Raw genomic sequence first — 1,084,019 nt, forward strand, 5'->3', positions numbered from 1 at the left:
TATTCTGAAATGCAAGTTGACGACTACCGGTTTATTGATATTCCTTGAAAATCATTACCATTTAAAGAGCAGATGCCGGAAACAATGTTTGAGCTCGTTTCAAAATTCAGTAGGGCGACTTCCAGTTTATTGATATTACTTGAAAACCCTTACAATGTGGGTATTTTCGAGCCGGCTGATGACTAGATACTAGAAAATGTTGTTCGAGCTGGTCTGACTTTCAAGATAGCGACATCCGATTTAGTTTTTTTTTGAAATCTGTACAATATACTTCCAGAACATTGATGTTAGATAGTTATTATTCAATGTTTTGTTTCCTTTAATAAAAAATCACGAAAATATCAAGTATTGCAACGACAGCTTAGAAATAACAAGCCATCATATGATGGTAAATGTTGCTGTTACTTTGATGTTTGTTTGTTATTTACATTTATTAGGGTAGCCAAGGCTTGTTGGAATCGATTTAGCCAACTCCGAGAAAATTGAGCGAAGAGAAAAAAGTGCGTTTTGTCGGTTACGTCATCCAAGCAGCAAACCGCAACTAGTTCTGATGTGACTAAGACCAAACTGTGTTGCTATAAGAGCACGATCATGTTTTTTTTATATTACGCTAGTTAAAACAAGGTGATAGTGATGTTTCTTCATAACATAATTAGCTAATTAGCTTCCAAACAGTTATTTAAGTTTCCAATCACAAAATCAATAATCAATAATTGTTATCGTTACTTAAGGGGCGGGTAGGGTCTAACACTTTTGAAAAGTCATTTAATATTTTCTTTGTACTTTCTCATAGTAAAACATTCCAAGAATATTCTGTGAATTTTCAAACCTATCGGAACAAAACTCAGCAAGCTATGGGCCTTTATCTTTGCTTATCTCATACTACGAAGAAGTGAGAGCTCGAAACACAGGCGTAAGATTTCTGCTTCAATCGACTTAAAAACTTAACAAAACGTTCTTGAAATGTTTCATTATAACAAATTATGAAAAAAAAAAAAATGAAAATGTTAGACCCTACGGGCTCTCTTGAGTAATAAATTGTTTCCATTGATTTTATAGACAAAAAATTTTAAACGCGTTTTTTCTCGAAATTTCTTTACCAATTTTTTTTAAATTTTACAAACACTTTCTACATAAAAAAAAACAGACCCCAACGTTTTCATTTTCGATGTTTGTTACTTTTGGGAGGTTTTAAAGCTACAAAATGGTGGATTTTTTTTGTGAAAAATTGTAGTTTTCACTTTGAACAACCACCAAAAATTCACAAAATTAAAAAAAAAACAAACAGAAACGTAGGGGTCTAGAATAACTTCTACTCTAACTATGCTGCTTTGATTTGTTCACTTCTGATTAGTTTGGGCTGAGATACAGTGGACACCGCAAATCATGATTTTTAAGATGCGTCTTCAAAAATATCTCTTCACCGACTTATTTCTCAATATTTTTCCACGAAAAAATTACAAAATGTCGTTCGAATTATGTTTTTTATCATGCAAAATATTTGAACTTATTTTGTTACATGATAATTCTGAAAAAAATTCTCAAAAATGGTGAGACACCCCAAGTGCTTTTAGTTACTCGTTAAAAATTAATTTAAACTTTAAAAAAGTTTAGTTTAGTTTTAATTCCAAATAATATGCTATTTTCATTGTTGTTGGAGACAAGCTATTACAAATTTACTCCGGAACATGTAATGAGAGCCATTTGATCTCCAAACTTGATTACTGACTCAATACATTGAGTTCTCTTTTTACGCAGGGCAATGCGTTCCGCGTAAACAAAATCACACAAAAAAAGCCGCGTAGCTTCGTAAATCCGCGTAAAGAACTGCAAAACTAAAGTTTTGTTTCGCCGAAACTTCATTTATTTCAATTGAAACCGAATGTGAAACACGCTGACGATCTCTCTACTGCAGTAAACTTCACACTCTGACACACACAACGTTCCCTGACGTACCGAACCGGCAGCATTCAGTTCTTCAATCGATTCTCTTCAAATCAAAGCTCAGTTTCTCCACCGTCAGTTGATCTCTTGAAGTAACAAAATATATCTTTCAAAAGTGTGAGAACGGCCTTCAAATTCGGTTTATGTAAACCAGGGGTTCCCAAACTATTTTGGGTTATGGACCCCTTTACTGAAATTAACTTAGGCCTCAGACCCCCATCAACAAATTACTTTGAAAATTAAATTTCTTGCTTTTTTAATATTGATGTAAAATACTTACCAATTTCTGCGAATGGTAAAAACAACACAACTTTTTAGTGCCAATATTTCAAATAACAACTTATATCAAACAATAGGGGGTCGATTTCTAGACCTCGTCGACCCCCATAGTCAGTTTTCGTTTACGTCGACCCCCGCAAAAAGGATATCGACCCCAAGGGGTCTATATCGACCACTTTGGGAACCCCTGATGTAAACATTCGAATTGGCTCAAGATAATAGATGAAAGGCAAACCAGTTAGCTGGAATATCAATTACAGAATACATGTGAATTAATTGTTTCCTCCTACAGTTTTAATTTTTAATACTTTACTCCATTTATAATTCTATTCATTCGAAGTTGCTCACTACCAAGAGCGAAGACAATGAAGCAGATAGACTACTTGGCACTTGGAAGTGAGCAAGCAAAACTTCAAATGACTAGGTACGACTATTCAACTGACGATGGATTCTCGGAGCTTCACTTGAAAATGGCAGCAAAAGTCAAATGAATTAGTAGGGATATGCTGACGGTCAGTGGCCATAAATTTCATTTTCATCTGATATTATTCGATTGAAAAAGAAATTTTACCGCACTGGATCTGATTTTATTTAATGTTTAATAAATCGACTTTAGGACTATTTCGAGATTTCCGAAATAAAAAATTTTGTTGGTTTCTTAGAAATGCATGAAACTTAGGGATATAGTGTAATCTCAAATAAAAATTTTGGGAAAAAACGAATTTGGTACTTTGAGAATCTGATACCGTGTACCTTCGGAAATTCGCGAAGTAAAAATCGCAAAATTGAAGGATTTGTGAAATGTGTGTGAGAGAGTGAACTCAATATTTCGGGATAACACCAAATCTTGAGCTTTCATGCATTTCTAAGACAAAACAAGGAAGCCGGATAACGCGGAGCGCGGACCGAAGCGAAGCGATTCAATGCGATGTATTGTTTTCGCATCGCATTCACTCTGGCAGGTTTGCTTTAATCAACTTTGGATGCAAGAACCGGATACAAACATTTGGTTCGGAAGAATCGGCTAAGTTTTAATCCGATTTTTGCATTCGAACATATAAATATTTTGAAGGATTTTTACATTGCAAAATCCATGTACGGTTTTTTCACTCGATGTATTTGTTTGGTTTTCATAATTAAAAAATACTTAAACGGTCATTTGAAGGGGAAAAAGGTTTTTACCCCCAAATTTATGGTAGGCGCACAGAACCATTTTCATATGTTTACGTTTCGTCTTCGACTCATCAGTGCGTCAGCAGATTATGTTGAACTACTGACGCAAACCCCCGGATCAAAGTACACATGGGGGTAAAAACCTTTTTACCCTTCAAATTACCACAATCTGTACGGCCAGCAAGCCGAAACTTGTTTCGTTCGAGACATCAGTTTAGACGTTACACTTCTTGTGTAATAAAAAAGTGTCTTGCAAATAGCATTGATTTTACGTCTGCTTAGCGAATTATTTTGATCCGGGGGTTTGCGTCAGTAGTTCAACATAATCTGCTGACGCACTGATGAGTCGAAGACGAAACGTAAACATATGAAAATACTTAAGCGGGTTTTAAGTTGTTCTTTTCTGAATTTTGCATCATTTGAAAATCTTTTCAATCCTAACGAGCTTGAAGTTCTTATTTTTCCGATTTTTCATAGAAAATCCGGTTTTCACGTTTGTAATTTTTTCAAAACTAAATTTTGATTCATCCAAAACATTTTTTAGTTGTCCGTTGTGTGGAAAACGATGGAGCTTGCGGAACTGTTTTAGGTGAAGTTAAGGAGCAGCTCATAGTAGTTCAATATTCGTATGACTGTTAAATACGAAGTTTGTAGGTTTGTAGAAAAAAATGCAGAGTTCATCATGTCATAGTCTTTTTTTTATGCGAGTTTACGTACCGCATAAAACCGCATAAAAAAAACCGCATAACTCTGAAAATTCGCATAAAAAAACCGCATAACTTTGAAAATTCGCTTAAAAAAGTCGCATAAAAAACCACATAAAAAAAGACTGCATAAAAAAAAGACCTCAGTGTATCTGTATCGGGCGAGCGATGGAAACGAAAATATAGCGATTATTGGTTGTAACTTGAGTATGCTTGCTTGCGATATAACTATATTTTCCATGTTCCGTCTAATTATGTTCTAAGATGTGTTACAGCATCACTGTAGAGTTAAAATGGTAGAACGGTTACAGTGATTACAGAAGGTTTGCAAGTTCGAGTCGAGTTTCTTTCTTTTCTTTTTTCGCATTCCCATCTTATCATCTAACGATTCCCAATAATTTTTTCAAGGCTGGTTGAATCCAGCTGGGTAATTTGACATACTCAGGAGAACAACTCACTATTTTGAAGTATTTCTCAATTCTATTGAAATTTTAATTTAAATATGACATAATGAATTTTTCGAACGATTTTTTTTATTATTCCTATTTACTAAACCATATTCTTTTTGTGATTAATAATAATTAGGATTTTTACTCAAAATTTCGGGTGGATTGTGCTACCGATCTTTTTAACCGGCCCTAGTGGGAAAAATCTCATCCCGAGTTAGAATTTTCTGCGCATCTACAGATTGCTACATGCAATGCTATCCACCAATGTAGTCTCACACTGTCAATGTCAGCTGAGATCGCATGCATTATTTATGTTTCCGCAACCGTCCGCGCAGGTTCATCAAGATGTTCTGCAGTCCAGAAATGGACAACAATCAGCAAATCTCAAACATGCAAACAAAGGAAAAAAAATCACTTCATACTTAGGCTACCGGTGGCCGGCATAGACAACTTCACCGGCAATCTTCCGTATCGATCCACGTCGAATCCAGTTTTGGGAGCGAGCTACAAAACGACATGTCGTCCTCGATCGAAGATGGTGATTAATTAAAATTTTTCCTTATAAATCACTCTTCACCGCTGCGTATCGATTTGCTATCGATCATGTGTACTTTGATCTTTCGCCTGATTGACATCCCGCGAAGGAACAAATATGCTGGACCAGACTTGAGAATGCTCCAGGGATGCCGCAGATGTCGAATGGAGTCGTCGACAGAATGTAGAAACAAAAGGGGACACGCTTCAATCAAGTTTCCGGTTTTCGATCATTGTTTTTATCAGTTGGTATGAATATATGAAGTACCGTCAATTACCAACAATTTCAAGTCTCTATTCCCACCTTCAACGAACGGCGAGCAATTAAGTTGGAACAACATAGTGAACATCCCTGTCGTAGGAAATTGTTGTCATCTCGAAACGGTAGCACGAGAAGTGAAAAACTTGTCCTTCGCAACGGACTGACTGCTCGGCTGAAATCCAACTACATAAATGTCCACGCATGAAGACTAATTTTTCGAGAATGGTTTGCCATCATACGCAGCTTGTTTTCACTTCCCGTACCGAGGCAAGGACGGAAAGGAGAAAAAAATGCGTGCATTGACTGCTACCAACAATGTCCCTCGCGGAGAGCTGCTACATACGCACTTGGGCTTTTAACTCGGGCAGGTCTGTACAAACATGCCGGGGTGTGTTGACATTTGTCTGGATAAGGTGACAATGCGACCGCTGTTCTGTCCTTCTGGGTTACTAAATACATCCCCGCTGTATATTATTTCTGATCGTTTGCTGCAGTCGTTTTTTGCGTGGTTTGGATCGGATCACGAATCATCATAGAAGCCATCATAGAGGCTTGTAAAGTGCTATGTTTTATTTGATTTTTGCCAAGATATTGAAACATTACACTTTTAAGATTGGTGACGAATTTGAAGTGGATTCAATTATTTTGTCAAAGAAAGAATTATGAAACGCATTATTATCAAATGTTATGAGGTCATTTCTCTCTTCAGTATAGCGAATCATTTATTTTGAACGAAAGGAGAGACCAATTCGACATAGTAACCTCGGAAACGTAAGTTGAATGCACTATTCTAGAATTAGAAAATTACCAGAAAAAAATAACGTCAAGACCGCCTCCGGAACCAAATGTGAACCTTGTAAACACATCAAATAACTCAATAGTCTAAAATTCTTTCGAGATCGGTTCAGGTATCTTAGAACAATTTCGTCGAATGAAAAAAACTGTGATTTATCGGTTAAGCCTTTATATGTTCTTGGGTTAAAAAATGTCCTATAGAGGTCGGGTGTAAATTAAAAAAGATGCAAAACTAGCCGCGTAACCTTGTTCTGTCATAATTATTAACACTTATAATTGATGGATTTATATAACAAATTGAACTATTTACCTATTTCAATAGATAAATGTCGTGCAAAATCGTATTCAGAGTAAGCAGCACCCTCTCATATTTTAATGAAACTTGTAAAATTTTTTCTAATTTTGTAAGAAAAACTCATACTATACTTTTTTGTGAAATTAACATGAAGACATTGTCACAGAAACCCTCTGTGCATATTTAGTTTTTCAAAAAAAAAAAATGACCTAGACTGTAATTTAAAAGGATCAAATTTTTCTACCAATTTATTTCAAATGGCTGTAGTCGAAAAATGACAAATTTTACAAAAAAGTGTAGTATGATTTTTTTTACAAAATTAGTCTACCGGTCTACAAAACCGGTTTTTTTCAGTGTAGAGATTCTACACTGAAAAAAATCGATTTTGAAAATTTAAAGTCGATTTGCAAAAAAAAAAACATTATCGATCTGGATGAAATCGGTGATGGGCTGAAAAACAAAGAGAACACGATATTTTTTTTGGTTCAAAATTATCAGGAATCAGAACAAATTGGCTCAAATGGTACGTTCCCCTTGATATTTGGAGATTTGTGCCTTGCCATCAATTTGTTTTTAGCATCATTTTCTCGATATATAAGAGGGAAGGATTGAAGGAAATTGTAAGGTTTGGACTAGGAGGACGGGAAAAATTTACGATACAAAAACCTCCGAGAGGATTTAAAGGTTTTACAAAAGCGATACCATTCTGCACTCCCGGAAGAATGCAGAACGATTCGCAGTATTACGAGCAGAAGTAAATTCGGTTCCTCATAACAGATGCCAAACAATCTGCTAAACCCTATTTAAGGTGAATACAAAAAGGATTTATTCACTCCAAGAAGAACGATGAACCCTTCTGACGAAAGCTCCTTATCACGTTGGGTGAGAAACGAGCGACTATCCTTTTGCTGGCATGTCTGGATGCAGCCCAAGAACAAATCTTGTGCTTTATCCAACTAGTTTAAAGTGGTAAAGCCGGTTCCGGACCAACGAAATCATTCGTTGCACTAGCTCTATCCAACTCATCAGCCCATTAATTTCCAGTAATACCAGAATAGTCGGGTACCCATAAGTAGTAAACTGCATTTGAGATGTTAAAGTCTTCAATTTGAGTTCGACATGCGATCACTAGATTCGACCGTGAATCATTCGAAATGAATGTTTTGAAAGCTGCCTGACTGTCGGAACAAAATAAAATTCTTTTACCACAATCATACACAGAATCGCGTAGATTTCTGCTTGGAACACATAACAGTATCTACCAAGTGAATGAGACTGCTCTAGACTCATTTCACGACAGTAGACACTAGCATCAGCACGACCATTCAACAGAGAACCGTCCGTATAGCAAACTATGTGTTCATCAAGTTGTCGTTCCAAATAATCAGTCAACCATTCCTCACGAGGAGGATATCTTACATGGAATGTTTTGAAAGGAAAACTGTATGTGAGAGTTAGGTCACTAGGAGCGAGTAAATACTCATCCCACGTAACCATTTGAGACCACAAGCGAGTGTGGCTGGTAGCATAATCTAATGGGTTACTGTTCCAAAGCCCTGTAACCCTAAGACGGTATGCACAAGATAATGCTTCTTGTTTTAGGAACACATGTAGTGGTTTAATGCACAGTAGCGCCTCTAGAGCACCAGTAGGAGTTGTCGTGAATGCTCCTGTCATCGCCATTAGGACCATCCTTTGGAAATGATTTAGCTTTGACTGAACTGTCGCAACTTCTCCTTTCTGCCACTATACAAGACATCCGTATGCTAAAATTGGTTGTGTAGATCCAATGAATGTATCTGGGTTTGAGTCCCCATGATTTTCCAAAAGCTCGTCTGCATTGACCGAAAGCCATGCAAGCTCTTTTAATCCTAAAGTCAATGTGAGCAGACCAAAAGACCCCGACGTATTTAACTTGATCAACCACAGTGACCTCTGAACCGAAGAACTGTAACGGACGAGCTCCTGTGATTATCCTAAGATGAGTGTAAAGCACCATTGATGTTTTGCCTGGATTTACAGACAATCCAACCTGACAACACCATTGCTCAACAGATCGTCGAGCTTGCTGCATTAAATCAAAGAGAGTGTAATGATTATACTGGTCAGCAATATATGATAATCGTCGGCAAAACCATAAGTCGGAAATCCAAGGTTATTAAGTTTCCTTAACAAACCATCAGCGACTAGGTTCCATAAAAGTGGAGATAGTGCACAACCTTGAGGACACCCACAGACACTTAGCTTTGTAATCTCTGCTTGCCGAAGCGATGAACAAAGTAGTCGATTGCTAAGCATTGCGTGTATCCAGTAAGGGAAAAACCCAAGATATTCCGTTCACGACTGCATTGTTTAACCTCCTGCAGCCATTCAGTCCTCAGCACGGAAACACACCTTGACTTAGGAGTTCCTATTTTTGTGGCCTTTTACGACATGGAACGGGAAACCAGTGGATCAATTCTTGGTAGAGAATAATTCCGCCGGATGCCACACGGCTTACCTGTTTGCTGGACTTATACCACCGGTATAGGTGGACAGTAGCATTATTCTTAGCCAGTTGGGAAACCGGTACCGACACTACACGGCTATCTAGGCTGCTTAGAAAGGGAAGTTGACATTGATGGACAACTTCAATGGATGGCCGAGCAGCCGACTAGTCAAGTTTATGAATAGAAATATTGAAAAAACGTGCTTAATCCACCTATCAGTGAGATGATACCTTTTTTTATCAATCCGCATGTGTTTTTTTCATGAATATTCTTCGGTTTTCATGACATTATTTTAATGACCGTCGTTTTAAGCTGCAATTTGACATTTTAATCACTCATTACTCTATCTAAAAAGGTTACAATCGATTAAACTTTTCATGATATGTCGAAGTGAGTTCCACTTTAGAATTTACGGTAATTTAAGGTACTTCCAGAGCCGGTATTCAGGAACCAGCATAAACCAAACCGATTCGTATGGCCATATGACGAATAAATTGCAATAGTTTTGAGTCCAATTTTCAAGCTTTTCGGGATTATCATCTTCTATATCGGTTTGAATTTTAAAAATTCATCCTCCTGTAATTCCAGAATCGGAAGTCAGCATTGAATAAAATTAATTAATTTTGTGTGGGACTATAAGTTTATTTTAATTTGAATTTTTTTCTGAAATTCGATTTGGCTTTATTTGAGAAAACGATTGAGCTTTGAGAAACGATTCGATACTGGAGCCGGAATTCGAAAATCGGTATAGCCGAAGTCAGACAAATTCACCTGATTAGTTTACATTTGTTTCAATATGTTTAAAAATCAGTATAGACATCTTTGAGAAATCGTAGTACGAGTTAAATTGTTGGGTGCCTTCCGAATCGAAAACTGAATACCACTAAAACTGAAATAAGTTTATTTGGTTGTCGACTATTCAAATCAGCAAATCTTAGATGATTCTTAGATATCATTTGAATCTTAGATCGGTTCAGCCATCTACGAGGAAAATAAGTTACTCAATTTTAATTTCGTTTCACATATCATCCTGTAGTTCCGGAACCAGAAGTCGGATCCAAACATAATTCAGGAACCTTGTTTAGGAGCATACGAATTTTCATATGAATCTGAGTTTGTAGAAAACGGTTGAGTCATCTTCGAAAATAAGGTAAAAAATTGAGTGAAATTATTTGTCACATACGCATTTGCTGATCTCGACGAACTGATTTGATTGCTGTAAGCAGTTTAAATCAATATAATTATGAAATTGTTCAGAATTCGGAAGTACTGCCATCTTTCCAATATGTCATATTCGAACGATAATGTTGCCAAAAACGAACCGTGCTAGAATTGGTCCGAGGCAAAATGTCATGAAAAATAATGCTGTTCACAGTCTTTTTGGTACTTAGAAACTATTGTATGTAACAGTATAAAAAATCGTGTTTTACGTTGCTCCCAAGCCTTTCTTTGCCATACAGCGCTCAGAACTTCTACTGCTGGAATATGGGGGAAAAGTCGCTTACACAAAAAATTCGATATCTCCGTTAAAAATGGACGGATTTTAACAATCTATGGCTTGTTGGATAGCTATTACCGTGCGGAATCTAAGTCTGAAAACATATTCTGTTTTCAAGGTCAATTGTGACAGATACTGTCAAAAAACTGAAAATTTTGACATAAAACTTCGTATAACTCAAAAAGTAAACATCCGATCTCAAAACCATTCAATAGCGTTCTGGGTGACGGGGAGACCTTTCATTTGCGACTAGTTTGATCAAAATCGGTCCAGCCATCTCTGAGATTTCGACCTCTTAGTTGACAACACACATACAGACACACACATACTGACATTTGCTCAGTTCGTCGAGCTGAATCGATTGGTATATGTCATTCGGCCCTCCGGGCCTCGGAAAATTTTTCGAAAGTTTGAGCGAATTCTATACCTATTTTTTGTATATATAAAAAAGGTAAAAATTCTAGTTGAATTTTCAAAACCGGTTTTTTTCAGTATAGAGATTCTACACTGAAAAAAATGGATTTTGAAAATTTAAGGTCCATTTGCAAAAAAACATTTTTGATCTGGATGAAATCGTGATAGGTGATGGGCTAAAAAACAAAGAGAACACGATATTTTTGGTAACGTAACGCAATCATTCCAGCACCGCTCTAATATTTCAATACCACTTTTGAAGAACGATTTATCTTTTGCCTTAAAATAGGCCTCAGTTCCAGCGAAAACCTTTCATTCATGAAACATTTCTGACCGGCGAACATTTTTTTTCATGTCGGCGAGCAGCCAGTTGTAGTTGTATATGGGAGCAAATCGATGCTCAATTCATGTAGGTTCATCAGTTGCTGTCCACTCGGATGACGATAGTTTTGACGGAGTGAAGTGATGAATCCATGTTTCATCCATTGTCACATATCGACGCAAAAATTCTGGTTTGTTACGTTTAAACATAACCACTGCTCAGAATCATCAAACGCGTTCTCGTTTTTGGTCAACAGTGAGCAAACGCGGCACCCACTTTGAACAGAGCTTTCTAATAGTGAAATGCTCATGTAATATACAGCCAACACCTTTTTAATGTTTTCTGGTGTTACCGTGTCTCTACGACCACGTATGAAGTCAGCAAACTAATGTATTATTGTTGCTTCGGATGCAGCGGAGTCTCCATAACACATTTCAAGCCAATGCTTTGCTTAAACGGTATTTTTTTAAATCCAGAATTAGTGTAAAATTAAAACACGAAATCGTTTTTACGTTTATTTACACAAGTTTTTCTTCGTCACAACGATTTGAATTTAATAAAACATATTTTGTTGATAATTTCATAAACTATTATTATTATTATCATAACACGATACTCTACGCATGTCCGAACGACATGATCAATATCCCGATAACCTTAGCCACAAGCACAATGATTAGTCTCGGAAAGTCCAATTCGAAGGAGATGTGCATCTAACGTGTAGTGATTGGACATGAGTCTGGATATCACACGATTGAGACTCACATCCAGCCCCCAATTATCCCTGAAATAGCTTACCAGCTGGCAAGTGTTCTTTGACGACCACGTATAGAAGTGTTCTTTGCTGGCAAGTGTTCTTTGACGACTGTCTATAGAATTCGTTAAAAGAAATCGGTGGCTCATATATTTCATCCTCAATAGCACACCCTATGGCTAAAATATCGGCTCTTTCATTGTCTGGAATGGAGCAATGAGCCGGGGCCCAGACTTTAGTTATTTGATAATTATTGTTCAATATGTCGTTCATGCACTGTTTTATTTTGTCCAAGAAAAACGGTCCATTCTTACCAGTCATGTTTGAGTAAATGGCTTCAATTGCGCGAGTCAGTCAGTTTCGAAACTGGTTTTTAAATCAGATTTACTCAAACCCCCGTTGCTAAGTGCGAAATCAACACAGTTTCGTGAAAAGTGTTTGTTTGATGAAACTAGCTTGGGTCAGTTTCAGTTTTCTCAAGCGAAAACGACATTAGTAAGCAATAATTTCGATACCCATTTAAGCACGTGGTTCGAAATCACGAATCACATCCATCAAGCATGCATGTGAAATCTCCACACAAAACATCTCGTTGCGCGCCAAACAATTTGTTCAACGATCTAGTATTCTTTCCTTCGACGGCCAAACACTTATGCAACTCGTTGCGCTCCAAACATCAATCGTAGATCAAGCAAGCATAGACGACTTTTTCAACGGAAAATTCCATTGACCATACAAAATAATTTTATTGATTTTTCCCACTTTTCCGGCAAGTTTTCCTAATTTTTTTGATGTATGAACCCGGTGGGGGAAAAACTGATCAAACAAAAAAAGAATCATTTAAATCCGTCCATCCGTTTTTACGTGATGCGATTACAAAGAATGATCTCTGCATTTATATATATATATATATATATATATATATATATATATATATATATATATATATATATATATATATATATATATATATATATATATATATATATATATATATATATATATATATATATATATATATATATATATATATATATATAGATGACGTCGTATCGTTTTTTTCCTCGTATTTCATTTGTATTCCCCATAACGCTAGCAAAATCAATGGTAGCTATGATTCAATCGAACCAAATTCGATCGAAAAATCAATACATCGTTATTCAGAATAAGGGCGCATATTTCCGAATACTGATTTTCTACTTATTTTTAAGAAAGTCGAGTTTTTCGAACCTATAAACTCTAAAAATCAGTATATCGATTACTTTCGTAGGAAAATTAACGAGGAAGAAAACCTTCAAGGACTACAAAGCAATCCGACATTTGTAGAGGAAGTTATCAAAGGAAAACCAACAGGAAGCTCCGTCGGTCGAACTCGAAGCATACTATGTGTTTCGTCAGGAGAATGCACATTTTGAAAACTGTCAAATTTTTCATTGGGTCATTACTTGCTCTGATAGTTTCGAACACAACGTAGCATTGAACTCCACCTACTATGTGGAACGGACGCTAGGCAACGATTTAGAATTTTGTGTTTTTGAGCCGCACTTAGAATGTTATCTCGGAAAATTTTAACATTCCCGTGAACAAATGTTCTAGTTTGGCATCTGAGTTCGGAACCTGATTGTGTGGAGGTCAATGGAAAATAACTGTTCTGGAGGGATTTTCTTTCGTTTCAAATTATCACACCATCTCTTTAACCAACTGCTATTATTTAATATTTGTTTTTCTCTTGTTCCTAAGTTGAATCCTAATAATAAAAAAGTTAATTGATTTTATCTCTCATTTTCAACACACAATCTTACGCACACGTGTCCGCATTTGTTTCTTAGATACGTTCAACAGCACAAATCATAGTAAATTATCGTCTTTTCAAATGAATACTTTGTGTGATCTTTCTCCATTACCTACGTTTGGTTCAGTTTGTTTGTTTTTATTTATTCCCTGCACTACCCGCAGTGAAATCAGTGATTGGTTTTTAAAACACATTGGGTTAAAATGGGGACAATCGACTGCAAAACAACTATGAAAAGTGTTCCAAACCGAACCGAGATAAATGTTTCACCGGACCAACTTTGAACCAAAGACGGTAGATTTGAAAGAATTTTAGCATGTTTTGGTTCATAATTCGCCTAATTGTTAAGGGGTTTAAATTTATCACATTGCTTCACGTTTGTTTCACCGGAAATGTTTGTGCTAAGCGGAGCGAAAAAAAATTGGACTCAATTAGAACGTTGTAATGTTTCATTTTGCACAGTGTCTGTAGTTTCGAATGCATTGAACCTAATCTATTTGGTATTTCACTTCCTACGGATGTTTTTTTTTCTTTGAGTATCCCTTCATTATCACAAAATCACAATGTTATATGAAATAATGAATATGAAATAGTTAACTTTGTCTACATTTTGCCATACCGGGATCAATACACTCAGATGCTGGTTTGCCTCTATGATGTCCATTGTTCTATGAATGGATTGTTACACTAGAATTAAAATGCTACCGTAGTTAAGAAAGTTTGGTCATTTACCCTTCCGGTTGAATTTATTGATGTTACTCTTCACCCTACAGCTATGAAATGTTTCAATATCGTTTAGTTCACTGTTTAATTCTTTTTCAAGCGATTTTTACACCAGTTTTCTTTTGTTCGTTTGGAAATTTCGTTAAATCTAAGCTACGTTGTCACAATGTAGTGTTAATACTGGTACAGATTTTTACAAATTGTTCAGTATCGTCTTGATAAGACTTTGTTATATAACTAACAATGGTTGTTCAATGTCTGGGTCCGAAATAACACATTATTTTGTGCCTATTTTGTATGTTTCTCGTGGCAAAAAATGATAGAAAAACAGCATAAAGACAATTCAATTCCCAACAATCTTGAATTTGAGATTGGGAAAAACATCAAAACTTTATAGCAAAAAAGAAAAACGTTTTCACACTCTGCGCATTAAAGTCCGAGTACCGGCTTTTCTCGGGTTCGTTAAGAATGAAATAAACTATCCCGTCAAATTAGTTTTCATTCCATTCGTTCTAAACTGCTTAAGAGGTCTAAAAAGACTCAGTTGCTTCATTAAGGTAAATCTATACTTTTGGCAACACGGATTTTGTAGCCATCGGTTATAACTAGAAAAAAAAACTATGTAAATTCGGATGAAATTTTATCGAATAAAGTTAGGATGCTATTCTAATATGATATCAAACTCATATGGACGGGTTTCAATGCTTGACTAGTTATAGTTTGAAAATTCTTTTTTCATTGCCAGTACTAGTTTTAAGTTTAGGAATCGCTAACGGTTTTTAAATCGTATATTATAGTTCTAAATTTAGATAATAAAAAATTGTCTTCCCTCTGGCACCAAGCTTCTCACCCTAATCACACTCCTCTGCAAGTAACACAAGTATAACAATCGTTAATTGTTGAAATATGAAAACTACTTAATCTATAACAGCTTCACCAAATGCTATATATTTTTTTTGTTTCTGTGCAAAACGTGCGATAAAATCTCTTTATTTGCGTCGTTCATCGGTTGTAACAAATTTAATTTTTCACTTCAAGTCTCCCCAGCTTCGTCATCGGCGAATAATTCTAATCGATGTTCTAAGCTAATTCGACTCTAACCATTTTGTTTTTCTTTTAACTGTTGCATCTATTCTATATGATCTAGTAGTGCGTTTTTAATTACGTTGGTTCTTGCTTGAATTCACAGTCTCACTGTCACCGCTTACCGCTTGGTCCACTCAACTATCACCACATTGGTGACGCTGGTGAACATGCAAACTTCACATCTGAGCCTTAATTCTCAAAGGCGATCTTTGTCCCTGTCGAAGCTCATGGCCTTGAAGATGGAACCTCTCCGTTTACCACTGCCGTGGCTGACGCTGGCTCCCCGTCGCAAATTGTGCTGATCGAGACTGGATGCTCGTGGTCTTCGAGGTGTTTCGAACTCCACATCGCCATCTTCGGTGTCTGTTTCGCTTCGCTTTCGTCGTCTCCGCAGAACTCCACCACTTTCTTCCAGATCGCTTAAGATTTCTGTGCTTATACTTTCCCGTTTCTGAAGTTCTGCCACCAACATGCGAACTTCCCAGTCATTGTGATTCATCTCCTCTTCCTCGTCGTCGTCATCATCTCCATCGAAATCATCGTCCAGGTCATCCTCACTGCTGCGACAGCCACGGTTCTCTACAAGTTTGCCCGACTCGGTAACGAATTCGTCGTCCTCCTCGTCTTCGCCTGGATCTTCCTCTACGACATTTCCTCGTGTAGTTCCACCTGGGCTTGAGTAGATATTATCATTCTCTGAATGCGAATGCTCGGAACTAGAGCTGGTCTCAATGTTGACCACAACACTGTCTGAGACAATGTTTCCGGTTAGCTGCGATATTACGATGTCTCGATAGGGACTTCGTATCCGATCAGCTGGAGGAGTTCGCCGAGGAGGAACGGGAGGTGGCTGAACTCTGGAAGACAGTGCTCCAATCGTATATCCCGGGGGTGGGTCTTTGAGATCGAAACTATCCTGATCGGTACTTTCGTCCCAGGATGGTCGATTCCGTAACGGTCTGTGGCGCGGCGAGCCTCGCGGTTTACGGTTGCGAACCTTTTGGGTCCGTGGTGCATCCGAGTCTGAGTGAGGCGAGGAAGCGAAAATCGTGTCCAGAGAGTCACCGCGCTGAAAAAATGAAAGACACAGAAGAAATGATGAAATATTAGGAGCAGTAATTCACAGCACAGTATTTTTAATTCTCAAGTTGTTTAAATGGTGTTCAAAGCTCCAAGTACTACATGTTTAAGTATCCCAAGCGTTCTATGAGTTCCAGATGTTTTAAAAAGTTACAGGTTTTCCTTGACTTCCAGGAGTTGCAGTAGATCCAGGTGTTCCAGAAGTTCCAGAAGTTCCAGAAGTTCCAGAAGTTCCAGAAGTTCCAGAAGTTCCAGAAGTTTCAGAAGTTCCAGAAGTTCCAGAAGTTCCAGAAGTTCCAGAAGTTCCAGAAGTTCCAGAAGTTCCAGAAGTTCCAGAAGTTCCAGAAGTCCCAGAAGTTCAAGAAGTTCCAGAAGTTCCAGAAGTTCCAGAAGTTCCAGAAGTTCCAGAAGTTCCAGAAGTTCCAGAAGTTCCAGAAGTTCCAGAAGTTCCAGAAGTTCCAGAAGTTCCAGAAGTTCCAGAAGTTCCAGAAGTTCCAGAAGTTCCAGAAGTTCCAGAAGTTCCAGAAGTTCTAGAAGTTCCAGAAGTTCCAGAAGTACCAGAAGTTCCAGAAGTTCCAGAAGTTCCAGAAGTTCCAGAAGTTCCAGAAGTTCCAGAAGTTCCAGAAGTTCCAGAAGTTCCAGAAGTTCCAGAAGTTCCAGAAGTTCCAGAAGTTCCAGAAGTTCCAGAAGTTCCAGAAGTTCCAGAAGTTCCAGAAGTTTCAGAAGTTTCAGAAGTTCCAGGAGTTCCAGGAGTTCCAGAAGTTCCAGAAGTTCCAGAAGTTCCAGAAGTTCTAGAAGTTCCAGAAGTTCCAGAAGTACCAGAAGTTCCAGAAGTTCCAGAAGTTCCAGAAGTTCCAGAAGTTCCAGAAGTTCCAGAAGTTCCAGAAGTTCCAGAAGTTCCAGAAGTTCCAGAAGTTCCAGAAGTTCCAGAAGTTCCAGAAGTTCCAGAAGTTCCAGAAGTTCCAGAAGTTCCAGAAGTTCCAGAAGTTCCAGAAGTTCCAGAAGTTCCAGAAGTTCCAGAAGTTCCAGTTCCAATTCACAATTCACAATTCACAATTCACAATTCACAATTCACAATTCACAATTCACAATTCACAATTCACAATTCACAATTCACAATTCACAATTCACAATTCACAATTCACAATTCACAATTCACAATTCACAATTCACAATTCACAATTCACAATTCACAATTCACAATTCACAATTCACAATTCACAATTCACAATTCACAATTCACAATTCACAATTCACAATTCACAATTCACAATTCACAATTCACAATTCACAATTCACAATTCACAATTCACAATTCACAATTCACAATTCACAATTCACAATTCACAATTCACATTTCACAATTCACATTTCACAATTCACAATTCACAATTCACAATTCACAATTCACAATTCACAATTCACAATTCACAATTCACAATTCACAATTCACAATTCACAATTCACAATTCACAATTCACAATTCACAATTCACAATTCACAATTCACAATTCACAATTCACAATTCACAATTCACAATTCACAATTCACAATTCACAATTCACAATTCACAATTCACAATTCACAATTCACAATTCACAATTCACAATTCACAATTCACAATTCACAATTCACAATTCACAATTCACAATTCACAATTCACAATTCACAATTCACAATTCACAATTCACAATTCACAATTCACAATTCACAATTCACAATTCACAATTCACAATTCACAATTCACAATTCACAATTCACAATTCACAATTCACAATTCACAATTCACAATTCACAATTCACAATTCACAATTCACAATTCACAATTCACAATTCACAATTCACAATTCACAATTCACAATTCACAATTCACAATTCACAATTCACAATTCACAATTCACAATTCACAATTCACAATTCACAATTCACAATTCACAATTCACAATTCACAATTCACAATTCACAATTCACAATTCACAATTCACAATTCACAATTCACAATTCACAATTCACAATTCACAATTCACAATTCACAATTCACAATTCACAATTCACAATTCACAATTCACAATTCACAATTCACAACACAATTCACAATTCACAATTATCAATTTGAAATTCTCGAATAAGTTCTCAGGCCTCGATTCTCGATTTGAAATGTAAAATTTTAACTCTCGATTGACAATTTTCAGTTTCCGTTTCATCGTTTCTTAGTCTCGAATTTGTTTTTCATTTCTTAATCCGCAGATTTTAATTCCCAAACCTAGTCTACCCGCAATGGCTTACCATAAATGGCAGCTCTTCGGAAGACCGGGATGTGCCACTGCCTTCTTCACCATCGCCATCGTTCGTCTCTTGCTGATCCCGTTCCAGCTCCTGAATACGGTTCTGGAGCTTTGATATGATATCGTCCCTTTTTTTCACCTCCAATTCCAGATTGAAGAATTTGTCCTGAAACTTAACCTGTATCTCCTTCATGTGCGTCTGGATGACCTGTTTGATGCCTAGCAGCACCTCACCGAAAAATTCCTGCTCCTCCATCGAACCTGCAGGGTGGGGTTTTTTTATGGTTGTGATAAGCAAACGGAATCGGAAAACATATTTTTGTGGTGGTGGGGTGGAAGAGACCAGAATCCAAACGGAATGCAGATTAGGTGGAAAAGAAAAGTGAGAGTGAAAAGAAGGAAAAAGAGAAAAATCGATTAGAAATAAACTCTTCGAAGGCCAGGTGGAAACTCGATGACCGATTGTGTCGATTGTCCTTCAGTGGTCGTATCGGAAACATGGTGTTTTGGGAACAATAATAATTACTACTAGGGCTCGAGTATCGCACCGTCGAACCAACGTGCGCTACGTTTCTGTTTTCTGTTGCCGTTGAAGTGTGCCAATCAACCAATCGTTTCGAATTAATTTTACCAAACAGAACAGCGCAGGGATTTAACGGGGTAAATCGGGTAGCAGGATTGTGATGATTCGGATGATTGAATGTCTGGTGGGTGTAAATGGGAAGGATATTTTTTATTCTCCGTTAGGCGGGTGATGATTGATGAGCCGTTCGTTAACATGCAAATATTGACAAGGTGGAGGGATTGACGAAGCTAGTTCTATACGCGGGGAAGATGAATTCAAATGGAAATGTGTTTTTGAACCTTCGATTTGGGATGGCTGCTTCGGGATGCCAGATGTGGGCTAGCAGCGTGATTGAATCGAAGTCGCAACAATTTACAATACTGGCAACCCCGAATGTGAATGGACAAGAAGGCGGTCCTTCGGTTTCAGCTATTGTGTACTAAAACATGTGTACCGGATTAATTTTCAAGAGACCGATTAGGTTCGACCGTTGGCATTGTAGTTACAACTTGAACCGGTCAATTTAGGTTACATTCGGAGGTTGAGCACGGTAGTAGGCCGCTCGGTTACGATGGTAACTTGTAGGTCACTCGATGTGGATCGGCTGGTAAGCTTTGTATCGTTCAGACAGAACCTTACACAAAAGATTGGATACTATCGGAGAAGATTGAGTTCATTAGCTCATCAGGAAGTTGTTGGAATTTCATCATCCGTTTCGTAGGAACATGATGTAATGATATTTTGCTTGCTTTATTAGCTTGCAAGTGGGTGTACTTTGTTTGGTGCTGATTGGTCAATATGCCAAGTGGGATATTATGTCAATATTTGCAGACTGATTCTCCACAGCCTACTAGCGGCGAATTCCATCGAATTTTGTTATTGTTGAATTGATTATATATTCAGAGCATGCAACAATATGATACTGATCATTGTTTTATTAAGATTTAGCCAGTATAGAAGAAATAAATAGTGATGCTCAATAATATTGCAAATACATATTATTCTTGTATTGTATTTTATAACTATTCTCGTAAATATTAGATATTGAAAACGTTCAATTTGCTTTGATTTGCAACTAGTTTCTTGTTGATGAACTAGCCTAACGTAATGGGTAAAAAAGTTCCCATTCTCGCAGACTAACTGAGTTCAATTCCCAACCCAGCATATAGAATCAGGAATCTTTGTAGTATAAATAAGAAAAACAGTTTCTTGTTTCTCAAAAATAAAATCGAGTGACAACTGTGAAACTTATCTTATCGTTAATCGATTATTTTTTTCGATACCTAAGCGTCTCTGAGTACATTTTTCATATATGCATAGACATAGTTAAGGATGGGAAGTTTCAGATAAATCGTATTCGGAGTTGGCAGCACCCTCTCAGATTTGGATGAAACTTTCTGGACATGTGGACTTTGTCACAAAAAATCACATTGCACATTTCGTTTTTCAAAACTAGATCTAGACTGTCTTCTGAAAAGGGCTAGGGGACGGGTATAGAGTGATGGATAAGCCGAGGCCTTTCATGCAGCCCACCTGGGTTCGATTCCCAACTCCGCAAATGGGGTCAGAAAATTGGTTTGCCCCGTAGAGGCAAATGACCTTAATGTTTAAATCTCTAAACAACATAAAACTCTTTTTTTTAATTCTACGAAAATGTGAATTTTTTTAAAATCAGCAAAGATTTTGAATAAAAATACTGAAAGCATGCCTAATCGAATCGTCAATTAGAAATACGATTTTGAGAGTTTAAAATTGTTTAAAAAACGCAATGTATAATTTTGATGAAATTTTGTCCAAAGATAGGTAATTATGTCCTCTATCAACAGTTTATACATTTTAAGATGGGCATTTTCAGGGAAAAAAAGTTTTTCTAACAAAAACTCTAAGGGTCTAAACGATGAAAAAAATCATCATTGTTGCGAATTTTTTCCAGAATTATCATTTAACAAAACAGATTCAAATGTTTTGCATGATAAAAAGCATCATTCGAACAACATTTTGTAATTTTTTCATGGAAAAATATTGAGAAATAAGTCGGTGAAGAGGTAAGGTGTCCACTGTATCTCAGCGCAGACTAATCAGAAGTGAACAAACGATCGCAGCACAGTTAGAGTAGAAGTTTTTCTAGACCCCAACGTTTCTGTTTGATTTTTTTTTAATTTTTTAAACTTTTGGTGGTTGTTCAAAGTGGAAACCACGATTTTTCACGAAAAAATCCGCCATTTTATAACTGTCAAGCCTCCCCAAAGTAACAAACAACGAAAAGGAAAACGTTGGGGTTTGGATTTTTATATGTAGCAAGTGTGTCCAAAATTTGAAAAAAATTGGTGCAGTAGTTTTTGAATGACGATGGACACAGACTTTCAAAACCTGCTTTCGAGGAAAACGCGTTTAATGTTTTTGTCTATAAAATCAATGGAAACAATTAATTACTCCAGGGAGCCCGCAGGGTCTAACATCGAGCTTTTGCTTCTTCGTAGAATGAGATAGCCATAGATAAAAGTCCATAGCTTCTAGAGTTTCGTTCCAATAGGCTTAAAAATTTCACAGAAAATTCTTCAAATGTTTTACTACAAGAAAATATAAATAAAACAATAAATGATTTTTCAAAAGTGTTAGTCCCTGCCCCCCGTGCAATATGTCGTTCAACAAGCGCTCAAAGACCAACAAAATTGAATGGCCTGCTGAGAGGGTAATGTCCCAAAACACTGTCTGCTGTATTTTAGGTAAACAAGGTCGACATTTATATTAGTATTGGTCTGGTATCAATATGAGTGTTATCAGTTTAGGTTACTTCCCAGATAACTAATGAGGATCAAAACGAAGTCGTATATTTGCTTTATATACATATGATAAATTGCCAATCATGGCTTATCAGTCCTATATGCTACTGTAAAACTGATAAAAAAAACGTAAAAGACGAAATATTCGGCTGTAATAATGCAGACAACAATGACTTTTATCGTATCAAAGAACGCTCACTAGCGATTCTTCACACGATTCAATCAGTGCCATCAAAGAGAGACGGATACCATCGCAGCAACAAAAAAACGGCATGGTTCATTTAACATATAATAGACATCAGTGCGAGAGCGAATTTCTCTCGATAACCTGTCTGAGCATCACGGGTTAGTACGCTGCTGTGGGGATTCTCTCTGAAGCAACATACGGTCGCTTATTCTCGTTTCGCGATCCGATTCTGTATGGGCAGTGGATAATAGCGATAGAATCATTTTACTATTGCCGCTTATTCTAACTATGTGCATATAACCTTTGTATAAGTTGTGTCTATGAAAATGTCTGTGAATGCAATGAACAAGGGTTTTGAAATATTGCAACATAGTATGAGAATTATCAAGTCGAGTCATCGATTCGATTTTCTGCGATAATTGTCAACTTGCGATTCTCTCTTGGTAAATTCCACACAGCACCGTTCATTACCAAACTGTAAATTTTTTAAGGGCCGTGAAATACTCAGAGTATGAAGTGGAGAGAAGAAATGTAGAAAAATTCTTTCACGGTTCATGCATTGAGAGACACGAGTTCTGGTAGCATCTTCTACCTGATTGAAAATGTCATATACAATATAGATAAATATCGAACAACTTCTGTCAAATTATCGGCAATCAACAAACACTGAATGCAAAAAATAATTACTCGATTTTTGCATGAGTAAAATTATTAGAAATTTTAAAGTACAGATGTCAAAATAGAAAGGCCGGAAATAGCATGGCTAATATTATTGAACACATAAAGTTTGTTTTTAGAAAAAAACTATCACAAGTTTCTTGTTGCTGCTACAAAACTGAAGTAGAGGGACAATAAAATGAAAAATATGACAGCTTAGAACAGCAATTGCATATTAGTAATGTGATAGTGATTACTTTCTGAAGGTATATTTTAAATAGGTCCCAACATCAGGCTTCAATGATTGATATATTACCTTCGACGCGTCTCGAACCTGGAACCGCAGAAATGGGACTCGAACCCGTAGCTAGCCGGGATCATTGTTTTGCCAATAAAACTTTCCTGCATATGCAAACACATGAAGAGACAGTATGATTGACTAGAAAAACCAAACATGCTTCGTTTTACTTGAAACCTGCAGCATTCAATTATAGTCGTACTTCTATGGGAACCCATCCATCAGAAAACAACACACGCAAGTATATATTCACTTTCTGCTATGCCGTCAAATGCTGATTTGAGATTTTGTTTTTGTCTTTTTTCTACCTATGGAGTACATCAACGTCATCATCTGCTTGAAGTTCTCATGGCATGTTTGGCAGCAGTGACGATTGTGATCTCGCACACAATATATTGAAGAACAAATCAAACCTGCGATTGACTTTTAATGATTTGTTTTTATTCGTTTGACTTTGAATGATTTGTAATTTACTTTCAACAAAAAATATTGCGACTTGCGATGCGATTCCATAGATATAGTACTATAATTAAATACTGAAGCGGTCAAATAAAGCGAGGCATGCTTGGTTCTTCCAGTCAATTAGACTGTCACTTCATGTGCTGGCATAAGCAAGCTAGTTTATTTGACAAAACAATTTCCTCGGGTCGGAGCTAGCTACTTGTTCGATTCTCCTCTCTGTGGTAACATTTTCGTGGCTTTCATTACATTACATTACATTACATTACTTTGGCATGCCATTTTGCCAATTCCTTTTCCTCGTTAGATACTGATCAAATTTAAAGCTAGACCAATACGGCTATACGTCTAAGCAAGACTAAAAAAAAATATTTCCTTATCATTTTTTGTCGAAATGCTGCCTCTTTTTTAATTTTTATTTTTACCGCTTATATCATACTTCCATATATGCAGTACGCGATTTCAAATTATAATCGATTTGCTATGATCTGTTTTGAAATAGACTTAACTGACGATTTGTATTTTAGTTTTTGTGAAGACGTAGAGCCATCTTGAGCTAGTTTTGAATACGATCAGTATCTAACGGAGAAAATAGATTGAAAAATTTACATGTGAATGAAATTATGTAAAGAAAATCGCGAAAATTTTACCGCACAGACGGGACTCGAACCCGTAGCTAACTCCTAACCGGGGAAATTGTTTTGCCAAATAAACTACTCTGCATATGAAAACACATGAAGAAAAAATTTAATCGACTGAAAGATACCAAGCATGCTTTGCTGTACTTGGTCACTTTATCCGGTTAAGCGATAAAGTAGAGAAACTATAAAATAATTTACTTAATAATGTTGTGTTTTTCTACAATCCACTACGACTGGAAAGCTACTGTTCGAGAAAATGTTTTCCACTTTCAATATTTTCCGCACATTCATGTTTTCAGTAGGTAAACTGAACTGTTAAAATTTTCTAGGAAAAAAACCGGTTCGGTTCCATCATAACATTATACTAGTTCGTGAATAGCACCTAATAAATATTTACAGTATAAAATCACTTTCGCTTGTACAATGTATATTAGTACTTTATAATCATATTAAGCTAACTATAATGCCAAGTCGCAATATTTAGGTTATAATACGACATTTATGTGTACCGGTATTAGCTGGTATCAGAAATCGTTGTACCACCGAAATAATGTCCGGTACGGTATCGTAATTTTTCGTCACAACTATGCTTGGTCAAATTTTTATTTATTTTATTTATTATTTATTTATTTTTAGCCGGTTTTTAACAAGTTGCGGTCGTTCACCGGGTATTTTTTTTTATTTATCATACGGCTTCTCGAAAGCAGATACATGATCCAATTTATTTGTAATCGAGTGATAAACAAGTTATCATTTAACTAATTGATCAAATCGCGGGTTCAGTATGCAAAGCTGAGAAATATGGGAATAATATGGTGATCATGATGCATGACATTGAATATGAGGGAATATAGCTAGATCCAATAACAACAAAATAATAAAACAAAAAAAAAACTTCCACTGGCTTTTGTGCATAGATTACAGGTCTTATTGGAAGAGAGATATATTTACAAAAGGTCAATGCCCCAGAAACCCAGTTTAGTCGATAGCGTGAGTAGTAATGCACAATATACAGCACCAGTGGTGTATCGACCAAACAAACTCCCAGTGCGTTAGCAACAACTGGTCGATGGATGGCGCTTCTTACCTGCAAATAAAGAAACTTCACATACGAACGATTCTGGCCGGTGCCAAGTGGAGCAATGTAACAGAACTTCTACCAACAGACCGAACAAGTCTACAAGCGATGAATGTGTGTGTGTGTGTGTGTGTGTAATAATACAACAACAGAACTGTGGATGATTGATGGGAGCAAAGCGTTCGAAAGCGCCCCTTTAGCATAGGGGTCAGTTAACGTACCTTTGATAATCTTTCGCTGAGTGTTGAAGGCTGACAGTGACCCCCTCGATGGCGAATCATCCCTCGACAGTTGATGGTTTTCGTTGATGTGATACCTTTGATCGTCGTGTTCGTAATATCCGTTGTTGCTGATAACTAGGGCTTGTAGATCTTGACCACTGTCCTCGGTATCCTCCAGCACCGTTTGCGGAACCGTCGGAAACTGGTCCTGCGAAACGATCTGAACATTTTCCGTCATGGTGGGAGCTGGACTGTCCTCACTGGTTGAACTAGCCACAGGGGTCACTGTAGTTGTGGAACTTTGTGCGCTAGGAATGGGAAAAAGAGTGCGTTCTTCAATAGATTCACCTAAATTAGCACTGTTTGGGGGGCTAGAGAGTGTGTTTCTATCGAAGGTGACGCTCTTTGTGAACTTGCTATGTCTAGCAACGTACCCTTCTACCGTCTGGGCTCGCATCAACTTCCGAATGTCTCGATTCTGAATGCCCTGTCGCTGATCGAGGGCAAGTTTGTCTTCGGACAGTCGTTTCAGTATGCTTTTCAGCTGTCGTCGTTCGGGCGTTTCGTTCGATTCCGGACTGAGTGGAGTGTTTTCGGCGAAGGTGTCGGGTTCTCCCACTTTCGAACGTGACGAAGCTATTCCGGAACCTTCGCTCTTGCTGCGGGACAGTTGATCAAGTGGTTCGTAGCCGGCATTGCTACTGTTCGAATCCGTGCAGTCTAGACTAAGGCTACGGGTTTGCATTGCCGACTCCAGTTCGGCCAGTTTCTGCCGTTCATTCAGTATTTTGAGGCGTTTTACAAAGGGAAGGCCGCTGTATTCCGGTGAAAGGTCATCGATGGACACGTAGCTTTTGTAGCTTTTCGGTTCTTTGGTCAACTTGATCGGTTTGGGTTTCATTCGAACACGGGCGGGAGATGGCGAGACTTGCTTCTTGCTCGTCACCTCACTATCACTAACGCAGACCTTCTCGATGGTCGTACTTCGGCTGAACACACTGCTCGGTGGTTGGAAAATTGACCCACTAGTGGTGGTCGTAGGAGGAGCGGAAAATATCGGTGGAGGAATTGTGTGGGTCAGTGAGCTCAAGTTTAAATCAGCTGGAATCGATGTCTTCAGGCGGCCTGCTTTCCTGGTCTGCTCCAGGATAGGCGAGTCTTCATTCAGACTGTTGTTCAAACTGCTGTAACTTCCTCCGACGCTTACCACTGTTGCTAGCTTAAGCTTGGACCACGGTTTCAGTTGATCGTCGGTTCGTTGCAGATGTCCGAAGGAACGAATTTTGTCCTTCAGTGTTTGCGCGGCTGATAGTCGTGCATTTTTAGCCGGTACACTCGCCAACAGATGTCGCTTGACATCCATGCCCTCCGGTATCGAAATGGTTCGTGATTCAACTTTCGTCTCCAACCGGTGCATGCTCTTGATGCGATCTTTAAACGAAACTCGCATCGACGCTTTGCCATGATTGTGATGGTGGCCGGCTGCCGCGGATGTGCTCAGGATCGGACTTGGCGGTGCCTTCGGGGATGTGGGGCTATGACTTTGAATCAGCGACGGTGTACTGGAGGTTTGTTGTTGTATTACGTGTAGCTGCAGAATAAATAATGAATGAAAAAAGGCAATTTTGAATTAATTACCGATATCAGCTGCTGCAATTTCGGGTGAAGATCGGTGACAGATTGGTATGTAGTTCACTCGGTGCATCGGTTATTGTTTTTGTAAAATCGAAATGGATGTAGAACACATCGATAACGCTTAAGTATTTTCTAAAATTAGAACGTCTTCCAAGTAAACAGATTTGGTTGTGATCTGATTCGAAGTAACGTTGAACTAGAAACGGTACCTAAGGAGTTGTAACCGAGGTAATGAATCTATGGGTCGAATTGGTAACGGGGAGTGCGAATTTGGCATGTTCTCTTTGTACGAACTAAGGAACATTTTTGTTGTTGATTTTTCACTTAATATTTACAATCGATTTGTGACAAGACTCACGGGGTATAAAACGATGCAGAAATGCTCTAGAAAAGAAGACGCAGGTTTAAATCCATACAAAACAAAATCTTCTACTAAAGACGGATGGTAAGGCAAGGAAGAGTGAAAACGGGATTTTTTTTCGTGTGAAACAACGGATATTGACTGTGACCTGCAGCCGACACAGTTACATTCCAGTCTAACATGCGTGACACTTGTACATCAAGTGTAGAAATATTTTAGCAGTCTTGCTAAAGTATTTTACTAACAGCTCGATTACCACATTATCTGTCGTCACGTTAGAAATTTATACACGTTCACTAGGATTGTAAATTTGGCATGCAGATTTGCTTCTCTCACCTTATTTTGCTGTAATAAATTTTTCACATTTTCTACCACATTACCTTGTGATGCTTTATGGTTTTGTTTTATTTTGTTGTTTGAACACTTTGGATAATGGCTAAATCTACGTTCGTACGAGGTTAATTATATAAATTTCGAACGTTCTGTACCAATTTAAGCATTTTAGTACAAAAGGATAATCCAGTCGCTGAAATAGTATGGCTTGTTCGCGACAAAATCTGGACGTCTTCGCTTTATACCATTCCAAATCAATCTTTGGTGTAGTGACAAGATGCCAAATCAGGCCAGAATAGCGAGGGAGCGTGTTGGTTGCGTAGCAATGGTAACAATCGCTTCTTTAACACTCCAAATCAGGGGTGGAAATAATCAATTTTTTTGATTCACAGTAAATAAAAATAGACAGTATTATCTTTTCATATCACATATTTATTGTAGATGTTATAATGAATTTTGAAACGAATGATTTTTGATAAGATAAATTTTGGGTTTTAATTAAAAAATTAAAGAGGTCTTCAATTTTATTTCCCACAATTCAAAACTCTATTACAATTTTAGTTTTGATACCCAATTTTTTAATTCACGGTGTTGTGTTTTTTGATTCAGAATCGGAAATCTTGATTCACATTTTCATGCGCAAAATGGACTTATTTCCACCTCTGCTCCAAATATCAAGTCTGAGAAAAAAATTGGAACGAAAAATTCGAACTGTCAAAGCTCAACTGAATTTTAACGAATCCCAATAAATTTAACACCCTTGAATTTTGTGAAGTTCGTAGATTGATTCTAAATCTTTGTAGCTGACGATAGGTTGAGAAAAAGCAATGAAATTTTTTTTTCCGTTCCAGATTTTTTTTCACACGCACAATTTGCCCTATCTGCCTTCCTATTTTCTCTCCTTTGGCCTCAACGTTGCATATAGAATATTGAGAACTTCAACTTTACCGAGTCATAACTTAATAATAACTTTAAAAAAAATAAAAACAAATTCGAACAAGCAGTTAGTGCTACTCTCCAACCTGAGAATTTACTTTATTCCTATCTACTCAGAGCCTAAGAAGCTGACATAAGCATGCGCCAAGCAAGAAACTTTTTTAGTGCAGCAAAATGCACCCTTTTCCATATTTATATTTCACCATATCAGTAGACTTACGAGTAGCAACCTTCAGAGCTACCTACCGGAAATGTGTAGCATTTACTACCGAAACTCAAGCTTCTCTTTTAGAAAAAAAAAAACGTTCAACAGTGGTCCATCGTTGGTCCAATGAACGTTCAATCAATCGTTCAACGGGAGACCAACACGGGACCTTCGTTTGCCGATTTTAAAACAGACCGTTGAACCGAATGCCTTTTTTTTCGTTCAACAAACCCGGCAGACAGAGGTCCATTGTTAAGCCATTTTTAATATGAGGAGTTGGAGCCCCGTTGGAATAGTTTTGCTGGACAATTTCCGAAGCTTTTTCCACTTATTTTTTTTAAACTAACATTACTTCACGTAGAATAACAACAAATTTTCTTTCTATATGAAGGTAACACCTAGATTTCACACAATTTTACAAGAAAAAAAACAACAATAAACAAATAAGCAAACTAAACGAATATTTCGTGCAGTATGTCGTTCAATAAGCGCTCATCGACCAACAAAATAGAACCGCCTGCTGAGAGGGTTAATACGTTTTATTCGTACGGCCCAATGTAAACGTCAATCTTGTTCGAAACGCAATCATAACGTTCGCGATCCCAGTGGATTTTGTTAACCCGTATCGGTCCGATCATGGGAGACGGAGACGTCTGATCGAAAATACTTTGTTTAGTATCTTTTCACTCTTTTGCTCTAGCGATACATAATGAAAGCGTAAAGCTTTTTCAGGTTGACACAGTTGATGCAAAAAAGGTGCAGAATTGTCCGATGACGGTCCGAATGCAGCGCTACGATCGAGCCGATATCGTGCTTAATCGATCCGATGATGATCGGACCGACGCGGGTCGACAAAATCCACCTAGAACTGGGATCCGTCCGATGTTCGAATTTACTGGGTTAATTTAAAGGAACCCAGCTAAATTGAACATCGGATGCAGTGGCGTACCGAGGAATTTTGGCGCCCGGGCAAAATAAGAGATTTGCCACCCCCATCGTTGGTCCCAAGGATCAGTGTTGAATAGTCGTTCGCACCGCACGCACCTAGAGTTTCATTGATTCAAGGCTTCAGTCTTTTTCAAGGCTACCTGAATCACTAACAGTCTACTTTAGCCTAGTTAAATTAATTTCAAATTTCATTCATTTCAAAAATGCCTGCGTCTAACCGGAAAGGCAACAAGCCTAAGGCTAAAAATAATTCAATACGGAATAAATCATAATCCGTTATTCAACATTTTTTTAATAACATTCACGATCTTATAGAATCTGAATGTAAAAATAAAAGACAACGGACGGATTTCCCTTCCGTCCCGCCGTCTAACCATATTTATGAGATTCTTCCTGAATCCGACTGTAGCGACATAGAAGAAAATTCTTCAAAAATTCCCAAAATGGACGCTTGTCGTTCTGGGAAGAAACAACAATCTATGCCACCAGTGACGGTGATGATTTCCGACTTCAAAGCATTCCGTACTGAGCTTTCTTCTTTTCTCCCGAAAGTAAAAGTCTCATTTCAAATCGGACGAAGAGGAGAATGTCGAGTCTTGGTTGATGGATTGGAAGATTACGAACGTCTTATCCGATATTTGTCCGAGAAACTTCATAAATTTTATTCATATGATATAAAATCAGACAGACCCTTCAAGGCTGTCTTGAAAGGCTTATCAAATAATCAAAGTACTGATGAAATTAAAAATGAACTAAAAGAATTGCTTGGTTTTGCCCCTTCCCAAGTAATACTAATGAAAAAAGAGCGAATGGTACTTCTTAACCACGCTCTGGAATTTCCATGAACTTTACCTAATACACTTCAATCGAAGTGACGTAAACAATTTGAAAACTTTAGAAAAAGTACGTTTCATTTCCCACATTAAAATTCATTGGTAACATTATAAACGGCATAATCGTATTGCAAACTTAACGCTATGTCGTCGTTGCCAAGGCTTCGGCCATGGAACCAAAAATTGTCATATGGATATAGGTACGGTGTTTGAACTGTGGTAAATCGCATTCGAAAGTCGTTTGTCCAATGAATGAAACCACTGATAAATTTTCATGTTCAAAGTGCGATGGAAATCATAAATCCAATTATTTGAAATGTCCTGTCAGGAAAAAAAAACCGTTACAAATGTCACGCCTATTTCACGCCGCCTAAGGCACTTATTTCTTCGAATTTAAAACAAAAAACAGGTACGCCTTCCAATTCGTCTTCTAACGAAAACAATTTATTAACAGGTAGATCGACCTCGTCATCATCTTCTTCTAATGTCAGTTACGCTAGTGTAACAGGTAGAAATCTACCACTTAATTCTTCTAATGTAAATAATCAAAACACAGGACCGCCTTGCAGTTCATCTTCTAACGAAAACAATTTATTAATAGGTAGATCGGCCAAATCATCTTCTTCTAATGGCAGTCTACCAATATTCCTTTAATGCCATTCGCTTCTTTAAATGAAGTCGATTTAGGCGATATAACTGAAAATAAAACGATCTACCTACAAGATCAACTTTTCCAAATGATCATCTGAATGAATTCGACTTCATCACTTTTTGAAGCATTTCAAATCGGATGGCAATTTGCAAATAATATTATAATGAATTTAAAATTTAGTGAATATTATTTGAATATTTTAAATTGGAATGCTCGATCTTTAAAATCGAGTGAAGATGAATTTTATAACTTTCTCAAAGTTCACAAAATTTATATTGCCATTGTGACAGAAACTTTTCTTAAACCAAATGTCAAATTGAAAAGTAATCCACATTATGTGGTTCATCGATTCGACAGGTTTACTGGAATGGGTGGTGGAGTTGCCATTTTTGTCCAACGGCAAATTAAACATCGAATTTTACCTTCTTTCAATACTAAAGTTATTGAAAGCTTGGGAATTGAAGTTGAAACCATTCATGGAATTTATTTCATCGCTGGAGCATATTTGCCATTCCAATGCACCGGCGAACAATTAAATTTCCGTAAAGGCGATTTGCAAAAAAAATCACAAGATATCGACCGAAGTTTTTCGTAATAGGGGATTTAAATGCTAAGCATGTCCAGTGGAATTGTAGACAAAATAACCGTAATGGAAAAATACTTCATAATCAACTCAACCGTGAAAAATCCCTCTACAATTGATCTGGCTCTAACAGATCAAAGTCACATTTGTAGTGAACCGATTACACATGCTGACTTTGACTCAGATCATCTTCCCGTAACATTCAGACTTTCCAACGAAACCATAATTAATCCAATTAGTTCTCTATTCAACTATCATAGAGCTAATTGAAACTATTTTAGAAAATTCTGCGGACATCGACACAGCAATTGATAATTTGAATCATGACATTATCGAAGCTAGAAATCTTTCAGTTCCCAAAGCTCCTGCTCTCAAGGAAGGAAATCAAATACTTCATACAAATGGCGAAAAAGCTCAAAAACTAGCTCAGTAGTTCGAAAGTGTCCATAATTTTAATTTGAACGTTGTGAGTCCTATTGAAAATGAAGTCTCACTGAAATATGATCATCTTTCAACCCAAGTGTTATCACAAGATGACATTATTGAGACGAATTTTGATGAAATTAAGTAAATTATTAGGAAACTTAAAAACAGCTTCTTAAACCAAACAATAATCACATTCTCAAATTGAATGGCTTGGAATTAACATGGTCTGATCAAGCAAAATACTTAGGTTTAACATATGACAAAAAACTCACTTTCAAGGATCACATTGAAGGAATCCAGGCAAAGTGTAATAAATATATTACATGTTTATATCCTCTTATAAACAGAAATTCTAAGCTCTGTCTAAAAAACAAATTGTTAATTTATAAACAAATTTTCAGGCCAGCCATGCTTTATGCAGTACCAATTTGGTCAAGTTGTTGTTCCACCAGGAAGAAAATGCTTCAAAGGATTCAGAATAAAATTCTGAAAATGATTTTGAAGCGTCCTCCCTGGTTTAGTACAAATGAGTTACACAGACTCACAAATATAAAACCATTAGATGTAATGTCATAATATTATTAGCAAATTCCGACAAAAATCGATGCAATCTTCAATTGAATCGATTCGCTCTCTGTATTAGTTAGTAGGTTAGTATAGAAGTTTCCTTTTCCCCATTACACAATACAAGTAGGTTTAGATTTTCCTTACACAGAAAACTCAGAATTGCGGAAGCAAATGATGTCCTCATGGTAATAACCAAATCATGTATATAATAGGGCTGAAAAGTCACCACTTGTGGCTGAACACCCAATTTAAATCTTAATAATTTAATTTTAGCTCATTAGCCAATAAATAGTTATTAAGAAAAAGGTCCCAAGGATTAGTTTGCCTATTTTGCCGCAGGCTTTAGAACTCTTAGAGCTACACAATGCTCACATGTCTATTTATAGCTGTTCTTAGCTGGTTCCCAGTCGTCCAAGAACTTCGGTGAAAACAGGTATTAAGATCTATTCGATCATTCAGCTGTCTATGTATAGTTTTTCAATGCTGCTCATAGTCGTAGAGTTACAACTCCAGGTAGTTTTCGGGTGATCTAGAGCAATCAGAATTGTCCTATTGATCGCATCTGGCATCACGAACATGGACCAAGAACGACAAGGTATATGAATTGAGATTTTCTTCATTATGCAAAACCCTTTTTTACGCGATCATCGCGTAAATTAAATAAAAAATCGCTTTATTTCAAATAAAACGCGTAAAGAAGTATTTTTCAATCAGCAATTTCGAAGAAATCGTAATTCGAAATTCGAAAAAAAACACGGGATAGACTAGATTTCAATGCTCAAGTGGGCAATCAATTTAGATTATCCGTAAGATCCTTGCTTTCAGACAGAAGAACGTTTTGTTTTTCTTCCTAAACAACCGAGTTCGCCAGAAATAAATCACATTCCGAATTTTGCAATAGTTTTGATACCGTATTTGCATTAACAAAAATGTTAGAATGCAGTGTAACTTGACAATCAAAATCAAATTTTTCCGTATATATTTTTGAGAAAACTCAACCATCTTTCTTTTTATTAACAAGAATCAACTTTGACAGCGCTCGTAAAATATTGAAATCTGAAAGGATTGAGAGTCTCTTCAGTTTAATATCGGCTGATATATTTTGCAATCAACGAATTATGTTTCTTCACGTGTTATACGAATCGTTGTCTCCTGTAAAGTTAATATATTATGCTGTGTACTTTTTCCAATTACTTTTCATTTCATAATTCACTTTGAACTAATAACTTCACCACGAATAGCAATGTAAATAATAAATAAACAATCACTAGCAACGTAATGAATGCGCCTATGATATTTCAACCGTCACAAGTTTCACTGCTAGAATCAACAAGAAATTCGAACGCTTTGGTGAATATAATACTGGTGTGGGGAGTTTGGATTGTGTCTTTGCTAATCATCTGTTAGCTGATTCAGAATCCACAAGTTGTTGGTGGAGCACGGGGAACATTGTTCTACCGGTTGATTTATCGAATTGCAGTGATTTTAATCGACGAACTAAATCTATGATACTATTATTTAATCGTTTTAAAAGTTTAAGTAAATAAATGAAATTTTTACTCATGATTTGGGATTTTCAGTCTATTTTGAGCCTCGTTCAAGTAACTGAAGCTCTGCTGCTCGCTGTAATCCGAAACCCAGGGGGGTTTGGAAAAGGTTTGACACCGTTCACATACACAAACACATACTCAGCGATCAATTACCTTCGCTTGGGCCTCCTTGGCCAGGCGTTCCTCTTTTGCTTTGAGCAACCGTAGCCGGTGGATCAACGGTAATCCGGCACCGATTACTTCCGGTTCCGGTTCTTCCTGAATCGATTCCTGTGGTGATATGGCAGAGGTTACGTGAGTATGCGGCGGGGAGATAATTTGTGCGGTGGTGGTCATGGTGACTTGGTTGGCGGTCGCTTTCGCGGCGCGCTCTTCTCGGTCCTTTATTATATTTTTTTTGTAGTTGTTGTTTGTTGGAAAAATTTGGATTGGTATTGGTTTTGGTCGGGTTTGGAGTATAAGTAGTTGGGATTTGGTTTTGCAACCGTGTTCCGCCATCGCCCAACCCGGAGTTTGGTTATTTATTGTTTCGTGGAAGATTGGGATTTGGTTCAATTGTTGACATTTTTTTTGATATTTGTGTTTAATTGTGGGGTGGACGTGCACATTACACACACACATACATAGAAATAAAGAAAAAGAGAAAAGAAAAGAAAATGTTCTAATATCTAATCTTACTATCAATATATACAATTCAGGAATTAGCAAACGATTAAATGAGTGTAGTGTCCATATGTATGCGGTGAGCATGAGCGTATCTTTTTTTCAAGGTGACATATTGTTTATCGGAACCTATTGTTACGTCTAGTGGCATCTTTGTGTTGGTTGGTGTCATAGCTGGAATGGGAGGAGAATTCAGCAAAGCGGGTATGCAACAGATTTTTCAATGGTAACTCAATCATAATTAGCAATCGGAATCACGTATAGTATCACTTTCGCAATTAATAATTTGGCCGGCTATGGACACAACGGCAGTGTGAAAGCTACGGTGACTGTACCCTAACAAAAGGTGCGAGTTTATTGTGGTGGGAAAATCAGCCTACACTAACACTTGCTTAATGGATGGATGTATGTAGTGAGCGATGCATGATTTGTAGGATGAGTTTACTAGGTGAGCTTAGTCGTAGATCACTGACTTGTTTTTCTTTGAGGAGCCGCAGCCGCTGTAACAGTGGAAGTCCAGCACCAATCGGACTTGGCACTTTATCGTTGTCCTTTGCCTCGTCCTCCGTGTGGATGTCATCCGATTTCACTCGGGCCATCCGACGAAGCATGGTCTTAGGAGTTTTGCCTCCGCTGCCACCACTTCCGCCACTGCTAGTTCCCTGTAAAGGCTGGAGCTCGATCGATTCATTACTACGTCTAATTGTTCCCGTTCTGGAATGAAGAGAAAAAAACAGCGTATTTCAAAACACTATTCGCTGGTCTTTGGACGTTGCTTACCTTGGCTTCCGGAGTGCATTTTTCAATCCCTTAACATCACTTTTTAGTTTATCTACGATACGTTTTGAGGCACTATTATCACTACTATCACCTTGGGTATGGGCATTATTGTTGTTGGTTACGTTTGAGCTATGGTCATGGCCGTGCTCCTTCGTGGCATGTTTGCTGGCGTGCTTTCTGTTTACGCAGCGCACCTCCATCAGTCTTTTTCGTCCCAGCGTCTGAAGAATCTCTTGTGCTTCCGGATAGTCCTTCATCGCCGTCAGTACATCTTCGCGTGACAGCGAGAAGAGCTCCGAGTAACCGACCGATCTCACATCAGCCGTTCGTCTGCAAAAATTAGATTCACCAGTTCCAGAAATTGTGGCAGACTCATTACCCAGGGTACTCACTTGTTCAACCCGTCTAGATTCAGTATTCCGATCTCGCCGAAAAAATCCCCCGCTTTCATCGTGGTTAGCACCTTGCCCGTCTCGCTCAGCACCTCCAGGATGCCATCGGCAATGATGAACATTTCTCGGGCGACCTCGCCCTTCCGGCAGATGGAATCACCGGGCGTAAAAATGTACGCCTTCATTTTGAGCACCAAATCGTGTAGGAACTCCGGTTGGCACTCCTGGAAAATGGTAACCTTTTTGAGCACACTCAGATTGACATGCAGTGCCAGTTCCGTTTTGAGCTTATCCGGCAGCAGTCCCAAAGCTGTGTTGATGTCCCCACCGCCCTGTATCCGGCCACGGGACCAACTGTAATCGTACCACCGCAGAACGCGTCGCTTCATTCCGCCGGGTACCTGAAAGGATAAAATTTCGAACAGTACGGTCTACGGTTTCAGTGTGCAAGTGGATGCAATCGAACCTTGTGGTGCCTCATGTAAGTTTTCGCGCCGTCCAGCAGCCGCTCAAACTCCAGCCGGTTCGCGTTCCGATTGGTTATCACATTTCCGACCTGTCCGACGATGGTGGCGAAAATGAACACACCGATCAGGTAGCTGACGATCGTGAACACATATCTGAATGGGGAAAGAGTGAAAATCCGTCAGTGAGTGTTCCAAGTCTAGAACCCCTCTTCCACCGAAAAATAAATCAAAGTTTTCGAATATAATTGTTCCATCGATTCCTGCTTTGTTATGGGCGGTTTGTAAAATAACCCAGATATTTTATGGAAGTCAATATATTCTTTGCACACAGACCGGTGTTTGATAAGCGCATTTGAAATTTGAATTTGTTGCGAATAATGAAAAATAACAGTTTGTATCATGGAATGACTTTTTATTGTAAAAAATATGAACAGTAATCTGCTCACTACGCGTAATAACTTGCATTCACAGACCACATAGAAATGCAAATCGCTCTCGTAGACTGTCATATATTTTTCTAAATTTCATTTTCACTTAAAAAAATTATGTTTGAGAAACGCAAAAATGTGCCGCGTTTACCAACTATTGATCAAAAACGAGAACGTGATGATGATTCTGAGCAGTGTTTGGTCGTGTTTAATCGTAACAAACCGAAATTTTTGCGTCGATATGTGACAATGGATGAAACATGGATTCATCACTTCACTCCGGAATCAAACCGATCGTCATCTGAGCGTACAGCAACTGGTGAATCTCGTCCAAAGCACAACAATGGACTGAAAAGGTTAAGGCCTCGGTGTTTTTGAATGTGCGTGGTGTAATATTTATCGACTATTTTGAGAAAGAAAATACCATTAACAGTGCATATTATATAGCGTTATTGGAGCGTTTGAAGGCTGTAATTGTAAAGAAACGATCGCAAATGGCAATGAAAAAAAATGTTTCGTCAAGACAACGCACCGTGCCACAAGTCAATCAAAACAATGGCAAAACAACATGAATTGAATTTAGAATTGCTCCCACATCCACCGTATTCGTCAGATATAGCTCCCAGCTACTATTGGCAGACCTGAAAAAATGCTCGCCGGTAAGAAATTTCGCACGAATGAAGAGGTTATCGCTAAAGATAAATCGTTCTACAAAAGTGGTATTGGAATGTTAGAGCGGTGCTGGAATGATTGCGTTGCTCTTGATTGAGATTACGTTGATGAGTAAAGTTAATTTTGACCAAAAAAAACGTGTTCTCTTTGTTAGGTCCGGGACTTTTCAGCTCATGTGTTATTCAAGCCGATGCCATGAAATATTACTTATCATCGGCATCAGCTTTCATGTACCAATAATGTTGCGAATATCAAATTTCTTAACCATGTGTATGATAGAAAAAATATTGATCGACTGTTGGGTATAATTTATGTAAACTGGCTGCGTTTATTAGGCCACGTTGGTAATTTTCAATTCCATTTTATGAGTTCGACTCGCTGGGAAAGTTTAAAATTGCGGCTTTTCAAGAAATTTCTTGATAGTTATTTCCGATCGTCTCGAGCTATTATTTATTAAATTCGATAAATCTTTGCTCTGAAATTCTCTACATCTTCAGATATGTTTAGTTGGCAGAGCAGTTTTATGAAATTGGAAAAAAATCGTGTCCTGCCTCTGGGCAATAATATTTCAATAGGTTTCATGCATTTTCATTATATGGACTGGTAATATCTCACTTTAATAACGCAAATATGTGCCGCGTTTGCTCACTATTGACCAAAAAGCAAACCGGAATTTTCACATCGATATGTAACAATGGATGAAACATGGATTCATCCCTTCCGGAATCAAAACGTTAATAGCTCAAATTTGGCGTAGGGACATTTTTTGAGATGATAAATCGTTTTACAATTACTGCTTGCGAAATTCGATAAATCTTTGTTCTGAAATTCTCTACATTTTCTGATATGTTTAGTTGGCAGAGCAGTTTTATGAAATTGGAAAACATTCGTGTCTTGCCTCTGGGCAATAATATTTCAAAAGGTTTCATGCATTTTCATTATTTGAACTGTTAATATCTCACTTTAATAACGCGAAAATGTGCCGCGTTTGGTCACTATTGACCATTAAATGAAATTAAATCAATAGTTTTTTAGTTAAGCATCTTCGTTGAGTTCTTTAGTATTCATGTAGGAATTATGTAGGTATGTAGGTACGTAAAAAACTCCCCTCCTTACTTTTTATTCTTATTTTAGAATTAGTTTCTGCAACAACTTTTTCAGTTTCTCTTCTACTTTTTCCTCCACCAGCGTACGCGCTTACGTTTGGTTTTTCTTCTCCTCTAATGCTGCTTCTATTGGAGAACCGCTAAAAATTTGGATCAAACGTCTTCAGGATGGCCAATATCTGCAACAGATTCTATACCGATGGACGAGTTTTGTTCGGGGTTGGGTGAAACCGCCGTTCTTTGACCGCTACAGACAGAATAAAGTTGATGTGCGTAAAATATTCCGCACTGCCCGTCGGGTGGAGATAACCGCTCCAGAAAGAATGATGAAACAATTTGAACATTTAGCTTATATATATGCATGGTCACCCGGATAACGTGTTTTGGTTGGCTTGAGTTTGAGTTTGAGTTTGAGTTTGAGTTTGAGTTTGAGTTTGAGTTTGAGTTTGAGTTTGAGTTTGAGTTTGAGTTTGAGTTTGAGTTTGAGTTTGAGTTTGAGTTTGAGTTTGAGTTTGAGTTTGAGTTTGAGTTTGAGTTTGAGTTTGAGTTTGAGTTTGAGTTTGAGTTTGAGTTTGAGTTTGAGTTTGAGTTTGAATTTGAGTTTGAGTTTGAGTTTGAGTTTGAGTTTGAGTTTGAGTTTGAGTTTGAGTGTGAGTTTGAGTTTGAGTTTGAGTTTGAATTTGAGTTTGAGTTTGAGTTTGAGTTTGAGTTTAAGTTTAAGTTTGAGTTTGAGTTTGAATTTGAGTTTGAGTTTGAGTTTGAATTTGAGTTTGAGTTTGAGTTTGAGTTTGAGTTTGAGTTTGAGTTTGAGTTTGAGTTTGAGTTTGAGTTTGAGTTTGAGTTTGAATTTGAGTTTGAGTTTGAGTTTGAGTTTAAGTTTAAGTTTAAGTTTGAGTTTGAGTTTGAGTTTGAGTTTGAGTTTGAGTTTGAGTTTGAGTTTGAGTTTGAATTTGAGTTTGAGTTTGCGTTTGAGTTTGAGTTTTAGTTTGAGTTTGAGTTTGAGTTTGAGTTTGAGTTTGAGTTTGAGTTTGAGTTTGAGTTTGAGTTTGAGTTTGAGTTTGAGTTTGAGTTTGAGATTGAGTTTGAGTTTGAGTTTGAATTTGAGTTTGAGTTTGAGTTTGAGTGTGAGTTTGAGTTTGAGTTTGAGTTTGAATTTGAGTTTGAGTTTGAGTTTGAGTTTAAGTTTAAGTTTGAGTTTGAGTTTGAATTTGAGTTTGAGTTTGAGTTTGAATTTGAGTTTGAGTTTGAGTTTGAGTTTGAGTTTGAGTTTGAGTTTGAGTTTGAGTTCGAGATTGAGTTTGAATTTGATTTTGAGTTTCAATTTGGGATTCATTTTCAGAATTTTCGTTTCAGATGCAGAGTTTTGTTTTCAGAGTCTCAGCTTCAGTATAAATTTCAGAGTTTCATGTATCAGGTTCAGGTTTCCGGGTTTCTGTTCCAGAGTTTAAGTATCAGGTTAAGTTTTAAAGTTTTAGTATTAGTTTCATATTCAGTCACAGTTTCCGGGTTTCTGTTTCAAAGTTTAAGTATAAGAACTTTAGTTTCAATTTTAGCGTTTCACTTTCAATTTTAGCGTTTCAGTGCCAGTGTCAGTTTAAGCTTGAGTTCAGATTCAAAGTTTCAGTTTCAGAGTTTCAGTTTCAGGAAGAGTTCAACTTTCAGTTTCAGTTGCAGAGCTCCAGTTTCAGTTTAAGATTAGCTTCACCAGAATTCTCATCATTTACCCGTCAATAACGCGAGTGTGAAATCAAAACAGCCCATTGAATATCCCGCCAAAGTTTGGTGAGCATTTCAAACCGTTACCCTCTTTTCAGCTATCTTGAAACTAGCCATATCGCATCATAAAGGTTATCTTCCTTGAAGGCTGTCCTGTGAAAGAGAAGTATTGCACATAAACAAAACAACCCACATCGAGTGAGGTGATGAAGCATAGCGCAGCGTCAGCATCAGTTCAATGAAAGTGAGAAACAGGAAATCGCTGCAAACATGTTGGTGGCAGAAGGCTCATAATACTCCGGTAAAGGTTCAACCATTCTACACGAAACGGTTTATCCTCCGGGAAAGTTCCGTCGTGTTCTTGTAGTACGCCTAAAGGTAGTCTTCGTTACGCGTCGTCGTATTTTTTTGTGTATGGCTTTCGAGGAAGCATTTATTGTACGCAATAAAAGCATGCGGGGAACTTCTACATGAACGCAAATACGCGCCTTAATGTCTGTGTGTCACATTACATTCGAAAACTTTGATTTATTTGTTTGGATGAGTGAATTTGCTGTTTATTTTTATTGCTTCCCCGCTAGGTGGGACCGGATGTTGACGGTGGGAGATTGCTTCCCGGGCTTAGTTAGTGGTGCGGCTGTATCGTCATTTAATTGAGATGGGGAAGCAGAAAGACTTTCTGAAAGTCACTCAGACGGTGGGTGATCGTGCGAGGTGCGTTCGCGTGGGCACACGACGGATATTTATTTATTTATTGATCAACATGCCATGATTCTTATATTTACATAACAGAAGGTTGTTTTTGATACTACGACTGTCGTTGGAGCACCATGTTTTCGTGTAATGTGAACGTTGAAGACGATTGTGGGACCCTTTGTATTTTCCCAGCATGAATACGCGTTGGCAGTACGGCAGGGTTTTCGACGGACAGCCTCCAGCATGTCTTCTGCGAACTGGGCTGTTGTCCAGCAACGTTTGTTTGACGCGAACCAAATTGCATTAACAGGGAAATAAAGATATAATAAAATTTAATCCGATTTCCGGATTCAATCGGACGATTGTTCCCACTTCATTGTCCTTTCCGGAAATGGGTGGTTACCAGCAGGGATAGATTATATTCGAAACTTTGATTTGGGTGGTTGAGGGTCGACACCAACTGATGTGGGTTAATTGTCTCGATGCTGTTGATTCTTTTCTGTTTTACCGCCCAGACCATCGTCCTTCGCCAGTTCAGTGTGATTTACGGCCTTGCAGCTGGAGTGGAACTTTTGTTCAATGGAAACTTGAAACCTGCGAGGGGCGATGATCTCGGGATGGTACTGATTGTACTGACATACCCCCGGCTCGAGTTGAACTGCAGAAGTCGTGATTTGAGTCCACGTCGCGGAAGAGATCTAGGGCCGTCCGCCGATTGCGACGGTCTACACACGAACCGCGGTGAGGAGGGACACAAAAAGATGCAGCAGATGAAATTAGGATTTTTTATGAGAAAAAATTATTCGAAAGATAATTAAAAATATAACTTTAAAATATCGATTGTCATGAAGTTGTCTGTAGATGTTATTCAAAAAGTTTCAGAGCACTTTAAATCGTTGCACAGTGGAGAAAAATGGATCAAAATCGCGACGTTTTTTGTTTTTTTTAAGGCATGATACAGTTGAACAAAAAGCTTTATTTTGTATAAAATTGTCTAGTCGTTTAACGTATTTCGAAAGACCGTACGAAACACTATCATGCTCATTTCGTCCTAAGTATTCATTTTGAACCCGTTTGTATTTATGTTTAATCTTATGCATATAGTTTTAATGGCCGTTGTTTCTACCGTTGTTGACTCCGTTCAACGATTTCACTGCAGGACTTTTTCGCAACTATATAGCTATGAAACTATGAACGCATTATTATACCACTAGGTGGATTAAAACAGATTTTCTACATGGTGCTTTCAACGTCTTCAGAACACGTCACCTATCAACATACACTTTGAAGCGGAATTTCGAAAGACTCGGTATTCGCAGAAATTAAAACGAAATAATTCTATGGTTCTCATAACAAATACAAAAAAAAACATGATCCACTAAGCTAGTGACAAATTATAAACTTACTTTACTTTAAGCGCTTAGATTTTTTGCAACTGATAAAATTGACAATTAGATTCTTTCAGAACAACTCTATTCTATTTTGATGCCTTCCACAAATTTTATATTTTGAAGTTTTCGATAAATATCCTATATATTATTCAGAAAGTGTCGGCACAAAATATTTTGTTGTCTACAAAACGCTCATTAGACCGGTTGTTTTCTATGGCCACGAGACCTGGACTATGTTGGCAGAGGACCAACGCGCCCTCAGTGTTTTCGAAAGAAAGGTACTGAGGACCATTTATGGCGGAGTGCAGATGGAAGACGGAACGTGGAGACGGTGAAGGAGAAGGACTAGGAGAACCACCTATCGTACGGACAGCTAAAATCGGACGTCTACGATGGGCTGGGTATGTCATAAGGATGTCGGACGACAGCCCAGTGAAAATGGTTCTTGAATATAATCCGACTGGTACAAGAAGAAGAGGAGCGCAGCGAGCAAGGTGGATCGATCAAGTGGAGGGTGATCTCAGAAGCATCCGTGCCTTGGGTGGCTGACGACGAGCAGCCATGGATCGAGTTATGTGGAGACGTATGCTTGATACAGCAAAGGACACCCCAGGCCTATAGCTGTTAGGTAAGGTAAGGTAAGTCAATATTGAAGCTTTCGAATCAAGTTAAATGAGGTAAATCCATCAACAAATCACCAAACCAAATCAAGCGCTTCAAATTAGGTCCGAAAAATCTATCGCCAAAAGTCCCAAATTTGCCTGCTAGTTACCGGCGAATCAAAATGAGCAGCTAACTGGTATTCAATATACTCAAGTGAACACGGCGTCAACACACCGCACACATACAAAAGCGACTATCCAGCGAGCGAATGGATCTAACTTTCAGTCCTCGCTCGCTCGCAACCGCTCGGGTTAACTAAAGCAGAAATGTATTCAAGCATATATTTATAGATTCTCATACTGCGCAAATCGGACAAGAGGATGACATCATTATGGAAAGCTGTGATTGGCTCGTGAAAACACAGGTCGATTCAAACCAATTTTCCAATGATATACTATTGAAATACTGGAACGACGTTGCCATACATGTTTAAGTAAATATTTCCGAATCGATTGATTGTTATAATTATAAATTATATCAATCCATCAACAAATGACTGAGTTATTATCGTTCAAAATTATGACAGAAAAAGGTGACGCGACTGTTTTTGAAACTTTTAATATACCCTGTATAGCGAAGAGTAAGGCATTTTTAATGCCGAAAATCAGTTGTGAAAAGTTTTTGTAGCGAACGTTCTCCTCGAAAATATCAGGTGTACAACTTTGCTTCCGCCGTTTTCCGATAGGTGGCTGTACCGGCTGAGGCTGGTTAAAATACATAGATGATAATGCCTTTACAGTGAGTGTGTACAGTGCCTAACGAATTGTCATCGCCGTTTCAGTGACAGTTGTTCTTGTTTTCGTATTATTCACGCTCGAAAATGTCTGTTTATGTGCCCAATTCTCGTCATTTGCGGGAAGTTTTACTTTTCTGTTACAATTCGAGCAAAAATGCATCTGAAGCGCATCGAATTCTCTCAGAAACTTACGATGATGCTGCTCTGAGTAAAAGAACGTATCGGGAGTGGTTTCAACGTTTTAGAAATGGTGATTTCGATGTCGAAGACAAACATGGTGGTGAAAGAGAAAAAAACTTTGAAAGATGAACAACTAGAAGCATTGCTTGATGAAGATTCGTGCCAAACCCAAGAAGAGCTTGCTGAATCGTTAGGAGTGAGTCAGCAAGCCATTTCAAAACGTCTCAGGACCCTGGACATGATTCAGAAAGAAGGAAACTGGGTGCCGTACGAGTTGAAACCGAGGGACATCGAGCGCCGTCTATTTGCATGTGAGCAACTGCTTCAAAGACAAAATCGTAAGAGGTTTTTACATCGAATCGTAACCGGCGATGAAAAGTGGGTTCAATACGATAATCCTAAACGCAGAAAATCATGGGGAAAGCTCGGGCATGTTTCTTCGTCGAAGGCTAAACCTAATATTCACGGCGCCAAGGTTATGATTTGTAATTGGTGGGATCAGCTCGGTGTGATTTACTACGAGCTCTTGAAACCGGGTGAAACCATCACAGGAGAGTTGGAAAAATGGATTGCTTCAAGGATAGTGTCAAAAGAAGACTCCTTTTTTCGAGCCGGGATCCGAAAATTGCCGAAAACATGGGAGAAAGTTGTCGCTAGTGACGGACAATACTTTGAATAATACATCTGTAAGCACTTTTTCGCAATAAAGCTTTTAATTTTGGAAAAAAACGGCGGAAGCAAAGTTGTACGCCTGATATTTAAAATAAAAAGTTCGCAAATTGACTATATCTGATATGATTCTCGAACAGAAAATGAAATGAATTTTCATAGCCGTTATATCTCACCCTTTACAGAATGCAAGGTGAATAAATTATTCGATGAACAAAAATTGAAAATTTCTGAAAATGCCAAATGTTTAGCTCTTACAGTTTGATGTTCTGAATTTGAAATAATCGAAATTAATTCAGCAATATCGTGGTGGTTATTACTCTTTGAAAAACTTGTTTTAATCCACCTAGTGGTGTAATGATGCCTTTCTCATACCTCACATATTTTCATATTTAAATGTGCGGTTTTTCGGAAAATAATTTTCTTTGATTCTTGAAAAACAAAAAGGTTTGTCCATAAATTAATATAACCTACAGAGTGAATCTGTACTCAGATCGGTTAGGCCATCTCTGAGAAAACGAAGTGAGACCCACTTTTGCAGGTACCTCCGACACCGGAATCCGAGAATCGTTATTATTGAGGTCGGTTCGAGAATAGTTACTGCACGGAAAAGCCTTCGATCGCAAAACAACTAAAATATTAGTTGTTTTTTTGATTTTGATTGGTTAAAATTTGGTACAACTAATCGACTGTTGTTTTAACTAATCTGTCATTTTTGATATATTGTGCTGGCAGATTAGCAACGACACCCAACAAAGACACACACCACAAACAAGTGATGAAACGTTTCAGTTGAGCAATGCCAAACACCCTGAGCGAACAATGAATCGTTTCAATGAGGTGTCACTCTTGCAATTGAGCAAAGACACAATCCCAGCAAAGTTACTTGTATGCATGAAAGCAAAAAAATGTCTCAGTTGTTTCAACCAGTTGTTGTTTTTTCTTCGGGGGGCAGCTAATCGTTCTCTGCTTGAACAACGTAATTTACCTAATTAACTGCTTATATCTTTATCACTAAACTCACAAAGGATATATAAATGCACCAAAAGATTACAATTCTCAAAAGGGAACTCATTAGAAAAATGGTCACAGGGAATTAGGAAATATTTTCCTTCACTTGCAGAATGGCTCGCTGGTAAACCTAATGCTACAGATACAAATTAAAACATTTATACTGTAGGAATAACTACTTGTTGTGGAAAACTTGTACTACAATTAACTGTTATATTATTCTGCATACTTTCACTTACATAGAAGGACCACTACGTAACTAACATAAATGACGTTCATTTACCATTGAAAATTTTCAAAATGAAACGCTTCCGGTGAAATGAAGAGATTTTTTGTTCTGCGTTTTGCTGTCTTCGTTCTCCGCCAAGTGACAGCATTTGAATACAACAATTTCGGTTACCTGAATGGTTATGAAAAAATCAACAGATATGTTAGTTGAATCAACAACATTTTAGTTGAAACAACCAGGGCGTGAAACAACAATTGCAATATTGTAATTTTGTGATCTGCGGGTTCTCCGTGTGGAATCCATTTTTGAGTCTATAGTCACAATCTTCAGGCCGTCTATTGACAATGACGATTGGAATAGTCTTGAGGCATGCTTAGAAATTATTGCACGTTTTTTTACTTCGCCGCTTTACACTATAATTTCGGAACCGGAAGTAGGATACGGATAAAATTCGGAAGTTTTGTATGGGACAATGAGACCTTTCATTAGAATCAAAGATTGTTAAAAAGGGTCACGACATCACTGCGAAAAATGAGGAAGTAATTTGAAATTGGATTTTTTTCACTGATCACTCTGTAATTCCGGAACCGGAGATCGGACGCAAATAAAATCTAGGAACTTTGTGTGGAGAAATTATACCTTTCATTTGAATCTAAGTTTGTGAGTTGTGGTTCAGCGGTTTTTAAGAACAGTTAGTGCACTTATTTTCATTTTTCTGCACATATCATCCTGTGTTACATACGTACATACACACATAAATACACACATAAATACACGCATAAATACACACATATAGGCATTTTACGTACTCGACAAACTGAATCGAATGGTATATGACACAAGACCCTCCGAGCCTCGGTTCAAAAATCGGTTCCTTTATATATGAGAAGGACAAAACAGCAAATAATATTAACATACATGCTATGATTAATAATAGTGCCATGATAAGAAAAACTTCTTTGACGAAAACTTCCGGTAAACCGAGTAGGTAATCGATTTTCCGGTACATAAACTTTATACCGTTTTCGTTTATTGATCAGAGCAGCCCGAGAGCTGGCCCAGAATCGCCAAAACAATTTTTGAGATGTTTGTTTTAGCAACCTGAGGTCGCTCTAGATCCGACTGCAATCGCGTAGTTTCGCTCTGAAAATTTCCTCGGGTCGCACCACGCCATCCATGCGAGTTTGTTTATTTTTTCTTTTTTTATAAGTTGTTGTTAAGGGCGCGTACCACGTGTTCGTTTTACTCGGAGTCAAAGTCACCCGCGTGTAGGTTCAAAAACGAAAACGGTATTAGTTTACAGAAGTTAAGCAATCTTTTACAGTATGCTCAGTTGCACGCAAGTTGTTGCACAGAATTCTGTAATAAAAACCTGTTTTAAGCCACCTAGTGGTGTAAAGCTGCCTTTCTCATATTATTCATTTTCTCTTATATATTACAGCAAAAATTCCTCGAAATACAACAATTTAAAAAACTTTAGAAAAGAGTTTTGAAGATTTCTTTTGATTTAGCACGTTTGAATTTGAGATAGTGTAAAACTATTTGATTACTATTGCCTGTACTTCTGAAACCGAAAACTAAATTTCGGCATAGTGACATTCGGTTCATGCAATCATAAACTAATATGACCTACAACATTTTTTGCTGTTTTCTATGATGGTTTGAATTTAAAAAAAATGTACCGAAATCGCACTTGGATGAAATTCAGCAAATCATTTATTGGACTATCAATCTTTTATTTGGTTATATACTATCTGACCTGGAAAATAGATGAATTTACCAGTCAACTTAAAGAATTGGTAACTAATGACGAAAAAAAATCAAATTGACATTGTTACACTAAGCACCCTACATCTGAAATGTGGGGTTGTATCCGAATAAAAATTGAGATTATGGCGTTCTGATGGCATCTTAAGACATTGATTTGAGTTTGTGAAAATTGGTTTCAAGCTTTTAAACATTAATTCAGAGCTCTCCGAGAAAAGTGAGTAACATTATTTTCACATATTTGGTTCATATAACCCTGTAATTCCGGAACCGGAATTCGGATCCAAATGAAATTCACGAACTTTGTATGGGACCATAAGGCCTTTCTTTTGAATCTAATGTCGTTTTCGCTTGAAAAAACTGAAACTGACCCAAGACAGTTTCATCAAACAAACACTTTCCACGAAACTGTGTTGATTTCACACTTAGCAACGGGGGTTTGAGCAAACCTGATATAAAATCCAGATTCGAAACTGATTCGATTTTCAGTTCAACAACGTTGAAACTAGGTTCAAAACTGGCTTCAAACAAACGGTTTGACAGCAGTTAGAGTGGAAACTGGGTTAGGTTTGGCATCAAGCGAAAACGACATAAGTGTGTGAAAAAACGCTCAGCCATTTCCGAGAAAAGCGAGTGACATCATTTTCACATATTCGGTGCATATTCCCGGTTATTTCCGGAACCGGAAATCGAATCCGAATGAAATTTAGAAACTTTCTATGGGACCATAAGAGCTTTCTTTTGAATCTAAGTTTGTGAAAATCGGTTCAGCTATCTCCGTGAGTGAAAAGTGAGTGGCAATACTTGTAACACACACGAACATTTGTTCATTTCGTCGAGCTGAATTGAATAGTATGCTATTTTTATTTTTTGAAGCGACACATAATTGAAAACAATCCGACTAAAATGTCTATTTTTGGGAAACAGTGAACGTTTCTTCACCTACAGATGAGCAGTATGAAACTTTAAACTCCGAAATTTAAATCAATGACGGAGAAAATAATACGCTGGATGAACTCAAACACATTTAAAGTTTGGGTTTTTGCCAAACGATTTGTAATGTTGGTTTTCCTCGAACTAAAATCTCTCAGTATGTTAAATATTTATATTTGTTTTTGTCTTGTTTTGGAAAATGAAACTGTAGTCACGACTGAAGCTAAATTTTTCCACACTTTGCAGTGAAAAATTAATGAATGCACATATCCAGAATAGAAAAACGTTAATGATGAATGAAAGATTGTATCTATTTATAAAATTTTTTAAGGGAAATTCAAAAATTGGAATTTTTTTTCATTGCAGAAGGTCATGTATGATCTTGAAAATAATATTCCAAAAGATCTTACAGCACCGAAAACTTTAAACGCGTTTATCTCAGAACCAGGTTTTTCGAGCTGGCCGGAAACATAAGTGAATCTTGACCAATCGATTCAAAATTTTTACAGAATATTCTCGATAGTTATCTCCACAGAGGTACGTAGGGGTTTTTGAAAATCGTGAATATTTTTTTTATGAACAATTATGTGATGAAAAAGTGCGGTTCTATTTTCAAAGGGCTGCCATTTTACAGAAAATCAATGAATTAAAAAATCCTTACGTACCTCTGTGGAGATGACTATCGAGAATATTCTGTAAAAATATTGAATCGATTGGTCAAGATTTACTTGACTCATGTTTCCGGCCGTCAAAATGCATCACTTTCGCGGAAATGCCGCCAAGCTGTACTTAAATATACATATTAAAAAGTGCTTCATGCAAAATTCGGATTACTCCATTTTTTGGATTCCAAAGTAATTCCCCAAAAGAGTTTTTTTTTCTACAGTGGTGCAACACCTTAAGAGAAATTTTAATTTTATTTTCGACCAAAATAAAAAAATTACCGAACTATCCGTTCTTCGACACAACTGAATTTACAGAATTTCTCGGTAGTTATTTGACAGGTCAACAAAATTTCCATTACCGAACACTTATTATTATTATATCGTTTATTTATCCCCGGTTTTAACCTAATTCTGGTCGTACACCGGGTTTGTAACAGTTTTGGGTAGGGATTTGGGGGTGGTTGGGAAGTATAAAGTGAAGGATTTATAGGGAAAGGGGAGTTTTTACATCGAGTCAGTACATTGCATGGTGTACATTTCATAGATTTGAGGGTATAGAGAGAGAGAACGAGAGAAGATAGGGATAAGCTTAAGGCTAAATTCAAGACTATTTTTATCTGTGTTGGTCTGGGTTTGATGTTACAGCTTCGGGCTGCGGGTAACATCCCCGGGGGCAGCGCCTCCGGCGGATGGCCGCTTATGTGACCGGACACTTAGCAATTAATTGAATTACCGAACTGATCCCCGAATGGTCAGCTGTTGAAAATATGGTGAACTATTAACGAATTCTTCCAAATTTTCTAAGTGTGTAAATAAAAAATAAAAGAAAAAACACAATCACAAAGCATGTTATGCAGCCGAATAATAAATATGATCCAATTTAGTTTGAATATCATCCATAGAAGTAACAGGAGCGCAGAATTTCGCTACGCCAATTCAAACGCGCCATCCAAACGTTGCGCCTGCTGTGTGTTCGAGACATGCAAAATGCTGCACTCATGAATTAGATTTATAGAAGAAACAGTCTTCTATAAATCTAATTCATGCTAAATTGAGTTTTATTGGGTTTCATCTTAACAGTGCACTGTAGTCAACCAGATGGAATTAAAACAGCCTTCAATTACTACCTGGAATGTGGGAAAAACTATTGTTGTTCATATTGACCACCCAACGTGTATCGATAATTTTGCAGTCTTTATTACTCAGTTGCAAATTTATTCAGTAGAGATATTTTTATTGATGAAAATATATTAATTAAATCTTGCACGAATCACTCCGGTGTCGAACTGAAGCGTAGTGGAAATTCAGCATCGAAAAATTAAATTCTTCTTCTTTCCGATCATCTTTCAAGCGACATTTCTGTGACACAAAATATCACTTGTGAACTTCGAGTTACAGAGTTTTGTGGATGGTCGTTTCATGAATGAAACTCTCGGAAGTGATTTCCTTCAGTCACTGAGTTTTTTCTAGAAAATCACTTGAGCTGATTTTTTCGCGAGTGAGTTTTTTCTGATCATGACAAAAATACCTAGTAATGCGTTTAGATAATGGTTTCCTTTCTAGAGAATTATTGGATGTCCTAGAACTCAACTAGGCTATATGAATCAAACAGTTCACTAATGTACATTTTACAATACTCAGTTTACTGATGCATATTTTAATGTTTTGTAAATATACAAGTTAAAATTTCCTTCATAATGCTAAAACTGTTTTATGTGATTATCGCGTTCAATTGTCGTAAACCAAAGACATCATATTAACAAGATATCCAGCTCTCACATTTCCCGAACAAATCATTGGCAACATCCTTTTTTGCGAGCATGTCGCCCCCAGACGAGCCCGCATCAAATCTTATACATAGAAGTAGGGGAGAAAAATGTCAAATTCGTGCGCGCCAAAATAGCAGGGTTGCGCACCCATACAATTGACATGATATGTTGAATGTGATGCCGTGCGATGGCGTTGCTGAACTGAAGATTGACTTCGCTCCAAGCTGACAGGGTCTGCGTAAACTTAAATCGTGTAAGGTGAGGTTCTAGTGTATTTTTGATATACTTTTAAGGTTTTCAACGTTATATGAAAGAATTTAGTGCAACCGCTATCTGCCTTCTTTTGAAATGTGAATGACAGTTTAACTAAAGATACGACTGGGGTAAAATGGTGTAACACGATTCAGATCATCATTGACACTTTCTGTAATTTGATTGCGGGAGTTTTATACGAATCATACAGGGTCCGGCACTCGAAGTGTAAACAAATAAAAAGGCCATAAATTCAGTTTGGAAAATTACTTTTACTTAATTCAAAGTACAAAATGTGTAAAAATAATACAAAATTCAGAATCAATTCACTTTTGCTCGATATGACCACCTTTTGCCTTGACTTGATGACTTGAGAGAGCGAAGGAGTTGCTTCGTTTGGCCGAATGTGACTTGCAGGTATTTTGGCCCACTCGCGGACAATAACTTTTTTCAGCGCCTCGAGACTGGTGTATCTTTTAGTTCGGACTTTGCTCTCCATAATGGCCCAAAGAGAATAATCCATTGGATTCGCATCTGGTGAATTCGAGAGCCATTGTGTGGATGTGATGAAGTTCGGAACGTTGTTTTTCAGTCATTCTTGGTTCACTCGAGCTTTGTGAGACGGTGCCGAGTCCTGCTGAAACGTCCATGGTCTGCCACCGAAATGTTTGTCTGCCCACGGCTTCAAAGCAACCTCCAGAATACTCCCGATAATATGTCGCATTTACCTTGACGCCAGGCTCGATGAAAACGATTGGAGAGCGCCCATCTGTGGTTACAGCGGCCCAAACCATTATCTGTTGCGGGTGCTGCCTCATGGTGGCCAATCGATGACTCAAATTCTCGTATGAACGGTCGGTCAAGTAAACCCTATCGTTTTGAGAGTTTACGAATTGCTCAATTGGAAAAATTTTCTCATCAGAAAATACAATGTTCGGAAATTGACCGCTTTCGGCCAAACGAAGCAACTCCTTCGCTCTCTCAAGTCATCAAGTCAAGGCAAAAGGTGGTCATATCGAGCAAAAGTGAATTGATTCTGAATTTTGTATTATTTTTACACATTTTGTACTTTGAATTAAGTAAAAGTAATTTTCCAAACTGAATTTATGGCCTTTTTAATTGGTTACACTTCGAGTGCCGGACCCTGTAGAACTGTTTTGGTTAATTATAATTAACCCAAATACCTATCATTAGAGCAAATTCAGCAGCTAGAAGTTCTGTATAGAAGATCGTTAATAGAGCAGAAACTGAAACAAACGTATCCCCAGCAAGCCGTTCTAGTTTTATTTATTCGACTTCTGTCAAATTTAAAATTGGTCTACGATGCCGTTCTATTTTTTGTTTATTTGAAACACGAGTAAAACACTGCTGGAGCTGCCAGTTTTTCTTGTTATAAAATTCAGATTTAAATTTTGTAACTGACATAAATTATGCATCTAGAATTAGAACACTACTGAATATGCCCTTAGGTTGTTTTCGAAAACTTTTATGATAGATGATGATTAAGGGTAAAACAGGTTAGAGTTATTTTCAGTCACTCTGATAAAAACTAAATCACATGTCATGGTTAGACACATTTCATTTTGTTTAGATTTTTGCAGTCGGTTTTCGAATTAAGCTCAAAAAAAGAAAGAAAATGGGGCAGAACGGGCGTGATAGTGAATTTAGCGTCTACTCTTCATTCGCGATTTTGATCCGTTTCTTCTCACTGTGCATTGTTTGACAACAATAAGGCAATTTACAGCGCCTTTTGTCTACCTCAAACCTTTAACTGCATCTGAATTGTGCTGCAAAAAAAAAAGTAAATATCGACCTCAACGCCGATGCCGTTACGAAACTTTTCCTTTCCTTTCCATCAGAATTTGCACAAAACATTAGAAAGGGTTGGATGCGCTCAATTTGAAAACCGCCATCCCGGAAGTTCGCTCGTAAATGACGTCAAAATATGAGTACGTTTTGATACTGTTACGTCAACTGGAAACATTTGTGTGGGGACGTTTATTCATTCAAATTTGTGCCTACACAGACTTTACTCATTTGGCAAAACCCGGAAAATGAGATTGATTAAGTAATTTCAAAGGAAATGTCACGCGACCTCTTTGGGGTCGAACTTACTCAGCGTTCGTTTCCGGCGTCGGCAAATCACCGATGGTGGTCAGCGTCAACGTCGACCAGTACAGACTGCCAAGGTACTTTCGGGTGAGCGTAGCGTAATCCCCGGGCCGGTAGGGGTAAACCCAATCACCCTGTAATGAAGAAAAAAAACAAAAGCACAAAGTAAAACATAAACGAAAGAAGCCCAAATGTCAAATTTATCAAGCGCGAAAAAAGGGTTTGCTATCCGAACACGCAGAAGTGTCGATTATCGCACGTTTCCTTTTCTTCGTTTTTTTTTGTTGCAATGCAACACATGCTATAGACATACCTGGAACCCTTCCGCCTCGGAGAGTAAATAGTAGAAGCATCCGAACCAGTGGGCCAGAATGAGCAGGATGTGAATCAAATTTATGACCCGCCACAGGTTCGGCCAAACCGTTCTGCTTTCGACGATGTAGTAATACTTTACTGCTCGATAAACCTGAGGCAATCGCGTAGAAAGATTAGAGTGAGGACCATCACGTCACTGGCTGGTGAGGTGACACAGATACAAACCTTGAAAAACCGAGGAAATCGCAGCAGCGGTTGGGTTCCGAGACGAATTTGTAAAATATCTAAAGGTACTAAAGTGGCTAAATCTAGTAAAAAATCACTCGAGTGGAGATAGTGGCCCGCCAGTTTTCTCGAATCGTAAACCTGCCGGGATGGGATGGAAATTGAATTAGAACAATAAAAATCGGCGCGGCTAAAATCAACCTACCATCAGTCCCTGCTCGAGATAACCGGTTCGCAACTGTACAACTACGTCTAGTATAAAAACAAGGTCGGTAAGACAATCACAGCTCAGCCAAAATTTGGAAGCATTTTCCTGCAGCTCCGGGAAGCTCTGGCGTACGATCAGCGTCCACAGGTTGTACAGGATGCTGATGGTCAACAGCATCAGCCAGTAGAAGTAGAAATTCTCGTCCGGGTTGACGACGGATTTCGGAATTTTCAGACGGCGCCGTCGCCGGGCCGTTTTGTCCGGATCGGTAGCACCCTCGGAGCCGGTGTCCTCGACGGTTTCCTGTTGGGAAAGTTTGATTCAGCAAAATGGTTATCAAATGGGTTTCAGTTAAAGCACGAAGCACGAATCAATTTTGCATCGATTTTTCTGACGATGGTGAGCATGAAAATATTGATCGAATATTACTAAAAGTTACTTAAAAGTGGAGTGATTGTTTCTGAGAATCTGAACGATTGAGTGCAGTACTTCTCCTGTATTTACAGAAACAGTTTTTTCATGGACAATATTCATGATTTTTCAATCTATTTTCTTCCAAAAACGTTCAATCTGTCGGCTACGACGCAATTGCTTATATACGGCAATGTCACACAATGAAATGTCGAAGAGAGTAGCCATTTATAGGAATGAACTTCGCTTATGCGAAGCTGTTTTTATTGAATCAATGGATAAAAATACCGTAGCTATTGTATGCTCCGGTGGCGAAACCTTATAAAAATTGAAGAGATTCGTTGAAAAATACGTGAAAAGAAACGAGAAATGTTGAAGACTTTACTGTTTACAGGAAAGCAAGAGCGACAGTTTGAAAACGCGAATATTTTCAAGGGCTCCAGTTTGAAGCCAAGGTTACAAAGGAACTTATGTCACCCACCCTCAAGATGATTGGATAAAGTTAACAAGCAATCAACCTGCAATACCGTTACAAAAGCATGAAGCTTCTGTTTAGCGTAACTCTTGTTGGAATACTATAAAAGCTGGACGATTAGTTGAAAGAGCTCAAGTGAAGCGTGCATGTTTGAGAAACAGTACCGATTTAAGAACACAATCAAATATGTCAGGTAAAATTGGGTGCTTCTCAGAGCGAGACTTTCAGGCAGAATCGGAAAATGCTCGATGTTTATGAATAAGATCCTCTGAAGTCAGTTGAAAAGATGCTTGGACTTGAAAATAGAAATTGAGTTCTTCGAGAGGATAATGACTCAAGTATTCAGAACCGAACATGTCGCGCCTGTAAGAAAAAACGGAATCCTTCAAATATCCCACCGAAAATCGTATCGGAATGAAGACCAAACTTGCAGTGAAGTATGTTTACAATTTGAAGCCATTATCTCGGAGAAATCGAAAGACTTTGTGTTTCATTCCGACAAGCTAAGATGAAAACCTAGTTCAAAGCATGACTCAAGGATAATGTTCAATGGTAAAGGTAACCAAACTGTTTACTAACTCATTATGCCAAAACTGTTCCTATGTAGAAGATAGTCGGCAGCCTTGAAGCACTCAAGTTTCATCGAAAAAGTGTTGAAAGAATTTAGTTGATTTTTTGACGTAGGACTATGTCGTTCTTTACTATGCTCACCTGGGTGCAATTTAAAAAATTTCACAGATTAATAACTCCCTGTATTTTCTCTAATTCATTCACGAAACGAAAGAAGGTGTATCAGGAGTCGGGAATCAGAACTAATTGGCTCAAGTGGCACGTTCCTCTTGTTATTTGGAGATTTGTATCTTGCCGTGGTTTTTCATCAATTTTCTGATGGGAAGGGAAGGATTAATGGAACATAAAAGGGAATTGTGCAGTGGGTGAGGTGGGAAAAGAATACAAAACATAAAGAAACAAATCGTTCTGCATCCCCGAAAGGGCCAACCCCCGAGAGGTTTCAGAGATTTTACAAAAGCTACACCATTCTGCATTCCCGAAAGAATGCAGAAAGATTCGCAGTATACTCTGGTTCAAGACCAACGAAATCATTCCTTGCACCAGCTCTAGCCAAATCATCAGCCCATTAATTTCCTAGTAATACCAGAATGGCCGGGTACCCATAAAAAGTAAACAGCATTTGAAATGCTGAGGTCTGAAATTTGAGTTCGACATGCGATCACTAGATTCGACCGTGAATCATTCGAACTGAGTGCTTTTAAAGCTGCCTAACTGTCGGAACAAAAATAAATTCGTTCACCACAGATCCTCTGCTGAAGTGCCGATTATATTCCACACAGAATCGCGTAGATTTCTGCTTGGAACACAGTACAGTATCTACCAAGTGAATGCGACTGCTGTAGCCTCATTTAACGATATAACAAACGATGTGTTCATCAAGTTGTCGTTCAAAATAACCAGACAATCATTCCTCGCGAAGAGGATATCTCACATTGAATGTTTTGAAAGGAAAACTGCATGTGAGAGTTAGGTCACTAGGAGCGACTAAATACTCATCCCACGTAACCATTTGAGACCACAAACGAGTGTGGCTAGTAGCATTGTCTGTTTGAATATTTTCTCTAATTCCTTCACGAAAAGAATCGAGGAAGGTGTAAGATTGTTTTTAATATCACGTTTATTGCGAAAACATTGTTAAAATAGTGAAAAAATAGGTCCAAACTTTAAAATCAACCGAATCTATAAATAGACCCTGTTGGACGTTTGCTAGCTTCAGTCTATGATAATCCATGAGTACGCAGGCCTCCATCTACGTCAAGACAATGGAACTGCACCCGGTATCATTCAACTGGTGCTTCAGCCAATGGCGAATATGAGGTTCCATTCCTCAAGCATATCTACTGATTATCTATTTTGATGCGTCATCCAACTGCAGGTCGTTAGCATTGAAGAAAAAGAAAACGAAAAGTGAATAACGAAGGGGAAAATTACACGAAATCAGTCGTTCTAATGGCTTTAAATGTTATTTAAAGAACTAACAAGATTATTTCTTTGCAAATCAAAGGTAAAAATCATCAGTTTAGAGCAAATCTAGAATAATTTGCTTAGCTTTGTGTTTTTGTGTAGTGTGAAATGAAACGAGTGCAAATAAAGCTTCCCTTTGGCTGCATCGCATTCGAGAAAAATGTTCCGAACAGTGTTTAATATCGTAGAGAATTCCATAATTTGGCTCTTCTGAGAGACGGAAATGAGTCCCGTACATCATTCATAATATCACTAGTGATGATTTAAAATGAAAATAACCGTAGGTTATGGCGATAGTTTTGAAATTTTTCAACAATGTATAACGATACATATGACTTTTTACAGTACCAGCTCCGATATTTTCAGTTCTACAAAATTAACCAATGCTGAAATCTAAGTCAGTATTAGGTGTACATTAACTTAGATCAGTGATTCTCAAACTGTTTTGGTCGACTGCCCATTCTGGATACACATTTTTCTGTCGTGAATATGACTTACTATGTTTGATGCGGGTGCGACCAGTTAATGTTGTTTTAAATAAAGAGATGGCTTTTTGGTCAATTGGTTTCTCGTCAAAACATTTATTTTTCGTTAAAGGCCAACCTTCGAAACGTTGGCCTTTAACGAAAAATAAATGTTTTGACGAGAAACCAATTGACCAAAAAGCTATCACTTTATTTAAAAAAAATATGACTTACTTTATACGGAGTGCCTTTTCAAAAGTTAACCTGTGAAGTTTTCGATCGTGAATATCTTTGTTGTATCTAACGTATTAATACAATTTTTTCTATATGCCATCGGAAATATGATCAGCATTTTATGATATATGTTATCAAAATCATCGCAAAAAATTAAAATTAAAGTTTTCTGAAATGTTTGGTATCAGCCTAAGCCTTGGTATTACATTTCTGTAGTGGAATTTGACCTTCTGTTTCAACAGACTTCGCAGCCGATTCAGAGTGTAGATAGCCATTGCATGGCTGGTGCTACGATTCTATTGACACTACGAATTCTTCCAGGTCGGGGCTCGAACATACGACAACTGGTTTGTAAGACCAGTGCCTTATGCTTTGAACCACCAACCCGGGACATGTTTGGTATCAACGAGTATGAAAAGAGAAGCCTTTCTCCTATCTGGGTAGGTATAGAAGGTTAACACTTGCTATATTTCATTTATTCTAGCCTGCGCAGTTGACTGAGTAGGAAGTAAAGCAAGTGCATCATTCCGGTTGGTTCAGGTCCAGAGCTCAGTTCCAGTTCTACAACTATCAAGAATTCAGTTCAGTATTGAATCAATTGCGGGACGTTCGCCAGTTTCGCTACAAACAAGGTCGTTTGCATTGTAGCAAAATACAACGAAAAGTGAAAAAACGTTGGGGAACATTGTACAAAATCAGCTCTTCTAATAGATGCTTCATTTTTTCTTGTCTACGTAGTTGACTCGTTCAGTTAAAATCAGAATCCAATTCTAGAGTTTAGTTCTGAAATTCAGTTTCAGAATTCAATACCTTCAATTTCCAAATGCCAGATATAAAATCGTAGAAACTTAAATAGAGGTTCAGAACAGAATTCAGTTTAGAAACTCGGAATTCAGATTTAGAATATAGTTTTAGAATTCAGGTTCCAAAATCCGATATATAACTCAGATCCCAAATTAAGTTGTATTTCATTAATTGAGTTCTAAGCTGCATTCCAGAGTCCAGGTTTGGAGTTCTAGACCCGAATGCAAGTCTAGAATTTAGTCATTAATTTGTCACTTGAGCGGTTAGTAGAATAGTTTCACTGGAATAATATTTTAACACCATTCAATTCAATAAAATATTTTTCTGCTAGAATTTGATTCCAAAGTATAGTTCTACAAATCTAGAAGTGTAAGGGAATTTAGGAACTAGATTCGGAAGATCTTTGATCTTCTGGATCTTCTGAGCTGAATTCTGGATCCGAATTTGAAAACGAAATCCTGGACCGAAATTCTGTAACTAAAATTCAGCCGCGGAACAGAATCCAGGTCCAGAGTTCAGTGCTTGGTTCAGTATTCAAAATCGAAAATGAATTCTGGTCTCGAATGATGAGTTTAACCTATTCGTTACCGGGTTCAGGTTCAGAATTCAATTCCCGAATCTAGCATCGAAACTGTGTTTCAGAATTCAATTCTAGCATTCGGATCAAAAATTCGATTCCTGAATTCCAGTTAAAAAATTCAGAATCTTTAATGTCAAAGAAATTGAACGATCCATTTTATTCGTATTCACGTCATCCAGTTATGTCTCTAACATTACCCACCCGACTTTTTACTACTACCCACCAATTTGAAAAAACCTAAAATTTTGGTTCGATGGAAATTTGGCTTTTTTGAAGTTCACTTGAGTTTCGAATGTAAAATAAAGAGAAATGGTAAAACACTAGTTCTTTTCCCAATTCTACAAGAATAAAATTAAATAAATTTTAGATCCTATAGAACAAACATTGGTTAAGACTAAACGAATAGACAACAGAGACATAACAAAATCTGACATATCATTGCCCAACCAGAGAATCAACGAGAGATTCGTTTGGTATGAATTGGGTTTGATAAGTATTTGGGTACGGTATTAGAGACTTATAATTGAACCACACCGGCCGTACACTGTCAATTCATATACCAAATTCTTTTCTACCGAGAAGTGTTCTGAGATGTGTTTCATCATATCCACAGTAGTTCAATTGGCAGAACAATTTTCCCGGATCGGAGAAAGTTTCGTATTGAGAACTGTCTCTTAGAATTTATGTTGCTAGTTTTCGAATTTCGTTATTTTCATATCATAACTCACTTTTTTCAGTCTGCCTGAAGTTGGACAATGCATTAAAGCTAAATATGTAGTCAAAACTCTGTATTTTTCTTCGGTGTAGGAGAGCTTTACTAAAAAAATCATTTAAAACTGAGACAAAAATAGCGTATAGTTTTAACACAACCCATTGGTTTTCGCAACTAATTCAACATCGAACAGCTAACCGACAGTAATTTAGAATTGTAATCACCTCATTTGCAAATTCCTTGGTGGAAACGTTGATTAAATTTTGATTTCGTAACTGAACCGATTTATTGGTGAAGATTTTTACTAAAAATTATTTCCATATATTAACAAACAGGGACTTATAAATTTAAGTTATCGTCAAATCTCGAAATAAAGTCCTTCTGAGAGAATCCTGCATGGGCGAAATATTCCTACATATCTTAAGCTTTAACATGTCGTTGTGCTAGATAATGAGATAGTGTAAACTTTGGATCCCATTTTGCATTTAAACTTCAAAAGTTTGCATGTGACACTCAAAAGTATTCGTTCGCCTAAATTAACCAGGTCGGCCTTTCCTCTTTTTTTCTGTCTTCCACCATCTATTTTGTTTTATCACTAATTAGATCTACATGCCGATTCTAACCCCGTCGTTTTTCTGTCATCTTTCATCTTTCATCTTTCTGATAACTAATTAGATCTACATGCTGATTCTAACCCCGTTGTTCGTTTGCGCTCGTTAGCACCCCCTCCGCCAACCCTTGTATACCATTTATCTATCCACTTTTCTCCTCTCTCTCACCTTTTTAGCAAGAGCACTATTACTAATCTGTTATGCTTGGTGTCTTCAACTAGTTATAATGTTATAAATTTTGTTTTAACTGTTAGTTTTAATTCTACTGTTAAGCCTGAATGTGTTTATTGGATCATTGTAATCTGTTGATACAAATAATGAGGAGGTTTTATGCTTGCTGGAGAGAGAGATTGCGAAATTTCATCTCCACCGGGCTTTTCTCTGCTCCCAAATAAATAAATAAATATGATGGAATAGGCTATCCGAAAATTACCTGGAGTTTATGCCTCAAGATCTACCAGCATAACGAACTGCAATAACTAACTTGTTAATCACGGTATAAAGAATGTCCCAGAAAGTATGGACGCAACCAAAAATCGCTGCCATTTCGCAATGGTTCAGAATCTGTCAATTTTTATGGCTGCGTCCTGTTGTTTACACTCTTCTCTAACCACTTGTGCAGTTGTTTATTCGTTTTCATTAGTTTGTTTCGAAATGCGTGGACTTTCAGCAGAACAACGTCGAAAAATTGTGTACAGAACGTGGACTGTCACTGAGAAAGATAGCCAAAATGAAAGGAGTAAGTGAAAAAGCCATGCGAAATGCAATCAGGAAGTTCGGCGAGGATAACACCTTTGAGGATAAGCCAAAAACGGGTCGGAAAAAAGGTCCTGCTAACCCTCAGTTGGATAAACGTATACTGAAGGCGTTCGAGCAAAAGAAGGAAGTTTCAGTTCGGGATGTAGCCAAAAAAGTACGTGAAACTCAATTACAAATCCTTGTCGGGACCACAATATTATACGGTGCGAGAAAGGCAAGTGTTAAACCAGTCCGAGACATCGATTGAAGTCGGAAAATTTGGTAAGAAAGCTATTGTCTGGCAAGCAATTTGTAGCTGCGGTAAGATTTCGAAACCCTTCATCACCACTGCTTCAATGAACAGCGAAATATACATCAAGGAATGTTTACAAAAACGACTTCTACCCATGATTCGAAGCCACAAGGATCCTGTTGTCTTCTGGCAAGATCTTGCTTCTTGCCACTACTCGAAATGAACGGTAGAATGGTATACTACCAAAAATGTCACTTTCGTCCCAAAAGACATGAATCCACCAAATTGCCCACAACTTCGACCAACTGAGGAATTTTGGCATTAACGAAGGCACATCTTAGGAAACATGTCTCGGCAGCCGAAACCCTCCAACAGTTCGAAAAAGATTGGAAAAAAGTGTCAAAACTTGTCGCCAAGAAGTCTGTACGGAATTTAATGAGGAATGTTTGCAAAACGGTGCGCCAGCTAGTCTACAATGGCTAAGTAGCAAATGTTGAGAATAATATTCTGTTGTTGTAGTCTAATACTATCAGTATATCCAAAAAATTCGAATATCCAACACTTGTGAATTATTTACAGCGAAATCAAAGTGCGTCCATACTTTCTGGGACAGTCTTTATACTGGTGATTTCACATACAATTAAGAGGTTTACTGTAGGTACTTTGGGACACCCAAAAACTACCTGGAGCTCAAGCTTTAAAATCTACCGGTAAAAGGAACTGCGTTAATGAACCTTCTGTCCTCGGCCCATATTTGTGATACCACATGGAATGGAATGTTCCTAGAATAGATCAGAATAGACAAGTGGAGCAATATGTAGCTCAACGACTTTGAATATCATTGAAAACTATTCATACCCTGACTGCTCGTGAAGATCTTAAGACCTATTTTCACTGAAGTTTTTGGACTACTGAGAACATACCTGGAACAGTTTTAAATGGACAAGTAAGCAATGTGTAGCTCTAAAAATCTGAACAGCAAACAAAATATAGATATAAGTCGTTTCCAAGGACAATATTCCAAGTAGTTCCTGGATGATTGAATATCTCTTACGGATTTCCGTAGTCTCAGAGTATACTCAGATGGTCCTAGATGCTTTTACGTATGCACGTTCTTAGATTTTTTGTGTTATTTATACTAAAATCGAATGGAATAGAAAAAAAACTTGTTTCACGCGAAAAAATTGATATAATGCGATTTTTTATTTAATTTACGCACCCCCGACTTTGCGCGTAAATTGAGGGTCCAGTGTAGTATGATTCTGAGATATCACTGAAACTAAATAGGAATAGTGATGACTTGAAAATTATTCTTCTAATATTACAAATAATCTTATAAACCGGTCCTTCGGTTGAATACAACTTCCTATGATATAATATCGAAAGATACTGACCTGCGTTTCCGGTATCTGTCGGGTCGAGAATCGCTTCAGAAAGGAGTCCTCCCGTTTGAGCGGTGGCTTCTTGGCCATAGCGGACGATATTTGCACCGTCGTCCGAAGTTTCATCCATCTCTGGTTCGACTTGGTCCTGTTGGTGGTGAACCCCCGGTAGCAACAGAACAGCGTAGGAAGGAATGAAAACACGGAGTAACACGTTAATGATGATCAGTTAGTTTTCGTCCAGCTGCATTAGTTTGGACTTTGAGGGTTGAATCCAAGAATACGAATGATACGAAGTCACAACAACTAGAGTTATGGAACGTACGATTTTTTTTATTTTACGGGTGTGAATTTTACAATATTTAGCCAATTGGATAACAGACGTAAGATTATTAGTAGTAAACAGGACGAACATTGGTTAGTGGTGGAATACGGATGCGTTCATGAAAATGATCCAATACAAGGAGAAATACTCCAATCAACAGTAAAAGAGGAAGATGTGGAAGTGAAGACAGGTACATTTTTACTATATAGCTAACAACACGATACACTGGAATATATATAGAGAAAGTGAATTGAAAGAGCCATCGAACAAGTTAAATATAAACATTCGTTTAGTTTTTTTAGTGGTTCCAACGGGGTTCGTTGAAAGTTTCTGTTAAAACATCGTACTTGGAAATATGTTAGTGCTACTACAAATCATCGCTATCATCACTAATATCTATTAGGGTCAATGCAACGGCATCATGGTCTACTACCACACATGATTGTCTAAATGGTCTGGAAGAGATCCGTTATAGTTACCAGTTACCAGTCCGTTCCAGAACACAAGGAAACCTTGCCGGAAAAGCGGTGTGCGGACCACCGGGAGAAAACCACTCAAAGGATTTGCTAGAGGAGTAATTCAAATTCCAGATCACGTTTCCATTAATTGACATTTCACCTGACGGGGGGAAATTACGCGATGGCTTGGGATTTTTTCCTCCACACAGCCACATTGTTTTACTCCGGTTGAAATATGGGGGGAAATATGGTATGGTAAGAAGAAACTTTTTATAACTCTATGTTGATCCAGCCAGTTTTTAAGGGGTGAAAACAAGCTTCGGCATTTAATTATTCAACGAGCTTCTGTCGAACCCTTTCTAATCGGTTTATAGGATCAGTTCTGTCTGAGCGAGGCAGTTAGCGTTGTTGTAGGTGTCAGTTTTGAGACACGTTCCCCGATGTAAGATAAAAATGGGGTAGGTTTGGCCTAATTAGGAAAGTTGTGATTTCTGTCCGGGTGGGCTCAGTTGAGGTTGCCTCTGGGATGCCAAAGTCCTGCAGTTGGATGTACAGGCAATAAGACCCGCACCCCCGGGATGTTTGCAATGCTGACCAACGCAATGACCAATATGCTTTATGTACATGTAGTAGCAAAAGACACCGGTTAGGCTTTGTGTAGTTAGGAGGAGAATTCTCGTAAATTTCCTTGTAGTCAATCAACGTTCTTGCTATCGTTATATATTGTTGATAAAATAAAGTTTACGATACACAGGTGAAAAATTTTCGTTTGTGCTAGAGGGAAAGTTGTCGCAAGGTTTAGTTTCATGAGAACGATTTTTTACAGGTGCGTTCTGTACGCTTATTTTAATATTATATTCTTCGCACGAATCAACGTTGGTGAGTTTGCATCGTTGAAAGGTTGAAACCAACATCAAAATTTCAGAATGAATAATGTAACGTTACTCAAATGTAGCTTTTTATTTTAAGCTAAGTGGTGTGCTAGAAACTGTCCATGATGGTTTTGAATGCGTAATGCTGGCCTCACAATCTAATGAGTGGTTCGATCCTTCTGGGAAGGATGTGTTTATTATCCAAGTTTCACTTAATTTCAAACGAGTTTCGACACAAAAAAAACACAAATTTATGAAAACTTCATGAAACTCTGTTAACATGGAACTCTTATGGAGCACTAGCAATTCAATTTGAATTGCTCTGCACTGACGAGTCGAAGACAAAACGTAAAAGAAAAAGAATGTCAAATGCCGCTTTGTCGAAAATATTTTTATTTCGATGAAGAATTTGACCGTCCATTCCGACAGACATACACCGAGCGAAATAAAAATAGCACCAGCCTGTGTTGGCATTATCATTCTCAAAAATCATTACTCAGCTACCACCAGCGATAACAATCGTCAGTGATTATCGTTTACAAAATCATTGTCGATCATGATAACGAAAATCGTTTGTTTTTCTGAGATAGCATTATCACTTTTGACCAGTGCTGCGTTATTATCGCCTAGTCAAATATCACCGCTGAGTATAATCTCATTCCTATCAATATCACTACTGTCATATTTTTGAAATTCACACATGATTATGAATGATCCTCTCACTATTATCTGCCATACAACGATATTCACTAGAAGATTTTTTTTTCATAGTTTCATTTTTTTTATTCGGTTTCTTTACACTTAAGTTTAACGCGACCGTTTTACAGTAAAACATGTTTATTTTTTGCTGGATCTTGTTATAATTCTTTTTCTTAGAGGAGAGGCGCTTTCGCTGTTTTCTAGCGAATGAAGGGAGAGCAGTGGTTCGCTATTCACACTCCCGTCCATTGGTTCAGCATCACTGTTATTGGCGGAACAATCGTTATTTTTTTCACAGGCGTTGGGCAGGTTATTAGCTGAAGTTGGGGTACTTTGTTTTATAGGGGACATTGATGGTTTCGTTGAGGAGGATGCTTCATTGTTGTTGGTGTCTGTCACAGGTGTACTGGGGTTGCTTGGGGTTGGTGTGAAGGAAGCACAGTTGTCCTTTGGTGTAGTTGTTTTCTTGTCCAGTTTATCACATGGCTTACCGTAGCGAACAGCTTTTTGGCAATATTGTCATAGGTAACAAGTGATTTGCACGGGATTCTTGTATCCTGACCGAAAGTCACATAAGAAGGTATAGGCCTCTTCAAGCGCATACGTAACAAACGTACGCTATTTAGAATACCAGGGAAAAGGTTCTTCCACTTTTCTTTTTTGATAGAGATAATTTCTCCGTAATGGGGCATAGTTTTGCGAATATAAGGATTGATGACGCTTGATGGAAGATCATGCACACGTACTCCTATAGCACTATCTTCCATATATACTGGAATGTTGTACTTGATGTTTTCGCGTTCCACGTAGTGCACATTGTGATTGTCTTTTGAGAATTGAATTGCATCCAACTCTTTATGAAACTGGATGTAAACAACATTATTTGTCTTATTGCATTGAAGTAAATGTACACGTTTAAGATGCATTTGCTCCTTAAGCAAACCTTGGTTTCTTCATTTGGGGTATCTCTTCATGTGTTTTCATATGCAGGGTAGTTTAATTGGTGAAACATTGGTAATTTCTCCGGTTAAGAGTTAACTACGGGGTTGAGTCCCATCTAACTTCCACCGATTATCCCGATTCCTCATCTGTCCACCACCTTCATCGGAACTAACAAGATCTTTTTGCTGTCACTAACCTTTTCGCTTCCCCCCTTCCCTACTCTTCACCATCTCGATGTCAACTAATTAGATCTCTGTTTATTTTTAGACATTTCGTTCCCATATCCCCTTTTTACTCCATTTTCGCCAATATTTACTTCTCTGTATATTTTTTTCTTATTCTCTTCCGTAACATCACCATCATCATCCACGAACGCAATTTAACAGCGACTGTTGTCCCGCAGATCGTCCAAGGTCCTGGGATTGTTGATGTAAACTTTCCTTTTTTAAATGCCCCATAAATAGAAGTCACAGATCGATAAATCAGGCAATTGCAGTCAAGGGCAATAAAAATCAGTACTTCTGAAAATGATTCGCTTGCGAAAGTCTTTTTTTCAACATTTCCAACATCGTTTCTCGCGAGGTATGACATGTGGCCCCATCCTGCTGAAACCACGCGCGACTGAGACGACGTGTCTGTTTCAATACGGGTAAAAAAAATTTTTCAACATGTGAGCATAGCGCACTGAATTAACTGTGCCGTCGAAGAAGTAGGGACTGATGTTTTCTCACTCCGTGACCGCACACCAAATCGTCACATTTTCTGGTGTCTGGACGTGGCACGGAGGGTTTACGTTGGTCACCTGTTGCTACAAAAAATTTCATCCACAGCTTCACAGTAGTACGCAACGGTACCGGCATTTCTGATTTTAATTTAAAATATTTTTTTTAAACTCACGAATAGTTGTAACGTACGGCTGATTCTTCAAAAACATGATGGAAAACTACTAGACGATAAGAAACGTTCACTCTTCTACTTTCCGATACCGTGTTCGGTTTATCCCTTCCTTGTTTGGTTCCAAATTAACCAAATAACTAAATGTGTCAGGTTTCTTTGCGCAACCAAGGAAACAGATTTGAAGCAAAAATACCGGAAAAGGTTGTTTGAAATCATTTCAAATTTCAATCTCCCGGTGATTGCGATATTCGTTACAAATGTTCATATGGGTATATTGAAGACAAATTTGATGAATAAGGAGTGTATCGAAAATAAGCTATCCATAAATTTTTCTTTCAAATTATGACGATAAACGATATTTTATTCAAACTAAAAATTGATCCTTTATTGTACGAGGTTAAACTTGAGCATAATGAAAACCGGATGGAATTTAAGTTATTCCTTCACGAATTTTCAAACTTTTGATCGAACGCTCTTCATCAAGTTCCGGACAAGTGTTGCATCGCATTTTTTGGACGCTTGAGCCCAAATTTTTTTGAACTCCTGCATGTTCCCAGCAGCCTTACCAGTCCTCTTGAAGACCCTCTTCACGATTGCTCAGTAACGTTCGATGGGTCGAAGCTGAGGGTAATTTGGTGGATTGATATTTTTCTCAACGAAATTTATACCCTTTTCCGCAAGCCATTTGAGAGTGGTTTTGGCATAGTGAACCGACGCTGTCAAAACAGTGGAGGTGGACTATGCTTCTTATATAAAGGCTGCAATTTCTTCTGGAGGCACTCAGATCGATAGATTTCTGCATGTATATCCGGTAGTGTGAAAAATGGTTGACTTCAAACCACGGGAACATATTGCTTGTCATACCAGTACCTTTCGACCGAATTTCTCCATTTGAATCGACATGTCCGCATCGTTCACATCCTCCCCAGCGACGACAGTAAAGTATTGTGGACCTGGAAGGGTTTTGAGTCCTCCTTCACATAAGTCTCGTCGTCCATCAAAACGCATGCATCCGGACACTGCACAAGATGCGAATACAATTTCCGGGCACTTGTTGCTGCTCGCTTCTTTTGTTCTACACTTTATTTCGAGATTTTCTACTTCTTGTAGGTCTTCAGGTGATTTCGCCTTTTGATACGCTGGATCAATCCGACACTTGTTCCTGCTTTTTTGTCAAAATTATGTATTGTCATTGAATTGTTCTTCATGATTAGAGATACCACTTTCTGGTCCAGTTTCGGGTTTGAAGAACCGGGTTTTCTGTCTCTTTCAGGTAGCTCATCTAAAGAATAATGTTCCCCAAACTTATTAAAGATGGTTTTATCACTGGCATGATGAGTTCCAAACCGCTTCGTCAATTTTCGCATAGTAATACCCTTCTCACTTAGCCATGTGTCCAGAACCTTAATTTTCACTTCCTTTTCAATACGCGACATTTTGAAAACGCAGAATTTCAACCTCATAAACAAGTAAAAGCTGACAGCCAAACGCACAGCATGCTGTGATTTGAGCATAAAAAACCATCACACATACATGCGTACAACACAAATGTATGTGGAAAGCTTATTTTCGATACACTTCTTAGGGGCTGTCCATAAAAGACGTCACGCTTTTTTTTGACGATTTTTGACTCCCCATCCCCCCTTTGTCACAAATTGTCACAGAAGCAAGGAACCCCCCCCCCCCCCCGCTATTGCACATGTCACGAATTCAAAATAAATAAAATTCATCTCAATACATTATCAATATGTATGACAAACCATACAAATATGAGGGAAAAATCGATTTATTACATGCTGTCATTAGATTAAAAAATATCCCTAAAACTACAAAATCATCGGAATTATTTTATTATTATCAATTATATAAATTAACAAAAGTATTTGGTTGGAATTGATGAAACATTTAAATCATCTGTTTTATTCTTCCTAGGGGTACACAGATATATTATTGTTTTAGGTAAAGAATAATATTTCCTTAGTGTAGCATACAGGGACCAAAACCTCATCAAAACGAGATCACTGCCCGAGAATCTTTTCATGATCAGTTGATCAGTGAATTTTAAATCACATCGATCAATATCGGTACTGATCTTCCGTCTTTGATGTTGGTGGAGGAAAATCACATATGATCAAGATAAGACATGACATGAAATCGTTGATCTCCCGCCCTTTTTCAAATGGAGTACAATTGAATAAACTGCATCAGAATCAGATAAGAGAAGTTTTTATGATATACTATTATCAATGCTAGAAAATCAAATTACTGGAAAAATTGTCAGTGCATAACTTAAGTTAAACCGTTTGAAGGCATCTTTTTCTTTTTTACTCATATTAGGCAAAATTTATTAATTTCGCTAATTTACTCGCTCCTCCGTGCACTTTTGCTGATTTCCTGCATCATTCATTTCCGAATTTACAAGAAGAACCTTTTACATCAACAAATACACATTTTCCTATAGAATGTAAACGTTTATTGTTTAGATTTTTTCAGGAAATACGCAAAGCAGTATTACAATTAGGTATTTCAAAAATGCGCTCATTGAAAATATTGGACGTCACATTCCAAAAACCTCCCCCCCTTCCCCCTGTCACAAAAGGTCACGTTTTATGAAACACCCCCCTCCCCCTTGCGGCGTGATGTCTTTTATGGACAGCCCCTTAGCTGTCCGGAAACGATCTCTTATAGAATGCAACGATATCACAGAATTGATTCAAGTTATAAAGTTAAAAATTAGCGTTTTTCTCTGGAAAATTCCGAAGAAGATCGAAGCTATGAGACTTTCATACTCGTTATTTCGAAATCTCTATTCTCGAAAACCGTTGTATTTAGTAAAACTGTGTTGAAACTTTTGAAATGTAAGTTTAGCGAGTTTTCATAAAATTAAAACGCGCCTGAGCCAATTTTTGAAAACGGACCGAACAAATTTGTACTTCCAATATCATCGAGTAGAATGAACTTTTCACAACTGATTTTTGTCCATGTGAGATCAGTGAGTTTCAGTGAGTGTGACGGTGAAGCCCCTCGTAACAGCACCACCACTAACGCACAACAACTCGGGAAATCGAAATGACAGGTATCTACTGCACTGGCGGACTACTGTCAAGCGCGAAAACAGAAAAAGTTAGAGAAGTGAGCAACGTGGATGTGTTATAAGATACAAAATTAATAATGCTCAAAGTTATGTGCAAAAATTTATTATTACCCTCGTTTTCTTATATAAATTTAGATTCGCGTTAAGAGTAGCTAAAACAGTTCTGAAAATTTGTTTGAGTCTTATTAGTTATTTGAGATGTAAGTACCTTTGTCAAAAACTTAGTTGAGGTTAACCCACATGGTTCGCTCATATAACCATACAGATTCGCGGGCATTGAACGACGTGATAAATCCCTGCATTGTATTTGAGTGGGTGTGCTCACCAACAAATTGTAGGTTATCTACTGGTAATTGAATTCGATTTACTGAATAAATTTAACTGTTTTACAGTTGAAACTTTCCATCAATAAACGTTTCGGATTGCTATCGGATTTGTGATATCACCTCCCCCACAGTGAGAATCGCGTTTACAGAAAATCAGTAGTGACCTTTCTTCAGTAAGTTTTCTGATCGATGATTTTTTGTTTGTAAATCACTTGTAAAAAATTTCTGTCGCGAATTTCGAAATTTTGATGTTTTCCCAACACTGGTCGGTTGCTATTCTCTCTGTTGTGGTTCTATTTCATATAATAATTATTACTAACAAGGTATAATCGTTGAAAAAAGTGACCTTCCTAGGATTCTTAGTCACGATTCCGTGAGTAACTTCGTTAATGAATAATAAAGAAAACGCCTGACTACCGACTAATTGGAGCATGAATATTGGATTTCACTGCAAATTCGCCCATCTCAACGATTAATTCACAGCTTCATTAATTTTCGATTTGAAAATACCGTTCTGTTTTTCGTTTCATAAAGTCTGGTTTGACACTGCACAGGTAACTAACCGTGAACCGATGCTTAGATATTAAGCTGCTACGCGAACGTGAACACTCAAATTGTAGGAGCCAGCAACGAGTATGGGCAATTGGTCCACATTGTCTGAATGTGTTTTTTAGGGGGAGGTGAACAATTTTGACCTAATTCAGTTTGAAGATTTTTATCGTAAATTTAAATTTAGTGTGTACACGATGGTTCGGGGCAAATGCTTCGGCACCTTGTTTGTGGTTTCGTCATATTTTCATAGTTCGTGGTACTGCCAACATTCTAGGGAACGCTCCATAATGAGATCATAATTTAAAAGTCATAAACTTTAAGCTAATTAGCGGGTTGTTGTTGTTATGAAAGCGGTGATCGGATTTTCGCTGGCAATGCAATTTATGAGAATTCACACCAGAGAAGAAGTTTTCTTTTTTACACCTTCGACCGGCAAACAGAATGGGGGTGTGAATACAGAGCAGCTAGGGCACAGCTTGCATCAGCACTTCAAGGCGCCGAGGCGTGAATGAGTGGAAATGAACCGATGTTCAAATTCCCCCCTTTACTGTCGAGGAGTGGGTGATGTTTGGCTAGGTAGTTTGTGAACTATAAGCAGTTTTGTTACCCACGTCCCACAAACTACCAGCTGAAAATGGTTATATTTTCGACAGCGTTAATTTACTTACAGGATACTGTTACAACATGGGAAGTAAAAAAGTTTTGTCGAGAAACTTTCGCCTGCATCGACGAGCTTCCATCTGTCTGTTTTTTGCCTATTTTCTAGCTTCGATTTGAATATACTGGAGTACTGAGCATGTCTAATAGAAATGCTTTCAGCTTTTACCATCAATAATATCCAATTCCATACACTAATTGAAAACATTAGACAATATCAATATCTCGAGTTTCTGGAGCTGCTGTTTTCAAATTGTGGAACTAAAGTCGACCAGTAGTTATTTATCGATTATAGTTGAATGAAGATGGGCACTGTTTTTAAGGATATTACACGTTATTTATTCTGTTTTTGTCACTTTGAAGAAATTTTTCGCGAAAGTTACTTTCACTTCATTTGAAAAAAAAACTACCCCGGTAACCAGTAATCACTAATAATGGCAGTAAAGTAGCCTTTTATGAGCACCAAAAATTTAAATAGCTCTCTATCTGCAAACTAAAAGCTCATCTGTTGTAAATCAATCTGAAATCAGTTTTTAGAATGCACACTAGTCATAAATAAGCATTATCCATGATAGCCGTATATTTGGTTAATATCGGCCCTAATTTAGTCGTAAGAGCGATTGCAATGCCAATTAGCGACTAATTGCCATAATGCGGCATTAGTATGTGCTTATGGGTTTCCTGGGTAAATATATGTTGATAGTGTAGTATTTTTTCCATTTTAAAGCAATTATGTTTTTATTTTCATGTGTGAATTGCTTTCAACAATTTATGAATGTTGAAACAGGATTACAATCCAATCCCGAATTCAAACTTCGTAAAACTTTAAGAAGCTTACCATTGCAGGATCTACCAGAAAGCTAGACAGAAATTCGAAGAGACGAAAGCATTTGCTCATTTTCAAGATCGAAAGAAAACTAAACCTATGATCATATAATCTCAATTTGAGCTTTCATTTTATTTTAAGCTTGTCAAATCGGATGAGCCATCTTTGAGAAAAGATAGAGTTGCATTTTGGAGTAATTTATCATTATTTTCGTTACTTTCGGAACCATAAGCTGGGGACCGGTATAGCCGAAGTCAGTTCTAATGGTCTAATATCTTGAATGAATTAAATTGGATTTGTTTTGTGGAAGTAACTGAATCTAAGTTTATGAAAATCGGCTCAGTCATCTCAGAGAGAACAATGTGAGCTCCGTTTAAGAGTAACGGACCGCTTTTCTCGATACCTCCGTATACGGAAACTGGGGGCCGATATAACCAAAGTCGGTTCGATTGGCCATCAATTTCCACAAGGACTACGAACTGGAAAAGTGTTTAGTGTAGTCTCGGAGTTTTTGCGAGCTCTGGACCGTCTCATTTAAGAAGACAGATAAATTCGGATCGTTTTCAATGGACTATAAGACCTTTCATTTTAGTTTAAGTTTTTGGAAACGGCTTAACCATCTCTTAGAAATTGAATTTTGAAGTTTCTGACTTCTGGTGCTTCTGGAACTGGAAATCTTTATAACTGAAATGAGATTTACTAATACGATCTTTCAATTTGTGAATTTCATGAACAATTTTAAACAAAATTGCCTAATTTTTAACACTAGCCATTCTGTAATTCTGGAACCGGACGTCGGATCATAATTAGGTTGATAAATTTTGCATGAGATCTTTAAACCTTTCGTTTGAAGCTATGTTCGTGAACGGGAGCTGCCCGTTTGGCATAAGGTCATTTGGCATAATACCGTTTGGCATAACGCTATTTGGCATAATGGTCTTTTGGCATAATGGTCATTTGGCATAATGCCATTTGTCATAATAATAATGGGATTTGTAAATTTTCGTTTGCGTTTCGATCGAGTTATATTATGCAAGGAAAACTCGAACGAAATATGTGGATTTTTATTTTCGGTCCTAATATTTCGTTAATATTAGGTGAAATAGCATTATTACATATTTTTTATATTTAAAATTCTGTAGTAAATAGCACACTATCATGTTATACAAGCAACTCACTTAGTGCTAGCACAATATTCTGTTCGTCATAGATGATTCAGGTCGAGACGGCCGAAGGCCGCGAGTGCGCCGGCGACCCGCGCCCCCGCAGAAATCACCTCTGTCTAGTTGCGGGCGTTTGCCCGAATTACCCAAAGCTAGGAGTTATCACTTAGTTAAGTCCGAACGAGCGGCAGCGAGGTCGGGCAGCAGGTCATTAAAAACGATGAGGTGTAGCCGCATTATACCTTTCAAAATTGCAGTAAATTAGAACAATTTCTATTAAGCAGCATCTTCATTTGTTATGCCAAATGACTGTTATGCCAAATGACAATTATGCCAAATAACCATTATGCAAAATGTCGTTATGCCAAACGGTATTATGCCAAACGGCTTTATGCCAAACATGGTAGTCCCTTCGTGAACATCGGTTCAGCCATCTCTAGGCAAAGTTAGTGCAGTCACACACACAGACATTTTCCGATCTCGACGAACTGATTCGAATGGTATGTATCCTCTTAATTTATCTGTTAAAGTGCCGAATTAAGGTGCGGTGAAAATACTTTCAACACTTTGACACCAATGAGGAAAAGGAACACCAATTGTTTTGTGGTCCCATAAAAGTTTCGTACAGGTTGAGGCAAAGGGGGCTACCACGTTTGGTATAATGTCGTTTGGCATAATACCGTTCGGCATAACGCCGTTTGGCATAAGGGTCATTTGGCATAACAGATGATCATGCTCATTATTCTAATTTACTGCAACTTTGAAGGGTCTAATGCGGCTACGTCTCATCGTTTTTAATGGCCTGATGTCCGACCTCGCTTTCGCTGGTTCGGATTTAACTGAGGGATAGCTTTAGGTAATCCGGGCCAACAGCCGCAATTAGACAGATGTGACCCCCGCACTGGCCGGCGCTTCCGACGGCGGGTCGCCGGCGCACTCGCGGCTTTTTCGACCTGAATCATCTATGACGAACAGAAAATTGTGCTAGCACTAAGTGAGTTGCTTATATAAAGTGGTAGTGTACTATTTACTACATAATTTTACAAATAAAAAATAATAATGCTATTTCACCTAATATTATCGAAATATTCGGACCGAATATAAAATTCACACATTTCGTTCGAGTTTTCGTTGCAAAACGTCAATCGATCGGAAAACAAACGAAAATTTACATCAGATTAAAATATTACGAATCCAATTATTATTATGCCAAATGACCATTATGCCAAATAACTGTTATGCCAAATAACCATTATGTCAAACGGCGTTGTGCCAAACGGTATTATGACGAATGAGCTTATGCCATACGGGCCGCCCCCGAGGCAAAGCACTGTCAAAGATGAGGCCCGTACTAGTAGTAACCCTAATACCCACTACTGTAAAGTATCAGGTGTAGCACTTTGCTTCCGCCGTTTTCCGATAGGTGGCTGTACCGGCTGAGGCTGGTCAAAATACATAGATGATAATGCCTTTAAAGTGAGTGTGTACAGTGCCTAACGAATTGTCATTGCCGTTTCAGTGACAGTTGTTCTTGTTTTCGTATTATTCACGCTCGAAAATGTCTGTTTATGTGCCCAATTCTCGTCATTTGCGGGAAGTTTTACTTTTCTGTTACAATTCGAAAAAAATGCAGCCGAAGCGCATCGAATGCTCTCAGAAACTTTCGGTGATGCTGCTCTGAGTAAAAGAACGTGTCGGGAGTGGTTTCAACGTTTTAAAAATGGTGATTTCGATGTCGAAGACAAACATGATGGTGGAAGAGAAAAAACCTTCAAAGATGAACAACTAGAAGCATTGCTTGATGAAGATTCGTGCCAAACAACGAATCATGGCCCAGGGTATGATTCAGAAAGAAGGAAACTGGGTGCCGTACGAGTTGAAACCGAGGGACATCGAGCGCCGTCTATTTGTATGTGAGCAACTGCTTCAAAGACAAAATCGTAAGGGGTTTTTTACATCGAATCGTAACCGGTGGTTCGATACGATAATCCTAAGCGCAGAAGATCATGGGAAAAGCCCGGGCATGCTACTTCGTCGAAGGCAAAACCGAATATTTACGGCGCTAAGGTATTGATTTGTATTTTGATGGGATCAGCTCGGTGTGATTTACTACGAGCTCTTAGAACCGGAAACCATCACAGGAGATCGCTACCGAACGCAACTGATGCGCCTTAGTCGCGCGCTAAAAGAAAAGCGGACACAATATCAAGAGCGACATGACAAAGTCGTCCTTCAACACGACAATGCTCGGCCTCACGTCGCAAAAGTGGTCAAAAAGTACCTGGAAACGCTGAAATGGAAAGTCTTGCCCCGCCCGCCGTATTCCCCAGATATCGCCCCTTCTGACTTCCACCTATTCCGTTCGATGGCACACGGCCTGGCAGATCAACATTTTCAATCCTTCGAAGAGTTGGAAAAATTGATTGCTTCATGGATAGCGTCAAAAGAGGACTCCTTTTTTCGAGCCGGGATCCGAAAATTTCCGGAAAGATGGGAGAAAGATGTAGCTAGCAACGGACAATATTTTGAATGATACATCTGTAAGCACTTTTTCGCAATAAAGCTTTTAACTTTGAAAAAAAAAAAACGGCGGAAGCAAAGTTGTACAACTGATAGTGTGCAGTAATAAAATATGTAAGTAATCGATCTATTTAAAACAATATCATTTATTTTACCCCGGTTTTAGCCTTTTGGTCGCGCGTCGGGGTGTGTATGTAATAAATTTAGTATGCTTTTAAAAATGTTGATATTCAGTGAGCAATGAAACAAATTTCAAATTGGTATTAATCGATTAAAATCGATATCTAGACGCACTAAATATTTTTTACAATTTTTCTCGTGGTCGGTCGTGGTTTGGCAAGAAATTCGCATCTGCAGGCAGATTTTTTTCGCATTCTACTATTCATCAATGACCGAAAAGCTTCTAAATAGTGTTGCATAGATTTGGTTTGCTGCTACTGTCGTTAAGAGTCGTATTGGGCCAACAGGAAGGATTCCATTAAAATGGGTTATCAATGACCTCATCTTTAGGCAATGGATAAAACAATTCTAAATGCTTTGGAGATGATGGAATTAAATGGTCATTTATGCACCCAAATGTATGTATGATGAAGTATGTCAAGGAGTGCTCTTAATTTCATCAATATAAATAAAATAAATATTTATCTTGATTTATGTTAGAAGAATCGAGCTTAAGATCAAACAATTTTATGCGGAATTGATTGTATTGTATTCATTTACACTCGGATTGTGACAAAGAGGACAGGAGTGCAGGGAAGCTTTGGCAAAATACCAGTTCGCGTAGGTTTTATTTTGACTACTATAATATGTAATTTTTTCGGCCAAATATGTGACCTAGTCTATAAAAATGAGACTCACAATTTTAGAGAAAAGCGTGAACTCTCGAAATCGAATGAAATTTTTTCCTATTACTACAAAAATCAAATAAATGTTTTGACAGAAATACGCATTCGAAAGTCATAGCGAAAATTATCGAGTTCTTCTATTTTTAACCTAAGATAAGGTTAAAAATAGAAGAACTCGATAATTGCGTTAAGCGTTTATGTTGAAAACTGATTGTATTTGGCGTCAGCTGCAACTTTTAGAAAAAAGTTTGATAATGCCAGTATGTTACCCGTTTCCGACTGAAAGTGGCTCACATTAATTTTCCGAAGATCGGATTTATTATAATCTGACTAAGGATTTCGTTTTTCGTGTAGTCTAGAAAATTTCCATTTGAGAAAAATCATAAGAAATGTGTACCGAATTGTTTCGATTCAAAAAGTTCCGGGTGTAGAGACCCAAAGAGTCAGACTTGAAACTTACGTTGATCTCTGAAAGATATCTCATGAACTACTAATGAAAGGCTATAAGCCGGATAAACATCTGTGAAATCTGTCCCCAAAGAAAATTCACTTTGTTATATTACATTTGAACGAGGTTGGACTGAAGACAATTTTTCCAAAACTTTCTCACTTTAACTGCCATATTGATGATGTTAGGGTGGTTGTATTGATTTTCATTTTATTTTATTTTTGCAGCAACCGGCCAAGCGAAAAATGAAAAAAAAATTCTAGGATTTTTTAGGTAATAGAAAAAAATATTTACTTCTATTTTCATGCACATATTTGGAGCAGTAAGTTGAATATATAGTTATTCCTCAGATCTTTACTTTTCTATATACTTCAAAAGTGAAACTAAGCGTGAATTAAAATGTGTTGTATAATCCATTGAAAAATCAAGGTATTATAATTTACCTTTACATCGATGATGGTTTTCAATCAAATTTTTGATTCAATTGAGGTCTATTTCAAAGTATCAAGGTCTATTTCAAAGTATCATGGTATTCAATTGAGGTCTATTTCAAAGTATCAAGTATTCATACATGTCGTGTGAATTTCATTATCTTTATCTGTGTACATCGGGAAGATTAACATTATTTCCAATTTTTGGCCATGTATCTCTTGCGTTAAAACGCTTTAAAATCTTGAAACATATTTTTTCACTGTTTCTATTTTGGTATCATTCTGGATGTCATAGTAATGATTAAATAAGTTTTTGACACGTTGAATTGCTTCTGATTAATGTTTTTTTTATTAAAATTCTTTTAAAAGAAAACACATGGTACATAACTACTAGAACAAAGCACCATGCGTGTTACGGACCAGTTTAGTAATGCAATTATATCAGTTTAGTAATGCAATTATATCAGTTTAGTAATGCAATTATATCAGTTTAATAATTCAATTATATCAGTTTATAATTAAACCACAGGGATTTATCCGATGGCCCAAAGAGTGGGTCTAGACATTGTAAAGTATTAAGAAAATAATGAACAAAACTAAACCGCTCTTCAAGCGGTTGTAGTACCTCAATAAAGCAGGTATAGATTTATGTTTTGTGTGCAAGCCGAGACAAGCCGCTCTTCAAGCGGGTCTAGGGCCAAATATAGGAATTTCCACATTTAGAGCAATAAAATCTTTCCGCTCAGCTTTCGATAAGGACTAAAATATGTACACAAACAGCATCGGTCTGAGCCGCGCACCAGGATGTATGAAGTAAATAATACCTTTGTAAACAAGCAGGTAAAACTAGATGCGCGCGCTGACATAGCTAGATATCAGTGTGAGTTAGGATCCCGCAATGGGATGGAAAGGGAAAACCGAGAATGTTGCGGTTAATGTCGCGCAACATTTACATTTGTTGTAAGGAAAATACTTGTATATATAGTTAAGATTTTGTTAAAATAAATCACCTGCAATTCACTGCAGTCAGGGGGAAATTGTTACTCATCCGAAAACAGCCCAAGTGGAATTGATTTCAAGGTGGATAGACCGCTACGAGAGCTATCCGGCTGCGAAACAATTACACTAGGCTTCATCCAGATACCCCTTAGTAACATTGGTGGCCGCAGAAAGGAATCTCTGCGGTCAATAACATTGGTGACTCTACAAAAGAGTCTTCGCTCATTAACATTGGTGGCTCCAGACAGGAGCCAAGAAAAAACTGGTCTCTAACGCCAGTAACATTGGTGGCTCCAGAGAGGAGCCAAGAGGAGCCGGTCTCTCCAATAACATTGGTGTTCTCCAGCGAGGACGAGAACTCACGAAGATCGAATTCACGTTATCAGCACGAAACGAAGACTTTCGTTATTAACAATGCGTTTCCTTCTAATAGAGCTTCAATGAAAACGCATGGTTGATTGTTCATTTTGTTTGAAAAACTCAAATATTGCCATTGCCCACATTAAAAAAATATAAAATCGTAGCACTTGACCGTGCTAAAAATTATGTATTTATAACCTTAAAATATAGAGTGGTACCCAAATCGGAAGTGAAAAAAATATGTTTGAATTTTTTAAATTATTTTACCATGCAAAATTTATTTCTATTCTCCGAAAAAATCCTAAAAAAATGCACATCTTCCCGTCAGTGCCTCAAATATCCCTGATTTTTTAAAATTATTAAAACAATCAAATAAATTGAAAATCATTTGACCCACCCTAGCTTTGTCAATATGGTATTCAAAGGGTCGAAGTTTTGGTAACATTGTCTCCAGTCCAAGTTCTTCCAAATGTGTTATAACAACACGTATTTTCTTTGGGGGCAGATCGCACATGCTTACCCGGCTATAGCCTTTATTTCTATCCAACGTCCGATTCCGGAATTGTTGAATGAAACTGTCAAGAAAATGTCCAACACTTTATCACACAAAAGATAATAATACACAGAAAATATTATGAATTTTACATGTGACATAAACTTTCAAACGATATAATTCATAACTACTTGATTTTTCAAATGACGCAATATTCCATGCACACAAAATTTTATATGCTCCGACTGTAATTTGCACTCGGCTACCAATTACCGCAGTATGGATTTATATGTATCAATTATTCAACTAGAACATATGTGCTTCTGTGGTTCAGTCGATTAATCGATGTGCTTTGTGATCTAATGTTTCTCGGTTCAAGTCCCGGTGTTGCTATCGATCTTTTGTTTTTTATTTCATTCGAGTTCAAGCTATGTAGTTTCAAATCACACAATTTAACATGTTCTTGATTATAAATTTGTGTGAATTTCGACGCTTCATTTATGTGCATCTTATAAGATGTGAAATCACAAAATTTTTTCGAACTGTGTTTGTGCTGTTTTCGTTTAATTGATGACTATCCAAAGTGCCATTGGTTACTTTAGTTTTCAATGTCCAATACATCCAAACCTCCATTTACGATCCATAAAGCGAGAAAAAGGTGACGTCATTTGGAATTTACTCCATAAAACAAAAAGGTTGAGACCAGGGGAAAATAAATGATATAAGAAAAAAAGTTCGTAAACACATCTAGTAATAAAGCTATTGGTATCTAGGAATAATAAGTTTTGTGTAACGAATATTGTAAAATCTATTTTAGGTTGGTTCGAAGTCCAAGATTGCAAAATCCGGTTTATTATTATTTCTTAGGCAATCTTAGAATTGTCACGCATTTTCAATGAAAGAATCCAATACAAAGTTCGTTTTTTTATTATCTTATTCGTAAATGATCGCATCTAAAACAAACGAAGACAGGCAAAGCATTTTCGTTTCTCACTGCTACAAAAGAGAATATCAATGCCAACGTCACTCGGTAGAGAGAATCACTCGAACTCACTGTAACTGAAAAACTAAAATGAGTGAAAGAGTAAATGAAAGAAGGAACTATTTTTCTGCTTATGTCGTTGATCTCTAAATTTTTAGTAGCGAAGCTGACCTCGTTATTTTTGCCTATTTTAGGTCCATGAAAATGACTTTTATTAGTTCTGTTCCTTACAACGTGGGTATTTTTGGAACGGATTTTTTTCGGTTTATCGATTTTCAATGGAAACCATAGCATGCAGGAAAGTTCCTGATTGTTTAAAACAACAAAACAATTTTATTTCGATTTCTTCACGCTTCGGCTTCGGCTTATCAGTGCTTAAAGCAGTTCGCTGCCATTTCCGCCTACCAGTTCAATTTCTACCGCTAAGCAAGAATATGGTTGTTTTTAAAACAAATGCTGGTTGTTGCATTAAAAAAACAGCTATTTCTATTTTATAAATTTGTTTCATTTTTTATGAAAGAGTTGTTTTTAAACTCTCATCACAAACCGTGTTTATTGCGGAAACCGTGCAAATAAAAAACGCGTAAATTAAAGAATCCGGGTAAAAAAACGTGTAAAAATAACTGTGCGAAAAAAGATTCACATAAAAAGAAACCTTACTGTATTTTAGGAGCGTTTTTTTGGCCCGAAGAGGCGAATGACCGTAAGGTTAAAATATCGATAATCGAGTTATCATACTGTTTTTAGAAGGTCATACCAGATGATACCACGCTGATAACAGAAAACACGGAGCATGACCTTCTTTCCGAAGCGATCTGGCCTTGCGGTCGATTAGACTTTTCCACCGCGGCCAACATATGATCTGCGTTGCTTAGGATTTTCGAAATAGACATTCTTTTAATCGGCAATTCGATGCCAAAAATAGACTTCCTTTTGTATCTGGTTATTTCACAAATGATTTTTTGGTTTTCTTTCTATCTATCAGTCAATTAATGCGGCATCCAGCTTCCGACCTTCAAATTCTTTCTCGCGGATTTCAAACGGAAAGAAATGGTTTGTTGGGTTACAGTCAATTGCTCTGCGAGTTTACGTTGCGTTTGAACATCATCTTCGTCCAACAATGCTTGCCATTCGGCATCTCCAAACATTCTCAGTGCTCTTCGTTTCTCATGTTAAAATTACCACTTTTGAATTTTCGACATCACTCTTTGCACTGTGTTTTACCAAGTGCATGCTCGCAAGAAGCTTTCGCAATCATTCGGTTGCCGTTTGTAGGTACCAAATTCGACATTTTAGTGACGTTTCTGCTTGATGCCAAACCTAACTCAGTTTCAACTCGAACTGCTGTCAAACCGTTCGTTTGAAGCCAGGTTTGAACCTAGTTTTGACGTAGTTCACAGAAAGAAAAGATGAAACTTACACGACATGTAAACCGATAGTACTATGAAATAGACATCAGTTGAAACGAAAATCTGATTCAAAACCATGATTGATGTAAAATTACATAAAAATTCATTTATTTTTTCATTGAACAAGACTGTATATTCACAAACCGCTTCGTTTTGTAATGTGAATTTCCATTCAATTGCATGCTCCAAATATGTGCATGAAAATAAATGTAAAGTCACAAAATATTTTTATCTGTGTTGAACTGAAAATCGAGTCAGTTTCAAACCTGGTTTTTATAGCAGGTTTACTCAAGCCCCCGTTGCTTGGTGTGAAACCAACATAGTTTCGTTAAAAGTGTTTGTTTGTTTGATGTAAACTAAATATTGTTCCCAGTTGTCAAAATGAACACTTGTGACAGTTAGCAGGGTTGGGTCGTCCATACATTTGCTGTTTATACTATTTGAACCTAGAGGGCGATTTCACATTCATACACAGGGTATTCTAGAATCGAAAGCTTTATCATTATCATAATTTGTTTTGTAAATGACCGGAGATGAAAACAAATCAATTTTACTTCACAACAGTGCAAATTTAACAATATCTCATCTTGAAATATTTCCAGGAATAAATGTTCAAAGCGATTTTAACAAATCGCTTGATACATTTATGTTTGAGATCGAAAATATTAATTTGAATAATTTGAATTTGACTCGTCAAGCTTTACAAAATGTTTTGTGATTTATAATTTTATAATTTTATAATTTATAAATTGTTAAGTTGTCACATAATTGTTTGAAGGAGTGCTTCGAAATTTTTGACTGATGGTGAAATTATGTACATGCCATCTTATTCAAACCGAACCGATATATAGAAATTTTTGAACGCAGAATCTTGCCAACGAGCCTGATTTTTATGGAAACGAACGGGTTTTTCAAATATTTCCAGACGATAAGATCTCAAGATACCAATGCTGCTTTAAATGTGATGCTGCTGAATTTGTGAAAATTATATTCAAATCAACTTCGTCCCAACTAAACCGAACAAAAGACGTAAAAAATAGTTAGCAAAATTTGCTTACATCTTTTTGACAGCCTTGCTGAGTGGTGCACAGATTTCAGTTAAAAAGCATTGCTGTTTGCTCAAGTTACAGTTCTGATCCATTGAGTGGTCCGGACTTTTCGATATACACATTCGAAAATCACGCTAACTTCGGTATCCATCGGATCGGAATTTGATGTGCTAGAAATAAACAAAATTTACTGCAGTTTGGTCACATTCCCCGGTAAAACCCGCATAACCCCAAACAAGTGGCATCGTTTGCGAACAAAACAACAGCGAAAATTTGTAGTTAGCATGTGTGAGTGTGTGTGTCGGAGGACGACCGGACCAGCGCAGAGAATGTCAGTCAGCTTAGTTCGCTCGCATCCTGGTCACCAATTACGAAACACGGATGGTGGTAAATCATGGTTTCACAGACAAACAGCAAACAGACGACAGGAAACAGTTATCATTTGTCAGGCAGTAACGTGGGCAAGCACGACCAGCATCCACGGTGTTTATCACCGATCGGTTGCACAGACCAATCAAGCAGTCAGGTTGTTGAATAATTAACGTTAGTTTAGGAGCAGTAAGTCGACAACATCACCCACAAAGGTTTGCAGGACCCCGTCCAAACAACAAACGAGCATATTCAGCTTGTTACGAAATATTTCTTTTATTTTTTGTGTGAGAATAAATCGAAACAGGTGTGTGCGAATAGTCTGATGTGTTAGGAAAACGGTTAGAGTGTTGCTTTAAAAAATGGTGTGCTGCTTACTAAAGGTCAACTCGCACTAGGCTGACCCGACCGACCCGACATAGCCGAAGCAGAAAAAAGTCGGACCGATCGGGTCGACCTAGTGCGGATAGACCTTAAGACATAGTATAAATCAATAATAAATGTGCACAATCGTATGACATAGTTTCGATTCGTTGGTGAATAACGTAACGGATTACAATGATTATGTTAGCTCTTCTGTTAACGACGTTAGCCAAAGATAAGAACGAAAATGACCAGAAAACATGTTCAGGACAGTGGTGAAAATTATGCAGCTCTGTATTTTGGAAGAAAGTACTTGAACAGTGATTTCAGAATATTTGATTGGCAGTGACGTCTCGGAACAATAAATTGTTCTTTTTTGGTGGTAAAATAAGGAACAATTCCAGAAAATAACAACAGAAAGTGTGTGATTGTAGATTGTACGAATACAGTGTCGAAAAAGAAGGAAAACAATTGCGCACTCTAAAAAAGATTACCCTAAATTTAAATTGAATTCTTTTTCAAGAATTGGAAAATTTTCAAAAAAAATGGAGGCATTTGCAAATATTCAAGTTTCTGATGAATATTAGTATTTGAAACACTGGAATATGCAATCTCCTAGAAGTAGCCGTCCGAGATTTGAAATGAAGATTGAAATGAGATTCAAGAACAGTTATTCTACATCACATTTATAACCATCTAAAACGTGCTTAAACCGCGCAATTCAACAAGAGTACTTCTCGGAAACTGTTTTTTTTTAAACTGCAGAATATACACGAGTAAAAATCTATCGCCGTTACCAAAATTTTTTAATTATGAAATCATGAACCATATCTTCTAATGAAAATTCATGAACAAAATGATTGATATCATGAAAATTTTCATGAAAGATGTGTTTTTGTTCATGATATCATTCATTTTGATCATGAAATAATGACTTATTATTCTTGATACACATGATTCATGATTTTTAATCATGGTTCCGGCAATAGATCCGTGTATTATAGTGTTCAATTGGATAATTTTCATCAAAATCTTGAAGTTTTGCAAAGGCTTGTAGATTGTTTCTGCTGTATTTTTTGCTTTTTAAAAAGTACACTAAAATCTCGATTTACGAGAACTCAATTTGCGCGACTTTTTTTACGCATTTATTCATTTATTTATTCACGCGATGATCGTTATGCGAAAAAAAGGTTTAGTATGATGAGAGAAATTTTTATTTATTCGTATGCAAAACAATCCAACATGATTCAGTGAATTGAATTTTATGAAATTACGGAATTGTTTAGTTTCATAGAACCTAGTTCAGATCGAGGGTATCATAGAATACTCTGAGAAAAGAATCAGTATATGAACGAGTGATTGTTGGCTTTTGCATAACATTTGAGTGCGGTATGTTCTCGCAGTGTTATATACAGTAAATTGACATACTGTGGTAAGGAGTGTATCGATAAGTAGTTAGCAACATTCAAACAGTTATTACTCTGAAATGGCTTAATTTTTTGCAACGTGTTTTGCGGTGACATGTTTGTTTACATGTCAATGACAGCTGCGCAATCGATTGGCTTCGGTACAGTTTATCGTTTCAATGATGAGTCGAATTGATCCGGAAACGCGAAAGAAAATTCTGCACACTTGGTGCTCAGAAAGTGGTGTCACGTACAACGAAATTGCGAAACGGGTGAAAGTGCACCACACCAGTGTCAAAAATATTATCGAGAAGTTCGGTAAGACCCTTTCCATGAAAGATTCGCCCCGATCCGGTAGGAAAACGGGTCCCAGCCAGCCCGGCCGGGACTTAAAAGTGGTTGAGTACATCACGGTAGCGATGGAAAAGTTTGGGTTTGGGTTGATCTGGCAAGCAGTTTGTACCTGTGGTTTGCGGTCTTCGATTTTCTTCACGATGGGCACAATTAACGCCAAGGTCTACGAGGAAGAATGTTTGAAGAAGAGAATGCTGCCACTGTACAGTAAGCATAAGGATCCTTCTCTGTTCTTGCCGGACTTGGCTTCAGCCCACTACGCCAACTCCGTTCTACAGTGGTTGTCAAAAAATAATGTACAATTCGTGGAAAAGGACATCAACCCACCGAACTTCCCGGATCTTCGGCCAATTGAAAGGTATTGGGCAATTGTCAAGCGGCACTTTCGGAAGGAAGGTACAGTGTCTCAAAACATGCAGGAGTTCAAAAAAAAAACTGAACAGCTGCCACTAGGAAAGTCACAAAAGTAACAGAATTTAATGAAGAATGTCTAGTCCAAAGTGCGAGCGTTTCACAGAAACTAGGATTTTCTTCAATATAATCAGTGAAATGCATAAAAATGTAATTTTTCTACAATATATCGAAAACTGATGTCAAAATATGTTTTTTTTCGCTTTTTTATTCAATAATCAATGTTGCTAACTCTTTTTCGATACACTCCTTAATGTCTGTGAAAGTTCTTGTTCATCCAAAACCTCCTTGGAGTATAGAGGTCTACCAACTAAACCGATCCGATGACAATAGTGAGTTTCTTTTTTGTGGTCCATATTCGTGGAATACTTGTGCAGTTGTTTATTCGTTTTCATTAGTTTGTTTCGAAATGCGTGGACCTTCAGCAGAACAACGTCGACAACGTTGTGTACAAATGGTGCACAGAACGCGGACTGTCACTGAGAAAGGTAGCAAAAATGGAAAAGAAAAATGTCCTGCTAACCCTCAGTTGGATAAACGTATACTGAAGGCGTTCGAGCAAAAGAAGGAGGTTTCTGTTCGGGATATGGCCGAAAAAGTGGGCACTTCGAAGTCAAATGTTCTTCGTGCTAAAGAACGTTTGAATCTTCGAACCTATAAGAAGAAGAAACAACCAAAACGTAGTCCGAAACAAGAAGCATCGATCAGGCCGAGGGTTCGAAAGCTGTACAATGCGATTTTTGCTGGAAATTTGAACTGCATAATCATGGACGACGAAACCTACGTGAAACTCGATTACAAATCCTTGCCGGGACCACAATATTATACGGTGCGAGAAGGGCAAGTGTCAAACCAGTCCGAGACATCGATTGAAGTCGAAAAATTTGGTAAGAAAGCTATGGTCTGGCAAGCAATTTGTAGCTGCGGTAAGATTTCGATACCCTTAATCACCACTGCTTCAATGAACAGCGAAATATACATCAAGGAATGTTTACAAAAACGACCATGATTCGAAGCCACAAGGATCCTGTTGTCTTCTGACCAGATCTTGCTTCTTGCCACTACTCGAAATCAACGGTAGAATGGTATCCTACTAAAAATGTCACTTTCGTCCCAAAAGACATGAATCCACCAAATTTCCTACAACTTCGACCAATTGAGGAATTTTGGGCCGAAACCATTCAACAGTTCGAAAAAGGTTGGAAAAAGGTTGGAAAAAAGTGTCAAAACTTGTCGCCAAGAAGTCTGTACGGAATTTAATGATGAACGGTCGCAAAAAGGTGCGCCAGCTAGTCTACAATGGCTAAGTAGCAAATGTTGAGAATAATATTCTGTTGTTGTAGTGTAATATTATCAGTATATCGAATAAAATTTGAATATCCAACACTTGTGAATTATTTACAGCGAAATAAAAATGCGTCCATACTTTCTGGTACAGTCTTTATGAACATCATTGAAAAATTAATCCTAAGCTCGTAATTGTCTTATGAACTGTTTTCACTGAAGCTTTTGGACTGCTGAGACGGCTGAACCGAGTTTCTCAAGCTTCCTACTTTTCCACAGAGCACTATTGAATTTTATACGGATCCGACTTCTGGTTCCGAAATTACAGGGTAACAACAAGGGTGCAAACAGTTGCCACAAAAAAATGCACTTTTTTTCGAAGATGGCATAACAGCTTTTTACCAATTTAAATTCATATGGAGGTCATTTAATTTGATCTCGATACGACTCTCGGTTCCGGAGTAGCCAGGTGATATGTTCAAAAAAATTCAAAAACTATACCCTCAATTTCAAATGAAAGGCCTTACACATCAATTGGACGCTGTTGAATTTCAACCGGGTTCAAGAATAACGTTGATTTCAATTTCAAGAACGTGCTTCTATTCATGACTTAGCAAAAACGAGCTTAATCCACCTAGCAGTGACATGAAATCTTTTTTTTTATCAATCAATATGAAACCATAAAATTAATTCTGTGAATCTAAACGTATGACAATCGATTGTGAATTCCTTGAGATGTCGCATTCCAATGGTTTTTTTTATTCATTCTGGTTTCACGTCAAAACATTTTTTTTGCATTAAAAACTAACCTTCATCTTCAGGGCAACTATAGATTTATGCATTAGTTAGTCACAAAATTTTTCACAAAATTCAATGGTTTTACAAAATGCACTCACAACGACTAAGCCATCTTTGATTCAAAACAACATAAATTGGTCGTTCCCGTTATCATTAGGAGTGTATCGAAAATAAGCTATCCACACACATTTGTGTTCTACGCATGTATTTGTGATGGTTTTTATGCTCATATCACAGCATGCTGTGCGTTTGGCTGTCAGCTTTCGCTTGTTTACTTGTTTGTGCGGTTGAAACTCTGCTTTTTCAAAATGTCGCGTATTGAAAAGGAAGTGAAAATTAAGGTTCTGGACACATGGCAAAGTGAGAAGGGTATTACTCTGCGAAAATTGGCGAAGCGGTTTGGAATTCATCATGCCAGTGATAAAACCATCATCAATAAGTTTGGAGAACACTATTATTTGGATGAGCTGCCAGGAAGAGGTAGGAAACCCGGTTCTTCCAACCCGAAACTGGATTAGAAAGTGGTATCTCTAATCATGAAGAACAAATCAATGTCAATACGTGATTTGGCCAAAAAAGCAGGAACGAGTGTCGAAATGATCCAGCGCTTCAAGAGTCGAAATCACCTGAAGACCTACAAGAAGCAGAACTCGAAAAAAAGTGTAGAACAGAAGAAGCGAGCAACAACAAGGGCCCGGAAATTGTATTCGCGTCTTTTGCTGTGTCCGAATGCATGCGATTTGATGAACGATGAGACTTATGTACAGGAGGACTCAAAAACCTTATTGTCGTCGTTGGGGAGGATGTGATCGATGCGGACAGGTCGATTCAAGTGGAGAAATTCGGTCGAAAGGTGCTGGTATGGCAAGCAATATGTTCCTGTGGTTTGAAGTCAACCATTTTTTACACTATCGGAACTATAAATGCAGAAATCTATCGATCTCAGTGTCTCCAGAAGAGACTGCTGCCTTTATATAAGAAGCATAGTACACCTCCACTGTTTTGGTCGGATTTAGCGTCGCCTCACTATGCCGAAACCACTCTCAATTGGCTTGCGGAAAAGGGTATAAATTTTGTTGAGAAAAATATCAATCCACCAAATTGCCCTCAGCTTCGACCCATCGAACGTTACTGGGCAATTGTAAAAAGGGTCTTCAAGAAGACTGGTAAGGCAGCTGGGAACCTCCTAAGAGTTCAAAAAAGTTTGGGCTCAAGCGTCCAAAAAATGCGATGCAACACTTGTCCGGAACTTGATGAAGAGCGTTCGATCAAAAGTTCGAAAAATTCGTGAAGGAATAAATTAAATTTAATCCAGTTTTCAATATGCTCAAGTTTAACCTTGTACAATAAAGTATCAATTTTGTAGATTGAATAAAATATTGTTTTTTATCATAATTTGAAAGAAAAATTTGTGGATAGCTTATTGTCGATACACTCCCTAAAATATAGAAAATATTGACTGAAGAACTGAAGAACAATCGTTTTCTAAATTTAGCTCGCAGCTGCAAATTTCTTGTCAGACCATTAGCACACAATTTGTCGTCGAAATAGTTATTTTGCATGCAATACGAGATAGCAAGTTTATGTGTCTTGAAGAGTTGTAGATCATGTTTGAACTAGAAAACATGCTAAAAACTTGAACTTGGATTGGTGTCGAGATATGATATTTGAAATGTTATATTTAAATTGTTAAAATACATATTTTTGTCAAATGTTGAATATTTTTAAGTACACAAACTACAATATTTTTGAACAAATTTATTACCAATTACTACATACTCAAGTATCGTTATCGTTAGTATGTGGAAGTATGTGGAACCAATTTTAACAAAGTTTGAAAATATGATCAAAGCACTATTAGAAGAATATCTAGCCTTAACTTAAATTCTCTGAAATGCATATGAGTACGCACTTTCAAACCTACCACCCCCACCCACGAAGCTCACAAAATTATTAGAGGAGATCGGGGCTAGACTGGACACGGTGTTTAACCGGGCAGCTTAAATATCTTATAAGTCAGCAATTGTTTCGATATTTGCATTGAATTTGTAAACGCGCTTCCATTTTGGAGATAGACTTCAGTTAGGTTGAAACGTAAAACTCACGAAAGGTTGAATCCAACAGAGAATCTATTCGGACATGGTTTCATTTTCTTTGCGCTCATTAATTTATCTCGATGTTTGGCACCACATTGTACTCGTTCTACATTTTTGTTTGAAGCTTTATTGTACGGTTTTACTCCATAAAGAGTCCGCAATTCCAGAGGTATTGGATTTTGGGTTTGTCACTTGTGTGCGGGTTAGTACGAAAAAAATGCATATTTTTCCAAATCACAAATTGGGAATTGTAACTGTAGGTGGAACAACGGCAGAGATAACTTGGGTAAACACCTAGTTTCAATGGATGTTTTTGCCTTTCTCATATAGAAAGGATATGCAATCACTTGAAAAACCGACTAGCAAAATTGGTATATATGACCACTATTTCCGGTGCTTGCGGACCGGATACCGGGAACCAGGATAGCCGGAATCGGTTTGTTTAGTTGCCTACTGATAATGAATATCGATTTGTGTAGTATTGAAACCAGTTTAGAAAATTTTTAACGTTATTAGTTTCGCCGGTTTAAATGACGGTGTACAATATTGAACACACTTTACCCTATAACTCCGGAACCGGATGTCGGATCCGGATGAAATTCAGGAATTCCGTATGGGACCATGAGACCTTTCATTTGAATCAAAGTTTGTCAAAATCGGTTTAGCCATCTCCGAGAAAACCTAGTGAGATTATTTGACACATACACACATACACACACACACACACACACACAGTCCCATACGGAATTCCTGGATTTCATTCGGATCCAACTTCCGGTTTAGAGGTTATAGGGTAAAGTATGTTGAATATTGTACACCGTCACTTAAACTGGTGGAACAAACCGTAAAAAATGTTGTAAACTGGACTTAAAACTCTTATTCCCAATCTTAGGCTGAAATGAAAGGTCTTATGGTCCTACCAAAAATTACTGCATATGGTTAAATTGTATAAAATCGTCAAAATTTGAATAAAAATTAGTAGAGTTTGTACGTCATGTTAGTTGGTGGTCGTACGAACCGACTTCGATTATACCGGTTCTCGGGTTCCGGTGCCGGAAGTGCATTTAATAGTGAACCCACTTCGTTTTCTTAAGAATGATCTACGCGAGCAAAGTACTGTTCATGCATAAGCAATCCCTTGTTTTTTTTCTAATCGAAGAGAAAATTTTTGAATAGAATACCACAATATTATACATGAGAAAGGCATCATTACACCACTAGGTGGATTAAAACAAGTTTTTTAATTTTTCAAAAAGTGTCCAATTAGGCCTCGTCTCCCCTACATTATGAAAACTCAAACTGAAATTTGAGCAAAATATCGGATATGAGTGTCGTTATGGGTTCGTTATGCAAATTTTCGATCTTGAAATCTCTATAGGGGAGAAATGGGAAAGGGTATGGGGTCTGCTAGGGGAGGGTGGTACAGTAGTACATGAATTTTCCAAAGTCGAAATCTTTTATAGATGCCGAAAGTCTTAGAATTGTATGACGTCGAAGGAATCAGGATATCGTACAAGAGTTGCTTAGCATCAAAATTAATTATTATATTTTATCAATAACAAATTGATGAGATATTCCAATTTCATTAAGTACAATTGATCCAGTAGTTCTATCTCCAAACAAAATACAATTGAAAAAAACTACATCAGAATTAGCTAAGAGAAATGCTTATAATATTATTCTGTTTTGAATGCTAGAATATCAAATGACTGAAAAACTCATCTTCTATAAATATGTTGTTCTTGCTTTGAAATTAAAATTTGGTTTCCATTTTCTCATGCAGACTTTGTTTTGATTTTTGAAATTTTAACTCTTATTTCAAACTGTTAATTTCCAATAGTGTTATTATTATTATTATTATTATTATTATTATTATTATTATTATTATTATTATTATTATTATTATTATTATTATTATTATTATTATTATTATTATTATTATTATTATTATTATTAATATCGTTTATTTTACCCTGACTTTAACCTTTTGGTCGTTCACCGGGGGAAATAGTGTTAATTTTTACCATTGAGATGTTTGGCGTTAATGATAAAAGGCTATAGCAGGATAAGCATGTGAAATCTGCCCCCAAAGGGAATTCATATTGTTATACCACATTCGAAAGGTCATAGACTGAAAACAATTTTCTCAAAATCTATTGATTTTTATTTTATTTGATTTTTGAAGAAACCGTTCCTCCGAGAAATTTGAAAAATATCAGGTATGTTTAAAACGTTATGGGGACGGTTTGCAATTTTTTTTTCAAAATTTTTGAAGATGTATTTCTTCCATTAAAAAATATTTGAAAATTTTGAAACATATTTTTTGCCTCTCCCAATTTTTGCACCACCCCGGATTTTTCAGTGATAAATAAAAAAATTTTGGACATGTTAAAGTGGTATGTTTTTATATTTTTAAAAAATGTGAACGACCACAATATTTGATTTTTTCTAAAAAATAAATAACAGTCGACCATGCGCCCCCATCAAGTTCTGTTAGGAGGAAACGCATGGTGTTTTGTTCCAGTAGTTTATGCAACTCAAGTGCAGGGCTTAGAAATCAAAGTAACGAAAAGGAGGAAATGAGTTTCAACCTTTGCATAATACATACACGATCATACTTCGGGTACAACCTAGAAAGCTACGAAGCAAGAACTTACTGGTAGGTGGTTCATATATGAATGATAGTAATATATGAACGTCGCGAGTATCACACATATGAAATTCGGTTACCAATCTCCGAGAGAAAGGAGTACCTAGTTTTGGTGCAGACATACATACAGGCATTTTCGGATCTCGGCCAACTGAGTCGAATAATATAAGACACTCGGAACTCTAGACCTCGGTTCAAAAGTTTTGTTTCACAGTGATTGCATACCCGAGTAAAGTCTAACATCAAAATTAGAACAAATTGATATTTGATTATTATAGCAACATCTGATTGAAATCCCAATATGATATCGACTCATCAATTTTTAAATTAATATCATATTGTGTTACCATTTTGCTGTTTAAAGGCAAAAGTTTTGTGAAACTCAAAAAATGAAAATAATAAAATCAACAACTTAGAGAATCCATTGAAATTGAGCAAATTTCAAATGGCAGCACAAAAATACAAAGTTAAGTTTCAATGGAAGAATTATTCCTTGTTGCCTTCTACAAAAATGCTTTGACATCCTGTCGAGATTCTGCAGTTGACCGCAACCATAACCGCGGAGAATCGATTTTTTTCAACATTTTTTAAACTTTTACGCAAATAATGCTCTTTCTTTTTAACCACGAGAATATTGGTGTCAAACCACACGTCTGGGAAGCATTGGATAAATTGGCGATCATCTGTACCACGTTTATCTGAAGCAGGTCAATCTGAATAGTGGCTTTGGCATTCCCATCTCGCTGATCGTCTGCCGTAGAATGAGCTTATTTCAGAATTTGATATGAGAAATATATTTGACGTCATTGGTTTCCTTCTAGATACGTTAAGTATCCGATCCTGTGACAATTTTTGCGTTCAGTTTGAAAAAATGTTTCGATATTTGTAATCATACGACGTAGCGAAGTTCATTCCAAAGTTTTTAGACCATAACGAAATGGCGAGAATAATCTACTCGCCAAACCCGTTCTGAAAATACTCATAACTTTATATCCAACAGTATGGAAAAATTCACTGCTTACGAAGTTGGAACATCGATCATTGAATGTCTCAGATTTCAGAACCTAGAGTTAATTCTTAATAATACTTTAGTGGCTTAGAGGAGCCACCAAGAAAATATATGTTTAATTTGTATATTCCTAAGTAGTCCACAAACTTTGTCGAAGACACTCTTCAAAACAATTCTCACTCTTAGTTATAAATGCTTAGAACTTCATATACTTACTAACGCTAGATATTATGAGAAGTGTTTTATCAATCATCTAATAGATCTTGGAACTTTAATACACTTTTCTAAATAAATCGTCTAACTAAATCTTCATAATTTTGAGTCACAGGACTAATTCTGCATCAAATGATTGTAAATTATAAGTCTACACCAGAACTAAAAATTTACTGAAGAGATTCTGGTTCTATCTGTGGTCAGAAGCGATATAATTGTTCATTGTCCCAATTAGTCGAAAAAACAAATGATCTGGGATACCTTATTGCCGGATTCCTAATTCACGTCCCCTGTGTTGTAGAAGACTTCACTGTAAAACGTTCGGTTTTCAGAGCCTCTAAATTCGTATTTCAAAGTAATTACATGTTCGAGTTGTGTGAGATCAAGTAGATAACTCAATTTAATGTTATAATGTTTGAATGCTACAGCTTTGGATATGAGAAGGACAAAGAGAACATATTCATACTGTGCTCAAATAGCCACACTGCTATTCACAGTGGATGCGGGATGGAAGCGACGCAACGAGTGTGCATTGACAGAAACTACCTGCATACAACTTTGTGAAACAATACTGCTTGTCATATAACCGAACATTTTCCATCTCCTGACAGTTAGCACTTACAATCCATAGCAATCGCAAAAAGATCGTATTCCAAAACATCTAAGTTCGAAACCGGTTTCTCTCCGCGGTAGTGTTGGGAGGATTGCATGAAATCTTTTTTCTTGCTCGCGACTAATATGGAGATTGCATAAAATCTTTTTTCTTACTTGCGAGTAATATCGCCTAAATGTATACTATTCCCGACCTTTTTTGGCTGTTCTATTTTTAGATTATGCCCGTGACGTGTCATTTCGAGAAAATCTACATTATATTAAGTTTTCAATGTGCTTTCACTGAGAGCAAAACTAGTTTCCAGTTTGATGTCACACAGCATTTTTTTTTGCTTTCAATTTTGATTTGTTAACCGTTAAAACGACCAAAACGATAGCAAATTAAGTAATCGATATATACGAACAGCACAACATCAAATTGAGTTTTCTTTTTAATCTCACACTCTACTCGGGAAGTGCTATTCACGGTTGATGCGGGATGGAAGCGACGCAACGAGTGTGCATTGACAGAAACACTCATATTTTAATTGTTTCCAAGGAATATTGGAAGTTTCCAACTTGGAATTAGCAGCAAGCTCAAACATCATTTACCCATATTGTTGTGATTTTCAAGGAATTACAAATCGGAAGTTGTCATCTTGGATGTTGAAGCAAATTCATTCCGAAAATATCCATAACATTAAGTTATTTATTACACAGTACTTTTTACACGTAGCGAATCCCAAATAACTTAAACTTTTTTACGAGCAGACTTGACTTACGAACCCCTTTTGATGGTTTGGGTGTAAAGTTTGATATTAATTAGTTTTTACGTTTCGCATTCAGCTCATCAGTGCGTCAGCAGTTTATGTTGATCTGCTAACGCCACCTAACGGTTCAACATACTTAGATCACTAAACAGACGTAAAGTATTTGCTGTACCGAAGTGTCATGTCTTTCCTGACGTGCCGGAAGAGCAAAACAAATTGACGGCATGCAAACAGATTGTAGTCATTTAGAGTTTGGTACCTAAAAACTTGAATTAAAATCAGTCAAGTGCACTTTAGCACAAACCGGTACACATGAGGTACCAATACCTTCAATGACTTGATATTCATTGGTAAGAGGAGTAGTTAGGTTCGGGAATAAAATTTCATGCTTCACATAAATATTTAGTTTTGATTCCTTAAGCAGAATTTGTGGTTAGTATCGTAAACTTATAGCGATGTGAAAAGTGATGGAAAAAATTGTCGTAATTGAATTGAAAGAAATCACGTCCTTAATGTGTGATACTGCGCATCTCTTAATTGGTTCGATAAGAATGAATTTCTCGGGAGAAACTCAATCACTTGTTCAAGCACTTTCTCTTTCTGCTGATTCACAGTTAGTACGTTTTGTGTGTGTGTGTGTGTGTGTAAGTGTGAGAGACAAGAGTACGCAAAATAGATAGAGTGAAGACAAAAAATGAGTACATGGAAAATAATAACGTGTTACAAATAATAGTTCAACCATTCCTCTTGATTTTGCGCAGCGAGCAGTAGTAGGCCATCACGGCTCGCAGCTTTTTCCAGCTTTGGGCCCCATTCTGGGTGATCCCGCTGGATGTTGACTTTTGCAGTCCTCCGGCGTCCAGATCCACGGCGGATAATTGATTGATCTCATTAACGTCGCCATCGTCCCCGACGGTATCGCGGAGCGAAAAACTGCGACGGGGTGGCCGAGTGCCCGGACAGGATCCGGTCGACGATTGGCGCGAAAATGAAGCCTCATTCCAACGGACCGATGCCCGTCGTTGGTCGGCCTCGTTGAAACTGTAGCTTCGATCGATTGCTTGATAACACCGGCTGGTGCCCGTCGACGAATTGGACGCCGTCCGCAGTGTCCTAGTGGAATGGTAGCTTGGATGCCGGAGGGGAAGCGGGCGGCGAAAGTTTCTCGTTGTATCCACGGCCGTCAGGTCATTGCTACTGGAACGGGACGCCAGAGAATTGTGCGGACCGAGTAGAGTCCGGGTGGAAGACGAGCTAAAACTACATACACACAGTGTGGGTGAAGATTTAAATTGACATGTACGATAAAAAAAAATAGAACGGCTGCAGATGGGGATAAATTGGGCAGATTTTAGATACCGGTTCATTAATCTGGGAGAGAGAGAGTTTAGTTTGGCTGTGGGAGGACAGAAAAATATGCTGGCCTTTCGGATGACAGACAATCGATCTTCGTCGAGTTGCCGCAAAACGTACAATGAGTGTGCGGCGGTTAATTGGCAAATGCTACCTGAGAACCCGCGCCGGGTCGGTATACTTTTTTGTCCTTCCACTGACCAATACATTTGCGAGCTATTTTCTACTTTTGAAATGTTCGGCACAAGTCAGTGGGATTTGAAAGTTAGCTACATCCTTTCGCTTGCTATTCTGGACGTCCCTAGCTTCTGGTACCTACAGGAAAAACGTCTCCCGAATGTGTGACAAAGGTCACCATCGGAAAGGTATAGAAAAAAAACAGAGACACATTTGATGAGAGAGGTCAATTCAGTTGCATACTCAATGAAGAAAACTGATACGTTGGTAGCAGACGGAGCATAATTTGACAGAGGATACTAGCCTAAAATGTTTGACAATAGAAACGATACTTCATTCTGTCCAAGTCATTCAAATTTGAAGGTTGTTTGTTATGATGCCAAAACTGTCATTTCATTTTAACTAATTCTATCCTCTCCAGGAGCAAACGAAACCCGGCACGGTTACCAAAGCCGCCGCAGTAACTCCTTCGTGAAAAGTAATCCATCATTTTCGCTACACAAATTTATGACCGACCTTCGTCAGATGACTGGATGTAGGATGGATTTTTTCCTCATTTGTCTCCTTCTCTCCTGAGCACTGTGACTTTTGTTTCACTAGTTAAGTCTCTGTCAAATTATGGTGAATACTAATAATAATTAATTGTCCTCCGCAAGTAACCGCAAGAAAAGCTCAAACTGCTGGGGGGAATGGACGAGATGTGATCTATGGGATAGTCGTTGGTTGGTAAGGGGCAAGGGGGAGGTCGTGGTCCAGGGTGAGAGCTCGATGGTCGAGCAATGAACCTACCGGTTGCCGGAGCTTTTGCTGCCAGCGGACGAAATTTGGTTACTGGAATCGTCCTCATCATCGCGGGAGGTGGCAATCGATGCCGTCGCAGTGTTGGTTCCGGGCGACAGAAGGGTTGGGCTGAGCAGCGTCGAAGGATTTTCGCCGGCCGAAACTACGGCTGAGGAAATGCCACCAATGCAGGATACGGTTGTGTTCGGGTTGGCACCGCTGGAAATAGTCGCACATGTTGGTAGTAGGGCTGAGTTCGGGTTGGCCGGGTCCATCTGAAATTGGATTCGGAATGAAAATAAATGTGTTAGCATTTTTTCGTTCATTTTTTATAGACTCGTTTGTTTAAATTTATTTTATTCAAAGCGTAATATATGGGATTTGAGTTTATAGAAACATATTAGTAAAATGCAAAAATAGCTTCTGTGTGAGGTGAGCATTGCTGTTCTTACTTTTTTCGACAACTACGACATATGATTACGAAATTTCTATAAGTAGTACAGGATGCTCCATCTTTTATGTCGGTATGTTAGCGCTGAATAACTGAATAACATTTACCAACCGAGCATCAGATATGATGTCAATTCAGTACAAGTATTGCAATGGATCGCTTCACATCGAAACAACGCACTGAAATAGTGATACTTTACATCGAAACCAGTCGTTCCACTCAACGTGCATATAGGAAAAAATATCGTGGCGACGCTTTCCTCCCCCTCATTACTTTTTGAGGGGTTATCTGAAAAGCAAAGCCAACCAGCCTCAAACTATTGACGAGCTCAAGGCAAACATTCGTTCTGAAATCGACGCTATAACACCCGAGATGCTTGAGAAGGTGATGGCAAACGCAGAAAAAAGTAGTCATTTGGTAATTGCTAATAAAGGTGGACACTTAATTAATATTCTTTTCAAAAGCTGGTCCAAAAAAATTGTAAGGAACCAAACTGAATAAAAAAAACCCTCTTATAGAAATAGGTTGTTTTTTTTCAATGTTTATTCAATTATACACAACTTATACAAAGGTTATATAGTTATTCAATGTTTACATACCGACAGAAAAGATGGAGCACTCTGTAAATTACACACTCTTAGAAAAAATGAACTTACATTTGACGTAAATTAAAGCATGCAGTAATAAAATTATTACATCTTTAAAAATTTAAAAAGAAATATTGGGTCTGTACCGATATCAATTTCAGCTAAACTAGATGTGACGTAAACTTACACGATTTTTTCTATGTGTGCATAGTTTAGATCGTGTTTCAAAATCCTTGTCTTGCTAGAATTGAAGTAAGAAAATACTACAGACAGTCTAAGGAAAAAAGCCATTGATGAAAAAATACAGAAGCAGTTTTCTTTGCTGTCTCTTGATAAAATTTCGCGAAAAAAATTTATTTCATTTATAGAAAAAGAACTAAATCACTGATGTTCCTATCATTTTTCAGTTCAACGACAGCGAAGAAAACTTGTTCAACAATGGCTGTTTATTGTAAATTTCCCCTTAACAGCAAGTGCTAACTGTTCTGCCTTTCTCTATAGAAAGGTATTAGAATTGCTGGAAAAACCGACTTTCGAACGGAGCCTCGGAGACCCATAGTGTTATATACAAGGATGGCTTTTATCGTATCAAAGAACGTTCACTGACAATTCTTCACACGATTGAATCAGTACCATCAAAGAGAAACGGAAATCATCGCAACAACAAAAACCCGGCATGGCTCATTTAACAACAAATCGACACCAGTGCGAGAGCGAATTTCTCTCGATGACATTTCTGAGAGTCAAAGGTTAGCGCGCTGCTGCGGGGATCCTCTCTGAAGCAACAAACGGTCGCTTATTTTCGTTTCGCGATCAGATTCTATACGGGCTGTTGATAATTGCGACAGAACCATTTTACTATTGCCGCTTATTCTAACTATGTTCATATAACCTTTGTATAAGTTATGTCTATGAAAATGTATGTGAATGCTCCACACAAGGGTTTTGAAATATTGCAACCTAAAGGGTGATTTTTTAAGAGCTTGAGAACTTTTTTAAACAATAAAACGCATAAAATTTGCAAAATCTCATCGGTTCTTTATTTTAAACGTTAGATTGGTACATGACATTTACTTTTTGAAGATAATTTCATTTAAATGTTGACCGCGGCTGCGTCTTAGGTGGTCCATTCGGAAAATCCGTTTTTTTATCGACAAATTTTGTTCAGCGATGAGGCTCATTTCTGGTTGAATGGCTACGTAAATAAGCAAAATTTCCGCATTTGGAGTGAAGAGCAACCAGAAGCCGTTCAAGAACTGCCCATGCATCCCGAAAAATGCACTGTTTGGTGTGGTTTGTACGCTGGTGGAATCATTGGACCGTATTTTTTCAAAGATGCTGTTGGACGCAACGTTACAGTGAATGGCGATCGCTATCGTTCGATGCTAACAAACTTTTTGTTGCCAAAAATGGAAGAACTGAACTTGGTTGACATGTGGTTTCAACAAGATGGCGCTACATGCCACACAGCTCGCGATTCTATGGCCATTTTGAGGGAAAACTTCGGAGAACAATTCATCTCAAGAAATGGACCGGTAAGTTGGCCACCAAGATCATGCGATTTGACGCCTTTAGACTATTTTTTGTGGGGCTACGTCAAGTCTAAAGTCTACAGAAATAAGCCAGTAACTATTCCAGCTTTGGAAGACAACATTTCCGAAGAAATTCGGGCTATTCCGGCCGAAATGCTCGAAAAAGTTGCCCAAAATTGGATTTTCCGAATGGACCACCTAAGACGCAGCCGCGGTCAACATTTAAATGAAATTATCTTCAAAAAGTAAATGTCATGTACCAATCTAACGTTTAAAATAAAGAACCGATGAGATTTTGCAAATTTTATGCGTTTTATTGTTTAAAAAAGTTCTCAAGCTCTTAAAAAATCACCCTTTATTATGAGAATCATTAAGTCGAATCATCGATTGGATTTTCTGCGATAATTATCAACTTGCGATTCTCTCTTGAGAAATTCCACACAGCAACGATCATTATCAGACTGTAATTTTTTTTAAGGGCGTGAAATACTCAGAGTATGAAGTGGAGCGAATAAATGTAGCAAAATTCTCTCACGGTTCATGCATTGAGAGACTCGAGTTCTTGTAGCATCTTCTACCGGATTGAAAATGTTGTATACAATATAGATAGCAATATAGCAGCTTCTGTCAAATTTTCGGGAATCACCAACACTGGTTATAGGTTTATTGAGAATTTATGATTGGATGTTGTTTTCTTTCGGTAATATGCCACTGCAACGAGATTCAAAATTGAACCACAACGACCTGAACGTTGCTAGCTCTTTGCTTATTCAGGGCTGTGTACGACTTATAAATGACATAAAAATTGAGTGGTTCAAAAAAATTCTCGTTTGTGATTAACATTTTTGGGTTGTTATAAATTTGTTTCTCTATCACCAGGAGATGCATTATATATATGATCCTTCACCATTCAACCTCGTTGTCAATATTCATGGTTTCCAACATAGTCAATCCGAAACATCGCAAAAAAATGAAAGCTCTCATAGACGTTAACAAATTATGATTGAGAACTCCCGCCGCCGTACCTGTCAAACAGTTGAAACATTAACTGCAGCAATACTGTACGCTCCCAACACCCAATCAGTCTTTCTTTTTCCCGGAAGCTCGTTGCAAATAGCAACATTTATTTACGTAATTAAGATTTATAGCCCTTGACGGTGAAACCAACAAAACGCCCATTTTTCCGTTCGCTGCATCATCGTATGCCACCCCGAGCCGCTTCAGATGTTGATGGCAACATTGTTCATTATTTTGCCACTTGACGTTTGCGTTCATCATCAGGCGGTTCCCTCATTCGGTGAACGGAGAAAATTAAATATTGTGACGTTTCCTATGCATGCTGACTGGAGGCGACTGGTCGCAGCCACCTGTGATGTGTGTGTGTGGGCGTGTGCGGCTTGATGAATCCCCCAACCCGGAAGCCACAAAAGCACCCGCACCAGAACCATGCGGTAAAAGAGGCACTCCAGTGTTGCAGGTACGCACTTGTGTGTGTGTTGAATTTCAAGCATGCTCCTGCTTGAATGGTGAAATAGTACATAAATTGCGCTTTGAAAACGGAAATGCCCACCAGATTGAAAGATGTGTTGTGAGGGAGGAAAACAGTTGAATAATGAACTAATTCTGGTAGTTTTCCTTTGCCTAGCGTGCTCTCAACTGGAAAGTAGAAACAGAGCGTGTTTGTGAAGTTTATTAGCTCAACAAGTGACATGTGTTTTGGAACATCACAATCTGAGTTAAGTTTCTCTTTCGTTCGGAGAGTGGATTGTCGCTACAGAGCAATTAATCTAAAACGTCAAATACGTTGGTTGAATGATGTATAAATAAGCTATTATCTCTTAGTTGCTAACTTTAGGCGAAAGTAAGTTTAAAAACATATACGCAGTTGAAAATCACATTAAACGTTTCAGTTTAAATAGACTATATAAAAATCAATGCTGCACTGGATAAATAAATTATAGCGTATGATTTAATTATAAACCCAATTAATCACTTCGCAGCCGATTCGTAAGTGTACAACACCATTGCATGTCCAGTATTACGATCCTGCAGACACTAAGAATCCTTCCAATGCGGGGCTCGAATATATAACATCTTGTAAGACTTTGAAAAACTCAACACCACCGCCCAGGGGTCTTTTGGACCCAGGCTTGTTTCCCGTACGAACAGAATCTGTAAAACATGCAAGACCCAACCCTCCAGCCACTGCCGACCTCGAGCTAGAAGCTCTTTACGCCTTTCTCATACATCTCATGTTTTCATAAATATTTCTAAGGAATTCTTCAAAAAACTTTTATTTTAATCTTGAATAAAAACAAAAAAGTTTTTTTGAGAATACACTAGCGTAACCTTTCCAAGGGGCCGGGGTCCACTGGAAGATTGATAGTACCTATTGCACTGTGCTACAAACATAAAAAAGTGTATGTACTTTTAATTGTCTGGTCTGTAATGTAATGTCTGGTCGACAATCTTATACATTGAAACCTAAATTTAAGCGCAGAGCCGGGGGTGCGTAAATTAAGTTTCTCGTAAATTAAATAAAACATCGAATTATTTCAAATTTTTTGCGTAAAAAAAGATTTTTCAAATTTCATTTCATTTTAGTCAAAATAACATGAACAATTCTACGTCCGATGCTTCAGCGCCTGAGGACCCTCTGAGTATGTTCTGAAACTATGGAGATGCTTAAGATATGTTCCAAAATCCAAGAGCTACTTGGAGTATTGTCCTTAGGGACTACATTGTGTCACAGCAAAAACTACAACGGCTAATGTTTTTTTGTTTGTGGTTCATACTTTTAGAAATACACATTGTTTACTTATTTATTTTTAGTTGTTCCAGTTAGGTTCCCAGTCATCCAAAAGCTTCGGTGAAAACAAATCTTAAGATCTACTCGAGCATTCAGCAGTCTATATATAGTTTTTCAATGCTGTTCATAGTCGTAGAGTTACAACTCTAGGTAGTTTTTGGATGGCCTATGGCAATCACATTTGTCCTATTGATCGCATGTGGCATCACGAATTTGGACCGAGAACGATTAGGTCGTTAATGCACTTTGTTGCACTGGTAGACCTTAAGGTGAAATCTAGCGTTATAAAATGCGCGCAAAATTTCATCCGCTTCAGTTGAACGAACCGTCGCACAAAGCATAACAAGAAAAACCGACACATAGAAACAAGAACTTTTTTCAGTGGTTGAGCGCAGTGGGCTTGCCTCTCGGTATGTTGGCTTGTAAAAAAGATTAGACGTAATGGATTTTTGAGTTCTTCACACTTTGAATATATGCTAATTCAATCGTTATTATTAGTGATTACTCTTACACTACAGCTATGAATCATTAGTAATTATGAATGACTAACATGAGGTTATATGTATATGTATTGACTAACTTGCTAATCATGTGTATGCCTGAGTTTAGTATCAAGCATAGATTCTTCTTCAAAAGAACGATTGAAGGCAAGAGAACATTCAAGTATTTTCGATACCTTTGCCAGTAGTTCGCCAGGCCACATTCTTTGTATCACAGGTTAAATAAAAATTATAATTTCAAATATTCTACATGAACGATAATACTTTGCTTGTATTCTTTTCATTCAATAGCCTGTCAAGGTTGAAGTTTTAGTTTCGCTATAAAAATTGTTACAATCTAAAATTATATCTGTTATATGATATTACACAGCCAAGCATTATTGCTTCAGCGACATCAATGCATTGAGCTCACAGAGTTGGACATTTTTAGCATTGTAAATGACACTTACTTATGGCGTTTTCGTTTTTAATTTGCACTACACCGGTGCAGTGCTACACTGAGGCATGAATAAACGAACAAAAATGACGAAAACATAAACAGTAACCATTGACTACAATACACGATTCCATTGCACAGAGCTACACCAAACTTTTGATGAGTGCTACACCAGTGGTATCGGTGCAGAAAAAGTGTAGCACTGGTGTAGTGCAATTGGTAAAAACGAACGGTTTCAGTGCAGCTTTCGCTACACCAGTGTAGTGCAATTTAAAAACGAAAACGACATTAGAAAATAAACTATTTCTTACAATACCCATTTTATTGTATTCAACTCGTTTTCATTTCAACACAAAACCCAATGCTGCATAAATTCGCGTCATTATTTGATACGTAATTTTTGTTCACGATATAATGCCAGCGAGTCCACTGTGCATTTCTCACACCACCTCAATACGAAACCGCAAAAGCAAGCAAGCAATAAAAAAAATGCGGAAAAGTTTATGTAAACTTTTTCAATATTCGGTTGTTTTGGTTAAGATTTTATAATTTCAAGTTGCATTTTCAGATTGTTTGTGAAATTCTGCTACAAACACTACTTTTCACTTCTAAAACCATCCCCGTGGAACGGAACAGTAACCGTTTATACATATAAATATAAATTGAGAATTCCTTTATTATGAAAAAACATTTTTTACGCGATCATCGCGAAGTAAATAATAAATCGCGTTATTTAAAAAAAAAACGCGTAGAAAAAGTCGGGTAAATTAAATTGACGTAAATTAGGTCCGCGTAAATTGGGGTTAGAAAAGTTTGTAGCACCTTAAAAATCACTATTTATTATTAAAGACCGTTTTTCGTTACTTTTTTCGATTAAAACTTCCAACATGGGGTTTTCTAAACCGATTTCAAAATTTCTGACGATTTTGAATAGCTTTGTACTGCAAAATTCGAATAAAAACGAGTTTTGTTTATTTTGTACGATAAAGACAAATGTTTTATGCTAAAATCTAAATTTTAGTTTTTTCATCCGTGTTTTACATATTTTTGTGCCACTTTTCTGGTACAGCTTACTAAAATTTCTTGATTTTAAATCAGTTCTGAATAAAACTAGATATATTTCAATGGTTTTAATCCACCTAGTGGTGTAATGATGCCTTTCTCATATCAATCATACTATCATATGTTATATGATAACTGAAATTGGTTTGTTTGACCATCTACTGATAAAAACTATCAATTGGAGAAGATTTGAGGTCGATTTAGATTTTTTTGTTACTTTTTGCGCCCTTTTCAGTGATGGTATAGAATTCTTAACACACTTTACCCTATATTTCCGGATCCGGATGAAATTCAGGAATCACGTATGGGAAGGACCATAGGACATAGAACCTTTCATTTGAACCTAAGCTTGTGAAAATCGGTCGCGCCATCTATGAGAAAAGTTAGAACACATATTTTCATTTTTTTTATCCTTTACCCCATAACTCCGGAACCGGAAATCGGATCCAAATAATATTCAGGAATTTTGTATGGGATCACAAGACCTTTCAGTTTGTGAAAATCGATTGAGGCAGCTCCGAGAAAAGATAGTATAAAAAAACGGTACATACACACACTCACACACACAATCATTTTGCGTACTCGATGAACTGTGTCGAATGATATATAACACACTTTTCTATATGAGAATGGCAGAAAGAAGAATTCATTTTAAGGATAATCCTAAGTTTATGCTTAGAGCACATAACCGTTTTTACTTTTCTTTACGTTTCGTGTTCGACTCGTCAGTGCAGAGCAGTTCCAATTGCAAACTTAAACAGTTCAATTAGAATCGCAAAGCAGACGCAAAGTTAATGCTACTTGCTAAGTTAAGACGAAATGTAAAAAAAGTAATAAGAATTGTCAAAGCTATGACACTTTTCCCAGAAAAAAAACTCAGCTTTAAGAGCCCTCCGGAAGGGACGGGCAATTTAGATTTTAAAGGCCAATCCACACTGCGCCGATGCGACCGATCCGATCTCCTTTTTTATCCTTCGATTATGGTTGAGCAGCACATGCACATGGTCGAAGTAGGCACTATGCGCTTAAACGAAACACACGAACTTGATGAGAACACGTACTCGAGCTACGAAAAAAAAGCCGATTCGGATTTGATTCGGAATTCATTCCGAACACACGCATCAAAGTAGGCACTTTTATTCGTACGCCCGGCTAATGAATAAGAAGGTACCATTTTTTATAATTATGCTTTGCTGCAAAACAGATAAGCGTAGTTACTTTTGTTACGCCTGCGACTGATGGCTGAGAAAAATGAATTAAAGGTCTTATGGCCCCACACAAAGTTCCTGAATTTCATTTGGATCCTACTTCCGGTTTCGGAATTACAAGCAAATACTCGCACTCAATTTTCTCGAAAATTTCTTAACCGATTTTCACAAACCAAGAAGCATATAAAAGTTCTTAAAATTATTTTAAAAGTCCTCGAAAAGTCGATCCGAATGCGACTATCCGGTTCCGCTTTAACACCGCAATATCAGAAAATTTTTGTATTTCATGAGTATTATTTCACCAGTGATGGCGAAACGAGTTGCAAATTTACTGGCAAATTCATTAAGTTGGCAGATTACTAGTTCCCGGTTCCTGGTTCCGAAATAACCGATATTAGTGAAGAATCCGAATCCACCGATATTAGTGAAGATCCGACTTCCGGATCCGAAATTCTAGGGTATCGCCCTAGTGTCAAAATATTTTAACCGTAATTCAAACTAACGATGCAAACCCCGTACGCGTTAGTACATGCTGGTGTGGATGAAGAAAAAACCACCGATCATAATCCGTTCGCAGCGTGCTTTGTTCAATTTCGTACAGCGTGCATGGTTGCCACATCTGAATCTATATTTTCCAGGTAAAAATATGTAAATCTTTTATTCAATTTGTACCTCTTTATTAGTATTATCACAACGTCATGATAACGATTCTTTTCTATAAAAGTCTTGCTTTTCTCATATAGAAAATTTATGCAATTACTTAAAAAATTTACTAGTGAAAATTGGTGCAAAATGAAGAAAAAATCTTATTGACTTGACATAACTGTTTACGAATTGAAAAGGTTATGTTAGTTCATATTCAAAAAAAGTTTCTTATTTTATTCAAATTTATTTATTCAAAATGTCTAGTGATATTTTTGAAAATATAAGTAATACGAAAAAGGCATCATTACACCACTAGGTGGATTAGATAAGGTATTAAGGTTTTTTTCAATGTTTCATACATGGTTATTCTAATATCATTATTTTAAATACTTTTTTTTTCATTTTTCTATAAAATTCTTTCCTATATGTCGACGGAATAAGTAGATCACATAATTTACCAAGATAAATCCTGATCATTGCTCATTAGTACCAATCCTCTCCCTTGATACTTGTGGTTGGGCAAACAATTAATCAATTACTAGTAGCAACAAGTGTTGTACAAATATTTCTTCCCTTCCCATATTGACCTGCATGGGCATGGCCATATGCGTTATTGATCAGTCCATGTTCTAAGACAGTTTAGGTTGCACGTTGAGCATGATCTACGACTTTCCAAAAATCATGCATTTGGTTCAATTTGCCATACCAACTGGTTTCTGATCAACCGCGGGAAACTCACGGGCGGTCAACCAAGCTAAGCTAAGCATACACTAGCGTAACCAATTTCAACGAAGTTTTGGGCTTTCGTTTTCCTTCGGATTTTCGCTCTACATGACGGAACAAAGTATAAACACATTTTTATCTGTTATTCCGGAACCGGCAGTCGTCGCATTCGAACAAAAGTCAATAAAACCTTTCATTTGTGTATGATCAGTATCTAACAGGGAAAAAACAGATTGGAAAATTGACATGTGAATGCAATTATGTAATGAAAACCGCGAATATGTTACCACAGAGACGGGACTCGAACCCGTGGCTAACTCCTATCCGGGGAAATTGTTTCGCCAATTAAAGTCCAATTGACTAGAAGAAAGCAAACGTGCTTCACTGTACTTGGTCACCACGGCATACAGTCGGTATCTACGGAAACAAATTCAACAGAACACGCACATTGATTCCAATCTATTCGTTTTATTCAAGTCAATGTTGATTTGACGGTAGAATCGGCAACAATAAATTTCAAAAACAAGCTAATTATAACTATGACGAAAACATTTTTCTGAGAAAATCTTGATACAGGTGTCATTTAAATTTATGAATCGAAAATATTGATCCTTGATCACGAAAATATTCACCTCAACATTTTAAAAGTAAATTACTGTCTAAACGTTACATCGGTTTGGTGTTAACTCTTGCGACTTTGGTAGGTCTTTTCCTCTTGAAAACCACAGACTCGAAAAGCTTTTTAACTCTACAACAGCTGCTGGCATTACAAAATTCCCACTTTCATATTTCACCGGAAAACATCCTTTTCCTTCTGCCGGTGGTCAGTTCTAAATAGTTTTCAGTTGTCGTTCACAAGCGAAGTGTTTTCACCTGTTTCGTTGTTTTCGACATGGTTTTTTGCTCGCTTACAAATTCTTTCATAGCTTCGTAGCAAGCTGATGTTTACAGCACAAGTGGGTGTCAAACTTTAGATGAAGCAGTTTTTCTCGTCAATCCTGTTAGCGTGAAAACGGAATGAACAGAAATTAACTCGAAGATTAAAAGGTAGTGAACATGAATTGGAATCTTGTTTCGCTTCTCATTTACTTCTACTGTGTGCCGCTTTATTAACTTCTCTCGACAAATTAAGTGTTACTGTACCTGAAGTCATTTGATTAGTGGAGTTGTCATGATATTTTGCGGATTGCTCTACGTTTAATCATCGAGTTGTGATCAAATCGAATACAAAGTCTTCGCATTGGTCCTAAGGAGAAATGCTTAGCATTAGCATTAGCTACTCCGTTATTGATTTGGCTTCTCCAATATATGTTTCCAAGCAGTCATTGCAAAAACTGAACTTAGCTATGACGACTTTACGTTAAACCAACTAAAATTAATAAATCGTTAAAAAAATTCGATTTTCCGTACCAATCTGCTTCTGGTAGGAAAGAGCAGACTATAAAACAGTCTTCATAAGGGTCTGTCGCTAACGATAACCAACCAGCAACTGGCACAATAGAGAAGGCAGCAAGTGATTATAAATATACTCTCCTACACATTGCTTGAGCGGAAGAATAGGTATAGAGCGAGAAGACTAGTGTTTGTTGTCTGATGAACAGAATGGATGTTTGGATATATGATACCGGTCGAGAGGCGGCTAGGATTCAGACCATGTTCGATGTACGCTTTACCAAACTCAGTCGTGTTATCACAAGACTTAGGTTGGGGGGGTTCATTTGGCTTCTCCAATATATGTTTTCACGCAGCCATTGCAAAAACTGAGCTTTGTTATGGCGACTTTACGTCAAACTTAAATTAATAAATCGTATTTTTGCACGGTTGTAACTTCACGCGCGCGTCCTGAAATTAGTGTTCCACCCGAAATAAAAATAGATCCATTGATCAAATGTTCTCCGAATAATCAACGGAGTTTAGTCTAGCCCGATTTTCAGTAAAGGAAAATGTAATAGTATGTTCACACTATGAGTTAAAACAAGTTTTAACTCTGATTTCATGTTTTAAGCGAAATAACATTTTTACTTTTGCGTTATTTCATAATCAGAAACGTCACATTAAAACATGTTTTCCCGAAATAACATTATATAATTGTCAGTAAAGCACAACCCTGCTAGCATTTTCCTTCACTTTTCGACTATGTCCAATGACAAGCTGTTCAACAACAGCAGTTTTCCATCAAAGTAGCCATGTAATCATAATAAAACAAAACTGAAAACTGGTACCAACGTTGCCAGGTATACCGATTTCTCGATATTTATACAGATTTTTGACCTCTATACCACAATACAGATATGTACTCCCAAAATACCGATAATTCACGGATCACACAGATAAGTACCGATTTTGGTTTTTAGCTTGAATAGACATGAGAAAAGGTTGTCGTGGGACCTTTTTTTTCGCTCACCTCTTGGTGACATTTTCTACTACTTATGTAGAAGAGATATTGATACCGATATGTTACACACATAGAAAATTTCGCAGTATTCGGTAATTTTTTTCCGAATTTTCAACAGCTGAACGTTCGGTAATTGAATTGATTACCGATCGTTCGGTAATTGCTGATCTGTCAAACAACTACCGTAAACTGTAAACCAAATGGATCTAACAGATTGTTCGGTAATTGTTGTTTGTTTGTTTTCCTTTGGTTAAAATACTGGATTTTCGGATTTCAAAAAACAACACAAGTTCACAAAAACGGATGGAGAAAATGGTTTTATTCCACGAGAAATTTAAAAAGTGTCAGATGTTCCGACTGACCGGAATTAGGAGCGCCTTCCAAAACACTACACAATCCGTCGAGTTCAACAAAAATTACCCTTGAACGATTTGTGTTGGCAGCAAGTGGACAAGTGATACAAAATTATTTTCTGCCTATAAGTAAACAAAAAGCTGTTAGTGGCTCTAATGTCTTAAAAACTTTTATCACCTGTACCTCAATCCATTCGATGAATCCTTCAACATTTTTTTCGTTTGGTTAATAAGAAGACACTCACTGAATATTTTAATAACTGACAGTTAGTTTCATGACAATCAGTTTTCACAGAAGTTCGGTTATTGAAAGATAACTTTACCAAACGGACAGTATGATTTTTACCGTATTCGGCGACTATTCAGGTTTACCGTATCAATTGTATATCTAATACAGAATTCTGTAATGAAAATTTACGTTAAACTGATCGTTCGGTGAAAATTTGCATAATTGTTGTAAAATAAAACCCATGTACCGAAATATCGGTTATTTCTATAGATTACCGAAAGATCTCGTCAAAAATATTACCGAACAAAGGAATTAAATCTTTGTGTGTACAGATAGATTTTTGCGCCGAATACATATTTTTGGAAAAATGATCTGGCAACACAGACTGGTACAACCATTTTTGTTTTTTAATTAAAAGATGACTTTTTTGATCATTTGCTGCTCAAAAATTATTTATATCTTTTAAATGGCAAACGTTTTGAAGCAATAAACCATCAAAACGTTGGCGATAAGCGTGAAACGATAATATCCTTCATAACTAGGAGAAGTACCCGGCTTATTTCTTATTTTCCGGATGTTATCAAAATACTTTTTTCTTTCCTACCTGCAACGTAGGCATTTTAGCAGTTTGTTTCTAAACAAACTCAATACCAAGTAATATGTCATGCATATAACATAATCTTAGTGTGAACAGTGCGGTTTGAACTTTATATTAGTATCATTAAAACATGTTATTTTCTGCTGGTGTGAACATAGTAAAATAAGGAATTGTGAATAAGCAAAATGTGAAATATCTCTAAAGAACGATCTCACCAGTATCCCTGGTTCCGAGCAAACCAATTTTAGACTTTCAGCTTGAATCACACAATTGATTTGTTAGTTTCCAAACATTAAATATAAATCTGATTACATAAATCTAATAACATCGACAATTATGTGCAGATGGTGCTTCGGTCGGCTGAAATAGTACACTTTAGGGCGGTAAGTTCGCAGTATCCGTCACTTGAACATTTTTTAGTTTCGCGAAACAGCATTATTCAATAAATAACACAGTTGGCACAGCTGCTCTATCACTCAAATTTACTGTTTCGACCAACAACGTTACTATAAGTTGTTTGATACACATTGAAATTAGACTTTTTTGAGAGCAACACTTAGACACCGCATCGTACTGCCAAGGATGCCAACTCTCCTTCCAGTTAGTTTGAATGGAAAGTGGATGATTTTTGGAGCCATTCCCGAAGACGATTATACACCAAGGTGGCTTTCTGGTACTATTTAAGGTATTTAACAGTGTGATGTCAATCGTTCCACTTAAATTTCGGTATTTAATATGCACAACGCTATAACCATTGTGAAACTCGACAGTTAAAAGTTACATATTCGATTTTCATATGCGTGAAAAATCTTTCTCAACATATCTAACATAACATAAGTAACGGATCATCAACAAATGTGTAACATCCTAAAATTTCAACTGAAGTGTTAATGCCAAATTAAACAGTATGCATAGTTGTATGAGTCCACAGAGACACATCTTCAAAAGAGGTGTGCCGGTGATGTTGCGGATTTAGAGGGCTATTTTTACGCTTCAAATCTGATTTTCTCAGAAACGGTGACGAATATCAAAAAACCCAACTGACAATCTCTTAGAAAATTAGTTTAGATTATTTTGTGCAAATTTCAGAATGATTCATTGACATTAGCGGTCGGGAAAGTCTTTTTTCTGAAGGAAGAATAGCTTAGTTGCAAACGCCGTCTTTCAACTTGTTCATTGAATATCTCACCCTCAAAAGCGTGGATCAAAAATCTATCCTGACAATGTCTAGATAATTTAGTTCAGATGCGATTAGTGCATAAAAACATATATGTTGGGGCGATAAAAATTAAGTGAATGTTAGTTTTGTAAAGGTAAGTCCATTTCTATGGCAACACCATTTTTTCTGCTCTTGTATCCTGGTAACGTAACGAAACATGAGAGAGAAATAAAATCGGTTCAAAACGGTTGCCAAACAAGTGGCAGCTTTCTTGGATTTTATGTGATGTAGTCAAACTTGTAACCGAAAATATCAAAACTTTCTTGGCCACCCGGCCACATTGAGAGTCATTTTGCACATTTGCGAGAGAGCATGGAGAGAAATGTAATTCGCACAGCGAGCCACGTGGTTTTACGCGACCTGCTGGCCTCAGCCCTTAAGGATACTGGGTCATGTATAGATTTGTAATCGACCACCTGACTCCCTCAATTCCTTTTGCGTTCGTGTGTTTAGGAACCTTGTTGAGTTCATTTTGTTTCTCTCTTCTTCTTCTCTTTTTTCGAACGTTGCTGGGAAAGTAAAACGGATAAAATGGCGAACGCATTGAAACTGACTTTGTTTCACAGGAAAATATAAGATTTAACTTTCATCGTGACAATAAATATGCTTTTATGCACTAATTGTAGCTAAACTAAATTATCTAGACTTTGTGTCGGTAGATTTATGATATAAGCCTTAAAATTCAAGATATGTGATGATCAAGTAGAGGTATGCTATTCCAAATGTTGCAATTTTCACCAGTTCCTCAGCCAACAAAAAAAAATACAATAGAAGTGGTAAACTCTATGGATCAGAAAATTTCACAGAATATTCTAAACTAAATTTCAAAGACATTGTCAGATGGACTTTCCGATATTCCCCGCGATTTCAAATAAAATTTTACTTGAAACAGAAAAATAGTAAAAAACATAGATCACAAAGCACTTCAGTTAATCTACTGAGCTAATGACTAATTGGTGCATATAAATTCAAACAGCGGCACTTGGTAGCCGAGAGCAAATTACACTCGGGGCCAGTAAAATTCTATACGAATAGAATATTGCGTCATTTAACAAGTAAAGCTGTTATGAATTGTATCGTTTGAAGAATTGTGTCATCTGCAATATTCATAATTTCTTTCTGCGTATATTTGAATTTGCTGTTGTAGATAGAATAATTTGGAACACCATCCAACTTAGAAAATCATACTGTTTATCCACTTTGTTTAATAACTTCTCCACTGCTTTTGATAGAATGAATCACCAAATAGCTATTGCCAAACTAGACAGACTAGGATTCAATGGGTCTTTTTTTGAATTGGTTGTATTCGTACCTGATTGATCGTAGTATAATAGCTAAAATCGGAGACTGCACAGCTGCACCTTTTCGAAGCTAACTCGGGGGTACCTCAAGGCAGTCATTTTGAACCCTTTTTAGTCTTACTTTATCTGAACGATTCGAACCCTTTGATGCAATGCTTAAAATTATCTTTTGCCGACGATTTTAAACTGTTCCATCCTTTTAAAAAAGACGCCAGATTCCTGCAAAAACAGTTGGATATTTTCTCTAACTGGTACGACCTCAATAGAATGGTATACAACCTATCTATACTTTTTCCGGAACCATCTTCAAGCAAGAATCGACTGTGAAGAATCTGGGAGTCCGGCTGGGTTCTGAACTTAGTTTCAAGGATCACGTCGAATATATTATCTCTAAGGCTTCGAAGACGCTTGGTTTTATTTTTCGAGTCACAAATAACTTTAAAAGCATATATTGCTTAAAAGCACTGAATTGCTGTTCGTTCTATCCTTGAATACACTTCTGTCGTCTGGGTCCCCTATTATCAACTGGACATCCAACGCATCTGCGTAAATTTCTGCGCTTTGCTCTTCGTAGTCTTCCTTGGAGAGATCCCAACAACTTCCGAAGCTATCAGGAACGCTGTAAACTGATCGATCTAGAACTGTTATCCGAGATCTCTCCAGGGCAATTTTCGTGGCAGATCTGGTGCAATCTCGAATTGATTGCCCCGAATTGTTAGGCAAACTAAATTAAGATATCCATTCTCGAAATCTTCGAATCTTGGATCTCATCAATTCCTGAGAATTCAAACCGCTCGCACTGATTTTGATTTTACCTTATCTCACAATACCATAAAAAATTTTTTTTAAACACAATCTAGAAAAGCCTTTCCAACTCCAATAATAACATTCTAGATTTAGTCTCAGGGTCAATTTAGTACCTAATCCACAAGTTTAGTTTAGTGTTCCTTTAGTAAGTCTGCTTCCATTCTCCATCGATTCATCAACTAAAAGTAATATTCACCATTAGGTTCGTTTCTAACATCCGCTCGACTCTTTCAGTTCCCCGGTTGTCCACCATCTTCTTCGGAACTAACTAGTTTTTTATGATGTTACTATTTTTTTTTGCTTCCCCCCTTCTCCATCTTTTTACCATCTGTGGAGTCAATTAACATGTTCTTTTGCCGCTTTCAACTTCTTCTGTAGGACGAAGTAAGACTCCCCCCTACCCGCTCCATCGCACCTCTCTTTTTCGCTCCTTTTTTTTCATGACTTGGGGGTGTTTTCCTCGGACCTACACGGACAGCAGGATGCGGCCTTCAACGACACGTACCATCGTCACCGTCCAACAAACTAGTCACTCCTGGCCCCTAATTTTACTTATTAATAAGTCCTTAGTATTGAGCAATATATCTGTTGGATTTTTGTAATCTGTTGATGTAAAAAGATGAGGAGGTTTTATGCCTGCTCGAGAGAGAGATTGTAAATTTCATCTCCAGCGGATTTTTTCCTGCTACCAGATAGGGTAACGGCTCCCTATTTCATCTGAGTTCCTATTTCCGTCTCATCCCTTCACTTCATTACTTTGAACATGAATAATATCTTACAACGTACCTGAACCAAACTGTGGAATGTTTTAAAATACTAATTCAAGTTATTGCTTTCTCATTGGAAGAAATGGTTTTAAATTTCTCGGTGATCGTTTTTTTTTTCATTTAAAACAAACTCACTTTTCAGTTTAGGACACATTTTTGTCTTAAGATTTACAGTTCGTCATGTTTCTCATAATGTTACAAAAAAAATTATTTTTCTTCTTCAAATTATCACCAACAAGCTTTTTTTTTGGTATCCGTGACATTAGTTTAATTATATTGTTGATATTTATACTTCAATAAAACTGTTTCGGCTTCGAATATTACCAGAAAGATCGTATTAAATACTAATGAAATAACCATTGTGGCAAATCTAGTAGCACTGGTTTCTTTCCGCTATACGTCAACATAACGCTGTGAAGTGTGTGTGTTTCATCGGCTGTGCACAGAGATGCCAGATATTTTCATAGAAAATATGTATCTGCTCTATCTGTTTTTACTAATAAAATGAATCAGTTCAAATTGATTTAATATTTTATTGTAATTGTTTATCAGTGTTCATCATCAATTATTTGCACAAAAGGTGTCCATTTTAACATGTGATTTGTCCATTGATTAATATACTTTTTAAGAGAGAAAAGTCTAACTTTTTATGAACCTTTACAAATCTGTATTGAGTTATGAAAATCTGTACAAAATCTGTACTCTGACTTGAATCAGTATGCAAACGCAAAAATATATACAATACAGATAATTCTGTATAAATGGCTTCTCTAGTTCTGCATTTTGTTTTTAGAAGGTCTCAATACCAAATTAACTGCACTAAAAGTCGGAATGATTCCAAACTGTTTCTAAAAATATCGTGTGTTGTCTCATAGTCGGCATTGGGCCCTTTTTAAGGAGAATTCTGACATTTTGAACCTGAGAGTGTAATAGTGCATTATTTTGGTTTTTATCGCTGTCGCCATTGTTAATTTTTGGGATGAATAAAGGACCAACGATAGGATGAATAAAAAACCTTTGAGATTAAATTAGGAGCACAGTAGTGATTATTTTAGAAGTGTTTTTAACTGATTTTTGAATATTATTTTAATTTCCAAGGTATCTGAATCAAGTCCCAATGTGAAGCAAAGCGAGTTAAGTAGAAATATGAAAAAATCGTAGTGATTTTAGTGGCAAAATCAAGTTTTTAAGGTAACGTCTTACAAATGAGATGAAATAGGGAGCCCTTATCCTAAATAAATAAATAAATAAATAAAATAATTAATTTGTTCCATAGAGATAACGACACAGGCTGTATTGATGGAACAAAATATTTCGAATAAGATGGGATTTGAAACGATTAAAAATAATGAAAAATCATTCCGCGGCATAAAACAAAAGAATGTGCAAGATTTCGATACGATCTTTGGTTTTTATTCACAAAGTTTTTGGATATTTTTGTCACACCATATCATAAATTGAAATTTTCATATTCTAAAACATAATGCCTGAGTTAGTGTTGCAAAGATTATCATTGCAGCAGAGACACGCATGAAGTTATACCCTTCAGTGTATCGCTTAAATTACTTCCGTTACGCTTAATTTCAGCGATTTTGATCAAAAGGGTTCATGATCCGAGAAAATTTATGGCGTTTTCGCATGATGCCAAACCTAACTCAAGCTGTAAAGCCGTTTGTTTGAAGCTACAGTTTCAAGATTGTTGACAAGTTTTGACACTTTTTCCCAAACGAACTGTTGAATGGTTTCGGCTGCCGAGACATGTTTCCTAAGATGTGCCTTTGTTAATGCCCAAAATTCCTCAATTGGTCGAAGTTGTGGGCAATTATGTGGATTCATGTCTTTTGGGACGAAAGTGACATTTTTGGTAGTATATCATTCTACCGTTGATTTCGAGTAGTAGCAAGAAGCAAGATCTGGCCAGAAGACAACAGGATCCTTGTGGCTTCGAATCATGGGTAGAAGTCGTTTTTGTAAACATTCCTAGATGTATATTTTGCTGTTCATTGCAGCAGTGGAGATGAAGGATTTCGAAATCTTACCGCAGCTACAAATTGCTTGCCAGACCATAGCTTCCTTACCAAATTTTTCGACTTCAATCGATGTCTCGGACTGGTTTGACACTTGCCCTTCTCGCACCGTACAATATTGTGGTCCCGGCAAGGATTTGTAATCGAGTTTCACATAGGTTTTGTCGTCCATGATTATGCAGTTCAAATTTCCAGCAAGAATCGTATTGTACAGCTTTCGAACCCTCGACCTGATCGATGCTTCTTGTTTCGGACTACGTTTTGGTTGTTTCTGCTTCTTATAGGTTCGAAGATTCAAACGTTCTTTAGCACGGAGAACATTTGACTTCGAAGTGCCCACTTTTTTGGCCACATCCCGAACTGAAACCTCCTTCTTTTGCTCGAACGCCTTCAGTATACGTTTATCCAACTGAGGGTTAGCAGGACCTTTTTTTCGACCGGTTTTCGGTTTATCCTCAAAGGTGTTATCCTCACCGAACTTCCTGATCTTATTTTGCACGGCTTTTTCACTTACTCCTTCCATTTTCGCTATCTTTCTCAGTGACAGTAAGCGTTCTGTGCACCATTTGTACACAATTTATCGACGTTGTTCTGCTAAAAGTCCATGCATTTCGAAACAAACTAATGAAAACGAATAAACAACTGCACAAGTGGTTAGAGAAGAGTATAAACAACAGGACGCAGCCAAAAAATTGACAGATTCTGAACCATTGCGAAATGGCAGCGGTTTTTGGTTGCGTCTATAGTTTAGCACTTTAGGAATATTCTTCAGAGGTATGGAACGCTTTCTACCCAAACGACGCTCCTAGAAATGGGTTCATACAATGCCGATTCATTCGCCGATTAACTTGGAACAATTCTAACCAGCTACCAAGTTGTTTAAAGGGCCGATTACTAATTGACTTTGGTGCACTTCCAGTACAATGGGAGCAGTTGCGGGCTGAATAATCAAACCGGGATATTTAAATCATAAAATTATAAGCAACACTCATGATCATCATCATGGGATGATCGAACGATAAGTTTCATGATTTTGAATCATGGTAGCAGTTAAGGATTTCTTCTTAAACTGTTTATGTTTTTCTAATGCATAATTGGTTGTCGTCTCGGATAAGATATAATTTCATGTGAAGAAATCAGTAGCGAAGTACACGATTAGTTATTTAATTCTATTTTTGAGATCTTTGATCAGAAATACAATGAAAACAGTAATTGAAATGTTATTAAAATTATGTATATTAGAAATACTAGAAAAGTGCATTGTAGGCGCTACTTAAATATGTTTTAATTAAAAGGTATCGAATAAACTTGAATAAATTGATAGCAGAACTAAATGTTAAACAGAGTAGATAAAAATAGGCAACTAATTTATTAAAATGTAAAAGTTAATTGATCTAATCGAACAAATAGATGCTTGAAGGCCACAGAAGTTCAACATCCTGCAAGATTAAGAACCTACAACGGCAAGTAACTTAGATTGGACAGAGCATTAATTAGTGTGATTAGCGGAAGCTAGCAAAAACCCTGCTGAAGCATAATGATAAGTAAGAGCACAAGGATGCAAACTGTAAGTAAGTAGCCCCTCCCCCCCCACCCTTGGCGAACCGATTAATTACAACAACGAGAGCGAATAAGCTAGTAGAAGGTAGAAACGGAAAGCGGACCGCAAAATGTGTCTCCGGTGTTTTTTTTGTTGTTGCTGTCGAAGGACACACCCGCATACACATACCGTCATGTTGGTCGCTGACGCTCGGGGCGTCTCCCGGTAGAACATGCGGTTGACCGACACCAGTTCCACCTGGTCACCGGTGGCAAACCACACTAGCAATAATTCAATGTCAAACCTGCGGAGAAAGGTTAGCAGTGGGAAATAAACTGGATTAGTGGACTATTGATGCTAAATGTGGGACATCGCGCAAGGTATTCTGCTGAGGTTGCTAGAATGATTAGTAGCTCGAAATGAATTTTACTGCAGATAATGTGTTACCAAAATTGAAACGTAAAAACCGATCGGGTGATTTATTCATTGTGAAAATCATTCATTAGGAAAACATGCTACGTTAGAAACGAAACCTAATTCAACCCAACTTAAAAGGTTTCACATATTTGCTATGGGATTCACTCTAGATTACAAGCATAAACATGTTTTGAATGAATAAAAGCGGAAGTGCTATCACTTTTCAATTTATACATTTACGACAAAACTTTCTGAGGTTTACAAATTGATAAAACTTGTTTCCTATTCTCGGTAGTAAAACGAAACAGAAATGGTAGCCCAAAAGATAAAGTGCTTAGCCGTACCGAGGACAGCCGAGAAGGGCTGAAAGAAATAAATTATTTCAACTGCTGACGAAGACCTATGGGATTTTTCCATTGCCGTTCAGATGTTCGTTGCAGGTTAGAGTTTTAAATAGTTTCATGATAAAAGATTCTATTTTCACAGATTCCGGAACACAGAATATTTTCGAGTTCAGTTGAAAACGTTGCTGATGTTGAAATGCCATGTAAGCTAAGTAAATCTTAGTTCGAGCGATGACAATTAAGTTCTCATAATAAAAAGTGGGCATTTTCCGTCAGTGCCTTTTTACCGAAAAAAAATTTCTTCCGAAGATAAATTCGAAAAATGTGTAATTTTATTTACTCGTTTTTTCAGAATCTAGGCTCCCATTCCAGAGCTACGGATTAATGAATGTTATTGGAAATCGAGAATACATCCAAACCACCATAGTATTTTTTTACGAAGCTATCGATTTAGGCGTCCTTCAAAAACGTACAAAAAATAGAATGATTGATTGTGCAAACACGAAAATACTAAAAACACACAAAACCTTCATTTACGAACTAAACGGGGGTTCGTAAATCGAGGTAGTTCGTAGAAAAAGTTTACGTTATTTGGGATTTGGCTCGTAAAAGAAGTTTACGTTAATCGGAATTTACTTCTTAAAAAAAGGTTTGTGTAATAAATCATATGGCTATTTTCGGAACGGATGTGAAGAGTAGGTGCAAGAAAGTGATGCTTGTAGTCGTCTAAAAATCCAAGATGGCGCCTTCCGGTTTGTTGATCGTCCTCAAAAACCTTTACAATTTGGGTATGGATTTGATGAGTAGATGTCAGAAAACGGTGTTTGAAGTGGTTCTGAAATCCAAGATGTCGAATTCAGGTTTAATAATAATCATTGAAAACCCTTACAATATAAGTAAGGGTTTTCAAGAAATGTCTATATATCGGAAGTCACCATATTGGATTTCGAAACGAGCTCAAAAATTGTTTTCGGACATTCAATCTGCTCTGAAAATACTCATATTGTCAGGTTTTTGAAGAAATAGCAATACATCGGAAGTGGCCATCTTGGATTTCCAAAATCCCTCAAAAACCGTTCCAAAAATACCCATATTGTAATAGTAATAAATAAATAGATACATAGGTACATAAATGAGTCGGAAATCTTTTCGTTCTATGAAAAAACCTCTTTCGTCGTCTTAGGTTCGTAAAAAAAGTTCACGTGTACTGAATTCAGTTGCAAAATCTAGTCAAGGAACCAGTTCCAAAAATCTAGAAGTACGATTCAGCTTCAGAGTCTAAGTTTTATCTTTTGAACTGAATTCTAAATCTTTAATGAGGTTCAGAATCCAGGAATATCCGGATCCAGGTTTTGAATTCAGTTCCAGAATCCAATTCAAATGGGGTTTTACACCACGCAGAAGATCTGAAATTGACAGAAATTGTACATCAGATAAAAATGCAATTTGTGATGCTTTCAGATCACTGTACAGTTGGCTTAAAATTGATGGAGGACATCATCACGACTGGGTCTTGCCAACTGCATCATATAGAGTATGAAAAAAGTGTGTATCCATCTTTGATGTAATTTATGAATTTACATGATTTGATCGTCTAAAATTGTCATAATTTATGACTTAACTCGGAAATTTTCTTTATTCTTCTTCCTCCTATACGGGACACTTGATGAACCCTTTTAAATTAGTTTTATTTTGCAAATCTGCACTAAAAACAATAACATTAATCTTTTGATGTCCACCCCAATATTTTTTTTATATTTTAGCGTGTATAAACAAACAGCTGTCATTTAATCAATGCGGAACGGTCGAAATTAGCTCTGCGCCTAATTCGTATTACTGTTTTTGAATTAGTTGATTTTAACAACAGAATTTCCAAAATAACTATAAAATTAGTTAAAACTGAGAATTTACTTTGCTGAAAAACATTCTTATTTTTAGAGAATGTTTTTAGTTGGCGAATATCCTGGACACAAATCAGCAATATTTCAATCATCATTGACAACTAATTTTGTTATTAGAATCAGAAAATTTCTCTCTATTTATCTATCACCATCATTGCTGAAGGACAGTACAAAGAAAACAAAAATGGAATTATTTTCATTAACAAGTTTATTAGCCAAAAACTCATGAGAAGTGTCAAAGCAAAACAATCTATTAAAAAGCTAAAAAGGACAGTCTTGTTGAAACAGCTTGCAAATTGTTTTGATGTTTTTTGCATGTGTTATGATAATTCCATATATAAATTTCTTAATCGATATGTGAAAATGGCGTAAACTTCTTGTGGAAAGTGTATTTATTCAGAATTTGTGAGCATTTGAAGCGATTGTGCGTAATAATGTTTTCACGCGGAACAGTGAAGTGAATGTTGCACTCTAGTTTTATATGTCAAATGATTTTTTTAAATCTTCCAACCTTCCAGGCAACGCCGTTCGGTGTACTACTTGTATTTGGTTTTTGTTTTCCGAGTGTAAAAGTTTTCAGTGAGATTTAGATTTAGATTTAGAAGAAAAATTTTCAAAAAGAAGCCTATGTTTCGTTTATGTCTTTTTCTCCAATACAATATCGTATTTATACCTGCCAATGTAGAAAAGACAACCGCGACGCGAATTTTTTTCGGTAGTAGTGTGCCATCTAGTGGCTAGTAGTCATTCTGGTGTTACCGTTTTTTCGGTGACAGTGCGCCATATAGCTGCAAATTGCAGAAGCCAATTCAACCATTTATGTTGGTTGAAAACAACATTTTATTTCTCTAATTCAACTAAAAAATTAGTTGAATGGAAATGAAGTGTGCCTTAGCTAAGAAATGACAGCACGTTTAATCGGTGAATTCAACTAAAAAACTAGCCATTTCAACAAATATTTTATTATCATTAAGGGAATGAGAATTAAAAAATCTAAATTAGCAAAAGTAAGATTTTTTAGTTGTCTCAAAAAATAACTAACTAAAATCAGAAAATCAACAAATTTTTTCGTCAAAATGCTGATTTCGGTCTTTCCGTGTGTTTACACAACGGGTTCGAAAATTCACTATCAAACCAAATATATTATCTATCAATATTGATCACACCAGGTAATCCAATACAAATCGAGAAAGACATCACAGATAGATTATAGATATATATATATATATATATATATATATATATATATATATATATATATATATATATATATATATATATATATATATATATATATATATATATATATATATATATATATATATATATATATATATATATATATATATATATATATATATATATATATATATATATATATATATATATATATATATATATATATATATATATATATATATATATATATATATATATATATATATATATATATATATATATATATATATATATATATATATATATATATATATATATTATTTATGAAAATACCGATTCACGACGACGACATGTCTATTTAGAAGTGACATACGTCAGGTCTAGTTCAAATTTTCAGAACGGCAGTCAATCGATTTTAAACCAACCGAATCCTGTGCTATCAAGGACAATTATTTTTTAAGAACAATTTACAAAAATGGAAACAACAGCTTATTAATGATAGGCATCTGAATTGAAATAGTCGAAATGCATTGGAAAATTTCTAAAAAAATGTTACTTGGTAAACTTACAGTGTTTGTTCTTCAGTCTCTAGGCAGCCGATTATCGAGACAGAAAAGCAATAATTTTAATTGAAGGTCAATTAGTCCTAACCTAAGGTGCTAGGATAATGATAAAATTAGACAATAGTTGGCTTATTGGAATTTATATTTAACAATTTTCGTTTTTAATTATGCTCTGAAACTACTCTCAACCTAACAACCTAATATCTCAGTTCGGTTTCACATCTCATCCAAGTCAGTCGATAAAACAAAACCGCTTACGTTCGGGACAGAAGAAACCAAGTACAGTATTGTGTAGTGAACAATAGAACGACCTCGAAATGAGTGAAACAAACGAACAAAAGCTACCGCCGACACGAAAGAATACAATTATTGTTGACTTCAGGCAGTGCAAAATTCGACCTTCGATACGAGAACTTGAAGGTTTGTTAATGGGGCAAATGCATCTTGACATCAAACGTTTGCATTTATTTCAATGCAATAAGACGAATAATGTTATTTACATCCAGTTTTATAAAGAGTTGGATGCAATTCAATACGCAAAAAACAATAACAATGTGCCCTATGTGGAGCACGAGAACATAAAGTACAACATTCCAGTATATATGGAAGATAGTGCTATAGAAGTGCGTGTGCATGATCTTCCCCCAAGCGTCAAAGATTTCATATATTCGCAAAACTATGTTCCAATACGGAGAGATTCTCTCTATCGAAAAAGAAAAGTGGAAGAATTTTTTCCCGGTATTCTAAATGGCGTACGTTTGTCTAAATCAAGAAGAATTCAAACATGGCCATTCGAAGGATTTAGTAAGACGAAATGTGTGCTAGATCAATAAAATTACTTTTACGTTTCGTCTTTGACTCATCAGTGCAGAGCAGTTCAAATTGAACTGCTTAGTGCTAAACTCGGCAGTTCAATTTGAACCGCTAAGCAGACGTAAGGTTTCTGCTACTTACAGAACACTTTTTGTTTTGCAACGAAGTGCAATGTCTTTTCTGACGTGCCGAACGAAAACGTGTTTTCGACTATTACTGGCCGATGCAGGTATGGTCATTTAGGGGTTAGCCAAATTTTGTGCTAGGGCACATAATCGTTTTAATTATTTTTACGTTTCGTCTTTGACTCATCAGTGCAGAGCAGTTTAAATTGAACTGCTTAGTGCTAAACCGCACTGATGAGTCAAAGACGAAACGTAAAAATAATTAAAACGGTTATGTGCCCTAGCACAAAATTTGGCTAACCCCTAAATGAATAAAATTACGCATATTGTTCTAGTGAAACAATTTTATTGCAGACGAAACGCCATATTAAAAAAAGATACAAAGGACGCGGACAAATTAGGCACATCACCATCTAGACAGCTTAGCATTAGAAAACTAAATCCAAAATTTAAGTTAGAAAAAGAAAAGTGGGACATAAAAACAGAACTACAAACAACTAAGCGAAACACATTCAATGAAAGCTTTGCCAACGATTCACCACATAAAAATAAGCGATGAGTAACGGGCATGAACTGAGCTCACCACAACCTATAGTTTTGCAGAACGAGAAATAACCCGAAAGAAGCAAAATACTTTCCCCCCGTTTAGACTATTCTTGAAAGCTCGAAGGAATTGATATATAGAAGAAATAAAAGCACTCTATTGAAAGAAGTGATGAAATGTAAAGTAAAAATTTGTTCTGGTAACTGAAAGTAGGAAAATAGAAACTCTTGCAATTGTGGCCTTTTACGATATGGAAGAAGGAATCCAGTGGACTCTTGACTACATTTTTTTGCCTCCGGATTCCACACGGTCTCTAGGCTGGTCTTGCTCGGAGAAAAATAATAGGTACTATCAATCTGCTACTGAACTCCAGTCCCTCAAGATAGTGATTTCCGCAATACTATATTTTATTAATGGTAGATGTCACGATTCGAGGTTCTAGATACAAGGAGTAATATTCTTTACAGAATATTTTCACCGATTTGTAGAACAACTCTGGTTTAAACGTTTATTGTTTTGGATAGCGCATGCGGTGTTATGAATAATCACTCCATCATTTTCATATTCCTATCGTTGTGTGTTTGATGTTGGGTTATTATTCTTATATGTTTTTTATTTAGCCTCGATTTTAATCTGTATTTGTCGTTCGTCGTCGGCACAGTTTCATTATCAGCAAGTTAATGTTGTTGGTATTTACGTCAATTCGGTTATGTCTCTGACAATATAACGTAAACTTCCATCGCGAAATTGCTTCGTAAAAAGATTTTGGCGAAATATAGACGTTTTCTACGCGTTTTTTAACGCGGATTACCGTAGCATCGCGGTTTTTTACGCAGATTTCCGATGTTGGGCGTTTTCTTGCGCGGATTTTCGAAGTTTTCCGGTTTGTTTATGCGAATTTTCAACGTTATGCGGTTTTCTTGTTTTGTCTTATTATTGCACATCGAGATCTGGTGTTATCTCGTTTTTTTCTGTTTTAATTTACTCTGGCTGTTTTTTTTTCAAAAAAATATTTTCCGAGATTAAATCAGATCTCGACGTTTCATGCAGTTCTAAGTCATTTGGCTAAATTTTTTTGCGTTTTTGAAAATTTCAAAATTTAAAAAAATCGGTTTTTTAAACCAAGTTTTGTCGATATGACACCAGATCTTGATGTTTTATGAATTTTTGAAGACATTTTCAAACCAAAAAAATTTCTTTAAGTTTTTTACGCGGATTTCCGAAGTTACGTTCACATTTTTCGTTATTTTCTTTGCTACACGTTTCCCCGGGTAAGAAAGACTTCTTCGAAACTGATACGACGAATAGTTGTCGGAAAACAATGTTTTAACTCGATTTAGAATCCAGGTATTTTCGAAACAGGTTTGGTGAGTAGATGCCGAAAAACGATGTTTTAGGTGGTTTCAAAAAAACGCGGGTGTGTAATGCCAGAGACATAACTGGATGTGGTGAAAACGAAAACAACTGACATGTTCCTTAACACTTCCGAACATCAATTAGTTGATCAATTGTATGAATTATGCAAGCATTCCCCTTTTTCACATTTTTCGCAAAAACAAAGATTTCGATTACTGTGAATTTCACACACCGAAAAGGGCACAAATCTAATCAAACAGTTCTAGATTTGCACTAAACTGAGGATATTTACCTTCGATTTGCGAGCCTAATAGCTCTTTAGAAAACTTTTAGGGCCAGTAGAACGGCTGATTTTGTGTGATGCTCTCCACCGTTGTCCTCTTTTCGTTGTTTTTTCATCAATGCAAACAACTGGCAGCTGTGACGAAATCGCTCTTGTCGGAAGCGAAACTAGTTTTGCAAACGACAAACAATACATCTACTAGCAGTGGCGATAAAATCCAAACTAATTCAATTTTTGTTAAGAGGTTTCTTTTTACGTGATTTCGTTTGTAGCTTTTTCACTAATGGGCGGTCCTAACGGTTATAAAAATAGCCGCATACAGAATTTTAATATCGATTATTTTATTTTGAATTTGCCTTTCATTGAAAGAAACTATCAGGATGCTGTACGGGATTCATTCCTGCCTTTGAGAAGGACCAAATTGTGGAACTCACTACGATGTTAAGCACTGTTCGGAACATTTTTCTCGAACGATTTGTTGTACAGCAGCAGATATTTTGTTCTCTTCAGGAATCAGAACGAATTGGCTCAAATGGCACGTTCCCCTTGATATTTCGTTAGATACAACAAGAGATATTCACGATCAAAAACTTATCACTCTCTCAGAGGGTAAATTTTGAAAAGGCACCCCATAGTAAAGTAAGTCGTATTCACGACAAAACAAGATGGCGATATTTTCGGAGCGAGTTTGGTGGGGAACGAAATTTTATGGTGTTTTTCATTGAAAAAAAAAACTGGTGGCGGGGGTTGCCCTGATTTCGCACTTTCGAGCAGAAATAGTAATGAAACACCTCTGCTCGAAAGTGCAAAACCAGAGCAACCCCCGCCACCAGTGTTTTTCAATGAAAAACGGCATTAGATTATGCTGAAATCCAAGATGGCGGTTTCCGATTTAATCATATTTCTTGAAACCTCTTACAATATGGGTATTTTCGGAACGGATTTGATGAATAGATACAGAAAAACGATGTTTCAGGTCATTTCGAAATATCAGATGGCGATCTCCATCTCATTGATATTTTTCGAAACACTTTACAATATGCGTATTTCGAAAATTGTTCTCTCGCATCTAATCATCAAATTTGTTCCGAAAATATCCATTTTTTAGGGGTTTCCATGAATTATCATACCAAAAGCTTTTTTACGAAGTAAATTACAAATAACGTAAACTTTTCGTGTGCACTAACTTGATTTACGAATTCCCATTCAGTTCTTAAATGGCGGTTTGGGCATACATATTGTTCGGAAAAAGACCAAATTAAAATTTCTGGAAAACTCGCATTCAGAAAATCAATGATGAATCGATGATTTTCCTGGAGGGCTGCATATTTTCTAGTTTTGTTTAAGGTATTTTTTTTTCTTTTCAGAATCTTCGTCGCTCCCCGGCAAGTATCCGAAAAAGGGCTACAGAACACGATGAAATTGATTGCCAATAACCCTTGCTGCTACAATATGAATTTGGCTTTGTTCAAGAAAACCCAAAACGTTCCGATTACTTCAAGTTTACAAACGGTTGGACGGATCTCTCTTCAATCAACACCCAGCAAAATCCGATGGAATTGGTATTTCGCTTGTTTCAATTTCAACAAGTACGAATCCGTAATCAACGGATTCATGATTAAATTCCATATTCAATCCTCTTCGTATCAGATTTCTATAGTAAAAAAATAGCACCTTCAAATCCCGGTGCTACCAATTTACACGTGTAATCCTATCAACGCATCTCAATCTCGTTATTTTTTTCGGGCTTTCCTTCAAGGTCTGACATTATCCATTCACGTTGAAAATTATTCCAACCTTTCTCGGCTCCCGAAGAAGTTCATAGTCATTGACAGAAAAATAAAACGCGTTCCAATCCAATATTCATCCCAAAATCAATCGTTATCACGTTTCCATCTCACCGAAGAAATAAATATAAATTTGGCAATTTACGGTAACTTATCAAGCGAAGTAAATTGTAATGTGGTCTGTCGAGTTACTGAGTAACAGTTATCGCCTTCTATTACGTTTGTATGTTTTGAATGTTGTAATTTAAGACCTTTTTCTTGAAACTAGAAGACAAATTACTTTGTTATAGTAAGCAAACTTAGAATACGTGCCCACAAAGCAGAAAGTAACAGTCGGAAACTTCGAATAAGGCAAATGAAAAGAAGGATGAGCTTATCAGTGATTTTTTGAGAAATTACCATTTTATTACCAATTCCCTAGTTTCTGCCTAGCGGCAGCAAAACACTGTTCATTGATTACGGGCTCCATTATTATTATTATCATTATGGTGATGCCCCATGAATAGAATAATCTTTCCCATCGAGAGCGTGAGGGAAATGGGCTTTGATGCAGAGATGGGTTTTCCCCACCTCCATAGTACACCGTCATACCTTCTGGGGGATTCCACGTTGTTGAGGCCGTTCAATTGTGAAATACAACAGCCAGGAAGATCGATTAGTGCCATCGCAGTCGATTAAACATTTTTCTTCCATTTTCAAACAAGCAAAAAATAGTTTTGCGTTGCCTTTGTCGTTTTGCTACCGTGTGGTGAAAGGAAACTAACACAAGTGGAATGGCATTAGTGTAATTTCCTGGTGGAGCGCCTCGCAAAGCTAGCGTTGCCCGATCATTAGGAAATGAAAAAAAAATAGAAAGGAAGACAATTTCCGTGGCAAATTTTATTATTGTTATGTGTGTTCATTCCAAGGTCGCAGTTGTCTGCAAATACAAATGTACTGCTTCTGTTTGTTAAAATTCAGTTTACTCGCTTTCCTTCCATCCGAATTTTCGCAGAATGTACACACGCTCGTTCAATGTTACTCTAAAGTGAGCACAATTAGATTTACTGTATAGTGAGTAAAGTTATATTTATTCACTTTTGAGAAAAGATGGTATTTGTCAAATTCTGAGTAACATATACCACCTTTGAGGGAAAAATTAGCTCGAATGAGCAAACATGTTCGTCGAACGACTTCTTACTTAGGGGATGGATTAAACCGGAAATTTTATATATTTTTAAAATTGTTAAAATAACACCCATTACAACTCGGTTTTCAATCAAGCAATCTACACCGTTGTAGAGCTTCAAATGGATTGTCTGTTGGTTTCAATCTTAAGTGAGACAAAATCCTGGTCTCCGAAAATAGACCTTTACCAACTAATGTATGCTGAAACTGACCTTAGAGTCTTTTTTAAAGACTATTGAAATGTTTGACTTATTAGGGATATAAATAAGATCACATAGTCTTTATTTTCAAAATTTGAAATTTTATCGATTAAAAACTGGTTACAAATTCAATATTCAAATTATTGTGCATCGCAACCCACTACTTTTTTCCATCTTTCTGGCAATTCAAGGATAACCTTTTTGAGAAATTCGAGCGGTTTGACCGCAATCCACGAATCGATCCATTTTTTTTAGTTCATCAGAATTGAAGAAGTGATGGTGAGGCAGCCAGTCGACCGGAACAAATAATAATCGGAAGGAGCAATGTCTGGACTATACGACGAGTGGGGTAGAATTTCTCGCTTGAACGTTTCTTAGTATGTTTTTTTTCGGTCGAGTAACATGTGGGTGAGTATTGTCATTTTGAGGAATTACTTTGTTGAGCTTATCGGTGGCCATTTTTCTTGCAATTCTCAGATCAAACGTATCAATTGTCGTCGGTAGACCTCCTCCGTGATCCTTTCACTCGTTTGCAGCAACTCATAATACATCACACCCAGCTAGTTCCAGCATACACAGAGCATAACTTTTAAACCATTGATGATGACGCATGACATGAGCTTTGGATTATCGTAACGGACCTACTTTTTCCATTCGAGTTCAATTAATACGGCGCCCAATTGTTTACTTTTAGAGTCATTACCATGGCATTAAAACGTTGAGTAACTCCGAGTGGTTTTCCAAGTTTCTGTTGCGTTTGCGATGGGTCATTTTCGAGTCAAATGTTTCAAATCAAAATGGTCACTTTAAAACCATGCAAATTACTTCCAACACGTTCACTCAGCTAGAGCAGGCTCATAATACACTTCCACCAAAATACGATGACTTTTCATGGCTGTTTTCTTCATGTTAAAATAATGGCTATGAACACATTTGCCACAAAACACTGCTGAATATGCCCTAATGATGGCTACGAAATCGTATGTGAAGTCAGCTGTAGTGCAGTGATATTCATATTTCTGCATGCGACTACTTTAATCAAACTGGCACCAGTTGTTCTCCAACAAAATGTAAACAAACCCCAAACATTTCCGATTTCGCGTGCTAGAGGGGACGAACCAATTTACTTTTAGTCATTCTTTATTTTTTCTAACAGTGTTTTGGTCATATTTGCAAATGCTATTAAAAAAAAAAACATGTTTTCTTGCTGCAAAAAACGATTAATTTAGAAACGTAAAAATATGTGAAAATAGAAATATTGGACGATTATTTTGGATAACGGAATTAAGGTATACAGTAGAAATAATCGGGTTTCGCATAGCTATACAGTAGAGATGGTCGGACCCGAACCCGAGCCCGACAGACATTGGTCGGGTTCAGGTACAAAAAGATTTTTTTTCCTTTTTTCTGGATTCGAAACTTTTTCCGGGTTCGGACTGGGTACGGGTATAGATTTTTTTTATCGCGTACGGGTCGGGTTCGGGTTTGGAAGAAAAATTAATCTCGGGATCGGGTCGGATAAGGATAAGTTTTTTATTTTCGTTTGGGTGCGGGCCGGGTTCGGGTTTGAAAAAATGCTTACCCGACCATCTCCAGTATACAGGTGCAAAAAATTGGAAATGAAAACCTTGAAATTTACTGAAATAATCCGAAAAGTCAATTTCAATGTTTTGTGATATCAAGCCTGAAGCCTTTGAAAGTCCAATCGTTCTAATGCCAACGAATTAAGCCTTAGATTCAATGGAAAGCATTAAATTCATTTTCCTTTGGACGAAATATTGAATGATATCGAATTACTTGTTCCTACTGAAACAAGCTGTATTCAATGGGAGCGAGTCATTTCGCTGGAAGTCGTTTCGGCAAATGCCATTTTGCCGAAATTTGTTTCGCCGAATAGGTCATTTCGCCGAAAGCGGCGGCCTCTTGCATACAAACCTGTAACCGCCTCGTTGGCCCGGTCTACTCAGAGTTAGAATTCTTTGCTTTAGTTTGTGGCGAAGCCGCATTAGATTTTTTTTTCATTTTCACTTAGTAAACGGAAAATACCACATACATTTGCCTGGTAGATACACCTATGCAATTGCTTTGATGCTTAGTAGCTAATAGTCAACAAGTTTTCAGTTCTGAGGTTCGTGTCTTAAATCTTTATTCAAGAATACAAGAATCAATCTTTATTCAAGAAGTACAATGATTACAAAACGAGTATTAAGTACAATGATTACAAACGGGTATTAACGCTATCATCTTTCATTTGTCTTTATTTCAAATCAATTTCAGTTACGATTTTAAGACGATTTTAGGATTCGGCGAAATGACCTTTTCGGCGAAATGGCCCATTCGGCGGAATGTTATTCGGCGAGATAACCCTTTTCGGCGAAATGGCTTTCGGCGAAACGGCTTTCGGCGAAATGGTTTTCGGCGAAATGACCCTGATTCGTATTCAACAGTCAGTCATCATTTCCAGTTCAAACCGAATTTATACATCTAACAGCCTGGAGTGGTAGATGCAACCTTCCGCATAAAGCATAGAAACTCATAGATTCAACTGCAATAGTAATATAATAAAGCGATCAGTGACACCAACAGCGCCGTCTGGTGAAAAAATTAATGCGTAAATGCTCCTAAAATTTGGATACTAAGCGGCCTATGTAATAGGGCTGAAAAGTCACCGCAAGTGACTGAACTTTTCCAAGATCTCTCCTAAAAATGTCCTTAGGGTATATTTAGTAGTGTTCTAGTTCTAGATGCATAATTTATGTCAGTTTCAAAATTTAAATCTGGATTTTGTTACAAAAATAACTGGCAGCCCCAGTAGTGTTTTACTCATGTTCCAAATATAGAAAAAAAGAACGGCATCGTATGCCAGTTTTAAATTTGACAGAAGAACTGTTCGAATTATTAAAACTAGAACGGCTTGCTGGGGATACGTTTGTTCCAGTTTCAGTTCTTTTATAGATCTTCCATATGAAACTTCTAGCTGCTGAATTTGCTGGAGAAGATGTTCGGTTTCCGGCAGTGTTCGGTTGCCGTCACCCCACCGTAACTTTTGACAGAAAGCAGTTAGCGTCATTTCGACAAATCTCGGTTAATTTTTCAAAAGGGCGTATAAGCAAGTGACAGTTTCTCTTTGTTTACTTTCTCTTCTATTAATTATCAAGCGGTTTCCACGTTTATCACTCAACTCTTTGCATGAAATGATACCCGAAACCTTCCACTTTCAAACAGAATAGTGATATCAAAGAAAATATTTTTAATCACATCACAATAATCGAAAGAGAGAGTGATTAAAGAAAAACTGTCACTTGCTTATACGCCGAAAAAAAATTAACCGAGAAATGTCACGTGTGTGTAATAGCAGCACGTTGTGCCGAATACCGAAGCAAACAGACGCTTGTACTTTTTGCTGCGTCCAAAACAAATTTTAATTGCGCGAAAATCAACACAAAAGTTTTTTCTGATTTTTTTATAGTGTCATAAATTGAAGAGCATCAATCGGAAAGGTGAGTGGATTAAATATTTATGAGGTGATGTTGATCTATTTCGTGATTTAATACCGGATGCTATCAAAATTTTCGCAACCAAAGATTTGTTTTGTCATTTTCAAAATGTCTACCGATTTCGGTTACCGGCACCCCAAGGTGAAAAATTGTCAGTTATATGCAGGCTGCTGTCGAGACAAAGCAAGTCAAAGTTTTGGCTGCCTAGCTGCTTGATGGACCGGCTAAAAAAACGTGGAAGACCGGCCAAATCAACACCAAAGGCTTCATATTACAAATCATCGACCAAGAGAGCCAAGGCGAAGTCACCATCGGAAAATGAAGACTTTTGTCCAAAACGCTTCCAAAAAGAAAAAAAATCTGTTTTTTCTTTGAATAACTTCAGTCTTTAATTATATTTTTTTTCATTTTTAGTTAAATCTCTTGGGGTGCCGGTAACTAAATTACTAAATCGATAATAACTTTTTTTCAACCAAATGAATCAACTTAGTTTCTAAATCAGTTGTTAGCTAGGGACTTTAGCTTTCCATTGTTGTATAAATGTCCGCATAATGTGCACTAAGTCATAAGTTATGAGCTTAAAATAAAAGGATGCCGGTAACCGAACACTCTCCCTTACATTAAAAAAATGGCCTACACGCTCTTTGAACATAACTCATGGTTTGAGTTGCGATTACTCAAATTCATAAACTGGAACAATATGTCAAAATTTGAGCATGGATTTGAGTAAAATAAACTCGTTGCCATGACTTCTCATACATTAGAGTAAGCGTTGAGTTTTGAAACATTTGAGTGAAAAAAAATACTTTTTGTCGTTCAGGGCGTTTTCATTCTCGGAATATTCTTTTCGAAACAAAGAATGCAAGAATACTTCGTTTTCCATTGCCGTTTCTAGATCCGGTTTTGAAAACATGAATCAACTTCAATCATAGATGTTTTGTGGTTTCAATTATGCTTAGTGAAAAGCGCAACATAAGGATATCGAAATAGTTCAATTTTGACTCCAAACCGTTCAAAAGGAGACGGTTTTGAATCACTATTTTGCGCATTCAAAAGAAAGAAGAATAACTTTGTATATGAAAATTAACGAAGAAAAATTTCTTTATTTTGAGAGCAAGGAACTCAAATTTTGAGTTAAATTGACTCAAATTTTGAACAAAATATTCTTTTCTTATTTTGAGTAAAAATTACTCAAGTTTTGACAATTTCGTCCCTTAACGCAAAAATGAGTAGATAGGTGGTAACTCAAGTTTAGAGTACGTGCACTTTTTATGAGTTTGAGTGATGTGTCACTCAATTTTGAGTTATGTTTAATGAGGGTGTACGCATTTCTCACAATCACAGTAGGTTTTGGAAAAAAGTACATCCGTTTCTTACGCATAGGTCTGTAGGTGTCTCCGTGCAGTGGGAAATCTAGAATCAATGTGGTGTAAACAGATGGTGCAGAGCACGTGGCTTGCTAATGTTGGTAACCAAAGCTTTGTAAAAGTTAGGAATGACAACATACATGCTAAAAAGACATACTTCGACTCAATACAAACTAGTTCAAATGGTGTGACGTAGCAAGCATGTAGTTTTGAGTTTTACTAGGCTTGCTCAAGCAAAGAGACTTTCACTTACACAAAAGAATGATGTTTACCCTAACTGTTTCTGCTTCATTGATCTAGGTTTACTTGATTTATGCCGCCATGATAATTGAGTGTATTGTGATTCTCAAAAGCTAGTGAGGTTGAGTGAGAGCTATTTATTTTGTGGAAAGCTCTTGTTCAAATTAGAAACAACTATGTAATTAAGAAATCTAAACTCTTGTATTTGTTTATGCAATAGTATGCAATTACAATTAGATGCAAAAGCGGTTTCTTGAAGTTTGCATATTGAGAGACGAAGTACTGTCTGGAATTGTAAACGAGAAGAATGGGGAAAGCCCTGTTTAAATTAATTTTCCTTCAGTCAAAGTCAAATGGTCTTCCTACCATTACTTAATCTTAAGTGCTTTGGGTATCCTAGAAAATCAATCAATTTCTCTTTTTCTTATCATCCAGATAAAATCAGACGAGACAAGCTTCGTGAAATATATCGTTCTTCTGACAGAACAAAAACATGTTGTAATATGTTGCGGTGTCACCGGAATTTATTGTGGTCTCACAAACGAACAACCGAGCTTCGTGGGGAGTAAATTTCCAGAAATGCCCACGCGTCAAACAAAAAAAAGCTCACATGGCCCGGAAATACAAGAAATGGAAAGAGAAACGATGTGATGTTGAATCGTTGGACGAAAGAAAAATTAATTTGGAAGGGCGGCAATGGCACAGCTGTTATTGGCTCGATTTCAACCAATCAAGTGTGCGCTGCTGGAAGAGGAATGTTCAGGACAGAAGTTCGATGCTATGAGAAGTGTTTTCCCACCATCGAAAGCTTCCGATTTGTTACACTTTCTTTTGAATGAAGCCTGGTTCAGTAGCAGGTGAAGCATGAAAAGCCAGACGATCACTTTTAACCTAGCCGCATTGGGATTTGATTGCCAATTTAATTTGGATCTCTGCTTTGCCATTTTGCTTAGATGTTAGTGAAATCCACGATAAATGTTTCACAACATCATCCAAAAAAACAGAAGCCTACTATTCCTAGAGCAGCAAACTTTTTGTTCGGTTACATCAAAGATGGCGCCAATGAACTGATGGAACTGTTTTAGACATCGTCGGTCGAGTTTAGCAACTTTGTTGATTGGTGAAAAGTGCTCAAAGTTGCCCAGATTTTGAAAGCAAGCTAGAAGAGTGGTTCCACTGGAGTTCACGATTTTGTCTTATATAAAAATTTTGTATATTTCAATTTGGCTCAAATTAGGCATGTTACTTTTACATGACCAAAAAGTATCGAAAAAATCACGTTTCATATTGGACATTCTGAATAATTGTTTCCAGAACCGGAATCGGGAGACTGTCGAAGTTGCAGCTAGTTTTAGGGCCATTAAATAGCCAAGCCCTCAGGTTCGAAATGTTTTACAATCTGTTACGAAAATTTCGTACTTTTTTGTGCGTTGTTGATTATATGAAGGTTAGACATTTTTATCTTTCATTATCCTGTTTTTACCTCAGCACAGTTTTCAACAAAAATCACACACCGGTAACAGACATTCGTACCTGTGCCATTATTCTGATTTCTTCATAACGGTTGAAAACTCTGATTCATATGTCCTCAGTGTCGATAGGCTCGCTTGTGTTTTCAAAATCGAGTTTTGAGTAATTAATGTGAAAACCGCGCATCATATGGTTATTTTCGGAACGGATGTGAAGAGTAAGTGCAAGAAAATGATGTTTGGGCTCGTTTCAAAATTCAAGATGGCGGCTTCCGGTTTATTGAGATTGCCTAAAACCCCTAACAATATGGATATCTTCGGAACGGAATTGATGAGTAGATGTCGAAAAACAATGTTTGAGGTAGTTTTGAAATTCAAGATTACGACTTCCGGTTTGTTGATATTCCTTGAAAACCCATACAATATGGGTGTTTTCGGAACGGAATTGATGAGTAGATGTCAGAAAGCAATGTTTGAGGTGGTTCTGAAATCCAAGATAGCGAAATCCGGTTTGTTGATATTCCTTGAAAACCCTTGCAATATGGATATTTTAGGAACGGGATTGATGAGTAGATGTCACAAAATGATGTTTGAGGTGGTTCTGAAATCCAAGATGGCGTAAGGATTTTGAGAAATATCAATCAACCGGAAGTCATCATCTTGGAATTCAGAACCGCCTCAAACATCGTTTTCCGACATCTACTCATCAACCCTTTTTCGAAAATACCGATATTGAAAGGGTTTTCAAGGAATATCCATCAACCGGAAGTCGCAATCTTGGATTTCAGAACCACCTCAAACATCGTTTTCCGATATCTACTCACCAATTTCGTTCCGAAAATACCCATAGTGCAAGGGTTTCAAAGTATATCAATCAACCGGAAGTCGCCATCTTAGATTTAAGAACCACCTCAAATATCGTTTGCCGACATCTACTCATCAATTCCGTTCCGAAAATACCCATATTGTAAGGGTTTTCGAGGAATATCAATTAACCGGAAGTCGCCATCTTGGATTTCCAAAATACCTCAAACATCATTTTCCGGAATCTACTCTTTAAACCCGTTTCAAAAATACCCATATTGTAGTAGTTTCCATGGAGTCGGAACTCGCTTTCGATGTATGCCAAAACCTCTTTTTACGAAGTTTGTGATTTGGTTCGTAAAAAGATTTACGTAAAAAGAGGTAACGTATAAAATGTGTTCGTAAACGAAGGTTTGGGTGTAATAGTAAACCCACTTCATTTGCTAATGGATGGCCTAACCAGAGTACTGTTTCATTCTCTATGTTATACTAGTTATTGCACAAACAATCCCTTGGTTTCTTTCAAAAATCGAAGAGAAACATTTTGAATAGAATACCACAATTTTAAATATGAGAAAGGCGCCATTACACCACTAGGTGGATTAAAACAGGTTTTTTAAATTTTAATCTAATGTCTAAATATGTCGAAAACGCCTGCTTCTATGAGAATGATCATTATAAGAAAATTTCTTTCTTTTAATCTGTAGAATTGTATTCCTGTGTTTGACTGTTTTTTCGCAAATGTTGTTAAATTGCTTTACCAGCAAGCTCTTCAGTTTTTGATTCACACTAATCAAACTAGCATCATACCTTATGATCAAAAAAGAACCGGAATTTTCATTTTAAAATTCCCGCGCTTGTCCAATCGGTAAACTTTTATTTTCTCAACGTTGGCAACACTTTTATACACATTCTGTCAAATTTTGACACATATCGTACGATTAGTTTTTGTTTGGCGTCTATACAAAGAAGTTGAAAAATTTTCGTGTGGCGATTTTTATAATGGATGACAATTTAAAACAACGGCTCGCCTTCGAAGCGCCATTCGGTCGATTGTTGTGCGGTTTCGACGTCTTATTCATAGATCCACACCTCATCACCAGTTATGATGCATTCGATGAATGTCGGATCACTATCTGCGTTGGAAATCATCTCTTTGGCCACATCAACACGACGCTGTTTTTGAATGAAATTCAGCTTTTTCGGCACCAGCCGAGAAGCGACGCGTTTCAAACCCAAAACATCAGTTAAAATGTGTTCGGCTGATCCATAAGAGATGCCCAACAACACAGCAATCTCTCTAATCGGCACAGAACGATTTTGCAACACGATTTGCTTCGCCGATTCAATGTTTTCTTCAGTAACAGATGTTGTTGGGCGGCCAGGGATCTCATCATGATCCAAGCTTGTACGACCATCTTTGAAGCGTTTATACCACTCGTATGCCTGTGTTTTTCCTAGACACGATTCACCAAAGGCCTTTTCTAACACTTTCAACGTTTCGGAACACTTGAATCCATTTGCAACACAAAATTTGATGCACGCACGTTGTTCTAAATTTTCATCCATTATAAAAATCGCCACACGAAAAATTTTCAACTTCTTTGTATAGACGCCAAACAAAACCTAATCGTACGATATACGTCAAAATTTGACAGAATGTGTATAAAAGTGTTGTCAACGTTGAGAGAATAAAAGTTTACCGACTGGACAAGCGCGGGAATTTTAAAATGAAAATTCAGGTTCTTTTTTTATCATAAGGTATGTGTAGTTTAGGTTGTTGTTTAAAATAAAGTTATTGTAAGGAATATAAATAGATTTTTATATTTGATTTTAGTTTTCCGGTTAGGTTTCAAAATCTTGAAAAAATATTCGACATTTTCTATAGAGTGTTTTTTTTAGAGTGCCCAATCGATTTCCTTTGATATTATTTTCGTACAAATTATAGTTTCCGAAAGTAAAGTCTTGGAATTTACATACATCCCTTTTGTGGAATTTGACCTTCTGTTTTAACAGACTTTGCAGCCGATTTTTAGCGCACAGAACCATTTCATGGTTAGTGCTATGATCCTACTGACACTAAGTATCCTTCCAGGTCGGGGCTCGTACATACGACAATTGGCTTGTAAGACCAAACAACAACAACAAAAAAAAAACAAATGTTTTGTCGTACTGAAAACTTTTGCAAAGATTCATCCGAATCTCTTTGGCAAAATATACGGCTATTCATTGATAATACTTATACATATGTATAAGATTCGATTGCTGTTTTAGAGATAGAAAAATTTTCGATGTCCATAAGAAGCTATTTGACTTCCAACAGTAATGCTTATTGGTTATCTTGAATATTATATTTCGGTTAAACTATAATTCAACAAAGATAAGTCAAGTTTCATAGATTATTTGTCGTCGCAGTGTTGTGTGACGTGTAGTAGCAGATACTGGTGCAAAACAGAGAATTATGCTCTGTTTAGAATGGTTAAAGTAGATGCTTTCCATCAGATTAAAGTACTGAGCCCAGCAATTTTTCCATTCACTAGACCAAACTGCTAATAGCTGCGCTTGGAGTCATCCTTGAATATACACGGCACTGCTGGAACTTCTTTTTCCATTTCTCGTTCGACAAAAAAAAAACGTTCACTGCTCATTACAATGCGAACATAGACGAGTTATCCGAACAGTTTTGCTTCTCATGCATCATGCATGATGCCCGTGTTGAACATTGTTGTTTTTCCATTAGATGAGCATGGGAGCTTGTGGGGTTTTTTTAGCTCTACTCCTTTTCGTTTTGGTGCCGTTTTAGTCAAGCAGTCAGTGATGGTTACGTGACGGATGATGGGTTAAATGTGAGAATAAAAAGTGTTACTTCAGAGAACAATGTTTATTGTATCGTCGTTCGTATTAATCCCTTTTCTACAAGCTTTTCATTGCATAAATTTCCGTATTCATGCAGACGCCTTGTACTTTGTATTGTGAACTCAAACGCGTCGTTAGTCGTAAATTACCAGGATATCAAGAAAGGCATTTTGTGACAGGTTGGATTTGCCAAGCTGCCTCTATCAAGTAGCCTGAACCGTAGCAGACAGTCTGTAATAATGTTGCTTGAAGTGGTACGTAGTAACTCAGGTAAGCGACACTGGACTGTCTCTGAAATATGTTCCATGTAAATACTTCATCCTTGTCAGAAGCTGATGATTTCGGCTCAACTCATCTCATGGCTGCCGGTAACTGGCAAAAACTGGTGTCTATCCCATCTCAGTGCCCCGGTTATGTTTAATTCAAACCGTACACTTACCCTTGGTTGTTGTTTGCTCAATCAAAGTGTGTTTAAGAAAAGGCTTCCGAGGAATTAAATACAAAGCTGCCTGATGGAAGTTTAGCGTCGGAATTCCTGAATAGATAATGCTTTTCTTATCCGGACACGAGCTCGATTTAATTTCTCGTAGCGCTGCTAAGCTCCAGTTATTAATATTAACTGAGTTTGAAATTGTTTAGAATCATTTTGCTGTTTCGGAAAATGCTTCGGTGAGTTTTGTGGAATGGAAGGATTATTCCTGACCAGTAATAATGATAAACTAGAATGCAAAAGCAAATGAATCTGTGGCAGGTTATGTTGGACTGTTGGTGCCATGATTGATTTATATTTCGAACCCACCTGGGCTACTCGACAGGAGATCGTCTTACCGATTACATTTTGACAGCCCCCAAACTGTTACAGACTTGGTCTGTCGAAACAGAAAATTCCGTAATGAAATTTCGTTATGAAAGGAAGGATTTTTTTATATTTTCAGCTCACGTTTCGTCTGAAGAAAAAAATGCTGAGTTGAGGAAATGAATATTATTTTTAATTAAGCTTTCCCAAAACCGTTTAGACTAAATCAAATAAAAAAGTTACAGTTTCGTGACATATTATGAGAGTATCATCATTACACCGCTGGTAAAACTCGGATACCGCGTTGAAAAGAATGTTTTTGTCACGATGGCCAATCTGTAGTGCTACTCTGACAAACCAAAGTGCTACTCTGACAAACCATGTGCTATAGTTCAGAACAAATCGCAATCGGTTAGAGCAGTGTCTGGTGAATATGGTAAGTTGGGCCTATTCTATGTCAACAGTTCCATTTTAGAATCGAGAGCATACCCCTGTAAAATATGATAATTTTCGGGGCACTTTTCTCGGTATTATAGTAATGAAGTAACATTCCTCGTAGAAAAGATTTTGTGCCTGAAGCATCGACATGTTTGATAATGCCCAAGAAATGCCATGAACATAATAGCGAAATGGTGTATATTGGAAAAGATGCACTTTGTCAGTAGCTTCCAGAAGAATATTCACTTTTGTATGTGTGACCATGTATAGTTGGTTAACGCCATCTTTCGTGAAACGCTGCGAATTGATTCCAAATTCTGACACAATTTATTGATTGATTTTTATTAAACTATCATATGTGTTGACTAGTGACCCTGCAATCAGTGATCAGCAGAAAGAAAAATCGTACATCTGGAAACAAGTTAACATAACAAAATATTTGACGCCGCTTGCTTTTGTTTATGGGTGCCAGTGACTTTTGAATGTTCGTTTTTTTTGCTTGTAAAGTATCACACTTAAAATGAAGTGTATCCGATCTGATAAAGAAAACTACACTTTTTTTTCTTCCAAATTTCGATGTTTTCATGAATATATTCTCCTTAAAGAGCGACACAGTTGTCCCAACAGCGTTTTAACATTTCTACACCATTTTTATGCATCGATTGCTTCGCAGTCTAAGCGATGATATCATCATTTGATCGATATCAGTTACCTCTAGCAACTTTACTTTTCGATTTTTATAACTATGGAATAAACTTTTTAGACGATTCCTGAAACAACAGCCTTATTTGGATGAACAGAGCGTGGTGCATCATCGATGTTGCAGCATGTTTAAATTCAGCATACAAGTCGATAACAGTTAATTTGTCTGCAGCAGGGCCCGGCAAATGCCTACTAAGCCATTTCTCTGCATTGTATTTCAACGTGAATACTTCTTACCTTACTTTACTCGAAATTGATGTTTTCCAAAATGCTTTGTTTTTACGAGAATGAAGCCGAAATTCAGTGCCGAAATAAGACACTCAAAGTTTCAGCCGCATGAAAACATTCCGTATTTCTATGTGTCGGTTTCGCACGATACGCATTGTGCGAGGATTCGTTCAGTTCATGCGGTTGAAATTTTGTGCGCCCTATCTTGACACAGAATTTCACTCAAAAAGCTAAGGATAATACGCTTAAAAAGTGTTTGAATAGTTTGCCGCTCAAAATCAAACTTTCTTTGAAGCGGCGATGAATATAAAAAAAATGTCTTTGAAATTTAGATGAAAATATTGTGTGAACTTTTCAGAATGATCTAGTGAGTTTACCGCTCGTGTTTTATTTTTTCTGACTAAAGAACTGTTGAAAAAGCTTGGAATAGCCTATCTCTACTTGTTCATCGAATATTTCAATATTAAAGGCTTATATCATAAATCTACCGCGACAAATTCTAGATAATTTAGTTCAGAAACGATCAGTTTATAAAAAAAAATTATATGTTGTCGCGATAAAATTGATGTCATATTTTTCTGTTAAGCACAATCAGTTTCAATGCGTCTGCCATTTCATTCGCTTTAATTTCCTGGTAGCGTTCAGAAAAAGGAGAACAATTCAGAGCACTGTTTGGTCTTGTTTACGAGTTGTAAATCAGATTTTTTGCGTCAATATTTGACAATGGATGAAAAATGGATCCATCACTTCACTCCAAAATCCAAATGATCATCATCTAAGTGGACTGCAGCCAGTAAACCACGTCCCAAGCGTCCAAAAGCACAACAGTCAGCTGGGAAAATTGTGGCTCCAGTATTTTGAGATGCGCATGGTATAATAAATATAGAAAATGAGAAAGAAACAAAAATCAATAGCGAATACTACATAGCATTGTTAGATAATTTGAATTCCAAAATCAGTGAAAAACGACCTTATATATCCATGAAAAACCACTGTTTCATCTAGGGAATGCTTTGAGTCGATAGCAAAGCAAAGTGTTGGCATTACATTCCTTTTATGGAATAAGGCCTTTCTGTTTCAACAGACTTCGCAGGCGATTCTTAGCGTACAGAATCATTGCATGGCTAGTACTACGATCCTACTGACACTATGAATCCTCCCAGGTCGGCACGAATATATGACAATTTGCTTCCTAATCCACCGTACAGATCTGGCAGATCTGGCCACAGTGACGAATGGCTATTCACGGATCTAAAAAAATCATCACCGATTAGAAATTCAACTTAAATGAAAAAGCAATAGCTGAATGTGTAGTACATTTTAGGGCAGGAGAAAAATCCTTTTCCAAGAACAGCATCGAGAAGTTAGATAAGCTTTGAAATAATTGTATTGCTTTTGAATGATATTTTCATTGATGAATAAGATTAATTTTTGGCAAAAAATTAGGTGATGTGCTATCAGAGTCTATTGGAAAATATGTCTATCTAACACATGGATCAATAAGTCCCGAGACTAAAGCAGAGATGGCGCTCGTAGTAAACCAGTAACCACGTCTTTCTAGAGTACTAACCTTTGCTTGAAACTGGTCAAAATTTTAAGTCGATCCGACCAGAAACAGCAGAGTTATCGAGGTTGGAGTAAAGTCGTTTTGTAGTTTGTTTAAAAAATGGAAAAAACCGAGTTTCGTGTTTTGATAAAACATTGTTTTTTAATGGGTAAAAACACCGTGCAAGCGAAACAATGGATTAAAAAATGTTATCCGGACTCTTGTCCATCAAAAGCAACGATTTGTCGGTGGTTCGCCGATTTTAAACGTGGTCGTACCGACACAAATGACGCGAAACGCTCGGGTAGACCTGTGGAAGCCGTTACACCGGGAAATGTGAGTGAAGTGATAAAAATTATAATGCAAGATCGTAAAGTGAAGCTCCGTGAGATTGCTGAGATGACACAGATATCATATTGAAGTGTAGTTACTATCCTTCATGTAAAATTGAGCATGAAAAAGGTTTTTTTCCAAGTGGGTGCCGCGATTGAGACAATGCACCCTGCCACAAGTCGATGAAAACAATGGCGAAATTGAACGAATTGGGCTTTGATCTGCTTCCCCACCCCCCATACTCGCCAGATTTAGCCCCCAGTGACTACTGGCTCTTTGCTGATCTTAAAAAAATGCTCCAGGGAAAAAGATATGGCTCAAATGAGGAGGTCATCGCTGAAACTGAAGCTTATTTTTAAGCGAAAGATAAATTTTTTTATAAACATGGTATTGAAAATTTGGAAAAACGTTGGAACTATTGTATCACCCTAAAAGGTGATTATGTTGATGAATAAAAAAAATTGCAAAAAAATGTTGTTTCCATTGTTAGTCTCGGGACTTATTGATCCATGTGTTATTTGTCACGATGGTCATTCTGTAGTTTTCAAAGTGCTACTCTGACAAGTCATGTATAATAGTTCAGAACGAATCGCAATCAGTTTCAGCAATGCTTGGTGAATATAGTGGGTCGGGCTGAACTTCACACTTCACAGCGTATCCAAATATGTTTTTGGGATTTTGAAAAAAAAGGTGCATTGTTTCGTAGCAAAAATATGTGATCGTAACGACCTGTATATTGCGGCCATTTTACCTGCAATGCTCTGTACAAACGTATCAATTGTCGTCTGTATACGTTACCAGACATGATTATACCCGTAGCAGCTTCCAGGGGAATGCTCTCGTTTGTATGTGTGACTAGGAATAGTTGGCTAACGCCATCTTTCGTAGAACGCTACGAATTTATTCCAACGCCTGGTATTGGATTTGTATAGTGACCCTACAACCAGCGATTTGCGGAGAGAATAATCGTAGATCTGGCAACGAGAAGAACATAACGAAAATTCTGGGACCGCTTGCATTTGTATTTGAGTGCGAGTGACTTTTTGAATGTTCGAATTTGTTGACTTGTGAAGTATAATAATAATAATAATAATAATAATAATGATAATAATAATAGTAATAATAATAATAATAGTAATAATAATAATAATACCAATAATAATAATAATAATAATAATAATAATAATAATAATAATAATAATAATAATAATAATATAACAACTCCATTGTTTCTAATGTTAATAATTCTATTGACTAAAATTGCTGATGAGTGAACTGGTAATACGTCGATCAAAAAGTTGTCGGTCTAACAAAAAAGCGACACTTTTTTTCTTCGATTTTTTCACCAATATATGTTCCTCGAAGAGAAACAGAGTTGTCCCAACAGTGTTTTAACATTTCTACACCACTTTTATGCATCGATTGCTTCTCTGTCTCAGCGATGACCTCATCACTCGATTGCAAATTTCAGTATCCTCCTTTTTTTAGATCTGATAACTGCAAATAGTTACTGGGGGCTAAATCTGACGTATATGGCGGATGTGATAACAGTTCAAATTTCAATTCATGGAATTCAGCCGTCATAACGATTAGTTTTTTGTTTGATCAGCTGCGAGAAAACGTGTCACCTGCATTTAATAAAGTGCTCATGTAAAATTCTAAATACACTTCTTTCTGATATCTTTACGATGTCAGCTTTTTCCTGTAACTTCACTTTTTTACGATTTTCATAACGATCGCACTTTTGAGACGATTTCGAAAACAACAGCCCCATTTGGACGAACAGAGCGTGATATATCATCGGTGTTTTAGCATGTTCAAATTCAGCATACCAGTCAATGATGGATGATTTGCTTGGAGCAGAGCCCGGATAAATCTTTATCAAGCCATTTATCTGCTTTGTATTATTTAATTAAAAACAGTCTTTTATCAACCTGCGAAATTCTCTCTTCTCTATTGTTTCAAATTTTCCGAAAGTCGCGTCAGTGAAAGCACAACAATAAACTGATTATTGAACCGAACGACATGAATTTTGTCAAATAACTTCTGTAAGATGAACGCTAGAAGGATTTTTAATTAGTGATATCATTAGTCTGTCCGACCAGGGGCTTATTGATCGATGTGCATTTTGCCTTTTTAAAAATCGTCGTTCAAAATAGTATTATTTAACTTCAACAACAATCGATCGTCACGTTTTAATTCTTTTCAATTGGGCCTAAAACTGTTTCAGTTTGTAGTTCGTATTAATTTTCAGTTGAAACAGCCAAGGTAAAAATCTACAGAGGCAACATTGCAATTTTGTGATTAATGGGTTGTCCGTGTACGAACCGTCTATGTGGCCTTACTCATGCCAGCGATGCAGTAAATATTTCTAGACAGCATCTTGACTGCAACGATAAAACATTAAATCGAATAAGGTAATTGTTCGGAAACAAATCCACTGATCAACCGGATTTTCTCCGTTTGAGCTTAGACTAGCTACTAGTGCCGGTAGCTCCCGAGATTCTATGCATCCTTCAATCAGCAGTCGGTACCTGGGATACCGCACATCACACAGCTCACAACACCCACAGAGGAAAGTGGAGTGATGCACGTAAATGCAATTTGCGGTAAGCCAGCAAATGTCATTTTACGTTCGATCCAAGCAAATAGTGTCGCCACGCGTCGAACGATGGCGTATGGACGATGTGTGTTTGTTTGGCAGGTAAACATAAACGCAACACTAAAATGTGCCAAGCTACAATTGCAAACAATAGCCTTCGGAATTCGTTGCAGGATGAATTGCGTTGGGACCCACTGTCGAAGTGGCTTTGCGGGTAACTGGGTGTGAAATGTACGTAGATTTATATTGTTTTAAATTTATTTGCATTCGTGTATTGCTGTTTATTTTAGTTGATTAGAATTAAGTTTTATTCCGTTTCGAAACGTGATGTTAGCGGCATCGAAGTTTATGGCTTGCGGAATGGTATCGAGAGAGTTGTCAATTTCAACTTGCAGCACACCCCGGAAATGCGACGAGGCCGATTACTATATGCAAGGACGACCACAGCAACGAAGTGTGAACCACGAACATTTCACGAGACAGTTGTGAAACCACATGCATTGGAGGGTCATGAATTTGCATTAATCGTCACTGGATGCCAAATGAGTTAGAATAATGTCTAAGATGAACCAAAGAGAGTGATAGTAGACTTGGATCTCTTTTAACTCGACTGAGAATGACGTCGATCGAACACAATAAGTTTCAGGAAGTGCACGGAACCTCTCGCGATTGTGAAACAACCAAAATATTAGTTGTTTTTCTGAATGTGATTGGTTAAAATTTGGTACAACTAATCGATTGTTGTTTTTTCTAAACCGTTAGTTTTGTTTTTCGATCAACAGAAACGATGGTTGAAATAACAAAATTTTTGATTGAAAAAAGATGCTGTCAGTTAGTCAAGACACACACCTTTCAATTTCAATAAATATTTTGGTTACAACAACCGACCTTGTTTTTGATTTAACAGTTATGTGAGTTGAAAAACAAATCAGTTTTAGTTGTTTCAGATATTACGATTAGTTTTTTCGGTTTTTTAAAAAACCGAAAAAAGTAAAAAATTACTGACTGACCAGAAGTCATAAATAAAAAAGTAAAAAAAAAAAAAAAAAAAAAAAAAAAAAAAAAAAAAAAAAAAAAAAAAAAAAAAAAATTACGATTAGTTATTTCAACTTAAGCAAAATTATTGATTTTGAATGACAATACAATATTCCTCATTGATATACGTTCTGATTTTTTAAATGAAAAGATATATAAAAGATTAATTAACATATATAAAAAAATATGTAATATTTAATATGAATAATATACTGCCTTTTAGTAGTGCTGGTGTCAACGAAACTTTCTAAATGTGACCACTATATTACTTACGAACAAAAAGTCGAACCGAATGCACTGATTTTTATTTTTTGAGCCATTGCAACTTACAGTTTCAACAATATCTCTAACGGCTATCAGTTCTGTGCATAGCACTACTTTATATCAATCGTTTCTTCTTGTAACACCAGAGCAGTAAAGATGTAGATAATTTATCATCACATTAATATTCTGACAACTAGTATTATGATGAACATTAATTTATTACACGGAACGACCGAAATTAGCTCTGCGCCTAATTCGTATTGCTGTTCTTGAATTAGTTAATTTTAACAACAAAATTTCCAAAATAAATATAAAATTAGTTACAATTGAGAATTTGCTTTGCTGAAAAAAACTTTTACTTTTAGAGAATGTGTTTAGCTGTCGAATATCCTGGAGACAAACCAGCAATATTTCAATCCAACACGAAATTCTCATTGACAACTATTTTTGTTATTGAAATCAGTAAATTCGTTTCTATTTATCTATCACCATCAATACAGGACAGCACAAAGAAAACAAAAATAAAATGGGTTTTATTAACAAATTTATTAGCCAAAAACTCGTGAGAAGTGTCAAAGCAAAACAATTCATTAAAAAGCTAAAAAGGATAGACTTGTTGAAACTGCTTGCAAATTGTTTTGATGTTTTTCGCATTTGTTACAATATATCCATATTTAAATTTCTAAACCAATATGTAAAAATGCCGTAAACTCTTAGTGGAACGTGTATTTATTCAGAATTTTTGCGCATTTGAAACAATTGTGCGTAATAATGTTTTTACGTGGAACAGAGAAGTGAGTTTCGAATGTTGCACTCTAAATGTATATGTCAAACGATGTTTTTTTGTATTTTTCAACCTTCCGGGCTACGCCGTCCGGTGTACTACTTGTATTCGGTTTTTTTTTTCCGAGTGCTCAAAGTTTTCAGTAAGAGAGTCGAATTCGCGAAATCGAATGAAGAAAACAGCGATTTATAAGAAAAAATTTTAAAAGGAGGTTATGTTTCGTTTATGTCTTTTTCTTCAATACAACATCGTGTTTATACCAGCCAAAATAGAAAAGACAACCGCGAATGAAATTTTTTTTGGTAGAAGTGCGCCATCTAGTGGCTAGTAGTCATTACGGTGTTAACATTTTTTCGGTGACAGAGCGCCATATAGCCGCAAATTGCAGAAGCCAATTCAACCATTCATGTTGGTTGAAAACAACGTTTTATTTTTCTAATTCAACTAAAAAATTAGTTGAATGGAAATGAAGTGTGCCTTAGCTAAGAAATGACAACACGTTTAATTCATTTTCGGTCTTCAATCGCTTCATTAGATTCCTTTCGTGACCGTCGTATCGATCGGATGGTAGTTTGCATTAGAGCAGCTGTGCGTTAATCCATTCTAATCCGTTTCAAGGTCATTTAATATCAAATCTTTTGTATTCGCGAGCTTGTGCAGTAGATCAATACAGTATAAACAATAAATACCGTTAGACAGTGCCGGGTGCTATTGTGTTAAAACAATACGAACAGTGAACGGACGTTTAGTGTGGTGCCGTGAACCGGTGCTGTGTGCATATTTATTCTCAAAGGTCGTTGTAACTAACGCTTGGCCTCAGTGGCCGAGTTGCTACGGATCATTAGCTAAGTATTATATTTTTTCCCTTCGTGTCCCTTTATCGTCTTATATTTTGACTCCCCCTATAATTTGCGCGGAACCTCAACCGCGCTATGGCAAGTCCATTAAATTCTACCCTGTCCCCCGAAGATAAAATGGAAACAGATTCTAAATCTGCTCCAAATAGTAAGACTCACCGGGTTAAACAGTATCCCGAAGAGCCTTCACCCTCGGCCGGCCTTTATGTGGTTTATTTTCGGACCAAAGAGAAGAATAAACCGCTTAATATTTTGAAAATATCTAATGACTTGACGTCGAAATATCCAACATTGAAATTTATCTCAAAAATTCGTCCCGATAAGCTCAGGGTCTCGTTGACCAGTCTGAAACATGCTAATGAGATCGCTCGAAACGATCACTTTACGCGGGACTACCGCGTTTATATACCAGCTCGCGAAGTCGAGATAGACGGAGTGATCACGGATCCCAGTCTGACATGCGAGGACATTCTCAAATATGGGGTCGGATGTTTTAAAGATCCCTTGCTTAAGAATGTCAAGATACTGGACTGCAAACGTTTGCATTCAGTATCGATCGCCGCGGATGGGACAAAGTCTTATCCCCACTCGGACTCGTATCGGGTGACCTTCTCCGGCTCGGCTTTGCCGAAATTCGTTCTCCTGGACAGGGTTCGTCTACCTGTACGACTTTTCGTACCACGGGTAATGAATTGCACTAGTTGTCAACAACTAGGACACACAGCTTCCCATTGTGGAAATCGGCCCCGCTGCTCGAAGTGTGGAGAGAGTCATGCGGATGGCGTTTGCGACAGAGACATTGAAAAGTGTCTTTACTGTGGGGCGGCCCCGCATGACCTCACAGCATGTTCTGCGTATAAATTGCGTGGAGATCATTTGAAACGATCTCTCAAGCAACGATCAAACCGCTCGTTCGCAGAAATGCTGAAAATCGCCACACCACCTGAACAGAACCCCTACACCTGTTTGTCTGCGGACGATTGCGACTCTGACGATCCTCAAGAAGGTACATCTTCAACTGTCCCTCGTAGTTTTAGGAAGAGGAAAAATATATCATCTCCTAAACTCCCTAGAAAGGGTTCGAAGATATCTCTTGAAGGCCCTCCAAAAGTAACAGCAGAAGGAAGTGTTGGTAAAAAAAACGAAAAGAAGAAGCCAAAAGCTTCTAGTTCCGGAGACTTGAAATCGGAGAAAGAATATCCAACACTTCCGGGGACACCCAAAACCCCGAAAGTCCCCAAGGAACCAGAAAACACATCAAGTGCTGGACTTGTAAAATTCAGTGACATTGTGGACTTTATATTTTCCGTCTTCAACATTTCTGACCCCCTAAAAGGTATTTTGATGACTTTCCTGCCAAAAGTTAAAATGTTTTTGATGCAGCTGACTGCAAAATGGCCCCTCCTCTCAGCAATCGTTTCCTTCGATGGCTAATTTTTCGAACGAGGTCAAGGATTCGATCACTGTTTTACAGTGGAACTGTAGAAGTATCATCCCGAAAATAGATCCTTTTAAATACTTAGTAAATAATCTGAAATGTGACGCATTTGCATTGTGCGAAACTTGGTTAACTTCTGATGTATCACTAAACTTCCACGATTTTAACATTATTCGCCTGGATCGAGATAATCCCTACGGAGGAGTACTTTTGGGGATAAAAAAGTGCTATTCCTTCTTTCGAATTAACCTCCCCTCGATATCAGGTATTGAAGTTGTCGCATGTCATGTCACAATTAAAGGCAAGGACCTTTGTATTGCTTCCATCTATATTCCCCCTAGAGCCTCAGTTGGGTACCACTGGCTCAGCAGTATCATGCAACTTCTTCCCGCACCGACGTTAGTTCTAGGAGACTTTAACTCTCACGGTACGGGATGGGGTTGTCTTCATGATGATAACAGATCAGCTATGATCCATGATATTTGCGACAACTTCAATATGACAATCTTGAATACGGGAGAAATGACACGAATTCCCGCACCACCAGCAAGACCAAGTGCGCTGGACTTATCCCTTTGCTCGACATCGCTACGGTTGGATTGCACGTGGAAGGTAATCCCTGATCCCCACGGTAGCGATCATCTGCCAATCGTAATTTCAATCGCCAGCGGATTAAGACCATCGGAAACAATCAATGTTTTGTATGACCTCACACGAAATATTGATTGGAAATGCTACGCAATATCGATATCTGAGAAACTAGAAACAACACAAGAACTTCCTCCGGAGGAAGAGTATACGTTTATGGCTGGCTTGATTCTCGACACTGCGATTCAAGCTCAGACGAAACGTGTACCCGGCGCGAATACCAACATTCGTCCTCCCAACCCGTGGTGGGACAAAGAGTGCTCATCACTGAACGCGGAAAGATCTTTAGCATTCAAAAAGTTCAGAAAATATGGAACACCTGATAATTATAGAAATTACGCAGCACTAGATAAGCAAATGAAGAACTTAGTTAAAGCAAAGAAACTAGGTTACTGGCGACGGTTTGTTGACGGATTAACAAAAGAAACATCGATGAGCACTCTTTGGAACACAGCCCGACGAATGCGCAACCAAAACACAACGAACGAAAGCGAGGAATATTCTAACCGCTGGATTTTCGATTTCGCTAAAAAAGTATGTCCTGATTCTGTTCCGGAACAGAAGATATCCCGCGCCGCGACTTCGAATACAAACGAAACACCGTTTTCGATGGTAGAGTTCTCACTTGCGCTCTTGTCGTGTAACAATAAAGCCCCGGGGTTAGACAGAATTAAATTCAACTTGTTGAAAAATCTTCCTGACTCTGCCAAAAGGCGCTTGCTGAATTTATTTAACAAGTTCCTCGAGGGTAATATTGTTCCACACGACTGGAGACAAGTGAGAGTTATCGCCATTCAAAAACCTGGGAAACCAGCTTCCGATCACAATTCGTATCGGCCGATTGCTATGCTTTCCTGTATCCGGAAGTTGTTCGAAAAAATGATTCTCTTCCGTCTAGACAATTGGGTCGAGACTAATGGTTTACTTTCAGATACACAATTCGGCTTCCGCAGGGGTAAAGGAACGAACGATTGTCTTGCGTTGCTCTCAACCGAAATTCAAATGGCATTTGCTCGTAAAGAACAAATGGCATCAGTATTTCTAGATATCAAGGGGGCTTTTGATTCAGTTTCTATAAATATCCTATCTAAGAAGCTGCACCAGCATGGTCTTTCGCCGGTTTTGAACACCTTTTTATATAATCTATTGTCCGAGAAACACATGTATTTTGCACATGGTGATTTATCGACAATACGATTCAGTTACATGGGTCTTCCTCAGGGCTCATGCTTAAGCCCCCTTTTATACAATTTTTACGTGAACAACATTGATGAATGTATCAACACATCTTGCACGCTAAGACAACTTGCCGACGACAGCGTTGTGTCCATTATAGGACCCAAAGCTGCCGATCTCCAAGGACCATTACAAGATACCCTCGACAACTTGTCGACGTGGGCTCTTCAAATGGGTATCGAGTTCTCTACGGAGAAAACTGAGCTGGTCGTATTTTCAAGAAAGCGAGAACCAGCACAATTACAGCTTCAACTAGGGGGTGAAACCATAGCTCAAGTCTTCACATTCAAATATCTCGGGGTCTGGTTCGACTCTAAAGGCAGCTGGGGATGTCACATTAGGTATCTGAAACAGAAATGCCAGCAGAGAATCAACTTTCTTCGTACAATAACCGGAACTTGGTGGGGTGCCCACCCAGGAGACCTGATCAGGCTGTACCAAACAACGATATTGTCCGTAATGGAATATGGATGCTTCTGCTTCCGATCCGCCGCGAACACCCATTTCATTAAACTGGAAAGAATTCAGTATCGTTGTTTGCGTATTGCCTTAGGTTGCATGCAGTCGACTCATACGATGAGTCTCGAAGTGCTCGCGGGCGTCCTACCGTTGAAAAATCGATTCTGGGATCTCTCATATCGATTGCTAATCCGATGCGATATCTTGAATCCAATGGTGATTGAAAACTTCGAAAGGCTTATCGAGCTTAATTCTCAGACCCGTTTTATGTCCTTGTATTTTGATTACATGGCTCAGAATATTAATCCTTCTTCGTTTGTTTTCAACCGTGCTCATTTCTTGGATACTTCTGATTCTACTATGTTCTTCGACACATCCATGAGAGAAGAAATTCGTGGAATCCCGGATCACGTACGCCCTCAAGTGGCCCCAAATATTTTTTATAATAAATTCAGAACAGTCAACTGTGAAAAGATGTTTTACACTGACGGATCAAACATCAACAGGTCCACAGGCTTTGGAATCTTCAATCAGAACATCACCGCTTCGTACAAACTCAGTGATCCGGCTTCAGTCTACGTCGCAGAACTAGCTGCTATTCAGTACACCCTCGAGATCATTGAAACCTTGCCCAAAGACCATTACTTCATTGTCACGGACAGTCTAAGTTCAATAGAAGCTCTCCGCGCAGTGAAGCCAGGAAAGTATCCCCCATATTTCCTGGGGAAAATACGGGAACACTTGCGAACTTTATCTGAACGGTCTTATTTAATATCGTTAGTCTGGGTCCCTTCACATTGTTCCATTCCGGGCAATGAAAAGGCAGACTCATTGGCTAAGGTGGGCGCATTAGAAGGTGATATTTACGAAAGACCAATCTGCTTCAATGAATTTTTCAGTATCTCTCGTCAGAAAACTCTCGAAAGTTGGCAAACTTCATGGAGCAATGGCGAACTGGGACGATGGCTGCATTCCATTATCCCTAGGGTATCGACGAAACCTTGGTTCAGGGGGATGAACGTGAGTCGTGACTTCATTCGTGTGATGTCTCGGCTCATGTCAAACCATTACACATTCAACGCGCATCTCCGGCGTATTGGGATCGTGGAGAGCGGTCTCTGCGCTTGTGGTGACGGTCATCAGGACATCGAGCATGTCGTATGGACGTGTACGGAGTATTGTGACGCCAGGTCTTTATTAAAGGACTCCCTAAGGGCCCGAGGTAGACCACCTGAAGTTCCGGTCCGAGATGTGTTGGCTAGTCGGGATATCTCTTATATGCTTCTTATATACCAGTACCTCAAACACATTAATATCCAAGTGTAATCTGATATACCTCGCTCAGAAAGTATAATCTCCACCTACAGGTTCGACACTAACATCCGCCCGATTCTCTCGATCACCGTCCCTGTCCACCATCTTCATTGGAACTAACAAGATCTTTTTGTCACTAACTTTTCGTTCCCCCTTCCCCCGTTTCTTCACCATCTCGATGGCAACTAATTAGATCTCTGTAGTTTTCAGACATTTTGTTTCCATACCCCCTATTTACCTCGGTTTCCACAATATTTACTTTTTTTATTTTTTCATCTCTTCGTAACATCACCATCACCGCCTACGGTCCTACGCTCCAGTCGATGACCAGCATGCGGGCCACCCGCCGGGCCTTCGTAGCCTGGGGGTGTTTCCCGCGGACCCACACGAACTGAAAGGAAGCGGCCATAGATAGCACCAACTGGAAGTCATGCAATATTCAATTCACCTACCACTGCCGAACGCCAGCTAAAAGCTTTTTCCAAAAATTCTAGACGACATAATCTAATGATACTATTCTAGTTTTAAGTTAGTCGTTAATTAAGATTAGGAAATTCCCTTGGCATCTTAGAGCTTAAGCAGTGTGCCTAAAAATATATATTATACTATTGAAAAAAAAAAAAAAAAAAAAAAAAAAAAACACGTTTAATTGGTGAATTCAACTAAAAAAATAGCCATTTCAACAAATATTTTATTATTATTAAGGGAATGAGAATAAAAAAATCTAAATTAGCAAAAGTAAGATTTTTTTAGTTGTCTCAAAAAATAACTAACTAAAATCAGAAAATCAACTAGTTTTTTCGCCAAAATATTGATTTCGGTCTTTCCGTGTATCATTCAAAAGTTACTCTTCACGAGTTTTAAAAACGTATAATAAGCGAATTTCGTTTGCATAGAAATGTTTAAGAAACGCGTTTGTATTTCAACTAAAGTAATGGTTGATTTTCCATTGCGATTTTTGTTTTGCTTTGTGCTGTTTTTGACATTAGACAGCATTAAAAACAACATATTTTTCAACTACTTCAATATGTGCAAATCAAATAGCAAATTGGTTGAATCAACTAATAATTAGTTGAAACAACAACTGCAAAAATCAAAAATTGCGAGATCGTATTAGGTGTACAACTTTGCTTCCGCCGTTTTTTCCCCAAATTTTAAAGCTTTCTTGCGAAAAAGTGCTTAAAGATGTATTATTCAAAGTATTGTCCGTCGCTAGCGACAACTTTCTCCCATCTTTCCGGAATTTTTCGGATCCCGGCTCGAAAAAAGGAGTCCTCTTTTGACGCTATCCATGAAGCAATCCATTTTTCCAACTCTTCGATTGGATTGAAAATGTTAATCTGCCAGGCCGTGTGCCATCGAACGGAATAGGTGGAAGTCAGAAGAAGCGACATCTGCGGAATACGGCGGGTGGGGCAAGACTTCCTATTTCTGCGTTTCCAGGTAATTTTTGATCACTTTTGCGACGTGAGGCCGAGCATTGTCGTGTTGGAGGATGACTCTGCCATGTCGCTCTTGATACTGTGGCCGCTTTTCTTTTAGCGCGCGACTGAGGCGCATCAGTTGCGTTCGGTAGCGAACTCCTGTGATGGTTTCACCCGGTTTTAAGAACTCGTAGTAAATTGTTATTCATCTTTGAAGGTTTTTTCTTTTCCACCATCATGTTTGTCTTCGACATCGAAATCACCATTTTTAAAACGTTGAAACCACTCCCGACACGTTCTTTTACTCAGAGCAGCATCACCGTTTCTGAAAGCAATCGATGCGCTTCAGTTGCATTTTTTCGCATTGTAACGGAAAAATAAAACTTCCCGCAAATGGCGAGAATTGAACACTTAAACAGACATTTTTGAATATGAATAATACGAAAACAAGAACAACTGTCACTGAAACGGCGATGACAATTCGTTAGGCACTGTACACACTCACTTTAAAGGCATTATCATCTATCTATGGCGGAAGCAAAGTTGTACACCTGATTATTTTGTGCTTGGAGGGTTTTCCGTGTGGGAGAAGCTAGAACGAAGTGAAATACAAACTGCATCGGTCAAACCTACACAGAGATATAAAATATGAAATGTTCAGGTGAACTAATTCTACATATGATAGGCATTTATAAAAACCTAACATCTCAAATGATGGAAAAAAATTCAGGTTTATGTCCACATTCAAATGAATTTCACAAACTCCAATTGTAATTTGCCGACTGTAATATGTAGACTATAAAATGGTAAAGTCCTCATTCTAGCTCGTAGACTTTCGTAGATTTTCTCAACTTTTATTTCTCAGGTCATAAAAATACCCAAATGCTAGAGATACTGTACTGTACTTCTCAAACGTTTTTACTCGATAAGCCAGGTGTTGAAATAAGCAAATTTTCCGATTCACAGTAAATAGAAATAGTCATAGAATTTTGAAACAATGATTTTTGATAAGATAAAATTTTGGTTTTACTAAGTATTTAAAAATATTTTCATCGTTATCAGTATCACTGTCTGATTCGCAATCAACATTTCAACGAAGTTCGGCTCGTTTTAATGCTACACTGTGTTCATAAAACAGGTTTGAAGTTCAAATGGCTGTCACTTACGATTCCGGTGATATAATTGTATAAGTGACGTAAACGCCAAAACTACCTATCGCTCAATTTTCTCGGATATGGATTATCCGATGTCAATCATTTCAGGTTCGTTAGGTGAGTTTATTTCGTCGGTCACATCGAGATTCCATGCTTCGTTATGTATTTGAAATTTATTCAGTAATAAGTCATATCATCAATTAAAACAGTTTATGATATTAACATTCATGCTGCGATGAATAGTAATTATAATGATAAGAAAAATATGTCCAATCAAAAAGCGTGCTACGCAGCTAATAAATATTACCCTATTTAGCTTGAATAATAAACACAGAAGTAACAAGAGTGCAGGATTTTGCTACGCCAATTGTAACACATAATTCAAACGCTGCACCAAATGCTGCGCTCCTGTTACTTCTATAAATCAAGTCGTTTGCTGTATTACTTAAACGTATGCCGTGTGCAATCCAATATTTAACCTCTAACATCTAAAATTTTTTGAGTTTTGGATATTGATAACGAACCTTTTATTTTAGAAATCAGATATTTTTATCTTGACGAATTAAGTTGTATAATATATGTACATCAAAATATTTTTCGGAATTAACATTCATTGAAGTGTAAAAAAATACTCCAATTATCGGTATTAAAATTCTAGATCATATTTGAATGTTTTTTTAGGTATGGCCACGCAAACAGTTTTAAATAAATTTTATGGTGGTGTTGAGCAAGATCGCACCATGCTTTTTCAAGAAGTAGATAAAAAAGCTTTAGAATGATTCAATAGTCACAGATACTTTTCCCCGTTTTTGAAAATCTAATTATTAAAAATTGTGCCGTACGCCGTGCAAAGTAATAAAACAAATCTCAGAAAACACAACTGACAAAAAATGTAGGGTTTAATATTTTTACAAAATTGTATAAATGTTATATTGTGATCTGGGACTTATCGGAGAGTTAATTAGCACAGGTGGCGACCATTATTCTCATGCGACTGGAGCACTCGAACCTCGTTCTTGGCTAAATGCGCCGCTAAAGCTCTTCGCCTGCGCATGATTGTCTTCTGAGAATGAGAACAAATTTCTCTCAGCGCAATAAAAAGAGCGCGTATGCGTAAGGTCCGTTGCTACTCTGGGTAAAATACAGTTCCCACAATTTAAACAATAATCGCAATTTTAGTTTTGTTACCCAATTTTTGAATTCACGGTGTTCGTTTTTTTTTATTCAAAATCGGAAATCTTGATTAACATTTTCGTGCACAAAATGGGCTTATTTCCACCTCTGCGATAAGCGATAGGGAGGGAAGTGTATTTCTTCGTAGAGTGTGTTCTTTCGCAACTTTTTACTTTCGCAATTTCAATCATTTACCTTTTTTCGAGTTTGTCCTAGACTGGGTAAAACTAAACTAATGGCGTCTTCTTGCCGTAGCAAAAAATTTGAAAAACTTTTCAGACTTAGCAGGAAAGATTGCGTGTGAACTTTCAATACCACCAATTCAAAATAGTTTTGAGCCGAAAATTGAAGACTTTTTTCAGCATTTCGCATCGTCGGTCTAAACGACAGTTTGAAACTTTAAACCCACCTCACCCAGTGGTTCCGGAATACCTTTTATTTTTACCTGAATTGGTAATAATCGGTTGTGCCATCTATGAAAAAAATGCAATCGGTTTATTTTTGGAGTTTTTGACCACTATTTCCGGTACTTCCGGAATCGGATTCGTTTCCTATGGCCTGCAACTATCATCATCACTATCTTATGAATTAGAACCGGTTTGAACCTATTTTTGCATCGTCGCTCTGTAAGACGGCTCTAAAACGCTTATCGCAATGTAATTCCGGAACCAGAAGTTGGATCCATGCATAGTTCAAGAATTTCGTATGGGACTGTAAGACCTTTCATTTGAATCTAAGCTGAAGTAAATCGGTTGAGTAATTTGAGAGAAAAGTGAGTGCGTTCTGTTGTGGAGTTTTTAACCATTGTTTCCAGTACTTCCGATTCGGATGCCGGGGAACGGTAAGTACTTTCAATGTGAGTTTGTGTGGTCATCAACTTACAAGACCGGTGAACTAGAGGAGTTTATTTGCTACTTATCACTATTTAGTTCATCTTAACACATACTTGTATAAAGGAAAATTATTATTCAATCTTCTCCGTGTAATTTCGGATCGGGAAGACTGATCGATACGAAATTTAAAAATAATTTCAAACGAACGGACCCGAATGACCGAGTAGTTAAAGAGTCTTTTAATTAAAAAAATTATGGAAAAGTAGTTTCTTTCATTTAAACCAAAAATTGTGAAAATCGGTTCAGCCATTACAGAGTAATGTGTGTGCATATTTTTGCCATATACGCTAGAGATGGGTAAACCGTTCGTTAACGGTTCTTCTAGAAAAATGAGTGTACCATAGTTCTTTGTTGAAGAATGATAGTTCTTTTATCTTTTCAGAAGAAATAAAAATGATTGAAGTCATAGTCGTAGTTTTTTAGGAGGTATAGGATTTAATTTAAAAAATTTTGAGAATTGATGAAATCTTTATTGGAATCTATAGAACAATCAATATAATTTGATGTTGACTTCGCTTTAGATGGCTAATGCGCAAGGTCCAATTTTGGCACACTCTCTCCAACATATTGGCCGGTATTTCACGAATAAATGCTTCAATATTGGCTTCCAATGCGTCAATCGTTGTTGGTTTATCCTTGTAGACATGAGCCTTAACATGGCCCCACAAGAAATAGTCCAAAGGCGTTAAACCACACGATCTATGCGGAAAATTCACGAGCCCAAAACGTGAGTTAAATTGTTTACCGAAGGCGGCTCTCATTTTGGTCATTATTTCGCGTGCCTTGTGTGACGTGGCACCGTCTTGTTTAGACCACATGCCAGACACGTTTAAATATTCCATTTTGGGCAAAAACAATCGTTAATCACCACACTCATATTCATAGTTACGTTCCGCCCATCAGGCACGGCAACTATGGGGGGGCAAAGCACTTTTTGCCCCCCCCCCCCCAAAAGATTTATTGGAGGGGCCATGCCCCCCCCCAATATTTTGGCAACTGGAATAAATATTAGAAAATTTGCTAGAAATATCTTATGATATAACCCTTTTTTCTGTTATCTCCGTAGTTCGTCTCCGTAATCTTTCATATTTCTTAACTAAGTTACTAAAATTTTTGAACTAATTTTCTACAATGTGAAATGTGCTATACTTTTCCGCTTTCGAATATTGGTTATTACTAGAATAGTAGGGAAAATATTTGTGATTTTTACTTGGTTGCTTTGTTCTAACCTCTCCTTTTCCTTTAAAAAATGATATAGCAAAGTTCAATGATCTGTAGTAATAATTTTTTGTGCCCCCCCCCCCAATATTTCATGGAACTTGCCGCCCCTGCCGCCCATCGTCGCTTTTGAAGAAGTACGACCCGATGATGCAACCGGTCCATAATCCATACCAAACAGTGACTTTTTTTGGGATGCATTGGTAGCTCTTGCAATGTTTCTGGCTGGTTATCACTCCAGATGCGGCAATTTTGTTTGTTGACGTATCCATTCAACCAGAAATGAGCTTCGTTACTGAACACAATTTTTCGACGAAAAAGTGGATCCTCCTCCAACTTTGCCAGTTCTCATTCATCAAATGTTAGACTTTGTAAGTCGATTAATGATAAAATTATAAACCAAACTGAATAAGTTTGACAATGGCATAAGACACGATTCACGCGTGACCTGTCAAAAACAGTGTTGCCAAAAAGATACCAGCAAAAAAATCACTCTTTATTAGCAACCTCTGGAAAAGTGCACAAAAGTGGTTCACTGCTTATTTATACAAAAAAATAACTCCATTCGCTATTAAAAAGTTTGTTGTCAACGAAATATAATTATTCGCTCTCGTACGGTTTTTGAGGAACATTCAAAATTTCTAAAGAATCAATGAAATGTTCAGGAGAACTAGTTTTTTCGGTAGAACGATCAAGTTCTGAACGGTTTTTCGCTTGCCCATCTCTAATATACTCGCACCTCCACACACACACATTTTGTAATCTCGACGAGCTGATTCGAATGGTATCAGCGTGCTGAATATTATTCGTGTGCTTTATGTGAATGCGACTACGGTACTTCATATCATCTGATATGTAACAGTCCCGCATTGACGCAACTACGTATCCGGGTTTTTGGTTCTCCTTTCATAGTTTAGCCTGTGTATGCTGACCTAAAATTAAAGGATATTCTATCGTTTCTCACCTAATGTACTAAGGAGCTATAGTCAAAGAGGTTCATCGTTCTTCCGGGAGTGAATGAATCCTTTCGGTTTCTACCTTAAAAGGTTGTAGCAGATTGTTTGGCATCCCTCATGGGGTGTTGAATTTACTTCTGCTCGTACATATTTCGAATCGTTTTGCTTTCTTTCGGGAGTGCAGAATAGTGTCGCTTTTGTAAAATATCTAAATTCTCTCGGAGGTTGGAGATTTTATCAATCGTACATTTCTGCACTTGCAAATCATTCTGCATCCTTTCGGAGATTCAAAACGATTTGTTTCTTTTTGTTTTGTGCTGTTTTTCCTTTCAACCCCATTCACGACTCCTTTCCATGATCGTTTATCCTTCTCTTTCAAACAGGAAAATAATGAGCGGCCACGGTAAGGCACAAAACTCCAAACAATCAAGGGACCGTACCACTTGAGGCAGGCGAGTATAAAAGGGGCGGTTTTAAAGGCTCAAACTGAAGCCGAAAAAAAATAATTATGTTATGAAAACTATACTCTATAAATATGAGGAAATTTGAGCCAACTCGATCAAATGAATGAAACTTTCTGGACATGCAGACTTTGTTAGATAAAGTCAAAAAATTGATCCAGACTGTCTTTTGAAAAGGGCTAAGCATTTTTTTTCAATGAGCTTTTGTCGAAAATTATAAATCAAAAAAGTGTTATACTAGTGATTTTCACGAAATTAGTCGAATTTTTCAATAAAAATACTGAAAAAATCCTTATCAAGTTATCAAATTGATTTTGAAAATTTATAGTTGATTTACAAAACAAAACCATTATTGTTTTTTATAAAATTTTGTCCCAGGATAGTTGATTAAGTTCCCTACCAATTGCTTGTACATTGCATGGTAGATTCAAGGAAAAAAAGTTTTTTCCTTCAAAATAACCCATCATACAATATATGGAAGGTTGATAGGGAACATCTATGTAGGAACAAAATTTCATTCAAATAAAGAATGGCCCTTTTTTTGTAATTTAACTTTAATATTTTCTTTCGAAAATTAAACCTGTTTTGAGAACATCACCAACACAAATTTTGTTTGTAGAATTTGTCATTCTGATATTCTAATTATTTGCAAAAAATGTCTTCTTGTGATGAAGTATACATGCTGCCAACTCCGAATACGATTTTGCGCGAAATTCGTCTATTCGAATTCTACACTGAAAAAAACATCGGTTTTCAAAATTTAAAGTCAATTTGCAAAAAAAGACCGAGCTTCGAATTCCATGAAACTTTGTCCCAAGGTTATTATGTTCCTTCTCAACCGTCCATGTATTGTAAGGTGGGCAGGTATTAGGAAAAAAGTTTTTCCAACTAAAACTATTTCTTGTCCATTATTGATACATTTTGCAAATATCGGACAACCAGTATTCTGTGAAATCTTCTCTCAAATTGATATTAATTAAATTCTTCAATGATAATGACTTTCTGTTTAGTTTAATTGTAGATAAAAATATACTGTGAATTTTTGTTTTCGGAAATAGATTTTTCAACTTTTTATGTAATTTTTTTCTAGTGTAGGACGCGGAGATTATGATAGTTTTGCAGTGTTTTATTGGAAAATTTGACTGATTTTGTGAAATTCTATAATATAGTGATTTCTTGTAGGTTTTGTCATTTTTCGTCAACTATTTGAAAAAAAATGGTAAAAAAGTTTATTTCTTTTTAGAAGACAGTGTAGCTAAATTTAAAAAAAAAGCAAAGTATGCAATGTGACATTTTAAGACAAACCACCTGTGAATATGATTTAGCGCGAAATTTATCATATTTAGGTCAGTTATAAAATGAACCATTTTTAACAATTGACTTTATTTAGAAAATTTTCCAGTAATTATATACGAGGTCTGTTCAAAAAGTTCCCGGAATTTTTTAATTGCGCGCGTCTGGAGAGTCCGGTGGTCAAATTTTTTTTATTGTGTTGGTACATATGTCCCTAATGTATGGTGAAATTTTCAGCTGTATTCATTGTTTACATTCTGTCTTGTAGCGGCTGGTGTAGACGTGTTTTTTTGAGCTCGGCGATTTTTGTTAGTTTAAACAGTGGAAGAATTGAAGAGTCAAAGAATTTATATTAAATTTTGCGTGAACATAAAGTGTAACCAAGTGTGCGAAATGTTACAGAGAGCCTACGGTGAGTCTGCTATGAAAAAAACAAGTGTTTACGAGTGGTATAAGCGTTTCCAAGATGGCCGCGAAGACGTTGAAGACGACGAACGCTCCGGTCGACCCAGCACGTCAATAATCGATGAAAATGTGGGAAAAGTGGAAAAAATGATTATGGATGATCGCCGAATCACTATTAGAGAAGCTGCTGATGAAGTTGGCATATCAGTTGGCTCATGGCATCATATTTTTTCAAATGTTTTGGGCATGAAACGAGTGGCAACAAAATTCGTTCCAAAACTGCTGAATTTGGTCAAAAAAACAAACGCATTACCATCGCTTTAATCATGCCCCAACCTCCTTATTCACCAGATATCGCTCCGTGTGATTTTTTCCTGTTCCCAAAGTTGAAGAGACCCATGAAAGGACAGCGTTTTTCATCGATTGAAGAGATAAAGGCAGAATCGCTGAGAGTGCTACAGAGCATTACAAAAAGTGACTATCAGGGGTGTTTCGAAGACTGGAAAAAACGCTGGTATAAGTGTATTATATCTAGGGGGGATTACTTTGAAGGGGACCATATATATGTAGACGAATAAATAAACTTTTTTTTAGAAAAATGAGAATTCCGGGTACTTTTTGAACAGACCTCGTACATATAATATTTACATGCATAATAATCATGTTCTAAAGCCCCTTTCGAAAATTTTCTCTGGATGCGCGCCTGACTTGAGGTAATCTGTTCTGATTCCCGATGATCCGTTAGGTTCTGTTTACGAGGTAAAGGGGTTGTGAGGATAAACCTTTGTCCTTGGATATATATGTTTTCGTGATTAGTTTCTCGCAAAGCTTAGCCAAGCTTGCACAGGCTTTTGATAATGTTGACACAAAGCCAGCTGATGAACGTAAGTGATAAGCGTCACATTAGATGGTGTAGGTGAGAGAATAGAGAGTAAAAAACACTTTTTGAGAGAAAGAATCTCTCCGCATTGCGTTGTGATTTATTTTGTGGTTACATACATGGGCATGGGTTGTATTAGTTTAACTTTTGGCCAGGTGCGAAGTTTGTCTTACATCGAGATCAACTTTCTGAAAATCGGCATTTAACCAGTAGAAACCAATCGCAAAGTATCGTTGCGCGGTGCTCATTGCAGTTTCTTATCTTTATTTTGTTTTTTTTTTACCTTACTTATTTGGTTATGCAGGATTGTATCGATTTGTTAACATTAACCAAAATGTATGTAACTAATAATTGACCCTGGAAAAGGTTTGGATTGACTTAAACGCATAGAACTGCAGAGTCTTAGTCGAGAGCATTGACTGCAGCTAAGAAGAACAGGACAATTTCACATGGACATTTGCCAACCGTTCAAACAGAAGTGTATTTTTTTCGCTGATAAGGTTTACCATTGATCAAGAAAACTGAGCTTTCGAAAAGTTCTGATTCTTCATTACACCCAAACACCTACACCTAAAATTTAAAATCATCCTTATATAGAACCTGTGGGTTCAGTGTTCAAGCCACGGCAATGCCTTTCAGTTGTATTTGTGGCACATGTAAGTTGTATGAGCTTGTATTAATTAGTCGGAGTCAACATTTATAATCACCTGTTTTTAAAGAAAACTACAAGAAACTTTTCTTATCAGCGAATTCATTGAAAAATATAGACGAACGAAATCGCTGTTTTCGAGCTATTCTGGATAATTGAAGAGAAGAATGATAAAATATAACAATACCTACTTAAAGCAACGTGTAAACCATGTACGTTTGGTAAAGTTCCGTATTATCAATTTGCAACTTTTCTTATACAATCTTAAAAGCTATAAACCCTGTTGCTACTTGTTTTTCGGATTAGAAAATCAAACCAAACCCGTAATGGGCATTTCTCAGAATCTCAAAACTTTCAGGAAATAAAACTGAAATGGTTTCTACGTCTATCCTACTCGTTATTGTTTCACCTATCTGCCGGTTTATCCTCTCGAAGAATGAGTATCTCTTCGTCATCATCTTTTGTTCTAGAACGGCTTTTGATGACAAACATTAAAGCCATTTGAAATCAAGTAATTATCACTACAACCGTTACATAAGTAGTATCTTCATCCGTTTCCAGTGCCTCCCGCAGTGTGTCGCAACGCATAAAAACGCAACCTGAATGCCATGAGAAACCCCAGTAGATATTCTAATTGCATTCCGTTTTTCTCACTTCTTGGTACGCTAAACCTTTTCCGCTGCACTTTCTATAATAAAGCCATTTAAAAACATCGCCTTCATTATCCTGTCTGTTCTGTGACGAAACGAAACTATCTCCGCTTGGCCGGTCGAAATGGGATAATGAAACATACATTAGCATATATCAGATGGCTTGTATTGAAAGCTTTATGTCGGCTAGAAGCAAGCAAGAAGCTGACCGGAAAGCTTCAGGTACCTGAAGCTGACGTATCGTTGAGCCATCAAATGGCTAGTTAAAAGTTGCCGGGTCATTTGCGTCAACAAATAAAATGCAAATTTTTGTTTTCGATGCATATAGTCGGATCGATCAATCAGTTTGATTTGCAGGATGAATGCGATGAAATTGAATTTTCAGAACGGTTGAAAAACTTCTATTTTTTGCAATATGCTTCAAATTATTTCTGATGGGGTAGCTTAGTTTACAGTATTTAATCTATCGCTGCACGGACGTATGTGAGCAACGTACCATGAATTCATCAACAGTTCAAATTTTACGTTATTCCACAATGAACAGAGAACAAAAGCATGAATTATGTTGTCTGTCTACAACAGAAAATGCTTCAACTTCCACTTTTCGTTTTTTTACACATTAAAACAACGTGCACAGTCGTCATTCTAAAGTATGTGTATGCAGTGTCATGCCTACGGCTCAGTTTCGATTATGGTTTTAAAACTATGTCCATTTAGAATCCAGAATAATAGAATAATCTGCATCTCGGTAACGAATTGACGTACAAATAAAGTTTATATATATCAAAACAAACACTTTGATTTAAGGAATAAATATCAATACAACCAATTTCTTTCAAATGAAAATTCAATTTCTTTCAAATGAAAATTCACACTCTCTCTTGATTCCTCCCAACAAACGCAGCACACCCCTGGAGTCAACTTCCGAGCCGTTTTTCCACTATTTTAAGCTTCCGCTTCATTATTGTCCAAAATCTCTCGATGTGTCGAAACTGCTAGCAGTGGGGTGGTGTTATGTTTTTAGTGATGAAATCTACGTTGTTATCGCGGTACAACTGGATAACTTCCCGGTTGTAGTGGCAGCTTGCCAAATCTTGCCAAAAGTTCACGGGACCTTTATGGGATCTACTGAAAGGTATTGCGCGGTTTTTGAGGCATACTTACTTGTACTGTTTCGAGTCCTGACCGTTGATATGCACTAGACCGTATAGCACACCGGCTTCCTCCACCAGCAGGCGCTGCTCTGAGTCCCACTGGTTTCAGATACATTAGGTTAGGGATAGTGGAGATAAATAGGGAAATATAGCATTTAGAAGTTTACTAACTACTGTGTTTATGGCTGGAAATAAAGCGTACGGAACAATAATAATAATAATAATAATAATAATAATAATCATTGCCACAGTAGGCCTCGCCAAAACTGGACGCGATAAAAATTCTGTCAAGTTTTTTCAGTGGAAATTTTCAACGATAGAAAATCCTACAACCGTGTCTTTGTTCGGATACCGACACAGCATCGATTAGAACGTGTTACAGCAGCAGAAAACCCGTGCCGTGACGTCTGACGTTAATTTCGCGCGGATTGTATAAGTGTTGTGACTTGTGCTTTTTCCTCGCGGAGGTTTTTCACACTGTCACACAGCCGATGGCCGGTGCAACAGATAAACAGTTGAGATTGTGCTTTTTCCTCAAGGAGGTTTTTGGCACATATTAAAGAGGCAATCGATCAAGACCAGGTCTTGGCGGCCATTCCTTATTGCCAGACAAGCTAAGTATTGTTTCCTTTTTCTCCTCTGATACCATTGCTTATCGTTGCATTCCACCTCATATAATTACATAACCTGCGCGGAGATAACTCCGTGCTTTAATAAGCATCGTTATAATGAATCCCCCTAATCCTGATAATGTAATGGATACAGATCCAAAACCACCTCTTGATAACAACAAGAAGATCTCAAGGGTAAAGAAGTATCCCGATGATCCTTTGCTTTCGACCGGTTCCTATGTGGTCTATTTCCGGACCAAGAACAACAACAAATTTAACCTTATAAAAATATCTCACGAATTGACTTCACGATACTCTACTATTACACGTATTGATAAAGTACGCCCAGGAAAGCTTAGGGTCTTGTTAACCAGCTCAAAGCAGGCTAACGAGATCGTTCAAAGTGATCTTTTTGCGCGGGAGTATTGTGTCTACGTGCCAGCACGCGAAGTGGAGATTGACGGCGTGGTCACAGATGCGAGTCTGACATGTGAAGATATTCTTGAGCACGGGGTTGGCGAATTCAAAGACCCCCTACTCAAGAAGGTAAAAATACTGGATTGTAAACGTTTACATTCAGTGTTTGTCGCTGGGGACGGAACAAAATCTTATCCCCAATCAGACTCTTATCGAGTGACCTTCTCCGGTTCGGCTTTACCCAATTTCGTTCTCTTGGACCGGGTACGTCTGCCTGTTCGTCTGTTTGTACCGCGGGTCATGAACTGTACCAATTGTAAACAATTGGGACATACAGCCTCTCGTTGTGGCAATAAACCTCGTTGTGCTAACTGTGGAGAGGCACATGCGAATGGCTCTTGCGGAAAGAACATTGAAAAATGTTTTTACTGTAAAGAGGACCCGCATGACCTCTCGATATGCCCCGCGTACAAATTGCAAGGGGATAAATTGAAACAATCTCTCCAAGCACGCTCCAAGCATTCTTTCGCCGAGATGCTCAAGAATGCTAAGCCACCTAAACTAACAGAAAACATCTACACTTGCCTGTCAACTGACGAGTATGAATCTGACGATCCCCTCGAAGGTCCATCTTCGGCTGTCCCTCAGAGCTTTAGAAAGAGGAGAAATATTTCCTCTCACAAGCTCCCTAGTAAGGGTACGAAGATATCTTCTGAGACCCCTCCAAAAGTAACATCAATGGGAAGTGCTGGTAAAATGAAAAAAACCAAAGCAAACAGCTCCTGATCTGGATAAACTTAGATCTAAAAAGGAATTTCCAGCACTTCCTGGGACATTAAAACCCCCAAACGTCCCCAAATACCAACCAGAGAATCTACCAAATGCTGGTTTTATAAAATTCTCTGATATTGTGGACTGGATTTGCAAAACATTCAATTTTTCCGACGCCTTGAAAAATCTTTTGATGACTTTTATACCAACAGTTAAAACATTTTTAAAGCAGTTGACTGCAAAATGGCCCCTCCTCTCAGCGATTGTATCCTTCGATAGCTAATTTACAGAACGAGGTCATGGATTTGATCACTGTTCTACAGTGGAATTGCAGAAGTATCATTCCCAAAATAGATTCTTTCAAAATTCTAATAAACAATTTGAAATGTGACGCATTTGCTTTGTGCGAAACATGGTTAACTTCTGAAATACCCCTCAACTTCCACGATTTTAACATTATCCGCTGGAATCGAGAAACCCCTTACGGAGGGGTACTTTTAGGGATCAAAAAGTGCTATTCCTTCTATCAAATAAACCTCCCCTCGATACCAGGTATTGAAGTTGTCGCATGTCAAGTCACAATGAAAGGCAAGGACCTTTGCATTGCTTCCGTCTACATTACTCCAAGGGCCTCGATTGGGCACCGACGGCTTTGCGATCTAATGGCACTCCTTCCAGCACCAACGTTGGTTTTAGGAGACTTCAACTCGCATGGTACGGGATGGGGCTGTCTTCATGATGATAACAGATCAACTATAATCTACGACCTATGCGATAACTTCAATATGGCAATTTTAAATACGGGAGAAATGACACGGGTTCCGGCACCACCAGCGAGACCAAGTGCATTGGATCTTTCTATTTGTTCGACATCGTTACGATTGGATTGCACGTGGAAGGTAATCCCTGATCCTCACGGTAGCGATCATTTGCCGATCGTAATTTCAATCAGCAGCAGTTCGAGACCATTGGAGACAGTCAATGTTTCGTATGACCTCACACGAAATATTGATTGGAAAAGTTACGCAAACTCGATATCTGAGAAACTAGAAACAACGCGAGAGCTTCCTCTGGAGGAAGAGTATACATTTCTGGCTGGCTTGATTCTCGATACTGCGATTCAAGCTCAGACGAAGCGAGTACCCGGCGTGAAAAATACCATCCGTCCTCCCAATCCGTGGTGGGACAAAGAGTGCTCAGAACTAAAAGCTGAAAAAACTTCAGCCTTCATTATATTTCGAAAAAATGGAACACCAGATAACTATCGAAAATACGCGTCATTAGACTTTAAAATGAAAAGCTTTATTAAAGCTAAGAAACACGGTTATTGGCGTCGATTTGTAAATGATTTATCGAGAGAAACATCAATGACTACTCTTTGGAATACGGCCCGACGAATGCGTAACCAAAACAACACAAACGAAAGCGAGGAATATTCTAACCGCTGGATATTCGATTTTGCTAAAAAGGTATGTCCCGACTCTGTTCCGGAACAGAAGATCACCCGCGTCGCGTCATCAAACAGGAACGAAACACCGTTTTTGATGGTGGAGTTTTCACTTGCACTCTTGTCATGTAACAATAAAGCCCCAGGGTTAGACAGAATCAAATTCAACTTGTTAAAAAATCTGCCTGACACTGCCAAAAAGCGCTTGTTGAAATTATTCAATAAGCTTCTTGAGGATAATATTGTCCCACATGACTGGAGACAAGTGAGAGTTATCGCCATTCAAAAACCAGGGAAACCATAATTCGTATCGGCCGATTGCTATGCTTTCCTGTATCCGAAAATTGTTCGAAAAAATGATTCTGTTTCGTCTAGACAATTGGGTCGAGACTAATGGTTTACTTTCAGATACACAATTTGGTTTCCGCAAAGGTAAAGGGACGAACGATTGTCTTTCGTTGCTCTCAACCGAAATTCAAATGGCATTTGCTCGTAAAGAACAAATGGCGTCAGTTTTTCTAGACATCAAGGGGGCTTTTGACTCAGTTTCCATAAACATCCTATCTGAGAAGTTGCATCAGCATGGTCTTTCACCAATTTTGAATAACTTTTTGTATAATCTATTGTCTGAGAAACACATGTATTTCACGCATGGTGATTTGTCGACAATACGATTCAGTTACATGGGTCTTCCTCAGGGCTCATGCTTAAGCCCCCTTTTATACAACTTTTACGTAAACAACATTGATGAATGTATCAACACATCTTGCACGCTAAGACAACTTGCCGACGACAGCGTTGTGTCCATTATAGGACCCAAAGCTGCCGATCTCCAAGGACCATTACAAGATACCCTCGACAACTTGTCGACATGGGCTCTTCAAATGGGTATCGAGTTCTCTACGGAGAAAACTGAGCTGGTCGTATTTTCAAGGAAGCGAGAACCAGCACAATTACAGCTTCAACTAGGGGGTGAAACCATAGCTCAGGTCTTCACATTTAAATATCTCGGGGTCTGGTTCGACTCCAAAGGCACCTGGGGATGTCACATTAGGTATCTGAAACAAAAATGCCAGCAGAGAATCAATTTTCTTCGTACAATAACCGGAACTTGGTGGGGTGCCCACCCAGGAGACCTGATCAGACTGTACCAAACAACGATATTGTCCGTAATGGAATATGGATGCTTCTGCTTTCGATCCGCCGCGTTTCATTAAACTGGAAAGAATTCAGTATCGTTGTTTGCGTATTGCCCTAGGTTGCATGCAATCGACTCATACGATGAGTCTCGAAGTGCTCGCGGGCATCTTACCGTTGAAAAACCGATTCTGGGAACTCTCATATCGTTTGCTAATCCGATGCGAAATCTTGAATCCGATGGTGATTGAAAACTTCGAAAGGCTTGTCGAGCTCAATTCTCAAACCCGTTTTATGTCCTTGTATTTTGATTACATGGCCCAGGATTTTAACCCTTCTTCGTTTATTCCCAACCGTGCTCATTTCCTGGATACTTCTGATTCTACTGTGTTTTTCGACACATCCATGAGAAAAGAGATTCGTGGAATTCCGGATCATGTACGCCCTCAAATGGCCCCTAATATTTTTTATAATAAATTCAGAGCAGTCAACTGTGAAAAGATGTTTTACACTGACGGTTCAAACATCAACAGTTCCACAGGCTTTGGTATCTTCAATCAAAACATCACCGCTTCGTACAAACTCAATGATCCGGCTTCAGTTTACGTCGCAGAATTAGCTGCTATTCAGTACACCCTCGAGATCATTGAAACCTTGCCCAAAGACCATTACTTCATTGTCACGGACAGTCTAAGTTCAATAGAAGCTCTCCGGGCAATGCAGCCAGGAAAGTATCCCCCATATTTCCTGGGGAAAATACGGGAACACTTGAGAGCTTTATCTGAACGGTCTTATTTAATATCGTTAGTCTGGGTCCCTTCACATTGTTCCATTCCAGGCAATGAAAAGGCAGACTCATTGGCTAAGATGGGCGCATTAGAAGGTGATATTTATGAAAGACCAATCTGCTTCAATGAATTTTTCAGTATCTCTCGTCAGAAAACTCTCGAAAGTTGGCAAACTTCATGGAGCAATGGCGAACTGGGACGATGGCTACATTCCATTATCCCTAGGGTATCGACGAAACTTTGGTTCAAGGGGATGAACGTGAGTCGCGATTTCATTCGTGTGATGTCTCGGCTAATGTCAAACCACTACACGTTCAACGCACATCTCCGGCGTATTGGGCTCACGGAGAACGGTCTCTGCACCTGTGGCGAGGATTATCAGGACATCGAGCATGTCGTGTGGTCGTGCGTAGAGTATCGTGAAGCCAGGTCTGAGCTTAAGAAATCCCTTAGGGCCCGAGGTAGACCACCTGAGGTTCCGATCCGAGATGTATTGGCGAGTCGGGATAGTCTTTATATGCTCCTCATTTATAAGTACCTTAAACACATTAACGTACAAGTGTAATCTGTTATATTACTCATTAATTTGTTCCTTTTCCTTGACGCTACTTCAACTGAGGCTAAGAATAAATTTCACCTACAGGTTCGTTACTAACATCCGCCCGGTTTTCCCCATCCCCCGACTGTCCACCATCTTCATCGAAACTAACAAGATCTTTCTGCTGTCACTACTTTTTTGCTTCCCCTTCCCATGTCTCTTCACCATCTCGATGTCAACTAATTAGAACTCTGTCGTTCTTAGTCTTTTCGTTTCCATACCCCCTTTTTTCACTCCGTTTTCCACAACATTTACTTCTCTGTGTTTTTTTGTATTCTCCTCGGCAACACCACCATCATCACCAACGAAGAGCCGCTCCATTCGATGACCAACATGCGGGCCACCCGCCGGGCCTTCGTAGCCTGGGGGTGTTTCCCGCGGACCCACAGAAGGATGCGGCAACTTTTGAAGCGTTTCCACGTCATATTTCAACACCACCGCCACGAAGAACCACTACCATCGATGAGGGCAACCCGCCGGATCGAAGACTCAAGAGTGTTTCCTGAGGACCCACATAGACAAGCCCTTGGCATCGTAAACCTTAATGGATTATGCCTTAATAAATATAACTTCAAAAAAAAAAAAAAAAAAAAAAAAATAATAATAATAATAATAATAATAATAATAATGATAATAATAATAATCAAGTGACAATAAAAATAATAGTGCACTTACCCCTCTCTCCCCACCTTACCTCAACTTACCAAAAGTCGAGTTATCACACAGAGTACCACCTTTTCGTCATTCTCTTGGGACGCCCCAGGGGTTTTTTTTTTAAGGTTTATTGGTTAACCATTTCAAAACCGAGTTACAATAAAATACATAAATTAGTATCTGATATAATGAGAGTGGGATTTTAAAATTTTTGTGAAACCTCCGATGTGTGTTCCTATCTGGGCTTCAATGCCGTGATGTTACAGTTGTATTTTAGCATTCCTCAGAAAATTTTGTATCGCTATCATTGCCGGAATGTTCATAGTACCAAGTATATCCCGAACTGGGAGGTCTGTTACATGACGGATGTTGTTGAGTTCGTCTTTTAAGTTTTTCCTTGCATCATCCAATCGTCTGCACCTCCAAACTAGATGATCTATATCAGCAAAACCATTTCCGCAATCGCAAAGGTTTGTATTTGTTATGTTAATTCTGAAAAGATGGGCATTTTGAGTATAGTGGTTGGCTATCAAACGAGACATATTTTTGATGAAATATCTATCAACATTTTTTCCTGAAAACCATGGAGTTTTATTCACGGTAGGTAAAATGCTATAGCAATATCTTCCTAGATCGCTGTCTGACCAGCTACGTTGCCAATTTTCTATAGCGATACTATCAATCATCGGATAGAAATCTTGGGGTTCTATAACTCTCGGGAACACGCTACCTTCTCTAGCTCCACGTTTTGCAAGCAAGTCTGCACGCTCATTGCCATGCACACCTGAATGAGCCGGTACCCATAGTAGAGATATTATAGATTTTTTTTCTGATAAATAGTGGGCCGTTTTTCGGATATTAATCAACGTTTGGCAGGATTTACTATTCGTTTTCCGTGACTGTAGAGCTTTAATCGCACTGTAACTGTCGGAACATATTAAAAACTTTGCTGGAGGAAGTGATTTTATGTATTCACAGGTATAAAGAATGGCAGTGAGTTCGGCTACGTACACTGAACATGGACTTTCTAGTTTGAAAAATGCTTCATGCTTAGAGCTGTGAATTCCAAACCCAGCTGAATCGTTTATCAGAGAGCCGTCGGTGAGAAATACATTTTCTAATTTGAAAGGAGACGCCTCAGGGTTCTTCTTCCTAAAATTTCATTGATCTTAGGCCTTCGATGACAGTTCCTTATTTCAACATTCTCGTTCCATTGCGCCCCCACCATGAAAATAAAATAAGATAAAATAAAGTCAGGTGTTAGTAAGTTTGTTGGATTATATGATGTAAGGTAAGGATGCGCATTCCATACCAGATTGTCCAGGGAAGCCACAGTATGTACACAATGGCACGATTACTTAAAATGTCTTCACACCTGCCCGAATCAGTTTCGCCGTCAATGCAATTTGTATAACATCAGTACCGATATCGAACCGGATCGGAAAGGTTTGAAACTTCCTTAACGGTTCATAAGATGTCAATCCACTCTTATTCCTGATCAGAGATGCCAGAACTGCAGATATGTCTGTAAATCTGCAAATTTTACAGATTTTTGAAATTGTCGCGACCTTTTTTTCCAAGTTCGTTTAGTTATAAAGCTTGCTTCATTTAGAATTGGAACAAACTTTTGCTCATATTGTGGCGCTCCTGGTGGACGGATTTGGAAGCTCTTGGCGCCCACGTGTCGGGAATTTTGTCAGCTTCACGTATGATTTTTGACATTCCGAAAATCGACTGTACTTTGTAAACAATCAACATGGAAGCCGAAAGAAGGAAAAAAATTGTGCACAGTTATTTGGAAAATCCATTGTGGTCTGCATCTAGGCTAGCTAAACAGCTGAAATTGCCCAGAAATACCGTATGGCGCGTTATCAAACGGTATAAGAAAACATTGACGACGATTCAGAAGCCTCAAGCCGATCGTCGGAGTCGAACTGACGACCGGAAATTGCGTGGTAAGATTTTGAAGACGATTAAGAGGAATCCTAATCTGTCGGACCGTGATTTGGTCAGAAAATTCGGTGCTGCCCATAGTACCGTGAGGAGAACTCGACTCCGGGAAGGAATCAAGTCGTATCGAGCTAGCAAACAGCCAAATCGGACCATGAAACAGAATAGTGTGGTCAAAATTCGTGCTCGGAAACTATATGACCAGGTGCTGACCAAGTTCAACGGGTGTCTTCTGATGGACGATGAAACCTGTGTCAAGGCTGACTTCGGTCAAATCCCAGGTCAAAAATTTTACTTGGCAACGGCTCGGGGGGATGTTCCAGCCAAATTTAAATTTGTTTTTGCCGACAAATTCGCAAGAAAATTTATGATTTGGCCGGGCATTTGCACCTGCGGCAAAAAAACGAAAGTTTTCGTTACAAATAAGACAAATGACATCGGAACTATACCAAAAAGAGTGTCTCCAAAAACGAATTTTGCCGTTCATTCGATCCCACGACCATCCTGTAATGTTTTGGCCAGATTTGGCAAGCTGTCATTACAGCAAAGCCGTTTAAGAATGGTATGCAGAGAAAGTGGTCCAGTTTGTTCCGAAAAAACTTAACCCACTCAACTGCCCCCAGTTCCGCCCTATTGAGAAATACTGGGCAATCATGAAGAGGAGACTCAAGGCAAAGGGAAACGTTGTCAAAGACATCAATCAGATGACGACCTGGTGGAATAAGATAGCTAAAACGATGGACGAAAAAGGTGTGCGCCGCCTACTGAGCCGTGTTACAGGAAAAATTCGAGAATTCCTTCAAAAACGTGACGAATAATTTTATCCGTATTTTTTCTTAAAAGTATGAAGAAAACGCTACATTTGTTTAAAACAAGATCTTGAATACAATAATAAATAACTTAAATACAGGCAATTGTCTTTGTTCCAATTCTATTTGAAGCAAGCTTTACATCATAGAGAAATTTCTGCAATATTTGCTAACAGCAGATTTGTTTTCGGATATACAGACTTTTGCAACGCTGTCTGAAGATATTTGAAATTTTTATCTGGCATCTCTGTTCCTGATAATAATAAGTCCACTTTTTGAATTTAATTCACCTGTTCAGGACGAATGTGATATATTAATCACCCCCATTCTGCATCTCGAACGAATCGGACCCCGTCGAACGAATGTAAAAACCTGCACTCTGTAATTCGATCGAGTGATGCCTTTGTATGGAAAACTCGAACTCGATCGAGCTACAGGACGCAAAACTTCACACCCGATCGAAACATTCCGACCCGAACGAAATACAGAGCCGGGGTAAATAAGCATCCCAATTGCATCAGAAATGCCTGAAACCACCCAATGGCCCATTGTCAATTTCAAGCAGTATCAGTCATGTTAACTCCGTGATCAATACAGATGATATAATAAATTCGTTTTACAGTTTTAAGCGAACGATTGATCTCGGTATGATCCTACTTGGTCAACACGAAGTGTAAATTGACTCCCACCCTCATCCGCCAAGCAGGGTACGCGCCCTGTAGTTTATCATCCTAAGCTCAGGGCAATAGGATAGTTACTATTAATAATATAAAATTTATAATTTTTTTAATAAAAGTTTACATGTTGCACACTTCCCACGTTGAGAATATTAGCAAGAGTCACAAAGTGGGTTGATAATCGAGACATCTATAGTAAGATGTTAGTTCCTTATCAACAGTTGCACTCTGTCCCACCGCTTGCTAATACTCCGCACCTCCTCATTCTGCTAAAAACAGGAGTCACCAGTCATCATTTGACACCGGGTAGGCATGAGGTCGGGGCTTGTGACGACCAGAGCTAAGTCAATCAAACTGCCGATACAAACAGTAAGATATGATATTTGTCGCTCCTTCCAGGATGTCGTGCACCTTTGACCCCCAACATCTCCTCGTGCTATCGTCATGAAGAATTTTTGACCAGGAAGTGGTTCGAAATCCGTTTTGATTTAGGTTTCATCGTCAATAAGCAGGCATGCTTGGTACTTCGTCAAAACCTGCTGGTACAATTTCTGAGTTCGAGGTTCGTTACTTTGCTTCAACGTTCTGTTTGGTTCCTTGCTGGTTTGGTAAGAACGATATCCTGCTCGCAAACAAATTATCTAATAGTCCAGGGTTTACTCTGACGGTTTTCAACACCTTCTGGTACAGCTTGCGGTCATAAGTCCCACTACGACACTCATCCACGTGACGTTTTTGCGATTTTTATTGGGGACCACCTTTTACTCATTGCACAAAACACCCTCAATTTATACCGCAGAAAGTGAACGCCTAGGTAAACAAACCGCTGTAAAAGAATTAATTAAAGCAGAAATGTATTTGGGCATATATTTATAGATTCCCTTTTGTGCGATAGTTCATGCTTCGCAAATTGGACGAGAGGATGACATCATTCACGTGCTGCTATATTTATTGGCTCATGAAAACATAGGTCAATTGTAACCAATTTTTAAATGGTATGCAATTGAAATATTTAAATGACGTTACCTCATAAGTTTAAGTTAAACGGTTCAGAAAATTACCTATATAATTTAATATATTGAAATTATATAAATCTATCAACAAATGACTGAGTTATAAGCGTTCAAAATTATGTCAGAAAAATGTTAAGCGATAAGTTTTGCATTTTTTAAATTGACACCCAGCCTCGTGTAGTGAAGAGTAAGGCTTTTTGAAATTGCTAAATCGATCAAAAATTTGCTAAATACATGGGATATTTTAAAAAAATCGCTGATTCGGTTCTTCAATAGCAAGATGCTACTTAAGATACACAGACGAACACGTTTTTGCGGGGACAGCAGGAAATTTCACCAACACATAATGCGAAAGAGACAATATATTTATAGATTTTTCTTCATACTGTGCAGACCGATGCGATGCGGTGTTTTTTATGTATTTATGTATGACACAAAGCCTTCTATGCCGAACAAGAAAATGACGTCAATTTGTACAACTGGCATTGGTGGATGAAAACATAGGTCGATTCTAACCATTTTTTCAATAGTATGCTATTGAAATACTGAAACGACGTTACCATACATGTTTAAGGGCTGAGGCCAGTGTGTTTTAGGGCGTTTTAAAGGGCTATTTTCACGCTTCAAATCTGCTTTTCTCAGAAACGGTGATGAATACCAAAAAACCCAACTGACAATCTCTTAGAAAATAAGTTTAGATTATTCTGTGGAAATTTCAGAATGATTCATTGACTTTAGTAATCGGGAAAGTCTTTCAACTTGTTCATTGAATATCTCGCCTTCAAAAGCATAGATGAAAAATCTATCCACATATGCGCAAGTGTATTTATTTTTCTGAAGGCGCTCCTCAGCAATTCAAAAATGTAAAACACTTTGCGAATATTTTTCATCACGAGCATGATTTTCATCGTTTTGCACAGAGGGCCATGCGACGGTGCTGAAGGAACTATCAAATAAATGGCACGTCGCGCAAGCTTACAAATGATCAATGATTGTCAAAGGGTGTAGCCGGGTTTTCATATAAAATCTGCCCCCAAACAGAACAAAAATTGATATACGCTGTTTGAAAGGGTTTATATTGGAGATGATTTTCACAGAATTTTAACCCTTTAACTACCATATTGGCGGAGTTAAGGTGGTTCTTCTGATTTTCATTTTATTTAATTTTTTCAAAAACCTATTCAGCAAAAAAATTGAAAGAATCAGGAATATTTTAGAAATTATGGGGAACCTTTCTGATTTTTTTCAGAATTTTTCAAAATGTATTACATGTGAAAAATATGTTCAAAATTTTCGAATTTTTTTTAATCGCACCAAAATTGTAATGGTATCACTCTTGATTTTACATCAAAAATAAATCATTTATGATTACATTCCGCTGTATTTTTTCCAAATTTCTAAAAACTGTGGACGGGTATAATATCAGATTTTGAAAAAATAAATCATTCGGGAAGCCATGCGTCTCCATCAAATTGTCATCATCCGATGGAGACGCATGGTATTTAGTTCTAAGATCATATATCACATGCCCTTAGAACTAAATACCATGCGTTTCCATCTACAACTTGAGTTCAGGGCTTAAGAAAAAAATTTTATAAGGAAGGATCGGTGAGAGAAACATGAATCAGAACTAATGAATTGACAAATATGTAGGTTTTAATATACGGTTTAAAGTTTTTATTTATGAACTGATAAGTCATTTTACATTTATTTTGCATTTATTGTGTTCAAATCAATTAAAAACTATATTTAGTAAAAATTCTAAAGGACAATTAAATCAAGGAAAATTAGAAACCAAGCGAAATCTAAAAAACTATCAGTTTTAAGGTAAAATGTTCGTCGACGTTCTGTATCACATGGTATGAATAACCAAGTTGCCTGAAACTGCTCAACAAGACAGCTGAAGTCAAACGACTTAAGCTTATAAAGACAGATTAATGAAACTGAAATCGGGCTGACAGTAAATCCGTCGAAACAAAATGTATAAGAGGGAAGGGCTTTAAAATTTATCACCTTCTTACTCGAATAATAGTGCGTGGCGACGATATTGTGGTGGTTCATGAATTCGTGTATTTATTTATTCCTATCATTCAATTTTTACACACAGCTTAGTTTCTCATTCATTCTTAGTTAATAAAGTTAGAAACGAATTACAACTATCCGCTAGCACGAAGCTACTGGAATCCCTCAGGGCCCGAGGTAGACCGCCTGAGGTGCCGGTTCGGGATGTGTTGGCGAGTCGGGATAGTTCATATATGCTTCTCATATACCAGTACCTTAAACACATTGATATACAAGTGTAATGTGTTATCCCTCGCTCAGAAAGTATAAACTCCACCTACAGGTTCGACACTAACATCCGCCCGATTCTCTCGATCCCCGTCCCTGTCCACCATCTTCATTGGAACTAACAAGATCTTTTTTTGTCACTAACTTTTTCGTTACCCCTTCCCTGTCTCTTCACCATCTCGATGGCAACTAATTAGATCTTTATCGTTTTCAAACATTTTGTTCCCACATCCCCTTTTTACCCCGTTTCAACAATATTTACTTTTTTTTTCATTCTCTTCCGTAACATCACCATCATCGTCCACGGAAGGCCGCCCCAGTCGAAAACCAGCATGCGGGCCACCCGCCGGGCCTTCGTAGCCTGGGGGTGTTTCCCGCGGACCCACACGGACCGAAGGATGCGGCCAACATGGATCTTCGCCAACGGCATATGGAAGACCCTCATGCGATATTCAATTCACCGGCCACTACCGATAGCTTCTCGAGAATCCGCTACCGCTACATTACATAATGATACTTTTCTAGTTTTAAGTTAGTCGTAATTAAGATTAGTAAATACCCTTGGCATCTTAGAGCTTAAGCAGTGTGCCTTAAAATTATACTATAATATTGAAAAAAAAAAAAAACTATCCGCTAGCACACATTTTCACTAATGCATTCCCTACATCATTGCTTGCTAACGAGCCAGGCATGCGAGCGTGTGTAAATAACATAAGGAATAATTTTTTTTTCATTATAAATTACGTCAATACTCAAGCCCTGAGCTCAAGTTGAAGATGGAAACGCATGGTATTTAGTTCTAAGGGCATGTGAAATATGATTTTAGAACTAAATACCATGCGTCTCCATCGGGTGATGACAATTTGATGGAGACGCATGGCTTCCCGAATGATTTATTTTTTCAAAATCTGATATTATAGCCGTCCACATTTTTTAAAAATCAGGAAAAAAATACAGCGTAATGAACTCATAAATCATTTATTTTTGATGTAAAATCAAGAGTGGTACCGAAATTGTAAGTGCGATTAAAAAAAATTCGAAAATTTTGAACATTTTTTTTTCACATGAAATACATTTTGAAATATTTTGAAAAAAAAAATCAAGAAGGTTAATTCCTAAAATATTCTTGATTTTTTTCAATTTTTTTGATAAAGAGGTTTTTGAAAAAATCAAATAAAATGAAAATCAGAAGAACCAACCTAACTCCACCAATATGGTAGTTAAAGGGTTGAAATTTTGTGAAAATCATCTCCAATATAAACCCTTTCAAACTGCGTGTATCAATTTTTGTTCTTTTTGGGAGCAGTTTTTATATGGAAATCCGGCTACACCCTTTTGACCGCGAATGAATTGTACGAGTGGGCTAAGAAAACATCTTCTCTACCCAATATTTCAGTCATATACAAATGTTCAAAAGATTATGTAAAAGCTGGAAAATTTCTTAAAAATCTTTTCGTAAAATGTATAACTATTTCTGGAACACAATCGTTTCACTTTGTTGAGCCGCACGGAAACAAGGAATTAAAAATGAAAGTTTTCTCTTCCCAGGAATCGTTTGAAGTATTGAGTTTTTGTGAACCAGAAAAACCAAATCATATATAAATTGCAACTGTGCAAAAACTTTATGTCATTATTTCATTACTCACGTAAATCCTTTGTCCCAATTTTAATGGCTCTCTGCCTGAAACGTTGCTAGCAATAAACTGTCAAAGTTAGGATTCGATCAGTGGCGCGACATGTGTCGACAAGTTAAGCCCGTATCCGAGCGAATTGTGCTGCGGTATGTCGTAATTGAAAATTCACTGCTCCGAAAGTATTGATCTTTCCGCTCTGAAACTTTGACAAGATTGACTTAAACCCCTAAGGTTTCTTGTTTCAAAAAAAAAATTAGGCCCAAGTTTGATTTTTTTTTATTGTTTATCAATTTTTAACTTTTATCATTATATTAACTTTAAAGGTTGTTTTATGGAATCGCTCATTTGAAAGCTAAGGAAAAGACGCACATTTCATGTCTTGGACGAATTTTTGTATCTTCATTAGATTTTACAGTATAACAGTTCGGCTGAAAGATTCGTATCGTTTAATAGAAACACACAATTTTTTTTGCCAAAATTCGTTTTTATTATTCAACATAATTGCCATCAGAGGCGATACAGCGATTATAGCGATCTTCTAACTTTTCGATACCATTTTTGTAGTACGATTTGTCCTTTGCCTCAAAATAGGCCTCAGTTTCAGCGATTACCTCTTCATTGCTTCTAAATTTTTTACCAGCGAGCATTCTCTTGAGGTCTGAAAACAGGAAAAAGTCACTGGGGGCCAAATCTGAAGAATACGGTGGATGAGGGAGCAATTCGAATCCCAATTCGTTTAATTTCAGCATGGTTTTCATCGAATTGTGACACGGTGCATTGTCTTGATGAAACAAAACTTTTTTCTTCTTCAAATGAGGCCGTTTTTTTAAAATTTCGTCCTTCAAACGCTCTAATAACGCTATATAATAGTCACTGTTGATGGTTTTTCCCTTTTCAAGGTAGTCGATGAAAATTATACCATGCGAATCCCAAAATACAGACGCCATAACCTTACCGGCCGATTGTTGAGTCTTTCCACGCTTTGGGTTTGGTTCATCGCGTGCAGTCCACTCAGCTGACTGTCGATTGGACTCCGGAGTGAAGTGATGGAGCCATGTTTCGTCCATTGTTATATATCGACGAAAAAAATCGGTTTTATTTCGATATAACAGCTCCAAACACTGCTGAGAATCATCAAATCGTTGTTGTTTTTGATCGATTGTGAGCTCACGCGGCACCTATTTTGCACAAAGCTTTCTCATATCCAAATATTCGTGAATAATATGTCAAACACGTTCCTTTGATATCTTTAGGGTGTCAGCTATCTCGATCAACTTCACTTTACGGCCATTGAAAATCATTTTGTGGATTTTTTTCACGTTTTCATCGGTAACAGCCTCTTTTGGACGTCCACTGCGTTCATCGTCTTCGGTGCTCATATGACCAGTACGAAATTTTGCAAACCACTTACGAATTGTTGCTTCGCCCGGTGCAGAGTCTGGATAACACTCATCAAGCCATTTTTTGGTATCGGCGGCACTTTTTTTCATCGGCGGCTCTTTTTTCCATTTTTTTCACAATAACAAAAGTAGCTTCACTGAAAATGCAATATCTCACAAACTAATAATCAGACAGCTGTCAAATTTATACACGTATTCTTTGAAGGTTGGTCTAACTGAAAATGGTATGGATTTAATTCTAGTGGCGCCTTTTATAGAAACGATACGAACTTTTCAGCCGATCTGTTAGACTGCTGAAAAAAGGCTCTTTTTTCATAAAGCGAAATTTCAAAAAATCATATCTCGAAAATAATAATGGTACGTGAAAACCATATATTGAAATAAAAAAATAAGTGTCGAATATTTTCGAGTTCTTTACCGAAAAAAAATAGTTAAATGAAAAAAAATTTTTTGGATGGCTGATTTTGCGTGGAATACCGGGACGACAATTTAGACATTACACTTCGGTGTAATAGCAAAAAGTATTTTGCAAATAGCATTAACTTGATGTTTAAATAGCGGATTTTGTTGAACTGCTATCGCGACTTGACGCACTGATGAGTCTAAGACAAAACGTAAAATCACTAAAAATGGGTATATGAACCTGACATAAATTTCCCCTCCAAATTACCATCTAAAAGCAATTCAATTTCTTTATTAAATAATGACAAAGGCAAAAAATATTCCTGGCACTTCAAGTTGCTACCTACTCATGAAAAAAATAAGCATAGGAAGTACATAAACAGTTACTACATAAAAGTAACTAAGTTACCTGAGTTAATCTACTTACACTACTAAAGACTGTCCCAGAAAGTATGGACGCACTTTGATTTCGCTGTAAATAATTCACAAGTGTTAGATATTCCAATTTTATTCGATATACTGATAATATTAGACTACAACAATAGAATATTATTCTCAACATTTGCTACTTAGCCAGTGTAGACAAGCTGGCGAACCTTCTTGCGAACGTTCCTCATTAAATTCCGTACAGACCTCTTGGTGACAAGTTTTGACACTTTTTTCCAATCTTTTTCGAACTGTTGAATGGTTTCGGCTGCCAAGACATGTTTCCTAAGATGTGCCTTCGGTAATGCCCAAAATTCCTCAATTGGTTGAAGTTGTAAGCAATTTGGTGGATTCATGTCTTTTGGGACGAAAGTGACATTTTTGTAGTATACCATTCTACCGTTGATTTCGAGTAGTGGCAAAAAGCAAGATCTGGCCAGAAGGCAACAGGATCCTTGTGACTTCGAATCATGGGTAGAAGTCGTTTTTGTAAACATTCCTTGATGTATATTTCGCTGTTCATTAAAGCAGTGGTGATGAAGGGTTTCGAAATTTTACCGCAGCTACAAATTGCTTGCTAGACCATAGCTTTGTTTCGCAGCTACAAATTGCTTGCTAAACCATAGCTTTCGACTTCGATCCATGTCTTGGACTGGTTTAACACTTGCCCTTTTCGCACCATATAATATTGTGGTCCCGGCAAGGATTTATAATCGAGTTTCAGCCTCGGCCTGATCGATGCTTCTTGTTTCGGACTACGTTTTGGTTGTTTCTGCTTCTTATAGGTTCGAAGATTCAAACATTCTTTAGCACGAAGAACATCTGAGTTCGAAGTGCCCACTTTTTTGGCCACATCCCGAACTGAAACCTTATTCTTTTGCTCGAATGCCTTCAGTATACGTTTATTCAACTGAGGGTTAGCAGGACCTTTTTTTCGACTCGTTTTCGGTTTATCCTCAAAGGTATTATCCTCACCGAACTTCCTGATTGATTTTCGCACGGCTTTTTCACTTACTCCTTCCATTTTTGCTATCTTTCTCAGTGACAGTCCGCGTTCTGTGGACCATTTGTACACAATTTTTCGACGTTGTTCTGTTGAAAGTCCACGCATTTCGAAATAAACTAATGAAAACGAATAAACAACTGCACAGTGGTTAGAGAAGAGTGTAAACAACAGGACGCAGCCATAGAAATTGACAGATTATGAACCATTGCGAAATGGCAGCGGTTTCTGGTTGCGTCCATACTTTCTGGGGCAGTCTTTATACCAAATCAGACTTTCTAATGACTCCAAATGTTATCTAAAGAACTATAAAGATTACTTCTCTGCAAATCGGAGATAAAAATCATCAGTTTAGTGCAACTCTAGAATAATTTGATAAGCTTTATGTACTTTTCGCAGTGTGAAATTTGCACCAAACGAGTGTGAGTAAAAGCAGCATTTGACTTCTTCGCGTTCGAGAAAAATGCTCAGAACAGTGATTAAGAAATCGTACAGGAAACAGTTCTGCGAGACGTTCGCAGTGCGAGTTTTGCTTCATACAAGAGCGATTGCGTCACTCTGCTGCTGGTCGGTTGCATATGAAAAAAAAACAACGGAAAGTGGACAATGTTGGGGAACATTAGCCCTTTTAACAGCTCAACTTTTATCCAAAGAATTATTAGAATTTATGTTATTATTATTATCTGTTTAAATATGCAAATAGGAAGTAAAAATAATCAGTTTAGTGACGGTTTAAAGTCTGATGATTGTAATTGGAAAATTTTCGGCCTTTTTTCAATTGGTTTGAATGCGTTTTGTTGACTTCAGGATGCGCAAGTGGTATCAGATATTTTATTGTTTATTGCGTCTGTATTAAGGTAGAGGATTTTTTTTATATAACGATATATTTAATAAGACACACTGCCTTAGCTCTTAGATGATAGTGAATAAAGAAGTTTTTTGACGTATATGTCATCCTTTTTTCCGAACAATTTTTTTGTGGCAGTGGACAGCATCGATTTAAAAATATCGGCTTAGTTCGCAGGTACAGCTTTGCTAAAATATCAAGTTGGAAAGTCGTATATCGAATTCATAAAGGAAAGAATGATTGGAAAGTCGTAGATATATTTCTTACTTTTCATATCATTGACCTATAGTATGATTTAATGTGATTTAATGTTTCCCTCACTAGAGGATTAAAAACACTGTCCAACACTAACATCTTCATAAAATGTTTTGGTTTAGAAGTATCATAAATTTATTAGAAGGAATTTCACAAATTATGTAACTTATTCGTAGGCATAGGCGCGTCGTTTCAAATTCTAGTAGTAAAGAAGGGGAAAGTTTACACAATTGACACAATCGATCAACTGATTGATATTCGGAAGTGTGTTTTAAATTTTATTCGTATTCATGTCATCCAGTTATGTTTCTGACATTACTCACTCACCTTTTATTGTTCATTTGAACACTGCTTAGTCTTTTGGAATCCTCACTGCCTAAATAGTGCACATAGAAATGTATCAACACAACGGAACAATCTTCACGCGGATTAAAAATCGGTCTCGATAAGCTACAAGCTACAATGACGGGAAGATGCATGTGTTTTTTGCTACAGGTGTGTCAGTTAATAATGCGGGATAGTAGGTATTCAAAGTTGTTGCCCTTGAGGCCTATGTATGTTATGTTTACCATCTTTCCGCCAACTTACGAATACCACGTCGAAAGAACTATTCATCTTTTGAAGTGATCCAGTCACGAAGTCATTTTCCCACATCTTCATAACTAGTGAAGTGCTGATCTACAAATACGTGAAACATTGATTGAAACGGAAGGGGCCAAGTCTGGAGAGTATGGCGGGTGGTGCATAACTTCCCATCTGAGTTCAGAGATGATGCTTTTAATCACTTTCGTGGTGTTCCTTCAACAATATGTGAATAGTGACGATAACGAAAAAGCGTATCCAGAATTTCTATTATATTCAATGAAATTACGTTGTTCAGTTTTCGATGTCATAACATTTCGAAAAATAAATCAAATTGATAAGTATACTCTAACGATGAACAAAGTTAATTGACATCAACTCTTCTTATTATATATTTTTTGTTGACTTAACCATGAAAACAACTCTCTCTATTCTATGACTTGAATTTTCTTATGAATGTAAGTTGCAGCGTGGAATACTTCTTGCATTTCAAAGAAGGTCATAAGCGTACTTTAAAAAGTACTTTTAAAAAGGGGGATGTAATGTTTGTAACGACGTAATTCAGGAACTACTGAGCGGATTGCTATCAAACTTGGCACAGGAACTTCTTGCTCTTCAGAGATGATCATAAGAGTATTTCTATAGGGGAATTAGCGCAGCATGTGTCCTTATCAGGTGGGAGGGGTTGGTCATGAAAAATTTATCTGTACGAGAATACCGTGAAAATTATGATTATTGTGAGATCTGGGATGGGGCATTGGCCGTGCGCAATCTGAACATGTACGAAGTATTGAGTTAGATTATGTTGCCGTCTAAATTGTGTTTCACTACGATCTGAGTATTACATAGACAGGACAATTTCTGGACTGTTTTTGTGGCCTTGCCTTCACGAAACATTTCCGAGCAACGCCTTGACTCTTTCGATTAAAAAGGTTCTGACCTCTGTCGTAGGCCCATGCATACTGCGATTTTCTGCTTAAAGACACAAATACTCTAGATTGCATAATAGATTAGTTTGAGAAATAACCTTCCAACCTACTTCGTTTCAGAGAAATGAAGAATTCTAGTCTGAAATATATTGTATAGCAATGCTTGTTAGGAAGTCCACATTAGCGAACGGTGACAGACGGAACGGACTTCGGTACGCCGTTTTGCTGCCCGTTAATCCACACATTCACCACTGACGAGCACCATTCACTCGGAATAGAACCCCAAAACAAGACACTCATTGCATATACATGTTTGGAGACAAAAGATTATCTAGCCTGCCGAGCTACGACGCCCCCGTCTGTATTTCAATCACGTTCGAAGGAAATACATATACAGTCAGTGGCGCACCATCTCGACTGACATCCAGGCCATCCAGTCCACGTGCTTTTGATTAGCTCCCATACATCAACTGTCTAGTGGAAATTCGACACCGTCCCTGATATGATATGCGTACGAAAACATGCACACTAGGAATGCGATCCTTGGCCAATCAATTGCCGACTCGGTGCTTCCCAGGGTCCCTTTCCCCGGCTGTAATGGATGGTGGATGTGACAGTGCGATATATTTATTTACCTCCTTACCAGTCATCGTGCCTTCCAGACAGTACATCTAGTGTCATGAATTTAGATCCTGCTGGTACGGCTTCGAGTAAATTGGTCTGTTAGATCGACATTCATTCTCAATACTGTTTTTAACGGAATGATGTCGGGAGCATCCGTTTATCGGCAAATATTCATCGTGTCTATTTCCCTTGGAGGAATGTTTTCAAACCATAATTGTGCCAATAATAAACAGAGTTAGTCTTAACTTTCTTAATCAATATTCGCAATCCCTGGAAAAATATTTCGCCAACTGTCATCTTTCCAACACGTAACGTAACAAAGCAGATTCCGAATGCGATAAAAAGCCTCATTTCATCAATATCACCGATTCATTTAATCATCTTTTTTTATTGCCGAATCTCGTCTCTCTGCTCGGCATTCTGTACCGAATCACCATCATAAATCAAAATTCATTATCTAACTGGCGAAAAGGGATAACGTCGCTGGATACCGACAGCATTACCTACACTCTACATTTGAATCGTCCGTGATCTCCTGGCCGCCAGGACACGTGGATGAGATGTTCGGTTCGCTGCCGGAAAACCGTACTGTCGAAGGACGGCAGCCCATCGGGCCCATCGCCGGTCGGTTGATGCCCGGACCGACCGGGTATCGTTCAATGGACAAATTAACGATCGATTTTATTTCACTTCCTAGCACTGCCGGGTGAACGGAATCGTATCGAAGCTAATGGATAGATTTACAAGCACTGCCACGTTCTTTGAGTTCCTCTACCCGGAGGTGGCGGTAGCGGCGATAGCAGCAGCGGCAAGAGCAATGGCCAAAGTGTGAGACATTTTCCATTCGGTTTAAGTAGGGTGCATGGTTGCTGCTGCTGGTGGAAGTGGGTGGCATCCGATTGTGTGCTTTATTTCATTTTTATGGCATATTTTAGATGGTCGAAGAGGAGCCGAAAGGATGATGGAAAGTGCTGGAGGTCAAATTTTATTGAACGATTAAAGGTCGGTCATTAGATACGATTAAATTGAACACCCGACATCTCCGGAACAAACGCGTTCTAGAAGTCGGCAGTTGAATGGGAGAATACTGTTTGCTTCGTGTTCAGTTTGGTTTAGTAAGAAAATGACATGATCAGACCTATTTAATTATTACTTTTGATTGGAGAGAAGATTGGGGAAGAGCAATTTTATATTTGAATCCTCGCCAGATGCGATGTACAGATGCCATGTACAAATTATATTTAAAAACGAATAATTTCTTATTTAGGGTAGCATACTAAACTGAAATGCGCTCCCTTATAAATTTGGCTAAATAGCTTTTGTAGGGGCTGGGGTCCACTAGAAGATTGATAATACCTATTATCTTTCTCCGGACAGGGCCAGCCTAGATGCCATGTGGAATCCGGCGAAAAAAAAACTTAACCTAGAATATATCTTCTTGATTCCATGTTGTAGAAGGCGACAATTGCAGGAGCTTCTATTTTCCTTCAGTTGGCAGATTTTTGTCAACGTTTCACATCTGATTACTCCATTTTACTGAATTATCTAAACGGTTTTTTGCACATTTTACCCCATAACTCTCGAACCGGAAGTCGGATCCAAATAATATTCAGGATTTTTTATGGGACCTCAAGACCTTTCACTTGAATCTAAGTTTGTGAAAATCGGTTCAGCCATCTCCGAGAAAAGTTAGTGCAAAAAAAACGTTACATACACACATACGCACATACACACACACATACACACACATACACACACATACACACAGACATTTTGCGTACTCGACAAACTGAGTGGAATGGTATATGACACTCGGCCCTCCGGGCCTCGGTTCAAAAGTCGGTTTTCACAGTGATTGCATAACCTTTCTATATGAGAAAGGCAAAACTTGTTTGTTAAAAAAAAAATAATTTTGTCACGGTAGCCGGCTGCCCAGATCAACCACTATAACCAATTAATGTTTTTTCGCGGTAAATAATAATAAAGTTAAAATAATAGACAATCAACAATGTTTGGTGATTTAAAAAAACTGATGAGTCAAAGACGAAACGTAAAAATAATGAAAACGGTTATGTGCCCTAGCACAAAATTTGGCTAACCCCTAAATGACCATACCTGCATCGGCCAGAAATAGTCGAAAACACGCTTTCGTTCGGCACGTCAGAAAAGACATTGCACTTCGTTGCAAAACAAAAAAGTGTTCTGTAAGTAGCAGAAACTTTACGTGTGCTTAGCGGTTCAAATTGAACTGCCGAGTTTAGCACTAAGCAGTTCAATTTGAACTGCTCTGTACTGATGAGTTAAAGACGAAACGTAAAAATAATGAAAACGGTTATGTGCCCTAGCACAAAATTTGGCTAACCCCTAAATGATTTAAAATAATTTACGATAATCTATGGAATATGTCACTATAATGAATCAACTATTTTGTCTCAAAGCTATTCACTCGTTTTTTTTTATAGCCTGCAAAAAATAGGGAAGTTTTTATTCGTTCCGTGATAATATTTAAAATATTTATTCAGTTCCCACTAATAAGAACTGTGAATGACGACTTCCCGGGACTTCAGTATCGGAGATTGTTGATACGTTCAGCCGGGAAGTCTGTGAAATTTTTACTAACAAATATCTTTCTCTCGTGACAACTCTAGTAACAACAAGTGTTGGACTAACATCCCTTCCCATTCCTTTGTCGATCTGAAAATTGAAATTTCGTTTTTTTTTCATCATTGTATTTTTCTTGAAAAGTAATACAGTCGTTCCAACTGTGTTCCTACATTTCTACGCCACTTTAACACAACGATTGACCTCCTTGGCTTTGAGGAGTTTATCGAAAATAAGCTATCCACAAATTTTTCTTTCAAATTATGATAAAAAACGATATTTTATTCAAACTAAAAATTGATCCTATATTGTACGAGGTTAAACATGAGCATAATGAAAACCGGATGAAATTTAAGTTATTTCTTCACGAATTTTCGAACATTCGATCGAACGCTCTTCATCAAGTTCTGGACAAGTGTTGCATCGCATGGTTTGGACGCTTGATGATGATTTGAACTCCTGCATGTTCCCAGCTGTCTTACCATTCTTCTTGAAGACCCTCTTCACTCTTTTGTGGATTGATATTTTTGTATCGAAAATAAGCGAGTGTCGAAATGATCCAGTGTATCAAGAGGCGAAATCACCTGGAAACCTACAAGAAGCAGAAAATCTCGAAACAATGTGTAGATCAGAAGAAGCGAGCAACAACAAGGGCTCGAAAATTGTATTCGCGTCTTTTGCAGTGTCCGGATGCATGCGTTTTGATGAACGATGAGACTTATGCAAAGGAGGACTAAACAACCGAGCAATGCGGACAGGTCGATTCAAGTGGAGAAATTCGCTCGAAAGGTACTGATATGGCAAGCAATATGTTCCTGTGGTTTAAAGTCAATCATTTTCTACACTACCGGAACTATAAATGCAGAAATATATCAATCTTAGGACACTCAGAAGAGATTGCTGCCTTCATATAAAAAGCGTAGTACATCTAAACTGTATTGGCAGGATTTAGCATCGGCTCACTATGCCAAAACCACTCTCAATTGGCTTGAGGAAAAGGGTATAAATTTCGTTGAGAAAAAATATCATTCCACCAAATTGCCCTCAGCTTCGACCCATCGAACATAACTGGGCAAAGTTTCAATCTCAGCAAACACTTCTTCATTCGAGCTTTTTTATAAATTTCAAAATAGAAAATAGTCGTTGAGGGCCAAATCTGGCAAACATATTGGATGCGGTAGCAATTTGGATTAAAATTCATTAAATTTGGCAATCATAACGATAAGAAAACGATTATTGTGACACACTGCATTATCCTGATGATAAAACACTTTTTTCATGATTTATTATTATTCCGGGTGTTTGTAAGTAGTGTAAACTTTACGTTTGTATAGCGGTTTATGTTGAACCACGAGGTTGCATTAGCAATTCAACATGAAATGCTAATTTACTGATGAGTTGAAGACGGAACAGAAGAAAAGGCATTTGCATGTGAGCAATTCTTGATATTGACTTCAGAAAAATTGACCAAATTCGGATTGAAACCTTGTACATGCTTTCAATATGATAAACCATTCATAAATCATATTCGCAGTTGGCAAAGTTATCTCAGATTTGAATGAAACTTTCTGGATATGTAGACTTTGTCTTAAAATGACTCACTGCATACTTTGTTTTTCCCAAATTGATCTAGACTGTCTTTTGAAAAGGGCTAAACTTTTTTACCAATTTTAGTTCAAATAGTTTACGAAAAAGAAAAGACTATATAAAAGTACTATACTATTGATTTTTACAAAATCAGTCAAACTTTCCAGTAAAAATACTGAAAAACTGCCATATCGAGTCCTGCACTAAGAAAACTTGGCTTTAAAACTTAAAAATCAATTCCCTAAAAAGCATTCATTTTGAAAAAAAAACCTGTTTTAATCCACCTAGTGGTGTAATGATTCTTTTCTCATATCAATCATACTATCATATATAATACTGTGGTTCTTCAAAATATTTTTTTTCGATTCTTAACAGAATAACCGAAATAAGTTTGTATGACCGTCTACTGATAAAAACTAACAATTGGAGAAGTATATTTAGATTTTTTTACGGTTTTCGCCCTTTTCAGTGACGGTATAAAATTTTTAACACACTTTACTCTATATTTCCAGATTCGGATGAAATTCAGGAATTACGTATGGGACCACAGGATCTTCCATTTTTACCTAAGTTTGTGAAAATCGGTCGCACCATCTATGAGAAAAGTTAGAACACATACTTTCATTTTTTTTAACATTTTACCCCATAACTCCGAAACCGGAAGTCGGATCCAAAGTTTCATTGAATTCATTCAAGTGTAAGTTGTAAGTTTGTAGTTTTGTAAGTTGAATTTAAATTTTGAAAAACTATGTTTTTTTAGTGTAGGATTCGAATTGCCGAATTTCGTGCAAAATCGTATTAGGAGGTGGCAGCATATAGATTTTGTTACAAAAAAGTCACTTTGTTCACTTCATTTCTCCAGAATTGATATTGTCTTTGAAAAGTATTAGAAGTTGTGCTGGTAATGTTCTTAAAATTAGTCTAATTTTTGAATGAATAGACTGAAAAAATACTAATAAATACGAATTTTACACTGAAAAATACAAAAAAAAATTAAAGTCAAATTACAAAAAAATCGCCATTTTAGACTTGAATTAAATTTTGTCCCAACGAAGATAATTATGTTCCCTGCCAACCTTCCATATATTGTAAGATAGGCGTTTTGAAGAGAAAAAAAAATTCTAACAAAAACTTTTCTCACTCAGCACTAATACATTCTGCAATTATCGGGCATTCTGCAATTATCATGCGAGGACGATCAGTTACAACTAATTTAATGACGTTTACGTCAAAGGGCATCGCTTGCATGGAGACTAAGGCACAGATGGATGTAATCCACACGGATCTAAAAGCTGCTTTTGACAAAATTGACCATAAAATACTGTTGTGCAAATTGTCTCATCTCAGGTTTTCTGCTCAGCTTGTGTCGTGGTTAAACTCGTATCTTTCTGGTAGGATTTTACGAGTAAAATTGGATAATTGTACGTCATCGCAATTTTCGAATAGTTCTGGAGTTCCACAAGGCAATGATTTGTGACCATTGCTATTCACACTGTTCTTTAACGATGTTTCATTGGCCCTGGGAGCATCCGGTTTCGGAAATATAATGGAACAGGTGACGTAACCGACAAAACACGTGTTATCTTTCTCATATAGAAAGACTATCGCAAACTCAGAGTCGAATGAAAAGTATTATGTTTACATAAGTTAATGTAGAACTTTATCCAGATCCGGCTTCCGGTTTCGGAAATACAGGGTAGTGTGTATGAAATTGCAACCTGTTTTTTAGAGCGATAAGGCAAAAAATGTTAAAAAAATCCTTCTCAATTTGGTTCAAAACTGTTTCAATTCATAGGTTATGCTAGTTGTTGGTTAAACGAAGCTGTTTCAGTTATGCTTTCGGTTCCGGATGTACCGAAAATAGTACTCGAAAACAAAAAAACGAAACTCTCTTGATGTTCTCAGAAACAGCTAAGTCGATTTTCACAAACTTAGACTCCTTTGATTAAGTAGAAGGAACCATTTAAAAATCCTGAAGAATTGACATGGCATTCTAAGCAAAGAAAATTCTTTAGAACTCCTCAACAAAGAATGTTCCGAATTTTCCTGTATCATTTTTACTTTGAATTACTAACTTAAATAACAATAACGCAATCATTGTAATCTTTCCATGAACCGTTTCGGTTGCAGAGTAGCACAAATCCTATTTTTCTACAGCTCGCTTCTCAACATATGTGAAACTGTATACTGAATTATAACATCCTTCTTAACTTTGACCGTACTCTACGGAATGCATCCAATTTTGCATATTGCTCGAATAGAACTGGCATGTTGTAGTAGAACTGGAAAAGATAGAAACTTTCTTTGCGCCTTCGTATTTGGTGAAACGTGCTTCATTTGCATAGAAATGTCTCCAGAGATTAATAGTTCGAAGAGCATTACGAACGGACAATGACTGCTATGTAATCTAATCAAGAAAGTTAGATTTCTCGTGTGCCTTATTCTATTATAGGTAGATAAGTCCAGCTGTTGCCGGTCGAATGTAGCCGGATTAGTAGAATGCAAATGGAAATTATAGTGGTTGAGAAAATGACTTAGCATGCAATGTTCCCACCTGAATCGTGCAATTCAAATGGCACAAAATCAAGCATCGGATCACTCCTTGAATGCACATTAGTTTGAATATTATCTTTAAATTAACATTTCATTATCATCTTGGCACCAACTGTCCCTGGAAAGTAAGCATTGTGAGAAGTACACAATGAAAATATTAATTGTTATTCTAAGTTGCTAACATTAAACTTTGTTGACACATCGAATGCATAACTTTGCATTGAATTCTCAATGCGGGAATTAACAGCAGAAACTTCAACTCAGGTTAAACTTAGTACACACCTTCAGTATAGGAAATCACGGATAGAGAAGCCGATTCGTCTCAAGACTAATTTTCACGTAGGACTACGTTTCTGCTCAATCATTTTTTATCCAGAAGTGCGATATTGCACGAGAGGCAATGATATTCAATGTGTTTATTCGCATACAAGAAAGGTCCCTTCAGTTCATGCTCGCCAGGGATGTCAGGTTCACAGATTAATCTGTGTTTCACAGATTTTGAGTTTTGTGCACAGATTTTAAAACTGACACATATTTTCACAGATTTCTGAAAATGATCACTGATTTTCACAGATTCTTGAATGAATCGCAGATTTTCACAGATTTTGGAAATCGAGTACAGTTTAGCACCAAAAAGTACAGAGTGGTTGAGGAAAATGGTGCAGAGCGTGGTGGTAGTGAGACCTTTTGTTTTTTTTTTTGCTCGCTACATTTGTTTTTGAACTGCTATTTATTGGGGTACGGAAAACGGTCACAGATTTTCACAGACAGGTTTTGGGTTTCAACACAGATTTTTGAAAAAATGACCTGGCATCTCTGATGCTCGCATCTCATCCGACACAGTCCAAAATTTCTTACAGTCGAGACGATAGAAACAAAGAAGACAATACGACAATACAGTGTAGTGAACAATAGAGTGTACGAAATGGGCAAATACGATTTAACAAAGCCTGAAACTTGGCCTACAAGACAAATTTCAATTTGTATTTATTTCACGCGCTGCAAAATTAGACCAGCAGCAACCGAAATTGAAATTTTGCTTGAGGAACGAATGCATCTAAACGTTAATGATGTAAGTGAGATTCATTTCAACAAGGCGTCTAACTGTGTGTACATTATGTTCAAACGTGAAAGAGATGCAATTGCAATTGCTTCGGTTAATAACGGGGTGCACAGTGTTGATCATAATAATCTTAAATATAAAATTCCTGTGTACTTGGTGGACAATGCCATAGAAGTACGCGTGCATGACCTTCTCCTGCAGACCAGCGATCAGTTCGTTCGGGAAAGTATATCGCAGTACGTTGAAGTTCTTTCCATCGAAAGGGAAGTAATGGCGTGCGAGTGGTACTTATGCAACTGCGTAAACCAATTCCATCTTACATCATTTGTGATCAAGACGGGATACATCCATGTAAAAAGCTGATTACGTATGTAAATCAACTGGTTACATGTCAGTTTTGTAGAAAAAACCTGCAAACTACGGCAAACCTTGCACTGAAACTGCGAAAAGAACATCTTCAAACAAAAATAAGGACAACTGCCCAACAACGGAAACTAGTGGACGCAGTACTTCTGTTGCACTATCAAACCAACCAACAACTGCAATCAATGTACAACAAGGCGCGTCTACAGCAACTAAAAACGAACCCAAGACTGCGAATTATAAGGAAAACGAAGAAAAAACAAAAATTAACATGGCTGACGAGACGAGCCACGAACAAAGTGGCCCTCAATCATCGCAAGATAAAAATGGAAGCTTCTCTCTCCCTAGAAAAAGGGTGACAACGAGATCCAATTGAAAAAGAAATATTTTATCTAATAAAAACATGGCGACTTGGCCTGAATAAAAAATTTTTATAAAAAAAGTCCCTTCTCCAAACAAAAAATATTTCCAAACAGTAGGTGTAATGCAACCGAAAATCTGTTTAAAATTAGATTCAAATAGGGGTGATTTGGGGATTACCCTATTTTTTGCAAGGGCACATAACCAAATTCCGTAGCTTTACGGTTCGATCTAGACTAGAGTCAGTGCAGCTATTGAAAGTTGCTATGTACCTTAGGACAAAAACCAGGTTAACTCATTAGCTTCAATACAGACTATTTTCAAACGATTTTGGATATGTTTCCAGTCTTTTTCAAAAGTTATAATAAAATCTGGCGGCCGTGTCATGTTTCCGAAAGTGTACCTTATGATCAAAAAAGAACCGGAATTGTCATTTGAAAATTCTCGCGCTTGTCCAATCGGTAAACTTTTATTCTCTCAACGTTGGCAACACTTTTATACACATTCTGTCAAATTTTGACGCATATCGTACGATTAGTTTTCGTTTAGCGTCTATACAAAGAAGTTGAAAAATTTTCGTGTGGCGATTTTTATAATGGATGAAAATTTAGAACAACGTGTGGGCATCAAATTTTGTGTTGCAAATGGATTTAAGTGTTCCGAAACGTTGAAAATGTTAGAAAAGGCCTTTTGGTGAATCGTGTCTAGGAAAACACGAGGCATACGAGTGGTATAAACGCTTCAAAGGTGGTCGTACAAGCTTGGATCATGATTAGATCCCTGGCCGCCCAACAACATCTGTTACTGAAGAAAACATTGAATCGGCGAAGCAAATCGTGTTGCAAAATCGTTCTGTACCGATTAAAGAAATTGCTGTGTTGTTGGGCATCTCTTATGGATCAGCCGAACACATTTTAACTGATGTTTTGGGTTTGAAACGCGTCGCTTCTCGGCTGGTGCCAAAAAGCTGAATTTCATTCAAAAACAGCGTCGTGTTGATGTGGCCAAAGAGATGATTTCCAATGCAGATAGTGACCCCACATTCATCGAATGCATCATAACTGGTGATGAGGTGTGGATCTATGAATATGACGTCGAAAGCGCACAACAATCGACCGAATGGGGCTTCGAAGGCGAGCCGTTGTTCTAAATTTTCATCCATTATAAAAATCGCCACACGAAAATTTTTCAACTTCTTTGTATAGACGCCAAACAAAAACTAATCGTACGATATGCGTCAAAATTTGACAGAATGTGTATAAAAGTGTTGCCAACGTTGATAGAATGAAAGTTTACCGATTGGGCAAGCGCGGGAATTTTAAAATGAAAATTCCGGTTCTTTTTTGATCATAAGGTACCTTTTTCAGGGAGCGAAAAGTTTGTATTGGTCTGGTTTGGAGGACTCATTTTCTTGGGCACCAATTCGTCTCCGTTGGTTTTGTACCAGGCTACAATGTCCTTTGCGTAATGTACGTACTGTAAGTGATGTTTGCGGATCGTGTGAACATCCGCAGGCATCGTGTCTGTTGCCAAGAATAGATTTATTTATTTATTTATTTTTAATATTAACAAACACATTGTAGTCCTAATGATAATATTTAATACTCAGTAAAAAGTTAGCCTGGTTTGTTTTAAGTGAAAGGTTTAAGTTAAATCCAGATGATGATGGTGATCCGTTAATTCCATAATTGGCGTAGAGGTAGTCTAAGAGAGGCATTATTACGGAAAGCACGAGGACGAAAATTCGAGGATTCGAAAGCATTTCACAGTCACTATTGTTTTTCACATATTTTTGGCTTTTCTGATCAGTCCATTTTGTGTTTTTGCTGGATCACCGGTACTCTTGGAGACAGCCAGTTTTTTTTGTCACATCTCGAAAGGAAACACTTATTTTACGGATAAAAGCATGCACGTTTTTCTGGATCTCAGGGCCAAACTTACGTCCAGATTTTTCCTTGTCTTCCTCACCATACTTCCGAATCGTGTTACGGGCTACTTTGATGCTTCCAACTGACTCCGTGAAACATTAGGATCAGTTCACCACAACGTGGCCAGGTATATCGATCTCTCGGTTTTTGACCGTTTGTACCGCAATACAGATATGTTATCCCAAAATACCGATAATTGACTGATCATATAGATAAATACCGATATTGAGTATTTGCTTGGATAGGCATGAGAAAAGGTTTTTTTGCTCAATTAACTGAGCCCAGACCCTGTCAGCTTGGAGCGATCTCAATCTTCAGTTCAGCAACGCCATCGCACGGCGTCTCATTCAACATGTCATGTCAATTGTATGGGTGCGCAGCCCTGCTATTTTGGCGCGTACGAATTTGACATTTCTCTCCCCTACACGCTTAGAAAAAGTTACTCAGAGTTTGAGTACTAGTTACTCATTTTCAAAAGATACATGGAAACGTCAAAAATTGAGTAGTTACCATCAATAAAAATGAGTAACTCTTACTCTAAATTTGAGTTTAACGCAAAAACTCGTTTTTATGTTACTATTCGCAAGATCAGTCTAAAAGTTTGAATAACCATTTGTAGTAACAGGTTATATATTTTTTTAGTGAGATCGCGTATTTCAAGAGTAAATCGCTTAACACAAACGGTGTTGTGTCTGCAAAAACCACAACTTTTAGACTGTCCTCTTGGTTGTGCCATCGACGCAGTTATTGTGTCAAGAAGGGATCCGTACTGTGCTTCAGAACGGAAACAAGTATGCTCAAGTGTGTCATTTATGAGGAACAAGTGTCTGATTGGTGTCTGAGCAGTACTGACATGTGTGTTAAGCTACGATTGACACACTACTCCAAGCGATCGTCACTTAATATGATATCTCGAAGTTAGAAATCAATTGTAAACGGAATAATAAATAAACACAGAATGATTATTTTATGTATTGCGTGTCAATTACTTAATATTTGAATACAATACAATTAAAAAAGGAGCAATTTTACGCAAATTTGGTATATGTGGAATAAAATTTCATTCAGAATTTAACTAATTACTCTATTTTTGGCACATGGGCAAATAAAGCATTACTCAGTAAATGAGTAGATTTTACCCAAAAATCGTTTCCAGTGGAAGAACTCAAATTTGAGTAACTAAAGAGTTACTCTAAATTAGAGTTGTTCCACTTTTTCTATAGATGAGTGGGATCTTACTCATTTTTGAGTAACTATTTTTAAGCGTGTACTTCTATGTATGAGATTCGATGCGGACTCACCTGAGGGCGACATGCTCGCAAAAAAGGATGTTGCCAATTATTTGTTCGGGAAATGTGAGAGCTGGATATCTTGTCAATATGATGTCTTTGCTGAGCCCTGGTGACATTTTTCTGGTACTTATGTATCAGAGATTCTGATACACATATGGTACAGATAGATTTTTGCGCCGGATGTAGATTTTTGGAAAAAAGACCTTGCAACGCTGGTTAACCATCTCCTTGTATTTTTAGGGTGAAATGTTTCGCATTATTGGCATGATTGGTAAGATAGGACCAGACAAGTGGCTTCTTTTTTCAGAAAAATATTTCTCTTCTTATTCCGGTTGCTCCATGTTATGAAAAAGGTACGATTCAAACGATCCGTCTCCTTCCGTCACAGTCCACCTCCGTCACCGTTAACATTAATTACATGCCATTCACACGTAACGTCACCGTCACGGAACGTCTTGACGGACGGAGCATGTGAACGTTCCGGTAAAGAAAGTATTTAACTAATTCTAACTGAAGCTGACGTTCCGGTGACGGTGACGGAAGAAGGCGGACCGTCTGAATTGTACATAATACATTCCTCGCGATCACTGTTGCCTGTAGAGATATTTATTCATTTTGAAAGTCTTCTCTCCATATAACATGCGATTATTAATCATTTGAAAACACTTAGACAAATGTTATATCAGTCAAAAATATAGCTCTGATTTCATTTCGATCAGATGCTTGTTTTGAAGAAAATGTTTAGTTGAAACAGCACTTATTTTTGGGTAATTAATTTTTGCAGCTAAAGTATCCAAAATTTCGATTTGAGACAAATACTAACGAACAGAAGTATCCAAAGATTTGGTGCTATTCTCAATTATAATCAAAATAATCAATATTCTCGTCCATATAACACATCGTTATTTCAGGCTTTCTCTTTGTATCATCCAGTTATTGTTAAATGTACTCGTATACAGGGTCCGCCATGTAACTTTTTTTAAAACATGCAATAAAACACAAACGGTTCATCTGATTTCAAAATTTATTTTTTCATGTTAAAGTACAATCCTTCCGGTTAATAGTGAAATATAGTTTTATTCAAATGGCTGCCTCGGCTGACCTTGCAGTACGCCATACGGTCGGTCCAGTTTTTTAGTACATTTTCGATTGCATGCAGCTTTATTTCAGCTATGGCTGCACGAATGTTGTCCTTCAAGGCTTGAATTGTCTCTGGCTTGTCGACATAACACTTATCTTTGACAGCCCCCTAAAGATAATAGTCTAACGGCGTCAAATCACAGCTCCGAGGCGGCCAAAAGACATCCGAATTTCGACTGATAATTCGATCTTTGAAGACTGTGCGCAGAAGATCGATCGTAGCGTTGGCTGTGTGGCACGGAGCGCCGTCTTGTTGGAACCAAATGGTGTCCAAAATGGCTCCTGCCTCATTTTCGAAGAAAAATGGCCCAATGATGCCACCAGACCAAAATCCGCACCAAACCGTCACTCTCTGAGGATGCATCGGCTCATCCATAATAAGGTGCGGGTTTTTCGTCCCCCAGATGCGACAATTTTGCTTATTAACATACTCGCCGAGATGAAAATGTGCCTCATCCGAGAAGATGATTTTTTGGCAAAAATCGGCGTCTTTTTCAAGCTGATTTTCAAAGTTAAACTGCACTAATTTCACGCGTTCCTACACAACCATTTTCGTTCAGCGGAAGGATAAAACTAAATTTCTGTCAAATCAGAAGTGACATTAAGGTTACCAATGTCGAAATAACCGCTAGTTCAAAAGAAAAGTTAGATGGCGGATCCTGTACTTTCCACATTGACAGGTCTCAAAAACAAATTGAACTCAAGGTTACCATGGAAGCGAGCTACATATGGCAGCTAAGAAACCGCCTTCCCTCCCACTCCACCTTTCGTTATTTAGCCCTGCTCTCGATGTAAATCAAGCATTAAACACATTCTTCATACGCGTAGGGGTAAATATGTTACGTGGAATTGCTACTGGAATTTGGTGACATAATCATTCGTCGTATTGATATACGTTTATGATAAACTATCAACTCTGAAGAATGATTTGTGCAAAGATTGTGCGGATCTTCTTAAAAGCTATTCGCACTATTCTGGGATGACCGGGACGTGACCATCCGGGACTATCCCCGCCAAGTTTTTCGCACCGTCGGTGCCGGGAAAAACTCGGCGAGAAATATCGGTAGCAACCAAATGGGTTTCATCCCGGATCCGGGATTCCAATTCATGTACACGCCGGCAGCTCAGTCATCGCCGATGAGGAAAAAAACGTCCCGGATAGTCTCGGATGGTCCCGTCCCGGTCGTCCCGGAATAGTGCGAATAGGCTTTTAGAATGTCATTATTTTTAACTTACTTCATGATTTCAACTGCTTTTTATAGCTCTCTGGTACAAGTGAGCTTTATGAACCAACATTGGATTGTTCTTCACCGATAAACTTATCCTATGATAAACTTATCCTATCTTATCCTATGATTTTCCAAAAATCTACGATATAAAGTTTTCCGGTGTGCTTTAGTATTGGTAAAACCACCCTTTTATATTGGCAGTGATGCCATACATAATTAGAAAAAATAGACCTTTCAATGCACTAAAAACTAACTTTCTATTAGTCGCACAATTATGTAGTGAAATTCACGGATCAAAACTACTTTCATACATCACTATCTAAGACTTCAATATTTTTTAAACAACGGTAACATTTCCCTTAGTTTCATTCCTAACATTGCTTTCCTGCAAAGTTATCCGCAACTCTGTTCTCTTATTTACTGTCAAAATAAATAAACAAGCAGATCAAGTATCGCAATCTTTTCAAAATGCCTCGTCCATCTAAGAAAAGGAAAGTAGCGTCCATCTAGCATTCGCGAAAATCAATAGAAAAAAAAAATGAAATATGTTGATAGAGTGCGTTTCGGATAGTGAGTATGTGCGGGACTCATTAGTTCAAGTAGTTGAAGAACTGCCAGAGGTGCCGGTTCAAAACAATCCCACGGAAGTTAGAAACTATACTGCAGCCAATAATTGTTTATCAATAGGTAAAGTTCTGATTATTGTCGACAATGTTTGAAGTTTCAAAATTGCCTGATAAATCTTTTCAAAGTGCCACTTGACTGTTCTCTGAGTGAGATTACCTTCCTACCCGAACACGATGAGTTTGTTGACAAAATCGAAGGTGTAGAATTTGTTGGATTTCATTTTTTGATAAGAAAGCAATTCCGGAAGTACTTTTTATTTAAATACACTTTTTTCGTATCAGCAGCACAAAGCTCAAGCTCAATTAAAGCGATGTCTCTCCAAAACTATAGATATGAAAAATTGCTAGCAGAATGCATGAAGGACATCTTCATAAAAGATTGTGCTGGTATGTTTTTAAATTATGAATATCGAACAGTAAACTATCTTCTTTGGCACAATCATTATATTCTTTAGGTCGCATAATGATTGCAAATTGTTAACTTCAGAATGAGCATGGAGATGAGATAAGTCAACTCTGTTCTGATAGGTGAATTGAATAGATGTTTACTTTTTGTTCTTGCAACTGTATTCCTTTCTGCACACAATGTGACACGATATGAAAAAGTATTGTTTCACCATTACTTTCACATTTATTTTCCCTGGCTTCTGCTCACGGTCACGTTAAATTTTATTAAAATTATAGTTTTAAATAGATGATCCGAAAAACAAAATATGCAACATCAAACTACATTTTTACCGGCGATACTGGCAATACTTTTTCTACCACCCTGCAATAATATTAATTTCAACAACTTGTACTTGCTTATGTCAATTTCAACCAATCATGAGCTGGTCCGAAACCGGCTCTCCAAGTGGATTAACAATTGTCGGGTCCTTTCCTAGATGAAGACTAAATGCAGCGGCCAGTGAGACTCACAGATTTTTAGATTGAAATGTAAACTTTAATACACACTAATCAAAAGCTGTTGAAATATCTGTTGAAAACAACATAGGCGCATCAAAATCGAACTTAGACTTACAGGGACACTCTATAAAATGTTATATGTAAACTAAACAAGGATAACATAGCCAAACGAATCTCGGTTAAAAAGAGCCAAGATAGTACTGGTCGTTTTTGAAGGCCAAATGTGATAAGTGTGCACTTTTTACATTGATAGTGTAACGGTAGTAACGGATTTATTGACATGTAATACACACAAGTCACACTTCACAATAATTGTCTTGTGTATCTTTGATTGTCAATTAGTTGAAAATCTACAAAACAGTGGTATGGTACATAAAATCTTGACTAAGAAGAAAAATATGGAATATTGTATCTACAAGTTATACGTTTATTTTATCTGATTATTAACAACCGTCATATAGGGTAAGGGCTCCCTATTTCATCTCATTTGTAAGGACGTCGCCTCAAAACCCCGATTTATCCACTAAAATCACTATAACTGTTTCATATAACTGCTTCATTCGCCTTGCTCAAAGTTGAGAATTGATTCACAATTCTTGAAAATTTCACTAATATTCATAAAACAGCTAAAAACACTTATGATGTGTTCACTACTCTGCTCCTAATTTCATCTCAATGGATTTTTATCCATCCTATCGTTGGTCCTTTATTCATCCTATAAATTAGCATTGGCGACAGGAATCAAAATAAAATATTCCACTCTCAGGTTTAAAATGTCAGAATTCTTCTTAAAAACGACCTGATGCCAACTATGAGACAACACACGATATTTTTAGAACCAGTTTGAAATCATTTTAACGTTTAAAAATTTTTCGGTCGTTTCCGTTACCTTTCGCTTTGAATTTAAAATTTAGGCATTAGGTTTTCTTAAAACAAAATGCAGAGCCAGAGATGCCATTTATACAGATTTATCTGTATTGTATAGATTTTTGCGTTCGCATACTGATTTAAATCAAAGTTCAGATTTTATACAGATTTCCTAAATTTAATACAGATTTGTACAGGTTCATAAAAAGTAAGAAGAAAAAATTAAACTTTTTTTCTCTGAGTTTGATTCCAGTGATTCTTTAAAAGTTTATTATACAACGGACAAATCACATGTTAAAGTGGAAATAAAGAACTAACTTTTAATATCATTTTATTAGTGAAAACAGATAGAGCAGATATAGCAGATATACATATTTTATATGAAAACATCTGGCATCTCTGTGCACAGCCGATGAAACACACACACTTAACAGCGTTATGGTGACGTATAGCGAAATGAAACCAGTGCTACTAGATTTGCCACAATGGTTATGTCATTAGTATTTAACACGCTCTTTCTGGTAATATTCGAAGTCGGAACAGTTTTATTGAAATATTAATATCAATAATATAAATTAACTAATGTCACGGATACCAAAAACATTCTTTTTGATGATAATTTGAAAAAGAAAAACAATTTTTGTTTTTGTATTAGGTGTACAACTTTGCTTCCGCCGCTTTTTTCTAAAATTTAAAGCTTTATTGCGAAAAAGTGCTTACAGATGTATTATTCAAAGTATTGTCCGTCGCTAGCGACAACTTTCTCCCATCTTTCCGGAAATTTTCGGATCTCGGCTCGAAAAAAGGAGTCCTTTTTTGACGCTATCCATGAAGCAATCCATTTTTCGAACTCTTCGAAGGATTGAAAATGTTGATCTGCCAGGCCGTGTGCCATCAAACGGAATAGGTGGAAGTCAGAAGGAGCGACATCTGGGGAATACGGCGTGTGGAGCAAGACTTCCCATTTCAGCGTTTCCAGGTACTTTTTGACCACTTTTGCAACGTGAGGCCGAGCATTGTCGTGTTGGAGGATGACTTTGCTATGTCGCTCTTGATACTGTGGCCGCTTTTCTTTTAGCGCGCGACTAAGGCACATCAGTTGCGTTCGGTAGCGATCTCCTGTGATGGTTTCACCCGGTTTTAAGAGCCCGTAGTAAATTGTTATTCTTCTTTGAAGGTTTTTTCTTTTCCATCATCATGTTTGTCTTCGACATCGAAATCACGATTTTTAAAACGTTGAAACCACTCCCGACACGTTCTTATACTCAGAGCAGCATCACCGTAAGTTTCTGAAAGCATTCGATGCGCTTCAGTTGCATTTTTTTCGAATTGTAACAGAAAAGTAAAACTTCCCGCAAATGGCGAGAATCGGGCACATAAACAGACATTTTCGAGCGTGAATAATACGAAAACAAGAACAACTGTCACTGAAACGGCGATGACAATTCGTTAGGCACTGTACACACTCACTTTAAAGGCATTATCATATATGTATTTTAACCAGCCTCAGCCGGTACAGCCACCTATCGGAAAACGGCGGAAGCAAAGTTATACACCTGATAACATTATGAGATAAATTGGCAACTTTGCGAAACCAAATGAGATGAAAACACAGCGCAATCAAGTGAACTAAGTGAAAAACTTTCATCTCATATGTTTGAAGACTTTTATTGCTTGTCGGGTAATTTTTGAAGTTTTTAATCGTTCATTAAACAAGTGCAAGTGATCATTACTAATTATAAAGTCATCCCGCATTCAATGGTAGTGTAATTGTGCGAAATAGTGATCATGTTTTGTGACGAATCGATTAGTAGATAATCAGAGACGAAAATGTGTCCTAAATTGAAAAGTGAGTTTGTTTTAAATGAAAAAAACGATCACCGAAGAATTTAAAACCATTTCTTTCAATGGAAAAGTTTGACAATAGCTTTTATAATCATTTTAAAACATTTCATAGTTTGGTTCAGGTAGGTTGTAAAATATTATTCATGTTCAAAGTAATGAGGTGAAGGGATGAGATGGAAATAGGAGCTCAGATGAAATAGGGAGCCGCTACCCTATTTCGAATAAACTTGTTCCCTTCTCCACTAATTTCACATCATTTCACGCAGTAAACAAGTATGATAATGCAGTGATGTACTTGTTTACTTGATGAAGTATCGTTTACTTGGCAGTCATTCGACCCTCGACCGCCCGACAATATTTGCTTCGCCCACCTGGATGTATCTTTCATTTCGATTCATCACTTGACTTCCATCAAGAATGTATCGATGACAAACGTCAACTACACTTTGCAGGATATGACAGACAACTGGCACTGAATCGATGTGCGAATATTTTTTTCGAATACCGAAGAAACTCGACACACTCTCGTTGGGGCTGAAGCACTCCGTATAACTCGGTTCGATGAGTAGAAATTGAGCTACTATTTCATCATTACGAGTAAGAAGCATCATTTTTCATCGCCTCTCCTTTTGACGATCGTCATTTGTTACGCACTGATGGCACTGGCAGCTATTTCACTATCCTGCGCTGCAATTTACATTTTTCCTTTTTTTTGAGGTACAATAAACTTCCCGCCCTACGCTTGTAAATCCTCCCGCATTCGAGATGTCAGTCGAGCACACAGAGAGAAGCTCCATCGAATCTAATAAAGCTTATTCATCTATCCACAACGGCTAGAGATGTGAGGAATGCACAAGCCGTGAACTTTTTGACTGTGAATTATTCGATTGTGTCCCGGGTTCATGGTTTATTTCATTTCTTTATGCTAAATCAAAATCTACTGGGATGTAACATTACTGGCACTGAAAATTGTGGACGCCATAATTGATTAGCCATAATTGATTAGCCATAGTGATTAGATGGCACAGCAGAATAATGTGATAAGCAGTGGGATTCGGAGGACTCGCTTCGGTATGATGATTAAGTTACACTCCTTCAATGGATTGCGACTGTCAGAACAATTAGGCCTCTGTTTGTGTAATCCCGTCATTTCTGTCACTTCTTGTTTGTGTGTTTGTTGTCGTTCGTTTGTTCGCAAATTGGATCCGGTATTAGAACAGTTTCTTCACTACACACAAACAAAAATTGTGAAGTTCAAACGACGTGTAAATCAATTGTGTTATGAATATTAATTCCATTGGCTGAGAATTTGATGGGATATCGCGTTTATTCATCCATACTGATTTGATACGAATGGATTTTTCATTTTATGAAAAAATGATTTCGTATCGAATGAAAACTGTTACATGATTAATATTAGAACATATTTTTATCCGTGTATTCTACGGCGTGAACAAATATCCTTGGAAACTTGGGTTAAAATGAAAGGTGTTCTGGCCTCATTCAATTTTCTAGAATTTCATTTGGATCCGACTTCCGGTTCCGGAATCACAAGGAAATATGTGCAAATTTATTAAAAAATGCGCAGTCAATTTTCTCGAAAATTTCTTAACCGATTTTTATAAACTAAGATGCAAATGAAATGCTTTAAAAAATCTTTGAAAAGTTGTTCCAGATCCGACTTCCGGTTTCGAAATTGCGATTAGTAAAAATTTTCAATTTCATTTGTATTTTTTCACAAGCGATGGCGAAACGAGGTGCACATTTTTATGAAACTTACTGCTAAATTTATCTAGTTGGCAGATCTTGTTAGTTAGTGAATATATAAAACTACTTTGGGATTACAAGTCCTCGGTTTCGGCTTCCGAAAGCACCGATAATAATAAAGAAAATCTTCAAAACCGGAACTCACTTTGATTTCTCAGCAACGGTTAAGCCGATTTTCACGAATCATAATTCAACTTAAAGCTCTCATTTTCATCGAATATACGGTGCAATTTCATCCTGATCCGATTTCCGGTTCCGAAATTATAGAGCGATGAGTGTCAAAACATTCAAATCGTTATTCAAAATGACGATGCAAAACTGGTACGTGCGGCTTTGCTCCGCTTGCAGCGTACTTTGTTCAATATCGTTTGGCGTGCAGGGTTGCCACATTAACATTTATATTTTTCATGTGAAAAAATGTAATTTTCTAATTCTTTTATTTAATTTGTACCTACTTGTTAGTGTTATTACAAGATCATGATAACGATGCTTTTAAATAAAAACGTGATTAATCCACCCAGCAGTGAGATGATACCTTTTTTTACCAATACGCATATGTTTTTTGCATGGATATTCTTTGGTGTTTTAGTTCTCATGACATTAGTTCAATTATCGTCGTTTTAAACGGCAAATTGAGATTTTAAGCACTGATTACCCAGTAATGCCGAAACTGCAAATCGTATCAAATTTCAATCTTAACGTATGACAATCGATTGAACATTCCATGAAATGTCGAAGTAAGTTCCACTTTAGAGTTTTTCGTCATCATTTATGGCACTTCCAGAGCCGGTATTCAGGAACTAGCATAACCCAAAATGATTCGAATGGCCTTAAATTAATACGCCAAACAATTTACATCTTCTATATCGGTATGAATTTTAAAAACTCATCATCTGTAATTCCAGAATCGGACAAAATTCATAAATTTTGTATGGGACCTTAAGTCCGGATTTGCATTTTGTATGGGACCTGAATTTTTGTTTTTGAAGTTCAATTTGGCGAAAATGAGACGACTTTTGAGAAAATGATTGAGCTTTAAGAAACGATTGGATACTGGAACCGGAAATCTAGAATCGGTGTAACCAAAATCAGTTAAATTCAACTGAGGAGTGTGTAGACATCTTCGAGAAATTGTAGTGCGAATAAAAATTTGGGGGTACGAAAAAACTAATACCGCTTAAACTGAAATAAATTTATTTGGTAATTGACTATCCAAATCTGCCAACCCGATAAACCTGATTAATTCATGTGAAATGGACATTTTTATACTAATCACCCTGTATCTCCTAAACCAGAAGTCGGATCTGACTAAAAAGTAAGATGTTTTATATAATTTTAAGACCTCTCATTTGAATCATAGTTGATTCTTAGATTTAATTTGAATCTTAGATCGGTTCAGCCATCTACGAGAAAAATGAATTGCATTATTTTAATTTCGTTTCACATATCGTCCTGTTGTTCCGCAATCAGAGGTCGGATCCAAACGTGATTCAGGAGCCTTGTTTGGTAGTATACGACTTTTCATATGAATCTGAGTTTGTAGAGTTTGTAGTTTAGCCATCTCCGAGAAAATTGAGTGAAATTATTTGTCACATACGCATTTGCTGATCTCGACGAACTGATTCGAAAGGTATATGGGTGTTATGTTTTTTCCAGCATTTATTGCTGTAATTAGTTTAAAACAATATAATTATGGAATTGCTTTCAACTCGAAAATTCTGCCATCATCTGGTTTACATATTCAAACGATTATGTTGCCAAAAACGAACCGTGCTAAAATCGGTCCAAGGCAAATTGTCATGAAAAAGGATTCTGTACACAGTCTTTTTGATACTTAGAAACAATTGTATGTAACAGTATAAAAAATCGTGTTTTACGTTGCTCCCAAGCATTGCTTTGTCATACAGCGCTCAAAACTTCTACTGGTATAGAGGGAAAAGACGCTTACACAAAAATGTTGATATCTCCGTTGAAAATGAACGGATCTTAACAATCTATGGCTTGTTGGATAGCTATTACCGTGTGAAATCCAAGTATATTCTGTTTTTAAGGTCAAATGTGACAGATACTGTCAAAAAACTGAAAATTTTATCATAAAACTTCGTATAACTCAAAAAGTAAACATCCGATCTCAAAACCATTCAATAGCGTTCAGGGTGACGGGGAGACCTTTCATTTGCGACTAGTTTGATCAAAATCGGTCAAGCCATCTCTGAGATCTCGACCTCTTAGTTGACAACACACATACAGACACACACACATACACACACACACACGGACATTTGTTCAGTTCGTCGAGCTGAATCGATTGGTATATGACATTCGGCCCTCCGGGCCTCGGAAAATTTTTCTAAAGTTTGAGTGAATTCTATACCTATTTTTTATATATAAAAAAAAGGTAAAAATACACTTATTGCCTTCCTCATATAGAAAATTTTGCAATTAATTGGAAAATTGACTAGTGAAAATTGGCTAAGTGTTCTATATCATTCCACAACGTTCATTGAGCTGAACAATGTTTTTGTATGATCGTGTATGTGTGTGAGTATGTGTCAAATATTGTCGTTCATGAAATAAAAAATCTCGTAGTCCCTTCGGTTGGTGTTGAATTTCACACCGGCATTTGGAGCGACGATACATGAATAGTGGTCAAAAAGAATACAACGATACTCACTCAATTTTTTCATAGATGATTTAATCTATTTCCACAAACATTCTCAAATAAAAGTACCTATAGTTTCATAGGTTGCTGTTTAATTTCATTCAGGTCCGACTTCCGGTTCCAGAACTACAGGGTAAAGTGTGTTTAAAGATTTAGTGCGACGATGCAAAATAAAAAAAAAATATATATTATTTCTTATTTTATTCAAGATTGAAATTTTTTTTCGCAGAATCTTCTAGTGGTATTTTTGAAAATACATGTAATATGAGAAAGGCATCATTACACCACTAGGTGGATAAAAAAAGGTTTTTATTCTATCGTTTTCCGGATAACGATATTTAACATGTGTATTGTTTTCAATCTGATTTTATATTCGCATGTAGTGCTTCAATAAAAAAAATTTTTGCCTTTCTCATATAGAAAGGTTATGCAATCACTATGGAAATCGACATTTTAACCGATTTTTCATTTTATGAAAGATGTCATACACCATTCGGGAGTAACGGGATGAAATGTGCAAAAAAAAATAAGATGGCTGTTTGATAGTCATTATGGGGTCTGTCTCTGATGATGGTCAGGCAGCGGCTTGCACAGTAGAGAAGGCTACAAGCGACTTTCCTACAAGCACCCAAGGATGGTTTTTATCGTATCAAAAAATATCAGTGCCATCAAAGAGAGTCGAATATCATCGCAGCAACAAAAACCGGCATGGTTCATTTAATATAGAATAGACACCAGTGCGAGAACGAATTTATCTCGATGACCTGTCTGAGAATCAAAGGTTAGCTCGCTGCTGTGGGGATCCTCCCTGAAGCAACAAATGGTCGCTTATTCTCGTTTCGCGACCCGATTCTGTATGGGCAGTGAATAATTGCGATAGAATCATTTTACTATTGCCGTTTATTATAACTATGTGCATATAACATTTGTATAAGTTGTGTCTATGAAAATGTATGTAAATGCTCCCCACATGGGTTTTGAAATATTGCAACCTAGTATGAGAATCATCAGGTCGAATCATCGATTCGATTTTCTGCGATAATTGTCAACTTGCGATTCTCTCTTGGTAAATTCCACACAGCACCAATCATTATCAGACTGTAATTTATTTTAAGGGCCGTGAAATACTCAGAATATTTCGAAGCGAAGAAATGTAAAAAATTCTCTCGCGGTTCATGCATTGAGAGACTCGAGTTCTTGTAGCATCTTCTACCGGATTCAAAATGTTGTATACAATATAGAGAAATATCGAGCAGCTTCTGTCAAATTATCGGCAATCACCAATACTGGTGACATTATTTGGCACATATACTCGCACACACAACTGAAGGGTATTTGGTATCTTTTTGGCAGCACTGTTTTTGACAGATCACGCGTTAATCGTGTCTTGTGTCATTGTCAAACTTGTTTAGTTTGGTCTGGAATTTAATCATGAATCGTTAACATTTAGGGGTTTTGTTGGTTTGTGTTTGTATTTTCTACGCACGGCTGTACGACATAATAAATGAACATGTCCCATTAAAGAAAATTAGGCGACAAAATAATTCAAAGTATCCTGTTTGGTATAACGAGCATATTAGAAACCTAAGAAATCGAAAACAAAAAGCTCATAAAAAGTACAAAAGAGAAAATAATAGTGACAATTTATCGAATTACATACACATCTGTGACCAACTAAGTTCAGCAATTGATACTGCATTCAATGAGTATAACTCAAGAACTGAACAGGAAATAAAGTCTTGCCCAAAAAAATTCTTTAGTTATGTTAGAAACAAATTGAAATCAGAAAACTTTCCGTCAAGAATGTATCTACAGGAAAACATTGGTAATAACTCACAAGAAATTTGTAATCTTTTCGCTAAATTTTTTCAACAAATCTACACGAAGTTTTCTGAAGATGACCGCGATCGTGAATATTTTAATTTCTTTCCAGAGTTTACTGAAGATATTAATGTAAATCAAATCGAAGTGCTAGACATAATAGATGCCCTAAACAAATTAGATGTCTCTAAAAGTGCCGGACCTGATGGGATTCCACCCATATTTATGAAAAATTAGCATTAGATCTTGCAACCCCTTTGTGCTGGCTTTTTAATAATTCGCTTCAGTCTGGAGTTTTTCCAGAAACGTGGAAAAACTCTTTCCTTATACCAATTTTCAAAAATGGGAAAAAAGCAGACATATGCAACTATCGCGGGATTGCTATTCTTTCTTGCATTCCGAAGCTCTTTGAAGCGATCGTTAATGACAAACTCTTTAGTCAAATAAAAAATAGAATTACTCACATGCAACATGGATTTTTCAAAGGACGTTCCACTACTACTAATTTGCTTGAATTCGTCCACTATACCCTGACCGCTATGGACAAGGGAAATTACATTGAAGCTCTTTATACAGATTTCAGCAAAGCATTCGATCGTGTTGACATACCCATGCTTATGTTCAAATTACAGAAATTGGGAATCTTACCAGGTCTTCTTAATTGGTTGGAATCTTATCTAACAAATCGTCAACAAATTGTAAAATTCAAGGGTAAAAAGTCGAGCCCCATTCACGTCAGTTCCGGGGTCCCCCAGGGATCTCATTTAGGTCCTCTTTTATTTATCTTGTTTGTTAACGACATTTCCTTTCTTTTAAAAAAAATAAAAATTCTAATATATGCTGACGATATAAAACTATTTTTAGAAATAGAGAAAAGTGAGGATGCCAAGGTTTATCAAGAAGAAATTCTTTCTTTTTATACATGGTGTAACAAAAGTCTTCTTCAACTAAATGTGAAAAAATGCAGTAGAATAACATTCAGTAAAAAACGAAATACACCTGACTTGATACTTACTCTTGGAAGTCAAACAGTTCAAAAATGCGAAAGAATTAGCTACTTAGGAATAATACTAGATTCTAAAATGACTTTTGTTGACCATTATAATACAATCATAAACAGAGCCAATAACATGCTAGGATTCATAAAACGATTTTGTTACTGTTTTCACGATCCGTATACAATTAAAACATTATACATTGCCTATGTTCGGTCAGTACTAGAATACTGTAGCTTAGTTTGGTCACCTTACTTAATCACATGGGAAGATCGTATAGAATCAGTTCAAAAACAATTTTTGTTATTTGCACTTCGTAAATTAGGTTGGACAAGACTTCCTCTTCCGTCATATAAAGCCCGCTGTATGCTAATAAGTATTCAAACATTAAAAAAACGCAGACAATTTTCAATGGTCTCATTTGTAAATGACATTGTCTCGAATCGCATAGATTCCAGTCAACTCCTGTCCAATCTAAATTTTTACATACCATCTCGGCGTTTAAGAAATCGAAATATTTTTATTACAAACCACCAGCGAACAAACTATGCGAAAAATGGGCCAATAAATCAATTGATGTCTGTATACAACAAGCATTCCGAAGCAGTCGATTTCACTATGTCAAAAAACAAACTAAAGCAATATTTCAGTTCTATTCGGTAAGCCAATTATTATTATTTAACTCATAATAAATTATACATCTATTTAGAATCTATTTAGAATAGTTTACAAATTTAAGACGATTATTGTAATTATCCTTATGGTCTACTTTTGATTGACGACAAATAAATAGAAAAAGCACATATTTTGTTTCTATTTCTTCGTGTTTCGCCTTCGGTTCGTCAGTGCTTAAAGCAGTTCAAATTGAACTGCCATCTGAGACGTCAGAAATAATATAGCACTTGTGCAATATTGTTTGAGGGTTGCATAAATAGTGCAAACTTTGCGTCTGCTTAGCAGTTTAAGTTGAACTGCTAGACACGAGATGGCAGTTCAATTTGAACTGCTTCAAGCACTGACGAGCCGAAGGCGAAACGCGAAGAAAATGAATCGTTGTTTGGTATATAATTGAATCATGAATGGGCGCTTGTAAAGTTGGAGGAAGATCCACTTTTTTATTGAAAAGTTGTGTTCAGCGACGAAGCTCATTTCTGGTTGAATGGATACGTCAACAAGCAAAATTGTCGCATCTGGAGCGAAGACCAGCCAGAAGCATTGCAAGAGCTATCAATGCATCTAAAAAAAGTCACTGTTTGGTGTGGATTATGGGCCGGTGGCACTGTTCATGAAATTTCGGCCGATATGTTGGAAAGTGTGTGTCAAAATTTGACCTTGCGCATGAGCCATCCAAAGCGGAGCCGCGGCCACCATTTGCATGAAATAATTACTATTTTTACTAATCGAGTTTTCAACGTAGGAAGCATTAAAATTAAGTTACATGACTTCTTCGTACAATGTGGAGTGTAAATGAAAGAGAAAATTAAAACGTTCTCAAATAGAAGAAAAAGTGTCTTGAAACAGAAATGTCAAGTTTTTTTTCCATCAGAATAATTGATTGACAGCAGCCAACGCATTTCCATCAACTTCTTGAGTGGAATCCGTTAATCAAAGAACTTCCCAAACAACTTTTGCATTAGATTAAAAAACGTGTTAGCTATGATCAAAATTGGCGGTCGTAACCGAAAACGGAAAAATCCCGCCACTGTCGAAATATTTACCACTGGATTCGGTGCTGCAGTGTGCTCTTAAATGGCATCCAATTTTCCAATTACCGAAGTAATTAAATTGCGTAGCCTCGCTGTTCAGAGTTCGCATCTACTCGCGGCCGACGGGGTTTGGGGTTGCCGCGTGGTTTCCGCGGCCACGATGCCAGTGCCGCTTGTGGTGATGATGGTCCTGACGATGGCGATTGCGGTTGCGGTGATATATCATCATGCCAAATCAGCAACGGAAATAGATAAAATTTGTTTGGGATTCTGATGTTCTATTTGATGATGATGATGATGGGAATGACTATCCCTTTCGACACACATGTTGGATGGTGGGGTTTTTCCACTGCATTTAGTTGGAATAGGCCGATTATAGTGATTAGAGATGAAACAATTTCGGCTGAATAAACGTTTATAAATCTTCTGGTATATTAAATAAGCTATCATTTGATAGTGATGCATCGGTGAATGCTGGTTAAAGGTACACTTTCTAAATGGGACGATTGAATTAATGACATACGGTTTGGTTGGAGGTTACCGGAGATCGAATGTACTTTAAATGGTCTTGAACAGTTGTTCCACAAGCGATTCAATATTTGTTAAACATGTCAATTATCAACCTATGCCAAAAGACGACAATTCAATATGACAATAAAGTTGTTTACGTGTAGTAATATCATGTTTTCCATATGAGGATATCACAACAAACTGACAAATGACAGGAAAATCATAACCGGTTTTCATATCAGTTGTTTAAAATTCACAAACAAGCATCACGAATCCAATTTGGGAAACTGTTGCTAACAATGCACAGACATCTCATTCATACAATCTATAATTTCTGGTCACGTCAACAATATACTTAGGAAGGTTCAACTTTATATTCATTTGTAAACATCCACCTCCTGATTCATGCAATAACTTACATGTCTCTCCGAAACGTTTATGAACGGAATAGCATGATCCCTTGGTCCATTTCAATCGAAGCACAGTGAGAAATATTCTATCCCACGGCATCGCCATTCGAACACTGTGTTTGCTTTAAAGTGTTCGTTCGTTCGAACGACGTACCGACAGAAAAAAAAATAACCATTCGGAACAGATCACCAGCAAATAGACGGGAAATACATCCACAATTTGACAAAGCGATTGACTTTGGATTCGCATGACAGTCGAGACACCACCGCACGAGGCTAGAAATCCGACATGAGCCGGACCAAATCTGAACGATAAATTTCTTGCATTGTTCCTGCAGACTCCCAACTGGATTCTTCTACAAATAAACCAACAGCAAAGCCATCTCGCCGGGTGTTGGAAAACCGGATTGAACCCCATAGGAAATCGGATGCGATCAGCAAACCTAAAGCCGCAGTGGCGGAATTCTGGAAATTTGCCAAATCAAGATTGGTGTAGGAGGAGGATGATATTTCTTCGGTGTCTTCCATCGACAGTTAACATTTTATTTGGTAGTTCGAGTTCTACATTTTATTTGGTGCCTCCCCCCCCACCATTATCGAGTGAAAATTTCTTCGTTGCGAAGTGATTTGTGATGGCGCCAAACCACTCGGGAACGGTTCGGTAAAGGATGGGCGGGGTCTTGACATGGGGGACACGATGTAATGGCATGAACGAGTTTCGGAAAACGTGGCGAAAACAGTTTCGATTTGTGGTCATTATCTGTTTGGTGCCCCATTTTCAAGTTTTACGTTGGATTTTACGAGAGCATAATGTCTGATAAGAGAGATCGGTAAGAATTTGCAAGACATCTTGACTGGTACTTTTGGATAATTGTGATGCTTTCGATGGATGGACATGAAGATGGAGAGCAGCGATATTACTTCAGCATCAACCAATAGCAGAATGTTATTGCTGACATCTATGACAGATCTTAGGAAACGTTCTCAATCCATTTTTTCATAAATCCGTTTATAATACTCTCCATCAATATTCAATGGTCGGTTATATTTTAATTTTTTTCGGTTGTTACGACGAATCGCCGCAAAAGTTTTTTACTTTTCACAAACCCAATGGTTTTCATGTTTCGAAAATCAAACAGTTTCAACAGCCAATATTGAAAGGATTTCTGGTAACACCATTTTATAAAAACAAATAAAGGGCTTACACGAAATTATTGCTGTCGAAAGCGTGTGTAAGCTTGATTCAGCACAACTTCGAAACAACTAAAAGTAATGTCACCAAACTTAATACAGACACTTTTTGCACTGCAAATTTTGACCGCTTGAGTTGAATGAATCGTCGCACAAAGCATAACTGTAAAAACCGACACATAGAAACCAGGAATACTTTCAGCGATTGAGCGCAGTGGGCTTACCAAACGTTTTGTTAGCTTTTTACAAATTTTTTTGGTTCGAATTATTCGATTATTTCTCACTTTGAACATATCCTGATTCAATCTTTTTTTGTTATTAGTTACTATTATACTAAAACTATGAAAAATTTCCTAAATGAACGAAAATACTTGGCTTGTATTCATTTCATTCAGTAGCCTGTCTAGGCTGAATTTGTATTTTAATGCTCATTTTATAGTACTCAACTCGTTGTTATTTCAACACAAAACCCAATGCATAAATTCGTGTGGTTTTTTTATATGTAACGTTTGTTCGCGATATAACCCCACCGAACGCCGAAAGCCATTTCGCCGAATAGGTAATTTCGCCGAAAGTCGTTTCACCGAAAGGGTAATTTCGCAGAAAGGGTCATTTCGCCGAAAGGGTCATTTCGAATACATCATATTGTTATTTTTTGTGTTATTATGCTTCCTGTACAACTGATGTGGCGCATCCACATAACCGAAGCAAACATGGCGACGCCGGCTGAGTTGGCCGCCGACCCGCCGTCGGAAGCGGCGGCCTCTTGCATACAAACCTGTAACCGCTTCGTTTGCCCGGTCTACTCAAATCTAGGTTTCTTTGCTTTAGTTAGCGTTAGAGTTAGAGCGGTTGGACAGCACACGAATCAAATCGATGTGGCGAAGCCACATTAGATATTTTTCACTTAGTAAACGGAAAATAAAACATACATTTGCTTGATAGATACACCTATGCAATTGCTTTGATGCTTAGTGGCTAATAGTCAACAACTTTCCTTGGGAACTCCGTTCTGAGGTTCATAAATCAATCTTTATTCAAGAGTACAAGAATCAATCTTTATTCAAGAATTACAATTGCAGGTCGACAAAACGGGCGTTAACGTATTATCATTCATTTGTGTTTATTTTAAATCAATTCCAATCCTGTACCGGTTAGTACTAAGTGCACATAATGATTTCTTATTTTCACGTTTCGCTTTTGGCTCATCAATGCATTAGCAGTTTATGCTGAATGACCAACGCCACCCAACGGTTCAACATAAACCGCTAAACAGACGTAAAGTAAATGCTATCTGCAAAACACTCTTTTTCAAAATAGTGTGTAAAGTCCAAATCATTCTCCAATATTTGCTCGATCGGAACATGCAATCGAATTGTATTTGCTCTAAATAAGTAATAGATCGAACGCGCGAAATCCGATCAACCGTTATAACCCTGTCTTTCTAAAAACGAAAGGATAGTCGAGATCGCCAAATAACTGTGTGTCTGTGTCAAAAAATAAGCACATGAATTTCTCCGAGATCGCTGAGCCGAGTTTCGTAAACCAAGAATCGCAAAAACAAATGAAGGCTTCATACTCTGCTGGACCCGACGGTATCCCGGCAGTTATTTTGAAGCGATGCTCTAGTGGTATTATAGTACCTCTATGTCTTCTGTTCCGACTGTCACTCATGACTGGAGTATTTCCTGATATCTGGAAATCTGTTTATATGTTTCCTGTGCACAAAAAAGGAGACAAGAAGAACGTCGACAATTACCGTGGTATCACCGCTCTTAGCGCCATTCCTAAATTGTTTGAGCTTATCGTTTTGGAACCTATTTTTAATCACTGCAAGCAGTACATCGTTGAAACTCAACACGGGTTCATGCCGAAACGCTCAACGGCCACTAACTTACTAACTTTCACGACGTTTATAACGGATGCTATGTCTAAAGGTCATCAAACGGACGTTGTCTACACGGATCTCTCTGCTGCTTTTGATAAAATTAATCACGCTATCACTATTGCCAAATTGGACAGACTGGGCTTCGGTTCCAACATTCTTCGGTGGATTCAATCGTATCTTTGCAATCGACGGCTGGCGGTTAAGATCAATGAAAATGTTTCCAAGGAGTTTTTTGCTTTTTCTGGTATTCCACAAGGCAGTCATCTCGGACCACTGATATTTCTACTGTATTTCAACGACGTGAACTTTTCATTGAAAGGTGCACGATTATCTTTCGCGGACGACCTAAAGTTATTCCAAATTATCAAGACTCTTGAAGATGCCTGTCTCCTTCAAAGTGAGCTTGAAATTTTCTCCGAGTGGTGTGAAATTAATAAAATGTCGCTAAATATCAGCAAATGCTCGATTATCACCTTCACACGAAAAAAAACACCAATTCGTTTCAATTATTGTCTTCGAGGATCAGTGATTGATAGAGTCAATTGTGTCAAAGATCTTGGCGTTCTTCTCGACGAACAATTGAATTACAAGCAGCATATTTCGTACATCGTGGCAAAAGCTTCTCGTTGTCTAGGATTTGTCATGAGAACCGCCAAGCAATTCACAGATATATATTGTTTGAAATCTCTCTACTGCTCGCTTGTACGGTCAACACTCGAATATTGTTCGTCAGTATGGAACCCTCACTTTCATAATGGAGCTTTAGGACTTGAATCAATACAGCGCAGATTCGTTCGTTTCGCTCTTCGTCGTTTGCCCTGGAATAATCCTCACCAGCTGCCTAGTTATGAAAGCCGTGCGATGCTCATCGGACTCGATACTCTACAAGTACGCCGAGGTCTGTTCCGTGCAATGCTGATTGCCGATATTTTGACGAACAATATTGATTGCCCTGCACTACTTAGTGAAATCAACATCAACGTTCGTTCTAGAGCTCTTCGCAACAACAACCTCCTCAGAATGCCTCTACGTCGTACTAACTACGGAATCAACGGTGCCGTTATTGGATTGCAGCGAACCTTCAATGGCGTATCGATGGGATTCGATTTTCATTTTCCTCGTAGCAGAATAAAAGCGAATTTTTTGAATATTCTTAGAAATAATCATTAGGACTTTAGTTTGTCTGTTGATTAAAATATATAAATAAATAAATAAAAAAAAAAGAATAGTATGAAAGGTCTTACTTTTCCATGTAACGCTTTCGAATTTTTTTTGGATACGACTTCCAGTATCGGAATTACTGGGTGATAAGTGAATAAAACATTTTCAACAGCGTGGCGTCATCATCTATTTGATGATCTCAGCTGATGTGTAGTCACAGCAGTGACGATTGTGATCTCGATTACAATACATGGAATGACAAAGCAAGCTTCCATTGACTTTAAATGATATGTTTCAGTCTTGTTAAGACGTAGAGCCTCGTTGAGATAGTTTTAAATTTGATCAGCATCTAACCCACACAGAAAGAAATAATGAAATTTACACGACATGTAAATCAGTATTAGCATGAAATAGACATTGGTTGAATCGAATATTGCATTAAAACCCATCATCGATGCAAAAATAAATTGAATTGCATTGAGTTTTAAATGAATAGAACTGTATCTTTCAATTAACGCTTAGTTTTGTGATTAAATTGTATCGAAACGTACAGAATTGTGAAGTAATTTTAGGTTTAATTGTCTGCTCCAAATATGTGCATGAAAATAGATGTAAATTCACAAAATATTTTTATCTGTGCAGTACCCCTACAGGGTGCAAAAGAGACAAACACAAAATCGCAAATCATTGTCCGACGGCAAAGCAGAGAGTGAAGATAGATTTGCGATGCGACGTGTATGTGTTTTCTGTAGGATGTAGGCGCCCGAGTAAAGTTTAGCATGCTCGGTTTTTTCATATACAGGATAGCTTAATTGGCATAACAATTTCCTCGGATAGTTGCTAGCTACGGGTTCGAGTTCCGTCTCTGTGGTAACATTTTCGCAGTTTTCATAACATATCTAATTGCATTTGTTTTTTTTTAAATCTGTTTCCTCGTTAGATACGGATCAAATTTAAAATTATTCGGTTGAAAATCTTGAACAATCAAGTAAAAACATTGCTTGTTGATAAGCACATACAAAGGAAGTCTGAGACATCATTGAGCGCGTGTAATGAGAAACGTTAATTCTTCTCAAAATACTTCCTGCATTTTAGGGGTTACCATAAAAATACACATAGGGACTTACTATTTTGAGTTTTCGTAAAAAAGGGTTCAAAGGTAAAACTAATACCAGTTTACGATAATACCGAGAAAATCATGACGAACATGGGTTGAAAATCTATATAATAATAACATCAAGTTTTAAGAGAAAGGACTTATGCTGAAATTTACAAACATTCGATGGTATTACCAAATAGCGTAAGGGCTCCCTATTTCATCTCATTTGTAAGGACGTCGCCTTCAAACCCCGATTTAGCCACTAAAATCACTGTAACTATTTCATATTACTGCTTCATTCGCCTTGCTCCACGTTGAAAATTGATTCACATTTCTTGAAAATTGAACTAATAGTTATAAAACAGCTAAAAACACTAATGATGTTTTCACTACTCTGCTCCTAATTTCATCTCAATGGATTTTTATCCATCCTATCGTTGATCTTTTATTCATCCTATAAATTAGCAATGGCGACAGCAATCAAAACAAAATATTCCACTATTACACTCTCACCCGCATTCGCATGGCTGCCAGATGGCTGACTAAACGCTGCCAGCTGGAAAAATATGGCTTGCAGACATTCTGGTGACCGACTGCCTTACCGCTGCCAGATATACAACTCAAACGATACAACCGTATCCACCAGGATTTTGCCACATTATTATTGGTAAAAAATTTACTCGTTGAATCATCTAATTAATGGGGCAATGACTTACGGAGATCTAAAGAACTATCTTTTAACATCATTTTATCAGTGAAAACAGATAGAACAGATATAGACTTTCTATGCAAAGTAATACATATTTTCTATGAAAATACCTGGCATCTCTGTGCACAGCCGATGAAACACACACACACTTCACAGCGTTATGTTGGCGTATAGCGGAATGAAACCAGTGCTACTAGATTTGCCACAATGGTTATTTCATTAGTATTTAACACGCTCTTTCTGGTAATATTCGAAGCCAAAACAGTTTTATTTAAATATTAATATCAATAATATAATTAAACTAATGTCACGGATACCAAAAACATACTTTTTGATAATAATTTGAAGAAGAAAAACAATTTATTTTTTGTAACAATATGAGATAACTTGGCAACTTTGCGAAACCAAATGAGATGAAAACAAAGCGCAATCAAGTGAACTAAGTGAAAAACTTTCATCTCATATTTTTAAAGACTTTTATTGTTTGTCGGGTAATTTTTGAAGTTTTACATCGTTAATTAAACAAGTGGCAAGTGAACATTACTAATTATGAAGTCATCCAGCATTCAATGGTAGTGTAATTGTGCGAAAAAGTGATCATGTTTTGAGACGAATCGGTTAGTAGATAATCAGAAACATGACGAACTGTAAATCTTGAGACGAAAATGTGTCCTAAATTGAACAGTGAGTTTATTTTAAATGAAAAAAACGATACACGAAGAACTTAAAACCATTTCTTTCAATAGGAAAGTGTGACAATAGCTTTTATAATCATTTTAAAACATTTCACAGTTTGGTTCAGGTAGGTTGTAGAATATTATTCATGTTCAAAGTAATGAGGTGAAGGGATGAGATGGAAATAGGAGCTCAGATGAAATAGGGAGCCCTTGCCCTACAAATTATAATACGGAATGCTCTGACAAATTTTCGAGGACACTATTTGTGCTACGTGGTACACTGTCAAGGTAGAGTGACAATGTACACCGAAACCTCCATTTACGAACTAAACGGGGGTTCGTAAAAAGAGGTAGTTCGTAAAAAAAGTTTACGTTATTTGGGATTTGGTTCGTAAAAAAAGTTTACGTTATTTGGAATTTACTTCGTAAAAAAAGTTTTGTGTGATTACTGTGGAAACCGCGCATCATATGTTTATTTTCGAAACGGATGTGAAGAGTAAGTGCAAGAAAATGATGTTTGGGCTCGTTTCAACATCCAAGATGGCGGCATCCGGTTTATTGATATTCCTTGAAAACCCTTACAATATGGGTATTTTCGGAACGGGATTGATGAGTAGATGTCAGAAAACGATGTTTGAGGTAGTTTTGAAATTCAAGATGGCGACTTCCGGTTTATCGATATTCCTTGAAAACCCTTACAATATGGGTATTTTCGGAACGGGGTTAATGAGTAGATTATAGAAAACGATGTTTGAGGTAGTTCTGACATCCAATATGGTGACTTCCGGTTTCTTGATATTCCTTGAAAACCCTTACAATATGGATATTTTCGGAACGGAATTGATGAGTAGATGCCAGAAAACAATGTTTGGGGTGATTCTTAGATCCAAGATGGCAACTTCCGGTTTCTTGATATTCCTTGAAAACCCTTACAATATAGGTACTTTCGGAAAGAGATTTAAAAGTAGACATCGGAAAATTATATTTGAGGTGGTTTTGAAATGCAAAACAGTGACTTCCGGTTTATTAGTATCTTTTGAAAGTTTTTGCCATTTTCCTTTAACTTGGTATTCCTTTGAAACACTATACCGTTCCGAAAAAATCCATATTGTAAGGGTTTTCAAGGAATATAAAAAAAACGGAAGTCACCATATTGCATTAAGGAATCACCTCAAACATTGTTTTCTGACATCTACGCATCAATCCCGTTCCGAAAATACCCATATTGTAAGGGTTTTCAAGGAATATCAACAAACCGGAAGTCGCCCTCTTGGATATCAGAACCACTTCAAACATCATTTTCCGACATCTAATCATCAATTCCGTTCCGAAAATACCCATATTGTAAGGGTTTTCAAGGAATATCAATCAACCGGAAGTCGCCATCTTGGATTTAAGAACCACCTCAAATATCGTTTTCCGACATCTACTCATTAACCCCGTTCCGAAAATACCCATAATGTAAGGGTTTTCGAGGAATTTCAACAAACCGGAAGTCGCCATCTTGAATTTCAAAACTACCTCAAACATCGTTTTCTGACATCTACTCATTAACCCCGTTCCGAAAATACCCATATTGTAAGGGTTTTCGAGGAATATCAATCAACCGGAAGTCGCCATCTTGGATTTCCAAAATACCTCAAACATCATTTTCCGGAATCTACTCTTTAAACCCGTTCCAAAAATACCCATATACCCATTACGAAGTAGGTTCGTAAAAAAAGTTTACGTTATTTGGGATTTGGTTCGTAAAAAAAGTTTACGTTATTTGGGATTTGGTTCGTAAAAAAAGTTTACGTTATTTGGGATTTGGTTCGTAAAAAGAGGTACGTAAAAAGAGGTAACGTATAAAAAGTGTTCGTAAACGGAGGTTTGGGTGTACTTAAAAAAAATTCTATACAACTGGCATCACTGTGAGGTACAATTCAGTTCTCCATAGTCATTGTTTATTATTCTGATACCTGCGGGTAAATCGAAAAAAAATATTGCTAGGAACAATTTTAAAGTAAGCTAAACTGCGTATTCTATGGTTTTATGAAGCATTTTGCTCATTTATTTCACAATGGATGAACCAAGACAAAATATGAATTTGAAGTTCTCTCATGCAATTGGAACAGCTGGTTGGAAACTGGAGTTTACGTACGATAGCTTTCTGGTATTATCTGATGCTGAGGTATCTAAACATACCTAAAATACTTAAACAAACATACTCGTTTAAATATGACTCTCTTGCCAAAGGTTTAGCGAACTGTGCGATACGAGAATATGAAGATATGTATTTGGAGGGAATAAACTATTTTACAAAATATATAAAAAAATAAATCATTGGAAAATCATAGATCTTTTCCTGATTCCACATCTCAATATTTATCTTGAGTAAAAGACAAACCATTTTGCGAATATAATCTTTTACCATAATTTACAGCATTTTAAATGAAGCTTTTGGCAAGAAATATGCTAAGCACGTGTAAGCATATTCCTAGCTAGAAACCCATTTTTAAATGTTTGAAAGTATGAGCTATGTCTTTAAAGAAATTGTACTAAGCATTGATCCCGAACCTCAGCTGTTAGCCTATATCGAAGTGTGGACAGATGGGTAAATTTTTGTACTCTACATTTGCTTCATCATAATTGTTTTTCCGGTTAGCGCTGGAGTAGTATCGGGTTCTAAAAATGAGAGAATATTACAAATTTGCTAAATTTATTTGCAAGCTACCTGTAAGTCCACATAACAGAAAGCATTTCTGGTTTTTAATTTCTAGATTGTTTATACAAAAATAACAAAACCTATTTATCCATAGCAACATTGAATTATGTTGCCAGTTAGAAATATTTTCGGTATCACTCACTTGTCAAGCCTGAATAGAACAAAGGGCCAGGCTAACTTGTTCGTTTTTGGTGAACCAAACTATAGCGAATTGTTTGTATGGGACCTAGGGGTATTATTATTTGTATTTTGGTATTACCGTAAGCGAACAGAGAAAATCGAGTATTGGATTTCGGAGAAAGACGATTTCTTGCAGCAGTTTATCTTAAGACAGCTCAAAACTGGAAAAAGCATTTTAATATTTCAGGTTAGTGGAACGAACTCAATACATAAGATTCTTACAATATTTGGTCTTCTTCTTCCTATCCGAAATCTGAATCGGTCTCAAAATGACGCTCAACAATTCCTGTATAGTTTATACTTGAATTATAATGAAATTTCACAGTAATACTACATGCTACTTACAATCAGTGATCAGTGATCGAGTTTAATTCAAAATCCCTTCGCGGGATACAGCAGTAAAATAAAGAGAAATGATATTCGTACCTAATCGAACAAATTTTCACGGTTTTTCATCTTTCCGTTTGACAATTTTACTTTGTTTTCTTCTTCGCATCCAGTCGTACCGTCAAGTGCACCCGCCGTGTGTCTCGTCAGTATGCCGCTGTCAGATAACTTCCGAGGGACTTCGAGTACATTGCTACACTGTACGCTAACATTCCCCGACCCGTAAAGCGTCGAATTTTCTTCAGCTTTACCACTATCCAGCACATCTAGAACGGCCAATCTAGTGACCGGTCTGCGTATAACACCTGAACTAGTTTGTACGTAGGCCTGACGCACCCGATTATCACGTCCGTGTAGAGTCTTCACTACGCGTCCTCGCTTCCAGCTGTTTCTTATCTTTTCATCGACTATGATAACAAGGTCTCCGACCTCTATCTGCTTCGTGTCCTTAAACCATTTAGTTCGACGAGTTAATGTTGGCAAATACTCCATGACCCAGCGTGTCCAGAATTGCCCAAGGAGATTTTGCATCAAATTCCAATTACATCTCAGAGCAGACCTCGAATCGACAGTTTCTTTAATGGCATGCCCCACTCCGTTCGAACTCAACAGAAGAAAATGGTTTGGTGTGATAGCTTCCTGCTCTGAAGTATCCAACGGCACATAGGTCAGCGGTCGAGTGTTTACGATTGATTCAGATTCTGCAACCAATGTTAAGAACGTCTCTTCGTTAACGGACTTAGGGAAACCTAGTGATGCTAATGCCGTTTTCACTGATCGTACTAATCTCTCCCAGCTTCCACCCATATGAGGGGCGGCTGGAGGATTAAAGTGCCATTTCGTATTGGCGTTAGTAAACGTTCCGGCAAGGTCCCGATTTATTGCTTGAATCTCGAGAGTCAGTTCGTTGCAAGCTCCTCGAAAATTTGTACCATTGTCACTAAAAATTTCCAATGGTGAACCTCTTCGTGAGATGAATCGCCGTAAAGCTAGTTTGAAGGATTCAGTGGAGAGACTGTGTGCCACTTCTAAATGCACCGCTCGCACGGTCATGCAAGTAAATAGTGCTATCCAGCGTTTCACTTGACTTCTTCCAACCTTTATTAAAAATGGGCCACAATAATCTATGCCAACATGCGTGAACGGTCGAACAAATGGTTTTAAACGTACATCTGGAAGAGGAGCCATTCGTGGAGTCTGAGGCTTCGCGTTGTTCACCCGGCACAACATGCACTTTCGTGCCACACCTTTTACTAATCTTCTTAGTTGGAAAATGAAAAATTTCTGACGAACTTCGTTTACCACTGTTTCTCCGTTAGCGTGAGCAAATTTACGATGGTACCAGTCAACAATTAGTTCGGTCGCTAGATGTTTTCTAGGTAAAATAATTGGAAATCTAGTATCGTAAGGAAGGAATTCTGCTTGCGCTAAGCGAGATTCTAACCTCATAACTCCTGACTCGTCGACTATGGCAGAGAGAGCCGAAATAGGACTGTTACTTTCAATCTCAATTCGGTCAGTTGAATCGTGGTCTTTATTCCATTCAAGAATTCTCATTTCATCAGGATATTCTTCGACTTGAATGGTCTTCCATATCGTTTTCTCCGCCTGTTGTAACTCTTCGGAAGTTAGCATTCCTCTCACTCGTTGACGACTGCAATTAATAAAATGATACACATAGCCAACGGTACGAACTAGACGTTCCCATTTAGAAAAACGGCGTAATTCGATAAGCCTGTGATGACCGGTTGCATGAATAAGAGTAAAGTGTGCTTGATTTGAACGTAATTCTTCTACGGCAGGAGCTATGGGTCTATCGTGCCGAGGCCAGTTCTCGACGCTATTTTCAAAAAGGAATTCAGAGCTAGCATACCATCTATTATTTGGGTCGAAGGATGGACCAGTTCCCCATTTTGTTCCAACATCAGCTACATTCAATTTGGTCGGCAACCACCTCCATTCACTCAAAGAAGTCTCAGAGAGAATCTCGCCAGCTCTAAACATCACGTATTGACGGTACCGTCGTGGGTCTCCTCGCAACCACGCTAAGACTGTCATTGAGTCTGTCCAGAAGAAACGCTGGGTTATCCTTAAACTGTGACTTTTTCCGATCGTCTTTGCCAAACGAACCCCCAGGACTGCCGCTTGTAGTTCCATTCGGGGAACAGAAACGGGTTTCAGCGGAGCAACTTTGGCTTTTGAAGCAACCAAAGCAAGTCTTGGCTTACCATACTCAACTATCCGAAAATATGCGACACAGCAATAAGCAGATTCGCTCGCATCTACAAAAACGTGAAGTTGTAAAGTATCGTAACTTTCAGGTGAGTAATTTGGGAAATAGCATCTGGGAACCTTGACCATCTGTAATTGATCGAAGAAACTTATCCATCGAAACCAATCCTGCGCTATCTCAGACGTAATTGGATCGTCCCAACCGATACCAGTCTTCCAGATCTCCTGAATAATAATCTTACCATGGATCACGAATGCGGATATAAATCCCAGTGGGTCGAAAAAGCTCATGACAATTTGAAGTACTTGTCGTTTTGTTGGGACTGCTTTTGCATCGATTAACACTTGCAGATCGTCTCTTAGAGCAACTTGGAATGATAGCACGTCGTCTGTAGGTCGCCACACCAACCCTAGAACTCGTTCTGCTGTACTGCTTTTGTCGATCAAAAAACTTTTAACATCATCGTCGTTTTTTTCTCCAAGCCGTCGCAGGACGTATTCAGAATTCGAAAGCCAGTTCCTTATGTTGAATCCTCCCTTGGAATGTACCTGCTTGACGTCTAGTGCTATTTTTACCATCTCCTCCTCAGTATCACGACTGTCTAGGAAGTCGTCCACGTAGTGATTCTCGCGGATTGCTACGGCGGCCTCGGGGTACTCTTTCTCGTAGTCTGTTGCATTCCTATTTTTCACATACTGTGCGGTACATGGCGAACAAGTAGATCCGAAGGTGGCAACATCCATCACGTAGATTTCAGGTTTATCATTCTGGTTATTCCGCCAAAGAAAACGCTGCGCCTGACGATCATCCGAACGGATTTGTACTTGGTGAAACATCTCTTTGATGTCACCTGTCACCGCAAATTGGCGTTGACGGAAGCGGCTGAGTACTGTAGCTAGAGGTGTCAGCAAATCTGGGCCTTTAAGCATCATGGAGTTGAACGAAATTCCAGCAACCTCTGCGGCCGCGTCCCAAATCACGCGTACTTTATTTGGTTTCTTAGGATGTACTACAGCTCCCAATGGTAGGTACCATACCCTTTTTGGATCCGAAGTTAACAATTCTTTCTCGCTGGCTTTATGAGCGTAGCCTTTCTCCTGAAATTCGAGGATTTGCTTACTGACATTTTCAAACAGGTCTGGATTCGAATGTAATTTTCGTTCCAAGCATTTTAACCTTCGCTCGGCCATGGGAAAGCTGTTCGGAAACTCTACGATCTCATGCTTCCAAAGCAGTCCAGATTCAAAGCGACCGTCAACTGTACGCGTCGTTGTTTCACGTAATATATGTTTAGCTCGTTGATCTTCTTCGGACTCTGGTGGCGGTATAGTTCCAACTCCCAAAGTTTCCGTTTCTAGAAATCCTTGAACAAGATCGTGGAGTTCGCGATCTTTCGAGCATGCACAAATGTGTAGAGAGGTATTTGTATTTGGACCCTCACCCATTCTTCCGAATACCGTCCAACCTAGTCGTGTCTTTGCAGCCACTGGCTCATCGAATCGTCGTTCGCGCTTTTTCTGTGTGAGAACAATGTTCGAATGGTCCAAGCCTATAAGAATTCTGGGAACTGCAGAATTGTAACTTTCAACTGGCAGTCCCCGAAGGTATGTGAACTTTTCCGCTAGATCATCGAAGTCCAATGATTGTGTTGGTAGTTCCAAACTTTTCACTGTTCGAACATTTGTCATTCGATATCTTTTGTCACAGTTAGCCGGTTTCGATATCTCTATTTCTGCAATTCTCAGCGAATCCGATTCCTCGCGGGAAACATTTGCAGTCCACGAAAGGCACAAAGGATCACGTTCTCCTTGTAAACCTAGCTCCTTGGCCAGGTCTGAATCTAGTAGGGTTAAGTCAGAACCGTCGTCCAGAAAGGCATACGTTCTAATCGACGTGTTCTTTCCATGAAGCATCACTGGCACGATTTTAAAAAGTATCGAGCGTTGATCGTGTCTGTGTGCACCAACAGTTGCTTTCGAAAACGGTGATGAGCAATCGGACACTGAAGTATCTGTTCTCGCTGGGTGTAATAGCTGATGATGATGCTCTTCGCATCCGTCTATATTGCATACATGCTTTGATCTACACGGCCATCGGCCATGCGGTGTTAAACAGCGACTACATAAACGTTTTTCTTCCACCTTATTCCACCTCTCGTTTATTGTCATGCCCTTTAGCACTGTACATTCTCTTGCCTTGTGACCCGATTTTTCGCATATTAGACAGTTATGTGATGAAAAACTTGCCTTATGACTATCACTAATTGATTTCCCGTTGTCTAAAGAATGTGCATTCAAGAAGTTCTTTGACTTCTGTCTATCTATCGAGATTTTTGGGGTCTCCCATCCTGCCGGAGTAGTCACATCACTTGCAGCCGATACAAGAGCCGACATGTAGTCTCCAAACGTGCCTAGGTCAACTACTGAAACATGCTGTTTGTACAGAGCCCAATCCAATTTTATATTTGCTGGTAATTTATCGACTAGCTCCTGTAACAACATGGGATTTTGCAATTGTGCTTCTTGCTGAGTAGCTCTGAGATGGCCGCATAGATTCTGAATTATTAATCCGAAACTTATGAGCGATTCCAATCTGTCAGCCTTAGGTGGTGGCACTGAACGAACTTTAGATAATAGGCAATGTACGACTAACTCTGGTCGTCCGTAGAGAGTGCGCAACGTTGACAATACATACGGAACTGAAGCGGGCATCAAAAGGTAGCTTCGAACCGCTTCCAAGGCGTTTCCCTTGAGACACCGTTGCAAACGCATTAAGTTTTCCCCATCGGTATACCCGCACAACATCGTAGAATTGTCATATGCACTAATAAACATTTGCCATTCAGCAGGGTTTCCTGAAAAATATGGTAATTCTTTTGGAATCACATGACGCGCGGCCAGTTGCTGTGCTGTAGGAGTTCTGTTCACTTCCTCTAATCTTTGATTATTGTCTACTAGCATATCGTGAGAACGACTACGATGATCCACGCTATTGTGAAATGCACCAGGCGATGGTGGCAACGGAAGTCGTGACTTTGGAAGAATACGTGTTGATAACTGCAAATGTGGCTGTTGAAATCGTTGTTCTTGATTATTGCCAAATGCAGAAGGCAATCGTGGAAACGTAGGTTGCAACGTTGAAGGAATACGCGATGATGACTGGAAATGTGTCTGTTGAGAACGTTGTTCTTGAGTACTGCGAGTTGCAGGAGGCAGCGGTAGCGTTGAAAATCGTGATAATGAAGGGAAACGAGATGACACCTGGTTACGTTTTGGTTCACATTCAGGTCGTTGAACTTGGTTACTGTGATCCGCAGAAGATAATGGAAGGATTGGAAATCGTAACGATGACTGAAAAACAGGCACAGTGAGGCTGGATTGACCATTTGCTGTAGATTTTCCGGTGTCTACCGCTCCTGTATCCAGCACTGTCTTTTCATGACAATTACTTGTTTGCTGAACTATACAATCATTCGAAGCTAACGGTGTTTTGTGTACTGTACCCTTACCAATGTCAACTGACAACATCGTTCTATTGACAGACGAATCATCAAACTGCGTGGCTGCCATCTGAGACTCTTTAACTCTCGAACTGACACCGGCACTTTGTTTTTGTGCATTCATCCAGTCTTGAACTTTGCTCCTGCTACTTTGAATACTACAGCGACTCCGATCACTTTTACCGTCTTCTTCATCTAAGATTGCTTCCTCCAGAGAAAACTTTTTCCGGAGATACTCTTCTTCTCTTGCTTTCATTTCCTCGAAAGCCGCTTCTAGACGTATATTTTCTCGTTCTCTAGCTACTTTTTTCTGCTCGTACTTTTCCATCTGTAACCGATCTGCCAGAGATTTCTCTTCCTCTAAACGACGAAGCTCCAGTTCGATTCTGGCCTTTCTCGCCCGGGAACTAGATGTACTTGATCCGCCAACTCTAGAATTAAAACTCTCTGACAGGCACTTACTGCACATCCACTTTTGATCTTTGATCGATGCATCCACATTAGCGCAGGTGAAATGCCACCATGTATCACACCGATCGCATTGTACCATATCCTCCGCAGAGTCCGGCTGGTCGCAGCCCAGACACGCTGATGTAAATGCCTTAGATAATAAAGCAATGTTACCTTTCCTCGAGCTGCGACTCCGTCCCTTACTGATTTGGCTCATTTTGACAAATATTTTTTGAGTATTATTGGATTTCGGAGAAAGACGATTTCTTGCAGCAGTTTATCTTAAGACAGCTCAAAACTGGAAAAAGCATTTTAATATTTCAGGTTAGTGGAACGAACTCAATACATAAGATTCTTACAATATTTGGTCTTCTTCTTCCTATCCGAAATCTGAATCGGTCTCAAAATGACGCTCAACAATTCCTGTATAGTTTATACTTGAATTATAATGAAATTTTACAGTAATACTACATGCTACTTACAATCAGTGATCAGTGATCGAGTTTAATTCAAAATCCCTTCGCGGGATACAGCAGTAAAATAAAGAGAAATGATATTCGTACCTAATCGAACAAATTTTCACGGTTTTTCATCTTTCCGTTTGACAATTTTACTTTGTTTTCTTCTTCGCATCCAGTCGTACCGTCAAGTGCACCCGCCGTGTGTCTCGTCAGTATGCCGCTGTCAGATAACTTCCGAGGGACTTCGAGTACATTGCTACACTGTACGCTAACATCGAGAGATGCTTCATAACCTACATGGCGGCAAGCGGAACGACTATATTAGAGTTTTTATAATTTTTCGCTGTGTAGGTTACTTAAGCGAAACCCGAACCTTCCCATCCGAGATGTGGAAAGTAGGTTGAAACGTCGTATTTTTTTCAATAAAACAGTGAAGAAACTGTCAATTAGTTTGACACCAAGAGTGTGAAAGTTGTATAACAAATTGCTCTCAATATTTGACTACGTGTTTATTACACAGCACGAAAAAATCATGTAAATTTTCGTTTCTGCAGACGCACATAAAAGTAGCGCCGCAACTGATCTAAATTTACATCTCGGAAGATGTGAAAATATGTCATGTCAGTAATTCCATAGCGGATTTAACTGAATTTTACTTCAAAGCAAACAGAAAGCTCACATTCAAATGTTAATCGATGTGATATTACCACAAACGAATTTCCAGACATGACAGTCACGATCTTTTTTTGGCGCACATCTACGGTCCTCCGTGAAACTGGCACCAATGGTGATAAAATTGTTGCACTGCTGAGTTCCCATCATCGCATTCATAATGCAAATGTCAAACCGTGAGAACCCTTTCGATACGTTAGCTCATTTGTATAAATTGAGATTTCATGGCACACTTTGGTCGAAATGATAACAATGCAATTAATCTCGCGCTCCACCAAGCGGTGAGTGCGGTCATTTTAGAAGGTACCGGGAACGGACCACATTTTTTTTAAATATTTGTAAGCACATACATGTCTTTATTATTTATCTTTGATATTACTTCACTCCCAAAAATACGGCATACTTTGTTTGACTTCAGTTTTTTCAAGAGTGTAATTAAACAAATGTGAAAACTGATTTTAAGTGTCTTCCTAGTCTTGAGTTTTACACCGCACTATCAAATGGCAAGGCCGACCATCCTTTCAAGACAAAAAATTGTCGAAATTCTTGAAAAAAGTACATAATTTGGTAGGTCATTTAATGTTTTGGTCTTCGAACCATAGATTATGAAGGTTATGAAGGACTCATTAACAAGTCTGTGTCAACGAGCGTCTGCCAACAGGGCTCCTGCCATTTATTCAAAAATATATGAGTTCTGTTTTATTTTAGCCTGATTTGTAATCTTGCAATTATGGTAGAGCAGCTCATTAGTTGTATTTAAGAAACAGAGTCAATAGTGTACCAAAGGGTTGTAATGCTCCCATAGACCCTTTGTGAAAACGATTTTCTGTCGGATTGCAAAATAAATAAATTTAATGTTATACTGCGATTTTTCTTCACCTATATTTTGCTGTGCGCATACCTTAATAACAGCAGCGCTGTCGTTCTTCGACAATGATGATGTCGGTTGACGTGAACTCGGAAATAAGAGTTGAAATTAGCAGAGTGATCTTTATCAAGGATCCGGGGGATGAAAATAATTTCTTGGTGAGTAATTAACCACCATCAAGCTGCATAACTGTCACATTGCTGCCAAAGCATTACGATGCTTGAGAATTGCGACAGCTTCACGTATGTATATCTACTGAGAGAAGTCTTTCTATTGCTCACTTGTTCGCTAAACTCGTGAATGTTGTTTTTCTGTGGTCTGGAATCCTCATTATTTCAATGGAAATAAAACTGCCATGATGGTGCCGGTAGCGAAAAAAAATACGCTTCATACTCCGACGCCTGCCATGGAAACAACAATCCATGCAAGCTGCGATAGTCGCACGTTGCTGATTGGACCTGACGCGTCACAAGCGCGACGGGACCTGTCACGTGCTGTGACGATGTGTGATGTTGTGAGTGACACAATGGACTACGCTGTCAGACCTTCTCGGCGGTTAGTTTAAACGTAAACGTTTGTTCTCACGGGCTCCGCAACAGTAATTTTTTTCTGTTCAGTGAAAAACACTACACCAATCGAAAATTTCACCAATTTCAGATTGAGTTTTAATGTATTTTCATTCCTTCCAGATCTCCTGGGAAAAACTGTAATTAATTCTCCAATCGCCATGAAACACACAGCAGGATATCATTCAATAATGGTTTGGCTACGCGTGGTCACCTCGTGGATTCACAACCACTTTCAAACAACACTAGAGTTAGTTCGCGAGCCGCACAACAGTGCAATCGTGATTTTCATCTCTCCCATTGGAGGTGGGTGCGGACTACGGACCGAGTGTTGAAACATAATAACTAACAAATGACATCTGCCACCGGGTGTGTGGGGGAGAAGGTATGTTATCCGGGTTGCTTTGATAGGGTCAATGGGTACTAAACTAACGCGCTCTCGGTTGCATCCGATGTCCTTTATCGACATGGATAATATGGTACCAGATTTTTCATTGACGCGGTGATAACTCGTTCGATGTGGTTCATAAAAACTAAATGCTTTGATGTGGTGTATAATTTTGGTGCGAATAGCAACACTTTTTGAAGCTGTCATTTATATGCTGTATGCCCCGATTTTTCGAAAGCGGTGTTTAATATTACACTTCAACAAATGAGAAAACTGCAATAACTTGCTCCGCGGGAGCGTAATCTGACATCGGGAAAGAAGTGTCACAGAAAGTAGTACAAGTGACATCCGGAACCGCTCGCACTGCACATCCTCAGGTGAATCGTACTTACCGTGCATTGGTACCGGCAAGAGAAGAATGAACCTCAAAAGCTCTTAAGGCGGCTCCGGGCTTGCGGATACGGGATGGGGTTGAATTGCTCGATTATGGCTAGGTGTGGCGAAAGGTTCACAATACAATCAAGCAAGGGGCAAGGGCGGTTTTAAGGGGAGAAAACTCATCGCTTGCCTTATACAGGAGGATTGTGGTTTACACGTATGTAAACGCTTTCCATTGTCGAGGTTTAATAGTGCGAGAAAAAGAGAACGACCGCGGGTATTTCCGATCCAGGCGGAAGATCATGTGATGTAGACAGTAGTGTGCTTGCCGTTTTCTTTTCAATGTTTTGTGTTATAGCTGTTGAAAGTTGTTTTGCTACTAGTTCAATCAGTGGTATTGTACTTCTAAATATATCTTGGACTTTCGAAGGAAGAAATTTTGTGATTGTGTCGAGATACTAGTAGTCTGGGACTAAGAAAATCAACTGTAATAAAAGCTTCCTTTTCTGGTGGCTGCAGAGAGTCAGAGAGAGAGAGAGCCGAACATAAGAAAAACACATGGAGAGATGCATCAGCATGGACGCATAAACTGGGTCAGGGAATCAACTCCGCTATTAGTAGTTGGCTTTGCTTTGCTATTATAGAAGGAATTATGAGTTACTGTTGAACTCAATGGTGTTGGATCCGACTGACTAAATTTTGTGATTGACTCTGTTTTGGTTAAAACTTTCCATAAGAAATCGAAGGTAAATTTAGTTTTGTTTATTTCGAAATGACTCAAATTTTGCCTAAGTATTCTTAATGACCAAAAAGGACAATTTGCATCAACAGCTTGAAATTTTAACTCTGGCGTTACTTTTGAGCAGGGCCTAAGAAAAAACGAGCTTAATCCACCTAGCAGTGAGATGATACCATTTTTATCAGTTCAAAAGTGTTTTTAGCATAAATATTCTTCGGTATTTTAAGTTTTCATGAATTTATTCTATTAATTATAAAGATTACAGTTTTTTCAATTATTCATCGTCCTGTAATTTCAAAACTAGGGGCTGGGGTCCACTAGGAGATTGATAGTACCTATTAGCTCTCTCCGGACAGTACCAGCCTAGATGCCGTGTGGAATCCGACGGAAAAAAATGAGCCAAGAATAGATCCACTGGGTTCCTGCTTCCATGTCGTATATATTTTGGTATATTATTTATTTGTCTTCGATTAGAGTAAAAACTATCGCACAGACTTATTATTATCTATCTAGTCTAAAAACATTAACTTAACAATATTTTCGATTTAAATGTGTCTTTGTTCATAGTAAAATCAAACAGATGATAAACTCTATTGAATTGATTACAGCAAACATCCATTGGATTATTTTGTCCATACTGTGTGCGATGAGCTGATCGTCGTATGAAGTCCATTTTTCGCAAAGATCTTCCCGGAACATTGATATGTATCCTTGCCAGAAGTGTGGGGCAGTCGATGTTATTATTAAGCAAATCAAAAACGAAAAGTCGTTGATGAAATATCCGCCGGTTTTGCAGCGTGGGTAAGTTGATGAGAACACACCGATCTTCGTAACGTGGTAGCTGAAGCCGATTAAGCCAAGGAAGTCTTCGAAGCGCGAATCGGACAAAACATTTCTGCACTCGTTCGATCCGGTCGATGTGAACGTTGTGGTATGGAGCTCAGATTACAACTCCGTATTCTAGAATACTGCGCACTAGAGCAATGTAAACGGCCTTAAGACAATAAACGTCGTTAAAGTCTTTAGTGTTGCGTTTGATAAGTCCCAGGACGGCAAAAGCTTTAGCAATAACCATCGAAAGCTGTTCGGTGAAGCGTAACTTACGGTCGAGAACTACGCCTAAATCTTTTACAGAAGAAACTCTTTTGACTGGATTCGCCATCATTGAGTATTCAAATAAAATTGGAGACTGAACTCGTGAAAATGTTATGGTATTACATTTATTAACATTAACACTCATGCCGTTTCTATTACACCAATCTATGACACATTCAATGTCCATTTGTAGCGCACAACAATCTACAAGGCTTGTGATGATTCGGTAAATTTTTAAATCATCGGCATACATTACTTTAAACGACGACAGTTCATTGCAAAGATCATTCACAAACAGCACAAACAGAAGTGGTCCGAGATGACTCCCTTGTGGAACACCTGATGTAATATCAAAAGGATCAGAATGTACAGTTCCAACTCGAACTGAAGCACTACGATCTGTAAGATACGAACGAATCCAGTTTGTTATCCAGTCAGGGAATCCATTTCGTCTCAATTTTTCAACAGCGAGTACATGAGGAACACAATCGAAAGCTTTAGAAAAATCGAAATACACCGCATCAACTTGTTGTCGTTTTTCAAGCTTGTCAATCAGAGTAGAAACGTAGCTCATTAGATTCGTAGTAGTTGATCGTTTTTTGACAAAGCCGTGCTGATCGGTTGTGAGGATGTGCTTTACTGACGGGTGAATAATATCCAACAGCATACGCTCGAAAACTTTTGGGAGGCAACTAAGGATAGAAATGCCTCTGTAGTTCGTGACGTCATGTATGTTTCCGGATTTGTGAACTGGTACTATTACAGCTTCTTTCCATTTCGCAGGAAAATTGCCTTCAGCGAGAGAACGATTAAAAATAAGAGATGCCGGCAAGGCCAAAGCAGATGAGCATTGCTTTACAAAAGATGGCGGAAGGCCGTCCGAGCCCGGTCCCTTTGATCCATCAACTAATCGTAGATTATTATGCACCTCGTCTTGGGTGAAAACAGCCGCGGGTAGATTCACATTATACAACGGTAGACTATTCAAGTAAGATTCTGACAAAGGTGGTGAGTTGTTACTTAACACGCTTTGAAAGAAAGACGAGAATAGATTGGCTGAGTCAATAGATGTTGTTGAAGATTGGTTTCGATAGTAGATGCTTTCTGGAAATCCTCGGGAAGACTTTTTACTTCGCAGATAAGACCAGAACTGTTTCGGGTCCTCCTTAAAACTGTTCTCCAGTCGAGAAACGTAGAGTCGATAACACGATACGTTCAATGATTCAAACTGATGCTCTAATTCACGCACCAACAGTTTATCTCCTTCACCTTTTGTCCGAAAAAATCTTCTACGAGCCTTTCTTAACCGATTGCGAAGGTTGCGCAGCTCATCATTTCACCAAGGCCGCTTGTTGTTCGAGTTGCACACGCGTCTCCTACGCGGCACGAGATTTTGAAAAATAAAATCTAATTCACGATAAAACAAGTCTACTGCATCATCCAAAGCGCCCTGTCTGAGTATATCCATCCAATTTACACGAGAGATTTCCGCATTCAGTAGTTGATAATCGCACTGATTGGAGTCATAATCAGAGATCAGGGCTTGCAAATTGAAGCAACGAATATGAACGAAAGGGTTTCACCATCTGTGCTATTCACACACATTCGTATGTCAGGTAGAATTCACAGCGCAACCCAAGCCAGGAGAGCTGCTTCGTTCGTTCATTAGTTCATGAATATGCCCGCTTGCTGAGACCTATGCTTCATGAGGTTAGCATTTGATGAATGGTTCTCATATTGTAGATGCCTATGAGGAAACTAGTTTCATAACTTTTAGTTCCGATGAATATTAATTTAAAGAACATTGCTTTTAGTGTTTCTAGGATATATACACAGTGTAAACTGCCAAGAAACAAATTGATCGTTTTGAAAATGGGCTCAAATGCAAAACTTCTGCTATAAAATGTTTTAAGTATGTTCGAAATGTGATCAAATTTGGTCTTGGAATGCGAACATTATGTTAAAAATGATTTCTGTAAACCTACTTTTTAAAAATAAACCGTAAACATTGCCTATATGACTTTGCTTCGCGTCTTGTAGCACACCGTGAGGCAAGGTCTTCTTTCTCGTACAATACTAACGAGAGCGAACCCTTCATTTCATTACATTGTCATGGATTGCTTAGTTCATGTGTTAACTGAGACTGAGAGCACAGACAGTTTACTTGGCAAGGGGAATTGGTCTGCTCAGTAGCATATACTCTCACGCATCCAGTTTCTCTCTAATATAGGTCTCTCATTCAGCTATGTCAAGCAAAGTGTTCACAGCAGATATTTTTTGTTGCTTCGTTCGTTTGAGGATTATAATAAAAGTCTGCATTGTCATTCGTCAATAAAGTGTATGAAGCTTGAATTGTGAGAACAAAAGGGTAGTGGTGCTGATCCAGTTTCATCAAAGGTAAGGACGGTTCAAAAATTTCACAGTCAGTGGAGCAACTAACAAATGCCAAATCTTAAAGTTTTCCGTTTAAATTCGTCAAATTGTTAATTTGTTGCAATCCTGTAGCGATCATGGATTCAACTAATAACAATTCTTGTTCTGAAGATGCGTTATTAGGAAGAAAACATCCAACTTCCTCGTCAAAACTCCAACGCAACATTGGTAAATTATAATCACCTACTACTACAATTCTATCACGATCAGTTATTTTATTAGAAAGCTCATTCACACAGGCTGCATGTTGCTCATATAAAGAGGGTTCGGAGTTCGGTGGTAAATAAACAGCACAAATAACAAACGAAATGCCTCCGCACGTAATACGAACCGCTATCTGCTCAAGACAATTCGCTCCTTGGACAGTCATGATACTGCTCTGATTGCCTTCCTTAATTGCAATCAGAACACCGCCACCTCGAAGATACCGGCTTGTAAGATTGTTGCGATCACATCGGTAAATGATATACTGGTCAGTGAGTTCTGCATCAAGTATATTATCGTTTAGCCAGGTTTCTGTAAGAACAATGACATCGTAGTCGGAGGCAGAAAGAGACGAAAAAAGTTCATTTGTTTTGGTGCGCAGACCACGTACGTTTTGATAATATATTGATACAGATCCATTCGAAGGGTTACTTGAGTTGTTTAAAACAGTGCTATCATGTATCAATGGAGAATATGAAGTTGAGTTAGCGCATCTAAGCGGACTGGATCGCGAGACTGCCGTTGAATCACTATTACTGAGCGGGTTGAAAGTGAAAAGTTGATCGTGCTTTAAACTCGAATTCCCGGAAAGTAATTCCCTTCTGCCAGGTTGATGTTAGTAACGAAAGAGATTTAAACTGCATACCAACTCCGACTTTGAATGACACAAAGGAAAGTTCGTCAAGATTTTTGCCTTTGGGAACTAACTTGTGCACTTCGATAGTCTCATTAGTGTCCAGGTTTCGTTGTACTAATTTGCGTATATCCTCCTCAGTGGCTTTAGGATCGAAACCGGACAAGTACAACCAAAACAAGTCATCATTAGGCTTGCGTGCTGCCAAAGGTATCATCAAATTTGGATCAGCATCTTTAGTGCCTACTGATGTATCCGAAGCGGACTGATCGAAATCAATGTCTGTCCGAGGGCGTTTCCGGGGATTATCACTAGACGTACCTTTTTGTCCGGTTTGCTGAAGGATGGTTGGAATTTGCTGCAGAATTTGATTTATTTTCAAACTGTTTTGTTCCATCTCGTCCTTTAACTCCAAAAGTGCTTTGTTGTGTTCTACACTCATGGCGGCTATGGCATTGTTTGTTGAAGAAACTGTGTGACGGAAAGTAGCATTTGCCATCATCTTAGTGCAAGCGTTGCACATCCAGAAAAGATTGGAGCATTTGATGATTGAATCACGAATCGCATTTGATAGTTTCACACACTTAAGATGGAAAGACGATCTACAAAATCCACTGCACACAATTTCTTCTGCTTTTGATACTTCGCAGGCACAAGCACAACAAGCTGAAGCGGAATCCATTGTTAGGTTAAGGATGGATATTCAGTTTTAAAATCTCTCCGAAATTGCTGGTTCGATGGCTTGAAACAAGTGTACTCCAGATGAAATTGATGATACGTAGATCGGCGGTTTTGATGAAAACGTAAGTTGTGATGGAATGGATATAAACATGCAAAAACACTGATTAAAAAGAGAGCTCGATAATCAAACAACCAGACTGTTTACCTCAACTGTCAATAAGGCGACAATTGCAGGAGTTCCTTTTTCCTTTCAGTTATTAGATATTTTCAACGTTTCACTTCTGATTACTCTCTTTTACTAAATTATCTCTTCAATCAACTTATCAGTTCACGACTAGCTTTGGATAGAAGTTTTATTTGATATGTTTTCTTCTTCTATGTTATTGCTTGTCTCTCAAGATTATAAATTTAATGATAAAAATCAACTATTGCGCAAATTCGTTAATATTACAAAGCTAATAACAGAGATAACATCTATAGGTATATTGAATAAATAGTAAAAAATACTTGATAAATTAATAATTTTCTCTTGGTAGCCGGCTGCCCAGATCAACCAATATAACCAATTATTAATTTTAATAAATAATTAAAATAATAAAGCGGAAATAAAAAAAATCAAGTCGCGCGTTAAATCTGTGGACCTTTGCTTGGTGCTTTAAGATGATTTTATAAAAAATTTTAGAATAAGTCACTACAATGAATCAACTGTTTTGTCTAAAACCTATTCACTCGTTTATTTCGTAGCAGGCATTTACATTTAGAAAAAAATAAGGAAGTTTTTATTCGTTACGCAATAGTATGTATTCCAAATTTTCTTTCAGTTTCCACGAATAAGAACTGTGAATCAAGACTCCTCGGGACTTCAGTATCGGATATTGTTGAAACTTTCACTAGGAAAGCCAGTGAGTTTAGTGGTGCATCCGAGCATATTGAAACCAGAACATACTAGGTCACACGCGAATAATATCATTACTGAAATTTATACTAACAAATATCCTTCTGCCGTGACACTTGTGGAGTGCGCAGTAGTATATACGGCCTCTAGTAACAACAAGTGTTGGACTAACATCCCTTCTTATTCCTTTGACGATCTACGTTCGGGCCTGGCCGGCGCCGGTACTGATCAATGAATTCTGGGATTACCAGAAGATGTACATTGAAGGATGATTTACCAGTCCCAGGATGGATCATCTTGAAACTCCCTGTGCAATTTCAGCTAATACCGATCAGTAACGGAGTAGCAACCAGGGGTGGTCGCTCAAGCTCATAGTTCTGTAATTGCAAATCTGAAAGTCAGATCGAAAAGAAAAATTTAATGAAACCATAAAATTATTCTTTTGATTCTATTTGAGATGTCGAAGTGAGTTCCACTTTAGAGTATTTATTTATTTGCGGTACTTCCAGAACTGGCATTCAGAGACCAGCATAACCTTAAAAAGGTTCGTTTGGCGGTGAATTAATATGACGAATAAATTGCAACAGTTTCGAAACCAACTTTGAAGATTTTTCGATATCGTCATCTTCTAAGACGGTTTGAACCCTGTAATTCCATAATCAGAAGTCGGAATCCTATTTCTGATACTTTCGGAATCTGAAATCGCAATTCGATGTAGCCAGTGTCATTGAAGTAGTCAGTGAAATTACCGAAGGAATCGTATACCATCTCATTTGATTCGAAATTTTTTGAAAATCAGCATAGCATTATGTAATGAAAACCGCGAAAATGTTATAGCAGAGACGGGACTCGAACCCGTAGCTAACTCCTAACCGGGGAAATTGTTTTTTTTTTTAAACTACCCTGCATATGGAAACACATAAAGAGAAAGTCCAATTGACCAGACGAAATCAAGCATGCTTCGCTATACTTGGTCACCACGGCGTTCACTTTACTACGGAAACAGATTCAAGAGAAACACGCACATCGATCACGAGTCTATTTGCCACCGACATTATTACTTTGCCGCCGGCACTGATTCGAGATTTTGTTTTTGTCTAATTTTGCTATCTACGGGGGTACACGACAGTTTCATATATCTGGAACACAATATGTTGGAGATGATCAAACCTTCAATTGACTTTCAACGATTTGTGCTATAGACTTTGTTAAGACGTAGAGCCGTCTTGAACTAGTCATAATTTTTCTGTCATAATTTTAAACGCTTATAACTCAGTCGTTTGTTGATGAATTTCTATAATTTAACTACCAATCGATTCTAGAAGTGACGAGTCACAGAGGTGCCATCGCATAAAGGTGCGAAGACGAAGGGGTGCAAAGGCACAGAGGTGCTAAAGCAACCCAGTGCTGATCTACCAGGTACCAGAATTTGTACGCTGCGTAGGATCAAAAGAGACGGCATATATCGCGAGGTGCTACACTGCAAGCATCGCATTTGATCGCCACCAAGAGCAAAAGCACTGTACCTGGGGTCAGGTACAGCAAGTGCAGTGGTGTTCACAACGACGGCAGAAATCGTTGGAAGAGCTTCACGTCGTTCTTCACGATAAAGGAACAGAGACATCAGCTACAAGGTAGATTTAATTTAATTTATTTTTTATTTCTTATATCTGAAATTTTACTAAACATAAGTTTTTATTTTGGTATTATTAATTTACAAAAAAAATTTAATGTAATGGATGATCTCATGGAAGATCATCCGAATCCGATTCCGGATACTAGTAAAAGTTTAAATACTCCGAGGGCTAAACATTATCCACAGGGTACCACTGGGCCATGGATAGTCTATCTTCGAAAAAAAGAAAAGATTTTAAACTTGATGCAAATTACAAAGGATTTGACATCACATTTCTCTGAAGTTAAAGAAATCTGTAAGGTTAATAGAGATAAAATTCGAGTTGTAGTTAACGACTTGAAACAGGCAAACGATATTGTAACCTGTAAATTATTTGCTATTGAATATCGAGTTTACATTCCATCGAAGGAGGTAGAAATTGACGGTGTTGTGACTGAAGCAAGTCTGACAGCAGATGATTTACTTAAAAATGGAGTTGGCCGTTTTAAAAACTCCATGCTTGAGGGAGTTAAGATACTCGAGTGCAAACAATTGTACTCAGCATCTATTGTCGATGGAAAAAAGTCTTATCGTCCCTCAGATTCGTTTCGCGTAACATTTGCCGGATCTGCATTGCCTAGCCATGTCTATATCGATAAAATTCGTCTTCCTGTTCGGCTTTTCGTACCGCATGTTATGAATTGCACGAACTGTAAAAAATTCGGACATACAGCTACTTACTGTAGTAATAAGTCCAAATGTATCAAATGTCAAGGGCCTCATAAGGATAATCTTTGCGATAAAGATGTTGAAAAATGTGTTTATTGTGGGGAAAGCCCTCATGATGATCTTTCAGTGTGCGCTGCATTTAAGCTGCGTAAAGACAAAATGAAGCTTTCTTTAAAAGCACGGTCTAAGCGCACATATGCAGAAATGCTCAAAACGGTCATACATGTCTCCCCTTTGGAAACCGAAAACGGTTTTTCAAATCTTGCGGAGCCAGAGGAATCTGACTCTGACGGAAATAGTGAAGATACCTCGTTTGTCACTCCTCAAGGGTCTGTTAAGAGGAGATTAACAAACCACAAAATACCAAAAAAGACACCTAAAATTATACCTTCAAAAAAAGATCCCCGTGTTAAAGCTAAAAAGCCAAATTTAAAACCAAAAACTGTGCCTCCTGGTTTGTCAAATTCACAAACCAATCCAGGAACTAGCTCAAGAAAAGACAATAATCCAGTGGGCTCCATTTCACATTCACCAACAGGATTACTGAAATTTTCGGAAATTGTAGAATGGATTTTCGCTGCATTCAATATTTCTGAACCTCTAAAGACCATCATAACAGCATTCCTTCCAATAGCTAGAACTTTTTTGAAACAGTTATCAGCTCAATGGCCAGCTCTTACAGGTTTTGTATCATTTGATGGATAATTTATCATCCGCCGCAAATGATTCAATCACTGTCCTGCAGTGGAATTGTCGAAGCATCATGCCAAAACTTGATTCATTTAAAGTTTTGTTGCATAGTCAAAAATGTGATGTATTTGCTTTGTGCGAAACATGGCTTACATCAAACATAGCCTTAAATTTTAATGACTTTAACATTATACGTCTCGACAGAGACTCCCCGTATGGTGGAGTGCTTTTAGGAATTAAGAAATGTTATTCCTTTTATAGATTAAACATTCCTTCGACTTCTAGTATAGAAGTTGTTGCTTGTCAAATAAACATTAAAGGAAAGGACATTTGCATTGCTTCGGTATATATTCCTCCAAGAGCTCAAGTTGGACAACGACAGCTTAATGAAATTGTCGAAGCCCTTCCTGCTCCACGTTTGATTTTAGGAGATTTCAATTCGCACGGAATGATGTGGGGTTCCGTTTACAATGATAGCAGATCATCTCTAATATATAATATTTGCGACAATTTTAGCATGACGGTACTAAATATGGGTAGCATGACACGGATCCCAAGACCTCCTGCACGTCCAAGTGCATTAGATTTATCTCTTTGTTCGACTTCAATTCGACTAGATTGCACCTGGAAAGTATTTCCTGATTTACATGGTAGCGATCATTTACCAATCATCATCTCAATTAGCAGTAACAAAGGCATTGCTAATTCAGTTAATATTCCATATGATTTGACAAAAAATATTGACTGGATTAAATACCAAAGTAATATTTCAAGTATCTTAACTTCAATGGAAGAGCTTCCCCCACTTGAAGAATATGACTTCCTCGTTTGTTCGATTCTGGAGGCCGCAGAACAAGCCCAAACCAAACGATTTCTTGGTCCATCGTCTAACAGAAGACCTCCAAATCCTTGGTGGGACAAAGAGTGCTCAGATGCTAGACACGCGAAACAAAATGCTTTCAAGACGTTTTTAAAACGAGGAGGAGGAACTCCTCAGAATTTTGAAAAATTCTTGGTTTTAGAAACCAAGTACAAGAACATACTTCGGGTTAAGAAATGCAGCTATTGGAGACATTTTGTGGAAGGTTTGTCAAGAGAAACCTCAATGAGCACTCTTTGGAATACGGCCAGACGAATGAGGAATCGTAACGTAGGAAATGAGAGTGAGGAGTACTCGAATCGATGGATATTTGATTTTGCGAGGAAAGTTTGTCCAGATTCCGTTCCTACGCATAGCATTGTTAGGGAGTCTTCTTCAAATAATGATTCCATTGATAGCCCCTTTTCAATGATGGAATTTTCCATAGCACTCATGTCTTGTAACAATAACGCTCCTGGATTGGACAGAATTAAATTCAACTTGGTGAAGAATCTGCCCGACCTCGCAAAAAGACGTTTGTTGGAATTGTTCAACAAGTTTCTTGAGCAAAATATTGTTCCACCTGACTGGAGACAAGTGAAAGTTATCGCCATTCAAAAGCCGGGGAAACCAGCTTCCAATCACAACTCATATAGACCCATTGCGATGTTGTCCTGCATCAGAAAATTGTTCGAAAAAATTATTCTACGACGTCTCGACACTTGGGTCGAGACGAACGGTTTGTTGTCAGATACTCAGTTTGGCTTCCGTAGAAATAAAGGGACGAATGATTGCCTTGCATTACTTTCGTCTGACATCCAAATTGCCTTCGCTCAAAAGCAACAAATGGCATCTGTATTTTTAGACATTAAAGGAGCATTTGATTCAGTTTCCATTGATGTTCTTTCAGACAAGCTCCACCAACATGGACTCCCAGCGGTTATAAATAATTATTTGCACAACCTTTTGTCAGAGAAACGCATGCATTTTTCACATGGCGATTTGGCAACAATCAGAATTAGCTACATGGGTCTCCCGCAAGGCTCATGCCTCAGTCCGCTCCTCTATAATTTTTACGTGAATGACATTGACAGCTGTCTAGTAACCCCATGTACACTAAGACAATTGGCAGATGATGGCGTGGTTTCAGTTACTGGATCCAAAGCTATTGATCTGCAAAAACCATTGCAAGATACCTTAGATAAATTGTCCGTTTGGGCTGTTCATCTTGGTATCGAATTCTCTGCGGAGAAAACAGAGCTGGTCGTCTTTTCAAAAAAGCATGATCCCGCGCAACTTCAGCTTCATATGATGGGAAGAATAATCGAACAGGTTTTGACTTTCAAATACCTCGGGGTGTGGTTTGATTCCAAATGCACGTGGGGAGGACACATTAGGTATCTGATAACGAAATGCCAACAAAGAGTAAATTTTCTTCGAACAATAACAGGGTCTTGGTGGGGTGCTCATCCGCAAGATCTAATAAAATTGTATCAGACAACGATACTTTCAGTGATGGAATATGGATGCGTTTGTTTTCGTTCCGCTGCAAATTCTCATATTATCAAACTTGAGCGAATTCAGTACCGTTGTTTGCGAATTGCTTTAGGCTGCATGCATTCGACACATACAATGAGTCTTGAAGTTCTGGCGGGAGTTCTTCCATTAAAAGATCGATTTTGGGAGCTTTCATCACGCCTGCTAATAAGATGTGATGTGCTGAATCCCATGGTAATTAATAATTTCGAACGACTAGTCGAGCTTCGATCTCAAACAAAATTCATGACAGTATATTTTAACCATATGTCACAGGAAATCAACCCTTCAAGATATATTCCTATCCGTGTCAGCCTCCTAAATGTACCTGACTCAACTTTATTTTTCGACACATCCATGCAGCGCGAAGTGCGTGGAATCCCGGACCACCTACGCTCTATGGAAATCCCAAAAATATTTTCAAGTAAGTTCAGGCATATTAACTCTGAGAAAATGTTTTACACGGACGGATCGCGAATGGAAGAAGCGACAGGGTTTGGTATGTTCAACAATAATGTTTCGGCCTCATTCAAGCTTCAAGAACCTGCATCTGTTTATATAGCAGAGTTAGCAGCAGTTCATTATAGCTTGAATGTAATCGTCACATTATCTCCAAACCATTATTTCCTCTTCACAGATAGTCTGAGTGCAATTGAAGCCATTCGCTCAAACGCTGCTGGCAAAAATGAACCGTTTTTCTTGGGTAAAATAAAACAGTGTCTGAACGACATATTGAATAATAATTATCTAATCACAATACTTTGGGTTCCGGCTCATTGCTCCATTCCAGGCAATGAAAGAGCCGATATTTTAGCCAAACGTGGTGCTATTGAGGGTGAAATTTATGAGAGACCGATTGCTTTCAACGAATTCTATAGCGCGTCTCGCCAAAGAACACTTGCCAGCTGGCAAGCTTCTTGGGATAAAGATGATCTGGGTCGGTGGATGCACTCAATTATTCCTAAAATATCGACAAAGGCATGGTTCAGGGGACTGGATGTGAGTAGAGATTTCATTCGTGTGATGTCCAGACTCATGTCCAATCACTACACGTTAGATGCACATCTCCTTCGAATTGGACTTTCCGAGACTAATCATTGTGCTTGCGGCGAAGGTTACCGCGATATTGACCATGTTGTTTGGACATGCGTGGAGTTTCGTGATGTCAGATCTCAACTAATAAATTCCTTGCGTACCCAAGGTAGACTATCCAATGTCCCAGTTCGCGACATTCTTGCTTGTCGTGACCTTCCATACATGAAACTTCTTTATCATTTCATTAAATCCATTGGAGTTCCAATTTAAATTTTATTTTATGTTAAACTGTTTTCTCTTCCATGAGTTCAACCAATAGCCAACTATAGGATATTGAATATAAGTGGTGAACTGATACAAACAATCCTGAAATAGTTATAAGATCATGTACAAAATAAATGTATTTTATTTAATGTAATTTAAAATAGCAACTCGCTTGATAAAAACAGTGTTTAGATTAACTAATGAGTACCAACATACTAATATGATATTCGAAATGTATTAGGTTTAAACTACTATGTATTGTGGATGCCACGGCGAAGAAAAACTTATGTATATTGCCTATGAAATAAACGTATTTATGAAAAAAAAAAAAAACCAATCGATTCGAAAACATTTAACTTAAACTTATGCGGTAATGTCATTTAAGTATTTCAATTGCATACCATTGAAAAATTGGATTGAGTTGACCTATGCTTTCACGAGCCAATGACAGTCGCAGTGAATGATGTCAAACTCTCGTCCGATTGGCGCAGTATGAACTATAGCACAAAAGGGAATCTATAAATATATGCCCGAATACATTTCTGCTTTAGTTTACCCATGGCTTATCTTGATTCTCCGATAACTAGCAGGCCAACTTAGAACTATCGGCGATAGATTTTTCGAACTTAATTTGCAGCGCTTGTATCTCGGTGATTTGTTGATGGATTTTTCTCATTTAACTTGATTTGAAAAAGTTTAAAATTGTTTTAATTTGTCAACGGGTAGTGTTCATACAGAAATCTCCATTTACATACGAACAATGCGGTGGCGCGATTCAGTAAAAATGTGTTTTTGATGATATTCATTGGTACTTGTTTTTCATTAAATGTTCCTAAACACAATGAGCTATCTCTCAGCATAATTCCTTAAGCCCTATTATTGAACTAAACAATAATCGTGTAACCTAATTGCATAGTTAGAAATTGATCTAGAATCTTATAGAAAAGATCCAAACTAAGGATCTTATAGAAGGGATCCAGACTAAGTGTAACAAAAACAATACAATGCAATGCAAATCGATACTTCATCGATTTGAACAAGCTGTTGTCCCACCAGGAAACGCTTCAAAAGATTCGGAGCCTAGTACAAATAAGTTGCACAGACTCACATATATAAAATTGTCAGATGCAATAAAATGTACTATTGTGATGTGATGTGAAGTGAAGCCACCATCAGTTCAAGGACTTGCCAGTGGATGCGGGTAGACTTACAGACAGATGCAATAAAATGTACTATTAGAGATAAACTCAAGATAAGCTGATTTGCGATTTTACATGTATCATTTGAATCCTCACTAAACTCGGCTCACCGCCAGTTTCAGTTAAATTATCATTTACATCAAAACAACAAGTGTCTTATCATAAAATATATAAAGTCTTCTCTAATCGCTGTTTATGAAATGAATAAGTTTGTACGTCCTCTGTCTTGAAAATTATTCTGATATAAAATCGTTTCTTTTGTCCAGATTTATATCTTGAGGTTGTTCGTATCCAAAATTGGTCTTTTAAGTAACTTTGAAATCATCATAATTGATATTTTCAAAAATTTTGAAATGAAAAATTAGAGTAAGTTTATAATTTGTCGCAGTTTAGTGCATCCACCATCATCTATATTTTTGTATTTATTATGGATACCTTAGGATTATTTCATTTTTAATGTAATCGTGCTCGGTCGTGTCTTGCACACAACCTTTTAATTTTTTTTGTTCTTATTCAACATTCAAACAATAGTTTTCTCAAGAACATCCTTGTAATGTTTATAAAAACATGAGTTATATGAGATAGGCGTCATAACACCACTAGGCGGATTAACAGATTTCTCTCTTCTCGAGAGCTCAATACCGCACCATAGATCGCAACTCAGGGAAGTTAGGTGGATTCGCTTTTTTCGGCCTTTTTTGGATTCCACGTATGTTTTATTTTCTTTTTTTATTCACAGTGTCAATAGGATTGTAGTAGTAACCAAGAAAAGATTCTGTACGCTAAGATTTGGCTGCAAGGTCCGTTCAAACAGAAAGGCAGAATTCCATAAAATGAGGGTTTCGCTAGAAGTATGCTTTTTTCAATTCTAATTCTGAATGCCACAGAAAGATGGGCTGAGCCAATATCTGCTTAAGTAATCAGTTCAATACAACTGTTACTTTGATCTGTTATAACCAGATCAAATGTAGAAACCCTTCTACATTTGATCTGGTTATAACAGATCAAAGTCACAGTTGTATTGAACGGATTACTTAAGCAGATATTGGCTCAGCCCATCTTTCTGTGGCATTCAGAATTGGAATTGAAAAAAACACAAAATAGAAGCACGTTGGTCTATTGGGAAATGTTACTGAAACATATTAAGTAGAGTATTGACTGTTCAGTAATTTTACATTCCAATTTTTTTGCCCGCAATTCCACTGACCATGCTTTGCATTCATTTCGAAAAATTTAGAACGATATTCTGTAAGTTTTTGCAAATCGCCTTTAAAGAAATTAATTTGTTATTTATTTATTAACTCAATGTAAAAAAATGTAATTCAATAACTTTCAGCAGGAAAAATGAAACTATATCTTTAAACATCTAGGAAATCAACTTGTAGAAAAATGTAGAATTGTACGAGATTTAGGCGTAATCTTAGACTCCAAGCTCACTTTTGTGGAACACTACAATACCATAATCAATAAAGCTAATAGCATGCTGGGCTTTATTAAACGCTTCAGTCATAACTTGCATGACCCATACACAATTAAATTATTATATAGTACATATGTCAGACCTATTTTGGAATATTGCAGCCTAGTATGGAATCCATACAATATTATTCACGAAGAACGCATCGAATCTGTTCAAAAACAATTTCTTTTATATGCACTTCGTAAATTAAACTGGACAGCATTTCCTTTACCACCATATGAAGCACGCTGCATGCTCATCAATATTAAAACACTTGAAGAACGCCGCGACCTTGCAATGCTTTATTTTATCAGCGACATTATTTCCCAACTCATTCAATCACCTTCTTTATTATCGCAATTAAATTTATATACTCCTAGCCGTCAATTACGAACCAGGAAATTATTTTTAGAAAGTAACACTAGAACAAATTATGCAAAATATAGCCCAATCAATCGAATAATGCACCACTACAATCAATATTGCGAACATCTTGACCTTGGTATGCCCAAACCTGAAATGAAATTCCAGCTTAGTCGAAAAAATAATACGTAGTATCTAAGTAATTGTAAACATTGTAAACCATTCATATGTAGTCTACATTTGCTTGACGTAACAAATAAATAAATATTTTTTCTTTTTTTCTTTCTTTACTTCGAAAAAATGACTGCAAAACTCTGAAAAAAAATGAATTCGACCAATCAGAAGGTACTACTGACATTTTCATAAGTTCTATTAATGGATCAAAACGACCGCAAATAACTGTATTCTGTTTCACCCCAAATCTTTTTCTTCCATAAATTGACAGAAAAGAAAAATTATACTGATCGGTGTTTGCACCAATTAAGATAAACCAAGACAATTCTAAGATACGCATACAATTCCACAAATTAAAAAATAGTATCCACAAATTAACAGCAAGTTTCAGAGAAATGATTGAAAGCACTCGTTAGTTGTTACTTCCAAAAATTCCATTTATTGTCATGGATTCGATTACTTATATAGCCTATTCTCTCTCCCAGCCTAGCTAATTAATTCTTACAGTTAGGATCTCTGAGAATCCGGGAGAACGAGTTAGAACGCGCAATGTAAATCGCAATGTTTAACCAATGGGACTCGTTGTTTCGTGTCGGCCATTGTATATTTTGTGGGTAAGAGAGGAAATAAGCTTATTGACGAGCGTGAGCGAGTGTGATACGGAGAGGAGAGGGCGATAGCATGTTGGGTTATTCTCGTGAGTGTTGGTTTGAATTAGTGTGTGTTCCTGAGTTACTGTTATTCTAGGTCGTGTTGACTGGTATCAATTGTGGTCGATGGTAGGACAGGAGGGTCGTGTAGAAGAGGGAAGTGACACAGGCTGTTTTGTTTTTGTGTTCTGTTTTCAATGACATAACAATTTGAAACTTGATGCTTCCTTGTTTCTGTAGTCGAATTTTACGACCACGGCGTTTTTCGCTGGGTCACCGGAAAGTGCAAGTGCTGACATTTTAGTTGGCTTCATGTAGGTAATGTTTTTGTTTTATGTAGATTTCTAGGTTTTCGTGGAAGGGTGCTTTATGGGTTTTTGTTAAGTGCGTGTGGTCTGGGATGTGTGAGGAGATTTAGTCTTAAATATTCATATTTCATGGTCTGGGATGTGTGAGGAGATTTAGTTTTAAAGGCTCATATTACATTTCCACGGTCCCATGAAACGTGCTACCTCGTTTTACCCTAATTTTCCATCAAACTTAATTTTAAGAAAAAAGGAAAAATCATAATAATGACTTGGAAAGCAGAAAATTTGTTTGTTATTATAGATTGAACAAGTTGTTTAGTAATATAAAAATTGTTTAATTTAATCATAGTTGATCTACAAAGTTGTCATCAAATTTATTCGAAACGTCACAAACGCAGAATCTACAGGAATCTATAATACACACACACATGACGACACATACAATCTTAAAGATACTTCGAATCCAGTGGCGACAAATCACAAGGACGGCAATAATTCACACATGACCACAAAACACTCGGAAACTCGGAAACGCCACATTACAGGTCAGTGCTCCGCAGCACAAACCGGATTGACGGTAACTTCGGGACGATGGTCACAGATTACAAACGTTTATGGAGCTTTTAGCGGGGTGGTGGGGCGAACGGGAATTAGCTTAAGCTGGTTGTATTTGGACGAGTGGAAAACAGATAAAACAAGCTGACGGGAGGAAGTAAAGTAAGGGAGGGGGGAAGGTTTAGAAATTGCAACTTCTTACTACCTTGCCGTCGAAGTCGCCGGTGCCCCCGGAACCCTCCCGGATGGTCGCCGGAAGGAGAAACTTTATCTTTCGTCCAACTTCCATCGCGCGCCCGGTTTATGTGTCGGTATGTTGCGATTGTTGTTTCTCGTGGGGGTTTCCTGTTGCGGAAACTTTCGATTTGATTAGATTAGGAATCTTTCCGACAGTACCCTCAGAGCAGCACACACTCGCCTACGAGTTTATTAGAGAGATAGTAGCGTACGGTGGAGGTGAGCAGAGGAAGCAGAGGTGGTAGTAGCAGTAGCAGTAGCAGTAGTGGCACTAGGGCTCGAGCTTCACCTACGAGTAGAGAAAGAATTGATGAGAAAAAGTACAGTGTTATGAACAACGAACGCCACACGGCAATCCGTTTCGGTGCGACGGAAAATGGAAGAACTCGGAGAATGGGAAATGAAGTTGACATTGACTGTTGCGAGAAAGAAGGTGAGAAAAACAGGGGGGAACACGGAAAAATACGAGGGTTGAATAAGAAAAAACTTCGTTAATTACATTAGTGCGATGAACATTTTATTCGACTCTTTACGGGCAAGGTTATTTGCAAGGGAATGTCAATACCGTAGGGTTGTGCACTTGTATTGGTTCTATGCTAAACAATTTTCCTTTGGAGGTGATACATGAGTAAGAGTAAAAAGGTAAATTCCGGATAAGTGTTTCTATTAGGAATGAAATATTAAAGGAATACATAACCGGTGCATATCGAACGAACTAAAGGTGAAGGTTGGAAATGAGAAAAGTAGTAGAGAACAGAAATACACTCAAATTTGATACCGAATATTCAGTCTACTGAACGACGATCAATTATTTCGATATAAACTAATCGTTTGATTAGAGTTGAGTTGCTTACTAAAACAACTTGCTTATTCAGTTGGTCGACGTTAATCTGTAGAGTAAAAGTATGGTGATGGTTACTTTTTCTTCAGAGCACAGGATCATAAAAGAAGGACGGTTTATGTAAATTAGGCTTTTTTCTAGCAACAAATGCGATATCGCCATTTTGAAATTAGTTTATTTTTGTTCCGAAATACCTAACCTCAAACAGTTTGAGTGCGATTCAGACGATCAGATAACTTTCTTCAACATAAACGGGATTTCACCGTCCATCGATATTAGTTTAATGTTTTATACAAATCAAAACGTGCTTTTAATCAAAACCAGAGGTCACCAGACGGAACATATTTTTTCATTAAATTAACCTAATATACTACAAATCTATTTCGTCCCCCTTAAAGTAATCTCCCCCGGCCCCAATACACTTGTGCCAACGTTTCTTCCTATGCTCAAAACAGTTGTACAATTTCTGGATTAGCCTTCAATGCGCGTAGCGACTCAAGTTTGATGCATTCAATTCACTCAAAACGGTTTCTTCGGAGCGCTCGTTTGAGTTTGATGTATAGCCAGAAGTCACATGGAGCTAAATCAGGCGAATACGATGGTTGCGGAGCGATGTTGGTTGAATTTTTGGCGAAAAAATCATGAAGAATCAAGGCAGTATGCGACGGTGCATTATCGTGGTGAAAAAACCAAGAGTTGTCGGCCAAACTGATCTTTCAAAATAGTTACTGATCTTGATCCGATATTCCAATGATCCCAGTATCGTTGATTGTCGATTCTCGAGCACCAATTTCTCCATTTTATTGACGTGTTCATCATCAGTTCATGTTGATGGCCGTCCTGGACGTGGTTCGTCGTCAACGCGTTCTCGACCCTCTTTGAACAATTACTCGCGACATACAATTATCACCGAAAGCCTTTTGCAACATTCCGAACGTTTCGGCACCAGAAATTTGATGGAGCTTCTTTGTTGAATAATAATTTTAACGTACATTAAACACTAATGAATATTTTGACGTGACACTTGGTACAGATGTCACTGGCAGTCATTCCAATCTAGAAAAAAAAATTTGACGAATAAGGTTTCTCCGCGATATATAATCCAAAAGTCTTACAACATTTTACCCGCAGCAGCGGCTTAGTATTTGTGCGAATATGGACGGAAAACTGAAGATGATTCCAGAGACCAATTGAGTTCTTGAGAAATACGAGTCTTTTAAACAGTGACCTTAAATTAAAGCCGTACAGAACACATTGGTTCTTCTTAAGAATTGAAATATATATATATATATATATATATATATATATATATATATATATATATATATATATATATATATATATATATATATATATATATATATATATATATATATATATATATATATATATATATATATATATATATATATATATAACGGAATGGTGAGACGTGACAGAGGATCATTTAAGCAAGCAGAAATATTTTAGTGACTTAACTTTTTTACCTACCAGAGGGGCCGGGCTCAGGCATCTGATCAATGCGAATCACCCGAGTCTCTGGTATGTCGAAAAGTTGTGATACAGGTCTCTTACCATTTACTATCCGAACCAGCAATCATATTATGATATATGATATTTGCCGCCCATTTAGATTAGAGGAAAATCAAAAAAGTTTTTTACGAAAATTGCTTAAGTATTGAGTCAATCTGCACTGTGGACAGTTCTGATGTGGAGCCATTTTCAATATCAACATTTAGTTTTTGGTCGAATTATGATCAATGGCCCAACAGTAGCTTTCAAACGAGCATAAGTTTGTTAAAATCGGTTCAGCCATCTCTGAGAAAATTGAGCGCGTTCAAATATCTTCGGAAAGTGCACACACACACACAGACATTTTCCGATCTCGTCGAACTGAGTCGAATGGTATATAACACTATGGGTCTCCGAGGCTCCGTTCGAAAGTCGATTTTTCCAGCAATTCTAATACCTTTCTATAGAGAAAGGCAAAAAAAAGGCACATGAAATAAATTCTGAAAAATGAAATGATTTTATTCAATTTTTTGTTAAAGACGTTTTTGAAAAATTTAAAAAAATTGAAAATCAGAAGAACCACCCCAGGGGACGGGTATGGCATGATGGGTTAGTCGATGCCTTTCACGCAGCCCACCTGGGTTCGATCCCCAACCGCGCACATAGGGTCAGAAAGCTTTTCTGACTCGAAGAGGTGAATGATCTTTAGGTTAAAACCTCTTTAATCGAAAAAAAACGAAGAAGAACCACCCTAACTCCACCAATATGGCAGTTAAAGGGTTAAAATTTTGGGAAAATCATCTCCAATATAAACCCTTTCAAACATCGTATATCAGTTTTTATATGAAAACCCGGCGAGACCCTTTGTTGATTTTGACAGATATTTAACACATTCGTTTAACACTTATCATCTAGTTGTTTCTAAAAAGAAAGTTAAATCTAGATGAAACTTAGGAATTGTGTATGGGGCCCTAAAACCATTTATTGACACTCGGCCCACCGGGTTTATTTTTTCACAGTGCATAGCCTTTCTTTGTGAGAAAGGCAAAACTCTGGAAACTTACTGAAATATTCAATCCTATGTTCTCGTTATAGATCTCGGCAATGTGTACGTAATTTCACTATTATTTATGGTATCCCTATTTTCAAAATAAACAACCATATCATATTAAAGAATCTACGATTCTCTCATTTTCAGTGATTTCACGGCTCTTAATCGTTTTTCATATTTTATGCTATATACAGGGTCCGGCACTCGAAGTGTAACCAATTAAAAAGGCCATAAATTCAGTTTGGAAAATTACTTTTACTTAATTCAAAGTACAAAATGTGTAAAAATAATACAAAATTCAGAATCAATTCACTTTTGCTCGATACGATCACCTTTTGCCTTGACTATGGCCTTGAGACGGTCAAAAAACGAATCGCAAGCTGCCCGAATGTGACTTGCAGGTGTATTTTGGCCCACTCGCGGACAATAACTTTTTTCAGCGCCTCGAGACTGGTGTATCTTTTAGTTCGGACTTTGCTCTCCAAAATGGCCCAAAGAGAATCATCCATTGGATTCGCATCTGGTGAATTCGACAGCCATTGTGTGGACGTGATGAAGTTCGGAACGTTGTTTTTCAGCCATTCTTGGTTAACTCGAGCTTTGTGAGACGGTGCCGAGTCCTGCTGAAACGTCCATGGTCTGCCACCGAAATGTTTGTCTGCCCACGGCTTCAAAGCAACCTCCAGAATACATTCCCGATAATATGTCGCATTTACCTTGACGCCAGGCTCGAAGGTCTGAAGTTGGTTACACTTCGAGTGTCGGACCCTGTAACGTCGCTTTGAGATGAAAATATTATGATCACACCCGGTACATTGTTCCAGAACGTTTCAAGATCTTCCTATATCAATCCGATATTCGAAGAAACTCGTCATATTTAAATAACTTCGTCCGTACTTCAGATGAAACGTTGGATTATATAAGTTTTAAGCCTTCCCAATCACATCAAAAAGCTTCTATTCAGCCAACAACGCCCATTGAGCTAACACAAATAACGGTTTCCAATTAAACAAGCCATAAACCAAGTTACTACGAATGAGCTGCCTAAGATGTATGTGTGTACGTGTGTATCTCCCACACAGTTAAAGGCAAAACCCTAAATTTCCCTTTCTATATTGTGTAATTTAAACCGCTTTTCCTATTTTGTGTAATTTAAATCGCTTTTCTTTGCATTCGAATCACATCGCAAAAATCAATTTGAAGAAGAAAATACCGCTCCGTCGAAAACGTACATATGATTGTCACACATCGAAACGTGCTCAACATCACATTACTCGGTTCGATGGGACCGCGCGTGTGGAAAACGGGTCGACAGTCCCATCATAGGCGCGATATGACACAAAACCACCCATCGCTGGAGGCAACTTCGGTTCTGGCCAGCCAGCTTACACGAATTAGGCGAAGCTTTCTATTCAACGATTTCGGTCTCTGATGTTTGACTGGGAACAGGGAAAAGGAACCGTCCCAGGAAAACAACAACACCAGCAGCGTTTTCCTTTGTACGTAGCCTGACCCGAGGATGGTAACATTTTCAATCGAACTTCAGGCGAAAAAATTTGCTCGTTTTCGTTTTTAGCAACACGTAAAAGTGATTGAACCGGAAACTTCTCCAGCCCTTGCTCAATGATGGGCGTTGTTGAACCACCAATCCTTGGGCTTGGGCTTCGAAAACCCACGTGGGAGGGTGAAGAAAAATCAAAGCACTTGGACTGACTATTTTCCTTCTGCCCGGAAGATAGGACGATGGCCGTGAACAACATTGTCCGGCCTGCTTAGATGTTTTTCCATTTGATTGGACTGGATGACCTTCGGGTGCTTTGTTTGGCACTGAACTCATCGTGAAGATTAAACTGAAAATAAGGGAAATGACGAAAGCATTCCGGGCACTTTCATGTTTCAGCAGTAGTTTACAAAGAGCGGACCTCGTTCCGAAATGGTCATTGTACTGTTCTGCGAAAGAAGGCCTCGCGGTAGGGTCAAATGTTGTGATAGGAATCACATTCCAGTAGCTTACGCTAGGTTTGAATGGGCTGTAGGGAAATAGTTGTATCAGAGAAATGGAACCCAATTCCGTGTCTCCAAGCAACCAAAGATAGCCATAAAGCATATGCTATAGTCCGAACGAAAGAAAGAAAACAGAGGATGTCATGCCATGACCATCGAAATCCGAAAGACTTTCGGTCAACAGTTTTTTCCTCTAATCACAGTACGGGGAAATGTCCTTAGCAAATTTTAAATTGCTCTCACATGTACATTTGTTAGGAAATTTACAACTTGGCAAGGAATCTGCAGTTTTGGATCCCAAAGCGAACCTCTGTTCTTTTCGCCAAAACAAAGACGATTTACTCGGAGTGACTTAAGAAGTGCATACTGTTAACCCGAATAAAAAGTGAAAGCAACTAATAATGTTTCAATTAGGTATAACTAATTTTGTTATTGTTGCTAGTTTCTAGTTTCCTAGTTCTAGAGAAGTTTTAGAAGTTTTTGGTGAATTCTGTGAAATAGGAAGAAAAACTCAAATATTGTGTGATTTTCAAAAAAAATCGGAACTGATACTACCGGGTATATGCGGAGAAGACATGCAAGTTTTCCTCATTTTCAAAAAAAGTCATATGATCTTCGAAATCGACCCATAGCTCAATTTTCATTTCGAATGAGCGTAAAATGATCGATATCAGTTATTCCATATCCGAGAAAATTGAGCGGTAATGAGTTTTGAAGTTCACGTCACTCGCCGGAACCGGAAGCGAATGGCGTTTGAACTTCAAACCTGTTTAGTGAACACATAAGGTTTGCATTGGAAAAAAGGACTTCTTTCGGATGGTGATAAAAAAAAAGCTAAACAAATCTTTTGCCATTAAACCTCGAGCGACTATTTTCTATTCTGAGATTAGAAACATAAAGCTTGCTGGAAAGAGATATCTAAACTTTAATTTATGCAGGTTTTATGGATTTTCTAAAACCTCTTGCAAATGACGTACACAAAGAAGGTGAAGAGTTCCATAACATTATTACTTATAAATCAAGGTAAAATGTATTTCAATAAGAGGTAGAGATTTTCATAAACAGTCTTATGATTTTCTTAACGTAACATAATATAATTATTCGCTTTATGTATTTCATCCAGTGCGATAAAGCTTCATTTCAATCGAACATTATTAGATGAAAATGAAATTTATGGCCATTGACTGTCAGCATATCCCTTCTCATTCATTCTGCTTTTGTTGTCGAAGCTACCAGAATTCATCGTCAATTGAATAACCGTACCTAGTACCACTTGAATTTTTGCTTGCTCAGTTTGTAGTGACAAGTAGTTTACCTGTTTCATTGTAGAGGCTGGGGTCCACTAGGAGATTGATAGTACCTATTAGCTCTCTCCGGACAGTACCAGCCTAGATGCCGTGTGGAATCCGGCGGAAAAAAATGAACCAAGAATAGATCCACTGGGTTCCTGCTTCCATGTTGTAAAATGCGACAATTGCAGGAGTTTCTTTTTCCTTTTCAACGTTTCACTTCTGATTACTCTATTTTACTAAATTATCTCTTCATTCAACCTATCGATTTCCATTTAGCTTCGGAGAAAAGTTTCATTTGGAATGTTTTCTTCTTCCATGTTATTGATTGTCTTTCAGGATTATAAATTGAATGATAAAAACCTGTTTTAATCCACCTAGTGGTGTAATGATGCCTTTCTCATATCAATCATACTTTCATATATAATACTGCGATTCTTGAAAGAATAACCGAAATCGTTTTGTTTGACCGTCTACTGATGAAAACTATCAATTGGAAAAGATTTGAGGTCGATTTAGATTTTTTTTAAAGGTTTTTCCCCATTTTCAGTGATGGTATACAATTTTTAACCCACTTAACCCTATATTTCCGGATCCGGAAGTCGGATCCGCATGAAATTCAGGAATTACGCATGAAACACAGGACCTTTCATTTGAATCTAAGTTCGTGACAATCGGTCGCGCCATCTATGAGAAAAGTTAGAATACATGTTTTCTTTTTTTGCACATTTTACCCCATAACTCCCGAAGCGGAAGTCGGATCTAAATAATATTCTGGAATTTTTTATGGGACCTCAAGACCTTTCATTTGAACCTAAGTTTGTAAAAATAGGTTCAGTCATCTCTGAGAAAAGTTAGTGCACTTATTTTCACATTTTTTTGCACATTTTACCCCATAATTCCGGAACCGGAAGTCGGATCCAAATAATATTCTGGAATTTTGTATGGGACCACAGGACCTTTCATTTGAATCTAAGTTTGTGAAAATCTGGAATATTCTGGAATTTTTTATGGGACCTCAAGACCTTTCATTTGAACCTAAGTTTGTAAAAATAGGTTCAGCCATCTCTGAGAAAAGTTAGTGCACTTATTTTCACAATTTTTTGCACATTTTACCCCATAATTCCGGAACCGGAAGTCGGATCCAAATAATATTCTGGAATTGTCCATGGGACCTCAAGACCTTTCATTTGAACTTAAGTTTGTAAAAATAGGTTCAGTCATCTCTGAGAAAAGTTAGTGCACTTATTTTCACAATTTTTTGCACATTTTACCCCATAATTCCGGAACCGGAAGTCGGATCCAAATAATATTCTGGAATTTTCCATGGGACCTCAAGACCTTTCATTTGAACCTAAGTTTGTAAAAATAGGTTCAGTCATCTCTGAGAAAAGTTAGTGCACTTATTTTCACATTTTTTTGCACATTTTACCCCATAATTCCGGAACCGGAAGTCGGATCCAAATAATATTCAGGAATTTTGTATGGGACCACAGGACCTTTCATTTGAATCTAAGTTTGTGAAAATCTGGAATATTCTGGAATTTTTTATGGGACCTCAAGACCTTTCATTTGAACCTAAGTTTGTGAAAATTGGTTCAGCCATCTCTGAGAAAAGTTAGTGCACTTATTTTCACAATTTTTTGCACATTTTACCCCATAATTCCGGAACCGGAAGTCGGATCCAAATAATATTCAGGAATTTTGTATGGGACCACAGGACCTTTCATTTGAATCTAAGTTTGTGAAAATTGGTTCAACCATCTCCGAGAAAAGTTAGTGCAAAAAAATGTTACATACACACATACGCACATACACACACAGACATTTTGCGTACTCGACGAACTGAGTCGAATGGTATATGTCACTCGGCCCTCCGGGCCTCGGTTCAAAAGTCGGTTTTCACAGTGATTGCATAACCTTTCTATATGAGAAAGGCAAAAACAGCTATTGCGCAAATTCGTTGATATTACATAGTTAATAACAGAGCTAACATATATCGGTATATTGAATGCATATAAAAGAAATACACTGAAGTCTTTTTTCATGCGAGTTTAGGTACCGCATAGTAAACCGCTTAACTCTGAAACTTCGCATAAAAAAAAACCGCAGAAAGGAAACCGCATAACTCTGAAAATTCGCATAAAAAACCGCATAATTCTTTTTTTTTTTTTTTGTTTTAATTATAGAGGCTTTAACATCTTAGGTCATTCGCCTCTTCGGACCAGAAAATCTTTCTGACCCTATGTGCGGGGTTGGGAATCGAACCCAGGCGGGCTGCGTGAAAGGCATCGACTATCCCATCACGCTATACCCGTCCCCCGCATAATTCTGAAAATTCGCCTAAAAAAAGTTGCATAAAAAACGGATAAAAAAGACCTTAGTGTACTTGATATTAATATTTCAAACAATAAATTTATATTTTTCTCGGTAGCCGGCTGCCCAGATCAACCAATATAATCAATTAATAATTTAAATAAATAATTAAAATAATGAATCGAAAATAATAAAGAATCAAGACGCGTGAAAAATCTGTTGACCTCTATTCGGTGATTTAAAATGATTTTATAACAACTGTTTAGAATATGAATCAAGACTTCTCGGGACTTCAGTATAGGATATTGTTGAAACGTTCACTCGGGGAGCCAGTGAGTTTAGTGGTGCATCCGAGCAGCTTGAAACCGGAACATACTGAATCGCGCGCGAATAATACCAATACTGAATTTTTTACTAACAAATATCCTTCTCCCGTGACACTTGTGGAGTGCGCAGTAGTATATACGGCCTCTAGTAACAACAAGTATTGGACTAACATCCCTTCCCATTCCTTAGACGATCTACGTTCGGGCCTGGCCGGCGCCGGTACTGATCATTGAATTCTGGGATTCCCAGAAGATGTACATTGAAAGATGATTTACCAGTCCCAGGTAGGATCATCTAGCAACTCCTTGTACAATTTCAGCTAATCCCGATCAGTAACGGAGTAGCAACCAGGGGTGGTCGCTCAAGCTCAAGCTCAAGTAGTTTACCTGTTTCATTGTCTTCCTTGTATTCACTGTGGGTAGTGAGCAAGTGCGAATGAATAAGCATAAACATCAACTCGATAACATAGAACTCTCTCCGACCATTTGGGTTTTCAATTATCAGCAGCAAGTTAAAATAGACAATTTCAACTGTTTTGAAATATATTGCGATGTGTTTCGAAATATTCAAAATAAAAACCGAAAGTGGGAACATTTATTTTTTGTTTATTTTGTAATTGATATTTCAGTTATCATGACTGGTTTATCTTTCATCCATTATCTTGAACCAATTCGAATGTTTACATAAACCTCACTTGAAGGCCGCTCTCTTATTGAATTGTAAAAGATACTTTTGTTACTTCAAGAGATAAACTGACAGTGGTTAAGCTGAGCTTCGGTAGAAAGAGAAACGAATGAAGGACGGAGTGATGCCCATTCGGTATGACAGCGAAGTTTGTGTGCTAGAATGTGAAGTTTACTGCAATAGAGTGATCGTCAGTGTGTGCACACAATCGATTTTCATTGAAATGAATTTACAGCACTGATTTCATCAATAGTCTCTAATGTGAAAATGTCATAATTTCATTTACAAAAATGCGAACGAAGGATGGTCTAATCCAAACTTTCCGATTACTTCAAGACAGCTTAAACAAATAATCGAAATAATTTCAGTTTAACTTGTATACCCTTGTCAAGTGAACCACAGTTGATTCATGAAATATATAAAAGAAACAAGTTCTGAGTTAAATTTTACTTTATCTATAAAATGGTTATATAAAACGTGACTAATGAAATTCATTTAAACATTCTTATTTTATAAGATTATCTTATGAATATTTAGAGTAAAAGCCTTGAAGAATTTCCCCTCTATGTCGTAAGACTAACTTATGGGATTAAATTTCCATTTGTCTATTGTTATTTATTTTTTGTTTAATTCGTTCTTTTGACTTTCGAAGTTCACTTTGCTTAAGTGTATGCTAAATTTATACCAGACAGTCCAGACATCTATTAATACACGAAAATCGAAATCGAAATCGAATATCAATATAATTATGGAATTGCTTTCAACTCTAAAATTCTGCCATCATCTGGTTTACATATGGCATATTCGAACGATTATGTTGCCAAAAATGAACCGTGCTAAAATTGGTCCGGGGCAAAATATCATGCTCTACACAGTCTTTTGGGTACTCAGAAACAAATGTATGTAACAGTATAAAAAATCGTGTTTTACGTTGCTCTTAAGCATTTCTTTGCCAGATAGCGCTCAAAACTTCTACTGCTGGAATAGGGGGAAAAGTCGCTTACACAAAAATTTCGATATCTCCGTTAAAAATGGACGGATTTTAACAATCTTTGGCTTGTTGGATAGATATTACCGTGCGAAATCTAAGTCTGAAAATATATTCTGTTTTTAAGGTCAATTGTGACAGATACTGTCAAAAAACATTTTGACATAAAACTTCGTATAACTCAAAAAGTAAACATCCGATCTCAAAACCATTCAATAGCCTTCTGGGTGACAGGGAGACCTTTCATTTGCGTCTAGTTTGATCAAAATCGGTTCAGCCATCTCTGAGATCTCGACCTCTTAGTTGACAACACACATATAGACACACACACACACACACACACACACACACACACACACACACACACACACACACACACACACACACACACACACACACACACACACACACACACACACACACACACACACACACACACACACACAAACACACGGACATTTGCTCAAATCATCGAGTTGAATCGATTGGTATACGACATTCGGGCCTCGGAAAAATTTTCTAAAGTTTGAGCGAATTCTACACCTATTTTCATATATATATATATATAAAAAGGTTAAACGGTTTATTATATCCGTAGTTGATTCAAGCAGTTAGTCTAAACTAGGCCTTCAAAATCTCGTAGTTGATATGATTCTTGAGATCAATTTTGTCATCAAGAATAACTCCAAGCTCACGAACGATTCGCGTTTAAGAACATTTTTTTGCGAAAAATTGAAAATGATGTGACGGAGATGCTTAATACCATCTTGTTGAAGTAACACCATTCCGCGAATGTTCACTTTTTGATCACTATTTCCGGTACTTCTGGAATAGGGAATTTGGAACCAGTACAGCCGAAGTCGGTTCGTTTATTAAGTAACTAATATAGCCTACAAATCGAATCAGTTTTAAGCCAAATCCAGAATATTTTACTCTTTTTTGCATCGTCGCTCTAAATGACGGTGTGAATTCAATAGTAACCTGTTCTACTACGAGAATGTTTTTATTTTATGAGTGACAATATTTGACACATACTCACACACAGACACACTCATTAGCTCGATGAACTGCGTCGAATGATATGGAACACTTAGCCTAGGCCAATTTTCACTAGTCAATTTTTCAAGTGATTGCATAAACTTTCTATATGAGAAAGGCAATAAGTGTACTTTTATAGAAAAGCATCGTTATCATGATCTTTTAATAACACTAACAAGTAGGTACAAATTGAATAAAAGAATTAAAAAATTACATTTTGTTCACCTGAAAAAAAAATATCAATTTCAATGTGGCAACCCTGCACGCCATACGAAATTGAACAAAGCACGCTGCGAATGGAGCAAAGCCGAACGTACCGTCGCGTACTAGTTTTGCATCGTCGTTTTGAATGACGATTTGAATGTTTTGACACTAATCGCCCTATAACGCCCGGAACCGGAAGTCGGATTAGGATGAAATTGCACAGTATATTTAAAGACAATGAGAGCCTTAATTTGTATCATGAATCTTAAAACCGGCTCAACCTTTGCTGAGAAATCGAAGTGAGTTCCGTTTTTTGAGATTTTCTTCACTACTATCGGTGCTTTCGGAAGCGGAAACCGGGGACTAGTAGACTCAAAGTAGTTTATATATTCACTAACTAACAAGATCTGACAATTAGTTGAATTTAGTAATAAGTTTTATAAAAATGTGTACCTCGTTTCGCCATCTCTTATGGAAAAATACTCATGAAATCGAAAATTTTCACTAATAACGCTGTAATACCGAAGGCGGAAGTCAGATTTGGATCAACTGTTCGGGGACTTTTTAAAGAATTTTAAAACCTTTTATTTGCTTCTTAGTTCGTGAAAATTGGTTGAGAAATTTCCGAAAAAATTAAGTGCGAATTTTTTAATAAATTTGCACATACTTCCTTGTAATTCAGGAACCGGAAGTCGGATCAAAATGAAATTCAAGAAAATTGTATGAGGTCATAAGACCTTTCATTAAAATTTAAGTTTGTGAAAATCGGTTACGCCATCTCTGAGAAACGTGTGTGACTATTTTTCCCTTTTTTTGTTTTTTTTTACCCTGTAATTCCGGGACCGGAAGTCGGAGCCAAATGATATTCAGGAGCTTTGTATGGAACCTTAAGACCTTTCATTTGAATCTAAGTTTGTGAAAATCGGTTGGGCCATATCTGAGAAAATTAAGTGACATTATTTGTCACATACACACATATATACACACACAAACATTTTGTGATCTCGACGAACTGAGTCGAATGGTATATGACACTCTGCCCTCCGGGCCTCGGTTGTAAAGTCGGTTTTCAGAGCGATTGCATAGCCTTTCTATGTGAGAAAGGCAAAAATGTACATGAACTAACTGAATTGAATCTAGATCGCACAATATGACAAAACCAAACACTATTAAAGATTGTTCCAGAATCACTATTAAAGACTGTTCCAGAAAATATGGACACAACCAAAAACCGCTGCCATTTCGCAATGGTTCAGAATCTGTCAATTTTTATGGCTGCGTCCTGTTGTTTTCACTCTTCTCTAACCACTTGTGCAGTTGTTTATTCGTTTTCATTAGTTTGTTTCGAAATGCGTGGACTTCCAGCAGAACAACGTCGAAAAATTGGGTACAAATGGTGTACAGAACTGGTCTTACAAGCCAGCTGTCGTCTGTTCGTGCCCCGACCTGGAAGGATTTTTAGTGTCAGTAGGATCCATAGTACTAGCCATGCAATGATTCTGTACACTAAAGAATCGGCTGCGAAGTCTGTTGAAACAGAAAGGCCAAATTCCACCACAGGAATGTAATGCCCAGACTTTGCTTTGCTTTGGTGTACAGAACGCGGACTGTCACTGAGAAAGGTAGCAAAAATGGAAGGAGTAAGTGAAAAAGCCGTACGAAATGCAATTAGGAAGTTCGGTGAGGATAACACCTTTGAGGATAAACCGAAAACGGGTCGAAAAAAGAAGGTCCTGCTAACCCTAGATTGGATAAACGTATACTGAAGGCGTTCGAGCAAAAGAAGGAGGTTTCAGTTCGGGATGTGGCCAAAAAAGTGGGCACTTCGAAGTTAAATGTTATTCGTGCTAAAGAACGTTTGAATCTTCGAACCTATAAGAAGCAGAAACAACCAAAACGTAGTCCGAAACAAAAAGCATCGATTAGGCCGAGGGTTCAAAAGCTGTACAATACGATTCTTGCTGGAAATTTGAACTGCATAATCATAAACGACGAAACCTACGTGAAACTCGATTACAAATCCTTGCCAGGACCACAATATTTTACGGTGCGAGAAGGGCAAGTGTTAAACCAGTCCGAGACATCGATTGAAGTCGAAAAATTTGGTAAGAAAGCTATGGTCTGGCAAGCAATTTGTAGCTGCGGTAAGATTTCGACACCCTTCATCACCACTGCTTCAATGAACAGCGAAATATACATCAAGGAATGTTTACAAAAACGACTTCTACCCATGATTCGAAGCCACAAGGATCCTGTTGTCTTCTGGCAGATCTTGCTTCTTGCCACTACTCGAAATCAATGGTGGAATGGTATACTACCAAAAATGTCACTATCGTCCCAAAAGACATGATACCACCAAATTGCCCACAACTTCGACCAATTGAAGAATTTTGGGCATTAACGAAGGCACATCTTAGGAAACATGTCTCGGCAGCCGAAACCATTCAACAGTTCGAAAAAGATTGGAAGAAAGTGTCAAAACTTGTCGCCAAGAAGTCTGTACGGAATTTAATGAGGAACGTTCGCAAGAAGGTTCGCCAGCTAGTCTAAAATGGCTAAGTAGCGAATGTTGAGGATAATATTCTGTTGTTGTAGTCTAATTTTATCAGTATATTGAATAAAATTTGAATATCTAACACTTGTGAGTTATTTACAGCGAAATCAAGACTTAAGACTAAAGTACTTCCTTTATTGCAATGGTTTTATACCGAGTTTCAAAGTAATGCTAATAAACACTTCAGTGTACTTAATGTTGATAGCAAACAAAAGCGGAAAAGCCTAGAAACCTAATTACAAATGATAAATTTCAAAACAAAAGCTTGAAGTCATGTATTTAACCTTGCCCTTTCCAGACAGTCATGTTGATTAACGTTATACCATACTTAATGTAATAATTGTCATCATGTCACTCGCTCCATTACCAACTCATACCCATACAAATCATTGTGGATCAAAATTTCCGTTGACTAATGCTGGCAATTTCCCATTGCTTCATTTACGCCTAATAGCGTGCGAAAAACATCCGATGTTCTTGGGCCGTGAAAAAATAAAATCATTGTACCTACTTTCAGCTTTCCAAGCACTCAGCTTCTGAGCCGGGGAGCTTTATTTTCTAACAGCTCGCTTCAATCCATCATGCCGCTTAAAGCCGATTTTGCATTCGGTTCTTATTTTCGCGAGCCGGGGCAAATTTGATGCTTCTCGTGTTCGAAATGAATTCCCACGAGGACTCTTCAAGTAGGCGATGGTATAAAAATATAACATACGGACGCTAGAGAAGAGGTTTCCTGGCAACAACTGTCACACCAACGCGATCGAAGTGCTCTGACTTCCACTCACACACACACAGTCGTTGGATCCTACTATTATTTTCATTTTGCAAAGCTGGTTTGGCAGCAGTGGAAGAATAACAATTCGTACCGTTGGTACATGTACGCACATAAAAGATTCCACCTTGCTGTTTTTCCAGCGTTTAAGCATCCGTACGGGCCAGTTTGCGAAAAACGACGACATTGTCTTGTCATAACGATGGCTTCGTCATGTCGCGATGTTCCCTCCTGGAAGCGAGGTCAGGTGTATAGTCGTGTTTCAGCAAAGGGGTGCTCTTTTTGGAAGAGAGATTAATTTTGCTGCTGTTTGTTGAGTGGATTAAGTCTACAGTGTGGCGGGTCTGTTACGGAAATCCTGATCGATATTGAGAAGCGCGTTTATTCAAAATACCAAGTCACGTGCTTTGGAAGAATCAAGAGTCATCTAACTTCTTCGCTGTCTAACTATCTAACCCACATCAGTCAATTATCCAATTTGTGTCCGATATACAAAAAAAAAGTAACATCACCATCAACGATCATCCCTACACGACAGACCGGATACTGAAACCACAATGAATACCTTCGTCAACCCACGCGCGCACGGTGCCGCCATCATCATCATCATTATTCATCGCATTCGGTGAACGAAGGTGGCCAACCGGGACCGCAGATTGCAAATCTAATTTGTATGAAGATGTACAACTACCGGTGGGGTGGTCTTTTATAGATCTTGACTAGCCTTACTCCATGTAGAACATGATACGGCAGAACGGATGACAAGAAATTCGACCATTAATGGCGGAAAACCTATTTTTAGGAGCATTGAGTGCGCTCTTGCAAATAAACTCCTCCGCCTTGAAGCAAGCAGCTATGAACGGCAGGATGAGGATAAGCATACAGCACAGTGAAGTGGTAACGTAAGTCAACAACCGAGTCTGTAGCGGTTTGTCGGTGGAACAATGTAGCACGCAAGTACCGCTTTATAAATTAGTAAGCTGAGTCGTGTACTTCGGAAGCAGAAGCATTGTAGTTTGTTTTGTAACAAAGCAACTGGTTATTCCGTTGGAACGGCACCGGGAAGCGCATACCGAATCCTAGTAGTAGATCACAACTGAGAGTTATTTTACAAGATAAATGAAGTCGAACGCATTGGAGTAGTTATTGAACGTTCGGAAAATGGTTCCTTATAATCATAAGTAGTTATTTCAATAGGAAATCTCAGGAAGAGATGAGAGCGTAGATGTTTTGTAGAATCAATGGCAGAAGCTCGGCACAATCGATACGTGTTTGTGATACATCAGTAGCGAAAACTGCTTTGGAGACATTCCCAAGAACAGAACAAATCCAACAACAAAATTAGGAATGAAATTAGTGAGCGTCTTTCTCACCTCGAAAGAGAATTTATGCTTCCTTCGAAAAATTTGTCGAAACTCCACCCGCTGCATTCAATCCTATTTTGGAAGAATTGAGAGATGAAGTCAAATCAATCTCGACGTCAATCTCGAATATCGTCGCCAAAGGCGTAGAAAATACTCAATCTAAAACTCTCGCTGAAAAATTGGAAACAAACAAATCATCAAAACCAAAACCAATAGAAAAATAAGACACATGCAATGAGCATGGCTGGCGCTTCATCGGGAATAAACAAAGGGTATAGCCGGTTTTTCATACAAAAACTGCCCCCAAACAGAACATACATTGATATACGCTGTTTGAAAGGGTTTTTTATTGGAGATGATTTGGTGGAGTTAGGGTGGCTCTTCTGATTTTCATTTTATTTAATTTTTTCAAAAACTTCAATATAAAAAAATTGAAAAAAAATCAGGAAAATTTTAGGAATTATGGGAAACCTCTCTGATTTTTTTTCAGAATTTTTCAAAATGTATTTCAGGTGAAAAAAATGTTCAAAATTTTCGAATTTTTTTTAATCGCATTTACAATTTTTGTACCACTCTAGATTTTACATGAAAAATAAATCATTTATGAGTACATTACGCTGTATTTTTTCAGATTTTTAAAAAGTGTGGTCGGGTATAATATCAGACTTTAAAAAAATTGTTCATTCGGAAAAGCATGCGTCTCCATCAAATTGTCATCATCCGATGGAGACGCATGGTATTTAGTTCTAAGATCATATATCACATGCCCTTAGAACTAAGTACCATGTGTTTCCATCTACAACTTGAGTTCAGGGCTTAAGAAAAAAATTTTATAAGGAAGGATTTGTGAGAGAAACATGAATCAGAACTAATGAATTGACAAATATTTAGGTTGTAATATCCGGTTTGAAGTTTTTATTCATGAACTGATAAGTCATCTTACATTTATTTTACATTTATTGTATTCAAATCAAATATTAATTATCTTTAGTAAAAATTCTAAAGGACAATTAAATTATAGTTCTTTTGCAGAAAACTGTATTCCTAGATACCAAGCGTAAAATCAAGGAAAATTCGAAACCAAGCGAAATCTAAAAAACTATCAGTTTTAAGGTAAAATGTTTGGCGACGTTCTGTTTCACTTGGCTATTCATGCGCTCAGTTGCCTGAAACTGCTCAACAAGGCAGCTAAAATCTAATGGCTTAAGCTCATAAAGACGGATTATAATTAAACTGAGATCGGACTGACAGTAAATCCGTCGAAACAAAATGTATGATAGAGAAAGGCTTTAAAATATAACATCTTCCCACTCGAACAATGGTGCGTGGCGACGGTATCGTGTAGGTTCATGAATTCGTCTATTCATTCATTTATGACCGCGGATAAGGATATAAGAAAAGTAATACGTCACAATAAGAAATCAATCAACGGTGTATAAACCAAGGTTTCGAACAGCTGCTTTGAGATCCAAATAACAGAAGAATAAAAGAATAACAGACAGCAAACATGTGAAAATGTTTCCTAAATGTGATTCGGAAAGCTAAAGAAAAAGAGAAGCATATCGAGCAAGGTGGATCGATCAAATGGAGGCAAAGAGTGGTCATAGTCTGAGCTGTATGGAGATGACTTTTAGATACATAATAATAGGGCGTGAGCTGATACGTGAGAAAAGTTCTGCACGAAACACCAGAAAAAGGCCACTAAGTGCAAGTAAGCGCGAAAGCGTTTGAAATTCAATTTTTACACATAGCTTAGTTTCTCCTTCATTCTTAGTTAATACATATTTCGATTAAAGCAATAAAACAATACGATTTTCCGAAACAGTTTTATAAAGGGGTCCTCTTCAGGAAATAGCACATAACTGAAAATATTTAGTTTTAAAGAACATGTTGTTTGTATAGAAAATCGACGATGTGAATTAATACGTTTTTTTTGGGTCTTCGGGACTTGCTGCAGGCGCTTCGACTTGTTTTTTATCTGGTTTATAGTATTTCTTAGGCCTGCTAATAACTAACCTCGAAACCACCAGACTATCCCGCAAGATGTGGAAGTTAGAAACTAATGCACTAATGCATTCCCTACATCATTGCTTGGTATATCGACCCAGTCGTGCGGGCGTGTGTAAATAACATAAGGAATAAAGTTCTTTTATCATTATTAATTACGTCAATACTCAAGCCCTGAGCTCAAGTTGTAGATGAAAACGCATGGTATTTAGTTCTAAGGGCATGTGATATATGATTTTAGAACTAAATACCATGCGTCTCCATCAGATGATGACAATTTGATGGAGACGCATGCTTTTCCGAATGAATTATTTTATTAAAGTCTGGTATTATACCCGTCCACACTTTTTAAAAATCTGAAAAAATACAGCGTAATGTACTCATAAATGATTCAATTTTTATGTAAAATCTAGAGTGGTACCAAAATTGTAAGTGCAATTAAAAAAAATCGAAAATTTTGAAAATTTTTTTTCACATGAAATACATTTTGAAAAATTCTGAAAAAAATCAGAGAGGTTTCCTATAATTCCTAAAGTATTCCTGATTTTTTTCAATTTCTTTGCTAAAGTGGTTTTTGAAAAAATTAAATAAAATGAAATCAGAAAAATCACCCTAACTCCACCAAATAAAGGGTTAAAATTTTGGGAAAATTATCTCCCTTTTAAACAGCGTATATCAATTTTTGTTCTGTTTGGGGGCAGTTTTTGTATGAAAAGCCGGCTATACCCTTTGGAAGAGTGACTGGAGTGCATACGACCGCAAACAGCGCAATCGTCGTCTTCAAGAGAAACAGAGTAAAACAAATGACAACGACAATTTCAACACCAGCTATGAGAGCAACAGTAACAAAACCAAAAATAAAATCTCTAATATCAATACTGCAACTACAATACAATTAGTCCACCTTCCCCGTTGGTTATCCAAAATGCCTTACCTTCGGACAAGGAATTACTGGCAGCGTATTCAATTTTCTGGATAACGAAGTACAAATGTCAGTATTACCTCAACATTTGGAAACTTCAAAGTCATCCTTAATATATAATATTTGCGACAATTTCAACATGACAGTATTGAATATGTGTTTGGGTTAATCTAATGGTATTTAAGAAGTATGACTACTGGCTCCAACTGGTGATGCTATTTTACTTTCCGGGCATTGGTAATGCCTATGAAAAATTTGAGCCGAAAAAAAAACAAAACACATCCGTCGAATTCAAATGTAATTGCTCCATTGCACACTTCAATTTTGTTGTTTCTGGATGAAAATTCAGCGCTTTGTGATAACTATAATTACATCCATCGTGAAGATAGAGATTCGCGTTTCTGGAATTTTAAGAAAACAACGAATCATAAAATAACATGCTCTCGTCAATATCTTTCTTTTCTTATAGTCGTTCTTCAATTTGAATTGACGGCATTGAACACAATTTATATATCGAAAAATGTAAACCTGTACGCTGTCCTTTTGGTGCCCATACCTAATTGAACATGTGGTTTCATTAAAAGGAATACGTTAATCAAGTAGGCTCAGTAAAACTTGAATACAAATTAGCTCGTTTGGCGCCAAAGGATTGTATAATAATCTAGTATTCATGTTATGCTCTCCAGTGGGCAAGCATTGCATAAATGGATACGCACCAAACAATCATCGACGATCTAGTATGCATTGTGTGTAAAATTTTCAGTTCTATACAAAACAAGTTTCTGGACTTTCTCCACTTTCCCGAAGGATTTTTCTTGTGTAATTTAGCCTAAAGCCTTTCGAACAAAAAAAATCATACCACGCATACCAGAGAACATTAGCTACACACACTTATTCCGCTATTATATATATATATATATATATATATATATATATATATATATATATATATATATATATATATATATATATATATATATATATATATATATATATATATATATATATATATATATATATATATATATATATATATAATATAATAAGGAATTACAGTTGGTAGGTTAACAAAACGGGCCTTAAAGCTATCATCTTCCATTTGTCCTTATTTTAAATCAATTCCAATTACGATTTTAGGACGAATTCAGGATTCGGCGAAATGACTCTTTCGGCGAAATAACCCTTTCGGTGAAACGGCTTCCGGCGAAATGGCCCTGATCCCAGTGCAGCCAGTGGCGTATTGACAAAATTTGATTCCCGCGGCAAAATAAGATTTGCCGCCCCCATCATTGGTTTAGTGAGCAAAAAGAAAAGCTCAACGCCATCTCCAGAATGATGACTTGGACAAGCAAAAAAAAAAGATTTCTCGCTTCCCTTTGGGGGTTTACCGCCCTCTAAAAACGTTGCACGTCTACGTATAGTTTCATGAAAAAAAATCCCATTTATGCCCGAAAGAGGTGTTTTATGACGGTTAGTGATAGTATATGTTAAATGTTAATTGTATTTCTTTCATTTGGTACAATAGGAAGTATTACTAAACAAACGAGAAAAGTTATGAAACACTTGTAGGTGAATATTATTTATTCGAAACCCAGAAAGACCTTTTATAATACTTTGGAATTACGAATGACAATGATTTGGAGCAGCTAGATGTTTAAAATAATGTTGGCCGCCTAGATTGCCCAAATACCCCTCTGTGCGGTATTTGGAAGTATGCACGAAAGTTTATTTTTCTAGCCACAGTAAGTACCGAAAGATCTGGACTCTTATGCAATTTCGTGTCCTTCTGGTGGTTCCTGAGATCCATTTTTGTTCCGCTTCCAGTCTTCCTAGCTGTTGTCAAACGTGTATCAAAAGATTCGAAAACGTTATGGACAGTGCTTGCAGACAAAAATTTTTTGACATATTTTCTTTCTGACAGATCCGAATTTTCGTTGCAACCGCATACAACTGCTCTTCGCACTGGTTCTTCTTTCGACGTCATCTTTGATTTAAAAGGTTGTAGTTTCACCAAAAAATTTATTTTACCTAATGTACGTTCAAAATATTTAGGCGTCTACAGATTTTTTCGCAAACCAGCCATAATTTTATACTCGAAATCAACGCCTCCGTTCTTGTGGAACAGGAATTTGGCTTGTCAAATTAATGTCGTCATTGCACTGAAATTTCGGTAAGTTTCGAGTCTGATTCTTCTATCGGGTTTACTCACACCATCTGCTTTCGCATTCCTTTATGGAAATACGTTGGATAGTTCTCGTTCCAATAAATTTCTCCTAAAAAAATATTCCAATCGATATCGATTTTATTTGACGCTAAATAATATGGATCGAATAGTATTTCTTTTTATCTTTTAATGACAAGGAATAGAAAAGCTACCGAGGAAAGTCGGTTTGAAGCACTTCTAATTATTTCATTAATTTTTTGCATGCTTTTCACTAGCTTCTGCAAACAGTAAAATAAAAAACCAAAATGCACCATCCGAAACTAAGTTGAAAACAATTTGCCACTCCATTGCGCTGCTGAGAAAATAACGACTCGACAACTAGCCAGAACCAAAGGAACAAGAATTCGTTTCGATTGGCGATGCCGAGAATCGAGAAAAACAACAATTTCTGTTAGTTTTCGATGTCTCCGATGAAATTCGTATGTTTATTCACTCGCACCGGAATGCCACCTCGAATGGTAGAAAAGAAGGGCAGATATTCGGTCTCGTGCAAGTTGTTTGCTTCTCCAATTAAATGTTGTTTGCTACTCGTTGTGGTGCTCATGTGGACCCTTGAAAGGTAATACAATGTAAAATAGAATTACATTTTTTTTTACTTTCAGCATCGAGCTTTTATCGATGACATTTTTTGCAGCACGAAAATAAGCTTCTGCTGTAGTAAGTTCAATTTAGATCTGTCGGATTTGAGTTCGAAGAAATAGGAAATCGTTGGACCGAGCTAAACGTCTAGGAACCTAATGTATCTTCTTAGACTGTTGAAAGAAATTTCCCGGGAAAATACCTCTTTGGATCCATGGAAATTTGTTGTAGTAGCTACTTCCCGGAAGCGGCTTTCAACGTTGTCATCGCCGTGGCAATTAATTATAATGGAATCGATATAAAATGCAGTAAATAATCAAATCAAGGCACACTAAGCGATTGACAACGAGTGTCATCGGATGTAGATAACTAGAGAAAAAAGAAATGGATGCACTGCATTGTTTTGACAACAACTGTCAAGCATACGGTTAATTCTTTTTAGCAGGACAAAAAAACTCAAAACCAAAAAACGAAAACACTCAACTGAATGCATTGAACGTTATTAGATAACAAGCACCAAACATAACGAACAAATCACCGATGGAACTTGTCATGTACACTGCAGTCTTCGTTTATTGATGTCGTTTTCGCTTGAGAAAACTGAAACTGACTGAAACTGACATCACTTTTCACGAAACTGTGTTGGGTTCGCACTTAGCAACGGGGGTTTGAGCAAACCTGTTATAAAAACCAGGTTCGAAACTGACTCGATTTTCAGTTAAACATCGTTGAAACTAGGTTCAAAACTAGCTTCAAACAAACGATTTGACGGTAGTTAGAGTGGAAACTGGGTTAGGTTTTCCATCAAGCGAAAACTACATAACAGAGGTGGAAGTGCGCAAAAAATGTTTTGATTTTTGTTATAGACAATTTATAGTTGAACTCTTTAAATCTAAGATGGCGGCCTTCGGTTTGTTGATATTCTTTGAAATCGCTATACATTTTGTATTTTCGGGAAGGGTTCGACAAGTACTTACTTGTTAAATTATAATCCAATTAATTCCTATTTCCCTTAGATTTTGAAGACTGCATTTTTAGTGTCATCGTAATCGGTCGTGTCTTGTACCCTGTAATTTTGTACTTTATTTTTCATCATCTCTTTAAATTTATGCACCAGGAAAAATCTGCAAAAGTTACAAAAACTCCCACCATCAATCAATAAGTACATACGTACGATTATCGATATTCGGAAGTGTGGAAGAAACAGAGCTTAAAATTGTCAAGCATTTTGAATGAAAGAATTAAATTCAACAAGCCCACTTTTTCGTTTTTTTACTATCTGATTCATAAATAATCGCAATTGAAACAAATGAAGAGATACGAAGCATTGTCGTCTCTCACAGCAACAAAAGAGAGTATCAATGCCAACGTCACTCGTTGCCCACCGACAAGGCGAAAACAAAGTAACGTCTACTGAGAGATTGGGCACGGAACGACCGAAATTAGCTCTGCGCCTAATTCGTATTACTGTTTTTGAATTAGTTGATTTTAACAACGGAAATTTCCAAAATAACTATAAAATTAGTTAAAATTAAGAATTTACTTTGCTGAAAAAAACTCTTATTTTTAGATAATGTGTTTAGTTGGTGAATATTCTGGACACAAACCAGCAATATTTCAATCCAGCAGGAAATTCTCATTGACAACTAATTTTGTTATTAAAATCAGAAAAATTGTTTGTATTTATCTATCACCATCATTACTGAAGGACAGCACAAAAAAAAACAAAAATGAAATTGGATTTATTAACAAGTTTATTAATCAAAAACTTATGAGAAGTGTCAAAGCAGAACAATCCATTAAAAAGCTAAAAGGGACAGTCTTGTTGAAACTACTTGCAAATTGTTTTGATGGTTCTCGTATGTGTTACGATATATCCATATATAAGTTTCTAAACCGATATGTAAATTTGTGAATTTGTGCGCATTTGAAGCAATTGTGCGGAATAATGTTTTTACGCGGAACAGTGAAGTGAGTTTCGAATGTTGCACTCTCATTGTACATGTCAAATGATGTTTTTTGTACCATCCGGGCTACGCCGTCCGGTGTACTACTTGTATTCAGTTTATGTTTTCCGAGTGCTCAAAGTTTTCAGTGAGAGAATCGATTTCGCGAAGTCGAATGAAGAAAACAGCGATTTAGAAGAAAAATTTTTAAAAAGAAGTTTATGTTTCGTTTATGTCTTTTCCTCCAGTACAACATCGTTTCTATTCTTGCCAATATAAAAAAGACAACCGCGACTGAAAAATTCTTTTTGGCAGTAGTGTGCCATCTAGTGGCTAGTAGTCATTACGGTGTTAACGTTTTTTCGGCGACAGAGCGCCATATAGCTGCAAATTGCAGAAACCAATTCAACCATTTATGTTGGTTGAAAACAACGTTTTATTTCTCTAATTCAACTAAAACATTAGTTGAATGGATATGAAGTGTGCCTTAGCTAAGAAATGACAGCACGTTTAATTGGTGAATTCAACTAAACACATAGTCATTTCAACAAATATTTTATTATTATTAAGGAAATTAGAATTAAAAGATCTAAATTAGCAAAAGTAAGATTTTTTTAGTTGTCTCAAAAACTAACTAACTAAAATCAGAAAATCAAATAATTTTTTCGCCAAAATGCTGATTTCGGTCTTTCCGTGGGTCAAATTTTAACTTTCATCGATATAATGAAGCTTGTGAAGTTTGTCTATAAAGAGAGACTAGATAAGAGTACCAGCAGGTAGAAATCATTGTGTACCGATTTTTGTAATTATCGATTCTCGAAACTTTGATTGAATATCGACACAGAAAAGTATACGATTTTCACGGAGAACTGAAAATGACTAAAAGGATAAATGAAAAAAGAACAAACTTATGAACTAATAGTACTGTTGTTGTACCGTTGAATTCCATAATGTTATATCACGTCATTACACACTCACAAAGTCACTATTTTCACAGTCACTATTTTTCCGAAAGTGTATCAAACGTTATAATACAGATACGTATTTCGGAATGCTATTTGCATCCTTCTTCAGTGTATCGGTGTAACTGTATTATAACGTTTGATACACTTTCGGAAAAATAGTGACTGTGAAAATAGTGACTTTGTGAGAGTGTAATGACGTGATATAACATAGTGGAATTCAACGGTACAACAACAGTACTATTAGTGAGAACATTCTACTAACAGCTCAAACAGAAATTTAGAAACTTATGAAGCTACTGTTCCGCTTATGTCTTTGACTGAACATGGATCTCGTTCTCATAAATTGCAAGCCGAACTGAAAGTGACATTTATTTCTCGTCATGATCTTTACTAGATGTTGGAAGAAACATTTTATTCATATTCGTGTTATTCAGTTATGCCTCTGACAATGCCCATCCGCCTTCTCTCCCGATTTTTAGTTAGTAATAGAAAAAGGCGGGTGGTTAATGTCAGAGACATCGCTGGATGACGTGAGTACGAATAAAACTGTCATGCTTTCCCGCATGTAAAAGTACCATTTGATCAGCGTAATAAACTATTTCATGTATAATCCAAACCATATTCTTGAAAGTTAGTATTGGTTGGTATTCGTTTTGGCGGGTCTTTCACACTCCTGAATCGACAATAGTTCGTATTAGTTGATTGATCGTGTGAATTTTGAAACTTTTAGTTCTTCGCTTCCAGAATTGTGAAGCAGGTAACCAGTTAACCAATAGGCACATACTAATACCGCATTATGACAGCACATAGTCGCTAACTGGCATTTCAATCGCTCTTGAGACTGAATGAGGGCCGATTTTGGCAAAATACATGGATTCATAGATAATGCTTATTTGTGACTAGTGTACATTTTAAATCATCCCGGGTTGGCGGTTCAATGCATAGGGCGCTGGTCTTACAAATCAGTTGTCGAATGTTCGAGCACCCACCTGGAAGGATTCGTAGTGTCAGTAGAATCGTAGCACCAGCCATGCACTGGTTCTGTACACTCTGAATCGGCTGCGAAGTCTGTTGAAACAGAAGGTCAAATTCCACTACAGGAATGTAATACCAAGGCTTGCTTTGTACATTCAAAAAAGCTGAATTCTTATTGAATTGTAACAAACGCTGAGTCAATTCTGTTCGGCGTCAATCGTGTTCAGGTTTACTGGATTTTTTTGAAGTTTTCTTATTTCGTAGGTATATTTGATTTCTGTGCTATGTAAGGCCGGTCATTTTAGTGCTTTTTACTGTTAATTTCGTGCTAAATCCAGTGATTATTCGAGAGCTTGTAAAAAATTACTATTGCGTCTAGATAATGAACTGTCCGTGCAGGGCTGAATCGAACAAAAAAGTGGGGCTCAATCGGACACATAGTTTTAAACTTGACATTCTTAACGGAATCTTGAAACATACCTGATTATGTCTATATTTCTATTCTGCTTATTATCACTTATTAAAACTAGATTTACTATAAATGTCAGTAAAACGTCAGATAGTCTGCAACAAAGACTCTGAAGTTGAATGTGGTTCACCAGCCGCAGTCCACAGATGGTGGTTGTTTTGATTCCGGAGTGATGTAATGGAGCCATGCTTCATCCAGTGTCACATATCGACGCAAAAAAGTCTGATTTATTACTAGTAAGCATGGTCAAACAGTACTCTGAATCATGGTTGATTTTTGACCGACTGTGAGTAAACGTGGCACCCACTTCGAAAAGAGCTTTCTTATGATCAAATATTCATGCATAATTGTAAATACACTGCAAGTCTGGTACCTTCACGGCCACGATCTTATCTGATATCTTCACGGTTTATTATATTTCTTTTGTAGAATTTGACCTTCTGCTTCAACAGACTTCGCAGAGATGCTGCGATCCTACTGACACTAAAAATCCTTCCAGGTTGGGATTCGAACATACGACAACTGGCTTGTATGACCAGCGCCATATGTATTGAACCGTCAACTAGGGTTAACTCCATCAACAAGCAATAAATAACATAAATTAACACATAAAATTGTTTTAAATTCATTGGATTGAAAAAGAAAAAAATAGCTTCACTTATGTAACTGTCACTCTTTCCTGACTAATAGAAGTTTCATGCACTTTCACACATAGTCATTCTAAAGTTGGTATCAGCTTTACGAGATACTGTCGAAAAATACGAAAATTTCGCGTTCAATTATAGACTACTCAAAAAGTAAAAATCAAATCAGAAAACAAACAAACAAAAAACTACAAAATTGTTCTGACTGAAGCAGAGAGCATCCATTTGAAACTAGATTGACTCGGCTCAACCATCTCTGAAATCTCATTTGAGGGTGTAGCTGGGTTTCATATAAAAACTGGCTCCAAACAGAAAAAAATGATATACGCTGTTTGAAAGGGTTTATATTGGAGATGATTTTCCCAAAATTTCAACCTTTTAACTGCCATATTGGTGGAGTTAGAGTGGTTCTTCTCATTTTCATTTTATTTAAAACTTTTCAAAAACCTCTTTAGCAAAAAAATTGAAAAAAATCAGGAATATGTTAGGAATTATGGGAAACCTTTCTGAATTTTTCAAAAGGTATCTCATGTGAAAAGAAATGTTCAAAATTTTCGATTTTTTTAAACGCTCTTACGATTTTGGTACCACTCTAGATTTTACATAAAAAGTAAATCATTTATGAGTACATTACGCTGTAATTTTGACAGATTTTTAAAAAATGTGGACGGGTATAATATCAGACTTTAGAAAATTAAAGTTTTCCGAATGATGCGTCTCCATCAAATTGTCATCATCCGATGGAGACGCATAGTGTTTAGTTCTAAAATCATATATAACATGCCCTTAGAACTAAATACCATGCGTTTCCCTCTACAACTTGAGTTCAGGGCTTAGGAAAGAATTTTCATAAGGAAGGACCAGTGAGAGAAACACAAATCAGAAGTAATGAATTGACAAATATTTAAGGTTTTAATATACGGTTTAATGTTTTTATTTGTGAACTGATAAGTCATTTTACATGTATTCAACTCAAATAATAACTATATTTAGTAGAAATTCTAAGGGACAATTAAACTATAGTTCTTTTGCAGAAAAAAGTATTCCTAGATACCAAGCGCAAAATCAAGGAAAATTCGAAACCAAGTATAGTCGATTCAATACTAATTTTGATTGTATGAAGAGGCTTAGTTTAAATAGTCGCGTCCATTCTATGCGAAATGTAATGAATTTTTATGTATACGAAATCGTCTCTGTTAGGGAAAGTGTGGAATATTATACATTGTTCGTTATTTATTTAAATTTCGTGCACCAACTATCTCAAATATACAGTTTTATCTATTCGAATCGAAGCGACCTGACCACTGTTTGTACGTTTTTTCTCGTATTTTTAATTTGCATTCCTATATAAAATTCAAAGAACAATCCTATGTCAAAATGTGCGCTATCAGTGCAGTGAATAGTAGAACAGATATCTACGCACTTGTACATTTGACTAAATTTGGATCTCCCAATAGTCAATTTTCTGGAATGGTAATCCCTTTCAGAGAAGAAGGTGAATCTTCCCAATGGCTTTTAGAAAATCTAATTTATGCTCTTTAAGGAGTTCGAAGGATTGCTCTTTGAGAATTAGATCGCAGAAAAGTCCAAGTGTACATCCACAATTGAGAAGAGACGGTCTCTTGCTTATGAAAAATAATTGTTACGGTCGTTGCTGAATGGAAGTTCTATTTTCTAAATGACTGTAGAATCGCATGTATTTCAATGATAATGATTACGGCGGAATCTCATCGGATTTTTGTAATAGTATAATACTAATCTGAAGCTTAATTTAATTGGAATAGTTTTCCCGAAAAAACCGCAAGAAATTGATGTTTTCATAAACTAATTGCACAGCAAATTTTTATCAATTCCATCATGTTTTGGTGCCCCCTGGATGTAAGCGCCCGAAGCGGTCGCCTCACTCACCTCACCCTCACTACGTCACTGGTGCATATTTCGGTTGTTCGTTATCGTAGCCGGCTTATTCTGAGTGGATCAGTCAATTTTAGTTTCGATGGGCAAATATTCTTAGGGTCAGAAGGACTCTAACGACTTCACAACGAAAAAAAGTTGTTTTTACAAGACAATCCCGAATAAAATGTATTGTAGAAAAACAATACTATTTGCTGGTACAAAACCTTCCACAATTTTTCTTTGTCCATGGAAAAATATTTTAATGTATTTATATTCACTATTAAATTAATTGTGAACATGCTTCTTACAATAGAATGTATAGGTTGTTAACTATCGTAACAATTCAAATCATAAAATTTTCTCATACATGTTTTTCTTGGAAAACAATCAAATGTACAGTTTTCATATTGTTTGAAACCCCACGTGTACAATAAATTCAATTGTAGAATCGTAGAAACAATATATTGAATGGTTGGAAATGAAAATTTTAATGTCAAGATACAATAAAATGTATTGTAACCAATAGATCTAAATGTGAATCAGTTGTTTATTATGTAAAATCAATGGTTCATTTTTTTACGGGATGTGCCGGTATACAGGACTGTAGCTATAAGCAACGATTTAGATATCCTATTCTCTCCACCTTATTCACGTGAGTTATCTCCTTTGGACTATGATGCTCCATCAAAACAATCAGCTCGCACAAAGAGAGTATTTGGCAAACCTTCCGGAAAATTGTTTTCCGGACGGGTTCAGGATGATGAAAAATCGCTGGAATGAGTGAGTCGATCTAAAAGTGGTTTATTTTTGATGGAAATAAAATATAAATATTTCCTTTGCGTTACTGCAATTTGGCAATTGAGATGTTTTTGTCGATGTCCAAAATGTATCCGGCTTACCCCCGATCTCCCCTACAACAAAACCGTTCTATATTGATAAAAATTTGCACGATCGATTCATATGTAAACAGCATTTAAATTTAATATTCTTTTTCATTTCAATGCATAACCAAACCGATTTGTTTTAAGATTTGATGAGCAAATTCACTAAGATACAAGATTAGTTTATTTGTGCATTTCAGATAAATGTAGCATGATTTCCACTAAATGTCAACAGCTTTTACACTCATTTTATGAATTAAGTGTATATTTCCATGAATTTCATGTATTCTACAAGTAGTGATAGCTCAAATGCTTTGCACATGATGCTTGCGTGCAAATTATTTTCAGTTTATACATCAGAACCGTCGCACAGTGGCTCGAATTAATAAAACCATGGACATAAATTAGTAGCTGCCAAATAGTTCTTTTAATGCATATAATTGCTTTTAAGAAATTATTTACAAATATATACCGTGTAATTTGATTATATTCCTAATTGTTCAGTGCCAATTTTGATAAAAAATATAACCATAATTTTTTTTCTGAAGAGATAGAAAATTTTTTTCTTCTACAAACTTTTAGAACTATTGAAAATAATTTACTTTGTCGAATATACCAGAAGTGTAGGTCGTACCGTTTCGGATATACAAAGCGTTTTTGTGGCAACCCCCTTAAAATCACTTTTTTATTCATAACTTGTTTCAAGTTATTTTTTCATGCATATATTGTTTGGAATAATTGAAGAACATAAAAAATCCCATATTTTTGTTGAAGGTAGTGCATAGGTTTGTTGTTTCCTGGCAAACTTATACAACATTTTACCTTTTTTACCTATGACAAACCTTACAACGAAGCGAAATATGCAACTTTATGCAGCTGATTTTTACAAAATTTATAGGAAAAGATTTGACCAATACTATAAAAAAAATCTAAGTGGAACTCGATGGACCTTTTTTTAGGCCATTCCAAAGTTAGTTTTAGTTATTGAATTATGATAACCCCCTCAAAACTAGTTTTCTAATCATAACTTGTTTCAAGTTATTTTTTTTTACTTATATTGTTAGAAAATATAAAATCACATAATTTTGTAGAAGGTAATGCATAGGTTTATTCTTTTCTGAAAAAGTTATGCATCAGTTTACCTATTTTTACCTAGGAAACCTTGTACCGAAGCAATATGCAACTTAATGCAGCAAACTTTTACAATACCTTTAGGAAATTATATTCCTAATCTTATTTATTTTTTAATAAGAATATCCTGAGTACTATTCGTGTGACTCATTTTCACTATGGCCGTGCTGAAACCATGCATGATTAAGAAACGGAGGGTGTCACGCGTCTGCTATTTCTGTAACTCACTTTTGCAGTGAGCGTAGATGAGCAATTCGCTCCTGAGCTATTCCAGTGAATCGAATCTTTAAAGTGAGCTGATAGCTCACAGCTCTTTTTAAAAGAACCGCAGCTCACCAGTTCACCGCACTGGTAAGCAGGGATGCCAGGTTTACAGATTAATCTGTGTTTCACAGATTTTCAATCTTTTGCACGGATTTCAAAAATGGCACAAATTTTCACAGATTTCTGAAAATAGTCATAGATTTACACAGATTCTGAAATCGATCACCGATTTTTGAAATTGATCACAGTTTAGCAGCAAAAATTACAGAGCGGTAGGAAATAGTGAGACCTTTTTTTCTGCTTACCAAAATGATTCCGATCAGTTATTATTGAAACGGGGAAACGTGCACAGATTTTGCACAGACAGGTTTTTGGCTTGATCACAGATTAAAACAAAAATGATCTGGCATCCCTGCTGGTAAGGTGGAAACAAGCTACGAGCTAAACTGATTTTCGGCTCTTGAAGAGCGATTTATAAATGAGAAGAAATGTGTGCATGAGCTTTCGTTCGTTCTTCCAAATGTTTATCTATCCTTCTTTAATAGATTGAATGAGCCATTGTCAATAAGAAATCTTACATCTCACTCAGTAGGCTAAGGTACATTCAGGGATGCCACTTTTGCAGACATGCTCAAATATATTAGTTCGCATAGCATTGTTCTTTGTGCATCAATGATTTCGATCATGCATATGAAGGAAAAACGGCGCAAAAAAAAACAAACCTTCAGTTCAATTTAAATGAGCTGATGAGTTGATACATTGAATCGATTCCCTTCAGTGAGCTGATCGGTTCGGAGTTGCTCACCGATATGAGCTGCTTTGCACATCTCTAAGTGAGCGTCGCACGATCAATACATCATCTTATAAAACGTGTTGCGTCGCGATAACTCAATTTATTTACACGTTTAAAATGAAATCTCTCTTCGTAAAGGTTTGTACTTTTGCAATAGTTTTTCACATTTTGATTGGAAAACATTTTTCCATTTTTGCCTTTCTCATATAGAAAGGTTATGCAAACACTTTGAAAACCGACTTTTGAACCGAGGCCCGGAGGACCGAGTGTCATATACCATTCGACTCAGTTCGTCGAGTACGCAAAATGTCTGTGTGTGTATGTGCGTATGTGTGTATGTAACTGGATTTTATAACACATAATTGCTCTAACTACATATCTGAGACTCAACATGGTTTCATGCCGAATCGTTCGACATCTACAAATTCAGTATCCTATACTTCCTTTATCATACGTTCGTTACAATCACGACTACAGGTAGATTCTATCTACACCGATTTCTCCGCTGCGTTCGACAAGATTAATCATCAAATAACAATCTCAAAGTTAAATAGACTAGGATTTAACGGGTCATTTCTGAATTGGCTTCACTCATATCTTACTGGTGGGGAATGATAGTGAAAATAGGAGACTGTACAACTTTACCATTCGCCGTTACCTCTGGAGTTCCTCAAGGAAGTCACCTTGGACCGTTTATATTTTTACTTTTTCTCAACGATCTAAATTTTTCGATCAAGTGCATGAAACTATCGTTCGCCGATGACTTCAAATTATTTCATGTCATCAAATCCACAGCTGAAGCAGAGTTCCTACAAGAGCAGTTGAATAATTTGACTAACTGGTGTAATATCAACAGAATGGTTTTGAACGCCTTCAAATGCTCCGTCATCTCTTTTAGTCGCAAACAGTCTATAGTCAGTTTCGACTATAATATTTCACAAATTGTTCTGGAACGTACATCGTCTGTGAAGGACCTTGGTGTCCTCCTGGACTCTAAGTTAAATTTCAAGGAACACATCGAGTTTACTATCTCCAAAGCCTCCAAGCTGCTAAGATTCATTTTCCGCGTTAATAAAGAATTCAATTATGTACATTGCTTGAAAGCATTATATTGTGCCTTAGTTCGCTCTACGCTCGAATACGCCTCGGTTGTCTGGTCACCGTACTACCAAAACGATGTCCAACGCATTGAAGCAATTCAACGGAAATTTGTTCGATTTGCTCTGCGTCGGCTTCCTTGGAGAAACCCTTGGAACCTCCCAAGTTACCATGCCAGATGCAAACTGATTGACCTCGATTTGTTATCTGTCCGTCGCGACGTCAGCAAGGCTACTTTTGTGGCTGATCTCCTCCAATCAAGAATAGACTGCTCCGAGCTCCTACAGCTTTTACAAATAGATATCCATCGCCGTAATCTTAGATACTATTCTTTTCTTAGGACCCCCTATGCTAGAACTAATTATGGGTATAATGAGCCTTTTGCCAGCATGTGCCGAATATTCAACCACTGTTCCAATTCATTCGATTTTAATCTATCACGAAACGTTATCAAGAAATTGTTCCTAGGGTTACTATCTAATTAGTTTCAGTTAGTTTGGAAATGCTATGTTTAAGTGAAATGTATCATTTGGATGATTGTAATCTGTTGATGCTAAAGATGAGGAGGTTTTATGCCTGTTGGAGAGCAAGTTTGACAGAAACTAACTCCACCGGGCTCTTCCCTGCTCCAAATAAACAAATAAACAAATATAGATGGCGGAACCGATTTTCACAAACTTAGATTCAAATGAAAGGTCTTGTAGTCTCATACAAAATTCCTGAATATTATTTGTATCCGACTTCCGGTTCCGGAACTTAGGTTCAAATAAAAGTTCCTGTGGTCCCATACGTAATTCCTGAATTTCATCCGGATCCGACTTGCGGATCCGGAAATATAGGGTAAAGTGTGTTAAAAACTTTATACCATCACTGAAAAAGGCGTAAACTGTAAAAAGTTTTCTAAATCGACCTCAAATTTTCTCCAATTGATAGTTTTTACCAGTAGACGGTCAAACAAATCGATTTCGGTTATTGTTTTAAAAATCGAAGAAAATTATTTTGAAGAATACCACAGTATTATATATGATAGTATGATTGATATGAGAAAGGCATCATTACACCACTAGGTGGATTAAAACAGGTTTTTCAATATGTGTTGAACTTTTGATAATTTTTCGGATTTTCAATATGTAAAACCCACTTTGAAAAGGCCAAAAAAATTGCATCGAGTTCCACTTAGATTTTTATAATATTGTTAATTGTCAAAATGTAAACAAAATAAAAATCACAACAATTTGCTTATGTTGTGCGTGCAAGCATAAGCATGTTTATGCGTGTTTACGCGCACTTTGTAGTAGATACTTAGGTAATAGTGGTATATTCTACGTAGATAAATCCAAAAAAACTGTTTTTAAAATAAAGTGAATATATCTCAAAAAATAATTTTTTTACACTATTTATGTCTTCAGCAAAAATACTTGAAATGTTTTTTTCTTCCAAATTAGATAGAAAAAAAAAATTTGTGAAAAAAAATTTTTTATTCGAAATTGGTACCCCCTTAACAAAAATTAAGGTTCCACTTTCAAAAGAAGCGTAATATAATCTTGTAAAACTTTTTCGAAGACACGTTAGCTCTTGAAAATCAGTGAAAGTCAGTACAGACTTTTGACCGTCTGTTTCCAGTTTTGGATCACTGTGCGTCGCCCAAGCACGAAAAAGACAAACGTTGCATGAGTTTTTTCTATGTGATGCTCGTTTAAACAATACATTTTCAAAAAGTTGAACTTTAAGTTATATGTGGTTATTTGATACTACTGAATATGTTATCATAAAATACTGAGCATTTTTCCAGTGATATAGTGAAAAAAAAAATGATGGTGCTGCATTAAGTACAACAAGATATTCTTGATTGATTTTTACCCATTCTTGTACAGAGGAATTTTAAAAAGGCGCTCTATAGTTAAATGAAACGTATTTACGTTAAAATCGCTAATATGCTCAAAAGTTGTATACTCAAAACAGTGAAAATCGTTTACCAAAAAAGTTGAACCAGAATGGCCAACTAGCCCCGGTCTGCCCTACATTGCAATCGTAATAGTTTCTTCTAACTTAAATTATTGTTATTGGGGGCATGTCTACTGTTTTGTTAACTGGATATTGGCTTTTGTGGGTAGTCTAGAGGATTCACTTTGTTGAGTTTGGATGCTACTATTAAGTAATACTTTACCATTCAAATCGGATAAGGATGTTTTTTTTTTTTCAAACTGTTGATGGTAACTTTCATAAATTGCCAATTTGTATTGCTTTTTTTTAAATCCACTACCGACATGTCACACATACTAGACAAACAACGATTGAAGTAAACTTCGACAAAGACACCGAGAGTTTGAACACAAACTGACAAATTTGATGTTGAAAATTTTTGCTAAGCGGAACCGTTAAAGTAAAGTAAATATCAAACGAAAGTACTCACTGAAAACAGGCCCGATGACGTCGGTGTCGAGAGAACGGCGGCTGCCGTGCTACCGTAGTTGAATTGCGTCTGGTAGGTGCTACTGGAGAGAATTTTCTTGTGTGCTGATGCATGGGCTCGGTAGGCACTGACACTCAGTTTCATTGTTGACCACGCTTGGATGTATCGAACTCACTGTACAAGGGATCCAGGCAATAAGCACTACCCCACTGCACTGCTTGCAGGTGTCACCGATCTTCTTTTTTTTTCGACGGTAGGATGTTAAACTATATATTTTTTTTCTTATTTCTTCACACTCAGCCCTGTTCCACAAATGTCGATTCACTGGAAGCTTACTGATATCTTTCTGCTCCGATTGGCATTTTCATTTTCCATACGGTACCGGAAACAGCTGTTCGTGACGGGCAATTAGCAGTAACATCGACAGCCTCAGCTAAGCCTCAAGTGTTGTTTGCGCAAGGACCGGCAACACTGGGTTGTGATGCTCGCAGCGCCCAACCATCCTCTGGTGGGTTGAAGTTATCTAAAGAGATGAGAACAAAATGAGAGAGAAAAATACTTCGTTAATGTAAGCGGGCTATAATCCTATCGCAAATAAATGTTTATCACGTTATGATTAATGAAATTATTCTGTCATTATTTATCGTACGTTTATCGCGAAAAAAGAAACACGGTGGGTTCACAAGATATCAATAGAGTATGCAATCAATTGTCAATGCGTCAATGACAGCCTTCTTTGATGTAATGTCACCGAAGGTCAAATGGAACTGATTACTTAATTTTATCAATTTATTGCTACGTTGAACATATTTATTTTGACTTACTTAATTTTCGTCGATGTTCATAATATGAACGGTTGCTCGCATTTTGCAGCGCTGTTATCGCCCAAACCCACCCATGCTGACTCTTTCATCGGCAGCCATAAATTTCTGCCATTGCTGGATTTATCATCCAGATCGACCGATATGAAATATTTCAACGGATGGTGATGATGAAGTTGATCCTATTGTAACGCCCAGGCGGAACTTCGTTAGTGTCATGTTGAATATAATTCATCATCAGCGTAGATAAAACTAATTGATTTATTACTACATATTTCCTCAAAAAATATTGAAAAGAATTATTATACCGCTAGTTAAATTCGTTGAATTACGGAGGACGATGAAAACCCATTGGAAGACCTTGGTACTACTTAGTGGCATAATCCTTTCCGTACCATTCATTTCGTAAACATAAATCAAATCGATCAATGGAGTTTGTCGTTGTCGCTTCCTGAACTGAATGATAATTAGCCGTGTTTGTCACATCAGCGGTGAAGATCCCTAATCCCTAAGCTGACGGGTTTCTGCTGATAAGAAGTGATCCTACTTTACACGGCAAAAGCCTATCGACAAACGTCAAACCCTCACACCCTAGCCGTTACCGGTTAAGCCAACCATCAAACGAATCGGATTTCCATTAGCGCGAAATGTTATCGTTGTTAATCACACAGTTTGACGCTGCTGGGAATTCAGTCATTACTTCCATTCGTACGGCGAATGGAAAAGCCTGCAGCCAAATGAAACCTTCCACCGAAAACGGCGCCGGGGAAAATAACAGAAGCCAAACTTTTCACCACAACTACGAGGCTCACGTTCGCGGTATTCGTGTACAGGGTGTTTAGTTTAGCGATGGAGATGTTTTTGAAAGGTATAGGCAAAAATTATATCACGCATAACAAGACGATGTGAGGTTAAGGGAAATGTCAATTTAATTTAACAGGAAGAGCGGTTTTAAAATTAAGCTCAACTTCTGTGCATAATTAATGAAATTAGTGAAAACATCACTTAACTAGTGCCTTTGGAATTCGATTAGCTGTAACTTTATTACAAATTTCTTCTCGCATGATCCGAAATCCATTTGATAATAAGTCGTAAGAAATCAACCCTATCTCGAGATAGAGGGAAAAATAATGCAATTGCAGAAATTGTGTTCTAATACCAAATGCTAGAAACCATACTGAGTACTAATTATACCTAATTATTCGCACTTCATATGGACTGTATAAAAATAACTGAGTAAACTTAACGATGCGTGAGAAATGCGCATTGTTTTGTCACTCATTTGAGTTTAAGCAAGTATATTATACATCAATATGAATGCGATTCAAGAAGGACATCGCAGTAGCAATGCGTTGGCAAAAAGGTTACCAATACATTACCATTTTTTATGCACACATAAAAAGCTTTTCCAATCAGTACACTAAATCAAACGATACCAAATACACAGTTCGAAAAAATCTTGTAATTTTACATTTTATAAGATGCACACAAATGGAGCGTCGTCTTTCACACAATTTATATTCAAGAACATGTAAAATTGTGTGATTTTAAAATTACATGGCTTCTATTCGAATGAAATAAAAAAAAGTCGATAAACAGCAGCGCGACTTGAACCGAGAAACACAGAAGCACATATCTGTCTGTTGAATAATTGATACATATAAATCTATACTGCAGCTCTTGATTCCGGAGTGCAAATTACACTCGGAGCGTGTAAAATTCTTTGCTAGTGGAATATTGCGTCATTTGATTCATATTTTTTTTATGTGTACATTTTAGGTGACCGTGGACAGAAGCCAAGGGAAATAAATGTAAAAGTATTGGTGAAACAATACTTTTTCATATAGTAATAGTATTTGTGAGTAGAGAGGAATAAAATAATAATTTTTGTGTGCTGAAAGGAATACAGTTGCCAGAACAAAATGTAAACATTGAAACTATTCAAATCACCTAGCGAAACAGAGTGGGCTTATCTCATCTTATTGCTCATTCTGGAGTTAACAAATAGCAATCATGCGAACAACGAATATAATGATTGTGCCGATGAAGATAGTTTACTGTTTACTTTCGCTTGGTTCTTGGCATTTTTCATACATTATCAGAACATAATCTGAACAAACTCTGTTGCAATTGCTTTTAATATATATATATATATATATATATATATATATATATATATATATATATATATATATATATATATATATATATATATATATATATATATATATATATATATATATATATATATATATATATTAATTTTTGAATATGTTCAAAAAATACAAACCAACAAAATCTACATATTTCATTTTGTCGACAAAATCATCGTTTTCGGATAGGAAAGCAACCTCACCAAGAGAACAGTCAAGTGGCACTTGACGAGAAGGCTTGATGACAAATCGGCTATTTGCTCTGAAAAGATTTATCATGCAAATTTGAAGATATAATTTCATATATTGACGAAAATATTTTAGAATTTTACCTATTGATACCAAATTATTGGATCCAGTACAGTTTCTAAATTCGGTGATATTGTTTTAAACCGGCCCTTCTGGTAGTTCTTCCACTGTTTGAACTGATGAGTCCCGCACATACTCACTACCCAAAACACACTCTATCAACGTATTCCATCTATTTTTCTATTGATTTTCGCAAATGAACGCTGCTTTCCTCTTCTTAGATGGACGAGGCATTTTAAAAAGATTGCAATACTTGAACTGTTTGTTTATTTTTTGCATTCCATAGCGACGGTAAATAAGACAACAAAGTTGCGGATAACTTGGAGGGGAAGCAATGTTACAAATGGAAATAAGGTAAATGTTATCGTTTTTTTTAATATTGTAATTTTAGATGGTGACGTACGAAAGTAGTTTTGATCCGTAATTTTAACTATATCAATGTGCGACTAACTGAAAATAATGCCATTTTTAGTGCATTGCAATTTTTTTTTCTAATTATGTCTGGCATCACTGCCAATATAAAAGGGTGGTATTACCAATACTAAAGCAGGCCGGCAAGCTTTTTATCGTGGATTTTTGGAAAATTTTCAAAACCAGAACTGTGAGTTATTCAAAGGTTTTATAATAAAATGTTTAGATTAGAGGTTAAGTTTACTGATGAAGAACAACTCAAAAGTGTTTCATAAAGATTACTTATGTCACAGAGCTATAAACAGCAGTTGAAATCTTGAGGTGAGAGAAAAATAATAACATTCTAAGAAGAAACCTTCTAATGAAGGTCCGAAAAAGTTTTGCACAAATCATTCTTCGGAGTTGATAGATTATCGGTAGCTTATATCAATACGATGAGTGATTATGTCACCAAATTGCAGTAGCAATTCTACGCAACATATTTACCCCTACGCATAGAAAAAATGTGTTTCGTGGTTTGTTTACATCTAGAGCAATGCAAAATAGCGGAAGGTAGAGTGGGAGGGTAGGTGGTTTCTTGGTTGCCATTTGTGGCTCGCTCCCATGGTCACCTTAAGCCATTTTTCCATATGCACTGTACAACAAAAATAAGCTGTAAATACGGTTAAAAATATAATCATGTACTGATTCGGATGAAAACTTATTGTTATATCAAAGCAAAGCCTTGGTATTACATTCCTGTAGTGGAATTTGACCTTCTGTTTCAACAGACTTCGCAGCCGATTCAGAGTGTACAGAACTATTGCATGGCTAGTGCTACGATTCTACTGACACTACGAATCCTTCCAGGTCGGGGCTTGAACATACGACTATTGGTTTGTTAGACCAGTGCCCTATGCATTGAATCGCAAACCCGGGACGATTGTTATATCAATCATCGATATTAATATAAATGTCTGTAAAATGTACTTTCAATTGATGTAAGATGCTAAAAGCAAAGTTTAACACCATTTGATAACTTTTGAATGTGAAGACGATAAGTTCAATTCTAGTTCCACACAGAATTTTGAACGGTTTTTTTATTTTGATTGTCGTATTGTTTTAGGTTGTCAAAGATAAACATAGGATTACAATACCCTAGTAATAAAGTAATTTTATTGACCCTTCGTTAATAAGCGTCGAGTAACTCCGGCAAAATGCCATAGATACAATACAAGTTGGAAAGAAAGCAATATGTTTACATTCAGCACATAATGATTTCTTGCTTCAATTGACTTTAATGCTTTATGGGATGAGACAATGCACAAAAACTTAATAAATTCTAAGCAATAATTCTAAGTAAGTTCGACTCTCTAATTTTAAGAAACACTGGATATGCAGCAAAATTGTTCAATATAGTTCATACTATAACTGGATATTTTTTCAAACATAAACAATGATTGACAGGCTCCACGATTTCGTTTTGGGAGGAGCCCTCAGGCCCTATAAAAATAATATTACTGAAGATTACTTATGTACCTAATTCACGGTGTTTTTCGCATACACTTTGAACTTTTCCACTGGAACTGTCATTATGGAGTCTTCAAATAAAATTTACGACTATGCCCGACTATGAAATTTCTTTACGTTTACTGTCATGTTATTTCTGTAATACATACCTAAGACCTTCTAGACTTGTGATGATACCATATATTCTAAGATCATTTACATCCCTACTTTAAATGACGACAATTCACTGCATAGAGTATCACAGTCGATTTGTGGAAAACGGAAAACATCTTCTCAATTTATAGGTCATATTAGTAGATGGTCATACAAATTTACTTTGGCTCTACTGGTTTCGGATTCAGGTTCCGGAAGTAGTGGTCTGGAATTCCAAAACGAAACTCACAAAAATTTCTCAGAGACTAATTAACGTTTGAGCACAGATAATAGTACGAGAAAGCCAAATCAGATGAACGAGATTGACACCCAAGTAATTGAAACCTAAACCGTTGATTTTAACCATGGAAGCGGTGCTCATGTTCGATCTTCAATCGCTTCATTATTGCACGCTAATACTGGCTTTTTCTGATTTGAGGTAGTCCTCCAAAAGTATACTATGCCGATCCCAGAAAACAGAACTTGCGATCTTTCCATCCTATTGAGACGCCCTTCAAGGCTTCACTCTATTGTCTCTATAGGTAATTATACTGTTCTCTGGAGTATAATAATGGATTCAGCCAGACATGTACTCGAAGTGCGCTTGCGTTCGCCTTTCTAGCCCTAAATAAGTATGTGTGGGATCTATCGGCATCTTAAAATATTGAAACCGTTGAATCTTTTGAAATACCATTTCAATTTACTGAATACTCTCATATCAAGAAAAAAAAACTAATGATTCCTTCATGGATAGAATAAGGAGTGTATCGATAAGTAGTTAGCAACATTCAAACAGTTATTACTCTGAAATGGCTTAATTTTTTGCAGAGTGTTTCGCGGTGACATGTTTGTTTACATGTCAATAACATCTGCGCAATCGATTGGTTTCGGTACGGTTTATCGTTTCAATGATGAGTCGAATTAATCCGAAAACGCGAAAGAAAATTCTGCATACTTGGTGCTCAGAAAGTGGTGTCACCAAATACAAATAATAATAATATGTTACCCCTATGTCCCATACAAACGAACCGCCAATGTTTGGTTCACAGCCTGAACAAGTAAGCCTAGCAAATTACTCCCTTCATTGCGATAGTTTGAAAATGTGGAAGGAGATCGTTTCTGGCAACGCTTTATGCTAGTTGCTACGGTGCAAAACAAACTTGTTTGTTTATGTTTATCGTTGCTGTATTAAACTGCAACAATCAGTCTAAATATCCCCGGCACTAGCACAAAAGATGAACACAAACACCCACGAATCTACAAATATCAATACAGCTAGTAGTATATGTTATTAACTTACATTTCGCTTGTGATCTTGATTATCAGATAAAAACTGTTTGTTTATTTATTTTTCACTATTATAAACAGTAACTATGGTGAACTTGTTCTTACCCTTCAGTGTTGCTAGTTTTATAGAAAACTCGTTAAAGTACATTGTCACTCTGACAGTGTATCATGACAGTGTACCGCACGATGCAAAATGTGTCCTTGAAAATTTGTCGAAGTATTCCGTATTATAATTTGTATTTGGTGTCACGTACAACGAAATTGCAAAACGGGTGAAAATGCACCACACCAGTGTCAAAAATATTATCGAGAAGTTCGGTAAGACCTTTTCCATGAAGGATTTGCCCCGATCCGGTAGGAAAACGGATCCCAGCCAGCCCGGCCGGGACTTAAAAGTGGTTGAGACATCAGGAAAATTTTTCGTATTTTTATTCACTAATCAATGTTTCTAACTAATTTTCGATACACTCCTTAGACCAATCAATTATATTTATGCTAATATTTATGCCCATTTCTCTTTGAAATTTGATTCAAGTTTTCGTCTCGATAGGATATGCCATCATGCTAATTTTGATCACTGTATTACATGTCGTAGGATTATTTCTAATCATTGCATAATTTTGGCATTTCCAATAGATTTCGCAAATAAGTGACACCTATACTGCCCATACTCGAATGTCAGTCCCATATCGATTTTTGCCAATTTTGAGTTAGCTTGAGGAATGAAATCTATCCTCAATATACTTTCAGAAATTGCAATAAAAGTTTAGGGTTTGTTCAGTAAAATGTGAAAAAATATCAACTCATGTCTGTCCCATATGCAAAATACTCGCATATCAGTTCGATTCAGTGCAAATTTCAATAATTTCATTTGTTGCAATATTGGAATAGTAAAGGTGTATTACCGATATTTCAAGTAATAATACCATGATTTAACATTAGGTAGCACAATAAATTAAAAAAATCGGAAATAAAATTTTAATCGTCTTTTTCTCGACATGCCGATTTTCCATATGGGACTAATATGCAAGTATTATTGTGCAAAATAATGCTCAATTATGGTATTATTACATAAAATATCGGTAACACACCTTTTGTTATTCCAATATTGCAAAAAATGGAATTATTGAAATTTGCACTGAATGGGACTGACATGCGGGTACTTTGCATATGGGACAGACATGAGTTCATAATTTTTCACATTTCACTGAACAAACTCTCAATTTTTATTGCAATATCTGAGAGTATATTGAGGATAGATTTCATTCCTCAAGCTTACTCAAAATTGGCGAAAATCGATATGGGATTGTTATGCGAGTATGGGCAGTATAGCTTACAAAAAAATAACACATATAATGCTTCGTAACACACAAAACATACAAAATAGTAACGGATGTAACGCTTCGTAACGCATATGTCTCACAAAAATGTAACGCATGTAACGCTTCGTAACGCCCATAACTTACAAAAAATTAACACGTGTAACGCTTCTTAACGCCTTTAACATACAAAAAAGTAACGCATGAAACGCTTCATAACGTTTATAACTTACTAAAAAGTAACGCTTCGTAATTCCTTTAAATTACAAAAAAGTAACGTATGCAACAGTTCGTAACGCATAAAACTTACAAGAAAGTAACACATGTAACGCTTCGTAACACCTATGACTTCCTTAAAAGTAACAGATCGTAACTCGTTTACCGCAAAAATCTAAACCTTATAACAGTTTTAACGTTTATAATTTCCACAAAATAACTCATATAATTTGTAACCTTCAATTTGAGAAAATTATCTTCCGCGACGCTTTTTAGTTTCTTTAACATAACGTAACGCTTCCTATCTCACGATAATATCGTTCTTTTCTTTTAGTGCATTAGACAGAACTGGATGTCGTGATGAGATTCTTCCACAAATATCAGTTACAATAAACCTGGTATTAAGCGCCAAACGCTCAGGTCGTGCTCTACTTCGAATTTTGGACGTTCAGTGAAGCAGTCACCAGCAATGAAAGCAGACCTTTTGCACGGAGAACCCTTCGATCATAAAATTGCGATATCGCAGTTTTTGATTTTTGCGATAGTTGATTTAACTAATTTCTTTTTGATTCAACCAATATGGTTTTTGATTTGCATATATTCAAGTAGTTGAAAAATATGTTGTTTTGAATGCTGTCAAATTCCGGAGACAGTTGAAAGCAAAGCAATAATCGCAATGCAAAATCAACAACTTTTTCAGTTGAAATCTGTTCGCGTCGCTTCAAAATGTCAATGAAAACAATATCGATGGTTAAAGCATTTGGTGAAATTGTGCTTGAGAAATTTATGATAACAAGTGTTTATCTAACAGCGGTGTTGTGATAAAATTAACCTTGTTTAAGATGAAAAAAATTGGTGACAAATTAGAGAATGTTAATGAATAATCATCTCGTAATCTTTCAGGTATGCGCAAAAATTTTATGCTTCAAATTCGATCATTGATTTACTTCCAGCAGACTGTTTTACTTCCAGTTGTTTGATACCGATGATGATGTTCATGCATTAGCAATAAAACGCTTTTTGACGTGAATTTAATTTATAAAAATAACAGTAGCGAAGGGTTTCAAACACACAGAACGCGCTGCGATTGAATGGCGCGTTTGAATTGCAGTCGCCAAATTCCAATTCCCAGCGGTTGATGCACCCAAACTCATATAAATTGACTAAAATTATCAGTGCATAACTTTAGTTCAACCGTTTGAAGGCATCATCTTTCAATACTCAGGTTTTAGGTAAATTTAATAATTTCGCTAATTTACTCGCCCCTCCAGGCACTTTTGTTGCTTAAAAACGTTTTTCTACATCAATCATTTCCGATCGAATCAGAAGTATTTTTTTAGAATTCTTTACTGATCTCGACTTGACATGATCAGATCAGTTCTGATTTCGTAATGATAATTTATTCCTCGGTTAAAATCACTTGAAATCAGCAGTGATCGGTGATTTTCCCAGCCCTAATGATATTACATGTCAATATAAAATACTGTTTATATTTTAACAACGATATTTATTTCATGAATCTCAACATACCGAACTTATTTCAAATAGATCATGACGTGTATCAGTAAGTATATTTTGATTATTTTCGCAAATCAATAGCATTGTTCGAGTTGATTCAACTATTTGCAATATCTAAAACAAATAAAACCGATTCATTTTTCAACTAACAGAATTTTATTTCAATAACAACACCAGTTATTTCAACTAAAATATTTGTTGATATTGAAAGGTATGTGTCCTCACTAATTGACAGCATTTTTTTTTAAACAGTTAAATTAGTTGTTTCAACCATCGTTCCTGCTAATCGAAAAACAAAAATGACAGTTTAGCTAAAACAACGATCGATTAGTTGTACCAAATTTTAACCAATCGAATTCAGAAAATCAACTAATATTCTGGTTGAAATGGGATCGCGGGTGGTTCCGTGTGCATGGTACAAAACCTCAAACGCTCTCATTAGGACTCAACTCGCATTCAGTTGCTGAATACTGGATGTAGATTCGAGAGCAGGATGAATTCTAAAACTTAATTCCGAATCTGTTCTTGTCTGCCTGAATGCTGAACTTAATTTTAGGTTTAGAATTTATTTTCGAAGTTCTGTTTCAGAATGTAGTTCCAGGATTCAGAGTCTGCATGCTGGAACTGCATTCTAGAACTGGATTTCGGAGCTAAATTCAGTTTCAGAATTCAGTTCTGGAACTAAATTGCATCTGAGTTTTGAGCCTATTTAGTTCTTGAACTGAGGTACAGTTTCTGAATTCTATAAATCGATTCATTTTAGAAATATTAATATCAGGTGTACAACTTTGCTTCCGCCGTTTTCCGATAGGTGGCTGTACCGGCTGAGGCTGGTTTAAATACATAGATCATAATGCCTTTAAAGTGAGTGTGTACAGTGCCTAACGAATTGTCATCGCCGTTTCAGTGACAGTTGTTCTTGTTTTCGTATTATTCGCGCTCGAAAATGTCAGTTTATGTGCCCAATTCTCGCCATTTGAGGGAAGTTTTACTTTTCTGTTACAATTCGAAAAAAATGCAACTGAAGCGCATCGAATGATTTCAGAAACTTATGGTGATGCTGCTCTGAGTAAAAGAATGTGTTGGGAGTGGTTTCAACGATTTAAAAATGGTGATTTCGATGTCGAAGACAAACATGATGGTGGAAGAGAAAAAACCTTCAAAGATGAATAACAATTTACTACGAGCTCTTAAAACCGGGTGAAATCATCACAGGAGATCGCTACCGAACGCAACTGATGCGCCTTAATCGCGCGCTAAAAGAAAAGCGGCCACAGTATCAAGAGCGACATGGCAAAGTCATCACGACAATGCTCGGCCTCACGTCACAAAAGTGGTCAAAAAGTACCTGGAAACGCTGAAATGGGAAGTCTTGCCCCACCCGCCGTATTCCCCAGATGCCCCTTCTGACTTCCACCTATTCCGTTCGATGGCACACGGCCTGGCAGATCGCTAGCGACGGACAATACTTTGAATAATACATCTGTAAGCACTTTTTCGCAATAAAGCTTTAAATTTTGGAAAAAAAACGGCGGAAGCAAAGTTGTACACCTAATATATTCCCAAAGAACTATACGAAGTGTTTCTACTATGTAAATCTATCATTCCGGTTGGTTCAGGTCCAGAACTCAGTTCTAGTTTCAGTTTCAAGAATTCAGTTCCGTATTGAATCAATAGCGGGACGTTCGCAAAGCTAGTTTCTTTACAAAGAAGATCTATTGCGTCATTATGCTGCTGGTCGTTTGCATTGGAACAAAATACAACGAAAAGTGTACAACGATGGGGAACATTATGCAAAATCAGCCCTTCTAATGGTTTCAAATGTTATCTACAGAATTCAAATCGATTGCTTCGTTGCAAATCAGAGAATAAAACCATCAGTGTAGTGCTAATCTAGAATAATTTGATTAGCTTTGTGCAATGTTTGCAATGCACAATTCGCAACAGTGTTCAATATCGTAGAGAATTACACAATTTGACCCTTCTGAAAAGCAAAAAATAATCCCGTAATTTTAATCGTTCATTTATGGTGGGTTTAAATTATGAGAAAACACCATTTTTCGCGATTTTTTCATGTCGATGAAAAGGCATTTTTGAGAACGCTTCTTAAAAATCATGATTTGCGGTGTCCACTGTATCTCAGCGCATACTAATCAGATGTTAATAAATTAAACAGCATAGATAAAGTGGATGTTTTTCTAGACTCCATCGTTTCTCTCAATAGTTTATTTTTATTCCTCGGTTTTGAGATATTTTCAGTTAAATATAAACTAAAAATCCAAAAACCCCTTCCTAACCCTCCTAGTGGTGTGATAATGCCTTTCTCTTTCTCCAAAACAGTCTCATGAAAATATTTTCTCCTTTTTATTAAATAATTTCTAACACTGATTTGGACTCACTTTTGACACCATTTATTTCTTATTGATTTGAGTAGTTTACAAAAGCATGCTTCAGTGTTTATGCCAAATACTCGGTATCATTTCTAAAACCATGCGCGTGGCATTTGCATTGCCTATTTGTATGAGAAAAGTGATGCTAATATAAAAAAAAAACCCTCCTTAATCCATTTAGTGGTGTGATAATCCCTTTCTCTTTCTTCAAAATAGTCTCATGATTTTTTCTATCTTTTTATAAAATATTTTCTGACATTAATTTCGGCTCATTTTTGATTTTGAATTTTTGACTTTGAGAAGAGTGATGCTAAAATACCCTTCTTAGCCCACTAAGTGAAATTAGTGAAATCGCCAGAAGTCTTAGAATTGCATGAAACGTCGAAATTCACTGTGATCTCGAAAAAAATTTTTTTTCAAAAAATCGACTTTCTGGGGCTCAAAATAATCTCAAAATTTTTTTTAAATCCCAGAAGTCGATTTTTTCAAAAAAAATTTGCCGATAATCGTTCCGCCTAGTGCCAATTCGCTGAAAATCGTTTTGCCGAAAAGGTCATCTATAGCTGAAAAAGTCTTTTCACAGAAAGAGACACTTCATCGTGCGGATAATTTCGAATACATCATATTATTATTATTGCCTTTCTCATACAGAGGCCCAGAGGGCCGAGTGTCATATACCATTCGACTCAGTTCGTCGAGTACGCAAAATGTCTGTATATGTGTATGCGTTTGTGTATGTATGTATGTAACATTTGTTTGTACTCACTTCCGTTTCACTCTATAGGTTATACTAGTTTTGTTTTTCAAGAATCAAAGAAAATTATTTTGAGGAATACCACACATTTATGTATGAGAATATGTGAGATATGGGAAAGGCATCATCACATCACTAGGTGGATTAAAACAGGTTTTATTTCACCTGGATAATTGATGTAGGCCAATAAAACGGGCGTTAACGCTATCGTCTTTAATTTTTGTTTATTTTAAATAAATTCCAATTACGATATCAAGACAATTGCAAGATTCGGCGAAATCACTCTTTCGGTAAAACGGCTTTCGGCGGAATGACCTTGACCCATTTTTATTGACTATCTGTAGTCACTTTTCTTTCTGACGGTGTGTATTGCGGCAAGTCGAAATTCGTTGTATTAAAGATTAAAAACTCTGTAGTAATTTTTGGTACGAAAAATACAGTACAATTTAACAGGAAGATACAGTACATTTAAGGGTAAAAACAGTACGCAAAATTTGGCTGAAAAATACAGTACAATTCTGTAAAATACAGTACGGATACGAGCATTAAGTATGAGATAAATAAAGATAAAGGCCCATAACTTCCAGAGTTTCGTTCCGTTCCGATAGGCTACGGCTGTGAAATACAACGCTCCGTTTGTGTGCGTCTTATAAGATGATCCTTACAAGTTACCTTTCCTATCAGAAAAGGTTCTTTGAAGTTTGAAACAGGCGACATATACTTCCAACAAAACCGAACATCAAGCCGATATATCAGTTTAAGTTCCTTAGATGGATAGGATTTCACGTTGCTAAATCAAGCCCTGTCGGGTGCCGTGGGAGTCATAAAACTAGATTATTACGATCACAAAACAGTCCCCTGAGAATGAACAGTACCACAACACTATCGATGTTTGAGTATTTATATCCTTGAGATCAGTTGAGCCTTCCATTTTCCATTCAACTGGTTCTGGTTTTTAACTTGGCACAGCTGGACAGAGCACTTTCGTTGGTTGGTCAAAAATCATGTCTATAATATAACTGAAACTAAAACAATCGTATCCCCAGCAAGCCGTTGTAGTTTTTTGTATTCGAACAATTCTACTGTCAAATTTAAAGCTGGTAGGGTAACAGAGGTATTTTGGCCCACATTAGGATTGATTTTATTTTGGCCCACTTTGTAAAAATATCCACTAAATGTTGTAATATCTTTGAAAAACCCTTCCGCAATAGGTAATTTAATGTTATTAGCTTCAAATTGATGCAACATGGGTTACTTAACATTGATTAAATCCATAAAGTTTGTTAGGTGGGCCAAAATATATGAAGTGGCCAAAATACCTCTGTTGCCCTATACGCTGCCGTTCTATTTTTTCTATATTTGAAACACAGATAAAACGCTGCAGGATGTGCCAGTTTATTTTGTTATAAATTCTAGATTTAAATTTCAAAACTGACATAAATTATTCATCTAGAATTGAAACACTTCTGAACATGCCCTTAACAACAGTCGTGATGATTTTTTTATTACGAATGTGCTGTTATCGTTTACCGAGACAAAACTGTTGAAAATATGATCTTTTTGTAATGAAAGTTATTTTACAATTGCCCATAGTCCGTGTTCCGACGACCATGTGTCCATCAAGGTGACAGCAACTGTGCGTCGGTATAGTTAAAGAGTAAACATATTATAGAAAACTTTTCCCCCCATTCGTCTACGCATGACCTTTCTCCCAGAGGAAGAGCTTCTTATGCGAAAATCTATCTAAGTAATGTGTTCATAACAAGCACCGGGGAAAAGACGACCCGTTTTCTGAGCGACGGCTGACCGAGCTTCAGTTCAGGGACACGACATATTCTCGGGGTATATTTTCCTAGCATGATTTATGTACGTATGTAGAAGTGGTTGTTCTGCTAGGTATTGTTTGTGACAAGAGAGCAGGGTCATTTGAAAAATCGTACAATAGTTGCTCTAGTGGTTAAATACTAAACCCGTGCAGTAAGCAGATATGAAATATTAATTTCGTATTTGGAAAGTTGCTTCATGAAAGATTCCCGATATGGAACTCTCATACAGTGTTGGTGATTGCCGAAAATTTGACAGAAGCTGCTATATTGCTCTCTATATTGTATACAACATTTTCAATCCGTTAGGAGATGCTACAAGAACTCGAGTCATTCAATGCATGAACCGCGAGAGAATTTTTTCTACATTTCTTCGCTCCACTTTATACTCTGAGTATTTCACGGCCCTTGAAAAAAAATACAGTCTGATAATGATCGTTGCTGTGTGGAATTTCCCAAGAGAGGATCGCAAATTGACAATTATCGCAGAAAATCGAATCGATGGTTCAACTTGATGTTTCTCATACTAGGTTGCAATATTTCAAAACTTTTGTGTGGAGCATTCACATACATTTTCATAGACACAACTTATACAAAGGTTATATGCACATAGTTAGAATAAGCGGCAATAGTAAAATGATTCTATCGCAATTATCCACTGTCCATACAGAATCGGATCGCGAAACGAGAATAAGCGACCGTTTGTTGCTTCAGAGAGGATCCCCACAGCAGCGTGCTAACCATTGATTCTCAGAAAAGTCATCGAAAGAAATTCGCTCTCGCACTGGTGTCTATTCTATGTTAAATGAGCCATGCCGGGTGTTTGTTGTTGCGATGATATTAGTCTCTCTTTGATGGCACTGATTCAATCGTGTGAAAAGTGAAGAGTGAGCATTCTTTGATACGATAAAAGCCATCCTTGCTCTCATAATGTTATTTGGAATTCATTTCTAGTCTCTAAAGGTGCCATATTGTAAAATTTTCTCCCATATTAAACACTGCTCGGTGAATTTCCTTGAACCCAAAGCAACTGAATGTTGATTTTATTTGCATTTGTTTAATGCGCAGTCCGCACTGCGAACGGTGCTGATTATTTCATTTTTTTTTTTTATTTAAAAGATGTTTTTATTCAGGCCTATTTGCGTACAAGCTTTACGTGGCCGAATTAGCCGATTTTTTAAATAAACAATTTTTCGAAGTGGATCTCGTTGTCACTCTTTTTCTAGGAGGAGAGCTTCCATTTCCCTCCTGCGAGGGTTGAGGGGCACTTTGTTCGTGGCTCGTCTCGTCCTCCATTGCCGCATCGGTGGTTTTGTTGTTGATTTCCGTCTTCTTTTCGTTTTCCTTGTTGTTCGCAGTCTTGAGCTCGTTGCTAGTTGCTGTAGGAGCGCCTTGTTGTACATTGGTTGCAGTTGTTAGTTGGTTTGATGGTGAAACAGGAGTACTACGCTCACTAGTTTTCGTTGTTGAACGGTTGACCTTGTCTTTTGTTGAAGATGTTCTTTTCGCAGTTTCAGTGCAAGGTTTACCGTAGTGTGCAGGTTGTTCACAAAACTGACATGTAACCAGCTGATTTTCATAGGTAATCAGCGTTTTACACGGATGTGTCCCACCTTGACCACAAATGATGTATGATGGAATTGCCTTACGTAGTTGCATACGTACCACTCGCACGCCATTCCGGATGCCGGGGAAAAAATTCCGCCATACTTCTCTTTCGATGGAAAGAACTTCACCGTATTGCGACATAATTTCCCGAACGCACTGATCGCTGGACTGCGGGGGAAGGTCATGCACGCGTACTTGTATGGCATTGTCCACCATGTGCACAGGAATTTTGTATTTAATATTGTCACACTCAACGCTGTGCACCTCGTTGTTAACCGAAGCGAATGCAATTGCATCGCTTTCACGTTTAAACATAATGTACACACAGTTCGACGCCTTGTTGAATTGAATCTCAGTTACATTATTAGCATCTAGATGCATTCGTTCTTTAAGTAAGATTTCAATTTCATTTGCTGCTGGTCTAACTTTGCAACGCTTGAAATCTATACAAATTGAATTTGGCCGTGTTGGCCAAGTTTCAGGCTTTGTTAAATCGTATTTGCCCATTTCGTACACTCTATTGTTCACTGCACTGTATTGTCTTTGTTTCTTTTGCTTCGACCGCAAACGATTTTGGACTGTGTTGGCTGAGATGCGAGCACGAACTGATTATTTCATTAGATTTTTTCTAAACGGATTATTTTTCTTCCGATTTGCACATTTCAAACAAAAATCCTTTGGGAAATCCTTAGAATGGCCGATTAATTGATATTCCTGCGTCGCTCATATTTCGGTGTATTTTTCTCTAATACGAACGACCATCAGCTGGATGATGACGCAATCGCTCATATATTTCAATATTTCATTTATTTTAATATTTCAATGAAAGAAATTATCAAAATGCTTTACGGTAGAATTCTCTACGATATTAAACACTATTCGGAACATTATTCTCGAACGCGATGCAGTCCCAAGTAGCAAATATAACTTTTTGAATTTTCAAGAGTTTCTACAATTGTCTTACAATTATTTTTTATGTTAGATATGTTCAAAAAGATTTTTAAATATATTAAAATCGGTTGTGCAACTCATACCTGTTAAGTTTTACGATAATACCGGAAAAAATCACTATAGAACAATTTTAAGTATATCTAAAACAATTGTGCAGCAAATCACCAACTTGCCCACGTTGCACTAGTAGTTATAGAAGTTCTGCAAAAATTTTCACATCGTCATGTAAAAGCGAAGTAAAAAAATAGTGAAATTATGCTCTCCGCAAGGCAAAAACTGATAAGCATAATTGAAAACTTTGCAGTAAAAACTATTTTGCTGCCGAGTCCGTATTGTCTTGACTGCCTCATGAAATATTAGGTCAGTGTGTGCAGTTTTCTTCATTTTTAGAAAAAAAAAAACAATTCGAAACTTGCAAATAAGTTGTACCAGATTTATCTGCTTGAAATGAACGAAAAACTTGCCGACATGACAATATTATCATAAAAGTTCCAGAAATACAGCATCCTTGAATTTACGTCATGTGTAGTCTAAATTTTTTCATTCAAATTTTAATATAATAGTGATTTAAGAAAGATACATTTTAGTGATTTATAACGTATCTGAACGAATTTCAATCACTGACCAACGGGTATGACACTATTAGTATTTTTTTTTCAAATATGTGTGTGATGCGGATTTTTAGTATCAGAATTCAGGTTCAGAATTTAGTCCCAGCACGCAGATCTAAAATCCAGAATTTTCTTTTTTTTATGTTATAGGTGTTACGAAGCGTTGCATGCGTTACTTTTTTGTATGTTATAGGTGTTACGAAGTGTTACATGCGTTATTTTTTTGTAAGTTGTAGATGCTACGAAGCGTTACATATGTTACTTTTTTGTATGTTATAGGTTTTACGATGCGTTACTTTTTTGTGCTTTATAGCTGTTTCGTAACGTAACATACGTTACTTTGTTTTATGTTATAGGTGTTACGAAGCGTTACTTTTTTGTGAGTTATAAGCGTTACGAAGCATTACTTGCGTTACTTTTTTATGCCAAAGGTATCACGAAACGTTACATACGTTACTTTTTGCACGTTATAGATGTTGCGAAGCATTACATGCGTTACTTTTTTTAAGTTATAGTTATTAAGAGGCGTTACATGCGTTACTTTTCTGTAAGTTGTAAATGTAATGAAGCGTTACATATGTTACCTTATTGTATGGAATAGGTTTTACGAAGCGTTACATATGTCATTTTTTTGTACGTTATAGGTTTTACGATGCGTTATAAGTGCTACTTTTTTGTGCTTTAAAGCTAATACGTAACGTTACATACGTTACTTTGTTGTATGTTATAGGTGTTACGAAGCGTTACATGCGTTACTTTATGTACGTTATAGAAGTTACGAAGCGTTACACACGTTACTTTTTTGTATGTTATAGGTGTTACGAAGCGTTACATGCGTTACTTTTTTGTATATTATAGATGTTACGAAGCGTTACAAGCGTTACATTTCTGTCCGTTACGAAGCGTCACGTGGTTTTTTTCTGTATGTTCTAGGTGTTGCGAAGCGTTACATACATTACTTTCTGCACGTTATAGATGTTACGAAGCGTTACAAGCGTTACTTTTTTGTACGTTATAGGTGTTACGAAGCGTTACATGTGTTACTTTTTTTATTGTTGTAGGTGTTACGAAGCGTTACAAGCGTTACATTTCTGTCCATTATAGGTGTTACGAAGCGTTGCATGCGATACTTTTTTGTACCTTATAGGCGTTACGAGTCGTCACATGTTTTTTTTGTATGTTATAAGTGTTACGAAGCGTTACATATGTTACTTTTTTATTGTTATAAGTATTACGAAACGTTACAAGCGTTACTTTTTGTACTTTATGAGTGTTGCGAAGCGTTACATGTGTTACTTTTATTACGTTACTTTTTTGATTGTTATAGGTGTTACGAAGCGTTACAAGCGTTACTTTTTTGTACGTTATAGGTGTTACGAATCGTTACAAGTGTTATTTTTTTGTATGTTAAAGGTGTTACATGCGTTACGTTTTTGTATGTTACACACGTTACTTTTTTGTAAGTTTTAGATGTTACGAAGCGTTACTTTTTTATGTGTTATAGATGATACGAAACGTTACATGCGCTAACTCTTTTTTTTAATCGTCAGTTATTGTTTGTACACTAAGGTCTTTTTTATGCGGTCTGTTTTGTGCGGTTTTTATGCGACTTTTTTTATGCGAAGTTTCAGAGTTATGTGGTTTTTTTATGAGAATTTTCAGAGTTATGCGGTTTTTATTTTGCGGTACGTAAACTCGAATAAAAAATGACTTGCTAAGGTCTCTTTTATGCGGTTTTTTATGCGACTTTTTTATGTGAAGTTTCAGAGTTATGCGGTTTTTTTATGCGAATTTTCAGAGTTATGCGATTTTTATTCGAATTTTCAGAGTTATGCGTTTTTTTATGCGGGTTTTTTATGCGGTACGTAATCTCGCCTAAAAAAAGACTTCAGTGTAGTTATAAGCTCAAAGGCCAGTTCCAACTAAAGAGCCAAGCATTCAGTTCCAGGTTTCAATTTCAAATGGAGTAGAAAAATTTGGTTCTTCTTGCGTTGTACATTCGAGGTAAATGGTATAAATACTGTGGAGCATTGAAATGACGCATTTTCGCAAATAATCATAACGATACTTTCTTGTTTTTGTATTAGCAAATCGGAACTTTGCATATTAACTTTTTGCGCTGTTCGCAGCTCACGCATTGCTTACTTTGGTGAGAGAACTTACTAAGGGTTTTTTTTGTGCACTACTCGCAGTGTGAGATTCGCTTCCAACCAGAACAATTACACTAGCATTTGCATGTTATTTGCATTTAAGTTAAATACACTTTCATTTGACCCTAAAATCGGGAATATCGGTTCTGCATTCTCTGAGAAAAGTGAGTAAGATCCATTTTTAACATGTGACTATTATCTCCCGTCGTTAATCGAAAACCGGGATAACCGGAATCGATTCGTTTAGCTGCCTACTGATAATGACTACCGATTGGAGTAGTTCTGAGATCAATGTAGACAAATTTTCATGGTTTTTGTTTCGCCATTTTAAGTAAGTAAGTTAAAATAGGTTCAGCCGAGAAAACCTAATACGATCTTTTGACACATACACACACAAACATTGCTCAGCACGACGAAATGAGTCGAATGGTATACGAGACAATTTTTGCTATGAAGCTACTGATATGACTTATTTTTACATATTTTTAAATGAAAATTCAGATTAATTACGACGTTCTTTTTATGTGCATCTATCAGTTTAGGCTGTCTATTGTCCGTAACCCTGATGACTTTAATGTCAAACAAAATGATCTAGCCAGTGCAAGAAACAGCCTGCAAACTTGGAAATGAACAGACCTATTGATTGTGTTAATCTACGAGCCGATCATATATCGTCTGTTTATTTTTATCCCCCTGTTTTCCGCCCAATAAGGAATCATTCGCCGGAGCATACATCCGCATTTGGGTACAGCTGCACGCAGTGCTAAAGGTATCGGTTTAACGTTACGGACGCGAGTTTCGCCGAGGGTTATCGATGGCGGTACAAAGTCGCAACACGAAGACACACACCATATTTGCTATATGCTACCAATCTCCCCAGCTGTGTATACAATCATCACTACATGCTCACTCCCACGACTCGATTGGAACTGGTGGGCGTCCGGCCAAACTCCCTCCGTTTCCACCGAACCGAACAGCATCAATACCATAAAATCGAATGGGAGAATTGACTTCCTCCGATCACTCGCTTGTTTGTGACGAATCGGACAACTGGTCACCCGTTCAGTCGGGAAGCTTGATACGGTGGACCACCACGACGTAAGGAAACAAAAAAAAAGCGAACCCGTAGCTGTCAGATGACCGGAAATGGGAAGATAAAATAAACATTAAACACGATGTGATTCGCCTGGTGGCGGAGTGTGTATATATATGTGGGTGTGTGTATGCGTGCGTGAGACACAACGATAAACCAGATGGGTAGCAGTTACAGCAGCCCGAGTACCCGTTACAATGTGATGCACCAGATGAAAGCTGACCTCGTGGTTTTTCCACACGGGGGAAGTGCTACTGAAAGTGGCTGACATTCGAATCGAAAAGCATATTACTGTCGACAGCTATCGCTCCCTGGACTGCCCTCTGTACCGGAAGAGATGCGGTCGTCGGGTTTTTTATTTTATTTTCCTTCCAAAGGCCCTAACAGAATGTTTCGCCTATACTGGCTCAAATTGAGGAACTATTTTATGTGATGGCTTTCCAACTGTGTACGTTACGTTTTTTTTATGATTCCATTCGGAAATATGTTGGTTATCCATAGACTATCTAGAAATTGAACATGGGTAAAATAACATCGGTTCTCTTATTGTTTGAGTGCTTTTGCATTTTGTATGTCAAATATTTTTCTTAGTCTAGTCATACCGCTCAAACGATTTTTTTTTCAAAGATGTTTATTTATTACAGCATTCTGCGATTACTCTAAAATTTCGAAAACGATTTGCTTGAATTTGATGTTTTCTCTTATAGGCCAAGAGTTTTCTATCGTCACAGCAAACCTAAATTTTTTTGACTGTCGCATCATTTCAACATTGTCAAAAATACAGACTGCAGTCATGGCTTTTCCTTAAACAATGCACAGTGGGGAAAATGGATAAAAACACAAAGAATTTTTTGGTGTAGAATGGTCCATAAAGTCGATTCCAAGTATTTAGAAGGACCGCACGAAACGCCATCATGATCATTTTACCAATTTCCCGTTTTGCAATGTATTGTATTTAAATTTAACTGCATAACGTAAATCCGAAGAACTTGCAGAAGACCAGAACGAACGTTTCTGATGTAAAAAAGTTTAACAAATCGTTTGCATATGATTTTAATGACAGCAGGAAACTCGTTGTACCGTTTTACCCCATTTTTTTCTTGTAATGTTTAGTTGAAATTTAATCTACAATCCTGAAACAGATCCAATACGATCTATCAATAACACATGGATCAATAAGTCCCGAGACTAAAGCAGAGATGGCGCTCGTAGTAAACCAGTAACCACGTTTTTCTAGAGTACTAACCTTTGCTTGAAACGGGTCAAAATTTTAAGTCGATCCGACTAGAAACAGCTGAGTTATCGAGGTTGGAGTAAAGTCGTTTTGTAGTTTGTTTAAAAAATGGAAAAAACCACTCAGATGACTGCCGCTTTGACTCTGGAGTGTAGTGATGTATCCATGTTTCGTCCATGGTAACGTAACGACGCAATAAATCTTCTTTGTAGCGAGTAAATAGCGATAAACTGCTTTCTGAATCATCGACTCGTTGCTGTTTTTGTTCCATCGAAAGAAATCTCGGCACCCACTTGGAAAAAACCTTTTTCATGCTCAATTTTTCATGAAGGATAGTAAATACACTTCCATATGATATCTGTGTCATCTCAGCAATCTCACGGAGCTTCACTTTACGATCTTTCATTATAATTTTTGTCACTTCACTCACATTTTCCGGTGTAACGGCTTCCACAGGTCTACCCGAGCGTTCCGCGTCATTTGTGTCGGTACGACCACGTTTAAACTCGGCGAACCACCGCAAATCGTTGCTTTCGATGGACAAGAGTCCGGATAACATTTTTCAATCCATTGTTTCGCTTGCACGGTGTTTTTACCCATTAAAAAACAATGTTTTATCAAAAACTCGGTTTTTTCCATTTTTTAAACAAACTACAAAACGACTTTACTCCAACCTCGATAACTCAGCTGTTTCTGGTCGGATCGACTTAAAATTTTGACCCGTTTCAAGCAAAGGTTAGTACTCTAGAAAGACGTGGTTACTAGTTTACTACGAGCGCCATCTTTGCTTTAGTCTCGGGACTTATTGATCCATGTGTTATTGGTCCATATTACGTGCAAAACGTAATCTTTGGTTAAACTTTCTGTTGCATTCCGAAAAGAGGCTTATTGCCAGTGCCGTAGTTGTTCAAACTTAATTGGTTAGTCGTTGACTTTGTTGATGGGGCGCCTGGATTTCCGTGGTACAGGGGCGCATTGCAATTGACTGAAGTTAGATTTTTTAACGGGGTTTGCTGTTTCTTCATCTTCGTATTTTTGTATACAACAGTTACATGGTTCTATTATCAGACTTATTTGTTGCGAGCGAGGCGCCGTATTTTCCTCAACAACTCATTTTTAACTCTTTTGTGAGTTTCCTGAAGCTCTACAATTGCCACACAAATCAACCATGAAGACTCATTTGCAACAGACATAAGTGTTATCATAATCTGAATGTTAATGTTTCTAAGTACCCAGGTGTTGAGATTTCCACTTTCTGTATTTATTATTCTTTCAAATAATAGTTCCGATTGTGTGATTTTGAGATAGAGTTCAAAATCTACTTCTTCAAAACTGCACAGAAAGAAATTATGAGTTTTACAGGTGACATAATTCTTACTAATTTACAGCCAAGCAGATATGTGCTTCTGTGGCTCAGTCGACTATCTGGTGTGCTTTGTGATCTAATGTTTCCGTCTATCATCAAAAACCATTTGAAACTGCATATTGCACCAAATGCATGATACTTGAGAATATTAGATCATGCCTAACGTGCAACCTAAACTGATGTAGAACTCATCGATAACGTAAAAGACCCCGTGTGTAGTGGAGGATGTACTGAAACCAATTGCACTAAACCTGTGCTACACTTTTTGCACCGATACCACTTCGCAGTTTGGAAGAAACCTGTAAAATTGAATTGAATCAGATGTAACAAAAAGTAAGTAAGTGTAAGTAAGTGAAATTTACGCGCTAAACATGTTAATTTCAATCAATCATGATGGAAAATACAACTGATAGAAAGAAAATGGAGAATTATCTATTTTAAAGTTTACTCTGCATAAAAAATTTAACGGCAACAAATTTAATATTAATATGTGAATAGATTTTTTGAAATTTATGTTACATTTAATGGAAAATTGTGTCTAATGCAGATTTCCGTTTTCACTGTTTTTGTAAGCATTAAGATTCCATTTTATTAACACAGAAAAAATTGTAAATTTTACAGGTGACACAATTCTACAAACGATACGATTCATAACAACTTAATATGTCAATTGACGTAATATTCCACTCGAGCAGAATTTTACTAACTCCTAATGTAATTTGCACTTGGCTACCAAGTGACGCTGTATGCGTTTAGAGGTATCAATTATTCACTAAGCAGATATGTGCTTCTGTGGCCCAGTCGATTAACTGGAGCGCTTTGAGATCTGATGCTTCTTTTGTTCAAGTCTCGCGCAGTTGCTATCGATATTTTGTATTTTATTTCATTCGTTTTCAAGCCATGTAATTTTCATATCACACAATTCTACATGTTCTTGCATATAAATTAGTTTAAAACATGACGCTCCATTTATGTGCATCTTATAAGATGTAAAATCACAAGATTTTTTTGAACTGAGAAATTTACAGATATTTTTATTGTATAAATTGTCAAATGACGCAAAAATTGACGTAATTTGAACTTATTAGCAAGTATATAAGGGACTATATAAATTTGTATGAACCATTTACTCATCAGTGACTCAGTCAACTAACGGACATACTTTGCCATTTAATGATTCTTGGTTGAAGTTACCATTGTTTGCTCTATGACTTTTTATTTTTTGTTCATATCGTTGAATTTCATGCCATATAATTTTCAACACTCACAACATTACATGTTTTTCACGTAAGTTTGCGTGAAGTATCAAATAGTGCATGTTTTGATAATTCTGTGAAAACTTATTTCAATCTTAGTTTGTTTAAAATTGTAGATTGAAGACGGCATTCATTCCTAGCAGCTGTCCCGGATTGTTCTTCACTGTATCAAGCATATGTTTCAATTCCACGGTTCATGGCCCAAAATCTTTTTATAAGGAATTACAACTGGCATTTTTCCGCGCTTGACAAGTTGTTATTAATAATTTATATTTTAAAATTCATAAAATCCAAGATGACAGCTTTTGGTTTGTGGATATTCTATCAACTCGCTATACAATTAGTATTTTCGAAACAGGTTTGACAAGTAAGTTATTGTAATTAATGTCATATTATTCTCTTGTGGTCTGCCGTAAAATTTTACTGTTACAATTATGCAAGTGACGCATTGAAAGTTGGCAAATCAACTAGTACGTGTGATTGTCGATATTCAGATATGTAGAAAAAGCATGTCAGTTTTATTCGTATTTACGTCATCCAGTTATGTCTGACATTACTCACCAGTTTTTTCTGCTAAAAATAAAAGACACTATTCCTGCTTACTGGCTTTCCCCTAACGGAGACGATGGTTTTGAAAGAATGGGGGATATATAAGCTGGAAAGAATTGGTCAATTAATGCAGAAGCGAAACTGTGGAGGCTGCGATCAATTGTTATTAACTCGATGAAACTTTTTGGTATGTCGTTCTCGCCTAAGATATCTGCCAGATAAATCTTGCGTGCTTAAGATTAATTTCTAATTTAAATAAGATGATCTTGGTTAATCTGACATAACTGTTTACAAATTGAAAAGGTGATGGTAGTTTATACCGTTTTTGATTTTATTCAAGTTTGAAAAAAAGAAATTTGACAGAATCTTCTAGTCATGTTTTTGAAAATATTAGTAATATGAAAAGGGTATCATTACACCACTAGGTTTTTCATTTTCACATATTACCTTGTAACTCCGAAATTCGGTTCCTGATGAAATTAAATAACAAGCTATGGGACCATAAGACCTTTCATTTGAATCTAAGTTAGTGAAAATCGGTTCAGCCATCTCTGAAAAAGTGATTGCGGTGATGGCGATACCAAAAACCTGTTTTAATCCACCTACTGGTGTAATTATGCCTTTCTCATACCAATCATACTATCATATATAATACTGTAGTATTCTTCAAAATAATTTTCTTCGATTCTTGAAAGAATAACCGAAATCGGTTTGTTTGACCGTCTACTGATAAAAATTATCAATTGGAGAAAATTTGAGGTGGAATTAGAAAATTTTCGCCCTTTTTTCAGTGATGGTATAAAATTTTTAACCCACTTTACCCTATATTTCCGGATCCGGAAGTCTTCTTGGTTAGGAAATTTATCAGAAATAAAAGAATAAAGAACGCAACAGCTGTTTCAACGAATTGTATTTAGCAATGAACTAACAAGACCTGCAAATTGATTTTGCGTATTTTTGCACTGTCACTTTCAAATAAAATATTCGTGGAAATTGAAATATTTAACATTTATCACCCTATTATCCCGGAATCCGTTGTAAGATTCAGATAAAATTCAATTGAAATTTCAGTTGAACTGTTATAATACTTTTCGTTTGAATTGAAATTTATGCAAATTAGCCAAGCAATTATTGTGAAAAATTTGTCAAATATTTTGACACACACCTACACGAACATTTTGCCATCTAGACTAATTCAAATGATATAGGGCAGTTGATCCAATAGTCGTCTCATTAGTCAGGACATCACAGTATTTATCCGATTACTCGGTCTTCAGCACACATATGATGCATTCGGAGCCAATATCTTCGCCGAAGCAGCCCTAACAATCAAAATTAGTGTGAAAATGAACTATACTTCTGTTATGAAAACGTGAAAATCGGAGCAGAATGCATATATTTTCTTCTTATTCTTTGAACCAATGCACAGTAGGGAAAAATGGATCAAAAACGCTACGACTTTTTGGAGGCAGATGACCACAAAGCATTTTTTGGTGTAAAATGGTCAGTAAAATCGATTCTACGTACTTAGAAGAACCGCACTAAATGCTATCATGTTCATTTTACCTCAAGGTCCCTTTTGTCGTCGACTAAAAGGCGCCTTTTACAAATTTCCCCTCTGAGAGAGTAGTAAGTTTTTAATCATGAGTATCTCTTGTTGTATCTAACATAATTTTTACTACATGCCATCAGAAATATCATCATCAATTTATGATAACATTTTCAGTTGTATGACATAATCACAAATAATTAAAAATTAAAGTGTTCTGAAATTTTTGGTATAAACGAAAGAAAAGTCATGACGTTTTTCTCGTACCTGGGTAGGTATAAAACGTTAATACTTGATATATTTCGTTCAGCTCAGGTTCAAGATCAAGAATTCAGTTCGATATTTCATCAATGGCGTTCAGTATTTAATCCCTTCAAAGCAGATCGATTGCGTCATCCTGCTGCTTATCGTTTGTATTCTAACAAAATAAGTGGAAAACGATGGGGAATATTACGCAAAATCAGCCCTTCTAATGGATTTAAATATTATTTAAAGGACTATTAGAAATACTTATCTGGTGAAATACCTATGCAAATCAGAAGTGCATATAACCAGTTTAGTGAAGGTTTACAGTTTAATTGATAAATTTTCGCATTTTTTCTCGTCTTTTTTATTTGGATTTTGGTAGTGTCACATGTTTTAATGTTCATTATATTTGCATTAATATAAATTTCAAAATTTTTCGTATTGAATAAAAAAGTTTAACGTATACGTCCTTCTTTTTTATCATGAAGAACTATATAAATTATTTCATAATATTGAACTGCATGTCAGAACGTTTGATGTAACTAATCCGTACTTGAGTGCAGTGCATCGTTTCAAACTCTAGTAAAGAAGGGGAAAGCTTGCACAATTCACATAATCGATTCACTAACTGATATTCGAGAGTGTACCAGTTTAATTCCTATTCAAGTCATCCAGTTATGTCTCTGACATTACCAACCCTTCTTTTTGTACTGGATTGTAATAAAGTTTAACTATATAACATATCACAGAAGAAGTTTCAGAAGACCGAATAGAATGTTTCTGATGTAAAAGGTCTGACAAATCATTGGCATATAGTTTTAATGACAGCGGCAAACTCGTTGTACCGTTTTTAATCTACAATCCAGAACCAGATCCAATACGATCTATCAATATTGGTTCACATTACGTAGGAAACTGCAGAAATCCAAGTACATACAATAGGATTGGTAGTACTAGCCCTTTTAATCCGTTTTACACCAATTTATTTCATAAATCGTATCATTGGTTAAAATTTCTATCGCATTCCGAAAGGAGGCTTATTGCGGTTGATTAAAATTATATCAGTCAAAAAAAAAAAGAAGAACTAGAAAGAACTTAGAATTAAAATCATGTTATGCCGTTTCACACCAATATTGATAGGATAAATTGGAGTAACACGGTATAGCACGATTCGTGCGGTCATTGAATCTATTTGTAATCTACTTTTCATGCTATTCTACACAATATCAGTAGGTTTTGATCAACCGCAGTAAGCTTTCTTTTGAAATGTGAAAGAAAGTTTAATTAATGGTACGATTTATGGAATTAATTGGAGTAAAACGGGTTAAACGAACTAGTATTGTTATTCCCATTGTATGTACTTGGATCACTGAAGTTTTCTAAGTAATATGGACCACTATGGTTAGGTCGCATTGATTCTGCTTCAGGATCGTAAATCAGAATTGAACTTAAAATTAAGTTTGAAGGAAAATTGGGGTAGAACGATGTTGCACGATTCATGGGATCATGGAAACTACCTGTTAATTAATTTGTAGGGCTATGTGCGTAACATCGAACTATCTTGGTTTAACATAATTGATTGAAGAAAATGATTTGGAGTAAGACAGAAAACAGTTTTTTGCAATCGTTCTGACAAACAGCAATCTATTTATAAAACTAATAAAAATGTCAGGAGTCATTAGTCGAATACATTTTTCAGGGTTTTACAGTTAGTGAGGTAGGAAAAAAGAAAAAATTGGGGCAAAACGGCCATGATAGTGAATTTTGTGGCTATTCTAATTGTCATCAATCGATTCTACGGTCAATTCTACATAAGATAAACCTACTTTGAAAATATTTTCAAAGATTTCTATGAAATTATTGAGTAAAGTCGCGTTTTTCATCCTTTTTCCCCACAGTGCAATGTATTAATCAAAGACAGCAGATATCATTATTAGTAATGATCCTAAAATGTTAAATTAGTGGTAAACCTGAGATGATCTAGGGTACAGATACCCTATGAAACTCAACCTCGTTTTAAAAGATGGTTGATGCAATTATTGCATAGTTTTCAAAATGAGAAAAACAAAAAGCACGTCTCACTATCCATGAAATACAGTATCTATTCATACCCTAATGGCAACGACAAATGGAGCTCATGCCGGTAGAATCTATCTACTGACAACTTTATTCATAAAAATGTCATTTAATACATGCTGGGTACAGCTAACGTATACGCGGCACAATATTATAATCCAGTCTACTCTAGTTCATTATCAATATTTTGGCGATTGATTATTTTCCATTTTAGTCAAATTGCCTAAATGTATGCATTTTCGTACTACGCGTCTTGTACACAAACGAGTATACATTGACAAAAAATACCAGCAAACAGCTTTTCGAATTAATACAGCTTGTCATATCATTGAAAAAAATCATGATGTCTTCAAGTGGCTATCATAGTCTATAGCGTTGAATGAGTTAGATATACTGAAATCGGGAGATCCGAAGTTCGAAACCAGTTATGAATCCATCACAGAATTCTTTTTCGTTGTTGCGAATAAAATCACTAAAATGTAAATTCCCGGATGAGATTGTTTGTTGTTGTATATTATTGCCCATTCTATTTTTAGCCTTTGTTCGCGGTGTTTTCAGTAATGTCAGAGCAGATCAATAACTGATTATGTTTTTCAATTTTGTTTTTGTTATTTGGCAGTAAAATTAAACTGAGAATAAGTTTTGTTATCAACTAGAGAAATTCCATATCTCTTTTTGATTTCAGTATGTTTTTCGATATTATATGAATATTTATCTGCTTTCGATTTTGATTTTTTAACTTTTAAGGCGACCAATACTAAGCAAATTGAGTATCCGATAAATACGAATATCACATCAAATTCAGAAGAAAATGTTTATTTTAGCGCTTAGTGGATAGCTTTTTAAGAAAATAAATTCCATTTATTTCTACAATATTAAAAATTTCCTAACTATTTCCCACTAATGTCACGAAATAGTAACAGACACAGATACTAATAGTGGGAGGAAAGTGCGATGCTATCTTTGTTGTACTAGTACAAGTGAATCATTTTACATCTTACAGATAACTCATTTTTATAAGTTACATTTAAATAAATGGTAGATTGGAATGTTTATATTTACATATATTCTTAAACTTTCAGCTACGTTTAGTTTACATCGGTTAGATGTTTAACATATAATTTTAATGGAATGATAACTTTATCTAATTTCTCCGAAGTGCACTTTGTTTATATGATCCGGATTTTTTCAAAGTATCTCTATGGTCCTATGTAGATCCTAGTATTATTCTTACGGAATACCAAATCCAGACCAAAACTTTTTAGTTTTGTTTTGGGCAGATGTTTAATATCGTGGTTGAAATCTATTAAAACTATTTTTAATTTTTCTGATGGTTGGGTTGAAGTAGGTAGTGATTGTTTTTCAACAGTATTTCTTTTTATCAAAATTTTTTTGAATTAATTGCTTCGAATATAAATTGAGCTTTCCAATATCCAGAATGTATTTTTTCTCGTTTCTTACCGCATTTTCTCCATGAGCTAGGTTATGCATTCAATGAATCATGGTGAAAAGCTGCCATTTTATGCTGATGAGAAAGATTAGAAGTATAACGTGTAATACTTTCCGTATTAGTTAGCTTTCTATATATCAAAAAGGATAAGTTTTCTGTCTTCCTCATGATGAAAATGTCTAAGAAGTCTGCTATTATTTGCTTCTTCACAAGTGAATTTAATGCTTTTGTTCATGTTATCGAATGGTGAACTACCTCACTATGTATTGAGTAGGTCTTTAATCAAAATGATAAAATTTCATAAAGTCTCATCTCAGAAGCATATAAGAAATTGGAAAATATTAATGAAACCCCCATCAGTTGAATTCATGTGGTAATTAATTCTACTATACCGACCTTCCACTATACAAGGCTGAGTTTTAAGAAAAGATGCCAGTATTTATAATAATTCATCTCGTTCAAAATTATTGAAATTCATCTTTTCTTATTCAAAACTTCATTATTGTCAAATTTTTCAAGAAAATCAACTTAAAACTATTAAAAGCTGTTAATGAAGATTACAAACAGTTATAAATGCTAGTATATTTTATGTTTGAATATAATAACTGTTAGAAAAATTGTTGTTAAGGCAGCACTGCTCAAAGCTGACTTGTGCATTGCTTCCTCCCGAGATTCTATTTATAGAACTCACAAACAAAGAAATAATTTGCGCTCAATTTATGCTTTCGAAAACTTTGTAGTATTAGGTAAAAAAAATCGTTCTGCACCCTGATGTCAATCCTGAGGCACTCCTTACTTATGCTATATATTTAGCTTGAAAATAAATAATGATTTGCGCCTCAGTAGAATTATATACAGTGTTTAAAAAGATTTCCACCATACGCCCGGAATAAGTTTTAAGAGCAGCCTTTTTAATTCTCCTACCGTGATTCTGCGCCCTCAAAATATTGCTAAGGCATCCTTCCAAATTAGGCGTACAAGATTTTTTTTTGCTTGAAAATAGATAGTGATTTGCGCCCTCAGTTGGATCATTTGATGTATTTTAAAATACTTCCACCCTGCACCCTGGAATCATTCCTAAAGCGTCCTTCCAAATTATCTTTACCAAGATGTTATTTATTTAGCGTGAAAACAAATAAAAACTTGCGCCCTCACTAGGATTATTTAATATATTTAAAAATACTTTCATCCTTCACTCCTTCATTTCCCTATCGTGATTCTTCGCCTTGGAATAATTCCTGAGGTGCCCTTCCAAATTATCTGCGCCCTCAGTTGGATCAATTAAAGTTTTCAAAAATACTTTCATTCTGCGCCCTGTAATCTATTGTATAGGTCGCCCTTTTCCCATTTCCTGCGCCCTGGAACTATTACTGAGCAATCTTCCAAATTATCCTTCGAAATGTTATTTTTTAGCTTGAAAATAAGTAATAATTTGTGCCCCCTTCTTACGATTATTTAATGTACTCAAACTACTCTCATCCTGCGCCCTGGAATTAATTATATGGGCGCCTTTTTCAATTCTCTTACCGTGATTTTGCGCCCTAGAATCATTTCTAGTGCGCCCTTCCAAATTGTCCTTACAAGATGTTATTTATTAACCTTGAAAAGAAATAAAATCTTTCGCCCTCACTGGGATCATTTTATGTATTCAAAAATACTCTCATTATGCGCCCTGAAATCAATTTCCATTTTCCTCCCGTGTTTCTGTGCCCTGGAACTATTCCTAAGGCGCCCATCCAAATTATCCTTACAAGATTTTTTTTAGCTGGGAAATATGTTATAATTTGCGCTCCCACTACAACTATTTAATGTATTTAAAATACTTTGATCCTGCGCCCTGGAATTAATGATATGGACTCCCTTTTCAATTCTCTTACCGTGATTCTGCGCCCTAGAATAATTTCTATTGCGCCCTTCCAAATTATCATTACAAGATGTTATTTATTTGGATTGAAAATAAATAATTATTTGCGCCATTAGAAGTATATTTTACTATAATCAAGATTACTTTCATCCTGCGCCCTGGAAGCAATTATGTTGGCGCCTTTTTCAATTCTCCTACCGTGAGTCTGCGCCCTGGAATCATTTTCAAGGCGCCCTTCCAAATTATTCATACAAGATGTTATTTATTTGGATTGAAAATAAATGATGATTTACGCCCTCAGAAGGATATTTTACTATAATCAAGATTACTTTCATCTTGCGCCCTGGAAGCAATTATGTGGGCGCCTTTTCCAATTCTCCTACCGTCAGTCTGCGCCCTGGAATCATTCCCAAAACGCCCTTCCAAATTATTTATACAAGATGTTATTTATTTAGATTGAAAATAAATATTGATTTGCGCTCTCAGAAGGATATTTTACTATAATCAAGATTACTTTCATCCTGCGCCTTGGAAGAAATTATGTGGGAGCCTTTTATCAATTCTCCTACCGTGAGTCTGCGCCCTGGAATCATTTCCAAGGCGCCCTACCAAATTATCCATACAAGATGTTATTTATTTAGATTGAAAATAAATGATGATTTGCGCCCTCAGAAGGATATTTTACTATAATCAAGATTACTTTCATCCTGCGCCCTGGAAGCAATTATATGGGCGCCTTTTCCAATTCTCCTACCGTGAGTCTGCGCCCTGGAATCATTCCCAAAACGCCCTTCCAAATTATCCATACAAGATGTTATTTATTTAGATTGAAAATAAATATTGATTTGCGCCCTCAGAAGGATATTTTACTATAATCAAGATTACTTTCATCCTGCGCCCTGGAAGCAATTATGTTGGCGCCTTTTTCAATTCTCCTACCGTGAGTCTGCGCCCTGGAATCATTCCCAAAACGCCCTTCCAAATTATCCATACAAGATGTTGTTTATTTGGATTGAAAATAAATAATTATTTGCGCCATTAGAAGTATATTTTACTATAATCAAGATTACTTTCATCCTGCGCCCTGGAAGCAATTATGTTGGCGCCTTTTTCAATTCTCCTACCGTGAGTCTGCGCCCTGGAATCATTCCCAAAACGCCCTTTCAAATTATCCATACAAGATGTTATGTATTTAGATTGAAAATAAATATTGATTTGCGCCCTCAGAAGGATATTCTACTATAATCAAGATTACTTTCATCCTGCGCCCTGAAAGCAATTATGTTGGCGCCGTTTTCAATTCTCCTACCGTGAGTCTGCGCCCTGGAATCATTCCCAAAACGCCCTTCCAAATTACCCATACAAGATGTTATTTATTTAGATTGAAAATAAATATTGATTTGCGCCTTCAGAAGGATATTTTACTATAATCAAGATTACTTTCATCCTGCGCCCTGGAAGCAATTATGTGGGCCTTTTCCAATTCTCCTACCGTGAGTCTGCGCCCTGGAATCATTCCCAAAACGCCCTTCCAAATTACCCATACAAGATGTTATTTATTTAGATTGAAAATAAATATTGATTTGCGCCTTCAGAAGGATATTTTACTATAATCAAGATTACTTTCACCTTGCGCCCTGGGAGCAATCACCTTTTTCAATTGTATTATTATTTCTTTTGCACCCTTCAGGTTACTTGAATCAGTCATTACAAAATTTTCAAAAAAAAAATTTTTCGGTTGCAGTTTCAAGAGCTGGTTAGTCACTGACTAACTGTGACTAACCGCAACTACAGCACTGCTTATTGCGGTTGATTGAAATCGATTGATATTAAGTAGAAAGCCCTAAAAAGTAGATTACAAATAGTTTCAATGATTACATGATTCATGTTATACCGTTCTACCCCAACATTGATACAGACCTTTTCAAAATTATAAGACCACCCATAAATTTCAATTATAAGTCCACCCATAAATTTCAAGATACAAAAAAAAGGAATAGTTTTAGAATTATTTGTTTCGATGGAACATGAAATTAGATGCAAAACACGAATGTGAGTCCAAGAGTTGATTGATTTCGCTGAAATAATTTTTGTGATATAACGTTTTTAAGGAAAAATGGCTTTTCAAAATTATAAGGCCACTACCGGGTATAAATAAAATTTATAAAACTAAACTATAAGGCCACTTGCAGTTTATTGAGGTTCGGTGAAAAAAATAGGCATCAAAAAGCATCTAATGATCCGTTGCACCACCGGAACGGTTTATTATCTGAAAAATACGATTTGGCATACTTTGCACCAATTTCTGCAGTGTTGTCAGTTCAATAGCTTCCCAAGACTGAAGAATAGCACTTTTTAGCTCTTGTAATGATGAAAATGGACGATTATCGGCATAAATTTGTCGTACAATAATACCCCAGAGATTTTAAATTGGATTTCAATCCGGTGAGCAAGCTGGCTTGTCCAAAATATCAATTTTCTCGGACTTTAACCACTTCATTGCTTCAGCACTTTTATGAGTACTGGCGTTATCCTGCTGGAAAATGAGCTTTGACTTGCGTCTTCTTTTAATTACTGGTAGCAGACTATTTTTGAGGACATTTTTGTAATCGGAACTTTTCATTTTGTGCTATACAAATTGAAGTTCCAGCCTGCCGGTTGCACAGAACGCACCCCAAACCATTACAGATCCACCGCCAAAATTTCTCTTTGAGAAATATCGCGGTTCCTTATGTAGATCACGCCAATAACCGTTGAATCCGTCTGGTCCGTCTAGGTTAAACTTTTTTTCTTCCGAGAATATCACCAGTAATAGTTTAACACATTTTTTATCAAATAGTTCAAATGCGTTTGTTTTGTTTTTAATATTGCAGAACATGTTCATACCTTTTCCAATCTTGGGGCAAATTCCAGTCGAGCTTCCTTGTGGTGAAGTAGTAAACGAGGAGCACTGTTCATTTTTGCTCGAACTATGTTGGGCGAAAGTTTTAATGCCCTCCAAACCGTCGGAACTAAAGCTTCCAACTTAAGTTCAGTGCGGATTGCGGAACCACTCAAGGTAGAATTCGAAGATTTATTGACAATTCGACGAGTATCTCTCTCTGAAAGTTTCTTTTTGTGTCCTGCATTTTTATTCTGACCATGCTTTGCTGGATTTTTCAGAAAATTTGCGACCGCACATCTGCACAGTGGTTTGAATCGACAAAAACGTGAACTTAATTCTCTAGCTGCTAAGCCGTCGATCCGATATACATAGTTCCTTTGGAGAACTCATTCACAAAAATATATCTTGTGATTTGATCACAATAAAAAATGTGCAAAGCCTACTACGATAAAAGTTCATTTCAACAACTTTTTTCCCTTAGGAGATAGAAAAACGATGTCTTCTACAAAGTTTTAGAACTTCTAACGAGAAAAAACTTTGCCGAAAAAGCTATAGGTCTAACGCAAAAAGTTTCGGATATATGAAGCAATTTCGTTTGAAATCACTTAAAATCAATTTTTTGTGCATAACTTTTTTCACAATTATTTTCAGTGTCTACTATGTTCGAGACAATTACTAAAAACGTAAAATTATACATTTTTGTTGAAGACTGTGTACGGTTTGGCCTTTTCATTAAAAAGTTATTTAACATTTAAACTTTTATATGCACTAACTTCCAATAGGAAGCAAAGTCGCAGACCAAAACTAACATACATATACTTTTTGGAAAGCTTAAATCAAGTAATATAAAGTTACGAAGTGTGTAGCGTGGCCCCTTTAAATTGTGTGAATGAGACAACAAAATATAGAGTGCTTTTTTGACCATTTTCTTAGGAACAACGTACATTAATAAAATTGTTTATCTTCATATCACGTGTTTTTGTGATATCGATCGATAAGTTACCTTTAGGCAACAACTTCTGCAAGAAAAAACTTTTCTCGGAGATGGCTGAACCGATTTTCATGAACTTAAATTTAAATGAAAAGTCTTGTAACCCCACATAAAGTTCCTGAGTTTTACTCGAATCCGACTTCCGGTTCCGGAATTACAGGGTGATATGTGCAAAAATAATGAAAATAAGTGCACTTACTTTTCTCAGAGACGGCTTGGCTGATTAAATGAAAGGTACAATTGTCCTATACAAAGTTCCTGAATTTTATTTTAATCCGACTTCCGGTTCCGGAGTAAGAGAGTGATTAGTGAAAAAAAGTGTATTTTAACTTACTTCCTCACTTTTCTCAGAGATGGCGTGACCGAATTCTACAAATTTGGATTCAAATGAAAGGTATCATAGTACCATACAAAACTTCTAAATTTCATCCGGATCCGACTTCCGGTTTCGAAATTATAAGGTGATGTGTGTTAAAAATTGGATGCCGACAACTGAAGCTGCAAAAAAAGCACGTAAAAAAATCTTTACTTGCCTCGAAACTATTATAATCGGTAGCCATTGTCAATAGACAACCAAACAACCCGATTCCGGCTATTCTGGTTCTCGGTTTCGGATTCTGGAAGCATCGAAAATAAAAAGTGAAATAATTTCTAAACTTGTCTCACAACTATTCCAATCGGAAGTCATTGTCAGTAGACGGCCAAACATTAATTTGACTTTCCTTGTTCTTGGATTTTTGATGAACGACCGAAGATTGTAGCCATAGACTCAAAATCCCAGTCACTTTTCTCGAACCAACTTCGATTATACTGGTTCCCAGATTCCGGTTTCGGAAGTACTTCTTTTCGTTTCCTCAGAGATGGCCTAACCGACCTGAGTACTGTTTCAATCTATAGGTTATACTAGTTTTGAAAATTATTTTGAATAATACCACACATTTAAATATGAGAATTTGTGAGATATGAGAAAGGAATCATTACACCCAAGGATGGCTTTTATCGTATCAAAAAACGCTCACTAGCAACTCTTCACACGATTGAATCAGTGCCATCAAAGAGAGACGGATATCATCGCAGCAACAAAAACCCGGCATTGCTCATTTAACATAGAATAGACACCAGTGCGAGAGCGAATTTCTCTCGATGACATTTCTGAGAATCTAAGGTTAGCACGCTGCTGTGGGGATCCTCCCTTGAAGCAACGAACGGTCACTTATTCTCGTTTCGCGATCCGATTCTATACAGGCAGTTGATAATTGCGATAGAATCATTTTTACTATTGTTCATTTTACTATTCGCTTATTCTAACTATGTGCATATAACCTTTGTATATTAAGTTGTGTCTATGAAAATGTCTGTGAATGCTCCGCACGAGGGTTTTTTAAATATTGCAACCTAGTATGAGAATCATTAAGTCGAATCATCGATTCGATTTTCTGCGATAATTATCAACTTGCGATTCTCTCTTGAGAAATTCCACACAGCAACGATCATTATCACACTGTAATTTTTTTAAGGGCGTGAAATACTCAGAGTATGAAGTGGAGCGAAGAATTGTAGCAAAATTCTCTCACGGTTCATGCATTTGTGACTCGAGTTCTTGTATCATCTTCTACCGGATTGAAAATGTTGTATACAATATAAATAGCAATATAGCTGCTTCTGTCAAATTTTCGGCAATCACCAACACTGATTACACCACTAGGTGGATTAAAACAGGTGCACATTTAAATAAAATTTACTGGTAAATTCGTCTAATTTGCAGACCTTGTAAGTTAGTGGATATATAAATCTACTTTGGAACTACTGGTCGTCAAATGGTGAGATAACTAAGTCCTCACCAGTCCCTATCTCATGCCTCCCCGAGCGTTTATGATGACATTTGGTCAATAGAACGGCGTCGACAGGGTGCTATCGCCTTCTGCGTTAGTAGCAGAATGAGAGGGTGCGAAATGGATTGTAGTTTGAAGCTCATCCTAAAGTGCAATATTTATGGTAGTTATTGCCACATGTGGTTCTGTTGTTTTTTGGCATTATTTTTTGAATTAGTTATACTACATTGCATTATATATTGTTGTAATTATTATTATTATTATTATTATTATTATTATTATTATTATTATAATTATTATTATTATTATTATTATTATTATTATTATTATTATTATTATTTTTATTATTATTATTATTATTATTATTATTATTATTATTATTATTATTATTATTATTATTATTATTATTATTATTATTATTATTATTATTATTATTATTATTATTATTATTATTATTATTATTATTATTATTATTATTATTATTATTATTATTATTATTATTATTATTATTATTATTATTATTATTATTATTATTATTATTACTATTATTATGATTATTATTATGATTAACAAAGAAATATTATATTTCCTGCAGTACTGCGACGAAAGAAGAGCATGTAATGTTATATTATATTGTGCTTTATTATATTGTATTATACTGTGTTATATTATGTTATACTAGCTGACCCGTCGAACTTCGTCTCGCTCGTTTTTTTTAATTTATATTTTCGGACAGTAGAATTGTCAAACGTTATGCTGTTAATGTATCTTTCCATTATTTTACTAATTACTTGGCAGCGATGAATTCATAAAAATATTGTGAATATGTTGAAAGCTTTTGTTACGCAAAAATAAAGCGAATGCACCGCGAATCATCTTTTGAGTCAGTGCATCGAATAGCGATTGTTGATCTCTCTCAGACTATGGTTTCGACATATGGAATAAAAAGTGAAGCAAAAATAACTGAGATGACTACTTTAAATTGATTAGAACAAATTTACAAAAGCTGCCCTCGCGACTTGTAGTTCGTCACTTCTCGCTAGTCTGGTGATATTATTTAATCGTGTTTGATGAATGTTCGTAGCGTGACAATCACAGGAAAAAATTTCCATTAACAATTTATCGATAAAACTTTATTTTTACTTTCAATGTATGACTTCTGGTCAGTCAGTAACTATTTAGTAAATTTTCTGGTGTGGGGGAGTGTAGTGGGCAAAAAAAAATTTTTTTTAACATATCAGAAACTCGGATGTTTCGCATCGCTAAGTTCGACTCCTCTGGTAGACGGAAAAGTTTAGATGCCAGAAATCTTCTTCTTACTTAAATGAACCTTGTTACGTCGAATTTTCCGCACTTTATCTTCAAATCCTTATTCCTCCTTGAGTACTATGGTTTGTTTGATATTGTTAAAAAATCGAATGATCAAATGAGTAATTCTTGGACATTCGAAAGTTCAAGTTACCATTCTTTTAAATATTGTATCCATTAACTTTTACATGAACACTGCATTCGTTTAATAGTTTTATCAATAGTCGTCTCATTAGTCAACACTACATAATTTTGTTTAGTACCCCACCTACAATTAATGAATGGTGGAGTTCGGCACTGAGAATCTATATCAGAAAGTTTTATATGAAAATAATGTGCAGTTCTTCTGTTATAGAGGAGTGAAGATGAGGAGTGATTGTACCAATATACAGCTTATCGTTCGAGTCAATGCATAAAATCTCACAACTAATGGTTTTCAATCCACCAGAATTTACCCGACGCGAACGCACTTCAGCATGCTAAATTCAAAGCAAACCTTTATGATTGATCTCATTATTTAAACAGCAGCATCTTATAATTGATTCGTACAAAAATCGTTCTATTTATAAGGTGATTTGTTCAACTCACGCCTACGATGGCCAACAATAAACAACTAACTGATTACATTGCACACAATGCATCCTCTGGTAAACAGTATCAGAACTTTTGATCATGTTTACGGTATAGCTAGAACACTCATATGCGTTCCATCATTGAATCATTTGGCAATCAATAATGTTGATACCCAATTAAGCACGTGGCTCGAAATGACGAACCACATGAATTCACCCAAAACAACTCGTTGCGCGCCAAATGATTCTTTCAACGATCTAGTATTCCTTTCTTCGACGGCCAAACACTTATGCAACTCGTTATGCGCCAAACACCTATCGATGATCTAGCAATCATTGGCGACTTTTTCAGTGGAAAATTCCATTGTCCATACAAAATAACTTTATTGGTTTTTCCCACTTTTCCGGTAAGTTTTCCTAATTTTTTTGATGTACGAACCCGGTGGGGGTAAAAACTGATCAAACAAAAAAAAAAGCATCTCAATCCGTCCATCCGTTCTTACGTGATGCGATTACAAAGAATGATCTCTGCATTTTTATATATATAGATTATACTGTGTTATATTATGTTATATTTTATTATATTACTTTATAATATATTATGTTATATCACAGAGAACAGATATCCAACAGACATTCATACGTGCAAAGTCGTCTGCAACGGTGATTTTAACGGATTTTCACTTGTATGCTTTACACAGCTTTTTAAAGAAGTTTGTACCAGCTTGGATGTCTGTTCGCTGTAGTTATATTTCATTATATTATGTTATATTGTATTATATTTTGTTATATTAATTTATATTATATTATAGTATAATATATTATATTATATTATATTATATTATATTATATTATATTATATTATATTATATTATATTATATTATAGTGTATATTGTATTTTGCTCAAGTATATCGACAACGGAGACGGGCAGGGAGTGCATCAGGATATCTTACAAGTGAATGACTGGATGATGGAGTGGATTGCCAACCTGAGTCACGTGGGGGAAGCTTTGTGTTTTTCCCTGAAGGTCTGAAATGAGTAAGATGGCCGGATGTTCTTGCTGGAAGGCGCCGGGTCCTCAAAACCCATTTTGGCCTTCTTAGCAGCAATTATATGAAAGCTATCTGATAATTAAATTCGGATCTACTGTTAGTCTACCCGCATACACTGGTAATGCCTTGAACTGATGGTAGCTTCAAACATACATACATACATATAAATCTACTTTGGAACTACTAGTCTCCGGTTTCCGCTTCCAAACGCACTGGTAATAGTGAAGAAAAATTAAAACCCGATTTTCACAAACCATGATTTGAATTAAAGCTCTCAGTGTCTTAAAAGATACTGTGCAATTTAATCTGGATCCGACGTCCAGTTCCGAAATTATAGGTCGATGAGTATCAAAACGTTCTAACTGTCATACAAAATGGTACGTGCTGGTACGGAAGAAGAAAACACCACCGCCTAGCACACAACGTGCTGCTCAATTTTGTATAGGGTGAAGTGTTGCCACATTCAGATCTATATTAACTTGACATAACTTGGCATAACTGTGAAAAGGTTATGGTAGTTTATACCCAAAGAAAGGTTTTGATTTTATTTAATTTTGAAAGAAAATATCATGACAGAATCTTCTAGTGATGTTTCTGAAAGTATAGGTAATATGAGAAAGCCATCATTATACCGCTAGATGGATTAAAAAAGGTTTTTTTTAATAGAATCACCAGCTACAATATAAACGAGTGCATAGGATTTGGACAAAACAGTTGATTCGTTGTAATGACATATTCTATAAATTATATCAAATCATTTTAAATCACCAAACAAAGGTCGACAGATTTCACGCGCGTCTTTATTTTTTTTCGCTTTATTATCTGCAGCGAAAAATGGTTAATTGTGATATTAACGGATCTTCGCAATAGTAGAATTTTATCATTCAATTTATAATCTTGAAAGACTTGCAGTAACACGAAAGAAGAAAAAATACCACATATAACTTTTCTCAGAAGATATCCGGAAATCGATAAGTTGAATGGAGTTTAATGCAGAGATAATTTAGTGAAATATGGTAATCAGACATGAAACGTTGAAAAAATTCTGATAACTGAAGGGGAAAAGAAATTCCTGCAATTGTTGCCTTCTACGACATGGAAGCAGGAGCCTAGTGGATCTTATCTTGGATAAGTTTTTTTCCGCCAGATTCCACACGGCATTTAGGCTGGTACTGTCCGGAGAAAAATAATAGGTATTTTCAATCTCCTAGTGGACCCCAGCCCCTCCAATTTCTCAAAACGGCTAAACCGATTTTCCCAAACTTAGATTCTGATGAAAGTGATTGTAGAACTTTATCCGGATCAGACTTCCGGTTCCGGAATTATAGGGTCAAATCTATATGAAAATGCAACCCGTCATTTAGAGCGTACAGGCAAAATAAGAAAAAATTCTTCTGAGTTTGGCTTAAAATTTGTTTCAATTTGTAAATAGTGCTAGTTGCTAGTCAAACAAACCGATGTCAGTTATACCGGCTTCCAGTTCTTAGCTCCGAAAGTACAGGAAATAATGGTAAAAAACTCCGTAACGGACTCTCTTCGTTTTCTCTGAGACCGCTGAGTATATTTTCACAAATTTAGACTCTAATGAAAGGTTTTATGGACTCAAACACTTCAAATGGCTTTTGTGTGGATGCAACTTTCGGTTTTGGAATAACAGGGTTAAGTGTGGTTGAGATTTGTAAAGTTATGAAGAGCGAAAATGTAAAAGAAAACGAAGAGATCCTATAAAGTTGACTCAAAACTTTTTATAATTCGGAAAGGTTATGCTAATGTATGCCCAAACAAAGTTTTTTGTTATTTTTCGCGATTGAAATAATTTTTTATTTTGAAAACATGTGTTATATGAGAAAGGCATTATCACACCACAAGGTGATTAAAAACAAGTTTTTGAATTTTGAATAATTTCGGAATTGATTTAACGCAGATTTATACTGATTTCTCATTTGGCTTCATAAACCTATTGAAAAAAGGTCCATTTGGCAGGGGTATGATCTTATAATAGTTTTCAGTATGCTTTTATGGAGCTTGCATTTTCAAGGCGAGATTTATGATGTAACACTTTAGACTGCTACTAGTATTTACTAAGTGCGGTACGAAAAATACTTTGAAATACACAACAATTATGTGTAAAAGTTAATTCAATTAATTGAAAACTATTACATATAATAACAAATAATTTTAAAACAAAGCGGCCATTAATTTTCGAATAAACCTTGTGATACATTCGGAAGCAAGCTATTTCACACTAACAGTAGCCCTGACTTACGGTTAAATCAATATTGTTCGCGCCTTTGATTGATCACGTTGAAACGATGCAGTCTGGCAAAGTTTGAACGTTATGTTGGTTGTTTCGACGATGAAACTATTTAAACTAGCATACCAATCAAAACACAAAGATTAAAATGGCATTTTGGTTCATTGAAGTTTCGAACTCCGTTCCCTTCAGCAGCAGTCTGATCGACCAGACGTCAGTTTTGGAGAATTTTAACAAACATTGCCATTTGACACCGATAAATGTGAAATCGTTCAAGGATGTTCGTTCGGATCGCACAGTCAACCGAGTTTACCCTTCCGATCTGCGACACCGTGTCTTGGTGCTCATATTTCAGTCCCACATCGCACGAGGAAAACTTTTCTAATTATGTTCTTCCATTGCTGACGAACCGTCGATTGAACTGCTTTCGACAAGTTTGCCATCCTTGCACTTGGGATGGTAACTTATACGTATAGTTTCGAGTGATGATTTCGATTATTACCGAACGAATTCTACACGAATCGAACGTCAGAGTTCGGTAATCCAGCGGAAAAAGTTTATCAATTTATGTGTTTGTGGCTCTGGTGAAGACTTCCAGGCACTTTTCGTCAGTCGGGTGAAATCATCGGTCGTCGGTCGCTGCACTGCTTTTGCGGCTTGACAAAATCGTTTACCGGGCCGATTCCAGAGGGCCACAACATAGTGGGCACCAAACAAACGGAGCACATTTCGATGTTTGATAGAAGTTTGGTTGACCCTGTGCTCCCGTCGGGAATCAATTTCGATCGTTGTGGGAGTTGGAAGTTGTTCGTGCTAGAAAAAAAAGATAATAATGTGACGGGACATTCAAACGAGTGCTGAACCACTTCACGAAAATTAAGTTTCCATCACTCGAAACGATGTTAAATTATGTAACGTTGCCTACTAACTAAGTGCCTGCGTCAAAATTGCGAAATGCGATAAGTGGAACTTCTTTTTTGCTGACAGTTTGCCGTCTTATTTTCGTTGTGGAAATCCTTATAACTAAAATGATGTAGGACGTCATACAGAACACGCTTTCTCGAGACTGACACTAATTTATATGAATTCACTTGCACTCACAGTTTTATGTTTTATTGGAATAATTTATGTAGAATAAAAACGTAAAGCTTCACAATAAGTTAAACAATTTAAGGGCAATGCAAATCGTGCGAACTTTCATCAGGCTTTCTGTCACACGGACGTATCACCTTCTGGAACACCCGGCATCACTGACAATACATGACCACATTAGCATACAGTTTCCACGGTCGACTAACGACGATTACGGTTGGATTAGGAGCACGGCTTCCGGTGCCACCGTTTAACAGCTGAGCTTTGAAACTCTGATGCGGTGCATCGGCCCAAACCCGGATGTAACTCACCCGGCTGATGTCCTGAAAGCACAGAGCATAAAATTAACGGCGCACCCGTGACCGCTTCCCGACGCACACCCGGTGACTTACGTTGTTCGGAATGAACCAAAACAGCCTGATAACCGGAATCCAAAACAACGGCTGCGGTGCCGAATTGACTGAATCAGCATAGCAAATTAAATCCCCTCGGGCACGTTGCCCCCAAACGAACTCACTGGAGATCAGCTGACCACTGATGTGCAGTTCCCGAAGCGGCAGAATCAGGGCGACAAACCAGAACCGGATCGTCGAGCGACTGGCAAGACCCATTACAATGCAATGCAACCGCAAATGGACAGCAGAGACTCATTACTGAACCGCTATATCGGTGCCGACACACAGAGGAATGCCGCCTTTCGGTTCATTCACAGCGCTTTGGGGGCGTAGCCTGAGAAAGTGTTTCAGGATCGAATGTAGATGACACGGTTAAAGTGAAAGTTATTTCAGGTTCATAAGTGAAATTACGAAACGAAAACATTTTTATCGGCATGGTAGTGGAGCGCTCAATATTCTTCCGCATCCCGATATAAGCATTTTTAATGTGCACTGCAGTAATAAATTATGGCATTTCCAGGTCACGCGAATCAACATATGACGCAATTAAACGTAACGTAACCAGAGCTAATAAAAGTCATTTTCATTGACTGAAAAATAGCCGAAAATGACAAGGCTAAATCTAATTTAAAGACAGGAGAAATTGTAATTATTTGTGATTTTTCAGAAAATTTTTCATTTGGGCTTCAGGATGCTGTTCAAAGCCACTATTGGAGGAATGATCAAGCATTCATCCTTTTGAAATTTATTATAGAGAGCTTGAACATTTAAGTTTCATTGTAATTTCAGAAGTGCTTAAACACGATACCATCGCGGTTCAAGTGTTTATTTCACACCTAATGTCATTTTTGAAAGACAAAATTCAAATTAAAAGAGCAATATTTATGTTTGAACTGAGTAAATGTCCGTGTGTGTGTGTGTGTGTGTGTGTGTGTGTGTGTGTGTGTGTGTGTGTGTGTGTGTGTGTGTGTGTGTGTGTGTGTGTGTGTGTGTGTGTGTGTGTGTGTGTGTGTGTGTGTGTGTGTGTTGTCAACAAAAAAGGTCGAGATCTCAGAGATGCCTGTATCGATTTTGATCAAACTAGTCGCAAATGAAAGGTCTCCCCGTCACTCTGAACGCTATTGAATGGTTTTGAGATCGGATGTTCACTTTTTGAGTTATACGAAGTTTTATGTCAAAATTTTCAGTTTTTTGACAATGTCTGTCACAATTGACCTTGAAAACAGAATACGTTTTTAGACTTCAATTCGCTCGAAAATATCTATTCAACAAGCCATAGACTGTTAAAATCCGTCTATTTTAAACGGAGATATCGATATTTTTGTGTTTCCCCCATATTCCAGCAGTAGGAGTTTTGAATGACAAAGCAATGCTTGGAAGCTACTTAAAACACGATTTTTTATACTATTATATCCAATTGTTTCTAAGTACCGAAAAGACTGTGTACAGCAGGCCCATACCCAGGATTTCATTTCGGGAGGGGCACAAAGATTACAAAATAATGTTACTGTTTATGTACCTAATTCTCGGTGTGGCTTTTACGGCTGTTTTTTACATACACTTTAAACTTTTCCACTGGAACTGATATTGTATTACATTTCATTACGTTTACTGTCTTGTTATTTCTGTAACACATGTCTGAGACATTCTAAATAATTATATGTTTTTGATTTCGGGAGGGGCCAGGGCTCCTCGGGCCCCCCCTCTGGGTACGTGACTGGTGTACAGACATTTTGCCTCGGACCGATTTTAGCACGGTTCGTTTTTGGCAACATAATCGTTTGAATATGACATATGTAAGCCGGATGATGGACAAAATGGCAGCATTTTTCAGTTGAAAACAAAATTAATTAACTGTAGCTTGATATGCTCGTCTCTAAAGTATGCATCTGTCGTTTGGTCACATTTTTACCTTCGAGACATTCAACGCCTTGAATTAATCTAACTCAAATTTATCCGTTTTGCACTTCGTCGTCTTCCGTGGAGAGATTTTTGTCGCTGATTTACTACAAGCTCGTATAGACTGTTCAGATCTTCTACAATTGTTACACTTTGATATTCAATACCGTGCTCTTCGTTTCCACCCATTTCTTAGAATACCCTCTTAGAATCTAGAACTAACTACGGTTATTACGAACCGTTGACTAGTATGTGTCGCCTATTTAATAATTGCTCCAATGTATTTGATCTTCATCATTCTCGTAATGTTCTAAAAAAATGTATCTCCAGTTATCTGTCTCGATAGGTTCTAGCAACTAGAATACTATATTTAGTATTAGTTTTTTCTCATCATTGTATAATTTCTAAGTTTTAGGTTTAAGTTATTATGTATTATGTATCATTTGGATCATTGTAATCTGTTGATGCAAAAGATGAGGAAGTTTTATGCCTGTTGGAGAGAAAGTTTTAACTAAGCCCAGTAGAGCTAGGCTTTCCCTGCTCCTCAATTACAGAATAATTTAAATTTTTAAAATTCAAACCGATTTAGAAGATGACAATTCCGAAACGCGGTTTCGGTTTGGGTTATGCTGGTTCCTGAAAACTGGTTCTGGAAGTACCTTAAACAAATCGATTCAATCATTGTCACACTTTTAGATTCAATTTCGATCCGATTTGCAGATTCGACATTACAGAGTAATGAGTGATTAATATCTTTAATTGCCGCTATGTCCATTAAATTAATGTCAAGAGAACTAAAACATCGAAGAATATTCATGCAAAAAACACATGCGATTGATAAAAAAGGTATCATCTCACTGCTAGGTGGATTAAGCACGTTTTCAACACTCAAGACTATTCTGAACAAAAGTTTTATCACTAACATTATCTTTTCGAAAAACATTTCTGCTATGCAAGTTAGGCAATTATCATCTGCGGTAAAATATGAATAAACAGAAAAAAGGTGGGTCAGTAATGTCACAGACATGACTGGTGGATGTGAATACGAATATAAATGATAATCGTTCGTTTTAGTTGATTGCGTGAATTTCGCAACCTCTCCTGCTTAGTTTCCAAGTTGAAACTGGAATAATTTGGAAAGTCTAACTAACTAACTTAGGAGAAACCGACTAAAGATAAAGGAGGATGAACAGTTCATCCAGTACCATCCCCATTTTCTACTATAATTCCTGATAATAATCGGTTTTGATAAAAAATAATTTTAATGAGATTACACCAATTCTGGACGATTCATGCATTTGTAAGATATTTGGCATCAAAAAATTTTTTTTCCAGCTTGGAGGCTTTTTTTACGCGGATTTCCGAAGTTACGCGGATTTCCAAAGCTACGCGGTTTTTTTTGCTCGGTTTTTTTACGCGGTACGTATCGCACGCGTAAAACGAGACCTCAGTGTAGTGTTTTATACCATTCTAGATAGCTCGAAAGTCGGAAAATGTCTGTGTGTGTGTATGAACTTAGACTCATTTGAAAGCTACTATTGAGTTGAAATTCAATCAGGAATATCAAGTGGCTGTTACTTTCAGTTCCGGAGATATAAGGGCATAAGAGACTGAAGACGCATTTATGTTCTCTCCGCTCAATTTTCTCGGAGATAGCTGAAACGATTTCTACATGCTTAATCTCGTTTGAAAGTTACTATTGGATTGTTAATCAAGTTTAAAGACCAATTGGCTGTCCCTTGTGAGGATATTATGGTATAAGTGACGTAACCGACAAAACGCGTTTTTTTTCTCTACGCACTTTTTCCAGAAAGTAACCAATAATCAAATTCAAAGGTATGTTGTCAAATATGTGACGTAAGCGTTGATTAACGCTTTTTTTTAACTAGCCGAAGCAATCTGAATTAATTTGTATGAAAAATCAGCCCAAATTCGCGTCAGATATACTATCCAATCGAAAAAATTATGTTTTAATGAGACTGTTTGAATGACAAGAGAAGGGCATTTTTACACCACTAGTTGGATGAGGTTTTGCCTTTCTCTATAAAATGGTAATGAAATTACTAGAGAAACTAACTTTTGATCGGACACCCATCTTTAAAAGATCTCGGAAATGGTTAAGCCAATTTCTACACGCTTAAGCTCGTTTGAAAGCTACTGTTGGACCATTGATCAAGTTCAAAGATCAAATAGCTGTCAGTTGTGATTCCGGAGATTTAATGGTATGAGTGACGTAACTGACAAAATGTTTTGTTTTTACCGCTCAATTTTTTCAAAGATGACTGAACTGATTTTACCTAGCCTAAGCTCAATTTACAGCTACTGAACAATTCCACCGCAAATAACAGATTTTTTTTAATTTAATATATGTATTTTGTGATTCGGCTCAAATTTTACTTAAGTGTTAATTATGACCAAACGAAACATTCTGCATCATCAGTTTACCTTTTCAACTGCAGCCTTACTTTTGAGAAGGAACTAAGAAACGGCATGTAAAAAAGATTAGCGCAGTTGAAAAGAATTGTTTCTTTTATTTCAATTTTAACAATAACACTTCAAATTAAAATATCTCAAAAAAGTATTTTCGATTTTTTTTATTTTTTGATATGTTGTAGCTGAAGTCTAATTTCTAGAATGAAAAAACTTATATTGAAAAAATGTAAATTTTTGAAAATTATGAAAAAAATGATTTTTATATATTTCTACTAGAAAAAAAATTTTCAAAAATGAAGATGTTAATCAAAGTTTTCCTATATGCAACCGTTCTAGAAATAAAACGGTTTGAAAAAAAAATCAATTATTTTTGTAACGATTTTGGATGATCTTTGAATCTTGATAACCTAAGACAAATTTTCTTGAAGCAGTAAAAAAATTGTTTGAAATATTATTTCACTATTTTAAAAAATTGACAGTACACTGAAGTCGGTTTTTCCATGCGATTTTTTCACGCTGTGTTTTGCGTGGCTTTTTTAAGGCTGTACGTATCCCCCGCGTAAAAAACACCTTAGTGTATTTTTATATTTTTTTGTACATTTTTCAAGTCATACCGGAGCCGGAAGTCGGATTCAAATGAAATTAAATAAGAGGCTTCATAACTTTTGGGCCTATCATTTCAATCTACACGGAAAGACCGAAATCAGAATTTCGACGAAAAAATTAGTTGATTTTCTGATTTTAGTTAGTTATTTTTTTAAACGACTAAAAAAATCTTACTTTTGTAATATAGAATTTTTAATTCGCATTTCTTTAATAATGATAAAATATTAGTTGCAATGGTTATTTTTTCAGATGAATTCATCAATTGCTGTCATTTTTTAGCTAAGGCACACTCCTTTTCCATTCAACTAATTTTTTAGTTGTATTAGAGAAATAAAATGTTGTTTTCAATCAATATAAATGGTTGAATTCGTTTCTGCAAGCTGCACCGAAAAAACGTTAACACTGTAATGACTATTGGGCACTAGATAGCACTCTATTACCGAAAAGAATTTTGCAGTCGCGGTTGTGTTTTCTATATTGGCAGGTATAAATACGATAGCGACTTCCCGTATTATATTGCAGGAAAACGAAGCATAAACTTCTTATTCATAAAATTTCTCTTCAAAATCACTGTTTTCTTCATTCGACTCAGCGAAGTCGGCTCTCTCGCTGAAAACTTTGACCACTCGAAAAGCAATAATCAAGTATTAGTAGTACTCCGGACGGCGTAGCCCGAGCGAAACATGTCATGGAATGACAAGAAGCCACAGAGAATAGCAACCGCCTACTACGAGTATTCTACACAAACTGTGAAGGATCTTATTTTCTTCATCCAAAGCTTTGTTTTGAAAATTATAAACCTACATTTCTTTTTGTTTCGATATATCTTTCAGCTGAAATAAACTACAACCAATGGCAATATAGGTGGGAAGATACAACGAACTTCGGTTGACAGAAACTCACTTCACTATTCCACGTAAAAATATTATTACGCACAATCGCACCAAATGCTGAATAAATAAACATATTTATACATATTGGTTTTTGGTATAAATAAACATTTTTATACATATTGGTAACACATTCGAAAAACATCTAAACAATTTGCAAGCAGACTATCCTTTTTCTAATGAATTGTTTTGCTTTGACACATCTCATGAGTTTTTGGGTAATAAACTTGTTAATAAAATCGATTTCATTTTTGTTTTCCCTGCGCTGTCTTTGTGCTACTGCAATGGTGACAGATAGATAGAGTTAAATTTTCTGATTTTAATCACCAAATTAGTTGCCAATGAGAATTTCATGTTGAATTGAAACTTTGCTGTTTTGTGTCCAGGATATTTTCCCACTAAACACTTTATCTAAAAACAAAAGTTTGTTCAGCGAATTTCTGAATTTTAACTAATTTATTGGTTATTTAAAAATTTTGTTGTTAAAATCAACTAATTTAAAAACAGTATTATGAATTAGGTGCAGAGCTAATTTCGGTTAATTTTGACGAACTAGGTCGAATGATATAAGAAACAATTCATCAATTGCTCCGGCTCAAAATTTGGTTTCCACAGTAACTGCAAAGTTATTCTTCATAAGACAGGAAAACAATTACGTTAAGTTGAAGTTAACCAATTTCTGATAGTAACACCCTTTAGCCCGCATCAAGAATACAACATTGCCCCATTCACCCAAGACATGGCATACTTTTATTCAACTTCTCTCGACGGATATCAATTTCACTTGCTTTGTACTGCCGGAACCGGAAATTCGCTTTAGATTTTTTTTTCACTGTTCAAAAAGACATTGAAACTTATTTACACGATATAATTTCCGATTCGACATTGGCATTTTTTTCCAGTCTCCCCCCTCTCTCTTTCTCTCTGGAGGTATTACCGAAGCAGAGGAAACATAACTCTAATGCTGACGGTTTTGCTGTCTTTTTTGTTTGTCATCGAAGTCGTTTTTTATTTCTTCGAGTGCGAACCATTCCGAGAACGGTGAAAAACTTTTTCCTGACACGAAACATTTGATTGCGAAATTTGCCATCGTAAACAATATCGAGTTTCCGGTTTGCTAGCGATGACTATTATCGCTCCACCGGGTAGAGGGACGGTATCAGAAAAGTTTAGTAACTTTGCGGTGATCCATTTGGGGTGCAAACTTCAATGGGATCACATCCATTTCAATGCTTCAGATAGAGAGCAATTAGGTCTGATAATTTTTATTTTGATGAATTCGAAATTTTCGGTTGAAAAGTTTATTTCAATTTGATGAGCAATTTGGTACGGAATTTTAGAGTGGATCGACTAACTCTAATGGGAATACTCATACTAATGAACTTGACGATATGCAATTTTTTGAGCACACTTCGATTTCATGGTTTCCGACGAGAAAAACTTGTTCATTAACCGAACCTCGCTGTGAACTGAAAACTCCATTCAAAAGTGTTGACTCAATGTCAGTGCCGAAGCTAATTGGGTCGTCTGCCAACCTACCACACTAACCGATCGATTCTTCCTCATTTGCATGGTTCGCAGCATTAATTTTAATGGCACGGTCCCAGAAAAACGCCAGCTGCTTGCTGTTGACGGGAGCTTGAAGCTGTTGATTGAAAACGTGTTGTCTGTGTTAGTTTTGGATACACTCGCAAACGAATTTCAGAGCCTTGGACCCAATCAATCAATCAACGGCTGTTGGTACAGTAACTGGTTTGAATGATAACAAAAACCTGCTCCAGCACGGAGGAATAATAACCAAAATATTGACCAACAAAAAAAATACTCGGTAGCAGTTCGGAACTTCTTTTTAGCATGGCTCGGAGGCATTTCGCCGTAATGTAATCTTAAAAAATATGCTATTTGTATCTTAACATTTGCTTTACTTTAATTGGATTTTGGCGAATTGACCCCAATGATTTGCAAGCAGTTTCAACAAGACTATCCTTTTAAGTTTTCTAATGGACTGTTTTACTTTGACTCTTCTCATGAGTTTTTGGCTAATAAACTTGTTAATAAAATCAATTTCATTTTTGTTTTATTTGTGCTTGTAATGGTGACAGATAGATACAGTTAAATTTTCTGATTTTAATCACAAAATTAGTTGCCAATGAGAATTTCGCGTTGGATTGAAACTTTGCTGGTTTGTGTCCAGGGTATTCGCCAACTAAACACATTCTCTAAAACCAAGAGTTTTTTCGGCAAAGTAAATTCTGTATTCCAACTAATTTAATAGTTATTCTATATATTCTAAACTTCTAAGGTTGTACCCATAATTTCAGAAACAGTCATTGTTGAAGAATGCAGTTTTCCACGCTACTGCTAGGTTCCAGGTTATACATTTATGAGAAAGGCAAAAATATTCGTTTATTAAAGAAAATATACCAAATATAATGATACTTCTCTCAACGATAGCGAAACCAACTGCTTTGGATGTTCTAAGATTGTAAATTGATTGGTTTGAATGGTGTATAGCAAATTGTAGTTCATTTGCCTTTTCTTTCAGTATGAAGAAAAGGCGGGTGGGTAATGTCAGAGACATAATAGGATGAAGTGAATACGAATAAAATGGATCGTTCAGTATCTTTGGCGTTAAATAATATGAATTCTGGAAAAAAAATTTTTGAGCCGAATACCGGCAACTGAATACTAGATCTGAATTCCGATCCTGAGTTTGTTGAACTGATCACTGAATCTGTGTTTTGTTTTCAGTTACAGAATTCCGGTCCAAGATTCAGAGCTAATACACTTCTAGAAATGCGGAACAGAATGTTGGAACCGCATTTTAGACCTGCATTCAGGTCTAAAATTCAGAACCTGAACTCTGGAATGCAATTTGGAACTGAATTCGGGAATTACAATTTGATTTTGAATCTGAGTTCCGTTACTGGATTTGGGTCAAAAGTTCCAGAACTTCAGTTTATGAAATCTGAAACTGAATTTCGAGCAAAAATTTTGGAACTGAAAGCCGGAATCACGGCTTAGAGTCAAGTTCTGAAAATCGATTTCAGTTTCACAATTCTGATTACCCATTCTAGTCTTCCATTCTGGACGAGGCACTGAATTTTTGATCTGGATTCTGGTAATCAACAAAAAAAAGGCGGGTGGGTAATGTCAGAGACATAACTGGATGTCATGAATACGAAAAAACTTTCACGCTCCCATAACTTTTCCGAATATCAGTTAGTTGATTGATTGTATGAATTGTGCAAGCTTTCCCCTTTTTCACTAATAGAGTTTGAAGCGATGCACCTACATTAAAGTACAGATTAGTTACATTAAACAGCTACTATTCTACAACTATATATTCTAAACTTGAAACAATTTCTTTTTAATTTGCTAATAGAGAAGCTGTAGTTTATTTTTATTTAAGCTATGAAGTTCGAAGATATCTGATTCTTCTCGAAATTTCAGTACGAGACAATTGCAATAGCCTGGTCTGAAATGTATCGACGATCTTCGGTATACAAGAGTTATTTTAATAATAATAATGATAAAAATAATAACAATAATAATAATAATAATAATAATAATAATAATAATAATAATAATAATAATAATAATAATAATAATAATAATAATAATAATAATAATAATAATAATAATAATAATAATAATAATAATAATAATAATAATAATAATAATAATAATAATAATAATAATAATAATAATAATAATAATAATAATAATAATAATAATAATAATAATAATAATAATAATAATAATAATAATAATAATAATAATACAGATTAATCTGTATATATGGCAACCCTGTTTCGCATGGCATATTTTCACACGACCCCATACTAGTATAAAGGTGTGTTCAATATCATCGCTTTCGCATTGCCGTTCGTAATTGAATGTGTTAGTGACGGTACAAATTATTTTAATTTCCATCTTGATGAATCTTTTGGTAGGAAATATTGAAAGTTTAATTAACTCTTAATGATTATCTGTGGCACTAAAAAGTGCCTTGAATTGTCACAATCAACAAGATCTGCATTTAGATCTGAGATGGTTCTCGTGTGTGTCTTGTTTCGGCAACAGTTGCTCAGAAAATTCAACTAGTTCTTTAGCGCTGAAAAGTGCTTTGAATTGTCTGAAAAGCACTGAAAAGTGCTTTGAATTGTCTGAAAAGCACTGAAAAGTGCTTTGAATGAGCCTTGCCGGACTTTTTGGCTGCCTTTCAACCGGTTTTCGGTGTCTCGTGCGTTCAGAGTAGCTGCTTTAACTTAAATGACGCTATTTCTTACATCACATTTCATTTTATACCTGCTACTGGCAGCGGTTTACGGACAGCCCCTTTGCCAAAATTCCTTTTCCTGTTCGCAGAACGGGAAACAGTGAGACAACAGGTCCTCGATGTTGCTCTCGTGTGTCTTGTTTCGGGAACAGTTGCTCAGCGAATGGTAGAAAAAATGAACCACTCAACTTTTATATGGATGCTCTTGTATAGATGCAGACATCTCGCGTTCTGACTGGCTGGTGCCCCCCTGGCATCGGTTCTACAATTACGCAGGGCGATAAGTGTCAAAATCTTTCAAATCGCAATATAAAATGACGATACAAAGCCGGTACGTGCTGGCACGGAAAAAGAAAAATACAGCACGCTTTTACAAACGATGCTCACAGTGTGCTTTATTCAGTTTCGTACACGCTATAAAGAAAACGAAAACCAACACTAAATCTGATAACTTACTCACTTTCCTCAGATATAGCGTGACCGATTTTCACAAACTTAGGTTTAAATTAAAGGTCTTAAAAGTCCCATACAAAGCTTTAGAATTTCATCCGGATACAATTTTCGGTTTCAGAATTACAGGGCGAAGAATGTTATAAATTGTACATCGTCACATTCAGTGGTGAAGTAAAACACATGAAAAGATTTCTAAACTGGGCCTGAAACTATTTTAACCGTTAGTAATTGTTCGTTTTGTTAGGCCTATCATATTAATTTTATTAGGCTATTCTGGTTCCCGATTTCAAACTCCGGAAGCACCGTTCATGACGTTTCGTTTTTAGCACGGTTTGTTTTTGGCAACATAATCGTTCGAACATGACATATGGATTAGAAAGATGGAAGTATTTTCAAATTCAAAACAATTTCATATTTATATTGATTTCTGTAAGAACTTTTTACACTCTTATACTATTCGAAAAGTTCGTCGAGATAAGCAAATTTGTGTGTGAAAAATAATTTCATTATTTTTTCTCGGAGATGGCTTAACTGATTTCTAAAAACATTGACTAATATGAACAGTCCTATACTCCCATATACGGATTCTGAATTTCATTTGAATCGGATTTATGGTTCTGGAACTACTGTAATGAAATTAAAATAATGTCACTCATTTTGCTAGCAGATGGCTGAACCGATTTCGTCCATCTAACATTCAAATAAAAGGTCTTAAAGTCCCATAAAAATTGCTTTTTTGGTTCAGTGTACACCGAGTCCATAGAAGATACATTTTTCGCTCTATAAATAATCGCCTATAAATAGTGTAAATCCATATCAATCCTTCTGACATTTATTTCGCTAAGTGCTCTACGTGCATCCAAAGTCGGTGACATATCGCTTTCGTCATACTTTACGTATAGTGCGCCGTTATTCGTAGAAAATATTTTTTGGTGAAGACAATAAGCTGCCTTTTGTGCTACTCAGTTGCTAGACGCCAGCACTCAAAGTACTCACCATCTCTCACGCATCTGTCATTTCATTACCGGTAGCTCCATAATGACAAGAAGCAAATGCGATGCCGATGTTTGTTTTGGTTCTTCTGGCTCGCGAGGCACCAAAATAGTTTGTCGGTGTTGTTCCAAAAATTTCCACGTTAAGTGCGCTAATTTGAATAACTCGCAAGTAAAATCTTTTCGCGAGTGTCCGGGAGTATACTGGCTGTGCTTCCAGTGCCGCGAATTATCAAATCGCAACGAGTCCACCGATGCAACTATGCAATTGATTCTCCAGCGAACCACCTCAGCTCTTAAGTTGATTGGCTCTTTAACGGATACTATGCAACTTTTCTGTCGCATGTATTCTACAACTTGTACTAGGACCAGCTGCATCCACCGTTCTGGATCACGGGATCTAGCCGAACGTTCTGTCAACGATGGTACACGTTTCTTTGAGAAACTTGACGACCTTCATCTCGATCTCACAAACCTCTTCGAATCAATACTCGAGGACAACAACAAACGGCCGCGGACCAGCAGCACTAGTAGACCATCGTTAGCGCAACCTGATAAAATTCCGAGAGTTGACGTTCCAGTACGTATTCAATCTTCTTCGAATCCTATAGTTCCGCTCATTCCAGACGAAACCGAAAATCCGACAAATACTACCTCTGCTCAATCACCGTCGCCCATAACCACCGCCAATACTTGCAATGCCGATACCGCTCCACCGCTACTGCAAAATGCTACAGCTTCAACACTGGCACTTTCTGCTATCTGTACCAACAACGTAAGCATTCCACCGCCGATATGCTCCACAAACCACCATAACATTACTACTACGCATCCGCCGTCAACCGTCACCTCTATCAACACATGTTTTCAACCACCGACATTCCCGACCGGTTATCATAACCGCACTGTTCCACATCCACCACCAACCGCCACCACCGCTACTGTGATCTCTACCAACGCTCATGCAAGCTGCACACCCGTACTGAGCAATGGATCATCGACTACCAATTTCACACTACCAGCCACTGTGCCGCCTACAGCAACTGACCTTGCCGTATCAGTTTCGCATTCTACATCATCGAATTCACCTCATACTTTAAACATTCCGCAATCAGAGTCTAGAACAACCAACATTCTGCAACCGTTACCTAAACGAATTAACAAAAACAGGCAAGTTAATAGCATTTCAGTTCTGTCAAATGTGCCTTATGTAGGGCCTAGTTATCATAGTATTTTAACTACTCATTCTACAAACAACGATACAAACAGTCAGGAAGCTCCTCTATTAGTTGCACCTCCAGCACAGCAAGTACAAGATAGCAGCAACTGGTACTATATAACAAGATTTTTACCTAACGAAACAGTACAAAATATTATACACTATGTTCAAACCAGACTTAGGTGTGACAGTAGTCTAATCGAATGCTTAAAACTCGTCCGCCAGAGTATCGATCGACCGCTCTCATTCATATCGTTTAAGCTGCGGGTCCCTAGCGATTTCGAAAATTTAATAACTTCTCCGGACTTCTGGCCATCCGGTGTGTCTATTGCTCCTTTTTTAGAGCAAGCACCCCTACGCAGACCGAATGCATCACGACCTCCACCACGACAACAAAATGTATACAACTACACCCAAGTACAATCTCCTCGATCATTCCCAATCATTTCTCAATCGATCCGTCGTCCCTACCCTCGCTCACCGGTACAGTACCCTCCAATGCCTTATCAGTATCCAACTCGACAAAGCCAAACACTTGTTTAGGAATCTACTATCAAAATATCGGAGGAATGAATAGCTGTATCGATCATTACCGTTTAGCTTGCGCTGATCGTGCCTATGACATATACATATTCATCGAAACCTGGCTGAACAGTAGCACACTATCAAAGCAAATTTTTGGAAATGCGTATTCGGTATACAGGCAAGATCGGAACGAACTAAATAGCTTTAAAAAAAGCGGCGGCGGAGTTCTGTTGGCCTGTCGCTCAAATTTTCATTCTCGTTCGCTACATGTTCCGAACTGTACTAGTGTTGAACAGTTATGGGTTGCTCTTACACTAAAAAATTGCACACTTTTTATCTGTGTAATTTACATACCGCCTGATCGCATCAACGATATGGAATTGATTCAGCAACATTTGAATTCGCTCTTGCTAGTTACTAACCAAATGGAATTGAACGATAAGTTAATGATTCTAGGCGACTTCAATTTATCTGGTGTTAATTGGATTCGCTCCGTTTCCAATTATTTGTATCCAAATGCTGACTCCTTGAATAGCAATGTTTATCATAGACTACTGGACGACTATAACACTGCTGGTCTAGTTCAATTGAATGATCATTACAACAGCAATCATCGCCTTCTGGATCTATGTTTTGCCAGTCAGGAGCTTTTGAATTTCTGTTTAGTTGATGCAGCCCCCGAACCGCTGGTTAAACTCTGTCAAACTGGTCAAACTCACTTCTAAAACGCTATAAACGTGAAAAAAGGTCTACCTTAAAAAAACTTACAAAGCATCCTTCTCTTCAACTAAGATCACATTATGTGTTTGTTAACAACCGTTATAAACGACTGAATAAGGCGCTTTACTATAACTACCAACGCAACATCCAAAATAATCTTAAAGATAATCCCAAACTTTTTTGGAACTATGTCAACGATCAGAGGAATGAATCGGGATTACCAACTCATATGGTTTTTGGTGAACTGGATGCTTCGACCCCTTCTGGTATTTGTGACCTATTCCGCAGCTACTTTAGCAGTGTTTTCTCCAAAGAAACTTTGTCTACGCAGGATATTCTCTTGGCCACCAGCAATGTTCCACTCCGTTCATCGTTTGGTCCTCATCCTACGATTACGACTGCTGACGTTAACAATGCATTTTTGAAACTGAAATCATCATTAAGTTCCGGCCCTGATGGTATTCCGTCATTAGTGTTGAAAAAATGCTGCAGAAGTCTTCTTGTACCTTTGACAAAACTGTTCAACCTATCTCTCCAGCTTGGATCTTTTCCCGAATCTTGGAAAAACTCTTACGTTTTTCCCGTTTATAAGAAAGGGGATAAATCCCTTATTTCAAACTATCGAGGAATTGCTGCATTATGTTCAGTTTCAAAACTATTTGAAATAATAATCCTGGACTTCATAACTCACAACTGCTCCAGTTACATATCTGATACTCAACACGGTTTCATGCCTAAACGGTCTACGTCTACAAATCTTGTTCTATATACATCATATATCATTCGATCTATGCAAGCGCAACATCAAGTTGATGCCATCTATACAGATTTCACTGCTGCATTCGACAAGATTAACCATGAAATAGCAATTGCAAAGCTCGACAGGCTTGGATTTAGCGGCCCTTTTCTCAATTTGATGGAATCATATCTGACTGGTCGTAGTATGACCGTGAAAATTGGTGACTGCATTACTACATCATTCATCGTGAGCTCTGGCGTTCCTCAGGGAAGCCATCTAGGACCATTCATATTTCTGCTATATCTAAATGATCTGAATTTCGCATTGCATTGTATGAAGCTATCATTCGCCGACGATTTCAAGCTGTTTCATCTCATCAAAGATCTGAAAGACTCAAATTTCTTGCAGTCACAGCTGGATGTATTTTCCAACTGGTGCAACGTCAACAGAATGGTCCTGAACGCCTCTAAATGTTCCGTTATCTCTTTCTCTCGTAAACGAACCACGATCACGTATGATTACACTATTTCGCAAGCTGTACTAAAACGGGAGACATCAATTAAGGATCTAGGTGTGTTATTGGATTCAAAACTTAGTTTCAAATGTCACATAGAATATACCCTCTCTAAGGCATTCAAGATGCTAGGTTTCATCTTTCGCATCTCAAAGAATTTCAATAACATATACTGCCTGAAATCGTTATATTGCGCACTAGTTCGTTCTACACTGGAGTATGCTGTTGTTGTTTGGGCACCATATTACCAAACTGATAAGCTGCGCATTGAAACTGTTCAGCGCAAGTTCATTCGTTTTGCTTTGCGTCGCCTGCCCTGGAGAGATCCCTTGAATCTCCCAAGCTACGAAGATCGTTGTAGGCTCATACACCTCGATTTGCTATCTGTCCGCCGTGATACATTGAAAGCTGTTTTCGTCGCGGACCTCATCCAATCTCGAATTGATTGTGCAGATCTCCTACAACAGCTAAATTTTGACATTCATCGGCGTAATTTGCGGTTTAATCCCTTTCTCAGAATTCCTCGTGCTAGAACTAACTATGGCTTTAATGAACCGTTTTCGAGTATGTGTCGCGTATTCAATACTTGCTCTAATGAATTTGATTTAAATCTATCTCGTAACACCATTAAAACCCGTTATCTCCGATTTTTTCCCCGCTAGTTTTATTTAGATAATTAGACGATATCAATAGTTGTTAGCTAGCTTTGTAGTTTAAATAAGGGTAATTTAAGATTTCGTTATGTATCAGTTGGACAAATGTTATCTGTTGATACAAAGATGAGAAGGTTTTATGCCTGCTGGAGAAGGAGAACAAAGATCTCAGCTCCAGCGGGCTTTTCCCTTGCTCCTAAAAAATAAAATAAAAAAAAATAAAAATAATCAAATCCGACTTCCGGTTCAGGAGATACAGAGTGATTAGTGTAAAAATTTCACATAAATTTATCGGGTTTATCTGGTCCACAGATTTTGAGAGTCGACGACCAAATAAGCTAATTTCAGTTTTAACGGTGTCCGGTTTTCGATCCCGGAAGGTACCCAGAATTTTTATGTGGAACGCACTACAACTTATCTACAACGGTTACACTGATTTTCAAAACTCCCGAATCGAATGAAATGGTTTACAATCCATTAGGCGAATTTAACTAACTTCGGCTACACCGATTTCCGAATTCCGTTTTCGGCAGTAGTGGGAATAGAAAAGTTTAAACGAAGGCCAAAACGAACTTAATAAACAAAAATTAAATTAAAATAATCTTATGGTCTCATACAAAAGTGGTAAATTTTATCCGATTCCGATTTCCAATTTTAAAATTACAGAGTGATGAGTTTTTAAAATTCAAAACGTCATCGAAAATGACAATACCAAGAAATCGTCAAAGTTGGGCTCAAAACTATTTCAATTTATGCGTCATACTAATTCATGGGCAGTTCCAAAATTACAAGGTCTGGTCATACTAATTCATGGGCAGTTCCAAAACTACAAGGGACTGGTCATTAAAATAATTTCATGAAAACTAGCCACATCGAAGAATATTCACGCGAAAAACACATGAGGATTGACAAAAAAAGGTATCATCTCACTGCTAGGTGGATTAGGCACGTTCGAAAAAATCTTGTGATTTGATGGACATAAATGGAACAAGAACATGAAAAATTCTGCGATTTGAACATCACATGGCTTGAAATCGAATGAAAAACAAAAACAAAAGATTTCCAGATTTCTCAGATGGAAAAGGGTCATCAAACTGACTCTATCTATACCGATTTATCAGCTGCTTTCGACAAGATCAATCATGATATCGCTCTAGCGAAACTCAACCGCCTTTGATTCCATGGTAGATTTTTAGACTGGATAAAGTCCTATCTCGTTGACCGCAAAATGTCGGTAAAAATTGGTGACACTATTTCTAAATCGTTTTCCATTACCTCTGGTGTGCCACAAGGTAGTCACCTTGGATCTCTCCTGTTCCTGCTTTACATCAATGACGTTAATCTCTCCCGGAAGTGCTTGAAGCTCTCGTACGCAAACGACTTCAAACTGTTTTTTAAAATTGATAGCCAAAGCGATGCTAAATTTCTTCAACAACAACTGTTCTAAAACCGATAATTTTCAACTATTCGCTTTTTGGGACCGAGTTAAATAGAGTAAGCTGCATTAAAGATCTAGGAGTCCTACTTGATAGCAAATAAACTTTTTCCGATCATATATCATATATCGTTTCTAAGGCATCCAAACAGCTCGGATTCATCTTCCGAATGACGAAACACTGCTTGAGAGCATTATATATTGCTCTGGTTCGCTCTGTTCTTGAGTTATCTGCAGTTGTGTGGTTACCTTATTACCATAATGGGGTACAACGCATTGAAGCTGTGCAACATAAATCCGTCCGTTTTGCCTTACGTCGGCTGCCATGGAGAGACCCCCATAATCTTCCCAGATACGAACTTATATGTAATCTAATTGGACTTGAGTTGCTTAGTGATCGACGCAATGTTTCGAAAGCAATGTTGGTTTCCGATTTAATTCTGGGAAACATCGACTGCTCAAGCCTTCTCGGACAACTCGACATAAATATCAGACGTAGAACTCTCCGGAATAACCCTTATCTATCTTATCCCACAGTTTGCTATAACGAACTTGTATCAAGCATGATTCGTATATTTAATCGTTGTTATACTATTTTTGATTTTAATCTGTCTCGTACTACTCTCAGACGCTCATTTATAGTATTTTTTAATAACTTGACCTAAGAATGACATTACTTATCAGATGTAAAACTTTGCTTCCGCCGTTTTCCGATAGGTGGCTGTTCTTGTTTTCGTATCATTCACGCTCGAAAAAGTCTGTTTATGTGCCCAATTCTCGCCATTTGCGGAAAGTTTTACTTTTCTGTTACAATTCGAAAATAATGCAGCTGAAGCGCATCGAATGCTCTTAGAAACTTACGATGATGCTGCTCTGAGTAAAAGAACGTGTCGGGAGTGGTTTCAACGTTTTAAAAATGGTGATTTCGATGTCGAAGACAAACATGGTGGTGGAAGAGAAAAATCCCTTAAAGATGAACAACTAGAAGCATTGCTTGATGAAGATTCGTGCCAAGAAGAGCTTGACGAATCGTTAGAAGTGAGCCTGCCAGCCATTTCAAAACGTCTCAAGGCCCTGGGCATGATCCAGAAAGAAGGAAACTGGGTGCCGTACGAGTTGAATTCGAGGGACATCGAGCGCCGTCTGTTTGTATGTGAGCAACTGCTTCAAAGACAAAATCGTAAGGGGTTTCTACATCGAATCGTAACCGGTGATGAAAAGTGGGTTCGATACGATAATCCTAAACGCAGAAAATCATGGGGAAAGCCCGGGCATGCTACTTCGTCGATGGAAAAACCGAATATTCACGGCGCCGAGGATCAGGTGGGATCAGCTCGGTGTGATTTACTATGAGCTCTTAAAACCCATGGGTGAAACCATCACTGGAGATCGCTACCGAACGCAACTGATGCGCCTTACTCGCGCGCTAAAAGAAAAGCGGCCACAATATCAAGAGCGACATGACAAAGTCATCCTCCAACACGACAATGCTCGGCCTCACGTCGCAAAAGTGGTCAAAAAGTACCTGGAAACGCTGAAATGGGAAGTCCTGCCCCACCCGCCGTATTCCCCAGATGTCGCCCCTTCTGAGATTCCACATATTCCGTTCGATGGCACACGGCCTGGCAGATCAACATTTTCAATCCTTCGGAGAGTTGGGAAAATGGATTGCTTCATGGATAGCGTCAAAAGAGGACTCATTTTTTCGACCCGGGATCCAAAATTTACCGGACAATACTTCAATAAGTAATAATAAATCTGTAAGCAATAAAGCTTTAAAAGAAAAAAAACGCAGAAGCAAAGTTGTACACCTGATATAATACGTATGTTTATATTTAAGTTTGTGAGTGTACCTTGTATTTAATTATAATTAATTAATGTATCATTTGGATGTGATTATCTGTTGGTACAAAAGATGAGGATTTTTTATGCCTACTGGAGAGAGAGACTTACTACGTATCAACTCATAATTAATTCGTATCAACTCATAATAAATTCATAATTTTATTTTTGGTAGGTTCAAAACTGATCCAATTTGTAGGTCAGATTTGTTGTTTGCATACCAACTTCGACTATTCCGGTCTTCGAAATTAAGTTTCGGGAGTATTGGAAATGGTGGTCAAAAACACTCACTTTTCTTCAGGATGGTCAACTCGACTTTTAGATTCGATGGAAAAGTCTTGCGGTTTCATACAGAAAAACAGAATTCGTTGTTGATAATGCTTCTGAGTCTGGAACTGTAGGGTGCTTTGATTCGTACATTACATTCGAACAAACTGTTTCTTTTCAATGAAATGCTGTTTTAGAACTCCATAGTAATATTTATGACAAGGATGGTATCGAAAACAAGCTATCCAAAAAATTTTCTTTCAAATAATGATAAAAAACGATTATTCATTCAAACTAAAAATTGATCCTTTATTGTACGAGATTTAACTTGAGCATAGTGTAAACCGGATGAAGTTTAAGTTATTCCTTCACGAATTTTCGAACTTTTGATCGAACGCTCTTCATCAAGTTCCGGACAAGTATTGCATCGCATTTTTTGGACGCTTGAGGCGAAATTTTTTTTGAACTCCTGCATCTTTCCAGCGGCCTTACCAGTCTTCTTGAATTCCCATTTCACGATTCCCAAGTAACGTTCGATGGGTCGAAGCTGAGGGCAATTTGGTGGATTGATATTTTTCTTAACGAAATTTTTACCCTTTTCCTCAAGGCAATTGAGAGTGGTTTTGGCATAATGAACCGACGCTAAATCCGGCCAAAACAGTGGAGGTGTACTATGCTTCTTATATAAAGGCAGCAATCTCTTCTGGAGACAATAGATTTCTGCATTTATAGTTCCGGTAGTGTAAAAAATAGTTGACTTCAAACCACCGGAACATATTGCTTGCCATACCAGTACCTTTCGACCAAATTTCTTCACTTGAATCGACCATCATTCGTCATCTAACACTCGATGTGGATAGACGAATAACCTACTACGACTAATTTCGATTTTGTTTTATTTTTTATTCGCAGTTGTCTACCTACCCAAGCTATGGGTAAAAACCGCCATAGATCCGAGAAGGATCCAAAGGATGCTAAGCGTCTGAAGCCAAGTGATGTACAGGTAAACGACCGTTTGCTGAGTAAAAACCAATATGCTGATCTGCCAGTAGATGTCGAAGAGGAACTGCAGAAGAAGGAAAAAATGCCGCCTTTCTACCTGAAGGGCTTCCCACCTACTCTACGCTCGGACTTCAACACACTGATCAGCAAAGGACTTCAAGCAACAATCCATTTATGTACTGAAGGCTACAAAATAACTGTTCCGGCTTTGAACCACTACAAAGGAGTGGAATGTTATCTGAAGCAGACAAAAGCGGAATACTTCACACACGATATTGCCGCCAACAAACCTATGAAGGTTGTACTTCGAGGACTACCCGACATGATGGAAGCCGAACTAAAGCAGGCACTGTCGGAGGCTGGACTAAAGCCTTTGATGGTATTTAAAATGAAGCGCCATAATACGGGCAAAAAGTTTAGAGATCAACTGTACCTGATTCATCTGGAGAAGGGCTCCATCACCATGAGTCAACTGAAAACGATTAAATCGTTATTTCACATAATCATCGAATGGCAAAAGTATAAACCGGTACATCGGGATGTCACACAGTGCACGAACTGTTTGAACTACGGCCATGGAGCGAGGAATTGCCACATGAAAAGTCGGTGCGGGAAATGTGCCGAACCACACAATACCAACGATTGCCTACTAGATGACATCGCTGTAAAATGTGTGAACTGTGATGGCGACCATCCATCTACTAGCAAATCGTGTCCCAAACGTGCTGAGTTCACAAAAATTCGACAACAGGCGTCCCGCAAACAATCAACGCGCAAGAATGTTCCACAGAAGGATGAAGTTAATTTCCCACGGCTCCCACCGAAGAGGGATATTCCGAATTTGCCGCCACTTCCTCGCAGCAATCCAAAAGATTCAGCCGCTGGATCACAAAAAGAATCTTCCTCAAAAATCCCTCCTGGATGGGGCAATAATCAACCACAAGCAAAGGATGACTCTGGTGATTTATTTTCTGCTGAACAACTGATCGTCATTTTTGAAACAATGACAACAAAACTACGAAACTGCAGAACGCGGTTAGATCAAATCAACGCCTTAGGCAAATTCATCATCGAATATGCAATCTAATGAGTTGGTTATAGTAAATTGGAATGCTTGCTCACTCAGGAGCAAAACTGCTGAATTGTCCGACTTTCTTCAAGAGAAGAATGCCGATATTGCTATTTTAACTGAAACTCATCTTAAACCTGAAATTTCTATTTTTATTTCCAATTACAGGATTCACAGGCTCGACAGGGCAACTACCAGAGGAGGGGGAGTTGCCATTGCCATTAAACGATCTATTCAGCATAGGCTTATGTCAGCCTTTAAATTGCAACTAGTAGAAGCCATCGGAATTGAGATTACAACGACGATGGGACCCATCATCATCATTGCAGCGTACTGCCCCAAACAAACCAATCTTCGAGATAGTACGTGTGCATCATTGAAGCGAGATCTGGCTATGCTCACTCGACGACAGAACAAATTCATCATTGCTGGGGACCTGAACGCACGGCATGAGCTGTGGGGAAACAGAAGACAGAATCGAAACGGATTCGTACTTGCCGAAGATTACGAAGCTGGACAATACAACATCTTCGCTCCGGATCAACCAACGCGACTTTCCAGATCGGGAGTTCATTCCATTTTGGATATATTCATCAGCAACATCGCCATAGACAGCTCTCCGGTTGTCTTCTACGAGCTCTCTTCTGACCACTTTCCAGTAATATTGACGTTGGGATCTTCACCAGATACAGTGCCTATTCAACCACGGAGGAACTATTATCGCACCGATTGGGTCCAATTTCAACAAATCGCCGACCAACATATTAATATCGATCTGCCACTTGATTCCCCGATGGAAATCGATGCGGCCCTATCTTCCTTCCAGCATTCAATCACAGTCGCTCGTGATAGGACGGTTCCAGTACAACATACGCCGAGTTCCTCTCTTCAAATCGACAGTGTCACCAAGAAACTCATCCGACTTCGAAATATCTACCGGAGGCAGTATCAACGAACCGGCATCCTAGATAGGAAGACTTCTTATAACAACTTAACTAGGATAATCCAGGAAAGGATATCTGAGCTTCGCAACAGGAACTTCCAGCAAAAGCTTCGAGAAATTCTCCCACATTCAAAGCCCTTCTGGTCCTTAACGAAGGTGCTTAAGAAAAAACCGAAGCCTATTCCTCCTCTGATGTCACCCCAGGACGCAGCTGAAGGAATACCTTTAATCACACCAGTAGAGAAGGCAAATGCGCTAGGCCAGCAGTTTGTGTGTTCTCACAATTTAGGACTCAACATTGTTAGTCCATATGAAAGAGCCGTTGCTGATAGCGTAGCTGAGGTTGACCAATCAGACAGCTTGGTTCCTGAGGAAAGTAGAGTCACTGCGAATGAGCTGATGGCTTTTGTGAAAAAAACCAAAAATATGAAGGCCCCCGGTTTCGACAACACATTCAACATTGAGCTGAAACATTTGAGTATTCGCTCATTTGTCTTCTTAGCTAAAATTTGTAACAGGTGCTGGGAGCTTGGTTACTTCCCTTCAATGTGGAAGTTAGCTAAAGTTATCCCAGTTTTGAAACCGGGGAAAGATCCTTCCTTTTCCAAGAGCTATCGGCCCATCAGCTTACTCTCTGCCCTATCCAAGCTGTTTGAAAAGTCAATACAAAGGCGAATTCTTGCTTTTGCAGATGAACAGGATATATTTCTGGAAGAACAGTTTGGGTTCCGGAAAGGAAGATCCACCATCCACCAGCTCACAAGGGTTAACAACGTCATCCAGCAAAACAAATCAGTGTCCAAAACGACTGCCATGTCAATATTGGATATTGAAAAAGCATTCGATAATGTGTGGCACGATGGACTGGTGTTCAAACTGCATCGGTATAATTTTCCCATGTATCTTATTAAAATTATCAAAAATTATCTTGCAGATAGAGCATTCCAGGTTTCTCTGAATAATGCACTTTCAGAAAGATTTACTATTCCTGCTGGTGTACCCCAGGGAAGTATCCTAGGTCCCATTCTATACAACATTTTCACATCAGACATCCGCACCTCTTCCAGGTGGTGGTGTTCTGTCACAATTTGCTGATGATACTGCCATTCTTTACAAAGGTCGTCTCATTAATGCTATGAAAAATAAACTACGGACAGGTCTGGACGCTTTAACGGAATATTTTACAAGCTGGAAAATTGTGATCAATGCAGCAAAAACTCAGGTCATCTTGTTTCCACATTCAAGATCTCCAAAACTTGTTCCATCAGACGAATGCAGAATACGATTCGGTGATGAGGTCATCCAATGGTCCGACGAAGTTATCTATCTAGGACTCACCTTTGACAGACATCTGATATTCAGGTCACATGTTGACAAAATCGTTCAAAAATGCAGCATACTCATTAGGTCTCTGTATCCGCTGATTTGTAGAACATCTAAACTATGCCTGAAGAATCAGATGGCTGTCTATAAACAAATCATCTACCCCGCAATTGAATACGCAGTCCCTGTTTGGCGGGGTTGTGCACGAACACACAAACTTAGGCTTCAACGCATTCAAAGTAAGATCTTAAAGATGATTCTAAATCTACCCCCTTGGACAAGGACTAGTGAAGTACATGAGATGGCTTCCTTGGATATACTAGAACAAAAATTCGAACAATACTGCACGAAATTTGAAGAGAGGTGCTCAATCTCTGAAATACAAATAATTCAAAATTTGTACGTATTAGGTTAGGGATAGTTTTAAGTAGGTAGACATTTTATAAATAATTAAAATAAATATTATGATTAAACATTAGTATGTAAAACAAGAGTAACTAAAACACCTAATATTAATAACGAATCGTATGAACAACAAAGATGGAAGGCCAAAGGGTCAAAACACTTGTACTGTAAAATGTTGATGTAATACACAAAAATAAGATTAATAAACAGATATTTATGCAAAAAAAAAAAATACTTGAATCGACCTGTCCGCATCGCCCACATCCTCCCCAACGACGACAGTAAAGTATTGTGGACCTGGAAGGGTTTTTGAGCCCTCCCTCCTACATAAGTCTCATCGTCCATCAAAACGCATGCATACGGACACTGCCAAAGACTCGAATACAATTTCCGGGGTCTTGCTGTTGCTCGCTTCCTTCGTTCTATACTTTGCTTCGATATTTTCTGCTTCTTGTAGGTCTTCAGCTGATTTCGCCTCTTGATACGCTGGATCATTCCGACACTCGTTCTTGCTTTTTTTGCCAAATCACGTATTGACATTGATTTGTTCTTCATGATTAGAGATACCCCTTTCTCGTCCAGTTTCGATTTGTAAGAACCGGGTTTTCTGCAACTTCCTGGTCCAAAGCTCATCCAAAGAATAGTGTTCCCCAAACTTAACACAGGCATGATGAATTCCAAACCGCTTCCCCAATTTTCGCATAGTATTACCCTTCTCACTTATCCATGTGTCCAGAACCTTAATTTTCACTTCCTTTTTAATACGCGACATTTTGAAAACGCAGAATTTCAACAGGTCAAACAAGTAAACAAACGAAAGCTGACAGCCAAACTCACAGCATGCTGTGATCTGAGCATAAAAAACGATCACAAATACATGCGTACAACACAAATGTATGTGAATAGCTTATTTTCGATACACTCCTTAGAAGGATTAAATCAGGTTTTTACATCTACTCTTTACATACGTCCGAAAATATCCATTTGATTGCGCTTTTCAGCTTGAGGTTTTCGCCGCTCTGAGCTGCCGAGAACAATTCATTGATTGTACTAACACAGTCAAATCCGTAGATTTCCGTAGAAAATTTCAGTAGATCTAACTACATACTGTATTCCCTGTGATTTGTGAATTTGTGAAACTCTTTTCAAACATATGTCACATGTTAGTTACTCCACGATACTCCAGTTCCATGTTGTAATGTAACAGGTTGTATCAAACAAAATCGTACAGGTTGTCACATCGTTCACACAGGCAAACTTGAACTTGGGTCGGGAGAGAAAGAAAAAAAAACGAACAACAAAAATGTAAGAACACACGAAATCTGAAAGCAATGTCTAGTTTGACAGTGTGTTGTGCCTTCAAAGAACCGACGTCGAAATCCACATTGGAAAGCAACGGTCGGTTCGCTGAAGTGAGCAGTGTGAAAATCCGATTTATCTTTTTTCGGTACTATCTCGTTTCCAGTTTTTCAAAGTACAGCTTGTTCCCGGTGCCATTAGAAGGACTCATAAAGGGTTCGGTAGGAGAAAGAGACCAAAGACCAAAGTGCTCTTCAACGCGTTGCTCAATGCCACATCAGCATATGTTTTCCAGCAGCCGTTCTGACTCTACCGTGAAACGTTAGTTGCTGTTAGTTGTCAGGATTACCATCGAAAGTCCGAGGCGACCCTGCCCCTGCCGCGGTGAACAGTGACAAGCTTATTCCATGCTCACTTCATAATTCAAGCTGCAGCATCGTGTGGTCCCATTCGGTAGTTAGCATATTTCCCCAACCCGGTTGTAGGCATAATCGTCTAAGTGTTAGTATACCATAACATAATGGGCATTGAAATTACTAGTATCTCCCTAGCGCGAAATCCCGAGGATTTGCGGGATGCTTGTTAGAAAAAGTGGAATCGTTGATTAGCAACATGACGGAAGAGTGTTGGACTAAAACGCGAAGCTTATGCAAAACTATTTCTGCATACAGCCCGCAAATGTGCAAACTCGTAATCGGAATTAAATTCGCTATTTAAGAATTTCGAGCAACTTTTCGCACTTCTAATTAATGTTTAATACTGCTTGAAACGCTAGATACAACAAGCGATCCCATAAAGCACACAATTAACACCTCCCTCGAGCTATCATCCGACAATCAGAAATTAGTGCTCATAAAGAGCGTAGTGTAACTTACAAAATAGTACTGGCACAGATGAATCTTCTGGCGGTCCGGTTCGGTCATTGTATCCCGTCATCCCTTCCGTGGCCCAACCACCACCAACATCCACCCTTTCTTCCTAATGGTGCGGTTTGGTAGCAATGCACCCAGGACAGGACGAGTATCTTTCTTTCAGTAACGGATAGCGAATTTCCAGTTGAGGATGCATTTGCCAGACACTTCCGTGTTCAACTCGCTTCAAGTTTCAAGTGCTCTTCCGGACGAAGTAATTTTATTGCTCGAAAATTAAACCGAGCATTTATTTGGCTTTATAATACCGCTGCAGCTGATAAGGGGCGGGGATCCGGGGAGCTTACTTTGTTGAATGGGATGTTTTCTTCCGGTTTTCTTTTTCTCGCGCAAGAAGAACATAAGAACTGTTTGGGTCGGATTTCCACTATTATGACTGAACTTACAGTCCCAAGAGGAAGCGGATTGAACGAAACGACTCTCTCAAACATCGACCGGCAGCAAACAGTTTCGCACGGAAATGAAGGATCATCTCTAAGCGGTGCAGTGAATTGTTCGCCACACAATTCGATGAACTCTCGGTGATATAAGAAATATTCTTTATTATCTACATTATTACAAAATATGACATGCCAGTCATTATTATCCCAATCCCGGTAGTATGAAGCCATAATGAAATAACATTTTTGCGGTTGTTCAAATTATAAGTACCATTCAGATCAAATCAGGTGTGGAGTGTTTCGGCACTGGAATTAATAAGCCTCAAATGAAAATAACAGCCTGACTTGTTGGAAATCGGTTAGCCAATCATTGACAGCAAAACTCTGAGTACTAAGTGAGTGACAATCAATCGAACACGCGGTTTAAAATTATGGCTTTTACGAATAATAAAAAAATGGTCATTACTTTTAAGCTTGCTTGAAAAATAATGTTTTCCGAGTTTTTTTGTTCGCTTTTGTGACGTTGATGGATTATCTAGGGGAAAGTGTTATAAAGTGTCGCTGCTGGCCAAAACGGCCACCTTCCTTTTTCAGGTATTCAAGACTTTTCTACACAAAAGTTTTATCACAAACAGTATCTTTTCCTATGATCTTTCTGCTATGCAAGTTCAGCAGTTGTCGTTTGCAGGATTCAAAATGTTGGTTTCCAATTGTAATTTATTGATTATGCAATTGATTTCTGATGCAAATAATATCTTCTTTATCTGCTTTTCTTCTATACCGACATTGCATCATTGTTGTACTGATTTGTTGTAAGGCATCCCGAGTAGAGTGTGCGATCAAAAAGAAAACTCAATTTGATGTTGTGCTGTTCGTATATATCGATTACTTAATTTGCTATCGTTTTGGTCGTTTTAACGGTTAAAAGATCAAAATCGAAAGCAGAAAAAATGCTGTGTGACATCAAACTGAAAACTAGTTTTGCTGTCATTGAAAGCACATTGAAAACTTAATATGATGTAGATTCTCTCGAAATGACACGTCACGAGCATAAGCTAAAAATAGAACAGCCATAATAGGTTCGGGATAGCATACATTTAGGCGATATTACTCGCAAGCAAGAAAAAAGATTGAATGCAATCACCATATTAGTGCAAGCAAGAAAAAATATTTTACGCAATCTCCCACTACAGCCGCGGAAAGAATCCAGTTTCGAACTTAGGTGATTTGGAATGCGAATTTTTTGCGATTGCTATGGACTGTAAGTGTTAGCTATAAGCAGACGGAAAATGTTCGGTCATATGACAAGCAGTGTTGTTTCACAAAGTTGTATTCAGGTAGTTTCTGTCAATGCACACTCGTTGCGTCGCTTCCATCCCGCATCCACTGTGAATAGCAGTGTGGCTATTTGAGCACAGTATAAAAATGTTCTCTTTGTCCTTCTTATATCCAAAGCTGTATCATTGAAACATTATAACATTAAATTGAGTTATCTACTTGATCGTACACAACTCGCACATGTAATCATTTTGAAATACGAATTTAGAGGCTCTGAAGACCGAACTTTTACAGTGAAGCCTTCTACAACACAGGGAACGTGAATTAGGAATCCGACAAAAAGATATCCCAGATCATTTGTTTTTTCGACTAATTGAGACAATGAACGATTATCTCGCTTCTGACCACAGATAGAACCAGAATCTCTTCAGTAAATTTAGTCCTGTGACTCAAAATTATGCAGATTTGGTTAGAGGGTTTGGAAAAGTGTATTAAAGTTTCAAGATATATTAGATGATTGATAAAATACTTCTCATTATATCTAACGTAAGTGAGTACGTGAATTTTTAAGCATTTATAACTAGATATGAGAATTCTTTTGAAGAGTGAGTTTGTGGACTACTTAGGAATATACAAATTAAACATATATTTTCTTGGTGGCTCCTATATGCTACTAAAGTATTATTAAGAATTAGCTCTATGTTCTGAAATCTGAGACATTCAATGTTCGATGTTCGTACTTCGTAAACAATGATTTTTTCCATACTGTTGGATATAAAATTATGGGTATTTTCAGAACGGGTTTGGCGAGTAGATTATATTCGCCATCCAGGTCCCCGATTTCTGGATGCACTGAGAATAATGGTCTAAAAACTTTGGAATGAACTTCGCGACGTCATATGATTACAAATATCGAAACATTTTTTTTAAACTGAACGCAAAAATTGTTACAGGATCGGATACTTAACGTATCTAGAAGGAAATCGATGACGTCAAATATATTTTTCATATCAAATTCTGAAATAAGCTCTTTCTACGGCAGACCAATTTATCTAATGCCTCCCAGACGTGTGGTTTGACACTAATATTCTCGTGGTTAAAAATAAGGAGCATTATTTGCGTAAAAGTTGAAAAAATGATGAAAAAAATCGTGTCTTCGCGGTTATGGTTGCGGTCAACTGCAGGATCTCGGCAGAATATCAAAGCATTTTTGTAAAAGCAACATAGGATTGAAGGAATAATTCTTCCATTGAAATTTAACTTTGTATTTTTGTGTTGCCATTTGAAATTTACTCAATTTCAATGGATTCACTAAGTTGTTGATTTTAATATTTTCATTTTTTGAATTTCACAAAACTTTTGCCTTTAAACAGCAAAATGATAACATGATGTGATATTAATTGAAAATTTGATGAGTGAATATCATATTAGGATTTCAATCTGATGTTGCTATCATAATTAGATTTCAAATTGTTCTCATTTTGATGTTAGACTTTACTCGGGATACCTATTATACGGTTGCTGGGGCTATGCCAACGGCAAGCAAAAAACTGAGAATGTGGTCGTGTTGGAAAGTGTGTTTGTAATTGTATCATTCAATTCTCATCTACTGATTTCAGTATAGGTTGGGTTAGGAATGCTATCATTCCAACTTTCATTTGCACCCAAACCTTCGTTTACGAACCACTTTTTTACGTTACCTCTTTTTATGTAACTGTTTTTAAGACCCAAATATCAATAAATGTAATCTTTTTTTACGAACCTAATCCCAAATAGCGTAAACTTTTTCTACCTGCTTCGTAAAAAGAGGTTTTTGCATACAGCGGAAGACGATTTCCGGCTCATTTATATTCCATGGAAACTAATACAATAAAGAGGGCATCGAAAATAGGCTATCCACAAATTTTTCTTTCAAATTATGATAAAAAACCATATTTCATTCAAACTAAAAATTGATCCTTTATTGTACAAGGTTAAACTTGAGCATAATGAAAATCGGATGAAATTTAAGTCATTCCTTCCTGCTCCTCATCAAGTTCCGGACAAATGTTGCATCGCATTTTTTGGACGCTCGAGGCCAAATTTTGTTGAACTCCTGCATGTTCCCAGCTGCCTTACCAGTCTTGAAGACCTTCATCACGATTTGTTCTTCATGGTTAGAGACGCCACTTTGTGGTCCAGTTTCGGGTTGTAAGAACCGAGTTTTCTGCCTCTTCCTGGTAACTCATCCAAAGAATAGTGTTCCCCAAACTTATTAATAATGGTTTTAACACTGGCATGATGAATTCCAAACCGCTTCGCCAATTTCCGCATAGTAATACCCTTCTCACGTAGCCATATGTTCAGAACCTTAATTTTCATTTCCTTTTCAATACGCGACATTTTGAGAACGCAGAATTTCAACCGCACAAACAAGTAAACAAACGAAAGCTGACAGCCAAACGCACAGCGTGCTGTGATCTGAGCATAAAAAAACCATCACAAATACATGCGTATAACACAAATGTATGTGGATAGCTTATTTTCGATACACTCCTTATGTGTATTTTCGTTGAGTAGATTCCGGAAAACGAGGATTTGGGTCGTTTCGAAATCCACGATGGCGACTTCCGGTTTTTAGATATTCTTTGAAAACTCTTATAATTGGGATACTTTTAGAACAGATTTGATGATTAGATGCAAGAAAATTTATTCTGAAATCCAGGCTGGTGACTTCCGGTTTCTGATAGTTACCCTTACAATATGGGTATTTTCGGCATGGCTTTAATGAACAGATGGCGGATGGATGTTTGATGTAGTTTTGAATTCCAAGATAGCGGCCTTCGGCTTATCGATATTCCTTGAAAATTCACAAAATAAGGGTATTTTAGGGACAGATTCTATATTAAAATTCAATACGGTGACTTCGGTATATCGACATTTTTTGAAAACCTTTACTCATCTTGTAAGGGTTTTCAAAGAATATCATTACACCGGAAATCGCCATCTTGGAATTTAGAACCACCTCAAACATCGTTTTGCTACATCTACTCATCAAAACCGTTCGGAAAATACTGAAATTGTAGGGGTTTTCAGGGAATATCAATAAACCAGAAGTCGCCATATTGGATTTTGAAACGACCCCAAATATCATTTCCTTGACCCTACTCTTAACATTCATTTCAAAAATAGTCATACGATTGAGGGTTTCCACATTCATTACGCAAAAGTTTTGTACTAACCAAATCTCAAAAAACGTACACTTTTCTTACGAACTACCTCGATTCACGAACTCCCGTTTAGTTCCTAAATGAATATTTCGTTGCATTATTTTAACAGCATAACAACCACCATTGTCGGTCTTATTTCCAGTTCACGTTTCAGAAGTGGTCATCAGTTTGTGAATGATGATGAGAGAAGTGCATCGATATCGAAAACCACGAAAACATCAACAAAATCAAAGAATGGATAATCGTAGACCGCGAATTGACTATTAGAGAGATGGTAGAGGAATGGATCTTGCACCACGCTAATGCACCGTCATACAATGCCATCGCTATTCGTGAACATTTGGCTAAAAACGAAACGAATACCATTCAGAAACCACCGAATTCACCTGATTTGGCTCCCTGTGACTGTTTTCCTATTCGGTCGACTCAAGAAACCGCTCCGTGGAACGCGTTTCAGCACCTGAGATGAGAAATAAAATATAATAACCTGTTTTAACCCCTTAACGCTGTTTCCCTTCTATAAAAATCGTTATTACTATTAAATCGATGTTCTTTTACTGAATGTTAAAGAAAACTTATTCCCAAGGCGACAAATATGTTTCTGAACGAATAAGTAAAAAGAACTATCAATCTTTATTGCACTGAAAAAGTTTGTGCAAAATGACGTATAGAAAACAGAACACATAATAAATTTGTTATGTGCAACGTCCACAAGTACATGAAATCGTTTCGTAGAATGCCATAACTAACTATTTATGGTACTATTCTTATAATTAAGGCAAATAAAGCAATAAATTAAATTACGATATAATAAACCCAACTCTTCTTTAATTTATTTCTAAGAATCACAGGGAAAAATATTTTCCATGAAATTATAGGAAACTTATGTACCCTGCTATGTTTTTCTGGTGATATTATCTTAATTTGCACCCTTAATAGCTAAAATATTGCCTTGTACTGAAATATTTCGCCCTGCACATCTTATGGTCGTGAATGGGTTAATCCACCTAGTGGTGTAATGATACCTCTCTCATATCAATCATACCATCATGACTTTTTCGATTCTTGAAGAAATAACCGGAATCGCTTTGTTTGGGCGTCTACTGATAATGACTACCGATTTCAGCAGTTCTGATGTTAATTTATATTTTTTCTTACGTTTTTTGTTTTACCCCTTTAAGTAATGGTATAAAATTTTAAACACACTGCACCCTATAATTCTGGAACCAGGAATTGCGTATGGGATCACAGGACCTCTCATTTAAATCTAAGTTTGTGAGAATCGGTCAAACCATCGCTGAGAAAACTGAGTGAGATCCATTTGGGAAATTATGATCACTATTTCCGGTGTCTCCGGTATCGGAAACCGGAACCATGATAGCCGGAATCAATCTACTGATAATGACTATCGAATGGAGTAGTTTTGAGACCAGTTTGGAAAATTTTTGACGTGTTTATTTCGCCTATTTAAGTGATAGCATAAAATATTAAACACACTTTGATCTATAATTCCGAAACCGGAAGTCGGATCCAGATGAAATTCAGAAGTTTTGTATATAATCATAAGACCTTTAATTTAAATCTAAGTTTGTAAAAATCGGTCACACCGTTTTTGAAAAAAAAATAGTACACATATTTTCATATTTTTGCACATTTTACCCCATAACTCCGGAACCGGGAGTTCTATCCAAAAAAAATTTTGTATGGAATCATAAGACCTTTCATTTGGTTCTAAAATCGTTTCAGCCATCTTCGAGATAAGTTTGTGCAAAAAAACGTTACATACACACACACACACACACACACACACACACACACACACACACTCACTCATACACATACAGACATTTTGCTTCTCGACGAACTGAGTCGAATAGTGTATGACACTTGGCCCAACGGGCCTCAGTTCAAAAGTCGGTTTTCACAATGATTGCATAACTTTTTTGTATGAGAAAGGCAAAAATGATGTTTATGGGGCATTCCACGCAAATCAGCCACCCAAATTTTTTTTTCAACTAACTATTTTTTTCGGTAAAGAACTCGAAAATATTCGACACGTATTTTTTTATTTCAATATGGTAATTGGAATTTTCGAAATGTGATTTTTTGAAATTTCGCGCTTTCAGAAAAGAGCCTTTTTTCAACAGCCTATACTGCAAAATCTAATAAAGATACAAAAATTTGTCCAAGACATGAAATGTGCGTTTTTCTCTTAGCTTTCAAATAAGCGATTCCATAAAACAACCTTCATAGTACAATGAATGAAAAAAATTAAAAATTAATAAAAAATTTAAAAAAATTCAAACTTGGGCCTGATTTTTTTTCTTTTTTGGTTGAAAAAAGATTGTTAGCAACGTTTCTGTTTAAATCGCGGTGTAAAAATGAATTCAAACATCAAAATCGTTGCTGCAATCCATTTAACTTTAATACTCATGTTAGCAAACATGAAAAACATTCGTTGTGTCGGGTTTCTTCTTCTCTTTTTGAGAAATTCGATTTTTTGCAAGCGGTCTCTCAAAAATTTTCTTCTTAGGACCAAAATCAAAAATATTTGAATGCTGACTAAGTAATTGTAAAAACTATGTGTTGGTCCGTCTACACACTAAAAACCAATACTGTAACTCGATAAAGTGAAACTCCGAGACAGATCAGCAACACACAATTTTACTAATTGCTCAGCAATCAGGATTATGTTTTTCAAAATTGGTTTAGTAGATTTACTGATTTTTTGGCAAAGTGCATCTTTTGCCGCGATTTGATAAAATCTTGTCCCGAACTCATCAGTGATTAACAATTGTCCCGAAATCAACAAATGCGTTTGCTGGAATTTCGAAATATGTGTTAGCTTTTGCCGAAATTCGGTTAGAAAACTGTCATTTCCGTTTCACATTTCCACTACGTTACGAGTTATTTTATGACCCAATATTGCGTAGAAAATTTTCAGTAAAAATATAAGTGTGTAAAAGAGCTTACTATAGGTACAGTTACCCTACAAAAATAACAAAGTAATTGAAATGTTCGAGTGCAGCTTACAGCAAACTCATATTGCATGAAATTCTGATGCAAAATGTGTGTTCATCGCCGTAAAAGCATTACAAATGTTCCAGGAAGTAGGTTGGCTCCGACCCGGTGTTCGGTGCTTATTCTTGCATAATTCTTTCCACAGGTTGCTAAGGTTATCAGCAGCTCCAGGGTAACATCCACCTCATTCTGTTATCAATGTGCCCGAGGCAAAATTTCACTCTTCGCCTACCAACGGTTTAAATCTCATTAGTTGGCCGTGGCCGCAAACCACAACATTGTAACGAGTCCGTTATCCGCTTGCCGCAGGCAATGCACATAATGAAAACTTGGTTCAATGTGTGGCACTACTCTGCATCGATGTGTGGCATCCAAAGCCAAGCCGAACCGAGCCAAACCGAACGCAACCTCGGTACTTGGTCGCACTATGGTTGGATAATACTCCACGTTTATCTAGCGGTGAGGCTCAGGCCTCAAAGGTAAAGTTTACCTATCCGGTCGGCATTGTGTGGTGCAGCTCACGTGGCTCTGGAGAAAATAGCAACGACAGCGAAACGAGTGGCTTTTCCGAACCCTGAAACACGAGAAAATCTGCGAAGCGTGAGATTGTCATGCAAATGATTAAGAGTTGTAATTACATGAATTCAAAATGCTAATTGAATCGAAATTGAAATCTAATATTTCGGCTTTACTAGCATCCTGGCAAGAAAACGCACAAATACGAGCCTTCATAACGGAGCCTTCATTCGCAATCGGAACCGGATTTTCTGCATCAATGCCAATACCAGAGTGCAACGTGTTGTGCAGTGCTAGTAGACTGATATCGAATCTGTGCCGCATTGTTGCTTACGAGCAGATGGTTATTCTCTTGACTAATCTTTCCCGAAGTCATATTCCAGCACTTTGTCACATCCATTAGAACACTTTCATTCCCCACTCGCTCCAGTGTGACTATGGATGCTGATGGGGATTTGTTGCCCGTGGATTCAGCCCCACCTGTCAGGACAAATGGAAATGTATCCAACTCTGTACGTTGCACTGCCGCATCGTGCGATCTCTTGCCGGCAATACCCATAATGTCGGATGATGGCCAAAAATGTTTGCTATTCCAAATGTGGATCAACGTAGAACTGACTGTATGGTTCAATTCCATCGCTTAGGTCAGGGTAAAACTCTGAATTCAATTAGCTATTTATTTATTGTGAAATAGCAGAAAAATCGCGGGTTTGTACTGTCAGTGGCATAACCGGATGACATGAATAAAGATAAAATTGTTCAAGCTTGGCTTCCAAAATCTTTTTTTTTTATGTCGTTTATTTAACCCCAGTTTTATGATAATCTATTGCACGTGAGCTTCTACTACTAAATATTGATGGATTCAATTAGAACATTTTTAGTGCAAATGCTACTCGAAGCACACAAAAAACAGTTGTTCAAGTGAGGGAAAGGAACCTATCCCGGATCAAAGGGGGGGGGGGGGGGGTATAAAGTCGTATCTGAGGTTGTTGAAAACTGTTTCTAATTAAATTAGTTATAATCTTAGCCTCGATAATAGTACGGTTCGACAAACAAAAAATTAAAAAATGGATAAACCCGTGAAATGATACAGTGAAGGTTGTAGATATATTCGAGTAATGCATAGAAAAACCAAGAAAGCCGAAATGTTTGGTCGACTACTGACAATGACTACCGATCAGTTCGGGTTTACATATCATCCAAGTCAGTCGATAAAACAAAACCGCTTACGTTGGGGACAGAAGAAACCAAGTACCGTATTGTGTAGTGAACAATAGACCTCGAAAATGAGTGAACCAAACGAACAAAAGCTACCGCCGGTACGAAAGAATACAATTATTGTTGACTTCAGACAGTGCAAAATTCGACCTTCGATACGAGAACTTGAAGGTTTGCATAAGGAGCATATGTATCTTGACATTAAACGTGTGCATTTACTTCAATGCAATAAGACCAATAATGTTGTTTATAGTTCTATAAAGAGTTGGATGCAATTCAATTCGCTAAAGACAATAATAATGTGCACTATGTGGAGCATGAAAATATCAAGTACAACATTCCAGTATATATGGAAGATAGTGCTATAGAAGTGCGTGCGACAATCAGATGGCCACATGTCAATATTGCCAAAAAGCTGTTCACTTCGGTAAGCCATGTGATAAACCGGACAAGAAGACAACTATACCAAAGAACAACGGTGCTTCTTTCACATCAACCCCAAGCAACCCCAGTACACCTGTGACAGTCATCAACAACAGGGAAGTATCCCCTTCAACGAAACCATCCAACGTAACCCCTATAGAACAAAGTACACCAGCTGCAGCTAACAGCTTACCATCCAACCAACCAGCAACTGCAAACAATGTACAACAAGGCGCATCTACAGCAACTAGCAACGAAATCAACAATACCACGGCAATGGATGACGAGACGAACGACGAACAAACTGCCCCTCAATCCTCGCAGGAGGAAAACGGAAGCTCCTCTCTCCCTAGAAAAAGGGTGACAACGAGATCCAATACAAAAAAAAATCTAAAAACTCAGCTAAATCGGCCACGTACGCAAATAGGCCTGAATAAATTATCTTTTAAATAGTAGTTTCTATAAAAAAATGACTACCGATTGGAATAGTTTTAAGGCAAGTTCAGAAGTTATTTTACGCTTTTCACATCGCCACTTTTAGGGACGGTATACTACCTTGATCAAAAAGTTTCCGGGATTTATTCAGAAAATTAAATATACAAGATTATTCATTAAAATCGATATTGTTCCCTTCCCCATTAACAGCAAAACACTTATCCAACGATAGCAAAACACTTATCCAACACTGATCCAATCCTCGGAACATTTTGTCGTGAATACGACTTACTTTACTATGGGGTGGCTGTTCAAAATTTACCCTCTGAGAGAGTGATAAGTTTTTGATCGTGAATATTTCTTGTTGTATCTAACGAATCAACATAATTTTGCTACATGCCATCGGAAATATGATCACAATTTTATGATAAAATAATCAGTTGTGTGACATAATCTTAAATAGTTCAAAATTAAACTTTCCTGAAATGTTTGGTATAAACGAGTATCAAAGAGGATAATTCATAAGGCGCGTTTGCCTTTCTCGTATTTTGAAAGCTCATAGCTCAGTGATCGGTGGAAGGATTTATATAATCTAACTACCAATAGAATCGAAATTTTTCAACTTAAACGTGTATAGCAAAAGCATTGAAGTATTTCAATAGTACACTATTGAAAAACCTATCTCATTTGACCCATGTCAACACCAGCCAATCAGAACGCGTTCTTAGGATTTGTACATCAAATCGTTCGAGAAAAATGTTCCAAAAAGTGGTGAATATCGTAATGAGTTCCTCAATTTGGTCCTTCTGGATGCTGGAAACGAAACCCTACAGCATATTGATAGTTTCTTCCAATAAATTATGCAAATCCGAAATAAATTTAAATTCTGTATGCGGCTATTTTTATAGCCGTTAGGACCGCCCATTAGTGGAAAAGCTACAAACGAAATCACGTAAAAAGAAAGCTCCTAAAAAAAATTGGATCAGTTTGGATTCTATCACCACTGCGAGCAGATGTATTTTGTGTCGTTTGCAAAGCTAGTTTCGCTTCCGACAAGAGCGATTACGTCACAGCTGCCAGTCATTAGCATTGGTAAAAAACAACGGTAACGGTTACACAAAATCAGCCGTTCTAATGGCTCTAAAAGTTTTCTAAAGAACTATTAGGATTTGTTGTTCGCAAATCGAAGGTAAATATCCTCAGTTTAGTGCAAATCAAGAACAGTTTGATTAGATTTGTGCACTTTTCGCTGTATGAAATTCACAGTAATCGAGATCAAGTGAAGCCTTCTTTGTTTTTGCAAAAAATGTGAAAAAGAGGAATGCTTGAATAATTCATTCAATTGATATTCGGAAGTGTTAAGGAACATGTCAGTTGTTTTCGTATTCACGACAATCAGTTATGTCTCTGACATTACCCACCCGCCTTTTTTTATATTCAGTTTTCGGTATGGCCATCAGAGCCATCTCCGATCCATTCCATAATCTCATCTCGGGTGCTGAAACGCATTCCACAGAGCGGTTTCTTGAGTCGACCGAATAGAAAAAAGTCACAGGGAGCCAAATCAGGTGAATTCGGTGGTTGCTGAATAATATTCGTTTCGTTTTTAGCCAAATGTTTTTACAAATGTGCAAGTATCAAGCTGAAAATTTGCACGGAACGACCGAAATCAGCATTTTCGCGAAAAATTTAGTTGATTTGCTGATTTTAGTTAGTTATTTTTTGAGACAACTAAAAAAATCTTACTTTTGCTGATTTAGATTTTTTATTCTCATTCCCTTAATAATAATAAAATATTTGTTGAAATGACTATTTTTTTAGTTGAATTCACAAATTAAACGTGCTGTCATTTCTTAGCTAAGGCACATTTCATTTCCATTCAACTAATTTTTTAGTTGAATTAAAGAAATATAATGTTGTTTTCAACCAATATGAATGGTTGAATTGGCTTCTGCAATCTGCAGCTATATGGCTCCCTGTCACCGAAACGGTAGCACCGTAATGACTACTAGCCACTAGATGGCACACTACTGCCGAAAAAATTTCAGACGCGGTTGTCTTTTCTATATTGGCAGGTATAAATACGATGTTGTATTGGAGAAAAAGACATAAACGAAACGTAAACATCGTTTTGAATTTTTTTCTTCTTAATCACTGTTTTCTTCATTCTCACTGAAAACTTTGAGCACTCGGAAAACAAAAACCGAATACAAGTAGTACACCGGACGGCGCAGCTCGGAAGGTTTGAAGATACAAAAAAACTTCATCACAATTAGAGTGAAACATTCGAAATTCACTTCACTGTTCCGCGTAAAAACATTATTACGCACAATCGCTTCAAGTGCGCACAAATTCTGAATAAATACGATTTCCACTAACAGTTTACGACATTTTTACATATCGGTTTAGAAATTTAAATAAAGATATATCGAACACATGCGAAAAACATCAAAACAATTTTCAAGCAGTTTCAATAAGACTGTCCTTTTTAGCTTTTTAATGGATTGTTTTGCTTTGACACTTCTCATGAGTTTTTGGCTAATAAACTTGTTAATAATACCCATTTCAGTTTTGGTTTCTTTGTGCTGTCCTTCAGTAATGATGGTGATAGATAAATAGAAACAAATTTTCTGATTTTAATATCAAAATTAGTTGTCAATGAGAATTTCGTGTTGGATTGAAATATTGCTGGTTTGTGTCCAGGATATTCACCAACTAAACACATTCTCTAAAAATAAGAGTTTTTTCAGCAAAGTAAATTCTCAATGTTAACTAATTTTATAGTTATTTTGGAAATTTTGTTGTTAAAATCAACTAATTCAAAAACAGTAATACGAATTAGGCGCAGAGCTAATTTCGGTCGTTCCGTGTGATAGAATATCAATGATAGATGTGGCAACCTAAAAAAATCTAATCGGATGACTGAGAGCGCCACACTGTGTTAATTCCAAGAACTTTTTGATAAAGGTAGTAAATATTTAAACAATCTTCACGCGTAATTTCGGAGCTGGAAGTTGGATTCGGATTAACTTCAGGAATTCAACATGGAACCATAGTAAAATATAACCACTATTTCCGGCGCTTTCGGAATCGGAACCCGGGAAACAGGATAGCTAAAATCGATTTGTTTGATTGTCTACTGATAATAGCTACCGATTGGATTAGTTTACAGGCCTTTTTATAAATTGTTTTACGTTTTTTTTCATCGCTTTAAGTGACGGTATTTTTGACACACTTTACCCTATGATTCCGGAATCGAAAGTCGGATCGAAATCAAATTCAGGAACTTTTTTTTATTCAATAATATAATTTTTAAGGCACACTGCTTAAGCTCTAGGATGCCAAGGGCAGAATTCTGGAACTTTGTATGGGACAATCATACCTTTCATTTAAATCTAAGTTCAGCCGTCTCTGAGAAAAGTGAGTTCGAAAAATATAACATACACACACATACAGACATTTTGCGTACTCGACGAACTGAGCCGAATGATATATGACTCGATTTGCACAGTGATTGCAAAACCCTTCTATATGAGAAAGGAAAAAATGATATTCATATTGTTGGTCAGGGGACAGACGGATTGAAATTAAAGCCCAGACATGTTAGTCTTCAAACTATCGAATTGAAATAATGTGGACTCTAAAATCAATCGAAGATTACAGCTAAAAGCAAACTCAGACCTGAACCTGCATTTCCGAACGTATCCTGACACCTTTGCTCACATCTCATCTAACGCAGTCGAAAATTGCTCACGGTCGAGACGACAGAAACAAAGGCAATACAGGTTAGTGAACAATAGAGTGTACGAAATGAGCAAATACGGTTTAAGGACTATTCACACATATCCGGTTCGGTTCAGTGCCGGCACGACACCGTGCACGGATACTGATATTATTTCATTTGTTTTCTGTGCGCGCATTCACACCTATCTGGCACAGTGCCGTTCCAGTGCAACACGCCGTCAGTGTAGCTTCCGTCCGGCAAACTCAAATTCTTGGTCACCGATATTTTTTTATTTCCACTGAAGTCGGTATGACACTGCATTTGCTGAGCCGGAACGGAAACAGCACGGAAACGGATCGGAAGGGTTCCGACAAAAAAGAACACTGAAGGCGCATTGAAGGCACTTTCACTGAACTGTCACGGAACTGAAATGTGTGAATAGTCCTTTAATAAAGCCTGAAACTTGGCCTAAAAGATCAAATTCAATTTGTATTGATTTCAAGCGCTGCAAAGTTATACCAGCAGCAAATGAAATTGAAATCTCGCTTAAAGAACGAATGTATCTAGACGCTAATAAAGTAACTGAGATTCAATTCAACAAGGTGTCTAACTGTGTGTACATTATGTTCAAACGTGAAAGAGATGCAATTGTATTCGCTTCAGTTAACAACGAAAATATTAAATACAAAAACCATGGAAGTATGCGTGCATTACCTTCCTCCGCAGGCCAGCGATAAGTTCGTTAGGGAGAATATGTCGCAGTACGGTGAAGTTCTTTCCATCGGAAGGGAAGTATTTTTCCCCGGTATTCGGAATGGCGTGTGAGTGGTACGTATGCAACTACGTTAGGCGATTCCATCTTACATCATTTGTGGTAAAGGTGAAATACATCCGTGTAAAACGTTGATTACCTATGATATTCAGCCGGTTACAAGTCAGTTTAGTGAACAACCTGCACACTACGGCAAACCTTGCACTAAAACTGCGAGAAGGACATCTTCAACTAAAAACAAGACTGCTGTTTAAAAGGGTTACACCACTGTAGAATCGGAAATTTTTTTTTTTGCAAAAGGTCATATATGATCTTAAAAATAATATTCCAAAAGATGAAAAGCGGGAAAAATTTCTAGACGTCTTAATTTCGAGTTTTACCGCGAGACTCCGACTATTATACTCCGAGCGCCTTATGTGTTCGCGCACGTCATCCTTCTCTGTAGGTGCGACACGAGTGAATAGAATAACGGTTCTTTCTCAAATATTCTCGAATCAATAGAATACACCTGGCTGAATCTTGGAACCAGTATCGTATGGATGATGGCTCCAAATCGATGACTGATTTCCACAAACTTAGACTCAAATAAAAGGTCTCACGGTCCCATACGCATTTCCTGAATTTCATCCGGATCCGACTTACGGTTCCGGAGTTATAGGGTAAAGTGTGTCCAATATTGTACACCGTCACTTAAACCGGCGAAACAAAACACGTAAAAAAATTTCTAAACTGGTCTCAAAACTACACAAATCTATAGTCATTATCAGTAGGCAACTAACCAAACCAATTCCGGCTATCCTGGTTCCCGGTATCCGGTTCCGGAAGTACCGGAAATAGTAGTCATATATACCAAAATGGATCTCACTCACCTGTCTCAGCGATGGTTTGACTGATTTCCACAAACTTAGATTCAAATGAAAGGTCTCACGGTCCCATACGGAATTCCTCTCTCTCTCTCTCTCTCTCTCTCTCTCTCTCTCTCTGTTTTCTAATAAGTGTTTTCTGAAATTTCACGGAAAGTTGCCCACTAATATTAATTTTCTTTACGTTTCGTCTTACACTCGTCAGAGCAGAGCATCTCAAATTGAACTGATTCGTGCAAACTTAAGCAGTTTAACTTGAACCGCTAAGCAGACATAAAGTCGTTTCGCCGAATGCCATTTCACCAAAAGTCGTTTCGCCGAAAGTCGTTTCGCAGAAAGGGTCATTTCACTGAAAGGATCATTTCGCCGAAAGGGACATTTCGCCGAAACGGACATTTCACCCAAAGGGTAATACATCAAATTGTTTTTTTTTTGTATTATTATGTCTCCTGTATAACTGATGTGGCGCAGACACATAACCGAAGCCAAGATGGCTCAGCGGCACAATGCCGCCGAGGCGACGCCAGCTGAGTTGGCCACCGACCCGCCGTCGGGAGCTGCGACCTCTTGCATACAAACCTGTAATCGCCTCGGTACCCGGAATCCGGTTTCGGAAGTACTGAAAAAATTTCCTCCTTTCCTCCGTGACGACTCAACACTAGCCGTTTCTCTCAACACTTAGATTTAAATGAAAGGTCTTGCGGTTCTATACAGAATTCCTGAATTTTGTCCAGATCTGACTTCCAGTTCCGGATTTACAGGGAGATGAGTAATTGAAATTTAAAGCCGTCGTATAAAGCGTCGGTGCGAAACAAGGAAGTGCTGGCAATACGAACCGACCTCGGGTTTACCGGTACCCGGAATCCTCTACCGAAAGTATCAGAAAACAGTGGTCAAAAACCCCAAAAAAGAACTCATTTCATTCTCTGAGAGATGGTACAATCGATTTTCATAGGCTCTGATTAAAATAAAGGTATTCCGGAACTACAGGGTGGAATGAGTTTAAATTTCAAACCGTTATTTAGTCCGACGCTGCAAAAAAACGGAAAAGTTTTCTCTACGTACGTCTTTTTGGTGTTTTATGTTGAGCAGTAAGGTAAAGCTAAGAGTTCAAAATCGTTCAGTTTAAAATCAACAAGAAATGATCTGCTACATGAATTGTATAATTTATTCGTTCCATCATCCCAAGTTACCTCCCAATAGCGAAATTTATTCGATTTTAAACACAACCCAATTGAATGACGCTCGACAATGAGTTTTCCCCGGATTCATTAGTACCCCCACAACATAACTAAATGATCTGTTACGTTTCCAATCAACCCAAATGATGGGATTAGGCACTCCGCTGTATTTTACCATTTCTGTCACGTTCGCGTATTGCATTGCATACACTAAATTGATGAACAGTAAACCGGAGCTCGGTTCGGGCAAAGATGAAAGGAAACCACCCGCCGTACCGCAGTCAGGTCGATTCACTAAAGAACCACGGAAACCGGGGTCGCGATAGATGCGGATGTAAATATTCAATTTCAAATGATGAATAACTGAACGTACCTCGGAGACATGCCGATTTGCCATAGACTTCAATACGCGCGGGAAATCGCAAGCCGGAATATACTCACCGACGAGGGTGGTCTAGCTGGTCCCGAGCAACGGGCAAATAAATGAGCATCCCACGTGGTACTTTATTGCGACCGACGCTCCACCCAAAACCACCTGCCCTAGTGATCTGTTGAGTTTATAATTCGATGGGTGCGAAGGTTGGCTGTACTGAGCGATTCCAGCTGAGCGCTGTCGACAGGTTAATAAAAGATGAAGAATAGTTTTCAGGAAGGCTAGCATTTAGGACATGTCTTTAGCGTTTCGCGAATAAAGCTGTTTAAATTATGAGAAATTCGGGTGCTGTTAAGTGTTCTTGAGTTTGGAATGGACTGTTTATCGATTAGTATGAAGATTAATTCACTTTCAACGGAACGAACAGTTTTCGTAAAGTGGAAAATTTTCACAAACAACAGAATCTCCGTGCGTATGGTCAACATCAAATCTAATATAACTTCATTCACAGATAAACAATGCAATATTGCAATCGTTGCATCTTGCGTAGGTTGCTTCAACGGGGCTATGGATTGGGTTTAGCTTTGTGCGAAAGTGTTATAAAACAGCAAAGAAAAAAAACCCGGCTATTTTTTAACACAAGAATTGACTTGTTTGAAAAAAAAAACATGTCTTAATCCACGTAATGGATCAAGTTAATAAGAATTTTACTTTATTTTGCATCGTCGCACTAAATGATTGAACACACTTCGCCCTATAGATCTAGAACCGGAAGTCGGACCCGGATGAAATTAAACAGCAACCTATGAGGAACTTTTACTTGAGCCTAAGTTTGTGGGAATCGATAAAATCATCTCTGAGATAATTAAGTGAATCTCGTTCTAGAGTTTTTGACCACTGTTTCCATTACTTGGAACCAGTATAGCCGAAATCGGTTCGTTTAGTAAGTAACTAATAAAGCCTACAAATTTACTCAGTTTTGAGCCAAATCTAGAAGAATTTTACCCTTTTTTGCATCGTCACTCTAAATAACGGTGTGTAATTTTAAACAAACTTTGGCACTATGAGATTTTTTATTTTATGAGTGATTAGTGAGTGATATTTGACACATACTCACACACAAACACGCACATTGCTCAGTTTGATGAACTGTGTCGAATGATATAGTCCTCTGGGCCAGATCTTCACTAGTCAATTTTTCAAGAGATTGAATTATTATTGCAGACTTTCTATATGAGAAAGGTAATAAGTGTACTTTTATGGAAAAGCATCGTTATAACACTAACAAGTAGGCAAAAATTGAATAACAGAATTAGAATATTTACATTTTTTTCACCTGAAAAATATAAATTTTAATGTCACTCATAAAATAAAAAAGATCTTGGTCCCATAGGTTGCTATTGAATTTCCTCATGTTTCATAGGTTAAAGTGTGTATAAAATTGCACCCCGTCATTTAAGGGCGGAGGACAGTACCGTAAAGTGGTAGGTTTTTTGCTATTTTCCCGTTTCAAATTAAATTTTCTTGGAAACGGTGCAGAATATAGAAAAACCCACCTGACGCAACGTTTCATCCGTTTCAGTTGAACGAACCGTCGCACAAAGCGTACCAAAAAAACGGACAAATAGAAACAAGAACTTTTTTCAATGATTGAGCTGAAACTGAATTCTGGAATTGAAACTGAGGTGCAGGCCAGAAATCAGTTTAAAGTTTTCTGCCCGGCATTCACATTCAGAATTTAGTTTCAGTATTCTAAAATTGAGTTCTGAAACTGAAGTTCGGAATCTTCAGGCTGAAATTCAGGATAGTAATTCAGATCCATAGTTCATTTGTATATCCAGCATTCGATTCTAAAATGCATTCCAGAATCCAGGTTCAGAATTCAGTTCCAGAATGCAGGTTTAGAATTTGATTGAAAAATTCAGTTCTACAATTCTAGAAGTTTAACTAAACTCAGAAACTGGATTCTGAAGATTTTTAACAAAATTCCGAAACTAGATTGAATTTCGGAGCTGAAAAGAATCCGAATTTGAAATCTGAATCCTAAACCTAGGATTCAGGTTCTAAATTCAGTGCCGAACCAGAATCCTGGTCTCGAATTCAGTTCCACAACACAGGTTCAGTGATCAGTTCAACAATCGAGAATTAAATTCTAGAATACAACTTCTGAATTTAGTTCCCGAGATCATGTTCAGAATTCAACTCCAGAATCTAGCATTGAAGTTTGGAATTCAGGTCTCGAATTCAGTTCTAGCATTTGTCTCTAAAATTTGGTTTCAGAAATCCAGGTAATTCAGATTCTTTTACATAGCAAATACTGAACCATTAATATTTTTTTCGTATTCACGTCATTCGGTTATGTCGTTATCCACCCGCCAATCCAGTTGAATAATGATTTGATTGATGTGTGTCTTCGTTAGGCTGCCAGTATGAAAAGTTCAACAGAATGTTTCTTTTGTTTATCACCAATTCCGTTGTGTTGAAAACAAAAATGATTCTGAAAAACATCTGACATTTGAATTGCATTGCATTCCCGGCTGATTCCAGGTATTAATTGGTGCTTGTAAGGTGGTAGCAAAGCATAATTAATAATAGAATGACTACAATAAAGATATACAAAAGTTACACAAGGGTGCCAAATGAGCAGCAGAAAGGGAATTAATTTTCCACATAGTTAGAACACAACTAGGTCGTTTTTCGAACTATTTCTGAGGAATAACACTGCACAAGAACATAAACAACGTACTTGTCAGGCTTATTCACTTATCACATATTCATCGGATAGAATTCAGTATACCCACCGGCTTCCGGGCTTAGTGCCCATATAAATGATGAAATAATAATGAATATCAATTTCAGTGATTGTGTGCAAACGACACCCCCAGCTCGTTTTCCTTTCGAGCGCACTGGGAAACTGAATATTACATGGTCGTACGGAAGGCAACCAAGCATATCTCGGATCTGAATTATGTCCCTTTGTACGACACGTATCTTCGTACTCTCTCACTCTTTCTCTCTCTCCCTCACTCTCTCTCTGTTTCTTTCGCCTGGTGTACCAACAACCGAAAGAAGCCGACAAAACTAGCATTATTGAAACAGAATGGATCATCTCGTCGGTGGGGACGCGTGGTCACGTCGACCGTACCTCGGAAAAATCTCCAGTGCTCGGATGAAGATGGACGCTAACCAGCAGAGGTAAATACGTGTTTTGACTGACGAGGTGGCATGAAAGGGAAACTTCAATTTCATACCATAGCTCGGCACTTGTTTGCACTCTACTGACTGGTTGAAAAACATCTGCTGCAAGTGAAAGATTGAATCAGTCCAGTTCAGACAAGCACCGTGTGGCTCCGGCTTCATTTCATGAGTCTAGTTTTCGGTTGTTCAGCAAGATAGGTACTAATTTAGTAGATGATGCGAAAGATTGGAATAATGACATCCCGACGGGAACAGGTGACAATAGCGAACTCGACGAGCTGAACGTGAGTTTCGCGTTGATCATAGATGTGTCTTCTATTGAAAATATTTCAAAATTTTTCAAGAAAAGGTTTGGAAACTCACGACAATCTAATATTTTTATCAGGCTTGAAGTGTGTTCGGAAGATTTTTTCGTACAACGTAAACTAAAGTCAGATCCTCAGAAATTCTGGAGCTATGTCAACGAGCTACCTCCGTCAAAGTGTTAAGGAGAACTCACAGGTTCGAGTCGGCAGAAAATTTATTATTTAGTTTCTCAGAAGTTTTGCTAGTTTTTTCTGATAAAAAATTTGTTTCCGCATTGAGTATTCCTTGTGGTGCAAAATGTGCCCTTTTCTGAATCAGTCCTTGAATGCGATCGTTAACTGCCGGAATATTTCCCGATCCGTGGAAGTCATCTTCCATGTTTCCAGTTAATAAAAAAGAGAATAAAAAGCTGGTCGACAACTACCGTGAGATTGGCATTTCTCAGCGCCATTCCAAAGCTTTTTGGAATGATCGTTTTTGAGCCAATTTTCAACCATTGCACAGTGGGGAAAAAACGATCAAAAACGCGACTTTGAACAAATATTTTCAAAATTAGTATTTCTTATGCAAATTTTTCTATAGCATCGATTTATGATAGTTAGAAGATCCTCAAAATTCACTATCATGCCCGCTTTGCTCCAATTCCTCTTTTTTCTGACTTTACTTTAAAAACTAACTGTGAAACTCAGGAAAAAATTCAATTCCACCAATCGGAAGGTATTCCTGACATGCTCATAAGTTAGATAAATGGATTGTTTTAAGTAAGATTGACCGCAAACAACTGTATTCTGTTTCACCCCCAATCATCTTCTTCCGTGAATTTACAGAAAAAAAAAGTTCTACTGATCGGTGTTTGGACCAATTTTGGTTAAGCAAGATAGTTCTATGTTTCGCATATAACCTCAAATAATAATTTACAGATAGTGTTCATGATCGCATGCTTCGTGCTACATCGTTTTACCCCAATTTTCCCACAAATATAATTTTATGTTGAATTCAGATTTACAATCCCGAAGCAGATCCAATATGACCAACCAATATTGGTTCATATTACGTGCAAAACATCTATGATCCAATTAAACACAATGGGAATGACTGTACAAGCCTGTTTAACCCGTTTTACCCCAATTTATTTCATAAGTCGTATTTCTGGTTAAACTTTTTTTCGCATACCGAAAGCAGGCTGATTGCGGTTGATGAAAATCGATTGATATTACGAAGAAAGACCTGGAAATTGGATTACAAATGAATTCAATGTGAAGCAAAATTTTAAGACTCAGTTAAAGGATAAATTGGGGTAAAACGGTTTCACAAGATTCGTGCGGTTATTGAATTCATTTGTAATCCTATTTTCGGGTCTTTCTTCGTAATAATAATCGATCTTCATCAACCGCTATCAGCCTGCTTTCGGTATGCGAGACAAAGTTTAACCAGAAATACGACTTTTGATATAAATTGGGGTAAAACGGGTTAAACAGGCTAGTATTGTCATTCCCATTGTGTTTAATTGGATCACAGATGTTTAACACATCTTATGAACCAATATTGATAGATCGCATTGAATCTGCTTTTATATTGTAGATCATATTTCAACTGAATATTATAACTAGAAAAGAAATGGGGTAAAACAGTGCAACGAGTTTTCTGCTGTCAATAAAACTACATGCAATCGATTTGTTAGACTTTTTTACATCGGAAACACTCTATTCGCTCTTCTGCAAGTTCTTCGGTTTCATGTTACATAGTTAAGCTTGGATACAATGCAGTATAAAAAGGGAACTTGCGGTAAAATGAACATGATAGCGTTTCGTGTGGTCCTTCTAAATACATGGAATCGATTTTACTGACCATTTTACACCAAAAAGGTGCTTTGTGGTCAGCTGTATCATGCCTCCAAAAAAATCGTCGTGTTTTTGGTCCATTTTTCCCCACTGTGCATTATGAGCAGTATATTAAACAGTCTCAACATGGATTTATACCAAAACGTTCTAAAGACTGTTCCAGAAAGTAGGGACGCAACCAAAAACCGCTGCTATTTTGCAATGGTTCAAAATCTGTCAATTTTAATGGCTGCGTCCTGTTGTTTACACTCTTCTCTAACCACTTGTGCAGTTGTTTATTCGTTTTCATTAGTTTGTTTTGAAATGCGTGGACTTTCAGCAGAACAACGTCGAAAAATTGTGTACAAATGGTGCACAGAACGCGGACTGTTACTGAGAAAGATAGCAAAAATGAAAGGAGTAAGTGAAAAAGCCATGCGAAATGCAATCAGAAAGTTCGGCGAGGATAACACCTTTGAGGATAAGCCAAAAACGGGTCGGAAAAAAGGTCCTGCTAACCCTCAGTTGGATAAACGTATACTGAAGGCGATCGAGCAAAAGAAGGAGGTTTCAGTTCGGGATGTAGCAAAAAAAGTGGGCACTTCGAAATCAAATGTGCTTCGTGCTAAAGAACGTTTGAATCTTCGGACCTATAAGAAGCAGAAACAACCAAAACGTAGTCCGAAACAAGAAGCATCGATCAGGCCGAGGGTTCGAAAGCTGTACAATACGATTCTTCCTGGAAATTTGAGTTGCATAATCATGAACGACGAAACCTACGTGAAACTCGATTACAAATCCTTGCCGGGACCACAATATTATCTGGTGCGATAAGGGCAAGTGTTAAACCAGTCCGAAACATCAAACTGTGGTCTGGCAAGCAATTTGTAGCTGCGGTAAGATTTCGAAACCCTTCATCACCACTGTTTCAATGAACAGCGAAATATACATCAAGGAATGTTTACAAAAACGACTTCTACCCATGATTCGAAGCCACAAAGATCCTATTGTCTTCTGGCCAGATCTTTCTTCTTGCCACTACTCGAAATCAACGGTAGAATGGTATACTACCAAAAATGTCACTTTCGTCCCAAAAGACATGATTCCACCAAATTGCCCACAACTTCGACCAATTGAGGAATTTTGGGCATTAACGAAGGCACATCTTAGGAAACATATCTATCAGTTATCAGCCGAAACCATTAAACAGCTCGAAAAGGATTGGAAAAAAGTGTCAAAATTTGTCGTTAAGAAGTCTGTACGGAATTTAATGAGGAACGATCGCAAGAAGGTGCGCAAGCTAGTCTACAATAGCCAAGTAGTAAATGTTGAGAATAATATTCTGTTTTTGTAGTCTGATAATATCAGTATATCGAATAAAATTTGAATATTTAACACTCGAAAATCAAAGTGCGTCCATACTTTCTGGAACAGTCTTTACTGCTACAAATCTGCTATCGAATTATCCCCGGAAATGTTCGATCGTAACATTCACACGAACAAAAAATCCTAGTCGATTTAATTACTGCATTGGTGGTACTTTAATTGAAAGAACGACATGTGTGAATGGTCTTGGCATTTTCCACGATGAGCAACTGACATTCAAGCAACATGTTAGCTACATACATTAGAAAAAATCATTCGGACTAAATTATGCCTGTTAATTCAAATAAATGAATTAATAATATTTGGTAAATTTCTTCCTTTAGTTTCTGTGGCGGGTAAGAATTTTGTTAGAATCCATGAACAAAGTGAAATGCCATTAGTAATGCAACATGAAAGACGAGAAAAAATTCTCCAAAAATTTCCAAAATCGACCGTAAGCATAGTGCCTAAACATTACCCGAAAACATAAGCGAATAATCGGACAGAACATCTAAACCGTTGAAGTAGAACATATGACCATAAACTAGAAGTGGATGTTGTTAGAGAAATGAAACAGAATCTTCGGCCGTGATCTGGTGCAAAAGTTCAACCTGGTGTATAGTACAGTTCGGCGAGAAGAGTTTCAGTTATACCGTGTCCACATCAAACATCCCAAAAGGTCGCTGAAACATCACCTTGTTGCCAAAAATCAAGAAAAAATGTCTAACCTAACATAATGGATGTATTTTGATAGACGATGAAACTTACATAAAAATCGATTTTGGAAAACTTCTGGTTAAAAATTTTTCCGTTTGATCACTCATCAACCCCGTGAAGTTCTGGTCTGACTTAGCTAGCAGCCACTACAGTCGGGATGTCATCCAATGGTGTAAGCGGAATGATACCGATTTTATTGAGATAGGCATGAGTCTATCTAATTGTCCAGATTTTTGTACAATAGAGAAATTTTAGACAGTTGCTGAGATTTTTGTACAATAGAGAAATTTTTAGACAGTAAAGTTGGGGATCAATAAAAAATCTGTCTAGCATGGAAAATTGGTGAAAAAAGATGACAGATGAACTGTGTAATGTGATGTGATGTACAGTGAAGCGAACAAAAACAGTTGAGCGGAAGGCAACAAGCAATTATAAATATACTCTCCTACCCAGTGCTTGAGCGGAAAATAGGTATAGAGCGAGAAGACTAGTGTTTGTTGTCTGATGAACAGACATGATGTTTTGGATATATGGTACCGGTCGTGAGGCGGCTAGGATTTAGATTGTTCGATGTACGTTTACCTACTCAGTTTCGTGGTAGAAATGTGTCTACCACAGCTTAGGGAGTCGGAAATGGTAAACGCGTATGCACGGATTGCATAAAAACGCAGGTTCGAGTCCTGTCTATGGGCGTATCTTTTTCACAAAAAATAATTTTTTCTCTGAGTTTCTCATTCATTTGGCTTCTCTAATATGTGATTCCACTCAGTCATTGCAAAACTGAACTTAGTTATGGCGAATTTACGTCAAATCAATTGAAAATGAATAAATCGTTGATTCATTGGCCTTTTTTGTTGTAAATTACAGGGTGTTGAAAATAAAAACCAACGAATAGAATACTCGGTACATTTTACAGTATTTCTTTGACAATGCAGAAAATGTAAGGTAGAGTTTGAAATGACGTTTTCAAGTACGATACTGCAATAGCTAATTACGAGGCTTCCACTCAGAAATTATTGTCGTCCAAAATCGGGATTTAAACTTAAGCAAAATATTTGAGTGTCACACCAATTCACAAAAAAAAAACACTATGCAATTTCCATTCGCGAAGCCACTCTGACTGAACGAAGTGAAATCAGCACATTTTATAAACGGATTGTGACTAGGAATGAGAAGAGGGTTTTTGAGGAGAAATCGATTGTCGAGCTGTTCTATGAGCTGCAGATTACGGATATTCTATATAAAGAGAAAGAATTTGTTTTTATAAATTTATAAAGCTCTAGGGCCACGTAAAAGAATGGTTGTTTTTGCTCGAAGTTTCGATGATTCTGATCCTACTATCGATTATTTGCATAACAAAATTCAACTGGCATTATTACTCTAATGAAAACATTTGATTTATACACAAACTTATTTTACATAGCTGATCCGTGGGGGCATACTACTTTTAGAAAAGGATTGTTTAAATCTTCTTCTTCTTCATTCAAAGCTAAAATCAGTAGTCGAAGCGTTGGGCAACGAAACAGCTGTTCTCATTTAAGAAACTGCAAGTGTCGAATGCAATACTACATCGCACTTTAAGTCGTTCTGTCATATTTAAAATTTAAGTAATAGGTTTTCTCTGTACGATGTTTTCAGTAAAATAATCCTTTCGGCAAAATGGCTCTTTTGGCGATAACTCCTTTCGGAGAAATGGCCAATGCAGCGAACAGTTTTCGGCAAATGGGCCCATTCATTGAACCGGTTTTCGGAGAACTGGCTTTTAACGAAACGGGTTCCGGAGAAATGACCCACTCCCGTTTCACATAACCCCAATAAATACCTAAAACATTTTCGAAGACACCAAATCAATCGAACAAAACCTTGTTGAGATTTATTCTTAGAAATTTTGTGAATACTTTTTGGCTTGGTCCCTTCTCAAAAGTTAGGCTAGAGTCAAAATGGCGAACAAATAATGATGTTTTGTTTTGCTTTGAATATCAAATTTTCAGTAGCCCAATTTTGAAATTTGAAGTGGGTGGTAGAACTCGAGATTTTGATTTCGAAAAATACTCATATTTATTTATGTTTAACAAGACATATTCGGGAATCGCCCGGACATTTATATAATACATTTTAAAACGGTGACGCAACAAAGCCTTCTCTCGAGCATCAAATAAGAATAATGTTTATAATATTTGTGGCTAGCGACTAGTGGTGGTTCAAGTCGGACTGCGATTCATTGATGTGTGATGATAACAAAAAATTCTACTAATAATTGAATTATAGTTCCGTATAAATTACTAATGCCAAAATGGTGACAAATTGTTAGACAGAAACGAAAGAAAGATGAATGGTAAAAAACAAATAAAATTGTTTGTGTATAAAAAATATTATCCCTAAAAAAAACTCTAAACCCGTTAGTAGCCGCTATTGGAATTGAAAATTTTATTTTCTTAATGCATATCAATGATAGATTTTAACTACATTTTCATCTATCTCGAAAAGAGGAGGCAGAATAACGCAACCACATTGTTATAACCGAATGCACATCCGGTGCAAGTTGCCGCAATTGTGAATCTTTTAATGAGATTGAGCCTACGAGGACATGCATAGTTTTGTGCTGAACTTTTCATTTTGGTTGGGGTTTATTTGGAGACATGTTTTCTTCACTCTACTGTTAAACAAAAACGAATCTGATGCCATAATAAAATTTCTTCTGTACTTTAATTGTCTGCAAACAGTTGACATTATGTTCTTGACGATATAAATTATTATTAATCTTATTTTATTTCACCCCGGTTTTAACCATTAATGGACATTCGCCGGGGGGTTAGGCGATATAAAGGAAATAGATTAGAGATAAATTTTATGCTATTTGTTTAGCGAATTCAACCCCTGCCATCAAGCTTGGTATAGCCTCTTTGGTCACTTTCTTCACCGCAGACCACTAGTGTACGATGACAATTAACGTTAGCGTCGTCATAAGGTTCCACTTGACGATTACCAAATGTTTGTTTCTTTTTGTGCAGAGTCTTGTGTTGTGTTAAGAGGGTTTATGTCCCTGGATACCGCATAGAAGCTGTTCGCGAAAAACCACATCAAGATCGCTTTTGCGTAATGGCATGACGCCAAATTCGACCGAAACAGATTGGATTAATTGTTTCCTACACAAACATTGGCTGGTTAATGGTCTCAGTCGCGATGTAAATGTCGATCATAAGGGCTGAGGCCAGTAGGTCGCGTAAAACCACGTGGCTCGATGTGCGTATTACATTTCTCTCCATGCTCTCTCGCAAATGTGCAAAATGACTCTCGATGTGGCCGGGTGACCAAGAAAGTTTTGACATTTTCGGTTACAAGTTTGACTATATCAAATAAAATCCAATAAAGCTACCGCTTGTTTGGCAGCCTTGCCGAGCCGATTGTATTTCTGTCTCGTGTTTCGTTACGTTACCAGGAAACTGGAGCAGAAAAAATGGCACCGCCATAGAAATCGACTTACCTTCACAAAAATAACATTCACTTCATTTTTATCGCGACAACATATATGATTTTATGCACTAATCGCAACTCAATTAAATGATCTAGACATTGCCAGGGTAGATTTTCGATCCATGCTTTTGAAGGCGAGATATTCAATGAACAAGCTGAAGACGGCGTTTTCAGCTATGCAATTCTTCCTTCAGAAAAAAAAATTTTCCGACCGCTAAAGGCAATGAATCATTCTGAAATTTTTACAGAATAATCTAAACTAATTTTCTAAGAGATTGTCAGAGAATCTCTCATTGTTACATTCGTCGTTTTGAACATTTTATGCAGAAATATAACACTAAGTAATGATATATTTTCGAGCCCCCAATTTAATTCGTTAATAGAAGTTTGAGTGCACTGATAAAACATAGCTTAGAAACACACCCGAAACACATGCATTAGTCGAAAACCTTTCAACCTTGCAGTTTGCTATGCTTATTTTCTACCCCTGATTTCAGCCGTTGAGAAAGGTCCATTAGGGCCGAAGAGTAGACTTCATATATTAAGCCGATTAGCCGTCAAATTTTCGACAACAATTCCTGCTAGTTTTGCATCTGGTCAAAATCTGCATTAGTGCAAATGTGCATATCTTTAAAATCGATCAACAGCTCGTCGACAAGCGAAAACACACTTTCAAAGCATGATTCAAATATTGCAAATTGTGCTTTCAATCGAGTCAGTGCTCAGCGGTCTTCTCAATGCTTTCGACACTTGCTTTCAGAGTGTATTTCGTTTGCATATTGATCAATTTGACGAGCTCATCTCCAGGCAGCCATACGTTGTAGAGGTATTTTCAGGCACACACACACAACATCGATCTCTTCCGGCATCTTTGATGGCCGATTTCCATTTGCCATTCAGGGCTTGACAGGGGTTTTTCTGCATTCATTCGTTCACGTATAGGATGCATCATCCATTCCCGATGTGTGGAGTGCCAAATGTCAGCAATGAATCACGTCGATATTTTGTGTCGAACGGAAAGCGTGTTAGGACATGAAAACGGATGTAGAGATCCCCGGAGCAGACGGTTTCGGGATCAGAAATATGATGCGTTTCACTAGTTATGACAATACAAACGACTCCGATTAGGCTGTATTTACGGGTAAACATTTGCGTGCAATATATTTTTTCTATTATTTTTGCGCTTCAACAACGCTGAGTGTGGGAAATATAAATTCTATGTTATTTATGAGCAAAGGGGGAAACCGACGAAGTGACAAATTAGGGTCTTTGTGGGCACTCTTGTATGTAATACCGACTGTTGTTTCAGTATCTCCTACTGTTTTGGCACAATATGATTAAAAACGGTCTGTCGAAAGCGTTCATTTCGATATTTATCCAAAAATTATTATTTGTATTAAGCTGTGCGGAAAAACCGTGGAAAATTACGTGTGAAAAGAATTGGGTGTGTGAAATTCTGTTCTCCCAGTAATTATTGATGCAAGCAGCTCAAGTTCCTCTAGATACAAAAATATGTTGAATTCGAAAATACTGCAATATTTCTACTGCCATGCGTATGTCATATTCGAAAAAATATGTTTCCAAAAATGAGCCATGCTCAAATCGAAACGTCGCAAAATGTCATGAAAAAGTCGTTCAAGTGCTTAGAAAAAATTCAATTCACAGCTTTGAAAGTCGTGTTTAACTTTTCTTCCGAATATCGCTTTATCATGCCGAGTTCAAAATTCTTACTACTGGGAAAGGGAAGAAAAGTCGCTAACACAAAGATACTGATGATCTCCACTCAAAGTAGACGAATTTTGTCACAAAAAGTCATTTTGCTTACTTCTTTTTCCTAAATTGATCTAGGTTGTCTTTTGAAAAGAGTTAAACTTTTTAAAGCAACTTTTACAAATCCTACAAATAAGTCATTTAGGGGTTAGCCAAATTTTGTGCTAGGGCACATAACCGTTTTTATTATTTTTACGTTTCGTCTTTGACTCATCAGTGCAGAGCAGTTCAAATTGAACTGCTTAGTGCTAAACTCGGCAGTTCAATTTGAACCGCTAAGCAGACGTAAAGTTTCTGCTACTTACAGAACACTTTTGGTTTTGCAACGGAGTGCAATGTCTTTTCTGACGTGCCGAACGAAAACGTGTTTTCGACTATTTCTGGCCGATGCAGGTATGGTCATTTAGGGGTTAGCCAAATTTTGTGCTAGGGCACATAACCGTTTTTATTATTTTTACGTTTCGTCTTTGACTCATCAGTGCAGAGCAGTTCAAATTGAACTGCTTAGTGCTAAACTCGGCAGTTCAATTTGAACCGCTAAGCAGACGTAAAGTTTCTGCTACTTACAGAACACTTTTTGTTTTGCAACGAAGTGCAATGTCTTTTCTGACGTGCCGAACAAAAACGTGTTTTCGACTATTTCTGGCCGATGCAGGTATGGTCATTTAGGGGTTAGCCAAATTTTGTGCTAGGGCACATAACCGTTTTTATTATTTTTACGTTTCGTCTTTGACTCATCAGTGCAGAGCAGTTCAAATTGAACTGCTTAGTGCTAAACTCGGCAGTTCAATTTGAACCGCTAAGCAGACGTAAAGTTTCTGCTACTTACAGAACACTTTTTGTTTTGCAACGGAGTGCAATGTCTTTTCTGACGTGCCGAACGAAAACGTGTTTTCGACTATTTCTGGCCGATGCAGGTATGGTCATTTAGGGGTTAGCCAAATTTTGTGCTAGGGCACATAACCGTTTTTATTATTTTTACGTTTCGTCTTTGACTCATCAGTGCAGAGCAGTTCAAATTGAACTGCTTAGTGCTAAACTCGGCAGTTCAATTTGAACCGCTAAGCAGACGTAAAGTTTCTGCTACTTACAGAACACTTTTTGTTTTGCAACGAAGTGCAATGTCTTTTCTGACGTGCCGAACAAAAACGTGTTTTCGACTATTTCTGGCCGATGCAGGTATGGTCATTTAGGGGTTAGCCAAATTTTGTGCTAGGGCACATAACCGTTTTCATTATTTTTACGTTTCGTCTTTGACTCATCAGTGCAGAGCAGTTCAAATTGAACTGCTTAGTGCTAAACTCGTTCGGCACGTCAGAAAAGACATTGCACTTCGTTGCAAAACAAAAAGTGTTCTGTAAGTAGCAGAAACTTTACGTCTGCTTAGCGGTTCAAATTGAACTGCCGAGTTTAGCACTAAGCAGTTCAATTTGAACTGCTCTGCACTGATGAGTCAAAGACGAAACGTAAAAATAATGAAAACGGTTATGTGCCCTAGCACAAAATTTGGCTAACCCCTAAATGACCATACCTGCATCGGCCAGAAATAGTCGAAAACACGTTTTCGTTCGGCACGTCAGAAAAGACATTGCACTCCGTTGCAAAACAAAAAGTGTTCTGTAAGTAGCAGAAACTTTACGTCTGCTTAGCGGTTCAAATTGAACTGCCGAGTTTAGCACTAAGCAGTTCAATTTGAACTGCTCTGCACTGATGAGTCAAAGACGAAACGTAAAAATAATAAAAACGGTTATGTGCCCTAGCACAAAATTTGGCTAACCCCTAAATGACCATACCTGCATCGGCCAGAAATAGTCGAAAACACGTTTTCGTTCGGCACGTCAGAAAAGACATTGCACTCCGTTGCAAAACAAAAAGTGTTCTGTAAGTAGCAGAAACTTTACGTCTGCTTAGCGGTTCAAATTGAACTGCCGAGTTTAGCACTAAGCAGTTCAATTTGAACTGCTCTGCACTGATGAGTCAAAGACGAAACGTAAAAATAATAAAAACGGTTATGTGCCCTAGCACAAAATTTGGCTAACCCCTAAATGACCATACCTGCATCGGCCAGAAATAGTCGAAAACACGTTTTCGTTCGGCACGTCAGAAAAGACATTGCACTCCGTTGCAAAACCAAAAGTGTTCTGTAAGTAGCAGAAACTTTACGTCTGCTTAGCGGTTCAAATTGAACTGCCGAGTTTAGCACTAAGCAGTTCAATTTGAACTGCTCTGCACTGATGAGTCAAAGACGAAACGTAAAAATAATAAAAACGGTTATGTGCCCTAGCACAAAATTTGGCTAACCCCTAAATGACCATACCTGCATCGGCCAGAAATAGTCGAAAACACGTTTTCTTTCGGCACGTCAGAAAAGACATTGCACTCCGTTGCAAAACAAAAAGTGTTCTGTAAGTAGCAGAAACTTTACGTCTGCTTAGCGGTTCAAATTGAACTGCCGAGTTTAGCACTAAGCAGTTCAATTTGAACTGCTCTGCACTGATGAGTCAAAGACGAAACGTAAAAATAATAAAAACGGTTATGTGCCCTAGCACAAAATTTGGCTAACCCCTAAATGACCATACCTGCATCGGCCAGAAATAGTCGAAAACACGTTTTCTTTCGGCACGTCAGAAAAGACATTGCACTCCGTTGCAAAACAAAAAGTGTTCTGTAAGTAGCAGAAACTTTACGTCTGCTTAGCGGTTCAAATTGAACTGCCGAGTTTAGCACTAAGCAGTTCAATTTGAACTGCTCTGCACTGATGAGTCAAAGACGAAACGTAAAAATAATAACGGTTATGTGCCCTAGCATAAAATTTGGCTAACCCCTAAATGACCATACCTGCATCGGCCAGAAATAGTCGAAAACACGTTTTCGTTCGGCACGTCAGAAAAGACATTGCACTCCGTTGCAAAACAAAAAGTGTTCTGTAAGTAGCAGAAACTTTACGTCTGCTTAGCGGTTCAAATTGAACTGCCGAGTTTAGCACTAAGCAGTTCAATTTGAACTGCTCTGCACTGATGAGTCAAAGACGAAACGTAAAAATAATAAAAACGGTTATGTGCCCTAGCACAAAATTTGGCTAACCCCTAAATGACCATACCTGCATCGGCCAGAAATAGTCGAAAACACGTTTTCGTTCGGCACGTCAGAAAAGACATTGCACTCCGTTGCAAAACAAAAAGTGTTCTGTAAGTAGCAGAAACTTTACGTCTGCTTAGCGGTTCAAATTGAACTGCCGAGTTTAGCACTAAGCAGTTCAATTTGAACTGCTCTGCACTGATGAGTCAAAGACGAAACGTAAAAATAACTACAAATAAGTGTTGTTAGTGTATTTTTTCAAAAATCAATCAAATTTGTTAATAAAAACAACTGCACTGATAAAAATTGACTTTAAAACTTCAAAATCAATTTACAATAGAAAAAATTTTTGATTTAGATAAATTTTTGTCCCAAGATAGGTGATTGGGCGTTTTAAAAAAAAAGTTTTTTTAACAAAAATTATTTCTTGTCCATACATAATTTTTTATTCAGTGTTATTTTTTGTATCGAAAACTAAACTAAACTTAAAGTCACTATCATCCAAGATTTCAACGAAACTTAATTTGTGAGAAAATTACACCGAATACCCTGTTTCGAGTTGCCTAATGGAAGAGTCGGTGCTGGAAAAGGCAAAGGTTTTGTTAGAAAAAACACTTTGTCACAAAAACCACCCTAGCATACTTTGTTGCTTCTAAATCTGTCTTTTGAAAAGGGCCAAACTTCTTTATTTCAAATAGTTATTGTCAAAACATGAAAAATTGTATAGTGTTCTACTTGAAATTTGTCCAAAATCTGTCAAATTTTCGAATAAAATTGCTGAAAAAATTTTGTCGAGTCCTACACTGATTAAAATTGACTATAAAAATTTAAAATCGACTTACAAGTAAAACATTTTTGATTTTGATTTTTTGTCCAAACTGATTTTTTCTATTCAGTATGGTTTTATGGAAAACCACATTAAACTGAAAGCCACTATCATCCAAGATTTCAACGAAAATCAATTTGTTATAAAATTACACCGAATACCCTATTGCTAACTACCCTACATTAGTAAAAAAGTGTCGGTGCTGGATAAGAAAAAGTTTTTGTTAGAAAAATAGACTTTGCATACTTTGTTTCTTCTAAATTGATCTAGAATATCTTTTTTGAAAAAATCCAAACCTTTCTATCCAATTTATTCAAATATTTATTGTCAAAAAATGACAAATCCTGTAATGAAGTGTTTTACTGGTGATTTTCACAAAATCAGTCAAATTTTTGAATTAAAAAAACTGAAATAAACACCTTATCGAGTCCCACACTGCTAAAATGTGAGAAAATTACACCGAATACCCTATTTCTAGTTGTCCGTTATTAGCCAAAAAGTATCCAGTTTTTTGTAAAAAACTGGAAAGGAAACATAATTACCTACCTTGGAACAAAATTTCGCTCAAATAAAGAACAATGTTTTTGTAATTTGACTTCAAAATTTTTAAGATCGATTTTTTCAGTGTAGGAGCTTTTTTCACTATTTTAATTCGAAAATCTGACTCATTCTGTGAATTCTACTTCTATTTTTAAATTCTACACTGAAATAAAAGTCACCTTTCATCTTTCCTATCGACCTTATGTTGCAAAATGGTCATTTATAAAAGAAAAAAGTTTCTTTTCTTTATCCAGCAATGAAAATGTTTGCTAATATCAGGTAACTAGCAATTGGATATTCGATGCAATTTTCTCAAAAATCGAGTTTCATTGGAATCTTGAAGATGAATAAAATTTCGACAAAACGACACTAAATAAAAAACTCAGTTTGGACAAGAAATAGTTTTCGTTGACTGATTTTGTGAACATCTTGACACAACAATTTTTTGTAGGATTTGTTTTTTTTTTTCGACAATATTTTTTAGTATTACCCATTTTAAAAGACAGTCTAGATCAATTGGGAAGAAACAAAGTATGCAAAGTCGGTTCGTGACAAAGTCTGCATGTCTTGAAACTGTCATTCCAATCTAAGAGAGTGTTTCTAACTGCGAATACGATTTGGCACGAAATCTATCATTAGGTCCAGGTCTAACCTTCAAATTATACTTTGTTTTCAAGATTATATATATCAACAAGTTTGTTTTCAATATCAGCACAAAATTTCTTAGTCATATACCAATATATACTTGAATATTATAAACAGAAGTAGCAGGAGCGCAGGACTGGCGATGGCGATCTCAGCTAATACAGCGAACACCAACAAGTGCCCAAGCACTGCGTCTGCTGGGTGATCGAGATAAACTAACTCTTGCACTCATGTTACTTCTATAAATCAAATTCCTGCTAAAAAGTCATTCAATTGGGTTTCATCGAAATAATGCATGAGAGTGAATCAACCAGCTCGATATAGAATAAGTCTCGTAATCAACATTAACACTCAAACGCTCGGGTTGGGATTTTCATCGATTTTTTTTCAAAAATTTGTAACTACTGAATAAATTAACCGATCTTGATGCATTTGGTGTCAGAAAAACCGAGTATTCTTTAATTTCATTCTGCCTTAATCGGTGTTGATATGGTCCAAAAACACCGGTGTTAATCCAGATCGCCTTGGGGTAAGTCGGTTTTGCCATTTGGGGTATTCTATCTAAAAAACTAAAAATGTATATGGGAACAGTTCTGGAACAATCTGAAATGTGCAAGATTTACTAAAACGCATCAATTTGAAAAAAAAACTAATCATTTGGCATGCGATTTTTTTTTGAAAAAAAATCGATGAAAATCCCAACTCGAGCGTTTGAGTGCCAGGTATTGAATATTTTTCCATTGAACTTTCATTGTGTATTGCTATGGCGTATTGAAAGCCGTTAAATAACATCAATTTTATTACTCGCTAAACGGATAATTACCATACCTTTATCAAGCATAAATTTCCTTTCATCACGTATATATCCGCAAAGTAAAACGAAACACCAATGGGGAAAAATTCTTGCTACGATTGTTTCATTGATTTGGCAGAGAAAAAAAGTCTAAAACCGGAAAAATCGAAACAAATCTATCCTATCTATCTATCTACTTGTATCTATCATCAAAGAACTTCAACACTCCTTTTCGATCGTATTCACGGTTATGTCTCTGATATTACCCATCCGCCTTCTTGCCTTTCCAATACAGAAAGGCAATAGAATCACTCTGGAAACCGACTTGTTTGAGCACTACCAAGCAAAATAATCTCCAATTCTCTGAAAATACCAAAGTCTCAGGCTTTCGAAACAATCTAAAAAAGAGAAAGCTGTAGACTTTTTTCATAAAGATTCATCAGAAAACTGGACAAAACTGTTTTTGAATTTATTTTCCATCTAAAAGAATTCATTTGGTCACCTCAAAGATTGAATACGACCTGGTTTAGTGGTCCGCAGTCGACATGTCCTCTAACTTACCATTTCCACAGTATTTTGCTAGCAGAATTTTGGGTACTGTTTTAACTGTAGTTATTAAATTTTGTTTTATTCTAAAATATAGTGCTGAAATTTAGTTACCTCTAGACATGATGCATTCGAACAACCAGAACTACCAACAAGTAGAAGTTCGTTAATCATGCAATTTTCTACCGACGAATGACAGCTAGCCACCGGATTATAACATCCGCACAACCAATACTCGTCGGTTAGCATCAGAACCAGACCGAAATAATCCTTTGCATACTCGGGGCTGTTATCACACTTCTCACCTTGAAAATCACATACCGTTGCGAGTCACTTCACCCCTCCACGCGTTACTGGTTATGCACTTTCCCTGGCACGGCGAGGCGTATCAAAACAGAAGCACTTGTTAAATAGAGTATCGCAATGAATAATGATATATTGCTAGCGAATTTACGTAACGTCCCCGGGCGTAACGAAACAGGAAGCATCGAGTTGCTCCGTAAAATGAAACCGAAGCTGTTGGTAGCTTCTGTAAACCGAGGCGAAGCTACACATACTGATTGAAAAATAAGCTCGGTTTGATGATCGCTGCATATTTGATAGAGCAATTTCATTTGAATTCGAAATCGAAGGTCGATTTTTTTCAGTTTTGCAATGTCTGAGTGGAAAAACAGATTGAAAAATCGAACGAATGAAAACTCACACACAGGAAAATCGATTTTCTGCAAAAAATGGAACATTCACCTGCAAAATGGTACCTGCTTTCTTATGCTTTCCGTGCATACGCGTTTACCATTTCCGCCACCCTAAGTGTAATATTTTTTAAACATTGTCGATACACAGAAAATCACTATCTTTGATTTTGAATCGAGTGCATTCATTGTTTTTCGGCACCCAGTCTTCAAGAAAACATGCACCGAGTTGAGTTTATGTACAATTTTATGTGCATAAGTTCATTCTAAACTTGTACACGAGTTTGTACCCAAGTTTGCTACAAACCTGAGCATCTTGTGTGAGTGTGTGTTTGCCCTATCTCAAGATGTCTCCATGTGTTTTGGTAACGCATGCAAATAACTTTAGTCCAAGACTCAGGGAGGTGTTAACTCAATTGAATTTTGAATACAGACCAAACGTTTCTCCATCGACCAGCCTCGCCTCAATGAAATGTTTGCATCAAATGGATTCAAACATCACAGAAAGACTTTCGATCCCTTGGAAATAGTGAGCAATCGATGCGTATTTAGTGTATGCTCTTCAGTTTTGTATGAACAATTAATCCTACCAATACTCGAGTTTGCATTCAATCGAAACCTTCCAAACTTTCAGTCTTCTGAACCAATCAATTACACCCTTGGAACATAATATAATATTGCACACTTCTGTTTTTTTTTTCTATAGACTGTGTTTCCGCATAAAAAATTACTAATGAGAATAGAAAAATTATTTTTTATTATTAATATAATATTGCTTTATACATAGAATAATTTCAGCATGAGATGAAAATGCGTTTAAACGGTTTTTATAAAATCAAGTTTAAAAAAGATTGGATGCATTAACGTCCATTTAAAACCACATTACGTTGTTCAAACTCACATCAGCAACAGCACGTCAAACAAAAATAGGTGATCCATTTGAAGGATTCAAAGTAATTTTTGAATTTCATAGGAATTACTACATACAAACCAATTCGCACGCTCTCATTCTGCTACTAACACAGAAGGCACTCAGTCGACGGCGTCGACTATGTTGACTTAATTTCACCATAGATTTACAGAGAGGCATGAGATAGGAACTTGTGCGCAATTAGTTAACTCACCATTTGACCTCTAGGGCGCTAAGATCGAAAATGCGCAAAATTTAGATTTTTATTCCTTCTTATGAAACGCGTGGAAGGCATATGTTAAAGATTTAAACCATAAAGGATCATTGATATGATTCATGACCCTCTGTGGGATGATCAATTAGGTACAAGTAATAAAAATGAACCATGGGCCAGCTCTGCTTACCTCGATATCAAGGCTTGACCGATTTCAAATCACTTCAAATGAATGGTCTTCTGGTTGCATACAGAGTTTCTGAAGTTTATCCGGATCCGACTTTCGGTTCTGGAAGTACTGTGTGATGAGTCTTCCAAATTTCACACTGTCATTAAGAGTGACGATGCAAGTAACGTAGAAAAAAATAAATTGAGCTCAAAAATTTTCTAATTAAAGACAGTCCCAGAAAGTATGGACGCAACCAAAAACCGCTGCCATTTCGCAATGGTTAAGAATCTGTCAATTTTTATGGCTGCGTCCTGTTGTTTGCACTCTTTTCTAACCACTTGTGCAGTTGTTTATTCGTTTTCATTAGTTTGTTTCGAAATGCGTGGACTTTCAGCAGAACAAAGTCGAAAAATTGTGTACAAATGGTGCACAGAACGCGGACTGTCACTGAGAAAGATAGCAAAAATGGAAGGAGTAAGTGAAAAAGTCGTGCGAAATGCAGTCAGGAAGCTCGGTGAGGATAACACCTTTGAGGATAAACCGAAAACGGGTCGAAAAAAAGGTCCTGCTAACCCTCAGTTGGATAAACGTATACTGAAGGCGTTCGAGCAAAAGAAGCAGGTTTCAGTTTGGGATGTGGCCAAAAAAGTGGGCACTTCGAAGTCAAATTTTCTTCGTGCTAAAGAACGTTTGAATCTTCGACCCTATAAGAAGCAAAAACAACCAAAACGTAGTCCGAAACAAGAAGCGTCGATCAGGCCGATGGTTCGAAAGCTGTACAATACGATTCTTGCTGGAAATTTGAACTGTATAATCATGGACGGAGAAACCTACGTGAAACTCGATTACAAATCCTTGCCGGGACCAAAATATTATACGGTGCGAGAAGGGCAAGTGTTAAACCAGTCCGAGACATCGATTGAAGTCGAAAAATTTGGTAAAAAATGCTATGGTTTCGAAAGTAACGAAAATAGTGGTCAAAATTAATTTCCAATCTGGAATTTTGTATTTAATGGGGTGATGGATTAAAATTTCGCACAGTTATGTCAATGAAGACTGAAACCCTCATCTAAGTTTAATGTTGTAATCGAAACAATTTTTTTGTCTCAAGAATCAAGGAAAGGTATTTTTGAGAATCTCATAAAAATATATGTGAGAAAATGAATTATATAAGAGCGTCTTCTTTAAGTTATTTTTCATGTTTCTAATTTCGCTCTTTGCACTCAGTTTAGGGATCAAGTAAGAAAAAGAGAGAACGAGGAAGAGATATACAAAGGTCATATGCACACATGTATTAATCACGGAAAGACCGAAATTAGCATTTTGGCGAAAAAATTAGTTGATTTTCTGATTTTGGTTAGTTATTTTTTTGAGACAACTAAAAAATTCTTACTTTTGCTAATTTTCTAATTCTAGCTCCCTTAATAATAATAAAATATTTGTTGAAATGGCTATTTTTTTAGTTGAATTCACCAATTAAACGTGGTGTCATTTCTTAGCTAAGGCAAGCTTCATATCCATTCAACTAATTTTTTAGTTGAATTAGAGAATTAAAAAGTTGTTTTCAACTAACATAAATGGTTGAATTGGTTTCTGCAATTCGCAGCTATATGGCGCTCTGTCACCAAAGAAACGTTAACACCGTAATGACTACTAGCCACTAGATGGCACACTACTACCGAAAAAAATTTCAGTCGCGGTTATCTTTTCTATATTGGCAGGTATAAATACGATGTTGTATTGGAGAAAAATACATGAGCGAAACATAAACTTCTTTTTGAAAATTTTACTTCTAAATCGCTGTTTTCTTCATTCGACTTCGCGAAATCGACTCTCTCACTGAAAACTTTGAGCACTCGGAAAACAAAAACCGAATACAAGTAGTACACCGGACGGCGTAGCCCGGAATGAGAAGATACAAAAAAACATCATTTGACGTGTACAATTAGAGTGCAACATTCGAAACTCATTTCACTGTTTCGCGTAAAAACATTTTTACCCACAATCGCTTCAACTGCGCACAAATTCTGAATAAATACACTTTCCACTAACAGTTTACGTCATTTTTACATATCGGTTCAGAAATTTATATAGGGATATATCGTAACACATGCGAAAAACATCTAAACAATTTGCGAGCAGTTTCAACAAGACTGTCCTTTTTAATGGATTGTTTTGCTTTGACACTGTTGTCCTTCAGTAATGACGGTGATAGATAAATAGAATCAAAGTTTCTGATTTTAATAACGAAATTAGTTGTCAATGAGAATTTCGTGTTGGATTGAAATATTGCTGGTTTGTGTCCAGAATATTCGCCAGCTAAACACATTCTCTAAAAATAAGAGTTTTTTTCAGCACAGTAAGTTCTAGAATTTAACTAATTTTATAGTTATTTTAGAAATTTTGTTGTTAAAATCAACTAATTCAAAAACAGTAATACGAATTAGGCGCAGAGCTAATTTCGGTCGTTCCGAGATGAAACAGTAGTCTAGAGATTGATCGCGCCTAGACAGTCATTTACTTCCCGTGCTCCGAAATCCAACGAAAAAAATAATTGAATGAAAATCTTGAGATGGAGATTGGAGGATGAATTCTAAAATCACGATGCTTAGGTTGAAAACACGGTACTCAAACTTCTATACTGCACTTGTGTACGAACTTGAGTACGATTAATCGTGTACAAGCTTAAACATGGGAGGCGGTGTTCAAGTGAGTGAAAGTCTTTCGAATTTGAAAGTATCTTATTTAACCTGCTAGCCTAGCTGAGACTTGAGACCAGTGCGGTAAAATTTCATTTTCAATCGAATAATATAAGATGAAAATGAAATTTATGGCCGCCGACCGTTAGCGTATCCCTACTAATTCATTTGACTTTTGCTGCCATTTTCAAGTGAAGCTCCCGGAATTCATCGTCAGTTGATTAATCGTACCTAGTCATTTGAAGTTTTGCTTGCTCAATTTCGAGTGCCAAGTAGTCTACCTGCTTCAATGCCTTCGCTCTTGGTAGTAAGCAAATTCGAACGAATAGAATTATAAATGGAGTAAAGTATTAAAAATGAAAACTGAAGGAGGAAACTATTAATTTATGTGTATTCTGTGATTGATATTTCAGCTATCTGGTTTGTCTGTCATCTATTATCTTGAACCAATTCGAATGTTTACATGAACCTCATTTGAAGGCCGCTCTCACATTATTGAAAATATATTTTGTCATTTCAAGAGATCAACTGACGGCGGTTAAACTGAGCCTCAATTGAAGAGAAACGAGTGATGAATTGAATGCTGCCCGTTCGGGCCGTCAGCAAACATTATGTGTGTCAGAGAGTGAAGTTTACTGCATTAGAGAGATCGTCAATGTGTTCCACATTCAGTTTCAATTGAATTGAATGAAATTTTACAGCACTGCTTGAGACATTTATGCAAAGGCTTTTTCAACCATTTCGCTCGGACGATCGAAGAGCATTTTGGTAAGCCCTTCGAGCCGACACGAATGCCTCCGATCCATCTCTGTGTTGTTGTTCCAAGCTATTCTGCATAGTTTCCTTAGTCTAGCAAGTTCAGCATTTCACCAAGAAGTTCCTCTAGTAGCTCGCACAATCCGAAGTGGACAAGCCTCTTCATATGCTGCAACTATGAATTAGTTTGTCTCGTCGACAACATTTTCCAAGTCAAGGATTTTTTTCAAATGTTGTAATCATTTAAATCCCACGAGTTGCGAAGAATGAAATCATCCACTGTTTAGAACAGAGCTTTGCTTAACACAGTAAGGGCAAAGCCGTTCACGACAGCGATAGCGTCAATCATTAGTACGGAAATGCACCTTGACTTGGGAGCTTCTGTTTTTGTAGCATTCTACGCAGTGGTGGTAAAGCATCGATTCCGAACACACAAAACGTGTTCGTTCCGAACCAAAAAGCAAACCACCATCGCGAGTATAAATTTGCCGATACCATCGTTCGAGCAAGCATCGCCGAACCAAGAAGCGATGCTGATGGTGAAAGAACCGATGCTTTAGTTTGTGAGCCTATCGTTACTCGTATGTTCATGAACTTCCGATTCGAGTACTATAGGCTGTTGATTCAGATGAACCGAACTTTGTCAGCTGCGTCTGGGGGTTTCAGTTTTTGGGTAGCTTAGCAGAGTATGGTAATTTTGTTTTTCCAGCGAGCGTAGGGTGGCTCAATATGACAAATTGAAAATGTTTTAACATTTGCAAATTCGATATTGAATAAATTGGTGAGTCAATAGCAATTAAAATTGAGTAATTTTGGGCATGTTCAACGAGTGTAGGGTTCCTGTATATGGAAAATAGAATTTTTTTTTACTAATCTCATTTCGATGCTCTATTGATTGGTGCAGTTCGAATTGGATATTTTTTACATTTTCAGCGAGCGGGGTGGCGCACGGAACGACCGAAATTAGCTCTGCGCCTAATTCGTATTACTGTTTTTGAATTAGTTGATTTTAACAACAAAATTTCCAAAATAACTATAAAATTAGTTAAAATTGAGAATATGTTCGCCGTTCGATGTACTACTTGTATTCGGTTTTTATTTTCCGAGTGCTCAAAGTTTTCAGTGAGAGAGTCGATTTCGCGAAGTCGAATGAAGAAAACAGCGATTTAGAAGAAAAATGTTCAAAAAGAAGTTTATGTTTCGCTTATGTCTATTTCTCCAATACAACATCGTATTTATACCTGCCAATATAGAAAAGACAACCGCGACTGAAATTTTTTTCGGTAGTGGTGTGCCATCTAGTGGCTAGTAGTCATTACGGTGCGTTATTTCGGCGACAGAGCGCCATATACCTGCAAATTGCAGAAACCAATTCAACCATTTATGTTGGTTGAAAACAACGTTTTATTTCTCTAATTCAACTAAAAAATTAGTTGAATGGATATGAAGTGTGCCTTAGCTAAGAAATGACAATTGGTGAATTCAACTAAAAAAATAGCTATTTCAATTAACATTTTATTATTATCAAGGAAATTAGAATTAAAAAATCTAAATTAGCAAAAGTAAGATTTTTTTAGTTGTCTCAAAAAATAACTAACTAAAATCAGAAAATCAACTAATTTTTTCGCCAAAATGCTGATATCGGTCTTTCCGTGGCGCAATATGAAAATTTGAAAATATTTTGATTTTTACTAATTTGATGTTTTATTAAATATTGAATCAAAAGCAATTAAAATTAAACAATTTTGGACATTTTCTGAGACCGTAGGGTGGTTCTATTTGAAAAATCGACAAAAATTGAATCTTAGACTAATTCGATGGTCTGTTGATTCTGGAAACAATACCAGTTCGAATTGGATAATTTTTTACATTTTTATCGAACGTAGGGTGGCGCAATATGAAAATTTGTGTATATTTTGACTTTTGCTGATTTCATGTTCCATTTAATGGTGAATCAATAGCAGTTCCAATAGAATTTCCAATTTACAGCGAGCGTAGTGTGGTCCTATTTGAAAAATGTTAGTATTTAAATTTGCAGATCCGATACTTTATTGATTGGTTTCAGTAGGCGTAGAGTGGCTTAATATAAAAATATGGGAATATTTTACTTTTTGCTAATTCAATGTTTAATTGATAGCAATTGGAATATTAGAATTTTAAGCATTTTGTTCGGTGGTAAGGCAGCTTTATATGAGAAATTGTGAACTATTTTGCCAAATCGGATGCTGTATTGATTAATATAAAGGGTGATTTTTTAAGAGCTTGAGAACTTTTTTAAACAATAAAACGCATAAAATTTGCAAAATCTCATCGGTTCTTTATTTTAAACGTTAGATTGGTACATGACATTTACTTTTTGAAGATAATTTCATTTAAATGTTGACCGCGGCTGCGTCTTAGGTGGTCCATTCGGAAAGTCCAATTTTGGGCAACTTTTTCGAGCATTTCGGCCGGAATAGCCCGAATTTCTTCGGAAATGATGTCTTCCAAAGCTGGAACAGTTACTGGCTTATTTCTGTAGACTTTAGACTTGACGTAGCCCCACAAAAAATAGTCTAAAGGCGTCAAATCGCATGATCTTGGTGGCCAACTTACCGGTCCATTTCTTGAGATGAATTGTTCTCCGAAGTTTTCCCTCAAAATGGCCATAGAATCGCGAGCTGTGTGGCATGTAGCGCCATCTTGTTGAAACCACATGTCAACCAAGTTCAGTTCTTCCATTTTTGGCAACAAAAAGTTTGTTAGCATCGAACGATAGCGATCGCCATAACGTTGCGTCCAACAGCATCTTTGAAAAAATACGGTCCAATGATTCCACCAGCGTACAAACCACACCAAACAGTGCATTTTTCGGGATGCATGGGCAGTTCTTGAACGGCTTCTGGTTGCTCTTCACTCCAAATGCGGCAATTTTGCTTATTTACGTAGCCATTCAACCAGAAATGAGCCTCATCGCTGAACAAAATTTGTCGATAAAAAAGCGGATTTTCTGCCAACTTTTCTAGGGCCCATTCACTGAAAATTCGACGTTGTGGCAGATGAAATTATCTTCAAAAAGTAAATGTCATGTACCAATCTAACGTTTAAAATAAAGAACCGATGAAATTTTGCAAATTTTATGCGTTTTATTGTTTAAAAAAGTTCCCAAGCTCTTAAAAAATCACCCTTTATAAATAGTAGTGATGGTGAACCATCGGATTTTAACATGCAAATCGTCGCCTGTGATTTTGACCAGTGGCGTCTCGTGACAAAATTGACTAGTTGTGCACTGCTTAATGCTTATGTAGTATGATAGCAGATGTAACAGTTCGTTGTAAGTGAAAACTAAAGATTGAGGAATGGAGATTCGCTTGTGTTTTTCAATGTGGTATGGGATATTCTATTAAACAAAAAAATCTCAGAGCTGAGCTGAATAATTCTTTCTCTTCTTCAATCTGTGCAGTAACTCATGTGCACGGTAAAGACACTAACACAGCGACAACAAATACTTGAAATTTTATGTCTGCTGTATATGAGATGCGTGTAAATACACGCATTTTCGGTGCGATCCAAACTGCTTTCATCGAATAAATAAAGATTCCAAAAAAATTTGAATTTGGATGGGGTTGGGGACGCATTTCATTTCTTCAATTTGACCGGTTGTGCAGTGCACGAGGTGCACATGAGGACGAGACGCCACTGATTTTGACGGTAATTTTTAACGTGCTATTGCTTTGCTCATCAACTGAAATAGAATTTAGTCTTGATTCTGTAGGTAGGCATTTCATCGAACCATAAATAATGAAACTACGCATCGAATAGAGCTCAATTGACCTTCGCCATATTGCTCCGCTGAACAGCAAGTGAACTTTACCATAAACCGAGTTAACAGCTTTTGCATATTTTTGCTAGGAAAATATTTCTAAACGAATATGTACAAAGCATTGATGTTCGGTTCCCACTTTACCACTGGCATGGAATTGTAAATAGTTTGAAAATTACAATTTCTATATTAATCCATCCAGCGCTCGCTGAGAATATCCAAAATTAACAAACGTCGCTCGCTCGTTAAAAACGACCAAAATAATCCAATTTTACCTGCTACTGATTCGCTCATCAATTGAACATTAAAATAGCGAAAATCAAAATATTTTAAAATTTTTATGTTAAACCTCGTTAAGATCGCTGAAAATGTTCAACATCATCCTATTTGAACAGCTATTTATTCATCAATCAATAGAGTATCGAATTGACATTAGTCAAAAACTTTACAAATGTACAGGTAGAACCACCCTATGGTCCCTGAAAATGTCAAAAATTAGCAATTTGTAATTGTTATTAATTCACTATTAAATGAAACATTTTATCAGCAAAAGTCAACATATTTACAAGTTTCCATATTGCGCTTTCCTACACTCACCGAAAATGCCCAAAATTATTCAATTCGAAATGCTATTGATCCAACAATCAACAAACCATCGAATTGATATTAGTCAAAAAATTTACAATTTTTCAAATAGAAAAACCCTACGGTGGCAGATAATTTCCAAAGATTTTTTACTATTTAATAAATCATCGAATTAGTAAAAAAATCCAAATTTTCAAATTGCGCCACTACGCTCTCTGAAAATGTCTAAAATTATCCAAGTTGAACTGCTATTGATTCAACAATCAATAGAACATAGAATTTAAATACGCTCGTTGAAAATACCTGAAATTATTCAATTTTCTTTGCTGTTGACTCTCCAGTTTATGAAACATCGAATTTGCAAGAGTAAAAATATCCCTTTTCATATTAAGCCACTCTACGTTTGCTGAAATGTTCCAAATTATTCAATTCTTATTGTTAAAAAAAATCTGCAAAAGATCCAAAACTTACTATTTTCCATATCGAGCCACCCTACGCACACAGATAATGTCCAAAATAATACCATTTGAATTGCTATTGATCGATTTATCAATCGAACAAAACAATTTTTTTTGTGCTGATCACGTGTGCATTGATAATTTCAAAACCAGGATGCGAGAATTGAAATCAACAAACCATCGTATCGAACGCAGTTTACTCGGCCCTCGCCGATGGTCCACCAACCGAACGGTTCGAATCAGATTGCTTCGCCAAACACCGAGCACAGAACACCTTCGCATTAACCGAGGGAATAGTTTTCGAACCTATCGCATGCTTACGCTCGGTGAACATTTTTGAGTAAATTTGCAGAAGTATCGGCGTTCGGTTCGCAATTTACCACCAATGCTTCTACGACATGGAACAGGAAACCAGTGGATCAATTTTTGGTTGAACATAGTTTCACCGGATGCCACACGGCTTACCGGTTTGGTGGACTTATACCACCGGGACAGGTGGACCGTAACGTTATTCTTAGCCTGTTGGGAACCGCTACCGACATTTCTATGGGTGGCCGAAGCAGTTCAGGCTTGCGCACGAGTTCAAAACACCATGTTTGAATTTGTACACTGCGCTTGTGTACAAACTTTTCCAAGTGAGTGCGAAAACTTTCGTGCGCATCGTACCCTGAAGACTGCCGGCAACTCTTCGTCTGACTGGTACAAAAATACACGATAATTTCTTAACAACCGACTTTTTTTCACCATCAGAGGCACTGTTATACAAGAAATAAAGTGTTCGGATTCTATACGAAGGACTTACATATTTCTCACTAATGATTGTGACCTTTAAAATAATAATAATTCCAACAAAATAAACCTATAATGCAATCCTGCCCATGCCATAACATTGTTTCTTATCAACGGCAGACCTTCTCCATACAAAAACAATATCAAATGCAAATGATATTCTCTTGATTAAATCACGTGTTTATCCACATTGTCCTGACCAATGTTGGCAGCTATCTGTCAGCTTCCAGCTACCGGCAGAAACAGTAAGCTATATCGTTATCTACAGAACTAATGTGCTGCCAAATTCCTGTCACTCAAAGCGGGCAGATGTAGCCAACGGAATTCACCAGATGCAGGTGGCAAGTTGCGGACAAAAAGTGTTTATCTTTCAGCTCGGCTGGCTCAAATGTCAAGGTGCAAAAAGTTGGCACCCGCCCGGTTGTCCAGGTAGCATCCTACATCCTGCATGCTGTCCTGTTCTAGCCTTGGTGAGAGTTAAAATCCGCTTTTGCTTCGAGAAGATCCGTTTCGAACCACTTGTCGCCCGTGCAATGGAACAGCCATGTCCTATCGGGCACTCTATCTCAACCTGGCATGGATTGTGACTTGGCGAGTGAACATTCCTGTGCAAATGAACTTGCGACGTTGGCGGGGAGAAGCTACGGGGCTTCGTTTTCCAAAAGCAGCTGGTAAAGCTTCCGCTTTCATTTAATGTTGGAAAGCGAAGAAGAGCTGACCGGAAAGTTGAAAAATCCTCGCAAAAATCCATCTATATTTGCTCAGATGAATGACGGCAAAATGCTATTCACTTTTCCGCCGGCTGGAAGAGGAAACTAGTGCTACTGTCTTCTGTTTTATTATATTTTCAATTGGCTTCGCTTCTCATTTGGAGCATCGGCGCCAGGAGCTGTTTGGTAAACGTGACCGAGCCCGCATGAATGGAGATCAGAATATGTCAAATTTTTTAAACTTCCCTCCCAAACAATGCGGCGCGCTTCTCGGCCCCCCCCCAAGTAAGGATGGCAATGAATCTTTTGAGTGGAAACTGAGCTTCGTAGGTTCGTCGTAGCTTGCCAATCATTTTCCCGCGGCGAGCGCCTGGGAATGGGGCAAGCTAAATAACCATAGACAGTAGTCTGACACTCGATCTTATTATAGATAGGTGTTAAAAATGAAACGAGGTGGAAAAGTGAAAGCCGAATAATCTGTTCGTTTAAAATGCTAGCCCTGTCCATCAATTTATGCACCGAGACAACTCGGCCAGACAGATTCCTAATGTACCGAGCGAAGCAAGGATGTTAAAAGTCTTTATAGAGCTTCTTAAGACAATGGAAATATTTTATGCTCCACTTACCCCCCTTTCGATGATTGTTCGTTTTTTAGCAAATCGTTTCGAAATTCTCGAATGTACTGAAATAAGCTAGATTTTTGATAGTACCTGAAATGGAATGGAAGAACGTTTTACGTTTAGAGTTTGGAACAAAATTAAAGATTAAACAGTAATACTAAGGCAATGTATTAAAATCAGTTCAATATACTAAAATGAGCAATAATTTGAAATAATTTGTTGGCTTGAAAATTCCAACCAACGTAAACAACCGTGCGTCTCCATGTGAATTTTCAAAGTTGGGAACTATCATCACCTATTTTCCGCATAAAAACCTATTGAAGATTATAAAACATGCTAGCACACATGTTCACTAGTGTATTCCCTACATTATTGCTAGGAAAATCGTGTCAGGCGTGCGGGCGTGTGTAAATAGGGTTAAAAATGAATTTCTTTTATCATTATTAATTACTTCAATACTCAAGACCTGAACTCGAGTTGTAGATGAAAACGCATCGTATTTAGTGTAGAAGGTGAGTGGTGTATAATTACAGAACTAAATACGATGCGTCTCCATCGGATGATAATTTGATGGAGACGCATGGTTTTTCGATTGATTTTTTTTTTGAGTCTGGTGTAATACCCGTCCACAATAATACAACGTAATGTACCCTTAAATGATTTACTTTTTATGTAAATTTGAAAGAATCATTTAGGGGTTAACCTTATTTTGTGCTAAGGCACATAACCAATTTCACTATCGTTACGTTTACGTTTTTACCATTTAAATCGGACAGTATTAGCCGAAACCTGTTTTCGTTCGGCACGTCAGGAAAGACTTAGCATTTCGGTGCTTATTACAGGTGTGTTTCAAATAAAAATAACTTTACGTCTGCAGTAAGCAGTTCAATTTAAACTGCTCTGCACTGACGAGCCTAAAACGAAATGTAAAGATAGTGAAATTTTAAAAGAATCTGAAATAAAATCAGAAAGGTTTTCCATAATACCTAAAATATTGCTGATTTTTTTCAATTTTTTTTTGCTAAAGAGGTTTTTGAAAAATTTGAATAAAATGAAAAACGGAAGAACCACCCTAACTCCACAAACATGGCAGTTAAAAGGTTGAAATTTTGGGAAAATCTGTATAAAATGTTCAAAACGACGTATGTAACAATGAGAGATTCTCTTTTTTTACTTTCTCTTTCGATTATTGCAAAATATACCTGCTTTTTTCGGTAATTTCTCCAGAGCAGATTAAAAGATGATAGCTTTAGTTATTATTATCGGTAAATAATTGGAGAGAAGGGTTGCTAAGAGTGCCGTAATAATCAAAAGAGAAAGTAAACAAAGAGAATCTCTCATTGTTACATACGTCGTTTTGAACATTTTTTACAGAAATCTCCAATACAAACCCTGTCAAACAGTTGATATCAATTTAATTTATGTCTGGGGGTAGCTTTTATGTGCAAACTCAGTTACACCCTTTTTTGCTAAACGTCTTAGAAATGCATGAAACGTCGAGATCTGGTTAATCTGAAAAAAAGATTTGTAAACCGTGTCAAAGAGTAAAAAAAAATTCGGGATAACGTTCGACGTTTCATGTTTTTCTAAGACAAAACAAAAAAAAACGGATAACTTTGAAATACGCGCAAAAAATATCGCATAACTTCGAAATTCCGCATAAAAAACCGCAGATTAAAAACCGCATAAAAATTGCATGAAAAACCGCGTAAAAAAAACTTCAGTGTAGTTTCAATTTCATATCATTTTTTCAATTTGTTTTCCTCGTTTGATACTGATCAAATTAATACCTGCCTGATAAAAGATTATACGGCTATTCGAATGTATTAGGTTTGATTTTTCCGTTTCATATATCAAAACTAAAATAAATATACTAAAATGGTAGACTAAAAGGAGGAGATTCTGAAAATCAATTTTCATCCCCCTTTTTTATTAAAACAAGAGAGGGCATGAATTTCAAGGTCATGCTAGATAGTTTTGCTATTGTTAATTAGAATGCAACATAATTTTTTTATATAATTTCAAGAGATCTAGTTCAATTTTACCGGGAAATCAATGAACTAATGGAAAATAATCTTTGTATGCCTATGAACGCGAGTGTAAGTCTCAGCTTAACTACGAAACAACTAAACGAATCGTCACCAAGTTTGGCACCGGTACCAAAGATGTGAGTCGAAACTTTTTGACAAGAACAGTTACTTTCTTCACTACTCAGAGGTGGTCATCAGGGTAATCAAGGAGGAGAGCAGTAGAAAGTTCACTGAAAAAGGGGAGTTCAATATAAAATCTATTCGACGGAAAAAGGTTGCTTCTTGACAAATATAGATACTACTTTTACATTAAAGAAGATTATAAGGTTATTTCAAGGGAAAGGGAGTGTAGCAAATGGCCCAAACATGGGAAGTGTAAGGTAAAATTGATCAAATTTTACGAAAAACATAACAACATAAAACTGACCCGATTTAACTAGAATACCGTGAAAATTATGATTATTGTGAGATCGGAGTATTGTTCAATTCGTTGCCGTTTAAGTTGCCATATGTGTTTGCACAATCTATGAGAATGTTTCATTAATGATTCATGCTGTTGAAAAATATTTCAAGTATGATGATAACAATTATTATTTAAAAAAGCTATTATGTGACTCATCAAAAAGATCCTGCTACCTCCGTGAATGCAAAAGTTGTCCAGCGACAGAAGATCTGGAGAGAAGGAACGTGATTTGACTAAGATAAGATTTGAACAATGGGTTTCTACTGACCGATGTGATCTAGAGAAATTTGTCAAACCAGTAGAAGAATTTGCAGCATATTTTTGCGAAAAATTAGAAAATCTTGTGACTCATGATTTTATTAAAAATCAGTAATCGGATTTTCTTAAAAAGGCAAAATCTAATTTAAAGACAGAAGAAATTGTAATTATTTGTGATTTTTCAGAAAAATTTTCATTTGTGCTTCAGGATGATGTTCAAAGCCACTATTGGAGCAATGATCAAGCAACTATTCATCCGTTTGAAATTTATTACAGAGAATCAGAAGAGCTTAATATTTAAGTTTCATTGTGATTTCAGAAGTGCTTAAACACGACACCATCGCGGTTCAAGTGTTTATTTCGCACTTAATGTCATTTTTGAAACACAAAATTCAAATTAAAAAAGCAATATTTATGTCTGACGGAACTGCCTCGCAATATTTTTACAAGTCTCTGTAAATTTAAATCAATGTATAACATTGATGCTGAGTGGCATTTTTTTGCAACTTCTTATGGTAAAGGATCATGTGATGCACTCGGGGGTAATTTAAAACGAATGGCACGACGTGAAAGCTTGGCAAAACTACATGAACACCTAATCACAACTGCAAAACAATTATATGAATGGGCAGAGCAGAGAAATTGTAGAAATAACAAGCAAATAAACAATTCATGGACATATAAAAAATGGGATTATAATTAAATATCCAAGTATCTCAAGAACAGCTACTTCCAGAAGAAAGAAAATCATGGACAAATTTATTGCCTTTAACCTGTAGAATAATATTCTACTGTTTAAATGATTATCTTTCAACGAGAACTTGAAATTTCGAATATATCTGTAAATTGTTTTAGCTGTAACTTCTTCATTTTTCAAAAGGCACGGATGGGATAGCCATCAATCTGTAGGTTTTAATAAGAGCTTTAAAATAAAAATTATCAAAAAAAAATATTTAACTTTGTCGGGTTATTTTGTAATTATTGAAAAAAAATCAAAAAAAATTTTCAGTGTATATTTTTTTTAGAGTGCCCGATCGATTCCCTACAACTTCTTCCTGGACGCCATTTTTGTACAATTAACGGTTGCCGAGTTACAATGATTTGAAAAAGGCAATTTTTGTGAAATGCAATAATACATACGCCCTTTTTAAAAATCAGTCGTGAGTCGGATTGACCTCTCCATCGGTTCAAAACTTATGGTTTGCCATATTGAAGCCATGTGCAAAGTTTCATCCAAATCGGAGAAGGTCGATTTTGATTTTGTCACTTTTTCGTCTACTCATTTCTGGAATTGCTCAATAATAAAAAGGCACTAAATTGTATCGGATGACTTGAATGAGAAGTGCGCGAGTTTATCATAGTTGGGCAATCCACACGGAACGACCGGAATTAGCTCTGCGCCTAATTCGTATTACTGTTTTTGAATTAGTTGATTTTAACAACAAAATTTCCAAAATAACTATAAAATTAGTTAAAATTTAGAGTTTACTGTGCTGAAAAAAACTCTTATTTTTAGAGAATGTGTTTAGTTGGCGAATATTCTGGACACAACCCAGCAATATTTCAATCCAACACGAACTTCTTATTGACAACTAATTTCGTTATTAAAATCAGAAACTTTGATTCTATTTATCTATCACCGTCATTACTGAAGGACAGCAGTGTCAAAGCAAAACAATCCATTAAAAAGCTAAAAGGGACAGTCTTGTTGAAACTGCTCGCAAATTGTTTAGATGTTTTTCGCATGTGTTACGATATATCCCTATATAAATTTCTAAACCGATATGTAAAAATGACGTAAACTGTTAGTGGAAAGTGTATTTATTCAGAATTTGTTCGCACTCGAAGCGATTGTGCGTAATAATGTTTTTACGTGGAACAGTGAAGTGAATTTCGAATGTTTCACTCTAATTGTGATGAAGTTTTTTTGTATCTTCAAACCTTCCGAGCTGCGCCGTCCGGTGTACTATTTGTATTCGGTTTTTGTTTTCCGAGTGCTCAAAGTTTTCAGTGAGAATGAAGAAAACAGTGATTTAGAAGAAAAAAAAATTAAAAAGATGTTTACGTTTCGTTTATGTCTTTTTCTCCAACACAACATCGTATTTATACCTGCCAATATAGAAAAGACAACCGCGTCTGAATTTTTTTCGGCAGTAGTGTGCCATCTAGTGGCTAGTAGTCATTAAGGTGTTACCGTTTCGGTGACAGGGCGCCATATAGCTGCAGATTGCAGAAGCCAATTCAACCATTCATATTGGTTGAAAACAACATTATATTTCTTTAATTCAACTAAAAAATTAGTTGACTGGATATGAAGTGTGCCTTAGCTAAGAAATGACAGTACGTTTAATTTGTGAATTCAATTAAAAAAAATAGTCATTTCAACAAATATTTTATTATTATTAAGGGAATGAGAATAAAGAATCTAAATCAGCAAAAGTAAGTTTTTTTAGTTGTCTCAAAAAATAACTAACTAAAATCAGCAAATCAACTAATGTTTTCGCGAAAATGCTGATTTCGGTCGTTCCGTGCAGCTACTGGATCCCCCACATACTTTTATAGGACTAAAAAGAGAGCGCAAGTGCACTTCGAGTACATGTTTGGTTGGATCCATTGTTATACGCCAGAGAACAAAATGATTACCCGACAATGGATTGAAGTGGTGCTTCGAAGCGGCACAAATGCCTGGAAAGGAGGCTCAATGTGTCGGAAAAATCATGATGCCGGTATGCTGGGATTGTCATAGTATACTTTTGGAGGACAACCTCAATGCAAGTATTAGCGTGCATTAACGAAGCGATTAAAGACTGAAATCACTGTGAAAGAGCCTTATGGTTTAGGATAAACTGTTCCCAAACCTCAAGCCATCTCTGAGAAAATGAGTCGTTTTGGGATTTTAGATCGCTACTTTCGGAACCTGATACCGAAACCTGTATAACCACAGTAAGATTGCACGGTCATCAACTAATATGACCTATAAATTTTGAAGATGTTTTCCGTTCTCCACGAATCGCAGGAAGGAAACTATCTCGGATCACTTCTCAAAATCCATCATAAGTCTTTTGGAATTTCGTGCTCTGGAAATGGACATTTAGAAGGTCTTAGACATGTTTGACTACAATGACATGACAATAAACATTAAGAAATGTAGTACAATAATAACCTTCTCTCGTCCACAGTAACAATACCTAAAGAGCAATCCGCAACTAGTTATGATGCGACAAAGTCCAAACTATGTTGCAACAAGAGCGCGAATATGTTTTTTATGTTATACTGGTTTAAACCAGGTGACATCAATGTTTCTTCATAACACAACTAGTTACGAAATAGTTATTCAGATTTCAAATCACCACATCTTTTTGTCATATTGAATTAATTATAAATTATAAGCTATCGTTACTTAATCCAAACATATCTTCAATAACAACTATGCTTCTAGCTACTAGGTCAAAATAAGAAATCTCTCTACTTGAATTAATTTTGAGCAATTTGAACAAGGTTATTTCGTTGTTTATTTTTCACCTCTTCATATACAGATTTTGATTCAAGGCGCTTAAAAAAACAGTTCATTAAAATTGAATTTCACTGGACAGTTTTAAAATCGTTGTGGAATCTGTACCTCGTGTCAAATTTGTGATTTCAAGTACTTTAATGCCTTTTTATTGTTGAGAATTCTGGAATTATTCAATGTTTATAATGTCCATGGTGACTAAGTTTCAACTAGTTTATTTGAAAACAAGTTATGGAAAGATAAGTTATTTCAACATGGCATTATAACGTAACGATCCGGCAACTATTGGTTGTAGTTAAATTTTTGGAACCGATAGACGGAAACCGTTACTCGAACGAATCGGGGGAAAATGCGAGATCCACGTATGCGCAAAGTTGAAAATTGTAGAAAAGTTTTTTGGTTAAATGCTAGTTTATTTGTATTCCATTTAATGTTTGGCTTGATAACAACTGAAAATTTAATTAGATTTAAATTCATAGAAACAGTGTAGGTAAAAGATCAATCAAAGATTAATTAATTGTTATTATTATTCGTTTACTCGACAAAAAAGTATTTTCCTACTATTTATTCAATATACCGATCAATGATACCTTTGTTATTGTAATTTTAACGGATCTTTGATTTTTATGACTCAATTTATAATATTATTATCTTATCAATTTATAACATAGATGAAGAAAATATACCGAATAAAACTTTTCTCAGAAGCTAGTCGGAAATTGATAAGTTGAATGAAGACCCACTATTTTTACCTGGAGCTGTTAGCGGAATATATTCAATAGTTGCACTATTTATGTACCATTTAATTCCACTATTTCACTGTCACGTTATTACACTTTCACAAAGTAGCTACACTTTAATGAAGCCTAACAAACGTTACAATACAGATAAGCGTATTTCGCACGGAAAGACCGATATCAGCATTTTGGCGAAAAAATTAGTTGATTTTCTGATTTTAGTTAGTTATTTTTTGAGACAACTAAAAAAATCTTACTTTTGCTAATTTAGATTTTTTAATTCTAATTTCCTTGATAATAATAAAATGTTTATTGAAATGGCTATTTTTTTAGTTGAATTCACCAATTGTCATTTCTTAGCTAAGGCACACTTCATATCCATTCATCTAATTTTTTAGTTGAATTAGAGAAATAAAACGTTGTTTTCAACCAACATAAATGGTTGAATTGGTTTCTGCAATTTGCAGCTATATGGCGCTCTGTCGCCGAAATAACGCACCGTAATGACTACTAGCCACTAGATGGCACACCACTACCGAAAAAAATTTCAGTCGCGGTTGTCTTTTCTATATTGGCAGGTATAAATACGATGTTGTATTGGAGAAATAGACATAAGCGAAACATAAACTTCTTTTTGAACATTTTTCTTCTAAATCGCTGTTTTCTTCATTCGACTTCGCAAAATCGACTCTCTCACTGAAAACTTTGAGCACTCGGAAAATAAAAACCGAATACAAGTAGTACATCGAACGGCGTGGCCCAGAAGATTGAAAGATACAAAAAACATCATTTGACATGTACAATTAGAGTGCAACATTCGAAACTCAATTCACTGTTCCGCGTAAAAACATTATTACGCACAATCGCTTCAAATGCGCACAAATTCTTAATAAATACACTTTCCACTAACAGTTTACGTCATTTTTACATACCGGTTTAGAAATTTATATATGGATATATCGTAACACATGCGTAAAACATCTAAACAATTTGCAAGCAGTTTCAACGAGACTGTCCCTTTTAGCTTTTTATTGGATTGTTTTGTTTTGACACTTCTCATGAATTTTGTGGCTAATAAACTGGTGATAGATAAATAGAAACAAATTTTCTGATTTTAAAAACAAAATTAGTTGTCAATGAGAATTTCGTGTTGGATTGAGATATTGCTGGTTTGTGTCCAGAATATTCGCCAACTAAACACATTCTCTAAAAATAAGAGTTTTTTTCAGCAAATAAATTCTCAATTTTAACTAATTTTATAGTTATTTTGGAAATTTTGTTGTTAAAATCAACTAATTCAAAAACAGTAATACGAATTAGGCGCAGAGCTAATTTCGGTCGTTCCGTGCGGAAAGTTATTTACATCCTTCATCAGTGTATCGGTTTTATAAGTTTGTTTGAAAGAATGCTGTAATGCTGCTCCTTTTATACGAAATGTCTTATTGTCAACAGGTAAAAACGGGAAGAAACAGGTAGTAACAAACCGGTAGGACGGTAGTTTGTTTGTCAGCGGAGGGTAACAAACTGAAAAAAAAGGCATGTTCAGCTACATTTGACTTGAAATGATGTGGTAGTCCTTTCTCTAATTCTTTAGATGCTCTCGCTATTTCCGCGACGTGCTCTTTGAAACGGATGTCTAGAGTTCTCTTTGTTTGTCCAATATATATTTTATCACAATGAGAACACGAGATTTTGTATACCCCAGATTTTTTCAAATTATCCGTTGGATCTTTTGTAGAACCTAGTAAATTTTTCAATTGACAGTTCATGCTGCTGAATACTAAATCTAAACCGAATTTATTTAGTTTTGATTTCAAAGGATGTGCAATGTTTGGATTGAAGTCCACCGATATTCTTTTTAAATTTTCCGATGGGGGAGGCAGAGTTGTAAGTGATTGTTTTTTCAATAATCTTAATTTTTTGTCGAGGATCGTTTGGATTGAACGCTCCGGATATCCATTGAGCTTTCCAATTACGAAAATAAAGTTTTTCTCTTTTATTGCAGCATTTCTCTTAAGGGGTAAGGTCAGCATTCTGTGAATCGTATGGTGGAAAGCTGCCATTTTGTGTTGGTGGGAATGATTAGAAGTATTTGGTATGACCCGATCTGTGTTGGTTGGCTTCCTGTATATCTCGAAATTTAAGGTTTTTGCCTCTCTGACAATGAGGATTTCTAAGAAAGATAAACTGTTGTCTTTCTCCTCCTTATAGGTGAATTTAATGTTTTTATGTAAGTTATTAATCATTTAAGAAAGTTGATAAATCATTGCGTTTGATGATATAGAATATATCATCAACGTATCTCCACCAGCGATTAGGTAATAATCCCTGGTTTTTCAAAAGTTCTTGAAGAATTTACGACTGAACTTCAAAACTCTGGTGAAATCGAAGAAGACGAAATAATGGTATCATTCGATGTAACCGCCTTATTCCCAAGTGTCCCGGTTAAGGGCTCAATCAATCTATTGGAAGATTGGTTACTTCAACAACATAGTAACAGTTTATGGAAAAGCAAAGTAAGGCCATATCTGAACCTAACTCGGCTTTGTATGGATGTAAATTACTTCAAATTCAGAGGCGGATTTTATAAATAGTTACAAGGGACACCAATCGGTAATCCGCTCTTCCCGTTTTTATGCGAATTGTTTATGGCAAATCTTGAAGAACTTTTGAAAAACCAGGGATTATTACCTAATCGCTGGTGGAGATACGTTGATGATATATTCTGTATCATCAAACGCAATGATTTATCAACTTTATTACAAATGATTAATAACTTACATAAAAACATTAAATTCACCTATGAGGAGGAGAAAGACAACAGTTTATCTTTCTTAGACATCCTCATTGTCAGAGAGGCAAAAACCTTAAATTTCGAGATATACAGGAAGCCAACCTACACAGATCGGGTCATACCAAATACTTCTAATCCTACAAATACTAACATACTTCCAAAAATTGAATAAAATCTTGATCATTGTAGTATCAGTGACTTTCGGCTGTATGTTTTATTTATTTTAGTGGAGAAATTGTAAAATAATATTTTAAATTGGAGGAAGTGAGTTTGGGTTGAAACAGTTTACAAATCTAGAAAATGCTTAGTTTTTGGTTGTGTTTAGAGATTGATAAATTATGATCGAAATCGATTTTATTCGTTTGCTTGTACGTGTTTTAGTATCCAAATAAAACATTTATGTGTAGAAATAATTTCAAATTTCATCCGAAATTTTCAAACGTGTTGGGTAGTTTTCAATCATACGTCTGATGACAATACGTGAATAATCATTATTGTAAAGTAATAGCAATCGTTTAAACTCAATCAAATTGAAATACTTTTCCAACATGTGAGATATCAAAAATTCGTTACTTGAGCGTTTTGTATTATTCATGTGATATGGGCTATGTCACCATCCCGTGGTAAACATGCTGATCAAGCTAAAACGGCATTGAAGTAAAACCACGTTGTTTTGTTTTTATTCGGAATTCTTGATTCATCCAAAACCTCAATGGGAATATCACAATTTGTGAAAACGTCCATCCCGTACTGTGCAAATGCTTCCTGATAACATATCTTTCTTCATTTATTCCAAATCACATATTGCACTTCTTTAAAAGAAATAAAACAAAAACCGCCAACGAAATTGAGCAGTAAAGATTTGAGCTGCGATTCTGAATTCTACATATGAACATTTTAGAAAAAATCAGATCCCGTTTAGTTGTCGGGTCCACACACAAATCTGAATTTTTATGTATCACAAACATTAATCACACTCACATACACATCCTCCATCCGGGCTGGGCTGTCACCTTGAGGAAACGAGTATTTATTGTTGAGCACGGATTGAAATCAGGGGGTACAGTTCGGAATTATACAAGCTACAATCCAGCCAAGGGATTGAAAAAGACGAATGGAAACAGATTCCTTGCTGAGATTACAATGCGTGGGAACACACGATGCTGTGTGCTAAATTCGCATATAAACGGTACCGATTTTTATCCTTCCGAAGTGTAGGGCTACCCTTTTAACGACAGTTACCATTCGTCCCACACAGTTTGAACTTTCTTTACGTATTATTTCATGACGATGTACGACAATTGTATGATTTCAAGCTTTGGTTGTTGTTTGATGAAGCAAGCGACGATGCTGAAGAACTGATTAAGTTTAATTATATTTAAGAGGTTTACGCTCGATTAGCTAAGAAGATGAATGATATAATTTGAATAATAACAATGGGACATGTTTCGAGTTTTCAACAACGCAAAATACAGTGATCTCGAAGAGAAAATTCGAAAAATAGAATTCATTATTCTACAATTTGATTAGCAATTCTATCACCAAATCATACAAGGCTAATTTGACCAGACGTTGCTCGCTTATCGAAAGGCACTGGAAGGGCAAAATAAATAGCTTATTCCACAATCCATTTGTTCCCGGTCCAATTCTACATATCATATTCCGTCCGGCGTTCAATGGGGAGCAACTCGCGCGGCAGCGTCGTAACCCAGATCAGGAAATGCTATTCCAGCCGGCAGCGAAGAGAGCAAATCAAACATTGAGGTCATGAATATTTATCATTTACCCATTTTCGAAAAAGGTTGTTCGCCGAAACGGTTCATGTTTTGCTCAGCCACCCTCGAGAGCGGCCAAAGATTAAAGAGAACCTGATAGATTTCTCCGGTCGTACAGCAGACTCTTGGTAATCCGACATTTTCCTTTTCAGGATATTTTTTTTGGCCTTGCCTCTCGATTGACATCATCAAATGGGCCCAGAACGGTTCGAGAACCCTTTTAATGGATAGGGATTATAGGTATCCCAAACACACCCAACGGAGGCAACGCGGCACAGACCACGCACGTCTGGGATTGGATGGCCCCGTTTCATGTACTGGGGGGCATAGCCTAAAGCCTGACGCCTAAAGATTTTTGTGATTAGCATAGGATAACCATTTGCAAAAGGCTTGAAGCAAGACAAAATATTGAACAGTACTTAGGAAAACTGATTGATCTAGCAGCGACGGGGGTAACCGATATTATCGTTTCAAAGGAGGCTACTGATTAAGTCCAAGGAAAAATTTTCATACTTTGGCATACGTTGAATCTTCCATTCCATTGAGCCTGCGGCTTCGGAAGTATTGATTATATTCATGACATTCCTGGCTGGACAGGTATTTTGTAACAGCGCACTTGATGGGAGTTTTAAAGAGTATAGATATAATATTTGGTAGAGCTTCATACTCTTGTTTTTTTTTTTCATAAATACGTTTATTTCTTAAGGCAGTTTACATAAGTTTTTCTTCGCCGTAGCATCACTTTTACATAAAATTCTTATCCTAATTTAATTCTAACATAGTTACAACGATTTGAATTTATTAAAACATATTCATCTTATCACCTAAATATCATCTTAGGTAATTCGTCATTAATTATGAAATCTACTCGGAAATATTATTTGAACCAAACGATTAACTTCTATAAATTATAAAATAAGCTGTTATTTTCAGACATTTTGTTGATAATTTCATAAACTGTTTCGAGTTTGTTTGTATCATTACATAATTTCTATTCTAATTTAGCTATTGGTTGAACTCATGGACGCAACTGGAATCAGAACTAAGTCTTAAAAGGGGCCTTTATTATATTGAAACTCCCATTTTCTTTATGAATGGCTCTTTCATTGCCAGGAATGGAGCAATGAGCCGGGACCCAGACTATAGTGATTAGATAATTATTGTTCAATATGTCGTTCAGGCTCTGTTTTATTTTGCCCAGGAAAAACGGTTCAGTCTTGCCAGTCATGTTTGAGCGAATGGCTTCAATTGCACTCAGACTATCTGTGAAGAGGAAATAATGGTTTGGAGATAATGTGACAATTACACTCAAACTATAATGAACTGCTGCTAACTCTGCTATATAAACAGATGCAGGTTCTTGAAGCCTAAATGAGGTCGAAACATTATTTTTAAACATACCAAACCCTGTCGCTTCTTCAATTCGCGATCCGTCCGTGTAAAAGATTTTCTCAAAGTCAATATGCCTGAACTTACTTGAAAATATTTTTGGGATTTCCGTCGAGCATTGATAATCCGTGATTCCACGCACTTCGCGCTGCATGGATGTATCGAAAAATAAAGTTGAGTCAGGGGCACTCAGGATGCTGACACGGATAGAAATATATCTTGGTGGGTTGATTTCCTGTGACATGTGATTAAAATATACTGTCATGAATCTTGTGTGAGATCAAAGCTCGACTAGTCGTTCGAAATTATTAATTATGTTACCATGGGAATCAGCACCTTACATTTTATTAGCAGGCGTGATGAAAGCTCCCAAAATCGATCTTTTAATGGAAGAACTCCCGCCAGAACTGTGTCGAATGCATGCAGCATATATACTCTTGTTGATCAGTTAATTTTCAATTTTGCGTTGACTGATTGGAAACATATATTGAAAAAGCCAAATGAATGAGAAACTTACAGAAAAGATGATCTCTGATGATAAAGACTGGTTCAGGATTGTTGTATTATAATGAACGGCTTTTCTCAGTCTAAAAAGTGAGACAGACGATGGCCTTTTTCAAGAGAAAATTAGTCTTGTTGTCTCTGTCGATCTCGTTTATTACAAACGGTAAGAAGTTTGTTGTAGTTAGCTAAATTAGTGCGCGCAGATAAAAGTGTTGTGACCATCATAAATTTACATTATTTTGAAAAAAAAACGGACTACATTATTTTGAAAAAATAATTCCATTCCATTATTTGAAAAAAAAACAGTTCCATTATTTTGAAAAAAAAACAGACTACAACAAAACTTCTTACTGTTTGCAATAAACGAGATCGACAAAGACGGCAAGACTAATTTTCCCTTGAAAAAGGCCATGAAGAACGCCCGAAACGTCGGTCAAATTTTAAAACAAATCGTTTGCCTCACTTTTTAGACTGAGAAAAGCCGTTCATTGCAGTACAACGATTCGCTCATAGGCAGAAGACTGGTGTCTGATGAACAGAGAGGATGTTTGGATAAAGGATACCGGTCGTGAGGCGGCTAGGATTTAGATCATTGCTCGATGTACGCTTACCAACTCGGTGCTGTAGTAGAACTGTGTCTACCACAACTCAGGGTGGCGGAAATGGCAAACGCGTATACAGGGATTGTATAAGAATGCAGGTTAGAGCTCTGCCTCTGAGCGTACCTTTTAAAAAAATCATCTTTCCTGTGAGTTTCTCATTCATTTGGCTTCTTCAATATATGTTTCCAATCAGTCATTGCAAAACTCAAATTTACATCAAACGAACTAACATTATTGAACAGTCAATTTTATTTATTTTTCATGTATTTTTATTTATTTCTTATTAGATCCATCGGAAAGATATCTGAATGAACCGACAGAGTGGGTAAAAGCCTACATGAGTTGAACAAATTACACGCCATTCTCCGACAAGCGCAAAAACCACTATCGAATATCGATGAACCGGAAGTCGCCATCTTGGATATTGAAGTGACTTCAAACATCGTTTTCTGACTACTACTCATCAAATTTGTTCGAAACTTCTGACTACTACTCATCAAATTTGTTCGAAACTTTTAGTAAATCTTGCACATTTCAGATTGTTCCAGAACTGTTCCCATATACATTTTTAGTTTTTAAGATAGAATACCCCAAATGGCAAAACCGACTTACCCCAAAGCGATCTGGAATAACACCGGTGTTTTTGGACCATATCAACACCGATTAAGGCAGAATGAATACCCGGTTTATCTGACACCAAATGCATCAAGATCGGTCAATTTATTCAGAAGTTACAAATTTTTGAAAAAAAAATCGATGAAAATCCCAACCCAAGCGTTTGAGTGTTAAAACAACTTACAACATCCGTTTATGACGCGAGCGGGTCTTTAGGCGAAATGATCCTTTCGACGAATTGGCTTTCAGCGAAATGGAATTCGGCGAAATGGCTTTCGACGAAATGATCTTGATCCGTTTATGATATAAGGAGTGTATCGCAAATAAGCTATCCACATACATTTGTGTTATACGCATGTATTTGTGATGGTTTTATATGCTCAGATCACAGCATGCTGTGCTTTTGGCTGTCAGCTTTCGTTTGTTTACTTGTTTGTGCGGTTGAAATTCTGCGGTTTAAAAATGTCGCGTATTGAAAAGAAAGTGAAAATTAAGGTTCTGGACACATGGCTAAGTGAGACAAGTAGTACTATGCGAAAATTGGCGAAGCGGTTTGGAATTCATCATGCCAGTGTTAAAACCATCATTAATAAGTTTGGGGAACACTATTCTTTGGATGAGCTGCCAGGAAGAGGTAGAAAACCCGGTTCTTCCAACCCGAAACTGGACGAGATAGAGGTATCTCTTATCATGAAAAAGCGAACAGAACAGAAGAAGCGAGCAGCAACAAGGGCCCGGAAATTGTATTCGCGTCTTTTGCAGTGCCCGGATGCATGCGTTTTCATGGACGATGAGACTTATGTAAAGGAGGACTCACAAACCCTTCCAGGTCCACAATACTTTACTGTCGTCGTTGGGGAGGATGTGAGCGATGCGGACAGGTTGATTCAAGTGAAGAAATTCGGTCGAAAGGTACTGGTATGACAAGCAATATGTTCCTGTGGTTTGAAGTCAACCATTTTTGACACTACCGGAACTATAAATGCAGAAATCTATCGATCTGAGTGTCTCCAGAAGAGATTGCTGCCTTTATATAAGAAGCATAATACACCTCCACTGTTTTGGCTGGATTAAGTGTCGGCTCACTATGCCAAAACCACTCTCAATTACCCGGTGAACGACCACGATAGGTTAAAGCCGGGTATAAATAAATGATATACAATACAATACACTCTCAATTGGCTTGCGGAAAAGAGTATAAATTTCGTTAAAAAATATCAATCCAAAAAGTTGCTCTCAGCTTCGACTCTTGGACGTTACTGGGCAATCGTGAAGAGGGTCTTCAAGAAGACTGGTAAGGCAGCTGGGAACATGCAGGAGTTCAAACAAATTTGGGCTCAAGCGTCCAAAAAATGCGATGCAACACTTGTCCGGAATTTGAGCGTTCGATCAAAAGTTCGAAAATTCGTGAAGGAATAACTTAAATTTCATTATGCTTAAGTTTAACCTCGTACAATAAAGGAACAATTTTTAGTTTGAATAAAATATCGTTTTTTATCATAATTTGAAAGAAAAATTTGTCGATAGCTTATTTTCAATACACTTCTTATTTGCGAAACTTCAAGTTTTTAAGAAAGTATTCGTAGAGATCTCTTCGGATTCGGTTGTGTCTCTAGTGCTAAGTTTAAAGTAGTACTTCTTCCCAAACGAAACAGTGTCAAAAGATAAGTTCTATTGTGTGATTTCCTTTTGTATTCATAAGATCAAAAGTTATCGGATTGATTGTTAACAAAGAGTTTTCGTAAGCCATTGTCACTGAGGCTGCGACAATGGCGAGCGAAAGTACAGATTCGCCTGAAATGGACGAGTTTAGTTCAGACGAGTATGATGAGCGTAACACTGAAAAGACCGATAACCAGCAAGTGAAGATAAGAACAAGAGCGTACCCGAACAATGCGAAGTCGCCTTTTTTAGTATACTTCAGACAACTGGAAAAACCTCTAAGCTTGTTGCAAATTTCAGGAGACCTACATAAGCAATATAAAACAGTGAAAGAAATCCGTAAAGTGTCATTAAGGAAACTAAAAGTAACCTTATCAGATCGACTTGAAGCGAACGCAATAGTGAGTGATAAACGGTTTAGCCAATATCGGGTATACATACCAAGTGAGGCTGTAGAAATAGATGGAGTAGTTACAGACTCTAGTTTGAGCCTCAAATATATCATAGAAAATGCCGTAGGCCGTTTCCGTAACCCAAATGTGCCTGCACTGAAAATTTTGGACGTTAACCAGTTGGTCACATTGCAAACACAAAATGAATCTCGCGTGTATGTTCCCTGCTCTTCTTTTCGCATCACATTCGAAGGTACAGCCCTCCCAGACTACATTGAAATCGACAAAGTACTTATCCCGGTCCGATTATATTCTCCTAAAGTTATGTTTTGTGACAAGTGTAAAAGATTCGGCCATACAGCCAAACTGTGCGACAATAAAGAAAGATGCGGAACATGCGGGCAATCGCACCCTGATACTATCTGCACTATTGAAGAAAAATCTTGTTTCCATTGCCAATCTGTTCACACGGATGTAAAATCTTGCCCTGTGTATAAAGAATGCACTCTAATTATGCGTAAAAAAATGGCTACAAAGTCAAGACTATCTTTTGCAGAACTCTTAAGTAATTCTGACACGGTAACCAATCAAAATCCTTTTGAAATCCTTGCTGACACCCCCGAGGAGTCAAATGCAAACGTAGTAGGTCAATGTAGTTATACCGTACCTCCAAAAAGAATGAGAAACAATAAAAGCCCCAGTAGTTCTCAGAAACAGAATGACATACGCACGAAACCTACATTCCGAAAAAAAATCACTCCCAACCTTCAAGACAAAAAACAATTCCCAGGCCTCCCGGAAAAAAAAGTTCTGGAAACCTCAGCGCAAGAATCACGATCCACCGGTTTGTCATTGTCTGAGCTCATTAATATTATTTGTAATATGCTTAATATAGGCTCTCCGTGGCAAGAATTAGTCAACAATCTTATGCCCGTTCTCAATGCCATTTGGAAGAGAATTGTTGAGTGTGTGCCCCTCTTAGCGTTTATTACAAGCGACAATGAATAGTACGACCTCTGATTATATTCAGATACTTCAATGGAACTGTAGAAGTATTCTACCGAAGTTATCAAACTTCAAAGCCTTACTGAACAGAAATCAAACACAAATTTTTGCATTATCCGAAACATGGTTAACGGAGTCCAATAAATTTTACTTAAACAATTTCAATATTATTAGAAATGATCGCAATACGCCTTATGGCGGAGTAATGTTAGGTTTTAAAAAAAATATTGAATATGAGAAAATACATATAACACCCTCATATCGCATTGAAGCAGTTGCCGCAATCGTGAAATTTAAGAAAGTTCAATTTACAGTTACGTCTTTTTATGTCCCGCCGGATGAGACAATGCAGTTTTCTGAGTTAAAAACTATCCTGGATTCTCTTCCAAAACCAATGATGATTTTAGGCGATTTTAACTCCCACGGGTGCGCATGGGGTGAGGCGAGTGACGACGGTAGAGCGAAAATAATTTATGACATAACGGATGAATTTGATCTTACAGTGTTGAACACTGGAGAGATCACCAGAATAGCCTGCCCTCCGAGGAGAAATAGCCGACTGGATATCTCTTTGTGTTCGGCCAACCTTGCTTTGAATTGTGGGTGGAGAGTGGTGCAAGACCCTTTTGGTAGTGACCATCTCCCAATTGTTGTCTCAATCAAAACTAGGAATCAAGAGCTTTCAACTGTGGCTAATTATGATTTAACTAAACACATAAATTGGACCACATACTCCAACAAACTAAGTTCGCTCACCGATAGCCTAGCACAACTAGAGAATCCGATAGAGCTTCATAATGCCTTAATATCAAATATACTTCAAGCAGCTAGAGATGCCCAAACAAGACCTATTCCGAATCACACTGTAATTAAGCATAACTATACGATTTGGTGGGACAGTGAGTGTTCCGCTATGCTAGCAGAAAGATCAGAAAGTTATAAAACTTTCAGACGAACGAATAAAATTGACGATTACCTCTTGTACCGAAAAACTGAAGCCAAATCCAAAAGATTATTCAAACAAAAAAAGAAAAATTATTGGAGGAAGTGCATAGACTCATACGATAAAGACACTGCGTTGAGTAAATTATGGTCGACAGCACGAAAAATGCGAAACTGTGACGTCGGAACCACCAACGTAGATAAATATTCGGAAGACTGGGTACAAGATTTTTCTCGGAAAGTTTGCCCAGATTTTGTACCAAGAGCTAAAGTCGATTTTAAAATCAACAATGCAATGTGTAACACACTTACTGGTAAATTTTCGATTAACGAGCTTGAATCAGCACTTATGCTAGCGGGGAACAACGCACCAGGGATCGACAACATTAAATTCGCGCTATTGAAACATCTACCCCTGAATGCAAAACTACTATTATTGAAGGTATACAATGACTTCCTCACAAAAAATGTATGTCCCCCCCGATGGCACGAGATCAAAATGGTAGCGATCTTGAAACCTGGAAAAAACGCAACAGATGCAAATTCGTATCGTCCTATCTCACTTATAGTGTGCGATAGGAAAATATTTGAAAAAATGTTACTTACTCGCCTTAACATATGGGCGGAAGATAATTCGATTCTATCTCCATCTCAGCATGGATTTAGAGAAGGCATGGGTACTCGTGATTGCATTGCCAAACTAACCACGGCTATCAATCTTGCTTTTGGGCGAAAAGAATCGCTAGCTGCTGTGTTTCTGGATATCTCAAGCGCGTATGACTCTGTGTTAGTAGATAGACTTTGCCATAAACTGAATCGCTTAGGATTACCGTCCAGTATATCGAATTTTTTATCAACTTTACTAGAGTACAGGAATATCCATTTCTTTATTAACAACAATGTTAAAGAGCAACGAACAGCATATACGGGAATCGCCCAAGGATCATGTCTATCTCCATTTTTGTACAACGTGTATGTGAGCGATATTGATAACTGCGTAAGTGAAGGGTGCGAGCTAATGCAGTTCGCCGATGATACTGTAGTATGGGTTAATCTAGTAGAAGAACAAATAGCTCAGACGCAATTGCAAAAAACTTTAAAAAAATTAGAAAGTTGGTCGACGGAAAACGGACTAAGCTTTTCACCGACTAAAACTAAAATGATGATCTTCTCAAAAAAATATAAAAAGCCGACAGTGCACTTATCCCTGAATGGACATGACATTGAAAAAGTTGAAGTCTATAAGTATCTCGGGATTTGGTTCGATTTAAAATGTTTATGGGGAGTACAAATTAGAAACCTAGTTCGAAAATGTCAAAAACGAATTAACTTCCTAAAGGCTATACGTGGAACCTGGTGGGGAGCACATCCAACAGACATGATAAATTTGTACAAAACAACAGTCTTATCCGTAATGGAATATGGGTGCATCGCATTTAGTAGTGCGGCGAATTGTCATATTATAAAACTAGAAAGAATACAGTATAGAGCCATCAGATTGTGCCTCGGAAGCATGATGTCAACACATACGATGTCGCTAGAGGTAATATCCGGAGTTAAGCCGTTGAAACTTCGATTCATGGAACTCAATCTAAGATTTCTAACTCAACATTCTAATCGTGATCCCAATTTGTTAATTTCCCTAAACACACTTGCAAACATGGGCTCAAAGTCTCATCTAACTGAAATTTATGAGATTTTTCAATCATTAGATATTGTACAAATAGCTAGATCGCAAGAAACCGAACTAGAAATTGAGTCTTACTTGTACGTACCAAACATTGACTTGTCAATACACACAGAACTTGAAAATGTCCCAGTAATACAATGGAGGCGAATGGCACCGTTATTGTGCACAAATAAAGTTCATATCTATCCTCAGCAAAACGTGTTCTATACAGATGGATCGAAACAAGGAGAAAGTGTCGGATTTGGTATATACTCCACAAACATCCAAGAGCAACGAAAGTTAGATTCATTAGCTTCAGTTTTCGCTGCAGAAGCATCTGCTTTATATCGCACATGTCATATTATACAATCACTTCCGTGTGCATCGTATGTGATATGTACTGATAGCTTCAGCTCCCTGTTAGCCTTGAAATCCAAACAGGTGTCCAAAACTATAGATCCCATTATCCTACAAATCAAGCAAAGCTTGAAAGAGTTAGAAAAAAAGCAGTACAGTATAGTTTTACTTTGGGTTCCTGCACATTGTCGTGTACAAGGCAATGAACTGGCAGACGAGCTCGCTAAACGGGGTGCCTGGGAAGGGGTACCATTCGGAAGAGAAAGGAAGCACACCGATTTTTATCCAATAATCAAAGAATTCGTTAAACAGGAATGGCAAAAAAAATGGAATGATGACGAGCTCGGAAGACTTTGTTTCTCCATAAGACCAGTCGTAGATAACAATTCTTGGTTTCACAGAAAGGGCCTCAGCAGAGCCGTAATAAAAAATATGAGTAGACTAATGTCAAATCACTACCTCTTGAATGCACATATGTTCCGTATAAACATTGTACCCTCCAATTTGTGCGTATGTGGCGAAGGGTTTGCTGATTTCGACCATGTTCTGTGGAGCTGCGGTAATAATCAAGAACCTAGGGGCCAATTGTTAAAAGAGCTTCGAAAACAAGGAAAACTTATCAACACACCGATTAGAGATATATTGGGAATGATGGATATTGAATATATGAAATGTATTAACAAGTTTATTGTGAATTCTAATATTCTTCTGTAATTTCAGAGAGAAAGCCTGGTGCTGGCAGATATAGAGAACAAGTAAAATGAATAATACGATAAACAATGAAATCATGATACCTAGCATTAGGTCTGGTTAGGGAAATCACATATTATATTATATTTTATTATCATTATTATTATTATTATTTTTTAATTTGTAAAAGATACTCGGCAACGTTATACTGTAATGGTTCTGTGCCTAATAAATAAATAAAAAAAAAAAAAAAAAAAAAAAGTTTTTAAGAAGTGGCTTTCGGTGAAATGGCTTTTTTCAAAATCGTATTCGGCGAAATAGCTTTCGGTGAAACGGCTTCCGATGAGACGACTTTCGACGAAAAGTCCTCCAGCTAAATGGCTTTCGACGAAAAGGCGAATCAACCCTGTCCCCATCACGATACCGTTCGGACACATGTTACGACTCCAGTCAAAGCTGATTTGGATAATAGTGGAAGATTTTGATTAACGTTTCGTCTTCGACTCGTCAGAGCATAACATTTTATGTTGGAACCAGAAGTTGCATCCCACGATAAAAAAACCTGAGTGATGATTGGGAGGACTAGCATTCGTCATATATTTCGTTTGAATTTCAGTTTGAATCGATTGATATTTTCCAGAAATTTTATGACTTCAACCATCGTCCCGACAAGTAAATCGCTACCAAGGGAGCGGGTCATATCACCGAAAACCATTTCGCCGAAAGTCGTTTCGCCGAATGCCATTTCGCCTAAAGTCGTTTCGCCGAATAGGTCATTTCGCCAAAAGTCGTTTCGCCGAAAGGGTCATCTCGCCGAAATGGCGAAATGGCATTCGGCGAAGTGACCAATTCGGCGAAATGTCATTCGGCGAAATAACTGATCCGCTACCAACTGTCCTCCCTAAATTCGATTCGAAACTGACCATAAATATCTGACAGCAACATGCCATTCCTGTTTTAAACAGAAGCACAGAATTAATAGTTACAAATAATTAATACGGTTACTATTACTCTCGGTATCAAGTTTACTACGTACAAGGGACATAACTCCTTGAAGTATTTATCTTGAACATCACTGTTGTCATGCACTTCGTTGATTTCAATTCCGAACCACCAAGCGTTACGACGATAAAGATTTTTTTTTATTTCATGCATCATGCACCCACTTCAGCACTGCATTCGGGTGCTTTTGGGTTTGGATTTTAGGCAGCACACAACTTAAACGATTGCTCGAGAAACATGATGAGTTCATGTATGTTTTCCTGTGTGTATAAAAATCGGATTGCAATTTAACCAGGACCTGCATCGGGCACCGAATATAACTCCATGAGATTTTCTCTCCGATTTCACAATGAGACAGGACTTATCCGGTTCCACAATAGAATGATTCCGTATCCGCTCCGATTCTGGACCCCTTTATCCCAATTCCAGCAGCAGCTGTTTGCCGAATGGGTTTTGTCTGCTTCCGGGAATGTTTTTCGGTTCATTGTTTCACAGCCTCCTTTCACAGTCTCCTTCCCGGACTGAACGACGAAATGCTGATGTTGGGGCGATATTCGGTGCCAGCATGGGAACGAGTTTGTCTGTTTGCATTCTTTCTTGGCAGATACAGAGATCGACTTCGGCTGTAGTTAGTCAGAAAAATGCCAATTGGAGCGTTAAGGGAAAAGAATGGAAAATTCGGTTTCGTTCACGGTTGACAATCGACATCTGACGAATGGAAGCTTTGTGCGGGAGAATTTCTGGACGAAGGTTTTGGTAAGATTACATGTGGAAGTGAAATCAAGTGCGGTTTGCAGTTGGAAAATGCGGTTCGTTTGTCAGAAGATGTTTGCTGGTTTCTGTTTATTGTTACATGATGAATCACTTGGTAATGCATGGCAGTACAGAATTGTATTTAGACTATTCAAGCAGCATAAAAATTTAAATCAATTTATTTTTCTCATTTTACAAAGCTTTGGATTGATGGTAAATATTTGTTTTTTTTTGTCGAACAATTTTCAATTAGAAAAGCTCTTAGATTTTTTTTCAATCATTAATGAATGTTATTCAAAAGAACACTACACCGTCACCATATCTTCGCTGATTGGCCTATTATTTTTCATTGCTTTTATCAATCTAAATCTATATCGAAATGTAACGTAAAGCCATCGTTCAACATTTGTCCTACTCTACAGTTCATTCTCTTCCCGCTAACAATTATAACCATGAGCATCAAGAGTTTTATCATTAACAGTCACACACAAATAATATAGAAAAACTTCCCGATTGAAAACTTCCTTCTTGTTTTTAAAAATGCTTTCCTATTCACTATACGGAACCGGGTGTTAATTGAGAAATACGAAACTAGCATTTTTCTGTCACAATTTTGAACGCTTATAACACAAAGCTATGTCCATTTAGAATCCGGAATAATAAAATCATCTTTTGCTTGGTAACGTATTGAAGTACAAATTAGTTTAATACATCGAAAGAAAGGTAATTATCTGTACTTTAAGGAAAAAATATCAATACAAATCATTTCTCTTCGTATCTAATGAAAATTCGTACTTTCTTCTTGATTCCTCCCATCAAACGCTGCACATTATTGACCAAAATCTCTCGATGGGCGGGAACTGCAGGCAGTTGAGTGGATTTATGTTTTTATCGATGAATTCCATGTTATTATCGCGGTATCACTGGATGACTTCCAGGCTGTAGTGGCAACTCGCAAAATCTAGCCAAAACTTCACAGGACCTTTATGGACTTTAATGAAAAGTGGTACGCGGTTTTTGAGGTGTACTTCCTTGTACAGCTTCGAGTCCATCGTCTTATTTGTCATGAACACTATAGTCTTTGCTCCGCAGCTGCATATCCCTTACCAAATCATCCGTTTTTTGGAAAATTTATCTATAAAACCAAACTTAAACTTCACAGGAACATCATCAAAGTGAATGCGCAAAAAAAAATTTCTCCTCTCAGTTTCCATCTGAAAGAACTTTTGACTCACTGCACGAAACACCGTGAAATTTATACCACAGATAGTGGGTGCTAAGATCAAGAAACTGCTGTAAAAGAATTTTTACAGCGGTCACTTTCCGTGCCTGGACACACAACTGTACAGAATCTTAGTCATTTGATGATGCATTTAATTAATTTAACTGTTTGAAACAAAATAGAATATATAAATCTAGAAACAAAACAGAAACTATAAATTTTGGCTCTGTTGCTTTTTTTCGCTTAGTCAACCGCTCGATGAACAGTCAACTAATCGGTTTACAGTGTTCATAATTGAATCCGCAAATGGACCTTCTACATAGTGGTGCCAACCCTACAGACTTATCCGTTGATATATAGATATCTGAATTTTCAACGGATCTACAGATGGACCCTTCAAAATCTATGGATTTTATATTATTTCTTCCAAAATTACATTATTTTTCTAGATTGAATATTTACAAATCATTCATTACAATTTATTTTGCATGTCCAATTATGAAAGTTAGCAAAATCTACCATTTAGTCTGGTTCCTTCAAAATCTAACCATTTAGTCTTTGCTTCATTTCAAGCAATGAAAGAGCCGATAATATAGACAAATGGGGTGCTCTTGAGAGTGAAATTTTTGAGCTTCTTGAGATAAAGATGATCTGGGACTATAGATGCACTCAATTATTCCTGAAATATCGACAAAGACATGTTTCGGTGGGCTGATTGTGAGCAGGGATTTAATTCGTGTGATGTCCAGACTCATGTCCAATCACTACACGTTAGATGCACATCTGCAGAGGACAGACGCTACTGGAGGCCCTCGCCAAGTTAGACGTCGTATTAGCGAATGATGGACTGAAAAGTACCTTCCAGCGGAACGGAGTTGAGTCGTTTATCGACCTGACTTTTTGTGGTCCCGGCCTAGCCGGAGATCTTAATTGGAGAGTTGATGATGGCTACACCCATAGCGACCATCTAGCCATTCGCTACACGATCGGTTACTTGGCGAAAAGCACAAGGAGGAGTAATACTCCCAAAACTCTAGCGTGGAAGGTTGCTAATTTCGACCGCGAAACGTTTTGCGCTGCCCTTGAATTGGAGGAGCACAACGCGAACCTGAGAGGGGATGAGCTGGTCGCTATCTTGTCACGGGCGTGTGACGCGACCGGTCTACTGATGGAACAAGCAAATTGCACGCCTTCTCGCATCTTGTCTCAGGGCTAGAAGAAGGATACAAAGAGCTTGATCAGCGGAGATGAGGATGGAGAGGAACACGGCGTTCAAAACGACGAAGTTAGCACTAAACAAGGCCATCAGCGCAAGCAAAAGAGCCTGTTTCGACCAGCTATGTGAGGGAGCCAACTCCAACCCATGGGGCGATGCCTACAGGATGGTAATGGCCAAAACGATAGGGGCGCTAGCACCCCCTGAACGTAGTCCGGCGAGGTTGAAGGAAATCGTAACGGTTCTCTTTCCCCATCACGACACGTCCCCCTGGCAGCCAGCCCCGCTACCAGCGAACGAAGTTGAAAATGTGACGAACGATAAGTTGCTCACTGCGGCGAGATCGCTCGATACAAAGAAAGCCCCGGGGTCAGACGGTATCCCGAACGTGGCTCTTAAGGCGGCTGTAATGACAAAACCGGATTCAGGGAGGTCATACAGTGATATCGGGATGGGCGTAAGTTCCCAGACACTTGGAAAAGGCAGAGGTTGGTACTATTACCGAAACCTGGGAATCTGTCTGATCGACACTGTGGGAAAGCTCCTTGAGAAAATCATCCTCGACAGGCTATTCCCCGTCATAGAGGAGACAGAAGGACTGTCCAGCCAGCAGTACGGGTTTCGCAGAGGCAGGTCGACGGCGGACGCCATAACATCGGTGGTAACCACGGCGGATGTAGCTATCCAGCGCATGCGACGAGGAATCCGCTACTGTGCGGTGCTTGTTGAGCAGACATTACTGATTCCCTACTTCGACTGGGAGTACCGGAAGGGCTGTACAATATTCTGGAAAGCTACTTCCAGAACCGAGTATTGCTCTACGAGATCGAGGAAGGCACACGTAACACTCCAATCACGGCTGGAGTACCACAGGGATCTATCTTGGGCCCGATCCTGCGAAATATAATGTACGACGGAGTACTGAGGTTGAGGCTCCCTAAGTGTGTCAGGATAGTCGGGTTCGCGGACGACGTCACACTGACAGTCTACGGCGAATTCATCGAAGAGGTCGAATTGAGTGCATCACACTCAATCTGCTTGGTGGAGGACTGGCTGCGTAGCAGGAAACTGCAAATCACGCACCACAAAACAGAGGTATGGTGCTAAACAACCGCAAATCTGAACAGGAGGCATTGGTACATGCTGGATATTGCGTGATCCCCTCCAAGAGATCACTGAAGCAATTGGGTGTGATGCTTGACGACAAACTCAGCTTCAGCAAGCACGTTGAATACGCCTGCAAGAGTGGCCGTTTCGATCCTCAGGTACGGAAGCCCGGTATGGGCGTCGGCACTTAATGCTGGAGAGTATGCATAGACTGATGTGTCTTCGCGTGATCAGTGCATATCGCACTGTATCGAGGGATGCGGCCTGCGTGGTTGCAAGTATGATGCCTATCGGTCTGATAGTGAAGGAAGACGCGGAGTGCTACAGCATGCGAGGAGACAGGAGCGCTCGTAGGGCCTCCAAGGCCGCTTCTCTACGCAGATGACAACAAGAGTGGGACAGCTCAACCAAGGGTAGGTGGACACATCGGCTCATACCTAGAGTCTCGAGTTGGTTAGATAGACCTCACGGAGAAGTGAACTTCGGCCTGACGCAATTCATCACAGGCCACGGGTGCTTCAGGTGGTACCTCCACAGGTTCGGTCACGCGACATCCCCTGTGTGTCCTGGTTGCCCAGACGAGATCGAGACGGCAGAACACGTCTTGTTCGCATGTTTCCGTTTCGCGGCGAAAAGGAGTGAGCTACTGGAGGCATGTGGCATTGACATCACACCGGAGAACCTGATCCAGAGAATGTGCGTAGAGAACTGGAACGCAGTGTCGACCGCGGCATCCCAAATTGCGGGCATATTGCAGCGGAAATTGAGTGCGGAGGAACAACAGGCAGCCGCGACCGCTGGTCGCGTTCAACCGTAGTAGGCTAAAGAGGGATCAGCGAATAAACGTCGGTCCGGGAGAACCTTCTTCGCCGGGGAGCATAGTCGGAGTAGTCTAGAACCTTGGTCGGGGACTAGACGATTAGTACGTAAAACTGTTAGGATCGTCGGGGCGCCAGTGAACCGGAAGCTATCCTTCAACCGGAATCACTGGATCGACCCAGGCATCCTCTCGGTCGGGCGTTGACAGGTATCGAAAGCGTCGGTTTCGGCAGAGCCTCCTTCATCGGGGAACTCTCCGTCGGTGTAGGCTAGATCCTTCGGCGAGGGCTAGTCGAGTAGTCGCCACAACACCGATTCGAGTCGTAGAGGCGCCAGCGAACCGGAAGCTATGCTCCAACCGGAATCGCCGGACCGACCTCGGCACTCCTTCGGGTGTCCCGTGTGGTGTAAGTGAGGACTCGGTGTCGGGAGAATCTCCTTCGCCGGGGAACTCTCCGTCGGAGTAGTCTATATCCTTTGTCGGGGACTAGATGAGTAGATCGGGGTACCGTTAGGATCGTCTGAGCGCCAGTGAATAGGAAGTCGTGCTCCAACCGGAATCATTGGATCGACTTAGGCATCCTTTCGGTCGGGTCGTAGACGTGTACCGTAAGCGTTGGTCGAGAGGCCTTCCCTCGTCGGGGAACCCTCAGTCGGTGTCGACTAGTTTTTTTGGCGGAGACTAGTCGAGTAGTTCCTCGACGTAGCATCAGTTTTGGGCCGTCGAGGCGCCAGTGAACCGGAAGTTACCCTCCAACCGACATCACTGGACCGACCTCGTCATCCAACTGGTCGATTCCTCGAGAGCAGGATGCTGATCCCCATTCTGCAGAAATCTGGGGATGGTGCTGTGAGCACCAATAGCCTTCCATACCGAAGTAATACCTAGCGGGGGAGGTAGGGTTGGAGATCCAAGGTGTTTTAGTGGGTAGTTCCAATTAACAGTTGGGTAGTCCTGTGGAGAGGCTCACACTCCTTGCGTAAATTGCATTTCACCTTGTAAAAAAAAGATGTACATCTCCTTCGAAATTCGAACTTTCCAAGACTAATCATTATGCTTATGGCAAAGGTTATCGCGATATTGATCATGTCGTTTGGACATGCGTGGAGTATCGTGATGTCAGATCTCAACTAATAAATTCTTTGCGTACCCAAGGTAGACTAATAAATTCTTTGCGTACCCAAGGTAGACTATCCAATGTCCCTGTTCGTGACATTCTTGCTTGTCGTTACATTCCTAATGTGAAACGTCTTTACCATTTCATTAAGACCATTTGAATTTCAGTTTAATTTTTATTTCTTTTTATGCACGCCTGTGCATGATGGTATGTACAGTATAAACCAAAATATTCGTTTGTTCTCGACGTGTGATCGTGATATCAATTCTCATTCCTGTGAAATGAGGGAACTACCAAGAATAATTGCTACATAATAATCATTTATATGAGAACAAAGCGTAAGTAATTTATTACTAATTTTATGGGTTAGAACTTTGCGCGCCTTATTTTGGCACTGAATTTCACCTTAACGCTCGTTCATACCGAGCATTTTAGAAAACTTCAATTTCGAGTTGGTTGTAGTTATCTCATACTACTGTAAACTATATCATAAATTGCTGATCATATTTCCGATGATATGGAGAAAACATTATGGTGCTGCGTGATAAACAATAAGAGATATTCCCGATTAAGTTCTACCCATTCTTTTAGAGGGTAGATTTTGAAAATAGTAAAGTAAGTCGTATTCAGGACAAAACGTTATTGAATTTCATCTGCATACGACTTCCGGTTCCTAAATTGCATGGTGATGAGCAAACAAATTCGAATTTCAAGGGCGTGTTTCCATGCATAACAATGTAAAAATGAATAAAATTATTTTAACTAGCCGTTTAAAACATATGCTGTATGCGCCTTGATAGTTATTGATAAAAAAAACTTGATTCAGGATAAATTGACTATCAAATCAAAATTAATAATAAATTGGGATAAATTGGCATATTAAAGCAAAAAACACGATCTTACTCTAAATTTTTCGACCAAGGAAGTCTGTTCTAAGTTTGAAGAGAATTGGTTTTCAGATTCCTCAATAATATACACAATATTTTTGAAATGTTAAACTACAAGAAAATGTAAAAAACTTGTTTTAATCCACCTAGTGGTGTAATGATGCCTTTCTCATATTAATTATACTATCATATATAATACTGTGGTATTCTTCAAAATAATTTTCTTCGATTCTTAAAAGAATAACCGAAATCTGTTTGTTCGACCGTCTACTGAAAAAAACTATCAATTGAAGAAAATTTGAGGTCGATTTAGAAAACTTTTTACGGTTTTTTGCCCTTTTCATTTCCGGATCCGGATGAAATTCAGGAATTACCTATGGGACCACAGGACCTCATTTGAACCTAAGTTTGTGAAATTCGTTCTCGCCATCTATGAGAAAAATTAGAACAAATTTTCATTTTTTTGCGCGTTTTACCCCATAACTCCGGAACCGAAAGTTGGATCCCAATAATATTCAGGATATTTTTATGAAACTACAAGACCTTCCAATAGAATATAAGTTTGTGAAAATCGGTTCAACCATCTCTGAGAAAAGTTAGTGCATTTATTTTAACAAGTTTTTGCACATTTTACCAGATAATTCCGGAACCGGAAGTCGGATCCAAATAATATTCCGGAATTTTTTATGAGACCATAAGACCTTTCATTTGAATCTAAGTTTGTGAAAATCGGTTCTGCCATCTCCGAGAAAAGTTAGCGCAAAAAAACGTTACATCATTCGGATGCTACTTCCCGTTCCAGAACTACATGGTGAAGTATGTTGAAAATTTTAAACCGTCAATGTAAAATAAGAAAAAAACGCGAGAAATTTCTCTGTTTAAATTTGTAGGATATGTCTCTATTCTCCAAACAATCAGTTGATTAAAATCTGCAAAAAAAATTGTTAAAGATAGAATCAGCCCACTTCGACAAAGCAATGCGCATCTCCCACGCATCATTGATTCATTGGTAATTGGAATTGGTTACAACACTCTACACAAAGAGCTAATAACATGATTTAATCATTACTCAAGTACGTCTTAATCAACACACTTATTGAGTGACTTGATAAATCGGAAAAAATGAATAATCAACTCTCTTCAGTGATCGAATCTTCGTTCTTTAAATAAAACTACTACCGGACGAGACACGAAACCGAAGCGTCCCGTCGATTGACAATGTTAAGCGATCTCGGAACAGATGCGTTAAATGAAGCAATTCGAAACCCCCTTGAATTTGAATGCTGACTCTGCGAATGCCTCACCTGGATTGCTACAGCAAAAGAAGAAAAGAATATTCAATTTCTAATGTAGCTCGGTAACAAAAGACCGTTGTCACACCAGAGGGACAACGACGACGAATAACTTTGCATTCGTCATCACCGGAGAGTCGGTATCATTTCAAGTTTTCCGGGTATCGCTTCCACTTCAATGTTCACCAAAGGAATGCAAGCTCGCCAGCATGCTTGAAACTGAAAGCGGTAACAAGAGTTTGCTTTTGACATACACACCCTCGTTCCGGGTTTTCCCAGAGTGCAGCAAACAACGGATATTCCCCAGCTAGCGCACCGAAGCTCAGTAAACTTTCCTCCAATCGAAGCTCAGCAAACTTTCCACCAAAGTGAATTCATGCCGTTCAATGTAACACCGGGATGAGTGCGCCGTGTTGGAGTACATTTTCATTGGTGCCATGTTTTTTCTTCTGACTCTCCATTTAAGCGATTGTACGTTCCCGCTTCGGTTCGGACAAGGCTGCATTCTGTAAACCGAGTACAGGATAGCAAATTGGCAATCGACGTAGTTGGTTTATGAGTAGCAATCGTTTTAGTTCCTAGAAACATCACAATTTGGACTACGCTATGAGTATACTTTGGATAAATAATTATTATAGGAAGTGAAATTTTGGTGTCAGTCTCTGTTTAGTACAATTTGAATCCGAGCAGTTTCAACACCAACGCAGTTCACCGCTTGGGAATAAAAGCTTTTAACTTTACAATGGTGTGTTTTAAAATGTAAATAATCAAACTAAGTGTTTTATCAACAATTTTACATCTACTTCAGCATTCGTTCAAAGTTCCCATATCAGAACGACCATCACCATTTGTGCACAATCATTCGACATAATAGATCAATATTCCACGTCATTGAATCGGTAGGAATCGGTACTTTTGAATCACCGGATGGAAAAACACAATTTTTTTCTGTGAATAAAACATCCTTCTTTGCCACGAATCAATAATTTGAAAGCTTTCACGTTAAAAGCACTATTTTTTGTCCTTCTATTTACATATGGGCATAAAAATGAAAGCAATTTCCTTTTATTGAAGCGTTGCAGTTGTCAATATTTTTGCCACTTAATTCCAGCATTTTCCGCCTAGCAGATTCCGCAGTAATTCTACATAATTCCTGCATACGGTGACTTTTTTACCGCAGTTTCCGCTGGCTGGATATCCCACCGAACAGCCAAGGTATCAATTAATCAACAATAACGTGCAATTTTCCAAATGGGATTCGCCCTCCTGGAATTCACGCTCCAGATGAATGCAACGTGGAAAGAGCGGACCAAGAGCAAATCCGATTCCATCCAAAGCCTTTTCCCGAGGCATAAATGAGCCATGTCAAACAACAGTGGATTATATCCGGAGCTACGTTCAAATATGTTCGGAGATAAAATTCGAGATTCACTTTATATCTGGACGTACGAAATTAACTCCATTTAGGGAGTGTTTTCAATCCTTAAAGCTTTTAACCCTTAAAAATGTAGGAAAATTTTAATTTCAAGAAAAAATTTCAACTTGAGTGTTTTGTTCGCGGCTGCAAATCGCTTGCCAAGTTAGAACTTATCTAATGAATTTACCACATGAAACTATTGCCCAAAGTCTCTATTCACATATGATTCGGAAGGTTTTACTCGATATAACGACTCGTTATAACTAGAGCCGTGTTTTAGGTTTTGTCAGTATCTAACGGGTTCAGGCCTGTGTCTGCCGTAGCATTTTCCAACCTGTTTTCCATCTATTTTCCAGGGGCGTTTACAAGAAGCACTATACAAATTTGCAGGTATCAAGTGAATTGATCTTATTTCACGATTCAATTCAGAGTCTCGTGTACTTTGCGGTTGGTGGAAAACACTTTAGAGTAATTCAAACGTAACACTTTGTACGTGTCGTCAGTATAACAAACCATCAATTTTGCCCATTCGATTCAAGACTAGTTTGGCATAAGAAAGTACAACAAAACCTCCGCTTAAGAATACTTTTTTACTTACCTCCTTTTTCGTAACTCTTTTTACGAACCAAATTCCAAATAACGTAAACCTTTTTTTACGAATTTACATCGTAAAAAGAGGTTTTGGCTTGAAATGAAAACGATTTCCGATTACCGTCTTCCGGTTTATTGATATTCCTTAGAAACCCTAACTATATGCGTATTATCGGAACGGGTTCGAAGAAAAGATGCCGGAAAACGATATTTGAGGTCGTCCAAGTTGACAACTTCCGGTTTACTGAAATTCTTTGAAACCCCTTACAATACGGGTATTTTCGGAACGGGTTGAAAGATTAGTTGCAGACAGTTTCCATAAACCAGAAGTCACCCCTTATAAAATTCGAAACCACCTCGAACGTTTTTTTGCATCTGGTCGTCAAATTTGATTCGAAAATATCCATATTGTAGGGAGCTTCAAGAAATATCAATAAGTCACCATCTTACATTTCGGAACCACCTCAAATATTGTTTTACAGCATCTACTCATCAAACACGTTCCGAAAATAGCGAAATTATTATGAATAAAAACAAGAAAAACTATCACAACCTTTTCAAGATATAAGCCAAATTCAGTAAAACTTTTCCGTTTTTTCACAGCGTCGCCCTAAATGATGGTTTGAAATTTTAAGCGCACTTCACTTTGTAGCTCCGGAACCGAAATACGGATCCGGACGAGATCCTTTAGCAGTTTATGGGATCATAAGACCTCCCTTTTGGGTCTAAGTTTGTGAAAATCGGTTTAGTCGTCTCTAAAAAAATAGATGAGTTGCATTTTGAAGCCTATGAACACCACCATAATCGGTTGTAATTCCACCAACAACAACAGACCATTTGCCTGGTGTTAAACCTCATCTAGATTGAATTGTGGAACCGAAACTGAATTGAACTTAGTTTAGACTTTAAAATTTAGTTTCAGAATTGAGTTTTAGAATTTAATTATGTTTTCGAAAGTTAAAACCAAGACTCTGGAACTGAATACTAATTCGAGATTCTGCACACTTAAATTGGATTACCGATTTCAGCTGCTCAAACCTCGGGTTTTTAATTAAAATTACATTTTTCTTACAGCGATACTTTGAGATACTGTTTACAAGAAATATTGATTTGTGCTAATATATCAGTAGAATGAGAATGTTCAATAGTTCGGCTGATCTAAACTCGTCAAAAGATGAAAAAATTACCGAATGAAATTCAGTGTGTGGCACTAGATTTTCGAGACTGGGTTTTTGACTAGATTTTGGGACTAAGTTTAAGTTCAGAACTCCTATTGAACCATGAATTCTGGAGAAAAGTTCTAGATTTGAATTCTAGATCTGGATTCTGGGAGAAAACTTTTTTTTAGCTTCGAACTAGAATTTTAGAACTGTCTTCTGAGCCCTAAATCAATTCCTGAACTCAGTTTGCAAATTTACTTACTGAACTCAGCTCCAGAAATTTATTCCTTAAATCAGTTTCAGAATTCATTTCCAGAATTTAAGTTCAGAATTCAGAACCTTCATTAAATGGAATTCAATTCGAACCTTGGGTTCTGTAAGTACATGATGGCAAAAAGTACTCAACAGATAAGCACAAATTTCACAAATCGACTTTAAACAAAAAGTAACTGAATTCGATTTAATGACTTATGTATTTCGTTGCGCTTTAATTTCTTATCATTTCCACATATAGATTTTCAATGCATAATTTTGATCCACTGATTTTTCTTCTGAAAAATATAAATTAAAATGTGGCAACCCTGCACGCTATACGAAAATTAACAAAGCACACTGTGTGCTTCGTTCGCAAAGGCGGTGGTGCTCTCTTTTTTTTCCAGCACGTACCTAGTCATCCGGGTGACATTGCGCAGAATTTTTAAGACAATGAGGACTTTAATTTGAATCAAGATTTATCGGTTGAACTGTTACTGAGAAATTATCGGTGTATTCGGAACCGGAAACCAGAGACTAGTAGTTCTAAAGTAGGTTTATGTAACCACCAACTAACAAGATCTTCTAACTAGATAAATTTACCAGTAAGGTTTATACAAATTTGCACCTCGTTTCTCCATCGGTTGTGAAAAAATACCCATGAAATAGAAAATTTTTTACCAATTGCGCTGTAACACCGAAACCGAAAGTCGGATCTGGATAAACTTTTCGAGGAATTTTTGAAGAATTCCAAATCCTTTTATTTGCATCTTCGGTTGTGAAAATTGGCTAAGAAGTTTCCGAGAAGATTGAGTGCGAATTTTCTCATAGATTCGAACATATTACCTTGTGATTCCGGAACCGGAAGGCGGATCGGGATAAAACATAATAGCAGTCAATGGAATCATAAGACCTTTCGTTTGATGCTAAGTTTGGTTAAATCGGTTCAGCCATCTTTAGGAAAAATGAGTGATAATTTTTTTCATTTTTTTAAGTTACATCTTAAAAAAAGTTTTGTGTATAAAGGATGTGGAAACCCCCAATCGTATGATTATTTTCGGAACGGATGTGAAAAGAAGATGCAAGAAAATGATTTTGGGATCATTTCAAAACCAAATATGGGTACTTCCGGTTTATAGATATTCCTTGGAAACCCAGACAATTTGGATATTTTCGGAACGGATTCGATGAGTGGACATCGGAAAACAATGTTTGGGGTCATTTAAAAAACCAAGATGGTGGCTTCCGGTTTTTTTTTTTCTTCAGATCGTTTATTTGATATGGCACATAGCTTTAGCTCAGAGGTGCCAAAGTCTGTATTGTACTTTTTCTTACAATATAATTACAATTATTATTTAACATATATACATACACATACAAGGTTGGTGGGAGAGTTAAAGAGTGGGGAATACAATTATGTTTAAACTATAGAAAATTAAAGGTTAGTGTTAAAAAAAAGAGCCGAATTACTGGCGGTTACTCCAGGAGTGGCTTCCGGTTGATTGGTATTCCTTGAAAACCCTTACCATATGGATATTTTCGAAACGGATTTGAGATTGTTCCGAAATCCAATATGACGACTTCCGGTTTATCGATTTTTCTTGAAAACCTTTACAATTTGGATTTTTTCGGAACGGGTTTCGTGAGTAGACGTCGGAAAATGATGTTTTTTTTGAATTCCAAGATGGCGACTTCCGGTTTATTGATATTTCTTGAAAATCCTTAAAATACGGGATTTTCAGAAAACGACGTTTCTTTCCGGAAGTATGCATATTGTAAGTGTTTTCAAGGAACATCAGTAAACCGAAAGTCGCCATCTTGGATTTTCAAATTACCTCGAACATCATTTTCCGGAATCTACTCTTTGAACCTGTAAAAAAATAGCATTAGTTCGCATTATTTGAGCAGCCGAATCGTCACGAAATAACCTCCAATAAAGCCAAAAAATTGTGTTTACTAAGAAATGAGACGGTTCATAAGAGAATTGCAACAATGACTAAAATTAACGACAATTGGCAATTGTTTCATCCGCCCACTTTATTCGGTTAATTTGGCTCACTCGAACTATCATGTGTTATCATATCTTAAAAGATTGTTTATCAAATTCAGCGCGCGAAGAGATCACCGGTGTCGCGGAGGAGTATTTAGTAGAACTACCAGAAAATAACTGGAAAATGGAAAATCACTGAAAAAAGTGTATTGACCTAACTAAGGGCTATATAAAATATAAAAATAAAAACTTTTGAATATTAGTTTTTGAAAATCGGTCAAGCTATACCTGACAAATGGACGTGAGTTTCGTTTTGGAGTATTCGATTGCGCATGATTTTATTTTTTTCGTTTATCGCGAATCGAAGCTGAACTCTCCTCGTCATGCCACGGTTATTCCGGAGCTCTAGAAGGGAACCATCTCGAACCATCCCTGTTCATGCTATTCGTGAATGATCTATGCAGTGAAAGGTTTATAAGTAATCTATGTGAGTTTATATGAACTATTATATAAATCTAAGTTTGGTTTGAGTCATTGGATCTGTGATGAAATCAAGTGGCCATTCTTGTCAGAAATACATGCATAAGCCACCATCAGTAAGATTATTTTTTCATCGGACTCTTCCTGAAACGAAATCCTAGGTACGGGCCTGCCTGTCTGTAACTAAATAAACCCTTGATAGTCCTATAAATGATCTGCTGAATTTTATCCAAGTCCGACTACTGTTACTTTTTTCCGAAATTCAAATCGTCATAGAGAATCATAAAAAATTTTGTATGTCATATTAGTTTATGGTTGAATGAACCGAACCGATTCCAGAAGTACCGACAATAGTAATCAAATGTGATAAATAGGAGCTCTCTTCACTTTCCCACATATGATTAAATAGATTTTCACTAACTTAAATTCAAATGTAGTATATCAATGTACTAGTAGAGCAATTTAATGCGGAATCGGCTGACTGTTGGCACGAACCCCTTCGATTTACACGAAACTTTGCATGTGTGTTCGTTATAGCAAATGAAGTATTTTTCACTGGTCTAGAGATATTTTTCACTATATATGTTTTAAGCCACATTATTTCCAAACAATTATAACTGGAAATCTATGGGTAATCAATCGAACTTTCTAAAAAAATATATACACTGAAAACAAGAACTTCTGGATTTTCGTGAAATTGAGAATTAAATTTATTTTTCAAAATTCTCAGTTATTGTAACGAACGATTTTTTTTTAGTTGTATATCACAAAAAACCTCAAATTATGAGGAAAATAATGAATGTTTCAGAAAGTTCGTCTCATCAACTAGGTCTACAACAATTATATTTTCCCATCATTAAATCACACTCACTGAATACTATAGTTTATTGAAGCTAGTTTTCACACTGACGCTTTTGTACAGGGTGATTTTTTAAGAGCTTGAGAACTTTTTTAAACAATAAAACGCATAAAATTTGCAAAATCTCATCGGTTCTTTATTTTAAACGTTAGATTGGTACATGACATTTACTTTTTGAAGATAATTTCATTTAAATGTTGACCGCGGCTGCGTCTTAGGTGGTCCATTCGGAAAGTCCAATTTTGGGCAACTTTTTCGAGCATTTCGGCCGGAATAGCCCGAATTTCTTCGGAAATGTTGTCTTCCAAAGCTGGAATAGTTACTGGCTTATTTCTGTAGACTTTAGACTTGACGTAGCCCCACAAAAAATAGTCTAAAGGCGTCAAATCGCATGATCTTGGTGGTCAACTTACCGGTCCATTTCTTGAGATGAATTGTTCTCCGAAGTTTTCCCTCAAAATGGCCATAGAATCGCGAGCTGTGTGGCATGTAGCGCCATCTTGTTGAAACCACATGTCAACCAAGTTCAGTTCTTCCATTTTTGGCAACAAAAAGTTTGTTAGCATCGAACGATAGCGATCGCCATTCACTGTAACGTTGCGTCCAACAGCATCTTTGAAAAAATACGGTCCAATGATTCCACCAGCGTACAAACCACACCAAACAGTGCATTTTTCGGGATGCATGGGCAGTTCTTGAACGGCTTCTGGTTGCTCTTCACTCCAAATGCGGCAATTTTGCTTATTTACGTAGCCATTCAACCAGAAATGAGCCTCATCGCTGAACAAAATTTGTCGATAAAAAAGCGGATTTTCTGCCAACTTTTCTAGGGCCCATTCACTGATTTGCAAGCGTTGCTCGTTAGTAAGTCTATTCATGATGAAATGTCAGAGCATACTGAGCAAATAATAATGCATGAAAATCATAACCTCAAAAAATCTGAGCAAATACTAATGCATGAAAATCCTAACCTCAAAAAAATCACCTTTTATTTCAAAAATGTGCTTTTACAGGTGGGTGTAGGTGTTCTTTTATATGTTAGGTAAACTTTTCTACCTAAGAGGAGGTTCTTTTTTCAATATGGCGATTACTTCCTTGTTGAACCTGTAATTTTTATAAACCAGAGATTTTATCATTCATTTTGTTTTAAAAAAATATCTCGAAAACAGCTTCTCGCATCGTCTTGATTTTAAAGAATAATTTATCCAAAATTTCATGAGAATTACAAAAATAATAAATTTGGTGATGGAAAACTCAGATCAAATTTAAAAAGGGGCGTATGCACATCAAATATAGATTTTCTCGATTTAGTTCCTGATATATCTCGAAAAGGACGTAGCTTAGAGAATAATATTTCATTACTAAGCTACATTTATTCCTACAAAATCATCGTTTTTCGAAAATTAATAAAAAAAATTATCCTCAAGACTTTTTTATTTATCATTTCTCCAAATTTTTAAAACTTCCATTAGTGTCCTTGTAATTTGACGTTTTTGGTGTTATAAAATAAAAAAAAAATAGTACGATAAAATAAGTGAGAATTTTGAAAAATACATTTTATTTTCGATTTCACGAAGAATCGGAATATTATTTTTCGGTGTATATTTTTTTTTTAGAAAGTTCCATTGATTACCTACAACCAGGGATGGCTTTTATCAAAGAACGCTCTTTACCAACTCTTCACACGATCGAATCAGTGCCATCAAAAAGAGACGGATTATTACATCTCAGCAACAAAAAACCTACATGGATCATTTAACATAGAATGGACACCAGTGCGAGAGTGAATTTCTCTCGATGACCTGTCTGAGCATCACGGGTTAGCACGCTGCTGTGGGGTTTCTCTCTGAACGGTCGCTCATTCTCGTTTTGCGATCCGATTCTATACGGGCAGTGGATAATTGCGATAGAATCATTTTACTATTGCCGTTTATTCTAACTATGTGTATATAACCTGTGTCTATGAAAATGTCTGTGAGTGTTCCACACTAGGGTTTTGAAATATTGTAACCTAGTATGAGAATCAACTGCGATATTTGTCAACTTGCGATTCTCTCTTGGTAAATTCCCTTACTCCTAAATAAATAAATAAATTAATTCCACACAGCACCGATCATTGCCAGACTGTATATATATTATAAGGGGCGTGAAATACTCAGAGTATGAAGTAGAGCGAAGAAATGTCGAAAAATCCTCTCACGGTTCATGCATTGAGAGGCAGCGAGTTTCTGTAGCATCTTCTACCAGATTGAAAATGTTTTATACAATGTAGAGAAATATCGAGCCGCTTTCTGCCAAATTATCGGCAATCTCCAACACTGTATACAACTTTTTCTTTGACATATTTTTTGTAGAAGCTTATTGTTGTTTGAAAATAATGTGACTAAAAACACATACGTCCTTTTCATATATTAGTCTTTAGTGAAAAAAATCTCTAGACCAGTGAAGAATACTTCAATTGCTATACCGATCACAAATGCAAAGTCTCATGCATATCCAAATGCATTTCTGGACGATTTGGCGTGAAATTGCTCAGTATTATGCAACCTTAAATAATAAAACTATTTAAAAATGTAGTAGTTTGATGAATTTTTAACGTAATAAAAAGGAGAAAATGAATAATACGAGAAAGGCATCATTACACCACTAGGTGGATTAAAACAGGTTTACAGTGTTACATTTTTATCGAGTACAGCTAATAACAGGATCAAGTACATTAGTACATGGCTATATGAATTTTTCGGGACTTGTCCAATGACGGAAACTTCCATTCGTTTAGTACTTTAGTACCTTTTTTAGCACTTTCCAGATAGACGCTCATGTGACTCAATAAGCTAACGAACTTACATTGTGATCCAATGGTTCTTAGTTCAAGTCGAGCAGTGGCAATAGCTTATTTATTAAATTTTAAACCGTTGTTGAAAGTAGGTTTGCGTGTCGTGTGTGCTTATTTAGGCTTCCTATTTGAAATATGTTTGCTGAAAACTCATTTTAAATCATTAATCATCCTAAGAAAAACGTATGTTTCGATGCGTTAAAATTCAGTAATTATTGAGTTATGCAACCACATGAACCTTGACCCGATCCGAGTAGATGAGTTTATAGCAATCAAAATAAATAAATGATCTGTACAAAAACTTTCCCCCCTAATGACGCTTCTGCACTTTCAAGCGAACCTCGGAAGTGCTTTAGTTTGAAATTGACAATGATGGTGATTTGAAGTGTTTTTACCGCAGGTATGTGGGAAAATTTCTCCCATCGCTTCGGTCCGCTCACTGATGGCGCTGAACTACATCTATTATGTATGTGGAAAATGGATCCGAGTGTCTCTTTTGTTCTTCCGGTAGTTCGTCGCTTCTCGAGCTACTGTTTGGCAATTTAAAGCTCTCCCGTACCGAAGCTCCCGTAAGCCCGTAAGTCAGTAAAGTGGGTTCGGCTGCTCCGGACAACAATGGACGATCGTACGAACACGGATCATAAAGCATAATCGAGGGCCATGTAAAAAAAATAGGTGAAGGGGACAAGAGTGGGTCGTAGTTTTCTCATCTATTATTTTGCCCCGGCTTAAGCACACAAAAACACCCGCCCGGGAGGCGAAGTAAACTGCTTGGCAGACGTAGTGGACCGAACACTGGTTTGATGGCAAAATGTCACGAGGTTGTCAGTTGAAGCACATTATTGATGGGTTTTCTCGGTGTACGTTTTGGGGTGGGATTTCCGTGGCATGGACTAGATAGGGGTTCTTTTTCTATGCAGTTTGATTTACGAGAAGCTCTTGATAATGTGGTGTGTTTGCCAATAGGCCTGTGCGGAAGATTTTCGGGAGTGCTGGTAGAAGTTATGCTGAACAGGATATAAAAAGAAATGGGTATTTAATATAATCAATAAAATGTGATTGAAAAGTTTCATTGGGCTCCAGTTTTTTGGTTTTGGTTTATAATAATTTCCTTGATATCAATTGCACGGACTTTGAAAGAATCATTTGTAAACAGAAAATATTTAAAAATAATACTTAAAATATGGATATACTACTACTGTAAAATTTTTCGTGTCGAGTGATCCTTCACAGAAATGGGTGCCCATCAATTTCGATTCAATAATATATTCTCGAACGTGACTGCGCAACGACGGGAACCGAATCATTTCAGGATTAAAAATACGACGTTGGAGCATAATAAAAGAAGAAAACAATTCATAACAAATTTCGGTCAACGATCCCGAAAGCTCAATTCCCGGCTACAGAATTCGATTCCGCGATTCTTCCTTTCTCCCCATCTAAATTTCCCATATTCCAGGAAAGCGTTCCATCAGGGTAAGCTCCCACTGTCTCCCGTCAATTCCGTGGCGATATTAGATTTCGAGCAAACAATAAAAAATGCTTACTTCACCGTCTCGGAAGCAGCTTGAGTGAACATCAAACAAACACCAGGCGCTCGCTGTTTGCCACAAATGAAAGACTCGTGAATCGAGCAAGGGTTCGGTTTGGGGGACCGCGATTGCACAAGCAAACGGTACTCGTCGACACTTGGAAACGGGGTGTGGCCGGTGCCCCCACCCCCTTCGGTGCCACAGTGGTAGATAGCCATTTGGAATTGAGTTACATTTCTGACGTACTTTTTCCTGGCGCGGATCGATGGGTTGTCAGTTTGCCTACTGCCACCTAGTGGCAAACAAAAGGGACGGTAATTTACAGTTCTCGAGGGTGGGAAACTGTTCTGCTAGAAAAGAGTGCTGAATCGTCGAGATTGGGTCTATCTGATTGAATCAGTGCCAAAAGAACGATGGGTGAAATGAACTGGTTATTGAATCATAACGAATTGATTCGGAAATTGAAACGTATAAAATTTAGTGTAAGAATTGTTCCATACAAAACAAATCCCGATGTATCATCTCAACCCAATCCAATTTGAAATGTTTTCAAAATCTACGTTAGCTAGTTAACCAACGAATGTGAATTTGACAGTCCTCTCGAAGGTACTAATATGTATGTGGTTTCACCACCCACGACAAACAAAATTATCCGAAAAGGGGGTTTCTTTACAAGTGATTAAAGTACGTCCAGTCAGTTCGAAGCAGGAATGCCTGGTCATTTTTTCAAAAATCTATGATCAAGCCATAAACCTGTCTGTGCAAAACTGTGTCCGTTTCCCGTACCCTAATAGGAGATCAAAATCAATTTGGTAAGCAAAAAAAAGGTCTCACTACCAATACGCTCTGTACCTTTTCCCTCAACCGCTGTGTACTTTATGGTGCTAAACTGTGATCGATTTCAAAAATCTGTGATTAATTTCAGAATCTGTGAAAATCTGTGATCATTTTCAGAAATCTGTGAAAATCTGTGTCATTTTTAAAATCTGTGCAGAAAACTGAAATTCTGTGAAACACAGATTAATCTGTGAACCTGGCATGCCTGGTTCGAAGTGTAAGTACAAAAGAAAAGCATTAGCTCATTTATTTAAACAAAACGTCAAAAGACAGCAGTGTTGCGCGCAGCGCTGATTTGTTTGCTGAATACACTCTAAAGTGTGAGTAATTAGAATTCAATATACGATAGGTACATCTTTAGTGGTCACTCTGAAAAAATATATACTTCAATAAGTAAGTTTTGGGTCGTTCCAAAATCCAAAATGGCGACTTCCGGGTTATTGATATTCCTTAAAAACCCTTATAATATGGGTAAGGGTTTTCAAGGAATAATGATAAACCAGAAGTCACCACATTGACATTCGAAACGAGCTCATACATTGTTTTCCGGCATCTGCTTTTCAAACCCGCTCCTAAAATATACGTATTGTAAAGGTTTTCGAGAAATTTCGATAAACCGTAAGTCGCCATCTAGGATTTCGGATCGACCTCAAACGTCATTTTCATTTTTAAATTTTTAATTTTCAAGGAAAATCAATAAATCGAAACCGTCATCTTTGATTTCAAAAGTACCCAGTCACGTACCCAGCGGGGGGACACAAGGGGCCCTGGCCTTTTCCGAAATCAGAAACAGAAACGAAAAAAAAAAATGAGAAATATTATGGAGCTGTTGATCCTGTAGATTACACCGTGAGATAGAAGTTCTGAGAGTTACGTGATGATCAAAACTTTACTGTCGATAAAACACGCAGCGACATAATAATACATAAAATAAATCAAATAGTAATTTTGTTTTTGAAGCTATATCTCGACAAAGTTTCTCTTTGTTTACTTTTTCTTTCAATTATTACGGCATATTCCTGTATTTTTCAACAAATTTAACAACAAATAAATGCTGACTAAAAGTTGATGGTTTCAGTCATTATTCTATGTGAAGTGTGTCGATAAAGCCGTAATAATCGAAAGAAAGAGTAAACAAAGAGATTTCTTTTGTTCCATTATAGAGGTTATAACCTTAAGATCATTCTCCTCTTCGGGCTCGAAAAACTTTCTGAACCAATGTGCGGGGTTGCGAATCGAACCCAGGCGGGTTGCGTGAAAGATATCGACTTATCCATCACGCTAAACCCGTCCCGAAAATGGAAAAATGTTCCATTTGACGAAGAGTTCCACTCGATATTATCGTGAGATGGGAGTTACGACACGTTTCTTTTAAGGAAGTTATGGGTGTTACGAAGTGTTATATTCGTCGTTCTTTTATAAGTTATAGGTGTTACGAAGCGTTACATTTTTCTGTTATATGCGTTACGAAGCATTACTTGAATTACTTTTTCGTGAGTTATAGGCGTTACGAAGCGTTACATGCGTTACCTTTCTGTGAGTCGAAGGCGCTACGAAGCGTTACATATCTTACTTTTTATGAATTATAGGCGTTATGAAGCGTTAAATGCGTTACTTTTTTGAACGTTATAAGTGTTACGAAGTGTTTTTAATGCGTTAATTCTTTGAAAATCATAGGCATTACGAAGCGTTACATGCGTTTCTTTTTAGTAAGTTATAGGCGTTACGAAGCGTTACTTTTTTGTATCTTTTAGGTGTTACGTTACATGCGTTACTTTTTTGTGATCTATAGGCGTTACGAAGCGTTACATGCGTTACTTTTTATGAGTTAGAGACGTTACGAAGCGTTGCAAGCGTTACTCGTTTGTAAATTACAAGCGTTAAGATGCGCCACACGCGTTTATTATTAGTAAGTTTTAAGCGTTACGAAGCGTTACCTTTTGTAGGTTACAGGCGGAACGAAGCCATATTTTTTGTAAATTATAGGCGTTACGAAACGTGACATGCGTAAGTTTTTTGTGAGTTGTAGGTGTTACGTGCGTTACTCTTTGGTGAATTACAGGTGTTACGAAGTGCTACACACTGGTACTGTTGCGAATTTGTTTTCAGAATTATCGTTTAACAAAATAAATTCAAATGTTTTGCATGATAAAAAGAACCATTCGAACAACATTTTGTATTTTTTTCGTGAAAAAATATTGAGAAAGAAGTCGGTAAAGAGGTATTTCTGAGGACGCTTCTTAAAAATCATGATTTGCGGTGTCCATTATATCTTAGCGCAGAATAATCAGAAGTGAGCAAATCATAGCAGCATAGTTAGAATGGAAGACTTTTTCTAGACCTCAACGTTTCTGTTTGATTTATTTTTTACTTTTTGGTGGTTGTTCAAAATGAAAATTACGATTTTTCACGAAAAAATTCGCCATATTTTAGCTGTAAAACCTTCCCAAAGTAACAAACAACGAAAAGGAAAACGTTGGGGTCTGGTTTTTTATATGTAGGAAATGTGTGCAAAATTTGAAAAAAAAAATGGTGCAGTAATTTTTGAATGACGATGGACACGGACTTTCAAAACCTGCTTTCGAGAAAAACGCGTCCAAAGTATTTTGTCTATGAAATTAATGGGAACAATTTATTACTCCAGGAAGCCTTTTATAATTTATCATGGCGGAATATTTTAAGAATGTTTTGTCAAGTTTTTAAGTCAATCGATGCAGAAATCTTGGGCCTGTGTGCAAAGCTCTTACTTCTTCGCAGTATAAGATAAGTAGAGATGAATGCCCAAAACTTGCTGAGTTTTGTTCCGATAGGTTTGAAAATTTCACAGAATATTCTTGAAATGTTTCACTATAAAAAAATACAAAGAGAATAATAAACGATTTTTCAAAAGTGTTAGACCCTACCCGCTCTGTAAATATGTTTAAGGCGTTACGAAGCATTACATGAGTTACTTTTTTGTAAGTTGTAGGCGTTACAAAACGTTTCATGCGTTACATTTTTAAAAGGTACAAGCGTTATGAAAACTTGTATCTAATTTTGAAGGAAAATAAGCATAAATATTATTTAAATGAATTAAATGCTCTATTCTTTCCATGAAGGAATCATTAGTTCTTTTCTTGATTTCTTGATATGAGAGTATTCAGTAAATTGAAATGTAATTTCACATGATTCAACGGATTCAATATTTTAAATGTTACCGACAGCCACGTACCCAGAGGGGGGAGGGGGCTTGGTCCCTCCCGAAATCAGAAACAGAAACGAAAAAAAGTTCAAGAAATATTACGCAAGTAGCGGCAGGTCCTACGAAGCAGAACAGAGTCAGAACTACATAAAATGAAGGGTGAAACCGGAGTAAAATAAATGACAATAACAATAATACATAAAATTGTACCGAACGACCGGAAAAAGAAAGTGCGCGAGCATGCCCCAGTTGAGCAAGATTTGGCAGATGAGAAAGATATCCTACCGCTGGATCCCGCACATATGTATTTAGGGCTAGAAAGACGAACGCAAGCGCACTTCGTGTACCTGTTTAGATGAATCCTTTACTATACATCAGAGAACAGAACGATTACCCGACAAAAGACTGAAGTCAGCAAGAGTGTTTCGAAGGGCGTAACTTAGTGAAGCGATTGAAGACCGAAATCAATGTGAAATGGCCTTACATGAAGCACATGAGCATCGCTACCATGGTTAAAATCAACGGTTTAGGTTTCAATTACTTGGGCACCACCCTCGTTCACCTGATTTGACTTCCTCGTACTATTATCTGTACTCAAACGTTAATTAATCTCTGAGAAACAGCCAAAGTAAATTTGTATGACCATCTACTAATATGACCTATAAATTTAGAAGATGTTTTCCGTTCTCCACGAATCGTCTGTGCTACTCTATGCAGTGAATTATCGTCATTTAAAGTAGGAATGTAAATGATCTTAGAATATATGGCATCGTCACAAATCTTGTGAAATGTTTTACTATATAAATATTTGGACATGTGTGACAGCAATGACTTGACAGGCCTACGGGCCTTGAAAGTATCTCAAATATCTTTTTCTAGCTTCTGCTCTTGAAACCCGTTCCAGAATTACCCATATTGTACTGGTTTAATGGAATTTCAATGACCCGGAAATCGTTTTCATTTTATGAAAAAAACCTATTTTACGAAGTAGGCTCGTAAAATAGATTACGTTATTTGGGATTTGATTCGTAAAAAGAGTTACATAAAAGGAGGTAACGTAAAAAAATGTACGTATACGGAAGTTTGGAAATAAAAAAGTTATTGCTTCTTACATTGATCGTTTCAACCAGAACGTGATTGACTCTACTAAAATTTCTGTTGATTGACGTAGGACCCCATTCGAGATGTGTAAAGATATTAACTGATTTGAAACCGTTTGACCGTTTAAGATTTTGTAGCCTTGAAAAGGATGATTCAGTTTCAGTAGAATGCGTTTCAAGATAGTTTTCTAAATAAGTTTTTTTTTGTTTCAATTATAGAGGCTTTAACATCTTAGGTCATTCGCCTCTTCGGACCAGAAAATCTTTCTGACCCTATGTGCAGGGTTGAGAATCGAACCCAGGCGGGCTGCGTTAAAGGCATCGACTATCCCATCACGCTATACCCGTCCCCGTCTCTAAATAAGTTCTTCACGTTAACGTTAGTGACTTTGGAGTCCTGGAAAGAACTATTTTGTTACGGATGACTACGTTTGTGTTCCAGAAAGAAGGGTGCCAATTAAAGTCATTAGTAAGTTTGAGCCTTGACCTAGAAGATAACTGAATAAATATAAAAAAATAAAGATTACTGCATAAATATAATTGTGGCACAAGTCGTACAATCGCTTATATATTCCAATATCTCATACATCTCAATAAAAAGTAAAAGAATCTATTCAGATGCTGTACGGGATCCATTTCTAGATTATAGAAGGACCAAATTGTAGAATTCTCTACGATATTTACCACTGTTCGGAACATTTTTATCGCACGCGATGCAGTCAAATACTAGCTTTATTTGCGCTCATTTGGTGCGAACTTCGCACAGTAAAAAAGCACAAAACTATCAAATTATTCTAGATTTGCAGTAAACTGATGATTTTTACCTTCGATTTGCAAAGAAGTAATCTTAGCAGTTATTTGAAAAACATTTAGATCCATTAAATCGGCTGATTTTTGTATAATGTTCCCCATCGTTGTCCACTTTTCGTTTTCTTTTTCTCCAATACAAACGATCAGCAGCTGAATGACGAGAAACTCACACTCAAAGAAAAACTAGTTGTTGTTTTTCTGCGTTCAGGCTTGAGGAACGGAGCTTCATATTCGCCACTGACTGAAGCACCAGTTGAATAATGTCAGGTGTAGTTCCATTGTTTTGACGTACATAGAGGCCTGCGCAGTCGATGTGTCTCTTTCATGGATTATCATAGACTGGAACTAGCAAACGTTCAACAGGGTCTATTTATAGATTCGAATGATTTTAATGTTTCGTTTTTGGACCTATTTTTTCACTATTTAAACAATGTTTACGTAATAAACGTGGAATTAACAACAACTTATTCCATTCGTGTCGTGAAAAATTAGAGAAAATACTTAAGCAGGGAAAAAGTTATTAAGAAATCGAAGATTTGGAAATGAAACAAGGGGAAGGGGCATAGAAAAACATAGTCCTACGTCAACACTGTAACTGACTCTGGGTAGTTTCCTCAAACAAGAGAGATGTGAGCAAACCCGATATACGAATCAGACTCAAAACGTTCAATTACATGCGATATGAAAATGCAATATATTAAACTGAAAAATACATGAAAGTACGTTTAGAATTAGATTACAGAGTGGCGTTTTACATCAACGATCCAAATATAACTAATGGTCCTTATTACCGTTCTCACTTCCACTTTCACATTCACTTCACTTACATGTCACTTCGCTTGATTTTACCTATTACCGCTATCACGCATAGTGAAGTGATCACTGTGGTGGAAAAAACTAATTTTTTCAACAATATGTTGGTGGCTAATGTTTATGATGACATCAAATTCATCCAAATATTTACTTTTGTCTCAGAAGCGACTTCCGTAATGAAAACCTACATTCACTTCACTTGATTTCCACCGTGAAGTGATACCCCTAATAAGGGTCAATGATTTTGAACCTAAATAAGTGGAGTCACAAATAAAAATAACAAGCCTAATTTCATATTCTGTGTGACGTGCATTCACATGAATTATTTTTCAAATAGTGGCCCTTATTACCGGTATCACTACACGGTGAAAACCAAGTGAAGTGACTGTGACCCTTATTATGAGTATCACTTCACGGTGGGAATCAAGTGAAGTGAATGTAGGTCCTTATTACGGAAGTCGCTTTAAAGACAAAAGTATTTACTTGGATGAACTTGATGCCATTATGAACATCACGCCACCAATATTTTGTTGAAAAAAAAATTTTGTTCCGCCACAGTGATCACTTCACGATGCGTGATACTGGTAATAGGTAAAATCAAGTGAAGTGACATGTAAGTGAAGTGAATGTGAAAGTGGAAGTGAGAACGGTAATAAGGCCCAGTGATATGAACCAAGCGTCAAAGTCTCATTTCAAACGCTATCCACTTTATTCCATCTTGTTTATAATTTAATAAAGCGGTAAAATATGAATGTCAGGTGCATTATTTGTGAACAAATTTCCAGAAATTCGGTCGCTTATCAAAAACACATTCATGTTCATCGCAGCCTTGGAATATTAAAGCGCGCGTTTAATTGTTCGGTGACGTTCAAATCTATCGTATCCTACAGAAATCATAGAAGACAGCGTTTTTGTTGGAAAGGCCAATGATTATCATTATCAGTGCCCGATATTGGTTGTGCTTATGAAGCAAAAGAGTTGAATAATATAATAAAACATGCAACGCATCATATAACTGCTGGCAATCGAATATTTTGTCTTCTGAAATGTCAAACACGAAAAGCTTTTGCTACAGCGAATAGGCTGAGAATTCATAATATGTGATTTCATCGGATGTTTACGGGACAGCATAAAACAAAATTTACTGAATCAGCAGAAGAATATTTATCGTCATCTGCAGTCGTTTCTCTTCCACAAGAGAATGAAAAAATTTCAAACGAGCAATTACCCTAATGACGATTTGAATTTATTTAAGATTTTTAAGACTAGTGCCGTAAAAACATGTTACCGAGTCCGTTGTGCAAGAAATTGTTACGGCATTGGAAGAATTCTGAGCCTAACAAAATCAGAACTAAATATGAATTAATTTCGGATGAACTAAGTCTCCCAATCAACAAAAACCTCATTTAGGTGCGAGCCAAATTTTGTGCTAGGGCACATAACCGTTTTAATTATTTTTACGTTTCGTCTTTGACTCATCAGTGCCGAGCTGTTCAAATTGAACTGCTTAGTGCGAAACTCGGCAGTTCAATTTGAACCGCCAAGCAGACGTGAAGTTTCTGCTACTTACAGAACACTTTTTGTTTTGCAACGGAGTGCAATGTCTTTTCTGTCGTGCCGAACGAAAACGTGTTTTCGACTATTTCTGGCCGATGCTTCTGTAAGTAGCAGAAACTTTACGTCTGCTTGGCGGTTCAAATTGAACTGCCGAGTGTCGCATTAAGCAGTTCAATTCGAACTGCTCTGCACTGATGAGTCAAAGACGAAACGTAAAAATAATAACAAAAACCTGTTTTAATCCACCTAGTGGTGTAAAGATGCCTTTCTCATATTATTCATAACATCATAATTATTACTGTGGAATTCTTAAAAACAATTGTTCATTGAATAGAAACAGGAAAATTCATTCGAATTTCGCTGTAGTTCTAAAACCGGAATTAGTATCCACATCGAATTCAAGAATTCCGTATGAAACTGTAAGACTTTTCGTTGAATCTATAAGTTGGTGAAAATCGATTCGGCCATCTTGAAGAAAAGTGAATTAAAAAAATGTTTTCCTCTTTTGCTTCGTCGCTTTAGGAGGCGGTGAAATTTTTTTAACACTCTTCCAAATACTACAGTTTTATATGGGACTTCAAGACCTTTAATTTGACCTACCGTACCGTGCGTACCAGTTTTGTATAATAATTTTTATATAGCGATTTGAAAAAATTTCCAAAACTCATCGCCCTGTAATTGCGGAACCGGTAGTCGAATTCGGATGAAATTTCACAGTAGCTTTTGCAACAATGTATCCTTTAATTCAAATCAAGATTTGTTAAATGGAAGACCAGCAGTATCGAATTATAATTACAAGCCTACAAACTAACCAGATCTGCAAACTAGAGGAATTTATTAGTCAGTTTAAGGTGAGTTGTACCTGTTTTACCGTCGTTTGTGAAAAAATACTCCTGAAATTGAAAATTTTCCATTACTGGCACTTTAGTTTCGAAACCGGAAGTCGGATCGAAATGAAATTGTATAGTATAGTGATTGTATAGCTTTTTTATATGAGAAAGGAAAAAATTATATAATTAAACGCAAAAATGTAATTTTGTGAAAATATTTGATTCCTTTGAAGTCAAAGTTACGTTAAAAATCTTACAACTTATCTTTAGTGTGAATATGAAATATTTTATATTAAAAAAACCTTGGTTGTCGCGATAGATGTTAAGTTTCTTAACAATTGTTGCGATGCATTGGTCCTTCTACAGTACTTGCTCCGACAGTTTCAGTTTTCAAAATTAACCAAAGCTCAAATCCAAATCAGTATTAGTCTACATCGGTGATTCCCAAAGTGGTGGGCTCTAGCTCATTTTTAGCTTAAAATTGACATCAGGTGGGCAAATGAGTCGCAAATAGTGGGCTTCGCTAGTTAAAAAAAATCTTTCTGAGTTAGGCCCTAAGTAAATGTGGAAAACTTTTCAATGTATCATTGTGATATACAATCCAGAATCAAGCTAATCTATTAGTTGTAAGTATGATATGATTAGTAAATTAGTAAATGCTTGTGACATTTGAGAATAAGAAAATGAAAGTGTGAAGATGAATGCTTAATTGGTGTTACGGCTAAAAATTGGTCAAATAAGAATGTAGGGAAAAAGTTTAAATGTTTCGTTAGAAATTCAAATCATGTCTTTTTTCCAAATTCAATCCATACAAAATACAGACAGGAAATTCAGGCTCAGGTTCAGAATTCCAAATTAGAATCCAGGTCCATATTCATGAGTCAGGTGTACGCCTCAGATCTCTGTTAAATTTTCAGAATTCGAGTCCAAAATCTTGTTCGAGTACATAATTAAGGTCCAGAATCCCGCTTCCCGGATCAGAATTTAGGGTCCGATCCAAAATTTCTTCAGGGATTCAGATCCAAAATCTAGGACTGAGATAAGAATTCATGTCCAAAATTGAAATCCAGGTCAATGTTCAGAATTCAGGTCACGGAAATCTATGAATCCCTGTCCAAGGTCAGAATCTTTATCCAGAATGCAGGTACAGAACTCAAATCCAGAATTAAAGTGCTTAATCAGGCTAAAAAATTTGGATCTAGAATCCAATCTCAGAGTTCTGTTCCTGAAGCAAAGGTTCAGGTTCAGAATTCAAAATCAGGATCAAGTTCTAGATATACGATTCTGGTGCATGTCCAGCAAAGCAAAGCAAAGTTTTGGCATGACATTCCTTTTGTGGGATTTGGCCTTTATGTTTCAACAGACTTCGCAGCCGATTCTTAGTGTACAGAATCATTGCATGGCTAGTACTATGGATCCTACTGACACTAAGAATCCTTCGAGGTAGAGGCTCGAACATACGACAACTGGCTTGTAAGACCAGCGTCCTATGCATTGAACCGTCAACCCGGGACAGCATGTCCCAGATCTCTGTCAAATTATCAGAGTAAAAAATCTTGAATCTAGGTCCAGAATCCTGTTCCAGATTTGGCACAAAATCTTCGTCAGTAGTTCAAGTCAAGAAATTAGGTTCAAGTCTAGAAACCCAACCCATGTTCAGAATCCAAGTGCAGATTTCTGCTTTAGGTTCAGATTTTTTCTGTCAGAGTTCTGGCTCAAAATGCATGTCCAGATTTAGTATCAAGATCCAGAAAACTTGTCGGGCCCAGGAATTCAGAATCCTGGTCTAGGCTTAGAATCTCAGTCAATAAGTCAGGTTCAAGTTTAGAATTGAGTAATCCTTGAGAAGTCAGATCCAGAATCCAGTCCAAGGGCAAAATACTGGTCAAGAATCCAGGCACACGTTCACAGTCTAGGTTCAAAGTTCAGTTACAGAAACTCTGTCAAAAGTCGGAAAACAGAATTCTGGTCCAGAATCCAAGTCTAAGCCCATGTTTCGAATCCAGGTTCAGGTTCAGAATCTAGATTAAGGTCTCTGTCATCCATGTTCCGAATACAAGTACTGAATTCAGCTTCAAGTTCATCCATATCCGGATAAAGAATCTCAGTCCAGAATTCAGGCTCAGATTCAGTATTCTGATCCCGAAACCTTGTTCGATAACCAGATCCAGTGTTCAGAACCAGAATACAGATTTAGATATCGCTTAGTTATTATTAAGTGAGACGACTTGCGAATTTTCCTAACAATCATAGAACCAAATACTAACAAAAGTAATACACAATCATTCACATCTTTATCCCTAAAATTTAATGTTTGTCTTTATTTTCTCTGTAAGGTTCCACAGAAAAATAAATTGTTCGATTTCAAATGTTTTCGTTTTTGTCTCTTACACAAGTAAAACCAAAACCATAAATGATACGAACAGATACTTTTGGGCTAGCACCTGAAAAAAAATTCGCAGTGTTGTCCGCATACGCCACAAGAAAACACACCAAAAGCAGAACTTTTCTCTATTGCCCAACGAAAAGACAGACTGAAAGTATGACTGATGAAATGAAAAAAAATAACGAAAACCAAAAACTTACGTCACAAGCTCTCAGCGACCATTACAAATCGAATCGTTTTGCCAACTGAACTACTGTGGATGTGATGATACACAATTCAGAAGACTTCCCGGTAGAAAAGAACTTGGTGTTTGATCTTATTGTGCACGGCCAGTGTGGTTCACATTTTAGTCGATCAATTGTTGTCCAATTTCTTATGCAAAAACTTCTCGAACCATTCCCCAGTCGATCTATTTCGTTGTGTTTCTGTCAATAATTTCAATCACGTTAACTGTAAAATGAGGTTTCGATTGCCGGAGAATTTTAATAATATTTATCTACTTGGTAGGCAGTAGAACGAATAACGAATATTCAAAATGGGTATTCGACCAGAAAAGTTTGGGAACCACTGGTCTACATTAATCTAAACACTCCCTAAACCATCCCGCTCTTTTTGAGGCTTGGTAGTCGGACTGTTAAGAAATGGAAAAGTACTCAAATCTCAAAACTCAAAAAAATCACTGCTCAGAAAGTATCAATCTTTCGATTCTCAAACTTTGTCAGAATTTAGCCAAACTTCTAAGGCTACTTTTTTCAACTAAAGAAAACTAGGATCATGTTTTTGAAATTTTTCTATTTCTTTGTGAGCTTTTTTCATTGTTTATTCATTGATTGTTTTTTGGAAACGCTTATTTGAATATTTTCTAGTTCTTAACTGAAAAAAACATTTGGTGGCTGATTTTGTGTGCAATGAGCCGAAACTGAAATTTTTCTCCGATATTTTGAAAAAAATGTCTGAAACGTCGTAATCTAGTGTCATCTCGATTTTTTTTTTGAAAAATTTACGCTTTGTGACTTTGAAAAATTTTGAGACTATCGATATCGAAATATTATTTTATGCCAAAAGTCTTAGAATTGCATGCCCCCTATGATGAGTTTTCAAGATCGAAAATTTTTTAAGACTAATATCACCAATTATCATATTGGTATTGAACTTTGGTCCAATACCGTATTGGAATTTGATATAAAGGAAAACAAAAAACGATAGTGTTCGTCCCGTTTTGTTTACCAAAATTCTTATTTCTGGAACAATTCCTATTTAAAATAACGCATAAATTCGTTTCTTTCGGTACGTTAGTAAAGACATAGCACTTCGGTGGAAAATGTATATGCAAATAGCATTAGCTTTACGTCTACTCAGCGGTTTATGTTGACCCGTTAGGTAGTGTTAGCAGTTCACCATAAACTGCTGACGCACTGATGAGCCGAAACGCACTGATGAGCGAAACATTGAAATTGAAATTCAGTTCCCCGAGTTCAACTCAGATAGAATATTCTCTTGATTAAATTTTTCTAATTAATTTATGATTCCCAGAATGGAATTTTGAAGAGAACTACTTAATTTCATAAGCTAATAATCAACAAAGCATTTGCATGGCATGATAAAATATCTAAACATCGTATGCTGTCCGACCTCATTTCTGCTCGTTCGAACCCTACTAAGCTAAAGAACCCTAGCTTTGAATGGACCGGGCAATCGAGGTGGTTACGATTTTATATGTGAGAGACGGCGGTGCTTCCAACGGTGGATCTGTCTCCTTTGCAGCTAAGTGTCCCTTTCGACGAAAAGACTCCTTCGACTTTCGGCGAAATGACCCGGTCCCGTCGAAAAAGTTTACTTTGTTTGGGATTTTTATTGTAAAAAGAGTAACGCAAACGGAATAGTTCACAAAAAAAATTACAGAGTTGTATGCAAGACACAACCAAGCACACTTACATTAAAAATGAACGAATCTAGAGGTTCCCATAATAAAAACAAAATTGAAGATGATGGTGGATGTACTAAACTGAAAACTTATTCCTGTGTCCAATTAGAAACTTAATCTAGTTTATGCGATTGGTTTCTTTGCGAATTATAAAATTGAGAATTGAATTCTTTCATAGTAATTGATTTTTTCAACCCTTTCCACTTTTTTTGTATTGTGATGTTTTTAAAATAAATCCTTTAACCGGAAGTAAATGATGATGATTTCAAAGTTACTTTAAAGATCAATTTTAGGTACAAATTACCTCAAGATATAAATATGCACTATTAGAAAAACAAGGAAATTTACGCTTTACGTAAATTCAAGCATGTCGCTTCTATGAAGATTAAAATTTTTCTAAGTGTATGAACAAATAAAACTATTTAATTTATAATGATAATTTTAGAGAAAGAGAACGTACAAACTTATTATTTTTATGAACAGCGGATCGATTCAAAAGTAGATTTCATATATTTTGAACGAGAAATACTGAATCAGTAGCCGTGAACCAGTAAATTCAGTAATAGTGAAACTTTTCTGATCCTACGTTAAAAAGCGTCGATAATCTTCGGTAAGTGTCGGTAACAATACGAGTAAGAAAACACGTGAACAATCCGTTTCCATTGATTTTACTTTCGCATACTTGGTTCGGATACGCGGCAAAACTCCGCAAATTTGTTTTTTTTTTATAATTAATACATGAACGAATATTGTTACAATTTGATGCAAATGGTAATCGAAACTAAGCAAACCATGTCAGTTTTTGGCCATTAAGTTAGATTATATGATTATTGTTCGGATCAATAATAGCAGTTATAGGCTAATGCTGAGCTAATGTAAAAAGAATGATATTTAATATACTCAAGCGAATACGGTGTGCAGTAGACAGCAGAAAATGACACCGACACACAACACAATGCAAAAGCAATATTCAATCAGGCGAACGCATATGCTTTACAATCCAGTCAATAACTCGCTGGACGAGCGACTTACTTTATTTACAAGCAGGCACCTAATAAGCAAAGCAATGTTATACAGCATATATTTATAGATTACTCTTGATACTGCTTTTGCTGATATCAGATGAAATGAACTTCATGGTCACTGACCATCAGCATATCGATACAAATTCATATGACTTCTGCTGCCATTTTCAAGTGAAGCTCCCAGAATTCATCGTCAGGTGAATAATAACATAGTCATTTGAAGTTTTGTTTGCTGAGTTTCAAGTGCCAAGTAGTCTAGCTGCTTCATTGTCTTTGCTGTTGGTAGTGAGCAAGTTCGAATGAATAGAATTATAAATGAGGTAAAGCATTTAAAAATAAAAACTGAAGGAGGGAACTATTATTTTCTGTGTATTCTGTAATTGATATTTCAGCTATATGGTTTGTCTTTCATCTATTATCTCGAACCAATTCAAATGTTTACATGAACCTCATTTGAAGGCCGATCTCACACTATTGAAAGAGATATTTTGTTATTTCAAGAGATCAACTGACGATGGTTAAACTGAGTTTGATTTGAGAGAGAATCGATTGAAGAACCCAATGATGCCCGTTCGGTACGTCAGCTAACGTTGTGTGTGTGAAGCTTACTGCAGTAGAGAGAACGTCAGTGTGTTTCACATTCGGTTTCAATTGAATTGAATGAAATTTTACTGCACTGCCATTAACAAATATTTGAGTTATTATCGTTCAAAATTATGCCAGGATAAGGTTACGCGTCTATTTTTGAAACTTCTGATTGACACCCGGCCCCGTATAGTGAAGAGTGATTTTTAATGACAAAAAATAAAGTCTCGGAAGTTGAGGTTTGGATGTATGCAACTTTCATGTGAACAACATCGATAAATGTATCAGCTCATTTAGAACGCTTGAACAAACTGCTGACGACAGTGTGACAGCCGATGTACAAGAGCCATTTCAAGCTCAGCTCTTCACATTCAAATATATCGACGTATGATTCGACTCCAACGGCACCAAGGAATGTCACATCTGGTTTCTGGTACAGAAATTCTAACAGAGAATCAACTTTCTTCGTACAACAAGTGGAACTTGTTGTGAATCTCACACTGGTAGATCTCAACAGGTAGGTAGTACAAAACAAGTTTACTATTCCTGCGTTGCCAACACCTATTTCATTATACAATGTTCACACAGCAGACACAACATAAGTTTTTAATTACCGATTAGGCAAATGTTATCAATGTTTATGTTACGTTCACAATATTCAAACGAGTTGAACGGCAAAGGAAATTGCTCCCTAACTGTCACAGCACTTCGCAACTATGAGCGGTCGTCAAAATTATTTAAAATGTATATAAATCTGTCATCCAACTTCTCCTGCTTTTAATTGTATGCCGGGAAACATTTGTGGAAAACTGGTTTCGATGATTGCATCGTTCAAATCATTTGACACCCGGGAAATCAAAGCAAATAATGGAAAGCGAACCAACCTAGGACACAGAACATTGTCCGTGTTTGATGTCCGTTTTTGACCAAACAATCATTCAACAGGCACCTAATTCTGAATCGTTTCACTCGACCAGCGAGAGTGGATGCCAGTGCAGTCGAAAGGAACAAAAGAATGACACCGACCGGGAATGTCTCCTTCCCAGAAGAATATCTCACCACCAATCACCACCCAGTTCCAACACCAAGCCCACTCGATAGTCCACCGGAACACGGATTCATGGCGTTCGGGAGGGAGACAATGTAGCTACGTTCCGGGAAGTCGCAGGAAATTAAATTAATTCAATGACAATGAACTGTAAAAGGTAATAAATCAGATTCGAGGATGCACGGTAATTGAAGTTTGCGGTAGATTGAATTTAAATGTTTCAGATCTAATAAATTTCAATTGCTATTTAATCACATGATCCTTCCGGGAGTGCTGTGCTGAAAATTCTTTCATTGCACAGCAATTTGTCACAGCTAGAACCAGCTGATGTATTCGCCTTCCATTATAAAACCATTGGTCACAGAGATTGGTTCTGCTTCCGTGCAACGTCAATCACATAAACAATAAATTGTGAAAAAAAAATGAAAATCTGTTCCTAATGAATTAAACATTTTTTTGCTGAACTCACTTGTCAGCTAGCAGCTGCTATCCCAAAACAAATAAATGGAAACAATTCAAATCTCACCACTTCATTCTCTCAGCTGATTCTGGACGGGAACTTTTGCTATACTGTCTACTTTGTTCTGTCATTTATAAATCTCGCAGCTCAGATGTTGAGCGGTGAGCGGTCAGCAGCAGTGGGAACATAAAAACTTTTGATAAACTTTTGCAATCAAACCGAGGGTCATCGCAACAGCACCGCTTCTGCTGACCGTAATCAGGTCGTCGTGCTTATGAAAATAGCAAGGGTGACGAAATTAGTGAAATTTGTTAAATAGGTTGTATTTCAAAAAAAGAAATGTTGTGTGTGTCTTTGTGTGTATATATGTGTGAGTAACAAAAATATGCACTCGATTTTCTCGAAGGTCTCTTGGTACCATAGGATGATATTGAATGTTATCCATATCGGACTTCCGGTTCGGGAGTAACGGGGTAAAATGTGAAAAAAATGAAGAAAAAGAGCACACGACTTCTGGTTCGAGAATTACGGGATAAAATGTGCAAAATGAACTAAAACCGTGCAATGTATTTGTTCAGAGACAGCTCATTGAAATTTTCACAAGCTTAAGTTCAAATGAAAGGTCGTAGAATCCCTTATAACCTTACCAAATTTAATCCGGATACGACTTCCGGTTCTGGAATTACAAACTGATAGGCAAAAAAAATTTTTCAGGGGTGTGTTTTGCCTTACTAATATAGAAAGGCTATGCAATCACTGTGAAAACCAACTTTTAATTCGAATGTCATAGACTATTCGATTCAGCTCGACGAACTGAGCTAATGTCTGTGTGTATGTAACAACAATATGCACTCACTATGCTGGCTGAACCGTTTTTCGATTCAATTGAAATGTCGTATAGTTCCATAGGTTGCTATTGAATTTCATCTTGATCCGACTTCCGGTTCCGGATTTATAGGGTAATATGAGCAAATTTAGTATAAAATCTGCACTCTCGCATTTTCTGCATTTTCTCGGAAATGACTTGAATATGAGAGTTATATGTAAAACCAGTTCTCCATGTATTAAATAGACATCCCTACAGTATAATTGCTTTAATTTCATCTGTGAGTAATGTGTTTTCAGACATTCATGTCAATGTTATTATAAACGCTTAACGCTTGAAAATTTGCTGCTAAAATGAAGTGGTACTATTTAAATTTTTGCTTGAAAGTGCATCTGTAGCATTAGACTTATCAGCAACATTCTTGAAAACGAAATCAAAAAAGCTCTTCCAGCAAGCCATTCAGCAAGTGCACAGTGGTCCGAAACGGGAAATTAGCGTGACAAAAATATTTTCACTATTAAATATTAGTTTTTTGTAGTTGGTGTCTTCACAAAAGTTGTTTGTAATCAAATTGCGCTCCTTTTGATGAAAAATGTTACTGGTCCTCATTTAGATTGAAATCTGAAATCTAACTTTCTTAATTGAACTCAAAAATGATTTTGTTGTACAATAAAGTTGTAGAAAATTTTATTTTGAGCGACTTTGCTGAAAAAAGCACCTCTCTAGCTTTTCATTTGACCGACTTACATCAATTTTCCCGAATAAAAGTAGGGTGGCTCCTGAAAATTCACTTTTTTTGTTCTAACTTTTTTGTGAAACGTTCTACGGAAAATTTGGGTTCAGAAGAGTTGTTGTATTAATCATTGCGCATAATTTTGCTCAACTAAGCTTTTTCATATGAGCTACCAGTAAAAAGTTATGATTATTTTTTCATCAAAAACAAGTCAAGCTTCAAATATCAATATTTATTAGATGCCAGATCGATAAAAATGTATCCTATGCGGTTCCTGAAAGGTCATAATATAAGTAAAAATATAAGAGAAAATTGGAAGGGTGTTTTTTTTTAACTTATTTAAATTAGTTTTAAAAATACCTTCAAAAACCTCAAAAACATTGCATAACTCTTAAACGCCTTAACGTATTAACATACTTCCTTCGGCAAAATGATAGTATCAAATTAGTTCTACAAGTGTTCCATACATTGTCCATTCGAGAAATGAGACACACAAAAACTACAGCCAAAAATAGATTGCACGAACAATTTTAATTATTTATTACAAAAAAAAAACAACTTCAATTGAGTTTGAGCAACTGAGGATTAGAGATACTGTGTAATATGGTTATTTCAAACTAGTTGGCCATGATAAATCTATGAACAGAAATTTTCATGATATCGACAATCATTCCAACAAGTTGGTGCAAGTTAGTAAAATGCAAATATTTTTATCCACATCGTGCCGAGACGCCTATGACACTGGTCCTTCTTTTTCATTCATTTGTGTACCGAATAGCCTGTAAAAACTGGAAAACGACGCACAATGAGTTTTGGTTCGAATAAATACATTCTACTCATTTTAACAAACTAATGATTTTTTTGGGTTTCAGGAAGTGCTTTAAATTACAACAAATCTATTTTCGGCTGTAGTTTTTGTGTGTCTCATTTCTCGAATGGACAATGTATGGAACACTTGTAGGGCTAACTTGATACTATTATTTTGCTGAAGGAAGTATGTTGATACGTTAAGGCGTTTAAGAGTTATGCAATGTTTTTGAGTTTTTTGAAGGTATTTTTAAAACTAATTTAAATGAGTTAAAAGAAAAACACCCTCCCAATTTTCTCTTAAATGTTTACTTATATTATGAACTTTCAGTAGCCGCATAGGATACATTTTTATCGATCTGGCATCTAATGAATTTTGATATTTGAAGGTTGACTAGTTTTTGATGAAAAAACAATCATAACTTTTTACTGGTATCTCATATGAAAAAGCTTTACTCAGCAAAATTATGCGCAATGTTTATTTCAACAACTCTTCTGAAGACAACTTTTCCATAGAACGTTTCACAAAAAAGTTTGAACAAAAAAATCGATTTTTCGGGAGCCACCCTACTCTTACCCGGGACAATTGATGTAACTCGGTCAAATGAAAAGCTAGAGAGGTGCTTTTTTCAGCAAAGTTGCTCAAAATAAAATTCCCTACAACTTTATCGTACAATAAAATCATGTTTGAGCTCAATTAAGAAAGTTAGATTTCATATTTCAATCTAAATAAGGACCACCCTAGTAATATTTTATATCAAAAGAAGCGCCATTTGATAACAAACAACTTTTGTGACGACACCAACTACAAAAAACTAATATTTAATAGTGAAAATATTTTTGTCACGCTAATTTCCCGTTCCAAACCATAGTGAAGTGGAGGAAAAAAATCTTAATGTCCAGTAAACATTTTGCTGGTAAATTATCTCTTGGGAATTTTAATCTTTTGTTGTATTTCTCTACAATCTGTGAGTTTAGTGACAAAGCTATAAGCAGCTACTTAAGCAAAATGTCATTGTTCAAGCTGTGAACGATTAGCTAACCCCAGAAGAGACTAGCAGTAACAGATATTTATCACAACCCAAGTAGCACACGTTATTAAACTTCAATGACAGTAACTTATATGACACAAATTTATAGAACAAGTAGAAGACTTTGCAACTTGCATTATAACTGCTATGTAACCTGGAAAGCGTAAGAGGCGGAGCTTGTGCGACTTACCACGGGTTGCCAAACAAATTCTCAGTAACGAATATTTGATTTGATTCAGCGTGCGCATCAGTCACAATGCAACAGAAAATATAAGCTTTGTCAAGCTACAATTTATTGATGTTTTTCCTATTCAAATTGACATCCGATAATCAGAGTTAAAATATAGAATTCAATCTTCTTAAAACTCACTATAACTACTCAAAATCTAAGTGCTATTCGATATTTATGGTGAAGTTGATCATTGTACTTATTGAAAACGTGCGCGCCTTCGATATTTTGGGTTTCAGAACATCGACATACGAAATAATATTCATATTTTTATGCCCGTCATAATAAATTTACAGCTAAAAAGTCAAAATTAATATTATTTTTTCAAATACCAAAGTTAAAACAGTTGACCAATCGCAATAGTTAAAAATTGCAGTCATTTCAAATTTAATTAATGTTTCATTCCCTGGTCATAATAGTATCCATTGGCATAAGTTTTTCCATGCATACACTGCGGTGACAAAGTGTAGAAATGTTTTCTCTAATAGAGAGAATGTACTTCCCAAAACGAAACAAGTTTGCTTCGCACATGTACCGGTAAAAAAATTGCGTATAAGTGGAGTTTTAACTATAGCCATTTTTTTTAAACTGAAGGAATTTTGTACTTATTCTACTTATTGATTTAATATTATTGTCCGGGAAAATGTACGGAAGCTTTCAACCGACACTGTAATTGTATTTCTTGTAATACGACATGTTTCGCTGTGTTTGTCATGCGACCATTATGCAGCATCTGTTTTATTTTATTTTTTTCTGAACAAGTTACAGGTGCTACTTGGGAATAGGCGTTTTACATTCAAATAACTGAATAATTGTTTAAAACTACTGAGACATTTTTTGCTTTCATGCAGACAGGTAACTTTGCTGGGATTGTGTCATTGCTCAGTTGCGCGAGTGACACCTCATTGAAACGTTTCATTTTTCGCTTAGGGTGCACGGCATTGCTCAACTGTAACGTTTCATTACTCGTGTGTGGAGTGTTTCTTTGCTGGGTGTCATTGCTAAACTGCCAGCACGATAAATCAAATATGACAGTGTAGTCAAAACAACAATTCATTAGTTGTACCAAATTTTAACCAATTAAATAATATTTTATTTGTTTTGTGATTGCTGGCTTCTCTGTGTAGAGTGCGATAAGTGGAAAATTTTCAATTTCATGTGTTTTTTGCCTTTCTAGAAAGGCTATGCAATCACTGAGAAAACCGATTTTTTATCCGAGGACCGAATGTCATATACCATTCGACTCAGCTCGACGAACTGAGCAAATGTATGTGTGTGTATGTGTGTATGTATGTAACAAAAACATGCACTCACTTTTCTCGGAAGTGGCCGAACCGATTTTCACAAACTAAGATTCAAATTAAAGGTATCATGGTCTCATATCCTGCTATTGAATTTCGTCCCAACCCGACTTTCGGTTCCGGAGATACAGGATGATATGTAACAAAAAAATGGAAAAAATATGCACTCACCTTTTTCAGAGATGGTCGAACTGATTTTCTCAAACTTAGATTCAAATAAATGGACTAACAGTCCTATAACCTGCTATTGAATTTTATTTGGATCCGACTTCCGGTTCCGGAGTTACATGATAATATGTGAAAATTAGAGAAAAAGTGTGCACTGATTTTTCTCTGAAGCGGCTCAATCAATTTTTACAAACTAAGATCCAAATGAAAGGTCTTAAAGTTTCCTAAAAATTTCTAGAACATTTTATCCGGATCCGTCCTCCGGTTCCGGAACTAAAGCGAAATAAGTGGAAACTTTACCAATTTCATTAGTAGTTTTTCACAAACGATGCTCAAAAAAAAGGTACAAATCCCATAAAACTGTCTGATAGATTATTGTAGTTTGCAGAACTTGTTAGTTCGTGGGCATAAAAACTTAATTCGCCACTACTGATCCTCCCTTTTTTCTGTTCCGGAAGCACCGAAAGTTGTGCAGAAAAACTTAAAAAATAAAACCTACTTCCATTTCTCTGCGATGCTTGAACCGATTTTCGCATATCATGATTAGAATTGAAGCTCATATTATCTTTAAAAATACTGTGAAATTTCATCTGGATCCGACTTCCGGTTCCGCAGTTACAGGGCAATGAGTGTCAAAGTTTTCAAATCGCCATATAGATTGACAATATGTACAACACCGAAAGAAGAAGAAAACACAAAACAAACGATGCGTGCTTTGTGCTATTTCGTACATGCTATGAATGAATCGAAACGGTTACGGATGTCTGTTAATGGTGTATGATATTGGAAAAAGAAAGTGCTGCGGTTTATAAAATTTTTAGATATTCTATAATTAGTACGATTGAAAGAATAAACAAATGTCATTAAATTCAAATTTATTTATAAAAAATATGCAATTTTCACAGCCAATAGTGCAGTAATACCGTGCCAGTGTTGTAATGATGTTAACAATAATAATAAAAGTACTAATCCTCCTACATGTTTTATGCTGCTGATTCATGCTGTTTAGCTTGACTTACATATGCAGATGTAACAGAAACGCAGGTTCACTTCGTTTGTTAGATTTCGTCTAATTGATTTAACCGAAATAGAGCATGACCCGACTTCGGCTACTCCGATCATCTGAATTCGGTTTCGGATAAATTGGAAATAGTTATCAGGATCTCACTCACTTTTTTTCCAGTTGGCCAAATCGATTTTCACAAACTTATAGGTTCAAAGGAAAAGTCTTTCAGTTTCATACGGAATTCCTAAGCTTGTTGTAGGTATTACTTCCGGTTCCGGAACTACAGGGTAAACAGGATTTGTAGAGTTTGTTAGATTAGGTCCGAACAAATTTTCCTATTTCTTTTCAATGAACAGTCGTTTTAGCGAATTCCACAGTAATATTTATAATGTTATGAGTAATATGAGAAAGGTATCATTACACCACTAGGTGGATTAAAACAGGTTTTCATAAAGGATGGCAAACACATAAAACTGACTGGTGAACTCTTCCACAACTTATTAATTTGTTGGCATATAAACTTGATTCGGCTCTCTTAGTTTCCCATTTCCGAAAGCACCGAAAGTAGTGAAGAAAACCTCCAAAAGTAGAACTAAATTGTAGCTCATATTATCTCAAAAGCTCAAATTTCATCCCGATCTGACTTCCGGTTCCGCAATTACAGGGGCGACGAGTGTCAAAGCTTTCAAACCGCCATATAAAATGACGATACAAAACCAGTACGCACCGGTACGAACTAACGCGGAAGAAGAAAACAGAATTCGCCTTTACAAACAATACACACAGCGGGCTTTGTTCAATTTCTTACACGCTATAAAAAAACTTACCAACTCACTTTCCTCAGATAATACGTGACCGATTTTCACAAACTTAGATTCAAATTAAAGGTCTTATGACCCCATACAAAGCTTTAGAATTTCATCCGAATACAACTTTCGATTCCGGAATTACGGGGTGAAGAGTATTAAAAAAATGTATAGCGTCACTTTAAGCGGCGAAGCCAAAAACGTGCAAAAATTCTAAACTGGGCTCGAACCTGTTCCAACCGTTAGACAATGTCAGTAGACGGCCTATCAAACTAATTCCGGCTGTCCTGGTTCCCGATTTCCGATTCCGAAAGCATCGATTATAGGGTTTAAATACACCAAAATGAAACTCAGACTATTTTCTCAGAGATGGTTTGGCCGATTTTCATTAACTTTTGATTTAAGTAGAAGGTAAAATTCCTGATTTTCATCTAGATCCGACTTCCGGTTCCGGAGCAACTGGGTTAAGCGTTAAAAATTTCATACCGCTACCTAAAGCGACGAAGCAAACGAGGGAAATTTCTTTTCAATTAGGTTCAAAGCTGTTTCAATTTGTAGGTCATATTTGTTGCTTGCCATACCATACCAACTTCGGCTATTCCGGTCCTCAAAATTAGGTTTCGGAAGTATTGGGTATAGTGATCCAAAACTGCAAAAAAAAGGATCTACTTTACTTTTCTTCAAATCGATTATCACAAACTTATATATTCAAAGGAAAAGGCTTACATTTTTATACAGAATCCCTGAATTCGTTGTGGATAATACTTCCAGTTCCGGAGCTATAGGGTGTTTTGATGCGTACATTTTTCTAGATTACGTTCGAATAAACTTTCCTGTTTCTATTCTATGAACAGTTGTTTTTAGAACTTCATAGTAATATTTATGATGGTGTGAGTAATATGAGAAAGGCATCATTGCACCACTAGGTGGATTAAAACAGGTTTTTTCCAATGGCTCTAGTAGAAAAATGACAAATCTTACAAAAAATTGGTGAATAATTGATTTTCACAAAATTATTCAGTTTTCGTATGAAAATATTTAAAAAATTCCTAATCGATTCCTACACTGAAAAAAAAAAATAGGTGCGCCATTTTCGTTAATTTTCATTAGGATCGAACCGCTACTCAGAAAGTGTGTGGTCTAACGACGTAAAGAGACGGTAGTCATATGGAGCAAGATCTAGTGAGTAAGCCGCATGATCAAGCACATCCTACTAGAGACTTCCCAGCCTTCCGACTATCTGTTCTATAATAAAAAGCTGTGCTTAGAATTGTTGTAGTTGACGGTTTCCTCTCCCATACATATTGGGGAGTTACTGGGATGTATGTGGAAGTGACTCCCATCGAATTACACAAAGCGGAAGTTGCTAGAAGATTTATCAAATAAATACATGTCCTCTGCTTTGAGGATTTCAAATTAAAAGAGTGGAACAAATAATACACATAGGAGTTAATATTCAATGAAGTGACTGCACCATTGATGCAACGAACTTACTAAAATTACTTTACAAAACAATGTCAAACCTGCTATAAGGACGACCCAAGAGCGGCATGCAGTGTCCATTCACATTGATTTCTTTTCACCGAAACACACATTTGGCTCAAGCAGGCAGTTTTAGGTGCATTTCAGACGAGATAGGTTTCATGTCTGGGCGATGAGCAAACATGCTCGTTTCTATCTAGCACTGAACAAATTAACGGTGATACTACCAAAAGCTGTACGAGTATGTCATAGTAAAGCTCTGATGGAAGTTTGCTGTTGGTCGTTTGTGGATACAGTTGCAGCTTCACGGTTGGCGAAAATTCGCAGAAAAACACTATGGAACAACATTTCACACTTCTGTCTGTTGACCGACACTGCTCAAAGAGAAGTTATGCACATAGAGCGTGAGCACTTTAGGAGTACTACTTTCGGGAACGGAACTTAACCTGCCGATTCTGTACTTAATACAGAATTCTTCGTGTTTTTTCGTGTGTTTCACATGCAGGGTAGCTTAATAGGCAGAACGATTTCCCCGGATAGGAGCTAGCTGCGGATTCAAGTCTCGTCTCTGTGGTAGCGTTTTTTTAGTAGTTTCCATAGCACAGTTGTAGTCGTATATTAGTTTTGAAATCTATTTTCCTCGTTAGATACTGATCAAATGTAAAACTAGCTCAATACGGCTCTACGCCTTAACAAAGACAAATCGTTTAGAGCAAATAATTATCAAATGATTTACTTTCATAATCTCTTTTTTTATTTCCTTTTAAGAGCAATTTTAAGTTCGACAAAAACTATAAAAAAAGCACGAATTATTCATCAAACATTTTTTTGAGAATGATATGATTCTTCTTGGTTGAGACATTTTTCTTTTTATTTTGATCATCAAAATTTCATTAAATTGTTGTGACGCGCTCTGAACAAGAATGATTAATGAAAAAATTGTTGTTTGCATGTTCTTACATCACACAGCACCGGCAATGCATAAACCGGCTCAAAGTGAAAACTGCTTCGCATCGAAATGATAAACAGCCGAAGTTTTCCTACGTGGAGATGGACGATGAAACTCATGTGCCGGAAGACTTTAAGCAGCTTCCCGGAATGCCTTTCTATATGTAATTACATCAATAGCCCAATTATATGCAATTATACCTACGTGCATACTAGCGTAACGGATTTTGATAGCGGTAAATTCTCTACCATTACTACCATTCTGCGGTTTTGATAAATAATCGAGTTCATCTTATTTAAATTAGAAATTAATCTTAAGAACTAAAAATTTACCCTTGGCTATTTGCAAATTTCTCAGGTGAAAACGCCATAACAAAGCATTTCATCGAAACTCGACACAAGATCAAAGCAAACCAATAGCTTCAAATCGTTTTATAGCACTTTGTGTCTTGTTGTCTAGCAGCTACCTTACATATTACGACTGAAACGTTGGCTATAATTTCGCCTATATTTATAAATTCGCGTGCTTCCCTACAGCTTCGCTTTTGCATCAATTGACCACTCAGAGCGATGCTTCCCAGCCGATAGATCACTCACTCCTTCAAAACCATCGTCTCCGTAAGGGAAATCCAGTAAGCCAGCATAGCGTCTTAGATTTTTAGCTGACAAAATAGAACACTGCTCGGTATTAATCGAAATTTCAATCATATATTATTGAAAATACGTATCAAGTCACGTAAAATCGAAACTTAGAAATATTTCCAATCAAATGGCGAAATAATATTAATAATTGATACATAATTAACTGAGCTGTAAGTGTTCAAAACCATACCACGTCTCTATGTGTATTTTCCTCGAGTTTCTAATTTGCACTCCTATATAGAAAACAGAGATGTCTTCCACATCCAAACGATACTTCTCCATTAATTTACCGAAACCTCATAATAGGAGATTCGTGACTGAATACAGCACGATGAATGAAAAGCGGAGATTTAGGCGAAGAGGAAAGTTGTTAACGTGGGACTACACAACTAATGTCAAGTATGGACGATAAACTCCGGTGTACTTCGATAAGGTTGCAACTCAAGTAGAGTTTGAGCTTTTCGTCTTCTTAGCGGAAAATGTTGAGATTCAAAACGGGGGTCCGAATCCATTCATAAAAAGGGTTTACGCTCGTAGCGGATATGATGAGTAGATGTCGTAAAACGATGTTAGATAATTCTGTACTGTTTCGAAATCCAAAATATTGGGGACGGGTATAGCGTGATGGGATAGTCGATGCCTTTCACGCAGCCCGCCTGGGTTCGATTCCCAACCCCGCACATAGGGTCAGAAAGATTTTCTGGTCCGAAGAGGCGAATGACCTAAGATGTTAAAGCCTCTATAATTAAAACAAAAAAAAAATCCAAAATGACCACTTCCGGTTAGTAGATATATCTTTAGGAAAACCGCTCATTATATGATGATACCTGGTAATAAAAGAAAAAATCTGACTATTTGGAGTGATACAAAAACGAAAAGCTACGCAACAAAGCGATTACCAGCTCTAATCTTGCCACAAAGTACAGCCACTTTGCTAATGGATCTCAACTCAATCAATTTAAAAGACTTTCATGGTTGTACCAATTCTTTTGAGAATCAAACTTTTCTGCTATTTCCTGATCCTACATCGTACTCAGCGAATTCGTTCTGTGCTGAGCTGGTATCAAACAGGCCAGAAACTTTGACAAAAGAAATATCATATCCGCTTGCAAACAGAGCCTTTCAGGTGTCAAAATATGACATTAAAACTTTTGTTTGAAAAATGGAAGCACTTGCGAACAAATCTCAGTTTCCAGTAGAATCACATTTCACCAACACTGGGTGGAAAATGTCTAACCAGGGCTCATTGAGTAACATACAGCTAATCTTAACCCTCTTTTTTCACTCACACAGACCACCAGTCCTCAACCCCAGCACAATCAGGTCAAGGACAATACGGCCCCCTGACAAATGAAGACAAACTTAATGTACGACAAGCATCATCACCCGAAGTGGGCGGAAAGTACAGTACGGCACCCGTCAACAGCTCTGTGGCAGGCAGACGCCGACTTAAATGCATCAAGTTGATCAGAAGGAAAAGGAGGAATCATGCAAAAATAATGAGCCGGTAGCTCATAGCTTCCGGTTCAAGCTTGTTCATTCTCTTGTGCTCGTGAACGCTATGGAGTTCCACTTCCCCCCTTCCCGGAACTCGGGAACCACACAAACGGCAGGGGTCATTGCAAAAATAAACGAAACCAGTGCCATTATACAACGACACGAGTTCGCTCCGGTCATTATTTTCAATGCGATAACAAACTGTATCGTCAGCAATCCAGCCAACCAACCCGGAGAAGACGCACAGGGGAGAAGTTAATTAGAGTGCTGTTTTTCTATTGAGTGTTCGGCATTCATTCATTACACAAGTATCAGGTATCGAACGAGAGAGAGAGAGTTGAGTGTGACTTGTTTTAATTTACAATGACAGGAATGCTTTATGGTCACCATATGAAATTCTAATCATACAGTCTACTTTTATTGTTCAGTTCAATTCAATAAAATCAATCAATTATTGGTAGACTCTACCCATTTCATACCCCCACAATGAATGTTTCGTATGTAATCGTCAAATTTGGATATGAGTGGATGACTTCAAAATTTGTTCATATTGGATACAACCCCAACTGATATTTGATATAAATTAACGTGTTAATTTTACGAGTTTGATTGTAATTTTTAACAATCGTATTTTTGCAATCCGGAAGACGAATCAAAAAAATATAAAATGGCTATCTATGAGATCAAAGAACTAATTGTTTGCATCTAAGTTTGCGACAATTTTTTTTTATTGAATAATCTAATTACGAAGGCACACTGCTTAAGCTCGAAGAAGCCGAGGGCATTTTCTAATTTTAATAAAATATTCACCTGAAACTAGGATAATTTCAATAATAGTGGTCTACTCTGGAGGAACCAGGGTATGGTCGGCAATGGTTGGAACTTAGTGACAATAGCACATAACGATGGTGGCCGCATCCGTCTATCCGTGTGGGTCCGCGGGAAATACCCCCGGATCACGAAAACTCGGCGGGTGGCCCGCATGCTAGTCATCGTCAAGGGCGGCCTTCGATGAGTGACGGTCTCGTCGAAAGCTGTTTCTCCAAATGAATCATTTCGCCGATAGAATTATTCAACTGAAAACATTGTACAGAGCATAAATATAACTTAGTTTCAAATATAATGAATGGCCCCAAACACATCCCCTTATTTAAAAAAAAATGGGTGGATTAACCTACCGGTGTAATGATGTCTTTCTTATATCAAAATATTCGCTTTGATTCTTGAAAAAAATTGCTTGCGGATCAAAAAGTAAAAACCCTGGCCATTTAAATAATCTCATTAAAACATTTGTGGGATTAGTGTTGTGAGCTTATAAAATAATCTAACAGTTGCTTTCAAAAAAGTATAAGTCTTTCAATATAGATTCTCTGATCTATGTGAAATTTTGATGCATTAAAAAAAACACTGTGATTTATCGGTTACGTCACCCATATTATTACATCTCTCGAACTTTCCCTCTTCGCCCCTCCGAATTTAATTAACATTGTTAACTTTCAAATAAGCCTAAGTTTATCGAAATTCGTCGTCTTCTAGAAAATTCAGCCGGTGCAAAATGTGCGGTTAGTCGGTTACGTCACTTATACTATTATATCACCGAAATCGGATGTGGAACCCTTTTGATCTTCGAACTTGATAAATGGTTCGATAGTAGTTTTCTAACGAGACTAAGCCTGTTGAAATCGGCTCAGCCATCTCTAAGAAAAATTAGCGGTAAAAAGACTTTGGAAAGTGCGCACACAGACATTCCCCTGAGTCGAATGGTATATAACACTATGAGTCTCCTAGACTTTGTTCGAAAGTCGGTTTTCTGATATATTTCTATAGAGAAAGGCTTAAACCAAAGTCATGGTACTGAGTTCCGATGCGGAATTTGATCTTCTATTTCAGCTGACTTCGGAGCAAGAGTATGACTTGATGATTCTCATACTAGGTTGCAATATTTCAAAACCCTTGTGTGAAGCATTCACATACATTTTCATAGAAACAACTTATACAAAGGTTATATGCACATAAGCGGCAATAGTAAAATGATTCTATCGCAATTATTCAATGCACATACAGTTGCTTCAGAGAGAATCCCCACAGCAGCGAGCTAATCTTTGATTCTCAGACAGGTCATCGAGAGAAATTCGCTCTAGCATTGGTGTCTGTTCTATGTTAAATGAACCATGCCGGTTTTTTGTTGCTGCGATGATATCCGTCTCGCTTTGATGGCACTGATTGAATCGTGTGAAAAGTTGCTTGTGAGCGTTCTTTGATACGATAAAAGCCATCCTTGTTTATACCTTAAGCAAAGTTACTGGATTTGAGTTTACCTGAAACATTGTCAAAGACATCAAAAACCTATTTCTTCAAACTAAAAAGTTAGACTTTTTTGTCTTTACAGTGAGTTTTTGAACATGGCTTGTCACTTAAAAAGAATCTTCATACTAAACCGAGTAACTATTGTGATGACATCAAACAACTCTGATCAACCATTATGGCATAATAACAGATAGTCAAATCATATTACGACCACTAGCAGCAGTGGTGCTAGATATATTAAGGAATGAGCAATTGTTCGCACCATGTGTCGGTTTTCCATTAATAGCTAAAAATAATGATTATAAACAGCCCAGTTCCTGGGAAAGTAACAAAGATAAGACAGAAAACCTCTACAGCGAAAATTCTGATAACAACTGCTACACCGAATCATTGGACGAAAGCGTCACAAGTGAACCATTGCCCCCCATTCGTTTGCTGCATAACAATTAGAGAGCCTTTCTTCCAAGGATAGAAATGACAAGATACAGATGTTAAAAAAATATGTTTCGTACAGAGGGATACGTTAGGCATACTGCAAAATACTGGAGTATTACCACAGACTAACAGACAGGACACTCAAATTAGATTCTTCAATCATTTTTTCTTTAGTTGGGACAGTACTCGCATATATCATGATGGCGCCACGTTACCCTACCAAAAACATCCTTTCTGTCATCTAGACTGTGTTTATTTTTTTCATTTACCAACAGAGTTGCCATTCATACAGAATTACCTGTAATGTATTGATTTGTATACGTCCATGCGAATTTCATGCAGGATACAGATTTTATCGAGGGGGACGACACTAAAAAACTGCACTTCGCTTCGATTAGGCTTTTTTACGCTGCATACGATCATGCACACTTTCCTTCTTTTTGCTAAACATAGTAACGGTTGAATATGGATCGATCGTCTTTTCTTGGGTTTTTGCTGGTTAAAAACATAACCATGGAGATATGATGTATCGTAATAAGCAATGAAACCTGAAAGTTGCAAATGTCACATGAAGAAAAATATAATTTCAAAGACTGAAGTTTTTTATTTTTCAAGGAACAATGGTAATAATTTAAATAAAATGATGATATTTTTTAAATCATTAGTTTTCAGGAAAAGTCAAATATGTGAAGCGATTTTCAGAGATGCTCGCTCTTTCACTTCGATCGAAACGATTGTGAATTTTACAAGGATTCGAATTCAAACAAAACGAGACATAATGCACAGCCAACAAAACACGCTAAGATTCCCACGACTGAATTCCCCATGCATAGGGAACAGGGTCGTTCTACCCAGTGATTGTGAAATTTCTGATGCAGTAGAAAAAGCGAAAGTTGCTGCAAGGAAACTCTCCAAATGTTAGGTTTTGATTGTTCGAAGGTGTCTTTTAAAGAAAGCATTATTTTAAAACAACCAAAAACAAAACCTTCCAGAGATTGTGCAAATTTCGAGTTTCTCGCAGTTCCCGAAGAATTTCAAAACGATGTTGAAAATTATTGTGTATGACGCAACTGGAATATTGTTGGTGGAGAGTTACAACTGAAAAATTCGCCTATATATAATTATTCGATGAATTACTATCCTATACACAATAAAAAGCAGTTTTTTATGTGAAAATTGTTGATGAAATAGCATAATAGGTAAAAAATAATACTTCTATGTAGTAATTTTCTTCAACAATTTCGTTATGTGAAATGTATAGTTTCTGTTAATATGTATTAAAGTAAAAAAATGAACTGTTACCATTTCTATAAGATTTTTAATAACATATTTAATATTTAAAAAAAAGCTTTATTCGGGTTTTGCTTCAGTATTCATGAAAAACGTTTCTAAACATAAAAATGGCCAGTCTTAGTATCTGACAAATTATTAAACCGGTTTAATATCACAGACAGAGGTATCTTTGGGTAAACCTTCAAAGGGCTACAATAAATTGAAATATATTCCATCTTCATGCTCCCAGTTACTAAGAAAACAAATTTTCAATGTTGTTTAACCCAAATTTCATTTTACCAATCAGCTGACGAATCCATGTGAACACTTAGTGAATGTCAAGACCAGTAACAGAAACTTTTTAAGAGTTCATGTGTTCTTTGACTTTCTTTTACACGTTTAGAAACGGATCGATCTAGATGTTTGGAAAGATGTAGTTTTTTTTTCGCTTTCCATTGACTTTTTATATTTGATTGAAAAAAACCGGATCTGTCGTCCCCCTCGGATTTTATCTCGGATTTAATACATATTGCCTATATTCATAACTATATACATAATTGTGCCTACTTCTCATCCTCCAACGCAATACAAAATCGAACCCGTTTTGTTAAAATATTTACTTGCTTCTGGTCTACCGCCACTTTATTTCGGGTGAAAATTGCCAACACAATAAAAAATAGTCTAGATGAACAACGTTGAGAAAAATAAATGGTTACCTTCCAACGTCGCTAAAAAAGTTAAATATATTAACAACGTAATCCAATAATTTATTGTGACGATTCATTTTCAAATATTATGATGAAATCAGGCATCCCTGCAAGCAGCTGATCGGTGTTGACAAGCGAGGGGGAACCAACTAGTAAAAAAACGTTTACATAACACAAGGGGTGTACCGATAGTCAATAGTTCGCGCAGTTCAATATAGGTGGAACTAGTGCATGAAGAAAATTTATTTTCATAATAATTTACTCATAGTGTCATGTCTGTTAGTCTGTGGTATTACTATGGTTATAACCGTTTTTGAACTACCAAAATATATGTTTCATAAGGTAGTAAATTGTTCCCCACTCCAGCAACGATTCGGTAATTGAGGAAGCTCGAAACTGTTGATTTACTATATCTGCTGAACCGGAGAATAATTTTGGGATATTCTCCTGGATTATTTTCGTTTTTATGATATATTTGTTTAATATTCCCTTTAAACGCAATTTTTTTCATACCAACATTTCGCCAAATGAAACTTTAAAACTATAAACAATGTCAACCAGTTTGGCAGTTCCTCATAGCAGATTCCAATCGTTTCATGATTCTAAACAGCTAAAACACAATAAAGAGAAAGAGTTAATTAAATCCTTTGTTCGGTCGTTTCAGTTTCATCGCAAACTTCAATGAAACTCAAGATTGTTTAAGGTCGACAATAACATTTCAAAGATTTAATTACGGTGATCATAACTTTGTGCCACTGTAACCTGATGTTGGCTCGTACCCACGTACCCCGAACCGAACCGTCAAACAGGATAAACATCGAATGTAATTGTTATTCGCCGTCACCGAACTCGGCGTACGGGATCGACTGCTGTAGGAATAGGCAAAATAGTGAACGTCTGGGCCACGGTTGCCGTTGACTACGAGATGCCAACACGTTTTCTCCTCTAACATGGCAACTAGCAGCCGAGACGGACGGACGAACGGCAAATTGTATTTTCCCTGCCAAGATTCAACGGAGGATAGCCTTCCAACCATCGATGCCGGGCCCCGAATGGATAATTAATTCTGTTAATTTTATTTTATATTTCAATTATTGCCTGGTCTGCCGTTCTCCGTCTGGAACCCGGATACAATATGTTTGTGTGGGTGTCTGTTCCCTTTACCGCTTGGGCGGAACAGTTCACGATGGAATAATCGGTTGAGTGCATTAGTGGTTCGTTTAAATTAAAATTCCGTCGAAACAGGAAAAATAAGAACGAGGAGTGAGCATCGAATTTCAATACTCGAAGGAAGGTACAGTAAGGAGGATTTTTTGAAGATACTTTTACATCCATTCAAACATGAATGAATGAATTTTCCCAAATTAGAAACATCTGTTCCGTCTAATCCAAAGAAGGATTCACCTGGATGATAATGTATACCGTTGTCATCTTTGTTAATTGGTATTGTAATTTTGTTGAAGGAAAAATATATTTTTATCGAATCAAAACTGCTGGCGCGGGCACGCCACTTGAAAATATATTAATACCACGAGTTGCTTTCCATTGATCTAAAACACTTGCAGTTCAGCCAAGCAAACTTCCACGTCGACCTTCAGTTTGACGCACCTACCTGTAATAAAAAAAAAATAAAGAAAATGTTTATTACGTTTCCAACTGTCAATTGGTTATAGATTATACTAAAAACGTGTTTTATCAATTTGATGGTATGATACTACATTTTACATTAAGGGGCACTTCTTCTCGTGAAATTTCATGGATAGATGTTAAGAATAACAAAAAATTTATCGCTCCAGCCCGACTCGACATGACGTTGTGTGTCTAGGGATGTCGGTATGACGATCGATAAGTCGAGTAATCGATTGATAACCCATAAAATCGAATAATATTTAATCGATTAGTATGAAACTAGAAATCGATTATTAAACTAACCGAATAATTCTAAAAATCCAAGAATTATAATTTATTATTTAATCGAGTAATCGATTAATAATTATTAATAGTTGTGATAATTGATTAATTTTTAATCGATTAGTTTGAAAATTTTACTCGATTATTGAATTTCAATCCCTGAAGCATAGAAGCTCCCCTTAACATACATATTGCTACGGAATAGAATACACGAGAAAAATAACTAATGGGCTGAAAAGCTCCAAGCCTAACACATAGATGGCGCTAGTTTTATTGCAGTGGACTTTTTTCAGTTAATACCAAAGATGCCAGGTTAAACATTTCAAATATCTTCAGACAGGGTTGGAAAAGTCTGTATATCCGAAAAAAAATCTGCAGTCAGCAAGTATGTCTTGCTGGCAACTATTTTGCTATAAAGTACGATACGCTAATCTGATTTGGCGAGCAAAAAAAAGGTCGAAAGTCTGCGAAAACCTCGATTCTCAAAAGTCTGCACAACAAAAAATGTCTGCAGCACTATAAACGAAATCTGCAAATTTACAGACAAATCTGCCGATCTGGCTTCTCTGGTTAATACTAACCTTTACAAGGCAGCTGTTAAAATTTCATGATATTCTATTCATTAGTTTGTGAGTTATTTTGCTAAGAGTAACGCTACTTTTATTATTTTAAGAACAATGGATCAAAAACAGTTTCGTGTATTAATTTTTCACTGCTTTTTGATGGAAAAAATACTATTCAAGTAAATTAGTTTGCTGACTCCAAACGTGATGCAGAACGCAGTGGACATCCAAATGAGACGGTAAAACCAGAAAACATTTTTAAAAATCCACAAAATCGTTTTGAATGATCGAAAAGTGCAGTTGCGTGAGTTAGCTGACATCGTAAAGATATCGAAAGAACGTGTTGGTTTTATATTGCATGAGCATTTGCCTATGAGAAAGCTCTGTTCAAGGTGTGTACCGCGTTTGCTCACTGTTGACCAAAAACGAGAACGTGTTGATGATTCTGAGCAGTGTTTGGCATGTTTTAACGTAACAAACCGGAATTTTTGCATCGATATGTGACAACGGATGGAATATGGATCCATCACTTCACTCCGGAATAAAAACGATCGTCATACGGACAGCAACTGGTGAACTTCGTCCCAAGCGCCCGAAAGTACAACAATCGGCTGGAAAGCTTATGGCCTCAATATTTTGGGATGTGCGTGGTGTTCCAGTTCCAACTTTTCGGAGTACGAAGATCAAATGGTAGATATTTCCGGTTATAAGGTTATGGTATAAGTGACTTAACAGACCCAGATTGGCGGTTCAATGCATAGGGCACTGGTCTTACAAACCAGTTGGCGTATGTTCGAGCGCTGACCTGGAAGGATTCGTAGTGTCAGTAGGATCGTAGAACCAGCCATGCAATGGTTCTGTACACTCTGCATCGACTGTGAAGTCTGTTGAAACAGAAGGTCAAATTCCACTACAGGAATGTAATTTTATAGGTGGCATAACCGACAAATCGTTTTTTCTCAATACCCTAAGTTTTCTCGGAGATACTTTAACTCTTCTATAAAATCTTTAACGCGTTTGAAAGCTACTATTGGGTTATTTGATTGGTTCACAATGTTAATGGCAAACACTTTTCGTTCCGAAGATAAGTGACTTAACCGACAAACCGCACTTTTTTTCTCTGTTTTCTCAGTGGGGGTTCAATGAACAAACTCTACAGCATTACTACACGGAACGATCGAAATTAGCTCTGCGCCTAATTCGTATTATTGTTTTTGAATTAGTTGATTTTAACAACAAAATTTCCAAAATAACTATAAAATTAGTTAAAATTTAGAATTTACTGTGCTGAAAAAAACTCTTATTTTTAGAGAATGTGTTTAGTTGGCGAATATTCTGGACACAAACCAGCAATATTTCGATCCAACACGAAATTCTCATTGACAACTAATTTCGTTATTAAAATCAGAAACTTTGATTCTATTTATTTATCACCGTCATTACTGAAGGACAGTAGTGTCAAAGCAAAACATTCCATTAAAAAGCTAAAAGGGACAGTCTTGTTGAAACTGCTCGCAAATTGTTTAGATGTTTTTCGCATGTGTTACAATATATCCCTATATAAATTTCTAAACCGATATGTAAAAATGACGTAAACTGTTAGTGGAAAGTGTATTTATTCAGAATTTGTGCGCAGTTGAAGCGATTGTGGGTAATAATGTTTTTACGGGAAACAGTGAAGTGAGTTTCGAATGTTGCACTCTAATTGTATACGTCAAATGATGTTTTTTTGTATCTTCTCATTCCGGGCTACGCCGTCCGGTGTACTACTTGTATTCGGTTTTTGTTTTCCGAGTGCTCAAAGTTTTCAGTGAGAGAGTCGATTTCGCGAAGTCGAATGAAGAAAACAGCGATTTAGAAGTAAAATTTTTCAAAAAGAAGTTTATGTTTCGCTTATGTCTTTTTCTCCAATACAACATCGTATTTATACCTGCAAATATAGAAAAGATAACCGCGACTGAAATTTTTTTCGGTAGTAGTGTGCCATCTAGTGGCTAGTAGTCATTACGGTGTTAACGAGCGCCATATAGCTGCTAATTGCAAAAACCAATTCAACCATTTATGTTGGTTGAAAACAACGTTTTATTTCTCTAATTCAACTAAAAAATTAGTTGAATGGATATGAAGCGTGCCTTAGCTAAGAAATGACAGCACGTTTAATTGGTGAATTCAACTAAAAAAAATAGCCATTTCAACAAATATTTTATTATTATTAAGAGAATCAGAATTAAAAAATCTAAATTAGCAAAAGTAAGATTTTTTTAGTTGTCTCAAAAAATAACTAACTAAAATCAGAAAATCAACTAATTTTTTCGCCAAAATGCTAATTTCGGTCTTTCCGTGTACATATACATTGGGTTCCACGGATGATACCACGAATAAGATCTACCTATATTTGTGTCAAAAATTAGCTCAATGATAATGCTGTTCTAATGAAACTATTTAAAAGGCACAAGAATGGTATTATCCTAACACTAGGTTGGTTTTGAGTTCTCTATGGAATAGCGTTTCTGTTTCAAAAGAATGATTGTTACAAAAACTACTACAAATTTGCAAATTTGTAGTAGTTTTTGTAACTTTTTTTCAGAAGTTTGTTTGAAAAAATAAGATAAATTTTTTTAACAATTTTCTCAACGGTGTTCCCTTTGCTTTTATACACGGAAAGACCGAAATTAGCATTTTGGCGAAAAAATTAGTTGATTTTCTGATTTTAGTTAGTTATTTTTTGAGACTAACAAAATCTTACTTTTGCTAATTTAGATTTTTTAATTCTGATTCTCTTAATAATAATAAAATATTTGTTGAAATGGCTATTTTTTTTAGTTGAATTCACCAATTAAACGTGCTGTCATTTCTTAGCTAAGGCACGCTTCATATCCATTCAACTAATTTTTTAGTTGAATTAGAGAAATAAAACGTTGTTTTCAACCAACATAAATGGTTGAATTGGTTTTTGCAATTAGCAGCTATATGGCGCTCGTTAACACCGTAATGACTACTAGCCACTCGATGGCACACTACTACCGAAAAAAATTTCAGTCGCGGTTATATTTTCTATATTTGCAGGTATAAATACGATGTTGTATTGGAGAAAAAGACATAAGCGAAACATAAACTTCTTTTTGAAAAATTTTACTTCTAAATCGCTGTTTTCTTCATTCGACTTCGCGAAATCGACTCTCTCACTGAAAACTTTGAGCACTCGGAAAACAAAAACCGAATACAAGTAGTACACCGGACGGCGTAGCCCGGAATGAGAAGATACAAAAAAACATCATTTGACGTATACAATTAGAGTGCAACATTCGAAACTCACTTCACTGTTTCCCGTAAAAACATTATTACCCACAATCGCTTCAACTGCGCACAAATTCTGAATAAATACACTTTCCACTAACAGTTTACGTCATTTTTACATATCGGTTTAGAAATTTATATAGGGATATATCGTAACACATGCGAAAAACATCTAAACAATTTGCGAGCAGTTTCAACAAGACTGTCCCTTTTAGCTTTTTAATGGATTGTTTTGCTTTGACACTACTGTCCTTCAGTAATGACGGTGATAGATAAATAGAATCAAAGTTTCTGATTTTAATAACGAAATTAGTTGTCAATGAGAATTTCGTGTTGGATCGAAATATTGCTGGTTTGTGTCCAGAATATTCGCCAACTAAACACATTCTCTAAAAATAAGAGTTTTTTTCAGCACAGTAAATTCTAAATTTTAACTAATTTTATAGTTATTTTGGAAATTTTGTTGTTAAAATCAACTAATTCAAAAACAGTAATACGAATTAGGCGCAGAGCTAATTTCGGTCGTTCCGTGATAAACTTTTATAAACTTGGAAGGGTGTTATTTTTTAACTTATTTAAAGTAGTCTTAAAAATACCTTAAAAAATCTCAAAAACATTGCACAACTCTTAAACACCTTAACGTATCAACATACTTCCTTCAGCAAAATAATAGTATCAAATTAGTTCTACAAGTGATCCATACATTGTCCTTTCGAGAAATGAGACACACAAAAACTACAGCCGAAAATAGATTGCGGAACAATTTTAAATAATTTATTACCAAAATAACTACTTCAATTGAGTTTGAGCAACTAACGATTAGAGATACCGTGTAATATGGTTATTCCGAACTAGTTGGCCATGATAAATCTATGAACAGAAATTTGCATGATCTCGACAACCATTACAACGCCACTTGACACTGGCCCTTCTTTCTCATCCACTTGTGTACCGAATAGCCTGTAAAAACCGGAAAACGACGCACAGCACAATGAATTTTGGTTCGAATAAATACATTCTACTCATTTTAACAAACTAATGCTTTTCTTGGGTTTCAAGAAGTGCTTTGACTTACAAAAAATCTATTTTCGGCTGTAGTTTTTGTGTGTCCCATTTCTCGAAAGGACAATGTATGGATCACTTGTAGAACTAATTTGATACTATTATTTTGCTGAAGGAAGTATGTTGATACGTTAAGGCGTTTAAGAGTTATGCAATATTTTTGAAATTTTTGAAGGTATTTTCAAGACTACTTTAAATAAGTTGAAAAAATAACACCCTTTAAATTTTCTCCTAAAATCTTACTTATATTATGACCTTTTACTCGGGAAAATTGATGTAACTCGATCAAATGAAGAGCTAGAGAGGTTCTATTATTGCTCAAAATAAAATTTTTGTCACGTTAATTTCCCGTTTCGCACCATAGTGCATCGGTAGCTTGAAACTAGAAAAATGCCTTAAATTTATTTCAGGTGTAACTTCTTCAAATTTTAATTCCCACCAATCACATTATCTTCCAATGTGGATTTTAAATTTAAGTTTAAAAGAAAAGATTTATTTGAGAAAACTCATTGATTTTGATCTGAAAACTCATTTCTCTATGGTTTAAATGGCTATTTTTCAACAAGAACATACATTCTTGAAAAAATTGTAATATTAAAAATATTATTCAGTTCCAGCTGAAAAAAAAAAGAATCGCAATAACGTCAATATTTTTGATTTAATGACAAGTTCAAAAATATATTTCGAAAACAACATTTTCGGATACGTTTTTCTCAAAATTATACTCTTGAAAAAGCGATGGACTTAACTTCAATGTATAATTTTTTTCAGAGTTCCCAATCGATCCCCCAACATCCCTTTTTCCTCATCATTTTTCTACCAGTAACAGTGTACGAGTTACAACGCTTTGTAGAAACTTTTGTGCTAGAATAGATTTGCCTTTTTCGAAATCAGTGTCAAGTCAAATTGGGTTTTCATTCGTGTAAAACATATGATTTTCCATACTGAGGACGTGTCAAAGTTTCGTTTAATTCACAGTCTGTCCATCCTAATTTTACTACCTATTTTGCTGTCAATTTCTGTAATTGTTCATTAAAACAAAGCGAGAACTCATTGCAGGGTGATTTTTGGTGTGTTTTTTTGGCAACATTGTTTTTGACAGATCACGTGTGAATCGTGTATTGTGTCATTGTTTGACTTGTTCAGTTATAATAAATATGGATAATTAAATTATGAACCGTCGTTTGGTCTATAATTTAACCATGAATGGGAGCTGGCAAAGTGTTGGACGAAGATGCACTTTTTTATCGAAAATTTGTGTTCGGCGACGAAGCACATTTCTGGTTACGTCAACAAGCAAAATTGCCGCAACTGGATTGAAGACCAGCTAGAGACATTGCAAGCAAGGATGGCTTTTATTGTAAGGGGCTGTCCAAAAAAGACGTAACGCTTTTTTTTGGCAATTTTTGACACCCCATCCCCCCTTTGTCACAAATTGTCACAGCAGCCAAGACTCCCCATCCCCCCTATGTCACATGTCACAAATTCAAAATAAATAAAATTCATCTCAATACATACTCAATATGTATGACAAACCATACAAATATGAGGGAAAATCGTTTTATTACATACTGGCATAAAATTAAAAAGTATCACTACAACTACAAAGCCATCGAAATTATTGTATAAGTATTAATTTTATATTTTAATAAAAGTATTTGATTGGAATTGATGAATGTTTTAATCCTTCTAGGGGTACACAGATATATTATTTCTTTAGCTAAGGTATAATTTTTTTCTTTGTGTAGCAAACAGGGCTGAGAAAATAAAGATCAAAACCTCATCAAATCGAGATCACTGCCGAAGAAGATCGTTTGTGATCTTTCCCAATAAAGATTACTTCTGATTTTCAAGATCAGTTGACCAGTGATCTTTAAATCACATCGATCAAAACCGGTACTCATCTTCCGTCACACAAAATCGGTAGTGATTTTGAGCTAAAATGATTCTTGATTCATGTAAGTTCAATCATTGGATGATTCGATCATCTTTGATCTTGGTGGAGGAAAACCATATATGATCAAGATAAGACATGACATGATCTACGTCTGAAATCGTTAGTTACTTCTGTGTATTATATTCAAGCTAAACTGGGTAAATTATTCAGCTGCATGACATGTTTTATGATTGTACATGTTTTTCTTATCATTATAATTATTGATAATCACAGCATATATGTTAAGTTTATTTGCTGGTTTTATTGATATTACTCCGCCAATATGGTATTGCTGAATGAATTTTAAATACATCAAGAAGCATGAAATTTCGATGCGACCGACCATTTAACCGACATTAAACCATTTGAAGGCATCTTTTTTTTACTCATATTAGACAAATTTATTAATTTTGCTAATTTACTCGCCCCTTCGTGCACTTTTGTTGATCACAACAGAAATGATAACCTGCATTATTCATTTCCGAATTTACAAGAAGAAGCTTTTGCATCAACAAATACACTTTTTCCTATAGAATGTAAACGTTTATTGTGGAGATTTTTTTCAGGAAATAGGGCAAAGCAGTAATATAATTAGGCATTCAAAAAATGCGTTCATTGAAAATATTCGACGTCACATTCCAACAACCCTCCCCCCTTCCCCCTGTCACAAAAGGTCACGTTTTGTGAAACACCCCCCTCCCTCTTGCGGCGTGACAACGGATATCATCGCAGCAACAAAAAACCGGCATGGCTCATTTAACATCGAATAGACACCAGTGCGAGAGCGAATTTCTCTCGATGACCTGTCTGAGAATCAAAGGTTAGCTCGCTTCTGTTGGGATTATCTCTGAAGCAACAAACGATCGCTTATTCTCGTTTTGCGATCCCATTCTGTATGGGCAGTGGATAATTGCGATACAATCATAATACTACTATCGCTTATTCTAACTATGTGCATACAACCTTTGTATAAGTTGTGTCTATGAAAATGTATGTGAATGCTTCACACAAGGGTTTTGAAATATTGCAACCTAGTATGAGAATCATCAAGTCGAATCATCGATTCGTTTTTCTGCGATAATTATCAACTTGCGATTCTCTCTTGGTAAATTCCACACAGCACCAATCATTATCAGACTGTAAATTTTTTAAGGGCGTGAAATACTCAGAGTATGAAGTGGAGCGAAGAAATGTAGAAAAATTCTCTCGTGGTTCATGCAATGAGAGATTCGAGTTCTTGTAGTATCTTCTACCGGATTGAAAATGTTGTATACAATATAGATAAAAATCGAGCAGCTTTTGTCAAATTTTCGGCAATCACCAACACTGATTGCAAGAGCTACCAATGCGTACCAGAAACGTTACTGTTTGGTGTGAATTATGGGCTAGGTGGATGGCATTTTTCGTGAAATTCCGGCCGCAGCCACCAATTGCATGAAATCATCTTCAAACGATACATTTTATTGATCGTTCTATCGATTCCAATAAAGATTTCATTCATTTTCTCAATTTTTTTGTGGTTGGTTTTTTATCAAATCCTAAACCTCTTAAAAATCACTCTTTATAGCCATAGAAAAACTCGTAAATCTTTAGTTATATTCGAATTTGAGATTGACATTCTGTTCAGCTGCGTGTTGTGCTCTTGCGTCTATTATTTTTCAGAAAATGCCGTATTGCAACTCGTTTTAGATATCGTTTTGTGCTCCTTGAGTTATTAAAGTGAAAAGTGCTAAATATGGTAATTCGTGCATAATTCTGCGTTGCATAATATAAAAATGTACAAGTCCATCGAAACCATCCGAACGTTATCGATTTCAACCAATCGAAACGCCATCTGCATACAGGGTCCGGCACTCGAAGTGTAACCAACTTCAGATCTTCGAGCCTGGCGTCAAGGTAAATGCGACATATTATCGGGAAAGTATTCTGGAGGTTGCTTTGAAGCCGTGGGCAGACAAACATTTCGGTGGCAGACCATGGACGTTTCAGCAGGACTCGGCACCGTCTCACAAAGCTCGAGTGAACCAAGAATGGATGAAAAACAACGTTCCGAACTTCATCACGTCCACACAATGGCTCTCGAATTCACCAGATGCGAATCCAATGGATTATTCTCTTTGGGCCATTTTGGAGAGCAAAGTCCGAACTAAAAGATACACCAGTCTCAAGGCGCTGAAAAAAGTTATTGTCCGCGAGTGGGCCTAAATACCTACAAGTCACATTCGGCAGCTTGCGATTCGTTTTTTGACCGTCTCAAGGCCATAGTCAAGGCAAAAGGTGGTCATATCGAGCAAAAGTGAATTGATTCTGAATTTTGTATTATTTTTACACATTTTGTACTTTGAATTAAGTAAAAATAATTTTCCAAACTGAGTTTATGGCCTTTTTAATTGGTTACACTTCGAGTGCCGGACCCTGTGTTTTTGTCGGCGTTCTCCGTTTTCAACATTATGAAAATTGCTAGTGGGCGACGTGCTATGAAAGTTGAATCTGAAAACGATTTCATCAAATGTTAGGGTTTTTGTAACCGTGTGGATCATAAAAAATGTATGAAAATGAACAAGCCATTCCTGAAAATCCAAATTTGTTCTGGATGCGTGATGAATGCAGCAAATCCAAACGCGAGGGTTTAAATAGATATTAGTGCGTCATCTAGCGGCAAATGGCGGAAGCTATGTTTACAGCAGATTAGTCGATGTTTTATTACACTTATTACCACATTATTGGGTAAACTGCGAGGGGTTCAATTTAGTTTGAAAATAGCCGACACAAATTCAAATCGTGTAATGCGTCTTTGGTCTCTTGATGGTTCGACTAGTTATGTTTCGCCAGTATTACGGTAACCCGTTGAAAAAAAAAATCAAAACGCAAAAGATTTAATATAAGGATTAGTAGCGTCTTTCTCGTCAGTCATCTGTACAGAGTTTTACGAGTATCTGATTTTAAGGTTCTACTTATTATCTCAGGAGAACAGCCATTGTTGAAAAACGCTAAAGCAGTTTCCTCCACTACTGCTTGATGAATCTTCAAGATAAACATCAGTTTGTTAGAAAAATTTTCCTAACAAACTGATATTTCTCTATTGAATTTCCGCTCAACGACTGCGAAGAAAACTACTTTTGAGTTTTGGAGTAATGGTCGTTTTTTAAGATCAAACGTTCCCTGCATTATATATTTAGAAAGGAGTACATATGAAAACAAAACTCGATAAAGCTCCAATGCATCCTCGGTAGCCGGCTACCCAGAGCAATTAACATATGTTAATATTATTCGGAAATTCACAAATAAACAACCCTTTCCTAGGATGCACAATTATTGGTCCTGATTATTAACGGAGCAGCAAAACACGAACAATCTTAAACGGCCATGCTAATCTTCAGTTATATTCGAATAAAAAAACCACAATTTTCAACGCAACTAAATGTTAATAGCGTACAGAAAAAACGCGTCTCTGCTAAATAACGATTCAAGATACTTCGATTCATACAGAGTAAACTCATAAACACGGTACTAAACGTTGTTCTCGTTACTGTAAACATTATTATTAAAAACGTACTCGCACTGGTTGAATCTGCTACTCATACAAATTCGAAAACTTTGTCGTGCTGTTTTAAAGTAATAAAACGAATTCTTCGGCACTTACTTGGCAGTAATTGAGCCTAAACTTGGTGAATTTAATTAAACCAAAATAAAAAAGTGCTTACACCCAACATTAGGTAAATTTTCATATCTTCAAACAGCCGAATCGGCTTGATTTTCTTCTGACAGTGAAACAACCACCTTCATTTATCTTCTCCAACTCACAGCCGGTAATAAAGTGTTGAAGTACTCCAACGGAAGCTATTTACGGTATTGTTGAAACGTTTAGCGACTTCCGTGCTTCCGTTGAAAAGTGGGACACGTAAACATTTCACTCGGTAACGAGAGGAGGCCGCCTCACGCATAAACACTTCCAAAGTCTCTGAACCGAAACCGTAGGGACATTGAGGGGGTGCTACGACGACACATCCGCTTTTGTTTTGTTTTTTTTTTTCTTTTTTCCTGAAAGGGATCTTCCCGTCCTCGCCGGAAAGCGGATAAGCAAAACATTATAATTAAACTTTTACCGAACAACGGATTACACGGGGAAGAGGCTTCCAATCAACTAGTCGATATCACGCAATTAATTACCGAAACTCTCAAAATCCGAACTAATTCTGAGAAAGCGGAAGCAGAGGCAGGAAGTTTTCTGGATGCCAATAAATAATTCATCTGGAAGAATTTTACGACGGTTAATTGATTTATTGATTCAAGGATATAAATAAGCTCTGCACCGAGTGGGTGTGGAATTTATTTATTAAGGGCGAACTGGGCCGGGGTTGACGTTTTATGTACTGGGTAACGAGCCCGGATCCGTTCTGGCAAGGATTTACCATATGAAATGAAAATGAAATCAAAAATAACATAATTACATGAAATTGAAAATGGTTCCCGGCAGATAGAAAGCAGATCGAAAGGGAAACACGAAAAAATCGCACGTACACGAAAGCAAACTGAACTGAGCGCGGAAATATTCACGGGGGTGTATCAAAATTTTGTCCCGAGGCTAAAGTTTGATTATATTTTCACCGCTGTGCTCTTTCGGCATTTATTGACTTTGATTTGACTTTGGTTGGTGGCGAAAGACCTCTCCGAACCCGAATTCAGAAGGAACCTCCAGTATGGTTTGAAGAGCTCCTTCGCACGTACCGTCGATGAGTTCGGTATTTTGGTGGTGGTCAAACTAATTATTTTGGTAAAGCGTTGAAAAAAAGAAGACAAGCAATTGCCTCGGGACTGAATGAATCCAAAAAGCAGTGTATCTAATTGACAGGGTATACAAGTTCTGTTTTCGACTTTGATGGTATTTCGGAAGCGCATCCTTAGAGCGCTGAACCATGCCAGTCACGGCAAGTGGTTATGTTGAGTGGCAAGCAATTTCCATTTGGTTCGTTTACTAGGAATCGCGAGTATTACTTTCTGTTCAGATTAGCGTCTTTACTGTGACTTCAGCAGTTAATCAACAACGAACACAGGTCGAATCTAATGTTTACTACACAGAAAACTTTTTAGAAGAATTTTCTTGTTCTCCATAAATGTCACGGAATAAGACCACTGTTGGTGTGACAAAAAAACTAATAAATTTGAGAAATTGAAACGATCAAAAGTATATAAATCGTATTTTGATCTATCGACGAATATACTATAAGGTAAATTACTAATGAACGCTTTCTAATCGGTTATACCCAAGCTAAATTCGAAAAAAAATATCACAAAATGCTTAGACACATAAAAAAATAATAAAATTTCCACGACATGTAAATCAAAAGTGCCATGAAAAAGACATCAGTCGAAATGAAAATCTGATTTAAAACCATTATAAAATAATCTTGGAATGCATTGATTTTTCAACGAACAAAACTGCATACATCGAAACCTCTATCTACGAACTAAACGAGGGTTCGTAGAGAGCAATTCCACGCCAAATCAAATCATCCAGAAATGGGAAAATTCTGGCACGACCCCCTTCGATTTGCATGAGACTTTACATGTGTGATCGGTTTAGCAAATGAAGTATTTTTCACTGGTCTAGAAATTTTTTTCACTCAAGTCTAATTTTTTAAAAACGCATATGTGTTTTAAGCCGCATCATTTTCAAACAATTATAACTCATTTAGGGATTAGCCAAATTTTGTGCTGGGGCACATAACCGTTTTTATTATTTTTACGTTTCGTCTTTGACTCATCAGTGCAGAGCAGTTCAAATTGAACTGTTTAGTGCTAAACTCGGCAGTTCAATTTGAACCGCTAAGCAGACGTAAAGTTTCTACTACTTACAGAACACTTTTTGTTTTGCAACGAAGTGCAATGTCTTTTCTGACGTGCCGAACGAAAACTTTTTGCAAAACAAAAAGTGTTCTGTAAATAACAGAAACTTCACGTCTGCTTAGCGGTTCAAATTGAACTGCCGAGTTTAGCACTAAGCAGTTCAATTTGAACTGCTCTGCACTAAATAATAATTATAACTCGAAATCTATAGCTTCTACAAAAAATATGTCTAAGAAGAAGTTATAGGTAATCAATTGAACTTTCTAAAAAAATATACACTGAAAAAAAAATCCAACTTTTCGCAGTTCTGGGAACACTGTTCAATTATGTTTGTTATGTTTTTTTTCAAGTCCGTTATTTTTGCAACTCAAACTGTTTTCCGCATCAATATACAGTTCAAATTTCAAATTATCGTGGAATTACTGATCTAAGCGCCATCTCTAAATTGTTCGAATTAGTAGTTCTAAAGCCAGTTTTCGACCACAGTGTACAATACATCTTGGAGACTCAACACTGATTCATGCCGAAACGCTCCACTGCTACTAATCTTATATTTTTTACGACGTACATAATGGATGCTATGTCTAATGGCTTCCAAAACGGATGCTATTTACACGGATCTCTACGAAGCTTTTGATAAAATTAGTCACGCTGTCACGCTGGATAGGCTGGGTTTCGGTTCCAGTGTTCTTCGATGGATGCAATCCTATCTCTACAATCGACTGCTGGCGGTTAAAATCAATGACAGTCTATCGCAGGAGTTCTTGGCTTTTTCCGGAATACCTCAAGGAAGCCATCTCGGTCCACTGATTTTCCTCCTATATTTCAACGATGTAAATTACTCACGACTATCTTTTTCTGATGACTTAGAGTTATACCAAATAATCAAGAGTGCAGAGGATGCTTCATCCCTTCTGCGTCAACGGACCATTTTCTCAAGGTGGTGCGAGATCAACCGTATGACTTTAAACCTTAGCAAATGCTCTATTATCACGTTATTCGTAAGAAAGACTGGAATGAATTAATTGTTGCTTGATCATTGTTCCAATGATGACTTTGAACAGTATCTTGAAGAACGAATGATTAATTAAGTTTTGCCTTTCTCATATAGAAAGGTTATGCAATCACTTGAAAATCCGACTATTGAAAATTGGCCCGGAGCCAAGTGTCATATACCATTCGACTCAGCTCATCGAGCTGAGCAATGTCTGTGTGTGTATGTATGTGTGTGTATGTGTGTATGTGTCAAATAATCTCACTAGGTTTTCTCGGAGATGGCTGAACCGATTTTGACAAACTTAGATTCAAATGAAAGGTCTCGTGGTCCCATACGGAATTCCTGAATTTCATCCGGATCCGACTTCCGTTTCCGGAGTTATAGCGTAAAGTGTGTTCAATATTGTACACCGTCACTTAAACTGGCGGAACAAAAAACGTAAAAAATGTTATAAACTGGACTCTAAACCGTTATTTCCAATCTTAGGGTCAATTGCAAGGTCTTATGGTCCTACCAAAAATTACTGCATATTTTCGGATGCAACAAACATTTAAATCGTAATTTAGAGTGCGTAGAGTTTTTATGTCATGTTAGTTGGTGGCCGTACGAACCGACTTTGATTATACCGGTTCTCGGGTTCCGGTGCTGGACGTGCATATAATAGTGAAACCACTTCGTTTTCTTAAGGATGACCTACGCAATCAAAGCTCTGTTTTGTTCTGTATGTTATACACAAACAATCTCTTGGTTTCTTTCAAAAATCGAAGTGAAAAATTTTGAATAGAATACCACAATATTATATGTACATAAGCAAGGCATCATTACACCACTAGGTGGATTAAAAAAGGTTTTTTTATATAGTCGTGAGTTACAAATTTTCCTAGTTTTTCTGTTAAGTTTGCTACAAAATCATCAACTGATTTTGCTAAGATTTCTAGATTGCATCTATCAGTAGTTATCCATTGTTCAAAAGAGATCTCATTTACAATCTTCTTCTCAGGTTCCTTTAACAAGCTTTCCTCAAGAATTGGAGTGATGAAGCATTTCTTGCATTCGCGAAGATAACAATCCTTTCTTCTTACCGGTGAATTACACAGTAATTTTTATCAACTGCGCTTTACAATCAATTTTAAAGGAATATTTTTCGAAGCTGTTGAACATTAGGTAAACATTTTCATGAATTGTACATATATTATGATAACCTAAAACCTGGGTCTTAACACCGCAAATGTATTAACCTGACCTCTTCGAACCGTTGAAAAGTTTCTCTAAAACTTTAAAGTCTAAGGATAGAGGATCGCGTGTTGAGTTTTAAATCGACCACGTGGCTCGCTCAATTCCCTTTTCGCGTCGTATTTCTCTTGTACTCTCTCGTATATGAGCGAACTGTACCGGGTTGCCAGCATACAATTTATTGTTTTGATGAAAAGTTTTATCACATAAATCTATCGTATGGGTTGGACATTACATGGATTCCAATGAACAATGAAAAATATTCAACTTTCACAAAGATTGAATGTCTGTGTGTTTGGAAGCCTTGTCGAGCCAATTTTTTTTTTCTCTCCTTTTTCAGAATGCTATCAGAAAACCAAAGCGAAAAAAAATGGCGGATGCATTGAAACTGACTTTGTTTCACAGAAAAATACAAGACTTTATTTTTATCGCGATAACATATATGTTTTTATGTACTAATCGCATTTAAACTAAATTATCTAGACTTTGTCTCGGTAGAGTTATGATACAAGCCTTCAAAGCCGAGATATTCGATGAACAAGTAGAGGTACGCATTTCCGAGCGTTCCAATTTTCAGCAGTTCTTCAGTCAGAAAAAAATACAACAGGACCGCTAAACTCAATGAATCATTCTGATAATTTCACAGAATATTCTCATCTAAATTTCGAAGACATTGTCAGGTGGGCTTTTCTATATTCTGCACCGTTTCCAAAAAAATTTAATTTGAAATGGGAAAATAGCAAAAAAGTTACCACTTTACGGTACTGTCCTCAGCCCTTAAAGCAAAAGCCGTCTTTGAACTAATTCACACCCTCTATTAGATCTAATAGAAACGTTGTCCTGACATAGTTCTACTTATATCAAGGTCGTTAGAGAATCTCCGAAATCGAAATAAAAATTAATAAAAAAAATCTTAGATTGCATGAAACGTCGAGATTTAGTGTCATCTTGAAAAAAAAATTTTTCGAAAAATCGACTTTCTGGGAATTTTTTCAAATCCCAGAAAGTCAATTTTTTCAACAAAATATTTTGATAACGCTAAATCTGGACGTTTTCTGCAATTCTAAGACGTGATTTTTCAAGATTTTCAAACCTTAGCCGCCGGGTAGCACCCCTTACCTATGTCCGCTTTACAGCGCTTAACAGCGCTTTACGAAATTATAGGTGATCCCAAAATATTCGCCCCCTTATATACATTAGAGCGATAAAAACAAACGTGTTTTGTCGGTTACGTCAATTATACCATTATATCTCCGGAACCGAAAGTCACAGTCATTTGATATTCGATCTTGATCAATGGCCCAATAGTAGCTTTCAAACGAGTCTAAGCTTGTTGAAATCGGTTTAGTCATCTCCGAGAAACTTGCGCGGTAAAAAATCCACGCGTTTTGTCGGTTACGTCACTTTTACCATCATATCTCCGGAGCCAGAAGTCGCAGCCATTCGATCTTTGAACTTGATCAATGACCCAATAGTAGCTTTCAAACGAGTCTATGCAGCCATCTCTGAGAAAATTGAGCGGTAAAAATATCTTCAAAAAGTACACAAACATACACACACATAGACATTTTCCGATCTCGTTGAACTGAGTTGAATTGTATATAACACTATGGGTCTCCGAAGCTCCGTTCGAAAGTCGGTTTTTCCAGAAATTCTAATACTTTTTTATAGAGAAAGGCAAAAAGGAAGTATTCACATGAAATATCAATTTACTCAATTTAGTTCCTCATAGGGGTAGATGGGGTAAAATGCACCCCCTAAAGAAATGTAGCTATATCTTAACTATAGAAAATAACACGGAAGAGTTTCATGCATGACTATGTTCCGCAATCATAATTTCTGAAAATTACATACAAATACTCGCTGAATGCATTGAAAAATACATTAAATATCTTATTTTCTGAACCTCTAAAAATTGTCTATTGAAATATATGCAGGGCATGACGCCCGATCGTGTAAAACATGAAAAATATAAATTCTAAATTACGCGAAGTGACGATTATCTGAACATAGAGGCAGGCAGGATCTTAAACAAAGCTCATGACAACCACGGGGCAATATGCACCCTCTTGAAGCTTCTTCTTCTTCTTTAAAGAAAGCTTTAGACTTTTCGTTTACAAAATATTTGCCAGGTGGAAGATTGTTCACTATTATTCATTAAATTGAACTTGAACTTAACTTATGGATAATTGTTGTAAGCGAATTCTTGAGCATTTTGCCTCACACAATTCGGGTCGTTCTGCCCCCAAAAATATGAGACTATAAATTTGACGATTTTTCTATAAAATTGCAAATACATCGTCTGTATTAGAACTAATTTTAGAAACCCGAATGATTGGCAATATTAAAATAACTAAAAAATGAAATAACTAAAAAAATTGAAAAATAATTTTCTTTTTCGATTTCACGAAAAATTTGAAGGTTTTTTTGTTCAGTGTTTATTTTTTTTAGAAAGTTCAATTGATTACCTACAACTTCTTTTTAGACATATTTTTTCTATAGAATTTATCGATTTCTAGTTATAATTGTTTGAAAATAATGTGGCTAAAAACACATACGCCCTTTTCAAAAATTAGTCTTAAGTGAAAAAAATCTCTAGACCAGTGAAAAATACTTCATTTGCTATACCGGGTGCTAAAGCTTCATGCAAATCGAAAGGAGTCATGCCAACAGTCAGCCGATTCCGCATGGAATTGCTCTAAATTGAGTTGGTTAGCAAAAAAAGTTTAAATAATATGAATAGTTTCGGAATGGAATTGATGGGTAGGAGCCGGAAAACAAAAACAAAAGTCGTTCCAAAGTCCAAAATGGCGACTTCCGATCTACTGATATTCCGTGGAAAGCTTTTGGAAACGAATTTGATGTGTATGTGTTTGAGGACGATCTGAAATCCAACATGACGACTTGATATATCAATAAACCGGAAGTCACCAGACTGCATTTCGAAACGAGCTAAAACATCGTTTTCTGATATCCAATCCGTTCCGAAAATACCCTTCAAGTAAAAGTTTTCAAGGAATACCGAGGGTTGCTATCTTGGAATTCGAAACAACCTTAAACAAACCTTGAATCTAATCATAAAATCCGTTCCAAAAGAAACCCAATTGTAAGACTTTTCAATGAATAAAGACTGTCCCAGAAAGTATGGACGCAACCAAAAACCGCTGCCATTTCGCAATGGTCGAGAATCTGTCAATTTTTATGGCTGCGTCCTGTTGTTTACACTCTTCTCTAACCACTTCTGCAGTTGTTTATTCGTTTTTATTAGTTTGTTTCGAAATGCGTGGACTTTCAGCAGAACAACGTCGAAAAATTGTGTACAAACGGTGTATAGAACGCGAACTGTCACTGAGAAAGATAGTAGAAATGAAAGGAGTAAGTGAAAAAGCCGTGCGAAGTACAATCAGGAAATTCGGTGAGGATAACACCTTTGAGAATAATCCGAAAACGGGTCGAAATAAAGGTCCTGCTAACCCTCAGTTGGATAAACGTATACTGAAATCGTTCGAGCAAAAGAAGGAGGTTTCAGTTCGGTATGTGGGCAAAACAGTGGGCACTTCGAAGTCAAATGTTCTCCGTGCTAAATAACGTTTGAATCTTCGAACCTATAAGAAGCAGAAACAACCAAAACGTAGTCCGAAACAAGAAGCATCGATCAGGCCGAGGGTTCGAAAGCTGTACAATACGATTCTTGCTGGAAATTTGAACTGCATAATCACGTGAAACTCGATTACAAATCCTTGCCGGGACCACAATATTATACGGTGCGAGAAGGGAAAGTGTTAAACCAGTCTGAGACATCGATGGAAGTCGAAAAATTTGGTAAGAAAGCTATGGTCTGACAAGCGATTTGTAGCTGCGGTAAGATTTCGAAACCCTTCATCACCACTGCTTCAATGAACGGCGAAATATACATCAAGGAATGTTTACAAAAACGACTTCTACCCATGATTCAAAGCCACAAGGATCCTGTTGTCTTCTGACCAGATCTTGCTTCTTGCCACTACTCGAAATCAACGTTAGAATGGTATACTACCAAAAATGTCACTTTCGTCCCAAAAGACAATAATCAACCAAAATGCCCACAACTTCGACCAATTGAGGAATTTTGGGCATTAACGAAGGCACATCTTAGGAAACATGTCTCGGCAGCCGAAACCATTCAACAGTTCGAAAAAGATTAAAAAAAGGGTCAAAACTTGTCGTCAAGAAGTCTGTACGGAATTTAATGAGGAACATTCGCAAGAAGGTGCGCCAGCTAGTCTACAATGGCTAAGTAGCAAATGTTGAGAATAATATTCTGTTGTTGTAGTCTAACATTATCAGTATATCGAATAAAATATGAATATCTAACACTTGTGAATTATTTACAGCGAAATCAAAGTGCATCCATACTTTCTGGGAAAGGCTTTATTTAAAACCCGTAAGATTCCATCTTGGATTCCGGAACGACCTCAATCATAATTTTTCGACATCTACTAAACAAGTCATTATACCCATATTGTAAGGGGTTTCAAGGAATATCAATAAATCGGAAATCGCCATCTTGGATTTCGGAACGACCCCAGGCATCGTTTTCCGGAATGTACTCTTCGAATCCGTTGGTTTTCGAGGTACAGTATCTACAGCAAAGTTGCTCAGAATGATAGGTGCCATCTTTTGGAATTTTTTTTATTAATCCCCCTAAAAGTGAGATAAAAATATTACTTTAGCCAGTGTTGGTGATTGCCGAAAATTTGACAGAAACTGCTATATTGCTATCTATATTGTATACAACATTTTCAATCCAGGTAGAAGATGCTACAAGAATTGGAATCTCTCAATGCATGACCGTGAGAGAATTTTGCTACATTTCTTCGCTCCACTTCATACTCTGAGTATTTCACGCTCTTAAAAAAAATTACAGTCTTCCCAAGAGAGAATCGCAAGTTGACAATTATCGCAGAAAATCGAATCGATGATTCAACTTGATGATTCTCATACTAGGTTGCAATATTTCAAAACCCTTGTGTGGAGCATTCACAGGCATTTTCATAGACACAACTTATACAAAGGTTATATGCACATAGTTAGAATAAGCGGCAATAGTAAAATGATAAATAGTTTCTGAGATGATATCCGTCTCTCTTTGATGGCACTGATTCAATCGTGTGAAGAGTTGCCAGTGAGCGTTCTTTGATACGATAAAAGCCATCCTTGATTTTAGCTCAGGGACCACATAGGGGCTAAGTAACGACAAAGTTCCGCAGAAAGTCATTTCAAACCAATTTGCAGAAGATACTGTTCCCGTAACTTGAGTATAATTCATGTTATAATGTATTTTCTGAAAAGGGAGTCCTAAAACAAGTTAAAAAAAACAATATCTATTTTGTATAAATCATATTCACTCGTTAATTTTGTGGCAGGTCATTCCATTTAGAATAAATTGGGAATTTTTTATTCGCACTGATCAATGAATTCTGGGGTTACCAGAAGAATTGAAGGATGATTTGCCAGTCCCAGTTCGGATCATCTCGAAATTCCCTGTAAAATTTTAGCTAATCCCGATCAGTAACGGAGTAGCAAGAAAAATGTAGGTGAACAATAGCACGAAAATAAACAGTTGAGTAAAAACTACACTACAGAAGCAGAACTCAATCGGAAGATGCCCGACAATTCATTACATTACCGAACTACACTCTTCAAGAACTATTTTATGCATTAGTTGATTTAAAAAATAAAAGTTTTGTGTTAAATGTTATGGAAATTCATTTGCATATTGCAAGCTTAGCTAAATATATGTTACAGACAAAACACATTCGAATGTTTCTTTAGACAGTATTTGTTCAACGTAATTTTCAAATTCCGTGTTGCATGAAAACACGCTTCTATGGATTGCCACATTTGCGCCTCTCGACACGAATACGGCGACCACTCGTTCCATTCCAGCTATGCAACCAACACCGGTTCAGTGTAACAACAGCACTCCGAATGCAGACGACGCTCATCGTCGCGTCGCCCTCGCGTACGTACCATAGATACCATTATTGGCAGTGCGGTTTCCATAAAATAAACTGTTTATAATTGCTAATATCTATTTGCACTCGCCGCACGGTGCGCTCTCGGGGCGCGCGACCTTACGATAGACGGGAAAATGTGGATGGAAAATTGTTTTCCACTTCCGCCGCTTCCCGGGCCAGCTCAAAATCGGCTAGTCTTGTTTCACGGTACGGGTGATGCTGATTTTTTTTCTATCTGTCTCTCTCTCTCTTTCTCTCGATGGGGCTCATGGTTATTTTGCATGTGCGGTTTTGCAGGAAAGTATCCCTATGAAGTAGCGTCGGAAGAGCGATTTCTTTGGGAGCAAGCGTCGAGACGAGGTGGGATGCCACAAACGATAAACAGTAAATGAGAAATCGCATTAAAATCAGATTATTTTTCCTTCGCCCTTAACATCATTAATGTGTTCTTCCTGCGGCGGTGTTGCGGTTGCTTCGTACGTGGTTCATTGGTCCCGGCCGAATGATCTCGCTCGCTCACTCACTCACTCGCTTACTCGTCCGCCGGCGGGTGATAACGGTGGTGCAGGGATTTACTGTCGATGAGATAGGTATTAGTCCAATTGAAATCTGAAACGTACTGATATCAGCCTGTCAAACGGATACACTTCATTGATGAGGATTATCAATTGATTTATGTAGATGAGAATTTATTCAAGTTGTTTTCCGAGGTTATAAAAAGATAGGTCAATGAGAATTTATTGAACGATTTTATCAATGGAACTAAAAAATTGCTTCTATAAACTGAACTGCAGTTTACGGAAACTGGACCCGACGCGTGGTATCCAATTACGAATTGGCTCTCCAGTTTAATCCACAACAACATATTTATCCTAGCGTTAGACAAATGACCGCTATAAGATAGTTTTGTAACAGTTTAAACTCATAGCTTCATGTTGAATTGCATCCATCAATTTTTATTCATGGTAAAAATTATTTCGACTTTACACAAATAGTGCGCTTCTTGCAGTTTGGATTTAGACTAACTTCGAAAACTTTGATCATTTTTTATCGTTGCGCTGTAGTTTTCCAATTGTTGATAGGGTATCTCGGTTTAATGTGGAATGTTTTCGAAGCTGCTCAAAATATATTACACCAGTAAAATTCCATCAAACTAATAATATAATTTAACTTTGGTAATAGCTTTTTTTGCTTAAAGCACAGCAAAAAGAAATATAACTTTGGGGACTCTTTTTTTAATCCACTCTGATAAGAGTAATAATGGTTCCTAGGTGAATTTTTTGCGTTTCTCATATTGAAACGATATAGAAAATCACTTGAAAATTCAACTAGTGAAAGTGTAATGTACTAATCGACTCAGTTCATCGAGTTAAGCAATGTCTTAGCTTTTTCACATACGTAGAATGCAATGAAAGCCCTTTATACGGAATTTCCTAATTTTATTCAGGTTCCGCAGTTACGGAAATCAAAAACCGTACACATTTCATTGAATTGGGCTAAAAACTGTTAAAATTCCGTTATAGTCCAAGCCGGTTGGTATTGAAACCACCTTCATCGGCAACAAATTAGTTGCTATAAGAACCGACATCGGCTATAACGGTCTCCGGAATCCGGTTCAGAAAGAACTTCAATTATTTTTTTTTTAATTCATGAAATTTTCTTGAAATTCGTAAAATTTCGGGCAGCCGACTATCGGAATTAGCGTCATCATATCATACGTTTAATGTTTCGTGTTCTGCATTTTTACTAGACAAATTTAGCTGCACTGAAAGAAAAGATGAAACTTACACGACATGTAAACCGATAGTACTATGAAATGTGCATGAAAATAAATGTAAATTCACAAAATATTTTTATCTGTGTGACCAGACATCACTAGATTGAACTATCAATCGTATAACCACGTGTTTCACGATGCGATTTTTTTTTGGTATCTACTTCCTAGCCAAAATCAAAGAATATCATATGGATAGGGATGAGTACTCGGATTGCTATAGAGGGGTTCAAATTAGAAACTAAAGGAAAAATACACGTAGAAATGTGGTCAGGTTTTAAACACTTACAGCTCAGTATATTTTGTATCAATTATTAATATTATTTCATTAATTGATTGGAAATATTTCTAAGATTCGATTTGAATGTATCAAGCCACGTATTCTCAATTATAAATGGAAATTATGATTAGTAGCGAGCAGTGTCCTATTTTGTCTGCTAAAAATCTACGGCATATCGGATTTCCCTGCCATAGACGACGGTTTTGAAGGATTAAGCGATATATCACAGGAAAAGCATCGCTCTGATTAGTCGATCGATGCAAAAGCGAAGCCTGTGGAAGCACGCGAATCTATAAAAAAAAGCGCAATTATAGCTAGCTTTTCAGTCCTACCCTACGCGTAGCATGCTAGAGGTAGGTTTTTGCTAGACAGCAAGACAAAAAGTGCCATAAAACGATTTGAAGCTTTAATTGGTATGCTCTGATCTTGTGTCATGCAAGCTCGGATGAAATTCCATGATATGTCGTTTCGCCTAAGAAAATCACAACTACCCCAGGATAAATTTTGAGTTCCTAAGGATTATTTCTAGTTTATATATAATGAACTCGATTGATAATGAGAAAAGGTTAATTGCTTCAACCGAAATCGCAGAATGGTAGAGAGGGAGAGTTGGCATCACTGGAATGCGGTGTCCTGGTGCTGCTCTCAAAAAAGTATAATTTCAATGTGTTGTTTGATACGTATAGTTAAAAATTTGGTTGAAATGGTTATTTTGAGAGATAGTGCAGGTATGGCAACTGTGTGTAATGGAATCAATATACGGATAAAAACTCGTTGCCGGTACCATGACTAAAACCTTTTTTAATTCACCTAGTGGTGTAATGATACCTTTCTCATACTACTTATATTTTCAAAAACTTCACGTGAAGATTCTGTCAAGATTTATTTTCAAACTTGAATAAAATCAAAAACTATCTTTGGTATCAACTACCAACAGCATTGCAATTTGTAAACAGTTATGTCAAGTTAATTTAGATTTAAATGTGGCAACCCTGCACCATATACAAAATTGAACAAAGCACGCTGTGTGCTAGGCTATGTGGCGTTTTTTTCTTCCGTACCGATGCGTACCGATTTTACATAATTTAGTATGACAATTTGAAAGTTTTTATACTCATTGCCCTATAATTTCGGAACCGGAAGTCGGATCTGAATGAAATTGCATACAATATCTTTTAAAAAACTGAGAGGTTTAATTTGAATCACCATTTGTGAAAATCGGTTTAACCGTTGCTGAGAAATCGAGGTGAGTTCCGTTTTTTTAGCTTTGGTGGGTGGGAAGCGGAAACCAGGGACTAGTAGTCCCAAAGTATATTTATATGTCCACTAACTAACTAGATCTGCCAACTAGATGAACTTACCAGTCAATTTGCACCTTGCTTCGCCATTAGTTTTAAAAAAATCTTTATGAAATTGAACTTTTTTCGCTTATCGCGCTGTAATACCGGAACCAAAAGTCAGATCTGGATTTTTTTAAAGAAATTCAAAACCTTTCATTTGCATCTTAGATTGTAAAAATCGGTTAAGAAATTTCCGAGAAAATTGAGTTCACATTTTCTCATAGATTTGCACATACTGCCTTGTAATTCCGGAAACGGAAGCCGGATAAAGTTAAAATTCAATGACGAGCTATGGGATCATAAGACCTTTCGTTTGAATTTAAGTTTGTGAAAATCGGTCACGTCATCTCTGAGAAAAGTGAGCGACAATTTTTTTTGGTGCACATCACCCTGTAATTCCGGAACTGGAAGTTGGATCGGGATAAAAGTCAATAGCGATCCCTGAGACCATAAGAGCCTAATGTATAAGTTTCCAAAGGCGACACATGCTCATATTCAAATTTTTAATAACATACTTTTTTTGTAACAGATTCCTTCATATTCCCTCGCCTTACTTAAATGCTGTCATTAGCTAAGTATGGAGAATATAAGTAAACATGACAGTACAAATAAACTGGATAAATTGAATTTCAAGAGATTCTTTAGAACGGTTATTATTATAAACATTCTCTCTGATAATACATATTAAACTTCAGTGAAGTATTGTTAGTCTTTCTAAAAACTTTTCTAATGCGTTTAATGAATGCGTTCATGAAAAAAAGACTGCTCCGTAAACTGGACAAGTATAGGATTAGAGGGATTGCTAATAACATAATCCGAAGCTATTTAGAAAAAAGAATCCAATATGTTTCAATCGATGGAGAAACAAGTTCTTCAAAACTAGTAAGGATTTACTTACCACAGGGAAGTAAAATCGGGCCCTTACTGTTTTTGCTATATGTTAACGATATACGCAAGATTAATCTCTCTGGTATTCCAAGGTTATTTGCGGATGATACGTCCTTGTTTTACCCGAATTCCAATACAAGTTCTATTATAACAAACATAAATAACGACTTGCTGATTTTAAAAGAGTACTTCTCTAAAAATCGGCTCTCTTTGAACCTACAAACAACTAAATATGTCATGTTCCGATCAACTAGGAAAGTTTTTTCCACTCTTCCCAACTTAATTATTGAGGAAAATGTTATAAAAAGAGTGGAAGTTTTCAAACATTTGGATATCCATCTGGATTCTACGTTGTCTTGGGAGCATCATATAAAGGAAGTCGAAAGCAAAATCTCATTATTGTGTGGAATTTTAAAACGTGTTGGTCATTTCCTACCCCGGAAGACACTTATTCTGTTCTATTTCGCTCATGCTCATCCCCGCTTGAGTTACCTCATTGTTGTTTGGGGTAGAGCCTGCTAGTCTAATTGAAGAGATTGCAAATAGTGCAAAATCTTTGTATCAGAATAATATTCGATCTACCCTTTCTATTTCCTACAGCTCAGCTTTATACAGATCTTCCTCATAAAATCTTACCCATTCTAGATATCTGCGATGAACAAACATTAATCTTAATCCACAACATAATACGTAATCCAGAGACTGTTCACAATATAACAATAAATACAACACCTCGAATTCACAACACAAGGCAAGTTAATCAACTGTCGCGATCTCGTGGATTTTCAAATTTTGGTCAGAAACGAATTACATTCATTGGTTCAGCAATATATAACAAACTGCCCAGAAAAAAACAGAACATTACACATCGTCTCTCATTGAAATCCAGCATCATAAACTACTTAAGAACTCGTATACGCCAATTACTAATCTAAGTTACTAACTATGTATTTTGTGTCTTTTATCCTACGTGTTTTATGTAAACCATCTACAAACATCTAAATCTAATTATTGATTCAACGCGTTAGAATCACCTAAATTGTAACTATTTCTTGTTAATATATGTGCTTCTTTGAAAGGACAAATAATCCACTAGAAGCACACTTTTCGTTTTTGTCTTATTTAGTATAGCTCTCTATTTATTGATGATACTTCAAGAAATTTAATATTTTCAGCGATTTTAGATATAGTATAGTAGTAATTAAAAATTTGTCTTGTAATTGTTGTTGCCAATGGCTGAAAATGGTGCCCATTACCAGGAGGCTCAAATACGAGCCTTTTGGTGTGAGGGAGAGTGGATGGTAATAAAACAAGATTATGAGGCTTTATGTTTAAATATGTGTTGAGTTTTTGGGAAATGTGTCATTTTCCAATAAAATTTAAAACGAAATAATTTACCAACATCTCACGAGAGCACACACGATAGGTAAATCCTACGAAACACAAACTTCGATGATGATAAGATCAAATCTCACATCAGTTCCAGTTCACTGACTCATAAATGATTATTGTCGGAATTCGGAATGCCACCGTAAAAAAACAACAACAATAAAAATGATACAAAAACACTCTTCCCCTTTTGCAACTTTACCCGACAACGGATCCGAGCCGAATCATGTGAGTGCGGTCGGGAAAACCGTTTCAACGAGTAGAGTAGCATCAAAGTAAAATGAAAAACCACTTTTCCAACTCCACCACCCACCAACCCCGAGCGATCGGTTCATCCCTTTGAACAGTACACAACCTGGCCATGAATTTGTCCACGGAACAATCAGCACTTGTGCACGGTCGATTTTTATTGCTTCCACAAGTAGGTATCCGTTTGATTCCACTAAAAATGGAAGCAACAAGGGAATAGGTTGGGAAGGGTGGGGCGTTGGTTTTTGTGTGTCGAATTAAAAACTTGTTTGTGAATTGCTGTAGATGTGCGCATTATGATTTTATTTTTATTACATCCATCGCTTACGATTCGTTTCGCTGCGATCGGAACGATACTCCCTTGAGAACGATGACGGCAATGCTACCAAATCCAGAGCGGATTGTTTGGCTAGAAACATTGGGCAGAAGTTGACGATTGACCGGCTGTCTTCGCCGAGTGCCGCCGTTCGGTGTGTGATTATTTGACATTCAACTGGGAAATATTGAAATCGAATCAGATCATTAACGATACATGAAGATGGTTGGTGTTTACAACCGGGCATAAGAAAAGGTCGCCAGAATTGAAGCCAAGAATTTGGTTTTATTATGATTCATACTCAAATATGTCAGATACTAATAGAAAAAAAAATCATTACTAATTTTAATTACAGCTGTTTCCGAGTGTTTGCGACCGCTGACAAGCGCTAAATAAATCATTTTAAGTATTTTCGTCTCTTTCAACTTCCATACATGAGCCTCATTCATCATTTCCTAAAGACGACACACGTTCCAAACAGACAAATAATATATCTATCAAAATTTTTCTTTACGCGGATTTCCGAAGTAACGCGGTTTTTTTTGTGCGGATTTCCCAAGTTACGCGGTTTTCTAGTTTGGTCCTAGAAATGCATGAAACGTCGTGATCTGAAGTTAGCCCGAATTTTTTAAAGCCAATTTTCGAACAAAAATTTTTTTTTGAAAATGCATCAGATTTGGCCGTTTCATGCATTTCTAAGACATTTGGAATAAAAAAAATCAATTTCGGAAATCTCAAAATTTTTCTAAGTTCGATTTTTGCCTTTCTCATATAGAAAGGTTATGCAATCACTTGAAAAACCGACTAGTGAAAATTGGCCCGGAGGGCCAAGTGTCACATACCATTCGACTAAGTTCATCGAGCTGAGCAATGTCTGTTTGTGTGTGTGTGTGTGTGTGTGGATGTATGTGTGTGTATGTGTCAAATAATCTCACTAGGTTTTTTCAGAGATGGCTGCACCGATTTTGACAAACTTAGATTCAAATGAAAGGTCTCCCGGTCCCAAACGGAATTCCTGAATTTCATCCGGATCCGACTTCCGTTTCCGGAGTTATAGCGTAAAGTGTGTTCAATATTGTACACCGTCACTTAAACTGGCGGAACAAAAACGTAAAAAATGTTATTAACTGGACTCTAAACCGTTATTTCCTATCTTAGGGTCAATTGCAAGGTCTTATGGTCCTACCAAAAATTACTGCATATTTTCGGATGCAACAAACATTTAAATCGTAATTAAGAGTGCGTACTAGTAGAGTTTGTAAGTCATGTTAGTTGGTGGCCGTATGAACCGGTTTTGATTATACCGGTTCTCGGGTTCCGGTGCCGGAAGTGCATATAATAGTGAACCCACTTCGTTTTCTTAAGGATGACCTACGCAATCAAAGCACTGTTTTATTCTGTATGTTATACTCGTTCATGCACAAGCAATCTTTTGGTTTCTTTCAAAAATCGAAGAAAAAATTTTTGAATGGAATACCACAATATTATACATGCGAAAGGCATCATTACACCACTAAGTGGATTAAAACAGGTTTTTTGAAAAAAAAAAACCTGTTTTAATCTACCACTAGATGTAATGATGCCTTTCTCATATTACTCAAAACATCATAAATATTACCGTGGAATTTGCAAAAACAACTGTTCATTGAATAGAAATAGGAAAGTTTGGTCGGACTTAATCAAACAAACTCTACAAATCCTGTTTACCCTGTAATTCCGGAACCGGAAGTAGTATCCAAAACAAATTTAAAAATTCCGTATGAAACTTTTCCTTTGAACCTATAAGTTTGTGAAAGTCGATTTGGCCATCTTGAAAGAAAGTGAGTTAGACCCCTTTGCAGTTTTATATCACCATTTCCAATTCTTCCGAAACCGGATTCAGATGACCGGTACAGCCGAAGTTGGTTTGTTTGCCAGCAACAAATATGACCTAAAAATTGGAACAGTTTTGAACCTAATTAAACCTAGACTTACTATCTCATGCTCCATTTCGGTTAAACCAATGAAACGAAATGTAACAAACGTGGTTCAAAAGCTCAATTTCACGCTTTTAATTGATAACTTATAAAAACGTGGTTTTCGAGGTAACTTAACTTATAAAAACGTGGTATCTTCAGCAAAGTTGCTCAAAATGATAAACGCCATCTTTTGACAATTTTCATTTATGTGATCTTTCCCCCTAAAAGTGAGAAAAATATTTTATTTTAGCTCAGGGCCATCATAGGCACTGAGTTACTTCGACAAAGTTGGGCAGAAAGTCATTTTAAACAAAATAGCAGAAGGTACTATTCCCGTAACTTGAGTGTAATTCATGATATAATGTATTTTCTGAAAAGGGTGTCCCAACACCAGGTTTTGTAAGGAAACATATATATTTTCAATTTATATGAGTTTTTCATGTTTCACAAAGTTTTTAATCAATAAAAACTACACAACTGTCTCAAACATACAATGCTGCTATCATTTCATTGTAATGAAATAGAGCCATTTTCCATGTTTTATTTTACAAAATTCCAACTTGTCTATCATCAAAAGGCGCAGAAAGGTACAGATAAGACTACTTACACATTTAACTGTTTCAAAAGAGCTTTCATACCGTGGTTGAATTACTCGTCTGCGATCGTCTGCAGGCGAGATATGTTCTTCTAAAATATCTTTGTCCTTGATATTTCTTATGATAAGGTTCATTGTATATCAGATCTGATCTCAGTATATATTCGTTACCATGGTAACTCTCACAATAAATCATTTTTATGTACATTGAAGTCTACAAATAGAAAAGTTTAGTAATCATTACAGACGTTTCTTGAAAGTAACTGTCAGATGTTTCTTGAAAGTGAGCTAAGAAGCCACTACTTTGAAAAAAGGCAATCATCATGTCATTTTTAGGTAAGTTTTCTAAGTCTAAGTAAGTCTCTTTTGAGCAGTTCGTGCTGGCATCTCATCAGACACAGTCGACAATTGCTTACGGTCGAGACGATAGAAACAAAGACAATACAGTGTAGTGAACAATAGAGTGTACGAAATGGGCAAATACGATTTAACAAAGCCTGAAACTTGGCCTACAAGGCCAAATTCAATTTGTATTGATTTCAAGCGCTGCAAAGTTAGACCAGCAGCAACCGAAATTGAAATCTTGCTTAAGGAACGAATGCATCTAAACGTTACTGATGTAAGTGAGATTCAATTCAACAAGGCGTCTCACTGTGTGTACATTATGTTCAAACGTGAAAAAGATGCAATTGCATTTGCTTCGGTTAATAACTGGGTGCACAGTATTGATCATGACAATGTTAAATATAAAATCCCTGTGTACATGGTGGATAATGCCATAGAAGTACGCGTGCATGACCTTCCCCCGCAGACCAGCGAGGGGTATGTTCGGGAATGTATGTCGCAGTACGGTGAAGTTCTTTCCATCGAAAGGGAAGTATGGCGGAATTTTTTTCCGGGTATCCGGAATGGCGTGCGAGTAGTACGTATGCAACTACGTAAAGCAATTCCATCTTACATCATTTGTGATCAAGACGGGATACATCCGTGTAAAACGCTGATTACGTATGAAAATCAACTGGTTACATGTCAGTTTTGTGAACAACCTGCACACTACGGCAAACCTTGCACTGAAACTGCAAAAAGGACATCTTTAAACAAAAAAAAGGACAACCGCCCAACAACGGAAACTAGTGAGCGCAGTACTCCTGTTGTACCATCAAACCCACCAACAACTGCAATTAATGCACAACAAGGCGCGTCTACAGCAACTAACAACCAACCCAAGAATGCGAATTACAAGGAAAACGAAGAAAAAACGGAAACCAACAACGATACCACCGATGCGGCAATGGAGGACGAGACGAGCCAAGAACAAAGTGCCCCTCACTCATCGCAAGATAAAAATGGAAGCTCCTCTCCCCCTAGAAAAAGGGTGACAACGAGATCCAACGGTAAAAAAATTATTTTATCTAATAAAAACATGGCTCATTCGGCCACGTAAAGCTTGTACGCAAATTGGCCTGAATAAAAAATTTTTTATAAAAAAAAAAAGTCTCTTTTGAAAGACACTAAGGTCTCTTTTTACACGAGGGTTACGTACAGTGTTAAAAAAATCCGTGTAAAATAAAACCGTGTTAATTGCGGAAACCGTACAAAAAAAACCGCGTGGAAAATTTGACGTAATAATTCCAAAAACCGTAGATTTGAGTATTTGTTTGTTTTGTTTTTGATAAAATGTAACTGTTTTTTCACAATAAAAACGGAAATCTAAAAACCAGCCTGAGGTTACGAGAAGGTCTAGTCATACTTGATAAAACACATTGGATGACAAATTAAAATTAGAACACTTAGGAAACGCGTTGTACGATAAGCAAATTAATCTAAATGGCTCATGCTTTCTGTTTAATGAATTCGAGTTTCAAAAGAACGATAATACGTACAATTTAGAACGTTCGACTAAAGAAGTACTGATAATACCACCCATAAACAAATAAAACTTAAGAAAAAGTTCTTTTCAATTCCGAAGTTGCGATGTGTTGTAAACACTAACGATCTTAATAGTAATTTTCAACTAAACTGAGTGGGAAGACATGGGTATTGGATAAAGATCTAAGCACGCAGTGACAGAATTTAAGGGAAAGAATTCATAGAGACGAATATGGATCGAATTAGAAAAGGTATTACTATGTGTCATGCTGAAGCAACTCATTTCAACGGCGTAAATCATAATACTACTACAGTACTATAAAATACTGTACTGCTCGATATGATGAAGAGTTGAAGAAGACGATGCTGACACGATGCGATCATACACCACAACTGAACGGAAGAGACGTTGTCGTGTAATTTACGACAGGGATGAATATCTGAAGACTGATTAATCATTTTATGGAACGACAGTCAACGATCTCGAGAATTGTTGAGTGAATGATTTTAGTTAATTTTCAAACTGTAAATTAGCTTTCATAATCGTTTTCTTACAGACTACCTGTTCCCTTTTTTTTAATTTTTTTAGGGGGAATAATCACATAAATAAGATTTGCCAAAAAATGACGTCAATCATTCTGAGCAACTTTGCTGAAGATACTGTACCTCAAAAACCACGTTTCTATAAGTTATCAATATTAGGAGTGTGAAATTGCGCTTTTGAACCACTGTGCAGCGTTTCTGTTACTTCTGCATATGTAAGTCAAGCTAAACAGCATGAATCAGCAGCAGAAAACATGTAGTAGTATTATTATTATTATTAATCTTATTATTATTATTATTGTTATTTTTATTATTATTATTATTATTATTATTATTATTATTATTATTATTATTATTATTATTATTATTATTATTATTATTATTATTATTATTATTGTTATTTTTATTATTATTATTATTATTATTATTATTATTATTATTATTATTATTATTATTATTATTATTGACTACACTACACCACCAGCACGGTATTACTGCACTACCGGCTGTGAAACTTGCATCTTTTTTCAAAGAAACTTAAATTCATTGACATTCTTTTAATTTTCTTTTTATACCATTTATTGTGCCTTAATAAATATGCCTTTGAAAAAAAATCGTTCGTGATAAAATACTAAAAAAATGGTAACTTTCCACTTATCCCGTTTTAGTTCCGGAACCGGAAGTCGGATCCGAACTAAATGTTTCACACTTATAAGACTTTTCATTTGAATCTTAGTTTGTGAGAATCGGTTGAGCCGTTTCAGAGAAAAATGAATGCACACTTTCTCTCTAAGTTGCACATATTACCATGTAACTCCGAAAGTGTAAGTCGGATCCAGATAAACTTCAATGTCAGACTATGAAGCCATAAGACCTTTTATTTGTATCTTAATTTGTGAAAATCGGTTCAGCCATCTCTGAAAAAGTGAGTGAATATTTTTTTTCCATATATATACAAATGCTTCCACTTTTAATTTCCCACCCTGCATAAGGCTTTTTAATTGAATCTGAGTTGAAGAAAATCGGTTAAACGGTCTACAAGAAAATCGAGTGGACTTTTTTTTGCATATTTTGCACTCGCTCGTTACATCGGAAGTTTGATCCGGGTCAAATTCAACAGCAGGTTTTGGAACCAAGAGACTTTTCATTTATACCGTAGACAAAATCGATCCAATAATCTACGAGAAAAGAAAATCGAGTGTACATTTTTGTTACATACCCACAGACATTTTGCATACTTGACGAACTGAGTCGAATTGTATATGACACTAGGCACTCCGGGCCTTAGTTTTCACAACAATTGCATAGCTAATTTTAATGATGGAGGCGCATGGTTAATAAATTTGACGTCCGAATGCTAGCGCGGTCAGAGTATATATTTCCATTCGATGATATTTGAGAAAATGATAACGAGTGGTTGCCAATCAGAACTCATTAAAAGAATATAATTTTGGATATTCCAAATCTATTCCAATCTATTGAAATCATTTTTTGAAAACTGTCGTCCACAAAAACAAAATATTTTGGTACGAAATTTCGTTTGTTCTTTTTATTTTCTGTCCCACCTCCACATATATTTCCACAATGATAACGAGTGGTTGCCAAACTCACTAAACACCAACCTTGTCAAAATTGAAATTAGAATGAATACCAAATTTCGTTTGAAGAGCTGCGCACGGAATGGCTCCTGGGTCTACATAAGTAAATGGCTCCGCTATTATCCGGATATTATTCGTCCGCGCTATTTCCAATAGACTCCGTCTGTTTGCTCTGGTTCAGATCAGGTTCAGTTCATTCAATTTGACTGAAGCAAGAATTGAGGGATAACACAAGAAAATCGAACTCATTCGTTTCAAATGATAATTCACGATACTGCAGGCAGTTCGATATCCGCATTCGAATGGCGGAGTTCTTCTCACCAATGATAGTGTTCGGAAGTGGATAGTATCCTCTTGTGATAAAAATAAAGGTGCGTTTTTCGTTCCAGTGTTTTGATAATACCGGTCTCGTGCGGAGCACGGACCAAACAAGAAGTTTGGCAAATGACAGGTTCTTTACGTTCGAGGAAAAGTTAGATAAAGTTTCTATTTGATTATGGTGTGTGAGAGACGGTAGATATTGTTCTAAAAGTCTCGGCCTTTAGCCGTAGATGCAGCTCTAGCATTTTCGGAAACAAAATGTTCAAAATAAGTAGTCCTCAAAGTGCGAAGCAGTGATGTGAATTTCTATCATGTTTAAATCATTGAAGACTTAGACTTATCGGATAAGCAAGTGAAAGTCGTGTATTTTTGACAATTAGGACGAAAACTATTGGGATAAGAGTAGATTGTTAAAACGCACCCTTGGGTCAAAAAGCACCCACTCACTTTACTCAGAATGCACTCATTTTTTGCAGAAATTTCTATGCAACTGAATGTTTGTCATGATAAGATATACCTAAAAACAAAGTTTTGGACTCGATTAAACAATCCAGGAAACATTTAAGCACGAATAATAACTATAAAAGGCCATGAAAATTCGAATATATTATATCTGCAGTCTAAATGCTCATCAGCAATGCACACTAGCCATAAATAAGCATCATCTATGATTGGTCGTATATTTCGCCAAAAACGACCATAATTCAGTCCCAAGAGAAGACGAAATGCCACATTAATGCGGTATTAGTAATAGACAGAGATGGCATTTCACCAGAGTGATACACGTTGGCGTCAGATTCTTGTCCACACCGAGGATGCAAAAAACGAAGCATCGCACAAAGAGGAAAGCGCACTACTTTTCAGTGTCCAGACAGACAGACTTTGAGTGCGTGCTTGTGTTGAAAGAAGCTGGTGCGAGAGAATAACATTCTCTTCGCACGAATCGCTCTCACGTGCTCTTGCCTAAATACACCCAAGTGATCACTGGCGCGTGATGGTGAGCGAACACTTCTGTGAACTTCAACTAATAGAGAGTAGATCTGGCCTTGCTATGAAAAGTTTGCAAGGAAAACCGAAAATTTAACGATAAATTGTTTTATTTTGCTGATTTTGCGTGCCCACGCTTCTTCTACGCAATTCATACACCAGAGTGCTCACCAGCGTGTGCACCTCTGTGAAAGTATCTGCATCCACCTCAGAGAATTTATTTGCTCTGCTATAGCACTTTGGTGCGATTCAGTGAAAGAGGTAAAAGGAAATAAACAAACGCACTCATGATGCGTGCACACTTTATACAACAGTGGTGTATATATGTGAGAGAGAAGAGCTCTCGTTGAAGTTGTCAGTGCGAGGGGAGAAATTTTGCTTGTTCTTCGTCACACAGAGGAGATGGACATCTCTGAGTAATAGAGATGATTGACCATCTCCAAATATTATGTGCTTATTGGTTACCTGGGGTACCTAGAAACATAAACAGTCGAAAATTATTCGTATGTGATTTTCGGTGTTCAGTTCGAAGACATTTTCTTGATTGTGTAAAATGATTATGATTCTAACCAGAATATAACTTCTACAATCCTCCATTAATTATATAACTATGTTATTTGACTGATGAAATATTTGCAGATGTATTGAACTACTTTCAAAGTTTATGAGGGTAAAAATATTCACAAACTGTACTGAGTAGTACTCAAACAGCAATTAAAACTCCTTGTTGTAAAAAGAACAGTTGTAAAATGTAAAATGAGAGTACTTATTTAAAATACCTTTGAGTTCCAATAATATTACACACGCCATTTATAAGAAGTATTACAGACGGCATAATACAGAAAGAAGGAAGGAAGTAATTAACATACGAAGTATTCCAGATTGTAATTACATCCTTAATTAGTGATAGTATCACTGATGATGAATGTTATTAACATTCGAAATACTTATCTGTATTATTACGTCTGTTATACTTCGCATAAGTGACGTGTGTAGTATTACTTGAATTGAATGGTATTTCAAATTAGTACTCTCAATAAAAACTTGTTGAATTAGGTAATTTTCACAATTATTACAGAATGGTTTCACGAGTTTTTGGTACAAATGTGAAAGTCATGCATATTATTGCTTGTGAAACCAACTCAAAACCTTGAGTGTCTCATGTTCCAAATCGGTTTTGTAACTAATTAAACAGTATGTTTATTTGATCAATCCCATATCCGGTTTCCAATTAACAAATATTACTGCAGTGAAACATGTCGAACAAGAAACTTGTTTCACATCGGGAGCGGGTCATTTCGCCGAAAGTCGTTTCGCCGAATGCCATTTCTTTGAAAGTTGTATCGCCGAATAGGTCATCTCCGAAAGGGTAATTTTGCCGAAAAGGCATTTCGCCGAAACGGTCATGTCTCCTGTATGTTATGTCTCCCGTATAACTGATGTGGCGCAGCCACATAACTGAAACCAAGATGGCTCGGCGGCACAAAGTCGGCCGCCGACCCGCCGAAAGCGGCGGCTTCTTGCATACAAACCTGTAACCGCCTCGTTTGCCCGGTCTACTCAAAGCTAGGTTTCTAGGTACATGAACCAAAACGATGTGGCGTAGCCGCATTAGATATTTTTTCATTTCCACTTAATAAACGGAAAATACCGAATACATTTGCCTGGTAGATACACCAATACAATTGCTTTGATGCTTAGTAGCTAATAGTCAACAAGTTTTCTTGGGAACTCCGTTCTGAGGTTCATAAATCAATCTTTATTCAAGAGTACAAGAATCAATCTTTATTCAAGAAGTACAATTGCAGGTCAACAACAGGGCGTTAACGCTATCATCTTTCATTTGTCTTTATTTTAAATCCATTCTAATTACGATTTTAAGACGATTCGGCGAAATGGCTTTCGGCGAAATGGCATTCGGTGAAATGGCATTCGGCGAAGTGGCCCTGATCCGTTTCACATCATAAGCAAAGTGCGCTTTTCCAATCGCACAATCATTGCGAAACGATTGATGGATTACAGTTCAAGAACAATGTTTGCTACTTGTTTAGTGAAAAATCTTCCACCTGGATAGTACAAAAGAATAAAATTTTCCCAAGTTTAAAAGAAATGTATTTTCCCCGTTTGTTGAAGACCTACATATTTCATCGCGCGATATAAAATGTAAATTTTTCATATATTTTATGATCGGATGTTTTAACTATAAGCTAATACTATAGGAACGATCTGATACCGTTTTCGTTTATTGATCGGAGCAGCCCGAAAGCTGACCCAGAGTCGCCCAAACAACGATTGATATGTTTGTTTTAGCAACCTGAGGTCGCTCTAGATCGGACTCCAATCGCGTAGTTTCGCTCTGAAAATTTCCTCGGGTCGCACCACGCATCCAGCCGAGTTTGTTTATTTTTTTCTTTTTTTCATGAGTTGTTGTTTAGGGCGCGTACCACGTGTTCGTTTTACTCGGAGTCAGAGTAGCCCGCGTCTAGGTTCAAAAACGAAAACGGTATGAATCAATTTTTATGAGAACCGGAACTTTTAAGAAAAACGAGTTAAACAGTTTTGACACACATGCACTTTATGACTTGCCAACTAGTCTGCAATTTCAAGGCTATAGATAACTTCCTTGTATGTGTATGTATGTGACCAATTATGTCACTCGATTTTCTCAGATATGGTTGAACCGATTTCCACAAACTTAGATTCAAATGAAAGGTCTTATAGCCATACAATTATCTTGAATTTAATTTGGATCCGACTTCCGGTTCCGGAAACTTCCGGAAACTCAATTTTCTCAGAAATTTCTTAATCGATTTTCACAAACTAAGAAGCAAATAAAAGGTTTTGAAATTCTTTAAAAAGTCTCCGAAAAGTTGATCCAGATCCGAACTCCGGTTTCAGTATTACAGTGCGATTAGTGAAAAAAATTTTTTTTCACAAGCAATGGCAAAACAAGTTGCACATTTTTATAAAATTAACTGCTAAATTCATCCAGCTGGCAGATCTTGTAAGTTATTGTATATATAAAATTACTTTGAGACTACTAGTCTAGTCGCTTTCGAAAGCAGCGATAATAGTGATGAAAAGCTCCAAAAATGGAACTCACTTCGATTTCTAAGCAACGGTTAAGTCGATTTTCGCGAATCATGATTCAAATTAAAGCTCTCATTGTCTTAGAATATACTGTTCAATTTCATCCAGATCCGACTTCCGGCTCCGAAATTATAGGGTGATGAGTGTCAAAACATTTGAATCGTCATTCAAAATGACGATGCAAAACTGGTTCGCGTCGGTATGTGCGGTACGGAAGAAGAAAACACCACGTTTGCAACGTGCTTTCGTATAGCGTGCATGGTTACCAAATTTAAAATTACATTTTCCAAGTGAAAAATATGTTAATTTGTAAATCTGTTAATTCAATTTATACCTACTTTTTAATATTGTCACAAAATCTTGATAACGATGCTTTTCAATGAAAAGTACACTTATTACCTTTCTCATATAGAAAGTTTATAAAATCACTTAAAAAAATGACTAGTGAAAATAGACCCGGAGGGCTAAGTGTTCTGTAATATTCGAGACAGTTCATCGAGCTGAGCAATGTCTGTGTGGGAGTATGTGTCAAATAATGTCACTCATAAAAGAAAAAATCTCATTGTCTCATAGGTTGCTATTGAATTTCAGCACACTTTCATAAGGTAAAGTGTGTTTAAAATTGCACACCGACGTTTAGAGCGACGATACAAATAAGTGTAAAATTCTTCTAGATTAGGCTCAAAACTGATGTAATTTGTACGCTATATTAGTTATTTACTAAACAAACCGACTTCGGTTATACTAGTTCCCAGTTTCCGGGTCCAGAAGTACCGGAAATAGTGGTCAAAAAGTCTAAAATGAGACTCACTCAATGTTCTCAGAGATGATTTGATCGATTCCCACAAACTTAGGCTCAAATAAAAGTTCCTATAGTCTCATAGGCTGCTGTTTAATTTCATCCGGGTTCGACCTTCAGCTCCAGAACTATTGAGCAATTTGACGTCTCTGTTACCCACAACAAATAGGAGTATACAGATCTATTCACATACGAAAATAGAATGTGTGCGAGACGAAATCAAAGTTTGTTGTGAGACGAAATCAAAGTTTGGTTCCATCTTACACTGAGGTAAAAACATTTTTGACTCATAATCATACACTGCGGAAAAAGCATATAGAGTTTCGCAAGCTATGAACTTATGAACCAAGTAGAAAACAGCTCCATTACGTGTTATAGATTTTTCTAAATAGTTTTATGCCTTTATCAACTGTTCTCTTAGCTTTGCAGTAGTTTTTATTACATAGATGTCTTCAATAATTTGAACGATGCGGCTCGACAAAACTCACTGGGTATTTGCGACATACTCACACTAGAATTCACCACACAATCACTGAAAATAGTCACACGTGGATAGGACAATGGGGGAAAGTGTGTTTAATTGTTTAGGGCAACGATGCAAAATAAATAACAATTCTTATTAACTCCACATAACCAATTACAACTTGAACAGGTTATGTTAGTTCATACCCGAAGAAAGTTTCCTGATTTATTCTGAGTGAAAAATAAAATTCTTGACAGAATCTTCTAGTGATATTTTTGGAAATATAAGTAATATGAAAAAGGCATCATTACACCACTAGGTGGATTAGAAAAGATTTTTTTTTATTTTGCTTGTAAAAAAAACCTTCGCTTTTTTTCTATTGAAAAGTAGGTAAACAGCGAAAATAAAAAGCTCAAGTACACACAGAAAAATGCAGCATGTTTAATATAACAAAACTGTTAGTAAATTTATTAATTTCCCGCTTTCAAGCTTCAACTTTATATCAAGAAGAAAATTAACCCACTTTATCTATGATTTTATTTGTACATGATTATTGATACAACTAATTCTATAAGTTTAGGTGCGTTTTATAAGTAAAATATTGATTGCTTCCTATGAGCATTTCGGCAATTTAAGCGTATGTATTGATAATTAATAACATTATCAAAAATTGCATAGCATTACTCTCTATCTTGACTGGACTGAATTTTGAATACTATAAAAAATATAAAATTAAATCATGTTTGCGGAATGTAAATAATTCGATCGTCTCACAAGAAAAGAGTCAAACTGCAAATGAGAGTTTGTTTTTGTTTACTCTCTCGAGCCAAATGCCTTTAGCTTCCAATATGAGTCGAAGCTTGAATTTGAAAAAGAATATAAATCGAACTAAAATTAGTATCGAAAATTACCTTGCAATTACTTTAGAAGAAATCCTTTTATTCTGAAAAACAAACGAAAATATGTACGATTTTAACAAACAAAAGCGTTAGCTGAAATACCTAACCGTTTTGGGGTCATTTATTGCAACTAAATAGTTTGTAAATTTGAAGCTGATTTTTTAAATTGAATGTACTGTGAAACTGTTTGTTAAGAAATAGTAGTCAGGAACAAATAAAGAATATGGTTGCTATTTTTTATCAAAATATTGATTGAAACAAACTGAGGAGAAGTAATTATCTTGTTTGTAGCAACAAGCAATTTGATTATTTTTGTATATGAGTATATAGTCACAATTGCGCTCGACTGAAGGCGAATATCCTTTCTTCGGCACATGGATAAAAAAAAGAAAGTTTGTTTGGACAACAAACAAATCTCTCAATATGTCGTGTGAGATGACTATTGTGCCTTTGGACGCTTCGGACGTGGTTCAGTGGATGCATTCTCTCAGATGACGATCGTTTTGATTCCGCAGTGAAGTGATGGATCCATGTTTCATCCACTGTCACGTATCGATGCAAAAAATCTAATTTATTACTAGTAAACATGATTAAAAACTGCTCCGAATAATAAACACGTTGTTTTTTTTATCGTCTTTGAGTAAACGCGGCAGCCACTATGTAAAGAGATTTTTCTTGGTCAAATGTTTATGCATAATTGTAAACACACTGCCTTTTGATATCTTTACTGCCTCCGTTGATTCCCGATTTAGGAAATTTGTTTTATGTTTTATGCATCATCGCTTTAAATGACGGGATGAAATTTAAAATTTCATGATGATGTACATTTGCAACCAGAAAACGGATCCGGATAAAATACCCATGGAACTATAAGACTTTTCACCATTTCAATCGTCTAGTCAGAGCGGTTATCGATTTTAGATAGTATTCGATTTTGTATTCGTGTCCTATGTCGGATATGTCTGACATTTCCCACCAGCCTGGACTCACTCAGTTCAGAAAAAAGTCTATCGATGCAGTACCTACTGGAACTAAGAACTCTATCAAGTGCTATTTTCTTTGATGTTTCATAGCGCTCTCAATTACTCAACTGTATAGTTTAGGTATTAATTGGAGGCTCGTTAGCCTGTATATTACAAGCTGTTTTGATTACCTGCTCTTCAACCTACACATTCTCGATGTCCCGAAGGAATCAGGACCGGCTCTGTGTCTGGTTTATTTATTCTCAAAATTGTAATTCATACTTACTTCAAAGAGGGTTTAATTCATGTATTATAAATTATCGTATATCGTATGATATACGGAAACTGACCCAGACTCCAGACAAATGAAGCCTCTCGAGATGAGATACAAGGATACAAATGACAGCTTAATGGGAATTCTCCAGTGCATTTTTTACTGGTTAGAGATGGAATACATTTCAACCACACGAAGTGAGTCTATATGAAGGTACAGATTGAAGTTTCTGTTTTTATAGTGAGAACAAAACATTTCCTTAACTGTTATCCCGGGAGCGGTTAATTTTATGAGAAAAGTTGCTATGAACAAATTTATTGTTTTTTTTTTTGTCATGAAATCATAATCTGGTGTTTGAAACTCACCCGTACTCGGGATTTTGTTTCGAGAGGGGTCCACAGATAAAAAGTAGAACATTTGACTGATGATTCTTTTTGTATCTAGTTCTGGATGTGCTTTCAGTACCTTTTGTTCCATGGAAGTGTGAGTGCATGTTAAGAAGTAGAAATTAATTATCAAGAATTATAATTCCCATAGAAAGTAATTTGCAATTGAGGTAAAAAGTCTTATACTCTGGATGGGACTATGAGGGATTGAAACAAGAAGTTCAATGTGATAGAGGAGATGAGGTCAATTTTCAACATTACTCAGAATTACAGAGTGATGAGCGTTTTGTTTTGGTCAAATGCCTATTTTAAATATATTATTCGTTCTTCTGCCCACCAAGTGGAAAAAAATTATTAAAATTCTGCGACACTCAACATTTTTGCAGTTAACTCGAGATTTGAATATAAAATAGATAGAAATGATACAGAAAATAATTTGCTTCCCAATTCCAACGGGGTAGAAATTAATTGTTCACTCGAGACTCTATCGTGGGTAAGCAAAACAACAACCAAACCTCACATATCATTGCTCAACCGGAGAAATAAAGTGAGATGGACTGGTAGAGGAATGAAGTTTTTGAGTGCGAAATTGGATCACAGGTTTGTTTAAAAGCTCGCTCAAAAATATCTTTTCGAGTCATTTCTAGTTCTGGTTTTATTTCTTGTGTGAGAGACAAAAACATTTTAAATCAAACAGTTTATTTGAGGTCAAACAGTTTATTTGCGACTCTCAAGCGACGACTTTGCACAGGGGAAATTACGACAAAAAATAAGTTTTGGTTATAAAGATGTTCCTGACTGTGTTTATTACATTTGTTAGTATTTAGTTCTATGATTGTTAGAAAAACTCCCAAGTCCTCTCACCCAGTGAAAACTAGTTTAGAATACTGAACAATCGAACAAGATTTATGGATCAGAATACTGAATCTGAGCTTGGATTCTTGAAAGAGATTCTTTATCCGAATATGGATTCTGAACTTCAAGCAGAATTCAGTACTTATGTTCGGAACATGGGTCTGGATTCTAAAACTGGAGTTGGATTGTGAATCTGTATTCCTGGCCTTAGTCTAGATTCTGGACCTGGATTCTGCGCCAGAATTCTGTTTTCTGAACTTCTGACAGAGTTTCCGAAACTAAACTTTGAACCTATTATACACTTGAACTTTGAGCCAGAATTGGATTCTGGACCTGAATTTTCTAGGATTCCTCAATTCTAAACTTGAAACTAAATTATTGACAGAGATTTTCAATCTAGACCAGGATCTGAATTCCAGACCACGATTGTTTACTATAATTGAAACTCAGAACCTGGACCTGGACCTGGACCTGGACCTGGACCTGGACCTGGACCTGGACCTGGACCTGGACCTGGACCTGGACCTGGACCTGGACCTGGACCTGGACCTGGACCTGGACCTGGACCTGGACCTGGACCTGGACCTGGACCTGGACCTGGACCTGGACCTGGACCTGGACCTGGACCTGGACCTGGACCTGGACCTGGACCTGGACCTGGACCTGGACCTGGACCTGGACCTGGACCTGGACCTGGACCTGGACCTGGACCTGGACCTGGACCTGGACCTGGACCTGGACCTGGACCTGGACCTGGACCTGGACCTGGAATGGGATCCGAATTTTAGGCCTGTATTTTGGACCTGGGTTATAGACCTGAACTCCTGACAGGAATACGTGTGTTTTGGACATAAGTTCTGATCCCAGGCCTAGATTCTGGGACGGAAGTCCTGACAGAAATTTTCGATCTGAACCTAAATTCTGAACCGGGAAGTAGGATTCTGAGTCTGAATTCCGAACATTTTTTATCTGTATTTTGTATGAACTTAATTTAGAATACAGACATGATATGGATTTCCAATGAAACATTGAAACTATTTACACTCATTCTCATTTCAGCACTTAAATTTTCATCTTCTTACTATCGTTTCATTTCTAACAAATCTTGCAAGAATTGAATGATGCACTAATCACATAATTTTCGCAACTGATAGATTGGAATGGAATTGTTTTTCGCAATGATATATTACACCCACATGTCTATATAAATTTGTCATGAGTACACTTTACTCAGGGCCTTCCTCAGAAAGATTTTTTTTAATATCGAAGTCCACTATTTGCGACTCATTTCCCATCTGTTAACAATTTTTAGTTTACTACCCACTGGAAATGAGCTAATGCCCACTAGTGGGCTGTAGAGACCAGTTTGGTTTAAACTTTTTGCAAAATCTAAATTAACCGTGTTACAAAATTGTTCAAGTGAACCCACACTACCCTGTAGCAAACTTGCAGCGAAATTAAAAGCGAAGGAATTGACTACAAGGAACTTCTTCAAAATTGAGAAAGGATTTGAAGCAGTGCCTTAGTGAGGGTGAGGTGAGTGAACATCCATGGGGCGCCAAAACATGATGAAATTGGTGAAAATTTGTTGTGTAAACAGTTTATCAACAAATTAATTCCTTACGATTTTTTCCGGAAAACCAATTAAATTGATTCAAATATTGGATAATACTGTTACCAGCAGCCAGTGCGGTAAAAATTCATTTACAATCAAATAATATAAGATGAAAATGAAATTTATGGCCGCCGACCGTCAGCATATCCCTACTAATTCATTTGACTTTTGCTGCCATTTTCAAGTGAAGCTGCCAGGATTCATCGTCAGTTGAATAATCGTACCTAGTCATTTGAAGTTTTGCTTGCTCAGTTTCAAGTGCCAAGTAGTCTAGCTGCTTCATTGCCTTCGCTCTTGGTAGTAAGCAAGTTCGAACGAATAGAATTATAAATGGAGTAAAGTATTAAAAATGAAAACTGATGGAGGAAACAATTAATTTATGTGTATTCTGTGATTGATATTTCAGCTATCTGGTTTGTCTTTTATCTATTTTCTTGAACCAATTAGAATGTTTACATGAACCTCATTTGAAAGCCGCTCTCACACTATTGAATGAGATATTTTGTTACTTCAAGAGATCAACTGACGGTGGTTAAACTGAGCCTCGATTGAAGAGAAACGAGTGATGAACTGAATGCTGCCCGTTCGGGCCTTCAGCAAACGTTGTGTGTGTCAGAGAGTGAAGTTTACTGCAGTAGAGAGATCGTCAATATGTTCCACATTCAGTTTCAATTGAATTGAATGAAGTTTTACTGCACTGCCAGCAGCCATTAATAATACAGAATCGCCGTTCAGTGACGCCCGTAACAATTATATTCCATGAGCAAGAGAAACCCTTTTCTCAATTGTTGATGTGCACTTGGGCGATCCCAAAGTGCAAACCTGCAAACCTATTGAAGAGCAAGAATTTGATTTTCCGAAAGCAAGAAAAGGTGGGTGGGCAATGTCTTGAGACATAACCGGATGACGTGAATACAAATATAATGTATGGTTCAGTTTCTTTGATGTTAAATAATCTGAATTCTAGACCTGGAATTCTGGAACTTCGAAGCAGTATGCTTGGACTGCAATCTAGACCTGAAATCTGAAACTCAGTTTCGATAGTGGGTTCTGGAACTGCACTCAAGTACTGAATTCTTAAACTGAATTCTAGAACTGAGCTCTGAACATGTGTTTTGGAACTGAATTCGAGAACAGGATTCCGGTTGGCCACTGAAACCTTAACCTAAATTCTAGCACTGAACTCTGAACCCAGATATTGATTTACAGAATTCTGGAAACACAACTAAGTTTTGGATCTGAATTCTGGTCCTGGATTTCGGCCTGAAGTTCCAGAACTTTAGGTTCAGGATTCTAAACCTAAATTCTGAAACTAAATTTCCGACCAGAATTTTGGAATTTAATTCTAGTCTGAACCTCAGTTCAGTTCCAAAATTCCTTGGCCTTGGTTCTGGACGAGGAACTTAATTTGAAATCTGAATTCAAGAGATGGAAAAAAAACTGGTCTTGAATTCTGAAATTGAATTTAAGAACAACCTTGGATACTGGCCCTGAATACAGGTCTAAACTGAAAGAGTCAATTTAGCCGGTTAGAAAAAAAAACTAAATATCAAATTTTGTATTTCCGTGCTTATCGAACATTTAGGAAAATTTTAAATTCAAGCTATTAGTGATTATCTATATTGTACTGAAAATTTTACCACAAGTTATTGATCATATCCCCAAAGACGTTAGATACAACAAGGTATATTCACGATCAAAAACAAAATTTTTAAAAGGCGCTTCATAGTAAAGTATTCACGACATAAAATTCCCCTGATTTGTGAGTCCTCTGCAGTGCTTTTTAAAAAACATATGCTTCAATAAAAGGACTTTTTTTCAGATTGATGTACTTAAATAGCAGGTTTCCAAAAAATCTAAAAATTTGCTCTCTGAAGGGGATTGCTCTTTCCGAAAATTTGCTATTGGGAGGTCCAAATTTAATAAAATGTACGTGTGCGTAGATTTCTGTACCACTATTCACTGCACTTGTATCGCACATTTTGACATAGGATTACGTCTTTGTTCACTAAATATGAGTGCGAAGTGGTCACGTCGCATCGTTTTGAGTATATCAAACTATATATTGAAGATAATTGGTGATCGAGGCTTCAATTAATAACGAACTATGTATAATGTCCCCTGTTTACCAAGCCGTTCTCATAGCTTCTCTTAACAGAGATGACGATTAGTATTCAATCGACTTGAACTCTGTGCGGTTCGTTAACGCCTTGGTAAAAGATTCTGTGCTCATCAGCAAATGGGCCTTCTGTGGATATTTATGCTACGTTCGCCTTACATACCTCTCAAAACCAACATAAACAAACTAACGGAACGTTTCAGGATTTTCCAAATCAGGAAAGAATTTATCGAAACTATATAAACTAAAATTTAAAGGAAAAATTTGTGGATAGCTTATTTTCGATACGATATTTATAATATATACCCAAGCAACAATTCGAATGCCTTGAAGTTTTAATTACAATTCATAAGGGTTATGTGATTAATTCATCAATGACTACCTGTTTCATGAAAACTATATTCAATTCGTCATTTGACAAGTAATATAATAGTTTTAGGTTGTTTTTGAAGCTTTTGTAAAACATTTCGCTCGGACTTATAACTTAGCAAGATTTTGGTCTAGAGTCAGGGGACGGATATAACGTAATGCCTTTCATATAACCAATGACCTTAAACTTAAAACCACTAAAATCGAAACAAAAAAAAGTATAACTAGAGCTTATATTCAACAATGCATACATTCTCAATATTGTTTTAAAACATCCTCTTTGGAACATTGTTGTTAATTCATTTCTTTCACAAAACTAGTTCTGTATTAATGTGCGTGTGTGTTCATTGGATAACAATTCCACTTATAGCAACCCATTAAGAGCAAATTCAGCAGCTGCAGGATTCATATGGGTGGCCTATAATATAACTGAAACTAAAACAAACGTATCCCCAGCAAGCCGTTTTAGTTTGATTTATTCGAACAGCTCTACTGTCAAATTTAAAACTGGTATACGCTGCCGAATTTGTAAATAAAATCTAAGATATTCCTACTATGATTTGAAGAAAGAGTGACTAAAAGTGTTTATGAAATATGACGTAGGTGTTGCATAGAATTTGATGAGCAGCGTTAAGGGCTGAGGCCAGTAGGTCGCGTAAAACCACGTGGTTCGCTGTGCGTATTACATTTCTCTCCATACTCTCTCGCAAATGTGCAAAACGACTCTCGATGTGGCCGGATGACTAAGAAAGCTGCCGCTTGTTTGGCAGCCTTTTTGAGCCAATTTTTTTTCTCTCTCATGTTTCGTCACGTTACCAGGAAACTAAAATGGCGCCGACGTAGAAATCGACTTACCTCCACAAAAACAACTTCCACTTAATTTTCATTGCGAAACATATATGTTTTTATGCACTAATCGCATCTAAATAAAATTATCTAGACATTGTTAGGATAGATTTTTGATCCATGCTTTCGAAGACGAGATATTCAATGAACAAGTTGAAAGTTGCCGTTTTCAGCTATGCAATTCTTCCTTCAGAAAATAGACTTTCCCGACAGCTAAAGTCAATGAATCATTCTGAAATTTTTACAGAATAATCTCAACTAATTTTCTAAGAGATTGTCAGTTGGGTTTTTTGATATTCGTCACCGTTTCTGAGAAAATCAGATTTGAAGCATGAAAATAGTCCTCTAAAACGCCCTAAAACACACTGGCCTCAGGTAGATTATAGCTCGGCAAGGAAGCGACTGGAAGGCAGTGATGCCGATTAATCCTGACCAGATTTTGAAATCTAAGACACAAATTGCAAATTTGTACACAGTTCGATATTCTACACAACTGCAACAATTTAGTTGAGCCTAGAAAAAAAAATTCCATTATTTGTGGGCATGACCTATCAGCAATCCGGCAGCTCCCATGTTTATTTCTTCCGGAAATATTACAGTACATATCCCGTTCTACATTTTGAAAACAGGATCGCTGCAGTCATTTGCCACGTGGTTACGCACTCGGAACAAAAAAAAAACTAAACAAGCAAATCGAGATGAAAAATGAAATATTGAAATACAGCAGCAAGAAAACATGCGGTTAAACTGCTCAGTAATCTGAAAAGTGCGGTCGCAAAGAAACGGGTAGCGAAATAATAATGGAAACTTTTTGGCAGACTTTTGTAAACAAACTTCAAACTCCTGTCGCGTAGGAAGTCTATTGGTAGCGGAGAACCGGGAAATCAACCGCGCGCAGAAAAATTGTTTTACAAGCAAGTATCAATTCGATTGCCGCAGTGTGGAATTGCGGGAAGAATCTGCGTCCACATCCACGACTGGTTTGCAATCATCATCATCATCATCATCAATTTAATCATCATCATCAGCATCCTTGCCACATTACGATGATTTATGGGATCCATTATTGCTCCGTCCGTGCGGTTTCCTACTGGTAGTGGGAGGGGGGTAATGGAAGAGCAAATAACGAACCGAGCGTTGAAAATCCAACTGATATTGTTAGAATTGGATGAATGTTGGTTGAATAATTGCTAGATTTCACTTGTCAATTCGGGCGAAAGGGTTTAAAAATAGTAGTTGCACTGTTGTTGTCTGCTAGTCTATACTTCGGATTACAGGTGATGTGCTGAGACGGAGATCTACGAACTGCCACAAAGTTCGCTAATTTCCGATGGCAAATGAGTCATTCAGAATGTCCGAATGTACTCGAGTTAATTGATTGTGCTTCCTGAATGATGTTTTGTTTTGCCATTTTAATTAGTTGCTTAGTGATTCAGTGCAGAAAATTCGACCTGGAACCAATGTTTCAGTAATCTGAAGGAAGACATCTTATTTATCTATATGCAGAACGATTTTTGCTTGCAAACAATGCAATAAGGTCATGAAAAAAAGAAAATTTGGCAGGAATATTTCCCATACGAATTCTATCAACCAAAATATTTAAGACATCTCGGAACATTAAAAATCTAAAAAATATTTACCCCTAATGCACGCGTATTCTCTGATATCGGTCAATGAGCCATCTGGCAACATTCATTCTGTAAATGTATTCCAGATGACTCAGGGTTTACTTTGAGTCAGTCGTAACAGTGAACAAAAAACAAGTTTTCTATTCCATATAGCGTCAAATGTAATGCTCGAACAGTCATCGTTTGCCAAAAAATGTTTCTTCGACTCTTGTACCAGTGTTATCGTTTGGGTACTCTCCCCTATACCTATATGCCTGTTGTAAACTAAGCAGAATGACAAGAGACATGACGTAAATCATAGCAATCCAAAATTGTATATTGTATCAATATATCCCGGACCGATACATAGATGGTGTTTTCAACAAAATTTTCGTATTATTTTGACGTAAATACGTCTTACTTTGCTAAAGGGTGTCTTTCCTAAATTCGCCCTGTGGAAGAATGGGTAGAACTTAATCGTGCATATCTCGAGTTGTACTGAACGCAACAACATATTTTTTTCCATACCATCAGAGATATGGTCAGCAATTTGTGATTAGATTTTCCACAGTAGAGAGTAACCATAAATAATTAAAAGAATAAGTTAAAGTAAAAGTTAAGTAAAAATTTCATACAATACACCCAAACCTCCATTTACGTACCCTATATATGTATATTTGTATTAATATATATGCAAATATTTGTATTTCTCAATACATATATATATTGGTGAAGTAAAAGCAATCATTTATATGATTGTGCAGCAGCAACAACCGATTATCAGTAGTCACAATCAGGATATCAGGATTTGTCACCCTTTTCATTGAAAAAATCCATCCTTTAGCGATCGTTTTACCTTTTTTTGTAATTTTAAAAAATATGTGTAAAATTCGTTCAAACTTTATAAACAATTTCCGATGCAAGGAGGGTCGAGTGTCATACACCAATCGACTCAGCTCGACGAATTGAGCAAATGTCCGTGTGACTGTATGTGTGTTGTCAACAGATGAGAGATGTCTGAACCGATTTTGATCAAATTAGTCGCAAATGAAAGGTTTTCCCGTCACCCTGAACGCAATTGAATAGTCACCTTGACAACAGAATATGTTGTCAGACTTAGATTTCGCACGGTTATAGCTATCCAACAAGCCATAGATTGTTAGAATCCGTTCAATCTTGATGGAGATTCGATATTTTTGTGTAAGCGACTTTTCACCTTATTCCAGCAGTAGGAGTTTCACGCGTTTGATGATAAAGCGACGTTTCGGAGCAAAGTGAAACATGAATACTGTTTTATGCAATTGCACCTAAAAGCACCTAAAAGACAGACTATGCATAGCACCCTTTTTCATGACGGTTCGATTTTAGCACGGTTCGCTTTTGGCAACATAATCGTTCGAACATGACATATGTATTAGAAAGATGGTAGTATTTTCAAATTCAAAACAATTTCATATTTATATTGATTTATTCTGCTTGCAACAATAACTGCTGGAAGAACACAACTTCTTTCACCCTTATACCATTCGGAGAAGTTGGTCGAGATAAGCAAATTTGTGTGTGAAAAACAATTTTATTAACTTTACTCGGAGATGACTGAACTGATTTCTACAAACTTAAACTAATATGAACACCTATGCTCCCATATACGGTTTCTGATTTTCTTTTGGATCCAACTTCTGGTTCCGGAACTACAGGATGATATATGTAATGATATTAAAATAAAGTCACTCATTTTGCTAGTAGAAGGCTGAACCGATTTCGTCCATCTAACATTCAAAGAAAAGGTCTTAAGGTCCCATAAAAACTGCTTGTTTTTTAATCAGATCCTTCTTTCGGTTCAGGAAATTCACATAAAGGGTGTAGCCGGGTTTGCATATAAAAACTGCCCCCAAACAGAAATAAAATTGAATATGTTTACGTTTCGTCTTTGACTCATCAGTGCATAGCAGTTCAAAATGGACTGCTTTATGCAAAACTACCATATCTGTGGAGATAGGGTGGTTTTTCTGATTTTCATTTTATTTAATTTATTCAAAAACCTCTTCAAAGAAAAGACTAAAAAAAATCAGGAAAATTTTAGGAATTATGGGAGACTTTTCTGATTTTTTTCAGAATTTTTGAAAATGTATTTCATGTGAAAAAATGAAATCAATATTTTCGATTTTTTTTTATTCGCACTTACAATTTTGGTACCACTATAGATTTTACATCAAAAATAAATTATACATTACGCTGTATTTTCTGCAGATTATCAAAAAATGTTGACGGGTGCAATATCAGACTTTTAAAAAAATTAATCATTCGGAAAACCATGCGTCTCCATCAAATTATCATTCGATGGAGACGCATGGTATTTAGTTCTAAAAACATATATCACATGCCCTTAGAACTAAATACCATGCATTTCCATCTACAACTTGAGTTCAGGCTTGAGTATTGACGTAAATAATGATACAAGAATTTTATTCCTTATGTTATTTACACACGCCCGCACGTCTGGGTCGATTTACCAAGCAATTATGTAGGAAATGCATTAATAAACATGTGTGCCAGTGGACGGTTGTAATTCATAAGGAATGACTTGTGAGGGAAACATTAATCCGAACTAATGAATTGACAAATATTTAGTCATTTTTCTAACTTTTATTATATTTAATTTCAATGTAAGCACGCAGGTGTTAACTGGAATCATTAATTTTTGCTATATTTAGTGGATGATCTAAGGTATATTAAAAATATAGTTCCTTTGAAGAAAAAAGTATTCACCAGATACCATTACTATGTGCGAACTCAACGAAAATCTAAAACCAAGCGAAATCCAAAAAGTCTCTTCAGCTATCAGTTTCAAGGCAAACTGTTCGTCGTCTGTATTTGTCAATTCATTAGTTCTGATTCGTGTTTCTACATCATTACTAGCGAAATCGAGACAGACGTACAGGCGTGTGTAAATAATTTTAGGAATGAAATTCTTTCTAAAACCCTGACTGAACCCAAGTTGTAGATGGAAATGCATGCTATTTAGTTTTGAAGGGCATGTGATATATGATTTTAGAACTAAATACCATGCGTCTCCATCGGATGATAATTCGATGGAGGCGCATGGTTTTTCAATTGATTTATTTTTTTAAAAGTCTAATATTAGAACCGTCCACATTTTTGAAAAATCTGAAAAAAAATGCAGCGTCATGTACTCATAAATGATTTCATTTTGATGTAACACCTAGAGTGGAACAAAAATTGTAAGTGCGAATACTAAATATCGAAAATTTTGAATATTTTTTCCACATGAAATATATTGTGAAAAATTCTGAAAAAAATCAGAAACGGTTTCCCATAATTCCTTAAATATTCCTGATTTTTTTTTTCAATTCTGTTGCTAAAGAGGTTTTTGAAAAAATTAAATAAAATTAAAATAATAAAAACCACCCTAACTCCAAAAATATGGCAGTCGAAGGTTCAACTTTTGAGAAAATCATCTCCAATACAAACAGCTTATATCACCGTACTTCTTTGTGGGGGCAGTTTGTGTATACTACACCCTTCATCGGGTTCATCGGGTTCACAAATTTTGAGAGTCGAAGACCAAATAAACTTATTTCAGTTATACCGGTATTTGGTTTTCGATCCCGCAAGGTACCCAAAAATGTTATCTGGAACGCACTACGATTTCTCTAAGAGAGCTACAATGAGTTTCAAAAATTTCGATTCTAATGAAATGGTTAACAATCTAACAATTAGACGAATTTAACTGACTTCGGCTGCACCGATTTCCGAATTCCGTGTCCGAAAGCACTACCGAGCGAGACTCGTGTAGGTGTTAACCCTAACAAAATCGCAAAAAATGCTGATTGTCTCTAGTTGAGGACAGATTTGATTACGAACAGATAAAATTTCTCAACACATCTTATACCCAAATCCTTTCTATTTACCTCCAAGATAACCTTCATATTTTACTTCCAAATGACCTCAGCTACAATATTAATGTATGCTATTTTTAATATCCCTACCCACAACTATGAAAGTCTTTCCTTTACTGCTTCTTACTAATCCTTTCGGCTGGCTCTGGCTAAACCATCAACGTTCGCTGAATTATTCATACAATTTTTCTTTCAATTCCTTTCATGATGGCCTTCAATATCCGATCCATAAAACTAACACAACGACAAGTGAAATCCACGGAGCGATAACATCGAAAGGTGATATTTTATTATAGCCTATTCCGTTCGATGGGTCCACAAGTTGACCGTGATCCGCGGGTGCGGCGAAGCCTTCGGAGAGCCTATAATCACTAACCAATCGATCGATTTAAATTTTCTTCCGTTCTAAGCTAGCGGTGGCCCCAACAATGTCCACTACCTGCGGTATCTGGCATGGCTCCGACATACTGCAAGAAAGGCAAAGGGCAGCCAGCACCAGATCGTTCTTTGGCGTCATGGAATGTGCCATCCATTTCATCGAACCTCCCCCCTCGTTGTCCTGCTGGCTGGCTGGCTGGCTGGCAGGCTGGTTGACTGAAGCATTCTGGGACACGCACGTCATCGACCGTAATCCTATTACTATACCGTGCCGATGATCGATTTGTCGATAAATTGTTGGGATAGCAAAATGTGAGAAAACCGGCACAGGGGCGACCGGTTGGTTCGCGTCGGTATAGAATGATATAATGGCGTGAGAAATGGAAATAAATACCCTACAACTGTCGTGCGTCGTGATTTTTCAGGTGGTCAAGCAAATGTTTACTATATTTTAAATTTAATTATGCTTCGTCATCTACTGTGACAGCACCTACCTGTTTTTGTTATTTCTCGATCGGGTTTGTTTATTCATTCCTCGCTATTGAGGCCGAATTGCAAAACAAAACTATTCTCTTCGGTATTGTTCAAATTTGCTTATTTTCAAATATCGAGTCCGTTATAAGCTTATGAGAGTTTTTTGCCTTCCTCATAGAAAGGCTATACAATCATTGTAAAAACCGACTTTTGAATCACGGGCCGGAGGATCGAGTGTCATGTACCATTCGACTTTGTTCGTCGAGACCAGAAAACGTCTATGTGCGTATGTATTTAACAACAATCTCCATTCCCTTTTCTCGAAAAATGGTGAACTGATTATTACAAACATATTTTCGAGGTCCCATAGGCGCCAATTGAATTATATCATTCATTTAAATTTGACTCAAAACAGTTTCAATTTGTAGGCTATGTTACGAACTGGTTTGGGCTATATTAGACTTCAAGTTCCTGGTTCCGGAATCACCAGAAAAAAGTGGTCGAAAACTCAGAAAACGGAACTCACTTCATTTTCTCAGAGATTTTATTTTCACAAACTTTACTCAAGTGAAAAAAAAAATTTTTTTTAATAAAAAAAACGAACATTTTCTAGGTGTTAAATTTGACTTAGGGGGGGTAGGGTATAATTATCGTTCAACAAAATCAATTCGAATGTTTTGCATGATAAAAACCATCATTCGAACAACATTTTGTAATTTTTTCGTGGAAAAATATTGAGAAATAAGTCGGTAAAAAAGTTCTTGAAAGTCATAATTTGCGGTGTCCACTATATCTCAGATCAGAAGTGAACAAATCAATTTGAATTTTTGGTGGTTGTTCGAAGTGAAAACTATGATTTTTCAGGAAAAATCCGCCATTTGGTTGCTATAAAACCTCCCCAAAGTAACGTATTTTTTTGATGACTTTCAAAACCTGCTTTCATGAAAAATGCGTATAAGGTTTTTTGTCTTAGAATCAATGGAAAAAATTTATTACTGAAGGGAGCCCGTGGGGTCTAACATATTCAAAAAATCATATTTTTTCTTTTGTATTTTGTTATAATGAAATATTTAAAAGATTGTTTTGTCAAGTTTTGAAGTCAATCGATGCAGAAATCTTGGGCCTGTGCGCCGAGTTCTTACTTCTTCGCAGTATGAGATAAGCAAAGATAAAGGCCCATAACTTGTCGAGTTTTGTTACCTATGGCTTAAAAATTTCACAGAATATTCTTTTCTTTTATTTCGATTATAGAGGTTTTAACCTTAAGGTCTTCGGGCCAGAAAAATTTTCTGACCCTATGTGCGGGATTGGGAATCGTACCCAGGTGGGCTGCGTGAAAGGCATCGACTTACCCATCACGCTATACCCGTCCCCGACACAGAATATTCTTGAAATGAAATGAAACTATAAGAAAATATAAAGAAAAAATAAATGATTTTTCACATGTGTTAGACCCTACCCGCCCCTTTAAAAAAACAGGATAAAATATAGATGATGATGATGATGATGGTCCCGCCTCATACCCCCACACAGGTGTGAGCTGGACGATTTATCTATATGATAATAAATATTGCATCACATATTTTAACCAGTTAACTAAATATAAAACGATCTGGTTAATCCAGCAGGTATAGATTCTCCTTCTAAAGTACAACTGAGAACAAGAAAACATTCAAATATTTCCGATTTGCTATCCAGGGTTATTCAAGAAAATTTCCTACCCGGGAAGATCCTTGAACAAATCAGAAATCGAACCCGATATCTTTACCAGTATCAGACAGTAATTCACCTGGCCCTTCCCGCCGGACCAGTTCATCGCTACAAACATCAGCTACGATGGAGTAACGAGACTGCGGATGAGCTGAATTCCATCAACAACTTCCAATCCCGATAATTTCCGAAATATAATCAATAAATAATTCATCAAATCTTACAAAGTCAAGTTTCGAACTCGACACATAGAATGCTAAAGCTATCAAAAATAAAAGAGAACATATCCAGTTCCAGTCATATTCAATTTCCAGATTGCCTCTACCTGCTTTGCGCGCGCGAGGCTCATACTTTTGTAGACAACTCATTTTTTTTAACTGAACAAATTATTAAAAATCCATCATCATCATACAGAACATAACAACCTAATGCGTCTTACTTGATAGAAAAAAAAACAAAAAAAAATAAATACAATCTTCGTCATTTTAAACAGTTTTCGAAAAAATCAATTCGCACTAAATCATTAAAGATCTAATTACAAAATAGATTTTATGTGTGAAATACACTATTTTTTCAACTCCCTCAATGTTGCAGCCCGCTTGATTCGTGCTGGCATCGAATTGAAAAAAACTAATCCCTTTGTACAATAACGAGTTTTGCGATCAGGCTGACAAAAAGCTTGGTGTTCTCGCATCAGACGCATTTCTAGTATTGTACCTATGCAAGTCACTTCCTCTTTCAATCCGATCACACAAATATCGAGGCAGCATTCCATTTAAGATTTTGAAAATGAACATCATTGCTAAATAATATACTCTCTGTTTCACTGAAAGCCATTGTAATGCGTTCAATAGAATATTAGAGGAAGTATATCTAATACATTTCAAAATCAATCGCATGACCTAATTTTGCAATCGCTGGAGTCTCAATATTTGCGTGTTGTTAGCAAGGAACCGAATCGATGAGCAGAAGTCAATGTGAGGAGAGATTATTGATTTATACAGGAGAATTTTACTACTGGTCGTTAAATCATTTTTCAGGCGGCATAATACACCGTACTTTTTGGCAACCTTCTTGATGATGTTGTTAACGTGAGATTAGAATGTTAGCTTTTCATCAATTATGACTCCAAGATACTTCAACTCTCTAACGTGATCAAGAATCTCTCCATCAATTTCAATGTTGGCTTCACGTCCAGTGCTTAAAGAAGAAAGAACCATATATTTAGTTTTTACGACATTCAGTTTTAATTGCTTGAATTTCAACCAATGAGCCAGAGAATGTAAGTCTTCGTTCAAATGTGCAACCGCTTTATCCAAATCCTTAGCTGTAATCAACAGAACAGTATCGTCAGCAAACAAATTTATTTCGCAAAACCGTAAAACTCGCTTCATGTCATTTATGTAAATAATTAATAAAATCGGACCTAAAACACTACCCTGTGGCACACCAAGTGAATTACCCTGGAAACTAGACACAACATCGTTGAAAACAGTTCTCTGAGTTCTATCGAATAAATAGCTTTCAAACCAATTATATGCTACTCCTTCGATACCAAAGCGATACCAAAGTGTTTGTAACAGTATAGGTCTAGAAATTGTTTCGAAAGCGCGCTTGAGATCCAAGAATACTGCAAAAATAGTCTCTTTAATCTCGATTTTCTCCTTCCATTTTGCTAAAACCAGGTTTAAAGCGGTTTCGCAAGAGTGACTTTTCCGATATTCCGATTGTTCCGGTATTAGCAAACTGTTAGAGTTTAAATAGTTAATCAGCTGATCTTTAACAACAAGTTCCAAGATTTTTTCCAACGTGTGCAACATGTTAATGGGACGGTACTCCTCGGCTTTATCCGTTCCAGTAACCTTGGAGATAGGAACCACCAGCGATTCTTTCCAAACTTTTGGCACATGCCCCGTGTATAACGATTCATTTACCAAGTCCAGCAGATCGTGACCGATAACATGAAAGCAATCTTGTATCACTTTTGAGTTAACATTGTCGATACCAGCCGATTTTCCCAAATTAAAACAAATATCCTTCGATTGTTCAAAAGTGATTGGGTGAAATTCAAGAAATCTACAATAATTACTAATCAGCTGTGTTATTTCAACAGGTTCACCAACCAAATCAATACTTTGATTGATCTGCTGTATACTATTTATGAAATAACTGTTAATTTTTCTGGTATCACTTGCTCTGAGTGCTCTTCTCTGCCATTAAATGTTAAAGTTTTTGCTGAGCAATGTGTAGGTTTTAGTAATTGTTTAAGAATTTCCATAACTCCTCGCTGTTTTTCTGATTTTGATCGATCTTCCTCTGAACATATTCGCATCTAGTCTAGTCTTCAGGGCCCGTGAATAAATGTTTCGTGCATTGGTATAAGTACGCCAGTGACATTCATTATTAGTTCTACAGAACCTCTTGTACTGTTTATCCCTCTCTCGTTTTAATCGTAAGAGGTCCATTGAGTACCAGCTACTTGAGCTGTTCAAACTAACGTACTTTTCAGTGACTAATTTATTAGTACACTTTTTTAATACGTCCGTAAGAATAGACACAAATCGAGACATGGCTTGCTTTGAATATTTTTTCCAACATTTTATTTTCACTGTGTTTTTCCCATCTCTAGGGGTACTCGCTATGGAAATTGCAATTGTCTCATGATCTGAAATCTTGCAATCGGTCTCCACACACGAATAAACTCCGTCAAAATTGGAATATACGTGATCTATCAAAGTTCTGCTATGTCTCGAATTTCTTGTAAATTCATTCACAGTTTGTTTGAAACTGAAGAATTCTGCTAACTGTTTCATATGATTTCACTGAGCCAATCAACGTTGAAATCTTCCGCAATAATATTAAGTTTACTAAAATCTACAAAATTTTCCCACCAGGAAATTCTAGGGGAATGATATACAACTCCATAGTTTCCCATCTGCATGCCTCTCTCAATTGATATACCCAAGAACCAATTATTTCCAACTACTTTGTTTGATAGAATGCTGAACTTTATCGATTCTCTGGCGTAAATGGCCACTCCACCCGTGTGTCTGTGACAAGCAAAAAGCAATAGTGTAACCCCAGATCTAGATGTTTCATGTATTTCTAAGATAAAACAAAAAAACCTGATAGCTTTGAAAATCCACGCAAAAAAACCGCGTGACTTCGGAAATCCGCGTAAAAGTACAGTGCAGGCCAACAGTTTGAATACACACAAAAAAACATTTTTCAAGTTTATTTGTTTATTTTTTATAATCAAGTCACTTCATTCACATGAGTTATTTCTTTTCAACCTTGTACAGACATTTTTTAGAAATTGAGTGAATTCAGAACATAGAAAATATAAAAATTTTACTTAAAACGAGTTTTTTGAAAGTGATTAAGTTTAGCTTTGACTGGTAGAGTTTGTAGAGTTTTGGTATTATTTGTAAATTTTTGCCAGTTTAATGTTTCCCGCTTTGTTGAATAAAAATAACTCATGTGAATGAAGTGACTTGATTATAAAAAATAAACTTGAAAAATGTTGTTTTTTGTGTAAAGACTGTCCCAGAAAGTATGGACGCACTTTGATTTCGCTGTAAATAATTCAGATATTATGTTAGATATTCAAATTTAATACGATATACTGATAATATTAGACTACAACAACAGAATACTATTCTCAACATTTGCTACTTAGCCATTGTAGACTAGCTGGCGCACCTTCTTGCGAACGTTCCTCATTAAATTCCGTACAGACTTCTTGGCAACAAGTTTTGACACTTTTTTCCAATCTTTTTCGAACTGTTGAATGGTTTCGGCTGCCGAGACATGTTTCCTAAGATGTGCCTTCGTTAATGCCCAAAAATTCCTCAATTGGTCGAAGTTGCGGGCAATTTGGTGGATTCATGTCTTTTGGGACGAAAGTGACATTTTTGGTAGTATACCATTCTACCGTTGATTTCGAGTAGTGGCAAGAAGCAAGATCTGGCCAGAAGACAACAGGATCCTTGTGGCTTCGAATCATGGGTAGAAGTCGTTTTTGTAAACATTCCTTGATGTATATTTCGTTGTTCATTGAAGCAGTGGTGATGAAGGGTTTCGAAATCTTACCGCAGCTACAAATTGCTTGCCAGACCATAGCTTTCGCACCAAATTTTTCGACTTCACACGATGTCTCGGACTGGTTTAACACTTGCCCTTCTCGCACCGTATAATATTGTGGTCCCTTCAAGGATTTGTAATCGAGTTCCACGTAGGTTTCGTCGTCCATGATTATGCAGTTCAAATGTCCAGCAAGAATCGTATTGTACAGCTTTCGAACCGTCGGCCGGATCTATGCTTTTTGTTTCTGACTACGTTTTGGTTGATTCTGCTTCTTATAGGTTCGAAGATTCAAACGTTATTTAGCACGAAGAACATTTGACTTCGAAGTGCCCACTTTTTTGGCCACATCCCGAACTGAAACCTCCTTCTTTTGCACGAACGCCTTCAGTATACGTTTATCCAACTGAGGGTTAGCAGGACCTTTCTTTCGATTTATCCTCAAAGGTGTTATCCTCACCGAACTTCCTGATTGCATTTCGCACGGCTTTTTCACTTACTCCTAACATTTTTGCTATCTTCCTCAGTGACACTCCGCGTTCTGTGCACCATTTGTACAGAATTTTTCGACGTTGTTCTGCTGAAAGTCCACGAATTTCGAAACAAACTAATGAAAATGAATAAACATCTGCACAAGTGGTTAGAGAAGAGTGTAGACAACAGGACGCTGCCATAAAAATTGACAGGCACTCCGAAGAAAAACTGACATTAAAATTGTCCGTTAACGATTCACCGCCAGTTACCGCAAATATAGCGACACCTTGATAATGATGAAAATAACCTTCTCCAGCAACACTGTTTAAGTTTGCCAGGATCTAGTTACCAAGGATCCCCAGAGTAAATGAACAAACAATTTGGAAACGCAAAAGATACGAGAAAGCATTTTTTACAGATTTCTTAAAATATATCAGAAAATATTTGCTTGTATTTCAAGAATAGAATCAGTGACTTCTGCATGAAAATTGAATGAAGGTCAACTTTCCATTGTATGCAATTCAAATGCTTGCCAGTAAACATGTTTTAATTTCAGAGGTCTCAAAGTCGGAAGTTGCCAATGGTTTCGTAAGAAACCCAATTCATGGTCAAGTAATGAAAATAATGCATTTATCGTGAGTTTTGAAATGTTCTGCCGATTACGATGTAGGATATGGTTACAAAAATCAAACAAGAGATTGAAAAAGTAGATAGTAGCTCAATTTGTTTTAAGTTGTCGAACAATCTACTTTATAATTCTTGTTTTTTTTTTCATTAAATGGCCTTAACAATAAGTAACTTCTTTTGTTTGTTGTCTTTTATTTCAATTACTTAACCATTTTCATGTTTTGTATCATCGTACGTAGGATGCCCGATCATTTCGACTACTAAGTACTTGCCGTACTTAAGAGTTTCCTTCACGAGCTTCATTCGCCCATTCTACTCGATAATCAGCTGGCGTGACTCGTGATCGATCAAGGCATTTCCGCTTACAGATTGTCTTCGCTTTTCTCGGCAAACGAGATAAGACCTACGGTTTCATTCATACCGAAGAATTTGATCTACAATGAAGTGTAAAATTGAATTAAGCAAAATATTGATTCAAAGCTAGTACCTGCGATTATGCCATTTTCTACCGCCCGTTCTTGCACCATGTACATCTTGTCGAACAGCTGCCTTATGCTCTACAGTTTCTGCTTTTCAGGGGGTGCTAAACGAAACCAAGTGCCAAGCAGATCCTAGGAACAATGTAACCAACCGGCCGTATTTCTTCCGGCTCGCAGAAACCTCAAAATTCGTTTTTGTTTTGAGATTATTTATATAGCATGTTTCAATTAAACAACATATGTAGCCGTAGGTTCTGGTAATTGTTATTTAAAATCAACAGCTTTCGATTTTTGTTCCCAGTTTCAATAGTTTTTCAAGCAATTTCGTTTTGACATTACCTGTAGCTGAGGGGTAGTTAAATTTACGATACATTTTAGATAGACGAGTGGCAGGTCGTGTCGTCGCTTTTGACCTGCACTGTAAATGCAAAAAAATTCCGCATAAAATAGAGTGTATTTATGAAAATTTGAATACTATGAGAAAGGCATCATCCCACCACTAGATGTATTAAAACAGGGTCTTCAGTACCTATTGACAGACTTTACCTGAATATATATTATTGTGTGAAATGATATTGGTGGCAAACACACAAAATAAAAGTACTACAAGAAATATTTCAAATGTTGCTTGGTAAATTTGATCAATTTCTCATTTCAGGTCAAACTTGATATAAAAATAGCGGATGGGTTATATTTGAGACATAACTGGAGGACGCGAACAGATTAAAACTGACATGTTTCTTCCTCACTTCCAAATATCAATATATCAGAGCATGAATTCTGCTTCTTTCGACGAAATAGGTTCGTATAAAAAAAGTTTACGTGTACTGAATTCAGTTGCAAAATCTAGTCAAGGAACCAGTTCCAAAAATCTAAATGCAAGATTCAGCTTCAGAGTCTAAGTTTTATCTTTTGAACTGAATTCTAAATCTTTAATAAGGTTCAGAATCCAGGTATATCCGGATCCTGGTTCTGAATTCAGTTCCAGAATCCAATTTAAATGGGGTTTTACACCACGCAGAAGGTCTGAAATTGATAGAAATTGAACATCTAATGAAAAAAGTAATTTGTGAAGCTTTCAACGATCACTGTACAGTTGGCTTAAAATTGGTGGAGGACATCATAACGACTGGGTCGGGCCAACTGCATCATATACAGTATGAAAAAGTGTGTATCCATCTTTTATGTAATTTATGAATTTACATGATTTGGTCGGCTAAAATTGTCATAATTAATGACTTAACCCGCAAATTTTCTTCAATCTTCTTTCTCCTGAAATTTTCGGGACACTTGATGAACCCTTTTAAATTAGTTTTATTTTGCAAATCTGAACTAAAAACATTTAAATTAACCAAACAATAAATTTGTTTTTATATTTTAGCGTGCATACACAATCAGCTGTCATTTAATTAATGTGAACTGTAGATCATACTGTTGTAATCTTGTTAAATAGTCAAAACGCTATAAATTCTGTTTTACCCGATGTGTATTTTTTTTTCAAAATCTAACACTTTGTAGGACAATCCATGAGTTAACTGTTATATTTAAGAAAACGAACTTACCAGAAATTGCAATGGCTACAATATTGCAACTGCAAGTAAAAAGTAATTTTTTATCTGTTTTTACACACGTACTAGAACATAGTCGTTCATTTCCTTGAACCCGCCTCATTACCCCCTACAACTTTACAAAAAAAAAACAAACAAAGAAAAGATTATGATAATTCCGCCAAATGATTTTGGCGTTGAAATTGCTGTTTGAACCACTGTGCGTCGTATGAAAAAGTCATATAGGGCTTACCTCGCCACCACAGTAACCCTAGTATAGGTAGGTAGAACTGAATACCAGGAGGTTGGTGCAGGTCACCCGGGAAGTGAACGTTACGTACAATCAATATGAAAATACGATTCGGAATATTCGCCAACGACAAAGGATTAGAAGAATTTTTTCACGGCTATCCTCAATGGCGTAAGTTTATGACGCATGCGCTTGAAGAAACCTGTACCTTCTTATGTGACATTTGGTCAGGGCGCAAGGATTTCGCCTAATCCGCTTGTCACATACCAATATTGGCAACAAAATGAAGGTTCTCGTTTATTTATTGCTATGACCATCATACACGTGATTTGTTTTATGCTGGTTAACACGTAGAGCTAATTTTAAATTTGATCAGTATCTAACGAGGGAAACATGAATACAATTAAGTAATGAAAACCCTGCAGACGAACCGAGCATGCTTCGCTGTACTCGGGCGTCACAGCACTCTTTCAAGCACCAATGAGGCATAAAGTCAAGATGGAAACAGTACTGCATCGTAATGACATACAGAGTGTGATGGCTAAAACGCGGGCTCGTAAGTTGTATCGCGAATATTTGACTAATTTTTCCTACGTGTTAATGGACGATGAAACCTATGTGCTGGAAGACTTAAAACAGCTTCCCGAAATATCTTTTTATACTGCCATGCACCGGAACGACGTAGAGGAGCATTTCAGGACGAGAAAAAAGCCGTTTTCCAAAAAAATATTTGATTTGGCAGTCAATATGCAGCGAAGGTCGAACAAGTCAAAGCTTCATCACTACCGGGACGGTTAACCATGAAGAATGTCTGAAGAATGCGATTGTTAGCAGTCATGACGCTCCCTCGCTATTCTGGCCTTTTTTGGCATCTTTTCAAAGATGTTTTAGAATGGTATAAAGTAAATGAAGTCCGAAAAAGTTGGACAAAAGTAGCTTAATCGATTGCAGAGAAGTCCACACAGATCCTGGTGCAGTAAACTCAAAAGTTCGTAGTTTCTACATGCACCCTATTCAATTAGCTGTAAGTAGTTTTAAAATGACCAATAATGCACAATTAAATGAACAAAAAAGTGCATCTTGTCTGGAACTATTAGCAAATTTGTTGTATTCCAAATTTAATAGGACCAGATTTTGTCGCGATCAAGCCTTAAGCAGCTGATTGCTTGTGTAGATCTTGAGACCTGTTTTTCACAGAAGTGCTTGGATTACTGAGAACATCCCTGGAATAGATCAAAACAGACAAGTAAACCATATGAAGTTCTAAAAATATATACAAAGAACAAAAAATATGCATAAACTGTTGAAGTTATAACTGTAGTCCCTAAGGGTCCCTATGAAATTTGACAGATGGAAACAATACGTTGTGAATAAGATTTACTCAAGTTTTCACGTTACTGTTCAAAAGTTGCAACCAAATTTCGGTGTTTTTTTTTCTTTGTCGTATGATCTTTTCAATGCTTCGCTAGAAACATTTTCGAGTCATATCTAGTGATTATGCAAAAGGGAAGGTTAGGCATTGATTTCTCGGAAATTCCTGCTTCCAAAATTTAGATTATTCTTGCTACCGAGTCACCACATGAAAAGAACATACGAATAGTTAAAACGCCAGAATGTGTTTAGGAGTGAACGAACAAAATCATAGAGCCATGCTGAAGGTTTCCTAAAGAAGAGACTAATGTCGTTTTCGTTTTTAAACTGCACTACACCGGTGGAGTGCTACACCATGGCATGAATAAACGAACAAAGATGATGAAAACATAAACAGTAACCATTGACTACAATAAACGATTCCATTGCACAGAGCTACACCAAACTTTTGATGAGTGCTACACTAGTGGTATCGGTGCAGAAAAAGTGTAGCACTGGTGTAGTGCAATTGGTAAAAACGAACGGTTTCAGTGCAGCTTTCGCTACACCTGTGTAGTGCAATTTAAAAACGAAAACGACATAAATTTCAACATCAATTTTATACACTGGATGAGCACAGGCTCTTTTTGTTTACACGACAAAAAAAGTTCTATCAACTCCATTGACTTCTAGCTGCTTTCAAATTTTTCTGTCGCAGTATGCTACGCTTTCGCCAGTATAACAACTATTTACCACGTAGACAGTATAGATATAGGTAGGGTTATATGAAAAGTTGTTCATGACAAGAATGCAAAGAGGATTCAGATTCTGCTTACCCTTTTATTGTTTTTATTATTATTATTTTCAAAACTTTGTATCAATTCGTTGTGCAGCATAACGATAACCAGATTGCTCCTCTTTTTCTGAAAATAACATAGGTAATCTAATAAAAACGCCTTCGCTAAACTTTTAATCATTAATTTAACGATTTTTAATGGCACCACCACCCCCTGCACTGCAAACAAGACAAGCAAGCAAGTCCATTATCTTGACATAAAGCAGTTCGCTATTTCAAACAGCGTCACTGCACAGCGACAGATTTCCGTACAGAAAACCCGGCCAATAACAAAAAAGTAACTCGTGAAAAATAGGAGAATCACCAATCGTATCAAAGCGAACTTAAATGTTACTTAGGTTATACGTAATTCTACATTAGAACATGATTTCGCAATTGTAAAAATAATCGAACGTAATCTCCTGACAAACCTTCATGCAATTTCACTCGATTCCATTCAACCAAGAAACTGGTGGAAGAAACTTAAACTTTGTTTGAGATTCATAAGCTCCCAAGTTCCTCTTACTATAGTAACTCAAGCAATTCATATACTTAACTGGCTTTAGAGGATTTAGTGATACCTTTCTAATATTACTCATACTTTCATCATAACTACTATTCATTGAATCTTGAACAAAGATAAGATAGTTCGGTTGGACATAAACTAGCATAACTTTTTCAAATTGTAACCAGTTTTGAGCCAAATTTAGTAGCATTGTTTCATTCATTTTACATCGTCGCTCTAAATGGCGGCATGAGATTTTGAACACACTTAACCTTGTAACTCCTGAACCCGAAAGTCGAATCCGAATAGAATTCAATAATAATTTTTAGGACTGTAAAACCTTTCATTTCAGCCTAAGTTTGTGAAAATAGGTTAAGGCATCTCTGAAAAACTGAAGGGGTGTTCCGATGTAAAGTTTTTGACCTCCCTGAACCGAGAACTGGGAACCGTTATATTCGAAATTCAATTTTTTTGACCATCGAATAACAAGACACGCAAAATACTGGAATTATGTGGCTAGTTGAACTGATTGTGGCTCGTTTTTTCAGCGTCATATATTTATTTACTAGCCTGCAATTCCGGAACGGGAAGTCGTACCTGAATAAAATTCAATAACATTCTATGATATAATAAGACCTTTCAGTTGAATCTAAGACTGCGAAAATGTTCAATGGTTCCTGCGAAAGTTGAGTGCACTTTGCTCATTTTGGCAGATATCACCCCATTACTCTGAAACCGATTGTCATGCATACAGACATTTGCGCGTTAGATTACCGTACTCTCGAACCGAAATGTCGATGCGTATAAAATGCAATAGCAGATTGTGGACCTTTCATTTTCATTTGAGTTTATAAATAGCGGTCCAGTCATCTTAAGGATCAAATGTTAACCAAGTTTACTGTGCAGTGAAACCAGTTTATCAAAGTGGCTTGAACGATTGAGTTTCAAACAATAATGTTTAGCAATAATCTATTCTCAAACGAATGTTAAGCCTGACTTTTTGGATTAAAAACCAGTTTTGATAAAAATTTTCACCAATGTTTGATGGAAAATTGCTTACATTTTATGAATGTAAATTTTAATTCCTTAATGAAAAAAGTTAGCAACACTGCTTCAATGCATTTGTATTAGATCGCTCTACATAAAATATTTTGCTGGATTACTAATAGAAGGTATGTAAATCTTTATTTCGCAATAATTTCTGCATGAGAAAATTGTGTTTGTTGCTAATGAAATGTGTTGGTGGAAGTAAGCTGAAACTGAAATAATTTTGCTCGCGCAGTTTTCAGAAAAACAGAAGAGTTTTAGACTAACATTTTCGCTTTTCTTGAATTGTGGTTTCAGTTCAGAATTAACTGATTTGTTTATTTTTCAACGATACGTAAGATTTATTGATTAATATCCGGAAAAAGAACGCATGAATTTTTTTTTACGCACACATTGTTGACATTACTAATACGCTTGCAAAGTGTCTTGCTTCTTAAAGAAAATTGAGTGGACATTTTTGTTACATAAATACACAACATTTTGTTACTTCGACGAACGCTATATGATACTCAGCGCTCCTCTCGGTACAAAAGCCACTTCACAGTGATTACATAGTCTTTTTTATGAGAAAGGAAAAAACAAACTTGAAATTAAAAAGTATGCACTAATCACCCTGATATTCCAGAGCTATAAACTGGGTCTGTATCACATTCTGGAACTTCCTATGAGATTGTGAAACCTTTAATTAGAAGCTAAGTTTGTGAGAATCGGTGGATTCTTTTCATTTATTTTGCAATTATAATTATGTACCTCCGACACCAGAAGTCAGAACCGAATAAAACTCAGAAATTAGGCATGGGAAACCACGACCTTTCATTTGAGAATAAGTGCAGCCATCTCATGAAAAGTGAGTGAACATTCTTGCTACACTCTTTTTCAAACTGTTTCAGCTGTGACTTCATAATTTTAAGAAAAAACTATAATAAAGGTATCTCAAATGATGGTTTCGTCAACGAGCTTGACACAAAAATTAGGAAAACTTATTGAAGATGCTTCGAAAACATTTAACTAAAACATGTATGACAACGTCGTTTCAGTATTTCAATAGCATACCATTGAAAAATTAGTTAGAAATGACGAACCAATCACAGCAGGCCATAATGATATCATCCTCATGATTCCTCGTGTGCGGACGACGGTTTTGATCGTTGCCTAACACCTCGTATTTAGTTCAGTAGCAGTTCTGCTTCAGTCGGCATAGGGAGGCTTCGCGTCATGCATAAAAAGACGAGAGGGTCATGTCAAAGACAAAACTGGATAACGTCCATACGAATAAAACTGACATGCTTTTTCCACACATCCGAATATCGATAATCGCACGTACTATTTGATTGATTGTACGAGTTTTGCAAGCTTTCAATATTTCACTTGCATAATTGTGACGGTACGATTATAAGGCGGAACACACGAGAGCTAACAATTATGGGGTTGTGTAGGAGACAAGACCGATTAAATCAAAAATACAATGCTCAAATGCATTCAAGAACGCAAAAATCCACCACAAATCGTTTTTTGCCATCTTAGATTTCTAAATTCAAGTCAGGAATTAATATGATCTTCAAAAACTTCCTTGTTAAGCCCGTCTCGAAAATAAAATTTGTATAACGATTTGAAAGAATATACACAAACCGAAAGTCGTCATCGTTAATTTTACGAATTTTAAAACTAAGATTTGTTGATATTTACTCGACAAGCGTGGTCAAAAAGTATCTAAGAAATCATAATATTGATTTATGTACTGATATGATATGCACTTCACAAACTAGATATTTTGGTGAAAATCTTATAAGCCAGTTGTAATTCCATATAAAAAAATCATGTTTGAATATAATTCAGTTCTTATTTAAAATGGTGCATACAGGGTCCGCCAAGCAACTTTTTTTAAACATGTAATAAAACACAAACGGTTCATCCGATTTCAAAACTTTCTTTTTCATATGACAGTACAATACTTCCGGTTAATTGTGGAATATAATTTCATTCAAATGGCTGCCTCGGCTGGCCTTGCAGTACGGTCGGTCCAGTTTTTCAGTACATTTTCGATTGTATGCAGCTTTATTTCAGCTATGGCTGCACGAATGTTGTCCTTCAAGGCTTGAATTGTCTCTGGCTTGTCCACATAACACTTATCTTTGACAGCCATGATGCCCGATGATGCCACTGGCCCATAATCCACAACAAACAGTGACTTTTTTGGGATACGTTGGTAGCTTCTGCACGCCCGGGTTGGCGGTTCAATGTATAGGACGCTGGTCTTACAAGCCAGTTGTCGTATGTTCGAGCCCCGACATGGAAGGATTCTTAATGTCAGTAGGATCCATAGTACTAGCCATCAATGATTCTGTACACTAAGAATCGGCTGCGAAGTCTGTTGAAACAGAAAGGCCAAATTCTACAAAAGGAATGTAATGCCAAGACTTTGCTTTTTTCCTGTAATACTTCTGGCTGGTCTTCACTCCAGATGCGGCAATTTTGCTTGCTGACGTATCCATTCAACCAGAAACGACACTCGTCACTGAACACAATTTTTCGATAAAAAAGTGGATTTCTTAATCCATTAACCAAGCATGAATTGTGATAATAAAATTCAATAATTTGCAATCGTTGTTCGTTCGTATGTCAAGTCTTGATTAAATTATAGACCAAACTTAAAAGTTTGACAATGATACAAGACACGCTTCACGCGTGATCTGTCAAAAACAGTGTAGCCAAAAATATACCAGGAAAAAAATTAACCCTTTACAACAGACAGATCTATATTTTTTGGATTTATTTCCTTATTGGAGGAAAAATTCGTATTCTTTGGGAACATTTGATAGGTTCTTGAACGAACTGATTTGTAGAATTTATCCAAAGTTTACAACTGCTGACCATTTTTGGTCATCATTTATTTATCCACACCAGAACCTAAACACTGAACCAAGATTCAGAAAATGGAACTTAATTCAAGAACTAAATTCGAAACCTGGGCTCCGATTTCAGTTGAAAATTTCAGGTTTGAAATTCAGATCAAGATTTCAATTCATTCTGAACTAATTCTCAGAATCCAAGTTTCAAATTTAGTTCTGAAATTGAATTCTGAAATAGAATTCCGAACCATAATTATGAAACTTAATTCAGTTCCAAACTTTGTTTTAGTGTGTATGTTCCAAGTTCCAAATTTAGTTCCGTGTTCCGTGTTCATAATTATGAAAAATAGTTCTAAAACTGAATTTAGGAAAATTTAGAGATTAACATTATTTTGTGCTAGGGCACATAACTAATTTTATTATCTTATCGTTTCGTCTTAGATTCGTCTGTACATAGCAGTTTATGTTGAACTGTTATGCCTCCTGCGACATGTCAGGAATGCCTTAGCACTGTGGTGCCAATTATAAATGTATTACAAAAAGCAATAACTTTTCGTCTGCCTAACGATTTATGTTGAACTGCAGGTGACATAACAGTTCAACATAAACTGTTATGCACTGACGAGTCTAAGGGTGAAGCCAGAGAGAAAGCGACACGCGACGCGAAGCGAAACTTGACAGATCGCACGAAGTCACGCGGCAGAACTTCGTCCATTCAAGTTCAGCAGAAAAATGACATGTATGTCAGAGTGAGGTCGCTTCGCAACGCATCGAGTTGATTCTGATATACATGTCATTTTTCTTCTGAACTTGAGTGAACGGAGCTCTGCCGCGCGACTTCGTGCGATCTGTCAAGTTTCGCTTCGCGTCGCGTGTCGCTTTCTCTCTGGCCCTGACTTGGCACTCAATAATTTTTTTTTATTCTTGCATATCAAGAAAAAAAATGCGTGGTCAACGATTTTCGACGCCAGAAGATGCTGTTGAAGCATCCAAAAACCATGTTTTTGAGGTACCATCTTCACAGTGGCAAAAATGCTTTTCTGATTGATTCGAACGCATGCAGAAGTATATCGATCATCATTTGAAAAACAATAAAACCATTTTCACTTAGAAACTTCTTATTCATACTCTCAAAAATTAAAGTATTTCACTCATTGAGTAGGTAAATGAAATGTTAATGTAAAATGTTTAATTAATGCCAATTTTTGGAATAAGGCCAAAAAATCAAGAGTCATATCATTCTTTGAAAGCCATCATGCTGTCGTCTTACACTGAATTTTCAATTCCTTCTCAACGTGAATGTTGAGTGAGTTGACATTAATTTAACAAATTTTTCGAAGACAAACGACTCAAACATCAAATAGCACAAACGTGACGCAAAAGATGTTTCCCCAGTGTTTTCGTTATCTATGGAACTCCGGAAAATCTTCCCTTCGATAGCGTATTACTAGGAACCACTCGGCAGCGATGACCTTCGGGAACCCTACCTTTTTTCCGCGCAATGAACGGGCTTCTTCTACGGCAACGCCAACGGGAAAAAAAGTCCTTCACTCCTTCGAACTTATAGAGCTGTTTTTTTTCTTTCCGCACGCACCAAATAATCGATGTCTATTTACGAGGACTGTCCTTTCCACCGAGATTCACCTCGTTTGCCGTTATTTCACACACAAGCACCTGTTTTCTTTCCCACTTAGAGTGTGTTCCGTTTTCCTTTCAATCCAATTAATCGTTATGTGTACCACTTGTCATTCGTTGACTGGAACCCACATTCTGAAACGACAACCTTCGTTATATTTCGCACTGATTCTTCGGACAATAAATTGACGAACTATTATTGCGATGGATTTGATTTTCTACATAGATTACATAATTATTTTTTTCAGTTAGAACTAATCTGCTTCGAACTAGAGATTTTTTTTTTCATTTGACGTAGCACGAAATTTATTCCTATAATACTTCACATCATTGCACTTTAAAAGCTTTTATATATTTTTATTATTAATCACGCTTATTACTACTTATTTCCATAACCATATTGAGTAGTTTCATTTGGTACACTATTTAAACACTAATTTGATTCAAAAACATTGACAATTATTAAAATTCTGCAGCGAATCCTTCTGTCGACTGATTGATGACTGTTAAATTTTAATTTTAATTATTCAGAAAACTGCATTTTCGTTATTCACTGTGAGTTTAGCACCTTAATTGAACCAGAACGTGTTTCACAATTCTCGGTCACGTTTCTAGTCAGGATGTCGTAAAATCATTGGATTTTCCCACCAAGTACCGGGCGCCCTCAGCGTACACGCATATGCATCTGTAATCCACAGAATCACGTTCTAACCATTAACTATCCATAAACATCTGAAGTCCAGACTGCCAGAGGCATTCATTGCGTCGTACGGTCTGCCACAGGGACGGTGCTCGCCTCCAGGAACAACCGATCGGTAGATTGCACAGACGGAATGGTTCCGTCACTTCACAGCCCACCCACACGCCACTTGCGAAAGCAAATTCCACTACTTCCAGACCGAAAGATCACGCACGTGTCACCTAGGTTCGCCATTTTTCACAACCGTAGGAGGCTTATCACACCTAACGGTTCCTTATCGACGCCTCACATCTCCGGATGTCCTTACACCGCCAACCCAAGCTCAAAAGATGTAGCTTCCCTAATCCTTCCAAACAGCTCAGAATAAATGAGGCTGCTGCATAACACTTGAACTAAGCAGTAAATACTCTCTTTCAGAACGCATGCATATTCTGCTCTGTCAGTAGGAAGAAGCACTCCAAGAGTAAGATGTTTATCAGAACCCACTGTGTGTGATTAGAACCAACCGGATGACGAGCGAACGCGAGTTTGCTGCACGACCGCAACGAATTTGGCACTGAACTGAGAAAATCAGGTGAACCGATTCGAGCTGCAACCCCCGATTTCCGTGTAGAAGTTCTACAGGGCCAACCGGCGCAAACTCACCACCACTCAGCGGTGACACCAACCGGCGGCAGCTGATTGGTGCAATTCAAATTTCCGACAGAGCGCGGTTCGAGCAGTTACCGCGAAACACGTGGTGCGCAAATGCTTTCGGAGTTGATCGCATCTGTCGTGGTGCGAACTCGAATGATGCTGTGAGATCCCGCCGTTCGAGCTGCTCACCTTAAATAGTACCGAGATGAATTCGAATGGAAAATTTGATTTTTTAATTTTCTGTTTAGGTTCGTTGTTTGCCTAACAAGCTTTCTCGATATTATTCCAGAGAAGATGAAAAGTAGTTTTTAAGAAGCACAGTGATATGAGAAAGACATTATAACACCACTCCTTAGGTGGTTTCACCTTGTTTGCCTTTCACATATAGAAAGGTTATGCAAAGAACTTGAAAAATTGACAAGTAAAAATTGGCCGGAGAGCAAAGTGTCCTAAACCATTCGACTCAGTTCGTGGAGCTAATGTTTTCACAAACGGATCCGACTTCCGGTGTTGGATAACGATCAAAACCGTCGACCGTGCACGAGGGATCAACAGTACGACATCATTATGACCTGCTGTGATTGGCTCGTGAAGACATAGGTCGATCTTATTAATTTTATTATTGATTTTTTAATAGTATGCTAGTATGAGGTATTGAAATGACGTTGCCATACATGTTTAAGTTCAATGTTTCCGAATCGATTTTTTATTTGGCACCCGACCCCGTATAGTGAATATATTTTTATTGCCAAAACGATTGTAGTTTTATTTTATTTCGTAAAAGGAAACTTAAAAATCGATCATTTCAAAAAAAGTATTCCCTTTTGCCTTTCTCTATAGAAAGGTATTAGAATTGCTGGAAAAACCGACTTTTGAACGGAGCCTAGGAAACCCATAGTGTTACATACCATTCAACTCAGTTCGACGAGATCGGAAAATGTCTGTTTGTGTATGTGTGTGTGTGTGTGTATGTTTGTGTGAGCACTTTTCGAAGATATTTTTATACGCTCAATTTTCTCAGAGATGGCTGAACCGATTTTAACAAACCTATGCTTGTTTGAAAACTACTGTCGGGCCATTGATCAAGTTCAAAGATCAAATGGCTGTGACTTTTGGTTCCGGAGATATGATTGTATAAGTAACGTAATCGACAGAACGCGTTGTATTTCTACCGCGCAAGTTTCTCGGAGATGACCAAACAGATTTTGAATGAGGACTTTTTCCGAGGTGCCTAATGAATTTCACGATTCTAGTCGCACTAAAAATCAAGTAGGCTCCATTTGTTTTTCAAATGCGTGCGCTACGCAAATGTGTGTCGTCATATGACATGCGCAAGTGTCATCACATTTGAATCTTAAGTGTAAAAATGTTGATAACTAATGCTTTGAACATAAGACTAAAATGTGTAACTTTATGACATAGATCGATGTCGTAACATGTCAGTTTGCAGTGTCACCGTCTTTATGTTTATATGTTTTCTTAATAATCTTTATATTCTTCGACAATAGCCAACGTGTCAAACATATTAAGAAGGGAGTAGGGTCTGAATGATGAAAAAAATCATCATCATACTTTTTTCAGAATTATCGTTCAACGAAATAAATTCAAATGTTTTGCATGATAGAAAGCTTCATTCGAACAACATTTTGTATTTTTTAGGTGGAAAAATATTGAGAAATAAGTCGGTGAAGAGGTATTTTCGAGAACGCTTCTTAATAATCATGATTTGCGGTGTCCACTGTATCTCAGCGGAGACAAATCATTAGTTTTTTTTATATGTATAAAGTGTGTGCAAAATTTGAAACAAATTGGTGCAGTATTTTTTGAATGACGGTGGACACGGACTTTCAAACCTGCTTTCGAGAAAAACGCGTTTAATGTTTTTTGTCCATAAAATCGAAGGAAACAATTCATTACTCAAGGGAGCCCGTAGGGTCTAACATACTCAAAAAAAAACATATTTTTTCTTTTGTATTTTGTTAAAATGAAACATTTCGAAAATGTTTTGTCAAGTTTTAAAATCAATCGAAATAAATCAAGATATTTGCTTCGATTGACTTAAAAACTTGACAAAACATTTTCGAAATGTTTCATTTTAACAAAATACAAAAGAAAAAATACGGTCTGTGTGCCGAATTCTTGCTTCTTCGTAGTGTGAGATAAGCAAAGATAAAGGCCCATAACTTGCTGAGTTTCGTTCCGATAGGCTTGAAAATTTCACAGAATACTCTTGAAATGTTATACTTTTAGAAAATACAAAGAAAAAAATAAATGATATCTCAAAAAGTGTTAGACCCTACCCACCCCTTATAAAAAGTATTGAACCAAATGACTGCAGGAATCATCGTGCAACTTCGTAAACTGATTGCTAATTGCTAATACGGGTTTTTGAAAAATTCGCCTATAATTTATATCAATATACTTACTACCCGCAATCTCTATAAAATGTAGCTCAAAGTCAGATTAGAATTACTAAACATTGCCCATAGTTTCCTCACAAATCTTTGTGAATGGAACGAAGCCTAAAATGATCGAGTATCGGTTATTACTGAACAAATAATTGAAATGTTTGTGAACGCGTGAAAACAATGGAAAAGAAGGTAAACTTGCTTGCTGTTTTATTTTTATGACTAATAATGAATAAATCTTCTCTATCATGTTATTTGAAACCTAATATCTAATAGATGACATTTCAAGAAAAAATTATCATGCATTCAATAAGAAAATGTATTCCCCATGACACTTAAGTCTAAAGCCTGTTCAAATCTAAGAATTTTCATCAGTTTAAATGTATATTTCTGACAATCAAATTGTAAATGTCAAGCCAATTGAATGATAAGTGTAATACATTTGGAATTTTCCTACTGTTTGATTGACGGAATTTAAATGTAATATCTATATGTTTGAATATGATTCCACTTAAATAAGACGTGAAGTGATTTACACTTGCGTTTTAAGTGTCGAGTCCTATGCAGTGGTGGCAAAGCATCAATTCCGAACACGCAAAACGTGTTCGTTCCGAACCAAAAAGCGAACCACCATCGCGAGTATAAATTTGTCAGTACCATCGTTCATCAGCATCACCGAACCAAAAACCGATACTGATGGCAAAAGAACCGATGCTCTAGTTAGTGAGCCTATCGTTACTAGTATGTTCATGAACATCCGAATCGAGTACTATATGATCATTTTTGACATTTTCGACGACCTAGGGTGGTGCTATTTGAAAAATTTCAAAATTTTGACTAATGTTGATTCAATGTTCTATTAATTGGTAAATCAATACCCCTCAATACTGGTCCTATTTGAAAAATGTTAGTATTTGAATTTGCAGATCCGATGCTTTATTGATTGGTGCATGAATTTAATTCGAATATGATAATTTTGATCATTTTCAGTGGGCGTAGTGGCTTAATATAAAAATATGGGAATTTTTCACCTTTTGCTAATTCAGTGTTTAATTGATAGCAATTGGAATACTAGAGTTCTAAGCATTTTGTTCGGTGGTAAGGAAGCTTTATATGAGAAATTGCGAACTGTTTTGCCAAATCGGATGCTGTATTGATTAATATATCAATAGTATTAGTGGTGGTGAACCATCGGATTTAAACAAGCAAATCGTCGAATTGCCTGTGATTTTGACTGTAATTTTTACCGCGCTATTGCTTTGCTCAATAACTGAAATATAATATAGTTTTGATGGTGTAGGTAGGCTTTTCATCGAACCATAAATAATAAAACTATGCATCGAATAGAGCTAAATTGCCTTTGCCGATGGTCTGTCAACTGAATGGTTTGAAACATATTGCTCCGCCGAACAGCAAGCGAACTTTACCGTAAACCGAATGAACAGCTTTTGCATATTTTTGCAAGCAAATATTTCCAAACAAATATGTACAAAGCATTGGTGTTCGGTTCTCGCTTTACCACTGGCATGGAATTGGAAATAGTGTAAAAATTACAATTTTCTATATCAAGCCATCCAGCGCTCGCTGAGAATATCCAAAATTAACAAATGTCGCTCGCTCACTAAAAACATCAAAATCATCCAATTCTACCTGCTACTCATTCGCTCATCAATTGAACATTAAAATCAAAATATTTCCAAATTTTTATATTAAACCCCCCTACGACCGCTGAAAATGTTCAACATCATCTTATTTGAACTGCTATCGATTCATCAATCAATAGAGCATCGAATTGACATTAGTCAAAAATTTTACAATTTTACAGGTAGAACCACCCTACGGTCCCTAAAAATGTCAAAAATTAGCATTTTGTAATTGAAAATGTCTAAAATTATCCAAGTCGAACTGCTATTGATTCAACAATCAATTAAACATCAAATTGATAATAGTCAAAATATTTTCCATATACAGGTACTCTATGCTCTTTTAAAATACCTGAAATTACTCAATTTAATTTACTATTGACTCACCAGTTTATTAAACATTGAATTTGCAAGAGTAAAAAAATCCCTTTTTCATATTGAGCCACTGAAAATTTCCAAATTATAGTCAAAAAGTTTACAAATTTTGAACCACCATACGCTCGCTGGAAATGTTCCAAATTATTCAATTCTTATTGTTATGGATTTTATAACCAAAAACCATAAAATTTGAAAAAGATCAGAAACTTACTATTTTCCATATCGAGCCACTCTGAGCACACTGATAATGTTCAAAATAATACCATTTGAATTGCTATTGAGCGATTTATCAATCGAGCAAAACATTTTTTCGTGTGCTAATCAGTTTCAAAACCAGGATGCGGGAACTGAAAACAACAAAGCATCGTATCGAACGCAGTTTACTCGACCCTCGCCGATGGTTCGCCAACCGAACGGTTCGAAACAGATTGCTTCGCCGAACACCGAGCACAGAACACCTTCGCATTAACCGAGGGAATAGTTTTCGAACCTATCGCATGCTAACGCTCGGGAAACATTTTTAAGTAAATTTGAAGAAGATAGTATAATTAAAGAAGTTCATTGTATTCGAGGATATATGAAGAAATAATGAACAAAAATTTGATTTTCTCAAAAATACTTACATCGGTTTTTTGAGTTTCATTTTCGAAATAAAATATAAATACAATAATTTTTTAACAGTATAAACTTACTTCTTATAACTCCGTATCCTTATAACTTCCCAGGCAATTACATTGAGGTCTTTTTATTGGGATTTCCAAAGATACGCAGTTTTTTTTTCAAGTGAATTTCCAAAGTCACGTGATTTTTTACACGAATTCTCAAAGTTATCCGGGTTTCTTGTTTTGTCTTAGAAATGTATATAATGTTGAAATTTGGTGTTATTCCGAAATTTTTTTAAGTCAATTATCTGTCAATTTTTCTTTAGATTACACCAGATCTCGACGTGTCATGCATTTCGACATTAGGCATTGAAAAAAAAAAGTTTTCGATTTCGGAAACCTCAAAATTTTTCTAAATCCCAGAGTCAATCTTTTTAAAAAATAATCTGAGATTTCACCAGATCTGTTTCATGCATTTCTAAGACACTTGGCATTAAAAACAAATGTCTTCAGTTTTACGGTTTATTTCTATGCGGATTTCCGAAGTTGAACAGTCTCAAATTTTCTAAGTCCCAAGAGGTTTTGTTCCAAACATTTTTTTTTGAGATTGCACCGTATCTCAACGTTTCATGAATTTCTGTTGGCGTTTTTCATTGAGAACATTCGTGGAGTGTTTCGCTCGATTCGTTCACTTTTCGTGCAGTCGACAATCAAAACAACTGTCTCTCTTAGAAAAAAAAGTTCAACGATGGTCCTTCATTGGTCCAATGAACGTCCAATCAATCGTTCAATGGGAGGCCAACACGGGACCTTCGTTTGCCGATTTTGAAACAAACCGTTGAACCGAATGCCATGTTTTTCATTCCACAAACCCGGCAGACAGAGGTCCATTGTTGAGCCATTTTTAATATGAGGAGTTGCACGGAACGACCGAAATTAGCTCTGTGCCTAATTCGTATTACAGTTTTTGAATTGGTTGATTTTAAAAACAAAATTTCCAAAATAACTATGAAATTAGTTGAAATAGAGAATTTACTTTGCTGAAAAAAAATTTTATTTTTCGAGAATGTCTTTAGTTGGCGAATATCCTGGACACAAACCAGCAATATTTCAATCCAACACGAAATTCGCATTGACAACTAATTTTGTTATTAGAATCAGAATCTTCGTTTCTATTTATCTATCACCATGATTGCTGAAGGACAGCACAAAGAAAACAAAAATGAAATTGGTTTCAATAACAAGTGTTTTAGCCAAAAACTCATGAGAAGTGTTAAAGCAAAACAGTCCATTAAAAAGCCAAAAAGGACCGTCTTGTTGAAACTGCTCGTAAATTGTTTTGATGTTTTTCGCATGTGTTACGATATATTCATATATAAATTTCTAAACCGATATGTAAAAATGACGTAAACTCTTAGTGGAAAGTGAATTTATTCAGAATTTGTGCGCATTTGAAGCGATTATGCGTAATAATGTTGTACGTAGAACAGTGAAGCGAGTTTCGAATGTTGCATTTTATTTTTTTTGTATCTTCCAACCTTCCGGGCTGCGCCGTCTGGTGTACTATTAGAATTCGGTTTTTGTTTTCCGAGTGCTCTAAGTTTTCAGTGAGAGAGTCGATTTCGCGAATTCGAATGAAGAATACAGCGATTTAGAAGAAAAATTTTCAAATAGAAGTTTACGTTTCGTTTATGTCTTTTTCTCCAATACAACATCGTATTTATACCTGCCAATATAGAAAAGACAACCGCGTCTGAAAAATTCTTTTCGGTAGTAGTGTACCATCTAGTGGCTAGTAGTATTAGTTAACGTTTTTTCGGTGGCAATGCGACATATAGCTGCAAATTGCAGAAGCCAATTCAACCATTTATGTTGGTTGAAAACAACGTTTTTTTCTCTGATTCAACGTTTTTTTCTCTGATTAAGGGAATGAAAATTGAAAAATCTAAATTAACAAAAGTAAGATTTTTTAGGTGTCTCAAAAAATAACTAAATAAAATTAGAAAATCAACTATTTTTCTGCCAAAATGCTGATTTCGGTTTCTCCGTGTGGAGCCCCGTTAGACTAGTTTTTACTGAAGAATTGTTTTTACCACTTATTTTTTTAATCTAACACTACATACCTGCACAATACATCTATTTCACGTAGAATAACAAAAAAAAATTCTTTCTATATGAAGGTAGCACCTAATTTTCACACTAATTTTGCAAGAGAAAAACAACAACAAACCGTTCCAGCAAACTGAACGAATATTTCGTGCAGTATGTCGTTCAACAAGCGCTCAACGGCCAACAAAATAGAACGGCCTGCTAAGAGCGAAGTGCACTGTGTTTCAATGATTGAAAAAAATGCACTTTCAGGGCTACTCGCGGGCAATTATTTTGCACCCGTTTTCATTTCCGAGTAGCAAGCGCGCGAACCAAACTTTACAAAACCGTTTCATTGATCGGCTTTCAGAGCAAAACTCTGGCATCGAGCGAGTGGAATCAATAAAAAACGACATAAGACAATTGACACCAAAACAAAATTGGCATCAGATAAAATCAGTTTTGCGGTTTTTTTCTGCGCGAATTTTTGAAGTTACGCGCTCTCAAATATCCCAAAATCGTTTTTTACCAAAAATGTTTTTTTTTTATTTCAGTTTATACCATTTCTCAATGTTTTATGCATTTCTAACATTTGGCATAAATAAAAAACTTTCGTTTTCAAAAATCTCAAAATTTTTCCGTTTAAATCTTTTTCTAAAATTACCTCAGAGACCTCAGTGTATTAATAATTAATCAGCAGAAAACCTGATGATATCAGTGTGCAATCTGCCAAGACCATCGTCACACATCACACAACGAAATAACACTCGAATAATGCTTAATTTCTTAGCGAAACAAAAAAAACTAGATTTCCTATTTTTAATTATTTATTTTCAGCTAATGCATTAATCGTTTGAGAGAGTCTGAGAGGAAGTCAGCTAAATAAAGCTACGGTTATTCTGTACGTTCTCATAGAAAACCGATTGAATCGCACAATTGATCACATAATTTTGATTTCCAGATTTGATGTTACCGAACTAACTGCAAAGTAACTCAAATCGAAAATGGTCAGAGCAAGCAAGTTAAAAAACCTTCTGATGAATATTTTAACCGAGTTTCATTCCCACTCTGTTACAAATTTACATGACCCTTCTCAAACCACAGTTTCAATTGTCGCATCCTATTCAAGTAAATGAACGACAAATAATAAATGAAAAACGAAGGTTTACTGTGACGAAACTCAGCATGCCCAGGCGCATCATAATTGTCAAACTGAAAATAATTGGGATTCCGAGAAACAATCTTCAAGTTCCACTTGTGCCTGATTGGATTACCAGTGTCAGGAAAGTCTCAGGATTCCGGTGGTATGGACACTATGACTACGGCATAATAAATTTTCTTTTCGGACACACAGTTCAAAATTGAATATGAAGTATGCCATCCTGCTGCCAGTTTGAGCGGGAATAGCCTATAAAGAAGTAAAAATTTCTAACATGATAAAACTTTTATCACTGCACCTTCGCTTGTCCTTTACTTTTGACTCGAACAGACGGCACCGGATACCGGTCTGAGCATGCATATGCGATTCACCTTTCCCTGATATGGTTCCATGCAAGAAAAGCAGACTAGTAATGAAATACGGGCTGGAAGCTTATTTTTAGACTAACCTTTAGCCTGAAAATTTTAACTAGTACCAAAAAGAGGCACGATAGATAACTGGATGACGAAGGAAGCGACTGGATCCGAACAACATATTTATAGAGTTCCGAATCCGGACAAGCTTCTCTAATTTGCTTCGTTTTGCTTAGTTCCTGAAAAGGGAACACAGGGAACGAGGGCGGTAGATGGTTTAATTACTCGAAACACTCGACAAGGATTTAATTGATTTTGCCGGGATCATATAAAAAATGAAGTTCTTATATAAAACTTTTTATTGACAGCTCGTTCTTTACAAAAGAACTTAGGATCTACAAATGCAGTGGAGTAAATTATCACATAATATCTAACAGGTAATAAGTTAAGTTAATTAAGTTTAATACACGATTCGCTATCAGCAAGACTTAAAACTAGTCTACATTTGCTCGACACGTTGAGCGAGCTCCTGCAGCTCTTTGGTGATTTCCTGCGGCAAATCTTGCGGCAGTTGATTGTCATAGTATTGCTTAATCTCATCGACTTCCTTCAACCAGAACTGTTTGGGTATCGAAAACAGTTCCTGTTCATCCACTGGACTTTTCAAATCAACCAGATTCAACGCTCCAACCGTGGGAACGCGACCGATCGGTGTTTCGCGATAACATTCCTGATCATCGATGCGACGCAGGATCCATTCCAGAACGCGACTGTTCTCGCCAAATCCAGGCCAGAGGAACTTTCCTTTGGCGTCTTTGCGGAACCAATTGACGTGGAAGATCTTCGGTGGATGTCCGCCAACTTTGGCCGCACGTTCCTCCATGCTCAGCCAGTGCTTCAGGTAGTCACCGAAGTTATAACCGAAGAATGGTCTCATCGCAAACGGATCGTTCATGATCGTTTTACCCTTGTATTCAGCGGCGGCAGTGGTTTCACTGCGCATCGCCGATCCAACGAAAACTCCGTGAGCCCAGGAGTTTGCTTCATACACGAGTGGGACACCTTCCGGACGACGGCCTCCGAAGAGAATGGCCGAGATCGGTACTCCCTCGTTGTCCTCCCATGCCGAATCGATAATCGGACACTGGCTGGCCGGTGCACAAAAGCGGGAATTGGGATGAGCTGCAGAGGTTTTGGAAACACCCAGTTTCCATGGTTGACCCAGCCAATCCGTTATTTCGACGTCCGGAGAGATTTCTTTTTCCATGCCCTCCCAGAAGACACCGCCGTCCGACGTGGTTGCGACATTGGTGAAAATCGTATTTTTGTACACGGTATTCATGGCATTGGGATTGGTCTCCATGGAGGTACCAGGGGCGACCCCGAAGAAACCATTTTCCGGATTGATGGCACGCAGTTGTCCTTTGGAATCGAACTTCATCCACGCTATATCATCACCCACGCATTCCATTTTGTAACCAGGCAGGGTCGGGTTCATCATGGCGAGGTTGGTTTTACCGCAAGCTGATGGGAAGGCAGCCACGATGTATTTCTTCACACCGTTAGGATCGGTGATGCCAAGGATCAACATGTGCTCGGCAAGCCAACCTTCCCGTTGTGCAATTGTGGATCCAATGCGAAGAGCAAAACATTTTTTGCCCAGCAGAGAGTTTCCGCCATAGCCGGATCCGTAGGAAACGATTTCATTATTGGCTGGCTTATGCAGGATGATGGTCCGTTCTGGATCACACGGCCACGATGGCATGGCAATTTTCCCATTGATTGGCGTTCCCACCGAGTGAAGACATTTGATGAAGTCCTGTTGGAGCAAAAGGAGGAAAATGGTTAGATACCCTGTTTGTTCTCGATTGAAACGGCTATCTAACTTACCGAATTGTTTGACAGCTTCTCCAGAACCTCTAGTCCCATACGAGTCATGATTCTCATCGAGCAGACAACGTAGGCTGAATCGGTAATTTCAATACCGAACTTGGACAACGGTGATGCGATGGGTCCCATAGAAAACGGAACGACGTACATGGTACGTCCCTTCATGCATCCTGGGAAGCGAGACCGAATGGCAGTCTCGTAACCCTCCGGTGAAATCCAGTTGCCAAGAGTGCCATTTATACCAGCTTTTGGAGTAGGAATGGCCTGCTCTCGCTTCTCCGTGCAGATGAAAGTCTTCGACTCTACTCGGGCCACATCAGCCGGATTGGTACGAGCCAACCAACAGTTGTCATACTTTGGCAACGGTTGAATCGTTCCCTGGGCGTGCAAAATTTTCAGCAACGTGGCACTTTCCTTGTCGCCCCCGTCGACGATATGAATACGGTCCGGTTGACAGAGGGCTACCGATTCCTCCAGGAACATACGAATTTTGGGCGAAAGTTGACCCAACTCTCCGTTCACCAGCGGAACTCCACGGACTAGATTGTTTCCCTTGGTGACTACTTTCAGCTTCGGGGTACATCCGAGCTTGGTCGGGAGTCTGTCGAGAGATCAGGTAATGATAAAAGAATAGTCCGTTAGAACGAGTTTACAATCACAAAAACAAACACCGCATAACAATGAAATTACATCTGATATTTGTTAAAAAAGATAATTGATTTATTCGATTTCATTATGTTAATTAAAATACAACAACAATAAAAATCATTTTTTCGTTTCGTAACCTAAAACAATATGGTGTAAAAAAGCCAAACAATCACCATTGCGATAAACGGACACTAAGACAATACTTACGGTATGTACGTCTCGAAAACTTGCGGCATGGTGGATTAGATTATATTCACGATGGTTGAAGCGAGCAAATTTGAATTTGTTACTTTTTACAGACTAAAGATCACGTTCAAGTAGAATCTATTGCTTCAAGGATGAAAAAGACTGGATGGCTGGACGAATTCTTTTTCACCGATCGATTAGCGTCGTGCACAAATGTAACAAGATTCAAAAATTGTACTCAAAAAGCAAAAACTGCAAAACACCAAATGAAAACTAGCTTGTTTTCATCTTACTGATTTGAATTAGTCAGTGGTACTGATTGTCCTGAGTCGAATTCGGTCCCTCTTATATTCGGCACGGCCGGATCCGAACGAATATTGACGGAATGGAACACACTAAGCAGGCTGTGCGCTGATTGGCTACCTATCGGAGGTACAAAGATGACGTCACTGTGGCTCAGTAGGCTATACGGAACGCTGCGCACACACTGAAACCTCCGCAGATTATTCAGCTAGACATGCGCATACCACGAAAGCAGTTGATAACGCCGATGATAGATGTTTGTGGCCGGTTTGTTTTGAACAGTGACGTCACGAATACTTGACGTGTGGATTTGTTATGAGTTTGTATTTTAAGAGACGTCCGCGCGTGTATTGCAATGGTCCGTAACAGGTTCTAGAGCACACATACTCGGTGGCAGAGACTAGCATACGGTCGAATTCAATGTTTTTGTTTTGGTCTGTTATCGCCCGGTTCACACTCAACTCAGTTGGCTTTGTTGCTATCCCACTTGAACCCAGTGAACCGTTGATGGCTATGTTGTACTGCTCTGGCAGCTTCCATTTCTCCACTGTTCTCACTCATGCCAGATGGATCAAGACAAAAACAAAATCAAACAATAATAAAACCTTCCTGCCGATCGCGTAACATGATCGTCTGAAGCTTCTTGTTTCCAAGCCAGTAATTTTCCATCCATTTGAACTACTTTCGAATGCTTTCTCGGCATTTTTCTCGTGGTTTTACATTGAAGATTTGAGTTTTTGAATTCATTCTGAATGATATTTTTGAACATCACATTTCCCATGTGGATCTAATATAACAGAAACCAGAATAGAATACATACCGGAGCCAATATTTCAATTGGAAACATTTTCACATACCAACTTCAACTTGTTTTCAAAGACAACACTCATTTGTTATCTTCCGAACAAGCAGAGAGTTCATTTCGCAACTAACCGGATATCATCAATTAAGATAAGAGTATTCGGCTTTGCAATGATAAGCGGTCCAGAAAGCAACGGTGCTCAGTTCTGTACAGCCGAATTTTCATTCGACATCTTTGGAATTGCATTAACGTGGGTAATATGGCGAAGCTATTTTAATTCGTGCAGACTTCATAAAGAAGCTCCCAGATATCTTCAATCCAGATAAGAGTTTGGACTTGCGATTATATGTAGTAAAGTAAAGAACAAAAAAATTATTTGAATCATCGTTATTGAGTCATTCATGGTAGGTGTGTAATTCCATCAGAAACCTGACAGCATTACATGGCTTACTGAGGCGGTTATAAAAACTGACACTGAAAAATACTTACGTGTACGAATAACGGCTATTCAATTGCAATGATTAACGCGAATGACACTTGATTACTCTGCAAAAAAAATGGATCCTAACTATGTTCTTTTTGGCTACATAATAATTTTTTAAGGCCCCATAGAAGCGGCAACACGCCGTTACACGTGCCATCGAATGTACCTGAAAGATATTTGATTTGTTTGTATGTTTGTATTGTCTTGTCAATTGTTTTTTTTTTCGGTTTTCACTGACTCCTCTGCCTGAAACAACTGTTATTTACAGGTAGAAAATTCACCTTTTTTAGCAAGTGGAATTTTCCACGAATATTTCAACGCATGTCCTGGTCAGGACCAGGTGTTCATCAACACAGTGTAGATGGAGGCAGATGTTCGCACAAAGGAATAACAATTAACAATTGTCCTGCAAACTGTTGGCAGAAACGTGCAACGATGCCACCCGACTGAACGCAGGTAACGAAAGTGACGCTGAGAACCGTATCATGATTTCTAATAAAACTTAGGATCCGATGACAAGGATTGCATGGCAGTCGTGTACGATGGACGATGAGCTAAAACTGACAATCTCAGTAGAACGAATATCATTATTCTGTGTGTAAATAATTTGAAACGATTAACTTTGAAATGTGTAAACATTTGTGACTCTATTCGTTAGACTATTCTTGAGTAAAATTTATCATTATTACTTTGTTGTATGCATTCAACCTACAGGTAGTTCACATTCAGCCACAGGCCCGTACCCAGGATTTTGTTTTAAGAGGGGCCCTAAAATAAAAAAATATGTTTCTGAGGATTGCTTGTGTACATAATTTAAATTAAATTTGTAACTGTGACCGAGAGAAGGTTATTGTGATACATTTCTTAACGTTTACTGTCATGCCATTTCACTCTTACATGTCTAAGATTTTCTAAATGTCCATTTCTGAAGACTGTCCCAGAAAGTATGGACGCACTTTTATTTCGCTGTAAATAATTCACAAGTGTTAGATATTCAAATTTTATTCGATATACTGATAATATTAGATTACAACAACAGAATATTATTGTCAACATTTCCTACTTAGCCATTGTAGACTAGCTGGCGCACCTTCTTGCGAACGTTCTTATTAAATTCCGTACAGACTTCTTGGCGACAAGTTTTGACACTTTTTCCAATCTTTTTCGAACTGTTGAATGGTTTCGGCTGCCGAGACATGTTTCCTAAGATGTGCCTTCGTTAATGCCCAAAATTCCTCAATTGGTCGAAGTTGTGGCAATTTGGTGGATTCATGTCTTTTGGGACGAAAGTGACATTTTTGGTAGTATACCATTCTACCGTTGATTTCGAGTAGTGGCAAAAGCAAGATCTGGCCAGAAGACAACAGGATCCTTGTGGCTTCGAATCATGGGTAAAAGTCGTTTTTGTAAACATTCCTTGGTGTATATTTCGCTGTTCATAGAAGCATTGGTGATGAAAGGTTTCCAAATCTTATCGCAGCTACAAATTGCTTGCCAGACCATAGCTTTCTTACCAAATTTTTCGACTTCAATCGATGTTTCGGACTGGTTTAACACTTGCCCTTCTCGCACCGTATAATTTGTGGTCCCAGCAAGGATTTGCAATCGAGTTTCACGTAGGTCTCGTCGTCCATTATTATTCAGTTCAAATTTCCAGCAAGAATCGTATTGTACAGCTTTCGAACCCTCGGCCTGATCGATGCTTCTTGTTTCGGACTACGTTTTGGTTGTTTCTGCTTCTTATAGGTTCGAAAATTCAAACGTTCTTAGCACGAAGAATATTTGACTTCGAAGTGCCCACTTTTTTGGCCACATCCCGAACTGAAACCTCCTTCTTTTGCTCGAACGCCTTCAGTATACGTTTATCCAACTGAGGGTTAGCAGGACCTTTTTTTCTACCCGTTTTCGGTTTATCCTCAAAGGTGTTATCCTCACCGAACTTCTTGATTGCATTTCGCATGGCTTTTCACTTACTCCTTCCATTTTTGCTATCTTTCTCAGTGACAGTCCGCGTTCTGTGCACCATTTGTACACCATTTTTCGACGTTGTTCTGCTGAAAGTCCACGCATTTCGAAACAAACTAATGAAAACATGCACAAGTGGTAGGAGAAAAGTGTTCACAACAGGACGCAGCCATAAAAACTGACAGATTCTGAACCATTGCGAAATAAATGCTTTATGTTTTTATGCATGACGCAAAGCCTTCTATGCCGAACAAGACGTCAATTTCCTCAGCTGAAAACATAGGTCAATTCTAACCATTTTTTCAATAGTACGCTATTGAAATACTGAAACGACGTTGTCATACATGTTTAAGTTAAATGTTTCCGAATCGATTGGTTGTTAATTTATGTCAATCCATCAACAAATGACTGAGTTATTAACGTTCAAAATTATGACGCAAAAAAGTTACGCGGCTATTTTTGGAGCTTCTAATTGACCCCCGGCCCCGTATAGTGAAGAGTAAGGCATTTTTAATGCCGAAAACAACACGTTTTGTAGGTTACGTAACTTATGCTATTATACTTCCGGAACCAGCAGTCACAGCCAATTGATCTTCGACCTTGATTAATGGATAAGCTTAAGATTGTTGATATGGAATCAGTCATTTTCGAGAAAATTGAGCGCAAATAAAACAACGCGTTTTGCCAGTTATGTCACTTATGCCATCATATCTCCGGGACCAGCAGTCACAGCCATTTGATCTTAGGACTTGATCAATGGCTCAACAGTAGCTTTCAAATGAACCTACATTCGTTGGAATCGGTTCTGCCATTTCTGAGAAATAATGAGTGCGAAAAAAATTAGCTGAAAGGTGCACACACGTGCTTGATTTCACCGAGCTGAGTTGAATGGTATATAACACTATGGGTCTCCGAGGCTCCGTTCGAAAGTCGTTTTTTGTTCAGGATACTATTACCTTTGTATAGAGAAAGGCAAAATGTATGATTTAATATCATAATATTAAAGGGTAGATTTGGAATCTAGTTGTTTCAAAGCAGTATACTATAAATCCCGACCGTAATCAGATCGTTTTAAAATGTAATTCCTGAAATGCATTGCAAGTCGTCAGATTTCAACTACTCCGATTTGAAAGAAGTTCTGCACACGTTCTCAATACATTTCCAGCTGCAAACAGTGATAATTAGACTCTTTTAGGACCTGATAGGTGAAGCTGTAATTGTGTATTATTAATGCATCTATAAAGAAACTATATGCTTTATCAATGGTAACAATTTGAACCAGATTATAAATATCATGATGAAAAAAAATGCTTAAACAACCGTTTACAAATAAAATTTAAATATGAGAAAAAATATTTAGTATTCAACATGACTACTTGAACAACACAATGCATTGCTATTAGTACTGTTTACTGTGTTTTAATGTCTGGTATAAATAAACGATATAATAATAATAATAATAGGGGAATGTCGTCTAGGTTGGACCACTTTTTGAATACGTCTTGTATCTTTTGTTTATATTAGCATATTCTCAATATTGATGTCTTATTTGAAAGTTTGGACCGTCACAAGAAACTTCTAATTAGACAAATAAAAATTGAAAAAATTGTCTAGGTTGGGCCACTTGTGATTCTGGACGAAATATGTACTACACTAGTTTTAAATTAACAAAATAATTAACTATGTTTATTATTATTTTAATTGTGCATTAATCAGTTTTAATAGACTATCAATAAGAATTTTGAGGGCATCGGTTCCAAACAAATGATTCAGAAGTCTTGATCCTCATTATCATCAGACGAGGTTTGTCGTTTTTGAGGCTTTTTTGGCTCTCTGGATAAGTTAAAACAGTACTTTTCATCGGGGTGCGTTCCCGATTGGATTTAACCGTTGGTTTGGTCTACATAATGGAAATATATACTTACTTTGGAGGTGACATCGTTTTTGTTCAAGCTTTGAGCTGTTTTCACGGTTATTCCGAAACTTTATAGGAATGCCGAAAACAAGACTAATGCACAAAACTTCCACAAATTATTCTCCGTAACAAACAATGCACTGAAAAGTTTGCTGTCGTTGAGAATAATACTTTCACGGTATAACACCGATGGCAGCACGTGTCATATAAAAGAAAAAGCAATGGCCCAACCCTGACGACATTTCCCTAATATTTTTCAACACTTAGGCGTTGATTCAAGTTAGCAATTCACTTTTATTACACTGTTATCATTAAAGTTTGGTTGCTTCAAAACGTCGTCTCGGGTTGGTGGTTCAATGCATAGGGCACTGGTCTTACAAACCTGTTGTCGTATGTTCGAGCCTCAACCTGGAAGGATTCGTAGTGTCTGTAGAATCGTAGCACCAGCCATGCAATGGTTCTGTACACTATGAACCGGCTGCGAAGTCTGTTGAAACAGAATGTCAAATTCCTCTACAGGAATGTAATACCAAGGCTTTGCTTTTGCTTCAAAACGTGGCATTGAAAGCCGATATAAAGCACGGTAAAAAGTTGTAAGATAATGCTTTATTACATTTTGAGCGCAAATTTAATGCACATTGCTTTAAAGTATGCAAAATTATTGTGATTATATATTAAAACTGTCCAAATAATATTGAAAATGTTCAGTGATACAATGTAAATGGGTACTTGGGTATTCATACGATGATTCTGTACGCTTAAGAATGGGCTGCGAAATCTGTTGAAGAAGAATGATAAAATGGTTCCATTAAAAAATTCCGAATTTTATTTGAATATTTATTTTTGGTTTCGGGGTGATATGTGCATAAAATTGAAAATATGTGCACTCACTTTCCTCAAAGATGACAGAGCCGATTTTCCCAAACTAGGATTTAAATGAAATGTCTTAAAATGCCACACAAAATTCCTAAATGTTGTTTACTTGCTAACTCCCGGTTCCGAAATTGCAGGGTGCTCAAAATCAAAATTTCGATTTCAAGTGTGTTTTTCCATACATTACCGTGCAAGAGCAGCAGTTTTTTTTCGATTTTTTGAATAAATTTCTTTGAAGATCTTGTTAACAGATGACCAAATAATCCTACTTCAGTTATACCGGTTATTCCGGTTACGGAAGTGCCGCAAATAGTGGTCAAAGACACACAAACTGAACTCACTTAATTTCCTCAGATACTGCAGAACCGATTTTTACTTGACGAACTTGATAAAGAAATGCTCATAGGTATTTTGGTCTTTTCTTTGGGACCTGAATCCATTTCTGAATCTCGAATTACAGAAGCTACATGAATGTAACATAAATATAGTTATTAAAAGCACAGTATCTAATTTATAAATGTTGTTATATTCATGCTATCTATCATCAATCACAAAGATACAAACGTTCTAAATTCGAACTAACAAATATAGTTTTCCCTCATGTTCTGAAACAATATTGATGACATTTTTCTTGTTGGTAATTGTCCGTTGTGTGAACATAATATAACCACAGAAAACGGACATCCTAGCTAGTACGAACTTTTTCGACAAATCTGTGTAAAGCATATAAGTGAAAATTTGCTAAAAATAACTGCTGCGTACGATTTGCATGCAAGAGCTTCCATTGTATACAAGCACGATTACTGGGCAGCTCGAAGCGTCTCTATAACCGAATTGCCACCTGTAGAACACTTTGCCAAACAACCGTTAAATTTCTTACACACATTGAAATCTCTACTTGGATGTCTGTTCTCTATGGTGTAATGGCAGAAAGCTGAAACAATTGGGGTTTTGCTTTCTTATATAGATAGGCTATGCAATCGCTGTGAAAACCTACTTTACAACCAGGACCCGGAGGGCCGAGTATCATATACCATTTGACCCAGTTCGTCGAGATCACAAAATATCTGCGTGTATGTATGTGTTTGTGACAAATAATGTCACTCAATTTTCTCAGAGATGATTTAACCGATTTTCACAAGCTTAGATTCAAATGTAAGGTCTTAAGGTCCCATACGAAGTTTCTGAGTTTCATTTGGATCCGACTTCTGGTTCCGGAATTACAGGGTGATATGCACCAAAAAAGGAAATAAAAATAGTCACACACGTTTCTCAGAGATGGCGTGTCCGATTTTCACAAACTTAGATTCAAATGAAAGGTCTTATGGTCTCTTACAATTTTCATGAATTTCATTTGGATCCGACTTCCGGTTCCGGAATTACAAAGAAACATGTGCATATTTATTAAAAAATGCGCACTCAATTTTCTTGACAATTTCCGATTTTCGAAAAACCGATTTTCACAAACTAAGAAGCAAATAAAAGGTTTTGAAATACTTAAAAATGTCCCCGAAAAGTTGATCCAGATTCAACTTCTGGTTCAGGTATTACAGTGCGATTAGTGAAAATTTTCAATTTCATGAGTATTTTTTCACAAGCGGTGGCGAAACGAGGTGCACATTATTAATAAACTGACTGCTAAATTTATCTAGTTGACAGATCTTGTTAGCTAGTGAATATATAAAACTTTTTTCGGACTACTAGTCCTCGGTTTCCGCTTCCGAAAGTACCGACAATTGTAAAGAAAATCTCTAAAAACGGAACTCTCTTCGATTTCTCAGCAACGGTTAACATATCATGATTTTTCACATATCATGATTCAAATTAAAGCTTTCATTGTCTTCAAATATACTGTGCAATTTCATCCTGATCCGAATTCCGGTTCCGAAGTTATAGGGCGATGAGTGTCAAAACATTCAAATTGTCATTCAAAACGACTATGCATGCTTTGTTCGATTTCGTATAGCGTGCAGGGTTGTCACATTAAAATTTATTTTTTTCTGGTGAAAAAAAGTGTAAATTTCTAATTCTTTTATTCAATTTGTACCTACTTGTTAGTGGTATTACAAGTACACTTATTACCTTTCTCATATAGAAAGTTTATGCAATCACTTGAAAAATTTACTAGTGAAAATTGGCCCAGAGGGCTAAGTGTTCTATACCATTCGACGCAGCTCGAATCGAGCTGAGCAATGTATGTGTCTGTGTGTGAGTATGTATCACATAATGTCACTCATAAAATAAAAAATCTCATAGTCCCATAGCTATTGAATTTCACACCGTCATTTAGAGTGACGATGCAGAAAAGGTTAACAGCCTTCTAGATTTGGCTTAAAACTAATTCACTTACTGAAACGGACCAACTTCGGCTATATTGGTTCCAAGTTCCCGGTTCCAGAAGTATCGGAAATAGTGGTCAAAAAGTTTAGAACCAGACTCACTCAATTTTCTCAGAGATGATTTGAAGAATTTTCACAAACATGCTCAAACGAAAGTTCCTATAGTCTCATAGGCTGCTGTTTAATTTCATCCGGGTCCTACTTCCGGTTCAAGTACTATAGGGTAAAGTATGTTTAATCATTTAGTTAGACGATGCAAAATAAAGAAAAATTCTTATTAACTTGAAACAAAACAAATCGAAAAGGTTGTGTTAGTTTATACCCAAAGAAAAGTTTCTTATTTTATTAAAGATTGAAAAAAAAATTTCATCACAGAATCTTCTAGTAATATTTTTGGAAATTCGAGTACTATGAGAAAGGCATCATTAGAACACCATGTGGATTAAAACAGGTTTTTAATAAATGATAACACTCGTCTTTGAAGATAGCGTTTGTTGTTCGAGAAACGATGCCTCTTAAAATTGCGTATGTAAGTTATGGTCATTAGTCTACGAATGGAAACCCCCGAAAACTTTTAGAAATTGAAAATGACTACAGAAAATATTCATTTTCTGCGGCAAACTTAAATTCTATTCCATATTGGATTTGATATAGTGTTGGCACGTTTGAAACGATGTTGACAAAACTGTTTCTTCCAAACGAACAGCTGTCGTCGTTCTACTTTAATTATTCTACACAAATCTTTCTTCGTCTCAAACTTTAGGTTCAAACTGTCCTAACATGTTCGTGTTCGATCTTAAAATTTCGCACACGTGCGACATAAACCGAATCACTCAATGCCATTTTTGTTTTGACAAAAAACTATCACATTTTTCCACTCTTCCGATAAATCAGGTTCCTTTCAAAATAACGCGAGATCGAAGCCGCTGTTGCTATGTGACCGTTTTTTTGTTGCAACGACGTTAACCGTACAATCACATTCGAGACCCGGTTTTTCGAGTGAAGAGAGATAGCCCCAAAAAATCACCCGATGTTTGAATGTTTTCGTCGTGTCTCGTTCTAGCTGCCGTGCGGCGGTTTTGGTTTCACTCAGTCACAAACGCGTGTATAAAATTTAAAAAGATAAACCTGTCTGTGATCTGATAAGGATCAGAGTGAAAAAAAAGCTTCTTATATTATTTGAGATAAAATAAGAATTTGATCGAAGAGCAACAAAATCTTTACAAGATGTTTGAAGTTCTTCATGAAACATTAATTTTTCAGCCATAGAGCCGAAGGTGTGACTGCATAAATTTTCCATTGTTTTCTGATAAGCGAATACGAGTACCGTCACGCAAAACCCTGACTTGAGCAACTGCCCGTTAATCCGCGACCGGCTACAGAAGATAGCAATATCTGTAGCAAAGGTCAAACGGAGGATTCCACTTTCGTCCATGTTTCCCACCAATCAGGCATTCGTTGGACCAATTCAAACGTATTGGAGTGAACATTTGTTTACTGGCTGATTACAATAAGCGAGCCCGTCAACGACAATGAAAAAAAATGTGATAGTGGAATGAAGGAACCCAACTGTTATCATTGTTTCGCATATTGACCTCTTTAATATTCTTCAGAGTAATTTTGCAACTTCCTGGCAGTAGTATTGCTCCAAATTGCCATCAAACCTCAAGTTTTAACAGTAATATCCAAATCATCAGTTCATTAAATTCCCCAAACACAATCGGAACAAACTGAATGAATACGTTTTTCAGATAGCCGAAACGTCGAATACCCGCCAAATATAAAATCAAATTACTCGAAACAACACGCATAAATCACATTTTGGGAAGACCGGTTCTAACTGGATGCACTTCAGGTGGTGTATGAATGATCGTTGATTTTCGAGTTCCATCGGCAACTATGGTTATGGCTGACCGGACAGAATGATAGATTAGACTGTTGATGAAGCACTTTTTGTGTACTTTACGCAGAACGTACATCTCAAATAGATCATCCACGTACGGCGTGCCATTGAAAGACATTTGTCACTGTCAGATTGCTGAACAATCAATATTGATAGTGGAGTACTGGCAAACTGCGTCTTAGTTTAGAAGAGAGCTTCCAGCGTTAAACATGGTGAAATCGGTAGATATGTTTATTATGATTTTGTTCCTCATAAGAAATGAATAATGTACGATTCAGACGGTCGGCCTTCATCCGTCACCGTCGCCGGAACGTCTGCTGCCGTTAAAATTAGTTTAATACTTTCTTTACCGGAACGCTCACACGCTCCGTCCGTCAAGACGTTCCGTGACGATGACGTTACGTGTGAATGTCTCCATAAGAATGCACGTAATTAAAGTTTACGGTGACGGAGGTTGACGGTGACGGAAGGTCCGCCTTTTTCCTGCTACGTACATAATTTGGCAAGTATGAAAAGAAACGTGAAATTCAGAATGATTCTGGTGCTACACTGCTAATAAAAGTGTTACTTATATACCTACTTTAAAAATTTTATTCGATTCAATAAATAATTACCGCTGAACGACATAAAAAAATAATTATTTCGCAAAAGTTGTTTCTAGTATCAATCAATCTCCCTTGTGGAATAAATCGAGTGTAAAAAATGCAACTATTTTTTTTAAAAAGCGTGATTTTTTTCCTGGTATCTTTTTGCAAACACTGTTTTTGACAGATCATGCGTATCGTATCTTGCGCAAAAGCCATCTAACGTGGAGCCTTCAAACATTAATTTATATAGCCCGGGTTGGCGGTTCAATGCATAGGGCGCTGGTCTGGTCAAGCCAGTTGTCGTATAATCGAGCCACGACCTGGAAGGATTCTTAGTGTCAGTAAGACCAGCCATGCAATGATCCTGTACGCTATGAATCGGTTGCGAAGTCTGTTGGAACAGAAAAGCCAAATTCCACAAAAGGAATGTAATGCCAAGACATTGCTTAATTTAATTTATATTGATCATTGTAGCGATTCCAATAAAGGTTGCATAAATTTTCTCAAATTTTTGGTATGTGTTTCTTTGATCAAATCCTATACCTTTAATAGCGATGTTTCTAGTAGTTAAGCGAAGTTAAATTGAAATTCCAAACAATAGTGGACAGAGAAAACGTATATACAAAGTGAAGCTGAAGCGAAATTTTGAAAATCTGTTGTGAAAACGCCAGTGTCAATAGAGTGCCTGTAATAAAAGAGTGACGACAGTTAAACGTTTGGAATGGCAGCTTTGTTCCAAACGAGCAAGCGACCTGTCAAAACTATGTGAAGCTTGCGAAACAACATTTCGGATTAATTGTTTTGAGTTGCTACTACCATTACGATTGAGATGTCGTCACTCAATTTTATTGGATCTGGCTGAATCGGTTTTCATGAACGCAGATTTGATTAAAATGTTTCCGGATCTCATAAAAAAAACTCTTTTTTATCCAGATCCAGCTTCCGGTACTTGAAACTTGTGAAGAATCATAATCATTAACATAGCTTAACTTTTTATCAATACTCAACAAAAGACAGATTGGAAATAATAAGATACACAAATAAAAATACGCTGAATGGAAAGTTACTTTACGATTCGCCATTTTCAAAATACTTTGAAAGTAAAACTAAACTTTTTTTCTCAAATACAGGGTGATGTTTTTGCTGGTGCCTTTTTGGCCACACTGTTTTTGACAGATCACGGGTGAATCGTGTCTTGTGTCATTGTTAAACTTGTTCAGTTTGGTCTATAATTTAATCATAAAATGAACTTACAACGTCTAACATTTGGTGAATTGGCGCTAGAAAAGTTGGAGGAAGATCTACTTTTTTATCGAAATCATTTATTTCTGGTTGAATGGACACATCAACAATCAAAATGGCCGCATCTGGAGTGAGGACCAGCCAGAAGCATTGCAAGAGCTACCAATGCATTCCAAAAAAAATCACTGTTTGGTGTGGATTATGGACTGGTGACATCATCGGGTCGTATTTATTCAAAGACGACGATGGATGGAACGTTACTGTAAATGTCGAGCGCTACCATGAAATGATTGTCGATTATTGTTCCCCAAAATAAAAGAATTTAATATGCCTGACATGTGTTTTTACAGTTATACAACAGTTACCAGAATAGTAATGTAAACTAACTTGATAAGTTGCACAATCAATATGAAAATACGGATCAGCAATTTAACGTGCTACTTGGGTAAGTTTTCAGATAGTTGATGATCAAATAAACTATCTTCAGATAATCCGATACCCGGTTTCCGGTCCGGAAATACCGGAAACAGTGATCAAATACTCTAAAACACCGATTTTACATAGATAGCTCAACTGATTTCCACAAATGGATTCAAATAGAAGGTCTCACGATCCCATAGATGACAGTTCAATTTTAGCCGAAATCGACTTTCGGCTCCGGAGTTACAGAATGATGAGTATTTCAAATTTCCGACCATCATTTAGTGTGACGATGCAAGAAACGTAATAATTCTTGTAAATGATGCTCAAAACTAGTATAGTTCCCAGATTCCGGTTCCGATTGTGCCGGAAATAGTTGACATAAGCTCAGAAATTTAACCTATTTCGATATAATAGTAAATGCTCAATCAATTTTAAACAACTTATGCCGTTTTTCATTGAAAAACACTGGTGGCGTGGATTGCTCTGGTTTTGCACTTTCGAGCAGAAATGCAACATTCTGACGGTGTTTCATTGCGATTTCTGCTCGAAAGTGCAAAACCAGAGCAATCCACGCCACCAGTGTTTTTCAATGAAAAACGCCATTAGATTCAAACGAAAGGTCTTATGGCTCTAGTCACAATTCCTGAACATGTTTTGGACTCATTCTGGTTTTAGGCACCCTATAAAAACTGCTTAGTTTGGTGACTGCCGGCCACTGCCGGTACAACTTTCTTAGCTGCCATGTTAACATTATTTATCATTATTTTAGGAGTAAACAGACTTTAAATGGGAACGAAAATTTACAACCTTTTCGTTCTAGGTCATTTACAACGACAACTTGTTCTTTTGTTCGCAACTGCAAATCGCTTACCGAATTAGGATTGTTTTAGTGTTTGCATCTGTTGGGAACTTGTCCTCAAGCCGTGACGTTTATGTGGGAACCATCTGAAACCTTAACAATGTATAATTAAATTATCATGCAATGAATAATGCCCATTTAAAAACAATCTAAACGAAAACAGAAATTAAAATGTTTTGACGAATGACTATATCAAAATTCATTAAGTTAAACTTTTTATTTACAAATAAACCAATTTTCAATTGGTAACACAGTAAATCGCACATTTTCACGCTAATTTGTTTCATAATCAAAAGCATCCCATGTTTGTGCCCGTGAACTCTATCGTTAACTTTGATGATATTTTTTTTCAGATCGAAACATATTTTTAGACTTTACTATTATTATTTTCATTAAACATCGACAATGTCGTTTCCTTCCTTGAATCTGGATTTGTCCGCGCGAAACTATCGTTGACCCGCTCTTTGGCCATGATCTGTCATCCAACGCTCATCTCCCTCCTGTTGATGCGACAGATTCTGTTTTGACTTTGAAAATCGAACTAGTGAAACTTTCGCGGTTGTATGCGTGCCAACTGTGTAGTGTCAGTGTCGGCCCAATTCCTTCTCCTGCTGACACACAAACTGGAAAGCTATCACGCGGGTATGCGTGCACAGGTTGCCGGCCTAAAAGCTGATGTCATTATACCGGTGGCTTTCATCATCCTTCCTCATTACGCAGGCTCGGAGTTTTAACCGTGAGAATAATTTAATCAATGTTGTTGTCCGTAACCAATATTGTCGATTCGGTTCAAGTGCCATAAACGCAGCTGAATGGAACTAGAACACTGGTTCGGTAGGTGTGATGATCTGGTTAAGCAACTAAACCGCTGGACTTTGGAACACAATTCATTGTTTTGATACGAATGGTTGATGCTCAAGGTAAATCAATTAGCATTGAAATATTCCTGATTACTGCACGCTTAGTATTGTATACCGAAAACATTATTCCTATACATGCTTTTAAGTCCTTGGATGAGTTTGTTTTTATTTAGTCTAGGCTGAATCATACTATAAGCAACTAGGATTACCACCTTAGATGCATCCTACGCCCCGCGGCAATTTATTTGGCGAAAAAAGATTGCGATTGAAGAAAGTTCCTTTTTTGAAATTTTCTTGATATTCCGGATGTATCATAAAATGATTGTAATGTAATGATACTAGAGACGTACTTAAGTACTGAATATTATTCGCACTTCGTTAGAAGTGTATGTTTTTAATTAGGGATCTAGTTACCAAAAGATCTACGATGCCTATGGAATACGCATTGTTTTGTGTGTGTGCTCATATTCTGTTCTAAGTAATAATATTTTATCCGATAGGTAATTTGCAATTTTTTGAAAACTTTTAGCTAATTGCTGTCTATAAAAAATGAAATGATGAATAATTTCGAATTTAAAAATGCAATTTTAATGATTATACGATATTATTAATAAGTGATGAGATTAGAGTTCAGTTTCCTGTGCAAATTCCTTGCTACAAAAAAATTCTCAAGACACTTTCCAATGATTATACATTCATTTGAAAGGTTGATTCATGAAATTTATTATGAAAAATAATTTCATTCAAATGACCCCCACGGCTGACTTGTCAAAAGCCAATCCAATCCCAATTTTTGAGTACATTTTCAATTGTTTCTGACCTTAGGTCATCATTACCATCTTAATTTTCGTGCTTGAGGTCCTCAATTGTTTCAATTTCTCTCCAACATATAGGCCGGTATTTCATGAATCATGCCACCGGCCCATGATCCACACCAAACAGTGACTTTTTTGCGTGAACTGTCAAAAACAGTGTGGCCAAAAAGATACCAGATACTGTTCATCCTGTAATTTTCACCGCTTTGAGCGACGGTAAAAAATATCGTAGGAGACCAAAAGACCGTTCATTTGAACCTTAGTTTGTAAAGATCGGTCACGCCATCTCTGAGGAAAGAGACTAAGTAGTTTAAAACAAAATTTTTTCACTAATCACTCTGTAATTCTGGAATCGGAAGTCAGATTGAAAAAAATTAAAGAACTTTGTATGTGACTACAAGACCTTCCATTTGAAACTAAGTTTGTTCAAATCATTCCAGTCATCTCTGAGAAAATGTAGTATACAGATCTTTTCTACGCGTTTTTTTTTCATGCGGTTGTTTCACGTGGAAATGTTTTCACTGTTTTTCGAAGTCACGCATTTCTTTATTTCCCGGATTTCCGAAGTTACGCCGTTTTTACGTGAATTTTCAAAGTTATCCTTTTATTTTGTTTTGTCTTAGAAAAGCATAGAACGTTGAGAGCTGGTGTTATATCAATTTTTTTAGTCAACTCTCAGACACTTGGAAAATTTTCTATTTTTCTCAAAAAAAATTTTTTTATTACTCCTGTTCTCGACGTTTCATGCATTTCTAAGCCATACGGCATAAAAAAAAATATGGATTTCGGAAATCGCGCAGATTTTCAAGACATTTAGCATATAAAGAAAAATTTCTTTAGTTTTGTGTTTTTTTTTTACTATGCGGATTTCGTAACTTCAGTCCCAAAGTCGATATTTGTCAATTTTTTTTGTTTTTAGATTACACCAGATCTCGACGTTTCATGCATTTCCAAGACATTTGGTATCAAAAAATAATTTTCGGTCCAAAGTCGATTTTTTTCTGAGATTACACTAGCTCTGGACATTTCATGCTTTTCTAAGACATTTGGCATAAAAAAAGTTCCTTAAGTTTTGCGTTTTTTTACGCGGATTTCCGATGTTACGTGGTTTTTTACGCGGATTTCTGATGTTACGCGGTACGTCAAAAGAGATCTCAGTGTACACAAATACAGACATTTTTCGTTCTTAACGAACTGAGCCGAATGGTATATGACATTCAGCCCTTTGAGTCTCGATTCAAAAGATGGTTTTCACAGTGGTTTCATAAACTTTCTATATGAGAAAGGTAAAAAATCTGTTGGATTCAACTTACATTGTCCTAGCAACTCGTATAATTGTAACATATGAACAGGGAATCTGACAGAACGAGAAACATATTTTATAATGTCATATATCTTTATCGGGCGAACAATAGTAACGAAAATGTATCAATTATTGGTGCAGCATGCCTGGGATATAATAACACGAGATTTAAAAGAAATCAACAAACGAAGTTTTGAGGATAGTCAAAATGACAAAACAGTTTCAGTTATTGGAGTAGGTTTAAAAGTTTGAGTCCTATATCTGAAGAATTGAAGTTAATGATTACTTTACGTCATAACGAAATAAACCATAGGATTTTTAGGAGTCTTCATTTGTACTGCGGTCCGGCAGAAAGTTTCTAAAAGTAAAAAAAAAATTGTCACTTACTGATGCGGCCTGCTGAAAAATCGATAAGAAGCAATTTCTCAAATTTTAAATTTATCACCTAACGGACAAATAGGATAAGGGCTCCCTATTTCATCTCAGCTCCAATTTCCATCTCATTCCTTCATCTCATAACTTTGAACATTAATCATATCTTTAAACGTACCTGAACAAAACTGTGGAACGTTTTAAAACATTTATTATAGGTTTTGCCACACTTTCCAATTGAAAAAAATAGTTATGACGATAATAAAATGAACTCACTTTTTGATTTAGGAACCACTTTCGTCCGAAGTTTTACAATTCATCATGTTTCTGTATATTTTCTAATCGATTCGTCTCAAAACATGATCACTATTTCACATAATTACACCACTATTCAATGTTGGATGACTTTATAGTTAGTAATGTTCACTTTCCACTTGTTTATTCAACGATTAAAGACTTCTGAAATTACCCGATAAGCAATAAAAGCAATGATAAATATGAGATGAAAATTTGCACTTAATTCACTTGATTGCGCTTCGTTTTCATCTCATTTCGTATCGCAAGGTTGCCAAGTTTTCTCATAATGTTAATAAAAAAAAATATTTTTTTTCTTTACATTATCATCAACTAGTATTTTTTGGTATCCGTGACATTAGTTTATTTATATTATTGATATTTTTATATAAATAAAACTGTTTCGGATTCTAATATTACCAAATAGAGCGTGTTAAATACTAATCAAAAAATCATTGTGCAAATCTAGTAGCACTGGTTTCTTTCCGTTTTACGTCACCATAACACTGTTAAATGTGTGTGTTTCATCGGCTGTGCACAGAGATGCCAGATATTTTCATAGAAAATATGTATCTGCTCTATCTGTTTTCACTAATAAAATGAATCAAATTCAAATTGGTTTTAAATTTTAATATAAATGTTTATCAGTGTTCATCATCAAACATTTGCACAAAAGTTGTCCATTTTAGCATGTGATTTGTCCCTTGATTAATAAACTTTTAAAGAAGTACTGCAATCAAATACTAATAGATACTCCGAGAGAAAAGTCTAACGTTTTACTTCTCACTTTTTATGAAACTTTACAAATCTGTATTAAATTTAGAAAATCTGTAATCTGATTTAACGAACGCGAACGCAAAAATCTATACAATTCAGATAAATCTGTATGAATGGCATCTCTAATTCTGCATTTTGTTTTTAGAATGGCTAATGCCTAAATAGTAACAATTCTTTTTTTGTTTTTTTTAAGTTCTCCAAATTAACTGCAGAGTAAAATTTTAAATATGAAACGAAAGGTAATGAAAACGATTTTAAACGTCGAAATGATTCCAAACTGTTTTTTTTAAATATCGTGTGTTGTGTCATAGTTAGCATTAGGCCCTTTTTAAGGAAAATTCTAACATTTTGAATCTGAGAGTGTAATAGTGCAATAATTTGGTTTTGATTGCTGTCGTCATTGCTAATTTATGGGATGAACAAAGAACCAACGATAGGATTAATTTCCAAGGAATGTGAATCAACTCCCAATGTGGAGCAAGGCGAATTAAGCAGAAATATGAAAAAATCGTAGTGATTTTAGTGGCTAAATCAGGTTTTTAAGGTAACGTCCTTACAAATGAAATGAAATAGGGAGCCCTTACCCTAACTCTAAACTTTGTCTGCACTTAAACAAGAGTCAGCCGGCTTAGAAAAGTTATGAGATTGTGTAATATTAGTGATCTTTAGTCTATCCGCAACGCTGTGATGGATATCTGTTCTAAAAAGGGCAGGCTGTCATATAATTTAAGGGCATATTCAGGACTGTTCCAGTTCTATAATTATAACAAGAAAAACTGGCAGCCCCAGCAGCGTTTTATTCGTGTTTTAAAAATACAAAAAATAGAACGGTAGTGTATACCAGTTTTAAATTTCACGGTAGAACTGTTAGAATAAATAAAACTTAAACGGCTTGCTTTGTTCTAGTTTCAGTTCTATTATAAATCTCACATATAAAACTTCCAGCTGCTGAATTTGCTCTAAAACTGTCCAAAATAAAACTTGAGCTTGATGATCTCAACACGAAGACTAAAACTCTGTTCTATATTTGTCTGTTAATGTATTGGTGTTATGTCAACTCGCTGTGATGTTTCAAATCTGATACAAACAAACAAAAGAAATGAGTTTCAAAACGATATAAACAAATATAGAAATTTGTGGAGGATAGTGATCTACTGTGCTTTTAAATGATATTCAGTGCGAAATGTTTTCTGCTTATATTGACAATTTCTGATATGTCATTCGATGCTTCAACATTTCGTCTGTCAGGTCGCGTTACACACACTCACGCATGGAACTTAAAACAGTGGATTTTAAAACATTGTCCTATTACTGTTTCAAAAAATAAAACGTTGCGAACAACCATAGGGCATATTCAGCAGTGTTCTTGTTCTAGATGCATAATTTATGTCAGTTACAAAATTTAAATCTGGATTTTGAAACAAGAAAAACTGGCAGCCCCAGCAGTGTTTTACTCGTGTTTCAAATATACAAAAAATAGAACGGCATCGTAGACCAGTTTTAAATTGGACAGAAGAACTGGTCGAATAAATAAAACTAGAACGGCTTGCTGGGGATACGTTTGTTCCAGTTTCTTTTCTATTATAGATCTTCCATATAGAGCTTCTAGCTGCTGAATTTGCTCTTAGAAAACTAATAGGTTTAAACAAGTTTAGGAGGGATTGTTCGGGATTAGACAGGAAATTTTGAAATTAAATGAGCATATTTGTCTGAGTCAGTCCAAAGTTTAAAATGATTTGCCTTTGGTATCAGCAAAATTATCTGAAAGAATTTGAACTCTCATCCCATAGAAACAATTCGATCACTGTTTCCAAAATAAAATTGTTGTTAAGTATCAAAAAAAAAGTTACCCTTTTGCTCAATGTTATCACAACCAAGATAGCGAGAAATGCACTGAAACACTCAGGAGGGAATTTCCTAGTTAAAGCCAAAGCCGGCGTGCCCCTGAGCAAAGAGCAAAGCTCAGTAAGCGCTTGGCGATGTGTACCATAACGACGACTGTCGTACGGTGCTATGATTTGAACGCTGTTGCCAAGCCGCTTGCGCCAAACGAGTTCTTCGCGCACGCGGCTACCTAATAAATAAACAACCCACACTCTTCCTTTCACTCCGCAGCAGTACCACTTCTGTCAAATACAAAACAATAACAACCGGGCCAGGCGTCCATGCGTCCGATTGTGCTATCAGCTGTTTGAGTCGGTACGACTGGGTTCAAGTCTTTCTTGGCCTGCTTTTTTTCGACTTCGTCTAACGATACCCCTTCATCAGCCAATCCTCCTCCCCCTTCCCCCGGACCGTCTATTATGATAACACGGTGTGCATTTGAAGTCGAATAAAAACAAAAACAAACATTTGCTGAGTTGGAGGCTTGTCACTGGTTGGCGGTCTGTGATTGGTTGAAAACGGCATGAGCGTAGCTGACGCAAGTTCGCACCGAGTTGCGAGAAATACGTCGAGTTCTGTGCCGCGTTGGATGCTTGTCTGTCATCGCAAGTGTGGCATTTTTTCGCTGGCGAATTGTTTCGTATCCCGGACATGAATGATGCAATTGGAACGAAGCATTGCCGATGCACGTAGGACCTTGACATTCAGAATGGCCTGTGAAGAAATAGTTTGCTTTTGATTACCTGTCATAGTAGTGACAAGCGTGATACAATTAAATGTCTTCTCTAATCAATTGGATTGGTGCGATGACGTTTACAAGGCCAGTAGCGAAAAGCATATGATGCATGCGAATCAGAACATGTTTATCAACGAATGTGTTTTCTTGTTTTGATCGCTATGCGCCTTCAATGTGCGTTGCGTAGAAAGATATTTTGAGATGTTCTACGATCTATAAATATGCTACGAATGCAAACTTCGATGTCTGTTATAGCTAGTACTTTCGGAATAGTGTGATCCTCGGTAGAAAATTTAATTCGATTCCACTAAGAACTCAACCAAATAAACTATGCAAACTAACAGTTCGGCTGAAACGTTCGTATCGTTTAATAGAAACACACATTTTTTTGCCAAAATTCGTTTTTATTATTCAACATAATTGCCATCAGAGGCGATACAGCGATTATACCGATCTTACAACTTTTCGATACCATTTTTGTAGTACGATTTGTCCTTTGCCTCAAAATAGGCCTCAGTTTCAGCGATTACGTCTTCATTGCTTCTAAATTTTTTACCAGCGAGCATTCTCTTGAGGTCTGAGAACAGAAAAAAGCCACTGGGGGCCAAATCTGGAGAATACGGTGGATGAGGGAGCAATTCGAAGCCCAATTCGTTCAATTTCAGCATGGTTTTCATCGACTTGTGACACGGTGCATTGTCTTGATGAAACAAAAATTTTTTCTTCTTCAAATGAGGCCGTTTTTTTTTTCAATTTCGCTCTAATAACGCTATATAATAGTCACTGTTGATGGTTTTTCCCTTTTCAAGGTAGTCGATGAAAATTATACCATGCGAATCCCAATATACAGACGCCATATCCTTACCGGCCGATTGTTGAGTCTTTCCACGCTTTTGGTTCGGTTCATCGCGTGCAGTCCACTCAGCTGACTGTCGATTGGACTCCGGAGTGAAGTGATGGAGCCATGTTTCGTCCATTGTTATATATCGACGAAAAAATCGGTTTTATTTCGATATAACAGCTCCAAACAATGCTCAGAATCATCAATTCGTTGGTGTTTTTGATCGATTGTGAGCTCACGCGGCACTTATTTTGCACAAAGCTTTCTCATATCCAAATATTCGTGAATAATATGTCCAACACGTTCCTTTGATATCTTTAGGGTATCAGCTATCTCGATCAACTTCACTTTACGGTCATTGAAAATCATTTTGTGGATTTTTTTCACGTTTTCATCGCCTCTTTTGGACGTCCACTGCGTTCATCGTCTTCGGTGCTCATATGACCAGTACGAAATTTTGCAAACCACTTACGAATTGTTGCTTCGCCCGGTGCAGAGTCTGGATAACACTCATCAAGCCATTTCTGGTATCGGCGGCACTTTTTTTCATCAAAAAGTAGTGTTTCATCAACACACGAAATTCTTTTTTTCCATTTTTTTTCACAATAACAAAAAAAATGCAATATCTCACAAACTAATAATCAGACAGCTGTCAAATTTATACACGTATCTTTTGAAGGTTGGTACTAACTGCAAATGGTATGGATTTAATTCTAGTGGCGCCCTCTCATAGAAACGATACGAACTTTTCAGCCGATCTGTTAGCAACCAAGCAAAGTGAGCCAAAATAAATTTATTGGTTTTAGAAAGGCCACAGTGGGACCGCAGAAAGAAACGGCATTTCTAAGGAAATGACAAAAATCTCACATAACAAGTCTCGTGTCAACAGACTTAAACATCCTGCCAACATTTACTTCGAACAGGAATTCTGAATCATTAAGTACTCACTAAGAGTCAGTTACTTTTTCGTCTGGTGTTATTGTGGTTTTTAGCGCACATAGAATGCGGCAGAATCACCGCAGAATAGCGAAATCATGAGCGTCGGAATCACAGGTGCCAGGTTGCAGATTTGCATGTAAATTGACCGAGTTTTTGTAAGCAGACTCTGCAATTTAGCAGTTTTTACAGGTTTTTTAGAAACTGTTATATACAATCGTCAAATTTACAGACTAATTCTCGTCATACTTATAAAATTTAACACTTGCATTGCAGGATTTCTAGTATGCAGTCGTAAAAATTTTACTTATAATCTCTGCCAGGAGTTGGGCAGTTTTTTAACCCCTTCGCTGTCTGTTATACTGAATTTAACAGCATTTTTATATGTAGCATTACTGCGAATAGAGAAATAAATCGTCTGATGGATTAAAAGCAATTACAGATTTGAAAAGTAATATTCTCTAGCGACAAAAATTTTTTGTTTGTTCACTAAAAGCGTTAACAAGCATGTATCTGTCAAAAACGACTGAAGTTTTAGAGTAGACGATTTACATTTTTATAGTAGTTTATTTTTAAAGTTCTGATAATGTTTCGAGTGAAGCACGAGGTTTTGAAAACAAAGACATCGATTAATACAAAGTACCATTGTATAATTATTCTAGTTATAAAAACATGGGCATGTCAATTTAATTTTTCTGGTTTGTGGTCTGTAATTTATTTTTCTGGTTTGTGGTCTCGAAGAGGTTGAATCGGGAACCAAAAGTCACAGCCATTTGATCTTCGAACTTGATCCTGAGCTAATAGTAGCTTCCAAACAAGCCTAAGCTTGTTAGAAATCGGTTCAGCCATCTCCAAAGAGTTTGCGCAACAGACAATAACAATGTGCACTACGTGGAGCCCGAAAACATTAAGTACAACATTCCAGTATATATGGAAGATAGTGCTATAGAAGTGCGTGTGCATGATCTTCCCTCAAGCGTCATCGATCCTTATATTCGCAAAGCTATGTCCCAATACGGAGAGATTCTCTCTATCGAAAAAGAAAAATGGAAGAACTTTTTCCTCGGTATTCTAAATGGTGTACGTTTGTTACGCATGCGCTTGAAGATGTCTATACCTTCTTATGTGACTTTCGGTCAGGATACAAGAATCCCGTGCAAATCACTTGTTACATATGACAATCAAATGGTCACATGTCAATATTGAAAAAAGCTGTTCACTACGGTAAGCCATGTGATAAACTGCCTTGTCCAGACAACTACATCAAAGGACAACGGTGCTTCCTTCACACCAACCCCAAGCAATCCCAGTACACCTGTGACAGCCACCAACCACAATGAAGCATCCCCTTCAACAAACAAAGTACACTGCTGCAGTTAACAACTTACCCTCCAACCAACCAGCAACTGCAACCAATGTACAACAAGGCGCATCTACAGCAACTAGCAACGAACTCAAGACTGCGAACAATACCAGCGATACGGCAATGGATAACGAGACGAGCCACGAACAAAGTGCCCCTCAATCCTCGCAGGAGGAAAATGGTAGCTCTTCTCCCCCTAGAAAAAAGGGTGACAACGAGATCCAATACAAAAAACCTGTTTTAATCCACCTAGTGGTATAATGATGCCTTTCTCATATCAATCATACTATCATATTAAATACTGTGGTATTCTTCAAAGTAATTTTTTTCGATTCTTAAAAGAATAACCGAAATCTGTTTGTTTGACCGTCTACTGATAAAAACTATCAATTGGAGAAGTTTTGAGGTCGATTAAGAAAACTTTTTACGGTTTTTCGCCCTTTTCAGTAATGGCTTTTTAACACACTTTACTCTATATTTCCGGATCCGGAAGTCGGTTCCGGATGAAATTCAGGAATTGCGTATGAGGCCACAGGACCTAAGTTTGTGAAAATCGATCGCGCTATCTATGAGAAAAGTTAAAACACATATTTTCATTTTTTGCACATTTTACTCCATAACTCCGGAAGCGGAAGTCGGATCCAAATAATATTCAGGAATTTTGTATGGGACCACAAGACCTTTTATTTGAATCTAAGTTTGTGAAAATCGGTTCAGCCATCTCCGAGAAAAATTAGTGCAAAAAACGTTACATACACACAAACGCACATACACACACAGACATTTTGCGTACTCGACGAACTGAGTCGAATGTTATATGACACTCGGCCCTCCGGGCCTCGGTTCAAAAGTCGATTTTAACAGTGATTGCATACCCTTTCTATATGAGAAAGGCAAAAATTGCTCAACAATGGAATGGTATTGAATGGTATTGCAAACTTAATGCAATGTCGTCGTTGTCAAGGTTTCGGCCATGGAACCAAAAATTGTCATATGGATACACGGTGTTTGAATTGTGGTAAATCGCATTCGAAAGACGTTTGTCCAATGGATGAGACCCCTGATAAATTTTCATGTTCAAACTGCGATGGAAATCATAAATCCAATTATTCGAAATGTCCTGACAGGGAAAAAATTTTAAACGCTCGTTCGCTTAGACAACAAGTCGAATCAACGACCTTAAATTTACAGAACATACCTGAAATTCAAAAAACCGTTACAAAAGCCATGCCTAATTCTATGCACTTATTTCTTCGAATTTCAAACAAAAAACAGGTAGCCCTTCCAATTCGTTTTCAAACGAAAACAATTTATTGACAGGTAGATCGACCTTTTTTTTCATAAATACGTTTATTTCTTAAGGCAATTTACATAATTTTTTCTTCGCCGTATCATCACTTTTACATAGAATTCTTAACCTAATATAATACTAATATAGTCACAGCAATTTTAGTTTAATAAAACATATTCCTCTTATTTTTTAAATATCATATTAGCTATTTCGTTATTTATTAAATCTACTTAAGAACATTATTTGAACCAAGCGATTAACTGATATAAATTGTAAAATAAACTGAAATTTTTATATATTTTGTTGTTGATTTTGTAACCTATTTTGAGCTTGTTTGTATCAGCACATCGTTTTTATTAAAATTTTGCTATTGGATGAACTAATGGACGAAGTAGGAGTCAGAACTAACCCTCAAAAGGGTCAATTATTAAATTGAAACTTCAATTGTCTTTATGAAATGATAAAGAAGTTTCACGTAAGAAAGGTCACGACAAGCAAGAATGTCTCGAACTGGGACATTGGATAGTCTACCTTGGGTACGCAAGGAGTTTATTAGTTGAGATCTGACATCACGATACTCCACGCATGTCCAAACGACATGATCAATATCGCGATAGCCTTTGCCACAAGCACAATGATTAGTTTCGGGAAGTCCAATTCGAAGGAGATGTGCATCTAACGTATGTAGATCGACCTTGTCATCATCTTCTTCTAATGACAGTTACGCTTTGGTAACAGGTAGACAAACACCTGTTAATTTTTCTAATGTAAATAATCAAAACACAGAAACGCCTTCTAGTTCATCTTCTAACGAACACAATTTATTAATAGGTAGATCGGTCAAATCATCTTCTTCTAATGGCAGTTATACTAGTGCAACAGGTAGAAATCTATCTACCAATATTCCTTCAATGCCTTCAAATGGAGTCGATTTAGGCGATATAACTGAAAATAAAATGATCTACCTACAAGATCAACTTTTTCAAATGATCATCCGAATGAATTCGACTTCATCATTTCAAATCGGATGGCAATTTGCAAATAATATTATAATAAATTTAAAATTCAACAGTGATGTTAAAAAATTATTTTAATATTTTAAATTGGAATGCTCGATCTTTAAAATCTAGTGAAGATGAATTTTATAATTTTCTCAAAGTTCACAAAATCCATATTGCCATTGTGACAGAAACTTTTCTTAAACCAAATGTCAAATTGAAAAGTAATCCACATTATGTGGTTCATCGATTTGACAGGTTTACTGGAATGGGTGGTGGAGTTGCCATTTTTGTACAACGGCAAATTAAACATCGAGTTTTACCTTCTTTCAATACTAAAGTTATTGAAAGCTTGGGAATAGAAGTTGAAACCATTCATGGAATTTATTTCATCGCTGGAGCATATTTGCCATTCCAATGCACCGGCGAACAATTAAATTTCTTTAAAGGCGATTTGCAAAAACTCACAAGATATCGACCGAAATTTTTCGTAATAGGGGACTTAAATGCAAAGCATGTCCAGTTTAATTGTAGGCAAAATAACCGTAATGGAAAAATACTTCATAATCAACTTTCAGCTGGTTACTTCACAGTGCTTTATCCCAATTCTCCGACTGGCTCTTCCGTAAAAAATCCCTCTACAATTGATCTGGTTCTAACAGATCAAAGTCACATTTGTAGTGATCCGATTACACATGTTGACTTTGACTCAGATCATCTTCCTGTAACATTCAGACTTTCCAACGAAGCTATAATTAATCCAATTAGTTCTATATTCAACTATCATAGAGCTAATTGGTTGAATTACAGATCTCACATTGAAAATCATGTGGATCATGAGACTATTTTAGAAATTTCGGCGGACATCGACACAGCAATTGATAATTTGAATCATTACATTATCGCAGCTAGAAATTTTTCAGTTCCCAAAGTTCAAACTAAATTAAATTCTCCTATCATCGTTGACAATCTTCAACTGCTCATTCGGTTGAAGAATGTTCGTCGACGACAATATCAACGTTCTCGTGATCCTGCTATGAAAAATATAGTTAAGGATTTACAAAAAGAAATTAAACACTTTTGCGAAGTGAAAATTTCGCTAAAGAAGTTGAACAAATTAAACCACATTCTAAACCTTTCTGGAAACTTTCTAATGTTCTTAAGAAACCTCAGAAACCAATTCATGCTTTCAAGGAAGGAAATCAAATACTTCTTACAAATGGCGAAAAAGCTCACAATGTCCACAATTTTAATTTGAACGTTGTGAGTCCTATTGAAAATGAAGTCTCACTGAAATATGATCATATTTCAACTCAAGTGTTATTACAAGATGACATTATTGAGTCGAATTTTGATGAAATTAAGTCAATCATTAGGAAACCTTAAAACATGGCTTCTGGTAATGATGGAATTTTTAATATTCTTTTTAAAAATCTTCATGACGTTGCCTTGAGACTCTTGGTTAAAATTTTCAACAAGTGATTTTCTTTAGCTTACTTCCCAAAAAGATGGAAAAACACTACAGTAATTCCTATCCTCAAACCCGATAAAAACCCAGCAGAAACATCAAGTTATCGACTAATTAGTTTACTTTCTTCTATCAGTAAACATTTTGAAACAAACATATCTTGTTGAGAATGATGTCTCATATAAATGAGAATTCAATTTTTTACCAGAGCAGTTTGGATTTCGTCATGAACATTAAACTACTCATCAACTTGTCAGAGTAACGAACATGATAAAATCAAATAAATCTTCTGGGTTATCCACTGGAGTTGCTCTTCTAGACATAGAAAAAGCATTCGACAGCGTTTGGCACAAAGGTTTAATAGCAAAAATGTCTGATTTCCAGTTTCCTATTTATTTGATCAAAATGATTCAAAATTATTTAATTGATCGCACTCTTCAGGTTAGCTATCAGAATTGTAAATCTGAATTGCTACCCGTACGAGCCGGTGTTCCGCAGGGTTCGAGCGTAGCTCCAATCTTGTATAATATTTTCACTTCTGATCTTCCAAATCTACCCGTTGGTTGTCAGAAATCGCTATTCTGTGACGACACAAGTCTGTTAGCCACAGGTAGAAATCTAAGAGTGATCTGCAGTCGCCTACAAAGAAGTTTAAATATTTTCAGTGATTATCTGTCAAAATGGAAAAATAAACCAAATGCAGCAAAAAACGCAATTAATTATCTTTCCTCATAAGCCAAGACCGTCTTATTTTAAACCAAACAATAATCACATTCTCAAATTGAATGGCTTGGAATTGACATGGTCTGATCAAGCTAAATACTTAGGTTTAACGTATGACAAAAAACTAACTTTCAAGGATCACATTGAAGGAATCCAGGCAAAGTGTAATAAATATATTAATTGTTCATATCCTCTTATAAACAGAAATTCTAAGCTCTGTCTAAAAAAACAAATTATTAATTTATAAACAAATTTTCATACCAGCCATGCTTTATGCAGTACCAATTTGGCCAAGTTGTTGTTCCACCAGGAAGAAAACGCTTCAAAGGATTCAGAATAAAATTCTGAAAATGATTTTGAAGCGTCCTCCCTGGTTTAGTACTAATGAGTTACACAAACTCACAAATATAGAACCATTAGATGTAATGTCACATAATATTATAAGCAAATTTCCGACAAAAATCGATGCAATCTTTAATTGAATCGATTCGCTCTCTGTATTAGTTAGTAAGTTAGTATATAAATTCATTTTCCCAATTACACAAATCAAGTAGGTTTAGAATTTTCCCTACACAAAAATCACAGAATTGCGGAAGTAAATGATGTCTTCATGGTAATAACCAAATCATATAGGCTGAGAAGTCACCACTTGTGGCTGAACACCCAATTTAAATCTTAGTCATTTAATTTTAACTCATATCCCAACAAATAGTTATAAAAAAAATCTGCTAAATTTGGCTTAACATTGTTTCAATTTGTAGGTTATGTTTGTTGCTGGTCAAATGAATCGATGTCAGCTATGCCGTTTCCAGGTTTCCAGTTCCAAAAATAGTGTACAAAAAATCTCAAAAACAGAACTCTCTTGATTTTCTTATAGACGGCACAGATTTTCAAAAAAAAATACTCAAATGGAAATGAAATGATTTTTAAAAATTTATATCGTGATGTAGAGCGGAAATGCAAATGAAAACGAAAACCGTCTATAAACTTGGCTCAAAACTTTTTATAAATTGGAATGGTTATGCTTAAACGAACTTTTTGGTTCTTATTCAAGACTAAAAAAAACGTTTTTGAACAATTACTTATGAAAACATGAGTTATATGAAAACTAGGTGGATTAAGAAAGGTTTTTCAATTGACTTCGATTGCAGTTCGGCTGAAAAGTTCGTATCGTTTAATAGAAACACACATTTTTTTGCCAAAATTCGTTTTTATTATTCAACATAATTGCCATCAGAGGCGATACAGCGACTATAGCGATCTTCCAACTTTTCGATACCATTTTTGTAGTACGATTTGTCTTTTGCCTCAAAATAGGCCTCAGTTTCAGCGATTACCTCTTCATTACTTCTAAATTTTTTACCAGCGAGCATTCTCTTGAGGTCTGAGAACAGGAAAAAGTCACTGGGGGGCCAAATCTGGAGAATACGGTGGATGAGGGAGCAATTCGAAGCCCAATTCGTTCAATTTCAGCATGGTTTTTCGTTGTTGTTTTTAATCGATTGTGAGCTCACGCAGCACCCATTTTGCACAAAGCTTTCTCATATCCAAATATTCGTAAATAATATATCCAACACGTTCCTTTGATATCTTTAGGGTATCAGCTATCTCGATCAACTTCATTTTACGGTCATTGTGGATTTTTTTCACGTTTTCATCGGTAACAGCCTCTTTTGGACGTCCACTGCGTTCATCGTCTTCGGTGCTCATATGACCAGTACGAAATTTTGCAAACCACTTACGAATTGTTGCTTCGCCCGGTGCAGAGTCTGGATAACACTCATCAAGCCATTTCTGGTATCGGCGGCACTTTTTTTCATCACAAAGTAGTGTTTCATCAACACACGAAATTCATTTTTTGCCATTTTTTTCACAATAACAAAAGTAGCTTCACTCAAAATGCAATATCTCACAAACTAATAATCAGACAGCTGTCAAATTTATACACGTATCTTTTGAAGGTTGGTACTAACTGAAAATGGTATGGATTTAATTCTAGTGGCGCCCTCTCATAGAAACGATACGAACTTTTCAGCCGATCTGTTATAAGTAGCTTACATTCTAGGTTTCAATGTACCATCAGATTCATGTGAAATTCGTTTCATTCAGAGGATATCTCCACAAATGAGTAATTCCTAAACGAATAAACTGTCTAAATTTGTTGATAGTTTTGCTCGCATAACGTCCTTTCCATTAGACATACTGCTGCAACACAACATATAGGGTGTTTGTGCCTGTTTGAACACTCTTAAACAGAACAATATGTTTGGGATGCAGTTGATAAATTGCATTTGGATCAGTGCCAGTTGTGCTTGAACGAAACGGAATTAATATTCGCGTGCAGCAATTACCATCATATGATTTGAAACATTGCACTGAAAATAGACCGTAGACTTAACTGTAACTGGATCAGCTAGCTGACAGCTACCCTTCGTATTAAGAGACAGACAGGATACACTATGGGATACCTTTTTGTCCACTGGGAATTCGGTTAGTTCGTAGTGGCCACCCATTGTATCACTCCGAATCAGTCCCGCCAAGCTTTGCGGGGAACTTTCACTTGCACACTGTCACACAGATTCACATGGTCAGACACTGTACGAGACACGGCAGCTTTGCATTAGCGTGACTAACTTGAATGAATATTGAGTTAGTGCTTTTCGAATACTTTTCAATGAGACACGTTGAAAATTGATAACAACACCATTGTTTAATCAAACAGAGTAGAGTCTAGAACTATTCATACACGTACCGAAGAAATACATTAAATGAGATTTCCCCAGCCTTTATAGGGCAACTTTGAACTACACCGAGAAGAGCAAGGTTAAACTCCCAGATGCATCACTCTTCCGTCTGGAATTGATTAATCAAGTCCCAATTGTGTAGATAAGAAAAGGAAAACTTTTCTCGCATCCACATCTAGTGCAATTATGGTACCGTTCGAATAAGAATAGAAACAACCAGTCACTAGCGAAAATCCAGGTGATGAGGACGCACACGTGTTTTGTCGAATAGAAAAAGATGCAAAACGATTCCCTAGAAAGGAATTAGCTTTTTATCCACGAGATTAGAAGTTTTCCGCTATCTACGCTGACTGGCAGCGATATATGATCGATGCAGCGGTCGGAGAGGCTACGTAGGTGACTAAAGTGAAATTTGATTTTCAATTAAATCTGTACCAACAACGTATACTTAGAACTCTGAATGGACACAACGGCACAGAGAAAAGGCATCCAAGCTCATACAAACTTTTTTAGAGCCTGTGTAGTGCATACAACACGCAGAGAAAAAAAAACCAGCAAATCTAACCAAACTTGGGTTCCACAAAACGATTTATTTTATTGAAATAGTGACAACACATCTGGTTTGATATTGAAAATATTGTTGCTTGAAACTACGAAACACGATAATTAATCTTTCTAACAGGACTCGTTTGTTTCAAGCAATATTTTGACAATAAATAGTTCTAATCCACCTAGCGGTGTAATGCTGTCTTTCTCATATCAATCATGCTATCATATATAATACTGTGGTATTCTTCAAAATAATTTTGTTCGATTCTTGAAGGAATAACCGGAATCTTTTTGTTTTATATTTTTTAACGTTTTTTGTTTCGCCCCTTTAACTGATGGTATAAAATTTTAAACACACTGCACCCCAACCCTCCGGAACCAGAAGTCGGATCCGGATAAAATTCAGAAATACCGTATGGGACCACAGGACCTTTCATTTGAATCTAATAGCGTTTTCGTTTTTAATTTGCACTACACCGGTGTAGTGCTACACTGAGGCATGAATAAACGAACAAAAATGACGAATACATAAACAGTAACCATTGACTACAATAATCGATTCCATCGCACAGAGCTACACCAAACTTTTGATGAGTGCTACACCAGTAGTATTGGTGCAAAAAAAGTGTAGCACTGGTGTAGTGCAATTGGCAAAAACGAACGGTTTCAGTGTAACCTTACCTACACCGCCACAGTGGTTCAAAAGCGCAATTTCACGCTCTTAATTGATAACTCATAGGAACGTGGTTTTTAAGGGACAGTATCTTCAGCAAAGTTGCTGAGAATGATAGACACCATCTTTTGGCAAATTTTATTTATGTGATTAATCCCCCTAAAAGTGAGATAAAAATATTATTTTAGTTCAGAGCCAACATAGGGGCTAAATTACATCGACAAAGTTGTTCAGAAAGTTATTTTAAACAAATTTGCTGAAGGTGCTATTCCCGTAACTTGAGTTTAATTCATGATATAATGTATTTTCTGAAAAGGGTGTTCTAAAACCAGTTTTTGTAAGAAAACACATATATTTTCAATTTATATCAGTTTTTCATGTTATACAAAGTTTTTCATCATTAAAAACTACACAACTTTCTCAAACATACTATGCTGCTATCGTTTCAGTGTAATGAAATAGAGCCATTTTGTATGTTTTTTTTTACAAAATTTCATCTTATCTATCATCAAAAGGCGCAGAAAGGTGCAGATGGGACTGCTTACATATTAAACTACTTCAAACGAGCTTTCATACCGTGGTTGAATTACCCGTCTGCAGGCGAGATATGTTCTTTTCAATTATCCTTGTCCGTGACATTTGCAATGATAAGGTTCACTTCATGTCAGATCAGATTTCAGTATATATTCATTACTATGGTACTTGTCACAAAATATGATTTTTATTGCACATTGAAGTCTATAAATTGAACAGGTTAGTAACTCTTTTGTCACGGCTTTTAAAAAAGCAATCATCAAATCGAATTAAGTTATGTCATCTTCTAGTAGAGAAAAGTATGATCAGAACACATTTTTTAGTTATTTGTATTTATTTTAAGATAGCTGACAATGTTCTTAACCAGCTAATAGATTCGTCCGACAGATTCTTCTTGGACTGTTTTTGCCATTCACGAATATTTGTAACCAAAGGATCCGATGAAACTAATAACCAATTCATGGGATCCCGATTCGTAAGTGATCTGTATTGCTCGCGTGTATAATACTCTCGAAATCTGTATGAAAGAAACTTCTTAATCATTGTGAACAGTACAATATAGCAAGCGTTTATCGATCTCCACTTTAATTGATGAATAGAGGATATTTCTGCAGAGCTTTTCTATTGAAATACTTACCAAAAAATGACATAACGTAATTCGACATGATGATTGCTTTTTTCAAAGTCGTGGCTTCTTATCTCACTTTCAAAAAATGTCTGACAGTTACTTTCAAAAAACGTCTGTAATGATAACTAAACTTTTCTATTTGTAGTCTTCGATGTCCATAAAAATCATTTATTCTGAGAGTTACCATGGTAACGAATATATATTGAAGTCTGATCTGATATACAATGAACCTTATCATTGCAAATGTCAAGGACAAGGATATTTGAAAAGAACATATCTCGCCAGCAGACGATCGCAGACGAGTAATTCAGCCACGGCATGAAAGCTCTTTTGAAGTAGTTTAATATGTAAGTAGTCTCATCTGCACCTTTCTGCGCCTTTTGATGATAGATAAGATGAAATTTTGTAAAAAAAAAACATACAAAATGGCTCTATTTCATTACACTGACACGATAGCAGCATAGTATGTTTGGAAAAGTTGTGTAGTTTTTTATGATGAAAAACTTTGTATAACATGAATAACTCACATAACATGAAATTATATGTGTTTTCTTACAAAAGCTGCTTTTAGAACACCCTTTTCAGAAAATACATTATATCATGAATTACACTCAAGTTACGGGAATAGTACCTTCAGCAAATTCGTTTGAAATAACTTTCTGGATAACTTTGTCGAAGTAACTTAGCCCCTTTGTTGGCTCTGAACTAAAATAAAATTTCTATCTCACTTTTAGGGAGATTAATCCCATAAACAAAATTTGCCAAAAGATGGTGTCTATCATTCTGAGCAACTTTGCTAAAGATATTGTACCTCAAAAACCACGTTACTATCAGTTATCAATTAAGAGCGTGAAATAGCGCTTTTGAACCACTGTGCACCGGTATAGTTCAATTTAAAAACGAAAACGATATAAGTTTGTGCAAATCGGTCAAACCATCGCTGATAAAAGTGAGTGAGATCCATTTGGGAAAATATGGTCCCCGGATTCTAATCCCGGAACTATCTGCAATATTCAAACTTACTTCGTTTTCTCATGAATGGCCTACCCAATCTGATCTAAACTTGGCACACGTTTTTTATCTGCTAAACAATCTATTTTGCACCAATGGAGAAACCAATTCAACTCAAGACTTAAAAAATATACACTGTAAAAAAGGTTGAATACTGTTCCAAGAACTGAAAAACTAAAATTGAAAAAAAGAACGTCTCTTTAATGTTTTGCCTTTCTCTATAGAAAGGTATTAGAATTGCTGGAAAACCCGACTTTCGAACGGAGCCTCGGAAACCCATAGTGTTATATACCATTCGACTCAGTTCGACGAGATCGGAAAATGTTTGTGTGTGTATGTGTGTGCACTTTTCGAAGATATTTTTACCGCTCAATTTTCTCAGAGATGGCTGAACCGATTTGATCAAACTTGGGCTCGTTTGAAAGCTACTGTCGGGCCATTGATCAAGTTCGAAGATCAAATGGCTGTGACTTTTGGTTCCGGAGATATGATTGTATATTTTAGATTAGCATCACTGTTCTCATACAAATAGGCAACGCAAATGTAAAACACTAGTTTGGAAAAATGATGCTGACTGTGTGACATAAACACTGAAGCATGCTTTTGTGAACTACTCGAATCAATCTGAATCAATTGGTGTCAAAATTAGTGTCCGAAATTATTTAATAAAAGTATGAAATATATTTTCATGAGACTGTTATGAAAGAAGAGAAAGGCATTATCACACCACTAGGAGGATTAAGAAGGGTTTTTTAAATAATTTTATTTCAAATAATAACTCAAGGGCTGAGGACAGTACGTTTAAGATGTAGGTTTTTTAGCATTTTCCCCTTTTCACATCAAATTTTCTTTGAAACTGAGATGAATATCGAAAACTCCACCTGACAATTTCTTTGAAATTATGTTGAGAATATTCTGTGGAATTTTCAGAAAGATTCATTAAGTTTACCGCTCGATGTGTATTTTTTCTGACTGAACAACTGCTGAAAATAGCAACGCTTGGAATGACATACCACTCCATTTTCATCAAATATCTCGACTTTTAAGGCTTACATCATAAATCTTCCGTGACAAAGTCTACATAATTTAGTTGAGATACGATAAGTTCATAAAATCATATATGTTGTCGTGATTAAAATTGAGTCTGGGCTCAAGTATCTTGTTTAGAAGGCAGAACTCAAATCCAGGAAGCAGTATTTAATGTCAAATGGAGTCGCCTTACAGTACAAGAACAGGAAAATCTTTGCTAGCCTGTAAATTGAATTTATACTAACATTAATGCTGAGTGGCAATTTTTTGTGGTAAAGGAACATATGATGCAAAGCAAAGTCTTGGCATTACATTTCTTTTGTGGAATTTGGTCTTTCTGTTTCAACAGATTTCTTAGCCGATTCATAGCGTGGTTAGTACTATGATCCTACTGACACTAAGAATCCTTCCAGGTCGGGGCTCGAACATACGACCACCGGCTTGGAAGACCATCGCAAACAACACCAGACTGTTTTCGAATGACAATGCACTTCGTACTGACATAATCTTCAAAAATGTAAAACTTCAAATAGGAATTATTCATACATATGTAATAGTGGTATAGCAAGCAAATAAATTCAACAATGATGTTGTAGTTAACAAGACCAGAAACTACCAAATATATATAAAAATGTAGTGTCACACTGAAAACGTGTGCAAAGTTTCATCCCAATCGGAGGATGTCAATTGTGATGACTTGCTAATCATTTTGGGAACTGCTTTAGAGTTAAAATGGCAAACTGATGATGCACAATTGTCCTTTTAAGTCATGAAGAAAACTTATGCAAAATTTGAGCCATATAAAAAAATACAAACTAAAAATGACCTTCGGTTTCATGTGGTATTGCACTTATGCAATCAACTCAAACTCTACTGCATACGCCTTTTCTATGACCTCTACACGATTACGCATATGTTGACGGTAAGTGTGTCACGCACATCGAAAATTCTAGCCTACCATTGAAAGACGCAAACAACCAAAGCAACGGATGGAAATTTCCTCGGATGTGATTGATTAGGGGAGACCGAGGAACTTTTTACCATCTGTGCGTTTATTATTCTTCGGTGATCGGAGTTGTTTCAAGAAACGATTTTTTTTGCTTGCTTGATCGAAGATTCTGGTCCAGAGTTGTAAAATGATAAAACTTTGTGTGATAAACTTTGTGTTCGAAAACTTGGACAGGACAACAAGTGAGAATAAGGTCATCCACATCCGCAATGGTTACCAACGTTACAGCTTTCACTGTAACCGATAGGGAAGAAAATATTGGTATGTGTATGAGAATTCGTGATTTTATTTACATGTCGAACACGGTTGAGGTACTTGGTAGAGTAGAGAATCACTAAATGCAACCAGTTTTATCTGGTTTTTGTCTTTGTTTGTACCATCATCATCAATTTGTCTTATCCATGGGTTCTCTCATGCGTTTCGGTTGGCGGCAGGGCTGCCAACATTATTATCAACTTAGTAGGTAACAATTGTTTTGTTTCGTATGATTGTCAATTCGCCTCCAATGTTGTTAGTTTCCCCTGTTATCAATGATTGATACCTTCTGAAAGCGGAACTAACATGGCTACATATGGGATCTAGCAATGAACCGCGTCAGCTGATAATTCTCGAATGAATTCCCTCTATGGGAGTATTTTTTCCGTGTTGATTTTGAGGTGGCCTACTGTACCTTCGAGTGGACATAAGATGAAACCCGGTTTAATCCACCTAGTAATGTAATAAAACATTTCTTAAATGCATTTATGTTCTCGTAAAATTTTACAAAAAAATATTCTTTAATAAGTGAATTAAAACAATACTATCGTCATCACTTATCATGTTATAAAGTTTTAGTTTAGAATCAATCTTTTATTTGATCTAAGTTTATGAAACTCGGCTCAGCTATCTCTAAGAAATTGATGTGAGCTCCATTTCAGAGTTAAGGACAACTATATCCGGTGTTTCCACAACTATATCCGGTGTTTGACCCGAAACCGGTATGGCCACAAGTCAACAACTATTAATTAACCGTACGTTATTGATTCAGAGTACAAAATCGCATCGTTTTACCGGCCGGCTCAACCGAAATCAACAAGAAAGAGTGATAACTACTTGATAGCGTGGTTTGGCAACAACAAGCCGGCATTCGCGTGCGGAACGAGTTTTCGTGAAATTCTATATAAGTAGCTGTTTGAATCAAAGACTTACCATCAGTTTTTTTTTGGAGCAGGTGCATACTCAATGACACTCGGGCTTTCCGGCTGCAGTAAGCAGGAGACAACTATTCGGCTGTGCGTTCAGAGTTAAAGTGAAATCTATCAAAACATTCGTTGGCATTTAATAGGACTTACACCGATTGAAAGTAGTGAAGTAGTGAACAGTAGTGGAGGTGAGTTTGTATTGGTAAAAATTCAGCCCTAAGATGCCGCAAGTGTCAGAACCAAACACAAAGTGAGTATCAATATCAGCACTAGTGATTGATTTAAGTTTATCGCAATAATTTGAATTGTAATGTGCACATTCGAATAGGAAACGAAACATGATAAATGATAAAAATAATTCTGTATCGCACATTTTTTAATTCTTCGGTCTTCGGTGCGTACCAATTCAAATTCAACAGTTATTACCACTTAACAAATCAACTTTCTAAGTCACAAAAGTACTTCAATTTGAACACCACTGTGACAGACGCTCTCGTATATTACAGTGTGAAAATAACAACAAATAAGTTAAAATCGACATTCTCATTATCTGAAATATGAGAAATGTTCGCAATTCAAAACAGCGCATCTGGTGCAACTCTCAATTTTATATTCTTGTTTTCGTTGAGTGTCTGCAGCTGCCACAAAATAAGCAAACTGTCTCACATGGATTGTCTTAATTGCTTCTTTCTGGAAGTCGGTCATTCATCCATATGACCACATTCAATCATCATATCTCTGTGTAGTTCTATACAATCATTCACACTGCTGAAAGGATGTGACCAAATGTTGCTTAGGAGCGATCAACAAATCCTGTCAATAATTTATGGACGTCAGTAGAAAGAAAGAACAGTGTTTTCGTTTTCAATGGAGAAAGAAGACTTGATTACACATAATTGGAGCGAGTGTAATCGGTGGAGCTAAAACAAACCAAAACGGGTGACTTGGATAATCTCGACGATTCGAAGAGATGGTTTAGCCAAAGATATACTCAAGATAGATTCATGTATCATTTGAATAGGACCCCTCGATGAGCTCGGTTCACTGTCAGTTTCAGTCTTTTGAAGCAAAGCAACAAACGTCTGATCGCTATATGCGTCGTAACTATTACAATGCTTGTTTATGTTTGAAAAAATATCAAGCCACAGTATGAACGATATTGAGAAATTTTGCTGCCTATCCAGTGATTTTTAAAATACGAAAGTAAAAAGTACTTCAAATTTATTTAGTATGTTATTGTCTCACGAAGCATTAAAGACAATTGAAGTAAGAAATCATTATGTGCTGAATATAAACATATGTTTGCATCCTTTCTAACTTGTATTGTTTCCATGGCACTTTTTCAGTGCTAGTCTACGCTTATTAACCTCCAATGGAATTAAATTATTACTAAGCCTACTAGTTCACGACCATTGACCCAACGTTTTTTTAACGGATCCTTTCGGACATTGTAATCTTGAGTTCAGCTTTGGTTTAACCGATTTCAACACGCACGGATAAGTTTAAGATGAAACGTAAATTTCAATTGAATCTTGAATAAAACCAGTAAAGTTTGTTCGGTCATAAACTGGCATAACCTAGAAAATGAAACAATTTGGAATAACCAAAATTAGCATCGCTTAGCGTTGTTGACCGCGCGTGAGTTTCCCGTGATTGATCAGAAACCAGTTGAAAATTGCATATTGAACCAAATGCACGATACTTGGGGAGTCGTAGATCATGCTCAACGTGCAACCTAAACTGACTTAGAACATGGACTGATCAATTAGGTATTGCACGATGACGACACAACTGAACTGTCGATGAATCAAATTCATCTTTGACAACTAACGGTGATTTGTTTACACTGGAATGACCTGGTTCTGACAGTCGATTCTACAGACTTTTTTTCACATAAGATAAGCTAGATTTAATAAACTTCCAATAAGTTTTACCATGATTTAAGACCGATTTACAAAAAATACCATAAAATGGAGAAAATGGGGTAAACTAGTCATCAAAACGTTTCGTGCGGCCAGTGTTGGTTCTTTCATTCGATTCTCCAGACTTTTTTACATAAGATAAGCTAGATTAAGCAAACTTGCAAGAAGTTTTACCAAGATTTAAGGACGAGTCACAGTAAGGATCTCATGAAATGGAGGAATTGTGGTAGAATAGCCACCAAAATGTTTCGTGCGGCCAGTGTGGGTTCTTCTAATCGATTCTCCAGACTTTTTTACATGAATGTAGGCTATTCCAGAATACCGTACTCGACTTTTTTTCAAGTTACAGAGCAAATGTTATAAGAAACCCCAAAACTGCTATACATTTGGGGTAAAACGAGCAGGATTGCGATTCGTGCGGCCATTGTAAACCATTTCATTGAATTCCTTGGACATTTTTACATAGGAAACGCTTTAGTTTGTTGATCTATCTCAATTAGTTCATGAGTTACAGAATTCTTTGCGGGTTTTCATAGATTTTTTCCGACTGTGCAAAGGAACGACACAAGAATAGCATAGAACTGAATGGAATGATGCGGAATGAGCTTGAGCTTGAGCTTGAGAGACCACCCCTGGTTGCTACTCCGTTACTGATCGGGATTAGCTGAAATTGTACAGGGAATTTCTAGATGATCCAACCTGGGACTGGTGAATCATCCTTCAATGTAAATCTTCTGGTAACCCCAGAATTCATTGAGCAGTACCGGCGCCGGCCAGGCCCGAACGTAGATCGTCTAAGGAATGGGAAGGGATGTTAGTCCAACACTTTTTGTTACTAGAGGCCGTATATACTACTGCGCACTCCACAAGTGTCACGGGAGAAGGATATTTGTTAGTAAAAATTTCAGCGCGCGCGACTCAGTATGTTCCGGTTTCAAGATGCTCGGATGCACCACTAAACTCAATGACTTCCTGAGTGAACGTTTCAACAATATCCTATATTGAAGTCCAGGGAAGTCTTGATTCACAGCTCTTTTTCGAGAAAACTGAAGAAAAATTTTAAATACTATCGCGTCCCTATTTTTTATTAATGGAATTACGTGACACAAAATAAACGATTGAATAGGATTTAGTCAAAATAGTTGATTCATTGCATTGACATATTCTAAACAGTTGTTATAACATCATTTTAAATCACCAAATAAAGGTCAACAGATTTCACGCTCGTCGCGATTATTTATTATTTCCGCTTTATTATTTTAATTATTTATTAAAATTATTAATTGGTTATATTGGTTGATCTGGGCAGCCGGCTACCGAGAAAAATATTAATTTATTGTTTTTCCATTTCACCCTGCAGTAACATTAATTTCAAGGTCGAATACTTTCTTATGCAAATTTCAATCATAAGCTGGTCCCAAACTGGCCCTAAAAGCGGATACATGGTTGCTTGGTCCTGTCCTAGGGTACACCATTAGTCATTTAGTGTCTGTTGATTCGGTAATAAAAGAAATTAAAGATACATCGCAAGCAAAGAATCAACAAACCACTCCCTGCTACTACTACACAGAAAGAAAAGATGAAACTTACACGACATGTAAACCGATAGTACTGAGAAATAGACATCAGTTGAAACGAAAATCTGATTTAAAACCATAATTGATGTAAAATTACATTAAAATTCATTTAGTTTTTCATTGAACAAGACTGTATATTTACAAACCGCTTCGTTTTGTAATGTAAATTTCCATTCAATTGCCTGCTCCAAATATGTGCAAGAAAATAAATGTAAATTCACAAAATATTTTTATCTGTGTATGTATTTCCTTGAAGTAAAGGAAATATTAAATATCTTATATAAAAAGGATATGCCGTCACTGTGGAAACCAACTTTTGAAACGAGACCCGGAGGGCCGAGTGTTATACACTGTATGTATGTGACTAAACCCTAGTAACAATTTTTGTTACGCTAGCTTGTTTGTGACTAGTTTGCAACCAGATATTTGAGTGATTGTTACTAACATCTAACCACTTGCATGACTCAAAAAGCGCAGTGTCTACTAGTTGTTAAGTCGGCTAAAAAAAAGTTGTCGTTACGTTGTAATGCCATACTGAAATAACTTATCTTTTCATAACTTGAAAATAACTTGTTTTCTAGTAAACTAGTTGAAACTTAGTCACCATCGACAAAATAAACATTGAATAAATCCAGAATACTTTTCTATCATCAATAAAAAAGCAGAAGAGTACTTTAAATCACAAACTTGATACAACGTACAAATTTCACAACGAACCAAAAACTATCGAGCGAAATTCAATTTTACTTAACTGTTTTTTATGCGCCTTCAATCAAAATCTGTTTATAAAGATTTAAAAAAATGAACAACAAAATAACCCCATGGTCAGAATGCTCAAAATTATTCCAAGGAGAGTGATTTCTCATCATTTTAAATTCATATATCATGAGAATTATAATATTATCACAATCGATGTTCAATCCCTATATTATTTTCTTCGTGTTTATGACAGTGCATAGAACAAAATTGACTATTCTGCCTTTCACTATTTTCGGCAAAAAGTAGTTTTGAAAAAAGTAATATTCTGATTTTATTTACGTTTCATACACTTCTTGAGACTCCATATTGTGTTCGCCATATTCAAGCCAACAAAGGTTGTTTTGTTTGCATTTTCGTTATCATAACGTTAAGAAAACCTACCGAAAGCTATATGAATCAATGAAGAAATTATGTTATAATCTTATAATATCTAAGTTATTGCTATATCAATTCACAGTAACGATTCACATTTACGTTAACGTATTTATAATGGTTTCACAACGAAAAATAAACCTATTTCCAACTAGTAGCTAAAAACATAGCTGTAATTAAAGATATGTTAGAATAAAGTAACGATAACTTACAAATGATAGTTAGTTCAATGTTTACGTTATAAAGAAACACTGCTGTCACCTTGTTTCAACCAGTATAACATAAAAAACATGTTCGTGCTCTTGTCGCAACACAATTGGGCTAAGTGGTATCAAAACTAGTTACGGGTTGCTACTATTGAAGTCAAATAAACTTATTTTTAACTAGTAGCTAGAAGCATAGTTGTGATTAAAGATATGTTTGGATTAAGTAACGATAGCTTATAAATTATGTTTAATTCAATATGACACAAATATGTTACGATTGGAAACCTAAATAACTATTTCGTAACTAGTTATGTTATGATGAAACATTACTGTCACCATGTTTTAACCAGTATAACATAAAAACCATATTCGTGCTCTTGTTTCAACATAGTTTGAACTTTGTCGTACCAGAACTAGTTGCGAATTGCTACTTGGGAAATATGCGCTTGATTTCCTCAAATATCGCTAATAATATTTTCACAAACTTAGACTAAAATGAAAGGTCTTATGGTCCCATACTTTGCTATTGGATTTCATCCGAGTACGACCTCCAGTTTCGGAACTATAGGGTAAAGTGCGTTGAATTCATTTAAATTTGACTAATAACTCTTTTATAAATTGAAAAGGTAATGTTAATTTATCCCCAAATTAGCTGTCTAGTTTCTATTTTAGTTTCAATATTTTTTTCGAAGGATCACTACACCACTAGGAGGACTAAAACAGATTTTTTACCTTTCTATATGGGAAGGTAATAGAATTGCTGGAGGTTTAGGAAATTAGGTTGAATTCGCTATAATTCAGTTTCATTAAATTTATTCATTGGTGCTAAACGTAGGAGCTTTCAAAACATTTCCTAATTGAACAGTTCTACACTAGAAACGGGTGAATATGATTTATATGATCCTGTCGATTTGTATATCCAGTGGATCCAGGTAAACGGAATTCACGTGCGTCTCGATTTTCTACTATGTTCATAATACTCCTATTACAACGATCAAAAAAGAATAATTGGTTGTGTTGACCTGCATTCAAATTAAAACACAGAACATAGAAAGCATGAAACAATCTTACCGGTTTCCTCGTATTAAAGAGTCTCAGGCATTTTGTACATCACAAATGGCTTTGGTATCCACATCGACGAAATTGTCAAGTAAAGCTGACTGTTTCGTTCTGGATAAAATTGTTCATCACGAACAGTGCAAAACTTGTACCATACCAAGTCTTTTGAATTTCAAACCAAAAATTTCTTTTCTGTTCGACACAAAAAGCCTTGTACTTCATACTAGACCCTTCCATTCGTCAGGGATCTTGCACGTTTAAAGTTTATCTTGACAAATTCAGTTTTAGTAATTTTCACTACATAATTTTGATCACAAATTTCACTTCTATCCTAATAATTGCTGCAATTCATTAAAATAATTTTATTTCGAGAAAACTGAACACGAAAAAAAAATTGACGTCCGTCTTAATCCTGAATGGAATGATGCGGAATGCGCATGTAAACAAGCCACTGATAGCTGTCAAATGTTCATTCGCCTCATTATGTGAGGTTATGTCATTTTCGTGCAAAACCTAATAACGTAGATGGCCACGCCTATGCAGGTCAGTATAGGAAGGGAAGGAATGTTATACCGTTTTCGTATTTGAACCTACACGCGGGCGACTCTGACTCCGAGTAGAACGAACACGTGGTACGCGTCTTAAACAACAATTCATAAAAAAAGATAAAATAAACAAACTCACATAGAAGAGTGGCGCAACCCTAGAAAATTTTCAGAACGAAGCTACGCGATTTGAGTCCGATCTAGAGTGACCCCAGATTGCGAAAACAAATATATCAAAAGTTGTTTGAGCGACTCTGGGTTAGCTCTCGGGCTGCTCTGATCAAGAAACGGAAACGGTATTAGTTCAACACTTGTTGCTACTAGTGACCGAGGAGTTCTCTGCATAACCACGAGTGCAATAGAAGAAGATTGATGTTAATGGGTGAGGAAAATGATCAGAACTTTTCTAGATTATCTAGGTAATGTAATGTAATCTACTGTAATGTAATGTAATCTACTTATTCCGGAGAAATATATGAAAGAATTCTATAGACAAAAAAATAGTATTCAAAATAATAATGTTTGTTGAACGGAGTGATAGTTCAGTAAAACCGAGTAACCAAAAACCAGCATTTGTGGCATTTTACGACATGGAAATAGGAACCCAATTGATCTACTCTTGGACATATTTTTTTGCCGCCGGATTCCACACTGTCCGGAGAAAGATAATAGCTAATATCAATCTCCCAGCGGATCCCAGTCCCTGAAACAGGTTTGAATAACCAAATTTATAACAATTTGTCGCGATTTGTTCATCGTCACTCTCAATGATGGTTTGAAACAGAAAGTAGGATCCGGATGAAATTCAACAGCAATTTAAAGAGCCTACCATTTGAAACTAAGAGTTTCAAATTTGTGAAAATGAAATAAGTTCCGTTTTGATGTTTTTGACCTGATACTTCCGGAATCGGAAGCTGGGGTTGTTCGGCCAGCAATTCATTTTTGCTTCGCCGCTCTGAATAATCGGAGTTTTTGACTACTATTCCCGACAGGCACGTATTTAGGGGGGCGAGGGGCTCTGGCCGCTCCCGAAATCAGAGACAAAAACAAAAAAAGTTTGATAAATATTGTGGGGCTGATAATCCTGCAGATTATAGCATGAGATAAAGGTTTTGAAAATGTTGTGATGACCGAAACTCCGATGCCGTTAAAGCACGCAGTGGCTGGCCCTACGAAGCGGGTACACAGAACAGTGTCAAAACTACATAAAATGGAAGTTACAACCGGGGAAAAACGAACGACAATAATAATAGTTCATAAAACTGTACTAGATGACCAGAAAGAGAAAGCGTGCGAGCTTGCCATAGTTGGCAAGATTCAGCAGACGAGAAAAATATCCTGCCGCTGGATCCCGCACATACTTATTTAAGATTAAAAAGACGAACGCAAGCGCACTTCGAATACATGTTTGGTTGAATCCATTATTATACGTTAATGAACAAATTGATTCCCCGACGATGGACTGAAGTCGTGCTTCGAAGAGGCACGAGTGCCTGGAAGGGAGGGTCAATGGGTCGGAAAGATAATGATTTCAGTATTCTGAGATTGTCATAAAGACTGTCCCAGAAAGTTTGGACGCAACCAGAAACCGCTGCCATTTCGCAATGGTTCAGAATCTGTCAATTTTTAATGGCTGCGTCCTGTTGTTTGCACTCTTCTCTAACCACTTCTGCAGTTGTTTATTCTTTTCATTAGTTTGTTTCGAAATGCGTGGACTTTCAGCAGAACAACGTCGAAAAATTGTGTACAAATGGTGCACAGAACGCGGACTGTCACTGAGAAAGATATCAAAAATGGAAGGAGTAAGTGAAAAAGCCGTGCGAAATGCAATCAGGAAGTTCGGCGAGGATAACACCTTTGAGGATGAACCGAAAACGGGTCGAAAAAAAGGTCCTGCTAACCCTCAGTTGGATAAACGTATACTGAAGGCGTTCGAGCAAACGAACGAGGTTTCAGTTCGGGATGTGGCCAAAACAGTGGGCACTTCGAAGTCAAATGTTCTTCGTGCTAAAGAACGTTCGAATCTTCGAGCTTATAAGAAGCAGAAACAACCAAAACGTAGTCCGAAATAAGAAGCATCGATCAGGCCGAGGGTTCGAAAGCTGTACAATACGATTCTTGCTGGAAATTTTAACAGCATAATCATGGACGCCTTGCCGGGACCACAATATTATACGGTGCGAGAAAGGCAAGTATTAAACCAGTCCGAGATATCGATTGAAGTCGAAAAATTTGGTAAGAAAGCTATGGTCTGGCAAGCAATTTGTAGCTGCGGTAAGATTTCGAAACCCTTCATCACCACTGCTTTAATGAACAGCGAAATACACATCAAGGAATGTTTACAAAAACGACTTCTACCCATAATTCGAAGCCACAAGGATCCTGTTGTCTTCTGGCCAGATCCTGCTTCTTGCCACTAATCGAAATCAACGGTAGAATGGTATACTACTAAAAATGTCACTTTCGTCCCAAAAGACATGAGTCCACCAAATTGCCCACAACTTCGACCAATTGAGGAATTTTGGACATTAACGAAGGCACATCTTAGGAAACATGTCTCGGCAGCCGAAACCTTTCAACAGTTCGAAAAAGATTGGAAAAAAAGTGTCAAAACTTGTCGCCAAGTAGTCTGTACGGAATTTAATGAGGAATGTTCGCAAGAAGGTACGCCATCTTGTCTACAATGGCTAAGTAGCAAATGTTGATAATAATATTCTGTTGTTGTAGTCTAATATTATCAGTATATCGAATAAAATTTGAATATCTAACACCCTATCAGCCCTATGGGGTTGTTCGAGCTATTGATGTTGAACAAGTTTATTACGCGTCTTTTTACGAGGATTTCCGAAGCTACGTTGTTTTATATACGGATTTCCGAAGTTACACGTAGTACTGAAACGTTAGCTTAAATTTCGCTTCTATTTATAGATTCGTAAGCCTCCAACAGCTTCGCTTTTCATCGATTAGCCAATCAAAGCGATGCTTTCCCATTGATATATCGCTTACTCCTTCAAAACCGTCGTCTATGGCAGGGAAATCCGATGTGCCGCAGATTTTTAGCAGACAAAATATAACAAATATGATATAATTGAAAAACGTGTATTGATACATTCAAATCGAAACTTATTAATATTTTCAATCAAATGGTGAAATGAAATTATTAATTGATACAAAATTGGCTGAGCTTTGAGTGTTTAAAACTTGACCTCATTTCTACGTGTATTTTTCCTTGAGTTTCTAAGTTGCACCCCTATATAGAAAGCAAAGATGTGTTCCACATCAAAAACTTTTTTCCTTTAAAACTACTCATCTTGCTATGCTTGCTATTTGCTGATAGGAAACATAATTAATGTCTTTAAATGATCTCAAAGATGGCTGCACCGATTTTCGTAAACTAAGATTCAAATGAAAAGTGTAATGGTCCCATACAAAGCTCTTGAATTTCATTTGGATCCGACTTCCGGTTCCAGAATAGCGGGATGATATGCACACAAAAAAAATAATTTCAGTCATTTTCTCGAAGATGGATCAACTGATTTTTATCATCTTAGATTAAAATGAGAGGTGTTCAAATACCATAAAAACTACAAGGATCAGCCACATGGGGTTGATCGAGCCATTGATGTGAAACAAGGCAACCAAAATTTCTAATGATCTACAATCAAAAAGTTGAATCAATCCGAACCAACACCGAACATCATTTGTCTTGATTTGCGTTTGTTTTATAACCGACGAAATTACACCATTATCCTAAATGCATGCAATTATATCTTTGTACATACTTGCGATTTCGATAATTCTTGGTTAATTTTTCAAAAGGGCGTATAAGCAAGTGACAGTATCTCTTTAATCACTCTCTCTTTCGATTATTGTGATGTGATTAAGAAAATGTTCATTGATATCACTATTGTGTTTGAAAGTCGGAAGTTTCGGGTATCATTTCATGCAAAGAGTTGAGTGATAAACGTGGAAACCGCTTTGTAATTAATAGAAGAGAAAGTAAACAAAGAGAAACTGTCACTGGCTTATACGCTCTTTGGAAAAAATAACCGAGAATTAAGCCTCTGTTCGCCAAGCTTGTGTTCATTTATGCAAGCAGTTTTTTAAGCGTTAAGTTTCTCTACCATTCTGCGATTTCGGTTGAAGCGATAAACTATTTCTCATTATCAATCGAGATCATCTAATATAAATTAGAAATTAAACTTAAGCATTCAAAATTTATCCAGGGGTAGTTGTCAATTTCTCATGGGGAAACGACATAACATGGAATTCCGAGCTTGCATGACACAAGATCAGAGCATACCGATTAAGGGCTGAGCCCAGTGTGTTTTAGGGCGTTTTAAAGGGCTATTTTCACGCTTCAAATCTGATTTTCTTCAGAAACGGTGACGAATATCAAAAAACCCAACTGAAAATCTCTTAAAAAATTAGTTTAGATTATTTTGTGAAAATTTCGGAATGGTTCATTGAAATTAGTGGTCGGGAAAGTCTTTTTTCTGAAGGAAGAATTGCATAGCAGAAAACGGCAACATTCAACTTGTTCATTGATGCGAGATGCCTTCAAAAACATGGACCAAAAATCTATCCTGACAATGTCTAGATAATTTAGTTTAGATGCGATTAGTGCATAAAAACATATATGTTGTCGCGATAAAAATTAAGTGAATGTTATTTTTGTAATGGTAAGTCCATTTCTATGGCGGCACCATTTTTTTCTGCTCTTGTATCCTGGTAACGTAACGACACATGAGAGAGAAATAAAATCGGCCAGCAAAGCTGCCAAACAAGCGGTAGCTTTATTGGATTTTTTGTGTTGTAGTCAAACTTGTAACCGAAAATATCAAAACTTTTTTCACATTTACGAGAGAGCATGGAGAGAAATGTAATACGCACAGTGAGCCACACGGTTTTACGCTAACAACTGGCCTCAGCCCTTAAAGCTTCAAATCGTTTTATGACACGTTTTTGTCTTGCTGTCTAGCAACAACCTACCTCTAGCATGCTACGAGTAGGACTGAAACGCTAGCTTTAATTTCGCTTCTATTTATAGATTCGCGTGCTTCCAACAGCTTCGCTTTTGCATCGATTGACCAATCAGAGCGATGCTCTTTCTTTGATTCATCGCTTACTCCTCAAAACCGTCGTCTATGGCAGGGAAATCCGGTATGCCGGAGATTTTTAGCAGACAAAATAGGACACTGCTCGCTACTAATCAAAATTTCAATCATATATAAATGAAAATACGTGTGTTGATACATTCAAATCGGAACGTAGAAATCAAATCAAATCAAATGATGAAATAATATTAATAATTGGTACAAAATAAACTGAGCTGTAAGTGTTTAAAACCTGACCACATTTCTACGTGTAGTTTTTCTTGAGTTTCTGATTTGCACCACTATATAGAAAATTAAGATGTGTTCCACATCAAAACATTGAGATTTTTGACGTTTCTCTCAGTTTTCGAATCTGCCCCGTAACTGTATTTGTAATTCGAACTAATATTTCACGATATTCTTCGTTTTCTCACCAGATTACACCCAATCAATGATTGCCCGACAAAGTTGCGTTCTTCCGATAGTAACCAAATAGGGGGCACTCCTGTCGTGCATGGAAATGTCACCCAGCTTTCGGCCAAGATTCGAGCATACGTCGAAGAGTCCGTGGCACTGTGCCAACCGGATCGGATTCATATTGTCGACGGAAGCCACGAGGAAAGTGATATCCTGCTACATACTCTGGAAACCCGCGGTACGATCAAACCTGTTACGCACTTTGAACACTGTTGGATTGCACACACCGATCCGGCTGATGTGGCTCGTGTAGAATCCAGGACATTCATTTGCACTGAACGTCGTGAACAGGCTATTCCCACACCGAGGGAGGGTGTCAGGGGGACTCTGGGCAACTGGATCTCACCGGCAGATTACGAAGCTGCCATTAAGGCTCGTTTTCCCGGATGTATGAAAGGACGCACCATGTACGTGATACCGTACTCAATGGGACCGATTAAATCTCCACTGTCCAAGTTCGGAATTGAGCTCACAGACTCAGCATACGTTGTCTGCTCGATGCACATCATGACACGTATGGGTTTAAACGTGCTGGAAAAACTGACAGATAACTCGGTAACCTATACTGATAACGATCTGTATATGCTTTGATATACTAATATATCTTTTTTTATTTAGGATTTCATCAAGGGATTACATTCGGTAGGAACACCCGCCAGCGGTAAAATCGCAATGGCATTCTGGCCTTGTGATCCAGAACGCACCATCATCCTGCACAAACCGGCCACGAACGAAATCGTGTCTTACGGATCTGGTTACGGTGGTAATTCCCTTCTGGGAAAGAAATGTTTCGCTCTGCGTATTGGAAGTACAATCGCACAACGCGAAGGTTGGCTTGCCGAACATATGTTGATTCTGGGCATCACCAATCCAAAGGGTGTTAAGAAATACATCGCCGCCGCTTTTCCGTCTGCTTGTGGTAAAACTAACCTAGCGATGTTAAATCCCACTCTCCCGGGGTACAAGATGGAGTGTGTTGGTGACGATATAGCCTGGATGAAACTGGACTCGAAAGGTCAGCTGCGTGCGATCAACCCGGAAAATGGATTCTTCGGCGTCGCTCCGGGGACATCAAGCGAAACCAACCCGAACGCGATGAATATAGTGCACAAAAACACGATCTTCACCAACGTTGCGTCCACTTCAGATGGTGGTGTATTTTGGGAAGGGATGGAGCACGACATCTCTCCGGATGTAGAAATCACCGACTGGATGGGGAAACCGTGGAAAATGGGAGTATCGAAGACACCCGCCGCGCATCCCAATTCGAGATTCTGCGTTCCGGCCCGTCAAAGTGCGATAATTGATCCTGCCTGGGAGGATAATGATGGTGTTCCAATTTCAGCCATTATATTTGGTGGTCGTCGTCCCGACGGAGTCCCGCTCGTATACGAAGCCAATTCTTGGGCACATGGAGTTTTCATTGGATCGGCGATGCGCAGTGAAACTACTGCCGCTGCTGAACATAAAGGAAAACAGATCATGCATGATCCGTTCGCCATGCGACCGTTCTTTGGTTACAATTTTGGACACTATATGAAACACTGGCTCACCATGGAAGAACGTGCCGCCAAACTTGGTGGTCATATGCCGAAGATTTTCCACATCAATTGGTTCCGCAAGGGTGACAACGGTGAGTACCTCTGGCCTGGTTTCGGCGAGAACTGTCGTGTGCTGGAATGGATTCTGCAGCGTGTGGACGGTCAGGATTGCTATGAGCAAACACCGATCGGTCGAATTCCGGCACCTGGTGCACTGAACTACGAAGGACTACACGCTCCGGTAAACGAGAAGAAGCTATTTTCTATTCCGAAGGATTTCTGGCTGCTGGAAGTCGAGGATATTAGACAGTACTACGCCGATCAGGTGCCGCACGATTTACCACCGGAAATTGCAAAGGAACTGGATGATCTTCAGCGTCGTATCGAGCAGATGTGAAAAGTTATCATGATTTGTGAAAAACATTTTTTGTAAGCATTTATTATCTAACTGTCAATGCAAAAAAATACACTTGAAGATCAACATTTTTGAGATGATCAGATGAAGTTTCTGATTTTTTACTGTAGACATATCAGCTTCGACGATTGCCTTCTGATTACTATACTAAGCACTGAATTAAATCAATAAATACGCATATCTCGAGTATATTGCTGCACGTAGTTGTGTATGCATTAGGTTTGTGTAAAATTTTTAGGAAAGTTTGCTAGTTTACTTGTACAATTTGATTGAATAAAACAACATTTGATTTCAAAGTAGCGCATGAATTTTCCAAAAAGCGTAATGTCCACAATTTTAACTTATGCTAGAAACGATCGTAACAAACAAGTTTATTTGCAAAGTGTGTGTGTGTGTGTGTTTAACCCATCCCTAACCGTACTGTCTGGCAGCGACTTACGGAAAAAATGAATCGCTGAATGCAAAATCGGATAAGTGCAGCTTAGTTTAAAAAACCCGTTTGAGTATTTTGATATACAAAAAAAAAACGATTAAAACATTGAGTGGAAAAAACCGTACACAGATGTTTTTATCCGGTCTTTTCATTCAATGTTATGGCCGCTGCGGTGCGTCGTCCGTGGTTTGGTTGTTTTTTTACGAGCGGCCCGAACAATACTGCTTTCCACCATAAATCAGATAAACCTAGATTTCTCTCTATACGGAGACACTGACAGCACCTCTAGTGAGAAACGGGTGTATTTTTCCATTAGCTACTTTGGTTGTGTTAAATGCACAGGTAACTTTATACATACATAATAGAAGCATTTACGCACCTATTGTTCACCAGACGACGCTTTTTGGTGTCACGGGTTGCTCAACTACATTACAACTATTACACTGCATCTGATCTAGATGTATTTTATTTATGATTCCACAGTGACAGTGTCATAAGGCAAAGCGCCTGCACACAAAACAAAACCGGTTCTGGATTCAATCAAAAAACTCGGCGGGGAGCTGCTACCCACCGTACTCACCAGACTTTGACTCCTTTCGACTATCATTTGTATTCATCGATGGGCCACGCAGCCATTTCGATTCCTACAAAGAAGTTGAAAATTGGGTGTCTTATTTGTTTGGTTCAAAAGACACACATTTCTGTTCTCTTGGTAACCATAAATTGAGACACTTTTATTTTTTGACGTACTATTTACTAAAATATTTTTCACACCAAAGATTCATCATTAAAGATATTATTTGGGATTCAAAACGAAGAAAAACGAAGTTTTATAAATATTGTGAGGCTAATGATCTTTCTGTTTACATCGTGAAATGTTAGTTTCGTGAGCCCGCAGCGGAAGACCCTACGATGCGGTTTCATTGAACAGTGCCAAAACTACCTGAAATGGTGCTGGATTACACCGAAACCTCCATTTACGAACAAAACGGGGGTTCGTAAATGGAGGTAGCTCGTAAAAAAGTATACGTTATTTGGGATTTGGTTCGTAAAAAAAGTCTACGTTATTTGGAATTTACTTCGTAAAAAAAGTTTTGTGTAATGAATGTGGAAACCCTCAATCACATGGCCATTTTCGGGACGGATGTGATAAGTGGGTGCAAGGAAATGATGTTTGGGGTCGTTTCAAAATCCAAGATGGCGACTTCCGGTTTGTCAATATTCCTTAAAAACCCTTACAATGTGGGTATTTTCGGAACGGGATTGATGAGTAGTTGACGGAAAACGATGTTTGAAGTGGTTCGGAAATCCAAGATGGCGACTTCCGGTTTATCGATATTGCTTAAAAATCCTTACAATGTGGGTATTTTCGGAATGGGATTGATGAGTAGATGACGGAAAACGATGTTTGAAGTGGTTCGGAAATCCAAGATGGCGACCTCCGGTTTGTCGATATTCCTTAAAAACCTTTACAATGTGGGAATTTTCGGAACGGGATTGATGAGTAGATGACGGAAAACGATGTTTGAAGTGGTTCAGAAATCCAAGATGGCGACTTCCGGTTTGTCGATATTCCTTAAAAACCTTTACAATGTGGGAATTTTCGGAACGGGATTGATGAGTAGATGACGGAAAACTATGTTTGAAGTGGTTCGGAAATCCAAGATGGCGAGTTCCGGTTTATCGATATTGCTTAAAAACCCTTACAATGTGAGTATTTTCGGAATGGGATTGATGAGTAGATGACGGAAAACGATGTTTGAAGTGGTTTGTAAATCCAAGATGGCGACTACCGGGAAATTTTGTTTGAAAGCGCTTCAAAAATCAAGATGGTGAGTTCAGTTGTATCGGTATTCTTTGACGATCATTACGATATGATGAAATATCGTTTAAAAAAAAGTTATGCTTCTGACAAAGGTGTTTCCTGCTAATCATTATTGTTTGAATATTGTACTATATTTTCGAAATGATCATAACAAGTAGACGTCTGAACAGCTATAATAATTTTATATTGTTATAGTTATATTGTATGCTTTCAATATTTTATTGAACAACTGGAAGTCTCAATCTAATACTTGGAAGCAGAAACGGTTGGACTTCTAGTGTCGGTTAGTTACTGTTCATGAAACCTAGATCCACTATTATACAACAAAATGATTATCTGACAATGAACTGAAGTCGGCACGTGTGCTCTAAAGCAGCCTAGGGAGGATCTGTGGATCGGAAAGGTCATGATATTGGTTTTCTAGGACAGTCATGGTGGAATATGTCGAAAAAGAAAAAAACAACCACCGACAGCAAACATTAGCGTGCATTTTTGGAGCAATAGAAGGTCTGAGTTGCTGAAAAATGGCCTCATACACCAAAGTTCTTTTTATACAAGAAATACTTTTTGTGAGAAAAACTTTTTGTCCTTACATGTGCCCATCTTGCAATGTATGAACGGTTGGTAGGGAACATAGTCACCTATAGCAATTCGACGAAAAGGACCAAATTTGTGGGCAAACAACTTGTGGATCTTGCAATGCCATCATTATCCGTGAACACAATCGTTCCTGAATACCCATTCGATCCCATTTGTGCCCAAAAACCACAACCCGACAAATCTGAGTCGGGTTTTGAGCTCCTTGATGTACAAAAATAACTGGAGAGCCACGAATTGCAAACAGTTGATTGGTAGAATCAAGAGATGCATTCGCAAAGTTGACATGAAGGCCGAACATCCGATTACGGACCGTTTTCAAATGTTCATTAATTTTTTTTGTAATCCTTCTATAACTTTGAAAAAAATTTGGCATTTTTTTTCTAGTTTGAGGTTTATCTAATTTAAAAAAAATACAATTTTCAAGTTAGTTATCATTCAGACTATCCTAAATGAAAAAAGCTCTTCTTAATCCATCGATAATGCCCTTGCCCTTGCCCTTGCCATTCAAATAATTAGTCCAATTTAAACATTTCTAAGAATGATTTGGTGCAAAGATGCCCGGGTCGGCGGTTCAGGGCATAGGGCGCTGATCTTACAAGTCAGTTATCGTATGTTTGAGCCTCGACCTGGAAAGTCGAGTACTAGCCATGCAATGATTCAGTATGCTATGAATCGGCTGCGAAGTCTGTTGAAAAAGACTTTGCTTTTTTATACATTGAAAATCACTGGTATTTGTCGGTTACGTCACACATATTATAACATCTCTTGAACCGGAAATGATTGCCTTAATTCTTCCAAATTTGATCAACATTGTTAAATTTCAAATAAGCTTAAGTTTATCGAAATTAGTTGAGTCATCTTCGAGGAAATTCAGCCGATATCTCCGGAAACGAAAGTGACAGCCATATGATTTTCGAGTTTGATCTATAGTTCAATAGTGGCTTTCCAACGAGCCTAGACTTGTTAAAATCTGCTAAGCTTGACTTGTTAAAATCTCCTAGACTTGTTAAAATCTGCTAAGCTATGCTAAAATTGAGGGGTAAAGAACAACGCGTTTTGACGCTTACGTAACTTATACCGTATTATCTCCGGAACCAGAAACGACAACCATTTAATCTTCGAACTTGATCCGCAATTCTATAGTAACTTAAAAAAACTTAGGCGTGTTAAAATCGGCTCAGTCATCTGTGAGAAAATTTAGCAACCGAAAAATCTTTCCACACACGGATGTTTCTCGATCTCGTCGAATTTTTATTCTTTGTGTAAAGTCGAATGGCTTCGTTCGAAACTCGGGCTTCACAGTGATTTCATAGCCTTTCTTTATATAATAAAGAAACATCTCAGTGCAGGTAAGCAACTGGTTCTCTAATTCAACTTCCGTTTGGAAATGTTTTCAGTAAAATAAGTCTCGCACATTTTTAAGCACAAAGTATCATATCGCAGTACCCTCCATTAAAACCCGGGGATTGCTGATAGCAGTTTTTCGATAACTAAGAATCAGTAATTGGTCTTTCATGGTAGCCACGCGATAACACAGGTTTCACCTGCAGCTGTAACCACTTGTACTACTCATGTATCTACGGCATGTTCATAACAAAGTCATCATCAAAACATCAGTACCTATATCCCTGATTTCACGTTAATGTTTTACATAAAATAACCTTGCCAATATTTATCTCCTTCAACGTTTTTAACTTTTTCATATAAATCATCTTAAAATATTTTTATCTAAATCATAAGCAAAAAACATTGAGCTCAATTACAGTGAAATTAGTTGTCTAAATACCGGTAACAATGTGCTGCTTCGACTGTTGCGATGAATATCTGTGCAGCAGCCCTAGTCGAATGAAAATCCGAAAGTTACATAAAATTGACTAAAGAACGCCAAGCCTCAGTCTCGCTCTTACCACCCGAGTCATGAGCAACTTTCTCGTTTTACATTCGTGTGCAATTATGTTGGCTGGCAATATATCGTACCATCGCCGTTCCCCCGATGCGTTTCAGTACGGAGCACGGTTCGTATCCCAGGATCTTAACCTTCACCAACTCTAGACATAACACAAACAAGCGGGATCCTAGTCAAGTATTTCATCATGTAGATTATAAGTTCAATGATTCAGGGGTTGTTAGGAATATTCCCTAGTTCCTTGCATTATCAGGTAACTTTCACTTTTTGCTTTCAAAACTGAGCAAGAAAGGGAGCTGATTTTGTTTCCAATATAAATTTCCAATAACAATAATACTGGGAACGTATTTATAGCCACGTAATCTATAACAACCCATAGCGAACCAAACTGAAAACATCTCAAAACGCTAAACGTGTTTTACGTGCTAATCTTCCGATGGAACATTTCGGTATCAGTTTCTCATCGACAGCATCCGCGTCATCCGTCTAGCATAGTTGCTCGAAAGAATGGCGTAACTGGGTCTCTCGGCAAGCGTCACGACATCCATATTAACGAGGATGGGATTCGCACTTTCCAAGTGGAACTTTCCTTTCGCCTGATAATGTTCTCGGTATGATGAAGCAAAAAGTATGTCAACAAGTGCAAGTGCCGCCGAAGACAGCATCCGTGTGTTCCGATATTTCGGATTAATTAATTTCTTAATCGGTTATGGAAATGCGCTATCAGTTGACGTCGTTTCTTGAACCTATTCTTAATATATAACCAAAATATCTGCACAGCAAATTCAGCTTATGGGCTAGGTAGCTTCAAGTGCCGTATATGCAAGGAGTGCGCATGAAACGCTGTAAACACTGGGCAAAACAAAACATCATCTGTTGATACACACGAACAAATAATGGACTACGTTAATTACTTCACAACGAGACTGGAAATTAAAATCTTTCGAAACGAAAAATAATACGCTAAATGATTCATCTCCGGCTGCTTAGAACACAACGTTTTTAAACAGGATTAAAATTTTGCATTATAAGTAAATATAGTAAATAAACACTTTTTTTGCTTGGATGAGAGGCGCTCTCACAACTATTTCTTGAGGAGTGAGGGGCACACGTTTCACGGATCCCATCATCGTCCTTTTCTTCATGGTAGTTGTCGTCGTCGGCGTTATTACTGTTTGCTGTTGTACGTTGCATTTCTACTTCAGTCGCCAATAAACGTAAATATGAACTCAATTTCTCCTTCGACTATTCAGCTTGCAGTAGCCCGAAACTGAAATCAATATGAAACTGTGTGATTTAAAATAGGCCTTTAAAAAAACTTGCTACTTCGATAAAATTTGATCATACATGTAGTTTCGTGAACAAAATTTACGATTTCTAGAAATAACTCGTTTTTTTTTGTTTTTCGAATGTCTAAATAAATCAACAATAATGATTATTGTTTATAGTGTTGTGAGGTCACTAACAATACTTTCTCAATTAACCCTACGAATAATGATCGCAAATGGAACGATAACTACTATCGTAAATGAGTAATGCATTTTAAACTGCTACGTTTTAGCGAATCTTAAGACACTACTATCTAAAAGTGTATTTTTATATATATTTGACTACACAATGGCGTTTCCAGTATACTTTCAAACGCTGTTAAAGTTTGCTCGCCATATTTCCTCATTTTTAAGGTATTGATCTTTAATAAGCAGTATTTTTCGCTTATTAATTCAAAAACTTCTTATTTCGTGAACAGAGAAATATGACAGATATTTAAAAAATCAAAATATATTCGAAGAACATTCAAAAATTCTAGAAAAAAAACTACATGTTAAATAATGCTCCATATCTCGACACCAATGCATTTTAAAAAGTTTCTGTATTCGGTATATTTTTGTTGTAGTAACATGTTCTACAATTTTCCCGAATGCACGAATTCTCAACCACACAATGTATGAAAATTAAAGCTAATAACTCACTTCTAGGTAGATTAATGACAGCCTCTTATACAAGGATGGCTTTTATCGTATCAAAGAACGCTCACCAGCAACTCTTCACACGACTGAATCAGTGCCATCAAAGAGAGGCGGATATCATCGCAACAACAAACACCCGGCATGGCTCATTTAACATAGAATAGACACCAGTGGGAGAGCGAATTTCTCTCGATGACATTTCTGAGAATCAAAGGTTAGCACGCTGCTATGGGGATCCTCACTGAAGCAACAAACGGTCGCTTACTCTCGTTTCGCGATTCGATTCTATACAGGCAGTTGATAATTGCGATACAATCATTTTACTATTGCCGCTTTTTCTAACTATGTGCATATAACATTTGTATAAGTTGTGTCTATAAAAATGTCTGTGAATGCTCCACACAAGGGTTTTGAAATATTGCAATCTAGTATAAGAATCATCAAGTTGAATCATCGATTCGATTTCCTGCGATAATTGTCAACTTGCGATTCGCTCTTGGGAAATTCCACACAGCAACGATCATTATCAGACTGTAAATTTTTTAAGGGCCGTGAAATACTCAGAGTATGAAGTGGAGCGAAGAAATATAGAAAAACTCTCTCGCGGTTCATGCATTGAGAGACTCGATTTCTTGTAGCATCTTCTTCTTCATCTTGTGGATTGAAAATGTTGTATACAATATAGATAGCAATATAGCAGCTTCTGTCAAATTTTCGGCAATCACCAAAGTCTTATATTCAAAGTAGGAGACAATTATAAGCAAAAAAAATCTGAAGAATATGAAGCCTTTAGGTCGACCTTCGAAACACAAACAAAAAACGTGTTTTGATGTCATTGAGATCACTGAGCACTCTGTTAAAAATAAATGGATTTTTACAATCTATGGTTTATAACTATGCAATGCAGTTACCATCGCATCGCAACACCAATCAATAGCGTTCTGGCTGACGAGGAACCTTCCATTTGTGACGAGTTTGATCAAAATCGATTCTAAGATCTCGACCTTTTTGTTAACAAAACACATACAGACACGAACATTTGCTCATTTCGTCGAGCTGAATCGATTGGAATATGACATTTGGGCTTCGGGGCTTCGGATTTTTTTTCTAAAGGTTCTGCGAATTCTATACATATATTTTAATTTTGTAAAAAATTTTTTTCGCATATAAACAATGCAGATGTAAGTGTTCAAAATACCAGTTGCGTTTATATAAGTGAAGAAAATAGGGTGACTGAGACCCCTTCATATCAGCTCCAGTAGTCATCTCATCTACTTAAACCATAAGTTAGAGCGAGATCTGCAGTCACTATTCGATTCATGGATTCTAAGGGTAAAATGAAAATAGGTGCATTCGTTTCTTCGAGTTTTCGCGTCATCATAACAGCTAGGGTTACCACACGGGATGCATGCCTCGTCCGGCCGAAAAAAGATTCTGCAATTGAAGAGAGTTACTTTAATTTTTACTTGTAACTATATTCTTGTTATGCCAAAAATATCATAAAATAGTAAGTGTAATAATCGCACATTATTAGGGGTGTAGGATTTCCACTAAGACATCAAATTACCTGAAGATCTATGATGCTTAGGAGATGCGCATGATTTTGACTGCGTGGGCGTCTGCTTAGCGAATTATGTTGATCCGCGAGGTGGCATTAGCAGTCCAACATAATCTGCCTTGATGAGCTGAATACGAAACGTAAAACAATCAAAACAGTCATGTGCTCTTTAGTACAAACCGGTGCCCACAAGGTACCAAAACCTAGGTGACTATGTTTTATCATAAATCTTTATAGGAACGAAAATATATCAAATATTGCGTGTAGTTAGTGGATGCTTGCTTGTGATATAAAAATATACGGGTAAGATTTAGAATACAACTACTGGAAATACAAACAAAAAAGACGCCCTGCTTAGTCGGATTGTGTCTAATCGTATCCCAGGAAAGTTTAAATAATAGAACTAGTCCAATGATTGGAGAAGATTTTTCTCCAATCCCATCTTATCATTTAGTGATTTCCAATTTATCTTTCGTTGGGTATAAATTTTAAGTTAAGCTAATTCAATGATTACTTTACGTTATAACGAATTACATCTTATGAATCTTCAGGAGTCAACGGTCGCCTTACTCTTCACTATACGGGGCCGAGTGTCAATTAAAAGTTTCAAAAATAGCTGCCTTACTTTTTTCTGTCATAATTTTGAACGTTAATAACTCAGTCATTTGTTGATGGATTCATATAATTTAACATTAAATCGATTCGTAAACTTTTAACTTAAGCATGTATGGCAACGTCGTTTCTGTATTTCAACACCATACTATTAAAAAATTGGTTAGAATCGACCTATGTTTTCATCCACCAATTCCAGCTGACCAAAATGATGTCTGTTTACCACTGTCTTTATTTCTCTTGATTTTTCGTACACTGCCGACGGTTTCAATAATTTCTTACCGTTGAAAATCTGCTTCGTTCGGCATAGGAGGCTATGCATTGTAAATGAAACAAGTAGCCTGTCCAGTAAGATGATGACTAGATTGTGTATGCGTTCAGTTGTTATGATCGTGTGCAAACTGGGATCTTTATTTACAAGCGGTCACCATATCACTACAAATGGATTTAGTTCGAAGTTGTGTTATGAAGATAATCATGGATACTTATTTTTCATTAGCCCATAACTACTGCCCATTTTTTTAACCGAACAATAATCATGTAATCTAATTGAATGGCTAGAGACTGATATTACTTACCCTACTAACAGCTATAGGCCTGGGGTGTACTTTGCTGTATCAAGCATACGTCTCCACATAACTCGGTCCATGACTGCTCATCGCCAGCCACTTAAGGCACGGATGCTTCTGAGATCGCCCTCTACTTGATCGATCCACCTTGCTCGCTGCGCTCCTCTTCTTCTTTTACCAGTTGGATTAGATTCAAGAACTATTTTCACTGGACTGTCGTCCGACATCCTTATGACATGCCCAGCCCACCGTAGACGTCCGATTTTAGCTGTCCGTACGATAGTTGGTTCTCCTAGCAGCTGTTGCAATTCGTGATTCATACGCCGTCTCCACGTTCCGTCTTCCATCTGCACTCCGCCATAGATGGTCCTCAGTACCTTTCTTTCGAAAACACTGAGGGCGCGTTGGTCCTCTGCCAACATAGTCCAGGTCTCGTGGCCATAGAGAACAACCGGTCTAATGAGCGTTTTGTAGATGGTCAATTTCGTGCGTTGGCGTACTTTTATCGATCGAAGGATTTTTCTGAGTCCAAAGTACGCACGATTCCCTGCCAAAATACGTCTATGAATTTTCTCTGCTGGTGTCATTATCGGCGGTAACCAGTGAACCCAAATACACGAACTCGTCAACCACCTCGATATCATCACCGTCTATCAATTTTCGTGGTGGGAGGAGTAGTGTTTCTTCTCTAGAGCCTCTTCCTCTCATGTATTTTGTTTTTGACGCATTTATGGCTAGTCCGATACGCCTAGCTTCAGCTTTCAGTCCGATGTAGGTTTCCGTCATCTTCTCAAGGTTACGTGTCACAATATCAATATCGTCAGCGAAGCCAAAAAGTTGTACGGACATTCGGAAGATCGTGCCACTCGTGTCGATTCTCGCTCTTCGAATCACACCTTCCAGGGCAATATTGAACAAGATACAAGAAAGTCCATCACCTTGACGTAGCCCTCTCCGAGATTCGAAGGGGCTCGAGAGCGTCCCAGATACTCGGTCGTAGCACATCACTCTATCCATCGTTGCTTTGACCAATCGCGTCAGTTTATCCAGGAAACCGTATTCGTGCATTATCTGCCATAGCTGTTCTCGATCGATTGTGTCGTATGCTTCTTTGAAGTCAATTAATAGGTGATGCGTGGGTACGTTGTATTCACGACACTTCTGGAGTACTTGTCTTATCGCGAATATGTGATCCGTAGTGGCGCGGGCTCCAGTAAATCCCGCTTGGTACGGCCCTACGAATTCCTTAGCTATTGGTGATAGACGACGGAAAAGGATTTGGGAGAGTACCTTGTAGGCGGCGTTCAGCAATGTGATTGCGCGGTAATTGCAACAGTCTAGCTTATCGCCCGTTTTGTAGACGGGACATACCACTCCATCCATCCATTCCTGCGGCAGAATTTCCTCGTCCCGAATCCTAGAAATCATCCAGTGCAGCGCTCTAGCCAGTGCCTCTCCTCCATGTTTGAGCAGCTCGCCTGGCAACTGGTCATTGCCCGCGGCTTTGTTGTTCCTCAGCTTGCCGATCTCCTCACTTATCTCCGACAGATCAGGGGCTGGGAATCTGTCGTCGGCTGAGCGTGCACCCAGATTTATTCCTGTATCGTTCTCTGTATCTTGTGCTTCGCCATTCAGATGCTCGTCATAGTACTGCTTCCACCTATCGATCACCTCACGTTCGTTCGTGAGAAGGTTACCACTGGTATCTCTGCACATTTCGGCCTGTGGCGTGAAGCCTCTACGTGAGCGGTTCACCTTCTCATAGAACTTCCGTGTGTCATTTGCGCGGTACAACTGTTCCATCGCTTCGCGATCTTGGTCTTCCTGGTGGGGCTTTTTCTTCCGGAAAACCGTGTCTGTTCCGCGCCTGTCTGTATCGTTCCTCGTTCGCTCTAGTGCGGTGGTGTAGCATCCTCGCCCTTGCTGCATTCTTCTCTTCGACCAACTGCTGACATTCGCCGTCAAACCAGACATTTCCTCGATTCGATAACCTCGTACCTAGAACGGTTGCAGCAGTGCTACTGACGGCAGACCTTATGTTCCTCCAGCCGTCTTCAAGAGTCGCCGCGCCAAGCTGCTCTACCGTTGGTAGCACCAGCTCCAGTTGTTGCGCGTATTCCTCTGCAGTACGAAAGCTACGTAGCTGCTCGAGATTGAGTTCCGCGTTCCTGTGCGACGAGTATTGTGCGCCATCGATAGTTTTGAGCACATACAAAACGATACCAGGTAGTGGTCAGAATCAATATTGGAACTGCGGTAAGTGCGGACATTGATGACGTCGGAGAAGAATCGCACGTCGATGAGAACATGGTCGATTTGATTTTCCGTATGTTGATCAGGTAATCTCCAGGTGGCTTTGTGGATATCTTTGCGGGGGAAGAAGGTGCTTCGAACTACCATTCCTCGGGAGGCTGCAAAGTTTACGCATCGTTGACCGTTGTCGTTTGTTACCGCGTGCTGCCCGATCACGGACCTGTACATTGCCTCCCGGTCTACCTAAGCACTCAAGTCGCCGATGACGAGTTTTACATCCCGCCGTGGACAGCAGTCGTAGGTTCGTTCCAGCTGCGCGTAGAATGCTTCCTTCTCGTCATCGGGTCTCGTCTCATGGGGGCAGTGCACGTTGATGATGCTGTAATTGAAGAAACGGCGATTGATCTTCAATACGCACATTCTATCACTGATTGGCTGCCACCCAATCACGCGCTGGAACTTTGGTTGTGCCACAGCTCTGGTAGAAGGTAGCCGCTCGATGCCCACTTTTCCACACCTTCTGTCCCGTCCAACAAAGTTCCTGCAGTGCTACAACATCGAAGCCGCGGATTTGAAGCTCATCATGCAGCATTCGGTCGTATCCTGGGAAGCCAAGCGATTTGCAGTTCCATGTACCAATCTTCCAATCGTAGTCCTTTGTTCGTTGCGTAGGTCTTTGCCGATTATTCCGAGTCGTATTTCTTTCTTGATCGTACGTAACATGTGATTTCCGGGCGGCTTGTTAGGCCTGCACCAACCTCCTGTCTCGTCGGAGGGCCATCGTGTCAGCACTGTTTAGAGTCCCACACTAATACAAGGACGGTTATCAGCCGCTCCTAACATGGAGAACAGACGCTGTGTCGAGCCGCCCCAACATGGTGAACAGACGCTCGGGTAGGCTCGCTATCTGTAAAGAGAAGGCAAGCCCCCCCCTTTCCTGATCAATTTGATCAAGTTGTTTTTCCACCAGGAGTAAAACGCCTCAAAAGAATCGTAATAAAACTCTGAAAGTTATCTTGAAGCAGCCTCGGTTTAGTAAAAATGAGTTGCACAGACTCACAAATATAAATTTATTAGATGCAATATCATGCAGTATCAAAGAAAAACTCAAGATAAAGTGATCTGCGCTTATACATGTATCATTTTAATAGGACCCCTCGAGAATCTTGGTTTACAAAAAGCGTTTGATCGGTAAATGAGGTGTGACTAAGACAATACTCGTTCATATATTAATAACATCAAGTTACAATTTGATCGAAATTGTGGAACTTTGCTGTGTATCCAGTGGGTAGTACAAAATCCAATACAAAAAAATTGGATAGGGTAAGAAAATCAATTATTATGAATAAAAATTCATTTGTCAGTTTATCATTCGCAAACAGTTAAGGTTCCACTCGGTCACTTGAATAAGTTTTTCAGTTCAATGCTTCCACCGTCATCTTTATTTTTGTTTTTATTACGGGATCCTTTAAATTGTTTCATTTTTAATGTAATTGTGCTAGGTCGTGGCTTGCATACAACCTTGTAATTTTTGTTGTTGTATTGATTCTTAGATCTTAAGTGAAGATATTGTATTTGATTATATTTTACGTTTTTTTGTTTTTTTTGATTATAGAGGTTTTAACCTTAAGGTCATTCACCTCTTCGGGCCCGAAAAACTTTCTGACCCTATGTGAGGGGTTGGGAATCGAACCCAGGCGGGCTGCGTGAAAGGCATCGACTTACCCATCACGCTATATCCGTCCCAAATATTTTACGTTGAATTCATTGATTGGAAGTCAAGTAATCTGCAAAGTAACATGGCGACTTTAATAATGAGCTGACTTTTGGTACAAAAACTCTACTCTGTCAAAAACAGATTTGCCTATGATTTGGAACCGTCCTCCCGAAGTGACCTAGAAAAATCCAAAAAACGAACTATTCAATCAATGGGTTTCGCAGGAGAGAGCATTGTGAACTTTGTGAGCAATCACACCTTGTTGGACAGCTGATACAATCGATGCAAAAAGATGTTTATAAACGATTTTTGCATTGCGTGTTCCGTGTTCGATTTTTACACCTAATGTTCCTATCCTGCGTTTGCATTCAACAATACTTGAATGAGTTTTCCCAACTAAGTTGCTCTTATTCGAACTTTTGCATTCAGCCGTTCATGTGGAGAACTAAAACGAAAATAGTCCTTGTTACCATTCATCTTAGTCTTTTATACTTTTTTTAATCATGCCCGAAGACCTTCGCAGCTATGGGCGATAATTTGTATAAACAGAGTATTCATGAAGACTAATCCTCACATGTATTTAATCATAGTTTTAAAATGTATAGTCTACATTATTCACTTGTAATGAAAAATACGTCATAATGTTTTTTTTTTTCATAAATACGTTTATTTCTTAAGGCAGTTTACATAAGTTTTTCTTCGCCGTAGCATCACTTTTACATAATATTCTTATCCTAATTTAATTCTAACATAGTCACAACGTTTTGCATTTATTAAAACATATTCTCTTATTACTTAAATATCATCTTAGGTAACTCGTCATTAATTATGAAATCTACTCGGAAATATTATTTGAACCAAACGATTAACTTCTATAAATTATAAAATAAGCTGTTATTTTCAGACATTTTGTTAATAATTTCATAAACTGTTTCGAGTTTGTTTGTATCATTACATTATTTTTATTCTAATTTAGCTATTGGTTGAACTCATGGACGCAGCTGGGATCAGAACTAAGTCTTGAAAGGGGCCTTTATTAAATTGAAACTCCAGTTTTCTTTATGAAATGATAAAAAAGTTTCATGTATGAAAGGTCACGACAAGCAAGAATGTCTCGAACTGGGATATTGGATAGTCTACCTTGGGTACGCAAAGAATTTATTAGTTGAGATCTGACATCACGATACTCCACGCATGTCCAAACGACATGATCAATATCTCGATAACCTTCGCCACAAGCACAATGATTAGTCTCGGAGAGCCCAATTCGAAGGAGATGTGCATCTAACGTGTAGTGATTGGACATGAGTCTGGACATCACACAAATGAAATCTCTACTCACATCCAGTCCCCTGAACCATGCCTTTGTCGATATTTTCGGAATAATTGAGTGCATCCACCGACCCAGATCATCTTTATCCCAAGAAGCTTGCCAGCTGGCAAGTGTTCTTTGGCGAGACGAACTATAGAATTCGTTGAAAGCAATCGGTCGCTCATAAATTTCACCCTCAATAGCACCACGTTTGGCTAAGTTATCGGCTCTTTCATTGCCTGGAATGGAGCAATGAGCCGGGACCCAGACTATAGTGATTAGATAATTATTATTCAATATGTCGTTCAGACACTGTTTTATTTTACCCAAGAAAAACGGCTCATTTTTGCCAGCAGCGATTGAGCGAATGGCTTCAATTGCACTCAGACTATCTGTGAAGAGGAAATAAGGGATTGGAGATAATGTGACGATTACACTCAAACTATAATGAACTGCTGCTAGCTCTGCTATATAAACAGATGCAGGTTCTTGAAGCCTAAATGAGGCCGAAACATTATTGTTGAACATACCAAACCCTGTCGCTTCTTCAATTCGCGATCCGTCCGTGTAAAACATTTTCTCAGAGTCAATATGCCTGAACTTACTTGAAAATATTTTTGGGATTTCCGTCGAACGTAGATGATCCGGGATTCCACGCACTTCGCGCTGCATGGATGTATCGAAAAATAAAGTTGAGTCAGGGACATTTAGGAGGCTGACACGGATAGGAATATATCTTGAAGGGTTGATTTCCTGTGACATATGGTTAAAATATACTGTCATGAATTTTGTTTGAGATCGAAGCTCGACTAGTCGTTCGAAATTATTAATTACCATGGGATTCAGCACCTCACATCTTATTAGCAGGCGTGATGAAAGCTCCCAAAATCGATCTTTTAATGGAAGAACTCCCGCCAGAACTTCAAGACTCATTGTATGTGTCGAATGCATGCACCCTAAAGCAATTCGCAAACAACGGTACTGAATTCGCTCAAGTTTGATAATATGAGAATTTGCAGCGGAACGAAAACAAACGCATCCATATTCCATCACTGAAAGTATCGTTGTCTGATACAATTTTATTAGATCTTCCGGATGAGCACCCCACCAAGATCCTGTTATTGTTCGAAGAAAATTTACTCTTTGTTGGCATTTTGTTATCAGAAACCTAATGTGTCCTCCCCACGTGCATTTGGAATCAAACCACACCCCAAGGTATTTGAAAGTCAAAACCTGTTGGATCATTCTTCCCATCATATGAAGCTGAAGCTGCGCGGGATCATGCTTTCTTGAAAAGACGACCAGCTCTGTTTTCTCCGCAGAGAATTCGATACCAAGATGAACAGCCCAATCGGACAAGTTATCTAAGGTATCTTGCAATGGTTTATGCAGATCAATAGCTTTGGGTCCAGTAACTGAAACCACGCCATCATCTGCCAATTGTCTTAGTGTACATGGGGTTACTAGACAGCTGTCAATGTCATTTACGTAAAAATTATAGAGGAGCGGACTGAACGTCATAATGTTGTCAGACAATAATTTCGATTGACTTGTACTCCCCCCAGTGGTACATTTCTGTTTATTTTACTTTAGTATAACAAAACACGTGAGCCTGTAGAAAGCGTTTCATATTTTTAACTTATTTATTTTCATTAGTTTTCATTGTATCAACTGAAATCAACAACATCTAGCGAGTGTTGTTCTGGAAAATCATTATCACGAGGAAACATTTATGACAAAAATCAAGACGTATGTTTTTCAATATTGTGCGCCAATCAGCGGCCTGTGTGATAACGGGGATCCTGTTGATGGCTGTTGATGGGTCGATCCGTCGAGCTACAACAACTAGTTTCAATATAAAAGACATTCCTATCAGTCTCAGTCAAATCAAATACAAATCAACAAGCTGCCTCGAAAGTCATGGCAATCACAGGAAGTCAATAGTTGTTTACACTGTATTCGAAGCTGAAACTAAGAAAGAATTACCTTCAACTATTTGAGTCCCATTGAGTAAACAAAAAGTAATTAATTTAAATTGTGCTACAAATGCCTTCCGGAGGGGATCAATACAAACCGTAAGTCTTTCGTTTTTTTTTACTCCAAAACACAGAACAATCATCCCAAAGTGCATGTCTCGGCCAAAGCACGGGGGAATTCATAACAACATTTCGCGCTCATAAAAGTTAATGAAAACAAATGAGAGGAGGCTTGTCTTTAATTACATTTTCTGCGATGACCTCACACAACCAAACACAGAACAAAGTGGGTGATAAGACTTATCAAAACAGCAAACTCATCCACTCTTCGTTGCTTACGCAAACCAAACATTCCTGCACTTGCCGTTCGCGGTACATTGATATATCAATAAGCGACTATGCCCTAGGATTTGTTTTCCAAAAAAAGAAAACTGAACTTTGTTATTTTCTATATTGTACACAATCATGCTCGGCACCCGAACTGATAACCGCCTTCGTCAGCTCTAGCCCATATATAGGCGATGCTGTGAGACAGTGCTCTTATAAGCGATACCGACAAGTTCGGGACAACATCCAACGAGAGCAACTGAGATCAAGTTTTTGTCGAGTGGTGGTTCACGTTCTGCCGAAATTTAAAAAAAACTAGTTAAGTGACTCACTAACGAAACGAAAAATGGTTCATTTGTCTGCGTTACTCAGGTTGTCGGCTGCGATGGGCAGCCCAAAACTGAAGACCGTCCCGAAAGCGATCTACAACCACCTGCGAGGATTTCCCGTCATCAATGGGGAAGTCACCGCGCTGTCAGCAAAAGTCCGCGAGTTTGTCGAGCAGTCCGCAGCGTTGTGCCAACCGGAGAAAATTCACATCGTCGATGGTAGCGAACACGAGAGTAACTCCCTGCTGATGATGCTCCAAAGCCAAGGAACTATCCAAGCCCTGCCGAAGTACGACAACTGCTGGCTTGCACGGACCAATCCGGTAGATGTGGCCAGGGTTGAGTCGAAAACTTTCATTTGCACCGAGAAGCGTGAACAGGCAATTCCTACCCCCCGGGAAGGTGCGAACGGCGCACTGGGCAATTGGATTGCACCGGAAGCGTACGAACAGGCAATTCAGATGCGTTTCCCTGGCTGTATGAAAGGTCGAACGATGTACGTAGTTCCGTTCTCCATGGGCCCGATTAGTTCGCCGTTGTCTAAGATCGGAATCGAGATTACTGACTCAGCCTATGTCGTCAATTCGATGCGCATCATGACCCGTATGGGAGATGAAGTTCTGTATAAGCTGTCTGATAATTCGGTAAGCTAACTCAAGGGTGCAGATTTGATTCTTGCGGAACTAACAAAAACTTTCTTCCTGTAGGACTTCGTGAAATGCCTTCACTCGGTCGGAACACCCGCTAACGGTAAAATTTCTATGCCATCGTGGCCCTGTGACCCGGAGCGTACCATCATACTGCACAAGCCGGGCAACAACGAAATTGTGTCGTACGGATCCGGTTATGGCGGTAACTCACTTCTGGGCAAGAAATGTTTCGCCCTTCGCATCGGTAGCACTATCGCCAAGCGCGAAGGTTGGCTGGCAGAGCACATGCTAATTCTCGGGATCACCAACCCGAACGGCGATAAGAAATACATCGCAGCTGCCTTTCCATCCGCTTGCGGTAAGACAAATCTGGCGATGATGAACCCGACTCTAACCGGTTACAAAGTGGAATGCGTCGGTGATGACATCGCCTGGATGAAGTTCGATTCCAAAGGTCAGCTAAGAGCTATCAATCCGGAAAATGGATTTTTTGGAGTTGCCCCGGGAACGTCGTCAGCCACGAATCCAAATGCGATGAGCACTATCTACAAAAATACACTGTTCACCAATGTGGCGTCGACATCGGACGGAGGTGTCTTCTGGGAAGGCATGGAAGATGAGCTCGCTCCGGGAGTGCAAATTACCGACTGGCTAGGTCAACCGTGGAAGCTAGGGGAATCGAAAACTCCTGCTGCTCATCCGAACTCTCGATTCTGCGCTCCGGCCAACCAGTGTCCTATCATTGATCCTGCATGGGAAGATGACGAAGGTGTTCCCATCTCTGCCATCCTCTTCGGAGGCCGACGTCCGGAAGGAGTACCGTTGGTCTATGAAGCTAACTCTTGGTCTCACGGAGTCTTTATCGGATCGTCGATGCGCAGTGAATCAACGGCAGCCGCCGAACACAAGGGCAAAGTAATTATGAACGATCCATTTGCAATGCGACCATTCTTCGGTTATAACTTCGGTGATTACCTGAGACACTGGCTAAGCATGGAACAACGTGCGGCCTCGGCCGGTGGTGCTCTGCCGAAGATTTTCCATGTCAACTGGTTCCGAAAGAACGAACAAGGAAAGTTCCTTTGGCCCGGCTTCGGAGATAACAGCCGAGTGTTGGATTGGATTCTTAGACGTGTGGATGGCGAAGATTGCTATCAGCAAACACCCATCGGACGGATTCCAACACCAGGCTCGATCAATATGAGTGGTTTACCGCAACGAGTCGACGAGAAGCAGTTATTCTCAATATCGAAGAAATTCTGGTTGAAGGAAGTGGATGAAATCAAACAATACTACGACGCTCAGCTACCGTACGATCTGCCCCCGGAAATAGGCAAGGAACTCCAGGAGCTGAAGAGTAGAGTAGAAGAAATGTAACGACTGTATGAGCCACATGCAAAACTAATGTAAATAATTCTATGTAGATAGTTAGTCATAACAATTCTAGAAGTAAGAATTTGTTCAAAGTAATGTATTATATATTTAAACTAGAGTGATTTAAGATAGTTGTACTTTGAAAATACAGGTTTAAAACTTTATATTAATTTGTTTCTATAACTCTATACACGTTTCTATAAACACATCGATAACTTACTTACTCGTCTTTTGAGGTGATTCAAGTGATCCAAGCCAATTTTCGGTTTCTGTGAAAGAAGAAAACCGATGAACAGTAATCAGAAGGAGTAATTTCAGGAGAATACAACGGGTGCGCAAAAAGTCTCACTTGAGAGTTTTCAAACATTTTTTCACTATATTGACGACATGAGGCCGAGCGTTGTCATGCAGGAGAATAAATTTATCATGTCTTTGCCTGTATTCCGGCCGTTCGTCTGGTAATGCACGGTTCAAAAGCATCAATTGCAGCCTATACCGGTTGCCCGTTATAGTATCATCCGGTTGTAGCAGCTCATCGTACATAACAATCTTTTCGTGGCTTTGGTGTTGATGTTGAGGTCGATGGCATTGGGGTTATCATAGAATATCCACTTTTCTTCCCCAGCCACTCAACTACCTTGCTTTTGAATCATTCCCATGGTCAGTCACTTCCAAGTTGTCAGTTGAGTCACTTCCAATGATTCTGCAAACTCCTGTTGCGTTTGACTCGGATCCTCATCGAGTAATAACGGGTGGCAACTAAAATTTTGGAATTTTTTCGAGGCTTTATGCTCAACAACAAACGAGCTCAGAAAGAACTAAGAGTGTGTATGTTTTAGCTCTCTTTCTCCTCTTTCTGTTAGTATTTTCTGTTTTGTTCATGCTTGCTCAGTTTTGCTCAAAATGCCGTCGAAACAAAAAGTATTTCGCGAGCGCATTGTACAGTTCTACGAACTACACAGAAATCTCGGCAAATAGTATACGGTACAACATTTTAAAAGCAAAAATGTTGCGGCTTCGACAGTTTACAATATCCTAAGATGCCCAACAACTGCTCGTAAGGAAGGTAGTGGAAGACCAGTCAAAATTATGGACGCAAAAGGACTTCGTTCTCTTTCTCGTGCCTTCAACAACAAGGATTCACTGAGTCAAAGGGATGCCGCAAAAAGTTCAACTGTTCTCACCAGTACATCTGCAAAACATTGAAATGACTCGGAATAAAGTATCGAAAGAAGACACGAGCCCCGGGATATACTGACGCACTTTTCTTCCAATTAAAACAGAAAACTAAAACTTCCCGCAAATGCTGCTTAGTTAACACAAAATTGCTCTTAATTAACACAGTGAAAAATAAGGTTATACTTTAGAAAACTCGAATATGAACTGAATATTAATATCAGATCAGCTGTTACTGTTCAATATTCATAACAGACAGAGCCATCGTTAAATTGATGCATCGATCACATTACAAACGCAATTAAATATTACAATATAATCAGTGTTAAAACAATTGTGAAACTCAGGGAAATTACTACGTAATGTAAACAAAAATTGAACTGATAAGTGATATTTTCTAATGAATAAGCTTTACATGTGATTTACACAACAACTGCTCATTCCCGGAACATAAATTATCGAAAAAATACTGTTTTATGAATAAATGATAATACTAAACATTGTATAGAACATTCGTCTACTTGTGAATAGAAAATCGATAACGAACTGCATTTTTCGGGCAGAGCGCCTAAAATTTCCAAGCGCAGTTGTTGGAATGAAGCAAGAGTAGCAATGCGTCAAAATTTTGCACGTGCATCTCGAAAATTCCAGCTACTCGCTCGCAAACTAGTCGAAATGGATGAATTTGGACAAAATTACTGTTACTAATGTGATACAAGTATTCCGAAAACGTCTGTCCCACGCCAGAAAATCTGAATCGTGAAGAAGGGGGCTAAATCAAACACCCAACTTATGCATCCAAAATGTTGCAACCAAGCTGATAATGCCGGCGACAATCATGCATCGAACTAAAAAACTAGTAGAAGTGTTTGAAGCAGCTTACTTACTCTTACTCTTTCAGTCGTAGACCACGCGGGTCTCTGCTGTATACAGGAGCAGTGCGGTAAAATTTCATTTTCAATCGAATAATATAAGATGAAAATGAAATTTATGGCCGCTGACCGTCAGCATATCCCTACTAATTCATTTGACTTTTGCTGCCATTTTCAAGTGAAGCTCCCGGAATTCATCGTCAGTTGAAAAATCGTACCTAATTATTTGAAGTTTTGCTTGCTCAGTTTCAAGTGCCAAGTAGTCTAGCTGCTTCATTGCCTTCGCTCTTGGTAGTAAGCAAGTTCGAACGAAAAGAATTATAAATGGAGTAAAGTACCGTCTTCCATCCGCACTCCGCCGAAGATGGTTCGCAACACCTTCCGTTCAAAAACACCTAGTGCGCGTTGATCCTCCGCAAGCATTGTCCAGGACTCGTGCCCGTAGAGGATAACCGGTCTAATCAGCGTTTTGTAGATAGTTAACTTCGTACGACGGCGAAGTTTGCTCGATCGAAGCTTCCTGCGCAGTCCAAAGTAAGCACGATTTCCTGACAATATGCGTCTCTGAATTTCTCTGCTGGTGTCATTATCGGCAGTCACCAGTGAGCCCAAGTACACGAACTCGTCGACCATTTCGATTTCATCACCACCAATCAGAACTCGTAATGGGTGGCTGACGTTATCTTCTCTCGAGCCCCTGCCTTTCATGTACTTTGTCTTTGACACATTGATGTCTAGTCCGATCCGCTTGACCTCAGCTTTTAGTCCGATGTACGTATCTTCCATCTTCTCAAAGTTGCGTGCTATAATATCAATATCATCAGCGAAACCAAGTAGCTGGACGGACTTTCTGAAAATCGTGCCACTCGTGTCTATCCTCGCTCTTCTTATCACACCCTCCAAAGCAATGTTGAATAGCAGACATGAAAGTCCATCACCTTGCCGTAGCCCTCTGTGAGTTTCGAAGGGACTCCAGTTTATCCCCGATACTCGAACAACGCACATCACTCGATCCATCGTAGCCTGAACCAATCGTATCAGTTTGTCCGGGAATCCGTATTTGTGCATGATTTTCCATAGCTGTTCTCGATCGATTGTGTCGTAGGCTGATTGGAAATCGATCAATAAGTGATGTGTGGGCACATTGTATTCGTGGCACTTTTGCAACACCTGGCGGATAGCGAACACTTGGTCCGTGGTAGCGCGTTCGCCCATAAATCCTGCCTGATATTGTCCCACGAATTCGTTTGCAATCGGTGAAAGTCGACGGCATAAGATTTGGGAGAGTACCTTGTAGGCGGCGTTCAGCAGAGTTATCGCGCGGTAATTGCAGCAATCCAGCTTGTCGCCCTTTTTGTAGATGGGACACACGATTCCTTCCATCCATTCCTCCGGTAAAATCTCGTCCTCCCAGATCTTGGTAAAGACCCAGTGCAGTGCTTTCACTAGTGCATTACCACCGTGTTTTGGTAGCTCGCTTGGTAGTTGGTCAACGCCAGCGGCCTTATTATTTTTCAACCGGCTTACCACCTCCTCCACTTATTGGAGGTCTTGGACCGGCAGTCTATCGTCCTCCGCACGCGTTCCCAAGTTCGTTACCGCACCGCCACTTTCGTATTCCGCCACATCGCCATTGAGGGGCTCGTCGAAATACTGCCGCCATCTCTCGATCACCTCACAGTCGTTCGTGATAAGATCCCCGTTGGTGTCCTTGCACATATCGGCCTGTGGCATATGGCCTCTGCGCGAACGGTTCACCTTCTCGTAGAACTTCCTTGTGTCATTAGCACGGAACAGCTGTTCCATCGCTTCGCGATCTCGGTCTTCCTGTTGGCGTTTTTTTCTACGGGATACCGAGTTTAGTCTGTTCCGCGCCTGTCTGTATCGCTCCTCGTTTGCTCTCGTCCGGTGTTGCAGCTTGCTCGCCCAAGCTGCATTCTTCTCGGCCACTAACTGTTCACATTCGTCGTCGAACCAGTCGTTCCTCACGTCTGAAGCAGCTGATAAGGTTTAATTTCAGGATACAAGATTATGAAATCTCTATCAGGACTTTCGGAACATGAATACTATACGGCTAATTGAAGAGACTCTTTCCAATACTTTGAATTGTCAAACCAAAAAAATTATGCGCCTGGATAAATTCCTCATTCCTCTAGCTGTTCAAGTAATCCGTTCTATTTTGGGTGGAATTGTCATCTCGGCATTATCAAATAGTAACTTCATGGAAGGGGTCAAACTAAGTACCCGTATATTCGCCTGTGTTAAAAAGAATGCATGAGTAAATATTTTGTCTATACTCTGTATGAATTAAACTTTATTTAATCATGAAACTGTATGAATTATGCCGCTTTGTAGTCAATAATTAGGTGATGCGTGGGTAAGTTGTATTCACGACACGTCTGGAGTACTTGTCTTATCGCGAATATGTGATCCGCAGTGCCGCGGGCTCCAGTAAATCCCGCTTGGTACGACCCTGCGAATTGCTTAGCTATTGGTGATAGACGACGAAAAAGGATTTGGGAGAGTACCTTGTAGGCGGCGTTCAGCAATGTAATTGCGCGGTAATTGCAACAGTCTAGCTTATCGCCCGTTTTGTAGACGGGACATACCACTCCATCCATCCATTCCTGCGGCAGAATCTCCTCGTCCCGAATCCTAGAAATCATCCAGTGCAGCGCTCTAGCCAGTGCCTCTCCTCCATGTTTGAGCAGCTCGCCTGGTAACTGGTCATTGCCCGCGGCTTTGTTGTTTTTCAGCTTGCTGATCTCCTCACTTATCTCCGACAGATCAGGTGCTGGGAATTTGTAGTCGGCTGAGCGTGCACCCAGATTGATTCCTGTACCGTTCTCTGTATCCATTCCGATGCTCGTCATAGTACTGCTTCCACCAGTCGATCACCTCACGTTCGTTCGTGAGAATGGTACCACTGGTATCTCTGCACATTTCAGCCTGTGGCGTGTAGACTCTACGTGAGCGGTTAACCTTCTCATAGAACTTCCGTGTGTCATTTGCGCGATACAGCTGTCTTTTCTGTCGTGTTCTGTCTATATCGTATATCGTATCGCGCCTTTCTGTATCGTTCCTCGTTCGCTCTCGTGTGGTGTTGAAGCATCCTCGCTCTTGCTGCATTCTTCTCTTCGACCAGCTGCTGACATTCGCCGTAAAACCAGTCATTACCTCGATTCGATAACCTCGTACCTAGAACGGTTGCAGCAGTGCTACTGACGGCGGACCTTATGTTCCTCCAGCCGTCTTCAAGAGTCGCCGCGCCAAGCTGCTCTTCTGTTGGTAGCACTTGCTCCAGTTGTTGCGCGTATTCCTCTGCAGTACGAACGATACGTAACTGCTCGAGATTTAGTTCCGACGTTGATCTTCAATATGCACATTCTATCACTGATTGGCTGCCACCCAATCACGCGCTGGCGCATCTTGCCCAACACTACAAATCCCGTTCCTAGAACGTTGGTTATGCCACAGCTCTGGTAGAAGGTAGCCGCTGGATGCCCACTTTTCCACACCTTCTGTCCCGTCCAACAAAGTTCCTGCAAGGCTACGACATCGAAGCAGCGGATTTGAAGCTCATCATGTAGCATTCGGTCGTATCCTGGGAAGCCAAGCGATTTGCTGTTCCATATGCTAAGCTTCCAATCGTAGTCCTTAGGTCTTTGCCGGTTATTCCGAGTCGTATTTCTTCCTTGATAACTTGTAACTTCCTTTTTCCGGCCGCTTGTTAGGCCTGTACCAACCTCCTGTCTCACCCGAGGGCCATCGTGTCAGCACTGTTTAGAGTCGCACACTGACACAAGGACGGTAATCAGCTGCTCCTAACGTGGAGAACAGACCCTGTTTCGAGCTGCCCCAACATGGGGAACAGACGCTCGGGTAGGCTTGCTCTCTGTAAAGAGAAAGCAAGCCCCCTTTCCCTGTCAGCATACAACCAAGGTCCCACCGGCGTTAGTTACCCTATCTTTCCTATGGTTACTCGTACCCCAGCATTGTCCAGTCGTTTACCAACCAAACTTGTACTTGCTTATGTCAATTTCAACCAATCACGAGCTGGTCCAAAACTGGTTCTAGAAGTGGATTAAAAATTGTCATGTCCTGTCCTAGCTCATAGTACACAACACCCTTTTAGTCCCATCAGATGTACAACGTGACCTTCGAACCATGAATATTCGGCTTTGGTGTTGATGTTGAAGTCGATGACAAAAATTGACTGGACAATAGCGTAGTATTTTTTTCTTCTTGAGGTTATCATAGAACATCCATTTTTCATCCACAGCAACAATTCGATGTAAACCTTTGAATCAGCTGCTCGCAAGTAAAAAATCGTTTCCTTTAAATGTCTCTCGGCTTCAGTTCATAAGGCACCCAACTGCCTTGCTTTTGAATCGTTCCCAAAGACATTTGAATTGACTTTTACTTCTTTTCCATATAACAACACTTTTCTCTGTTTACCTTATGCGAAAAATCCATTTTTGAATTAAGTTATCGGGATTTGTTAAGTACCCTTACTTACGCACGGTACATCACCTTTTAGCTAAAAGGTCCACGCAGAAAATTCCCACCTCCTCACCCATAAAAGTGCTTTATGTTCATCGAACATATTTTCTGTTTTCGAGAATTTTTGTTTTCATCCACTATCCTTTCACTGTTTATTGCCCAGGTTAGTTGTTTTCTTGCACAGATTCTACTCAAGTTGAGTGTACTTCAGAAGGATTTCCGAAGTTTTGATATTAAGACTTTATGTGCCGACATGCAACTCACTATAAACTTTCCGGAAGTAAACAGCACCAGTTGGCAAGACGTGCATCCAAGGAAACTGTGAGTAAGACGAATGGCGAAAGGATTGTCTTGTAGTCTTAAATACGACCAGCTGCACCCTCCACCTACTTACATTATAGCAGCATACCAACCAGCAGTAGTCAACCAAAGTTTCAACTACGGCCACGAATGCGGGTGTTAGAAAGTATTTTCGCGCTTGTTTGGTGAGGACTGTTTCTACAGGAGATTTAAAGTTCATTAAAACTGAGGAAAGCACTCGGCAGACTGCCAGTGAATATTGCGCTCATTAAAGGATTATTCGTGATACTGTAGATAAACTCGAGAAGCACCCGTTAGATGCAAACTGCAACAGTATGGATAGCAGCACACTTTTGAGAGAGGATGAAACGTTGACAGTTTTTTTATGTCCGGGCCAAAGCTAAGAAAAATTGACGCTAATCTGTTAAGCCTTCTTTTACTTTACAGTTTCGAGGAGAAAGAATTCTCAAACGCAGAGGGGGCTTTTCCGAAAACATAAGGAATATCATCTATCGGGAAAATACACAAAAGATACAAACATGTAGGGTGTTAGAAAAACCCATTTTAAGCCGTTAACGTTTTCAGTCTGCTGAATTCTTCATGCTGAAAAGTTGTTTCTCAGTTTGAGTGAAATCATCTTCAGTTGAAAGTATTTCCTGGTCGCGTTGCTGGTGTGCGAAATTTCAGGTCATGGCGTTAAATTGGAGTGACTATAGGGGAAATAATAATACAAAACCGTACTGACCAAAGTTGATGGATCGGTGGATCGGGGAGAAATTAACCCTTCGGAATGCAGCACCCGAGTAGCGTTGGAAATTAAAATTCGATTGGTTGAGGGGAAGGTTTCGTACTGTTGTTATAAAGGAAAACTAGTTGGATTATATCTTCTATCAAGGGCTCCACGTCAATGTGCGACCGAACATTGCAAGCGTCGTTAGAAGTTATTTCCATCCGCTGAAATCGGAAGTGGTACAACACCCACCATACATCCCAGATACAGTACCTTCGGAAAAGATTATATGAATATCAAAATGATTATAATAATATGAAAATGTGAGAAAATCTCTCCTATAGGTGGTATGTAACTATCAAATTAGCAAAGAAGGTAACACGATTTGAGATAAATGTTTCCACAATATTACGCTAAGGCCCCTTTTACGCGGGACATACGCACCACGTAAAAAACCGTGCAACTTCGGGAATCCGCGTAGCTTCGGAAATCCGCATTAAAAACCGCAAAACTAAAGAGTTTTTTCTTATACCAAATATTTTAGAAATGCATGAAACGTTTAGATCTGGTGTAACTTCAAAAAAATTTCGAATACCCACACCCCGAGAATGGTCGGAAATAATGTCGCTTTATACCATAATTTGGATTTTATATGTTATCTGTACTAAAATTTAATGATTATTTTTTGGTCCGTGTTATTTAATTGTATGGTAGAATGTCCAATGTCCCAGTTTGAGACATTCTTGCTTGTCGTGACCTTCCTTTCATGAAACTTCTTTATCATTTCATTAAGTCCATTGGAGTTTCAATTTAAATTTTATTTTATGTTAGACTGTTTTCTCTTCCATGAGTTCAACCAATAGCTATATTATATAGAAAAAAAGTGATGAACTGATACAAACAAACCTGGAATAGTTATAGGATCATGTACAAAATAAATGTATTCTATTTAATGTAATTTATAATAGCAAATCGTTTGATAAAAACAGTGTTTAGATTAACTAATGAATACCAACATACTAATATGATTTTCGAAATTCATTAGGTTTAAAGTACTATGTATTGTGGATGCTACGGTGAAGAAAAACTTATTTATGAAAAAAATGTCCTCCAATTATGTCTATGACATTACTCACCAGCCTTTTTTTTTCAAAAATATCGACTTTGGAAATTGTGTGCCCAATGTTTTAGAAATGCATGAAACATTAAAGCCTGATGTTATATCAAAAAAACCAATTCATAAAAAATCCCAATAACTTTAAAATTCACAAAAAAAACAAAAACTTGAAATTTGCGATGTAAAGTCACTTAAAAATAGACTTGAGTGTACAGATAAATATAATAGTAGTATAATATAACATAGAACAAAAATCGTTACTGATTTATTCCGCACTCTATTTTATTAATGAAAATGTAAATACTATGAAAACAGTTTCATCATCATTGGTACAAAAAAAAGTAGTGCGGTAGAACAAACCGTTGATAAGGTGGCAAACGGAGGCGCTTTCCTGGTTGTTGTTAATCATAATCGATCAATTATTTGCTTCGCGGGGGATTGTAACAGCGCCAAACAACAGGCACTGTTTTCCTACAGTGCATTAAAAACAAATGTGACTGCATAACGCGTGCTCTCGTGAAAACACACGTCTCGTTGCTATTTGTTATTGTTAGGTTATAAACCAGATCAGATGAAAACAAAATATCAAACAGATTTCTGCTACATGGAAACGTCTAGAAGACCAGAAAAACTTGCATGGGATTCAATTTTTTTGTATCAGACTTAGAAATGATACACTGGTGAAGGTTGCGAATAGCACAACGAGACACTGGTCTGTTACTATCTTGTTACTTTAGTGGCGAGACAGTAAAGATATTTTTAATATAGTAGAATTGAATGTAATTAATTTTTCTTCTCAAATCGATTGCATCTGGATTATTGAACCAAGTCGGATCTACTTCTCCATACCAGCGTTCTTAGAAATTTTGGCGTCATGCACTAATTGTCTCACGCTAGAGTGCGGTCAATAGTACTTTTTCGTTTCAATTTATGATTCCTATGACTATTTTTATAATTATTTACAAGGGATTAAAAATTACATGATTGTACACAAGACACGACCGATCACAGCAGCATTGAAAATTAAACAATTAATCCTTAATTATTCAATTTTATGATGATGGTGGATGTACTGAATTGAAAACTGCAAGGATCAGCCCCATGGGGATGTTCGAGCCATTGATGTGGAAGAAGGCAACCAAAATTTCTATTGATCTACAATCAAAAAGTTCAAACAATCGTCACACTTTTGAATCCGCAATTGCACAAGAGTCTGCTTAGATTGATCTTGATTAGGAACCAACACCAACGTCTTGATTTGTGTTCGTTTTAGAGCCGACGAAATTACACCAATATTTCAAATGTATGCAATTATATCTTTGTACATACTAGCGATTTTGATAATTAAGCTTCTCTTCGCCAAGCTTGTGTTCAAGTTTTGTATGCAATTTTCATTTTTTTAGCGTTAACCATTTTTTTAGCGTTAAGTTTCTCTACCATTACTACCATTCTGCGATTTCAGTTAAAGCGATAAACTTTTTCTCATTATCAATCGAGTTCATCTTATATAAATTAGAAATTAATCTTAAACACTCAAAATTTACCCTGGCGTAGTTGTAAATTTCTCAGGTGAAACGACATAATATGGAATTTCATCCGAGCTTGCATGACACAAGATCATAACATACCATTTAAAGCTTCAAATCGTTTTGTGGCACTTTTTGTCTTGCTGTCTAACAACAACCTACCTCTATCATGCTGCGCGTAGGACTGAAACGTTAGCTATAATTTAGCTTCTATTTATAGATTCGCGTGCTTCCAACAGCTTCACTTTTGCATCGATTGACCAATCAGAGCGATGCTTTCCCTTTGATATATCGCTTACTCCTTCAAAACCGTCGTCTATGGCAGGGAAATTCGGTATGCCGGAGATTTTTAGTACACAAAATAGGACACTGCTACCTATTAAATAATATTCAATGATATACAATTAAAAATACATGGCTATGAACATTCAAATCAATACGTAGAAATATTTCCAATCAATTGATGAAATAATATTAATAACCCAAGTAACAATTCGAATGCCTTATGGTTTTGATTATACTTTATAGGAGTTTTGTAATTGATTTTTCAATCACTACCTGTTTTATGACAACTATAATAAGTGTCTCTTTTAACCAGTAATATCATAGTTTTCAAAGCTTCTATAAAACCCTTTACCTACACCACAGATAACAGATATACAGGCTCACATATAAACTGTGTGTAAAATTTGCTCAATCAGCATGGCGAACACTTGCAGATGTCACCACGATCGACACGAGGTGCCACCACTATTTGGGTGCCGCTTTCACATGAGACACAACTTTGGGTGCAACATTCACTTCTCGCTAGATTTTTGTTTTGCTGTTGGTTAAAATGACAAGTTTATTTTTGTTTTATTGCGATCGAATTCTCATGTGATTTATGCGACATGGAAATAAAATTGTCTTTAACACTTAGGGAAATCGTGTGATAAGTGTTAAAATTGTTGTAGTTGGAATATTTCTACAACAGGCAGGAGGATTTTGTTTTCGTTCCGGAACGTAGTGGAACGTTTTGAAAGATCGCGGCGAACAGTCGAGTAGGTGGCAATAGTGTTTCCAACGTATAGCAAATTTGAAATTTACACAGGATTTTGAAAAATTTTGTTCGAGCCTGTATATCTGTTATCTGTGCCTACACTAACAACAGAACTTAAAATAAAACAATTTGTACTAGAATAAAACCATGCAAACACTCTTAATATTGCTTTCTAACATTTTCTTTAAAACATTATTGTCAGTTAAATTCTTTCATAAATCTAGTTTTGTGTGTGTGCGTGTTCATTGGATGACAATTTCACTCAGAGCAAATTTGAGGGTTTTAAAGTACATTTATAGCACATTAGTTGTAGGCCATTTGATTTATTGCTTCTTAGGTAAAGTGTAATTTGCATTAAAAAAAAATTTCATGGTCGCCATTATGATGTTCTATAACGTAGCATTTATTTACATAAAATAAATTTCGAAATGCAAAAACGAGGGAATATGATGGACTTTCATGATTCGTTTTCAGAATGTATGCACAAGTTTTAACGCCACGAAATAGTTTTATACAAAAATGACGATGAATCACAAGAGATAATTTTCATAAATCATGAAGACTTTAGCAAAAACCGTATTTATTTCAAGGCAATTAGTTATAATTCTTATTTTTATCCCTACATTCACGATAAAAATAAAAGCGCATGTAGTTTTTACGTTCGGAAAAAGCTTCGAACTCGTAAAAAAAGTCTAATATATTCTTACTGATTGCATTCAAAGTAGACATGACACACACATAGTCAAGAAAAATATTATCAAAACGTCAGTTTATTCATAGCGGAATTCATTCCATCCAAATAAATTCAATGTTGATCGTGAAGCTGGTTTCAAAATTTTCTTGAATTTGGAGTTTTAAAGCAGTTTTATGCTGATTCTTCATTTTGATTTATAAACCCTTTGAAAAATGGTCCACTTGGCAGGAACATGCTCTTATATAGGTTTTCAGTAGGCTTTCGTGGAGTTTAAAGTTTTATTGCAAGATTTATTATGTAGCATTGAAGACAGCTACAAGTATTTATTAATATTAAAAATGTTACTTGGGAATTGATATAAAATAGACTGAGCTTTAAAATCTGACCACATTTCTACGTGTAGTTTTCCTTGAGTTTCTGATTTGCACCCCTATATAGAAAATAAAGATGTGTTCCACATCAAAAAATATTCTAATTTGTTTTCAAACGAGAAAATAACGAATGTATTTTTTGACATAAGTTGTCTCTTAATATGGCTTATGGAAATTATATTTTAACTTCGAATGTACTGAGTACACACACCAAACCATAATTATGGATGTCGGTAGAATTTTAGTGACTTTCAAACAGCTGAACATTCAGTAATCAGTTCAGCAAAAAATTTATTTGCTGAACGATCGGTAAATTGCACTCAACATCTTCCAGTCATAATTATACCACAGATAACAGATATACAGGCTCACATATAAACTGTGTGTAAAATTTGCTCAATCAGCATGGCGAACACTTGCAGATGTCACCACGATCGACACGAGGTGCCACCACTATTTGGGTGCCGCTTTCACATGAGACACAACTTTGGGTGCAACATTCACTTCTCGCTAGATTTTTGTTTTGCTGTTGGTTAAAATGACAAGTTTATTTTTGTTTTATTGCGATCGAATTCTCATGTGATTTATGCGACATGGAAATAAAATTGTCTTTAACACTTAGGGAAATCGTGTGATAAGTGTTAAAATTGTTGTAGTTGGAATATTTCTACAACAGGCAGGAGGATTTTGTTTTCGTTCCGGAACGTAGTGGAACGTTTTGAAAGATCGCGGCGAACAGTCGAGTAGGTGGCAATAGTGTTTCCAACGTATAGCAAATTTGAAATTTACACAGGATTCTGAAAAATTTTGTTCGAGCCTGTATATCTGTTATCTGTGATTATACTGACTTATTCGTCGTTTATTACCGAAGCTCAGTAAAATTTACGAACAATGCGTAAAACGTAAGACGTTATTATCTTGAACTGAAAAGTATTTATGTTTTTCGGTATATTTTACTAAGAACCCGTAAAACTAAGGAAGCACACAAATTATTTAAAAAAACAAATCATCGAATGAATTTATTTCTGGTTGATGAGTTAATTACTTACTTACTGCCTAATTTTGAATTTCACATATATAGTAATCACGATTCTGCTGTAGAACTGATATATAAACTAGACTCCCCTTAAAGAAAATATATTGAAAAATACCATGAGGAAATTCTAGGAATTATAACAAATTGGACATTCTCGTACAGTTGTCTCGAAGCGAGCCTAAGTTTTGACTCCCGAAAATGAAACTGTTTGACAGAAATGGCTCGCACCGATGGAATCAGTGATGTTAACTGAAATGCTTTATCAATCAATTAATTCGCTGAAAACTGATAAAACTTTTACTGAATTGGGAAAAAGTTATGACATTTCGAAGTTTACAGATCATGTCAGTAGTGTAAAAACGAAGTGTCTGTAATATTTGTATACGATTTGCCGAAATCTGGTACTGCATTGACAGATGACTGTTAATTGGATAAATTTTACAGATCGTTCAAAGGAAACAATATTTCACAATTCGTAACCTTATACATAATTACTGAACACCCAAAAGGAAATTTGGTGTGTAGAAGTTTGAGTAATTAGCGAGAGCTAAAGAAAATTTTCATGTTGTAGTGGTTCGGTGGTGCGACGCCGCGAGATACCATCGGTAGTCAAAAACTGTAAAGTTCATCTGACTGCAGGGTCCGCCATGTAACTTTTTTTTCCATGCAATTAAACACAAACGGTTCATCCGATTTCAAAATTTATTTTTTCATATTAAAGTAAAATCCTTCCGGTTAATTGTGGAATATAATTTCATTCAAATGGCTGCCTCGGCTGGCCTTGCACTACGCCATACGGTCGGTCCAGTTTTTTAGTACATTTTCGATTGTATGCAGCTTTATTTCAGCTATGGCTGCACGAATATTGTCCTTCAAGGCTTGAAATGTCTCTGGCTTGTCCACATTACACTTATCTTTCACAGCCCCCCAAAGATAATAGTCTAACGGCGTTAAATCACAGCTCCGAGGCGGCCAAACGACATCCGAATTTCGACTGATAATTCGATCTTCGAATACTGTGCGCAGAAGATCGATCGTAGCGTTAGCTGTGTGGCACGGAACACCGTATTGTTGGAACCAAATGGTGTCAAGTCTTCCTCTTCAAGTAACAGGAAGAATCAATCGCTAATCATGGCGTGGTAGCGCTCGCCATTGACCGTGGCGGCGGCTCCTGCCTCATTTTCGAAGAAAAATGGCCCAATGATGCCGCCAGACCAAAATCCGCACCAAACCGTCACTCTCTGAGGATGCATCGGCTTCTCCATGATAACGTACGGGTTTTCCGTCCCCCAGATTTGCTTATTAACATACCCGCCGAAATGAAAATGTGCCTCATCCGAGTTGGCTTCTTCTTCAAGCTGATCGCAAGCCCAGTTGGCGAGGCGATAACGCGTTCCTCAAGCGTATACACAACCATTTTCGTTCAGCGGAAGGATAAAACTAAGTTTCTGTCAAATCAGAAGTGACATTGAGGTTACCAATGTCGAAATAACCGCTAGTTAAAAAAAATGTTAGATGGCGGACCCTGTATAAACGAAACCGATGGATGTAAGGTCCCCAGTAACCTTTCCAACTGTATAAAGAAACAAGAAGAAGATTTAAGTACGTTTAAGACGATCATTTTGGATTAGTTTTAGGCTTTCATTATAGAAATGAATACACGTTCCGTGAGGTGGACATAACGTGTTAATAAATGTTACAAACAGCCAAAGACATCATATTAACAAGATATCCAGCTCTCACATTTCCCGAACAAATCTTTGGCAACATCCTTTTTTTGCAACCATGGCGCCCTCAGGCGAGTCCGCATCGAATCACGTACACAGAAGTAGGGGAGAGAAATGTCAAATTCGTACGCGCCAAAATAGAAGCACTGCGCACCCATACAATTGACATGACATGTTGAATGAGACGCCGTGCGGTGGCGTTGCTGAACTGAAGATTGAGATCGCTCCAAGCTGACAGGGTCTGAAACAGCTCTCTTCCTTGCCATTAGCGGTCACCTGATATAATATATAGATATGATATATTTCATTTCTAGCCAGTTCTCTCTTAGTGGTTATGATTTGTCACAAGGGTCTAGACAGCTCTACTACAGGAGAAGTCCCGTTAACGTTGACGGAAGATGACTGATCGTGTGGATCGTACTGTTTGATAATAGTGTTTCGTGATGAAAACAAACTAATTTCAAAATGGCGAGTGTGCATTTGTGGTTGTTAATGAGCTGTCACAAATGTCAATTGCAGTACATGCTTACTCGTACAAGAGTGTTACTTGCACAATAGAGTGTTTTACCCAAAATTGGGTAGAACTCCATGAAATTGATTGATACGATGTCTGATCTGACAGCATCATTGATTTTAATTTACATCCGTTGCACATCGGCCAACTTGTATTTTATACAACTACTCATTTTTGGCAAAAAATTGATTAGCTTGTACCCAATTCAGCAGAAACCATACCTATCCAAAAATTGTGTAGTTGGAGGAAGAAAGCGTTACTCGATGTACTACGGTTGTCGTGGGCTCGAAAATAAAGTTTTACCGATCGAGCTCAAGTTCAACAAACGTAGTTCCTGTGGAAAACACACCAAGATTAAAGTTTGGTCAACGCTAATGGCCACATGAATTAAGAATTAGAATTCTGAAAAATTTGAGGAGTAATTTTTCTATTCAAAAATTTTCGGCTGCATTTCAGCGTTGCGATTACCTTCACACTAAAATTTTTTAGCTGAGTCTCGGCAAAAAAATGCCGAGATTCGCACAGCCGAGTAATCAGCAATCATCTCGGCAAAAATAAAATTACTGAGCGTCTCGGCACCCTCAAATTTGACAAACGTCAAATATTGCCGAAATCGCCAGCATAAGATTTACTGTTTGCTCAGTGAAACGTTCACTGAATATTCGGCAATCCAATAAAACGAAAAAATGAAAAAATAAATTACCAAATCATTAGTAATTAAAAATCTAGTCAATTAATTTTGTTTGTAATTTTCAACATTATAAACACGCCATTCAGGATCAAAAATTTATTTTATTAACACTTAAAGGAGGCTTATAAATTTGTTGCCAGTAGTGCTTAAAGCCTCTACCTGAAAACATGTAGCATAAAAAAGCGGCGTTTCCGGATGCGGCCACCTTATGTCGAGCTGGAAATATGAAAATAAAAATATATATTTATATTTGGCTTACAAAAATGTTCAATATTTATTTATGCATATACGGTATTGTTAAAATAATAAACTTACTTTGATCTATTAAATTATTCCATGCATTGGGTTATTTTTTCGCATATCCCCCAAAGTTTTGCCTCGAGGACGCTTTGAGCCCCGTGTTGGGTGTTTTTCCCTTATAATCGCGAGTGCTCTGATAAAGTCGCTTTTTATAAAGCAAAACATGTCACTATATTTATTCAATATTTTTACTTGCAAGTGGTTCCACGCTTCTTCGAAGATTATCCATTTTTTCACTCGAGAATTTCATCAGAAAATAATCGCGCAATGCGGAGCGAAAATGTAACGCGGCAATAAATGACAGCTGTCGTGCTGAATCTCGGCAACAGCTAGCGCATATTCCGAAATCTCGGCAAACGTCTCTGCTGATGTCGGCATATCTGTTGTTTACTGATAAATTCAGCAAGCAATTATGCCAAATTTCGGCAAAGTCAAGCATTTTACCGAAATATCAGTGAATGCATTTAACGAAGCTCAGAAACATGCGTATTGATTACTGAGCAATCAGCAAATTTACGTGTTGCTGATCAGTTTCGGCATTTTATTATGCCGAGCTCAAGAAATGGTTTTAAGTGTGGCTGCTTTAGTCGGAGATGTAAACAAGTACAGTGTTGAAAAGTGTCTTCCATTTGATTCGCTAAAACAAATACTGTTCTTTTCGAACCTTACACAGATTCATCCAAATTGTTTCTTAGAAAAACCTACCCAGAGTTCATTCCAGATATATATCAGAAACGAAAACTGCGCCTGAAAATAAACTCAGAAACATTTAATTTTGCCATGTTCAAATAAACTTCTAGTACTTCCTTTGCAACACATGAATTTCACCATTGCCGACGCCTATGGATCTTTCGTTAAAATCCAGCTGTCAAAATCGATGGTTAACGAAGAGCTGTGCATAAACACGCGGTAATGTTTTGATAGCGGTTCTGGTTCTGGCTTGTATTTCGATCTACAGTAATTTTATTCTGGTTATGTTCCACGCTGCACTGCTAGTTTTTAGTTAATTCAGTTAGGCTATTGGTAGATATTATTAAAGTTAAAGAAACTAGTACCGGAAGTAGTTTAATTGGTGAAAAATGGGTAAGTCAAAAGCGCATCGAATAAAGAAGCTGATGGGTCCAAAGGCACCGCTCGGTGATCAAATCAATGATGGTCGAGTCGCCAAAAAACCAAAGTCCAGTAAATTCCGGTTGCGAGCGGAAGAGAAAGATTATGTAGATGCTAAGGCAACCAAGAAAATTCTCAACCAGGCTCGTAAGCAACAGGCTGAACTCAATCTGTTGGATGATTCTTTTGGGCCGTCGCTAACCGAGGCTGCTGCCGTTGTGGGCAAGAAAAAACACCGGCTCGGTGATCAAGGCTCTTCAGACGAATCCGACGAAGAGTACCGCGATGACCCGGAGATTGATGGACAGGATTTTTTCGATAATATTAAAATTAACGAGGAGGACGAACGAGCGCTTGAGATGTTTCAGAATAAGTATGATTTCTGTCAATGAAGTAGAAAGGTTTTTAATGGAATAATATATTTTAGAGATGGCATAAAAACGCGAACGCTTGCGGATATCATTATGGATAAAATTACTGAGAAACAAACCGAAATTCAGACTCAGTTCTCGGATAATGGTTCGTTGAAAATGGAAGAAGTTGATGCCCGCGTGCGGGAAATGTACGAAGGAGTGCGAGATGTTCTCAAGCGGTATCGAAGTGGACGCGTTCCAAAGGCATTCAAAATTGTTCCCAAATTGAGAAACTGGGAGCAAATTTTGTTCATAACTGAACCGCACAACTGGAGCGCGGCAGCAATGTTTCAAGCTACGAGACTATTTTCATCGGGATTGACACAATACATGGCCCAACGGTTTTATAATCTAGTGCTGTTACCTCGAGTCCGAGACGATCTAGCGGAGTATCACAAGCTGAACTTCTATTTGTACCGATCTCTGAAGAAGGCTCTTTTCAAGCCGGCTGCTTTCATGAAAGGAATCATTTTACCACTATTAGAATCAGGAGATTGCACACTGCGAGAGGCGATCATTTTCGGTAGCATCATCAGCAATACAGCGATTCCGGTGCTGCACACAGCAGCATGTTTGCTCAAAATTTGTGAGATGGAGTACTCAGGAGCCAATTCAGTGCTTATACGAATCATTCTGGATAAACGGTACGCACTACCGTATCGAGTGGTGGACGCTGCTGTGTTCCATTTTTTACGTTTCGAGCAAGACAAACGTGAAATGCCAACACTGTGGCATAATGCTTTTCTAACTTTTGCTCAGCGCTATAAGAACGACATCTCCACGGAACAACGAGAAGCACTACTACGTTTGCTGAAGTAAGTACTTTTTTGCTGGTTGAGCTACCATGTCATAAAACTACACGCAATTTTTTTATGCAGAAAAAAATCACATCCTAAAATAACCCCTGAAATTCGGCGGGAACTTATGGCTGCCGTTTGTCGTGATGCTGAAATGGGCGACAGTTTGGCTCACGAGGTCGACATGGAATACAAGGAGGATGACGATTTCACCCCGATGGATGATGCAAGGGTTCCCAGTGCGTCTAGTTCTGGAGGTAATAAGAAGACCGAAGCAGGCGATGAAAGAATGGAAAGTGATTCAAGCGATGAAGAGGATGAAAGTGAGTGAGGAGCTTTAAAATAAAATAATAAAAAATATATTGTATTTTTGTAAATACAGATTAATTTGTTTTGAAAATATTTTTTTTTTCGCACCTCAACATTTGATAAAGTCGAATAATATTCGTATCTATTGCCCACGCGCATTTTTGAGAAATGCCTATAGCTTGCATCTGGCTCTACTCATCTGCAATTTCAATCTTCCATCGAGGTGCGGTGGAAAAAGTCTAATGCAAATAGGATTCGCAATGCAATGAGGACTAATTTTTTAACATTTCGTCTTCGACTCTTCAGTGCATTAGCAGTTCTTGTTGAACCGATAATTCCCCCTCGTGGTTCAACATAAACCGAAACCAACTGCAATCTTTCCTGAATTGTCGAATTAGAACATGCAACGGCTTTCTGGCGTCAACAAATAGTTATCATTTAAAAGCTTTATCGTAAGACTACCACCCCTATTCTATACGTCGATCGATTCGAAATATTCCGATCGAATGTGCAATTTCCATTCTGCATTCCGTTCGAGTTGGGTATGAACTCGAATATAATTCGTTCAAGTTGCTCAATTTTTGAGCATTACTCAATCGACTTGCGTACGTGTTACTTCTGTTCGGTTTAGAATCGTTCTATTTTTCTTTATGTAAGTGTGACGGCTTCGTTTACTAAGAAATGAATAATGTAAACAATATAGAACGTGTAAGTAGTGTTGACAGCTTTGATGGTTATTGTTCGAAATTTCAAGTGTTCCCGAACGAGAGTCGATCGAATAATACAAGTCGAACGGAATAAAGAATGCAAAATTCGAACTCGAACATAAGTGTAGATCATCGTATCACAAATCCGTCGGATTGCAGGATCGGGGTGTACGTCTTTACTCTGCAAATCGAAGATAAAACTCAACTAAACATTGAATTAATAGTTTTTCGAGTGCAAAAGTAGATGAGATACATTTAAAAAGTAAATAAACGAACAAAAAACCTTTTGCTGTTTGTAGAAGATAAAAAAAACTACGTGTGATTGTATAATCCATTTGATGCAAACATTGGATTAGGGCGGGGCTGCTTAGGTCATTAGAAATCAATTAAGCAATTACATACCTGACTCTGTCCATGGTTCTTAACGAAACCGCCCACTGCAAATAACTGTAATTTCGAACGAAGCATAGCTCGTACAAAACATTTAGATTCACATTTCCTTTTTCAAACTAACGAACTAAGTTTCGAAACTTTAATAAATTAACAAATTGACAACGTGAGTTATGTTATGCTATAGAATGATTTCCCTATATTTATTTCTTTCTTTTCCGGTATTGACCAATTTATTTGCAGTGCAGTGAAACGTATTTTTATTGCGCAGATAAGAAACTCAACTCTTTACAACGTTTAATACCTCAATTTACCATCTTATTTTCTATTTCCTGTGTTTTTATAGCTAAGTAGGAATACATCTTCCGCATTCGGATGTCATAGTTTTACACAAAACACATACTCTAGTTTAGGAATTTCATACATGAATCAGTGTACCATCGATTATAATTGACTAATATAAATCCAATTAAAACCAAAACAGTGCAGCAAAGTAGCAACAGAAAAAGAACTAAGATTTTAATTAAGCTGCCTATTCTAGTGATCGAAATTGACACTCAACATGAAGGAATATGCGTCAGACTCTGCTTCACTTTTGTATAGATCTAGAGAAACAATTTCACGTAGCGATGTTGCGTACAGTTCCTGGGATATATCACGAGGTTCCGGTAAATTAGGGAGCACTTCGTTCCCTTTAATATATCCTAGAAGTAGTAGACAGATATGGGAATAGAGTTATTCTGGAAACTAACGAACGAACGAATTTTTCAGAACAGATGGCATAATGAAATAGAGAAGTTAGGTTACATGAACACATATATTCAATCAAAGTGCTATAAAAATTAAGTGTAAAAACAAATCTAACTTCGAAAAATATCCCGCTTCGAAGGCTGGTTGTATTCAGGACAAGACGAACATATTTATGTTGGTTTTGAAAGTAATGAAGAAGGATTCACGAGATAAATAGTTCGTAAATAATATGGAGAGTTGAGCTTTTTCTATTAGACAAACAAACTAGATATCAATCATGCAAAGTAAACAAACATACTTCCTCAAATTTAAACGATAATCTGGGATAAACGATTACAATTTTACTATTCCACCTAATAAAATACTAAACTTAGATTTGATAAATCACGCAGACAAAATATTGACACTGAATACCGAGAAATCCGATTGTGCTCAGATTTCGTCGTGAAAATTTATAGTTTTTTTCCTGTGAAAAATAAATATCGGTATAGAACAGAAAAAACTCTTGCTAATTCACCTAGTGGTGTGATAATGTCTCTTGCTTGCAATTGAACTAGTCTCAATAAAACATTTCACCTTTCCACATCCACTTTTGAAAGAAATTGCAGGCGTTCTATGAAAAATAGACAATAAATTCTAACACCAGACGAAGAAGTAAATTTTTCTCTGTTATGACTTACTCTCAGCGAGTAACGAGTCTTCCGAATTTCCTCTTCAAAGTGGATTATTGGCCGTTATCACAAAAAAGCGCGAGATTTGTAAAATTCTATCCTCAAATAACCTAATAGTAGCTTTCGACCGAGTTTAAGTATTTCGAAATCGATTCCTTCATCTCCGAGTTTTTATTTTTTGCATGAAAAACCCCGTGCAAACCACATAGAACATAACATCTTACCGAAATTCGTTCAGTACTCTTCGAGAAAATTCAGACCGCTAATAATGTGAGGCTAGTCGGCTACGTCACTTATACTATTATATCTTCTAAACCTTGAAATGACAACCTTTTAATTTACAAACTTCATCTAAAATTCAATAGTAGCTTTCAAACGAGCCTAGACTTGAAGAAATCGACTACGAAAATTGGCCGGTAAAAAACGTTTTGTCGGTTACGACACCTATACCATCATATTTCCAAAACCAGAAGTGGTAGCCATTTGATCTTCGAACTTGATTCACAATTCAGTAGTATCTTTCAAATGAGCCTAGGCCTATTGAAATCGGTTCAGCCATCTCGAAGAAAATTGAGCGGTAAAAAATCTTTGAAATGTGTCGGTTTTTCAGCAATTATAAAACATTTCTATAGAGAATACGAATAAATTGACATTGACAGAATCTGAATTTTGAGCATTCATGAATTGAATCTGAATTTAAAAGCTAGCTCCGAATTCAATTTCCAAGATCAGAATCCAAATCCATGATTCAGTTCATGAACTTAGCTCTGCAATTCCGGAGCAATTTCAGAGTCCAGGTTTCGAATTCAATTCTAGAACCGAATTCTTAAATCGAATTTCGAGCCTTAAATTTAGAAACTGAATTCAGTTCCAGAACCCAAGTTCCGAATTTTGTTCGAGCATGCAGGTTCTGAGTTCTGGAAATGAATCGTGAAACTGAATTCAGGAAGTAAGATCCTAAATTGAGTTCAGGAATCGAATGGTCGAACCCAATATCTAGCCAAGAAAATAGTTTAAAAAATCTAGTTCCAGAATCTAGAATTAGGTTTCAGTGCCAGAGTCTTTTAACTCTTGAAAATGTATTCTGGAACTAAATTCTAAACCATGAATTACGTTCAGAAATTAGGTGGACCAGAATTCAGGTTCTGAATGCAGTTTCAGAATTCAGTTCTACAATGTAATCCAGGCTAGGGTTTACAGTAGATAAAATTTGATATCAGCTACAACATTTATAACAACATTTTGTTTGTACTAAATTGTGTTTGCCAAATCGACGATTTTAGCAGTTAACAAGTTTTCTACTGGAAGTCTCCCTAATAAAGATCTCAGAGAGATTTGACTCGAGATGACCGGATTTATTTTCACAAACTTAGACTAAAATGTAAGCTAGAGTATGGGGTAACAAAACAACTGCTATTGTATTTTATTAAAATCCGACTGGATTCCGGAGCTTTGCCAAGCCTTGATATTACATTACTGTAGTGGAATTTAACCTTCTGTTTCAACAGACTTCGCAGCCGATTCAGAGTGTACAGAACCATTGCATGGCTGATGCTATGAATCTACTGACACTACGAACCCTTCCAGGTCGGGGCTCGAACATACGACAACTGGTTTGTAAGACCAGTGCCCTATGCACTGAACCGCCAACCCGGGTTCCGGAGCTTTGGGTCGTCTAGAAACTCCCGCTTGATTCTCAATACAGAAAGGAACGAAATCTAAAAGAATATGCGCCGAATTGGTTCGATTCGCAGGTCTTAACGATAGATGTTTATCAAATGGAAACATTTGATTCCTATTTCCAATTCCAGAAGATCCAAAAGTAACAGCCCATATGTCCAGAAGTGGTCCTCAAAACGATTTCTCTTAGATATCTCATAACTATCAGGTGTACAACTTTGCTTCCGCCGTTTTCCGATAGGTGGCTGTACCGGCTGAGGCTGGTTAAAATACATAGATGATAATGCCTTTAAAGTGAGTGTGACAACCTAACGAATTGTCATCGTCGTTTCAGTGACAGTTGTACTTGTTTTCGTATTATTCACGCTCGAAAATGTCTGTTTATGTGCCCAATTCTCGCCATTTGCGGGAAGTTTTACTTTTCTGTTACAATTCGAAAAAAATGCAGCTGAAGCGCATCGAATGATCTCAGAAATCCATGCTGCTATGAGTAAAAGATCGTGTCGGGAGTGGTTTCAACGTTTTAAAAATGGTGATTTCGATGTCGAAGACAAACATGGTGGTGGAAGAGAAAAAAACTTCAATTTGGTGGGATCAGCTCGGTGTGATTTACTACGAGCTCTTAAAACCGGGTGAAACCATCACAGGAGATCGCTACCGAACGCAACTGATGCGCCTTAGTCGCGCTCTAAAAGAAAGGCGGCCACAATATCAAGAGCGACAGGACAAAGTCATCCTCCAACACGACAATGTTCGGCCTCACGTCGCAAAAGTGGTCAAAAAGTACCTGGAAACGTTGAAATGGGAAGTCTTGCCTCACCCGCCGTATTCCCCAGATATCGCCCCTTCTGACTTCGCCCTATTCCGTTCGATGGCACACGGCCTGGCAGATCAACATTTTCAATCCTTCGAAGAGTTGGAAAAATGGATTGCTCCATGGATAGCGTCAAAAGAGGACTTTTGAGCACCTTTTTTCGAGCCGGGATCCGAAAATTGCTGGAAAGATGGGATAAAGTTGTCGCTAGCGACGGACAATACTTTGAATAATACATCTGTAAGCACTTTTTCGCAATAAAGCTTTTAATTTTGGAAAAAAACGGCGGAAGCAAAGTTGTACACCTGATAGTAATGAATTTTATTTAGATTTCGATTCCGAATACGATTGTTGTCCGATCAACAACTAACAATACTCACAAATAAGATAAGTTTTAAGATCTGTTTTGAAGATTTCCACGTGTATGACGGTTTGAGTCAACACGTAACTCCGAAACCGGGAGTTGGATCGCGATCAAATTTAACAGCAGTTAGTGAGACTATGAGACCTTCCATTTGAATCTAAGCTTGAAGAAATGAGTTTAGCATTTGGAGAATGGGTCTAGCTTTTAGAAATCGATATTATTACCCAGAGCCGCTTTTACAAAGGGGTAGAGGAGGGACGTGCCCCCCGGCCCACGGTCTTAGGGGACCCCGGACGGAACACAACGAACAAAATTAAGGTCATTCAGTTAGTTAGGGGGCACACAAATGAATCTCACCCCCGGACCCTTTAATACGTAAAAGTAACATAGTGTTGGTATTACCAATATTTCGGAGTTTTTTAACCATTCCAAATCGTGGAAATTTATTTTCAAAATCAGTGTTCAATTAAAACAGTTTATAGCGCAAAAATTTTTCTTTCAGTGATAAGGCGCATTTTTTGTTGAATGAATACATCAACAAGCAAAATTGTCGTATTTGGGGCAAAGATAATCCACACGCCGTTCAAGAATTACCGATGCATCCCGATAAATGTATTGTTTGGTGTGGTCTACGGGGCTAGTGGAATCATTGGTAATTATTTCTTTAACAATGAGGAAGGACGACGCGTTACTATCGAATGGAAATCGATACAGAACCATGATCAATGATTTTTTGTTGCCAAACCTTCAAGATATGGATGAGGACGATGGTGCCACTTGCCAGACTGCGGCCGAAACAATCGATTTATTGAACAAACATTTCAACGACAGTATTATTTCGAGAAATGGACCTGTGAACTGGCCTCCGCGTTCGTGTGATTTGACGCTACTCGATTAGTCATTGGTTTATGTTGATAAATCAGCAACGACTGATGCTTTAGAAACCAATATTCACCGTGTCACTGCTGAATACGCCCTCAAATGCTTGAAAAACTGGTCGAAAATTGGACCTCCAGACTGACCTTTATGAAAAATAGTCGTGACGTCCACATTTAAATGGTCAATGCTAAGAAATTATCTATCGAGTAATAAAAATTTGGCCATCTCATAATTTGGCATGTTTTATTTATATTTAAAATCAGCTCTTAAAAAAACACCCATTACAACTAAACCAAACGTTTGAATTCGTTTGCTGGTAATTTGACGAGATTTGATTGTAAATCTGACCGAAACATGCTGCCTATACTCGCATAATTGTCCCATATGGGAAATCGTCTCTTATGAAAAATATGTGATGAGTAAAAGATGTACACATGTTTCTTTAAAAGTACACTTTTTTTTACGCTGCTAGCGTAATTGATCCGTCGTACTGTTTCTTAAATACTTCAATTGCTTTTTGTTCATGTAGAATCCATTACGGAACAAGATGGGGCTCATATGCGAGAAATTTTATCAACAAACTAGAAGATACTTGCATATCGGTCCCATCTTAGCATGCGTTGCTTTTCTCGCACGTGACAAAAAGTCATGTTCGATTTTCGGTTCATATCACGCGTTTTTTTATGACGGCCAATAAGCCATCCATCAACATTCACTTTGAAGAGTAATTTCGAATGACTCGGCACTCGCTGAGAGTAAGTCATAATAGTAAACGGCAGAGAAAAGTTTCCTCTTTCGCCTGGTGTTAAATTTAATTGAGGTTTCTATGCCCGGTGAAAAATGAACGGCGGCCCTACTGAAAAATGGATGGCCAACACGTTTCCTGATGAAAACAAAAGAATATGTAAAAGCGATTCACACGCAGCATCAAGCGACTATCACCTGCATGGAACGATTATGGAACAACAACATTAATTGTAAGCAATTCATATGAAAGGACACTACGTCAAGTTCACGGAACATTTTAACGTCGGATACGTGAGCAATATTCGGCTAAAAAAATTAATAAAAATAATCTGGACGTCGACGGAAGTTGATTGATCGTCTGAATCGTGTTTAATGCATGCGTTTCCTGATGAAAACAAACCAATCTCATTTGCATTTGTGGTTGTAAGTGAGCTGTCAGAGAGCCTAATACTCTATTTTTCATAGCTCGCTTGAAATTTCTTTCGAAAGTGGAAGTTGACAGATGGCTTATTGGCCGTTATAAAAATAAAACGCGTGATATGAGGAATTCGTGAAATTATGTCAGCTTTTCACATAATAAAACAACACAGCACGTTCATGACGTTATTTGCAAAATGTTGTTATAGCTGATTTTGGTCGAAGAAAATGCGAAAAATCTGAAAGTTGTTGATATTTCGGGGAACGAAAATGAGATTAGAAATTGAAGCGAAACGATAGATTCTTAAGAAAGTTATTTTGGCGAGCGAATGAGATCAAAACGTAAAATATCCTGGAAAGAGGGTATCGTAAAAGCTCCATCCAGCGAAGAAGCGCCACATTTCACATCCTTTTTGTAAATTTTAAAGAATTGAGCTTTGTAAATTTTAAAGAATTTACACAAATGGGACAACCAAAAATGATCGCATTACTACACATCGATCTTTCTGGAATTTAAATAATTCTGATCAAACGGCTTTCATCCGCCTATGAAGATAAATATTTCCTCAAGTGTTTTGATGAGTACTTTCTAAATGGGACAGACCTGACGTGAAGTTTCTTCATATCTTACTGAACTAACCCCGAATTATTTTTGAATTTATGAAAGAACAACTCAAACAGACGTTATTCAACAAGCTAATTCAAAAACCTCTTCCTTATCCACCTAATGGTCTAATAATGGTTTTCTTTTTTCATTGAAACAGCCACATTGAAATATATCTTTTTCATTATGATCATTTCTGACACAAATTTGGGCTGATTTTTAACAGAAATTCATTCAAATTGTTTTGGTAACTTCAGAAAACAGTGACTCAACGCTTACTTCGCATATTCGACAATATTCTCGAAACAAAAAGTATCAGCAATAATATATTTGAACTTGATCATTGATTACTTACTGAAAAATATGCGAATATATAAAAAAACGCGTTTTGTCGGTTACGTCACTTATATCATTATATCGACAAAACCGGAAGTGACCGCCACTTGATCTTTCACCGGATTCACAACCCAATAGTAGCTTTCAAACGAGCATAAGCTTGTAGAAATCGGTTCAGCTATCTTCACAAAAATTGTGCGCAGAGTAAGCAATGCGTTTTGTCGGTTACGTCACTTATACCAGTGTATCTCTGGAACCTGAAGTGACAGCCAATTGATCTTCGAATTTGCTACACAACTCAATAGTATTTTTCAAACGAGCACAAGCTTGTAGAAATCGGTTCAGCTACCTCAGAGCAAATTGTTTGTAGAGCAAAATCTTTAAATACGAGGTCTGTTCAAAAAGTACCCGGAATTCTCATTTTTCTAAAAAAATATTTATTTATTCGTCTACATCTATAAGTTCCCCTTCAAAGTAATCCCCCCTAGATATAATACACTTATGCCAGCATTTTTTCCAGTCTTCGAAACACCCCTGATAGTCACTTTTTGTAATGCTCTGTAGCACTCTCAGCGATTCTGCCTTTATCTCTTCAATCGATGAAAAACTCTGTCCTTTCATGGGTCTCTTCAACTTTGGGAACAGGAAAAAATCACACGGAGCGATATCTGGTGAATAAGGAGGTTGGGGCATGATTAAAGTCTTAAAAGTCGTTTTTTTTATCAAAATTCAGCAGTTCTTAAACGAATTTTGCTGCCACTCGTTTTATGCCCAAAACATTTGAAAAAATATGATGGCATGAGCCAACTGATATGCCAACTTCATCAGCAACTTCTCTAATAGTGATTCGGCGATCATCCATAATCATTTTTTCCACTTTTCCCACATATTCATCGATTATTAACGTGCTGGGTCGACCGGAGCGTTCGTCGTCTGCAACGTCTTCGCGGCCATCTTGGAAACGCTTATACCACTCGTAAACACTTGTTTTTTTCATAGCAGACTCACCGTAGGCTCTCTGTAACATTTCGCACATTTGGTTATACTTTATTTCATTTTTCACGCAAAATTTAATACAAATTCTTTGACTCTTCAATTCTTCCATTGTTTAAACTAACAAAAATCGCCGAGCTCAAAAAAACACGTCTACACCAGCCGCTACAAGACAGAATGTAAACAATGAATACAGTTGAAAATTTCACCATACATCAGGGACATATGTACCAACACAATAAAAAAAAATTTTGACCACCGGACTCCCAGACGCGCGCAATTAAAAAATTCCGGGAACTTTTTGAACAGACCTCGTATGTACACACACAGACATTTTCCGATCTCGTCCAGCTGAGTAGAATAGTATATAACACTAGTGGTCTCCGCAGCTTCGATCAAAAGTCGGTTTCTCCACCAACTCTATTATCTTTCTACAGAGAAGTGCAAAACGGCGGAAATCGATAAGGGACTGATATGCTTGGGTGGTCAGCATAGGTATCATAATGCAGAGTCAGGAGTTCAGGCTGTCACGAATCCTACGTATCATCGCCTCACTCCAAATTACCATTTCATATATTAACAACGTAGCATCGACTATCGTTTCAATTTGATTTTTTCCATACAATTGATAGCTAGAATGAGTGCCTTAAGTTGAGCAAAAAATAAGATGACAAGGAATAGCATTTATATAAAGAAAAAGCAAACTAAAATTATGAGATATTGTGCAATTGTCCAGGGATGATAGCTGCAGACAAAATCGTCAAATGTGCCTGAAACTAAACGCTTCATGCCTCAGATCAATTATCAACTAACTAAGAAAATAAAACTAAAACCAAATTGATTGTGATAGTTGGAAAAGAAACTCAAACTAAATTAATCATATTAAATATGTTTTGTTTATTGCGGTCTGTTATATCCATCATCAATGTATTTTCGAAAACAAATACCGGTACGATAAGAAAACTGAATATGTATACCAAAAATATAGAAGTTACACTGCAGTAAACCGGTAATGTAGAGTAAATTGTCGAAAGCGTTCAATATTTCAAGCTGCACAGTAAAAAGTATTTCAAAACCAGATAATAGCTCAGTAAGTTAAGTAAAATAAATGATCAGTTAAGTATTTCTCTCTTAGTTCAAACATACCTGAACTGACATAAGCTCTCTCTCCCCATCTTTCTACATATCTTTCTATCTCTATCATGCTATTTTCCAAACCAAATTAGAAAATATTAAATTAGCCCTGGAATAGGAATTTTCTGCTATCACTTTAGAACTTTACGGTTTTAAGTCTGTTAAGTTGGAATTTCGAAGCGAAGACTGTTTGCGCTTTCGCTGGGAAGAGAAACTCAACAGCATTGCTATCTTAGTATATTGAGACTCCTGTGCAGTTATCATGGAAGGAGTAGGGATAATAATGAAAGAAATCATAATACATAACTTCGTGTGACACAATTATACCGATTTGTTGAATATATTTACGAATAAAGACTTTGTTAATTTTGATTCGGGTACTAACTCCGCTTATCTCAATAATACGAATGTATTCGTTGACTAACAACTAAAAAAAGGACGATCAGCAAAGTTTGTTCCGTTACACTTAGTTAATAACAACAGCTTCTTTTGTCTTCAACATTAGTTCTATCATTAGTTGTATGTTTTTAATCTTCACTTCACTCCAACAAAGCGGTTAACTTTATAACTCGTCTCCTTTCTCTCTTAGTTGACTCCTATCAGTTTTTTTCCCGTATGTGATAAGTTAGAGTTAAGTTTAATCATTTTCAATGATTACAGTTTAGTGTTTCGTCATTCCTTTAGTTACTATGCTTACTTAATATAGTGCTTGGGTCATCAAATAGTTCTGTATGTTTCTTCCTCACTAACACTAACGACTCATACGCAATCATTTATCATTATAATATTGATTTCACTGATCATCACTAGTCTGGACTGGTCAATACAAAGTCAAAACACGAAAAGTGTGTACATAATCGAATCTCAAAACGATAGGGTTTTTACTTTAGAAACAACAAATACTATTTTTGAACGAACCAAAAAAAAATAGAGATTGAAACATAATCGAAAAATGTAATAACCAAGAAATAGCAACAGGGTAGAAGAGAACCTGCAAGGTCTACAGTAAACTACGCGATTGTAAGTATTTGTAATCGCATAATAAATAAACGTTTCGTTTGAAGTAATTTGCTGGAGTAATTATTTTGTAAAAAAATATGTATGCTTTGCTGTTTGCTATTATTGTAGAAGTGGGATTTCAGTACCTGTTCTGGTTAAACTGCGACTGTACGGTGGCCCGAGCAGCGCCAGCGGCAGCATCTCGCACGATCTGATTACCGAAGAAACCGGACTGGAATTCCTGACGGGCTTTGTCCATCGTAATCCGATTAGTTTCCGTTCCGCTGCGATAAATGGCGTGGATCTGCGAGAAAACATCGGAGAAAAATTACCAATTTGGTCCGTTACCAACAGAAACCAGAGATAATTGTAGATTGTGACCGGGTACTCACTTTGCTCAACATGAAAATATTTCCAGCAGCACACGAACCATATCCGAAGGCAATAGCCAGCACGAAGATACCGACCAGAATGCCGATTCCACCGCCACCGAACTGCGTGATGGCCATGATAACCCCACAGGTACCCGAGCCTGGGAAACCAATAGTCTGAATAATTGTGACAAGTGTTTGAAAGAAGAATATGAAGAAGAACATCATGAAGTTGAAGCTGGAATCATTCTTGAAGGCTTTGTACGCCGGACGATACCTGGAAAACAAAAGTAACTTAGTTGTTTTCTAACGTTTTTGTTTTTTTATCAACATTCCAGCAACCTACCAGCACAGGAACGAAGCCGGCGTAAAAAGAATCGCATAGAAAATACCCAACCCGAAGGTACGGAAATCCCCGGAATGGATCAGTATCACCAGTCCGCCGAGGATGTTGACGGCCATGACCAGAGCGTAGAACATCCACAGGTAGTACAGGTTCTGTACGATCTTCTGGAACTCGGTCGGGATGTCGATGTTGATATCGTGATAGAAGCAGGGCTGCACCGGACAGAACGACGGCAACGGCGGCCAGTTGTTGGGTCGACTCGCGTTGGCACTGTTCATCAGTTCTGCCTCGCGCCGTTCCAGCTCCTGGGCTTTCTTCTCCAGCTCATCTTGGCGCCGCTGGGAATGTTAGAATTGGATGAAATTCGGAACAGTTTTGTGAATAGAAAGTACAGAATGTAGCCACTGACAGGAATACATATCCCGCCGCTACACGCAAGATTGGCGGAAAATTAAACAAACTTTTCAGAAAAAAGACCGATACGTAATGTCACAGACATAACTGGAACCGTTAGTGCATTTGAAACATGTACTGCTTCGCTTCCAAAGTTGTAACGGTGCATCTATACTAAATTATGACTTTTCATTGATGACAAACATATTCTACCATACAATCAAATAACAACAAAGTTTTTTCGTAGATTTAGAAAGTAGAAATAAACTTCGCATAATCCTCTGAGCAAATTTTAATGATTTTAAAAAGATCCGGTTCACGGAATTTTTCTGATGTTTACAACTATTTAGTACTTTTGGCCATCATTTATTAAATTCTGGACCAAGACTAAAATCTGGAACAGGATACTAGATCTGGGACAGCCTCTGAATTCAGTTGCAAAATTCAGTTTCGGAATCCAGATCAAGAATTCAGGTCATGAATTTAGTTGGAGACGGGTATAGCGTGATGGGTAAGTCGATGCCTTTCACGCAGCCTACCTAGGTTCGATTCCCAACCTCGCAAATAGGGTAAGAATTTTTTTCTGGCTCGAAAAGGCGAATGACTTTGACGTTAAAATCTTCATATTTGAAAAAAGGTTGTTCTACAATTATGGAACTTAACTTATTTTCTTAATCCAGGTTCCAAATTTAATTTTAGAACTAAGGAGTGTATCGAAAATAAGCTATCCACAAATTTTTCTTTCAAATTATAATAAAAAACGATATTTTATTCAAACTAAAAATTGATCCTTTATTGTACGAGGTTAAACTTGAGCATAAAGAAAACCGGATAAAATTTAAGTTATTCCTTCACGTGTTTTCGAACTTTTGATCGAACGCTCTTCATCAAGTTCCGGACTAGTGTTGCATCGCATTTTTTGGACGCTTGAGCCTAAATTTTTTTGAACTCCTGCATGTTTCCAGCTGCCTTACCAGTTTACTTGAAGACCCTCTTCACGATTGCCCAACGATAACGTTCGATGGGTCGAAGCTGAGGGCAATTTGGTGGATTGACGCCCGTTTTGTTGACCTAAATTTGTACTTCTTAAACAAAGGATGAGTTTTGTACTCTTGAATAAAGATTGATTCATGAACCTCAGTATGGAGTTTCCAAGAAAACTTGTTGACTTCTAGCTACTAAGCATCAAAGCAATTATATAAGTGTATCTACCAGGCAAATGTATGTGGTATTTTCCGTTTATTAAGTGAAAATGAAAAATTATCTAATGCGGCTACGCCACATCGTTTTGGTTCATGTGCTGTCCGACCTCGCTACCGCTCGTTCGGACCTAACTAAAGCAAAGAAACCTAGCTTTGAGTAGACCGGGCAAACGAGGCAATTACAAGTTTGTATGCAAGAGGCCGCCGCTTCCGACGGGTCGTCGGCCGACTCAGCTGGCGTCGACTCGGCGGCTTTGTGCCACCGAGCCATCTTGGCTTCGGTTATGTGGCTGCGCCACACCAGTTATACCGTAGACAAAACATGCAGGAGACATGATCCTTTCGGCAAAATGATCCTTTCGGCGAAATTACCCTTTCGGTGAAACGACTTTCGGCGAAATGACCTATTCGGCGAAATGACCTATTCGGCGAAATGACCTATTCGGTGAAATGACCCGCTCCCAGTCCAGCACGAGTGATCAACTAGCGAGACTCGTCAACTGATCACACAGAAGCTTCCCAACGGAATAAGGATTGGTGACCATGGACAAGTTCTTGCAACAATCAGTCCCACCGACTTTACAAAGGTCATTAATTGGGAGCTGACACCAAGCTATTGAATACATTAATCGATGAGAACAGTTGTCAACGGCCAGTATTAGACGAAAACGTCTTTTTCGACTAATACTGGCCGAAAAAAACGTTTTCGTTCGGCACGTCAGAAAAGACATGGCACTTCGGTGCCAATTGAAAAAGTGTTTTGCAAGTAGCATTAACTTTACGTCTGGCTCTCCGGGCAATGAAGCCAGGAAAGTATCTCCCATATTTCCTGGGGAGAATACGGGAACACTTGCGAACTTTATATGAACGGTCTTATTCAATATCGTTAGTCTGGGTCCCTTCGCATTGTTCCATTCCGGGCAATAAAAAGGCAGACTCATTGGCTAAGGTGGGCGCATTAGAAGGTGATATTTATGAAAGACCAATCGGCTTCAATGAATTTTTCAGCATTTCTCGTCAGAAAACTCTCGAAAGTTGGCAAACTTCATGGACGAATGACGAACTGGGACGATGGCTACACTCCATTATCCCTAAGGTATCGACGAAACCTTGGTTCAGGGGGATGAACGTAAGTCGCGATTTCATTCGTGTTATGTCGCGGCTCAGGTCAAATCACTACACTTTCAACTCACATCTCCGGCGTATTGGGATCGTGGAGAGCGGGCTCTGCACCTGTGGCGACGGTTATCAGGACATCGAGCATGTCGTGTGGTCGTGCGTAGAGTATCGTGACGCCAGGTCGAAGCTACTGGAATCCCTTAGGGCCCGAGGTAGGCCGCCTGAGTTTCCGGTTCGGGATGTGTTGGCGAGTCGGGATAGTTCCTATATGCTTCTTATTTACCAATACCTTAAACATATTAATATACAAGTGTGATCCGTTGTATTTGGCATAGAAAGTTTTCCTTACTCTTTTGGAGACTTTACTCTTCACCTATAGGTTCGACACTAACATCCGCCCGATTCTCCCAATCCTCCGTCTGTCTACCATCTTTATCGATACTAACAAGATCTTTTTGCTGTTACTAACTTTTCGCTCCCCTTTCCCCAGTCTCTTCACCATCTCGATGTCAACTAACTAAATATTGGTCGTTATTAGTTATTTCGTTTCCATACCCCCCTTTAACAATCCGTTTTCCTCAACAATTACTTCTCTATTGTTTTTCTTCATACTATTCGGCAACATCACCATCATCGCCCACGGAAAGCCGCTCCAGTCGATGACTAACATGCGGGCCACCCTCCGGGTCTTTGCAGCCTGGGGGTGTTTTCCGCGGTCCCCAGAAGGATGCGGCAATTTTAAATACATTCTCACGTCACCTGGCTGATCCCAAGAACGGAGGACCACTCCTGTCGATAACTAGCACGCGGGCCACCGGCCGGGTCTTTGACTCGGGGGTGTCTTCCGTGGACCCATACGGACAAGCATACGGCCACTACCATTGAGTAGCAACGTCACCAGTAAACCATTAGAGGACAGCACCTACACAATCATTATTATTAGGAAATGCCTTTGGCATCATAGAGCTAACGCATTGTGCCTTAATAAATATATCTTATGGAAAAAAAACTTTACGTCTGCTTAGCGGTTCAAATTTAACTGTTTAAGTTTGCACTAAGCAGTTCAATTTGAACTGCTCTGCACTGACGAGTCTAAGACGAAACGTAAAGAAAAGTAAAAACGGTTATGTGCCCAAAGCACAAACTTAGGATAACCCCTAAGAGCTGTAAAGGGCGATATTGTCATTCCATTTGTTTAGGTAAGTTTCACCCTCCATGTTCCATACCAATCAGAGTTGCCAAGATGCTCGAACACACCAGATCTTTTGCTAGATTTGGCAGATTACATCTAATTTTCAAATTTTATGACTGTTGAATTCAAAATTTCTCAGTTCTATTTGAATAAATCGTAAAATTGTCCATATTTACCAAATAAAACGAAATAAGTATCTGTGAAGACATTTCGCCATAATGTAATTACAAAGTTTCGCTCAAGTAGATCTTAATTTACGGCCTTGTCCGTAATTATGGATTTTTAATTTTGATAACAGATGATGCCAGATTTTACCAGACTTTTTCTTTCGAAAGAACCAGATTTTATTTTTCAGCACTTGACATCCCTGATGTGAATAAACAGGGCGATACTTCAATTGCTAGAAAAGGAATGGTGAAATTATTTCTTTTTCGTCATTTCAGCTGGTTTCCGAACTTTGCACTACTGGAAATAATAAATGAGACGACAAAATTACCCGCAGTTTTGTCTTAATCGCAAAAACCAACTAAGTTCACGGAAAATACACGAAGGTGTAACTTCATTATTCACACAGCAGAAAGGGAAATAAACAAATCGTAAAATGGGGCTTTTTATGTTGTTTTATTCAGTGGGTGTAAAAGAAGGTGGAAAAATTAGCATATTTCTTAAAGGTAAACCAACGGTTAATCGACTTATCAAAAGTTCGTTTGTTATCAATGTTGGTTTCGATCTTATTTGAAAAAGAGGAGCTTGCAGAATCATTGGAAGTGATTCAACAAGCAGTTTCTGTACGATTAAAATCTATGGAAATGATTCAAAAGCAAGGCAGTTGTGTGCCTTATGAACTGAAACCGAGAGACATTGAAAGGTGATTTTTTACTTGCGAACAGCTGATTCAAAGACAACAAAGAAAGGTTTTTTTACATCGAATTGTAACCGGGGATGAAAAATGGATATTCTATGGTAACCCAAAACAGAAAAATACTACGCTACACCCGGTCAATTGTTGCCAAAGTCGAGTATTCATGGTTCTAAGGTCATGTTGTGCATCTGGTGGAACCAAAAGAGTGTTGTGTACTGTGAGCTGCTTCAACCCGGCGATACTATAACGGGCGAACGGTACAAGGCACAATTGATACGTTCGAACCGGTCGAAATACAAGCGAAGCCATTATGAAGTTATTCTCCTGCATGACAACGCTCGGTCTCATGTCGCAAATATTTTGAAAAATCTTTGAAAACGCTCAAGTGAGACATTTTGCAGCACCCGCCATATTCTTCTGACATTGCTACTTCTGATTACTGGTCGTTCCGACGGATACAGCACGATCTAGCAGGTCATCGGTTTACTTCGAAAATTGGCTTCAAACTTGGATCATTTCGAAAGACGATGGTCAACGACCATACCATGTTGCAAACACCGGTTCTCGTCCGATCACCGAAGTTAAGCAACATCGGGCGCGATTAGTACTTGGATGGTATCTCGAAAGACGAGATATTTTTTCGAAATGGAATTCGAGAATTACCTGAGTAGTAACCAGCGATAGACGATACTTTGATTAAACTTCAAATTGATTTTATTTTGAAATAAATGCATTTTTGACCCAGAAAAAAAACGGACCGAATTAATTTGTACTCCCAATATCTCACGAAACCATTCGTAAGTAATTGCGCAATAATATTATTAAGTGACAAAAATCATTATTGAGTGAAAAACATCGGATCGGAACTTTGGATTGGCCATCACAATATCCCGATTGGAATCCCATCAAATATTTTTGGGCTCTCATCAAGCTGAAGCTTCGCAAGAATCGATCCGGACCAGCTCAAGACCTTTTTGAGTCTTCTTCACAGGAATACACCAAAAATCTTGTCTAAAATATGCGTGTCAAGCGATTCTCGATACTAGATGAGATTGGATATCTTACTAATTGTATTGCGAAAATAGCGTAAGTACTACCTTCATGGTTGGTAAACGACTGGACAATGCGCAATTCAGGCCCCAATGTGGTTCATAGCCTCTTGTCCAGTAACTCCTATCCCTACCTCCCCGCGGTGCCGGCTGGGGTGCGAGTAACCATAGGAAAGATAAGGTTACCAACCCCAGTGGAACCTTGGTCGTATACTGACAGGGAAGGGGGGTCTTGCGTCTGTTCACCATGTTGGGGCGGCTCGAAACAACGTCTGTCCTCCATGTTAGGAGCGGCGGATTACCGTCCTTGTGTCAGTGTGGGACTCCAAACAGTGCTGACACGATGGCCCTCCGGCGAGACAGGCGGCCAGCATGAATATTCACCAACGCTATATGGAAGACTCTCATGAAATATTCAATTCACCGGCCACTGCCGATCACCAGCTGAAGGCTGGATCTGCCAAAGTCAACCACTGCGACCCAAATATGACATTACTCAATGATACAACCCTAGTTTTAAGTTAGTCGTTAATTAAAATTAGTAAAAGCCTTTGCCATCTTAGAGCTTAAGCAGTGTGCCTTAAACATTATATTCTTGAATAAAAAAAAGCCGCCCAGAAAACACTTGTTACGAATAATCAGGATATAAGTACGACTCGGAATAATCGGCAAAGACCTACGCGACGAAATAAGGACTACGATTGGAAGCTTGGCACATGGAACTGCAAATCGCTTGGCTTCCCAGGATACGACCGAATGCTGCATGATGAGCTTCAAATCCGCGGCTTCGATGTCGTAGCACTGCAGGAACTTTGTTGGACGGGACAGAAGGTGGGCATCGAGCGGCTAACCTCTACCAGAGCTGTGGCACAACCAACGTTCTAGGAACGTGATTTGTAGTGTTGGGCAAGATGCGCCAGCGCGTGATTGGGTGGCAGCCAATCAGTGATAGAATGTGCGTATTGAAGATCAAGGGCCGTTTCTTCAATTACAGCATCATCAACGTGCACTGCCCACATGAGACGAGACCCGATGACGAGAAGGAAGCATTCTACGCGCAGCTGGAACAAATCTATGACAGCTGCCCACGGCGGGATGTAAAACTCGTCATACGCGACATGAATGCTCAGGTAGGCCGGGAGGCAATGTACAGACCCGTGATCGGGCTTCAGAGCCTGCACGCGGTAACAAACGACAACGGTCAACGATACGTAAACTTTGCAGCCTCCCGAGGAATGGTAGTTCGAAGCACCTTCTCCTCCCGCAAAGATATCCACAAAGCCACCTGGAGATCACCTGATCAACATACGGAAAATCAAATCGACCACGTTCTCATCGACGGGCGATTCTTCTCCGACGTCATCAATGTCCGCACCTACCGCAGTGCCAACATTGATTCTGACCACTACCTTGTTGCAGTTTGTATGCGCTTAAAACTATCGACGGCGCACAACACTCGTCGCACAGGAACGCCGGGATTCAATCTCGAGCAGCTACGTAGCGTTCGTACTGCAGAGGAATACGCGCAACAACTGGAGCAAGTGCTACCAACGGACGAGCAGTTTGGCGCGGCGACTCTTGAAGACGGCTGGAGGAATATAAGATCCGCCGTGAGTAGCACTGCTTCAACCGTACTAGGTACGAGGTTATCGAATCGAGGAAATGACTGGTTTGACGGCGAATGTCAGCAGTTGGTCGAAGAGAAGAATGCAGCAAGGGCGAGGATGCTGCAACACCGCACTAGAGCGAACGAGGAACGATACAGACAGGCACGGAACAGACAGAACACGGTTTTCCGGAGGAAAAAGCGCCGCCAGGAAGACCAAGACCGCGAAGCTATGGCAGATAATGCACGAATACGGTTTCTCGGATAAACTGATGCGATTGGTCAAAGCAACGATGGACAGAGTGATGTGCTACGTCCTAGTATCTGGGACGCTCTCGAGTCCCTTCGAATCTCGGAGAGGACTACGTCAAGGTGATGGACTTTCTTGTATCTTGTTCAATATTGCCCTGGAAAGTGTGATTCGAAGAGCGAGGATCGACACGAGTGGCACGATCTTCCGAAATTCCGTACAAAATTTAGGCTTCGCTGACTATATTGATATTGTGACACGTAACTTTGAGAAGATGATGGAAACCTACATCGGACTGGCCATAAATGCGTCGAAAACAAAATACATGAGAGGAAGAGACTCTAGAGAAGAAACACTACGCCTCCCACCACGAATATTGATAGACGGTGACGATATCGAGGTGGTTGACGAGTTCGTGTATTTGGGTTCACTGGTTACCGCCGATAATGACACCAGGGGTGGAATCATGTAAGGTGATAAGTGACTATCACCTCCTGGTGATAAAGAGATGATCACCAGAATGTTTGGAATCACCGAAGGTGATCACTTTTACTATCACCATCACCGGTGATTGAGCCAACTTCATTCCATTTATCACCTGTCAAGAAACGTCCATTTTTCAGGAGTAAAATATGAATGTGGCGTATACCGTTGATATTAGGAGGAGTAACATGTGAAAGTGGCGTGTACCCATATAATATTTTTAAATCTAAATTTTGATCCCTATAGTTTTCAATCCTTTTCATTAATTCGAGTCATGTTTATCAATGATGATTTGTATGGATCGAAGAGTAACGTTGAAAAAAATTGCCTCGCGAGTATGGAAAACTGCGCACAAACAAATAAAAAAAATTCACATGTTGGTTTGATTTAGTGGCGATTTTTATTTTTTAATAGAAATCAATGTCACAGTCAGTTCTTTGGGATAAATTTGCTAGCTTTGAAATGACACGAATTGTTAGATCTTCTTGATGTTTCACAACGGATGGCATTCCTCTCGAATGAGAAAGATCCGTTAAATAATTTTGTGTATAGTTTTCATTCACTTTACGATTATGGCATTTCACAGAGCTTTCAAATGCTAGTTCCATTTTGGAAATTTTACCCACCAGTACTATGAATATCCACTATTATTAGCAGCAACTAATTGTCCAAAAATATTGCCTTATTTAGTTTAACTCACAAGAAGAAAATTAAGAACGCAGTTTAATCTTTTTTACTCGTTCAATTGAACGAGACTGATATGTCGCTCACTAAGTCACGGCCATCTAATTCTACTGAAAATGTTAGCATAAATTTTTTTGTTGTTACGTTATGTGCAACAGGAGATGTCTACATTCATAAACTTACCACTTTTCCAGAAAGCAATTTATCTTTGACTCTACGAATACCCCAATGATATTCCTTCAAATAATAATTACAACATAAATGAATTGATTTAACTGATAAATACTACCGTTCATTCTATGAATTCTTTTAACTAAATAAACAAAGTTATTTTTCATTTTGGTATTTAATTTCGACACAATATCAGCACGAATTTTATTAAAAAAATATCCTCTCCGACCAATATTGGTAGGTTGTTTATATCAGTGGCTTAAAATTATCCTAACGGAAAATAATTTATAAAGCCACTTCTCAAAAAATCAAATCACTACTAAAAGTGATAACTAAATTGCTATCACCTTCATTTTGACATGAAGGTGATTAAATCGTGGTGACTGTCACCTTACGTAATGCCAACGTTTGATAGTGATGTTAGCCTTTCAGCAGTGGTGACAGAACTTGGTGATTATCACCTTACATGATTCCAAATTTTCAAAAGTGATAATCACTTGGTGATAATCACCTTACATGATTCCACCCCAGCAGAGAAAATTCATAGACGTATTTTGGCAGGGAATCGTGCGTACTTTGGACTCAGAAAAACCCTCCGATCGAGAAAAATACGCAACCGCACGAAATTGACCATCTACAAAACGCTCATTAGCCCGGTTGTTCTCTATGGCCACGAGACCTGGACTATGCTGGCAGAGGACCAACGCGCCCTCAGTGTTTTCGAAGGAAAGGTACTGAGGACCATCTATGGCGGAGTGCAGATGGAAGACGGAACGTGGAGACGGCGTATGAATCACGAATTGCAACAGCTGCTAGGAGAACCACCCATCATACGGACAGCTAAAATCGGACGTCTACGATGGGCTGGGCATGTCATAAGGATGTCGGACGACAGCCCAGTGAAAATGGTTCTTGAATCTAATCCGACTGGCACAAGAAGAAGAGGAGCGCAGCGAGCAAGGTGGATCGATCAAGTGGAGGGTGATCTCAGAAGCATCCGTGCCTTGAGTGACTGGCGACGAGCAGCCATGGACCGAGTTATGTGGAGACGTATTCTTGATACAGCAAAGGACACCCCAGGCCTATAGCTGTTAGGTAAGGTAAGGTAAGTAACTACCTTTATGGGAAAACAAAAGGTAAATGCCTATGACTTACTGGTCTTACTTGACAGACTGTTAGTTCCTTTCGGGAGTATTCAGCTTGATGGAAGATTTGCTTTGTGAACCGTTTGCATCGAACATGAGTCAATTATTTTCAACAATAATCAGCATTCGCATTTAGTATTGGCCATCTGTTGACCACAAATCCGCCTGGAAAAAGATAAAGAAATACTGCGGCATCCATTGAAACTCGAATTCAACTCGTCATCTCCCAGCATCAACGCCTACATAAAAGATGCTTCTCGGTCATGTGTGCTAGAATATGTTTGATGTGAAGAAATATTCTAAAATTTTGTATAGAAACACCGACTCGAACTCAATTATTTAGAGCGTTTTCGGGATTCGAAACAGTTATGGAAGCCTTTCAGTTTTATTCGCATTCGCGTCATCCACTTTTGTCTCTGACGTTGCCCATCCGCCTTTTTCTTCAGCCGAGGCATCAGAACGAAATTAAGATTTGGACGGATTGTGAAATCATGACCCTCGAGTAGGGGAGACTGGGGAAAGCAGAAAATTTTCATTATTTTTCGGTCGATAAAAGTTACCGACGTGAAATTCGTACTGTAGTTTGGTGCCAAGGACAATTGACGAAAGTTGTGAATCGTTCCCATGAAAATTGAGGTCTACATAGCCCAAAGTGTAATACTGAAAATTTACCAAATTGTCCCAGTCTCTCCTACTGTTAATGTCAACGACTCAATATAAACTGCTTGGCTCGGTCATGAGTCGAAGACAAAACGTAAAGACTAAGTATTTACAAGTTTACACTACGGAATTTTAACCAGTACTCATAGTTAGAGTTGAGGTAAAAAAGTACATCGACCTCATACCATCAAATCGTTAAATTCTTTCCTAGAGAGACTTCCGTTCCACGTTTACTATGACACCGCAGTTTCCTTCGCTTATCAGACACGGCAAGTGGAGCCGAATTTTCTTGCAAGGGGAATGTTTGAATATATATTAAAAAAAACGCAATCCATCGTTATCAACATACAGCACATTGTCTCAACTAGCAACTGTTGACACAATTAAGCGTGAGAGACGTGGTGTCAGAAGGGTCAGAGGTAGAATGATAACAACAAACGAGCAATGCACATTAATTGATGCTTGCCACATGCTTAGTAAACACAAAACTAACAAAACTGTTTGACTTTGCGATTTTTGCAGGTGCACCTTAAATATCAAATGAATAATTTCTTCGCCCATAAGTACTCTGATGTACTCTAATGACGTCATTAGACAGGGTCTAAAAACTGCGACAGTGCCATTAATAAAATTTAATGTTCATTATTTATCAACCGAAGTAGGCGAAATTTGAAGCGAACATTTGAAATGAATAATGTCTGCAACGGTGGCAAAACCCCTTTTCTGAATGATTGCTACGAGACATTATTTCTGTAGACCAAATTATCAACATCAAAATTCACCACAATTGATAAGCCTATCAGTAGAAAAACGGTTGAAACAGAAGAATCACTGTTTGATAGGATAGATTCGATACAATGTAAACAACAAAACTATTCACAAAAAATGACCAATATAACAATACAACGGTAAACTGATAAGCAATTGCGTCCGACCCCGCAGTACCCGGTAATTCTAAGTGTAACTAAAAAGCCATAGAAAATTTACAAAGCCTACCCGTAGTTCCTTTGTACAGATGATGGCGAGCATGTCAGTGAAAGGATTTTTATATTAAAAACTTTACCAAAAATGGCAATCGACGCGTGTTTCGTCACAACGTTGTGATACCTTGCGAAACACAGGCTAGCAAAATAAGGTTTTTCTCACCTGTAGTTCAGCGGTAGAGATCTGTGTCATAGCTGCAGCACTGCTCGCCCCAGGAACCGCTGCATTGTTGTTGTACTGAGCCCCACTTGAGCTATAGGCTGGTACAGTTTGTGGCGAGGGCAGCAACGTCGCGGGCTGCCCGAAATTGTTCTGCGTTCGCTGCTGGCTAGATTCATTCGAGAAAGGATCGTACTCGTCCAGGGTCTGTTGGACATTGATGCTGTTTCTGGTAGCTTCTCGAATTGATGGATCCTACGAACGAAAAACAGGTTCAATCAGTTACAATAAACACTCACTACTTTGATTCAAGCAAAACTGTGCAAAAATCAACCATCACAATAGACACCATTCCGATACATGGTCGACTCGAACGATGAGAGGCATGAATCAGTTGGTAATTTTCGAAGAGAATTGCCAGACATTTTAATACAATGTAAATCAAACACTCACTGCAAATGGATTATCCACCACTGGTTCTCCAAAGGGATTGTCGTCGAATCCGGACATTGTTATATTTTACAGCACTTTTCACACCTCACAATTCTCAAATTCAATTCGTGATTTGTTCCGTCAAGCGACGAGTAATGGATTTATTTCAGGAGTACTTTTTTGAAATATCCTAAGTGAAAAAGGTAAACAGTTAATCATAACCAGATCACTTTGAGCGTCATTAAGGTAACGAACGCTTATGGAGTATTACTTTAAAGAAAATACATCATGATTTTGAATGAAACACAAATGAGAACAATTTTCTAAACCCTACGTATGGCCCTCGCAAAAACATCGATGACTCATAATGTTCACAATTGCATTATAATTATTATAATCCCAAAATTTCTCAGCAACACAGTTCAGTTCACAGTTCGCATTTTGCGATAATACAACAAAAAACAATACAATGCATAGAGCTGAGTTTTATCACAAAACATAAAATTGATCCGCGGCACATCATGAAGAATGATGCATAGGACACTTCCGAAAATTCCTCTAGAATCGCAAGTAATTTTCACCGTCACCAATCTACTTAAAACTCAGCCTACTCCTTGCGCTGTCGGTTCTCTTCCGATTGTCACTTTCGGTAATGCATTTAAGGGTGACACTCTTCCACAACGCAGTTACCTTCGATTCAACGCCTGCAGCAGTTAATTCATGGTCGAAATTTGATACCAGATTTTCTGTATCCAATTTTCACGTCTTTACGAGTAGCACGAACAGCACTTTTTCCTCTTCTCTCCAGTCCTTATTTTCTCCTTTGCACTGACAAAACTGAATGACACGTAAATTCACCAAAAGTTGACAGCTGTCGAGCGATTTTTAAACTTAACGAAACATTTTGTGGTAAAATTTGAAAGCATGGGCGTGCTGTTGTTTGGGATTTTGAACAAATTACACAAAAATGTTAACTGTTTTTCAAAGTAGGACGATACTTACAAAAGTGAACAAATCGAGTTTTTTTCCTATATGCTTGAAAATGCAAAACTTAGGAAAATAATAGGATTTCCGATCCAATCTTAGCCAAAAATTAATAAAGGCCAAACTTTCATATACCTATTGTTTCCACAAGTTTTGCCCATGAAGAGTAAAACTATTCCTTTTTCGTAATTTTGATTATTTCTCGAACTTTTATTCAGAAGTAGGGTTTAATAGATGAAAAAACACTATTTTGCGATTTTTCAGAGCCATCGTTTAAAATAATATATTCAAATGTTTTGCACAATACTAAGATAATAAAATATATTCAAATGTTTTGTATAAGTACTATTCGAACAACATTTTCTATGTTTTTCGAGAAATAATCCTGTGAAGGTGTGTCTTTGAGGACGCTCCTTAGAAATCGTGATTAGCAGTGTCCACTGTATCTCAGCGCAGGATTATCAAAAGGCAAAGCAACATAATAGATGTTATTCAGACGTTTTTATTTGATATTTTTCAATTTTTGTTGTTTGAAGTTAAAACTGCGATTTTTCACGAAAAACTTCGTCGTTTTGTAGCTGTAAAACATCCCCATAAATAAGGTTAAATTTTTATGATTGGGTAGTTTTTAAATGGCGATGGACACGTACTATAAAAATGGGATTTCGAGAGAAAAGTGTTTAAAGTTAATTTTTTAACCCACTGAATGATATTTAAAGTTATTTAAACACACAATAATCGACTCCAACTCCAAAAAGTACGTTCCGGGCAGCAACTTTGGCAGGCTTATTTTTTTAAGTCTCCGTCTTATTCTCTTCATGTCCTTTGCTAGCATGCTCCAGATACTTGACGCCAAGCTCTCCCCTCATCGCAATATGAGATAAGAGAACATAAAGGCCAACTACTTCCAGAGTTTAGAAATGGAGTTTGTTTAAAATAACAAAACTGTTAGTAGATTTTTAAATTTGATTTATGTTGATTTCAAACTAGAATATGATTCAACGATTTGTTTTTTAGTCTTTGTTAAGGCGTAGAGCCGTCTTGAGCTAGTTTTAATATGATCAGTATCTTACAGGGAAACGGATTGGAAAACTGACATGTGAACACAATAGCGGCCCTTACACGAGCATTAAAAATGTCATTTTAAACGATGACTAACTAATAGCGGCCCTTACACGAGTCATTAAAAATGTCATTAATAAAAAATAATGTCATTTTAATGAACGTGTAATGGTGCACTAATGACGAAATTTCAAACAAATTTGAATTACATCATTTAAATGACATCATTTAAAATGACATTTTTAATGCTCGTGTAAGGGCCGCTAATGATGTAATTCAAATTTGTTAGAAATTTCGTCATTAGTGCACCACTACACGTTCATTAAAATGATATTTTTTTTTACTAATGACATTTTTAATGACTCGTGTAAGGGCCGCTAATGATGTAATGAAAACCGCGAAAATGTTATCGCAGAGACGGGTAACATTTTCGCGGTTTTCATTACATCACTGTGTTCACATGTCAGTTTTCCAATCTGTTTCCCCGTTAGATACTGATCATATTAGAATATGATTGTTTTAAACCAATTTCTCTCCTCATCATCAACAATGATCTCTGTTTGATGTGAATCAAAGTTTTGTTTTAGTCAAACAAAAAAGTTGTTCCAGCCGATTTTATTGTTGAAATAAATTGCCTACTTATTGCATAACAACAAAAAAAAAGCTAAAAAGAAAAGCTATGTGGAATGTATCCGACGTTTACAAATGTTGAGTACTTTTTGTCAATATTAATTTATCTATATCAAAACCTGAATTTTGGACAGAAACTGCAACTAAACTAAAGAGCTAAATTCCTCCGAGTTCAGTTGTAAAATTATGATTCGAAATCCAGATGAAGAATTTAGCTTAGTTTCTCAGAATCCGAATTTAGTTATTTAGTTAGTGATGCATTCTGAGCTTAAATTCCGAACCAGAATAAAGCAACTGAATTCAGTTCCAAAATCTAGTTCCACAGCCCCTGGTTCCGAATTCAATTCCAGCATGCAGGTTCTGATTTCGGGAAATGAATGCTGAAACTGAATTCAGGAAGCAAATTCAGTAGTGAGTTAGTTTCAAAATTCTGATTCGGAGTTCCGATCTAAAATTACAGAATCCAGAACTAGGATTCATATCTTGAATTTTGTTCCCGAAAAACTTGAATTCCTGAATCAGAATTGTTGATACGAATTCCGAAATAAAATCCAGGCACTAAATTCAGTTTCAAAATCTAGTCATGAAACCAGCTCCAAAAATCTAGCTCCAGTATCTAGAATAAGGATTCAGTATTTGTTTTAACTTTTGAACCTGTCATCTGAAACCTAATTCTAAACCTCATATTAAGTTCAGAAATCACGTGGGTCAGAATCCAGGATGTGAATTCAGTCTGAATTCAGAACCTGAGACTACCTCAAAACCGCTGTCCGAGTGCGAAAAAGGCAAGCAAGCGTTCTCAAAGGTCACAAGTGATTTTTTGTGTCAGCGAAACTTATGATGAGTTTATACCCACAGAAATATTACTGAAGAGATAACCGAAAAGGAGTGGAGTCCCCGATGATATGATATATGCTGTATTTCCACTATGCTTCAGTTCGACACCGAAGTGATTCGTGCAAGATTTATGTATTATATTGTCATCAATAAAAAAATATCTCTATTGAATAAATTCGCCACTGAACTGCAACTGAGAAATTATTACCACAGACTAACAGACATGACAGTATGAGTAAATTCTTATAAAAATAATTTTTCGTGATGCACTAGTTCCACCTATATTGTACTGCGCGAACTATATACTATCTGTACACCCCTTGTGTTATGTAAAAGTTTTTTTACTAGTTGGTTTCCCCTCGTTTGTCAACACCGATCAGCTGCTTGCAGGGATGCCTGATTTCATCAAAATATTTGAAAATGAATCGTCACAATAAATTATTGGATTACGTTGATAATATATTTAACTTTTTCGCGATGTTGAAAGGTAACCGTTTATTTGACTCAACGTTGTTCATCTAGACTATGTTTTATTGTGTTGGTAGTTTTCACTCGAAATTAAATGGCGGCAGACCAGAAGCAAGTAAATATGGTAACAAAACGGGTTCGATTTTGTATTGCGTTGGAGGATGAGAAGTAGGCACAATTATGTATATAGTTTTGGCAATGTGTATTAAATCTGAATCCTGCATGAAATTCGCATGGACGTATACAAATCAATACATTACAGGTAATTCTGTATGAACGGCAACTCTGTTGGTAAATGAAAAAAATAAACACAGTCTAGATGACAGACAGGATATTTTTGATAGGGTAAGGTGGCGCCATCATGACACATGTGAGTGCTGTCCAAAATAAAGGAATATTCGAAATGACCGTTAAAATCATTGAAGAATCTAATTTGAGTGTCCTGTCTGTTAGTCTGTGTTATTACTGCGATATTTTCGATGCACGTGGTGGTCAATATGAACAAAAATATTTCATTCCGCATCCCAAATAGTGATTATAGTGACGAAAGGCTGTTTTAGTTCCAGCCGGTTGATTACAACTTCACTATATAGATTAAACCCAATAAAACGCTATTTGGCATGAATTTTATATATAGAAGTAACAGGAGCGCAGCGTTGTCAGCATGCCTCGGGCACACAGCAGCGGGCGCAGCAATTGAATGGTGTGTTTAAATTGGCGTAGTGACAACCTGCGCTCCTGTGTATGATATTCAAGCTAAATTGGATAATATTTATAATCAGCTGCATAACATGCGTTGTTTATGGATTTATTAATGTTTTTGCCTTTTTAATATAGAAAGGTTTTACAATCACTGTGAAAACCGACTTTAGAACCGAGGCCCGGAGGGCCGAGTTACATATACCATTCGACTCAGTTCGTCGAGTACGCAAAATGTATGTGTGTGTGTGTGTGTGTGTGTGTGTGTATGTATGTGTATGTAACATTTTTTTTGCACTAACTTTTCTCGGAGAACCGATTCTGAACCGATTTTCATGAACTTGGATTCAAATGAAAGGTACAATTGTCCTATACAAAGTTCCTGAATTTTATTTTGATCCGACTTCCGGTTACGGAGTTACAGGGTGATTAGTGAAAAAAATCTTATTTCGAATTACTTCCTTACTTTTCTCAGAGATGGCGTGACCGATTTCAACAAACTCGAACGAAAGGTCTCATGGTCTCATACAAAACTTCTACATTTCATACGGATCTGACTTCCAGTTCCGGAATTATATGGTGAAGTGTGTTGAAAATTGAATACCATCACTTGAAGCGGCGAAACAACACACGTAAAAAATTTTTAACTTACCTCGAAAATATTCCAATCGGTAGCCCGATTCCGGCTATGATGGTTCTAGTTTTCTGATTCCGGAAATAAAAAATAAAATAATTTCTAAACTTGCCTCAAAAATATTACAATCGGTAGTCAATGTCAGTAGATGGACAAATGTTAATTTGGCTTTCCTTGTTCTTGGGTTTTTGATGAATGACCGAAAATTGTAGCCATAGACCCAAAAATAGAAGTCAATTTTCTCAAAACAACTTCCGAACTACCGGTTCCCAGATTCGGGTTTCAGAAGTACCTCATCGTTTCCTCAATTATGGCTTAACCGACCTGAGTACTGTTTTACTCTGTAGGTTATACTAGTTTATGGAAAAACCTTTTTGTTTTTTAAGAATCAAAGAAAATTATTTTGAAGAATACCACACATTGGATTAAAACATGTTCTTATTATCGTTGTAACTATCATTAATCATAGGACTTGCTGATTTTATTGATGATAATACTCCACCATCACGGTATTGCTGAATAAATTTCGAGAACATCGATTTTCAAGAGCAAAACTTCAGCAAAACACCCCGATTCTGTGTTTCGTTCGAATCGGGTTGTTTCGATCGAATACGAAATTTGGCATTCTGTACCTCGATCAAGTTCGAGTTTTCCATACAAAAGCATCACTCGACCGAATTAGAGAATGCAAATTTTTACATTCGTTCGACAAAATCCGATTCGATCGAAATACAGAATAGGGGTGAAAATCTGTTTATGTATCATATCAGATATATTCAATACGCAAACTTTTTTCATAAATATCTTTGAGGCATGCGTTGCGAAAATTCGTTTAACCACCATCTGCGACTGGCGCTTAATCGGTTCGTCACTTATGTAATAATAACCAGAAGAGACCTTATAATTTTCAAACTTGATCAATTCATCATATATTCTAAAACCATCATTTAGAGTGAAATCTACTATCTCTGTTCGATCAATTGACTCAGAGGGTGAAATTAAAATTGAGGCATTCGCTTCGAATTTCTGTTGGAAATACTGGAGTTTGAATAAACGAAACCAGTCGAGTCCGAGTCGTGTTTTATAAAAATCCGCTACTGAATCGCAGACTAGTTTTGAGATAGACTGTATGTTTTTCGGAACACGGTGATTTGGTTTTATACATAATTCATTGAACATTTTTCCCAAAACATCAACAGATTCGAAAATTTGCCATTCGAACTCAAAATCTCAATTTTCTTGAATCAAAACCCAATAAAATACCGATGCATTTTTCTCAACTGTATTATCTTGTTTATCATACCATTAAGATTAAATTATAAAACGCATCCTAGAGGAATAAGAATAGTTTACTTCTTCTTCTGCTTCTTTTCCTTCTTGGCCGCGCTTGCTTCGCCCTTGCTAGCTTCCGGTTTCCTCTTAGGCGCCTCCTTCTTGGGAGCTGCCGGTGCGTCCTTTTTCACTGCCTTCTTTTCTCCGGAGGACTTCTTTCCAGCATCGGACTTCTTGGAGTCGGCCTTCTTGGCATCGACCTTCTTGCTATCGGCTTTCTTGGGGTCAGCCTTCTTAGCGTCAGCTTTCTTCGAGTCAGACTTCTTGGCATCGACCTTCTTTGCATCGGCCTTCTTCTCGGGTTTTTTAGCGTCAGACTTAGCTTTCGTGTCGGCAGCCTTCTTAGCGGCCTCAGTAACCTTTTTCACTTCTTTCTTGGCCTCCTTTTTGGCGACCTTCTTGGCAACCTTAGCAGCGGCCTTTTCTTTCTCCTTTTCAGAACCGATGGAACTACGCGAATCACGCATCGAAGACAAACGTGACCGACGACGGATACGCTCTGCGCGGCGACGAACAGCCAAAATCTTGACATATTCGGCCTCGGCTTCTTTACGTGATTCGACGCGGCGTTTCTTAATAGCCAGACGATGCCTCTTGCGCTGCAATACGACTGGAGTGATCAAACGTTGAATCTTCGGAGCCTTGGTACGTGGCTTCTTGCCATCCTTCTCCGGCAGCGGACGTTTGACAACAAACTGACGAACATCATCGTGTTTGGTCAAATTGTAAAGCTTACGGATGTTACTCGCTCGCTTCGGGCCCAGGCGACGTGGGACGGTAGTGTCGGTCAGTCCGGGAATGTCTTTCTCTCCCTTCTTCAAGATGATCAATGCAAGGGCAGACAAGTTTTGGTCCACAATACAACCACGAACCGATTTACGTTTGCGTTCACCTGTACGGCGCGGACGATAGCAAGAGTGACCCTTCTTCAGTAACAAACGAACACGGGCTGTAATGAAAAAGAAACTTGGTTTAAAACACACACCAACTACTCATAACTATAATTCTTACTATTGGTTAGAACACCCTGTTTCATCGGGAAACCCTGTTTGTCGTTTCCACCGGCAATCTTAAACACGTAACCCTTCCATTCGTCGCCAAGATGATCAGCGGTAATTTCAGCACCCATACGCTTATCGTAAAAGTGACGCAGCTTATGATCATCCATGACCTCGAAGGTCTTTTGGGCCCCGGTAGCGGGAAAAGATACGTTCAGCTACAACAAAAAAAAACAAAGTAAACATCCGATTAATATAGAAACAAAACATTTTACAAGAACATAGCAGCGACACAAGAATCGATTGTTTACATTCCGAAAACCAACGATTCACATTCAAACAATAAAATAAAAATAAATATTGGTAATACAGCTTCTACATCCCGGTCACGTCATTTCATTCGGCACTGTCAAACCTAACCGAAGAGAAGGAAACACGCGTTGGCATTTTAAAATTTCTTTTGCACAATCATGTCCACAGCTGAGGATTAGATTTCAAATGGCAACAAGTCGCAATCAACTAGATTTCATTACTACAACATCGCGGACAAATAATTCGTGCAGAAAACTTGTTAAAATCGTCGAAATTTCACCGTACCTTCATTTCACACGTCTATTTCCATATACTAGCCGAGAGTAAAAAGACTGTCAAAATCAAGCACTGTGTCGATGGTAGTACTAGAGTAAAGTTGTCCAGCTTCCGCTTTTGGTTGTCAAAGCTGCGCTTCAATTTCGAAAAAGTAATAGTTTCGGGTTATGGAAGCGGCGCTACTCTATTCTCGTCGCATCACGTCGTACACAATTATTCAAAACTACGCAGCAGAACTGAATTCAAAACACTTCTGTCCTACACTCAAATAAAAATTCACGTTCGATTCACTTAAAAAATCACGTAAATTGGTTTCAAATGTCAAATTGAATATTTTACGTGACGAAAATGAATGTTATACGAACATCCCCTAAAATGGATAGAGTCATCACATAAGGTTTACGTGAATTGACCAAACGTCAAACAATCTACGTGAATTTCCAGTGTGAAAAACTCGATTTTGAAAATGGCGAACAGTGGCTCTCAAATTGTAAGTAGTGTAAATATTTGCGAGAAATGTTATTTAATTACAATTTTTTACTACATCGACCGGACCATTCCAGTATGAAAGTCTCCATGTGTTTAACTGGACCGAGTGCCTGCGTGAGTTCGGAAGTTTGCCGCTCCTTCCGAGTGCTTCAAACATGTCGTTGGTCCACCGAAAAACGAGTTTAAAATCGGTATGAAGCTAGAGACACTGGAACCATGTATTGCGACTTCAACCTGCATCGGTAGTGTTGTGGGAGTTCTCGTATCCAGTATCTCGACTTCGGCTTCGGTTGGATGGCAGTGACAATACGATTTCTGAAGGCTTGCCGATTCGAGATCCCACGTTATTAGTTGCTTTTTATTTTCAGCCATTAAAATTCTATGCTAATTTTCTGAAAAAAATGTTTTATTTTTCATTTCCTAGATTTATATAAGAATCTGAAATCTCCCTTTTGACTTTAACCAATATATAAAATAATAATTCTGTGGTATCTAAATTTGATATGAACTGATAGATAAATGTGATATGAACAGTACATTACATTTTACCTATGAAACACGTAACTTTTACAGAAACATGCATTAAACAGCTTTCAAATGTCAGTCCATTAAAATCTACGTGAAAAGTAGGGTGGAAAATATTCACATAACTTTTCACGTAACTATAACATGATTATTATTTTGAGTGTACCGTGTCCCATGCAGAGAAGTCCATCTCCTCTGTGTGACGAAGAGCAAGCAAAATTTCTCCCTTTCGCACTGACAACTTCAACGAGAGCTCTTCTCTTTCACGTATATACACCAGAAAAACTTATTTCTTTCAAGAAATAAAACTGTTGGACTAACCGTTCAATTTGGTGTCTAAAATACTACTGATTTATTTACAAATTTTTAAGGTTAGTCTACAGTTTTCTTACATCTGTGTTAGTTCCACTACATTTCATGTATACATTTTCCCCTTATTGGAGAATCTTCATATAGGAAAGAGTATCGAGAATTTACCAAGACGGATCAAGAGAATTGGAAGAATGAAGCGAGAGTAAAGAAGAAAGAAAACGGGGAATGGTGTGCAATTCTCTTCTCACCACTCGATTGAGAACCAAGGCTGATTAATATTATTCTGCTTAGATCCTTTCTTTCACCAAAACGGACAGGCATAACAAGCCCGCGCGATAGAGGATAAATATTGAATTCTGTTTATCCTGCTTGAGGTCCTTTTTTATTGCCCTAATTTCGACACGAAGGCGGTTTAGTCGATAAATATATAACCGACGATTCCGTTTAAGTCTAAGCCAAATGTTTTTTTCCTTGGTTTACAAATCATTTTGAGATAGAAAAATTTATTGGTTTAGGTTATTGTAAACAAGCTCAAATTCAACCTCGCAATCTAAAACACCATTGTTGTATAAAGTGTGCACGCATCATGAGTGCGTTTGTTTATTTCCTTTTACCTCCTCCACTGAATCGCACCAAAATGCTAGAGCAGAGCTAATAAATTCTCAGAGGTGGATGCAGATACTTTCACAGAGGTGTGCACACCGGTGAGAGCTCTGGTGTATGGTTTGCGTAGAAGAAGCGAGGGCACGCAAAATCAGACAAATAAAGCAATTTATCGTTAAATTTTCGGTTTTCATTGCAAATTTTTCATATCAAGGCCAGATCTACTCTCTATTAATTGAGGTTCACAGAAGTGTTCGCTCACCATCACGCGCCAGTGATCACTTGGGTGTATTTAGGCGAGAGCACGTGAGAGAGATTCGTGCGAACAGAATGTTATTTTCTCGCACCAGCTTCTTTCAACACAAGCACGCACTCAAAGTCTGTCTGTCTGGACACTGAGAAGAAGTGCGCTTTCCTCTTTATGTGGAGCGCAGCAAATGTATCCGCAGTGTATAATTGAAACCTACGCCCTGGTGTATCACTCTAGTGAAATGCCATCTCTGGTCCCATGTATATGTAGCATTTATAATGTTTTGCTTATCCCTTTGGAGACTGTCGATAAAAGAGTTGGATGCACAAACAATTTTGATTAGTATTTGGCTGCAAACCCATAACATGAATTCTAAAAATGGTTTGAGTGGTAATTGCCATTGAATTTGAATTTAGTAATCGTATGACAGTTCCTAATCGAGAAGCGTTAAAGTTTATTTCACCGACGACAGTAGTGTTAGGTAGTACGAACAATAATTGATCAGAAATTTAAATCAAAACTCGTATCTTACGAGTGGAAGACAAAATTAATTCCTATTTAATATAAAACTATGCTTCTGAGTGATACAAATAATGAATATGCACAAATGATTGGGAGCAGTTGAGTTAAGTTTTGACAGATGAAGATAAATTTGGAATCATTTTTCACTCAAAACAAAATTCTAACACATAGTACCATATTTACAACACAAAGATCAACTTTGAGACAAAGAGGTATTTCGGTTGACAATACATTCTCGTTATGCATTCAAGTATTTTCTTTGAAGGACAGTATAAAAACAGTTGCGTACCGAGGAAATATGGCGCCCGAGGCAAAGTAAGAATTGTCGTATAAGGTAAATAGAATTAATTTCTTTCTTCTGATCATGCTTATATGAGCCTGCTTGGGCTAGCTTCCCGTAAAAAAAATATACCGTTGATTTTACAGCATAGACAGTTGATTCACAATTCGATCTATTGGTTACAATACATTTTATTGTATCTTGACAAGATTTTTTTCGTTTCCAACGATTCAATATATTGTTTCTTCGATTCGACAATTGAATTTATTGTACACGTGATGTTTCAAACAATATGCGAACTGTACATTTGATTGTTTTCTAAGAAAACATGTATGAAAAATTTTTATGATTTGAATTGTTACGATCAGTGCTGTAAAACTTCATTCAATTCAATTGAAACTGAATGTGGAACACATTGACGATCTCTCAATGCAATAAACTTCACTCTCTGACACACACACACACACACACACACACACACACACACACACACACACACACACACACAATCATTGTGTGTGTGTGTGTGTGTGTGTGTGTGTGTGTGTGTGTGTGTGTGTGTCAGAGAGTGAAGTTTATTGCATTGAGAGATCGTCAATGTGTTCCACATTCAGTTTCAATTGAATTGAATGAAGTTTTACAGCACTGATCGTAACAATTCAAATCATAAAAATTTTTCATACATGTTTTCTTAGAAAACAATCAAATGTACAGTTCGCATATTGTTTGAAACATCACGTGTACAATAAATTCAATTGTCGAATCGAAGAAACAATATATTGAATCGTTGGAAACGAAAAAAATACGATACGGGTTGTTACGAAAAATTTCAAAATCAAAACGCGCGAAATCCGCGCGAAGTCGAACACTAAAACGCGCGAAATCCGCGCCAAGTTGAAAATAAAAACGCGCGATATTCGAGCGAAGCGTTTGTACCACAATTTTTATGCGCATGATACTTACCGCAGAACTTGCAAATCTACTTGAATATAATTTAAAAATGTCCATTAGTTTATCATATAAACACAATAAATAAATCAACATACAAAATCCCATGAAAATGATTTCGTTTTTATTCTATATCTTTTTAGATGTTCTTAGTTAGATGAATTGTAACAGTGAAAATTAAATTGCTTACAATTCTGTAATTTTGAAAAAGCTAAACAGACTTCAGAGAAACTAATTTTTTTGCTTCAATATCTTCTTGCTCGGCAAGCTTTTCCTTCTCGGAAAGAAGAATTTTAAGGTAGGCCACATCCGGATGATCTGATTTAATCTTTTTAATTTCTCTTTCAATTAAATTCATCGCCTCCTGCTTAGCTTTTGCTTTCTGAGACAGCGCCTTCTCTTGTTGTCGGATTTTACTCTGAATGTCTTTCTTTTCCTCTTCATCTTGTTTCCTTTGAGCATTTTCTTCTTCATTTCTTTTCTTGTCCATCTTCGCTTCGTAAGCCTGTCGTGCAAATTTTGCTTTAAGAATGAGATTTTTATCACAAACAAAATTAGTGACCATATTGTCGAAGAATAGCATTCCATTTATTATGTTCTTTGCATTATTGAATGTGTTTTCACCGAGACGGGATCTTCCATCAGACATCAATATTTTTGAGTGTGAAAATCTTCTTTCGATTTCCGCGTTAGAATGCGAAACGCAAGAACATATATCGAAAAGTTTTTGTAATTCCTGGCAACAGCTCTGCTGAAATAGCAATTTGTAGAACTCGAGGTCGGAGAGCATACAATCGAAGTTTTGTCCACTGAAGAAAACACTTGCCAGAACCACCTCCTCGTAAATTTTGGTTTTGTCAAGGTGGAAATTCACCAATTCGGCCAGCTCGACCAATTGCTGAAACGATTGCCCATCTTTAATTTTTTGGGGTTTCATAAAACTAACAAGCTTCAAAAAATTGCAAAGAATTTTTTTTTCGAACAAATAATTTACAAATGTGAAATAATGTTTCTTGACGCGTTGTTTGAATGTAGGCCACTGTACGGTATTTCCAGCACCATCACAAACCGATTTGTAAATAATAACATCTTCGTCGCTCAAGAGATCATCCTCCTGTAACCTTTTTTCATCCAGCGCAATTGCTATTTTTTCGGGATCGTAGAATCTCGTCAAAAACATTGCGATAAACTTATTAATCTTATCGTAAACATCAAACAATATAAAATCATTTGTTTCCAAAAATTTTATCAATGATTCTGCTTCTTGCGTTATTTCAATAATGAACATTATCTGTTCTTTTATATCAGGAAGGGTAAGTAATTTCAAAATTTCTTTCTCATAGAAACTGTGCTTATTCATTTTTTGAATATTTAGCTTGAGTTGTTTAAGTTGATCAAAATTTGCAAGTATAGTCGACGCAGCTGCTCCAAGAGATGCCCATCGCGTCTCGATGTGTTTTTGAAAACGTTTAGGTTTCTTGTTGCAATTTTTATGAAAGTTTTCCCATTTTGCAGGAACCTTGAAGTAATAAAATAAGTATTTTGCAAGATCCGAGACATCATATCCGAACTTCTTAACCGAATAGCTACAAGAATCGAAGAAATAAATTAATAGGGTAACAATCAAACTAAATGTTCTCTAATATTACCGGAAAGCATTGTGTATGGTATGTATTATGCAAGAATTGTTATAGATTAATCCGTACCCACGTTCTCTGATTAACTCGTTGTTCAACTTTCTTGAAAAAGATTTATTTACATTTGGTCCATCATGCCCAACCATAACTAAGAAGTCTGTACTCATATTATTGTTACGTAGAGCATCATTTACGTGCAACAGTAATACTTCCGCTGTAGCTTTACCTATGAATTTGCTTTCGAGATGGAAACTAATAAGCCTTTCGAGCTTCGGTGAATGGTACTTTATCAATATTCCAAGCTCCTTTAACTTATTGCTGGCTTCACATTCATCGAACAGAAGCGAAAAGTATTTCCCTTTGACATCATTTAAGAAAAGGTCTTTGAAATATGGTCCTATAGCTTCATTAACAAAATGAGTCATCTTCTGCCGATTCAGATTGAACCCTTTAAGGTCGTTTGGTGCGATGAGTCGCAAGATCTTATCGTCCTTTCCGGCGGAATTGAAGGACTCGTTTTTCAAAACAGCGTGTATCGTCCAAATCAATTCCTTCTCCAATATTTGCTCGTTAGTAGCATAGAGCCGAATTGTATTTGCCTGAATGAAATAATACATAGAAATTATAATTATTTCCAAAATTTCCTATTCAAAATATTTCTATAATTTTCTAGAGACGAGAATCATACTAGAATTTTCGTTCAATTAACATGTATATACCTCATTAGCAGGTTTAGTGCCAGGTTCATTTTGTTTAACAGAAGCTTCTCTTGTTGCTTTCAACCGTAACTGCTGAGGCATCGAGTTTATATTGGCTAATCCTTTATGTTTAGCACTTCGAGCATGATCTTTCAAAGCAGAGATTCCTCGATTATCGAACGTGATTTTCTTACGGTTGCAAATACGACAGTACACTTTAAAAAGTGTACTTTGGTTTTCTTCGTCGTATATGATGTAATCGGAGAAAAGTTGTCCGTTGGGATCCACCAACGTCATCCAGTTCCGATCAAATTTAGTTTTCCCTGAGAATGTAGATTAGTAAACATTGTTAATCATATGTACATATTTTTAAACGTTACAAATTATATTTACCCATTATATGATATCGATTGGAGAAAAAATACTTAAGTTGCGCTCTTTATTCGAATGACTAGAAAATAGCAGCTAAACTAATGAAAAATTTTTCACGCACATACTTCGCAGGGGTGCCAGGTCATTGCGTTAAAAAATCTGTGATAGACAAAATTTTATTAAATTTGAAGCTCAAGATGAGTTGGTGATCAAAAACAAAAGTTTTGTAAAATTGCGAAATCTTTGAAAATCTGTGGAAATATGTGTAATATAGCAGAAATCTGTGTTCTTAGCCTAATTTGTGCAGGACTTTTGAAATCTACTAAACACAGATTTATCTGTAGACCTGGCATCTCTGGTTTTAAATCGCTTCAGAGTTGCCAACTGTTTTTTTTTCTTCAAAAATCTGTATTTGACGGAAAAATCTTTCTGTACAATATCTATCTCGAAAAATCAAAAATCGACTCAGTTAGGATACTGGTTTTGTGAGCAAAGAAAAAGGTCGCTCAACCTAGTTTACCCCTATAAAACAAAACACAAAAACTGATAATCGGTATTCATCAGTATGAAAATTGAATCATCGGTATTTTAAGAGAGCATATCTATATTCCTGAATCGAGTACGAAAATCGGTATAGTTGGCAGCGCTGCATCGTTTACTTATTCAGCAATTTTTCAAAGCAGGGCTAATCTAACATTGATAGCGAATGAACATCGATGAATATTTCAATTTATATTTAGAAATTATCATATATTTTCAAGATAAATTTTTGATAAGTCGATAAACTGACTATTATGTTAAAAGTAGGTAATTTTTCCATCATTTTAAACCCAGCTTATATGCATACTTTTCAATGTTTTTTTTGCTGTTTCTGTAAAACCTTGTCATAAACGTGATTCCGCTGGAATTTTTCATGTCTTGGACTTTACATAAGCTACATCCATGACAAGATTTAACTGTTGTTGGCTCTAACTTACACGTCTAGTTTTCTTTCGAGTTCCGTGGTATCCGTTGAAAGGCACCAATAAGAACTCAATCATTAATACGTTTTTATTGAAACTTCCCTTTTTGGAATCCTAGTATCGGAAAATAGTATAGGCAGATATTTCAGATGGCTTGAAATTAGATTAAGTTATTATTTTAGTGCTATACACTTGAACATTTACGCACAATTGACATTTGAAAGTTTGCAGTAGGTCAATGTGTTTCAAAGAGCCGGAAATCAGAAGTACTGGGATAATATGTGTTGTAAATATATTAGAAAAAGATTATTTAGTTAAGAACAAAGTGCGTTGGCAGTGGCGTACCTGTCCAACGATTTACAAATTTCGGTAATTTATTGTTTTACACAGTAATTTGTAGAGATCATATTGTTTACCAAAGCATAACCGGCTCTACTCACTTCCTCGTGAAACTCGTAGATTCCGAAGAACTCGCAGTCTCTAGAAACAAAGTGTTCAGAACTAACATTCCTTTCATACATCAGTAGTACAGCCTTTGGTCATGAACGACGTTATTTTCGACGTATGATGAATGATTTGCTTCTCCCAAGTATCGTTTGTTGGTTCACAGTACATTTTAACTTTTGCGATCGATCACGAAATGCAACTACGGGTAGTCTATTTCAGCTCTGCTCAATAAGAACCGGAAACCGAAACTTGTTCATTTTTTTATATTCTTGTAAAAATATTGGACTTCTTTTTCCCGAACCTGATGAAAAACAATCCGCGCGAGATCCGCGCCACCCCATCAAAACTAGATCAGAAAACGCGCCAAATCCGCGAAAATCGCGAAATCCGCGAAAATCGCGAAATTCGCGCCACCGTAACAACCCTGACAATGTTGGCTGACGGCCCGAACGGGCAGCATTCAGTCATCACTCGTTTCTCTTCAATCGAGGCTCAGTTTAACCACCATCAGTTGATCTCTTGAAGTAACAAAATATCTCTTTCAATAGTGTGAGAGTGGCCTTCAAATGACGTTCATGTAAACATTCGAATTGGTTCAAGGTAATAGATGAAAGACAAACCAGATAGCTGAAATATCAATCACAGAATACACATAAATTAATTGTTTCCTCCTTCAGTTTTCATTTTTAATACTTTACTCCACTTATAATTCTATTCGTTCGAACTTGCTTACTACCAAGAGCGAAGGCAATGATGGAGCTGCACTACTTGGCTCTTGAAACTGAGCAAGCAAAACTTCAAATGACTATTAACGATTAATCAACTGACGATGAATGACTGTCAGCGGCCATAAATTTAATTTGCATCTTATATTATTCGATTGAAAATAAAATTTTACCGCACTGGTTACGATACTTAACAATCTATACATACTATTGTAAAAAGCAGTTCACAATAAATTGAATAGTGTGTAACAATACATTAAAATATTATTCAATGGTCAAGCAAAATTGTGGAAGGTTTTGCAACACCAAATCGTATTGTTTTTTTTTACAATCTTTTGTATTCGAGTTTTCAGTTCTAAATTTATAACTGATTCAATCTAGAATAACTATCCGTCTTTTCATTTAATATCTTTCGTCTCTCTCAGTTAATGCTTCTGAAAAAAACCAATCAAAATCGATATAGTAATATTCTTGTAAGTTCGTCGATATCTAGCACATTGAGTTTATGGTATTCATTAATGCTGGATGTTTTCTCAATAGGAAATTCTACACGAATGTCAATAATGTCATTCTAACCAAGTAATGTCATTTGTAATAAATGTGTAAGGAAAAAGATAAATAAAGATCCTCTATCACGCATAGAACAACATTATACATATAACCAAATTCGGGTTCAACGCAACGAATTTTGTTTAATAGTGACAAAACGAAATCCGGTTTGATATAGAAAATATTGCCTCTTGAAACGTCCAATACCACAATTATTTTTCGCAGTATATTAATTTGTTTTAATCAATGTTTTGATTCAAATAAGAAATGTTTTACTTGTGCGTTCTTTACAATTTCTTAACAAACAATTTCAGACCTAATTCAGTAAGAAAAATTTGGCTAAATGAAATAGTTTTAGATTGTAATAATTAAATATTAATAATTAATAATTGTAGTGCTTTAAACTTACAAACTATTTAGTTGAAATAAATGAACTTCAAATCATGCATTTTTTGGTTTATTAAGGAATAAAATGATTTCTTTCAAACTAATTTGCAAGGTATTTTTTGCTACTAAAATTTATATTCGTTTTCAAATTCTTGAGAACCAATTTTTTATTCATATTGGAAAGGTAAATATCGTGATACAATCGAATAATTCACATACCGCAACCAAGTACAAGTACTGGTATTTTAATTTTAATAGTATAGCTTTAATAGCTCCATCAGTCCGAAGATCAAATAATGTTTTGTAAAGAAAATGTAATATGCATTGTTATGCAACTTTCAAAAATATTATTAGTTTTCAATACATACGCGGAGAAAAAATTGCTCTTAATTGTATCTTTACACGAATAAGATCATAGATAAATTGAACCAATTTTTTTTATATAAAGGATATTACCGATTGCCTCAACTCAAATTTTGTTGACATGTAATAAATAGTTAGTTTATATAGACAATAAAATCAGCCGGAACAAATATTTTTTCCGTTTAGTTGGTCCAAAATTTCAATTCAATTCAAACAGAAATCATTGTTTATGTTGAAAGAAGAAATTGGTTCGAAATAATCATATAATAGTTTCTAACCAACATATAACAAATTCAAAAATCTACTAAATGTTCATCAGCAACAAAAATAATTTGCGTCCTCCCGAAAATATCAACCAGCTATCGGTCACTCCGATTAGTGAACACGATTCGCTAGATGGAGTGCAGTAATCCTCCAGCTAGCGAATTTTTAACTACTAAACGGTTAGAAGCTAAGACAAGACCTGACAACTGGCTTCTTATTCTTTCTTCCGAATCATCCTTCTCGAGATTTTCTCCCTGTAGAATAAATACCAACGTATCGGCTACAGTGTAGCCATATTTACAGAATTTTTAATAACTTTATGCTAAGAAAAAAGTATGTATTAAATTTATATTTTTAGACTCGGTTTTTAATTAAAAATAAACATGAAAATGTTTTGGTGTATGCATTTTTTATTATATATTAATGCTTAAAAATAATTAATTGAGCTTTGATGACAAAACACAAAATATCTCATGTTGAACGCAAAATCGAATCCAATGTTGACGTATTACTTAATTTTTTGGAAACCGGAAAATAGTCAAGTTTGAATAGAAATGCTTAGTGCGACCACAGTGTGGAACACAACAGTCCATTTTTCTCGTAAAACTAAACACACTTTCGAGTTTACACTAATTTAACAAATCTTTTTTGGTTACACTTTAATTCGCTAAAAAGAAAAACGGCTTGATGCTGATTTCAATTACACAGTGCTGCCACTATAAACATTTATTACAAAATAGATTGAAAAGCTAAAATTATACATTTTGATAAACTTGTTTTCTGATTTTCTTTATACTTGGCATCATTGCTCGCATACCCTGCAAAAGTTTTTTCTTTTCACAATGTGCGGTAAGCAACATCAAAATCAGCCAATCAGAAACTGATCCAATTTGGAACAAAAGCAGCTTCCCCAGTTGTCAGTACTTGTCTTAGATTAGAAGTTATAATTTTAAGTTTTTTAAGTGTACACATTGATTTCGCAACGTAGCTAATTTAATTTCGAAAATCGTTCACCAAGCCGTCAGTTTCATATCCGGCAGTATTCTAGTACTTCGTTGTTTAATATTTTCATGATTCCTTTCCGGCTGTCATTTACAATCAGGTAAGATGTGATTCCGAGTAGTTCCTACGTAAAATCATTATTTCTCCGTGCCCCACGCTCAAACTCTAGCTAAGTTATGTGATGAGAAAATCTGCTTTGAGTCGGTAATGAATTGATTTAAAATGATAGACTGATTCTAAAAAACATACGCTAAGTTCAGTTGTTTTTGTTCCTAATGTTCTGAATTGCCTTACAGAAGAACATGGCTCCGCGATATGAAATCTGCGTTGGTCTGAACAAGGGTCATAAAACGACCAAGATAAAGCAGCTACAATACCGCGGTGATCGTAAGGTCAAAGGAATTCGCCCTTCCAGGACTAAGGGAGTAAGTATTAGAAAACAAATTTCATTTAATTATTTAGGAAAATGGTAGCTAAGCTATACAATATGATGAAACTTCCTTAATCCATTCACAGACCGCACGCATTTTTCTGACTTCTACCGGGCGGCTAATATTCTATTGGTTTGCTTAGGTGGATAGTCTGGTAAAATCGTGCTAAAATGGTTAAATTTTGGTTCTGATTGCTTGAACTGCTTTACTGCGGTTGCATACTAAACTACGTGTTACTAATTAGTATTTATACTCTTCTATTTCTCCAGATTCAGACTAAGCACACCAAGTTTGTTCGCGATTTGGTTCGTGAGGTCGTTGGTCACGCACCGTATGAGAAGCGTGGTATGGAATTGCTGAAGGTGTCCAAGGACAAGCGTGCATTGAAATTCCTGAAGCGTCGTCTCGGCACTCACATCCGCGCCAAGAGGAAGCGTGAGGAACTGTCCAACATTCTGGCCCATATGCGAAAGGCCGCTCATAAGTAAGCGTCCGATTGGTCGCTTTTCATTTGTGTAAGAATTTAAATCCGCAAAATATTCTTAAAAACCGTAAATATAATATACGTTTGAAAAAACTGTTGTGTTATGATTGTAGATACGAATAGTGAAATTTTTCCGTATGCTATTCGAGGGATTTACATGGAAAGCTACGTTGATTGCAAATTCGATCGGAATCGAATGTTAATTTCGAATTCGATCAAAATGCTTAAAATTAGCTGAAAAACAATGTATTTATTGGCATATCGAAAACCGTTGTACTTAAAAGCCAAATCACACGAATGTCGACATTCAATTTGCTTGCCAACAACTTTACTAGAACCTTTTTCCATTTTTCAAATGCGTACAACACCCGAACGATTTTCTTTTAAAACTCGTGTCCAGCGTTGGTTTACAGAGAAAAATTTGAATATCTGGAAAACTAGTTATTTTAGCTCCCGTAAGTTGAACTGCTCTATTTGATTCTGAGCGAATGGGAAGACACACGAGATAGCTTTTGTTTCGTTGAATATTGAATACCTATTTGGTGTTTTAATAATTCATTTAATGATAAGAAAATGTATGCATTTTTCGAATTTACTTAAATTTGGTACACCTGGCCTTAAGAAAAGTTATCATCGATCTCTTTCATCATCATATTTATGATGTAACATAGTTCTATAAGTTGAATGGAAAATGAAACTAACGTCGCTCGAAAACTGTTCAGCGAATTCAGATTAGTGCTACAGCGACAATACATTGTTCAACTTTTATCAGTGAGAAAGTTCACACGACACTAGTTTCTTTACTTTCAAGTTGCCAAAAGTACCACGCGTACTTTTAAGCAACGAAAAAGTTCACATGGAACTTATTCTGTATTTCGAACTGTCAAAAATTATTACGTGTTTTGTTGAGTAGATACTTTCAAATTCTCAAAAGTTTCGCGTGTACTTTTAAACAGCAAGAATTAAAAAACTATTCACACCTTTCCAATCCTATTCAGTTCCGGCACGGCACCGTGCACCGTCACCGATATTATTTAATTTTTTTCTATGTGCTCATTCACATCTATCCGGCACAGTGCTGTCTCAGTTCAGCTCGCCATCAGTGTAGCGTCCGTCCGGCAAACTCGTATTCGTCGCCATCGATTTTGTTAAAATTTTACTGAGGTAGATCTGTCTGTGCTGTGCTGTGCCGAAATGGAAACGGCACGGAAGGGTTTCGACAATAAAGTGGGTGTGTAATGTCAGAGACATAACTGGACGACGTGGATACGAATAAAACTACCACGTTTCTTCGCACTTCCGAATATCTAAAATCGTTCTCATAAGTTGATAGATCGTGCGAATTGTACAAGATATCATTTCTGTACTTCCAAAATTGTAACAGTGCCCTGAACCATATCCGGAAAGGTTTGATTAGGCCATAACTGAAATCGGTTAATTGGATGCAACTGAACACGCGAGAAGTCAATCACAGTTAACTCGTCTGGAGTTCGATTTGGAATTCAGTATGATTTTCAAATGGATTCCGAATCAGATTCGACAGCGATGATTCGAATCGGAACCGTTTTTTGCATCTGATTCGGAATCCATTTGGAAATCATACTGAATTCCGAATCAAATTCCAGACGAGTTGACTGAGCTTCAGTTAAACGTTCAGGTATGACGTCACACACGACAAACTGAAAGTGTATGGGGGGGTATGGGGTCTCAAAACGGAATTCACTAAAGGAATCAGTTCTGCAGTAATTCTGGGTGAATAATCCGATTTGCATAAAAAGCAGAATTCTCTCGCCCAGCGTTTGGATGAACGAAGCAGTGAGCTTTGTTGTTTTATTGGAATGACTGTCCATGCACGAGAATTGAAGAGAGCGAACATTATTCACCCCTACTACTGTTTCTCCTTCTCTCTGTAAGAGAGAATGCAAATATCTTCACTAGACTGGATAGTTTTGAAGATGAAATATTCAGTTTTCACCAATGACTGATGACTGACTCTTCTTAACTATCGAATGTCTCTTCGAGGTCAGAGTTCAGGAGTTAGTTTCTCTTCGAGCAGCCAGCAAACGAAGCGCTTGTTTGTTCGCAGTATTTGCTGAGATCGCCATCTCTAATCCTGCGCTCCTGTTATTTTCGTTTATAATATTCAAGTATAACTAAGAATTCTTACCCTCTATTAGCTTGACATGAGTTGAATAAGTGATATGCAACAGTTTTCGTGACATAAAGCCATCATTAACAGCCGTTTGCGTTCGAAGTTCACAGAAACATTCGACAGTTGAGAGCCAGTCATCAGTCTGTTAGCGAACACTGAATATATAATCTTCATCACTTTCTATCTCCGTGAAGATAGTTTGCTTGCTATGAATTATTTTGTGAGAGGAACGACGTTCAGACCACGAGAGAGAAAATTATATTCACGGCTTCTGTGCTTCCTGAAGACTCTAATACCAGCACACTGTACCATCTATGTGTCTATGTGGAATATATAATTGCTTCCACCACTGTACTGTGGACCACCAGTGTTTTTGGCTGACAAGGTGTCCTCTTTGTGAGCGGTGGAATTGTTCGCTCACTGTGCAATAGAAACTATATATTTATTCACCGGTGAATGAATATTCCAAACCCTGCTCTCGACTGTTGTGCATATTTTCGACATGATTAACTAGTCAACCAAAGGTAGCTGGAATAAATACTCACATATTCTGCGAAACAAAATCTTCATGAAATTAGATACAGGATTTACACATATTCGTTTGGGCCGCGAAGACCTTTGATGGTGGCAATGACTCCGGTTCGTTGACGCGTGTGTTTTTCGGATTCACTGGTTTAACTTAACTCATAGCTTCGAGGGGACCGAAGGAAAAGGAATCGTTTACAGATTTTCATTCAATCCGCTTCCGTCGGATAGATTCGATTACCTAAGATTTCGCTTTTCAGTAGATGTAAGAACTAAAGACCTTTTGCCTTTTGAAATGGTCGTGTTTCGGATATCTGAATCCGGACACGACAGTTTAGAAAAAAAAGATATTTATTTTTAAGCCTTTTACTACGCGCCCTATTAAGACGGTATCAGGTCCGTTGAGATGTTTCATTTATGACAACGACAGTCATCATGTAGCCAAAAAAAAGAGTGATTATTTGAGTGTCTTGTTCTATTTCTAAATCTTAATTGTTTTGTAAAAATTAACATTTAAATTGAGACAAAAGATGTGCTTTCTTTACAATAATAGCTGGTTTATTTCACTGATGTCAGATTTATCTGAATAGTAATAGTATTGTATAGAAAAATCTAGAATCAGTACGTAACAGTACCGTATACCGCAGTGTCAAATAATGGATGTAGACAGAAAACACGAAACTTAACGTAAAGTCAGTTTTGTTCGTTGTTTATACACGGCCACTGGATAGTAACTTATCCGGAGTGAGTTCGGTAGTCTGCACCGTTTCGCTCCGTATCACGCTGCCTGCTGAGTCGGTTTCCTCAAACGAAATAACCACAGTTTTTTCTTCCTTGATGTATCGTTTCATCACGGTAAAGTCATCGACACTCTTCGCAGATGAGGAAGGTTCATCTTTTGGTCCGGGCAATGATGCCCGAGAGTCACTTTTCTTCAAGGATGGCATCGAGCGGGATGCTTTCGGTAAAACTTCATTTGCCTTCAGCTCGATAGCGATGGTGTTGCGAGCCATTGTTTCTAGTTTTCCAATTGAAAAACTAGTCCACGTCTGAACTTCCTCTTCGTTATCCTCCTTGATCGGCACCGCCGAGGAATCCTGGGACTGTGCCTCGGATTTACACTCATCGTCCGAATAGCTCACTATCTCGCCAGTTACGTACGTCGACAACCGAAACACGCCATCCCGATCTGCTTGGTACATGAATCGACTGTAACCGGGTGGTTTACGGTACTGGTGGGTTTTCATGAGATGTCTGGATAAGTTGGCACCAGAACAGTAATGGTTCTCGCATAAATGGCAGGCATACTTCATAGGACCCATACCGTAGTGGACCGAATCCACGTGCTAAGAGAAAGTAGTGTGAGTTGCGAATTGAATGTTGTGAATAGCATTATTACCTTTCTCAGCGATTTTTGACACTTGTACGCGACATCACAGCCAAACTCTTCGCATCGGAACATTCGTCTTTCGTCGTGGGTTAGTACGTGTTCATTAAGATCTCCTTTTGTCACGCATCTGAAAAAAATGACATTAAGGATAGAAATATATACCATGATAAATTTCAGCCAACGCAGTCACACCGTAACGAGTTCCGAGTATAATAGTTCCATGTATAAATGAGAGCACGTGGAATACGAGAAAACTGTGATTACAGTTCTTCGTCTCACTCGGGTTTCAAGAGAGAAACCATCTTGGTCCCTTGATATTCTTATTCTACTTCAACGATGCCAATTTTGCTTTGCAGGTGTCTTGATGATTGGTGTAAAGCGAATCGTACGACATTGAATCCTCAACGATTAGGGTCACGACAAAAACAGCAATTCGATTCAAATACTTCCTGGAGGATGAAAAATGATCAGGGCCGTCGGGAGAAAAATCGGGCTCATAGGGACTACAACATTATGGACTTCTATTCAGATGTTTCCTGAAAACTTGTAGGTATGGGAATACCGTCGAACTGAAAGGTTTTTAAACATATTATCTTAACAAATATCATTCACTTGCCAAATGAGCCTAAATTTTCTATATTTTTCCATTATGAAGAATTAAAAGAAATTTTATTTCTTCGAGTTTTCGGCCCCCTTGGAAAAGTTCGAGCCCGGAGGGATTCCCCCCTCTTTCTTCCACCCTTTTATCGGCGCTGTCCATGACAGACTGGTCGATTAGTGTCAGTGAGTATAATTTTGGAGTTTTGCTCTACTGCTACCGATGCTTCCGGATCATAGAAGTACGATTTCCTGCTAAAATACGCCGTTATATTTCTCTGCTGGTATCCGTGTCCTAATACACGTATTCGGCAACCACCAATTTTTCGTCACCAAAAAGTTCGATATTTGTCGATGATTGGCGGAAAAGTTTCCAGGAGATCGCAGCAGGCGTGCGCGTCGGTGAAACATTTTCGTTTCCGTCAAAATTTTTTCGTCATATATATGCCATGTTCATCTGAGAAAACTGAAACTGACTTAGGGTAGTTTCATCAAACAAACACTTTTCACGAAACTGTTGATTTCGCACTTAGCAACGAGGGTTTGAGCAAACCTAATATAAAAACTGACTCGATTTTCAGTTCAACAACGTTGAAACTAGGTTCGAAACTGGCTTTAAACAAAAGGTTTAACAGCAGTTAGAGTGGAAACTGGGTTAGGTTTGGCATCAAGCGAAAACGACAATAGTTTTCGTCGGTTATTCAGATATCGAAAATAAAAGTTAAATACAAAGCATCAAATTTACTCTTTTTTCGATTTTCGTGGTGTTAGAAGCAGTGTTGGTGATTGCCGAAAATTTGACAGAAGCTGCTATATAGCTCTCTATATTATATACAACATTTTCAATCCGTTAGAAGATGCTACAAGAACTCGAGTCCTTCATGGACCGATAGGTCTGATCCAAAAGAGAGAGAGAGAAGAACTCGAGTCATTCAATGCATGAACCGCGAGAGAATTTTGCTACATTTCTTCGCTCCACTTTATACTCTGAGTATTTCACGGCCCTTGAAAAAAAATACAGTCTGATAATGATCGTTGCTGTGTGGAATTTCCCAAGAGAGGATCGCAAGTTGACAATTATCGCAGAAAATCGAATCGATGGTTCAACTTGATGTTTCTCATACTAGGTTGCAATATTTCAAAACCCTTGTGTGGAGCATTCACATACATTTTCATAGACACAACTTATACAAAGGTTATATGCACATAGTTAGAATAAGCGGCAATAGTAAAATGATTCTATCGCAATTATCCACTGCCCATACAGAATCGGATCGCGAAACGAGAATAAGTCATCGAAAAAAATTAGCTCTCGCACTGGTGGCTATTCTATGTTAAATGAGCCATGCCGGGTGTTTGTTGTTGCGATGATATTAGTCTCTCTTTGATGGCACTGATTCAATCGTGTGAAGAGTGAAGAGTGAGCATTCTTTGATACGATAAAAGCCATCCTTGGTTAGAAGTACACAGGAAGTTGTTTTGTGTGTTTACTCCGGTTAAATGGATCGAAATTCGAAACAGCCATCCAGCAAATATGCAATGCTGGGAACTGGTATTCGAAGTTTATCTGAGTTTATCTAAGAGTTTAATTCTGCCGTTATGTATCCGCCTGGAATCACACCCAAATGAAAAATTCCGACTTGGAACAGCAAGGCAAAAAGACGGTACACGACGTACGAATCAATTTCGGGCCGCGGTCAGTCTCTAACATCGTGGCACGAATAGCTGATCAAGTACAATTAGTATACATAAGCGCTGTCATGAGGCATATTGGATACCGGTGATCAGAGATGTCTATCTCCTCTGTGTGACGAAGAGCAAGCAAAATTTCTCCCCTCGCACTGACAACTTCAACGAGAGCTCTTCTCTTTCACATTTATACACCACTGTTGTGTAAAGTGTGCACGCATCATGAGTGCGTTTGTTTATTTCCTTTTACCTCTTCCACTGAATCGCACCAAAGTGCTAGAGCATTAGCTAATAAATTCTCTGAGGTGGATGCAGATACTTTCACAGAGGTGTACACGCCGGTGAGCACTCTGCTGTATGGTTTTCGTAGATGAAGCGTGGACACGCAAAATCAGCAAAATAAAACAATTTATCGTAAAATTTTCGGTTTTCCTTGCAAATTTTTCATAGCAAGGCCAGATCTACTCTCTATTAATTGAAGTTCACAGAAGTGTTCGCTCACCATCACGCGCCAGTGGTCACTTAGGTGTATTTAGACGAGAGCGCGTGTGAGCGATTCGTGCGAAGAGAATGTGTTTCACTCGCGCCAGCTGCTTTAACCACAAGCACACACTCAAATGCTGTCTATTCGACACTGAAAAGAAGTGCGCTTTCCTCTTTGTGCGGTGCTTCCTTTTTTGCATCCTCAGTGTGGCAAAAATCTGACTCTAGCGTGTATCACTCTGGTGAAATGCCATCTCTGCCGGTGATATCGTTTCATTGTTTTTCACTCTTGTGTGTATAAATGCTATTATATATATTTAAACTCAATGTTTTAATATCGCTAGCGTAGAGCGAATCCTAGACCCCTAACTTACCAATGAGTAAAAATTTCTGAAGTTACCCCCCCCCCCCCCCATTTTTCACGAGGTAACCGATTTTACAATAAGTGTTATTGTTTTGTAGTATTAGTATCTACGAACATGTTCGTGAAATATTTCGTCGATATTCGAATTTTTTATACTATTTTTAGTTACATTAACATTTATATACTTTTTCATTGTACTGCTTCCTGAAACTCAAGCTCTCTTTCGAATTATACGAAACTTTGCAAATGGATAAACAACTATTTTTGGCATAGAATGAAGAAAAAATTGTTTAAAAATGTTCAATTTTACTAAAATTTTTACTTAAATTTTTCAAAGAAATCGTTATTAAAGTACCTTCTTCACGCGATTTTTGTCTCTGTTAAATGCTAAAATGTTGCATATGTTATTGGTTTTCATAATCAACAAAAAAAATTTTGTGCTCAAAAAGGGTTTTTGAAATATAAATTTCCTGACGTACATTCAATAGAGAAACCTGTTTAAATCTACCTAGTGCTGTAATGATGCCCTTTTCATATTATTCATTTTCTCTTAAATATTACACCAAAAACTCATCGAAATACTACAATTTAAAAAAGTTGAGATAAGAAAGGAAAAAAATCATTTTCTATGCCTACTTGTCCAAACCTGTCGCAGCTCGCTTCAGTCGCACCAACGACATCGCACCCTACCGAACCCTGCCGCACCATACCGATTCGCTCGCGCGGTGCACTTTGCATACAGCGCGCGTATACAAAAAATCAAATATTTCAAAAACCCTTTTTGAGCACAAAAATTTTTTTGTTGATTATGAAAACCAATAACATATGCAACATTTTAGCATTTAACAGAGACAAAAATTGCGTGAAGAAGGTACTTTAATAACGATTTCTTTGAAAAATTTTAGTAAAATTGAACATTTTTAAACAATTTTTTCTTCATTCTATGCCAAAAATAGTTGTTTATCCATTTGCAAAGTTTCGTATAATTCGAAACAGAGCTTGAGTTTCAGGAAGCAAATGTTAATGTAACTAAAAATAGTATAAAAAATTCGAATATCGACGAAATATTTCACGAACATGTTCGTAGATACTAATACTACAAAACAATAACACTTATTGTAAAATCGGTTACCTCGTGAAAAATGGGGGGGCCACTTCAGAAATTTTTACTCCCATATCTCCAACTCCGCAACTTCAATGGAAGAGAATTATGAGTTGTCGTCCTTCCGGAAAGTAGGTGACGCATCAACATTTCCTCTCTTACTTCCTTCCTATCTTGCTGTAGAAATGTTCTAGTTGAGTTGGAATGGTATTAATACCCAATACCATTTCCTGAACAACTTCTATTGGTCAATCAGCAGAAAACATGCTAATATAAGTGTGCAATCCGCCAAGATTATCGTCATAACGAAACGCAACGCAAACTAAAGCTAAGGAAAAGTTTCCCCCACCAACAATAAGGGGGGGCTCTTGTGCGGAGCTGATGAAATATCAAGAGACTCGAAAGGAAAGCGCCTCTCGTCAATAACAGTAGGTTTTGGAGAATATTATTACATATCAGAAGACCACGCATAGTTACGGAAAATATTTGAAAAATTACATAGAAAAAAAAAAGAATTGTGACGACCTCGATGTGATTCTAAATCGATGTGCAAAAAATTAAGATGTGCCGAACATCGAATGCAATAATTTCCTACAATTTGTTTCAATCTTGATAAGACGTAGAACCACTTTGTACTAATTTTAAATTTGATCAGTATCTAACGACGAAAACAGATAAATCACACGTTATTACACCTCATTGCGGCGATCTTTCATTGTGGACTACCGGCTCATTGCGGCACAAAGAGGTCAACAGTCTGCACAAAAACGTAAACAAATCGAGTCGAGCGCAGTATGATGTCGAACAGAATTCGCCAGAGGGAACGGCCAACCATTATTCTTGGATGAAATATCTTCTCGTATTTCTTCCTTGATTATTCGTAACTTCCTTTTTTCGGGCGGCTTGTTAGGCCTGCACCAACCTCCTGTCTCACCGGAGGGATATCGTGTCAGCACTGTTTAGAGACCTACCCTTCACAAGGATGGTAATCAGCCTCTCCTAACATGGAGAATTGGTTTCAAAGCGGCATACGACACAATCGATCGAGCACAGCTATGGCAGATAATGCACGAATACGGTCTCCCGGATAAACTGACGCGATTGGTCAAAACAACGATGGATAGAGTGATGTGCTACGTCCGAGTATCTGAGACACTCTCGAGCCCCTTCGAATCTCGGAGAAGGCTACGGCAAGAGAGTCGTACCTTGTTCAATATTGCCTTGGAAGGTGTGATTCGAAGAGGATCGACACTAGGGGCACGATCTTCCGAAAGCCCGTACAACTTTTTGGTTTCGCTGACGATGTTGATATTGTGACACGTAACCTTGAGAAGATGACGGAAACCTACATCGGACTAAAAGCTGAAGCTAGGCGTATCGGACTGGCCATAAATGCGTCGAAAACAAAATACATGAGAGGAAGATGCTCTAGAGAAGAAACACTAAGCCTCCCACCACGAATATTGATAGACGGTGGCGATATCGAGGTGGTTGACGAGTTCGTGTATTTGGACTCACTGGTGACCGCCGATAATGACACCAGCAGAGAAATTCATAGACGTATTTTGACAGAGAATCGTGCGTACTTTGGACTCCGAAAAATCCTTCGATCGAAAAAAGTACGCCACCGCACGAAATTGACCGTTAAACCGGTTGTTCTCTATTGCCACGAGACCTGGACTACGTTGGCAGAGGACCAACGCGCTCTCAGTGTTTTCGAAAGCTACTGAGGACCATCTATGGCGAAGTGCAGATAGAATATGGATCGTGGAGATGGCGTTTGAATCAAGAATTGCAACAGCTGCTAAAAGAACCACCCATCGTACGAACAGCTAAAATCGGACGTCTACGATGGACTGGGCATGTCATAAGGATGTCGGACGACAGCCCAGTGAAAATGGTTCTTGAATCCAATCCGACTGGGACAAGAAGAGGAGCGCAGCGAGCAAGGTGGATCGATCAAATGGAGGGTGATCTCAGAAGCATCCGTGCCTTGAGTGGCTGGTGACGAGCAGCCATGGACCGAGTTATGTGGAGACGTATGCTTGATACAGTAAAGGACGCCCCAGGACTATAGCTGTTAGGTAAGGTAAGGTAGTAACACCTTCTCTACTTGAGAACATCGTTGAAGTAGAATAAGAATATCAAAACCCCAAGATGATTTTCCTGTGGAATTCTGAATGACACCAGAAACTCTTCGGAAACATAATCGCCAATCCGGGAGCTAAACGACGATCTCTATGGTTTACTACCATGAAGCCGAGGGTCGATGATGATGGTTGTGGAGAAGCAGTGTACAAAACCTGCAGATGACTTTGATGATTTTGACAGATACATCAAAATGTCGACAAAAGTTTTGGCGTGCATAGAAAAAATTGCAATTGATGGGAATCATTTTATTCGAAAATTTAGAGGCTTATAAGCAATTTAATTTCTTAAGAACTGTGGTCAATATAAATGGATAACTATACTGGAAACAAAGGTCAAAAATAAATCTAACATGAGCTTACTTATAATTGTACAGATACTGTAAAATACAAGAACGTTAGTCTAATCGGAGAAGATCTGTGGTCATTTTCGTCGGCGGCTATTTTCGTTATCTGCCTTGCAGCTGTAAACAACAGAGTCAATTGTTTGGTTGGAAAGCACACATCCCGTCTCGTCAGTAATGTCAATCGAAATGATTGCCGAGTTGTCCACTTTCAAATAATGCCTTATATGCTCAAGATCTCCAACCGGAACAACCTGTTTCGGGTCCGAATGGATGGGTTCGGTACGTTTGGCTGGGTTATCCGTCAGTGTGCTCGGAGGCGCAATACCATCAATTTCATCACTATTCCTGCGCATAGTGATGGTGAATTCCCCAACCGTCTCCGTAATAAGATTGCCGTCGTAGTTCGACGATGCAATTTGGTTATGTGCATTGTCTTCATAATCACATGCTAAAATATTTGGATTTTCCAGCATGCTTTGGGTGCCATTTAATTGTAATGAATCCTGTTCATAGGTTGAAGTAACAATTTTTCTTTCACTTGGCATCGTTGCAAGTGAATAATTTGTAAGACTGTACAAACCGGTGTCGTGATTTACAATTGATTGATTGCTGTACTCATGGTTCGGTAGATCAATGACTGTTCTTGTTGAACGATCTTCAATTTCTGTCTGTTCGATCGTAATTTTACTTGTGAGAGGTAAATTTTTTGTTCGGCAAAATTTAGCCTTCGGATAAACTTTGTTTGGAGTTATAGTAGCAAATTTTTCAACGTTGCATATCTCTTCATCCTGAGTAATCGAACGATCATCTCTAGTGTCCGGCTTGGGACTGCGAATTTTGAATGGTGCTTTCGGATAGACTCTACGAGAAATCGATTTGTTGACGAGAGAGTTAAATTCTTCTGTTTCTTCACAATCTGAAGAATTTGATTGTTTCGCAAATGCAGTACGTTTCGTGACTAATTTCTTAGCAGCCATACAATCATCCACCTTTCTAGACTTTGCTTGATTCTTGGATTTTGCTTTCGAATACACTTTGCGTTCAATGTTTCTGGTAGCCGTTTCTTCTATGTCGTGTGCGCCCACGGGTGCGTACTGGTCTATGGATAAACTTTCAGTTAGTGAATCATCTTTCTCCACTTTTGGTTTCACCGTTCGCGGTTTTCGTGGCATTTTTGAGTGTATTTTGTCTGGGATCATGTTGATGGAAATCTTATCTTTGTCAATATGCTTCCAAGATTCAATTGAGTAACTTGTCCAGGTGGTCTGATCGAGAAACCCTGATGAGTCAGACTCAGTCGTTGTCGATAGTTTTGTCTGTTCGTTAGACGAACGAGGCGCTACCTGTTCCCTATTGGCTAAGGCAATTTTATTATCCAAATAAACAGCCAACTTAAATTTTTCGTCCTCGTGATCTTGACGGTATTGATAACGAATGTGACCCGGCAGGCGTTCACAGCCATGATACTTCATCAAGTGGTTGGACAGTGACGTTCCGCATTTGTATTCTTTGGTACATAGATGACAAGCGTAGATATCCGGGGGGAGGCCTTTGTGTACAGTCAGAATATGCTGTAAAAAAATCGTTTCATTGTTTTGTCTCTCAAGGATAAGGAGTCATACTTTTCGTAGCGTTATTTCGGATTTGTAAGCCATTTTGCAGCCAACCTCAAAACACTTCCACTGATTCATATTTGCATGAATGTTTGTATGAATGTGTAAATCACGAGCAGTGACAGCCCTGTAAGGGAACCGAAGAATTCGGGTTATAGTAAACATTACGGATCGTTTCCTTCTTTCAAACATTTGCTGAACTTTAGTTAGTAGGAAAACGATATACGCTTCATCAATGATCAATGTCATCAGTGATACTACTAAACTAGAAAGATAGTAAACCTAACGAACTCACCTATGATTGCAGATGTGACATTGGAACGGTTTGTCTTCGACGTGTCTATAGCGTATGTGATAGGATAACGCCTTCCGCGATGGCCACTTCATCGGACAGAGCGTACAGGCGTATTTCTTATTGTGAATATTCGTATGGTCCACCATAAGTTGTTTCGTAGCAAAAAGCTTGTTACATTGTTGGCAAGGATATTCTCGATCTAAAATAAATGATTTTAATCAATACTATAAAACACGACACCTGGTCCGTTCCACTTACTATGGTATTCCACCTGACGCTTACAATGATCTATATATTTCAGACGGGACACAAACATTGCTCCACAGGTGTAACATCCGATTGTACGCTCCGTCGAGTGTCGTCTAATATGCTCGAGACCAATACTACACCGTTTGTAGGTTTGCTTGCAGGCGGCCCACTGACACATCAGCGGCACCTTGCTTGATCTTTTGTCTACCGGAAACTGATCCTGAATGTGATTGTTTACATGCGTAAAAAACGATTGTGCTTTGTGGTAGACTTCTTCGCAGTCACCCCATTCACATTGAAAGGTTATACGAAACGTATCGATGCTATTTCGTCGACGGCTGTCATTGTTGCACTTCGGGACGCTTATGATATTGCTCAAACTGGCACCGTGCGTTTTCATCCGATTGTGGTACACGTGAAAGTGTACATGACTTTCCAAATCACGCACACTTGATGTTTTGAAGTCGCAAAGATCCCAAAGACAGGTAAGGTCTGACAAGTAGAAAAATATTCATTAGAGTTTATACAATAATTCTCATTTGTTCATAACTTCGCTGGATTACTTTTTTTTGTACCGATTACGCAACCAAAATCAACCTACCTCGAAAATCCCGTCTTCCCTGTAAGTAACTATCTAGATGACTTTCGACGTGAGTCAGATATTCGATATCATCAGTCGTTTCTAAACCGCACTTCAACCACTCGCACTCATACATCACTGAGTTGAGGATCTGTTTTTCGGTATAATCCTTCAAACGATAGCGCAACGGAACCTGAAATTCAGCCAGAGTCAGCACGGTAAACATTTGTTCCAGTACTTTTTTACCTCAAAGTCTTCATTCAGATGTGCAGAATCATCAGCCAACGGATAACGGTCCTCGGTAAGTGGTTCTTCATCGGCGATCTCTTCCAACGCTACTTTAGCATCGGGTTCGTCAGCTTGTTGCTGCTGCTGATCAATCATCCATTGACGGACCCTGTCCCACGATTTCTTACCATCGGCAGTCTCCTGTTGTTCTGTTACATCGTCGAGCTGCACTGGATCCGACACTTTGGGTGAATTTTTCTTAACTGGATTATTCGAACCATCATCGGTGCTAGTGACATCTTTTTTCACAGGTGTGGCACTCTGTTTCGCTTGCTTAGGCGAGCGCGTGATTTTCACAGGAGCTTTCGACTTTCGTTTGCGTCCCATTTTTGAAGGATTAAAGGATCAATCGTTGGTTTCTACACAAAAAGAAGAAATCGATACAAAAATTTTAGAATATGCGTTTATAAACAACTTTTTATGACAGATAAATACACGTAGATAAAAATTTACCTATTTTAGACTAACCGTCATTTTAGCAAAATTTTCGGTGAATTTTCCCTCTACCCAGTTAGAAAGCGATAAGATTTCAATCACCCAGTAAATCCGAGCATCGGACGCATCGTGCAAGAAAGCTTTTGACTGCGTTTCAAGCTTACATAGTGTATCGATAGAACAAAAGAGTGATGAAAATACCAAAGCAGAGAGCGGATGTCTTATACGCAGAGGATGGGATATATCGGGGTTGGATTTTCAACTCCGAGCATAGGGCCAGAGTTTTTCTGGCCCTAAGAGGCGAATGACCTTAAGGTTAAAGCCTCTATGGTCGAAACAAAAGAATGTTTAACACTATACCACACCTTATCGGGAAGACGTCGGCTTGAAAATGCCTTGTTTGATATTCCTTCGCTCTGTTTCTCTAGCGATACATAATGTAAAAATAAAGATTTCTTAGGACGACGCGGTTGATGCAAATGGTGCAGAATTGTCCGATGACGGGCCGATCGAAGCGCTACGATCGGCCCCATATCGTGCTCAATCGGTCCGATAATCGGGCCGATGATCGGACCGATACGGGTCGACAAATTTCATAGGGCAGCTGCATACTGGACGAAATTAATCGAACCCCTCTTAGAAAAAAAAACGTTCAACGGGTGGTCCTTCATTGGCCCAATACGTTGGATCATTGGTCCAATGAAAGTCCAATCAATCGTTCAACGGGAGGCCAGACGGGACCTTCGTTTGCCGATTTTGAAACAGACCGTTGAATCGACGACACGACCTGCCACTCGTCCATCAAAACTGTATCGTAAATTTAACTACCCCTCAGTAACTGGTAATGTCAAAATGAAGTCATTTGAAAAATGTTTGAAATTGGCAACCCAGACCGAAAACTGTTGTTTTTCGAATAACAGTTACCGCAACCTTGGTTACTGCTAATTCGAAGACTTTATTAGATTATCAATAAGAAAATTTTTTAAACGATCCCTCTTTGCTGCTTACCAGAAGGCCAAATATTCTAAGAAATGAAAGCCAGCAATCCAAAATTTAGAAGAGAAATTCTCTGGCGAAAAATTTCGTTTCTAACTTCGGTAACGGTAAAACTAAATTACCAAAACCCTACACACTCGTAAATTTGGTGTAAAAGTATATTTATTTCCAAAATTACAAAAAAGTTCTGTGACTGAATTTGTATGTGTTCTGAAAAATCAGATAATCAAGCGAATTTTCTAGAGAAGAGATCTTCCAATTAGTGATTGTGATTTCTTTGTGTAGAAAACCGAATCGCATGTGCTACATTTGATTATATCGTCCTTTACTCTTCGTACAAGTGTAAATTTTGAATATGCTTTCGTAAATTTAGTTTAAGCATATATTTCGAGTCGCATTGTGTAGAACATTGAAAATATTCCTCATTTGAACACCTACAAATAAAAAAAATACAAAAAAGTTCGACTTAGTAAAGGTAGTCTTACATCTCTTTTTCCATTTTATATCTTCAACCTATTATGCTGATCGAGTACTATCTTTAACGAAAATAATTGTCCATAGAGCATAGAACTTGTTTGTTTGAAGAATTATGCTTGCGCTACTTCTGTTCTGCCCCCTCGACTTCGAGGTGAATGATTTTGGGCACTATTTGTTATAATTGTTTTATATTTAGGTCAACCTGGATGGTCAGGTTTTACTGAGGTTCGGTTCAGCTGTAATTTCACGAAGTACTCAAAGATTCTATCATTTTTTTTGTTTTGATGATGGTAAGACTTTAGGGAACCGCCGAATTGATGGCACAGCAACTAAGGCTATATTGCCAGTTAATTTTCGTTTATAGTCCAATGGACTTTATTTTCACTTGACTACAAGCGAAAATCTTGCTGTGTGGCTGCGTCGAATCGTCAAAGTACGACTGAAAATCCTTTCTTTCTGGCGAAATACTCGAATTTTCTCCGGACTAACACGATGCAACGTGCTCACCCGTTGAGAGTTTCACCGGAAGTCCTTTAGGGAACCGCAATAAGGAGGAATTCGTTTCTCTCCGTTTTTTCCAAAACAAACTATTTGTTTATTTATGCTGGGTTTCTTAGTTACTGTTCGTAGCAACTAAAACAGTGTTGCTCGAGAATTTGATTTTTATTATTAACAAGGGGTCGCTTGATTTGTGGTAACTGGTGGTAAATGATCAACAAACACTTTTCACGATGCTTTTTCTTCGGAGTGCCTGGTCGTGTCGTCGGTTGAACCGAATGCCATTTTTTTCGTTCAACAAACCCGGCAGACAGAGGTCCATTGTTGAGCCATTTTTAATATGAGTAACACTTCATTTCCACACTGTTTTTGCAAGAAAAAAAACAACAACAAACCGTTCCAGCAAACTGAACGAATATTTCGTGCAACATGTCGTTCAACAAGCGCTCAAAGACCAACAAAATAGAACGGCCTGCTTAGAGGGACAGCAGGTACATGTTCGTTCAGTTTGTTATTATGTTTTTGTTGATTTTAATAACCAATGAAAAGAAAAATTGTTGAAAATCTACTCGCAGCACGGGACAGATCACATTTCAATTCAATCCAGCGTATTGATGTAGACATTGAAACATTTTTTGTGAGCTGCTCCGAGGTGGCGGTTCAAAGCATAGGATCTGGTCTTACAAGCCATTTGTCGTAAGCTCAAGCTCCGACCGGGGCTTTCTTCATTTGCGAAATATGTTTAAACTAAACGGTCAAATTTCACGAAAGAATGAGTACACTTAAATTCTAATTTTGCTCGCGACAAAAAGAGGTGCCGAAAACGAATGGCGATTTCTTCTCAGAGCTATCGTTCAACAGAACAAACTCAAACGTTTTGCATAACACAAAGTATCATTTGAACAACATTTTGTAACTTTGTTGTTGAAAAATATTGAGAAATAAGTCGGTGATGAGGTATTTTTGAGCACGCTTCTTAAAAATCATGATTTGTAGTGTCCACTGTATCTCAGCGGAGACTAATCAGAAGTCAAAAAACCAAAGCAGAATAAATATAATACATGTTTTTCTAGACCCCAACGTGTCGGTTTTATTGTTTAATATTTTTTTTAATTTTTATGGTTGTAGAAAGTCAAAACTACGATTTTCACGAAAAAATCCGTCAATTTGAAGCTGTAGAATCTCTCCAAAGTAACAAACAACGAAAAGGAAACGGGATCTGATTTTATATGTAGAAAGTGTAATATTACAACCTTTAGAACGACATCGAGATTGTTGTGATATTAAACCGTGATCGATGAACATCAGTGTTAATTGTGATGTGCAGCAATTTTGTTGTAATTTGACAAATGTGTTGGTGTCGTTCTAAAGGTTGTTATTACACGAGAAGATGCATAAATTTTTATCAGAATCGTATGCAGTATTCAGTTAAGGTGATGTAATCTACTCAATACGTTGTTTTGATGTAATTATATGTGATTAATTTGCAATATTTTTCAAATACAGAAAAATATTGCATTTGATGTTCAGTACGTCTAGTACATTGCGATTGTTACAATTCTTTTTTTACTGTGTATTATCTACGTTTCCTGAACCAATAGAAGTTGTGCTGAAAATCTTAATGTTCCGACATTTAGTATTTAATTTGCTTCCGATTATCTTTTAATTCATCATGATAATAAATGTTCAACAATTCATAAACAATTTCATTTAAAACCCAAATAAGAAATGAAAAAGTTTGCAAGACAAAATGATCATTTACATTAAACTGGTAGACTGAAAAAATCATTAGTTCCATCATAACCTTTCATAATCTCTATGGAAACACATTCAACAGAAAAACAATACACATCACATGTCTATTTTGCCGTTGGATGCTGATGTGAGATATATATGAGGCAGAGTAGAAGTGAAAGTGTTGTTGTTTATCTATAGGTTGGAAACTGGGTTAGGTTTAGCACAGCGCTGCCAACTATACCGATTTATCGGTATTTATACAGATGTTTGTACAAGATTCAGGAATACAGATATACTCTCTTAAAATACCGATAATTCAATTTTCATGCCGATAAATACCGATTTTCATCCAATTTCAAGCAATTACTTAAAAAAAAACAGTTGGCAACTCTGGTTTGGCATCAAGCGAAAACGATATCATAGTGTCCTCTTAGAAAAAAATGTTCAACGGTGGCCTTTCGTTAGTCCAATACGTTGTATCGTTAATCCAATCAACGTCCAATTAATCGTTCAACGGGAGACCAACATGGGACCTTCGTTTGCCGATTTTGAAACAGACCATTGAACCGAGCCCCATTTTTTTCGTTCAACAAATCTGGCAGACAGAGATCCATTGTTGAGCCATTTCCAACATGAGGAGTTGGAGCCCCATTGGACTAGTTTGACTGAAGAATTTTGTAAGTTTTTATGCAATTATTTTTTAGATGAACACTACATACCAGTAGAATACTTCGAGCTCGGCATAATGAAATACCGAACTAGATCGGCAACACGACATTCTACTGATTGTTCAGTAATCCATAGGCTCTTTTCCAAAATTTGTTTATGTGATATTCTGACATCTCGGTAAAACACGTTTTCTTTTCTAAATTTGGCAAAACATTAAGCTGAGTTTGTCAGTAAACAACAAACACAATCAAAATTTTTTCTAGGTTTGCTTTGCTTTTTTGTATACTGCATTAAAATGGACATTAATAAAACACCCCCTTTCCCCAATCTTAGATTTTGTGATAATTATTTCATACAACAATTAAGAAAAATTCTTTCACCGTTCGATTACTGATGACTCGGTAATTCATTATTCAATGTTAATCGCTTTTGCCGAGCTAACAGCAAAATTGCTGCTGACAAGTTCAGCAATTGTTAACAGTTAACAAATTTGCCTAACTGAGATTCACAGTAATTATTATTTTGCCGAGATGATTACCGATCTCTCGGCTGTGCAAATTTCGGCATTTTTTGCCGAAATTCAGCAATAAAATTCAAATGTGAAGATAACACCAAATTTCCACAATATTTTTGTGGGAGTAAAAACAACAACAAATTGTTCCTGCAAAATGAACGATTATTTCGTGCAGTATGCTGTTCAACAAATGCTCAAAGACCAACAAAATATAATCGCTTACTGAGTTCCCACTAAGCAATCGATAACATTTTGTTATTCGTTGAGCGTTTGTTGAACAACATACTGCACGAAATAATCTCTAGCTGCTGAATTTGCTGTAACAAAATAGAATCGCTTGCTGAGTGGGTGCCCTCTCAGCAGGCCGTTCAATTTTGTTGGTCTTTGAGCGCTTGTTGAACGACATATTGCACAAAATGTTCGTTCAATTTGGTGGAACGGTTTGTTGTTGTTTTTTCTCTGGTAAAAATAGTCTGAAAATTAAGTGTTACCTTTACATAGAAAGAAAATTTGTTGTTATTCTACGTGAAGTAGAAGTATTGTGCAGGTATGTATTGTTAGTTTAAGCAAATAAGTGGAAAAAACTTCAGAAATTCTGCAGTAAAACTTGTCCAACGGGGCTCCAACTCCTCATGTTAAAAAAGGCTCAACAATGGACCTCTATCTGCCGGGTTTGTTGAACGAAAAAAATGGCATTCGGTTCAACGGACTGTTTCAAAATCGGCAAACGAAGGTGCCGTGTTGGCCTCCCGTTGAACGATTAGCGGACCTTACACGATCATTAAAAGTGTCATTACTAAAAAGTAATGGCACTTTTAATGATCGTGTAAGGTCTACGAGTTCAGTAATGACACGAGTAATGATGGAATTCCGGATTTTCCATCATTACCAACATTATTTCTTCTTCTTATTTTTTTGTGGAAGTGCTGAATATCTTTAGAACTATACGCGAAAAAATGACAAAGTGTAGATTTAAATTGTTAATATTTCATTAACCTTAACGTTTTAATGGCAAATCAAATTTATTTTCATCTAAACGAAAATAAAAATATTGCTATTGCTTTTGCTGGAGTAGTTACAAATACTCATCATTAATAATGAACGTGTAATGCTAAAAAGTAATGATGTACAGTAATGCAGTAATGACGAGCATTTGAGCAGAAGTGTCATTACTTAGTAATGACACTTTTAATGATCGTGTAAGGGCCGCTATTGATTGGACTTTCATTGGACCAATGATCCAACGCATTGGACCAATGAAGGACCTCCGTTGAACGTTTTTTTCTAAGAGGGTGGGTTAAACTAATTTCGTTAAGTTTCTCACTGAACTTTTTAACGAAGCTGAGTGAAATTCACAAAAAATAGCAATTATTTTTGGTTGAGCGTGTGAGTATATTCTGTGACAACGCTTTATTATTATTTATTATAGGACCGATGTGTACTTATTACATGTTTCAATTTTGGTACAAATCGTCAATAATTGCAGGAATAACAATCTGATATTTATTTCTACGTTTATTGGAGAAGCCAGTATGCCGCTAAATGTAGATAATTATATGCTCTGTTGTAGAGTGTGCATGGATACCGATAAAAGTGAATTATTTCTAAGTTTATATGAAACTCAACCTCCGGGGTTGGATGTGAATTTGCAAACTGCATTTCAAAAAACTACCGGGATAGAGGTAATTTTTATGTTTTCATTGATAATTCTAATGCTTCTGATCTGAGTGCTATTTCATTGAAGTATGCACGATCGCAGAAATACCAAATAACACATTGTTTTTTACTTTATTTACAGTGTCCCGAGGATGAATACATGCCTTCTAAAATATGCCAAAGTTGCCAATTACGGTTACAGGATGCTTATAACTTTATTTTAGAAAGTTGTAATAATAACTTACTGTTGCTAGCTCTCAAAGAAAACGCACTGAGTAGAGAGCATCCTGAAGAGCACAGCTCAGATTTGCATATTATATACCAGAACGAGCAGCAACTGAAAGAATCTGATAGAAATCATGAAAATAATAACCAGGAAATCCTACAGATTGAGTGCATCGACGATACTAATACTCATAATTCGTCGGGTGTAAGCAAGTACTTAGTTATAGATTCGAATGTAAAACCGACGGATTCTCAAAGCGTAATTGGTGATGAGGTTCCTTCATCTGGTTCTGAAGAAGACCAGACGGAGGATGAAACCGATGCGGTGGAGTTTATTCTGAAAATTTTTCAAAAACCGAATCCTGCTCCAAAAAGACATAGGCCGCAGCAAACAGCGCGAAGGCATAAGTGTGAGGTATGCAACAAGACGTTCCAGCGAAAGTCCAACTTGGTCGATCATCTTAGGTTGCATGCTAACGTTAAGCTCTTTTCGTGCACTTATTGCGATGCGGCTTTCGTACAAGCTGGTAATCTCAAAAGTCACATTCGGAAACATACGCTAGAGAAACCATACGAGTGTGATGTTTGTGGTAAATGCTACAGTCAATCCAGTGCACTCAAGACACACATAAGGTAATATTCGAAAGTTACTCTAGTGTTGCGTTGACAAATCGACATTTTTCTTTCTTTACATAGATCCCACACCAACACACGCAATTACATTTGTGATGTGTGCCAAAAAGGATTTACCAACAGCTCCGATTTGGGTAAGCATAAAGTAACGCATACGGATTTGCGTTTCTTCCGGTGTGTACAATGCCACGAGCGATATTTCACCCAAAAGATCCACCTGAAAAAACACATTAGCTCGTACCACGGAACTGAGGATCAAGAAGAGCTGCTGCGTAGAGGCATTTTAAAGGAAGGTGTCCGCATCGGTAGAACGAATACAGCTAGGAGTATCGACCTATCTAGTGATGAATAACTAGAACTACGTTTGTTTGTTGCATGCCTTTTACTGGTTCATATTATTTAATGCATCCACAATGATGAAGCAAATAGTTTATATACTAAATTTAATTTTGAATGTAAAGCAAATATATTAATATTTTTAAAACGCCTGTTTTATATGTTACAACATAGTTAACAGTTTCGGATCATTTATCAATATCTCACCTCGGCGATAAACCAAACCGTTGAAACCGAGGATAACTGAACGTTCATCCATTCATTCGTTTTTCAATAGATATAAACTGGGCATAGTTATATTCCAATATTATTCGAAAATTTGTGGTTAGGCTTTCAAAATATGTGAAAAGGTAAGCGTAAATTATAAAATCAATCTGGTAATTCACGGAAGAAAAAGCAAACCAAGAGTAACTGCAAAGACATCATATTAACAAGATATCCAGATCTCACATTTTCCGAACAAATCATTGGCAAAATCCTGTTTTGTGAGCATGGCGTCCTCAGGAGAGTCCGCATCGAATCTCGTACATAGAAATAGGAGAGATAAATGTGAAATTCGTGCGCGCCAAAATAGCAGCACTGCGCACCCATACAATTCACATGTTGAATTTGAAGCCGTGCGATGGCGTTGCTGATTTCGCTCCAAGCTGACAGGGTTTGGTAATTGTCATTTGCAGCAGTCTCCTTTGTTTTGGGACGATCGAATAAATTTTTCTACTTTGATTATATAGAATTTTTTTCTTAGTGACCATTGACCTCGATTGGCGGTCAGAAAAATTGTCTGGCTCTATGTACGAGAACTGCCACTTGAGCCAATTTGTTTTGTGCCACTTGAGCCAATTTGTTCTGTTAAAAGATTAACCCATGTAGGGTTTATTTTATCGATCATACTCTATTGCTATTTCATTTAGTTGTCTATAGAAAAACATTCATGTACTCATTTAGGGGTTAGCCAAATTTTGTGCTAGGGCACATAACCGTTTTCATTATTTTTACGTTTCGTCTTTGACTCATCAGTGCAGAGCAGTTCAAATTGAACTGCTTAGTGCTAAACTCGGCAGTTCAATTTGAACCGCTAAGCAGACGTAAAGTTTCTGCTACTTACAGAACACTTTTTGTTTTGCAACGAAGTGCAATGTCTTTTCTGACGTGCCGAACGAAAACGTGTTTTCGACTATTTCTGGCCGATGCAGGTATGGTCATTTAGGGGTTAGCCAAATTTTGTGCTAGAGCACATAACCGTTTTCATTATTTTTACGTTTCGTCTTTGACTCATCAATGCAGAGCAGTTCAAATTGAACTGCTTAGTGCTAAACTCGGCAGTTCAATATTGAACCGCTAAGCAGATGTAAAGTTTCTGCTACTTACAGAACACTTTTTGTTTTGCAACGAAGTGCAATGTCTTTTCTGACGTGCCGAACGAAAACGTGTTTTCGACTATTTCTGGCCGATGCAGGTATGGTCATTTAGGGGTTAGCCAAATTTTGTGCTAGGGCACATAACCGTTTTCATTATTTTTACGTTTCGTCTTTGACTCATCAGTGCAGAGCAGTTCAAATTGAACTGCTTAGTGCTAAACTCGGCAGTTCAATTTGAACCGCTAAGCAGACGTAAAGTTTCTGCTACTTACAGAACACTTTTTGTTTTGCAACGAAGTGCAATGTCTTTTCTGACGTGCCGAACGAAAACGTGTTTTCGACTATTTCTGGCCGATGCAGGTATGGTCATTTAGGGGTGATTCATGTACTGTTTTTAAGGTAGCGCTTCGCCGTGGTCACGGGAGTTCGCTGCCTATCCCGGGGTTTCACGCACTTTACCCAAAATTGTGAGAAATCGGTGAAGAAAACAGAAATTCCAAGAACATACGATTCTAGATAATTAATTTATCTATCGATTCGTATATAAATTGTGCCTGATAAACGTTTTTATCGAAAGATTTCGTGCGAGTTTTTAAAAATTAAATGAGTTTTTCCTTATTCTTTCGCACGCACACAATGTCAACGCATGCATTGGGGTGTGTAAAATGCCACATGCGGTAGACGCTAACAACATTCCTTTTGTTTTCGTTGTCCGCTCTCTCTGCGTAAACGTTGAATATAGATGAGTAGAAAATGTAAGTAAGTGTTACTACTTTGTAAAATAATTTCTATTCATGTTTCAGTAGAACCAGAAATCAGTAATGATTTTCATCGCTACTAGCTTTGACGCTTTGTTGAAAACGTAGCACATCCCTACATATGCGAGTTGTTTATAGCGAGAAAAGGAAAAAACAAAACAAAATGTTTAACAAAACTCGCACGAAATCTCGCGAAAGAAAAGCTTTCTAGCTGGTATTTTTCGCCAAATGCATAGTAAGATCATTTACCTACAATCGTATGTTTTTGATTTTCCGTTAATCGGGCTAGTATTGGAGAAATTTGCAATTTTGCGTGAAATTTCGGCGACAAAGCAAGAGGAAGCAGTGAGTTGTCTCGCTTCGACCTGACCACGGCGAAGCGCTACCTTAAGGGTGGCTTCTACCCTGTGGAGTTTTTATTTCTCGTGATTTTTTTAATATATGCAAATACCTTTAGTCCAGGACTCAAAGAGTCGAATTTCGATGACCCATTTCGTATGGAGAGCAAATCATGTCCCGAGATCACCGTTCCACAAAAATGTTATCGTTGTTTGTAGTAGATATGTGAATATTTTATTGGTTCTAAAAAGTTCTAAAAAGATTGAATTTGTGAAATTTATCCGATGTATACAATTGTTGATTACTTTTTACCATTATTTATTTATCTACACCAGAACCTAAGGAACTGAATTCAAAAACTAAATTAGGAAACTGTGGGAGGTTTAGAATTCTGTTGCAAAATTTAGATTCGCAATCCAGAATCAAGAATTCTGGAACTGAATTCATTTTCAGTTCCAGAACTGAATTTTGAACTTGAATGTCTGAATTAAAGAACTGAACTCGGCTTCAAAATCTAACTCCAGAATCCAAGTTCCGAATTTAGTTCCAGGATACAGGGTCTGAATTCTGACCCTGAATTCTGAAACAAAATTTTGGAATTAATTTCTGAAACTGAACTCATGGATTGATTTCTGGAGCAGAAGTCAGTTCCAAAATTCAGGTTCGGATCCAAAATTTACTTCCAGAATCTTGATCTAAAATTCATATCTTGAATTTTGGAATCGAATTAATAACATGAATTTAGGAACTAAATTCCCCCAAGTAACCATATGCATTATATCACTGCACATTTACAACTCTATTTTTACATTATTAATGTATAATTACATTAATCCTACACACTTTAAAGCAATGTGCATTAAATTTGCACTCAAAATGTAACTGAGCATTATTTTACAACAACCTTCCATTAACCTTGCATTATATAACATTCAGTGCTATATTTTGGAGCAACGAAACTTTAATAATAACTATAAGAGTAATAATCCTATAAGAGTCTAATAATCGCAATTTTCAACTTTATAATAGCATTGTAAAAACACGTGTAACTCCGTTGAATTTAATCAAATTTTACGCGAATTTTTGAAGCTGAATTAATGTAAAGTTATAATGCGTCGTGGTTACTTGGGGCAGTTTCAAAATCTATTCAAAATACTTATTCCAAATATCTTGTTCCAGAATCCAGAATTAGAATTTAGTTCCAGTGTCTTAATTTCTGAAAATGTATTCTGAAATTCTGAAATTGAATTCTTATATTATTAATATTAAACTAGAAATTAGGTTCGGAATTCTGGTGGACAAGAATCCAGGTTCTGAATTCAGTTCCAGATTCCAATCCAAAATTCAGCTCCCGAATGCAGATCCAGTATTCAGAAGCTGAATGCGATTACTGATTATCTGTTGCTGCTGTTTGAGAAGGTTACTGTTTGACACGACGTCCGAAAGTGAATGAGAGCGCAACCTGAGATTTTGAGGCTTTGCACCACGCCGAAGGTCTTTTGTTGGTGCTATTTGTGTAAGTTCCTCACCGTCGTGGTCCAGTTCAACGGACAAGAAAAAAGATCGATTTTCGGGCCTACCTTAAAATCATCGGCCGAGTGCGAAAAAGGCAAGCAAACGTGATGAGTTATTCTCATTGTCTCCAAAAGTTTGAGAAAATTCTTAGTTTTTATGATTATCACACAGTGTTGAAAATTTAATCATAAATTGCTGATCATGTTTCTGATAGCACGGAGAAAGAATTATGTTGTGGCAGTTTCTACAATTCATGATTAATGTGGGGGAGGTGATATCACAAATCCGATAGCAATCCGAAACGTTTATTGATGGAAAGCTTCAACTGTAAAACAGTTAAATTTATTCAGTAAATCGAATTCAATTAGCAGTAGATAACCTACAATTTGTTGGTGAGCACACCCACTCAAATACAATGCAGGGATTTATCACGTCGTTCAATGTCCGCGAATCTGTATGGTTATAAAAGCGAACCATGTGGGTTAACCTCAACTAAGTTTTGATAAATTACTTACATCTCAAATAACTAGTAAGACTCAAGAAATTTTCAGAACTGTTTTAGCTACTCTTAACGCGAATCTAAATTTATATAAGAAAACGAGGGAAATTTTTGCACATAACTTTGAGCATTATTAACCCTCAGGGTACGGACTATAAAAAAGTTACGTTCAGTACGGACAGGGTTAGCCTAACCCGGCGACTTTGATTGGGTGTATATCGAGCTGTACTTTGTCAATTTGAATAATTTTTTTTTATTTTGTGTGAAATTGTCTCAAAAATATAATAGAGTTGTCAGATTAATCATTTAACTGATTGAAAAAAAATTATAATGAAAAATGTGAACGACTTCTCTTCGTATGGCGCTTCTTTCAAATTTCGCTCGGGTTACGGTAACCCAGTCCGTACCCTGAGGGTTAATTTTGTATCTTATAACACATCCACGTTGCTCACTTCTCTAACTTTTTCTGTTTTCGCGCTTGACAGTAGTCCGCCAGTGCAGTAGATACCTGTCATTTCGATTTCCCGAGTTGCTGTGCGTTAGTGGTGGTGCTGTTACGAGGGGCTTCACCGTCACAATTAATTTCGATCTATTCTTTTGCAGGGCGAATTTTTGGAAAGGCGAGAAAACTAAGTGCTCTTTAGTTTCTATCTCATGCCTCCCCGTGATTATTTGATGATATTTGGTTTTAAATTTTTCAAATAGCTTTTAAAGATAATAAATTTAAGTTAATATCACTATGTTACAAAAATTAGTTATTATTTCGTCTCTAATGTCACGAAATAGAAACAGACACGGATGCTGGTGTTTCGTTATGATTTTTGCAGCTTTTTGCCTCGGGCGCAACGTATTTATGGGGATGGCAAACTCTTTCTTTTATTGTTCGTCCAAGTCATCTTTTCGGAGATGGATTTCAGCTTTTATTTTTGCTTACTGAACCAACGATGGGCGCGGCAAATCTTATTTCGCCCCGGCATCAAATTTCCTCGGCACGCCACTGCATCAAGCGAAATCGACATTGGAAGTACGGCAACAGAGGTATTTTGGCCCACTTTAGAATTTATTTTATTTTGGCCCACTTTGTAAAAATATCCACCAAATGTTGTGATATCTTTGAAAAACCCTTCCGCAATAGGTCATTTAATGTGATTGGCTTCAAATTGATGCAGCATGGGTTACTTAACATCGGTAAAATCCATAAAGTTTGTTAGGTGGGCCAAAAGTGGCCAAAATATCTCTGTTATCCGGTTTTTGGTTTGATAAGATGTGTTTTGCTTCTGAATCGTCCTACGTGTGTTTAACACTAGAAGCAAACTAAAAAAATACATTCTTAGTTCGTCCTTATGTCTGTAAGTCATAATCCTTACGATTGAAAGCCATAATTTGTTCTTATGATTTCGGATGGTCGTTTCGTCTGAGTGTATCCATTCCAGTCAATTTATTTTGGGTGATTTTTATACAACTCTTGTTAATCACAAGTAAGCGTGTCAAGTATTGCTGTGAAATCGAAATCTCCGGTTTAATTATAATTTTCGGATCTAGCAATAATTTAGTAGGTATTTTACTCTTGCTTGGTTCTGAAATTTGTTTCATAAAAACATTCCGAGCATGGATGTGGGAGAACTTTTGTCGTTCAAGGTTTGTTTACCTCTGTATTCTATTATAATTTGTTTACATATATTATTTATCATCTAGCCCGAACAAACGCCGAAACGAACTTCAGATTTCGATTCTGATGAAGACTCACCGGAAAGACGTCCGGTTGCAACAGCCGCTCCTCCGCCGAAAGTAAAACGCGAAGAACAAACCTCGAACGTAAGAGCCAAAGCGCAGGTTCCACAAAAGGAACCGCAGATTAGTGAACAAGAACGGTTGGACATACTAAAATTTGTCGAATCAGAAGAGCCTGAAGGCGAGGTTCTTGATGAAGCGGGATTGAAAAAGATATTATTGCTGTTTGAGAAACGTGTGCTTAAAAATCAAGAAATGAGAATTAAATTTCCGGAAAATCCAGAAAAGTTCATGGAGAGTGAAATCGAATTGAACGATGTAATACAAGAATTACGCTCGGTGGCAACCGTTCCGGATCTCTATCCTCTTCTAGTGGACCTTAGTGGGGTGTCTAGCTTACTGGAACTACTTTCCCATCAAAATACCGATATTAGCGTGGCTGTAGTTGATTTAATTCAAGAACTAACTGATGTAGATATTTTGCATGAGAGTATGGACGGTGCAGAAACACTAATTGAAGCACTTCGTAATCAGCAAGCTGCCGGGCTGTTAGTACAGAATCTAGAGAGACTGGATGAAACAGTTAAAGAAGAAGCTGACGGGGTTCATAATACACTGGCGATTTTTGAAAATTTGATGGAAATAAAGTCCGAAATCGCTAAAGAAATAGCCGAACAGGGTCTGTTCCTATGGATTTTTAAGCGATTGCGAGCAAAAATGCCGTTTGATACAAACAAACTATACTGTAGCGAAATCTTATCTATTTTATTGCAAGATACCCATGAAAATAGAAAACTTCTAGGGAATTTAGACGGTATAGACGTTCTATTGCAGCAACTTGCGGTATATGAAATGGAGCACACCTTAACAAAACTACTCATGTGTAATTTACTGTTAACTTTTAGGCTTACAAACGTCACGATCCTTCGTCCACCGAAGAACAAGAGTTTATGGAAAATCTTTTCAACAGTCTTTGTTCAGCTCTGATGGCCACCGAAAACCGAGAAAAGTTTCTCAAAGGCGAAGGATTGCAATTGATGAATTTGATGTTGCGCGAGAAAAAACTATCCAGAAATGGATCACTCAAAGTGCTTGATCATGCCATGTCTGGGCCAGACGGGCGTGACAACTGCAACAAATTTGTCGACATCTTGGGCTTACGAACTATATTTCCTCTTTTTATGAAAACTCCGAAGCGTAATAAAAAACGATTACTTAGTACAGACGAACACGAGGAGCACGTTGTGTCCATTGTGGCCAGTATGCTAAGAAATTGTAAGGGCGCACAAAGGCAACGTATGCTCACCAAATTTACCGAAAACGATTTTGAGAAGGTTGAAAGGTTGATGGAGCTACATTTCAAATATCTAGAAAAGGTTGAGCTTGTGGATCAGGAAATTGACCAACAAATTGTAAGAAACAGTTGGGTTGAAATGGTTCCTAACAAAGTATTGCAACGATTATTTCTTGTTTTGCAGACTGCCAGAGAGTTGGAGGAAGACGAAGATGTGATCTATATAAAACGACTGTCTGGGGGCTTATTCACGCTTCAACTTATCGATTACATTATCCTGGAGATTAGCTCTACCGACGTCGTTAAACAGCGCGTTTTGCAAATATTGAATTTGCGCAATGCCTCAATGAAGACCATCCGTCACGTTATGCGAGAGTATGCAGGCAATCTAGGGGATGCCGGTGATTCCGACTGGCGCGAACAGGAACAGGCACACATTATTCAGCTAGTGGACAGGTTCTAGTTAGGTAGGCTAAAATCTAAAATAAAAAATGTTATCCACCTTATAATATCAATGTGTTTTGTCTTTTCCGTTGAAAACGCCTAAGTATGTGCGCCTAGCATAAATTTGGGGATAAAAAACCAAACTTTTTTCCTCTTAAAATTAACATTTTCTATATTAAGCATATTTTAGGAACGATTTTTGATAAATCGAGTTGGCCTTCGAACCTGATCAATTCAATGATTTCTCGAGTACTAGCATGTTAGGGGTTGTACATCATTTATTTTGGATACTTTATATGTTATTTCCGGGCATGTGAGAAATGGTATTTAACCAAGTATAATGCTCCGTTCTAAATAAACGTTAGTTTTCGCACAATATATTAAGATCAACATTACCTCGGAGTAAGAACTTTTTCTTTTACCTCTACTATAATTTTTCAAATAAATTTACCCGTTTTTATACAAAATTGCTAAAAAGGTGAAGTAATTCAAAATTCAAATTACAACCAATATGACAGATTTACTGAAAGTATCGTCTCTAAACAAGCAACAGAGGCATTTATTTTTAGCGTCATTGTGCTAATTGCAGGAATTGAATTGATTTTCTTCATCTATGATTAAAAAAACAGGTCTTAAGATTCCATAAAAATTTCGTGTGTTTTAATTAGATCCGACTTCCGGTTTAGGAGATACAGATTGATTAATGTAGAAATGTCAATTTCACACAATTTTATCGAGTTTGCAGATTTTGATAGTCGATGACCAGATAAATTTATTAAACTATACCAGTATTTGGTTTTCGATCCCGGAAGGCAACGAAATATATTATTTGGAACAATTTCACAAAGATGGCCAAAATTTCGAATCAAATAGAAAGAATTACAATCCCATAGGTGGTCATTTCAAACGTTGGTTACTAAGACAATTCCATCAAAACTAAAAATACCGAAGAATATTCATGCAAAAAGCAGATGGGGATCGATAAAAAAGTATCATTTCCCTGCACGATGGATGGATGGACTCCATGAACCTGATATATGTTCAGTTGATAATTTTTTCATATTATTTCAATTAGTGTAAGCATTGTCTAAGATTTCCTGGAATTGCTTACTACAATTTGAAGTCTAATAAAATCCAAAATTTTCATATAATTTTCAAACCCATTGTGTTCTAATTCAAAGCAAATGATGTAGCAAGGTATCTGGAGTTGTTTATTTGATCACACGAAGGTCTCGGAATTAACTGGACCTTACAACACTGCCAACACATTGAACATTGAAATTACAATTAAAACGATTCAACAAACGGGAACCTTGTAATTTTTGCAAAAAAATAAAATAATGACTTTCCGTTATAGTCTATTCAACAAACTCACTCGCAAGATGAAGTAATGAATGAATTAATTTAGACATCATTACTGGGATAGAAATGGTACGAGATATTTTGAGGAAAAATAAATCGAAAATTATTGCAAAAAATAAAATAACGACTTTCCGTTATAGTCTATTCAACAAACCCAATCGCAAGATGGACAGATATCCCCACAACGACGGGCTACGTCTGCCAGAATTTTTAGACGACATTTGGTCAGAATTCGACCCAGAGTCTGATAACAATGCAACAATCGTTTCCGGCAGAGAATTTTACCTAGCGATTAACGGTTCTGTTTCTCCCGGATTCTTGCCACACAAGTCCGTTTTGAATCTGTGTTACATTTTAGGGCCTTTATTTTATTTTTTTCCATAAAAATGTATTTATGAAGAGAAATAATATAGCTTACTTAATACCAATAATATGTAATTTCTTATATCTCAAAATGCCCACATTTCAATCTCATTTACTTCGTCTCAAGATTCGTCTTTATTTTCGCATGTAGGCGAGAGTGTTCGGTTAGCGGCACTCTTTTTTTTGAAGCTCATAACTTCTGACTTAGTGCACATTATGCGGACATTTATACATCAATGGCAAGCTAAAGTCCATAGCTAACAACTGATTAGGAAAATTCATGCGATTGAAAAAAAATTAGTATCAATTTAGTAAAATGATGAATTTTGGCCATGTCTAAAAATGTGTTCAGTTACCGGCATCCCAAGAAATTTCGGAAAAATATAAGTAAAGAATGCAATTATTCAAAGAAAAACCGGATTCTTTATTCTTTTCGGAGTCGTTTTGTACAAAAGTCTGCATTGTCTGGTGACTTCGCCTTGGCTCTCTTGAACGATGATTTGAATGGTGGCGCCTTGGGTGTTGATTTGGCCGGTCTTCCACGTTTTTTTATTAGCCGCCCCAAGTAACATTTTTAATATTATTAAATACTTGTAGCTGTCTTCAATGCTACATAATAAATCTTGCAATAAAACTTTAAACTCCACGAAAGCCTACTGAAAACCTCTATAAGAGCATGTTCCTGCAAAGTGGACCATTCTTCATAAGGTTTATAAATCAAAATGAAGAATCAGCATAAACCTGCTTTAAAACTCCAAATTCAAGAAAATTTTGAAACCAGCTTTACGATCAACATTAAATTTCTTTGGATGGAATGAATTCCGCTATGAATAAACTGTCGTTTTGATGATATTTTTCTTGACTATGTGTGTCATGTCTACTTTGAATGCAATCAGTAAGAATTAATTACGAGTTTGAGACCTTTTCCGAACGTAAAAACTTCATGCGCTTTTATTTTTATCGTGAATGTAAGGATAAAAATAAGAATTATAACTAATCGCCTTGAAATAAATGCGGTTTTTGCGAAAGTCTCCATGATTTATGAAAATTATTTTTTGTGATTCATCGTCATTTTTGTATAAAACTATTCTGTGGCGATAAAACTTGTGCATACGATCTGTAAATGAATCATGAAAGTCCAACATATTTCCTCGTTTTTGCATTTCGAAGTTTATTTGATGTCAATAAATGCTACACACTTAAAACCATTTCTTGAGCTCGGCATAATAAAATGCCGAAACTGATCAGCAACACGTAAATTTGCTGATTGCTCAGTAATCAATACGCATGTTTCTGAGCTTCGTTAAATGCATTCACTGATATTTCGGTAAAATGCTCCACTTTGCCGAAATTTGGCATAATTGCTTGCTGAATTTATCAGTAAACAACAGATATGCCGACATCAGCAGAGACGTTTGCCGAGATTTCGGAATAGGCGCTAGCTGTTGCCGAGATCCAGCACGACAGCTGTCATTTATTGCCGCGTTACATTTTCGCTTCGCATTGTGCAATTATTTTCTAATGAAATTCTCGAGTGAAAAAATGGATAATCTTCGAAGAAGCGTGGAACCACTTGCAAGTAAAAATATTGAATAAATATAGTGACATGTTTCGCTTTATAAAAAGCGACTTTATCAGAGCACTCGCGATTATAAGGGAAAAACACCCAAGACGGGGCTCAAAGCGTCTTCGAGACAAAACTTTGGGGGATATGCGAAAAAATAACCCAATGCATGGAATAATTCAATAGATCAAAGTAAGTTTATTTTTTGAACAATACCGTATATGCATCATTAAATATTGAACATTTTTGTAAGCCAAAAATCAATATATATTTTTATTTTCATATTTCCAGCTCGACTCAAGGTGGCCGCCTCTGGAAACGCCGCTTTTTATTTATGCTACATGTTTTCTGGTAGGCTTTAAGCACTACTGGCAACAAATTTGTAAGCCTCCTTTAAGTGTTAATAAAATGAATTTTTTATCCTGAATGGCGTGTTTATAATGTTGAGAAAATACAAACAAAATTAATTGACTAGATTTTTAAATACTGATGATTCGGTAATTTATTTTTTTAATTTTTTCGTTTTATTGGATTGCCGAATATTCAGAGAACGTTTCACTGAGCAAACAGTAAATCTTATGCTGACGATTTCGGCAATATTTGACGTTTGTCAAATTTTAGGATGCCGAGACGCTCAGTACTTTTATTTTTGCCGAGATGATTGCTGATTACTCGGCTGTGCGAATCTCGGCATTTTTTTGCCGAGACTCAGCTAAAAAATTTAAGTGTGTACGGTATAGAGCATCATAATGGCGGCCATGAAATTTCTTTTAATGTAAATTACACCAGACCCTGTCAGCTTGAAGCGATCTCAATCTTCAGTTCAGCAACGCCATCGCACGGCGTCTCATTCAACATGTCATGTCAATTGTATGGGTGCGCAGCCCTGCTATTTTGGCGCGTACGAATTTGACATTTCTCTCCCCTACTTCTATGTATGAGATTCGATGCGGACTCACCTGAGGGCGACATGCTCGCAAAAAAGGATGTTGCCAATTATTTGTTCGGGAAATGTGAGAGCTGGATATCTTGTTAATATGATGTCTTTGATTACACTTAACCTAAGCAATATTAAGAGTGTTTGCATGGTTTTATTCTAGTGCAAATTGTTTTATTTTTATTTTATTTTTAGTGTAGGTAAAGGGTTTTATAGAAGCATTGAAAACTATGATATTACTGGTTAAAAGAGACACTTATTATAGTTGTCATAAAACAGGTAGTGATTGATAAATCAATTACAAAACTCCAATAAATTATAATCAAAACCATAAGGCATTCGAATTGTTACTTGGGCGGAGCATCTGCTGTATGAGCAGCTAGATGTTTGGCCAAAACTTAGGCTTACTTTGTCTCGACAGCAGCTTGCATATCACTGACAATTTTTCACGATTTGTCGAAAAAAATGCGGTGCCGTTAACCGAAATCGATAGACGTTTTGAAAATGATAAAACAAATTGGTTGCGAAAATTTTGATAGCATCCGGTAAAAAATCTTGAAATATATCGATTTCTCCTCATAAATGTTGTTCTTACTAAACAAAGGTAATTAAAATTATTTACTTTCAAAACACACACACTTGAAGCATAAATCAAATAAACATAGATTTCCCAGTGTAATAGTAATGTAGTTGAGCAACCCGTGACACTAAAAGTGCCGTCTGGTGGAGAATGGGTGCGTAAATGCTCCTAAAATGCATGGAAAAAGTTGCCTGCGCATTTAACACAACCACAGTAGCTAATGGAAAAAAGTACACCCGTTTCTCACTAGAGGTGCTGTTAGTGTCACCGTACTGTGGGAAATCTATGTTTATTTGATTTATGCTTGAAGGTAGCCTCAACTTCAGTGTTCAAATGGGCAACGTAGCCCAGTTCCTCTCATATGAAATGTATGTTATTCGAAAACCACTACCTTTTGAAGGATGACAGTCTTAATCACTTTTTATATTTTTCAGGTAAAATTTACGCAATCGACGTAATCATTTTTTCATCGTAATCAGCTTTAGGAACTGGGCTTTCGGATAAAATAATTGTACTATGTGATGATCCAGTAAAATTAATATTATATTTTTTCACGTTCAATAAAACTTAAATAAAGGAAAATAGGTACACCACTTTTAACGAAAGCCATAGTAAAAATCATGCGATAAGAAAACGAATGAATCCAAGCTTACATCCAGCATGTTACTAATATTTGCAAAATATTAGAAAATATTTTCAGTTCGATGAATCTTTATCAGTCTACATAACATTTAAACATACAGGCGAAAAATGGAAAATAAGTGTTGTTAACAACCAAGTCTAATCATGAAACAGCTACTTCGACGGAACATTCAAGTATTTACGTTCGTTTCATCGTAGTAAACTTGAAAGAAACTAGACCAAGAAGGTTTTACACTGAAACGATAAGGTTGATTTGATTGAGTTAGTGTTTCTGAGATATTTTCTGAATTCGACCAAAGTCAACAGCAAGTTGATGGTAGCAACCTTTTTGTTTCATGCAGGAAAATATGAGCAAATTTCTCGAGTAGTCTATCAACACAAATAACCAACACACTGTCGCTATGAGAAAAACCGTACAAAAAGCTTGTTTTATTACAATAATCATTTATTTGTATAATCATACTTGATACTGTTAAAATATAAAATTACTTTTTTTTCCACTAGATTACTCTTTGTTATTGTTTGGTTTTATTGGGTTCGTTATATTTCATAATGATCTGCAGATACAACGTGAGATACCACCATGCATGAGTGTGGAACATAATTGAACATTGTTTACTTGCTTGTTTACGCATCACAACCCCCATCTACTGAAGAGGACTGCCAAACACATATGCAAGGTGATGACGCGTTAGTGCGTTGATGTATACAAATAGATTAGGAGAAATAGCAGCTTCATTACATTGGTTAGGCAAATTATAATCAAATGAAAGAAAGTGTTTATATACTGTAGAGTAGGAAATAGTACAAAGTTCCGATGTTATTGTGAGTTATAATCAATGCAATACAGTTATGTGGCCACATTCAAAATTGTACAATGTATAAAAAGGCACACCCAAAATAGTCGTTACTTCTATTTCCATTTGTTTTCGCTTGTTATGTGGATCTTGTTCTTATTTTCGTGTCTATTGGTAAACATTATTATTCGTGTCTAAAATGTATCATTGCGTTCATTATCCACTTATGTTACAATCCTCTGTTCTCTATTTCGTTTAAGTTGTCTTTTTTCGGTTTGTTAAACTTATGGTTAGCTCTGTTTTGTTCGCTTATATGGAATTGAATTCTACTGAACAAAAACGTGAAGGATTGTATGTACAATGACAACAACACTTAAGATTACTTATTTTAATCAATGGCAAACAGTTGCTTTTAGTGTTTACAGTAAAACGTGTAATAATAAACAAGGCAAACCAGCTACTCACGATATCTAAAATATACTTTACTGATGTTTTTTCGAATTTTAACAAGCTCTTATTTATTGCAAATGTATATATTCTAAGTGACAGGTGTTATATGGTATGCTGCACTATGTACTGATTTTTTGGTATCACATTTAGGAGCGAAATGCATGATGTATAAAAACTATTATTTACTAAAATTATTTCATTTGCGATCTGACAGAGAGGGAAGCAATCTAGTTAAAAGCAGCTATAAAAGTTCAAATGCAATGGAATGATTCTAGTACTGAAACCTAGTACATATAGACATATGGGTTCATAACGTATGGCTATGAGTATGTACGGTGGTGCATATTTTGCAGATTAATTGTGTCTATTGCATAAAAGTGTAGAAATTCTGTTCCGTTACATTATTATTGTAACAAACACAAAGTTTTGAATATTTTAAACAATAAAATATCTTCTACTAAATTGCCAAGATAGATAAAATAACATAAAACTAAACGAGATCAACAAGCAAACAAATGATTATTGAGCTTCGAATACATGAATATCGCTATAAAAACAGCAGAATACAGTAAAGTTTTGCACTAATTATTGTCCTTCAAGTATTAATCATTGCAATCTCTAACAAAAAGGGATCGTGCATGGTAGAATAAAAGATTGAAAGAATAAAATAAATCTAAACATTGCGAAAAAAAGCAAATTATTATTGACTTAAAATTGATTCACCTCAATCGTTCATGCGAAATCAAAATACATTTTGCGAAACATACTTCAATCACTTACATTAAGTCTTTCTTGGCCAAGCAAACAATTGGATTGTGTTCGAATTACTTCTAAGAATCCCAAACTATTGACGAGAAATTCATTAGAACAAAATTAACTAAATTTGGTTATGTCCAATTATAGTTTAATCCTATTGCTACTGTCATTCCTGCCGGGTTGAATTGGGTTTGTACTAGAAAGCAATGATGTAAGCGAACCCGCGGTATACGAATCAGAATCGAAACTGGTCCAATTTTCAGTTCAGTGGCGTTTAACCTAAGTTCTAAACTGATTTCAATCAAAGATATCATATTATCAATAGAACTGTCACGTTTTTCGCACCTTGTTGGTTCTACTAGTGTAAGCTAATTCAGAGTATATGTAAATAGAGTGACGACGTATCATTCGAATGAGAATAAAAAAAGGTTGGCAACAATAACAAAATTCTTGCAGGCAGCACGGTAATTTACCCAGTACCAAAGACATTATATTATCAAGATATCTAGCTCTCGCATTTCACAAACAAATCGTGGACAACATACTATTTTTTACGATCAAGACGTACATACAAGCAGGTGAGAGAAGTTTCAAATTCGTGTATTCAATGTGATGCCGTGCGATGGCGTTACTGAACTGAACATTGATTTCGCTCCAAGCTGACGGTATGAAAGTGTTCAGAAGCAAAAGTGTGATCGCCCACGTTGTCTCCCAAACGGACGGAGTTGTGAATTCTAACTCTACCGCTAGTTTGTAAGAGTCTGATTTACTGTGACGCTATAAATGTCATTAAATTACTCACGTAAGGAACGGACAATGCAAAGCCAAGTTACATAGAACTTCTGATGTGCAACACATCTGTGTTTTCTAAATGTGGTTAGTTTTTGAACACTAACACCTGAGCACAGACTAACAGACATGACAGTATGAGTAAATTCTTATAAAAAATAATTTTTCGTGATGCACTAGTTCCACCTATATTATACTGCGCGAACTATTTACTATCGGTACACCCCTTGTGTTATGTAAAAGTTAATTTACTAGTTGGTTCCCCCTCGTTTGTCAACACCGATCAGCTGCTTGCAGGGATGCCTGATTTCATCATAATATTTGGAAATGAATCGTCACAGTAAATTATTATATTACGTTAATAATATATTAAACTTTTTAGCGATGTTGGAAGGTAACCATTTATTTTTCTCAACATTGTTCATCTAGACTATTTTTTATTGTGTTGGTAATTTTCACCCGAAATTAAGTGGTGGCAGATCAGAAGCAAGTAAATATTGCCACTAAACGGGTTCGATTTTGTATTGCGTTGAAGGATGAGAGGTAGGCACAATTTTGTATATAGTTTTGGCAATATGTATTAAATCTGTATCCTGCATGAAATTCGCATACAAATGCAAATACATATCAATACATTACAGGTAATTCTGTATAAATGGCAACTCTGTTGGTAAATGAAAAAAATAAACACAGTCTAGATGACAGACATGATGTTTTTGATAGGGTAACGTGGCGCCATCATAACACATGTGAGTACTGTCCCAAATAAAGGAATATTCGAAATGACAGTTAAAATGATTGAAGAATCTAATTTGAGTGTCCTGTCTGTTAGTCTGTGACCTGAGTTTTAAACACTAATATTATTTCACCTACTGATTGGAAATATTTCTGTGCATCGATTTGAAGAAAACAAAACACGTATTTCAATTAAATATAATTGAAATTTGGATTAATAGCGAGCAGTGCTGCTGAAGTCTAACGGGCTTATTGACATTTCTTACTGGAGAGGATGGTTTTCAAAGTGTAAGCTACATATAAATTGGGTAGTACTTCTCTGATTGGTCATACAACACAAAAATGAAACTGTGTAAGCATGCGGTACAAAAAACTAATAAGCAAAATTATTGCTAATAATTCATTCTCACATGAACATACCAAACAGTAATCATCTCACGAAGCGTGACAAAACGAATTGATGCTCTGACAGGTTTGCTTTAATCAGACCCTGTCAGCTTGGAGCGAAATCAATTTTCAGTTCAGCAACGCCATCGCACGGCATCACATTCAACATATCATGTCAATTGTATGGGTACGCAGTGATGCTATTTTGGCGCGAACGACTTTGACATTTCGCTCCCCTTCTTCTATGTACGAGATTGGATGCGGACTCGCCTGAGGGCGCCATGGTAGCAAAAAATTATGTTGCCAATGATTTGTTCGGGAAATGTGAGAGCTGAATATCTTGTTAACATGATGTGTTTGCTTTGATCAAATGGAATTAGCTTGCACGCTTAGAAAAAGTTACTCAAAGTTTGAGTACTAGTTACTCATTTTCAAATGATACATGGAAACGTCAAAAATTGAGTAGTTATCATCAATGATATTGAGTAACTCCTACTCTAAATTTGAGTTTAACGCAAAATATCTTTTTATAGTTACTATTCGCATTCGCGATAAGTCTAAAAGTTGTAATAACCATTTGTAGCAACAGGTTGTATTTTTTGTTAGTGAGACGCGTATTTCGAGGGTGAGTCGATCAACACAAACGGTGTTGTGTCTGCAAAAACCGGAATGATCAGCTTCGTGTTGTGCTTTAGAATGGAAACGAATATGCTCAATATGAGGAATAAGTGTATGATTGGTGACTGAGCATAACACACTACTCCAAGCGACCACCACTTGATATAGTATTGAGTTCAATTATTTAACATTTTAATACAATACACTTAGAAAAGGAGCAATTTTTTTGCAAATTTGGTATATGTGAAATAAAATTTCACACAAAATTTGAGTGATAGTTACTCTATTTTTGTACATGTACGAATAAAGTATTACTCAGTAAATGAGTAGATTTTACCCAAATATCGTTTCCAGTGGAAGAACTCAAATTTGAGTAACTTCGGAGTTACTCTAAATTAGAGTTGTTCCACTTTTTCTGTAGATGAGTGAGATCTTACTCATTTTTGAGTAACTATTTTTAAGCGTGTGTACTCGCTTTTTGACGTTTCGTGTGGTTTAAGGGTCATGCGTGTTTGGATAAAATGCAATGTTATGTGGTCTTTGCTTGAAACACCAGAAACTGATCCAGGGTAGTTTCGTTAAATAAACAATTTTAACGAAACTGTGTTGGGTTCGCACTTACTTTTGGGCGTGAGCGAATCCGATATAAGAATTAGGTTCGAAACTGACTCGAATTGTGGTACGAGGACGTTGAAGCTAAGTTCGAAACTAACTTCAAATAAATGGTATGACCGCAATTAGGGTGTAAACTGAGTTAGATTTGTCTTCAAGCGAAAACTTTATTAGTACTTAACAGCCATCTGAAACCGGTATGTTATCATCACCCATTTGGAAGTACACCGATTACGTTGAGACCCTCGTGTTTCGAGCCCCAAATACTGCGATGTTTTGATACTCATCGCGACTCTCAAATTGTGAAAATTACCTAAACTTGATGTCCCAAAACACTACCAGTTGAATTCTAGGTAAACCGACAAGTTATTGTGAGAGAATTGTCTCAAAAATTCGCGTACAATAAACAAGGTAAATAGAAAACAATTGCATTACTGTATATTTACGTTGTGATCAGCTGATTTTGAAGTTCCGATTTAGATCTCATCAAGATGGCGTCGTGACAGGAGGCTGTACATGCGGGTTGACTCCAAGGCGAACTAAATTATAAGTTCTTACTAAACTGCATTAAATTTTCGCTCCAATTGGAGAAATGAACAATGCAAACCAAGGTTGGTACTTTTTCTGTTGTTGTTGTTGTTGTTGTTGTTTTGTTCTTAGGAATTTGAAAAAGAAATGGGTTTCCTCTAGTCTATATATTATAGAAATTTCAAATATAAAATTTCCATATTTTATATAACTAAAATTTTATTTCAAATTCAAATGAATTTGAATTAAAATCGAGGTAAAAGGAGGATGAAACGAAATAAATTAAATTAATTAATTAAATTCTAACTTGCGTACAATAAACAAGGTAAATAGAAAACAATTGCATTACTGTATATTTACGTTGTGATCAGCTGATTTTGAAGTTCCGATTTAGATCTCATCAAGATGGCGTCGTGACAGGAGGCTGTACATGCGGGTTGACTCCAAGGCGAACTAAATTATAAGTTCTTACTAAACTGCATTAAATTTTCGCTCCAATTGGAGAAATGAACAATGCAAACCAAGGTTGGTACTTTTTCTGTTGTTGTTGTTGTTGTTGTTGTTGTTTTGTTCTTAGGAATTTGAAAAAGAAATGGGTTTCCTCTAGTCTATATATTATAGAAATTTCAAATATAAAATTTCCATATTTTATATAACTAAAATTTTATTTCAAATTCAAATGAATTTGAATTAAAATCGAGGTAAAAGGAGGATGAAACGAAATAAATTAAATTCCTTTTCACAAAGTGCTCAATTTTTTCAATCGCTATTATCATTATTCCGAATCATTCTAAACGGTAGCTGTCATTACAAAATATTTCAATCTAATCCAAGCACAAAGCATTTCGTTAAGTGAATTCAAGATAGGTCATAACAATATGGTATTTTTAATGCTGTCGTTTTTGACGTTCGAATGTGTTGCTCTCAGAAGACATAAATTTACACGCTTTTTAAAAAATAATTCCTTAAGAATAATTTGTTTATACTGCGTTGCCAAGGTTGCTACTCAAACCTAATCTCCTAACAATACTTGTAAAATTAGACTATTGGACTCCCACAACAAAAACTAAAGGTAGTACATACGTTTCTGAACCAGACAGTTCTAACAAGATTTGTTTGAAACGATTCCATTACTTACGCGAAGACTTTACATTTCTGGTTTCTAACTAAACGAGTTTGATTGCAGTTAATTTTATTTTAAAGTTTAAATGTAACGTCTTCTGTTTGGGATTCTACAGGCAAGCTTTGTTAGGAAAAGATTTAGATACTTATGGCATGCCGGATATTGAATATGTGTTTTTTTTTATGAAAGATTATAGAAATCAACTACTTTCTGTATAGCTTTCCCACAGTCTGACATTTTGTGTAAAAATATGAGCTTTTGCAAGAAAATTACTGCATTTTCATTGTCATCGTGATCGTATTTCACACAAAGCATTACGCTACATCACTACATTGTTGTCCGCTTTAAGATAGCATTTGTCAATCATTGAAAAGATATGGAACATCTCGCTAACGCTTTGGAAGGAATGATTTTTCACTTAAATAACTATTCTAGCTAAAAAAACGAACATTATTTACAAAACGAATAGAAATATGTAACCCAAATCAGTTAGTTACCGGGTTGTAAATCTAGCACATCTTCTTGATATATCTTTCACCATTATAAAGCATACGGCATTACCCAAGAATGAATTAAAGCTTTACTTACTGATATGTAACATAGGTAGTATTTTGTTTAAAGAAAAAAAGGTGCTGAATCCTGAATTCAATATGTCATAAAATCAACTCACCAAGCAGTAAACTGAAAGCATTAGCACGTGGCCGCGACTTCAGGAGGTCCAGGTGCAATCTTGCCGTTCATTTAGTCTCAATGAAACCAAACCTTTTATGGGTAATGCAAATTTATTGAATCTGTTATAGTTTTGTTTGTTTTGTCTGTTTCCAATAAGCAAGTATTATTTTGACATTCGAAATCTATGTTCCTGTATTATTTGTGAGAGTTTACCACTTATAAGAAATCTAGACAAATCAACTTCACATTTATATACGAGTTAGTCATCTGAACCACTACTTTATTGGAAAGGATTCGCTGTTAAAATAGTTTCTGTTGTTTTTTTTTCGTCTACCCAGTATAGATTCGTTTCGGTTGCATTATTTTTCGTAGAATGGTAATGGTTATTTTAACTTTGAAAGTATATAAAATGGCACACATTACTTTGTTATATTCTTCTTTTTATTTGTTTTGTTGTTATCATTGTTCTATCGATATCTGTTTTCTATTTGGATGGGGAACTTTTAAGGTTAACTGGTGTATTAGCAGAAAACCCACTCTGAAAACTGGCATATCGTGTTACACAAATCTTGAACGTTGCGTTCCTGCAGCTGATAAATATTTAGAAGCATTGAAGTAATCAGCGTTGAATTCCTGAAGGCTTAGAAAAAGGTACAGTTATAATATATTACCAACGAACGGAATCTATTGATTTACAACAAAAATTCAAACGCCATCAAAGACTTGAATGACATGATTTTTTTTTAGTTATTTTTAAATATTCCATATTTTCAGTGAAAACATTATGAGATTTCGTGTTTGGACCGATAGGCATAGTTCAGAACTACTATTATTCTCTAGAGGTTTTGTTATCAAACATCACGAAACTTGATTACATATATAATTTTCATTTAGCAAATGTATCACAATAGGGAAATAGCACACCTTTTTTTACACGTACATGTTGGTCAAAAATTTCACTTCAAAGCGGATGAAACAAACGAATGCACAAATAGAAAACCAGTGTATCACTGCTATAAATGTTAGATAATTTAATCTGAACTAAAGTCGTAGTAGTTTTCATTTTTTTGCCCAAATCTATGTCTTTAGAATGCAATCGGAATTTTGCTGCGCAGAAGTACGGGACGACTCGTCCAAGCTGCAATAAAAAAAATGTTAGGCCAAATCACTATTGGCTACGAAACTGTAAATAGTTTAAATAACACTACATACATTTTAGTTCATAGTCCAACTTATTGAACGATAGCTAAATAGTATGTTAGGCATTCCAGCTTTGTAAAAATCACTTCTATTTTTTAACCGAAACTCAATTTACTTTTCATCACATCACTGAAATAGCGAAAATATGAAAATTTACGAAAAAGAATCACCAGAGGGAAGATTCGAACCCACAACGTTTTCTTGTCCGTGCTGATGCTCTGCCTACTCTGATACATGTGCAAACACGTTCCAGCAGGTAATTTGGTTAGGTAACGCAGAACAACGTGCACGATACTAAGCAGTCACCGATCGATGTTCACCCTGTATCACTACATACTGCAGACGTCGTCCGGTGAATCATGGTTTGACGCATTCAAAAATACGTTTTAATTATTATTTTATTTTTCACAAATTTACATATTTTCGCAATGTCATTCATCTGGTTTTCCTCTCGATCTGTTTTTCGTTGGCAGTGATGTGAGAACTAGTTCATGACAGGCTCTAGTGTTTTCACACAAACCCAAAACAAATCATCAAAACTGTAGCTTGCAGGCTGAGTAAAAGCAAATTGGTACGCCCCTTGCACGTCTATACACAGTCGAATCGTCTGATTCTAAATCCATTTGGAAATCATACTGAATTCCGAATCAAATTCCAGACGAGTTAATTGGGTTGTGTTGGAAATCGAAAAGCAATTACAGTGGTTTGTCTACATTTGTTTAGAGAACAACTGGTAAAATGTTGATCAAAGTAGTCGATCGCGTTCAGAAATAACGTCAAATAGAACTCGAAAGATGAAAAAATATTGTTCAGAAACACCTGGAAATTCCAAGCTGGCTAAAGTGCCGAATATGCCAGTGTGAGTAGCGATAAAGCCAACCCCGATTTTTCGATCCGAGATGCGGTCAGAAGAAACTACGCCAACTTTTACACGATGTGGAACATCCTGGGCAAGGGAAAGATACAAGTTGCACACAGTCAGTCAAGGTCATTCAGCAGATGTGGGTAAAATGGAAGAAATACGTTGACTCTGTGTCCGCTTCCACTGTGCGGACGCTGATGGGTTCGAGATTTATTGTAACTTTGAAGTTTTTATAAAAGTACTGTAAAGTAACCATTAATGGATTTTTTGAACTTATTGAATTAAGGGTCTTCTCGTGTGTACCAAATTTACTTTTAGTCAGCTTTTAATTCAGTTGTCATATGCCGACGTCTCAAACGGCAGGAATTCTTGGTTCTTCAGTAGGATCACAGCAATAATCTAACACTGAGAATCGTCTGACGAAACAGCAAGTCAAGTAACACATCGGAACGTAGTACTGAGACTGATTAAGGAAAAGAATCAACGTGATTCGGTAATTGTTCACACAATATGGAATTTTACATTCGAATTGAAAAGTCAACTGAAAGTGCTCGAAATGTGTCGTTTAGATTTAAACTATGAATGGCGCTAGAACATCTACGAGATACCGCCATACAGTCACAATCAGTAATTAAAAAAGCTACTGCAGATCAAATGATGCAGTTCGGTCTAGAAAAACTACCGTAGGATGGATTGGAGGAAGTAATTTGCATCGTAATAATTGATAAAAAGTGCTTATGGCTACTACTGAGCACATCGAATAGATTAGAAAAATGTTAAAGTAGGATAGCTAAGATGTAATTATCACATTTTAGCCATATTCTCTCGACAACAGATGGCTGAAATGTTCCCAATTTTATCCTGCATCTTCTTGGGCACCTACGTAATCTGAGGATAAGTACCACGAAAATCTATCCTGCTCCACTACTTTGAATAATTATTTCGAAATATCTACTAACGCTTCAATCACACCAATATTTGTTGTTTGTTCTCTTCGGTTTATACATTGAATGATTACAAATATAAAGCTAACAATATGCGTTGTATTATTTTCCACACCATAAGTTATGCTGTGTATTTGTTGTTTTACTCTGTCACGCACTAGCATATTTTGAAAGTAGAAAATTTAGAATTCATTATCGTTAGGAAGGAAAGATGAATAGATGTGTGTGTGTGTGTTTTTTGTAAGAACCACTTAACACTAGTTTTTTGTCTGCTCTAAAAATATGGTTCACTGGGTATAAAATTGCTTTATTGCTACTTGAGAATGTCTTCGAGGCTGGTGCATTTTGCTGGACAACGTTTTGACGTATATCCAAAAATTTCAAGTCTATGTAATTGTTTTAAAAAACAGTTCTTATTTTGTAGAAGAACGAACTTACTCATTAAACTAGAACATACACTATTGTAAACGTAGCGTGTGTCAACACGCGCTCCACAAGTACACTGTAAACATGTTTGTTGTTGATTAGGTGCATTCTCTTAGTTAGCAAATTTCTGAAATGCATTCGAATCACTTGCGATAGCCAAATTGTATATGCCAAACGAAGAAAACGTATACGTAATATTATGTATGTTCCTGCAATGCAACTCTACCATTCTCGTCCCGTTATAATGATAGAAATGGTTGCATGTGGTGATATAATCTTTTACTTTTCATCAATATTTGATAAAGGATTTTTTTTCAGCACTGTCACAGATATAAAGCAATGGCTTCGGTCTAATACCAACTGTGTCAGCATGATTCTCCGAATGAGATAGTTCCGAAGTGTGCAATGTTTCGAGATTTTTTAAGCTCATTGTTCACTGTTCTTCGCTGCTCTCGAAGTATTCTGAGGCATTGCCGCGGCAGATAGGACAGGTACGATTGGACTGAAAGATAAAACAGATTAGTTTGAGATTAAATCAACAAAAACGAAAGAATCGAAACAAAAAAAAAAATTATTTACGTATTCATTTTTTCAGCCCATGGGAATGGATTATTTTCCACTCCTTCTCCCGTAGGCATAAAACCACATAATTTTTCTAAAGTATCGACAGTTAACAAAACCAAACGATAAAATGATTTCTTAATACTAGACACATCTTGAATACTCAAATGGGCAACTAGAAATATCTCAAGTTTTACTCTATCAGTTACTGTGACCACGTTTGCAGTATGGCAAAATATTAATTTTGCATGGAAAGAGATACCGATTCAACTCAAAACTAATTTAATAAAAAATGGCATATATTTTTCATATACTTTCTTCGAATAATTGTAACTACAGACCTTCTATTTTTTACAAAAATGGTGTTCAAGAAAAAATCATAAAAATCAATGCATTTCAAAAGTACCAGAAATTCGAATCCCGTGTCTAAATATATCGGGAACGACTACTTCTAGGGGAAAGGTTGCCATGAGAAAATGTATTGCTTCTGAGCTTTGAAATCATATTCGGATGTTTAAGTGACTATTTTGTTTTTAATCGAAGGCTTAAGAATAGTTATATTCGGGAGAAAGGTCACTAAGAGTAAGTTCATTGCTTTCAAGCTGTATAAGGATATTATGGCGTTTAAATAACTATTTCTCATGAAAAAACTTGAAGTTTTGCAAATACTTTTGAATTGTTTTGCTGGAACTTCTTCAAAAGCTGGTTTTCATGATTAATTTAAAATAAAAATATTGCTTTTTTCGTATAATTTTACAATTCTAAAAAAAAACATTCACTGTTTTTCTGTGTATAATTTCTTAGAGTGTTCAATTAATTTCCTAAGACTTCTTCTTCTTCTTCCAATTAATTTCCTAAAACTTCTTCTTCGATCATTTTAAGACCTAAAAGCTGACGTTTTTTAAAGTACATTGTTTGGCAGGCTATTTGTAGCTGTGGATTGCAAAGCAAAATTTTCATAACTACAAATACAGTTAACAAACAAGTGTATGTCAACGAATGTCTGATAAACCGGCTGCAACCATTCATTTAAAAGCATACGAGATCTGTTTTGGCCTGATTTGACTTCTTGCCGGCAACATTGTATCAAAGGACGGCAATCCTGCGAACATCCCAGATCTTGGTCCAATATTGGGAAATCAAGAAGACAGGCAAACAATGAGAAGAATTTTGCTAAAAAGTGGGAAAAGGCTTTCAGAGAGGTAACTACGGACACTTTTTTTTTGTTTCGCTTGAGGTCAACCTTGAGGTCGTTTGCCTGTTCGGGCTAGAAAAACTTTTTGATCCTATGTTCGAGGTTGGAAATCGAGCTCAGGTGGGCTACGTGAAAGGCATCGAATTACCCAAGTAACAATATTTGTTACGCTAGCTTATTTGTGATTAGTTTGCAACAAGAAATTTTAGTGATGGTTACTAATATCTATCTAATTGCGTCGTTCAAAAAGCGTAGTTTCTACTAGTGACTAGCAACATAATGAAGATCGATTAAAAATAAGTTGTCGTTACATTGCAATGTCATGCTGAAATAATTTATCTTTCTATAACATAAAAATAATTTGTTTTCAAGTAAACTCTAGTTAATTTGTCACCAACGACATTGCTAACATTGAAATAAATCCAACATTGTTAACATTGCAGAAATTCGGTCACGAGGTGCCACCACGATTTGGGTGCCGCTTTCACTAAGCCACAATTTTGGGTGCAACATTTACTTCACGCTAGATTTTTGTTTTGCTGTTGGTTAAAATGACGAGTTTAATTTTGTTTATTCCGATCGAATTCTCGTGTGATTTATTCGACATGGAAAAACGTTGCTTTTAACACGTAGGGAAATCGATGATAAGTGTTAAAATTGTTGTAGTTGGAATATTTCTTGAACAGGCAGGAGAATTTTGTTATAGTTCCGGAACGTAGTGGAACGTTTTGAAAGACCGCGGCGAATAGTCGAGTAGGTGGCAGTAGTGTTTTCATCGTATAGCAAATTGGAAATTTACACAGGATTTTGAAAAATTTAGTTCGAGCCTGTATATCTGTTATCTGTGATACTACCTTCATCAATAAGTTCCCGGAATCACCACCGTGTGGCGCTCTCTGTCACCCGGTTAGTTTTTATAGATGGCCCTCTGTCATTGATATTCTAACAAATTTTCAGCTTGATACCTGGACATTTGTAAAAGTTACGCTGTATTGAGTACATCTGCGATTGTGCGTGTCGTCGATTTAGTACAATTTTCAAAATGGAATTGAATTTGCAAAAACGAGTTTGTATTAAATTTTGCGTTAAAAACGGTTTCAATGATAATTGCAAATGTGAGAAAAGTGTTTCGAAATGATATTCTGAATAACAGTCGTTTATCAGTAGTACGAACGTTTCAGAAGTGGCTGTGAGTCTGTGAATGATGATGAGAGAAGCGGTAGGCCATTCGTAAGAAAAACCGACGTACCGACCAACAAAATCAAACAATGGATGCCAGAACGTCTGCAAGGAGTATTATTTAGGCGTTATGAGTAGTTTGCATGAAGTAATTCGCCGAAAAAGACCAGTTTTGTGGGAAAACAACTCGTGGAACGTTATCCGTGAACATTTGGCTAAAAACGAAACGAATATCATTCAGCAACCATCGAAATCCCCTGATACAAATCAACTAACCGACTGTAAACCAGTTAAACAAAGTGGGGGAAATCTCCGAATAAATGTTAGAAAAACTAAAACAACAGAAAGCTTACCCTAAGCCATTTGTCAACGCATTTGGAATGGAACTCGTGCGAGCAAGGCAAAACTCGAAGGATTTGTCGTGCCTCGAAGTCGCACATGCACACAACACACGATGTTTGATCCCCTGAAACGAGTCGAAATGTGGAGTAGTTCGGATGTCGGCAAACCCGATGCGATATACTAACCTGTATGAGTGTCGGCATTGAATTTATAGCTTGGCAACTGATCAATTTCCGGTCGCGCCAAACCCCGGGGTTTCGCTTCACCCAGACGTTCTGCCAAACTGAGCAAGGCTTCGTAGTTTTCCGTTTCGTTCGAGTCTGGCGAATTTAGATCGGGTTGCCCGTACGTTGATAACGGGAACATGGCTCTGTATCGGATCCGGAATAAAACAAGGGATGTTACACTGGTTACATACGCATATGATGATCGAGAATTGACTTACAGGAAGTTCAGCAGAATGCCAGAATAGGCGGACGGCGTAGCGGACAGTGAAACCTGTGTTGGTTGTGGAGTCAACGTCTGATGTGGCAGACTGGGATGACGGTGTGCTGGATGGGCATGTGGATGGGACGGAGGTGGTGCTGGCCAATGGAACCGGGTGAAGTTCCGACGAGGTGCAGTGATCGCGCGTCGAGCCGTTCTATGAAGCAGCTCGAACTGGCTGGTGCGGCCCTGCAGAATATTCAACACGGTCGATATTTGGAAAATAATATGAAACATCTGAAACGCCCAGTTCATTGCTAACTTGTATACTTACTTCGGTAGAAATATAGATTGGTTGCGGTGGAGATATTTGAGCCATTTGCGGCGAGGAATGGATATGGGCAGCGGCAATCGGAGAGACATGTAACGGCGAAGCACTGGTGTGATCAAGACCATCCAGTGTGAACCCGTCAGCTCGCTGTAAATGACGTTGTGGATACATTAGTTCTACAATACCTCAACCAAAAAAAGCGTTGACTGATTACCTGTTGCGCCAAATGTGGATGTTGGTAATGGGGCTGGTGTGGTTGAGGATGCGGATGTGGATGCGGGTGAGGATGTGGATGGGGATGTGGATGTGGAACAGCCAATGCTGCGGGAGTAGAAGCGAATGCACCAAAATGTCCCCCGATGTTACATGTTTGAGCAAATGGTTGCGAATAAACTCCGTGAACCTGTTGGAAACAATGGCGATATCGTTAGTACTGACCTTAAGGTGTAGCATTTCAAATTCGGTTTTACCTGGCAAGGCGGAATATGCGGTGCAGCCGGGTGACCTGAGCAGATCGAGATATGTGGGCCAGCTGAATACGTCCACACTTGTTCATGGTGACCCAGTGGAAGGCTTACAGGAACTTGGTTAATGTCGACCATCAGAGAAGGATGCTGGTGCTGTGGTTGAGGTGGCGATGGTTGCTGGAATACCTGGGGCATCGGTTCCCAAGGCCGTGGTTGGTCGCGGAATCTTGGTCTACGTAACGGTGGACTACCTTGCTGCAATTGAGCTGGACCAGGCTGATGTTGAGGCAGATGCAGGTGGCTGTGAGAATTCTGATGGTGCTGATTGGGATGCAGAGCTGGATGCTGCTGCTGTTGTTGTTGTTGTTGTTGCATCGATGGATGGTTATGGTGATTGTTATGATGAATATTGTTATTATTCCGAGGTGATCTTCGATGTTCCCAAATTGCTGGCGGCGACTGACTAGGCATCCTTTGCACACGACGTCTCTTGCGAGATGGACTATCCGATTTCATGCCATTATTTCCGTCCGAACCATACGGCGGACTTGGTGTTTGATGGTTGTTTGAGTGCGAACTACTTCCCTGGTGATACGGGGGACTAATGCGCTCCCGATTGTTATCACGCCCATTTCGCATCGCATCCATAGACAGTACCGATCTGGTATCGAGATGCAAATCAGACCCCCGGGATGAATTCGACGGTCCTTCAAAGTGATTCTGTAAAACAAAATTGGTAACATCAACATCAGCCTCATTCCGAATGCCCTTTGCGATGATAAACAAACGTACCGAATGTCGATCAACGGTTGAAGCACTCATCGTATGCCGGTTTCTGTCCAGCATACTCATGTTATTTCGACGGTCATTATGACTTGGTCCGGCTCTAAGAATTTGTTGAGATCTATTATTAACACTACCATCATCAGTAGCAGCGTAAGGCATTAAGATTGGACGATTGGTGATTGGAGTGGAATGTAATTGCATTGGTGGGGATTTTGGTGAATATGTGAAGGATTCTTTAGGACTACTCCCGTTATTATCACTGCATAGTGGTAGTTGTGGTAGTGGTAGTAGCAGTAGAAGAAATAAGTAGTAGTACGTGTGTATTTTGAACATTTTGCAATTTATTTACCACAAAGGACAAAAAGCATGCGGAAGAAAAATCAAAAAACAATCATATATTAATTAGAAAATAAATTACAGTTACGATAAGCTTATTTATAATTTTCACTGCCTACAAAACTGTTATATGAAGAGATTGAAAATGTCCGTTCAACTCGAAACGCTATTTGTGATATAAAGTATGAACACGATGGCATTCCGTTTGCCAGAATGAAACCATTCACCTTGAGGCGGGAAGTTTCTGAACAAAGCATAAATGTTAGTGAAAATGTGCAAACATTCTTAACCTAAACAAACGCTATACAACACTACTTTGCTTAAATGAACAAAATTTATATCACAAATCGCGATCAACCACTTAAATACTATTGGAAATTTACACCGTTAGATTCACCATGAAAAGACATTTGAATTTTGAACTACGTTTTACAATGTCGCTTTACCGATCAAATGTTTCATTCCATGATGAAAAAAGAGCTTACTGTATGATACGGGTTTTCAATTATGAACACACAATGTGCACTATGATATGAGCTCGGTAACATTGTTCTGGTGGATTATGCTAGTAATCTAATGAAAGCTCAACATGAATGCACTGCCAGTACCTTAGAACCCAGATTGCGAGAAAAATAAACAAGCCGCTAAGTCACTCATGAGCTAAATTAATAGTGAGAACGTTTAAAGACATCTCATGCCTTGCATTAATGACGTAAATTGCTAAAATTTCGAAGTGTTACATCTGGTTGCTCCCTATTCGGAAACTGATCTTACACCAATCAATGATGTTGTATACATAAATTTTAATAGTGTTTAGTGTTAGCTTTAATCAGAGAAATAAAAAAAACAAATTTTTTTTTGACAAAATATAAAACGTTTTAGCTGTACTTGATATAAACACTAAACATTTTCTTCATTGTGATCTCATAAAAGAATATTTAAAGGCTGACTAAAAGTATATTGGTACGCCATTCGCGCGCCACTATCTTGATTCCAGTATCGAGAATCAACCATTTTTGACAGTAGTTTGTTTACACTTCTTGTTGGCAACACTGCAAGTAGGGCGAGTTTTACGCAAACATTACTGGGAGCCGAAACTGTTTCGTTGTCATGCGAACATGTGGAAACAGAAAATATACAAATCCCAGGAGGCGAAAAGAAATAAAAAAATTATACAGTTCTTATGGCGTTTTCGTTTTTAATTTGCACTACACCGGTGCAGTGCTACACTGAGGCATGAAAAAACGAACAAAAATGACGAAAACATAAACAGTTACCATTGACTACAATAAACGATTCCATTGCACAGAGCTACACCAAACTTTTGATGAGTGCTACACCAGTGGTATCGGTGCAGGAAAAGTGTAGCACTGGTGTAGTGCAGTTGGCAAAAACGAACGGTTTCAGTGCAGCTTTCGCTACACCGGCGTAGTGCAATTTAAAAACGAAAACGACATTAGTCATATTTTCCTAGAGTATTGTCACTTTTGAATTTTATTGCTGAATCTCGGTAAAAAAATGCCGAGATTTGCACAGCTGAGTGCTCGGTAATCGTCTCGGCAATATGCATAATTACTGAGAATCTCGGTAATTCTAAATTTATTAACTGTCAATTATTGCCTAATTAGTTCGGCAAAAGCGATCAGGATTGAATCATGAATTGCCGAGACATCAGTAACCGAACGTGGAATGGATTTTTCTTTATTATGGTATGTAAAACAAGTCACAAAAGCAAAAGTTGAAGAAAGATGGTGTTTTATCATGTTCATTTGAATCCAGCATACAAAAGAGAAAACATCACGCCTAAAGTAAATTTTTGCTAGTGCTCCTCAACGCACCAACCTGGAAATAAGTAGATATTATATTTGCGAAGCAGATAGTTTTCTTATTTCACTTATCTTGTCACGAAATATAAAAAATCTGTTTTCCTTCTTCCAATGTTTTCCAGCTCCACGAGCAATGTCGCCATGGTGCTTTGCAAAATCGAAAAGAGACACTAGATGAGAAGTGTCTCACCGAGTTTCAGTAAAAACTATCTCACTGTTCGAAATCTCGGCAAACGGATTTGCTGATTTCGGTATATTTGTTGTTTACTGACTTTAACAAATTTCGGAAAAGAGCATGTGAATTACTGAACAATCAGCAAAATGTTGTGTTACCGATCTACTTCGGCATTTCAAAATGCCAAGCCTGAGAATCGGTTTTAAGTGTGTAGGTATGCCTTTTGCATCATAGAGCTAACGCATTGTGCCTTAATAAATATATTTTATGAAAAAAAAAGTGTGTAGGTACGGAAATATAGTTGCATTTGTCATTACACTTCTAACAGCTGGTACAGGTTTGATCAAAGTAGCCTATCGCGTTCAGAAACAACATCAAACGGAATATAGTGCGCATACACCAGTAAAATCCGGAGTAGTTCGATTCCAAGCTGGGTAAAGTGCTGAAGTGCTAAAGGACTCAAAACTTATAAGGAAATCCTGAGTGTGGTAAGGAATCAGTGGACCTCGGAACAAACTGGAATCAGAGACAGTCAGCTGTGCAGTAAGGTGTTTCGATCCGAGATGTGGTTAGAAGATACAACGGCAGCTTTCGAACGGTGCGGAATATCCTTGTCAAGGTAGAATACAAGTCTTACGAAACCAGTAAGCTTCCGAAGCAGAATTGCATGGTCGAAGTGTTTTTTTTAAGTACAAGGGCTGCACTTAGATCGATGAAGTCAAACTCGATTCTGAGCAGCTTCTTGGTCAAAAGTTTTACATCGCGACTGGTCGTGGGAATGTACCGAATTGAAGTTCGTATCTCCCGACAAGTTCGCGGAAAAAGCCACGATTTGGCTGTTGTAGTCTGAAAACGGAACCGTTCGTCACATTCTTGACGATGACATTCCAAGTTTAGATCGAAGAATACCTGAAAAAACGTGTATTGTCGTTCATCCGCGAGCATAGGGACGAATTACCGGTCTTTTTGACTTATATTGTTACCCTCACACTGCCAGTCATATACGAAATATCAAGACAGTTCGCTTAGATTTGAAAATCGACAATTCGTAACTACTCTACTCGTATAGTTACTTTAGGTATAATTTTGATTCAGCTGTCATTTGCCTGTCTGTGCATAAAGTAAACAACATTCGCGAGAATCAATTGGTAATAACTTCGATTGAAAATTTGGCACATGCCACTGTAAATCGTTTGACTTTCCACTCTTGATGTCATAGCATTGCAAGAATTTTTTTCAATAGGACAGAAGGTGATGAAAAGCCGACATCGAGCGGCTACCTTCTATCAGAACTGTGAATCATCCGACAGTCTAGGAACAGGCTTCGTAGTGACGGAAATAATGCATTAGCGCGTGATTGGATGGCATCCAATTGGCAATGGAATGTATGTAATAAACTGAACGAACGGCTTTTTCAAACTGATAACGTTTATATTAAGAAACTTAGCTTTGAGATGATGATGGAAACATACATCGGACTTAAAGTAGATAATAGGTAAATCGAATTGGCTATAAATGTGACAAGACAAATAACAAATAACGTATAAAACAAGAATTGCAACAGTTGCTTGGAGAGGCGCCTATCATTAAGGTGAAATGTAGCGGAATGCGAAAATCGCGTTTTTGATCAATTATTCAAAAACTAGACCGATTTTCAAAAAACCAAAAACACTTAAGTTTTCGAAATCAAATTTATCATAACTAAGTATTCTTAGAATTTTGAAATTTTGCTTTGCCGAGCCGTATTTGGTTTTTGAAATGTATGAACGGTTACTGTTCCGTTCCACGGGGATGATTTTAGAACTGAAAAGTAGTGTTTGTAGCAGAATTTCACAAAGAATCTGTTAATGCAACTCAAAATTATAAAATATTAGCTAGAACAACCGAAATTTGAAAAAGTTTACATAAACTTTTCTGCATTTTTTTTATTGCTTGCGCGCTGCTGTTTCGCATTGAGGTGGTGTGAGAAATGCACGGTGGGCACGGTGGCATTATATCGTGAGCAAAAGTTACATATAAAATAATGAGGCGAATTTATGCAGCATTGGGTTTTTTGTTGAGATAAAAACTAGTTGAATTCAATAAAATGGGTATTGTAAGATATCGTTTATTTTATAAGTAACTGTCATTTATAATGCTAATAATGTGCAATTCTGTTGAATTCAATGCATTGCAAGGTCTTGGTATTACATTTATTGTTGAATATGACCATTTGTTCCAACAGACTTCGCAGACAAGGAGTGGTGGAACAGTAATGGGAGAATACTGAATCTACACCAGGAAAATGTCTGGGTGTGGAAGTCTTAGAATTACATTCCTTTTGAGAAATTTGGCCTTTCTGATTTAACAGAATTCGCAGCCGACTCATAGCATAGCTTCGATTACATGGCTAGTGCTACGATCCTATTGACACAACATAAATAATACTTTCTACTTATTCGAAGATGATAATGAAAGTCAATTAGAATGAATATATTGGCATTGAATGTATTCGATAAGTAAATTCGACCGCGCTCTATCATGCATGTCAAGTAAATACTTTTACGTAAATTCTATCTCATCGGCGGGAAGGGCCTGGTGAACGACTGGCAAAGATATCAAAAATACTTGAATGTTCTCTTGTCTTCAATCGTTCTTTTGAAGGTGAATCCATGCTTGCTACTAAACTCAGGCATATACATGGTTAGCAAGTTGGTCAATACATATACATATAGCCTCATGTTAGTAATTCATAATTACTCATTATTTATAGCTCTAGTGTAAGAGTAATCACTAACAATAACGATTGAATTAGCATATATTCAAAGTGTGAAAGATTCGAAAATCCATTACGTCCAGTCTTTTTTACAAGTCAATATAACGAGAGGTAAACCCACTGCGCTCAATCATTGAAAAAAGTTCTTGTTTCTATGTGTCCGTTTTTCTTGGTATGCTTTGTACGACGGTTCTTTCAACTGAAGCGGGTAAAATTTTGCGCGCATTTTATGACGCTACATTTCACCTTAAGCCACAGATAATTCTGAATTATTTCAGACTTCGAAGTTAGGGTTCCCCATTCCAGAGCGGAACTTCTGTTTCAACTTCGTGACCAATTCATGATTATAAAGGCCATTGCTAGCTTAAATACGGTTCTAAAAGCTCAAAACAATATTGAAGTTAAGCAGGAGCGCAACCAGTGTGGAAAAATATCCTAGCAGGACGAATCGCGATTGGTTGAAAACAGTTTACTCCAATGAATCAACTATTTGAGTGTAGGTTTAAATTACGCGTCCCAGGTAGGGAAACAGTACCGGATTTCGTTCAGCGCACTGACGAATGTTCAGATAAAGTATATGTTTAGAGATGCTCCTCAGAGCGAAGGTTCGGTTGTTTGTTTCATACAGAATTTGAATGCAGCAGAAATGCTTGAAATTTACAAGTAAGCCGAAAATGTCTTTGAATCTAATAGCGTCTCGGAAGTTGCAAGAAAACGTTGCATTTCTACATCATAAGTGAGTTTAATGTGAAGGTTATGATCATATGATGCTTGATCAAAATGACGCTGCTCCTAACCGTGCACTTTACTGTTTTTAAAGCAGTCTTGAATCAATGAAACATTTGTAACAAAAACAATGTCTGTTGAAATATATCCTATATTTCTGTAGCTCCAGGTTAGATTTAAACGAAAAGTTTATTTAAAGTTTATCCAGATCCGGCTTCCGGCAATACAGGATGGAGTGTGTATGAAAATTGCCATTTAGAACGATAATACAAAACGGAAAAATTCATCTAACTTTTGCGTTTTGTTTCAGTTTATAGATCATGCTAAGTGGATTAAAACAAGTTTTAGTTTTAATACTACCTTTTAGTTTTTTTTCAGTGTATATTTTATCCAATTGAGTTCAAATTTATATTCTTTGGACACTACTTTTGGCAAATTTCAGTTTTCGAGTTACAACTATTCGATACTTTCTCCTTTTTTAAAAACCACGCTCGAGTCGAATTGGTCTATTGTTTAATGTTGTGTGACCAGAGCTAATAAAAGTCATTCTCATTGACTCAAATAGACGAAAATGACGAGAAATTACTGTCACTTTCAGTTTCGCTTGCAAACTATGAAATCCATGTCCAGTCAATGGCATAAGCGGGAGAGTAGTTTCAAAATTATGTGTTTTCTTTCATTTGCCCTTTCAGTCATTTGCAGTTTTCAGTGAAAATCCCATAGTATGCAGTGTCGATATTCAACCGAAGCTGTGAGAATCGAAAATGACAGAAAAAGGTTTCACAATAACTTTTTCCTGTTGGTGATCGAATTTGTAGTAGTTTTGGATTCCAAAGAGGTTGTGGGATGTAATTACTTCGATTTGTCATATTTGAGTCACTATTTATAGCCAAGCGTCACAGATTTTCAATACAGCGATGAAAGAATGAGAATTGAAATTCTGGTAATGCTCCCTGAAGACGTTTTTTTTTTTTTTTTTTTTCAAATAAAATTTTTATTAGGCTCATTTGCTTTAGCTTAACGTGGCCGATTGTCTTGTTGTTAGGGAGAGAGAAAGGGATGCCGTATTAGGGTGGGACCTACACAGTATTGAATTGAAATTTGAATACATCATTGGTTTGTGGCATACATCTTTTAGACACATTTTGCGTTCGATGAATCTTCATGTTTTTCAGCTTGTAGCAATGAAGAGATTATTCTGGATTGGGATGCTTCGTTGGTGTGTTCTGACGTTGATGTGACGTTTTTGGGTAGCTTCCAGCAACTCAGTCAGTTCAAGGCAGGTGCATGCTCCGAAGCATCGTTTACACAGGCCATACTTCCAGCAACGTAAAGAAGAGTGCGGTAGAGCTGTAGACGAGAAAGAGATAGGGAGAGCACTAAATTTGAGCATTGATAGTTTTCAAGAAGTTATAGATGAGAGTCATATAAGGAAGATTTCGAGTTGCCAAGACGTCGCGGACTGGTATGAAGGGTGGTATACCTCGGGCCCGAAGGGAACCTATGAGTTGGGACCTGGCATCACAATACTCGACACATGTCCAAACAACATGTTCGATGTCATGATAACCCTCACCGCAAACGCAGACACCACTCTCAGCGAGCCCCACACGACGGAGATGCGCGCTGAACATATAATGATTAGACATGAGCCTTGACATTACACGAATAAAGTCTCGGCTCACGTCTAACCCCCGGAACCAAGCTTTCGTCGATACCTGTGGGATTATTGAGTGTAACCATCGTCCCAGAGTTCCACTATTCCATGTATTCTGCCAGCTAGCTAGAGTTTTCTGACGACAGCAACTGAAAAATTCATTGAAGCAGATTGGTCTTTCATAGATATCACCTTCTAGTGCGCCCACCTTGGCTAACGAGTCCGCCCTCTCATTGCCCCGTATGGAACAATGTGAGGGGACCCAAACCAAGGTAATCTGGTATGATTTTGCAGATAAAGCACTCAATTGTTCCCGTATTTTCCCCAGGAAATACGGTGAGTGCTTTCCAGGCTTCACTGAACGGAGAGCCTCAATGGAACTGAGACTGTCCGATACAATGAAGTAGTGATCTGTGGGCAGAGTGTCAATGATCTCAAGGGTATACTGAATTGCAGCTAGTTCTGCGACGTAAACTGAAGCTGGATCACTGAGTTTATAGGAAGCGGTGAAATTTACATTGAATATACCGAAGCCAGTGGACCCGTCTAGATATGATCCGTCAGTGTAAAACATTTTATTACAGTCGACTTCTTTAAATTTATTATTAAAAATTTTTGGGATCTCTTGAGGGCGTACAGGATCCGGGATTCCACAAATTTCTTCTTTCATGGATGTGTCGAAAAGCACAGTAGAATTAGAAGTATCCACAAAATGAACACGATTGGGAACAAACGAAGAAGGATTTATATTCTGAGCCATGTAGTCAAAATACAAGGACATAAAACGGGTTTGTGAATTAAGCTCGACGAGCTTTTCAAAGTTTTCTATCACCATCGGATTCAAAATGTCGCATCGGATTAGCAGTCGATATGAGAGATCCCAGAACCTGTTTTTCAACGGTAAGACGCCCGCCAGCACTTCAAGACTCATCGTATGGGTTGATTGCATGCAACCCAAGGCAATACGTAAACAACGATACTGAATTCTTTCCAGTTTAATGAAATGAATATTCGTAGCGGAGCGGAAACAGAAACATCCATATTCCATTACTGACAATATCGTCGTTTTGTACAACCTGATCAGGTCTCCTGGGTGAGAGCCCCACCAAGTTCCGGTTATTGTACGAAGGAAATTGATTCTCTGTAGGCATTTTCGTTTCAAATACCTAATGTGACATCCCCAGGTACCTTTGGAATCGAACCAGACCCCGAGATATTTAAATGTGAAAACCTGAGCTATGGTTTCACCCCCTAGTTGAAGCTGTAGTTGCGCAGGTTCTCGCTTCCTTGAGAATACAACCAGCTCAGTTTTCTCCGTAGAGAACTCGATACCCATTTGAAAAGCCCATGTCGACAAGTTGTCGAGGGTATCTTGCAATGGTCCTTGGAGATCGGCAGCTTTGGGTCCTATAATAGACACAACACTGTCGTCGGCAAGTTGTCTTAGCGTGCAAGATGTGTTGATACATTCATCAATGTTATTTACGTAAAAGTTGTATAAAAGGGGGCTTAAGCATGAGCCCTGAGGAAGACCCATGTAACTGAATCGCTTTGTCGTCAAATCACCATGCTCAAAATGCATGTGTTTCTCGGACAATAGATTATATAAAAAGTTGTTCAAAACTGGTGAAAGACCATGCTGATGCAACTTCTCAGATAGAACGTTAATGGAAACTGAATCGAATGCCCCCTTGACGTCGAGGAAAACTGATGCCATTTGTTCTTTACGAGCAAATGCCATTTGAATTTCTGTTGAGAGCAACGCTAGACAATCGTTCGTTCCTTTGCCCCTGCGGAACCCAAATTGTGTACCTGAAAGCAATCCATTTGTTTCGACCCAATTGTCTAGACGGAAGAGAATCATTTTCTCCAACAATTTCCGAATACAGGAAAGCATAGCAATCGGCCGATACGAATTGTGATCGGAGGCTGGTTTTCCAGGTTTTTGAATAGTAATAACTCTCACTTCTCTCCATTCGTGTGGGACAACATTACCCTCGAGGAACTTGTTGAATAAATTCAACAAGCGCCTTTTGGCAGAGTCGGGCAGATTTTTCAACAAGTTGAATTTAATTCTGTCTAACCCCGGGGCTCTATTGTTACACGACAAGAGCGCAAGTGAGAACTCTACCATCGAAAACGGTGTTTCGTTTGTATTCAATGTCGCGACGCGGGATATCTTCTGTTCCGGAACAGAATCAGGACATACTTTCTTAGCGAAATCAAATATCCAGCGGTTAGAATATTCCTCGCTTTCGTTCGCGTGATTTCGATTGCGCATGCGACGGGCCGTATTCCAAAGAGTGCTCATTGCTGTTTCTCTCGTTAATCCGTCAACAAACCTTCGCCAGTAACCGCGTTTCTTAGCTTTAATCAGACTTTTCATTTGAAATTCTAACGCCGCGTATTTCCGATAATTATCTGGAGTTCCGTTCCTTCTAAACGAGATGAAGGCTGAAGCTTTTTTCGTTTTCAGCTCTGAGCACTCTTTGTCCCACCATGGGTTGGGAGAACGCATACTAGTTTGCGCGCTAGGTACTCGTTTCGTCTGAGCTTGAATTGCGGTGTCAAGAATCAAGCCAGCCAAAAATGTATACTCTTCCTCCGGAGGAAGCTCCTGTGATGTTTCTAGTTTCTCAGACATCGAGCTCGCGTAACGTTTCCAATCAATGTTTCGTGTGAAATCGTACGAAACATTGATTGTTTCCGATGGTCTTCCACGGTTGGTGATAGAAACTATGATCGGCAAGTGATCGCTACCGTGAGGATCACAGATTACCTTCCACTTGCAATCTAACTGTAGCGAAGTCGAGCAAAGGGATAAATCCAGCGCACTTGGTTGTGCTGGCGGTCTAGGGTTCCGTGTCATTTCTCCCGTGTTTAGAATTGTCAAATTGAAGTTGTCACACAGATCTTGGATTAACGAAGAACGATTATCATCATATAAGCAGCCCCATCCTGTACCATGCGAGTTAAAGTCCCCTAAAACCAGCCGCGGTGAAGGAAGAAGTTCTATGATGTCTGCAAGCCGACGATGCCCTATCGAGACTCTGGGAGGAATGTAGATAGAAGCTATACATAGATCTTTGCCTTTAATATTAATTTGGCAAGCAACAACTTCAATTCCCGGTGTCGAGGGGAGGTTAATACGATAAAATGAATAGCACTTTTTAATCCCTAAAAGTACCCCTCCATAAGAGTCTTCTCGGTCCAGGCGGATTATGTTAAAATTATGGAAGTCGAGGTTGATGTTAGAAGTAAGCCAAGTTTCACTCAAGGAGAATACATCGCAATTATGAGTATGTATTAAGTGTTTGAAAGAATCAAGTTTTGGGATGATACTTCTGCAATTCCACTGAAGCACAATGATCATATCTTCGATTCTCAGTGGTAAATTATCCATCAAAAGATACGATCGCTGCAAGGAGGGGCCATTGTTCAGTCAACTGTTTTAAAAATGTCCTTACTGTTGGCAGTAGAGCAGTTAGGAAGCTTTTCAGAGGATCAGTAATATTGAAGGCTGTTAATATCCAGTCCACGATATCAGAAAATTTCAATAATCCAGCGTTTGTTGGATTTTCTGGTTGTGCTTTGGGGTCATTCGGGTTTTTTGATGCCCCAGGAAGTGCTGGGTACTCCTTATCATCCCTTAGTTTTTTGAACCCAGGAGGTGTTTGCTTCGGTTTTGAGTCAGCACTTTTTGTTTCCGTTTGGTTCTTTTGTGACGAAGAGGACAGTCTGAGGCCTTTACGAGGAAGCTTGGGAGAAGCCAGATTTTGTCTTTTCCTGCTTCCTTCAACCTGTGTGTAGGAAGGTCCTTCGCCTGGGTCGTCAGAGGTATCCTCTTCAACTGGCAAGATTGCAAACGGGTTCTCAGGGGTCGATGGAGTGGTTCTTTTTAAGATTTCCGCATAAGAACGTTTGGAACGTTCTTTCACGGATCGCTTCAATTTCTCCGCACGCTGTATGTACGTAGGGCACACCGAAAGATCATGAGGATTCTCCCCGCAGTAGCAACACTTTTCCACTGCTCTTCTGCAGAGATCGTCCTCATGGGCCTCTCCGCATTTGCCGCATCGCAGTTTGTTGCAACAATAGGTTGCCGTATGACCTAGCTGTTTGCAGCTTGTACAATGCATTACCCGCGGTACATACAGCCGAACAGGTAGACGAACTCCACTCACTACCAAATAATTTGGAAGTGCAGATCCGGCAAAAGTCACGCGAAATGAGTCCGATTGGTAAAATTTACCATCTATCGATTTGGAGTGCAATTGCTTGCACTCCAAAATTTTCACTGGTTGAAGGTCGGGGTTTTTGAAACGGCCTACCCCGTCCTTCATCAGATCTTCGATTGTCAGACTTTCGTCACGGACCACACCGTCGATCTCCACCACATGAGACGGGACGTACACGCGGTACTCCTTCGTGAACAACTCGCTGGTAGCAATCTCGTTTGCTTGCTTCAGGTCGGACACAACAACGCGTAACTTGTTTGGCGAAACCTTATCTATTGTTTTTATTGCCGAGAAATGTTTTTCCAGGTCCCGAGCAATATTTAAAACTCTGAGAGATTTTAATTTGGGCCGGAAGTATACCACCCACGGACCCCCCGAGCCATCGTCTTGGTAAACTTTTTGGCGAGCAGGCAATATCTTAGAGGGAGATGGAGGCATCGGAGAGGGAGATGGCATTGGAGAGGGAGATGGTATCGGAGGGGGAGATGGTATAGGAGGGGTAGATGGCATCTCGGAAGCAAACTCAGCCTCTAAATGTTCTTCGTTCATTCGTTCAGCTTCGCCCTCCTCCGAGACACCCCCACTGTCATCAATATTCATATTTAAAGTGCGGGAGTAAAGAAGTCTCCCGCACTTGAAATGAGAAAGAAAGAAATAAAATGAAAAGAAAATATATGAATAGTAAAAGTTGAAAGAAAAAGTTTGAGAAAATACTTAACAGTATGTCACGGTAAGCTGTTAGGTGAGTTGCTCCTTCACTCCTTCGTTGTGCTTCAGCGTGACCTTGACTCAGGATTTGGCTGCTGCGATGCGGGTAGCAAACAATAGAAATAACTGCTGCCCGAGGATAGCACAATAGCGTCTACTGTCGATACCGATACAAAACCGGTGCACAGACAGAACTCACTTGCGGGGATGCTACTTTTTATCACTTTTATTTAATGCCTATACTACAGCCTCTGCTGTGATAGGCACCTTCGTCTTACCGATGTCGATTGTTAAAAAAACGCGTGTGCTCACTTCGAACATTCGGTTACGAATGCCTGAAGACGTTAGTTTGGTTTCGTTTTGGCATAGAGAAAAGAGTGACGTTGGCAATTATTCTCTCTCATTTTTTTCAATGAGAAACGAAAATGCGTTGTCTCTCTTCGTTTATTCTGGTGTCGGTCATTTACGAAAGAGACAGTAAAATATTGAAAATAAGATTGTTGGATTGGATGCTTTCATTGAGAATGCGTGACAATTTTAAGCTCTGGGTGTGACTAGTAGTAGTGTGAGTATGTCGCGCATACACAGTGTGTTTTGTCGAGTCGCATCGGACCGTTTTTTAAAGGAATATATGAAACGAAAATTTTTACCATGCCTAGAGAACAATAGAGGAAATCATAAAACTGTTCGTGAAAATCTCCAGCATTTAATGGTACAGATGTTTTACTTGTTTCATGAGTTCTAAGCTTATGAAACACTAAGTGGTTTTTCGTCAGTGTAAATTTTCAACTGCTTTTCATCCTTTGCATCTGCACAAACCGCATCTGTGTGCGTAACAGAGACGTCAAATTACTAAATACAGCACACGATCAGTAGAAAACGGCGGTTTGACGAAATAGTCTAAAGATGCAATATATAACGTGAAATTAAATTATGGAAGTACTACCGTTCTACGCATAATTGATCCCGGATAGCATGGAAAATTATGCGTAGACCGACAGGTACAGGTGAATGATAGAGACGGGAATAAACCGTAAACGTGAATCGTTAAAATGGTCATTCTGAACGATGATAATGTTGATGAAAGATGATGCGTAAGATGTAGGAAAAGACGGTTTCTGTTCTATGAAATACAAACAAACTGCATTTATTTATGTGAATTGAAAAATGACTAAGCTGGCACCAAATTACCCTCTTTTAGTGTACAATATAATTAGAGAGATCGGCTGCACAGGTGGATCCAAGCTACACAAGGAAAATAATGGTAACACGGATGTAGGAATGTTCCATATCATAATAAGTACTAGGATGCATTCAGGAATATTAAAATGTCTTGCATTTAGTTGTTTATTTTTTTAAATTCCTTACTCCAATATATATGTATATAAACGCCAAGCTTAGCTATTAGCATTTTACACTAACACAACGTAAACCAAAACCACTGTGTGTAAGCAGAACTGACATATTAGAGTTGGCTGGTTTGAAGGAATTATCCGGAAAATCGTCTCTGGTGAAATGCACTTCAAGTTTCATAGGATTATTATAGTTTCTTAGGGATGCTAGAGCTTATTGATATAACACACACAAACATGCAAGGAAGAAATTGTGCTTTGAAGATAGACGTGAAATGATATCGAGTAACATTTTAAAAGCATACTAGCTTCGAAAACCGCAATCTATTCGGATCTATCACTTTATTAAAATTGAAATTATTCTATAAATCCGAGTAGATGGACAGCTTAATGTATGTTATCGATTGCTTCGAGTGTAGGCGAACCAATGAACCAATTATCTATAAAAATTTGTTCGAGCTTTGCATTCAAATTTATATCTCTATCAATAGACGTACATCCGAACGAAATCAATTCCGTGTGGCAATATCATTGCTAACCACACGAACAATTATCTCCAAAGCGTGATTTATTCCACTCTTTCATACGAATCTCTTCATTCCTATCCAGACTAATCTACGGTATGGATCACTAGGACTACGGAAAATAGTAGCCGCACGAGACTGGAAGTGAGGTCTCCCCGTGCGACAAATCTTTGGCATAGCACTTACCCGTAGTTGAAGCTATTTTCCATGTCCTTGTTGTACCACGACTGACTGTGGCCGCCATGGTTGCGATTGGAATGATGTGAGTGATGAGGTGAGAACGGCATGCGAGAACGGTTCCTTGGGGCGGCACCCCGTGAATAGGGCCGCCTTGACGTTCCCGAGTGGCCTGGATTCATGGTTCGGTTCGTTGAGCTCTTCTGCTGTCGCTATATTTTTTTCCTTCTTTACTTCTATAACACACTACCACTACCAGCATGCACAGCGTGCTAGCAATCCGTCTTTGTTTCACTTCCTGTGGTACTGTGAGATTTTTCGTCAAACAGCTCTAACAACTGATCCCGTCGTTGCGTCGTCACACGTTGAACGGCGAAGGTTTCTTCGATCGGAATTTTCTTTTTTTCCGTATTTTAATGTTTATTTAACGATCTCTTTCAATAGTTGTTGTTGTTGTTTCTTGTTTATACTTCACTTGGCATTCATCTACACGTTGTCAATGATATTCCTCTGTTCGGCTAGACTTCGCTTCAAAATTGTCCGATCAGTTTGTACTCAACACTTTGTCCTATCGCGAAGGCATACGAATGGATCACACACATTGGCGCAATATGATTCACAACACGATTTAATTACGCTCCGTCGCTATACGGGCATCTAATTCATTCATGGGATGAACCTACCGTTCAAGGGGGGTTGTTGTATATTTATATTTTCACTACACATCAAATAGTTGCTACACATATGGCGGGTAATGTTCGCATACACCATCCAATTTGAACATTCACAATAGACGAAAAAGAAACACGTAATAAACTACCAACGACAAAAGGGAGAGGAACCTCAATCGAAGAGAAAAAACGTTAGGTATAACAGCGATGTGAAGAAAGAGTAAAATGTGATCCGTTTGTTTCTTTCTTATTATTCAATGTTGCGTTATGCTGGGTGAGTAATGATGACGTCTCCGAACACACTGCAATGACGACGTGAACTTGACGCTCGACGCTGAATGTGCTTCCGGTTTCAGAAATGGGTGCGCCCGAAAATGGGGGTTTTGGCTTCCTGACGGTTAAAGCACGACCAGGCTATCGATGCAGTTCGGTTTTCCTCGCACTGTCTGTCTCATTAATCGATACGCATTTACGCTAGGCGGTAACAGTTGGGGGTAACGATGGCCGAATGTGTCTACTGAAGAAACCAGAAGAAAAAGAAAAAAGAAAGAAATGATGGAAAACAGTTAATATACATGTTGAACTTTCGATTTCGGTTTGCAATGTGTCTGTTGTGCCGTAAGCTTCTCTTGTAAATATTATGTAAGAAAAAAAATGGTACGATGGTAACCTTAAAAAGATGCTACAAACTGACACTATATTAATTTCACATTCTGTTTTGTATGTGCTTTCTTGTAGTTAAACAGACTATACGCAAACGTCGCTGTTACTTCAAACTGTTTATCAACAAGAACGTAAATAGAACATGGGCAAATATATAAGGCTGGCTTGGTTGAAACAGCTGACTCACACAGAGAAATAAGGAGTGAGTTTCCGCTGCCTCTATATCCACTCGAGTTCTACCCAGCTCTACGGTGGCATAGCACGGAAACAGTTTATGCTGGAACTCAAAAGGCTGTGGACTCGCATTTGCGCACTCCGACTAGTAGATAGGTAGTTTATGCACATGCGCCATTCCTTTGGCGTTGCTGCCCGGTACTCTCCTTGGAGCGAACCCAAGCAACGAACTGAAGCGGTGATTTGTTTGAAAACAATAACACGTCGTTATACGGTTTTGTACGGCAACGAACACTTCTGAATAGAAGGGGTGTTGAACAGAATTTGCAGTGCGGTCTTTTCACTGCACTGTGGGGGAATTTTTACTTCGCATCTTCTGGCCATAGCATTACTTCATAATTTGCTTCCAACACCGCATCATTGTACCATGCAATGAATCAAATCTCACAGGCATAGAAAACGAAGCCATTCCTTCATATCGAGCTCCAGTCTACCAGTGTTCTCTTTAAAGTTAATTACTTTCTATTGATTCATTATTGCGGCGTGTTTATAGAATTTTGGTTATCGGACGAAGTACCGTTAATATACGAGATTGAAAATACTCTGGTAAGTCCTGAACTACTTGGTGTAGCATCAAGTATCATCAAGGAACAGTTCAAACATATGAAATATTGAATAATAATACAATTCCCGAACCAGACTTCTTATTCGACAGAACTAAGCTAAGGATTCTAGGAACTAGACCGATCTGGAAGGTATAACGAGCTCAAACCCAAGTAACGAATCGCAACGTTCCACTTGAGCCAATTTGCTCTGAGGAATTATATTCTATATTCTCTTCTCTAGTTAATCCAATTTCTTCTAACAACACGTACGATATTCTTTCTGAATGGAATTGCAAATACATAGAATATTTTTTCTAAAATAACTACAGTGAACGATTATCACTCTAAAACAATTCAATTTATCGTCTCCAGTAACTGTGATGATCTCTAATTTCCATTTTTTACTAAGCTTCTCTCTTCGTTCCTTCTCTTAATTTTACTAAGCTTTCTTCGTTCCTTCTCACATCGAATTGAATAAAAAGGGGAACGTTGGTTGATGGATTGGAAGATTACAAACGCCTCCTTAGGTATTAGTCTTATAGGCTTTCTAAGTTTTATATGTACGACATAAATTCCAAAGATGCCTTGAAATGTTTATCAAATTTCCAAAGTACTAGGTAAATGGAACTGCTTTGTTTTGTCTTTTCCCAAGTTATATGGATTGTTTGCGACAAAATCTGGACACCTAAAATCTCAGGAAATACTTCATCAACGCGTGAAATATCTCGCAGGATGATAAATGCCTTTGTGTCAAATTAAATTTTGTGATACAACAAGCTTCTGAATCAAGGATGGTGTTGGAAGAAGTGCAAAAAGCAGTCGTGAGTAGTCGTAATGAAAAACCGGATCTGTCAGTAAGAAAACTGGCAAAAAAGCTTGTTTTTCCTTCACTGCACTGTCCATAATGGTCTTAAATCTTCCGATACACGTTTGACAATAGACAGGAAGACTCAGAGCGAAGCAAAAACGGATTTCAGGAATCGCCAGGAGGTCGCGAAGGTGAAGAAAATATTGCAGAAGAGACCAAATCTTTCGGTACGTACTGTGGCTAGAAAAATAAAAATGTCACCCATGATAAACAGAATGTGACGGCTAAAACCCGGGCTCTCAAGTTGTATCGCGAATATTTGACGAAATTTTCCTGTGTGATAATGGACGATGAAACTTATGTGCTGGAAGACTTTATGCAACTTCCTGGAAGGTCTTCTTTATACTGCCATGCAACAAAACGGCGTAGACGAGCATATCAGGTCGAAGAAAAAGGTTAAGTTCAGTGTTGGTGATTGCCAAAAATTTGACAGAAGCTGCACGATTTTTATCTATATTGTGTACAACATTTTCAATCCAGTAGAAGATGCTAGAAGAACTCGATTCTCTCAATGCATGAACCAAGAGAGAATTTTTCTACATTTCTTCGCTCCACTTCATACTCTGAGTATTTCACGGCCCTTAAAAAAATACAGTCTGATAATGATTGGTGCTGTGTGGAATTTACCAAGAGAGAATCGGAAGTTGACAATTATCGCAGAAAATCGAATCGATGATTCGACGTGATGATTCTCATACTAGGTTGCAATATTTCAAAACCCTTGTGTGGAGCATTCACATACATTTTCATAAACACAACTTATACAAAGGTTATATGCACATAGTTAGAATAAGCGGCAGTAGTAAAATGATTCTATCGCAATTATCCACTGCCCATACAGAATCGAATCGCGAAACGAGAATAAGCGACCGTTTTATTGCTTCAGAGAGAATCCCACAGCAGCGAGCTAACCTTTGATTCTCTGACAGGTCATCGAGAGAAATTAGCTCTCGCACTGGTGTCTATTCTATGTTAAATGAACCATGCCGGCTTTTTGTTGCTACGATGATATCCGTCTCTTTTTGATGGCACTTATTGAATCGTGTGAAGAGTTGCGAGTGAGCGTTCTTTGATACGATAAATGCCATCCTTGGTTAAGTTTGCAAAAAAGTTGCGAGTTGCGACTTATTGAGCGGTATTGGGCTCTCGTGAAGAGAGAACTCTAAATATGACCAACAAGCAAAAATTATTTAAAAAAATCGAAAATCTTGGACAAAAACTGCCAAATCGGTTGCAGAGAAGTCTGCATAGACTCCAATGACAGGAGTAAACTCAAAAGTTCGTAGTTTCTTTATGCAGCCTAATTAGGGACCTTAATTAATTGAACCAAAGACATCATATTAACAAGATATCCAGCTCTCACATTTCCCGAACAAATTATTGACAACATCCTTTTTAGAAAGCATGGCGCCCTCAAGCGAGTCCACATCGAATCTCGCACATAAAATGAGGGAAGAAAGATGTCAAATTCGTGCGAGCCAAAATAGCAGCACTGCGCACCCATACAATTGACATGATATGTTGAATGTGATGCCGTGCGATGGCGTTGCTGAACTGACGATTGATTTCGCTCCAAGCAGACAGGGTCTGATTGAACTATCAGTAAATTTGTTTTATTTTTAAATTTAATCTGTCCAGATTTCATCGCGAACAAGCTTTACTTAGAAAAAAGGGAGCAAATGACATTAGTAAGCTACACTCTGGAATTTTCCAAGAAGTATTACGAAGATTGTATTTTTTTTTGTTTATATATATTATTTGAGACGTATTAAGTTACTATGTTCGGTATGATGATGATGGATTTTTAGTTTGTTTGAGAGTTAAAAATAATGAGCAGTCTACAAACGTTTGAGCCTCGCGCGCGAAGTAGGTAGTGACTATTTGGAAAGCGAACAGGACTGGCCGAAGAGCCTTAGCATTCAGTGTGTTAAGTTTGCTCTTGACCTTGATCGCAAGGTTGGATAATAATTTAAGGAATAGATTCGGGAAACCAATTGGGATCGACAGTTGTTGATGGAATTGGGCTTGGCTCTGCTCATCCGCAGTCTCGTTACTCCATCGTAGCTGATGTGTGTAGCGATGAACTGGTCCGGCGGGAAGGGCCAGGTGAACTACTGTCTGATACTGGTAAAGATATCGGGTTCGATTCCTGATGTGATCAAGGATCTTCCCAGGTTGGAAATTTTCTTGATTAACCCTGGATAGTAAATCCGAGATATTTGAATGTTATTTTGTGGTCAGTCGTTCTTTTGAAGAAGAATCTATACCTGCTAGATTAATCAGATCGTTTTCTTTTATTTACTGGTTAAGATATGTGCAAAAATATTAATTATCATTTAGATAACTCGTTCTGTTCACACCTTTGTAGGGGTATGAGGTGGGACCATCATCATCATCATCACAAATGCGCGCTTCGCAATACCCAGCGCGTATGAAAACACCATTTCTCACTCAATTCCGACAGACTTCCGAATTAATCGATTAAAGGCGAAATTCATTCGAAATCAGTTGTTGCACTGGAGTCCGCATTGCTTTGGATTTCGTACTGAATTCCTCCTGGAATTCTCAATGGAAAATTTTCGCCCCCTTGGATTTGATTCGGAACTCATTCCGAACTAATATTGTGGGCGATTGCTGGGCTGCTCGAAACGCCTCTATAGGCTAATTGCTACTTGGTGATCACTTTGATAAACAACTGTTCTTACGCACATTAAAACTTGTACATGGATATTTGTTCTCTGTGTCTCTACGACGGGTATGTTGTAGCGCAGTCTTCGCTAATCGCCAACGATAAGTACAATTAATTTTTTTAAATTTTTTCACAAACCCCTAAATGATAAGTACAATGTTGATTCAATGATCAACTTTATCCAAAGATGAATATTACTTCTTGTGAAACTATCAATGAACCTAAGTTGCTGTGCCATCAATCAGTGCCATCTCAAGTAAGGTGACGCCATCCAGAAAAGAAAAAGAATATTAGAAAAGGTCCTCAGTGCAATTCACGGTATCTCTTTAGGTTATTTACTTAGTATAATGACTAAAATCAACAACTCACTATCTGCCCTGGTGAAATTATTGAAAAATACAGGAATAGACCGTAATAATTGAAACAGAAAATAAACAAAGAGAAACTGTCATTTTCACTTAGAACCAGCGTTGCCAGGTCATTTTTCCAAAAATCTGTATTCGGCGCAAAAATCTATCTGTACCTTTTTCAGAATCTCGTTTCTCGTTTCGAATGGAATATCGGATCACGGAAATGTCACCAAAGCTCATTTTGGTGAGCAAAAAAAAAAGGTCCTATCCATGCTATCAACGAAAATCGGTATTTATCCGTACGATCCGTGAATTATCGGTATTTTGGGAGTACATATCTGTATTGCGGTATAGAGGTCAAATATCTGTATGAATACCGATAAATCGGCATACCTGGCAACGTTGCTTAGAGCCATTTCTTATGTTCTTAGAGATTTCTAGTTGACGTTTATACAAGGTGTCCAGTTTCTTTAAGGTGAAAAGAGAATATGGAAAACATTACAACCAAGAAACAGTTAGGATAAGAACTTCGTCACGTTATAGTTTTAGTTGGCTGTTCGTCACGTTTTAGTTCAAATTTCGTACAAAAATAGTGATTTGATGGTCGCTGCGGATATAACGAATAACGGTGCGATTTGAGAAAAGAGCAGTGTATATTTATGAAAAACAAGAAATTGTTTTACGATGTTTAAAACGAGTTGAGATAGGATGAATAATATTTGATTTATAATTCTCTTATGTTCGAACCACGACCTGAAATGACTTGTAGGAACATAAGTGGCGTTAAGATGACTGGACAAGAGTATTCAAGGCAATTTTACTTGAACATAAATAGCGTAGTTTTGTTCTGAGCATGAATTGACACAATATATACCTAAATATCGTGTAGTAGAGCTTTTACAATACCTGAAATTTGTACATAAATGTGAAACATAAATAAATATACAATTATACAGTATTTCCTGAGCATGCAAAATAAAATTAGTAAAACCAATCTATAAATGACCTACTGGAAACACTATACAGAGCAAATATTTGTCAGAAGCCCTGAAAATTCGGATTTTTTTCGTTAACAACGAGAATCTAATTTTTTTTGCAAAAATTTGCCATAACATTTCTGTATCATCTCATATCTAAAACGGTAAGCTGGGTAATAAAGCATCAAAAGTTAGTTATTATAACGCATGTGCATAAAATACCAAGATTTTTGAAAGGTCACTCGAATCTATGGGAAAGTCCAGTACCAGTACTACGATGCAATCAGACAACATAGCCATTCATAATTGAACAATGTGTATATAAATATATATGTATATCAAACAATCACTGAACAAAATTATACCAACCTGTCACCACGAGCGATAAGAAAATGTTTAGATGACTGAAATCTACCGTAACACCAAACACCACCAAACAACATTATAAAGGAGAAGAGTCCTCTGGTCCAAATATGAAAATATATGCGCTTTTAACAAACGGACAGCCTGGTATTCATTGGTATTTTGTATGATATCGAACAGGGATGCAGGCAGGATTCGCAGGAGTTATAGATGATATGCTGTATCAGTTTAAACATTTTTTACAGTGCATATGTTAGGAATAAATAGTTAGAGTGAGTTTTGTTGTGCGTATACGCGAAAGCTCGGCAACAGATCTATATTGCAATGCACCTGCAAAAAAAAGATGAAAAACGATGGACTAGTGATATTAAAAATAAAAATTAAAACCATTTGTTAACCATACTCAACCATTACTTACTGGATGGAAACAAGCACTTGCATCCAATGTAACGCAACGATGCTCACCTTTGGGGGTTTGGTGCATAGAACACTGATCAAAAATAGTACATTCACGCGACCAAAAGAAAAACTAAGGTAAAACCACAAAAGCAAAGAGATAGCTACCGTGGAAGCACGCAAGCCTTGCCGATTGCCACCCGGCCACCACGTGACGAGTTCTGCAGTGCACTTACAGTACAGCGTGTGGAACCTACACCGTAGTAACACCCAGAACACTCTCCGCGCCCGCGGTGGACAGGTGTGTCATCTGCGTGACGCAAGTTGTTACGAACATGGAAAGTGAAAGGAACCTTTTTACCGATCAACAAATACAGCGTAATTGATTAGTGATGCAAACGGAACTTATTGAAAACGCTCATGTTTAGGATGAATATTATTTTATTATACTCCTTTGTGTGGTAAAAATACATACATAGTTGGATTAATCGGTATAACAATGTATGTACAACAGATCGTCGAATGAGCTAAACCTAGGTGTGTAAGCGTAATTCATGCAACTCGAGCGGTAATTTGTGTTAAACAAGAAGGTAAATCAGCACTATTAAGAAAAAGATGCGCCTATCCTAACGGCTATTTCAATAAATATAAACCTTACAAGGTGGTAGCGGTTAAAAATAAACCTATGGAAATAAGTACCGATTGTTGGATGTCAATTGGGATGAAATTCACATATGTTACACGGTAAATCATAAAACCGTGGGCGGAATACGTCTCAAAGTCTTGCGTTGATATTCAAGCATATTGGCAGCTACTGCTTAGGACAACATTCGAGGATTGTTAGAGTTCGACATGAAGACTCAAATCAAATCAAATATGTCAACTTGAAGTGGCGTGGCCATCTCGTCAAGAAACTAGTTCCATAATTTGGAATTAGGATTCAGTTCCAGAGTCATAGTTTTTAATTTTGAACCAGTAATCTGGAACTATATTCTGAAACTAAACTCTAATCATGAAATTACGTTTTGAACTCTGGAATGTAATCCTAAACTCAGGTCAAGGTTGAAGGCGACTGCTCGCCACGACGTCCGAGATGCGAATGAGAGCATGACCAGAGCATTTGAGGCATTATACCACCAAGAAAGTCTGTCGTTGCTGCTGTTTGTGGAATTTTTAAAAGGTATCCCATAGTGAAGTAAGCATATAAACGTCCAAAAATTTCTCTTGGGCTAACTATACTTTATAATCTATAATCCTGGTTTTGAAGAATTTTCTATCATTTAATTAATTATTATCACACATAGTCCACAACAGCTTCTTGCTAAGCATATTGTAGAATATGACATATCACATCTTACCCGTGAAGGAAACAGTTCAGTCTATAACAAAGCTGGGTTTTTGGTCTGTAGTAGCAACCAATGAATCAAAATTCAGCAATTGTATAGAAAAGTGAATTAAAATGGTGAAGTTAAAGGGTGACTTTTTGCTGGTATCTTTTTGGCAACACTGTTTTTAACAGATTACGCGTGAACCGTGTTTTGTGTCATTGCCAAACTTGTTCAGTTTGGTCTATAATTCTATCATGAACCGTCGTTTGGTCTATAATTAAATCATGAATGGGCGCTGGCAATGTTGGAGGAAGATCCACTTTTTTATCGAAAAATTGTGTTCAGCGATGAAGCTCATTTCTGGTTGAATGGATACGTCAACAAGCAAAATTGCCGCATCTGGAGTGAAGACCAACCAGAAGCATTGCAAGAGTTACCAATGCATCCCAAAAAAGTCACTGTTTGGTGTGGAATGCGGGCCGGTGGCATTATTCGTGAAATATCGGCCGATATGGTGGATAGAGTGTGCCAAAATTGGACCTTGCGCATGGGCCATCTATAGCGACCCAGCGACCAACATCAGCCTCATCTTCAAACATTTAATTACATTGATCGTTCTATCGATTTGAATAAAAATTTCATCAATTTTCTCACATTTATTGTTTTTTTTTTGCAAATCAACAGTAGTTTTTTGCGAATCATTTACATTTTATCATATAGCATAAACTTGATAATATAGCTAAAACATTTCTTTGAAAATTTAAAAATCCGCTTTCAGCATAAACGAACATTTGTTAGCTAAAATGCTAGCTGAACTTTGAAAATCTCTGTATTCATTAATATTCCGTCGATTTGGATTCAGGCATTTTTCGTCAATGCTATACATACTATAATATACGACTAACATGATTAATAAAACCTGTTTTAATCCACCTACTAATGTGGCATTCCGAGCATTAACGCACAGAACGTTAAAACGGGTATAGTTCAGAGATAAGTTTTTGCAACCTTTACTCCATAACTCAGGAAAACCAAGTCTATTTTAATCTATGGTTTCGAAAATCAGTTCCGCAGTATTCGAAGTTGAAAAGTCGAGTGCACTTTTTTGCCTCCGGAACCACAAGTTGAATTCGAATGAAAGTCATTAACAGGCTATTCTTTTGTTCAATAATTTATTTAACAAGGCACACGGCGCCAGCTCTAAGATTCCGAGGGCAAATAGCAGGCTATGGGATTATAACATCTGAATCTAATGTCGTTTTCGGTTGAGGTAAAACCTAACCCAGTTTCCACCTTAACTGTTGTCAAACCGTTTGTTTAATTCCAGTTTCGAACCTAGTTTCAACGTTGTTGAACTGAAAATAGAGGCGCTACTGTGCATTAAACCACTACATGTGTTTTTAAAACAAGAAGGCTTTGGAACAGTGGTCTCAAATGGTTACGTGGGATGAGTATTTACTCGTTCCTAGTGACCTAACTCTCACATGCAGTTTTCCTTTTAAAACATTCAAAGCGAGCTATCCTCTTCGTGAGGAATAATTGTCGGGTTGTCTGGAACGACAACTTAATGAACACATAGTTTGTTATACGGACGGTTCTCTGTTGAATGGTCGTGCTGGTGTCTACTGTCGTGAAATGAGGCTGGAGCAGTCTCATTCACTTGGTACTACTGTGTTCCAAGCAGAAATCTACGTGATTCTGTGTGGAGTACAATCGGCATTTCAGCAGAGGATCTGTGGTAAACGAATTTATTTTTGTTCCGACAGTCAGGCAGCCTTAAAAGCACTCAGTTCGAATGACTCACGGTCGAATCTAGTGATCGCATGTCGAACTCAAATTGAAGACCTCAACATTTCAAATGCTGTTTACTTCTTATGGGACCCGGCCATTCTGGTATTACTGGAAATGAATGGGCTGATGAGTTGGCTAGAGCTGGTGCAACGAATGATTTCGTTGGTCCTGAACCAGCTTTACCACTTTCAACTAGTTGGATAAAGCACAAGATTCGTTCTTGGGCTGCATCCAAACATGCCAGCTACTGGCGCAGCTTGCAAACTTGCGCTCAGACAAAAGCATTTCTACCAGATTTGAATCTGAAAATGTCAAAGTGTCTACTGCATTTTTCCAAGCATCATTGCAGTATTCTGGTCAGAGCTCTGACTGGACATTGCAAACTCAATTATCACATGGCTACTATTCAACGTGCTGAGTATTATTCGTGAGCAGACTGTTCGGGACCTCGTTGAGGTTTAGAATTTACTTCTGCTTCCACTAAATGTGATCCCCAGCAGATTGGTCAGCATCCCTTAGGGGTGCAGAATTTACTTCTGATTTTATGTGTTTTTGTGTCGTCAATTTTTCCCATCCTTCTAGTCCAACCCTTGCCATTTCCTTTCAATCCTTTCCTTTTATATATCGGGAAAATGATGCAAAAACCAAATTTATGGCAAGGCACAAATCTCCAATTATCAAGGGAACGTGTCATTTGAGCCAATTTGTTCTGATTCCTGATTCCAAGATTCCTAGGGTAATTAGCAGGCTATGGGATTATAACATCTGAATCTAATGGCAAAACCAAACCCAGTTTCCACTCTAACTGCTGTCAAACCGTTTGTTTGATTCCAGCATCGAACCTAGTTTCAACGTTGTTGAACTGAAAATCAAGTTAGCTTCGAACCTGGTTGCTAAGGGCGAAACCAACACAGCTTCGTGAAAAGTGTTTGCTTGGTGAAGTTTTCTCAAGCGGAAACCCCATAAGATTGTGAAAATCTATTCAGCGTTTAAAAAAAATCGATTTAAATGAACATATTGATATGATTGAAAAAATCGGAGATACAACTTAGTTTGGGATAGGAAAGGTTCAACATCTCCGGGCTGGATCCAGTTCTCTTTTATACCTCGCCGAGACGCCAAGACACAAAGTACAATACAGTGTTTGAACAATGAGATGATCGAAATGAGTAAATCTACACGGAGCCGCAAAACAACCTAATTTTAAGTACATTCCACCCAACTTGGGGGCTCCTTTCAATAACCTAATTTTAGGTAAAGTGTCTCTAGGTAGTTTCCGTAAGGCACGTGCAAAGAATACTTAAAGATAAGTTATATCTACTCAATGGTAAATTACATTTACTCTACAGTTGAGTCGTATTGACTCAATTTCATGTTGATATGGTTTCCTTAATTTTAGCTTATTGAACGAAACTCTCGCTGTCGGTTGGTTTTGCTCTTTGTATTTTGACAACAATGGAAGGAGCTAATGAAAGAAAAGATTCAAACGAATTCAAATAATAGGTAGTTTTTATTTTCCGTGTAAGGAACAAAATGTACCGGTGATATTGAGAAAAAATACGGTTATTGTTGACTTCAAGCGGTTTCCCATTCGGCGTGTTTACAAATAGTTATTTGTTCAAGACCGAATGCAACAAAATATTCAAGACCGAAATGTACAATATACGTTCAATTGGGGAAAGCGAAGCAATTCAATTTGTTAAAAACAACAAAGAAGTTTTGAAGAGTTCCATTTTCCCAATTTAAACTCTGATCACTTGAAACAATCATTCGTCAGACTGTTCATTGTACAAAATGGATAAACATGAAGTCTTTTAAAAACATGATCTTTATGCATGACAGTCAGTAATTTTTTTGATGCAACCCTAGATCTAAATCATGATTTCATTAACTAATGAATAATTTGAATATTACAATTACAAATTTTCCGTGCCATTTAATGGCGTTTCCAATGGTAACCGGTTTGTTTCGAATTCGATTAAGATGTTAGATTCAGATGATTAGAATAATTCAGGAAATTGATACTAATTCTAAATGCTTCCATTTTGAATTTGGAAAAAATACCCTTAATTCGGGCTGTTTACGGAATCGAAAAACTGTGTAAATTCAAACAGAGTTAGATCTACTATCAGACCTAACACAAACGCAAAAGGATGTTATCGTGAAAATATAAATAAACAAATGATTACAACTAAAGCAAGTATAAGCTCAATCTGTACTTATTTCCATAGTGTGTTAATATAAAATGCCTCATTCACAACTACGGTATTATCGTAACGCACACAGAGTGTTCAACTTCTACCATTATGTATATATACGGCCGTTTTTATGGCTACCCTATTCGTGTATGGAAAATGTACGAGTGTATATAACTATATGCATATGAATGTAAGTTCTTATCAAAGAGAAGACACACAAATTGCGCTGCGACCATTACTTCCTATAGAGGCGCTCCTAGCTGCAGTTCACTGCATCTCAACGGCTATACGTGCGCTTGCAACACTATGCGGCTGGCGGCACGCGTTACGTAACTGCCGGGAAGCCAAGGAACGAGACAGAAATACAGAGTCAGAGGTGCAAGAATAGAGACACACAACTTTCATAGAACGCCATCTGGTTAAGTCTTTAGTCTACAAAAAAATAAGATAAACAGATAAACAAAGAGAAAGAGAAAAAGGGTATTTGTTATTTGATATAAAAATACGATGGATTTATGTACAAATAATGCGATGAGCTCATGATTCGCCCAGGAAAAGTATTTTAAACGAGAAAAAAATGGCTACCATTCCGTTGCACCACCGAAGTGTAAAATTTTTAACGTTCACGAATTACCTAAACCCGTGTGGTTTTAGTGATTGTTTAACAAAATAAGTCGATGAATTTACTCTAAAAGTACCATCGTGTTGTTCAAAAATTTTACCGACCGTCTGTTTACACTTCGGTTAGTTAGTTCCGATAACAGTTTCAAGCTCACAACTAAAATGGCACGAAAAGAGTGGAACACATTCTATTAAACGAAGCCAACCAATGATAATGTTAGTTATACTGGGTGTAGTGTTTACATTGCAAAAAGCTGCTGCTGTAGACAGTGGTTTACTTTTACACGTATTGTCCGACGAAACTAAGTATACGAACCACACACCCGAAACCAAAACAATTTAGACAAAACACTTACTAAAGCAAATTATAACCTCTGGAAGCGAGTCTTCGTTCTGCTGTTTGAAAACATCCTACATACACTGATACAAGTTTTTAGTACTACATTGTGAAAAAAATACGCTAGTTTTATCATATTATTTTTATGTTTTTTTTTGCTGTAGAAAAGTGTCAAGCATGCAAATCACGTCCCGTCCTACCGTTCAACGTGTAGTTTTATGCCGCAATGATTTATTCCTTTTTTTCGAACGAACCTCTATAGATGACAAGCTGTTTCTTTGTTGAGTACTGGCGAGAAAATGAGGAAGCATATGAGCATATATGAAACTGTAGGAAAGGAAATTGACAAGTAATGATTTATTTAAAAACATTGATGCAGCATCGCTGTCATTTTTGAATCGATATATTTCATTTGTTTTCATATCCGAGTTTGATGTGATACGTCAATCTGAATGTCAATCAACATATTCATTATGGAATAATTTGTTCGCAATAAATTTATGTCGTTTTCATTTGATCCGGAACCGACCCAGAGCAATTTCATCAAACAAGTTTCATGATTCTGGTTTGGGTTCGCACTTAGCAACGGGGTGTGAGGATAACTTATATTAGAATCAGGGTTTGCATTATGCAAAGCGAAATTCATTATTACAATTTCTGGAAATGGTCTAGTAGGCGGTGAAGGCCACACCAAACCAAACAAAATCCCATCAAAACTAAAAATGTAATTACATCACCTCCTACACGTCCTGTCTGGAATTGATTTCAAATCAACTTCGAAAAGATGAAAAAATTTTCATTGGAAATTTCATTTGGAACTCAATGACGATTCCGAATCAATGCGGACTCCCGTGCAACAAACGATTGTGAATGAATACCAATTGGTTGGAAATTTTTTTGGAATTGAATGAGAAAAAGTGAAAAGAATTGTGAACTCATGTTCACCTTCTAGAGTTTGCTCGTTTTCGTGCTGATTATTATATGAACTGTCGGAACATAAAGTATGTTAATCTAAATGTATTTGTTCCGGATGTCTAGAACTACAGATTTTAAGGGTAAGATGAAAATAGGTACATTCATTTCGAGTTTTCGAGTCGCTATCACAGCAGTATTGAACAATATTCGAACTTTTACTGCTGTGATATTACTTCTCAGCGCCGAAACAAAGATATTGTATCTCATTTTATCACAATTTGTTGATTGAAATATTGCGGGAGATGACTATTGGTAGAATAGCCCTATTAAATGCCGGTTCTTTTTTAAATTCGTCTATTAAGTATAGACATTTGACGAAAATCATTACCACAGAGAACAGACATCCAAGCTAGTATAAACTTTTTCAAAAAAGTTGTGTAAAGCATACAAGTAAAAATCAGTTAAAAATCACTGTTGCGCACGACTTTGCACGCATGAATTGCCATTGTATAAAAGCTCGAGTGCAAGAGGGGGGATTACTGAGCTGGTCGAAGCGCCTCTTCAGGAGAATTGCTACTTGGTTATCGCTTTTTAAAACAACCGTTGAATTTCTTACACACATTGAAATCTCTACTTGGATATCTGTTCTCTGTGTCATTACTTAATCTTTCTGGGAGACAATGTAATTTGTGTCAGAAATGATAATCTACTATTCGATATAACAGTAGTGTTCATAAAAAAATACATTTAATTTAAAATCATTCAAACATTTTGCAATAATCTAACGAAGACTCGTAACTTTACGCTTTTATTTTCTATGCAGGCGCAGAGCCGGTGTAGGGCAGAGGAGGACGCCTTGATCGCACTCTAGTTGGAGCGAGTGAAGTCGATGCTACATCGGTGCAGTGCAGAGCAATGCACAAAACAAAAACGCCATTAAATAATTAATGCAAATTGCGCAGCGACTCAAGCCGAAGCTAGTAGCTTTGTTACTCCCTTGTATCCTCACATAAACGATAATTCACTTTTTCAGATAATCACCTCATTTTACCTTAACTCTGAAGTATTTGACAAAATTACTTCGATCACGAAGTAAATATTGAAATATTACACTTCAAAACGTTATTCGGATCATTTTCATGCGAGGTGAAAAGCGGTTGAAGACTAAGTTTAGCTAATTTGAAATTCAACTTCAATTTCATTTTCAACCCGTCGCAATAAGTTTACTTTACGGTTAATCTAACACTAAAAAAACGAGTAATCGAGTTCTTACTTCTTACTTAGCCTATTCGTTAGGCTGTCCATCTGGGAGACAATGTTAGCAGTAGCGTAACTTTTTCGTAAAACCACTCGTATAGAAAGCCTTACCCAGGGAGCTACTAATTGCGGCTAAAATCGAGTAGAAAACATATAAAAAATCGTGATTTAAAACAGTTCAATAGTTTTCGTTTAGCCAGCGTCGGAATCTCAGATTTGAAATGTACTATCTAATTGAGCATGTTGTATAGGTGGAAACTTTTTTAAATTTTAAGTGCTGTTTTCTGTCTGATGAAATAAAATATCACCTACAAACAATACGACGGCTTGTTATTTTGCCGTACAAAGTTCTGTGCAGAACTAGAATTAAACCTATCGTCTTCACATTCAAAAGTTATGAAGTGGTATTTAACTTTGCAGAAATTAAAACGATATTGTGTATTCATACCAGTAGAATCGGAAATTAACATCATTGTAAACCTGAGTCCAAGTGGATTGATTAGTAAAATCAAGAAACTGTAATACTCCGGAAATGTTGGCGAAATTCTGGAATTAGAATCAAGGGAGTCAGCTAGTGAGTCAGATTGCTTGTTTCATGAATTACGTCTCAAATATGTATAGAAGACGTGGACGAAATGATTTTTTGAAATTCGAAAAGATTAAAAAGTTACACGCGCTAGAATACGTGCCGTTATATGGAGCGTGCTAAACCTGCTCAGCTTTCAAACGTGTTTTTCTCAAAGCACATTTTTTTAAACTGCTGTCATGATATCTCTAAAACCATTCTGATTCTGCTAAAATGTATACAACATGTGCAGCTTCAAACCGAACTATAATAATAAAGATTGCTTCGTTAGTTTTTTTAGAACATTCAGGGTTGGCCATTTAAAGTGAATGCATCCGGCAACCTAACAACTTTTGAAAGAATTGTCAGATCGACTTATGACATACCGCGTTGGACGTGTCATTCCAAGACAATTTCACCAAGGAACAGTACACACCAAAAGAACGCGCTGAAATTATTCTGCTCTACATTCAAAATAAAAAAACTCTTATTGTTAGAGAATGTGTTTAGTTGACGAATATCCTGGACACAAAGCAGCAATATTTCAATCCAACACGAAATTCTCATTGACAACTAATTTTGTGACTAAAATCAGAAAATTTGTCCCTATTTATCGCCATCATTGCTGAAGGACAGCACAAAGAAAACAAAAATGGAATTGATTTTATTAACACATGGGTCAATAAGTCCCGAGACTAAAGCAGAGATGTCGCTCGTAGTAAACCAGTAACCACGTCTTTCTAGAGTACTAACCTTTGCTTGAAACGGGTCAAAATTCAAGGTCGATCCGACCAGAAACAGCTGAGTTATCGAGGTTGGAGTAAAGTCGTTTTGTAGTTTGTTTAAAAAATGGAAAAAAACCGAGTTTCGTGTTCTGATAAAACATTGTTTTTTAATAGGTAAAAACACCGTGCAAGCGAAACAATGGATTGAAAAATGTTATCCGGACTCTTGTCCATCAAAAGCAACGATTTGTCGGTGGTTCGCCGAGTTTAAACGTGGTCGTACCGACACAAATGACGCGGAACGCTCGGGTAGACCTGTGGAAGCCGTTACACCGAAAATGTGAGTGAAGTGACAAAAATTATAATGAAAGATCGTAAAGTGAAGCTTCGTGAGATTGCTGAGATGACACAGATATTATATGGAAGCAAAGACATCATATTAACAAGATATCCAGCTTTCACATTTTCCGAACAAATCATTGGCAACATCCTTTTTTGCGAGCATGTCGCCACCAGGCGAGTCCGCATCGAATCTCATACATAGAAGCAGGGGAGAGAAATGTCAAATTCGTGCGCGCCAAAATAACAGGGCTGCGCACTCATACAATTGACATGATATGTTGAATGTGATGCCGTGCGATGGCGTTGCTGAACTGAATATTGAGATCGCTCCAAGCTGACAGGGTCTGATGGAAGTGTATTTACTATCCTTCATGAAAAATTGAGCATGAAAAAGGTTTTTTCCAAGTGGGTGCCGCGATTGCTACAATGCACCCTGCCACAAGTCGATGAAAACAATGGCGAAATTGAACGAATTGGGCTTTGATCTGCTTCCCCACCCCCCATACTTGCCAGATTTAGCCCCCAGTGACTACTGGCTCTTTGCTGATCTTAAAAAAATGCTCCAGGGAAAAAGATTTGGCTCAACTGAGGAGGTCATCGCTGAAACTGAAGATTATTTTGAAGCGAAAGATAAATTTTTTTTTAAACATGGTACTGAAAAATTGGAAAAACGTTGGAACCATTGTATCACCCTAAAGGTTATGTTGATTATGTTGATGAATAAAAAAAAATTTTGCAAAAAAAATGTTGTTTCCATTGTTAGTCGCGGGACTTATTGATCCATGTGTTAGCAAGTTTATTAGCCAAAAACTCATGAGAAGTGTCGAAGCAAAACAACTGCTTGAAACTGCTTGGAAATTGTTTTGATGTTTTTCGCATGTGTTACGATATATCCATATTTAAATTTCCAAACTGATATGTTAAAATGCCGTAAACTGTTAGTGGGAAGTGTATTTATTCAGAATTTGTGCGCATTTTAAGCGATTGTGCGAGTTAGCAACGGAACTACCCGAACGAGGGCAGCGAGAATCGCTGACGACACGTTAGCATCGGCGCCGACCCGACGGGACAGACAGGAGCGCCGACGGAGCATTTTGTACCTGAGGGCATCGATCCGTGGGAGCGGAGGAGCGTCACGTTGACTAGAAAGTGCAATTCGGCAGTATGAACTGTAGACATAATCGAATGAAAGAATAAAGTTTAGTTTAATTCTAGGCAGTGAACCAAGTGGTTGTTCTTTTTTAAAAAGAGGTTTAGGTAAGGAATGATTTAACTGGAGGCTCCGGCGAGATACTCCGAAGCGGGAACAGGATAAAGTGATAGTGCAGTGCAAAAATCTTCAAATCAGTGTAACAAAAATCTTAAGAAAATCACTTGGAAAATAAGTGTTCATTGCTGGTTCAAAGAGCCAAGTTGCATATGCTGGTTAAAAGAGCCAGGTCTGGCTATCACGAAAGCGAGCTACGAGACACCGAGGATACCTACCGGACCCGATCGGCACCGCTGGCCCGAAGTAACGAATAGTAAAACGGATCCACCAAACGTGCCTGCTCGTAGATTCCCCCGTTTGCGGAGGACAGCCACAACAAAAGTCCAACCGATGTTGGCCGCAACTAAGACACGGTCTTTTATGTAAGTAATTAGTTATACAATATATATTAGTAATTTTTGTTCAGAAACGAACGAAGGAAATTTAGAGATATTGCTCAAAACCAACGGAAATAAATAGTGTTTTTGTTCGCATTGCCACCATTAAATTAATTGTGGAAAAAAAGCCAAGAAAATCCAGAATACTGGTAAAACAAGTGGAAAAAGTGTTCATCAGTCTCGGTTAAATTCTTATTTCACAAAATAATGGCAAATCCAGTACCGAATCCGGTTGCTGCACCACTGACGATGCAACAATTCATTGATCTGGGAAAATTACCAGATTTCATTCGAGATTTACAAAATTATGATGGCAAGCCAACAGAACTATTAGCATGGCTAACGGATGTTGAGGGCATTTTCTGTATGTACAGAGATGCACGAGCCACGGAAGCGCAACTTGAATTAATCGAGCGCTCCGTGAGACGAAAAATCAGAGGCGAAGCAGCCGATATCCTTAATTCAAATAACATTGTGCATAATTGGCAACAAATAAAATCTACGCTGCTTCTGTATTACAGGGACAAACGTGATATAAAAACGTTGGACTTCGAATTAACCACAATAAAAAAGAACTCAAACGAAACTTTAGGCAGTTACTACTCCCGGGTGAACGAACTACTTTCATCCATAGTAGCTCAAATCCAAACAGAAGAAAAATTGGCCCCACACGTTAATTCACATATCGATTACTTTAGAGAAAAGGCAGTAGATGCATTCATTCGAGGCTTAGAAAAACCTTTGTGTCAGCTACTAAAAACATTTAATCCAAAAACGTTAAATCAGGCATATCAGTTTTGCCTAGACTACTACAATATGGATACTAGATCGGCACCTTTCCGAAATGAACATTTCACCCCAGCTCCCAAACCAAGAGATTTGGAAATTAATAGACTTCCTCCCAGACCACCTCCACGGAGATATCCACCTCCACCAATTCCAGCCCCTAGAAACTTAGGCTTTCCACAGATGCCACTATTTGGCAGGCAATATTTCCAAGCCAATCCCTTCACCCAGACCAGGCCTCAGTACCAACCCAATCCGTTTCAAGCACCCCCACGACCATGGGCTGCAAAACCATTACCAAAACCCGAGCCAATGGATATCGATCAAAGTGTGAGAACACACAATGTAAATTATGGCAACAGGCCATCAATGGATCTTAAAAGACCGCCGCCAATGTCGGGGCAAACATATCCGTACCCCTTCAAAAGGCAAGCGCACCCGGTTGATACAAATTTTGATGATCAAACAGATGATCTCTATAATTACGAATATGATTATTACAATGATCTATATCCATATTATGATATTCAACCATCAGTAGAACCGGAACCAAAATTAGACACGCAAACCGAACAAGAACCGCAGCAAGATGAGGCTACAGCCTCTAATTTTTTAGAATGGAACCCAAGTTGGTGAAACCTATTTTGCTCTACATCAACTTGAAGACTACGAGTGGAGAGTTTCCCTTCTTAATAGATACAGGAGCGAACATAAACTTAATTAACCCAAAACTTGCCTGGGCCTACAAGGATAGCAGGCCGTACGACTTTAATGCCAAAGGCATAACTAGTGCTAACGGTAAATTTAACGCAACCTCTGCGATAGATATAAACTTTTTCTATCCGAAAATTAATTACATTACAAAATTCGTCTTACATAAATTCCACTCATTTTTCCACGGGATCATAGGGACAGAAATACTGAATGACTTAAATGCAAACATTGATTTTTCTAATAAGATTTTGACCTTGTACTCTGATAATCAGAAACTTGTCATTCCTCTTTGCGTATATTCTCAGACAAACTGTGCTTCTAATAGTGTTTTTCGAACTGCTCATCTTACTGAAGAGGAGCATACTAAACTAAAAGTCGTCCTCGACAACTCCAAAGAAGTTTTTCATGAAACCAATGCAAAATTAACATGCTCAACAAATGTTGAATGCACAATCAATACCACTGATGATACTCCAGTTCATCAGAAGGTATATCCTTACCCCGCTGCCTATGCAGACGAGGTAAAGAAACAAATTAACAAACTCCTGGAAGATGGTATTGTTCGACCATCTCGTTCAGCGTGGACGGCACCAGTATGGGTTGTACCGAAGAAACCCGACGCTTCAGGAGAAAAAAAGTTCCGAATGGTGATCGACTATCGGAAGGTGAACGAAAAGACAATTCCCGATAAATATCCAATGCCAGAGATAGGGTATGTTTTAGATCAGCTCAAGGGTCAAAAATATTTTACCACTCTTGATTTAGCGTCTGGGTTCCACCAGATTAAAATGAAGGAGAAAGATATTGAGAAAACTGCTTTCGCCATTAACAACGGGAAGTACGAATTTACTAGAATGCCATTTGGCTTGAAGAACGCTCCTGCGATCTTCCAACGGGCAATTGACGACGTACTTAGAGATCACATAGGGAAAATATGCTATGTGTATATCGATGACGTTGTCGTGTTTGGAAAGACCCTAGATGAACATTTGGAAAATCTTAAAATTGTTCTAGAAACACTAAGTAATGCAAATCTCAAGATTCAGTTAGACAAATGTGAGTTTTTGCATTCTGAGATTGAATTTTTAGGGTTTGTTATTGGAGCGGAAGGAATCAAACCTAATATTAAAAAAATCGATGTTATCAATAGGTATCCAGAGCCTACGAATCTCAAAGAGCTCCGTTCTTTCCTCGGAATGATGAGTTATTATCGAAGATTTGTAAAAGACTTTGCGAAAATCGCAAAACCTCTTACAAACCTTCTTCGGGGGGAAAGGAATCCCTCATCAAATAGGAAAATTTCGCTTTCATGTGATGAAAAACGATGCTTCGACAAGTTGAAAAACGTATTGAAATCGTCTGACGTCCTCATTTACCCGGATTATGGGCAACCTTTCATTCTCACAACAGACGCATCTGATTTTGCTATAGGTGCTGTCTTATCCCAAGGTGACATCGGAAAAGACAAACCGATTCACTTTGCTTCCAGAACTTTGTCTTCGGCGGAAGAAAAATACTCAGTACCAGAGAAGGAAATGCTAGCAATTTTCTGGTCACTGCAAGTATTTAGGAATTATTTATACGGGGCAAAATTCAAAATTTTAACCGACCACCAACCGTTAACGTTTGCTTTATCCCCAAAAAACACAAATGCCAAACTCAAAAGATGGAAGGCATATCTAGAGGAGCACGATTATGAAATCGTGTATAAGCCGGGAAAAGCAAATGTGGTGGCAGACGCCTTAAGTAGAATTGTATGCTCCTTAACAGCAACCCAACATTCAGCCGAAAATAGCGACGACTTTTATATACCCTCAACGGAATCGCCAATCAACGTATTTCGTCATCAAGTAATAATAAAGAAAGGACCCGATAAAACAATAACAGAAATTCCATTTTCAGGATACACAAGAATTACGGTTTACATAAATGAAATTAACGACAATTTATTATTACAGGTACTAAAAAACCACTTTAACTATTCTAAGGTAAATGGTTTGTTAACAGATGAGAACATAATGGGAAAAATCCAAGAAGTCTATAAAAGACATTTCGGACAACAAAATCTGTTAACGATTCGTTTCACTCAGAATATGCTCGAGGACATAACAGAAGAAGATGACCAATGGAATATTATTCGCACTGAGCATCACAGAGCGCATAGAGGTGCACAGGAAAATAAGCAGCAAATATTTCGGAAATACTTCTTCCCAAAATTAGCTCAAAAAGTAGGAGATTTTATCACTAACTGTCAGATTTGCCATGAGTGCAAATATGATAGGAACCCGATAAAGTTTCCTATACAAGAAACACCAATTCCAAAGGCTCCATTCGAAATAGCGCACATCGACATTATGTTTTTGGAAAGTCTTCACTTTCTAACATATGTCGACAAATTTTCAAAATTCGCTCAAGTCACACAAATTGAATCAAGAGCAGCCATCGACCTCATACCAGTAATAAAGGATATTCTTTTAAAGTACAAAGCACCAAGCACACTTGTGATGGATGGCGAGAAATCCTTTATGACGGGAGAGCTCGTTAATTTCTACAACATACATAAAATCAACCCATACGTAACCGCCACCGGACGGAGTGAGATGAACGGAATCGTTGAACGTTTCCATTCAACGCTCCTCGAAATTTATCGAATCACAAAAACTGAAAACCCGAATCTAGCAACGCCAGACCTGATCCAACTATCTGTACAGAAATATAATTCTTCTATTCACTCCTCCACAAATTTCACTCCTTTGGAAATAATTCTCCCCTCTTCTCGTACCCCAGAAATTATTGAAAAAACCTACAGAAATCTACTGCAAACTCAGAAAAACGCGTTGGAACACCATAATAAAAAAAAAGAAACCTATACCAATCGAGGAAAATCAAGACGCATACGAGACGACACGACAAAGACTTAAACACAAGAAAAGGTACAAGAAAATAAAAATTTCGAAAATAAACAAGAGCACAATTACAACCGACGATAATCGACGAATTCATAAAGATGACCTAAAAATAAGGAAAATATAAAACACGACTTCTACTTCTACGTTTCAGATTGCTACTGCTATTATTCATTCAACCAGACCAACTACTATCAAGACACGATGTGACAGCCGACTTACGGGACGTAGGACGCCAGCCAGTCCTGATCTTCGATCAAGGCGAGGCACGGATCAAACTTGACCACACGTATTACATTCACTACTTCAATTTAACGACCATTAGAATGCAAGTAAAAAGCCTTAGGGATCAGTTCGAAAACTTTAGCCAAAATCAATTTTCTGACCTAGTAGAAGAAAAATTCAACGAAATAGATTTCGCATTAAAAAGCATAGACCCAATCAGACGGCATAAACGTTGGGATAGTGTAGGTACAGTTTGGAAATTTATAGCCGGCAGTCCAGATGCCAATGATTTGAGAATCATCAATTCTACCATAAATAATTTAGTTACGAACAATAATGAGCAGATCAGAATTAACCGTGAGATAAACCTACAATTGAAAGAAGCAATGTTCGAAACCAAAAAGGCGATTAATTTGTTCAACACAAGATCAATCGAAATGTATTCTACTAAGATATTGTTTCATCTGAATTACTTATCCAAGAAATTGAACCAAATAACTGATGCAATCATGTTGGCTAAACTAGGAATAGTAAACGAAAAAATTCTAAGCCAGCGTGAAATAGATATCTTAATTAATGATTTAGCTAGGGAAAATATAACAGTTCATACTGCTTTGGAGGCAACGAATTATGCGACGACATCAGTGGCAACTAACAATCTGGAAATTGCTCTCATGATAAAAATGCCAAAACTCGACCCCAGAATATTCAACAAAGTACGACTATACCCGATCATTCACAAAAATAAGCAAATTCATATAGATCATCGATTTTATCTAACTCACAAAGATGAGGTTTACTCCATAAACTCAATCGAACCTACTATATTCAATGCAAACGAAATCAACTTGGACAATTCAACATGCATACCGAAGCTATTGAAAGGAGAACAGGCAACTTGTAATTTCACCGTCAACCCAGTCGAAGAAGAAGTTATCTTTCTAGACAACCAACACTTGTTCATAAACACAATAAAAAATTTCACCCTATCATCAAATTGTGGCATAACAAACAGAAACCTGACCGGACCATTCGTAGTTTTCTTCAGAAATTGCCAGTTATACATCAATAACGCTTCATATAACTCAAGAATGAAAACCTTACCGGGAAACCCAATACAACTACCCTTAGACGGAATCGCGGTAAAAATGCACCAAGAGATCCTAAACATCAGCCTGGACCATCTACATAAACTCCATCTGGAAACGAGGAAGGAGTTAGACGTTATCCGACTATCAACCAATAGTATAAAGTGGCCAACACTGTCTCTTTTTGGGGGAATTATGTCCCTACCTAGCTTAATCGGTATAGCATTTCTCCTTAGATTTCTCATCCATAGATCATCTACAATAAACATACAACAGGCAGCCCCGACCACAACAGTCGAAGATCCAGTACCAGACATCCAACCCAACATTAGACATTTGACAATCAGAGAAGTGATTCGTACGGAACCTCATCTCTTAGGAAGGACGAGTTAGCAACGGAACTACCCGAACGAGGGCAGCGAGAATCGCTGACGACACGTTAGCATCGGCGCCGACCCGACGGGACAGACAGGAGCGCCGACGGAGCATTTTGTACCTGAGGGCATCGATCCGTGGGAGCGGAGGAGCGTCACGTTGACTAGAAAGTGCAATTCGGCAGTATGAACTGTAGACATAATCGAATGAAAGAATAAAGTTTAGTTTAATTCTAGGCAGGGAACCAAGTGGTTGTTCTTTTTTAAAAGAGGTTTAGGTAAGGAATTATTTAACTTGCGTAATGACGTTCTTACGTGGAACAGTGAAGTGAGTTTCGAATATTGCACTCCAATTGTATATATCAAATGAAGTCTGTTGTATCTTCCAACCTTCCATTAATCCACCTAGTGGTGTAATGATGCCTTTCTCATGTACATATAATATTGTGGTATTCTATTCAAAATTTTTCTCTTCGATTTTTGAAAGAAACCAAGAGATTTTTTTTACGCTTTTTGTTCCAGTTACAGTTCAAGTGACGGTGTACAATATTGAACACACTTTACCCTATAATTCCGGAACTGGGAGTCGGATCCGGATAAAATTCAGGAATTCCGTATGGGACCGGACGATCTTTCATTTGAATCTAAGTTTGTGAAAATCGGTCAAACCATCGCTGAGAAAAGTGAGTGAAATCCATTTTGGTATATATGACCACTATTTCCGGTACTTCCGGAACCGGATACCGGGAACCAGGATAGCCGGAACCGGTTTGTTTTGTTGCCTACTGATAATGACTATCGATTTGTGTAGTTTTGAGACCAGTTTAGGATTTTTTTTACGATTTTTGTTTCGCCGATTTAAGTGACGGTGTACAATATTGAACACACTTTACCCTACAACTTCGGAACCGGAAGTCGGATCCGGATGAAATTCAGGAATTCCGTATGGGACCACGAGACCTTTCATTTGAATCTAAGTTTGTCAAAATCGGTTCAGCCATCTCCGAGAAAACCTAGTGAGATTATTTGACACATACACACACACACACACACAGACATTGCTCAGCTCGATGAACTGAGTCGAATGGTATATGACACTTGGCCCTGCGGGCCAATTTTCTCTAGTCGGTTTTTCAAGTGATTGCATAACCTTTCTATATGAGAAAGTTTCGTTTATGTCTTTTTCTCCAACACAACATCGTATTTATTCCTGCCAATATAAAAAGGACAACCAGCGTACCATCTAGTGGGTAGTAGTCATTCCGGTGTTAACGTTTTCTCGGTGACAGTACGTTTTATTTCTCAAATTCAAATAAAAAATTAGTTGAATGGAAATGAAGTGTGCCTTAGCTAAGAAATTATTGCACGTTTAATTGGTGAATTCAACTAAAAAATAGACATATCAACAAATATTTTATTATTATTAAGGGAATGAGAAATCTAAATTGGCAAAAATAAAAGATTTTTTTGTTGTCTCAAAAAATAACGAACTAAAACTAGTTCACTATCACATCTCATCGAAGTCAGTCGATAAAACAAAACCGCTTACGTTCGGGATCAAATGAACAAAAGCAACCGCTGCTACTAAGAATACAATTATTGTTGACTTGAAGGTTTGCTTAAGGAGTAAATGCATCTTGACATTAAACGTGTGCATTAACTTCAATGCAATAAGACAAATAATGTTGTTTACATCCAGTTTTATAAAGAGTTGGATGCAATTCAATTCGCAGAAGACAATAACAATGTGCACTATGTGGAGCACGAAAACATTAAGTACAACATTTCAGTATATATGGAAGATAGTGCTATAGAAGTGCGTGTGCATGATCTTCCCTCAAGCGTCATCGATCCTTCTATTCGCAAAACTATGTCCCAATACGGGGAGATTCTCTCTATTGAAAAAGAAAAGTGGAAAAACGTTTTCCCCGGCATTCTAAATGGCGTACTATTGTTACGCATGCGCTTGAAGAGGCATATACTTTCTTATGTGACTTTCGGTCAGGATACAAGAATCCCGTGCAAATCACTTGTTACCTATGACAATCAGATGGCCACATGTCAATATTGCCAAAAAGCTGTTCACTACGGTAAGCCATGTGATAAACAGGACAAGGAGACAACTACACCAAAGGACAACGGTGTTTCCTTCACACCAACCCCAAGCAACCACAGTACACCTGTGACAGCCACCAACAACTATGAAGCCCTTCAACGAATCCATCAGTATCCCCTATAGAACAAAGTACACCAGCTGCAGTTAACAACTTACCCTCCAACCAACCAGCAACTGCAACCAATGTACAACAAGGCGCATCTACAGCAACTCTCAACGAGCCCAAGACTACGATCAACAAGGGTTTTCCTTGAGGGAAAAGAAAGCGGAGATCACACACAACACCGACGATGAAGCAATAGACGATGAGATAAGCCACGGACATAGTGACCCTCGGTCCTCGTTAAATGGAAATGGAAGCTTATCTCCCCCTAGAAAGAGGGAGACAACGAGATCCAATAGCAAAAAAAAACCAAATGTAAGACAATCGGCAACCTAAAGCTTGTACGCGAAAAAGCCAGAATAAAAATTTTTATTATAAAAAACACTAACTAAAATCAGAAAATCAACTAATTTTTTCGCCAAAATGCGGATTTCAGTCTTTCAGTGCGCCACTTCATGTTTTGCAAGATCGCTTTTACTTCTTTTTTTCTGTTCGATTTCATTTAGCATTCGTCAATCCTGCATGTACATCCAAGAATGAAAATGAGTCCTGAGACCAGGTAAATGAAATGCAAATACTGAGGTATTGAGAGAAGAAGCTTTGCATACCATGTTTGGTAGTGGAAAAGCTATGTTATTGCTCTTTATTTGAACTTCTAATGTAAAAATAAAACCAAATGAAGAACCAATTCAAAACGGTCTTGTATGGCAAAAATCCGGCAGAAACAGAACCGCTAATAGCCACTAGGCGAAATTCTCTAAAGGAAACAGTTGTTGCATTGTTGCCAGACTCTTGCAGGAATTCACTTCACACTTATTTAAGTTCTTATTTACAATCGTTATCAGTGTATAGATTGACAGAATATATAAATATAGGTAGATTCTGAAATAACAAATCGATAAAAGACTGTCCTAGAAAGTATGAAGCAACCAAAAACCGCTGCCATTTCGCAATGGTTCAAAATCTGTCAATTTTTATGGCTGCGTCCTGTTGTTTACACTCTTCTCTAACCACTTGTGCAGTTGTTTATTCGTTTTCATTAGTTTGTTTCGAAATGCGTGGACTTTCAGCAGAACAACGTCGAAAAATTGTGTACAAATGGTGCACAGAACGCGTACTGTCACTGAGAAAGATAGCAAAAATGGAAGAAGTAAGTGAAAAAGCCGTGCGAAATGCAATCAGGAAGTTCGGTGAGGATAACACCTTTGAGGATAAACCGAAAACGGGTCGAAAAAAAGGTCCTGCTAACCCTCAGTTGGATAAACGTATACTGAAGGCGTTCGAGCAAAAGAAGGAGGTTTCAGTTCGGGATGTGGCCAAAAAAGTGGGCACTTCGAAGTCAAATGTTCTTCGTGCTAAAGAACGTTTGAATCTTCGAACCTATAAGAAGCAGAAACAACCAAAACGTAGTCCGAAACAAGAAGCATCGATCAGGCCGAGGGTTCGAAAGCTGTACAATACGATTCTTGCTGAAAATTTGAACTGCATAATCATGGACGATGAAACCTACATGAAACTCGATTACAAATCCTTGCCGGGACCACAATATTATACGGTACGAGAAGGGCAAGTGTTAAACCAGTCCGAAACATCGATTGAAGTCGAAAAATTTGGTAAGAAAGCTATAGGCCCTTATTACCGTTCTCACTTCCACTTTCACATTCACTTCACTTACATGTCACTTCACTTGATTTTACATATTACCGGTATCACGCATAGTGAAGTGATCACTGTGGTAGAAAAAACTAATTTTTTCAACAAAATTTGTTCAACAAAATGTTCATAATGACATCAAGTTCATTCAAGTAATTACTTTTGTCTCTGAAGCGACTTCCGTAATAAAGACCTACATTCAGTTCACTTGATTTCCACCGTGAAGTGATACCCATAATAAGGGTCACAGTCACTTCACTTGGTTTTCACCGTGTAGTGACACCGGTAATAAGGGCCATAATCTGGCAAGTAGTTTGTAGCCGCGGTAAGATTTCGAAACCCTTCATCACCACTGCTTCAATGAACAGCGAAATATACATCAAGGAATGTTTACAAAAACGACTTCTACCCATGATTCGAAGTCACAAGGATCCTGTTGTCTTCTGGCCAGATCTTGCTTCTTGCCACTACTCGAAATCAACGGTAGAATAGTATACTACCAAAAATGTCACTTTTGTCCCAAAAGAATCCACCAAATTGCCCACAACTTCGATCAATTGAGGAATTTTGGGCATTAACGAAGGAAAGGGAAAGGAAACATGTCTCGGCAGCCGAAACCATTCAACAGTTCGAAAAAGATTGGAAAAAAGTGTCAAAACTTGTCGCCAAGAAGTCTGTACGGAATTTAATGAGGAACGTTCGCAAGAAGGTGCGCCAGCTAGTCTACAATGGCTAAGTAGCAAATGTTGAGAATAATATTCTGTTGTTGTAGTCTAATATTATCAGTATATCGAATAAAATTTGAATATCTAACACTTGTGAATTATTTACAGCGAAATCAAAGTGCGTCCATACTTTCTGGGACAGTCTTTAGGAGTTAAGATGATAGCTATTTTCTATGGTTGCAAATACGTTCAAAGTCGAGCTATTTTGAGATAAGTTCTCACCTTGATCTTTCACGTATTGCTACCATCTTGTTTCGATTCCAACTACTGTCAATTGTATGAATTTGACAGCACTTGGTGTTGAAATTGGGTTAGTTTTGGCTTCAAGCGAAGACGACATACGAAGGACCTAACAATTTTAAGACAAAATTTTTAACCCATGCAAATTAGACGTAGCAGAAAGCTAAGAAATATTCAAACACAACTCGCAACCAGTTAAGAGCATTCAAATCACCCTCAAGTCGCTTATGATATTATTTCATGTTCCACACTTAATGGAATATTTCTTCTAACACATCATAATGCCTGAGGAGATCGCAAAGCTCGCTGGCATTCTGAAATTGCGCAAAACAGCTACGCAACCCACAAGTGAAGGCTAATTTTAGCTTTGAAGCGAGCTCGGTCAAGCAGGATCTTTCGTGTTGCCTTTTCCAAACCACGTGCCATCGACCGGAAGGAAGGAGTGCTGAAACGGGTTTGGAAATATCACCACTTTGATTCGGTGGGAAGAGGTTGAAGAGGCATTAAAATAAAATGCTAAGCAAACACACCAATGTAGCATTGTGCATGGCATATACGACGGTTCGGTACCGAAAGGAAAGAAGCCAAATTAATGCCTCTGATGGCTATGCTCACGGTCCAAACCTCATACACCGGGAAAATTGCGGTAGTTTGTGACTAGGCACGTTAAGAATAATTATTGCAAGGAAACCTTACATAATCATTAGTAAATATTGTTGGTTTTGACTACAACCGCTGTTATCGGTGCTGAACAGTTGAATTTTATGTAGTAATATCTTTTGGTCTCCACTGTATGCTTCGTTTAGTCACATAAGAAGACATTCAGTTGAGTATTTTTCAGCATGACAACCTCACCGTACGAAGTAGGACTGAACTAGTGTTCAAATAAAGCATGCAAATCATATCCAGCACAGTACCTAGAGGCATGAGTTTAAATACAAACGCTGAGGTGTTTCTGCACATACCACAAATTGACAATAAGTACGTCGCAATGAATTACCTTGAAGGTGATTTGTAGATTTATTTGTGAATTCTTTTTTTCTTTATCATAATTCAACTAAGGACCGATGTGTTGTTTTATGCAATATCACTTTTATTTTCGATTCGAAGAACTTTCAGTGACGAGAAATTAGTTTTGATTGAATAATGCGTTTTTATTGACATAAACTTGGCAAGCTAAAATATATCAAAATCAAAAACAAAATTGCTGTTTTCGAATGCTGTCTGCTGACTGAGACCGAAGACAGCAAAACGCAAATCCAAAATCTGCTTATCACGAATCATGTTAAAAATTTTAAAAGACAATTGAACGTCATTTATGTCAGTTACATTCGTGTAAGTGAAAGTATTCCAAACAACATAAGAATTAATTGTAAAACAAATTTTCATTGCGCTGAATAACAACATTTGAACACTTAATAGTGAGCCATTCCGCAGGAGGAGTAAATACTGCTTAATGTTCTGTGAACATTTTGCTGATAAATTTAAATTCGGAAATTATAACCTATAATTGAATTTCTATATCATCAGTGAATTTAGTGTAAAAGCTTCATAATTACGTTATTCACTGTCACTTTAAAGCAGAAATTGTCCTGATTCAATGAAACTTTGAAAGTAGTCCAACTTTAATTTCAATTCCAAGGATGCCTGCTCATCGACGATGAATCCTACGTCAAAATGGATTCCGGACAGCTTTCTGGCCAAGAATTTAGTTTAAGTTAGAGTTTGCTTCTATGGACACATTTGCCTGATGATTTGACAAGGGATAAGCAGGTGCGAGGCAAAGACCAAAGTGTTCGTAACGAACAAGACGATGGCTCAAAGCTGTACAAGGAATAATGCCTCAAAAGACGCGTACTACCTTTCAATAAAGTCCATAAAGGTCTCGTGAAGTTATGGCAAGATTTGGTGAGTTGCCACTACAGCCGGGAAGTCATCCAGTTGTACCGCAATACAAGATACAAATCCACCAAACTGCCCACAGTTCCGGAAGCGGAAGCTTAAAACTAGTGAAAAAACAGTTACAGACTGAGATAAACAAAATGTGGAAAAAAACGTGCCGAGAAAGTTGTCTCTGGAGGTGTGCAGCGTTTGATGGGAGGAATCGAGAAGAAAGTGCGAATTTTCATTAGAAACGAAGAGAAATGATTTGTATTGATATTGTTTCCTTAACGTACAGTGAATTAACTTTGTTTTGATGTATTAACCTTATTTATACGTCAATTCGTTTCCGAGATACAGATGATTTTATTATTCAGGATTCTAAATGGATATAGCTTTATTATAATCGCACTGTGGTTGTTATATTTGTCCCATGGTACTTAACGACTTCGTTGCTTTTAATTTTAAGTTTGTGTAGCAAAAAATAAAATGAAATTTACAGGTGAAGCAAATCCACATATTTATATAACAGTGGTGTATATGCGTGAAAGAGAAGACCTCTCGTTGATGTTGCCCGCATAGCGTTTTGGTTACCTGGGCAGCCATGGCCACCAGACGGCTACCAAAATTGATTCAGTGACGGTTGTCAAATCCAATTTGACAAAACAAAGTCGCCTGTATCTAAGTTAGCCGAGCGTTTTCATCTTCTCACCTTCGCTAAAAATGTCAAAGATTTCAATGTGGAAAAATCCTGGTTGTATCGTTTGAGTTGTATATCTGGCAGCGGTGAGGCAGTCGGTCACCAGAATGTCTGCCAGCCATATTTTTCCAGCTGGTAACGTTTAGTCAACCATCTGGCAGCCATGCGTATGCGGGTGTCAGTGCGAGGGGAGAAATTATACTTGCTCTTCGTCACACAGAGGAAATGGACATCTCTGCTGCTTAGATGTACACGGTAAACTGGATGCATCTAGAAATAAATACTAATGTGGTACTGCGAAGGTTAGTACAAAAATAATCTACACTCTCATTGAACATAACTCAAAATTGAATGACACACCACTCAAATTCAATAAAAAGTGCACGTATTTTGAACTATCTACTCATTTTTGAGTAAGGGACGAAGCTGTCAAAATTTGAGTATATATTACTCAAAATAAGGAATACATATTTTTTCACAATTTAAGTGAATTTAACTCAAAATTTGAGTTTTTTGCACTCAAAATAAAAAAATTCTTTCGATCATGTTTATATAAAAGGATTTCCTAATTAAAATCATTCTTCTTTGTTTTAAATAGGAAGGGCAAAGAAGTGATTGAAAACTGTTCAATTTGACCGCATTGGAGTCAAAATTGAACGATTTTGATATCCTTATGTAGGATCTCTCACTCAGCATAATTGAAACCACAAAATTACTATTGAACACATTTATGATTGTTGATTCATGATTTCAAAAGCCGGATCTAGAAACGGCAATGAAAAACGACGTATTCTTGCATTCTTAAATTCGATAAGAATATTCCGATAAAGAAAACGCACTGAACTGCTAGAAGTATTTTTTTCACTCAAATGTTTGAAAACTCAACGCTTTCTCTAATGTATGAATAAATGCAAGAGAACTCATGGCCTTAGTAAATTCTACTCAAATCCATACTCAAATTTTGACATATTGTTCCAGTTTATGAATTTGAATAAACGCAACTCAAACCATGATTTATGTTCAAAGAGCGTGTAGAATTCATCTTATTCACCCATAACTGGTTAAAAAGTATGTCAATAATTCACCTAGATGCTAAGTTCTAGCATTTTTATTTGATCATGGGTGCATTCTATTAAGATTCTTACAAAAAAGCCCAAACTCAGAATGTATGTGAATTATTGAGATACTACGAATTCTAGAAAATTTTTCTACTAGCTTTCTGTGTACTACAAATGTTTATTTCTAGGTACACCTAGTTTACCGTATATGCCTTGTAAATTTCATCGCGCATACCCATTTGTACGCGGCGGGCAGATTTCCCCCCAGACAGCTGGTTATGTCTGCCAGCCATTATATGGCAACAATACAACAACCGTTTCCGGCAGAGAATTTCGCCTAGCGGTTATTAACGGTTCTTTTCTGTCATATTCTTGCCTTACAAGATTGACAGAACCGTTTTGAATCGGTTCTACATTTTAAGCGTCTTAGTTTTATTTTTTCAATAAAAGATACATATGAAAGGCAATAAGTTATTGCCCTTCATATATACTAATCATGGAAAATGTTATTGTCAATAACATTGCTTTCTCACTACCAAATATACCCATATTTCAATCTCATTTACCTCGTCTCGATTTTTGTACGTACATGCGGGATTGAAGAATATCAAATGAAGTCGAATAAAAAAAAAGAAAAAAGAAAGAGGAGGGAAATAAACAAGACACGTACGGCGAGATAATGACGTAACACAGACTAACAGACAGGACACTCAAATTAGATTCTTCAATCATTTTAACGGTCATTTCGAATATTCCTTTATTTGGGATAGTACTCACATGTGTCATGATGGCGCCACGTTACCCTATCAAAAACATCCTGTCTGTCATCTATACTGTGTTTGTTTTTTTCATTTACCATCAGAGTTGCCATTCATGCAGAATTACCTGTAATGTATTGATTTGTATACGTCCATGCGAATATCATGCAGGATACAGATTTAATACATATTGCCAAAACTATATACAGAATTATGCCTACTTCTCATCCTCCAAGGCAATACAAAATCGAACCCGTTTTGTTACAATATTTACTTGCTTCTGGTCTGCCGCCACTTAATTTCGGGTGAAAACTACCAACACAATAAAAAATAGTCTAGATGAACAACGTTGAGTCAAATAAATGGTTACCTTCCAACATCGCGAAAAAGTTAAATATATTATCAACGTAATCCAATAATTTATTGTGACGATTCATTTTCAAATATTTTGATGAAATCAGGCATCCCTGCAAGCAGCTGATCGGTGTTGACAAACGAGGGGAAACCAACTAGTAAAAAAACTTTTACATAACACAAGGGGCGTACAGATAGTAAATATTTCGCGCAGTACAATATAGGTGGAACTAGTGCATCACGAAAAATTATTTTTATAAGAATTTACTCATACTGCCATGTCTGTTAGTCTGTGGACGTAATTTCGCCTGGACAATTTTGACAGCAGCCGGAATGCAGCCAGCCTTCTGACGGTTGCCAGAATTCCTCACAAGCGGGTAGTGATGTCTGATTTTTCGTATCAATCGATTATTAGGTATTATAATAAATATAATTAATATAAAAGAGGAGTCGATTAGTGTAATCGATTACTATTGGGAAATAATCGATTAATGTACAGCAAGCAAAAATATGAGAAAATTTGGTTGAAATGTATAGAAAATTCAATAAAATTTATGATCAAACGGATGGAAAAATGTATGAACATTGTAACCGTGGGCAGAATGGATCAAAATAAATAAATAAATACTTTACATTGAAATTCGTATTTCCTAGAATTATGACAGATGAAACTGCAACTCTCATCATAGCAACGTTTAGCCTTAGACTGCAGACCGAGTGAGCGCGAGAAGCTGAGCCGAGCTTGGTGCTGACCAAAGCAGGAAACGTACTTACTCGGCTTCGCTTCTCGCGCTCACTATGTCTGCAGCCTATGACTAAACGTTATCTACTAAGGCTGTGAACCATTTCGCGGTTAATTTTAACTTTTGGTTTAAATATGACACTCGAGCGGTTATTCTAATGTTGTCAAAAATAACCCTGTTCGAGAGCATGGTTATTTTTGACAGATCGATGGTTATTTTCCGACACTGAAAAAAATCTTGCAATGAAAATTCTAATATTAATTCTTTAGTTGAAATTATTTCCAGTGGAAAATAAACCCAAATAACTTTTCGTCCGTCAAACTTTGAAATGGGCCGCAGTTTTAGTTGAGATTTCAACCAAAAGTTAAAATTAACCGCGAAATGGTTCACAGCCTAACTGATAGATGCACAAAAAAGGAGTGCCGTATTTTTTTTTTAATTTACCAGACAAAACATGTAAACATGATACATTTTTGTAGGTCGTAGTAACTTGATAGAAAGTTTAGCTGAATTTTACATCGAAACCGATACGAAATTTAATTTCACAAGTATCCTCCTGTCATCTCATTGGAAAATACGGCATACTATGATATACGTAATTTCCATTTTTTTCTCAAAGTGTAGCAACTAACAAGAGAATGGAAAACATGTGTCGACCATAGTTTTATGGCATCGCAGCCATTGAGTATAGTGTCAACATGCTGGTCCACTGTACGAAAATATATGCTGTAACAATAACCAAATACCGATAGTATACACTGAGCCAGTACTTTTCAACCTCGAACTAGAGTGAACATGTCTAGCCACTTTGTATTACGCCAGCGATTGTCTACCAACTGGTGTTTCAGCAACAAAAAATTTTACATTTCATCTCCGCGCTTAATTTTATGCTGGCTGCCGATTGTCATTGAAAATGCTGAGTTTTTTTCTCCTTTGTTTCGTTCGCCCGTATTTAATCGTACTGCTAGCTAGCATCAAGCATTTTTTTTGTTTTGCGCTTCATATCATTGAAATATTTTATAAAGCGGAAAACGAATGAATGTTTCATTATTATTTAAAGTTGTCTGCTTCCCAGTTGCGAGTGTGTCTTGGTGCACCATGGCTTGAAGAGAAACCTCTACCAAGGTTATTTGTAGAGTTACACACAGCTCAACGGCTTTGTTCGAGGCTCGTGCGAGGTAACAGCGAATGAGAACTTGACTTACTCACCAGAGCTACGTATGTATGTACGTCCTGCATGCCTAGCTTCGGTTGTCCAAGTACGCTACAGCGTAATGATCAGCCATCGTGAACAAATTGATCAACCGTCGGCACGACTCGAAGTCTTAAGCACGGGCATATGCGAAAAAAGCTATTGTGATATAAATTTGGATCTCGTCAGATGCTACAGCATCACGTTCGATGTTCACGTCACGACCATTATCGGATTCGATTGTGTGAGGAAATCCTCGTGCCGAATGAAATCATAATTGACATACTGTTACTATATAATTCTCATACAATACACCATTTTCTAAATACAATTGAAAACATTCTATTGCTCTTCCGGTTTCATAATTTCCTTCAATGGAAAAAATCCATATTAAACACGTTTCTGTCAAATCAATAATATCATCTCTTTCCACAACCTTGTTGAAATACCCCTTTCGGATCATAATAGCTTATTGGTCCTGTGAACGGGACGACTGAGTCAATAAGCTACATTCGCTATGCTATGTAGGACAATGGCACCGTTACCCTATCATGCAAAATTGATTTGAACGTTTCGACCATCATTCATGCATCATATAACCGAGACGGACTGAGAAATGAACCCATTCTCGACTACTCGTTTATAAGTGTTTGATCAACCCTGTTGACATTGACGTTTTGAATCACGTTGAATTTTCGCCCTTGTCATGAATGAATGTTGCTTAAGTTAGACGACATACGCCATTTTATTGTACTTCATCTGAAGAAGGTAAGTAACTAATTATGTAGCGGTAACTTTTTCCTGGTTAGTTTGCGACAAAAATTCATACATTACATAATAATGCTTCTGAATCGAACGATGCAAAACAGGTAGGTAGGTAGGTTAGGTAAGTCAGGTATACATTTGGAAAATAATGATTTTTAAATAAAGATTTGCAAAATCGACAAGTCATAACACGCTTGAACTTTGTATATCTGTGGTAGGGAATTTCGAATCACATTTTGACTATGACTAATGGCTTACCCAAAATTAAAGAAATAGAGGATAAACTAGAAACAAAATGCCACGTGTGAGGAAATGCAGAATTTAAAATTTCTAGTATATTTCATAGTTATTATTATCATTATTATTATCGATTTTATCATTTTGAAAAATCATGGGGAACTTCGAAATACTTTTCAAATTAAGACAATTTGAACAAATACTGATGAAAAACGATAATTTGTGACTTTGTGACAGAAAAACATGGGGTTTAAATAAGATATGCAGTTAAAAGTCGATTCGTTTTTTTATAGGCGCAGTTTTGCAACATAACGCAGCATAATGTTTTGCAACATAACGCAGCTCCTCAATAGGGAGCATACAAAAAATCATTGGGGAGCATAAAAGAACTAGTGGTTCCCACAAGCAGACCCTGTCAGCTTGGGGCGAAATCAATCTTCAGTTCAGCAATGCCATCGCACGGCATTACATTGAACATATCATGTCAATTATATGTCGCGAATTATTTTAACTTTTAGTTAAAATTTGACAGTCGTGCAGTTATTTCTAGTCGAGTAGTTAAATTTAACTAACACTTCGACTCATTTCAAAGTTGTACAGATGGAAAGTTATTTGGGTTTATTTTGCGCTGAAAATAAAATGAATCGAAGTGGTACAATAATTACAATACAGCAAACGTAAGATGAACTTCGGGATAAACTTACTTCGTTAGACAATATATTACATTTTTTTATTGGGATACTTTCTTAGACTGAAAGTATAAAAAGAAATCATACAGAAGGAATTTTTACTACAGGTCTGAAATTAGAATTTAGATTTTTTTCAGTATCGGAAAATAATATTTTGTTTTAGGCGACGAAGCTCATTCCAAGCAAAATTGCCATATCTGGAGTAAAGACCAGCTAGAAGCATTGAAATAGCTAGCAATTCATCACAAAAAAGTCACTGTTTGGTGTGCATTATGGGCCTCAACTAACATTTGTATGAAATCATCTTTAAACATTAAATTATTTTGATCGTTCTATCGATTTTAATAATGATTTCGTTAATTTTCTCATTTTTTGTGTTTTTCTAAAATCAAATCCTACACTCTAAAAATCACCTTTTATATTAAGATTATTGTAATTTTTTATTGTCGTAGGTACTTTAAAACTGATTGACTCAAATTCATTCATTTTGCTTCTAAAAAAAATGCCCGGGTTGGTGGTTCAATGCATAGGGCGCTACAAGCCAGTTGTCGTATGTTCGAGCCCCGACCTGGAAGGATTCTTAGTGTCAGTAGGATCCATAGTACTAGCCATGCAATGATTCTGTACACTAAGAATCGGCTGCGAAGTCTGTTGAAACAGAAAGGCCAAATTCCACAAAAGGAATGTCATGCCAGGACTTTGCTTTGCTTTCTAAAAAATATATCCCATTAGAATTCCATTAGAAATTCTATTCAGTCATAATCTACAAAAAACCGTTTTATTCCACCTAGTAGTGTAATGATGTCTTTCTCATATTACTTATATTTCCAAACATATCAATAGAAGATTCTGTGAAGAAATTTGCATCGTCATTTTTCATCGTCGTTTAGAATGACGATTTGAATGTTTTGACACTTATCGCCTTCTAATTTCGGAACCGGAAGTCGAATCAGGATGAAATTGCACATTATAATGAAAGACAATGACAGCTTTAATTTGAATCATGATTCGTGAAAATCTTAACCGTTGCTGAGAAATCGAAGTGAGTTCCGTTTTTGGAGCTTTTCATCACTATTATCGGTGCTTTCGGAAGCGGAAACCGATGACTAGTAGTCCTAAAGTAGTTTTATATATTCACTAACTAACAAGATCTGCCAACTAGATGAATTTAGCAGAAAGTTTTATAAAAATGTGCACCTCGTTTCGTCATGGTTTGTGAAAAAATACTCATGAAGTTGTAAATTTTCACTAATCGCGCTGTAATACCGGAACCGGAAGTTGGATCTGGATCGTCTTTTCGGGGACTTTTTAAAAAATTTTGAAAGCTTTTATTTGCTTCTTAGTTCATGAAAATCGGTTTAGAAAATTTCCGAGAGAAATTGAGTGCGTATTTTTTAATAGATTTGCACATATTTTCTTGTAATTCCGGAGCCGGAAGTCGGATCCAAATGAAATTCAAGAAAATTGTGTGAGATCATAACACCTTTCCTTTACAGTTTTTTTTCCTTTTTTTGGTGGGTATCACCCTGTAATTCCGGAACCGGAAATCGGATTCGAATGAAACTCAGGAACTTAGTATGGAACCTTAAGAAGTCACATACACACATACACACACAGACATTTTGTGATCTCGACGAACTGAGTCGAAAGATATATAAAACTTGTAAAGTTGTAAAGTCGGTTTTCACAGCGATTACATAGCCTTTATATATGAGAAAGCCAAAAAGAATCAATTTTATAATTTTTCGCAGCGCCATTTCACTGAAAATCATAACGCAAAATATCGTTTCGATAAGAAAATCATTTCGACGAATTTTATTTAAAAAAACGATAACTACTCAGAGCTACCCTCTCGGCAGGCCGTTCAATTTTGTTGGTCTTTGAGCGCTTATTGAACGACATATTGCACGAAATATTCGCTCAATTTGCTGTTGTTTTTTCTCTTGCAAAAACAGTGTGAAAATTAAGTGTTACCTTTACATAGAAAGAAAATTTGTTGTTATTCTACGTGAAGTAGAAGTATTGTGCAGGTATGTATTGTTAGTTTAAACAAATAAGTGGAAAAAACTTCAGAAAATTCTGCAGTAAAACTAGTCCAACGGGGCTCCAACTCCTAATGTTAGAAATGGCTCAACAATGGACCTCTGTCTGCCGGGTTTGTTGAACGAAAATAATGGCATTCGGTTCAACGGTCTGTTTCAAAATCGGCAAACGAATGTCCCGTGTTGGCCTCCCGTTGAACGATTGATTGGACTTTCATTGGACCAATGATCCAACGTATTGGACCAATGAAGGACCACCGTTGAACGTTTTTTTTTATAAGAGGGTAGTTTCTATAGCTCAGTCAAACTCGGACAAGTCGATAGTCCCATGACAAAAGAGCCTAACTGCAAATGAGAACATTTCTTAGTTTACTCTCTCTTTCTCTTTTGATTATTTCGGAGCATTACTGCAATTTCTTTGAAGTTTTCAATATAAACCAAAGCATGTTGTTTTAGGGAGCAAGACTCTTTGCAAGCGTATGAGTAATGTCAACAATGTGTGTGTAAAAACAAATTCCGATGCTTCTTTTCCTAATTTTAATCAACAAATCTTCCATATAGTTGAAAAATGAACCAATCGAATCATTCTGCTTAAAATTGCAACTCTTCCGCTTTCCCTAAAACTGCTCGAGAAAAAATATTTCAGTTTCAGCTTACATCTTCTAACACATTTGATTAGCAACAAACACATTCCTATATCGATTTCCTCTTGAAGAAATTATTGCGATATAAAGATTTTCGAACTTGGAATGTTGTCGTAAAACTTTTTATTTTTCCGGAAAACTGCTTTTGTAACAGAAAATATTTAGTTTTGTTTATTTTGTTTAGCGCAATCTATAATACAAATCCACTGAAGCAGTGTTGCTATCTTTTTTATTAGGGAATTGAAATCTACAGTAAAAAAATGTAAGCAATTTTCCATCAAACGTTGGAGAAAAATGTATCAAAACTGATATTTCATCCAAAAGGTCTGGCTTAACGTTCGTTTGCGAATAAATTATTGCTGCAAAAGATTGTTTGAAACTCAATCGTGCAATCCACTTTGAGAAACTCGTTGCACTGCATATATGAATAGATAGATCTATGACATACATACCAAATAGATCGTACGTAATACACAAATTACCAACACAAGTTAACTTGATTTACTCTTGATCCTTAACTTGAAAGTTAATCCGGTAAATCGTGAAAGAAAAAGTAAACAAAATGAAACTGTAATGTTCAGTTAGGCCGTTTTGTCGTAGGATTACTGAAGCGAGGTCGGGTAGAAACTACTTAGGACTACCGTATGATTTGGCATGGAGATATTTTGGGCGAAATTGTTTTCGATCAAACGACTTTCTCAACGAAATGACATTCGGTGAAACTGCTTTCGGCGGAATAACCCTGACCTCCATATATATTAATCTCAGCTTCCATCACATTTTTTCGATATCAGAATAGTTGTGTTAGAGTCGCTACAATTCAAGTGTTCTACATGTTTTAAGAGAAAACATTCATAGTCATAGTCAATCTTAACTTCGCAAGAGTTTGCATAAAAAATGATACCGAAATGCTCAAGCATTTTTTTTTTTCTCAAAATTGTCATTCCGAACCAAAACGCCATTTCTTGCTTACGCAAGTTACGCGTAAACGTTGGTACATTGACGAATATGTTGTTTTCAGGATACTGAAAGAATTTTTCATCATTCTCACGTGAGTCTCTAGATCGCCAGCTCTCAACAAAGAAACAGCATAATATATATAAATGGTAGAGGTTCAAACAGGACACTTACATTGTTCCGGCAGGAGGTTGAATCATCGCACTATCTGTTCAGGACTAGTTAAACCATTCAAACAATATACTAGCCTACCCTTAAATTCCAATTGATCGCGGTCTACTAGTTAAACAATCATTATTTGATATAACTGCTGTTATCCTCACTTATGCATGCTTCGAAAAATCATATCCCGATGCAGATACCACAGAAAAATTAATTATTTTCGGGAATGATGTTTGCTTTCCATGACAATGTTGTTTCATTTACGCTGTGGTTAATACGATTGAAACGCTCACTAGCATATTCTCTTGTCATCGAAATGATTACACTACATAACCATACAGCAGAACGGCAAAACGCTTTATATATTTAGGCGTGTAAGAGCTCGCCTGCAGCTCATATACATCGAGAAACACAATATATTGATCCACTGGCAAAACTTGTAGGTGCGGATCACTTTTCCACTCTTTACGTGATTCAACTTTTTTCAAATCAACTTTTCCACTAGAAAAATAACATTCCACGACTTTTATCAATTTTCAAATCGTGCAGAAACACGCTAGTTGCGTTTTTCGAGTATAATTTCTTGTCTTCGAACAGATTTAGTAGCCATTTTTAAGAAAATTGTGACGAATACGAGCGACCATTACCTTTCTTTGTGTTTTCTGCGAACTGAATGAATGACAGATGTAATTTTAGTCTTCACCAATGAGTGTAAAGCTCACCCTGCCAATGGTGGGGTGCAGAAGCTTTTTCGACCCATTATACGCCCTTATTCAATGAAAAATAACGCTACATCCATGACGGACCCGTTACGTTCATTCATTCATCGTTCAATTGTACGGTTGGTGGATACATTAGTTGTTTGATAAATGGCACTCTAATGAAAATAACTTTTTGATCTAACCTATGTAGAACTAAAAAATTAACAGAAAAATGATGACTACGTCAAAACCAATATAAATAATCATGAAAACATAGATCACTCGTTCCGAAAATGTGCAATCACTCCACCTAGCGGAAGATTATATTCACCACTTCTAGTTCATATGGTAACCCTGGGCTAGGTAATTTGTTGATTCTACCTACCTCTGAGTGGGTTAAGTGGTCTCCTCCAGGCACAATTGCAGCCAGTTGATAGAAGAGAGTCGATGTGAACAGATCGCAGATAGAGAGGAAGTGCTCGCGAGGTCTCCTCGTCCAGTTGAAGTAGAGCCAGATTGGAATAGTCAGTGAGTGTCTGAGAATAGGTGAAAATTGTGGATTTGGGCATATTTTAGAAAGTTTGCTTGTTGTTGGTCTGCTAACCAGTTTTTAAATACCTGGCGAAGTCACGTCGAAGGGAAACCTTTACCATAAGTGTAGTTTTTAATCATCTCAACTAGAGGAGAGAACAGAAATTCTTGAATTTCTAATTGTGTTAATATTGAATGTGATTATGAAAATTGCGGATAAAATAAAATTGTCTACGTAATTTGATGTTCAAACAGAAGAAAAATCGCAAACCGCAGTCACGTAGAGCTCGATAGTCTAAATGTGAAAAAAGGCAAACACTCAGCAGATCTAGTCGATTCAGTGAATGTTTCTTTGTTCGCAATAATCCGACAGGTAATCTCTAAGAAACCCCAGTTTTTTTTGTCAGATCCAACAATATTGCTAGCTATTCGAGTATCAAATAATTGCTTCAGTTTGTGCAATCTACTACATGTTTCGAGAAAATATTGTCTGAAATTGGACGCCATCTTGTTTCATTTACGTCACCCCATCGCTGCTAATTTCGAATCCACCAGGGTTCGTGAAACTACGCATCTGGTCATATATGAACGGTGTATTACCCCCTCCGAGCGAAACAAACAGGCTTACATATACCAATATATGTTCCACTGGTTTTGTTCCATCCTTGTTTTCAATCGAGCTTCCATGTGCATTAAAATGGCTTTATCGTGCTTTTATTCTCTTTTTTTCTTTTCTAGCGCGACACCTCACAAATACATACGCACTTGTTACGAGGTTTGGAAAGTGTTTCCTACAGATTTTGCATCACGTAAAGTTGTGCTGTGGAAATATTGCACAAACCGAAGGAGAAGAGCGCCTGGTGTGACCGTAACCGTTGACGCACACAGGTCACGTTCACTCGCCCGGACTCGCATACATGTGAAGTGTGAGCAGTGTAGTGACATACAGAACAAAGAGACCACTAGCGTCGAAAGCGAAAACAGAGCTTGGTTGGTTCCTGAAAAGCTGCAGTGCTCAAAGGGAGATATTTCCTCCGAACACGTACAATTTCTGTGATAGTGATTTCTGCAATCAAAGCAAGAAACCGCTGGAGAGAATCCGCGAATGGTCGATTATCTACAACCCAATGCCAACCGGTTACATGCAGTTGAGGAGACATTTAGGAAGAAGCTCTACTTGTGTTTGCCGAAAGCAAAGTGCATCAATTCATGGTGAACAAAGATATTAAAGTGTAGGAAAAAATATATCATCAGTGAAGTGAAACAAAGTCTTGCATTCGATTATGTTGTGTACCCTGCATTTTTTCTTTTAGTATCGAGATATTTTTATAATAAAATAATATCAAAACGAGAAAAATTTCACTAAAAGGAAAAGTAATCATAAACTGAAGCAGTATAATTGATGATACAAAGTAAATATAGTTTATATTTAAAAAATTAATAATAAAGTGTGATAATAGTTTTAAAGAACAAATCGTAACAGAAACCCATTTAGCTGACACAGAAACAGCAGAGTGTGTGCCCAACGTGAGAAAAGAATAGAGTGAAACCAAGTCTACGATGACGAACTCGCACAACAGAAGTGGCCGCAATGGCAACAATGCTGAACGGTATTTCATCAATCACAGTCCCCAGCAGTGGACAGGTGGAAGTGGTAAGCGAAACAACGCTACTGGTAACAATGGTGGCAGCGGTAACCGAGGACAAAAGTCACCGAGCTCAACTTACTTTAGGAGTATTTCTACATCGAACGCTATTCCGATAGTAAAGTCCACGTCACCAATCGGTAGTAAGAGTACCAATCACTACAGCACCAGTTCGCCTAGTGGACGTTCTCATAGCTTTAATTTTAATGCCGGCTATCAGCGTTCAAGTCCTGGTGGTAATAGTTTCAATGCTTCTCTCGGATCGTACCCAGGCACTTTACCGGGGTCACCACCAAACTTTTCTCATTTCGCTGGTAGCAAGTGCTACGATGCACCAGCACCCACCGCTTTGCCAAAACCACCAGTACATTGGACCTCGTCGTCAGCAGCACCATCCATCTCAACGGTAGCATCAGCTTTAAATACTTCGAAGACATCCACTAGTAAGCCAACGTCAGCGTCCGTCATCACCGCTAGGAATGTCAGTGGTAAGACACCGTCGACGGCGTCCTCGTCGTCACCTAGGGTCAAAGCAAAGTCAGTGAAACCAGCAATGTCCTGCGCTGCGGCTGCGGCCAAAGCCAACCGAAATGTTGATTTCACAAACAACCTCAAAACGATCCTAAATGTGCAAGCTTAACCAATTCAAGTGTCCAAAGACGAACCTGATGAGCTAACTGGTTTAGTGCTGCCAAGATCGCTTGTTTCGAAAACCGTCATCCTTTTAGAACAAAAAACAAACAAACCAAAGCAGATTAATATTGTACTGAACACGTAAAACAAAAACGAGAAAAAATACGAAAAGACAGTTGTAAGTGGTCTAATGGAAAATCTGCGGTAGGTTCACGAAAACAAAATCGTCAGGCCTGGGCCACACAAAGACAACCAATCAAAACCACCAACAGTGTATATTTGTATACAAGCTACTAAATTATATCACCTTTGCTTAATAATACAACGATCGAAAGCAGCCAGTGAAGTGGAACGAGTAAAGTGAGTTCAACCATATGTACTAAAAACATTGATTGTCAATTCTAGTTATGTATCATCGTTTTTAATGTTGTATTTTTAATTTGAAGCGTGACACTTTCTGGTCAAATTGGTCGGCCATTGCAAATGATTATCCTAAATTTATTTTTCCGCTGTCCCGTTCTTCTGACGTTTTTACAGCAACAGCTAGTAGACCATACGTCAAAACAATTCATTCCACTGAAAAGTATTTCGTAAAGTTCCTTTCAAACATTTCATTCAATCACTGGTAACACATTCAATCGCCCTCATTAAAACTATTTCGATTAGAAGAGACAAAATCAGTGCGGTAAAATAGTCATAACACGGGACGGCCATATTGTTACTTTTGCATTATTTACATACATATAGTCATATTTCTTGTTTTCAATTTTATATTTTGTGTACACTTAACCGTGTGTAACGACACCTCACTGAGTATAGATTGAGTTGAGGTTCGATCTATTGAGAGGCGATAATTGAAACAATTAAAAAGGTACGATATACTAAAGACCAAACACGCTATGTGTATGTGTGAAGGCTCAATCTAATGCGCAAATAGAAACTCTCTCGAATACATTCAAAATCGAACAAAAAATCTTATAGTGTAGTTTTCATATTTCAATCGCGGAGAAGTTATTCCATTCAGACACCATTGACAGACACTGAAAGTCAAATTGTAAAAAGTAGATTCGCTATTCCAAATTTGAAATAAAAACTCTAATTGCGCATCAGTTTTGGCATTCATCAAGAAAGCGAACACGCGCGTGCTTTTAATAAACTGCGCAGTTTGCGGTAGTGTAAAGATACACGAGATATAAAACAAATACAGTACAAAATCGAACTATTAAATGTATGTTTTACAATAATAGCAAGCAAAGCAAATCAAACACTGACGGTTGAAAAAAAGGAGAAAATACATGTAAAACAACACACTGGTGTGAAATAATGGAAAGTAAAGCAGTGATAGCGTAAATATGATTAGCAAACGGGGGTAAAAGAGATGCAGAAGTGCATATGATTGTGTGTGTGAGACAATATTATAAAAAAAAACAAACGAGAATCGAAAGACTTATCACTACTGATAACGAGATACATTATTCAGCAACATTGGAAGCATACGATGAGGGTGTTGAAAGCTGCCAAACGTTGTTATTCGTGGACAAGCTTTCGCGTTTACTCGGCCGAAACTGGACTCCGGTATATCACAGGAGAGCTAGTTTACGGACAAATCCAACATGCGACATGGGCCATTTCTCAGGGGGGGGCAAAGTTTGAAAACTTTGCCGACCAAATGATTTCCCTTTTTCAGTTTTGACTGTTCGTTTCACCGTTTAAGTGCATTTATAAATCCTGTTTTTATTTTCGACAATTTTGGACAATTAGGTATCTTGTAAATAGCACAAGTTTTAAATCCCAGAAAAAAATATCGTAGAGGAGAGTGTGCCTTCTAGTATTTTTTTTACAAAATGGAGAGTAGACAAATACCCTACATCAGCTCGAATAAGTAAGCTGACAAACATCATATGTTACTCCGCCCGTCTATTTACGCGTCGTTTCACTGACAGAAGCCACGATCCGGGTCCTGGTTTGATCACGATCGCCTCATATCTGCTAGTGAGCTATGCAATGACGTATGTTCTGTTACTTTCTGTTGCCCCTTAATTACAGAACGTTTCGGTGCATGAAAAATAAATTATAGACCACAGTGTCTGAAAATTGTTAGGAATTGATTAAAAGTTTCGATCTAATCTAAAAAAAAAGATAATGCAGCCCAGTGCAATAATGCTAATTCGGAATGATGTGTATAAAATTGATGGTCTCACTGTTTACAAAGCACCTTCGATTACACTGTACTATCTGTCTCGGTTGATTCTTTCGTTTCAAAACAACAAAATAACAATCATTTTAAGTCATACTATCTTTCATTCTTCTATGTTTTTTTTGTTGAAAACAAAAAGTCAATACTTGCAATCTAGTTTCTACGTGTATCTATATATTAGATATTTCTGACCGTTTTTTTTATAAATAACAATACTGCAAATATTATTTTTTTGATCTCATAACCCCATCCTTTTTTAATTTATCTTTTTAATGTCTTCAGCGAAAGCAAGATTTATCTTGAACATGTTTACTGACCAGAAATATACAATCACAGGTTTCGATGCGTACTACTAGGCAATTATAATATATCAATTTAGTTGTCCCATAGTATCTAGAATATAGCATGCAAAAAATCTTCATGAAATCGTACCTTGCTACCGTAAAGATTTTCCAATTTCTGGGTCCATTAGCAACTGTTCAACAAATAATGCATAATGTTATTGGACTTGGTAGTCATTCCTGATTTCAATAATGAAATGGTAAGCAGCTTGCGGTTTCAGGAACGATTTTTGGAACAAAGCTTCGTTTCAAATAAAAGTAACGCACATAACGATTTGTCGTTTAGAAAAGTCATCCCTCTCTTATGTTGATCATATTTTCATCGTTATGATTGTTGTATTTACCTAATTCGGTTTGAATTGTATGGAAAACTGTGTTTGGATGTTAAAATTCGGTGAAACGTGTAAATTTAATTTCTTGCGGCAGTGTGAAGACAATCATCATAAAATAATATTTTTAATCTATTTTCGACACTCAATTGTCAAACTCATAATCATCAAAATTGATATACCGTTAAAAAAACAGCAGATGAAATGAAATACACACATATTGTATAGCGATTAAGTAACATTTAAAACAAATTCAAACATATTTGAACACTTCGACGTAAAATCGTGGACATTATCAGATGTTGAACAAGTAAATCAGCTAAATAACCACACCCTCATACTCTCGTAAAACAGACTTATTTTCTCATTCAACTACATGAAATAGCGACTTAATTAATCGATAATAGTAGTGCATACCAAAATCCCCGCAAGGTCAAAAAATCACTAGACGAAATAATATCGATTCATTCTGAATATACAACGTTCGATGTTTATTTGTTTTGATGGATCGATACGGAATAATTCGGCTGGGTTACTTCGATAGGTTTGATGAGAAAAAAATATTTCTTCTTTTGCATTTTTTCCTTATAGTTTAGTTTTAAAAATGTGGTCTAAAGGTTCTTTTTTCTCCTTTTGCTTTTTAACCCTCCTCCTTGTCGAAAATGGAAAGTTAGCAGCTGCATGCGGTTCCCCTACCTGTTACGAGTTTGTTTAACTGCCATTTTCCTCGAAACAAACAAACAAACCGGTTTCTACCTATGCATTATACACAAGACAATGATTCACTGCACTGTGAAATCCAACTACCTGTGGTGAATGTGTCCTAAAAAGGTCGTCACTGCCCCGTTTACACTTCTGCTGGCTGCCAGCATGCTGGTGTCAGTGTACTGCCCTCTTAGGAAAAAAACGTTCAACGGTGGTCCTTCGTAGGTCTAATACTTTGGATCATTGGACCACAGTTGAACGTTTTTTCCTAAGAGGGCAGTACACTGACACCAGTATGCTGGCAGCCAGCAGAAGTGTAAACGGGGCATACCTGTTTTGTATTGTATATTCGAGCCTTCTTCCTCTTCTTCCCAAATCGGTGTGTTTTGAAAATCATTTATTGTGAACATAGCTGAAGCAAACAAGTTTTCCTAATTGTTTGGGTCTTGATAAAAACATGTAGTGCATTTAAAAAAAGCATTGCTTGCCAGCTAAGCTAAATATTTCTGCATGAAGTTCTACTCTTCAGTAGGAAAAGATTAACAGCTTTGGCGTTTTATGAAGATTGTCGTTTTCAAGACCCTTACCTATTTCCTGTCGTATTCAATTCTAGAACTACTTGAACACCAACTGCCAACATCCGTTTTAAAGAGAAATCCACGCGTTTTTCTTCTGATAAGTCAATAAGCCTTCCTATCAACACTTACTTTGAAGAGGCATTTCGGTCGACCGACGGCCGTTTAAGTATGAATTATGGTACAAGACGTAAGAAAAGAGAAAACTGTTATGCCCAAATCATCCGGAATTCTTGTTCAAAGTGAATATTGACAGCTTGTCTATTTGCCGCTATTAGAGCTACAAAACGCGCGAAGGTTTAAGGTTCTAAAAAGTATGACCCTGTCAAGGCTAAGTCAAAATGCTTCTCACGTGTATTGCTGTTCATAAATGCATCCTAGTTTTAGGTTAAAAAACTGATTTCTATTTTAAAATTTTTCCTGGTGCGCAAGCTGTGATTGTAGCTCAAAAATTCAAATGCATGTTCTATTCCTTCTAAATCTTCTATCTACGTATATTCTATTATTTGCCTATTGGCCAGGTTGTCTTTCACTTTATTTATAATTATATGCATATCTTAAAAAAACATAAAAAATATAAAAACGCAAGCCTATTTGAATGAAAAAAAACTCTACCGAATGTTCCAAAAATCACGTATCGCTTCAGAACAAATCACTATTTTTTTTTAAATACAACAAAACAAGAATACAATCCACTTCACATCCAAAAATCTACACTCTCAGATAATGAATAACGTCAGCTCCGGAACGGATTATCTCTCGAACGAGCGACAGCGTAACCGTTTCCGAGTAAAACGAAACAAGAAACATACATCTGCGATATACATAATATAACAGCCGATACTGCTAGACATTATTTTCTATAATTTTGAAACAAACATGTACAGAACAAACCGTCGAAAAATTAAAACGGAAAAGTTTTAGGGACATTCTAAACTCTAAAGTGTACACCGTACGTTCTACATAGCAAGGTTAGAGGTCATGACAACTCACACGCACATGCGAAAACCAGCATTTCACTTATTTTCTGTATATTACAGGAAACATAGAAATATCCTTTGAAGAAGAATTTAAGAAAAAAAAATATAACAAAGTGTGCTGCGCGTGAGTGTTGCTTTGCTTAATGGGTAAAGACTAGAACTGGCTAATACAAACACGAGAGAAATGAGATTGTAATGGTAAACGATGGGCGACCTTAGATTCATAAGTGTAATAAATATTAGATCTTAAACTATAGAGACGAGACAAAAAGTTAGAAATGTTCGTAATTGTTCTGTGATCCCTATTTCGTTTAATGTTACTGCTTTTTTCGGGAGGTAAAATGTATTAGGAAGAAATGGACTTTATTTTCTCAAAACTGTTGGATGGATTCACACGAATGAAAAATTTGAGTACTGGTAAAAAGCAGTAACCATTTAAACAAGTGTTTGGTAAATATTTGAATTTTCCAGCCACATCAACGATAAAATCTGTACTAGACTTTTGTAACGAACAAATAAGTGAAAATGAACCAATTCCTTGTAACACAAAAAAACGCCATGTACTGTATCAACAATCATAAATTACTGTAGTTCTGAAATATCTCACAGCTTTCGAAAATGGTTCTATTTGGAATAAGAATTGATATTGTTCAAAACTTAATACTTGTATGAAAAATATGATATCAATTATTTAATTGGGTCAGGATTTCGGTTCCAAACCATTGACAAAATTGTAAACAACCAATGATAATCAAATTCAGTTCTGTTTAGTATTTCAATTGTAACATTACAAAAACATTGTGATTCCTTTGAATTTTAAAGAAAAAAAAATATGATGAATGGAAAAAAATTCGATCCGTTCAAAAAATCAATGAAAGTAGAAAAAAATACTGTCTACTATTGGAAAAAAATAAAAATAAATGCAAAAAATAGAAAACAATCCAAAAGCCACCACCCTGTATCCCACCTAGCACTATTCCTTCTCAAAACACAAGCAATAAACCCTCCTATTCCTTTGTTCCACATTTATCCTTTCCGTTTGCTGACCTCGCGTATCCTGTTCTCGTGTTCCAATTTTTCCCCCGGGAGGTCAGCCAAAATACATTACCAAAGAACTATTTAGAGAATTACTTCTCAAAACCACGGGAAACTTTCATCAAACATTGATGATTGAGTACCAAATGCCAAATCAATGAATAAATGTTTTATTTTTGCGTTTTACTTTATCTTCTCCAAATGACGTTAAGTACATCAAAATTATTAGTAAACGTTGCAATTATCAAAACCGTCATTTGAAGAAGAAATTCCACATAACTTGAAAGAAATTCCCTACAGTTTACGAATCTACGCACACAAAACCATTCTCGGTTTTGTGTAAAAACTACTCACTGTTCAAAATTCACTCTATAAACAAACGCACCCATGTACACATATACGACTACAGAGTCAGAGAACAGTATTTTAAGGAGCTACAGATATTTAAAAACGTCAGAAGATAGACCCAGAAGGCCCTAATTCTCAATTTTCGCGAAGCATTCTGAATACTTTTAACGTTTAAATGACAGTTTCTCTTTGTTTACTTTTTCTTTCACGATTGATTTCAAATTTGACGTCTAACTCTTCGCAAAACTTTCAACTTAAACCCACAAGCTTTCGATTTATATTGGAAAATTTCAAGAAATTGCAGTAAAAGCTCCGTAATAATCAAAAGAGAAAGTAAACAAATATAGACTCTTGTATGCAGTTTGGCCCTTTTGTCGTGAGACTATCGAAAAGTTTCTCTTTACTACAGGGTACCTTCAGAAAATTTGCTCTCCGAAAAATAGAAAAAAAATTATCGTGGGTAACTATTGTTGTACTCAACTTAATTGTTGCTCTATTATCAGCTATTTAAAATGACAATTTCAAAAGTATAAGATAATCACAAATAATTCACAATTTACTTTATTTTTTAATGTTCAGCTCTCTTGTGCGGCTAAAGTCCAGGCTCGGAAAATTGCTTCAGGTCTAGAATTTAGTTCAGAAATTAAGGTAAAAAATTCCAGTATAGAATTCATTTCTAGAACCCAGTTCCAGATTTCAGGTAGAATTCAGATCAATTAGTTACAGAGTTCAGATCCCAAATTAAGGTCCAGATTCTAAGTTCAGAATTTAGCTCCATGTCCAGAGTTCAGGTTTACATTTCAGCTCCGAATTTCAGTTCCATAATCTAGGTCCAATATTCAGTTCCAGAATATACGCCCAGGAGTCAATTCCAGAATTTAGTTTCAAAATACAATTCCAGAATTCATATATGAAATTTAACGAGAGTGAGAGCCCTGTGCAAAACTCTGTTGGAGAAGAGAATTACGTCCAAAACTTTCTCTTTTGCTCTGCAAAAGTTGGACAGTTACCAGTCAATTACAGATTTGAACTGCTGTCAAGCTCAAACTCAGTTCAGAGCCTTTCAAATTCATACCGGAGCCGTTCCAAATGATCTGGGGAAAGTGGTCACTGCCTATTGCCGCATTATAAGCGGTGGACCCCCTTGGCAGCAGTATGATACAACCTTTTTGGAGTCGTGACGTGGCGAAGACCGTTTATACGGAAAATATGCCAAACAATATGCAGCCTATGCCATCAATTAGTCAGTCTAACTGTGATGGGGAAATTAGGATTGGAATGTTTAATGGCTGAGGACAGTACGTTTAGGACGAGAGTTTTTTAATATTTTCCAGGTTCAAATTAAATTTTCTATGAAACGGAGATAGGGGAAAGTATTATGAAGCATCCTCTTCATTTTTTCAAGTAATTAAGACTTTTTCAAACAAAAGTTTTATCACTAACACTATCTTTTCGAATGATCTTCCTGCTATCCAAGTTTGGCAGTTGTCGTTTGCTGGAAAATATGAAAAAAAAAAAAAGAAAATATCATTAGGCAGTTTTTCGATGTAAGGTTTTGCTTCGACTAAACAAGCATTTTAACCGTGTAAAACGTCTAATGGTCGGTTGATACTGATGTAGCGTTGGGAGGATAAAAAATGTTGGTTTCCATTTGAAATTTATTAATTATGTAATTGATTTCTGAAGCAAAGAATATCTTCTTTGTCTGCTTTTCTTCTATATCGACATTTCAAAGGGCATATTGTCTCATTGTTGTGAAGCATACCACTGATTTGTTGTGGGACATATTATACGGTTGCTGGGGTATTATGCCTACGGCAAGCGAAAAATTGAGAATGTGGAAAATGTGTTTGTATCGATCAATTCTCATCATTTCTACTGAAATCATTGAAAATTATGTTACACAGGCGTTTTGCAAAGAAATACCTACATTATCGAAGAAAATATATAGTACATTTAGAAATATCGTAATGTTTCTTTTTCTTTTTGTTCATATTATAACACTTTACCCTAAATATAGCAAAACCTACCCCATACTGGCGTTGGAGTTTAGATAAGAAAATTCTGTGAAATTTTCAGAAGAATTCATTGATTAAACCGTTCGTGATGAGTTTTTTTTGACTTCAAAACTGCTAAAAATTGTTACGCTTTTATTGTCTCTCACTTAGCAGTGATACCGCGGGAGTCGGTAGCACGTATTCGATGCGGGCCATCATAAGACAAACGTGGAGGCTTGAGGTAGGAACTTGTGAGCAGTGCTGTAAAACTTCATTCAATTCAATTCAAATCGAATGTGTGCACACCAGCCCCCTGCTATGACGTCATGAAACTGTGGCCAGCATCATTCTGCAAAAACCAAAACAATGAAGAAGAATGGCTAACAAAAATCTGGATATTACAAACTACTTGTTTATTCAGTACCCTTTAAAGCACTTCCCGGCAAATTATCGATCAGAATATCATCACTACGATAAGGAAATTAAGATTTTACTCGAATTGAAATGCTCGAATGTTTGTTTACCGTACTTTGAGCGCTCTGATTGCCCACCATATGCCCCAGATGTTGGCCACGCTAGCACTTGCTGGAGCGCCCTATCTTTGCCACCGGGCTGGTGCACACACTGACTGTAGTAAACTTCACATTCTAACACAAAACCTTCGCTGTCGCACCGAATGAGTATCATCCCGTCCTTCATACATTTCTACCGAAGCACAGTTTAACCACCGTCAGTTTATCTCTTGAAGTAACAAAATATCACTTACAATTGAATGAGAGAGCGGCCGTGAAGTGAGATTCATGTAAACATTCGAATTGGTTCAAGATAATGGATGAAAGGTAAACCAGCCATGATAACTGAAATATCAATTACAAAATAAACATGAATTGATTGTTCCCTCTTTCAGTTCTCATTTTTGACATTTCGAAACACATCTTAGTACATTTTAAACAGTCGAAATTATCGATTTTAACTTGCTGGTGATAATTGAAAACTCAAATGGGAACCGCCATCCTCTATTTATCATTATGGTCGGAGAGAGTTTTGGTTATCGAGTTGATGTTTATGCTTATTCATTCGCAATTGCTCACTACCCACAGTGAAGACAATGAAACAGGCAGACTTCTTGGCACTACACACAGACCAAACAAAACTTCATATGACTAGGTAAAGCAAAGTCCTGGCATTACATTCCTTTTGTGGAATTTGACCTTTCTGTTTCAACAGACTTCGCAGCCGATTCTTAGTGTACAGAATCATTGCATGGCTAGTACTATCGATCCTACTGACACTAAGAATCCTTCCAGGTCGGGGCTTGAACATACGAAAAATGGCTTGTAAGACCAGCGCCCTATGCATTGAACCACCAACCCGGGCCATATGATATAGGTACGATTATTCAATTGACGATGAATTCTAGGAGCTTCTGTAACAAAACTAAAATTAATTAGAAAGGATATGCTGACAGTCAACGGTCATAATTTTCATTTTCATCTAATAATGTATATATTTATATTTGGTCTTCGATAAATTACATCGCGCAGTCTCTTACGTACTAATTCTTAATCTAAACACATTTTTAGACACATTAAAATCAAAATTGTCAAAAACATCATTAAATAAACATCCAGTAGGTTGTTTTGTCCATATTGGGTGCGGTGAGTTGTAAATCAAAAAAGTTTCGTACGACGGTTTCAAAATTTAAATCTGGAAATTATAACAGCAGCCCCAGCAGCGTTTTACTAGTGTTTCCAAAAAAACTACAAGAATCAACCCCATGTGGTTGTTCGAGCAATTGATGTGGAACAAGGCAACCAAAATTTCTAATGATTTACAATCAAACAGTTCAATCAATCGTCACACTTTTGGATCCGCAATTGCACGAGAGTCTGCCTAGATTTATCTTGATTAGGATCCAACACCGAACATTGTTTGTTTTATAGCCGACGAAATTACACTCATATCCTAAATGTATGCAATTATATCTTTATACATACTTGCGATACGGATTTTAATATTATAGCTTCTCTTCGCCAAGCTTGTGTTCATGTTTTGTATGCAAGCAGTTATTTTTATAGCGTTAAGTTTCTCTACCATTCTGCGATTTCGGCTGAAGCAATAAACTTTTTCTCATTATCAATCGAGTTTATCTTATATAATTTAGAAATTAATCTCAAGCACTAAAATTTACCCTGGGGGAGTTGTAAATTTCTCAGGCGAAACGACATAACATGGAATTTCACTCGAGCTTGCATGACACAAGATCAGAGCATACCAATTAAAGCTTCAAATCGTTTTATGGCACTTTTTGTCTTGCTGTCTAGCAACAATCTACCTCTAGCATGCTACGCGTAGGACTGAAACATTAGCTATAATTTTGCTTCTATTTATAGATTCGCGTGTTTCCAACAGCTTCGCTTTTGCATCTATTGACCAATTGGCATATTGTCGCAATACTGAAATGTAGAGGCGCTGCTTGTTTAGAGATGATAGTTTCAGCAAGAGCTGTCAAATCGGTAGGAAAATTTCTAATTACTCCACCTTTTTATCGATTTCTTTTGAAAACGGGTAAATTCATTTGAAAAATCGTAGTATAAGTTGAAGAAAAAGTTTTTACTCTGAGTTGGTAATGTTGATCTTAGTTCATTGTGCGAAATCTACCGTTTATTCAGAATAGAGCATTAAACTTGGTTTGATACCATTTTTCAAAAGCCTGGAAATAACAAATAAAGTATCCAAAATAAATAGTACTCGATCGCTATACATTCTAGTAAATTCGAATACATAAAACTAGAACGGCTGGTTGGGGATACGTTTGTTTCAATTTTAGTTCTATTATAGATCATCAATATAAAGCTTCCAGCTGCCGAATTTTCTCGTAGAGCAAATTCAGCAGCTGCAAGATTCATATGGGTGGTCTATAATGTAAATGAAACTGAAACAAACGTATCCCCAACAATCCGTTTTAGTTTTATTTATTCGACCAGTTCTACTGTCAAATTTAAAACTGGTATACACTGCCGTTCTATTTTTTCTATATTTGAAACACAGATAAAACGCTACTGGGGCTGCCAGTTTATTTTGTTATAATTTCTAGATTTCAATTTTAAAACTGACATAAATTATGCATCTAGAACTAGAATACTCCTGAATATGCCCTTAGGGCATATTCAGTAGTGTTACAGTTCTAGATGCATAATTTATGTCAGTTTTAAAATTTAAATCCGGAAATTATAACAAAAGAAACTGGCAGCCCCAGCGGTGTTTCACTCGTGTTTCAATTGTAGGAAAAATAGAACGGCATCGTATACCAGTTTTAAGTTTCACAGTAGAACTGTTCGAATAAATAAAACTAGATCGGCTGGCTGGGGATTGGCACATTGTCGCAAAGCTGATTTACCGGTAGCGACACCTGCCAATGAAAAATGAAACCAAGAAAAGGAGGATTCTTTCGGAAATTTTCATATCGGCAGTAGTGATTTGCAACATTTTTATCGTTTATTTAATAGTACAAATAGATATCAGCAATAAAAGTACACTCGGAGTAGAAGAAAATCGATTTCAAAGTGATTACTACTACTTTTTTAGTGTAAGCTACGATTAAATATGGACAATCTTCAGAAATGTGTGAAATTGGGTAAGGTTTGGTTATTTCGGATCAATATTTTGTTAAACAGAAACCAGTGTAATGTTAATTTCTCGAGTACTAGAATGTATAGCGATCGAGTGTTATTTATTTTGGATACTTTATTTGTTATCTCCAGGCATTTGAAAAATGGTATCAAACCAAGTTTAATACTCTATTCTGAATAAACGGTAGATTTCGCACAATGAACCTCAGAGTAAAAACTTTTTCTTCAACTTCTACTATGATTTTTCAAATGAATTTGCCCGTTTCCATAAGAAATCGTTGAAAAGGTGGAGTAATTAGAGATTTTCTTACCGATTTGACAGCTCTTGCTGAAAGTATCATCTCTAAACAAGCAGCGCCTCTACATTTCAGTTTTGCGACAATATGCCAATACGTTTGTTTCAATTTTAGTTCTTCCAGTGTTGGCAGTTGAATAAGTCGATAACGATCTTCGTAGGAAGGAAGATGAACTGGATCAGACCAAGGTAACAGACGTAAAGCGTAGCGTATAAAACACCTTTGCACGCTTTCAATTCTCTTGATATATACGCTGCGATACGGGGATCATACCTGAGCGGCATATTCTAAGATGCTGCGGACGACTGAACAATACAGAGTTTTTAGACAGTACACATCTTCGAAGGCCTGTGTATTTCGACGAATAAAAGAAGACCTTAGCGGAGGTTAATGCAACGTGCTCCGAAAATCTGAATTTGCTATCCAAATAAACGGAAAGATCCTTTATAACGGAAACTCGTTCGATGGTTAGAAATGACATTTTATAGTCGAAAGCAATCGAAGAACGCAAACGAGAGAATGTTACGACGTTACATTTCCGGTAGTTCGTGTTGCACCAGGCAATGCAAAGTAAGTCATTGTTAGATTGAAGGACGTAACAATCCAAGTTAGATTCTATACAGCGAAAGATCTTCATATTACCTGTATACAGCAATTTATGAGATTCTGTTACTTTGCAGAGGTCGTTAATAAATAGAACAAAAGGCAGTGGACCAAGATGGCTTCCTTGAGGGACACCTGAAGATATTTCAAACAGAGAAGATATTGTATAATATTCGATTAAAATGAAGCTTTACCGCACCACTTGTGAGTGACGAGTCACCATTTTGTTCCTGTTTGTGTTATTTCTATATTTAATTTGCAACTTCCGAAAAAATGTAATTAAAACAAAATTGTTTTACTCTCTGTGCGATTCACACACATTCGTATATTGGGTAAATGCACAGAGCAACCAAAGCTACGCTTATTTATTAGTTCATGAACATATGTGCCAGCTGATGACGAAGCTTCGGGAGATTAGCATTTGATGAATTTGTTAGATAAGAACACGAATGCTCTCGTGAAGAATAAAATTCATGTAAATGAACCACTGGTAGCTGTCAAACGACATTTAGTTCTGCTCATCTTGAGAGGTTATATCATGTTCGTGTACAAATCTAATGGTTCACATCAAGCAAAGCCTTGGTATTACATTCCTGTTGTGGAATTTGACCTTCTGTTTCAACAGACTTTGCAGCCGATTCAGTGTGTACATAACCTTTGCATGGCTGGTGCTACGATTCTACTGACACTACGAATCCTTCCAGGTCAGGGCTCGAACATACGACAACTTGTTTGTAAGACCAGTGCCCTACGCATTGAACCACCAACCCGGGGTTAATGGTTCAAATGAGCCTGTCTTAATCCACCTAGTAGTGTATTGATGCCTTTCACATATAATTCATTATCTCCTATACATTATATCAAGAATTATCAACCCAACTTTTGAAGACTGCATAATACTACCACACTTGAATTTACGTTAGTGAAATCCGATTCAACCACATTTAAAAAAAATCTATTCTTAATTCACCTAGTGGTGTGATAATGCCTTTCTCTTTTCCGGAACCAAAAACTGGATCATTAAACCGACGACACGACCTGCCACTCGCTGTTCAAAACTGTATCGTAAATTTAACTACCCCTCAGTAACTCGAAACGTCATAATGAAAGCTTTGAAAATATATTTTAAACTGGCAACCCAGGTTGATAAAATGTTGTTTTTAGAATAACAATTACGAGAACCATGGCTACTTGTTTGGTTCAATTGAAAAATATAAATGTACAATAAAATCCTCTAAATAAAGTAAATCAGAATGCGGTTCAAAAAAACATAGAAACAATGGAAATTAAAACAAATGTTTTCAAATAAGCCATCAGAGTTCATGAAATTGAAAATTGACTAACTGTATCGAATATGGTTGACGATTTGATAAAACGATTCGTGGATAAAAACTCGTAGGAGGAAAATAAGACGAATTCGTATTGAATTGAAAATGCTTAAGATAAAATAAGGAAAATTTTGGTTCAAACCAAAAACTATCTAATTTCACTAAGATTGATTAATGGAGTAAATTTTCTGTGAAATAAAAAGTATTTTTTGATATAATGCTGTTTTTCTTTGGCCATCTGTTGTTATAATTTCTAGGAGACAAAAAAATTAATAATCAATCTCTTAGATTTTTTAGTCCTTCCAGAAAACTAGTACCGGGCCTGCTGTTTAATAGTATGCATCTGTACGCGCGCCCCCATGTCTTCTTATAGCTTCACAGCGTTTTACGAGTGCCGAGAGTCATACCTAAACTGGTTCATCCGTGTTTTAGCACTCTGTACTTGTGAAATCAGACATCCAGGAACAGGGCGTATAGCAGAGAACCTAACCGATGATAGTTGCTGCATATATATTAAATATGATCAGCTTATGATTTTCTGAAAGCAGTAGAAATGGATAAAATAAACATTTCCATGCTGCATTTCGTGCATGGTAAGATCAATATTTACCTTATGGAATGAACACGTTCAGGTCTAGTAACTGACTGTATTCTAGGACTATTATATCCATACTTAAGAACATTTAAATTTTAGCTTCTCATGCGAAGCCTGGTATACGTCATAGTTGCACAAAAACATCGTACTTCGTGCAAAATCTTGGGCATTCAGATTTCAAAACTCTGAGATGGTACCTACTCGAAACTTCGATTCTAAGAGCAGAATACTGTGTAATCCGCAGTTTAACTCGGGAAATCACCTATTGCGCAGATTACCGATCTGGACAATGATGCACGTCTTACCTGCTCGAAACTTGTGCCTGTAATGGCGGCTCGCGCCAATCAAGCAGCGTTGCTGTCCGTTTGATGTGTGAGGAAGTATGACATGTAGAGTGGCGCACGGTCATGCAGTGTTGCCCCACACAAATACAAATCTACAGATGCTGAAAACAGAAGCGTGTATTATGAACCGGTTTTGTATCCTACAAAATTGGAGAGATTGTTGGTGCTTACAAATATTGTTACCAAGTTTCGGGTTTACTCATGATGAGATATCCTACTAGATGCAAGACTTTAACGAAAATAATGAAATATTATTATTAAACTTACCCAGAAGTAATCGATCGATACTAGAAATCAGAATAACTTTTTCAATTTGTTTATTTATATTACTAGGGCGCCTAGGTAACTAACTTGTAGGAACTAGAACAGTGTTGCCTAAGAAGATATTTTTACTGATTTACAAGGGGACCCGCATACGCATGGCTGCCAGATGGCTGACTAAACGCTGCCAGCTGGAAAAATATGGCTGGCAGACATTCTGGTGACCGGCTGCCTCACCGCTGCCAGGAATACAACTCAAACGATACAACCGTATCCACCAGGATTTTTCCACATTGAAATCTTTGACATTTTCAGCGAAGGTGAGAAGATGAAAACGCTCGGCTAACTTGGATACAGGCGACTTTGTTTTGTCAAATTGGATTTGACAACCGTAACTGAATCAATTTTGGTAGCCTTCTGGTGGCCATGGCTGCCCAGGTAGCCAAAACGCTATGCGGGGATATCCGATTTGTGGTAACTGGACGTGAATCTCTCACAAACACTTTTTATTGTGATTTTCCTTCGGAGTACCTGGTCGTGTCGTCGATTAAACCATCAGTAAATATGAACTTTAAACTGAAACAGTTTTAAGCCCAATTTAAAAGAATTCTCAAAAATGTTTGCTCCTTCGATTTAAACGGTGGTTTGAAATAAATTACAGTATAACCAAAAACAGCTCATATGGGCATAAACTAAAATAACCTACGAATTGGAACATTTTCGAGCTCAACTTAAACATTTTTTTATGATTTTCTATGACGGTTTGAAATTTTGAAAACATTTCACATTGTAATGTTAGAACCGGAAGTCGGACTTGAATATTTTAATGAGATTATCAGAACTGTGAATTTAAGTTTTATTTTATGAAAATCTAATATGAGTTTATTAGGCCCTAGATTGTCTTGATCACCAAACTAAAGAAATGTATTAGCCAATTTAAAGAATGCGCTACTAATCACATGATTACTTTCACTCTAAGTACTCTATCTCCGGAACCGGAAGTAGGATCTGAATTAAAATCGGGATATTCTTATGGTATCTTAAGACCTCTGTGCTGAATCTAAGATGGTTTTGTATTGCTTCTCGTAACGTTCCTTCCTATGGCATGTTTCATGTGAGACTGAAACACTAGCAATATTTATAGATTCCAGGTCTCCCAGTTTCGTCTTTACTTTGAATGTCCAATCGACGTGACCCTTCGCGACTGATATGTTCCTTAGTAGTTCAAAGCCATCGTCGTCGTTAAAGAATGTCAGCAAGCCAATACCGCGTCTTAGATATTAAGCAGACAAAATAAGACACTCCTCGCTTTTAATAAAAGAAATCAATTAAAAAACAAACGTGGTTTCAGCAATTCAAATGGATGCGTAGGAATATTTCCAACCGGTAGGTGAAATGATATTCCTACTTGACTGAGTTGTGCGTGTTCAACGCCTTACTGATATTTAAGTTTACTTCTATAAATGTTGCACCCCTAAATACAATAAAATGTGTTCCACAACAAAATGTAACTCGAGTGAAATTAAAATTACGCTTACTAAATACTAACATTGGCATAAAGGGATGTGATCAGTTCGCTTTCACATCTCATCCAAGTCAGTAGATAAAACAAAACCGCCTACGTTCGGGACGAACAGTAGTGAACAATAGAACGACCACGATAATGAGTGAACCAAACGAACAAAAGCTACCGCCGACACGAAAGAATACAATTGTTGTTGACTTCAGGCAGTACAAAATTCAACCTTCGATACGAGATTTTGAAGGTTTCCTTAAGGAGCAAATGCATCTTGACATTAAACGTGTGTATTTACTTCAATGCAATAAGACAAATAATGTTGTTTACATCCAGTTTTATAATGAGTGCAATTCAATTCGCAAAAGACAATAATAAAGTGCACTATGTGGAGCACGAGAACATTAAGTACAACATTCCAGTATATATAGAAGATAGTGCTATAGAAGTGCGTGTACATGATCTTCCCTCAAGCGTCATCGGTTATATTCGTAAAACTATGTCCCAATACGGAGAGATTCTCTCTATCGAAAAAGAAAAGTGGAAGAACATTTTCCCCGGTATTCTAAAAGGTGTACGTTTGTTACGCATGCGTTTGAAAAGGCCTATACCTTCTTATGTAACATTCGGTCAGGATACAAGAATCCCGTGCAAATCACTTGTTACCTATGACAATCAGATGGCCACATGTCAATATTGCCAAAAAGCTGTTCACTACGGTAAGCCATGTGATAAACTGGACAAGGAGACAACCACACCAAAGGACAACGGTGCTTCCTTCACACCAACCCCAAGTAACACCAGTACACCTGTGACAGTCACCAACAACAGTGAAGTATCCCCTTCAACGAAACCATCCAACGTAACCCCTATAGAACAAAGTACACCAGCTGCAGTTAACAGCTTACCAACCAACCAACCAGCAACTGCAAGCAATGTACAACAAGGCGCATCTACAGCAACTAGCAACGAAATCAACAACAATACCACGGCAATAGATGACGAGACGAACCACGAACAAACTGCCCCTCAATCCTCGCAATAGGGAAATGTAAGCTCGTCTCCTTCTAGATCCAACACAAAAATTTTTAGTTAAAAACTCAGTTCAATCGGCCACGTAAGCTTGTACGCAAATAGGCCTGAATAAAAATATCTTTTATAAAAAAACGGGATGTGATAATATACGAAATTGAATTTGATTACCTGTGCGATCAGAAATGAGTTTTGATTTATTAATGGATTTATTTTGATGGTACAACTTAGTTGGTCAGCATGTTATCAATAAGCAGCTTTAATAAATTTATTTGAATAAGAATTTCACTTAAATGAGGCTTTGAATCACGCAACGTAATAATGAAGTCTAGAGTAGTGAGTTTTGAAGAATGTGTTAATAATATTGTTACATTGTTACACAAACGAATTACATTAAAACGGACGCCCCATTCCTCTTCCCATTGGAGCTTGAGGCATGTCACCACCGGCGGATTTCGGACTTCTGATAGTTTCGTCTACCGAAAGGATCATGCAAGTCGCTTCGCAAGCCGCCGTCAGCGCATTGATTTTAATGACTGAAGGCTCCCAGACAAAAGCCTCAAAGTTATCGGCAATGTGTTCCTTCAAGATATCCACACCATACCACTGGCATCCTGTACGACCAAATAGGTTAAAATTGAATTTTTTCGGTATTTTTCATTTCTCAATAACGAAATAACGGTCTTACCTTGAGCGTGTTTCTGGCGCAACTTGTTCAATATGTTGGTCGCATCGAAGCCAGCATTATCACACAGTTGACGGGGGATTACTTCTAGTGCTTTCGCGATTGCACCAATTAGCAGCTGTTCCTTCCCGGCGATCGTACGCGAATAGTCGCGTAGCATTTTCGATAACTCCATCTCGATGGCTCCGCCACCTGAAAATAAATTGATTATTAGCTAAAAATTGCAAATGACGCGAGTTTGAATGACCGTTTTTCAAAAAAGGCTCCCAAAAAATTCGAAAACCAAAAAAAAATAAATATCTTACCAGCCACAACAGAGTCATTGCGAATAGTGCGTCGTACGATCATAATGGCATCGTGCAACGATCGCTCAGTTTCCTCCAAAAACTGTTCCGCTCCACCTCGCAGAATCAGAGTGCACGTTTTTGCATTCGGACAGCCCTGGAAAATGTTAAACCGTTCTCCGCCCACCTGCCGCTCCTCGAAATGTGCACACGTGCCAAGAACTTTGTCGTCAATATCTTGAACAGTGGTCATAACTGCCCCACCGCAAGCCTTGAGTGTACGCTTCAAATCTTCCTCTTGGACGCGACCAGCGCAAAACATGTCCCTGTCAGCAAAATATTGCGTCGCAACATCGCCAATCGGAAGCTTCGAGAGAACTACCTGAGCTCCAGATAAGTGAATCTTTTCCAATTTATCGTACAAAATTTGCCATTCTGCATCCACAACCTTCTGATATTCTTTTACGTTGTCCACACGAACTTCGGCGTTATCACGCTCGGCCTTTAATTCCAGCTCAATATTCAATAGTGCAATTTTAACATTCTCATACGACTTCGGTTGCATTTCAAAGCCAGCATACGAGAAGGTTTTCTTAAAGGCAACACCATCTATAAGAAGCGATTCCTCCAAGGCACCTCCAGTAACTTTCTTGACGCCAATCATGTTCAAAGGGAGTAGCACATCTAGGGTGGTCACAGCATCAACAACCATCTTCGAAAAGAAATCCTTCTGCTGATGAATGAGTTTCGAGTTCATCGCTGTAGCAGCACACTTTTCCAGCAAAGCCCGATGCTTTTCTTCGTCGTGTTTCTCTATTTTGAAAGCCATCTCATTGATTCTCGCAACACATAAGGTAAGAGCTTTCCGCACGGCCTTGATTATTATTCTCGGATGTACGCCTTCCTCGATGTACGGTTTCAGCTGTTTCAGGAATTCTCCGGCTAACATAACAACGCTAGTGGTTCCATCGCCCACCTCAGCATCCTGCGATTTGGCAATGTCAACCAAAGTTCGGGCAGCCGGATGTACAATGTCCAACAATTTCATGATAGTCGCCCCGTCATTGGAAATCGTTGCTTTGCCATTGTTATTCACAATCAGTTTATCCATGCCGCGTGGGCCAAGCGTTGTGCGCACCTAAAAACGATCCATGCATTCATAAAGTTATCTTTTCGTTATTATCTCATTAACTTACCGCATCTACTATCGACTGACATGCATTGATGTTGGAGATCAGCTGAGGTTTTCCCTGAGAGCTATCGGTACCTTCCTTCAGTAGCACTATTTGCGGTTGCTATAAAAACATTAAAGCAAGCCGAATGATTGTAAAAATCAACCCGGTGATTCATTTTGTTCTATCGTAGTCATTATTCTGTATGTATAGGTGAAGAATTCAGAAACATGCCTTAACCAAATTCTTAAAATTTTAAGAAAGCTTAACACGAGTTAATTTTCGAACAAAGAACTACGCGGTGTAATACATTCAACGATACATCCAGGAAAATATATCAAATAACGATGAAATAAAAAGTTTCCAGTCCACAACTTGGACAGCATGTTTCTTGTCCGGAATCAAAAACCGAAAGAACAAACTCGAATTCTAGCAAAAATGTCGGAAAATTGCTTTGAAACACAAAATAAACGAAATTCTTACCATTTTGAGAAGATTTCACTGAGATTTTTGCAATATTTTATCAAATTTTCACGGAATTCAGAAGAATCAATCACAAAACTTAAAGCACGCAGCGCACATGAACGAAAAAACCGACTAGCTTCGAAAACGTCAATTTGACACTCGAAGGTTCGTTTGTTACACTCTTATTTATCCATACTCAGTCGCACAATATATAGTTATACTCAAATTCCCGCTTGTGCGTTTCTACGCACTCAGAAAAATATTATAGTAACCGCAACCTGTTCCTCATGGTCATTTCAACTATGCACTCAAGTAATAGTAACGACCATGATATCAGATTATTTACCATCTGTATTGTAGTAAGCACTAGAACAAAAAATCTACTACTTGACTATACTATTTGTCTTTATGACTTTTCTGGCGTGGTAATTTTCATAATCATTAAAATAAGAACAAAAAAGTCATGGCAAAACCTTACAAATAGGGTAACAGAGGTATTTTGGCCCACTTTGCACTCAGGCAAAAAATATATGGAATTTCATAATGATTTCGTATGGTTTTTAGCCACAAGAATATCGTAAGCGAATCATAAGGCCGCCTTATGAAATCACGAAAATTGGAATTCCAATAAAACGCCTTATGAAATTCATACGAACTTTTTAGGAATATTGTGCGAAATTTCTATAACAAACATAACTTCTCTCATATATTGTGGAGTTCATATGTTGTTCGTATGAAAACTATTATAGTGATAGATGAGATGTATGTTGCAGAGGTATATTGTTCATATTAATCTTATGAAATTATGATTTTGGTGATTTTTGATGCATCATAAGATTTGCCTTATGATTTTTACTACTCAATTTGCTTGAGTGTGGGATTGATTTTATTTTGGCCCACTTTTTACAAATATCCACCAAATGTTGTGATATCTTTGAAAATCCCTTCCGCAATAGGTAATTTAATATGATAGGCATCAAATTGATGCAACATGGGTTACTTAACATGGATAAAATCGATAAAGTTTGTTAGGTGGGCCAAAATATATGAAGTGGCCAAAATACCTCTGTTACCCTATGGGTAAGAAAAACGATTATTCACGTGTTGTCATCAAACATATGATTTAAAATTGTCTTATACTCTTGATAATCTCGGATGAAATTTGAAATTTTCAGTTCACATACAGATTTGATTTAGATGATAAAACATGACTAAATAGACTAGTCATAAAACTTTTGATCATAATTTATCAATTGATCTCAAAATCCAACCCAAAAAACAAAGAATATCCCAGATATGAAAACAGTACCCAACCTCACTTCTTCGAATTTGGTATTTCATGTTACGATTTCTCCATAAATATCAATCAAACATAGCACGGAAAGTTAATGAATCATTAATGATCGATTTTTTTTCCAAATTTTAACACGTTTTTGCATGTTAGTATTCCATTCATAAGAAAAAAAAAATAAAAACCTTGCATTTCGTTCGAATCTTCAAGCAAAATCTGAAAATTATCACCATCGCTTAGTTCAAAGATCGCCACTCGGGCAGCGCAGCGATCGCAAAAGAGTTGGTTGGATTCTTCAATAGAGATTGTCAAGTTTGAAAGCACTATTGAAGAATCCAACCAATTCTTTTGCGATCGCTGCGCTGCCCGAGTGGCGAGCTTTGAACTAAGCGATGGTGATAATTTTCAAATTTTTCTTGAAGATTCGAACAAAATTCTGGGTTTTTATTTTTTTTTCTTATGAATCGAATACTAACATACAAAAACGTGTGAAAATTTGGTAAAAAAATCGATCATTAATGATTCAATAACTTTCCGTGGTATGTTTGATTGATATTTATAGAGAAATCGTAACATGAAATACCAAATTTGAAGAAGTGAGGTTGGGTACTGTTTTCATATCTGGGATATTCTTTGTTTTTTGGGTTGGATTTTGAGATTATTTGATAAATTATGATTACAAGTTTTATGGCTAGACTATTTACTCATGTTTTATCATCTACATCAAATCTGTATGTGAACTGAAAATTTCAAATTTCATTCGAGATTGTCAAGAGTATAGGACAATTTGAAATCATATGTTTGATGACAACACGTGAATAATCGTTTTTCTTACCCATATTAGTAAGGTTTTGCCGACGACACGACCAGGCACTCCGAAGAAAAATCTGCATTAAAGCTGTTCGCTAACGATTCACCGCCAGTTACCACAAATCTAGCGACCCCTTGTAAATGATAAAAATAATCTTCTCGAGCAACACTGTTTAGGTTGCTATGGACAAGTTACCAAGGAACCCCAAAACAAATAAACATGCTTTGAAAGCGGTGGAATAGTTCTATTAGTGTTAAACTTTGTCCAAATTAACCAGAAATGCATTTAAATGAACTCGATTTTCGGAATTTAATCGAAACTATGGATGAAACCAACGAACGAGGACAATGATCTGCTTCCAGCGATTCATCCGTACACTTCAACTGCTAGCTTTTCTGGGCAGTAGGATTCGGTGTAATATGCCGGTGTCAAAATTGTTTTGTGTCGATTGATTGCGCAGCAGTGGAGACAGTATTTCACCTTGTTGGCCACTATTCGAGGATTACTAGTGGAATTCCACAAAGAAATCATTTTACCGTACGTTATGCAGGTACCGCAGAGCACTAGCCTCGCTCAGCTCGTTGTCGGTCATTTCCATGTCTTCCTCGTTGGTTTGCGCTGAGCTGTTATCACACAATGGTTTCAAGTCAGCAGTGAATTATGCATCTCAATGTCCCTAAGACCTGAATTTTGAACTTGGCTTTATAAAAGACATAACTCATACTCTTCAATTTTTACATTACGCTCGAGGCAGGTAAATCCATTAAAATGTTCCGTAATATAATAACCGATCTGAAATTTATTTTGTTTACATTCATTTTGCCTTCGATATGCAGTAACCATGGTTATGGCACAGACTAACAGACATGACAGTATGAATAAATTCTTATATAAAATAATTTTTCGTGATACCCCTTGTGTTATGTAAAAGTTTTTTTACTAGTTGGTTTCCCCTCGTTTGTCAACACCGATCAGCTGCTTGCAGGGATGCCTGATTTCATCAAAATATTTAAAAATGAATCGTCACAATAAATTATCGTGATCACCCCTTGTGTTATGTAAAAGTTTTTTTACTAGTTGGTTTCCCCTCGTTTGTCAACACCGATCAGCTGCTTGCAGGGATGCCTGATTTCATCAAAATATTTAAAAATGAATCGTCACAATAAATTATTGGATTACGTTGATAATATATTTAACTTTTTCGCGATGTTTGAAGGTAACCATTTATTTGATTCAACGTTGTTCATCTAGACTATTTTTTATTGTTTTGGTAGTTTTCACCCGAAATTAAGTGGCGGCAGACCAGAAGCAACTAAATATTGTAACAAAACGGGTTCGATTTTGAATTGCGTTGGAGGATGAGAAGTAGGCACAATTATGTATATAGTTTTGGCAATACGTATTAAATCTGTATCCTGCATGAAATTCGCATGGACGTATACAAATCAATACATTACAGGTAATTCTGTATGAATGGCAACTCTGTTGGTAAATGTAAAAAATAAACACAGTCTAGATGACAGACAGGATGTTTTTGATAGGGTAACGTGGCGCCATCATGACACATGTGAGTACTGTCCCAAATAAAGGAATATTCGAAATGACCGTTAAAATGATTGAAGAATCTAATTTGAGTGTCCTGTCTGTTAGTCTGTGGTTATGGTGACTGTTATTCAAAATCAATAAATATATCAACTTGTGCTGCCAGTTTAAAAAAAATCACTAGCGTTTTCGATTTGACATTTCCAGTTACTGAGGGGTAGTTAAATTTACGATACAGTTTTGATAGACGAGTGGCAGGTCGTGTCGTCGGTTTTGCCGTCTGCATTCTTTCAAACTCAAGTAAATTGAAAAACTCGTCAAAAATTTTTCTAAATGCATGGGATATGTCAAAACACTCACCATAACGCTATCTCGTGGTGACCACGCTGATTGGATTGTTCAATACATTTTGTTCATATCAACATAATTTATGTAGAAAGAACATCGTCGTATGGTGTTTTTCAACCGACTATGTATTTTCTTTGTGCGACTATACAAATTGTCAATCAACGCGTCTGTTTTTTTAGTGTTACATAAAGCTTTATTACAGCGGCAGATCTCATATTCCAACGACGAAATTGCGATATCTTGATTAGTGTTTAATTTTGTAATTGTGCGCAGTTGTACTTCAGTATTGGTATCACAGACTAACAGACATGACAGTATGAGTAAATTCTTATATAAAATAATTTTTCGTGATGCACTAGCTCCACCTATATTGTACTGCGCGAACTATTTACTATCTGTACACCCCTTGTGTTATGTAAAAGTTTTTTTACTAGTTGGTTTCCCCTCGTTTGTCAACACCGATCAGCTGCTTGCAGGGATGCCTGATTTCATCAAAATATTTAAAAATGAATCGTCACAATAAATTATTGGATTACGTTGATAATATATTTAACTTTTTCGCGATGTTTGAAGGTAACCATTTATTTGATTCAACGTTGTTCATCTAGACTATTTTTTATTGTTTTTGTAGTTTTCACCCGAAATTAAGTGGCGGCAGACCAGAAGCAACTAAATATTGTAACAAAACGGGTTCGATTTTGAATTGCGTTGGAGGATGAGAAGTAGGCACAATTATGTATATAGTTTTGGCAATATGTATTAAATCTGTATCCTGCATGAAATTCGCATGGACGTATACAAATCAATACATTACAGGTAATTCTGTATGAATGGCAACTCTGTTGGTAAATGAAAAAAATAAACACAGTCTAGATGACAGACAGGATGTTTTTGATAGGGTAACGTGGCGCCATCATGACACATGTGAGTACTGTCCCAAATAAAGGAATATTCGAAATGACAGTTAAAATGATTGAAGAATCTAATTTGAGTGTCCTGTCTGTTAGTCTGTGTTGGTATTGCAGGTGAGTAAATTTCATAAGAAGTAATGATAAGGGAAAAAGTGTTACAAATTGTTTCAAAACATGGATTCGGAGCATCGTAAACACTTGGCACATGAATATCTCTAGCGGGTATGCTGAAAAATTTTCTGAGTTATCCGTTAAGTTTCTGTGTAAATACTTCTATTAGTAATTTTTATATAACGTTTTTTCTACACTTTTATAGGAACAGTATTATTCCCCAACATATTCGCTGGTAAAAGCCCGAACGATTTCATAACAGAAACAATAAAATGTTAAAGAGAGCAACGAGTTGATGAGCAAGCGTTCAAAAAACAAGCTCTTGCGCTAACTAGTGAAGGTAAATTTATCATCATAGAAAAGTTGAAAGGAACGAATATTCAAAATCAAAATCAATTGCTAGAAGTCGCTCGTTTCATTGCTGAAAAAATGGCTCAGAATCAGCAATACTATAAATAAATGTTTAGAATGTTATAGATAATGTTCATATATAATGTTAAATCAGTGAGAAAATGTATGAGAAAAATAAAGCAGGTTTTAATGTATTCTTGTTATTTTTGCATCGAAATTTCAATAAATATAACTTTTGAACATTTTTGCATGTTCGAATGATCTTCACCATTGTCAAATTAACCAGATTTCGAAATAACCAGAAGTGAAATGTTCAAAATACCATGGCACTAATTAAAACAATAAGCACAATGTAAAAATAAGATGCTTTCACGGTTATGCTAAACATTCCAGTTGTAGTAATTATTCATATTACATACAGTTCAATATTATTATTCTAGAGCCAAAACCATTCATAGTAAAAGTGAGCTTGCATATTGTTAACATCATCTGATTGTAATTGTGTGCTGAAAACCACTATACTCGTATGGTGAAACTAACCTCCCATATGGTACCGAAATTCGGCTGTCTAAAATACATATACCGAAAACTTGGTAATTTTGTACCGAACAGTTTTCACTTTGAATTAATTCAGTAGATTCGAGAGAAATAGTACTGAACGATCAACAGTTTATCAGTTTTTTAACGGATCGTTCGGTAAATATTAACGAATCCAATTGTCAAAACGCCATATTGATTTTTAGTTGAATTTGATCAAATTGAGTAGAATGGAGTCAATTTCAAAAAAAAATTCGAGGTCTAGATGATTTGTTTTTTGTTATTCGTGTTATGCGATTATCTTCGAGTTAATAATGGATTGTAAGTATAAATTGAGCACAATGATGATTAAAGTGATTATAATTATGGTGCTTTTCCGCAGGCGCCCCCTTCTTCGTTCTATAGAAATATGGTAGCACAGGCTCTAGTTTCTAAATATCCGGCTCTTGCATCAGCGACAGGCGATGCTCCTCAAGCACTTTGGTTCCATACAAATGCAAGAAAAATCTACGCGACTACAATATTTGGAATCGGAACGCTAACTACAACTGGAGAATGTTTCCGACGAAGTTTGGAATTCATATAAAAATAACATATATTTCCAATTAAATAGTAAAATACATTCGAAGCTCAATTATTTTGTTTTTGGTTTTCTGAAATTTCAAACATTAAACTAAATTAAATTCATAATTTATTTCATATGAACTGTAGAAATTATTGAACTAATCGGTTATTTTAGAATCTTCCCGTGCTGGCCAAAAAGTATAATATTTACCGAATCCTCATCACGAATTACTGATCAGTATGGTTAAAAATTAAATTCAAAGCGTAGTTTCGGGCAAATTCGTGAACTTTGACACTCTAGCAATAATGCATCGACCGATCTTACGAGATTCATTTGATTTAAGTTCCAGAATCATTTTAGAATTAAGTTCCAGAATACAGGTTCAAAAGCAGAAACTAAGACTCTGGCTCTGAATCTTTCACTCAGAAAAAAATTACGTGAAAAGTTTTGTAAATATTTTTCACCCAACTTTTTACGTAGGCTTTCATGGACTGGCATTTAGAAGCTGTTTAATGCGAGGTAAATACAGTAAGAGTTACGTGTTTTATACATAAAATGTAGGCTGAAATATTCATTTGAAATAAAATCATTTTTTTCGCTTTGTTGTAAAATATTATATTAAAAAATTATCACTTCCATGTTTTGTTCCAGTGTAACCGGAGAACAAAATGTGTCAGGTTCCTTTGCGCAACCCGGCATTTCGGAGTATTTTGAATATCATTTCTCGGTTAATTTTTCAAAAGGGCGTATACGCAAGTGACAGTTTCTCTTTGTTTACTCTCTTTTCTATTGATTACCAAGCGGTTTTCACGTTTATCACTCAACTCTTTGCATGAAATGATACCCGAAACTTTCGACTTTAAAACAGAATAGTGATATCAAAGAAAATCTTTTTAATCACATCACAATAATAGAAAGAGAGAGTGATTAAAGAGAAACTCTCACTTGCTTATACGCCCTTTTGAAAAATTACCCGAGATTTTCGATGTATCAGGCAACCACTTTCAAACTAAAGGGTGATTTTGGGTGATATGTGATTAATAAACTGGTTCAGTTGTCGACCAAACTTCAATCATGAATCTACTTACAATGTCTAACATTTAGTGAATGGGCACTGGTAAAGTTGGAGGAAGATGCTCGTTTTTACTGAAAAATTGTATTCAGCGATGAAATGGATACGTCAACAAGTAAAACTGCCACATCTGGAGTGAAAACCATCCAGAAGCATTGCATGAGCTACCAATGCACCCCAAAAACATCACTGTTAGGTGTGTATTATGGACCGGTGGTATCATCGGGCCGTACTTCTTCAAAGGCGACGATGGGCGGATCGTTACCGTGAGTAGCGAGCGCTACAAAATGATGATTTTTTTTTGCCCAAAATGAAAGAATTGGACATGTCTGACACGTGGTTTCAACAAGACGGTGCCACATCCCACATGGCTCGCGAAACAATGATCAGATTGAGAGCCGTCTTCGCTGAACAGATTATCTCACATTTTTGACCCGTCAATTGTTCGCCTGGATCGTGTGATTTAACGCCTTTGGACTATTTTTTGTGGGGCCAAGTTAAGGCTCATGTCTACAAGGATAAACTAGCAACGATTAGCGCTAGAAGATAATATTGAACCATTTATTCGTGAAACACCGGTCGATATATTGGAGAGAGTGTGCAAAATTGGACCTTGCTCATGGGTCATTCAAAGCGGAGCTGCGGACAACATTTGCATGAAATCATCTTCAAACATTAAATTATATTGATCGATCTATCGCTTTCAATAAAGGTTTCATCAATTTTCTCAATTTTTTCGTTTATTTTTAATCAAATCCTATTCCTCCTAAAAAAATCATCATTTGCGTAAGAAATATTCTTGGAATAATAAACTCTCGAGAAGTAAGGTATGCCCACAGCAAAATCTAGACATGGTTTATTGGTTATATCTTTTTCAATTGTCATTATGAAGACGTAATAAACATTGCTAACGTAACGTCGTTGAGTCAGTGAACGTCGAAAGTACGACAAGTGCTTGGAAAATTTTTGTACGTAAGTTGCACAACTCTACAACAAATTGCTGACAAAATTTGATTGTATGGTTTTGAAAAATATTTGTAGCTTGAGGAGCAAAATAACCATAGTTACAGTTTAGATCAGGGGTTCCCAAAGTGGTCGATATGGACCCCTTGGGGTTGATATCCTTTTTGCGGGGGTCGATGTAAACGAAAACTGACTATGGGGGTCGACGAGGTCTAGAAATCGACCCCCCTTTTTTATATGTTGTTATTTGAAATATTTACGTTGTATTTATTTGACCATCCGCAGAAATTGGTAAGTATTTTACCTCAATATTAAAAAAGCAAGAAATTGAATTTTCAAAGGAATTTGTTGATGGGGGTCTGAGGCCTAAGTTAATTTCCGCAGAAATTGGTAAGTATTTTACCTCAATATTAAAAAAGCAAGAAATTGAATTTTCAAAGGAATTTGTTGATGGGGGTTTGAGGACTAAGTTAATTTTAGTAAAGGGGTCCAAGACCCAAAATAGTTTGGAAACCGCTGGCTTAGATTATCTACAAATTGGCGGCAAGGAGTTTCTTCGAAAAAGACTACTATCATTCATACAAAAAGCTATCATTCATCGAGTTATGTGTTATCTCCTGGTCATGTCAGTTTAGACTAAACCGTTTAACGACCGAAACGCTTCACTCTTCTTTAAGAACGTCTTTCGGGCAATACATCTCAAGCTTCTCCTCTGTTTTTCCTGACGTGTCGGACGTTAGCTTTGGAGTGCAAATATTCTGTTTATCTCATAAACAACGTAGTTAATGGAGATTGCTCAGTACATAATTTGACGATATTACTCATTAAAATATGTTAATCATGTGTTTTATTGCACAATTCAAATTTACATTTTAATTGAATGCAATTTCTTATTAAAATGTAATATGTTATTTGTGATTGCATTCAACAGCACATTTATGGATCTTGCAGTTGATCGGTCTCATCTTCCGTGGACCAGTTTTCTCTCGTTCGAATCATCATTGAAGTTGATTTCAGTGAATAATCTCCCTTCCACGTTTCCCACAAAACTCCACCATATTTGTGAGATCTTGGATTATCGGTATAATATCTGCCGTTCAGGTTTGATTCTGCACAACTACAATTGAATGAGTTCTTCGAAAAGTTTTTAGTGTCAAACAACGTTCAACAAGCTTACTTATTAAACCACCATCCACTACCGAAGGTCAACGCACACGGGAACGATCCATTGGATTTATCATTTGCCACATCGTAGGTGCTAAAATCTTGATCATTGTGATATGCCATTGCATCAGATGCGTTTCCCTGATAGTCCGATATCATTAGATTGAAGTTAAATTTTTCCGTGTCTATTCTGAAGGTTTTGTACTCTGCATAGGCCAAATTACCATCAAAATCTTCAATTTCTATTCTAAGCTCCACATTGTCGTCGTATGTTAGCCTAAAATAGTTGAAAGTTTGAAATTACGTTGCAAACCTAGGAGATGAAACTTGAGAAGATTACATATGGATAAAACTGTTACCAAACCAAAACTCGTGAGATAAATCGCCGAAGCCGTTTTTGTACTCATTCCAAGATCTGTTGAAATTTTCCTGTAGATCGTGTAGTTCACGTCGTTGGATAACAGTCCAGGCAGAACCATCGGTAGCGAATTTACAGAATCGGCGATTGAAATTGCGATTGGCATTATTCAGCTCAGGTTGACCGAAATTGTAAACTTCGTCTATCCTCGCTGTTAGCTGATGGCATCCTTGTTTGTGTGGATGGTTAAATTCTGAAAAATTTCCAGTTAAATTTTTCACGAAAGACTAGGTAAACTTAACTTACCTGTAACTGCAGGATCCTCTGAGGCCACCTTCGATTTCTCTAAGGTCTTTTCTGTTGTTGTTGAAATAGATTCATCGCCACTACCTAAATCGGGAGTCACTTGCAACATATCCTCAGATTCCGTTGATTCAACGCCTAAATTCACACATTGCTGATTATTTCGTTGTTCAATTTTACCATCTACCGCAATAACCAATCGTTCAATTCGCTTCAAGAGAATATCTGCGCTATTGGTAAAAGTTGTAATCTCATGATCAGTTCGTTTGCAACAACTTAGAATCTGTTCGAATTGGTTGGCCTCCAAATCGTATATCCTGATTGTACGTTCATCTACCGATCGTAAAAGGCTCGATATATTATCAAGAGATCGTCCATGCTTCCGATTTGCTACAAGATCTTTCAACTTCTTAGTAGCTAATTTATCGAAAAAATCATCCAGCTCATCTTCAAAATCTTGAACTTCTTTCTTTGCTTTACCATTACAGTTTCCATTTTTCTTATGACAACTGGTAGAACTTGTTTCCAGACGATTCAATTGTTTTTGCAGACTACTGATTTTAGCCATTACCCCTTCCTGATCAACGGGCTCACGATCATTTCGCCTAGCACGATAAGTGCTTGATAAGGCGTAAACTGTTTTGGTAATGTCATGCAGTTTTTCATTTATCGTGTTAACTTTGTCGAAGATATGTTGAACCTTAAAGTCTAGGTTTGATAATCGGTTATCCAAAGAGTGTGGGGTGCTTTCATGTGCTCTAGAATAATTCAAAATGAGTTATTGATTCGTGTTTATCTAACGAATTTGTTTTGCTACTTCTTCAACAATTCGATTTTTTCGTCAACGGATTTTATGTGATCACTCCATGCTCCTATATGATGCTGAAAAACATCCCACACTTGTGATTTTTCCTGAAGAGTCTTCACATTACTATCCACACTGGTCATTGTCGTCAGAATATTCAACATCCGTTGCTCGAGTTGTAATAAATAATGCGAATTGAATTTTTCCAAATGTGTCTTAACATCGAGCAGCTGCTTCTTCACATCTTCCTTTGATAAATTGTCTTCGGATAGACTTGCACATAATGCACCGTTAGGAGTGTGTAGTATGAAATACGATAAAATGAATAAAAATACGTGCTGAAAATTTATAAAAACATAGCTAGTGAAATAGTTAATAACTAAAATTATCTTCCATAACTACGCAATGGACTCATGGCGGCATGCGTACCATACATTCCGCTTTGAAATCAAAACAGAAACCAGCAAAGCGACTTTTTGCCGGTATCAAAAATTGGAGTCTATAAATAGCATCCAAAACAAATCGGTTTATTTAAATGCGTTATCCAGAAGTGTTCAGAAACTGAATGTCATTACCACACTTTAGTTGTGCTTTGCATTGCATTCATGAAAACTCAGAGAGGACAAACGAACAGAGGTTTGAAACTGAAATTTAAATTTTGCCATTTTACAAATTAATTTGTTTGCTGAAAAACAGTTTCTCTACAAATGGATGGTTTCCGATAATTGAATTTGGCTACAGAAGGATGTAACATTCAGACACTTCAAAACTTACCGCCAAACTCTTCATTATTGCCAAAATCCGCGACTATTTCCGCATCAACCTCAAGTTCAATCAATGCGCAAATACTGTCGAGTTGTGTTCTTCCGAACCGATAGAATCGAACTGAATAAGAGTAAATTTTGAGAGCGTTCGACGAGACAACAATGCTAACAACACCGGGATAGTGATGTTGCAGGACACTGAAGACCGAAAGATAAAGCTGGAAATAAGTCGTTCTGCGCAGATTCAATGCGCATTAAGTACCGCGCACATGTTCATAAAGCGTCTGTGAGGGCTAGTAAAATAAATTGCGCTATTCACATCTCGTAGTGAATGCAAGCATGGCCGTTTGAGATACATCTATTTCGCTGCAAAATTATAAATGTTATAAAACTGGTCGCAATTTATTTATTTATTTCATACATCATTCGATCGGAGTTCAAATATAGATTCCATGAATTTTAACCATAAGCAGAAGCAGATACCTAAACCGACTATGCTCAATAACGAATAGGTTTTGTTTTCCTTAGACTTTCAATGATAATGTTAGTTAATTAAAGTCCTTATTTCAAAACGGACTTAGGCAACGTAGTCTAGTTGAGGTAGAATTCACACCTCTTTGGAAGGCACGTACCCAGAGGGGAGGGGGCTTAAGGGGCCCTGGCTCATCCCGAAATCGGGCACCTTATCGAAACTCCACTGCCGATGAAGCCCGCAGCTATAGGCTCTCCGATGCGCTTTCAAAGAACAATGTCAAAACAACATGAAACGGTGCTGGATGACTAGAAAGAGAAGGTACCCGAGCTAACAGATGCCACATGGATTAGTAAATAGTAAGTGCTCTTACCATAGTTTGAGTAAGATTATGCGGATGAGAAAGAAATCCTGCCGCTGAATGCCGCGAATGTTTACTCGAAACTGCAAAGACGAACGCAAGTGCACTTCTGAAACATGTTTGGCTGTAAAGATGCATATTAGGTTTGAATTTTGGTTTCGCCTGATGACGAAATCTGGATCTATTATAACACGCCTATTATAATTATTAGAATGATTATTCTTGAATAATTATTAGTATGATTATTCTTGAATGTACTCAAGTGGGCACAAGTGTTCCGAAGCGGTCCAGGGAGTTTCAATGGGTCGGTAAGATCATGACGTCGGTTTTCTGTAATTGTTATGGTATACTTTACCTATACTACCTAATGCATGAAATAGTCGAAATCGAAAAAAAATTGTCAATCCCAAAAGTCCTAGAATTGCATAAATCATACAGATTAAGTACTATCTCGATAATTTTTTTATAATGAAATCGACATTCTGAGACTTTTGAATTTTGCCATTTTACAAATTAAATTCGGCTGAAAAGTTCGTATCGTTAATAGAAACACACATTTTTTTTGCCAAAATTCGTTTTTATTATTCAACATAATTGCCATCAGAGGTAATACAGCGTTTATAGCGATCTTCCAACTTTTCGATACCATTTTTAGTACGAATTGTCCTTTGCCTCAAAATAGGCCTCAGTTTCAGCGATTACCTCTTCATTGCTTCTAATTTTTTTTACCAGCGAGCATTCTCTTGAGGTCTGAGAACAGGAAAAAGTCACTGGGGCCAAATCTGGAGAATACGGTGGATGAGGGAGCAATTCGAAGCCCAATTCGTTCAATTTCAGCATGGTTTTCATCGACTTGTGACAAGGTGCGTTGTCTTAATGAAACAAAACTTTTTTCTTCTTCAAATGAGGCCGTTTTTTTTAAATTTCGTCCTTCAAACGCTCTAATAACGCTATATAATAGTCACTGTTGATGGTTTTTCCCTTTTCAAGGTAGTCGATGAAAATTATACCATGCGAATCCCAAAATACAGACGCCATAACCTTACCGGCCGATTGTTGAGTCTTTCCACGCTTTGGGTTCGGTTCATCGCGTGCAGTCCACTCAGCTGACTGTCGATTGGACTCCGAAGTGAAGTGATGGAGCCATGTTTCGTCCATTGTTATATATCGACGAAAAAAATCGGTTTTATTTCGATATAACAGCTCCAAACACTGCTCAGAATCATCAATTCGTTGTTGTTTTTGATCGATTGTGAGCTCACGCGGCACCCATTTTGCACAAAGCTTTCTCATATCCAAATATTCGTGAATAATATGTCCAACACGTTCCTTTGATATCTTTAGGGTGTCAGCTATCTTGATCAACTTCACTTTACGGTCATTGAAAATCATTTTGTGGATTTTTTCACGTTTTCATCGGTAACAGCCTCTTTACGACGTCCACTGCGTTCATCGTCTTCGGTGCTCATATGACCAGTACGAAATTTTGCAAACCACTTACGAATTGTTGCTTCGCCCGGTGCAGAGTCTGGATAACACACATCAAGCCATTTTTTGGTATCGGCGGCACTTTTTTTCATCAAAAAGTAGTGTTTCATCAACACACGAAATTCCTTTTTTTTCCATTTTTTTCACAATAACAAAAGTAGCTTCACTCAAAATGCAATATCTCACAAACTAATAATCAGACAGCTGTCAAATTTATACACGTATCTTTTGAAGGTTGATACTAACTGAAAATGGTATGGATTTAATTTTAGTGGCGCCCTCTCATAGAAACGATACGAACTTTTCAGCCGATCTGTTATGGGGATTTTTCAAGATCGGAAATTTTCAAACCTTAACCACCGGGCAGCACCCCTTACCTATATCAAATTTGTCAAATTTTCCATGGGGACTTTTTTCGAGGGACTCAAATATTTGAACATTACAGCTTTACGAAATTAGAGGTAAACCCAAAATATTGGCACCCTTATATATATGAGAGCGGTAAAAAACAACGTGTTTTGTCGATTACGTCACTTATACCATCATATCTCCGGAAACAGACATCGCAGTCATTTGATCTTCGAACTTGATCAATGACCTAGCAACAGCTTTTAAACGGGCCAAGGCTTGTTAAAATCGGCTCAGCCACAGTCCGAAAAACTTGCGCTTTAAAAACAACGCATTTTGTCGGTTACGTCAATTATGCCATCATATCTCCAGAACCAGAAGTCACAGCCATTTGATCTTTGAACTTGATCAATTGCTCGATAGTAGCTTTCAATCGAGCATACACACATTATCGAAATGGCGGAATGCGCAATGAATTCTTACTCGACTGCATGATTTTTCAGTGCTCGATCGGTTCAGTGCTAGAATTTTCACCTGAATTGGCTGCTCGATCGACCCGATTGACAGTGACATTATGAATGTCATTGAATATTCGCTCATTTTATGAGTGTAAAATTTGGGCGACTTAAGCCATTTCACTACACTCCAGCGAGAGGAATGAATGATGCTGACTAAGGTGTGCCGTTTTATTAATTTCCAGCGAATTCCAACAGTTTATGTTGGAATTCTAAGAACTGGTTATTTACTAGTTCTGTATATCCGAAAAACATGAAGATTTAAATGTGTATATTCAGTTATGTAATGTTTTCATTTAAAAATAAACTGAAAATCAGCACGAAAACGTGCAAAATCGGGAAAGAAGAAGCAGAAGACAAATTGACAATTCAGTCCGCATCTTCATTCGGAATCGGTTGTTGCACTGGAGTTGGAATTGATTCGGAATTTCACATGATTTCCACATGGAATTCCGAAAGAAAATTCCTCGCCGATTCGGAATTGATTCGGAATCGATTCGGATCTGATAATGTGGGCAAGTTTGTTAAAATCGGTTCAGCCATCTCTGAGAAAGACATTTTCCAATCTCGTCGAACTGAGTCGAATGGTATATAACACTTTCTATAGACGAGGCACGACCGATCATGATGACATTAAAAATTCAATTTAAAACTCTCTCATAAACAGGTTTTAGATTGAAAAATTGATAAATAGTTGTGAAACACTATCTAGGATTGGGGACGGGTATAGCGTGATGGGTAAGTCGATGCCTTTCACGCAGCCCGCCTGGGTTTTCTGGTCCGACCCGTTTGCATGTGCCTGGCAGATTTCTCCCCAGGCGCCTGGGAGTGTCTGCCAGAAGGTTTTGCCAGAATGCAACAATCGTTTCCGGCAGAGAATTTCGTCTAACGGTTATTAACGGTTCTGTTTCTGACAGATTGTTACCATACAAGACTGGTAGGACCGTTTGGAATCGGTTCTTCAATTTTAGTACCTTTGGTTTAAATTTTTTCATTAGAAAATTTAAATAAAGGGCTATAACATAGCTTTCGCAATACCAAACATGATATACTTACATTTCATTCATCAATTTCCTTTCATTTGCCTGGTCTGAAGACTCGTTTTTATATTTGGATGTACATGCAAAATTGACGAATATCAAATGAAGTCGAAAAGAAAATAAAGAAAGAAGTGCGATCTCTCAAGACGTGACGTGGCGAGAGAATGACGCAATTCGCCTGCATTTTGACAGCTGCCGGAATCCTGCTAGGCTTCTGACGTCTGCCAAAATTCCTCTCAAGCGGGGTTAAAACCTCTATAATGGAAACAAAAGAAACTATCTAGGATTCTAAAGCTAATTTTAGGAAGTTAGAACCTTCAGTTACAATTATTTATAAAAAATAAATATTAGAAATATTCATAGTAAAAGTTTTTTTTACAAATTCCCGCTTCCGTTCGTAAATAGAGATTGCTGTTCACGACAAGCGTCGCCGGTGATTCGTTTGCTATGTTTGATGCATGTTATTAGATAACGTTGAATAATGATCCGATTTCTGGTGAAAATCTCAACGGGTGAGCACGTTCTAGCGTGTTAGTCCGGAGAAAATTCGAGTATTTCGCAAGAAAGAAAGGATTTTTATCCGCACTTTGACGACTTGACGTTGCCACACAGCGAGATTTTCGCTTATATTCTAGTGAAAAGAAAGTCCATTAGACTATAAACGAAAATTAATTGGCAATATAGCCTAAGTTGCTGTGCCATCAAATCGGCGTCATCTCAAGCAACGTTGCCAACCGATTTCTTCGGTATTTATACAGATATTTGACCTCTATACCGCAATACAGATATGTACTCCCAAAATACCGATAATTCACGGATCGTACAGATAAATACCAATTTTCGGTCTTAGCTTGGATATACATGAGAAAAGGTTGCTGTGGGACCTTTTTTTTGTTGCTCGCCAAAATGAGCCTTTAGTGACAGTTTCCTGGAACAGTTATGGAATTCTGATACCGATATATAACAGATATATTTTTGCGCCAAATACAGATTTTCCATTCGTAACCGAATGTTCGAAGTGAGCACACGCGTTTTTTAACAATCGACATCGGTAAGACGAAGGTGCCTATCACAGCAGAGGCTGTAGTATAGGCATTAAATAAAAGTGATAAAAAGTAGCATCCCCGCAAGTGAGTTCTGTCTGTGCACCGGTTTTGTATCGGTATCGACAGTAGACGCTATTGTGCTATCCTCGGGCAGCAGTTATTTCTATTGTTTGCTACCCGCATCGCAGCAGCCAAATCCTGAGTCAAGGTCACGCTGAAGCACAACGAAGGAGTGAAGGAGCAACTCACCTAACAGCTTACCGTGACATACTGTTAAGTATTTTCTCAAACTTTTTCTTTCAACTTTTACTATTCATATATTTTCTTTTCATTTTATTTCTTTCTTTTTCATTTCAAGTGCGGGAGACTTCTTTACTCCCGCACTTTAAATATGAATGTTGATGACAGTGGGGGTGTCTCGGAGGAGGGCGAAGCTGAACGAATGAACGAAGAACATTTAGAGGCTGAGTTTGCTTCCGAGATGCCATCTACTCCTCCTATACCATCTCCCCCTCCGATACCATCTCCCCCTCCGATACCATCTCCCTCTCCGATGCCATTTCCCTCTCCGATGCCTCCATCTCCCTTTAAGATATTGCCTGCTCGCCAAAAAGTTTACCAAGACGATGGCTCGGGGGGTCCGTGGGTGGTATACTTCCGGCCCAAATTAAAGTCTCTCAGAGTTTTAAATATTGCTCGGGACCTGGAAAAACATTACTCGGCAATAAAAACAATAGATAAGGTTTCGCCAAACAAGTTACGCGTTGTTGTGTCCGACCTGAAGCAAGCAAACGGGATTGCTACCAACGAGTTGTTCACGAAGGAGTACCGCGTGTACGTCCCGTCTCATGTGGTGGAGATCGACGGTGTGGTCCGTGACGAAAGTCTGACAATCGAAGATCTGATGAAGGACGGGGTAGGCCGTTTCAAAAACCCCGACCTTCAACCAGTGAAAATTTTGGAGTGCAAGCAATTGCACTCCAAATCGATAGATGGTAAATTTTACCAATCGGACTCATTTCGCGTGACTTTTGCCGGATCTGCACTTCCAAATTATTTGGTAGTGAGTGGAGTTCGTCTACCTGTTCGGCTGTATGTACCGCGGGTAATGCATTGTACAAGCTGCAAACAGCTAGGTCATACGGCAACCTATTGTTGCAACAAACTGCGATGCGGCAAATGCGGAGAGGCCCATGAGGACGATCTCTGCAGAAGAGCAGTGGAAAAGTGTTGCTACTGCGGGGAGAATCCTCATGATCTTTCGGTGTGCCCTACGTACATACAGCGTGCGGAGAAATTGAAGCGATCCGTGAAAGAACGTTCCAAACGTTCTTATGCGGAAATCTTAAAAAGAACCACTCCATCGACCCCTGAGAACCCGTTTGCAATCTTGCCAGTTGAAGAGGATACCTCTGACGACCCAGGCGAAGGACCTTCCTACACACAGGTTAAAGGAAGCAGGAAAAGACAAAATCTGGCTTCTCCCAAGCTTCCTCGTAAAGGCCTCAGACTGTCCTCTTCGTCACAAAAGAACCAAACGGAAACAAAAAGTGCTGACTCAAAACCGAAGCAAACACCTCCTGGGTTCAAAAAACTTAGGGATGATAAGGAGTACCCAGCACTTCCTGGGGCATCAAAAACCCCGAATGACCCCAAAGCACAACCAGAAAATCCAACAAACGCTGGATTATTGAAATTTTCTGATATCGTGGACTGGATATTAACAGCCTTCAATACTACTGATCCTCTGAAAAGCTTCCTAACTGCTCTACTGCCAACAGTAAGGACATTTTTAAAACAGTTGACTGAACAATGGCCCCTCCTTGCAGCGATCGTATCTTTTAATGGATAATTTACCACTGAGAATCGAAGATATGATCATTGTGCTTCAGTGGAATTGCAGAAGTATCATCCCAAAACTTGATTCTTTCAAACACTTAATACATACTCATAATTGCGATGTATTCTCCTTGAGTGAAACTTGGCTTACTTCTAACATCAACCTCGACTTCCATAATTTTAACATAATCCGCCTGGACCGAGAAGACTCTTATGGAGGGGTACTTTTAGGGATTAAAAAGTGCTATTCATTTTATCGTATTAACCTCCCCTCGACACCGGGAATTGAAGTTGTTGCTTGCCAAATTAATATTAAAGGCAAAGATCTATGTATAGCTTCTATCTACATTCCTCCCAGAGTCTCGATAGGGCATCGTCGGCTTGCAGACATCATAGAACTTCTTCCTTCACCGCGGCTGGTTTTAGGGGACTTTAACTCGCATGGTACAGGATGGGGCTGCTTATATGATGATAATCGTTCTTCGTTAATTCAAGATCTGTGTGACAACTTCAATTTGACAATTCTAAACACGGGAGAAATGACACGGAACCCTAGACCACCAGCACAACCAAGTGCGCTGGATTTATCCCTTTGCTCGACTTCGCTACAGTTAGATTGCAAGTGGAAGGTAATCTGTGATCCTCACGGTAGCGATCACTTGCCGATCATAGTTTCTATCACCAACCGTGGAAGACCATCGGAAACAATCAATGTTTCGTACGATTTCACACGAAACATTGATTGGAAACGTTACGCGAGCTCGATGTCTGAGAAACTGGAAACATCACAGGAGCTTCCTCCGGAGGAAGAGTATACATTTTTGGCTGGCTTGATTCTTGACACCGCAATTCAAGCTCAGACGAAACGAGTACCTAGCGCGCAAACTAGTATGCGTTCTCCCAACCCATGGTGGGACAAAGAGTGCTCAGAGCTGAAAACGAAAAAAGCTTCAGCCTTCATCTCGTTTAGAAGGAACGGAACTCCAGATAATTATCGGAAATACGCGGCGTTAGAATTTCAAATGAAAAGTCTGATTAAAGCTAAGAAACGCGGTTACTGGCGAAGGTTTGTTGACGGATTAACGAGAGAAACAGCAATGAGCACTCTTTGGAATACGGCCCGTCGCATGCGCAATCGAAATCACGCGAACGAAAGCGAGGAATATTCTAACCGCTGGATATTTGATTTCGCTAAGAAAGTATGTCCTGATTCTGTTCCGGAACAGAAGATATCCCGCGTCGCGACATTGAATACAAACGAAACACCGTTTTCGATGGTAGAGTTCTCACTTGCGCTCTTGTCGTGTAACAATAGAGCCCCGGGGTTAGACAGAATTAAATTCAACTTGTTGAAAAATCTGCCCGACTCTGCCAAAAGGCGCTTGTTGAATTTATTCAACAAGTTCCTCGAGGGTAATATTGTCCCACACGAATGGAGAGAAGTGAGAGTTATTACTATTCAAAAACCTGGAAAACCAGCCTCCGATCACAATTCGTATCGGCCGATTGCTATGCTTTCCTGTATTCGGAAATTGTTGGAGAAAATGATTCTCTTCCGTCTAGACAATTGGGTCGAAACAAATGGATTGCTTTCAGGTACACAATTTGGGTTCCGCAGGGGCAAAGGAACGAACGATTGTCTAGCGTTGCTCTCAACAGAAATTCAAATGGCATTTGCTCGTAAAGAACAAATGGCATCAGTTTTCCTCGACATCAAGGGGGCATTCGATTCAGTTTCCATTAACGTTCTATCTGAGAAGTTGCATCAGCATGGTCTTTCACCAGTTTTGAACAACTTTTTATATAATCTATTGTCCGAGAAACACATGCATTTTGAGCATGGTGATTTGACGACAAAGCGATTCAGTTACATGGGTCTTCCTCAGGGCTCATGCTTAAGCCCCCTTTTATACAACTTTTACGTAAATAACATTGATGAATGTATCAACACATCTTGCACGCTAAGACAACTTGCCGACGACAGTGTTGTGTCTATTATAGGACCCAAAGCTGCCGATCTCCAAGGACCATTGCAAGATACCCTCGACAACTTGTCGACATGGGCTTTTCAAATGGGTATCGAGTTCTCTACGGAGAAAACTGAGCTGGTTGTATTTTCAAGGAAGCGAGAACCTGCGCAATTACAGCTTCAACTAGGGGGTGAAACCATAGCTCAGGTTTTCACATTTAAATATCTCGGGGTCTGGTTCGATTCCAAAGGTACCTGGGGATGTCACATTAGGTATTTGAAACGAAAATGCCTACAGAGAATCAATTTCCTTCGTACAATAACCGGAACTTGGTGGGGCTCTCACCCAGGAGACCTGATCAGGTTGTACAAAACGACGATATTGTCAGTAATGGAATATGGATGTTTCTGTTTCCGCTCCGCTACGAATATTCATTTCATTAAACTGGAAAGAATTCAGTATCGTTGTTTACGTATTGCCTTGGGTTGCATGCAATCAACCCATACGATGAGTCTTGAAGTGCTGGCGGGCGTCTTACCGTTGAAAAACAGGTTCTGGGATCTCTCATATCGACTGCTAATCCGATGCGACATTTTGAATCCGATGGTGATAGAAAACTTTGAAAAGCTCGTCGAGCTTAATTCACAAACCCGTTTTATGTCCTTGTATTTTGACTACATGGCTCAGAATATAAATCCTTCTTCGTTTGTTCCCAATCGTGTTCATTTTGTGGATACTTCTAATTCTACTGTGTTCTTCGACACATCCATGAAAGAAGAAATTCGTGGAATCCCGGATCCTGTACGCCCTCAAGAGATCCCAAAAATTTTTAATAATAAATTTAAAGAAGTCGACTGTAATAAAATGTTTTACACTGACGGATCATATCTAGACGGGTCCACTGGCTTCGGTATATTCAATGTAAATTTCACCGCTTCCTATAAACTCAGTGATCCAGCTTCAGTTTACGTCGCAGAACTAGCTGCAATTCAGTATACCCTTGAGATCATTGACACTCTGCCCACAGATCACTACTTCATTGTATCGGACAGTCTCAGTTCCATTGAGGCTCTCCGTTCAGTGAAGCCTGGAAAGCACTCACCGTATTTCCTGGGGAAAATACGGGAACAATTGAGTGCTTTATCTGCAAAATCATACCAGATTACCTTGGTTTGGGTCCCCTCACATTGTTCCATACGGGGCAATGAGAGGGCGGACTCGTTAGCCAAGGTGGGCGCACTAGAAGGTGATATCTATGAAAGACCAATCTGCTTCAATGAATTTTTCAGTTGCTGTCGTCAGAAAACTCTAGCTAGCTGGCAGAATACATGGAATAGTGGAACTCTGGGACGATGGTTACACTCAATAATCCCACAGGTATCGACGAAAGCTTGGTTCCGGGGGTTGGACGTGAGCCGAGACTTTATTCGTGTAATGTCAAGGCTCATGTCTAATCATTATATGTTCAGCGCGCATCTCCGTCGTGTGGGGCTCGCTGAGAGTGGTGTCTGCGTTTGCGGTGAGGGTTATCATGACATCGAACATGTTGTTTGGACATGTGTCGAGTATTGTGATGCCAGGTCCCAACTCATAGGTTCCCTTCGGGCCCGAGGTATACCACCCTTCGTACCAGTCCGCGACGTCTTGGCAACTCGAAATCTTCCTTATATGACTCTCATCTATAACTTCTTGAAAACTATCAATGCTCAAATTTAGTGCTCTCCCTATCTCTTTCTCGTCTACAGCTCTACCGCACTCTTCTTTACGTTGCTGGAAGTATGGCCTGTGTAAACGATGCTTCGGAGCATGCACCTGCCTTGAACTGACTGAGTTGCTGGAAGCTATCCAAAAACGTCACATCAACGTCAGAACACACCAACGAAGCATCCCAATCCAGAATAATCTCTTCATTGCTACAAGCTGAAAAACATGAAGATTCATCGAACGCAAAATGTGTCTAAAAGGTCTAAAACCAATGATGTATTCAAATTTCAATTCAATACTGTGTAGGTCCCACCCTCCCTATGTCCCCTTACTAACTGGGGAGTATGCCGCCCCGTAATACGGCATCCCTTTCTCTCTCCCTAACAACAAGACAATCGGCCACGTTAAGCTAAAGCAAATGAGCCTAATAAAAATTTTATTTGAAAAAAAAAAAAATACAGATTTTTGAAAAAATGACCTGGCAACGCTGATCTCAAGTGAGGTGACACCAACCTAAGACAAGACCTGACAACTGGGGGGCTGCTTTTGTTCCAAAATGGATCAGTTTCTGATTGGCTGATTTTGATGTTGCCACCCGTACATTGCGAAAAGGAAAAACTTTTGCAGGGCACGCAAGCAATGATTCCAAGTATAAAGAAAATCAGAAAACAAGTTTATTAAAATTAATAATTTTAGCTCACCAATGAAAATGAAAATTGTTTATAGTTTATAGTGGCAGCACTGTGTTATTAAAATCAGTATCAATCCTTTTTAGTGAATTAAAGTGTCTTTTTAGTGAATTAAAGTGTTACCATAAAAAATTTGTTAAATTAGTGTAAACTCGAAAGCGAGTTTAGTTTTACGAGAAGAATGAACTGTTGTGTTCCACACTGTTGTCGCACTAAGCATTTCTACCGAAACTTGACTTTTTTCGGTTTCCAAACGATCCAGTAATACGTCAACAATGAAATCGATTTTGAGTTCAACATGAGATATTTCGTGTTTTGTCATCAAAGCTCAATTCATTGTTTTTAAGCATTAATATATAATAAAAAAATGCATTCACCAAAACATTTTTCATGTTTATCGCAAATCAAAAACCGAGTCTAAAAGGCTATAGCAGGATAAGCATGTGAAATCTGCCCCCAAAGGGAATTCATATTGTTATACTACATTCGAAAGGTCATAGACTGGAAACAATTTTCTCAAAGTTTCAACCCTTTAACTGCCATATTGACGGAACTAGGGTGGTTCTATTGATTTTTATTTTATTTGATTTTTGAAGAAACTGCTTCTCCGAAAATTTTGAAAAAAATCAGGCACGTTTAAGGCATTATGGGGATGCTTTACAATTTTTTTCAAAATTTTTGAAGATGTATTTCTTTTATTAAAAAATACCAGAAAATTTTGAAACATATTTTTTCCCTCTTCCAATTTTTGCACCACCCTGGATTTTTTAGTGATAAATAAAGAATTTTTGGACATGTTAAAATGGTATGTTTTCATATTTTTTAAAAATGTGGACGACCAAAATATTTAATTTTTTCTAAAAAATCAATAACAGTCGACCATGCGTCCCCATCGAATTCTGAGAGAAGGAAACGCATGGTGCTTTATCTTAGCAGTTTCTAGTAGTAGTCGACCATGCGTTCCCATAAAGTTCTCTTAAAAGGGAAACGCATGGTGCTTTGTTCTAGTAGTTTATGATGCAACTCAAGCGCAGGGCTTAGAAATCAAAGTAACGAAAAGAAGGAAATGAGTATCAACCTTTGCATAATACATACACGATCATAATTCGGGTACAACCTAGAAAGCTACAAAGCGAGAACTTACTGGTATGTGGTTTATATATGAATGGTAGTAATATATGAACGTTGCGAGTATCACACATATGAAATTCGGTTATGGCAGTCAAGAACTAGAGCGAGTGTCAGTTTTTCACGTGTTGCTGATGGATGTAAAGAAAGAATAATGAAAGAAAGAATGAAAATTTCATTACAGTGTCAAAAGTTATCATACAGATATGTTATCGAGGGATGTGTACAGTTTTCTGGAAAAATGTATAATAAAGATAAAGTTGGAGTTTTGTGTTTGAAAACTTCAATCGAATATCTTTATGATGGTTTTCATGGTTTGTAGACTGAGAGCGCGGTATATTTTTTTTATTTATTCTAAAATTTGAAACAACAACAGATATAAAAAATAGTGATGCGTTATTTTTCATTTTTGAGTTATAACCTTTGCATAATTTCAAATCAAGCATTTATCGACCATGTCTATTAAAAAACTTGATTCGCTGAATCGATCTCTTTAATTTTTGGGTATATTGTTTAGAAAGCTCCATATTTTCCAGAAAATATCTGAGAATACATAATTAACTCAGTAAGTGATTTTCACTCTCAGAGGAACGCTTCCAGGTTTTTACAGGTTTAATATGGTCAAATATCATTGAGCTTCGTGATATGCTGGTGTAAATGAGAAAGATTTATTCGTATTTTTGTTCAAATTGCGAACGGGAAGTTCTAATAAGATAATATTATCAATCCTTGGATTGGAACGAGTGCAACAAGTATCGGAATATAGTAGCTCTGGAACAGAAGCTTTTGAAAAGGATGTTCTGCCAAGTAATTTTGGATTTAAAGCTTTATCACGAGATGACTCAATTGAGACACACAGATCACAAAAAAGCTATTCGGGCCGGTAATAAGTCTCATTTTTAAAAGCTTACAAGTACTATATCGAGTACACTGCAAATTCGACTGGATATTTGGGAATCCAGCGCCGTTGCTGTGAATGCGTTATTGGCAATAGAACTGTTGGTTGCTGTTCACACGAGGCCGCCATTATTCACTAACTTTCCTTATGCTAGGTTTTTATCCAGAATTGTGAGACCGGCGAAAATATTGTCAGAAATGCTTAAATCAGAACAGCTACCAAGTGACGATGATAATTCTATAGAATAAACGAAAAGAATCAGAGAGAAAATGTGTGCATTGAAACAGCAATTTTTTTTTATAACATTTTGATCTCATTTCCTATTTAAATGAAAAATATAGTCAATAATTTACAGAAATTTTTTCGTGACCTTTCTTACATGAAACTTCTTAATCATTTCATAAAGACAATTGAAGTTTCAATTTAATAATTGACCCTTTTGAGTCTTAGTTCTGACTCCTACTGCGCCCATTAGTTCATCCAAAAGCAAAATTTTATTAAAAATGATGTGCTGATAAAAAAAAACTCAAAGTTGGTTATGAAATCAACCACAAAATGTATAAATATTTCAGCTTATTTTAAAATTTATAGCAGTTCATCGTTTGGTTTAAATAATATGATATTTAAAAAATAAGAGGAATATGCTTTATTAAACTCAAATTGATGTGACTATATTAGTAATATATTAGGATAAGAATTCTATGTAAAAGTGATGCTACGGCGAAGAACAACTTATGTAAATTGCCTTAAGAAATAAACGTATTTATAAAAAAACAATTCTAAGAAATCGATTCCAACCTTCATCAGTGGTCACTTTTGATTGACACCAATATAAAAAAGAATACATTAAATTCACTGCTGTTTCAACTCGCTATGTATTTAGTGAAATGTACAGAGCTGGCGAAAAGAAAACCGCGTTGTACGAGACCCAACAGTGCAAAACGATTTGACCATTTCATGAAACACTATCGAATCATCGAATTATATACAGTCACTCGCTCTAGTTCTTGACTGCCGTAACCAAACTGCATATGTGTGATACTCGCAACGTTCATATATTAATACCATTCATATATAAACCACATACCAGTAAGTTCTCGCTTTGTAGCTTTCTAGGTTGTACCCGAAGTATGATCGTGTATGTATTATGCAAAGGTTGATACTCATTTCCTTCTTTTCGTTACTTTGATTTCTAAGCCCTGCGCTTGAGTTGCATCATAAACTACTAGAACAAAGCACCATGCGTTTCCCTTTTAAGAGAACTTTATGGGAACGCATGGTCGACTACTACTAGAAACTGCTAAGATAAAGCACCATGCGTTTCCTTCTCTCAGAATTCGATGGGGACGCATGGTCGACTGTTATTGATTTTTTAGAAAAAATTAAATATTTTGGTCGTCCACATTTTTAAAAAATATGAAAACATACCATTTTAACATGTCCAAAAATTCTTTATTTATCACTAAAAAATCCAGGGTGGTGCAAAAATTGGAAGAGGGAAAAAATATGTTTCAAAATTTTCTAGTATTTTTTAATAAAAGAAATACATCTTCAAAAATTTTGAAAAAAATTGTAAAGCATCCCCATAATGCCTTAAACATGCCTGATTTTTTTCAAAATTTTCGGAGAAGCAGTTTCTTCAAAAATCAAATAAAATAAAAATCAATAGAACCACCCTAGTTCCGTCAATATGGCAGTTAAAGGGTTGAAACTGTGAGAAAATAGTTTGCAGTCTATGACCTTTCGAATGTGGTATAACAATATGAATTCCCTCTGGGGGCAGATTTTACATGCTTATCCTGCTATAGCCTTTTAAATTTAAAAAATATATTTTTATTAGCATAAAATTATTAAAAAATCTGTAAATATGGCTACACTGTAGCCGATACGTTGGTATTTATTCCACACGGCGAAAATGACGAGAAAGATGATTCGAAAGGAAGAATAAAAAGCCAGTTGTCAGGTCTTGTCTTAGACACCAACCAGAAGAATGAAGATGAATAATATTGATCGTACGTGAAGTCCACAACAGATTGATGTTTCCGACCAGGGTTGCCACATATACAGATTAATCTGCATTTTACAGATTTTTCAGATAAATTTGTGACCAAGATTCTGTATATGCAGAATACAGATTTTTTGGCAAAAAATACAGATTTGTACAGATTTTTGATAGCGTGGATTAAAAATTGTTTAATGATTGAGTTAAAATGTATTAAATAATGTTATTGATTTTTTTCAAAGTGAAAACATTATCCTGATTGTGTGTTAATTCTAAAAAGAGGATAAAACTTATATAAAAGAGTATGTTAAGGACATTAAACACAGATGTTATATCTGCTATATTCGTTTATGCTTGCTTTAAGTTACAACTAGTGTAGCGTAATTGCGTATGCCTTCAAAAGTTGCTTCTGATAAGATGGAAAGATTATGGCCTCGGCCATAACGTAAGGTAGTAAAGAAGAACGATTGCCAATCGCATTATACCTAATGAACGAAAGTGAAAATAATCAGACTAAGTTCTCACTTTCAGATTGGATGTTAAAAGTTTTTTGTCAAATCAGGGTCAAACGCAAAAACAACTTAGAGAGGGTCACGCGCAAAAAAAACTTCCAGCGTTTTTTCAACTACAACATCATAAAATTCAGACTAAGAAAAGTTTTGGTTTCTTTAAATTTGGGTTCTAAAGACTTTTCTTTCCTTTGTGCTTCGATTTCTTATCACTTCTATATACAGATTTTCAATACAGGTTTTTGAGCTCCCGATACAGATTTACAGATTTTTCTTCTGAAAAATGCAGATTTAAATGTGGCAACCCTGTTTCCGACAAGCCCAAAGAAAATCTACGGATTTCTGCCTTTTCCATGGACCTACTTCTAAGAGCTTATATATATTGTCTTATTTCTTCAGAAAACTACATAAAATTTAAATTGAGAACTATTCAATTATAATCGCATCATTTTTGAACGCCAAATTAAAGAAAATCATTTCTTCCCGGTCTGCCTTATCATAGATCTACAATCTAATTGACACCAACATGTATAGTACATAACTATCCATTTCCTTATACTGTATTTTTCGGGTTTATTTGGATTCAGTACAGATTGACGTCAGAAAAAAGACGGGTGGGTAATGTCAGATATAACTGAACGACGTGAATACGAATACGATTGACATTCTTCCTTTAACACTTCCGAATACCTATAATCATTCGTATTAGTTGATTGATTGTGTTAATTTTGCCACATTGACTACATCGCTTCCAGAATTGTAGCAGTGCATCTATACTAAAGTTTGACTTATTGGTGACATTGAGAAAAAAAAAATACAACAAACAATACAATAGCTTTTTTTTTGTAAATTTACATAGTCAGCGGAGGAAAACGTCGCATAGTTCATTGGGAATATTCGAAAGATTCTGAAAAGAACCAATTTGTGAATTTTATTCGATGTTGAGTACTTTTGCCCATCATTCAGGAACTGGAATTGAATTCAAGCACTGAATTCGGAATATGAGACTGGTTCAGAATTCAGGTTCGAAATCCAAATCAAGCATTCAGTTCATGAATTTAATTCTAGAATTCTGGAACTGAACTCATTTTCAGTATCAAGGTTTCGAACTTAATTCTATAGCTGAAGTCTGAACATGAATTCCGAACCTAAATAAAGGAACTGAATTGAATTCCATAATCTTTTTCCAGAAGTTACAAATTTAGTTCACGCATGCAGGTTCTGTAAATGAATTCCGAAACTAAATTCTAAAGCTGAAAATGAATACAGATAGATCAGAATCCAGTTTCGGAATTCAGTTCTAGAATTCAGTTTCGTTATTCAGTTCCAGAATTCAATCCAAATGAGGCTTTATACCAGAAGGTCTTTTGTTGCTGCTGTTGGTGAAAGGTCCTTACCACGACGTCCAGTTCCGTTTAACGCACTATAAGAAGCGATCGGTTTTAGACCATGGTTTCCTTTTTATATTCATTCAGTTGAACTTCGGAACTGATATGTGTCATACTAACTGAAATCTGTCGTCGCTGGCACGATAAATTTGAGAAAATTCAATTTTTGAATTTCTTATGTTTATTTCAAACTGTTGAAATATTAATCATAAATTGATGACCATATTGCTGATAGCATGGAGAAAGAATTATATCAATGCGATTAGTACAACTGCAGATATTCACGATTAAGTTCTACCAATTCTTCCACAGGACGATTTTTGAAAATAAGTTCAAAGTCAACTTATATCGAATAGCACATTAATTTTGAGTAGATATGATAAACAAGGTACCAAAAATCTATTTCATCAAATTAAAAAGTTAGACTTTTTTATGCCTTTACAGTAAGTTTTGGATCATGGTTCGTCTTTTTTAAAGAATCTTCATACTAAGCTGTGTAACTATCTTGAAGACATCAAACAACTCGGATCAACCGTTGAAGCACATTAATAGGAAGTCACATCCTATTACTCATAACCAGCAGCAGTGGTGCTAGATATATTAAGGAATGAACCATTGTTCGGACCTTGTGTTGGTCTTTAACAACTTTTTCTACAAATTTTGTTGTTTAGTGGTTTTCGAAGGATTTCTTTCTCGTTAAATTTCCTACGAAAATAATAGATGCACTCATTTTTTCAACCTAAAGGGTGAGTTCTGACCGATTTTTTTTTTGAAAATTTAATTTTCCCATACTAAATCCTATAGAAACATTAAACTTCGGGCGCAAGAATATGGTTTTAACCTATAAGGAACACGAAAAGTTGGGGCGAAGCTGAAATCAAATTTTTTTCCCACCCTAATATACACATACCGAGTGCGCCAGTCTCAACACATCGTGACTCTACACGATAGGTAGTAAAATTCCTCCAGCCGTCAAACATGAAAACATCGCCACATATTACTTCAAAATTTGTGTATGTGTTTGCGTGCAATAGTATAAACGGGATAGACTATCATTAGTAGTTGTATACTCCATGTCGTATGGTGATTCGTCATTCACTCAATGATCGAGTGCTAGTCTGGAATATCCAAATGTGTCTGCAAATATTTTACTATTCTTAGTTTGCCCTTGTGTTCAGTAGAGTAAATTGTTGACAACGATATGAAAACAATTCCATAAGTAAAATTCTAATTACTGAACGAGGTACTGGATTACGCTCCTTCAGTCGCTTAGAAAAAGTGTGAATCTTTATCGTTGTCCCAAAGAAAGTGTAGTGCAAAGAAGAAGAAAATAAGGGCCACTCCTGTTTCATTGTGTTTTGTGAATATCGGAAGATTCCGAAAGCTTCCTGGTGCTTGTCGAAACTAATACTCACGCTGAGTGCTTAGTAACATTGGAAGTGAATTATCAACTGAAAACCTGCTAAAATGATAAAAAATTTGTTTGGTAGGAAAAGTGCCAGGGAAAATGATCGGAACAAAATCTCGGAAATTGGCCTGCCCACGAATGTGGTGCATGGAATACACGTCAGTAAGAACACACTCACCGGTGATTTGGAAGGTCTACCCAAAGCATGGATTCGTCTTATGGATGCATCCATCACGCATGACGAACAGAGTAAAAACCCGGAGGCAGCATACCAGGCAGTTAAATTTTATAACTACTCGATCAAAAAGAAGGAACAAGCCGAACCTTTCAAACCATTTATTACTGAAGATGCAATCAACGAGGAAACTGAATCGATTGATCAATTTTTAGATATGAAAAATGCTCACAAAAGTGAGGATTCACTTGAAGCTAGTAGTGAGGAAAACTTTGCGGAAGTTACTCCCCCTCCACCACCACTTCCGAAAAAAGCAATGACCTTACCTCCCAAGCCACAAATCATGCCGAAACCACGAAATTATACAAATAGCAAACTCTACAAGGGAGTTCAAAATTTGAACCTAATGGAAGGTGGCAACAAGGCAACAATGATCATTCATAGTAACAGTAGCGCATTGGAAGGACACAAAAGTTCCTACGACTTGATCAACAAAGTTGATTTCGAAGCAGACAATGAGCTCATTCTGAGGCCAAAAGAGCAAAACGCTAGGGTGCCGAAGTCTGACGATCAGGTATATAATGAGCTTAGGCGAATTTGCAATATGTGTGATCCTCTAGATCGGTACGAAAAAACCGTTGAAGTGGGAAAAGGTGCTTCCGGTGTGGTATTTATTGCTCTCGATCGACAAATTTATCAAAAGGTGGCCATTAAGACCATCGATATGAAACATCAATCGTCCAAAGAATCCATCCTAAATGAAATCAACGTTCTAAAAGATTTCAACCATAAAAATTTAGTGAACTTTTTGGAAGCCTATTATCTGGAGCCAGTAGATCACCTGTGGGTTATTCTAGAGTACATGGACGGTGGACCACTGACAGACGTTGTCACGGAGACGGTAATGAAAGATCGACAAATTGCTGCTGTGTGTAGAGAAGTTCTCCAGGCAGTCAGCTTTCTCCATTCGAAAGGGATTATTCATCGAGACATTAAATCCGATAATGTTCTACTCGGTATGGACGGATCGGTAAAGGTGACTGATTTCGGATTTTGTGCTAACATCGAGGGCGATGAGAAACGACAAACTATGGTCGGTACCCCATACTGGATGGCTCCCGAGGTAGTGACACGTAAACAGTACGGAAAGAAGGTTGATATTTGGTCCCTGGGAATCATGGCAATCGAAATGATTGAAGGTCAACCCCCCTATCTGAACCAAGCGCCGTTACGAGCCCTTTATCTGATCGCTGCAAACGGACGACCGGATATTAGGAGTTGGGACAAACTGTCGGATAACTTGAAAGATTTTCTCGACTGCTGTCTACAGGTGGAGGTCGACCAACGAGCATCGGCCGACGAGCTACTCCAGCATCTATTTCTGCAGGACTGCATGGAACTGCGTACGCTAACACCTCTCATCAAGGCAGCCAGACGGGTATTGAAACGCGACAATTAACTTTCCTGTGTCGATTGAATGGGAACAGTGGAGAAACATGTGCCGGCATGGCTGTGAAACTTTGTGCCTTAGCTAACTTTTCGTTCCAGCAGTAAATCGTAAGAGTCATGTGAAGAATGGGAAAATGATAAGGTTTCGACACTTTTCACTTGCTCTGATAACAGGTTCGACTTGTAGAGGCGAAACAACCAGAACTGAATGTATGAGAAAGCGTGAAAGGATAGAATGGATAATTGTCGTCATGTTGATTTTGTGACAAATTGAATTTTGTTTGTGTGTGTGCTGTGTGAGGTTTCAAGATAGTAGCCGATAAACAATCGAAATGTGAGTAGAAGGTGTCTCTCTAGATGTAGAAGCACAATGTAACGCATAAAGTTTAACTCATTACGATGAATTTTGAATAGTCGGTTCATTAGGAAACATTCCCGCTAGTAACTGGTACTAATCCATACCAATTCCTCTAAACGCATCATTCCAGTTGACATTCAATGGCTTTCGTACTAAGGCAATCAAATTTTTCCTCTGTGGTTTCATAAGCGATATTTGAAATACCATAAAAGAGTACGATTTTTCTAATGAATTAAGAAGATTAGTGTATCAAAAAACGCATCAATCGAGTTTACCTACGAACACGGGAATGGTATAATTTAAGCGAAATAAATATCGTGTGATTCGTGCATGCTTTCCGTTAGATTCCACCGTTTCTGACAGCACTCTCAGCTCCTCAAAACAGTGCCATACAAATTGAAAAAATGAACGTTACTTTCCCTTTCCTTACTATTCGGCAAATTAGTCTGTTGAATATCATGTTCGTCTTTGGATTCTCTTGTACCATATTCTATTCCGGTACATGCTTAGCGTTTTTACACAGAGCACAGTAACTTGGAAAGTATGTACAGGGAATGCACACAATGATTGGAGGTTTGCGTGTAAGTTTACAGTAGAAAAATAATAAGTTGAAGTGGGCTGCCGTTTAAGTGTATTATGCCTTACTACTCTGTTACGTACACATCGGCGAGAAGAGGTTAAGGGATTGACTGACGAATAGCAATAAATAATGTATAAGACACGGAAAGCCGTAAATAACAGTTGTATTGTGTGCAAACGGGATCCCCACTTAAGGTACGTTCGTATCTGAATGCATACGATCGCGGAAGCGAGAATACTAAGAACAGACCCGGTTAGAAGATATAGAGAGGTGTCACTTAATTATGATAAAATTAGTATGACCTTACTCTTCATTGTATATGTGTGCATGTTAGCGATGATTATTTCTCTGATAAGCAGGCCATGATTTTTTTTATCTATAAATCAAGGCTTCCAATAAAATAATATTTTCTGTCGCATCCGATGGAACCCGTCATTTTGGGCGATGTCTCGAAGAGGCGATAGTAAACCATTTGAATCATGTATCTTAAAAATAATAGGAACTGTTTACCTTCTTGCAAAATGAAACGGTGGCTACACTTGACTGCAACTATGTACAACTGCTCAATTGAGACAAAGGTATTAATTGAAGCGCTATTTATACATAATATTTAGAAATACTGATCGTATCATTTTCATAATAACTTTAGATGGAGCAACTCAATTTATTACACATTTTGAAAACTCAATTAAAACGTCTGTTATCTGTGTTAAAATTTTCTCGCAGGATGATTTATCAGATTAACAATCCAACTGATTGAATTTAACACCAGTAAGACTGAAAGAGAATAATTTCAATTTTTTCTAAATTAATAACTGAATGTTTGTATGTTTATCAAACAATTTTTTCTTTCATATATTCGATTAGATAAGTATTTTGTTGATGGTTATAAAATTAACGAACACGGATAACCTGCAGTGTCAACAAAAACGAAATTGATTGATATTCTTTCTTTTTCAGCTATCGAAAATACGGCGTCTGCTTACACGCTCGTTTAGTGTTACTCTAAAGTGACTACAATTTCACTCACTTCCACTGAAAGTGGAACTATTGCATATGTTTATTGCAGATTGCTTCCAAAGCAGGACGTTTGACACAGTTTCTTAACAGAGATGCTAAATAGAAATTCCATATATCTTCAGACAAAGTTGCAAAAGTCTGTGAATCTTGTCGAGTAAAAAATAACTGCGCGGTCAACTAAAAAGTATATAAATTTTGCCGAAAGTCTGCGATAAACTTGATTTTCAAAAGTCTGTAGCACTTCATAAGAAATCGGCAAATTTGCAGACAAATCTGCAGACTCATCACACTCTTTTTTACACTAACATGATTGCTGAAAAAAAAAATTGAGAAAATCAATGAATAAAAAAAATGTTTCTCTATAGAGCTTTCTTGAATATCTGCCTAACTGGTAACTCTGTTTACGAATTTAACCACGAGCAGGAAGGAAGCAAAGAAAAAACAACAGAAACATATAGAGATTGCAGGTATTTCCATAGAAGATCTGTATTACTTTGTATAAAGAATATGTATTTATCTGTATTCACTAAAAAAAATTAAATTACTACAATCAATCAAAATTATCAACAACAATTGAGTTGTAATTCATAAGTTGACATAGAATTCCAACGCTTTTTATGCAACCTCAAGTCAGGTCATACAACTCTCAGCCTGACAATAAAGTTTCATGATGCCATGACTTCCTTGAATGACAGTTCCAACTAATTTCAAATTTTAATATAAATTTATTTCACTGTTAATTATCAACAATTTGCACAAAAAGCTTCCATTGTGCTTGGTGATTTGCTCGTTGATTAAACATTTTTATCCATTGACCACAGCGGTTGTGTTAAATGCGCAGGCAACTTTATACATGCATTTTAGGAGCATTTACGCTTTTGGTGTCACGGTGACAATCGAACAGTCAAAAGGGGAAAACACGAGCCAACTATCATATATAAGCATAATTTTGTTTTTTATTTGATTTTTTCAGTTTAACAAACTTAATTTTTTTTCATTTTGTTTTTACATAACAGCTATCAAAAATGTTATCACTTCAACGAAAAGTGGACAATTTGATTTTCAAGTTTATCTATGCATCTTTTTTTTTGTTTCGATCATAGAGGTTTTAACCTTAACGTCGTTCAACTCTTCGGACCAGAAAAAATCTCTAACCGTATATGCGGGTTTGGGAATCGAACCCAGGCGAGCTGCGTGAAAAGCATCGACTTACCCATCACGCTATATCCGCCCCCCATCTATGCATCTAGGTAATTGCATTATTTTGTTACCGGAAAATTCAAGGGGAATATTGTTATCAAGTCTTGAAAAATTAGGCAAGAAATTTAATTAGGTGAAAATGGGTAAAAGGGATTAATTTGTTTAATACAGATCATTGTATGCAATTATTAATGTTTTGTTCTAATATTCATGGATCGAGAGCGTATATATAGAACAGTAGGGTAGTGAGCTTCAGTTCGGATAAACTTCTAATACCATCCAGAGTCTTGAGGGTCTGCCGAACGTTTGTTTTACATCGATTTGGAACCATCGATATCAGCATAATAGAATGATTAAAAAAACCTGCTTTAATCCACCTAGTGGTCTAGTAAGACACATTTCACGAGAAATCATTACAAGTTTTATATTGGACATTTTTAATAACTGCTTCCGGAACCGGGAGACTGTCACAATTGCAGTAAGTTTTTTCGGGCCATTGAGTAGTCATGCCCAAAAGTTCGAATAGTTTCACAGACAATCGTGCCTGTGTCGTGATTTTGTTTTCTCCAAAACAGTTGAAACCCCAGGCTTTTGTGTGCCCGGTGCGGATGTACTGACTTGTGTATTCAAAATCGAATTTGTATGAAATCGAACACATCACACAGCGTGCTTCGTTCGTATAGGCGGTGTTGTATTTTCTTCTTACATAGCACCGCTTGTAAGTAACGGTTTGCTTTATAAGACGATTTCAAATTTTTGGACATTCATCACCTTGTAATTCCGGAATCGGAGGTCAGATCTGGATGAAATTCATGAGTTTTATATGGAATTATTAGACGTTTCATTTGAATCTAAGTTTGTAAAAATCGCTTAGAACAGAGAAATCGTTCCATTTTGTGACCACCATTTTAGGTGCTTTCGGAACCGGAAGCCGGAGACTGGTATAGCCGGAATGGATATCTAACTAACCAAAAGTTCGGATGATTTGGCTCAAGCAGCTTTCAAAGTTCATCAATAGCATTTTAAGCAGCCCACAATTATTCATACTTGAAAGTTCGAGCGACGCAACCGAACGAACTTCTAAGCTGTTTCTAGAACACATGTTTCGGCTTCTATGTAGCGAGAAAGTTTACTCGGAACTTGTTCTGTACTTTACTTTCAAGTTCTCAAAAGTTCCATTTGATTTGATTTGAGCCACCAGTAACCTCATTTTCCGTGTTTTGCATCACTCTTCTGTACAACTGCTTGAAATGTTCAACACTCTTTATCCTGTAATTCTGGAACCGAAATTCGAACCCAGATGAAATTCAGATTACCCTGCAATTCCGGAACCGGAACCGGAAGACGGATCAAGATCACTTCACTTGAATCTAATATTGCAAATATCAATTCAGCCATCTCCGAGAAAAGTTAGTACACATATTTTCATTTTTCTGCACATTTTATCCCATAATTCAGTCATGAGAATGAATGTCATGAGAACCAAAAAACACCGAAGAAAGTTCATGCAAAACACACATGCGGATTGATTAAAAAGGTATCATCTCACTGCTAGGTTGATTAAGCACGTTTTTGACAATACCTATCACAATTGACCTCAAAAACAAAACAGATTCCAAAATTTAGAAACCTTGTTGTAATATTCAAATAAGTCATAGTTTGAAATCCGTTCATTTTTCAAGGAGACATTGGCATTTTTGTGAAAATTACTTTTCCTCTCTATCCCAGTAAAAGGAGTTTTCAGCGTCTCATAATAAATCGATGTTTGGAAGCAAAATGAAGCACGATTTTAATATGCGCTTGAAAAACTATGTACAGCACCTAAAAGACAGTCTACAGCCACCTTTTCATGACATTTTGAGCAGTGAGCTGAACCCTTGCATTTCATATATATATATATATATATATATATATATATATATATATATATATATATATATATATATATATATATATATATATATATATATATATATATATATATATATATATATATATATATATATATATATATATATATATATATATATATATATATATATATATATATATATATATATATATATATATATATATATATATATATATATATATATATATATATATATATATATAGTTTATGCAATCACTGAGAAAAGATACTTCCGAATCGATCGTCATATACCATACGAATCAGTTCTCCAAGATTAACTAATGTCAGTAACTTTTCTCGGAGTTGGTTATACAAATTCTCACAAACTGACTGATTTAAATGAAAGATTTCTTAATCCTAGAGCCTGCTATTGAATTTCATGTTCATGAAACTTTTCAATTTTCTCAAAGACATCTTGACCGATTATTTCAAATGAAAATTTAATGCCTTCCTAACGAATTTTATCCGGATCCGACTTGGGGTTCTGGTTCTAATAAATGTTTTTGATATCGGATGTTTACTTTTTGAGTTATGCGTTAAAACTCTTCAGTTTGTTGGCAATATCGTTCATAATAGTCGTTGTAACCAAAATATGTTTTGAGACTTAGATTTCACTCGATAATAGCTTTCCAACAAATCATAGATTGTTAAAATCAAGGATGGCTTTTATCGCTCACTAGCAACTCTTCACACGATTCAATCAGTGCCATCAACGAGAGACGGATATCATCGCAGCAACAAAAAACCGGCATGGTTCATTTAACATAGAATGGACACCAGTGCGAGAGCGAATTTCTCTCGATGACCTATCTGAGAATCAAAGGTTAGCTCGTTGCTGTGGGAATTCTCTCTGAAGTAACAAACTGTCGCTCATTCTCGTTTCGCGATCCGATTCTATAAGGGTAGTGGATAATTGCGATAGAATCATTTTACTATTGCCGCTTATTCTAACTATGTGCATATGACCTTTGTATAAGTTGTGTCTATGAAAATGTATGTGAATTCTCCACACGGGAGATTTAAAATATTGCAACCTAGTATAAGAATCATCAAGTCGAATCATTGATTCGATTTTCTGCGATAATTGTTTACTTGCGATTCTCTCTTGGTAAATTCCACATAGCACCAATCATTATCAGACTGTATTTTTTTTAAGAGTCGTGAAATACTCAGAGTATGAAGTGGAGCGAAGAAATGTAGAAAAATTCTTTCGCGGTACATGCATTGAGAGACTCGAGTTCTTGTAGCATCTTCTGTCGGAATGAACATGTTGTATACAATATTGATAAATATCGAGCAGCTTCTGTCAAATTTTCGGCAATCACCAACACTGGTTAAAATACTTTAATTTTCAACGGAGATATCTATATTTTTTTAAGCACACACAGATATTTTGCGTACTCGACGAACTGTCCTTCGGGCTTTGGTTCTAAAATCGGTTTTCACAGTGATTTCATAACCTTTCTATTTCTATTTAGCATGACTCTAATGAAACGAGATTTTGTGAAAACCGAAGCGTTTAGGACGAAAACCGGTATAATGTTCGTCTAAATTATTAGAAGAAACCAATCTGATTTTTTTTCGGGAATTGTTTGTACTACAATGATAAGGATATCATTACAATACATTTTGGATATTCAAGTTATATCAATGTGATTAATGCACGATTCAACATTTTCTACTAGGTGCTGAACAAAATCTTGATAAAGTATTCCTATGATATGTCTAGCAGCTAATCTCGATCAAGCCATTGAATGACAATCACAAATAGCAATATTACACACTATTCACTCGATGCTACACGAAAGTATACAAAAAATAAATAAATTAGCAGTTAGTACGATGCTTGAACAGAAATAGAAACGAGAGCCAAATGATCCCGCTCATATTCGTATGTATATACGAAGAAAAAAATCGACTGACCTAGAAAAGATAACGAATTTGGGAATAACTATACATTTTAGAAAAGCAATTCTACGTGCGATGACAAACCGAGTATAAAACGATATAGATGCAATACATTTTACAAGGCGACTTTTGCTACGATTTTGATAAAACATTTTTTCACAAATGCTTATAAACCAGTATGAAATACAAAATATACAACTAAGTATGGAACAATCACTGCACGGTAGTATTGCATTATGTAACGCATTTATACATAAAAAACCCAATTTATTTCGTTTACTGCATACATTCAATAAGCCCCGCTGTCCTTAAAATTGCAGTCAGTCGTGCTTATCGATTCGCAGTTATCAGAGTTTTAGTCACTATTATTCAAACAAATCAACATTCTACGTACGATATAGTTTAACCATATCTGTCAATGCATAGTCATGTATTTAGCAATACACAATTAATGTTAAGAAAAAGCACACAACAGAATATGTAGAAAATAAAATGCTACATCCCTGTATCATTGACTCAGTGTAAATAAGAGATAATGTAATTGTTTTTAACACAAATGGAACAAAACAGATACGAAGAGTTTTTCGAAACATATTTCATCACTGTAAAAAATTAAAGGAGTATTTTTAGTTGTTGTATTACGTATGTTTTACTTTTTTGCGCTATACTTTTTTTAAATCTATTACAAACCTACTTGGCATTTGAACTAATCATCAAAAAAAGAAACCAGGTTTGATGAGCACAGCTAAACGACAAACACGGAATGGTTACTAAATTGATGTTATGTATATAAAAATACTACAATAATAAATGTAAGTTTCAATCATACCATAATAGTTGCATTCGTAGTCATATCCGAATCTCAATTTTATTCCAAACGAAGTCCTCATAATAATAAATAAATAACTATAAACGTAAATATTGTAAAGAATTCAATCTAACAACCTCATATTCGTTTTTTCACTTTCCTTTTCGTAAATGACCGCATCCATAACAAACGAAGTATTTTCGGCTTTCATTCAAACAAAAGAGAGTAATTGCCAACGTCACTCGTTCCTCTATGACAAGACGAAATCAAACTAACGTCTGCAGGGTGAATCAGTAGAATTTCAATTATCATTCTTTCACCGATATATTGAAAATCTGCGACGTTTGGCTATAATGTTTAAATTATGATAAATCGAGATAAGTACACCCCAGAACTTCTTTGGAAATCAAAACTACTACAGATTCGAGCACCAACAGGTAACAATCATTGTAAATCGTTTTCTGTCATTATCGATTCTTAAATCTTTGGTTGGATATCGATACTGTACAGTACTCAGTTTTCACTGACAACCGAAAATGACTGAAAGGGCAAATAACAGAACAAACACAATATTGAAACTACAGTATCGTAACAGTATGACACCAGTCATTTCACAGAATTCAGTAAATAACGATACTATTGATGTGGCGAATCTAAACAGTCGCCGGGAATTGCAATTGGAGTGTCGTTTGAAAAATAAACTTAACCTTCAAATGCTGGACTTCTATAAGTTTAATAATCACTAACGAATAAAATGCAATCCGCATTAGGCCGATCCGAGCTCGGCTATGACTGAGCGGCACATGCAACTTTGTGCATGTGCAGCTCAGCCATATCCGAAGCAGAACAAAGTAGACGCCGGAGAGCTCGGATCAGCCGTGATCGGCCTAATGCGGATGGCCTTTAACTGTCCAACTCAAATCTACTGGTAATATAGCGACTACTGTGCCATCTCTATACTGGCTCTTTGACAAGAATTATCAGATGAGCTAACCAGAAGAAGAACGCGAATTTCAAAAGCGTGAAATTTGCGTGAACCAGTCGAAAAGAATGGGAGACGAAAATTAAAATTTCAGTGGATCTTCTTTAAGCGGTGGGTAGGGTCTAACACTTTTCATTCATTTTGTCGTGAATACGACTTACTTTACTATGGGGCGCCTTTTTAAAATTTACCCTCTGAGAGAGTGATAAGTTTTTGATCGTGAGTATCTCTTGTTGTATCTAACGAATCAACATAATTTTTGCTACATGCCATCGGAAATATGATCACAATTTTATGATAAAATTTTCAGTTGTATGACATAATCTCAAATAATTCAAAATTAAACTTTACTGAAATGTTTGGTATAAACGAGTATCAAAGAGGATAATTCATAAGGCGCGTTTGTCTTTCTCGTATTTTGAAAGCTCATAGCTCAGTGATCTGTGAAAGGATTTATATGATCTAACTACCAATAGAATCGAAATTTTTCAACTTAAACGTGTATAGCAACAGCATTGAATTATTTCAATAGTACACTATTCGAGAAAAATGTTCCGAACAGTGCTTAATATCGTAGTGAGTTTCATAATTTGGTCCTTCTGAAAGACAGGAATGAATCCCGTACAGCATCCTGATAGTTTCTTTCAATGAAATGCAAATAATCGATATAATCGATTATATATCGATATAATCGAAATTAAAATTCTATATGCTGCTATTTCTATAGCCGTTAGAACCGCCCATTAGTGAAAAAGCTACAAACGAAATCATGTAAAAAGAAACCTCTTAACAAACATTGGATCAGTTTGGATTCTATCGCCACTGCGAACAGATGTATTGTGTGTCATTTGCAAAGCTAGTTTCGCTTCCGACAAGAGTGATTACGTCACAACTACCAGTCGAAAAAACAACAAAAAGAGGACAACGATGGGGAGCATCACACAAAATCAGCCGTTTTAATGGCTCTAAAAGTTTTCTAGAGAATTATTAAGATTTCTTGCTCGCAAATCGAAGGGAAATATCCTCAGTTTAGTGCAAATTTAGAACAGTTTGATTAGATTTGTGCACTTTTCGCTGTGTAAAATTAACAGTAATCAAGATCAAGTGAAGCCTTCTTTGTTTTTGCGAAAAATGTGAAAAAGGGGAATGCTTGCATAATTCATACAATTGATCAACTAATTGATATTCGGAAGAGTTAAGGAACATGTCAGTTGTTTTCGTATTCACGACATGCAGTTATGTCTCTGACATTACCCACCCGCCATTTTTTCTTTGTATTTTCTTATAGTAAAACATTTCAAGAATAATTTGACGAATTTTCAAGCCTATCGGAACAAAGCAGTGGAGGTTATGGGCCTTTATCTATTCATATCTCATATTGCGATGAAGCCAAAACTCGGCGCACAGGCTTAAGATTTCTTCTTCAATTCCCTTGAAAACTTGACAAAACATTTTCGAAATGTTTTATTATAATAAAAAACAAAACAAAAAATAAAAATTATTATAATAAAATACAAAACAAAAAATAAAAATTTTCGAAAGTGTTTAACACTTTCTAGAGGGCGCAGAAAAATAAATTGCTTCCTTCGATTTCACAGACAATAAAATTTAAACGCGTTTTTCTCAAAAGCACGATTTAAAAGTCCGTGTCCATAGTCATTTAAAAACGACTTGACTAATTATTTTCAAATTTTGCACACACTTTCTACATATAACATACACAAACTCAACGTTTTACTTTTCGTTATTTGTTACTTTGGGAAGGTTTTAGATCTACAAAATGACGGATTTTTTCATGGAAAATCGCAATTTTAACTTTAAACTACTATCAAAAATTAAGAAAAATTGAAAAATATCAAATAAAAAGTTTGTCAAAATCGGTTCAGCCATCTCCGAGAAAACCTAGTGAGCGATTTATTAATTTTTAGTTTGACGTAAAGCCGCCATGACTATGTTCAGTTTTTGCAATGACTGAGCGGAAATATATATTGGAGAAGCCAAGTGAAAGAAAAACTAACAGAAAAGATGAATTTTTTGGAAAAAGATACGCTCAGAGACAGGACTCGAACCTGCGTTCTTATGCATTCCGTGCATACGAGCTACCATTTCGCCAGTCTGATCTTGCTTTAGCCACTCTAAAACTCGAAACAGACATAGTAGCATCGAACATGGTCTACATCCTGGCCGTCACCCGACCGATACCTTACATCCAAACATCTTCTCTGTCCATCAAACACTAGTCCTCTCGCTTTATACCTATTTATCCGATTAAGCATTGATTTTATACCTATTTATCCGATCAAGCATTCGAGTTAGTTTCTGTTAGTTTTTCTTTCACTTGGCTTCTCCAATATATATTTCCGCTCAGTCATTGCAAAAACTGAACATAGTCATGGCGGCTTTACGTCAAACTAAAAATTAATAAATCGTTAAAAACAATTGCGGTTTGATTTTCCGTAACAATCTGCTTCTGGTAGGAAAGGGCAGACAATCAATACAACCTTCATAGGGGTCTGTCGCTGACGATGTCCAGCCAGCGACTGGCACCATTAAGAAGGTGACAAGCGATTATAAATACACTCTCCTACTCAATGCTTGATCGGAGAAATAGGTATAAAGCGAGAGGACTAGTGTTTGATGAACAGAGAAGATGTTTGGATGTGAGATATCGGTCGGGTGAGACGGCCAGAATGTAGACCATGTTCGATGTACGTTGCTACTGTGTCTGTTTCGAGTTTTGCAGTGGCTAAAACAAGATCAGAGTGGCGAAATGGTAGCGCGTATGCACGGAATGCATAAGAACGCAGGTTCGAGTCCTGTCTCTGAGCGTATCTTTTTCCAAAAATTCATCTTTTCTGTTAGTTTTTCTTTCACTTGGCTTCTCCAATATATATTTCCGCTCAGTCATTGCAAAAACTGAACCTAGTGAGATTATTTGACACACACACACACACACACACACACACACACACACACACACACACACACACACACACACACACACACACACATACACACACACACACACACACACACACACACACAGACATTGCTCAGCTCGATGAACTGAGTCGAATGGTATATGACACTTGGCCAATTTTCACTAGTCGGTTTTTCAAGTGATTGCATAACCTTTCTTTATGAGAAAGGCAAAACGTAGACGTCTAGTAAAAACATCTACTAAAACTATATTATTAAGATTTTTTGATCTCTAATAATAAATTTGTGCTGAGATATACTGTCGTTCTATGCATAACTGTCTCATGTTCTCGGAGATTTTCGGGGAAAGTGAGTGATATTATTCTCGCATTTTTGGTGCATATTACCCTGTAACTCCGGAACGGGAAGTCGAACTTTTAGCCAGGCGTGTAGTTATTTAGTCATTTAGATTTTGGTACCTCCTGGGTACCGGTTTGTGCTAAAGTGCACAGTACTGTTTTGATTGTTTTACGTTTCGCATTGAGCTCATCAGTGCATTAGCAGATTATGTTGGACTACTAATGCCACCTCGCGGATCAACATTATTATTTAATTGTGATCTGCCTAGTCGGATATGTAAATCAAACGCAATGTTTTAAATTTCGCTAATGCCATCCTATTTATTTTTTATCAAAGCCATATATCCTCTATATACCTAAGATTTGCTTTTAGCTCAGCTACAATTGTTTTTGATTGTTCTTCACTTATTGATAGTACGTCGCTTAAAATATCGATTATTTTATTTTTGATTTGAGGAATCATTTTCTTTCCATCACCACATATATACAATTTGCTGAGTGGGTTGACTAGAATTTTTGCCAATTGCTCTTTGTTTGCCTCAAGTTGATCCTGAACATATCGGTGTTTGGACATATGATCGCGAGAAAAAGCAACCGATAGGTTTGTTAGTACGGTTGACTTCAAATATTGTTCGATTTCTTCTCGACAAAGGTAACTTGTTCGTTCATATCGAAATCCAACGACGAGCCACGCTTTCGAATCGCGATTTCTCGAGTGATTAATTGCCTCTTTTCGTTTCTCCAAAAAGCTTAGGTATGGAGCTATACCCGTTCCAACACCGATCAATATAATGTCTTTTTCTGCATCGTCATCCGAAAAAGTGAAGCAGGACGATTTTCTGAAGTATAGATATACTGATTCATTTGTACCACAACAGCTTTTCAGATACGACGTAGTACATCCAGGATTGTTTTCATCGAGTGAAAAAATTATTCTTATGCTTCGATTTTGTTTTGAATCGCTGTGACAATGGACAATCGAATACGGTCGAGGCATCAATCTAGGCAGATGTTCAATTAACATTTCCAAGGATGGTTTACACGAAGGAAGCTGCTTCAGTAGCATTACGAAACTAATTCCTGCTTTCAGCACAACATCATCATATGTGGAACCCATTTTGTTACACAAAATGGAAAGAAACCGCTTCTCCGTCTCATCGCTGGTGCATTCAACAAGAGCTCGGATGAAAAGCTAGCACGAAACATCACATGTGAAATTAAGTATTATTTAGTAATATTAAAAGCATTAGTTCAGTAAGTAAGTTTTAACATTTTTAAAGAGCATGTTAACCGTTTTTAATGTTACTAAAATCCTACCTACCTTTTTTGGAATAGCTCTCAAATCGAGACACTCACTTAACAATTTGCGAATTGACACTATGTGTGGAATGTATGGAGGAAGTTTAGCGTTCCTTTTTGTTGTGGTATGATCTATTTCAACTTTATAAAAGTCTTCATAATTTACTTCGCATGATAAATTCTCGATAACGTAATCAACATCCTCGTCGAAGTTTTTGGTGAGAATACCTATCGTGTCCCCAGGTGTATACTGATAGTCAAAATAAGATTCAGTACTAAGGGTTATATCATAAACTGTTTTTGTATCTTCTCCTTCAGCGATAGTTTTGTGCTCAGAGATTTCATACCGAGACACCTTGGTTGACTCGAATGGTTGCTGGCAGGTATACTGTAGATGAACATCGAGATCGACATCAACCTGCTCATGGAAGGAAGAACATTAGTTTCGTGTATTGTACAATTATACTTTTGATGTTTTCGATGCGGTTGTTGTTCAAGAACATCCATTACCTTATTGCAATTACTCAACTTAACGTACGTTTTGGGAACCAAGGGAAGATCAAGAGCCTCGTTGTGATGATCTTCTATGATTTTAGTGATATTTATCATGTCACAGCTGAATTTAGTTAAAATGATGATAAAAAGACTGAACGATCAACAAGTAGTGAAAATAGTGTCAATTTGGAGTGATTTGTTATTATTTATTTCAAACTGTTATGAAAACACGGAAAACACGTGCGTTTATTTGTGGCGTTTTCATTTAAGCTGCTGTCAAGTATGCGGATGTACTACACTGAGAAAAACTGCGTCACTAAAAATTGTTATATATGGCAAATCCGAATCGTCGATCAAATTATACCTCGTAATAGTTGCAATGAACATGAAATAGGTAGTATGAAGCTACTATATCGGGTAAACATCGATAAGATCTGGCCCATGTGAAGCTATAGATATTGCATCAGAAACATTTTATACATGAAAGTTACAACAATACTCAGTCTAATAGTTGCGACAATATCAAATAATCCAATACCACCGCTGAAAAAACAATCGTACCCGATATTCTGCATCAATATCACTATGTATGCGCGAAATCAACGATAATTATGATCACTCGAAGGAAGTATGGAAAAATTTCATCCCATTAAATATCACTATATTGAGATGCACTAACACATGATAATGAAATGATAAACCATTCTAACAATTCTAAGCCATGCCGTGATTTTCCCTGAACTTGATGATATTCATTGGGGTTTTAGTGGTAGTACAGTAATATAGTCAATAAAACAGCATGTAAATAATATTTTCATACATGCTGTTATGAGCACCCCGGTGACACGATTGTCATCTGCATACAGTTGGCTTGAAGCCGAATTTTTTGGTTCTTTCGCTGTCAAATGCTGTGTTTAAGCAGTGTTCACATCTTTCTTCATGCGGTTACAGCAATATAAGGAAATGATTTCGACGGAATATAATCAAACTATAATAAACCATAAATTTCTTTTCTTATTCAAAATGAATTCAAAGTTATAGAGAATACAAGACTAGAGTTATACTTATATTAGGTTTGACTAAATTAACTTTTGACACCAGTGTGGTTTGATTGTATTAATTTTTGGATGCAATGTAATATCGGATGCGCACCATACGCTTCGCATTTTGTTTCCTCTTGCTTGAATTTTCAGTGAAAGAGTGAAAAAACTGAGTTTCCAGTGATTTGGGTATTGAAAACTAGTGATTTAAAAGTATTGCTGAAAGTAACAGTAAAATAAATCAGCTACATGCAGGTAATTAAAAGCAAATCATTTCTGCTAGCAATGGTTTCTGGAGGAAAATTAGTGATAATATCATAAATTTCGCTAGGTTTCCTTCTGATAGAAGCGAGTTGGAAAAATTTGTCATTCAAATATTTACGGACCAAACAATACAGAATGCTTCCAATCGAAGAATTTGTGGGAGGCACTTCAGACCGAAAGAATTAAATGTAGTTGGAAGTTAACTATGTTTGGTCAAAGATTCGATACCAGTGGTTTTTGCTAAAACGAATCCTTATGAAACGTATGTTTTATTCGATATTAACATTAGATGCTTGCTAATCGTTAGAAAACATTCACAGAAAACAACTCGAGCTTTTATTTCCTAGCTCAAGTTACGAGTCTCAATGCTTCGACAATTTTGTAGTTGTTGTGAAGTATTGTTTGAAATTAAAATCTCATTAATATTAGATTCAATGGGCGAACGTTTTTAATAGACATCGTCGAGAGGAATGTTCGCTAGTGAGCTTTATACTACTGATTTTGAGACATGTGAGAGCAGTTTCAGTGAGAATCGCGTTTGCAAAAAATCAGTAGTGAACTTATTGAGTTAACAATTCGCTGATTTAAAGTCAAGTAATACCCAAAATAAGACATTAATTAGATGACTACTGTGATAAAATATAAGTGCAACTAAACACTTTTTTACAACATATGCAAGACAATAACATAATATTATCTAACGGTTGCCGATAAAAAAACTCTTCTACTTTTAATTTCTCTGCTCCTGAATGAGTAACAATTATAATGACAATAAAAGCAGTTGTAAAAATCCAATCACAAAGTAGCTTCAAAGCTATTAGGGCACGTTGGGGAGTATTCCAGTTCTAGATGCATAATTAATGTCAGTTTCAAAGTTCAAATCTGGAAATTATAACAAGAAAAACTGGCAGCCCCAGCAGCGTTTTACACGTGTTTCAAAAATACAAAAAAAAGAACGGCCGCGTATACCAGTTTTAAATTTGACAGTAGAGCTGATCGAATAAATAAAACTAAAACGGTTTGCTGGAGATACGTTTGTTCTAGTTTTAGTTCTATTATAGGTTGCCCAGCTGCTGAATTTGCTCTTACACTATTTATTTGAATTTTATACACAGAAGTAACTGGAGCGCAAAACAGAGATAAAAAAATCGTCAAATCGAAATCACTTCCGAAGAAGGTCGCTTGTGATCTTTCCTAATAAAGATCATGATTGATCTGATCATTTTAAGATCAGATGATCAGTGATATTTAAATCACATCGATACTGATCTTTCGCCACACAAAATCGGTCATGATTTTGAGCTAAAATGATTTTTGATTCATGTACGATCAATAATTGGATTATTCGATCAGCTTTGAGCAACATCAGATTTGAGTGCCGATTGATTTACGTCTAAACCCGATGAGGGATACGAAAACTAGTTACAACATTAATCATACAGGAATTTATAACTAAGAATATCGCGTGTCAATGAGACTTTTAAAATTATGGGAAATCGACAATTTTGTATTTTTGGAGAATCTAGTTATGGGTTATAAAGAGTATTAAAGGAGCATGCACACCAATAATTTGTGTCATATGCGTGAGGGTGCTTAAAGTGAGGAACATCGTCCATTTGTATCTTTTAAGAATATTCCTTTAACATTCCTTATCACCAGAGTTGAGAAAAATACCGATTTCATTTCGTTATGGTTAATGTAGTTTCAAAACATGTTCCGTGCTGCTAGATGAAAGTTTTCTGAAAATAATAAGTTTGGATTGTAATCACAATGTAACTATATCAGATTTCACTACCCAATAGCAAATAAAATATTCCATAACAAATAGTGATTAGCGCAGCAAAATACTGCGTTTTACTTCCAGCTGGTTGAAACGCTTTTGACATGAATTTGATTTATAGAAGTAACAGGAGCGCAGTGTTTGGCATGTTTCAAACGCAGAGCAGGCGCTGCGTTTGAATGACGCGTTTGAATTAGTTTAGGAAAATCCTGCACTCCTGTAACTTCTGTGTGAGATTTTTTAGCTAAATAGTTAAAATAATCATCATTATATTTGTTAAGCAATATTCAGAATTTTTTTGTTGTTTTTACATTGCAGATTGCCATTTTGTATTGGAAGCTATAAAATAAACTAATTTTATTGCAAAACTAATAAACTCAATTTTATTACAAGGCGACTTTCGAAATCTGAATACCACCCAAGTAAACTCGACGCGTTATAACACATTATTTAGACTTAAAAAAGAAATTTTTGTCTTCTTTTCTTCACATTTTTCTGAACCAACCTGTATGCTGTCAAATCAGTATGCTGTCAAATTTTTTTCGTTTATTTTGGCACGTCAGGTTAGAAAAATGTTTTGCAAAAAAACATCAACTTTACGTCTGCTCAACGGATTATGTTGATCCGGGGGTTTGCATCAGCAGTTTAACATAATCTGCTGATGCACCGATGAGTCGAAGACGAAACGTAAAAACATGAAACAAGTCATGTGCACTTTACACAAACTAGTTACTTACGAGATATCAAACCCCCAAATAACTCTTTATTTATTTACCTTGTTCAAAATGCACACTTAACGAAAACACAAATATTTATTGTAAAGCAATTATTTTTTTTTATTTTTTTTTTTAATAACAATTTATTGGAATATGAGTTAAAATTAAATTATTAAGATTTAAATTGGGTGTTCAGCCACAAGTGGTGACTTTTCAGCCCTGTTATATATATATATATGATTTGGTTATTACCATGAAGACATCATTTGCTTCCGCAATTCTGAGATTATTGTGTAGGAAAAATTCTAAACCTACTTGTATTGTGTAATGGGGAAAAGGAACTTATATACTAACTTACTAACTAATACAGAGAGCGAATCGATTCAATTGAAGATTGCATCGATTTTTGTCGGAATTTGCTTATAATATTATGTGACATTACATCTAATGGTTCTATATTTGTGAGTCTGTGTAACTCATTTGTACTAAACCAGGGAGGACGCTTCAGAATCATTTTCAGAATTTTATTCTGAATCCTTTGAAGCGTTTTCTTCCTGGTGGAACAACAGCTTGACCAAATTGGTACCGCATAAAGCACGGCTGGTCTGAAAATTTGTTTATAAATTAACAATTTGTTTTTTAGACAGAGCTTAGAATTTCTGTTTATAAGAGGATATAAACATTTAATATATTTATTACACTTTGCCTGGATTCCTTCAATGTGATCCTTGAAAGTGAGTTTTTTGTCATACGTTAAACCTAAGTATTTAGCTTGATCAGACCATGTCAATTCCAAGCCATTCAATTTGAGAATGTGATTATTGTTTGGTTTTAGAAAAGAAGCTCTTGTAAAGCAATTAGTTCTTTTGAATAGAACCGTGAGCTTACAGTTCACTTTCATGATTCGGTTCAGGAGCGAATTGCCCATCTCTAGTTCATTGCTTGAGCCATATTGTAATGCTTAGAGGAATTGCTCCTGATAAGGCCGGGGTTCTTTTTTGAAGAACTGTATTCGCTCATTGCTATGAATCGATTCAATTTAACCGATTTCCAACAAAATTCTTTTCAAATGTAAAGGTGATTTGCAATCAAATGATAAATTTGTTTTTCGAATAAAACATTTAGAAAGCATTGCAATCATAGCAAAAAGGGTTTTTTTATGAGCTTCCGAATTTATGCGCGGTCTCAAGTTCCTGTATGATCTTTTTATTACCATATCTATTAGGTACTTTCTGGAAAATACGCTATGGGCAGACATGCTTTATTTCATATCGAAAGCAACATATTTTCCGCAGCTACTACTGATCGGACTGCTATTTTGAATGCTTTTTTACTTTGCACGAAAAAGGGTGACGAGATCCAATACAAAAAAAAATCTTTTTTTTTAAATCGACTCAATCGGCCACGGAAAGCTTGTACGCATATAGGCCTGAATAAAACTAGCTTTTAAATAACAAAAAAAGTCAAATAACAAATGATATCAATCATGATGATGGGTTAAAGGCGAATTGTCGTTGTTCTTATGCTTGTATGGTGTTTGAAAGTGTGATTGATTCGAACGTAAACGGTAAAACGAATTTGACATGCTTTCGAACGTATCGCATACGGCTGTAAACAAGAATGAGGGTGAATAAGTAATGTAAAAGCAATTTCAAAACTGTTCTGCTGTTTTTTTTCACAGCTCATTTAAGTTGTTTCGTTATTTGTCTAGTCCATGAAATATACGAATTTAATTAAAAAAATGTTGAGGTTGAGATAACCTTAACAAACTTGACTTCTGTTGATAATTATTTTTATATGATGTACAAATAATGTTCCATACAAACTGCATCAGTGTGCTTTAAGAAACGTTGAATTTAGAAGAATGTGAATGTAGTTTTATGTATAAAAAAAACTAATTTTTCATGTGAATAAAAAACAATGTACGTTTGGGACTTCATCGTACACTACTAAAGTGTCTCAAGTAGAAAAAAACAGTAAAAAAAACCTTCACTCCTGCTATGCACTGATAAATGAAAACCAGAAATGTATTGTTTGTTATTAACAATCGAAATTCATATATTTTTTTAGGTTTACGGACTTTGGACAAGTCTTAATATGTTCGTCAAAATCGGAATATTCAAATACTAATTGCGCCCAATGCTTTGTTTTTAGAAACTGTAGATAATTGTGCTGAAATAATGCATCTTATTATTTTCGTTTTCCCTGCAAGCAAGCTGAAGAACATAGAGAACGTATTGAGCATCCAGAACTTCTTTCATTTTGCTAGTAGCTCAGTAGACGATTGCACTTATTCATCGACATGGGGCATGAGATAAGAACTCGATCGATCTATACAAAAAACACTTGTTCGAAATGCAGGACTGAAATATTTCGATTAAATCGAAATACAAAATTTGGACAGTTATATATCTTAATATTAACTATTTTTCTCAATATTTACAGATAGAAAAATACAGTAATTTGAACAAAGATACTCATGGATGATGAATATTTTGAAAACATTTTGAATATTTTGAAAAACTGACTTCAGTTTAGGCCAGGAAATTGTTTCAATTTCGAAACAGAAACTTTTATTATGAGATTAGTATCGAATCATCGAGAAATACATATATTTTCCAATTTTCCTGTACTCAGTCATGAGAGAATCTGCCTCAACTTTAGGTATGCATTGTATCTTACTCAAACAGGTAGATATCATGTCCTGTATTCTGGGAAGCATGGTCCTACCTTCACCACATAAATACAACTTGGTGTTATCTTCTAGTAGCATTTTGATGAACGGTTCTTTCTGGTCCTCAATAATGTCCTGAACGAATTTGTATCTGCTGTCTGGATCCCTCGAAAACGCTTCGTAAACGTTGTCTAGCAGTCCTAGCTGAACATATTGTTGCAACTCATCTTGAAATAAATAATTCCGATCACGATGTCTACAACTCGTGAGGAGCAATGCAGAACCGAATTTTATCTTTTTGTTAAGCTGTTTGGCTCGTTTGCGAAATTCCAAAAAACTCAAGTACGGTGACACTCCTGTCCCTGGCCCAATCATGATGATATTCTTCTCGAGATCCTCTTCCCGATACTGGAAGCTCGGCTTCGTTTGTCGAAGATATATGTACAAATATTTATCATACTTTCCAGCATACAATAACTTATTTTCAAACATAGTGGTTGTAATGCCAACCTTTCCATCATTAAGCATTGCGAAAACGATACGAATTTGTCCGCCGCCACGGTTGTAATTAGCGATCGAGTATGGCCGTGCTAAAAGTCGCGGAAAATGTTCAATCAACATGGCCAAAGACGGCCTACATGATGACAATATTTTCAGCAGATGAATAAAACTCATCTCGTTTTTTAAAATAAACTCATTGTAAAAATTTGCACCTTCCCTAGAGGCTAAGATCTCCAGGAGACGTTTTTCACACGGATCTGACGTATAACTGGCCAATACTTGTAGGAATAGCTAAAAACAGAAATATATATATGAACAAATTTATTTCATTAAACAAAATGCTTTACCTTTCGGGGTACAATTCTGAAGTCTAGACAATCCGTAAGCAATCGCCGTGGGGTAATGTATTTTGGTATATAAAAAGGAATTTCGGGATTTTTCTTTTTAACTGGTTTTGCTAATTTGACTTCGTATACACAATCGGCAATTTCTACAAAATGTAAACGCTCTAAAACAAAGTCAACGTCGGAAGCTAAGTTCTGTGTGAGTATTCCAATTGTATCACCCGGAAAATACTCCTCCATGTTCTAATTTACAGAAGAAAATTGAATTAAAAAACATGAAACAGAAAACAGTTCAGGAAAGTTACCGGCGGTTCCTTTATAGACATTTCGTAAACCGTTTTGACGCCTTCTCCTTCAGCCAGAACTTTGTAGCTAACAATCCCAGTTTTGTATACCGATCCCGTTCCGAAAGGTTGCTTCGAGTTGCATTGCATATGTTCCTGTGTCTGAGAGATAAACGAACCATTAGTAGCGGTACATATTAAAAATAAACGGCATTTTAAATGGAGAGAACCTACTCCCTAAAACTCACCACTTGCCCATTCTCGGAACGAATTGTATCAACATAATGAACAGGAAGCTTCGGAAGGCTGAGTGTTGTATTTTTGAACTGTTCAATCAAGTTCATCGTGCATCTAAACGTATATTATGCTCAGGATATATAGTATTTGTAATAATGCTACTTATTTGGAGCACAAAATTTACCAAATAAGCCAAACTCAAAAACGATGTTTACTTTTTTTTGCACTGTGCAGGGATGCCATGTCAAACAATGAAATATCCTCAAAGCTTTTGTAAAATCCGCGGCACCGCGAAAGTCCAAGAATAGCAAATCGGCAAGAAAATAAAAATTTGAAAATTTGCAGAGTTTATCAGAAATTTTTATGATAATGGCCACTAAGCCAAATTTCAAATTCATTTTCAAATGGAATAACATGCGGGCAAATAGAAAATAAAATTTATCGTTATTTATCGTCTGGTGGCGATACAGAAATTTTTTTTTCAATTACTTTAACGGACAACTTCTAGAGAGTACTAAATTTTCCGGAGTTCCTCTTCAAAGAGGATGTTTATTGGCCGTTTTAACAAAGAACGCAAGAATTCCCTAAAATTCACATCGAATCTACAAAAATGGCATCCCTGTACCTCGTGAATCACGCATAGTGCAGTGCTGCCAAATTTTGATATTCTAAATTAAAACACTGCTTTCACAATCTGCGATGCATATAGATAAAAAATCTGTTTTGTTTTAGTCTACAAATTGGCCCCGGGGACACGTGCCTTCACTACCCTTCAGTAGAAGCGACCCTGATACAATCACAATACAACATTGAGGCTATCGCACGCATTCCATGAGATCGAATATGATATGAATATGATAGATATGATGTTCTTCGAGTAATAACCAGTTCTTTCTCGCTGAAGCAACTCGATGGTATTTCGGATAGAAAATATAGGTATTTTGGTAATACTCATCTAATTTGGTCCGGCGTTCATATTTCTGGATGAAATCAAAATTAAGTACATCATGTCTCAGAATTTTAAAGAATATTCCATTCTTTAACATATAAGGAATGAATATGTACTTCATTTTGAGTAAAACCAAGAATATGAGTGATTGAAATTAGAGTGCCTATAACCAGAGTGACGACATCTCATCCGTAAAGCTGGCAACAATTAAAAACATTCCATTGGCTTTACATTGAATTGACAGGTCGTTTGCTCGTTTGGAACTGGTAGCTGTCATTCCAAACGAACAGCTGTCGCCACTCTGATTATAGTCACTCTAATTGAAATAGCTCCGTTATCCTAGTATTCTAAATTGATTAACTAGTTGGCAATAATCATACTACAAAATCTTTCCAAATGTTGGGCGGACAATCGAAGGACGGATTTGAACACGAAAGATACGGATTTTTACGGAGAAAGATAAACGATTTACGACCGCGAACGAGTAATAACGTGTATTTATTGTTTGAGAAAAAAAAAGAATTCAGTTTCACATCATTTCGTAACAGCAGGGCTGAATTCGCGTATGCGCCTGGCGTAATAATTCTACAGGGCGCAACACCAAATCGACTTCCTGTTTCATTCCGCTAAATACTACATGTTCCATGTTTTGGGGTATTCTACTCACTTTGTTTTATTTTCACAATAATAACAATGTTGAAGTTCATTTGGTCCAATAATGACAACAATATGTTCCACGTAAGCATGTCAGGTGAATTGTATCTTACAATGATACTTAGATGATACTTAAAAGTTCCTTTAGTTTATTGCCAGAGTGTGAAAATGTGTGTACATGTTTCAAATTTGTTATATCACAGAGAATCTGTAGAGTAAAATTGATTTTAGACAAATCTGTGAATATGGCAACTCTGGTATAGTGATTTCAAAATCGATTATTTGAACTGATCGATTAATATTCTTAGAAATCGATTCACGTTTAGTCGTTCCCCGGTGGATTTTGTCAACCGGAAGAGGACTCGTTTATCAGACCGATTGGGCATTATATTGGCCCGATCGTAGCACTTTATTCGCGAAGAGCGAAGAGATACAAAACAAGGCATTTTTCAGCGGACGTCTTCCCGATATGGTGATAAAGAGTACCGGACGTTTTTTCTTGTTTCGTTCGTAAAGCTTTTGACTTTAAAGTTATTCGCCTCTTAGGACCAGAAAAACTCTGACCATATGTTCGGGGTTGGAAATCGAACCGTGATATATCCCGTCCCATAAGTATGAGGCATCCGTCGCGATCCTTACTTTCATGTATCATCACTCTTTTGTTCTAGTGATGCAACCGATGTTCGAATTTACTGGCAAAGAATAAAATATTGTTCGAAAATTATTTATTTATTCAGTAGAACATTTTCACTACGACCTAGATGTAAAGGAAGAGACGTACCGAGGAAATTTGGCACCCCGGGCAAAATAAGATTTACCACCCCCATCGTTAGTATAGTGAGAAAAAAAGAACTGAACTCCATCGCCGGAGAGATCGTTTGGATGAAAAAATGGTCGCACACGTTGCGTCAGGGGCGAGTGCCCCCTTCGCCACCATTAGATACTACACTGTGTATAAAACAAATTCTCTTTGTTTACTTTCTGTTTCAAGTATTACAGAATTCTATACAGAATAAACCAGAACAATAAAATTAGGAATTAACCTGATTTGTAAACAGCATCCATTTTCACTTTTTCGAATTTTATTTTACGGTTTCTCCTTGAATGCGAATCAATTTTACAGAGGAAAGACAATGAAACATTTATGATCGAGTTTTTTTTACCAAAGTTTTACATGCTTTTGCTCGTTAGTATTCCATTCATGAAAGAAAAATATAAAAATCTAGTAAATTTTTCAAATCTTCAAGCTAAGAGCAAATTCAGCAGCTGAAAGTTTTACATGAGAGATCTATAATAGATTTGAAACTAAAACAAACTTATCCCCAGCCAGCCATTTTATGTTTATTTATTCTGTCAAATTTAAAACTGGTATACGCAGCCATCTGACACCGGTATGTGAGCACCAGCCATTTGAAAGTACACCGATTACGGTGAGCTCCTCGCGTTTCGAGCCCCAAACACTGCGATGTTTTGATAATCATCGCGATTCTCAAATTGTGAAAATTACCTGCACTTGATGTCCCAAAACAATGTCTGCTGTATTTGAACCAAACCGACAAGTTATTGTGAGATATTCGACCCAAAATTCACTAATTTTCGTGCACTAAATGAGGTAAAACGTAAAGCAATTGCATTACGGATTATTTGTTTACGTTTCAATCAGCTGATTTTGAAGTTCCGATTTTGATCTCATCAAGATGGCGTCGTGACAGGAGGCCGGGTATACGCTATTGTTTTTTTTTATATTTGAAACACGAGAGAAACACTGCTATGACTGTCAGTTTTTCTTGTTATAATATTCATAATTGAATTTTAAAACTGACATAAATTATACATCTAGAGCTAGAACACTACTGAAAATGCCCTGGATATAAAAAAAATCATCATTGCTTAGTTCTATGTTTGCCACTCTGGATGCCACAGTTATCGCAGAAGAGTTGACTGGATTCGTCAATTGCATGTTCACCACGAGATAGCGTGATTGATGTATACTTACCATGCATTTTTAAAATTTTGGGACAAATTTTTCAATTTACTAGAATTTGAACGAAGGAAAATTATTATTTATGTTTTGTTTTTTTTTCGATTTCTTTTAACGATATCAAACTAACTGGAGGTTATAAGAGGAGAAAGAATATGAAATCATAGAGCCATAGTACTCGAGGAAGAGCAAGGATGTGAAGAATAAAGTGCGGAAAAGTGACAAGGGTCATTTAAGTAAGCAGGCTTCTCGTATCTAAACTTTTACCTTCTACCAGAGGAGTCGAACTTAGGCATCTGTTTTGTCACGAAATGTATGATTAAAAACAGTACTACATATTTGAAAAACCCAGATGCAATTCGAAGTTATTTGTAGGCAGAAGTGAGCACACATAACGTAAGTCGACTTGGTTTAACTTAAGGTTAAGTCCATGTTAACAGTATTAGTGAGCTATCAGGAATAAACAAGATAGTTTCGAGCAAAACCCTGAATATGACTTTAAACGAACTTTACATCAAACAGCTGCACTATTTTTGTACCATTTAATTCCACTATTTCACTGTCACGTTATTACACTTTCACAAAGTCACTATACTTTAATGAAGCATAACAAACGTTACAATACAGATACGCGTATTTCGGAATGTTACTTACATCCTTCTTCAGTGTATCGGTTTTATAAGTTTATAAACCGATACACTGAAGAAGGATGTAAGTAACATTCTGAAATACGCGTATCTGTATTGTAACGTTTGTTATGCTTCATTAAAGTATAGTGACTTTGTGAAAGTGTAATAACGTGACAGTGAAATAGTGGAATTAAATGGTACAAAAATAGTGCAGCTGTTTGAATATATTCCGCTAACAGCTCCAAGTGAAAAATAGGGAAAAATAGGAACTTTACATAATGTACACATTAAAATCTGCACCAAAGCAACTGAAGTCCTGTTGGTTTCGTGTTTAAAATAATTGATTCAAATACAAAACACAGAGAACGGACATCCAAGTAGAGATTTCAATGTGTGTAAGAAATTTAAGAGTTTTTTTTTAAAACCAATCACCGAGTAGCAATTCTCCTGTAGAGGCACTTCGAGCAGCTCAGCAGTCGCTTATGGACTCTTGCGTTCGAGCTTCCATACAATGGTTATTATTGCGTACAAAGTCATACGCAACGGTAATTTTTAACGGATTTTCACTTGTATGCTTTACACAGCGTTTTTGGAAAAGTTTGTACTAGCTTGGATGTCTGTTCTCTGTGTTCAAACGTTGCACAAAGAATCATAGTCTACTCAATTAAACTGCTATTGTAAATGTTTTGTACTCAAATTACTTCCCCACCATCAACCATAAACTGTAACGTAATTTTTTATGCGAATCAGATCGATTGAGCACAAGAGCTTGCTTTGCACTACTCTGCACCAAATGTTAAAGAGTTATCACATACATGCAGTGTTCGCATGAGTGTGAAATTGAAAGTGGAGAGGTTATTGATCTAATTAAACAAATCTCGTTTTCAATTATTATTGATTCATCGGCAACAAGTTATCGCTAATGTACCGGAACAGAAATTAAACAACATATGCTTCAAATCTCCACATGTATCTAGATAATGAGAGTACTCTTAAAAATGTAAGATATCTCATTTCCGTGAAAGATATGTTTCATTCGATGCAACTACAGGAACATTCATTTTACTGTATTTAGATATAAACTCTAAATGGAACTTAATCTCTGCAAAATACGTAATAGCTATGGTCGGCACATGGTTAGATCATGCACGAGATTCATTAGCATTATTCAAAATGATCTTCAACTTTCCGAGCCACTGAAAATACAAACTGGAACAATCTGATTAAATTCACCAACACTACCCCGTTTTCATGTGACCATGAGACCATCATTAATTTGAATCTAAGTTTATTAAAATCGGTTCAGTCATCTCCGAAAAAATTGAGTGACATTATTTGCCTCGGTTTAAAAGTTGGTTTTTACAGTGATAAGACAAAAATTGTTCGATTACATAAAAGACGCATAAAAACAGCTTATCTGAAACAAACCGCATAACTTCGGCAATAAGACTTCAGTGTATAGCAGAAAGATCACACAGCACTACATAATGGATTTGATAATTGTTCATTCAAATAAATTGAATAAACATTCGAAACTGTTGAGATAATTTAGATGACATCATGACAGATAATCAGCATCTCAATTATGAGAAAAGCGTTATTTCTAATGTCGTTTTCGTTTTTAAATTGCACTACACCGGTGTAGCGAAAGCTGCACTGAAACTGTTCGTTTTTGCCAATTGCACTACACCAGTGCTACACATTTTCTGCACCGATATCACTGGTGTAGCACTCATCAAAAGTTTGGTGCAGCTCTGTGCAATGGAATCGTTTATTGTAGTCAATGGTTACGAAAACACCATAAATTTAACAAATAAGTGCTGTGGTCAAATCAAACTTTGTTTACTAGTAAATCTTGTTAATTCTCGCCTGAAGTTCAAGGGAAATATATTGCTGCATTAATCATATTTTTTTCACTTAAGAAAGTCACACGTTTTTTTATATCTTTTATTCAACCCCGGCTTTAACTTAATTGAGGTCATTCGATATGGGACATAAAGGTAAACTTTTTTACATTTATAACGTGATAATACAAAGTCACACCTTTATGCGCTGAGTCTTGGTTCGAAGCAATCAATAATTTCACAACAGCTGAAGCACAGACTAACAGACATGACACTATGAGTAAATTCTTCTAAAAATAAATTTTCGTGGGACACTAACTCCACCTATATTGAACTACACGAACTATTTACTATCGATACACCCCTTGTTATGTAAACGTTTTTTTACTAGTTGGTTCCTCCCCCCGTTTGTCAACACAGATCAGCTGCTTGCAGGAATGCCTGATTTTATAAGGCTTTGTATTATATTTGAAAATGAATTGTCGCAATTAATCATGGGGTTACGTTGTTAATATATTTAACTTTTTTAGCGATGTTTGAGGGCAAAAATTTATTTTTCCTAAAGTTGTTCAGTAAAATGATATTTTAGGTACGTGAAACCGATTATTGGTTTGTGGTTTTCACATAGGTGAAATATTTATTTTTTTAGTTAGTTTTTCCGTACGGACTGTTTGAAAAGATCATTATCGGGCCCGGCGTAAAATAAACTTGTAGCGATCTAGGCTATTGTTGATTGTTCTTTTTTTGTTCTGGTCACCGCAACTTTGTTCAATTATGGTTCAATTGTTGATTGTGTTAGTAATTTTCATCCGAAATTATGTTGCAGCAGGACAGAAGCAAGTAAATATCGTAACAAAACATGGGTTCGATTTTGTATTGCGTTAGAGGATGAGAAGTAGGCACAATTCTGTATTTAGATTTGACAATATTTTTTCAATCTGTATCCTGCATGAAATCCGCATGGACGTATACAAATCAGTACATTACAGACATCTGTATGAATGATGACGTATGCGAGTACTGTCCCAACTAAAGGAATATTCGACATGCCCGTCAAATGATTTAAGAATCCAATTTGAGTGTCCTGTCTGTTAGTCTGTGGCTGAAGTTTTTTAATTTGAATTTGAAAAAATACATTATGAATTAAAACGAACTTCAATCGATGTTAGTTTTAATAATGTCAAACGTTTAGGTATAATTCAAATATATTGCAAATTTCACAACAAATCGAATTGCACAGTATAAAAGTGTACTGAAGCATAAGTGTGACAATAAGTGCAACTGGTGCAACAGCTCTGATCTGACAGAATGTTGACATCTGTAAATGACAACACAAGCTTCGGATTCATTTTTTTCATTGTATTTCTTTTGCTCGTTGTCAATTTTGTGAGCAGGTTTAATGAAATTAATGGCCACTGACCGTCAGCATATTCCTACTAATTCATTTGAATTTTGCTGCCATTTTCAAGTGAAGCTTCCAGAATTCGTCGTCACTTGAATAATCGTGCCTAGTCATTTCAAGTTTTGCTGGCTCAGTTTCAAGTGCCAAGTAGTCTAGCTGCTTCATTGTCTTCGCTCTTGGTAGTGAGCAATTTCAAATGAATAGAATCATAAATGGAGTAAAGTATTAAAAATGAAAACTGAAGGAGGAAACTATTAATTTATGTATATTTCGTAAATGATATTTCAGCTATCAAATTTGTCTTTCATCTATTATCTTGAATCAAATCGAATGTTTACAAACCTCATTTGAAGGCCGCTCTCACACTATTGAAATAGATATTTTGTTACTTCAAGAGAAAAAAAACTGAGTATCGATTGTAAGAGAAGTGATCATCGATTGGAAGAGAAATGAGTGAAGAACTGAATGCTGCCTGTTGGTATACCAGCGAACGGTGTGTGTGTCAGAGTGTGAAGTTTAATGCAGTAGGGTAATCGTCAATGTGTTCCACATTCAGTTTCAATTGAATTCAATGAAGTTTCACTGCACTGATTCTAGATGCGTAATTATTTATGTCAGTTTTAAAATTTAAATCCGGAAATTATAACAAAAGAACCTGGCAGCCCCAACAGTTTTACTTGGGTTTTAAATATAGAAAAAATAGAACGGCATCGTATACAAGTTTTAAATTTGACAGTAGAACTGTTCGAATAAATAAAACTAGAACGGCTGGCTGGGGATACGTTTGTTTCAGTTTTAATTTTAGTATAGATCGCCTATATAGTTCCGGGTTGGCGGTTCAATGCATAGGACACTGGTCTTACAAACCAGTTGTCGTATGTTCGAGCCCCGATCTGGAAGGATTCCTAGTGTCAGTGGAATCGTAGCACCAGCCATGCAATGGTTTTGTACATACTGAATCGGCTGCGAAGTCTGTTGAAACAGAAGGTCAAATTTCATTACAGGAATGTAATACCAAGGCTTTGCTACATTAAACTTCCAGCTGCCGAATTTGCTCTGAACATGTGGACTTCGTTCCAAAATGTTACATTGCATATTTTGTTTTTCCAAAATTTATCTAGACTGTCTTTTGAAAATGGCTAAACTTTTTCGATCAATTCTTTTCAAATAGTTATTGTCGGAAAATGACAACTTGTGAAGATTGAGAATATATACACGATTTCATAAAACCGTGTAATCTGGCCATGAGCATTATAAACTTATCATTTGACCTTTTAGTAGCTTTAGAACGCGTTTTAGATTGTCAACCCAATACTAGCTTTCAAAGGAACCAAAGATTGTGAAAACCGGCTGAGGCTCCGAGATAATCGATCGCAAATATAAAAAGAAAGTTTTGTTGGTTATGTCATTTATACAATTATATCTCTTGAACTGGAACAAACAGCTGTGGGTATTTAAACCACGCCCCATGGAAAAATTTTCAACATTAAGTTCCATGAACAATAGAGTACTTACTATGTAAAAGTGCAAATAACTTGACATTTTTTTCAAATTTTTGCGCATTCCCCACCTTTCTCCCTCCCTTGAATTTCCACTCCACTTGAAACCCGGCCCCTCAATTCTACCCCCCCCCCCCTTCGAACTCTCCCTTGAACCCTCTCTTGAGCTCCCCCTTTGAATGATTCCTGCGCACGGGCCTGATGCACAGGGGTAGGTTTTAGAAGTTCGAACTCCGCGAAAACCAAAAAAAAATTATTATGAAAGTTCTTCACTTGAAAAACTCAAGTCAATTATAAAATGAATAACTTTCAACAAATGATTTCATAACAAAAAATGTTTAGAGTATTTAAATACATATTTTTTCATACGTATGGAAATTGATCAATCTATTTTGAAACCATCCCCGTAAAAAAATTTCAGGGTGCAGTTCTATATTGCAATGAAGTATCAAAGCTTTGAGATTAGTAAATTTGACCCTGTCTTGGTGAACTTGTATTTGGTGTCTTAATTAAGAAATTCAACAGCTTTGTGGTACAGTTTGAAATTTTGTTAAACACCATAAAGACTCGAACAATACATCATTTGAAAACTTGGAATTGACGTAGATGTAAAATCTAATGAAGCAGACCGCACTGCAATTCCATTCGTTTCGTTTCGTGCCCGATATGCTGCAGTTTTGTGAGCCGAACAAATTGATTCTTATATATGCGCTACAAAGTTAGCAGATTACAGCAGACACCGGCTAAATATCAGGACGATTGCAGAAACATCTTCATCTGAACGAAATCGACATAGACAACGAATCTTTTGCATCAATGACATTATTCAACCGATTTTTTTTTATCGCTACCACCTATCCAAAGGGACTGTTTTGAGACACAAATATATGCAATGCAGAGATGTATTGCAATCTCAAAGATTATTTCATTTCTATACATCCGTTTGAAACCTAATTGCTCCACGTACTTATGATACTATACAGAACATTAGACAGTTGTATGTAAAACTTGAAATAAGATTATCAGAACAGACTTACGTAATTTTACATTACTCCTATAGGTCAAGGATTCATTCGCTGAATTTTCAGCTTAGGAACGCATCATTTCTGATCATTTTAGCAGTCTACGCAATCGATTTCGGCCTCTATTCAATAGAAAATAGTTAAAATCGTCGACGATAGCACCACAGTTTTGTCAGCAGTAACCCGCTGGTAAACGCTCTGTTACTTTCACTTGACCAAATTCAGTAATATGTAACAAGTCATCCATCAATGCTGTGATGATACTATTTTAGTTTATTTCAAAGATTTAATTACTTTGCCATTCATATGGTTGACATAAAGGGGTCCCACGGCCAATAGACCATGACAGGCACCCTTTACCGCAAATAAATGTACATTTCATTATTTGATGTTTTACTTCTCCCATACCCATGCAGTGTTCAAATTCGAATTCGTAAATTATTTATCACACGTCTCGGGTGGTGGGTGACTAACGTGGTTGTGCTCATTTTGATTAGGTTTAGTTCCATCAAATTCCGTTACGAACGATCCATGGTCGAAGGATGAATTCGATTAAATCGTTATGAATATGTTTGCTATTTTTCGATAAAGGTTGACTAAAAGTAAATTTGTACGAAGCTGTCATTCGTGGTTCAATAAGCTTAAAAAGTCCATTAATGGTTACTTCACAGTACTTTTCTCGAAATTTTAAAGTTACAGCATTAGATGGTTACATTTCTTCTGTTCGAACGAAACCCTTGTTTTGATGGAGCACCCGCACAGGTGAATGGGATGTCCTAGACTGCCCCGCCATTTCGTCGAAGTCGCTGCTTTGAAATTGTTCAGCAATTTCGTCGAAATTCCGGGCAACTCGGAGGATTAATTGGTTTGGGGACAACATTGATCTCGTCGAAAGCATACCACTCCAAAACACCTTTGAGGCTGTCCATAAAAGACGTCACGCTTTTTTTTTTACGATTTTTGACTCCCCATCCCCCCTTTGCCACAAATTGTCACAGAAGCAAAAACCCCCCACCACCCCTATGTCTCATGTCACGAATTCAAAATAAATAAAATTCATCTCAATACATTCTCAATATGTATGACAAACCATACAAATATGTAAGAAAAATCGATTTATTACATGCTGTCATTAGATTAAAAAATATCCCAAAAACTACAAAATCATCGGAATTATTTTATTAATATCAATTATATAAATTAACAAAAGTATTTGGTTTGAATTGATGAAACATTTAAATCATCTGTTTTGTTCGTCCTAGGGGTACACAAATATATTATTGTTTTAGGTAAAGAATAATATTTCCTTAGTGTAGCATACAGGGCTGAGAAAATAAAGACCAAAACCTCATCCAAACGAGATCACTGCCGAAGAATCTTTTCAAGATCAGTTGATCAGTGAATTTTAAATCAAATCGATCAATATCGATACTGATCCTCCGTCACACAAGGGGTAGTGATTTTGAGCTAAAATGATTCTTGATTTATGTAAGTTCAATCATTGGATGATTCGATAAGCTTTGATGTTGGTGAAGGATAATCACATATGATCAAGATAAGACATGACATGATCTACGTCTGAAATCGTTGATCTCCCGCCCTTTTTCAAATGGAGTACAATTGAATAAACTGCATCAGAATCAGATAAGACAAATTCTTAAAATATACTATTATCAATGCTAGAAAATCAAATTACTGAAAAAATTGTCAGTGCATAACTTAAGTTAAACCGTTTGAAGGCATCTTTTGCTTTTTTACTCATATTAGGCAAAATTTATTAATTTCGTTAATTAACTCGCTCCTCCGTGCACTTTTGCTGATCACAACAGAAATGATTTCCTGCATCATTCATTTCCGAATTTACAAGAAGAAGCCTTTACATCAACAAATACACGTTTTCCTATAGAATGTAAACGTTTATTGTGGAGATTTTTTCAGGAAATAGGGCAAAGCAGTAATATAATTAGTTATTTCAAAAATGCGCTCGTTGAAAATATTGGATGTCACATTCCAAAAACCTCCCCCCCTTCCCAAAGTCACAAAAGGTCACGTTTTATGAAACACCCCCCTCCCCCTTGCGGCGTGACGTCTTTTATGGATCGCCCCTTTGAAGTAATGGTTGCAGGCCAGATCGTGCCAAATGATGACTTTGCCCCTATACTTGCGGATAAACGTTTTTTTCAGGCATACTTAGATGTAAAGTTTGAATGCAGTGGCGTACAGAGGAAATTTGGCGCCCGGAGTAAAATAAGAGGTTTGCCGCCCCCATCGTTGGTTTTGCGAGCAAAAAAAAACAAAGCTGAACTTCATAAAAAAAAAACGTGCTCAATCCACCTAGCAGTGAGATGATACCTTTTTTTTATCAATCCGCATGTGCTTTTTGCATGAATATACTTCGGTGTTTCAGTTTTCATGACACTATTTTAATGACCGTTGTTTTAGCGGCAATTTGAGATTTTAAGGGCTGAGGCCAGTAGGACGCGTAAAACCACGTGGCTCGCTGTGCGTATTACTTTTCTCTCCATACTCCCTCGCAAATGTGCAAAATGACTCTCGATGTGTCCGGGTGTCCAAGAAAGTTTTGATATTTTCGGTTACAAGTTCGACAACATCACATAAATCCAATTAGGCTACCGCTTGTTTGGCAGCCTTTCTAAGACGATTTTATTTCTCTCTCAGAAGAAATGGCGCTGCATAGAAATCGACTTACCTGCACAAAATTAACATTCACTTCATTTTTATTGCGACAACAGATATGTTTTTATACGCTAATCGCATCTAAATTAAAATATCTAGACATTGTCAGGATAGATTTTTGATCCATGCTTTTGAAGGCGAGATATTCAATGAACAAGTTGAACGACGGCGTTTTCAGCTATGCAATTCTTCCTTCAGAATAATGACTTTCCCGACCGCTAAAGTCAATGGATCACTCAGAAATTTTCACAGAATATTCTAAACTAATTTTCTAAGATATTGTCAGTTGGGTTTTTTGATGTTCGTCACCGTTTATGAGAAAATCAGATTCGAAGCATGAAAATAGCCTTCTAGATCACCCTAAAACACACTGGCCTCAGACCTTAATCACTCATTACTCTGTAATTTCGAAACTGCAAATCGGATCGACTTCGAATCTAAAAGTGTGACAATCGATTAAATATTCCATGATATGACGAAGTAAGTTTTACTTTGGAGTTTACGGTAATTTAAGGTACTTCCAGAACCGGTATTCAGGAACCAGCATAACCCAAACCGATTCGTATGACCATATGACGAATAACGTTTTGAGCCCAACTTTAAAGCTTTTCTAGATTGTCATCTTCTATATCGGTTTGAATCCTGTAATTCAAGAATCGGAAGTCAGAATTGGATAAAATAATTAATTTTGTATGGGACTATAAGTTTGAACTGAATTTTCGTTTCTGAAATTCGATTTAGCTTTTTTTTTGAGAAAACGATTGAGCTTTGAGAAATGATTCGATACTAGAACCGAAATTCAAAAATCGGTGTAGCCGAAGTCAGATAAATTCACCTGAGTAGCTGTATAGTTTACGTTTGTTTCAAAATGTTTGAAAATCAGTGTAGACATTTTTGAAAAATCGTAGGACGAATTGAATTTTCGGGTACCTTCCGAATCTAAAACTGAATACCACTAAAACTGAAATAAGTTTATTTGGTTATCGACTATCCAAATCTGCTAACCCGATAAATCTGATTAATTTATGTGAAATAGACATTTTTATACTAATCCCCGAAACCGGAAGTTGGATCTGACTTAAAATCAAGATGTTTTATAGAATCATAAAACTTTTCATTTGAATCTTCGATGATTTTTAGATTTAGATCTCAGATCAGTTCTGCCATCTACGAAGAAAATGATTTACACAATTTTAGTTAGGTTCCACATATCATCCTGTAGTTCCGGAACCAGAGGTAGGAACCAAACATTATTTGAGAGCATACGACTTTTCATATGAATCTGAGTTTGTAGAAAACGGTTGAGTCATCTCCGAAAAAAGTTGAGTGAAATTATTTGTCACACACGCATTTGCTGATCTCGACGAACTGATTCGAATGGTATATGGGTGTTATGTTCTTCCAGCATTTATTGCTGTAAGTAGTTTAAAACAATATAATTATGGAATTGCTTTTAACTCGAAAATTCTGGCATCATCTGGTTTACCGTGCTAACATCGTTCAGAGGCAAAATGCCATGAAGAAGATGCTGTACACAGTCTTTTCGTTAGTTAGAAATAATTGTATGTAACAGTATTAAAAATCGTGTTTCACGTTGCTCCCAAGCATTACATTATCAAACAACACTCAAAACTCCTACTACTGCAATAAGGCGAGAAGTCGCTTACACAAAAATATCGATATCTCCGTCAAAAATGGACGGATTTCAACAATTTCTGTCTTGTTGGATAGCTATTACAGTGCGGAAACGAAGTCGGGAAACATATTCGTTTTCAAGGTCAAGTGTGACAGATACTGTAAAAAAAACTGAAAATTTTGACATAAAACTTCGTATAACTCAAAAAGTAAACATCCGATCTCAAAACCATTCAATAGCGTTCAGGGTGACGAAGAGACCTTTCATTTGCGACTAGTTTTGTCAAAATCGGTCCAGCCATCTCTGAGATCTCGACCTCTTTGTTGACAACACATATACAGACCCACACACACGGACTTTTGCTCAGTTTGTCGAGATGAATCGATTGGTATATGACATTGGTATATTGACAATTTTCTAAAGTTTGAGCTAATTTTATATCTATTTTTTATATATAAAAAAGGTAAAAAGGTCCCAAGTTGGCGCCTCCCCCCCCCCCCCTAAAAGCGTTGCGCCCGGGCGAGTGCCCCCTTCGACTATTTTCTCCCGTCGTTTATCAAAAACCGGGAATCAGGATAGCCAGAATCGATTTGTTTAGCTGCCTGCTGATAATGGCTATCAATTTGTACAATATTTAACAATTTTTACCCTATAACTCCGGAACCGAAAGTCGGATCCGTATGAAATTCGAGAATTCTGTGTAGCACTATAAGAGCACCGTAAATCGTTCGAACCATCGCTGAGAAAAGTGAGTGAGATCCATTTTGGAACATATGACCATTATTTCCGTTTAAAATGTCTCTTGTTATCGGTAGTAGGAGAAATTGAGGCAAGCTAATTTTCTATCATTTGATCCGTCTAAAATTTTATATAAATCAATGAGACAATAAGACTTTTCATTTTAGTTTCAGTTTGTGAAAATTGATTCAACTGTGCTTGAGAAGAGACTTTCGTTTTTTAAGGAGAGCGGAGGGGAGGGGAACTTTAAGAATAATCGATTTTTCATTTACTGTTTTAATCGATAGATATGTTTTCTGAGAACATACTTTCTAAGTTTCAAAATCGTGTACTTAATATTTTCAGAGATACCATTCTTTGTATTTAGTCGCGTCATGGCATTTGTTTAAAGCTCGTTTTCTTGACACCGTCCGTTCGCACGATAAAATTAAAACCACAGAGAACAGACATCGAAGCTAGTACAAACTATTTAAAAAAAGCTTACAAGTGACAATCCGTGAAAAAGCACCATTGTGTACGATATTGTACGCATGAATCATCATTGTATGAAAGTTCGAACGCAAGAGCCCATATGCGACTGCTGGGTTGCTCGAAGCGCCCCTATAGGGGCGAATTGCTACTTTGTGATCACTTTGCCAAACAGCCGTTAAATTTCTTACACACATTGGAATCTCTACTTGGATGTCTATTCTCTGTGATAAAACTACTCATCCAATCGATACGAATCTGTTTTTATTTGGTTAAACGTTGTACAGAGAAGTGCGTGAACCTCTAATAGGTATAAAAAATGTTTTGAAATTTTATTTTGAATAAAATTAACAAGAAAACAACTTGTTTTTCTTGCATATATGTTCATATCATATTTCATAGAGTGATCTATCTTAGGAAATTGGGATAGATGGGAACATCGTAGAATGTAAACCAATACAATGAAAGTGAACGAATTAAATCATCATCAAACAATTAACGAAATAGACCGAAAATCCCACAAGAAAGATGAAGTGGATAATGAAATAATAGTTGGCAAAGCATCGAGATTTAATTGATTTACCTACCAGATGCGTTTGAAGCGAATAGTCGCACGAAGAAGAAAAATGGAAAGAAGTTCAAACTGCTTATAGAGCGTTCAGGTTTTGCATAATCAGAAAGTCAATATAGGCAACCAAAAGGGTTATCCGTGGAAGATAAATGCTTTGCACTGAATGTCATAATTTTTTGACTTGATCTCATTTCAGATTCATTTTGACTCCACGAAAATTTCACGCAGCCTTTTTAGATTCTGGAAGAGAAGACTCTTCGAAATACAAAATTTTAATCTTCCACTGTTACCAGGTCCGTTCAAAATGGTGATAATGAACGTTCCCTCTCAGAAAAACGAAAAACGTTTAACGGTGGTCCTTCATTGGTCCAATACGTTGGATCATTGGTCCTATGAAAGTCCAATCAATCGTTCAACGGGAGGCCAACACGGGACCTTCGTTTGCCGATTTTGAAACAGACCGTTGAACCGAATGCCATTTTTTTCGTTCAACAAACCCGGCAGACAGAGGTCCATTGTTGAGCCATTTTTAACATAAGGAGTTGGAGCCCCGTTGGGCTAGTTCTACTGCAGAATTTCTGAAGTTTTTTCCACTTATTTGTTTAAACTAACACTACATACCTGCACAATACTTCTACTTCACGTAGAATAACAACAAATTTTCTTTCTATGTAAAGGTAACACTTAATTTTCACACTATTTTTGCAAGAGAAAAAACAACAACAAACCGTTCCAGTAAATTGAACGAATATTTCGTGCAATATGTCGTTCAACAAGCGCTCAAAGACCAACAAAATAGAACGGCCTTCTGAGAGGGTTGGCATTCAAAAGGTAAAGGATAAGGTTTTGACACTCGACTCAACATCTGTTAAGAGCTACTTCTTATAATGTCACACTTTTCTACGTTAAAAAAACTGGAGTCTTTTGTAAGCTACATTAGAGATGGTCGAGTAAGATTTTTTTTCAAACCCGAACCCGACCCGTACCCGATCGAATATAAAAAAAAACCCGAAATTATTTTTTCTTTCAAACCCGTATCCAACCCGTACTCGATAAAGAAATAAAAATCTTTACTAGTACCCAAAAAAAGTTCAGAAAAGACGTGAATAGTTTCGAATATATTGTATATTTTTGTTGAGAACAAGCCATCTGGATGGCCCAATACCAAATTTCATGAAAATCTTTCCACTAGTGCTTGAATAACAGCTGATCGTGACAGACGAGTTCTAGTTTTCATCTTGCTATGGAAAAAGACGAACCAGTGCATTCATGCATAAAAGCAACGATGAAATTGAATGATGGCTCCCCAAGAAGTATTCGCTGATCTGTTACTATGAGAGTCTGTAGGCTCTACCAATCATCATATATATTAAGTGTCTGAGAGCCGATCTGTCATAACTTAAATTCTCTTGATATTACACTCACCAGGACGCTTAATGATTGCCGATGCGATTGATATTATCTTTATTTCTCCTGTCACTGCTTGATTACGATGTGACTAAATATTAATCAAGCAGCATAAACATTGAATTAAATTCATTTACACCAATAAACACCGAAGTCCGATGATTTTTGCCAAGAACAATGAACTTTATTAAGGAGCAAGACTCTTTGCAAGCGTATGAGTAATGTCAACAATGTGTGCGTAAAAACAAATTCCGGCGCTTCTTTTCTTGATTTTAATCAATGAATCTTCCATATGGTTGATAAATAAACCAATCGAATCATTCTGATTAAAATTACAATTCAAGAAAAGCGAAAATCTTAGTCTTAAACTCTTCCGCTTACCTTAAAACTGCTCGAGAAAAATTATTTCAGTTTCAGCTTGCTTCCACTGACACATTTGATTAGCAACAAACACATTCCTATATGGATTTCCTCTTGCAGAAATTATTGCGATATAAAGATTTACGTACCTTCTATTAGTAATCCGGCAAAAAAGGAACCTTGAATTTAACACGCGAAAGGCAATGAATATGGAATGTTGTCGTAAAACTATTTATTTTTCCGGAAAACTGCTTTTGTAACAGAAAATATTTTGTTTTGTTTATTTTGTGTAGCGCAATCTAATACAAATGCATTGAAGCAGTGTTGCTAACTTTTTTATTAGGGAATTAAAATCTACATTGATAGAATGTAAGCAATTTTCCATCAAACGTTGGTGAAAAATTGATCAAAACTGATATTTTATCCAATATGTCAGGCTTAACATTCATTTGAGAATAAATTATTGTGAAAAAAGATTGTTTGAATCTCAGTCGTGCAATCCACTTTGATAAACTCGGTGCACTGCATATATGAATACACAGATCAATGGCATACGAACCAAATAAAATGCACGTAATACACAAATTACCAACACAAGTTAACTTGGTTTACTCTTGATCCTTAATTTATGTTTATGTTAATACTCCAATGGAATTTTTTTACTTCAACACGGAATAGGAGAATGAAAGAGAAAACAAAAAAGTCGTCTGTCTTTGACTGAGTATACTTCTATTTCTCGGTTGATTTTTCATTAGGGCGTATAAGCAAGTGACAGTTTCTCTTTAATCACTCTCTCTTTCGATTATTGTGATGTGATTAAAAAGATTTTCTTTGATATCACTATTCTGTTTGAAAGTCAAAAGTTTCGGGTATCATTTCATGCAAAGAGTTGAGTGATAAACGTAGAAACCGCTTGGTAATTGATAGAAGAGAAAGTAAACAAAGAGAAACTGTCACTTGCTTATACGTCCTTTTGAAAAATTAACCGAGATTTGGTCATAGAACTATCGAGCGTCTCATTTGACAGACACTTTGACCGTACCGATTACAGTTGACGATGACTTTAGTCAGTCTGTCAAGGTCATTTTACATGACTGACAATTTGCAGCTCTGATTGGGATCCTATCACAGCCAAAAGCGTTTTCATACCTATATTCTTGCACCTGGTAGAAGTGATTTGCTAACCAATAACAAATTTTATTATTAGAACCAAACATCTCAATGGTAGAAATTAACATTATTTATTTTGAAATAAGAGTTAAAATATCAAAAATCATAACAAAGTCTGCATGAGAAAATAGCAACGAAATAAAAAATTCTGTCATTGTAATATCAAAGCAAGAACAAAATAATTATAGAAGATAAATTTTTCTGTTAATTGGTATTCTAGAATTTAAAATAAAATAATATCATAAGAATTTATCTTATCTGATGCTGATATAGTCTATTCAATAGTGTTCATTTTGAATATGGAGCTAATGGATCAATTCAACTTAATGATATTGGGAAAACTAATGTCGTTTTCGCTTGAGGAAACTGACCCAGGGTAGTTTCATCAAAGAAATACTTTTCATGAAACTGTGTTGGTTTCGCACTTAGCAACGGGGTTTTAAACAAATCTGATATAAAAACTAGGTACGAAACTGACTCGATTTTCAGTTCAACAACGTTAAAACTAGGCTCGAAACTAGCTTCAAACAAACAGTTTGACTGCAGTTAGTGTGGAAACAGGGTTAGGTTTGGCATCAAGCGAAAACGACACAATATTGTACATTTTCTTGGTTCCTTCGATGAAATATCAAGAAAACATCAAGTATCGCTATGACAGCACAGAAACATCAAAACAAACTATAACGGTACCATTTTGGCATTAAAAATGCCTTACTCTTCATTATATGGAGCCGGGTGTCAATTAAAAGTTTCAAAAATAGCCGCGTAACCTTTTTGTGTCATAATTTTGAACGTTAATAACTCGGTCATTTGTTGATGGATCGTTATAATTTAACAACCAATCGATTCGGAAACTTTTAACTTAAACATGTATGACGACGTCGTTTCAGTATTTCAATAGTATACTATTGAAAAAATGGTTGGAATCGACCTATGTTTTCATCCACCAATCCCTATTGTACAAAATGACGTCAACTTCTTGTTCGGCATAGGAGGCTTTGCGTCATGCATAAAAAACACCGTATCGTTATGCGTAGTATGAAGAGAAATCTATAAATATAGGCTGCACAATATTTCTTTGCCTAGTTGATGTTTGACTGTGAATGAAACAAGTAGCTCGTCCAGTGAGCTGATGACTGGATTCCCAAGTAACATTTTTAATATTAATAAATACTTGTAGCTATCTTCAATGCTACATAATAAATCTTGCATTAAAACTTTAAACTCCATGAAAGCCTACTGAAAACCTCTATAAGAGCATGTTCCTGCCAAGTGGACCATTCTTCATAAGGTTTATAAAGCAAACTGAAGAATCAGCATAAAGCTGCGTTAAAACTTCAAATTCAAAAAAATTTTGAAACCAGCTTTACGATCAACATTAAATTTATTTGGATGGAATGAATTCAGCTATGAATAAACTGTCGCTTTGATAATATTTTCCATGACTATATGTGAGTCATGTCTGCTTTGAATGCAATCAATAAGAATTTATTGGATTTTATTTACAAGTTTGAGGCTTTTGCCGAACGTAAAACTTCATGCGCTTTTATTTTTATCGTGAATGTATGGATAAAAATAAGAATTATAACTAATCACCTTGAAATAAATACGGTTTTTGGGAAGGTCTTCATGATTTATGAAAATTATTTTCTGTGATTCTTTTGGTCTTTTTGTATAAAACTATTTCGTGACGATAAAACTTGTGCATACGTTCTGAAAATGAATCATAAAAGTCCATCATAGTTCCTCGTTTTTGCATTTCGGAGTTTATTTGATGTCAATAAAGGCTACGGCAAAGAACATCATAATGGCGGCCATGAAATTTTCTTTAATGCAAATTACACTTAATTTAAGAAGCAATAAATCAAATAGCCCACAACAAGAGTATCACAAATTTGCTTCAGAACCCTCAAATTTGCTCTGAGTGAAACTGTCATCCAATGAACACGCACACACACAAAACTAGATTTATGAAAGAATTTAACTGACAATAATGTTTTAAAGAAAAATTTTTAGAGCAATAATAAGAGCGTTAGCATGGTTTTATTCTTGTAAAAATTGATTTATTTTTGGTCCAGTTGTTAGTCTAGGTAAACGGTTTTATAGAAGCTTTAAAAACTATGAAAAAACTTGTCAAAAGCGACACTTATTATAGTTGTTATAAAACAAGTAGTGATTGAACAATCAATTACAAAACTCCTATAAATTATAATCAAAACCATAAGGCATTCGAATTGTTACTTGGGTTGTATATGCGTTCACTTGCTGGATTGTCGCTTTTGCATTATGCGTTGGTGAAATTTCCTGTTGTCTGCGCAACACCGTGTTCGCTTGAGTATCTTATTTACCATCTAGCTGTTGAAGAACCGAATCAGCGTGGTTACCGATTCTTTTAAAATATCCCATGTATTTAGCAAATTTTTGGTTGATTTTGCCATTAAAAATTCCTTACGCTTCGCTTCCCGAGGCTGGGTGTCAGTTTAAAACAAGCAAAACTAATCGCGTAACATTTTTCTGTCATAATTTTGAACGCTTATAACTCAGTCATTTGTTGGTGGATTTATATAATTCAACAACCAATCGATTTGGAAACATTTAACTTAAACTTATGAGATAACGTCATTTGAATATTTTAATTGCATACCATTGAAAAATTGGTTTGAATTGAGTATTTTATTTTGGTTCTCTGATAACTATCAGGCCAATTTAGAATTATCGGCGATTGATTTTCCGGATCTAATTTGCAGCGCTTGTTCCTCGATGATTTGTTAATGGATTTTCCTAATTTAAATGATTCCAAAGCTTCAATATTGTAAGCTTAAAAATGTTTTAATTTGTCAACGGATCGGTTTGCATACTTAAATCTCCATTCCCATACAAATAAAACGTGACAATGTGACTGAACAAGTTGTTGTCCCACCAGGAATTAAACGCTTCAAATGATTCAAAATTAAATTCTGAAACTTATCTAAAAGCGGCCACAGACTCTCATATACTGTACAATTAGATGCAATATCATATAGTATCAAAGATAAACTCAAAGTACCGTTTGAATAGAAACACTCGTAGAATTTGGTTAACCGCCAGTTTCAGTTCAATTATTATTTGCTTCAAAACAATAAGCGTCTGATGGCTACACGCGTTGTAACTATGACAATGTTCTTTCATGTGTTAATAACATCAAGTTACAATATGAACAAAATTTCGGAATTTTGTTGCGTATCCATTCCGTATATTCCTAATATGCCAAAGCGAAAATCAATGTAAGTAACTAAATATTTTACGCGGACTGTTTCACATGTTTCCTTCCTCGTATTGTTGCCATATTATTTACCGACACATTCCGAAGATTATCGACGATTTTGAAGGAGGATCAATAAAATTACACTATTACTGAGTGTAAACTCCAACCATAAATTAAATAAACATAGATTTCCCAGTGCAATACTAATGTAGTTGAGAAAACCGTGACAGCAAAAGCACCGTCTGGTGGAGAATGGGTGCGTAAATGTTCCTAAAATGCATGCAAAAAGTTGCCTGCGCATTTAACACAACCACAGAAGCTAATGGAAAAAGTACACCCGTTTCTCACTAGAGGTGCTGTTAGTGTCACCGTACAGTCGGAAATCTATGTTTATTTGATTTATGCTCCAACACAACATTTTTCGTTAAAATATATAAAATCTTCTCTTGGATCGATTAACTGTTTATAAAATTAATAAGTTTGTACGTTTCTCGAAAATTATTATCATAAAATAAAATAGTTTTATTTGTTCTGGTTCAAATCTATAGGTTGTTTGTATCTAAACTTGAGATTTCGAGTAACTTTGAATTCATCATAATTGACTTCTAGTTCAAGGACGTTATTCAAAAACTTAGCAATGTAAAAATTTGTGGAAAGGGATCAAAATTGAATAGAATCAATTATCAAGAAAGAATCTAGTTGTCAATTTTATCATTCGCTAACACTTTAAGCGCTTAAACTAGAGCAAGTTTGTAATTAGTCAATTGAATAAGTTTTTTGTTTAGTGTATCATCATCATTATCATCTTTATTTTCGTATTTATTATGGGAACCCTAGAAACATTTCATTTTTAATGTTATTGTGCTCGGTCGTGTCTTGAATACAACCCTCTATTTTTTTATTATTTTAATCGATGTTTGTTATTTACATCTATCTGTAGTTTCATTCAAAGTTCTGGTTAGGTTGTTCCGAAAAGGAGAAATGGAATTTCTCCTACAATAACCATTCAGCTGCCCTGTGGATTCATATTTTTCACCAACCATCGTTAGTCGAAAAAAATGCTAAACTGACAACCAATGACAACTGGTGAGATACCTGACCCAATAAATATGATTTGGTAAGTTGAAAGCCCTTCTGTTGTCCATGTGTAACAAAAATGAATAACTTTCACACTTAAATTTCTCTAGATTTTTGGGTTATTGCATTACATACACTAAATTGCACACTTCAATGACGTTTGATGGACAGGCTGGCTTCGGAAGCATATTGTCTGCTTTTTCTCTTCTTCTAGCGTTTGATTGTCCGGTGGATGTGCTTGTGGATTCAATGTCAATGTTAATGCACGAAATGCTGGAACAAAATTCATCTCGGGCTGGTCAGTTCGTGTCGAATCTGTATATGGTATATGTTGGTTTCCAAACTAATGAACAAAGCGTTGCATAATCGCAGGAACATTCAATTATTTTCTTCGAATATAACAAACTTGTGAGATGATGCTTGTTTGTTGTGCCATACAGGAGCGCGGGGTCGGTGAACTAGTAAGATGATCATAAGTATCTTCTAACACTGATAGTCGGCCCAAGAGACTTAAGCTTCCCCCTGAGCATTTCGGAAGATGGGGGAAATTTTCTTACACATATTCACACCAAACTTTTGTATTGACTACAAAATCTATATGTAGAAATTTGCTTTTCATTGTTCAAATTTGGAAAAGTATAAGTTTGTACATGTCGATGAGTAAATTTGATTCTTATAACGTAATTAGTCTGATTAATAAAAGTAGTGATTTAAAGTGAATATTTACATATTTGACTTTCTTGAAGCGACAACGGCACCAGCCTCCCCTTTGCAAGTGCTCATCTTAACACTTCGAGAAAACTCTTGTTCCGCACCATCACTTGTCGGTGGCCAAATTACCATCGATCGATAGTGCTCTCCGTCGAAGCCCCGAAACCGACAGCCACCACACAGCGGGCACTTTGTCCAAACATCTATAAAAGCGACCGCGTTGATTAGAGGATCCATCATTCGCCACTGCAAAGCCCCGTTGGTCAGACAGTGCTTAAAATTTCTCCGGAGAACGCGCGCGAGTATCGAAACAAATTTTCGCATTACCCAGTGGTCTTTCTTCGGCTCTACCTCCAATCTTCAAGAGAAACACAGAAAAAAAAAACAAAACAGTGCAACCGAAAAAAAGGAAACCGTCCGTGGAAAAAGCTCTCACAATTTCCGCGTGTCGTTGAGAAAAAGTAGAAAATCCAGTAAGCCTAGACTCAAGCAAGCGTCGGTGATCTCCAGTTCGATTCAGCAGCTCATTGGTGTCAACTGGCCACGGAACTCTCGAACAGTAGTTTCGATTAGCGGTCAGCAGTGCAGTTGGAAATTTGCGCTTCGGTAGGTTTAACAGGAAATAACAGTTTGGTGCCCCATTGAGGATGAAAGTGAATGTAATGTGACAGCATTTCGCAGCAATTGTTAGAAATAGTGGTCAATCCAGTGCCGCCTATTAGGCCCCATTCTACAGGGCCTAATTTGAAATGTTCATGGGCATTACAGAACTTTTATTTTTGGAAACAAGTGTCTTACAAACCGGATACTGAGGCTACGGATTATACGCAATATCATGACTGTGAAGTAAAGCTAAAGTAAGGCTAAAATGCGCCAGTGAAAGTGATTGATGTTGTTGACAATTTCTGACAATTTTTTATAAAAACAACAAAGAGCCAAATCAAATTATTGTTAGAAATATCTGTGCATAATTTTATTTAATCTCTTACGTCAATAACAAAAATAACATACGGACAAACGTGTTCAGTAATCAGTAAATACTTGAAATGAAAATGGAAGAGTAACATTTCAAGGAATCATGGAACTGGTACTGCTGTTAATATCTTGTTTGGTATCGCATACATAAATGCCGCTAGTGAATTTGGATCACAATTTTAGCATCATATCTCATATATTTGCGTATTGTTTACACGCGTTCGGCGATCTCGGGTTTCAAGAAAATGCCATAAAAACGAGATTGAAAAACTAAAATACAAAACCTTGCAATTTTCGAGTGATTGAATGAAGCTTTGCACCCGTTTTTAGTATGGCAAACCATTTGTTCTGCATAGATGGAGAGATCAATTTGATCAATCGGAAGCAAGTTGTACGAAAATAATCAATCGGCAGTAAGTTGTACGAAAATAACGTTAAAGAAGAAATTGAAAGACATCAATTGGGCACTTTAATAAACTATATTCCGAAAAAAAAGATAGAGCCATTTTCGTACATTTTACTGTTTCCGATATACAACGACTGCAATGCATTCAAACATGCATCCGCCCTTTTTTTCAAATTGATCTCTCCATCCGTGCGGAATAAATGGTTTGCCATATTGAAAACGTGTACAAAGTTCCATTCAATCGTTCGAAAATTGCAAGGTTTTATATTTTTGTGTTTCATTCTCGTTTTTATGACATTTTCTTGAAACACAAGATCACAAAACGCGTGAAAACAATACACAAATATATGAAATATGATGCTAAAAATTTGAAAATATTCTATTTCATCTTAAATTCAAACGTAAAGCCAATACTTATTAGTAATACGATTGATATAAAAAAAGGGTAGCTCAAACGCATTTACAAAACCTCAAGTTTTTTAGTTAAAACCGTCGTTCAAACTATAGATTATAATTTTCATATCCAAAATAATAAATTTACCAATAGTTAGAAAAATAATAAATTTACCAATGGCTAGGAAAAAAAATTAAAAATAGTTAGCCCGAACACAAAGCGATAGCAAACTTATATCAAAGCAATAGTTCATTTTACTATCATTACTTATTTAGGTGTTATTATATTACTGAAATGGTAGGATAAAGCTGCAATTTGGTATAATTGCTTATTCGGCTAGTATTCCGCAATTCTGGGATAATATAATTGATGTAGGTATAAGACCAATGCATTTAATAAATTGATAACTTTTCAAATTTTAAAAATTTGTTGTAAATTTTGTAAACAAGGAAGAAAAACTCAAATTTGGTCTGGTATGCATTAAAATTAGGGATTATAAAATGTACAAAGTACACTTATTCATCGTTTCTATTCTATTTAGCTATTTGAGCTATTAATTCAACCTCAGGAATATCACTGTAAGCTTTTTTGCTAGTAGAAGACAAGGGCATAATAAGGTATGCTTTAACTATTTTCTTCTGATCGGGAGACCTTCCTTTAAGAAGTAGCTGTTTTGAAGCATTGAAACTTACAATTCAAAGAATTCAGGATATTGTTGAAAAGCAAATTTCTATATTATAGTGTAAAAATAACTATCAAAAATAATAAATTTACCTATGATGGTAACTCTTAGAAGTAGCTATTTTTGAGACATTTAGATATAAATGTCAAAGAAAATTGTCATATTATAGCGTTTAAACATAACTAGTTGAAGCGACAAAATTCATAACAAATTAAAGTTTTTTGCGATTCATGTTTAAATATCTTGAAAACAGCTTCTACGAGAGCCTGCAAAGTTTCTAAGATGATAATTGCTATCATATGCTAAGATATGTTCATAGCTGCATAGGACTGTCGAATTGTAATATCATCATAAAGTTAGAAGCTTCAGTCACAGTCAACAGATATATTGGCTGGCATATGGAAACTGTTTTGTAAAATTTTAAGTTCATTTTTTTTTCATTGAATAGATGTCGCCGCGATCGGTACTATTTTTAAGTGTTGCATTCACATAACGCCCGGGTTGGCGATCAATGCATAGGGCGCTGGTATCACAAGCCAGTTGTCGTATGTTCGAGCCCCGACCTGGATGGATTCCTAGTGTCAGCAGGATCGTAGTACTAGCCATGAAATGATTCTGTACGCTATGAATCGGTTGCGAAGTTTGTTGAAACAGAAAGGCCAAATTACACAAAAGGAATGTAATGCCAAGACTTCGCCATTCACATAACGATAAATTGTCGTTTTGCAGTAGGTTAAAACCACTAGTTTATTTTTGCTTGATTCCGATTAAACTCTCATGTAATTTTACAACAACAGACGAGTAGGTGAAAAATTTTGTTCGAATCTGCGTATCTGTTTTTGTGCCACTTCCTTTCAACTAGTTCAGATACTGAATTTTAGCGAAGGTCATTAGTATTATTATACAAAAACTCAGTTCAAATGAATTCGCTTTTTAATAAATAAAATTTGAACTGAAAACGCCATACATTTTTTTGTTAATGATTATTAGTGTGCCATCTCTGTTTTCACAAAACGATAGTGACCGAAGGTCTTAGCACCTCAGAAAAAAGCACCCCATGCCAAATTTCAGTCGAATCAGACCAAGGAAAGGAAACCCGCATGGCGGTCAAAGTTCTCCAATATCCGATTTCCATTTTTTTGTGATATCGAAAAAACATGATCGAGTTCCTATTCCACGGTCCGATTTGGCTGAAATATAGCAAAGGGACTATTTTGAGGTGCTATGTTTAAACTTTCGGGCACTATCGGTTTGTGAAATGCAATGGCCACTTTTTCCCGTAGATGGGAAAATATAGAACGAGTTCTGGAATGGGTAACACATCATCAGACTTTTCATACTCAACTTTGGAGGAAACTTTGCATCCGTCGAATAAAATAATTCATCTCAAGACTACTTTCTTTAAACCGATGTAACTCGTAAGCTATCAAAAAAGTCCTAATAAATCAATTTAGTATTCCTCAAAACACGTGCAGTGTTTGAGGAAAAATAATTTTTTATTAAAAACATTATTTTCATGATTTAGAAAATAAAACAAAATAAATGTGTGCAATATTTTTTTTTGTTTAGATTATAGAAGTTTTAACAATAAGGTCATTCGCCTCTTCAGGTCAGAAAAAACTTTCTGATCCTATGTGCGGGGTTGGGAATCGAACTCAGGTGGGCAGCGTGAAAGGCATCGACTTACTCATCACGCAATACCCGTTCCCCTTATAATTTTATTTAAAACTTTTTACTTGAACCAATAGTTGGCGATAATTTGATTAGATTTTTAGCAATGTTCGGATTCAATCCATTCAACCAGAAATGAGCATCGTCGCGAAACACAATTTTTCGATAAAAAGTGGAACTTCCTCCAACTTTGCCAGCGCCCATTCATGATTAAATTCTAGACCAAACTGAACAAGTTTGACAATGACAGAAGACACGATTCACGTGTGATCTGTCAAAAACAGTGTTGTCAAAAAGATACCCTAAAAAATTCACCCTGTATTCTTCGAGTTGTCACTACTTCCAGCCAGAAAACCTTTCTTCATGGCGAGGAAATGTTACGTCAAAAGCTTTTGAATGTTGTAAGGTCACTAGAACCGAGAAAGTACTTCGTCAGGCATATTAATTCAGGCCATTCATGTTAATGGGATATTAACAACTTTAACCTTTATCCAACAATAGGAGTAGTTTTATAAACCACTCCTATTGATGCTTAGTTTTCAACAAGGACTTTTCTTTGTTACTGCACGCAGATGTCCATTGGCTTCCAAAGAGTAACTGTCTGTGTTGTTTCATTGCACGATCTCTGTCATTAGTCAGACTCATACCCAGGATTTCGTTTCGGAAGGACCTCGGATCAAAAATAAAACAACTAACCTCTTTATATATCTAATTCTAGGTGTACCTTTAAGTGTGAGTGCAGACTCAAAAGTAATTAATCAACTAAAAAGAATTTCCGAATTCGCATTGAAGAAAATTAGCCGCATAAGTAAATATTCATATATTCGATATGTTGAAAGGTAATTTTTTTTTACCTTTCCCAAATCATACAATTTCATAGTACGGATTTAACCTTCGGTTCCGGAATAACAGAGTATTGATGATAGAGCATTCATGAATAGTATGAAAATAAGTGGTCCGAGGTGGCTCTCTTGTTTCAACTCGTGATAAACAGAAAATGCCTATTTCACGTTCCTCAAATTTGCTCCAATTCGTGATTTATATTAGATGAGTCATATGAATTTGTGCGGCTATAAACTTTTTTCGGTGATTTAGGGGTTAGCCAAACTTTGTGCTAGGGCACATAACCGTTTTTATTATTTTTACGTTTCGTCTTTAACTCATCAGTGCAGGGCAGTTCAAATTGAACTGCTTAGTGCACGTTTTCGTTCGGCACTTCAGAAAAGACATTGCTCTCCGTTACAAAACAAAAAAAGGTCTGTAAATAGCAGAAACTTTACGTCTGCTTAGTGGTTCAAATTGAACTGCCGAGTTTAACACTAAGCAGTTCAATTTGAACTGCTCTGCACTGATGAACCAAAGACGAAACACAAAAATAATTTCTTCGGTGGTTCACGATTTCAGGTTCCGGAAGTAGCAGTCGAAAACTTCAAAACGAAACTCACATCGATTTCTTAATATTTTGGAACATATAAGCGCAAAGAGATCGTGATAGTTCGGGGGAGTCAAATTAGGTGAAAATGTGGATGGTACAGGAATTGGGATCCTAAATTGTTGATGGTAGCATTGCTCTTAGAAACATTGTCAATTTTTCCAGTATTCAATCGCTCCAATAATGCACACTAATACTCACCGTCGATGGTTTAGTTTTCGTTTCTAAGGTAGTTCAGGTAGTTCAACATTTACCAACGTACACAAAAAGTCTGCATTAGCATAGCTAAGCATGTTTCCAAAGTGCGCTCGCGTTTGTCATTTTAGTCCTGAGAGTGCATCCAGTAAGTGCGCTCAGTACCAATCCTTGTGACATCTGTCAGCTCGCGTACCTTCCACTTCCAGTCATCCAGAACCATTTCGTATAGTTTTGACATTGTTCTTTGTGAGCGCATCGAAGAACCTGCCGCTACTGGCTTCATCGGTAGTGGAGTCGCGATGATCACGAAACACTCGAAACCACAAATTTATGGTGTAACCTAAAGGAGCACTCGATTTTCTCATAAACCGCTCAACCACTTTTCACAAATTTTGGTTCAAGTGAAATGTTTTGCAATCCATAGAATCCTGCAAAATTTTATATGGGTCGGACCTTCCGTCCCGAAACCACAAACTGATAAACAATAAAAAATCATTTTCAAGACGAACTGAGCAAATGTCCGTGTGTGTCTGCACCAGAGATGCCAGATCTGCAGATTTATCTGTAAATCTGCAGATTTCGTACATAGTGCTGCAGACATTTTTTGTTGTGCAGACTTTTGAAAATCTACGTTTTCGCAGACTTTCGTCAAAATTTACAGACATTTGAAATTGCCGCGATTATACTTTACAGAGAAATAAAGACATACTAACTAACTGCAGATTTTTTTTCGGATATAGAGACTTTTGCAACCCTGCCTAAAGATATTTGAAATTTTTACCTGACATCTCTGGACTCTGCACGTGTATTGTTAACAAAGAGGTCGAGATCTCAACCGATTTTGATCAATCTAGTCGCAAATGAAAGATCTCCTTGTCACCTTGAGCACTTTTGAATAGTTTGGGATCGGATGTTGTCCTTGAAAACAAAATATGTGTTTAGATTTAGATTTCACACGGTAATAGCTATCCAACAAGTGAAAGATTGTTAAAGTCCGTCCATATTTGACAGAAACTTCCGTTCCGTTTTTCCGGTATTCGGTTTTCGATCCCGGAAGGTACCCTAAAATTTTGTTTGGAACACAGTACGATTTCTTATAGATGGCTAAACTGATTTTCGTAAATTCCGAATCAAACGAAATTGATTACAATCCCTTAGATGAATATAACAGACTTCGGTTGCACCGGCTTCCGAATTTCAGTTCCAAAAGTAACGGGATTAGAAGAGTTCATTCGTTTTTCAAAAAAGGCAAAACTGAATTTCATGAACAAAAGTTCAAAAGAAAAGTTTTATAGTCCCATTCAAAATTGTTGAATTTTATCCGATTCCAACTTGTTAGTTTGTGAGTGTGATGAATTTTTTTAAATTCAAGCCGTTATAGAATATGACGATACCGAAAATTCTTTAAAATTGGGCTCAAAGCTGTTCCAATTTATTCTTCATAATAATTCATGGCCCTTGGAACCACTTTGGGTTATCCCGCTTTGCCGGTTCTGTAAGTACTGTGAATAACAAGCAAAAACTAAAGCGGATCTCACTTCGACATCCCATTGATTGTCACAATATTAGATCCAAATGTATAAAGGGTAATGAGTGATTGAAATTTTAAACTGTCATTTAAAACGACGGTCATTAAAATAATTTCATGAAAAATTAATGAAAAAGAAATTATGCGAAAATTTTATAAAATGATAAACATAAATTCTGACTAATTGCCCACAGTTGAAATTCTCACAAAAATTGCAAAACAGTACTTTTCAAAAGTTAATGCGAAAATTGCAATAAATATTTTAATATTATAATCATGCAAATGTTACGAAATAAAATCATTCGTCTTGTGAAATATTTTTAATGAGATTATGGAAGATCATTAACGCGAATACGTTTCTCTGCTGTGAACAAAACAAATAAATATTTATAGCAATAAAACTAAGTTTGCTATATTTACTGAAATAACTTCAGATGTGAACCGTGTAAAATATTATCATAAAATTGACTGAATTTGGGTCATGTACGAGTATCGGAACCAGTTTAATCTCAACACATTTCCATAGTGAACATTTCGGATATCTCAATCCAAGTTGCGGTTAGGCTGTGCGCGTTATGACCAGTTGTGTAAGTTACAGGCTATAAAATTCAAATAAACATTTTTGCCCAATTTATCTCTGAAGCAACACAAGCATCCAACCCATTCAAATACCATAGATTTCACATCCACTGTTGGCTGTTGTAATTGGTGGTGTTATTATATCATATCGATTTGGTTCATTTCACTATCAACAATACACGCGTGATTACGTACTATTGTGCATATAGTTAATTATGTTCATAATCATAGCAGGCGCAAAGTTCGGGACACAGTCGGAAACAATAGCATTTTCATATCAGCATAACATCTTGAAATCATAATAAACAACTCGAACATTCGGTTTAAGATTTCGTAACATATGTTTTCCAAAAATGGCCTCATCTATGTCGTTTCGATGAATTCACTTTCATCATCTTCACACATGGGTGCCAATCAATATGTGATGGCCACGTGCGATTAGGATATTTCAACGCGGGTGTAGGTGGATTTGAACTATTACAAAAACCTCATTTGTTTGCTTTTTTTTCTTTAATTTTACACAGAGTAAGGTTTCCAAGAGTTCATCGATAATCTCCAGACGCTGGGCATCATTTGTTGCGAAAGCAGCAACCACTCACTCTACCACTACACTTGAAAATGAAAGTAACATTAGTAGCGGTTTTGCTGATTTGCATTAGTAAGTATATTTCACTTCCTATTCACATTTTCGTATTTGCAACTGAATAAGCGACGTCTTTGTCTTTTGATTACTAAATTTCCCGCGTTTTCACTCTCAATCATCCAGGTGCAATCGAGGGGCGAACGAAGGCGGAAAAGCGAAAGGATTATGAGTTTGACTATGACACCGCGGCAGCTGGAGCACAATACGGTGGATCGTATTCCCCCAAATCGGGATACAGTGCCGGAAGTGGACTGCGTTCGATTGCGCAAGGTTCGGCCGATCAGGCGGGTTCAGCCGTAGCGAATCAACACGCGGCTGCCAAACAGGCTGCTTACGTTGCGCAGAACACGCTGGCTCAGGCGGCAGCACAAGCGGCCGCCACAGCACAAGCTGCTCTTCATGGAAAACAAGTTTTGCTGCAAGGTCTGGAGCAGCAGAGCCTGGAAGCCCACCAGGCACTGGATGCCGAGATACAGCAGCTACAGCAGGCCAAACGATCGGCAAAGGCGGCACAGCATGCAGCCCAGCAAGCACTGAATCACGTGCAGGTCTTAACGGCGGCTCTGAACAATGCCCAGGTTAGTAGTTGTGTCGATCAGGTGTCGTAAAGTTTTACTAGTTAAATAATTTCAATTGTGTGTATAACAGATACACTATTTTTTAAACCCTACCCTTTGTTGTAAATATTTGTAAGTTTATTTAAAGTGCACTGTATTTTTATTTTGTTTTCGATAGAACTGTAGTTCTTTTAGAAAGCTATTTGAAGTAAATAGGTACAGAATAGTACGCCCGTAGCAGTAAAAACAAGAATGAATATTTTTATTTTGAAAAAAGCTATCTAACTTTAATCTCAACTAGAATTCCATAGTTTGCTCTGTTAGTACACTAAAGAAAGTACGTAAAAAAAAGTTATTTTATAACCTTTTTCATGCACATGTTTAAAGCATTGAATTTAAAGCGTAAATTTGAAATTTATACCCATCTATTAAAAAATCAATTCAATTCAATATCATAATGTACAGTTAGTGATTTCCAATTGATATTTTTCATTCAAGTTTTTTTAATTCACCTCATCACTGACGCATTTCGAGTCACATTTTATTCGGGGCTGGCAGCACTTTCTCAGATATCAATGCAACTTTCTGAACATGCATCCTCATTGAACATAACTCAAAATTGAGTGACACACCACTCAATTTCATAAAAAGTGCACGTATTCTAAACTTGAGTTATCACCTATCTACTCATTTTTGAGTTAAGGGACGAAGCTGTCAAAATATTTGTGGTCAAAATTAAATCGACGACACGACCAGGCACTCCGAAGAAAAATTGGCAATGAAACTGTCTGTTAATGATTCACCGCCAGTTACCGCAAATATAACGACCCCTTGATAATGATAAAAATAACCTTCTTGAGCAACACTGTTTAGGTTGCTACGAATTAGTTACCAAGGAGCTCCAAAGTAAATAAACAAACAATTTTAAAAAACGCAAAAGATACGCGAATGGTACACATTTTTACAGATTTTGTTCAATATTTCAGTAACTTCTACTGTGAAATCCAAAGAAGGTCATCTTTCCATTGTACGCAATGGAAATGATAACCAGTCAACATTTTCTAGCTGCATGCGGTGGTGGACTCGCAAAGACAGGAGTTGCAAATGGTTTCGTAAAAAGTCAAATTCATGATCGAGAAATATAAACAATTTATCGATCGAGCGTTTTTTAATGTTCTAACGGTAATGATGTAGAATACGGATACAAAAATAGAAAATGATGTACAATACGGATACAAAAATAAAAAATAAATTTTTTCCCGACGGTCAGGATTGAATTCTCGAATGTGTCTAGGCCAGCCCGCGCCCTGATTCAAACATAGGTGCCCCCATTCTCGTTCGGTAGAATGGCGCTCCAATTTCCCGGTACGACGGTTATCTAGGGTAGAACGTGTACGATCGCTATGCTCCACAATACGGCCACTATGACCGGTACACGCTTGACAGTAGCTTCAAAAGAGATAGACGCATCGATCGGCGTGATTCACGAAATCACGTTCCGCATCATCTTACATAGGAGGTCCAATCATTTCGACTATTTAGTCGTAATTAAGGGTTTCCTTCAGGATCAGAACCTCCGCTTGAGTTCCCGGTTTGAATACGTTACGGCAAAAATTCTACTTCATTAGCTCGTGCGCCTCGATGATCAGCTGATGTGATTCGCGATCAGTCACGATAACAAGATGTTCCGAATAGGGATTTTCCGCATACGAATTTTCTTCGCTTTTCTCGGCAAGCGAAATAAGACCAACGGATTCATTTATACCGAAGTATTTCATCTGCAATGGAGGGTAAAATAGAGTTAATGTCCTTGGTAAATTGATGATTCATAGCTAGTACGAGCGAATATGCCCTGCTAGCAACTTTTTTCTAATCAATCCGCACCCCGAATTTCTACCGCCAGTTCACCCTGCGCTACGCACATCTAGTCAAATACAGAGGGGTCTCGTATAACGCGGTACACCGGGGGCGTGAAAAGCGAATCCGCGATAAACGGGACCCAGAGCATATGGGATTTCGACTGATTGGGGCTGTGAACGATTATCTCACTTCGGTCGACAGATAGAGCTATACAATCTTCGGCAAACTTGTTGTAGATACTTAGACCAACAATTTAGTGTAGTTTGACCGACAATTTGTTGAGAACTGCTCCGCCAGGAGCGCTTTGAAAAGAGCATGAAATAATTCATATGTTCACAATAGAAAAACAGTTTGAACATGAAATATCGCGAATATTTTACTTTCGGTGGTGTCGGTATTTTCGGAAAGAATGTTCCGGAGATCAAAACAGATTAAATGGTGTAAACAGTAGTGCGCAATTCAGCGTTCGATATTCCTACAACTCAAAATCATGTTGACTTATTAAGATGGTTTCTTCGAGAAGGTGTTTTAAGATTCCAATACCTATTGAATGATTGATGAAACAGTTCTTATTGTATCTGCAATGTGATCTTCTGTAGCTGAATACCATACTTGTTTATGAGAGTGATCTTATCGATCAGTTTTTGAATAAGTTGATGAAGGAGAGACAGATGTTAAACTGTTTTTCTAGAAGGCGTTAGTAAGTTACTAAAGTATTGAGATGAATAAGCTATCGACATCTGAAATCTGAGGAACTGGATAGAGTGAAAACTCGAATTTCATACTTAATGTTTTGATTATTTATACAATTATATATAATGGTACATAAAATGTAACATATATTGCTCATATAGTTTCATTTTATTTTTTATTTGAATTAAACCTTTTATATTGAACTGGAAAAAGCCCAATGGAGCGAAAATTTCATAGTCACACTCTTCATCAGGCAGTAAATCTCTAAATTCAGTTTTTGTAACAAGTGCGGATAACCAATTCGAGATTGTAACAAAAGCTGCTACGTAAACAACCAAAGATATATTTCGGTGAACTGATAAAAAGTAAAAAACGATAAATTTATGATGTAGGGATCACTGCAAGGGAAACTACGAAAAGCAAACCGAAGAAGTTTATTCTGAATGGCTTCGACGCGGTGGATGTCGAGTTAACAATAAAGAGCCAAAAAGACAGTACCATTTTCAAGAACCTCAAAACTGTTCACAATATAGTGCTTTTAGGCAATACATGTTTTAAAGGTCTTTGTAAACCCTAGTACTTCGAATATTATGTATTTGATGTTTTCCTCAAAATTAAGTTTTGTTTACAACAGGCCTCTCAAATCCTCTACGGTCGAATTCCGTTTGAAAACATTTCGGGAAACGAGATGGTCGAATACGACTGTTGAGCGTTTGCGATAGAAAGAGTTTACGAATTATTTTGATGCATACAAAACCATTCTATTGAGACCGCATCAATTGAAGAAAAAATTGAAATGTTTCTGCGGGCATTTGGTATTACCCCGATCTTTAAAAGGATTAATTAATTTAAAATCATTGGCTAATGTTGGTTTTAGGAATTGTTGTGGAAGGTTGAATTTATTTAAATAACAAATAGTATCAAAAATAGTCGAAAATGAAGATATTATTCAAATTATTAATCGTACAGTAAGTTATATTTGTGATTAGTTTTGTTCACTTTGATAGTTCTTCCATTCAATCAATAAGTTCTGGAAGTAGTTTTATCCAGCAATTTTTCAATGTTGATGACTTAATTTGAACTAAAACTGATTGAATGCAGGTGGATGAGAAGGGGCATTATCCAACAATAAGAGAGCATTGAATCCGATATTGCGATTTAAGCAAAATTGTTCTAACTCGGGAATGAAACAGTTTTGCATCCAATTTTGAAAATTTCTCGAGTCATCCAGCCTTTTTTATTGCTCCGGTAGTGTACTGGGAGATTCGAACGCTGCAATTTTTTTAAAGCATTATTAACACTCCAAATACCAAGCCTGAAAAAAGTTGAAACGGTACCTTCGAGTTGTCATAGCTTAGCTGTTTTTCAACGAATCTCAATAAATTTTACACCCTCGAATTTTGTGTAGTTCGTAAATTGATTCAAAAACTTTGTAGCAGGAAAACCAATGAGAATTTGATTTTTCCCGTACCAGGTTTTTTTCACGCGCCCGAAATGCCCTATCTGCTCAATTTCTACTGGATGATCAGAAAGTTAGCTACAACGTTTTTATAGTAATCATTTTCACGTCTCTAACACAACCAAATGAAACTAAAGAAAGAATCTATGATCGTTCCCTCTGTTGCACTGTAGTTGTAGTTGTAGCTTCCAGAATTACTTTCTCGCATACATACTACTATATACTAGTTGAGTCGCGTCAACTAGTATATAATAGTATGTATGCGAGAAAGTAATTCTGCAGAAACACACTAACTCAATTACGATAGCGTCGCGTAGGATGTATGTTTAGTAGATTTGTTAGAGAATCACATGACACAAAATCATTTTATGACGAAAGGAAGCACATGAGTTCGCATCATTTTGCAAATCCTCTGAAATAACAGCTATTTTAGCAAACCGAAAAATTCAGAAAAAATATATGAAAATCGCATTTCTTATCAAGTTTGTCCGCGACCAGACAGTTATTAATTCCTACACAAGCATTGTAGAAGAAATCTCTACCGTCTACTAGTATAAATCACGAAACAAACAAATATAATTTTCCCAAAAATTAGCTTTCTAAGTGATCATGATCGCAACCTTTTTTTTCGAATACTGAACTACTGTTCACATTATCGAATACTTTTTGATATCCCAAGCAATGTTGAGGAAGATACACTGCTCTTAAATTATCACACACAAGCTTTTTCCAATCTTCTAACCATTTCGTAAACCCTCGAAAAAACGATTTTAATAAATCAAAATAAATCAAGATTACAGGAATTTCCAACCCAGCATTGCAAACCAGCGTCACCAAGTGAGAAACAATTTTACAACTGTTCACACTTTTTAATCTGTTTTTACCTCCTCTACTTTCTTTCCGAAAACACCGCCAATCTATATCATCAGGTTTTAGAGATATCACATAATAAATTTTATATCGTAAGATTGTGATCACACTAGCGCCATTCTGTGGGAAAGTTCTCATAACAAAGTTTTCATAATGTAAACTATAACATTCCTAACAACTTATCAACAAACAAAACCGCTTTATATCTTTTAGTTTTTTTATAAGAACATAATTCTGATAATTGATATTTCTATTCAAGCACACTAGCTACATCTGATGGAGTAAGTCCGAGTTAATACTTTCGCTGTTTGACAAACTTTGAATTCCCGCATTCTTCAAAATACTATAATTTGCGAGTTACTTGAAGTTCAAATCGTTTTGTCTGTGTTAAGCGAATGATTTATATCATGCATTTTTTAAAGCGCCCCCAGCGGAGCAGTTCTCAACTAATTGTCTGTCAAACTACACTAAATTGTTGGTCTAAGTATCTACAACAAGTTTGCCGAAGATTGTGTGGCTCTATCTGTCGACCGAAGCGAGATAACCGTTCACAGCCCCAATCAGTCGAAATCCCATATGCTCTGGGTCCCGTTTATCGCGGTTATCAGGCAATAACGAATCCGGCAAAAACGAATACCGGCAAAACCGAATCCGTGTTGTACGAGACCCCACTGTAGCTGCTATATGTTTGCCTTTTCGAGGTGTTTTGGGCGAAGGTCAATGCTAAGCTGGTCCTATTTTTTTTTTGTTCACAGAAATCCGCATTTCTTCTGGTTCACAGAAACAATTTGTTTTTGTGTTGAGATTGTTTATATAGCACGTTCCATTAAAAAGACATACGTAGCCATGGTTCTGGTAACTGTTATCTAAAATCAACAGTTTTCGAATTTTGTTGCCAGTTTCAATAGATTTTCAAGCAACTTCGTTTTGACATTACCAGTTACTGAGGGGTAGTTAAATTTTCGATACAGTTTAGATAGACGAGTGGCAGATCGTGTCCTCGATTAAATGGTTTTGATACCCTTATGTTAGGCTTCTCACTTGAAATCACTAAATTTCAATTGAAAACATCTATGATTGATGAATATTCTGAGAATGAAAACGCACTGACCAGCAAGAAGTATTTCTTCTCTCGAATGTTTGAAAACTCAACGCTTACTCTAATGTATGAATAAATGCGAGAGACCTCTTGGCCCGAGTACACTTTTTTTCAGAAATTATCTAGATTTCTTGAAAGAGCCAACTATTTTTACCGATTTCATCAAACATGCATTTGAATTAAATTGGTAAAGAATAGCAGAAAATGACATAAAACAAAAAAATTTTTAACAACATTAGTTAAATATTTGAGTCCAAATGTGAAAATCCAAAAAAAAACAAAAATATTTTGTTAGAATAACTGTAATAACATTTGCCCATTCTACAATGTACACGGAAAGACCGAAATCAGTATTTTGGCGAAAAAAAAAGTTGATTTTCTGATTTTAGTTTGTTATTTTTTGAGACAACTAAAAAAATTTTACTTTCGCTAATTTATATTTTTTAATTCTCATTCCCTTAATAATAATAAAATATTTGTTGGAATGGCTATTTTTTTAGTTGAATTCACCAATTAAACGTGCTGTTATTTCTCAACTAAGGCACACTTCATTTCCATTCAACTAATTTTTTAGTTGAATTAGAGAAATAAATGTTTTCAACCAACATAAATGTTTGAATAGGTACTAGTCTTGTCTGCCGAGCAAAAAGAAAAGGTTGGAAGATACAAAAAACATTATTTGACATATATAATTAGAGTGCAACATTCGAAATTTACTTCACTGTTTTGCGTAAAAACATTATTGAGTACAATCGCTTCAAATGCGCACAAATTCTGAATAAATACACTTTTCACTAAGAGTTTACGTCATTTTTACATATCGGTTCAGAAATATATATATAAATTATATATGGATATATCGTAACACATGCGAAGAACATCAAAACAATTTGCAAGCAGTTTCAACAAGACTGTCCTTTTTAAATTTTTAATGGATTGTTTTGCTTTGACACTTCTCATGAGTTTCTGGCTAATAAACTTGTTAATAAAACTAATTTTATTTTTGTTTTCTTTGTGCTGTCCTTCAGCAATGATAGTGATAGATAAATAGAAACAAATTTTCTGATTTTAATCACAAAATTAGTTGTCAATGAGAATTTCGTGTTGGATTAAAATATTGCTGGTTTGAGTCGAGGATATTCGCCAACTAAACGCATTCTCTAAAAATAAGAGTTTTTTCGGTCGTTCCGTGTATGAACGGTTGTTGAGGAATATAATTATCCAACTTGAGAAAAAGTTGTGTTGAAATTAAAAATTTGCAATTCGCGGTAAAATTTTTTATATCGATTGCTTCCAGTGTAAGACTTAATGGTTTTCCAAAAATTTGGCCAATTCAGTAAACAACTTACAACACTTTTCACTGTGAAAACCTATTTTTAAACCGAGGTCCGAAAGGGCCGAGTATCATATGCCTTTCGACTCAGTTCGTTGAGTATGTATATATGTGTGTGTATGTGTATATAAAAGGATGGCTTTTATCGTATCAAAGAATGCTCTCTAGCAACTCTTCACACGATTCAATCAGTACCATCAAAGAGAGACGGATATCATCGCAGCAACAAAAAATCTGCATGGTTCATTTCACAAAAAATGGACACCAGTGCGAGAGCGAATTTCTCTCGATGACCTGTCTGAGCATCACGATTTAGCACGCTGATGTTGGGATTCTCTCTGAAGCAACAAACGGTCGCTTATTCTCGTTTTGCGATCCGATTCTATATGGACAGTTGATAGTTGCGATAGAATCATTTCACTTTTGCCGCTTATTCTAACTATGTGCATTGGTCTGTTTCACACAGCACCGATAATTACCAGGCTGTAATTTTTTTTAAGGGCCGTGGAATACTCAGAGCATGAAGTGAAGCAAAGAAATGTAGAAAAATGCTCTCACGGTTCATGCATTGAGAGACTCGAGTTCTTGTAGCGTCTTCTGCCGGATTGAAAATGTTGTATACTATATAAAGAAATATCGAGCAGCTTCTGTCAAATTATCGGCAATCACGAACATTGTGTGCATGTATGTAAATGTATGCATGTATGTAACATTTTTTATTTACTTTTCTCGGAGATTACTGATTTTCATGAACATAGATTCAAATGAAAAGTCTGGTAACCACAAACAAAGTTCCTAATTTTTATTCGAATCCAACTTCCAGTTCTGAAATTACACATTTTTCCAGGGACTGCTGAACCGATCTTCACAAACATAGGTTCAAATGGGAAAGATAGAATTGTCCCATACGAAGTTCCTAAATTTTGTGACTTTTTCCATATGTGAGAAAATCAAAAAAGTTTCGTTTTGAGTATTTGACCACTTCGGCATACTGAAATCTTTTGACCAGCAACTAACACAACCTAAGAATTGAAATAATTTAGTCTGTGGACAATCTCGCGAATTATTTTAACTTTTAGTTAAAATTTGACAGTCGACCAGTTATTTTGTCATTGACAAAAGTAACCCTGCTCGAAAGCATGATTATTTTTGACAACTCGACAGTTATTTTCCGACACTGAAAAAAATCTTACGAAAAAATTCTAGCTTCAGACCTTTAGAAGAAATTTCTTCTGTGGGATTTCTTTTCATACTTTCTGTCTAGGAAAGTACTCCAATAATATATTCCAATACATTGTCAAACGAAGTAAGTTTATCTCGAAGTTCTTCTTACGTTCGATGTAAAATTATACCACTTGATATCATTTTATTTTCAGTGCAAAATAATATGATAACTAACTTAAATGAGCCGAAGTATTAGTTAAATTGGACTACCCATACAATTGACATGATAGATCCGGACAAAATTCTACCATTACTTAAGAGAACAAGGTACTACCTTTCATTTGAGTCTAAGTTTATGAATATCGGTCCAGCCGTTCCTGAGATATAGAAGTGATTTCTGGTTTAGAATGCACGATAATCTATCAAGGTACTTCCGGAACCGGGAACGATGATCCGGTATACCCACAATCAGTGCCATCAACTAGAAAAACCTCACTAGTTATACGTTGGAGCTGTTAGTAGAATATTGTCACTAATAGTACTAATAGTGTGTGAAAATGGATCCAGACGTTTCTGAGAAATTTGATTGATTTCCGGTTTAGAATGCACGATAATCTTTAAAGGTACTTCCGGATAATCCGGATTTTGATATTCTTTCAATTTCTTGATAAACAATTTCATAGTTAATTCAATTTGAAAAATTAGTTTTAAATGGACGAACTTTGGATAAAGTTAATAATCGCAGCGCTTTAAATTTACAAACTTTTTTGTTGAAATTAAAGGAATTAAATTTATTTATTTCAATTCACATTTATGTTTGTTAAAATCATACATTTTTGTTTGTTTTTCAAGAACAAAGCTATTGCTGTCAAACTAATTGCAAAGTACTTCTTGATACTGCTTTTATTTTGATTTTATTCGTTTCCAAATTCTTAAAAATCAAACTGTTGATTGATGTTGAAAACTTTTAAGACGTTTACCTATTTGTTGCGAAACGATGGAATTATTATCATACCACAATCAAACTCTGGTACTTTAATTGTCATAGTATCCAATGATGTGGTGCTCCATTTATCTGGTCAAGATAGAGATCTTGCATTAAATACTTTTTGTAAAGAGAATGCACGCATACAACTCATGAAATATTACTTCTCATGAGACCATGCCTGTTACTGATGATTTTGTGAGTAAATCTCATAAAATTAAAAATAAATTTTCACGATTTAAATCATTTTGCTCATAATATGAATAAAAATGGGTATGATCTCATGAGAAGACACGTTCATGATTTTCAAAATTTCTTAATTATGGTACCGGCAATGGATTTTTATCCGTGTGTGTTATGTAATGATGGACAATTTTCAAAAATATTATTTATTATCCATACATATGCTGGAGTTGTTGAAAAATCCGTAGAAAATGAAAGAAGCAAATAGAATTTTACTTACAAAAGGCATACAAACTTCATCTGCGAGAGAAACAAAATTCTCCGGTTTATTCGCGGGAAAAAATTTCTCTGATTTATATGAAATAAAACTAATACGGTTAATTTGAACAGTAAACTTAGTTTCTTCATAGATAAATTGAAGCAATTTTTTTCTTGATATAAATGTATAGCAGGATAAAATTAACATAGACATTGCCGATAACATCAATTCAACTTTTGTTGACATGTAATAAATAGTTAGTTTATTCCAACAATCGAATCAGCCGGTACAAATATGTTTTCCATTTGGCTGAAACGAAATTTCAATTCAAATCAAACAGAGATCATTGTTGAGGACGAGAAATTGGTTCAAAATAATCATATTATAAATTTGATTAGGAGGAAAACAGTTTGGAAAAATAATAGGGGAAGGCGTGAAAAGTGGGGGCATTTTGGTTTAATGATTCGTTTTACTATTTAAGGGAGATATTTATTGCGTATAAAAATTGGCATTGTCTTCATTAACTGATAACCCGACTAAAAATTATTTTTATCCTAAATATTCGTTACGTAGGGAAACGGAAAACATTATACGTTATTGAGACACAAAAGAGAGAGCACTATGAAATACTACGAAACTTATTTTTTTCAATATGGATTCAGATACCTCAAGTATGATTGAAAATTTCGACCGATTATAACAACGCACCGAAACAAACAAAATTAACGAAAACGCATGGTAAAAATCGGGGGTGTTTCAAAACGAAATTCCAATTTTTTTACGGTAGCTGGCACCAGTGCGGTAAAATTTCATTTTCAATCGAATAATATAAGATGAAAATGAAATTTATGGCCGCTGACCGTCAGCATATCCCTACTAATTCACTTGACTTTTGCTGCCATTTTCAAGTGAAGCTCCCGGAATTCATCGTCAGTTGAATAATCGTACCTAGTCATTTGAAGTTTTGCTTGCTCAGCTTCGAGTGCCAAGTAGTGTAGCTCCTTCATTGCCTTCGCTCTTGGTAGTAAGCAAGTTCGAACGAATAAAATTATAAATGGATTAAAGTACTAAAAATGAAAACTGAAGGAGGAAACAATTAATTTATGTGTATTCTGTGATTGATATTTCAGCTATCTGGTTTGTCTTTCATCTATTATCTTGAACCAATCCGAATGTTTACATGAACCTCATTCGAAGGCCGCTCTCACACTATTGAAAGAGATATTTTGTTACTTCAAGAGATCAACTGACGGTGGGTAAACTGAGCCTCGATTGAAGAGAAACGAGTGATGAACTGAATGCTGCCCGTTCGGGCCGTCAGCAAACATTATGTGTGTCAGAGAGTGAAGTGTACTGCATTAGATAGATCGTCAATGTGTTCCACATTCAGTTTCAATTGAATTGAATGAAGTTTTACTGCACTGGCTGGCACCATAAACCAGAAGAGATATCAAGAAACCCTCGCTTTGTCCGTGTTCCCGCTTTACCCCTGTCCTCGTCTTGACCCCCTTTATCCTTATACAACTATGTAATGGAAACCGAAAAAAGGTTACCAAAGAGACGGCACTCGAGCCCATAGCTAGCTCCTATTCAGGAAAATTGTTCTATCAACTAAACTAACCTGAATATAAAAACACATGAAGAATACTGATCAAATTTAAAACTCGCTCAAGGCTTAACAAAACTAATACAAATCATTGAATGTCAATGGAGATTTGACTTTTGTTCGAGATCATAACCGTCACTGCTGTAACAACACATCAGCTGAGAACATCAAATAGATGATGACGCTGATGTAATCCCATGGGCAACAAAAAAGACAAAAACAAAATCTTAAATCAGCGTCTGACGGCAAAGCAGAGACTTGCGATGCGACGTGTATATGTCATTGATGGCGACGGGGTTGCCATAGAGATAGGACTATAATTGAAGCATGCTCGGTTCTTCTAGTCAATTAGGCTGATTTTATCGTTCAGCATCCTTTCGTGGATGCAGAACAATTTATTTCTTTTTGTTTTATGATGTTTTCTCACCTCACCCACTTCACATTTCCCTTTCATGTACCTTTTACCCTTCCTTTCCCATCAGGAAAATGATGAGAAGCCACGGCAAGGCACAAATCTCCAAATAACTAGGGGAACGTTCCACTTGAACAATTTAGTTCTGACTCCTGATTCTACAAAACCGTCTCTGATCTGATATTTCATTTGGCTCATTTGAGCTCACTTGTTAACAAAGAAATTATTTTCGTTGTTTTGTGCAGTGAAATGCAACTCTAACTAGCCAACCGTGAACATAAATAAGCCTAGTTGCTCGTTGTTATTATCATACAAATGAGTTTGTCGAATTGATTGATAACAATGGTACGAACATAGTTGCATTTATTTAATTTATTTCCGATTGCATGAAATAACATGTATAATAACCATTACCTCGACGCACTAATCAACAAGAAAGTTGGGAATAACACGTTTACTTTCAGTTGTCTCTAATCACCGAAACGTTTCGTGTTGGGTATTTAGAGGGCAACTGGCATACGACGAGGCAGCACCCCATTTATCCTTCTAACTTCGAACGAAGCAGGTCTCACCGTAGTAAAACTGCAAACTCTGAAACTAGGAAGTAATGCACATTTAGTTATATTGCAAACTATCTTGCTTTTGCTTTTTCTACACATTTATGCTTGCAGTCAATTGCGTTCCAGAAACAAATTCTCATAAAAATTCTATTCCTCTTCTCGAACAGGTCGCTTCAGAGCATGCCCAGCAAGCTGCCAGCGAAGCCGCAGCTGAACTCGCATCCCAAACCCAGATGGTTGGTTCCGCCAAGTCACGAGTAGAATCGATCGAGGAGCAACTCAACGCGGCCAGAGTGGACTTCGAGGCCACACAGGAAGCAGCACATAAAGCGGCGGCATCGGCACAGGAAGCACAGAACAACGCTGCCGAAGCGGCGGCACATGCTGCCCTGACACACCGCAGCGGTATAGCCGAACATCAGATTCAAGCTAAATCATTCTCAAAAGCTCAAAATCCGCAACAAACTGGGGACGAGATCAACAGCGCCGAAAACGAGGGACCATCCAACCATAAGTTTAATGAGTTTAGACCGTCTCAACAGGGTTACAACTACCCTGGATACTAGCTAAGAGGCCTCGGATGGTTGAACGAACTCTCTATGTTTTAATAGAAGCGCGAAACAGTAGAAAACTTTAAATAAGAAGAAAGGCTTGTGTAAGCAGATTTCCATCGATGATCACCGAATAGCATCGCTATATTACGCGGTGAACTTGAAGAGCGTTTGCGTCGGAACACAACACAATCTTGGCGAAGCCGCTCGAACCGGACAAACGTGAAATCGAAAGTTTTGCATCGGACGCTTTTGTGGAGTAACAAGTACCAATTAAGTTGCAGTAGTTGATTTCAATCTTTTTGAAACTGTCCTTCCTAGGCCGCCGGTTATTCGTGGCATGTAACTGAGTGTTACAGTAGGGTTGAGATGCGACGTTTTCTTTTGTATATTTATGACGTAACTCGTTGGCAGTCGATTTCGCACCTATATCCGATCTAGTGAAATTCACGTAAATTTAGTTTCTTACTCGATAGAAATTAATTTATTTATTTCTAAATTGTTGTTAACCATTTCTGGTACTAATTTAAACATGTTTTTATGCTAGGGAATAATTTTGTTGCTTTGATGGATATGAAATTTAAATATATGATTGATAAATTGAGCCACTGTGTTTCTTTCATTTTTAATTACATTTTAATATTTTTCATATGTTTCAAATTCAAAACATCGCCATAATTCAAACGAGGGTAAGTAAAATATAACAAAGGTTGATTTTTTTTCTGGTATCTTTTTGGCAACACTGTTTTGGACAGATCAAGCGTGAATCGTGTCTTGTGTCATTGTCAAACTTGTTCAGTTTGGTCTATAATTTAATCATGAATCGTCGTTTTGTCTATAATATAATCATGAATAAGCGCTGGCAAAGTTGGAGGAAAGTCCACTTTTTTATAGAAAAATTGTGTTTCTCGACGAAGCTCATTTCTGGTTGAATAAATACGTCAACAAGCAAAATTGCCGCGTCTGGAGGGAAGACCAGCCAGAAACATTGCAAGAGCTACCAATGCATCCCAAAAAGTCACTGTTTTGTGTGGATTATGGACCGCTGGCATTATTCGTAAAACAAAGGCTGATATGTTGGAGAGAGAGTGTTTATCTAAAGCGTAGCCGCGGCCAACATTTGCATGAAATCATCTTCATACATTAAATTATACTGATCGTTCTATCGATTCCATTAAATATTTCAAATTTTGTGTGTTTTTTTTTAAATATAAATCCTATGTCTCTTAAAATTCACCCTTTGCTTATCAACCTCTAATTCCAAAACCGAAAGTCGTACCCGAATGAAGTTTGGTTGAAATGCACGATTTTTTTTTTGAACCTAAGCTTGTGAAAAATGGGTGAGCGGTCTCTGAGAAAATCGAGTGCACTTTATTATTTTTAACGTGAATATGTTCTAGCAACACATTTTTTTCTTAATACCATCAAAAATATCGTGAGCAATTTGTGATAAAATTTTCAGTGTACTAAGATCTTTTTTACGCGGATTTCCAAAGTTTTCTAGGCGGAGTTCCGAACTTTCGCGGGTTTTACGCGAATTTTCAAAGCTATTCCTTTTTCTTGTTTTGCCACGAAGTGTCGAAATCTGGTATTATCCCGAAATTTTTTGTCTAAGTCAACTCTCTGACACTTCAAAAATTTTCGATTTTTTCAAAAAAACAATTTTTTATATTACACCAGATTTTGACGTTTCATTTCCAAGACATATGGCAAATTTTTTTTTTTAGTTTTGTGGATTTTTACGCGGATTTCCGAAGTTACGCGAATGTTTGTTATGGACGAGCATTAAGGCGAAATTCAGTGTCAAAATAAGGCGCGTAAATTTTCAATCGCATGAATTGAACGAGTCATCACATTCTGTGCTGTGGGCTTACGACAGGTTATTTTCGCTAGTAAAGCAAACACCAACTATGAATGGTTGTAAACCATGAGTATTTTTAATTGATTATTATAATGGAGACACATTTGTGCATATTGTTTAAGACGGTCAATTCACTCACTCAATTCATAACCATAATGCGTTTGTAGTTGATTTTCTCGCCTATTGCAAAATTGTTCATTCTTTGACACAGACCAAAATCTTCGGCATGATGACAATACTTTGCCTAACTTATTTCAACTACGCATCATTTTATCAAACAGTCGAAAAAGATTCAAATAAGATCTTTTTTATATGGAATTACAACTGGCTTGTGAGATGTTCACTACAAATATCTAGTTTGCGAAGTGCATATTATATCAGTATATATGTGAATAATACTTTACCGTTTCCCATGAAGTTCTTGGTGAGTGGATAGCAAAAATTAAATGTTTTAGAATTGCTAAAATTGGAGCTTCTGTTTTCTGTTTCTGGATATTTTTCTCAAATCGCCTTTAAAATTTATATTTTTAAAACGGGTTTGACAAGCAAGTTATTTAAATTGATCTCCTATTAATTTATAACATAAATTAAGAATTCCTAGATGACCAAAAACAATTTGTTATGAATTTTTCAGTTTATGAATGAATTTTTGAACATTTCATTTTTGATTTAATCGGTCTTGTCTTCTACACAACCTCACATGTGTTCCGCCTTATAATTGTACCGTCACAATTATGCAAGTGAAGTATTGAAAGCTTACAAAATTCACACAATCAATCAAATAGTACGTGCGATTATCGATAGTCGGATGTGTGGAAAAAGTATGTCAGTTTTATTCGTATTCACGTCATCCAGTTATTTCTCTGATTCCGCTTTTTTGGAAATTTTACCCCGTAACCTCGGAACCGGAATTACGATCCGAATAAAATTTAATAGCAGGCTATGGGACCAAGAAAACTTTCATTTGAATCTAAGTTTGTGAAAATCGGACCAGCCATCTCCGAGATAATCGAGTGCCAATTTTTGTGACATATACACACATACCCACACAAGCATATACATTTTACGTACTACACGAACTGAGTCGAATAGTATATGATACTCGGCCTTCTGGGCCTCGGTTCAAAAGTCGTTTCTCACGGTGATTATATAGCCTTTCTGTATCCGAAAGGCAAACATATTTGAATTACTGCACATTGGTTGAAGTTACAGTTGATATTAACATATAGAATTTACTAGCTGACCCGTCGAACTTCGTCTCGCCTAATTTTTTTTTTCAATTTATATTTTCGGACGGCAGAGTGATCAAACATCTAATGTTGTAAACGCTTCTCTCCATTATTTTTCTGATTAAGGGGCGGATAGGGTCCAACACTTTTGAGAAATCATTTATTATTTTCTTTCTATTTTCTGATAGTAAATCATTTCATGAATATTCTGTGAAATTTTAAAGCCTATTGGAACAAAACTCAGAAAGTTATGGGCTTTATCTTTGCCGATCTCATACTACGAAGAAATAAGAGCGTACACAGGCCCAAGATTTCTGCTTCGATTGACTTAAAAACTCGACAAAACATTCTCGAAATGTTTCATTATAATAAAGTACAAAAGAAAAAATATGGCTTTTTGAGAATGTTAGAGCCAACGTGCTCTCTTGAGTAATAAATTGTTTCCTTCGATTTTAAAGACAATAAACTTTAAACGCGTTTTTCTCGAAAGCAAGTTTTGAAAGTCCGTGTCCATCGTCATTCAAAAACTACTGCACCATTTTTTTTTCAAATTTTGCACACACTTTCTACATATAAAAAACCAAACCCCAACGTTTTCATTTTCGTTGTTTGTTACTATGGGGAGGTTTTACAGCTACAAAATGGCGGATTTTTTCGTGAAAAATCGTACTTTTGAATTTAAACAACCACCAATAATTCAAAAAATTGAAAAAAAAAACAAACAGAAACGTTGGGGTCTAGAAAAACTCCTTCTCTAACTATGCTGCTTCGATTCGTTCACTTCTGATTAGTCTGCGCTAAGATACAGTGGACACCGCAAATCATGAAAATGTGAAATACATGTGTTAAGCAAAAATTGAGCAAAGGTACAGATTACCATCTCATCCTTTGAATCAAAGCACTGAACAGAGATCTCTCTTTAATGGCTTCGACATAAAGGATATAAAGTGCCACGTTTACTCTTCCAGATGTGATTCTTGCTTTCGATAATCGATAAAAAAGCTCACTAAGCAGAATTTTGTATTGACACAATTTTGTAGTAACACAATGTTGAAGAGTTTCTCTTCTAGAGTTGTTCATTCGGTAGAGTAGGATATGTTTACAGTTTGTATTTAGCCCAAGTAACTAAAAGTTCGTAAAAAAAGATGTGGCTTAAGAAATTAAAGCTTGCTTCATTTAGAATTGGAACAAACTTTTGCTCATATTATGGCGCTCCTGGTGGACGGATTTGGAAGCTCTTGGCGCCCACGTGTCGGGAATTTTGTCAGCTTCACGTATGATTTTTGACATTCCGAAAATCGACTGTACTTTGTAAACAATCAACATGGAAGCCGAAAGAAGGAAAAAAAATTGTGCACAGTTATTTGGAAAATCCATTGTGGTCTGCATCTAGGCTAGCTAAACCGCTGCAATTGCCCAGAAATACCGTATGGCGCGTTATCAAACGGTATAAGAAAACATTGACGACGATTCGGAAGCCTCAAGCCGATCGTCGGAGTCGAACTGACGACCGGAAATTGCGTGGTAAGATTTTGAAGACGATTAAGAGGAATCCTAATCTGTCGGACCGTGATTTGGCCAGAAAATTCGGTGCTGCCCATAGTACCGTGAGGAGAACTCGACTCCGGGAAGGAATCAAGTCGTATCGAGCTAGCAAACAGCCAAATCGGACCATGAAACAGAATAGTGTGGTCAAAATTCGTGCTCGGAGACTATATGACCAGGTGCTGACCAAGTTCAACGGGTGTCTTCTGATGGACGATGAAACCTGTGTCAAGGCTGACTTCGGTCAAATCCCAGGTCAAAAATTTTACTTGGCAACGGCTCGGGGGGATGTTCCAGCCAAATTTAAATTTGTTTTTGCCGACAAATTTGCAAGAAAATTTATGATTTGGCCGGGCATTTGCAGCTGCGGCAAAAAAACGAAAGTTTTCGTTACTAATAAGACAATGACATCGGAACTATACCAAAAAGGGTGTCTCCAAAAACGAATTTTGCCGTTCATTCGATCCCACGACCATCCTGTAATGTTTTGGCCAGATTTGGCAAGATGTCATTACAGCAAAGCCGTTTAAGAATGGTATGCAGAGAAAGTGGTCCAGTTTGTTCCGAAAAACCTTAACCCACTCAACTGCCCCCAGTTCCGCCCTATTGAGAAATACTGGGCAATCATGAAGAGGAGACTCAAGGCAAAGGGAAACGTTGTCAAAGACATCAATCAGATGACGACCTGGTGGAATAAGATAGCTAAAACGATGGACGAAGAAGATGTGCGCCGCCTACTGAGCCGTGTTACAGGAAAAATTCGAGAATTCCTTCAAAACCGTGACGAATAATTTTATCCGTATTTTTTCTTAAAAGTATGAAGAAAACGCTACATTTGTATAAAAACCTGTTTTAATCCACCTAGTGGTGTAATGATGCCTTTCTCATGTATAATATTGTGGTATTCTAATCAAAAATTTTTTCTTCAATTATGGAAAGAAACCAATAGAGTGTTTGTGCATTAACTAGTATAACATACAGAATAAAACAGTACTTTGATTGCGTCGGTCATCCTTAAGAAAACGAAGTGGGTTCACTATTATATACACTTCCAGCACCGGAACCCGAGAACCGGTATAATCGAATTCGGCTCGTACGGTCACCAACTGACATAACGTTCAAACTTCACTAGTTTTTATACGATTTGCCATCGTACTCCAAACGACGGTTTAAATTTTTGTTGAACCCAAAAATATGCAGTAATTTTTGGTAGGACCATAAGACCTTTCATTTAGCCCTAAGATTGGGAATAACGGCTTAGAGTCCAGTTTATAACATTTTTTACGGTTTTTGTTCCGCCGGTTTACAATATTGAACACACTTTACCCTATAACTCCGGAACCGGAAGTCGGATCCGGATGAAATTCAGGAATTCCGTATGGGACCACGAGACCTTTCATTTGAATCTAAGTTTGTCAAAATCGGTTTAGCCATCTCCGAGAAAACCTAGTGAGATTATTTGACACATACACACACACACACATAATAAATAACTGAAATACAGGCAATTGTCTTTGTTCCAATTCTATTTGAAGCAAGCTTTACCTATACTCGAATGTTCACCCGACGCAACAAAACAAACTTTGAAGTTTTTACAGCTTTTAAGCAGTGAGAAAGTTTTCTCAGAACCTGTTCTTTACGTTCAAGTTGCCAAAAAGTGCCACGCGTACTAGAGCTCTAATAAAGTGGATATTTCTCAGGTACTGCGGAGCTTTTGAATGCTTGGAGAGACGACGCTTGCATTTTAATTTGATATTCATCCTAATAATTTGATCATTCTTCACAGAATATTAATTATAAAATGACAGTCTCGTTCCATTATGGTAATCATCTTGAACATTGATCTAATTACCACTTATGATGTGCGCTTAGTGTAATCTAAATCATTAGAAAGCAAAATGAAAAGAAAGTCTCTTTTTTTTTTAAATAACTATTTATTGGAATATGAGTTAAAATTAAATTATTAAGATTTAAATTGGGTGTTCAGCCACAAGTGGTGACTTTTCAGCCCTATTATATATATGATTTGGTTATTACCATGAGGACATTATTTGCTTCCGCAATTCTGAGATTTTTGTGTAGGGAAAATTCTAAACCTACTTGTATTGTGTAATGGGGAAAAGGAACTTATATACGAACTTACTAACTAATACACAGAGCGAATCGATTCAATTGAAGATTGCATCGATTTTTGTCGGCATTTGCTTATAATATTATGTGACATTACATCTAATGGTTCTATATTTGTGAGTCTGTGTAACTCATTTGTACTAAACCAGGGAGGACGCTTCAAAATCATTTTCAGAATTTTATTCTGAATCCTTTGAAGCGTTTTCTTCCTGGTGGAACAACAGCTTGACCAAATTGGTACCGCATAAAGCATGGCTGGTCTGAAAATTTGTTTATAAATTAACAATTTGTTTTTTAGACAGAGCTTAGAATTTCTGTTTATAAGAGGATATAAACATTTAATATATTTATTACACTTTGCCTGGATTCCTTCAATGTGATCCTTGAAAGTGAGTTTTTTGTCATACGTTAAACCTAAGTATTTAGCTTGATCAGACCATGTCAATTCCAAGCCATTCAATTTTAGAATGTGATTATTGTTTGGTTTAAGAAAAGAAGCTCTTGGCTTATGAGGAAAGAAAGAAAGTCTCTTAATTTGTCCTTAGCGCTTATACAGAACAATCTTTTCATTGATTCATTCAAACATATTCTGATTAGTGAAACTCGCGCCCGCGATGACCAATACTATTCATCTGACTCCAATTCATTAACTGGTAAATGATATCAGAACTTTTTTTCCGGTCTACAGGGGTTTTCTAGAACATATGACTGAACACTCCGTCATTATGTCATTTGGCAAGCAATAATTTTGATACCCAATGAGGTATGTGGCATGTGAAATATCCATATGAAAGAACTCGTTTCGCGCCAAACTTGTTTTTTCAACAATCTAGTATTCTTTTCTTCGGCGACCAAACACTTAAGGTCGAACCGCATTCGGCCGACATTTCCATCGCCGATCTTTTTTCGCTCTTCGGTTATGACTGAGCTGCCGGCGTGCGCATGTATAGGTACGCCGGACCCGACATAAAATTCATATCTTTGACAACGATATTCCTCACCGAGCTTTTCGCACCGTAGCAACTGTGTCGGGTCCGGCGTACCTATACATGCGCACGCCCGTGTTCAGCCATAGCCGAAGAGAGAAAAAGTCAACGCCGGCGAGCTCGGATCGGCCGAATGCGGAGTGCCCTTTATGCAACTCGTTGCGCGCCAAACATCAATCGTGGATCTAGCAAGCATTGGCGACTTTTTCAGTGGAAAATTCCATTGTCCATACAAAAAAACTTCATGGATTTTTCCCACTTTACCGGCAAGTTTTCCAAATTTTTTAGATGTACGAACCCGGTGGGGGTAAAAACTAATCAAACAAAAAAAGAATCATGTGAATCCGTTCATCCGTTCTTACGTGATGCGATTACAAAGAATGATCTCTATAGATATAGATTGGTGATTCCAGTATGTAAGCAGAAATAATATGTACGCAGTTACTTAAGATTCATAAGAATCTTATCTATTACTAACTAGCAGTAACATCTTCTTCATTGAGCGCATTATTAACGTATGCCGTTGAGAGTGAAATATTTTCAAATGGTGTTGAAAAACAACTACAATTGAACCGAGTTTTTTACACGGGGTTTACGAGCCGTGTTAAAAAAACGTGTAAAACAAAACCGTGGTTATCGCAGAAACCGAGCAAATCAAATCAAGTAGAAAATTGCACGACTATTTGTTTGAATTGACTATTTGTTTGTGTTTTTTTGCCAATATGTTTTTGTTATTTGTGACAATAAATACTAAAATTACGAGAGATGACACGAAATGGTCTAGTCATCCTTGATACAACACATTAGACGACAAGCTAAAAACACATGTTAAACTCTTTGTTCCGTAGGTAAATGAATCTGAACGGCTCATGTTGTCTGTATAATGTATTACAGGCTTACAGAGGAACGAAAATACGTTGTTACAAATTAGAGCGTAGAGAACCGTGAATGTGAGTAGAACAGGACTGGTAGCACCACCCATGCTGGTATTTGATGAAGATCTATGCAGCTCTGTTAGAGACGACATTGAAGAGGAAGAAGATTGGAAAATCCGACTGCTCGAGAGATTAGTTCTTCAACTCTACGAAATTCGACGTTGTCGTGTAATTCACGACTGCACAGTGGTTTGAATCGACAAAAACGTGAACTTAATTCTTTAGCTGCTAAACCGTTGATCCGATATACATAGTTTCTTTGAAGAACTCATTCACAAAAATGTTCCTCGTGATTTGATCACAATGAAAACTGTGCAAAGCCTACTACGATAAAAGTTTATTTCAACAACTTTTTCTCTTAAGAGATCTTCTACAATATTTTAGAACTTCTAACGAGAGAAAACTTTGCCCAAGAAGCTATAGGTCTAACGCAAAAAGTTTCGGATATAACTACATAACTCTTTTCGCAATTATGTTTAGTGTCTACTATGTTCGAGACAATTACTAAAAACGTAAAATTACACATTTTTGTTGAAGACTGTGCACGGTTTGGCATTTTCCTTAAAAAGTTATTTTACATTTAAACTTTTATATACAGACCAAAAGGCATATACATATACTTTTTGGAAGGCTTAAATTAAGTAATATAAAGTTACGAAGTGTGTAGCGTGGCCCTTTTAAATTGTGTGAATGAGACAGCAAAATATAGAGTGCTTTTTTGATCATTTTCTTAGGAAAAACGTACATTATTAAAATTGTTTATCTTCATATCATGCGTTTTTTTATATCGAACGATAAGTTACCTTTAGGCAACAACTTTTGCAAGAAATTGCAGTCGAGGTATAAAAATTAGAACATTAGTTTTAACACCAGACGAAAGAGAAAACATTTCACTATAGCTCACTATTATGATTTACTCTCAGCGAGTACCGAGTCTTTCGGAATTCGTCTTCAAAGTGAATGTTGATAGTTGATAGGTGTCTTATTGACCGTTATCACAAAAAATCGCGACATATTACCGACTTCAGTAGAAAATGTAATAGAATTGCAGTAAGGCAACAGATTAGTTACAAATTCCCTGAAACCAAACAAACTTTTTTTTTTTGGTTATTATTCTTTGTTCTTAGTCTGTGCACGTTTTTATACTCAAGTTCAGGCATTTCTCTTTAAAAAAAATGTATAGACTCATAATTTACATAATTTGGTTTGATACTTTAACGTGTACGCCTGTATGTAACGTTGAACCACTCACGCATTTTATTGTAATATTTTCATCGACCAAATGCTCCAGCATTGGTATTATCAACCAAATCTTTAGTGCACTTAAAAATAATATGCAGCACTGCTCTCACCAACATCAACAGTGCATATTTGGAGCAGGAAATTCATTATAAAGGTGCTTCACTGTGCTTCATTTTTCAATATACATTAAAAGTAAAACTAAGCGTGAATATAAATAAACGGTCATATTCATTGAAATTAATGTATTCCAATTTAGTTTTACATCGAGGATGGTTTTGAATCGAATTTTTTATTCAACTGAGGTTCATTTCATAGTACTATTTATTTAGAAATCGTGTGAATTTCATTATTTTTTTCAGTGTATGGCTTAATTCATATAAACGTATTTGTTTTTAGGCGTACTGGTAATGATGTAAGATATCATCCTTAAAATTAATTTGATTGGAATTAAGAGAACGGATAAGGAATACTTCATAAAAAAGAATAAGTAAAACTTGTCGAAATTTAATGAGCACGTTAACATGCCTCTTTAGTTTGATCAATTGCATACAACAATGTATCATGAAATTATATTCAATCATTACACCATTGCACCAAAGCTACATTACTGATCGATTCCAATTTTTGAACATTTCCTACAAAGCTCCTTTTAATAAACCAAAAATAGTCGTTTCAGTGAATGGTTTTGCTAAGAAAATGGCCAACAAAGCACTCTATATTTCGTTGTCTTATTCACACAATTTAAAAGGGCCACGCTACACACTTCGTAACTTTATATTACTTGATTTAAGCTTTCCAAAAAGTATATGTATGTGCCTATTGGTCTGCGATCCTGCTTCCTATTAGTAATTAAAGTTAGTATATATAAAAGTTTAAATGTTAAATAACTTTTTAAGGAAAAGGCCAAACCGTGCATAGTCTTCAACAAAAATGTGTAATTTTACGTTTATAGTAATTGTCTCGAACATAGTAGACACTGAAATTAATTGTGAAAAAAATTATGAGATTCGGCAAAGTTTTTTCTCGTTAGAAGTTCTTAAACTTTGTAGAAGACATCGTTTTTCTATCTTTTAAGGGAAAAAAGTTGTTGAAATGAACTTTTATCGAAGTAGGCTTTGCACATTTTTATTGTGATCAAATCACGAGGAATATTTTTGTGAATGAGTTCTCCAAAGGAACTATGTATATCGGATCAACGGTTTAGCAGCTAGTGAATCAAGTTTACGTTTTTGTCGATTCAAACCACTGTAGACTGGGATTAGTAATCAGAGCTGAATCAACATATTATTGATCTACAGTCAAAACTCCTGTGAGTTATTAAATAAATGATTTCTTGACTTTCGAACATTTTTAAATGTCAGCTCCATTTTTTTTATTTTGTTCATTTACTTAAAGAAAGAGTAGTTTTTAAACTCTCGTCAGAAACCGTTCTAATTGCGGAAACCACATATAAAGCCATGTATAAAAAGCCTTGCGAAAATAAACCATATTTCAATGAAACGAATTTTTGCAAGGCTGCAATATGGAACAGTGACATTATTGACATGTAGGTTACTGGTTTTCGTAGGTAATCAGCGATCTACATGACCACCCTCCGTCGAGAACAAACTTAAGAGAGAATTGATTTCATTTAACGTATGTACAATTTCAATATAAAAGATGCAACAAAACTGGGCTGTGTGTAACATACCTAAAGCTGAATGATATAAAAAGATACACCCCACTACTAGATGGACAGAGCACGTTTTTGCCACATAATAGAATACTAAGAGACAGAAAGAAAAACTGAAGAAAATCTCAAATACGTGCTTTGAGATTAAAAATTTTATTATTCCATCGGCGTCGACAAGGGTTTGGCAAAGCAATTCAACACCAGTTTCGGGATGATACAACGGATCATAGCTTGGAAAATGTGTAAGTGTTAGGAGGTGGCAAAAAAGTTCCTGGTTCGGGACAAGACAAGAGTGCGAAAACTGTATAACCGGATTCGGGAGAACAAAAACGAATGCGTCCTGATCGATGGAAAAAGCTACACACCTACGCGTGCGTTGCCGGACCGCTCTATTAAACGATATCGGTGGACAAGAATTTAGACGATGAAATCACGGTGGTGATGGAAAAGCTCTGGTAGAAGGTGTTGGTCTGGCAAGCGATTTGTACCTGTGGTTTGCGGTTACGAAGGGTACAATTAACGCTATGGCGTACGAGGAAGAGTGTTTGAGGAAGGAAATGATGGAAGGCTTCTGTTCCATTCTGGCTAGATTTGACTTCCACACAATACAACAAGTCGATTTTACAGCGGTTAACAAACAACAATATACAATTGGTGTATAAGAAATTTGTTCAACTGTCCGGATCTTTGGACAATTGGGCAATAGTTGACGATTGTCAAGCGGCACATTTTGAAGGAGGGTATAGTGTCCCAAAATATGCAGCAATTACAGAAAAACTGAACAGCAACTACCAAGAAAGCCTCAAAAGCAAATGTGCAGAATTGAATGCAGAATGACAAGTCCAAAGCGCGAGCGTTTTACAAAAATGAAGACTTTTTTTACACAATTTGTCACACAAGAGGATTTTTATCGCTGACGTTTATTGGCTCAGATACTTAATATCAAGAATATATTTTCCAATAAATCGACCATTGAAATCAAAATATGTTCTTTTATTCAAGGATTTGAATATAAATACTTTTAACTACTATTCGATACACTCTTTATGTGGACTTAAACATTTCTCATAAAGAAATAACATTCCACAAAGCTGTCATATGTTAGTGAGCGTACCTCATCGGTATCGGAATATGACTGTGTATATATGTCAAATAACCACTGTTATTTACGCCGGATCCAAGTTCCGGCTCCGGTCAAAGTTACAGGTTCATCAAAATAGGATCAATGAAAGTCATAGCGCCGAGTTCAGTTTCCAGATCTGGACTATTGATATTCATTCGTAATCTTGATGACTTGAGATTGAACCTCGATTTATTTTTAAATTACTCACAGAGTTCTTGATGAATTGCACCATAATGAATATTAAAATCAAGATGATCGATCTAAACCCTCAAAATCTTCAAACAAAAAAAAAGAACAACGTGGAATGAAAACAATTAAGTTTAGCAGTATTGTAATTATTCGCACTCTTAATTATTAGATTTAATCTATTAGAATATAAACGCAAGTGACTTAAAAAATTTGAAGCGAGATCTCGTTAAATGGCGCTTAAGTACGAAATACACAAGAAAGTATTCTAAGTTTACAGCCTGTCAGATTGTGTATAAAACAATATGGGTATATTTTCTTTTCAAAAATCCTTTCCATAATCAAACAGTTATTTTAATTTGCATGACAAAATAAATTAAAAATATTTATTTACAAAATAAATACTATCAATACACACAAGCACAACATTCTTTAGCACACCCACGATTCAGGAACGATTTCTAATCTATATTTACAATTACCCAACTACGGATCCAATCCATGTCCAACATCACAGTCCTGAGAAAATCATGCTCCGTTTCTTATCACCACTGAGCTCAAGTTTGTCGAGGCTCAACGCCGACGGATAAATCCGGCATTCTTGATGATTTTGGCAATGCGATCCCGGGGAATTTGATCAGCGGCCCGCTCGAAAACGGGCATCTCCTTGTCACCGAACCACGATTCCTTGGCAAGTGCTTCGGCGATGTGGGGGTTTTTGTAAAAATTATTACGCAGTTCCGCCGGATACTGAGCCTCGTGCATAGCATTTTCCACTACAGCCGGATGTGCCAAGGAGACTGCCTGCAAAGCGAAACCCAAAGATAATTAGTCGGAAAAAACCTATTTATTTTTTTCCTCGTATTACTCATTTTTATTTACGTACCTCGTGTTGAACTGGTTGATGTTGAAGCGCCAGGGCAATCGGCTGATTCAGATAGATCTGGGCGGAAGCACCGTAGACGGCGCAGAGGATGGCGAAAGTCAAGATGAGTGCGTTCATTTTGATCTGCAACAACGATATAATTAGTGATGAGGGGGCGAAATGGAATCGCGAAATCGGTTGCATAAAACGATAGCCGTTAAAGCCTATGCTGTTTTTGGGTGGTAAGTTCAGCGGGCAGAGCGAAAATGGGCGTCGGTGGAAGTTTTTGTTTACCAGCACCTGACCGACGCATATCAGTTTCATTACGCTGATCGTTGCTAGAGAAAGAAGGAGAATAGTCGTCGATGTAACGTACCTCCCGGCTTACCCGGCAAGTTTACCGCGTTATACAGGCTACTTGCCGCTGAAGTTGATTCTATTGCATAAGGAGCGTGTATGCGAGCTGAAAAAAGCTATACTCATTATGCTTTCTTTTTATGGATAACCATAAGTAATCGTAAAACAAAACATGCTCATTAATCTCAAATATTAGCCTATTATAACTAATTTTTGAAAGTGAAAATAGCTGTTTATTTGAGCGCTAGAATTTACTTCTTTTGTAGGCGTACGTGACTACTCGATGGGAACTTAATTTGATATTTATTATCCATGCTAAGAGTAGCACTATATGAGTAGGTTACTTAACTTCTGGTTTACTTTCAATTAATTTCTATAAATTTGATAATCAAATATTTGCATAGATGAATATGAAATCATTTATACCGTTTTCGTTTTTGAATCTAGACGCGGGACTCTGACTACGAATAAAACGAACACGTGGTACGCGCCCTAAACAACAACTCATGAAAAAAAAGAAAAAATAAACAATCCCGCTTGGATGTGTTGTGCGACCCGAGAAAATTTTCAGAGCGAAACAACGCGATTGGAGTCCGATCTAGAGCGACCCCAGGTTGCTAAAACAAACTCATCAAAAGTTGTTTTGGCAACTCTGGGTCAGCTTTCGGGCTGCTTTGATCATTAAACGAAAACGGTATTAGAATGCACCCGAAACGTAAACGCAAAGCTTCGGAAATTATGCCAATCTAACATGCTGAACAAAGTAATCGGTTCAATTTCATGTGGTTATATAATATCTTTCTGTTCTAAAATAACACTTAAAATCCAGTTGCTTTTATATTTTTAAATGTTATACCCGACAACTGATGAAGGTCAAGATGAAAAAAAAAACAAAAGAGAATATTTATGAAATATTTTTCGAAATAGGTTGTCATCCAATTTTATGAGAGAATACAAAACTTTCAGAACAAAAACTGTGCAATAAAATTTTGTAAAATGCTACCGTTTTCGGGGTACAGTGATTATAGAATATAGTTTTAAATGTTTTTCAAGACATGTTAATTCTAAAGCAAGTTTTCTTGAAACAGAGGATATTGACCAAAATTTCTTCACTTGTCTTTTCTTAGACACTTTTTGAAAAAATTGATTTTAATATGTAAATTTGAATTAAATTTATATATTTTCATCACAATGGTTTTTTTTAAAGTGTTCAGTTTTTTCACATAATCCCAAAAGTTATCTGAAACATTCATGAAATATATTTTTTTTAATCAAAACTGAAGTTTAAATTAAACTAAAAATTAATTCAAACTAAAAGTTTCGTTTCATACAGAAGCATTTTCAAAATAGAAACCTGTTTAAATTCACCTAGTGGTGGAATGAAGACTTTCTTATATTCCCGAAATAAAATGATTCAACTTTCATCCATCAACTTACTATCAATCATTTGAAGGAAAAAATAATATGAATAGTGAGATTATTTATAACTAAACAAGTAGTCTTACCAATAAGAAATATTCTGCACTATCTTCTGCTGTTGAATTACTTTGAGATGAGATAATGAATCACATTGAAGCGGTGTAAAATACACTCATGCAATACGACAGCAAACCAAATTGTAACCTGATTTAAGAACTTAATAGCAGATGTACAATTTTGCTTCCGCCGTTTTCCGATGGGTGGCTGTAGCGGCTAAGGCTGGTCAAAATGCATAATGCCTTTAAAGTGAGTGTGTACAGTGCCTAACGAATTGTCATCGCCGTTTCAGTGACAGTTGTTCTTGTTTTCGTATTATTCACGCTCGAAAATGTCTGTTTATGTGACCAATTCTCGCCATTTGCCGGGAGTTTTACTTTTATGTTAGAATTCGAAAAAATGCTGCTGAAGCGCATCGAATGCTCTCAGAAACTTTCGGCGATGCGTTTCAACGTTTTGAAAATGATGATTTCGATGTCGAAGACAAACATGGTGGTGGAAGAGAAAAAAAACCTTCAAAGATGAACAACTAGAAGCATTGCTTAATGAAGATTCGTGCAAATACCAAGAAGAGCTTGCCGAATCGTTGGGAGTGAGTCAGCAAGCCATTTTAAAACGTCTCAAGGCCCTGGGCATGATTCAGAAAGAAGGAAACTGGGTGCCGCACGAGTTGAAACCGAGGGATATGGAGCGACGTCTATTTGTTTGTGAGCAACTGTTTCAAAGACAAAATCGTAAGGGGTTTTTACATCGAATCGTAATCGGTGATGAAAGGTGGGTTCGATACGATAATCCTAAACGCAGAAAATCATGGGGAAAGCCCGGGCATGCTACTTCGTCGAAGGCAAAACCGAATATTCACGGCGCGAAGGTTATGATTTGTATTTGGTGGGATCAGCTCGGTGTTATTTACTACGGGCTCTTAAAACCGGATGAAACCATCACAGGAGATCGCTACCGAACGCAACTGATGCGCCTTAGTCGCGCGCTAAAAGAAAAGCGGCCACAATATCAAGAGCGATATGACAAAGTCATCCTCTAACACGACAATGCTCGGCCTTACGTCGCAAAAGTGGTCAAAAGGTACCTGGAAACGCTGAAATAGGAAGTCTTGCCCCACCCGCCGTATTTTCCAGATGTCGCCCCTTCTGACTTCCACCTATTCCGTTCGATGGGACACGGCCTGACAGATCAACATTTTCATTCCTTCGAAGAGAAAAAAATGGATTGCTTCATGGAAAAAGGGCTCCTTTTTTCGAGCCGGGATCCGATAATTTCCGGAAAAATGGGAGAAAGTTATCGCTAGCGACGGACAATATTTTGAATAATACATCTGGAAGAACTTTTTCGCAATAAAGCTTTTATATTTAGAAAAACGGCGGATCCAAATGAGTTACATGTTAATGTGGCCAAAGAGATGTTTTTCAACGCAGATAGTGACCCCATAATCATCGAATGCATCATAACTGGTGATGAGGTGTGGATCTATGAATATGACGTCGAAACCGCACAACAATCGACCGAATGGCGCTTCGAAGGCGAGCCGTTGTTCTAAATTTTCATCCATTATAAAAATCGCCACACGAAAATTTTTCAACTTCTTTGTATACACGCCAAACAAAAACTAATCGTACGATATGCGTCAAAATTTGACAGAATGTGTATAAAAGTGTTGCCAACGTTGAGAGAATAAAAGTTTACCGATTGGACAAGCGCGGGAATTTGCGTGCGATGGCGTTACTGAACCGAAGATTGATTTCGCTCCATATATTTTGGTCTGGCGCTCATATGTTTGGTTGCAATCAAAAATAATACCTTAATTTGTTGAAGAAAGGAATAATTTTAAATATTCCGAGACACGATGAACTTCGTTTTGATTACATCACCGAAACACCTCCGTTACCCTCAGTTAGCTTACCTTTTTTTTACGATAAAAATGTTGAGTTTTGTAGCGAATAAAGTGTTTTTGTAGGTAGTCCTTCCTAATTATTCCAATATAAAGGACACAGCCGTTGAAAATCATCGGATTTTGAATTTTGGTCTACCTGAGCGATTGTTTCAGGAAGTGGTTTAAAAATTTGGTGTTTTATTTTGAAGACGAAGAACGAGCTGGAGCAACACCAAAGTTAAAAAATGAAGAATACTCCAACGACACAAATTGAATAATTCGTTTTTTTTGCATCGAATTGTTACTGGCGATGAAAAGTTTGTCCATTACGACAATCCTAAACGTCGAGCAATCATTATCATGGAATCAGCTGAGTGTAGTGTATTATTTATTTATTTATTTATTTATTTATTAAGACCACGGAAGAGGTCTACCAACGACAATTGATGCGTTTGAACACCGATAGACATGACAAAGCAATTTAGCAACATGACAATGATCATCCATGTTGTACAGCCGGTAAAAACATACTTAGAAACGCTCAAATGGGAAACCGTACCCCACTCGCCGTATATTCCAGACATTGCTTCTTTCGATTACTATTTATTTGTTCCCGTCGATGCAGTATGGCATGACTGAACAGCATTTATCCAGTTATGATGAAATCAAAAAATGGATCTATACGTGGATTGCGTTTAAAAAGAAAGTGAATTGCCAGAAATAGAGGAAAAACTAGTGGCTTGTGCAATATCTAGAAAAAAAAAATGACACGAAATGATTTATACCCCTAAAATATGAAATGCACATCGTTTAAGTCTTAAGTGATACATTTGATGAGTCCTAAAACTACATAGGCTTTAGCAGTAACTAAAACAAACTGGATGCCGTTAGGTCACGCATGTGTGAGACACTCTCAATGTCCATTTGTTGAGTATCAGAATCCACAAGACGAGGATTCGAAATACACCCAAAACTCCATTTACGTAATAATCGCGACTACGTAAATCGAATTATGACGTAAAAAATCTGTTTTAATCCACCTAGTGGTGTAATGATGCCTTTCTCATATCAATCATACTATCATATATAATACTGTGGAATTCTTCAAAATAATTTTCTTCGATTCTTAAAAGAATAACCGAAATCGGTCTGCTGATAAAAACTATCAATTGGAAAACATTTGAGGTCGATTTAGAAAAAAATTTAAGATTTTTCCCCATTTTCAGTGATGGTATACAATTTTTAACCCACTTTGCATTATATTTCCGGATCCGGAAGTCGGATCCGCATGAAATTCAGGAATTACGTATGGGACCACAGCATCTTTCATTTGAACCTAAGTTTGTGAAAATAGGTCGCGCCATCGTCAGAAAAGTTAGAACATATATTTTCTGCTTTTTGTATGTTTCACCCCATAACTCTTGAACCGGAACTCGGATCCAAAGAATTTTTTATGGGACCTCAAGACCTTTCATTTGAATCTAAGTTTGTGAAAATCGGTTCAGCCATCTCTGAGAAAAGTTAGTGCACTTATTTTCACAATTTGTTGCACATTTTACCCCATAATTCCGGAACCGGAAGTTGGATCCTAATGATATTCAGGAATTTTGTATGGGACCACAAGACCTTTCTTTTGAATCTAAGTTTGTGAAAATCGGTTCAGCCATCTCCGAGAAAAGTTAGTGCAAAAAAACGTTACATACACACATACGCACATACACACACACACACACACACACACACACACACACACACACACACACACACACACACACACACACACACACACACAGACATTTTGCGTACTCGACGAACTGAGTCGAATGGCCTCGGTTCAAAAGTCGGTTTTCACAGTGATTGCATAACCTTTCTATATGAGAAAGGCAAAACGTTTGCGTTATTTGGAATTTTCAACGTAAAAATGTTTTCCTCATGTACATGTATTATTAGATATGTATAATATATTGGATAGTTATGGAACGAAAATTATGAGTATTTACAGGAAAAGGATGTTCTAAGCAGCGTCAATTTCCAAGATGGCAACTTCCGGTTCATTGATATTCCTTGAAAACCCTTACAATATGGGTATTTTCGTAACGGGATTGATGAGCAGATGTCGGAAAACGATGCTTGAGGAGGTTCTGAATTCCAAGATGGCGACTTCCGATTAAACCTTAGTTACTCAATAAATTAAGAATTAAATTAAATAATATTTGCAAAATATAACCAATATGATTTTACATTACATAAAACATTGGACGGATTACAATTATTTTTATTCTTCAAGTTACTATTGACACTTCCGTCTTAATGAAGTTGCACAGGTTGTGGCACACACAGCCTCACTTTTGACAAGCAGCTGGAGTACAGTTGTGAACACTTGGACTCACAGTATATCACGTGATTCTTAGAGACACAACATAGTTTGTTGTAAGTGACTCTTCCCATTTCGAAAATACTTATACTATATAGGATACGATTAGCAATCCAGTAATATTCAAACATTATTTTCTACGCAATATGCAATAAACTAGCTAAGAAAATACCCATATTGTAAGGGTTTTCAGGAACTATCAATAAACCGGGAGTCGCTATCTTGGAATTCAGAACCACCTCAAGCATCGTTTTTCGACATCTACTCATCAAACCCGTTCCGAAAATACCCATATTGTAGTAATTTCCATGGAATATAAATGAGCCGGAAACGATTTTCATTGTATGCAAAAACCTCGTTTTACGAAGTAGGTTCGTAATAAAAGTTTACGTTATTTCGAATTTTCAACGTAAAAAACGATTTCGTTATTTGGATTTTTTGTCGTAAAAAGAGGTAACGTAAAAAAAGTTTACGTAAACGGAGGTTTGGGTGTATTTGGAGATCATCTGAACAGTTCAAAACCTCTTGTGATTTTACATCTGAATAGATGCACATAAATGGAGCGTCGGATTTCACACAAATTTTTATTCAAGAACATTTAAAATTGTGTGATTTGAAAATTACATGGCTTGAATTCGAATGAAATAAAAAAACAAACGATCGATAGCAACAGCACGACTTGAACCGAGAAACATTAGATCATAGAGCACAACAGTTAATCGACTGAACCATCCATACAGCGGCATTGCAAATTACATTCGGAGCGTGTAAAATTTTGAGCGAGTGGAATATTACGTCATTTTAAAAATTAAGTAGGTATGAATTGTATCGTTTGTTGAATTATGTGACCTCTAAAATTCATATTTGCTTCTGTGTCATTCACGAATAGCTTGAAAAGGAGTGATCCGTGGGGGCTCCATTGTGTCGACTCATGAAGAACAGAAAGTTTTCTTAAATGTCTCAAAACTATTCCAATTCATTTTAATTGATGGTCATACACATGCCCGTACCCAGGATTTCGTTTCGGGAGGGGCCCAAAGACAAAAAAAATGTTACTGAAGATTGTCTATGTACTTAATTCTCGGTGTGCCTTTTACGGGTTTTTAACAGACACTTGAAACTTTTCCACTGGAACTGTTATTGTATTACATTTATTTACATTTATTGTCTTGTTATTTCTGTAACACATGTCTGAGACCTTTTAAATATATATATATATATATATATATATATATATATATATATATATATATATATATATATATATATATATATATATATATATATATATATATATATATATATATATATATATATATATATATATATATATATATATATATATTTGTTTTTTTTCGGTTATATCATATGTAAACTCTAAAACGGAACTCATACATTTTTCTCCGAGATGACTCAACTGACTTAAATTTGGATTCGAATAAAAGGTCTTACGGTCCTGAATATCTGTAACTTCGAACTCCTGTTTCGGAATTATAGAGTGATGACGGCTCGAAATATCAAGCCGTCGTTTAAAGCGACGATGCTAAAAATTGAAAAGTTTTTCTAAATTTTGCTCAAAACTATTTCGATTTACAGGTTATGTCAGTTTACGCCCTAACCAACTATCCTGTTTCTATTCGACAAACTAGTTTTTCGATCTTTTCGTTAGCCGAGTCGGAAAGCAAAAAAACTAAGTTTTGGATAATTTAAATGTCTTAACGGAAATCAAAAATAAATCCTTATTAATTCATTAAGTTCATGATCATTGATGTGTCTTACATGAATCGGTACTCGGATACCGATGACATATAACCATATTTAATGAACTGAATACTCGAATTTACCAGCTCTGGCGAATAGACTAAATCAACATAGTTCCGATTTGCCAACGGGTTATATGAAAAATTATCGAATGTTTCATAAAATAACAGTTGAAGCCAAAACTTGACCTGATGAAGAGTTTTCGAACTCTGCTTCAGGAAAATTAACCATCATTGATTGGTATGTTGAATTTAAACGTGGTGAAATGAGCACCTTATGCGGTGCGCCCAGAAAAGGCAGCTACCGACAAAATCATAAAAAAAATATTGATAAGGAATAATAATTTGAAACGATCGTAAAGAGAAGTTTAAATGATTTGAGACACAGTAAACATGGCTTTGAACGTGTACATAATGTCATTCACGAATGTCAGTGCAAAGTGCAAGCTCACAATCGACCAACAGAACAATGAATTGATGATTCTGAGCAGCAATTGGAGCTGTTCAATCGTAGTAGACCCGAATTATTTCGACAGATATGTGATTGTGGATAAAATTTGTTTCTATCATATGACTCCTGACTCGACGGTAAACCGATTGAACAGCACGAGATGTGCCGGTTCCAAAGTGTGAAAAAACGCATCAAATGACAGGTGACAGTTTCCTGTGTTGAAATCTTTAGAGAACATTCGCTGGAATAATAATTAAGTTGACAAAAATTCAGGCCTAATTTGAAGCAAAAGACAAATCGTATAGAAAATCTTATAAAAAATCGTTGGAATCGCTGTATCGTTGAATAATAATATCGAATTTTGACAAATATTTACTTCACTTTACTTTACTTTACGTTGACAACTTTAGCTCCATCTCTCACTAGAACAGGAAATCGTTCAGTGGAGAAAATTGGATCTGTTTTGTTTTTTTAGGAACTGCCATAAGTACAACATTTACTTTTTTTTTTTGGGCAGATCTAAGACTTTTCAATAGACCTGTTACAATGATGTACATGATTTAGAGAGCATAAATCGAAGCCAATTAAACTACAGAAAACGCCTCATGATTTCTACCCAAAAGGGACATTCCTGTTTCGTTATTTGGATATTTTTAAACTAAATATAATTTAAATATATTCTGTTATCCTTGCAGTTGTTTTATAGCCGGTATAAAGAAATAATCAAATCAATTGAATTGCTGTTTTTCTTTAGACAGGAATAACTGGTAATAAGAGGTTGCATATGCAAGGGCAAATTCCATACCAACAAACACTGATATCACGGCATGCAGTTCTCCTCGTCGTTTTACTCTTCAATGACTGATCGGAATGTGTCACCCATATTCGAGGTGCATTACCGAGCTCTATAATCATTAGACACAATGAATAAGGCAGGTAGTAGTAGATGCCCTAAGTTAATATTGATATTACGTACGATCAACTGGTACGTGTTCAATTGAAATCGGTTTCGGAATAAGAAATTGATTCTTTCTCTAGTTATTAGTAGCATAATTTCACATGGTTTTTAACGAAGTGCAAATCTTAAAGCAATGAAAATGTAGAGAAAAAAGGCCAAAACAAAATTTTAAAATGTAAAGTTAGAACAAAAATTTAAAAAAAAATCCACTTATCCATACTTCTCGAGTTAAAGAAATAAAACAACTGAATCGAGCTAAAATTAAAATATAAACTTCCTAAATTTTGAGCTGCACTGCATACACTTTGAACCAACCACCTTTTTCCAGAACAGCGAACATTTTTTCACTGAGCAATGACTGTTTGTTTAAAAACACGCATTCTCAGCTTGGATTGTGTTTCATATTCTGCACTTATATTTTCACACTCCACACATTCATTGAATTTGAAGGCACTTCTGGTATACATTCATAGAAAAAATATGCCTTAAAACGCACAGAACTATTTGCAAAAAAACAGGTTCGTCCTTTTCTTATCGCACAGCTCACTTATCACAAATTTTTGATAGAAGAATAAAACCGTTTTGATTCAATTTAACACTGCAGCCAAACCTGCCTATCGTCCAAAAATCTGCTACTTACATCTTACGGTTCTCCGAATAGTCCTTTTTGCTAACGGATCAGAACTGAACAGTCAACTACTAGCAGACAAAACGAAGTCGCGTTCTTATATATCGTATGTGCTCTATTTTAGCAAAAACTAGGCATCGATAGCAAGCCGTTTTCCAGAAACACGCCTCCATTCGGATTCGACGCAACCCCTGATGATGGTGATGCTGTGATAATGTGACGAAGATGGAAGTAGCAGTAATTGTAGTGGTGGTTGTTACTACCTCGTTATGTTAATCGTATTCGATATTCCATCCCACATCCCAGGAGCAGGCGTCACCGATCAAAATAACGGCGGTTCCGACTTGCAGGGTGGCTGGTGAGTTCGCTTCCTTCCATGTATGAATGTGGGGTAAAACGGTGCCTGAAACTGTGCACAGCTACAAGAGATTAGAAAATCTAGATTAATCATTCTCTAGTACTAACTGGTCATTCTGGAGTACTAACTGTTTTATATTGAGGTGCACCTTACTATTTTCCATATTTTTACGTTTCTTCGCCTCATCTGTGCGTTAGTATGTCATTTTAGAATGCTAAAGAGTTGAGCTCACTCTACTTTGAATGGCAAAAATTAACTAATTAGGCTATGTTTTGTTACCACGTGTTCCGTAAGAATCGACATAAAATAAGTCTAAGTAGAGTAAACTATTACTTCTTCTTAACATCCTAACAACTCTTCTGCGTGGTGTGAAGGCTCATTTGGATAGAATTCTGTAGCTGAATTCCAAAACTGAATTGTGAAACTGAGTTCTGAATCTCGATTCTGGTTCATCTGAATTGACTTGAGGTCTAGAATTTAATTTTATAATTCAGTTTCAGAATTTAGTTCACGAGTACAGGCCCAAAAGGTAAAACTAAGACTCTGGGACTAAATCCTGATTCTAGATTGGAGGATTAGATTTTTGGAACTGTTTTATTGACTAACTGAATTTAGTGACTTAATTTATGTTCGGAATTCGTATCCAGAATTCATGAATTCTTCTTCAGAATTCCGGAACAAAAGTCATGACATGAGCTCAAGATCTTGATTTTGGAGCAAAAGCTGAGATCTAAACTCCGAACCAGAATTTTGGAACTGACTTCTGAATCATAATTTTATTCCGGAATCCAGTTTTAGAATTGACTTCATTGATTTAGTTCCAGAGTTGACTTCCTGAATCCAAAAAAAAAATTGAAATTCCTAAATTTAGTTTTGAAACTCATGTCCAGGATTTAAGCTCAGAACCTGCATGCTGGATTTTAATTCGGAACTTGGGATGTGGAATAAGATTTTAGAACTGATTTTAGTTCCTTGATTCAGTTTCCGCTTGAATTCCACTCAGAATTCAATTCTAGAATCAAACTTAGGAACTTAGATCGTAAAAATAAGTTCATTTTTAGAATTCTCTAACTCAATTCATGAGCTGAGTTCTTGATCTGGATTCCGAGCCAGAATTTTGTATCTGAATTCGGAGAGAGTCCCAGATTTGCAATTCAATTCCAATTCCTGAATGTCGAGAATTCTGATGTGGGTAAATAAATGGTTACAGAAAGTACTGAACAGCTGTAAACATCGGATGAATTTTGCAAATCGATTCTTTTTAGAACCATTAAAATATTCCCAAAACTATGCAAAGTTTTCCACCACTGAGTATGTAAACCTACAACAAACAACTATAACATTATTTGATGTATTGTTTTACTCATTTCATCAGCGTGATTTGTGTCTCTCTAAATGCACATAAAAGGAGCGTCACAATTCACTAAAATTGTCGATTGAAAGCACGTAAATATAAATCATATAAGGAATTCCATGGTTATTTTAGTAGAAGTTGACATCGATACAAACACAAATTTTTATTTTTACATGCTAATAAATGTAATATTCTTTCATCACCGAAGAAATTACGTCATGTTTGAATTTACGTCCAATGTAAGTTTCATTTTTTCTAAGAGTGTAGAATATGTTAATGAATAGAATGTTACAGTTCTAGAAGCGAGACAGTAAAAGTTGCAAAATGCACATAATCAGTGCAGTGTTGGTGTGAGTGAAAAAAGATTCGAGCATGTGGCAAATATTGCTTTGGGATTCGAGCTTTTACAACAATTCAAATGTCGTGTAGTTAAAAAAAACTACCAGGATCAGCCCCATGGGGTTGTTCGAGCCATTGATGTGGAACAAGGCAACCAAAATTTCTAATGATCTACAATCAAACAGTTCAATCAAACGTCACACTTTTGAATCCGCAATTGCACGAGAGTCTGTTTAGATTGATCTTGATTAGGAACCAACACCGAACATTGATTGTTTTTATAGCCGACGAAATTACACGAATATCCCAAATGTATGCAATTATATCTTTGTACATACTTGCGATACGGATTTTCATATTAAAGCTTCTCTTCACCAAGCTTGTGTTCAAGTTTTGTATGCAAGTAGTTATTTTTATAGCGTTAAGTTTCTTCACCATTTTGCGATTTCGGTTGAAACGATAAACTTTTTATCATTATCAATCGAGTTCATCTTATATTAATTAGAAATAATCTTAAGCACTCAAAATTTATCCTGGGGTAGTTGTCAATTTCTCAGGCGAAACGACATAACATAAAATTTCATTCGAGATTGCATGATACAAGATCAGAGCATACCAAATAAAGCTTCAAATCGTTTTATGGCACTTTTTATCGTGCTGTTTAGCAACAACCTACCTCTAGCATGGTACGCGTAGGGCTGAAACATTAGCTATAATTTCACTTCTATTTATAGATTCGCGTGCTTCCAACAACTTCGCTTTTGCATCGATTGACCAATCAGAGCAATGCTTTCCCTTTGATATATCGCTTACTTCTTCAAAACCGTCGTCTATGGAGGACGACAAAATAGGACACTGCTCGCTACTAATCAAAATTTCAATCATATATAATTGAAAATACGTGACTTGATACATCTCGAATCTTAGAAATATTTCCAATCAATTAATGAAATGATATTATTAATTGATACCAAATATGCTGAGCTCTTAGTGTTTAAAACCTGACCACATTTCTACGTGTATTTTTCCTTGAGTTTCTGATTTGCACCCCTATATAGAAAATAAAGATGTGTTCCACATCAAAAGTTGGTGCGTTGCTTCTTATAAACCAGTGTGTATTTTTCCCAGCATGTAAGCGTCATTTGCTTTGTTTACATGTTAAAAATCATTCTTCGGATCATCAGTTTTCGAATTCTACTTTGTATTTGAAAGTGCCGAAACACAGACTTACAAAGAAAATTTAAACGAAAAACTTTTACAACAACTGCAAAATGTAATGTCAAACTAATGTAAAAAACTTTAAGAGACGTGTACAATGAATTCACTTTCATAACATTCTGTAGGAATCAATTAATGTAACATCTGACGTACCTCGGGGCTCTCATCTAGGACCTCTTCTTTTCATACTGCCTATAAATGGCATTTCCGTCACACTCATATATCTAAAAGTGCTTATGTATGCAGATGACATGAAACTCTTCATGGAAATTAGAAATATCAACGACGCAATAATATTTCTGAACGAAATAAATCTATTCCACAAGTACTGGACAGTATTTCCTCTTCCGTCATGTGAAACCATTTAGGATTTCACAAGAAGTGGTCCGAAACTCCAAATAGAGCATCAGGAAGACTTCGATTCCCCATTTTCGGCTGTAGTTTTAGTGTGTCTCATTTCTCGAAAGGACAATGTATGGAACATTTGTAGAACTAATTTGATACTATTATTTTGCTGAAGAAAGTATGTAGATACGTTAACGCGTTTAAGAGTTATGCAATGTTTTTGATTTTTTTGAAGGTATTTTTAAAATTAATTTCAACGTTTTCGTTCGGCACGTCAGAAAAGACATTGCACTCCGTTGCAAAACAAAAAGTGTTCTGTAAGTAGCAGAAACTTTACGTCTGCTTAGCGGTTCAAATTGAACTGCCGAGTTTAGCACTAAGCAGTTCAATTTGAACTGCTCTGCACTGATGAGTCAAAGACGAAACGTAAAAATAATAATTTCAATAAGTTAAAAAAATAACACCCTTCTAATTTTCTCTTAAATTTTTACTTATATTATGCCCTTTCAGGAACCGCATAGGATACATTTTTATCGATCTGGCATGTAATGAATATTGATATTTGAAGGTGGACTAGTTTTTGACAAAAAAAAAAACAATCATAACTTTTCACTTATAGCTCATATGAAAAAGTTTGGTTGAGCAAAATTGTGCGCAATAATTAGTTCAACAACTCTTCTGAAAACAACTTTTCCATAGAACGTTTCACAAAAAAGTTAGAACAAAAAAACTGATTTTTCAGGAGGCACCCTACTTTTACTGGGGAAAATCTATGTAACTCGATCAAATGAAAAGCTGGAGAGGTGCTTTTTTAAGCAAAGTTGCTCAAAATAAAATTTTCTACAACTTTATTGTACAACGAAATCATTTTTGAGTTCAATTAAGAAAGTTAGATTTCAGATTTCAATCTAAATAAGGACCTCCCTAGTAACTTTTTTCATTAAAAGGAGCATTATTTGATTACAAACAACTTTTTTGAAGACAACAACTACAAAACAAAACCTGTTTTAATCCACATAGTGGTGTAATGATGCCTTTCTCATATCAATCATACTATCATATATAATACTGTGGTATTTTTCAAAAAAAAATTCTTCGATTCTTAAAAGAATAACCGAAATCGGTTTGTTTGACCGTCTACTGATAAAAACTATCAATTGGAAAACATTTGAGGTCGATTTAGTAAAATTATCCCCATTTTCAGTGAGGTTTTTCCCCATTTTCAGTGATGGTATACAATTTTTAACCCACTTTACCCTATATTTCCGGATCCGGAAGTCGGATCCGCATGAAATTCAGGAATTACATATGGGACCACAGGACCTTTCATTTGAACCTAAGTTTGTGAAAATCGATTGCGCCATCTATGAGAAAAGTTAGAACATATATTTTCATTTTTTCGCACATTTTACCCCATAACTCTCGAACCGGAAGTCGGATCCAAATAATATTCAGGAATTTTTTATGGGACCACAAGACGTTACATACACACATACGCACACACATGACATTTTGCGTTCTCGACGAACTGAGTCGAATGGTATATGACACTCGGCCCTCCGGGCCTCGGTTCAACAATCGGTTTTCACAGTGATTGCATAACGTTTCTATATGAGAAAGGCAAAACTAATATTTGATAGTGACAATATTTTTGTCACGCTAATTTCCCGTTTCGGACCACTGTGCAATGTTCATTCGGAACATCAATCAGTTTCATGATCACCAGGCACATAGAGGCTCCTAGATCTATAAATACTGAAATTAGTCACCTAGTAGTTCAACGTCGAGTGCTATATTTCAACTTATACTGGCCGATTTCGGTATTGGTCTTTTGGTGGTTAGCCTATTATATATTGTGTTTAGAGAACATGACCGTTATTTACGTTTCGTTTTCGACTTTTTACCAAATTCATACATGTTTGTTTATTTATTCAAAGTTAAGATTGAACAGTTTCTTTGTGAAAATGTTTAAGTATAAACTTCGTAAAAGAAATTGATTCGAAAAAGTTTATAAAATAAAAAATATCAGAAAATGTAGTACTTCGAATTTTTAGATTTAAAGAGCTATTGAATTTGTTATGCAAAAAAATTATAACAGTTCATACAAATGACTCATTTTACCCTTTATTCCTTCATACAATCACAATCTTCTTGAGATAGTGTAAACATCAATTAAAGCATGTTCGATTAAAATTTCAATCGGATACAGCCAGGCAGATAGCGGAATGATCGTGCACTGATCATCGTGCAACTAGTCTCGTTTACAGACTCTATTGTATAGTATAAGATATAAAAAAAAACAAGAGACATGAGTTGTACATTAGGCCGATTCAGCTTTGATAGTTCGAAAATTGTGAGTTTCTTCGGACATTTATTAAGACTTCTCGATGTCCAGTTCTTTGTATCGGGCTTCTGAAAAACATAGTCAGCTGAATATCATCATCAGCATTATCTTTGTGTGATACATTTTTTGAGCTACCCTATCCATTTATATTGTCATACTCCATACCGGTGGCGATGGCGAGAGTCCCAGCCAACTTCCGTAAGTACAGACAGATCTGTTGTTTTAGATTGTGGCATCGAACCGGAACATAGCAAACCGGTTTACCGGATTATCAAGGTCATTCAGCAGTAAGCAGGAACAGAAAAAGGAGAATCAAGAGTTCCGAGAATAGAATATGCTTACGTATGTATGAGAATTAGCGAAAATTCCGCTCAACGAACCCGTTTCCCATCACGTGACTGTCATCGCTGGATCGGTTCGCCGGCTGGTTTGGTTGTGCCTATTTGTGTTCGTGTCATATGTAAACGTTTCGCGGGTTGAAATCAAAAAAAAAACCTAAATAATAGTAAGCGATTAATTTAATAGTTTAATTTTATGATCGATCAAAATGACAAACCAATTACAATCGCATCTACAGGTTTTAGGAGCTGCTAAAAAAATCTATATAAGCAAATTTGAACACCAAATTTATGTGACAGTGCATAAAATTTTCGTATAAAAACATCATCTAGATCCTTAATAGACTCGACTTGTTCTAAGTTGTCTCCGTAGGCTTGAATAAACATAAACACACATTTAGAGGACATCTGCTAGATCTGCTCACTTCGCATGACAACAGTTCAGTGGACCCCTGCACCGCGCGGACATTCCTCGTCACGAAATCGATGTGAGCAAATATCCAACATGGCTCCGAGCTGTACGAACAAAGTGCAAAAAGTCAACCCGTGCATAGTAAATGTACCGCAACGCAACGGTGGAACTGGAAGTAAATGTACGCGAGAAAACTGATTTGTGCCTCTTAAAGATCATTGCCGAGGTCAAGCGACCAGTGCCGGAGGTGTGCTACGAGCGATTTGTCAGGTCCAAAATAGTACCGCTAGGTTTCTTGAATCAACGCATACTTCTATATTTAATATTGTCATATTGTGATCTCGTGCTATGAATTGAAACCGTTGCTCATATGAGATCACTTCCTTGTTCGCCAGCTAACTGGAATGGAACTAACTCACCTACCAGTGGACTATTATTCTTTTTAGTAAAATGTTTCATTCTATCTTGTAGCTTGTGAAAATGTTAGTAGAACACTTTCGTATTTCGTACTATCCGAACAAAAACAGAACAGTTGGCATAATAGGATAATGTTGAGGACAAAGTAAAAGCTCAATTTTAGGACACCCGAAATTTCTGACTCAAATACAAGAAGAGTTGGGAAAATATTTTGCACATTTAGTTCCATGAACAATAGGATACTTTTCATATGAAAGTGCAAATAACTTGACAATTCTTACTTCGTTCTCAGAATTTGTTTTACAGTGTCAATATTGTGGATAATGGTAATGACATTATGGAATTTTTTTCCAAATAGATGTTTTAACCTTAAGGTCATCAGCCTCTTCGAACTAGAAAAACTTTGAGATTCTATGCGCGGGGTTCGGAATCGAACCCAGGCGTGTTGCGTGAAAGGCACGCTATACCAGTCTCCAATATGGAAGATGGGATGCGTTACGTTCAGTGAAAGAAGCTAGAAAGCGTTGCATACGATAATTTTCTTAAATAGAGGGTTACAAATCATATGCGTAATTTTGTGGAAATTATGAATGCTAAAAACCGTTATAGGGGTTAGAACCTTACGGTAAACAAATTACGATACGTTACTTTTAAGGAAGTTATAGGTGTTACGAAGTGTTACTTTTTAGTAAATTATAAACGTTGCGAAGCGTTGCATGCGTTACTTTTTGTAAGTTATTGGCGTTACAAAACGTTATTTTTTCATGAGTTAAAGCTAAGACAAGACCTGACATCTGGGGGGCTGCTTTTGTTCCAAAATGGACCAGTTTCTGATTGGCTGATTTTGATGTTGCTACCTGCACATTGTGAAAAGAAAAAACTTTTGCAGGGTACGCGAGCAATGATGCCAGGTATAAAGATAATCAGAAAAACTTTTTTAAAAATGTATAATTTTAGCTCACCAATGAAAATGAAAATTTTCGGAGAATGTTTCACTTTTTTTTCAATCTCATTGGTAATAAATGTTTATAGTGGCAGCACTGTGTAATTTAAATAAGCATCAAGCCGTTCTTCTTTTTAGTGAATTAAATTGTAACCAAAAAAGATTTGTTAAATTAGTGTAAACTCGAAAGTGTGTTTATTTTTACGAGAAGAATGAACTGTTGTGTTCCACACTGTGGTCGCACTAAGCATTTCTATCCAAACCTGGCTTTTTCCGGTTTCCAAAAGATCCGGTAATACGTCAACAATGGATTCGATTTTGCGTTCAACATGAGATGGTTCGTGTTTTGTCATCAAAGCTCAATTAATTGTTTTTAAGCATTAATATATAATAAAGAAATGCATTCACCAAAACAATTTTCATGTTTATTTCAAATCAAAAACCAAGTCTATAAATAAATATTTTTTTCCTAGCAGAGTTGTTAAAAAATCTGTGAATATGGCTACACTGTAGCCGATACGTTGGTATTTATTCCACAGGGCGAAAATGACGAGAAGGATGATTCGGAAGGAAGAATAAGAAGCCAGTTGTCAGGTCTTGTCTTAGAGTTAAAGGTGTTACGAAGCGTTACATGCGTTACCTTTTTTGTAAGTTATAGGTGTTAAGAAGCGTTACATGCGTTACTTTTTTGTGAGTTATGACTGTACGGAGTGTTACTTTTAGTAAGTTTAGCAAACGAAACAATTTGCATCATCAATTTGCCCTTCTTATTCTAGCCTTAGTTTTGAGAAGGGACTATGTAAAAATCCTTTGAAAATTTTCAATAATGTTTGTTTTGAATACGGTGGGTCCGATGGTGCCTATAAATATAAGGACTATGTAAACAAATTTAGTACTTGAAAAAAATGTCTTTGATTTTTTTTTGTATTTCTGGATATGTTGTAGTCCAAATTTCTATGATGGAGGAATAATATATAAATATAAATGGATGTAAGTTTGTATATTTATAACGCCATAACTTCGGAACTACTGAACGGATTGCCACCAAACTTGGCACAGGTACTTCCTGCATTTCAGAGATGTTTTAAGGAGTATTTTTATAGGTAGCGTAGCAAATGCCATAAACAAGGGTGATATAACTTGACAAGAATCGAAACGTTTCAAAGATCATAGATACATATTGCATACCTTAGATATGACTATACGGGGGGTGGATGTAGCAAGTGCCTTTAAAAAGGGGGGTGTAATGTTTAAAATGGCAAAGGTTCGAAACTACTGAACAGATTGCCCCCAAACTTGGCACAGATACATCTTGCTCTTCTGAAAAGGTCATAAGGGTATTTCTAGATGGGAGGGAGCGTAGTAAGTGTTCTTAACAGAGGGGGTCATGAAAAAATTTGTATAATTTGACGAGAATCGATACTTTTTGAAGACTTACTTATTGCGCAACTTAGGTAGGATTATAAGGGTATTCGTGTGGGGTGGATGTAGTACGTGCCTCTGAAAAGGGGATGTAATGTTTGTAATGGCACAACTCCGGAACTACTGAACGGATTGCTATCAAATTGGGCACAGATACTTCTTGCTCTTCAGAGATTATCATTAGAACATTTCGGGGGGGAAAGTGTGTAGCAAGTGTCCTTAACATGGGGGGAAGGGGTCAATGACGAAATTTATATAATTTGAAGAGAATCGACATTTAGACTAGAAGGAGGGGTTTTTAAAAATATATTTTCATCTCCCATTATTTTGTAAAACTAGAGAGGGGCAAGAATTTCAATGTCGTTGTAGATAGTATTGCTTTTGTTAATTTGAATGCAACGCAATCTTATTTCAATAATTTTAAAAGATCTGGTTTCATTTTGCGGGAAATTCAAAGAACTAAGGGAAACTAATCTTCATCTGCTTATGAACGCGAGTGTATTTAAATCTCAGCATAACTACGAAACAACCAAACGAATCGCCACCAAGTTTGGCACATGTACCAAGGGTGGGAATCGATATTTATTGAAAAGAATAGATACTTTCTACACTACTCAGGGTAATCATGGAGGAGATCTGTAGTAAGTTCACTGACAAAAAGGAAGGTAAATCAAAATAGATTATAAGTTCAGTTTTTGCAATGACTGAGCGGAAACATATATTGGAGAAGCCAAATGAATGAAAAACTACCAGAAGAGATGATTTTTTTGGAAAAGATACGCTCAGAGACAGGACTCGAACCTGCGTTCTTATGCTTTCCCTGCATACGCGCTACCATTTCGCCACTCTGAATCTTGTTTTAGTCACTCTAAAAGATTCATTCATTTGGCTTCTCCAATATATGTTTCCGCTCAGTCATTGCAAAAACTGAACTTAGTTATGGCGGCTTTACGTCAAAACAAATAAAATTAATAAATCGTAGATTATAAGGTTATTTTGAGGATGAGAGTTGAGTAAGTGCCCTGAACATGGAAAATGTAAGAGAAAATTTATGGGGTTTTACGAAAAATTGGTACTTCTTAACAAGTACAGTATATTTCTAGCAACTAAGTGAGGTTCACAAAAATTTTCACGCCCTCTTGTGAGGGGGAATTAGTATTCTCAACATTGATCTGAATTGACGAAATCATACAATCAATGTACATTTTATTATGTATCGACTCAAGGTGATGGAAATAAGTTTACAACAACATTTGTATGCACTGAAACGTTATTCTACAGGTTTTCCTCCCCGATGAACGACCAAAATGGTTAAAAACTTGGTAAAATAAATTATATTAAAACGTTATTCTATATTATGAATGTAGTTATGATGTTAAACAGTATTCCGTTATAAAATAATCATTAGCAGATGGAAAATTTTGAGCAATTAATGATGTTATAAAAATTTTTATAAAGAGGAGGGAGTAGCAAGTGTTCATAGCCATGAAAGCCATTTACAAGCACATACACATATGAAACTCGGAGGTTACTAAGAAGATATTTATAGAGAGAAAGGTGTTTTAAATGTTTGTAACAAAAGGGTTCAAATAAAAAAAACTGACCCAATTTGTCGAGCATACCATGAAAATTATGATTATTGTGAGATCTGAGATGGGACACTGATCAGTCGCAATCTGAACATGAACGGAGTATTGTTCAATCGGGTTTCCTTCTAAGTTATGTTTCACTATAATCAGAGTATTTCACTAAGCAGGACAACTTCGAGAATTTTTTTCGGCCTTCCCTTTCGAAACATTTCCGAGCAACGTCGGGTAATTCAGCTAGTTTTTTTTATATATTTCAACAAAATTTTATAAAAGAACACAAAATTTCCAATTGAAAAGATGTTAATCAACATTTTGCTATATGCTACGGTTTTCGAGATACAGCGAATTGAAAACGATCGGGATTTTTCTGTTTGTTACGATTTTGGATGATCTTTGAATCTTCCTGCATGTAAAAGTACCATCAGACCTTCGTATAAACCTATTCCATGTATAATCCAAACCATATTCCTTAAAGTTTGGCGATATCTGGTATAGTTGGTTTATGGCATCCGTTCGTACGGTTTGTTGACATATAAGCAAATTTTTTTGAGAAAAGTTTTGGCATTACATTCCTTTTGTGGAATTTGGCCTTTCTGTTTCAACAGACTTCGCAGCCGATTCTTAGTGGTACAGAATCATTGCATGGCTAGTACTATGGATCCTACTGACACTAAGAATCCTTCCAGGTAGGGGCTCGAACATACGACAACTGGCTTGTAAGACCAGCGTCCTATGCATTGAACCGCCAACCCAGGCCGAAACTATAAACAAATTTTTAAGCAAAAGCTTGTATTCATTCCATGATATGGTTGTTAGAATTAGAGAAAGGAATCAGAAAATATGTTTCCCAGTGTTCGTAAAGAATGAAGAAATATATTTTCCGGTTTTCTGAAATAAATATACTTTGTATTTTCTTAGGGTAAGCCTGTTATATTTTTCCTGATCTTATAAAAATGTACCTGTTGGTTGTTACAGGTACCCATGTTTGCATATTAAACAATCTAGTACTGCGAGTTTTTTACGTTAAGTTTATTAAATGAAATGGATGAAAATGTATTGATGAAATTATTTATGAACAATGGGTCTGACTGACAGATGCGGATCAAGGGGGAATTTCGACGAAAGGGTTATTTCGCCGAATGTCATTTCGACAAATGTCATTTCCCCGAATGTCATTTCGTCGAACGCCATTTCGCCGAATGGGTTATTTCACTGAATTCTTCAATAGTCTTCATATCGTGATTGGAATTGATTTTAAATAAAGACAAATGAAAAATGATAATGTTTACTTCCGTGTTGTTGAACTACAATCGTACTTCTGAAATAATACAGAAGACTTGAATGATTTTTTTAATTTTCTTTTATATTTTATTTTTGCCTTCCTCATATAGAAAGGCTATGCAATCACTGTGAAAACCGACTTTTGAACGGATGCCCGGAGGAACGAATTTCATTTGCCATTCGACTCAGTTCGTCGAGATCACAAAATGTCTGTGTATGTATGTGTGTATGTATGTATGTAAGTGTGTATGTGACAAACAATGTCACACAATTTTCTCAGAGATTACTGAACCGATTTTTACAAACTCAGATTCAAATGAAAGGTCAAACTCAGATTCAAATGAAAGACTGCTATTAGATTCTATCCCGATTCGACCTCCGGTTCCGGAATTACAGGTAATTTCATCTAGTTGGCAGACCTTGTCAGATTATCGATATATAAATCTACTTTGGGACTATTAGTCCCCGGTTTTAGTTTCCGGAAGCACCGGTAATAGTGAAGGAAAGGTTCAAAAACGGAACTCACTTCGATTTCTCAGCAACGGTCAAACCGATTTTCACGAGTCATGATTCAAATTGAAGCTCTCATTGTCCTCAAATATTCTCTATAATTTCATCCAGATCTGACTTCCGGTTCCGAAATTATAGGGCGATTTAAAATTACGTGCTGCTTTGCTCCGTTCGCAGCGTACTTTGTTTAATTTCGTATAGCGTGCAGGGTTACTACATTTAAATCTATATTTTTCAGGTGAATAATATGTAAATTTGTAAATATTTTATTCAATTTGTACTTGTTAGTATTATCACAAAATCATGATAACGATGCTTTTCTATAAAAGTACACTTATTGCCTTTCTCATATAGAAAGTTTATGCAATCACTTGAAAAATGGACTAGTGAAAATTGGCCCGAAGAGCTAAGTGTTCTATATCATTCGACACAGTTCATCGAGCTGAGCAATTACTGTGTGTGTATGTGTGTGAGTATGTGTCAAATAATGCCACTCATAAAATAAAATATCTCATAGTCCCATAGGTTGCTATTGAATTTCATCATGCTTTCATAGGGTGAAGTGTGTTTAAAATTGCACACCGTCATTTAGAGCGACGATGCTGAAAAAGGTAAAATTCTTCTAGATGTGATTCAAAACTGATTTAATTTGTAGGCTATATTAGTTGCTTACTAAACGAACCGTCTTTGGCTATACCTGGCTCCCAGTTCCCGGTTCCAGAAGTACCGGAAATAGTAGTTAATAGCTCTAAAACGAAACTCACCAAATTTTTTCAGAGGTTATTGGATCGATTTCCACAAACTTAGGCTCAAATAAAATTTTCTATAGTCTCAGAACATATTCAGTAGTGTTCTAGTTCTAGATGCATAATTTATGTCAGTTTCAAAATTTATATCTGGATTTTATAACAAGAAAAACTGACGGTCCCCACAGTGTTTCAAATATAGAAAAAATAGAACGGCATCGTATACCAGTTCTAAATTTGACAGAAGAACTTTTCGAATAAATGACACCAGAACGGCTTACTGGGAATACGTTTGTTTCAGTTTCAGCTCTCTTTTAGATCTTCCATATAAAACTTATAGCTGCTGAATTCGCTCTCATAGGTTGCTGCTTCATTTCATCCGGATCCGACTGCTGGTTCCAGAACTATAGGGTAAAGTCTGTTTAATCATTTAGTGCGGCGATGCAAAGTAAGGAAAAATTCTTACTAACTTGACTTAACTGTGTACAAATTGAAAAGGTTATGATAGTTCATACACAAAGAAAATAAAAAAGTGTATGAGAAATGTTTCATGGGTGGATTAAAAAGGGTTTTTTCTATTTGTTTCGTTAGTTTTAAACTGCACTCACGGTTTCAAGAAACGAAAGGTATTCATGGCACACCTAGAACTAGATACATAAAGAATCATTAATAAGATGTTTTATTTTCTATCTGTAGGCCTCTCCCGAAACGAATTCCTAGATATGAAACTAACAAATTTAAAAAAAAAACTCTATATGTTCAACAATCGATTAGTTGTTCCAAACATAAACCAATCAAATTCAGAAAACAAAATATAAATTAGCTCATTTGTGATCGTGGGCTTTTCCGTGTGGAACATCGTGTCGATATTTTATGTTGAATGAGATCAATTTAAATTTCGGTATGCAACAGTTGTTTAAATAACATTTGTTAATTGTTGTTAGTACAGAGAAATATAATCTCTTAGCAGAGGTACTAATAGTTGATGATCAAAACTTATTTACACAATTCCCAAATGACTAGATTAACTAGCCACACTGTTCACTGTCCCATATTCAGCAAAGCTAATCCGAATCGCTGTACATTGAACAAGCTTTGGTTGAAAACGTATGAATCAATTCAGCATAGTGGGCTTTGAAGTGTAATGTTGAGTATATAAAAGCTCACATTTCAATTGTTCCCCACGAATAGCAATATCAAAAATATATAGTTCAACGAAATCCATCATCATGATGTTAGTAGCTATCAATCAAAATATTTGAACTTTTTAAAGGATCTTATAAGCTTGTCCCACACAAGGTTAATCTATCCGTTTAAGAAATGTCAAAGTCAATGAGGGATATTTAATTTCAAAACTGGAGTATATGAAGTGTATCATATCATGCTTTTGACGATCAGTTGAGTAAAAGGTCACTTGCTCCAGAGTATACACATTATCGATTGCGGCTGGCTTTCAATGACCAGAAGACCGTCTTCCTCGCGTAATCTACTTTACTGCCGTACCTTTGCCGGACTGCATTCTAGACTTAAGATGGACCAATGTAGCGGAGTTTGTAATGGAGATGCAGAAACAACGAAGCGACAGTGGCATTGAAAATCAATACCTCAATGGTATTTCTACAGAATGCCTACAGGAAATAGGGCGTTCCATTACGTAACTAGCTCATACTTACTTTTTTTTCCTACAAGTAGCCGTAGATCAAGAAAAGGTCTAGGACACATGTCGTTTTTTTCGGATCGTATGACATTTTGTTAAAATTCAATTATTCCTACCTGCTTTCATTGGCACATGATCGTGACTTAGTCATTTTGCTTTTGGGAAAGACACACACGCCCCAGCCCAGTCAGCTGCCGCCACGGCCGGCGTGCGACGTTCGGTAGGTCATGAGTTCTTACGCATTTTTATTCAAATTGAATTTCTAAATGGAAACAGAGAAAGTCAAAGCGCAGTTTGGTTTTTAGTAACAACAGTGCGAACACTTTTTTTTATTTATCGACGTTTTACAAAGAATGCTTTAATTTTCATCATCATTAGTAGTAGTGGTCTGTTGACTGCTATCATTATCTTCACAATTTCTTTGCCTGATCGAAGCGGAAGAGTGAGCCTGAGAGCGTTCCGTTGATAGATTCTCTTTCAGGGTACGAGCTCCACTGCGTGCTCCAATAATTACTGTATCATCGTAATCTGAACTATCCTGGCTCTGGGTAGTTTGATCATCAGTAAAAGACGCCGGGGTTGTCACCTGCACCTGAACCGGATATGTTGCGCTCTGGGGAGTTTCGAAGCTTGTGGCCGTTTCCGTTGATGGAGCAGCTGGTGCCGGTACGTAAATGGGTTGCTTCGGATTCCTGTAGACGGGAGTTTTGCTGGCTTCTATCTGATAACCCTTAGCATGCGACGGTGATATACTGTGCTCTCGCACTTCAACCTCCTGTTCGGTTTCGATCGGTCGGGAGACAATAATTCTTCGAATATTGACAGTTTCGCTGCTTTCTTTTGCGTTGTACGGGGCTGGTGTTGCCGACAGAACCCGACTTCTTACGTAAGTGTTAATTAGGCTGCTGGAAGTGTCGGTATTCGGTCCGTATCCAACTTCGGCAATGGAATCACGCTCCGAGAGAAGGCGAATAAACAGCTCCTGATTTGATCGAGCCTGATCGGCTGGGATTCCATTGGAAATGACAACCCTCGGCGATGATGTACTTACTTCGCTGAATTCGGCACTACTTGGACGGGACTGGGACCGAGAGTGATTTGTTACAATGATCGCTTGAGATTTGTTGCTGTCTTGTGTAGCGAAACGAGCATTGATATCCAAATTTTTAAACGAAGCCTGCACAGCAACTTGAGGCTCGGCGGTGGTCGCTGTTTCTGTTGTATTTATTTCTTCTTCCCTTGATATACTTTGGTGGGTAGCCTCGGTGGCATATGTGATAGCAATATCGCCGCGCTTTGGCAGATCTTCCACGTCGTTGTTTTCACTTTTCCTATACTTGGCTGGAGTTGTGGAGTAATGTTGAGAACTCTCTGTTGAAGATGTTTCATGTGGGGTACGAGCTCCACCACGTGCTTCAACAACGATTGAATCGTCGTAATCTAAGCCACCATCACTTACGGTTGTGCTCTCAGCTGTTGGAGCAGGAGTTGTCACCACCTGTACCGGGTATGTTACGTGACTAGGAGGTCTTAGGGTCGTGATGATACCCGTTGCTGGAATAGAATGCACTGGTGTGAAAACGGGTGGTCCTACATTGACATAAACTGGAGTTTGTGCCGCTGGCACCACAAAAGGATGACCCACATGTCCTGTGTTACTGCCGTGAACGACTACAGGATGAGGCACCAACGCTGGGACTTGTTGCTGCGGTATCTGCTGGTGATAGACCGTATTGGTTTGTATAATGTGTGGTCTCTGCGTTACAGTGGCCTCAGTGCTAACTGCGTGACCATAACCGTAGTCCTCACCACCACCACCACCACCACCACCACTTTCATGGTGTGTCGTTTCAATCGTTTTAGTTTTCACACTCGTTTCTGTTTTGGATATTGGATGTTCCAATTCGACAAGTGCACTTCCTACCGGTCGAATAATAACTCTTTCTTCAATGTCATAGAATTGGTTTTGAATGGCAGGTCTTCGAACCTTGTATTTGCGAGATTTTATTACATGAATTGGTGATTCCGTACTTCCCGAGTACGAACTCTCTTCGTCGGTGGCAGATTTTGTAAAAGTCTTAATGACGGGAGTTACAGGAGCAACCGGTGCTATCGGAGTGACCGGCGTCACGGCTGCCACCGGAACGTGGGCTGGAACAGCTGTTACAGTTGGATAATGAACTGGCTGGACGGCTGGAACGTGATATTGAGTTACTACTGGACGGACATTTTGCGGGGTCACTGCTATCACTGACGGACGATGGACGGCATTGTACACTACGGGAGATACGCCCGATTGACCGTATGCACCGAAAGGATACGGTATTGGCACAGATGATGGCAGGTTGTAAGCGTAATAGGACGGACTTCTGATCACTTGAAACGCTGGTGCTGGATGTGCTATCGGAGATGCAACGGGCGTTTGATATCGCACTGGACCTGCCAGTAAGCCAGCTTGATAGTGTGTTTGACCGCTGACGTAGTTGATTCCAGCAGGGTTGGCATACGGTAGCTGAACGGTAACGTAGCCTGCTGAGCTGATTCTGCTACAGATGAATAGAAGCAGTAGCCGGGAAAACATTCTGAAAAAAAAGTGTTGCTCTCAAAAAATGGTTCAAATTGTTACACTGCCAAATAAAACGTGCTTTACATTAAATTGGTAATAAGATTCAAGGGAGTGTGTAACTGGTCCAAAGATAATTGAACCTGAAATAGGATTGTTCGAGCTTTACTGAAATCTATTTGCCTTTCTCATATAGAAAGGTTATGCAATCACTGTGAAACCCGACTTTTGAACCGAGGCCACCATTCGACTCAGTTCGTCGAGTACGCAAAATGCCTGTGTGTGTATGTAACGTTTTTTGAACTAACTTTCCTCGGAAATGGCTGAACCGATTTTCACAAACTTATATTCAAACGTAAGGTCTTGTGGTCCCATACAAAATTCCTGAATATTATTTGGATCCGACATCCGGTTCCTGAGTTATGGGGTAAAATGTGCAAAATATGTGTTCTATCTTTTCTTATCGATGGTCCTTGAATGGTTCCATGAAAGGTCCTGCGGTTCCATACGTAATTCCTGAATTTCATCTGGATCCGACTTCCGGATCCGGAAATATAGGGTAAAGTGTGTTGAAAATTTACACCATCACTGAAAAGGGCTAAAAACCGTAAAAAGTTTTCTAAATCGACCTCAAATCTTCTCCAATTGATAGTTTTTTTTCAGTAGACAAAAAAAAACAAACCGATTTCGGTTATTTTCTCAAAAATCGAAGAATTATTTTGAAGAATACCACAGTATTATATATGATAGTATGATTCATATGAGAAAGGCATCGTTACACAACTATGTATTCACTGTGAAACCGACCATTCGACTCATTTTGTAGAGTATGCAAAATGGTCGGGCTAGCTGTACCGATTTTGACAAATTTATGTCGTTTTCGTTTTTAAATTGCACTACGCCGGTGCTACGAAGGCTGCACTAAAACCGTTCGTTTTTACCAATTGTACTACACCAGTGCTACACTTTTTCTGCACCGATACCACTGATGTAGCACTTATTAAAAGTTTGGTGTAGCTCTGTGCAATGGAATCGTTTATTGTAGTCAAGGGTTACTGTTTATGTTTTCTTCATTTTGGTTCGTTTTTTCATGCCATGGTGTAGCACTGCACCGGTGTAGTGCAGTTTAAAAACGAAAACGACATTAAATTCAAATGAAAAGTCTCTCAGTCTCATAGACTGCTATTAAATTTTACTCGGATCGAACTTTTCAGAGACCAAATAACCGATTTTCTTCAATTTACATTCAAACCAAATGCCCTGTACTCCTATAGCTTGCCGGTCATCTGGATCTGACTTCTGGTTCCGGAGTAATGGGGTAAAATGTGCAAAAGAATTAAAAAAGTGCGCTCGATTTTCTCAAAGATCGCTCAACCAATTTTCACAAGTTTAGGTTCAAATGACAAGTTCTATAATCTCATTGAACTCTATAAAACTCCATCCGAATACGACTTCCTGAACAAACTGAAATTTGAACAGCCGAGTGCTCGGCAAACATTAAAACAACTGATATTCTCGGTATTTTTCATTTGACAGATACTTTGCTTTTACCGAGATTTTCGGTTTAGAGAAAACTAGAATTACCGAGATCTTCGTCACTTTTGGAAACAAATTACCGAAATTATCGGTGTTCAAGCATGTGAGCTAAGCCCGAGATTTTAAGCAATTAATCGAAACAAAATTTTAAATACAAAATAAACATTTCAGTTAAAACTCGTTATCATTGATTTATTTGTTACATTATTAGGTTTTTTACCGTCACTGCTAACCTCAATCGGATGAATACATTTTGACAATTCAGCGGTACTGTTTGTTAACAGGCTTTTTTGTTTGTTTGTCTGTTGACTAACGGTTGAGAACGTTCACGGTCCATATCGCCTAAATAGAGTTCCAAAACATTTATTAACGATTCGTTTCAGAGAGTTATTGATAAAAAGTGGCTAGTTGTGAAGTGTAAAGATGATTGTTTGAGATGTGTTCCTCGATTTTGTTTAAACTTGTTTGTAAACAGTACCGCTGAACTGTCATGGATAAATTCTTCACGCTTAGAAAAAGTTACTCAGAGTTTGAGTACTAGTTACTCATTTTCAAATGATACATGGAAACGTCAAAAATTGAGTAGTTATCATCAATGATATTGAGTAACTCCTACTCTAAATTTGAGTTTAACGCATGAACTCGTTTTTTTTTGTTACTATTCGCAAGATCAGTCTAAAAGTAGTAATAACCATTTGTAGCAATAGGTTGTAGTTTTTGTTAGTGAGATCGCGTATTTCGAGGGTGAGTCGCTCAACACAAACGGTGTTGTGTCTGCAAAAACCGGAATGATAAACTCCGTGTTGTGCTTTAGAATGGAAACGAATATGCTCAAATGTCATTTATGAGGAATAAGTGTATGATTGGTGCCTGAACATAACTGACATGTATGTATTAGTGTGATTGACACACTACTACAAGTGACCACCACTTGATATAGTATTGAGTTCAATTACTTAATATTTTAATATAATACACTCAGAAAAGGAGCAATTTTTTTGCATACTTGGTATATGTGAAATAAAATTTCACTCAAAATTTGAGTGATAGTTACTCTATTTTCTGTACATGTACAAATTAAGTATTACTCAGTAAATGAGTAGATTTTACCCAAATATCGTTTCCAGTGGAAGAAATCAAATTTGAGTAACTTCGGAGTTACTCTAAATTAGAGTTGTTCCACTTTTTCTATAGATGAGTGAGATCTTACTCATTTTCGAGTAACTATTTTTAAGCGTGTTGTTCATTTGTGACATCACGATAAAAAATCTAAAGTTGGCTGTTGAGCTAATAAATTAGGCAATGTAAAATAAGAAAAAATATGTTAACATTTGGCTATATTCGAATTCAATTTTTATTTGCTACTAATTCCACATAAGAACACATGCACTTATTTACATCACTCAGTTTTGCACTCAAGAAAAATGGCTACTTTGATGAATCACCGAATTTCGGTTGTCTAAAAGATGTTTACCGAGATTTCGGTGAGTTGATTTGATCGTTAATTCGCTGATTTCGGCAAAACGACCAATTGCTGGTAAACACGGTAATTTACAAAACCGAATATCAGTACAACATTTTTAATGCCCGAGAAATCGGAAATAATAAACCGAGAATTTAGCCGAAATTTCAGTAAAATATCGCATTGCCGTTCGTTTTCAGCATTTTTTTTTGCCGAAAACATAATTAACGGAACAAGTTTGTATGGGAAAAAGATGAATAGGTTTATTTTCTCGCCAAACTTTTCGTTTTCCTATATTTTCGCGAGCGAGGTTTAAAATTTGTATGGGATTTAGAATGGAGAAAATCACTTTTTACAAAAATATTGGCTAGAAATCAACCTATGAACTCTAAAAATCAGTGCATGTGTTATTTTCGTATAAAATTTAACGAGAAGAAAATTTTAGAAAACTTCAGAAGACCGCAAAACAATCCGACGTTTGAAGAAAAAGTTATCAAAGGAAAACCGGTATAAAGTCCGAATAATGGCTCATTCCTAAATATATTTAGCACCTCTGCCGCTAGTGGAAGTAATATGATGTGACTTCCTTTTAATATGCTTTAACGGTTGATCCGAGTTGTTTGATGTCTTCACGATACTTACTCAGCAGAGAATGAAGTTTATTTTCTAAGTGATACTGTAAAGACACAAAAAAGTCATGTAAATTGTGATTTGGTTTGCATAATATAGTACCGTACCGTATCTTATAAACCTTAAGAGATAGAGAGTTTATATCTTCGGCAAAGTTATTGAATTTGAGTTTATCTAAAATATTATAAAAGATTCCAAAAATCTATTTCTTCAAATTATAAATTTAGACGTTTTAGTTTCTTTACAGTGAGTTTTGGAACATGGTTTGTCACATAAAAAAGTCTTTATAATAAGCTGAGAAACTTTTGTGAAGACATCAAACAACTTAACCGTTATAGAATAATAAAAGAAAGCAAAATTATATCACCACCACTAGCAGCAGTGGTGCCAGATGTATTGAGAAATGAGCCATTGTTCGGACCTTGTACCAGTTTTCCTTTAATAACTTTTTCTACAAAATGTCGAATTGAAAAAATGTGAAAAGATGAAAAGATGCACTGATTTTTAGAGCTCATAGGTTGATCTCCAGCAGTTTTTTTTTGTAAAAAGTGAATTCATCCATACTAAATTCCATACAAACTTTAAACCTCGGCGCGAAAACAAAGTTTCTTCGGTCGAGCTAAAATTTTGCATGGTTCTTATGGAACCCAAAAGGAACACGAAAAGTTTGGTGGAGATGAAATCAATATTTTGTCCAACCCTACTGTACACCATGAGATTTTAAAGTTTCTTCTCAGAATATAATAATTGATCTATTTTTATATGTTTCTTCCATGCAAATTATGGAGAAGAAAAATATAACAATCAATCAATATGAAATGTAACATGTGAAATAAAAGTTGTGCAGTTGTGAAAAAATATTGATATGATAAACAAAGAGAATATTTTTACTAATTCAAATTGGGGAAATCTATTCTTGACCAGACAAATGTAATGCTAATAATCGGCAAAGAGATTTTATCATGGACAAATAAAGAAAAGATAGCCCGAGTTTTAAATAGTAATGTGATTTTTGAGAAGAGACAGAAACAAATATTTTGTGAATTTACATCAATTTTCATGCACATATTTGGAGCAGGCAATCGAATCGAGAGTTACTTTACAGTTTTTCATTTTCGATTTGCTTTGAAAGCAGAAATAAGTATTTTTACCTTTTTTTATAAATCGACGAACTGAGCAAATGTCCGTGTGTGTGTGTATGTGTGTGTGTCTGTATGTGTGTTGTCAACTAAGAGGTCGAGATCTCAGAGATGGCTGGACCGATTTTGATCAAACTAGTCTCAAATGAAAGGTCTTTTCAGTTTTTTGACAGTATCTGTCACAATTAACCTTGAAAATAGAATATATTTTCAGACTTAGATTCCTACATATCCAACAAGGCATAGATTGTAAAATCCGTCCATTTTTAACGAAGATATCGAAATTTTTGTGTAAGCTACTTTTTGCCCCATTCCAGCAGTAGAAGTTTTGAGCGCTGTCTGGTAAAGCAATGCTTGGGAGCAACATAAAACACAATTTTTTATACTGTTACATACATTTGATTCTAAGTACCCAAAAGACTGTGTACAGCATGATATTTTGCCTCGGACCGATTTTAGCACGGTTCGTTTTTGGCAACATAATCGTTCGAATATGACATATGTAAACCAGATGATGGCAGCATTTTCAAGTTCTAGCAATTCCATGATTATATTGATTTAATCTACCATTCGAATCAGTTCGTCGAGATCAGCAAATGCGTGTGTGACAAATAATTCCACTCAATTTTTTTCGGAGATGACTCAACCGTTTTCTACAAACTCAGATTCATATGAAAAGTCGTATACTCCCAAACAAGGTTCCTGAATTATGTTTGGTTTCGATCTCTGGTTCCGGAGCTACAGGATGATATGAGAAACGAAATTAAAACTGTGTAACTCATTTTTCTCGTAGATGACTGAACCGATCTAAGATTCAAATGAAATCTAAGAATCATCTAAAATTTAAATGAAAAGTTTTAGGATTCTATAAAACATCTTGTTTTTCAGTCAGATCCAACTTCCGGTTTCGGAGATACAAGGTGATTAGTATAAAAATGTCTATTTCACATAAATTAATCAGGTTTATCGGGTTAGCAGATTTGGATAGCCGATAACCAAATAAACTTATTTCATTTTTGGTTGTATTCAGTTTTCGTTTCGAAAGGCACCCAAAAATTTAATTCGCACTACCATGCCTCAAAGATGTCGACATTGATTTTCAAACATTTTGAAACTAATGTAAACTATACAGCTACTCAGGTGAATTTGTCTGACTTCGGCTACACCGAATTTCGAATTCCGGTTCCAGTATCGAATCGTTTCTCAAAGCTCAATCGTTTTCTCAAAAAAAGCCAAATCGAATTTCAGAAACAAAAGTTCAAATTTAAATAAATCCAATTTTATCCAATTCTGACTTCCGATTCTGGAATTGTAGGATGATGAATTTTTAAAATTTAAAGCGATATAGAAGATGACAATCCCGAAAAGCTTCAAAGTTGAACTCAAAAACAGTTGCAATTTATTCGTCATATGGCCATACGGATCGGTTTGGGTTATGCTGGTTCCTGAATACCGGCTCTGGAAGTACTTTAAATTACCTTAAACTCTAGTGGAAATTACTTCGACATATCATGGAATGTTTAATCAATTGTTACACTTTTAGATTCAACCGATTTGCAGTTTCGACATTACAGAGTAATGAGTGATTAAAATCTCAAATTGCCACTTAAATTGACGGACATTAGAATAATGTCATGAAAACTGAAACACCGATGAATATTCATGCAAAAAAACACATGCGGATTGATAAAAAAGGTATCATCTCACTGCTAGGTGGATTAAGCACGTTTTTTTCTTTGAATATACAGTCTTGTTCATTGAAAAATCAAGGCATCTCAATTTTATTTTATATCGATCTAAAATCAGAGTTTCCATTCAACATATGTCTATTCCGTAGTATTTTGATTCACATGTCGGGTACATTTAACTAATTTTTTGTGGGCAGTATAAATCAAAATATAAAGCTAGTATTATGCTGTCATAAGTACGGCGTTTTAATTGTAATTGGAATCGTGTGATAAAAGTAATGAGAGTTTAACGATATGGTAGAAAAAAGAAAATGCAGCCTGGGTTGGTGGTTCAATGCATACGGCACTGGTCTTACAAGCCAGTAGTCACATGTTCGAACCCCGATTTGGAAGAGTTCATAGTGTCAGTAGGATCGTTGTACCAGCCATGCAATGATTCTGTACGCTAAGAATCGGCTGCGAAGTCTGTTGAAACAGAAAGGCCAAATTCCACAAAAGGAATGTAGTGCAAAGACTTTGCTTAGAAAAATGAAAAAAATAATAACAATTGAAGGACAAACACAACACAAAGGACAAATGTGAAACACTGAAAAAGCTTAGGGCTGTTGTATACTTCACTTTCATGTAACAATCATCATTTGAAATCGTAAAGAGTCAACCACTCTCATCAGAGCTTATAATTGTCACGCATTTTCAATGAAAGAATCCAATACAACACTCTCATATTCGTTTTTTATTGTCTCATTTGTAGATGATCGCATCCAAAACAAACGAAGCATTTTCATCTTTCACTGCAACAAAAGAGATTATTAATGCCAACGTGAATACCATGAACATTCAGAAGAATATCTAATAAAAAACCTTACAACCACGAAGCATATGAAGCAAATGGATGTTGAAACTAACCACTATTGTCTCTATGGATATGATAATAAATTATTTATGTGGTTATTTATAGTTTTTTCAAATAAAAAATTGTTACTTAGCAACGATGTTATTCACTATTTCCTTATAAGACTATTAACACACATAAAACTCTAACAAAAACTTTCAATCAGAACTCTTTAATATTGCGACAGTTACCCTGAAATATAACGATAGTCATATTCAAGTAATTTGTATTGAAATAAAGATGGGAGATTTTTTTCATAAACGGATAAAATTATACTGCAGAAGTATTTGAGTAGTCCTTGAACTTTTTTCTAGTAAAAACTTAATATAACACTTTTAACCACATTGCAAACGGCTCGTTAGCTAACTGAAGGATAACAGCTCCTATCCCAATCCTAAGATCCCAGGGTCACGCTGACGAGTAAAACAATGTTGACCTTTGTCATCCTAATCGAGTCTCATTGCACTTGAACTGCACTGCTTTGTTCCGGCATTCCATAACCGATGTCGGAAAACACACACTCTGGTTAGGCCACATAAGGATAGAACTATGCCAGTAATGCTACGATTAGTACACCGCCACTGAATACCGAACTTACATGACACTAACGATGCGCCACGCATTGATGGAAACAAAGATTGAGCGTTTTGAACGCGAGCACCGAAAGCGAACTGATTGCTGCAGCATAATTTGCTCTGCTTTTTATAGATTTGCACCTTTTGTACGCATCGCTAGTATGATCAAGTCCAAGCTGGTGAGAAATGCATGCCGAAAGGTAAGGTCTATAAAGCAGCGACACCGTACGGTGCTCTGCAATGCTGTGGGAGTTTTTTTTCCTGTAGGTTGATATACACCAAGTATGCTCTCATTCCTTTTTTTATTTTTAAGACCCTGCTTGTCAAGCGCTCATTCGAACTAGATCTTTTGATGTTCACCGAATTTGATAAACACTGTACTGGTCCTTTGTTCGATAGCGTTCTAAAAGGGTTACGGACTTTTTACTATATCTAGCAGAATGTCAATTAGGGCAATTGAATTCCGGATGATTGCAGCTCGATGATTTATTGTTAAATTTATATGATGCAAAAACCTATCAGTCCGAAAACTTTTAACTTTTAAATTTATTAGTAAAATTTGCTGTTTTAATTAGTACTTTATAGAAAAATCTCAAGTTTCCAGAGCAGTCAGAAAAGTGTATCTATTACAGACTAAAGGTTGAATTGTTCTCTACGCTATTTGCAGCAGGATGGGCTAGGCGAGAAGTATCTCGGCACTTCCTCATCAATTTTTAAAGCGATTATTGCAGCAGAACGGATGGCACAACGAACTCTACGGTACTAATTTGGAACCGGAGAAGTACAAAAAGTGTTTTGCAAGTAGCATTAAGGGGCGGGTAGGGTCTAACACTTTTGAGAAATCATTTATTTTTTTCTTCATATATTCTTATAGTTTAACATTTCAAGAATATTCTGTGGAATTTTCAAGCCTATTGGAACGAAACTCTAGAAGTTATGGACCTTTATCTATGGCTATCTCATTTTACGGAGAAGCAAGAGCTCAGCGCACTGATCCAATATTTCTACTTCGATTGACTTCAAATTTGACAAAACATTCTTGAAATGTTTCATTATAATAAATTTTAAAATAAAAATATGATTTTTTGAAAATGTTAGACCATACGGGCTCCCTGGAGTAAAACATTGTTTTCATTGTTTTTATAGACAAAAAACTTTAAACGCGAGTTTCTCGAAAGCAGGTTTTGAAGGTCCGTGTCCATCGTCATTCAAAAACTACTGCACCAATTTTTTCAAATTTTACACACACTTTCTACATTCAAAAAAATTAGACTCCCTTTTAACCTTAAGTCTGCTTAGCAGTTCAAGTTGAACTGTTTAAGTTTGCACTAAGCAGTTCAATTTGAACTGCTCTGCGCTGACGAGTCTATTACGAAACGTAAAAAAATCATTTCAAAAATGTTTTGTCAAATTTTCAAGTTTATCGAAATAAAACTCTGGATGTAAAGGTCTCTATATTTTATTTTTTAACACTGCGGAAAGGCAAGAGCTCGGTGCGCAGGCTCAAGAGTTCTTTTTCGATTGATTTGAAAATTTAACAAAACATTCTTGAAATGTTTTATTATGGCAAAAAACAAAGAAAAAATATGATTTTCAAAAATGTTAGACCCTAACCGCCCCCTAGAAATAAAACTGTTTCCTTCGATTTAATCTGTATACATAAAAATGGATGTAAGTTTGTAACGCCATAACTTCGGAACTACTGAACGGATTACCATCAAACTTGGCACGGGTACTTCTTGCATTTCAGAGATGGATTAAGGAGTACTTTCATAGGAGAGAGAGCGTAGCAAGTTTCATTAACAGGGGAGGGCCATGAAATAATTCATATTACTTGACGAGAATCGAATCTTTTTGAAGACCATAGAAGCATTTTGCATACCTTAGATATGACTATACGAGAGGTGGATGTGGCAAGTGCCTTTAAAAGCGGGGGGTTGTAATGTTTAAAACGGCATAATTTTGAAACTACTGAACGGATTGCCACCAGAATAGCACAGATACTTCTTGCACTTCTGAGATGGCCATAAAGGTATTTTAATGGGAGAGGGAGCGTAGTAAGTGTCCTTAACAGGGGGGTCATGAGAAAATTTGTCTAACTTGGTGAGAATTGATAGTTTTTCAAGACCATATGAACATTTTTCTTATATTAGATATGATTATATGGGGGGGGGTGTATGTAGCAAGTGCCTCTAAAAAGAGGATGTAATGTTTGTAACTGCATAACTTCGGAAATATTGAACGGATAGCTATCAAACTTGGCACTAATACTTCTTGGTCAGAGATGATCATTGGGACATTCCCAGGAGGGAGAGTGTGAAGTAAATGTCTTTAACATGGAAGGGGCTATGATCCTTTTTTTATAATATAAAGAGAATCGATAATTTTTGATGAACCATCCATACTTTATTGAAAAACTCGATTATGGTCTTAAGGGTATTTGAGACGGGTGAATATAATGAGTACCTCTGAAAAAGAAGGTTTAATATGAAGTGAATAGAATTTAAAAAAAAAAAACGATGCAGTCAGGCCCGTACCCAGGATTTCATTTCGGGAGGGGCCCATTACTGAAAACTGCTTATGTACTTAATTCTCGGTGTGCCTTTTACGGCTGTTTTTACATACACTTTAAATTTTTCCACTGGAACTAATATTGTATTATATTTCATTACGTTTACTGTCTTGTTATTTCTGTAACACATGTCTGAGACATTCTAAATAATTATATGTTTTTGATTTCGGGAGGGGCCAGGGCCCCTCGGGCCCCCCCTCTGGGTACGTGACTGGATACAGTACAGATATTATTTGCTCTTCAGATGATCCTAAGAGCATTTTTAAGGAGTGAGGGAGAGTGGTTGTTTATATGATCGACCATAACTCCGGAACAACTCAATAGACCTTACACCTTACACCTAATTTGGCTCAAGCAATTATTGCTGCTGATGTTTTGCTATAAGGATATTCAAGGAAGGGGGGGTCTGTAGTAATAGTTAGCTAACCGAAGGAATTTTAGGCAAAATGTTTCGAATTTTTCAAAAATAGACATTGTCCAACAGGCACAGATGTTTATAATAACTTGAAGATGATCTAGATGGCAAGGAGGGGGTTTTGAAAACCAATTTTCATCTGCCATTTTTGTAAAACAAGAGAGGGACAAAAATTTCAAGGTCGTGCTAGATAGTATTGCTATTGTTAATTTGAATGCAACGCAAAATTTTGGCACATGTATGAAAGGTGGGAATCGATACTTTATGACGAACTCAGATACTTTCTTTACTACTCAGAGGTGATTATAAGAATATTCATGGAGGAGGGCTGTAGTAAGTTCACTAAAAAGGGGAGCTCGGTATAACATTTATTAGACGAGAAACGATTCTTCTTGACATATACAGATACTATTTTATATCAAAGAAGGTTATTACGTTATTTCAGGAGAGAGAGAGTGTAGCAAGTGGCCCAAACATGCGAAATGTAAGGTAAAATTGATCGGATTTCACGAAAAACATAAAAATGACCCGATTTGACGAGAATGCTGTGAACATCTGAGATGGGACACTGCCCGTGCGCAATCTGAACATGTACGGAGTATTGTTCAATAGGGTTGCCGGATTTAACTACATTCAGAGTATTTTGATAGGCAGGACAAATTTTAGAATCTTTTTGCGGCCTTGCCTTCACGAAACTTTTCCGAGCAACGCCGACAATAAACTTTAAACGCGTTTTTTTTGAACGCACGTTTTGAAATTCTGTGTCCATCTCCATTTAAAAACTACTTCACCGAATCTTTTCAAATTTTGCATACACTTTCAACATATAAAATTCTCAACCTCAACGTTTTCCTATTCGTTTTTTGGTTACTTTGGAGAGATTTTACAGTTTTGACAACCATCAAATAATCAAAATATTAAAAAAAAATCAAATAAAAACGTAGCGGTCTAAAAACATCTACCGCAACTATATTACTTTGGTTTATTGATTGCTGCCCTGAGATGCTTCTTCGCCGACTTTTTTCTCAATATTTTTCCACGAAAAAAATACAAAATGTTGTTCGAAAGATGCTTTATATAATACGAAAGATTTTAATTTATTTCTTCGAACAATAGCTCTAAAAAATTACTAAAACGGTATAAACCTACACCCTTCCCCCGTTCTCCTTGACCAGAATAGTATATTTAGTATAAATTTTCTCTTAGCGTTATATAATTGCTGTTATAGTTTTAAGTTATTATGTATCAACCACCAAATGACGAAAATCTGTTAGCGGTCAGTATGCCATCGAATTTGTTTCGTTCTTTCGGCACGTCAGGTTAGACATAGCGCTTCGGCGCAAACAAGTGTTTTGTAAAATGCACTAACTTTACGTCTGCTCAGCGGATTATGGTTATCCGGGGGTTTTGCATCAGCAGTTCAACATAATCTGCTGATGCACTGATGAGTCGATGACGAAACGTAAAAACTAGAGATTGAGACACCTAAATCCTAAAGGAAATTGGTGTTTCATATATGCTCGTAAAACACTAAGCGTTCCAGAAGGAACGCTGAATGCATTATGAGTGCCTATTGGCACGAAAATAAAACTTTGTGTCTCCGTAAAGATTTAAAGTTTTACTTCATCAGATGACAGTTTGTGTCTTATGACACGCGCTGTCACCATATGAAATCCATAATTCATTCTAAATTCGAGCTTCTTCAGAACATCCAGAGACTCGTCATCAATGCTGCAGATAATCAACTGATTACCTGCAACACTGGAGTTGGATTTCAGGATCCTTCATCGAAGCGCCAGAATCGTCGGGTTTTGGAAATTTAACCTTTTCAAAACATCGATCGCTTTCAAGCTTTCCTTGCTATTCCAAGGAATACTAAAAAAGATCTTATTTTGATGAAGGCTATAGGGTTCAATTACGAACCTGTTAAACCTTGCCATCTCATTTATCATTTCCAAACTCTAAATGAGCCAGACGCGACTGTCCTCGTTCTCAGGAGAGAACCAGACAGCACCGTATCGTAGCCCACAACCTGTGAAGCTGGGAATTAATGAGGAGGGCGGGGTTTAATAGAGGAGATTATTAAGATCTCTCAGTAAATCGTCCTTCAAGTCCGAAGTAAACATTCCGTCCACTATTCGCACTTGAACACGATTATAGATAGTAAAAGCTGAATTTTTCTCAGAGAAAGTATCTTGTCTGTCAGCTTTCAGACGATTCAACTTCTTCCGGATTAAGGAGAGTATCGAAAATAAGCTATCCACATACATTTCTGTTGTACGCATGTATTTGTGATGGTTTTTATGCTCAGATCACAGCATGCTGGACACATGGCTAAGTGAGAAGGGTATTACTATGCGAAAATTGGCGGCCCGGAAATTGTATTCGCGTCTTTTGCAGTGTCCGTATGCATGCGTTTTGGTGGACGATAAGAATTATGTAAAGGAAGACTCAAAAACCCTTCCTGGTCCACAATACTTTATTGTCGTCGTTAGGGAAGATGTAAGCAATGCGGACAGGTCAATTCAAGTGGAGAAATTCGGTCGAAAGGTACTGATATGGCAATCAATATGTTCCTGTGGTTTGAAGTCAACCATTTTTTACACTACCAAAACTATAAATGCAGAAATCTATCGATCTGAGAGTCTCCAGAAGAGATTGCTGCCTTTACATAAGAAGCATAAAACACATCCACTGTTTTGGCCGGACTTAGCGTCGGCTCACTATGCCAAAACCACTTTCAATTGGCTTGCAGAAAAGGGTATAAATTTCGTTGAGAAAAATATCAATCCACCAAATTGCCCTCAGCTTCGACCCATCGAAGGTTACTGGGAAATCGAGAAGTGGGTCTTCAAGAAGACTGGTAAGGCAGCTGGGAACATGCAGGAGTTCAAAAAATTGTGGGCACAAGCGTCCAAAAAAGGCGATGCAACACTTGTCCGAAACTTGATGAAAAGCGTTCTATCAAAAGTTTGAAAATTCATGAAGGAATAACTTAAATTTCATCCGGTTTTCATTATGCTCAAGTTTAAACTCGAACAATAAAGAATCAATTTTTAGTTTGAAAAAAATATCGTTTTTATCATAACTTGAAAGAAAAATTTGTGGATAGTTTATTTTCGATACACTCCTTATCTACAACAGGTGGAATTACACCATCAACTGTCATCCCATCAGAACAAGTCTAATTGGATAAAGTATACTTGGTTGGATTGAGAAACCATTTTAGTTTTACCAATAGAAGACATTTATCTCTCTAGAACCAGCAAAATGAATCGTTATCGTCAGTGTTCAAGGATGAAAAGAAAAACCCGACCGGAAATCACACAACAGATTTCTTCCCGATCGACTAACACAAGTAAGAATTGTGTAAGTTATTATGTATCATTTGGATCATTGTAATCTGTTGATGCAAAAGAAGAGAAGGTTTTATGCCTGTTGAAGAGAAAGTTTAATTGAACCAGCTTCAGTGGATTTTTCCCTGCTCCACAGTAAACAATTACTTTACCTACCCGTTGATCATCCTTGTTATAGCAAATGGAGGACCCCGCTTTCCACATAACCAAATTGCTTCCCAAATCATTTTTTTCTTTTCACACTTCAAACACACACACACACACTTAGATTTGATTTTGATGTTCGGTAGTTTTTCTGGTGAAAACTTTTTGTAGAGCTAAAAAACAATAGTTTTATCTACGCATTTCACACCTAATCGTATTCTGAACTCGAATCACCCTCTCCGATTTCAATCAAAATTTCTGGACATGTAAACTTGGTCACAAAAAGCCACACTACATATTTTGTATTTTCTAAATTTATCTAGACTGTCTTTTGAAAAGTGCCAAACTGACCACATGTTGGTAGCTTTTTCTTATATTTCAATCATTTTTTTGGAAATGTAGACAAAGAAACACTTTGCATGCATCGATTTTTTTTTCAAAATTGATCTAAGATATCTTTTGTAAAGGGCCCAACTGTTTCTACCAAAATCAATAGAAATAATATAATAATACAATTTTCATGCGGGAGATATGTACCGCATAAAAATTCGCTTGAAAAACCGCATGACTTCGAAAATTTGCATTAAAAAAATCGCATAACTTTAAAAATTCGTCTAAAAACGCATAACTTCGCATAAGTATTGTGACTTGTACAAAATAAATCAAATTCTCAAATATTGAAAAATTAAAGGAAAAATATTTCCAACAAAAGCTTTCTTATGTACTATCGCTCTTTCCATAAACCTGCGAATCGTTTTTCATCTCAAAAGTATTGTTAGAAGAATTGGTGCCTTCAATGCTTTACACCAATTTGCATGCTTTACACCAATATGCATCAATGCTTTACACCAATTTACATCTGTTCAATCAAAATGTTTTATCTTTCACTTTAAGACTAGAGACGATGACCAAATAATCTATTGCCTAGTAAATTGTTTGGACAATTTTCTAACTATTTTTCATTTTAGTAATTCTAGAATTATTTAACAACAAATTACTCCATATCACATTTATATTTTTTCAAATGATTTCAAATGCTCTTAGGAAAAGATTCACATTTATTTCACGTACACAATACCGGCCAGGTTCATCCGCAATATTGCTCTATCAGTTCCTCGATAAGATAAGGATGTACGCTAGCTCCAAGCCGCTCAACTGGTATGCCGTTTCGGTCTGTTAGAAAGATTGTAAAATTACTGTTGATGAAGCCTCCACAATTTCCCGGTTTCTTCTGTTTCAAAAACTTATACAAATCGATACATTTGGAGCCATTGACCTGTGAACGATATGAAAAATTGTTGTAACACATTGCCATCATCTCGTGGGTAGGCTGCGTGCGAGAATCGCACCAAGTATAGTCACAATAAATAAAAACCGTGGAAATCACCGCCTTACATTTCCCGCCTGCCCAATTCGAGCAAGGCTTCAATAACGCAGCATCCTTTATGGAAAGACTAGACTGCGCTTGACACACCTCACCAGACGATGTCTACTTACTTCGATCTCAGCAAAAACATCTCCCACTAGAAGTTCGTTGTTCTTTTCAAAGAAACTTAGAATATCGCTTGTCGATTCCTTGGCACCGAATTGGAAACTTGGAAACAGAAGAATGTTCAGATCTGGCGGAGAAAAGGTAATTATATCGCGCGATCGGAATGATAAATGTTACGTGCACTGAATTCGGAAGTATAACAAACCTTGTTTGGTTTCGTTATGAAACTTTTTGTAAAGGGGAGCTAACATTGAGAACACTTTTTCACATGTCGGATCTCTGGTGGAAAAGTTCAGTATCAGGCACACGGTTCCTTTGTACACGCTCAAGTTCACATCATTTCCGTTCAGATTCGTTACAGTGAAGTCGTAAATTGACTTAGCCTTAGTGTCGCCCATCTTTGGTTGCCCTAATCACCCTGTAAAAATCAGAAGTTATCGTTACAGTCGTAATGAACATACGGAAAAAAGTTTTTCATTCAACGATATCAAATGTTTTTCGAGATCATTGAAGAGATTTTATTCAAGAAATACATCTAAGAAATGTTTTTTACACCTGGATTTAATAGAATACACTCAGCACGAGTAAGTAGGCATTTTTTCAGGTTTGAATTTTTATTGCCATTTTTTCAGGTTTGAATTTTTATTGAGCAAATTCAGCAGCTAGAAGTTCTATATGGAAGATCTATAATAGAACAGAAACTGGAACAAACGTATCCCCAGCAAGCCGTTCTAGTTTTATTTATTCGACCAGTTCTTCAGTCAAATTTAAAACTGGTCTACGATGCCGTTCTATTTTTTGTATATTTGAAACACGAGTAAAACACTGCTGGGGCTGCCAGTTTTTTTGTTATAAAATCCAGATTTAAATTTTGTAACTGGCATAAATTATGCAGCTAGAACTAAAATACTACTACCTTAGAGCATATTCAGGAGTGTTCTAGTTCTAGATGCATAATTTATGTCAGTTTTAAAATTTAAATCTAGAGATTATTACAAAATAAACTGGAAGCCCCAGTAGCGTTTTATCAGTGTTTCACATATAGAAAAAAAAGAACGGCAGCGTATACCAGTTTTAAATTTGACAGTAGAACTGATCGAATAAATAAAACTAAAACGGCTTGCTGGGGATTCGTTTGTTTCAGTTTCAGTTATATTATAGACCACCCATACGAATCTTGTAGCTGCTGATTTGCTCTTAGCGTTTATGAAAGGGATGAAGAATTCTAAGATTGCCATTCTTTGAATAAATATAGCTAAATAGGGTAACAGAGGTATTTTGGCCCACTTTAGGATTGATTTTATTTTGGCCCACTTTATAAAAATATCCACCAAATATTGTAATATCTTTAAAAACCCCTTCCGCAATAGGTAATTAAATGTGATTAGCTTCAAATTGATGTAAAATGAGTTACCTAACATCGATAAAATCCGATGAAATCGATAAAGTTTGTTAGGTGGGCCAAAATATATGAGATGGCCAGAATACCTCTGTTACCCTAATGTGTTTAGAAAAATCAATACAAAAATATTATAATATTCACAGACTTTGAATTATTTTCCGAGACTATGTATTCAACTAATCATGCTAATAACTTTTGCAGAAAGATGTTTTAGCAGATTTATACAATAACTTAACAATTTCAAGCGTCTTAAACGATTGATGAAAAATGAGACTATGTATTCAACTAATCATGCTAATAACGTTTGCAGAAAGATGTTTTAGCAGATTTATACAATAACTTAACAATTTCAAGCGTCTTAAACGATTGATGAAAAATGCCGTTTTAAATTTACTACCACAAATATAAAAATTTTGTGAATCTACATCATTGTTCATGCACATATTTGGAGCAGTAAGTTGAACATAAAATTACTTCACTGTTCTTTATTTTTTGCATTACACTTTAGAAGTGAGCGTTAATTTTAAAATACTTAATTGAAATATTGATGCATTCTAATTCAGTTTTACATCAATAATGATTTTCAATCATGCTTTCGATTCTACTGATGTCTATATAATACTACTACTGATTTAAATGTGGTACAAATTTCTTTTTTTCTGTGCAAACCAACACTAAACAGAACGATAACAAATCGAAAGTCCCGCTACAAAAGAGCCTAACTGTATATAAGAGCCACTATTTGTTTACTTTCTTTTCGATAATTACGGAGCCATTACTGCAATTTCTCGAATAATCATAAATAAAATCAGTGCGATAAAACGTGAAAGAAAAAGTAAACAAAGAGAAACTGTCATTTGCAGTTGGACCCTTTTGTCGTGGGACTGTCGAAATGTTTAGCGTCGCCGAATCCTAGTTGGCCATTCTTGGAAGAAGAATGTACGAGTTCTGATTAGGGTTTACATGCTGACGTCACAAATGAACCTGTGGTGGAACAGTTCATGTTTTACAGCTTTCGGTGTCTTCTAGCCTTTCTCACAATAAAAGACCAAGGAATGTCTAGGGTTGCCACCTGCAGCAGGACGAACGACCATTCTTGAAGATTCATAAGATTTGATTCGTTATGACGTGAAGTAATCATTTACTTTGAATCAATACGCTACGAAAGACAGATTGACTAATCACGGAAACTGTTCTACCATTCAAACCTTCTTCAATCACTGGAACTGTTCTGCAATTTTTACTATCCTGGGATTTGATTACACTTTTCAGAAGACAATTTGATTGAACAGATCGTTGTATATTTACACTTTCCATTTCCGATATTGATATATTTTTAGTCTTACCCGTATGTCCTTATATCGCAAACAAGCATACTCCACAAGTTACTTGCAATATTTCATATATTTTCGTTGCTTTCGTTAACCCGATAATGATTTTCGATGTAATAATATCTGCATTTCTTTCTAAGCGATTTCCTTCTCGTAAGTAATAATCATACGAATTGCAAGGACAAGGTTTGATGAATCCAACAGAATTTCATTTACTATGAACTGAGTGATTTTTAACAATTGCCCACAATAGTTCTTCAAGTTGATTTACTATTATACAACTGACAATTCGAAAACTTCATTACCTATCGAAATTAAATAAATGTTACCAGCCGAACTAACCCACTTAGACAAAATCATGCGCATCTTCTTCGCATCGTAGATCTTGTGATAATTCGATTCCTAGTTAAACACATACACCCCGAACGAAGGACGAATAATATTGTGTAATCGATACCCAAATATGTCTCCAGCATCAGGTCCCATTGTCTGCTAATAAATTTCATTTTGATCCAATTTCCGGTTCCTGAGTTACAGGGCAATACAGGGTCCGCCATGTAACTTTTTTTTAAACATGCAATAAAATACAAACGATTCATCCACATCATTCAAATGGCTGCCTCGGCTGGCCTTGCAGTACGCCATACGGTCGGTCCAGTTTTTTAGTACATTTTCGATTGTATGCAGCTTTATTTCAGCTATGGCTGCACGAATGTTGTCCTTCAAGGCTTGAATTGTCTCTGGCTTGTCCACATAACACTTATCTTTGACAGCCCCCCAAAGATAATAGTCTAACGGCGTCAAATCATAGCTCCGAGGCGGCGAAACGACATCCGAATTTCGACTGATAATTCGATCTTCAAAGACTGTGCGCAGAAGATCGATCGTAGCGTTGGCTGTGTGGCACGGAAGGCCGTCTTGTTGGAATTAAATGGTGTCCAAGTCTTCCTCTTCAAGTAACGGGAATAGCCAATCGCTAATCATGGCGCGGTAGCGCTCGCCATTGACCGTGGAGGCGGCTCCTGCCTCATTTTCGAAGACAAATGGCCCAATGATGCCGCCAGACCAAAATCCGCACCAAACCGTCACTCTCTGAGGATGCATAATAACGTGCGGGTGTTCCGTCCCCTAGATGCGACAATTTTGCGTATTAACATACCCGCCGAGATGAAAATGTGCCTCATCCTAGAAGATGATTTTTTGGCAACACATTCCGTAACATTACCATAATTTTCAAAGTAAAACTGCAGTATTTTCACGCGTTCCTCAAGCATATACACAACCATTTTCATTCAGCGGAAGGATAAAACTAAGTTTCTGTCAAATCAGAAGTGACATTAAAGGTACCAATGTAGAAACAACCGCTAGTTCAAAAAAAAAGTTAGATGGCAGACCCTGTATGTAAAAATTAAGGAAAAATGTGCACTCATTTTTGTCGGGAACGGCTTAACCGATTTCCACAATGAGTATCAAAACTTTCAAACCGCCATATAAAAGGATACCGCGATATCGGTACGTGCGGGCACGGAAGAAGAAAACACAACACGCCTTCACAAACGATGTACACAGCTTTGAAATGAAAACCAACACCGAAGCTTGGGTTTGAAAACACAACCGAGTCCATCATCACCGTGACAACATGACCACGAATTTTCAATCGCGTTGAATAAATCAGAATCACGATGCGGCTACGAATGTCTGAGACTGGTGTGGGATTTTGGTAAATTAATCACACTTCCGGTTCCGGAATTACAGGGAATTGAATTTCCGATTACTTACTCACCGTCCTCAGTTAAAGTGTGACCAATTTTCACCAACTTAGGTCTCATGGTTCCATACAAAACTTTAGAATTTCATCCGGATACGACTTTCGGAATTACAGTTCGAAGAGTGCTAAAAATTGTACATCATCACTTAATGCATCTAGGAAAAAAAATCTAATCGAGGTTCGAAACTAATCTAATCGTTAGTCATTGCTAGTAGGGGAACTCCGGCTATCCGGAAGCACCGAAAAAAGTGTTTAAATTCGCCAAAAAGGAACTCAGTCTATTTTCTCTGAGATGATTTGGCCGATTATCACGAACTTAGCTTCAAGTAGAAGACCTTATTACCGCATATAAAATTGAAGTTTCATGTGGATCCGATTTTCGGTTCTGGAACTACTGGGTTAAGCGGCGGCTGTAAAAAAAAGTTCATTCTGTTCATTTTGTGAGGTTATGTCATGTTCGTGTAAAACCTAATAACACTTATTCAAATCAGAATGAACACGTAAACAGGCCACCGTTAGCTGTCAAATGATGTTCATTCAGTTAATTTTGTGAGGTTATGTTATGTTTATGCAAAACCTTATCACACACGTTTAAATTGGGATGACCGTTTAAACATGCCACTGATAGCTGTCAAACGAAGTTCATTCATCCCTTTTGTAAGGCTATGTATTAAGGTCGGACAATGTTGTATAGGAAGAAGATGAATTTTCAGCTTAGCCATGTTCCAAAAATCACTGTTAAGTCTCAAAAAAATCTTTATAATTTGAAGAAATAGGTATTTGGTGTCTTCGACAATCTAAAAATAGGTAACAAGTCGTCAAACTTCACATACACTGATTTGGATGAAACTTTACACACGTTTTCAGCGTGACAAGCCATTTGTTTTGCATGGATGTAAAGTCCAATTCCACTCGAGACTGATTTCTCAAACGGATGAAAAGGATTTTTTTCTAGTACTTTCTTTAAATAGTTGACATACTATAGATGGTAGAATATTGGAATCTAAGAACAAGTCTAAAATAGGCACTGAAACCAGAAGTTATAATTTTATCGGCTTGTTAAGACTTTATAGTTCAACCAAAACCAGGCTTCTTGGAAATTTTTTATTTAAAAATTTGTCATATAGAAAACCCTGTGGAGATTTCTACCCGATTTCTAGTCAGAACAAGTAAGTATTGGGCGGTCTCTGTGCTTGTGGTGGCGGTTATCATGACATCGAGCATGTCGTGTGGATGTGAGTGGAGTATAGTGGCGCCAGTTCTTAATTAAAGGACTCCCTCAGAGACCGAGGTAGACCACCTGATGTGCCGGTTCGAGATGTGTTGGCAAATCAATATATTACTTGTATATGAGCATCATATATGAATGATACAAAAAACCTTGAACACATTAAAGTAGAAGTGAAAGCTACCCCTATTCCTCGACTGAAGCTAAAAAGAAACTTCACCTACAGATTCTACACTAACATCCGCCCGATTCTCCCAATCCCCCTCCCATCTTCATTAGAACTAAAAAGATTTTTATGCTGGTAATTATTTTTTTCTCATCCATCCCTTGCCTCTTCACCATCTCAATGTTTAATCTTTTTGCCTAAGTCATTTCGCTTTCTTTTCCTTTTGGTACAATGTTTACTTCTCTCTGTTTCCTTCCTTCACTTCCACAAAATTCATAGCTCAAGCAGAGCCGCTCTAGTTGATGACCAACATGCGAACCACCCACTGAGTCTTAGTGAACCGGGGTGTTTCCCGCGGACCCACATCAAAAAAAGCATGCGGCCATCATCAAAACGTACCAACGCCACCTGGACAATTCCTTATGATCCCATCTACCAGTCACGACCGGACACCAGCTGGAGTCTGGATCTCTGAGAGTTATAAAAAAAAATGCCGTTGGCATCGAAAACATAGTGTGCCTTAATCTTAAAAAAAGTAATATAAGTGGATTTGTAGAAAACCCCGAAATAATGATTTTGAATAAATTCATTATGAATCAATATGAACTCCAATCGATTTAAGTTTTAAAAATATAGATCATTTGGATTTATTTATGAAGTATATTGTTTCGCTTTGTAACTAAAAAGTTGAAATTAATGCGTAAAAATTGATGTTTTTTTTTTGTTATTTAAAATCGTTGGTTTTGTCAGCGATTTTACAGTGGTCGGATTGAATTTAAAAATATTTAAAATCTTTGTCCTTTAGACCAGATAACGTAATGCAAATTCATTTTAAACAATTCCGAATGATGAAATTTTTAATCTGTTCTCTGAGTAAAATACATACATGATACAAACAAACGTGTAACTTGTCATCCCTGGCAGTAACTTCTTTATAGATTTTAAGTTAATGTTTGAATCAAAGCTGCCGAAACAATGTGATGCATTTTTGTATTATATATTCTTGGTAAATTCAAGAAACATTACTTTTTGTATAAAATCCGTCTTAAGTCGATTTGATCTCTACAATCGTACGAAACAACTGGGTTGTCACTTCGATTTTGTTACTATTAGTTGATTGTAAAAACAGAGCGACTCTGCTAATGAAACGAGTATTGGTACAATAACTCTACTATAAATTATAAAATATTTTACTAAGGAATTGTTAAATTTCTATAAACGAATGTAAAACTTAAACATTAATCTCCTTCATTTCAAAATTATTTACACTAATTCAATAATTTCCATTCGCATTATGTTCTTTGAACAACTATCATTTGCTCAGGGTCAAACAGAAAAAGACTAATTACAATATATAATTGGTTTCATTTTCGTAAAAACTGGAATAACCTCATTAAAAAATGTTAATTGAGGTCATAGTTAGTTTTCGGCACATGAAGACGGCAAAATAATTGGGAACGCAAAGAACGGCGAGGCTTGTGAAAGCGCCAGTATTGAAGAAGTATGAAACAATCGGTATCAAGGGGCAATTCACTCTAAACTCTAGGCTAACTCATACAAACAAACTCATCTAATCCGAAATAGCCTCACCTTATCCCACACGGTCTTTCCTAGACTTTTTTAATCCCTGTTAAACTTTGCTTAACTTGTCAATCCCGCGCTATCCTTCCTCAACTTTTTTATTCTCGTGCAATCCTTGTTTAAACCTACTGATCTCTTCTAAACTTTTCTAAGCCCGCTAAATCTTGCTTGAATTCAGACAAAGTTCACAGACATTTCGACTTAGATCGGTATTCTCTTGGTATTATGTGAAACACTAGAACCACACATTTGACTTTGTCAAAACTTTGGTGACGAAAGTAATACAATTCACTTACTACAAAGCACACAATTGAACATGCTTTTCTATTTAGAATATAATTGCAAAGGTATATGAAGTGGCAAGAATCGAATCGAAAGCTAATGAAAACTACTGATCAACTCATGATTGGCTGACATTTGTATTTTGACATGTGACAACAGCATCTCCCATATCACAAGTTATTATTTTACCACCAGTATTACCCAAAGTTTCCGGATCACTTTGAATCACTTAATACGTTTGCTAACGCCCGGTTCGACAGTAGTACCAATTTAGAAACTACAAGAAAGAACTTTATTGAACTGCTTGTAACACCACTGTCGGGCATACGCCTAAATACTAATCGAAGGTTTCTACCGAAAAAAGAATATGTACACCGTGGACGAACCGAGCTCAGTCTGCATTGCATATTCATTAGGAATCAAATCATGCATCGAGCCGAACTTTCCCGATTCTACGCAGGTCATTTTCGAAATTGGCGTGTTAGCGAAATTGAGGCGCCCATTAATTTGCACATCGATGTGTCATCAAAACTACGCGATAGAGAAGCTACAAAATCTTCCACAGAAATTTTTCCGCTATGGTGCAAAGCTTATTTTCAACACCACATATCATCAATCGCATTTCAAAACTGACACCGAGTATCAGAAAAAAAAACTTTACTTTGCAACTTAAAATTCAAACGAAAAGTATGTATGATTTCTTTCTCATACGTTCATGGAAACAAAAATAATTGAAATCGCATTGAAACAGAACTTTCTAAAAGTCTACCTGGATTTTCAATTGTACTCTAGAGATGGTTTCGAGCTCTACGTCCGAGGTATTTTTAATGTGCAATTAATTTTCCAGTCTATACATCTTTGTATATAGATAAAAATATAAGCCGAAATATATACGTCATATCGAACAAAAAACATCGAATCACTATAAATCAAATTGCGTACTAAAGATCTGAAATTAGATTTTTGTGCAAGATATTCTTCAGTGTCAGAAAATAACTATCGAACTGTCAAAAATAATCATAACTCCTCGACTGTCAAATTTTAACTAAAAGTTAAACTAATTTGTGAGATGAAATAAATGATTCTGGATGAAAGTTGCTTTAGCTAAGTATGAAATTAAAACAAAATGTATAATCAAAGTAAGTTATTAAATAGTAATCAGGATAATCACATACACCTTACTGAAACATTTTCATTAATAGTCAGAGCCAGATAAAAAATGATTAAGAAAATTCATTAAGTCAAATTACAACAAAAAGATTTCCGCAATTCCAAAAGGACTTCATAATTGCATTAATAATTATTGGTTATGAAGTGAATAACATTTTATTGCAGATATAAATAATCATTCAGGCATCCTGGATGCAATGAAAAGTAGAATTTTGATTCGTCTTTATTTACGATGTTGTCATAAGAATTCATAATTCTTGATTAGGAAATGCATGAAGCTGTGTAGTGCTGCAGAATAATTAAATGCGTGACACTTGCTAAAGGTTCAACTATTAACGATCATTGTTCAAAGTAATTTATCAATATCTTTAGCAATGTCCAATGGATTAGTGGTCGGGGCATATCGTCCCACAGGTTGACCTTCTTTGTCCACCAAGAACTTGGTGAAGTTCCACTTGATAAAGCTGCCCAAGTTGCCGCCTTGCTTATGCTTGAGATATTTATACAGAGGGTGAGCTTCATCTCCATTAACGTTAACCTGTAATGAGAAAACGATTATTCCAGTATAATCGAAAAAAAATCTTAAATTCTACGTAAGTCGTTTTAAATAATACTTTTTCTTCAATAGTTACATTTACTACTTGGGTAAAAATCCAAGCAACGATTTAGATCTAAAAAACGAGTCATCGCGGGAAATGATATGTTTTGAACGTATAGCTTTGAAGTCTGCAAAGCAATGTAATTGTACACAAAATAGTGAAGAGTGAGCCTGTCTTGAACAACCACAGGGCTTAGAATTCGCTAATAATAATTACTCTCACCTTTGCAAACACATCCCCGACTTCAGCGTTAGCATTTCTTAGATGACAAACCATTTCCTCGCCGTCTTTTTCTGGCATTTGTGATCCAAACTGATTGCACGGAAACGAAAGGATTTTGAATTCTGAAAAAAAAGATAACTCATGAAATCGGTCTAGCATTAGAATCTAGTTAACCCGCCTTTATCTTCGTACTGCTTCGACAACTGGGTCATTTCCTCGTAGTTGCTCTTTGTAAGGCCACATTTAGAGGCAATATTGACAATTAACAACACCTTTCCGCGATATTTCTCCAAGCTAATGTCGTTACCCTGCCCATCCTGGGCAGAGAAATCGTACACCGATTTGGCAGTTTTATAATCCGACGTCGATTCACTCGCCATGCCTGGTTGCTGTATGTCTGGTGACTGGTATTTGTACCGATATGCAGAATACTGTTTTGAAATAATGGGAAATTGATTTTTTAAATGTTTGATTATGGGAAAACAACATGTGCATTATTCGAAACAAAAAGAACAGCTATTATCAACGTTATTGCAAGAACCTATGAATGTCTGTGTAACTACATATACAAATTAGTATTACATATGAAGCTTTATTTAACACGTATACTAATACAACATATTTGCTCATGGTGTCCCTTCAGTGTTTACATGTTACTTCAAACCGGCAATTTTGCATCACGTAATCGAGAACTATCGAATCAAAATTAATCATTGCGAAAATTGCGAAACCGTTCCTAATCTCATACAAATAGATGGAAATGTTTCATTAAATTATAACGTCATATATACATATTTGACATTTGTTACATTAAGTACTATGTTATCGCTTTACTAACAAAAAATAATGGTTTTCTGTTTTACTATATGTTTGAAAAGTATTTTATTAGATAATTAAAACTTATTTAGTGAGTCTTTTGTGTTCCGATAACGCGCTTTTTTAATTCATTGCTTCTCAGTGATTCAGCATTACTGTACAATTGATAACACTTCTCTTATCTCTCATTCAATCCATCAGAAATGATATGCTACACCTTACTATACCAACGAATTTTCTATGCGTCAATATGATATCATTGGTTCTTATTACATTAATTTCCTACATTTGTTTAGTAGAGACACATTCTACTCATGATGTGTACCTATTAGGGATCAAGACGCAAATTATTTCGCGTGACTTGCGCTTTTCCCGGTATAGTAGCAAGTAGGTAGATGAAAAAAACAAAATGTTTATGACGTACTTTCTACTGAAATCAAAACATAAACTGTCTATATTAATTTAAGGGTTGTTGTAACAAAATGTATACATTATATTGCACTATAACCACTGATAGTCGTCTAGACATTCAAATATAAAAATAGATTATAGATCGTACAAGCAGAACTGCTACAGATGCTCCAATGAAAACTTGTTTTGAGCTGAGCATCTGTAAATTTCAATTGATTAAACTTAAATGAACGCAATTGCTTTCAAACTACGGCCGATCCAAATCATACTCACACTGAATTTCACAACACTCCGTAGATTTCGTAGAACCGAACTCATTCGCCAATCAACTTCAGTGTTTTTTCAAAATATGCAAAGACCGGGCAGCAATCAATCAAATCAAACCATGATGCAAAAATTCAACGGTGGCGAAACTAAACTGCGTATCAGTGCATTTGATGATGCGACAAACATTTGTTATGCTCCTACCCTGTAAGAAAAAAATGTCCATCGGAAGTCGTTCGTTGCTCCAATACGTCACAAAATTTTCACTTAATTTTTGCAGGAAAAAAAACCAACAACAAACTGAACGAGTATTTCGTCCAGTATGCCGTTCAACAAACACTCAACTCACCACAAAATCTAAACGCCTTCTCAGTGTGAAATGTTGACACGTCTGCTATGAAACTGTATAGCAAATTTCCCATGCGATGAGTTGAAAAACATCGCAACTAGAGTGCCTATAACCAAAGTGACGACATCTCATCCGTAATGTTGCCCTCTCAGCAGGCGGTTCTATTTTGTTGGTCGTTGAGCGTTTGTTGAACAACATACTGCACGAAATATTCGTTCAGTTTGCTGGAACGGTTTGTTGTCGTTTGTCTCTTGTAAAAATAGTGTGAAAATTTGGTGTTACCTTCATATAGAAAGAAGATTTGTTGTTATTCTACGCAAAGTAGAAGTATTGTACAGGTATGTAGTGTTAGTTAAATAAAAAAAGTAGTAAAAATGTCGGAAATTCTCCAGTAAAACTAGTCCAACGGGGCTCAAACACCTCATATTAAAAATGGCTCAACAATGGACCTCTGCCGGGTTTGTTGAACGGAAAAAATGGCATTTGTTTCAACGGTCTGTTTCAAAATCGCAAACGAACGTCCCGTGTTGGCCTCCCGTTGAACGATTGATTGGACGTTCATTGGACCAATGATCCAATGTATTGGACCAACGAAGGACCACCGTTGAACGTTTTTTCTAAGAGGGTGGAAACAATTCAAACATTCAGGATTGCTGGCATTTTCGTTAGTTTTGCACTCAAATATAAAATGATCTTGATGAGATTTAATTCTACTTGTGATATATACTCAAAATTTTCACCTTACGAAATACTTAATCAATACTTCCGATGAATCTCTCCACGAGTCAGCACGTTGAATCGTGTTAGTGCGGTGGAAATTCGAGTATTTCACGAGAAAGAAAAATTTTTAATCCGCACTATGGCGACTCGACGCAGACACAGTGCGAGATTTTCGCTTGTAGTCCAGTGAAAAGAAAGTCCATTGGACTATAAACGAAAATTAGCTGGCAATATAGCCTAAGTCGATGTGCCATCTATAGGCGCCATCTCAAGCGAGTTGATGGTAATCAGCAAGAAGAACAAGAAGAAGTTTTCTTTCCTGAATACCTTTATTTCATAAGGCAATATACACACGGAGAAGAAAAACAGTTTACTTCAATAGTAAATCAGTTTTTTTCAAGAATATTATAATATATAATATTCTGCCTATATATATTCTTCTTATATATATATATATATATATATATATATATATATATATATATATATATATATATATATATATATATATATATATATATATATATATATATATATATATACATATATATATATATATATATATATATATATATATATATATATATATATATATATATATATATATATATATATATATATATATATATATATATATATATATAAAGTAATCTACATTCCATTTAATCTGAAAATGAATCTTAAAGCAACCATTCATGTTGTCTTTGAATATAAATATAACATGTTTATTTTAACCATATATAATGCTTGATATATGACAGTTTTTCCAGAGGATAAATTTAAACAAATTGATATTCGAATGGAATATATTTATTATAAAATTAACCAATCCATGCAAATTTAATAAGATTATACTTAGATTTATTTCTGAACACATTATGTACAATTTAATAATCCGTTATTTTAAGAACAATTTTAATCAAGACTAATAGAAACTGATACCGTTTTCGTTTATTGATCAGAGCAGCCCGAGAGTCGCCAAAACAACGTTGGATATGTTTGTTTTAGCAACCTGAGGTCGCTCTAGATCGGACTCCAATCGCGTAGTTTCGCTCTGAAAAATTTCTCGGGTCGCACCAAGCATCCATGCGAGTTTGTTTATTTTTTCTTTTTTATATGAGTTGTTGTCTAGGGCGACTTCCGGTGAAACTCTCAACGGGTGAGCACGTTGCATCGTGTTAGTCCGGGGAAAATTCGAGTATTTCGCAAGAAAGAAAGGATTTTCAGCCGAACTTTGACGATTCGACGCAGCCACACAGCGAGATTTTCGCTTGTAGTCAAGTGAAAAGAAAGTCCACTGGACTATAAACGAAAATTAACTGGCAATATAGCCTTAGTTGCTGTGCCATCAATTCGGCGTCATCTCAAGTGAGGTGACGCCAACCAGAAAGGAAGAAGAAGAAGTTGTCTAGGGCGCGTACACGTGTTCGTTTTACTCGGATTCAGAGTTGCCCGCGTGTAGGTTCTAAAACGAAAACGGTATGAGTCTTTCTTTTCATTGTTAACGAAATTGTCACAGGAATGAAATTCTGAAAAGGAAATTAAGTTTATATGAGATATACGCCATGGGTTGGGTAATAACGCTTCCACTTCTTTTCTTTCTATTATTTTCAAGTCATCTAAGGTGTGATTGTTTGCTGAAACTGATCACGAATTATCATTAAATACATCATCTTGAGAAAGTTACACTACAAAATACTGAGAAAACTTTCGATGACCGCACCTGAAAGTTCAGACATTTTGAGACGCTCCGTCGTTTTAAAAGTTTCAATAAACAGAAAAATATTTTCGTTTTCTTGACCCAACGCCATCTTGAATCGAGGAGTACGTGAGCCAGAATTACTAGACAATTTGATTTGCACAGAAAAGAGGAACAAAGTTTAAACGTATTGTACTTCAAAAAATAATCTGCAGCACACAAATAAGCTCACATAATTGAACACACCCATTTACTATCTATATAATAGATACCAAAAAAAAATTTAATCAACCAGCGGCATAGGGAATTCAGCGTTGAAATCTGTGCGTCAGTATATCCCGGGGCTCGTGTCTTCTTTCGATACTTCATTCCGAGTCTTTTCAATGTTTTGCAGATGTACTGGTGAGAACAGTTGAACTTTTTTGCGGCATCCCTTTGACTCAGTGAATCCTTGTTGTTGAAGGCACGAGAAAGAGAACGAAGTCCTTTTGTGTCCATAATTTTGGCTGGTCTTCCACTACCTTCCTTACGAGCAGTTGTTGGGCATCTTAGGATATTGTAAACTGCCGAAGCAGCAACAACTGAGCAAGCATGAACAGAACAGAAAATACTAGCAGAAAGAGGAGAAAGAGAGCTAACACATACACACTCTTAGTTCTTTCTGAGCTCGTTTGTTGAGCATACAGGCCTCGAAAAAATTCCAAAATTTTAGTTGCCACCCATTAATTCAATATCAGATTTAAACAAAATACCTTTAAAAGAAAATGTGACAATAGATATGAAGCTTTATTACGACCGTTTTCATGATTGTAACTAAAAGGCTCTGTTTGAACAAACTATATTATGATTTTACGGAACAGTTTATGTTTGAGCTACCAACACATTGAACGCCTAAGAATAACAATAAAATATAATTGGTTTGAATTGCTTGTGTGTCAAATATATTTAGTGTTGAATTAACTAATACGTAATATCAAATATCAAATGTGATTATTGTTGTTTCAACATGCCCAGTTTCTTCTCTGTGCATAAGTTTTTCTTCGCCGTAGCATCCACAATACATAGTACTTTAAACCTAACAACTTTCGAATATCGTATTAGTATGTCGGAATTCATTAGTTATTCTAAACACTGCTTTTATCAAGCGATTTGCTATTATAAATTACATTAAAAATAAACATTTTTTTGTACATGATCTTACAACTGTTTCAGGTTTGTGTGTATCAGTTCATCACTTTTATTCTTAGTAAGATAGGCATGAGCCTTGCGGGAGACCCATGTAGCTAATTCGCCTTCCACCCCGAAGTAATACCTAACGGTAGTTCCGGGGAGGTAGGGTTTGAGATCCAAGGTGTTTTAGTGGGTAGTTCCAATTATACAGTGGTAGTCCTGTGGAGAATTCCACACTCTGTGCGTAAATGCATTTCACCTTGTAAAATAAAAGAATACTAGAAGTCGAAGGAATATTTAATCTATGAAAGGAATAGCATTTCCTAATTCCTAAAAGCACTCCACTGTACGGAGAGTCTCTATCGAGACGTATAATGTTAAAGTCATTAAAATTTAAGGCTACGTTTAATGTAAGCCATGTTTCGCACAAAGCAAATACATCACATTTTTGACTATGCAATAAAGCTTTGAATGAATCAAGTTTTGGTATGATGTTTCGATAATTCCATTACAGGACAGTGATTGAATCATTTGCGGTGGATGATAAATTATCCATCAAATGATACAAAACCTGAGCGAACTGGCCATTGAGCTGATAACTGCTTCAAAAAAGTTCTAGCTATTGGAAGGAATGCCGATGGTCTTTAGAGACTTAGAAACATTGAATGCTGCGATAATCCATTCTACAATTTCCGCAAACTTCAGTAATCCTGTTGGTGGCTTGTGAAACGAAATCCACTGGATTATTGTCTTTTCTTGTGCTAGTTCCTGGATTGGTTTGTGAATTTGACAAACCAGGAGGCACAGTTCTTAGTTTTAAATTTAGCTTTACAGATTTAACCCGGGGTCTTTTTTTGAAGGTATAGTTTTAGATATCTTTTTTGGTAATTTGGGGGAGAACTTCTTCCTCTTAATAGAGCTTGAGGAGTGACAAACTTCACTATTTTCATCAGAGTCAAATTCCCCTGACTATAGATTTGAAAAACCGTTATCTGTTTCGAGAGGGGGGGGGGTCATCTGGATAATGTTTAGCTCTGGGAGTATTATGATTCTTATAATATTAGTCATAGTAAAAATAATAGAATTAAATTAAATCTACCTTGTTGTTGTTGTCTCTGTTGCAATTTCCAATTGGCAGTCTTCTGGTATCGTTTTCGGCTATCTCTGTTTCACTGCCGTCGTGTTGTTCAACCAAGAAGTGCGAATAAATTTTGTTTTATAAATGAAATCACCGCTGCGGAAACATCACGATAAGTGCATAAGTACATTTTGTTGAGAGCGGATTACTTTGAACAAGATGAAATTAGTTTTGTAAGAATAAATAAAGATTTTGCGTTTGATAGTCACATGCCGAGTATTTTTCAGACACAGTAGAAAAGACCGGGGTAAACCGCACAGGTTAAATATCTTATTAATTAGAAATTATTTCGATCCGTGAATTGACATTGTAAACGCGCTTTCATGTGATGACTTATTAGAATTAAATGACTTATTAAAACTAAATTTACTAAACATACAAGCAAAACGTTCGTTATATGTAACTCAATAATTAAATATTCTTCAATAAAGTCGAGACAATACCTATATTTTCGGCCAGCAGGATTGTGCCTCTCGAAAGGTTGAAACCAGCAGCTCTATAGGGTATCCGGTTTAGTGCATTGGTTTCTGATATTTTGTTCACTTCATCACGACTTGGTACGAAAACTAATGCATATTTTTCCAAATCACAGATTGAGAATTGTAGCTGAATGTTGAAGCTACACATCAGTATAGATAACTTGGCTAAAAACCAAGTTGTAATGGTTTTTTTCTAAGTACCCGCTTTGACCCCGGTCTTCCCTAGTGAAAAAAAGGCGGGTGGGTAATGTCAAAGACATAACTGGATGTCGTGAATACGAAAACAACTGACATGTTCATTAACACTTCCCAATATAAATTAGTTGATCAATTGTATGAATTATGCATGCATTCCTTTTTTTACATTTTTCGCAAAAACAAAGAAGGCTTCACTTGATCTCGATTACTGTGAATTTCACACAGCGAAAAGTGCACAAATCAAATCAAACAGTTCGAGATTTGCACTAAACTGAGGATATTTACCTTCGATTTGCGAGCAAGGAAACTTTTAGAGCCATTAGAAAACTTTTGGAGCCATTAGAAAACTTTTAGAGCCATTAGAACGGCTGATTTTGTGTGATGCTCTCCACCGTTGTCCACTTTTCGTTATTTTTTCTTCAATGCAAACAACTGGCAGCTGTGACGTAATCGCTCTTGTCGGAAGCGAAACTAGCTTTGCAAACGACACAAAATACATCTGCTCGCTGTGCCGATAGAATCCAAACTGATCCAACTTTTGTTAAGAGGTTTCTTTTTACGTGATTTCGTCTGTAGCTTTTTCACTAATCGGCAGTCCTAACGGCTATGAAAATAGCAGCATATAGAATTTTAATTTCGATTATTTCATTTCGGATTTGCATTTCATTGAAAGAAACTATCAGGATGCTGTACGGGATTCATTCCTGCCTTTCGAAAGGACCAATTATCCGCTTTGATACTCGTTTATACCAAACATTTCAGAAAAGTTTAATTTTGAATTATTTGAGATTATGTTACACAACTGAAAATTTTTTCATAAAATTGGGATCATATTTCCGATGGCATGTAGCAAAAATTATGTTGATTCGTTAGATAAAACTAGAGATATTCACGATCAAAAACTTATCACTCTTTCAGAGGGTAAATTTTGAAAAGGCACCCCATAGTAAAGTAAGTCGTATTCACGACAAAATGTTCAGTTTCAGCCTAAAAAACTTCGACTGTTCAGTACCAATTATGAAAAACTATAGTCTTTTCACGTTTTTGTTTAAAATATATTTTCTTCTCCAATTAACAACAGTATACTGGAATCTTTATAAATTAGACATAACAATTCTATTGTGACTCAGAAAACTTCAAATCGTTTCACAATTAATCTTGTATCGTGGCAGATAGTGTAAAGACAAAAATATTCATCAATTACACTAATATCTTAATCGTTAGCATTAACCCTAGTCAATATAATACTTATTGTTCTATCATCACACTCAAGGAGCAGCCTTGTTGGGACCCCTTATACCGGCTGAGAATGGATCAATATGAAGCGGGCGTAGGTAGGTGATCACTTGGCTGGGATTATTTTCCGCCGCAACTTGGTGCTGATGATAGCGGCTAGCCTGAGCCACTGGCCCATGGCGTGCAGAAGCAGCAGACGGTGCCCCTTGCTGAGGGTGATGATATTGGGGAACTGGGACAGGCACAGGTACCGGTACTACCGAATAACCAGCATCGACCAAGGCTTGAAATTCTTCCGGTGTCAAAGGGCGATCGATCTTGGGAGGGATTTTGTGATGCTGAGCCTGCGGCTTCTCCGCACCCGTGTGCTGCGCAGATGGTGGCGAAGGTGAAACTCCCGTCTGCTGGGAAACATAAATAGCCGATCGCGATGGATTGTCGGTGGAATCTTTCGATTTCTGAACATTTTGTTGGCTTTGATCGGCTTGTTTATCCCTAGCGATGTACTGGGCCTTTGGTCGATGCGTTTGAATTTGCTTGTGCGGCTTTTCGTGCTGCAACTGGGGAGGTTCGACTAGCTTCATCGGATGCGACGAAGCGTGTTGATCAATCTGCTGTTTTTCCTGTACTTGCTGAGAGTAGTAGAGTTGGAGATTCTTTTCTTTTGGGACATAATATTGAATTTTGGGAGAAGGTGATCCAGGATGTTGCTTTTCTCCGGATGGAGAAACATATTTTGGAGATACTTCAGCGTAATATTGCTGGGAATTTTGCGCTTTGGATGGTGCTTCCTGTGCGATCAATTGATACTTTTGGGCAGGAGATTCGGCAAATTTATGAGGTCCTACCTGCAAATGTGCAGCGCTAATCTTAGGTCCCTGGGCGAATGGGGCAATATATTGGGCCTTGATTGATTGCTTGGGAATATGTTCATGCCCGTTAGCCGTGACATACGTATACTCTTGGGACTGGGGATTTGCCACGTACCGCGGATTTTCCTGTGGCCCACGGTCACTTTGTCTGTGCGCATTACCTGGGTGATAGGCAAGCGGACGGTTTGATTCCACCAATTTAGCTAGTTCTTTTTCGAATGAAAAAGAGCTAATTGGTTTCGGTACGGGTGTGACTGATCCAGCCGAATGTATACTTTTATATTGGACACGGAATTGCTGCTCCGGATCAGGCTGCGCATACGATGATCCATGCTCTTGGCCAGTTTCTAGCAATTGAATCGATGGACGATACTTTGGTAAATCTAAAACAACCACAAATGAATGAAGTATTGATGTGTTTAAACAATCAAACTAATTACCTTGCTTTCCGGCTGGCCGTGCATACTGTTGCTGAGCAGCAATCTGATTATTATGAACTTGAGCTTGCTTCAGTATTTGTGCATATTCTTCCTCTGTTATGTACTGAATCTGATTATGCTGTTGTGATGGATGGTGCTGCTGCTGTGGTGGTTGATGGAACTGGTGCTGATGTTGTTGCTGCTGCTGTTGATGCTGTTGCTGTTGCTGTTGATGCTGTTGCTGTTGTTGATGATAATATTGTTCCAGCTGGGAGTTCTGAGCCTCGTGTGAAGGGTGTTTTGAATGCTTCGAAGGCGATGGGTGTTTCTGATGATCGGCTAATTGCTGTAGTAAACTTATATACTCAGGAGGTAGCTGTAACAGAAATTGAAGGCACATGATATTACTTTCAACCTTGATTGATGAAGCACGATTGAACTTTTCTGAAAATATTAGACATGCTGCAACTGCGCCCATTTCACGATTCAAACCAACTGATCGACACATTGATTTATAGGTTCTCCATTCAGGAAAGTTAAGACAGGCAAAATATTTTAAACATCAAATTAGACATCAACTAGTACAACAATCAATTTCCAAACAAAAGTTTGAGCACCATAGAATTTATTTGATTGAAATGTGGTAATACTAAGCGATACTTGACAGACCTAAGTCTGAAATGTTCCATGCGAGACTTATTGACGTTAGACATTCAATTTTTGCAGAACTGCTCAGGAAACCAACACATTCCTAAAATTTTTCTCTAAGATTATGAGTAGCTCGATAAATTTACAAGATTTATTTGATGCAGAATTACAATGCATTTAAATATTCAAAATGGAATGCCATCTATTTCACCGCAATGAATCGTTGAATCCCAGTATAAGGATTCCTAGAGCTGTGAGCTCAATTCATCCGTGTCCCTTATCGTAAATTTCTACATGGCGATTCGTCAGCAATGCTATAGTTATAAATGGTCCTATCTTATGATAAAAAAAGAACCGGAATTTTCATTTTAAAATTCCCGCGCTTGTCCAATCGGTAAACTTTTATTCTCTCAACGTTGGCAACACTTTTATACACATTCTGTCAAATTTTGACGCATATCGTACGATTAGTTTTTGTTTGGCGTCTATACAAAGAAGTTGAAAAATTTTCGTGTGCCGATTTTTATAATGGATTAAGTTTAGAACAACGTGCGTGCATCAAATTTTGTGTTGCAAATGGATTTAAGTGTTCCGAAAGGGGTTTTTACACCGAATCGCAACCAGTGATAAAAAGTGGGTTCGATAGGATAATCCTAAACGCAGAAAATCATAGGGAAAGGCCGGGCATGCTACTTCGTCGAAGGCAAAACCGAATATTCACTGCGCCAAGGTTGTGATTTATATTTGGTGGGATCAGCTCGGCGTGATTTACTACGAGCTCTTGAAACCGGGTAAAACCATCACAGGAGATCGCTACCGAACGCAACTGATGCGCCTTAGTCGCGCGCTAGAAGAAAAGCGGCCACAATATCAAGAACGACATGACAAAGTCATCCTTCAACACAACAATGCTCGGCCTCATGTCGCAAAAGTGGTCAAAAAGTACCAGGAAACGCTGAAATGGGAAGTCTTGCCCCACACGCCGTATTCCCAGATGTCGCCCCTTATGACTTCCACCTATTCCGTTCGATGGCAAACGGCCTGGTAGATCAACATTTTCAATCCTTCGAAGAGTTGGAAAAATGGATTGCTTCATGGATAGCGTCAGAAGAGGACTCCTTTTTTCGAGCCGGGATCCGAAATTTGCCGGTAAGATGGGAGGAAGCTGTCGCTAGCGACGGACAATACTTTGAATAATACATCTGTAAGCACTTTTTCGCAATAAAGCTTATAATTTTGGGAAAAAACGGCGGAAGTAAAGCTGTACACCTGATAACTAACTTTACAAACTTCCATATAAAATTAGTATTGTTCAAAAGCATTTTTTAAATTATCTGTACTGTAAGTAAACAAACTGTATTGCTAACTGCTTCATTTATTTGTTTGGTGTTTATATGATCAAATGGGGTCTAGGGAGAATTCATGACTCGAGAAAATACGCATCATTTAGCCCGAGTAGATCCAAATATTATACCTTGTAATGAGTTAGATGTAGGTTTGTTTAATACGTAGGTTGTTACTTATGTATTTAGGCTTGGCAACACTAAGTGTTGCCCGGTGGATTTGACGTTCCCATCATAAATTTTGACAATTTTAGCCATTTTAGAACATTCTGTCATTTGAGTTCTCTTTACAGTTAAATGAAAATTTTACCTCAGCAAAAAAAATGGAATTGAACCGTGAACATATTTCCAAAAATATCACTAGAAGATTCTGTTAGGAAACTTTTTAGAAACTTTCTTTGGGTATGAACTAACATAACCATTTCAATTTGTAAACAGTCAAGTTAATAAGAATTTACATTTATTTATTTTACATCGTCGCACTAAATAATTAAACACTCTTTACCCTATAAGGAGTGTATCGATAAGTAGTTAGCAACATTCAAACAGTTATTACTCTGAAATGCCTTAATTTTTTGCAGCGTGTTTTGCGGTGACATGTGTTTTTACATGTCAATAACAGCTTTGTAATCGATTGGTTTCGGTACGGTTTATCGTTTCAATGATGAGTCGAATTGATCCGGAAACGCGAAAGAAAATTCTGCACACTTGGTGCTCAGAAAGTGGTGTCACGTACAACGAAATTGCAAAACGGGTGAAAGTGCCCCGAGTAGCAATCCGCAACTAACAGTTCGGCTGAAAAGTTCGTATCGTTTAATAGAAACACACATTTTTTTGCCAAAATTCGTTTTTATCATTCAACATAATTGCCATCAGAGGCGATACAGCGATTATAGCGATCTTCGAACTTTTCGATACCATTTTTGTAGTACGATTTGTCCTTTGCCTCAAAATAGGCCTCAGTTTCAGCGATTACCTCTTCATTGCTTCTAATTTTTTACCAGCGAGCATTCTCTTGAGGTCTGAGAACAGGGAAAAGTCACTGGGGGCCAAATCTGGAGAATACGGTGGATGAGGGAGCAATTCGAAGCCCAATTCGTTCAATTTCAGCATGGTTTTCATCGACTTGTGACACGGTGCATTGTCTTGATGAAACAAAACTTTTTTCTTCTTCAAATAAGGCCGTTTTTTTGAAATTTCGTCCTTCAAACGCTCTAATAACGCTATATAATAGTCACTGTTGATGGTTTTTCCCTTTTCAAGGTAGTCGATGAAAATTATACCATGCGAATCCCAAAATACAGACGCCATAACCTTACCGGCCAATTGTTGAGTCTTTCCACGCTTTGGGTTCGGTTCATCGCGTGCAGTCCACTCAGCTGACTGTCGATTGGACTCCGGAGTGAAGTGATGGAGCCATGTTTCTTCCATTGTTATATATCGACGAAAAAAATCGGTTTTATTTCGATATAACAGCTCCAAACACTGCTCAGAATCATCGATTCGTTGTTTTTTTTCGATTATAGAGGTTTTAACCTTAAGGTCATTCACTTCTTCGGGCCAGAAAAGCTTTCTGACCCTATGTGCGGGGTTGGGGATCGAACCCAAGTGGGTTACGTGAAAGGCATCGACTAACCCATCACGCTATACCCGTCCCCCCCAATTCGTTGTTGTGTTTGATCGATTGTGAGCTCACGCGGCACCCATTTTGCACAAAGCTTTCTCATATCCAAATATTCGTGAATAATATGTCCAACACGTTCCTTTGATATCTTTAGGGTATCAGCTATCTCGATCAACTTCACTTTACGGTCATTGAAAATCTTTTTTTTTTTTTTTTTTTTTTTTTTTATTAATGACACTTTACCATCTTTGTGGCATTCGTGTCAGTTTGGTTTCCTGGGAAACCGATATTAAGTCAAACGATTAGTTGTGTTTGCTTGATGAATTTTAGTAGTGATGCTTCTTTCTCACTATCGTTTGATAACACATCAGCAATCGATCCAGTGATGTTATACTCCCTTCGCAGTTGGGCGTAGCCTTGGCAGTACACGAGGATATGCTTTACAGTGGTTTGATCTCCACAGAAACGGCAGATCGGTGGTGCGCTTCGTTCCATTAGGTAGGAGTGGGTGAAGTTAGTGTGCCCGATTCGCAGTCTTGTCAGGGTTCGCTGTTCAGAGGCGCATCTTCTATCAACAGGTCTCTCTGTGTTGGGTTTGATTTCTCGAAGATGTGATGTGGTTCGGCTCCAGTCTTTCTGCCAGACGTTCCATATTTTTTCTTTTGTGAAGCGGACAACATCTTGCGACGGGATCGGGAGGGTTATTGGATTGCCGTTCCTACCTTCGTTTGCTAGTTTATCAGCTTCCGTATTTCCGGGTATACCGGCGTGTCCAGGGACCCAGCTTAAGGTTATATTTCGCCCTTCTAATTCAGCTTCAATTTTTTGGATCCATGGATGTCTGGAATGGCCACTGGCAAGAGCGTCTAGACAGCTAGCTGAGTCAGTGAATATTATTGTTTTACCCTCCTTTGCCAATGATACTGCCTTGCTCAGAGCGTATGCCTCGCCTGAGAATATGCTGCAGAGTCCAGGTAAGGTGTATGCAATTTTACTACTTTCTGATGCCACACCTGCTCCAACTTGTTGGTCGTCCTTGGAGCCGTCGGTGTAAATTTGTTCGTGCGAAGGATAGTGATTGCTTATGAGAGCTTGAAAGTGAGCTGTAACTATCTGGCTACTTGTACCTGCTCTAAGTTTTCTCCTTAGTTCGTTATCGATTATTGGTGACGGACTATACCACTTTCGGTCCGTAAGTCTGAGCTGACTGTGAACGCTTGGGAACGTAGATCCAGTAGTTTGGTGAAATAATTCTGCTGCTCTTTTGTACACTGGATAGTTCGCTGTGTCTGCAGGTGTTTGTTTTTCCAAAAGCCGTGTTGCTAGTTGGGATAGCCGCTGTACCAATAGAAGTTTAAACGGTAAGCAGCCAGATTCAGCCATAATTGATGTCACTGGACTGGATCGAAAAGCTCCAGATGATTGACGTATCACTTCATTATATATTGGAGAGAGGCTTCGTTCCAATGCTTCAATGTTGTTGCTTGTGAGTACGAGTCCGAAGAGTAGTTTGGACACCACCAATGCAGAACCAACTTTAAGTAGTGTTGATCGACTGCTCCTTTTTATTCGGCAGCCTAGGATACGTAGAATGTTTATTCTTTTACTGCAACTGTCCTTAGTCTTTTTGATGTGTTGCAGATAGGTAAGTTTGGAATCTAGTATGACTCCTAAGATTTTCATTTTCCTGAAACAAGGGATAGGTACGTTGTTTATTCGGATAGCTCGGCCACGTTTGCGGTGTTGTATGTTGCAAACATGAATTAGTTTGGATTTGGAGGGTGCTATTTGGAAACCCACGCTGCCAGCCCAGCCAACAGCTGCTTTGACGGCTTTTCGAAGTTGTTTCCGTATTTGTATCGTATCTGAACCCTTTGCGATGAGTAGTACATCGTCTGCGTAGAGCAGGATTTGAACGTCGTCTGGGATGATCCTGAAAATCGGTTCCATAGCGATCAGGAAAAGTGTGACTGATAGAATAGAACCCTGCGGTACACCGTTTTCCGCTACACGGCGGCTTGATGATGCGCCGTTGGCGAATACATTAAAGGTTCTGTTTGAAAGATAGCTGGCTAATATGTTCAATATTCTACCGGAGATTTTCCATCTGGCCAGAGTTTGGAGAATGGCTGGTCTCCAGGTAGTGTCGTAGGCTTTCGATATATCCAGTGATACTATTTCGACGTGTTGATCATCAGTTGTTGACATAAGCGATTCCATTTGAGCTAAGTAGGAATCGACACCTTTTCCTGGGCGAAAAGCATGTTGTCGTCTATCTAGTCTGTTTGTGTCTTCAAGTTCGGTTATGAGGCGGCGATTTATTATGCGCTCGAATAGCTTGCCAATGCAGCTGAGGAGAGTGATAGGGCGGTAATCTGCTGGGTGGCAGCGATCTCCTTCCGGTTTTGGGATTGGGATTACGATTCCTTCCTTCCATTGGTCCGGAAAGATGCCGGATTCCCAGATTTGATTAAAGAGATCTAACAGAGCAGTTTTACACGTGAAGGGTAGTCGTTGTAGTAGTGGATATCCTATGTTATCAGGTCCTGTTGACGATCCGCTGCGACGGGACAGAGCCCACATTAGTTCGTCCATTGAGAGGTTTGCATTGATGCGTTTGAAGGTATTTGGTCGATTGCTTTTTGGAAAATTGGTTTTCGTGTTAGTATTTTTTTTACGAAATTTTTCGTTGTAGTTGGCATCCGAAGATTTTTTCTGGTATTCGTCTGCAAAAGCATCGGCTATTTCCTGTGGTTTGTTAGTAACACCATTTGCTAGGTTTAGGGTAATTGTGTTCGAACATCTTTTTCCTTGCAGTTTGTTCACTCGATTCCAGATTAGTGAAGTAGAGCTTTCTGGGTTAATACTTTGTACTAATTCATTCCAGCTCTTCTGTTTGGCTTCCCAGATGATTTTGCGACAAAAAGAACGGGCTTCGTGAAACGATTTGAGTGCTTCCGCTTTTCTCTTGTCGTCGTCGGCTATTCGTCGCAGGGCGCGCAATCGTTTTCGTCGTGTTTTAACTGCTTGCTCAATTTCTGTGTTCCACCAGGGGACTGCCTTGGGGCCTGACTTGCCGCTTGTTCTCGGTATACTTGCTTTGGCCGCTGCAAGTATTTTACTGGTAAACTGGTCCACTGACATCGTTTGACCGGGACGGATGGTGCTTCTGGTCAATTGTTCGTATCGGTTCCAGTCCGCTTTTTCGTATATCCACCTTGGCCTTCGTTTTGGTTCATCTGGGGCTCCAGGTGTTCCAATTAGAATCGGAAAGTGATCACTATCTGCACAGTCTGGTAAAATTTTCCAGATAAACTTTGTCGATAGGTATGTTGTACATATGGATACATCTAGCGCCTGTGTGTTTCCAGTGGAAGGATCTATCCTGGTGTGAGAACCGTCGTTTAGTACAATCATATTTTTGTTCACGATGGTTTCCAGGATCGCGAAACCTCTTTTCTGTGCCTCAGTTTTAGCCTTACTCAGGTGACTTCCCCAAGCGGAGTGGTGTGCGTTCAGGTCACCCAGGAGTAGAACTGGTGTCGGAAGTTCGTTCAGTAGGCTGTGCAAATCTTCAGCTGCATTCTTGTCTCTTGGTGGCAAGTAGACTGATACCACTGTTAGTTTTGATGGGGTGTGGAGTTGTATTGCGACTGCCTGTATATTGGTTTGAATTTGAATTCGTTCGAATGGAGTGCCTTTCTTGACCGCCATTCCTACTCCCTGTCTGCAATGCGTTGAGCAGGGTCCAAAAAGAAGGTCATATGACTTGCCTATGCAGATGGTGTTGGAGTGGTGTTCTGCAGTATTTGTTTCTTGCAGGCATGCTACTACAGGGTTATATTTAGTCAGGAGAGCTTGAAGTTCGTTGCAGTGTGAGCGTAGACCACATATATTCCATTGGAGAGCGAAAACGGCTTGAGATTTCTCCATTCCATAATCTGACTCTGAATGGATCGATTGACCAGTTGGGATGTCTGGAAAACTGTCGGTCGAATCCGGTATCGGGAAGACGCGTGGGGTTGCATCTTGATGAGGTACCTCCTTATAGTGAATCTGCAGTTTTGGGTGGATCAATGTATCGTTTTGCGTTAGTGCGGCTATCAAGGTACCGGAATGTACATCACCGCTCCTGTCGTCTAACTCATGAACTGGTCGAACAGAGTGGGCTGGGATGGTAGGGCTGAATTTTTCAGTCGCATGGGCATGACTCTGATCCCAAAGTATTTTCCCTCGAGCCTCAACAGTAGCAGGTGCATCGGCCGGAGCCGGAACTTCCACTACCTGAGAGGATGGCGGATCTACGTCGTCGCTAAGAGGATCTACGTCGGCGGTACGGTTTGGATGATCGCTCTGTTGGTCAGCGTTGTTGATTTGCGTTTGTTCGACTATCGAGGCAGCGGGAAGTTCATCAGCGCTCCTGACGTCTAACGCACTGTGACGGGTTTGGACTGGTCGGGCAGAGTAGACTGGGCTGCTAAAGCAAGGTTTTGCAGTCGATTGGACGTGGTTCAGGTCTCGAAGTATTTTCCCCAGAGCCTCAACAGTAGCAGGTGCATCGGCCGGAGCCGGAACTTCCACTACCTGAGAGGATGGCGGATCTACGTCGTCACTAAGAGGATCTACGTCGGTGGTACGGTTTGGATGATCGTTCTGTTGGTCAGCGTTGTTGATTTGCGTTTGTTCGACTATCGAGGCAGCGGGAAGTTCATCAGCGCTCCTGACGTCTAACGCACTGTAACGGGTTTGGACTGGTCGGGCAGAGTAGACTGGGCTGGTAAAGCAAGGTTTTGCAGTCGATTGGACGTGGTTCAGGTCTCGAAGTATTTTCCCCAGAGCCTCAACAGTAGCAGGTGCATCGGCCGGAGCCGGAACTTCCACTACCTGATAGGATGGCGGATCTATGTCGTCACTAAGAGGATCTACGTCGGTGGTACGGTTTGGATGATCGTTCTGTTGGTCAGCGTTGTTGATTTGCGTTTGTTCGACTATCGAGGCAGCGGGAAGTTCATCAGCGCTCCTGACGTCTAACGCACTGTAACGGGTTTGGACTGGTCGGGCAGAGTAGACTGGGCTGGTAAAGCAAGGTTTTGCAGTCGATTGGACGTGGTTCAGGTCTCGGAGTATTTTCCCCAGAGCCTCAACAGTAGCAGGTGCATCGGCCGGAGCCGGAACTTCCACTACCTGAGAGGAAGGCGGATTTACGTCGTCACTAAGAGGATCTGCGTCGGTGGTACGGTTTGGATGATCGTTCTGTTGGTCAGCGTTGTTGATTTGCGTTTGTTCGACTATCGAGGCAGCGGGAAGTTCATCAGCGCTACTGACGTCTAACGCACTGTGACGGGTTTGGACTGGTCGGGCAGAGTAGACTGGGCTGGTAAAGCAAGGTTTTGCAGTCGATTGGACGTGGTTCAGGTCTCGAAGTATTTTCCCCAGAGCCTCAACAGTAGCAGGTGCATCGGCCGGAGCCGGAACTTCCACTACCTGAGAGGTTGGCGGATCTACGTCGTCACTAAGAGGATCTACGTCAGTGGTACGGTTTGGATGATCGTTCTGTTGGTCATCGTTGTTGATTTGCGTTTGTTCGACTATCGAGGCAGCGGGAAGTTCATCAGCGCTCCTGACGTCTAACGCACTGTAACGGGTTTGGACTGGTCGGGCAGAGTAGACTGGGCTGGTAAAGCAAGGTTTTGCAGTCGATTGGACGTGGTTCAGGTCTCGAAGTATTTTCCCCAGAGCCTCAACAGTAGCAGGTGCATCGGCCGGAGCCGGAACTTCCACTACCTGAGAGGATGGCGGATCTACGTCGTCACTAAGAGGATCTACGTCGGTGGTACGGTTTGGATGATCGTTCTGTTGGTCATCGTTGTTGATTTGCGTTTGTTCGACTATCGAGGCAGCGGGAAGTTCATCAGCGCTCCTGACGTCTGACGCACTGTAATTAGTGTTAACTGGATGAGATGGTTGGAATTTTCTAGCATAGCCATCTGCCATCTCTCGTTCCGCATTTTCGGCACTGATTGAGAGAGGTGAGGGGGTTACTTTCTTCTCTCCCCCCTCGTGACCATATGAAAATTTGTTGGTTTCGGCTTCTGTATTTGTTGCGTTGCTTTCCATTGGTAGATCTGAGTGTAATGCGTTGAGTTTGTGCTGTTCTGTGCTATTTGATTCGGCCATTGCAGGTTTTAGTCGGAGACTTCCATCGTACCTGTGTCATTAGATTGATCCCCAGCATCGATCTTAGATTTTGAGGTCGGGTTTTGTGATCTCGTACGTGGTGGAGAGATTTGATTTCTAGTAGGGGTCCTGCTTTTCCTTGCTTTATTCATGTTCGTATTAATTTGATTGTTTCTGGTGATATTAACTGTTTCTTGATTTTCGCTCAGTACTTTACTTTTTTGTTGTTGTTTGTTAGTGGTGCTGTGGGTGGTTCTAGATTTGTTGGGTGATTGACTGTGTGGGCGGGTGTATGATGCGTTGGGTTCACTGAAAGGGTGTGACTCGATTTTTTGACGTTTTGTTTTGTGTTGGTCAGGGGCTTGGCTGTGACTTCCTGTGCTAGTATTGGTTATTTGTTTTTTCAGATCTTCCAGTTCAGTTCTAATTTTAGAGAAATCAGCTAGCTGTGTTCTGAGTCGGGATATTTCTTCCTGAAGTGCTGTTATTTGCTTGTTTTTTTCGAACTCAATATTTGTGATTCGTTCTTGAACCTTACTGGCAAAGGAAGTGCGTTTGTTGATTTCGTTGTATTCCTTTCTTGCCTCACCAAATGAGATTTTTCTTTGGATCTTGATTCTGATTATGCCCTCTTCTTCTAGGTATTTGGGACATCTTTTGTCAATTGGTGAATGTTCTCCTTTGCAGTGTAAGCATTTCTTCTGGGATTCACATTTTACTTCTGGATTGAGTGCGTGGGCGGAGGAGCAGTTTAGACAAATGGGTTTATCTGTCGGGCAGAACTTTTTGGAGTGTCCGTATTGCGCACAGCGGAAACACAATAATGGTGACGGGAAGTATTGTTCGACTGGGACTCTACACATTCCGACATATATGCTTTCGGGGAGGTCTGTCCCGACAAATGTAAGAACGCATAGGGGTGTGTTACGAAATTCTTGGTCTACTCTTTTCTTTATTCTACGAACTGCGGAGACCCCCTGCGTGTGAAGGTTTGTCCTCATCGATTCTTCGGATTCATCGATGGTATCGGGATCATAAATCTTACCTTGAACACAGTTGAGGGTCGGGTGTGGTACAATTTCTACTTCTGTTCCGTCAATTAGCTGTTGGATTTGTTGAAGTTTCTTACTTACCCGCTCGGAGTTGGTACGTAAGATGTATCGTGCCCCCCTTGCTTCCTTTGCTGCTTCTACAAGTTTGTAATCTTCCTTACCTAGGGCAGTTTCAATCGATGTGGCGATCATGAAGGGCTTGCTGGGAAGTTTTCCGAGATTGACCGTTTGGTCATTACCGGACATGGTTAGGTTTCGTGTTGTTCTCAGCACAAGCACCTGGGTGGAGCCATGGTTGTTGTTTGGGTCGAGCCAGTCTGGTATTTTTCTGCGGTTCCCAGGTGGTCCACCCGGGGGTGGGGGCTCATTTACCCCCATAGCTGATCACGCACTTTCAAGAAGATTTGATTGTCCACTGTCACTTTGTGTGCCTGAACAGGCCACTGTGCACTCCGGGTTCTTCGTTTTGTACCCGTTCAAGTCGTACACATTCACCGTTTCGATGGAGATGGTAGTGATTTGTTAATCTGGGAATTTAATTCTGATGGGGGTGGCGGTGCTTCACTGATTCAAATTTTTCAACTCAATGGGGGCGCGCTTGTTCACTTTCGTAAGAGTTTGTGCTCCTGTTACTTGGTGAAAAATTATACACGCGGATTTAACCGCGAAAACGCGATTAGGTAACTAGATGGTTTTGAGGTGCACGATACGTCGATATCACAATCCGGAGGGCGTAGTACCTACGGTGCTTCACTGAGCAGGTTTACCAGGTGGCGTAACACTGATTTTAGAAATTCCGAGGTGCGACGCAGATCTGATGATAACTCGACCGGATTCACCTAGTGTTCGGTTTGAACTGCATTGAAAATCATTTTGTGGATTTTTTTCACGTTTTCATCGGTAACAGCCTCTTTTGGACGTCCACTGCGTTCATCGTCTTCGGTGCTCATATGACCAGTACGAAATTTTGCAAACCACTTACGAATTGTTGCTTCGCCCGGTGCAGAGTCTGGATAACACTCATCAAGCCATTTTTTGGTATCGGCGGCACTTTTTTTCATCAAAAGGTAGTGTTTCATCAACACACGAAATTCCTTTTTTTCCATTTTTTTCACAATAACAAAAGTAGCTTCACTCAAAATGCAATATCTCACAAACTAATAATCAGACAGCTGTCAAATTTATACACGTATCTTTTGAAGGTTGGTACTAACTGAAAATGGTATGGATTTAATTCTAGTGGCGCCCTCTCATAGAAACGATACGAACTTTTCAGCCGATCTGTTAGTTCTGATGCGACTAAGTCCAAACTATGTTGCAGCAAGAGCACAAATATGTTTTTTATGTTATACTGGTTAAAACAAAGTGACATCAATGTTTCTTCATAACACAACTAGTTACGAAATAGTTATTTAGGTTTCAAATCACCACATCTTTATGTCATATTGAATTAATTATAATTTATAAGCTATCGTTACTTAATCCAAACATATCTTTAATAACAACTATGCTTCTAGCTACTAGTTGAAAATAAGTTTATTTGACTCCAATATTAACAACCCGTAACTAGTTCTGATACCACTTAGACCAACTATGTTGCAACAAGAGCACGAACATGTTTTTTTATGTTATGCTGGTTGAAACAAGGTGACGGCAGTGTTTATAACGTAAACATTGAACTAGCAATCATTTGGAAGTTATCGTTACTTGATTCTAACAGCTCTGGTTTTAGCTACTAGTTTAAAAACGGTTGCGAAACCATTATATAGGGTGATTTTTTAAGAGCTTGAGAACTTTTTTAAACAATAAAACGCATAAAATTTGCAAAATCTCATCGGTTCTTTATTTTAAACGTTAGATTGGTACATGACATTTACTTTTTGAAGATAATTTCATTTAAATGTTGACCGCGGCTGCGTCTTAGGTGGTCCATTCGGAAAGTCCAATTTTGGGCAACTTTTTCGAGCATTTCGGCCGGAATAGCCCGAATTTCTTCGGAAATGTTGTCTTCCAAAGCTGGAATAGTTACTGGCTTATTTCTGTAGACTTTAGACTTGACGTAGCCCCACAAAAAATAGTCTAAAGGCGTCAAATCGCATGATCTTGGTGGCCAACTTACCGGTCCATTTCTTGAGATGAATTGTTCTCCGAAGTTTTCCCTCAAAATGGCCATAGAATCGCGAGCTGTGTGGCATGTAGCGCCATCTTGTTGAAACCACATGTCAACCAAGTTCAGTTCTTCCATTTTTGGCAACAAAAAGTTTGTTAGCATCGAACGATAGCGATCGCCATTCACTGTAACGTTGCGTCCAACAGCATCTTTGAAAAAATACGGTCCAATGATTCCACCAGCGTACAAACCACACCAAACAGTGCATTTTTCGGGATGCATGGGCAGTTCTTGAACGGCTTCTGGTTGCTCTTCACTCCAAATGCGGCAATTTTGCTTATTTACGTAGCCATTCAACCAGAAATGAGCCTCATCGCTGAACAAAATTTGTCGATAAAAAAGCGGATTTTCCGAATGGACCACCTAAGACGCAGCCGCGGTCAACATTGAAATGAAATTATCTTCAAAAAGTAAATGTCATGTACCAATCTAACGTTTAAAATAAAGAACCGATGAGATTTTGCAAATTTTATGCGTTTTATTGTTTAAAAAAGTTCTCAAGCTCTTAAAAAATCACCCTGTAAATACGTAAGCGTATATGTAAATCGTTACGGTTAAGTGATGTAGCAATAACTTTGATATTATAAGATTATAACATACAATTTCTGCATTGATTCAGATAGTTATCGGTAGGTTTTCGCAACGTTATGATAACGAAAATGTAACCAAAACAACTTTTATTGGCTTGAATATGGCGAACACAATATGGAGTCTCAATGAAACGTAAATAAAACCAGGATATTACTTTTTTTAAACTACTTTTTGACGAAAGTAATGGAAGGCTGATTAGTCATTTTTGTTCTATGCACTATTATAAACTCGAAGAAAACAATATAGAAACATCAATTCTGATAATATTATAATTCTCATGATATATGAATTTAAAATGATGAGAAATCACTCTACTTGGAACAATTTTGAGCATTCTGAACATAGGGTTATTTTGTTGTTTATTTTCTATATCTTTATAAACAGATTTTGATTGACGGCGCATAAAAAACAGTTAAGTAAAATTGAATTCCGCTCGACAGTTTTATAATCGTTGTGAAATTTGTACCTTGTATTAAATTTTTAATTTCAAGTACTTTACTGTCTTTTTATTGTTGATAGGAAAACATTATGAATTCATTCAATGTTTATAATGTCGATGGCAACAAAGTTTCAACTAGTTTACTTGAAAATAAGTTATATTCAAGTTATGGAAAATAAGTTATTTCAGTATGGCATTACAACGTAACGACAACTTATTTTTAACCGACATAGAAACTAGTAGAAACTGCGCTTTTTGAGTCACGCAAGTGGTTAGATGTTAGTAACAATAACTCAAATATCTGGTTGTAAACTAGTCACAAATAAGATAGCATAACAAAAATTGTTATTTGGGGCACCACACCAGTGTCAAAAATATTATCGAGAAGTTCGGTAAGACCCTTTCCACGAAGGATTTGCCCCGATCCGGTAGGAAAACGGGTCCCAGCCAGCCCGGCCGGGACTTAAAAGTGGTTGAGTACATCAGGAAAAGCCCGTCGGCGTCGACGCGGGATTTAACCAAGCAGTTCAACGCCAGCATCGGGATGATTCAACGGATCAAAGTTCGGAACTCCCTGAAAACGTACAAGAAACAGAAGCCGAAAAAGTCCCTGGTACAGCAAGTTCAGGCCACAACAAGAGCACGAAAACTGTATAACCGGATTCTACAGAATAAAGATGGATGCATCCTGATCGACGACGAAACCTACGCCAAGGAAGACTCTCGAGCGCTGCCCGGACCGCAATATTATACGAAATCGGTGTACCAGGACCTGGACGACGCTGACACCACGGTGGCGATGGAAAAGTTTGGGCAGAAGGTGTTGGTCTGGCAAGCAATTTTACCTGTGGTTTGCGGTCGTCGATTTTCTTCACGAAGGACACAATTAACGCCAAGGTGTACGAGGAAGAATGTTTGAAGAAGAGAATGCTGCCACTGTACAGAAAGCATAAGGCTCCTCCTCTCTTCTGGCCGGATTTGGCTTCAGCCCACTACGCCAACTCCGTTCTACAGTGGTTGTCAAAAACTAATGTACAATTCGTGGAAAAGGACATCAACCCATCGAACTGCCCGGATCTTCGGCCAATAGAAAGGTATTGAGCAATTGTCAAGTGGCACTTTCGAAAGGAAGGTACAGTGTCCCAAAACATGCAGGAATTCAAAAAAAAACTGGACAGTTGCCACCAGAAAAGTCACAAAAGTAACTGTGCAAAATTTAATGAAGAATATCAAGTCTAAAGTGCGAGCGTTTCACAGAAACTAGAATTTTCTTCAATATAATCAGTGAAATGCATAAAAATGTAATTTTTTCTACAATATATCGAAAACTGATGTCAAAATATGTTTTTTTTCGCTTTTTTATTCAATAATCAATGTTACTAACTACTTTTCGATACACTCCTTATTGTGAAACAGATTTTCCAAAGTAAGCTTACATTTGCCGTTATTGCTTGATGGAATGTTGCTGTTGTATCGAATTAGTTCTGATTTCTGGAACCCTACAATGAATAGGGGTACGAAATTTCAATGTTTCGATTGGTATGACATTAAATTTTTTTTTCATTCGTTTCTTGGGAAAATATTCCAACCATGTAAGACAGTTGGGATTCGAATACTGCTGAGCTACGTAAAACATTTGCCTATTACGCAACATCATTCCCCCATAAATTTAAATGGGTTTGCTCTATTACACTACTTATTAAAAAGTGCATTTACGGCAAATAGTGCAGTAGTTTCAAAAATAACAGCTTCACAAAGGCTGAGAAACCGTTTCTTCCATCGTCTTGGTTGATTACAAGTTTCCTACACTTCGGTAGAACGCCATGAATAAGGTAACCAACTGAAACATAATAAGTAAGCACTGGGAGGTCTCGGAATTTATGCTAGCTGCATACAGGTATAAATCTAAGCGGAGCGTAGTGTAGCGTACGTTATGCCAGCATCCAGCATCATTTTTTTTTTGCTGACTCTCACGGGAAGCTTCATGGCGGCAGTCAGTGGTCGTTTTGTTGGTACAGTATAATTACATAACACTGCGGCAAAGTTTAAATGGTAAACGTGCCTCACGTTTCAGAGTCTAATCACTTGAAGATCAATAGAGAATTCTACATTGCACGGGATGTTCGATTGATTCAATTTGCTTTGAGTAACACATTGAGTGAATCGTCGGAAAACTTATTATTACATTCTGAGATATACAAATGTTGGTTACATCTTTACTGGTGAAAACCTTTAGCTTACGTCTTGGGCTTGTTCTTGGCTTGCCTTCCCCTGATAGGGTCTGAATAGTAATTGACCTCCTGTCTGTTGGCCGTAGAAGTGCGCCGCAGCCTCTGGGTCAGGGAAGTATCCGCCTTGTTGGTGTTGCTGCTGCTGCTGTTGTTGCTGTTGCTGCCGCCGACTGGCCACCTGTGGCAATATGCGTGTTTCACGATCGGTTTGGCGTTTCTCTTTGGCGGTTACCTCTTTGGTAACATTCTTCTCCGCTAATATGCTTCCTATCACACAACATCCTGTCGAATAAAACAAAGAAAATAAGTTATTATTACTCGACGGTACCAAGCCGATCGACGGAATCAATGATAATTCAGATCCATTTTCTTCTGGTTACTTTCGCCGAATAGGAAAGTATGTATTTATTTCTGATGCAATATTTGGAGCGATGATCCCACAGACCAATTGTCTTCGGTACACATTGCTTGGTGTCTCATCAACATTCCTCGCATTTTTACGATTTACCCCAAGAAAAAAAATCTCATCTGTAGAGTGAGACCACGGCTTGGCTGTACCGAGCGCCACGGACAACCATCGGTGTGGGATCAAACCAAGTCCGACCATGATGATGCGGAGCCGATGGAACGCGTGTAAATCATGCTCGCTGTTCATGATAAAACTATACGGTGGAGCCCAGAAATAAGAATTCTCGTGAGACTTTACTGCGTTGTGGGAATTCAAGGTGGAAACTCTTACGACAGCAGCATCGAGTGTTTGAAATGTATTCTTTCAACACCGCACGACCCTTCGCGACCTTTTTCGCTTGGTATAGGTTGCAAAATGACGTTTTTGTTCCGGACCAGACTCTTTCAATATCAATCAACATAAACGTGAACAGTTGGAATGATGAAACTAACGGCAACTACAGACTTCATCATTGCCACGTAGAACAAAAATATCATCCACTTCTATTACTGCGGTAATCGAAGGACAACCGCTCAATTTTGAATGCTAACAAGTGCTTACTTTTGAGGATCCGAGGGAATATTCCCACAACATCATTCCGGAACATGAAAGACTTGGTGTGGTGACAAATCCAAAAGCATCTGAGACAATTGCATAACTTTTCAAACATTCATATAAAATTGCAATGGCCTTCCCAAACTCATTACTATGGCATTTCGTTAAATAATTTATCACCGATTCGTCGGAAGTACAACAAATCGTACCACAATTTCATTATGTACCGCATTCAACCATTAACCGTCATGATGAAAACTGCCGTTACGAAAGGCACCGATCTCATGGCATACTTTGTATTCCACCGACAGACCAGTCGATCGAACGTGTCTCACTTTGCCTACAACAGAAAAAAAAATCATGTGGTCTTTAACCAACTTGCCCTCTCCACGGTCACCAGAAGCCCACGGTGCATGGGCGACTAGCGCCGATCGTGATCCGGTCAATGACGGCGATAAATTTTCACTTACGTTGGCAAAAAATAAAATCGAAAGCAAATGCACTGTGCCACTGCATGGGAAGCAGATCACATCCGGGGTACTTTCAATTCTGTTACGTTTGACTGATGTTTGATAAATCGCACTTCAAGAATGTTAATTCAAGTGTTCGCCTACCCGATCAGAAGATTTAACGGTTCAGTCATAGCAATGGTCAAGGCCTAATCTGTGTGACCTTACAACCCTTCCCTTTCTTGTGCCGAAGAAGATGCTGACCACGAATTTCCATATTTCACGAATTTCACGGAAACTTGTACCAAAGGAGTTTTTTTATCATGAGCATCTGGAAACATGCCTCATCGATAATTGAATACGAAATACTGGTATGAAGATCTACAGGAAATTTATACAAACGCATAACTCTTGTTACGTAACGTGTTTTTGATATGATATGAGATAAATTGCTTGTTTATTTTATGATTGATAGTATTCATATTTGCGTCGGCTTCTCATACCCGGTTAACCCAGTTAGAAAGAAGTTCAGAAACGCAACATTGAAATTAGTCAGCATTAGTGAAAGCAACGACGGAACAGACTTACTATGAACGGTTGTCATTGCATAGCCAGTTATGAGCATCCTCTTAACGATTAACCTGCTGGGAAAACGTGTTTGTGGTGTACCAAACGTGTACCCCACGCATTCGCATTGATGATTCAATTTGCCAAAGCGGAAAGATTGCGATTGAATTTGCCAAAGTGAAAAGATTTTTAATTAATATGTACCACAATTGCAACAGCTATGATCCGCTGGTAACCGTTGCCGGGTTGCATAAATCATATAGTGAGAAATTAATCAGTTGGAAACAGAAAACCATTGATCATATCTCAACTGCAACGTCGAAGATATAATAATTTCGAATCAAAATATGGATTGAGATTTCTAACATAATAACAAGCTTCTATCGGACCATCGCAAGACCGCAGCGTTTTGGCTTCAAACATTGGTCACGTTTTTACATTGAACTTCTGAATATTTTGATATCACAATATTTATGACCCGTCGATTCTACATCGTTCCACTCGCATGGAGTAGCATTTTGCTTGGGATTTATTCTTGACCTATGCGTCCCCTCAATTCCAGTTCCGAACGGGTTTTCATCATTAGTACGCCTTTGTACGTATTAGTACCAATCGGACTAATCCCCGTGAAAAATCAAGAAGAGTTTCTTTGATTGAACGTCTTAGAAGAATGCATTGAATAAAATGTATCCAACAGTTTTAGTCATATACATTTTACACCTGATCCGATCCAAGGTTGAGATTATCACTAAATGTTCGATCGATAAATACTTGTTATGGAATCATAAATTCTTTCAAATTTTTAGTATATTTATACAGAATGTATACCATTTTCACAAATGTTATAAAGACTGTTCCAGAAAGTATGGGCGCAACCAAAAACCGCTGCCATTTCGCAATGGTTCAGAATCTGTCAATTTTTATGGCTGTGTCCTGTTGTTTACACTCTTCTCTAAACACTTGTGCAGTTGTTTATTCGTTTTCATTAGTTTGTTTCGAAATGCGTGCACTTTCAGCAGAACAACGTCGAAAAATTGTGTACAAATGGTGCACAGAACGCGGACTGTCACTGAGAAAGATAGCAAAAATGGAAGGAGTAAGTGAAAAAGCCGTACAAAATGCAATCAGGAAGTTCGGTGAGGATAACACCTTTGAGAATAAACCGAAAACGGGTCGAAAAAAAGGTCCTGCTAACCCTCAGTTGGATAAACGTATACTGAAGGCGTTCGAGCAAAAGAAGGAGGTTTCAGTCCGGGATGTGGCCAAAAAAGTGGGCACTTCGAAGTCAAATGTTCTTCGTTCTAAAGAACGTTTGAATCGTCGAACCTATAAGAAGCAGAAACAACCAAAAAGTAGTCCGAAACAAGAAGCATCGATCAGGCCGAGGGTTCGAAAGCTGTACAATACGATTCTTGCTGGGAATTTGAACTGCATAATCATGGACGACAAAACCTACGTGAAACTCGATTACAAATCCTTGCCGAGACCACAATATTCTACGGTGCGAGAAGGGCAAGTGTTAAACCAGTCCGAGACATCGATTGAAGTCGAAAAATGTGGTAAGAAAGCTATGGTCTGGCAAGCAATTTGTAGCTGCAGTAAGATTTCGAAACCCTTCATCACCACTGCTTCAATGAACAGCGAAATATACATCCAGAAATGTTTACAAAAACGACCTCTACCCACGATTCGAAGCCACTACTCGAAATCAACGGTAGAATGGTATACTACCAAAAATGCCACTTTCGTCCCAAAAGACATGAATCCACCTAATTGCCCACTACTTCGACCAATTGAGGAATTTTGGGTATTAACGAATGCACATCTTAGGAAACATGTCTCAGAAGCCGAAACCATTCAACAGCTCGAAAAAGATTGGAAAAAAGTGTCAAAACTTGTCACCAAGAAGTACGGAATTCAATGAGGAACGTTCGCAAGAAGGTGCGCCAGCTAGTCTACAATGGCTAAGTAGCAAATGTTGAGAATAATATTCTGTTTTTGTAGTCTAATATTATCAGTATGTCAAATAAAATTTGAATATCTAATGTGAATTATTTACAGCAAAATCAAAGTGCGTCCATACTTTCTGGGACTGTCTTTAACCATCGATGTCGTTTTCATTGACATTTTCAAGCAACGCAAACCGATTTCAACTAAATAAATGGTTTGCGTTTTTTTGTTTTGCTCTCTGCTGTCTCCGGAATTTGATTAGTTTTTCAACTTGTTGAGTATTTGCATAATAAAAATCATATAAGTTGAATAAAAGAAGAATTAGTTGAGTCAACTATCGCAAAACTCAAAACCTGTGATATCGTCATTTTATGACCGAAGGATTCTCCGTGTGCAAGCACTGTCCATAACGTTATTAAATCTTTCGGTACACTTTTCACAACAACCAGGAAGACTGTGAGCGGAACATAAACGGACCTTCGGAATCACCAGAAGTATGCGAAAAGGGAGCGAATATCGCTGAAGAGACCACTTCTTTCAGTACAACTGTTGCCAGGAAAAAAAATCCTTTTTAATCCACCTTGTGGTATGATAATGCCTTTCTCTTGCCATTTAAATAGTCTCATTAAAACATGTGTAAGATTTTGTTTAAAAGAAATTTCGTTGCATTGAAAAACACCAGGATTTGTCGGTTACGTCACATGTAACATTGCATCTCCCGAAACGGAAATGTTTCCATTTGTTGAGTCATCCTCGAGAAAATTCAGCCGATCAATGGTCCAACAGTACCTTTCAAATCAGCCTAAGCTTGTTTAAGCCGGTTGAGCCATATCTGAGAAAATTGAGCGATAAAAAATAACGCTGTTTTTCTGTTCCTCAGATTGCTATCTAATTATATTTAGTTAATTTTAGTTTAATTAGTATTTTTAATATTAAATTAAGTATAAGAAAAATGTGTTATTTATATGATTGTAATCTGTTCATGAAAAGGATTAGGAGGTTTTGTGCCTGTTGGAGAACAAGTTTGACTGAAACTAACTCCAGAGGGTTTTTTCCTACTTCTAAAAAATAAATAAACTATAATTAGTGCCTCTTTTGACAAGTAATGTAATTATTTTAAAGGTCCTATAAAATTATTTTTAAAGCTCCTATAAACCAATTGGAGCAGTTTTGATGATGATTTAGAATTTTTTTTACAAGTCATGGTATGAAATTTTGAACACACTTCACCCTATGATTCTGGAATCGGAAGTCGGATCCGGATGAAATATAGGAATTTCTAAATTTCATTCCTAATTCCAATTCCTAATTGGAACTACAATACCTTTCATTTGAATTCTGCATGGAAATACAGTACCTAAGTTTGTGGAAATCGGTCAAACCATCACTGAGAAAAGTGAGTGAGAGTCATTTGGGGAAAATATGCCCCCTATTTCCGGTGCCTCCGGAATCGGAAACCGGGAACCATGACAGCCGGAATCAGTTTTTTGGCCGTCTACTGATAATGACTATCGAATGGAGTGGTTTTGAGGCCAGTTTAGAAAATTTTTCAAGTGTTTGTTTCGCCCATTTAAGTGATGGTATATAACATTAAAGACACTTCACCCTAGAATTCCGAAACCGGAAATCTGGATCCATCCAGATGAAATTCAAAAGTTTTGTATATAATCATAAGACCTTCAATAAATTTAAGTAAATACTCCATCTTTGAGAAAAATTAGTACACATATTTTCATTTTTTGTACATTTTACCTCATAACTCCGGAACCGGAGCTCCGATCCAAACAAAATTTTGTATGGGATCACAAGATTTTTAAATTGAATTTAATTTTGTGAAAATCGGTTCAGCTATTTCTGAGCAAAGTTGGTACACTTATTTTAACAATTTTTTGCATATTTTACCCCATATTTCCGGAAACGGATGTCGGATTCAAATAATATTCAGGAGTTTGGTGTGGGACTACAATACCTTTCATTTGAATCTGAGTTTGTAAAAATTGGATCATCCGCTTTTAAGAAATTGGAGTGATTTCCGGTTTGGAGTACACGATAACTTGTTTTCGATACTTCCGGAATCTGAAACGAAGATCTGGTATACTCAAAATGAATGTATTTGGTCATCAACTAACCAAATCTGTCCAATTCAAAAATTCTACGGTTATTTGAATGTATTTGATTGAATTTTTACGTGTCATGTATAAAAACACACCCCTGAAAATGAAATTTTTATACCTACCAGTTTGTAATTCCGGAACCGGTAGGATTATATGGGGTTGTAAGACCTTTCATTTGAACCTACGTTAGTGAAAATTGAATCAGCGGTCTCTGAGAACATAGATTGCACGATTTTAATTCAGTTTGCACATTTTACCCCGTAGCTCCCGAACCGAAAGTCGGATCCAAATGAAATTCAATATCAACCTATGGGACCATAGGACCTTTAATTTGAATCTTTGTTGAAGAGAATCGGTTGAGCCGTCTATGAGAAAATCGAGTGCACTTTTTCTTCATTTTTGTGCACATTTTACCCCGTAACTCAACAACCAGTAATCCGATCCGGGTAAAATTCAATAGCACCTTATGGGATCAAGAAACCTTTCATTTGAATCTAAGTTTGTGAAAATCGGTCCAACCATCTCCGAGAAAATCGAGTGCACATTTTTGTTACGTACTCGCATACACACACACGCACACGCACACACACACACACACACACACACACACACACACACACACACACACACACACACACACACACACACACACACACACACACACACACACACACACACACACACAAACATTTGCTCAGTTCGTCGAGGTGAATCGAATGGTATATGACATTCGGCCCTCCTCGGTTAAAAAGTTGGTTTTCACAATGATTGCATAACCTTTCTATATGAGAAAGACAAAAAATGTTACCAACATAACAATTTATTCATTGCACAATTTTTTAAAAATCTTGTGATAAATTTAATGTTGATGAGCTGATAATGAAGCTTGTTTCAAAATTTTCTGGAGTTTTGAATCATTTCGAAATGGATTTAACGCAGGTTTATGCTGATTTTTTAATTTGCTTTGTAATCCTTGGGAAGAATGGTCGACTTGGCAAGAATATGCTCTTATAGTGGTTTTTAGTAGGCTTTCGTGAATTTCTAAGTTTTAATGCAAAATTCGTGATGTAGCATAGAAGGTAGCAAAAAGTGTTTATTAATATTAAAGTGTTACTTGGGATTGTCATGAAATACAGTACCTAAGTTTGTGAAAATCGGTCAAACCATCACTGAGAAAAGTGAGTGAGAGTCATTTGGGGAAAATATGCCCCCTATTTCCGGTGCCTCCGGAATCGGAAACCGGGAACCATGACAGCCGGAATCAGTTTTTTGGCCGTCTACTGATAATGACTATCGAATGGATATTCTGGACTGATTTGGCATCTTGCCATTGCGCCAAAGATGTTTTGTAATTGTATAAAGCGAATGGAATCCATGTTGTACCCAAAGAGGTGTATCCACCTATATGTCCAGAGTTGCGATCTATCGAGCGGTATTAGGTTCTCGTGAAGAGAGAACTGTTCAATATAAACAACAAGCTACAACTATAGAAACATTTCAAAAATCTTGCACGAAAGTAGCTAAATAGGTCACAGAGAAACCTTTTTCTATGAAGAAAATGGCCTGGGATTATTCTTTCGTGAAGACACTTGGAGAAAATCCATCTGGGAATAATTTGAGAAAATCAACGGGGTAAATTTAGATGTTGCGACCAATCCACTGAAATTACCTCCACAAATCTCAAAACTCTAACTGTTCGAGAAATTGTGGGCGGTTCTTGGTGCCAGACTTGACTGATGTTGATGTACTGGAGCCCATCTGCATAATGAAGTTCTTGATGCAAGTCCTGATGGCCAAGGGAAGACATTAGTTATAAAAATGCTTTTTTGAAATCAACCAGACGAAAAACATTTCAAGTCGTTGTGAACAAAAAGTTTGCATAATATGGAAATGTATGTAAACTAATGACTAATTTGTATGTGGGGCATTCCACCCAAAATAAGCCGCTAATTTTTTTTGTTCATCTAACTATTTATTTCGTTTAGAACTGAAACATATTCGATACATTTTTTATCTCAATATGATACTTGAAATTTTCGAGAAATTATTTTCTGAAGTTCAGCGTCTACAAAAATGACTGTTTTTAACAACCTATACCAATAAATCTTATAAAGATACAAAAATTGGCGCTAGGCATTAAATGTGCGTCTTTTTCTTAGCTTTCAAATAAGCGATTCCAGTAAACAATCTTAGTGTTTATTTATTAAAAACAGTTTAAAGTTCCTAAAAAACAAACTTGGGCCTACCTATATTCTTTTTTTTAGTATAAAAAAGTAGCCTTAAGGGTTTTACTCGATCCTGGTGAAGCGCACCGCACTGCGACTCGTTCGGACTTAAGCAAGATTTAAGTTTCGTTCATAACTGTCTGCTTTTTAAACAACAAATCATTCAATTACTACCGATATCTTGTTGGAAAGCAGATTGTACTCCGCAAATAACCGCAGAAATTACTTTTAAATTGAAATACGGTGAAGAAACCACGCAGTGAAGAATGTTACTCGAACCTCATTCCTCGGCAATAGACACCTGCACCGAATCAAGCGTCAAACAAAGACTTGTCAGTGTAACAAGTTTAATATTCTTCAAATTGGTGCCATTCTCCACCGTTCAGGGTTACAATGTTTACAACTTTATCAGAGTAATTTTTGATAACTAAGCTATGCGGAAACATTTATGAGGCCTTGTTTCAAGTTACAATTGGAACGCGATTATTTAAATCTCTTTATGACTAATACAGCATTTTAAAATCAACGCAATATAACCTCAGCAAAGAGCTCGCACAATATTCAAATCTCGCCCACCAAACAGTGAAAAATGATGATCTGCAGGAATACTGTACTCTTTGAAAGGGCTTTATTCCGACATTTGTCGATATCCTAAATTTGGGAAACTTGCAAGTGTGGAAAAGTTTTATATAAAATTAGTGGAAGAGTTAAAATGGAGAATTTCGTGTAATTTAGGAGTTTTATCCTAGCTTATGGGATATTGTTGAAAAAAATATTATTCTAGCCCAATGCTATGAAAATATTGGGTCCAATGTTAGGAAAATGTAGGATACGGGAGAAATTTAGTTTCATCTCCATTTTTCTTTATTTTACATTGGAAATTTAATTGAAATCACTGCAAAAAGCCTTAATGTCACAGAATTTTAAAGGTCAAAAATGAGCATTCGACAAAAAAGTTTGAGAATCACTGATGTAGACTAATACTTGGATTTAAGCATTGGTCAATTTTGAAAACTGAAAATGTCGGAGCAAGTCCTGGAAAATGACATACGCTTCGAAACAATTGTTGAGAAAGTAAACATCTATCGCGAAAACCTTTTTAATCATATGCCCCGTATGTAAGATTAGAGTTGCTATGACAATTCACGCGGAATAAATATTTGCAAAGATATTAATGATAGAACAAAATGAAAACAAACAAACAGTATATACGGTATTTCATAGGTAAAACATTTCAATTTAAAAAGAAAAATTTATTTTATTTTATTCCAATAATTGAGAGAAATACATACAGAGATTAACATAACGCATGTAAACATAATAGCTTGCTTAGATAGATAAATATTACACACCGGAAAATTCCGTATCAGGAAGATAAAAATTCGTGCAATGTAAAAAAGCTGCCACATGATTGGATCGGCAAAAACTCTAACAACCATCGTAACTATTACAGAACTGCATTATACTCTATTTCATAACAATTATCCATGACGAGAGTACACAAAAAAAAAGAGAAACCCTCTTCTCCGGCCGGCTCACGATCATCTCCTTCTAGGCCAATGTAGATTGAAACACCCGCGAGAAGACAATGCGGATTATGTTCACCGGCAGCAACAGGATCACAGCCGATGAGGTAACAATTCCTTTCTATTTGTTAACTTAAAATGCATCTTCGCCAATCGAAGCGCAAAAACCACCTGTACTCGGGTGCACGCTGCCAAAACCTACAGGCCCGTGAAAAGTAAGTCAATTCGGTTCGATGTAACGTGCAACCGGGCAGACAAAACTAAAACCAGCACCAGCAACGAGAGAGCATTTGTAGAGGAACTTTCCCACAATTACAAGAAGATTGTTTGTTTGGAAATTTTCCTTAGCATAGGTACTTATTGGTAGGCTACCGGGTGCCAACCTAACCTATGCGAACATCAACAACTTAGCTGCGCTCTGCCGTAGAAGACGATATTGAATTATAGACTTGTTGATTTTTTCTATGCATCGAAATACAACAACAAAAAATGCCCCTATCTAGCCGACGTTTATAATTTCCGCCCGCACTGATCTTCCTGTAGCGAAACGTCTCATTGTTGTGAGTGGTAAATTACAAATGGTTCACATGCATGTTGGATGCCGAGACGTGTGGAATCAACGTGAAACATGTAGGAGGCTTTTGTACATCATTCACGTAACATGACAACAACGGTGGTTAGTTAGCTTCGTGTGATGCATTGTGACAACAAAATTGATAACTGCAGAAAAAATTATCATGAAATCATGAAATATCATTTTGTTCTTCTAATAGATTTCCCGTTATTGCAGATCATATGATCTAAGTAGACTGTGCATGGATGATTCAACAGCTATGTCATAATTTTCTTGAATAAGCAACAACAGTATATGTATATGGAATATGATTCGTGACGATTGCTTCAAGCTACCAAATTCCTGATACACAGATAAAAATATTTTGTGAATTTACATCTATTTTCATGCACATATTTGAAGCAAACAATTAAACATAAAGTTACATTACAATTCTGTAGGTTTCAATGTAAATTTATCACAAAACTAATCGTTAATTGAAAGATACAGTTATATTCATTGAAAATTCAATGCAATCCAATTTAGTTTTGCATCGATGAAGAATTTCAATCAAAGTTTTGATTCAACCCATATCTATTCCATGTTACTATTGATTTACATGTCGTGTAAATTTCATTATTTCTTTCTGTGTATGACATTTCTCTTCAATCATATTAACATCGTGGTAATTCTTAAGTTCGCTTTGAATCTTGCTCAAATAAATCAGGTATACACAGAAAGAAATAATGAAATTTACACGACATGTAAATCAACAGTAACATGGAATAGACATGGATTGAATCGAAATTTTGATTGAAAACTTTCATCGATGCAAAACTAAATCGGATTGCAATGAATTTTCAATGAATACAACCGTATCTTTAAAATTAACGCTTAGTTTTCGATTGAATTATATTGAAACCTACCGAATTCTAAAGTAAACTTATGTTTAAATACCTACTCCAAATATGTGCATGAAAATAGATGTAAATTCACAAAATATTTCTCTCTGTGTATATGCATAGAACAAAAATTCAGACAGAATTTGATAAAATCGTTTCTTGGTTGAAATATATTTGCCGAATTACCTCTAGGCTAGTTCAGTCCGAAGGCCATCAGTATCTATTGCGAAGTATAAATTCGGTTGTCACTATTTTAAACTTCTAACATCTTTACAATGAAGGAATTACATAAATGGGTAACTTTGCACACGTTTTCAGTAAGACAAACTAATTTTTTGGGCTTAGACAGTTAGATAAGTTTGACTCAACACTGCTTTTAAAGAAGAGTGAATGCGTTTTTACACGCCTTTTCATCAAATCGTTGTGACTCGAAAGCCGTAAATTGCCCAGCAAAAATTATTAAATTTATAGGTGACACTAATCCACATATGACACAATTCATAAGAACGTAATCCATGAAACGACTGAATGTTACAAGAATGATATAAATACACGTCAAATATAACGTGTAAATTTACATGTTTTAGCTCATAAAACTATGTCAGAATGCATTAATTATAAGTTCGATTTACTGTAAAATTCAGTAGTTTTTGACGCTCATATGTGTCAGTCTCAGAGGACGGAAATTTACACGATTTTTTCTACGTGTGTGCATGAAAATGGTGTCCAAGAAGAAGTTGTAGAAAATCGATTATACACTCTTAAAAAAAATGAAATTTTCGCTTGACGTAAACTCAAGCATGCCGTAATTTTTTCGGTGATGACACAATATTACATCTTCTAACTTGTAAAAATTAATCTTGCGTCTATATCGATGTAAGCTTAAGCTAAATTAACTGTGAAGTTAATGATATGACTTTTTTACATGCTTTCAATTGTCAATGTAAGTGTATCACGACACTCCTTTTATGTGCATCTATAGAGATGTAAATTTTTCTAAGTGTGTCAACGTAAATTAAAACATACCGTAATTTTTCGGTGATGACACAATATTACATCTATTAACATGTAAAAATAAATTTTGTCTATATCGATGTAAGCTTTAGATAAATGAACTGATTTATTTTCACATCTATCGCGATGCTCCTTTTACGTGTATATTTAAAGATGTAAACTTTTCTAAGTGTGTACATATACTTAAGAAAACGTTGAAATGAATGAAATTAAAACCGAACCGTTTCCATATAGCAAGATGAGCGCTTTTAGAAGAAAAGAGTTTTTTAAACAAAAACGTTTTTCTTATCCAGCACTAATGCTTTTTGTTAATATCGGGAAACTAGCAGAGTATAATTTCACAAATTGTGTTGCAATGTATACACGGTTGGCAGGGAATCTTGGGACAAAATTTTATCAAAATAAAAAAATATTTTGTAAATCGATTTTAAATTTTCAAAGTCAATTTTTTTCAGTGTGGAACTCAATAAGGATTTTTTTAATATTTTTACTGAACAATTTGACTGATTTTGAGAAAATCACAAATACAACACTTTTTTGTAGGGTTTTTCGTTTTTCCACTAATGTAGGAAAAACAAAGTATGAAAAGTAGCTTTATGTGACAAAGTCTACACGCCAAAAAAGTTTCATTCAAATCCGAAGAGGTACTGTAAACATTTGTTCGAGTTGGTGCGAAATTTGTCGGTTGCAGCTAAAAAAATTTTATATGAATTCCATTTCCAATCAAATTAACATCAATTGTTGGTTTGAATAAAAAGGTTAAAAAAATATTGCCGGATAGTTTTTTCAATGTTTTTTTAGCGAAAGGTTTATTTTTTGTTGACAACGCATTCAACTATTTTTTCATTATTCTAGAATTCCAAATCGGGTTTGCAACAACGATTTCCAAATACAATTGGGTAATTTACGGATATCGAGTTACTACGATTCGAAAATAATGGTGTTATTTAACGAAAATCCGAGTTCAAAAACGCATGTCTAAATATCTCGAGAACGACTACGTCTAGACGAAAAGCTACTATGAGCATATTCTTTGCATTTAATTTGTTAAATTACATTCTAGCGTCCATTTGATTGTTTTTTTTTCTAGCATCAAAAATATAAAGGTTGGCAAATGCCTTCAAATTGTTGAACAATTAATACTTCATTTCTAAAAACTCACCAAAAAATTTTTGTCAAATGCTTTTTTCAATAACAGGTTAACAAGATAATTATTGCAAAGAAAAAATTAAGATTTTTTTAAGGTATTTTTTTTTATTAATATCTAATTATTGTAAAATCGTTCCAATTTGATTCAGTGTACATTTTTTGTATTGTTTCTTTTTTGACATCTTTTCATGCAATTAACATTTACCGAGATATAATAGTTTAGTAAAAGTGCATGCATAAAATACATCAGCCTTGAGCCGTCCGGGTCTCTCCTTTCGTAAAAGACAAATGGTTTGCCGTACTATAGATGAGGGTATAGTTTCATCCAAATCGGGGCTAGTCGTTCCTGAATTTATCACCTTTTCTGCTGTTAATTTCTAAAGTTGATCCATGATATTCATATATTAAGTAAATCGATCGCTAGTGAGTGTTTAACTGCATTAAAGTTTTTTCGATCCACTGAAATTTTTAATTCAAACGTCTTCATCGAAGGTGATAAAAACTTCAGCTGTTTATTTTCATTCCGTTACCAAACATTGGGTTAGTAATAATACGCAGAGATTTAGAACACAATTTTTTATTTTATGATTATTCGCTTCTCGGAGCAGAATAATGAGGTTGAAAACCGAACTCAGAAAGGCTGCGTGGAAGACAATCGTCTTGGAATTGTTTGAAAAGAGGCAAATTTTTGTCAACTTCAATTTGACGCAGACTATTTGACAGTGTCTCTTCAGTTATGAGAATAAAATCAAGGCAAGAGCAGGAATGCATCAAAATTTAGCTCGCGAACTCCGAACTATTCCCCGATTTTGTGAAATTTTGTCTTCCCAAAGATGCATCTTTTCTAATGGATTTTTTTAGTGAAACCTGATTTTGATATTACAGCAAATAGACGTAAACGATTTGTGGTCTGAAACATATTAGCAATAATCAGTATACGTGCAGCACCAGCGGTTGACTGCGCATTTTGGAAAATCGAAAATGGTTCATTTCTGATTGCAATTGGTGAACTAGAATTCTAATAAGAGGCAGTGAAACAGGTAGATCCGTTTGTCATTGAAACTAAGGAAACATAAGCTCGAATAACATGAATTGACAGTGAACTCGGTCGGCCATGTGAAGTGTTCTCTAACGGAAAAGTTGCACAAGGGCATGACTGCTATTTGAACTGCGTGAACAGGCACAGATGAACATGCACAGAAATCTTGTTCAAATCGGTTATTTTCTGTCTGTATTTTCACATGCTAATTGGCAAAACGACTTCCCCGGATAGGAAAAGTTATGGGTTCGAGTCCTATCCGTTTCCCAAATTTTCAATTCTGCTACTCATTTTGTCAGTCCTTTTACAATAGGATTTTCCGTTGGATGCTGATAAAAGTTAATTCATACAGTTTTTGGAATCATTTTCGAATTAACTTTAGGAAAAGAAAGACTCGGCTTGCCGTTAATTGCTTGCAAGAATGGGTGGCATGACTTCCCAAAAAAATATTAAACTTATTAAACATTACACTCTAGCTGAATAACTGTTTTGATTTTCGACAGAAGTATTTTCAACAATAAAAAATTAGTGGTTTGTATTCTCACGTCAAAGTTTGACTACCTTGAACAATTCATGTGCACTGGAGTGTTTACATGACCTAAAAATATTTTTAACCGCAAATCAGAAGTGAACAAATCAAAGCAGCATAGTTAGAGTAGAAGTTTTTCTAGACCCCAACGTTTCTTTTGATTTTTTGAGTTTTTGGTGGTTTTTTTAAAGTGAAAACTACGATTTTTCATTAAAGAATCCGCCGTTTTGTAGCTGTAAAACATCCCCAAAGAAACAAACAAAGAAAAGAAAAACGTTGGAGTTTGGTTTTTATCGTGAATACGACTTACTTTACTATGGGGCGCCTTTTCAAAATGTACCCTCTGAGAGAGTGATAGGATTTTGATCGTGAATATCTCTTGTTGTATCTAACGAATCAACATAATTTTTGCTACATGCCATCGGAAATATGATCACAATTTTATGATAAAATTTTCAGTTGGGTGACATAGTCTCAAATAATTCAAAATTAAACTTTTCTGAAATGTTTGGTATAAACAAGTATCAAAGAGGATAATTCATAAGGCGCGTTTGCCTTTCTCGTATTTTTAAAGCTCATAGCTCAGTGATCTGTGAAAGGATTTATATAATCTAACTACCAATAGAATCGAAATTTTTCAACTTAAACGTGTATAGCAACAGCATTGAAGTATTTCAATAGTACACTATTGAAAAACCTGTCTCATTTGACCCATGTCAACACCAGCCAATCAGAACGCGCTCTGAGGAAGAGAACAATATATCTGCTGCTCTACAACAAATCGTTCGAGAAAATGTTCCGAACAGTGTTTAATATCGTAGTGAGTTCCACAATTTGGTCCTTCTGAAAGGCAGGAATGAACCCCGTACAGCATCCTGATAGTTGTAAATCCGAAATGAAATAATCGACATTTAAATACTGTATGCGGCTAACGAGCAAGCACAAGAGCGATTACGTCACAGCTGCTAGTCGTTTATATTGGTGAAAAAACAACGAAAAGGAGACAACGGTGGAAAGCATCACACAAAATCAGCTGTTCTAATGCCTTTAAAAGTTTTCTAAAGAACTATTAGGATTTCTTCTTCGCAAATCGAAGGTAAATATCATCAGTTTAGTGCAAATCTAGAACTGTTTGATTGGATTTGTGCACTTTTCGCTGTGTGAAATTCACAGTAATCGAGATCAAGTGAAGCCTTCTTTATATTTGCGAAAAATGTTGAAAAGGGAATGCTTGCATAATTCATACAGTTGATCAACTAATTGATATTCGGTAGTGTTAATGAACATGTCAGTTGTTTTCGTATTCACGACATCCAGTTATGTCTCTGACATTACCCACCCGTCCTTTTATATGTAGAAAGTGTTTGCAAAATTTCAAACAAAAGATGCAGTAGTTTTTGAATGACGATGGACACGGACTTTCAAAACCTGCTTTCGAGAAAAACACGTTTAAAATTTTGTGTCTGTAAAATCAATTTTAAATGAAATAATGAATCAGACTCGATCGGTATGATTTCAACAGAACGGTGCCACATGTCATACTGCATTCGAAACCACATAAGCTTACAATTATAACCTTAACTTAATTCAAACAACTCTCAAAATCTGAGCCTAAAACAAAGCCATATAACAATGAGAATAGTAGTTGAGTTTTAACAAAATATAAACCAACCCATCTGTCGCGTTTTAGTTCAGTTCAAACATATGTATTGCAAACAAAACATTAATGTAAATACAACATTAACAAACATTTTTTCACTCTTAAAGTATTGCAACCTGGGAGCACTCGCGAGAGGAATATTAATAATATTTGGTGTCAATAAAAAAAAAATTCCATTGTTGATTAAAGTCTTGTTAGAACTTGGTGTCAGACTTCCAGAGATTCTCTTAGTGAAAAAGATCAATTACATGACTTATGCTACAACTCTTTATTTAAGACCCAAGTAGAAGAAGTAGAATTAATGGATAGTTCCATTAAGCGAATTTTTAATCCAAAAAATTATATTAGAACTGTTCTTTACTGTTCTTTATGTTAGAACGATTAGAAAATATTTCGTATGTTGAGTGAATCTAAAACATTTAGCTCTGGATCTCCATATAAATACTGTGACGATACCAAAAATTTAAATTTCAATCAAAAATTTTCGTTTCAATCTAATTCAGCAAACCTTTTAAATCATTGTGTAACCATCATTTGAATTTATTAATACGGAACAGTCAACTAAACGGCGTGATGTTAAAAGAATCACTATTCCTAACCCGACGTAATTATTTTATTCCAAAACTCACCGATGAACAATTTTAACCACATATTCGCACCAAACACTGATACGGAAACACTGGATCACTCAAATTCACCAAAGTCCTTTTGCAGATCTCGATTCTATCTACTGGCAACAGCAAATGGCACTTGAATGAACAGCTGAACGCAAACGCGACCTCCTCACCACGATCACTGAACGCGGATTAACAAGACGTTTGCAGGTTTCCACTACTTTTCTTGAGAAATTTTCCGACGGACATGCTTAGCGCAACTCTTTCGGCACACAAATTAGGTGGATGCAGCATCGTACTTGGCATTTATAATATAAAAAACCACAAAAGCACGTCTCTAGCCATGCTCCCATGCCGCGGAGTGGAGAGTGGAGAATAAACAACCCGAACAAACGTACGAAGCCGCCGTGGCGCCTTTTGGCATTCCGAAGGCTCCTACAATGTCTGCCGCTGAAGGCGGAGAGCCGACCACCTAAGAAAAGCTCGAATGCAGCCCGGCGCTGTACTCGCGAGATTGCACCGGGAGAGCTTTTGTGCGAATGAGAGAACTCAAGGAAACCAGGTGTAAATTTCAAACCGAAAAGGGAAAGGAATCACCCAACAAGCTTGTACTAGGATAGTCGATCGCTCACCCTCACCTCTGCGATCGTGTTTGTCGGGGACCAATGACGTGATTCAGCAGTTTTAGATTCACCAGCATGTCTTTAACTAAACGGCAGAAGTTGAAATTCCATTTGAACATTTCATATTCAAAACCGTGTTTAGTTAATCAACAACGGAATCGCTTCAATTTGCTTCAAGAAACACTGCTAAGTAAAAGGAACAGTTTTCCCAAAACTATCGTTCATTTAATTATATGTAACAAGCCCAAAACCACATCTACACGATCTGTGAAATCTGAGACAATGGCAATGTAATACGGGCTGCTTCAATGTGACGATCGTTTACAGTTTGTAATGAAGATGGTACAATAAATTGCGGCGTTTGACTTAATTTGATGTAACCTGTCAACGTTTATATCACATCTATATCAGATGGTCAATATGATATCTTTTTCATATAATAAAGTAAACATAAAAAATAGAGATTTTCTCTGGAACTTTCCGCAAATAACAAACTTTGCTTAGAATAATTCGCAATTAAGGTTCGTGGGCCCATTCGAGGATCTGTGAACTCGATCGATGAAATCTGCTCAGTTTTCAGGGCATCACAAAAATATCTCTCGACTGAAATAGCAGCTAGCCAAAGCTGACCCAAACTACACAGTATGCTTTGGCACATAACCGTTTTTATTATTTTTACGTTTCGTCTTTGACTCATCAGTGCAAAACAGTTCAAATTGAAGGTTTGGTTATTTAGGACTCTGCACTGATTTGTAGTGAAAATAACAAAATTATGCACAAATCGTATTCATATCTGTTGGACGCAACTCCTTGTCGTTTCGTCGTTCATTCGAATGCATCCTGGATACCTCATGAAACGTTCTCAATATAACTTCCGAAATCATATTTTGGCCGAAGTGAAAGCGATGTGTTTGCAGAACACTACACTCTCAAGGAATACAGCACAATCCAATAGTAAAAAATAATTTTTTAAATGTGTTTTATTACTTAAACATCTAATGATAAGTCGGTTCCGTTTAGTCTTAGCATGATAGTGACAAATAAATTATGGAAAATTATTCGCACTTAATTCAACTTATGATTTTCTGATTTTCTGATTCGTTTCGAGGAAGTAACTGAATGTATGTTGCATTATTATTTGGGTTGAATTGTACCTTTTGCACCATTTCTGTGTCAAAGTACATGTATTTTTCTCAATACCGTTATATTGTTCGCAGCGGTCGAATATAAGAAATTTCTAGAATTTTCCTCTATAACTAGTATTTATATCCGTTGGACGCAATTTCTTGCCGTTTCGTCGTTCAATCGAAAGCTTACGACCGTATCAAATGAGACACGAAAGTGAACTGTATCTATTGTTTTATCAACCATAATCTCACTCTGATTTGGTTTATATTAACTTCGACCTAAGATGTTCTGTTTTAACGAACGGTAGTAAATACCGAAAGAAAAATATCTTTGAAAGTCAAAATTTCGTTTTTTTTATTTCTATATCGAAGCATTTCGTTGAGCTGAACGAAAGCATTCCAGTAGTAATATAAAGAAAGTATTTTTTCTTTACATATCTATCAATATGGCGCAGCAAAATTAAACGAAACTATAGAAGTTAGTCGGTCCAAATCCACCCGGACATTTACCTGGTTGGCACGCCAAAAATTCTAAGATTTCGATTTGACGAAAATACTTTTTTGACAAATCCCTTCGGCAGAGCAGCTTTCGGGGAAATAACACCTTCGGTGAAATTGCTTCCAGTGAAATTGTTTTCGGCGACATGGCCGTAATCCGTTTAGCTGTAACTATCGTTTTAGCTGTACGTTTTTGATTTTAAACAAGGCTCATAATCTCATAATGTCGAAATTAAACTTTTTTTTTATTTTGTTTCGATTATAGAGGTTTTAACCTTAAGGTCATTCGCCTCTTCGGGCCAGAAAAATTTTCTGACCCTATGTGCGGGGATGGGAATCGAACCCAAGTGGGCTGCGTGATAGGGCATCGACTTACCCATCACGCTATACCCGTCCCGAAATTAAACTAAAAACTTGATAGAAAAATTAATACATTTTAATTCTTAAAAAAGTATAAAACTTGAGAACGGCTACTTCTAAGATCTTAATAAGCAAATCTATTGTTCTTGGTCTGTTATATTCTAGTATTTGAAACTAAGTTCTTTAAGATGTGGTTAAAACTAAAGTGTTGGAATTCCTAGCTTAACATAAAAGACCTCTTCAATAAGTTACGAGTAATAAGTCATGCTTTCCCAAAAAGATGGAAAAACGCTAAAGTAATTCCTATCCTCAAACCTGATAAAAACCCAGCTGAAACATCAAGTTATCGACCAATTAGCTTACTTTCTTCTATCAGTAAACTTTTTGAAAAAATTATCTTGTTGAGAATGATGTCTCATATAAATGAGAATTCAATTTTTTTACCAGAGCAATTTGGATTTCGTCATGAACATTCAACATGATAAAAGCAAATAAATCTTCTGGGTTATCCACTGGAGTTGCTCTTCTAGACATAGAAAAAGCATTCGACAGTGTTTGGCACAAAGGTTTAATAGCAAAAATGTCTGATTTCCAGGTTCCTATTTATTTGATCAAAATGATTCAAAATTATTCAACCGATCGCACTCTTCAGGTTAGCTATCAGAATTGTAAATCTGAATTGCTACCCGTACGAACGGGTGTTCCGCAGGGTTCGAGCGTAGCTCCAATCTTGTATAATATTTTCACTTCTGATCTTCCAAATCTACCCGGTGGTTGTCAGAAATCGCTATTCTGTGACGACACAAGTCTGTTAGCCACAGGTAGAAATCTAAGAGTGATCTGCAGTCGCCTACAAAGAAGTTCAAATATTTTCAGTGATTATCTGTCAAAATGGAAAATTAAACCAAATGCAGCAAAAACGCAATTAATTATCTTTCCTCATAAGCCAAGAGCTTCTTTTCTTAAACCAAACAATAATCACATTCTCAAATTGAATGGATTGGAATTGACATGGTCTGATCAAGCTAAATACTTAGGTTTAACGTATGACACAAAACTCACTTCTAAGGATCAGGCAAAGTGTAATAAATATATTAAATGTTCATATCCTCTTACAAAAAGAAATTCTAAGCTCTGTCTGAAAAACAAATTATCAATTTATAAACAAATTTTCAGACCAGCCATGCTTTATGCAGTACCAATTTGGTCAAGTTGTTGTTCCACCAGGAAGAAAACGTTTCGAAGGATTCAAAATAAAATTCTGAAAATGATTTTGAAGCGTCCTCCCTGGTTTAGTACACAGAATAAAATAATGAATTTTACAGGTGACAGAATTCTACAGAAACGATACAATTCACAACTACTTAATTTTTCAAACGGCGCAATATTAAACTCGCACAGAATTTTACATTCTACGAGTTTAAATTGCACTCGGCTACTAAGTGCCGCTGTATGGATTTCTATTTATCAATTATTCAATGAACAGATATGAACTCTGCGGTCCAGTCGAGTAACCGATGAGCTTGTGATCTAATGTTTCTCGATTCAAGTCGGACTACTGCTATCGATCTTTTGTTTTTTATTTCAATCGAATTCAAGACATGTAATTTTCATATCACACAATTTTACATGTTCTTGAATATAAATTTGTATGAAATACGACGCTCCATTTATGTGCATCTTATATGATTTAAAATCACAAGATTTTTTCGAACTGTGTACAAATGAGTTACATAGACTCACAAATATAGAACCATTAGATGTAATGTCACATAATATTATAAGTAAATTCCGACAAAAATCGATGCAATCTTCAATTGAATCGATTCACTCTCTGTATTAGTTAGTAAGTTAGTATATAAGTTCCTTTTCCCCATTACACAATACAAGTAGGTTTAGAATTTTCCCTACACAAAAATCTCAGAATTGCGGAAGCAAATGATGTCCTCATGGTAACAACCAGATCATATATATAATAGGGCTGAAAAGTCACCACTTGTGGCTGAACACCTAATTTAAATCTTAATAATTTAATTTTAACTCATATTCCAATAAATAATTATTTAAAAAAATAATAAAAAAAAGTCATGCTTTGAGATTTTACTGTACATTTGTAGATCTTTTACGTTGTTCATCTTTCACTACATTTATATTAGTAATACAAGATAGCTATCGGTCAAAAAAAGAAATTCAATTGTTTTTCATAATATAAGACATCATTCGAACCACATTTCGTAATTTAAATGTAATTTAAATATAAACGCTTCTTAAAAATCTTTTTTTTTTTGTTTAAAGATAAGATATTAAGGCACACTACAAAAAATTTTCGATGCCAAGGGCATTTCTTATAGCTAGGATGAAACTAGGATAAAATTCTGGGAGCTGGTGTGCTTTCACTGGTGTTCTTTCGTGATTGGTTGATGGGATCACGAAGAATTGTCCAGGTTATGCTGGTACTTCGATGGTGGTCGCATCTTAAAAATCATGATTTGCGGTGACCACCGTTACTCAGCACATTCTAATCATAAGTCAACAAAAAGAAGCAGCTTAGATAGAGTAGATGTTTTTCTAGACCCCAACTTTTCTGTTTTTTTTCGATTTTTTTTAATTTTTAAATTTTAAATTTTTTAAATTTAAAAGTCAAAAAGTCAAAAAGTAATTTTAAAAATCTAAACTACGATTTTTCACGAAAATATCATCCATTCTGTAGCTGTAGAACCTCCCCAAAGTAACAAACAACAAAAAGGAAAACGTTGGGGTCTGAAATTTTACATGTAGAAAGTGTGTGCAAAATTTGAAAAAGAATGTTGCAATAGTTTTTTAATGAAAATGGACACAAAGTTCCAAAACCTGCTTTAAAAAAATGCGTTTAAAAATTTTTGTCTATAAAATAGACGGAAACAATTTTTTACTCCAAGGGTCTAACATTTTCAAAAAATCATATTTTTTCTTTTGTATTTTGTTATAATGAAACATTTCAAGAATGTTTTGTTAATTTTTCAAGCCAATTGAAACAGAAATCTTGTGATTGTGCGCCGAGCTCTTACTTCTTCGCAGAATGAGATAAGCAAAAATTCAAACGAACACACGGAAAAACCAGCGATCGCAAAACAACTAAAATATTAGTTGAATTCCTGAATTTTATTGGTTAAAATTTGGTACAACTAATTGTTTTAACTAAACTGTCATTTTTTATTTATCGTGCAACTGAGCTATAACACAATTCCAGCAAAGTTACCTGGATGCATGAAAGTAAAAGAAAGTCTCAGTTGCTTTAACCAATTATTTAGTTATTTGAACTTAAGACACCGATTACAATAAATATTTTTTACTGCTAGTCTCTTCGGGGGCAGCTAATCGTTCACAGTTTGCCTAAGTAGCTTATAGCTTTATCACTAGAACTCCTAAACTCTTAGGCTTCATATTTCGGATCATCAAGAACTTCACCAATATACACTGTCTGAAGACTCTTTATTGTGCGCTAGTTCGATCAACATTAGAATATGCAGCTATCGTTTGGTCACCTCATTATCAAATCGACATTGATCGTGTCGAAAGTGTTCAACGCAAATTCGTCAGATTTGCACTCCGTAATCTACCATAGAGGGACCCATTCAACCTTCCTTGTTACAAAGATCGCTGTCGGCTTATTGAGCTAGATCCTCTGTCTGTTTTTGACCTCTAATTAGATCTACATGCCGAACCTAACCCCGTTTCATTCGCCAACTCTCATTCACCTCTTCCTTCTTCTACCACCCCTTTTTAAGCATATTTCTTTTCTTCTCTAGTTTTAATGCAAAATCACCATCGTTTACAGGGCATTCAGCAATTTTTCCTCTACTTGCAAAATTGCTCGCTGGAAGAGCTTTTTTGATTCCGTTTTCAAGAATGTTGCTGACAAGCCAATGCTACAGATACACTTCCAAGAAAATACTATCACTTTAGCAGCAAATTTTTAAGCGATAAGCGTTTTTAATTACATCGACATGAACTGTCCGAAGATACATTACTCGCAGATGAAATTAAAACATTTTATTGTAGGAATATCTATTTAAAACATAGATAACTTATTTTACAATTAACTCTTAAATTCTTTTGCATACTTTCACTTACATTAAACGGCCATTACCTAACTGCCATTGTTAATTTTCAATATGAAACGCTTCTGGTGAAATGAAGAGAATTTTTGTTCTGCGTTTTGCTGTTTTCGTTCTCCGCCAAGTGACAGCATTTGAATACAGCAATTTCGTGTGTCAACAGACATTTTAGTTGAAACAAGCAGATTGCCGATAACATCAACTCAACTTTTGTTGATATGTAATAAATAGTTAGTTAACGTCAACAATAACATCAGCCGAAACAATTATTTTTTTCGTTTCGCTAGACCAGAATTTTAATTTAAATCAAATAGAGAACATTGTTGATGTTGAAGGGAGAAATCGGTTCAAAACAATCATATTATAAAAAAAGTTTGTTTAGTAGAGTGGGCTTTGCTTAGGGTCTTTTCAAATCTTTCCGATCCGGTTCAGTGCCGACACGGTGCCGTGCACAGACGATACTATTCTTCCACACGTTGTAATGCGTGTACTCACACTTGACTGGCTTAACATCAACACGAAACGGTGTCGGACAAATGTTAATACACGCATTGCTGCAGTGTGGAAGAATATTGGCGTTCGTGCACTGAATTAGATCGAAATTGTGGGAATAGACCATTATCCGGTTACGTTAAGGCACTGCCAGTTCAATTTGAAGGCCTATGCTCTGAATTTCATTGAAGTTTAGTGTTCAAAATTTCATTGTATGCCGAATTTCATTGAAGTTTAGTGATCAAAAAGATTACACAATCAGTATATTGTTCTCAAGACACTTGTTTTGGTGAAGCGTTACAGTGACTACTGTGATATATTGTTGAACAGTACTATTTATCATTTCTATTGGCAAGTCAATCAATCAAATTATATGACTGAAACGCCATACAATCTCTTTAGTGGATATGTCATGCGATCAATCGATAGGATTTTTCTTCCTAACCATTCTGAACATTATTGTTCGTATCCGCTTGTCACCGTCCCGAGCGATTTAATTGAACCATTTCAGCACTTTCTCCAGATCACCAGATTGAAACCGACGTTATGATACGGCTAGCTGTACCGTACAATGGCAGTCGGTCGGTAGCACAAAGTCCAACATTGGGCCATTATTTTTCCGACTTCCAGTTCATTTCGTACCGACAACTGCCCTTTCTCCGCCTCGGAATTAGTCAGTCTCACCTCTTGCGTTCGAAACCGATTGCCAGGAAACTTCATATTTCATCGTCTAGGTACCTTCCAATATAATTCTATTTCGACGACCATAGAGCGATCTCGAGCATGCTAAATTTTTATAGCTTTTACATATTTTTAATTAAATTTGATACACTTTGCGATATTATATCATCACTGAGGCAATTGTTTTCTGCTCTGCTGTCGGTGTCTACAGCGGGACCAGTTTCATGCGGTCCATAATGCACGCAAATGCGCGTACAGTGTCCGTAATCGCGAAATGCACCTTTTTATTCGACGGCGGCCCCGGTACCCGTCTGGTCCATCAATTTTCCGGCGACGCGAATGTAATGTCCGGCACAATCCGCTTGGTTGCAGATCGACAGTTTTTTTTCTATTATGCTCATAAAGTGCAGCCCAAGAAGTCGTCTATTATGTGAGGCGCTAAAAGAGGAAGAAATAAATTAGTCTACTAAGAGAAAATGTTTATTTGAGCAAGCAAGAAAAGCCGTACAAAAACGCATAGGGTACGGTGAAGCACTTATGCAAAGCTATCATAGTTTTATTGTAGACTGGCCTGTTTTGGGCACACAGTCCAATTTATTTACTTTTTGTTTCATTGTACTGGCTGCTTGTTTGCTCGACATTCATTTCCCATTCGCGAAAAATAGTAACATGGCATAACGTGTGATTTATTTAATTTCTCTCGTAAAGTTCGGCGCACACAGCAGTATCATTAGATGCATGCAATTAGATATGAATGTATGCTTCTCGTACACGACATAATGCAATAACTACGGTTGAAGCTCTGTGACATCGCTCTTTAGTATGTGTACATCATAATTATTGTTTTCACCGAGAAACATCACCTTCACATTACTCAGAGCCATACTAGATTTCATATGATCATTCGCTAATAAGTCAGTTTAATTTTTAAAAAATCTAAGCAAAAATTTTCTTTGAATCAGATATTTTCGAGACTTCCAGGGAACAAATAGATGCATATTAGCTATGTATTTGAACAGCTGGGTTATTCAACTTTCTCTCCTAGGCTAAATGCCTGCATGTTGGACTCAACACTACTGATCAAATTCTGTGTAACTCTTGCGCCATCTTTGTAACACACTTTCATCCACTCATTCTTCAGAAAAAACGACAGTGGCCGCATCTTGAGGCATTTTTCTTCATATATTTTACCATTGATTATGTACGGCTTGCCGAATTTACCGCATTGAAAGACCGCCTGCCAAACCAAGTACTTCTTGACAAAATTGTCAACCTTCGTTTTCCGAAACATCCAGGCGGAAGTTGCTTCGAAAAACTCCAAGCCGGAGATCTGATTTGCAATCGCTCTAATCAAGATCAGTGTTGAGAAAACCATGTTCAGAAAAAGTTCATTCCATTATCACTCGTGATATAATTAGTTCAAGAGATTTCCAAAACCTCGAAGTTTACAAGTGTTTTGTGTCAGTGAGACTAGAAGATGAATTTTCACCCACAGAAATATCGCTAGAGATAGTCGACGGGGAGAAGAGTCTGCAATGATATTTCGGTGCTAAATTTCCACTACGCTTCAGTTCGACACCGAAGTGATTCGTACCAAATTTAATTATTATATTCTCATCAATAACAAAAATCTCTGCTGAATAATTTTGCAACTGAGAAATAATGATTACGATATTTTCGATGCATGTAGGACGGTGAATATAAACAACAATATTTTTTCCACTGCTATCGAATTGCTGCTCTGTTGATAAGCGAATCAAGAGCAGTTTGAATTTGTTAATTTTAGATATGCTTGGTGAGCTTAGGGTGGCTCAGCATGAAAAACTGTATTTTGTATCGTTAGGGAATCTAATAATGGATGACAATGAATACTAAAGGAGCTTGTAAATCAATGTGTTTTGTCAATTAATACGCGTGAGCTGGCTCATTTTAGTGAAAATTTACAATCCATAACTTTTAGGAATCCTTCTTAACCACTTCTTATCATCAGAGTTTGAAAAATACCCATTTCAGTAAGGCACGGTTAACGTATTTTCATCGCATGTTCACCTTGTTCGTTTTCGCAAACGGTTGCTTAATTCGCAATCAAATGAATGCTAGATAAAAACTTCGTGAAAATAGTCAGTTCTTATCGTAATCAAATTGATAATGTTAATTTCACATTTTTTTTACCACGCAATAGCAAATGCAAGATTAGTGAAAAAAATATTTCACACCAGAAAATGATTATAACGACAAGATTCTATTTCAATTCCAGTTCGTAGATTAAAGCGCTGTTCGCACTAGGTCGTGACGTATCCGGAACGGGAGCGTAACGTGCCGGGATTTATTTGTAAGATATTCTTATCATACCGCTCACTTTCCGTGTCGCAACCGTTGCTACTAGTAACATACACAATCGTTGCATTTGATGTTTTTCTGTTCCTCACGAAAATGACACATTTTTCCAACGAAAAATTGCCCGTGATTGCAATTGCTCTGAATGACGAAGATAATCAGCAGTTTAAAAACAAACAAAAAGAAGATTTGGATGCACGAACTTTGGCGAAAAAGAACAGTTGAGGGTGAATTTACCCCCTCATATAGCAGTTACTCTCCGAGAAAGGCTGGCATTTTGTTTAAGATATTTTCATTGATTTGTTAACAAGATTTCTTTGTAAATGTCAAGAAAACTCAAATTAAAAATATTATAACGATCATTGAGATGGCTTATAGTTTGTTTTCGTCTCATGATTTCAGATATTTAGCAACAGGAGACACGCAAAAAAACATAGTACTTATTTACAGACTTGAGGCTGTCTACCAGATTTTTCACGAGATATGTCGCGTAATTACCGAAAAATTAATCAACGATGCAAAGCCGAAACCAACAGAAAATATGTGGAAGAAGATTGCTAACGATTTTTGTGGAATTTCTCGTTGTGTCTTGGAGTCTTGGATGGAAGGCATGTGACAATTCAAGTATCTGACAATAGTAACTTTAAGTCAACGCATGCTTTGACCGTACTTCGGACGTGTGTCGATACAGACACGGGTACGACACGCTCTAGTGAGAATATTCACATGGAGCTGCATTAATCAAATTCGAAGTGTAACCCGGACGGGATCCGGTCCAGTCCCGTTCCGGATACGTCACGGCCTGGTATGAATAGCGCTTGACTAACACTCGTGCGTTATCTAGATTAAACCTAATAAAACGCTATTTAGCATGAATTTAATTTATAGAAGTAATAGGAGCGCAAGATTTTGCATGCCTCGAACACACAGCATGCGCAGCGTTCGAGTGTCGTGTTGAAATTGGCGTAGTGATAACCTATGCTCATGTTACTTCTGCGTATGATATTCATGCCCAATCGAAAATTTTTTAATCAGCTACATAACATGCTGCGCGATTGGATTTATTTATTAGTATTGTTGAAGAAATTTCGTACACATCATCAGTATTTATCTTCTTATTAACAGAATCATCAGAGATTCAGTTGCAAATTCACTGAGTCGAACTGAAGAGTAGTGGAAATTCATCATCGAAATATATTATCTATTTAGCGGTATTTCTGGGTGAAAATTCGTCATCAAGTTATACTAACACAAAAAACACTAATGAATTTCGAGGTTCAGAGTTTTGTGTATGCTTGTTTTGTGAATGAAAATCTCGAAAGTGATTCTTTCAGTTGCTGAATTTTTTCAGAAAATCTCTTGAACTAATTTTTCCACGAGTGATAAAAAAAATGAACTTATTCTGATCATGATTTTTTCAACACTGTGTTCATCACAAAAATGATGCACCTTAGTTACGTTTTGAAGTGTATTTTCGGACTCCAAAATTTCGTATTTGCAACCCTGCTCCAGCACAGATTCCACAGGACTTTTTTCGGGTATAGTGATAGGCGCCTGTATTCAAACGTTCACTGCTGTCGGAGATTACTTCGAGTTTGGTGAATCATCTAGTCACTTTGTTTGTAAGATTAAACGATATGTCATTATGTTTTGACAATATTTTACAATATTTATTTTAAATGTTATTTATTTAGTAAGTGTTTGGCCGTTTTTAAATTCGAACTGTTGTAGTTGTTTTGTTTTGTGATTGTTTTAAAAGAAGGTGGTTTTCACGTCCGTATGAGAATGAAAAACAAGATTCAACTCAAATGGTCTGTTTCCCACCCTGCCTATTCATTTGATTCGTATACCCGGTGGGCATAACTAGACATATGTTAAATAAATAATTTAAAAAAATCATCATAAAAATCTATATAGATCCGTAATTTCTTCTAAAATATGAGAAAATGTGTGATCTGTGACACAGTATCTGTGTAGCAAAAATGAGTACAAAATCTGTAGTTTCACGGAAAAAAATTGTGAATATGGTAACCCTGATTCAAACTCTATGGGAGCGATTTTCTTACACACGAAAGCACACATTGAAAATCAATGCCGCTCATGAGAAGCGAACGGTGCATACAATAAAGCCGTAGAATCAACGATGTCAGATCTACGGAAATCTCCGTAGATTTACGGATTCGGATTTGACTATCTATGGGAGGGATCCAGAATAAATTCACGGAAATTGAAATTTTTTTACGGAAATAATTTTGCCTGGTAATGAAAAACAAGTCTTCTCTAAACGACTCTCTACGACATTATCGAACCGCACAACCGAATGCAAGTCAGTTCGATATTGAACATTGTCAAACGAGCTGTTGACTATTCATCGAACGGGTGGCAAAGCGAGTATTTCACTCATCCGTTACTCCGAGTATTTTACAGGCAGGCGTTGACTGAGCAAAAAAACAAGGGTGCCAAGAGCCCCCTATACCGACCGAAGCAGAACTGCTACTGAATGAAATGTTAGGTGTGAAGTCTAAGCCTTGGTATTACATTCCTGTAGTGGAATTTGAGGCCGTGTTAGAGGAATCAAGAGGATAACATCATTATGGCATACCGTGATTGGCTTGTGAAAACAAAGATCAACTTAATACATGTTTAAGTTTAGTATTTCCGAGTCGACTAGTAGTTAAATCATATGAATCCATCAATAAACAACTGAGTTATATTTTTATTGACTTCCGGCTCCTGCTTATATTTTATTTCTAAATCGTGATTAAGTTTTAAATTTCGTAGATCTGATTAAGTTTATCTATTATGAATATGCAAGTAGAAGTGAATAAAGCAAACCCAATATTTGAGCCATTTTTCTATGCTGTAATGTAACACAAATAAATAATAACAGGCTGCAAACAACTGTAGACCATTGAGGCAATTATATTAACACTGTTACATATTTATCTAAACCGGAATATTTCATACCGTTGAGCATAATTGACAACCAAAGATACTTTCAATGGCTTCTCTGTGACACGAAAGCAGACAATTATGAAACATTTCCTTGACCACAGTCTACTGCCATTGCTAGGCCCATTGTATGGCGTCGTTCACTCATTATTGCTTCCATGCCGGTATGCAGCTTCCCCATCGGTTCCTAAAATGCATAATATCAAACCACATAACAACGGACGATTATGTAGTTAGGGTGGCCCGTGCGGGTTTGAGTGCTGTTCATCAAATATTGGCAAACATCACCGGAAAGTGTGCAGATGATACGGTTAACTTAGACTGCGGAAGTTGAAACTCCATCCGGATTCGTTCTAGACAGTTAATTGGCAGTCTATTATAGAGCCATACTCCAGGTTGAAATGTATAAACATCAGGTAGATCATCAACATTGCAGTTATTAACTGACTAAGCCCGACTCTCGAATTTCTTCGGTGCATAAGCTAGGGACGGTAATGAAACGACACCAATCTACTTCCCTACTTCATAAAAAGTAGTACCCCATTAGAGGCCAGCGACGTCCAGTGTACCTAATCGTGTGACTAACTAGCGATGAAATGCAAACCATTCGGTTCGAGAGTAATTTCTAAGGAAAAGCGGAATAAAAATCATATTTACATGGCTAGCAATCTAATGCCGCACCGTTGTGTTGTGCAAAACCCTCTATCAAACTGCTGTTGATTGTAGTGCCGGTTCACGCTCATATATCCAGTTGATCTTCCGAATCTGATACCATAACCGTCGGTTGTTTTCGCTATAATTGAGAGATCAAAGACCGAAGCGGATACAAATTGCAGCGCTGACCAGAGTTTAACTCTATTTTAACAACCAATTATTGCAATAGGTTTGTAAATCGAAATGAAATTGACTTTACAATGTTTCTAATAATTGCCCGAATTTACTCTGTAGATGATATCGATGATTTAATGTCTCGTACCGCTGAAACTATTACAGAGTAAATTTAGAAACAATTTTTGTTACTTATTAACCACGTTTATCATTGCTTCTTGGACGTAAACTGACCAATTGCAGTTCGGAAAAATAACGCACCACAAATGCATCTCGTGAATGGTCAAGGTTGAACGGGTGTCGTAACCGTTAGTCCACTACCCGCAACCTTTACCAAAACTATAAGGCAAAACATGAGCCCGCGACAAGCAGAACAACTCACACGACCTCGACCAGATTGTATACGGTAGATATGAATTAATTTTGCAACTGCCTGGTATTGTTCATTGAAACTCAAAAAATATTACGAAAACACAAAGCCGACAATTAAACTAAAGCAGTTCCCAGCCTGCGCAGTTTGACAAATCATCAGCTGCCAGACTTTCGGTCGCCGAACCAGTCTTTGAATGAACAATAGAAGCGCAAAACAGAAATAAGATCACGTTATGCTGTTATATAGTCGCAGTTACCCTCACCCAGACCGACGTGTCATTAAAAATGTGGTGCACTTCATGTGAACATTCCGAATAGCGACAATAATTTGAGACGAGACAAAACAAGACGGTCATCTTCCCATCGGTATGATGTTCACTGAAAGTGTCTTGATGCTTCGGCTCTAACGATGGCATCGTATTGCAGGCACCGGCTAACTAACCTCAGAGGAAGAAGTAAATCCAGTCGATCCAAGTTCAACCTTCAACGTGGCATTTATTACCTTCTTTATCTTCTTCTGTCCCTCACTATCGTTGTTCTATAGTTTCAACTTATGCTACCGTTGTTGTCGATTTGTGCACTAATTTCTCCGAGATAGAACATGCTTGCAGCTAGAGAACGTTGGGAGAACAAGTGATAAGACTACAACGTTATTTTCCACTGTACGAGAATTTGTTAATTTGAACTGTAATGCCTCGCTCACCTTTTCCAGTCATTAAAAATGGGCATTTGGTTCTGCCCAAGTTGATTTCAAACTACAACTAGAAAAACATACGGAAAATTTACAAGGTTGTGTACGAAATACGACCGATCATGATGACATTTAAAATGCAATTTTCAAACTCGCTCATAAACATATTTAAAATTGTACAATTTTTGGATACCTTCTCCTGGGTCGAAAACCGAATACCAGTAAAACTGAAATAAGTTTATTTGATCGTCGACTCTCCAAATCTGGGAGCCCGATAAACCCGATAAATTTATGTGAAATTTTTACACTAATTACCCTGTATCTCCTGATCCTGATTAAAAAACAAGCAGTTTTTATGGGACCTTAAGACCTATTATTTGAATGTTATATGGACGAAATCGGTTCAGTTATCTACACGGAACAACCAGCGATAGCAAAACAACTAAAATATTAGTTGATTTTCTGAATTTTATTGGTTAAAATTTGGTACAACTAATCTATTGTTGTTTTAACTAAACTGTCATTTTTTTATTTATCGTACTGGCAGCTTAGCAATGACATTTAGCAAAGACACGCACCCTAAACGTTTCAATGAGGTGTCACTCGTGCAACTGAGCTATGACACAATTCCAGCAAAGTTACCTGAATGCATGAAAGCAAAAAAATGTCTCAGTTGTTTTAACCAATTATTCAGTTACTTGAACTTAAGACACCGATTGCAATAAATATTTTTTACTGCTAGTATTTTCGGGGGGGGGGGGGGGGTTTCAGCTGCACACTAAAATCACAGATGTTATAGAAATGCAACGAAAGATTAAAATTCCCAAGAGAGAATTTACCAGAAAAATGTTCACAGGTCATTAAGAATTTTTTCCTCTACTTGCAAAATGGCTCGCTGGAAAATTGTTTTTTTTTATTCCGTTTTCAAGAATGTTGCTGACAAGCCAATGCTACAGATGCACTTCCAAGAAAATATAAAGAATGTATCGATAAGTAGTTAGCAACATTCAAACAGTTATTACTCTGAAATGGCTTAATTTTTTGCAGCGTGTTTTGCGGTGACATGTTTGTTAACATGCTAATAACAGCTGCGCAATCGATTGGTTTCGGTACGGTTTATCGTTTCAATGATGAGTCGAATTGATCCGGAAACGCGAAAGAAAATTCTGCACACTTGGTGCTCAGAAAGTGGTGTCACGTACAACGAAATTGCAAAACGGGTGAAAGTGCACCACACCAGTGTCAAAAATATTATCGAGAAGTTCGGTAAGACCCTTTCCATGAAGGATTTGCCTCGATCCGGTAGGAAAACGGGTCCCAGCCAGCCCGGCTGTATAACCGGATTCTACAGAATAAAGACGGATGCATCCTGATCGACGACGAAACCTACGCCAAGGAAGACTCTCGAGCGCTGCCCGGACCGCAATATTATACGAAATCGGTGTACCTGGACCTGGACGACGTTGACACCACGGTGGCGATGGAAAAGTTTGGACAGAAGGTGTTGGTTTGGCAAGCAATTTTTACCTGTGGTTTGCGGTCGTCGATTTTCTTCACGAAGGGCACAACTAACGCCAAGGTGTACGAGGAAGAATGTTTGAAGAAAAGAATGCTGCCACTGTACAGAAAGCATAAGGCTCCTCCACTCTTCCGGCCAGATTTGGCTTCAGCCCACTACGTCAACTCCGTTCTACAGTGGTGATGTGATGTGATGTGAAGTGAAGCCACCATCAGTTCAAGGACTTGCCAGTGGATGCGGGTAGACTTACAGTAGCCCCGATATGACTCATCCATTCACCTTCTTACTATAGCTGTTACCGAAAAGCGAACAAAAAGGGTTGGGCGGATACGTAAGTAGAGTCACTTACTCGTATTCCGCGGGAATAAAAGATGCTCTTCCAACCATAATATCCAGTGCATGGATGAAGAATATCGCTATACATGCTTGAACCCGCCTGATGGTTTGTTTGAGAAGGGCGCGTCAGACTCATTTCAAACCTTCAGAAGGAAACAAGTTTCCTTCAAGTGACTTGGGCTGGCTATCCACAATCCCTCGTCCAGTCATCAATTCGTCCGATGCCCTGATGCTCCCTCCCCTTTACGCCCCCGTGCAAAATGTTTTATATTGATAAATACAATGAAACATAGTGTAATGAAATTAATATAACATAAAATGATATAATAGATTACGAAATAATATAATACAATGTCATACAATATAATATAATATATTATAAAACATGATATAAAATAACAGTTAATGTAGAGTGTCAGTTATGCTCTTCTATCTTCGCAATACTGCAGGAAGTAGAATATTTCTCTTCTAATAACAATAATAATATCCACATCTATAAAAATAATATATGTTATTATTATTGATGACAAATTAATAATAATAACAATCAATATAATAATGAAAATAACAATAAAAAACAATATAATATAGTACAATGAATTATATAATAAATAATAGAATAAATAAAATGATATGTTGCGATATGCTATGATATTATATTACTTGAATTTATATGTCATTTCTCATCCTCTCATTCTGCCATCAACGCATTCCATCGACCATTTGTCACCACAGACACACGTGTAGGCATGAAACAGGATCCAGTGAGGACCAAGCTCACCTTGTGACGACCTTGATATTTAGTTGAAAGTTACTTTAAAAATGATAACTTATAAGGAAAACAAATTTATATTTTGCGCAGAGGTACGTAGTATTACTCATAATAAACCCTACAATATAATATAATATAATACAACATAACGCGATACAATATAACATAATATAATAGAAATATAATATAACATAATATACTAAAATATAATACAATATAATATGATATAATGCAATGCAGTATAATACCATACAACATATTATATAATAACATAAAATAGTGTAAGACGATAATATATGAAATAATATGCTATGATACAATATAACAGGTAATGTCGCAGTGTAAGTTACGCTCTTCTAATAATAATAATAATAAAAATAATAATAATAATACATGATGTAATAAACAACACAATTATATGTTGTAATATACTATGATAAACACTGCACTTTAGGATGGGCTTCAACCTACAAGCCATTTCGCACCCTCTCATTCTGCTACTAACGCAGAAGGTGATAGCACCCAGTCGACGCCGTTCTATTGACCAAATGTCATCATAGACGCTCGGGGAGGCATGAGATAGGGACTTGTGAGGACTTAGTTATCTCACCATTTGACGACCGCCAACTCCGTTCTACAGTGGTTGTCAAAAACTAATGTACAATTCGTGGAAAAGGACATCAACCCACCGAACTGCCCGGATCTTCGGCCAATCGAAAGGTATTGGGCAATTGTCAAGCGGCACTTTCGGAAGGAAGGTACAGTGTCCCAAAACATGCAGGAGTTAAAAAAAACTGGACAGCTGCCACCAGGAAAGTCACAAAGTGCAAAATTTAATGAAGAATGTCAAGTCCAAAGTGCGAGCGTTTCACAGAAACTAGGGTTTGCTTCAATTTAATCAGTGAAATGCATAAAAATGTAATTTTTGTACAATATATCGAAAACTGATGTCAAAATATGTTTTTTCGCATTTTTATTCAATAATCAATGTTGCTAACTACTTTTCGATACACTCCTTAAGGTCTGAGGACAGTACGCTGAAGACGTGTGTTTTTTATGTTTTCCCGTTTCAAATTAAGTTTTCTTGGAAACAATCTCTTCGAAATTTAGTTGAGAATATTCTGTGAAATTTTCAAAATGATTCATTGAGTTTACCACTCGTGTTGTATTTTTTTCTGACTGAAGAACTACTGAAAATTGGAACGCTCAGAATTGCATACCTCTACTTGTTCATCGAATATCTCGGCTTTGAAGACTTGTATCATAAATCTACCGTGATAAAGTATAGATAATTTAGCTTAGATGCGATTAGTGCATAAAAACATATATGTTATCGCGATAAAAATAAAGTCTTGTATTTTCCTGTGAAACAAAGTCAGTTTCAATGAATCCGCCATTTTATTCGTTTTAGTTTCCTGGTTGTGTCCGGGAAAAGAAGAGGAGAGGAGAAAAATCAAATCTACTCAAAAAGGTTCCTAAACACACAGACGCAAAGGGAATTTAGGGAGTCAGGGAGGAAGATTCAAAACCTATGCGCGACCCACTGTCCTCAGACCTTAAGACGATTCTTAGCACTTTAAAATAAAACACCGCTCTTTCAACGCAAATCAATGGTAATTTTTCAGGATTACAATCACTGAACCAAGCTGGAACAATCTGAAAACACGTGTTACCTATACAAATGACAACATGAAAAGAGGACGAATCAGCTTGAGAATCGCTTACTACGATTCAATAATGAAAGTGATATCACCATGGGTACAAACATCACAATACGAAGTTGTATCAACCTCGTGTTATTGCTGGGCTATATTGTTCTTACTAATTCAGTTCTAATGAATGTCTAGATATATCAAGGAAGATATTCACAATCCCACAATGGTTTTCAATGTTCGATAAATATCTATAGTGCACAATTTATTGAGTATATGAAACGATGCAGGCATTCCTTATTTGAAATACTTTTAATATAAATGATGATGCAAAATTTCTACAACAGGGAATGAAAAGACGTGAATAGTTTCGAACCGTGTATATTTTGGTTGAGAACAAGTCTCTCGATGACCCAACACCAAATTTATGACGATCTATTCACTAGTGTTTGAATAAAAGCTGATCGTGTCAAACGAGTTCTAATTTCCATCAAGCTATGGAGAAAGACGTGCGCTTTCATGCGTAAAAGCAACTGTGAAATTGAATAATTTGCGATACGGATTGATTCACCATCCCCCGTATTCTCCAGACCTAGCCCCAAATGACTATTAGCTATTTCCAAACCTGAAAAGGTTTTTCCAGGAAAGAAATTTTCGGCGAATGCTGAGGTCATTTTTTTTAATTTCAATGGGCATCAAAATGCTGGAGGACCGATGGGTCAAGTGTATCGCTCTAGATGGAGATTATACTGAAAAATAAAATAGTTTTCACGGTAAAAACAACTTTTTCTTTGTTTTGCCCGGGACTTCTCATTTCATGTAATAGCAACTCGCAACATATAAACAGAAAATCTCATAGGAAGAAATACAACTTTTTCAAAGCCAAATATCTTCATCGAACGAACGAAATTATTTGATAAAACTCGAGGATGGTTGCTTGCGATATAAGAAAGATTTAATAATGATCGACGTCATAATGAATTGAATTATATAAATTTTCAGAAGTCGTTGATTATACTTCAGCTCGACAGCTTCTTCTAATCCCGGCACTGCGCCGGGCTAGGTTTGTGCAGGTGACAACCGTAATCTTATGATTCACGTTTCATGTATATAAAATCGGTTCCAATGTGTGATTGGACATATCGTACGATAGGCCCTTGCAAATGTTACAAAATATAATACTCAATGCTCGACTCTATAGCTCTCATTTACACAATGATAGGTACGATCTCGTAGATGGGAAACCAATCTACGAAATTATATGCAATATGCTTGAATTCAATGCTTAAATCCCAAATAATGAGCGTTACGTTTTAAAACTTTCGATGTTTTTATCAAAATACTTAAATACTTTCTTTATTTTTCCAAATGAATCTATATATCTTGTCTAATTTCGTTATTGCATATGACCTGTAACCTCTATTTTTGTCCAATTTTGTTACAGGTTAATTCAATTTAGACGTCGGCAAAATCGTAACAGTGATCTGTGATACTGTTTGCCGACGCGGTCAATTTTCGATGAGAACACAATCGCCAACGACGATTTGCTGGCAAAGCAGAAGCCACTCACAGTAATTTGATGCCAAATTAGTGTTTGCCTGGACGGCATCTTTTCGCTAAGATAAGTGGTTCGCATAAAGAGAGTTTATTTTGCATCGGTTCATGTTTTTCTCATACTCTGCTTTGTACCAGGAGTGATCTGGGCCGTCGAATAATGACCACGCGGTAAATGCTGTTACCTCTGTAGGCTCATATTTGGAAGCACGAGAAGACCCCACCGTTGATCCCAATTTCGAAAAGTAGCTATGATCACAATAATAAACTCTCAGGCAGCCAAAGGCAAACAGTGTCATAAATAAACACACTACTCAATGGGTCTGTATGGGATCAGGCGTGCGAAAAATAAATATGTTTCAAATATTTAGATTTGCCGGTTAGTTATCCAACGAATGTTGTTTCGCATAACAAAAGCAGAGGCGTCAAGTGGTTTGAAGTTAAGCTGCGAAATTCGCCTGATTGTCCTTCGATCTATAAAAATTCCTTTCAGATATTCCTACACTACTATCAGATCTAAAGTGGCAGATAAATGTAACAAATATCGAAACACAATATGGGGAGCTCAAATAGCAACATGCTCTGACCACAAAAGACATTTCTTTCATATAAATTAATTGGAGGCGGCACAGACCTCATACCAGTTCCACTTCGCTAGACACATTTATTAACGCAGACTCGTAAGGGGAAGATTTCAACAAAAAAAACAACTTGTCGTGTGACTGTCATGCCATCCTTGCAACAGTTCTACAGTATTATTACATTTCACCACGATCGCTTATCCACACATGATTGATTTATGCTGCTCAACATCGGTACCCGCATTTCTAGCTGCTTAGTATTGCAGTTGAAATCAATGCTCCAATTCGATAATGACTGGAAGTAACAGTAGAGGAACATTGCAAAAATCCGCAAACTTGCGTTAACGTTTACATTAGCAGCCAGGAGTCGAAATGGACATAAAGATGGTACCGACAATAGATAAAGCCACATTATGCCAAACGAACAGAAACTAAAGTGAGCATTTTGATGACCGGGACCATTTAAATCAAATCGTGTTTATGGCCGGCATTGTATAATCGTGCCATTTGGGATGCAGGTGAACATCCCCATACAAACTTAAATGATTAAGATGTTTTCAAATCGCGTGTAGGTAGTACTTCCCATTTGCGTTTTTCTGAATTTATCTAAAATAATCGATCGTTGTGCATAAAAATTGTTTCGTGCTCAACCCAAACCCGATTCAATTTTTTTTGTCAATGAGCAATTCCAGGAATGAGTAGACGAAAAAGTGGCAAAATCATAATCGACCTTCTCCGATTTGGATGAAACTTTGCACATGGCTTCAGTATGGCAAACCATAAGTTTTGGACCGATTGAGAGGTCCATCCGACTCACGACTGATTTTTAAAAAGGGCTTATGTATTTTTGCATTTCACCAAAATTGCCTTTTTCAAATCGTTGTAACTCAGAAACCGTCAATTATACAAAAATGGCGTTCAGGAAGAAGTTGTAGAGAATCGGTTGGGCACTCTAAAAAATATACACTGAAAAAAATTTTGAATCAATAATTACAAATAATCCGAAAAAGTTAAATAAAAAAAGCATGGTTTTAATATTTTTTGATAATTTTTATTTTAAAGCTGTTATTAAAACCTACAGATTGATGCTATCCCATCTGAGCCTTTTGAAAAATAAAGAAGTTACAGCTAAAACAATTCACAGATATATTCAAAATTTCAAGTTCTCTTCGAAAGATAATCATTTAAACAGTAGAATTTTATTCTACAGGTTGAAGGCAATAAATTTCCTATAACCTGTAGAATCATATTCTACTGTTTAAATGATTATCTTTCAACGAGAACTTGAATTTCGAACATATCTGTAAATTGTTTTAGCTGTAACTTCTTCATTTTTCAAAAGGCACGGATGGGATAGCCATCAATCCGTAGGTTTTAATAAGGTGCTTTAAAATAAAAACTATCAAAAAAAATCGAAACCCTGTTTTTTTTTATTTAATTTTTTTGGTTCATTTTGGAATTATTGAGAACAAAAATCAATTTTTTTTCAGTGTATATTTTTTTAGAGTGCCCTAATGATTCCCTAGAACTTCTTCCTGGACGCCTTTTTTGTACGATAAACGGTTTCCGAATTACAACGAGACCCGTAAACTGTTTTAGCTGTAACTTCTTCATTTGTCAAAAAGCACGGATGGGATAACCATCAATCTGTACGTTTTAATAACAGCTTTAATAGAAAAATTATCAAAAAAAAATTAAATCCATACTTTTTTTATTTAACTTTTTCGGATTATTTTGTAATTATTGAGAAAAAATAAAAAAAAAATTTCAGTGTATATTTTTTTTAGAGTGCCCGATTGATTCCCTACAACTTCTTTCTGAACGCCATTTTTGTACAATGAACGGTTTCCGAGTTACATCGATTTGAAAAAAGCAATATTTGTGAAATGCAAAAATACATACGCCCTTTTTAAAAATCAGTCGTGAGTCGGATTGACCTCTCCATCGGATCAAAACTTATGGTTTGCAATACTGAAGCCATGTGCAATCTGCTAAGCATTTCTGGAATTGCTCCAATACTAAATAACAAATTCGAATGACCATGTATTCTGACCACGCATACGATTTAAAACACTAAGATATACACGAAGACGAAATAGTACTCAACGATTGAGTTGTTTTCACCTGCTTTTGAATCGCTCATAGATGCCACCTTTCATTTGCTCTTTCGATTGTTGTCAGGAAATAAAGCAAAACCATCGGAGAGCAAGAAATCAAAATTAACTAAATCAATTGAATATTCATGTTAAATAAAAAAGCCAGCCATTGAGTAAAAATAGCTTACCATTGGATACTTTTTTATATGCGACTACACGGAAAAAACATGAACTTCTTTCACTTATTTTTAAATTCCAGCACGCATCTCCACTTTTAGTTAAATGCAGTTAGAATTTTGGTATCAGATTTGATGCATTGAAATAAGTGTTGCCATAACTCAAAACCGTGCCAAGCAGGACCGAATGGGACCTGCTTGGCTACTACAGATCACATATTCATGATAAGACAAGTAATACAGAAAATTCGTGGATATAACGTACCCATGCACCACCTATTCATTCACTTCAGAGCGGCATATGACACAATCGATCGAGAACAGTTAGGGCAGATTATGCTCGAATACGGTTTTCTGAATAAACTGACACGATAGAATGATGTTCTACGTCTGAGTATCTGGGGCGCAATCGAGCAAGGATCGACACGAGTGGTACGATCTTCCGAAAGTCCGTACTGCTTTTTGTCTTTGCTAACGATGTTGATATCGTGACACGTACATTTGAGAAGATGGTGAAAACATACATTGGACTGAAAGCCAAAGCTAGACGTGCGTCGAAAACTAAATATACGAGAGGGAGAGGCTCTAAAAAAACACTACGCCTCCCACCACGAATATTGATAGACGGTGACGATATCGAGGTGGTTGACGAGTTCGTGTATTTGAGCTCACTGGTAACCGCCGTTAAGGTCTGAGGACAGAGAGCCACGTGTTGAGTTTTAAATCGACCGCGTGGCTCGCTCAATTCCCTTTGCGCATCGTCAGATTGAATGTCTGTGTGTTTGGCAGCCTTGTCGAGCCAATTTTACTTCTCTCTCCTTTTTCAGAATGCTATCAGGAAACCAAAGCGAAAAAAAATGGCGGATGCATTGAAACTGACTTTGTTTCACAGAAAAATATAAGACTTCATTTTTATCGCGATAACATATATGTTTTTATGTACTAATCGCATCTAAACTAAATTATCTAGACTTTGTCAATAGACTCAATGAATCATTCTGAAAATTTCACAGAATATTCTCAATTAAATTTCGAAGACATTGTCAGGTGGGTTTTTCTATATTCTGCACCGTTTCCAAGAAAATTTAATTTGAAACGGGAAAATAGCTAAAAACCTACCACTTTACGGTACTGTCCTCAGCCCTTAATGATAACAGCAGATAAAATCTGGGGTGTATTTTGGCACTAAATCTGGCGTACTTTGGACTCAGCGAAACTCTTCGATCAAGTAAAGTACGCCACCGAACGAATTTAACTACCTACAAAACGCTCATTAGACCGGTTGTTCTCTATGGCCACAAGACCTGGACTATATTGACAGAAGATGAATACTTCGTTAGTGTTTTCGAAAGAAAGGTGCTGCGGACCATCTATGGCGGAGTGCAGGTGGAAGCTGGAACGTGGAACGGCATATGAACAACAAATTGCGAAAGCTACACGGATAAAAATCCATTGCCGGTACCATGATTAAAAATCATGAAATCATGAATCATGTCTATCATGAATAATAAATCATGATTTCATGAGCAAAATGATTGATATCAGGAACAATAACACATCTTTAACAAAAATTTTCATGATATCAATCGTTTTGCTCATGAAACTTCATGAGAAGGTATAGTTCATGATTTCATGATTACAAAATCATGGTACCGGTAATAGATTTTTATCTGTGTACTTGGAAAACTACTTAATGTTGTTATTAGGAACCAAGTAAAAATGGTTTTTGGATTTGATCCGGTAGGAACAAGGAAAAGAGCAGTACAGCGACCAAGGTGCATTCATCAAGTGGAGAGGAATTTATGACGGAGCCGTACATTGAGTGACTGGCGAAGAGCCGCCATTGATCGACCTGCATGGAGACGTTTACTAGATACAGCAAAAAACAACACTGGACTAGGGACTTATTCATAAATTATTTTATTTTATTGCAAATAAGTATACCCGCTATATTCCCAAATATTTGTCTAGTATTCATCATTTTGAAGATTTCATGAATATCTAACAAACCTGGCTAGGATCCCACGATAAACGTGGAAACGATTGCTTTGAGTTTGATTTCATTTGACCGCTTTCTTAATCATGATGCCAACACTGTAAATACGATTGGAGCGGCCAGGAATTATGGATTGTTTTAATTACTCGATTATTCAAAAATCGAGTATAATTTTCAAACTATTCGATTAAATTCTAATCTATTATCTGGGTTATTATTCGATTACTCGATTAATTGTTCGAAAATGGTTCGTCTCTTTAAGTTTGCTTTGTATGCGATCATTTACGAATCAGACAGAAGTAAAACCAATACAAGGCTTGGAGTCCTTCATTGAAAATACATGACGATTTGAGACTCTGCTACCGAGGTCTGGCTCTAAAATCGTAACGCAAATTGTCTCATCTTGTCTTAGGTAATCATCTACATTTCATTACTGTTACGAAAAATACCACTAATTTAAAACAACAAAACAATCTAAGTTTGTGAAAATCAATTCATCCATGTTCGAAAAAATCAAATGATGCACAAAGCTTGGCGTAGCGCACCTCGATTTAAAAGGAAGGAAAAATATTCGGCGAAATAAAACTATTGCTTAGGTTCGAAGAAATACTTTAGGAAGAATGGTCTCGAGAAATCAGGAAAAAAATTTCTTGAGAATCCTTTTTCCTGAATGAAGAGATACTTTAGAGAAACAAGGCAATAAGTTGAAAAACACTAAAGGAATTTGGATGCTAGAAGCAAAAATAGGAAACTCCTGAGGTTCAATGACAAGAAAGCAAAAAGTGAACAGTAGACTAAACTTTTTTAGCTGCCAGATGCCAAACAAGCTCGAGGTTGGTCCTATCCGGAGAAAGATAAAAGCAAATACAAAAACATGGAATAGATTAACTATTCAATTTCAATCCATCTCAAACTCACTTTTTCCAATGTCTAGTTAGCGCTGTCATGTTTCGCTTTACCATTTCCTTCACTTTGAGATAATAGAATTAGAGTTAACTCTTCATAAAATGTGGGGTCCTAAAAAGGACCATTTTCAAAAAGTACCTGAAATAGAATAATGTTGAAAAATACATTGATAATACCTGAGAGGACGTCCAACATTTAGGCTCGTTCCCCTCGGATTCGGCGCGCTAGTTGAATATCTTTCGGCATGATGGTCACACGCTTGGCATGGATCGCACACAGATTGGTGTCCTCGAAAAGTCCAACCAGGTAGGCTTCGCTGGCTTCCTGAAGAGCCATCACAGCCGAGCTCTGGAAGCGCAAGTCGGTCTTGAAATCCTGAGCGATCTCACGCACCAAACGTTGGAAGGGCAGCTTGCGGATCAGAAGCTCGGTCGATTTCTGGTAGCGACGGATCTCACGCAGAGCCACCGTTCCTGGACGATAGCGATGTGGTTTCTTCACTCCACCGGTAGCGGGAGCACTTTTACGAGCTGCTTTGGTTGCCAGTTGCTTCCGGGGTGCCTTTCCTCCTGTTGACTTACGGGCGGTTTGCTTGGTTCGTGCCATTTTTTTTTCAGATCGGGTAAGTGTTCTCACGTCAACTTCGAAATCTTCTGACTGGTAGTTGGAAAGAAGTTTGGTATTTATACCATATTTTGGGATAGATTCTACAGGAGCAGGTAAAGAAAAAATGCCCCACACTACCAGCTGCTGCCAAGCGATCATTGTTTTCTGTTAGCTATATAGATCTTTTCCCCTTCTTAATAATAAGGAACGCAACTGCTTGACGTTGTGTTCGATATATGTTTAGGGTACGAAACATCTTCCCAGTGCATATCAACCCCTGTGTATGTTTGAAAAGAGGAATTCCAACCGTCAAAGGAAACATTGTACTCCTCTGTGGAAACGTTTATTTAGATAGGTAAGTGAGATTTTCAAATAGTCTTGCAGTAAACTTGCTGGTTTTATTATGACATTTGCATTTTTTTAATTACTATAATCAACTTACATTTTACTCTTACGATCCTTCTTTGCGAACACATTTGAAAATTATAACTTTCCAGTGTATCTGATATTTCATATATCTTCAAATTTCAATTTATTAGTATTATCAAACAGAATGAATAGAAAACAAATCCGATGATTTATTTTGCATCCTGAAAGAATCATATTCATCAAACCGTCTATAAAATGGCATGAACTTTTTCAACAACTCGTTACACTAACAACTTCTTTCTTCCGTCTCCGACAAGGTGTGACCAAATAAAAATAATTGGTCAATTTTTATTGAACTTATCGATCGCGCACCTAGAATCGAAATCGTGGATATCATTTTGCATGGAAAGAATCGGAACTATCGAATTACTAACTGTATTAATTTTGCATGCATCCATCCAACTTCTACCAAAGTAAATTTGAAACTTGCAACAAACATACAATGCAACAAGCAAGTACTCAAAGTTTGACAGGATTTGAATGCAATCTTTTTTGCAATACATTTAAGGGAAACTGTCCTTCAAAGTTTTGATATGACCAGTTCACTCATAAGAAGCAACTGGTATTCAAACATAACACTAACTCAAACACTTTAAGTATTTAGAAAAAAAATGACGACAATATTGGATTGGAATGGCAGTAGAAGTGAGCGCCACAAGAGAATTTTGTTCACTCACACCGAATAATTAGGAGAGAGAAACTAGCGTGATTTTCATTGTTGTAATTAGCGTTGTGTTGTACGGTACCGAACTCAACTGATTCTTTGAATGATATAAAATCACACTTCGCCGAAATTTACTTTGGTTACTTCATTTTTCGGAAACCTATCGTTGCTTCGTGAGATTATTTAGAACTTCAGTACAACAAATTCAAGAAAGAATACTCAAAATTTTGGTTATAAAATGAATTTATTTATATAGTTGAATGTTTGCCTTCCTTCCACTATAGAAAGGTATAAGAATTGCAGAAAAAACCGACTTTCGAACAAAGCCTCGGCGACCCATAGTATTATATACCATCCAGCTCAGCTCGACGAGATCGGAAAATGTCTGTGTGTGCGTCTTTCAACGAACGCTTTTCGCGCTCAATCTTCTCAGAAACGTCGGGGCCAACTTCTACAAACATGGATTCGCTTGAAATCCAATAGTAGCTTTCAAGTTTGATCAAGTAGATCAAGTTTGAAGATCAATTCACTGTGACTTCCGGAGATATAATGGTATAAGTGACGTAACCGACAAAACACGTTGTATTCTTTACGCTCAATTTTCTCTAAGGTGACTGAACCGATATCAACAAACTTAAATTCGTTTGAACGCTAATATTTAGCCATTAACCAAATTTGAATAGAACATTGCTGTGATTTTTGATTCCGGAGATATGATGGTATAAGTGACGTAACCAACTAAACGCGTTTTTAGCTCCTCTTAATTTTTTTGAAAATGGCTGAACCGATCAATAAATTTTGGCTCGTTTGGAAACTACTAAACAGGTTTGAGGTTCGAATGGCTGTCACTTATGGCTGACGTGACGTAAACGTCAAAACTCATTTTTTGTCTATGGATTAACCGATATCAATAATTTTAGGATCGTTTGAGACTAAAATTAGTTTTAGAGATATAGTCGTTAAAGTGACCTGACCGACAATATATTTTTTTATTCGTATAAATATTTCAGTAAGCGATTTATGATCACGTTCAAAAGTATTATTGCTGATGGTCTGAGAAATGTTTCAAAATATATGACATACGCGCTGACGCAGTTTTTTGTGAACAACCAGAATCAATCTGAATGAATTGGTTCGTCAATTCATAAAGTTGTAGTGTTTTGTTATGAATAGGGTAATTTTAACTACTCGAATTGTCTATGGGAACTACCATGTATCCGAGGGTAAAAGAGTTTCTAAGGAAACTGTCAATTTTGTTATCCATTCTCTACTCACACACCTTCCTCGCTGGCAGCCAGGGGTTAACTAAGGCAAAAATGCGTTTGGGCATATATTTATAGATTTCCTATTGTGCGATAGTTCATACTGCGCAAATCGGATGAGAGAATGACTTCATTGACGCACTGTGACTGCGACTGTGATTGGCTCGTTGAAACATGAATTATACAAATCCATCAACAAATGACAAATAAGTTGTATGCGTTCAAAATTATGACAGAAAAAGGTTACGCGGTTAGTTTTGCATTTTTTTTTAAATTAATACCCACTCTCGTAGAGGTGAATAGTAAGAAGTGCTATAGAGTTTGATTGCAGAAAAAACTGCTAAATAAATTATTCCATTTCCGCGGAAATTATCTAGAAAACTAGCGCAATTTTCCGTACTATTTTGTTTCCGTGTCTGCTGAGTTTTGTATTCAATTTTAAAAACATTGTTTTGAAACCGCAAAAAATATCCATTCTATTATACGGTTTAGGAATGCATATTATCCATTCATAATTTGTCATACATGACCAATAATAGCGTGATACAGCTATTTATTTTGTTTTGACAGACGAGTTTTGTATTCGTGTTCGGAATCATGCTAAGAATGGAAAAATAGGTTATTGTTCTCTCATAAATATTTATTTTATGAAAGTCAGACCGTGAAATACTCTTCCGATAGGTTCGCGCTAGTGGAAACTCCACTGGCCACTCTCGTAGAAATGAAGAGTAAGGCAATTTAAATGCCAAAAGTTCATAGAGTGTTTTTTGCAGTAAAGAAACTGAAAATTGGAAATGACAACTTATTCACAATAGGTATCGGTAAATTTCTATCGAAATTTTGGGCTTTAAACTTAAATTGTTGTCGCTCAATCTCTAGGCAGCCGGATACCGTAAGAGAAATATGGAACTATTTTAATTGACAGCCAACTAGTTGGCCAACTCATTTTTTTTTCATTTATTTCATTTTTTGTAGACGATAGCATGCTTATTTTATTTTGTATTTGATTTTAACAAACAAATAACGCTCCTGTTGGGTGATCCCTGTTTAGTCCCACAGTAAAACCGACGGTAAAACCGACGACACGACCTGCCACTCGGTTATCAAAACTGTATCGCAAATTTAACTACCCCTCAGTAACTGGTAATGTCAAAATGAAATCTCCTGAAAAACTATTCAAACTGGCAACACAAGTTGATGAATTGTTGATTTTGAATAACAGTTACCAAAACCATGGTTACTGCATATTGAAGACTTGAGGAATGTAAACAAAATAAGCTGCCACAGGTGGAAGATCCTTATTTCGCGGCAAAGTTGTCGGTTTCACATAACATTTCAATATCCGTTGATACTTGTTAAATAATTCAACGTGATCAGTCTTCAGATCAGATCTGTGACGTGAGTTTTAAAATGTTAGCAAACTAAATAAATGAGTTTTAAAATGTTAGCAAACTACAAGAGTCATTGAATCCGTCATAATAAATCTTATTATCAATCTGATGATTTAGTACCGAAATATGAATGACAAAGCTGAGTCAATCCGGTATATCAGTACTATTCTACTAGATGCAATTGCACTTCATATGCAGATGCGAATACACTTATAAATAGAATTCATGTTTAATTTACTTCAAATAATTTTATAATTGGTTCTCAAGCAGAATATAGGCCGTAACTTGATGATTATATGGAATGAAGCCTGTCTATCGTAGCACTACATTTAGTGTCAGATTTGGATATTGTTCCGGTCGGCGCGAATACAAAAAGAACGTTGTAACCTTCACTTGATAGATGAATGTATCTTTTAATATTAAAATTCGTTCATGATCAACTATTGAACGTGGGCTCTGGTGCAGGATAATTCTCTAATTCATGATAAATTATATATTAATTATTTTTAATTATTATTAATTAATTCCTCGTACCTAGCGTATTGTGAAATCGACTAACTTTGTCGTATTTAATAATTAAATTTTTCAGGGGTGCCAGTCCCCGGCCAATAGCTCGCGGTGTCTCGTGCAACTTTCACAATCTTAGTTTCTGAGTTCTTTTAATTTTACGCTGATGGCACAAAAATTAAATTAAAAAACTATTTCAAAACATTCTCGACTGGTTTGTTTATTTATTATGGGGCTCCTTGGTAACTAGTTCGTAGCAACTTAAACAGTGTTGCTCAAGAAGATTATTTTGATCGTCATCAAGGGGTCGCTATATTTTTGGTAACTGGCGGTAAATCGCTCACAAACACTTTTCATTGCGATTTTTCTTCGAAGTGCCTGGTCGTGTCGTCGGTAAAACTTTATGTTCTAAATCAATTTTTGAGCTTGTCTTGTCCTGATCTTCTACCTAATACCTGGCTATCATAGTAAATCCATCAGCTATTTAAACTATTTCAACTTATAAATAATATTCTAAGACAACAAAAACGTCTGAACTAAGAAATCAAACTTGGCCATTCGAAGAATCCAATGCCTACTTAGACTATACAAATCGTAACTCTCCCGGACAGATTTCTAGTTGGTCACACAAACGTTAAAACAGCTTATTTAGTAAGAAGATAGGTGTACTATTTTAGAAGACTTATTATATGCATTAGAAAACAAAAACCATTATTAAATTTAACCCTCCGTCTGACTGGCCTTTTTCGTTTTTTTGCCATTAATTTTACATATTTATAATACATAAATAAATAAATAAATATTTATAATACATACATGAATACACTTCTAATCTACACCGAAATGCGTAGAAATACCCGTAAATAAATAGGGGTCTGGCCAGACCCATCAGTCAGACCGAAGGTTTCAAAATATCTGTCAGACGGAGGGTTAAGTTAGTAAAAGAGGCGTATGAAATAAAGGAAAATGACAAATAATAACTAAGCGGAATATATTCAATGAAAGCTATGAACCACGTCATGAGAATAAGCGATGAAAAACGCGTATGAATTGAGCTCTCCTTGACTATATTTTTTTTGCCACCGGATTCCACACGGACTCTAGGCTGGCCCTGTCCGGAGAATGATAAAAGGCACCATCAATCTCCTAATGAACCCCAGCGCATAATGATCTTCATGCTAGCATATACTGAAAAGAAAATTTATATTTTTGCTATAATTATGCTTTTCTGTTATATTCAAAAATGATCAGTATTGTGATTCCTATGAAACAAAACCATAAAATGAGAGAACACTAAATACTCATGTCTACTACAATCAAACGGTCTTATAACGTTGGAATCTTGCATTCAATACCTAGCTTGTATACAAC

General features: G+C 37.1%; 26 protein-coding genes and 1 long non-coding RNA gene across 46 annotated transcripts; 9 read left to right on the forward strand and 18 right to left on the reverse strand.

Moving 5' to 3' along the window:
• Positions 1–13,604: 13,604 nt before the first annotated feature.
• Positions 13,605–560,785, reverse strand: LOC131432509 (uncharacterized). 8 transcript variants are annotated; one of them, XM_058598836.1, is made up of 18 exons: positions 559,391–560,785; positions 291,118–291,640; positions 98,523–98,788; positions 63,555–63,690; positions 54,839–55,144; positions 54,634–54,774; positions 54,407–54,559; positions 54,097–54,227; positions 42,358–42,441; positions 37,098–37,251; positions 36,632–37,032; positions 36,240–36,569; positions 35,933–36,173; positions 34,950–35,177; positions 26,202–27,358; positions 25,768–26,075; positions 18,880–19,139; positions 13,605–16,582 (listed from the first exon to the last, which is right to left on the reverse strand). In XM_058598836.1, the coding sequence occupies exons 2-18, from the start codon at positions 291,259–291,261 to the stop codon at positions 15,710–15,712; spliced, it is 5,313 nt and encodes a 1,770-aa protein (XP_058454819.1). In that variant the 5' UTR covers positions 291,262–291,640; positions 559,391–560,785; the 3' UTR covers positions 13,605–15,709. The 8 variants fall into 8 exon arrangements, with proteins under 8 accessions (XP_058454819.1, XP_058454815.1, XP_058454814.1 ...); XM_058598832.1 differs by having other exon boundaries at positions 25,768–27,358; positions 559,391–559,673; positions 560,745–560,760; XM_058598831.1 differs by having other exon boundaries at positions 25,768–27,358.
• Positions 560,786–569,846: 9,061 nt separating this feature from the next.
• Positions 569,847–572,548, reverse strand: LOC131429554 (phosphoenolpyruvate carboxykinase [GTP]-like). Its single transcript, XM_058593753.1, has 3 exons — positions 572,251–572,548; positions 571,396–571,996; positions 569,847–571,324 (listed from the first exon to the last, which is right to left on the reverse strand). The coding sequence occupies exons 1-3, from the start codon at positions 572,277–572,279 to the stop codon at positions 570,005–570,007; spliced, it is 1,950 nt and encodes a 649-aa protein (XP_058449736.1). The 5' UTR covers positions 572,280–572,548; the 3' UTR covers positions 569,847–570,004.
• Positions 572,549–609,853: 37,305 nt separating this feature from the next.
• LOC131428728 (phosphoenolpyruvate carboxykinase [GTP]-like) lies at positions 609,854–624,211 on the forward strand. Its single transcript, XM_058592773.1, has 3 exons — positions 609,854–610,193; positions 621,917–622,511; positions 622,575–624,211. Exons 1-3 carry the CDS (start codon positions 610,165–610,167, stop codon positions 623,892–623,894), a joined length of 1,944 nt encoding a protein of 647 aa, XP_058448756.1. The 5' UTR covers positions 609,854–610,164; the 3' UTR covers positions 623,895–624,211.
• Positions 624,212–640,543: 16,332 nt separating this feature from the next.
• Positions 640,544–643,484, forward strand: LOC131428988 (phosphoenolpyruvate carboxykinase [GTP]-like). The gene is made up of 3 exons (XM_058593045.1): positions 640,544–640,739; positions 641,340–641,940; positions 642,004–643,484. Exons 1-3 carry the CDS (start codon positions 640,711–640,713, stop codon positions 643,321–643,323), a joined length of 1,950 nt encoding a protein of 649 aa, XP_058449028.1. The 5' UTR covers positions 640,544–640,710; the 3' UTR covers positions 643,324–643,484.
• Positions 643,485–660,786: 17,302 nt separating this feature from the next.
• On the forward strand, positions 660,787–662,636 carry LOC131426958 (bystin). The gene is made up of 3 exons (XM_058589772.1): positions 660,787–661,399; positions 661,454–662,254; positions 662,318–662,636. The coding sequence occupies exons 1-3, from the start codon at positions 660,996–660,998 to the stop codon at positions 662,565–662,567; spliced, it is 1,455 nt and encodes a 484-aa protein (XP_058445755.1). The 5' UTR covers positions 660,787–660,995; the 3' UTR covers positions 662,568–662,636.
• A 1,237-nt stretch (positions 662,637–663,873) lies between these two features.
• On the reverse strand, positions 663,874–687,979 carry LOC131426959 (secretory carrier-associated membrane protein 1). Of its 3 annotated transcripts, XM_058589773.1 has the most exons (8): positions 687,829–687,979; positions 687,160–687,328; positions 686,710–686,961; positions 686,560–686,568; positions 674,748–675,085; positions 674,423–674,678; positions 674,177–674,334; positions 663,874–664,346 (listed from the first exon to the last, which is right to left on the reverse strand). In XM_058589773.1, the coding sequence occupies exons 2-8, from the start codon at positions 687,214–687,216 to the stop codon at positions 664,337–664,339; spliced, it is 1,080 nt and encodes a 359-aa protein (XP_058445756.1). In that variant the 5' UTR covers positions 687,217–687,328; positions 687,829–687,979; the 3' UTR covers positions 663,874–664,336. The 3 variants fall into 3 exon arrangements, with proteins under 3 accessions (XP_058445756.1, XP_058445757.1, XP_058445758.1); XM_058589774.1 differs by lacking the exon at positions 686,560–686,568 and having other exon boundaries at positions 663,876–664,346; XM_058589775.1 differs by lacking the exons at positions 663,874–664,346; positions 686,560–686,568; positions 687,829–687,979 and having other exon boundaries at positions 672,771–674,334; positions 687,160–687,216.
• Positions 687,980–693,720: 5,741 nt separating this feature from the next.
• On the reverse strand, positions 693,721–695,496 carry LOC131430067 (small ribosomal subunit protein eS6). Its single transcript, XM_058594709.1, has 3 exons — positions 695,380–695,496; positions 694,796–695,000; positions 693,721–694,733 (listed from the first exon to the last, which is right to left on the reverse strand). Exons 1-3 carry the CDS (start codon positions 695,383–695,385, stop codon positions 693,802–693,804), a joined length of 1,143 nt encoding a protein of 380 aa, XP_058450692.1. The 5' UTR covers positions 695,386–695,496; the 3' UTR covers positions 693,721–693,801.
• A 3,674-nt stretch (positions 695,497–699,170) lies between these two features.
• Positions 699,171–703,841, reverse strand: LOC131430760 (uncharacterized). Its single transcript, XM_058595963.1, has 4 exons — positions 702,028–703,841; positions 701,656–701,957; positions 700,949–701,535; positions 699,171–700,885 (listed from the first exon to the last, which is right to left on the reverse strand). Exons 1-4 carry the CDS (start codon positions 702,029–702,031, stop codon positions 699,511–699,513), a joined length of 2,268 nt encoding a protein of 755 aa, XP_058451946.1. The 5' UTR covers positions 702,032–703,841; the 3' UTR covers positions 699,171–699,510.
• A 2,848-nt stretch (positions 703,842–706,689) lies between these two features.
• Positions 706,690–707,713, forward strand: LOC131428360 (large ribosomal subunit protein eL36). Of its 2 annotated transcripts, none has more exons than XM_058592262.1 (3): positions 706,690–706,805; positions 707,002–707,130; positions 707,406–707,713. In XM_058592262.1, the coding sequence occupies exons 2-3, from the start codon at positions 707,008–707,010 to the stop codon at positions 707,622–707,624; spliced, it is 342 nt and encodes a 113-aa protein (XP_058448245.1). In that variant the 5' UTR covers positions 706,690–706,805; positions 707,002–707,007; the 3' UTR covers positions 707,625–707,713. The 2 variants fall into 2 exon arrangements, with proteins under 2 accessions (XP_058448245.1, XP_058448246.1); XM_058592263.1 differs by lacking the exon at positions 706,690–706,805 and adding an exon at positions 706,806–706,909.
• Positions 707,714–710,791: 3,078 nt separating this feature from the next.
• On the reverse strand, positions 710,792–721,857 carry LOC131428537 (histone H4 transcription factor). 3 transcript variants are annotated; one of them, XR_009229393.1, is made up of 7 exons: positions 721,400–721,857; positions 721,175–721,346; positions 720,583–721,065; positions 720,325–720,523; positions 720,039–720,156; positions 718,433–719,987; positions 711,697–711,814 (listed from the first exon to the last, which is right to left on the reverse strand). XR_009229393.1 is itself a non-coding variant. In XM_058592541.1 (6 exons), exons 1-6 carry the CDS (start codon positions 721,766–721,768, stop codon positions 711,008–711,010), a joined length of 1,977 nt encoding a protein of 658 aa, XP_058448524.1. In that variant the 5' UTR covers positions 721,769–721,857; the 3' UTR covers positions 710,792–711,007. The 3 variants fall into 3 exon arrangements, 2 of the variants coding, with proteins under 2 accessions (XP_058448524.1, XP_058448523.1); XM_058592541.1 differs by lacking the exons at positions 718,433–719,987; positions 720,039–720,156 and adding an exon at positions 710,792–711,643; XM_058592540.1 differs by lacking the exon at positions 711,697–711,814 and having other exon boundaries at positions 715,775–719,987.
• Positions 721,858–728,195: 6,338 nt separating this feature from the next.
• On the forward strand, positions 728,196–729,737 carry LOC131429528 (zinc finger protein 33B-like). The gene is made up of 3 exons (XM_058593706.1): positions 728,196–728,449; positions 728,566–729,281; positions 729,345–729,737. Exons 1-3 carry the CDS (start codon positions 728,300–728,302, stop codon positions 729,631–729,633), a joined length of 1,155 nt encoding a protein of 384 aa, XP_058449689.1. The 5' UTR covers positions 728,196–728,299; the 3' UTR covers positions 729,634–729,737.
• Positions 729,738–735,558: 5,821 nt separating this feature from the next.
• Positions 735,559–737,620, forward strand: LOC131431822 (beta-catenin-like protein 1). The gene is made up of 4 exons (XM_058597719.1): positions 735,559–735,724; positions 735,782–736,660; positions 736,723–737,229; positions 737,296–737,620. Exons 1-4 carry the CDS (start codon positions 735,695–735,697, stop codon positions 737,572–737,574), a joined length of 1,695 nt encoding a protein of 564 aa, XP_058453702.1. The 5' UTR covers positions 735,559–735,694; the 3' UTR covers positions 737,575–737,620.
• Positions 737,621–743,427: 5,807 nt separating this feature from the next.
• Positions 743,428–787,168, reverse strand: LOC131432997 (RING finger protein 44-like). Of its 2 annotated transcripts, XM_058599704.1 has the most exons (10): positions 786,976–787,168; positions 773,673–774,851; positions 759,196–759,448; positions 758,407–759,123; positions 758,151–758,339; positions 757,940–758,083; positions 757,625–757,875; positions 757,365–757,549; positions 757,191–757,303; positions 743,428–754,404 (listed from the first exon to the last, which is right to left on the reverse strand). In XM_058599704.1, exons 2-10 carry the CDS (start codon positions 773,843–773,845, stop codon positions 754,336–754,338), a joined length of 2,094 nt encoding a protein of 697 aa, XP_058455687.1. In that variant the 5' UTR covers positions 773,846–774,851; positions 786,976–787,168; the 3' UTR covers positions 743,428–754,335. The 2 variants fall into 2 exon arrangements, with proteins under 2 accessions (XP_058455687.1, XP_058455686.1); XM_058599703.1 differs by having other exon boundaries at positions 757,625–757,854; positions 758,407–759,448.
• A 30,203-nt stretch (positions 787,169–817,371) lies between these two features.
• LOC131433003 (proline-rich nuclear receptor coactivator 2) lies at positions 817,372–823,557 on the forward strand. 2 transcript variants are annotated; one of them, XM_058599713.1, is made up of 2 exons: positions 817,372–817,486; positions 818,228–823,557. In XM_058599713.1, exon 2 carries the CDS (start codon positions 819,050–819,052, stop codon positions 819,773–819,775), a length of 726 nt encoding a protein of 241 aa, XP_058455696.1. In that variant the 5' UTR covers positions 817,372–817,486; positions 818,228–819,049; the 3' UTR covers positions 819,776–823,557. The 2 variants fall into 2 exon arrangements, with proteins under 2 accessions (XP_058455696.1, XP_058455695.1); XM_058599712.1 differs by having other exon boundaries at positions 817,403–817,862.
• A 10,802-nt stretch (positions 823,558–834,359) lies between these two features.
• On the reverse strand, positions 834,360–835,434 carry LOC131433004 (uncharacterized). The gene is made up of 3 exons (XR_009230006.1): positions 835,341–835,434; positions 834,745–835,174; positions 834,360–834,672 (listed from the first exon to the last, which is right to left on the reverse strand). It is a non-coding gene; the product is annotated as an uncharacterized LOC131433004 (long non-coding RNA).
• A 2,622-nt stretch (positions 835,435–838,056) lies between these two features.
• On the reverse strand, positions 838,057–840,641 carry LOC131432999 (T-complex protein 1 subunit eta). Its single transcript, XM_058599707.1, has 5 exons — positions 840,507–840,641; positions 840,048–840,146; positions 838,873–839,989; positions 838,571–838,759; positions 838,057–838,496 (listed from the first exon to the last, which is right to left on the reverse strand). Exons 1-5 carry the CDS (start codon positions 840,507–840,509, stop codon positions 838,276–838,278), a joined length of 1,629 nt encoding a protein of 542 aa, XP_058455690.1. The 5' UTR covers positions 840,510–840,641; the 3' UTR covers positions 838,057–838,275.
• Positions 840,642–849,840: 9,199 nt separating this feature from the next.
• Positions 849,841–856,786, reverse strand: LOC131432998 (angiopoietin-2-like). Of its 2 annotated transcripts, XM_058599706.1 has the most exons (7): positions 853,230–856,786; positions 852,395–853,164; positions 851,633–851,958; positions 850,819–851,573; positions 850,495–850,765; positions 850,168–850,431; positions 849,841–850,107 (listed from the first exon to the last, which is right to left on the reverse strand). In XM_058599706.1, the coding sequence occupies exons 2-7, from the start codon at positions 852,407–852,409 to the stop codon at positions 849,927–849,929; spliced, it is 1,812 nt and encodes a 603-aa protein (XP_058455689.1). In that variant the 5' UTR covers positions 852,410–853,164; positions 853,230–856,786; the 3' UTR covers positions 849,841–849,926. The 2 variants fall into 2 exon arrangements, with proteins under 2 accessions (XP_058455689.1, XP_058455688.1); XM_058599705.1 differs by having other exon boundaries at positions 852,395–856,786.
• Positions 856,787–870,865: 14,079 nt separating this feature from the next.
• LOC131433000 (serine/threonine-protein kinase PAK 1) lies at positions 870,866–877,849 on the forward strand. The gene has a single exon (XM_058599708.1). It carries the CDS (start codon positions 871,249–871,251, stop codon positions 872,821–872,823), a length of 1,575 nt encoding a protein of 524 aa, XP_058455691.1. The 5' UTR covers positions 870,866–871,248; the 3' UTR covers positions 872,824–877,849.
• A 7,330-nt stretch (positions 877,850–885,179) lies between these two features.
• On the reverse strand, positions 885,180–886,917 carry LOC131433002 (methionine synthase reductase-like). The gene is made up of 3 exons (XM_058599711.1): positions 886,669–886,917; positions 886,181–886,576; positions 885,180–886,051 (listed from the first exon to the last, which is right to left on the reverse strand). The coding sequence occupies exons 1-3, from the start codon at positions 886,765–886,767 to the stop codon at positions 885,191–885,193; spliced, it is 1,356 nt and encodes a 451-aa protein (XP_058455694.1). The 5' UTR covers positions 886,768–886,917; the 3' UTR covers positions 885,180–885,190.
• Positions 886,918–892,966: 6,049 nt separating this feature from the next.
• Positions 892,967–894,721, reverse strand: LOC131433001 (methionine synthase reductase-like). The gene is made up of 4 exons (XM_058599709.1): positions 894,505–894,721; positions 894,278–894,418; positions 893,976–894,215; positions 892,967–893,919 (listed from the first exon to the last, which is right to left on the reverse strand). The coding sequence occupies exons 1-4, from the start codon at positions 894,598–894,600 to the stop codon at positions 893,038–893,040; spliced, it is 1,359 nt and encodes a 452-aa protein (XP_058455692.1). The 5' UTR covers positions 894,601–894,721; the 3' UTR covers positions 892,967–893,037.
• A 24,106-nt stretch (positions 894,722–918,827) lies between these two features.
• Positions 918,828–941,192, forward strand: LOC131430011 (uncharacterized). The gene is made up of 4 exons (XM_058594616.1): positions 918,828–919,158; positions 926,942–927,075; positions 927,184–927,638; positions 940,268–941,192. Exons 2-4 carry the CDS (start codon positions 927,036–927,038, stop codon positions 940,664–940,666), a joined length of 894 nt encoding a protein of 297 aa, XP_058450599.1. The 5' UTR covers positions 918,828–919,158; positions 926,942–927,035; the 3' UTR covers positions 940,667–941,192.
• A 12,740-nt stretch (positions 941,193–953,932) lies between these two features.
• On the reverse strand, positions 953,933–964,464 carry LOC131429678 (uncharacterized). The gene is made up of 3 exons (XM_058593967.1): positions 964,330–964,464; positions 954,447–954,569; positions 953,933–954,364 (listed from the first exon to the last, which is right to left on the reverse strand). The coding sequence occupies exons 2-3, from the start codon at positions 954,561–954,563 to the stop codon at positions 954,134–954,136; spliced, it is 348 nt and encodes a 115-aa protein (XP_058449950.1). The 5' UTR covers positions 954,564–954,569; positions 964,330–964,464; the 3' UTR covers positions 953,933–954,133.
• Positions 964,465–979,883: 15,419 nt separating this feature from the next.
• Positions 979,884–990,173, reverse strand: LOC131429492 (calphotin-like). The gene is made up of 2 exons (XM_058593631.1): positions 990,099–990,173; positions 979,884–982,172 (listed from the first exon to the last, which is right to left on the reverse strand). Exon 2 carries the CDS (start codon positions 982,169–982,171, stop codon positions 979,949–979,951), a length of 2,223 nt encoding a protein of 740 aa, XP_058449614.1. The 5' UTR covers position 982,172; positions 990,099–990,173; the 3' UTR covers positions 979,884–979,948.
• Positions 990,174–997,565: 7,392 nt separating this feature from the next.
• On the reverse strand, positions 997,566–1,006,462 carry LOC131430366 (glutathione peroxidase-like). 2 transcript variants are annotated; one of them, XM_058595285.1, is made up of 4 exons: positions 1,006,014–1,006,462; positions 998,260–998,472; positions 998,060–998,181; positions 997,566–997,838 (listed from the first exon to the last, which is right to left on the reverse strand). In XM_058595285.1, the coding sequence occupies exons 2-4, from the start codon at positions 998,450–998,452 to the stop codon at positions 997,650–997,652; spliced, it is 504 nt and encodes a 167-aa protein (XP_058451268.1). In that variant the 5' UTR covers positions 998,453–998,472; positions 1,006,014–1,006,462; the 3' UTR covers positions 997,566–997,649. The 2 variants fall into 2 exon arrangements, with proteins under 2 accessions (XP_058451268.1, XP_058451269.1); XM_058595286.1 differs by lacking the exon at positions 1,006,014–1,006,462 and adding an exon at positions 1,005,540–1,005,828.
• Positions 1,006,463–1,007,180: 718 nt separating this feature from the next.
• LOC131431613 (uncharacterized) lies at positions 1,007,181–1,009,457 on the reverse strand. Of its 3 annotated transcripts, XM_058597431.1 has the most exons (5): positions 1,009,304–1,009,418; positions 1,009,179–1,009,229; positions 1,007,982–1,008,234; positions 1,007,804–1,007,925; positions 1,007,181–1,007,520 (listed from the first exon to the last, which is right to left on the reverse strand). In XM_058597431.1, the coding sequence occupies exons 1-5, from the start codon at positions 1,009,346–1,009,348 to the stop codon at positions 1,007,329–1,007,331; spliced, it is 663 nt and encodes a 220-aa protein (XP_058453414.1). In that variant the 5' UTR covers positions 1,009,349–1,009,418; the 3' UTR covers positions 1,007,181–1,007,328. The 3 variants fall into 3 exon arrangements, with proteins under 3 accessions (XP_058453414.1, XP_058453415.1, XP_058453416.1); XM_058597432.1 differs by lacking the exon at positions 1,009,179–1,009,229 and having other exon boundaries at positions 1,009,304–1,009,457; XM_058597433.1 differs by lacking the exons at positions 1,009,179–1,009,229; positions 1,009,304–1,009,418 and adding an exon at positions 1,009,044–1,009,061.
• Positions 1,009,458–1,016,080: 6,623 nt separating this feature from the next.
• Positions 1,016,081–1,051,418, reverse strand: LOC131429590 (transcription factor SPT20 homolog). Of its 2 annotated transcripts, none has more exons than XM_058593813.1 (4): positions 1,051,159–1,051,418; positions 1,033,860–1,034,131; positions 1,017,596–1,017,950; positions 1,016,081–1,017,538 (listed from the first exon to the last, which is right to left on the reverse strand). In XM_058593813.1, exons 1-4 carry the CDS (start codon positions 1,051,178–1,051,180, stop codon positions 1,016,316–1,016,318), a joined length of 1,872 nt encoding a protein of 623 aa, XP_058449796.1. In that variant the 5' UTR covers positions 1,051,181–1,051,418; the 3' UTR covers positions 1,016,081–1,016,315. The 2 variants fall into 2 exon arrangements, with proteins under 2 accessions (XP_058449796.1, XP_058449795.1); XM_058593812.1 differs by lacking the exon at positions 1,051,159–1,051,418 and adding an exon at positions 1,034,859–1,035,091.
• Positions 1,051,419–1,077,984: 26,566 nt separating this feature from the next.
• On the reverse strand, positions 1,077,985–1,078,416 carry LOC131431367 (histone H3). Its single transcript, XM_058597043.1, has one exon. The coding sequence runs from the start codon at positions 1,078,393–1,078,395 to the stop codon at positions 1,077,985–1,077,987; it is 411 nt and encodes a 136-aa protein (XP_058453026.1). The 5' UTR covers positions 1,078,396–1,078,416.
• Between the last annotated feature and the right edge of the window lie 5,603 nt (positions 1,078,417–1,084,019).

This window comes from Malaya genurostris, chromosome 2, assembly GCF_030247185.1.
Source record: "Malaya genurostris strain Urasoe2022 chromosome 2, Malgen_1.1, whole genome shotgun sequence".
NCBI classification, from domain to species: Eukaryota; Metazoa; Arthropoda; class Insecta; order Diptera; family Culicidae; genus Malaya; species Malaya genurostris.

Excerpts from the sequence above, each read along its gene's own strand:
- LOC131432509 (XM_058598831.1), bottom strand. The coding sequence starts at position 291,261 with ATGAAACTGAGTGTCAGTGCCTACCGAGCCCATGCATCAGCACACAAG. Across the intron at positions 54,775-54,838 it reads ATCTCGAGCAGGGACTGATG|GTTTACGATTCGAGAAAACT; the intron begins GTAGGTTGATTT and ends CCATCCCGGCAG. Across the intron at positions 36,174-36,239 it reads AATGCACTCCGGAAGCCAAG|AACGGGAACAATTAGACGTA; the intron begins GTAAGCAACGTC and ends TCTTCATTCCAG.
- LOC131429554 (XM_058593753.1), bottom strand. The coding sequence starts at position 572,279 with ATGCCGCAAGTTTTCGAGACGTACATACC. Across the intron at positions 571,997-572,250 it reads GTTTTCGAGACGTACATACC|ACTCCCGACCAAGCTCGGAT; the intron begins GTAAGTATTGTC and ends ATCTCTCGACAG. Across the intron at positions 571,325-571,395 it reads AGAAGCTGTCAAACAATTCG|GACTTCATCAAATGTCTTCA; the intron begins GTAAGTTAGATA and ends TTGCTCCAACAG.
- LOC131428728 (XM_058592773.1), top strand. The coding sequence starts at position 610,165 with ATGCCGCAAGTGTCAGAACCAAACACAAA. Across the intron at positions 610,194-621,916 it reads GTGTCAGAACCAAACACAAA|ATTACACCCAATCAATGATT; the intron begins GTGAGTATCAAT and ends TTTTCTCACCAG. Across the intron at positions 622,512-622,574 it reads AAAAACTGACAGATAACTCG|GATTTCATCAAGGGATTACA; the intron begins GTAACCTATACT and ends TTTTTTATTTAG.
- LOC131428988 (XM_058593045.1), top strand. The coding sequence starts at position 640,711 with ATGCCTTCCGGAGGGGATCAATACAAACC. Across the intron at positions 640,740-641,339 it reads GGAGGGGATCAATACAAACC|GTTGTCGGCTGCGATGGGCA; the intron begins GTAAGTCTTTCG and ends TGCGTTACTCAG. Across the intron at positions 641,941-642,003 it reads ATAAGCTGTCTGATAATTCG|GACTTCGTGAAATGCCTTCA; the intron begins GTAAGCTAACTC and ends TTCTTCCTGTAG.
- LOC131426958 (XM_058589772.1), top strand. The coding sequence starts at position 660,996 with ATGGGTAAGTCAAAAGCGCATCGAATAAAGAAGCTGATGGGTCCAAAG. Across the intron at positions 661,400-661,453 it reads CTTGAGATGTTTCAGAATAA|AGATGGCATAAAAACGCGAA; the intron begins GTATGATTTCTG and ends AATATATTTTAG. Across the intron at positions 662,255-662,317 it reads GCACTACTACGTTTGCTGAA|AAAAAAATCACATCCTAAAA; the intron begins GTAAGTACTTTT and ends TTTTTTATGCAG.
- LOC131426959 (XM_058589773.1), bottom strand. The coding sequence starts at position 687,216 with ATGTCCGGATTCGACGACAATCCCTTTGGAGAACCAGTGGTGGATAAT. Across the intron at positions 686,962-687,159 it reads TGGTGGATAATCCATTTGCA|GATCCATCAATTCGAGAAGC; the intron begins GTGAGTGTTTGA and ends TTTCGTTCGTAG. Across the intron at positions 674,335-674,422 it reads ATATTTTCATGTTGAGCAAA|ATCCACGCCATTTATCGCAG; the intron begins GTGAGTACCCGG and ends GTTTTCTCGCAG.
- LOC131430067 (XM_058594709.1), bottom strand. Across the intron at positions 694,734-694,795 it reads ACAGGGTGTTCTAACCAATA|CCCGTGTTCGTTTGTTACTG; the intron begins GTAAGAATTATA and ends TTTTCATTACAG.
- LOC131430760 (XM_058595963.1), bottom strand. Across the intron at positions 701,536-701,655 it reads GCACTAAACCTGCTAATGAG|GCAAATACAATTCGGCTCTA; the intron begins GTATATACATGT and ends TATTTCATTCAG. Across the intron at positions 700,886-700,948 it reads ACCATACACAATGCTTTCCG|CTATTCGGTTAAGAAGTTCG; the intron begins GTAATATTAGAG and ends CGATTCTTGTAG.
- LOC131428360 (XM_058592262.1), top strand. The coding sequence starts at position 707,008 with ATGGCTCCGCGATATGAAATCTGCGTTGGTCTGAACAAGGGTCATAAA. Across the intron at positions 707,131-707,405 it reads GCCCTTCCAGGACTAAGGGA|ATTCAGACTAAGCACACCAA; the intron begins GTAAGTATTAGA and ends CTATTTCTCCAG.
- LOC131428537 (XM_058592540.1), bottom strand. The coding sequence starts at position 721,768 with ATGGGACGCAAACGAAAGTCGAAAGCTCCTGTGAAAATCACGCGCTCG. Across the intron at positions 721,347-721,399 it reads ATCTGAATGAAGACTTTGAG|GTTCCGTTGCGCTATCGTTT; the intron begins GTAAAAAAGTAC and ends GCTGAATTTCAG. Across the intron at positions 720,157-720,324 it reads TGTCACATCTGCAATCATAG|GGCTGTCACTGCTCGTGATT; the intron begins GTGAGTTCGTTA and ends GTTCCCTTACAG.
- LOC131429528 (XM_058593706.1), top strand. The coding sequence starts at position 728,300 with ATGCCGCTAAATGTAGATAATTATATGCTCTGTTGTAGAGTGTGCATG. Across the intron at positions 728,450-728,565 it reads AAAAAACTACCGGGATAGAG|TGTCCCGAGGATGAATACAT; the intron begins GTAATTTTTATG and ends CTTTATTTACAG. Across the intron at positions 729,282-729,344 it reads GCACTCAAGACACACATAAG|ATCCCACACCAACACACGCA; the intron begins GTAATATTCGAA and ends TTCTTTACATAG.
- LOC131431822 (XM_058597719.1), top strand. The coding sequence starts at position 735,695 with ATGGATGTGGGAGAACTTTTGTCGTTCAAG. Across the intron at positions 735,725-735,781 it reads GAGAACTTTTGTCGTTCAAG|CCCGAACAAACGCCGAAACG; the intron begins GTTTGTTTACCT and ends TTTATCATCTAG. Across the intron at positions 737,230-737,295 it reads AGGAAATTGACCAACAAATT|ACTGCCAGAGAGTTGGAGGA; the intron begins GTAAGAAACAGT and ends CTTGTTTTGCAG.
- LOC131432997 (XM_058599703.1), bottom strand. The coding sequence starts at position 773,845 with ATGAATCCAGGCCACTCGGGAACGTCAAGGCGGCCCTATTCACGGGGT. Across the intron at positions 758,084-758,150 it reads ATCCACATTTGGCGCAACAG|CGAGCTGACGGGTTCACACT; the intron begins GTAATCAGTCAA and ends CGTCATTTACAG. Across the intron at positions 757,550-757,624 it reads GGCATTCTGCTGAACTTCCT|AGCCATGTTCCCGTTATCAA; the intron begins GTAAGTCAATTC and ends GATCCGATACAG.
- LOC131433003 (XM_058599713.1), top strand. The coding sequence starts at position 819,050 with ATGACGAACTCGCACAACAGAAGTGGCCGCAATGGCAACAATGCTGAA.
- LOC131432999 (XM_058599707.1), bottom strand. Across the intron at positions 839,990-840,047 it reads GTCAGTCGATAGTAGATGCG|GTGCGCACAACGCTTGGCCC; the intron begins GTAAGTTAATGA and ends GATCGTTTTTAG. Across the intron at positions 838,760-838,872 it reads CAATGACTCTGTTGTGGCTG|GTGGCGGAGCCATCGAGATG; the intron begins GTAAGATATTTA and ends ATTTATTTTCAG.
- LOC131432998 (XM_058599706.1), bottom strand. Across the intron at positions 851,574-851,632 it reads AAAATCGAATTGTTGAAGAA|AGCACATGAAAGCACCCCAC; the intron begins GTAGCAAAACAA and ends GAATTATTCTAG. Across the intron at positions 850,766-850,818 it reads AGAGGATCCTGCAGTTACAG|AATTTAACCATCCACACAAA; the intron begins GTAAGTTAAGTT and ends GAAATTTTTCAG.
- LOC131433000 (XM_058599708.1), top strand. The coding sequence starts at position 871,249 with ATGATAAAAAATTTGTTTGGTAGGAAAAGTGCCAGGGAAAATGATCGG.
- LOC131433002 (XM_058599711.1), bottom strand. The coding sequence starts at position 886,767 with ATGATAAATATCACTAAAATCATAGAAGATCATCACAACGAGGCTCTT. Across the intron at positions 886,577-886,668 it reads AGTTGAGTAATTGCAATAAG|GTTGATGTCGATCTCGATGT; the intron begins GTAATGGATGTT and ends TTCCATGAGCAG. Across the intron at positions 886,052-886,180 it reads TGAGAGCTATTCCAAAAAAG|CTTTTCATCCGAGCTCTTGT; the intron begins GTAGGTAGGATT and ends GTTTCGTGCTAG.
- LOC131433001 (XM_058599709.1), bottom strand. The coding sequence starts at position 894,600 with ATGAACTTGATTGAACAGTTCAAAAATACAACACTCAGCCTTCCGAAG. Across the intron at positions 894,419-894,504 it reads GTTCCGAGAATGGGCAAGTG|ACACAGGAACATATGCAATG; the intron begins GTGAGTTTTAGG and ends TTTATCTCTCAG. Across the intron at positions 894,216-894,277 it reads TGTCTATAAAGGAACCGCCG|AACATGGAGGAGTATTTTCC; the intron begins GTAACTTTCCTG and ends TCTGTAAATTAG.
- LOC131430011 (XM_058594616.1), top strand. The coding sequence starts at position 927,036 with ATGAAAGTAACATTAGTAGCGGTTTTGCTGATTTGCATTA. Across the intron at positions 927,076-927,183 it reads GGTTTTGCTGATTTGCATTA|GTGCAATCGAGGGGCGAACG; the intron begins GTAAGTATATTT and ends TCAATCATCCAG. Across the intron at positions 927,639-940,267 it reads CGGCTCTGAACAATGCCCAG|GTCGCTTCAGAGCATGCCCA; the intron begins GTTAGTAGTTGT and ends CTTCTCGAACAG.
- LOC131429678 (XM_058593967.1), bottom strand. The coding sequence starts at position 954,563 with ATGAACGCACTCATCTTGACTTTCGCCATCCTCTGCGCCGTCTACGGT. Across the intron at positions 954,365-954,446 it reads ATCAACCAGTTCAACACGAG|GCAGTCTCCTTGGCACATCC; the intron begins GTACGTAAATAA and ends TTCGCTTTGCAG.
- LOC131429492 (XM_058593631.1), bottom strand. The coding sequence starts at position 982,171 with ATGTTTTCCCGGCTACTGCTTCTATTCATCTGTAGCAGAATCAGCTCA.
- LOC131430366 (XM_058595285.1), bottom strand. The coding sequence starts at position 998,452 with ATGGGCGACACTAAGGCTAAGTCAATTTACGACTTCACTGTAACGAAT. Across the intron at positions 998,182-998,259 it reads TCATAACGAAACCAAACAAG|ATCTGAACATTCTTCTGTTT; the intron begins GTTTGTTATACT and ends TTTCTCCGCCAG. Across the intron at positions 997,839-998,059 it reads ATGTTTTTGCTGAGATCGAA|GTCAATGGCTCCAAATGTAT; the intron begins GTAAGTAGACAT and ends TATCGTTCACAG.
- LOC131431613 (XM_058597431.1), bottom strand. The coding sequence starts at position 1,009,348 with ATGAGTTCGGTTCTACGAAATCTACGGAGTGTTGTGAAATTCAGT. Across the intron at positions 1,007,926-1,007,981 it reads GAAGCAGTACGAAGATAAAG|AATTCAAAATCCTTTCGTTT; the intron begins GCGGGTTAACTA and ends CTTTTTTTTCAG. Across the intron at positions 1,007,521-1,007,803 it reads TCGGGGATGTGTTTGCAAAG|GTTAACGTTAATGGAGATGA; the intron begins GTGAGAGTAATT and ends TTCTCATTACAG.
- LOC131429590 (XM_058593812.1), bottom strand. The coding sequence starts at position 1,034,967 with ATGTTTGAAAAGTTATGCAATTGTCTCAGATGCTTTTGGATTTGTCAC. Across the intron at positions 1,034,132-1,034,858 it reads ATTCCCTCGGATCCTCAAAA|GATGTTGTGTGATAGGAAGC; the intron begins GTAAGCACTTGT and ends TTTATTCGACAG. Across the intron at positions 1,017,951-1,033,859 it reads GCCAAGAACAAGCCCAAGAC|CTACCTCCTGAGTATATAAG; the intron begins GTAAGCTAAAGG and ends TTTCTGTTACAG.
- LOC131431367 (XM_058597043.1), bottom strand. The coding sequence starts at position 1,078,395 with ATGGCACGAACCAAGCAAACCGCCCGTAAGTCAACAGGAGGAAAGGCA.